This window comes from Nuphar pumila, chromosome 8 (assembly GCF_984573655.1).
Source record: "Nuphar pumila chromosome 8, dmNupPumi1.hap1.1, whole genome shotgun sequence".
In the NCBI taxonomy this organism is placed as follows: Eukaryota; Viridiplantae; Streptophyta; class Magnoliopsida; order Nymphaeales; family Nymphaeaceae; genus Nuphar; species Nuphar pumila.
The window spans coordinates 38,386,149-39,539,581 of record NC_143256.1 but is presented as its reverse complement, the minus strand read 5'-3'; the positions used below and the strand labels follow the sequence as shown (position 1 = coordinate 39,539,581).

General features: G+C 38.8%; 1 protein-coding gene and 2 non-coding genes across 3 annotated transcripts; 1 reads left to right on the top strand and 2 right to left on the bottom strand.

The window, feature by feature from the left end:
- The first annotated feature begins 148,218 nt into the window (after nt 1–148,218).
- On the top strand, nt 148,219–148,749 carry LOC149829912 (uncharacterized). The gene has a single exon (XM_090015334.1). It carries the CDS (start codon nt 148,219–148,221, stop codon nt 148,747–148,749), a length of 531 nt encoding a protein of 176 aa, XP_089871460.1.
- A 649,395-nt stretch (nt 148,750–798,144) lies between these two features.
- On the bottom strand, nt 798,145–798,235 carry LOC149829911 (small nucleolar RNA snoR1). Its single transcript, XR_016433942.1, has one exon. It is a non-coding gene; the product is annotated as a small nucleolar RNA snoR1 (small nucleolar RNA).
- A 110-nt stretch (nt 798,236–798,345) lies between these two features.
- On the bottom strand, nt 798,346–798,440 carry LOC149829910 (small nucleolar RNA snoR1). Its single transcript, XR_016433945.1, has one exon. It is a non-coding gene; the product is annotated as a small nucleolar RNA snoR1 (small nucleolar RNA).
- Between the last annotated feature and the right edge of the window lie 354,993 nt (nt 798,441–1,153,433).

The following is a 1,153,433-nucleotide window of genomic DNA, read 5'->3' as shown; positions in this document are numbered from 1 at the left end:
AAAATCTCAAAAATCTTAGAGTCCTAATTGGATCAGGACTCTTTTTCCAGAGTCTTAGTCGGATCAAAACTCTATTTTTCACTACCTTTTTACCTGTTTTTGAAGAAAACCTTTCAAAATCTTCTGTTTTGGCCAAAATTTCAAAGTCCTAGTTGGATCAGGACTCTTCTTCAAGAGTCCAGTCAGATCAGGACTCTTCTTTGGAGTTTCAATTGGATTGGGACTCTAATCTTTTACAACTATTTTATCTATTTTCAATCAAATCTTTCAAAATGAGTCAGAAACTCAGAGTTTTAGTCAAAACAGGACTCTGTTCAGAGAGTCCTAGTTGGATCAGGACTCTGATCCTGATTTCAATTTTGAGAGAATCTTTTAGAAATCTTTCGATCTACCAAAACTATTACACTTTTATCAAAGAATTTCAAAATTCTGAGATTTTATCTCAGAGTCCTGATCAAATCAGGACTCTACCCCAGAGTCCTGATCGAAGTAGGACTCTATCCAAAATTGATTTTCTCACTTTATTTTCACTGGTTTTCAAAAGCTTTGCTTAAATTTCATCATTTGCTTATCAGAAAACTAAAATTCTTAGAGTTCTGATCGAATCAGGACTCTTTCTCAGAGTCCTAATCAGATCAGGACTCTGAACCAAAACTTCAATTTTATCCTGTTTTTAACTGTTTTTCAAAATTCTCTCATTTGTTTTCTCAGAAAATCCAAAAATCTGAGAGTCCTATTTCAATCAGGACTTTGTCCTCAGAGTCTCAGTTGAATCAGAACTCTGTTTTATTCCAGTATTCGTTGTTGTTTTAACAAGTTCTTTCAACTGTTTTTCAGAAAATACCAAAAAAATCTAGAGTTTCAGTCTGATCAGGACTCTATCCCGGAGTCCTAGTCTAGTTAGGAGTCGGTTATGAAGTTTGTTTTTATTCCCTTTTCACTTATTTCCATTTGTTTTCAAAAATTAGGTCATTTTGTAGAGTCCAGTTAATTCAAGACTCTATTTCAGAGTCCTGATTGAGTTAGGAGTCTAACCCTCACAGTATTTTCTAACTTGTTTCACCATTTTTGATGAAATCTTTTCAAAAATTTCTTTATTGGGCTTTTAAAAACCAAAATCACAGAGTCCTAAAAATCCAGGACTCTAGCCTAGAGTCCTGTTCACTTGAGACTCTATTTTCAAAAATCTTTGAATTTCAACTATTGATTTTAACCCCTTTTCAAAGCCATTTTTAGTATTTATTTCAAATTTTCAAAACTCTGATGTGGGGTCCACTCAGTTGGCGCCATATCCAGAGGAGTTCTGACCCAGTTGGAACTCTGTGCCATTTCAAAACTTTTAATTTCATGTCTACCTTTGAATCTCTTTTGAAAACTCCTTCAATTTCAGGTTTTAAAATCAATTTTTTTTTAAAAAAACTCAAGTAGGGCCCACTCGGGGTGGCGCCATATTCGAGTAAGTCAGGACTAGACTAGGGTTAGTCAGTGTCTTGATTAGTGTTAGGGGTTTAGAAGAGTTAAAATTTATTTTGAAAACTCATTTTGAAAGTTAGTTTTTAAAACTAGTGTTTTTAAAGGTTTTTAAAAGGTGTTTTAAAACTCAAATGTTAAAAATGCCAAGTGACATTACATTTGGGGATTTTTTAGGAGAATCTAGGGGTTAATTAGGTATTAAATAGGATAATCTAGGCTAGGGGTAGTTAGGTCATTTTACCCAAAAATCGCCCCCCCCCCCTTTTGAGTCCAAATTTTTTAAAATTGGTCATTTTAAACCTAATTTTTTTTATGTTATAAAAGGGACACATGGAGGACGATTTTAGGGGTCTTCTCTCTTCAAGTCTTGGAGCTTCTCTCTCCTCTCCAGCCCTTCCTCCATTGCTGCAACTCCAAGGTGAGAAATTTCATTAATTTCTTTAGTCTTATTTAATATTTTTCATAATTTAATGCTAGTTTAGCCCTTGGTACCATCTATTTCATGGATTCAACCATGATTTAACCTCAAGAACCATCAAGAATCAGCAAGAACGGTCCAATAAGGTGATCTAACACTGTTTTTGGTGTTTTTCAGGGATTCTAATCCATTAAAATTGATTTTAGCACTATTCTTTTTATTATTAACCAATAAAACATGTGATTTACCCTTTTAATGGGTTAAATCCATGTATTTAAAGGTAAAATCGAATTCCAGCCTTTGATTCCCTGATTTTATTTTAATTTTATATTTATTCATGTTTATGTTACGTCATATAGCATAAAAATAATTTTTATTTACTGTTTTAGTGTTTATTTTATTGTTTTTCATTAATTAATGCATGTTTTCTCAAGTTTCTTAGATTTCTGTGTGTTTTTTTAGTTTAGAACAGAAAAGAGCATGTTGTTTCGGATTGAAATATGTGCTGTTAATTTCTGATTTTTTTATATGTGATGCATGCATATGTGATTGATCTACTGTAAAACAATCAGAGATTTTGGACTTCAGGAACCCTGTCAGAAAAATCAGACACCAAATCGGGTTTTTAAAACTTTAAAATCGTTGTTAAAATCAAGAGGGTAACTTGCTGTGATGAAACTTTTCTCATCTTATATCCGATTTTAGATCTGTAAATTGATATGGATTCACGTTGATTAGATCTATCTACTGTGAAATTGTCAGAATTTTTTACCACTGTTTTTTATTTTTCCTCTGTCAGAAACTCTGATTTTAAATTTAAAACTCGTTAGGGTTTACCAAAACCCTAATCAGACTTGTATTGTTTATAAATCCCAAAATACAGATCTGATTCATGATCTGTAAAAAGTGAGTATTATTATTTTTCTGTCAACTATATACTGTTAAAATCTTAGATATTTTGGAATAGTATTGATATTTATCCCGGAATTTGTAATCTGCAGTATCTGTTTGAACTCATGTTAGGTTTGCAATATTCAGGCCCGGATTGCCGGTAGGGGATCTCCTTGATCCTAAGTGATTTTTCAGATCTGTAAAAAAAAAAGTTCTGTTTTTATGTCTATTTGGTCTCTGTCAAAAATCAGAAATTTTCATGGAGGTTTGACCCCTGGTTCGGGTCTTGGACTGAGACTGGTTGGTGAGCTAGGTCAAAAATAGCATATTTTTAGGGTTTAATGCAATTTTCGGATTAATTTAATGCCAAAAAAATATTTTTATAATTCTAATTTGATATTAGGGTTATAACAAGTGCAGATACCAATTTGGAGGATTTTTAAAATCCGTTTGATGCTTGAATGGCTTGAATTGCAAAACAGGGCACCCGAAGAATTCCAAAACACTGCAAAAATCACAAAATTTGTGATATTCTTGGATTTTCGTGTATAAGCATATATTTTTAGGGTTTAATCATATTCATAATCATATTAGGATGCTTTAGGTTTAATTTGATTCTCATTTGATTTCATTTAGTGCATAAAACCTAAGTTTTACCAAAATATTTTCTAAAAACCCTGATTTCAAGGCCATAGTCTTGCTATCGGGGGCAATTTGGTCATTTGACCTAAATTTCGAAATCCCTGACCCTAATTTTCATATTTTGAAGCATGTCATATCATATTTAGTTTAGTATATTTTCATTTGAACTTCAAAAACTTGCGTTTTATCAAAATATCTTTCTAAAAACCCTAATTTCAAGGCCATAGTCTTGTTATTAGGGGTATTTTGGTCATTTTGACCCCAATTTCGAAATTTAATATCTTATCTTCCTTATTTATTCAATTTTATTTCATACTTTATCATTTTGATTTAAGGGAATCATGGAAAAGGCTTATATCTAGCAAAATCAAGTAATTTCTAGATATTACTGGATAAATTTAGAAAAGCCAACATATCATTACTAACAAAGTTTTCTAGTTTTGCAGGTACATTGAAGACTTTATTTTTCATGTATTTAAATTTCAATAGTGATGTAAATTAAATTAAACTTTGGAATAAGAATTTACATTTCCTGCTTAGCTTAGGCATCATTGCATATAGTTTACTTTTTTTTTTAATAATGTTAATGTGTGATGGATGATGATTCATGCATATTCAAACTCACTATAGTCTACACGAATGGCACATACACTAGCTTTTATGAAGTTTATAAACTTGGTGGAATTCGTATTTATGGCCATAGTCAGAATACGAATGATACCCAGATTTATGATCTTCACATTAGCCACATTCAGCCTACACTCTTAGGCTAACTTCAAAATGCACTGCATTTCTCAAAAATACAAAGAGATTTTCTCAATTCCTCAAAATCATATATATTCATTTCATGAATTTCCCAATTCCAATTCAAATTCCAAATCAGAGAAATCGATTTCTTCAAATTTTTCTAAGTCTTATTAAAAAAAAATCGATTTTCTCAAAATATGGATTTGCCAATGATATTTCAAGTATTTCCCAAGTTCCAAATTCGATTTTCTAAGTTATATTTTCAATTTCAGAGTTCTGATTCAAAGAAATCAAGTTTTCCAAAGTTATTTCATATTTCTCAAAATCGATTTTCACAAAATCCTTACATTTCTTCAGAAATCGATTTTTACTTTTCTCAGAAGTACATTTCAAATCCCAATTCACGATTTTCCATGCGATATCTATTCTAAGTGTTTCAGTTATTCAAAGCAAGCATCATGTTTTCAAATGTGCATTTTTAGAAATTCATAGCACATGCCTGATTCTTTATGTATTTAGAAATTAGAATATGATTTAGACAAGTTGAATAGAGCAGAGTAGTAGATTGATCCTTGGTTCGATTACCCCTATTAAAGGTGGCAAGAACAGTCGAACCTCGTACCGACAGGCGAGTCCCATTTTATGGAATTTTCCCGCATTTTAAAACGGAGGCGAGTTATTTTCAAAAACTTTTCAAAGGTCAGTTTGACTCGCAAAAGTTAAAAATTTTGCGATGATAACAGGTTTGGCGACCGAGATGGGACCTGTCTTCGCCTGATCAATTTAATGCTCTACTTAGTTCAAGTTGTCAAAATCGATTTCCATGGAATGTCAGCTTTTAATTTATGCTATCATGTGAACCTAGGAGCCTAGACTTGAACCCAGCTGACATGGACTGCATGTAGACTAGGTATGGTTTGGTAGGACCATATTGAGGAGAATTATTCATGCTCACATAGACTTAGGTCTAATACAACACTCCTCAATTTAAGAATTGTATGAAAACAATGTTTGCTTCTTCAAATATTTCAAAATCTCTATCTCTTTAGGTTTTAGAGCCTTCTGATTTGATTGCATGTGCTCATATTTTTCAAAAACCACCCCACCTATATTGTCCCGGTCTTCACGTTGCTGGGCTCTCTTCCAGAACCATAGTTCGGGACAGAGCCTCACAACTGGGCCACTTATTTGGGTTAACACCCCCCTGCGACGTACCAAGGGCCATAGTCCAACGTATATCGGCAGGTGCTCAAGGATGATGGAAAACTTGAACCTAGAACCGGAGAAATTGATTTTATGCCACGTACATCGAGCCTTGGCTTCAGTATATAGGCATAACTGGATTGGATACAGTTGATCTGAACCATAGAGTTAGGATTATGGTCCTACAGCTATTTCAAAATTTATGCATCTAGAGTAAGCTTTTAGGGAATGTTGTATGTGCATACTTGTTTATGCAGAATGTGATTGAATGTGTTATTTCCTTTTTATTTTCCATATTTTCCCAATTTTCTAAAATACTGAACGATTTTCTCAAAATTCCCCCAATCTATGTCCATGTACTGTCCATGTTTTAAACCTTGGACGATTTTCCAAATACTTCATTTTCCATTTATTTCTTCATATTTCATCAAACCCTGGACAATTTTCCAAATTTCCCTTAATTTCCTTCAAAACTCCAGGTGATTTCCCATCTTTCCTGTCTTCTGGATCTCGAATTTCCTACTTTATTTTTATCCTGCCTGCATTTTCCTCAAATTTCCTGTATTTTCCCAAGTCTTATTCCAATTTTCCATGTTTTCCAGTCTGATGGCATCCAGTCAGCTTGATTCAGTCTTCCCTGAGGGTCACATCTCCTACGAGGTGCGACAAAGTCTTCCCGAACATCGAGTCCTCAGCACCAGATCCTTCTTTCCCCGGTGGTACTATTTATGGTTCAAGAATTTCTCTCGTATGTTTCCGGACCACTTGGACGATAGTGGGTTAGAACTGGCATCCGCAGTGGGAAAGCAGACAGTCAACGACAACTTGATCCATGAACTAGCAGAAGGGTGGAATCCGAGCACTTCTACCTTCTGGTTCCCGTGGGGCGAGATGACAATACTGATGGATGATTTTTCAGAAATCATGGGATTGCCCGAGCTAGTCGGTCAGCCTGGAGATCCATTGGAGAAACAGTTTTTGATTAATGTCAAGAGTCTGGACCCTAAAGATGCCTTAGCTCGCATGACGGGACGCAAGTCTTGGCCTCTGATTGAAGAAGATGGAAATGAATATGTGGACCTGCTCGAAATCTACAGACAGTATGGGATATTCGTAGAAGTCAGCTCTTTGTCCAAGACAGCTCGAGAAAGAATTCAGCATGCGATGGTTCTGTGCACGGTGGGATTGACTTTCTTTCCCGACGGACGGAATTACATATATATCAGGATAGTTCAGCTTCTAAGGAGATGGGGAAGTCGACAGCCGCCTCTCGATTGCCATGGCCGCACTCGCCTTTCTATACCGAGGGTTGACTCGTTTCGCACTTGGAGAATCAATTTTAGTCGAAGGGTGCACCTACGCATTGCAATCCTGGTTCCTTCGGCATGTGCCAGCTCGAGCCAGTTCCTTCAGATACAATGGTGAAAAGCTTCTGCCAGTTGCGCGATACCGGTTCTTGATCGACAACCTTCAGGAGGAAGAAATCGTATGGGACTACTTTGATCGTCAGGAATCACCTCCCAGATATACTTACGCTTATGGCAAACGGTTCAGGCTACTTGGCCCCTTTTTCTGCGCATACTATCATCCGGAGCGATGTGTCAGACAGTTCTCTCAGAGGCAGAAGCGCGTAGAGATTCGCCCACTAGCAGGGGTTCTGCCAGAATTCGACATCGCATCAGATCAGTGGTTCGGAGCATACCATTATGCCAGACATGGCTGGGATTCCTTTGTTAATCTTACTATTTTTCCTGGCCCTTGTGTGTCTTCTGATTATCCAGAGTGGTGGAAAATTGTCTGTCCCCCTTCCCTCTGTCAAGTGTATTATTGATAAAATCATGTTTTTCCCCTTAATAAAATTCATTTATTCTACATTTCACCTTGGTTTGACGACCTCGCCTAGGTAACAAGGCATATTTCTAGTTGTTTATTTTTGCAAAGGAATAGCAGCGCAATTGTCGTAATCCCAGCGACGACTCAATCCCTAGTAATGGGATACTCTTTCAATTGTCTACCAAAATTCTCAATAAATATTTTCCTCCAAACCAAATTTCCTTCAAGAACCTAACCATCAATTCTACCTTGCAGAGAGCATCAACAACTTTCGAAAGAACACTCGTGATACTCGATGGTTCATACAAGGTCCGGAAAAAAAACCCTATCAGTTGAAGGCGTCGCATACTCAGCCGCTTCGGAAAAGAAAATGGACTCCCCTCGATCAGCTAAAAATCAGGGACAGCAGGTTGAGGATGACATTAATCCTCAAATGTATGTTATGTTCAAGAAAATGATGTCCGGGATGCTGGCAGAGCAAGCTGAAGCCAGCACTGAGCAGAAGGATAAGGGTCATGCCGCCAAGAATGTGAAAAGTATCAAAAGGCAGAATCGCCATGAGGAAGTATCTGATGAGACAGAATCAGCTGACGACACTGACAAGGAATATGAAACTAAGCATGAATTCAAAAGGTCGACTCAAGGGCAGGGGTCAGCTTACAAATCCAAAAATCAGTCTGTTGATGACCCTACTCAGTCGCAACTAAAAGATATGATGAAAATGGTCAAAGATCTGCAGGCCCGCGACAAGGGCAAGAAAGTCTTCACCAGCGAAGACTTCTATGATGGCTTGGATGGGGACGACAACCTGGATAATCTCCCCAGAAAATTTATCAAGTTTGATGGTTTTGGCGACCCTAAAGCTCATCTCGCCATGTTCTTCGCTGAATGCTCTAGATTCAAGCGAGATAATTGGGCACTCTTCCTTTGTTTCCCTCGCAGTCTGGAGGGAACAACAACCAAGTGGTATTCAGAGCATGTCAACCCAATTGAGCTGAAAGAATTCGATAAGGTGGTGAACATGTTCATCGAGCGATTCCTCTTCAATGCCGAGGCGCTCCCGACCCTCAGTCATCTCTGCGGCCTAAAACAGAGAGAAAATGAAAAAGCTAGAGACTTCATCCACCGCTGGAGGTCAGCTTGTAATAAAATGAGAGATCCCATATCAGAAAGGCACGCTTTGTCCCTAATTCTGAGTAACTTCTCGCAACCACTGAAAGGCTTCATCTCCACCGCGCCGTCCAGAACCTTTATTGAATTAACAGAGCGAGCCGAGTGGCTCGAATTGAGTATGGAGAATGGCTTCTATGAAGGTTTCACTTTCACCAAGAACAGCGGCCAGAACGAGTCAAAGAAGAAGACTCATTTCACTAATTCTGTCAGTAATAATAAATGGAATCATCGCAAGAGACAGAATAAAGACTTCTGTTATGGGGCAGGAGGTTCAAACAGGAATGATCAGAAAGGGAAGCCGATCCCGCAATTCAGCAAGCCGCTAGAGTAGGGACCGAAACCCCGAGAGAAAGTGAAGCATGAAGGATGGAGCTATGACAGGAAATTCACTCCATTAGATCAATCACTCGAGACTGTGCTCGAGTACATGTTGACCAAGGAGATGGTCAAGTTGCCAATGCTGGCCGATCCTCCCATTCCTATGGGAAAATTCAAAGACCAATTCTGCAAGTTTCACAGAACAGTGGGGCACAATACCGAGAATTGCTTCATTCTCAAGAACATAGTTCATGATCTTATTGACAAGAATATAGATATTTTGAAAGAGCCATTTCCTCGTCATTCTACAGTAGTCATCACTGAACAGTCATTTCAACCACAAGAGCACATCAGGCCGTGCTCTGAAAAGGATATGCAAGCTCAGCATCGGGTCCTGGTATTGCAACAGGCTCAATCCAAGGCTCAGAAGATGGATCTTATCTCAGCCTTTGGCAAGATGAAAGTGTCTGATAAGCCCACTGAGGTATCTCTTGAGGTAGCCAGAAGAATGCCATGGCTCCCTAAACATTTCGTTAAGTCCGCCCCCAAGAAAAGTGAGACATCTGCGCCAAAGCCAATCACAGCATTATCCAATGTTTCAATTTTGGATTTAACCCAGGCCTCTGCCAAGCATCAGCAGGTGTTGAGCGATCTATTGCAGAAAATCAAGGTGAAACCAAGCATAACTCCAGAAGATATGGCCCACATAGTCAATCAGGCCATGACTAATGCTCCAGTTACTTTCTCCGATGAGGATCTCCCTAAGCCTCATGTGTTCCATAACAACGCCCTGTATGTTGTGGTTCGAACCAGAGGGATGACCGTTCCTCACGTACTGATAGACGGAGGCAGCAGCCTCAACATATGCCCGGAAATGACCGTCAAAGCTTTGGGCATAAAAGAAGAAGAGTACATCCCGGATCCGATCACCATTTATGGGTTCGACAATCATGGCCAAACAGCGAAAGGAAAAATCTTCCTGGAAATCTTTATTGACTACTCGGTCCATTCAATTCTTTTTCATGTGGTCAATGTGCCGCCCACCTATAATCTGCTTCTCGGGAGACCGTGGATTCACAACGCAAACGCAGTACCGTCTACCCTGCACTAGTGCATCAAGTGGTCAAAAGGTGGTATGATCACGACGGTCTTGGACGAGGATCCGGAGCAGAGGCTTGCACAGCCCATGATTCCCAGACCCTCTTTCACTATTGATATCCCTAGCATTAGAGGGATTGAAGAGGTCAGCTTTGAAGAGAATTCGGGAATAATACAGATGACAAAGCAACCTGAGCATACGGTGGCTACGACCCGATGGAGAGGTCCACAGTTCTTCAAGATTGGAGGACGAATTGATTACAGCACATTTAAGGATCATCCTCTATTCTCGCAATTTATGAAGGCTAAAAAGGGATTTGATTTACTAGTAAAGCACGGCTACCAGCCTTTCCAAGGCTTAGGCAAAAATGAAGATGGTCGTCTTGAACCAGTGATTCCTCAGCACTGCCCTAAAAGGGCCGGATTGGGCTTTAATGGCCGAAGATCTCAGAAAGGCACTATTTTCGTTAAGGGAACGCATTAGAAGAATTCATTCATCTTTCCTTTTCTATTCTTTTGTCGGGATGATATCCCATTTCATTCTCATCATTGTCATTTTGATTAACTCTATCTTTCAATAAAGTTGCAAGCTTCCTTTGTTTATCTTGGTGCCATTTTTCTCTTTACTTCTCATTATCAAATCTTTGCAAAATTGTCATTACTTTGATCTCTTATTTTTTTTAATTATCTTCTCAATAAAATCAATTTGTTTTATGATGAGCGATTTCCCTGAATCAATTTACTCTCCAATTTTCAGAATGTCTTCCCGGTCTATCAAGAAGCTCGTCCTTAATCTAAATGTCTGTTCGAAATCAGCAGTAATTCATCAGGTCAAAATAAGAACAGAATGCAGTCAGACTACAAAGCAGTCAGAAGAATCCGTAGAGTTTGATTCAGTTCTTCAAGAATTACCAGAATTTGCATCAGTTCAGAAACAAGATGAGCCATCATCCTTAGTTCAGGATCCGACTGAGGACATCAATATAGGATCAGAAGATGATCCTAGAATTCTTAAGATTGGCAGCGGTTTGAGTCCAAGAGAGAAAGAAACGCTCACTAATTTTCTCAAGCAGCATGAATAAGTATTCGCATGGACTTATGAGGATATGCCAGGTTTAGATCCTAAATTGGTGGAACATCGCCTCGTTCTGAAACCTGATGCGAAACTAGTTAAACAGAAGTTAAGGAAAATGGATCCCCGAATCGAGCAATAGGTCAAGGAATGACTTGAAGATCTGCTTAAAGCAAGGTTCATTCGAGCAATAGACTATCCGGATTGGTTGGCGAACATCGTAGCAGTTCCCAAGAAGAATGGTAAAGTTCAAATCTGTATTGACTTTCGCGATCTCAATAAAGCTACTCCGAAGGATGACTATCCACTCCCAAATATTGACCTCCTAGTTGATAGCACGGCTGGGCATGCCATGTTCTCCTTCATGGACGGATACTCCGGATATAATCAGATCAAGTTAGCCGCTCGTGACCAATCCAAAACATCCTTCACTACGCCATGGGGCACTTTCTGTTATACAGTGATGCCGTTTGGGCTCAAGAATGCTGGGGCAACCTATCAGCGTGCTATGACTGTTATTTTCCATGATCAGATGCACAAAATCATGGATGCATATGTTGATGATATTCTGGTAAAATCCAAAGAAGAGGAAGATCAAATTGAAGCTCTCAATCAAGTTTTCAAGCGGCTCATTCTTTACAAGCTAAGACTCAACCCACAAAAATGTGTTTTTGGAGTCGAATCTGGCAAGTTGCTAGGCTTCTTAGTCAGCAAGAAGGGGATAGAGATGGATCCCGCTAAGGCCAAGGCTATCATTGGCATGCCGCCTCCGACTAATCTCAAAGAATTGCGTAGCCTTCAGGGACGCATGCAATCAATTCGGCGATTTGTATCCAATTTGGCCATGAGATGTGAGCCTTTCAATCATTTGCTTAGAAAAGGAGTGAGGTTCGAATGGGGACCAGAGTGTCAGCAGTCATTCGAACGCATCAAGAAGTATCTTCTTAATCCGCCCGTTCTAAAACCACCAGAATTGGGAAAGCCCCTATTGCTATATATTTAAGTTAATCAAGTTGCTTGCGGCGGATTCTTGGCACAATACGAAGAAGGCAGTTTGATAGAACACGCCATTTATTATGTGAGCAAGACCTTTATTGATTATGAGAAGAAATATTCTCAGATAGAGAAGACATGCCTAGCTCTGGTATGGATGTATCAGAAATTGAGACACTATCTGTTGGCATCTGAAGTCAAAATTCTATCTAAATTAAATCCTCTCAAGTACGTTCTTGAACAGCCATTTCTCAGCGGACGAATTGCCAAATGGCAAGTCCTATTGATGCAATACGATCTGGAGTATGTCTCCCAACAATCTATCAAAGGCCAAGCAATCGCAGATCAATTGGCAGATTTTCCTCTAGCAGAGGAAGTTAAAGCCGAGGATGATTTCCCCGATGAGCGGATCTGCAATATTCAACAATCCTCAATTTGGAATATATTTTTCGACGGTTCCAAGAATATGGCAGGCATAGGAATTAGAATTCTGCTAATTACACCAGAGAAGGAGATGATCCCCTTTTTTCTCAAATTGGATTTTCAGTGCATTCACAATATGGCCGAGTATGAAGCTTTGATACAAGGTCTGAAAATTCTACAGGATTTTAATGTCAGAAGAGTGCATGCTTATGGCGATTCTTTGCTCGTCGTCAATCAAGTCCTAGCCGAATGGCAAGTGAAAGATCAGAAATTACTTCCTTACCAGAAAATTGTCTCAGCTCTTGCCAATAGGTTCGAAGAATTCCAACTTTTCCATATCAAAAGAGACTTCAATCAAGTTGCAGACAGCTTAGCCAATCTGGGATCCATCATGTCTTTCAAGGGTGGAGAATCTTGTCGCTCATTTAAAATTGGCAGACTTAATCAACCCGCTTTCGTCCCAGTAGAGCAGATAAACCAGGCTGAGCAAAAGAAGAAGCCCTGGTATCATGGTATCAAAAATTTCATTAAAACTGGCGAATTTCCTCCAGAACTCTCAAAGAAAGAGCAACGAGCAATTCAGCGCATGTCTGCTCGATATTTCATTCTTGCCGACATCCTCTATCGTCGTGGATTCAGTTCTGAATATTCCAGATGTTTGGACGAAGAAGAGGCCAGAGAAGTTGTGCAAGAAGCACACGAAGGCATTTGCGGTGGTCATGTTGGCTATCAGACTCTCGTCAAACAAATCATCCGAGCAGGATATTACTAGAGAACCATGCAACAAGATTGCTATCGTTTTGTGAAGAAGTGTGTTCAATGCCAGATGCATGCACCTTCCATTCATGCGCCGGCGACATACTTGCAATCTGTCGTCTCGCCATGGCAATTTTCCATGTGGGCTTTCGATGTTGTAGGCCCCATCACTCCTTCAGCTTCTAATGGTCATAAATATTTCCTTGCCGTAACAGAATATTTTACTAAGTGGGTAGAAGCAGTCACTCTACGCACAGTAGAGGGCCGACACGTGGTTTCTTTCATTCACAAGAATATCCTTTGTCGTTTCGGTATACCGCATGATATTGTGTCCGACAATGGCAGTCATTTCAAGAATGAGAGAATGAGAACATTCTGCTCAAAGTTCAGAATTCATCATCATTTTTCCGCTCCTTATTATCCTCAAGGAAATGGTCAAGCAGAGGCCACTAATAAGATTCTGATTAGAATCCTGGAGCGAACCTTGGAAACAGGCCGTGACTGGCATGAAAAGATTCATGACGCGTTGTGGGCTTATAGAACCACCATTCGAACTCCAACTAATGCTACTCCGTCATAGCTTGTCTACGGAACAGAAGTAGTACTGCCTCTACATGTTCAGAAACCTGCTCTGAAATTTGCGTCACTTCTAGAATTACCTCTTGATCAATATCAGCAACAACGGCTAGTACAACTTGATTTGCTAGATGAGAAAAGGCTCAAAGCAGCAAAGCACGCTCAATTGTATCGTCAAAGGATAGCCAGACAATATGCAAAATCTGTCATCGAAAGAAAGTTTCAAGTCAATAATCTAGTGCTCAAATCAACGACTTATCTCAAACACCGCCCAGGTGGCAAGTGGTCACCCAATTAGGAAGGTCCTTATGTTGTCAAAGAGGCATTGCCTCGTAACTCCTATCATCTCATCAATGTCGATGGAGTGGGATTACCTGATCCTATCAATGCCCGACATTTGAAAAAATTCTATACTTAAATCATGCGCTATTCTTTGTAATTCCTTCAAAATTTTCCTCAAATAATGATCAATATTCTCTTTTCCCAGTTACACTGGGGCATTTTTAATTTCTTAGTTTATCTACAAATACCCTGTATGCAGGCAGGATCAAACAAATCTCTCATGTGCACCCATTTACATTCATTTGCGTTTGCATTCATCTGCATTCATCTGCATCGATTTGCATTTGCATCGAACTACCCATTCAGGATAAGGGATAAATCCTGAGGCCCCGACAGTTGTCCAAGTTGTCATAAGGGTGAAGACTGAAAATCTTCCATCAAAATCAATTAGTAATTCTTCAGAATCCAGTGTTCGTGCTGGTAATTTTTCAAAAATCTAGTGTTCGTGCTGATAAACTTTCAAAATCCAGTGTTCGTGCTGGTAAACTTTCAAAACCCAGTGCTCGTACTGGTAACCATTTAAAACCCAGTGCTCGTACTGGTAACCATTTAAAATCCAGTGCTCGTACTGGTAATCTTTCAAAATCTAGTGCTCGTATTGGTAATTTTTCAAAATCCAGCGCTCGTACTGGTAATCTTCCAAAACCCGGTATTCGTACTGGTAATTTTTCAAAACATAATGCTTGTATTGGCATGTTTTCAAAATCCGGTGTTTACACTGGTACACTTTAAAATTCAGTGTCCAGTGATTCAGTTTTCCTTCGGGATTCGAGTTCCGACTCGAATTTCCTTTCCTTAATTTGATCTAGTTTTCCTCAAGAATTCGAGTTCCGACTCTAATTTCTTTTCCTTCTGACCGGTTTAGTTTTCCTTTGGGATTCGAGTTCCGACTCGAATCTTCTTTCCTTCTAGTTGATCTAGTTTTCCTTCGGAATTCGAGTTCCGACTCGAATTTCTTTTCCTTCCAACCGGTCTAGTTTTCCTCTAGAATTCGAGTTCCGACTCGAATCTTCTTTCCTTCTAGTTAATCTAGTTCCCTTCGGGATTCGGGTTCCGACTCGAATTTCTTCTCATTCCAAATTGATATACCTTTCCTTCAGGATTCGAGTTCCGACTCGAATTTCTTTTCCTTCCATAATGGACTTGGTTTTTCTTCAAAGATTCGGGTTCCGACTCGAGTTTTCTTTTCATTCAGAGTTGGTCTAGAAAATCCAAGTTCCGACTTGAATTTTCTTTCAAATCCAATTCGCTTAGCCTTCCTTTACAAGTTTGAACTTCTACTCAAACTATTCTGCGAGTTGGTCTAGAAGATCCGAGTTCCGACTCGAATTGTCTTTCAAAATCCAATTCATCTAGTTTTCCTTGAAGAATTGAATTCTGATTCGAATCTTTCCTCAAAAACCCGGTTTAGTACCTGGTCCATTCAAAGCTCACGAGTTGGAATCATTCCTTCTTAAGCTATGATCCTTAGGTTGAATTCCTATGGAATTGATAGTTCGTACGACGAACTCCTGCGAAACTAATGTCGTTCTTAATTGAACCAATGTCGTTCTTAGGCTGAATCCTTATTGAACTCATGTTGTTCCCAGTGAACCAATGTTGTTCTTAATTGAACCAATGTCGTTCTCAATCGAACCAATGCCGTTCTCCATTGAACCAATGTCGTTCTTAGGCTGAATCCCTATAGAACCCATGTCATTCTCAGTAAATCAATTCACAATTTCGACCTTCGGGTCAATTAATTTCCAATTTTCAATTATCAATTTCCAATTATCAATTTCCAATTTCCAATTTCAAATATCAAATTTCAAAATTCCAATTTCCAAAATTTGACCCTTTTGAGTCACCCAATACCCAATTTCAATTATTTTCTCTTGCGAGAGACCCTTTTTTAGGGAGAGTTCGAGGGAGCTCGCTCTTTTCGCATGCTATCCAATTCGTTCACTTAGCCCCTTTTCAGGGAGAGTTTGAAGGGACTCATGTCTTTGTGAACCGTTTGCAAAACAAAATTCCAAATTTTACACAAGGAAACCTTTTTATAGGGAGAGACTCGACGAAGACTTGCTTTCCTTATGGCCCCATAATTTCAGACTAGGTCATTTTATCATGAAGGATCCTCTTTTCAGGGAGAGTGTGATGAACTTGTTCCTTCATGACCAATTTACCAATCTCACCAATTCCGGCCCCCTTTTCATAAGAGAAGCCTAATGTTAGGAAGTTTTGACGAAAGCTTAATTTCTCTTCGAAAGTTCGTTTTGCAAACACCTCCTCTTCAGGGAAGAGAGGAGTAATTCCCAATTCTAATTTCTGAATCTTCTCCTTTGGGGAAAGGAGAAGAGAATTTCTGTCATGGATGTGTTGCGTTGTGCTTCAAATGCTCGCTTTCACAAAGGATTTCAAGAAAATTTTGCCAATTTGTCATTAAATATTTGTTGATTTCAAAAATCTTTATTGCACAAAATTATTACTTCAGAATACCTCCACTATTACTTCCGAAAGGGCAATGCTTTCACGAAAAAGGATTCAAAGTTCAAAATCTTTTTATTGGCCAACCAAAAGGATGAAGAATAAATCCGCGATATGGCCAACAAAGAGAATTCAATGTTGTTGCAAAGCCATGAGTGATTGATATTGATCGCAGTCAATGGCACATTTTTAAAAACCATTCTTGAAAAATAAAGCAGTCGAAATATCCTGGGTGATGCAGAAAAATCCACTCAATCTCCATATCTCCTCAATCACCTAAGCTGCAATTAAATATCTGCAAAAGGGATCTCTCAATTGTCGTCAAGATGAAGGCGAATTAAGCGAGTCGACCCCCGGGGCCAAAGAAGATTTGGATCATCTCCAAGATGACGGAGTTTGTGACGGATCCTTCTAGAGAAAGTTCAGATCACCGTCGAGATGAAGGCGAGTGTGATGAGCCTACCGACAAACCCTAAAAGATATTTGATTCCAACTATCATCAAGAGATTCCCAACCAATGAGCCAATAACTATCAAGATAATCCCTGAGAGAAAAGAAGGATCGGAACATCTCTGAGATGAAGGAGTTTGTGACGTACCCTTCCCAAAAAAAATGAGAGAAAAGTCAGGACATCTCCAAAATGAAGGATGATGTAATTCCCAAAAAATCCAAGAGAGCTCCAATCTGCTAAAAAGAGAGTGCAGAAAGATCATCATGAGAAAAGAATCCCAGGATATCAGACTGCCAAATCTATCAAGAATCTTCCTTTAATTTTGTGAAATTCTTTTATCAATATTCTTTCACCAATAGCTCTCGCAATATCAAGAATATCTTCTTTTTTGTCCATATCAAGGAAATTGATAGCTTCCTTGAAAGAAAGTCAATCGCAAGCAATTTGAATTCGAATCTTGATTCTACGGATTTAAGCCCAGCCGGAGGTAATACTTCAGGTAGAAAAGAGGGAATACTTTCAAAACAATGTGCATCATTTTCAATTATTTTGAATCAACAACAATTTTCAACATTCTGACAATATTTTCTAGTTATCCTGGCATGAAGCGAGAGCTTAGGGTTCATCTTTGGCGCATCCTGACACCATCCCTTTTTAGGACATGATAACGGGAGTTTTCAAGATTCCTTCCCTTCTTCGGTATAATCTGAGCGCCTGGGTTCTCAGATTCGCACACTTCCCTGTGTCTCCACTGTCCCACCATAGATAGTCCAATTTCGGCTTGAGGTTAAGCCACCAATTTCAGCAAAAGGCAATTTCAAAAGTTAATTAGTCTCAGCAATAAGGCGCCCAAAATCAATCCCTTTTCAAACTTTAGGGACCCCAATTTCCTTCCTTTTGCAAAACCCCTATCGGATTCATTGTGCGGAAATCCGAAGGTTTCATCACGGTCTCTTCTTTCGAGGATTCCGTTCATTTTCTACCCAATCAGGTTAAGGGTATAAACCTGGGCTTCATTCTGATGAAGTATTCCATTTTTCTGCCCAATCAGGTTAAGGGTATAAACCTGGGCCTCCTTTGATGAGGTATTTCACTTTCATGCCCAATCAGGTTAAGGGTATAAACCTGGGCCTCCTTTGATAAGGTATTTCATTTTCTGCCCGATCAGGTTAAGGGTACAAACCTGAGCCTCCGTTGATGAGGTATTCTGTTTTCTGCCCAATCAGGTTAAGGGTATAAACCTAAACCTCCTTTGATGAGGTATTCCATTTTTCAGCCCAATCAGGTTAAGGGTATAAACCTGGGCCTCCTTTGATGAGGTATTCCATTTTCCATCCAATCAGGTGAAGGGTACAAACCTGAGCCTCTTTTGATGAGGTATTCCATTTTTCAGCCCAATCAGGTTAAGGGTATAAACCTAAGCCTCCTTTGATGAGGTATTCCATTTTTCAGCCCAATCAGGTTAAGGGTATAAACCTGGGCCTCCTTTGATGAGGTATTCCATTTTCCACCCAATCAGGACAAGGGTACAAACCTGAGCCTCCTTTGATGAGGTATTCCATTTTCAACCCGGTCAGGTTAAGGGTTAAGCCTGAGCTTCGTTCCATACGAGGTATTTCCCGTCCCATCCAGGATAAGGGCAAAACCTGAATCTCATTTCTTTTTGAAGTAAAATTTTCTCCTTATTCTCCATTTCATATCTACTATCATCATTTGAATTAATTCTTTCATGCCCAGTCAGATTTATCTAACTGGGGCATTTTATGGTTCAAATTTGGTATGTTTTCTTTGCCACTAAGCTCGGCCCTATATCGGCTTAGTAGCAAAGAGGGGCATCTGTAAACACCCCAAATTTTCACCCTCATTCAGTGCTTACATTTCATGTATCATTGCATATCACTGCATACATTTTTGCATATCATTTCATCGCATTGCATAGCATTGCATGTCATTACATGTCATTACATCTCATTTTCAAGATCCAGCACTCCTGTTTTCAAAACATTCAATCCAGATTTGAGTTTTAAAACTTTTCTTTCAAAAACAATTTTAAAACCTGGGTTTTTATTCAACATTCTGTTATTTTCCAACCCTCGGGACCTTATATTTTGAAATACTTTCTTAGAAAACGATCTGGATTCATTTCAAACTCAATTTCAATTGATTTTAATTCTCAGATGAGGCCCATTTAGGTGGTGTCGCTTCTGAATTCCTTCACTTATCAAAAATCTTAGAGTCCTAATTGGATCAGGACTCTTTTTTCAGAGTCTTAGTCGGATCAAAACTCTATTTTTCACTACCTTTTTACCTGTTTTTGAAGAAAACCTTTCAAAATCTTCTGTTTTGGCCAAAAATTCAGAGTCCTAGTTGGATCAGGACTCTTCTTCAAGAGTTCAGTCAGATCAGGACTCTTCTTCGGAGTTTCAATTGGATTGGGACTCTAATCTTTTACAAATATTTTATCTATTTTCAATCAAATCTTTCAAAATGAGTCAGAAACTCAGAGTTTTAGTCAAAACACGACTCTGTTCAGAGAGTCCTAGTTGGATCAGGACTCTGATCCTGATTTCAATTTTGAGAGAATCTTTTAGAAATCTTTCGATCTACCAAAACTATTACACTTTTATCAAAGAATTTCAAAATTCTGAGATTTTATCTCAGAGTCCTGATCAAATCAGGACTCTACCCCAGAGTCCTGATCGAAGTAGGACTCTATCCAAAATTGATTTTCTCACTTCATTTTCACTGGTTTTCAAAAGCTTTGCTTAAATTTCATCATTTGCTTATTAGAAAACTAAAATTCTTAGAGTTCTAATCGAATCAGGACTCTTTCTCAGAGTCCTAATTAGATCAGGACTCTGAACCAAAACTTCAATTTTATCCTGTTTTAACTATTTTTCAAAATTCTCTCATTTGTTTTCTTAGAAAATTCAAAAATCTGAGAGTCCTAGTTCAATCAGGACTTTGTCCTCAGAGTCTCAGTTGAATCACAACTCTATTTTATTCCAGTATTCGTTGTTGTTTTAACAAGTTCTTTCAACTGTTTTTCAGAAAATACCAAAAAAATCTAGAGTTTCAGTCTGATCAGGACTCTATCCCGGAGTCCTAGTCTAGTTAGGAGTCGGTTATGAAGTTTGTTTTTATTCCCTTTTCACTTATTTCCATTTGTTTTAAAAAATTAGGTCATTTTGTAGAGTCCAGTTAATTCAAGACTCTATTTCAGAGTCCTGATTGAGTTAGGAGTCTAACCCTCACAGTATTTTCTAACTTGTTTCACCATTTTTGATGAAATCTTTTCAAAAATTTCTTTATTGGGCTTTTAAAAACCAAAATCACAGAGTCCTAAAAATCCAGGACTCTAGCCTAGAGTCCTGTTCACTTGAAACTCTATTTTCAAAAATCTTTGAATTTCAACTATTGATTTTAACCCCTTTTCAAAGCCATTTTCAGTATTTATTTCAAATTTTCAAAACTCTGATGTGGGGTCCACTCAGTTGTCGCCATATCCAGAGGAGTTATGACCTAGTTGGAACTCTGTGCCATTTCAAAACTTTTAATTTCAAGTCTACTTTTGAATCTCTTTTGAAAATTCCTTCAATTTCAGGTTTTAAAATCATTTTTTTTTAAAAAAACTCAAGTAGGGCCCACTCGGGGTGGCGCCATATTCGAGTAAGTCAGGGCTAGACTAGGGTTAGTCAGTGTCTTGATTAGTGTTAGGGGTTTAGAAGAGTTAAAATTTATTTTGAAAACTCATTTTGAAAGTTAGTTTTTAAAACTAGTGTTTTTAAAGGTTTTTAAAAGGTGTTTTAAAACTCAAATGTTAAAAATGCCAAGTGGCATTACATTTGGGGATTTTTTAGGAGAATCTAGGGGTTAATTAGGTATTAAATAGGATAATCTAGGCTAGGGGTAGTTAGGTCATTCCACCCAAAAATCGCCCCCCCCTTTTGAGTCCAAAATTTTTAAAATTGGTCATTTTAAACCTAATTTTTTTTATGTTATAAAAGGGACACATGGGGGACGATTTTAGGGGTCTTCTCTCTTCAAGTCTTGGAGCTTCTCTCTCCTCTCCAGCCCTTCCTCCATTGCTGCAACTCCAAGGTGAGAAATTTTATTAATTTCTTTAGTCTTATTTAATATTTTTCATAATTTAATGCTAGTTTAGCCCTTGGTACCATCTATTTCATGGATTCAACCATGATTTAACCTCAAGAACCATCAAGAACCAGCAAGAACGGTCCAAGAAGGTGATCTAACACTGTTTTTGGTGTTTTTCAGGGATTTTAATCCATTAGAATTGATTTTAGCACTATTCTTTTTATTATTAACCAATAAAACATGTGATTTACCCTTTTAATGGGTTAAATCCATGTATTTAAAGGTAAAATCGAATTCCAGCCTTTGATTCCCTGATTTTATTTTAATTTTATGTTTATTCATGTTTATGTTACGTCATATAGCATAAAAATAATTTTTATTTACTGTTTTAGTGTTTATTTTATTGTTTTTCATTAATTAATGCATGTTTTCTCAAGTTTCTTAGATTTCTGTGTGTTTTTTTAGTTTAGAACAGAAAAGAGCATGTTGTGTCGGATTGAAATATGTGCTGTTAATTTCTGATTTTGTTATATGTGATGCATGCATATGTGATTGATCTACTGTAAAAAAATCAGAGATTTTGGACTTCGGGAACCTTGTCAGAAAAATCAGACACCAAATCGGGTTTTTAAAACTTTAAAATCGTTGTTAAAATCAAGAGGGTAACTTGCTGTGATGAAACTTTTCTCATCCTATATCCGATTTTAGATCTGTAAATTGCTATGGATTCACGTTGATTAGATCTATCTACTGTGAAATTGTCAGAATTTTTTACCATTGTTTTTTATTTTTCCTCTGTCAGAAACTCTGATTTTAAATTTAAAACTCGTTAGGGTTTACCAAAACCCTAATCAGACTTGTATTGTTTATAAATCCCAAAATACAGATCTGATTCATGATCTGTAAAAAGTGAGTATTATTATTTTTCTGTCAACTATTTATTGTTAAAATCTCAGATATTTTGGAATAGTATTGATATTTATCCCGGAATTTGTAATCTGCAGTATCTGTTTTAACTCATGTTAGGTTTGCAATATTCAGGCCCGGATTGCCGGTAGGGGATCTCCTTGATCCTAAGTGATTTTTCAGATCTGTAAAAAAAAAAAGTTCTGTTTTTATGTCTATTTGGTCTCTGTCAAAAATCAGAAATTTTCATGGAGGTTTGACCCCTGGTTCGGGTCTTGGACTGAGACTGGTTGGTGAGCTAGGTCAAAAATAGCATATTTTTAGGGTTTAATGCAATTTTCGGATTAATTTAATGCCAAAAAAATATTTTTATGATTCTAATTTGATATTAAAGTTATCACAAGTGCAGGTACCAATTTTGAGGATTTTTAGAATCTGTTTGATGCTTGAATGGCTTGAATTGCAAAACAGGGCCCCCGAAGAATTCCAAAACACTGCAAAAATCACAAAATTTGTGATATTCTTGGATTTTCGTGTATAAGCATATATTTTTAGAGTTTAATCATATTAATAATCATATTAGGATGATTTAGGTTTAATTCGATGCTCATTTGATTTCATTTAGTGCATAAAATGTAAGTTTTACCAAAATATTTTCTAAAAACCCTGATTTCAAGGCCATAGTCTTGCTATCGGGGGCAATTTGGTCATTTGACCTAAATTTCGAAATCCCTAATCCTAATTTTCATATTTTGAAGCATGTCATATCATATTTAGTTTAGTATATTTTCATTTGAATTTCAAAAACTTGCATTTTATCAAAATATCTTTCTAAAAACCCTAATTTCAAGGCCATAGTCTTGTTATTAGGGGTATTTTGGTCATTTTGACCCCAATTTCGAAATTTCATATCTTATCATCCTTATTTATTCAATTTTATTTCATACTTTATCATTTTGATTTAAGGGAATCATGGAAAAGGCTTATATCTAGCAAAATCCAGTAATTTCTAGATATTACTGGATAAATCTAGAAAAGCCAACATATCATTACTAACAAAGTTTTCTAGTTTTGCAAGTACATTGAAGACTTTATTTTTCATGTATTTAAATTTCAATAGTGATGTAAATTAAATTAAACTTTGGAATAAGAATTTACATTTCCTGCTTAGCTTAGGCATCATTGCATATAGTTTACTTTTTTTTTTTAATAATGTTAATGTGTGATGGATGATGATTCATGCATATTCAAACTCACTATGGTCTACATGAATGGCACATACACTAGCTTTTATGAAGTTTATAAACTTGGTGGAATTCGTATTTATGGCCATAGTCAGAATACGAATGATACCCAGATTTATGATCTTCACATTAGCCACATTCAGCCTACACTCTTACGCTAACTTCAAAATGCACTGCATTTCTCAAAAATACAAAGAGATTTTCTCAATTCCTCAAAATCATATTCATTCATTTCATGAATTTCCCAATTCCAATTCAAATTCCAAATCAGAGAAATCAATTTCTTCAAATTTTTCTAAGTCTTATTAAAAAAAAATCGATTTTCTCAAAATATGGATTTGCCAATGATATTTCAAGTATTTCCCAAGTTCCAAATTCGATTTTCTAAGTTATATTTTCAATTTCAGAGTTCTGATTCAAAGAAATCAAGTTTTCCAAAGTTATTTCATATTTCTCAAAATTGATTTTCACAAAATCCTTACATTTCTTCAGAAATCGATTTTTACTTTTCTCAGAAGTACATTTCAAATCCCAATTCACGATTTTCCATGTGATATCTATTCTAAGTGTTTCAGTTATTCAAAGCAAGCATCATGTTTTCAAATGTGCATTTTTAGAAATTCATAGCACATGCCTGATTCTTTGTGCATTTAGAAATTAGAATATGATTTAGACAAGTTGAATAGAGCAGAGTAGTAGATTGATCCTTGGTTCGATTACCCCTGTTAAAGGTGGCAGGAACGATCGAACCTCGTACCGACAGGCGAGTCCCATTCTACGGAATTTTCCCGTATTTTAAAACGGAGGCGAGTTATTTTCAAAAACTTTTTAACGGTCAGTTTGACTCGCAAAAGTTAAAAATTTTGCGATGATAACACAGCCTTAGAATATGTCTGAGATTCATAGTTTTCTTGGGTTGGCCGGTTACTATCGATGTTTTATCCAAGACTTTTTGAGGATCGCTTTACCTTTGACGAAGCTGTTTCGTAAGGGTGTTAAGTTCGTGTGGAACAGTGCCTCTGAGGACAGTTTCCAGATCCTGAAGATGAAGTTAACAACCTTGCCAGTGTTAGCGCTACCCTCTGGCAGAGGTGGTTTTGTGGTATACACAGACGCCTCTGGTACCGGTTTAGGCTGTGTGCTTATGCAACATGGCAGAGTGATTGACTATGCCTCCAGACAGTTGAAGACTCAAGAGCAGAATTACCTAACGCACGATTTAGAGCTGGCAGTAGTCGTGTTTGCTTTGAAATCGTGGCGACATTACCTTTATGGGGAATCGTTTGAGGTCTTTTCAGACCACAAGAGCCTCAAGTATTTGTTCTCTCAGAAGGAGCTGAATATGAGGCAGCAACGATGGCTTGAGTTAGTCAAGAACTATGATTTCACGTTGTCTTATCATCCTGGTAAGGCGAACATTGTGGCAGATGCGCTTAGTCGCAAAACGAGAGGTGTTCTGGCTAGTCTTGTGTGGAGCCGGAAGCTTATTGAAAAGTTTGTAGCCTAGAAACCTTTTTCTGTTAGTGATGGTTCGATCAAATTGTCTGGTCTGACCATTCGATCTGAGTTTTTGCCAAAGATCGTAGTGGCTCAAAAGCTTGACGACAAGTATGGCAAGTTTCTAGCCTTGGCTGAGCAAGTAGATTCTTCTTTTAGAGTGTCTGAAGATGGCAGCGTTCGTATGAGAGATCGCCTTTGGGTTCTAAACAACCCAGAGCTGAAGAGAGAAATTCTTGACGAAGCTCATATGTCGAAGTACACGATTCATCCGGGAGGAACGAAGATGTTCAAGGACTTACAGCGGAAGTATTGGTGGCATGGTATGAAGCGAGAGATAGCGGCTTACGTTGCAAGGTGTTTGACTTGTTAGCAAGTCAAAGCGGAACATCAGCGTCCCGATGGTACCTTGCAGACGAATGAGATTCCTCAGTGGAAATGGGAGGATGTTACGATGGATTTTGTGGTTGGTTTACCACTGTCTAGGCGTAAAAACGATGCGATTTGGGTAGTCGTGGGCAGACTCACCAAGTCTGCCCACTTCTTGCCGATCAGAATCAGTCAGTTGCTTGAGAGTTTAGCTGACTTGTACGTTAGAGAGATCGTTTGATTGCATGGTGTGCCGAGATCTATCATCTCAGATCGTGATCCCCGATTCACTTCGCGACTGTGGGGTCAATTGCAATCTGCTTTGGGGACGAAGTTGAAATTTAGTACAGCTTTTCATCCTCAGACGGATGGACAGTCCGAGCGAACAATTCAAACGTTGAAAGATATGTTGCGAGCTTGTATGCTTGATTGAAAGGGTGAATGGGATTCACACCTATGCTTGGTAGAGTTCGCATATAACAATAGTTACCACGCTAGTATCGGGATGGCCCCGTATGAAGCGTTGTATGGGAGACCTTGTTGGTTGCCATCTTATTGGGACGACATAGGCGATAGATCGAGAGAAGTGTCGATTGTTCTTCAGCACTACACGTAGCAGGTGCAGAAGATTTGTAAGCGGTTGAAGATAGCGCAAGATAGGCAGAAGAGTTACGTCGATAAGAGACGTCATGAATTGTCTTTTGATGTTGGAGACATGGTTTTTGTCAGAGTTTCGCCGACGAAGAGTGTGTTTCGTTTTGGAAAGAAAGGGAAGTTGAGTCCAAGATATGTCAGACCGTTCAAGATCGTGGCGAGGATTGATGAAGTGGCTTATAGTGTCGAGTTACCTCCATAATATGCTCACATTTATAATGTGTTTCACGTGTCGATGCTCAGGAAGTACATTCCTGACCCATCGCATATCATTTGTTACGAAGATGTGGACGTACAGGAAGATCTGACTTTGTCAGAAAGGCCTATCAAGATTGTTGACCAACGAGATCAAGTTTTGCGTACCAAGACTATTCCGTTAGTTAAGGTACGGTGGCAACACCATGGCATTGAAGAATGCACATGGGAACCAGAAGCGAGCATGAGAGAGACTTATCCGGAACTTTTTGTAACCTCCTAAGAGTGATTTCGCAGACGAAATCCTTTTTTTTGGAAGGGAGGATGTACGATCCACGATTTTCATTTTCATGTATATTGTGTAATTATATGAAAATCGATGACTTTTTATGTTTTGGCAATTTTTGAAGATTTGCTTTTTTTGAGAACTAGGTTAAATTGCGTGATTTTATGTAAATAGAGCGATTTCGGGAAATCCAGACTGAATCAACCTTTGAATTTTTTAGAGTTAGTTTGGAATAGGGTTGTAGTGATACACCCCGAATTTGAGATTCGAATGACGAAAGGACCTCGTCAGTGCATGTGTATTACGAGTCTTGACTTAATTTTGGAGCTGAATCTTAGAACGCTTAATTTTAATTAACGAGAGAATATTTTCTCAAGAGGCATCAACCATTCTACGTTAATTAAGGTTATAAAGAGAATAAAATAATTTGTTGGAATTAAATTATTATTTTAATGCATTAAATAAGCATTATTTTGAAATATATATAATAGGCGATTTTGGATTTGGATCCGGAGCGACTAGAGGACCCAAACCCATTGGGCAACCCCTTTAGTGGACGTCCATGGCTATGGTTGACCAGATGGTCAAGGGTGGACCAGTTGGGTGGTATTTTTGAAATAAGTTTTCATGGATTTAAAGCTTAGGCCTCTATTGGCCATTGATCATTTACAAAACCTCATGATGGAGCCCAAAGGCCATCATGAGGGGAGTCTTTTCCAAGAGGAGAGCATGGGGCTGGCGCCCCATGGCAATTTTGAAACTATTTTGAATATTTTCAAATACTCAAAACTGATTGGATGAGTAGGGTGGCAGCCAAGGGCGCCCCCTTGTAAATTTTTAAAGTTTTAATGGTTTTTCAAAATGGAATTTTTGAAAATCTTTCTAAAAAGTTTAAAAGCATGACATGCATTGGCTATGGGGGGGCGTGGAGCACCCCAGCTCTCCATCTTGGAGGGGTAAATCATAGTCGTCCATTCCCACTCAAACCCCTATAAGACCCTTTAGAAAAAAATGGGCTCTCTTGTTGGGCGATTTTTCATAGGACCCTCTCTCTCTTCTCTCTCCCAAACCTCCTCTCTCCTCTCTTGTCTCCTACTTCCAGCCATGGGTGTCTCTTGAAGGAGAGAGCTGCAACTAGCACTTCCTTCCCTCTCCAACCAAGCTGAAGTCTCAACCTTTCTTTCATCTTTTTTTTGTGATTCAAGGACTTTGATATATATGAAACCCACTAAGCAATGCACTCCATGCGTGCATGCTTCAAAGAGGTGGATTAGCTCTAGAAAAAAAGTATTTTCTCTATGGGTGTTCATGTTGGTTTTTATTCCCTAATGGCTGCATGTTTTGAAATAGGCTTCCTCTATTTTTTTTCTCTTCTTCTAAATGTGTTTTCAGCCTTTCTTTGCCAAAGCATGTAATTTCTGATTAGTATGCTGTAATGAATGTTTTTACTCTTTCTTCTTTCGGATTTGGCTTGTTCTTGAACCTTGCAGTCAAGGCTGGGTGAGTTGGACTGAGTTGGGCCCGTCCAGCACGCACCCAGCTCGGTTAGAGCTTGTTTGGGGTGCATGTAGACCAGCCGTGCGCTGTAGCCGACGCCCTTACCTTGGACTCTTGTGCTTGGTAGTGATGGGCTAAGCCGAGTCCCAAGTCGATGGGACTGGTGCTTCAGCCATGGGGGTTGGCTTGGGTCATAGAGTGACCCAGCTCGGATTGCTGAGGGAATTCGTGGCCCCAGCAATTTTGCTTTCTTTTTTTGGGGGGGATTTCACGATTGGCGCATGATCAACCGGGTTATGCTTGTGGGTTGGGGCCGGCACATGGCAGGCGCCCAACTCCTTCCATCCGTTTGGATGTGAGCCTTAGGCTCTCGTCCTTGGCCCTAGTGATGGCATAGTCTGGTCCAGCGGACCAGACCCTTTGTCCAACCAACTGCACTTTGGGTTGAGCTGGGTGCCATGCGGGTGGCCCTCGCGCCCAGCAAAAGCTTTCAAAAGAAATTTTTATATAATATATATGTATATTTCAGTGTCATATATATATTTTAATGCCTCATTTCTTGTTGGTTTTTCGGCTTGGGCTAGGGTGCCGGTCAGAACCAAGGGTTCGGACCCGCACTATAGCCGGTTTGACCATTTTTTAGCACAAACCTAGCCCAGCCCGTTTTCTCCTTGGATGGAGCTGGGTGCGCACCACTTGGGTGTTGTGCACCCATGGCAATCGGTTAGCACCTAGTGGGTGCAGGTCTGAACCAAGGTTCATACCTGAACCCTTTGGCAGCCCAGCTAGCACCTAGTGCTAGCCGCGACTCCACCTGGTTGGAGCCGGGTGCCAGCCACTTAGTGCTGGACACCCCCGGGTCTCTCTTTCGGCTGAGCCACCTTAGGCTCGGGTCTAACTTTTTAACTTTTTATCATCGCAAACCTGTTATCATCGCAAAATTTTTAACTTTTGCGAGTCAAACTGACCTTTGAAAAGTTTTTGAAAATAACTCGCCTCCGTTTTTAAAATGCGGGAAAATTCCGAAGAATGGGACTCGCCTGTCGGTACGAGGTTCAACCGTTCCTGCCACCTTTAACAGGGGTAATTGAACCAAGGATCAATCTTATGCTCTACTCTATTCAACTTGTCTAAATCATATTCTAATTTCTAAATGCACATAGAATCAGGCATGTGCTATGAATTTTCAGAAAATGCACATTTTGAAAACATGATGTTTGCTTTGAATAATTGAAATATTTAGAAAATGTAAATCTTGGAAATGATATCACATGAGAAATCGTGAAATGGGATTTGAAATATACTTCTGAGAGAAATAAAAATCGATTTTGAGGAATCCTTGACATTTGGTTAAAATCGATTCAGAGAGACTTGGTTTCTCTGAATTCAAACTTGGAAATTGAAATTCTAACTTAGAAAATTTGAATTTGGAACTTGGGAAATACTTGAAATATCCTTTGAAATTCAATGTCTTTGGGAAAATCGATTTTGCTATAAGACTTAGGAGATTTTGAGGAATTCAATTTCCCTTGACTTAGAATTTGAATTGGATTTGGCAAATGCATGAAATGAATGAATATGGATTTGAGGAATTGAGAAATATTTTTTTGTATTTTTGAGAAATGCAGTGCATTTTTGAAGTTAGCCTAAGAGTTTAGGCTGAATGTGGCTAATGTGAAGATCATAAATCTAGGTATCATTCATATTCTGACTATGGCCATAAATACAAATTCCACCAAGTTTATAAACTTCATAGAAGCTAGTGCATGTGTCATTCGTGTAGACCATGGTGAATTTATAAAAATATGCATGAATCATCATCCATCACACATTAACATGATAAAAATAAACTATATGCAATGCAACCTAATCTATGCAGGAAATGTAAATTCTTATTCCAAAGTTTAATTACAAATTACATCACTATTGAAATTTAAATACATGAAAAATAAAGTCTTCAATGTACCTGCAAAACTAGAAAACTTTGTTAGTAATGATATGTTGGCTTTTCTAGGTTTATCCAGTAATATCTAGAAATTACGGGATTTTGCTAGATATAAGCCTTTTCCATGATTCCCTTAAATCAAAATTGATAAAATATGAAATAAAATTGAATAAATATGGAAATGGAATTTGAAATTTCGAAATTGTGGTCAAAATGACCAAAATACCCCTAATAACAAGACTATGGCCTTGAAATTAGGGTTTTTAAAAAGATATTTTGATAAAATGCAAGTTTTGAAATTTGAATGGAATAAACTAAAACCAAATATGCTATGACATGATTAAAAATATGAAATTAGGGTTAGGGATTTCGAAATTTAGGTCAAATGACCAAATTGCCCCTGATAGCAAGACTATGGCCTTGAAATCAGGGTTTTTAGAAATAGATTTTGGTAAAAACTTAGGTTTTATGCACTAAATGAAATCAAATGAGCATCAAATTAAACCTAAGGCATCCTAACATGATTATAAACATGATTAAACCCTAAAAATATATGCTTATGCACGAAAATCCAATAATATCACAAAAACTGTGATTTTAGCAGTGTTTTTGGATCTTTCAGGAACCCGGTTTTGCAATTTGCTTAATTCAGCCATCAAATGGATTCCAAAATCCATAAAAATTGGTACCTGAACTTTTTATAACCTTAATGTCGAATTAGAATTATAAAAATAATTTTTTGACATTAAATTAATCCGAAAATTGCATAAAACCTTAAAAATATGCTATTTTTGACCTAATTCACCAACCAGTCTCAATCCAAGACATGAACCAGGGGTCAAATCTCCATGGCAATTTATGAAATTTTACAGAGACAGACTAAGAAAAAAAACAAAGATTTCCCAATTTACAGATCGGAAAAATCATCTCCGGTTAGGGAGAAACCCTTCCGGCAATCTGAGCTAAAATATATCACTCTTAACAGGGATTAAAACAGCTATTCCAGATTGAAAATACAGACATAAATAGAAAATCTAAACAAAAATCTCTGAAATTTTAGTGATGAACAGTAGACAGAAAAATAACAATACTCACTTTTTACAGATCTAAAATCGGATCTGTGGTTTGGGATTTATGACTAATACAAGTCTGATTAGGGTTTTGGTAAACCCTAACGAGTTTTAAAATTAAAAACAGGTTCTCTGAAAGGGGAAAAATACTAAACAGTAATAAAAAATTCTAAAAATTTCACAGTAGACAGATCTATTCAATGTAAATCCATAGCTCTTTACAGATCTAAAATCGGATATAAGATAAGAGAAATATCATCACAGCAAGTTACCTTCTTGATTTTAACCACGATTTTAAAGCTTTAAAAACTCGATTTGATGTCTGATTTTTTTTACAGGGTTTCTGAGATCCAAAACCTCTGACTTTTATACAGTAACTCAATAACTCATGCATGCATCACATATAAAAAATTCAGAAATAAACAATGAGTTCTTCAATCCGAAATAACATTATCTTTACTGTTCTAAACCCAAAACACACAGAAATTTAAGAAACTTGAAAAACCATGCATTAACTAATGTAAATAAATAAAATAAACCATAAAACAGTAAATAAAAATTATTTTTATGCTATAGAACGTAAAACAAACATGAATAAACCATGAAAATAAATTAAAAACAGGGAATCAATGGCTGGAATTTGATATCACCTTTAAAACATAGATTTAACCCATTAAAAAGGGTAAATCATATATTTTATTGGTTAATAATGCAAAGAATCACATTAAAATCAATTCTAATGGATTAAAATCTCTGTAAATCATCCAAAACAGGGTTAGATCACCTTCTCGGATTGTTCTTGCTGATTCTTGATGGTTCTTGAGGTTGAATCCATGGTTTAATCCATGAAGGGGATGACACCAATGGCTAAAATTGATTTAAAACATGAAAAAGTATTAAATAAAACTAAAAAATATTACCTTGGTGCTTGCACTACAATGGAGGAAGGTGGAGGTGCTGGAGAGAAGAGAGAGGCCACGAAAATTTGAGAGAAAAAGAGCTCCCTTTTGACCCCCTTTAGGTCCCCTATTTATAGATTTTCAAAAAGTCACTTAATTAGGGTTAATTAAGAGGTTTTTCATTTTTTTAGGACTCTTTCTAATAAATCCACTAAAGGCAACGATTTTTTGTGGTTTTCTAACCCTAAATGAACTCTAATTAAACCTTAATTAACACCTAATTAAACCCTAAAAAGTTCAAATGTGGTACCACCTAGTATGGACCCACATTTGGTTTTTAAAACCTGAATTTAAAACCTTTAAAAACCAATGGTTTAAAACTTAAATAAAATGGATTTTTAAAATTGATTTTGACTCCTCTAAACCTCTAACCTAACTAGTACAATGACTAACCCTAGTCTAGCCCTGACTTACTCGAATATGGCACCACCCCGAGTGGGCCCTACTTGAGTTTTTCAAAAAGCGATTTTAAAACTTGAAATTAAAGGAGTTTTCAAAAGGAATTTCAAAAACAATCTTAAAATTAAATTTTTTTGAAATGGCATAGGGTTCTAACTGAGTTAGAATTCCTCTAGATATGGTGCCAGCTGAGTGGGCCCACATCGAATTTTAGAAATTTTGAAATAAACACTGAAAATGGCTTTGAAAAGGGGTTAAAATCGATATTTGAAATTCAAGATCTTTGAAAATAGGGTCTCAAGCAAACTGGAACTCCAGGTTAGAGTCCTGAACTCTTAGGACTCTGAGATTTTAGATTTTAAAATCCAAATGAAAGAATTTTCAAAAGATTTTATCAAGAAATGATGAAATAAGTCAGAAAACACAGTCAGGGTTAGACTCCTAACTCGATCGAACTCTAAAATAGAATCCTGAACTAACTGGACTTTGTAAAATGACCTAAATTTCGAAAACAAACGGAAAAGATTGAAAATGGAAGTAAAACAGACTTCAAAACAGACTCCTGACCGGATCAGGACTCTGAGACAGAGTCCTGATTGGACTGAAACTTTCAAAATTTTGAGAAATTTGATGAATAGAGGAATTCAGAAGCGACACCACCTCAATGGGTCTCATCTGTGAATTGAAATCGATTAAAATTTGAATTTGAAATGAATCCAGATTGTTTCCTTGAGAAAATATTTCGAAATATAAAGTCTTGGGGTTGGAAAATGACAGAGTGTTGAATAAAAACCCAGGTTTTGAAATTGATTTTGAAATAAAAGCTTTTAAAATTCAAATCTGGATTGAATGTTTTGAAAACAGGAGTGCTGGATCTCGAGAATGAGATGTAATGGCATGCAATGCTATGCAATGCGATGAAATGATATGCTGAATGCATGCAATGATATGCAATGACACATGAAATGGACAAACACTGGATGAGGGTGAAAATTTGGGGTGTTTACAGCTGGACACCCCCGGGTCTCTCTTTCGGCTGAGCCACCTTAGGCTCGGGTCTGAGCAGGAAAAGTTCAGACCCTAATCCGTTTTAGCAGTTGTCGGGTCCTAGGGACCAGACACCTTGATCAGCTCTTGGCACCCTATTGCACTATGTTAGCCGATTGACCCTTGTCTTGGACTTGAACCAGCCCCATCCGAACCCTTTTGGTGATTGGGTCAGAACCATAGTCAAACCAGACCCTGTTTAGTGTGCACGACAGTCTGGTCCAAAGGAACAGACCAATGTTGAGTTGGAGCTCTTGTGACAGCAAATGTGCGGATCTTTGTGTTGGCACGCTTGCAGCCCCGTAATGCCACTATTGTGGCTGTCAACACGTTTCTATCAAAAACCAGCTTGCACCTACTTTGAGCTGAACCCTATTAGGTTCAAGCTAGCTTTTGTATTGCCCCGCACCCTCCTCGCACTTCGGATAAGTTTGGCATGAGTGCATGCCTTGGGATGCACCAGGTTCGAGTAAGCTTTTCATATATATATATATATATATATATATATATATATATATATATATATATATATATGTAAATGTGATGTGTATATATATATATATGTATATACGTATACATATATGTATGTCCCTTGTCGAGTATGTTTGAAAGTATTGATATATATATATATATATGTACATATGAATATATGTAGTTGTATTAAAACACATGACTCTCTTGTCCTGTCCAAATATTTCCTCAGATGATTCCATACTTCGAGCTAAGTATGAATTCCTTAGTGCTGTCCTACGTTCATTTTGGACAAATGGTTTGTTTAGGGTCTGCGGGCGCGACACCCCGAACCATGGTAATGCCAATGTTATACCCATTAGATGGGTTAAGTTCAGAAATCATCTTCGACTCGTAAGTGTGTCGTACTGCGTAAGGAAAATCCTTATGCCTTGATTCACGTGCAATGACCTAGTTAAATATACAGACGAACACTATTGCACATCCACATGCTTGGAAACTACGTTGAATTTACAAGTGTGAGGCTAAGCACGTGGATGGGCAGGCCAAGTCCTCGTTTTGCGTACCCTACGGGGACCACGAGGCAGATTCCTCGTTGTGAGGTATGATTGAACATGAGCCTTAAGAATGATAAACCTTCTTCGCCCAATTCACAAAATGGTTCACCTTGGGAGAGGGTAGATGGTACAACCCTGAGTGACTTGTCGTTACTATGACACGTGTTTTGACAGGAGCTGTAGCGTCCTTTGGCCTCCAGTCACTCAGAGTCAGGGAGGTCGAGGTTGGCTTTTTTGAACCTCACTACTGCAGTAGGATGGATTGCAATCCTTGCCTATGCGAGTGTTTCTCCTAGCCGTGTGCTGCTCGCATGTGGTTGACTCGCTCTGTAGCTTCCCCGGTTACCACACTTGACTTGTAATAACATACGCCAGATGCATGTCTCACAGAATGCGAGGTTTCCTTCGCGTACCCGAAGGAGTAAGCAGAAGAACTTAAAGACTAACCAATCAGCTGGCTTACTGTAGTTACTACTTCCCTTGTGCTGTGGACTTTACTCCAGTTGCTTTTTCTTGTTCAGCTGTTACTTGGTTACTTTACTGCTCAGCACCTATTACAGTTGTTACTTCCTTGAGCACTTGATTTACAGTTACTGTTGCTTCCTTAGTTACTTGCTGCTCAGTTAGTTGCTTTAGCTACTTGCTTTCCCTGTGGCTATCGCTTGTTGACTAGTACTTGTCACTTTACTCTTACCCGACACAGGTACTTACACTTGTTAGCTTTTCTGTTTTTCTTATGCACATGATACATGTATATCTGTTTGTGGTTGTTTCTTCACCACCTCGCAAGAGGACTGACCCCGTTTTATAGGGATGTAGGTTGATGATGCATAAATATCACATTTTATTAATACAATTTCACAGCATAAATGCATCGTCAATAGGTTTAAAGCATACACTTAGGTGCATAATGATATTAGGGAGCTCTGATTCGAATTTCATCAAAATCGGAGTTAATTTGAAGGAATTATGGCATTTACAGTGTAACGGGTCAAATATCGGATCCGATTTGAGAGATTTGGATCCAGACACCCATTTGAATCTTGGATTTGGGTCAAAACACATGGAATCAACCTAGCTCCAGCCCACTTAAGTTTTGTAAAAACATTTTCTAAAAACCCCCTCCTACATGAGGCGCCTAGGAATTATTTTTATTTTAACACTATTTTTGTAAAATTGCCAAAAGAAGCCAAAACGTCAAAAGAGAGAGGGAGCGCCCATTCCAGCCCTCTCTTTGCCTTGGTTTTCATGCCCTAGGGGCATGAATCTAACTCCAGCCCCCTTCTCATCCTCCATCTTCACGCCATCTCCATTAGAGCATGAAAACAAGCTTGAGATCCAAGTTTTTTCGTGCCTTCTTTCACAATCTCTCCATTTCTTTATCTTCCATGTTGTTTAATCTCCATTGTTGCTGTGTTTTGCAGGTGTAGCAGAGGTGGAAAACACTTTTCTCAGGTGGAAGTGCGAAACACTCCAACGAGAAGGGCCGGCTCTACCTCCATCCGGTCTTCTACGCCCCTCGGTCGAGAATCGGTTCACATTTCATCTTCGGTGGATTTTCAACGTGTTGCAGCTGCAGGACATGGTACCATGGTGTATTTCCAGCATCAACGAGGTCCCGAATGGTGCGAAGCCAAGCAAAATTCGCTCTGCCTTTTCCCCTCAGTCTTCGGATAGCCCAAGAGGTAGGTCTTCTTCTCCCTTCTCTTCTAGCTAAAACCTATCATGTGCGTGTGTAATGTGTTGGGTGTTTTTCTGTATTTTGTCAGCCTTAGAATAGCGTTTTTGTCATGCAAAAGCCAGCACGTTGTGTGTTTAGGTGGGTTGCTTTGTTTAAAATAGATTTTCATTCCATCGATGGCTTTTTGGGTGTGTGCGTGTAATCCAATATTCGCTATTGTGTGTCTGCGGTTTCCATCATGTTTCCCAGCAGTAATAGATCTGAAAGTGTTTTTAGTAGCAGTAGATTATGTAGGTCTTATCATAGTTGATGTCGGTTGTGAGTTCTTAGTTAATTGTTTGATTTTCCTAAATAGCGATTTATGTAGTTAGCTTATTAGATTTCAATCTGCTGTAGTATGCCTTCTATATAATTTTCTGTAGGTAGATTAGGTGTTTAGTTAATTCCTTGTGTAGATCTAAGTTGATTTATTATGATAGTTAGTTTAGATTATAGTTTTCATTGTTGTTTTAGTTTTAATTAATGGATTAGAATAAATTTTTGTGTTATCGTTTTTCTGGTTCAGCGTTTTCTGTTTTTCTTCGAGTATGTTAGTTGTTTAGTTTGTGTGTTTTTTGTTTAATTTAGATTGTCATAATCGTGTATTGGCTTAGTTTAATTTAGATTTGCCATTATCGTGTCTTAGTGATAGAATTGATGTAGTTTTATTAGTTTTTGTTTCGTAGATTCATGTAATGCTTTGTTTAATTCATAGTTTATGTAATTTCGGTATATCCTAGCTTGTAAGGTTCGATTCATATAGGTTAAGAGTATTTAGAGGTTGTGTAGTATATTTAGATTTAGATAATTCCATTTTATTCATGTGATATTTGCTTTAGCTAGGTCGACTTTTATGTAGTCATCTTCTCCAATTTTAGGGTGTCGGCCATTAGAGGTCCAGCAAGGTAATAAAGTCCATTTGGTAAGTTATTAATTTTTAGGAAATTTAATTAATAGGTCAAGGTTCATTGTATTAGTTTTAAGTAATTTAGAATGTAGGATATCAATTTTGGAATAGTGTTAATTAGGTGGTTTTGCCATTCGTGATTTAGGTAGTTCATAGTCTTTGCTTTAATAGTAAATTTATTAATTTAGTTAAGGGTAGTCTAGTTTATCCAAGTGATTCAATTTGAGTTATAGATAGGAGGGCAATATGGTCTTTCAAGTGGAAATCCGTTTTTGGCTGAAGGCTATTCCATTCAATTCGTGAAGTGTAATTAAGGAAAGCTTCATTTCCCAATCCAGTGATAAATGCCTTCTCATTTTCAAAGTTGGAAACCCTTTGGAATTCCAAAGGGTCTTTTAAAGAGGGTTACACGATTTTTAGAAACCCTTTGGAATTCCAAAGGTCATGCTAAATATGGCTACACATTTTTGGAAAAGATTGGAAATTTGAAATGAGCATTTAAAGCTAATCCAAAAACGTGTTTGGTGTTTTGGGAAAGGTTTTCAAAAGAAGTTAATGTCTTTAATGAAAAAGAGGCTGGACGGTTTTTGAAGTTGAGAACTTTCCTAAAGTGTAATTAAAGCAAGAATAGAGGAGTTGGCCCCTACCAAAATCATGTTTCTAATATTTACTAGCCCCATTTATTCTTTCCTAGTTTTTGACTTAGCATTAATTAGGTTAGGATTTATTGAATTAAATTAGGTTTTTAAAAATCGTGTAGGTCTATTTAGGTAGGTGCTAATTCTAGTGTATATTTAATTTAGGAATTAATTTAGGTTTACTTTAGTGTATTAGGAAATACCAATTAGTTATTAGCCTAATTTAGAGTGGCGTGTAGTCAATGCCTTATTCAAAATCGCCACCCTAATTCCCTTTAATTAGTCTAATTCTAGTTAATACTAACTAACCCTAGGTACCTACCCATAGTTAGTTAACCCTACCTTAGTTAGTTAGGAAGTAACCCTAAGGTGGCGTGGATCCTATTCAAGCATTATTCTAAAACCGCCCCTAGCTAATCCTAATTAACCATAGTTAGTTAATGCTACTAACCCTAACCGAATCCTAGTTGAACTTAGTTAGAACCCAAATACCCTAGCTAAGCACCAACCTTAGTCTAGTTAATTTGTCAGCCCTAACCGTACCTTAACTACTCATGGTTAGTTAACCTTACCTTAGTTAGTTAGGAAGTAACCCAACTAGGGTGGCATGAACCCATTTGAATCCCATATCATTAAACCGCCGCTAGTAACCCTAGTCACTTACCCTAACCGATCCCTTAACTACCTTAGTATCCTAAACCGCCCCTAGCTAACCCTAGTTAGTTGAAACCTTAGTTAGAAATTAATATTAGTTAGATTGAACCGTAATTAGTTAAGTATTTACCTTAGTCGACTAACCATAGTCAAATCCCTAGTTAACTAACCCTAACCTTAGTTAATTAGTAGGTAACCCTAGTTAGACTAACCTTAGCTTTAGTTAACCTTAGTTAGTACTGACCCGTAGTTAATACTTAACCCTAGGTGTCTAGCCATCTAACCGTACCCCTAGTTCAACCCTAGTTAACCTTAGTTAAACCCTCTAAACCCTTACCGACCTTAGTTATCCCAACCGACCCTAGTAACCTGAGTTAATAGTTAGCCCTAATTAGATTAACCTTAGATAGTAGTCACTAACCCTAACCAACCCATATCAATCATAGTTAGACCCTAACCCACTTAGTTAGAACCATAGTTCAACCTTAGTCGACCCTAGTTAATGATTACCCATAGGCAACCTAACCCTTGTTAGTGTTTAACATTAGTCGACTAACCATAGTTAGTAATTCATTCTAAGATTAGCTTCTAACCCTAGTTCGTTTAACAATAGGATATTTTCTGTTTGATTTATGTTTTAGAATTAATTTTGATTAGTTAATTAATTAGTTAGTGGTAGTAGATAACTTAGATTAGGTTAGATTAGAATTAATATCTTAGTTAGATTTGATTTAACATCCTTCTTGTACTTTATTTAGATTTTTAGGTAAATAATTTAATTGTTATTATTTTCTGTAGTTTAGCAGTAGATTAGGTGTAATTTAGGACTGCTAGTTCATGTGTATTAATGTATAAATGCATTAGTGAATTCAAAGGGATGAATAGTGCACTGAACCAAAACCCTAATTTTTACCCGATTGTGCACTCATCATCGCAAGTGGATTTTTCGTGCGTTTTCTGAAAATTATTGTTTTATTCTCCACTTTGGCTTGTTAGCTGTCTGCAGACCAAATTTCAGCTCGATCCGAGTTGATTTGGTCTGGTTTTTAAGCGTATTATGAAAACAGCTTTTTCGGATTTTGAAATTTCGGGTCCTGCGATTTCCCAAATTATTCTGATTTTGAAACGCTTCGTTATGGAGATCCAGAACGTATTTTTCACTTCTTTAAAATGTGTCAGCTTTTTGGATCTGTCTTTTACATAATAGAAGTGATTTGACCAAATTTGGAATTCATTTGACCCCTCAAACAGTCGTTTTGTGAAAAGCTATCAGAATTCATTTTTGCCTTCTTTAGGGACAAAACAGTCTTTTAACTATTTGTCTGATTTCGTGTAGTTTTACTGTTTTCTGACAATGTAGTTTGTGTATTAGCAGTATTTAGAGTAATTAGAGTTGCTTAGCTTAGTTAGTTCACTTAGTTAGTATAACTTTAATTTTATATAGTTAAATTAACTGTAGTTTAATGTAGAAATAGTTTAGAATTAGTTATAGATGTAATTTAGATTAAGTTTTGATTTAGTTACTGACTTTGTGTTTTTATTATGTAGGTTTTTAAGTTAGAACAGGTTCACAGATGCAATTCAATTGTGATGTGCGATTGCACTTGATGTGAAAAGACAATTTTGCCCCTAGAGACCTGCTGAAGACTTAGCTGCCTATTCTAGTTTATTTTCATAGTTAGAATGTTATTTAATGTAACTTGTAAACATTGACATAGATTGTAAACTTTTTATGTTAATAAAGTGTTATTTTAGAATTAATTCAAAAATATCCCGTTCCTTGTGGATTCGACCCGTACTCGCCACTTCGGTGGAAAGTCGGTTTTATATCTTTGGTTGACGATTTTCCCTTGTATTTCATTGAAAAATATTGTTTAAAAATATCATCTACAAAAGTGCAACCAAATTTTGGCGCCGTTGCCGGGGAACGGCGATATATTCTGATTATTTCTGAGATATCATTTTATTAATATATGTGTTTAGTTTAGCTTAGTTTATTTAATTGTTTTAGTTTGTAGAATTAACATTGTTAGAAAAATTTAGGGTTCATTTGCTGTTTTTCTTAAAGATTCACTGAATTCCATGCTTCAATGATTTATTAAACATGTGAGTCTTAGATAAAATAGTGTGAATTCTTGTATTTACTGATATTGTGTTTTAGATTAGATTGTCTTTTATTTCATAAATTAATAAGCTTAGTTTAACATTGTTAACAAAGTTTGCATAGTTTAATAAGATAGCTTTAACATAGTTTAAAATAGTTTAGTTGTTGAACTCTCTGATTTAGAGTAGATGTTTTTATTTCATAGATTAATTAGATTATTTTAGCATAGTCTAACATAGAGAAATTGCTAACTTGCTGATTTAGATTTGATTGATTATCATACTTTAATTCTAACATAGGTTAGTTGCTACTTTGTTCATTGTTTTACTGATTTAGATGTAGATTATTCTAATATAGTTAGTGGTTTTATATCTTAATGTTTTATATTATTTAGATGTATCATATGTACATTATAGTAAAGTAGTATTTGTATATGTGTTTTGTTTTGTTCTGAATTTTGTTTTAATTTCACTTGAATTTCATGGTTCACATGTATGAACAATCGATCCTTCAATGTATGAGTCCAAGTAAATGGATATGAAGAAGCCTTCAAGAGTAGAACATTGACCAAATGAGAAGATGAGCAGAAAACTATGCATTTGTACATGCATAGTGGTACTGCAGAGTCCAGTCAATCAACAACTCCAGAGGGCCGAGTATGCCAGGTTGTATCAATCTTTTCTCCTTATTCATTTTATAGTTCTATAGTGTGCATCTGCATTACATGTTTACATTATTCTGTATGCCACTAGGGACAGTGTCATTCAAGCATGGGGGGATGGTTTGGATGCACAAATTTTAAAATTTTTTCTTTATGTCTGTTTGCTTGAAACTCATAAAAGTAGGTCTTTTGAGAATAATTTGTAGCATTTATGATTGTTTATATGCATGATCTGACAAGTTAGAAATGTACAAGCCCCATGTGAATTTTTTTTTTCTTATCTGATTTAAATAGAGTAGTTGTTTATGGAATAGTTAAAGAAAAGATAGTATTTGATATGTTAGAAAGTTTTGATTCACTTAAGTATAAGTATGCACAGTGTGTTTTATGAGAAAAGTGAGAAATTGAATTATGTTTTTGAAAAATGAGCTTAATAGTATAGAGCTACGTTTAGTTGTTGATTTCTTCGTGAATCCAAGTAGTAGAACTCAGACACGAGATAAAATGTTTGAGGCTCTTACGAAATGGATAACGAAGGAGATCATTCTCTTATCTAGTCGACATCTGTGGCCTTTGTAGTTCAAGTAAGTAGAGTCTGAAGGGTGTTCTACACCTGGTGACCTAAAGCCAGCTGGTTTGGGAGTCATCGATTCAAAAACTTGTTACATGGACTGCATAGAAAGCCTAAGAGATAGAGACATTGCACGTGATGAGAGGAAAACTATACGTAACTATTAGAATTGAAGGTGACTCGAGCAATTAAGTCTGAGGGATACTTCGTATCTAGTGCCCTAAGGCCGACCGGCTTGGGAGTCACTGACCTAAAGCTCGCTACACGGGTCATGAAAACTGGATATTCGAAATAGAGCTCAATTTAGAAGAATGAAAAAGAGTGAAAAATAGAATATCAAAGGAAAAAGAATGAGCTTAAAGAGATAAATTCAATGCTTAAGAATAATTTCTGAATTACTGTGCAGAAAATATACAGGTGAGGATAAATGAGTAAAACATGATAATACTTGACTTTCTAAGAAAATTCATAAATAATTACAAGTTTAGAGAAGTGAAAGAAAAATAATTTTTACTGTGGTGGCATAGAAATTTCTGAATTTGTTTTGAAAATGTAGATTACATGAAATATTTGTTTACAATGAATTCTTAATTGCCTAGCATTTCTGAAAAATTATTCATGCATGATATTGATGTTTGTGGGTAGCATCTCTCCAAACCCTCACGAGACCTTACTCGTCCACTGGGGTAACCCAGGGGTTTAAAGGGCTTGTTGCATAAGCTAAATGCAACTGTGATTCCTACGAAAGTGAGTTAGTTTTATTTTATTTTATTTATTTATTTAATAAGAGCTTTCATGATTATTGGGTAGTCCATATTTTCATTACATGGTAGAGTGTATTGCTAGGGACTAGCAATTATTCTAGCATGGGGGTATTTGATGATGCATAAATATCACGTTTTATTAATACAATTTCACTGCATAAATGCATCATCTATAGGTTTAAAGCACACACTTAAGTGCATAATGATGTTAGGGAGCTCTGGTTCGAATTTCATCAAAATCGGAGTTAATTTGAAGGAATTATGGCATTTACAGTGTAACGGGTCAAATATCGGATCCGATTTGAAAGATTTTAATCCAGACGCCCATTTGGATCTTGGATTTGGGTCAAAACACATGGAATCAACCCAGCTCCAGCCCACTTAAGTTTTGTAAAAACATTTTATAAAAACCCCCTCCTACATGAGGCGCCCAGGAATTATTTTTATTTTAACACTGTTTTTGTAAAATAGCCAAAAGAAGCCCAAAACGTCAAAAGGGAGAGGGGGCTCCAGCCCTGTCTTTGCCTTGGTTTTTGTTCCCTAGGGGCACGAATCTAACTCCAGCCCCCTTCTCATCCTCCATCTTCACGCCATCTCCATTAGAGCATGAAAACAAACTTGAGATCCAAGCTTTTTCGTGCCTTCTTTCACAATCTCTCCATTTCTTTATCTTCCATGTTGTTTAATCTCCATTGTTGCTGTGTTTTGCAGGTGCAGCAGAAATGGGAAACACTTTTCTCGGGTGGAAGTGCGAAACACTCCAACGAGAAGGGCCGACTCTACCTCCATCCGGTCTTCTACGCCCCCCGGTCGAGAATCGGTTTACATTTCATCTTCGGTGGATTTCCAACGTGTTGCAGCTGCAGGACATGGTACCATGGTGTATTTCCAGCATCAACGAGGTCCTGAACGGTGCGAAGCCAAGCAAAGTCCGCTCTGCATTTTCCCCTCAGTCTTTGGATCGCCCAAGAGGTAGGTCTTCTTCTCCCTTCTCTTCTAGCTAAAACCTATCATGTGCGTGTGTAATGTGTTGGGTGTTTTTCTGTATTTTTTCAGCCTTAAAATAGCGTTTTTGTCGTGCAAAAGCCAGCACGTAGTGTGTTTAGGTGGGTTGCTTTGATTAAAATAGATTTTCATTCCATCAATGGCTTTTTGGGTGTGTGCGTGTAATCCAATATTTGTTGTTGTGTGTCTGCGGTTTCCATCATGTTTCCCTGCAGTAATAGGTCTGAAAGTATTTTTAGTAGCAGTAGATTATGTAAGTCTTATCATAGTTGATGTCGGTTGTGAGTTCTTAGTTAATTGTTTGATTTTCCTAAATAGCGATTTATGTAGTGAGCTTATTAGATTTCAATCTGATGCCTTCTATATAATTTTCTGTAGGTAGATTAGGTGTTTAGTTAATTCCTTGTGTAGATCTAAGTTGATTTATTATGATAGTTAGTTTAGATTATAGTTTTCATTACTGTTTTAGTTTTAATTAATGGATTAGAATAAATTTTTGTGTTACCGTTTTTCTGGTTCAGCGTTTTCTATTTTTCTTCCAGCATGTTAGTTGTTTAGTTTGTGTGTTTTTAGTTTAATTTAGATTGTCATAATCGTGTATTGGCTTAGTTTATTTTAGATTTGCCATTATCGTGTCTTAGTGATAGAATTGATGTAGTATTATTAGTTTTTGTTTCGTAGATTCATGTAATGCTTTGTTTAATTCATAGTTTATGTAATTTTGGTATATCCTAGCTTGTAAGGTTTGATTCATATAGGTTAAGAGTATTTAGAGGTTGTGTAGTATATTTAGATTTAGATAATTCCATTTTATTCATGTGATATTTGCTTTAGCTAGGTCGAGTTTTATGTAGTCATCTTCTCCAATTGTAGGGTGTCGGCCATTAGAGGTCCAGCAAGGTAATAAAGTCCATTTGGTAAGTTATTAATTTTTAGGAAATTTAATTAATAGGTCTAGGTTCATTGTATTAGTTTTAAGTAATTTAAAATGTAGGATATCGATTTTGGTATAGTGTTAATTAGGTGGTTTTGCAATTCGTGATTTAGGTAGTTCATAGTCTTTGCTGTAATTGTAACTTTATTAATTTAGCTAAGGGTAGTCTAGTTCAGCCAAGTGATTCAATTTGAGTTATAGATAGGAGGGCAATATGGTCTTTCAAGTGGAAATCCGTTTTTGGTAGAAGGCTATTCCATTCAATTCGTGAAGTGTAACTAAGGAAAGCTTCATTTTCCAATCCAGTCATAAATGCCTTCTCATTTTCAAAGTTGGGAACCCTTTGGAATTCCAAAGGGCCTTTTAACGAGGGTAACATGATTTTTAGAAACCCTTTGGAATTCTAAAGGTCATGCTAAATATGGCTACACGTTTTTGGAAAAGATTGGAAATTTGAAATGAGCATTTAAAGCTAATCCAAAAACGTGTTTGGTGTTTTGGAAAAGGTTTTCAAAAGAAGTTAATGTTTTTAATGAAAAAGAGGCTGGACGGTTTTGAAGTTGAGAACTTTCCTAAAGTGTAATTAAGGCAAGAATAGAGGAGTTGGCCCCTACCAAAATCATGTTTCTCATATTTACTAGCCCCATTTATTCTTTCCTAGTTTTTGACTTAGCATTAATTATGTTAGGATTTATTGAATTAAATTAGGTTTTTAAAAATCGTGTAGGTCTATTTAGGTAGGTGCTAATTCTAGTGCATATTTAATTTAGGAATTAATTTAGGTTTACTTTAGTGTATTAGGAAATACCAATTAGTTATTAGCCTAATTTAGAGTGGCGTGTAGTCAATGCCTTATTCAAAATCGCCACCCTAATTCCCTTTAATTAGTCTAACTCTAGTTAATACTAACTAACCCTAGGTACCTACCCATAGTTAGTTAACCCTACCTTAGTTAGTTAGGAAGTAACCCTAAGGTGGCGTGGATCCTATTCAAGCATTATTCTAAAACCGCCCCTCGCTAATCCTAATTAACCATAGTTAGTTAATGCTACTAACCCTAACCGAATCCTAGTTGAACTTAGTCAGAACCCAAATACCCTAGCTAAGCACCAACCTTAGTCAAGTTAATTAGTCAGCCCTAACCGTACCTTAACTACTCATGGTTAGTTAACCTTACCTTAGTTAGTTAGGAAGTAACCCAACTAGGGTGGCGTGAACCCATTTGAATCCCATATCATTAAACTGCCCCTAGTAACCCTAGTCACTTACCCTAACCGACCCCTTAACTACCTTAGTATCCTAAACCGCCCCTAGCTAACCCTAGTTAGTTGAAACCTTAGTTAGAAATTAATATTAGTTAGATTGAACCGTAATTAGTTAAGTATTTACCTTAGTCGACTAACCATAGTCAAATCCCTAGTTAACTAACCCTAACCTTAGTTAATTAGTAGGTAACCCTAGTTAGACTAACCTTAGCTTTAGTTAACCTTAGTTAGTACTTACCCGTAGTTAATACTTAACCCTAGGTGTCTAGCCATCTAACCGTACCCCTAGTTCAACCCTAGTTAACCTTAGTTAAACCCTCTAAACCCTAACCGACCTTAGTTATCCCAACCGACCCTAGTAACCTGAGTTAATAATTAGCCCTAATTAGATTAACCTTAGATAGTAGTCACTAACCCTAACTGACCCATATCAATCATAGTTAGACCCTAACCCACTTAGTTAGAACCCTAGTTCAACCTTAGTCGACCCTAGTTAATGATTACCCATAGGCAACCTAACCCTAGTTAGTGTTTAACATTAGTCGACTAACCATAGTTAGTAATTCATTCTAAGATTAGCTTCTAACGCTAGTTCGTTTAACAATAGGATATTATGTGTTTGATTTATGTTTTAGAATTAATTTTGATTAGTTAATTAATTAGTTAGTGGTAGTAGATAACTTAGATTAGGTTAGATTAGAATTAATATCTTAGTTAGATTTGATTTAACATCCTTCTTGTAGTTTATTTAGATTTTTAGGTAATTAATTTAATTGTTATTATTTTATGTAGTTTAGCAGTAGATTAGGTGTAATTTAGCACTTCTAGTTCATGTGATTTAATGTATAAATGCATTAGTGAATTCAAAGGGATGAATAGTAAACTGAACCAAAACCCTAATTTTTACCCGATCGTGCACTCATCATCGCATGTGGATTTTTCGTGAGTTTTCTGAAAATTATTGTTCTATTCTCCACTTTGGCGTGTTAACTATCTGCAGACCAAATTTCAGCTGGATCCGAGTTGATTTGGTCTGATTTTTAAGCGTATTATGAAAACAGCTTTTTCGGATTTTGAAATTTCGGGTCCTGCGATTTCCCAAATTATCCTGATTTTGAAACGCTTTGTTCTGGAGATCCAGAACGTATTTTTCACTTCTGTAAATTGTGCCAGCTTCTTGGATCTGTCTTTTACAGAATAGAAGTGATTTGAGAAAATTTGGAATTCGTTTGACTCCTCAAACAGTCATTTTGCGAAAAGCTGTCAGAATTCATTTTTGCCTTCTTTAGGGACAAAACAGTCTTTTAACTATTTGTCTGATTTCGTGTAGTTTTACTGTTTTCTGACATTGTAGTTAGTGTATTAGCAGTATTTAGAGTAATTAGAGTTGCTTATCTTAGTTAGTTCACTTAGTTAGTATAACTTTAATTTTATATAGTTAAATTAACTGTAGTTTAATGTAGAAATAGTTTAGAATTAGTTATAGATGTAATTTAGATTAAGTTTTGATTTAGTTACTGACTTTGTGTGTTTATTATGTAGGTTGTTAAGTTAGAACAGGTTCACAGATGCAATTCAATTGTGATGTGCGACTGCACTTGATGTGAAAAGACAATTTTGCCCCTGGAGACCTGCTGAAGACTTAGCTGCCTATTGTAGTTTATTTTCATAGTTAGAATGTTATTTAATGTAACTTGTAAACATTGACATAGATTGTAAACTTTTTATGTTAATAAAGTGTTATTTTAGAATTAATTCAAAAATATCCCGTTCCTTGTGGATTCGACCCGTACTCGCCACTTCGGTGGAAAGTCGGTTTTATATCTTTGGTTGACGATTTTCCCATGTATTTCATTGAAAAATATTGTTTAAAAATTACATCTACAAAAGTGCAACCAAATTTTGGCGCCGTTGTCGGGGAACGACGATATATTCTGATTATTTCTGAGATATCATTTCATTAATATATGTGTTTAGTTTAGCTTAGTTTATTTAATTATTTTAGTTTGTAGAATTAACATTGTTAGAAAAATATAGGGTTCATTTGCTGTTTTTCTTAAAGATTCACTGAATTCCTTCCTTCAATGATTTATTAAACATGTGAGTCTTAGATAAAATAGTGTGAATTCCTGTATTTACTGATATTGTGTTTTTGATTAGATTGTCTTTTATTTCATAAATTAATAAGCTTAGTTTAACATTGTTAACATAGTTTGCATAGTTTAATAAGATAGCTTTAACATAGTTTAAATTAGTTTAGTTGTTTAACTCTCTCATTTAGAGTAGATGTTTTTATTTCATAGATTAATTAGATTATTTTAGCATAGTCTAACATAGAGAAATTGCTAACTTGCTGATTTAGATTTGATTGATTATCATAGTTTAATTCTAACATAGGTTAGTTGCTACTTTGTTTATTGTTTTACTGATTTAGATGTAGATTATTCTAACATAGTTAGTGGTTTTATATCTTAATGTTTTATATTATTTAGATGTATCATATGTACATTATAGTAAAGTAGTATTTGTTTATGTGTTTTGTTTTGTTCTGAATTTTGTTTTAATTTCACTTGAAGTTCATGGTTCACATGTATGAACAATCGATCCTTCAATGTATGAGTCCAAGTAAATGGATATGAAGAAGCCTTCAAGAGTAGAACATTGACCAAATGAGAAGATGAGCAGAAAACTATGCATTTGTACATGCATAGTGGTAGTGCAGAGTCCAGTCAATCAACAACTCCAGAGGGTCGAGTATGCCAGGTTGTATCAATCTTTTCTCCTTATTCATTTTATTGTTCTATAGTGTGCATCTGCATTACATGTTTACATTATTCTGTATGCCACTAGGGACAGTGTCATTCAAGCATGGGGGGATGGTTTAGATGCACAAATTTTAAAAAATTTTCTTTATGTCTGTTTGCTTGAAACTCATAAAAGTAGGTCTTTTGAGAATAATTTGTAGCATTTATGATTGTTTATATGCATGATCTGACAAGTTAGAAATGTACAAGCCCCATGTGAATTTTTTTTTTCTTATCTGATTTAAATAGAGTAGTTGTTTATGAAATAGTTAAAGAAAAGATAGTATTTGATATGTTAGAAAGTTTTGATTCACTTAAGTATAAGTATGCACAGTGTGTTTTATGAGAAAAGTGAGAAATTGAATTATGTTTTTGAAAAATGAGCTTAATAGTATAGAGCTACGTTTAGTTGTTGATTTCTTCGTGAATCCAAGTAGTAGAACTCAGACACAAGATGAAATGTTTGAGGCTATTACGAAATGGATAACGAAGGAGATCATTCTCTTATCTAGTCGACATCTGTGGCCTTTGTAGTTCGAGTAAGTAGAGTCTGAAGGGTGTTCTACACCTGGTGCCCTAAAGCCAGCTGGTTTGGGAGTCATCGATTCAAAAACTTGTTACATGGACTGCATAGAAAGCCTAAGAAATAGAGACATTGCACGTGATGAGAGGAAAACTATACGTAACTATTAGAATTGAAGGTGACTCAAGCAATTAAGTCTGAGGGATACTTCGTATCTAGTGCCCTAAGGCCGACCGGCTTGGGAGTCACTGACCTAAAGCTCGCTACACGGGTCATGAAAACTGGATATTCGAAATAGAGCTCAATTTAGAAGAATGAAAAAGAGTGAAAAATAGAATATCAAAGGAAAAAGAATGAGCTTAAAGAGATAAATTCAATGCTTAAGAATAATTTCTGAATTACTGTGCAGAAAATATACAGGTGAGGATAAATGAGTAAAACATGATAATACTTGACTTTCTAAGAAAATTCATAAATAATTACAAGTTTAGAGAAGTGAAAGAAAAATAATTTTTACTGTGGTGGCATAGAAATTTCTGAATTTGTTTTGAAAATGTAGATTACATGAAATATTTGTTTACAATGAATTCTTAATTGCCTAGCATTTCTGAAAAATTATTCATGCATGATATTGATGTTTGTGGGTAGCATCTCTCCAAACCCTCACGAGACCTTACTCGTCCACTGGGGTAACCCAGGGGTTTAAAGGGCTTGTTGCATAAGCTAAATGCAACTGTGATTCCTACGAAAGTGAGTTAGTTTTATTTTATTTTATTTATTTATTTAATAAGAGCTTTCATGATTATTGGGTAGTCCATATTTTCATTACATGGTAGAGTGTATTGCTAGGGACTAGCAATTATTCTAGCATGGGGGTATTTGATGATGCATAAATATCACGTTTTATTAATACAATTTCACTGCATAAATGCATCATCTATAGGTTTAAAGCACACACTTAAGTGCATAATGATGTTAGGGAGCTCTGGTTCGAATTTCATCAAAATCGGAGTTAATTTGAAGGAATTATGGCATTTACAGTGTAACGGGTCAAATATCGGATCCGATTTGAAAGATTTTAATCCAGACGCCCATTTGGATCTTGGATTTGGGTCAAAACACATGGAATCAACCCAGCTCCAGCCCACTTAAGTTTTGTAAAAACATTTTATAAAAACCCCCTCCTACATGAGGCGCCCAGGAATTATTTTTATTTTAACACTGTTTTTGTAAAATAGCCAAAAGAAGCCCAAAACGTCAAAAGGGAGAGGGGGCTCCAGCCCTGTCTTTGCCTTGGTTTTTGTTCCCTAGGGGCACGAATCTAACTCCAGCCCCCTTCTCATCCTCCATCTTCACGCCATCTCCATTAGAGCATGAAAACAAACTTGAGATCCAAGCTTTTTCGTGCCTTCTTTCACAATCTCTCCATTTCTTTATCTTCCATGTTGTTTAATCTCCATTGTTGCTGTGTTTTGCAGGTGCAGCAGAAATGGGAAACACTTTTCTCGGGTGGAAGTGCGAAACACTCCAACGAGAAGGGCCGACTCTACCTCCATCCGGTCTTCTACGCCCCCCGGTCGAGAATCGGTTTACATTTCATCTTCGGTGGATTTCCAACGTGTTGCAGCTGCAGGACATGGTACCATGGTGTATTTCCAGCATCAACGAGGTCCTGAACGGTGCGAAGCCAAGCAAAGTCCGCTCTGCATTTTCCCCTCAGTCTTTGGATCGCCCAAGAGGTAGGTCTTCTTCTCCCTTCTCTTCTAGCTAAAACCTATCATGTGCGTGTGTAATGTGTTGGGTGTTTTTCTGTATTTTTTCAGCCTTAAAATAGCGTTTTTGTCGTGCAAAAGCCAGCACGTAGTGTGTTTAGGTGGGTTGCTTTGATTAAAATAGATTTTCATTCCATCAATGGCTTTTTGGGTGTGTGCGTGTAATCCAATATTTGTTGTTGTGTGTCTGCGGTTTCCATCATGTTTCCCTGCAGTAATAGGTCTGAAAGTATTTTTAGTAGCAGTAGATTATGTAAGTCTTATCATAGTTGATGTCGGTTGTGAGTTCTTAGTTAATTGTTTGATTTTCCTAAATAGCGATTTATGTAGTGAGCTTATTAGATTTCAATCTGATGCCTTCTATATAATTTTCTGTAGGTAGATTAGGTGTTTAGTTAATTCCTTGTGTAGATCTAAGTTGATTTATTATGATAGTTAGTTTAGATTATAGTTTTCATTACTGTTTTAGTTTTAATTAATGGATTAGAATAAATTTTTGTGTTACCGTTTTTCTGGTTCAGCGTTTTCTATTTTTCTTCCAGCATGTTAGTTGTTTAGTTTGTGTGTTTTTAGTTTAATTTAGATTGTCATAATCGTGTATTGGCTTAGTTTATTTTAGATTTGCCATTATCGTGTCTTAGTGATAGAATTGATGTAGTATTATTAGTTTTTGTTTCGTAGATTCATGTAATGCTTTGTTTAATTCATAGTTTATGTAATTTTGGTATATCCTAGCTTGTAAGGTTTGATTCATATAGTTTAAGAGTATTTAGAGGTTGTGTAGTATATTTAGATTTAGATAATTCCATTTTATTCATGTGATATTTGCTTTAGCTAGGTCGAGTTTTATGTAGTCATCTTCTCCAATTGTAGGGTGTCGGCCATTAGAGGTCCAGCAAGGTAATAAAGTCCATTTGGTAAGTTATTAATTTTTAGGAAATTTAATTAATAGGTCTAGGTTCATTGTATTAGTTTTAAGTAATTTAAAATGTAGGATATCGATTTTGGTATAGTGTTAATTAGGTGGTTTTGCAATTCGTGATTTAGGTAGTTCATAGTCTTTGCTGTAATTGTAACTTTATTAATTTAGCTAAGGGTAGTCTAGTTCAGCCAAGTGATTCAATTTGAGTTATAGATAGGAGGGCAATATGGTCTTTCAAGTGGAAATCCGTTTTTGGTAGAAGGCTATTCCATTCAATTCGTGAAGTGTAACTAAGGAAAGCTTCATTTTCCAATCCAGTCATAAATGCCTTCTCATTTTCAAAGTTGGGAACCCTTTGGAATTCCAAAGGGCCTTTTAAAGAGGGTTACATGATTTTTAGAAACCCTTTGGAATTCTAAAGGTCATGCTAAATATGGCTACACGTTTTTGGAAAAGATTGGAAATTTGAAATGAGCATTTAAAGCTAATCCAAAAACGTGTTTGGTGTTTTGGAAAAGGTTTTCAAAAGAAGTTAATGTTTTTAATGAAAAAGAGGCTGGACGGTTTTGAAGTTGAGAACTTTCCTAAAGTGTAATTAAGGCAAGAATAGAGGAGTTGGCCCCTACCAAAATCATGTTTCTCATATTTACTAGCCCCATTTATTCTTTCCTAGTTTTTGACTTAGCATTAATTATGTTAGGATTTATTGAATTAAATTAGGTTTTTAAAAATCGTGTAGGTCTATTTAGGTAGGTGCTAATTCTAGTGCATATTTAATTTAGGAATTAATTTAGGTTTACTTTAGTGTATTAGGAAATACCAATTAGTTATTAGCCTAATTTATAGTGGCGTGTAGTCAATGCCTTATTCAAAATCGCCACCCTAATTCCCTTTAATTAGTCTAACTCTAGTTAATACTAACTAACCCTAGGTACCTACCCATAGTTAGTTAACCCTACCTTAGTTAGTTAGGAAGTAACCCTAAGGTGGCGTGGATCCTATTCAAGCATTATTCTAAAACCGCCCCTCGCTAATCCTAATTAACCATAGTTAGTTAATGCTACTAACCCTAACCGAATCCTAGTTGAACTTAGTCAGAACCCAAATACCCTAGCTAAGCACCAACCTTAGTCAAGTTAATTAGTCAGCCCTAACCGTACCTTAACTACTCATGGTTAGTTAACCTTACCTTAGTTAGTTAGGAAGTAACCCAACTAGGGTGGCGTGAACCCATTTGAATCCCATATCATTAAACTGCCCCTAGTAACCCTAGTCACTTACCCTAACCGACCCCTTAACTACCTTAGTATCCTAAACCGCCCCTAGCTAACCCTAGTTAGTTGAAACCTTAGTTAGAAATTAATATTAGTTAGATTGAACCGTAATTAGTTAAGTATTTACCTTAGTCGACTAACCATAGTCAAATCCCTAGTTAACTAACCCTAACCTTAGTTAATTAGTAGGTAACCCTAGTTAGACTAACCTTAGCTTTAGTTAACCTTAGTTAGTACTTACCCGTAGTTAATACTTAACCCTAGGTGTCTAGCCATCTAACCGTACCCCTAGTTCAACCCTAGTTAACCTTAGTTAAACCCTCTAACCCCTAACCGACCTTAGTTATCCCAACCGACCCTAGTAACCTGAGTTAATAATTAGCCCTAATTAGATTAACCTTAGATAGTAGTCACTAACCCTAACTGACCCATATCAATCATAGTTAGACCCTAACCCACTTAGTTAGAACCCTAGTTCAACCTTAGTCGACCCTAGTTAATGATTACCCATAGGCAACCTAACCCTAGTTAGTGTTTAACATTAGTCGACTAACCATAGTTAGTAATTCATTCTAAGATTAGCTTCTAACGCTAGTTCGTTTAACAATAGGATATTATGTGTTTGATTTATGTTTTAGAATTAATTTTGATTAGTTAATTAATTAGTTAGTGGTAGTAGATAACTTAGATTAGGTTAGATTAGAATTAATATCTTAGTTAGATTTGATTTAACATCCTTCTTGTAGTTTATTTAGATTTTTAGGTAATTAATTTAATTGTTATTATTTTATGTAGTTTAGCAGTAGATTAGGTGTAATTTAGCACTTCTAGTTCATGTGATTTAATGTATAAATGCATTAGTGAATTCAAAGGGATGAATAGTAAACTGAACCAAAACCCTAATTTTTACCCGATCGTGCACTCATCATCGCATGTGGATTTTTCGTGAGTTTTCTGAAAATTATTGTTCTATTCTCCACTTTGGCGTGTTAACTATCTGCAGACCAATATTCAGCTGGATCCGAGTTGATTTGGTCTGATTTTTAAGCGTATTATGAAAACAGCTTTTTCGGATTTTGAAATTTCGGGTCCTGCGATTTCCCAAATTATCCTGATTTTGAAACGCTTTGTTCTGGAGATCCAGAACGTATTTTTCACTTCTGTAAATTGTGCCAGCTTCTTGGATCTGTCTTTTACAGAATAGAAGTGATTTGAGAAAATTTGGAATTCGTTTGACTCCTCAAACAGTCATTTTGCGAAAAGCTGTCAGAATTCATTTTTGCCTTCTTTAGGGACAAAACAGTCTTTTAACTATTTGTCTGATTTCGTGTAGTTTTACTGTTTTCTGACATTGTAGTTAGTGTATTAGCAGTATTTAGAGTAATTAGAGTTGCTTATCTTAGTTAGTTCACTTAGTTAGTATAACTTTAATTTTATATAGTTAAATTAACTGTAGTTTAATGTAGAAATAGTTTAGAATTAGTTATAGATGTAATTTAGATTAAGTTTTGATTTAGTTACTGACTTTGTGTGTTTATTATGTAGGTTGTTAAGTTAGAACAGGTTCACAGATGCAATTCAATTGTGATGTGCGACTGCACTTGATGTGAAAAGACAATTTTGCCCCTGGAGACCTGCTGAAGACTTAGCTGCCTATTGTAGTTTATTTTCATAGTTAGAATGTTATTTAATGTAACTTGTAAACATTGACATAGATTGTAAACTTTTTATGTTAATAAAGTGTTATTTTAGAATTAATTCAAAAATATCCCGTTCCTTGTGGATTCGACCCGTACTCGCCACTTCGGTGGAAAGTCGGTTTTATATCTTTGGTTGACGATTTTCCCATGTATTTCATTGAAAAATATTGTTTAAAAATTACATCTACAAAAGTGCAACCAAATTTTGGCGCCGTTGTCGGGGAACGACGATATATTCTGATTATTTCTGAGATATCATTTCATTAATATATGTGTTTAGTTTAGCTTAGTTTATTTAATTATTTTAGTTTGTAGAATTAACATTGTTAGAAAAATATAGGGTTCATTTGCTGTTTTTCTTAAAGATTCACTGAATTCCTTCCTTCAATGATTTATTAAACATGTGAGTCTTAGATAAAATAGTGTGAATTCCTGTATTTACTGATATTGTGTTTTTGATTAGATTGTCTTTTATTTCATAAATTAATAAGCTTAGTTTAACATTGTTAACATAGTTTGCATAGTTTAATAAGATAGCTTTAACATAGTTTAAATTAGTTTAGTTGTTTAACTCTCTCATTTAGAGTAGATGTTTTTATTTCATAGATTAATTAGATTATTTTAGCATAGTCTAACATAGAGAAATTGCTAACTTGCTGATTTAGATTTGATTGATTATCATAGTTTAATTCTAACATAGGTTAGTTGCTACTTTGTTTATTGTTTTACTGATTTAGATGTAGATTATTCTAACATAGTTAGTGGTTTTATATCTTAATGTTTTATATTATTTAGATGTATCATATGTACATTATAGTAAAGTAGTATTTGTTTATGTGTTTTGTTTTGTTCTGAATTTTGTTTTAATTTCACTTGAAGTTCATGGTTCACATGTATGAACAATCGATCCTTCAATGTATGAGTCCAAGTAAACGGATATGAAGAAGCCTTCAAGAGTAGAACATTGACCAAATGAGCAGATGAGCAAAAAACTATGCATTTGTACATGCATAGTGGTAGTGCAGAGTCCAGTCAATCAACAACTCCAGAGGGTCGAGTATGCCAGGTTGTATCAATCCTTTCTCCTTATTCATTTTATTGTTCTATAGTGTGCATCTGCATTACATGTTTACATTATTCTGTATGCCACTAGGGACAGTGTCATTCAAGCATGGGGGGATGGTTTAGATGCATAAATTTTAAAAAATTTTCTTTATGTCTGTTTGCTTGAAACTCATAAAAGTAGGTCTTTTGAGAATAATTTGTAGCATTTATGATTGTTTATATGCATGATCTGACAAGTTAGAAATGTACAAGCCCCATGTGAATTTTTTTTTTCTTATCTGATTTAAATAGAGTAGTTGTTTATGAAATAGTTAAAGAAAAGATAGTATTTGATATGTTAGAAAGTTTTGATTCACTTAAGTATAAGTATGCACAGTGTGTTTTATGAGAAAAGTGAGAAATTGAATTATGTTTTTGAAAAATGAGCTTAATAGTATAGAGCTACGTTTAGTTGTTGATTTCTTCGTGAATCCAAGTAGTAGAACTCAGACACAAGATGAAATGTTTGAGGCTATTACGAAATGGATAACGAAGGAGATCATTCTCTTATCTAGTCGACATCTGTGGCCTTTGTAGTTCGAGTAAGTAGAGTCTGAAGGGTGTTCTACACCTGGTGCCCTAAAGCCAGCTGGTTTGGGAGTCATCGATTCGAAAACTTGTCACATGGACTACATAGAAAGCCTAAGAAATAGAGACATTGCACGTGATGAGAGGAAAACTATACGTAACTATTAGAATTGAAGGTGACTCAAGCAATTAAGTCTGAGGGATACTTCGTATCTAGTGCCCTAAGGTCGGCTGGCTTGGGAGTCACTGACCTAAAGCTCGCTACACGGGTCATGAAAACATGATATTCGAAATAGTGCTCAATTTAGAAGAATGAAAAAGAGTGAAAAATAGAATATCAAAAGAAAAAGAATGAGCTTAAAGAGAGAATTTCAATGCTTAAGAAGAATTTCTGAATTACTGTGCAGAAAATATACAGGTGAGGATAAATGAGTAAAACATGATAATACTTGACTTTCTGAGAAAATTCATAAATAATTACAAGTTTAGAGAAGTGAAAGAAAAATAATTTTTACTGTGGTGGCATAGAAATTTCTGAATTTGTTTTGAAAATGTAGATTACATGAAATATTTGTTTACAATGAATTCTTAATTGCCTAGCATTTCTGAAAAATTATTCATGCATGATATTGATGTTTGTGGGTAGCATCTCTGCAAACCATCACGAGACCTTACTCATCCACTGGGGTAACCCAGGGGTTTAAAGGGCTTGTTGCATAAGATAAATGCAACCGTGATTCCTACGAAAGTGAGTTAGTTTTATTTTATTTTATTTATTTATTTAATAGGAGCTTTCATGATTATTGGGTAGTCCATATTTTTATTACATGGTAGAGTGTATTGCTAGGGACTAGCAATTATTCTAGCATGGGGGTATTTGATGATGCATAAATATCACATTTTATTAATACAATTTCACTGCATAAATGCATCATCTATAGGTTTAAAGCATACACTTAGGTGCATAATGATGTTAGGGAGCTATGGTTCGAATTTCATCAAAATCGGAGTTAATTTGAAGGAATTATGGCATTTACAGTGTAACGGGTCAAATATCGAATCCGATTTGAGAGATTTGGATCCAGACGCTCATTTGGATCTTGGATTTGGGTCAAAACACATGGAATCAACCCAGCTCCAGCCCACTTAACTTTTGTAAAAACATTTTCTAAAAACCCCCTCCTACATGAGGCGCCCAGGAATTATTTTTATTTTAACACTGTTTTTGTAAAATAGCCAAAAGAAGCCAAAACGTCAAAAGGGAGAATGGGCGCCCATTCCAGCCCTATCTTTGCCTTGGTTTTTGTGCCCTAGGGGCACAAATCTAACTCCAGCCCCCTTCTCATCCTTCATCTTCACGCCATTTCCATTAGAGCATGAAAACAAGCTTTAGATCCAAGCTCTTTCGTGCCTTCTTTCACAATCTCTCCATTTCTTTATCTTCCATGTTGTTTAATCTCCATTGTTGCTGTGTTTTGCAGGTGCAGCAGAGGTGGGAAACGCTTTTCTCGGATGGAAGTGCGAAACACTCCAACGAGAAGGGCCGACTCTACCTCCATCCGGTCTTATACGCCCCCCAGTCGAGAATCGGTTCACATTTCATCTTCGGTGGATTTCCAACGTGTTGCAGCTGCAGGACATGGTACCATGGTGTATTTCCAGCATCAACGAGGTCCCGAACGGTGCGAAGCCATGCAAAGTCCGCTCTGCCTTTCCCCCTTAGTCTTCGGATCGCCCAAGAGGTAGGTCTTCTTCTCCCTTTTCTTCTAGCTAAAACCTATCATGTGCGTGTGTAATGTGTTGGGTGTTTTTCTGTATTTTGTCAGCCTTAGAATAGCGTTTTTGTGGTGCAAAAGCCAGCACGTAGTGTGTTTAGGTGGGTTGCTTTGTTTAAAATAGATTTTCATTCCATCGATGGCTTTTTGGGTGTGTGCGTGTAATCCAATATTTGTGTTGTGTGTCTGTGGTTTCCATCATGTTTCCCAGCAGTAATAGGTTTGAAAGTGTTTTTAGTAGTAGTAGATTATGTAGGTCTTATCATAGTTGATGTCGGTTGTGAGTTCTTAGTTAATTGTTTGATTTTCCTAAATGGCGATTTATGTAGTTAGCTTATTAGATTTCAATCTGCTGTAGTATGCCTTCTATATAATTTTCTGTAGGTAGATTAGGTGTTTAGTTAATTCCTTGTGTAGATCTAAGTTGATTTATTATGATAGTTAGTTTAGATTATAGTTTTCATTGCTGTTTTAGTTTTAATTAATGGATTAGAATAAATTTTTGTGTTATCGTTTTTCTGGTTCAGCGTTTTCTGTTTTTCTTCGAGTATGTTAGTTGTTTAGTTTGTGTGTTTTTTGTTTAATTTAGATTGTCATAATCGTGTATTGGCTTAGTTTAATTTAGATTTGCCATTATCGTGTCTTAGTGATAGAATTGACGTAGTTTTATTAGTTTTTGTTTCGTAGATTCATGTAATGCTTTGTTTAATTCATAGTTTATGTAATTTCGGTATATCCTAGCTTGTAAGGTTTGATTCATATAGGTTAAGAGTATTTAGAGGTTGTGTAGTATATTTAGATTTAGATAATTCCATTTTATTCATGTGATATTTGCTTTAGCTAGGTCGAGTTTTATGTAGTCATCTTCACCAATTTTAGGGTGTCGGCCATTAGAGGTCCAGCAAGGTAATAAAGTCCATTTGGTAAGTTATTAATTTTTAGGAAATTTAATTAATAGGTGTAGGTTCATTGTATTAGTTTTAAGTAATTTAGAATGTAAGATATCGATTTTGGTATAGTGTTAATTAGGTGGTTTTGCAATTCGTGATTTAGGTAGTTCATAGTCTTTGCTTTAATTGTAAATTTATTAATTTAGCTAAGGGTAGTCTAGTTTAGCCAAGTGATTCAATTTGAGTTATAGATAGGAGGGCAATATGGTCTTTCAAGTGGAAATCCGTTTTTGGTAGACGGCTATTCCATTCAATTCGTGAAGTGTAATTAAGGAAAGCTTCATTTCCCAATCCAGTCATAAATGCCTTCTCATTTGTAAAGTTGGAAACCCTTTGGAATTCCAAAGGGTCTTTTAAAGAGGGTTACACGATTTTTAGAAACCCTTTGGAATTCCAAAGGTCATGCTAAATATGGCTACATGTTTTTGGAAAAGATTGGAAATTTGAAATGAGCATTTAAAGTTAATCCAAAAACATGTTTGGTGTTTTGGGAAAGGTTTTCAAAAGAAGTTAATGTTTTTAATGAAAAAGAGGCTGGACGGTTTTTGAAGTTGAGAACTTTCCTAAAGTGTAATTAAGGCAAGAATAGAGGAGTTGGCCCCTACCAAAATCATGTTTCTCACATTTACTAGCCCCATTTATTCTTTCCTAGTTTTTGACTTAGCATTAATTATGTTAGGATTTATTGAATTAAATTAGGTTTTTAAAAATCGTGTAGGTCTATTTAGGTAGGTGCTAATTCTAGTGTATATTTAATTTAGGAATTAATTTAGGTTTACTTTAGTGTATTAGGAAATACCAATTAGTTATTAGCCTAATTTAGAGTGGCGTGTAGTCAATGCCTTATTAAAAATCGCCACCCTAATTCCCTTTAATTAGTCTAACTCTAGTTAATACTAACTAACCCTAGGTACCTACCCATAGTTAGTTAACCCTACCTTAGTTAGTTAGGAAGTAACCCTAAGGTGGCGTGGATCCTATTCAAGCATTATTCTAAAACCGCCCCTAGCTAATCCTAATTAACCATAGTTAGTTAATGCTACTAACCCTAACCGAATCCTAGTTGAACTTAGTTAGAACCCAAATACCCTAGCTAAGCACCAACCTTAGTCTAGTTAATTTGTCAGCCCTAACCATACCTTAACTACTCATGGTTAGTTAACCTTACCTTAGTTAGTTAGGAAGTAACCCAACTAGGGTGGCGTGAACCCATTTGAATCCCATATCATTAAACCGCCCCTAGTAACCCTAGTCACTTACCCTAACCGACCCCTTAACTACCTTAGTATCCTTAACCGCCCCTAGCTAACCCTAGTTAGTTGAAACCTTAGTTAGAAATTAATATTAGTTAGATTGAACCGTAATTAGTTAAGTATTTACCTTAGTCGACTAACCATAGTCAAATCCCTAGTTAACTAACCCTAACCTTAGTTAATTAGTAGGTAACCCTAGTTAGACTAACCTTAGCTCTAGTTAACCTTAGTTAGTACTTACCCGTAGTTAATACTTAACCCTAGGTGTCTAGCCATCTAACCGTACCCCTAGTTCAACCCTAGTTAACCTTAGTTAAACCCTCTAAACCCTAACCGACCTTAGTTATCCCAACCGACCCTAGTAACCTGAGTTAATAATTAGCCCTAATTAGATTAACCTTAGATAGTAGTCACTAACCCTAACTGACCCATATCAATCATAGTTAGACCCTAACCCACTTAGTTAGAACCCTAGTTCAACCTTAGTCAACCCTAGTTAATGATTACCCATAGGCAACCTAACCCTAGTTAGTGTTTAACATTAGTCGACTAACCATAGTTAGTAATTCATTCTAAGATTAGATTCTAACGCTAGTTCGTTTAACAATAGGATATTATGTGTTTGATTTATGTTTTAGAATTAATTTTGATTAGTTAATTAATTAGTTAGTGGTAGTAGATAACTTAGATTAGGTTAGATTAGAATTAATATCTTAGTTAGATTTGATTTAACATCCTTCTTGTAGTTTATTTAGATTTTTAGGTAATTAATTTAATTGTTATTATTTTATGTAGTTTAGCAGTAGATTAGGTGTAATTTAGGACTTCTAGTTCATGTGATTTAATGTATAAATGCATTAGTGAATTCAAAGGGATGAATAGTGCACTGAACCAAAACCCTAATTTTTACCCGATCGTGCACTCATCATCGCATGTGGATTTTTCGTGAGTTTTCTGAAAATTATTGTTCTATTCTCCACTTTGGCGTGTTAACTATCTGCAGACCAAATTTCAGCTGGATCCGAGTTGATTTGGTCTGATTTTTAAGCGTATTATGAAAACAGCTTTTTCGGATTTTGAAATTTCGGGTCCTGCGATTTCCCAAATTATCCTGATTTTGAAACGCTTTGTTCTGGAGATCCAGAACGTATTTTTCACTTCTGTAAATTGTGCCAGCTTCTTGGATCTGTCTTTTACAGAATAGAAGTGATTTGAGAAAATTTGGAATTCGTTTGACCCCTCAAACAGTCATTTTGCGAAAAGCTGTCAGAATTCATTTTTGCCTTCTTTAGGGACAAAACAGTCTTTTAACTATTTGTCTGATTTCGTGTAGTTTTACTGTTTTCTGACATTGTAGTTAGTGTATTAGCAGTATTTAGAGTAATTAGAGTTGCTTATCTTAGTTAGTTCACTTAGTTAGTATAACTTTAATTTTATATAGTTAAATTAACTGTAGTTTAATGTAGAAATAGTTTAGAATTAGTTATAGATGTAATTTAGATTAAGTTTTGATTTAGTTACTGACTTTGTGTGTTTATTATGTAGGTTGTTAAGTTAGAACAGGTTCACAGATGCAATTCAATTGTGATGTGCGACTGCACTTGATGTGAAAAGACAATTTTGCCCCTGGAGACCTGCTGAAGACTTAGCTGCCTATTGTAGTTTATTTTCATAGTTAGAATGTTATTTAATGTAACTTGTAAACATTGACATAGATTGTAAACTTTTTATGTTAATAAAGTGTTATTTTAGAATTAATTCAAAAATATCCCGTTCCTTGTGGATTCGACCCGTACTCGCCACTTCGGTGGAAAGTCGGTTTTATATCTTTGGTTGACGATTTTCCCATGTATTTCATTGAAAAATATTGTTTAAAAATATCATCTACAAAAGTGCAACCATAGGTGACAAACAAGTGTAGTGCGGATGCGGTGATACACGGTGGAGGCTCTGAGGACCCACACACACTTGACCTGCAGATCCTGTACCTGGTGGTTTTTGGGGTTCTGGTTGTTGGGATATATTCTCAGTTTTGTACGTTTTGTACTTACTTTTGTAAACTCTTTAAATTGTTGGGGTGTTTCCTCTTGTTACTTCACAGTTACACTTTTGTACATATCGTTGGTTACACTGTTTCCACTTGTTGTACTTATCTGTGGCGGCCGCCCAGACTTGCGGCTTTGTTGTTTTCCCATGCTTGCTTTCGGCTGGTTTTCTACTTAAACCTTTCAAAAAAAAAATTTCTCCTAAAAAATTCCAAGTTTTCCAAGGTCGGTGTTTGGGTTTCTACATAAGCACTACTCTATGAGCATTGGTCTTGGTTGCCACAGCCTCGACCCACTTGGACACATAATCTACCGTCTCTAAAATGTATAAATTTTTGAATGATGGCGGAAATGGTCCCATAAAATCTATGCCTCAAACATCAAAAATCTCGACTATCAAAATCGGGAGCAAGGGCATCATGTTCCTTTTGGACATGTTCCTAATTTGCTGACATCTAATGCAACTCCTACAGAACTCATGCGCATCCCTGTGGAGTGTGGGCCAATAAAATCCAGACTGCAAAACCTTTGCAATTGTTTTTCTACTGCTAAAATGTCCTCCACAGGCTAAAGAATGGGAAAAACTCAAAATGGACTTGTACTCCTCCTCCGGAACACATCTCCTGATGATCTGGTCTACGCAATATTTGAACAATTCTGGTTCATCCCAATAATAGTGCCTCACTTGAGATAGGAATCTCTCGCGCTCATTCTTTTTCCAATGCTCAGGGATCTGTCTCGAAACCAGATAGTTCACAATATCAGCAAACCAGGGTAACTGCGATGTCCTGACTGACATGATCTGCTCATCGGGGAAAGAATCACTAATTGGCCTCTGATCCTGCATGGTCTCCACGATCAGTCTAGACAGATGGTTTGCTACTACGTTCTCGCTTCCCTTCTTATCTTGAATCTCGAGATCAAACTCCTGTAGTAGCAGAACCCAACAAATGAGTCTCGGTTTGGTGTCTTTCTTGTTCAATAGATACTTCAATGCAGCATGATCAGAAAAGACAACCACCTTCGAACCGAGCAAGTAGGACCTAAACTTGTCCAATGCGAATACTACAACAAGTAGCTCCTTCTTTGTCGTAGTATAATTCATCTAAGCATCAGACAGAGTTCTACTTGCGTAGTAAATCACATAGGGCTTCTTGTCGATCCGCTGTCCTAAAATGGCCCCCATAGCATAGTCAGATGCATCACATATAATCTCAAATGGGAGAATCCAATCCGGAGGTCTCAGAATGGGCGCAGTAATCAAGGCCTCTTTGAGAATCTCAAAGGCCTTCATGCAATCCTCACTAAAATCAAAGGGCTGATCCTTCTCTAATAAAGTACAAAGCGGTCGAGAGATTTTACTAAAATCCTTTATGAACATAAAATCCAGCATGCCCTAGAAATGACCTAATCTGCCTCACAGTGGTAGGTGAAGTCAAACGAGAAATGGATTCCACCTTCGCTCTGTCAACCTCAATCCCTCTCTTGAACACAATGTGTCCAAGCACAATCCCCTCTTGGACCATAAAGTGGCTCTTTTCCCAACTCAGAACAAGATTTGTCTCCGTACACTTACTCAGTACTGGAGTAAGTTTTTGGAGGCAATCTTCAAATGAAGAGCCATACACAGAAAAGTCGTCCATGAACACCTCCATGACATCATCTATCATATCAGAGAAAATAGCTAACATGCACATCTGAAAAGTTGTTGAGGCATTGCAGAGCCCGAACGGCATACGTCTGAATGCGAAGGTGCCATAAGGACATGTAAATGTCATCTTCTTCTGGTCGTCAGGATGGGCAACTACTTGATTATATCCAGAGTACCCATCTAAAAAGCAATAGTAGCTTTGTCCTGCGAGTCTCCCTAAGATCTGATCAATGAACGACAACAGAAAATGATCTTTCCGAGTTGCCTCATTGAGCTTCCTATAGTCAATGCAGACTCGCCACCCTGTGGTGGTCCTTATCAGAATTCTTTAACCCTTCTCGTTCTCCACAACAGTGAATCCTGACTTCTTCGGTACAACCTGAATCAGACTGACCCACTGGCTATCAGAAATAGGGTAAATAATCCCGGCATCCAACCACTTCACCACCTCATTCTTCACCACTTCCTTCATGTTGGGATTTAACATTCTCTGCATATCCCGCACTGGCTTGACTTCTTCATCGCAATGAATTTTGTGCATGCAGAATGAAGGATCAATCCCATTCAAATCAGCCACTCCCCAGCCAATCGCTGCCTTGTGCTCTCGTAGAATAGTCAGCAATCTTTACTCCTGCTCCTCAGTGAGCAGTGACGAGATGATCACAGGCAGAGTCTCATTACCTCCGAGATATGCATACTTGAGTGAATCCGGTAAGGGTTTCAACTCCAGATTCGTAGGAGACTTGATCGAAGATGTGGCGGGGGACTCCGCAAGTGGTGGGAGAGGCTCAATCCCAGCTCTTCAAGGAGGTAACTCTGACGACACTCTAGACACATCTACACTAACTATATAACTATTCTTCTCTATATGGTACACATCTAATGAATCCTTAGTAATGTACAAATCGGGCTGCTCCTCCACTAAATCTTGTGTAATGTGTACATGGAAACAGTCCATATCTCCCGCTGGACCCATCACAGCATTGAAAATGTTCAGCTTGACCTTCCTGTTGTCGAATGATAGATCAATGGCTCCGGTCCTACAGTTAATACATGCATTGGCAGTCGCCAAGAATGGTCTGCCCAAAATAATCGGAGTCTGGTGTTGGCTATCCACTCCTTCCATATCGAGGATAATGAAATCGACTGGGAAATAAAAATCATCCACCTTAACTAGCACATCTTCCAAGACACCTCTCGGTACCTTGACAGAATGATCTGCCAGTTGAAGTGTAATAGGAGTCGATCTCATTTCTCATAGCCTGAAAGAATCATAGAAATATTCGGGTAGAATGTTCACGCTTGCTCCAAGATCAAGCAAAGTGCGTTCTATTCGGATGTTCCCTATGGTACAAGCAATGATAGAGGCTCCAGGATCCTTGAGCTTAGGTGGTTTCTGATGTTGTAGCACTGAACTCACCTGCTCAGTTAGATGGACCCTGTTAGGAACTTTCTCTCTGGATTTCCTCTTCTGAGTACATAGTTCCTTCAGGAATTTGGCATAAGCCGGCACCTGCTGAATAGCATCGAGCAAAGTCAGGTTGATATGCACATGCTTGAAGATGTCAAGCATGTCCTAGATCTTTGTGCCCTGCTTCCCTCTAAATCCGGGAGACTCTAATGCTTTGGGATAGGGTGGTGGGGGAATATACATCGAGGGCTCCTCCTCTTTGTGAGAAGGCTCACTCCTATCCTTCTTCTGAACTGAGGTGGATGATGATGATGATGGTAATGGCTGAGTCGAAGAAGATGGAATACTGACTTGTGCCTCATCGATCATCTCTCTGGTCTCGACATGGTACTCACGTCCACTCCTCAGGGCCATAACAAATTTGGCCTGCTACTGTGACTCAATATGATACAGGCCTCTGGTCATCTGGTCCTTTCCCTACGGGTTCATGACAGCCTGGCTGGGCAAAGTATCCTCTGGTCTCCTACTGATAGCCTCTGCTAATTGTCCCATTTGTGCCTCTAGCTTCACAATGAACTCCGTGTGCAAACTCAAGATCTGGCTACACTTCGCGAAAGCATTCTGATTAGAGGTTTTCACCTCTTGGAATGCCTGGAGAAGTCTCTCCTCAAAAGATGTATGTGGGACAAACTCTTGCGGAATCAGAGGAGGAAATGAGAATGAAGTCTGAGGATAACTCGGCCTCTGAAATGTTTGAGTGAATGATGGCGGCCGAGCTGGCTTAAAGGATGTAGGCATCTGAATGGAAGATTGTGGATTCTTCCATGAGAAATTGGGATGGTTACGCCAACCTAGATTATAAGTAGATGAAAATGGGTTATTCTGCGGTCTGGCATAACCCTGAGCTGCCTGAACTTGTTCTTGAACAAATTCAGGGTACTGAGCTGCCGAAGGGCACTCAGTAATCTCATGTGCCGGGCTGGCACAAAGAGTGCACACCTGCTGAGTAGTGGATGGTCCTGAGAGAAGCTGGTCCAACTTCTGAGCAATCATGTCTACCTTGCACTGTAGTACAGTAGATGGACCAATCTCGAGGACACCCCCTTTCTTCTGAATACTTGGTGTGGCTCTATCTGAATGAGAGCTAGAAGCATGGTGGAGGGAATTCTTTGCCAATGTATCGAATAACCTCCATGCTTCATCCTCGCTCTTCAACATGAAGGTCCCACCACATGAAGAGTCGATCATCTGACGATTCCTGTCAGACAATCCATCATAAAAGCTCTGCACCAGCTGCCATCTCGGCACCTGATGATGGGGACACTTCCTAAAAAGATCCTTCATTCTCTCCCAAGTCTCATGAAATTGCTCACCATGTAGCTCTAAGAAGCTAGTGATGGCTCGCCGGTACTGATTTGTCCTACCTATGGGAAAATACTTCCTAAGGAACTCCTGCTGTAGCTGATCCCATGACCCTATCTCTACTGAATCTAAGGACTTTAGCCAATACTTGACCTTGTCCTTCAATGAAAACGGGAATAAGGTCAATCTCAAAGCATCATCATCGAAATTCTGTATCTTGACAGTAGAACAGATTTAGAGGAATTCGTCTAAGTGTCTGTAGGGATCCTCGTGACTAAGGTCATAAAATGATGGAAGCATCTGAATAATGCTGGCCTTAATCTCATAGTGAGGCGCTCATACATCGGGTCTCTGAATGCAGGATGCCTGAACATAATTTGTGGGAATAAAGTATTTCCTCAGAGTACGTGGAGGAACTGGAGCTGGAGGATCCATATCACCCATTGTTGTCGAACTTCGAGAAGAATATAAAATTCTCTATGGGTTGTCAACAAATGGATTTAATGGGGTTCCTAGAGCTCTTCGCCCTTGCATATGGTACTAAGACCAGATGCAAGCACATGACCTAAATCTAAGTCTAAACCTAAACTAACACAGATACTAAAATGCAAATAACAAAAAGCAACTAATGAAACTATTCTAAATTATCTATGTCAGAACTAACTAACTAAATAATTGAAATAACAGAATAAACTATTCTAATTTACTGGAAATGACAAATACAGGAAATCACAAACTAAGTTCTTTAAAACCCACCTGTCTAATCGCTCCTTGCAGAATGAAAATTCAGTGAATCTTAGAAAAAACAGTATGTGAAACCTATATGTACTAACTATGTTAAACCTATATTCACTTACTAATCCTACTAACTAGAAAAGAAAACAACTAACTAACTAACTAATACAGATTAATAAATTAAACTCTAAGAAATAAAAGAAAAGATTTGTCGTTCCCCGGCAACGGCGCCAAAATTTGGTTGAATTTTTGTGAATGCTCTTTTTAAAAGATAATTTTTCAGTAAAATCCTTGGAAAATCGTCAACCAAAAGTAAATAACTGACTTTCCACAAAAGTGGTAAGCACGGGTCGAATCCACAGGGAACGAGATCTACTCAATTATTTCTAAGAAATTCAATTTATTAATCAATAAATACCAGTCAACGAATACAATGCTAATTACAAATACAAATTAACACTAAATTTAACTAGAAAAGCACTTCAATCTTATGTTGCACGCCAAGGGTATTTTTGTCTTTTTGCCACTTCTCAAGTTTTTCGCACTTGAACAAGAATCTCCTGGAATATTTAATATGCTTTTCAACCTAATAACATAGGAAAATGCAAAGTCAGTAAATCATTCAATGAAAATAACTAAAACTTAAACTAAACCTAATTCTGAAGAACTTAACACAAGCAAAACCTAATTAACAATAAAATAATAAATAAAATATCAAACTAATTATAAAATTAACTAATCTAAGTCTAACTATGCTGGATGATGCAGATGCAGCAATTAAAATACAGAAAATAATGAAAATAGACCGAAAATGACTAAACTAGTGAAATTATGATCTTACCCCTAAATAGTGTAAAAATGACTTCCGACAGCTTTTCGTAAACTGACTGTTTGTCAAGAAAAATAAAGTCCAAACTTCCCAAAATTTGTTCTATTCTGTAATTAACAAATTCAAGAATCTGACAGATTTTACAGAATTGAAAAATGATATCTGGAACTCCAGATATAAGCGTTTCAAAACAAGGGAAAATCTGGATATCGCAGGTCCCGAAATTTGAAAACCCGAAAAAACTATTTTCACAAAACGCTTAAAAACCAGACCAAACCAACTCGGATTTAGCTAAAATGTGGTCTGCAGACAGTTAACACACCAATAAAGTGAATAGAAAAATAATTTTTAGAAAACTCAAAAATTTTGCACATAAAATAACGAGTGTAAGACAGGGCAAAAATCGCATTTCGAGTTCAATTCACTATTCACTTTAGAAATCTTTTTTTGGCACTAAGAATGCAACCTAAATGCAATTACAGTCCTAAATGTTGCTGAATGACAGTAACTATGCAACCAATGAATACAATTATGCGAAATGCAGAAAAAAATAACTAATATATGCAATGCACAACTAAAGCTAATCTAATTAATATATCAAATGAAACTATCTTAACTAAAGAGGCAATCCTAACTATATCAACCAAAGGATGAAATTAATTAATACTGAATACAACTAACTAAATGAAATGCACAAAGCAAACACACAATGAACAATTACACGTTAAGTAAACAATTACTTCTAAAGTATAACTAGATCAAGCAAATGACTAACTAAACTAACTTACACTATATCTAATATTAATTAAAATTAAATATAAGTAGACAACTAAAGACCAATGAGGTGCGGTTTAAAATATGACTTGGACTAGGTTCATGCCACACCTAACTAGGTCAACTAAGTTGACTCGGTTAGACACTTACTAATGAAGGAATCTAAATAATTAAGATCTAATTAATAAAAACCGAAAATGAAAATGACATCTTACTATGATGACTCTATCTAATTTATATGCCCTTATGAAATGTAATTAATATGATTATAACCTACCTAACTAAGATGTACTATTACTAAAATCGATAGCTAAGCTAAGTAACTAATACCTAAAATAATGAACCTAATCTAAATCAATAAAGAAGGTTAGAAGGAGGTAATAAATGGTGAATAATAAATTTTAGAAATACTTGCCTTAGCAAAAATGTCCAACCCCAAGGTGGATCTCTTCTTTAATTAATTTGTAAATCAATTTGGGAAGTCAGAAAACCGCCCAACCCAACAAGAATCAACATGTTTGGCTTTCTAAAAATGCTTGTAAACCAGTAAATGTCTTTATCAAAACCGCTGACAACCCTTTTTGGCAACTCAATTGGATTTCAAAATAAATTTCCAAAACTAAATAAGTAACTCCCTTCTACCTTAGCTCAATCACAATTTGAATATTTCTCTAAAAGCTTCACACGATTTTCAGAAGACCTCAATATTTCCAAAATGAATTACACACCACAATTACTCAATTATCCTTTTTCTAAAAAAAAAAATCCATTTACTCTAGATAATGAAATTAACCTATATCTAAACTAATTAAACCAAAATTTAACTAATGTAAAGAGAGGTTAGAATTGATAAACATGACTATCTAACATTAAGGAAATAGACTCTAATTCAAAACTTACCAAAGAATTCAAAAAAATGTCTAAAACACCCAATTCCTAATGCAATGAATCTAGACACCCTAATGGACCTTCTAAATGCAAATGACTCCTACCAAAAGAAGCCTAGAGCTCTAATGGAGCTCTAATGGCTGACACCTCTACTTGGGGAAGATGACTAAAAAAATTGACTTTAGCTAAACTAAAAGAACTCAATTCTAACGAAATTGAAAGAACTAAATTAACTACTAAATAAATCAAATAACATGTTGGACACGACCTATTAGAATTGCAGCACAAGAACACGAACAGAAAATATACTAAACACAAAATCCACGCATATATGTCAATTGATACGGCTAGATCCACCTAAAACACCAAAGGACTCCATATAACTTAGAAAATATGAAGTCTTAAACTACTAAAAATGAGATTTTTGATCTAGCTTGCTGATAAAACTACAGACAACAGAAAACCCAAAAACTAAATTTGGCTAATATGGATCTAAGCACAGTTCACGTTTTTGGACTAACACGAAAATCAAAAACCAGACTCAACAACTTATAACTGGACTCAACTGTAGATTTAAGATAAACTAAACTAAAAATAAAATCTAATTAATTCCTAACGCTACCACAAAACTCCATAAATCAGAAAAGCAAAAATGCCAAAATCGGCTAGAAAGGATCTAGCCGATTTTGGATCAAGCAATATTCTAATTTACATCCAACGATAGTCCTAGACAAAAAATGGATTTTGAAATCCGTTTTTCTGCAGAAATAACAAACAGCACAACCAAAATTACTGCTGAACGACAAAATAATAAAATAAAATAGCAAAACACAAGATCTATTTTTGATTTTTCCTCAAAACTAAAAAATGCACAAAGCAAAGGAAGAAGACCTAAATCCTACGATGCCGGTTTAAAGCATCACATGTCTATACTAAGGTTGAAAATACAAAACACACACAGCACATCCAGAAAACTATAAAATCACACACATGCACACACGTTGGGTCTTAACTAGAAGAAAGGAAAGAGTAAGACCTACCTCCAGGGCGATCCGACGATTGTGGGGAAGAAGAGAGCGGAAGATGACCTTGGATTGGAGTCCCGGATTGTTCAATGGTGCTGGAATGTCATCTTGAGCAGAGGTTTTGCAGCTGTACCATTATCATGCATATATTTTAGGGATATTTCATATAAAAATATGCATGATTTCATGAGAAAATGTTTCAAAAACTCAATTTTATGTTAGTTCTCGAGTAAATGTGCTAAAATGATTTAAAAATAGAAAATGCATGAAAAATAGTTTTATTTTACATTTTTATGCATATTTTAGTTTTTGTTATAGTCATAGTAGTTTAGTTTTAGTTTTCAAGTAAAAATAAAATAAAAAAATAAAGAATAGAGAAAATAGTTTTATATTGTTAATAAAATCATTTTAAATGTTTTTTTTTTTTTTAGAAAAGAAAAAAATTAAATAGAAATAAATAGTTAGAATAGTTTTTTTTTAGTTTCTTTATAAGTTTTGATTTTAATTTTCGAAAACTTTAGAATAAACTAGGATTACATAGTTTTTGAATTTTAAAAAAACTGAAAAAAAATATAAAATAACAAACCGTTTTACACGGTTTGATTTCTTGAAAAAAATAAAAAAAAAAATATCACAAACCGGTTTAACCGGTTTGCATTTCAAAATAAAGAAAATAATCCGGTGAAACCGGTTTGGATTTTGTTAAAAAAAACAGCAAATCGGTTCAAAACCAGTTTGCTTGTTTTTAAAACCCCCAAAACAGAAAAAATAAGGCGTCTTCACTCATTCACGCCAAAGCTTCCCTCGTTTCCCCTCTTTTCCCTCCACCACTAAACCTCCTTCTTCTCCTTCTCCCTACTTCTCTCTTCTCTTTCCGGTGGAGGTGGCTACTCAATCCGGCGACGGTGTGGATGGTGGAGGCCATTCTTTTCTAACCCTTCCAGGTGTGATTCACGGTAAGTTCAGTTCTTCTTCTTCTTCTTCTCTTCTTCTTTTTCTTTTTCTTCAGCCGATATTTTTTTTCTTTTTGATTTCATCTTCTTCCGATTTCTGTCGCCATTTTTTTCTTCCGATTTCTTCAGTTCCTCTTCTTCTTCATCCTCTGCATCTTCTTCTTCATCCTCTGCATCTTCTTCTTCTTCTGCAGCTTCTTCTTCTTCTTTCATCTTTAGATCTTCTTCTTCTTCCAATTTCTTCAGTTTCTTTTTCTTCTTCTTCCAATTTTTCTTCACCCGATCTGTTCCTCTTCCAATTTCTTCTTCTTTTTCTTCTTCTTCTTCCTCCGATTTTCAGTTCTTCTTCTTCTTCAGCTTTTTTATTTTTTTTTTCTTTCAGCTGTATTGATTTTTAAAAACAGAATAAAAAAAAATTAAAACAAAAGAAGAAAAACTGATAGTTATGTTTCAGATTTTTTTCCTTTTTCTGTTCATTTTCTGATTTGTATTTTGTTAAGTAGTTACTTAGATCTGTATTTTAGTTTCATAAGTAGTTCATTATTTGTTATTGAATTCTGTTTTTCATTCATCACATAGAGTAGATTTCTGTTTGAATTTTCCTGTTTTTAAATTTCTGTTTGAACCATAGCATGTTCTTATTTTCTTGAATGTTGTAATTTTTTGTTTTTCTTGCTTTTACATTCATTATATGCTTTCGTTAAATTCATTTTCCAAGTTTTCCATTTTATATTTTTCCTGAATTGTTAGTAATGTTACAATATTTTTCAGTGCATTAAGTTCCTGTTTGTTTGTTTTTTTTATATGTCTTGCATTGCATTAACATTCGGTTTTATTGTTCACTTGTTAAATTTCTGTTTCATTTACTTTCTTTTCTGAAATTCATGTCCTGATTTTCCTGTTTTTTCTCTCATATTTTGTTTTCTGAAATTTTTAAGTTTCTTTACCTTCATTCAGCAAATTCCTGTTTTACAAATCCTTGAATTCATGTTTTAGTCATTTAGTAATTTTCTATTTTTTTTGTTTTTTTTTCTAATTTCCTGTTTTGTTTTTTTACATTCATCTTTTGTTAAGTAAGCATTAGTTAGTAGTTAAGTAATTGTTAGTTAAATGTTTTCTAATTAGTTGGTTAGTAGATTTAATTAGAATTAGTTTTTCAATTGTATTTAGTCATTTAGATGTCTTTTATCATTTCTTTTATGTTCTAGATCTGGTATTGCTCGTGTTCTTTTTACTTGTGCAGGATAGCACAGGATTGGAGCGGAATTGATTACATGACACGAAGTACGAAGAATAAAGCTTCGTTTTACTTTTTAGTTTAGAATTAGAAATTTGAAATTGGGTTTGTAAATATTGCACTTTACGCCCTCTACGAAGGGTATTCATTTGTTATAATAGTTAGTTGTTTTTACCTCTTTTAAAACATTTTTCATTTCAATAATTTGGCAATAAAGATTAGTTTAGATTTGTGTGCTTGAATACGATATATTCCCGTTCCCTGAGTTCGACCCGGTCTCATCCACTAGTGAGAACCGGTTTTTATTATTTGATGTCTGGTTTTCACATGTTTTACATATAAAAATCTTTTCAAAATTACAACGATTTAAAAGAAGACATCAAATTTTTGGCGTCGTTGCCGGGGAACGGCGTAATATTAGTATTCACTTTATTGTCTAGTGTTTGTGTGTGCATTTAGGTTTAGAACCACGTATGTGCATATCTTAGAGACGAGCTTACTTTTCTACACAGCCCACCTATTAGGACCCCTTAGAGGTGACTGTGTACGATTGGTACCGTACACATAGATTTTATATTTCTTTTTGCATAATCTCTGTTATATGTAACTGCGTGGTGTTTGTTTAGTTTTGTGGTTTTTAGTTTACTCGCTTTGTGGTTTTTATTTTACTCGCTTTGTGGTTTGTGTGGTTTGGCTGCTTAGTGCGTTAGTTAGGTAGAAAACCCAAAGTTAGGACGTGTGCTACACCGGTCTACTCAAAGGTGTACGCAATGGCTGACGATCATCAATTGATCCGTCCTTTGAGGGAGTACTTCATGCCAAATACGTATAGTCCCACCTCCTGCATCACGAGACCTGATGTAGGAGCGAGCCATTTTGAGATTAAGGCCAGTGTGATTCAAATGTTACCCTCATTTTATGGCCTTAGTAATGAGGACCCATATCGTCATCTCGACGAATTCCTTGAGATTTGCTCGACTGCGCGAATCAATAATTTTGGAGAAGATGCTATGCGGTTAACCTTGTTTCCGTTCTCTCTCAAAGATAAAGCCAAGCACTGGTTAAAATCTCTTGAGACGGTTCGTATTACTACTTGGGAAGGAATGCAAAGAGAATTTTTCAAAAAATACTTCCCAATTGGTAAAACGAATCAGTTTCGTAAAGCTATAACCAGTTTTTCTCAAATTGAGGGAGAACAATTTCACGAGTCTTGGGAGAGATTGAAAGATCTTCTCCGCAAGTGTCCCCATCACCAGGTGCCTCGTTGGCAGTTGGTGCAGTATTTTTTTGACGGGCTTACTGAAAAGCATCGTCAAATGGTTGATTCATCTTGTGGGGGCACTTTTATGCTCAAAAGTGAGGACGAGGCGTGGTCTCTATTCGAGACCTTGAGTGAAAACACGATGCATCATAACTTGTCTTCACGGCTCGATAGGACTACATCTCTGTCTAGTGGTCCTAGGAAGGTTGGGATTTCCGAAGTTGGGTCCGAATTAGAATTGCGTACCAAGGTTGACCAATTGACTAGGAAGTTAGATCAATTCCTAGCCAATTCTTCGAGAAATCCAGTAGAAAGAGTGTGCGAGCTATGTGCTAGCCCTGCACACTGTGTTGCGGATTGTCCGACAGCACCATTATATCCTGAATTCGTTTAGGAGCAGGTGAATGCTGCCCAAGGTTTCGCTAAACCCATGCCCGATTCATTTACATCCTCATATAACTCAGGTTGGCGAAACCAGTTTATTTCCCCATCCCATCAGCCCTCCCAGACACAGTATAGACCCAGTAACCCTTCACAAGGTTACTCGCATCCTATATTTCCAAAGGTTCATCCCCAGTATTGTCTACCTTCTCCTCAGGAGCCCATTCCAAGTTCATCATTTCAAGAGAAGATGTTAGAAGCTTTTTCTGATATCAAGGCCACTTTGTGTTCCCATACGCAGTCAATAGCGAAGCTAGAGACTCAAATGGGACAGTTAGCTCTGACATTGAGTAGACAAAATCAAGGGAACCTTCATAGTCAGTCTGTTGTCACATCCAAGGGAGAGGATTCCATGTTATTTGACTTGCAACCTACTTCACATCATGAGCCAGTCAAATCTGTTACACCCCTCCAGTATGGGAAGGCGTGTCACTCCACTCAGGAATCGACTCATGAACCTCATAGAATTTCTACTGACGAGTCGATCTCCATGATACCTCAACAGAAGGGGCCTTACTTACAGCATACATTTTCATCATATAAAGCCCCATTTTCTCAGCCTTTAGGATCACCAATTTTTAGTAAGCAAGAGGTACAGATGCAGAAGGTGCTTGACCAAGTCAAGCCAGATCATATTCACCACTTGTTTGAAGTTGCATTCATTGATACTCGATCGGTCCTAGACTCTCGATTCTTGACCAGTCTCTCAGATGAGACTAATCTCCGTTCTTCATGTCAAGAGAGTCATGATACTACATTTGGAGGTAGAAGGGATGGAAACACAGTGCATAGTGTCACAGATGACACTCTTTTCTACATAGAGCCCGGTTGAGCCTGACTTCATGTCCATTGATCTCATGGACGATGAAGGATTTTTCCAGAGATCCGTCTGGCTGGGGACGTGAAACTTAGCGCTTTATGGAGGCAACCCATATTCTGTATAGTATTACATTTGTTGTTAGGATTTATAGATTTTATTTGGTTTTATTTTTTTGTTTGCTATCTTTTTCATGAGTTTCATGTTTTGTCATGTATACATTGCAATTATTACATTCATAGAACGTGTATTTTTAATTCATGTCAGGTCATTCTACTCTTTTCCCTCATTTATTTCCTCTCATGTGCATTCACTTAGTTTCATTCAAGCATGGGGGAGTGCCACTGGGACAGTGTCATTCAAGCATGGGGGAGGGTGTAGAATGCACACCTTGATATTTCTGTTTACGTTCTTGCACATGTTTACACATCTCTCATGAAAAGTAGATTTTTAAAGAAAGAGTTTGAACTTATATGAATGTTATTTCAAATCTGATGTTTTTAGAGGATTTTTAAGCCCCACGAAATTTTTTTCTGACATAGATCTAAAAATTATGGTTGTTTATGTGGATTTCGAGGAAATGATGATAGATACATGTTAGAGTTTATTTTGAATCATAAATATGAATATGCACAGTTTTATTTTTGAAAAACTAAGCAAATGAACAAAAGCATAAAAATGAGCTCAAAAAGTGAGAAAAGCATGCGTTAGGTTGTTTGGATAATTCCACAATTCTTAGTAGATGGAACTTAGATGTAAGTTGAAACTTTTAAGTCCATTTTCATAAAGGAGAGTGGAAAACTTCGTGATCCTAAGTAACTGAGAACAGATACAAGTTGAAATATTTGACTCTCATGTTATAAAGGTGAATGAAGGAAGTCACTTTTATGTCTTAGTTGATATCTTTTGATATGTATTGAAAAAGTATAGAAGATATTGACATTGCACAAGGCATAAAAGCAGACCACACGCAAGCTATAAGAGAAAAATAAGTGCGCAAAAAGAAAAAGCGTGAAAAAATGAAAAAATCGAGAAAAGAGCTGAAAAAGAGAGAAAAGTGCAGTGCTTAGAAGTGTGATTGAGAAAACCTGTGCAGAAAACATATGAGTGAGGATAAGTAAATAATAATATGTTTTTATTGGATTTTCTAAGAATAAAACATAAATAATTGTGATATTTAGAAAAGTGAAAGAAATTCTTTTTCTGTGGTAGTGCATAAAAGACTAATTATATTTCAATTTTGAAATAATAGGAAATATTTGTGAAAACAAAGTCTTTAATTACTTACTGATTGTGAGGATGTGTAATATTATGCATACATGACAGAGATGTTTGTGGGTAGCATCACTGCAAACCCTCACGAGACCTTACTCGTCCACTGGGGTAACCCAGGGGTTGAAAGGGCTTGTTGCATGAGCTAAATGCAACCGTGATTCCTACGAAAGTGAGTTAGGTGATAGTTTGATTTCTTGCATTTTTCTGGTTTGCTCGAGGACTAGCAAAACAAAAGCATGGGGGTATTTGATCATGCATATATTTTAGGGATATTTCATATAAAAATATGCATGATTTCATGAGAAAATGTTTTAAAAACTCAATTTTATGTTAGTTCTCGAGTAAATGTGCTAAAATGATTTAAAAATAGAAAATGCATGAAAAATAGTTTTATTTTACATTTTTATGCATATTTTAGTTTTTGTTATAGTCATAGTAGTTTAGTTTTAGTTTTCAAGTAAAAATAAAATAAAAAAATAAAGAATAGAGAAAATAGTTTTATATTGTTAATAAAATCATTTTAAATGTTTTTTTTTTTTAGAAAAGAAAAAAATTAAATAGAAATAAATAGTTAGAATAGTTTTTTTTTAGTTTCTTTATAAGTTTTGATTTTAATTTTCGAAAACTTTAGAATAAACTAGGATTACATAGTTTTGAATTTTAAAAAAACTGAAAAAAAAATATAAAATAACAAACCGTTTTACACGGTTTGATTTCTTGAAAAAAATAAAAAAAAAAATATCACAAACCGGTTTAACCGGTTTGCATTTCAAAATAAAGAAAATAATCCGGTGAAACCGGTTTGGATTTTGTTAAAAAAAACAGCAAACCGGTTCAAAACCGGTTTGCTTGTTTTTAAAACCCCCAAAACAGAAAAAATAAGGCGTCTTCACTCATTCATGCCAAAGCTTCCCCCGTTTCCCCTCTTTTCCCTCCACCACTTCTTACCTCCTTCTCCCTACTTCTCTCTTCTCTTTCCGGTGGAGGTGGCTACTCAATCCGGCGACGGTGTGGATGGTGGAGGCCATTCTTTTCTAACCCTTCCAGGTGTGATTCACGGTAAGTTCAGTTCTTCTTCTTCTTCTTCTTCTTCTCTTCTTCTTCTTCTTTTTCTTCAGCCGATATTTTTTTTCTTTTTGATTTCATCTTCTTCCAATTTCTGTCGCCATTTTTTTCTTCCGATTTCTTCAGTTCCTCTTCTTCTTCATCCTCTGCATCTTCTTCTTCTTCTGCAGCTTCTTCTTCTTCTTTCATCTTTAGATCTTCTTCTTCTTCCAATTTCTTTAGTTTCTTTTTCTTCTTCTTCCAATTTTTCTTCACCTGATCTGTTCCTCTTCCAATTTCTTCTTCTTCTTCCTCCGATTTTCAGTTCTTCTTCTTCTTCTTCATCTTCTTCAGCTTCTTCCGATTTCTTCTTAATCTTCTTCTCTTCTTCTTCTTTTTTTTTTTTTCCAGATCTTTCTTTTCTTCTTCTACTTCTTCTTCTTCTTCTTCAGCTTTGTTATTTTTTTTTTCTTTCAGCTGTATTGATTTTTAAAAACAGAATAAAAAAAAATTAAAACAAAAGAAGAAAAACCGATAGTTATGTTTCAGATTTTTTTCCTTTTTCTGTTCATTTTCTGATTTGTATTTTGTTAAGTAGTTACTTAGATCTGTATTTTAGTTTCATAAGTAGTTCATTATTTGTTATTGAATTCTGTTTTTCATTCATCACATAGAGTAGATTTCTGTTTGAATTTTCCTGTTTTTAAATTTCTGTTTGAACCATAGCATGTTCTTATTTTCTTGAATGTTGTAATTTTCTGTTTTTCTTGCTTTTACATTCATTATATGCTTTCGTTAAATTCATTTTCCAAGTTTTCCATTTTATATTTTTCCTGAATTGTTAGTAATGTTACAGTATTTTTCAGTGCATTAAGTTCCTGTTTGTTTGTTTTTTTTATATGTCTTGCATTGCATTAACATTCGGTTTTATTGTTCACTTGTTAAATTTCTGTTTCATTTACTTTCTTTTCTGAAATTCATGTCCTGATTTTCCTGTTTTTTCTCTCATATTTTGTTTTCTGAAATTTTTAAGTTTCTTTACCTTCATTCAACAAATTCCTGTTTTACAAATCCTTGAATTCATGTTTTAGTCATTTAGTAATTTTCTATTTTTTTTCTAATTTCCTGTTTTGTTTTTTTACATTCATCTTTTGTTAAGTAAGCATTAGTTAGTAGTTAAGTAATTGTTAGTTAAATGTTTTCTAATTAGTTGGTTAGTAGATTTAATTAGAATTAGTTTTTCAATTGTAATTAGTCATTTAGATGTCTTTTATCATTTCTTTTATGTTCTAGATCTGGTACTGCTCGTGTTCTTTTTACTTGTGCAGGATAGCACAGGATTGGAGCGGAATTAATTACATGACACGAAGTACGAAGAATAAAGCTTTGTTTTACTTTTTAGTTTAGAATTAGAAATTTGAAATTGGGTTTGTAAATATTGCACTTTACGCCCTCTGCGAAGGGTATTCATTTGTTGTAATAGTTAGTTGTTTTTACCTCTTTTAAAACATTTTTCATTTCAATAATTTGGCAATAAAGATTAGTTTAGATTTGTGTGCTTGAATACGATATATTCCCGTTCCCTGGGTTCGACCCGGTCTCATCCACTAGTGAGAACCAGTTTTTATTATTTGATGTCTGGTTTTCACATATTTTACATATAAAAATCTTTTCAAAATTACAACGATTTAAAAGAAGACATCACACCACATTGGAAATCCATCGAGGATGGGAAAGGAGCCGATTCGCGATCAGATGGCTTAGAAAACCGGATGGAGATAGGGTCGGGTTCATCTTGTTGGAGTGTCTCGCACTTCCACACAAGATAGATGTTTTCCACCTCTGCTACACCTGCAAAAACACAACAAAACAAGATTAGATCTAGCAAGGAAGAAGAAGAAACAAAAGAAATGCAAAGGGAGATAAAGCAATGCTTGAGTTTCAAGCAAAACTCGATCTTCAAGGCAAATGGTGTGGAATGGAAGATTGGGAAGAGGGCTGGAAAAGATTCACAAAGGGAGGCGCAAACTCCAAGGACAAAAACATGTAGGGTTGGCTCAAAAATATTATTTATACTTTTTCTCATTTTCAGAAAAAGGTTTAAATGAAAATATTTTACCCTGCGCCCCTTTTTGAGGGGGGTTTCTGAAAATATTTTCTAAATGGGTATGGATATGAATGTGGGTTGGATTTGGGCTTTCTAAAGGTTGATCCAAGGTCCAAATCAGCCTAATTGGGTCAGATATGGATCTGATCCACCTCGAAATCCATGCCCGAACACTAAAATAGCCATAACTCTCTCATTTTAACTCCGATTTTTCTGAAATTCAAACATGGGTTTTAGACCTTAAACTCACCACAAACTGCATGAATAAATCGCTAACATGATGTGCATTTCATGCATCATCAGGGGCATTGCCATCCTTTGTCTGCACCCAAAGGCAGGCCAAATGGGGCTGACAGCCACACTGGCCTCAACCCACACTGGCTAACCCGGGTGTGCCAACACCTGGCTAAGCCCAAAGCACCCAAAAAGGGTTCTAGGCTAGCCAGGGCCCAAATAGGCCACTAGGGACCTAAGCGAGGTCTGGTCCGTACGTGACCAGACCCAGCGGGGCCACGAAAACCCTTGGTTTGAACGCAGTCGTGGGTCCGGACCAGCACTACAACAAAGCAGTAGATTAGCGACGAGCACATTCCGTCGCTAATCCGTCGCTAACATGGTTAGTGACGGATTAGCGACAATGAGGCGACAGTATGCTTACGTCGCGAATATTTCGACGCTAACTGGCGACGGAATTATTCCGTCGCCAGGTCCGTCGCTAATTGCGACAGAATAACGAGCGCTATATTCCGTCGCCAATCCGCTGGTACTAAACGGCGACCACGGCTTGGCGACGGATTTACTTCCGTCGCTATGCCGTCGCTAGATTAATATGAATAGCGACGGATGGTTCCGTCGCAAACACGAAAAAAAATTATTTGAAAATTAAATACCGAGCAATTTCTATTTCGTGTACAATTTATATTTCCTGTAAATAAAAAACAAACCACACAAAAAATTTCATATAACAAGAATCTACAACAATTAATCGTTCCACCTTAAAATTAAGAAGTTTAATTATTTACAATTAAACAATTACAATTAGAAAACATAAAAAAAATAGAACTTCTTCAACACAGTCCTCTAATCATCGCCAAGATTTTTGCGTCTTCTTGTTCATTGTCTTTATCTGTCCCTTCAGCTCCACTACGCTGATTATCGCTAGCAGCCTACACAAGAAAAGAACAGTCAGTATTGATAAACAAAATATAATGAAATAAATTACACACTATATGTGATTCTATCATGTGCTCATGTGTGATCTAAGGCAATAAAAAAACTCTATATGTGATTCTATCATGTTCATATGTGCTCTAAGGCAGACAAAAAGTTATATATATATATATATATATATATATATATATATATATATATATATATATATATATATATATATATATATATATGTCATTCTATCATGCTCATATGTGTGCTAAGGCAGTCAAAAAATTTAATATATGATTATAGCATGTTCATATGTGTTCTAAGGCATCTAGAAAAACTCTATATGTGATTCTACCATGCTCAAATGTGCTTTAAGGCAGGCAAAAAACTATATATGTGATTCGATCATGCTCGTATGTGTGCTAAGGCAGTCAAAAAATTGAATATGTGAATATAGCATGCTCATATGTGCTCTAAGGCAGGCAAAGCAAAAAAATTTATATGTGATTCTATCATAAATGATATATAGCATGTTCATATGTGTTCTAAGGCAGTAAAAAAACTCTATATGTTATTATAGCATGCTCATATGTGTGCTAAGGCAGTCAAAAAACTGAATATGTGATTACAATATGCTCATATGTGTTCTTGCGCAGTCAAAAAACTGAATTAGTGATTATAGCATGCTCATATGTGTTCTAATGCAGTCAAAAAAACTTTATATGTGATTCTATCATGCTCATATGTGTTCTTAGGCAGGCAAAAAAACTTTATATGTGATTATAGCATGCTCATATGTGCACTAATGCAATAAAAAAACTCTATATGTTATTATAGCATGCTCATATGTGCTCTAAGGCAGTCAAAAAACTGAATATGTGATTTTAACATGCTCATATGTGTTCTTAGGCAGTCAAAAAACTGAATATGTTATTATAGCATGCTCATATGTGTTCTAATGCAATAAAAAAACTGAATATGTGATTATAGCATGCTCATATGTGTTCTAATGCAGTCAAAAAAACTTTATATGTGATTTTATCATGCTCATATTTGCTCTAAGGCAGACAAAAAATTATATATATATATATATATATATATATATATATATATATATGTGATTCTATCATGCTCATATGTGTGCTAAGGCAGTCAAAAAATTGAATATGTGATTATAACATGTTTATATGTGTTCTAAGGCATCTAGAAAAACTCTATATGTGATTCTACCATGCTCAGATGTGCTTTAAGGCAGACAAAAAACTATATATGTGATTCGATCATGCTCGTATGTGTGCTAAGGTAGTCAAAAAATTGAATATGTGATTATAGCATGCTCATAAGTGCTCTAAGGCAGGCAAAGCAAAAAAATTTATATGTGATTCTATCATAAATGATATATAGCATGTTCATATGTGTTCTAAGGCAGTAAAAAAACTCTATATGTTATTATAGCATGCTCATATGTGTGCTAAGGCAGTCAAAAAACTGAATATGTGATTATAATATGCTCATATGTGTTCTTACGCAGTCAAAAAACTGAATTAGTGATTATAGCATGCTCATATGTGTTCTAATGCTGTCAAAAAAACTTTATATGTGATTCTATCATGCTCATATGTGTTCTTAGGCAGGCAAAAAAACTTTATATATGATTATAGCATGCTCATATGTGCTCTAATGCAATAAAAAAACTCTATATGTTATTATAGCATGCTCATATGTGCTCTAAGACAGTCAAAAAACGGAATATGTGATTATAACATGCTCATATGTGTTCTTAGGCAGTCAAAAAATTGAATATGTGATTATAGCATGCTCATATGTGTTCTAATGCAGTCAAAAAAACTTTATATGTGATTCTATCATGCTCATATGTGCTCTAAGGCAGACAAAAAAACTTTATATGTGATTATAGCATGCTCATATGTGCTCTAATGCAATAAAAAAACTCTATATGTTGTTATAGCATGCTCATATGTGCTCTAAGGCAGTCAAAAAATTGAATATGTGATTATAACATGCTCATATGTGTTCTTAGGCAGTCAAAAAACTGAATATGTGATTATAGCATGCTCATATGTGTTCTAATGCAGTCAAAAAAACTTTATATGTGATTCTATCATGCTCATATGTGTTCTTAGGCAGGCAAAAAGACTTTATATGTGATTATAGCATGCTCATATGTGCTCTAATGCAATAAAAAAAACTTTATATGTGATTCTATCATGCTCATATGTGTTCTTAGGCAGGCAAAAAAACTTTATATGTGATTATAGCATGCTCATATGTGCTCTAATGCAATAAAAAAACTCTATATGTTATTATAGCATGCTCATATGTGCTCTAAGGCAGTCAAAAAACTGAATATGTGATTTTAAAATGCTCATATGTGTTCTTAGGCAGTCAAAAAACTAAATATGTGATTATAGCATGCTCATATGTGTTCTAATGCAGTAAAAAAAACTTTATATGTGATTCTATCATGCTCATATGTGCTCTAAGGCAGACAAAAAATTATATATATATATGATTCTATCATGCTCATTTGTGTGCTAAGGCAGTCAAAAAATTGAATATGTGATTATAACATGTTTATATGTGTTCTAAGGCATCTAGAAAAACTCTATATGTGATTCTACCATGCTCAGATGTGCTTTAAGGCAGGCAAAAAACTATATATGTGATTCGATCATGCTCGTATGTGTGCTAAGGCAGTCAAAAAATTGAATATGTGATTATAGCATGCTCATATGTGCTCTAAGGTAGGCAAAGCAAAAAAAATTATATGTGATTCTATCATAAATGATATATAGCATGTTCATATGTGTTCTAAGGCAGTAAAGAAACTCTATATGTTATTATAGCATGCTCATATGTGTGCTAAGGCAGTCAAAAAACTGAATATGTGATTATAATATGCTCATATGTGTTCTTAGGCAGTCAAAAAACTGAATATGTGATTATAGCATGCTCATATGTGTTCTAATGCAGTCAAAAAAACTTTATATGTGATTCTATCATGCTCATATGTGTTCTTAGGCAGGCAAAAAAACTTTATATGTGATTATAGCATGCTCATATGTGCTCTAATGCAATAAAAAAACTCTATATGTTATTATAGCATGCTCATATGTGCTCTAAGGCAATCAAAAAACTGAATATGTGATTATAACATGCTCATATGTGTTCTTAGGCAGTCAAAAAATTGAATATGTGATTATAGCATGCTCATATGTGTTCTAATGCAGTCAAAAAAACTTTATATGTGATTCTATCATGCTCATATGTGCTCTAAGGCAGACAAAAAAACTTTATATGTGATTATAGCATGCTCATATGTGCTCTAATGCAATAAAAAACTTTATTTGTTGTTATAGCATACTCATATGTGCTCTAAGGCAGTCAAAAAATTGAATATGTGATTATAAGATGCTCATATGTGTTCTTAGGCAGTCAAAAAACTGAATATGTGATTATAGCATGCTCATATGTGTTCTAATGCAGTCAAAAAAACTTTATATGTGATTCTATCATGCTCATATGTGTTCTTAGGCAGGCAAAAAGACTTTATATGTGATTATAGCATGCTCATATGTGCTCTAATGCAATAAAAAAACTCTATATGTTTTTATAGCATGCTCATATGTGCTCTAAGGCAGTCAAAAAACTGAATATGTGATTATAACATGCTCATATGTGTTCTTAGGCAGGCAAAAAGTTATATATGTGATTCGATTATGCTCATATGTGTTCTAAGGCAGACAAAAAACTGAATATGTGATTATACCTGAGAGGGACCTGGAATCGAAGATCCCCTATCCTGAACAGCGGCCTTGATATCATTTTGGAGAAAGGGGGCGACGGTGTATTGGAAGTAGTTATTCAGTGATTCTATAATGATCTGGCGTACATCATCACCGGAAAGAATAGTCGGTTGCTTGGAGCTTATGTCGGCGCAAGAAGTCGGTGAGCCGTAACTGGAAGAACCAATAACTGGTGAAGTGTTCATATTACTCCCAAACCCGAACACGCGACCTTTTTTGGGTTCACCTGCTGCAATCACCCATGCTGTAGGATCAAATGATGGATGCTGAGTAGCGTTATCGCCATATTGCTCTACCATCTGTTGCTCATATGCCTCCTACAAAATAATGTTTAAAGTATTCATTAATAATTAATGATAACATTATGATAACATTATGATAACTTGCATATATATTGCAATGATTATTAATAGAATTAATACATACCGTTGTCGTTCTCGCCTTCTCTGATACGAAGACTCCCGTGGTCTTCCGTTTATGTGTTTCTACAAACACATCCTTATATGGTACACTGCCTCCTTTTTCTGCTTCCTGCGAAGTTAAATGACAAAAGATTCAGTACACAAGTTTGCAACAATACTTATAAAATTAATTTTATATATTGATGAGTTACCATTTTCTTTAAGTGGCTCCCAAATGTCTTAGATCCACCTGTGTGTAGATGGGCTTCGGGCATCTTCGATCGATTTTGTGCAGCCTTCGCAGAGCGATTTCTAAATGCATCTCCCGCCCACTTATTGCACATTTCATCCCAGTAATCTCTCCTGATTGTAATAGGACCATGGCCCTTCCACAATAATGGATCATCTACTACGCCAGATGCTTTTTTTGCTGCAGTCTTCATAGTGTGCAGCATGTCTGCAAATCGATTGGCAGCCACCTTCTGCCACACCTTCCTTGCATCATTTTCTTCCACCGTAGTTGCGAAGCGATTCGAAGCCTACAAATATTTTCAGAAAGTTAGTAGACATTGCTTAAATAAATTAAATATGAAACACATTAACTATGAGGAACAACTGTATACCATGAATGAGGACCACAATCTGTCTAACACCTCCTTTGGATACTCTTTTCATTGAGCAACTGGTCTTGGTAGATGTTGAAAAAGTGAATTCCTTATCTCTCGTACTACTTCTTGTGGCTCAAACCTCGTGCTGCACATGAATTGTTACACAGTAAATATCAATATAAAATATTTAAAAGATATGCAATAATTGAAAACAAAATACTTACCGTCGATTATCGATATACACTATTCGAATGAGTCTTCTTGTGCCAGCCTGAGAAGACCCTGTTTCCTGTGTTGGTTGTTGACTTGTGTGATCAACTGGTGTAGGTGGGTCGTGTACAGGTGCAACATCATCTGTAAAAAAATACATTAGAAATTCTCAGAATGCGCATTTGAACTAATCAAGCATCCAATTAGTTATATGATATACCTATCACAGGAGCCCGTGAAGATGAAGGCTGAGCCTGGCTACTACTGGATGAGCGACCACTATAACCTCCACGAACCATATTCTAACAAATAACATATGTCATACAATACATTCAAATAATTCACATCAAGTATTACAATGCATTCAAGTCATTCACATCAAGCATTGCAATGCATTCAAATAATTTAAATCATTCACATCAAGTATTGCACTAATTCAAATCATTCGTTGCATAAATTATAATACATTTAGATAATTGAAATCATTCACATCAAGTATTACAATGCATTCGAATCATTCATATCAAGTATTACAATACATTCAAATAAATTTTTTAATCATTCACACCAAGTATTGCAATACAACTCACGTCAAGTATTACAATGCATTTAAATAGAGGTTTGTAGTATAAGATTTTGCTCATTAGCTTGAGAATTCTTCCTCGTCACTAGTTTGACTTTCTTCTTCTTCTTCTTCTTCTTCATTGTTTGCCCATCCACTTGGTACATCATTTGGATCACATTCCTCTATGAATGTTTCATCGGCCAATGGAGATATGACATGTATATCATGCGCAACATCGTGACCATAAGCGAAGTCATAGACATCATCTGATTGATAGTAATCACTGTCTTCAGCTAACTCATCTTCCTGTAACTGATCATACTCGGGGTATAGTTTGGATTTCACCTTGCAAACTGCCCACCATTCATTTCTATCTGACTTTTTTATACTCGGATATGAAGTATAATAAACTTGTTGAGCTTGCGAGGCTAATATGAATGGTTCATATGTTCCAAACCTGGATTTATGATTCACCTCCACAATGCCTGAAGCTTTGTCGAGTCTTGTTGCAGTTGGATCAAACCAATGACACTTGAATATCGTAACCCTGTTATTCATGCCTAAGTAAGTCAACTCCATTATTTCCTCTATAACACCGTAGTAATCATGTTCATTTTCACCGTAGCTGCTACCCTTGACACACACGCCACTATTTATCGTTGATTTGTTTATACCGTAGTCTTTTGTATGGAATCGATAACCATTTACGATATATCCGTTGTAGCATTGCACAACTTTGGTCAGACCATTTTCTAAATCACATATTCCTTGATCTTTAACATCACCATGGCGAACCTACGCACAGACATAAACAATGATTGTGATCACGATCAATTAAGTAACTTAGTGTTGTTTATAAGTACAAAATTTATGTTAGCTTCTTTACCAACTGTTTCAACCACTCCATAAACTTAGTTTCACGTTCTTTTTGTACTTCTGCATCAGTGAGATGTGAAACTTCGCTTTGCAACTCCAGATCAAATCGTCTGCAAACCACAAATACTTATATTATCGAGCCATGTATCCATATATAGAACATGAAAGGATTTATAATTGAGTTGCATATACATATACTTACTCGATGTATGGGTCGATCGATGAGCAATTAAAAAGAATATAGATGTGTGCTGCATCTTGCTCTCGATCTGTCAATAGCCTTGATCGGCAACTACCAAATGCATGCCCAAGTGGTTGAAATAGCGACAGCTTGTCCGCTACAGTTACTTGTTCTCCATCATCGTTACGGGGTGGGCATGTATAACGTGTTGGAATATGAGGTTCAAAGTACATAGATGAGAAATTTGAAATCTCTTCTAAAGTGTACGCCTCACAAATAGAGCCTTCTACTCTTGCTTTATTACGAACCTTTTTTTTTAGGTCGAACATGCATCTGACAAGAATATACATTTCAAATTTTAAATATCTGTCATTAAAGAGACAAATATAAAAAAACATATACCTTTCAAATGGGTACATCCATCGATATTGCACAGGGCCACCAACCCTTAGTTCATATGGCAGATGTATGATCAAATGTTCCATAACATCGAAAAATGCTGGCGGAAATATCTTTTCTAACAGACAAACAGTGGTGATGACAGAGTCCTCGAGATTCTTTACATCTGATACAACGACCTCCGATGCGCACAATGTTCTGAAAAATCTGCTCAACTCAGACAATACCCCCCATATAGGTTTGTCTAACATATCATGGAATGCTAGGGGTATCAATCGTTGCATAAAGATATGACAATCATGGCTCTTCAACCCATATAACTGTCCATCGTCAATCTTCACAGCCCGAGCAATGTTAGAGACATATCCATCTGGAAATCTCAGTTGTCTCAACCATTGACATACATGTTTTATTTGATCAGGTCCGAGCACGTACTTCGCCTTTGGTTTAAGTACTTTGCCATTATACTCTTTGAGTTCCAATTCTGGTCTTTTACATATTAATTTTAAATCCATACGGACCTTCGGATTATCCTTCGTTTTTCCTTTAATATTCATTACTGTATTGAACACATTATCAAACACATTTTTCTTTACATGCATCACATCCAAATTATGTCGTATCAATAGGGTCGGCCAATACGGTAGTTCCCAAAAAATAGATTTTTTCGTCCAATTGTGATCCTTCCCAAATCCACAGAAGGGTGTAGGACTGCGGGCATCTGTTAATACATTTGGAAAGTATCGCAATCTTCTTAGAATCTCTATGCCGGACAATCTTGAGGATGGACCTTCCGTTTCAGTTGTGCCTGCTTTAAATGCATTCTTTTGACGTCGGAACGGATGATCGCTGGGTAGAAATCGACGATGGCACTCAAACCAACAAGGCTTTCTTCCATGCCTCAATCTAAAAGCTTTGGAATCCTCCATGCAGTACGGACAAGCCAACCTCCCATGTGTGCTCCAACCAGATAACATACCATATGCAGGGCAGTCACTGATTGTCCATAGAACATCGGCCTTCATGTTGAAATTTTGTTTTTTGTGGGCATCATACGTGGTAACACCGTCATCCCACAGTACTTTTAGTTCATCAATCAATGGCCTTAGATATACATCAAGATTTTGGCCAGGTGAGGTCGGACCAAGGATCAACAGAGACAAGAAAAGATTTGGACGTTTCATACACAAGCTTTGTGGAAGGTTGTATGGAGTTACAAATACTGGCCAGCATGAGTATGGAGTTGATCTACCCCCAAATGGATTAAATCCATCTGTACATAGACCGAGTCTAACATTTTGCACTTCCATTGCGAAGTTCTGATGAGTACGATCAAAGTGCTTCCAAGCTTTAGCGTCAACAGGATGCGTGATCTTGTTTTCATTGTGTCGAACTTTATTTGCATGCCATCTCATGTGTTTAGCTGTCCTTGAAGACATATACAATCGCTGCAATCTAGGAGTGATAGGAAAGTAGCGGAGCGACTTGTATGAAACTTCCTTTGATCTCATGCTACCATTGCCTCTTATCTTTGGCTTGAACCGAGGATGCCCACATGACGGGCATGATATGTCGTTTTCCTGCTCCTTGAAATACAACATGCAGTGATTTGGACAAACATCAATCTTTTTGTAACCCATACCTAAAGCGTTGACCATAACTTTCGCACGATAGAAATTTTGTGGCAATTTCTCATCTTTAGGCAACATACTCTTCACAATCATACACAAACGGTCAAAACATGATTGACTCAAATTATACTCGGACTTCAAATTCATTAGTTGAAGAACTGCAGACAAGATAGTGTGACTGTCACAACTGTTCCAAAGTGGCTCATCAGCATCTCTAAGTAAATCATAAAATCTACTAGCTGCATCGTTTGGTGATTCTTCATCTACGGCAGTTCTTACATCACTAGAACTCATAGCAGAACCCAGTTCTGTTCCTGCGGCATCAAATATCAAATTCGTATATGGATTATCGTGCACCACATTCACCCGTGCATCAAAATCGTTTCTAAATTCTTCTCCATGAAACGTCCAGTTCTGATAATCACTCACAAAACCCTTCCTGTATAGGTGATGTCTAACTCCATGAGGTTCTACAAATCGATTATTCTTACAAATCTTGCAGGGACACCTAATCCGACCTGTGGGATCTACTGTACTGACACTTGTCGTTGCAAATTCAATAAAACTGTCAACACCATCCATATATTCATGCGATAACTCATTGTCCACTATCCTATGGTACATCCATTCACGGTTTGCAGTCATTTTGTCGTATGATGTTACGAATAGTATCCTAACCAGTTAAAAGAGAACCATCAGATTGCTATGATGAAGAAAATATTAAATTTATCATGCAATATATGATGTCATACAATCACAAGAATTATGATACATGCATTGATAACTTAATATTTTCATGTGCAAACTATTCATGACACGATACATTCATTTGAAGCATGCTTTCAGTATACAATTTCACATGGAAGACATAATCAAATTGAAAGTAACTACATGTAAGCATGAATACAATCACATCAAACATTGCAATACATCGAAATAATTCATATCAAACAAATGTCAAACATGTACCTGCAGCAAACACACTTCAATATCCCACTAACTACTACCATGCCTAGCATGGACTCCGTACTCCAAAAATAAGAACACTTCCATATTCATACATTAAAATCATGCTCAGCATGATCTCCGAACTCCAACAAAGCAGTCCTAGATATCAACAACTAAGTGAGTGTGTGAACAATAAAGTGTTACATTCATTAAATTAAATAACATGTGATGCGCTTGCATCACTTACTCACCACGGGTATTTACCTGATTTGCATTGTTTTTGTCACTTACTTACCACGGATGGCGGGGCACAAGCGAGTTCCGTTGAAAAATCTGCACAAAAAAACACTGTTTTAAAATGAAGTCACCACGGAAAAAAAATTGTTCTGACAAGGGGTCGACTCCCCTATTGTTCCGGCAGGGGGTCGACCCCCTTACGAAATATAAAGGGTTAACCCCCTTACGGAACGTAGGGAGTTAACTGACCCCCTGTTCGGGCAGCGGGTCGACCCCCAGCCTGTTACGGCAGGTGGTTAACCCCCTGCCGGGGTCGACCCCCTACCGAAAAGGCAGGGGGCAAGGGTCCCCTGCCGAAAAACGCAGGGGGTTAGCCCTCTGCAAGAAACGTAGGGGGTTAACCCCCTTCCGGAAAACGCGGGGGTTAACCCTCTGCCGGAAAACGTGGGGGTTAACCCCCCGTCGGAAAACGTGGGGGATAACCCCCTCCGTTTTCCGGAAGGGGGTTTACCCTTTGCCGGAAACGGGAGGGGGTTAACCCCCTGCCGGAAACGGCAGGGGACGCAGGGGGTTAATCCCTTGCATTTTCCGGCAGAGGGTTAACCCCCTGCGTGAACTGGGAGGGGGTTAACCCCCTGCGTGAACCGGGAGGGGGTTAACCCCCAGCCGAAAACGGCAGGGGTTTAACCCCCTACGTGAAAACGGGGGTTAACCCCCTGCCGGAAACGGGAGGGAGTTACCTTTCTCCGGGCGGCGAACGGTGGGACCGACGGACGGTGGGATCGGCGAATGGCGGGAGCGGGACCGGCGAACGGCGAACGACGGGAGCGGCGAACTGCAGGAGCAGCGAAAGAAGAAAATGAAAAGCTGCCTGGGATTAGGGTTATTCGAAAGTTAGCGACGGCTTAATTCCGTCGCTAAGCCAATGTAAAATCAAATTCGCAAAAATAGCGACGGATTATATTCTATCGCCACATCCGTCGCTATTTAGCGACGGACTAGGGTCCGTCGCTAACGTCGTCAGTAAATGGTGCGATCGTAACGACAAAACAGTCCATCGCAACATCCGTCGCTAATTAGTGACGGACTAGGCGACGGACTATCTTCCGTCGCTATTTTCATAAGATTCATTAATTATAGCGACGAATATTTGTCGCTCGCTAATCCGTCGCTAACTAGCGACGGAAAGATGTCGTCGCTAACGTCCGTCGCTAACAACGTATTTTCTTGTAGTGCAGGGTGTTGGGCCTTAGCCCACACCTATAAGGGTGCGACTAACCCAACCACCCGACTAAGTGGTTCAAACCCACGGATCTGGCCTGGACCCTATTGGTCCAGGCCCAGCCGACTGCAAGGGGGCAGGGGCACAAGGGATGTGCCCACAAGCACTTCTGGTCTATCCCAAAGGTGGGTCCAGACCCAGGGCACCCGCTGGGTGCCTCCAGCCCACAAAGGGGCGCCAAAGGGAAATGGTGGGGCGCCCACCCGAGTTAGGTGGCGCCACACCAAAGAGGAGGTCTGGACCCCTGGGGGTCCAGACTCAACCTGGTTACCCCAGCAACTGAGGTTGCTGGGGGAAGACCACGCCTGGTCTGACCCAGCCGTGGGTACAGACCAGGCCCACAAAGGGGCTAGCGCGCCACCAAGGGGGCACGCCCAGCACAAGCCTGGGTGCCCTAAGCACCCGACCTCAAGCTGCTCCGCAACAACAAAGGTGAAAGGGGGGGGGGGGGTTCAGCCATCTGCTACAGACCTTAGGTTTGTAGCACCTGGCTTAACCTAGCTTAAGGCTGAACCATGTCGCACCATCCTGGCGCGTCCACAAAGGGGTGCGCCAAGAAGGGGTGGCCCGGGTGCCACGCGCACCCGGTCCTCAGCTGCTTCTAGGCAGCGAGCAAGGGGGGAAATGGGGGGGTCCATATAACCCCCTGGTTCGAGCCAAATGGGGGCTCGGACAAGGGCTATACCCTAGACCACGCCGGCCAAACCCAACCCAAAACCCCTGGGTGCTAAGGCACCCGGGTGGTGCGTTTGGGCCAACAAGGGGGGGGGGGGGGGGTGCTCACCAACAGTGGGCCCACGACACCAGTGGGTCCACTCCAGGTGGGTTTGGGTCCAGGGTGGCCCAGACCACCCTGCCAAAGTGATGGGTTGCAGCAGTCCAACTAGGACTGCCGCACACCCAAGCTGCAGTTGGCCCGGCCTAAAGGAAGAAGCCAGACTGACAACCTTTGGGTCAGTCTCATAACTCGTTGCAGGGCCTGCAATAGTCCAGCCCACATGTTGTGGGCCCAGCAAGGCCACCAAAAAGTCCTGGGCTGTCCATGGAAAGGCTCAGCCTAGTGTCCCACCAAGCACCAGCCCCAAAAGGGGCGTTCCACACATATAGAGAAAAACGAACATGGCCCAAAAAAAATTCAGAAAGAAAATAAGAAACAAAATGCATGGGGAAGGAGGGAGGCTCACCTTGTGTAAACACCCCAAATTTTTCAAAATCTTTTAAATATTCCCTTTTTGCCCCTCATATCATTTTTTTGAGCAATTGAGTCACTTTTAAATCTAAATTGCAGTTCATTTCACAAGTTTTACTGAAATTAAATTCGTTTTATATGTCAGACTTGATCCGGATCCATTGTCTAGATCCAAATCTGAGTCTCATTGTCCAACTTAATTACAGAAAATACCAAAAATAGTTTTAAAATAGCTCAGACAGTCCATCCGACATCCGTTTGGATCCAACACATTGTATTTCTCGATTCAAGTTTCAAACACTCAAACATTTTCTCAAAACTCGGGTCCAAACCCATTCTTCTGAAGAAATTTCCCCAAAATGATCTGAAATTCTCGAAAAAACACTTTTGTAAATATTTCTCAGAAAAATACAAAAAAATAGTGTTTAATCTTTGTTTTCTCGTAAAAACTTAGATTTTTATTCCAAAAATGCAAATAAATGAAAAAAAACAAACAAAAGAAATAAAAAAGACTATGCGATGAACAAGTGGTTTTTAAACCTCTTTAAATTGGTTTTTCTAAAAAAATGCTTTTAAAACCACTTTTTGAAAAATTATTTTTTAAGGGGCCTTCTTTTGGAAAATTGAGAAAGAGGCAACGGCCTCTTTCCCGCGCACTCGCCTTCTCCTACCTCTGCCATTGATCTTCAAATGAACTCCCCTGGAGTCTCCCTCCACCATCCATCTTCAACAACCTCCCTCTCTGGAATCCTCCTTTTACTCTTTAAAAGGGGAGCACGCAGAAGTGAGAGGGATCCGTCTTCACCCCTCCTGGCTCAGGTTTCATCCATTAGCTTCATCCGCCATCCAGTCTTCCAATCCTCCCCTCGATCAAATTGCTTCCCCTATTCTTCTTCTCCTTCATCGGAAGGGAAATCTAAAGAGAAGACAGAAGAAAAGCCGATTGGATCCATCCCACTCGATCCACTTCATCGATTCAGCATCCCCTTCCTTCCTCCTTGCTCCTTCAGAGTGTCTGCAAAACTCAGGTAAATAACCAGTGTCTTCTCTTTTGGGCGAACATTTCTTCTCCTTTGCATTCTACATTCTCTGATTTCTTCCTTCCAGCATCGTCCCTCTTTATTTTACTAAAGCAATATGATGTAACATCAGTCTGCCTATTGCAGCCCTGATTTACATCTTGCGACAAAAGTTTTTTTACCCTTCACTGGGTTACATTTCCCTTGTTGTTTGTATATTTTTTTTTTAATTGTTGATTTCTGTTTTCATTTTATATTGTGTGAACACCCCAAATTTTTCAAAAGTTTGTAAATATTCCCCTTTTGCCCTTGATCTTCATTTTCTGGGTAATTGAGTCACTTTTAAATTTAAATCCCATTTTATTTCTCAAGTTTTCTGGAATTAAATTCATTTTGTATATATGACTCAATTTCGGATCCGGATCCAGATAAAAGATCCATATCTGAGCTTCGTTATCCAATTTTTAAATCAAATCCTCAAAATTTCCAAAACAACTTTTTGAAAGGCTCGGACAGTCCATCCGACATCCGTTTGGATCCATCGCGTTATATTCCTCGATTCGAGGTTTAAGACTCAAATATTTTCTCAAAACTTGGGTCCAAACCCATTTTTCTGAAAAAGTTTTCCCAAAATACCCTTGAATTCTCAGAAAACCCTCTTTTGAAAAATCTTTCTTAAAAATACCAAAAAAAATTAGTTTTAAACCTTTGATTCTCGTAAAATTTAGAACTTTACTCCAAAAATATCAACAATATATATATATATATATATAGAAAATTTCCAAAAAAGAGCAAAAAAAAAAATGCCTTTCAAAAGGCACCTTTTTGAAAAACAAGTTTTGTAAAAACGCCTTTTTACAAAATTTCGTTAAAGATCACCTCTTTATAAAAAAATCAAAAAGTAAAGGGCACCCAGTGAAAATCCCCTTTAGGGTTTTCTCATTGGAAACCCTTCGCAAGAAGGGAGATGGCGAAAACAGCGCCGCCCTCCCTCTCTCACTCTCTCTCTCTCAATCTTCTCGATTCTTCGACCCTCCTCTTTAAAATCAGCAAAGGAGGAAACCCCAGGGGACCGCTTCTTCACCCCCGCACCTTCCTTCATCCTAAGCATCCATCGTTCACCCCCCCTTTTCTTCACTTTCCCCTCTTTCATGAACCATCCATTCGCACCCTCTCCTTCTGCAAACCCTCTCCTTCATCCACCCATCTTCCATCCCTATCTTACCTTCCAGCCTCTTCTTTTACCTCTGATCTCTTCCTTCCTCCACTTCTCTTTCTTATTTCCTGTATTTTGGTTCATCTGATCGAAGGAAGTCGACTACAAAGCACCTGCGCTTACAGGTGAGTAACTCTCGCCTCTTTGATTTTTAGAAATCCCCTTTCCTTTTCATAGCATTGTTTTGTTTTTCTTTTGATTTTCATTTTTTTACTTTCTTCTTTTTCGTAAGGCAACATGGTGGGATCGATCTGCCTGTAGCAGGATCGATCCACCTAATGCTATAGCAAAGGGGAATGAATCGTTCCAACACATTTTCTTTTTTCTTTTTTTTTTTTCTTTTCTTTTTGTCTTTCTTCTGTTGATTTTATTGCCCTCTTTTGCTTTACTTTTTTTTTAGTTTCTGTTGTTGGTAACATTGAGCATCATTCGTGAAGATCGACCCGTATGTAACAGGGCCAATCCACGCATGACCACAATAACGAAATACCTGTATTTCCCACATCATTTTCCCTCCCCATTTACGATTTAGGGTTAAATTTCATTGGTTTATGTGTGATTTTGGTTGACATTCCTTTCACAGATCAGCGTATCTAAATCCATATCAGATTTCCTTTAGATTCTTTTCTTTATATTCTCCCCTTTCATCTTTAATTTTCTGTTTGCAAATTCTCTCTGATTTTTCATTTTAATGCTTTCATCACCCCATTTTAATCCATTAGCTTTAATTCTTTATTTTACTTTGTATTTAGCACTAACATCGATTTTCTCATTCTTCTCTATGTATCTACTCTTGTAATGTAACTTCATTTTGCACCCCTTGTGATTTTCGTATATTCCTAGCATTTACATTCGTATGGATTACATCATAAACTCATTTACAATTTCAGTTCATGTTCCGTGGCATCATAATATGCAATATTTGATGATTTTACCACTTTAATGGATAGAAGGATCATTCTGTATTATACTCGTTGGATCTGTATATTACGTTCATTTGATTTTGCACATTAACCCAAATGGACAACGTTGTTTGTTTATCAGTTGCATCTGTGTTCACTGAATAATTGATAATGAATGGAGGTCATTACCGGCATAAATTAGGAAAATATCTAAGGTGTTCCTACAAATTTCTGAAAACTTTTACAGGTCTAAAATCCTCGTCTCCGAACCTTGTTCATCCTTTAACAGGTAGGTCTTCTGATGTTTCCTTGCTGGAATGTAACGATAGATGTCAAATCGATCGGTTGAGATCGATTTGTTGGGTAAACATAGACTTAAAAACCCCAAATTGACATGTGATTGGCTCACAGCAGGGGTCACTAATATGATCTAATTCAATAAAATCCAATTATATGCATCTTTTGCGATTTTGTGTATTTAGCAGATGCCTTAACCTCTTTGACAACAGAGCCCAGTTCTGTTTAAAGATCTACGTGTGTCTAACATTCAAAAGAAGCACGAATTTGAGCTTCTCATTGATATAAGAAGATCTCTTTATGATTCTGCAAATCATGTTACAAGATGCCACAGGGTCCACAGATCTTCAAAAGTGTGTCAACATAGGTATCTCTGAGACTGAAGATATATGATAAAGATGATGTTTCCAAGGGCCTGAATGCTATGGTAAAGCTGCAGAGGTGATAATCAGAAGAGATGTTTGGTTTCATGCCCTCATCCATCAAACTCATGCCTGACGCCATCTCCATCTAAGATCTTGGAGTCATTTGAGCAAATTGTTATATGCGCTTTATGTAATCAACTGTTCATTAATCTGCATCAGTCTTCATGTTCATTGACTAAATGCCACTTCATTCATCTGTATTTGAGGCTATTGAGTTCTCCTAAGTGAAGCTTTTCTGAAAAAAAAAACATATAGGTTGCCACTGCCAAGGATGGATTTCCCAAATTGTGTTGTACAGAGATGGAGTTGAATTGCTAATTCTTCATATATATATTTTTTTTAATATGGATCTACGCTTTTTGTTCGTTAGTTTGGACTATATTGATTTGAGCATTTTTTTTTGGCAGAATGGTACTCCATTCAGTCATTGCCATGTTTAAGGAAGTGCTTATCTTTATGGGCTTTATTGATCACTTTGAGGCGGGTCCCTGAAGAAGAGACATGTGCCAGACACTTGTGATTGCTTCATTATGCTCAATAATGGATGATTATTTTTTTTTAATTGTTATTTATTTATCTATTTTAGGATTTTGATGCTCACAATCCACACTATGGTTACCTCAAGACCATCCTTGAGACTATGAATGCAAAGCTCAGATGGTGAATAGAATGGTACTAGACAGGAACAAAGTCAAGGGCCATGTGATCTTTGCAACTTGGCTTCATCACTTCATTCAGGTTAGTGCCAAGTTACTTTTGCAGGAAATGTACATATTGAAAAGCCTAGCATGATGTATTTCATAACATAGGATTCTTTGTATGTAAGCTTAAAGCTAAAAGGTTTTTCTATGTTGAAAAAAACAAAAACAAAGAGTTAACTGGTTTGTGATGGATGCCAAAAAAAATCTGATTTACTGTAAAGAAAAACCCACACTGCTGCAAACATGTCACCTACGCACACTTCCTTGCCATATATTTTACATTGCGCTATGATGACCCATTTGCCCACATCTTCAACCATAACCACTACAGTCGCCTCCTGCAACATTTTCATCCAAAATCCATCTGCCACTTTCTCGTTAGCTGCCCTTATGCACCTTAATTTGTTACTTAGCTACTGTTATGGATATCAGTTTGCAGAAAACTGATCCACTGCCTGTGGTCTGTGGGGATTGTTACCTCATCAATGAAATTGATTGGCATCTTGCTGTAATGTTAACAGAGTTTGTTGAAAACTCTGATCCATCGGTTCATAAGTTGGTTTATAGATATAGCATAAAACAGTTGACATGCTAATCCAACAATTAGTATTTGATTTGCTGAAAATATATGTATCTTGACTTAACATTTGATATATACCATTATATGCACTTCTTCATATAGGATTTCTATTAGTTTAAACATGCATTTGCCTACTCCAACCAAATTCTTGCTGCACCAAAGCAGTCACTGTTTGCTCTGACTGTTAGTGCTTGCCCAATTTCTTTATAATTTTTGCAGTAGATGGTCTACAGTGTGTGTTTTCTTTGGTGCCCATGCGAACAACTTGTTTCTAAAATTTGAACATCTAGGAGTCAGGTTGACTCATCTTAAGACCATAGTTGAAGATGCATATCGTAAAAGCAAGAAAAGATTTAATTAAGCTTCATCTCATGCCCCTCTTCAATAGCATGAATATGGCATAGGCATTTTCATACGTGCTTCCTTCAATTGCATAGATATAACATATTAGGCAAATACATATAGATTTTCATTTAGTCCAAGGCACTTAATATGCCTTATCATATGTAGATTTTCATTAGCCTAAGATATTATATTTATATATTCATATCTATAAGTTTTCTCATTAGCATAAGGGTATATGCATGTGCACTTCATCATTGACATGAGATTAGCATTTTACACAAGTATTCTTCATTAGAATAGGCTTAATCATGTCCATTTTTGTTTTCAGGATAGCATTTCCATCTTCTTCTATATGTTGCATTTTACTTTCTGCTAACTCAGTTTTTTTTTTGGAAAATGTTAATTTCCTTCTTAGAATAGAATTTTATAATTTCAAGATTGTAACAATCTGGATATTAATGAAAAACTCTATATTTCCTGCCCTAGATAGAATGAATGAGCATATAAATATCGTTTACTTCATCATTTTCCTTTATTTTCCAAAAATTCATAAATGGGAACACGAATGGCATGTGCACCATTCTAATGGGAGGTGATTAAATCCTAAGTTGATGATTCACATCAATGGCCATAGTCAGGATGTGAACAAAACTTAGGATTTTCATCTTTTATGGAATAACACTGGATCCATACTGGATCCTCTTCAAAAATAATCATATTTTCAAATATTTCCTTCTTTTATTAGAGTTTAATTTAAAATTGGCTCAAAATATATACCAATGGCCATAGTCAGGATATATTGAGAGTAAATTTCAATTTAAACTTTATAAAAGCACAAAAATATGTTCTATTCTTCACCTGAATTTAAATATAGATTATTATATAATACATTCAATGACCATAGTCAAGGATGTATTATATCTTCAATCTTGTTTTAATTCATTTAAAGAATGAAATATGATTTTCAAAATCCAATTTCAAAATTCCTTAAATTCATTCATCATTTAAAATAGAATTACATCATATTTTCAAAATTCTTTTTCATAAATCCAAGTGATTTCCTTCAGATATCTTCTTCACTTCTCAAATCAATTTTCCAACTCTTGTAAATTCAAATATCATTTTCGGATTCTAAATTTGAAATCCAATTTGACTTTGAAATTCATTTGTATATCTGAAATTCAAATTCTAATTCAAATCAAAGTTCAAAGTTCAATTTAACTTTGAAATTCCGATTCATCTTCTGATTCCCAAATCAAACTTTAAATCCAAAGTCCAATTTGACTTTGAAACTCATTTGTATATTCAAAATTCAATTTTCAAATCAAAATTCCAAAATTCATTGTCAAGATTCAAATTCAAATTCAATATCTCAAAATTTCCATTTTTCAAAGTTCAATCTAACTTTGAAACTTCTGATCCATCTTCTCATTTCAAGTTCAAAATCAAGTTTATTTTCTTATCCTCAAAATAATCTTGAGATTGGTTCTGAATCTCAAGATTCAAGTATTTTTCAAAGTTTTTCAATCTGGGTTTTCAAGAACCCAGATCCATCTTCAAAGCCCCATTTGGACTTTCAAAGTCCAAAATCCAAAGTTAGAGTTCAATCTCAATCCATTTTTTTTAGGATCCAGAATCCAATTCCACTTTGGATCTCAGACTTCAGATCCAAAATCCATCTTAGGATCCAGAACCTAATTCTACTTTGGATCTCTGACTTCAAATCCAAATCCATTCTAGGATCCACAAATCCAACTTCACTTTGGATCTCAGACTTCAGATCCAATCCTATTTTAGGATCCAGAACCCAATTCTACTTTGGATCTCAGACTTCATATCCAAATCCATTCTACGATCCAGAATCCAACTTCACTTTGGATCTCAGACTTCAGATCCAATCCTATTTTAGGATCCACAAATCCAACTTCACTTTGGATCTCAGACTTCAGATCCAAATCCATTCTAGGATCCAGAACCCAACTCTACTTTGGATCTCAGACTTCAGATCCAAATCCATTCTAGGATCCAGAACCCAATTCTACTTTGGATCTCAGACTTCAGATCCAATTCCATTTAGGATATAGTATCCAACTCCATCTCGGATCTCAAATTTCAGATTCAACTCCCATTTCGGATTCTAAACCTAGAATTCAATTTTAAATCTCAACTCTATTTAGAATCCAGACTTTGGATTCAAATCCCATCTTGAATTCCAACTTTCAAATCAATTCTATTTCTCAATTCCATTTAGATTTTCCACATTTCATTTTGATTTCAAACTTCAAAGTTAGAATTTAATTCCATTTCATCTCTATTCTGATTCAAAGTCCATTTATGACTTTGGAATTTCCTTTTTCTCCTTTTATCTCAATTTCAAGATCCTTTCCCTCAAGATCCAGATTTATTTTTCCAAACTCCAATTATTCCAAAAACTTAGAACTTTAAATCTTAAGTTCTAAGTTAGAAAACCATTTCTTCACTTTATCAGATTCATCTCAGAATACTTGGAAAATTTTCAAAACATCTTTCAAAAAGAGCATACATTCTTGCATTGCACAAGCATAATTCTTTGTGTATTTAGATCTTTAGGATAAATTCTTAGATGATATTTAGGCAAAGCAAAAGCCATAAATTCGATCCTTGGTTCAATTACCCCTGGTAAAGGCGCCAGGAACGGTCGAACCTCGTACCGACAAGCGAATCCCGTCTCTCCATTTGCCCGCAATATATTTCAAAACGGAGGCGAGTAATTTTCTAAATATTTTCAAATTAAGGTCAAGTAAAACCCCGCAAAAGAGTTCATCTTCTTTCATTCTTTTCTTTTCTCTCTTTCTTTTCTGTCTTTTATTTTTCTCCCTTCAAAAAGGAGGAAAATAGAGGTTAGAAAAGGAAAAAAAGAAGGAAGAGAGAGAAAGATACAAGAGAGGAAAATTTTTGTGATGATCACATATTGCTTGTGATCGGATTGTTGCATTCTGAAGCATTTGTTCTTTTGAAACCATGATGCTACCACATTTCATCTAGCGTAATCGATTCTTGTCTAGGGATCATTAGCCGATGAATTATCCCAGACTGAATCAATAAATCTCTCACGTTGGAGAGATCTTGATGAGTGGGTCAGCATCATATATCACGGCACGGACATACCGATTCTGAAAATGTTACTCGCATTTGGCGATTTCATCTTCTGAGATTCTATCTCTGCAACTTGCGATATGGGTCTCTCTTAAGCTTCAGCTTTATCCGATGTTTTGCCTTTCTGATTGTTTTGTTCAGATCATTGCATTGCATGATCGATATCATCAACAGTTTTGAACTGTGTTATATCCATTGAATTTCCATAAAGTCTCCTGCATTTTATTTGCCTGGTTCAATGTTAATCAATAGATTTAGTTATTTTTGTTTTGTTCATTCACTCTTACCTAATGTAGACAATCTTATGCTACGATCGATTGATCTCATTCATTATTTTCTGTGTTTAAATAGTATTGTGATCATCTGTAATATTTTGCTTCTTCTGATTGCTTCATGTTTTCCATTTTTCTCTGGATTAGACCATCGTGCTTCTTCCTACTGGTGGGGATTTAGTTTGTTACCAAACTTATTATTGCTCTGGTTTCTTCTGTATATTCATAGCCTAACTTAGTGTTTTCGGTTTCCTGTGATTGACCATGTACATCGGAGTGGGGGAGGTTTTTGTGTGCATCTAGAGAGAGTACCTGTTCTGTATGGGTCTTGACTACGGAATAACTAGCAAGCCCAAGAGGAAGGCTCTGATTGACGCTTCCTTATTTGAAGATTGGAGAAGAGGATATGATCTTATCAGCAGGGTCGAATAATAAAAAAAATTTGAATCCCTTGAAAGCTCATTATAGCTTGGTTTGGGGTAAAAGTCTGGAAAATCTCCATTTGAGTCCATTGGGTGTCATTCACACCCTTTTGAAATTTCGTCCTGATTGGGATCAGTTCCAAACATATTTTGATAAACCAACATATTATGCTCATCAAGAAAGGTCAGTACAGCAGATTGATTTCATGTTGCAATATTGATATTAGAGTTTTTTTTTAGATATCCATTTGAAGTTTTACGAGCATGTCACGCCGTTGGTAAAATTGTTAGATAGTTATGTTTGAAGCTCTCAATTGAAATATATACACAGTTCTCTTCTTTGTCATAATTCAAAAACTCTCAATTGCATAGTCTTTGAACCTTCCTCTGTTCCCTCTTCCCCAAACTGTTACATTGGATTGCAATCTGGGTCTCACCATGACTTTGTGATGAATCGACCATCTTGGCAAGCCAGGACCACTTCTCTCAACCTTAGTTTCCGTTAGCAAATGCCTTGTTATATTTGCCAGTCCAACGAAGATTTTTAGTGTACAAAGCTTTGGATTACAGAGGTCCGGAATCAGAGGTTGCCTCACCAATTGTCATGTCGACCGCTAGGATAGCTGGAATTTAGTTGTCAAACTGAATTCTTCTACCTATCATGATGTATCACGGCCAGGTATTTCGACCTCCAAAGCTCCTGCAAAGAGCACTATTCACAACACTCTTCACATACTAGCTGTTGTCACTATATAGTAAAACCCTACCGCAATCCCTTACTTGTCCATACCTCCAGCATGTCCATTGTACAGTCACCAGTCCCATCATTTCCATTCAAAATTTTCTTCAACATAGGTACTTTACATTTCTTGCCCAACTTCATCATCCACCTGCCATATGCATCTCGTTTGGTGCATATTTTCTGTAGTATATACCATTCACCCCTGCTATCTTCAGTCGTAGGCCATTATATCTTAAAAGCACAGCTTCAGCTCTCATATCTCATAGCAGCCACGCTTGCCTCCAAACAGATAAAAGGTTGTGCCCCATTTCTAGTTAATGACTGTTCAAAGATGGTCAGCAAAAATTATGCTCCTGCAAGTCCTGTGGCTGAAGCACCTCTCCTAGTTGGGTTCATAAAGACCCAAAGAGCCATGTCATGCAAGTTTTCCTTAGTTTCTAATATTACCAACACATTAGTAACAACCATCTCATGCACCTTCACAAGACCAATGAGAAGGGCACTGAAAGGGCTCAAATTTAGAGCCCAGGAGCAGAAATTAGTGCAGCTGCAGAGGAAACTTGCAGATACATCTATTAAGGAGTTACAGTTATTGAACGAAAAGCATGTTTTAGAGAGAAGGTTTGCTGGTATGCACATGGTCAGTATCCTTCTCCCTTAAATTAAAGAAAGCACAAACATTGTAAAGGCCTTGTGGGGTCTTTTTCTATGATGGTACCCATGTTACGAAGACTCTTGAGCAACATGCATTGGGCCAACAACAGAATGAACTAATAACTGCTGCTTCAAGAGCACTTTCTTATAGGAAAACCGAATGTATAGAAAACTTGAGACTGATTCAAAAATTGTTGGTGGCAGAACAAGAGAGGTCCATCTTTTTCTTTCATCACTACTGGGTTGTTGGCTGATAATGATTTGCAACCAGTTGTGGTAAATGTTTCAACTGTTGTGAGAAATATACAGGTGCAACCCTGGATCCCTGTCATCTGAAGAGTACAGTGAAATTTTTAGGGTGGATCTACTAAAAGAGAAGACAGGTTCAACTGCCCTTGCCACTCATAGCAGCTGCACCTGGGCATACTTGCTTACCTCATGTTGTCAATACAGTCCCAGCTTCACATACTTACACGCCTCTACTCCAGCGGGCTCCATCTCACAACCTTCCACCTACTGACATAAAACCTGGCTTTCATTTTCTGCATCATACTACCTGTCACTATTTCACAACAAGGCAATTCCTTCACCCATATGCACAAAGCTACACTCATGTTTTCACTTCATGTTCATCACCTGCAGGATCATGACACCCCACATTTGCTGAGCCTCCATGACACTCCCTATCAATAGCTTTCCACTATTAGCATGTTACCACCTCTGAATTCCTACTTATAACATCCAATGCCTCATAGCACTTGGTGTGTTATTAATAAATTATACTTACCCGTATATCCTTTCCATTGATAGCAGCACCTTGCTGCCTCTCATGGCATCTTCACTAGTCAGCTCCACCTATGCACACTTCTTGCATTTCATATATATATTTTCACTGTTGCACAATATCACACCCACCCTTTAGGTGTTAGTTTCATAAATGTCATCTATATCTATACATATATATATATATATATATATATATATTCATGTATATATATCTATATGTATATACATATATATATGTATGCATGTATATATGTACATAGACATATATCATTTTCATCTTTTCACACTTTAGTTCTTAAATACCTTGGCATGCGAGCATCTTTTACCATTGATATCCATATGATATGTGCAATTTTTCTCCATCTTCATACTAATTAGGTGCTTTGTAGGGAATATGTGGAAAATGTCATTATTTGGGATTTGCATTTTAAATGTTGTAATAAGTTAAATCTTAAATGAGAATTTACGTTTCCAGCTTTTAGATAGAATGAATGAGCATTGTAAACATCATAAATCACTTGTTTTTCATGCTTTTACCTTTATTTTTCAAAAATCTCACAATGGTGGAACACGAATGGCACGTGCACCATTTCGTAAGAGGTAATTAATCCTAAGTTGATAATTTACATCAATGGCCATAGTCAGAATGTAAACAAAACTTAGGATTTTTATCTTTTATAAAATAACATTGAATCCACACTGGATTCTCTTCAAAAATCATCATATTTTCAAATATTTCCTTCTTTTATTAGAGTTTAACTTAAAATTGGCTCAAAATATATACCAATGGCCATAGTCAGGGTATATTGAGAGTTAATTTCATTTTAAACTCTATAAAAGCACAAAAATATGTTTTATTCTTCACCTTAATTTAAATATAGAACATTATATAATACATTCAATGACCATAGTCAAGGATGTATTATATTTTCGATCTTGTTTTGATTCATGTAAAGAATGAAGTATAATTTTCAAAAATCCAATCTCAAAATTCTTTAAATTCATTCATCATTTAAGATAGAATTGTATCAGATTTCCAAAATTCCCTATTCAAAAACCCAAGTGATGTTAATATCCTCTTTAATCAATCTTCAAAAATCCTATTCATCTTTTCATTTTCAATTCTATCGAATTTTAAATCTCAAAGTCCAATTTAACTTTGAGATTTTAAATTCGTTTTTGTATTCAAAATTTCTAATTCAAATTAGATTTCGAAGTTCAATTTAAACTTTGAAATTTCAAATTCATTTTTCCAATTCAAATCAGACTTCAAAGTTGAAATTTGACTTTGAAATTCATCTTATATTCAAAACTCCAATCAAATTCGAAGTTCAATTTAACTTTGAAATTCTTGATTCATCTTCTAAATTCCAGATTCAAGCTTCAAATTCAAAATCCAATTTGACTTTGAAATTCATTTGCATATTCAAAATTGAGTTCTCAAGTCAAATTTGAAATTCCAAATCCAAAGTTAGATCCAAATTACATTTTGGATTCCAGGTTTCAAATACAATTCCCATTTAGGATTCTAGAGTCAAACTTCTACATTGGATCTCAGACTTCAGATCCAAATTCTATTTTTACGATTCAGAATCAAATTCTACTTTGGATCTCAGACTTCAGATCCAAAATCCATCTTAGGATCCAGAACCCAATTCTACTTTGGATCTCAGACTTCAGATCCAAAATCCATCTTAGGATCCAGACTCCAATGCCACTATGGATCTCAGACTTCAGATCCAAATCCATTTTAGGATCCAGAACCCAATTTCACCTTGGATCTCAGACTTCAGATCCAAATCCATTTTAGGATCCAGAACCGAGTTCCACTTTGGATCTCAAACTTTAGATCCAAATTCCCTTTAGGATCCAGAGTCCAACTCTATCTTGGATCTCAAATTTCAGATCCTAAATCCATTTTAAGATCCAAAATCCATTTTAGGATTCAGAATCCAATTCCATCTTGGATTCCAGATCTTGGACCCAATTCTATTTAGGATCTAGAATACAAATTCCATTCCCAACTCTAAATTTCAAATCCAATTTCATTTTCAGATCTAATCTGAACTTCCTAAATCCACTTCTATTTTTAAATACCATTTGGATTTCTCAAAACCATCATGATTTTAAATTTTAGATTCAAAATTCATTACAAGTTTTATCTCTTCTCCTAAATCTAAGTTCAAAGTCTATTTTCTGACTTTGGAATTTCTCTCCTTTTTCCTTTTTATCTCATCTTCAAACCATTCTTTCCCAATTCAAGAGATCTATTTTTCCAAACTCTGATCATTTCAAAGACTTAGAACTTCTCTGATCTATCTCAAGTTCTAAGTTAGATTCTACCATTCAAAAACCATTTCTTCACTCCATTATCAAGCACTTGGAGATTTTTCAAATCATTTTTTTAAAAAGAGCATACATCCCTGCATTGCACAAACATGATTCTTTGTGCATTTAGATTTAGAATAAATTCTTAGATAATATTTAGGCAAAACAAAAGGCATAAATTCGATCCTTGGTTCGATTACCCCTGGTAAAGGTGTCAGGAATGGTTGAACCTCGTACCGACGAGCGAATCCCGTCTCTCTATTTTCCCGCAATATATTTCAAAACCGAGGCGAGTTAAATTTCTAAATATTTTCAAATCAAGGTCAAGTGAGACCCCGCAAAAGAGCTCCTCTTCTCTCTTCTTTCTTTTCTTTTCTCTTCTCTCTTCTTTTTCTGTCTTTTATTTTTATCCCTTCAAAAAGGAGGAAAATAACGACTAAAAAAGGAAAAGAGAAGGAAGAGAGAGAAACCACAAGAGGGAAAAAATTTTGCGATGATCACAGTTTTAGCGACCGTGATGGGACCCGTCTTCGTCTGGTTAAATCTATGCCTTTGCTTTGCTTTAATCTTATCTAAGTCTTTATTCTTCTATGTCAGCTTCATCTTTCATGCAAACCTTAGGAGCCTAGACTCTGTCCTAAGTTGACATCATTTGCATATATGATCTAAGTATGGTTTGGTAGGACCATATTGAGGAGATTATTCCATGTTCACATTAGATTTAGGTTTGAATGTAAACAATGTATGCAAGTGTATGCTGCTTTTCATTTAAATCTATCTCTTTAGGACTTTCATTAGAGCTCTCTGATTTTATTGCATGTTAAACATGTTTTTGAAAACATCCCTACCTATATTGTCCCGATCTTCACATTGTTGGGTTGTCTCACTGAACCATAGTTTGGGAGAGAGCCTCACAACTGGACCACTTATTTGGGTTTGCGCCCCCCTACTACGTACCTAAGGGTCATAGTTCGAGGTATATCGGTAGGTGCTCAAGGATGTTGGGAAGTCATTACCTTAGACCGGGGGAATGTATTTATGCCACGTACTTCGAGCTTTGTCTTGAGTATATCGGCATACCTTGATTGGAATTAGATGATCTAAATCTTAGAGTTAGGATTAAGGTCCTATCAGCCATTTTAAAATATTGCATATAGAGTCAGCTTTAGGGAGTGTTGTTTGTGCATCCTTGCTTGTATATCTGTGATTATGTGATATTTTATATCTTCCTTATATTTTCCAAAATCCTGGGTATATATTTCAAAATTTCCTCCTTGTTTTTAAAACTGAGGTGTATTTTTCTTTCTCTTCTTCTTCTAAATTTCTTCAAAAATTCTTCTAATCCTGCCTGCAAGTTCTTCAAAATTTTAAATCTTTACCATTTATTCTCAAATTTTATCTTTTTTTTTTCTTTCTAATTTTATATTCTTGTTTATATTTTCATAAATAAAATCTCTTTTCATCATGAGATATCCTTTTCAAAATAAGCATTTTTTTTATGTTTTACTTGGTTACTCCCCCTCGTAGAGTAAACAACGCAATTGTCACAAATTTTGTGGCGACTCAATCCCTAGTAATGGGATACAATTTTTTAGACTTCAACCTAAATCCTTCCTTTTGTCAAAACTTCTCAAAAAAGTTTCTTTGGTCTAAAAACCTCCACTTTCCTCTATAGAGAGAGCGCTGATATTCAAAAATGGTTCAGACCAGAGATGGAAAAGAAACAGTTCCTCAACATAGCGACAGTGAGGCAGAAGGGATGAGCTCTCCTAAATCAGTCAGGGGACAGGGTCAGAACAGGAAAGATGACATCGACTCCGCTATGTACGATATGTTCCAAAAGATGATGGCAAGAATGATGTCGCAGCAAGCCCAGGCCAAGCTGAAAGAGGCAGTTCCTAAAAGCAAGCTGAGGAAGAAGCTTGTAAAAAAGCAAATCAGAATCATCAGGAAGAAGGTACAGTCATACACTACTTCTGAGGAATCAGAGTCAGTCGAGGAAGAATCAGAAGAAGAAGAGTAGATTGTCTACAAACAGAATCCTCTAAGGCAGTCTGTAAAAATAGTTGCAGAAGAGCTCGAAACTGTCAACAAGCCTAAGTCTGGGGCTCTAGCAGAGGACCTGATGAGCAAGGAGATGAATCAACCAATTAAAGACATTCAAGCCAAGGGTAAGGGCAAGCAGACCTACATCGGCAAAGATTTTTACGATGGTCTAGATGGGGATGATAACCTGGAGAACCTTCCTTATAAATTTCTCAAGTTTGATGGAACTGGCAACCCTATAGCCCACTTAGCCACATTTTATGCAGAGTGCAGCCATTTCAGAAAAGACAACAGAGCGTTGTTTATTTGATTTCCCCGCAGTCTGGAGGGTGTAGCAGCCAGATGGTATGCTGACCACGTAAATCCTATCGAACTACGAGAGTTCGATAAGGTAGTAAATTTGTTCATCGAGCGTTTCTTATTCAACACTGAAGCCTCACCTATATTAAATCATCTTTACAACCTGAAGCAGGGAGAGACTGAAAGAGCAAGTGATTTCATTCACAGGTGGAGAAGCACCTGTAATAAGATAAAGGTACCCATTCCAGAGGAGCACGCATTGCAGGTAATCCTCAACAATTTCTCTCAGCCCATAAGGAGCCTTATCGTCACTTCCCTAGCAAAAACCTTCATCAAATTGATTGAGCGAGCCGAATGGCTCGAAGCAGGAATAGAAAGCGGACTTTACGAGGGCACGCCTCTGGTCAAGAATATCCAAGACTAGAAAAAGAAGGCGCAGTTCGCTCATTCAGTTGAGGCCTCTTGCAATAATCTTGGCAGTAGCAGCAAAGGAAACAAAAACAACAGTGGTAGTGACCCGAAAATAGATCAGAGAAAGGGGCAGAAGGAGAGATCTTATAAGAACAATGACAAACCACTTCCAATTGGCCTTCAGCAAAAGGGTGATCTTCAAGAGAATCCCAAATATATCAAGTGGGAGAAAGATCGAGTCTTCACTCTGTTATGTCAGAGTTTAGAAGTGATTATGGATTACCTTTTAAAGCATGGGATGATCAAACTCTCTAAAATAGTGGATCCTCCCGTAATCTTGGGAAAGTTCAAGGACCAATTCTGCAAGTACCATAGGGCAACAAGGCATGATACAGAGCATTGTTTCGTCCTCAAGCACATGATACAAGACTGCATTGACAGAAGTAAGCTGATAGAGGCCGAGGAAGAAAAGCAGCCAACAGTCCTGACAGAACCATTTTCGGACCACTCGAAGAATTGATAAAGCCAAAGTTTTTCCTTTTGTCTCTTTTTGTCAGTTGTCTTGTAGGGGCTAGTCAGCCTAGTCTTCTATGAATCTTTTCCTTTCAAAGTTCTTGTAAATATTCAGTCTTGTTATCAAACATTTGCTTATCAATGAAATGTCGACTTTCTTTTTATTTTTTTACTTCTTTCTTTTGCCATACTGGGGCATTTAAATTCCTATTCTTTTTCAGAATGCGGGACAAATCCTGACATCAGTCACGAGAGAAATGATATTACCTATGAGGACTTTTTAAAAAAATCATGAAATTTTGAAAGTCTTCGTTATGACCAAAGAATTCAAATATTCTTTGGTCCAACCTTTGTAAAAAAAATCAACCCTCTTGTTTGATCATGTTTTCAAAAAAATAAGTGTTCGAACCATTGCATTAAAATTTCAAAACTCATGTTGATCCTATCTTCCAAAAGATCGGTTTCAAAACATTATATTCAAAGATCAACCCATGTGTTGGTCTTATCTTCCAAAATGGATTTCAAATCTTTATAGATCAACCCTTGTGTTGGTCTTATCTTCCAAAATAGACTTCAAATCTTTATATTCAAAGATCAACCCTTGTGTTGGTCTTATCTTTCAAAATGGATTTCAAATCTTTATATTCAAAGATCAACCCTTGTGTTGGTTTAATCTTTCAAAATGGGTTTCAAATAATTCAAAAATCAATCCTTGTATTGATTTTAATTCAAAGATCAACTCCTGTGTTGGTCTTATCTTCCACGATTGGTTTTAAAAAATCATTATATTCAAAGATCAACCCTTGTATTGATCTTATTATCAGTTTCGAACTGTTATTTTTAGAAATCAGATCTATTATTGATCTTCTTATTCAAAAACAGGTTTTCAAACCATTGCCTTCAAAAATTGACCCTTATGATGATCTCTCATGTCTGATTTAAAGGATCAAATCTCGCGCTGATCATTCTTCTTGTGATGGATTTTCTTCCCCAAAAAAGATTTCTCACTTATCTTTTAAATAAACATTTTCCTTTCAAGATCCCATATGCAGGCAGGATCAGAAAACTCCTTTTTCTCAAATCTTACAAATCTTCAGTTAATTTTGATATCTTTATTAGTTTTATTCATTTTATTCATATTTTTTATAGTTTACATCAATTTTATCAAGTTTTATCAAGTCTTAAATTTTCCTCAATTCTATTAAATTTTATCAAATCTATTACCCTTTCAGGTTAAGGGATAAACCTGATGCCTCTTTTCAATGAGGTATTCTTTTATTCTTTTACCCTTTCAGGTTAAGGGATAAACCTGACCCTCATTGTCCGAGGTGTTCCCCCTCAGGTTAAGGGATAAACCTGACCCTCGTTGTCCGAGGTGTTCCCATTCAGGATAAGGGATAATCCTGAGACCCCTTGTAGGAGCAATAACGCTACCTCTGAGGATTCTTTTGTAAATACAAGTTTTGTCAATCTTTGTTGATTTTCTAGATTTATATCAATTTCCCTTCATTAAATTTCCTTAAATTCTATTCTTTTTCCCATTCAGGATAAGGGATAATCCTGAGACCCCTCGTAGGAGCAATAACGCTACCTATGAGGATTCTTTTGTAAATACAAGTTTTGTCAATCTTTGTTGATTTTATAGATTTATATCAATTTCCCTTCATAAATTTCCTTAAATTCTATTCTTTTTCCCATTCAAGACAAGGGATAATCCTGAGACCCCTCGTAGGAGCAATAACGCTACCTATGAGGATTCTTTTGTAAATACAAGTTTTGTCAATCTTTGTTGATTTTCTAGATTTATATCAATTTCTCTCCATTAAATTTCCTTAAGTTCTATTCTTTTTCACATTCAGGATAAGGGATAATCCTGAGACCCCTTATAGGAGCAATAACGCTACCTATGAGGATTCTTTTGTAAATACAAGTTTTGTCAATCTTTGTTGATTTTCTAGATTTATATCAATTTCCTTTCATTAAATTTCCTTAAATTCTATTCTTTTTCCCATTCAGGATAAGGGATAATCCTGAGACCCCTCGTAGGAGCAATAACGCTACCTATAAGGATTCTTTTGTAAATACAAGTTTTGTCAATCTTTGTTGATTTTCTAGATTTATATCAATTTCCCTTCATTAAATTTCCTTAAATTCTATTCTTTTTCCCATTTAGGATAAGGGATAATCCTGAGACCTCTCCTAAGGGCAACAATGCTACTTATGAGAATTCTTTTTGCAGATAAAAGTTTTATCGATCTTTATTGATTTCTAAATTTATATCAATTTTTCTTTAAATTCTATTCTTTATCCCATTCAGGATAAGGGATAATCCTGAGATCACTCATAGGGCCAACCATGCTACCTGTGAGAATTCTTTTTACAAAAATAAATCAATTTCCTTAAATGTTCTACATTTTTTTAAAGTTCTATATCCTTTTGTTTTCTCAAAGTTTATTCTTTCTATATTCCCCGTCAGGATAAAGGTTTAATCCTGAAAATTGGATCTCATACAGCTAGTTGTGCTGGTCCATCTAAATCATAGATCATAAATCATAAAATTTTGTCATATGCCTTCTAAATTCAAGTCTCATGTCATCTCTTCGCAATATATTCTTTTCCCTTTCAGTAAGGGATAAACCTGAATCATTTTATTCTAAATTCTCCATAAATGTCTATTCTATTTCCCCTTCAGGTTAAGGGATAAACCTGAATCATTTTTCCTAAATTCTCTTCAAATGTCTATTCTATTTTCCCTTCAGGATAAGGGATAATCCTAAAAACCCGACAATCATTCCTGCTTCAATCTCTAAATATCATAAGAATGTCGGTCTCCTTCCCGACTCTCAGTTGGAAAAACCCGGTGCTCGCACTGGTTATTTTGCTAAAGTTTTCAAATCTAAATATCAAGTTCAGTCCTCGTACTGGTTGTCTTTCAAAAGTCTCAATCTTAAATCAAAGGTCGTTAAATGAAATGTCCCAGCTACTTCGCTGGTCGTTAAATGATTAAATGAAAAGTCCCAGCTACTTCGCTGGTCGTTAAATGATTAAATGAAAAGTCCCAGCTACTTCGCTGGTCGTTAAATGATTAAATGAAAAGTCCCAGCTACTTCGTTGGTCGTTAAATGATTAAATGAAAAGTCCCAGCTACTTCGCTGGTCGTTAAATGATTAAATGGAATGTCCCAGCTACTTCGTTGGTCGTTAAATGAAATGTCCCAGCTACTTCGCTGGTCGTTAAATGAAAGGTACCAGTTTTCGATGGTCGTTAAATGAAATGCCCCAACTACTTCGTTGGTCGTTGAATGAAAGGTTCCAGCTCCTTCGCTGGTCATTAAATAAAAGGTCCCAGTTTTTACTGGTCATTAAATGAAATGTCCCAGCTATTTCGTTGGTCGTTAAATGAAATGTCCCAGCTACTTTGTTGGTCGTTAAATGAAAGGTTCCAACTCCTTCGCTGGTCGTTAAATGAAAGGTCCCAATTTTTACTGGTCATTAAATGAAAGGTTCAAACTACTTTGCTGGTCATTAAATGAAAGGTCCTAGTTTTTACTGGTCATTAAATGAAAGGTTCCAGCTACTTCGCTGGTCATTAAATGAAAGGTCCCAGTTTTTACTAGTCATTAAATAAAAGGTTTCAGCTACTGCGCTGATCATTAAATGAAAGGTCCCAGTTCTTACTAGTCGTTAAATGAAAGGTTTCAGCTCCTTCGCTGGTCGTTAAATGAAAAGTCCTAGTTTTACTGGTCAGAATGTCCAAAATCATAAATTGCAACTAAAGGTCGCATCGAAATCTATATTGAGTAAATATTTCACATAGAAGTCATGAAAACTCTGCCAATTTGCTAAAAATATTTCTTGATTCCACTAAATCTTACTGCACAAAAGAATTACCTCAGATCACCTCTAGTATTTTCTTCAAAAAGGTGAAACTTTCTGCGAAAAAGAGGTAAAATTCAAATCTTTTTCCTGTTGATCAATTAAAAGGATGTAAGAAATATCGTCGGTATGATTGACGAAAGAAATATTCGATGATGTTGAAAAGCCGGAAGCAAATTGATATTGATCATAGATATGGCGCGTGTTTAAAGACAATTTTCTGGCAATTAGGCAGTGGAAATATCCTGAGCAATAAAAAGAATTCACTTAATCCATATCCTCTCATTTTAAAGTTGCAAATCAAATATTTGCAAAAGGGATCTCTCAATTGTCATCAAGATGAAAGTGAATAGGCGAGCAGACCCCCGGGGCCAAAGAAGATTTGGATCATCTACCGAGATGAAGGAGTTTGTGAAGGATCCTTCCACGGAAAGTTCAGATCATCGGCGAGATGAAGGCGAGTGTGATGAACCTACCGACAAACCCTAAATGATATTTGATTTCTGCTATCATCAATAGAGCCTTTGAGCTAATACTATCATATATAATCCCTGAGAAAATGAAGGATCAGAACATCTCCAAGATGGAGTTTGTGACGTACCCTTCCCCTGAAAAAGAGAGAAAAGTCAGAACATCTCCAAAATAAAGGATGATAAAAAAAAAAGCCCGAAAAAGCCCAATGACTCAAAAAGAGTGCAAAAAGATCATCGGGGGAAAAACACCCAGATATCAAACCGCCAAAATTGCCAGAAGTCATCTTTTCTCATGTAAAATTCTTTTATCAAATGTCTTTTCACTACTTGCTTTTATGAGATTAAGAATATTTCTTCTCTTCTCGTATCAGGGAAATGGATAGCTTCCTTGAAGAAAGTCATCAGCGCTAAAATTTTGAATTTGACTCTTAAGACCGAGGAGTTAACCTCGTTGGAGGAAATACTCTAGGTGAAAGAGGGAATGTCTTTTGCACACATGTGCATATTTTCAAGCGTTGAAGTCAACTATAAATTTATCTTATTGGCAAAATTTTCTAGATATTCTAAGAATGAAATAAATATTCAATATCCACTTTGGTGCAACCTAGCGTTGTTTATATCTTCCAGAAGAGTTACCCCATTCAGTTGAAGTATCTTTTCTGTCCCATCACGGTTTTGAGAATTCTGTATGGTTGTTCCCACTCAGGTTAAGGGTCAAAACCTGTACTTTCTGCGAGAGGTCATTAAATTCAAAAGCTCATTCAGTCTCAGCAATGAGACGCCCAAAATCATCCCTTTTTCCAAGCTTTAGGGAACCCCATTGTCTTCCTTTCGCAAAACTCTTTTCGGATTTGTTCGTCCAAACTCCGAAGGATTCTGTATGGTCATCCCCTTCAGGTTAAGGGTTAAGCCTGAACCTCGTGCCCACGAGGTATCTTCCTTTTTCAGGTTTGGTTTAAAACCTGAGTCTCGTTCTGACGAGGTTCCTTGTTCTTGACAAGGTGTTTTCTTCCAGCCCCATCATGGTTCTTCCCATCGAGGAATCCATGCTTTGTATATCCATCCAGGACAGGATCCTACTTGAGCTTCATCTCACGAGGCATTTTCTCAAAAAATGTCCCATCAAGGTCCTCATATGTTCCTTTCCCCATCCAAATTATCTTGATATATCTTCGTCCCATCCAGGTTAAAGGGCTAAACCTGAGTCATTCCAAAAGCTGATCTCGCCTCACTCATGAGACTTGATCGAAATTCTTATCTTTTATCATTTCGGGATCTTCGCCCAAAGTCCCATCACAATTTCCTCATTTCTACTATTCAGTCATATCATTTTCGAGGATTTCGTCTCCCCAAAGTCATTCAGGATAAGGTATTAGGCCTGAAATCATGTCTTTCCAAATAAATTCTTCCACACCCAGTTCAGATCTGCTGATTGGGGCATTTTCAAAATTTGGAGTGTTATCTTTGCCACTAAGCTCGGCTTTCAACCGGCTTAGAAGCAAAGAGGGGCATCTGTAAACACCCCAAATTTTTCAAAATCTTTTAAATATTCCCTTTTTGCCCCTGATATCATTTTTTTGAGCGATTGAGTCACTTTTAAATCTAAATTCCAGTTCATTTTGCAAGTTTTACTGAAATTAAATTCGTTTTATATGTCTGGCTTGATCCGGATCCATTGTCCAGATCCAAATCTGAGTCTCGTTGTCCAACTTAATTACAAAAAATACCAAAAGTAGTTTTTAAATAGCTCGGACAGTTCATCCCATATCCGTTTGGATCCATCACATTGTATTTCTCGATTCAAGTTTCAAAAACTCGAACATTTTCTCAAAACTCGGGTCCAAACCCATTCTTTTGAAGAAATTTCCCCAAAATGGTCTGAAATTCTCGAAAAAACACTTTTGTAAATATTTCTCAGAAAAATACAAAAAAAATAGTGTTTAATCTTTGTTTTCTCGTAAAAACTTAGATTTTTATTCTAAAAATGCAAATAAATGAAAAAAAAAACAAACAAAAAAAACCCAAAAAAATCAGAAAGACTATGCGAGGAACAAGTGTTTTTTAAACCTCTTTAAATTTGTTTTTCGAAAAAAATGCTTTTAAAACCACTTTTTAAAAAATTATTTTTTAAGGGGCCTTCTTTTGGAAAATTGAGAAAATGGCAACGACCTCTTTCCCGCGCACCCGCCTTCTCCTACCTCTGCCATTGATCTTCAAACGAACTCCCCTGGAGTCTCCCTCCACCATCCATCTCCAACAGCCTCCCTCTCTGGAATCCTCCTTTTACTCTTTAAAAGGGGAGCATGCAGAAGGGAGAGGGATCTGTCTTCACCCCTCCTGGCTCAAGTTTCAACCATTAGCCTCATCCGCCATCCAGTCTTCCAATCCTCCCCTTGATCAAATTGCTTCCCCTCTTCTTCTTCTCCTTCATCGGAAGGGAAATTTAAAGAGAAGACAGAAAAAAAGCTGATTAGATCCATCCCACTCGATCCACTTCATCGATTCAGCATCCCCTTCCTTCCTCCTTCAGAGTGTCTGCAAAACTCAGGTAAATAACCACCGTTTTCTCTTTTGGGCGAACATTTCTTCTCCTTTACATTCTACATTCTCTGATTTCTTCCTTCCAGCATCGTCCCTCTTTATTTTACTACAGCAATATGATGTAACATCAGTCTGCCTATTGCAGCCCTGATTTACATCTTGCGACAAAAGCTTTTTTACCCTTCACTGGGTTACATTTCCCTTGTTGTTTGTATATTTTTTTTTTAATTGTTGATTTCTGTTTTCATTTTATATTGCTTGTGATCGGATTTTTGCATTCTGAAGCATTTGTTCTTTTGAAACCATGATGCTACCACATTTCATCCAGCGTAATCGATTCCTGTCTAGAGATCATTAGCCGATGAATTATCCCAGACTGAATCAATAAATCTCTCACGTTGGAGAGATCTTGATGAGTGGGTCAGCATCATATATCACGGCAGGGACATACCGATTCTGAAAATGTTAGTCGCATTTGGCGATTTCATCTTCTGAGATTCTATCTCTGCAACTTGCGATATGTGTCTCTCTTAAGCCTCAGCTTTATCCGGTGTTTTGCCTTCCTGATTGTTTTGTTCAGATCATTGCATTGCATGATCGATATCATCAACAATTTTGAACTGTGTTATATCCATTGAATTTCCACAACCTCTCCTGCATTTTATTTGCCTGGTTCAATGTTAATCAATAGATTTAGTTATTTCTGTTTTGTTCATTCACTCTTACCTAATGTAGCCAATCTTATGCTACGATCGATTGATCTCATTCATTATTTTCTGTGTTTAAATAGTATTGTAATCATCTGTAATATTTTGCTTGTTCTGATTGCTTCATGTTTTCCATTTTTCTCCCGATTAGACCATCGTGCTTCTTCCTACTGGTGGGGATTTAGTTTTTTACCAAACTTATTATTGCTCTGGTTTCTTCTGTATATTCATAGCCTAACTTAGTGTTTTCGGTTTCCCTATGATTGACCATGTACATCGGAGTGGGGGAGGTTTTTGTGTGCATCTAGAGAGAGTACCTGTTCTGTATGGGTTTTGACTACGGAATAACTAGCAGGCTCAAGAGGAAGGCTCTGATTAACGCTGCCTTATTTGAATATTGGAGAAGAGGATATGACCTTATCAGCAGGGTCGAATAATAAAAAAAATTTGAATCCCTTGAAAGCTCATTATAGCTTGGTTTGGGGTATAAGTCTGGAAAATCTCCATTTGAGTCCATTTGGTGTCATTCACACCCTTTTGAAATTTCGTCCTGATTGGGATCAGTTCCAAACATATTTTGATAAACCAATATATTATGCTCATCAAGAAAGGTCAGTACAATAGATTGATTTCACGTTGCAATATTGATATTAAAGTTTTTTTTTTTAGATATCCATTTGAAGTTCTACGAGCATGTCACGCCGTTGGTAAAATAGTTAGATAGTTATGTTTGAAGCTCTCAATTGAAATATATACACAGTTCTCTTCTTTGTCAGAATTCAAAAACTCTCAATTGCATAGTCTTTGAACCTTCCTCTGTTCCCTCTTCCCCAAACTGTTACATTGGATTGCAACCTGGGTCTCACCATGACTTTGTGCTGAATCGACCATCCTGGCAAGCCAAGACCACTTCTCTCAACCTCAATTTTCGTTAGCAAAATGCCTTGTTATATTTGCCAGTCCAACGAAGATTTTTAGTGTACAAAGCTTCAGATTACAGAGGTCCGAAATCAGAGGTTGCCTCACCAATTGTCATGTCGACCGCTAGGATAGGTGGAATTTAGTTGTCAAACTGAATTCTTCTACCTGTCATGATGTATCACGGCCAGGGATTTAGACCTCCAAAGCTCCTGCAAAGAGCACTATTCACAACACTCTTCACATACCAGCTGTTGTCACTATATAGTAAAACCCTACCGCAATCCCTTACTTGTCCATACCTCCAGCATGTCCATTGTACAGTCACCAGTCCCATCATTTCCATTCAAAATTTTCTTCAACATAGGTACTTTACATTTCTTGCCCAACTTCATCATCCACCTGCCATATGAATCTCGTTTGGTGCATATTTTCTGTAGTATATACCATTCACCCGTGCTATCTTCAGCAATAGGCCATTATATCTTAAAAGCACAACTTCAGCTCCCATATCTCACAGCAGCCACGCTTGCCTCCAAATAGGCAAAAGGTTGTGCCCCATTTCTAGTTAATGACTGTTCAAAGATGGTCAGCAAAAATTATGCTCCTGCAAGTCCTGTGGCTGAAGCACCTCTCCTAGTTGTGTTCATAAAGACCCAAAGAGCCATGTCATGCAAGTTTTCCTTAGTTTCTAATATTACCAACACATTAGTAACAACCATCTCATGCACCTTCACAAGACCAATGAGAAGGGCACTGAAAGGGCTCAAATTTAGAGCCCAGGAGCAGAAATTAGTGCAGCTGCAGAGGAAACTTGCAGATACATCTATTAAGGAGTTACAGTTATTGAACGAAAAGCATGTTTTAGAGAGAAGGTTTGCTGGTATGCACATGGTCAGTATCCTTCTCCCTTAAATTAAAGAAAGCAAAAACATTGTAAAGGCCTTGTGGGGTCTTTTTCTATGATGGTACCCATGTTACGAAGACTCTTGAGCAACATGCATTGGGCCAACAACAGAATGAACTAATAACTGCTGCTTCAAGAGCACTTTCTTATAGGAAAACCGAATGTATAGAAAACTTGAGACTGATTCAAAAATTGTTGGTGGCAGAACAAGAGAGGTCCATCTTTTTCTTTCATCACTACTGGGTTGTTGGCTGATAATGATTTGCAACCAGTTGTGGTAAATGTTTCAACTATTGTGAGAAATATACAAGTGCAACCCTGGATCCCTGTCATCTGAAGAGTACAGTGAAATTTTTAGGGTGGATCTACTAAAAGAGAAGACAGGTTCAATTGCCCTAGCCACTCATAGCAGCTGCACCTGGGCATACTTGCTTACCTCCTGTTGTCAATACAGTTCCAGCTGCACATACTTACACGCCTCTACTCCAGCGGGCTCCAGCTCACAACCTTCCACCTGCTGACATAAAACCAGGCTTTCATTTTCTGCATCATACTACTTGTCACTATTGCACAATAAGGCAATTCCTTCCTCCACATGCACACAGCTACACTCACGTTTTCACTTCATGTTCATCACCTGCAGGATCATGACACCCCACATTTGCTGAACTAGCCTCCATGACACTCCCTATCAATAGCTTTCCACTGTTAGCATGTTACCACCTGTGAATTCCTACTTATAACATTCAATGCCTCATAGCACTTGGTGTGTTATTAATAAATTATACTTACCTGTATATCCTTTCCATTGATAGCAGCACCTTGCTGCCTCTCATGGCATCTTCACTAGTCAACTCCACCTATGCACACTTCTTGCATTTCCTGTATATATTTTCACTGTTGCACAATATCACACCCACCCTTTAGGTGTTGGTTTCATAAATGTCATCTATATCTATATCTATATATATATATATATATATATATATATATATATATATATATATATATTCATGTATATATATCTATATGTATATACATATATATATGTATGCATGTATATATGTACATAGACATATATCATTTTCATCTTTCCACACTTTAGCTCTTAAATACCTTGGCATGCGAGCATCTTTTACCATTGATATCCATATGATATGTGCAATTTTTCTCCATCTTCATACTAATCAGGTGTTTTGCAGGGAATATGTGGAAAATGTCATTATTTGGGATTTGCATTTTAAATATTGTAATAAGTTAAATCTTAAATGAGAATTTACGTTTCAAGCTCTTAGATAGAATGAATGAGCATTGTAAACATCATAATTCACTTGTTTTTCATGCTTTTACCTTTATTTTTCAAAAATCTCACAATGGTGGAACACGAATGGCACGTGCACCATTTCGTAAGAGGTAATTAATCCTAAGTTGATAATTTACATCAATGGCCATAGTCAGGATGTAAACAAAACTTAGGATTTTTATCTTTTATAAAATAACATTGGATCCACACTGGATCCTCTTAAAAAATCATCATATTTTCAAATATTTCCTTCTTTTATTAGAGTTTAACTTAAAATTGACTCAAAATATATACCAATGACCATAGTCAGGGTATATTGAGAGTTAATTTCATTTTAAACTCTATAAAAGCACAAAAATATGTTTTATTCGTCACCTGAATTTAAATATAAATCATTATATAATACACAATGACCATAGTCAAGGAAGTATTATATTTTCGATCTTGTTTTGATTCATGTAAAGAATGAAATATAATTTTCAAAAATTCAATCTCAAAATTCTTTAAATTCATTCATCATTTAAGATAGAATTGCATCATATTTCCAAAATTCCCTTTCCAAAAACCCAAGTGATGTTAATATCTTCTTTAATCAATCTTCAAAAATCATATTCATCTTTTCATTTTCAATTCTATCGAATTTTAAATCTCAAAGTCCAATTTAACTTTGAGATTTCAAATTCATTTTTGTATTAAAAAATTCTAATTCAAATCAGATTTCAAAGTTCAATTTAAACTTTGAAATTTCAAATTCATTTTTCCAATTCAAATCAGACTTCAAAGTTCAAATTTGACTTTAAAATTCATCTTATATTCAAAACTCCAATCAAATTCAAAGTTCAATTTAACTTTGAAATTCTTGATTCATCTTCTAAATTCCAGATTCAAGCTTCAAATTCAAAATCCAATTTGACTTTGAAATTCATTTGCATATTCAAAATTCAGTTCTCAAGTCAAATTTGAAATTCCAAATCCAAAGTTAGATCCAAATTACATTTTGGATTCCAGGTTTCGGATACATATCCCATTTAGGATTCTAGAGTCTAACTTCTACTTTGGATCTCAGACTTCAGATCCAAATTCCATTTTTTCAATCCAGAATCCAATTCTACTTTGGATCTCAGACTTCAGATCCAAAATCCATCTTAGGATCCAGAACCCAATTCTACTTTGGATCTCAGACTTCAAATCCAAAATCCATCTTAGGATCCAGAGTTCAATGCTACTATGGATCTCAAACTTCAGATCCAAATCCATTTTAGGATCCAGAACCCAATTTCACCTTGGATCTCAGACTTCAGATCCTAATCCATTTTAGGATCGGGAACCCAGTTCCACTTTGGATCTCAGACTTCAGATCCAAATTTCCATTAGGATCCAGAGTCCAACTCTATCTTGGATCTCAGATTTCAGATCCTAAATCCATTTTAAGATCCAAAATCTATTTTAGGATTTAGAATCCAATTCCATCTTGGATTCCAGATCTTGGACCCAATTCTATTCAGGATCTAGAATCCAAATTTCATTCCCAACTCTAAATTTCAAATCCAATTTCATTTTCAGATCTCATCTGAACTTTCTAAATCCACTTCTATTTTTAAATACCATTTGGATTTCTCAAAACCATCATGATTTCAAATTTTAGATTCAAAATTCATTACAAGTTTTATCTCTTCTCCTAAATCTAAGTTCGAAGTCTATTTTATGACTTTGGAATTTCTCTTCTTTTTCCTTTTTATCTCATCTTCAAACCATTCTTTCCCAATTCAAGAGATCTATTTTCCCAAACTCTGATCATTTCAAAGACTTAGAACTTCTCTGATCTATCTCAAGTTCTAAGTTAGATTCTACCATTCAAAAACAATTTCTTCACTCTATTATCAAGCACTTGGAGATTTTTCAAATCATTTTTTCAAAAAGAGCATACATCCCTGCATTGCACAAGCATGATTCTTTGTGCATTAAGATTTAGAATAAATTCTTAGATAATATTTAGGCAAAACAAAAAACATAAATTCGATCCTTGGTTCGATTACCCCTGGTAAAGGCACCAGAAACGGTCGAACCTCGTACCGACGAGCGAATCCCGTCTCTCCATTTTCCCGCAATATATTTCAAAACGGAGGCAAGTTAAATTTATAAATATTTTCAAATCAAGGTCAAGTGAGACCCCGCAAAAGAGCTCCTCTTCTCTCTTCTTTCTTTTCTTTTCTCTTCTCTCTTCTTTTTCTGTCTTTTATTTTTTTTCCTTTAAAAAGGAGGAAAATAGCGGCTAAAAAAGGAAAAGAGAAGGAAGAGAGAGAAACCACAAGAGGGGAAAATTTTTGCGATGATCACACCTTGGTGCTGCGTTGGCCCAGCTGGAGCTGCAATGTGAAGGAGGGAGGAAAGGGAAGGAGGGGAGCTGGAGAAGAAAGGAAGAAGAGAGAGGGTGTCGACCCTCTCTCTCTTCCCTTCCCTTGCTTAAAAAGGGGAAAAGGGAGATGAGTGGTGGGGAGTGAAGGAGGGGAGATGGATGGTCTCCCTCTCCCACGCCCCACCCTCATTCTAAGAACCTAGGGGGGGGGGGGGGTCAAGGGTGGCCCCAACCACTCCCCTTAATTTAAGGGGAGTGGTTGGCCTCGACCTCTCAAGGTCAAGGTCAAACCCTTCCTTTTAAAAAAATTTGACATCACCTTTTTAAAACCCTTTTTTTTTCTTGAGAATGCTAGGGGCTACCCCCTCACCTAAGGGGTGCCCAGCCTAACCCTTAAAACGTGGGCTGAGCCCACCCACTTTTCAAAATTCCTTTTTAAGTCCCCAATATAGCCTTTTTTGAAACTTTTCAAAAATGCCTTTGAAAGGTGAGTTTCCTTGAAAAGTTAACTTATAATATTTTTTTTTTATTTAAGAATATAGGCTGAGGTGGGGACCATGCCAACCACCTCTTAAAATTGCCAAAACCAACCTCCTTTAAAATATTTTCAAAAACCTACTTCAAGGTTTTATGGATTTTGCAATTTACTTTTTAAAAAAACTCAATTCATTTGATATTTAAATGGACATGCCTAAATTAATTTAAAAACTAAAATTTTAAATTACATTTTATGAATTAAGGTTTAAATTATCATAAAGTATATTTAATTTCCCAATTCCTACGAAATTGGGCCTTGGTATGACTCATAATTACCGATATACCCTTTTTCGCCAAAATACATGAAATAACAAGATATTTTTCTCGTTTAGGCTCCCAATTCAGAGTGAACCCAAATGAATATAATATAAATATAATCTATAAGTATTGAGGTTCGACTCTTCACGATTTGCCCCGAATCACCTCATAGAGCGAATCTACGGAACTCAGCACCTCAGAAAGCGATAAATGCCAAATTTATGAGCAAAGCTCGCGCCGAAACAAGAAATTCCCAATCATGGAATATATATCAATTAAAATTATTCAAAAAAATAGTGGGGCTTACACTAGTCGGAATATAGACGAGACCTAGATCCAGCATCTTTCTATTAGTAACATCGAGCCTACAGTCTTAGGCTATCTTCTAAAACTCATTGCATATTTTCAATTTTACAAAATATTTTAGAATTAACTAAGTAAATTATAAGCATATTTATGGCCATAGTCAGAATATGTGATAATTCTACTTAGTTTAATCCTAAAATTTCATATCTTCCTGAAAAGATGTTTTCTCAAAAAGACATCCATTCAAATCATCTGCATCAGGGCATCATCTGCTTTTCTCAAGAAAATTTCATTCCATGGAAATTGCTTTCTCAAGAAACTCTGGAAATTTTTGAAATTTGATTCTCCAAATCAAGTTCCCTGATATTCCCAAAAAATACTTTTTTATCGTAGAATTCACTTCCAAATTTTCAAAGGAAACTTTTCATCCTTTTCCAGAGTCAAAATCAATTCCCAATTTCTCCAAAGCTAAGATTTTCTGAGCTCCAAGTTCCAGAAATTTGACTTCTTTTCTCAAAAGGGTTTTCTAATGAACTTCGACCATTTTCCTAAGAAACTTTCCAAGCTAGAGTTTTCCTGACAAACATTTTCTTGTTCATCTTTTCTCAAGATTTACTTCTACTTTCCTAGGATCTTAAACCATTCATGATTTTCCCAAATCTTTACAAATTTTCATGGGATTTCAAAACTTTTCATCAGAATTTCCTGAGAAATTGATTTCCATCTTTTTCCTGAGAAGTATTTTCCAACTTCAAAAGCATTTTCCAAGCATGCATTATGTTTTCCAACTTGCATTTTTACAAAATTCCATAGCACATGCCTGAATTCTTTGTGCATTTAGGGTAGAACACGATTTTGATGATTTAGCTAAGTAAAGCACCATTTGGTCCTTGGTTCGATTACCCCTGTTAAAGGCGGTAGGAACTGACGAACCTCGTACCGACAGGTCGAGCCCCCATCCCATGGATTTTCCCGCTATTTTCAAAACGGAGGCGAGTATTTCAAAACAAATTTTCAAAACTCTGGTCAAGTCTGACTCGTGGAAGCATTTTCTCTCTCTCTTCGGCAGAGAAGAGAAGACAAAAAGTTTTGCGACGACAACAGGTTTGGCGACCGTGATGGGACGTGCCCTTGTCTGATCAAAAGTGTGTTTGGCTTAGTTCAATTATCAAAACAGTGGTATCAGAGCAGTGTTTTAAAAGAGATAAAGAAGTGTGATTCAAGTCTCTGCAAGCATCGACCATCATACTGTAAGTATTTCTAATTCAGTTCTGTTGTTTAATGACTTATTCTGCTTGATTGATGATTTTGTGTGTTTTTCGTGTGTCGTCCGATGTGAGACCCCATTTTTACGATTAAGCCGTGTATATTGGTCTTAAGTTTTTGATTGTTGGAATCCAAGGGTTTGTTTGCGCTTGTGGACCTGGTTTCCCAAGCTGTTTCGAGCAGACTCCTGCGAGAGTTGAAGCTTTTGATTGAGATCTAGGTGACTACTTGCGTAGTTCGCCCTTCTCGTTCCATATTATGTGGTAGAGACGATTGATCTATCATAGTGACGATCGAGTTATTGTCCTAGTTATGTTAAGGATGAGATGTCTTTGATTACACATGCTTTGAGGTCTTATTTCGATGATGTTATGTTCCTTGTGGCAATGTTAGCTCTGTATGAAATGGTTGTGTTGCTATCTGAATAGAATCATTGAGGGCATGCGGTGGATGTTTAGATCCGATGTGTGATTGTGGTTCGTGGAACCTTGTTGAAAGAATGTGTGATTTTGTTTTCTGATGTGCCATGTGAAGTGCTGTGATACATGTTGCTGTTTTATGTGTGATTTTGCTTCCTGTTTTCCCTTGAGTAGTGATACGATGTTTGTTGTTAGTAATTGTGCCTAAACCCTTGTTAATGGATTCTGACCCTGAGTGCGGTCAATGATCTCGATCAATCAATTGTATTGATGTGTCTCTGTGTATGGAGTCTATGTGAGGGTAGGTGTTATCGTCGCAAAATTTTTTTGTCTTCCCTTCTCTTGCGGAAGAGAGAGGAAAAATGTTGTCGCGAGTCAAACTTGACCGGATTTTGGAAAATGTTTTGAAATACTCGCCTCCATTTTTGAAAATAGCGGGAAAATCCTTGGGATGGGGCTCGACCTGTCGGTACGAGGTTCGACCGTTCCTGTCGCCTTTAACAGGGGTAATCGAACCAAGGACCAAAAATGTGCTTGACTTAGTGAAATCATCGAAATTGTGTTCTATCCTAAATGCACAGAGAATTCAGGCATGTGCTATGAGATTTTGTAAAATATAAGTTGGAAAAACATGATGTATGCTTAGAAACATTTGGAGTTGAAAAGCATTTCTCAGGAAAAAGATGGAAATCAATCTCTCAGGAAACTCATATGAAAGTATTTGGAAATCATCAAAAAGTTTATGAAGATGTGAGAAAATTCTCAGAAAATGGAGAGAATTCTCGAGAAAAGATGAATATTTGAAAAGGAAAATATTTGTCAAGAAAACTCTGACTTTGAAAATTTTCTTTGGAAGACGATTGGAATTCATTGGAAAACTCTTTGGAGATGGAAAATCAAAACTCAGAAAAATTGAAATCCTGAGAATATTGTCCTTGAAATATCTGAAAATCGATTTTGATTCCTGAGAAAGATGAGAAATTCCTTTTGACAATGAATCTTAAGAAAATAACATTTTCAGGGAAAATCACGGGAAAACTTTAACTTGGGAAATCCAACTTTGGAAATCTTCATAGTTTCTTGAGGAATCAATTTCCAGAGAATGAAATTTTCTTGAGAAAATCATGAAAAAAGCAGATGATGCCATTATGCAGATGATTTAAATGAATGAATGCACTTTGAAATGATTTTCTGAGAAATTTGTTGGGAAAATGTGTATTAAGTCAAAATAAATCATTCACGTATTATGACTGTGGCCATGAACATGTTCAGAGTTTACTTGATTTAATTCACAACATTTTGGAAAATTGGAAATATGATGTGCAAATTTTAAGATAGCCTAAGAGTGTAGGCTCAATGTGACTGGTAGAAAAATGATGGATCTGGGTCTCGTCCATATTCCGACTAGGGCCGTAAATATAGACTCCACCGAGTTCATCAACTCTCTAAGAGTTGGTGCACGTGCCATTCGTGTACATCCATGGTGATTTTGCAAAATAAAATGCATTATTCATAGAAGCAGGATATTGCAGGAATCAAACTACATGAGATGCATCCTAATCTAAGCAGTAAAAGTAAATATTATTCCAAGTTTGATTATTACATCTCTGACATAAATCAAAATAAATGAAATAAAAAAAAATACATAGTGTAAAAGAATCAGCATCCTCCAGATTTCCTGCAAAATGAGAATTAGTACAAGGAATAGATATACAAGATACCTAAGGAATTGGGCATATATAGAATATGTGCAACGGAGATATATATATATATTTTTAAATGTTAAAATTTGTGCTAATTGACATGTAACAATGGAGGTGTATTTATATGAGAAAATAGCTACATGAATGCTCATATATGGAAACAAGTGCACATGAAGGGATCCATATGTATATATATAAGTATGTATACATATATATATATATATATGGATATATCTACATGTATATATATATATATATATGTATAGGTATATAGGTATATATACATATATAAAAGTATATATACGTATAATGAGAAAATACACCTAGTAATTAAAATTCCACATGTAATGGGTAAAATCAGAAAATACAGGATATACACAGTTTCTGTACATGACTTTGCAAAGTCATAATTCCTAAATTATAACATATTTTTCAGTGAAATTTGGTATGAAGCTTTCCTATATACCAATAAAAGAGCCTGCCAAAGATGGTCCGAAAATTATGAATGGATATTGACATATCCATCCATGAATATGACTAATTATCAAGACTGGGTACCTGCAGAAGAAGGAATGGGTAAATACATAACATACACAATGTGCAGGAAATGTACTGTGGAAGCACCATGGGCTGTTTCAAGGATATTGTGAAAGGGCTGTAAAAAGATTAGTGGAGAGGTGAAGATGCTGTGGAAAGTGATAAAAGAAAATGTGTAATTGATGCTGCAAATGGAAATGTAGGTGTCGCAGGAGGTTGCCCATGTGCACATGTGTGAACTTGAGCATTAGATTGAGGTGGTGCATGAAACTTGTTGTTGGTGAGCCAGTGTTTAAGGCTGAATGTGGGGAAAGTGATGGTGAAGGTGTAGTAAAAGTTGTTGAGTTTGAGAGTGCAGCTGGTAGATAATAGGGGATTTGGAAGATGTACAATACTATTAAGCAATAATGAACTATCTTAGAACAAATGCTAAAAAAGAAGAAAAGTTGCAGCAAGACATCTAGCAGAAAAACATCTAGCAGAAATCGATGAAAGGGTCGATGGATGATAAGCCGACCATTACTCATAACAACATATTGGCATGATATCAATCATGGTGGACAAATCAAAAAGCTGGTTTGGAAGGTGGAAACAGGGCATATACTACCTATGCTATACAGACCCTTTTATATACAAGTGATTGTATTATGATACAATGAATCCTATATGTGCAGTGGATGAAATAACAAGTGAATGGCAGAAACTCCAGCTTTTCCAATTACCTAAAGTATAGGGAAATACAATGTTAAAACACAGACAGCATAAGAGAAATTTTTAAGAAGTTAAGTTGGACTTTGGAAATTCCCATTTCAAGATTTTCCAGCAGAGACCAAGGCACAGGAAACTGTACGGTGCTGTGTAACACAAGCTGATAATAAATTCAATGTCAAGCTTCTTTTCACTAGGAGAACCTGAATTAAGATAAGCTAAAAATTTCTACAGACATACCCATCACCTAAATGACAGAAATGATATAATGAAATAAAATAAAATACAGGAAAGACAAAAAATTGAAAGTTAAAAGAAGAAAATTTAGATTGTTGGGCCTAAGTTAAGGGCACCATTCCTTGTACGATGAGTCCACCCAAACATCGATTGGATATAGCCATCTAATCACTATTTTAAAAAAAACATGCAGAAACCGTGAGAGGAAAAGGGGTTGCCCACGCCTAACAAGAGAGTTATGTAAAAAAAAAATTTATTTCCAACAGAATGTTGTACGCAAACAGGGAACTGAATGAGGTTTTTATACCCACGACATCTTCTATTTGCTGAAGAAATACTAAACTATATGGATGAAACCAAAGGCACACTGTATGAGATGACATAAAAAAAAAATGATGAATCTTAAAAAAAATATTTGGCCAGGGTATTAAGAAGGATAGTTTGGTTTAAACAGAGTAGTCAAAAGAGATCGATGAAGTCATTGCTCAGGCTTCTCGATCATCAATACAAGAAGTAACTAAAGAGGCAAAACCCATTGATTAATTCAGTGGTTTTGCCAAAAATCACAAATGACAAAATGCTCATATAACCTGGTTATGTAATGACAAAGGAATATCAAAGAAAAAAAAAAAAACGAGAGGGCAGTAATGAGAACTTCACCTGGTCGTTGGGCTATGCCCCTCTTGGATGGGCTTGTGGATCCTCTGCACCAGCAAGGGAGGGGCGGTTTCCTGTGGCTGGGCTGAAGGTAGATGGGCAGCAGCTGCTTGGATCCTCTGCACCAACTTGACACGGTAGACAGCAAGAAGGGTGGTTGATTCTCCTATTGGGCTGAAGAAAATGGAAGTCTGATGGATGGTCTTCACGCTGGATGGAGGAGATGAAACCCTTAATGTGGAAAGAGCTCCACGACAGAGAAGAGGGCACTCAGATTGGCCTCCTTTCTCTTCGGCTGAAGGAAAATGGCTCCCTTCTTGGTGAATCTCCTGCGATAAGAACAAAAAACCTCTCAATCGGCCATCTTCCTCTCCCCCTCTATGAATCAATAGCCTTCCTTCTTTTAAAGACCTTCCGCCTCTTTCTAAAAGAGAAATCACAGCTTCTTTCTTTTGATTTTCCATTACATTTTTTTGAAATTTTTGAAACCGATATTTGAAAATCAAAAGAGGCGCATCTTGTGTTTTTCAAAATTTTCGTTTCATTTACCTAAGATTTAGGTAAAAAATGAATATTTTTGGAAAGTATGGTTGTGGCGCCGTTTTGAGGCTGTTTCTTAAAAAAATAAATAGTGAAAATAAAATAAAAATAATAATAAAATTAAATGGGAGATGCCACCTCAGCCAACTTTTTGAAAATAAAGTTTTATTTTGTTTTGGCAAATCTTTTATTTTCAAGTCGGGCGCCACATGTGTGTGGTTCCACGAACTATTTATAAGATAAAGAAAATAATAAAAAGAAGAGGAATTTACAAAATTGGTTCCATCTTTGGGTGGGTCCCGCTTGAAAATAAGAAACTTACCTGAGAGTCTGAGGGTGATGCTAGTTCAAAGGCGGGTCCCGCTCCATTTATTTGAAAATAAAAACAAAAGAAATAACTTCTTTTTTTTTTTTGAAATTTTTATAATACGAGATAAAACTTTGTTTGTTTTCAAGAATTTGGAAAAAATTGGTTTTTCAGGGCCAAAATATGGATAAAGAAAATACATAAATTTTCTAAAGAGATTTAAAATCTTTTTGCAAAAAGTTTTGAGATAAAATCTTTAAAATTAATATCCAATTATCCAGACTATTTTCTTGAGAAAACTTTTATAATTCAAAGTTCTGGGGGTAAAATGGGAAAGATTGGCAATTTTGAAGACCCAGGGTTTTGAAATTAATTTTGAAAAGAGTTAAAACTCGAATTTGGATTCAGAATTTTGAAATTGAGAGTTTTTGGACCTCGAAATGACATGCTGTGCAGTGAAATGATATGAAATGTTCATGCAATGCTATGCAAAGACATGTTTCAAGAAATGCTACTCTGAGCCACGACTTGGAAATTCTAGCTTTTTGTCCAGAAAAGGATTTTGAAAATTTGCAGTTTGAAGATGTTTCTGAACTTAAATATAGAAATTTTGAGACTCAAGAATAGAATTTAGGACTTTCTGCAAGGTTTAATCTCAGAAAATGACCATTTTTCCCTTTATTGCTTTCGGAGAACTGAAATGTGATAATTGGTGGAGATGTCAAGAAGGTGAGTGAAAATTTGGGGTGTTTACAGATGCCCCTCTTTGCTACTAAGCCGGCTAGTGGCCGAGCATAGTGGCAAAGAAAAACACACCAAATTTGGGCTATATAAAAAAAATGCCCCAGTTAGAAGGATCCGACAGGGTATAGAAATATTAGCCCGGTGAAGATGGTCGATATGAAATGAAGAATGAGAGAAAAGATTCGTTCTGCAAGAGTGAAGTTCAGTTTTTTACCCTTAACTTGGATGGGACAGAAATTGCTTCGTATGGAACGAAGCTCAGGTTTTAAACCTTGACCTGATTGGGGAATGGAATATCTCCTCGAAATGAGACTCAGGTTTGTACCCTTAACCTGATCGGACGGAAAATGGAATACCTCTTTGAATGAGGCTCAAGTTTATACCCTTAACCTGATCGGGCAGAAAATAGAATATCTCTTTGAATGAGGCTCAAGTTTATACCCTTAACCTGATTGGGTAGAAAATAGAATACCTCTTTGAGTGAGACTCAGGTTTGTACCCTTATCCTGATCGGGCAGAAAATGGATGGTATGATGGAACATTCGGATTTTGCACAATAAATCCGACAGGGGTTTTGCAAAAAGAAGGAAAATGTGGTCCCTAAAGCTTGAAAAGGGGTTGATCTTGAGAGACTAAAATCAGCTTTTGAATTGCCTTTTGCGAGAAAATGATTGGTGATTTGACCTCGAACCGGAATGGGACTGTCTATGGTTGGACAGTGGGGACACAGGGAAGTGTGCAAATCTGAGAGCTCACACTCTCAAAGAAGGGAAGGAATCAAGTCCTTAAGAGGGATTTAAAATTGGTGTCATGGTGTATCAAAAACGAACATCAAGCTCTCACTTCACGCCAAGATAGCTAGAAAATGTTGTCAAAATATTGAGAATTCTGTTGTTGATTCAAAGTATTTGAAAATGGTACATATTGTTTTAAAGATATTCCTTCTTTTCTACCTGAAGCATTACCTCCAAACGAGATTGACTTCACAGAATCGAGATTTGGAATCTAAATTGCTCGCGATTGACCTTCTTCAAGGAAGATATCAATTTTCTTGATATGAACAGGAAAGAAAATTTTATATTATGAAAGCAATTGATGAAAGAATATTGATAATAGAATTTCACAAATTTAAAGAAGATTCTTGATAAATGGGGCAGTTTGATATCCTGGGAGCTTCTCTCATGATAATCTTTCTGCACTCTTTTGGCTCTCTTGGGTTTTGGCTACATTCTCCTTCATTTTGGAGATGTTCTGACTTTTTCTCTCTTTCTTCTTCCTTTCTTTCTTTTTTTGGAAGGGTACGTCACAAACTCCTTCAACTTGGAGATGTTTCGATCCTTCTTTGATGATATTGGCTCATGGGTTAGAGATCTTTGGATGATAGCTGAAATTAAATATCTTTTGGGGATTGTCAGGAGGTTCATCGCATCTGCCTTCATCTTGACAGTGTTTTGGACTTTCCTGGAAGGATTCGTCACAAACTCTTTCATCTCAGAGATGATCCAAATCTTCTTTGGCCCCGGGGGTCTACTCGCTTAATTCGCCTTCATCTTGACGATAATTGAGAGATCCCTTTTGCGGATATTTAATTGCAGCTTAGGTGATTTTTGAGGAGACAAGGTTTGGATGAATTCTCTCTATTTTTAGCGCTCAGGATATTTTCACTGCCTCATTTTTACAAGAATAATCTTTAGAGATGTGTCATAACTGCGATCAATATCAATCATTTGTGGCTTTGCAATAACATTGAATCTTCTTTTCTGGCCATGTCGAGGATTTTTTCTTCATCCTTTTGGTTGGCCAATAGAAAGAATTTGAATTTTGAATCTCTTTTCGTAAAAGCTTCACTCTTTTGGAAGTAATGCTGAAGGTAAACTGAGGTAAAGATTTATGTAATAAAGATTCTGAAATCAATAAATAATTTGATTGATTAATTTGTCAAAATTTTCTTGAAATCCTGGGTGAAAAAAAGCATTTGAGGTCCGCCTCAACACATCCGTGACAAAAATTCTCCTCTCTTTTTCCCCAAAAAGAAAGACTCAGGCTTAGCCCTTACCTGAATGAGAAATGGAAAATACTCGTCTCTTCTCTGAAGAGGAGGTGTTTGCAAAACGAACTTTCGAAGAGAAATTAAGCTTTCGTCAAAGCTCCCTAATATTAGGCTTCTCTTATGGAAAGTGGGCCGATAATAGTGAGATCGAAAAATTGGGTCATGAAAGGAACGAGTCCATCACACTCTCCCTAAAAAGAGGTTCCTCCAAGACGAGAATGGCCTAGTATGAAAATTGGGGTGGCCACAAGAAAAGCGAGTCTCCGTCGAGCCTCTCCCTATGAAAAGGGTTCCTTGTGTGAAATTGGAAATTGTTTTGCAAACGGTTCACGAAGACGCGAGTTCCTTCAAACTCTCCCTGAAAAGGGGCTAAGTGAACGAATTGGATAGCATGCGAAAAGAATGAGCTCCCTCGAACTCTCCCTAAAAAAAGGGTCTTTCGCAAGAGAAAATGATTGAAATTGGATATTGAGATTGATTGACCCAAAGGTCGAAATTGGAAATTGGAAAATTGATTGTTGGAAATTGGATGACCCGGAGGTCTAAATTGGATAATTGAATGAGCTGACAGTCGAAATTGAAATTGGTTGACCCGAAGGTCGAAATTGTGTGGCCTGAAGGTCAAAATAGGAAATTGGGTGACCTGAAGGTTGAAATTGGGCGACTCGGAAGTCAAAATTGATTATTGAGTGACCCGAAGGTTGAAATTAGGAATTGAATTTGAAAAATTGGAGAATTGAATGACCCGAGGGTCGAAAATTAGAGAATTGGATGATCCGAAGATTTAAATTGGAAATTGGTGGGCAAAATATCAAATTTGAGAAATTGACTGACCCTGAGGGTTGACATAACTTGGATGAATGCAGGAGAGTAAATGGCTCGAGTCAGAGCTCGAATAAAGTAAAGAGATCACGAGTCGGAACCCGGATCAACAAAAGAAAATGAAGAACTCGAGTCAGAGCTCGAATAAATAAAGAGATCTCGAGTCGGAACCCAGATTAACAAAAGAAAATGAAGAGCTTCAATCAGAGCTCGAATAAGGTAAAAAGATCACAAGTCGGAAGCTGAATCAACAAAGAAAAATAAAGAGCACGAATCAGAGTTCGAATAAGGTAAAGATATCACGAGTCGAAACCCGGATCAACAAAGGAAAATGAAGAGCTCGAATCAGAGCTCGAATAAGGTAAAAAGATCACGAGTCGAAACCCGGATCAACAAAGAAAAATGAAGATCTCGAATAAGAGCTTGAATAAGGTAAAGAGATCACGAGTCGGAACTCGGATCATCAAAGGAAAAAATAACTTGAAGGAAAACCCGAGTCAGAACTCGGATCTTCAAAGGAAAAATAATTTTGATGAAAACCTGAGTCGGAACTCGGTTTTTCAAAGGAAAATAATGTGAAAGAAAACCCGAGTCGGAACTCAGTTTTTTAAAGAAAATAATTTGAAAGAAAACCCGAGTCGGAACTCGTTTTTTCAAAGAAAATAATTTGAAAGAAAATCCGAGTCGGAACTCGTTTTTTCAAAGAAAATAATGTGAAAGAAAACCCGAGTCGGGACTCGGTTTTTTAAAGAAAATAATTTGAAAGAAAATCCGAGTCAAAACTTGATTTTTTAAAGAAAATAATTTTAAAGAAAACCCGAGTCGGAACTCGGTTTTTCATAGACCGACTTAAAAGTTGGATTTTGAAAATAGTACCAGTTCGAGCACTGGATTTTGAAATAATACCAGTTCGAGCACTGGATTTTGAAATAATACTAGCTCGAGCACTGAAGTTATGGTTGTTTTTCACTTTTGAATAACAATTAGGAATTGTGATGAGACTGTTTGTTGAAATCCCAATACTGACCAGATTGTTATTAATGCAGATGAATGCAAATTGATGCTCATGAATGCATGAGTATGTAAAATGAGGAATTGGTTTATCCTGCCTGCATACAGAACAAATTTTTAAAAATGCCCCAGTGTAACTGGGAAAGAAAGTTTGATCATTATTTGAAGAAAATAGGAAGATTACAATGGAAGAATAGATGCTTCAAGTATAGAACTTTTTCAAGTGTCGAGCATTAATGGGATCTGGTAATTCCACCCCATCGGCGTTGATGAGCCAATATGAGTTGCGGGGTAATGCTTCTTTGATGACATAGGGACCTTCCCAATTTGGCGACCATTTGCCGCCGAGATGATGTTTGAGATAAGTTGTGGATTGCAGTACTAGATCATTGACTTTAAATCTTCTTTCGATGACAGACTTCACGTACTGCCTGGCTACTCTCTGGCGATAGGATTGAGCATGCTCTGCTGCTTTTAGCATTCTTTCGTTGAGCAAGTCTAACTGTACCAATCGCTGCTGTTGGTATTGATCAAGAGGTAATTGTAGCAGTGAAGCAAATTTCAAAGCGGGCTTCTGAACATGTAGAGGCAACACTACTTTGTTCCGTAGACCAATTCTGATGGGGTAGCATTTGTTGGAGTGCGAATAGTGGTCCGGTAGGCCCATAGTGCATCGTGGATCTTCTCATGCCAGTCACGGCCTGTTTCTACAGTTCGCTCCAAGATACGAATTAAAATCTTGTTGGTAGCTTCTGCCTGACCATTCCCTTGAGGATAGTAGGGAGCAGAAAAATGATGATAGATCTTGAACTTTGAGCAAAATGTCTTCATTTTTTCATTCTTGAAATGACTACCATTATCTGACACGATGTCATGTGGTATGCCGAAACGACAAAGGATGCTCTTGTGAATGAATGAGACCACGTGTCGGCCTTCTACTGTACGAAGAGTGATAGCTTCTACCCACTTGGTGAAATATTATGTCGCGGCAAGGAAGTATTTGTAGCCATTTGAAGCAGAAGGAGTGATGGGACCTACGACATCGAAGGCCCACATAGAGAATGGCCATGGAGAAACAACAGATTGCAAATAAGTCGTCGGAGCATGAATAGAAGGTGCGTGTATTTGGCATTGAACACACTTCTTCACAAAATGGTAACAATCTTGCTGCATAGTCTTCCAATAGTAACCTGCTCTGATGATCTGCTTGACAAGGGTTTGGTAGCCGATGTGACCACCACAAATGCCTTCTTGTGCTTCTCGCACGACTTCTTTAGCTCCATCTTCATCTAAATATCTGGAATATTCTGAACTGAATCCACGACGATAGAGGACATTGGCCAGAATGAAGTATCGAGTAGACATATGCTGGATTGCTCACTGCTCTTTCTTTGAGAGTTCTGGGGGAAATTCTCTGGTTTCTATAAAATTCTTGATGTTGTAATACCAAGGCTTCTTCTTTTGCTCAACTTGGTTTGCTTGTTCTGTTGGAAGGAAAGCAGGTTGGTCAAGTCTGCCGATTTCAAAAGAGCGACAAGATTCTCCATTCTTGAATGCCATAATGGAGCCGAGGCTGGATAGGCTATCGGCCACTTGATTAAAATCTCTCTTGATATGGAAGAGCTGAAATTCTTCGAACTTGCTGACAAGAACTGAAACAATTTTCTGATAGGAAAATAGCTTCTGATCTTTGTGTAAGATCCATGATTTTCATTCTTGATGTATATTGTGTAATCTTGTGGAAATCGATGAATTTTTATGTTCTGGCAATTTCTGAAGATTTGCTTATTTTGAGAATCGGGTAAAATCGAGTAATTTTATGTAAAAAGTGCAATTACAAAACATCTATAACGAATTGGCTTCTGGAACTTTTAGGGTAAGTATAGAATAGGGTTGTAGAGATACACCTCAAATTTGAGATCCGAACGACGAAAAAACCTTGTCAGTGCATGTGAATTACGGGAGATCGCTTACAAAATTAGCGAGGGCCTAAACGAGACCGATTTCGCTCAAATCGAAGATTTATTCACTCAAGTAGCTATGTGATGACATTTACTATGATAATGAAAAATAAAATTAGTAAAGCATCATGGAAAAACATCTGGAATTAATTAAAATTAGAAATCAAGATAACAGACTACTTATTTTTCCATTGGTCAAGGTCAACCAAGGCCTTAATCGTCCTCTTTGGAGGGCCTTGGACGACTAAGGCCATGGAACCAGCTGGTCCCATTGACCAGCTGGGTGAGTGGCAAGATGGTAAAGAGACTTTTAAGGCTCACAAAGGGAGGGCCACGATTGGCCCAACCCAAATTATTAAAAAGAAAAAAAATTTAAAATCTTAAAATTTATAAAAGTCTTGTCATTAAGAGTATGGAAGACGTTGTTGGGGCTGAAGGAGGCGCCATATCCTCTTGGGTTTGGTGTGAAACCTGGGTTGTTGAGCTGTCTTGGGATTCGAGGGATCCCAAGGAACCCTTTTCAATGTAAGGCCATCATGAACCTTGACCCTTCTCTATTGGATGCATGGGCGGCAGCCCCATGGCATCATTGTAACAAAATGAAGACCCTTTTGAATTCTTAAAACCCATTGGAGGGGCTGGGCGGCGGTGGAGAACCGTGCTCCGCCCCAGCCCTCCATCTTGGATGGATGGTTTGTAGCCACCCATCTCAATCCCACACTCTATAAGACCCTTTAGAAAAAATCGGGCCCCCCTTGTTGGGCGATTTTTCTTTCTCACTCTCTCTCTCTCTCCAAACTCTCTTCTCCTTCCCTCTCATTTGCTTCCTCCCTTCAGCCGTGGGAGCTCCACCCTTGGCATGAAGGACTGCAGCCCTACATTTCCTCCAATTCTCCAAGTCGCTAAGGTGAAGACTCAACATATTTTTTTCAAGGTTTCATTGCACATGAAGCCGAGGGAGCGACGCATCCATGCATGTGAACTCCAAGGGTGGATTAGCTTGAAAAAAAATGCATCTCCTTCCATTAGACCATTTTGAGTTACATTGCTAGACTTGCTGCATCTTTTTTTAACAATCGTTTTCCCTTCTTCTTTTTTTCCATTCTATCTTTAGTTTTTCATGCCTATGTATATTTCTTTTTTTTATTATGTTGTTAGTTCCAGCATGTATTTCATTATTTCGGTTGCAGGGTCTTTGAGGCACCCGTGGCTATGGGTAACTTGCTGGGGTGTGTTGGACCAAGCTGGGCTCTTCCAGCCTACACCCAGCACCCTTCCCCCCCCCCCCCTTTTTAGTATCTTCTTGCGTGCTTGAGCAGTTGCGGAAATCCAGCTCGAAACTCTTCTTTCTTTTTCGTATTTGTGTGTGTGTGTGTTGGGGCTCAACCCAATCCCAGCGAGTTGGGACTGGCGCTACAACCTTGTTGGACCTGGGTCACTGTGTGACCAAACCCTTTAGCCAGCCAGTTTCGCCATAATGGGAGTTGGGCGCTGTGGGTGGCGCGCCCAACACATGCTTTCAAGACTTTCTTTTTCTTTAGTAAGTTTTCGTGTTTCTTCTCTTTATTATTTTTTTCCTATCTTGGACTGAAATGCCGGTCTGAACCATGGGTTCAGACCAACACTACAGTCTGGTTTGATCGAATTTTAGTGAGCCTTGACCCAGCCCGGTTCTTGTTGTTCACCTTGTTCGGACCGGGTGTGCTCTGCTTAATGCTAAGCACCTAGACCCTAATCAGTTAGCCTCCTTCCCATTCAGGTCTGAACCAACGTCAGACCTGATTCGGTTGACAGATGGATTGACACATGGTGCCAACCTTGTTTCGCACATTTCTGGTGCCGGGTGCCAGCCGCATGGTGCTGGGCACCCGGGGTTGTGGAAGCCGACCTTTGTGGGTCCAGGCCTGAACCGAATGGTTCAGACCCATATATGGCTGATAGCAGTTTGGTCCTGAGGACCAGACCCACAGTGTCCAGTCCCCTTGGTACCCAGTTCATGGGGTACTTGCGGTTGCCCTTTTGGCGGCTTGTTTCAGCCCCATCCGATCCTATTTAGAAGTCGGGTCCAAGCAGAGAATCAGATCCGATTCTCATGGTTGTGCTTAGTGGTCAGGTCCGGAGGACCAGACCAATGTTTTGTGCATAGGTCTTTTGGCAGCATGTGTGCGGCCTCTATGGCGAAACCTATAAGGACTAAGACACTCTAGAGAACGACTGTTAGGAATAATGTATGTTTTATATATGACCAGATTTACAACTACACCATTAGCTGGTCCTTGATGAGCGCAAATCCAGGTTTGTTGCCTCGCACCTCGGTTAGGGTGTTGGCATGCGAGCACATGCCTTGATCTGCCCATGTACCGGATTATTACATGTATTATTGCGCCTATACCTAAATATAGTTGTGTACATACATGAAAGTATATATATATATACATATATATATATATATATATTTTAAACCCATAAACGTTTGCTTCGGTATGACCGAATGGACTTGCGACACTCTTGTGTCCCGTCCAGAAATTTATTTTTCCCAGATGATGTTACGCTCCTAAGTAAGTGTAGAACTCCATAGAGTTGTCCTGTTCGGTTTGGCAATGTCCTTGTTTTCAGTTCTGCGGGCGCGGCACCCCGAAACCGTGGCAATGCTAATGTAATTCCCATTAGATGGATTATTTCAGTATCACCTTCGACACGTAAGTGTGTCATGTCGTGTAAGGAAGACTTTTATGCCCTGAGTTACGTACAATGCCTAGTTAAAGAACCCTGATGAATATAATTGCATATCCACATATTTGAAAACTTCGTTGAACTACAAGTGTAGTTGAAATATCTTTGCTTCGGGTCCGCAGGCTTGGCACCCATACCGTGGAAATAGCTAATGTTGTTCCCATAAGATGAAATATCAAAGATTTGCTTCAAACGCCTGAGTGTGTTGAACTACATGTAATGGTCTTTTGTGTTGCAGTTGCATCTTCCCTGCAAGAAGCAACAATCCACCTTGGGAAAACCAATGTTATTCTCATTAGACAGGATGATTGGTTATATTCTATTTCATACCCTTGAGTATGAAAATTGTAGATGAATGCAATCATAACACTGAAGTATGCAATATAGTGCAGTTTAATATCATGTGATGCCTCTGTTGTTTATACTTGTGCAAAAGATAGAAACCTGTGATATGCTTTCACTTTACACTTAGCACATCCTAACACTGTTATTGAGTAGTGTGTACCCTGAGGAGGTACATCACTGAGGCATTGGTAAGCGCATTAGGTGCACTTACCTTATGAAGTGAAAAGAAAGAAAATTGAACACCATAGGGTATGAATATTGAAATGTTTTGTTGTGGGCTCAGTTGGAGTTCGGGCAGTGGCCTTTGTGTTGTGTGGACTCTTGTGTGATATACCCTAAACAGAAACAAAATAACATGGTGTTTTGACTGCTTTCACAAGCGGTGTGCTCCGTTGGCCGTGTGAGGCTGAGCACGTGGATGGGTAGGCTAAGTCCTCATTTTGCGTACCCTGCAGGGACCACGAGGCAAATTCCTCGTTGTGAGGTATAATTGAACATGAGCCTTAAGAAAGATAAACCTGCTTCTTCCCATTCACAAGATGGTTCACCTTGGAAGAGGGTGGATGGTACAACCCTGAGTGACTTGTCGTTACTACGACACGTGTTTGACAGGAGCTGTAGCGTCCTTTGGCCTCCAGTCACTCAGAGTCAGGGAGGTCGAGGTTGCCTTCTTAGGACCTCACTACTGCAGTAGTATGGATTGCAATCCTTGCCTATGCGAGTGTTTTCTCCTAGCTGTGTGCTGCTCGCATGAGGTTGACTCGGTCTGTAGCTTCCTCGGTTACCACACTAGATTTGTAATAACAAACGCCGGGTGCATGTCTCACAGAATGCGAGGTTTCCTTCGCGTACCCGAAGGAGTAATCAGAAGAACTAAAAGACTAACCAATCAACTGACTTACTGTAGTTGCTACTTCACTTGTGTTGTGGACTATGCTCCAGTTGCTTTACTTGCTTCAGCTGTTACTTTGCTGCTCAATACTTGTTATGGTTGTTACTTGGTTACTTTGTTGCTCAGTACTTGTTATGGTTGTTACTTGGTTACTTTGCTGCTCAGTACTTGTTATGGTTGTTACTTAGTTACTTTGTTGCTCAGTACTTGTTATGGTTGTTACTTGGTTACTTTGTTGCTCAGTACTTGTTATGGTTGTTACTACCTTGAACACTTACTTTACAGTTACTGTTTCTTCTTTAGATACTTGTTGCTCAGTTCGTTGTTTCAGCTACTTGTTCACCCTGCTACTGTAGCCTGTTGACTAGTACTTGTCACTTTGCACTCACTTGACACAGGCACTTACACTTGTTAGCTTTTCCTGTGCAGAGGGTATATCTATACATGCTTTTTCAAAAAAAACATGTATAGATATACCAAGCTTTTTCCATAGAAATCACTTAAACCCCTTTCAAAAAAAAAATTTCACAGAAATCCCAAGCTTTTTCCAAGGTCGGGGTTTGGGTCGCCACAGTGTTTGGTATCAGAGCAGAGTTTAGGTGTGTGGTCAGAGCTTCATCGTACATGATCCATCGCAATGTAAGTATGAGTTAAGCTTCTTTATTTCCTGCTTTTTAGATAGTTTGTGTTTGTGGTTCTATGTATGTGATAGATGTCGGCAAACCCGACTTATGGCAATATTTTGGAGGCTCTCTAAAACCTAACTCGAGGCGAAGAGGCCTTGAGCGGAGCTGTGCGACATTTGGCACGTAATGTGCATATGTTGGCACCTCCATGTGCCAGGTGTTTGGAAGATCACGCGGGGCAGATCTGTCCCCGTGAGTTGGCTGAGTGCCCCTACTGTAGTCTTCGTGGGCATGTCGTAGAGGAATGCCAGACGAAACAGAGGGATGAGCTCTGGAAGACCAACGCGGAAGACATCAAGGATATATCTTCGGTCTCTGGACCATTGGTTATGGAAGTGGATAATCAGGACGGAGAAAGGCGTGGAGCGATCGATTCTCCCCAATACTCTCCTGAATCCTACCCCTATGTTGTTTCTTCGAAGTATGTGCCACCAATTCTGAGGGAAGTCCAAGAGATCTCTGACGCTGAGGAATGTTGTTTCTCCTCCACGTGTTAGGCCGAGGTGTTGTGGTAGTCGGAAGGACTACAGGAACTTCTATACCAGCAAGTCATGAATTTGTGATGTGTTGTTTTGATGTTAGAAACACTGAGTCAGTGTTTCGTTTTTTTTTTATTATTATTATTTTGTCGTGCTTAAGTTGTTGGCAGCGCTTGTTTAACCCTATCTTAATGAAGGGTGGTTCTGTAATGATTTAGTTTCTTATTAATAAACTGGAATTTTCTTATCCCTGTGTCTTGGTTGGTTGCTTACGTATAGACTTGTGCGTATTTAGATGGCGTGCGCACCAGGTGTGATGACCTTATGGAGACTCTGAAAAACCTTACAGAGGTTGTAGGACGACAAGCAGAGACTATGAGGAACATGGGCGAGCACCTCCAACAGGCCGCCTAGGGACAGGGAATGATGATGCATAAATATCACATTTTATTAATACATTTTCACTGCATAAATGCACCATCTATAAGTTTAAGGCATACACTTAGGTGCATAATGATGTTAGGGAGCTCTGGTTTGAATTTCATCAAAATCGGAGTTAAATTGAAGGAATTATGGCCTTTACAGTGTAACTGGTCAAATATCGGATCCGATTTGAGAGATTTGGATCCAGACGCCCATTTGGACCTTGGATCTAGACCAAATTACATGGATTTAACCCAACTTCAGCCTACTTAAGTTTTGTAAAAACATTTTCTAAAAACCCCCTGTAGAAAGAGGCGCCCAACAAATCTTTTCTTTTTAACAGCTTTTATGAAAATAACTCAAAAGAGCCAAAATCGTCAAAAGAGGGGGGGCGCCCATTCCAGCCCTGTCTTTGCTTTGATTTTCGTGCCCTAGGGGCACGATTCTAGCTCAACTCCCCTTCCACCCAGCCGCCCCTCTCATCCACCTTCTTCCTTATCCATGGTTGGCCATGGAAGCCATGCCAACACCATTGGAGATGTCGTTTTCTTCCTCCATTCTCTTCTTTCATATCTTGTCTTTCTTCTCACTCTGCTGGAACTAACTTTTGTTTTGTTTATTTTCAGCTGCAGCTGGAGTGTATCCATCATGGTGGAGGTCCCGCTCCTCCATGGTCGGCCGACCCTGAACCCCGGAGCATTGCCACTTGCGAATCCCTGCGAAGAAGACAACAAAAAGATTAGACAGCATCACCGAGGTTCCTCGTGGCATGGAGTCAAGCAAAGCTCGCTCTTCTCTTCTTTCCCCTCAGTCTTTGGATCGCCCTTTGAGGTAGGTCTTCTTCTCCCTTCTCTTCTACCTAAAACCTATCATGTGCGTGTGTAATGTGTTGTGTGTTTTTCTCTATTTTCGTCAGCCATAGTATAGCTTTTGTTCGTGCAAAGGCCAGCACGTAGAATGTTTAGGTGTTTGGGTCATTTACTTGTATGTTTTTCAATCCAACGTTTGGAGTTTTGAGGTCTTTTTGGGTGTGTTCGTATGCTTTGAATTTCCCCATTTGTAGGTCTGTGTTTTCCCTCATTTTCCAGTAGTAATTAAGTCTAATAGTGTCAAATAGATGTTTAATGTTGATTTCGTTTAATCTTTTGTGGATTTAATGTGTCAATAGGTCTATCGATTCTTTTAGATTTATTTAAATTAGATTAGTTAAAACATATTTTAATGTTGTTCAGTTGTAGCATTTCTTGTTGGAATAGGAATATGATTAGTTAGTTTATGTTGTTGATTTTGATTTTTAGACTTAGGTAGCTTGAATATTATTTCGGATTTAATGGTTGTGTTCTTTGTTGTTTTAGTTTTAGCTTTTGATAATGTTTGTCAATGTGTGTTTTCTGTTTTTGATTTATGTCCTGCATGTTATTAGGATTAGCAGTTGTGTTAATAGATTAGTAGTCAATTAGAATCATGTGTAGTTTAATTTAAATTAGATATGTAATTGCCGATGTAGTGTTAGTCTAAATTAGATGTTTCGTTTGGGTGTAAGTGTAGTCGTCTTCTCCATAGGTAGGGCAGCCATTAGAGGGCCAGCAAGGTTGCATATTACAGTTATTAGGTTTTAGGAAATTAGAATGAACATGTCTAGGTTCAGTGTATTTCGGTTTAGGTAAGTTAGCATTAATTTCGTAATTTGGAATGGCGTGTAGTAGTTAATAAGATTTGCATTTTCGGTTTTTGTAGTTGGTAGAATTAAATTGCTAATATCATTTTTAGTGTAGCATTTACAATAGTTAATATTTCCAATTCATTTTTATTCTTGTGTCCTTGAGTTAGTTGTGCATATTTTAATCTAGTTAGAGTAATGTTAGCTTAATGTAGTTAATGAATTTAATTTTGTATTTTATTTAAGGGCATTTAAGTCTTTGTGTGTTGAGAGCCGTTTTTGGTAGAAGATCACCACCTCCAAATTCGTGGATTGCATTTAATGAAATTTCTATTTCCTAACCCAGCTATAAATGATTTACATTTTCAAGGTTGGAATCCCTTGGGAATTCCAAAGATCTCTTTAAATAGGGTTACACGATTTTTGGAAAACCTTTGGAATTCCAAAGGTCCTTCTAATTATGTCTACACGTTTTTGGGGAAAGATTTGAAATTCTAAATGTGCATTTAAAGCTAACCCAAAAACGTGTAGAGGGCTTTGAAGAAGGTTTTCAAAAAGGATCTTTAGCTTTTAATGCTTTGGGGAATGTTTTCAAAAAGATGATTTAATGCTTGGAGGTTTCCAAAATGGTTTACTCGATTTTGGCAAGAATTTAAATGCTACTTCTTCTTTTAAGACTAGTCAAAATCGTGTAGTGTGATTTTGGAAGCTTTTAAAAAAGGATTCAATAGCTTTTAATGCCTATTTGGAAAAACGTGTGAATCCAATGGGTTGGACGGTTTTTGAAGATTACACTTTCCCAATGTGCAATTAAACCAAGAAAATGGGGAGGGTAACTCATACCAAATTCGTGGTCTATCATTGAAAGCCCTATTTACTACTTTCGTTATTTGAATTAGCATTAATTAGGCGTAATTAATTTAGTAAGGTGTGCTTTAGGGTAGGGTTTATAAAATCGTGTATAGTTATTTAGGTAGTTGCTAATCTTAGTTTATATTTAATGTAGGAGTTAATTTGGATTGACTTTAGTGTTTTAGGAAATACCAATTAACCTTAGTGTAATTATTAACTTTAATCAAGCTACTAACCCTAGTCGACCCCTTAACTACCTTAGTAACCATAGTTAACGACCCTAGTTAGTTGCCCAAACCGCCCCTACTAACTATAGTTAATCCTTACTTAACCCTAGTTTAACACTAACCGACCTTTTAGTGTTTGACCATATTTAGTTACCCATATTTAATTCTAATATAACCATAGTCCTAGCCTAATCAATCCTACTAACCCTAATCAACCCTTGTAAACCATAGTCAACCTTAGTTAATGTATCCTAACCATAATTAAAACCTAACTCCCTTAGTTAGAACCCAAATACCCTAGTCGACCATACCTTAAGTAGTTAATTCTAACTCTATTAGTTATTAGTATAGTAACTAACCCAATTAGGGTGGCGTGGACCCATTTCAATTCCATATCCATAACCGACCCCCTAATCTAACCATAGTTAGTTAGACTAACCATACCCTTAGTTAATCCTAGTAACCTTAACCGAACCATAGTTAACCATAGTTAACCCTTACCCAAACCTAGTCGACCCTAGTTAAAACCTTAATCAACCTTAGTTAGGATGCTAACCACAACCGAACCCTACTTACACCCTCTTAACCCTAACCGACCTTAGTTATCCCAACCGACCCTAGCAACCTTAGTCAACCCTAGTCTAACCATAGTTATTAAACTAACCCTAGTTAGTATTTAGTTCTAGTTAGAATAATCTTAGTTAATTAGTTTCTAATCTTAGGTAGTTAATGACTCTACTAACACTAACTGACCCTATCTAACTCTAGTTAGGTTTAACCTTAGTTAGTAGTGCTAGTTAGTTAACCCCTAACTCTAGTTAAACCCAACCCTAACCGTACTTGGATGTTTAACCTTAGGTATTTAGTTAACTCTAACCGCCCCTACCTCACCTATAGTTAGTTAACCCTTATCATTAGTTAGCCCTAGTTTAGCCCAAGTAACAGACCTTACCTAACCTTAGTTAACCCTAACTAACTATAGTTAGTCGACTAACCCTAGATAGTTAGTTAACATAGTTAGTGTTTAATTTAGTTAGTGAGTAATCTTAGCTAGTTAGCCTAACCGTAGGTTAGTAGTTGTTTTAGTAGGTTAGAATTAATATTAGAATAGATAGTTAATCTAGTTAGTGATATTAGACATTATATAGTATGTTTAATTAGAGTGTATATTCATTTAGATATCTTATTTAGGGTATTAGTGAGTTTAGGTTAGGTTATCTCTTAGATTTTATAATGTAATTTAATTGTTATTGTTTTCTGTAGTTTAGCAGTAGTTTAGGTTTATTTAGGACTGTATTTTTCTATGATTTCAAAATATAAATGCATTAGTGGATTCAAAGAAATGAATAGTGCACTGAACCAAAACCCTAATTTTTACCCGATCATGCACTAGTTATTTCATGTGAATTTTTCGAGAATTTTCTAGAAATTATTTTTCTATTCTCTACATTGGTGTGTTAACTGTCTGCAGACCAAATTTCAGCTCGATCCGAGTTGATTTGGTCTGGTTTTTAAGCGTATTATGAAAACAACTTTTTTGGATTTTGAAATTTTGGGTTCTGCGATTTTCCAAATTATCCTTATTTTGAAACGCTTCATTCTGGAGATCCAGAACGTATTTTTCACTTCTGTAAAATGTGTTAGTTTCTTGGATCTGTCTTTTATAGAATAGAAGTTATTTGATGAATTTTAAAATTCGTTTGACCCCTCAAACAGTCATTTTGCGAAAAGCTGTCAGAATCCATTTTTGCCTTCTTTAGGGACAAAATAGTCTTTTAACCATTGGTCTGATTTCGTGTATTTTTACTGTTTTCTAACATTGTAGTTAGTGTATTAACAGTATTTATAGTAATTAGAGTTTCTTAGCTTAGTTAGTTCACTTAGTTAGTATAACTTTAATTTTATATAGTTAAATTAACTGTAGTTTAATGTAGAAATAGTTTAGAATTAGTTATAGATGTAATTTAGATTAAGTTTTGATTTAGTTACTGACTTTGTGTTTTTATTATGTAGGTTGTTAAGTTAGAACAGGTTCACAGATGCAATTCAATTGTGATGTGCGACTGCACTTGATGTGAAAAGACAATTTTGCCCCTGGAGACCTGCTGAAGACTTAGCTGCCTATTGTAGTTTATTTTCATAGTTAGAATGTTATTTAATGTAACTTGTAAACATTGACATAGATTGTAAAATTTTTATGTTAATAAAGTGTTATTTTAGAATTATTTCAGAAATATCCCGTTCCCTGTGGATTCGACCCGTACTCGCCATTTCGGTGGAAAGTCGGTTTTATATCTTTGGTTGACGATTTTCCCATGTATTTCATTGAAAAATATTGTTAAAAATATCATTTACAAAAGTGCAACCAGGGAACACCTGCCTAGATTCCTGTTGCAGCAGTCCCTTACAAGCAATTTATGAGCTTGAACCCTCCCACGTTTGATGGGAAGTCATCGCCGGAAGCAGCTGAAGACTGGATCAGAGAAATAGAGCATATTTTTTGTGTGTTACAAGTCGGTGATGATCAGAAAGTTGATTTTGGGATATACCGTCTCAAAAAGGACGCAGAAAGATGGTGGGCAACCACCTGGGAGATAAAATTCGACAACCAGCCTGTAGAGTGGGACCAGTTCGTAAAGGCGTTCTACACAGCCTATTTTCCAGCTCACGAGAGGAGCCGGAAGATGCAGGTGTTTCTTGACCTCCAACAGGGTAGTTCTTCTCTTTCTGAATATGTCACGCGATTTCACAGCTTGGAGAGGTTTTGTCTGCACTTATACACGACAGAAAAAGAGCAAGCTCTTAAATTTGCTCGAGGTATGAAGTCGGTATTACGGACTAAGGTGTACACACGTGCACATACATCGGTCGATGAGGCTTTAGAGACGGCCTCCTTGCTTGAGTATGACTGGACCAAATCGCAGAAGACTTCCGCACCACGTCAGTAGCAGCAGAATCCTGGCCAAAAGAGTTGGCCAAGGAAGAGACAATTCCAGAGGAACCAGGGTGGAAGGAAGTTCCATCCTCAGTCAAAGAAGCAGCATAACAACAACAACAACAACACCACCCGCCAGATCCAGCATCAGAACCGTAGACCCCAGTACCAACAACGCCAGCAGCCACAGCAGAAGCAGCTTACCGCAGCTAGTTGTCTGAAATATACCACAGATCATCCAGGGCGACCTTGCCCACGGGACACAGGCGGATGCTTATATTGCGGGAAGATAGGTCATTATATCCGGGATTGCAGAAAGAAACAGGCAGATGACCAGCGCAGGAATACGCCAAGTACTTCCCAGCCAGCACAGCAGCGACAGCCTTCGACACAGCAGCAGCAGTGATCATGCATATATTTTAGGGTTATTTTATATAAAAAATATACATGATTTCATAAAAAAATGATTTAAAACCCAATTTTATGTTGGTTTTGAGTAAGTGAGCTAAAATGAATTAAAATTAGAAAATGCTTGAAAAAGTAGCTTTATTTTGCAATTTAGTTAATAAAATAATTTTGGTTTTCTTTATAGAAAATAAGAAAAAAGAAATATTAAATATATAGATTAGAATAGTTATATTTTTTAGAAAAAAATAATAATCAAATGAGGTTTTGAGGTTTTTAGCAAATAAAAACTTTTAAATAGTTTATTTTAGAAAAGAAAAAAAAAAACAAACCATTACACGGTTTGTGATTTTTGAAAACTGAAAAAACTGAAAAAAAAAATTATAATAACAAATTGGTTTAACCGGTTTGGGTTTTTTTTAAAACTAAAAAAAAAAGTAATAATCACAAACCGGTTTAACCGGTTTGCATTTCTTTCAAAACTAAAAAAAAGCAAACAGAAAACCGGTTCAAACCGGTTTGCTTTCTGTTAAAAACCCAAAAAATCGAAATTTTTCAGGCGTCTCCCTTGTACGCCAGAACTTCCCTCTTTCCCCTCTTTCCCTCTCTTCTCACCCGTCTCCATTGCCGAATTTCCCTTTACCCCTTCTTTTCCCTCTCTTTCTTCTTCCTTCTTTTCATCTTCCTCAATCCGGTGGTGGAGGTGCTTCAGTCCGGCGGCGGCGTGTAGGTGGATGGCCATTCTTCCCTAATCCTTCCGGCTACGGTAAGTCAATCTTCTTCTTCTTCTTCTTCTTCTTCTTCTTCTTATCTTCTTCTTCTTCTTCTTCTTCTTCTTCTTCTTCTTTGTCTTTTTCTTTCTTTTCAATCGAGTATCTAACTGTTTTTGTTTTGTTTCAGAAAAATAAATAAATAAATAAATAAATCGAGTGTGATTTTCATTTTTATCTTCTTCTTCTTCTTCTTCTTCTTCTTCAGCTTCGTTATTCTTCTTTTCCTTTTAATTGATTATCAGGTTGTGTTGATTGTGAAAAACAAAAAGAAAAAAAGTCGATAGTTGTGTTTCAAATTTTTTTTTTTCCTTTTTCTGTTCATTGTCTGATCTGTATTTTGTTGATTCGTTACTTAGATGTCGTTAATTCATTTGTAATGTTGTTAATTTGTTTGTTAGCATTTTAGTTTCATAAGTAGTTCATTATTTGTTGTTGAATCCTGTTTTTCATTCATCACATAGAGTAGATTTCTGTTTGATAGTTCGTTATTTTCCTGTTTTGAATTTCCTGTTTGCAGCATGTTCTTATTTTCCTGAAATTTGTAATTTCATGTTTTTCTTGCTTTTACATTCATTCTATGCTTTCATTAAATTCATTTTCCAGTTTTCCATTTCATGTTTTGTTTTTCCTGAATTCTTAGTAATTTTACAATATTTTTCATTGCATTAAGTTCCTGTTTTTTTTCATAAATGTCTTGCATTGCATTAACATTCGGTTTTTGTTGTTCATTTGTTAAATTTCTGTTTCTTTTATTTTCTTTTCTGAAATTCATTTCCTGATTTTCCTGTTTTTTTTTTTATCATTTTCCTGCTTTGTTTTTACAGTTAATTTTTGTTTCTTTACAGTTCAAATTTACTGTTTTTAACTTTTTCATGTTTCTGTTTTTTTTATTTTGTATTCAATTTCTGTTTGTTCAGTTTTATATCTCTTGCTTTTGCCTGTTTAATTGATTTTTTGTTTAGTTTTTAGTCATTTCCTATTTGTTTTTCTTTACATATTGAAATTCTTGATTTTCATTACATCCTTGATATTTTCATTTCTTTCAATTCTTGAAATTTTAATCTCATGTTTTGTTTTCATAATTAGCTTACTCTATTGTTAGATCCTAGTTCATTGAGTTTTAAGTAGTTGTTAGTTAAGTAAATGATAGGTAATTAGCGTTGTTAATTGCTTAATAATCAGTTAGTTAATCGTAGAATTACTTAGTTATTTGTCATTAGATTGCTTTCATGTTTTAGCATTGAATTAGCATAAACTGTGTTTAGTATAGTTTTTACTTTTCTCTCTTGTACTGCTCGTGTTCTTTTGATTTGTGCAGGATAGCACAGGAGTGAAGCAGAAGCGATTGCACGACTCGAGAAGAACAAGAGTAGAAGTTGTTATTTTCAGTTTAGAATTAGGAATTTGATTTTGGGTTTGTAAATATTGCATTTTATGCCCTCTGAGAAGGGTATTCATTTGTTGTAATAGTTAGTTGTTTTTACTTTTCTCGAACATTTTACATTTTATAATTCGGCAATAAAGAAATAGTTTAGAATTGTGTGTTTGAATACGAAATATTTTCGTTCCCTGAGTTTGACCCGGTCTCATCCACTAGTGAGAACCGGTTTTTATTATTTGATGTCTGGTTTTCACATGTTTTTCATTTAAAAATCTTTTCAAAATTACAACGATTTAAAAAAAGACATTAAATTTTTGGCGTCGTTGCCGGGGAACGGCGTAATATTAGTATTCACTTTATTGCCTAGTGTTTGTGTTGCATTTAGGTTTAGAACCACGTATGTGCATATCTTAGAGACGAGTTTACTTTTCTGCACAACCCACCTATTAGGATCCCCTTAGAGGTGACTGTGTACGATTGGTACCGTACACATAGATTTCATATTTCTTTGCATAATCTCTGTTATGTGTAACTGTGTGGTGTTTGTTTAGTTTTTGTTGTTTTTAGTTTACTCGCTTTGTGGTTTGCGTGGTTTGGCCGCTTAGTGCGTTAGTTAGGTAGAAAACCCAAAATTAGGATGTGTGCTACACCGGTCTACTCCAAGGTGTACGCAATGGCTGACGATCATCATTTGATCCATCCTTTGAGGGAGTACTTCATGCCAAATACGTATACTCCCGCCTCCTGCATCACGAGACCTGATGTAGGAGCGAGCCATTTTGAGATTAAGGCCAGTGTGATTTAAATGTTACCTTCGTTTTATGGCCTTAGCAATGAAGACCCATATCGTCATCTCGACAAATTCCTTGAGATTTGCTCGACTGCGTGAATCAATAATTTTGGAGAAGATGCTATGCGGTTAACCTTGTTTCCGTTCTCTCTCAAAGATAAAGCCAAGCACTGGTTAAAATCTCTTGAGACGGTTCGTATTACTACTTGGGAAGGAATGCAAAGAGAATTTTTCAAAAAATACTTCCCAATTGGTAAAACGAATCAGTTTCGTAAAGCTATAACCAGTTTTTCTCAAATTGAGGGAGAACAGTTTCACGAGTCTTGGGAGAGATTGAAAGATCTTCTTTGCAAGTGTCCCCATCACTAGGTGCCTCGTTGGCAGTTGGTGCAGTATTTCTATGACGGGCTTACTGAGAAGCATCGTCAAATGGTTGATTCGTCTTGTGGGGGCACTTTTATGCTCAAGAGTGAGGACGAGGCGTGGTCTTTATTCGAGACCTTGAGTGAAAACATGAGGCATCATACCCTGTCTTCACGGCTCGATAGGACTACATCTCTGTCTAGTGGTCCTAGGAAAGCTGGGATTTCCGAAGTAGGGTCTGAGTTAGATTTGCGTACCAAGGTTGACCAGTTGACTAGGAAGTTAGATCAATTCCTAGCCAATTCTTCGAGAAGTACAATAGAAAGAGTGTGCGAGCTATGTGCTAGCCTTGCACACTGTGTTGTAGATTGTCCGGCAGCGCCATTATATCCTGAATTCGTTCAGGAGCAGGTGAATGCTGCCCAAGGTTTCGCTAAACCCATGCCCGATTCATTTACATCCTCATATAACCCAAGTTGGCGAAACCAGTCCATTTCCCTATCCCATCAGCCCTTCCAGACACAGTATAGACCCAGTAACCCTTCACAATGTTACTCGCATCCCATTTTTTCATAGGTTCATCCCTAGTCTAGTCTACCTTCTCTTCAAGAGCCCATTCCAAGTTTATCATTTCAGGAGAAGATGTTAGAAGCCTTTTCTGATATCAAGGCCACTCTTTGCTCCCATACGCAGTCAATAGCCAAGCTAGAGACTCAAATGGGACATTTAGCTCAGACATTAAGTAAACAAAGTCAGGGGAACCTTCATAGTCAGTCTGTGGTCACATCCAAGGGAGAGGATTCCATGTCAATTGACTTGCAACCCACTGCTTCACATCATGAGCAAGTCAAATTTGTTACATCCATTCAGTATGGGAAGGCGTGTCACTCCACTCGGGAATCGACTCATGAGCCTGTGATCATCGCAAAATTTTTCCTCTCTTGTGGTTCTCTCTCTCTTCCTTCTCTTTTCCTTTTCCAGCCTCTATTTTCCTCCTTTTTGAAGGGAGAAAAATTAAAGAAAGAAAAGAGAAAGAGAAGACGAAAAGAAAGAAAGAAAGAGAGAAAGAGAGAAGAGGAACTATTTTGCGCGGTCTTACTTGACCTTGATTTGAAAATATTTAGAAATTACTCGCCTCCATTTTGAAAATGTTGCGGGAAGATGGAGAGACGGGATTCGCTCGTCGGTACGAGGTTCGACCGTTCCTGGCGCCTTTACCAGGGGTAATCGAACCAAGGATTTCCACCTATGCCTTTTGCTTTGCCTAAATATCATCTAAGAATTTATCCTAAAGATCTAAATGCACAGAGAATCATGCTTGTGCAATGCAAGAATGTATGCTCCTTTTAAAAGAGGTTTTGAAAATTTCCAAGTATTCTGAGATGAATTTGATAAAGGAGTGAAGAAATGACTTAAATCTAACTTTAGAACTTGAGATAGATCAGAGAAGTTCTAAGTTTTTGGAGTAAATCAGAGTTTGGAAGGATAAATGAGAAGGAATGGCTTGAAATTTTAAAATGAGCGGAAATGAAGTTTCAAAGTCAAAATGTGACTTTGAATTTGAATTTGAATTTAGGAAAGGAAATGAATACTTGAGATGGAATTGAATTTGGATTTCTGAAGTTTGAAATTTGGAATGGACTGAGAAAATCAAAATGGCATTTAAGAATAGAAATGGATTAAAAGGGGGGGGTTCATATGAGATGTGGAAATTGACTTGGATTTGAAATCTAGAATTGGGAATGGAATAGGATCTCAAAAATGGATTTAAGATCCGATGTAGAATTGGGTTTTGGATCCTAAGATGGATTTCGATCTGAAGTCTGACATCCAATATGGGGTTGGATTCTGGATCCTAAGATGGATTTGGATCTGAAGTCTGAGATCCAATGTAGAATTAGATTCTGGATCCTAAGATGGATTTGGATCTGAAGTCTGAGATCCAATGTGAAATTGGATTCTGGATCCTAAAGGGAAATTGGATCTGAAATCTGAGATCCAAATGTGAAATTGGATCTTGGATCCTAAAATAGAATTGGATCTGAAGTCTGCGATCCAATATGAGTGTTGAATCTTGGATCTTAAAATGGATTTGGAGTTTGAATTTGAAATTTAGAAAAATGGATCAAGAATCTCAAAGTTAAATTGAACTTTGAGTTTGTTTGGAGATTTTAAAAAATGAATTTGAAATTTCAAAGTCAAATTGAACTTTGAAATCTGATTTGAATATATAAAAATGAATTTGAAATCTCAAAGTTGAATTGAACTTTGAGATTAAAAATAGAATTTCGAAAAATGAAAGGATGAATTGGATTTGAAAAGGATTGAAGATAGATTGAGGAAGATATTTACATTACTTGGAGTTTTGAAAAAGGAATTTTGGAAAATATGCTGTAGTTCTATCCTAAATGATGAATGAATTTAAAGAATTTGAAATTGGATTTTAAAAAGCTATTTCATTCTTTGGATGAATTAAAACAAGATTGAAAATATAATACACCCTTGACTATGGTCATTGAATGTATTACATAATAATCTATATTTAAATTCAAGAGAAGAATAAAATACATTTGGTGCTTTTATAGAATTTAAAATGAAATTAACTCTAAATATACCCTGACTATGGCCATTGGTATATATTTTGAGTCAATTTTAAGTTAAATTCTAATAAAAGAAGAAAATATTTAAGGAAATATGATGAATTTTGAAAATAGATCCACTATGGATCCAGTGTTATTTCGTAAAAGATAAAAATCCTAAGTTTTGTCCACACCCTGACTATGACCATTGATGTGGATCATCAACTTAGGATTGATTTACCTCTTACGAAGTGGTGCACGTGCCATTCGCGTTTCACCATTGTGAGATTTTGAGAAATAAAGACAAAAGCATGAAAACAAGTAATTCATGGTATTTTACAATGCTCATTCATTCTAATCTAAGACTGGAAATGAAAATTTCTCATTAATATCTAAGTTGTTACAATCCCTGAAATCTGGAAGGATGACATCTCTAATCTTAAGAGGGCAATACAAATTTCTCATGACTTCCCTGTAAAAGAATGAATTAGCACAATAGAAGAAAAGTGCTTCATTGAAAACAAGATCATATATGATTTGTATTGATCCTAATGCAAAGTGCTATGCTCATGCTGAATGAGAAGGGTATATGGCCTACATTGTCTTTTTTAGAAAGTGTACATATATACATAGGTATATATATGTATATATATATATATATATATATATATATATATATATATATATATATAGGCAATGCCATAGTCAAATGAACCTCTATATGTAATGAATGAAGGCAAGGGCCAGGATAGTCCAAGGTGAATCGTCATGAAATGTGGTAATCCGTGGTGAACCGCCATAGAAAGGAAGAGACACGGTGGTTCATTGTGAACCACTGTGGAATATGGCAGCTATGGTAGTTCTTGATTTGCTACCATAGAGAAAAGGAGAACACAGTGGTTCATTGTGAACCACATGGTGTCTATGGTAGTTCTTAATGAACTACCATAGAGAAAAGAGGAACACAGTGGTTCATTGTGAACCACTGTGAATACACAACAGCCGTTGGGTTGCTGTGTGGGGCAATCATAAGGAGCCACTGCATGTGGTGCAAAGGATGGAGGCAAGTGGAGATAATGCTGTGATAGAATTGCTCCATATGGCTGATGTGGAAGTGAAACTGAGAGTGCAAAATACCATCTAGAATGAATGCAAAGGAGACTCTCCTTTCTTTTCTTTTTCTATGAATTCATAGCAACTAAGGGATGTATTAAGGTGACATGTTGTAAACGTGGGAGATCACAGCAGTGCAGAAGCTGCCTGGAACTCTTACTATAATGTGAGATTACAGTAATATGTTGGGCTGTTGCAAAACTACAACCGTTTGACAGTGTACTATAGGTGATGTGGGAAGTAATACGCAGATGATACTGTAAATGCGGTGTGAGGCTGAAAGTGATATGAATGTAGGGTCATGACCCTACCCAATAATATACTAAAGAGCACCCAATGATCCTAACACAGAAAGAAAGAAAAAAAAAAAAAGATTCTTGAATGATATATATTTTGGACTGAACTAATGACCTAATACCACTTAATGTGCTGGGAGATAGACATGTGAATGAACATGCAGTAGAGATTGCAAACAAATGTACAAGTTGAAGTATAACATGGTGTGTAAGTGTTGAAGGTGAGAAAAGGCTGTGCAAAAAGTGAACGAATGTGCAGGAAACCACAACTGGTGTGAGTGTGGACAATGAAAAGGGGTGTAACATGAAATGCATAAGTGTGACAGAGGATCAGGTTGCCCGATAATGAATCCATGGTCTCCCATGTACCAAAGTTTGGCACATTTGAATTTTAAAAATTCTGACAAAGATATTTGAATCCCCTTTCTGATTCACATCCTAACGACTTAACACTGAAAAGAAAATAAAAGTTTACAGGGAACGATAGCAGTTTATCCAATTCTCAGAAGATACATAATGCTGTGCTACAGTCTAATGGCCTATGTGAGAGAGGGCAAGCACTAAAGGGATTGCCATAGAGTGACTTCCTCAACCAGATTCAGCTTCAGGCCATGCCAATGTGGCAACCTGTCGATAGATCATTCGACGTTCTAGATTTGACAATGCCTTTAAAACTGTCAACAAATGAAAATCTACAAATGCTTGTTGCCCGCAGTGGCAGCAATACACACCCTGGTATCGCTAATGAATGACATATGATGATCCGATGATTATGTCAACACAAGCTGGACCTGCTGAGGTTGGATAAACAAACAATCGTCAGGTTAGGTGTTGGACTTACTAATGTTCAATAAGCAGAAAATTACAATAAACTAATACAGAATAGCTATTAGGATGCTCTATGAATACTTATACAGATCCAAGCTACAATGCTTTAACATTTGAAATTTCATATTAACACTGCAACTCATCATATTTGTACAGAAAGTAGATGATGCTTAGATAAATGATCAGATCAAATCACTTACCATAGGTAAGAGCACGTCAAACATTCTATGCCACAGTAGAACATGAGTGTCATGCTGCAGAATACAAAGCACAGAGGTTGTATTGCAAAACTGAAATGATGGGCGGTGATATAGTGGAAGCAAATAGCCATAAAAAGAATATAACTGCATGTAAAACAGGAAAAAAAGGACATGGAACATCAACAAAAGGTGGCGGGAACTAGTGAAGGGAGCCCTCAATGCTTGGGACTCGCCTAAAGTGATGAATGCCTTGGAAAAACCATAGCTCCTTTTTTACTTCTTTAACATGAGCCGACGCTTGTTGATCATAAATAAATGTTCCCAGCATTGCCGTTTCCAGGAATACTACTGAAGAAGGATGCCACATTACATCACAACAGCACCAAATATCTCCTGTAAGTAATGAGATTCTGCACATACAGTGACTTCACGCTTCTTGAAAGGCCAAATTCACCCTTCTATTTACATAAACTACATCTTTTCATTATTTGTGGTGAGAAAGTCCTTGGAATATAATTCTAAAAATCCCTTGTTACATAAACCTATGTGACTGAGAACTGGACCACAGGTAGATCATGTGGATGCCATATTGGTGATATGGAGACTGCCTCTGGGCAACCAAAAAACTAGATAAGGAAATCGACTTGCAACAGAGAGCAAAGCACGCCTTCCTACTTTCAGGTAATGCTTGACAGAGCAGAATGTGAGAAATACAGGTGTGTAAAAAAAAATGTCCAGGCCAGCAATCAAAACATGGAAAATCATAGCAGATACCGAAATGATTTAGCAGAAGGCAAGCTAATGAAAACATGATTCAACATTTGCAATAATGATAGAAAATATGAATCTGAGTTAAGTGCTACCGTGCAAATGAAATTGAAAGACGAGTTAAATAGATGGTTAGGATTAACCAGGAAAGCATATAGGGACGAATGGGAATGATAGAAAATGTCGGAACATGCAATTCCATTACTGTAGCACAAGGAGGTACCGAGGTTGCTATAGGCAACTGAATACCTTCCATGGTGCATTTAACGGGGCTAAAAAAAAACGACGGAAAAGAGAAAGAAAGAAGAAAAAAAAAAACTAAAAGAAGATCAGAAGGTGAAGGATAAGAAAAGTGCCTACCGTGGTTCTGCAAGGCTGAAGTAAGAGAAGGCAATAATCTTGCTGTGAGTGTTAGCTTCCTTCGATTGATTCTGCAGGGGATCCTCTCAGTCGCAGGAAATGGCCGACCTCCTTTTGATTGCTCAAGGCTTCCGGTTTGCAGAAGTTCTCAAAGGAGGAGAGCTTGGGTACTGAACTCCTTTCAAACGGACTGAAGAAGGAGAAAAAATGGGGAGGCAGAGAACGAACTCAAGAAAAAAAATCTGATCCCCGACCCCTTTCCCTGTGCATGCTCTTATAGGAAAGCAAACGAAGGCTCGAGAAGGGTGAGGCCGTTGAGGATGAGGCGTGCGAGGGTTGATGATGGAAGATTGCACATGGGGGTGTTCGGTGGAAGCTTCGTGAAGGAGGGTTTGTTAGCGATCGACGGGTGAAGAAGAAGGGGAAGTGATCCGAGGGTTGAAGAAAGGGGGTTCCAGCCATCGGAGGGTGGAGGAGTTCGGGAGGTGGACGCACGCGAGGTTTGTTGGTGATGAACGAAGGAGGAGGGCGAAGGCGATCGGAGGGTTGATGATGGAAGAGGAACGCACATGGGGTGGTCGGCCATGGAGGGAGAAAGAGGCGAGAGTGAGGGGGAGAAGGCAACCAGAGAGAGAAAAACTCGAGAGAGTCCCCCCCTCAAACCTTAACTCGATTCTAGAATTTTTACATTTTCCAAAAAGAGGTCTTCTATAAAAAGTTTTTTTCCAAAACGGGTTTTCTTTTTTTTTGTTTTTTTATAAAGTGGTTTAAAAAAGATTTTTTTTTTTTAGCAAAACCAACTTTAAAAAAAAAGCTTGAAACCACTCGTTCTTCACATAGTTTTTCCAATTTTTTGGTTTTTTTTTAATGTATTTTTTGTATTTTTGGAATAAAACCCTAGATTTTACAAGAAAACAAAGTTTTAAACACTAATTTTTTGATATTTTTTTGAGAAATATTTACAAAAGCGTTTTTCTGAGAATTTCAGGCCATTTCGGGGAAATTTCTTCAGAAGGATGGGTTTGGACCCAAGTTTTGAGAACATGTTTGAGTTTTGAAACTCGAATCGAGAAATACAACTTAATGGATCCAAATGGATACCGGACGAACTGTCTGAGCCTTTCAAAAGTTATTTTTGATAATTTTGAGAATTCGATTTAAAATTGGATAATGAAGCTCAGATTTGGATCTTGACAATAGATCCGGATCCGAAATTGAGTCAGATATGTAAAATGAATTTAATTTTAATAAAACTTGAGAAATAAAGTAGAATTTTAGATTTAAAACTGACTCAATTACCCAAAAATGAAGATAAAGAGCAAAAGGGGAGTAGTTACAAAAATTTTTGAAAAATTTGGGGTGTTCACAGATGCCCCTTTTTGCTACTAAGCCGGTAAGAAGCCGAGCTTAGTGGCAAGGATAACACTCCAAATTTTGAAAATGCCTCAGTCAGCAGATCTGAACTGGGTGTGAAAGAATTATGGCTTTTCAGGCTTAAAGTCTTGTCCTGAATGGCTTGGGGAAGACGAAATCCTCGAAAGTGATATGACTGAATAGATAGAAATGAGGAAATCGTGATGGGACTTTGGGTGAGGATCCCAAAATGGTGAAAGATAAGAATTTTGATCAGGTTTCATGGGCGAGACAAGATCAACTTTTGGAACGACTCAGGTTTAGCCCTTAACCTGGATGGGACGAAGATATATCAAGATGATTCGGATGGGAGAAGGAAATATAAGCAGACCTTTGATGGGACATTTTTGAGAGAAATGCCGCATGAGATGAAACTTAAGCATGATCCTTTCCTGGATGAATAGATAAAGAGCATGGATTCCTTTGTGGGGAAGGCCATGATGGGACAGGAGGATTGCCTCGTCGAAACGAGGCTCAGGTTTAACCCAAACCTGAAAGGAAGGTATCTCACGGAGTGAGGTTCAGGCTTCACCCTTATCCTGAAAGGGATGACCATACGGAATCCTCAAACGAAGAAACCGTGATGAGACAGGAAGGAATATATCATCAGAAGAAGATTTAAGATTTAATCCTTGACCTGAGTGGGGGATGATATGGAATCTTCGGATGAAGAAACCGTGATGGGACTAGAAAGGATATCTAGTCAAAACAAGACTCAGGTTTAACCCAAACCTGAATGGAAAGATACCTCGCGGAGCGTGGTTCAGGCTTAACCCTTAACCTGAAAGGGACGACCATACGGAATCCTCGAATGAAGAAACCATAATGGGACCTTCAGAATTTGGATGAACAAATCCAGAAGGGGTTTGCGAGAAGAGAAGAACAAGGAAGTTCCCTAAAGCTTGGAAAGGGGATGATCTTGGGCGCCTCATTGCTGAGACTAAAATCAACTTTCTAAAAACAGACGACCTCTCGCAGAAGGTTTTTGGGTTGCACCTCGAGGAGCGAGGTGACAGGTTTAATCCTTATCCTGAATGGATACAGAATCCTCGAAGAGCGGGGAAACTGTGATCGGACCTCTAGACTTTGTACAACAAGTCCGAGGGGGTTTTTGCAAAAGGATGAAAATGGGGGTCCCTAAAGCTTGAAAAATGGGTTGTTCTTGGGCGCCTCATTGCTGAGACTGAAAATAGCTTTTGACAATAATAGACCTTTTGCAAAAAGTTCAGGTTTAACCCTTATCCTGAACGGGACTGTCTATGGTGGGACAGTGGGGAAACATAGGGAAGTGTGCAGATTCGAGAGCACTCAGATCAGATGGAAGGAAAGGACCTTTCAGTCCTAAGGAGGGATGATGTCAGGGTACGTCCAAACGATCATCAAGTTCACACTTCATGTTGGGATAATGAAAAAATATTGCCAAATAAGATGCCAAAATTGTAGTTGATACAAAATGATTGAATTGTGCTCATGTGTGAAAATATCACCTTTTTCTACCTAGAGTATTAGGTCCAATTGGGCTAACTCTGTAGAATCAAGAATCAAATTCAAATTTGTTGTTGTTGAGTTTCTTCGAGGAAGATATCAATTTCCTTGATATGAACACAGATGAAATATTCTTAGTTTCACAAAAGCAATTAAGTGAAAAGATATTGATAAAATAATTTCACATAGATAAAGATGATTCCTGACAATTTCGGGCAATTGGATATCCTGGGCATTTCCCATGATGATCTTTTTGCACTCTTTTGAACCATGGAGCTTTCTTGGGTTCTTTTACATCATCCTTTATTTTGGAGATGTCCTGACTTTTCTCTCTTTTTCAGGGAAGGGTACGTCACAAACTCCTTCATCTTGGAGATGCTCCGATCCTTCTTTTTCTTTCTCAGGAATTATGCTTGATGATATAGGTTTACTGGGTTGAAATCTCTGGATGATAGCAGAAATCAGATATCTTTTGGTGTTTGTCGGTAGGTTCATCGCATCCGCCTTCATCTCGACGGTGATCCGAACTTTCCCTGGAAGGATCCGTCACAAACTCCGTCATCTTGGAGATGTTTCAAATCTTCTTCGGCCCCGGGGGTCTGCTCGCTTGGTTCGCCTTCATCTTGACGACAATTGAGAGATCCCTTTTGCGGATATTTGATTGCAACTTAGCTTGGACGACTGAGGAGATATGGATTGGGTAGGTTCTTTTTTACTGCCCAAGATATTTACACTGTCTTACTGCCAGAAGAATGATCTTTAAGAATGTGCCATAACTATGATCAATATTAGTTCATTTATGGCTTTTCAACATCATTGAATTTTCCTTTGCCGGTTATATCGAAGATTTTTTCTTTATCCTCTTGGTTGACCAACAGAAACAGCTTGAATTTAGTTCTTATTTCGCAAAAGTCTTGCTCTTTTGGAAATAATACTAAAGGTAGCCTAAGATAATTCTTTTATGTGATGAAAATTTTGAGATCAACAATGACTTTTGATCGCAAATTGGCAAAAGTATTCTATAAATCCCTGATGAAAGAAATCGCTTGATATCAAGTCGACACGTCCGTGACAAAATTCTCCTCTCTTTTTCCCCAAAAAGAGAGACTCAGGCTTAAGCCCATACCTGAATGGGAAGTTGGAAATACTCATCTCTTCCCTGAAAGAGGAGGTGTTTGCAAAATAGAACTTTCGAAGAGAAATTAAGTTTTTGTCAAAACTCCCTATCTCTAGGCTTCTCTTATGGAAAGGCGGTCGAAAGACAAAGTTGAGAAAGTATTACAGAGGAACGAGTCCATCACACTCTCCCTAGAAGAGGGTCCTCTGTGAAGGGGTTGGCCAAAAATGATAAAAACAGGGGGCACAAAAGAAACGAGCTTCCGTCGAAGCTCTCCCTGAAAAAAAAAAGAGGGTTCTCTTGTGTAAAGTTGGTTGTTGTTTTGCAAACTGTTCACGAAGAAAACGAGTCCCTTCAAACTCCCCCTCGAAAAGAGGGTTTTTGCGAATGAAAAGATGGTTGCATGCGAAAGGAACGAGCTCCCTCGAACTCTCCCTAAAGAGGGTCATTCGCAAGAGAAAATGATTGATTTTTGATAGAATGATGACCTGAAGGTCGAGATTGAGAATTTATAGCTTGAAATGATGATGTTTGGTTAGCACAAAGGCTGAACCTGGATGCCTAACTGATTAGTCAGCCAAACACTAGCACGAGCGCTAGATGTACCAGTACGAGCACTGGATTTCAAAAAATGCCCCAGTACGAGCGCTGGGTTTTGAAAAATGCACACTAGTACGAGCACTGGATTTTCGAAATGCACACCAGTACGAGCACTGGGTTTTCGAAATGCACACCAGTACGAGCACTGGGTTTTTCAAAAGGAGGATTTGAAAAATGAGACCGACATTCGATGATACTTGAGGATTAAGCGAGAATGATTGTCGGTGTTTCAGGATTATCCCTTATCCTGAAGGGGAAGTTCAAGGAGAACTCCGCTCCACAAGTGAGCATTAAATTGGCAAGAAGATTCAAGTCAGAACTTTGAAAAAAATGAGGATGCATAAAAGCGAAAATCCAAGTCGGGACTCAGTTTTTCAAATATAAGAAATGGGTGAGAACTGAGCTTGAAAAACTTGAATTCTCCACACGACAATTCATCCAATACGAACATTCGATTCAAAAGGAAGTTCAAGTCGGAACTTGAGACTTCAAAAATAAGAATATACAAAAAAGGAGAATCTGAGTCGGAACCCGGTTTTTAAATGAGTAAGAATTGAGTTTGAAAAAACTCGAATTCTCAAAACAATGATTTGTCCAATACGAGCATTGGATTCAAAAGAAAGTTCAAGTCGGAACTTGAGACTTCAAAAATAAGAATATACAAAAAAGGGAAATCCGGGTCGGAACCCGATTTTTAAATGAGTGAGAATTGAGTTTGGAAAAACTCGAATTCTCAAAACAATGATTTGTCCAATACGAGCATTGGATTCAAAAGGAAGTTCAAGTCGGAACTTGAGACTTCCAAAATAAGAATATACAAAAAAGGGAAATCCGGGTCGGAACCCGGTTTTTAAATGATTGAGAATTGAGTTTAGAAAAACTCGAACTCTCAAAACAATGATTTGTCCAATACGAGCATTGGATTCAAAAGAAAGTTCAAGTCGGAACTTGAGACTTCAAAAATAAGAATATACAAAAAAGGAAAATCCGGGTCGGAACCCGGTTTTGAAATGAGTGAGAATTGAGTTTGGAAAAACTTGAATTCTCAAAACAATGATTTGTCCAATACGACCATTGGATTCAAAAGGAAGTTCAAGTCGAAACTTGAGACTTCAAAAATAAGAATATACAAAAAGGAAAATCCGAGTCGGAACTCAGATGGGAAGAAAACAATCCCAACCCGGGAGCCGAAACTCGAAAGATCGACAAAAGCATGAATAAATTTTGATGGTGAAGATGAGAGATTTATTCGAGATCCTTGACCCAAGGTGGCCTAAGATTCGAATGGCTTCAGGATCTTCCTCCTTCCTAAAGGAGTATAGAGTAGAATTTGATGAGAATTGAAGAATTTATGGAGGAATAATTCAGATTCATCCCTTAATTTGAAGAAGAATAAAATTTATAAACATGGAGAAGAATTTAAATAGCTTTATTGAAAATTGGTTTTAAAAAAGAATTCTCACGGGTAGCAGTGATGCTTCTATGAGGGGTATCAGGATTATCCCTTATCCTGAATGGGAACACCTCGAACAACGAGGGTCAGGTTTTTCCCTTAACTTGAGGGAAAAAAATAAAAAGAATACCTCATTGAAAAGAGGCATCAGGTTTATCCCTTAACCTGAAGGGGATTTTTAAGATAAAGGAATAAAATTTAGTAAAATTTGATAAAACTTAATGAAATTTTGACAAATTGATAAAATTGACAACAAATTGATAAAATTGGATTAGATAAAAAGAAAAATGAAATGAACGCAATTTAATAATTACCAAAGAGTTGGTAAGATTTTTAGAAAAGGATTCGTCTGATCCTGCCCGCATTATGATGGAGGAAGATAAGTATAGATCAAAAATAAAAATGCCCCAGTATCAGGGAGAAGAATGTGAGAAGAATATTGCTTTATTTGAAAAGACTTTTAAAGAGTACAAAAGGCTAGGATGAACAATTCAAGTATAAAATCTTTTCAAATGTAAAGCATTAATAGGATCGGGCAATTCTACTCCATCTGCGTTGATCAGATGATAGGAATTGCGAGGCAGTGCTTCTTTAACCACATAAGGGCCTTCCCAATCGGGTGACCACTTGCCCTTCGGCCGTTGCTTGAAATGAGCCGTTGATCTGAGCACAAGATCATTAACTCGAAACCTTCTCTCAAGAACTGACTTGGCGTAATGCCGAGCTATCCTCTGACGATAAGCTTGAGCGTGCTCTGCTGCCCTAAGTCTTTTCTCGTCTAATAGATCAAGTTGTACCAATCTCTGCTGCTGATACTGATCAAGCGGAAGTTCAATGAGTGACGCAAACTTGAGTGTGAGCTTCTGAACATGTAGAGGTAACACTACCTCCATCCCATAAACAAGCTCTGAAGGCGTGGCATTGGTTGGGGTTCGAATGGTGGTTCGGTACGCCCAAAGTGCATCGTGCATCTTCTCGTGCCAATCGCGGCCTGTTTCCACTGTTCTTTCCAGAATGCAGATTAAACTCTTGTTGGTGGCCTCAGCCTGGCCATTCCCTTGAGGATAGTAGGGAGCTGAGAAATGGTGATGAATCCGGAATTTCGAGCAAAAGGTCTTCATCTTCTCATTCTTGAAATGACTGCCATTATCTGACACAATATCATGTGGGACGCCGAAGTGGCAAAGAAGATTCTTATGAATAAACGAAACCACGTGTCGGCCTTCTATTGTTCGCAGAATGACAACTTTGACCCATTTGGTGAAGTATTCTGTAGCCGCGAGGAAGTATCGGTGGTCATTAGAAGCCGAAGGAGTGATCAAACCGACTACATTAAAGGCCCACATCGAAAAGGGCTATGGAGAGACCACGGATTGCAAGTATGTGGCCGGCGCATGAATGGAAGGTGCGTGTATTTGACATTTGACGCACTTCCTTACAAATTGATGGCAATCCTGCTACATGGTTTTCCAGTAATACCCCGCCCGGATGATTTGCTTGACGAGCGTTTGGTAGCCGACGTGGCCACCACAAATTCCCTCGTGTGCCTCTTGGACAACCTCTATGGCTTCGTCCTTATCTAAGCATCTGGCATACTCAGAACTGAACCCACGACAGTAGAGAGTATTGGCAAGGATGAAATAACGGGCTGACATGCGTTGGATTGCACGTTGCTCCCTTCTTGGCATTTCCGTTGGGAATTTACCAGTTTCGATGAAGTTTTTGATGTCTTGGTACCAAGGCTTCTCTTTCTGGGTGGCTTGGTTTACTTGCTCCACTGAAATGTAGGCAGGTTGATCAAGTCTGCTGATCTCGAAGGAACGACAAGACTCGCTATCTTTAAATGACAAAATAGAACCCAGATAGGCCAGGCAATCGGCTATATGGTTGTATTCCCTCTTGACATGATTGAGCTGAAATTCTTCAAAGTCGCCTATGAGAGCCAAGGCGATCTTCTGATAGGGAATTAACTTTGAGTCCTTCACTTGCCATTCTACATTAACTTGACTGACAACAAGTAATGAGTCGCCGAAGGCGTGTACTCTCTTGACATCAAAGACTTGCAAAATCTTGAGGCCTTGTATTAGAGCTTCATACTCGGCCATGTTATGAGTACATTGGAAATTGAGCTTGAGGGAATAAGGGAGCATCTCCTTTTCAGGAGTGATCAACAAGATCCCAATCCCTATACCAGACATATTTCTGGCTCCATCAAAGAATAGAGTCCAGACTGGAGATTCTTGGATGCTACAGATGCGATCGTCCGGAAAGTCGTCTTTCGCCTTGATATCTTCTGTCAACGAGAAATCTGTCAACTGATCTGCGATGGACTGACCCTTGACTGACTTCTGAGAAACATATTCCAAATCGTACTGCATCAGGAGGACTTGCCATTTTGCAATCCATCCAGTAAGGAAGGGCTGCTCAAGGATATATCTGAGAGGGTTAAGTCTCGACAGAATTTTGATCTCTGAGGCCATCAAATAATGTCTCAGCTTCTGACACATCCATACTAAGGCTAGACATGTCTTTTCTATCTGAGAATATCTCTTCTCATAATCGATGAAAGTTTTACTGATGTAGTAGATGGCATGCTCTATCCGGCTGCCTTCCTCGTACTGTGCAAGAAATCCGCCACAAGCATTATGGTTGACGGAAATATATAAAAGGAGCGGCTTTCCAAGTTCTGGTGGCTTCAGAACTGGCGGATTGAGAAGATACTGCTTGATGCGCTCAAACGAGAGCTGACATTTTAGTCCCCACTCAAACTTCACTTCTTTTCTCAGCAAGTGATTGAAGGGCTCGCATCTCATGGCTAAATTGGAGATAAAGCGACGGATAGACTGGATGCGACCCTGAAGGCTTCGCAGTTCTTTAAGATTAGTGGGAGGCGGCATATCAATGATCGCCTTTGCCTTGGCGGGATCTACTTCTATGCCTTTCTTGCTGATCATGTAGCCAAGCAACTTGCCTAACTCCACTCCGAAGACGCATTTCTGTGGATTGAGTCTCAGCTTGTAGAAAATAAGTCTTTCAAAGACTTGGCCGAGGGCATCAAGATGATCCTCTCCTTCTTTGGACTTGACCAGGATGTCATCCACATAGGCATCCATGTTCTTGTGCATCTGGTCATGAAAGATAAATGTCATTGCTCTCTGATAGGTTGCCCCGGCATTCTTGAGTCCAAACGGCATGACTGTATAGCAAAAGGTACCCCAAGGCATGGTAAAGGAAGTTTTGGATTGGTCACGAGCGGCCAATTTGATCTGATTATAGCCTGAATATCCGTCCATAAAGGAGAACATGGCATGGCCTGCCGTGCTATCGATCAGAAGATCGATGTTGGGGAGTGGATAATCATCCTTTGGGGTGGCTTTGTTCAGATCTCTGAAATCAATACAAATCCAAACTTTGCCATTCTTTTTGGGAACTGCCACGATGTTTGCCAACCAGTCTTGATATTCAATGGCCCGAATGAATCCTGCTTTTAACAACTCCTCAAGTCCTTCTTTAACTTGCGGTGCTACTCAAGGATCCATTTTTCTTAATTTCTGCTTAATTGGTTTGCAATCTGGCTTCAACACAAGGCGATGCTCGACTAACTTAGAGTCTAAGCCTGGCATATCCTCATAAGTCCAAGCGAAGACTTCCTGATGCTGTTTGAGGAAGTAGATGAGCCTTTCCTTCTCATCTGAACTTAAACTGGAACCAATTTTGAGGATCTTTGGATCATCCTCTGAACCAATATTGACATCCTTCGTTGGATCTTGAACCAACGGTGATGGTTCATCCTGCTTCTGAATGCTGGCAAATTCTGGCAAATCTTGAATTGTCGAGTCGAATTCTGCCAACTCTTTGATCTACTCTGTCACTTTGCTGGCCTCTTCCCCTGCCTTTGTCTTGCAGGTTCTGACCAGTTTATTTTGAAAAAAGTTGGTATTGATAACGAGCTTTTTGAACGATTTAGGAGCCATGATCCCGGCAATCCTGAAACCGAAAAGAAGGCCTTTGAGAAAAGGTAAAATGTTCGAAAAATAAGCTTTTGTACAGAAACAGAGAATGACAACATAGACAAGGATATAAGCAGAAAATTTGTGTACACCAAGGTGAACAGAGAAAACAAACTTTTCATTTAAGTAAACTTTGATATTTACAAGTGATTGTTTGAAGGAAAGAAAGAAACCAGGGCGGATCTTGCCCTTACAAGATGATAGAAAGAAAGGAAAACAGAAAACACTGGCATTTGTATTCTTTACTAGGTTCCCTTGACGAAAGTGGTCTTTCTGCCGGATGACTGACCTGTGAAACCCAAGCCTGTACCGGTGACATGCTGATCGGGGACGATCGGCTCCAGGATGCCGTCTTCATTTCTGCCCAAACCCCTGAAGGGCCGATAACCGTGCTTCATTAGAAGATCAAATCCTTTCGTTGTTTTTGAGAACTGAGGAAAAAGCGGATGATTCCGTAAGGAGGTGCAGTCGAGGCGCCCACCTAACTTGAAGAAGTGGGGTCCCTGCCACTGGGCTATCATTGTTATGCTTTCTGTTGGCTGAACTTCTCTCAATTTTAGCATATCCAGACTTTCGCTCAGATTGATCTCGTCGACTTCCCTGATGCTTGGGATGTCGGCAGTGAAAGTAGGACGGGGGATCATGGGCTGTGGGAGACGCTCTTCCGGGTCCTCTCTTAGGACCGTAGTGATCATGCCTCCCTTCGACCATTTGATGCATTGGTGTAGAGTTGACGGGACAGCATTGGCATTGTGAGTCCAAGTGCATCCAAGCAACAGATTGTACGTGGGCGGTACATTGACTACGTGGAAGAGCATAGTGTGCACTGAATAATTGATGAAGATTTCAAGAAATACTTTCCCCTTGGCTGTCTGCCCATGGTTATCAAAACCGTAGATCGTGATCGGATCCGGGGTATATTCATCTTCCTTCAATCCCAAAGCCTTGGCCGTCATCTCAGGACAGATATTGAGGCTGCTGCCTCCATCGACTAGCACATGAGGAACTGTCATCCCCCTGGTTCGCACCACTATGTAAAGTGCGTTATTATGAAAAGAATGAGGCTTTGGCAAATTCTCATCAGAAAAGGTGATTGGTGCATTTGTCATGGCCTGATTGACGATTTGAGCCATGTCTTGCGGAGTCGTGCTAGGCTTGACTTTGATCTTTCTGAGCAGATCTTCTAGCACTTGCTGGTGCTCTGGGGAAGTATGGGTCAGGTCCAGGATAGAAATGTTGGACAAAGCAGTAATTTGTTTCTGAACTGACCCTGAATCTTCTTCTTTCTTCGAAGCTGCCTTGATAAAGCGCTTCGGAATCCTGGGGACTGGCTTGGCGACTTTTGCAGTCACTTTTGTTGGTTTGCTGGAAAATGCAGTGACATCCGCCCTCTTGGCGGAAGACTGCGCTTGGCGAAGGACTAGGACCTGATGCTGATCCTGAATGTCCCGACTGGAACATGGCTGGATACTGCCTTGCAGAGAGAATGCCTGCTCTATAATGACTGAAGCTGAATGTTTAGGAAATGGCTTGGACAAGATTTCTAGTTGTTGCTCATCCTCGTCCTCAATTAGCATGTTCTTGTCAATACAATCCTGAATGATGTTTTTGAGGACAAAACAGTGTTCGGTGTCGTGTCCGACAGTCCGATGGAACTTGCAGAATTTATCAGTCCATTTACCCATAGCGACGGGAGGATCCGCTACCTTGGAGAGTTTGATCATTCCTTTCGACATCATATATTCCAAGATGTCTTCGCGGGACTGCTCTAAAGCTGAAAATTCCCGATCATAACTCCACCCTTCGTGCTTCGGCTTCTCTGACTGCTTTGCTTTTGGCTGAGGCGCTGACTGAACAGGCTGTGGCTTAACAAATTTTCCTTTCTGGGCTGCAGAGTTTGTTCTTTCGGCCTTGGAGTGCCCTGAGTTTTTGTTGCGGTTTTTCTTGTTCTTCTTTCTGCCAGAACTACTGCTGTTATCGGAAAAATCCGTGGAATAAGCAACATGAGCTTTTTTCTTTTGCTCAGGATTCCCTCGGACGAAAGGATAACCTTCGTACAAGCCATTGTCTAAGCCGGTCTCAAGCCACTCGGCTTTCTCAATCAATTTGATGAATGACTTAGCAGGCAATGTAGAAATGAGGTTTCTCAGAGGCTGAGCAAAGTTGTTCAGGATAATCTGCAAGGCATGTTCCTCCGGGATAGGAACCTTCATCTTGTTACAGGTGCTCCTCCACCTATGGATGAATTCGCTAGCTCTCTCATTCTCGTTCTGTTTAAGATTGTACAGATGGTTGAGAGTTGGTGCAGCCTCCATGTTGAACATGAAGCGTTCAATGAATAGGTCCACGACTTTATCGAACTCTCGTAGTTTGATAGGATTAATGTGGTCTGCATACCACCTGGCTGCTACCCCTTCTAAGCTGCGAGGAAAGCAGATGAATAACGCCCGATTGTCTTTCCTGAAACGGCCGCATTCGGCATAAAAGGTGGCCAAATGAGCCTTAGGGTTGCTAGTTCCGTCAAATTTAAGGAACTTGCGAGGGAGATTCTCCAGATTGTCATCCCCATCCAGACCATGATAAAAATCTTCGCCAGAGTAGGTCTGCTTGCCCTTGCTTTTAACCTGGATATCTTTGATAGCTCGATTCATTTCTTTCATCTGCTCTTGCATTGGGTCATTAGCCGGAACGGGCTTGTTGATTGATTCAGGCTCCGCAGCGGTCTTTACAAACTGCGGTGGAGGATTCTGATAAACAAACTGCTCTTCCTTTTTTGACTCCTCTTCTACTGTCTCTGTTTCTTCAGAAGTGGTGTCGAGCTGTACTTTCTTTCTAACAATCCTGACTGGTTTCTTTACAGCCTTCTTCTTTGGCTTGCTTTTTGGAGCAACTTCTTTCTGACTGGCCTCCTCCTGTTCTGACATCATTTTGGTCATCATTCTTTTGAACAGATTATACATGGCAGGATCTATATCATCTGTTGGGTTCTGTCCCCTGACTGATTTGGGAGAATCCATCCCTTCGGCCTCACTGTCGCTGTGTCGAGGAACTGTTTCTTTTCCTGCCCTTGTTACAACCATTTTGCCAATGCTAGTGATTTCTGTAGAAGTAAAAGGTATGGTTAGGGTTTGGAGGAAATTTTTGAAAATGCGATTTTTTGAGGAAAAGACATGCAAGAAGAATTTGATAGTCAATTTAGATAAGTTATCCCATCACCAGGGATTGGGTCATCACAATTTTTTGCAATGATTGTGTCACCTTTTTGTGGCAACAAAATGCGCCTTATGACCTAGGCGAGGTCGCCCATCATGACGAGAGATAATCGAAGAAAGAATATATATAAAAATGGGTCTCATCACTGGGGATGAATTCGTAACCATATGAAACAAAAATAAGATTTGGCCATAGAAAGCTTTTTATCAGAACAAAAGTTTTGCATTTTTATTAATGACAAAATTTAAATACAAAGAGAAGGTGGGCAGACAGTTTGCCACCATTCTCGATACTCCGATGATACATTAGGACCAGGAAATATAGACAAAGAAATAAAAGAGTCCCAAGTGTATTTGGCGACGTGGTATGCTCCAGACCACTGATCCGACCGTAGATCGAACTCTGGCATGCAGCCTGTCGGAAAGCGAGTGTTGACACGAATCTGCCGTTGTGAGAACTGTCGAAGACACCTCTCTGGTTGATAGTCTACGCAGAAGAAAGGGTCGAGCAGTTTGTAGTGTTTATCACAAGCATAGGTGTATCGAGGACTAGTCTCTCTTCTGTCGAAAAAATCCCAAACGATCTCCTCCTGGTGCAAACTCTCGATCAAGGCTTGATACTGAACGACTGACTTTGGCTGCTTACTGCTAAATCTGAAAGAACTGGCTTTCGACGACACATATCGCAGGAACCACGACTGTAGGGCGTACGTGCATCCTTCTACCAAAATGGTTTCTCCGAGGGTGAAACGAGCTAAACCTCTGTAGAGAAAAGCTAGAGCTGCCATGGAGACAGAAAGCTGACGGGTCTGCTTGCTTCCCCATCTTCGAAAAAGTTGGGCGACTCTAACATCGATGAAATTCTGACCATCCTGAAAGAACGCTAGTCCCACTGTGCATAGGACCATGGCATGCTGAATTCTTTCTTTCGCTTCTCGAGACAAGGTATCGACTTCTTCGTAGGCTCCATACTTGTGATAGAGTTCAAATATATCGATGAACTGACTTCCGTTGATTTCTGTGAGAGGCCAAGATTTGCTCCCTGTAGCTCTGGCCAATGCTTCTCGAACATCTATCCCTTTGATATTGATCAAGAATTGTTGCTCGACCGGGTTGTCTTGCTGACCGCCTGGCTCTGGTAATCCCATGATGTCAATGAACTCATCCATTAGTAAAGTCATCTCTCCCCAGGGAAACCAAAACGTACAGGTACGTGGATTCCATCGTTCTGCCATAGCTTGAATTAGACTGTCGTTGATGGTTCGCTTGCCAACTGCCGATGCCATCTCCAATCCACAATCATCCAAGTGGTCTGGGAACATACGCGAGAAGGCGGTGAACCAAGAATAGTACCACCGAGGGAAGAAGGTACGAGACTAGATGACTTGATGATCTGGGGTTCCATCCTTTATTTGATAAAAGATATGATCCCAAGGAAAGATAGCATCGGGAGATTTGGATGCCATCGGAGTGATACTGAGGCAAAAGAGGGAAAGAGTCAGATGGAATGCAGGACTTACGGATAGACTTTTGATAGACATAATTTCCTAGAAATTTTGTAAAAAGATCAAGGGATTTTGAAGAAAGAATCTCCAGGGTTTTTAAAGAAAGATTGACACAAAAAAGAAAAAAAGAACATAGGTAAAGGAGACATATACACCCGGCCGGGGTTTTTGAAAATAGAGGAAGTTTTGAACAATACACCCAAGGTTTTGAAAGAGGTTCGATATATATAGGAGAACAAAAGGAAAACATCGCCTAATCATAGCTGCACAAACAAGGGTGCGCACACAGCACTCCCTAAAGGCGGACTCTAAATGCAATATTTGAAATGGCTTGTAGGACCTTAATCCTAACTCTAAGATTTAGATCACCTGATTTCAATCAAGGTACACCGATATACTCAAGCCGAAGCTCGAAGTACGTGGCATATAAGACATTTCTTCGGTTCTAAGGTAATGGCTTCCCAACATCCTTGAGCACCTATCGATATACCTCGGACTATGGCCCTTAGGTACGTGGTAGGGGGGCGCGAACCCAAATAAGTGGTCCAGTTGTGAGGCTCTCTCCCGAACTATGGTTCAGTGAGATAGCCCAGCAACGTGAAGACCAGGACAATATAGGTAGGGATGTTTTCAAAATATTGTCAGCATGCAATAAAAATCAGAAGGCTCTAATGCAAGTCCTAAAGAGATAGATTAAAATGAAGAGAAGCATACATTTGCATACATTATTTTTACATTCAATCCCTAGAATTGAGGAGAGTTGTATTTAAGACCTAAGTCTAATGTGAGCATGGAATAATCTCCTCAATATGGTCCTACCAAACCATACTTAAATCCTATATGAAAATAATGTCAGCTTAGGACAGAGTCTAGGCTCCTAAGGTTTGCATGGAAATGTAGCTGACATATGTTAGAATAAAGACTTAGATTATATAAAAGCAAAGCAAAGGCATAGATTCAACCGGACGAAGACGATGTCCCATCACGGTCGCCAAAACTGTGATCATCGCAAAATTTTTCCCCTCTTGTGGTTCTCGCTCTCTTCCTTCTCTTTTCCTTTTCCAGCCTCTATTTTCCTCCTTTTTGAAGGGAGAAAAATAAAAGAAAGAAAAGAGAAAGAGAAGAGAAAAAGAAAGAGAGAAGAGGAACTATTTTGCGCGGTCTCACTTGACCTTGATTTGAAAATATTTAGAAATTACTCGCCTCTGTTTTGAAAATGTTGCGGAAAGATGGAGAGACGGGATTCGCTCATCGGTACGAGGTTCGACCGTTCCTGGCACCTTTACCAGGGTTAATCGAACCAAGGATCGAATCTATGCCTTTTGCTTTGCCTAAATATCATCTAAGAATTTATCCTAAAGATCTAAATGCACAGAGAATCATGCTTGTGCAATGCAAGAATGTATGCTCCTTTTAAAAAAGGTTTTGAAAATTTCCAAGTATTCTGAGATGAATTTGATAAAGGAGTGAAGAAATGACTTAAATCTAACTTTAGAACTTGAGATAGATCAGAGAAGTTCTAAGTTTTTGGAGTAAATCAGAGTTTGGAAGGATAAATGAGAAGGAATGGCTTGAAATTTTAAAATGAGCGGAAATGAAGTTTCAAAGTCAAAATGTGACTTTGAATTTGAATTTGAATTTAGGAAAGGAAATGAATACTTGAGATGGAATTGAATTTGGATTTCTGAAGTTTGAAATTTGGAATGGACTGAGAAAATCAAAATGGCATTTAAGAATAGAAATGGATTAAAAGGGGGGGGTTCAGATGAGATGTGGAAATTGACTTGGATTTGAAATCTAGAATTGGGAATGGAATAGGATCTCAAAAATGGATTTAAGATCCGATGTAGAATTGGGTTTTGGATCCTAAGATGGATTTGGATTTGAAGTCTGACATCCAATATGGGGTTGGATTCTGGATCCTAAGATGGATTTGGATTTGAAGTCTGAGATCCAATGTAGAATTGGATTCTGGATCCTAAGATGGATTTGGATCTGAAGTCTGAGATCCAATGTAAAATTGGATTCTGGATCCTAAAGGGAAATTAGATCTGAAATCTGAGATCCAAATGTGAAATTGGGTCTTGGATCCTAAAATAGAATTGGATTTTAAGTTTGAGATCCAATATGAGTGTTGAATCTTGGATCTTAAAATGGATTTGGAGTTTGAATTTGAAATTTAGAAAAATGGATCAAGAATCTCAAAGTTGAATTGAACTTTGAGATTAAAAATAGAATTTCGAAAAATGAAAGGATGAATTGGATTTGAAAAGGATTGAAGATAGATTGAGGAAGATATTTACATTACTTGGAGTTTTGAAAAAGGAATTTTGGAAAATATGTTGTAGTTCTATCCTAAATGATGAATGAATTTAAAGAATTTGAAATTGGATTTTAAAAAGCTATTTCATTCTTTGGATGAATTAAAACAAGATTGAAAATATAATACACCCTTGACTATGGTCATTGAATGTATTACATAATAATCTATATTTAAATTCAAGAGAAGAATAAAATACATTTGGTGCTTTTATAGAATTTAAAATGAAATTAACTCTCAATATACCCTGACTATGGCCATTGGTATATATTTTGAGTCAATTTTAAGTTAAATTCTAATAAAAGAAGAAAATATTTAAGGAAATATGATGAATTTTGAAAATAGATCCAGTATGGATCCAGTGTTATTTCGTAAAAGATAAAAATCCTAAGTTTTGTCCACACCCTGACTATGGCCATTGATGTGGATCATCAACTTAGGATTGATTTACCTCTTACGAAGTGGTGCACGTGCCATTCGTGTTTCACCATTGTGAGATTTTGAGAAATAAAGACAAAAGCATGAAAACAAGTAATTCATGGTATTTTACAATGCTCATTCATTCTAATCTAAGACTGAAAATGAAAATTTCTCATTAATATCTAAGTTGTTACAATCCATGAAATCTGGAAGGATGACATCTCTAATCTTAAGAGGGCAATACAAATTTCTCATGACTTCCCTGTAAAAGAATGAATTAGCACAATAGAAGAAAAGTGCTTCATTGAAAACAATATCATATATGATTTGTATTGATCCTAATGCAAAGTGCTATGCTCATGCTGAATGAGAAGGGTATATGGCCTACCCTGCCTTTTTTAGAAAGTGTACATATATACATAGGTATATATATATGTATATATATATATATAGGCAATGCCATAGTCAAATGAACCTCTATATGTAATGAATGAAGGCAAGGGCCAGGATAGTCCAAGGTGAATCGTCATGAAATGTGGTAATCCCTGGTGAACCGCCATAGAAAGGAAGAGACACGGTGGTTCATTGTGAACCACTGTGGAATATGGCAGCTGTGGTAGTTCTTGATGAGCTACCATAGAGAAAAGGGGCACACAGTGGTTCATTGTGAACCACTGTGAAACATGGTGTCTATGGTAGTTCTTAATGAACTACCATAGAGAAAAGAGGAACACAGTGGTTCATTGTGAACCACTGTGAATACACAGCAGCCGTTGGGTTGCTGTGTGGGGCAATCATAAGGAGCCACTGCATGTGGTGCAAAGGATGGAGGCAAGTGGAGATAATGCTGTCATAGAATTGCTCCATATGGCTGATGTGGAAGTGAAACTGAGAGTGCAAAATACCATCCAGAATGAATGCAAAGGAGACTCTCCTTTCTTTTCTTTTTCTGTGAATTCATAGCTACTAAGGGATGTATTAAGGTGACATGTTGTAAACGTGGGAGATCACAACAGTGCAGAAGCTGCCTGGAACTCTTACTATAATGTGACATTACAGTAATATGTTGGGCTGTTGCAAAACTACAACCGTTTGACAGTGTACTATAGGTGATGTGGGAAGTAATACGCAGATGATACTGTAAATGCGGTGTGAGGCTGAAAGTGATATGAATGTAGGGTCATGACCCTACCCAATAATATACTAAAGAGCACCCAATGATCCAATTCTCAGAAGATACATAATGCTGTGCTACAGTCTAATGGCCTATGTGAGAGAGGGCAAGCACTAAAGGGATTGCCATAGAGTGACTTCCTCAAACAGATTCAGCTTCAGGCCATGCCAATGTGGCAACCTGTCGATAGATCATTCGACGTTCTAGATTCGACAATGCCTTTAAAACTGTCAACAAATGAAAATCTACAAATGCTTGTTGCCCGCAGTGGCAGCAATACACACCCTGGTATCGCTAATGAATGACATATGATGATCCGATGATTATGTGAACACAAGCTAGACCTGCTGAGGTTGGATAAACAAACAATCGTCAGGTTAGGTGTTGGACTTACTAATGTTCAATAAGCAGAAAATTACAATAAACTAATACAGAATAGCTATTAGGATGCTCTATGAATACTTAAACAGATCCAAGCTACAATGCTTTAACATTTGAAATTTCATATTAACACTGCAACTCATTGTGATCATCGCAAAATTTTTCCTATTCTCTTATGGTTTCTCTCTCTTCCTTCTCTTTTCCTTTTTCTAACCTCTATTCTCCTCCTTTTTGGAAGGGAGTGGAATAAAAGAAAGAAAAGAGAAAGAGAAAAGAAAAGAAAGAAAGAGAGAAGAGGAACTCTTTTGCGGGTTTTCACTTGACCTTAATTTGAAAATATTTAGAAATCTAACTCGCCTCCGTTTTGAAAATATTGCGGGAAAAATGGAGAGACGGGATTCGCTCGTCGGTACGAGGTTCGACCGTTCCTGGCGCCTTTACCAGGGGTAATCGAACCAAGGATCGAATCTATGCCTTTTGCTTTGCCTAAATATAATCTAAGAATTTATTCTAACCCTAAATGCACAATGAACCATGCTTGTATAATGCAAGAATGTATGCTCCTTTTAAAAGATGTTTTGAAAATTTCCAAGTACTCTGAGATGAACTTGGTAAAGGAGTGAAGAAATGATTGAATCTAACTTAGAACTTGAGATAGATCAGAGGAGTTCTAAGTCTTTGAAATAAATCAGGATTCGGAAGAATAAATGAGAAGGAATGACTTGAAGTTTTAAAACGAAAGGAAATGAAGTTTCAAAATCAGAAATGGACTTTGAACTTTGAATTTGATTTTAGGAAAGGAAATGAATACTTTGAATTTAGATTTTAAAGTTTTAAATTGGAATAGATTAAGAATAGAAATTGATTTAGGGAGTTCAGATGAGATCTAAAAATGGAATTGGATTTGAAATCTAGAATTAGGAATGGAGTTGGACCTAAAGATGGATTTAAGATCTGAGATCTGAGATCCGAGATAAAATTAGGTTATGGATCCTAAGATGGATTTGGATCAGAAGTCTAAGATCCAAAGTGAAATTGATTCTGGATCCTAAGATGGAATTGGATCTGAAATCTGAGATCCACAATAGAATTGGGTTCTGGATCCTAGAATAGATTTGGATCTGAAGTCTAAGATCCACAATAGAATTGGGTTCTGGATCCTAGAATGGATTTGGATCTGAAGTCTGAGATCCAAGGTGAGATTGGTGTCTAGATCCTGAAGGAGAATTAGATCTGAAATCTGAGATCCAAAGTGTGATTGAATTCTGGATTCTAAAGAGAAATTGGATCTGAAGTCTGAGATCCAATATGAGTGCTGAATTTTAGAAAGAAATAGACTTGGAGTTAATTCAAGAATTTCTAAGTCTGATTTGAGTTTGGGAAAAGGGAAATTTTTAGAAGTTGAATGTTGAATATACAGATGAATCCTAAGTCAATTTAGTCCTGGGATTTGAAGTTTGAAATGAATCAGGAATCTCAAAGTTAAGATTGAACCTTTTGATTGGAGCTTTTGAAAATGAATTTGAATTTTCAAAGTAAAATTGAACTTTGAAAATGATTTGGGATTTTTGAATATGGAATGAAATTGAAATCTCAAAGTTAAATTGGACTCTGAGATGGAAAATAGAATTTGAAAAAGATGAACAGGATTTGAAGATTTGATTGAAGAAGATATTTACATCACTTGGAGTTTTGAAAAAGTAATTTTGAAATATGATGTAGTTCTATCCTAAATGATGAATGATTCAAAAAGAATTTTGAAATTGGATTTTGAAAAGCTATTTCATTCTTTGGATGAATTAAAATGAGATTGAGGATATAATACATCCTAGACTATGGTCATTGAATGTATTATATAATAATCTATATTTAAATTCAGGTGAAGAATAAAATACATTTTGGTGCTTTTATAGAGTTTAAAATGAAATTAACTCTCAATATACCCTGACTATGGCCATTGGTATATATATTGAATTAATTCTAAGTTAAACTCTAATAAAAGAAGAAAATATTTGAGTAAATATGATGAATTTTGAAAATGGATCCAGTATGGGTCCAGTGTTATTTCGTAAAAGATAGAAATCCTAAGTTTTGTCCATACCCTGACTATGGCCATTGATATGGATCATCAACTTAGGATTAATTTACCTCTTACAAAATGGTGCACGTGCCATTCGTGTTTCATCATTGTGAGATTTTGAGAAATAGAGGAAAAATGCATGAAGAACAAGTAATTCATGATATCTACAATGCTCATTCATTCTATCTAAAGCAGGAATGTAAATTTTCATTACATCTAGCTAATACAATATCTGGAATCAAATATGCAACTCTAAATAATGATATTTTCTACATGTTCCCTGCAAAAGCACTTAGTATGAAAAATAGAAGAGAATTTGCACCTTTCACATGGATTCCAGAAATGTAAGTAATGAGATATTCACATACCTATCTTATGCTTAATACTGGATGAAAACAATATTGACAATCTGAGCTAGGGAAATATAGTCATTAATGTATTTACATATATATATATATATATATATATATATATATATATATATATATACGTGATATGAATGAAGAATAGATGAATTGGGGCAAGTGAATGAAACATGCAGCAACTATAGGAAGGCTAGGCTAAAGGGGTATGGTGAAAAACACAGCAGAATGATGGAGAAGGGTGATTGATGCTGGTGACATAGATGGGATGAGGATATAAGATCCACTGCTGAGCAAGCAGGGGACCCTGTGGCAATATTAGAACTCTGAATTAGGGAGGGGCATTGTATCCTAGTACTTTAAGATGGAACAAGTTCAAGCTATTACTACCATGGACACTTGTAATTAGGAATATGCTTTTAATTTCAGACAAATTTGTGAAGGATGACTGAATGGGGTCCAATGTAACCCCTCCTTCACTGCTTTAAGAATGAAGCAAGCTAACAGTGTCTATTCCGGAGCAGCAGAAGATAATTGGAATTGTATGACAAAGGGGAAAACAGATCACTAAGTGGAGTGGATAATGAACTGCTGAGATATGATATTAGGTGGTGCGAGTGAACATGGGCACAAGACAACTATGGATGCAGAAATTGTTGTAGCAGTCATGACAGGGAACATTACCATCAGGGGATGGTTGCAATAGACATGGCTGGACAGAAAAGATGCTGTACATAAGAAGATGCAGATACCTCTGGGGGCCATCGGCATGATAATGAATCCCAAAGTGCAGAAATACCGAAGCTCAGTGATAAAGGAACTGAGAGGAGCTTCCTCAAGCTCTTCAGCGAATGTATTTGCCCGAGTTATTCTCGTATCTCAAGTAGGCATGTGCTTTAGGTACCAAAAGGCACATCACCAATGAACTTATAACGTCATGTACACAATGAAACCTCCAGATTCAGTCTTTAAATAATTCCCCAAAATGAAAACATAATGTCAATTAGCTACCAACAGTGTAATGAATGGTACCAAGCAGAAAATGGAGTTTGAACCAGGGACTTGGAATAAAACTACAGACTTTAATGGAACAGATGGGAATTTCGTATGCCATGTATAACTAAGATGATGTTGTCATGACATGCGGGGATGCAGATCAATATTAATGAATGCCATGGAATGTAGCTAATAACATAAAAAAAAAAAATTCATGTGAATAAATTAAAAGAGGATGTATACGAAGAATATATGAGGTCAATGATGGAACTACAGATGAGGTAAAGTCTGCTCAAAGTTAGGAAATGCATCATAACTTTGGTAGAAAACAGTTGGAGCTATATCTGTTTCATTACATCAGTAAAAGAGAAGAAAAGAGAAAAAAAAAAAAGAGTCAAGTGCTTCCTATACATTGCGGGTCACTTACAGGAAATGAGGATGAGAGGAAGCTCACCATTGCTGTTTGAAAAGTATCAAGGCAGTGGGTCATTATCGGATGTTTGTACATAGGAAAGTGAAACTGCAGGGGAAGGATGCTTATGTGCTAAAAAAAACGAAAGTGCAACATGTTGTTGTATTTAAAAAGATGCAGCAGTAATCATGAAAAGGGGCCACAAAATTGGCGTGTTACTGTACTTGAGCTACATGCATATGCCCATCTCTAATAATCAGATTGAATCTTAGCTATAGGTCTCTTCAAATTAATTTCGCATGATTGATCAGTTTCAGCATGTTATACCTTTTCAAATTGAGCCTATAAGCTTCAGCAAATGGAATTTACACAGCATGATTAACTACAGTTCACACTCATGTCGCAGAGGTCCAAATTCCCATTTTAACAGATCGGTGATGGGTGAACCGGGATTAAGTGTTGAATTGTGCCCAGTGAACAATAGTATGAGTGAGGGTATATGAATGAAAGTGCAGTCTATAGATAAAAAAAAAATGGTGGGGACAACACTCTCCATGTTACTGAATTAAATAACATACCTGGCAGAAAAGGAGTTTGAAGATCTTCGGGGATATTCTTCTGTTGGAGATCAAACCGTATCACTCTGTCTTTCGCCCGGATTGCAAGAGTTCCGATGGAGCTTCCCTTCTACCCTCCTCTTAAGTTTTTGTCTGATGATGAAGAGGAGAGGGGAAGGAAATCCGAAGGAGGGTGAAGAGCGGATGCTTCGTGGATGCCGATCGATGTTAGCTAAAAAAAAGAATCCTCCTCCTCCTTTTCTTTCTCATTGGCTTTCCTTTATAGAAAAAGGAGAAGCCTCGAGAAGGAGGGCTTCTGTTGCAGATCGATGATCCTATTGAGGGGGGACTCGGTGATGAAGGGTGGAGCCTAATGTCGCACATGGGGCTGGCAGGAGACGTGCGAGGTCGTTGAAGATGAAGGGCAGGTGAGGGGGTGCGGCAAGCTGTTTGCGATGGAGGGCTGATGGAGGCCATGGGGGTTTCGAGAGGGGGTCTTGCACATGGGGGAGGCTTGGTGATGGCGGGATGGAGAGAGTGGCCGAGGGAGGAAAGTGAGTTAGGGTTTTCAAAAACCCTAACTCGACCCTCAAACCTCGAAATTTGGTTTTTCCAAAAACAGGCCTCCTTTTCAGGTTTTTCTAAAAAGATGGTTAAAGGTGAGTTTTTCGGCAAAAATCTTCAAAAAAAACCGCATAGTCTTCCCTAATTTCTTTGGTTTTTTTTTTTTTTTTGCATGATTTTTTCATTTTTTGTATTTTTAGAATAAAATCCTAAAGTTTGTAAGAAAACAAGGATTAAAACTAATTTTTTTGTATTTTTCTGAGAGATATTTACAAAAGTATTTTTCTGAGAATTTCAGACCATTTCGGGGAGATTTCTTCAGAAGAATGGGTTTGGACCCAAGTTTTGAGAAAATATTCGAGCTTTAAACCTCGAATTGAAGAATATAATACGATGGATCCAAACGGATACCGGACGAAGAGTCTGAGCTTTTCAAAAGATTATTTTGGTAATTTTGAGAATTTAATTTAAAATTGGATAATGAAACTCAGATTTGGATTTTGATAATGGATCCGGATCCGAAATTGAGTCAGATGTGGAAAATGAATTTAATTTCAACCAAATTTTGAGAAACAAAATGGAATTTAGATTTAAAACTGACTCAATTACCCAGAAAATGGGGGCAAACGGCAGAGAAGGGGATATTTACAACATTTTGAAAAATTTGGGGTGTTCACAGATGCTCCTCTTTGCTACTAAGCCGGTTGAAAGCCGAGCTTAGTGGCAAAGACACACTCCAAATTTTGAAAAATGCCCCAGTCAGCTGATCCGAGCGGGATGTGGAAGACTTATTTTGAAAACACGGCTCTTTGGGCTTGAAACCTTATCTTGAATGGTCCTGGGGGGATGAAACCCTTGACAATGACACGACTGAATGATAGAAATGAGGAAATCGCGATGGGACTTTGGGCGAAGATCTCGAAATGGTGAAAGATAAGGATTTTGATCAAGTCTCATGGGTGAGACAAGATCACCCCTTTGAAATGACTCTGGTTTAGCCCTTAACCTGGATGGGACGAAGATATATCAAAATAACCTGAATGGGGAAAGGAATATACGAGGACTTTGATGGGACATTTATGAGAGAAATGCCTCATGTGACGGAACTCAAGGACGATCCTTTCCTGGATGGATGTACAAAGAGCACAGATTCCTTTGTGGGGAAAACCATGATGGGATGGGAAGGATTACCTCGTCTAAACGAGGCTCAGGTTTAACCCAAACCTGAAAGGAAGGTACCTCGCGGAGCGAGGTTCAGGCTTCACCCTTATCCTGAGAGGGACGACCATACAGAATCTTCGAGTGAAGAAACCGTGATGGGACAACAAATGCATCGCCGAAGCAAGATTCAGGTTTAACCCTTGACCTGAGTGGGAGATGATGCGGAATCTTTGAATGGAGAAACCGTGATGGGACCTTCAGGATTTGGATGAACAAATCTGAAAGGGGTCTGCGAGAAGAGAAAATCAAGGGGTTCCCTAAAGCTTTGGAAAAGGGATGATCTTGGGCGCCTCATTGCTGAGACTAATATCAGCTTTCAAAAACAGACGACCTCTCGCAGAAGGTTTGGGTTTGTACCTCGAGGGGCGAGGTAACAGGTTTAATCCTTAGCCTGAATGGATATAGAATCCTCGAGGAGCGAGGAAAACTGTGATGGGCCTCTAGACTTTTGCACAACAAGTCCACGAGGGGTTTTTGCAAAAGAATGAAAATGGGGGTCCCTAAAGCTTGAAAAGGGGTTGTTCTTGGGCGCCTCATTGCTGAGACTGAAAATAGCTTTTGACAATAACAGATCTTTTGCAAAAAGTTCAGGTTTAACCCTTATCCTGAGCGGGTACTGTCTATGGCGGGACAGTGGGGAGCACAGGGAAGTGTGCGAATCTGAGAGCGCTCAGATCAGACGGAAGGAAAGGACTTTTCAGTCCTAAGGAGGGATGACGTCAGGATATGTCAAAACGACCTCAAGTTCAAACTTCATGTTGGGATAATTAGAAAATATTGCCAATAAGATGCCAAAAATTGTAGTTGATTCAGAATGATTGAATTGTGCTCATGTGTGAAGATATCACCTCTCTCTACCTAGAGTATTAGCTTCAATTGGGCTAACTCTGTAGATTTTGAGATCTAAAATTCAAATTTGTTGCTGTTGAGTTTCCTCAAGGAAGATATCAATTTCCCTAATATGAAAAGAAGAGGAAACATTCTTAGCTTCATAAAAGCAATTTAGGTGAAAAGACATTGATAAAGAATTTCACATAGGTAAAGATGATTCTTGACAGTTTCGGGCAGTTTGATATCCTGGGCATTTCCCATGATGATCTGTTTGCACTCTTTTTGAACCATGGATCTTTTCTGGGTTCTTTTACATCCTCCTTCATTTTGGAGATGTCCTGACTTTTCTCTCTTTTTCGAGGAAGGGTACGTCACAAACTCCTTCATCTTGGAGATGTTTCGATCCTTCTTTTTCTTTCTCAGGAATTATGACATTGGTCCTTGGGTTGAAATCTCTAAATGATAGCAGAAATCAAATATCTTTTAGGGTTTGTCGGTAGGTTCATCGCATCCGCCTTCATCTCGACGGTGATCCGAACTTTCCCTGGAAGGATCCGTCATCTTGGAGATGTTTCAAATCTTCTTTGGCCCCGGGGGTACACTCGCTTAATTCGCCTTCATCTTGACGACAATTGGGAGATCCCTTTTGTGGATATTTGATTGTAGCTTAGCCTGGATGACTGAGGATATATGGATTGGGTAGGTTCTTTTTACTGCCCAGGATATTTCCACTGTCTTACCGCCAAAAGAATAATCTTTAAGAATGCGCCACAGCTATGATCAATATCAGTTCACTTATGGCTTTTCAATATCATTGAATTTTCCTTTGCCGGTCATATCGAGGATTTTTCCTTCATCCTCTTGGTCGACCAACAGAACAACTTGAATTTAGTTCTTATTTCGCAAGAGCCTTGCTCTTTTGAAAATGATACTGAAGGTAGTTTGAGATAATTCTTTGTATGATGAAAACTTTCGAGATCAACACTGACTTTTGATAGCAAATTGGCAACATATTCTAGAAAATCCTTGACGAGAGTCGCTTGATATCGAGTCGACACGTCCGTGACAAAATTCTCCTCTCTTTTTCCCCAAAAGAGAGACTCACGCTTAAACCCTTACCTGAATGGGAAGTTGGAAATACTCCTCTCTTCCCTGAAAGAGGAGGTGTTTGCAAAACGGAACTTTTGAAGAGAAATTAAGTTTTCGTCAAAACTCCCTATCTCTAGGCTTCTCTTATGGAAAGGTGACCGAAAAACAAAGTTGAGAAAGTATCACAGAGGAACGAGTCCATCACACTCTCCCTAGAAGAGGGTCCTCTGTGAAGGGGTTGGCCAAAGATGATAAAACAGGGGCCACAAAAGAAACGAGCTTCCGTCGAGGCCCTCCCTAGAAAAAGGGTTCTTTTGTGTAAAGCTGGTTGTTGTTTTGCAAACTGTTCGCGAAGAAAACGAGTCCCTTCAAACTCTCCCTGGAAGAGGGTTCCTGCGAACGGAGTATGGTTGCATGCGAAAGGAACGAGCTCCCTCGAACTCTCCCTGAAGAGGGTCCTTCGCAAGAGAAAAAGATTGATTTTTTTGATAAAATGATGACCTGGAGGTCGAAATTGAGAATTTAGAGCTTGCAATGATGATGCTTGGTTAGCACAAAGACTGAACCTGGAGGGCCAACTGATTAGTCAGCCAAGCACTAGCACGAGCGCTAGATGTGCCAGCACGAGCACTGAATTTTTCAAAAAAAAAAATGCCCCAGTACGAGCGCTGGGTTTTTTGAAAAATGCACGCCAGTACGAGCACTGGATTTTTCAAAAAGAGGATTTGAAAATGAGACCGACATTCGAAGATATTTGAGAATTGAGCGAGAATGATTGCCGGTGTTTCAAGATTATCCCTTATCCTGAAGGGGAAATAATGGAGGAACTTTGGGAGAATAAGGATATACAAAAGCGAAAATCCAAGTCAGAACTCGGTTTTTCAAATATAAAAAAATGGGTGAGAATCGAGTTTGAAAACTCGAATTCTCAACCCAACAATTTTGTCCAACACGAGCATTGGATCCAAAAAGAAGTTCAAGTCGGAACTTGAGACTTCAGAAATAAGAATATATATAAAAGAAGGAAAATCCGAGTCGGAACCCGGTTTTTAATACAAAAAAGAAAGTGAGAATCGAGTTTGAAAACTCGAATTCTCAAAACAAAGAATTGTCCAACAGGAGCACTGGATTCAAAAGGAAGTTCAAGTCGGAACTTGAAACTTCAAAAATGAGAATATATATAAAAGAAGGAAAATCCGAGTCGGAACCCGGTTTTTAATACAAAAAAGAAGGTGAGAATCGAGTTCGAAAACTCGAATTCTCAAAACAAAGAATTGTCCAACAGGAGCGCTGGATTCAAAAGGAAGTTCAAGTTGGAACTTGAAACTTCAAAAATGAGAATATATATAAAAGAAGGAAAATCCGAGTCGGAACCCGGTTTTTAATACAAAAAGGAAGTGAGAATCGGGTTTGAAAACTCGAATTCTCAAAACAAAGAATTGTCCAACAGGAGCGCTGGATTCAAAAGGAAGTTCAAGTCGGAACTTGAAACTTCAAAAATGAGAATATATATAAAAGAAGGAAAATCCGAGTCGGAACCCGGTTTTTAATACAAAAAGGAAGTGAGAATCGGGTTTGAAAACTCGAATTCTCAAAACAAAGAATTGTCCAACACGAGCGTTGGATTCAAAAGGAAGTTCAAGTCGGAACTTAAAACTTCAAAAATGAGAATATATAATAAGAAAAATCCGAATCGGAACCCAGATGAAAAAGGAGACAATTCCTATCCAGGAGTTGGATTTAAAGGATTGACAAAAAGCGTGAATAGGTTCCGCCGATTACAAAGATTTATTCAAGATTCTTGACCTAAGATGGTCTGAATTTTGATGACTTCAAGATTTTTCCTTTATCCTGGAGGAGAATGAATAAAAGATTAATATGAATTGAAGAGTTTATGGGAAATAGTTCAGGTTTTAACCCTTAACCTGAGAGGGATGCAAAATAAAAGATCGATAAAATTTAAAAATTTGATAAATACTTGACAAAATGATAAAATGGATAACAAATCGATGAAGATTCAATTAAGTCAGAAAATGAAATAGATGTAATTTAAAAATAGATTAACTGAAAGATTGACAAGTTTTTCAGAAAGAGAGTTCGTCTAATCCTGCCTGCATATGACGAAGGAAGACATGTATAGATCAAAATAAAAAAAAATGCCCCAGTATCAGGGAGAAGATATGAGAATTTAATAGAAAAATTGTCGCTTTATTGAGAGAGATTCTTCTGAAGAGTACAAAAGGCTAGGATTTTAAGTGTAAAATCTCTTCAAATGTAGAGCATTAATAGGATCTGGCAGTTTCGCTCCATCTGCATTGATCAGACGATAGGAATTACGGGGCAATGCTTCCTTGACCACATAAGGGCCTTCCCAATTGGGTGACCACTTGCCCTTCGGCCGATGCTTGAGATGAGCTGTCGATCTGAGCACAAGATCATTGACTCGAAATCTTCTCTCAATAACGGATTTTGCATAGTGCCTAGCTATCCTTCGACGATAGGCTTGTGCGTGCTCTGCTGCCTTGAGTCTTTTCTCGTCTAAAAGATCAAGTTGTACCAATCTCTGTTGTTGATACTGATCAAGTGGAAGTTGAATGAGCGACGCAAACTTGAGTGCGGGCTTCTGAACATGTAGAGGTAACACCACCTCTGTTCCATAAACAAGCTCTGAAGGCGTAGCATTTGTTGGGGTACGAATGGTGGTTCGGTACGCCCAAAGTGCATCGTGCATCTTCTCGTGCCAATCACGGCCTGTTTCCACTGCTCTTTCCAGAATGCGAATCAAAATCTTGTTGGTGGCCTCAGCCTGGCCATTCCCTTGGGGATAGTAAGGAGCTGAGAAGTGATGATGAATCCCGAACTTCGAGCAGAAGGTTTTCATCTTCTCATTCTTGAAATGGCTGCCATTATCTGACACAATGTCATGTGGGACGCCGAAGCGACAGAGAAGATTTTTATGAATAAATGAAACTACATGTCGGCCTTCTACTGTTCGCAGAGTTACAACCTCGACCCATTTGGTGAAGTATTCCGTAGCTGCGAGGAAGTATCTGTGGCCATTAGATGCAGAAGGAGTGATCGGACCAACTACGTCGAAGGCCCACATCGGAAACGGCCAAGGAGAGACCACGGATTGCAAGTATGCAGCTGGCGCATGAATGGAAGGCGCGTGCATCTGACACTTGACGCATTTCCTTACAAATTGGTGGCAATCTTGCTGCATGGTTTTCCAATAATATCCCGCGCGGATAATCTGCTTGACGAGTGTTTGGTAGCCGACGTGGCCGCCACAAATTCCTTCGTGTGCCTCTTGGATAACTTCCATGGCTTCGTCTTTGTCTAAGCATCTGGCATACTCAGAACTGAACCCACGACGGTAGAGAGTATTGGCAAGGATAAAATAGCGGACTGACATGCGTTGAATCGCATGTTGCTCCTTTCTTGGCATTTCTGCTGGAAACTCGCCGGTTTCAATAAAGCTTTTGATGTCTTGATACCAAGGCTTTTCCTTCTGAGCGGCCTGGTTCACTTGCTCAACTGGAATGTAGGCAGGTTGATCAAGTCTGTCGATTTCGAAGGAACGACAGGATTCACTGTCTTTGAAACACAAAATAGAGCCCAAGCAGGCTAAACCATCGGCTATGTGATTGTATTCCCTCTTGACATGATTGAGCTGAAATTCTTCAAAGTTGCCTATGAGAGCTAAGGCAATCTTCTGATAAGGGATTAACTTTGAATCCTTGACTTGCCATTCAGCATTAACTTGGCTGATAACAAGTAATGAGTCGCCGAAGGCGTGTACTCTTTTGACATCAAAGCTTTGCAAAAATTTTGAGGCCTTGTATTAGAGCTTCATACTCAGCCATGTTGTGGGTACATTGGAAATTGAGCTTGAGGGAATAGGGGAGCATCTCCTTTTCAGGAGTGATTAACAAGATCCCAATTCCTATACCAGACATATTTCTGGCTCCATCAAAAAAAAGAGTCCAGAGTGGAGATTCCTGAACACTGCAGATGCGATCGTCAGGAAAATCATCTTCTGCTTTGATCTCTTCTGTCAACGGGAAATCTGCTAACTGATCTGCGATGGACTGACCCTTGATCGATTTCTGAGAAACGTACTCCAAATCATACTGCATCAGGAGGACTTGCCATTTCGCAATCCGCCCAGTAAGGAAAGGCTGCTCAAGGATGTATTTGAGAGGGTTGAGCCTCTACAGGATCTTGATTTCTGATGCCATTAGATAATGTCTGAGCTTCTGACACATCCACACTAAGGCTAGACATGTCTTTTCCATCTGAGAATATCTCTTCTCGTAATCGATGAAGGTCTTGCTGATGTAGTAGATGGCATGCTCTATCCGGCTGCCTTCCTCATACTGCGCAAGAAATCCGCCACAAGCATTGTGGTTGACAGAAATATATAAGAGCAACGGCTTTCCAAGTTCGGGTGGCTTCAGAACTGGTGGATTGAGAAGATATTGCTTGATGCGCTCAAATGAGAGCTGACATTCTGGTCCCCATTCAAATTTCACTTCTTTTCTTAGCAAGTGATTGAAAGGCTCGCATCTCATGGCCAAATTTGAGATGAAACGTCGAATAGACTGAATGCGCCCCTGAAGGCTCCTTAATTCTTTAAGATTGGTGGGAGGCGGCATGTCGATGATTGCCTTTGCTTTGGCCGGATCCACCTCTATGCCTTTCTTGCTGATCATGTAGCCAAGCAGCTTGCCTGACTCTACTCCGAAGACACATTTTTGCGGATTGAGTCTTAACTTGTAGAGAATAAGTCTTTCAAAGACTTGGCTGAGAGCATAAGATGATCCTCGCCTTCTTTAGATTTGACCAGGATGTCATCCACGTAGGCATCCATGTTCTTGTGCATCTGGTCATGAAAGATAACTGCCATTGCTCTCTGATAGGTTGCCCCGGCATTCTTGAGTCCAAACGGCATGACTGTATAGCAAAAGGTGCCCCAAGGCGTGGTAAAAGAAGTTTTGGATTGGTCACGAGCGGCCAATTTGATTTGATTGTAGCCCGAGTATCCATCCATGAAGGAGAACATGGCATGGCCTGCCGTGCTATCGATCAGAAGATCGATGTTGGGGAGTGGATAATCATCTTTTGGGGTTGCTTTGTTCAGATCTCGGAAATCGATGCAGATTCGAACTTTGCCATTCTTTTTGGGGACTGCCACAATGTTCGCCAACCAATCTGGGTATTCGATGGTCCGAATGAACCCTGCTTTTAATAACTCTTCAAGCCCTTCTTTAACTTGTGGTGCCACTCGAGGATCCATTTTTCTTAGTTTTTGCTTGATTGGTTTGCAATCTGGCTTTAATACAAGACGATGCTCGACTAACTTGGAGTCTAAACCTGGCATATCTTCATAAGTCTAAGCGAAGACTTCCTGATGTTGTTTGAGGAAGTAGATGAGCCTTTCCTTCTCATCAAAACTTAGATTGGAACCAATTTTGAGGATTCTTGGATCACCTTCTGAACCAATATTGACATCCTCTGTTGGATCCTGAACCAACGGCGATGGTCCATCCCGCTTCTGAATGCTGGCAAATTCTGGCAAATCTTGAATCGTTGAGTCGAATTCTGCCAACTCCTCAATCCGCTCTGTCATTCTGCTGACTTCTGCCCCTGTCTTCGCTTTGCACGCTTTGGCTGGTTTATTTTGAAAAAGGTTGGTATTGATAACGAGCTTTTTGAATGACTTAGGAGCCATGATTACAGCAATCCTGTAAGTAAAAAGGAGGTTTTTGAGAAAAAGGGGAAATATCTGAAAAATAGCCTTTTGTACAGAGATAGAGAATGTCAACATAGATAAGGATATAAGTAGAGAATTTGTGTATACCAAGATGAACAGAGCGAACAAACTTTTCATAGATTAAGTAAACTTTGATATTTACAAGCGACTGTTTGAGACAAGGAAAGAAATTGGGGCGGATCTTGCCCTTACAAGATGACAAAAAGGAAAGAGAACAGAAAACACTGGCATTGTCTTCATTATTGAGCTCCCTTGACGAAGATGGTCTTTCTGCCGGATGACTGACCGGTGAAACCCAAGCCTGTGCCAGTGACATGCTGAACAGGGATGATCGGCTCTAGAATGCCGTCTTCATTTTTGCCTAGGCCCTGAAGGGCTGATACCCATGCTTCATCAGAAGATCGAATCCTTTCCTCGATTTTGAGAATCGAGGAAACAGAGGGTGATCTTTAAATGAGGTGTAGTCGAGGCGTCCTCCCAGCTTGAAGAAGCGAGGTCCCTGCCACTGAACAACTGCGGTGACATTTTCTGTTGGCTGGATTTCTTTCAAGTTTAACATATCCAGACTTTCGCTCAGATCAATCTCTTCGGCTTCCCGGATGCTTGGGATGTCGGCAGTGAAAGTAGGACGGGGAATCATCGGCTGCGCGAGTCGTTCTTCCGGATCCTCTCCTAGGACCGTAGTGATCATGCCCCCCTTCGACCATTTGATACACTGGTGCAGGGTTGATGGGACTGCATTGGCATTGTGAATCCAAGTGCGTCCGAGGAGCAGATTGTATGTTGGTGGTACATTGACCACATGGAAGAGTACAGTATGCATCGAATAGTTGATGAAGATCTCGAGAAATATCTTCCCCTTGGCTGTCTGTCCATGGTTATGAAAACCGTAGATAGTGATCGGATCTGGGGTGTATTCCTCTTCTTTTAGGCCTAATGCCTTGGCTGTCATCTCTGGACAGATATTGAGGCTGCTACCTCCATCAACGAGTACATGAGGGACTGTCATGCCCCTGGTACGCACTACTATGTATAGGGCATTGTTGTGAAACGAATGAGGCTTTGGCAAATCCTCATCAGAAAAAGTGATTGGTGCATTCGTCATGGCCTGATTGACGATCTGAGCCATATCTTGCGGGGTCGTGCTAGGCTTGACTTTGATCTTTCTAAGAAGATCCTCTAGCACTTGTTGGTGCTCAGATGAAGCGTGAGCCAGGTCCAGGATAGAGATGTTGGATAATGCAGTAATCGGCTTCTGAACTGACCCTGAAGCCTCTTCTTTCTTCAAAAATGCCTTGATAAAGCGCTTCGGGATCCTGGGGACTATCTTGGTAGTTCCTGTTGCTGCCTTTGTTGGTTTGCTAGAAGATGGGATGACATCCGCCCTCTTGACGGATGACTGTGCCTGGCGAAGGACTAGGACCTGATGTTGATCCTGAATGTCCTGTCTAGAACATTGTTGGATACTGTCTTGCAAAGAGAATGCTTGCTCTAAGATGACTGAAGCTGAATGCTTAGGGAATGGTTTGGACAAGACTTCTGGCTGTTGCTCATCCTCGTCCTCAATTAACATTTTCTTGTCAATACAATCTTGAATGATGTTTTTGAGGACAAAACAGTGCTCGGTGTCGTGTCCGACAGCTCGATGGAATTTGCAGAATTTATCAGTCCATTTACCCATAGCGACAGGAGGATCTGCCACCTTGGGGAGCTTAATCATTTCTTTCGACATCATATATTCTAAGATGTCTTCGCGGGACTGCTCTAATGCTGAAAATTCCCGATCATAACTCCAACCTTCGTGCCTCGGCTTTTCTGGCTGCTTCGCTTCTGGCTGGGGCGCTGGTTGGATGGGTTTAACAAATTTTCCTTTCTGGGCTGCCGAGTTTGCCCTTTCGGCACTGAGATGTCCTGAATTCTTGTTGCGGCCCTTCTTGTTCTTCTTTTTGCCGGAACCACTGCTACCCTGATCTGTCAATCCTGCGGCATAGGCGACGTGCGCCTTTTTCTTTTGATCAAGATTTCCTCTAACAAAAGGATATCCTTCGTATAGACCATTGTCCAGGCCGGTCTCGAGCCATTCGGCTCTCTCAATTAATTTGATGAATGACTTGGCAGGTGAAGTGGAAATGAGGTTCCTCAAAGGCTGGGCAAAGTTATTCAGAATAATCTGCAGGGCGTGCTCCTCCGGGATGGGGACCTTCATTCTGTTACAGGTGCTCCTCCACCTGTGGATGAACTCACTGGCTTTCTCATTCTCCATCTTTTTTAAACTGTACAGATGATTGAGGGTTGGTGAGGCTTCAACATTGAACATGAAGCGCTCAATGAATAAGTTGACAACTTTATCGAACTCTCGTAGTTTGATAGGATTAATGTGGTCTGCATACCACCTGGCCGCTACCCCTTCAAGGCTACGAGGAAAGCATATGAATAACGCCCGATTATCTTTTCTGAAGCGGTCGCACTCGGCATAAAAGGTGGCCAAATGAGCCTTGGGGTTACTGGTTCCATCGAATTTAAGGAACTTTCGAGGGAGATTCTCTAGATTGTCATCCCTGTCTAGACCATGGTAAAAATCTTCACCGGAGTAGGTCTGCTTGCCTTTACTTTTAGCCTGAATATCCTTGATGGCCCTATTCATTTCTTTCATCTGCTCTTGCATTGGACCATTAACCGGAACGGGCTTGTTGATTGATTCGGGCTCTGCAGCGGTCTTTGCAAACTGCGGTGGAGGATTCTGATAGACAAGCTGCTCTTCCTCTTCTGATTCCTCAACTGATTCTGCTTCTTCAGAAGCGGTGTCGGGCTGTACTTGCTTTCTAACAATCCTGACTGGTTTCTTTACAGCCTTCTTCTTTGGCTTGCTCTTTGGAACAACTTCTTTCTGACTGGCCTCGGCCTGTTCAGCCATCATTTTGGTCATCATTCTTTTAAACAGATTATACATGGCTGGATCGATATCATCTGTTTGATTCTGTCCTCTGACCGATTTGGGAGAATCCATCCTTTCGGCCTCGCTGTCGCTGTGTTGAGGGACTGTTTCTTTTCCTGCCCTTGTTACAACCATAATGCAAATGCCAGTGATTTCCTGTGAAGGTGAAAAGAATAATTAGGGTTCGGAGGAAATTTTTGAAAATGTGATTTCTTTTTAAAAAAAGGCATGAGGGAAGGAATTGGCAAATTAATGATTGCACTATCCTTTTATGGTGACAAAATGCACCTTATGACCCAGGCGAGAATAGACAAAAAGGAATCTCATTGTTGGGGATGAATCCATAACCATATAACATAAAATAAGATTCGGCAAAAAGGCTTTTTATCAGAATAAAAGCTTGCATTTTCATTGATGACGAAATTTTAAATACAAAGAGAAGGTGGGCAGACAGTTTGGCACCATTCTTGATACTCTGATGATACATTAGGACCAGGAAATATAGACAAAGGAATAAAGGAGTCCCAAGTGTATTTGGGGACGTGGTATGCTCCAGACCACTGATCTGACCGTAGATCGAACTCTGGCATGCGGCCTGTCGGGAAGCGAGTGTTGGCACGAACCTGCCGTTGCGAAAACTGTCTGAGGCATCTCTTTGGCTGATAGTCTACGCAAAAGAACGGGCCGAGCAGTTTGTAGCGCTTGTCACGAGCATAGGTGTAGCGAGGAATGGTATCTCTTCTGTCGAAGAAGTCCCAAACGATTTCCTCCTGATGCAGTTTTTCGATCAAAACTCAGCACTGAATGGCTGACTTCGGCTGCTTGCTGCTGAATCTGAAAGAACTGGCTTTTGTTGGCACATGTCGCAGGAACCATGACTGCAAGGCATACGTGCATCCTTCCACCAGAATGGTCTCTCCGAGGGCGAAACGCGCTAATCCTCTGTAGAGAAAAGCTAGAGCTGCCATGGATATTGAAAGCTGACGGGTCTGCTTGCTTCCCCATCTTCGAAAAAGTTGGGCAACTCTGATATCGATGAAATTCTGACCATCCTGAAAGAATGCCAGCCCCACTGTGCATAGGACCATGGCATGCTGGATCCTTTCTTTCGCTGTCCGAGATAAGGTATCGACTTCTTCGTAGGCCCCATATTTGTTGTAGAGGTCGAATAGGTCGATGAACTGATTTCCGCTGATCTCTGTGAGAGGTCAGGATCTGCTCCCTGTAGCTCTGGCCAATGCTTCTCGAACATCTACCCCTTTGACATTGATCAAAAATTGCTGCTCGACGGGATCATCTAGCTGACCAGCTGGTTCTGGCAATCCCATGATATCATTGAACTCGTCCATTAGCATAGTCATCTCTCCCCACGGAAACCAAAACGTGCAGGTACGCGGATTCCATCGCTCTGCCATAGCTTGAATCATACTGCCGTTGATGGTTCGCTTGCCAACTGCCGATGCCATCTCCAATCCACAATCATCCAAGTGGTCTGGGAACATACGCGAGAAGGCGGTGAACCAAGAATAGTACCACCGAGGGAAGAAGGTACGAGACTGGATGACCCGATGATCTGGGGTTCCATCCCTTATTTGATAGAAGACATGATCCCAAGGAAAGATAGCATCGGGAGATTCGGATGCCATCGGAGTGATACTGAGGCAAAAAAGGAAGAGAGTCAGGTAGAATGCAGGACTTACATATAGACTTTTTGATGAAAGAAGGGGACAAACATTAATCCTGGAAATTTTGAAAAGAACAGGGGGTTTGAAAAAGACATTCCAGGGTTTTTAAGAAAAAGTTTTGACATAAAAACAAAAAGGAAAAGAATATAGGCAAAGGGAAAAATATGCACCTGGGGTTTTTGAAAAATAGAGGAAGTTTTAAATAGTACACCCAGGGTTTTAAAAGAGGTCGATATAGGAGAACACAAGGAAAACATCGCATAATCATAGCTGCACAAACAAGGATGCGCACACAGCACTCCCTAAAGTCTGACTCTATATGCAATATTTGAAAATAGCTTGTAGGACCTTAATCCTAACTCTATGGTTCAGATCATCTGATTTCAATCAAGGTGTGCCGATATACTCAAGCCGAAGCTCGAAATACGTGGCATATAAGATATTTCTCCGGTTCTAAGGTAAGGGCTTCCCAACATCCTTGAGCACCTACCGATATACCTCGGACTATGGCCCTTAGGTACGTGGTAGGGGGGTGCGAACCCAAATAAGTGGTCCAGTTGTGAGGCTCTCTCCCAAACTATGGTTCAGTGAGACAGCCCAGCAACGTGAAGACCGGGACAATATAGGTAGTGATGTTTTCAAAATATGATCAACATGCAATAAAATCAGAAGGCTCTAATGCAAGTCCTAAAGATATAGATTTAAATGAAAAGAAGCATACACTTGCATACATTGTTTACATTCAATCCCTAAAATTGAGGAGAGTTGTATTTAAGACCTAAGTCTAATGTGAACATGGAATAATCTCCTCAATATGGTCCTACCAAACCATACTTAGATCCTATATGCAATGATGTCAGCTTAGGACAGAGTCTAGGCTCCTAAGGTTTGCATGGAAATGTAGTTGACATATGTTAGAATAAAGACTTAGAAAATATTAAAGCAAAGCAAAGGCATAGATCCAACCGGACGAAGACGGGTCCCATCTCGGTCGCCAAACCTGTGATCATCGCAAAATTTTTCCTATTCTCTTATGGTTTCTCTCTCTTCCTTCTCTTTTCCTTTTCTAACCTCTATTCTCCTCCTTTTTGGAAGGGAGTGGAATAAAAGAAAGAAAAGAGAAAGAGAAAAGAAAAGAAAGAAAGAGAGAAGAGGAACTCTTTTGCGGGTTTTCACTTGACCTTAATTTGAAAATATTTAGAAATCTAACTCGCCTCCGTTTTGAAAATATTGCGGGAAAAATGGAGAGACGGGATTCGCTCGTCGGTACGAGGTTCGACCGTTCCTGGCGCCTTTACCAGGGGTAATCGAACCAAGGATCGAATCTATGCCTTTTGCTTTGCCTAAATATAATCTAAGAATTTATTCTAACCCTAAATGCACAATGAACCATGCTTGTGCAATGCAAGAATGTATGCTCCTTTTAAAAGATGTTTTGAAAATTTCCAAGTACTCTGAGATGAACTTGGTAAAGGAGTGAAGAAATGATTGAATCTAACTTAGAACTTGAGATAGATCAGAGGAGTTCTAAGTCTTTGAAATAAATCAGGATTCGGAAGAATAAATGAGAAGGAATGACTTGAAGTTTTAAAACGAAAGGAAATGAAGTTTCAAAATCAGAAATGGACTTTGAACTTTGAATTTGATTTTAGGAAAGGAAATGAATACTTTGAATTTAGATTTTGAAGTTTTAAATTGGAATAGATTAAGAATAGAAATTGATTTAGGGAGTTCAGATGAGATCTAAAAATGGAATTGGATTTGAAATCTAGAATTAGGAATGGAGTTGGACCTAAAGATGGATTTAAGATCTGAGATCTGAGATCCGAGATAAAATTAGGTTATGGATCCTAAGATGGATTTGGATCAGAAGTCTAAGATCCAAAGTGAAATTGATTCTGGATCCTAAGATGGAATTGGATCTGAAATATGAGATCCACAATAGAATTGGGTTCTGGATCCTAGAATGGATTTGGATCTGAAGTCTGAGATCCACAATAGAATTGGGTTCTGGATCCTAGAATGGATTTGGATCTGAAGTCTGAGATCCAAGGTGAGATTGGAGTCTAGATCCTGAAGGAGAATTGGATCTGAAATCTGAGATCCAAAGTGTGATTGAATTCTGGATTCTAAAGAGAAATTGGATCTGAAGTCTGAGATCCAATATGAGTGCTGAATTTTAGAAAGAAATAGACTTGGAGTTAATTCAAGAATTTCTAAGTCTGATTTGAGTTTGGGAAAAGGGAAATTTTTAGAAGTTGAATGTTGAATATACAGATGAATCCTAAGTCAATTTAGTCCTAGGATTTGAAGTTTGAAATGAATCAGGAATCTCAAAGTTAAGATTGAACCTTTTGATTGGAGCTTTTGAAAATGAATTTGAATTTTCAAAGTAAAATTGAACTTTGAAAATGATTTGGGATTTTTGAATATGGAATGAAATTGAAATCTCAAAGTTAAATTCGACTCTGAGATGGAAAATAGAATTTGAAAAAGATGAACAGGATTTGAAGATTTGATTGAAGAAGATATTTACATCACTTGGAGTTTTGAAAAAGTAATTTTGAAATATGATGCAGTTCTATCCTAAATGATGAATGATTCAAAAAGAATTTTGAAATTGGATTTTGAAACGCTATTTCATTCTTTGGATGAATTAAAATGAGATTGAGGATATAATACATCCTTGACTATGGTCATTGAATGTATTATATAATAATCTATATTTAAATTCAGGTGAAGAATAAAATACATTTTGGTGCTTTTATAGAGTTTAAAATGAAATTAACTCTCAATATACCCTGACTATGGCTATTGGTATATATATTGAATTAATTCTAAGTAAAACTCTAATAAAAGAAGAAAATATTTGAGTAAATATGATGAATTTTGAAAATGGGTCCAGTGTTATTTCGTAAAAGATAGAAATCCTAAGTTTTGTCCATACCCTGACTATGGCCATTGATATGGATCATCAACTTAGGATTAATTTACCTCTTACGAAATGGTGCACATGCCATTCGTGTTTCATCATTGTGAGATTTTGAGAAATAGAGGAAAAATGCATGAAGAACAAGTAATTCATGAAATCTACAATGGTCATTCATTCTATCTAAAGCAGGAATGTAAATTTTCATTACATCTAGCTATTACAATATCTGGAATCAAATATGCAACTCTAAATAATGATATTTTCTACATGTTCCCTGCAAAAGCACTTAGTTAGTATGAAAAATAGAAGAGAATTTGCACCTTTCACATGGATTCCAGAAATGTAAGTAATGAGATATTCACATGCCTATCTTATGCTTAATACTGGATGAAAACAATATTGACAATCTGAGCTAGGGAAATATAGTCATTAATGTATTTACATATATATATATATATATATATATGTATATATATATATATATACGTGATATGAATGAAGAATAGATGAATTGGGGCAAGTGAATGAAACATGCAGCAACTATAGGAAGGCTAGGCAAAAGGGGTATGGTGAAAAACACAGCAGAATGATGGAGAAGGGTGATTGATGCTGGTGACATAGATGGGATGAGGATATAAGATCCACTGCTGAGCAAGCAGGGGACCCTGTGGCAATATTAGAACTCTGAATTAGGGAGGGGCATTGTATCCTAGTACTTTAAGATGGAACAAGTTCAAGCTATTACTACCATGGACACTTGTAATTAGGAATATGCTTTTAATTTCAGACAAATCTGTGAAGGATGACTGAATGGGGTCCAATGTAACCCCTCCTTCACTGCTTTAAGAATGAAGCAAGCTAACAGTGTCTATTCCGGAGCAGCAGAAGATAATTGGAATTGTATGACAAAGGGGAAAACAGATCACTAAGTGGAGTGGATAATGAACTGCTGAGATATGATATTAGGTGGTGCGAGTGAACATGGGCACAAGACAACTATGGATGCAGAAATTGTTGTAGCAGTCATGACAGGGAACATTACCATCAGGGGATGGTTGCAATAGACATGGCTGGACAGCAAAGATGCTGTACATAAGAAGATGCAGATACCTCTGGGGGCCATCGGCATGATAATGAATCCCAAAGTGCAGAAATACCGAAGCTCAGTGATAAAGGAACTGAGAGGAGCTTCCTCAAGCTCTTCAGCGAATGTATTTGCCCGAGTTATTCTCGTATCTCAAGTAGGCATGTGCTTTAGGTACCAAAAGGCACATCACCAATGAACTTATAACGTCATGTACACAATGAAACCTCCAGATTCAGTCTTTAAATAATTCCCCAAAATGAAAACATAATGTCAATTAGCTACCAACAGTGTAATGAATGGTACCAAGCAGAAAATGGAGTTTGAACCAGGGACTTGGAATAAAACTACAGACTTTAATGGAACAGATGGGAATTTCGTATGCCATGTATAACTAAGATGATGTTGTCATGACATGCGGGGATGCAGATCAATATTAATGAATGCCATGGAATGTAGCTAATAACATAAAAAAAAAAAAAAAAAAATTCATGTGAATAAATTAAAAGAGGATGTATACGAAGAATATATGAGGTCAATGATGGAACTACAGATGAGGTAAAGTCTGCTCAAAGTTAGGAAATGCATCATAACTTTGGTAGAAAACAGTTGGAGCTATATCTGTTTCATTACATCAGTAAAAGAGAAGAAAAGAGAAAAAAAAAAAAGAGTCAAGTGCTTCCTATACATTGCGGGTCACTTACAGGAAATGAGGATGAGAGGAAGCTCACCATTGCTGTTTGAAAAGTATCAAGGCAGTGGGTCATTATCGGATGTTTGTACATAGGAAAGTGAAACTGCAGGGGAAGGATGCTTATGTGCTAAAAAAAATGAAAGTGCAACATGTTGTTGTATTTAAAAAGATGCAGCAGTAATCATGAAAAGGGGCCACAAAATTGGCGTGTTACTCAACTTGAGCTACATGCATATGCCCATCTCTAATAATCAGATTGAATCTTAGCTATAGGTCTCTTCAAATTAATTTCGCATGATTGATCAGTTTCAGCATGTTATACCTTTTCAAATTGAGCCTATAAGCTTCAGCAAATGGAATTTACACAGCATGATTAACTACAGTTCACACTCATGTCGCAGAGGTCCAAATTCCCATTTTAACAGATCGATGATGGGTGAACCGGGATTAAGTGTTGAATTGTGCCCAGTGAACAATAGTATGAGTGAGGGTATATGAATGAAAGTGCAGTCTATAGATAAAAAAAAAATGGTGGGGACAACACTCTCCATGTTACTGAATTAAATAACATACCTGGCTGAAAAGGAGTTTGAAGATCTTCGGGGATATTCTTCTGTTGGAGATCAAACTGTATCACTCTGTCTTTCGCCCAGATTGCAAGAGTTCTGATGGAGCTTCCCTTCTACCCTCCTCTTAAGTTTCTGTCTGATGATGAAGAGGAGAGGGGAAGGAAATCCGAAGGAGGGTGAAGAGCGGATGCTTCGTGGATGCCGATCGATGTTAGCTAAAAAAAAGAATCCTCCTCCTCCTTTTCTTTCTCATTGGCTTTCCTTTATAGAAAAAGGAGAAGCCTCGAGAAGGAGGGCTTCTGTTGCAGATCGATGATCCTATTGAGGGGGGACTCGGTGATGAAGGGTGGAGCCTAATGTCGCACATGGGGCTGGCAGGAGACGTGCGAGGTCGTTGAAGATGAAGGGCAGGTGAGGGGGTGCGACAAGCTGTTTGCGATGGAGGGCTGATGGAGGCCATGGGGGTTTCGAGAGGGGGTCTTGCACATGGGGGAGGCTTGGTGATGGCGGGATGGAGAGAGTGGCCGAGGGAGGAAAGTGAGTTAGGGTTTTCAAAAACCCTAACTCGACCCTCAAACCTCGAAATTTGGTTTTTCCAAAAACAGGCCTCCTTTTCAGGTTTTTCTAAAAAGATGGTTAAAGGTGAGTTTTTCGGCAAAAATCTTCAAAAAAAACCGCGTAGTCTTCCCTAATTTCTTTGGGTTTTTTTTTTTTTTTTTTTTTTCATTTTTTGTATTTTTAGAATAAAATCCTAAAGTTTGTAAGAAAACAAGGATTACAACTAATTTTTTTGTATTTTTCTGAGAGATATTTACAAAAGTATTTTTCTGAGAATTTCAGACCATTTCGGGGAGATTTTTTCAGAAGAATGGGTTTGGACCCAAGTTTTGAGAAAATATTCGAGCTTTAAACCTCGAATTGAAGAATATAATACGATGGATCCAAACGGATACCGGACGAAGAGTCTGAGCTTTTCAAAAGATTATTTTGGTAATTTTGAGAATTTAATTTAAAATTGGATAATGAAACTCAGATTTGGATTTTGATAATGGATTCAGATCCGAAATTGAGTCAGATGTGGAAAATGAATTTAATTTCAACCAAATTTTGAGAAACAAAATGGAATTTAGATTTAAAACTGACTCAATTACCCAGAAAATGGGGGCAAAGGGCAGAGAAGGGGATATTTACAACATTTTGAAAAATTTGGGGTGTTCACACTCATCAGATTTGTACAGAAAGTAGATGATGCTTAGATAAACGATCAGATCAAATCACTTACCATAGGTAAGAGCACGTCAAACATTCTATGACACAGTAGAACATGAGTGTCATGCTGCAGAATACAAAGCACAGAGGTTGTATTGCAAAACTGAAATGATGGGCGGTGATATAGTGGAAGCAAATAGCCATAAAAAGAATATAACTGCATGTAAAACAGGAAAAAAAGGACATGGAACATTAACAAAAGGTGGCGGGAACTAGTGAAGGGATCCCTCAATGCTTGGGACTCGCCTAAAGTGACGAATGCCTTGGAAAAACCATAGCTCCTTTTTTACTTCCTTAACATGAGCCGACACTTGTTGATCATAAATAAATGTTCCCAGTATTGTCGTTTCCAGGAATACTACTGAAGAAGGATGCCACGTTACATCACAACAGCACCAAATATCTCCTGTAAGTAATGAGATTCTGCACATACAGTGACTTCACGCTTCCCGAAAGGCCAAATTCACCCTTCTATTTACATAAACTACATCTTTTCATTATTTGTGGTGAGAAAGTCCTTGGAATATAATTCTAAAAATCCCTTGTTACATAAACCTATGTGACTGAGAACTGGACCACAGGTAGATCATGTGGATGCCATATTGGTGATATGGAGACTGCCTCTGGGCAACCAAAAAACTAGATAAGGCAATCGACTTGCAACAGAGAGCAAAGCACGCCTTCCTACTTTCAGGTAATGCTTGACAGAGCAGAATGTGAGAAATACAGGTGTGTAAAAAAAAATGTCCAGGCCAGCAATCAAAACATGGAAAATCATAGCAGATACCGAAATGATTTAGCAGAAGGCAAGCTAATGAAAACATGATTCAACATTTGCAATAATGATAGAAAATATGAATCCGAGTTAAGTGCTACCTTGCAAATGAAATTGAAAGACGAGTTAAATAGATGGATAGGATTAACCAGGAAAGCATATAGGGACGAATGGGAATGATAGAAAATGTCGGAACATGCAATTCCATTACTGTAGAACAAGGAGGTACCGAGGTTGCTATAGGCAACTGAATACCTTCCATGGTGCATTTAACGGGGCTAAAAAAAAAAGACGGAAAAGAGAAAGAAAGAAGAAAAAGAAAAAAAAAAAAACTAAAAGAAGATCAGAAGGTGAAGGATAAGAAAAGTGCCTACCGTGGTTCTGCAAGGCTGAAGTCAGAGAAGGCAATAATCTTGCTGTGAGTGTTAGCTTCCTTCGATTGATTCTGCAGGGGATCCTCTCGGTCGCAAGAAATGGCCGACCTCCTTTTGATCGCTCAAGGCTTCCGGTTTGCAGAAGTTCTCAAAGGAGGAGAGCTCGGCTACTGAACTCCTTTCAAACGGACTGAAGAAGGAGAAAAAATGGGGAGGCAGAGAACAAACTCAAGAAAAAAAATCTGATCCCCGACCCCTTCTCCTGTGCGTGCTCTTATAGGAAAGCAAACGAAGGCTCGAGAAGGGTGAGGCCGTTGAAGATGAGGCGTGCGAGGGTTGATGATGGAAGATTGCACATGGGGGTGTTCGGTGGAAGCTTCGTGAAGGAGGGTTTGTTAGCGATCGACGGGTGAAGAAGAAGGGGAAGTGATCCGAGGGTTGAAGAAAGGGGGTTCCAGCCATCGGAGGGTGGAGGAGTTCGGGAGGTGGACGCACGCGAGGTTTGTTGGTGATGAACGAAGGAGGAGGGCGAAGGCGATCAGAGGGTTGATGATGGAAGAGGAACGCACATGGGGTGGTCGGCCATGGAGGGAGAAAGAGGCGAGAGTGAGGGGGAGAAGGCGACCAGAGAGAGAAAAACTCGAGAGAGTCCCCCCCTCAAACCCTAACTCGACTCTTGAATTTTTACATTTTCCAAAAAGAGGTCTTCTATAAAAAGATTTTTTCCAAAACGGGTTTTCTTTTTTTTTCTTTTTTTTAAAAAAACCATTTTTTTTTTATAAAGTGGTTTAAAAAAGATTTTTTTTTTTAGCAAAACCAACTTTAAAAAAAAAACTCGAAACCACTCGTTCTTCACATAGTTTTTCTGAATTTTTGTTTTTTTTTTTTTATGTATTTTTGGAATAAAACCCTAGATTTTACGAGAAAACAAAGATTTATACACTAATTTTTTTGTACTTTTCTGAGAAATATTTACAAAAGCGTTTTTCTGAGAATTTCAGGCCATTTCGGGGAAATTTCTTCAGAAGGATGGGTTTGGACCCAAGTTTTGAGAACATGTTCGAGTTTTGAAACTTGAATCGAGAAATACAACTCGATGGATCCAAACGGATACCGGACGAACTGTCTGAGCCTTTCAAAAGTTATTTTTGATAATTTTGAGAATTCGATTTAAAATTGGATAATGAAGCTCAGATTTGGATCTTGACAATAGATCCGGATCCGAAATTGAGTCAGATATGTAAAATGAATTTAATTTTAATAAAACTTGAGAAATAAAGTAGAATTTTAGATTTAAAACTGACTCAATTACCCAAAATGAAGATAAAGAGCAAAAGGGGAGTAGTTACAAAAATTTTTGAAAAATTTGGGGTGTTCACAGAGCCCCATATCATTTCTACTGATGAGTCGATCTCCATGATACCTCAACAGAAGGGTCTTGACCCACAGCATGCATTATCATTATATAAAGCCCCATTCTCTCAGCCTTTAGGATCATTGATTTTTAGTAAGCAAGAGGTACAGATGCAGAAGGTGCTTGACCAAGTCAAGCCTGATCCTATTCACCACTTGTCTGAAGTTGCATTCATTGATACTCGGTCGGTCCTAGACTCTCATTTCTCGACCAGTCTCTCAGATGAGACTAATTTCCGTTCTTCATGTCAAGAGAGTCATGATCCCACATTTAGAGGTAGACGGGATGCAAACACAGTGCGTAGTGTCACAGATGACACTCTTTTCTTTATAGAGCCTCATTGAGCGATACTTCATGTCCATTGATCTCATGGACGATGAAGGTTTTTTCAGAGATCCGTCTGGCTGGGGACGTGAAACTTAGCGCTTTATGGGAGGCAACCCATATCTTGTATATTATTAGATTTGCTTAGAATTTATAGATTTTATTTTGTTTTTCCTTTTTCGTTTTATTCATGAGTTTTTCATGTGTTTTTTGTTTCATTCTATGAGTTTCATGTTTTGTCATGTATACATTGCATTCATTACATTCATAGAACGTGCATTTTTAATTCATGTCAGGTTATTCTACTCTTTTCCCTCATTTATTTTCTCTCATGTGCATTCACTTAGTTTCATATAAGCATGGGGGAGTGCCACTGGGACAGTGTCATTCAAGCATGGGGGAGGGTGTAGTTTGCACACCTTGATATTTTTGTTTACGTTCTTGCACATGTTTACACATATCTCATGAAAAGTAGGTTTTTAAAGAAAAAGTTTGAACTTATATGAATGTTATTTCAAATCTGATGTTTTTAGAGGATTTTTAAGCCCCACGAAATTTTTTTTTGACATAGATCTAAAAATTATGGTTGTTTATGCGAATTTCAAAGAAATGATGATAAATACATGTTAGAATTTATTTTGAATCATAAATATGAATATGCACAGTTCTATTTTTCAAAAACTAAGCAAATGAACAAAAGCGTAAAAAAAAAGTTCAAAAAGTGAAAAAAGAAGCATGCGTTAGGTTGTTTGGATAATTCCATAATCCTTAGTAGATGGAATTTAGATGTAAGTTGAAACTTTTAATTCCATTTCGAAAAGGAGAGTGGAAAACTTCGTGATCCAAAATAGCTGAGAACAGATACAAGTTGAAATGTTTGACTCTCACGTTATAAGGGTGAATGAAGGATCACTTTTATGTCTTAGTTGATATCTTTTGGTATGCATTGAAAAAAGTATAGAAGATATTGACATTGCACAAGGCATAAAAGCAGACCACATGCAAGCTATAAGAGAAGAATAAGTGCGCAAAAAGAAAAAGCGTGAAAAAAAAAAGAGAGAGAAAAGAGCTTAAAAAGAAAGAAAAGTTCAGTTCTTAGAAGTGTGATTGAGAAAACCTGTGTAGAAAACATATGAGTGAGGATAAGTAAATAATAATATGTTTTTATTGGATTTTCTAAGAATAAAACATAAATAATTGTGATATTTAGAAAAGTGAAAAGAAATTCTTTTTCTGTGGTGGTATATAAAAGAATCTAATTATATTGTGACTTTGAAATAACAGGAAATATTTGTGAAAATAAAGTCTTTAATTACCTACTACTTGTGAGGATGTGTCATATTATGCATACATGACAGAGATGTTTGTGGGTAGCATCACTGCAAACCCTCACGAGACCTTACTCATCCACTGGGGTAACTCAGGGGTTGAAACGGCTTGTTGCATGAGCTAAATGCAACCGTGATTCCTACGAAAGTGAGTTAGGTGATAGTGTGATTTCATGCATTTGTCTAGTTTGCTCGAGGACTAGCAAAACATAAGCATGGGGGTATTTGATCATGCATATATTGTAGGGTTATTTTATATCAAAAATATGCATGATTTCATAAAAAAATGATTTAAAACCCAATTTTATGCTGGTTTTGAGTAAATGAGCTAAAGTGAATTAAAATTAGAAAATGCTTGAAAAAGTAGCTTTATTTTGCAATTTAGTTAATAAAATAATTTTGGTTTTCTTTATAAAAAAGAAGACGAAAAAAATAATATTAAATATATAGATTAGAATAATTATATTTTTTAGAAAAAAATAATAACCAAATGAGGTTTTGAGGTTTTTAGCAAATAAAAACTTTTAAATAGTTTATTTTAGAAAAGGAAAAAAACAAACAAACCATTACACGGTTTGTGATTTTTGAAAACTGAAAAAACTGAAAAAAATTTTATAATAACAAACCGGTTTAACCGGTTTGGGTTTTTTTTAAAACTGAAAAAAAAAATAATAATCACAAACCGGTTTGCATTTCTTTCAAAACTAAAAAAAAGCAAACAGCAAACCGGTTTGCTTGTTGTTAAAAACCCAAAAAATCGAAATTTTCAGGCGTCTCCCTTGTACGCCAGAACTTCCCTCTTTCCCTCTCTTCCCTCTCTTCTCACCCGTCTCCATTGCCGGATTTCCCTTTACCCCTTCTTTTCCCTCTCTTTCTTCTTCCTCCTTTTCAACTTCCTCAATCCGGTGGTGGAGGTGCTTCAGTCCGGCGGCGGCGTGTAGGTGGATGGCCATTCTTCCCTAATCCTTCCGGCTACGGTAAGTCAATCTTCTTCTTATTATTATTATTATGATCTTCTTCTTCTTCTTCTTCTTCTTCTTTGTCTTTTTCTTTCTTTTCAATCGAGTATCTAACTGTTTTTGTTTTGTTTCAGAAAAATAAATAAATAAATAAATAAATAAATCGAGTGTGATTTTCATTTTCATCTTCTTCTTCTTCTTCTTCTTCAGCTTCGCTATTCGTCTTTTCCTTTTAATTGATTCTCAGGTTGTGTTGATTGTGAAAAACAAAAAGAAAAAAAGTCGATAGTTGTGTTTTAGATTTTTTTTTTCCTTTTTCTGTTCATTGTCTGATCTGTATTTTGTTGATTCGTTACTTAGATGTCGTTAATTCATTTGTAATATTGTTAATTTGTTTGTTAGCATTTTAGTTTCATAAGTAGTTCATTATTTGTTGTTGAATCCTGTTTTTCATTCATCGCATAGAGTAGATTTCTGTTTGATAGTTCGTTATTTTCCTGTTTTGAATTTCCTGTTTGCAGCATGTTCTTATTTTCCTGAAATTTGTAATTTCCTGTTTTTCTTGCTTTTACATTCATTCTATGCTTTCATTAAATTCATTTTCCAGTTTTCCATTTCATGTTTTGTTTTTCCTGAATTCTTAGTAATTTTACAGTATTTTTCATTGCATTAAGTTCCTGTTTTTTTTCATAAATGTCTTGCATTGCATTAGCATTCGGTTTTTGTTGTTCATTTGTTAAATTTCTGTTTCTTTTATTTTCTTTTCTGAAATTCATTTCCTGATTTTCCTTTTTTTTTTATCATTTTCCTGCTTTGTTTTTACAGTTAATTTCTATTTCTTTACAGTTCAAATTTACTGTTTTTAACTTTTTCATGTTTCTGTTTTTTTTATTTTGTATTCAATTTCTGTTTGTTCAGTTTTATATCTCTTGGTTTTGCCTGTTTAATTGATTTTCTGTTTAGTTTTTAGTCATTTCCTATTTGTTTTTCTTTACATATTGAAATTCTTGATTTTCATTACATCCTTGATATTTTCATTTCTTTCAATTCTTGAAATTTTAATCTCATGTTTTGTTTTCATAATTAGCTTACTCTATTGTTAGATCCTAGTTCATTGAGTTTTAAGTAGTTGTTAGTTAAGTAAATGATAGGTAATTAGCGTTGTTAATTGCTTAATAATCAGTTAGTTAATCGTAGAATTACTTAGTTATTTGTCATTAGATTGCTTTCATGTTTTAGCATTGAATTAGCATAAACTGTGTTTAGTATAGTTTTTACTTTTCTCTCTTGTACTGCTCGTGTTTTTTTGATTTGTGCAGGATAGCACAGGAGTGAAGTAGAAGCGATTGCACGACTCGAGAAGAACAAGAGTAGAAGTTGTTATTTTCAGTTTAGAATTAGGAATTTGATTTTGGGTTTGTAAATATTGCATTTTACGCCCTCTGCGAAGGGTATTCATTTGTTGTAATAGTTAGTTGTTTTTACTTTTCTCGAACATTTTACATTTTATAATTCGGTAATAAAGAAATAGTTTAGAATTGTGTGTTTGAATACAAAATATTTTCGTTCCCTGAGTTCGACCTGGTCTCATCCACTAGTGAGAACCGGTTTTTATTATTTGATGTCTGGTTTTCACATGTTTTTCATTTAAAAATCTTTTCAAAATTACAACGATTTAAAAAAAGACATCAAGCAGCAACCGCAGTCATATCCACCGAGGCCAGCGAACCAGAAGGTCATTGCCGGTCGAGCATACGCAGCAACAGTTGAGCAAAAGACCAAGGCAGAGTTGGTCCAAGGTACGATCTCAGTAGCCGAACATGAAGCATTTACTTTGTTTGATTGTGGTGCTACTCATTCGTTCATAGCAGCTAGATTTGCTTGTACCTTACCTTTGGCAATCGAGTTCTTGATTTTTTTGTTGGAGGTTCGCACTCCAACTGGAGAGCAGTCTTTTTGTGACTTGTATATCTCAAACATTGAGGTGTCAGTGGCAGGACAGAACCTGTCAGCTGACGTTATCCTGTTAGATATGACCGAGTACGATGTGATTTTGGGCATGGATTGGCTTTGCGAGTACCATGCTTAAGTCTTTTGTCGGGAAGGCAAGATCGTTGTTTTTCGACCTGATCGTCCTGTTTTGGAGATCAAGCTTCCTCGACCTCTGCGCTATAGCCGCATGATATCTTCCTTCAAGGCTCAGAAGTATTTGCGAAACGGGGGTACTGCTTTCTTAGTCAGTATTGCCCCAGTTGAACCCGAGATGGTTTTGATCGATGACTTGGACGTGGTCCAAGATTTTGTCGATGTGTTTCCTGAGGAGCTACCTGGGTTACCTTCGAGGCGAGAGATCGAATTTGGTATCGAGTTGCTGCCTGGAACGACACCGATTTCCAAGGCACCATACCGTATGGCTCCAACGGAACTTGAGGAGTTAAAGCGTCAATTGGAAGAACTTCTTGATCAGTGCTGTTTGTACGGAAGAAGGATGGATCCCTGAGGTTGTGCATCGATTATCGGAGGCTCAACCAGGCGACAATTAAGAACAAGTATCCTTTACCTAGGATCGAAGATCTTTTCGATCACTTACAGAAGGCGAAGGTTTTCTCGAAGATTGATCTCAGATCGGGCTACCATCAGCTTCGTATCCGAGAGGATGATATTGCGAAGACAACTTTCAGAACGAGATACGAGTTGTATGAGTTCGTGGTGATGCCTTTTGGTCTCACGAATGCTCCAGCAACGTTCATGGATTTGATGTAAGATCTACGATTCTAATTTTGATGTATATTGTGTAATTATATGGAATCGATGAATTTTTATGTTTTGACAATTTTCTAATGATTTGCTTAGTTGAGAATCGGGTAAATCGCGTAATTTTATTGCAAAGAGCGATTTCGGAGAATCTAGAATGAATCTACCTCCGAAACTTTTAGGGTGAGTTTGGAATAGGGTTGTGGTGATACACCCCGAAAATGAGACCCGAGTGACGAAAAAACCTCGTCAGTGCATGCGAATCACGAGTCTTGACCTAATTTTAGACCCAAAACTTAGAACGCTAAATTTTAGCAAACAAGAGGTGATTTCCTTAGGGGGCATTGACCATTCTACATTAATTAAGGTTTTGGAGAGAACAGAATGAGTTGTTGGAATTAAATTAGCATTTTAATGTGTTGAATAAGCATTCTTTAAAGAAGTACACTATATGCGATTTTGGATTTGGATCCGGGCCTACTAGGAGATTCTAAACCCTGGGACGACCCTACAGTGGACGTCCATGTCCTTGGTTGACCAGCTAGTCAAGGGCTAACCAGCTGGATGGTATTTTTGAAATAATCTTGCATGGCTTTAAAGAATAGGCCTTCATTGGCCATGTGTCTTTCCAACACCCTCATGATGAAGCCTAGGCTCCATCATGAGGGGCGCCATTTTCAAGAGAGAGCCATGGGGTGGCGCCCCATGGCAGATTCGTGATTATTTTCAAAGACATTTGAATCCTTTCAATCCATTGGGCACAATGGGTGGCAGCCAAGGGCGCCCTTTTGTAAAATTTCAAACTTTTAAGGGCATTTAATGATGGCATTTTCGAGATTTTTGCAAAGCCTTTTGGAAGGCTTGACATGCATTGGTTGTTGGGGGGCATGGAGCTCCCCAACCCTCCATCTTGGAGGGATTTAATCCCAGCCGTTCACCTCTAAGCCTACCTCTATAAAACCTTTACAAAAAAAACGGGTCCCTCTTATTTTGGGGCGATTTTCCTTTTTCTCTCTCTCTCTCCTCTCAAGCTTCCTCACTCCAGCCGTGTGCTTCCTCTTGGCGTGAAGAGCTGCAGCACCTTCCTCATTAGCTAAGGTGAAGACTCACCTCACTTGTTATGGTTTCATTATGAAGAGGAAACCGTTGGAAACTTTGCACCTTGGCATGCAAAAATCCAAACGGTGGATTAGGTGATATAGCTATTGTTCCGATCTTAAATCACCATGGATTAGCAGGATTTCTTGCCGCACGTATTTGAAAGCTTTTCCCTTTTTGTTTTCGTTCAATCACCGTTTTATTTGAAATCATTTCTTTGCTTGTTGTTGTTTACAATATTAGTTTAACACTGTCGTAGTTGTTATGTGATTCTTCTATGCTGAAGTTCATGGCTTTCTCCACCTTCTTCTTTCTATTTTTTTTTCTTTTTGGTATGGTGGGCCGAGCTGGGCTCGTCCAGCACACACCCAGGCCGGTTAGCTGTCCCTTGTATTCAGGAACACTAGGCGGCGTGTTCCAGACATCAGCATTTATATATTATTTTTTGTGCTTATTGTTATTCTTGTTTTGTGTTTTTCTCTTGCGGTGCTGGGCTTAGACCAGTCCCAAAATGCTGGGACTGGGGGCTGCAGCCATGTTGTCGAGCGTTGGTCAAGGTGTGACCAGCTCATTTTGGGAGTAGGAAGGTCAGGCTGTTGTGTTAGCCTTTTGCATGTCTTTTCCTTTTTCTTTGTTCGGTCTTCTTTGGAACTAGGACTGGAGCAGCTGGGCCAGTTTTGGTGTGCCCAGCACACCCTCCTTGTTGCTGTGAACCGAGCCCTTGAGCTCTGGTTCACGCTGACAAGGGTGGCTCGGTCTGGTCCAGCGGACCAGACCCCCATTGTCTATCCTTTTGCTCCAGGAATGGATCTCGCGCCACTTGGGTGGCCCGCGCATGCAAGTAGGGATTTGGCCTCTAGCTTCTTCTTCCCTCCACGTTATCGTTCTGCCTAAACCCTTCGGTTCAGGTCTGAACCAAGGTTTAGACCTGATGGATTGTCAGCCTGGGCGTGGCACAAGGTGCCAGCCATCCAACCCCTTTCGTGGGAGTTGGATGGAGCCCAGTGGTGCCGAGCACCCAGGCCCTTTTCATTCAGCCATTTTGGGTTGCATGTAGGTCCGAACCGAATGGTTCAGACCTGTGCATGTATGGGGAACCAGGCCGGCACCAGGTGCCAGCCATGGTTCTGTTTTAGGACAGGTCGAGTGCCAGCCGCATGGTGCTGGGCACCCGGGTCCCTCGAGCTGATCCCCTTCGGGTCAGGGTCTGAACCAGAGAGAGAAGGGTTCAGACCCACTGCTGGCCAACCACAGCCCGATCTCTTAGACCAGACCGACTGGGCCCAGTTTTTGGGCTCAACCCGCAGGCTTAGCCACGGTTGTCTTTGCCGGGGCTGGAAACAGCCCAACCAAAACCCTTGACAGGTAGGGTCCGGTTCCTGAGTCGGTCCAGACCTCGATGGTAGGTCCGACAGTCTGGTCCGTAGGACCAGACCACCCTTAGCTAGAGCTTGTTGGCACAAGTTGAAATTCCACTAGAGGGGGGGTGAATAGTGAAATTTGATTATGATCGATAAAATAAAATAATTAAGCAATAAGGCACAACACATAAAATACAGAAGTTATACTGGTTCGGTCAATATCCAGACCTACATCCAGTCCCCAAGCAAACCACTTGAGATTCCACTATAACATCCGAGTTACCGGATAAATAGTACAACACCCTCTTCCCAAGAGGTCTTCTTCTCTCAACAGAGAAGGGGCACACCCTCTTCCCAAGAGGTCTTCTTCTCTCAACAGAGAAGGGCAACACCCTCTTTCACAGAGGTCTACTTCTTTAAACAAAGAAGGAATACAGTGAATAAACAGAGTTACAATACTTCCTATAGAACCTTCAGAATGATATGAATGCACGAATGAAGAATTCTAAGAATGTTCTGTTTGTCACTCAGAGGATACTCTTTGTCAAAGAGCTGGACTTGACTTTTTCTCTTTTCTTTCTTTTTCTTTTTCTCTTTCTTTTTCAAGGCTCTCTTTTCAAATCACGAATAGAATATTTTTCTCTTTGTAAGCTCACACGTCTATTTCATTCCTCTTGTCTGAATAGTTTATGTGTGTGTGTTTATATAGCTTAGAAAAAGTAGTCGTTACATTTTGGAATTGTAACTTTTTGAAATGTGAAATGTTATGTCATTTCAAAAATATCTTTTAGAGAAGATCGAGAATGCCTTTTTCCAGAAGAGTAAAATAGAGGGTACACTAGTCGTTGTAGTGTTTTAGGTAATACATATTTTATGTAAAAAGTCTATTTCTTACAATAGTACATTTGAACGTTGGGTTGTAGTTTTGTCTTTATTCTAATTAATGATTTGAGGTACACTAGTACTTCTTTACTTTAAATGAGTGTAAGTACTATGAGTGCTTTGAGATATTTATTTGTACATAGTCATGTCAAGTGTATTCTTTATGTAGTGTATTTCAAAGTCTCCAGAGAGAATGAGGACCAAAAAGAAGGTCGACATTCTTTGGGAAGGATATTTAGAAGGGATTTGTTACAGAAGGCATTTAATGCTTTGTAGAGAGAATGATGACTTCAAGTAAGTCGACATTCTATGGTTATGAGAAAAAGGTAACTAGAGTCCTTAAAAATTTTAATTTATTTTTCTTATGTAGTCGATTTTATGTTTTTGTCTTCTTCCTACATTCCTTTTTCATGTTGTCTTGTAAGGTACAATGACAAAATGTCTTTTTCATAAAAGGTTGTAAGAAGGTACAATTATTATATGACAAAATATCTTTTTCATAAAAGGTTGTAAGAAGGTACACTTATTGGTTTTCAAAAAAGAAGCTTTTTGAAACTATCGTATACTTTTATGATATAGTGTTTATGAATGAGTATGTAATATGCAATATGCAAGTTCCTGAAGGTTCTGTTACATATGACTCTAAAGAAGAAAAAAAAAATCTTCATCTTGAGGTAGCCGATCTCTTTATTTGAACTTTTAGGAAAGCATGGCTCATCAAGCTTTTTCTTCAAGGAGTATGATTGCACCATAGTTGTACTTGAACAGGAAGTCTCCATCCTTATTGGGTGAGATATCCTTGCATCAAATACTCGTTAGATTTATGGCAAAACATATTCAGTCATAATATAACATTATTTCAAGAGAACATATTATCATATCATATAAAATCAAATGAGACAGTGTATCATATTATGTGACATCAAAACCGAATTTCTCAACATTCTCCCCCTTTTTGATGATGACAAAATATGCTCCCCCTGTCAAAAAGACATTATGCATAGAAATAATAATATGATAAAAATGTGAAATAATGTTTAAAGAGAGAATGTTTCTCCAATAATGGAGACAGGTTTTCTCCCCCTTTGTCATGGACAAAAAGGAGGGATCAGAGTAAAAAAGTTATTACAGACCAAAAAGTAATTTAAAAGTTATTACAGACTAAAAATGCGTCTATCTCGAAGGTGGAGAAGGTGAAGGCGTCCGGTTGGCACGATTCCGCTTGCGAGTCTGCTGCAACAGGGCTTGATTACGAAGGATTCGATCTTGAGTTTGCTCGATAGCCATCATAGCAGAAAAGTAATTGAAGGAGGATATTGGGTCTGCTTCATCAGAGCCGGGCATGTGCAGGGACCTTAGATTGAAGGTGGTAGCATCGAGGACGTGAGAGGGTCGGAGGATGACTTCGTTGTGAAGTGGTACTTGGAAGTAGTTGAAAATGGGAGTTATAAAACACCCAAAAAGAAGAGGCTCAAATTTCTGATAACGAATAAAGAGGTCGAAAATAATGGATGACCAAATTATCGGAAGAGAAGAAAGGATTGCGTAGATAAGAAGAGAGATTTTTCGAGGAACTAATCCCTGGCGGGGATGCTTGGGATAGAGGTTGTGGAAAAGAATCTGAGCAAGTAGCTGAGCTTGAGGTTGGAGATTCCTCATGTGCCACGGAAGTTGGTAGCAGTTGGTGCAGAGAAGTATTTTTCGAAGTACCGATCGGTCGATTGGTACTATGGCGTTAAGGTCAGTACCGGTGGAAGGTAGATTTAGAATTCTACCTAGGTCGGAAGCATTGAAAATCATCAGCTGTCCTCGAACTTTGCTGGTGATTGAGGTTTGTTCAAGATCAGAAGAGAAGTTGGTATAAAACAGTCGAACTAGTTCAGGATAATAGGCGGCTGGGGATGAAGATCCTATGAGAGGTTTGAGTTCGGGGAGATAGGTGTCTAAGTCGAAGAACATGAAGTCGTCAAAGTTGATCAATTTTCCTTCATGAATGGGGCGAGAGCAGAGTGAGTTGTAGGTGTGAAACAAATCAGGATACCTTAGATCGGCGGAGGTGATCACATTGGTAGAAGAAGAAGCCATTTTCGAGTGTCTTGAAAATAAAGCACTAGGAAAGAAAGGAGCTAGAACCGAGAGAAAATTTGTATAAGGATAGAAAAGATCGAATGGAATGGTAAGAGATGAACCAATTGATTAAATAGAAGGAAGAAAATAATTGTTGATATGAAATGAATGACATTGGAAGTGAGTAATTTTTAGATTTTAGTCAAATAAGGAAATCCGTGAGGAGTAAGTTAATAGACTTGTGAATGATAAATCAAATCAATGTTTGAGGATAGTGTATTATATTAGATTGAGGAGGACATAGTTATTGAAATATATAGATTTTACTATGGGTGAGTTTATCGACTAGTGAGAGAACCCATTAATAGAGTATGGGGTGTCATGTTGAATAACAAAATGATTGATCTTTGAGAATAATGGCCTAACAAGACAAACAACTTGTTATTCTATGTGAAGGGATTCTAAATTCGTGAATGGAGAGTTAAAGACATACAAAAGATGATGTGGATATCTAGAGAGGAGAGAAAGAAAATAAAGGAAAGCATTTACTTGATTGAGATATGACATAAAGTAAAGATAAAATAAATAAAGGTTCTCGATTTTAGAGAGATATATAATAAGAGAGAGACAAGGTCACGGATGGAAAGAAAGGTCATAAGGTGATCATGTGATGTGTACTTTGAAAGATATGACATTTTAAAGAAAAGAGTGCCTAAAAAAATGTTTCATGATTAATATTTGTAATTTTTTTTTTTTTTAAGAGTATACGTGGATATGAGAAGGACATATTTTGACTTAGACTAGTGGTGAGAGAGATGATGAGACAAAAAGGAGAAAGAGTTAAAAAAAATATATAAGAATTGAAATAAGAATCGACATGGAGGAGTCGGATTCAAAAATGTATATAAAAAATGTATTCGAGAGATGAAATGAGGGGACAAAAATATTTATGAATGAAGAGTGAGAGAAGTGAGATGACATATATGAATTTTTGTGAAGGATAAAGAAGAAAAAAAAATTGATGAAAGACATAAAGTTATGATTGATATGATTTATTTAAAGAAACTCGACAAGGTTAAGTTTTAAACAAGAGTAGACAAAAATGGAGGCTTAATTTGTATACAAAAGAGATGATAATAGATAGTTTGTTGGGCTATGATATAATAGATGATATAGTAAAAAAAATTTACGTGTGAATATAGCAACTAGATCTTTTAAAGAGATCAACTAGTCATTCGATTTTAACTCATGAAGAGTATGAGTTCTCATAAACTAAGTAGAGAGGTGAAACAATTTTATCGTAAGACAAGTTTTCATAAAGGACAAAAAAAATATTAAAGGAGTTGAGTGATGTGAACATTGTTATGATGGCTTTTAATACAATTATTTTTATGGATATGAGAGAAAGGAGATAGGACAAGGAGTTATAATGGATGTGTACTTGAAAGATGACAAGTTGAATGACATAAAGAATGTGTCTTATAAGAATACGTGAATATGGAAACTTAGTTTGACTAACTAAAATCGATAAGAAGGAAAGCAATTTAAAATAAGATTTACACAAGACTTATAAGAAGTATTATATTAAGTGTGATTAATTTATAAGTCACTTAGTTTACATATTCCTAGTTCTCTTCTAATTCGTGTGAAGTCTTCATGTTTTAATGGTTTAGTGAATATGTCTGCTAACTGTTGATTAGTGGGTATGAATTCTAGTTTAATTATGTTGTTTAAGACTTGTTCTCTTAAGAAGTGGTGTCTTATTTGAATGTGCTTAGTTCGTGAGTGTAAAATAGGATTCTTAGATAGGTGTATAGCACTCGTATTATCATAGAAAATAGTTGTATTTTCAAAATTTAAACCAAAATCTTTTAAAGTCTGTGTCATCCAGATGACTTGAGTACAAGCTAGGCTAGCAGCAATGTATTCGGCTTCAGTAGTTGATAATGATACACAATTTTGTTTCTTACTGAACCATGATACTAGTGAGTGCCCTAGCATGTGACATGTTCCACTTGTGCTTTTTCTGTCAGATTTACTTCCAGCAAAGTCAGCATCACTGTATGAGATTAGATCAAATGTAGAGGATTTTGAATAGAATAATCCAAAATCAACTGTGTCTTTTAAATATCTCATTATTCTTTTTACAGCTTTAAGATGTGATTCTTTTGGATTTGACTAAAATCTAGCACACAAGCAAACACTAAACATTATATCTGGACGGCTAGCAGTTAAATAAAGAAGTGATCCTATCATACCTCGGTATACCTTTGTATCAACAGTCTTACCATCTTCATCTTTGTCCAACACAGTAGTAGTGCTCATAGGAGTAGTTTTTGAAGCAGTTGAGTTCATGTTGAACCTCTTCAGAAGTTCACGAGCATACTTAGATTGATTGATGAAAACTCCATCCTTGGTTTGCTTAATATGCAGTCCAAGAAAGTAGGTGAGTTCTCCCATCATACTCATTTCGAATTCTTTCTGCATGGACTTAGAAAAATCTTCACAGAGAGTGCTGTTAGAAGATCCAAAGATGATGTCGTCGACATAGATTTGAACAATTAGGGTATGATTATTCACTACTTTGACAAATAGTGTAGAATCTGCTTTGCCAACAGAAAAACCAGTTTTTAATAAAAAGGTTTTAAGTCTATCGTACCAAGCACGAGGTGCTTGTTTTAAACCATACAAAGCACGTTTGAGTTTAAAAACATGATCTGGGTATTGTTCATTTTCAAATCCTGGAGGTTGTTTTACATAGACTTCTTCATTTATAAAACCATTTAAGAAAGCACTTTTAACATCCATTTGAAATAATTTGAAATCCATATAGCTTGCATATGCTAAGAGCATTCTAATAGATTCAAGTCTAGCAACAGGAGCAAATGTTTCATCAAAGTCAATACCTTCCTCCTGGTTGTATCCTTGAGCTACTAGTCTGGCCTTGTTTCTTATAACATTACCTGTTTCTGAAGATCCATCTTGTCCCAATGATTGGATAATCCTTTGGTCTTGGTACAAGATCCCAAATGTCACTTCTTTGGAATTGATTCAGTTCTTCAGTCATGTCTAGCATCCAGAACTCATCAATGATGGCTTCATCAATCTTCTTTGGTTCAAGTTGAGAAATGAATGCAATGTTTGCAATCCGTTCTAGCTGAGCTCTAGTTTGAACCCCCTTTGTTAGTTCTCCTAAAATCTGCTTTTGAGGATGATCTTTGATATCGACAAAGGTTCTTTGGTGATCATCTTCATTAGACTTAGCTGTGTTATCTAAAAATAAATCTGTACTTTCAATATCATCATCATTAGTTTGTATATGAACAGATTGATCAATAGATTCACAAAAACTAACATGCATAGATTCTTCAATAGTATTATGACACTTATTGAAAACTCTGTATGCTTTACTATGACTTGAATATCCTAAGAATATGCCTTCAACAGATTTAGCATCAAACTTATCCAGGCTATCTTTTGTGTTTAGGATAAAGCATTTACATCCAAAGACTTTGAAGTAGTCTATTCTTGGAGTTCTGTCATAGAATAGTTCATAGGGAGTTTTATTTAATAAGGGTCTAATGAGAACTCTATTTGTTATGTAGCATGCAGTATTAACAGCTTCTGCCCATAAAGATTTTGCAAGATTATTGTGTTGGAGCATAGTCCTGGCAGATTCCTGAAGGGTTCTATTCTTTCTTTCTACTACACCATTTTGAGGTGCAGCTCTAGGAAAGGCAAAGTTATGAGAAATACCATGCAAGTTACAAAAATTTTCAAAGAGTTCATTTTCAAATTCTCCTCCATGGTCACTACGAATTTTAACAATAGAACATGATTTTTCGTTTTGTAATTTTTTACACAAGATTTCAAACTGACAAAACGTGTCACTTTTGTTTTTCAAAAATATTACCCAAGTAAATCTTGAGTAATCATCTATAATGATAAAAGCATATCTATTATGATTAAGGCTAGCTACCCTAGAAGGACCAAAAAGGTCCAGGTGGAGAAGCTCTAAAGGTCTTTTACTTGAAATGACATTTTTTGATTTGAAAGAAGATTTTGACAATTTTCCTAATTGACATGCATCACAAAAATAATCCTTTTTAAAAGATATGTTGGGTAACCCACGTACTAATTTATTTTTAGCTAGTTTGGACATGTATTTTGAATTGACATGGCCCATTCTCATGTGCCATAGATGTTGAGTGTCATTACTAGCTATAAGACAATGTTCTGTGATGTTTTCTAGGTATAGTTCGTATATATTATTCTTTCTTATACCTTTTAAGATGATGTTTTCATTTGTGTCAGCTATGAGGCATGCATCATGATTAAAACTAACATTATAACCTGTGTCACACATTTGACTGATACTTAGTAGGTTATGTTTTAAGCCTTTAACAAGGAGAACGTCTTTGATAAGAGGTTTGTCTATGTTACCAATATTTCCAATACCAATTATCAAACCTTTGTTGTTATCTCCAAAGGTGACGGTTCCTCCTTCTTTATGATGAAGAACAGCAAAAAGGTCTGGATGTCCTGTCATGTGCTTTGAACATCCACTATCTAGTATCCATCTGTTCTTCTTCTTTGGAGCCTGCAAAACATTAAGTAAATCTTCTTTTTGGTACCCAATCGGGTCCTTTTTTGTTAGACTTTGGAACCCATATCCATTTGGATTTGGGTTTGTCTATCTCTTTAGAGGAGTTAAAAAGATTATCAATATAATACTCCTTATTTGGTTCGGATGAACTTTTCACAAACGTGGTCCTTTGATTTATACAAGAAGGTTTTTTGAAATGAGAATAGCCAATCCCATTCTTGTAAAAGGAGACCTTCTGAGAGGATAAGAGTTTATCCAAGTTCTCTTTACCTTTAGTAAACTTGAAAACCGTTTTCATGAGATTCTCAGTTTTACTTTTTAGCTCTGAAATTTCTACTTGCATATCTTTAGTTTTGGAGCTAGTAGAAGAAATTTCAAATATAAGCAAAAGATTTTTCTTTTTCAACTCAGAATTTTCACTGCTGAGTTTTTCATTTTCTTGAGAAAGCTCTAAATTTTCAGATTTTAAAGCTTTATTTTTGAAACTCAATTTTCTAGATTCTTCAAATAGTTCTTCAAAAGCATCTAGAAGTTCTTCAAAGGAAAAATCAGAGATTTCACTTACCGAACTTTTGTTTGCCATGAAGCACATATTTGCAGTTTCGGCTTCATCATCACTTGACTCTTCACTAGTGGATGGTTCTGAATCATCCCATTGAGCATGCAGAGCCTTTTTCTTGAAGAACCGCTTCTTTGGTTCCTCAGTCTTGGACTTTCTTTTGAGAAGGGGACAGTCACGTTTTAAGTGCCCTAGCTTATTACACTGAAAGCACATGGGATCTTCTTTAAGATCTTTTCTTTCCTTGTGCCTGTTTGGAAGCCGGTTCCTTCTCATGAAGCGCTGGAATTTTCTGGTAAGTAGCGCAATTTCTGATTCTTTATCTGAGTCTTCATTCTCAGATAGGGCTGGGAAAGCTAGAGTTTTCTTTACTGGTTGCTCTTCTTCCCTTCTTTCTTTCATGTGGACTTCATAGGCCATAAGATTGCCTATTAAGTCGTCCAATGTAAGCTTAGATAAATCTTGAGCTTCTTCAATAGCAGTGGTCTTTTTCTCCCAATCAGTTGTGAGAGATCTCAAGATTTTCTTCACCTTTTCAGTCTGGGAATATGTTACACCCAGAGATTTCAGATCGTTGGTGATGTTGGTGAATCTGGTAAACATCTCTGTGATGGGTTCATCTTTGTTCATTTTGAACAACTCATATTTTCTAACAAGAGATGATATTTTGGCTTCTTTAACTTTGTTGGTTCCTTCATGAATAACCTCCAAAGAATGCCAAATGTCATATGCAGATTCACATATAGATATTCTGTTGAATTCATTTTGATCAATGGCACAATATAAGGCATTCATAGCCTTTGCATTTAAGTTTGCCATTTTCTTTTCTTCATCAGACCATAAGTTATAGTCTGCGGATGGAGATGTGTATGGATGCTCAACAATTTTCCATACAGCAAAGTCTATGGATTTGAGAAAGATAGCCATTCTGCACTTCCAATATCCATAGTTGGAGCCATTGAAGAAGGGAGGACGAGATGCGTGTTGACCTTCAATATCACGAGCATAAGAGGTAGATGCCATTTGTGCTGGAAGACTTGTTACGTCGAAACCAGCAAACCTGCTCTGATACCAAATGAAATTCCACTAGAGGGGGGGTGAATAGTGAAATTTGATTATGATCGATAAAATAAAATAATTAAGCAATAAGGCACAACACATAAAACACAGAAGTTATACTGGTTCGGTCAATATCCAGACCTACATCCAGTCCCCAAGCAAACCACTTGAGATTCCACTATAACATCCGAGTTACCGGATAAATAGTACAACACCCTCTTCCCAAGAGGTCTTCTTCTCTCAACAGAGAAGGGGCACACCCTCTTCCCAAGAGGTCTTCTTCTCTCAACAGAGAAGGGCAACACCCTCTTTCACAGAGGTCTACTTCTTTAAACAAAGAAGGAATACAGTGAATAAACAGAGTTACAATACTTCCTATAGAACCTTCAGAATGATATGAATGCACGAATGAAGGATTCTAAGAATGTTATGTTTGTCACTCAGAGGATACTCTTTGTCAAAGAGCTGGACTTGACTTTTTCTCTTTTCTTTCTTTTTCTTTTTCTCTTTCTTTTTCAAGGCTCTCTTTTCAAATCACGAATAGAATATTTTTCTCTTTGTAAGCTCACACGTCTATTTCATTCCTCTTGTCTGAATAGTTTATGTGTGTGTGTTTATATAGCTTAGAAAAAGTAGTCGTTACATTTTGGAATTGTAACTTTTTGAAATGTGAAATGTTATGTCATTTCAAAAATATCTTTTAGAGAAGATCGAGAATGCCTTTTTCCAGAAGAGTAAAATAGAGGGTACACTAGTCGTTGTAGTGTTTTAGGTAATACATATTTTATGTAAAAAGTCTATTTCTTACAATAGACATTTGAACGTTGGGTTATAGTTTTGTCTTTATTCTAATTAATGATTTGAGGTACACTAGTACTTCTTTACTTTAAATGAGTGTAAGTACTATGAGTGCTTTGAGATATTTATTTGTACATAGTCATGTCAAGTGTATTCTTTATGTAGTGTATTTCAAAGTCTCCAGAGAGAATGAGGACCAAAAAGAAGGTCGACATTCTTTGGGAAGGATATTTAGAAGGGATTTGTTACAGAAGGCATTTAATGCTTTGTAGAGAGAATGATGACTTCAAGTAAGTCGACATTCTATGGTTATGAGAAAAAGGTAACTAGAGTCCTTAAAAATTTTAATTTATTTTTCTTATGTAGTCGATTTTATGTTTTTGTCTTCTTCCTACATTCCTTTTTCATGTTGTCTTGTAAGGTACAATGACAAAATGTCTTTTTCATAAAAGGTTGTAAGAAGGTACAATTATTATATGACAAAATATCTTTTTCATAAAAGGTTGTAAGAAGGTACACTTATTGGTTTTCAAAAAAGAAGCTTTTTGAAACTATTGTATACTTTTATGATATAGTGTTTATGAATGAGTATGTAATATGCAATATGCAAGTTCCTGAAGGTTCTGTTACATATGACTCTAAAGAAGAAAAAAAAAAATCTTCATCTTGAGGTAGCCGATCTCTTTATTTGAACTTTTAGGAAAGCATGGCTCATCAAGCTTTTTCTTCAAGGAGTATGATTGCACCATAGTTGTACTTGAACAGGAAGTCTCCATCCTTATTGGGTGAGATATCCTTGCATCAAATACTCGTTAGATTTATGGCAAAACATATTCAGTCATAATATAACATTATTTCAAGAGAACATATTATCATATCATATAAAATCAAATGAGACAGTGTATCATATTATGTGACATCAAAACCGAATTTCTCAACACAAGTGCGGGTGGACTTTCGTTCCGCCACACTCGCGGCCCCGCTACACCATCATTTATGGCTGATAGCAGGTTACCCTATCAACACTAGCTCGCACCTACTTCGAGTCGAACCCGATTAGGTTCAAACCAGCCTTTGTATTGCCCTGCACCCTCCTCGCACTTCGGTTAGGTTCGGCATGAGTGCATGCCTTGGGATGCACCGAGTTCGAGTAAGCTTTTCATATATATATATATATATATATATATATATATATGTGTAAATGGGATTGTATATATATATATGTATATACGTATACATATAGGTATGTGCCTCGCCGAGTATGTTTGAAAGGGTTGATATATATATGTACACATGAATATATGTAAGAGTATTAAAACTTATGACTCTCGTGTCCCGTTAAAGCATTTTTTTTTCAGATGATTCCATACTTCGAGCTCAGTATGAATTCTATAGCATTGTCCTACATTCGTTTTGGACAAATGGTTTGTTTAGGGTCCGCGGGCGCGGCACCCCGAACTACAGGGATAGCCTCGGGTACGCCAGTTACAATTTTGACTGCCCAATAACCAATTTGGTCCCAAGGTAAAAGAATACCCAGTTACACCAAAGGATGCAGTCAATACAGCCAGAACTACACCCGTAACCCACGTTAATTCGCGTGGTTTCTTAAAACCGCCTGTGAGATAAACACGAAATACGTGCAGTAATGCCAATGTTATTCTCATTAGATGGGTTAAGTTCAGAAATCATCTTCGACACGTAAGTGTGTCGTACTGCGTAAGGAAAATCCTTATACCTTGATTTATGTGCAACTACTTAGTTAAGTATACAGACGAACACTATTGCAAATCCACATACTTGGAAACTACGTTGAATTACAAGCATTGTTTCATTGTCTTTGTTTCGGGTCCGCAGGCGCGGCACCCCACACCGTGGGAATAGCTAATGTTGTTTCCATAAGTCGGGTAAATCCTAGATTTCACCATAAACATGTAAGTGTGTCAACCACGTATGAAAGCATAGTTGTATGCAATATTCACACTGAAGTATGCAAGTTAATCATTTCATATTATGCAACTGTCTCTGTTGTTTATGCTTGTGCAAAAGATAGAAATATACACTTCGCACTTGGCACATCCTAACACTGTTACTGAGTAGTGCGTACCTTGAAAAGGTACATTGCTTGAGGCATTAGTAAGTGCACCACGTGCACTTACTACAAGAAAGAAAAGAATAAAGATAGGGTATGAATAATGAAATGACTTGTTATGGGCTCAGTTGGAGTCCTTGGACAATGACCCTTGCTTAAAGAGATGGACTCTTGTGTGATATACCCTAAACAAAAATAAATCAATAAGGTATTTCGACTGCTTTCACGAGCAGTGTGCTCCGTTGGCCGTGTGAGGCTGAGCACGTGAATGGGCAGGCCAAGTCCTTGTTTTGCGTACCCTGCGGGGACCACGAGGCAAATTCCTCGTTAGAGGTGTGTTGAACATGAGCCTTAATAAAGATAAACCTGCTTCGCCCCATTCACAAAATGGTTCACCTCGGGAGAGGGTGGATGGTACAACCCTGAGTGACTTGTCGTTACTACGACACGTGTTTGACAGGAGCTGTAGCGTCCTTTGGCCTCCAGTCACTCAGAGTCAGGGAGGTCGAGGTTGCCTTTTTAGGACCTCACTACTGCAGTAGTATGGATTGCAATCCTTGCCTATGCGAGTGTTTCTCCTAGCTGTGTGTTGCTCGCATAAGGTCGACTCGGTCTGTAGCTTCCCCGGTTACCACACTAGAATTTAAATAACAGACGCCGGGTGCATGTCTCACAGAATGCGAGGTTCCTTCGCGTACCCGAAGGAGTAATCAGAAGAACTTAAGAACTAACCAAACAGCTGACTTAAAGTAGTTGTTGCTTTACTTGTGTTGTAGACTTACTTTAGTTGTTACAGTCATTTCAGTTTGTTACCTTAGTTACTTGCTGCTCAGTTCGCTTATACTTCAGTTCGTTGCTTCAGCTACTTGTTTTCCTGTTGACTAGTACTTGTCACTTCACACTTACCAGACACAGGCACTTACACTTGTCAGCTTGTTTCCTGCTTTCCTGTGTACTTGATATATATACACATTGCTTGTGGTTGTTTCTTCACCACCTTGAAAAAGGATTAACCCCGTTTTATGGGGATGTAGGTGACGAACAGGCTTAGTGCGGATGCAATGATACACGATGGAGGCTCTGAGGACCCACACACTTGACCTACAGATCTTGTACCTGGTGGTTTTGGGGTTTTTGGTGTTGTTGGGATGTATTCCCTATTTTGTACCTTTTGTACTTATAAGTTGTAAACTCTTGAAAACTGTTGGGGTGTTTCCCCTTTTTACTTCATAGTTACACTTTTGGTTGCACTTATCTGTGGCGGCCGCCCAGACTTGCGGCTTTGTTGTTTTCCCACGTTTGCTTCCGCTAGTTTCCTACTTAAACCTTTGGAAAAAAAAAAATTTCCATAGAAATCCCAAGTTTTCCAAGGTCGGGGTTTGGGGCGCCACAGCGATTGGTATCAGAGCAATGTTTAAGTGTGTGGTCAGAGCTTCATCGTGCATTATCCATCGCACTGTAAGTATAAGATTAGCTTCTTCTTCTTCTTGTTTTCCTTCTTTCCTTCCTTTACTTCCTGCTTTTAGATGGTTTGTGTTGTGGTTCTGTGTATATCATAGATGTCGACGAACCCGACCTACGGCAAGATTTTGGAGGCTCTCCAAAACCTGACTCGAGGCGAAGAGGCCCTAAGTGGAGCTGTGCGACATTTGGCACGTAATGTGCATATGTTGGCACCCCCGTGTGCAAGGTGTTTGGGAGATCATGTGGGACAAATCTGTCCCCCTGAGTTGGCTGAGTGCCCCTACTGTAGCCTTCGTGGGCATGTCGAAGAGGAATGTCAGACGAAGCAGAGGGATGAGCTCTGGAAGAGCAATGCGGAAGACATCCAGGATGTTTCTTCTGTCTCTGGACCTTTGGTTGTGGAAGTGGATAGCCAGGACGGAGAAAAGCGAGGAGCGATCGATTCTCCTCAATATTCTCCCGAGTCCTACCCCTATGGTGTTTCTTCGGAGTACGTGCCGCCGATTTTGGGAGAAGTTCAGGAGATCTCTGACACGCCACTGAGGGAAGTTGTTTCTCCTCCACATGTTAGGCCGAGGCGCTGTGGTAGTCGGAAGGACTACAGGGACTTCTACATCAGCAAGTCATGATATTGCGATGTAATGATTAGATGTTAGAAACACTGAGACAGTGTTTCGTTTTTGCTTTTGTCGTACTTAAATTGTTGGCAGCACTTGTTTAACCCTATCTTGATGAAGGGTGCTTCTGTAATGTTTCGGTTTTCCTTGTTAAGGAAATGGAAAATTTTCCTATCTCTGTGTATTTGCTGGTTGCTTATGTATAGAATGTTGCGTATTTAGATGGCGTGGCGCACCAGGTGTGACGATCTGATGGAGACTCTGAACAACCTTACAGAGGTTGTAGGACACCAAGCGGAGACCATGAGGAACATGGGCGAACACATCCAACAGACCGCCCAGGGACAGGGAGCACCTGCCCAGGTTCCTGTTGCGACAGTCCCATATAAGCAATTTATGAGCTTGAACCCTCCCTCGTTTGATGGAAAGTCGTCGCCGGAAGTGGCCGAGGATTGGATCAGAGAAATTGAATGTATCTTCCGAGTGTTACAAGTTGGTGATGATCGGAAAGTAGATTTTGGGACATATCGTCTCAGGAAGGACGCGGAAAGGTGGTGGGCAGCTACCTGGGAGATAAAATTCGACAACCAGCCAGTTGATTGGGAGCAATTTGTGGAAGCGTTCTACGCAGCCTATTTTCCAGCTCACGAGAGGAGCCGGAAAATGCAGGAGTTTCTCGACCTCCAACAAGGTAGTTCTTCTCTCCCGGATTATGTCACGCGTTTTCGAAGCCTGGAGAGGTTTTGTCCGCACTTATACACGACAGAAAAGGAGCGAGCTCTTAAATTTGCTCGAGGTCTGAAGCCAGTCTTAAGGACGAAGGTGTACACGCGTGCGCCTATGACGGTCGATGAGGCTCTTGAGACGGCCTCCTTGCTTGAACATGATTGGACAGAATCGCAGAAGACCCCCGCACCACGTCAGCAACAACAGAATCCTGGCCAAAGGAGTTGGCCAAGGAAGAGACAATTCCAGAGGAATCAAGATGGAAGGAAGCTCCATCCTCAGACAAAGAAGCAGCGTAACAACAACAGCAGCAACACCCGCCAGAATCAGTATCAGAACCGTAGGCCCCAGTACCAACAACGCCAGCAGCCACAGCAGAAGCAGCTTACCGCAGCTAGTTGTCCAAAATGTATTACAGATCATCCAGGGCGACCCTGCCCGCGAGACACCAGCGGATGCTTATATTGTGGAAAGATGGGTCATTATATCAGGGATTGTAGAAAAAAGCAAGCAGACGACCAGCGCAGGAATACGCCGGGTACTTCTCAGCCGACACCGCAACGACAGGCAGTGACACAGCAGCAGCAGCAGCAGTCATATCCACCAAAGACAGCAACCCAGAAGGTCATTGCAGGTCGAGCATACGCGACATCCGTCGAGCAAGTGACCAAGGCAGAGTTAGTCCAAGGTACGATTTCGATATCCGGACATGAAGCACTTACGTTGTTTGATTATGGTGCTACTCATTCGTTCATAGCAACTAGATTCATCCGTACCTTACCTTTGGCAGTCGAGTCTTTGAACTTTCCGTTGGAGGTTCGCACTCCAACTAGAGAGCAATCTTTTTGTGACTCGTATGTTCCGAACATCGAGGTGTCAGTGGCAGGACAGAACTTGTCAGCTGACGTTATCCTGTTAGACATGACAGAGTACGATGTCATTTTGGGCATGGATTGGCTTTTTGAGTATCATGCTCAAGTCTTCTGTCGGGAAGGCAAGATCGTTCTTTCTCAGCCTGATCGTCCTGTTCTGGAGATCAAGCTTCCTCGACCTTTGCGCGATAGTCGCATGATTTCTTCTTTCAAGGCTCAGAAATATCTACAAAACGAGGGGTACTGCATTCTTAGTCAGCATTGCCCCAGTTGAACCCGAGATGGTTTTGATCGAAGACTTGGACGTAGTCCGAGATTTTTACGATGTGTTTCTGGAGGAACTACCTGGGTTACCTTCGAGGTGTGAGATCGAATTCGGTATTGAGTTGTTGCCTGGAACGACACCAATCTCCAAGGCACCATATTGTATGGCTCCGGCAGAGCTTGAAGAGTTAAAGCGTCAGTTGGAAGAACTCCTTGATCAAGGTTTTGTTTGACCTAGTGCTTCACCGTGGGGAGCACCAGTGCTGTTCGTACGGAAGAAGGATGGATCCCTGAGGTTGTGCATCGATTATCGGATGCTCAACCAGGCGACAATTAAGAACAAGTATCCGTTACCGAGGATCGAAGATCTTTTCGATCAGTTACAGAAGGCAAAGGTCTTCTCGAAGATAGATCTTAGATCGGGTTACCATCAGCTTCGTATCCGAGAGGATGATATTGCGAAGACAGCTTTTCAGACGAGATATGGGTTGTATGAGTTTGTGGTGATGCCTTTTGGCCTCACGAATGCTCCAGCAGCATTCATGGATTTGATGAACCGGATTTTTCATCCATATGTGGACTCGTTCGTGATAGTATTTTTCGACGACATTTTGATCTATTCAGAGAGTCCGGAGCAACATCGAGAGCATTTGCGGATTGTGTTGAGTACTCTTTGCGAGCATCAGTTGTTCGCCAAATTCTCTAAGTGTGAGTTTTGGCTCGAGCGCGTCATGTTTCTTGGCCATGTGATATCAAGGGACGGAGTATCCGTCGATCCAGCGAAAGTAGAAGCAGTTTTAGGCTGGAAACAACCTAAGAATGTGTCTAAGATTCGTAGTTTTCTTGAATTGGCCGGTTATTATCGACGTTTTATCCAAGACTTTTCAAGGATCACTTTACCTTTGACGAAGTTGTTGCGTAAAGGTATTAAGTCTGTGTGGAACAGTGCCTGTGAGGACAGTTTCCAAATCCTGAAGTTGAAGTTGACTACCTCGCTGGTATTGGCTTTACCCTCAGGCAGAGGTGGCTGTGTGGTGTACACAGACGCCTCTAGTACCGGTTTAGGTTGCGTGCTTATGCAGCATGGCCGAGTTATTGCCTATGCCTCCAGACAGTTGAAGACTCACGAGCGAAATTATCCGACGCACGATTTAGAACTGGCAGCAGTCGTGTTCGCTTTGAAATCATGGCGACACTACCTATATGGGGAATCGTTTGAGATCTTTTACGACCACAAGAGCCTTAAATATCTGTTCTCTCAGAAGGAGTTGAATATGAGGCAGCGACGATGGCTTGAGTTCATCAAGGACTATGATTTCATGTTGTTGTATCATCCTGGTAAGGCGAACGTTGTGGCATATGCGCTTAGCCGCAAAGCGGGTGGCGTTCTGGCTAGTCTTGTGTGGAGCCAGAAGCTTATCGAAGATTTTGTTGCATGAAAACCTTTTTCTGTTGGTGGTGGTTCGATCAGGTTGTCTGGTCTGATCATTCGATCTGAGTTTTTGCCAAAGATCGTAAAGGCTCAGAAGCTTGACGACCAGTATGGTAAGTTTCTAGCCTTGGCTGAGCAAGCAGATTCTCCTTTCAGAGTGTCTAGTGATGGCAGCGTGCATATGAGAGATCGCCTTTGGGTTCCGAGCAACCCTGAGGTGAAGAGAGAAATTCTTGACGAAGCTCATATGTCAAGATATACGATTCATCCCGGAGGAACAAAGATGTTCAAGGACTTACAGCGGAAATATTGGTGGAGTGGTATAAAGCGCGAGACAACGGCTTACGTTGCGAGATGCTTGACGTGTCAGCAAGTTAAAGCGGAACATCAACGTCCCGGTGGTACCTTGCAGAGGATTGAGATTCCTCAGTGGAAATGGGAGAATGTTACAATGGATTTTGTGGTAGGATTGCCACTGTCTAGGCGTAAACACGATGCGATATGGGTAGTCGTGGACAGACTCACCGAGTCTGCCCATTTCCTGCCAATCAGGATCAGTCAGTCTCTTGAGAGCCTAACTGACTTGTACATTAGAGAGATCGTTCGGCTTCATGGTGTGCCAAGGTCTATTATTTCCGATCGTGATCCCTGATTCACGTCGCGACTGTGGGGTCAGTTGCAATCTGCTTTGGGGACGAAATTGAAGTTTAGCACAGCCTTTCATCCTTAGACGGATGGACAGTCCGAGCGAACGATTCAAACGTTGGAAGATATGTTGCGAGCTTGTATGCTTGATTGGAAGGGTGAATGGGATTCACACCTATGTTTAGTAGAGTTTGCGTATAACAACAGTTACCACGCTAGTATCGGGATGGCCCCGTATGAAGCGTTGTATGGTAGACCTTGTCGGTCGCCATCTTATTGGGATGACATCAGCGATAGAGCGAGCGAATCACTGATTGTTCTTCAGCACTACACGCAGCAAGTGCAGAAGATTCGTGAACGTTTGAAGGCAGCGCAAGATAGACAGAAGAGTTACGCCGATAAGAGACGTCGCGAATTGTCTTTTAATGTTGGAGACATGGTTTTTGTCAGAGTTTCGCCGACTAAGAGCGTATTTTGTTTCGAAAAGAAAGGGAAGTTGAGTCTGAGGTATGTCGGACCATTCGAGATCGTGACACGGATTGGTGAGGTGGCATATCGTGTCGAGTTGCCTCCACAGTATGCCCACATTCATAATGTTTTTCACGTGTCGATGCTCAGGAAATACATTCCTGACCCATCACATGTCATTTGTTACGAAGATGTAGACGTGCAAGAAGATCTGACTTTACCAGAAAGGCCTATCGAGATTGTTGATCGACGAGATCAAGTTTTGCGTACCAAGACTATTCTGTTAGTTAAGGTACGGTGGCAGCACCATGGCATTGAAGAATGCACATGGGAACCAGAAGCGAACATGAGAGAGTCTTATCCAGAACTTTTTATAACCTCCTAATGGTGATTTCGCGGACGAAATCCTTTTTAGGAGGGAAGGATGTAAGATCTACGATTCTAATTTTGATGTATATTGTGTAATTATATGGAATCGATGAATTTTTATGTTTTGACAATTTTCTAATGATTTGCTTAGTTGAGAATCGGGTAAATCGCGTAAGTTTATTGCAAAGAGCGATTTCGGAGAATCTAGAATGAATCTACCTTCGAAACTTTTAGGGTGAGTTTGGAATAGGGTTGTGGTGATACGCCCCAAAAATGAGACCTGAGTGACGAAAAAACCTTGTCAGTGCATGCGAATCACGAGTCTTGACCTAATTTTAGACCCAAAACCTAGAACGCTCAATTTTAGCAAACAAGAGGTGATTTTCTTAAGGGGCATTGACCATTCTACGTTAATTAAGGTTTTGGAAAGAACAGAATGAGTTGTTGGAATTAAATTAGCATTTTAATGTGTTGAATAAGCATTCTTTAAAGAAGTACACTATATGCGATTTTGGATTTGGATCCGGGGCTACTAGGAGATCCTAAACCTCTTGGCGTGAAGAGCTGCAGCACCTTCCTCATTAGCTAAGGTGAAGACTCACCTCACTTGTTATAATTTCATTATGAAGAGGAAACCGTTGGAAACTTTGCACCTTGGCATGCAAAAATCCAAACGGTGGATTAGGTGATATAGCTATTGTTCCGATCTTAAATCACCATGGATTAGCAGGATTTCTTGCCGCACGTATTTGAAAGATTTTCCCTTTTTGTTTTCTTTCAATCACCGTTTTATTTGAAATCATTTCTTTGCTTGTTGTTGTTTACAATATTAGTTTAACACTGTCGTAGTTGTTATGTGATTCTTCTATGCTGAAGTTCATGGCTTTCTCCACCTTCTTCTTTCTATTTTTTTTCTTTTTGGTATGGTGGGCCGAGCTGGGCCCGTCCAGCACACACCCAGGCCGGTTAGCTGTCCCTTGTATTCGGGAACACTAGGCGGCGTGTTCCAGACATCAGCATTTATATTTTTTTTTTGTGGTTATTGTTATTCTTGTTCTGTGTTTTTCTCTTGCGGTGCTGGGCTTAGACCAGTCCCAAAATGCTGGGACTGGGGGGTGCAGCCATGTTGTCGAGAGTTGGTCACGGTGTGACCAGCTCATTTTGGGCGTAGGAAGGTCAGGCTGTTGTGTTAGCCTCTTGCATGTCTTTTCCTTTTTCTTTGTTCAGTCTTCTTTGGAACTAGGACTGGAGCAGCTGGGCCGGTTTTGGTGTGCCCATCACACCCTCCTTGTTGCTGTGAACCGAGCCCTTGAGCTCTGGTTCACGCTGACAAGGGTGGCTCGGTCTGGTCCAGTGGACTAGACCCCCATTGTCTATCCTTTTTCTCCAGGAATGGATCTGGCGCCACTTGGGTGGCCCGCGCATGCAAGTAGGGATTTGGCCTCTAGCTTCTTCTTCCCTCTGCATTATCGTTCCGCCTAAACCCTTCGGTTCAGGTCTGAGCCAAGGTTTAGACCTGATGGTTTGTCAGCCTGGGCGTGGCACAATGTGCCAGCCGTCCTACCCCTTTCGTGGGAGCTGGATGGAGCCCAGTGGTGCCGAGCACCCAGGCCCTTTTCATTTGGCCATTTTGGGTTGCATGTAGGTCCGAACCGAATGGTTCAGACCTGTGCATGTATGGGGACACGGGCCGGCACCGGGTGCCAGCCATGGTTCTGTTTTAGGACAGGTCGTGTGCCAGCTGCATGGTGCTGGGCACCCGGGTCCCTCGAGCTGATCCCCTTCGGGTCTAGGTCTGAACCAGAGAGAGAAGGGTTCAGACCCACTGCTGGCCAACCACAGCCCGGTCTCTTAGACCAGACCGACTGGGCCCAATTTTTGGGCTCAATCCGCAGGCTTAGCCACGGTTGTCTTTGCCGGGGATGGAAACAGCCCAACCAAAACCATTGACAGGTAGGGTCTGGTTCCTGAGTCGGTCCAGACCTCGATGGTAGGTCCGACAGTCTGGTCCGTAGGACCAAACCACCCTTAGCTAGAGCTTGTTGGCACAAGTGCGGGTGGACTTTCGTTCCGCCACACTCGCGGCCCCGCTACACCATCATTTATGGCTGATAGCAGGTTACCCTATCAACACTAGCTCACACCTACTTCGAGTCGAACCCGATTAGGTTCAAACCAGCCTTTGTATTGCCCTGCACCCTCCTCGCACTTCGGTTAGGTTCGGCATGAGTGCATGCCTTGGGATGCACCGGGTTCGAGTAAGCTTTTCATATATATATATATATATGTGTAAATGGGATTGTATATATATATGTATATACGTATACATATAGGTATGTGCCTCGCCGAGTATGTTTGAAAGGGTTGATATATATATGTACACATGAATATATGTAAGAGTATTAAAACTTATGACTCTCGTGTCCCGTTCAAGCATTTTTTTTTCCAGATGATTTCATACTCCGAGCTCAGTATGAATTCCATAGCATTGTCCTACATTCGTTTTGGACAAACGGTTTGTTTAGGGTCCGCGGGCGCGGCACCCCGAACCGTGGTAATGCCAATGTTATTCCCATTAGATGGGTTAAGTTCAGAAATCATCTTCGACACGTAAGTGTGTCGTACTGCGTAAGGAAAATCCTTATACCTTGATTTATGTGCAACTACTGAGTTAAGTATACAGACAAACACTATTGCAAATCCACATACTTGGAAACTACGTTGAATTACAAGCATTGTTTCGGGTCCGCAGGCGCGGCACCCCACACCGTGGGAATAGCTAATGTTGTTTCCATAAGTCAGGTATATCCCAGATTTCACCATAAACATGTAAGTGTGTCAACCACGTATGAAAGCATAGTTAAATGCAATATTCACACTGAAGTATGCAAGTTAATCATTTCATATTATGCAACTGTCTCTGTTGTTTATGCTTGTGCAAAAGATAGAAACATACACTTCGCACTTGGCACATCCTGACACTGTTACTGAGTAGTGTGTACCTTGAAAAGGTACATTGCTTGAGGCATTAGTAAGTGCACCACGTGCACTTACTATAAGAAAGAAAAGAATAAAGATAGGGTATGAATAATGAAATGACTTGTTATGGGCTCAGTTGGAGTCCTTGGACAATGACCCTTGCTTAAAGAAATGGACTCTTGTGTGATATACCCTAAACAGAAATAAATCAATAAGGTATTTCGACTGCTTTCACGAGCAATGTGCTCCGTTGGCCGCGTGAGGCTGAGCACGTGAATGGGCAGGCCAAGTCCTCGTTTTGCGTACCCTGCGGGGACCACGAGGCAAATTCCTCGTGAGAGGTGTGTTGAACATGAGCCTTAAGAAAGATAAACCTGCTTCGCCCCATTCACAAAATGGTTCACCTCGGGAGAGGGTGGATGGTATAACCCTGAGTGACTTGTCGTTACTACGACACATGTTTGACAGGAGCTGTAGCGTCCTTTGGCCTCCAGTCACTCAGAGTCAGGGAGGTCGAGGTTGCCTTTTTAGGACCTCACTACTGCAGTAGTATGGATTGCAATCCTAGCCTATGTGAGTGTTTCTCCTAGCTGTGTGCTGCTCGTATAAGGTCGACTCGGTCTGTAGCTTCCCCGGTTACCACACTAGAATTTAAATAACAGACGCCGGGTGCATGTCTCACAGAATGCGAGGTTCCTTCGCGTACCCGAAGGAGTAATCAGAAGAACTTAAGAACTAACCAAACAGCTGACTTAAAGTAGTTGTTGCTTTACTTGTGTTGCAGACTTACTTTAGTTGTTACAGTCATTTCAGTTTGTTACCTTAGTTACTTGCTGCTCAGTTCGCTTATACTTCAGTTCGTTGCTTCAGCTACTTGTTTTCCTGTTGACTAGTACTTGTCACTTCACACTTACCAGACACAGGCACTTACACTTGTCAGCTTGTTTCCTGCTTTCCTGTGTACTTGATATATATACACATTGCTTGTGGTTGTTTCTTCACCACCTTGAAAAAGGATTAACCCCGTTTTATGGGGATGTAGGTGACAAACAGGCTTAGTGCGGATGCAATGATACACGATGGAGGCTCTGAGGACCCACACACTTGACCTACAGATCTTGTACCTGGTGGTTTTGGGGTTTTTGGTGTTGTTGGGATGTATTCCCTATTTTGTACCTTTTGTACTTATAAGTTGTAAACTCTTGAAAACTGTTGGGGTGTTTCCCCTTTTTACTTCATAGTTACACTTTTGGTTGCACTTATCTGTGGCGGCCGCCCAGACTTGCGGCTTTGTTGTTTTCCCACGTTTGCTTCCGCTAGTTTCCTACTTAAACCTTTGGAAAAAAAAAAAATTCCATAGAAATCCCAAGTTTTCCAAGGTCGGGGTTTGGGGCGCCACATTTGATGAACCAAATCTTTCGTCTATTTGTGGACTCGTTCGTGATAGTATTCATCGACGATATTTTGGTCTATTCGGAGAGTCCGGAGCAGCATCGAGAGTATCTGCGAATTATTTTGAGTACTCTTCGTGAACATCAGTTGTTCGCCAAATTCTCTAAGTGAGAGTTTTGGCTCGAGCGGGTCATGTTCCTTGGCCATGTGATATCGAAGGACGGAGTATTTGTCGATCCAGCGAAAGTCGAAGCAGTTCTGGGCTGGAAGCAGCCTCAGAATGTGTCTGAGATTCGTAGTTTTCTTGGATTGGCCGGTTACTATCGACGTTTTATCCAAGACTTTTTGAGGATTGCTTTACCTTTGACGAAACTGTTACGTAATGGTGTTAAGTTCCTATGGAACAGTGCCTATGAGGACAACTTCCAGATCCTGAAGACGAAGTTGACAACCTCGCCGGTGTTAGCTTTACCCTCTGGCAGAGGTGGCTTTGTGGTGTACACAGACGCCTTTGGTACCGGTTTAGGCTGTGTGCTTATGCAGCATGGCAGAGTGATTGCCTATACCTCCAGACAGTTGAAGACTCATGAGCAAAATTATTCGACGTAAGATTTAGAATTGGCAGCAGTCGTGTTTGCTTTGAAATCGTGGCGACATTACCTTTATGGGGAATCGTTTGAGGTCTTTTCAGACCACAAGAGCCTCAAGTATTTGTTCTCTCAGAAGGAGCTGAATATGAGGCAGCGACGATGGCTTGAGTTTATCAAGGACTACGATTTCACGTTGTCTTATCATCCTGGTAAGGCGAATGTTGTGGCGGATGTGCTTAGCCGCAAAGCGAGTGGTGTTTTGGCTAGTCTGGTGTCAAACTTGAAGCTTATTGAAGAGTTCGTAACCTGGAAACCTTTTTCTGTTGGTAATGGTTTGATCAGATTGTCTGGTCTGACCATTCGATTCGAGTTTTTGCCGAAGATTGTAGTGGCTCAGAAGCTTGACGACCAGTATGACAAGTTTCTATCCTTGGCTGGGTAAGCAGATTCTTCTTTCAGAATGTCTAAAGATGGCAGCGTTCGTATGAGAGATCGCCTTTGGGTTTCGAGCAACCCAGAGCTGAAGAGAGAAATTCTTGACGAAGCTCAAATGTCGAAGTACATAATCCATCCGGGAGGAACAAAGATGTTCAAGGACTTACAACGGAAGTATTGGTGGCATGGCATGAAGTGAGAGATAGCGGCTTACATTACAAGGTGTTTGACTTGTCAGCAAGTTAAAGCGGAACATCAACGTCCCGGTGGTACCTTGCAGAGGATTGAGATTCCTCAGTGGAAATGGGAGGATGTTACGATGGATTTTGTGGTAGGTTTACCATTGACTAGGCGTAAAAATGATGTGATTTGGCTAGTCGTGGATAGACTCACCAAGTCTGCCCACTTTCTGCCAATCAGGATCAGTCAGTCGCTTGAGAGTTTAGCTGACTTATACATTAGAGAGATCGTTCGACTTCATGGTGTGCCGAGATCTATCATTTTTTATCGTGATCCCCAATTCACTTCGCGACTGTGGGGTCAATTGCAATCTGCTTTGGGGACGAGTTGAAATTTAGTACAGCCTTTCATCCTCAGACGGATGGACAGTCCGAGCGAACGATTCAAACGTTGGAAGATATGTTGCGAGCTTATATGCTAGAATGGAAGGGTGAATGGGATTCACACCTATGCTTGGTAGAGTTCGCATAAAACAATAGTTACCACGCTAGTATCAGGATGGCCCTGTATGAAGCGTTGTACGGTAGACCGTGTTGGTCGCCATCTTATTGGGACAACATAGGTGATAGATCGATAGAAGTGCCGATTGTTCTTCAACACTACACGCAGCAGGTGCAGAAGATTCGTGAGCGGTTGAAGGCAGCGCAAGATAGGCAGAAGAGTTACGCCGATAAGAGACGTCGCAAATTGTCTTTTGATGTTGGAGACATGGTTTTTGTCAGAGTTTCGCCGACGAAGAGCGTGTTTTGTTTTGGAAAGAAAGGGAAGTTGAGTCCAAGGTATGTTGGACCGTTCGAGATCGTAGCAAGGATTGGTGAAGTGGCATATCGTGTCGACTTACCTCCACAATATGCTACCATTCACAATGTATTTCACGTGTCGATGCTCAGGAAGTACATTCCTGACCCATTGCATATCATTCAGTACGAAGATGTGGACGTGCAAGAAGATCTGACTTTGTCAGAAAGGCCTATCGAGATTGTTGACCAACAAGATCAAGTTTTGCGTACCAAGACTATTCCGTTAGTTAAGGTACGGTGGCAGCACTATGGCATTGAAGAATGCACATGGGAACCTGAAGCAAGCATGAGAGAGACCTATCCAGAACTTTTTGTAACCTCTTAAGGGTGATTTCGCAGACGAAATCCTTTTTAAGGAGGGGAGGATGTAAGATCCACGATTTTCATTCTTGATGTATATTGTGTAATCTTGTGGAAATCGATGAATTTTTATGTTCTGGCAATTTCTGAAGATTTGCTTATTTTGAGAATCGGGTAAAATCGCGTAAATTTATGTAAAAAGAGCAATTACAAAAAATCTATAACGAATTGGCTTCCGAAACTTTTAGGGTAAGTTTGGATTAAGGTTGTAGAGATACACCTCAAATTTGAGATCCGAACGACGAAAAAACCCCGTCAGTGCATGTAAATTATGGGAGATCGCTTAGAAAATTAGCAAGGGCCTAAACGTGACCAATTTCGCTCAAATCGAATATTTCTTCGCTCAAGTAGCTATGTGATGACATTTACTATGATAATGAAAAATGAAATTAGTAAAGCATCATGGAAAAACATCTTGAATTAATTAAAATTAGAAATCAAGATAACAGACTACTTGTTTTTTCATTGGGCAAGGTCAACCAAGGCCTTAATCGTCCTCTTTGGAGGGCCTTGGACGACTAAGGCCATGGAACCAGCTGGTCCCATTGACCAGCTGGGTGAGTGGAAAGATGGTAAAGAGACTTTTAAGGCTCATAAAGGGAGGGCCACGATTGGCCCAACCCAAATTATTAAAAAGAATTTTTTTTTTAAATCTTAAAATTTATAAAAGTCTTGTCATTAAGAGTATGGGAGACGTTGTTGGGGCTGGAGGAGGCACCATATCCTCTTGGGTTTGGCGTAAAACCTGGGTTGTTGAGCTGCCTTGGGATTCAAGGGATCCTAAGGAACCCTTTTCAATGTAAGGCCATCATGAACCTTGACCCTTCTCTATTGGATGCATGGGGCGGCAACCCCATGGCATCATTGTAACAATATAAAGACCCTTTTGAATTCTTAAAACCCATTGGACGGGCTGGGTGGCGGTGGAGAACCGTGCCCCACCCCAGCACTCCATCTTGGATGGATGGTTTGTAGCCACCTGATCATGCATATAATTCAGGGTTTATTAACATTAAAATATGCATGATTTTATAAAATAATGTTTCAAAAACCCAGTTTTATGATAGTTTTCGAGTAAATGTGATAAAATGATTTAAAAATAGAAAATGCATGAAAAAATAGTTTTATTTTACATTTTTTAGTTTTTGTTATATTCATAGTAGTTTAGTTTTAGTTTTCAGTTAAAATTAAAATAATAAAAAAAATATAGTTTTTAAAATCATTTTAAATGTTTTTTTTTTTAGAAAAGAAAAAAATTATATATAAATATAAATAGTTAGAATAGTTTTTTTTTAGTTTTTTTTTACTTTCTTTTTAAATAAGTTTTGATTTTTAATTTTTGAACACTTTCTAATATACTAGTTTTCATAGTTTTTCGTTTTTTTTAAAATTGAAAAAATAATAATAAGCAAAACCGGCTTCAACCGGTTTGCAGTTTTAAAAATGAAAAAAATATGTTTCAAACCGGTTCCAGCCGGTCTGAACTCTTTTAAAACCCCCAAAAAAACGTAAAAATCGGGGTCTTCTTCTGTACGCATTTCCCTCTTTCCTAACCCCTCCCCTCCACCTCATTCTTCTCTTCTTCTTCTCCTTCTTCCTATTTCTCTTTCTCGTTTCAAGTGGAGGTGCCTTCAATCCGGAGATGGTGTACAGGAGGGGGCCAACTCTTTCCTAACCCTTCTAAGGTTCACGGTGAGTTTTCAGAACTTCTTCTTCTTCTTCTTCTTCTTCTTCTTCTTCTTCTTCTTCTTCTTCTTCCAATTAGTCTTCTTCTTCTTCTTCGTTTTATTTCTTTCTTTCTGAATGATAAATCTGCATAAGGTTTGAATCTCAATTTGGAAAATAAAAAAAAAAAGAGAAGAAAAAATTTAAAGAAAAAAAAAACTCTGTTCTAAGCAGTATCGATCATCTGGATCGATTTGCAGTTTTTTTTTCCGGCGATCATTCTTTTTCAAAACTTATTTCTGGTACTGATCGAAGCTCTTGACTACTGTAAACATAATGTCGGAATATGGATACACTGTTTAATTGCCTGAAATCTATGGATCTGCCAGAGATGATGATCGGAATCACATGCTTTAGCCGGAATAACTTCACGATTATCGTGAAGATGTGAGTGGTCTCATTATTGATCCAACGTGAAATTCATTTCACGATTGCTATTTCAGGTTGATACTATTGTTTTTCTCGGTGATAGATTGTTTGAAATTTGATTGAAGTTATGTTTTACTGATTTTTGATGGATGTTACCGATCTCTGATCGCCATTCGTTGAAGTAACTGAATTCTGTTGCTGTTTGAAATACTGGCAAGTGATTGTTTTCCCGGTGAGTTTGATCATTGATCAAGGGAATTCTGGCAAATGTCCAGTTGATTCCCAAGTGATTCCAGCCTGTGTGATTATTGTTTGATCGAATGGAATCAGCCGATTGAGATGTCTTCAATCGATTGAGATGCAAATCGATGGATGTTATTCCCAATTTCTGATCAATTTTTTTTAATGTTTTCCTTGATCGAATGATTAATCCGACAACTTAACATTGTGTCTGAGAACTGCATCTCTAGTGACTCCCTGTATAAGCTGTAAAAAATTGAGAGTTTCATGCCATGATTAACACAGAGGAATTGTGATTGCTCTATGTTAATTGTGATTTACAACCGAAATTTCTGAATTGTACTGATGATCAATGGTTTCTGGCAAAAGTCTTCCGGCAGATGAAGTTGAGTGAAATCTGGTATTTGTGAAAATAATTTGTGGCAAGAGTGTATTGATTGAAAAGTATTGTGATTGAAGTAAAAACTTCGGTAGATGTTTGAAATATCCGTGAATGATATGTTGAGTAAATCCAGTACATATCAATGGCATTAAATGCTAAGCTTCACAGTGTATTTTCTATGAACTTCACTGTTGATTTTCAATGACTGTCATTGCATGTTTTTATTAAGTGTTAGCTGGAGCAAATTTGAGTTTTGTTGAGAATTGTTGAGTTTTAATTGCTGATGTTTTCGTTTTAAAGAGTATTAGTTCATTAGCTTGTAGTTGTTTAGTTTAATCTACCAATAGTTAGTTGTTAGTTCATAAATAGTTAATAATTAGATTAATCAATTAGTTAGTAGTTAGATTTAATTAGCATCTTTGTAATGATTAGCATTTTATTTTAGGTTAATTAGTAGTTAGTAATCAATTTTTAATTTGAAGTGTCATTTAGATTTTATAATTCTTTAGTATAGTTTTCTTTCTCTCTTGTGCTGCTCGTGTTCTTTTGAATTGTGAAGGATAGCACAGAAGTGGAGTTGAAGCGATTACGTGACACGAGAAAGAGAAGAATAAAGCTTCTTTTTACTTTTCAGTTTAGAATTAGGAATTTAATTGGTTTTGTAAATATTGCACTTTACGCCCTCTGCGAAGGGTATTCATTTGTTGTAATAGTTAGTTGTTTTACTTTTCTTAAACATTTTACATTTCAATAATTCAGCAATAAAGATTAGTTTAGATTTGTGTACTTGAATACGATATATTCCCGTTCCCTGAGTTCGACCCGGTCTCATCCACTAGTGAGAACCGGTTTTTATTATTTGATGTCTAGTTTTCACATGTTTTACATTTAAAAATCTTTTCAAAATTACAACGATTTAAAAGAAGACATTAAATTTTTGGCGCCGTTGCCGGGGAACGGCGTAATATTAGTATTCACTTTATTGCCTAGTGTTTGTGTTGCATTTAGGTTTAGAACCACGTATGTGCATATCTTAGAGAAGAGCTTACTTTTCTGCACAGCCCACCTACTAGGAACCCCTTAGAGGTGACTGTGTACGATTGGTACCGTACACATAGTTTTTATATTTCTTTGCATAATCTCTATTATGTAACTGTGTGGTGTTTGTTTAGTTTTTGTTGTTTTTAGTTTACTCGCTTTGTGGTTTGCGTGGTTTGGCCGCTTAGTGCGTTAGTTAGGTAGAAAACCCAAAATTACGACGAGTGTTACACCGGTCTACTTCAAGGTGTATGCACAGGCAACGATCACTCGACCTGAGCTAATTGAGTTCTGAGTTTCTTGTTAGGAGAACTCCTCATCACCATGGCCGAAACTCGGTCGTTGTTCCGTACCCTTAAGGAGTACTTCATGCCCACCATATACACTCCCACCTCCTGCATCACGAGACCTGATGTAGGAGCCAATCAATTTGAAATAAAGGCCAGTATCATTCAAATGTTACCATCATTTCATGGCCTAAGCAACGAAGACCCATATAGTCATATTGATGATTTTCTGGAGATCTGCTCGACAGTGCGGATCAACAATTTTGGAGATGACGCATTAAGGTTGACGGTGTTTCCGTTCTCTCTCAAAGATAAAGCTAAACATTGGCTAAAGGCTCTCGATACGGTTCAGATTACCACTTGGGAAGGAATGCAACGCAAATTTCTTAAAAAGTACTTCCCAATTGGTAAGACGAATCAGTTTCATAAAGCCATAATCAGTTTCTCGCAGATTGAGGGAGAACAATTCTACGAGACTTGGGAGAGAATGAAAGATCTTCTCCGCAAGTGTCCCCACCACCAGGTGCCTCGTTGGCAACTGGTGCAGTATTTTTACGATGGCCTGACCGAGAAGGACAGGCAAATAGTGGATTCATCATGTGGGGGCACTTTTATGCTAAAAAGTGAGGATGAAGCGTGGTCGCTTTTTGAGACATTGAGCGAAAATTCGATGCACCATGCGACAACTTCACGGTTCGATAGGGTTGTAACCCTTAGGAGTGGGAAGCAGTACCAAGCGAGGGAGGCTGCAGAAGAAAGAGAGAAGATAAGTGAGAAGCAGTCTGTCCCTAAGGTTTTACCTCAGGAAAGCGAGAAGGTTCTTCCATAGGAGCCTTCACCATCCTACATTCCTAAGGCCCCCTTTCCTGAGGCGTTAGAAAGGCTGAGAGCATTAGGTAAGGCTGGAGTGAACATGCAAGAGATGCTTGAGATATTCAAGCACGTTCAGATAAACCTCCCCTTACTAGATGCCATCAAACAAGTCCCTGCATATGCAAAGTTCCTCAAAGAACTTTGTACGCAGAAAAGGAAGTCGATGTCCCATGTGCAGAAAAAGATTTATTTAACCGGGCAAGTGAGCGCAGTATTGCAACATCAATCACCACCTAAGCTCAAGGACCCAGGGACTCCTATCATCTCATGTGTCATAGGAAACACCACTGTTGGGCCTGCATTGCTCGACCTTGGGGCAAGTGTTAACATCTTGCCGGGTTTCTTTTATGACCAATTTGGATTTAAAGAGATAAAACCTATACCTATGACTCTTCAGCTCGCAGATAGATCTATCAAGGTCCAAAGAGGGATACTTGAAGATGTTTTAGTCAAGGTAGAGGATTGTTATTTCCCTGTCGACTTCGTGATATTAGATATGGAGGGAGTTGATAGCCCACAGTAGACTCCTATGATTCTCGGTCGCTCCTTCCTAGCTACCGCCAATGCGTGCATCAATTGCCGCACTGGTGTGATGGATGTGTCATTCGGAAATAGGAAGATGCGGGTGAACATTTTTCGTGCTGCTATGGGGCCTGCGGTTGAGGAGGCTTCTTTCGAGGTCGATGTCATTTAAGACCTCATAGAAGCAGAATATGCTTGGTTATTGAGTAATCCACCTCTTGAGGAGGATAAGGAATCACTAGAAGAGCATCACCTAGAATTACTTGCGAATCAGATAGGTGATTTGAATTGGATCAGGCACTTCGAGCCATTGAGAGGTATACAGGATGGGAACACACTGCGCAGTGTCACAGATGACATTATTTTTCATAGAGAGCCCGATTGAGCCTGACTTCATGTCCATTGATCTCATGGACGATGAAGGATTTTTCCGGGGATTCGTCTGGCTGGGGACGTGAAACTTAGCGCTTTATGGGAGGCAACCCATATTCTGTACAGTATTACATTTGTTGTTAGGATTTGTAGATTTCATTTGGTTTTATTTTTTGTTTTCTATCTTTTCTATGAGTTTCATGTTTTGTCATGTATACATTGCATTCATTACATTCATAGAACGTGCATGTTTAATTCATGTCAGGTCATTCTACTCTTTTCCCTCATTTATTTCTCTCATGTGCATTCACTTAGTTTCATATAAGCATGGGGGAGTGCCACTGGGACAGTGTCATTCAAGCATGGGGGAGGGTGTAGTTTGCACACCTTGATATTTCTGTTTACGTTCTTGCACATGTTTACACATCTTTCATGAAAAGTAGATTTTTAAAGAAAGAGTTTGAACTTATATGAATGTTATTTCAAATCTGATGTTTTTAGAGGATTTTTAAGCCCCACAAAAATTTTTTCTGACATAGATCTAAAAATTATGGTTGTTTATGCGGATTTCAAAGAAATGATGATAAATACATGTTAGAATTTATTTTGAATCATAAATATGAATATGCACAGTTTTATTTTTGAAAAACTAAGCAAATAAACAAGTGTAAAAAATGAGCTCAAAAGAAAAAATAGCATGCGTTAGGTTGTTTGGATAATTTCACAATCCTTAGTAGATGGAACTTAGATGTAAGTTGAAACTTTTAATTCCATTTTCGAAAAGGAGAGTGGAAAACTTTGTGATCCTAAGTAACTGAGAACAGATACAAGTTGAAATATTTGACTCTCATGTTATAAAGGTGAATGAAGGAAGTCACTTTTATGTCTTAGTTGATATCTTTTTGTATGTATTGAAAAAGTATAGAAGAGATTGACATTGCACAAAGCATAGAAGCAGACCACACGCAAGCTATAAGAGAAGAATGAATGCGCAAAAAGAAAAAGCGTGAAAAGAAAAAAAAGAAAGAAAAGAGCTTAAAAAGAAAGAAAAGTTCAGTGCTTAGAAGTGCGATTGAGAAAACCTATGCAGAAAACATATGATTGAGGATAAGTAAATAATAATATGTTATTATTGGATTTTCTAAGATTAAAACATAAATAATGGTGATATTTAGAAAAGTGAAAGAAATTATTTTTCTGTGGTGGTGCATAAAAGACTCTAATTATATTCCGATTTTGAAATAACAGGAAATATTTGTGAAAACAAAGTCTTTAATTACCTACTGCTTATGAGGATGTGTAATATTATGCATACATGACAGAGATGTATGTGGGTAGCATCACTGCAAACCCTCACGAGACCTTACTCGTCCACTGGGGTAACCCAGGGGTTGAAAGGGCTTGTTGCATGAGCTAAATGCAACCGTGATTCCTACGAAAGTGAGTTAGGTGATAGTTTGATTTTATGCATTTTTCTAGTTTGCTCGAGGACTAGCAAAACATAAGGATGGGGGTATTTGATCATGCATATAATTCAGGGTTTATTAACATTAAAATATGCATGATTTTATAAAATAATGTTTCAAAAACCCAGTTTTATGATAGTTTTCGAGTAAATGTGATAAAATGATTTAAAAATAGAAAATGCATGAAAAAATAGTTTAATTTTACATTTTTTTTATATATTTTAGTTTTTGTTATATTCATAGTAGTTTAGTTTTAGTTTTCAGTTAAAATTAAAATAAAAAAAAATATATAGTTTTTAAAATCATTTTAAATGTTTGTTTTTTTTAGAAAAGAAAAAAATTATATATAAATATAAATAGTTAGAATAGTTCTTTTTTAGTTTCTTTTTAAATAAGTTTTGATTTTTAATTTTTGAACACTTTCTAATAAACTAGTTTTCATAGTTTTTCGTTTTTTTTAAAATTGAAAAAATAATAATAAGCAAAACCGGCTTCAACCGGTTTGCAGTTTTAAAAATGAAAAAAATATGTTTCAAACCGGTTCCAGCCGGTTTGAACTCTTTTAAAACCCCCCAAAAAACGTAAAAATCGGGGTCTTCTTCTGTACGCATTTCCCTCTTTCCTAACCCCTCCCCTCCACCTCATTCTTCTCTTCTTCTTCTCCTTCTTCCTATTTCTCTTTCTCGTTTCAGGTGGAGGTGCCTTCAATCCGGAGATGGTGTACAGGAGGGGGCCAACTCTTTCCTAACCCTTCTAAGGTTCACGGTGAGTTTTCAGAACTTCTTCTTCTTCTTCTTCTTCCAATTAGTCTTCTTCTTCTTCTTCGTTTTATTTCTTTCTTTCTGAATGATAAATCTGCATAAGGTTTGAATCCCAATTTGGAAAATAAAAAAAAAAGAGAAGAAAAAATTTAAAGAAAAAAAAAAACTCTGTTCTAAGCAGTATCGATCATCTGGATCGATTTCCAGTTTTTTTTTTCGGCGATCATTCTTTTTCAAAACTTATTTCTGGTACTGATCGGAGCTCTTGACTGCTGTAAAGAACATGTCGGAATATGGATACACTGTTTAATTGCCTGAAATCTATGGATCTGCCAGAGATGATGATCGGAATCACATGCTTTAGCCGGAATAACTTCACGATTATCGTGAAGATGTGAGTGGTCTCATTATTGATCCAACGTGAAATTCATTTCACGATTGCTATTTCAGGTTGATACTATTGTTTTTCTCGGTGATAGATTGTTTGAAATTTGATTGAAGTTATGTTTTACTGATTTTTGATGGATGTTACCGATCTCTGATCGCCATTCGTTGAAGTAACTGAATTCTGTTGCTGTTTGAAATACTGGCAAGTGATTGTTTTCCCGGTGAGTTTGATCATTGATCAAGGGAATTCTGGCAAATGTCCAGTTGATTCCCAAGTGATTCCAGCCTGTGTGATTATTGTTTGATCGAATGGAATCAGCCGATTGAGATGTCTTCAATCGATTGAGATGCAAATCGATGGATGTTATTCCCAATTTCTGATCAATTTTTTTTAATGTTTTCCTTGATCGAATGATTAATCCGACAACTTAACATTGTGTCTGAGAACTGCATCTCTAGTGACTCCCTGTATAAGCTGTAAAAAATTGAGAGTTTCATGCCATGATTAACACAGAGGAATTGTGATTGCTCTATGTTAATTGTGATTTACAACCGAAATTTCTGAATTGTACTGATGATCAATGGTTTCTGGCAAAAGTCTTCCGGCAGATGAAGTTGAGTGAAATCTGGTATTTGTGAAAATAATTTGTGGCAAGAGTGTATTGATTGAAAAGTATTGTGATTGAAGTAAAAACTTCGGTAGATGTTTGAAATATCCGTGAATGATATGTTGAGTAAATCCAGTACATATCAATGGCATTAAATGCTAAGCTTCACAGTGTATTTTCTATGAACTTCACTGTTGATTTTCAATGACTGTCATTGCATGTTTTTATTAAGTGTTAGCTGGAGCAAATTTGAGTTTTGTTGAGTTTTAATTGCTGATGTTTTCGTTTTAAAGAGTATTAGTTCATTAGCTTGTAGTTGTTTAGTTTAATCTACCAATAGTTAGTTGTTAGTTCATAAATAGTTAATAATTAGATTAATCAATTAGTTAGTAGTTAGATTTAATTAGCATCTTCGTAATGATTAGCATTTTATTTTAGGTTAATTAGTAGTTAGTAATCATTTTTTAATTTGAAGTGTCATTTAGATCTTATAATTCTTTAGTATAGTTTTCTTTCTCTCTTGTGCTACTCGTGTTCTTTTGAATTGTGCAGGATAGCACAGGAGTGGAGTTGAAGCGATTACGTGACACAAGAAAGAGAAGAATAAAGCTTCTTTTTACTTTTCAGTTTAGAATTAGGAATTTAATTGGTTTTGTAAATATTGCACTTTACGCCCTCTGCGAAGGGTATTCATTTGTTGTAATAGTTAGTTGTTTTACTTTTCTTAAACATTTTACATTTCAATAATTCGGCAATAAAGATTAGTTTAGATTTGTGTACTTGAATACGATATATTCCCGTTCCCTGAGTTCGACCCGGTCTCATCCACTAGTGAGAACCGGTTTTTATTATTTGATGTCTGGTTTTCACATGTTTTACATTTAAAAATCTTTTCAAAATTACAACGATTTAAAAGAAGACATCACCACCCTTCTCAATCCCACACTCTATAAGACCCTTTAGAAAAAATCGGGCCCCCCTTGTTGGGCGATTTTTCTTTCTCACTCTCTCTCTCTCTCTCCAAACTCTCTTCTCCTTCCCTCTCATTTGCTTCCTCCCTCCAGCCGTGGGAGCTCCACCCTTGGCGTGAAGGACTGCAGCCCTACATTTCCTCCAATTCTCCAAGTCGCTAAGGTGAAGACTCAACATATTTTTTTTCAAGGTTTCATTGCACATGAAGCTGAGGTTGCAACGCATCCATGCATGCGAACTCCAAGGGCGGATTAGCTTGAAAAATAAAATCCATCTCCTTCCATTAGACCATTTCGAGTTACATTGCTAGACTTGCTGCATCTTTTTTTAACAATCGTTTTCCCTTGTTCTTTTTTTTTTCATTCTATCTTTAGTTTTTCATGCCTATGTATATTTCTTTTTTTTATTATGTTGTTAGTTCCAGCATGCTGTATTTCATTATTTCGGTTGCAGGGTCCTTGAGGCACCAGTGGCTATGGGTAACTTGCTGGGGTGTGCTGGACCGAGCTGGGCTCGTCCAGCCTACACCCAGCACCCTTTTCCCCCCCTTTTTAGTATTTTTTGCATGCTTGAGCAGTTGCGGCAATCCAGCTCGAAACTCTTCTTTCTTTTTCATCTTTGTGTGTGTGTTTGGGATCAACCCAGTCCCAGCGAGTTGGGACTCGCGCTACAGCCTTGTTGGACCAGGGTCACTATGTGACCAGACCTTTTGGCCAACCAGTTTCGTCATAATGGGAGCTGGGCACAGTGCGGGTGGCCCGCGCGCCTAGCACAGGCTTTCAAGATTTTCTTTTTCTCTAGTAAGTTTTCGTGTTTCTTCTCTTTATTCTTTTTTTCCCGTCTTGGACTGAAATGCCGGTCTGAACCATTGGTTCAGACCAACACTATAATCTGGTTTGACCGAATTTTAGTGAGCCTTGACCCAGCCCGATTCTTGTTGTTCACCTTATTCGGACCGGGTGTGCTCTGCTTAATGTTGAGCACCTAGACCCTAATCGGTTAGCCTCCTTCCCATTCAGGTCTGAACCAACGTCAGACCTGATTCAGTTGACAGTTGGATTGACACATGGTGCCAACCTTGTTTCGCACATTTCTGGTGTCGGGTGCCAGCCGCATGGTGTTGGGCACCCGCGGCTGTGGAAGCCGACCTTTGTGGGTCCAGGCCTGAACCGAATGGTTCAGACCCGTATATGGCTGACAACAGTTTGGTTCTGAGGACCAGACCCACAGTGTCCAGTCCCCTTGGTACCCAGTTCGTGGGGTACTTGCGGTTGCCCTATTGGCGGCTTGTTTCAGCCCCATCCGATCCTATTAAGAAGTCGGGTGCAAGCAGAGAATCAGATCCGATTCTCATGGCTGGGCTTAGTGGTCAGGTCCGGAGGACCAAACCAACGTTTTGTGCATAGGCCTCTTGGCAGCATGTGCGGCCTCTATGCCGAAACCTATGAAGACTAAGACACTCCAGGAATCGACTGTTAGGAATAATGTCTGTTTTATATATGACCAGATTTACAACTACACCATTAGTTGGTCCTTGATGAGCGCAAATCCAGGTTTGTTTCCCCGCACCCTTTCACACCTTGATTAGGGTGTTGGCATGCGAGCACATGCCTTGAGCTGCCTTTGTACCGGGTTATTAGGTGTATTATTGCGCCTATACCTAGATATAGTTGTGTACATACATGAAAGTATATATATATATATATTTCAAACCCATAAACGTTTGCTTCGGTATGACCGAATGGACTTGCGACACTCTTGTGTCCCATCCAGAAATTTATTTTTCCCAGATGAAGTTACGCTCCTAAGTAAGTGTAGAACTCCATAGAGTTGTCCTGTTCGGTTTGGCAATGTCCTTATTTTCGGGTCCGCAGGCGCGGCACCCCGAAACCGTGGCAATGCTAATGTAATTCCCATTACATGGATTATTTCAGTATCACCTTCGACACGTACGCGTGTCATGTCGCGTAAGGAAGACCCTTATGCCCTGAGTTACGTACAATGCCTAGTTAAAGAACCCCGACGAATATAATTGCAGATCCACATATTTGGAAACTTCGTTGAACTACAAGTGTAGTTGAAATATCTTTGCTTCGGGTCCACAGGCGCGGCACCCATACCGTGGAAATAGCTAATGTTGTTCCCATAAGACGGAATATCCAAGATTCACTTCAAACGCCTGAGTGTGTTGAACTACATGTAATGGTCTTTTGTGTTGCAGTTGCATCTTCCCTGCTGTAAACACCCCAAATTTTCACTCACCTCCCCAACATTTCCACCAAGCATCAACATCCAGCCTCTGAAATCGCTGGAGGGCAAAATGGTCATTTTCTCAGCCCGGACCTTATAAAAGTCCAAATTTCATCTGGAACTCTCAAAGTCTCCCTATTTTAGCTCAGATGTTCAAAATTTTATTCCTGACAGGAGACAGGCATCTCCAAGTCTTGGTTCAAGATTATATTGCATAAGACATGTCATTGTATAGCATTGCATTAGCATTTCATATCACTGCACTGCACAGCATGTCATTTCGAGGTCCAGAACTCTCGATTTCAAAATTTTCAATCCAGATTAGAATTTCAACTCTTTTCAAAATTGATTTCAAAACCCTGGGTCTTCAAAATTATCAGTTCTTCCCATTTTACCCCCAGGGCTCTGAATTTTAAAATATTTCCTCAGGAAAATGATCTGGATAGTTTTAATATGGATTTCAGCCACCTTATCTCAGATTTTGCCCTTTTGACAATTTCAAATATCTTCCTTTTACAAAATTGCCCTACAGGGGCCAACTCTTTTCAAAATTTCTGTTTTTGCCCATTAGTCCAGATTTTATGAAAATTCCAAAAAGAAGTTGTGGTTTTATCCTTATTTCAATAAAGAAGCAATGTGAGACCCACACTGAGGTGGTGTCACACAAGCTTTTCTTTTGAAAATTTGAATTTTTAAAAAACCCAAAAATATAGGAGCCTTGTCCCCTGGATTAGTGCCACTTGTCCTTTCTCTCTCCTCTCATTTACCTGCCATGTGTCAGCATAGGGTTCACCTAGAGTTGGCGCCACATGTCACCTTCTCTCTTCTGCCATCCTTTGACACGTGTCAGTGTGGAGCCACCTTAAGATGCCGCCACATGTCATTAGTCATCCTCTTTATTTTATGCCACGTGTCAATGTCTACCATCTTCACCCTGTGCCAAGTGTCACCATGAGATGCCACGTGTCATGTGTTGTCCTGTTCAGAAAAAGTAGAACTTGTCTCCCCTGAGGTGGCACCATTTGAATTATGTCTCCTGCAGGTGACACATGTCACTCTCTCCTTTCCTCAGGAAAAGCAAGCGACACGTGTCAATCTCTGCTCCTTTCAGAAAAAGCAGAGGACACATGTCTCCCTCCTATTTTTCTCAGAAAAGTAGATGACACATGTAGAAAAAGTTGAAGACACATGTCACTCCCTGCTTTTCTCAGAAAAAGCAAGTGACACATGTCACCCTCTGCTCTTCTCAAAAAAAGCAAGGGACATGTGTCTCTCTCTGCTTTCTTCAGAAAAAGCAAGTGACACATGTCACTTTCTGCCTCCTTCAGAGAAAGCTAGAATTCAAATGTTCAAACTCCAGTCTAAGGTGGCGCAAATCCTGAACTTCACCTTTTCTATTTTGTGTGAGATAGTGCCACGTGTCCCTTTTCCTCCCTCTTGCCACATGTCATTGTAGGAGCCACCCTGAGGTGGTGCCACATGGCAGTCTCTCCTTTCCTCTAGAAAAAGCAGAAATTTAAATTTCAAACTCTCTCTGAGGTGGCACCATCTGAATCCTCTGCCTTTCCTTCTGACACATGTCAATGAAGATGCTCTGAGATGGCGCCACATGTCAGTCTCTCCTTTCATTAGAAAAAGTAGAATTCAAACCCCTCTGAGGTGGCGTCTTCTGCTTCCTCTGCTCCTACCTTCTGACACATGGCAATGTGGATGCTCTGAGATGGCGCCACATGGAAGTCTCTCCTCCTTCCAGAATAAAGCAGAATTTGAATTTCAAACTCCAAGACAACACCCTCTGAGATGGCGCCACATGGAGGGCTCAGATTAAGCTTCTTTGAATTTCAAAATTTTCCAAAAATCTCTATAAATACAAGGCCCCATGCCCAGCCTAGGGGAGCTTCTTTTGGATTTAGCATTTTCACTCTGAGAGCCCTGTTTGAGAATTGAACTTCAGAATTTCATTTTCATTCTTTCTTGGTTTCCTCTCGATTCACGCCCCTCTGGAGCCCATTATCAAGGTAGCCACTCATTTTGGGAGTTCCAAAACCGCTGGAGAACACAAGTTAAGCCTCCATTCCTATTGATTTCACTATGATAATTCTTTTGGTTTGATTCGTGTTGTCGTTTGAAGAAAGAGCTCATCCGAGGGATGGATTGAGCTATTCTCATAAAACGACATATATAAAAATACATAATTATACTTCGTTGATAATTTTTAACATGCATGTAGTTAGCTAGATTTAATTTGCATTTTATTTCATTCATTTAGTACATTTCATGAATTAATTAGGATTAATTTAGCATTTATTTCAATTCTGCTTATTTTCAGTTGGTCTCTGTTTTTGTTAGTCAGTCCACACATCATTTCATGTATTTATGTTTTATTAAAAATCCCAAAAAAATCACGGAATGCGCCGCTAGGTGTCCTTGAAATTTTGCCAAAAATTATGAGGCATTTGAATTTGTTTACTGCGGTAAACATTCAAAATGGCAAGTCGGGTTTTGTCACCCGGGATGCGTTTTGAAAATCATTTGCCGACTTTTAAAATCGTGATATCACTCCTGGGAGATCATCTTTTCTATCCGAAAACTGTTCTAAACTCGAGAAAATATCTAGTTTTTAATATGATTTTTTCAGATTTTTATGATGTTTTTTTATATCTGACAAAAATCCAAGAGTTCAGAACACGTGTCAGAGCCTAATTTGAGCCTCTGAAATCTTGGATCGACTTAGGGCTATGGTTTCTCTTTGTGTGTTGCTCCAAATCCAAAACTATAAAAAATGAAAATTGTGTCCGTGATGTCCTCTGTTTGCATCTAAAAGCCTGTGATTTTTAGAACAGTGTTGATACCTGCTTCGGATTTTTTTTGTCAGTCTCCTGTTTTGCTATATTTGTCTGTTCTGTTAGTTTAGGCAGGAATAGTTATATTTTTCTCTGTGTTTCTATTGATCAAATGCCGAAGTCATAAACATGAAAGCTGTTCATGTAGGTGTCGTGCATCTCTCTGATTAATTTCATAAATTTCTATAGCTGTTTTATATTTGTTTGGCATTTTACATCAGATTAGGGTGATTTTTACCTCTGTCAGAACTAAATCCCTGTTATTGAACTCACCATGGCTCAAATCCCGAGGCTGTAAAAAACAAAAATGTTCCATTTCGGGTCTTTTATCAGTATGCAAAATATCAGAAGTTTTCATGGTGTAAATCTTGCATTATCATGTTAAGAATTGCATTTGGTTCGGATCCATAGGCAAAATCCACCATTTTAGGACTTTCTTTGAATTGTAGCATTTAAATCATAGCATTTCGTGATTTTTAGCATTCTAGGCTGTTTATCAGAGTAAGTAGATGCTTCATACCGAATTTGGTGTAATTTGGAATCCATTTGAGGTTCGGATTAGCCACAAGAATCCATTTGAGGTTCAGATTAGCCACAATACCAAAACAGGGTCCCGTAGGACCCGGATCCAAGTGAAAAACAAGCGAAATTCGTTATTTTCTGATAAATTGCAAAATACCAAATTCTGATTTTACAGTCTTAATGTGTCTAGCAGCATGTCATCATATCTCTTACTACATTTTATCATCATTTGATTCAATTTGAACTTCAAAATCTCAATTTTACCAAGTTTTCCTTCAAAAAACCCTGATTTTAAAGGTATAACTTTATAATTAGGGGTATTTTGGTCATTTTGACCACCATTCCGGATTTCAAACTATTTTCCACCGAATTTCTTGCCTTTTTATCATTTCAAATATCAAGGAAGCATGAGAATAGGGTTTATATCCAATTAAATCCAATAATTTCATAATATTATTGGAAAATCTTGGAAAAACCCACATATTTAAGCTAACTCTATTTCAAGTTTGGCAGGGACATTCAAATGAAGGAGCTGAAGTCTGCAAATTTCTTTTATTTCATTTATTTAGTGATGTAATAATGTAAATTTTGGAATAAGAGAGTTAATTTCCTGCTTAGACTAGGATGCATATCATATAGTTTGAATTTATGCAATATCCTGCTTATATGATTCATGCATTGTTATTTCAAAAGCACTATGGATATTCACGAATGGCACGTGCACCCACTCTTAGGGAGTTGATGAACTCGGTGGAATCCATATTTACGGCCCTAGTCGAGATATGAATGAGACCCAGATCCATCATCTTTCTACTAGTCACATTGAGCCTACACTCTTAGGCTATCTTGAAAATGCACATCATATTTCCAATGTTTTCAAAATCTTGTGCATTAAATCAATTAAACTCGGAACATATTCATGGCCACAGTCAGAATATGTGAAGGATTTACTTTGACTTAATACACATTTTTCCAACAAATTTCCCTAGAAAACTTTTCAAAGTGCATTCTTTCATTCATATCATTTGCATCATGAAATCATTGGTCTTCTTATGATTTTCTTAAGAAAATTTCATTCTCAAGAAATCGATTTCTCAAGAAACTCTAAGAATCTTTCAAAATCGGTTTTCCCAAGTCAATTTCCCCATAGTTTTTCCTGGAAAATGTTATTTTCTTAAGAGCTTCAAAAGAGTTTTCCAATCTTTTTCCAAGATCAAAATCGATTTCCAAGTATTTCAAGGGTAAAATTCCCAGGATTTCAATTTCCCAAGTTTTGAATTTCCTTCTCCAATGAGCTTTCCTATGAATTTCCATCATTTTCCTAATAAAACTCTCAAAGTCCAAGTTTTCCTAAGAAGTATTTCCCTTTTCAAAGGTTCACCTTTTCCTCAAGAATCACTTCCATTTTCCCAGGATTTTCAACTATTCCTGATTTCCTCACATCTTTATAAGCTTTCTCATGTTTTCAAAAACCCTTTTTATCTGAGTTTCCTGAGAAATTGACCCTTTTCCTGAGAGATTCTTTCCAACTCCAAATATCTTCCAAGCATACATCATGTTTTCCCAAGCTGCATCTTCCAAAATCTCATAGCACATGCCTGAATTCTCTGTGCATTTAGGATAGAACATAACTTTGATGATTTAACTAAGTCAAGCACGATTTTGGTCCTTGGTTCGATTACCCCTGTTAAAGGAGGCAGGAACGGTCGAACCTCGTACCGACAGGTCGAGCTCCATCCCATGGATTTTCCCGCAATTTTCAAAAACGGAGGCGAGTATTTCAAAAACAATTTCCAAAATCCGGTCAAGTTTGAAGCGCGAAAGCGTTTCCCCTCTTTCTCTTCTGCAAGGAAGGGAAGACGGGGGAAAAATTTCGCGACGATAACAGGTTTGGCGACCGAGATGGGACCTGTCCTTGTCTGACCTAAATTATGCTTGACTTAGTTTAATTATCAAAATTATGTTCACAAAATGTCAGCTCTTTTACTTTCAATATCATGTGAGCCTAGGAGCCTAGATTCTGACCTAGCTAACATTGATTACATATAGCTTAGGCATGGTTTGGTAGGACCATATTGAGGAGATATTTTCATGCTCACATAGACTTAGGTCTAAACACAACTCTCCTCAATTTAGGATCTGAATGCAAACAATGTATGCTTCTTCAAAAGATTTTCAAAAGTCTATCTCTCTAGGACTTAGAGCCCTCTATTTCTTGCATGTGATCATTTTTTCAAAATCTCCATTACCTACCATTACCCGGTCTTCACGTTGCTGGGCTCTCTTCCAGAACCATAGTTCGGGACAGAGCCTCACAACTGGGCCAACTATTTGGGTTAACACCCCCCTACCACGTACCGCGGGCCACAGTCTGAAGTATATCGGTAGGCGCTCAAGGATGCTGGAAAACCTTACCTTAGAACCGGAGTTGAAACTCTATGCCACGTACCTCAGATTTCAATTCGGGTATATCGGCATAACTGGATTGGACGAAGATGATCTGAACTTAGAGTTAGGATTAAGGTTCTACAGCTGTTTTCAAAATGATGCATCTAGAGTCAGCTTTTTAGGGAGTGCTGAATGTGCATAAATGTTTATGCAGGATGTGAGTTTGTATGCTACTTTTATTTCTCTCATATTTTTTTCAAAAATATCTTTCCAAATATCCATATTCTCATATTTTCCTTTATTTTCTAAAACCCTGGATGGTTTTTCCCAAATATTCAATTTCTTTCAAAACTTCAGGTGATTTTTCCATTCTACCTTTCTATTGGATCTCGAATTTCCAGCTGCATTTTTATCCTGCCTGCAAATTTTTCAAAATCATATGTTTTCTCTCATTGGATTTTCGATCCTGTTGTTTACTTGCAAAATTCTTCACCGCATTTTCCTCGTGCATACCTTGATTATTGTGGCGGAAACTGTTTACCCACTTGCCTTCTCCTTATTCTAAATCTGTTTGCGGATTGTTTTTCCAAAAGATATCTCTTTCCTTTAAAAATGGTGTTTTACTCGTGTTGACGACCTCGCCTAGGTAACAAGGCACATTTTCTGTTGTTTAATTCTCTTACAAAGAATAACAACACAATTGTCGTGATTTCAGCGGCGACTCCATCCCTAGTAATGGGATAATCTTTCAATGGTCTACCATATTTTCTTCAACATTTCCTTCCAAAAATCCAAAAAAAAAAATCCTTAAAATTTGATCCTATCTTTGCCCTGCAGAGAAAGAGAAAGAGAGAGAATACAAGAAAGCCTTCACAACATTTGATGGTTCAGACAAGGTCAGGAAAGAAGACCGCACCAATTCAGCGTATCAGTTACTCATCAACATCAGAAGGAGAGATGAATTCGCCAAGGTCAGACAAAGACCAAGAGCAGCCAGAAGATGATGGTATCGACCCTCAGATGTACGCAATGTTTCAGAGGATGATGAGTGAGCAGGCTGGCACCAGCTCAGACAAAAATCAATTCAGTCAGAGAATTAGAGATCGTGTGGCCAAGAGGTCAACCAAGTCCTCTGAGGAGAATGTTCAAGATATTTCAGACGAAGATGATACCGATGAAGAATATGAGGTGCCTCCAGCATTTCAGAAACGTGGCCAAAAAAGGAGTCACAAATCAAAAAGTCAGGTTGCAGAAGAGCCCCTGCAAGCACAATTCAGGGAAATGGCCAGAGTGGTCAAGGATCTGCAAGCCCGCGACAAGGGCAAGAAAGTCTTCACCAGCGACGACTTCTACGACGGTTTAGAAGGGGATGATGATCTGGAGAATCTTCCCCGAAAATTCATCAAGTTAGATGGTTCTGGCGACCCAAAAGCCCATCTCGCCATGTTCTTCGCTGAATGCTCTAGGTTCAAAAGAGACAATAGAGCATTGTTCTTATGCTTTCCTCGCAGCCTGGAAGGAGTCGTGGCCAAATGGTACGCGGAACATGTCAATCCTATAGAACTGAAAGAGTTTGACAAAGTCGTGAATTTGTTCGTTGAACGATTCTTGTTCAATACTGAAGCGCTCCCAACATTGAGCCATCTCTGCAATCTAAGGCAGAATGAAAATGAAAAGGCAAGGGACTTCATTCGCAGATGGAGAGAGACCTGCAACAAAATGAGGGATCCTATATCAAAAAGACATGCTTTACCATTGATCCTCAATAATTTTTTGCAACCTCTGAGAGGATTAATTTCTACCTCACCATCCAAATCTTTCGTTGAACTCATTGAACGAGCAGAATGGCTCGAGTTGAGTGTGGAGAATGGAGTCTATGAAGGCTTCACATTTTCCAAGAATAACTCTCAAGGTGAACAAAAGAAGAAGGCTCACTTCACTTTTGCGGCTAAATCTTTCAATAATAGCAAAGGCAACAAGAATGATCATGGCAACAGTTTTTAGGGAATCAAAAAACAAAAGGGGAAGGACATCAACAGTGATAAACCTCTCCAATCCAGCCCTCAGCATCAAAAGAAAGATCAGGAAAAATCAAAGCGCAAGGACTGGAGAACTGATCGAGAATTCACCCCTCTGGATCAGACACTCGAGAGTATCCTCGAGTATATGCTTGAGAAAGACCTTGTCCGATTGCCTAAAGCTGCTGATCCTCCAACAATTATGGGCAGATTCAAAGAACAATTTTGCAAGTTTCATCGAGCAGTAGGGCATGATACAGAAAACTGCTTCGTCCTTAAGAACATTGTTCAAGACTGTATTGACAAGAAGCTCCTCGTTGAAGATGAAAAGGAAGACTAGTCATCCTGACAAAGATTTTTTCTACAATCATTCAAGAAGATGACAATGCCAACAATTTCCCATTTCCCATCTTGCTTTTTCAAAAGAATAATGTAATCCCATTCTCTTTCCTTGATTTTAAAGCATCAATAAAGTCATCAAATTTTTTTCAATAGCTTGGTGTTGTCTTATTTACTTCCTCTTCCTTTTCATAATGTCTCTCTTGTGAGGAATGATCTTGAGGACATCTATCAGTCAAGAAACTTGTCGCCATATTCATCAATTGTCCTTCTTCTATTCAAAACTTTCTCCCTAGTTACACTGGGGCATTTTTTTGAAAAATTTATCTTTACCTCAAAACATCCTGTATGCAGGCAGGATAAACCATTCTCTTATTTTGCATATATATGCACTTATTTGCATTCGTTTGCACTTCATTTGCATTTCATGTGCATGTGCATTGCATTTGCATTGACTATGCACCCAATTCCATTCCCCTTCAGGTTAAGGGATAAACCTGAATCATTTTCCATAATTCTTCAATTTCGACCCTCGGGTCATCCAATTCTTCAATTTCGACCTCCGGGTCACCCAATTTCCAATTTTAAAATCACCAAAATTCTCAATTTCGATCGCCAGGTAATCCAATTTTCATTCCCCGTTCAGGATAAGGGGATAATCCTGAAACCATTCATAAAAGCGATTCAACTCTCTATAATGGTCCTTGTTCTTCATTGAACTGATAGTGTTCCAAACGAACTGATAGTCGTTCTTCATTGAACTGATAGTCGTTCTTCATCGAACTGATAGTGTTCCAAACGAACTGATAGTCGTTCTTCATTGAATTGATAGTGTTCCAAGTGAACTGATAATCGTTCTTCATCGAACTGATAGTGTTCCAAGTGAACTGATAGTCGTTCTTCATTGAACTGATAGTGTTCAAGTGAACTGATAGTCGTTCTTCATTGAACTGATAGTGTTCCAAGTGAACTGATATTGTTCTCAGTGAACTGATAGTCATTCTTCATCGAACTGATAGTGTTCCAAGTGAACTAATAGTCGTTCTTCATCGAACTGATAGTGTTCCAAGTGAACTGATAGTCGTTCTTCATTGAACTGATAGTATTCCAAGCAAACTGATAGTCGTTCTTCATTGAACTGATATTGTTCCCAGTGAACTGATAGTCGTTCTTCATTGAACTGATAGTGTTCCAGTGAACTGATAGTCGTTCTTCATTCAACTGATAGTGTTCCAATGAATTCATAATCGTTCTTCATTGAACTGATAGTGTTCCAAGTGAACTGATAGTTGTTCTTCATCGAACTGATAGTGTTCCAAGTGAACTGATAATCGTTCTTCATCGAACTGATATTGTTCCCAGTGAACTGATAGTCGTTCTTCAGCGAACTGATAGTCGTTCTTCAGCGAACTGATAGTGTTCCAAAGAACTGATAGTCGTTCTTAATTGAACTGATATTATTCTCACCGATGGTTGTTCTTAATTGAACTGATATTGTTCCCAGTGAACTGATAGTTGCCTTCTTTGGGGAAAGGAGAGGATGATTTTCATCACGGATGTGTTAAGCCGGACTTCAAATACTCACTTTCACCAAGGATTTCAAGAAAATTTTGTCAATGTGTCAATCAATTACCTGTTGATTTCAAAATTTTATTGCATAAATCTTTACCTCAGTTTACCTTCAGCATTACTTCCAAAAGAGTGAAGCTTTTGCGAAAAGAGATTCAAAATTCAAATTCTTTCTATTTGGCCAACCAAAAGGATGAAGGATAAATCATCGATATGGCCAGCAAAGAAAATTCAATATTTTGCAAAGCCATAGATGATTGATAGTGATCGCAGTCAATGGCACATTTTTAAAGGCTATTCTTGTAAAGACGAGGCAGTGGAAATATCCTTAGTGCTAGAAAAGAGAGCATTTACCCAAGCCCCGTTTCCTCAAAATCACCTAAGCTGCAATTAAATATCCGCAAAAGGGATCTCTCACCTGTCGTCAAGATGAAGGCGAATTAGGCGAATAGACCCCCGGGGCCAAAGAAGATTCAAAACATCTCCAAGATGACGGAGTTTGTGATGGATCCTTCCAGGGAAAGTCCAAAGCACTGTCAAGATGAAGGCAGATGCGATGGACCTCTCGACAATCCCTAAAAGATATTTAATTTCAGCTATCGCCCAAAGATCTCCAAACCCATCATCCAAGAAGGATCGAAACATCTCCAAGATGAAGGAGTTTGTGACGTACCCTTCCCAAAAGAGAGAAAGAGATGAAAAAGAAAGAGAGAAAAAGTCAGAACATCTCCAAAATAAAGGAGAATGTAGCAAAAACCCAGAGAACCAAAAGAGTGCAGAAAGACTATCATGAGAGAAGCTCTCAGGATATCAAACTGCCAAATTTATCAAGAATCCTCTTTAACTTTGTGAAATTCTATTATCAATATTCTTTCATCAATTGCTTTCATAATATTAAATTCTCTTTCTTGTTCATATCAAGAAAATTGATAGCTTCCTTGAAGAAGGTCAATTGCAAACAATTTGGGTTTCCAATTTCGATTCTACGAAGTGAACCTTGTTTGGAGGTAATGCTTTGGGTAGAAAAGAAAGAATATCTCTGCAACAATGTGCAACATTTTCAAAAATTTTGAATCAACCGCAGAATTTCCAACATTTTGACAATATTTTCCAGCTATCCTGACATGAAGTGAGAACTTGATGCCCGTCTTTGATACATCCTGACACCAATTTTAAATCCCTCTTAAGGACTTGATTCCTTCCCTTCTTTGAGAGCATGAACTCTCAGAATTGCACACTTCCCTGTGTCCCTATTGTCCCACCATAGACAGTCCCATTTCGGTTCGAGGTCGAACCACCAATCATTTTCTCGCAAAAGGCAATTTCAAAAGCTGATTTTAGTCTCGGCAATGAGACGCCCAAAACCAATCCCTTTTCAAGCTTTAAGGACCCCATTCTCCTTCCTTTTGCAAAAAACCCTATCGGATTTATTGTGCAAGATCCGAAGGTTCCATCATGGTCTCTTCCTTTGAGGATTCCATCCATTTTCCGCCCGATCAGGATAAGGGTAGAAACCTGAGCCTCATCCAAAGAGGTATTTCATTTTCCGCCCGATCAGGATAAGGGTATAAACCTGAGCCTCAATCAAAGAGGTATTTCATTTTCAGCCCGATCAGGATAAGGGTATAAACCTGAGCCTCATCCAAAGAGGTATTTCATTTTTCGCCCGATCAGGATAAGGGTACAAACCTGAGCCTCATCCAAAGAGGTATTTCATTTTCCGCCCGATCAGGATAAGAGTACAAACCTGAGCCTCGATCAAAGAGGTATTTCATTTTCCACTCGATCAGGATAAGGGTACAAACCTGAGCCTCGATCAAAGAGGTATTTCATTTTTCACCCGATCAGGATAAGGGTACAAACCTGAGCCTCATCCAAAGAGGTATTCCATTTTCCGCCCGATCAGGAAAAGGGTATAAACCTGAGCCTCAATTAAAGAGGTATTTCATCTTCCGCCCAATCAGGTTAAGGGTACAAACCTGAGTCTCATTTCGATGAGATATTCCATTCCCCAATCAGGTTAAGGGTTAAAAGCCTGAGCTTCGTTCCATACGAGATATTTCTGTCCCATCCAGGTTAAGGACATAAAACCTGAATTTCGCTCTCACAGAGTGAGTCTTTTCTCTCCATTCTTCGCTTCATATCTACCATCTTCCTCGGGCTAATTTCTTCACGCCCAGTCAGATCCTTCTAACTGGGGCATTTTTTTATAGCCCAAATTTGGTGTGTTTTCTTTGCCACTAAGCTCGGCCACAAGCCGGCTTAGTAGCAAAGAGGGGCATCTGTAAACACCCCAAATTTTCACTCACCTCCCCAACATTTCCACCAAGCATCAACATCCAGCCTCTGAAATCGTTGGAGGGCAAAATGGTCATTTTCTGAGTCCGGACCTTGTAAAAGTCCAAATTTCATCTGGAACTCTCAAAGTCTCCCTATTTTAGCTCAGATGTTCAAAATTTTATTCCTGACAGGAGACAGGCATCTCCAAGTCTTGGTTCAAGATTATATTGCATAAGACATGTCATTGTATAGCATTGCATGAGCATTTCATATCACTGCACTGCACAGCATGTCATTTCGAGGTCCAGAACTCTCGATTTCAAAATTTTCAATCCAGATTAGAATTTCAACTCTTTTCAAAATTGATTTCAAAACCCTGGGTCTTCAAAATTATCAGTTCTTCCCATTTTACCCCCAGGGCTCTGAATTTTAAAATATTTCCTCAGGAAAATGATCTGGATAGTTTTAATATGGATTTCAGCCACCTTATCTCAGATTTTGCCCTTTTGACAATTTCAAATATCTTCCTTTTACAAAATTGCCCTACAGGGGCAAACTCTTTTCAAATTTTTTGTTTTTGCCCATTAGTCCAGATTTTATGAAAATTCCAAAAAGAAGTTGTGGTTTTATCCTTATTTCAATAAAGAAGCAATGTGAGACCCACACAGAGGTGGTGTCACACAAGCTTTTCTTTTGAAAATTTGAATTTTTAAAAAACCCAAAAATATAGGAGCCTTGTCCCCTGGATTAGTGCCACTTGTCCTTTCTCTCTCCTCTCATTTACCTGCCATGTGTCAGCATAGGGTTCACCTAGAGTTGGCGCCACATGTCACCTTCTCTCTTCTGCCATCCTTTGACACGTGTCAGTGTGGAGCCACCTTAAGATGCCGCCACATGTCATTAGTCATCCTCTTTATTTTATGCCACGTGTCAATGTCTACCATCTTCACCCTGTGCCAAGTGTCACCATGAGATGCCACGTGTCATGTGTTGTCCTGTTCAGAAAAAGTAGAACTTGTCTCCCCTGAGGTGGCACCATTTGAATTATGTCTCCTGCAGGTGACACATGTCACTCTCTCCTTTCCTCAGGAAAAGCAAGCGACACGTGTCAATCTCTGCTCCTTTCAGAAAAAGCAGAGGACACATGTCTCCCTCCTATTTTTCTCAGAAAAGTAGATGACACATGTAGAAAAAGTAGAAGACACATGTCACTCCCTGCTTTTCTCAGAAAAAGCAAGTGACACATGTCACCCTCTGCTCTTCTCAGAAAAAGCAAGGGACATGTGTCTCTCTCTGCTTTCTTCAGAAAAAGCAAGTGACACATGTCACTTTCTGCCTCCTTCAGAGAAAGCTAGAATTCAAATGTTCAAACTCCAGTCTGAGGTGGCGCAAATCCTGAACTTCACCTTTTCTATTTTGTGTGAGATGGTGCCACGTGTCCCTTTTCCTCCCTCTTGCCACATGTCATTGTAGGAGCCACCCTGAGGTGGTGCCACATGGCAGTCTCTCCTTTCCTCTAGAAAAAGCAGAAATTTAAATTTCAAACTCTCTCTGAGGTGGCACCATCTGAATTCTCTGCCTTTCCTTCTGACACATGTCAATGAAGATGCTCTGAGATGGCGCCACATGTCAGTCTCTCCTTTCATCAGAAAAAGTAGAATTCAAACCCCTCTGAGGTGGCGTCTTCTGCTTCCTCTGCTCCTACCTTCTGACACATGGCAATGTGGATGCTCTGAGATGGCGTCACATGGAAGTCTCTCCTCCTTCCAGAATAAAGCAGAATTTGAATTTCAAACTCCAACACAACACCCTCTAAGATGGCGCCACATGGAGGGCTCAGATTAAGCTTCTTTGAATTTCAAAATTTTCCAAAAATCTCTATAAATACAAGGCCCCATGCCCAGCCTAGGGGAGCTTCTTTTGGATTTAGCATTTTCACTCTGAGAGCCCTGTTTGAGAATTGAACTTCAGAACTTCATTTTCATTCTTTCTTGGTTTCCTCTCGATTCACGCCCCTCTGGAGCCCATTATCAAGGTAGCCACTCATTTTGGGAGTACCAAAACCGCTGGAGAACACAAGGTAAGCCTCCATTCCTATTGATTTCACTATGATAATTCTTTTGGTTTGATTCGTGTTGTCGTTTGAAGAAAGAGCTCATCCGAGGGATGGATTGAGCTATTCTCATAAAACGACATATATAAAAATACATAATTATACTTCCTTGATGATTTTTAACATGCATGTAGTTAGCTAGATTTAATTTGCATTTTATTTCATTCATTTAGTACATTTCATGAATTAATTAGGATTAATTTAGCATTTATTTCAATTCTGCTTATTTTCAGTAGGTCTCTGTTTTTGTCAGTCAGTCCACATGTCATTTCATGCATTTATGTTTTATTAAAAATCCCAAAAAAATCACGGAATGCGCCCTTAGGTGTCCCTGAAATTTTGCCAAAAATTAGGAGGCATTTGAATTTTTTTACTGTGGTAAACATTCAAAATGGCAAGTCGGGTTTTGTCACCCGGGATGCGTTTTGAAAATCATTTGCCGACTTTTAAAATCGTGATATCACTCTTGGGAGATCATATTTTCTATCCGAAAACTGTTCTGAACTCGAAAGAATATCTAGTTTTTAATATGATTTTTTCAGATTTTTATGATGTTTTTTTATATCTGACAAAAATCCAAGAGTTCGGGACACGTGTCAGAGCCTAATTTGAGCCTCTGAAATCTTGGATCGACTTACGGCTATGTTTTCTCTTTGTGTTTTGCTCCAAATCCAAAACTATAAAAAGTGAAAATTGTGTCCGTGATGTTCTCTGTTTGCATCTAAAAGCCTATGATTTTTAGAACAGTGTTGATACCTGCTTCAGATTTTTTTTGTCAGTCCCCTGTTTTGCTATATTTGTCTGTTCTGTTAGTTTAGGCAGGAATAGTTATATTTTTCTCTGTGTTTCTATTGATCCAATGCCGAAGTCATAAACATGAAAGCTGTTCATGTAGGTGTCGTGCATCGCTCTGATTAATTTCATAAATTTCTATAGCTGTTTTATATTTGTTTGGCATTTTACATCAGATTAGGGTGATTTTTACCTCTGTCAGAACTAAATCCCTGTTATTGAACTCACCATGGCTCAAATCCCGAGGCTGTAAAAAACAAAAATGTTTCATTTCAAGTCTTTTAGCAGTATGCAAAATATCAGAAGTTTTCATGGTGTAAATCTTGCATTATCATGTTAAGAATTGCATTTGGTTCGGATCCATAGGCAAAATCCACCATTTTAGGACTTTCTTTGAATTGTAGCATTTAAATCATATCATTTCGTGATTTTTAGCATTCTAGGTTGTTTATCAGAGTAAGTAGATGCTTCATACCGAATTTGGTGTAATTTGGAATCCATTTGAGGTTCGGATTAGCCACAAGAATCCATTTGAGGTTCGGATTAGCCACAATACCAAAACAGGGTCCCGTAGGACCCGGATCCAAGTGAAAAACAAGCGAAATTCGTTATTTTCTGATAAATTGCAAAATACCAAATTCTGATTTTACAGTCTTAATGTGTCTAGCAGCATGTCATCATATCTCTTACTACATTTTATCATCATTTGATTCAATTTGAACTTTAAAAGCTCAATTTTACCAAGTTTTCCTTCAAAAAACCCTGATTTTAAAGGTATAACTTTATAATTAGGGGTATTTTGGTCATTTTGACCACCATTCCCGATTTCAAACTATTTTCCACCGAATTTCTTGCATTTTTATCATTTCAAATATCAAGGAAGCATGAGAATAGGGTTTATATCCAATTAAATCCAATAATTTCATAATATTATTGGAAAATCTTGGAAAAACCCACATATTTAAGCTAACTCTATTTCAAGTTTGGCAGGGACATTCAAATGAAGGAGCTGAAGTCTGCAAATTTCTTTTATTTCATTTATTTAGTGATGTAATAATGTAAATTTTGGAATAAGAGAGTTAATTTCCTGCTTAGACTAGGATGCATATCATATAGTTTGAATTTATGCAATATCCTGCTTATATGATTCATGCATTGTTATTTCAAAAGCACTATGGATGTTCACGAATGGCACGTGCACCCACTCTTAGGGAGTTGATGAACTCGGTGGAATCCATATTTACGGCGCTAGTCGAGATATGGACGAGACCCAGATCCATCATCTTTCTACTAGTCACATTGAGCCTACACTCTTAGGCTATCTTGAAAATGCACATCATATTTCCAATGTTTTCAAAATCTTGTGCATTAAATCAATTAAACTCGGAACATATTCATGGCCACAGTCAGAATATGTGAAGGATTTACTTTGACTTAATACACATTTTTCCAACAAATTTCCCTAGAAAACTTTTCAAAGTGCATTCTTTCATTCATATCATTTGCATCATGAAATCATTGGTTTTCTTATGATTTTCTTAAGAAAATTTCATTCTCAAGAAATCGATTTCTCAAGAAACTCTAAGAATCTTTCAAAATCGGTTTTCCCAAGTCAATTTCCCCATAGTTTTCCCTGGAAAATGTTATTTTCTTAAGAGCTTCAAAAGAGTTTTCCAATCTTTTTCCAAGATCAAAATCGATTTCCAAGTATTTCAAGGGTAAAATTCCCAGGATTTCAATTTCCCAAGTTTTGAATTTCCTTCTCCAATGAGCTTTCCTATGAATTTCCATCATTTTCCTAAGAAAACTCTCAAAGTCCAAGTTTTCCTAAGAAGTATTTCCCTTTTCAAAGGTTCACCTTTTCCTCAAGAATCACTTCCATTTTCCCAGGATTTTCAACTATTCCTGATTTCCTCACATCTTTATAAGCTTTCTCATGTTTTCAAAAACCCTTTTTATCTGAGTTTCCTGAGAAATTGACCCTTTTCCTGAGAGATTCTTTCCAACTCCAAATATCTTCCAAGCATACATCATGTTTTCCCAAGCTGCATCTTCCAAAATCTCATAGCACATGCCTGAATTCTCTGTGCATTTAGGATAGAACATAACTTTGATGATTTAACTAAGTCAAGCACGATTTTGGTCCTTGGTTCGATTACCCCTGTTAAAGGCGGCAGGAACGGTCGAACCTCGTACCGACAGGTCGAGCCCCATCCCATGGATTTTCCCGCAATTTTCAAAAACGGAGGCGAGTATTTCAAAAACAATTTCCAAAATCCTGTCAAGTTTGAAGCGCGAAAGCGTTTCCCCTCTTTCTCTTCTGCAAGGAAGGGAAGACGGGGGAAAAATTTCGTGACGATAACACCTGCAAGAAGAAACGATCCACCTTGGGAAAACCAATGTTATTCTCATTAGACAGGATGATTGGTTATATTCCATTTCAAACCCTTGAGTATGAAAATTGTAAATGAATGCAATCATAACACTGAAGTATGCAATATAGTGCAGTTTAATATCATGTGATGCCTCTGTTGTTTATACTTGTGCAAAAGATAAAAACCTGTGATATTCCTTCACTTTACACTTAGCACATCCTGACACTATTATTAAGTAGTGTGTACCCTGAGGAGGTACATCACTGAGGCATTGGTAAGCGCATTAGGTGCACTTACCTTATGAAGTGAAAAGAAAGAAAATTGAACACCATAGGGTACGAATATTGAAATGTTTTGTTGTGGGCTCAGTTGGAGTCTTCGAGCAGTGGCCTTTGTGTTGTGTGGACTCTTGTGTGATATACCCTAAACAAAAACAAAATAACATGGTGTTTTGACTACTTTTACGAGCGGTGTGCTCAGTTAACTGTGTGAGGCTGAGCACGTGGATGGGCAGGCCAAGTCCTCGTTTTGCATACCCTGCAGGGACCACGAGGCAGATTCCTCGTTGTGAGGTATGATTGAACATGAGCCTTAAGAAAGATAAACCTGCTTCGCCCTATTCACAAGATAGCTCACCTTGGGAGAGGGTGGATGGTATAACCCTGAGGGACTTGTCGTTACTACGACACGTGTTTGACAGGAGCTGTAGCGTCCTTTGGCCTCCAGTCACTCAGAGTCAGGGAGGTCGAGGTTGCCTTCTTAGGACCTCACTACTGTAGTAGTATGGATTGCAATCCTTGCCTATGCGAGTGTTTTCTCGTAGCCGTGTGTTGCTCGCATGAGGTTGACTCGGTTTGTAGCTTCCCCGGTTACCACACTAGATTTGTAATAACAGACGCCGGTGCATGTCTCAAAGAATGCGAGGTTTCCTTCGCGTACCTGAAGGAGTAATCAGAAGAACTTAAAGACTAACCAATCAGCTGACTTACTGTAGTTGCTACTTCACTTGTGCTGTGGACTATACTCCAGTTGCTTTACTTGCTTCAGCTGTTACTTGGTTACTTTCCTGCTGAGTACTTGTTATGGTTGTTACTTGGTTACTTTGCTGCTCAGTACTTGTTATGGTTGTTACTTGGTTACTTTGCTGCTCAGTACTTGTTATGGTTGTTACTACCTTGAACACTTACTTTAGAGTTATTGTTCCTTCTTTAGTTACTTGCTACTCAGTTCATTGTTTTAGCTACTTGTTCACCCTGTTACTGTAGCATGTTGACTAGTACTTGTCAGTTTGCGCTCACCTGACACAAGCACTTACACTTATTAGCTTTTCCTGTTTTTCCTGTGCAGAGGGTATATCTATACATGCTTATGGTTGTTTCTTCACCACCTCGCAAGAGGACTGGCCCTATTTTATGGGGATGTAGGTGACGAACAGGTGTAGTGCGGATGCGGTGATACACGGTGGAGGCTCTGAGGACCCACACACACACTTGACCTGCAGATCCTTGTCTCGGTGGTTTTTTTTTTTGGGTTCCAGTTATTGTCGGGATATATATTCCCTATTTTGTACTTTTGTACCTATGCTTTGTAAACTCTTTAAACTGTAGGGGTGTTTCCCCTTCTTGCTTCACAGTTATACCTTTGTACACATCGTTGTTTACATTGTTTCCACTTGTCGCACTTATTTGTGGCGGCCGCCCAGACTTGCGGCTTTGTTGTTTTCCCACGCTTGCTTTCTGCTGGTTTCCTACTTAAACCTTTCAAAAAAAAAAAAATCACAGAAATCCCAAGCTTTTTCCAAGGTCGGGGTTTGGGGTGGCACACTTTGACTTGCTATTCGGCTCGGACTTGATTGACAACGAGTAATGAGTCACCGTAAGCATGAACTCTCTTGACATTGAAGTCTAGTAGAATCTTTAGACCTTGAATTAGAGCTTCGTACTCGGCCATATTGTGGGTACATTGAAAATCGAGCTTAAGAGAGAAGGGAATCATCTCCTTCTCAGGAGTGATTAATAAGATTCCAATGCCTATTCCAGCCATATTCTTGGAACCATCGAAAAATAAATTCCAGATTGGAGATTGCTGAATATTGCAGATTTGTTCGTCCGGGAAATCATCTTCGGCTTTCACTTCTTCTGCCAAAGAAAAATCTGCCAATTGATCTGCAATTGCTTGACCTTTGATTGATTGTTGCGAGACATATTCTAAGTCATATTGCATCAGTAAGACTTGCCATTTGGCGACTCTTCTGCTGAGCAAAGGTTGCTCTAAAATGTACTTGAGGGGATTGAGTTTAGACAAAATTTTAACTTCAGATGCCAGCAGGTAGTGTCTTAGCTTCTGACACATCCACACCAGGGCTAGGCAGGTCTTCTCTATGTGAGAGTGTTTCTTTTCATAGTCTATGAAAGTCTTACTCACATAATAAATGGCGTGCTCTATCAAGTTGCCTTCTTTGTACTGTGCCAAGATTCCGCCGCATACGACTTGATTGACTGATATGTATAACAAAAGAGGTTTTCCCAATTCTGGCGGCTTCAGGATTGGAGGAATGAGAAGATATTTCTTGATTCGATTGAACGATTGCTGACACTCTGGTCCCCATTCAAATTTCACTCCTTTTCTGAGCAAGTGATTGAAAGGTTCGCATCTCATCGCCAAGTTGGAAATAAATCGCCGTATTGATTGCATGCGTCCCTGAAGGCTACGTAATTCTTTTTGATTTTTTGGGGGCGGCATATCAATGATAGCCTTTGCTTTGGCTGGGTCAACTTCAATTCCCTTTTTGCTGACCAGAAAACCCAATAGTTTGCTTGATTCGACTCCAAAAACACACTTTTGGGGGTTAAGATTTGACTTATAAAGGATGAGTCGCTTAAACACTTGGTCAAGAACTTTGAGGTGATCTTCTTCCTCTTTTGATTTCACTAGGATATCATCAATATACGCATCCATGATTTTGCGCATCTGATCATGAAAGATATTAGCCATTGCTCGTTGATATGTTGCTCCAGCATTCTTGAGCCCAAAAGGCATAACTGTATAGCAGAAAGTGCCCCAAGGCGTAGTGAAGGAAGTTTTTGATTGGTCGCGGGCGGCCAACTTAATCTAATTGTAGCTGGAATATCTATCCATAAACAAGAACATGGCATGTCCTGCCATGCTGTCGATTAAGAGATCAATGCTTGGGAGTGGATAATCATCTTTCAGAGTCGCCTTGTTGAGGTCTCTGAAGTCTACGCAAATCCTCACTTTGCCGCTTTTTTTTGGAACAACGACAATATTGGCTAACCAATCTGGCTAGTCAATAGTTCGGATAAATCCTGCTTTGAGCAGATCTTCGAGCCCTTCTTTAACTTGCTGTTCTATTCTGGGATCCATTTTTCTCACTTTTTGCTTGACTGGCTTAGCATCTGGCCTTAAAACGAGACGGTGTTTGACCAATTTGGGGTCTAAACCCGGGATATCTTCATATGTCCATGCGAACACTTCTTCATGTTGCTTAAGAAAATTTGTAAGCCTTTCTTTCTCTTCCGGACTTAGACTGGTACCAATCTTGAGAACCTTGGGATTGTCCTCTGAACCAATATTGACATCTTCAGTAGGATCTTGTACTAGAGCTGATGGTTCATCTTGCTTCTGAACTGAGGAAAATTCTGGTAATTTCTGAAGAGACTGATCAAATTCTGCATAATCATTTGACTGCTTTGCAACCTTGCCATCTTCTATACTCGCTTTGACTCGATGAATCACTGCCGACTTCTGGAAAGCCTTTGGATTGAGAACAAGCTTCTTGATTGCTCGGAAAGTCATTCTGAAATTTTGGATAAGAAATTTGATTCAGGTAAAATTGCCCATCATAAGACAAACAATCATTTGAAAAGAATCATGCATAAAATGACATTGAATTATAAAATGAGGATATAGAGAAGGAAGATAGATGGCATCTAGATAGACAAAGAAACTTGACATTTTATTGATTTGACTTAATAAAAAACACTGAGACATTTATTTTGAAAGGAATAGAAAGGAAATGCAACAATGATTCTCAATGTGCCCCTTTAACAAAAACAGTCTTCTTTTGCTGGCTTTCACCGGAGAATCCTAGCCCTGCTCTGTGGGGACGATGCTTTTGAATCATTGGCTCGATGCGGCCATCATCATTTTTACCCAGTCCTTTGAAGGGTTGATAACCATGCTTTAGAAGTAAATCAAATCCCTTTCTTGCTTTTATGAATTGTGGGAACAATGGATTATCTTTGATAGTGTTGTAGTTGACACAACCTCCAATCTTGAAGAACTTGGGACCTCTCCATCGGGTCATGGCTACAATGTGCAAAGCTAATTCTGAGGATGTCTAGAGTATTTCTCGACTTTCTCCGAGATTGATTTCTTCACTCTCTCTGATGCTAGGAATATCTGCAGTGAATGATGGTCGAGGGATCATGGGCTGAGGGAGTCTTTCTTCTAGGTCCTCTCCTAGTACTGTTGTAATCATTCCACCTTTGGACCATTTTACACATTTGTGAAGGGTGGAAAGTACCGCATTCGCATTGTGAATCCATGTCCTTCCGAGCAGCAGATTGTAGGTGGGTGGTACATTGACCACATGAAAGAGGACAGAGTGCACTGAGTAATTGATGAACACCTCCAGGAATATCTTGCCTTTAGCTGTTTGACCATGATTTTCAAACCCATAGATAGTCATAGGATCTGGAATATATTCTTCTTCCTTGATGCCTAGTGCCTTTGCTGTCATTTCAGGACATATATTGAGGTTGCTGCCTCCATCAACTAGCACATGGGGTACTGTCATTCCTCTTACTCAAACGATGATGTACAAACCATTATTATCAAAGGAATGAGGCTTTGGAAGGTCCTCATCCGAGAAGGTGATCGACGCATTAGTCATGGCTGAATTCACAATTTGTGCCATGTCTTCAGGTGTGGTACTGGGTTTAACTTTAATCTTCCTAAGAAAATCATCCAGTACTTGTTGATGCTTGCAGGAACTCTTGGCTAAGTCCAAAATTGAGACATTGGACAAAGCAGTCAAAGGCTTTTGATTTTCCTTTTTCGGCATAGGTTTGATGAACTGATTAAGGAAATCAGGAATTCCTTTTAACTTGGGGGATGACTTTGTGGGTTCTTCAGCTACCTTCATACTGCCAAATGCCGAGATTATGTCCATCTTCTTGGAAGTTAGAGCTGCTTGTCATAGCACTGACACCTGATGTTGCATCTGGAGGTCTTGAACAGAACATGGTTGGATGTGCTCGTGAGGTAAAAATGGTTGTTCTGATATCATTGTTGTGGTGTGTGCAGGAAAGGGCTGATTGAGAATATCCATTTTCTCTTCTTCTTCTCCTTCTACCAATAGATTCTTGTCAATGAGATTCTGCACAATGTTCTTGAGAACGAAACAGTTCTCAATGCTGTGTCCCACTGTTTTGTGGAACTTGCAAAATTGGTCTTTCCATTTCCCCATAGGCACAGGGGGATCAGCCAGTCTAGGAAACTTGACCATCTCTTTCGACAACATGTACTCAAGCACATCTTCGAGTGATTGGTCGAGAAGAGTAATTTTTCGGTCGTAACTCCAACCTTCATGTTTAACTTTTTCACGCAGTTTTGGCCCTTGATCCTACTGAGAAGGTTTGCTGTATTGAGGAGCAGGCTTCATTTTCTGATCTTCTTTATTTTTAGAATTGCATGCGTCGTAGCAATAATCTTTGTTCTGCCCTATATACTGATTTCAGCTATTGTTGTTGTTGTTGTTGGCAGAGAAGGTGAAGTGAGCTTTCTTCTTTTGTTCACCTTGAGGGTTGTTCTTGGAAAATGTGAAGCCTTCATAGACTCCATTCTCCACACTCAGCTTGAGCCATTCTGCTCGTTCAGTTAATTCAATGAAGGTCTTGGATGGTGCGGTGGAGATCAATCCTCTCAAAGGTTGTGAAAAAATTTTGAGGATTAGTGATAAAGCATGTCTTTCTGATATGGGATCCCTTATTTTATTGCAGGCTGACCTCCATCTATGAATAAAATCCCATGCTTTTTTATTCTCATTTTGCCTTAGATTGCAGAGATGGCTTAATGTCGGGAGCGCCTCTATGTTGAACAAGAAGCGTTCAATAAACAAGTTCACCACTTTATCAAACTCCTTGAGCTCGATGGGGTTGGTATGCTCAGCATACCATTTAGTGGCAACTCCTTCCAAGCTGTGGGGGAAACACAGAAATAGTGCTCTGTTGTCTCTCTTGAACCTTGAGCACTCAGCAAAGAACGTGGCGAGATGGGCTTTCGGGTCGCAAAAACCATCAAACTTGATGAATTTTCGGGGAAGGTTTTCGAGATCATCATCCCCTTCGAGGCCATCATAGAAGTCCTCGCTGGTGAAGATATTCTTGCCCTTGTCGTGGCTTGGAGATTTTTAACCACTCTGGCCATTTCTATGAATTGTGACTGCAAGGGTTCTTTTGTGGCTTGACTCTTTGATTTATGATTTCTCCTTTGTTCTTGACCACGTTTCTGAACTGTCAGAGGCACCTCATATTCTTCCTCAATGTCTTTCGCTGATTCTGATTCATCTGAAATTTCTTCTGGCTGAACCTGCTTCTTGGAAGTCTTCTTATTCTTGTGCCCGTGGAACTTCTCTCTGAATGGATTCTTCTCTGCACTGGTCCCAGCCTAGTCATTCATCATCTTGTTCATTATCTTTCGAAACATGGCATACATTTGCGGGTCTATGCCATCATTCTCTTGTTGCTGATCTTAATTCCCGGGAGGATCCATTTCTCCTTTTGAGGCTGAGGAGTGTTGTGGTGATGTGGTTCTTCTTCCTGACCTTGTTCGAACCATCAAATACTGCGGATGCTCTCTGCAGGGCAAAGACCTGATTAGATTCTGAAGGAATTGACTTTTGAAAGAAATATTTATTGGAAATATGGTAGACAATTTAAAAAAGATATCCCATTACTGGGGACTGAGTCGTCGCAGAAATTCCGACAATTGTATTGTCATCTTTTGCAAGCGAAATGAACAACGGAAAATGTGCCTTGTTACTTAGGCGAGGTCGTCAAACCATAATAGAAAAAGAGAAGATTTTATTGAAGTAAGAAAATTTAAACTTTTTATTGATCTCAACAGAGAGGTGGAGGACAGACAATTTGTCACCATTCACGATAGTCAGCAGACACTCTAGGACCAAGAAAGATTTTAAGAGAGACAAAGGAATCCCAGCTGTAGTGGGCATAATGATATGCCCCGAACCATTATGCGGAAGTGAGATCGAATTCTGCCATAGCCCCTGATAATAGTCTGGCTTCGACGTACTGCTGCCTCTGGGAGAACTGCCGAACACATCGCTTCGGTTGGTAGTAAGTGCAGATAAATGGTCCCAACAATTTGAACCGCTTGCCATAAGCGTATGTATATATGGGAGGAGATAATTGTCGATCAAAATAGTCCCAGACTATGTCATCTTCTTGAATGCTGTCAATCATGGACCAATATTGTACCACTGGAAGAAGTTCTTGACCATTGCACCTGAAAGAATTTTCTCGGGCTGGAACGTGTTGGAAGAACCAGGATTGAAGCGCGTTGATGCAACCTTCAACTAAGATGGATTCTCCAAGTGAGAAACGAGTCAGACCTCGATACATGAAGGCAAGCGTTGCCATGGCTATGGAGAGTCGGTTGGTCTGTCGACTTCCCCATCTTTGCATAAGCTGGATTATCCTGATATCCATGTAGTTTTGTCCATCTGGGAAGAGGGCTAATCCTACAGTGCATAGGACCATTGCATTTTGGATTCTTTCTCTAGCTGTCCTTGATAGTGAGCTGACTTCGATGAAGGTCTCGTACTGGCGGTATAACTCGAGCAAGTTGACTTATTCATTTCCGTCCAACTGGATCAGGGGCCAGGAACGACGGCTTGTCATACAAGCTAAGGAGTCTCAGAGGTCCAAACCCTTGACATTGATCAGGAATTGATGCTCTAACGGATCTCCAGGTTGACCGGCTTGTTCTGGTAATCCCATGATTTCTGAAAATTCATCCATTAAAATGGTCATTTCTCCCCATGGGAACCATAAAGTACATGTCTCTGGATTCCATCGCTCCGCCATTGCGTGGATCAGGTTGCCATTGATGGTCGGCTTTCCGATTGCTGACGCCACTTCTAATCCACACTCGCTCAAATGGTCCAGGAACATTCGAGAAAAGCTTTTGAGCCAGGAATAGTACCATCGGGAATGAAAGTTCCGGTGCTAAGGGCTCGATGTTCAGGATGACCTTGTCACACCTCGTAGGAGATGTGACCTTCAAGAAAGATAGGATCGACTTGACTGGATGCCATTAGACTGAAAACATAGGAAGACTCAAAATCAAACTTAGGAAAATTATGAAAATTTTGAAAATTTTGCAGGCAGGATATACAATGCAGCTGGAAATTCGAGATCCAGTGGAACGGGAGAATGAAAAATCACCTAGAGTTTTGAAAGAAATTGGATACTTGAGAAAATTATCCAGGGTTTTGAGAAAATATCTCGTGGAAAATAATGATATTTTGAAAAAGGCCTAATAAGTTGGAAAAAAATTAAGAACTATGAAGAACTGAGGAAATAAGATACATACAATCACATCCTGCACAAACATTCATGCGCATACAACACTCCCTAGAAGGCTGACTCTAGATGCATCATTTTAAAAACAACTGTAGGACCCTAATCCTAACTCTAGGTTCACATTATCTTTGTCCAATCCAGTTATGCCGATATACACGAACCGAAATCCGAGGTACGTGGCATATAATTTCAACTTTGGTTCTAAGGTAAGGTTTTCCAACATCCTTGAGCGCCTACCGATATACTTCGAACTGTGGCCCGCGGTACATGGTAGGGGGTGTTAACCCAAATAAGTGGCCCAGTTGTGAGGCTCTGTCCCGAACTAAGGTTCTGGAAGAGAGCCCAGCAACGTGAAGACCAGGTAATGATAGGTAAGGGAGGTTTGAAAAAAATGATCACATGCAAGAAATAGAGGGCTCTAAATCCTAGAGAGATAGATTTTGAAAACTTTAAAGAAGCATATATTGTTTGCATTCAGATCCTAAATTGAGGAGAGTTGTGTTTAGACCTAAGTCTATGTGAGCATGAAAATATCTCCTCAATCTGGTCCTACCAAACCATGCCTAAGCTATATGCAGTCAATGTCAGCTAGGTTAGAATCTAGGCTCCTAGGTTCGCATGATATCAGAAAGTAAAGAGAGTTGACATTTTGTGAACACAATTTTGATAATTAAACTGAGTCAAGCATAATTTAGGTCAGACAAGGACAGGTCCCATCTTGGTCGCCAAACCTGTTATCGTCCCCAATTTTTTTTTTTCCCTCTTCCCTTCCCTTGCGGAAGAGAGAGGAGAATGCTTTCGCGATTCAAACTTGACCAGATTTTGGAACATTGTTTTGAAATACTTGCCTCCGTTTTTTAAAATAGCAGGAAAATCCATGGGATGGGGCTCAACCTGTCGATACGAGGTTCGACCGTTCCTGCCGCCTTTAACAGGGGTAATCGAACCAAGGACCAAAAATGTGCTTGACTTAGTGAAATCATCAAAATTGTGTTCTATCCTAAATGCACAAAGAATTCAGGCATGTGCTATGAGATTTTGTAAAATATAAGTTGGAAAAACATGATGTATGCTTAGAAACATTTGGAGTTGAAAAGCATTTCTCAGGAAAAAGATGGAAATCAATCTCTCAGGAAACTCAGATGAAAGTATTTGGAAATCATCAGAAAGTTTATGAAGATGTGAGAAAATCGTGAGAAAATGGAGAGAATTCTCGAGAAAAGATGAATATTTGAAAAGGAAAATATTCGTCAAGAAACTCTGACTTTGAAAATTTTCTTTGGAAGACGATTGGAATTCATTAAAAAACTCTTTGGAAATAGAAAATCAAAACTCAGGAAATTAAAATCCTGAGAATATTGTCCTTGAAATATCTGAAAATCGATTTTGATTCCTGAGAAAGATGAGAAATTCCTTTTGACAATGAATCTTAAGAAAATAACATTTTTAGGGAAAATCACGGGAAAACTTTAACTTGGGAAATCCAACTTTGAAAATCTTCATAGTTTCTTGAGGAATCGATTTCCAGAGAATGAAATTTTCTTGAGAAAATTATGAGAAAAGCAGATGATGCCATTATGCAGATGATTTGAATGAATGAATGCACTTTGAAATGATTTTCTGAGAAATTTGTTGGGAAAATGTGTATTAAGTCAAAATAAATCCTTCACGTATTTTGACTGTGGCCATGAACATGTTCAGAGTTTACTTGATTTAATTCACAATATTTTGGAAAATTGGAAATATGATGTGCAAATTTTAAGATAGCCTAAGAGTGTAGGCTCAATGTGATTGGTAGAAAGATGATGGTTCTGGGTCTCGTCCATATTCCGACTAGGGCCGTAAATATGGACTCCACCGAGTTCATCAACTCTCTAAGAGTTGGTGCACGTGTCATTCGTGTACATCCATGGTGATTTTGCAAACTAAAATGCATGATTCATAGAAGCAGGATATTGCAGGAATCAAACTACATGAGATGCATCCTAATCTAAGCAGTAAAAGTAAATATTATTCCAAGTTTGATTATTACATCTCTGACATAAATCAAAATAAATGAAAAAAAAAAAAATACATAGTGTAAAAGAATCAGCATCCTCCAGATTTCCTGCAAAATGAGAATTAGTACAAGGAATAGATATACAAGATACCGAAGAAAATGGGCATATATAGAATATGTGCAACGAAGAGATATATATATATATCTAAATCTTAAAATTTGTGCCAAGTGACATGTAACAATGGAGGTGTATTTATATGAGAAAATAGCTACATGAATGCTGATATATGGAAACAAGTGCACATGAAGGGATCCACATGTATATATATAAGTATATATAAGTATGTATACATATATATATATGTATAGGTATATATATATACATATATATATATATAAGTATATATACGTATAATGACAAAATACACCTAGTAATTAAAATTCCACATGTAATGGGTAAAATCAGAAAATAGAGGATATACACAGTTTCTGTACATGACTTTGCAAAGTCATAATTCCTAAATTATAACATATTTTTCAGTAAAATTTGGTATGAAGATTCCCTGTATACCAATAGAAGAGCCTGTCAAAGATGGTCCGAAAATCATGAATGGATATTGACATATCCATCCATGAATATGACTAATTATCAAGACTGGGTACCTGCAGAAGAGGGAATGGGTAAATACATAACATACACAATGTGCAGAAAATGTACTGTGGAAGCACCATGAGCTGTTTCAAGGATATTGTGAAAGTGTGATCATCGCAAAATTTTTCTTCATTTGTGGTTTCTCTCTCTTCCTTCTCTTTTCCTTTTCTAGCCTCTATTTTTCTTCTTTTTGAAGGGAGAAAAATAAAAGAGAGAAAAAGAAGAGAGAAGAGGAACTCTTTTGCGGGGTCTCACTTGACCTTGATTTGAAAATATTTAGAAAATTACTCGCCTCCGTTTTGAAAATATTGCGGGAAAAATGGAGAGACGGGATTCGCTCGTCGGTACGAGGTTCGACCGTTCCTGGTGCCTTTACCAGGGGTAATCGAACCAAGGATCAAATCTATGCCTTTTGCTTTGCTAAAATATTATCTAAGAATTTATCCTAAATCTTAATGCACAAAGAATCATGCTTGTGCAATGCAAGGATATATGCTCTTTTGAGAAATTTTTTTGGAAATCTCCAAGTTTTCTGAGATAGACTTGATAATGGAGTAAAGAAATGGTTTCTGGATGATAAAATCCAACTTAGAACTTGAGATAGATTAGAGAAGTTCTAAGTCTTTGAAGTAATTTAGAGTTTGGAAAATAAATCTTGATTTGAAAATAATGATTTTTGAAGCTGAGATAAAAGGGAAAAGGAAGGAAATTTCAAAAGTCAGAAAAATGGACTTTGAACTTAGATTTAGGAGAAGAGATTCAAATGATATTTAAAAATAGAATGGATTTAAGAAATCCAGATGTGATCTGCAAAATGAAATTTAGATTTGAAATCTGGAGATGGAATGGAATTGGATTTGAAAGTTGGATTTGAAAATAGAATTTGATTTGAAATCTGGATTTCAAGATGGAATTCCGAATCCAAAGTCTGGATCCTAGGATGGGATTTGAATATGAAATCTGTATTGGATCTGAAATTCGAAATGGATTTTGGATCTTGAAGTCTGAGATCCAAGATGGAATTGAATTCTGGATCTCAAATGGATTTTGGATCTCAAATCTGAGATCCAAAGTGGAATTGGGTTCTGGATCCTAAAATGGATTTAGATCTGAAGTCTGAGATCCAAAGTAGAATTGGGTTCTGGATCCTAAAATGGATTTGGATCTGAAGTCTGAGATCCAAAGTAGAATTGGGTTCTGGATCTAGAATGGATTTGAATTTGAAGTCTGAGACCCAAAGTAGATCTTTGTTATGGATCTAGAATGGATTTGGATATGAAGTCTGAGACCCAAAGTAGAACTGGATCCTAAAATGGACTTGGATCTGAAGTCTGAGACCCAAAGTAGATCTGGATCCTAAAATGGATTTGGATTTGAAGTCTGTGATCCAAGGTGGAACTGGGTTCTAGATCTAGAATTGGATTTTTGGAGTTTAAATTCAGAAGATGAATCAAGAACTTCCAAGTTTGAATTGAACTTGGAAAATGAAATTTAGAATTTGAATCTTGAATATACAAATGAATTTCAAAGTCAAATTAGACCTTGAGTTTGAATTTGGAATCAGAAGATGAATCAGAAATTTCTTTGAATTTGATTGGAGTTTTGAATATAAGATGAATTTGGTATTTCAAAGTCAAATTGAACTTTGAAATCCTTTTTTGAATATAAAATGAATTTGAAATTTGAACTTTGAAATTTGATTTGAATTGGAATTTTTGAATACAAAATGAATTTGAAATCTCAAAATTAAATTAGACTTTGAGATTGAAAATGAAATAGAATTTAAAATGAAAAGATGAATAGGATTTTACAAGAATTGAAGATTGATTGAAGAAGATCATAATATCACTTGGGTTTTTGAAAGGGAATTTTGGAAATATGATGTGATTCTATCCTAAATGATGAATGAATTTAAAGAATTTTGAGATTGGATTTTGAAAATCATATTTCATTCTTTACATGAATTTGAAATAAGATTGAAAATATAATACATCCTTGACTATGGTCATTGAATGTATTATATAATAATCTTTATTTAAATTCAGGTGAAAAATAAAACATATTTTGGTGCTTTTATAGAGTTTAAAATGAAATTAACTCTCAATATATCCTGACTATGGCCATTGATATATATTTTGAGCCAATTTTAAGTTAAACTTTAATAAAAGTAGGAAATATTTGAAAATATGATGATTTTTTAAAAGGATCCGGTGTGGATCCAATGTTATTTTGTAAAAGACAAAATTTCTAAGTTTTGTTTAGATCCTGACTATGGCCATTGATGTAAATCATCAATTTAGGATTAATTACCTTTTACGAAATGGTGCACGTACCATTCGTGGTCCCATTGTGAATTTTTTTGAGAAATAAAGGCAAAAAGGTATGAAAACAAACAATTTATGACATTTACAATGCTCATTCATTCTATCTATGAGCTGAAAATGTAAATTTTCATTTATAGCCAGCTTATTACAATTTGAATTGAATTTGAAATCCTAATTTAAGAGGAACATCAACATTTCTAGAGATTCCTGCAAGAGAGAAGAGTTAGTACCAAGCCAAGGTGAATGGAAAGAATTAGGCTATGAATAGGGAATTATGCTGATTTTAACTTACGATGCTACATTATGCTAAAAGATGCATATAGTATCCCTTGCATTTATGAGAGAACATACACGTGTCCATGTGCCCATACATATGTATACATATATACACATATATATACATGTACATATATGCAGATACATGTATATATATAGATATATACATATAAGTATGTGAATAATACCCTAAACGAATGAAAAACCTAATCACAATGGCTGAAGGTAGTAAAGGCTTCATTATCTTGACATCCAATCTTGAGGCCACTTTAATTTTCTTTTTTTTTTTAAAAAAAACCTGAGCATTAGGCTGCTCATTATCTACACTAAGCCTTGTTGTCATTCGGAGGTCTGAATGAACATTGGATATGATTTTCCTCTTCAAATCATAGCCTAAAGATTCCCTAAAGAATCCTCTAAAGGCTGTATTATTTCCAGGACCAAAGGGACTTTTCTTCAGAAAAAAAAATTGTCTTCAAGACATTAACTACTGCCAGCCGGCCCATCAGGTTATATAAAATCTTCAGACGATTCATCTGCAAGGATGGAGGAATTGTCTCTGGGGAGAGGTTCACTCAACTGGTTCTTACTTAGATCAAGATGGCCCCAGGTTTTTATAGTAACATATAATATCTCGATATGTCAATCACTTGGTAACTCAAGCATAATCAATGAAAAATTTATTGGAAGTGATGGCTGGTGGCTTACAACCTGGCCATTTTGAGATAGCCCTGTGCAACTGGTGGCTGTGAAAGGCTGTGAGGACTTCAGCATATGGAGGTTGCTGCAAGGTTTGCTATTGTCATGAATGCTAAAGTGAAATTACAACAAGCACAATCATAGCCGATGAAGGCGGCAACAACTTGCTAAACATGGATACAATGAATAATTTCTCTTTGATAGCATACAAATGAATAGACGATTTTACAGAGCTCAGCAGATCCTGATTTTAAAGTGAAAGCCATTTCAGTTTTCCCAACGTACTTGATAATGCTCATATCAGCTATCTAATACTTTCTATGCTAACTTCAATACTAACCAACCATATTGCCTATACATGCAGATTATCATAAAATTCCTCTTTTAAACTCAAAGAGTAACACGATAAAGCCTATGTGTAAAACTTGAAAGAAAAGGGACACCTAAACATCAACACACAGGTACCATACCTTGGGATTTTACTGCAGAATTCAGATATTTTCAGTGGTAGTTGCCGATGATGGCCACATGCGCCCCAAATCTGCCGAGTCAGAAGATAAGGCCAGCCACTGACCTGGTCTGGAACGACAACTTTTAAGGACTGCAGATGTTAACAAGATGATAATGGTTAGTTCTCATGCTGGAGTAATTACAATTATGCTGAAATAGATAGAAAACTGTGTAGAGGACAGTCTCGATTTGCTAGATAGTAGTAGTGATGAGATCACCAGCATGATGAAATATGGAGGCAAGGATGAACTGCAAAATATACTCAAGAAACCAAGGTACAACAAGAACAACTGCCGAGCATAAACAAGAGGTTCAATGGCAATCAACCAAAGCCATCTGTCAGGGCGATCAGGAGCTTCGGTAGTTAAATGTTTTGAAACTTCCTGGAAGTGTATTTGTCCCCTTTTGCTTCACTTTCTGCGACCTCCATAACAATTCAACATTTGTTGTCCATTTCCTGAATGGATCCATGGAATATGGTACCGAAAATCCCCATACAGGAACAAATCAAAAAGAGGATCAAAGGGGAAGAACTAAAATAAAATGATCCCAGCATATATATATATAAAAAAAAATGACCCAGGGTTCTAAGCAGCCCTTCTTTCAAATCAAGGAAGTAGAATTAACAGGACTCCTATCTTGCTTGGTAGCTGAAATTTTCATCCGATGTTCAGCCATAAAATTACAGAAAATAAATCCCCATGTTTACACCTGTTAACACTACAGAAAATAAATCAACAGGGAAATCATTAGATCGCAGAATTAGGCATATCCATAAGTTTAAATCATGACAGATGGAAGCATTTAAAAAAAAAATGAAGAGTGATAACACCATGAATGCAAACCTGTAATAAGATATTTTGCAGGGAATAACATCTGATGCTATATGAGGAAAAGAAAAAAAAAAGAATTTATGCTGGAGGTGCAAGGCATTTAATTCACAAAATGGTTAGTCCAAGCAAATAAAAAAAATGTATGTAAAGGAGCAGTAGATGGAGATTGTAATCTAAAATAACCAGAATTTTGCACAAAATGAAATGTGAATCTGGCGAGTCTTCTAATTTCACGAGCACCAGAATCATGATCATGAAGCAAGGATGAGCTGTGAATAATCTAATGGGTCATGATGACCAGGTACAAGGTAATTGTTTCCTAACAAACAAGGCTAAACACAGGGGAACAATTGATATCCGACAACACCTAATAGAATGAATAATTTCGCAGAAAAGCAAATTTTCTAACAATGCCACTTTCGTTCCACGAATTCTGAGTGACGGCGGTGACCACACTCTGTTCCTTCAGCATAGGATGACTGGACCAGATGGTTTATACATTACCTTTGTAGGGGTCACATATGATCTAGCAGTAAAACCGACAAAGCTTTGGGGTCTTTATTCACTATTTTAATGACAACGTCTAGATGATCCTGATATTTGTATTAGCATTGCTGATTTAACAAAGACATAAAGGGTAAAACTAGATCAAAACATCAACTCTGTTGGCCTCCAAATTGCAAATTTATGCATAGTATATGATCAGTGAGGAGATATCTGCGAATGAATGGGCAATCCAAACTACGACCTGCGACAATAATGAAACCTTTGGTGTGGAGATATTGCTCAATCAGCATATCGCTCCCTTCTGGACTCACATGAGGAAGTAACTTATGTTGACAAACTTAAAAAAAGTGAGGTATCATCATGTTGCTGCAAAGAATAGATGAAACGAACAACTTCTAATGACCTACCCCTTTTCCCAACTGCGCTCATTTGTCGATCAAGATTGTATTAAGTTTTCTATTATTACTAATCAGATCCGTGACCAACGAGTACCCAAATTTTTATCCAAGGATCTAAAGGAATCGATGAAAATGTTTTAGCAGAGCTTATCATTGTCTCTTCAACCAATGTATTTCCAGGCACCTGGTGAACAACTGATGTCAAGCTATCAAGGAGAGTATTGAGTCGAGGCAACCATTCAAAGCCTTCTCAAGAAAAAAAACAACTCAGAGGAACAGGGGATGAAATAAAGAAAGGAAGGAAATATGGATCACTACATGCCTAAAGATCATCGAGAATGCATAGAACTCAGAAGGTATTAACATCACTGGATATGATTTTAAAGCAGATCTGAAGCTAGAGAGCTTGCGGATCTGCTGCTTAATCAAACATTAAAAAAAAATGAAAGAAATTGCAAATCAACGGAATAAACCGAATGCAAAGATTGTCGAAACATGATTATTCCCTTTTCTATAGCACGAGGGGGGGGGGGGGGTGATGCTTGCACAGGCAAAATCAACCCCTCTGGACTGCCTGGATGGAGCTAGACGGAAAAGAAAATAGCTATTAGAAAGTTTTTAAAGAGATCATAGAGGAAGCAGGGTACTTGTCGTGACCTGGCTTCGACCGAATGGAAGGAAGTGTCTCCCCTGAAATTCCACTAGAGGGGGGGTGAATAGTGAAATACGATGCAGATCGATAAAATAAAAAATAACGCAATAAGGCACAACACAATAAACACAGGATTTATGCTGGTTTGGCCGAGTTACTGACCTACATCCAGTCCCCAAGTAAAACACTTGAGCCTTCCACTATAACATCCGAGTTACCGGATAAATAGTACAACACCCTCTTCCTCAGAGGTCTTCTTCTCTCAACAGAGAAGGGGCACACCCTCTTCCACAGAGGTCTTCTTCTCTCAACAGAGAAGGGGAACACCCTCTTTCACAGAGGTCTTCTTCTCTCAACAGAGAAGGGGAACACCCTCTTTCATAGAGGTCTTATTCTCTCAACAGAGAAGGACAACACCCTCTTTCTCATAGGTCTACTTCTTTCAACAAAGAAGGAAAACAGTGAATAACAGAAAGATACAATACTTCCAATAAAACCTTCAGAATGATATGAATGCACGAATGATGGATTCTCAGAATGTTATGTTCTTTTCACTCAGATAATACTCTTTGTCAAAGAGCTTCTGAAGGTTCTGTTACATATGACTCTAAAGAAGAAAAAAATCTTCATCTTGAGGTAGCCGATCTTCTTGGATAATCTTTATGAATGTATGGCCCATCAAGCTTTTTCTTCAAAGTAGTATTATTGCATCAAATAGTTGCACTTGATCAAGTTGTCTTCACTCTTCTTAAGTGAAATAACCTTGCATCAAATACTCGTTAAATACATAACACATCATATCCAGTCATAATATAGCATATTCAGTTTCACATATGAAAGCATATCATATTTATCATATCTCATGAAAGCATATCATGTATTTATCATGTATCATATATATGCATTATGAAAGCATATTATATTTATCATGTATCATCAAAACATAATTTCTCAACATTCTCCCCCTTTTTTATGATGACAATATATGCTCCCCCTGTCACTAAGCCATATATATTATGATGGTTTAAATATGATATCAGAAATAAAAAATGCATAGAAATAGTAATCATAAAAAAACACCAGAATTAACATAAAAAAGTTTGAGTATACTTTATGTGTATGAGATAAAGAGTTAAACGTTTTTCTCTTACATAGGAGAGGTAGGTTTTCTCTCCCCCTTTGTCATTGACAAAAAGGAGGGATCAGAGTCGAAGAGTTAATATTAAAGACCAGGTTGAAGCAAGTTGAGAGTTGAAGACAACAAGTCAAGAAATGGATTTCAAAAAATACATGGGGCGATCCATTGTTTTGAGACAGAGTAAAGAAGGAAGTGAGCTCAATTCATGTGAGAGATGAATAGAGATAAAGTCAAGCTGAAAAGACATAATGAGAAATTTTAAGTTGGGCGTATGAAGAGAGTGATGACAGACATGGATTTTCAAATAAGACATGGATAGAGAAGAGGACAAAAATAATTAACGAGTGATATGAGATGAAAGAGATAAAGAAATGTCATGATTGCTTATTTAATATATAAATAGTTTTTATAGATAGACGTGAAAGGAAATAGGTCATAGGGTGATCATGTGATGTGTACTTTGAAAGATATGACATTTTTGAAAGAAAAGAATGACTTAAAAAATGTGTCATGATTAATGTGTTTTCATATTTGTAATTTTTATGAGTATAGATAAATATGAGAAGGACACACTTTGACTTTGAATAGTGGTAAGAGAGATGATGAGACAAAAAGAGAAAGAGTCAAAAATATATTAAAAAAAATAAGAATTGGTAAATAGTAGATTAAAAAAATAAGAATAGATATGGAGGAGTCGGATTCAAAAATCTAAAATATATAATAAAAAATGTATTCGAGAGATGAAATGAGGAGACAAAAGATATTCATGAGTGAAGAGTAATAATTGCTTATATAAGAAGTATTTTTATGGATATGCGTGGAAGGAGTAAGAGTAGACATAAAGAAAAGTGAGATGACATATATGGATTTTCGAGTAGGATAGGAATAAAAAAACAAGAAAAAATTCATGATTGATATGAGATGAAAGACATAAAATAAAGTTACGATTGACATAAATTAATGTTTATTTGATAAACATGTTTTTAAAGAAACTCAATTGGAGGAAGTTCATAGTTTTTATAGAATAAAGTTAAGTTTTAAACTAGTAAAGGAGTCAAAATCACGGATTAAAAAGAATGGAGGCTCAATTCGTATGAGAGAGAGAGAGAGAAGGATGGTACTAAAGGTACTAATGAAAAGAACATTTAATAATTAAAAGATAAGATGAAAGACAAGTTTGTCGAGAAGGAGTCTTTTTATGAATTTCTTTTTTCTTTTTTTAACTTTGAAAAAGGTGGTGAATGGGATGAAGACAAAATAAAAATAATAAGAAATACAAACACTCGATTATGATAAAAAATAATTTGTAAATGAAACCAAGATTTGACATAAAGTGAATTTACCATTCAGCTTTGGTTAAGATGAATTTTGTCAAGTAAAGATTATATTTTAATATTTTATAAAGGTGAACTCGAGTAGACTCATTTTTCTATATTTTAATTAGTCATATGAATTAATTTTATAAATCACTTAATTTACATATTCCTAAATCTCTTATAATTCTTACAAAGTCTTCATTTTTTTTAAAGGTTTAGTGAAAATGTCTGCTAATTATTTATTAGTAGGTATAAATTCCAGTTTAATTATATTGTTTAGAACTTGTTCTCTTAAAAAATGATGTCTAATTTGAATGTGTTTAGTTCGAGAGTGTAAAATAGAAAAGTTTTAAGTCTCGTACCATGCATGACGTGCTTGTTTTAATCCATATAAAGCACGTTTTAGTTTAAAAACATGATCAGGAAATTGTTCATTTTCAAAACTTGGAGGTTGTTTTACATAAACTTGTTCATTTATAAAATCATTTAGAAAAGCACTTTTAACATTCATTTGATATAGTTTAAAATCCATATAGTTTGCATATGCTAAAAACATTCTTATAGATTCAAGTCTAGCAACAGGAGCAAATGTTTTATCAAAGTCAATACCTTCCTCCTGATTGTATCCTTGAGCCACTAGCCTGGCCTTGTTTCTTACAACATTACCTGATTCATCCAGCTTATTTCTGAAGATTCATCTTGTCCCAATGATTTGATGATCTTTTGGTTTTGTTACAAGATCCCACACATCATTTCTTTGGAACTGGTTAAGTTCTTCAGTCATTGCTAGCATTCAGAACTCATCTATGATGGCTTCATCAATCTTTTTAGGTTCAAGTTGAGAAATGAATGCCATATTTGCAATATGTTCCAACTGAGCTCTTGTTTGAACCCCCTTGGTCAGGTCTTCTAAAATCTGCTTTTGAGGATGATCTCTGATTTCAGCAAATGTTCTTTGATGATCATCTTCATTAGATTCGGCTCTGTTATCTAAAAGAAAATCTGTACTTTCAAGATCATCATCATTAGTCTTATTATGAACAGATTGACCAATAGATTCATTAAAACTGACATGCATAGATTCTTCAATAGTATTAGTACTCTTATTGAAAACTCTGTATGTTTTACTATGACTTGAATATCCTAGAAATATGCCTTCAACAGATTTATCATCAAATTTATCAAGGCTATCTTTTGTGTTCAGGATAAAGCATTTGCACCCAAAGACTTTAAAGTAGTCTATTCTTGGAGTTCTGTCATAGAATAATTCATAGGGAGCTTTATTCAACAAAGGTCTAATAAGTACTCTATTTGAAATATAACATGCAGTATTAACAACTTCATCCCAAAAATATTTAGCAAGATTGTTATGTTGAAGCATAGTTCTAGCAGATTCTTGAAGGGTTCTATTCTTTCTTTCTACTACACCATTTTAAGGTGCAGCTCTAGGAAAGGCAAAGTTATGAGAAATACCATGCAAGTTACAAAATTTTACAAAAAGATCATTATCAAATTCTCCTCCATGGTTACTACGAATTTAAACAATTGTAGAAGATTTTTTATTTTGTAATTTTTTTACATAAAATTTCAAATTCACAAAACATATCACTTTTGTTTTTCAAAAATATTACCCAAGTGAATCTTGAGTAATCATCAACGATGACAAAAGCATATTTATTATGATTAAGACTAGCTACCCTAGAAGGACCAAAAAGATCCAGGTGGAGAAGCTCTAAAGGTCTTTTACTTGACACAACATTCTTTGATTTGAAGGATGATTTTGACAAATTTCCTAATTGACAAGCATCACAAAAAAATAGTCTTTTTTAAATGATATTTTAGGTAACCCACAAACCAAGTTATTTTTAGCCATTTTAGAGATATATTTAAAGTTAACATGTCCCATTCTCATATGCCATAAATTTTGAGAGTCATTATTTACTTATGAGACAATGTTCAGTAATATTATCTAAGTATAATTCATATACATTATTTTTTTTTATACCTTTTAAAACAATATTTTCGTTTGTGTCCACTATGAGGCATGCATCACGTTTAAAACTGACATTATATCCTATGTCCCACATTTGAATGATGCTTAAGAGATTGTGTTTTAATCCTTTAACAAGGAGAACGTCTTTGATAAGAGGTTTATCGATATTACCAATATTTCCATTACCAATTATCAAACCTTTGTTGTTATCTCCAAAGGTGATGGTTCCTCCTTCTTTATGATGAAGAACAGCAAAAAGATCTAGATGTCCTGTCATATGTTTTGAACATCCACTGTCTGATATCCATCTGTTTTTCAATGCCTGCAATAGATCAAGTAGAAACTCTTTTTGGTACCCGATCGGGTCCTTTTTTGTTAGATTTTGGAACCCATATCCATTTTGATTTGGGTTTATCTATAATCTTAGAGGTACACAGAATTACAATTATAATACTTCTGTTTAGAACCTTTGACAAAAGTGGTCTTTTGATTCGTACAAGAAGGTTTATTATAATGAGAGTAATCAATACCATTCTTGTAAAAAGACAATTTTTGAGAGGATAGGAGTTTGTCCAAGTTCTCTTTTCCCTTGATAAACTTGAAAACCGTTTTCATAAGGTTTTTAGTTTTACCTTTTAATTCTGAAATTTCTACTTGAAGATTTTTAGTCTTGGAGCTAGTAGACGAGATTTCAGAAGTAAGCATGAAATTTTTCTTTTTCAACTCAGAATTTTCAACAATGAGTTTTTCATTTTTCAGAGAAAGATCCAAATTCTCAGATTTTAAAATTTTATTTTTGAGACTCATTTTTCTAGATTCTTCAAATAGTTCTTGAAAAGCATCTAGAAGTTCTTAAAAGGAAAAGTCATAAATTTTACTTACAGAGCTTTTGTTTGCCATGAAGCACATGTTTGCAATTTCGGCTTCATCATCACTTGACTCTTTACTGGTGGATGATTCTGAATCATCCCATTGAGCATGGAGAACCTTCTTCTTGAAGAACCTTTTCTTTGGTTCCTCGACTTTAGATTTTCTTTTCAGAAGCGGACAGTCACGTCTTACGTGACCTGGCTTATTGCATTGATAGCACATGGTATCTTCTTTAGAATCTTTATGCTTTTTGGACAGCCTGTTCTTTCTCATAACGTGCTGGAATCTTCGAGTAAGTAGCGCAATTTTAGTTTCTTTTTTTGAGTCCTCATTCTCAGAAATGGCTGGGAAGGCTAGATTTTTCTTTGGAGGTTGTTCTTATTCTCTTCTTTCCTTCATATGAACTTCATAGGCCATAAGATTGCCTATTAAGTCATCTAGAGTAAGCTTAGAAAAATCTTGGGCTTCTTCAATAGATGTAGTCTTTTTCTCTGAGTCAGTTGTGAGAGATCTCAAGATCCTTTTTACCTTATCAGTCTGGGAATGAGTTTCTCTTAGAGATTTAAGATCATTGGTGATATTGGTGAATCTAGTGAACATTTCAGTAATGGTTTCATCTTTGATCATCTTGAAAAGTTCATATTTTTGAACCAATGATGAGATCTTAGCTTCTTTTACTCTGTTTGTTCCGTCATGAATAACTTCCAGAGAATGCCAAATATCATGAGCAGAATCACAAATGGATATTCTGTTAAATTCATTTTGGTCTATGGCACAGTATAGAGCATTCATGGCTTTTGCATTTAAGTTTGTCATTTTTCTTTCTTCATCAGTCCATGAAGAGTAGTCTGATGTAGGAGAAGAATATGCATATACTACGATATTCCATACAACAAAATCTATAGACTTGAGAAATATGATCATTCTACATTTCTAGTACCCATAGTTAGTGCCATTAAAAAAAGGAAGGTGAGATGAGTGTTGACCTTCGATGTCACGAGCATAAGAGGTTGATGCCATTTTTGTGCCGTAAGACTTGTTATGTCAAAACCAGCAGAACCTACTCTGATACCAAATGAAATTCCACTAGAGGGGGGGGGGGTGAATAGTGAAATACGATGCAGATCGATAAAATAAAAAATAAGGCAATAAGGCACAACACAATAAACACAAGATTTATACTGGTTCGGCCGAGTTACTAACCTACATCCAGTCCTCAAGTAAAACACTTGAGCCTTCCACTATAACATCCGAGTTACCGGATAAATAGTACAACACCCTCTTCCTCAGAGGTCTTCTTCTCTCAACAGAGAAGAGGCACACCCTCTTCCACAGAGGTCTTCTTCTCTCAACAGAGAAGGGGAACATCCTCTTTCAGAGAGGTCTTCTTCTCTCAACAGAGAAGGGGAACTCCCTCTTTCACAGAGGTCTTATTCTCTCAACAGAGAAGGACAACACCCTCTTTCTCAGAGGTCTACTTCTTTCAACAAAGAAGGAAAACATTGAATAACAGAAAGATACAATACTTCCTATAGAACCTTCAGAATGATATGAATGCACGAATGATGGATTCTCAGAATGTTCTGTTCTTTTCACTCAGACAATACTCTTTGTCAAAGAGCTATTCTTGACTTTTTCTCTTTCTTTTCTTTTTCTTTTTCAAGGCTCTCTTTCAAATATCAAATATGAATTTTTCTCGTTGTAAGCTCACATGTCCATATCGTATAAATTATTTGATTGTGTTTATATAGCCTAAAAAAAATAGTCGTTGGCTTTTTGAAATGATGGTCTTTTTGGGATGTGAGATGTCAAGTCATTTCAAACAACACTTTATGGTTTTACAAAAAAAGTCTTCTTTCTAAAAAAGTAGTGTGTGGGGTACACTAGTCGTTGTAGTATTTTAAGTATGATATATTTTATGTAAAAAGTCTATTTCTCATAATAAATGACTTATAGTACATTGAACGTTGGATTATAAGCTATCATGTAGTTTTGTCTTTGTTCACGTTAATGATTTGTAGTACTTTAGTATTTTATTTAGAAATTGTCACTTCTTTACTTAAATGGGTGTAAGTACAATAAATGCTTTGAGTCCTTTAATTTGTGAATGGTCAAATCTCAAAATACTTTATGATGTGCTACTTAATGTCTATACAGAGAATGAAGACTTTAAGCAAGTCGACATTCTTGAGTGAGATTAAGATAGTCATTTCTAAACAAGTTTTTTGAGGAGGCATTTAATGCTTACAGAAAGAATGATGACTTTAAGTAAGTCGACATTCTTGAATGTGGATTTTAAAATAAATAAAGTTTTTTTCAAACACAATTGTCTTGTATATAAAATAATATTTGTTTTCTCAAATTGTCAATTCAAGATGAATGGTTGTGAAGTACACTAAATGCTTGAGTAATACTTATATTACAAATAGTCATTTCTCAAATAAATGTTTGTGTATTATCTTTTCATAATTTGTCTTTTCTTATATAAATGTTTGTGTATTATGAACCAAAATTTCTTACGTAAATATTTGTGTATTATGAACTAATGCATTTTGTCTTTTCTTACATAAATGCTTATGTATTATGAACCAATACATATTTTCACATTTTGTCTTTTCTTACATAAATGCTTATGTATTATGAACCAATACATCTTTTCACATTTTGTCTTTTCTTCATAAATGCTTATGTATTATGAACCAATACGTCTTTTCACATTTTGTCTTTTCTTCATAAATGCTTATGTATTATGAACCAATACATTTTTTCACATTTTGTCTTTTCTTCATAAATGCTTATGTATTATGAACCAATACATCTTTTCACATTTTGTCTTTTCTTCATAAATACTTATGTATTATGAACCAATACATCTTTTCACAATTTGTCTTTTCTTACATAAATGCTTATGTATTATGAACCAAAATTTCTTACGTAAATGTTTGTGTATTATGAATTAATTCATTTTGTCATTTTCTTTCATATTTGAAATCATTAGCTTTTATATCTTTTCAAGTTGTCTTTTTCATAAATGCATTTTAGAAGGTACAATTAATGCTTTTGAAATCATGAGCTATATCTTGTCAAAATGTCTTTTTCATAAATGCTTGTAAGAAAGTACAATTAATGCTTTTGAAATCATGAGCTATTATATCTTGTCAAAATGTCTTTTTCATAAATGCTTGTAGGAAGTACAATGATTTTTTTCAAAAAAGGTGTTTTTTAAATGCTACAATATACATAACGTATCCTTTTATGAAAGCTTAACTTTTTGTAAATAAATGACTTGTATGATTTCAAAGCATATAGTCTAATATGAAATATGCATGCTTCTGAAGGTTCTGTTACATATGACTCTAAAGAAGAAAAAAATCTTCATCTTGAGGTAGCCGATCTTCTTGGATAATCTTTATGAATGTATGGCCCATCAAGCTTTTTCTTCAAAGTAGTATGATTGCATCAAATAGTTGCACTTGATCAAGTTGTCTTCACTCTTCTTAAGTGAAATAACCTTGCATCAAATACTCGTTAAATACATAGCACATCATATCCAGTCATAATATAGCATATTCAGTTTCACATATGAAAGCATATCATATTTATCATATCTCATGAAAGTATATCATGTATTTATCATGTATCATATATATGCATCATGAAAGCATATCATATTTATCATGTATCATCAAAACATAGTTTCTCAACACCCCTACTGCTGCAAAGTGATGCTCCTTTCGCACAGCTTCTTGCAAAGGAGAAAACTTAGGAAGGAAGGAGGAAGTCGATACAAAAAAAAAAAAAAAAGTTGATCCGCAATGCTGCAGAGATTCTAGCCGAATGGAGTCCTTTCCTTCTGCGATGGGAATCCATGGCTCTCGAACCAGAAGAGTGGCTTGCTCGCAGGGTTCTTAGAAGATGGAAGCAGGCTCGGGAAGAAATGGAAGATGATCGATCGGTGAAGATACGATTCGTGGTGAATGGTGGATGGTGTTGTGGTCCAAGAGACCTCCCCCTTTCCCCCTTCTCAATGCCTCTTCATATAGGAAGCGGTGAACCTGTTGAGAAATTCGGTTTTGATGTCACATAATATGATACACTGTCTCATTTGATTTTATATGATATGATAATATGTCATCTTGAAAAATGTTATATTATGACTGAATATGTTTTGCCTTAAATCTAACGAGTATTTGATGCAAGGATATCTCACCCAATAAGGATGGAGACTTCCTGTTCAAGTACAACTATGGTGCAATCATACTCCTTGAAGAAAAAGCTTGATGAGCCATGCATTCCTAAAGTTCAAATGAAGAGATCGGCTATCTCAAGTTGAAGACTTTTTTCTTCTTTAGAGTCATATGTAACAGAACCTTCAGGAACTTGCATATTGCATATTACATACTCATTCATAAACACTATATCATAAAAGTATACGATAGTTTCAAAAAGCTCATTTTTGAAAACCAATAATTGTACCTTCTTACAACCTTTTATGAAAAAGATATTTTGTCATATAATAATTGTACCTTCTTACAACCTTTTATAAAAAAGACATTTTGTCATGTAATAATTGTACCTTACACTATATACAAGACAACATGAAAAGGAATGTAGGAAAAAGACAAAAACATAAAATCGGCTACATGGAGAAAACAAATATAATATGTTTTTGAAAAGACTCTAGAAATATTTTTAATATAAGAAGAAGATAAAAACATAAAATCGACTACAAAAGAAAAACAAATAAAATATGTTTTAACAAGACTTTAGTTATCTTCTTTAAAGAAATGTTTTTTAATATAAGAAGAAGACAAAAACATAAATCGGCTACACAAAAGAAAAACAAATAAAATATGTTTTTGAAAGGACTCTAGTTACTTTTTTTCATAACCATAGAATGTCGACTTACTTGAAGTCATCATTCTCTTTACAAAGCATTAAATGCCTCCTGTAACAAATCCTTGTTAATATCCTTCTCAAAGAATGTCGACCTTCTTTTGGTCCTCATTCTCTCTGGAGACTTTGAAATACACAACATAAAGAAAACACTTGACATGACTATGTACAAATAAATATCTCAAAGCACTCATTGTACTTACACTCATTTAAAGCAAAGAAGTACTAATGTACCTCAAATCATAAATTAGAATAAAGACAAAACTACAACCCAACGTTCAATGTACTATTGTAAGAAATAGACTTTTTACATAAAATATGTATTACCTAAAATACTACAACGACTAGTGTACCCTCTATTCTACTTTTATGGAAAAAGGTATTCTCGAATTTATCTAAAAGATATTTTTTGAAATGACATAACATTTCACATTTCAAAAAGTTACAATTCCAAAAATGTAACGACTACTTTTTAAAAGCTATATAAACACACTCAAATAAACTATTCAAACAATGGAATGGAATAGACGTGTGAGCTTACAACGAGAAAAATTTCTATTCGATATTTGAAAAGAGAGCCTTGAAAAAGAAAGAGAAAAAGGGAAGAAAGAAAAGAGAAAAAGTCAAGTCCAGCTCTTTGACAAAGAGTATCCTCTGAGTGACAAATAGAACATTCTGAGAATCCTTCATTCGTGCATTCATATCATTTTGAAGGTTCTATAGGAAGTATTGTAACTCTGTTATTCACTGTTTTCCTTCTTTGTTTAAAGAAGAAAACCTCTTGGGAAGAGGGTGTGCCCCTTCTCTGTTGAGAGAAGAAGACCTCTTGGGAAGAGGGTGTTGTACTATTTATCCGGTGACTCGGATGTTATAGTGGAAAGCTCAAGTGGTTTGCTTGGGGACTGGATGTAGGTCTGGATACTGACCGAACCAGTATAAATTCTGTGTTTTATGTGTTGTGCCTTATTGCTTAATTATTTTATTTTATCGATCATTATCATATTTCACTATTCACCCCCTCTAGTGGAATTTCATTTGGTATCAGAGCAGGTTTGCTGGCTTCGACGTAACAAGTCTTCCAGCACAAATGGCATCTACCTCTTATGCTCGTGATATTGAAGGTCAACACGCATCTCGTCCTCCTTTCTTCAATGGCTCCAACTATGGATATTGGAAGTGCAGAATGACTATCTTTCTCAAATCCATAGACTTTGCTGTATGGAAAATTGTTGAGCATCCATACACATCTTCATCCGCAGACTATAACTTATGGTCTGATGAAGAAAAGAAAATGGCAAACCTAAATGCAAAGGCTATGAATGCCTTATATTGTGCCATTGATCAGAATGAATTCAACAGAATATCTATATGTGAATCTGCACATGACATTTGGCATTCTTTGGAGGTTATTCATGAAGGAACCAACAAAGTAAAAGAAGCCAAAATCTCATCTCTTGTTAGAAAATATGAGTTGTTCAAAATGAACAAAGATGAACCCATCACAGAGATGTTTACCAGATTCACCAACATCACCAATGATCTGAAATCTCTGGGTGTAACATATTCCCAGACTGAAAAGGTGAAGAAAATCTTGAGATCTCTCACAACTGATTGGGAGAAAAAGACTACTGCTATTGAAGAAGCTTAAGATTTATCTAAGCTTACATTGGACGACTTAATAGGCAATCTTATGGCCTATGAAGTCCACATGAAATAAAGAAGGGAAGAAGAGCAACCAGTAAAGAAAACTCTAGCTTTCCCAGCCCTATCTGAGAATGAAGACTCAGATAAAGAATCAGAAATTGCGCTACTTACCAGAAAATTCCAGCGCTTCATGAGAAGGAACCGGCTTCCAAACAGGCACAAGGAAAGAAAAGATCTTAAAGAAGATCCCATGTGCTTTCAGTGTAATAAGCCAGGCCACTTAAAACGTGACTGTCCCCTTCTCAAAAGAAAGCCCAAAGTTGAGGAACCAAAAAAGAGGTTCTTCAAGAAAAAGGCTCTGCATGCTCAATGGGATGATTCAGAACCATCCACTAGTGAAGGGTCAAGTGATGATGAAGCTGAAACTGCAAATATGTGCTTCATGGCAAACGAAAGTTCGGTAAGTGAAATCTCTGATTTTTTCTTTGAAGAACTTCTAGATGCGTTTCAAGAACTATTTGAAGAATCTAGAAAATTGAGTTTCAAAAATAAAGTTTTAAAATCTGAAAATTTAAAGCTTTCCCAAGAGAATGAAAAACTCAGCAGTGAAAATTCTGAGTTGAAAAAGAAAAATCTTATGCTTATGTCTTAAATTTCTTCTACTAGCTCCAAAACTAAAAATATGCAAGTAGAAATTTCAGAGCTAAAAAGTAAAACTGAGAACATCATGAAAACGGTTTTCAAGTTTACTAAAGGTATAGAGAACTTGGATAAACTCTTATCCTCTCAAAAGGTCTCTTTTAACAAGAATGGTATTGGCTATTCTCATTTCAAAAAACCTTCTTGTATGAATCAAAAGACCACGTTTGTGAAAAAATCATCTGAACCAAATAAGGAGTATTATAATGATAATCTTTTTAACTCCTCTAAAGAGATAGACAAACCCAAATCCAAATGGATATGGGTTCCAAAGTCAAACAAAAAAGGACCCGATTGGGTACCAAAAAGGAGATTTACGTAATATTTTGCAGGCTCCAAAGAAGAAGAACAGATGGATACTAGATAGTGGATGTTCAAAGCACATGACAGGACATCCAGACCTTTTTGTTGTTCTTCATCATAAAGAAGGAGGAACCGTCACCTTTGGAGACAACAACAAAGGTTTGATAATTGGTAACATAGATAAACCTCTTATCAAAGACGTTCTCCTTGTTAAAGGCTTAAAACATAACCTACTAAGTATCAGTCAAATGTGTGACACAGGTTATAATGTTAGCTTTAATCATGATGCATGCCTCATAGCTAACACCAATGAAAACATCATCTTAAAAGGTATAAGAAAGAATAATATATATGAACTATACCTAGAAAACATCTCAGAACATTGCCTCATAGCTAATAATGACACTCAACATCTATGGCACATGAGAATGGGCCATGTCAATTCTAAATACATGTCTAAACTAGCTAAAGATAAGTTAATACGTGGGTTACCCAACATATCTTTTAAAAAGGATTATTTTTGTGATGCATGTCAATTAGGAAAATTGTCAAAATCTTCTTTCAAATCAAAAAATGTCATTTCAAGTAAAAGACCTTTAGAGCTTCTCCACCTGGACCTTTTTGGTCCTTCTAGGGTAGCTAGCCTTAATCATAATAGATATGCTTTTGTCATTGTAGATGATTACTCAAGATTTACTTGGGTAATATTTTTGAAAAACAAAAGTGAGACGTTTTGTTAGTTTGAAATCTTATGTAAAAAATTACAAAACGAAAAATCTTGTTCTATTGTTAAAATCCGTAGTGACCATGGAGGAGAATTTGAAAATGAACTCTTTGAAAATTTTTGTAACTTGCATGGTATTTCTCATAACTTTGCCTTTCCTAGAGCTGCACCTCAAAATGGTGTAGTAGAAAGAAAGAATATAACCCTTCAGGAATCTGCCAGGACTATGCTCCAACACATTAATCTTGCAAAATCTTTTTGGGCAGAAGCTGTTAATACTGCATGCTACATAACAAATAGAGTTCTCATTAGACCCTTATTAAATAAAACTCCCTATGAACTGTTCTATGACAGAACTCCAAGAATAGACTATTTCAAAGTCTTTGGATGTAAATGCTTTATCCTAAACACAAAAGATAGCCTGGATAAGTTTGATGCTAAATCTGTTGAAGGCATATTCTTAGGATATTCAAGTCATAGTAAAGCATACTGAGTTTTCAATAAGAGTCATAATACTATTGAAGAATCTATGCATGTTAGTTTTTTTGAATCTATTGATCAATCTGTTCATATACAAACTAATGATGATGATGTTGAAAGTACAGATTTACTTTTAGATAACACAGCTAAGTCTAATGAAGATGATCAGCAAAGAACCTTTGTCGATATCAAAGATCATCCTCAAAAGCAGATTTTGGGAGATCTAACCAAGGAGGTTCAAACTAGAGCTCAGCTAGAACGAATTGCAAACATGGCATTCATTTCTCAACTTGAACCAAAGAAGATTGATGAAGCCATCATTGATGAGTTATGGATGCTAGCCATGACTGAAGAACTGAATCAATTCCAAAAAAATGACGTTTGGGATGTTGTACCTAGACCAAACGATCATCCAATCATTGGGACAAGATGGATCTTCAGAAACAAGCTAGACGAAACAGGTAATGTTATAAGAAACAAGGCCAGACTAGTAGCTCAAGGATACAACCATGAGGAAGGTATTGATTTTGATGAAACATTTGCTCCTGTTGCTAGACTTGAATCTATTAGAATGCTCTTAGCATATGCAAGCTATATGGATTTCAAATTATATCAAATGGATGTTAAAAGTGCTTTCTTAAATGGTTTTATAAATGAAGAAGTTTATGTAAAACAACCTCCAAGATTTGAAAATGAAAAATACTCAGATCATGTTTTTAAACTCAAACGTGCTTTATATGGTTTAAAACAAGCACCTCGTGCTTGGTATGATAGGCTTAAAACTTTTTTATTAAAAACTGGTTTTTCTGTTGGCAAAGCAGATTCTACATTATTTGTTAAAATAGTGAATAATCATACCCTAATTGTTCAAATATATGTCGACGACATCATCTTTGGATCTTCTAACAGCACTCTTTGTGAAGATTTTTCTAAGTCCATGCAGAAGGAATTCGAAATGAGTATGATGGGAGAACTCACCTACTTTCTTGAACTGCATATCAAGCAAACCAAGGATGGAGTTTTCATCAATCAATCTAAGTATGCTCGTGAACTTCTAAAGAGGTTCAACATGAACTCAACTGCTTCAAAATCTACTCCTATGAGCACTACTACTGTGTTGGACAAAGATGAAGATGGTAAGTCTGTTGATACAAAGGTATACCGAGGTATGATAGGATCACTTCTTTATTTAACTGCTAGCCGTCCAGATATAATGTTTAGTGTTTGCTTGTGTGCTAGATTTCAGTCAAATCCAAAAGAATCACATCTTAAAGCTGTAAAAAGAATAATGAGATATTTAAAAGACACAGTTGATTTTGGATTATTCTATTCAAAATCCTCTACATTTGATCTAATCTCATACAGCGATGCTGACTTTGCTGGAAGTAAATCTGACAGAAAAAGCACAAGTGGAACATGTCACATGCTAGGGCACTCACTAGTATCATGGTTCAGTAAGAAACAAAATTGTGTATCCTTATCAACTACTGAAGCCGAATACATTTCTGCTAGCCTAGCCTGTACACAAGTCATCTGAATGAAACAAACTTTGAAAGATTTTGGTTTAAAATTCGAAAATACAACTATTTTATGTGATAACACAAGTGCTATAAACCTTTCCAAAAATCCTGTTTTATATTCTCGAACTAAACACATTCAAATTAGACATCACTTCCTAAGAGAACAAGTCTTAAATAGTATAATTAAACTAGAATTTATACCCACCAATAAACAGCTAGCAGACATCTTTACTAAACCTTTAAAAAATGAAGATTTTATAAGAATAAGAAGAGAACTAGGAATATGTAAATTGAATGATATATAAAACTTAAGTTCACTCGAGTTCATAATATTTACAAAATTCATCTGAATAAGGATACTAAAAGAACCTTAAAAATTTAATAATCGTGTCTTCCTTTTACATTTTTTGAAATAGAATCACTTCTAAGGGTCTCGAATACCACATACTGCCTTAAAAGTTAAAACTTTATGTCAAAGTACATTTTTGTCATATCATCTTTTACATGACTTTCACAATTATTGTCTCTCATAACTTGACTTTCTCTTTACTATATAGTTACTTTAGTTACCTTTCTCTCACACATACGATTTGAATCTCCATTCATTACTTTGACTTCTTTACTATTCTCCTAAAGAAACTATGAACTCCTTCAATCGAATTCCTCCAAAAACCTTGTTCCTCAAACTAAAACTTTTATGAATAACAACACATTCTTTATGTCACCTTTCAAGTACACATTAATAATCACACTTTGTCCTATCCTCCTCCACGCATACCCATGAGTACTACCTTCTTTAATTACAAGTAATTATGACACCCTTTCATATCACTCATCTCATAACATGCTTTCATCACCTTTTGTCCTCTTGTGAAAACCCCTCATACGAATAATACTCTTCTACACTTCAACTCATGCACTATATTTTAATAACTCCCACTTGTTTCTTGTTTTAGTAGGCCATCATTTCTCACTTTCTCTCTCTCTCTCTCTCTTCACGAGTTTCTCTTTGTTTCTCTCAAAACAACTTTATGTCTAATCAAAATATCTTCTTCTTTCCTTCTCTCTCTCACAATAGGCTTGCCGATCTTCAATAGAATAGTTGCTACATTTCACGTAAATTTTTTTTCTATATCATCTATTATCGTCTTTAGCAATCATGACCTTTTTCATATTGTACATCTTTATCTCCAATCAAGATTTATCAAAAACTTCATCTTATGTCACTCACACATCTCTATATTGTCCTATTCCAAACACACTCTTCACGAATACTCTCCATAGAGTAAAAATATCTTATAAAAGGATATTTGTTTTTATTAGGCCATTATTTCACCTCTCTTTAAAAACCATAGAACAATTCACTCTTTTGGCTTTATCACACATCAAGCCACTCCATACATGACACAAACTCACAACTCGATAAAACTCTCACATAACAATTCTTTCTTACATAAAAGAATAATTCAAAACCATGTTCTCCTTGACTTCTTCTCAAATATAATACACTTTCCTCCAAACTTGATTTGATTTGTCATTCACAAGCCTCTTAACTTACTTCTCACGGATTTCCTTATTTGACTAAAATCTAAAAATCACCCACTTCCAATGTCATTCATTTCATATCAACAATTATTTTCTTCTTTCTATTTAATCAATTGGTTCATCTCTCACCATTCCATTCGAAATTCTCTATTCTCATACAAACTCTCTCTCGTTTCAAGCTCCATTCTCTCCCAGTGCTTTATTTTCAAGACATTCGATAATGGCTTCCTCCTCCACCAATGTGATCACCTCCGCAGATCTACGTTACCCAGACCTTATTCACCACTTTCTGTACATTAGCACCTTGCCAATTCAAACTGGCAAACTAGTAAATTTCGACGCTTTCACATCCCTTGACCTCCATACCTCTCTTCAAGATTTTGTTCCCATCTTAGGAACAACTAACTCCATGACCTACTATCCTCATCTCATCAAAATTTTCTATACCAACCTCTCTGTAGACAGTGACCACACCACCATTACATCCATGGTACATGGAAAACTCATCTCCTTCAATATCTCTCAACTAGGCTGCATTCAAAACCTTTCTTCCTATGGCATTGAGCTTCCTAACATAGTTCCGATAGATCGAACTGTGTTTAAGAAAGTCCTTCTCTCCACTTGTTGCACCCATTTCCCATGGCATACGAGCAATCTAAAACCTCATGCTCTAATACTCTCACACATCCTCTCATCCAACGTCTTTCCAAAGTTTCCTTCCAAAGGTTTCGTGGCAAACAAAATCTCCCTTCTCCTATATGCAATCTTCTGCAACTTCCCCATCAACTGGTCCAGTATCATTTTCAATAACATAATCAATTTTCGGACCTTCCACTCTCTTCCTTTCGGGTACTTCATCACCCATATCCTTCAGCACTTCCAGGTGCCTCTTCACCAAGACATCATTCACCGGTCTAATCATGCATTCGATGACTCATACCTCTCTGAGGAAGGGTCCCCTCGAGATCACTCTGACGAGGAAAGCACCAGTGAAACTGATCCCCCAGCAAGCTCTGACCACGACATCTTCTCTACCCTCGTCGACATCCAAAATACACAGGCTCTACTTCTCAGGAATCAAGCCTCTCTTCAACAGGCCTTTGACTCCTTGACAATGGGCCAAGATTCAAGTCGCCGCCGCCGCAAGCTCAATCCCACTGACTCTGACTAAAACTCTTTGTCTATGATAAACTCATTTTTTTTATCTGTAATAATTTTTTTTACTTTTGGACTGTAATATTTGGTCTGTAATAACTCTTTTTCTCTGATCCCTTTCTTTTTGTCCATGACAAAGGGGGAGAAAACCTGTCTCCATTATTGGAGAAATACTCTTCTTTAAAACATTTTTTAAATTTTTTATCATATTATTATTTCTATGCATAATGTCTTTTTGACAGGGGGAGCATATTTTGTCATCATCAAAAAGGGGGAGAATGTTGAGAAATTCAGTTTTGATGTCACATAATATGATACACTGTCTCATTTGATTTTATATGATATGATAATATGTCATCTTGAAAAATGTTATATTATGACTGAATATGTTTTGCCTTAAATATAACGAGTATTTGATGCAAGGATATCTCACCCAATAAGGATGGAGACTTCCTGTTCAAGTACAACTATGGTGCAATCATACTCCTTGAAGAAAAAGCTTGATGAGCCATGCATTCCTAAAGTTCAAATGAAGAGATCGGCTATCTCAAGTTGAAGACTTTTTTCTTCTTTAGAGTCATATGTAACAGAACCTTCAGGAACTTGCATATTGCAGATTACATACTCATTCATAAACACTATATCATAAAACTATACGATAGTTTCAAAAAGCTCATTTTTGAAAACCAATAATTGTACCTTCTTACAACCTTTTATGAAAAAGATATTTTGTCATATAATAATTGTACCTTCTTACAACCTTTTATGAAAAAGACATTTTGTCATGTAATAATTGTACCTTACACTATATACAAGACAACATGAAAAGGAATGTAGGAAAAAGACAAAAACATAAAATCGGCTACATGGAGAAAACAAATATAATATGTTTTTGAAAAGACTCTAGAAATATTTTTAATATAAGAAGAAGATAAAAACATAAAATCGACAAGAAAGAAAAACAAATAAAATATGTTTTAACAAGACTTTAGTTATCTTCTTTAAAGAAATGTTTTTTAATATAAGAAGAAGACAAAAACATAAATCGGCTACACAAAAGAAAAACAAATAAAATATGTTTTTGAAAGGACTCTAGTTACTTTTTTTCATAACCATAGAATGTCGACTTACTTGAAGTCATCATTCTCTTTACAAAGCATTAAATGCCTCCTGTAACAAATCCTTGTTAATATCCTTCTCAAAGAATGTCGACCTTCTTTTGGTCCTCATTCTCTCTGGAGACTTTGAAATACACAACATAAAGAAAACACTTGACATGACTATGTACAAATAAATATCTCAAAGCACTCATTGTACTTACACTCATTTAAAGCAAAGAAGTACTAATGTACCTCAAATCATTAATTAGAATAAAGACAAAACTACAACCCAACGTTCAATGTACTATTGTAAGAAATAGACTTTTTACATAAAATATGTATTACCTAAAATATTACAACGACTAGTGTACCCTCTATTCTACTTTTATGGAAAAAGGTATTCTCGAATTTATATAAAAGATATTTTTTGAAATGACATAACATTTCACATTTCAAAAAGTTACAATTCCAAAAATGTAACGACTACTTTTTAAAAGCTATATAAACACACTCAAATAAACTATTCAAACAATGGAATGGAATAGATGTGTGAGCTTACAACGAGAAAAATTTCTATTCGATATTTGAAAAGAGTGCCTTGAAAAAGAAAGAGAAAAAGGGAAGAAAAAAAAGAGAAAAAGTCAAGTCCAGCTCTTTGACAAAGAGTATCCTCTGAGTGACAAACAGAACATTCTGAGAATCCTTCATTCGTGCATTCATATCATTTTGAAGGTTCTATAGGAAGTATTGTAACTCTGTTATTCACTGTTTTCCTTCTTTGTTTAAAGAAGAAGACCTCTTGGGAAGAGGGTGTGCCCCTTCTCTGTTGAGAGAAGAAGACCTCTTGGGAAGAGGGTGTTGTACTATTTATCCGGTGACTCGGATGTTATAGTGGAAAGCTCAAGTGGTTTGCTTGGGGACTGGATGTAGGTCTGGATACTGACCGAACCAGTATAAATTCTGTGTTTTATGTGTTATGCCTTATTGCTTAATTATTTTATTTTTTCGATCATTATCATATTTCACTATTCACCCCCCCTCTAGTAGAATTTCATTTGGTATCAGAGCAGGTTTATTGGCTTAGACGTAACAAGTCTTCCAGCACAAATGGCATCTACCTCTTATGCTCGTGATATTGAAGGTCAACACGCATCTTGTCCTCCTTTCTTCAATGGCTCCAACTATGGATATTGGAAGTGCAGAATGACTATCTTTCTCAAATCCATAGACTTTGCTGTATGGAAAATTGTTGAGCATCCATACACATCTCCATCCGCAGACTATAACTTATGGTCTGATGAAGAAAAGAAAATGGCAAACCTAAATGCAAAGGCTATGAATGCCTTATATTGTGCCATTGATCAGAATGAATTCAACAGAATATCTATATGTGAATCTGCATATGACATTTGGCATTCTTTGGAGGTTATTCATGAAGGAACCAACAAAGTAAAAGAAGCCAAAATCTCATCTCTTGTTAGAAAATATGAGTTGTTCAAAATGAACAAAGATGAACCCATCACAGAGATGTTTACCAGATTCACCAACATCACCAATGATCTGAAATCTCTGGGTGTAACATATTCCCAGACTGAAAAGGTGAAGAAAATCTTGAGATCTCTCACAACTGATTGGGAGAAAAAGACTACTGCTATTGAAGAAGCTTAAGATTTATCTAAGCTTACATTGGACGACTTAATAGGCAATCTTATGGCCTATGAAGTCCACATGAAATAAAGAAGGGAAGAAGAGCAACCAGTAAAGAAAACTCTAGCTTTCCCAGCCCTATCTGAGAATGAAGACTCAGATAAAGAATCAGAAATTGCGCTACTTACCAGAAAATTCCAGCGCTTCATGAGAAGGAACCGGCTTCCAAACAGGCACAAGGAAAGAAAAGATCTTAAAGAAGATCCCATGTGCTTTCAGTGTAATAAGCCAGGCCACTTAAAACGTGACTGTCCCCTTCTCAAAAGAAAGCCCAAAGTTGAGGAACCAAAAAAGAGGTTCTTCAAGAAAAAGGCTCTGCATGCTCAATGGGATGATTCAGAACCATCCACTAGTGAAGGGTCAAGTGATGATGAAGCTGAAACTGCAAATATGTGCTTCATGGCAAACGAAAGTTCGGTAAGTGAAATCTCTGATTTTTCCTTTGAAGAACTTCTAGATGCGTTTCAAGAACTATTTGAAGAATCTAGAAAATTGAGTTTCAAAAATAAAGTTTTAAAATCTGAAAATTTAAAGCTTTCCCAAGAGAATGAAAAACTCAGCAGTGAAAATTCTGAGTTGAAAAAGAAAAATCTTATGCTTATGTCTTAAATTTCTTCTACTAGCTCCAAAACTAAAAATATGCAAGTAGAAATTTCAGAGCTAAAAAGTAAAACTGAGAACCTCATGAAAACGGTTTTCAAGTTTACTAAAGGTAAAGAGAACTTGGATAAACTCTTATCCTCTCAGAAGGTCTCTTTTTACAAGAATGGTATTGGCTATTCTCATTTCAAAAAACCTTCTTGTATGAATCAAAAGACCACGTTTGTGAAAAATTCATCTGAACCAAATAAGGAGTATTATAATGATAATCTTTTTAACTCTTCTAAAGAGATAGACAAATCCAAATGGATATGGGTTCCAAAGTCTAACAAAAAAGGACCCGATTGGGTACCAAATAGGAGATTTACGTAATATTTTGCAGGCTCCAAAGAAGAAGAACAGATGGATACTAGATAGTGGATGTTCAAAGCACATGACAGGACATCCAGACCTTTTTGTTGTTCTTCATCATAAAGAAGGAGGAACCGTCACCTTTGGAGACAACAACAAAGGTTTGATAATTGGTATTGGAAATATTGGTAACATAGATAAACCTCTTATCAAAGACGTTCTCCTTGTTAAAGGCTTAAAACATAACCTACTAAGTATCAGTCAAATGTGTGACACAGGTTATAATGTTAGCTTTAATCATGATGCATGCCTCATAGCTGACACCAATGAAAACATCATCTTAAAAGGTATAAGAAAGAATAATATATATGAACTATACCTAGAAAACATCTCAGAACATTGCCTCATAGCTAATAATGACACTCAACATCTATGGCACATGAGAATGGGCCATGTCAATTCTAAATACATGTCTAAACTAGCTAAAGATAAGTTAATACGTGGGTTACCCAACATATCTTTTAAAAAAGATTATTTTTGTGATGCATGTCAATTAGGAAAATTGTCAAAATCTTCTTTCAAATCAAAAAATGTCATTTCAAGTAAAAGACCTTTAGAGCTTCTCCACCTGGACCTTTTTGGTCCTTCTAGGGTAGCTAGCCTTAATCATAATAGATATGCTTTTGTCATTGTAGATGATTACTCAAGATTTACTTGGGTAATATTTTTGAAAAACAAAAGTGAGACGTTTTGTTAGTTTGAAATCTTATGTAAAAAATTACAAAACGAAAAATCTTGTTCTATTGTTAAAATCCGTAGTGACCATGGAGGAGAATTTGAAAATGAACTCTTTGAAAATTTTTGTAACTTGCATGGTATTTCTCATAACTTTGCCTTTCCTAGAGCTGCACCTCAAAATGGTGTAGTAGAAAGAAAGAATATAACCCTTCAGGAATCTGCCAGGACTATGCTCCAACACAATAATCTTGCAAAATCTTTTTGGGCAGAAGCTGTTAATACTGCATGCTACATAACAAATAGAGTTCTCATTAGACCCTTATTAAATAAAACTCCCTATGAACTGTTCTATGACAGAACTCCAAGAATAGACTATTTCAAAGTCTTTGGATGTAAATGCTTTATCCTAAACACAAAAGATAGCCTGGATAAGTTTGATGCTAAATCTGTTGAAGGCATACTCTTAGGATATTCAAGTCATAGTAAAGCATACAGAGTTTTCAATAAGAGTCATAATACTATTGAAGAATCTATGCATGTTAGTTTTTTTGAATCTATTGATCAATCTGTTCATATACAAACTAATGATGATGTTGAAAGTACAGATTTACTTTTAGATAACACAGCTAAGTCTAATGAAGATGATCAGCAAAGAACCTTTGTCGATATCAAAGATCATCCTCAAAACCAGATTTTGGTAGATCTAACCAAGGGGGTTCAAACTAGAGCTCAGCTAGAACGAATTGCAAACATGGCATTCATTTCTCAACTTGAACCAAAGAAGATTGATGAAGCCATCATTGATGAGTTCTGGATGCTAGCCATGACTGAAGAACTGAATCAATTCCAAAGAAATGACGTTTGGGATCTTGTACCTAGACCAAAGGATCATCCAATCATTGGGACAAGATGGATCTTCAGAAACAAGCTAGACGAAACAGGTAATGTTATAAGAAACAAGGCCAGACTAGTAGCTCAAGGATACAACCAGGAGGAAGGTATTGATTTTGATGAAACATTTGCTCCTGTTGCTAGACTTGAATCTATTAGAATGCTCTTAGCATATGCAAGCTATATGGATTTCAAATTATATCAAATGGATGTTAAAAGTGCTTTTCTTAAATGGTTTTATAAATGAAGAAGTTTATGTAAAACAACCTCCAGGATTTGAAAATGAAAAATACCCAGATCATGTTTTTAAACTCAAACGTGCTTTATATGGTTTAAAACAAGCACCTCGTGCTTGGTATGATAGGTTTAAAACTTTTTTATTAAAAACTGATTTTTCTGTTGGCAAAGCAGATTCTACATTATTTGTTAAAATAGTGAATAATCATACCCTAATTGTTCAAATATATGTCGACGACATCATCTTTGGATCTTCTAACAGCACTCTTTGTGAAGATTTTTCTAAGTCCATGCAGAAGGAATTCGAAATGAGTATGATGGGAGAACTCACCTACTTTCTTGGACTGCATATCAAGCAAACCAAGGATGGAGTTTTCATCAATCAATCTAAGTATGCTCGTGAACTTCTAAAGAGGTTCAACATGAACTCAACTGCTTCAAAATCTACTCCTATGAGCACTACTACTGTGTTGGACAAAGATGAAGATGGTAAGTCTGTTGATACAAAGGTATACCGAGGTATGATAGGATCACTTCTTTATTTAACTGCTAGCCGTCCAGATATAATGTTTAGTGTTTGCTTGTGTGCTAGATTTCAGTCAAATCCAAAAGAATCACATCTTAAAGCTGTAAAAAGAATAATGAGATATTTAAAAGACATAGTTGATTTTGGATTATTCTATTCAAAATCATCTACATTTGATCTAATCTCATACAGCGATGCTGACTTTGCTGGAAGTAAATCTGACAGAAAAAGCACAAGTGGAACATGTCACATGCTAGGGCACTCACTAGTATCATGGTTCAGTAAGAAACAAAACTGTGTATCCTTATCAACTACTGAAGCCGAATACATTGCTGCTAGCCTAGCCTGTACACAAGTCATCTGGATGAAACAAACTTTGAAAGATTTTGGTTTAAAATTCGAAAATACAACTATTTTATGTGATAACACAAGTGCTATAAACCTTTCCAAAAATCCTGTTTTACATTCTCGAACTAAACACATTCAAATTAGACATCACTTCCTAAGAGAACAAGTCTTAAATAGTATAATTAAACTAGAATTTATACCCACCAATAAACAACTAGCAGACATCTTTACTAAACCTTTAAAAAATGAAGATTTTATAAGAATAAGAAGAGAACTAGGAATATGTAAATTGAATGATATATAAAACTTAAGTTCACTCGAGTTCATAATATTTACAAAATTCATCTTAATAAGGATACTAAAAGAACCTTAAAAATTTAATAATCGTGTCTTCCTTTTACATTTTTTGAAATAGAATCACTTCTAAGGGTCTCGAATACCACATACTGCCTTAAAAGTTAAAACTTTTTGTCAAAGTACATTTTTGTCATATCATCTTTTACATGACTTTCACAATTATTGTCTCTCATAACTTGACTTTCTCTTTACTATATAGTTACTTTAGTTACCTTTCTCTCACACATACGATTTGAATCTCCATTCATTACTTTGACTTCTTTACTATTCTCCTAAAGAAACTATGAACTCCTTCTATCGAATTCCTCCAAAAACCTTGTTCCTCAAACAAAAACTTCTATGAATAACAACACATTCTTTATGTCACCTTTCAAGTACACATTAATAATCACACTTTGTCCTATCCTCCTCCACGCATACCCATGAGTACTACCTTCTTTAATTACAAGTAATTATGACACCCTTTCATATCACTCATCTCATAACATGCTTTCATCACCTTTTGTCCTCTTGTGAAAACCCCTCATACGAATAATACTCTTCTACACTTCAACTCATGCACTATATTTTAATAACTCCCACTTGTTTCTTGTTTTAGTAGGCCATCATTTCTCACTTTCTCTCTCTCTCTCTCTTCACGAGTTTCTCTTTGTTTCTCTCAAAACAACTTTATGTCTAATCAAAATATCTTCTTCTTTCCTTCTCTCTCTCACAATAGGCTAGCCGATCTTCAATAGAATAGTTGCTACATTTCACGTAAATTTTTTTTCTATATCATCTATTATCGTCTTTAGCAATCATGACCTTTTTCATATTGTACATCTTTATCTCCAATCAAGATTTATCAAAAACTTCATCTTATGTCACTCACACATCTCTATATTGTCCTATTCCAAACACACTCTTCACGAATACTCTCCATAAAGTAAAAATATCTTATAAAAGGATATTTGTTTTTATTAGGCCATTATTTCACCTCTCTTTAAAAACCATAGAACAATTCACTCTTTTGGCTTTATCACACATCAAGCCACTCCATACATGACACAAACTCACAACTCGATAAAACTCTCACATAACAATTCTTTCTTACATAAAAGAATAATTCAAAACCATGTTCTCCTTGACTTCTTCTCAAATATAATACACTTTCCTCCAAACTTGATTTGATTTGTCATTCACAAGCCTCTTAACTTCTCACGGATTTCCTTATTTGACTAAAATCTAAAAATCACCCACTTCCAATGTCATTCATTTCATATCAACAATTATTTTTTTCTTTCTATTTAATCAATTGGTTCATCTCTCACCATTCCATTCGAAATTCTCTATTCTCATACAAACTCTCTCTCGTTTCAAGCTCCATTCTCTCCCAGTGCTTTATTTTCAAGACATTCGATAATGGCTTCCTCCTCCACCAATGTGATCACCTCCGCAGATCTACGTTACCAAGACCTTATTCACCACTTTCAGTACATTAGCACCTTGCCAATTCAAACTGGCAAACTAGTAAACTTCGACGCTTTCACATCCCTTGACCTCCATACCTCTCTTCAAGATTTTGTTCCCATCTTAGGAACAACTAACTCCATGACCTACTATCCTCATCTCATCAAAATTTTCTATACCAACCTCTCTGTAGACCGTGACCACACCACCATTACATCCATGGTACATGGAAAACTCATCTCCTTCAATATCTCTCAACTAGGCTGCATTCAAAACCTTTCTTCCTATGGCATTGAGCTTCCTAACATAGTTCCGATAGATCGAACTGTGTTTAAGAAAGTCCTTCTCTCCACTCGTTGCACCCATTTCCCATGGCATACGAGCAATCTAAAACCTCATGCTCTAATACTCTCACACATCCTCTCATCCAACGTCTTTCCAAAGTTTCCTTCCAAGGGTTTCGTGGCAAACAAAATCTCCCTTCTCCTATATGCAATCTTCTGCAACTTCCCCATCAACTGGTCCAGTATCATTTTCAATAACATAATCAATTTTCGGACCTTCCACTCTCTTCCTTTCGGGTACTTCATCACCCATATCCTTCAGCACTTCCAGGTGCCTCTTCACCAAGACATCATTCACCGGTCTAATCATGCATTCGATGACTCATACCTCCCTGAGGAAGGGTCCCCTCGAGATCACTCTGACGAGGAAAGCACCAGTGAAGCTGATCCCTGATGTCTTCTTTTAAATCGTTGTAATTTTGAAAAGATTTTTATATGAAAAACATGTGAAAACCAGACATCAAATAATAAAAACCGGTTCTCACTAGTGGATGAGACCGGGTCGAACTCAGGGAACGGGAATATTTCGTATTCAAGTACACAAATCTAAACTATTCTTTATTGCCAAATTATTTGAAATGTAAATTGTTAAGAAAAGGTAAAAACAACTAACTATTACAACAAATGAATACCCTTCGCAGAGGGCGTAAAGTGCAATATTTACAAACCCAATTAAATTCCTAAATCTAAACTAAAAAGTAAAAAGAAGCTTTATTCTTCGTACTTCGTGTCACGTAATCGCTTCTGCTCCAGTCCTGTGCTATCCTGCACAAATCAAACGAACACGAGCAGTACAAGAGCTAGAACATGAAAGAAATGATAAAAGACATCTAAATGACTAATTACAATTGAAAAACTGATTCTAATTAAATCTACTAATCAATTAACTAATTAGAAAACAATTAACTAACAATTACTTAACTAATACTAATGTTTACTGAACAAAAACAAGAAAATGAACTAAATTTACACTCAACATGAAATCAAAAGAAACTTAAGCAAAACATGAATTTACACTGAAATGAAAGCAAACTGAAATATGAAAGACAAAAAAATTAAAATTTCAGAAACAATAGTTAAAAGAATAAAAAGAAAACAGGAAAAATGTAAAAACAAAACTAAAACTAAACTTGGAAATGAATGTAAAAACAAGCAATACCAAGGAATAAAAACAGAAAATTAACAATTGCAACAATTTGAAATGACTTGAAATAGTAAAAAAAACAGAAAATCAAAGCTGGAAATAAAGAAAGAAATAAGGAAACAACTAAAAAACAGAAAATCACCTAATGTATACAGTAAAACAAACAGGATATTACCAAGGAAAAATGCAGGAAATTCAGAATTTAAAAACAACAGTAAATTACAGAATTATTCAAACAGGAAATTAATAAACGGAATTGCATAAGTAACGAATGAAAAAGAAAACAATAACAGTAAACAAGAGATTCAAGCTTAGATCTATGCTAAAGATGAAAACAGGATCAAATTAAAAAAAAACAACTAATGAATCAAAGTGAAACAGAAAATCAGAAAATCAAAGATCAGAATTACGAACATCAAAGAAATCTAACTAAATCAGAAAATCAAGAAATCAGAAAATCAAACAGATTAAGAACAAAATTATGAATGCATCAAAGAAATCTAACTAAATCATACTGTAAAATAGAAGATCGGACTCGTTTTTTTTTCAGTTTTTTCTTTTATATATTTTTTTTTAATTTCTCTTTACAGAATTAATGGAAGAAGATTGGAATAAAAAAAAAAGAAGATGCTGAAGATCGGAGGAAGAGGAAGAAGATTTCAGATTGGGAGAAGAAGAAGAAGAATTGAAATGAGAAGAGGAAAAAGAAGAAGTAGAGATCGGATTGGAAAAAGAAGAAGAAGAAGAAGATCTGAACTTACCGTAACTGGAGAGAATCGGGGGAAGAAATGGCGGTCATCCACCGTGCGCCGTCGCCGGACTGAAGAGCCACCACCACCACCGGCTGGAATATCATTAGAGGAAAAGGGAGAAGGGGAAGGTAGGGTAAGGAAGGGTCGGTGATGGTGGAGAAGGGTGAGAAGATAGGGAAGAGAAGGAAAAGAGGGGAAAAAGGGAAATGGTTCAGGCGTACAGGGGAGACGGGAGAAAATTTCCCCTCCTTTGGGTTTTTAACAGCAAGCAAACCGGTTTGAACCGGTTTGTTGCTGTTTGTTTTTTTCAATTTAAAAAAACTCCAAACCGGTTCAACCGGTTTGCAACAGAATTTTATTTTTAATTTTCAAAATCACAAACCGGTTTGTAACTATGTCTTAAAAACACTCAAACCGTGTAAACCAGTTTGTTTTTATTATTTTTTTTCAATTTTTAAAAAAAAACAAAAACTATGTAAACTAGTTTATTATAAAGTTTTCAAAAATTAAAATCAAAACTAAAAAAAACTATTCTAGCTATTTATATTTATATATTTTTTTTTTCTTTTCTAAAAAACAAACATTTAAAATGATTTTAAAAACTATTTTCTCTATTTTTATTTTATTTTATTTTTAATTGCAAACTAAAACTAAACTACTATGAATATAATAAAAACTAAAATATGTATAAAAATGTAAAAATAAAACTATTTTTCATGCATTTTCTATTTTTAAATCATTTTAGCACATTTACTCAAAAACTAACATAAAATTGGGTTTTTGAAACATTATTTCATAAAATCATGCATATTTAAATGTTAATAAACCCTGAATTATATGCATGATCAAATACCCCCATGCTTATGTTTTGCTAGTCCTCGAGCAAACTAGAAAAATGCAAGAAATCAAACTATCACCTAACTCACTTTCGTAGGAATCACGGTTGCATTTATCTCATGCAACAAGCCCTTTCAACCCCTGGGTTACCCCAGTGGACGAGTAAGGTCTCGTGAGGGTTTGCAGTGATGCTACCCACAAACATCTCTGTCATGTATGCATAATATTACACATCCTCATAAGTAGTAGGTAATGAAAGACTTTATTTTCACAAATATTTCTTGTTATTTCAAAATCGAAATATAATTAGAGTCTTTTATGCACCACCACAGAAAAGAATTTCTTTCACTTTTCTAAAATATCACAATTATTTATGTTTTATTCTTAGAAAATCCAATAAAAACATATTATTATTTACTTATCCTCACTCATATGTTTTCTGCTCAGGTTTTCTCAATTACACTTCTAAGCATTGAACTTTTCTTTCTTTTTAAGCTCTTTTATCTTTTTTTTTTTCTTTTCACGCTTTTTCTTTATGCGCACTTATTTTTCTCATATAGCTTGTGTGTGGTCTGCTTTTATGCCTTGTGCAATGTCAATATCTTCTATACTTTTTCAATACATACCAAAAGATATCAACTAAGACATAAAAGTGACTTCCTTCATTCACCCTTATAACATGAGAGTCAAACATTTCAACTTGTATCTGTTCTCAGTTACTTAGGATCACAAAGTTTTCCACTCTCCTTTTCGAAAATGGAATTAAAAGTTTCAACTTACATCTAAGTTCCATCTACTAAGGATTGTGGAATTATCCAAACAACCTAACACATTCTATATTTTTTTCTTTTGAGCTCATTTGTTTATACTTTTGTTCATTTGCTTAGTTTTTCAAAAATAGCACTGTGCATATTCATATTTATGATTCAAAATAAACTCTAACATGTATCTATCATCATTTCCTCGAAATCCACATAAACAACCATAATTTTTAGATCTATGTCAGAAAAAAATTTCGTGGGGCTTAAAAATTCTCTAAAAACATCAGATTTGAAATAACATTCATATAAGTTCAAACTCTTTCTTTAAAAATCTACTTTTTATGAGATAAGTGTAAACATGTGCAAGAACGTAAACAGAAATATGAAGGTGTGCATTCTACACCCTCCCCCATGCTTGAATGACACTGTCCCAGTGGCACTCCCCCATGCTTGAATGAAACTCAGTGAATGCACATGAGAGAAATAAATGAGGGAAAGAGTAGAATAACCTGACATGAATTAAAAATACATGTTCTATGAATGTAATGAATGCAATGTATACAGGACAAAACATGAAACTCATAGAAAAGATAGAAAAACGAAAAATAAAACCAAATAAAATCTACAAATCCTAACAACAAATGTAATACTATACAGAATATGGGTTGCCTCCCATAAAGCGCTAAGTTTCACGTCCCCAGCCAGACGGATCCCTGGAAAAACCTTCATCGTCCATGAGATCAATGGACATGAAGTTAGGCTCAACCGGGCTCTATAAAGAAAAGAGTGTCATCTGTGACACTACGCACTGTGTTTCCATCCCTTCTACCTCCAAATTTAGCACCATGAATCTCTTGACATGAAGAACTGAGATTAGTCTCATCTGACAGACTGGTCAAGAATCGAGAGTCTAGGACCGACCGAGTACCAATGAATGCAACTTCAGACAAGTGGTGAATATGATCAGGCTTGACTTGATCAAGCACCTTCTGCATCTGTACCTCTTGCTTACTGAGAATTGGTGATCCTAAAGGCTGAGAAAATGGGGCTTTATATGATGAAAATGTATGCTGTGAGTCTGGCCCCTTCTGCTGAGGTATCATGGAGATCGACCCGTCAGTAGAAATGATATGGGGTTCATGAGTCGATTCCTGAGTGGGGTGACACGCCTTCCCATACGGAAGGGATGTAACAGATTTGACTGGCTCATGATGTGAAGTAGGTTGCAAGTCAAATGACATGGAATCCTCTCCCTTGGATGTGACAACAGACTGACTAGATGGGTTCCCCTCGCTTTGCCTACTGAAGGTCTCAACCAATTGTCCCATTTGAGTCTCTAGCTTGGCTATTGACTGCGTATGGGAGCTCAAAACTTGTAATATCCTATCTTGGAAGGATTGACTAAATGAAGGCTCATAGGGTTGAGTATAAAGAGGTTGGGCTGGGGGATGAACCTGTGGAAAAATGGGATGCGAGTAACCTTGTGAAGAGTTACTGGGTCTATACTGTGTCTGGGAGGGCTGATGGGATGGGAAAATAAACTGGTTTCGCCAACCTGGGTTATATGAGGATGTAAATGAATCGGGCATGGGTTTAGCGAAACCTTGGGCAGCATTCACCTGCTCCTGAACGAATTCAGGATATAATGACGCTGTCGGACAATCCGCAACACAGTGTGCAGGGCTAGCGCATAGCTCGCACACTCTTTCTACTGGATTTCTCGAAGAATTGGCTAAGAAGTGATCTAACTTCCTAGTCAACTGGTCAACCTTGGTACGCAATTCTAACTCGGACCCAACTTCGGAAATCCCAACTTTCGTAGGACCACTAGACAGAGAAGTAGTCGTATCGAGCTGTGAAGACAAAGCATGATGCATCGTGTTTTCACTCAAGGTCTCGAATAGAGACCACGCCTCGTCCTCACTCTTGAACATAAAAGTGCCCCCACAAGACGAATCAACCATTTGACGATGCTTTTCAGTAAGCCCGTCATAAAAATACTGCACCAACTGCCAACGAGGCACCTGGTGATGGGGACACTTGCGGAGAAGATCTTTCAATCTCTCCCAAGACTCGTGAAATTGTTCTCCCTCAATTTGAGAAAAACTGGTTATAGCTTTACGAAACTGATTCGTTTTACTAATTGGGAAATATTTTTTTAAAAATTCTTTTTGCATTCCTTCCCAAGTAGTAATACGAACCGTCTCAAGAGATTTACCAGTGCTTGGCTTTATCTTTGAGAGAGAACGGAAACAAAGTTAACCTCATAGCGTCGTTTCCAAAATTATTGATTCGCACAGTCGAGCAAATCTCAAGGAATTCGTTGAGATGAAGATATGGGTCTTCATTGCTAAGGCCATAAAACGAAGGTAACATTTGAATCACACTGGCCTTAATCTCAAAATGGCTCGCTCCTACATCAGGTCTCGTGATGCAAGAGGTGGGAGTATACGTATTTGGCATGAAGTACTCCCTCAAAGGACGGATCAATTGATGATCGTCAGCCATTGCATACACCTTGGAGTAGACCGGTGTAGCACACATCCTAACTTTGGGTTTTCTACCTAACTAACGCACTAAGCGGCCAAACCACGCAAACCACAAAGCGAGTGAACTAAAAACAACACAAAACTAAACAAACACCACGCAGTTACACATAAAAGAGATTATGCATAAGAAATATAAAATCTATGTGTACGGTACCAATCGTACATAGTCACCTCTAAGAGGGTCCTAGTAGGTGGGCTGTGCAGAAAAATAAGCTCTTCTCTAAGATATGCACATATGTGGTTCTAAACCTAAATGCAACACAAACACTAGGCAATAAAGCGAATACTAATATTACGCTGTTCCCCGGCAACGGCGCCAAAAATTTGATGTCTTCTTTTAAATCGTTGTAATTTTGAAAAGATTTTTATATGAAAAACATGTGAAAACCAGACATCAAATAATAAAAACCGGTTCTCACTAGTGGATGAGACCGGGTCGAACTCAGGGAACGGGAATATTTTGTATTCAAGTACACAAATCTAAACTATTCTTTATTGCCGAATTATTTGAAATGTAAATTGTTAAGAAAAGGTAAAAACAACTAACTATTACAACAAATGAATACCCTTCGCAGAGGGCGTAAAGTGCAATATTTACAAACCCAATTAAATTCCTAAATCTAAACTAAAAAGTAAAAAGAAGCTTTATTCTTCGTACTTCGTGTCACGTAATCGCTTCCGCTCCAGTCCTGTGCTATCCTGCACAAATCAAACGAACACGAGCAGTACAAGAGCTAGAACATGAAAGAAATGATAAAAGACATCTAAATGACTAATTACAATTGAAAAACTGATTCTAATTAAATCTACTAATCAATTAACTAATTAGAAAACAATTAACTAACAATTACTTAACTAATACTAATGTTTACTGAACAAAAACAAGAAAATGAACTAAATTTACACTCAACATGAAATCAAAAGAAACTTAAGCAAAACATGAATTTACACTGAAATGAAAGCAAACTGAAATATGAAAGACAAAAAAATTAAAACTTCAGAAACAGTAGTTAAAAGAATAAAAAGAAAACAGGAAAAATGTAAAAACAAAACTAAAACTAAACTTGGAAATGAATGTAAAAACAAGCAATACCAAGGAATAAAAACAGAAAATTAACAATTGCAACAATTTGAAATGACTTGAAATAGTAAAAAAAACAGAAAATCAAAGCTGGAAATAAAGAAAAAAATAAGGAAACAACTAAAAAACAGAAAACCAGACATCAAATAATAAAAACCGGTTCTCACTAGTGGATGAGACCGGGTCGAACTCAGGGAACGAGAATATTTTGTATTCAAGTACACAAATCTAAACTATTCTTTATTGCCGAATTATTTGAAATGTAAATTGTTAAGAAAAGGTAAAAACAACTAACTATTACAACAAATGAATACCCTTCGCAGAGGGCGTAAAGTGCAATATTTACAAACCCAATTAAATTCCTAAATCTAAACTAAAAAGTAAAAAGAAGCTTTATTCTTCGTACTTCGTGTCACGTAATCGCTTCCGCTCCAGTCCTGTGCTATCCTGCACAAATCAAACGAACACGAGCAGTACAAGAGCTAGAACATGAAAGAAATGATAAAAGACATCTAAATGACTAATTACAATTGAAAAACTGATTCTAATTAAATCTACTAATCAATTAACTAATTAGAAAACAATTAACTAACAATTACTTAACTAATACTAATGTTTACTGAACAAAAACAAGAAAATGAACTAAATTTACACTCAACATGAAATCAAAAGAAACTTAAGCAAAACATGAATTTACACTGAAATGAAAGCAAACTGAAATATGAAAGACAAAAAAATTAAAACTTCAGAAACAGTAGTTAAAAGAATAAAAAGAAAACAGGAAAAATGTAAAAACAAAACTAAAACTAAACTTGGAAATGAATGTAAAAACAAGCAATACCAAGGAATAAAAACAGAAAATTAACAATTGCAACAATTTGAAATGACTTGAAATAGTAAAAAAAACAGAAAATCAAAGCTGGAAATAAAGAAAAAAATAAGGAAACAACTAAAAAACAGAAAACCAGACATCAAATAATAAAAACCGGTTCTCACTAGTGGATGAGACCGGGTCGAACTCAGGGAACGGGAATATTTTGTATTCAAGTACACAAATCTAAACTATTCTTTATTGCCGAATTATTTGAAATGTAAATTGTTAAGAAAAGGTAAAAACAACTAACTATTACAACAAATGAATACCCTTCGCAGAGGGCGTAAAGTGCAATATTTACAAACCCAATTAAATTCCTAAATCTAAACTAAAAAGTAAAAAGAAGCTTTATTCTTCGTACTTCGTGTCACGTAATCGCTTCCGCTCCAGTCCTGTGCTATCCTGCACAAATCAAACGAACACGAGCAGTACAAGAGCTAGAACATGAAAGAAATGATAAAAGACATCTAAATGACTAATTACAATTGAAAAACTGATTCTAATTAAATCTACTAATCAATTAACTAATTAGAAAACAATTAACTAACAATTACTTAACTAATACTAATGTTTACTGAACAAAAACAAGAAAATGAACTAAATTTACACTCAACATGAAATCAAAAGAAACTTAAGCAAAACATGAATTTACACTGAAATGAAAGCAAACTGAAATATGAAAGACAAAAAAATTAAAACTTCAGAAACAGTAGTTAAAAGAATAAAAAGAAAACAGGAAAAATGTAAAAACAAAACTAAAACTAAACTTGGAAATGAATGTAAAAACAAGCAATACCAAGGAATAAAAACAGAAAATTAACAATTGCAACAATTTGAAATGACTTGAAATAGTAAAAAAAACAGAAAATCAAAGCTGGAAATAAAGAAAAAAATAAGGAAACAACTAAAAAACAGAAAATCACCTAATGTATACAGTAAAACAAACAGGATATTACCAAGGAAAAATGCAGGAAATTCAGAATTTAAAAACAATAGTAAATTACAGAATTATTCAAACAGGAAATTAATAAACGGAATTGCATAAGTAACGAATGAAAAAGAAAACAATAACAGTAAACAAGAGATTCAAGCTTAGATCTATGCTAAAGATGAAAACAGGATCAAATTAAAAAACAACAACTAATGAATCAAAGTGAAACAGAAAATCAGAAAATCAAAGATCAGAATTACGAATCACACAAAAAAAATCAAAATTATGCAGTTACAGAAAACAAAAGGAAAATCAAGAAATCAGAAAATCAAACAGATTAAGAACAAAATTATGAATGCATCAAAGAAATCTAACTAAATCATACTGTAAAATAGAAGATCGGACTCGTTTTTTTTTCAGTTTTTTCTTTTATATATTTTTTTTTAAACTTTCTTTACAGAATTAATGGAAGAAGATTGGAATAAAAAAAAAAGAAGATGCTAAAGATCGAAGGAAGAGGAAGAAGATTTCAGATTGGGAGAAGAAGAAGAAGAATTGAAATGAGAAGAGGAAAAAGAAGAAGAAGAGATCGGATTGGAAAAAGAAGAAGAAGAAGAAGATCTGAACTTACCGTAACTGGAGAGAATCGGGGGAAGAAATGGCGGTCATCCACCGTGCGCCGTCGCCGGACTGAAGAGCCACCACCACCACCGGCTGGAATATCATTAGAGGAAAAGGGAGAAGGGGAAGGTAGGGTAAGGAAGGGTCGGTGATGGTGGAGAAGGGTGAGAAGATAGGGAAGAGAAGGAAAAGAGGGGAAAAAGGGAAATGGTTCAGGCATACAGGGGAGACGGGAGAAAATTTCCCCTCCTTTGGGTTTTTAACAGCAAGCAAACCGGTTTGAACCGGTTTGTTGCTGTTTGTTTTTTTCAATTTAAAAAAACTCCAAACCGGTTCAACCGGTTTGCAACAGAGTTTTATTTTTAATTTTCAAAATCACAAACCGGTTTGTAACTATGTCTTAAAAACACTCAAACCGTGTAAACCAGTTTGTTTTTATTATTTTTTTTCAATTTTTAAAAAAAAACAAAAACTATGTAAACTAGTTTATTATAAAGTTTTCAAAAATTAAAATCAAAACTAAAAAAAACTATTCTAGCTATTTATATTTATATATTTTTTTTTTCTTTTCTAAAAAACAAACATTTAAAATGATTTTAAAAACTATTTTCTCTATTTTTATTTTATTTTATTTTTAATTGCAAACTAAAACTAAACTACTATGAATATAATAAAAACTAAAATATGTATAAAAATGTAAAAATAAAACTAGTTTTCATGCATTTTCTATTTTTAAATCATTTTAGCACATTTACTCAAAAACTAACATAAAATTGGGTTTTTGAAACATTATTTCATAAAATCATGCATATTTAAATGTTAATAAACCCTGAATTATATGCATGATCAAATACCCCCATGCTTATGTTTTGCTAGTCCTCGAGCAAACTAGAAAAATGCAAGAAATCAAACTATCACCTAACTCACTTTCGTAGGAATCACGGTTGCATTTAGCTCATGCAACAAGCCCTTTCAACCCCTGGGTTACCCCAGTGGACGAGTAAGGTCTCGTGAGGGTTTGCAGTGATGCTACCCACAAACATCTCTGTCATGTATGCATAATATTACACATCCTCATAAGTAGTAGGTAATGAAAGACTTTATTTTCACAAATATTTCTTGTTATTTCAAAATCAAAATATAATTAGAGTCTTTTATGCACCACCACAGAAAAGAATTTCTTTCACTTTTCTAAAATATCACAATTATTTATGTTTTATTCTTAGAAATTCCAATAAAAACATATTATTATTTACTTATCCTCACTCATATGTTTTCTGCTCAGGTTTTCTCAATTACACTTCTAAGCATTGAACTTTTCTTTCTTTTTAAGCTCTTTTATCTTCTTTTTTTTCTTTTCACGCTTTTTCTTTATGCGCACTTATTTTTCTCATATAGCTTGTGTGTGGTCTGCTTTTATGCCTTGTGCAATGTCAATATCTTCTATACTTTTTCAATACATACCAAAAGATATCAACTAAGACATAAAAGTGACTTCCTTCATTCACCCTTATAACATGAGAGTCAAACATTTCAACTTGTATCTGTTCTCAGTTACTTAGGATCACAAAGTTTTCCACTCTCCTTTTCAAAAATGGAATTAAAAGTTTCAACTTACATCTAAGTTCCATCTACTAAGGATTGTGGAATTATCCAAACAACCTAACACATTCTATATTTTTTTCTTTTGAGCTCATTTGTTTATACTTTTGTTCATTTGCTTAGTTTTTCAAAAATAGCACTGTGCATATTCATATTTATGATTCAAAATAAACTCTAACATGTATCTATCATCATTTCCTCGAAATCCACATAAACAACCATAATTTTTAGATCTATGTCAGAAAAAAATTTCGTGGGGCTTAAAAATTCTCTAAAAACATCAGATTTGAAATAACATTCATATAAGTTCAAACTCTTTCTTTAAAAATCTATTTTTTATGAGATAAGTGTAAACATGTGCAAGAACGTAAACAGAAATATCAAGGTGTGCATTCTACACCCTCCCCCATGCTTGAATGACACTGTCCCAGTGGCACTCCCCCATGCTTGAATGAAACTCAGTGAATGCACATGAGAGAAATAAATGAGGGAAAGAGTAGAATAACCTGACATGAATTAAAAATACATGTTCTATGAATGTAATGAATGCAATGTATACAGGACAAAACATGAAACTCATAGAAAAGATAGAAAAACGAAAAATAAAACCAAATAAAATCTACAAATCCTAACAACAAATGTAATACTATACAGAATATGGGTTGCCACCCATAAAGCGCTAAGTTTCACGTCCCCAGCCAGACGGATCCCTGGAAAAACCTTCATCGTCCATGAGATCAATGGACATGAAGTTAGGCTCAACCGGGCTCTATAAAGAAAAGAGTGTCATCTGTGACACTACGCACTGTGTTTCCATCCCTTCTACCTCCAAATTTAGCACCATGAATCTCTTGACATGAAGAACTGAGATTAGTCTCATCTGAGAGACTGGTCAAGAATCGAGAGTCTAGGACCGACCAAGTACCAATGAATGCAACTTCAGACAAGTGGTGAATATGATCAGGCTTGACTTGATCAAGCACCTTCTGCATCTGTACCTCTTGCTTACTAAGAATTGGTGATCCTAAAGGCTGAGAAAATGGGGCTTTATATGATGAAAATGTATGCTGTGAGTAAGGCCCCTTCTGCTGAGGTATCATGGAGATCGACCCGTCAGTAGAAATGATATGGGGTTCATGAGTCGATTCCTGAGTGGGGTGACACGCCTTCCCATACGGAAGGGAAGTAACAGATTTGACTGGCTCATGATGTGAAGTAGGTTGCAAGTCAAATGACATGGAATCCTCTCCCTTGGATGTGACAACAGACTGACTAGATGGGTTCCCCTCGCTTTGCCTACTGAAGGTCTCAACCAATTGTCCCATTTGAGTCTCTAGCTTGGCTATTGACTGCGTATGGGAGCTCAAAACTTGTAATATCCTATCTTGGAAGGATTGACTAAATGAAGGCTCATAGGGTTGAGTATAAAGAGGTTGGGCTGGGGGATGAACCTGTGGAAAAATGGGATGCGAGTAACCTTGTGAAGAGTTACTGGGTCTATACTGTGTCTGGGAGGGCTGATGGGATGGGAAAATAAACTGGTTTCGCCAACCTGGGTTATATGAGGATGTAAATGAATCGGGCATGGGTTTAGCGAAACCTTGGGCAGCATTCACCTGCTCCTGAACGAATTCAGGATATAATGACGCTGTCGGACAATCCGCAACACAGTGTGCAGGGCTAGCGCATAGCTCGCACACTCTTTCTACTGGATTTCTCGAAGAATTGGCTAAGAAGTGATCTAACTTCCTAGTCAACTGGTCAACCTTGGTACGCAATTCTAACTCGGACCCAACTTCGGAAATCCCAACTTTCGTAGGACCACTAGACAGAGAAGTAGTCGTATCGAGCTGTGAAGACAAAGCATGATGCATCGTGTTTTCACTCAAGGTCTCGAATAGAGACCACGCCTCGTCCTCACTCTTGAACATAAAAGTGCCCCCACAAGACGAATCAACCATTTGACGATGCTTTTCAGTAAGCCCGTCATAAAAATACTGCACCAACTGCCAACGAGGCACCTGGTGATGGGGACACTTGCGGAGAAGATCTTTCAATCTCTCCCAAGACTCGTGAAATTGTTCTCCCTCAATTTGAGAAAAACTGGTTATAGCTTTACGAAACTGATTCGTTTTACTAATTGGGAAATATTTTTTTAAAAATTCTTTTTGCATTCCTTCCCAAGTAGTAATACGAACCGTCTCAAGAGATTTACCAGTGCTTGGCTTTATCTTTGAGAGAGAACGGAAACAAAGTTAACCTCATAGCGTCGTTTCCAAAATTATTGATTCGCACAGTCGAGCAAATCTCAAGGAATTCGTTGAGATGAAGATATGGGTCTTCATTGCTAAGGCCATAAAACGAAGGTAACATTTGAATCACACTGGCCTTAATCTCAAAATGGCTCGCTCCTACATCAGGTCTCGTGATGCAAGAGGTGGGAGTATACGTATTTGGCATGAAGTACTCCCTCAAAGGACGGATCAATTGATGATCGTCAGCCATTGCATACACCTTGGAGTAGACCGGTGTAGCACACATCCTAACTTTGGGTTTTCTACCTAACTAACGCACTAAGCGGCCAAACCACGCAAACCACAAAGCGAGTGAACTAAAAACAACACAAAACTAAACAAACACCACGCAGTTACACATAAAAGAGATTATGCATAAGAAATATAAAATCTATGTGTACGGTACCAATCGTACATAGTCACCTCTAAGAGGGTCCTAGTAGGTGGGCTGTGCAGAAAAATAAGCTCTTCTCTAAGATATGCACATATGTGGTTCTAAACCTAAATGCAACACAAACACTAGGCAATAAAGCGAATACTAATATTACGCTGTTCCCCGGCAACGGCGCCAAAAATTTGATGTCTTCTTTTAAATCGTTGTAATTTTGAAAAGATTTTTATATGAAAAACATGTGAAAACCAGACATCAAATAATAAAAACCGGTTCTCACTAGTGGATGAGACCGGGTCGAACTCAGGGAACGGGAATATTTTGTATTCAAGTACACAAATCTAAACTATTCTTTATTGCCGAATTATTTGAAATGTAAATTGTTAAGAAAAGGTAAAAACAACTAACTATTACAACAAATGAATACCCTTCGCAGAGGGCGTAAAGTGCAATATTTACAAACACAATTAAATTCCTAAATCTAAACTAAAAAGTAAAAAGAAGCTTTATTCTTCGTACTTCGTGTCACGTAATCGCTTCCGCTCCAGTCCTGTGCTATCCTGCACAAATCAAACGAACACGAGCAGTACAAGAGCTAGAACATGAAAGAAATGATAAAAGACATCTAAATGACTATTTACAATTGAAAAACTGATTCTAATTAAATCTACTAATCAATTAACTAATTAGAAAACAATTAACTAACAATTACTTAACTAATACTAATGTTTACTGAACAAAAACAAGAAAATGAACTAAATTTACACTCAACATGAAATCAAAAGAAACTTAAGCAAAACATGAATTTACACTGAAATGAAAGCAAACTGAAATATGAAAGACAAAAAAATTAAAATTTCAGAAACAGTAGTTAAAAGAATAAAAAGAAAACAGGAAAAATGTAAAAACAAAACTAAAACTAAACTTGGAAATGAATGTAAAAACAAACAATACCAAGGAATAAAAACAGAAAATTAACAATTGCAACAATTTGAAATGACTTGAAATAGTTAAAAAGACAGAAAATCAAAGCTGGAAATAAAGAAAGAAATAAGGAAACAACTAAAAAACAGAAAATCACCTAATGTATACAGTAAAACAAACAGGATATTACCAAGGAAAAATGCAGGAAATTCAGACTTTAAAAACAACAGTAAATTACAAAATTATTCAAACAGGAAATTAATAAACGGAATTGCATAAGTAACGAATGAAAAAGAAAACAATAACAGTAAACAAGAGATTCAAGCTTAGATCTATGCTAAAGATGAAAACAGGATCAAATAAAAAAAAAACAACTAATGAATCAAAGTGAAACAGAAAATCAGAAAATCAGAAAATCAAAGATCAGAATTACGAATCACACAAAAAAAATCAAAATTATGCAGTTACAGAAAACTAAAGGAAAATCAAGAAATCAGAAAATCAAACAGATTAAGAACAAAATTATGAATGCATCAAAGAAATCTAACTAAATCATACTGTAAAATAGAAGATCGGACTCGTTTTTTTTTCAGTTTTTTCTTTTATATATATTTTCTTAATTTCTCATTACAGAATTAATGGAAGAAGATTGGAATAAAAAAAAAAGAAGATGCTGAAGATCGGAGGAAGAGGAAGAAGATTTCAGATTGGGAGAAGAAGAAGAAGAATTGAAATGAGAAGAGGAAAAAGAAGAAGAAGAGATCGGATTGGAAAAAGAAGAAGAAGAAGAAGATCTGAACTTACCGTAACTGGAGAGAATTGGGGGAAGAAATGGCGGTCATCCACCATGCGCCGTCGTCGGACTGAAGAGCCACCACCACCACCGGCTGGAATATCATTAGAGGAAAAGGGAGAAGGGGAAGGTAGGGTAAGGAAGGGTCGGTGATGGTGGAGAAGGGTGAGAAGATAGGGAAGAGAAGGAAAAGAGGGGAAAAAGGGAAATGGTTCAGGCGTACAGGGGAGACGGGGGAAAATTTCCCCTCCTTTAGGTTTTTAACAGCAAGCAAACCGGTTCGAACCGGTTTGTTGCTGTTTGTTTTTTTCAATTTAAAAAAACTCCAAACCGGTTCAACCGGTTTGCAACAGAATTTTATTTTTAATTTTCAAAATCACAAACCGGTTTGTAACTGTGTCTTTAAAACACTCAAACCGTGTAAACCAGTTTGTTTTTATTATTTTTTTTCAATTTTTTAAAAAAAACAAAAACTATGTAAACTAGTTTATTATAAATTTTTCAAAAATTAAAATCAAAACTAAAAAAAACTATTCTAGCTATTTATATTTATATATATTTTTTTTCTTTTCTAAAAAACAAACATTTAAAATGATTTTAAAAACTATTTTCTCTATTTTTTATTTTATTTTATTTTTAATTGCAAACTAAAACTAAACTACTATGAATATAATAAAAACTAAAATATGTATAAAAATGTAAAAATAAAACTATTTTTCATGCATTTTCTATTTTTAAATCATTTTAGCACATTTACTCAAAAACTAACATAAAATTTGGTTTTTGAAACATTATTTCATAAAATCATGCATATTTAAATGTTAATAAACCCTGAATTATATGCATGATCAAATACCCCCATGCTTATGTTTTGCTAGTCCTCGAGCAAACTAGAAAAATGCAAGAAATCAAACTATCACCTAACTCACTTTCGTAGGAATCACGGTTGCATTTAGCTCATGCAACAAGCCCTTTCAACCCCTGGGTTACCCCAGTGGACGAGTAAGGTCTCGTGAGGGTTTGCAGTGATGCTACCCACAAACATCTCTGTCATGTATGCATAATATTACACATCCTCATAAGTAGTAGGTAATGAAAGACTTTATTTTCACAAATATTTCTTGTTATTTCAAAATCGAAATATAATTAGAGTCTTTTATGCACCACCACAGAAAAGAATTTCTTTCACTTTTCTAAAATATCACAATTATTTATGTTTTATTCTTAGAAAATCCAATAAAAACATATTATTATTTACTTATCCTCACTCATATGTTTTCTGCTCAGGTTTTCTCAATTACACTTCTAAGCATTGAACTTTTCTTTCTTTTTAAGCTCTTTTATCTTCTTTTTTTTCTTTTCACGCTTTTTCTTTATGCGCACTTATTTTTCTCATATAGCTTGTGTGTGGTCTGCTTTTATGCCTTGTGCAATGTCAATATCTTCTATACTTTTTCAATACATACCAAAAGATATCAACTAAGACATAAAAGTGACTTCCTTCATTCACCCTTATAACATGAGAGTCAAACATTTCAACTTGTATCTGTTCTCAGTTACTTAGGTTCACAAAGTTTTCCACTCTCCTTTTCGAAAATGGAATTAAAAGTTTCAACTTACATCTAAGTTCCATCTACTAAGGATTGTGGAATTATCCAAACAACCTAACACATGCTATATTTTTTTCTTTTGAGCTCATTTGTTTACACTTTTGTTCATTTGCTTAGTTTTTCAAAAATAGCACTGTGCATATTCATATTTATGATTCAAAATAAACTCTAACATGTATCTATCATTATTTCCTCGAAATCCACATAAACAACCATAATTTTTAGATCTATGTCAGAAAAAATTTTCGTGGGGCTTAAAAATCCTCTAAAAACATCAGATTTGAAATAACATTCATATAAGTTCAAACTCTTTCTTTAAAAATCTACTTTTTATGAGATAAGTGTAAACATGTGCAAGAACGTAAATAGAAATATCAAGGTGTGCATTCTACACCCTCCCCCATGCTTGAATGACACTATCCCAGTGGCACTCCCCCATGCTTGAATGAAACTCAGTGAATGCACATGAGAGAAATAAATGAGGGAAAGAGTAGAATAACCTGACATGAATTAAAAATACATGTTCTATGAATGTAATGAATGCAATGTATACAGGACAAAACATGAAACTCATAGAAAAGATAGAAAAACGAAAAATAAAACCAAATAAAATCTACAAATCCTAACAACAAATGTAATACTATACAGAATATGGGTTGCCTCCCATAAAGCGCTAAGTTTCACGTCCCCAGCCAGACGGATCCCTGAAAAAACCTTCATCGTCCATGAGATCAATGGACATGAAGTTAGGCTCAACCGGGCTCTATAAAGAAAAGAGTGTCATCTGTGACACTACGCACTGTGTTTCCATCCTTTCTACCTCCAAATTTAGCACCATGAATCTCTTGACATGAAGAACTGAGATTAGTCTCATCTGAGAGACTGGTCAAGAATCGAGAGTCTAGGACCGACCGAGTACCAATGAATGCAACTTCAGACAAGTGGTGAATATGATCAGGCTTGACTTGATCAAGCACCTTCTGCATCTGTACCTCTTGCTTACTAAGAATTGGTGATCCTAAAGGCTGAGAAAATGGGGCTTTATATGATGAAAATGTATGCTGTGAGTAAGGCCCCTTCTGCTGAGGTATCATGGAGATCGACCCGTGAGTAGAAATGATATGGGGTTCATGAGTCGATTCTTGAGTGGGGTGACACGCCTTCCCATACGGAAGGGATGTAACAGATTTGACTGGCTCATGATGTGAAGTAGGTTGCAAGTCAAATGACATGGAATCCTCTCCCTTGGATGTGACAACAGACTTACTAGATGGGTTTCCCTCGCTTTGCCTACTGAAGGTCTCAACCAATTGTCCCATTTGAGTCTCTAGCTTGGCTATTGACTGCGTATGGGAGCTCAAAACTTGTAATATCCTATCTTGGAAGGATTGACTAAATGAAGGCTCATAGGGTTGAGTATAAAGAGGTTGGGCTGGGGGATGAACCTGTGGAAAAATGGGATGCGAGTAACCTTGTGAAGAGTTACTGGGTCTATACTGTGTCTGGGAGGGCTGATGGGATGGGGAAATAAACTGGTTTCGCCAACCTGGATTATATGAGGATGTAAATGAATCGGGCATGGTTTCGCCAACCTGGATTCACCTGCTCCTGAACGAATTCAGGATATAATGACGCTGTCGGACAATCCGCAACACAGTGAGCAGGGCTAGCGTATAGCTCGCACACTCTTTCTACTGGATTTCTCGAAGAATTGGCTAAGAAGTGATCTAACTTCCTAGTCAACTGGTCAACCTTGGTACGCAATTCTAACTCGGACCCAACTTCGGAAATCCCAACTTTCGTAGGACCACTAGACAGAGAAGTAGTCCTATCGAGCTGTGAAGACAAAGCATGATGCATCGTGTTTTCACTCAAGGTCTCGAATAGAGACCACGCCTCGTCCTCACTCTTGAGCATAAAAGTGCCCCCACAAGACGAATCAACCATTTGACGATGCTTTTCAGTAAGCCCGTCATAAAAATACTGCACCAACTGCAAACGAGGCACCTGGTGATTGGACACTTGCGGAGAAGATCTTTCAATCTCTCCCAAGACTTGTGAAATTGTTCTCCCTCAATTTGAGAAAAACTGGTTATAGCTTTACGAAACTGATTCGTTTTACTAATTGGGAAATATTTTTTTAAAAATTGTTTTTACATTCCTTCCCAAGTAGTAATACGAACCGTCTCAAGAGATTTTAACCAGTGCTTGGCTTTATCTTTGAGAGAGAACGGAAACAAAGTTAACCTCATAGCGTCGTCTCCAAAATTATTGATTCGCACAGTCGAGCAAATCTCAAGGAATTCGTCGAGATGACGATATGGGTCTTCATTGCTAAGGCCATAAAACGAAGGTAACATTTGAATCACACTGGCCTTAATCTCAAAATGGCTCGCTCCTACATCAGGTCTCGTGATGCAGGAGGTGGGAGTATACGTATTTGGCATGAAGTACTCGCTCAAAGGACGGATCAATTGATGATCGTCAGCCATTGCATACACCTTGGAGTAGACCGGTGTAGCACACGTCCTAACTTTGGGTTTTCTACCTAACTAACGCACTAAGCGGCCAAACCACGCAAACCACAAAGCGAGTGAACTAAAAACAACACAAAACTAAACAAACACCACGCAGTTACACATAAAAGAGATTATGCATAAGAAATATAAAATCTATGTGTACGGTACCAATCGTACACAGTCACCTCTAAGGGGGTCCTAGTAGGTGGGCTGTGCAGAAAAATAAGCTCTTCTCTAAGATATGCACATACGTGGTTCTAAACCTAAATGCAACACAAACACTAGGCAATAAAGCGAATACTAATATTACGCCGTTCACCGGCAACGACGCCAAAAATTTGATGTCTTCTTTTAAATCGTTGTAATTTTGAAAAGATTTTTATATGAAAAACATGTGAAAACCAGACATCAAATAATAAAAACCGGTTCTCACTAGTGGATGAGACTGGGTCGAACTTAGGGAACGGGAATATTTCGTATTCAAGTACACAAATCTAAACTATTCTTTATTGCCGAATTATTTGAAATGTAAATTGTTAAGAAAAGGTAAAAACAACTAACTATTACAACAAATGAATACCCTTCGCAGAGGGCGTAAAGTGCAATATTTATAAACCCAATTAAATTCCTAAATCTAAACTAAAAAGTAAAAAGAAGCTTTATTCTTCGTACTTCGTGTCACGTAATCGCTTCCGCTCCAGTCCTGTGCTATCCTGCACAAATCAAACGAACACGAGCAGTACAAGAGCTAGAACATGAAAGAAATGATAAAAGACATCTAAATGACTAATTACAATTGAAAAACTGATTCTAATTAAATCTACTAATCAATTAACTAATTAGAAAACAATTAACTAACAATTACTTAACTAATACTAATGTTTACTGAACAAAAACAAGAAAATGAACTAAATTTACACTCAACATGAAATCAAAAGAAACTTAAGCAAAACATGAATTTACACTGAAATGAAAGCAAACTGAAATATGAAAGACAAAAAAATTAAAATTTCAGAAACAGTAGTTAAAAGAATAAAGAGAAAACAGAAAAAATGTAAAAACAAAACTAAAACTAAACTTGGAAATGAATGTAAAAACAAGCAATACCAAGGAATAAAAACAGAAAATTAACAATTGCAACAATTTGAAATGACTTGAAATAGTAAAAAAAACAGAAAATCAAAGCTGGAAATAAAGAAAGAAATAAGGAAACAACTAAAAAACAGAAAATCACCTAATGTATACAGTAAAACAAACAGGATATTACCAAGGAAAAATGCAGGAAATTCAGAATTTAAAAACAACAGTAAATTACAGAATTATTCAAACAGGAAATTAATAAACGGAATTGCATAAGTAACGAATGAAAAAGAAAACAATAACAGTAAACAAGAGATTCAAGCTTAGATCTATGCTAAAGATGAAAACAGGATCAAATTAAAAAAAAACAACTAATGAATCAAAGTGAAACAGAAAATCAGAAAATCAAAGATCAGAATTACGAATCACACAAAAAAAATCAAAATTATGCAGTTACAGAAAACTAAAGGAAAATCAAGAAATCAGAAAATCAAACAGATTAAGAACAAAATTATGAATGCATCAAAGAAATCTAACTAAATCATACTGTAAAATAGAAGATCGGACTCGTTTTTTTTTCAGTTTTTTCATTTATATATTTTTTTTTAATTTCTCTTTACAGAATTAATGGAAGAAGATTGGAATAACAAAAAAAGAAGATGCTAAAGATCGGAGGAAGAGGAAGAAGATTTCAGATTGGGAGAAGAAGAAGAAGAATTGAAATGAGAAGAGGAGAAAGAAGAAGAAGAGATTGGATTGGAAAAAAAAGAAGAAGAAGAAGATCTGAACTTACCGTAACTGGAGAGAATCGGGGGAAGAAATGGCGGTCATCCACCGTGCGCCGTCGCCGGACTGAAGAGCCACCACCACCACCGGCTGGAATATCATTAGAGGAAAAGGGAGAAGGGGAAGGTAGGGTAAGGAAGGGTCGGTGATGGTGGAGAAGGGTGAGAAGATAGGGAAGAGAAGGAAAAGAGGGGAAAAAGGGAAATGGTTCAGGCGTACAGGGGAGACGGGGGAAAATTTCCCCTCCTTTGGGTTTTTAACAGCAAGCAAACCGCTTTGAACCGGTTTGTTGTTGTTTGTTTTTTTCAATTTAAAAAAACTCCAAACCGGTTCAACCGGTTTGCAACAGAATTTTATTTTTAATTTTCAAAATCACAAACCGGTTTGTAACTATGTCTTCAAAACACTCAAACCGTGTAAACCAGTTTGTTTTTATTATTTTTTTTCAATTTTTAAAAAAAAACAAAAACTATGTAAACTAGTTTATTATAAAGTTTTCAAAAATTAAAATCAAAACTAGAAAAAACTATTCTAGCTATTTATATTTATATATATTTTTTTTCTTTTCTAAAAAACAAACATTTAAAATGATTTTAAAAACTATTTTCTCTATTTTTTATTTTATTTTATTTTTAATTGCAAACTAAAACTAAACTACTATGAATATAATAAAAACTAAAATATGTATAAAAATATAAAAATAAAACTATTTTTCATGCATTTTCTATTTTTAAATTATTTTAGCACATTTACTCAAAAACTAACATAAAATTGGGTTTTTGAAACATTATTTCATAAAATCATGCATATTTAAATGTTAATAAACCCTGAATTATATGCATGATCAAATACCCCCATGCTTATGTTTTGCTAGTCCTCGAGCAAACTAGAAAAATGCAAGAAATCAAACTATCACCTAACTCACTTTCGTAGGAATCACGGTTGCATTTAGCTCATGCAACAAGCCCTTTCAACCCTTGGGTTACCCCAGTGGACGAGTAAGGTCTCGTGAGGGTTTGCAGTGATGCTACCCACAAACATCTCTGTCATGTATGCATAATATTACACATCCTTATAAGTAGTAGGTAATGAAAGACTTTATTTTCACAAATATTTCTTGTTATTTCAAAATCGAAATATAATTAGAGTCTTTTATGCACCACCACAGAAAAGAATTTCTTTCACTTTTCTAAAATATCACAATTATTTATGTTTTATTCTTAGAAAATCCAATAAAAACATATTATTATTTACTTATCCTCACTCATATGTTTTCGGCTCAGGTTTTCTCAATTACACTTCTAAGCATTGAACTTTTCTTTCTTTTTAAGCTCTTTTATCTTCTTTTTTTTCTTTTCACGCTTTTTCTTTATGCGCACTTATTTTGCTCATATAGCTTGTGTGTGTTCTGCTTTTATGCCTTGTGCAATGTCAATATCTTCTATACTTTTTCAATACATACCAAAAGATATCAATTAAGACATAAAAGTAACTTCCTTCATTCACCCTTATAACATGAGAGTCAAACATTTCAACTTGTATCTGTTCTCAGTTACTTAGGATCACAAAGTTTTCCACTCTCCTTTTCGAAAATGGAATTAAAAGTTTCAACTTACATCTAAGTTCCATCTACTAAGAATTGTGGAATTATCCAAACAACCTAACACATGCTATATTTTTTTCTTTTGAGCTCATTTGTTTACACTTTTGTTCATTTGCTTAGTTTTTCAAAAATAGCATTGTGCATATTCATATTTATGATTCAAAATAAACTCTAACATGTATCTATCATCATTTCCTCGAAATCCACATAAACAACCATAATTTTTAGATCTATGTCAGAAAAAATTTTCGTGGGGCTTAAAAATCCTCTAAAAACATCAGATTTGAAATAACATTCATATAAGTTCAAACTCTTTCTTTAAAAATCTACTTTTTATGAGATAAGTGTAAACATGTGCAAGAACGTAAATAGAAATATCAAGGTGTGCATTCTACACCCTCTCCCATGCTTGAATGACACTATCCCAGTGGCACTCCCCCATGCTTGAATGAAACTCAGTGAATGCACATGAGAGAAATAAATGAGGGAAAGAGTAGAATAACCTGACATGAATTAAAAATACATGTTCTATGAATGTAATGAATGCAATGTATACAGGACAAAACATGAAACTCATAGAAAAGATAGAAAAACGAAAAATAAAACCAAATAAAATCTACAAATCCTAACAACAAATGTAATACTATACAAAATATGGGTTGCCTCCCATAAAGCGCTAAGTTTCACGTCCCCAGCTAGACTGATCCCTGGAAAAACCTTCATCGTCCATGAGATTAATGGACATGAAGTTAGGCTCAACCGGGCTCTATAAAGAAAAGAGTGTCATCTGTGACACTACGCACTGTGTTTCCATCCCTTCTACCTCCAAATTTAGCACCATGAATCTCTTGACATGAAGAACTGAGATTAGTATCATCTGAGAGACTGGTCAAGAATCGAGAGTCTAGGACCGACCGAGTACCAATGAATGCAACTTCAGACAAGTGGTGAATATGATCAGGCTTGACTTGATCAAGCACCTTCTGCATCTGTACCTCTTGCTTACTAAGAATTGGTGATCCTAAAGGCTGAGAAAATGGGGCTTTATATGATGAAAATGTATGCTGTGAGTAAGGCCCCTTCTGCTGAGGTATCATGGAGATCGACCCGTGAGTAGAAATGATATGGGGTTCATGAGTCGATTCCTGAGTGGGGTGACACGCCTTCCCATACGGAAGGGATGTAACAGATTTGACTGGCTCATGATGTGAAGTAGGTTGCAAGTCAAATGACATGGAATCCTCTCCCTTGGATGTGACAACAGACTGACTAGATGGGTTCCCCTCGCTTTGCCTACTGAAGGTCTCAACCAATTGTCCCATTTGAGTCTCTAGCTTGGCTATTGACTGCGTATGGGAGCTCAAAACTTGTAATATCCTATCTTGGAAGGATTGACTAAATGAAGGCTCATAGGGTTGAGTATAAAGAGGTTGGGCTGGGGGATGAACCTGTGGAAAAATGGGATGCGAGTAACCTTGTGAAGAGTTACTGGGTCTATACTGTGTCTGGGAGGGCTGATGGGATGGGAAAATAAACTGGTTTCGCCAACCTGGGTTATATGAGGATGTAAATGAATCGGGCATGGGTTTAGCGAAACCTTGGGCAGCATTCACCTGCTCCTGAACGAATTCAGGATATAATGACGCTGTCGGACAATCCGCAACACAGTGTGCAGGGCTAGCGCATAGCTCGCACACTCTTTCTACTGGATTTCTCGAAGAATTGGCTAAGAAGTAATCTAACTTCCTAGTCAACTGGTCAACCTTGGTACGCAATTCTAACTCGGACCCAAATTCGGAAATCCCAACTTTCCTAGGACCACTAGACAGAGAAGTAGTCCTATCGAGCTGTGAAGACAAAGCATGATGCATCGTGTTTTCACTCAAGGTCTCGAATAGAGACCACGCCTCGTCCTCACTCTTGAGCATAAAAGTGCCCCCACAAGACGAATCAACCATTTGACGATGCTTTTCAGTAAGCCCGTCATAAAACTACTGCACCAACTGCAAACGAGGCACCTGGTGATGGGGACACTTGCGGAGAAGATCTTTCAATCTCTCCCAAGACTTGTGAAATTGTTCTCCCTCAATTTGAGAAAAACTGGTTATAGCTTTACGAAACTGATTCGTTTTACTAATTGGGAAATATTTTTTTAAAAATTCTTTTTGAATTCCTTCCCAAGTAGTAATACGAACCGTCTCAAGAGATTTTAACCAGTGCTTGGCTTTATCTTTGAGAGAGAACGGAAACAAAGTTAACCTCATAGCGTCGTCTCCAAAATTATTGATTCGCACAGTCGAGCAAATCTCAAGGAATTCGTCGAGATGACGATATGGGTCTTCATTGCTAAGGCCATAAAACGAAGGTAACATTTGAATCACACTGGCCTTAATCTCAAAATGGCTCGCTCCTACATCAGGTCTCATGATGCAGGAGGTGGGAGTATACGTATTTGGCATGAAGTACTCGCTCAAAGGACGGATCAATTGATGATCGTCAGCCATTGCATACACCTTGGAGTAGACCGGTGTAGCACACGTCCTAACTTTGGGTTTTCTACCTAACTAACGCACTAAGCGGCCAAACCACGCAAACCACAAAGCGAGTGAACTAAAAACAACACAAAACTAAACAAACACCACGCAGTTACACATAAAAGAGATTATGCATAAGAAATATAAAATCTATGTGTACGGTACCAATCGTACACAGTCACCTCTAAGGGGGTCCTAGTAGGTGGGCTGTGCAGAAAAATAAGCTCTTCTCTAAGATATGCACATACGTGGTTCTAAACCTAAATGCAACACAAACACTAGGCAATAAAGCGAATACTAATATTACGCCGTTCACCGGCAACGGCGCCAAAAATTTGATGTCTTCTTTTAAATCGTTGTAATTTTGAAAAGATTTTTATATGAAAAACATGTGAAAACCAGACATCAAATAATAAAAACCGGTTCTCACTAGTGGATGAGACCGGGTCGAACTCAGGGAACGGGAATATTTCGTATTCAAGTACACAAATCTAAACTATTCTTTATTGCCAAATTATTTGAAATGTAAATTGTTAAGAAAAGGTAAAAACAACTAACTATTACAACAAATGAATACCCTTCGCAGAGGGCATAAAGTGCAATATTTATAAACCCAATTAAATTCCTAAATCTAAACTAAAAAGTAAAAAGAAGCTTTATTCTTCGTACTTCGTGTCACGTAATCGCTTCCGCTCCAGTCCTGTGCTATCCTGCACAAATCAAACGAACACGAGCAGTACAAGAGCTAGAACATGAAAGAAATGATAAAAGACATCTAAATGACTAATTACAATTGAAAAACTGATTCTAATTAAATCTACTAATCAATTAACTAATTAGAAAACAATTAACTAACAATTACTTAACTAATACTAATGTTTACTGAACAAAAACAAGAAAATGAACTAAATTTACACTCAACATGAAATCAAAAGAAACTTAAGCAAAACATGAATTTACACTGAAATGAAAGCAAACTGAAATATGAAAGACAAAAAAATTAAAATTTCAGAAACAGTAGTTAAAAGAATAAAAAGAAAACAGAAAAAATGTAAAAACAAAACTAAAACTAAACTTGGAAATGAATGTAAAAACAAGCAATACCAAGGAATAAAAACAGAAAATTAACAATTGCAACAATTTGAAATGACTTGAAATAGTAAAAAAAACAGAAAATCAAAGCTGGAAATAAAGAAAGAAATAAGGAAACAACTAAAAAACAGAAAATCACCTAATGTATACAGTAAAACAAACAGGATATTACCAAGGAAAAATGCAGGAAATTCAGAATTTAAAAACAACAGTAAATTTCAGAATTATTCAAACAGGAAATTAATAAACGGAATTGCATAAGTAACGAATGAAAAAGAAAACAATAACAGTAAACAAGAGATTCAAGCTTAGATCTATGCTAAAGATGAAAACAGGATCAAATTAAAAAAAAACAACTAATGAATCAAAGTGAAACAGAAAATCAGAAAATCAAAGATCAGAATTACGAATCACACAAAAAAAATCAAAATTATGCAGTTACAGAAAACTAAAGGAAAATCAAGAAATCAGAAAATCAAACAGATTAAGAACAAAATTATGAATGCATCAAAGAAATCTAACTAAATCATACTGTAAAATAGAAGATCGGACTCGTTTTTTTTTCAGTTTTTTCATTTATATATATTTTTTTCATTTCTCTTTACAGAATTAATGGAAGAAGATTGGAATAAAAAAAAAAGAAGATGCTGAAGATCGGAGGAAGAGGAAGAAGATTTCAGATTGGGAGAAGAAGAAGAAGAATTGAAATGAGAAGAGGAGAAAGAAGAAGAAGAGATTGGATTGGAAAAAAAAGAAGAAGAAGAAGATCTGAACTTACCGTAACTGGAGAGAATCGGGGGAAGAAATGGCGGTCATCCACCGTGCGCCGTCGCCGGACTGAAGAGCCACCACCACAACCGGCTGGAATATCATTAGAGGAAAAGGGAGAAGGGGAAGGTAGGGTAAGGAAGGGTCAGTGATGGTGGAGAAGGGTGAGAAGGTAGGGAAGAGAAGGAAAAGAGGGGAAAAAGGGAAATGGTTCAGGCGTACAGGGGAGACGGGGGAAAATTTCCCCTCCTTTGGGTTTTTAACAGCAAGCAAACCGGTTTGAACCGGTTTGTTGCTGTTTGTTTTTTTCAATTTAAAAAAACTCCAAACCGGTTCAACCGGTTTGCAACAGAATTTTATTTTTAATTTTCAAAATCCCAAACCGGTTTGTAACTATGTCTTCAAAACACTCAAACCGTGTAAACCAGTTTGTTTTTATTATTTTTTTTCAATTTTAAAAAAAAAACAAAAACTATGTAAACTAGTTTATTATAAAGTTTTCAAAAATTAAAATCAAAACTAAAAAAAACTATTCTAGCTATTTATATTTATATATTTTTTTTTTCTTTTCTAAAAAACAAACATTTAAAATGATTTTAAAAACTATTTTCTCTATTTTTTATTTTATTTTATTTTTAATTGCAAACTAAAACTAAACTACTATGAATATAATAAAAACTAAAATATGTATAAAAATGTAAAAATAAAACTATTTTTCATGCATTTTCTATTTTTAAATCATTTTAGCACATTTACTCAAAAACTAACATAAAATTGGGTTTTTGAAACATTATTTCATAAAATCATGCATATTTAAATGTTAATAAACCCTGAATTATATGCATGATCAATCCCCCAGCAAGCTCTGACCACGACATCTTCTCTACCCTCATCGACATCCAAAATACACAGGCTCTACTTCTCAGGAATCAAGCCTCTCTTTAACAGGCCTTTGACTCCTTGACAATGGGCCAAGATTCAAGTCGCCGCCGCCGCAAGCTCAATCCCACTGACTATGACTAAAACTCTTTGTCTATGATAAACTCATTTTTTTTATCTGTAATAATTTTTTTTACTTTTGGACTGTAATATTTGGTCTGTAATAACTCTTTTTCTCTGATCCCTTTCTTTTTGTCCATGACAAAGGGGGAGAAAACCTGTCTCCATTATTGGAGAAATACTCTTCTTTAAAACATTTTTCAAATTTTTTATCATATTATTATTTCTATGCATAATGTCTTTTTGACAGGGGGAGCATATTTTGTCATCATCAAAAAGGGGGAGAATGTTGAGAAATTCGGTTTTGATGTCACATAATATGATACACTGTCTCATTTGATTTTATATGATATGATAATATGTCATCTTGAAAAATGTTATATTATGACTGAATATGTTTTGCCTTAAATCTAACGAGTATTTGATGCAAGGATATCTCACCCAATAAGGATGGAGACTTCCTGTTCAAGTACAACTATGGTGCAATCATACTCCTTGAAGAAAAAGCTTGATGAGCCATGCATTCCTAAAGTTCAAATGAAGAGATCGGCTATCTCAAGTTGAAGACTTTTTTCTTCTTTAGAGTCATATGTCACAGAACCTTCAGGAACTTGCATATTGCATATTACATACTCATTCATAAACACTATATCATAAAAGTATACGATAGTTTCAAAAAGCTCCTTTTTGAAAACCAATAATTGTACCTTCTTACAACCTTTTATGAAAAAGGTATTTTATCATATAATAATTGTACCTTCTTACAACCTTTTATGAAAAAGACATTTTGTCATGTAATAATTGTACCTTACACTATATACAAGACAACATGAAAAAGAATGTAGGAAAAAGACAAAAACATAAAATCGGCTACATGGAGAAAACAAATATAATATGTTTTTGAAAAGACTCTAGAAATATTTTTAATATAAGAAGAAGACAAAAACATAAAATCGACTACAAAAGAAAAACAAATAAAATATGTTTTAACAAGACTTTATTTATCTTCTTTAAAGAAATGTTTTTTAATATAAGAAGAAGACAAAAACATAAATCGGCTACACAAAAGAAAAACAAATAAAATATGTTTTTGAAAGGACTCTAGTTACTTTTTTTCATAACCATAAAATGTCGACTTACTTGAAGTCATCATTCTCTTTACAAAGCATTAAATGCCTCTTGTAACAAATCCTTGTTAATATCCTTCTCAAAGAATGTCGACCTTCTTTTGGTCCTCATTCTCTCTGAAGACTTTGAAATACACAACATAAAGAAAACACTTGACATGACTATGTACAAATAAATATCTCAAAGCACTCATTGTACTTACACTCATTTAAAGCAAAGAAGTACTAATGTACCTCAAATCATTAATTAGAATAAAGACAAAACTACAACCCAACGTTCAATGTACTATTGTAAGAAATAGACTTTTTACATAAAATATGTATTACCTAAAATATTACAACGACTAGTGTACCCTCTATTCTACTTTTATGGAAAAAGGTATTCTCGAATTTATCTAAAAGATATTTTTTGAAATGACATAACATTTTACATTTCAAAAAGTTACAATTCCAAAATGTAACGACTACTTTTTAAAGGCTATATAAATACACTCAAATAAACTATTCCAACCATGGAATGAAATAGACGTGTGAGCTTACAAAGAGAAAAATTTCTATTCGTGATTTGAAAAGAGAACCTTGAAAAAGAAAGAGAGAAAGAAAAAGGAAGAAAAGAGAAAAAGTCAAGTCCAGCTCTTTGACAAAGAGTATCCTCTGAGTGACAAACAGAACATTCTGAGAATCCTTCATTCGTGCATTCATATCATTTTGAAGGTTCTATAGGAAGTATTGTAACTCTGTTATTCACTGTTTTCCTTCTTTGTTTAAAGAAGAAGACCTCTTGGGAAGAGGGTGTGCCCCTTCTCTGTTGAGAGAAGAAGACCTCTTGGGAAGAGGGTGTTGTACTATTTATCCGGTGACTCGAATGTTATAGTGGAAAGCTCAAGTGGTTTGCTTGGGGACTGGATGTAGGTCTGGATACTGACCGAACCAGTATAAATTATGTGTTTTATGTGTTGTGTCTTATTGCTTAATTATTTTATTTTATCGATCATTATCATATTTCACTATTCACCCCCCCTCTAGTGGAATTTCAGAACCATCAAGAAGGAGAGGGTTTGTTGGTGATGGAGGGCGGATAGTCTGGAGCCATGGATCGGAGGGTGGAGGAAAAGAAAGGAATTTTGTTGATAATGGAAGGTTGAGGCGAAGATGAGGCGATCAGAGGGTTCGGGTGAGAGAGGATAGTGAAGCTTCTGGAGATGGCAGTTTTGCCAAAGGGAGCGAGAGGGAGCCTGTGAGAAAGAGGGTCTCCGAACCCTAAAAAAAAAAATTGTTAAAAGGGCTTTTACCAAAAGGCGGTTCCCTATGAAAAAGTTTTCAAAACGGTGGTATTTTCAAAAGTTTTTGCAAAAGAATGGTTTTAGTTAAAAGGTTTGCTTTCTTCAAAAGGAGGACTTTAAAAAATTATATTTCTCTTTTCTATATATAATTTTTTTGTTCTTTTCTTCATTTTCTGCATTTTTTTATATATATTTTTTTCTATTTTTGGAATAAAAATCCTAAAATTTACGGAAAAACAAGGATTAAACTAATTTTGTTTTGTATTTTTGAGAAATATTTACAAAAAGAAAGTTTTCAAGGCTATTTTGAGGAAATTTCTTCAGAAAATGGATTTGGACCCAAATTTTGAGAAATTTATTCTAGTTTTAAATCTCGAATCGAGGACTATAACACGATGGATCAAAACGGACTCCAGACAAACTTGTCTGAGCTTTTCAAAAGTTATTTTGGTAATTTCGAGAATTTAATTTAAAAATTAGACGACGAGGCTCAGATTTGGATTTTGACAATGGATCCGGATCCGAAATTGAGTCAGATATATAAAATAGATTTAATTTCAATAAAAATTTGAGAAACAAACTAGTATTTAGATTTAAAACTGACTCAATCACTCAAAAAATGGGTCAAGGGAAAAAAAGGAAATATTTACAATATTTTGAAAATTTTGGGGTGTTCATAGATATCCCTCTTTGCTACTAAGCCGGTTGAAAGCCGAGTATATTGGCAAAGAAACACTCTAAATTTTGAAAAATGCCCCAGTCAGCAGACTCAGGGTGTGGAAGAATTATTTTGAACGTGGCTTTTCAGGCTTAAGACCTTATCCTGAATGGTTCTGGGGGTCGAAATCCTCAACAATGGTGTGACTGAATAATAGAAATGAGGAAATCGTGATGGGACTTTTGGGCGAAGATCCCGAAATGATAAAAGGTAAGAGTTTTGATCAAGTCTCGTGGGTGAGACAAGATCAGCTTTGAAATGACTCAGGTTTAGCCCTTATCCTGGATGGGACAAAGATATATCAAGAAAATTTGGAATGGGGAAAGGAATATGAGCGGACCTTGATGGGACATTTTTGAGAGAAATGTCTTGTGAGATGAAACTCAAGTATGATCCTTTCCTGGATGGATGTACAGAGCATGGATTCCTTTGTGGAAAAAAAAACCATGATGGGACTGGAAGGATTACCTCGTCGAAACAAGGTTCAGGTTTAACCCAAACCTGAACGGAAGGTACTTTGTAGAACAAGGTTCAGGATTAACCCTTAATCTGAAAGAGACAATACCTCGAGGAGCGAGGTTCAGGCTTAACCCCTTATCCTGAAAGAGATGACCATACGAAATCCTTGAACGAAGAAACCGTGATGGGACAACAAAATGCATCGCCAAGGCGAGATTCAGGTTTGACCCTTGACCTGAGTGAGGGAAATCGCACGAAGTTCTCGAATGAAGAAACCGTGGTGGGACTAGAAAGGACATCTAGTCGAAATGAGACTCAGGTTTAACCATAACCTGAATGGAAGGATACCTCGCGAAGCGAGGTTCAGGCTTAACCCTTAACCTGAGAGGGGCGACCATACGGAATCCTCGGGTGAAGAAACCATGATGGGACCTTCGGAATTTGGACGAACAAATCCAAAAGGGGTTTGCGAGAAGAGAAAAACAAGAGATTCCCTAAAGCTTGGAAAGGGGATGATCTGGGTAGTCTCATTGATGAGACTGAATCAGCTTTTTAAAAACAGACGACCTCTCGCAGAAGGTTTGAGTGATAGCTCAAGAAGCGAGGTAACAGGTTTAATCCTTAGCTTGAATGGATATAGAATCCTCGAAGAGCGAGGAAGCTGTGATGGGACCTTTAGACTTCGCACAACAAGTCCGAGAAGGGTTTGCAAAAGGATGAAAATGGGGGTCCCTAAAGCTTGAGAAAAGGGGTTGTTTTTGGGCGCCTTATTGCTGAAAATGAAAATAACTTTTGACGATAACAGACCTTTTGCAAAAATTTCAGGTTTAACCCTTATTCTGAGCAGGAACTGTCTATGGCGGGACAATGAGGAACGCAGGGAAGTGTTGAAATCTAAGAGCGCTCAGATCAGACGGAAGGAAAGGACTTTTCAATCCTAAGGAGGGATGACGTCAAGATACGTAAAAACGAATATCAAGTTCACACTTCATTTTGGGATAATGAGAAAGTATTGCCAATAAGATGCCAACAAATGTAGTTGATCTAAAAATGATTGAATTTTGCATATATGTGAAAATATCACCTCTTTCTACCTAGGGTATTATCTCCAATTGGGCTAACTCTGTAGAATCAAGAGTCAAATTCAAATTTGTTGCTGTTGAGTTTCTTTAAGGAAGATATCAATTTCCTTGATATGAAAAGAGAGGAAATATTCTTAGTTTCATAAAAGCGATTGAGTGAAAAGATATTGATAGAAGAATTTCACATAACTAAAGATGATTCCTGACAGTTTTGGGCAGTTTGATATCCTGGGCAATTCCCACGATGATCTTTTTGCACTTTTTTTTTAGTCATGGAGCTTTCTTGGGCTTTTACATCATCCTTCATTTTGGAGATGTCCTGACTTTTCTCTCTTTTTGGGGAAGGGTACGTCACAAACTCCTTCATCTTGGAGATGTTCCAATCCTTTTTTTTCTTTCTCGGGAATTTAGGCTTGATGACATCGGTTCTAAAAGGTCTTTAGATGATAGCAGAAATCAAATATCTTTTAGGGTTTGTCGGTAGGTCCATCATACTCGCCTTCATCTCGACGATGATCTGAACTTTCCCTGGAAGGATCCTTCACAAACTCCTTCATCTCGAAGATGATCCAAATCTTCTTTGGCCCCAGAGATCTAGCTCGCATAATTCATCTTCATCTTGACGACAATTGAGACATCCCTTTTGCGGATATTTGATTGCAGCCTTGAAGGACTGAGGATATATGGATTGGGTAGGTTCTCTTTTTACTGCTCATGATATTTCCACTGTCTTACTGCCAAAAGAACAATCTTTTAAGAATGTGCCATAGATATGATCAATATCAGTTCACTTGTGGCTTTTTAACATCATTGAATTTTTCCTTTTCCGGTCATACCGAAGATTTTTCTTCATCCTCTTGGTTGACCAACAGAAAAAGCTTGAATTCAGTTCTTATTTCGCAAAAAGTCTTGCTCCTTTGGAAATAATACTAAAGGTAGTTTTTGAGGTAATTCTTTATGCGATGAAAATTTTGAGATCAACAATGATTTTTGATAGCAAATTGGAAAAGTAATCTAGAAATCCTTGATGAAAGAAATCGCTTGATATCGAATCGACACGTCCGTGACAAAATTCTTCTCTCTTTTTCTCCGAAAAGAGAGACTCAGGCTTAACCCTTATCTGAATGGGAGGTTGAAAATACTCCTCTCTTCCCCAAAGAGGAGGTGTTTGCAAAACAGAACTTTTGAAGAGAAATTAAGTTTTCGTCAAAACTCTCTATCTCTAGGCTTCTCTTATGGAAAGGTGGCTAGAAAACAAAGTTAAGAAAGTATCACAGAGGAATGAGTCCATCACACTCTCCCTAAAAGAGGGTCCTCTGCAAAGGGGTTGGCCAAAGATGAGAAAAACAGGGGCCACAAAAGAAACGAGCTTCTGTCGAAGCTCTCCCTGGAAAGGGGTTCTTTTGTGTAAAGCTGGTTGTTGTTTTGCAAACTGTTCGCGAATAAAACGAGTCCCTTCAAACTCTCCCTAGAAGAGGGTTCTTGCGAACGAAAAATGATTGCATGCGAAAGGAACGAGCTCCCTCGAACTCTCCCTGAAGAGGGTCCTTCGCAAGAGAACAAGATTTAAATTTTGACAAAATGATAACCCGAAGGTTGCAATTGAGAATTTAGAGCTTGAATTGTTGATGATCGGTTAGTACAAAGACTGAACTTGGAGAGCTAACTTGATCAGTCAGCCAAACACTAGCACGAGCGCTAGATGTACCAGCACGAGCACTGGATTTCGAAAAATGCCCCAGTACGAGCGTTGGGTTTCGAAAATGCATATCAGTACAAGCACTAGGTTTTCGAAGTGCACACCAGTACAAGCATTGGGTTGCAAAAATGCACACCAGTACGAGCACTGGGTTTTGAAAAGTGCATACTAGCACGAGCACTGGGTTTTCAAAAATGCACCAGCACGAGCACTGGTTTTTCAATGGAGAATTGAAAACGAGACCGACATTCGAAGAAACTTGAGAATTTAAGCGAGAATGATTGTCGGTGTTTTAGGATCATCCCTTATCCTGAAGGGGAAGTTCAAGTTTGTCCCTTAACCTGAAAGGGAACAAATGAGAATTTTGGTCAAATACAAGCATTGGATCAACAGACAAAATTTGAGTCAGAACTCGAGAAAATAAGAATATACAAAGAGCGAAAATCCGAGTCGGAACCCGGTTTTTTCAAAAATAAAAGAAAGAGCGAGAATCAAGCTTGAGAACTCGAATTCTCAACGCAACGATTGGTTCCAACATGAGCATTGGATCCAAGAGGAAGTCCGAGTCGGAACTCAAAGCTTCAGAAAATAAAAATATACAAAAGGGAAAAATCTGAGTCGGAACCCGAGTTTTTTCAAAATAAAAGAATAAATGAGAATCGAGTTTGAGAACTCGAATTCTCGACGTAGCAATTGATTCCAATACGAGCATTGGATCCAAAAGGAAGTCTGAATTGGATCACGAAACTTCAAATAAGAATATACAAAAAGGGAAATCTGAGTCGGAACTCAGTTTTCAAAAATAAAGATAAAAAAGATGAATGAGAATCGAGTTTGAGAACTCAAATTCTCAACATGACAATTGGTTCCAATACGAGCATTGGATCCAACCAGAAAATAAGAATAAATGCGAAAATTCTAGTCGGAACCCGGTTTTTCAAAATAAAAGAATGAGTGAGAATCAAGTTTGAGAACTCGAATTCTCAACGCAATGATTGGTTCCAATATGAGCATCGGATCCAAAAGGAAGTCCGAGTCGGAACTCAAAGCTTCCGAAATAAGAATATACAAAATGGAAAATTCGAGTCGGAACCCGGTTTTTCAAAAATATAGATAAAAGAATGAATGAGAATCGAGTTTAAGAACTCGAATTTTCGACGTCACAATTAGTTCCAACACGAGCATTGGATCCAAAAAGGAGGTCTGAGTTGGAACTCGAAGCTCCCGAAATAAGAACATACAAAAGGGAAAAATCCGAGTCAGAACTCGGTTTTTCAAAAAAATAGAAGAATGAATGAGAATCGAGTTTGAGAACTCGAATTCTCGATGCAACGATTGGATCCAATACGAGCATTGGATCCAAAAGGAAGTTCGAGTCGGAACTTGAAGCTTTAGAAATAAGAATATACAAAAGGGAAAATCTGAGTCAGAACTCGGTTTTTCAGAAATAAAGATAAAAAGAATAAATGAGAATCGAGTTTAAGAACTCGAATTCTCGATGTAGCAATTGGTCCAACACGGGCATTGGAGCCAAAAAGAAGTCCAAGTCGAAACTCGAAGCTTCAGAAACAAGAATGTACAAAAGGGAAAATCTGAGTCGGAACCCGGTTTTTCCAAAAATAAAATAAAATGAAAACACAACCTGAGTCGGAACTCAAACGGGAGGAAAATACCTCCTTCCCAAAAGTCAGGTTTCAGAAGGATTGACAAAAAGCATGAATAGATTCCGACAATGAGGATGATAAGTTTATTCAAGGTCCTTGGCCCAAGGTGGCCTAAGATCTGAATTCTGTTTGTGATGATTTCCAGGACTATTCCTGATCCTGAAGAGAATTTGACAAAGTCTAAAAAGATTGATAGAAATAGATGAAGGATAAAAGGGTTGATAAATTAATGGTATTGACAATAAAGATTTAGAATTTTAAGGAGAAATTGATGATAGGAGGCTTTAAGATTATCCCCTATCCCAAAAGAAAATAAAGGGCCTCCGGGGACGAGGTTCAGGTCTTTGTCCCTTAACCTGAAAGGAAAATACCTCATTGAAATGAGACATCAAGTTTATCCCTTAACCTGAAGGGGTTAAAATAAAGGAATAAAATTTAATAAAATTGATAAAACTTGACAAAATTGATAAAATTGACAATAAATTGATGAAGACTTGATTAAATTGAAGAATGAAATGAATGCAATTTAATAAAGATAACAAGATTAACCGAAAAGTTGATGAGATTTTTAGAAAAAGATTCGTCTGATCCTGCCTGCATATGATGAAGGAAGACAAGTATAGATCAAAATAAAATGCCTTAGTATCAGGGAGAAGAATGTGGGAATTCAATAGAAGATTATTGTGTTATTGAAAAAGACTTTTGAAGAGTACAAAAGGTTTACAATGAACAATTTAAGTATAAAATCTCTTCAAATGTAAAGCATTAGTAGGATCTGGCAGTTCCACCCCATCTGCGTTGATCAGACGATAGGAATTGCGAGGCAACGCTTCTTTAACAACATAAGGGCCTTCCCAACTGGGTGACCACTTGCCCTTCGATCGATGTTTGAGATGAGCTATCGATCTGAGCACAAGATCATTGACTCGGAATCTTCTCTCAATAACTGACTTGGCGTAATGCCGAGCTATCCTCTGACGATAGGCCAGAGCGTGCTTTGCTGCCTTGAGCCTTTTCTCATCTAACAGATCAAGTTGTACCAACCTCTGTTGCTGATACTGATCAAGCGGAAGTTCGATGAGTGATGCGAACTTGAGTGCGGGCTTCTGAACGTGGAGAGGTAATACTACCTCGGTCCCATAGACAAGCTCTGAAGGAGTAGCATTGGTTGGGGTCTGAATGGTGGTTCGGTATGCCCAGAGCGCATCATGCATCTTCTCGTGCCAATCACGGCCTGTCTCCACAGTTCTTTCCAGAATGCGGATCAAGATCTTGTTGGTGGCCTCTGCCTGGCCATTTCCTTAAGGATAGTAAGGAGCCGAGAAGTGGTGATGAAGCCTAAACTTCAAGCAGAAAGTCTTCATCCTCTCATTCTTGAAATGGCTGCCCTTGTCTGACACAATATCATGTGGGATGCCAAAGCGGCAAAGGAGATTCTTATGAATAAAAGAAACCACATGCTGACCTTCTACTGTTCGCAGAGTTACAACTTCGACCCATTTGGTGAAGTATTCTATAGCTGCGAGGAAATATCTGTGGCCATTAGAATCCGAATGGGTAATCAGACCTACTACGTCGAAGGCCCACATCGAAAAAGGCCAGAAAGAAACCACGAACTGCAAGTATGCGGCTGGCGCATGAATGGAAGGAGCGTGCATTTGGCATTTCAATCACTTTCTCCCGAAATGATGGCAATCTTGCTGCATGGTTTTCCAATAATACCCTGCTCGGACAATCTGCTTGACGAGCGTTTGGTAGCCGACGTGACCACCACAAATTCCCTCGTGTGCTTCTTGGACAACTTCCATGGCTTCATCCTTATCTAAGCATCTGGCGTAATCAGAACTGAACCCACAACGGTAGAGAGTATTGGCGAGGATGAAATAATGTGCTGACATGCGCTGGATTGCATGCTGCTCCTTTCTTTGCATTTCTGATGGAAATTCACCGGTTTCGATGAAATTTTTGATGTCTTGATACCAAGGCTTCTCTTTCTGAGTAGCTTAGTTCACTTGCTCAGCTGGAATGTAGGCAGTGAAATTCCACTAGAGGGGGGGTGAATAGTGAAATACGATGCAGATCGATAAAATAAAAAATAAAGCAATAAGGCACAACACAATAAACACAGGATGTATACTGGTTCGGCCGAGTTACTGACCTACATCCAGTTCCCAAGTAAAACACTTAAGCCTTCCACTATAACATCCGAGTTACCGGATAAATAGTACATCACCCTCTTCCTCAGAGGTCTACTTCTCTCAACAGAGAAGGGAAACACCCTCTTCCTCAGAGGTCTACTTCTCTCAACAGAGAAGGGAAACACTCTCTTCCTCAGAGGTCTACTTCTCTCAACAGAGAAGGAAAACACCCTCTTTCACAGAGGTCTACTTCTCTCAACAGAGAAGGGATACAATCAAAAATCAGAAAGTTACAACACTTTCCTATAGAACCTTCAGAATGATATGCACAGTATGAATGCACGTATGAAGATTCTCAGAATGATCTTTTTCTTTTCTTACACACTCTTGTATTTTTCTGAGAGCTTTTCTTGACTTTTTCTCTTTCTTTTTCTCTTTCTTTTTCTAAGCTCTTTTCTCAGAGTGTCAAGCAGGAATTTTTCTCGTTGAAAGCTTGCTTGTCTATTCACACTGTTGTGTTTGTATATATATAGTCTTTAGAAAACTAGTCGTTGTCTTTTTTAAATGATTGTCCTTTTGAGATATGAGAAGTCAGGTCATTTCAAAAACAACTTAGTGTGAAAAAGATAAGTGTACTATATTGCTTTTTCAAAAAGTCTTCTTTCCATATGAAGCATTTTTGGAGTACACTATTCGTTGGTGTATTTTAAATGAGTTATTCTTTGTATTAAGTCTTTTCTCATAATAAATGTTTTGTAGTATTTTTGAACGTTGAAGTGTAGTTTATCATGTAGTTTTGTCTTTACTCAATTTAATGGTTTGTAGTACATTGAACGTATGAATATTAGTATATTAATATTTTTATTACAAGTCGTCACTTATAATAAATGTATGTAAGTGTGATAAATGTTTGTTGAGTACTTTATTTATAAATGGTCATTTCTTAAAAGCTTTTTGGAATAGCATTTAATGTTTACAGAAGGAATGATGACTTTAAATAAGTCGACATTCTTGAGTATGGGTTTTATTTATAAATAAATAGTCATTTCTCAAATGCTTTTTGAGGTGGCATTTAATGCTTACAAAAAGAAATGGTCATTTCTTATTTTAATAAAATAATATTTATTTTCTCAAATCGTCAATTCTAAAATGAATGGTTGTGGAGTACACTAAATGCTTGAGTAATACTTATATTACAAATAGTCATTTCTCAAATAAATGCTTGTGTATTGTGATCATCGCAAAAATTTTCCTCTCTTGTGGTTTCTCTCTCTTCCTTCTCTTTTCCTTTTCTAACCTCTATTTTCCTCCTTTTTGAAGAGAGAAGAATAAAAGAGAGAAAAGAGAAAGAGAAGAGAAAAGAAAGAAAGAAAGAGAAGAGGAACTCTTTTGCGCGGTCTCACTTGACCTTTATTTGAAAAAAAATATTTAACAAATAACTTGCCTCCGTTTTGAAAATTTGCTGGAAAAATGGAGAGACGGGATTCGCTCGTCGGTACGAGGTTCAACCGTTCTTGGCGCCTTTACCAGGGGTAATCGAACCAAGGATCGAATTTATGCCTTTTTGCTTTGCTAAAATATTATCTAAGTATTTATTCTAAGTCCTAAATGCCCGAAGAATCATGCTTGTGCTATGATTTTGAACTTGAAAACATACATACTTTTAGAAATGCTTCAGAAAAATTGAGATTTTCCAAGTGATTTTGGGAATGAATTTTGAAAAACATCCTTTAAGAAATGGCCCGAAAGTTCAGGAATTGGTTTAAAATTCATTGAAGAATGTTATAAATCGCAACAGCGATTTTCTGAAAGAAGCGATAAATCGAGGATGATTTGCTAAAAATCTTTGTAAATCGCACAATGGTTTATGGAAAGACGGTAAATCGCAATAGCGATTTACTGAAGGATGTCGCAAATCAGACGACGATTTTGAAATTCAAGAATTTGAAATTAATTTAAGAGCATTGAAATCGAAGATTGGGAAGTCGAATTCCGAAATTGAATTCAAAATTTAAAGTTGAATTTGAAAATCAGAAGTTAGAATTGAATTTAGAAGTCAAAAGATTGAACTTTAGACTTAAAATTGTAGATTTGAAGAAGTGAAGTTTGAAATTGAAAATGTAATTGAATGGAGAGAATTAATTTTGAGAATAAGGAATTGGAATTGCATGGGAATGAAATTCAGAAAAAGGGATAATCTTTAAAATAAAGACTGTTTTTGAAAAATAATTATTTCAAAACTCACTTAGAGATTCGAAAATAACTTGAATAATTTGAAAGATAATGATGCAATTCTATCTTAAATGATGAATGCATTAAAAGAAATTTGAAATTAGGTTTTGAAAAGCATATTTCATTCTTTAAGTGAATTGAAATAAGATTGAAGATATAATACATTTCTGACTATGGCCATAAAATGTATTATATAATAATCGTATTTAAATTCATTTGTAGAATAAAATACATTTTGGTGCCCTTATAGGGTTTAAAATAAAATTAGCTCTCAATATATCCTGACTATGGCCATTGATATATGTTTTAAGTTAATTTTAAATTAAACACTGATAAAGGAGAAAAATATTTAGAAAAACATGATGATTTTTGGATAGAGATCCAGTGTGGACCCAATGTTATTCCATAAAAGATGAAAACCCTAAGTTTTGTTCACATTTTGACTATGGCCATAAATGCAAATCGTCAACTTAGGATTTAATCACCTTTTATTAGAATGGTGCTTGTGCCATTCGTGTTTCACCATAGTGTTATTGAAAATGAAAATAAAAATGCAACATATTGATTATGAGAAAGGAAAAGTTAAACTACATGCTCATTCATTCTAATCTAGGCATAAAATAAACTTCTCATTAATTGATTTATTACAACCTTTCAACTGATACAACAATTGAAAAGGAAATGACAAAACAGAAAATCCTTGGCTAAAGGAGTCTGAAAGAAAGGGTTGGGAGCTTCTCTAAACTTACGTAAACTCCAAAGTGAGAAGATAGAGGGATGAGAGAGAGAGAGAGAGAGATGACCACCAATTGCTGAATGCCTGAAATCGCTCTCCCCTCACTTTCCTTCCTTTCTCTTCTTATCATTTTTTTCTCCTTCTTTTTCTGCATCTTTTCTGCTCATTTTCTTCCTTCTTTTATGCTTCTTTTCCTCCTGTTTTTCTTCCTCTGTTTCCTCCTCCTTTTCTTCCCATTTTTCTGGAGGGTCTTCAGGCTGAGGCAGCATCGGGCGACCTTTTTTAAAAAAAGAAAACATTTTTATGATTTTAAAGGTTTAAAAATCTAAGTTAAACAAAATAAAGGAAAATTTTAAAAATAACAAATTTAAAAGGAAATTTTTGCAAAATGATGGTTGTTTTCAAAAGATTTTTCTGAAAATGGGCTTTTTAAGCTAAAAGAGGCTTTTAAAAATGAGGTTTCTAAAATCGATTTGTATTATATATATATATATATTTTTTTGTATTTTTTTTTTGTGTTTTTGAAATAAAATTCTAAAAATAAAGAGAAATAAAGTGGTTTACAACTATTTTTTTGTATTTTTGAGAAATATTTATGAAAAAGAGGTTTTTTTAAAAATTCAGGTTCGATTTCTTCAGAAAATGGATTTGGATCCTGGTTTTGAGGAAATACTCGAGTTTTGAACCTCGAATTGAGAAATACAGAGTAAATGGATCCAAATGAATACTAAATGGACTGTCTGAGCCTTTTAGAAATTATTTTTGTATTTTTGTAAAATTGATTTTAAAAATTAAATAACGAAGCTCAGATTGGAATTCTAGCACTGTATCCGGATCTGAAATTGAGTCAGATATATAACATGAATTTGGATTTCAGTGAATCTGAGAAGTAACTGGAATTTTGATTAAAAATGACTCAATTTATTCAGAAAGATGAGGTCAGAGACCAAGAGGGAAATTTTATAAAATTTTGAAAAATTTGGGGTGTTCACAGATGCCCCTCTTTGATACTAAGCCGGTTGAAAGCCGAGCTTAGTGGCAAAGAAAACACTCCAAATTTTGAAAAATGCCCCAGTCAGCAGATCTGAACTGGGTGTGGAAGAATTTTATTTTGAAAAACATGATTTCTCGGGCTCAAAACCTTATCCTGAATGGTTTTGTAGAGACAAAATCCTTGCAAATGATATGATTGAATAACAGAAATGAGGAAATCGTGATGAGACTTTAGGTGAAGATCTTCAAATGGTAAAAACATGGATTTTGATCATATCTCATGAGTGAGACGATCAACTTTTGGAATGACTCAGGTTTAGCTCTTAACCTGGATGGGACGAAGATATCTCAAGATAACTTGGATGAGGAAAGGAATATGAGCAAACCTTAATGGGACACTTTTGGGAAAAATGCCTTGTGAGATAAAACTCAAGTATGATCATTTCCTGGATGGATATGAAAGATATGAATTTCTTTGGTGAGGGAGACCTTGATGGTGTTGAGAAACTCGGTTTTGATGTCACATAATATGATACACTGTCTTATTTGATTTTGTATGATATGATAATATGTTCTCTTGAAATAATGTTATATTATGACTGAATATGTTTTGCCTTAAATCTAACGAGTATTTGATGCAAGGATATCTCACCCAATAAGGATGGAGACTTCCTGTTCAAGTACAACTATGGTGCAATCATACTCCTTGAAGAAAAAGCTTGATGAGCCATGCTTTCCTAAAGTTCAAATGAAGATATCGGCTACCTCAAGATGAAGATTTTTTCTTCTTTAGAGTCATATGTAACAGAACCTTCAGGATCTTGCATTTTGCATATTACATACTCATTCATACATACTATATCATAAAAGTATACGATAGTTTCAAAAAGCCCTTTTTTTAAAACCAATAAGTGTACCTTCTTACAACCTTTTATGAAAAAGATATTTTGTCATATAATAATTGTACCTTCTTACAACCTTTTATGAAAAAGATATTTTGTCATATAATAATTGTACCTTCTTACAACCTTTTATGAAAAAGACATTTTGTCATTGTACCTTACACTATATACAAGACAACATAAAAAAAAAAGGAATGTAGGAAAAAGACAAAAACATAAAATCGGCTACATAAGAAAAACAAATAAAATATGTTTTTGAAAAGACTTTAGTTATCTTCTCTAATGAAATGTTTTCTTAATACAAGAAGAAGACAAAAACATAAATCGGCTACACATAAGAAAAACAAATAAAATATGGTTTTAAAAGGACTCTAGTTACCTTTTTCTTTAGAATGTCGACTTACTTGAAGTCATCATTCTCTCTAGTTACCTTTTTTCATAACCATAGAATGTCGACTTACTTGAAGTCATCATTCTCTCTACAAAGCATTAAATGCTTTCTATAACAAATCCTTTCTAAATATCCTTCCCAAAGAATGTCGACCTTCTTTTTTGTCCTTATTCTCTCTGGAGACTTTGAAAAACACAACATAAAAAAAACACTTGACATGACTATGTACAAATAGATATCTCAAAACACTCATAGTACCTACACTCATTTAAAGCAAAGAAGTACTAATGTACCTCAAATCATTAATTAGAATAAAGACAAAACTACAACCCAACGTTCAATGTACTATTGTAAGAAATAGACTTTTTACATAAAATATATATTACCTAAAACAATACAACGACTAGTGTACCCTCTATTATACTCTTATGGAAAAAGGCATTCTCGATCTTCTCTAAAAGATATTTTTGAAATGACATAACATTTCACATTTCAAAAAGTTACAATTCCAAAATGTAACGACTACTTTTTAAAGGCTATATAAACACACTCAAATAAACTATTCCAACCATGGAATGAAATAGACGTGTGAGCTTACAAAGAGAACAATTTCTATTCGTGATTTGAAAAGAGAGCCTTGAAAAAGAAAGAGAGAAAGAAAAAGGAAGAAAAGAGAAAAAGTCAAGTCCAGCTCTTTGACAAAGAGTATCCTCTGAGTGACAAACAGAACATTCTTAGAATCCTTCATTAGTGCATTCATATCATTCTGAAGGTTCTATAGGAAGTATTGTAAATCTGTTTATTCACTGTTTTCCTTCTTTGTTTAAAGAAGTAGACCTCTGTGAAAGAGGGTGTTGCCCTTCTCTGTTGAGAGAAGAAGACCTCTTGGGAAGAGGGTGTGCCCCTTCTCTGTTGAGAGAAGAAGACCTCTTGGGAAGAGGGTGTTGTACTATTTATTCGGTAATTCGGATGTTATAGTGGAATCTCAAGTGGTTTGCTTGGGGACTGGATGTAGGTCTGGATATTGACCGAACCAGTATAACTTCTGTGTTTTATGTGTTGTGCCTTATTGCTTAATTATTTTATTTTATCGATCATAATCAAATTTCACTATTCACCCCCCTTTAGTGGAATTTCATTTGGTATCAGAGCAGGTTTGCTGGTTTCGACGTAACAAGTCTTCCAACACAAATGGCATCTACCTCTTATGCTCGTGATATTGAAGGTCAACACGCATCTCGTCCTCCCTTCTTCAATGGCTCCAACTATGGATATTGGAAGTGCAGAATGGCTATCTTTCTCAAATCCATAGACTTTGCTGTATGGAAAATTGTTGAGCATCCATACACATCTCCATCCGCAGACTATAACTTATGGTCTGATGAAGAAAAGAAAATGGCAAACCTAAATGCAAAGGCTATGAATGCCTTATATTGTGCCATTGATCAGAATGAATTCAACAGAATATCTATATGTGAATCTGCATATGACATTTGGCATTCTTTGGAGGTTATTCATGAAGGAACCAACAAAGTAAAAGAAACCAAAATATCATCTCTTGTTAGAAAATATGAGTTGTTCAAAATGAACAAAGATGAACCCATCACAGAGATGTTTACCAGATTCACCAACATCACCAATGATCTGAAATCTCTGGGTGTAACACTCCCAGACTGAAAAGGTGAAGAAAATCTTGAGATCTCTCACAACTGATTGGGAGAAAAAGACTACTGCTATTGAAGAAGCTCAAGATTTATCTAAACTTACATTGGATGACTTAATAGGCAATCTTATGGCCTATGAAGTCCACATGAAAGAAAGAAGGGAAGAAGAGCAACCAGTAAAGAAAACTCTAGCTTTCCCAGCTCTATCTGAGAATGAAGACTCAGATAAAGAATCAGAAATTGCGCTACTTACCAGAAAATTCCAGCGCTTCATGAGAAGGAACCGGCTTCCAAACAGACACAAGGAAAGAAAAGATCTTAAAGAAGATCCCATGTGCTTTCAGTGTAATAAGCCAGGCCACTTAAAACGTGACTGTCCACTTCTCAAAAGAAAGTCCAAGACTGAGGAACCAAAGAAGAGGTTCTTCAAGAAAAAGGCTCTGCATGCTCAATGGGATGATTCAGAACCATCCACTAGTAAAGAGTCAAGTGATGATGAAGCCGAAACTGCAAATATGTGCTTCATGGCAAACGAAAGTTCGGTAAGTGAAATCTTTGATTTTTCCTTTGAAGAACTTGTAGATGCTTTTCAAGATCTATTTGAAGAATCTAGAAAATTGAGTTGCAAAAATAAAGTTTTAAAATATGAAAATTTAAAGCTTTCTCAAGAGAATGAAAAACTCAGCAGTGAAAATTCTGAGTTGAAAAAGAAAAATCTTTTACTTATATCTGAAATTTCTTCTACTAGCTCCAAAACTAAAAATATGCAAGTAGAAATTTCAGAGTAAAAAGTAAAACTGAGAACCTCATGAAAACGGTTTTCAAGTTTACTAAAGGTAAAGAGAACTTGGATAAACTCTTATCCTCTCAGAAGGTCTCCTTTTACAAGAATGGGATTGGCTATTCTCATTTCAAAAAACCTTCTTGTATAAATCAAAAGACCACGTTTGTGAAAAGTTCATCTGAACCTAATAAGGAGTATTATATTGATAATTTTTTTAACTCTTCTAAAGAGATAGACAAACCCAAATCAAAATGGATATGGGTTCCAAAGTCTAACAAAAAAGGACCCGATTGGGTACCAAAAAGAAGATTTACTTAATGTTTTGCAGGCTCCAAAGAAGAAGAACAGATGGATACTAGATAGTGGATGTTCAAAGCACATGACAGGACATCCAGACCTTTTTGTTGTTCTTCATCATAAAGAAGGAGGAACCGTCACCTTTGGAGATAATAACAAAGGTTTGATAATTGGTATTGGAAATATTGGTAACATAGACAAACCTCTTATCAAAGACGTTCTCCTTGTTAAAGGCTTAAAACATAACCTACTAAGTATCAGTCAAATGTGTGACACAGATTATAATGTTAGCTTTAATCATGATGCATGCCTCATAGCTGACACAAATGAAAACATCATCTTAAAAGGTATAAGAAAGAATAATATATATGAACTATACCTAGAAAACATCACAGAACATTGCCTCATAGCTAATAATGACACTCAACATCTATGGCACATGAGAATGGGCTATGTCAACTCTAAATACATGTCTAAACTAGCTAAAGATAAGTTAGTACGTGGGCTACCCAACATATCTTTTAAAAAGGATTATTTTTGTGATGCATGTCAATTAGGAAAATTGTCAAAATCTTCTTTTAAATCAAAAAATGTCATTTCAAGTAAAAGACCTTTAGAGCTTCTCCACCTGGACCTCTTTGGTCCTTCTAGGATAGCTAGCCTTAATCAAAATAGATATGCTTTTGTCATTGTAGATGATTACTCAAGATTTACTTGGGTAATATTTTTGAAAAACAAAAGTGACACGTTTTGTCAGTTTGAAATCTTATGTAAAAAATTACAAAACGAAAAATTGTGTTCTATTGTTAAAATCCGTAGTAACCATGGAGAAGAATTTGAAAATGAACTCTTTGAAAATTTTTGTAACTTGCATGGTATTTCTCATAACTTTGCCTTTCCTAGAGTTGCACCTCAAAATGGTGTAGTAGAAAGAAAGAATAGAACCCTTCAGGAATCTGCCAGGACTATGCTCCAACACAATAATCTTGCAAAATCTTTTTGGGCAGAAGCTGTTAATACTGCATGCTACATAACAAATAGAGTTCTCATTAGACCCTTATTAAATAAAACTCCCTATGAACTATTCTATGACAGAACTCCAAGAATAGACTACTTCAAAGTCTTTGGATGTAAATGCTTTATCCTAAACACAAAAGATAGCTTGGATAAGTTTGATGCTAAATCTGTTGAAGGCATATTCTTAGGATATTCAAGTCATAGTAAAGCATATAGAGTTTTCAATAAGTGTCATAATACTATTGAAGAATCTATGCATGTTAGTTTTTGTGAATCTATTGATCAATCTGTTCATATACAAACTAATGATGATGATGTTGAAAGTACAGATTTATTTTTAGATAACACAGCTAAGTCTAATGAAGATGATCACCAAAGAACCTTTGTTGATATTAAAGATCATCCTCAAAAGCAGATTTTGGGAGAACTAACAAAGGGGGTTCAAACTAGAGCTCAGCTAGAACGGATTGCAAACATGACATTCATTTCTCAACTTGAACCAAAGAAGATTGATAAAGCCATCATTGATGAGTTCTGGATGCTAGCCATGACTGAAGAACTGAATCAATTCCAAAGAAATGACATTTGGGATCTTGTACCGAGACCAAAGGATCATCCAATCATTGGGACAAGATGGATCTTCAGAAACAAGCTAGACAAAACAGGTAATATTATAAGAAACAAGGCCAGACTAGTAGCTCAAGGATACAACCAGGAGGAAGGTATTGACTTTGATGAAACATTTGCTCCTGTTGCTAGACTTGAATCTATTAGAATGCTCTTAGCATATGCAAGCTATATGGATTTCAAATTATTTCAAATGGATGTTAAAAGTGCTTTCTTAAATGGTTTTATAAATGAAGAAGTCTATGTAAAACAACCTCCAGGATTTGAAAATGAACAATACCCAGATCATGTTTTTAAACTCAAACGTGCTTTATATGGTTTAAAACAAGCACCTCGTGCTTGGTACGAAAGACTTAAAACTTTTTTATTAAAAACTGGTTTTTCTGTTGGCAAAGCAGATTCTACACTATTTGTCAAAGTAGTGAATAATCATACCCTAAGTGTTCAAATTTATGTCGACGACATCATCTTTGGATCTTCTAACAGCACTCTCTGTGAAGATTTTTCTAAGTCCATGCAGAATGAATTCGAAATGAGTGTGATGGGAGAACTCACCTACTTTCTTGGACTGCATATTAAGCAAACCAAGGATGGAGTTTTCATCAATCAATCTAAGTATGCTTGTGAACTTCTGAAGAGATTCAACATGAACTCAACTGCTTCAAAATCTACTCCTATGAGCACTACTACTGTGTTGGACAAAGATGAAGATGGTAAGATTGTTGATACAAAGGTATACCGAGGTATGATAGGATCACTTCTTTATTTAAATGCTAGCCGTCCAGATATAATGTTTAGTGTTTGCTTGTGTGCTAGATTTCAGTCAAATCCAAAAGAATCACATCTTAAAGCTGTAAAAAGAATAATGAGATATTTAAAAGATAGTTGATTTTGGATTATTCTATTCAAAATCCTCTACATTTGATCTAATCTCATACAGCGATGCTGACTTTGCTGGAAGTAAATCTGACAGAAAAAGCACAAGTGGAACATGTCACATGCTAGGGCACTCACTAGTATCATGGTTCAGTAAGAAACAAAACTGTGTATCATTATCAACTACTGAAGCCGAATACATTGCTGCTAGCCTAGCTTGTACTCAAGTCATCTGGATGAAACAAACTTTAAAAGATTTGGGTTTAATTTTTGAAAATACAACTATTTTTTGTGATAATACGAGTGCTATAAACCTATCCAAGAATCCTATTTTACACTCACGAACTAAGCACATTCAAATAAGACACCACTTCTTAAGAGAACAAGTCTTAAACAACATAATTAAACTAGAATTCATACCCACTAATCAACAGTTAGCAGACATATTCACTAAACCATTAAAACATGAAGACTTCACACGAATTAGAAGAGAACTAGGAATATGCAAACTAAGTGACTTATAAATTAATCACACTTATTATACTTCGTATAAGTCTTGTTTAAATTTTTTTTAAATTGCTTTCCATCTTATCGATTTTAGTTAGTCAAACTAAGTTTTCATATTCACGTATTCTTATAAGACTCATTCTTTATGTCATTTAACTTGTCATCTTTCAAGTACACATCCATTATAACTCCTTGTCCCATCTCCTTTCTCTCATATCCATAAAAACTAATTATATTAAAAGCTATCATAACAATGTTCACATCACTCAATTCCTTTATTATTTTTTGTCCTTTATGAAAACTTGTCTTACGATAAATTGTTTCACCTCTCTACTTAGTTTATGAGAACTCATCCTCTTCATTAGTTAAAACCGAATGACTAGTTGATTTCTTTAAAAAGATCTAGTTGCTATATTCACACGTAAATTTTTTTACTATATCATCTATTATATCATAGCCCTACAAACTATCTATTATCATCTCTTTTGTATACAAATTAAGCCTCCGTTTTTGTCTATTCTTATTTCTATTCCTATATTTTTTTAACTCTTTCTCCTTTTTGTCTCATCATCTCTCTCACCACTAGTCTAAGTCAAAATGTGTCCTCATATCCACGTATACTCATAAAAATTACAAATATTAATCATGAATTTTTTTTTTTTGGCACTCTTTTCTTTAAAAAGTCATATCTTTCAAAGTACACATCACATGGTCACCCTATGACCTTTCTTTCCATCCGTGACCTTATCTCTCTCTCTTATTAAATATCTCTCTAAAATCGAGAACTTTTAAAGTCTTGCCTCCAAGCAAACCTTTATTTATTCTATCTCTACTTTATGTCATATCTAAATCAAGTAAATGTTGTCCTTTATTTTCTTTCTCTCCTCTCTAGATATCCACACCATTTTTTTTATGTCTTTAACTCTCCATTCACGAATTTAGAATCCCTTCACATAGAGTAACAAGTTGTTTGTCTTGTTAGGCCATTATTTTTAAAAGATCAATCATTTTTGTAAAAACATGACACCCCATACTCTATTAATGGCTTCCCCCACTAGTCGATAAACTCATCCATAGTAAAATCTATATATCTCAATAACTATGTCCTCCTCAATCTAATATAATACACTATCCTCAAACATTGATTTGATTCGTCATTCACAAGTCTCTTAACTTACTCCTCACGGATTTCCTTATGTGACTAAAATCTAAAAGTTACTCACTTCCAATGTCATTCATTTCATATCAACAATTATTTTCTTCCTTCTAGTTAATCAATTGGTTCATCTCTTACCATTCCATTCGATCTTTTCTATCCTTATACAAACTTTCTCTCGGTTCTAGCTCCTTTCTCTCCTAGTGATTCATTTTCAAGACACTCGAAAATGGCTTCCTCCTCCACAAATGTGATCACCTCCGCCGATCTAAGGTATCCTGATTTATTTCACACCTACAACTCACTCTGCTCTCGCCCCATTCATGAGGGAAAATTGATCAACTTTGACGACTTCATGTTCTTCGACTTAGACACCTATCTCCCCGAACTCAAACCTCTCATAGGATCTTCATCCCCAGCCGCCTATTATCCTGAACTAGTCTGACTGTTTTATACCAACTTCTCTTCTGATCATGAACAAACCTCAATCACCAGCAAAGTCCGAGGACAGCTGATGATTTTCGATGCTTCCGACCTAGGTAGAATTCTAAATCTACCTTCCACCGGTACCGACCTTAACGCCATAGTACCAATCGACCGATCGGTACTTCAAAAAATACTTCTCTGCACCAACTGCTACCAACTTCCGTGGCACATGAGGAATCTCCAACCTCAAGCTCAGCTACTTGCCCAGATTCTTCTCCACAACATCTATCCCAAGCATCCCCGCCAGGGATTAGTTCCTCGAAAAATCTCTCTTCTTATCTACGCAATCCTTTCTTCTCTTCCGATAAATTGGTCATCCATTATTTTCGACCTCTTTATTCGTTATCAGAAATTTGAGCCTCTTCTTTTTGGGTGTTTTATAACTCCCATTCTCAACTACTTCCAAGTACCACTTCACAACGAAGTCATCCTCCGTCCCTCTCACGTCCTCGATGGTACCACCTTCAATCTAAGGTCCCTGCACATGCCCGACTCTGATGAAGCAGATCCAATATCCTCCTTCAATTACTTTTCTGCTATGATGGATATCGAGCAAACTCAAGATCGAATCCTTCGTAATCAAGCCCTGTTGCAGCAGACTCGCAAGCGGAATCGTGCCAACCGGACACCTTCACCTTCTCCACCTTCGAGATAGACTCATTTTTTATATTTAGTCTGTAATAACCTTTAAATCACTTTTATATTTGGTCTGTAATAACTTTCTTACTCTGATCCCTCCTTTTTGTCCATGACAAAGGGGGAGAAAACCTGTCTCATTACTGGAGAAATATTCTCTCTTTAAACATTATTTCACTTTTTTATCTTATTATTATTTCTATGCATAATGTCTTTTTGACAGGGGGAGCATATTTTGTCATCATCAAAAAGGGGGAGAATGTTGAGAAACTCGGTTTTGATGTCACATAATATGATACACTGTCTTATTTGATTTTGTATGATATGATAATATGTTCTCTTGAAATAATGTTATATTATGACTGAATATGTTTTGCCTTAAATCTAACGAGTATTTGATAAAAGGATATCTCACCCAATAAGGATGGAGACTTCCTATTCAAGTACAACTATGGTGCAATCATACTCCTTGAAGAAAAAGCTTGATGAGTCATGCTTTCCTAAAATTCAAATGAAGATATCGGCTACCTCAAGATGAAGATTTTTTCTTCTTTAGAGTCATATGTAACAGAACCTTCAGGATCTTGCATTTAGCATATTACATACTCATTCATACATACTATATCATAAAAGTATATGATAGTTTCAAAAAGCCCTTTTTTTAAAACCAATAAGTGTACCTTCTTATAACCTTTTATGAAAAAGATATTTTGTCATATAATAATTGTACCTTCTTACAACCTTTTATGAAAAAGATATTTTGTCATATAATAATTGTACCTTCTTACAACCTTTTATGAAAAAGACATTTTGTCATAGTACCTTACACTATATACAAGACAACATAAAAAAAAAGGAATGTAGGAAAAAGACAAAAACATAAAATCGGCTACATAAGAAAAACAAATAAAATATGTTTTTGAAAAGACTTTAGTTATCTTCTCTAATGAAATGTTTTCTTAATACAAGAAGAAGACAAAAACATAAATCGGCTACACATAAGAAAAACAAATAAAATATGGTTTTAAAAGGACTCTAGTTACCTTTTTCTTTAAAATGTCGACTTACTTGAAGTCATCATTCTCTCTAGTTACCTTTTTTCATAACCATAGAATGTCGACTTGAAGTCATCATTCTCTCTACAAAGCATTAAATGCTTTCTGTAACAAATCCTTTCTAAATATCCTTCCCAAAGAATGTCGACCTTCTTTTTGGTCCTTATTCTCTCTGGAGACTTTGAAAAACACAACATAAAGAAAACACTTGACATGACTATGTACAAATAAATATCTCAAAACACTCATAGTACCTACACTCATTTAAAGCAAAGAAGTACTAATGTACCTCAAATCATTAATTAGAATAAAGACAAAACTACAACCCAACGTTCAATGTACTATTGTAAGAAATAGACTTTTTACATAAAATATGTATTACCTAAAACAATACAACGACTAGTGTACCCTCTATTATACTCTTATGGAAAAAGGCATTCTCGATCTTCTCTAAAAGATATTTTTGAAATGACATAACATTTCACATTTCAAAAAGTTACAATTCCAAAATGTAACGACTACTTTTTAAAGGCTATATAAATACACTCAAATAAACTATTCCAACCATGGAATGAAATAGACGTGTGAGCTTACAAAGAGAAAAATTTCTATTCGTGATTTGAAAAGAGAGCCTTGAAAAAGAAAGAGAGAAAGAAAAAGGAAGAAAAGAGAAAAAGTCAAGTCCAGCTCTTTGACAAAGAGTATCCTCTGAGTGACAAACAGAACATTCTTAGAATCCTTCATTAGTGCATTCATATCATTCTGAAGGTTCTATAGGAAGTATTGTAAATCTGTTTATTCACTGTTTTCCTTCTTTGTTTAAAGAAGTAGACATCTGTGAAAGAGGGTGTTGCCCTTCTTTGTTGAGAGAAGAAGACCTCTTGGGAAGAGGGTGTGCCCCTTCTCTGTTGAGAGAAGAAGACCTCTTGGGAAGAGGGTGTTGTACTATTTATCCGGTAATTCGGATGTTATAGTGGAATCTCAAGTGGTTTGCTTGGGGACTGGATGTAAGTCTGGATATTGACCGAACCAGTATAACTTCTGTGTTTTATGTGTTATGCCTTATTGCTTAATTATTTTATTTTATCGATCATAATCAAATTTCACTATTCACCCCCCTTTAGTGGAATTTCAGATGGGACTGGGAGAACTCACCTCATTGAAACGAGGAACCTCGTCGAAAAGAGACTCAGGTTTTACCCAAAACCTCAAAAGGAAGATACCTCATGGAAACATAAGGCAAACAGGTTTATCCCTTAACCCGAGTGGGACGATACGGAATCCTCGGATGAAGAAACCATGATGGGACCTTCAGAATTTGGACAAACAAATCCAGAAGGGGTTTGCGAGAAGAGAAAAATGGGGTTCCCTAAAGCTTGGAAAAGGGATGATCTTGGGTACCTCATTGCTGAGACTAAATCAGCTTTTAAAAACAGACGACCTCTCGCAGAAAGCTTGGGTGATACCTCGAGGAGTGAGGTAACTGTGATGAGGCCTCTAGACTTTGCACAACAAGTCCAAGAGGCGTTTGCAAAAGGATGAAAATGGAGGTCCCTAAAGCTTGAAAAGGGGTTGATCTTAAGCGCCTCATTGCTGAGACTAAAATAGCTTTTGACAATAACAGACCTTTTGCAGAAGGTTCAGGTTTAACCCTTATCCTGAGCGGGAACTGTCTATGGTGGGATAGTGGGGAACACAGGGAAGTGTGCAAATCTGAGAGCGCTCAGATTAGACGGAAAGAAAGGACTTTTCAGTCCTAAGGAGGGATGTCGTCAGGATACGTCAAAATGAATATCGAGTTCACACTTCATCTTGGGATAATGAGGAAGTATTGCCAATAAGGTACCAAAAATTGTAGTTGATTCAACATGATTGAATTGTGTATGAAAAATATCACCTCTTTCTACCTAGAGTATTAGCTCCAATTGGGCTAACTTTGTAGAATCAAGAGTCAAATTCAAATTTGTTGTTGTTGAGTTTCTTCGAGGAAGATATCAATTTCTTTGATATGAAAAGAGAAGAAATATTCTTAGTTTCATAAAAGCAATTCAGTGAAAAGGCATTGATAAAAGAATATCACATAGATAAAGATGATTCCTGACAGTTTTGGGCAGTTTGATATCCTGGGTATTTCCCATGATGATCTTTTTGCACTTTTTTTTTTTTTGAATCATGGAGCTTTCTTGGGCTTTTTACATCATCCTTCATTTTGGAGATGTCCTGACTTTTTCTCTTTTCGGGGAAGGGTACGTCACAAACTCCTTCATCTTGGAGATGTTCTGATCCTTCTTTTCTTCTTCAGGAATTATGGCATTGATGGTATAGGTTTATTGGTAAAATCTCTAGATGATAGCAGAAATCAAATATCTTTTAGGGTTTGTTGGTAGGTCCATCACATCCACCTTCATCTCGACGGTGATCCGAACTTTCCCTGGAAGGATCTGTCACAAGCTCCGTCATCTTGGAGATGTTTCAAATCTTTTTTGGCCCCGGGGGTCTACTCGCTTAATTCACCTTCATCTTGACGACAATTGAGAGATCCACTTTGCGGATATTTGATTTGCAGCTTGAAAGGACTAAGGACATTTGGATTGGGTAGGTTCTTTTCTGACTTCCCAGGATATTTCCACTCTCTTACTGCCAAAGAAATGGTCTTTAAGAATGTGCCATAGCTATGATCAATATCAATTCGCTCATGGCTTTTCAACATCATTGAATTTTCCTTTGCTGGTCATATTGAAGATTTTTCTTCATCCTCTTGGTTGATCAACAAAAAGGTTTGAATTCAGTTCTTATTTCGCAAAAGTCTTGATCTTTTGGAAATAATACTAAAGGTAGTTTGAGGTAATTCTTTATATGATAAAAATTTTGAGATCAATAATGACTTTTGATAGCAAATTGGCAAGATATTCTAGAAATCCTTGATGAAAGAAATCGCTCGATATCGAATCGACACGTCCGTGACAAAATTCTCCTCTCTTTTTTCCCCAAAAAGAGAGACTCAGGCTTAAGCCCTTACCTAAATGGGAAGTTGGAAATACTCCTCTCTTTCCTGAAAGAGGAGGTGTTTGCAAAATGGAACTTTCGAAGAGAAATTGAGTTTTCGTCAAAACTCCCTATCTCTAGGCTTCTCTTATGGAAAGGCGGCCGAAAAACAAAGTTGAGAAAGTATCACAGAGGAACGAGTCCATCACACTCTCCCTAGAAAAGGGTCTTCTGTGAAGGGGTTGGCCAAAGATGAAAAAAAAATGGGGGCCACAAAAAGAAACGAGCTTCCATCGAAGCTCTCCCTAGAAAAAAGGGTTCTTTTGTGTGAAGTTGGTTGTTGTTTTGTAAACTATTCGCGAAGAAAATGAGTCCCTTCAAACTCTCCCTGAAAAAGGGTTCTTGCGAACAAAAGATGGTTGCATGCGAAAGGAACGAGCTCCCTTGAACTCTCCCAAAAGAGAGTCCTTCGCAAGAGAAAAATGATTGATTTTTTTTTTTTGATAGATTGATGACCCGAAGGTCAAAATTGAGAATTTAGAACTTGAGTAATGATGATTGGTTAGTGCAAAGACTGAACCTGGAGGGCCAACTGATCAGTCAGTCAGACACTAGCACGAGCGCTAGATGTACCAGCACGAGCACTGAATTTCAAAAAAAAAAAAAAAATGCCCCAGTACGAGCGCTGGGTTTTCAAAAAATGCACACCAGTACGAGCGTTGGGTTTTCAACGAAGATTTGAACAAGAGACCAACATTTTAAGATACTCGAGAATTAAATAAGAATGACTGCTGGTGTTTTCAGGATTATCCCTTATCCTGAAAGGGAAAAAATAAAAGAATACCTCATGGGAAAGAGGCATCAGGTTTATCCCTTAACCTAAAGGGTTTTTTTTTTAAAAGATAAAGGAATAAAATTTGATAAAACTTAATGAAACTTGACAAATTGATAAAGTTGACAATAAACTGATAAAATTTGATTTAGATAAAAATAAAATGAAATGAGTGCAATTCAATGAAGATGATCAAGTTAAAAAAAAAGTTGGTGAGAATTTTGAAAAGGATTCGTCTGATCCTGCCTGCATTATGATGAAGGAAGATAAGTATAGGTTAAAATAAAAATGCCCCAGTATTAAGGGGAAGAATGTGAGAATTTAACCAAAGATTATTGCTTTATTGAAGGAGACTTTTGAAGAGTACAAAAGGCTATGATGAACAATTCAAGTATAAAATCTTTTCAAATGTAAAGCATTAATAGGATCAGACAGTTTCACTCCATCTGCGTTGATCAGACAATAGGAATTGCGAGGCAGTGCTTCTTTGACCACATAAGGGCCTTCCCAATTGGGTGACCACTTGCCCTTCGGCTGATGCTTGAGATGAGCTGTCGATCTGAGCACAAGATCATTGACTCGGAATCTTCTCTCAATAACTGATTTGGCATAGTGCCAAGCTATCCTCTGACGATAGACCTGAGCGTGTTCCGCTGCCTTGAGCCTTTTCTCTTCTAATAGATCCAGTTGTATCAACCTCTGCTGCTGATACTGATCAAGCGGGAGCTCGATGAGCGATGCAAACTTGTGTGCCGGCTTCTGAACGTGGAGAGGTAACACTACCTCGGTCCCATAGACCAGTTCTGAAGGAGTAGCATTGGTAGGAGTTCGAATGGTGGTTCGGTACGCCCAAAGTGCATCGTGCATCTTCTCGTGCCAATCGCGGCCTGTTTCCACTGCTCTTTCCAGAATGCGGATTAAACTCTTGTTGGTGGCCTCTGCCTAGCCATTTCCTTGAGGATAGTAGAGAGCTGAGAAGTGATGATGAATCTTAAAATTTGAGCAGAAGGTTTTCATCTTCTCATTCTTAAAGTGGCTGCCATTGTCTGACACAATATCACGTGGGACGCCGAAGCGGCAAAGAAGATTCTTATGGATAAATGAAACCACGTGCCGGCCTTCTATTGTTCGCAGAGTTATGACTTCGACCCATTTGGTGAAGTATTATGTAGCTGCAAGAAAATATTGGTGGCCATTAGAAGTCGAAGGAGTAATCGGACCAACTACGTCGAAGGCCCACATCGAAAAGGGCCAAGGAGAGACCACGGATTGCAAGTATGCGGTTGGCGCATGAATGGAAGGTGCGTGCATTTGACACTTGACGCACTTCCTTACAAATTGATGGCAATCCTGCTGCATGGTTTTCCAATAATATCCCGCCCGAATAATCTGCTTGACGAGTGTTTGGTAGCCGATGTGACCACCACAAATTCCCTCGTGTGCCTCTCGGACAACTTCCATTGCTTCATCTTTATCTAAGCATCTGGCGTACTCAGAACTGAATCCACGGCGATAAAGAGTATCGGCTAGAAGGAAATAACGGGCTGACATGCGCTGAACCGCGTGTTGCTCTTTTCTTGGCATTTTCGCTGGGAATTTACCAGTTTTGATGAAGTTTTTGATGTCTTGGTGCCAAGGCTTCTCTTTCTGAGTGGCTTGGTTCACTTGTTCAGCTGGAATGTTGTTATCATCGCAAAAGTTTTCCTCTCTTGTGTATTTCTCTCTCTTCCTTCTCTTTTCCTTTTCTAACCTCTATTTTCCTCCTTTTTGAAGGGAGAAGAATAAAAGAAAGAAAAGAGAGAGAGAAGAGAAAACAAAGAAAGAAAAAGAGAAGAGGAACTATTTTGTGCGGTCTCACTTGACCTTGAGTTGAAAAATATTTAGAAATTTAACTCGCCTCCGTTTTGAAATATATTGCGGAAAAAATGGAAAGACGGGATTCGCTCGTCGGTACGAGGTTCGATCGTTCCTGGCGCCTTTACCAGGGGTAATCGAACCAATGATCGAATCTATGCCTTTTGCTTTGCATAAATATAATCTAAGAACTTATTCTAACTCTAAATGCACAAAGAATCATACTTGTGCAATGCAAGGATGTATATGCTCTTTTCGAAAATTGATTTGGAAATTTCCAAGTATTCTGAGATGAACTTGGTAAAGGAGTGAAGAAAATGGTTGAATCTAACTTAGAACTTGAGATAGATCAGAGAAGTTCTAAGTCTTTGAAGTAAATCAGAATTGGAAGAATAAATCTTGACTTGGAGAAAGAATGATTTAAAGCATCGAAATGAAAGGAAATGAAGTTTCAAAGTCGGAAATGGACTTTGAATTTAGGAAGGAAATGAATACTTGGGATGGAATTGAATTTAGATTTTGAAGTTTGAAATTGGAATGGACTGAGAAAATCAAATGGTATTTAAGAATAGAATTAGATTTAAGAGATTCAGATTAGATCCGAAAATGGAATTGAAATCTCGAATCGGAATTGGATTCCGGATCCTAAACAGAATGGGATTCGAGATTTGGAATCCAAGATGGACTTTGGGTTCTGGATCCTGAAATGGAGTGGATCTGAAGTCTGAGATCCAAATGTAGAGTTGGACTCTGGATCCTAAGATGGATTTGGATCTGAACTCTGAGATCCAATGCAGAGTTGGACTCTGGATTTTAAGATGGATTTGGATCTGAAGTCTAAAATCCAAGGTGAAGTTGGATTCTGGATCCTATAAGGAAATTGGATCTGAAGTCTAAGATCCAAAGTAAAATTGGAGTCTGGATCCTAAAGAGAAATTGGATCTGAAGTCTGAGATCCAATATGAGTGTTGAATCCTGGATCCTAAATGGATTTGGAGTTAAATTCAGAAGATGAATCAAGAACTTCCAAGTTTAAATTGAACTTGAAAAATGAAATTTAGAATTTGAATATACAAACGAATTTCAAAGTCAAATTAGACCTTGAATTTTTGAAGTTTGAATTTGGAATTTAGAAGATGAATCAAGAGTCTTAAAGTTAAAATTGAATTTTAAGTTTGATTAGAGCTTTGAATATATAATGAATTTGGAATTTCAAAGTCAAATTGAACTTTAAAATCTGATTTGAATTTGAATATAAAAATGACTTTGAAATCTCAAAGTGAAATTGAACTTTTGAGGTTTAAAATGAAATTGAATTTGAAAATGAAAGGATGAATTGGATTTTATTAGAATTGAAGATAGATTGAGGAAGATATTTACATCACTTGGAGTTTTGAAAAAAGGAATTTTTGAAAACATGATGCAGTTCTATCCTAAATGATGAATGCATCTAAAGAATTTTGAAATTGGATTTGAAAAGCTATCCCATTCTTTGGATGAATTAAAATAAGATTGAAGATATAATACACCCTTGACTATCGTCATTGAATGTATTATATAATAATCTATATTTAGATTCAAGTAAAGAATAAAATACATTTGGTGCTTTTATAGAATTTAAAATGAAATGAACTCTCAATATACCCGGACTATGGCCATTGGTATATATTTTGAGTTAATTTTAAGTTAAATTCTGATAAAAGAAAAAAATATTTATGGAAAATATGACGAATTTTGAAAACGGATCCAGTGTGGATCCAGTGTTCGTTTGTAAAAGATAAAAATACTAAGTTTTGTCCACACCCTGACTATGGCCATTGATGTGGATCATCAACTTAGTATCAATTACCTCTTACGAAATGGTGCATGTGCCATTCGTGTTTTACCATTTGTGAGTTTTTAGGAAAACGAAGGAAAATAATGGAACAAATGTTACTCACATGCTCATCCATTTTAATCTAAGACTATAAATGTAAAATCTTCATTAATATCTAGCTTATTACAATGTTAGAGTTGAAAAACATTGAAAATTTTTTAATTTCAAGCTTTCCTCATATTCCGGTAAGATAGAATTTGCAAAAAGGGATATTAAAAGTATGAGTATAAATGACTATCAAAAAGAAATTTTACACATGACGCTTTACTCATATTTGAATGAGAAAGGCATTTGTCCTACCCTGCACTTGTTAGCAAATGTGCATACACATGTATACAATGCCGTAATTTAAATGATCATCTACATATAATGAATGAAGGCTAGGGCCAGGATGGTCCAAGGAGGACCATCATGAAATGTAGTAGTCATAGCAACTCATGATGGAGGATCCAAGTGGCTTATTGGGAAACCAAAAAATGCTGATTATAACTATAGTAGTTCTTGCTGAACTACCAAAGTGAAGAAAGGCCATGATGATTCTGTGTGAACCATTGGGAAGAAGAAAAGGAATTACAGCTATAGTAGTTTTCAATGAACTACTATAGCAAAGAAGGGCCACAATGGTTCTGTGTGAACCATTGGGAAGAAGAAAAGGAATTACAGCTATAGTAGTTCTCAATGAACTACTATAGCAAAAAAGGGCCACAATGGTTCCGTGTGAACCATTGTGAAGAAGAAAAAGAATTACAGCTATAGTAGTTCTTAATGAACTACTATAGCAAAGAAGGGCCACAATGGTTCTGTGTGAACCATTGGGAAGAAGAGAAGGAATTGCAGCTATAGTAGTTCTTAATGAACTACTATAGCAAAAAGAGGCCACAATGGTTCTGTGTGAACCATTGTGAAGAGGAAAAAGAATTATGCAGCAGGTTCTGAGCATAAAAAAAAATTGGAAACACATATATACTGAAAAGGATATGTACTGAAAAACTGAGCATTCACATAAGCCCCCACCGATTTCCCAGGTTTAGTTTCTTGATTTTCTTTTTTAGCTAGTAGAGAGTATGCACTGGGTATGATCAGATCACAAGACTAAAATGGTTATTTGACAACTATTCTTCCTGTAATACTGGCACTAGACACTTATCTCTGAGCATTTAACTGTTAAACTAGTCCACCATCAGTATTTTCAGACCACGATAGCACATGCTGTTTATAACGAACATCATTCATGCGACTCACCATAAAGCTAACTTTGCCATATTTGAATTACTAATATCACAAATAGTTGTAGTATCACATTCAATTAATGATTGCACTCCCAGAATTTATTCTACACCTTCGTTAAACAAACTGATTAGATGATAGCTCAAACTGATAAAATTTAAAAAAGAAAAGAAAAAGGTCACCAGAATTTGGATTTTGCATGCGTATCCATCTCATTTAACTGACACCTTTATACTCAGGACTTCAATGAACTAGAAAATACATGACCTCTACAGATTATAAGCCATCCAGTGAATCACCACTATTCATTAATGGCAAAGATAGTATTTCATACCTTTCGATTGTGTAGATTCTATTGGCAATGAACCTGTTCTTAGGTGCCAATGTACTAAATGATCCACGCCTGCAGCTTTTTGAAATAATCTAAAATGTTGTGGAAGACCTGCAGAAAAGGTAAGGATATAAATAACCTAGCCAACTTAGCAACACCAAGGCATCAGATACCCGCAATATGCAGTCCATATTGTATATTGGATGTTGATAATAAGATGCTATCTTCCAATGGTAATGGCCGACTGTAGGGTATATACAATGGGAAGCAATATGCAGGAATTATAATGCACTCAAAAAGTTAGATGCAGATGATATAGTTAAATGATTTCTGTGTCAACAGTGATGGTTCTGAAAATATAACTATCAAACATGAGATAAAAAAAACATGATGATTTATATAAAAAAAAAATGATTATGGCCATCTTGAATGGAACACTAGATGATCAAAGATTTCAGAATGTGCACAGTACAGATGACTCGTAACAACATAATATATGGATGCTATTTTAGGCAAAAAAAAAAAATCAAACAATGAGCACCTATTGTTGGTAATTTTATGCTACAAGAAGAACAACATATCTTTGATCAGAGTACCGGAATTAGAGTAAATTGCAGGAAATATAGGCAGTAGGGAAGCCGAGTACTTGCATCAGGGCCTCATTGCCTTGACCTTCTATGGAGTAAAATGGGTCGACCAGACTGGATCGAACTTGATTTTACTCAATCTATTTTATACCTTGCTTAAAAAAAAATTCTCTCGACCACACGAGCTTTTAGATAGGCCTAGTTCACTTCAAAACTGAAATGGCTAACCGACTTAGGTGGCCATTTGATTCCCCACCAGCGTGGACTTCCCACATTTCCTCACCACTGAACTGCTTAGGAACACTTTATTATGGCAATGTGGTTGGTGCCACAGCGGGATAGAATCCGACTTACCTTAACAACATGTGACCGCAATTATGTATAGACAAGGCCCAGAGCACTAGAAATAGAATCAAGTCCAGAGTATTAACAACCACAGAGCATATAAAAGCAACGTAATAACACAAATAAATTCTGCTGCACAACTTCCTGTAAGCAATCTGGTTTATCAGAAAATACAGATAAATTGCAGAAGGTATAGATTTATGTTCCAGCCATAGCAATAAACGAAATGAACAGCCTAGGGAAAGCCCATAGAGACTCTATGCCATAACGAGAGATCAAAGAATATGGAGGCGCGGTACAGCAATTTCCTCTTGATGACTGGCTTGGAACATCCCTTATTTTACTGTTGAAAAATGCCTCATAGTACATCATATTGAGTAGGGACAAATGTCAAATCAATTGGTGGTGCTATATGGGAAATGGTATGAACATAGTGAACCATAGTGAAAAAAATATACATAGCATGACATTAATGGAACCACCAACCATCGGATCCATGAAGTAATTTGCAGAAATTATAACTGCAGAATTAACCATGGAGACAATGAGTGATGAAAGAAAAGACAGGAGACGACAGTTAGAGCCAAGACAACCAAAGAAAAAAAAAAGGAAGTCGACAATAGAAACAGGGATGCTTAAAATGAACTAACAGCCAAAGTAATGTAAAATGCAACACGAAGGAAATTATCGATTGGAGATATCTACATGGTGAAAGACATAATAAAGCTATGATATATGATTAAAAATGACCTCAAAAAAAAAAGGAAAAAAATGTAGGAATGTATTCATTCCATTGATATAGCAAGATGCGGGTCGATCTTGCTATATGCTGATCGACCCTGCATATCATGCATTCATCGAGTAAAACTTGAGAACAAAGGAAAACAATGGGTATTAAAGAAAAAAATGAGTGCCGGAAAGGGCGATTTCACAGAGGAAACAAAGGAAGAAGAAATAAGATAGAAAAAAAGGGGAAGCAAAAGGGAGCTCCTACCTTAGGTTAACAGAGATCGAAAACCGGAAAGGTGAGTCCTCACGACGTGTTACTGGGAGATCACTTGCTATTTGCTTGATCCAATTGCAATACTCTTCCCGGGAGTTGAAAGTTAGATCCTCCTTTTGATTCTTTATGGCAGGCTTGATTCGATGGGGGCGGGGGGGGGGGGTCCGGATGATCGGAATAGCTGGGATTGAGTGAACCCCCTTGGTTCTGCGGGTATTCAGACTGCTTGATGTTGCAAGGGTAACCGATCGACTTTCTTCACTCGGTAGAAAGGGTAGCCGGTGCCATGCGATCGACTGTAAGGGTTTGCTTCAGAAAAGGAGAAGATGCAATCCTCCCAAGGAAAAAAAAACCTCTCTCTTTCATCGATGAGAGCCCCCTTCTTAACGAGGCAGTGGAAGCTTCGAGAATCGGAGGGTGGCTGCAGATAGAAGGTGGAAAATGGTTGTTGCAGATGAAGGGCGGATAAGAGGTGCGGCAAACCGTTGATGATGGGCGGTGGCTATGGAGAAGTTCGTGGAGGATCGGTGATGGAGGGTGAATGGAAGCCATGGAAGGTTCGAGCACATGGGGGTTTTGGGCGAGAGAGGGAGAGAGGGTTTTCGATGGGTAATGGAGGCTGAGAGAGGCGGCTTCCTTTTTGCCCCTTCTTCGCTTACAAAGGGTTTTAAAACCCTAAAAGAGGATTTTGCATATGACTCCCTCTGATTTTTGATTTTTTACAAAAAAGGGGCTCCCTAGGCTTTTTAGCAAAAAATTGATTTTTAAAGTTTAAACTAATTCATTTTTCTCGAAATTTTTCCATTTTTTTTTTGGTTTTTGGTGTTATTTTTCCATTTTTTTGTATTTTTAAGTATAAATCCTACGATCTGCGAGAAAGTAAATATTAAAACTAATTTTTTTTGTGTTTTGCAAAAAAATATTTACAAAAAGGAAAGAAAAAAAAAATTGAGAATTTAAAAGCTATTTTGAGAAAATTTCTTCAGAAATGGGTTTGGACCCAAGTTTTGAGAAAATATTCGAGTTTTAAATCTCGAATCGAGAAGTACAACTCGATGGATCCAAACGGATACCGGACGAACTGTCTGAGCTTTTCAAAAAGTTGCTTCGGAAATTTTGAGAATGTGATTTAAAAACTGGATAACGAAGCTCAGATTTAAATTTTTATCTGGATCCGGATCCGAAATTGAGTCAGATATGTAAAATGAATTTAATTTCAACAAAATTTGAGAAATAAAATGGAATTTAGATTTAAAAGTGACGCAATTACCTAGAAAATGGGTGCAAAGGGCAAAAAGGGGATATTTACAATATTTTGAAAATTTTGGGGTGTTCACAGATGCGCCTCTTTGCTACTAAGCTGGTTGAAAGCCGAGCTTAGTGGCAAAGACAACACTCCAAATTTTGAAAAATGCCATAGTCAGCCGATCTGAGCTGGGTGTGGAAGAATTATGACTTTTCAGGCTTAAAGCCTTGTCTTGAATGGCTTGGGGGGACGAAATCCTCGACAATGATATGAACAAATGATAAAAATGAGGAAATCGTGATGGGAGAAGATCCCGAAATGATTTAAGATTAAGAATTTTGATCAAGTCTCATGGGTGAGACAAGATCAGCCTTTGGAATGACTCAAGTTTAGCCCTTAACCTGTATGGGACAAAAATATATCAAGATAATTTGGATGGGGAAAGGAATATAAGCAGACCTCGATGGGACATTTTGAGAGAAATGCCTCGTGAGATGAATTTCAAGCATTGATCCTTTCCTGAATGGATATATAAAGAGTATGGATTCCTTTGTGGGGAAAACCAGGATGGGACGGGAGGATTACCTCATCGAAACGAGGTTCAGGTTTAACCAAAACCTGAAGAAGGAAGATATCTCGAGGAACGAGATTCAGGCTTAACCCTTATCCTGAAAGGGATGACCATACAGAACCCTTGGACGAGAACACCGTGATGGGACAGGAAGGGATATATCATCAGAAGAAGATTTAGGATTTAATCCTTGACCTGAGTGGGGGGAATCGCACGCAGTTCTCAAGTGAAGAAACCGTGGAAGGACTAGAAAGGATATCTAGTCGAAAATGAGACTCAGGTTTAACCCTAACCTGAACGGAAAGATACCTCGTGGAACGAGGCTCAGGCTTAACCCTTAACCTAAAAGGGGCAACCATACGGAATCCTTGGATGAAGAAACCATGATGGGACCTTCGAAATTTGGATGAACAAATCCAGAAAGGGTTTGCGAGAAGAGAAAAATAAGAGATTCCCTAAAGCTTAAAAAGGGGATGATCTGGGGCGTCTCATCGCTGAGACTAAATCAGCTTTCTAGAAACAGACGACCTCTCGCAGAAGGTTTTTGGGCTATACCTCGAGGAGCGAGGTAATAGGTTTAATCCTTAGCTTGAATGGATACAACATCCTCGAAGAGCGGGGAAACTATGATGGGCCTCTAGACTTTGTACAATAAGTTCAAGAGGGGTTTTTGCAAAAAGGATAAGAATGGGGGTCCCTAAAGCTACAAAAGGGGTTGTTCTTGGGCGTCTCATTGTTGAGACTGAAAATAGCTTTTGACAATAACAGACCTTTTGCGAAAAGTTCAGGTTTAACCCTTATCCTGAGCAGGTACTGTCTATGGCGGGACAGTGGGGAACACAGGGAAATGTGCAGATCTGAGAGTGCTCAGATCAGATGGAAGGAAAGGACTTTTCAGTCTTAAGGAGGGATGACGTCAGGATACGTCAGAACGAACATCAAGTTCTTTCTTCATGTTGAGATAATGAGAAAATATTGCCAAAAAGATGCCAAAAATTGTAGTTGATTCAGAGTGATTGAATTGTGCTCATATGTGAAAATATCACCTTTTTCTCCCTAGAGTATTAGCTCCAATCGGGCCAACTCTGTAGAATTGAGAATCAAATTCAAATTTGTTGTTGTTGAGCTTCTTTAAGGAAGACATCAATTTCCTTGATATGAAAAGAGAGGAAAACATTCTTAATTTCATAAAAGCAATTGAGTGAGAAGATATTGATAAAGAATTTCTCATAGATAAAGATGATTCCTGGCAGTTTGATATCCTGGGCATTTCCCATGATGATCTGCTTGCACTCTTTTGAACCATGGGGCTTTCTTGGGTTCTTTTACATCATCCTTCATTTTGGAGATGTCCTGACTTTTCTCTCTTTTCTGAGGAAGGGTACGTCACAAACTACTTCATCTTGGAGATGCTCCGATCCTTCTTTTCTTTCTCAGGAATTATGCTTGATGATATAGGTTCATTGGGTTGAAATCTCTGGATGATAGCATAAATCAAATATCTTTTAGGGTTAGTCGGTAGGTTCGCCGCATCCGCCTTCATCTCGACGGTGATCTGAACTTTCCCTGGAAGGATCTGTCACAAACCCCATCATCTTGGAGATGTTTCAAATCTTCTTTGGCCCCGGGGGTCTACTCCCATAATTCGCCTTCATCTTGACGACAATTGAGAGATCCCTTTTGCGGATATTTGATTGCAGCTTAGCTTGGATGACTGAGGAGATATGGATTGGGTAGGTTCTTTTTACTGTCCAGGATATTTTCACTGTCTTACTGCCAGAAGAATGATCTTTAAGAATGTGCCATAGCTATGATTAAATATCAACTCATTTATGGCTTTTCAACATCATTGAATTTCTCCTTTGCTGGTCATATCGAAGATTTTTCTTCATCCTCTTGGTTGATCAACAGAAAAAGCTTGAATTTTGTTCTCATTTTGCCAAAGTCTTGCTCTTTTTTGAAGATGATACTAAAGGTAGTTTGAGGTAATTCTTTATACGATGAAAGCTTTGAGACCAACAAATGACTTTTGATAGCAAATTGGCAATGTATTCTAGAAATCCTTGATGAAAGAAATTGCTCGATATCGAATCGACATGTCCGTGACAAAATTCTCCTCTCTTTTTCCCCAAAAAGAGAGACTCAGGCTTAGCCCTTACCTGAACGGGAAGTTGAAAATACTCCTATCTTCCCCAAAGAGGAGGTGTTTGCAAAATGGAACTTTCGAAGAGAAATTAAGTTTTCGTCAAAACTCCCTATCTCTAGGCTTCTCTAATGGAAAGGCGGCCAAAAAAACAAAGTTGAGAAAGTATCACAGAGGAACGAGTTCATCACACTCTCCCTAGAAGAGGGTCCTCTGCGAAAGAATTTGGCCAAAGATGAGAAAAACAAAGGGCCACAAAAAGAAATGAGCTTCCGTCGAAGCTCTCCCTGGAAAAAGGGTTCTTTTGTGTAAAGTTGGTTGTTGTTTTGCAAATTGTTCACGAAGAAAATGAGTCCCTTCAAACTCTCTCTGGAAGAGGGTTCTTGCGAACGAAAGATGGCTGCATGCGAAAGGAACGAACTCCCTTGAACTCTCCCTAAAGAGGGTCCTTCGCAAGAAAAGATGATTTGATTTTTGACAAAAATGGTAACCCGAAGGTTGAAATTCAAAATTTAGAGCTTGAGTTGTTGATGATTGGTTAGCACAAAGACTAAACCTGGATGGCTAACTGATCAGTCAGCCAAACAACGAGCACGAGCGCTAGATGCACCAGCATGAGCACTAGATTTCAAAAAGAATGCCCCAGTACGAGCGCTGGGTTTTCGAAAAGTGCACACCAGTACGAGCACTGGGTTTCGAAAATGCCCCGGTACGAGCGCCGGGCTTCGAAAGATGCATACCAGTACGAGCACTGGTTTTCGAAAATGCATACCAGTACGAGCACTGGTTTTTGAATGGGGAGTTGAAAACGAGACCGACATTCGAAGAAACTTAAAAATTTAAGCGAGAATGATTGTCGGTGCTTCAAGATTATCCCTTATCCTGAAGGGGAATTTCAAGGAGAACTCCGCTCCACAAGTGAGCATTAAATTGGCAAGGAGATTCAAGTCAGAATTTTGAGAAAATGAGGATGTACGAAAGCGAAAATCCAAGTCGGGACTCAGTTTTTCAAATATAAGAAATGGGTGAGAATTGAGCTTGAAAAACTCAAATTCTCAACACAACAATTTATCCAACACGAGCATTGGATTCAAAAGGAAGTTCAAGTCGGAACTTGAGACTTCAAAAATAAGAATATACAAAAAGGAAAATCTGAGTTGGAACCCGGTTTCTAAATGAGTGAGAATTGAGTTTGGAAAAACCCGAATTCTCAAAACAATGATTTGTCCAACACGAGCATTGGATTCAAAAGGAAGTTCAAGTCGGAACTTGAGACTTCAAAAATAAGAATATATAAAAAGGAAAATCCGAGTCGGAACCCGGTTCTTAAACATAAGAAAATGAAATGAGAATTGAGTTTGAAAACTCGAATTCTCAAAACAACGATTTGTCCAACACGAGCATTGGATTCAAAAGGAAGTTCAAGTCAAAACTTGAGACTTCAAAAATAATAATATACAAAAAGGAAAATCCGAGTCGGAACCTAGTTTTTAAATATAAGAAAATGAATGAGAATTGAGTTTGAAAACTCGAATTCTCAAAACAACGCTTTGTCCAACACGAGCATTGGACTCAAAAGGAAGTTCAAGTCGGAACTTGAGACTTCAAAAATAATAATATACAAAAAGGAAAATCCGAGTCGGAACCCAGTTTTTAATTATAAGAAAATGAATGAGAATTGAGTTTGAAAACTCGAATTCTCAAAACAACGATTTGTCCAACACGAGCATTGGACTCAAAAGGAAGTTCAAGTCGGAACTTGAGACTTCAAAAATAATAATATACAAAAAGGAAAATCCGAGTCGGACCCGGTTTTTAAATATAAGAAAATGAATAAGAATTGAGTTTGAAAACTCGAATTCTCAAAACAACGATTTGTCCAACACGAGCATTGGACTCAAAAGGAAGTTCAAGTCGGAACTTGAGACTTCAAAAATAATAATATACAAAAAGGAAAATCCGAGTCGGAACCCGGTTTTTAAATATAAGAAAATGAATGAGAATTGAGTTTGAAACTCGAATTCTCAAAACAACGATTTGTCCAACACGAGCATTGGATTCAAAAGGAAGTTCAAGTCGGAACTTGAGAATTCAAAAATAATAATATACAAAAAGGAAAATCCGAGTCGGAACCCGGTTTTTAAATATAAGAAAATGAATGAGAATTGAGTTTGGAAACTCGAATTCTCAAAACAACGATTTGTCCAACACGAGCATTGGATTCAAAAGGAAGTTCAAGTCGGAACTTGAGACTTCAAAAATAATAATATACAAAAAGGAAAATCCGAGTCGGAACCCGGTTTTTAAATATAAGAAAATGAATGAGAATTGAGTTTGAAAACTCGAATTCTCAAAACAACGATTTGTCCAACACGAGCATTGGACTCAAAAGGAAGTTCAAGTCGGTACTTGAGACTTCAAAAATAATAATATAAAAAAAGGAAAATCCGAGTCGGAACCCGGTTTTTAATTATAAGAAAATGAATGAGAATTGAGTTTGAAAACTTGAATTCTCAAAACAACGATTTGTCCAACACGAGCATTAGACTCAAAAGGAAGTTCAAGTCGGAACTTGAGACTTCAAAAATAATAATATACAAAAAGGAAAATCCGAGTCGGAACCCGGTTTTTAAATATAAGAAAATGAATGAGAATTGAGTTTGAAAACTCGAATTCTCAAAACAACGATTTGTCCAACACGAGCATTGGACTCAAAAGGAAGTTCAAGTCGGAACTTGAGACTTCAAAAATAATAATATACAAAAAGGAAAATCCGAGTCGGAACCCGATTTTTAATTATAAGAAAATGAATGAGAATTGAGTTTGAAAACTCGAATTCTCAAAACAACGATTTGTCCAACACGAGCATTGGACTCAAAAGGAAGTTCAAGTCGGAACTTGAGACTTCAAAAATAATAATATACAAAAAGGAAAATCCGAGTCAGAACCCGGTTTTTAATTATAAGAAAATGAATGAGAATTGAGTTTGAAAACTTGAATTCTCAAAACAACGATTTGTCCAACACGAGCATTGGACTCAAAAGGAAGTTCAAGTCGGAACTTGAGACTTCAAAAATAATAATATACAAAAAGGAAAATCCGAGTCGGAACCGGTTTTTTTAAGAAAGATAATGATAAAATGGAAAAATGAAGTCCTGAGTCGGAACTCGGATGGGAAGGAAACAATTCCAAACCGGAAGCTGGCACTCGAAGGATTGACAAAAGCATTAATAGATTCCGACAACGAAGAGGACGGGAAATTTATTCGAGACTCTTGACCCAAGATGGCCTAGGATCCGAATCTATTTATGACATCTTCAGGATTTTTTTGTTATCCTGGAGGAGTATAGAATAAAAATTTGAGATGAATTGAAGAATTTATGGGAAATAATTCAGGTTTATCCCTTTACCTGAAGAAGAATAAAATTTATAAAGATGGAGAAGAATTTATTGAAAATTTATTTTTGAAAAGGAATTTTCATGGGTAGCAGCGATGCTCCCATGAGGGGTATCAGGATTATCCCTTATCCTGAAGGGGAACACCTTGGACAACGAGGGTTAGGTTTTTCCCTTAACCTGATGGGAAAAATAAAAAGAATACCTCATTGAAAAGAGGCATCAGGTTTCTCCCTTAAACTGAAGGGTTTTTTTTTTTTTAAAGATAACAGAATAAAACTTAATAAAATTTGACAAATTGATAAAATTGACGATAAATTGACAAAATTAGATAAAAATAAAAACTGAAATGAACGCAATTTAATAACGATAACCAAGTTATCAAAGAGTTAGTAAGAAAAAGGATTCGTCTGATCCTGCCTGCATTATGATGAAGGAAGATAAGTATAGATCAAAATAAAATACCCCAGTATCAGGGAGAAGAATGTGAGAAGAATATTGCTTTATTTGAAAAGACTTTTGAGGAATACAAAAGGCTATGATGAACAACTCAAGTGTAAAATCTTTTCAAATGTAAAGCATTAATAGGATTGGGCAGTTCCACTCCATCCGCATTAATCAGACGATAGGAATTGCGAGGCAGCGCTTCCTTAACTACATAAGGGCCTTCCCAATTGGGTGACCACTTGCCCTTCGACCGATGCTTGAGATGAGCTGTCGATCTGAGCACAAGATCATTGACTCGAAATCTTCTCTCAATGACTGATTTGGCGTAATGCCGAGCTATCATCTGACGATAGGCCTGAGCGTGTTCTGCTGTCTTGAGCCTTTTCTTATCTAGCAGATCAAGTTGTACCAACCTCTGCTGCTGATATTGATCAAGCGGAAGCTCGATGAGCGTTGCGAACTTGAGTGCAGGCTTCTGAACGTGGAGAGGTAACACTACCACAGTCCCATAAACGAGTTCTGAAGGAGTAGCATTGGTTGGAGTCCGAATGGTGGTTCGGTACGCCCAAAGTGCATCATGCATCTTCTCGTGCCAATCACGGCCTGTCTCTACTGTTCTTTCCAGAATGCGGATCAAAATCTTGTTGGTGGCCTCAGCCTGGCCATTCCCTTGAGGATAGTAGGGAGCTGAGAAGTGGTGATGAATCCTGAATTTCGAGCAGAAAGTCTTCATCCTCTCATTCTTGAAATGGCTGCCATTGTCTGACACAATATCATGTGGGATGCCGAAGCGGCAAAGAAGATTCTTATGAATAAACGAAACCACGTGTCGGCCTTCTACTGTTCGCAGAGTGACGACTTCGACCCATTTGGTGAAGTATTCTGTACCTGCGAGAAAGTATCGGTGGCCATTAGAAGTTGAAGGAGTGATCGGACCAACTACGTCGAAGGCCCACATCGAAAAGGGCCAGGGAGAGACCGCGGATTGCAAGTATGCGGCTGGCGCATGAATGAAAGGTGCGTGCATTTGACACTTGACGCATTTCCTTACAAAATGATGGCAATCCTGCTGCATGGTTTTCCAGTAGTATCCTGCCCGAATAATCTATTTGACGAGTGTTTGATAGCCGATGTGACCACCACAAATTCCCTCGTGTGCCTCTTGGATAACTTCCATGGCTTCATCCTTATCTAAGCATCTGGCATACTCAGAACTGAAACCACGACGGTAGAGAATATCGGCGAGGATGAAGTAACGTGCTGACATGCGCTGAATCGCGTGTTGCTCCTTTCTTGGCATTTCCGCTGGAAATTCACCGGTTTCAATAAAGCTTTTGACATCTTGGTACCAAGGCTTTTCTTTCTGAGTGACTTGACTCACTTGCTCAACTGGAATGTAGGCAGGTTGATCAAGTCTGTCGATCTCGAAGGAACGACAGGATTTACTGTCTTTAAAAGACAAAATAGAGCCTAAACAGGCTAGGCCATCGGCTATGTGATTGTATTCTCTCTTGACATGGTTGAGCTGAAACTCTTCAAAGTTGCCTATGAGAGTTAAGGCAATCCTTTGATAAGGGATCAACTTCGAATCCTTGACTTGCCATTCGGCATTAACTTGACTGACAACAAGTAATGAGTCGCCGAAAGCATGTACTCTTGACACCAAAGTCTTGCAAAATCTTGAGGCCTTGTATTAGAGCATCATACTCGGCCATATTATGAGTACATTGGAAGTCGAGTTTGAGGGAATAAGGGAGCATCTCTTTTTCAGGAGTGATTAGCAAGATCCCAATTCCTATACCAGATATGTTTCTGGCTCCATCAAAGAATAGAGTCCAGACTGGAGATTCCTGAATACTGCAAATTTGATCGTCAGGAAAATCATCTTCTGCTTTGATCTCTTCAGTCAACGGGAAATCTGCCAATTGATCTGCGATGGACTGACCCTTGATGTAAGACCCGCAATTTTTCAGAAAATATCTGAATAAAATTCATGAGGCATTTACCGGTAAAAATAGCATTTCTTCTCAGAATGCGAAACGAATCAATTCCTGCGAGCCAGTTATACTTAGGATATTCGTCGAATTGCGAATATATGCTCAAACACTCTGGAAGCCATAACTTCCTAACTAAACGAAATCAATAGATTCGTACGAGCCAACTTTCTTAGTTATGTCAATACGAAGAAAATGGCGTACTCAGAATTTTTCGGAAAAAATCGCCGGAAACCTGAAATTCTTGCGGGACCCACGGAAATATTGCTGGGACCCACAGAAATATTCCTCAGAAAATATCTTGTGGGACCCACAAAATATCCTATGGAAATATCTTGTGGGCCCCACCTCAAAAGGAACCTCAAGGAATTTAAAAGAAGCCAAGGGGTAAAAGGGGCATGGAAAAACCCAAGAGGAGGTGGGCTTGGGCTATAAATAGCCCTCCCCACTCTCTCTCTTCTCATAATTTCGACCCCCCCTCTCTCTCTTGCCTTCTCTCTCTCTCCTAAACCTCCCCTACCTAGCCTAGCCCACCTGAGCCCACCTGACCTGGTCTGAGCCTGCCTGACTTAGCCTGAGCCTGCCTGACCTGGTCCTAACCCACCTGACCTGGGTCTGAACCCACTTGACCTGGTCCAAACCCAGTTGACTTGACTTTAACCTAGTTGGGTTTAAAGTCAAAGTCAAAGTCCTTTTTGGTCCAGATTCCGGTTTGGGTTTCTGAACCCAGACTTAGCCTACTTGAGCTGAGTTCGAACCTGCTGAACCCAGTTGACTTGGATCGAACCCTGTTTGGTTCAAACCACTTAGGTTGAGTAGCTTGACCTGCTCTACCTCTTTCTCAACTAAGTCAGCTTCATCTGACTTAGTCTGACCTCTCGAAGGAAGGCTCGAAGCCAAAGAAGCAACTCGGAGCCGTTTCTTCCACGATTTAAAGTAAGTTCGCTTTGTTGATCCATCTCTCTCAAGTATTTGACAGTTTGTATATAGAATATACTTTCTGAAGTAGTATCTTGCTTTAGTTCTTGATTGAGCCCTTTTTGGACACTTCGGTGTTCACCCGCTCGTCTCGTAACTATCGTCGGATATATCTATGTTCAAACACGTAGTATATGCGTTCTTCAAAATGGTATCTTGCTTTAGTTCTTGGTTGAGCCCTTTAGGACACTTCGGTGTTCACCCGCTCGCCTCGTAACTATCGTTGGATACGGATCTAGGTGTATATCTGCTGATTCTGCCGACGCGTCTTATATCGCACAGGCTATGTAATTTACCTTTGCCATCGCGTCGTATGATGCCAAGGCTCCCTGTTTTCTGCACTTCCGATTACTGCACTTCCGATTATGCATTTACTTACGCCGTCGCGTCGAACGATGCCAAGGCTCCTGCTTTCTGCAATGTATTTACTTACGCCGTCGCGTCGAACGATGCCAAGGCTTCTGCTTTGTTATATATGTAGAATATTTCGTTCAGTTACACACCCTGAACAATAGTATATGCATTTCTTTACGCCGCCGCTGTATAAAGCACAGGCTTCTGCTTATACTACATATATAGCGCATAAATGAGCGTTCAAATGGAGATCAACTCCAAATCGCCCATGCGATTCCTTGACCGCTCCTCGTTCAAGATTTTGCTTGACGAATGAAGCCCCTATTGGAAAGGCTTCGCTTTTTGGCAAAATGCTCTTTACGTAAAGACTAAGTTAATTACGTATGGCCTGGCTATGGCCAAGGGTTCCTGCAACCTTGATGGATGCAAAGTACGCACAACGGTGCGCATCCATTTCCCCGAATTAAGCGTGGCGATTTCCTACCAAAGAGGGGAGATGCCGCTGAAATGGATAAAAGAAACGCACGCTTTCTCCGTAAAAGAGAGGAAGTGCTGCTGAAATTTCTGAAGAAGCTAAGAATAGCTCAGAAAGAACGTAGCAGGATACTCTGACATATAGCAGAGTGCTACCCAGTTCATGGTTTGCCCTCTACAACGTAGAAGGGTTCGTCGCACCACTGCCGGTAGAGCAAGGGAGGTGCTGACGAAATGGTCGGCAGAAGAGCTGCCGGAACCAATGGAACGGCATAATGATGTCCGTTGATGGAACGATGCCAGATCGGCTCGTATCCTTGTGCCTGCAAGGGCACCTTGCTCGTAAGGGCCGCTGAGCCGGAGTAGAGGTTGCGCCTTGGCTAGGTTTGGACTCGTTGCGTAAAAATACGCCGAGTAGCCGATCTATTTAGATCGAGTCATATGTATGCTCATTGAGAACGGTTACACAACCAGACTCGTAAGGGCCGAAGAGCCAGAGTGTGTTGTTTCCACCCAAAGAGGTGTGATGCTCGTGGTGGCCGAAGTGCCAAAGAGCGGTGTTCTGCATGCATATGAATAAGACTTAAGGTCGCACATACCCCGCGGTTGAAGATCGTGTTAGGGGTACCCCCTCAGTAATGACTGTGTTGGGGAAGACTGAATGGGGTCGGGTACATACTCCCGTAGTGCTGAAAGCATGGGCTGCCTAAATGGCATGCAGATTCTGTCCAAGTAATTGTAAGACTGGCAGACCCCTTCAGGAATTATGCTCACTGTGGAATGACAGTAATGGTACAGCCTTGAGTGACATGTATTTTACTTTGGACCTGATAGAGTCCACGATGGCCTCAGTCACTCATGGGTTTTGGGGTCGTGGTTATCCTTAAGATCTAAGGATTGAACCCAACTACTGCAAGTAAAGGATGCATCCGAATATGGGCCTAGTAGGATTCTCCCAGTTGAAACACACTGCCCTACTATGGATAGGGTCAACAGGCCTCTGGGGTATCTAAAATACATAGAATAATCAACCCCCAGAACGTCGCGTTGATGCCCGGACAATAGCTCTACCTGCGTACCAAAGGCGGGAGCGGTTAATTATCAAACAATGCATTAGTTCTAGGTACAGCGATGCTTTGAATGTATGAGTGGATGACGTGTTGAGTCAGTCCTGCATAACCTTTGTGAAGGTGTCATGTTCGGTATACTACTGGACCGACTGGGCAAAGACCCGTGTTGTATCCGCACGACTAAGCGAAGCTCGAGGAGTTGTCCTTAGATGCGTGGTATACGGATGTGCCAAGTATGAAGACTTGAGCTAGACATCACTTTGAGACCCGGAAGAGGTCATGGCTAAGTCGTGGAGACTTAAGCGGCTATTCAAATCACAGCCCTGAAAAGGCTTGCTCTAAGTCATGAAGACTCGAGCAGATGTTCAACTCATAGCCCTGAGGAGACTCTTGCGATATACGCTAAGTCTTGGAGGCTTGAGCGTCGTTATTGCGCATTGCGACCCTGAGTGGTCATTATTGTATTTGAGTTGAATGGATGTATGACTGCATGCTTACCAGACCATCAGTGGTTCTGACCCCGTTTTATGGGGATTTCAGGTGTTGAACCTGCGTGGCGATATGCGGAGCAAGGCGGCATCGAGTTCCAGGGTTTCTCTAGACAGAGTTGTACTGCTTCCTTTTATTGAACCTATACTGCTTTTCTAAGCAGTGATGTTGTAATAAACAAGTGGTTTTTGATAAAATGGAACACTTTGGTGGTCAATGAGTTGCTTGGCCACATACCTGCAACGTGCTCGGGGCTTTCTAAAACTGACGACTCATTATCGTCTTATTCCGCTGCTAAAAGCTTTTCTAAGTTCCGCTGTAAAGAAAAAAAAAGAAATTCATGAAAATTTTAACTTAGCTTTGTTTTGGAAATCCGGGGCGTTACAGAATTGGTATCAGAGCATGAGTCTGAGAAACCTGGTTCAAGATCCGTCATGGTCCCGATATCGCACTGTAAGTATATGTTTTTATACTTTTGTTCTGATTTGGGTGCATCTTTGTATAGATGGCAACTCATGACTCGCGTGGATACTGCTATCGCTGCAAGGTCATGCACGATGAGTGGATATGCCCGTATGAAGTCCAAGACTGCCAATACTATGGCGAAGATGGGCATTCCGCCAACGAATGCCAAAGGAAATGTACCGCCGATATGGGTCGGCGGGCTTCAAAGGGTCTCAGGGATGAGACTTCGCGTGTCAGTGGACCGCATCACTCTAGTGTTGGGAGCAACCATACCCCAACATCTTTTGATGAATTACCAAGGCTGAGGGATTTTGATTTGAACTTCCCTGCGGAGGTCTATCACTCGCCAAGCTACCATCCGGCATCATATATGCCGAGCTTAAATGGCAGGAACAAAAGAGGGGATTCTTTCTGTTCGCCAATCATTATTCCAGACTCCCAGAGTCTTGATCTTGCTGACTGGGAAAGTGGACTGGAGTCCCTCATATATCCCCAATATTCGCTTGCTAGTGCGGAAGTGCCGCCCAAGCCAAAGCTAGTAGTGCCTGCACCAAGGCCATGTGGCAATAGATGGACCTTTTGGAGTTCGTCTTCATCAAAGAAATCCAAGTCTTAAAGAGACTGGTGATGTTTTGGAGTCAGTAGACTCATGTATATAGTTTCTCAACGCCTAAAGTCTGCCAGTGCGGCATGACGTTTTGTTTAAGGCGATGCTTGTATAAATGTGATGTATATTAAGTAAATAAAGCTTTTACTTCCATATATACATTGAGAAACTAAAAACAAGTGCTTGTGTGTGCATAGATAAATGGCTCCTACGACGAGGAGAACCATACCAAGCGAGGAGTCCCATACGCAGGGATTCCTGTTGGAGACACTCAACAACCTGGTTACAGCCATCCGTGAAACGAGGCCAGAACCAGTCGCACCACGAAACGAGCACCTGGGAGGAGTGACTTATGAGAAGTTCCTCAAGCTTGACCCGCCAGTTTTCATTGGCAGAGCCGATCCTGAGCTCGCGGAGAGTTGGATCGAAGAGACAGAACGTGCCTTCTCAGTACTGGGAGTACCAGAAGAGAAGAAGACCAACTTTGGCACGTATCGATTAAAAGATAATGCACGGAAGTGGTGGGATACCACTAAACTTATCCAGTTCTCACAAGTCGAAGTCATTCCTTGGACTGACTTTCGGAGGACTTTTATGGATAACTACTTCCCGTTGCATTCCAGAAACAAGAAAAAGATGGAGTTTCTGGAGTTGGAACAGGGCGGTATGAGTCTAATGGACTATACCACCAAATTTCAGAATCTAGAGCGCTACTGCTCTCGATTGTTCGAAATAGACCAAGAAAGGGCCGACAAATATGTGAATGGTCTGCGCGAAGGGCTGCGATCTCGAGTGATAACAAGCATGCCTTCGACTTTTCAGGCTGCGGTAGCAGCAGCTTCAAAAATCCAAGAGGACTGGGCACGATCTAAAGTGATCGTAGCAAAGAAGCCCATAGTGAATGGTGGGAATCGTAAAAGGACGTTCCCAAGTGGCCAGGGTTCACGACAACCCTTTCAAAAGAAGAAGTTCCAAGGAGGGAACAACACTCAGCAAGTCGTGAGGCCAAGATAGAACCCAACTCCGAATGGTCAGCAGTCCAACTTCAGCTGCCCAAGGTGTCGTATGAACCACCCCGGAAAACCATGTCCTCGTGACATTGGTGGGTGCTTGTATTGTGGCAAGATGGGCCACTTTATAAGGGATTGCGCCAAGAAGGCTGCAGATGAACAGAGGGGTAATGCCGGATCTGCCGGACCCTCTCGACCAACGCCACAACGTTCTCAGTTTCAACGACCTCCACCTAGAGTAGAACAAAGGCCTGCTGCAGGTCGTGTATACGCTGTAACGACTGAACAAGTCGAAAATGGTGACCTGATTGAAGGCACTGTACCTGTTAATGGACATGCAGCTTACGTCTTGTTTGATTGTGGTGCTACTCATACGTTTATCTCTGACGATTTCACCGAACAACTCCACGCTTCGGTGCAACCGATTGATAAAATGATCGAAGTGTATAACCCGTTGGGTTCACGCACCAAATGTATTCGGTGTGTGAAAAATTTGGATATTGAGATAGCAGGGCAACACTTGCCTACTGACGCCATCCTGATCGATATGATACAGTACGATGTCATTCTGGGAATGAATTGGTTGGCTCAGAATAATGCCAAGATTCTGTGCTGCGAGGGCAGAGTGATTCTATCTCGACCCGGATTGCCTAAGATGGAATACCGGTTATCCAAACCTGTTCCACAGAAAAGGCTCATATCAACACTTAAGGTACAAAAATACCTTAGGAAGGGTTGTGTGGCGTTCCTGTTGAGTCTCTCGATGGAAAAATCCAACGACCAACCCCTTGAGAGTTTGGAAGTGGTACGGGAGTTTCCCAATGTATTTCCTGAGGAATTGCCAGGACTTCCGCCACTTCGTGAGGTTGAATTTGAAATTCAATCCTTACCTGGAACAACGCCGATATCCAAAGCCCCGTATCGAATGGCGCCAGCTGAACTCAGTGAGTTGAAGTGTCAGTTGGAAGAACTGATGGAACAAGGGTTCATCCGTCCTAGTGTGTCACCGTGGGGAGCCCCAGTGCTGTTTGTAAAGAAGAAGGATGGATCCCTTCGGTTATGCATCGATTATCGGATGCTTAACCAGGCAACTGTTAAAAATAAGTACCCGTTGCCTCGGATTGAGGACTTATTCGATCAGCTCAGAACAGCGAGGGTGTTCTCCAAGATCGACCTCAGGTCAGGATACCATCAACTCAGAGTAAAGGAAGAGGATATACCTAAGACCGCCTTCAGAACGAGATATGGCCATTATGAGTTCGTAGTAATGCCCTTCGGACTCACTAATGCGCCTGCTGCCTTTATGGATCTAATGAACCGGATATTCAGACCATATTTGGATAGCTTTGTCATCGTCTTTATTGATGACATTCTCGTATATTCTGAGAACAAGGAACAACACGTGGAGCACTTGAAAATCGTCTTGAAAACCCTTCAAGATAACCAACTCTATGCTAAGTTTTCAAAATGTGAATTCTGGCTAGATAAAGTGATGTTCCTTGGTCATGTGATCTCGAAAGATGGAATCGCAGTAGATCCTGCGAAGGTGGAAGCTGTGATGGACTGGAAGCAGCCAGAAAATATCACTGAGGTCCGTAGCTTCCTTGGACTTGCCGGATATTATCGGAAGTTCATACAAGACTTCTCCCGAATCGCCGTACCGATGACGAAATTACTTAAAAAGGGAGTCAAGTTTGAATGGACTGACCAGTGTAAGGAGTGCTTTGAGGTTCTCAAACAGAGGCTTACCACTGCCCCTGTCCTTACCTTACCTTCTGGTCAGGGAGGCTTCGTTGCTTATACCGATGCCTCGGGAATGGGTCTGGGTTGTGTGTTGATGCAGCATGGCAAAGTAATCGCCTATGCGTCACGACAGTTGAGGGTCCATGAGAAAAACTATCCAACCCACGACTTGGAGCTTGCCGCGGTAGTGTTCGCGCTTAAAATCTGGCGACACTACCTGTATGGAGAGAAATTTGAGGTCATGTCGGACCATAAAAGCCTAAAATACCTCTTTTCTCAAAAAGAACTCAATATGCGGCAACGACGATGGCTGGAATTCCTCAAAGACTATGAAATCACGCTTTCCTATCACCCTGGAAAGGCGAATGTTGTAGCAGATGTCCTTAGTCGCAAGACTGTTGGCACTCTGGCCAGCCTAACCGGACAATGGAAGTTGATGGAGGATTTCGTCAAGTGGAAGCCATTTTTGGCTGATTCGGGTAGAATCCAAATGTCATATTTGACGATCCACATTGAGTTTCTCGATCGCATCGTAGCCGAACAGTTCAAGGATCCCCAGTACTTGGAATTGAAAGCTCATGCTGAAAAAGATAACACTTTCTTCCATTTGAAAGAAGATGGAGGAATATGGATGGAAGAAAGAATTTGGGTTCCAAATAACCCTGAGCTAAGACAGGAAGTACTCCAGGAGGCCCATAGTAGCAAATATACTATCCACCCTGGGGGTACGAAGATGTTCCGAGATTTGCAGAGAAAGTACTGGTGGAAGGGTATGAAGCGTGATGTGGCTACGTTTGTCTCGAAGTGTTTGATCTGCCAGCAAGTTAAGATCGAACATCAGCGACCTGGTGGAAAGATGCAACGAATCGAGATTCCAGAATGGAAATGGGAAGGCATTACGATGGATTTCATCGTTGGATTGCCTCGATCCAAGAGACAACATGACTCAATATGGGTGATCGTGGACAGACTCACCAAGTCTGCTCACTTCCTGCCAATCAACACTCGATACTCAACTAAACGATTGGCGGGGATCTACATTCGGGAAATCGTTAGACTCCATGGAGTGCCGATTTCGATCATATCTGATCATGACCCGAAGTTCACATCTCACTTTTGGGAGCAGCTTCAGAGAGCCCTGGGGACGAAACTCAAGTTCAGTACAGCATTCCATCCCCAAACAGATGGGCAATCAGAACGAACCATACAGACTCTTGAAGATATGCTAAGAGCCTGTATGCTGGAATGGAAAGGTGATTGGGATTCCCACCTAGCGTTGGCTGAATTTGCTTATAATAATAGCCACCACGCTAGCATTGGGATGGCACCGTATGAAGCCTTATATGGACGACCCTGTAGATCACCAATCCATTGGGGTGAAGTGGGTGAGCGAACCTTGGACTCGCCCATTGTGTTGCAGCATTATACTGAGCAGGTCCACATGATCAGAAAGAAGCTACTGACTGCTCAGAGTCGACAGAAGAGCTACGCCGATCAGCGGCGTAGGGAACTCACTTTTGCGGTTGGAGATAAGGTTTTTATCAAGGTCTCTCCAACCAAGAGTGTGTTTCATTTTGGAAAGAAGGGGAAGCTCAGCCCCAGATTCGTTGGTCCCTTCGAAGTTTTGAGCTGGATCGGAGAGACTGCCTACCGAGTAGCATTGCCACCACAATACGCGCAAATACATGATGTATTTCACGTATCAATGCTTAGAAAGTACGTTCATGATCCTTCTCACGTCATTCAACATGAAGACATTGACATCCGAGAAGATATGACGGTAGAAGAAAGGCCAGTGGAGATCATGGACCGACGGGAGCAAGTACTAAGAACAAAGGTCATTCCACTTGTTAAAGTGAGGTGGCAGCATCATGGAATCGATGATTGCACTTGGGAGCCCGAATCGGATATGCGGGAAAAATATCCTGAACTCTTCACCTTGTACTCTTAGCTGAATTTCGCGGACGAAATTCCTTTAAGGGGGTAATGATGTAAGACCCGCAATTTTTCAGAAAATATCTGAATAAAATTCATGAGGCATTTACCGGTAAAAATAGCATTTCTTCTCAGAATGCGAAACGAATCAATTCCTGCGAGCTAGTTATACTTAGGATATTCGTCGAATTGCGAATATATGCTCAAACACTCTGGAAGCCATAACTTCCTAACTAAACGAAATCAATAGATTCGTACGAGCCAACTTTCTTAGTTACGTCAATACGAAGAAAATGGCGTACTCAGAATTTTTCGGAAAAAAATCGCCGGAAACCCGAAATTCTTGCGGGACCCACGAAAATATTGGTGGGACCCACAAAAATATTCCTCAGAAAATATCTTGTGGGACCCACAAAATATCCTATGAAAATATCTTGTGGGCCCCACCTCAAAAGGAACCTCCAGGAATTTAAAAGAAGCCAAGGGGTAAAAGGGGCATGGAAAAACCCAAGAGGAGGTGGGCTTGGGCTATAAATAGCCCTCCCCACTCTCTCTCTTCTCATAATTTCGACCCCCCCTCTCTCTCTTGCCTTCTCTCTCTCTCCTAAACCTCCCCTACCTAGCCTAGCCCACCTGAGCCCACCTGACCTGGTCTGAGCCTGCCTGACTTAGCCTGAGCCTGCCTGACCTGGTCCTAACCCACCTGACCTGGGTCTGAACCCACTTGACCTGGTCCAAACCCAGTTGACTTGACTTGAACCTAGTTGGGTTTAAAGTCAAAGTCAAAGTCCTTTTTGGTCCAGATTCCGGTTTGGGTTTCTGAACCCAGACTTAGCCTACTTGAGCTGAGTTCGAACCTGCTGAACCCAGTTGACTTGGATCGAACCCTGTTTGGTTCAAACCACTTAGGTTGAGTAGCTTGACCTGCTCTACCTCTTTCTCAACTAAGTCAGCTTCATCTGACTTAGTCTGACCTCTCGAAGGAAGGCTCGAAGCCAAAGAAGCAACTCGGAACCGTTTCTTTCACGATTTGAAGTAAGTTCGCTTCGTTGATCCATCTCTCTCAAGTATTTGACTGTTTGTATATAGAATATACTTTCTGAAGTAGTATCTTGCTTTAGTTCTTGATTGAGCCCTTTTTGGACACTTCGGTGTTCACCCGCTCGTCTCGTAACTATCGTCGGATATATCTATGTTCAAACACGCAGTATATGCGTTCTTCAAAATGGTATCTCGCTTTAGTTCTTGGTTGAGCCCTTTAGGACACTTCGGTGTTCACCCGCTCGCCTCGTAACTATCGTTGGATATGGATCTAGGTGTATATCTGCTGATTCTGGCGACGCGTCTTATATCGCACAGGCTATGTAATTTACCTTTGCCGTCGCGTCGTATGATGCCAAGGCTCCCTGTTTTCTGCACTTCCGATTACTGCACTTCCGATTATGCATTTACTTACGCCGTTGCGTCGAACGATGCCAAGGCTCCTGCTTTCTGCAATGTATTTACTTACGCCGTCGCGTCGAACGATGCCAAGGCTTCTGCTTTGTTATATATGTAGAATATTTCGTTCAGTTACACACCCTGAACAATAGTATATGCATTTCTTTACGCCGCCGCTGTATAAAGCACATGCTTCTGCTTATACTACATATATAGCGCATAAATGAGCGTTCAAATGGAGATCAACTCCAAATCGTCCATGCGATTCCTTGACCGCTCCTCGTTCAAGATTCTGCTTGACGAATGAAGCCCCTATTGGAAAGGCTTCGCTTTTTGGCAAAATGCTCTTTACGTAAAGACTAAGTTAATTACTTATGGCCTGGCTATGGCCAAGGGTTCCTGCAACCTTGATAGATGCAAAGTACGCACAACGGTGCGCATCCATTTCCCCGAATTAAGCGTGGCGATTTTCTACCAAAGAGGGGAGATGCCGCTGAAATGGATAAAAGAAACGCACGCTTTCTCCGTAAAAGAGAGGAAGTGCTGCTGAAATTTCTGAAGAAGCTAAGAATAGCTCAGAAAGAACGTAGCAGGATACCCTGACATATAGCAGAGTGCTACCCAGTTCATGGTTTGCCCTCTACAACGTAGAAGGGTTCGTCGCACCACTGCCGGTAGAGCAGGGGAGGTGCTGACGAAATGGTCGGCAGAAGAGCTGCCGGAACCAATGGAACGGCATAATGATGTCCGTTGATGGAACGATGCCAGATCGGCTCGTATCCTTGTGCCTGCAAGGGCACCTTGCTCGTAAGGGCCGCTGAGCCGGAGTAGAGGTTGCGCCTTGGCTAGGTTTGGACTCGTAGCGTAAAAATACGCCGAGTAGCCGATCTATTTAGATCGAGTCATATGCATGTCATTGAAAACGGTTACACAACCAGACTCGTAAGGGCCGAAGAGCCAGAGTGTGTTGTTTCCACCCAAAGAGGTGAGATGCTCGTGGTGGCCGAAGTGCCAAAGAGCGGTGTTCTGCATGCATATGAATAAGACTTAAGGTCGCACATACCCCGCGGTTGAAGATCGTGTTAGGGGTACCCCCTCAGTAATGACTGTGTTGGGGAAGACTGAATGGGGTCGGGTACATACTCCCGTAGTGCTGAAAGCACGGGCTGCCTAAATGGCATGCAGATTCTGTCCAAGTAATTGTAAGACTGGCAGACCCCTTCAGGAATTATGCTCACTGTGGAATGACAGTGATGGTACAACCTTGAGTGACATGTATTTTACTTTGGACCTGATAGAGTCCACGATGGCCTCAGTCACTCATGGGTTTTGGGGTCGTGGTTATCCTTAAGATCTAAGGATTGAACCCAACTACTGCAAGTAGAGGATGCATCCGAATATGGGCCTAGTAGGATTCTCCCAGTTGAAACACACTGCCCTACTATGGATAGGGTCAACAGGCCTCTGGGGTATCTAAAATACATAGAATAATCAACCCCCAGAACATCGCGTTGATGCCCGGACAATAGCTCTACCTGCGTACCAAAGGCGGGAGCGGTTAATTATCAAACAATGCATTAGTTCTAGGTACAGTGATGCTTTGAATGTATGAGTGGATGACGTGTTGAGTCAGTCCTGCATAACCTTTGTGAAGGTGTCATGTTCGGTATACTACTGGACCGACTGGGCAAAGACCCGTGTTGTATCCGCACGACTAAGCGAAGCTCGAGGAGTTGTCCTTAGATGCGTGGGATACGGATGTGCCAAGTATGAAGACTTGAGCTAGACATCACTTTGAGACCCGGAAGAGGTCATGGCTAAGTCGTGGAGACTTAAGCGGCTATTCAAATCACAGCCCTGAAAAGGCTTGCTCTAAGTCATGAAGACTCGAGCGGATGTTCAACTCATAGCCCTGAGGAGACTCTTGCGATATACGCTAAGTCTTGGAGGCTTGAGCGTCGTTATTGCGCATTGCGACCCTGAGTGGTCATTATTGTATTTGAGTTGAATGGATGTATGACTGCATGCTTACCAGACCATCAGTGGTTCTGACCCCGTTTTATGGGGATTTCAGGTGTTGAACCTGCGTGGCGATATTTGGAGCAAGGCGGCATCGAGTTCCAGGGTTTCTCTAGACAGAGTTGTATTGCTTCCTTTTATTGAACCTATACTGCTTTTCTAAGCAGTGATGTTGTAATAAACAAGTGGTTTTCGATAAAATGGAACACTTTGGTGGTCAATGAGTTGCTTGGCCACATACCTGCAACGTGCTCGGGGTTTTCTAAAACTGACGACTCATTATTGTCTTATTCCGCTGCTAAAAGCTTTTCTAAGTTCCGCTGCAAAGAAAAAAAAAGAAATTCATGAAAATTTTAACTTAGCTTTGTTTTGGAAATCCGGGGCGTTACACTTGACTGACTTCTGAGAGACATATTCCAAATCGTACTGCATCAGAAGACTTGCCATTTTGCAATCCGTCTAGTGAGGAAAGGCTGCTCAAGGATGTACTTAAGAGGGTTAAGTTTCGCCAGAATTTTGATCTCTGAGGCCATCAGATAATGTCTCAGCTTCTGACACATCCATACTAAGGCTAGACACGTCTTTTCCATCTGAGAATATCTCTTCTCATAATTGATGAAAGTCTTGCTGATGTAGTACATGGCATGCTCTATCCGGCTGCCTTCCTCGTACTGCACAAGAAATCCTCCGCAAGCATTATGGTTGACGGAAATATATAAAAGGAGCGGCTTTCCAAGTTCTGGTGGCTTCAGAACTGGCGGATTGAGAAGATACTGCTTGATGCGCTCAAATGAGAGCTGACATTCTGGTCCCCACTCAAACTTTACTTCTTTTTTCAGCAAGTGGTTGAAGGGCTCGCATCTCATGGCTAAATTGGAGATAAAGCGACGGATAGACTGAATGCGACCCTGAAGGCTTCGCAGCTCTTTAAGATTAGTGGGAGGCGGCATATCAATGATTGCCTTTGCCTTAGTGAGATATACTTCTATGCCTTTCTTGCTGATCATGTAGTCGAGCAACTTGCCTGACTCTACTCCGAAGACGCATTTCTGTGGATTGAGTCTGAGCTTGTAGATAATAAGTCTTTCAAAGACTTGGCCGAGAGCATCAAAATGATCCTCTCCTTCTTTGGATTTGACCAGAATGTCATCAACATAGGCATCCATGTTCTTGTGCATCTGGTCATGAAAGATAACTGCCATTGCTCTCTGATAGGTTGCCCCTGCATTCTTGATCCCGAACGGCATGACTGTATAGCAAAAGGTACCCCAAGGCGTGGTAAAGGAAGTTTTGGATTGGTCACGAGTGGCCAACTTGATCTGATTATAGCCTGAGTATCTGTCCATGAAGGAGAACATGGCATGGCCCGCCGTGCTATCGATCAGAAGATCGATGTTGGGGAGTGGATAATCATCCCTTGGGGTGGCTTTGTTCAAATCTCTGAAATCAATACAAATCCGAACTTTGCCATTCTTTTTGAAAACTGCCACGATGTTTGCCAACCAGTCTGGATATTCACTGGTCCAAATGAATCCTGTTTTTAACAACTCCTCAAGTCCTTCTTTGACTTGCGGTGCTACTCGAGGATCAATTTTTCTTAATTTCTGCTTGATTGGTTTGCAATCTGGCTTCAACATAAGGCGATGCTCGACCAATTTGGGGTCTAAGCCTGGCATATCCTCATAGGTCCAAGCAAAGACTTCCTGATGCTGTTTGAGAAAATAGATGAGCCTTTCCTTTTCATCCGAATTCAGACTGGAACCAATTTTGAGGATTTTTGGATCATCTTCCGAACCGATGTTGACATCCTCTGTCGGATCTTGAACCAATGGTGATGGTTCGTCCTGCTTCTGAATATTGGTAAATTCTGGAAAATCTTGAATCGTTGAATCGAATTCTGCCAACTCCTCGATCTGCTCTGTCACTTCGCTGACTTCTGCCCCTGCCTTTGCCTTGCAGATTCTGGCCGGTTGGGATTTATTTTGAAAAAGATTGGTATTGATAACGAGCTTTTTGAGCGATTTAGGAGCCATGATCCCAGCAATCCTGAAAGCGCAAAGAAAGTTTTTGAGAAAGGATAAAAGTTTTTGAAAGTAGCCTTTTGTACAGAAACAAAGAATGACGACATAGACAAGGATATGAGCAAAGGATTCGTGTGCACCAAGATGAATAGAGAAAACAAACTTTTATTGATTAAGCAAACTTTGATATTTACAAGTGATTGTTGAAGAAAAGAAAGAAACTGGGGCGGATCTTGCCCTCATAAGACGACATAATGAAGAAGAACAGAAAACACTGGCATTGTCTTCATCACTGGGCTCCCTTGACGAAGATAGTGTGCTTGCCGGATAACTGACCCGTGAAACCCAAGCCGGTACTCGTGACATGCTGAGCGGGGATGATTGGCTCCAGAACCCTATCTTCATTTCTGCCCAGTCCCCTGAAGGGCTGATAACCGTGCTTCATTAGAAGATCAAATCCTTTCTTTGTTTTTGAGAACTAAGGAAAAAGAGGATGATCCCGAAAGGAGGTGTAGTCGAGGCGCCCACCTAACTTGAAGAAACGGGGTCCCTGCCACTGGGTTACTGCCGTTACGCTTTCTATCGGCTGAACTTCTTTCAATTTCAGCATATCCAGACTTTCACTTAGATTGATCTCGTCGACTTCCCTGATGCTTGGGATGTCGGCAGTGAAAGTAGGACGGGGGATCATGGGCTGTGGGAGTCATTCTTTCGGGTCCTCTCCTAGGACCGTAGTGATCATGCTTCCCTTCGACCACTTGATGCATTGGTGCAAGGTTGATGGAACAGCATTGGCATTGTGAATCCAAGTGCGTCCAAGCAACAGATTGTATGTGGGTGGCACATTGACCACGTGGAAAAGGACAATATGCACCGAATAGTTGATGAAGATTTCAAGAAATATCTTCCCCTTGGCTGTCTGCCCGTGGTTATCAAAACCATAGATCGTGATCGGATCCGGGGTATATTCCTCTTCTTTTAAGCCCAATGCCTTGGCTGTCATCTCCGGACAGATATTGAGGCTGCTGCCTCCATCGACGAGCACATAAGGGACTGTCATGCCCCTGGTTCGCACCATTATGTAGAGAGCGTTATTGTGAAATGAATGAGGTTTCGGCAGATCCTCATCCGAAAAGGTGATTGGTGCATTTGTCATCGCTTGATTAACGATCTGAGCCATGTCTTGCGGAGTGGTGTTAGGCTTGACTTTGATCTTTCTGAGAAGATCTTCTAGCACTTGCTGGTGCTCAGATGAAGCGTGGGTCAGGTCCAGGATGGAAATGTTTGATAAAGCAGTAATCGGCTTCTGAACTGACCCTGAAGCCTCTTCTTTCTTCGAAGCTGCCTTGATAAAGCGCTTCGGGATTCTGGGGATTATCTTGGCAATTTCCGTCGTCGCCTTTGTTGGTTTGCTGGAAAATGCAGTGACATCCGCCCTCTTGGCGGAAGACTGTGCTTGGCGAAGGACTAGGACCTGATGTTGATCCTGAATGTCCTGTTTAGAACATGGTTGGATGCTACCTTGAAGAGAGAATGCCTGCTCCATGATGACCGAAGCTGAGTGCTTGGGAAATGGCTTGGACAAGATTTTCGGCTTTTCTTCTTCATCCTCAATCAATAGGTTTTTGTCGATGCAATCCTGGATGATGTTTTTTAGGACAAAACAGTGCTCTGTGTCATGTCCCACAGTCCGGTGGAACTTGCAGAACTTGTCAGTCCACTTTTCCATAGTGACTGGAGGATCCGCTACCTTGGGAAGCTTGATCATTCCCTTAGACATCATATATTCCAGGATGTCTTCGCGGGACTGTTCCAGAGCTGTGAACTCTCGGTCGTAACTCCAACCCTCATGCTTCGGCTTCTCAGACTGCTTTGCTTCTGGCTGAGGTGCTGACTGAGCAGGCTGTGGTTTGACGAACTTCCCTTTTTGGGCCGCAGAGTTTGTCTTTTCGACCTTGGTGTGTCCTGAGTTCTTGTTGCGATTTTTCTTGCTCTTCTTTCTGCCAGAACTACTGCTGTTGTCTAAGAAATCCGTGGAATAAGCAACATGAGCCTTTTTCTTCTGCTCAGGGTTTCCTCGGACGAAAGGGTAACCCTCATATAGGCCATTATCCAAGCCGGTCTCGAGCCACTCGGCTCTCTCAATCAGTTTGATGAATGATTTGGCGGGCGAAGTGGAAATGAGGTTCCTTAGAGGCTGGGCGAAATTATTCAGAATAATTTGCAGAGCGTGCTGCTCTGGGATGGGAACCTTCATTCTGTTACAGGTGCTTCTCCACCTGTGGATAAATTTGCTGGCTTTCTCATTTTCCATCTGTTTTAAATTGTACAGATGATTGAGGGTTGGTGAGGCTTCGACATTAAACATGAAGCGCTCAATGAACAAGTTCACGACTTTATCGAACTCTCGTAGTTCGATAGGATTAATGTGGTCTGCATACCACCTGGCCGCTACCCCTTCTAAGCTGTGAGGAAAGCAAATGAATAACGCCTGATTGTCCTTCCTGAAACGGCCGCATTCAGCATAGAAAGTGGCCAAATGAGCCTTGGGGTTGCTTGTTTCGTCAAATTTAAGGAATTTGCGTGGGAGATTTTCCAGATTGTCATCCCCGTCCAGACCATGATAAAAATCTTCTCCAGAGTAGGTCTGCTTGCCTTTGCTTTTGGCCTGGATATCTTTGATGGCCCGATTCATTTCTTTCATCTGCTCTTGCATCGGGTCATTGACCGGAATGGGCTTGTTGATTGATTCAGGCTCTGCAGCGGTCTTTACAGACTGCGGCGGAGGATTCTGATGATAAACAAACTGCTCTTCCTCTTCCTATTCCTATTCTACTGACTCTGTTTCTTCAGAAGTGGTGTCGGGCTGTACTTTCTTTCTAACAATCCTGACTGGTTTCTTTACAGCCTTCTTCTTTGGCTTGCTTTTCGGAGCAACTTCCTTCTGACTGGCCTCCGCCTGTTCTGACATCATTTTGGTCAACATTCTTTTGAACAGATTATACATGGCAGGATCTATATCATCTGCTTGGTTCTGTCCCCTGACCGATTTGGGAGAATCCATCCCTTCGGCCTCACTGTCGCTGTGTTGAGGAACTATTTCTTTTCCCGCCCTTGTTACAACCATTCTGCCAATGCCAGTGATTTCCTGTGAAGGTAAAAGGAATGGTTAGGGCTTGGAGGAAATTTTTGAAAATGTGATTTTGAGAAAAAAGGCATGAAAGAAGGATTTGATAGTCAATTTAGATAAGTTATCCCATCACCAGGGATTGGGTCATCACAAATTTTTGCAATGATTGTATCACCTTTTTATGGCAACAAAATGCGCCTTATGACCTAGGCGAGGTTGTCTATCATGACGAGAGATAAACAAAGAGAGAATATATATAAAATGGGCCTCATCACTAGGGATGAATTCGTAACCATGTAAAACAAAAATAAGATTTGGCCATAAAAAGCTTTTTATCAGAACAAAAGTTTGCATTTTCATTGATGACAAAATTTAAATACAAAGAGAAGGTGGGCAGACAGTTTGCCACCATTCTCGATACTCTGATGATACATTAGGACCAAGAAATATAGACAAAGGAATAAAAGAGTCCCAAGTGTATTTGGCGACGTGGTATACTCCAGACCACAGATTAGACTGTAGATCGAACTCTGGCATGCGGCCCATCGGGAAATGGGTATTGACACGAATTTGCCGCTGTGAGAACTGTCGAAGACACCTCTCTAGCTGATAGTCTATGCAGAAGAAAGGGCCGAGCAGTTTGTAGCGCTTGTCACGAGCATAGGTGTATCGAGGAACGGTCTCTCTTCTGTCGAAGAAGTCCCAAACAATTTCCTCCTGGTGTAGACTCTCGATCAAGGCTCGATACTGAATGGCTGACTTTGGCTGCTTACTGCTGAATCTGAAAAAACTGGCTTTCAACGGCACATGTCGCAGGAACCATGACTGCAAAGCATACGTGCATCCTTCCACCAAAATGGTTTCCCCAAGAGCAAACTGAGCCAAGCCTCTGTAGAGAAAGGCTAATGCAGCCATGGAGACTGAAAGCTGACGAGTCTGCTTACTTTCCCATCTTCGAAAAAGTTGAGCTACTCTGACATCGATGAAATTCTGACCATCCTGAAAGAACGCCAGTCCTATTGTGCATAGGACCATGGCATGCTGAATTCTTTCTTTCGCTGCTCGAGATAAGGTATCGACTTCTTCATAGGCTCCATACTTGTGATAGAGTTCGAACAGATCGATGAACTGACTTCCGTTGATTTCCGTGAGAGGCCAGGATCTGCTCCCTGTAGCTCTAGCCAATGCTTCTCGAACATCTATCCCTTTGATATTGATCAAGAACTGTTGTTCGACTGGATCATCTGGCTGACCAGTTTGTTCTGGCAATCCCATGATGTCACTGAACTCATCCATTAGCAAAGTCATCTCTCCCCACGGAAACCAAAACGTGCAGGTACGCGGATTCCACCGCTCTGCCATAGCTTGAATCAGACTGTCGTTGATTGTTCACTTGCCAACTGCCGATGCCATCTCCAATCCACAATCATCCAAGTGGTCTGGGAACATACGTGAGAAGGCGGTGAACCAAGAATAGTACCACCGAATAAAGAAGGTATGAGACTGGATGACTCGATGATCTGGGGTTCCATCCCTTATTTGATAGAAGACATGATCCTTGGGAAAGATAGCATCAGGAGATTCGGATGCCATCGGAATGATACTGAGGCAAGAGAGGAAAAGAGTCAGATAAAATGCAGGACTTACGGATAGACTTTTGATGAGAAGAGGGATAGACATAATTTCCTGGAAATTTTGTAAAAAAAGAAAAAGGGATTTTGAAGAAAGAATTTCCAGGGTTTTTAAAGAAAGATTGACACAAAAGAGAAAATAATGTAGGTAAAGGAGAAATATACACCCGGGGTTTTTGAAAGAGGTTCGACATATATAGGAGAACACAAGGAAAACATCGCATAATCATAGCTGCACAAACAATGATGCGCACACAGCACTCCCTAAAGGCGGACTCTAAATGCAATATTTGAAATAGCTTGTAGGACCTTAATCCTAACTCTATGGTTTAGATCATTTGATTCCAATCAAGGTATGCCGATATACCCAAGCCGAAGCTCGAAGTACGTGGCATATAAGATATTTCTCTGGTTCTAAGGTAAGGGCTTCCCAACATCCTTGAGCACCTACCGATATACCTCGGACTATGGCCCTTAGGTACGTGGTAGGGGGGCGCGAACCCAAATAAGTGGTCCAGTTGTGAGGCTCTCTCCCGAAATATGGTTCAGAGAGACAGCCCAGCAACGTGAAGACCGGGATAATATAGGTAGGGATGTTTTCAAAACATGATCAACATGCAATAAAATCAGAAGGTTCTAATGCAAATCCTAAAGAGATAGATTTAAATAAAGAGAAGCATACATTATTTTTGCATTCAATCCCTAAAATTGAGGAGAGTTGTATTTAAGGCCTAAATCTAATGTGAACATGGATATAATCTCCTCAATATGGTCCTACCAAACCATACTTAGATCCTATATGTAATGATGTCAGCTTTAGGACAGAGTCTAGGCTCCTAAGGTTTGCATGGAAATGAAGCTGACATATGAAGGATAAAGACTTAGATTATATAAAAGCAAAGCAAAGGCACAGATCCGAACGAACGAAGACAAGTCCCATCAAGGTCGCCAAAACTGTGATCATCGCAAAATTTTTCCTCTCTTGTGTATTTCTCTCTTTTCCTTTTCTAACCTCTATTTTCCTCCTTTTTGAAGGGAGAAGAATAAAAGAAAGAAAAGAGAGAGAGAAGAGAAAAGAAAGAAAGAAAAAGAGAAGATGAACTATTTTGCGCAGTCTCACTTGACCTTGAGTTGAAAAATATTTAGAAATTTAACTCGCCTCCGTTTTGAAATATATTGCGGGAAAAATGGAGAGACGGGATTCGCTCGTCGGTACGAGGTTCAACCATTCCTGGCGCCTTTACCAGGGGTAATCGAACCAAGGATCGAATCTATGCCTTTTGCTTTGCCTAAATATAATCTAAGAACTTATTCTAACTCTAAATGCACAAAGAATCATACTTGTGCAATGCAAGGATGCATGCTCTTTTCGAAAATTGATTTAGAAATTTCCAAGTATTCTGAGATGAACTTGGTAAAGGAGTGAAGAAAATGGTTGAATCTAACTTAGAACTTGAGATAGATCAGAGAAGTTCTAAGTCTTCGAAGTAAATCAGAATTGGAAGAATAAATCTTGACTTGGAGAAAGAATGATTTAAAGCTTAGAAATGAAAGGAAATGAAGTTTCAAAGTCGGAAATGGACTTTGAATTTTGAACTTGAATTTAGGAAGGAAATGAATACTTGGGATGGAATTGAATTTAGATTTTGAAGTTTGAAATTGGAATGGACTGAGAAAATCAAATGTTATTTAAGATTAGAAATGGATTTAAGAGATTCAGATTAGATCCGAAAATGGAATTGAAATCTAGAATTGGAATTGGATTCCGGATCCTAAACAGAATGGGATTCAAGATTTGGAATCCAAGATGGACTTTGGGTTCTGAATCCTGAAATGGAGTGGATCTGAAGTCTGAGATCCAAATGTAGAGTTGGACTCTGGATCCTAAGATGGATTTGGATCTGAAATCTGAGATCCAATGCAGAGTTGGACTCTGGATCCTAAGATGGATTTGAATCTGAAGTCTGAGATCTAAGGTGATGTTGGATTCTGGATCCTATAAGGAAATTGGATCTGAAGTCTAAGATCCAAAGTAAAATTGGAGTCTGGATCCTAAAGAGGAATTGAATCTGAAGTCTGAGATCCAATATGAGTGTTGAATCCTGGATCCTAAATGGATTTGGAGTTAAATTCAGAAGATGAATCAAGAACTTCCAAGTTTAAATTGAACTTGAAAAATGAAATTTAGAATTTGAATATACAAACGAATTTCAAAGTCAAATTAGACCTTGAATTTTTGAAGTTTGAATTTGGAATTTAGAAGATGAATCAAGAGTCTCAAAGTTAAAATTGAATTTTAAGTTTGATTAGAGCTTTGAATATAAAATGAATTTGGAATTTCAAAGTTAAATTGAACTTTGAAATCTGATTTGAATTTGAATATAAAAATGACTTTGAAATCTCAAAGTTAAATTGAACTTTTGAGGTTGAAAATGAAATTGAATTTGAAAATGAAAGGATGAATTGGATTTTATAAGAATTGAAGATAGATTGAGGAAGATATTTACATCACTTGGAGTTTTGAAAAAAGGAATTTTTGAAAACATGATGCAGTTCTATCCTAAATGATGAATGAATCTAAAGAATTTTGAAATTGGATTTGAAAAGCTATCTCATTCTTTGGATGAATTAAAATAAAATTGAAGATATAATACACCCTTGACTATGGTCATTGAATGTATTATATAATAATCTATATTTAGATTCAAGTAAAGAATAAAATACATTTGGTGCTTTTATAAAATTTAAAATGAAATGAACTCTCAATATACCCGGACTATGGCCATTGGTATATATTTTGAGTTAATTTTAAGTTAAATTCTGATAAAAGAAAAAAATATTTAAGAAAAATATGACGAATTTTGAAAACGGATCCAGTGTGGATCCAGTGTTATTTTGTAAAAGATAAAAATACTAAGTTTTGTCCACACCCTACTATGGCCATTGATGTGGATCATCAACTTAGTATCAATTACCTCTTACGAAATGGTGCACGTGCCATTCGTGTTTTACCATTTGTGAGTTTTTAGGAAAACGAAGGAAAATAATGGAACAAATGTTACTCACATGCTCATCCATTCTAATCTAAGACTGGAAATGTAAAATCTTCATTAATATCTAGCTTATTACAATGTTAGAGTTGAAAAACATTGAAAATTTTCTAATTTCAAGCTTCCCTCATATTCCGGTAAGATAGAATTTGCAAAAAGGGATATTAAAAGTATGAGTATAAATGACTATCAAAAAGAAATTTTACACATGACGCTTTACTCATATTTGAATGAGAAAGGCATTTGTCCTACCCTGCACTTGTTAGCAAATGTGCATACACATGTATACAATGCTGTAATTTAAATGATCATCTACATATAATGAATGAAGGCAAGGGCCAGGATGGTCCAAGGAGGACCATTGTGAAATGTGTAGTCATAGCAACTCATGATGGAGGATCCGAGTGGCTTATTGGGAAACCAAAAAATGCTGATTATAACTATAGTAGTTCTTGTTGAACTACCATAGTGAAGAAAGGCCATGATGATTTTGTGTGAACCATTGGGAAGAAGAAAAGGAATTACAGCTATAGTAGTTCTCAATGAACTACTATAGCAAAGAAGGGCCACAATGGTTCTGTGTGAACCATTGGGAAGAAGAAAAGGAATTACAGCTATAGTAGTTCTCAATGAACTACTATAGCAAAAAAGGGCCACAATGGTTCTGTGTGAACCATTGTGAAGAAGAAAAAGAATTACAGCTATAGTAGTTCTTAATGAACTACTATAGCAAAGAAGGGCCACAATGGTTCTGTGTGAACCATTGGGAAGAAGAGAAGGAATTGCAGCTATAGTAGTTCTTAATGAACTACTATAGCAAAGAGAGGCCACAATGGTTTTGTGTGAACCATTGTGAAGAGGAAAAAGAATTATGCAGCAGGTTCTGAGCATAAAAAAAAATTGGAAACGCATATATACTGAAAAGGATATGTACTGAAAAACTGGGCATTCATATAAGCCTTCACCGATTTCCCAGGTTTAGTTTCTTGATTTTCTTTTTTAGCTAGTAGAGAGTATGCACTGGGTATGATCGGATCACAAGACTAAAATGGTTATTTGACAACTATTCTTCCTGTAATACTGGCACTAGACACTTATCTCTGAGCATTTAACTGTTAAACTAGTCCACCATCAGTATTTTCAGACCATGATAGCACATGTTGTTTATAACGAACATCATTCATGCGACTCACCATAAAGCTAACTTTGCCATATTTGAATTACTAATATCACAAATAGTTGTAGTATCACATTCAATTAATGATTGCACTCCCAAAATTTATTCTACACCTTCGTTCAACAAATTGATTAGATGATAGCTCAAACTGATAAAAAGAAAAAAAAAAGAAAAAGGTCACCAGAATTTGGATTTTGCATGCGTATCCATCTCATTTAACTGACACCTTTATACTCAGGACTTCAATGAACTAGAAAATACATGACCTCTACAGATTATAAGCCATCCAGTGAATCACCACTATTCATTAATGGCAAAGATAGTATTTCATACCTTTCAATTGTGTAGATTCTATTGGCAATGAACCTGTTCTTAGGTGCCAATGTACTAAATGATCCACGCCTGCAGCTTTTTGAAATAATCTAAAATGCTGTGGAAGACCTGCAGAAAAGGTAAGGATATAAATAACCTAGTGTAAACACCCCAAATTTTCACCCTCATCCAGTACTTACATTTCATGTGTCATTGCATATCATTGCATGCATTCGGCATACCATTTCATTGCATTGCATAGCATTGCATGTCATCCCATGTTGGAACTCTATGCCATTTCAAAAAACTTTTAATTCCAAGTCTACTTTTGAATCTCTTTTGAAAAACCTCTCATTTTCAAGTTTTAAAATCGTTTTTGAAAATTCAAGTGGGGCCCACTCGGGGTGGCGCCACATTTGAAGAAGTCAAGGTTAGACTAGGGTTAGTCAATGTTCTAGTTAGGTTAGGGGTTTAGAGGAGTCAAAAGCAATTTTAAAAATCAATTTTATTTAAGTTTTAAACCATTGGTTTTTAAAGGTTTTAAATTCAGGTTTTAAACACCAAATGTGGGTCCATACTAGGTGGTGCCACATTTGGACTTTTTAGGGTTTAATTAGGTATTAATTAGGTATTAATTAGAGTTAATTTAGGGTTAGAAAACCACAAAAAATTGTTGCTTTTAGTGGATTTATTAGAAAGAGTTCTAAAAAAATAAAACTCCTTAATTAACCCTAATTAAGGAGGTTTTGAAAACCTATAAATAGGGGACTTCAAGAGGTCAAAAAAAGCTCTTTTTCTCTCAAATTTTAGTGGCTTCTCTCTCCTCTCCAGCACCTCCACCTTCCTTCATTGCAGCTGCAGCCCCAAGGTGAGTTTATTTAATATTATTTTATTATTATTTTATTAGTTTTTATGATTTTTTAATAGATTTCACCATGGAAACTCTTGTGTTCATGGATTTAACCATGGATTTCATCCAAGAACCCCAAAATCGACCCAAGAAGATGATCTAACTCAGTTTGAGGGTGATTTCAAGGATTCTAATCCATTAGAATCGATGAGAGGTACGTTTTTCATGTTCTTAACCGACGAAACGTGAGATTTACCCGTTAAATGGGTTAAATCCATGATTTCAAAGGTGAAAGCAAATTCCAGCCATGGATTCCCTGTATTCTATTTTTTTCTTTGCTTATTAATGTTTATTACACATTTTACAGCATAGAAATAATTTTTATTTTACTGTTTTATGGTTTATTTTATTGTTTTTCATTAGTTAATGCATATTTTCTCAAGTTTCTTAGATTTCTATGTGTTTTTAGTTTAGAACAGAAAAGAGTATGCTGTTTTGGATTGAAATATGTGTTGTTTATTTCTGATTTGTTTATATGTGATGCATGCATATGTGATTGATCTACTGTAAAAAAATCAGAGATTTTGGACTTCGGGAACCTTGTCAGAAAAATCAGACATCAAATCGGGTTTTTAAATCTTTAAAATCGAAGTTAATATCAAGAAGGTAACTTGCTGTGATGATATTTTTCTCATCTTATATTCAATTTTTGATCTGTAAAATGCCATGGATTCATATTGATTAGATCTAGCTACTGTGAAATTTTAAGAATTTTTTATTACTGTTTATTATTTTTCCTCTGTCAGAGACTCTGATTTTCAATTTAAAACTCGTTAGGGTTTACCAAAACCCTAATCAGACTTGTGTTGTTTATAAATCCCAAACTACAGATTCGATTCATGATTTGTAAAAAGTGAGTATTGTTATTTTTCTGTAAACTATTCACTGTTAAAACATCAGATATTTTTAATGAGTACTTCTATTTATCCCAAAATTTTCAATTGAAAGTATCAGTCAAGACCAAAGTTAAAATCAATATATTCAAGTCCGGATTGTCGGATGGGTATCTCCCTGGTTTTAAAAGCTTTTTAATATCTGTAAAAATGAAAAGTTTTGTTTTCTTGTCTATTTGGTTTCTGTAAAATTTCATAGGTTTTCATGGAGGTTTGACCCCTGGTTCGGGTCTTGGACTGAGACTGGTTGGTGAACTAGGTTAAAAATAGCATATTTTTAGGGTTTGATGCTATTTTCGGATTAATTTAATGCCAAAAAAAAAATTTATAATTCTAATTTGATATTAGGGTTATAACAAGTGCAGGTACCAATTTTTAGGATTTTTAGAATCCGTTTGATGTTTGAATGGTTTGAATTATAAAACAGGGCACCCGAAGAATTCCAAAACACTGCAAAAATCACAAAATTTGTGATATTCTTGGATTTTCGTGTATAAGCATATACTTTTAGGGTTTAATCATATTCATAATCATATTAGGATGTTTTAGGTTTAATTTGATGCTCATTTGATTTCATTTAGTGCATAAAACCTAAGTTTTTACCAAAATTTATTTCAGAAAACCCTGATTTCAAGGCCATAGTCTTGCTATCGGGGGCAATTTGGTCATTTGACCTAAATTTCGAAATCCCTAACCCTAATTTTCATATTTTTAATCATGCCATAGAATATTTAGTTTGATTTATTCTTATTTGAATTTCAAAACTTGCATTTTACCAAATATCTTTCTGAAAACCCTAATTTCAAGGCCATAGTCTTGTTATTAGGGGTATTTTTGTCATTTTGAACCCAATTTAGAAATTTCATATCTTATATTCATGTTTATTTAAGTTTAATTCATATTTTTATAATTTTGATTTAAGGGAATCATGGAAAAGGCTTATATCTAGCAAAATCCAGTAATTTCTAGATATTACTGGATAAACCTAGAAAAGCCAACATATTTTCATTAATCAAGTTTTCTAGTTTTGTAGGTACCTTGAAGAATTTATTTTTCTTGTATTTAAATTCAATAGTGATGTAAATTAAATTAAACTTTGGAATAAGAATTTAAATTTCAGCTTAGACTAGGATTGCATTGCATATAGCTTAATTCTGCAAATATTAAATGTCTGATGAATGTATCATTCATGCATATTTTTATAAATTCACTATGGTCTACACGAATGGCACATACACTAGCTTTTATGAAGTTTATAAACTTGGTGGAATTCGTATTTATGGCCATAGTCAGAATATGAATGATACCCAGATTTATGATCTTCACATTAGCCACATTCAACCTACACTCTTAGGCTAACTTCAAAAATGCACTGCATTTCTCAAAAATACAAAAAGATTTTCTCAATTTCTCAAATCCATATTCATTCATTTCATTCATTTGCCAATTCCAATTCAAATCTCAATTCAAAGAAGTTCATTTTCTCAAAATCCTCTAAGTCTTATTCAAAAATCCATTTTCTCAAAATATTGATTTGCCAATGATATTTCAAGTATTTCCTAAGTTCCAAATTCAATTTTTTCTAAGTTATATTTTCAATTTTCAAGTTGAATTCAAAGAAATCGAGTTTTTCAAAGTTATTTCATTTTTCTCAAAATCGATTTTCACAAAATCTTTATATTTCTTCAGAAATCGATTTTCACTTTCTCAAATACAGCATCTCAAAAATAATTAACAATTTTCAAAGAGTTTATTTTCCAAGAATCTTCCAAATATTTTCCAATCTTTGAAGCAAACATCATGTTTTCAAATGTGCATTTTTAGAAATTCATAGCACATGCCTGATTCTTTGTGCATTTAGGAATTAGAATATGGTTTAGACAAGTTGTACAAAGCAAAGCATTTGATTGATCCTTTGTTCGATTACCCCTGTTAAAGGTGGCAGGAACGGTCGAACCTCGTACCGATAGGCGAGTCCCATTCTACGGAATTTTCCCGCATTTTAAAACGGAGGCGAGTTATTTTCAAAAACTTTTTCAAAGGTCAGTTTGACTCGCAAAAAGTTTAAAAATTTTGCGATGATAACAGGTTTGGCGACCGTGATGGGACCTGTCTTTGTCTGATCAATCTAATGCTCTACTTAGTTCAAATTGTCAAAATTGATTTCCATGGAATGTCAGCTTTGCTTTATGATATCATGTGAACCTAGGAGCCTAGACTTGAACCCAGCTGACATGGAATGCATATAGACTAGGTATGGTTTGGTAGGACCATATTGAGGAGAATTATTCATGCTCACATAGACTTAGGTCTAATACAACACTCCTTAATTTAGGAATTGTATGAAAACAATGTTTGCTTCTTCAAATATTTCAAAATTCTATCTCTTTAGGACTTAGAGCCCTCTGTTTTCTTGCATGTGCTCATATTTCAAAAATCACCCTACCTATATTGTCCCGGTCTTCACGTTGCTGGGCTCTCTTCCAAAACCATAGTTCGGTACAGAGCCTCACAACTGGGCCACCTATTTGGGTGAAAACCCCCCTGCCACGTACCAAGGGCCATAGTTCAACGTATATCGGCAGGTGCTCAAGGATGTTGGGAAACTTGAACCTAGAACCGAAGAAATTGATTTTATGCCACGTACATCGAGCTTTGGCTTGAGTATATAGGCATAGCATGATTGGACACAGTTGATCTGAACCTTAGAGTTAGGATTAAGGTCCTACAGCTATTTCAAAATTTGTGCATCTAGAGTCAGCTTTTAGGGAATGTTGTATGTGCATACTTGTTTGTGCAGGATGTGATTAAATGTGTTGTAGTCATGTCCTTTTTATTTTCCATATTTTCCCAATTTTCTAAAAAAAAAATATTGGACGATTTTTCCAAAAATCCCCAATCCATGTCTATGTACTGTCCATGTTTTAAACCCTGGATGATTTTCAAAATACTTCATTTTATGAAGTACTTCCTTATATTTCATTAAACCCTGGACAATTTTCATAAAATTCCTCCATTTTTCTCAAAACTCCAGGTGATTTCCCATCTTTTCTGTCTTCTGGATCTCGAATTTCCTGCTTTATTTTTATCCTGTCTGCATTTTTCTCAAATTTCTTGTATTCTCCTGAGTCTTACTCCAATTTTCTATGTTTTCCAGTCTACCTTGATGGCATCAAGTCAACTTGATTCAGTCTTTCCTGAGTGTCACATATCCTACGAGGTGCGACAAATTCTTCCTGAGCATCGAGTCCTCAGCACCAGATCCTTCTTTCCCCGGTGGTACTATTCATGGTTCAAGAACTTCTCTCGTATGTTTCCGGACCATTTGGGCGATTGTGGATTGGAACTGGCATCCACAGTGGGAAAGCAGACAGTCAACGGCAATTTGATCCATGCGCTAGCAGAACGATGGAATCCGAGCACTTCTACTTTCTGGTTCCCATGGGGCGAGATGACAATACTGATGGATGAATTTTCAGAAATTATGGGATTGCCCGAGCCAGCCGGTCAGCCTGGAGATCCATTGAAGAAACAATTTTTGATTAATGTCAAGGGTCTGGACCCTAAAGATGCCTTAGCTCGCATGACGGGACGCAAGTCTTGGCCTTTGATAGAGGAGGATGGAAACAAATATGTGGACCTGCTCGAAATCTACAGACAGTATGGGATATTCGTAGAAGTCATCTCGTTGTCTAGGACAGCTCGAGAAAGAATTCAGCATGCGATGGTTCTGTACACGGTGGGATTGGCTTTCTTTCCCGATGGACGGAATTATATGGATATCAGAATAGTTCAGCTTCTAAGGAGGTAGGGAAGCCGATAGACCAGCCGCCTCTCGATAGCCATGGCCGCACTCGCCTTTCTATACCTAGGGTTGACTCGTTTCGCACTCGGAGAATCAATTCTAGTCGAAGGGTGCACCTACGCGTTGCAATCTTGGTTCCTCCGGCATGTACCAGCCCGAGCCAGTTCATTCAGATACAATGGTGAAAAGCTTCTTCCAGTTGCGCGATACCGGTTCTTGATCGACAACCTTCAGGAGGAAGAAGTCGTATGGGACTACTTTGATCGTCAGGAATCACCTCCCAGATATACTTATGCATATGGAAAGCGATTCAGGCTACTTGGCCCATTCTTCTGCGCATACTATCATCCAGAGCGGTGTGTCAGGCAGTTCTCTCAAAGGCAGAAGCGCGTAGAGATTCGTCCACTAGCAGGGGTTCTGCCAGAATTCAAACTCGCATCAGATTAGTGGTCCGGAGCATACCATTCTGCCAGACATGGCTGGGATTCCTTTGTCAATCTTACTATTTTTCCTGGTCCTCGAGTGTCTTCTGATTATCCGGAGTGGTGAAAAATTGTCTGTCCCCCTCCCATCTGTCAAGCGTATTATTGATAAAATCATGTTTTTCCCCTCAATAAAATTCCTTTAATCTTCATTTCATCTTGGTTTGACGACCTCGCCTAGGTAACAAGGCATATTTCCAGTTGTTTATTTTGCAAAGAATAACAGCGCAATTGTCGTAATTCCAGCGATGACTCAATCCCTAGTAATGGGATATTATTTTAATTGTCTACCAAAATTCTCAACAAATATTTTTCTTCAACCAAATTTCCTTCAAAAGCCTAATCATCAGTTCTACCTTGCAGAGAGCATCAGTAACATTCAGGAGAGCATTTGTGATACTCGATGGGTCAGACAAGGTCCGAAAAGAAAACCTCATCAGTTGAAGGCGTTGCATACTCAGTCACTTCAGAAGAGGAAATGGACTCACCCTGATCAGTCAGAAGTCAAGGTCAGCAAGCAGAGGATGATGTTGATCCTCAGATATATGCTATGTTCAAAGAGATGATGACCAAAATGTTGACAGAACAAGCTGAAGCTAGTACAGAAAAGATCCAGGTCAAGCAGAGGGCAAAAGGCCGGTCAGCCAAGAAAGTTTTAAAACTATCCAAGAAATATATCCAACACGAGGATGCATCTGATGAATCAGAATCGGTAGGTGGCACTGATGAAGAGTATGAAGTCTGGCAAGCACTTCAAAGATCTTCTCATAGGCAAGGGACAACCTATAAATTGAAAAATCAAGCAATGGATGATCCGGTCCAAACACAGCTGAAGGAAATGACAAAAATGATTAAAGATTTGCAGGCCCGCGACAAGGGAAAGAAGGTCTTCACGAGCAAAGATTTCTACAAGAGCATCACTCCCGTCAGGAATGATCAAGATTCAAAAAAGACAAATTCTGTCAAGGCCCACCGCGAGGGGTGCAAGGATAACAAAGGCAATCGTACAAGTCAGAAAGAGAAATCTTTAAAGCAGAGTGAAAAATTGAGTCAACAGAAAGAGAAGAAAAAGCATGACGGTTGGGGTTACGATCGCGAATTCACTCCTCTAGATCAGCCCCTCGAAGAGGTCCTTGAATACATGCTGAGCAAAGGAATGGTTAAGCTTCCAAGAATTGCTAATCCTCTGATCGCCCTAGGGAAATGGAAAGACCGCTTCTGCAAATTCCACCAAACAACGGGGCACGATATTGAACATTGTTTCGTCTTTAAGAATATCGTCCAAGATTATATCGACAAGAATTTCTTTGTTAAGGGTGAGAAAGAATACCAGTCGACTGTCTTTGCCAAGTCTCAGCAGAAATCAAGCACTCGGCAAGAGGTACAACATGATGATTGAAATCAGGACCGCAAGATGGCCCCTTTGGATCAAATATTTGAAAGTTTTTTGGAATACATGCTCGTGAAAGATACAGTAAAATCTCCGAAGGCTCACTTCACTCTTTCTGCCAATGATAGCAAAAGCAATAAGAAGAATCATGATCACTATTCAGAGGGATCCAAGGGCCAAAAAGGAAAGTTCTCTAACAATGATAGCCCTCTTCAATCTAGTCCTCAGCATAAAGAGAAAGATCAAGAAAAGCCAAAGCGCAAGGATTGGAGTACGGATCGAAAGTTCACCCCTTTGGACCAGACACTAGAGAGTGTTTTGGAATACATGCTCGCGAAAGATATGATCCGTTTACCTAAAGCAGCTGATCCCGCAACAATCATGGGCAGATTCAAAGGAAAATTTTGCAAATTTCATTGGGCAGTGGGACATGACACTGAGAATTGTTTCGTCCTGAAGAATATCATTCAAGAGTGCATCGACAAGAATATTCTTATTGAAGATGAGGAAGATACCAGTCGACCATCCTGAGCAAGTTTTCTAAAAATTGACAATGTCGAGACTATGTCACTTTGTAAACACCCCAAATTTTCCACATCCATTCTCAAACAATCCTCCTCAGGCAGTGCCAACCCTGTTAGGTCAATGTAGGAGTCAAACCCCGAGTCAGCTTCAGAAAATCACCATTTTACCCATTTTTCATTAGGAAAATTACCATTTTACCCCTAGGTCATCCCAGACCCCAGTCAGTCGGAGTCAACCAAGCTCATTGGTCAGTTCAGGACAGTTAAAATATCAGTCATCTCAAGCTCATCTGAGCTCACAATGAACAGACCATTTTCATTTCTGACCATTCCTGCCAAAATGAGATCATTTCTTCAGAAATGAGCTCATTTCTCACTCAAATCCAAGCCAATTGTCTCCGAGTTAGTCATTTACAGTCAGTCATATTCCTCAAAGTCTAACTTGAGCTCACCAGGAGTTCAAGTGCTCCAGTTTCAGTTCAAAACCATTTCCAACTGTCCAGTAGCCCATTTTAGTTCATTTCAACTCTTTTAGCTGAAATTGAGCCTAGTTTAGTCAGTTGAGCTAGTGTTTGAGCCTTGATTTTAGTTCACCTCAGTATTACTAACCTTTGTTTCAGCTCAAACTCAGCTCAGATTCGTAATTCACTTCGCTTCAGTGACCATACCATACTATTTCTCTAAAAATGGCAGCTTTTCTTGAAAATTTAGCCGGAAAGGTCAGTGAGTCAATGTCTCGTTAGTTCACTTGAGTTCTGAAACTCTAAAACCCAGCTGAATCCAGCTCATTTCAGTTTAATTCAGCTCGAACCTCAATTTTCAGTGTCACTCTAACCCAATAGAGTCTCAAAAACCATTTCTTAAGCTATTTTGCAAATTTTATCAATTTTAATGCTTTTTGAACTGGTACAAGTGTCAATCAGGGTCTAACATCCAAAATTCTTCATTCAGGGTCTGCATTTTGCATGTCATTTCTCATCATTTCATATCATTTCTCAGCATTTCATAACATTTCATCACATTTCATCCCATTTTCGAAGTCCAGAACTCCAGTTTTATAAATTTCAATCCAGATCAAGTTTCAAAAGCTTTCAGAAATCAATTTCAAACTCCGGGTTTCCAAAATTGACATTTTTACCCCCGGGAGTCTAAATTTGGAAATATTTTCTCAAGAAAAATAATCTGGATTTATTTCAAACTCAAATTTTTGAATTTTTGACTGGATTTGCTTCGCAACGGGGTATTGAACTTCAAAATCCGAGTTCATTTCAAAAATTGCCAAAAATAGCTCGTTTCGGCTAAAAAAAAATTTGGAAGTATTTTCTCGAGAAAAACAATATGGATTTCTTCCAAAATTAAAATTTTAAATTCTACATTGGATTTGCTTCGCAACAAGGTATTGAACTTCAAAATATGAGCTCGTTTCAAAAACTGCCAAAAATAGCTCATTTCGTTTGGAAATATTTTCTCGAGAAAAACAATCTGGATTTCTTTCAAAATCAAATTTTCAAAATCTACACTAAATCTGCTTCGCAACGAGGTATTGAACTTCAAAATCCGAGCTCATTTCAAAAACTGCCAAAAATAGCTCATTTCACCTGGAAATTTTCTGAAAAGACTATTTTACCCCTCTAATCGTCGAAATGAGTTTCAAAACTTTAATTTGGACCCGCTCTGAGATGGCCCACTCATTTACATTTCTGTTTTATTAAAAAAAAAATCTTTTATTCCTTTCAATTTTCTTTTTATTTGTTCATTTTTATTATTATTATTTATTTTGCATTTTAGAGAGGTGGGACCCACAAGGTGGTCACCCAAGCCTCCAGCCCCACTTTCCATTTTTTTTTCTCATTTTCTTTCCCTTTTTCTTTTTCCCTCCTTTTCTTTCTTTCCTTTCTTTTTCCCTTTTCTTTCTTTTTCTTCTTTTTCTTCTTCCTCTTCTTTCCTTCTTTCCTTCCTTTCCCTCTTGCCCAGCCATTCACGTAAAGGCTGTTTCCCTTTCCTTCCCTAATTAAAACTAAGAACTTAGGGAAAGATATAATCTTCCCTAAGTTAAGAAAACCAAAAAAAAAAAGAAAACAAAAAAAAAAGGCTACGGCTGCCCAAGAACCCATTCAACGCACTCTCCTCTCTCTCTCTCCCTTTAGCTCTCTCCTCCTCTCCCCTTGGCTGCTGCAGCCTCTCTCAGCCCAGCTCTTGCAACCTCCCCTTGCCATCTCCAACAACACCCTTCCTCCATTACAACCTTGCAGCATCTTCACCACCGCTGTCCACCACCTCCCCATCGTTGCAGCCACTCATTGGTCCAGCCAGCAGCTTTGGTGAAGCTTCCCCTTTGGTGACAGTAGCAGCCACTCACCTTCAAGCACAAACTGCAGCCATCAACTACAGCTACAGCCCCTCTCTTGGTGGAACTCGTCTCCAACGAAGGCACCATATGCCCAGCCCTCTTGGGCCAACAGGTTCAGCCATCTCAAGCTCCAACCACCTTCCACCGGGTCCAACCTTCACCTCCAACCTTGGATCACCACCTTCACCAGCCGGACCTCCTTCCTCTAGCCACTCCTCCCAGCTGGTTCAGCCATCTCCAGTCCTTCCAAGTGTAGCAGCATCACCATCATCTTCAGCTTCCTAGCACCCACCTTCATCACCATCATCTTCAACCTTGTTGCAGCCACACCTACCATCCTTTCCTTTAGTCGATCCAAGCAAAGACCCTTCCCAAGGTAAAATCCCTTACCTTCATAATTTTTTTATGATTTTTTTGCAAAGCCAGTTTTGAAATTGGATTTATATGATCAAAAGGAATATCTCATGGTTGTGGAATCTTGATTTACCATATTCAAGGTTGTAAGAGAGGTGATCCATCCGATGAATGGATCGGGTCCTTCTCGTCAATAACCAACATCAACCAACTTCGTATCTCCTTGATCTTCTTTAGTTTAAGCATGGTTTTCATATAAATCACACGTTTTAGGTATTTTGTTTAATTAGTTTTACCATTTTATAGGTATTTTACTTAGTTTTATTAGTACTTGCATATTAGTTATAGCATTTTTATTCAGGTGTTCAGTCCGGTCTTTATTTCATATACTGATTCGCATTGTAAAATTCTGATAATTTCATGTTAAGAACGTGAATTTGTTTATTGTTTCTCATAAAAAACCCAGATTGATTCAGGTTCTGAAACTTCATTTTAAAAATCAAACCCTAAATTGGGTTTTCTGTCTCTCTAATTTTTTTAATTTCTGCTTTAGCAGAAAAGAACCTAAGGTACCACCCTTGTGGGAGATCCGAATCGTCCTCCAAAAATCACAGTGGATTCATAATTGAATATACTTGTGATCTGGAAATTTTTATGTTTTTACAAGCAGTTTTTCTCTCTTAAAAAAATCGGATTTCCCAGACCCCTGGGAAAATATCAATTTTCCTTTGTCAGGGTATAGACAGACCCTAATGCATCAAGTCCGCCAAATCTGTAACTCTTCTGCAAAAACTTTCAACATGAAAGTTGTTTATAACATAATTGACTGTCATTTCCCAAACTTTGGGAATTTTTGGATTTGTTTCATTATTTTTCCAGGATTTTCTCTTTCTGTCTAACAGATTCCAATGTCCAAAAATTCCAGAGATTTAGGTCTCTAATAACAGTGTGTCCTTTTCCAAACCGTAACCCGAATCCCAATGGTGTAAAAAAATCAAATCTTTATCTGTTTGTCAGAGACATTTTCCCACAATTTCAGCCATTTTTCCATCTGTATTCTATTTTTCCCACATTTTCTACCGAAACCTAACTGTTTCCCCTAAATCCTAGAGTCGCCGGATTCCGATCCGACTTGCCGGAGTGGTACAGCTCCGACCGTAGGTCAAAACCAGAAAGTGTTAAAGTAAAAAATCCTTCCCTTACTGTCCTCTGTCACCCCATAAAATTTAGGAAATTTGTATGAAATTTTGATATCCTAAATCTCCTTTAGAATCAATATTTTAGGCAAAAATCACAAAAGTTAGGGTTTTTATTTGAATTTCCATATTTAAAAATACAAAAAAAATAGATTTTTGAGATCCATTATGTTTCTAGGGTTATTTTAGGTGTCCATGCCAAATTTGGTTTAATTCCAAGTTAATTTTCTCCATGTGTTAGTTTATCTTTAAATTTACAAGCGAAAATCAGGCGAAAATCAGGTTAAATATGATATTTTATGATATTTTCGTTATTTTAGGGTTTTATCATGTACATAAGCATGTAGAATCATATTAGGGTTAATTTAAATCTCCTTTGCAATTCATATTTTTCAATTTTGCAAAATTTATTTCAGAAGACCCTGGTTTCAAGGCCATAGTCTTGTTATCAGGGGTATTTTGGTCATTTTGACCTAAATTTCGAAATTTCAATTTATAATTCTCCAAAATTTCATGCATATCATCATATTTTATCATATTATGTTTGATTTATTTCATTTGATTTTCAAAATTCCAAAATTTACAAAAATTCTTTCATAAAACCCTGATTTCAAGGTCATCATGGGTATTTTGGTCATTTTGACCCCAATTTCGAATTTTCAAGTTTATTTTCAAAATTTATTCATTATTTCTCATGTTTATATCAAAGGGGGTATGAATTTGGGTTTATATCTGAATAATATACGATAATTTCTTATATTTTCGGATAAATTCAGAAAAACCTACATTTTTATGCTAACCTTGTTTTCTAGTTTTGCAGGAACATTCAAGAAGAAGACTTAGCTTTTATTTTTTTTATTTCAATTCAATGTAACCTCAAATGTAATAATTTGGAATAAGAGTTACTTTTCTGCTTAGAATAGGGTTGCATTGCATATAGTTTAATTTATGCAAATTTTAATATGTGATATATGATTCATGCATATTTATTTCAAATTCACTATGGTTTACACGAATGGCACGTGCACAAGCTCTTATTGAGTTTATAAACTCGGTGGGATTCGTATTTATGGCCATAGTCAGAATACGAAGAAAACCAAGATTTATGATCTTCATATTAGCCACATTCAGCCTACACACTTAGGCTAACTTCAAAATGCACTGCATTTTTCAAAGTTTTAAAAGGATTTCCCAATTCCTTAATTGAAATTCCCTTTTCAAATTCATTCATTCATTCATATCATTCAAATTGCATTATTTTCAAACTCATTTTCCAATTTCAATTTCAGAAAATTCAGTTTTCTCAAGAATTTCCAAGTCTTTCTCATGATCTGATTTTCTCAAAATCCTGAGTTTTCAAAAGAGATTTCAAAGCATTTCCCAAGTTTAAACCAAGATTTTCCTATGTTTTCAAATTCTCAAATTTCAAAATCCCAAGTTTTCAGAAATTCATTTTCTCATATTTTCCAGTTTTCTTGAGAATTCATTTTCCATTTCAAAAGTCATTTTCCAATAAATTTCTTAGATTTTCTCAAGATTCTCAAATCCATTTTCTCAGAAAAGCAATTCCAAATTTCAAAATCGATTTTCCAAAGTTCAAGTTTTCCTGAGAAATCACTTTCCAATGCAAATTTCTGATTTCCAATGAAATTCAATGATTTTCCCAAGGATTCAATTTCAAGTACTTTTTTAATCATTTTTCCAGCATATTTCAATTTTCCAAAGCAAACATCATTTTTTTTTTAAACTTGCATTATTTTCAAAATTCCATAGCACAAGCCTGATTCTTTGTGCATTCTAGGAAAAATAGAGCATAATTTAGCTATTTGAGTCGAGTTAAAGCACATAATTGATCTTTGGTTCAATTACCCCTGGTAAAGGCGCCAGGAACGGTTGAACCTCGTATCGACAGGCGGATCCCATTCCACGGAATTTTCCCGCAAATTTTCAAAACGGAGGCGAGTAATTTTCAAAACCATTTTCAAAACTTTGGTCGAGTTTGACTCGCGAAATTCATTTCTCTCTCGCAAGGGAGGGGAAAAATTTTGCGATGATAACAGGTTTGGCGACCGAGATGGGACCTGTCTTCGCCTGATCAAGTATGTGCTTTAACTTAGCTCAATTATCAAAATTAGGCTCTATGGAATGTCAGCTTTTAATTTCTGATATCATGTGAACCTAGGAGCCTAGACTTGAACCTAGCTGACATAGATTGCATGTAGACTAGGCATGGTTTGGTAGGACCATATTGAGGAGAATTATGCATGCTCACATAGACTTAGGTCTGAAATACAACACTCCTCAATCTAGGACTGGTATGAAAACAATGTTTGCTTCTTCAAAAGTTTTCAAAATTCTATCTCTTTAGGACTTAGAGCCCTCTGTTTGCCTGCATGTGATCATATTTCAAAAATCACCCCACCTATGTCTACCCGGTCTTCACGTTGCTGGGCTCTCTTCCAGAACCATAGTTCGGGACAGAGCCTCACAACTGGGCCACTTATTTGGGCTAACGCCCCCCTGCCACGTACCAAGGGCCATAGTCCAACGTATATCGGCAGGCGCTCAAGGATGTTGGAAAAACACAAGCCTAGACCCGGAGATGAGTTTTATGCCACGTACATCGAGCCTCGGCTCGAGTATATCAGCATAGCATGATTGGACACAGTTGATCTAAGCCTAGAGTCAAGATTAGGGTCCTAAAACTCTTTTTAAATCAATGCATTTAGAGTCAGCTTCTTAGGGATTGTTGTATGTGCATAATTGTTTGTGATTGAATGTATTCATTTTCGTCTTATTTTCTCATATTTCTCCAATTTTTTCAAAATATCAGATAATTTTCCAAAATACCTCATTTTCCATCTTTTGTGAAATATCTCCCTTTTCTCAAAAAAAAAAAAACCCCTGGGCGATTTTTCCAAATTATCCACCTTTTCTTCAAAACTCCAGGAGATTTCCCATTCTTTCGTTCCTCTGGACTTCGAATTTCCAGCTTTCATTTTATCCTGCCTGCAATTTTCAAAATTCTTGTATTTTTCCAAAGTCTAATTCCAGTTTTCTTGTCTTTAAGTCCAATGGCATCTAGTCAGCTCGATTCTGTTTTTCCTGAGGGTCACATCTCCTACGAGGTGCGACAAAGTCTTCCTGAGCATCGATCTCTTAGCACCAGACCCTTCTTCCTCCGGTGGTACTATGTCTGGTTCAAAAACTTCTCTTGTATGTTTCTGGACCACTTGAGCAATTGCGGGTTGGAATTGGCATCTGCAGTGGGAAAGTTGACAGTCAACGGCAATCTGATTCATGCACTGGCAAAGCGGTGGAATCCGCGCACTTGCACGTTCTGGTTCCCGTGGGGCGAGATAACACTATTGATGGATGATTTTTCAGAGATTATGGGACTACCCGAGCCAGTCGGTCAGCCTGGAGATCCATTAGAGCAGCAATTTCTGATCAATGTCAAGGGTCTGGACCCCAAAGATGTCGTAGCTCGCATGACAGGGGGCAAGTCTTGGCCACTGATTGAAGAAAACAAGAATGAGTACGTGAGCCTGATCGAGATCTACCGACAGCATGGAAAATTTGCAGAAGTCAACTCGCTGTCCAGAACAACTCGAGAGAGAATTCAGCATGCGATGATTCTATGTACTGCGGGACTTGCTTTCTTTCCAGATGGACAGAATTAAGTGGATGTCAGAATAGTTCAGCTTTTGAGAAGATGGGAAGTCGACAGACCAGCCGTCTCTCGATAGCCATGGCCGCGCTTGCTTTTCTATACAAACGATTGACTTGTTTCACGCCTGGAGAGTCCATCTTAGTCAAGAGATGTACCTATGCTCTTCAGTCTTGGTTCCTTCAGCATGTACTGATCAAAGCTAGTTCGTTCAGATATAACGGCAAGGAACTTCTTCCAGTTGCGCGCTACCGATTCATGATCGATTATCTGCAGGAAGAAGAAGAGGTGTGGGACTATTTTGATCGAGAATTATTGTCTCCCAGATACACCTATGCATATGACAAGAGATTCAAGTTGCTTGGTCCATTCTTCTGCGCCTACTATCATCCAGAGCAGTATGTTCAACCGTTTTCACAGAGGCAGAAGTGCATAGAAATGCAACTACTATCAGAAGTCGTGCCAGAGTTCGACCTTACATCAGCACAGTGGTCTGGAGCATACCATTCTGCCAGATATGGCTGGGACTCTTTTGTTACTCTTCCACTTTTTCTCGGTCCTCGTGTCTCTGCTAATCATTAAGAGTGGTGGCAGACTGTCTATATGCTCCCTCTTTCCCAAGTCCACTATTAATGCAATCATATTTTTTTTTCTTCAATAAAAAAAAAAATCCTTCAACTTTCATTCTATCATGGTTTGACGACCTCGCCTAGGTGACAAGGCATATTTGCAGTTGTTCATTCTCCTTGCAAAAAATGGCAACACAATTGTCGTGACTACAGCGGCGACTCAATCCCTAGTAATAAGATGTTCTTCCAATTATCTACCAAATTCTCATCAAATATTTTTTTTTATATTCATTTCTATCCTGAATCTTCATCATCAAAATTTAATCATCCATTCTGTAGAGAGCATCAGTATTCCCAAGTGGTTCAGATCAGATCAAGCAAGAAGACACCACTGTATCAGGGCATCAGTGATTTTAGAAGCAGGCAAGAAGAAATGGATTCTCCAAGATCTGCCAGAAGACAGAGTCTGAATAATAGGGATGACATTGATTCTGCTACATATCAGATGTTCAAGAAAATGATGATTAGGATGATGTCTGAGCAGGCTGAAGACAGTCTCAGAAAGGCTCCCATCAAGGAGAAGACATTTGTCTCCTCTCAGAATATCACTGGCAAGAGCAACAAGTGATTCGGCGCGTGTCTGCTCGATATTTTATTCTCGTCGATGTCCTCTATCATCATGGATTCATTTCGAAATATGCCAGATGCCTAGATGAAGATGAAGCCAAAGAAGTCGCGTGGGAAGTACACTAAGGCATTTGTGGTGGTTATGTCGGCTACTAAACTCTTATCAAGCAAATCATCCAGGCAGAATATTATTGGAAGACTATGTAGCAAGATTGCTACCATTTTGTGAAGAAGTGTGCTCTATGCCAGATACATGCACCTTCTATTCATTCGCCAACAACATATTTGCAAACCGCCATCTCTCAATGGCTATTTTCTATGTGGGACTTTGATGTTGTGGGCCCCATCACTCCTTCTGCTTCAAACGGCTACCAATATTTTCTTGCTGCAACAGAATATTTCATTAAATGGGTCGAAGTTATCACCTTACACACAGTAGAAGGTCAACATGTGGTCTCATTCATCCACAAGAATATCCTTTGTTATTTCGGCATACCACACGATATTGTGTCGGACAATGGCAGTCATTTCAAGAATGAGAGAATGAGGACATTTTGCTTGAAGTTCAGAATTCATCATCATTTCTCTGCTCATTATTATCCTCAAGGAAATAGCCAAGCATAGGCCACCAATAAGATTTTGATTCGAATCCTGGAGCGAACTTTGGAAACAGGTCATGACTGGCATGAGAAGATTCATGATGCATTGTGGGTGTATCGAACCACCATTCGAACTCCAATTAATGCTACTTCGTCAGAACTTGTCTACGGAACTGAAGTAGTGCTGCCTCTACATGTTCAGAAACCTGCCTTGAAGTTCGCATCACTGCTGGAGTTACCGCTTGATCAGTATTAGCAGCAGCGACTGGTACAACTTGATTTGCTCAATGAAAGAAGACTCAGAGCAGCAGAGCACGCTCAATCATATCGTCAGAGGATAGCCAGACAATATGCAAAAATTGTCATTGAAAGGAAATTCTGAGTCAATGATCTAGTACTCAGATCCGTGGCTTATCTCCAGCATCGCCCAGGTGGCAAATGGCCGTCGAATTAGGAAGGGCCCTATGTTGTTGAGGAAGCATTACTCTGCAATTCATATCTGCTCATCAATGCCGATGGTGTGGAATTATTAGACCCCATCAATGATCAACATTTGAAAATTTTCTATACTTAAATCCTCTATTCCATCCTTTGTAATTCCTTAATATATTTTCCTCAATAATGGTCAAATCCTTCTTTCCCAGTTACACTGGGAAATTATTTTGAAAATTGTCTTCAAAATGTTCTGTATGCAGGCAGGATCAAACAAATCTTTCATTTTGCACACATGTGCATCCATTTACATCATTTTGCATTCATTTGCATTTGCATGCATACATTTGCATTTGCATGTATACATTTGCATTCATTTGCATTTGCATGCATTCATTCGCATTCATTTGCATCCATATGTACCATTTTCATTTTCCCCTTCAGGTTAAGGGATAAACCTGAGTTACCCCTTCAGGATAAGGGATAAACCTGAGTTTCCCCTTCAGGTTAAGGGATAAACCTGAACTACCCATTCAGGATAATGGATAAATCCTGAGACCCCGACAGTTGTCTAAGTCGTCGTGAGGGTGAAGACTGAAAATCTTCTATCAAAATCAATTAGTAAATTCTCAAAAATCCAGTGTTCGTGCTGGTAAATTTTCAAAAAAATCCAGTGTTCGTGCTGGTAAGATTTTCAAAATCCAGTGTTCGTGCTGGTAAAATTTTCTAAATCCAGTGTTCGTGCTGGTAAAATTTTCTAAATCCAGTGTTCGTGCTGGTAAGATTTTCAAAATCCAGTGTTCGTGCTGGTAAGATTTTCTAAATCCAGTGTTCGTGCTGGTAAATCTTCAAAATCCAGTGTTCGTGCTGATAATTCTTCCAAAAACAATATTCGTACTGATCCATTTTCAAAATCCAGTACTTGTACTAGTTCATTTCCAAAATCCGGTATTCACACTGGTACATCTTTCAAAATCCAATTTTTATTGGTCAAACTTTCTAAATCTAGTTTTACTGGTTAATGTTTTCAAACCTAATCCATGCTGATCTAGTCTTCTTGCGGGATTCGAGTTCCGACTCGAATTTTCTTTCCTCTGGGATTCGAGTTTCAACTCGAATTTCTTTCCTTTCTGAATTGGTCTAGAAGATTAGAGTTCTGACTCGAATCTTCTTCCAAATCCAATTCAAATGTCATAGAATTGGTCTAGAAGATTAGAGTTTCGACTCGAATCTTCTTCCAAATCCATATCAAATGTCCTAGAATTGGTCTAGAAGATTAGAGTTCTGACTCGACTCTTCTTCCAAATCCAATTTCAAATATCAAATTTCAAATTTCAAAGTTCCAAATTCTAATTTCGGCCCTCGGGCCACCCAATTTCCAAATTTCCGATTTTGACCTTCGGGTCAATCAATTTCCAAATTTCCAATTTTGACCTTCAGGTCAATCAATTTCCAAATTTCTAATTTTGACCTTCGGGTCAATCAATTTCCCAATTTCCAATTTCCAATTTCAAATACCAAATTTTAAATTTCTAATTTCCAATTTCCAATTTCCAATTTCCAATTTCCAATTTCCAATTTCCAATTTCCAATTTCCAATTTCCAATTTCCAATTTCCAATTTCCAATTTCCAACTTTGACATCCGGGTCACCCAATTCTCTATTTCAACCTTCGGGTCACTCAATTTCTAATTTTGACCTTCGGGTCATTCAAATCCTCAATTTCGACCTTCGGGTTATTCAATCTCAACCTTTGATTTCCCATTTCGACCCCTTGTGTCATTCGACTCCCAATTTCAACCTTCGGGTCATGTAATTCTCAAATCTTGACCTTCGGGTCAACCAATTTGATCAATCAGGCCTCTGGGCCGTCCACTCTATCAGATTCTCAATTCAAGCCTTTGGGTTACAATCTTACCAGCATCAGTCATTCTCCTGCCTTCGATTTACAACTTTGTCAATATTTATCACTTACCAAGCCTTCGGGTTACAATTTCATTAATGTCCATCATTTTCAAGCCTTCAGGCCACAACTCTATCAATGTCAACTATTTTACCAAAAATAGCAAAATCCTGCTTTCGAGCTGGTCGGTCAACAAATCCTGCTTTCGAGCTGGTAAATCAAAACCAAACCTAACCTTTGAGTTGATCTCTTACTAAGTCTTTTCAGGATTCAATTTAGTCATGGATGTGTTGCGTTGCATCTCAAATGCTCACTTTCACAAGGGATTTCAAGAAAATTTTGCCAACTTGTCGTCGAATATTTGTCGATTTCAAAAATCTTTATTACACAAAAACATTACCTCAGAATACCTTCAGTACTACTTCCGAAAGGACAAAGCTTTCGCGAAAAAAGATTTAAAATTCAAAATCTTTCCATTGGTCAACCAAAAGGATGAAGAATAAATCCACGATATGGCCAGTAAAGAAAATTCAATGTTGTTGCAAAGCCATGAGTGATTGATATTGATCGCAGTCAATGGCACATTTTTAAAGGTCATTCTTGGAAAATAAAGCAATCGAAATATCCTGGGTGATACAGAAAAATCCACTCAATCTTTATATCTCCTCAATCACCTAAGCTGCAATTAAATATCTGCAAAAGGGATCTCTCAACTGTCGTCAAGATGAAGGCGAATTAGGCGAGTAGACCCCCGGGGCCAAAGAAGATTTGGATCATCTCCAAGATGACGGAGTTTGTGACGGATCCTTCCAGGGAAAGTTCAGAGCACCGTCAAGATGAAGGCGACTGCGATGAGCCTCCCGACAAACCCTAAAGGATATTTAATTTCTGCTATCATCAAAAGATTTTCAACCAATAAGCCAATAACTGTCGATATACTCCCTGAGAGAAAAGAAGGATCGGAACATCTCCAAGATGAAGGAGTTTGTGACGTACCCTTCCAAAAAAAGAGAGAGAGAAAAGTCAGGACATCTCCAAAATGAAGGATGATGTAATAAAATCTCCAAAAGCCTAAGAGAGCTCTAATTCTGCCAAAAAAAGAAAAAAAGTGGGCAGAAAGATCATCATGAGAAAAGAATCCCAGGATATCAGACTGCCAAATTTGCCAAAGAATCTTCTTTAATTTTGTGAAATTCTATTATCAATATTCTTTCACCAATTGCTCTCACAATATCAAGAATACTCTCTTTTCTGCTCATATCAAGGAAATTGATAGCTTCCTTGAAAGAAAGCCAATTGCAAGCAATTTGAATTCGAATATTGATTCTACGGAGTTAAGCCCAGTCGGAGGTAATACTTCAGGTAGAAAAGAGGAAAGATTTTCATACAAATATACATCAATTTCAAGCCTTTTGAATCAACAAATAATTTTTAATATTTTGGCAATATTTTCTTACTATCTTGACATGAAGTAAAGAACTCGATGTCCATCTTGACACATCCTGATATCACCTTTTACCTCCTTGAGAGAGTAACCTTTTTCCATCTTTCGCGTTGTTGAAAGAATTCATCTTTTGCGTTGTCAAAAGAATCGCCTTACTCCTTTGGATCGCCTTGTCATCTTTCGCGTTGTTGAAAGAATCGCCTTGTTCCTTTGGATCGCCTTTCCCATCTTTCGCGTTGTCGAAAGAATTCATCTTTTGCGTTGACAAAAGAATCGCCTTACTCCTTTGGATCGCCTTGTCATCTTTCGCGTTGTTGAAAGAATCGCCTTGTTCCTTTGGATCGCCTTTCCCATCTTTCGCGTTGTCGAAAGAATTCATCTTTTGCGTTGACAAAAGAATCGCCTTACTCCTTTGGATCGCCTTTTCATCTTTCGCGTTGTTGAAAGAGTCGCCTTGCTCCTCTGGATCGCCTTGTCATCTTTCGCGTTGTCGAAAGAATTCATCTTTTGCGTTGTTGAAAGAATTCATCTTTTGCGTTGTCAAAAGAATCGCCTTACTCCTTTGGATCGCCTTGTCATCTTTCGCGTTGTTGAAAGAATCGCCTTGTTCCTTTGGATCGCCTTGTTATCTTTCGCGTTGTCGAAAGAATTCATCTTTCGTGTTGTTGAAAGAGTCACCTTATTTCTCTTCAAGAAAATTGTCTTATTCACCATCCAACTTACCATTTTCATTTTCTTCCCAATCAGGATAAGGGTACAAACCTGAGCCTCCTTTGATGAGGTATTTCATTTTCTGCCCAATCAGGATAAGGGTATAAACCTGAGCCTCCTTTGATGAGGTATTTCATTTTCTGCCCAATCAGGATAAGGGTACAAACCTGAGCCTCCTTTGATGAGGTATTTCATTTTCCGCCCAATCAGGATAAGGGTACAAACCTGAGCCTCCTTTGATGAGGTATTTCATTTTCCTTCCCAATCAGGATAAGGTTACAAACTTGAGCCTCCTTTGATGAGGTATTTCATTTTCCACCCAATCAGGATAAGGGTACAAACCTGAGCCTCCTTTGATGAGGTATTTCATTTTCCTTTCCAATCAGGATAAGGGTACAAACCTGAGCCTCCTTTGATGAGGTATTTCATTTTCTGCCCAATCAGGATAAGGGTACAAACCTGAGCCTCCTTTGCTGAGGTATTTCATTTTCTGCCCAATCAGGATAAGGGTACAAACCTGAGCCTCCTTTGATGAGGTATTTCATTTTCCGCCCAATCAGGATAAGGGTACAAACCTAAGCCTCCTTTGATGAGGTATTTCATTTTCTGCCCAATCAGGATAAGGGTATAAACCTGAGCCTCCTTTGATGAGGTATTTCATTTCCCCGCCCAATCAGGATAAGGGTATAAACCTGAGCCTCCTTTGATGAGGTATTTCATTTTCTGCCCAATTAGGATAAGGGTACAAACCTGAGCCTCCTCGGATGAGGTATTTCATTTTCTGCCCAATCAGGATAAGGGTACAAACCTGAGCCTCATTTTGATGAGGTATTTCATTTCCCGGTCAGGTTAAGGGTTAAACCTGAGCTTCGTTTCTACACGAGGTATTTCATGTCCCATCCAGGTTAAGGGAAATAAACCTGAATCTCACTTCTTTGAAGTAAATTTCTCTTCTTCATTCTTTATTTCATATCTACCATTTTCATCAAGGCTAATCTCTTCATACCCAGTCAGATCCATCAAACTGGGACATTTTTATGGCCAAATTTGGTGTGTTTTTCTTTGCCACTAAGCTCGTCTTCAAGCCAGCTTAGTAGCAAAGAGGGGCATCTGTAAACACCCCAAATTTTCCACATCCATTCTCAAACAATCCTCCTCAGGCAGTGCCAACCCTGTTAGGTCAATGTAGGAGTCAAACCCCGAGTCAGCTTCAGAAAATCACCATTTTACCCATTTTTCATTAGGAAAATTACCATTTTACCCCTAGGTCATCCCAGACCCCAGTCAGTCGGAGTCAACCAAGCTCATTGGTCAGTTCAGGACAGTTAAAATATCAGTCATCTCAAGCTCATCTGAGCTCACAATGAACAGACCATTTTCATTTCTGACCATTCCTGCCAAAATGAGATCATTTCTTCAGAAATGAGCTCATTTCTCACTCAAATCCAAGCCAATTGTCTCCGAGTTAGTCATTTACAGTCAGTCATATTCCTCAAAGTCTAACTTGAGCTCACCAGGAGTTCAAGTGCTCCAGTTTCAGTTCAAAACCATTTCCAACTGTCCAGTAGCCCATTTTAGTTCATTTCAACTCTTTTAGCTGAAATTGAGCCTAGTTTAGTCAGTTGAGCTAGTGTTTGAGCCTTGATTTTAGTTCACCTCAGTATTACTAACCTTTGTTTCAGCTCAAACTCAGCTCAGATTCGTAATTCACTTCGCTTCAGTGACCATACCATACTATTTCTCTAAAAATGGCAGCTTTTCTTGAAAATTTAGCCGGAAAGGTCAGTGAGTCAATGTCTGGTTAGTTCACTTGAGTTCTGAAACTCTAAAACCCAGCTGAATCCAGCTCATTTCAGTTTAATTCAGCTCGAACCTCAATTTTCAGTGTCACTCTAACCCAATAGAGTCTCAAAAACCATTTCTTAAGCTATTTTGCAAATTTTATCAATTTTAATGCTTTTTGAACTGGTACAAGTGTCAATCAGGGTCTAACATCCAAAATTCTTCATTCAGGGTCTGCATTTTGCATGTCATTTCTCATCATTTCATATCATTTCTCAGCATTTCATAACATTTCATCACATTTCATCCCATTTTCGAAGTCCAGAACTCCAGTTTTATAAATTTCAATCCAGATCAAGTTTCAAAAGCTTTCAGAAATCAATTTCAAACTCCGGGTTTCCAAAATTGACATTTTTACCCCCGGGAGTCTAAATTTGGAAATATTTTCTCAAGAAAAATAATCTGGATTTATTTCAAACTCAAATTTTTGAATTTTTGACTGGATTTGCTTCGCAACGGGGTATTGAACTTCAAAATCCGAGTTCATTTCAAAAATTGCCAAAAATAGCTCGTTTCGGCTAAAAATAAATTTGGAAGTATTTTCTCGAGAAAAACAATATGGATTTCTTCCAAAATTAAAATTTTAAATTCTACATTGGATTTGCTTCGCAACAAGGTATTGAACTTCAAAATATGAGCCCGTTTCAAAAACTGCCAAAAATAGCTCATTTCGTTTGGAAATATTTTCTCGAGAAAAACAATCTGGATTTCTTTCAAAATCAAATTTTCAAAATCTACACTAAATCTGCTTCGCAACGAGGTATTGAACTTCAAAATCCGAGCTCATTTCAAAAACTGCCAAAAATAGCTCATTTCACCTGGAAATTTTCTGAAAAGACTATTTTACCCCTCTAATCGTCGAAATGAGTTTCAAAACTTTAATTTGGACCCGCTCTGAGATGGCCCACTCATTTACATTTCTGTTTTATTAAAAAAAAAATCTTTTATTCCTTTCAATTTTCTTTTTATTTGTTCATTTTTATTATTATTATTTATTTTCATTTTAGAGAGGTGGGACCCACAAGGTGGTCACCCAAGCCTCCAACCCCACTTTCCATTTTTTTTTCTCATTTTCTTTCCCTTTTTCTTTTTCTCTCCTTTTCTTTCTTTCCTTTCTTTTTCCCTTTTCTTTCTTTTTCTTCTTTTTCTTCTTCCTCTTCTTTCCTTCTTTCCTTCCTTTCCCTCTTGCCCAGCCATTCACGTAAAGGCTGTTTCCCTTTCCTTCCCTAATTAAAACTAAGAACTTAGGGAAAGATATAATCTTCCCTAAGTTAAGAAAACCAAAAAAAAAAAGAAAACAAAAAAAAAAGGCTACGGCTGCCCAAGAACCCATTCAACGCACTCTCCTCTCTCTCTCTCCCTTTAGCTCTCTCCTCCTCTCCCCTTGGCTGCTGCAGCCTCTCTCAGCCCAGCTCTTGCAACCTCCCCTTGCCATCTCCAACAACACCCTTCCTCCATTACAACCTTGCAGCATCTTCACCACCGCTGTCCACCACCTCCCCATCGTTGCAGCCACTCGTTGGTCCAGCCAGCAGCTTTGGTGAAGCTTCCCCTTTGGTGACAGTAGCAGCCACTCACCTTCAAGCACAAACTGCAGCCATCAACTACAGCTACAGCCCCTCTCTTGGTGGAACTCGTCTCCAACGAAGGCACCATATGCCCAGCCCTCTTGGGCCAACAGGTTCAGCCATCTCAAGCTCCAACCACCTTCCACCGGGTCCAACCTTCACCTCCAACCTTGGATCACCACCTTCACCAGCCGGACCTCCTTCCTCTAGCCACTCCTCCCAGCTGGTTCAGCCATCTCCAGTCCTTCCAAGTGTAGCAGCATCACCATCATCTTCAGCTTCCTAGCACCCACCTTCATCACCATCATCTTCAACCTTGTTGCAGCCACACCTACCATCCTTTCCTTTAGTCGATCCAAGCAAAGACCCTTCCCAAGGTAAAATCCCTTACCTTCATAATTTTTTTATGATTTTTTTGCAAAGCCAGTTTTGAAATTGGATTTATATGATCAAAAGGAATATCTCATGGTTGTGGAATCTTGATTTACCATATTCAAGGTTGTAAGAGAGGTGATCCATCCGATGAATGGATCGGGTCCTTCTCGTCAATAACCAACATCAACCAACTTCGTATCTCCTTGATCTTCTTTAGTTTAAGCATGGTTTTCATATAAATCACACGTTTTAGGTATTTTGTTTAATTAGTTTTACCATTTTATAGGTATTTTACTTAGTTTTATTAGTACTTGCATATTAGTTATAGCATTTTTATTCAGGTGTTCAGTCCGGTCTTTATTTCATATACTGATTCGCATTGTAAAATTCTGATAATTTCATGTTAAGAACGTGAATTTGTTTATTGTTTCTCATAAAAAACCCAGATTGATTCAGGTTCTGAAACTTCATTTTAAAAATCAAACCCTAAATTGGGTTTTCTGTCTCTCTAATTTTTTTAATTTCTGCTTTAGCAGAAAAGAACCTAAGGTACCACCCTTGTGGGAGATCCGAATCGTCCTCCAAAAATCACAGTGGATTCATAATTGAATATACTTGTGATCTGGAAATTTTTATGTTTTTACAAGCAGTTTTCTCTCTTAAAAAAATCGGATTTCCCAGACCCCTGGGAAAATATCAATTTTCCTTTGTCAGGGTATAGACAGACCCTAATGCATCAAGTCCGCCAAATCTGTAACTCTTCTGCAAAAACTTTCAACATGAAAGTTGTTTCTAACATAATTGCCTGTCATTTCCCAAACTTTGGGAATTTTTGGATTTGTTTCATTATTTTTCCAGGATTTTCTCTTTCTGTCTAACAGATTCCAATGTCCAGAAATTCCAGAGATTTAGGTCTCTAATAACAGTGTGTCCTTTTCCAAACCGTAACCCGAATCCCAATGGTGTAAAAAAATCAAATCTTTATCTGTTTGTCAGAGACATTTTCCCACAATTTCAGCCATTTTTCCATCTGTATTCTATTTTTCCCACATTTTCTACCGAAACCTAACTGTTTCCCCTAAATCCTAGAGTCGCCGGATTCCGATCCGACTTGCCGGAGTGGTACAGCTCCGACCGTAGGTCAAAACCAGAAAGTGTTAAAGTAAAAAATCCTTCCCTTACTGTCCTCTGTCACCCCATAAAATTTAGGAAATTTGTATGAAATTTTGATATCCTAAATCTCCTTTAGAATCAATATTTTAGGCAAAAATCACAAAAGTTAGGGTTTTTATTTGAATTTCCATATTTAAAAATACAAAAAAAAAAGATTTTTGAGATCCATTATGTTTCTAGGGTTATTTTAGGTGTCCATGCCAAATTTGGTTTAATTCCAAGTTAATTTTCTCCATGTGTTAGTTTATCTTTAAATTTACAAGCGAAAATCAGGCGAAAATCAGGTTAAATTTGATATTTTATGATATTTTCGTTATTTTAGGGTTTTATCATGTACATAAGCATGTAGAATCATATTAGGGTTAATTTAAATCTCCTTTGCAATTCATATTTTTCAATTTTGCAAAATTTATTTCAGAAGACCCTGGTTTCAAGGCCATAGTCTTGTTATCAGGGGTATTTTGGTCATTTTGACCTAAATTTCGAAATTTCAATTTATAATTCTCCAAAATTTCATGCATATCATCATATTTTATCATATTATGTTTGATTTATTTCATTTGATTTTCAAAATTCCAAAATTTACAAAAATTCTTTCATAAAACCCTGATTTCAAGGTCATCAGGGGTATTTTGGTCATTTTGACCCCAATTTCGAATTTTCAAGTTTATTTTCAAAATTTATTCATTATTTCTCATGTTTATATCAAAGGGGGTATGAATTTGGGTTTATATCTGAATAATATACGATAATTTCTTATATTTTCGGATAAATTCAGAAAAACCTACATTTTTGTGCTAACCTTGTTTTCTAGTTTTGCAGGAACATTCAAGAAGAAGACTTAGCTTTTATTTTTTTTATTTCAATTCAATGTAACCTCAAATGTAATAATTTGGAATAAGAGTTACTTTTCTGCTTAGAATAGGGTTGCATTGCATATAGTTTAATTTATGCAAATTTTAATATGTGATGTATGATTCATGCATATTTATTTCAAATTCACTATGGTTTACACGAATGGCACGTGCACAAGCTCTTATTGAGTTTATAAACTCGGTGGGATTCGTATTTATGGCCATAGTCAGAATACGAAGAAAACCAAGATTTATGATCTTCATATTAGCCACATTCAGCCTACACACTTAGGCTAACTTCAAAATGCACTGCATTTTTCAAAGTTTTAAAAGGATTTCCCAATTCCTTAATTGAAATTCCCTTTTCAAATTCATTCATTCATTCATATCATTCAAATTGCATTATTTTCAAACTCATTTTCCAATTTCAATTTCAGAAAATTCAGTTTTCTCAAGAATTTCCAAGTCTTTCTCATGATCTGATTTTCTCAAAATCCTGAGTTTTCAAAAGAGATTTCAAAGCATTTCCCAAGTTTAAACCAAGATTTTCCTATGTTTTCAAATTCTCAAATTTCAAAATCCCAAGTTTTCAGAAATTCATTTTCTCATATTTTCCAGTTTTCTTGAGAATTCATTTTCCATTTCAAAAGTCATTTTCCAATAAATTTCTTAGATTTTCTCAAGATTCTCAAATCCATTTTCTCAGAAAAGCAATTCCAAATTTCAAAATCGATTTTCCAAAGTTCAAGTTTTCCTGAGAAATCACTTTCCAATGCAAATTTCTGATTTCCAATGAAATTCAATGATTTTCCCAAGGATTCAATTTCAAGTACTTTTTTAATCATTTTTCCAGCATATTTCAATTTTCCAAAGCAAACATCATTTTTTTTTTTAAACTTGCATTATTTTCAAAATTTCATAGCACAAGCCTGATTCTTTGTGCATTCTAGGAAAAATAGAGCATAATTTAGCTATTTGAGTCAAGTTAAAGCACATAATTGATCCTTGGTTCAATTACCCCTGGTAAAGGCGCCAGGAACGGTTGAACCTCGTATCGACAGGCGGATCCCATTCCACGGAATTTTCCTGCAAATTTTCAAAACGGAGGCGAGTAATTTTCAAAACCATTTTCAAAACTTTGGTCGAGTTTGACTCGCGAAATTCATTTCTCTCTCGCAAGGGAGGGGAAAAATTTTGCGATGATAACACACTTTCATCATTTTGTCATTTTGAAGGGACAATGTAGTCTCAGTTCTTCTATCAATTTGTTATTTCCTTCTTCAATGCATTAATAAATTTGTCAATCTTTCTTATGGCCTGGCGTCATCTTTTATATTCCTCATTTGCAAATGTTTAAATGTCTTCTTATAAGGGGTAACCTTTTTCAAAGTGCCTCTCTGATCAACCAAGAAGCTCATTGTCAGTTTTTACCTCGTTATCCTCAGAGAATTCTCATCAAATATCAACTACTTATCCTTTCATCCAAACTCTCACTCCCCAGTTATACTGGGGCATTATTTTGAAAATTGGCTTCAAAACTTTCTGTATGTAGGCAGGATCAAACAAATCTCTCATTTTGCACACATGTGCACCCATCTACATTCATTTGCATTTGCATGCATTCATTCGCATTCATCTGCATTCATCTACATCAATTTGCATTGAACTCCCCATTCAGGATAAGGGATAAATCCTGAGGCCCCGACAGTCGCCCAAGTTGTCGTAAGGGTGAAGACTGAAAATTTTTCATCAAAATCCATTAGTAATTCTTCAGAATCCAGTGTTCGTGCTGGTAATTTTTCAAAAAATCCAATGTTTGTGCTGGTAAACTTTCAAAATCCAGTGTTCGTGCTGGTAAACTTTCAAAACCCAGTACTCGTACTGGTAATCATTTAAAACCCAGTGCTCGTACTGGTAACCATTTAAAATCCAGTGCTCGTACTGGTAATCTTTCAAAATCCAGTGCTCGTACTGGTACTCTTCCAAAATCTGATGCTCGTGCCAGTTGAACTACTCCCAAATGTCATCATTATACTTATCAACTTTTCTTTCCTTTAAATGTCTTGAATTGGTCTAGAAGAGTCGAGTTCCGATTCGAATCTTCTTCCAAATCCAATTCAGAATTGGTTTAGAAAATCCAAGTTCCGACTTGAATTTTCTTACAAATCCAATTCGTATAATTTTCTTTCCTCTAGATTCTAGAATTGGTCTAGAAGAGTCGAGTTCCGATTCGAATCTTCTTCCAAATCCAATTCAGAATTGGTCTAGAAAAATCAAAGTTCCGACTTGAATTTTCTTACAAATCTAATTCGTATAATTTTCTTTCCTCTAGATTCTAGAATTGGTCTAGAAGAGTCGAGTTTCGATTCGAATCTTCTTCCAAATCCAATTCAGAATTGGTCTAGAAAATCCAAGTCCCGACTTGAATTTTCTTACAAATCCAATTCGTATAATTTTCTTTCCTCCAGATTCTAGAATTGGTCTAGAAGAGTCGAGTTCCGATTCGAATCTTCTTCCAAATCCAATTCAGAATTGGTCTAGAAAAATCAAAGTTCCGACTTGAATTTTCTTACAAATCCAATTCGTATAATTTTCTTTCCTCTAGATTCTAGAATTGGTCTAGAAGAGTCGAGTTCCGATTCGAATCTTCTTCCAAATCCAATTCAGAATTGGTCTAGAAAATCAGAGTTCTGACTCGAATTTTCTTTCAAATCCATTTCGCTTAGCTTTCCTTTACAAGTTTGAACTTCTACTCAAACTATCCTGCGAGTTGGTCTAGAAGATCCGAGTTCCGACTCGAATTGTCTTTCAAAATCCAATTCATCTTGTTTTCCTTGAAGAATTGAATTCTGATTCGAATCTTCCCTCAAAAACCCAGTTTAGCACCTGGTTCAGTCAAAGCTCACATGATCCTTATGTTGAATTCCTATGGAATTGATAGTTCGTAGGTCGAACCCCTACGAGACCAATGCCGTTCTCAATAGAACCAATGTCGTTCTTAGGCTAAATCCCTAAAGAACCCATGTCATTCTCAGTAAACCAATCCACAATTTCGACCATCGAGTCAATCAATTTCCAATTTTCAATTATTAATTTCCAAATTTCCAATTTCCAATTTCCAATTATCAATTTCCAATTTCAAATATCAAATTTCAAAATTCCAATTTCCAAAATTTGACCCTTTTGAGTCACCCAATACCCAATTTCAATTATTTTCTCTTGCGAGAGACCCTTTTTATAGGGAGAGTTCGGGGGAGCTCACTCTTTTCGCATGCTATCCAATTCGTTCACTTAGCCCATTTTCAGGGAGAGTTTAAAGGGACTCGTGTCTTTGTGAACCGTTTGCAAAACAAAATTCCAAATTTCACACAAGGAACCCTTTTTATAGGGAGAGACTCGACGGAGAATTGCTTTCCTTGTGGCCCCATAATTTCAAACTAGGCCATTTCATCATGAAGGACCCTCTTTTCAGGGAGAGTGTGATGAACTCGTTCCTTCATGACCAATTTACCAACCTCACCAATTCCGGCCCCCTTTCCATAAGAGAAGCCTAATGTTAGGAAGTTTTGACGAAAGCTTAATTTCTCTTCGAAAGTTCCTTTTGCAAACACCTCCTCTTCAGGGAAGAGAGGAGTAATTCCCAATTCTAATTTCTGAATCTTCTCCTTTGGGGAAAGGAGAAGAGAATTTTCATCATGGATGTGTTGTGTTGTGCTTCAAATGCTCGCTTTCACAAAAGGATTTCAAGAAAATTTTGCCAATTTGTCATTAAATATTTGTTGATTTCAAAAATCTTTATTGCACAAAATTATTACTTCAGAATACCTCCACTATTACTTCCGAAAGGGCAATGCTTTCACGAAAAAGGATTCAAAGTTCAAAATCTTTTTATTGGCCAACCAAACGGATGAAGAATAAATCCGTGATATGGCCAGCAAAGAGAATTCAATGTTGTTGCAAAGCCATGAGTGATTGATATTGATCGCAGTCAATGGCACATTTTTAAAGACCATTCTTGAAAAATAAAGCAGTCAAAATATCCTGGGTGATACAGAAAAATTCACTCAATCTCCATATCTCCTCAATCACCTAAGCTGCAATTAAATATCTGCAAAAGGGATCTCTCAATTGTCGTCAAGATGAAGGCGAATTAAGCGAGTCGACCCCCGGGGCCAAAGAAGATTTGGATCATCTCCAAGATGACGGAGTTTGTGACGGATCCTTCCAGGGAAAGTTCAAATCACCGTCGAGATGAAGGCGAGTGTGATGAGCCTACCGACAAACCCTAAAAGATATTTGATTCCAGCTATCATCAAGAGATTCCCAACCAATGAGCCAATAACTATCAAGATAATCCCTGAGAGAAAAGAAGGATCGGAACATCTCTGAGATGAAGGAGTTTGTGACGTACCCTTCCAAAGGAAAAAAAGAGAGAAAAGTCACGACATCTCCAAAATGAAGGATGATGTAATTCCCGAAAAATTCAAGAGAGCTCCAATCTGCTAAAAAGAGAGTGCAAAAAGATCATCATGAGAAAAGAATCGCAGGATATCAGACTTCCAAATCTATCAAGAATCTTCTTTAATTTTGTGAAATTCTTTTATCAATATTCTTTCACCAATAGCTCTCGCAATATCAAGAATACTTTCTTTTCTGTCCATATCAAGGGAATTGATAGCTTCCTTGAAAGAAAGTCAATCGCAAGCAATTTGAATTCGAATCTTGATTCTACGGAGTTAAGCTCAGTCGGAGGTAATACTTCAGGTAGAAAAGAGGGAATACTTTCAAAACAATGTGCATCACTTTCAATTATTTTGAATCAACAATAATTTTCAACATTTTGACAATATTTTCTAGCTATCCTGGTGTGAGGCGAGAGCTTGAGGTTCATCTTTGGCGCATCCTAACATCAGTTGTTATCCCTTTTAGGACTTGATTACGGGAGTTTTCAAGGTTCCTTCCCTTCTTTGGTATAATCTGAGCACACGGGCTCTCAGATTCGCACACTTCCCTGTGTCCCCACTGTCCCACCATTGACAGTCCAATTTCGGCTTGAGGTTAAGCCACCAATTTCAGCAAAAGGCAATTTCAAAAGTTAATTAGTCTCAGCAATGAGGCGCCCAAAATCAATCCCTTTTCAAACTTTAGGGACCCCAATTTCCTTCCTTTTGCAAAACCCCTATCGGACTCATTGTGCGGAAATCCGAAGGTTCCATCACGGTCTCTTCTTTCGAGGATTCCGTTCATTTTCCGCCCGATCAGGTTAAGGGTATAAACCTGGGCCTCCTTTGATGAGGTATTCCATTTTCTGCCCGATCAGGATAAGGGTATAAACCTGAGCCTCATTTGATGAGGTATTCCATTTTCTGCCCAATCAGGTTAAGGGTATAAACCTGAGCCTCATTTGATGAGGTATTCCATTTTCTGCCCAATCAGGTTAAGGGTATAAACCTGAGCCTCCTTTGATGAGGTATTCCATTTTCTGCCCAATCAGGTTAAGGGTATAAACCTGAGCCTCATTTGATGAGGTATTCCATTTTCTGCCCAATCAGGTTAAGGGTATAAACCTGGGCCTCCTTTGATGAGGTATTCCATTTTCCACCCAATCAGGACAAGGGTATAAACCTGAGCCTCCTTTGATGAGGTATTCCATTTTCAACCCGGTCAGGTTAAGGGTTAAGCCTGAGCTTCGTTCCATACGAGGTATTTCCGGCCCATCCAGGTTAAGGGCAAAACCTGAATCTCACTTCTTTTGAAATAAAATTCTCCATTTTATAACTACCATCATCATTTGAATTAATTCTTTCATACACAGTCAGATTTATCTAACTGGGGCATTTTTATGGTTCAAATTTGGTATGTTTTCTTTGCCACTAAGCTCGACTTTCAACCGGCTTAGCAGCAAAGAGGGGCATCTGTAAACACCCCAAATTTTCACCCTCATCCAGTACTTACATTTCATGTGTCATTGCATATCATTGCATGCATTCGGCATACCATTTCATTGCATTGCATGTCATCCCATCTCATTTTCGAGATCCAGCACTCTTGTTTTTAAAATATTCAATCCAGATTCGGGTTTTTAAAACTTTTCTTTCAAAAACAATTTTAAAACCTGGGTTTTTATTCAACATTCTGTCATTTTCCAACCCCCGGGGACCTTATATTTTGAAATATTTTCTTAGAAAACGATCTGGATTCATTTCAAACTCAATTTCAATTGATTTCAATTCTCAGATGAGGCCCATTTAGGTGGTGTCGCTTCTGGATTCCTTCACTTATCAAAAATCTCAAAAATTTTAGAGTCCTAGTTGGATCAGGACTCTTTTTCCAGAGTCTTAGTCGGATCAAAACTCTACTTTTCACTACCTTTTTACCTGTCTTTGAAGAAAACCTTTCAAAATCTGCTGTTTTGGCCAAAATTTCATAGTCCTAGTTGGATCAGGACTCTTCTTCAAGAGTCCAGTCGGATCAGGACTCTTCTTCAGAGTTTTATTTGGATTAGGACTCTAATCTTTTGCAACTATTTTATCTATTTTCAATCAAATCTTTCAAAATGAGTCAGAAACTCAGATTTTCAGTCAAAACAGGACTCTATTCAGAGAGTCCTAATTGGATCAGAACTCTGATCCTGATTTCAATTTTGAGATAAATCTTTCAGAAATCTTTCAATATACCAAAACTATTACACTTTTATCAAAGAATTTCAAAAGTCTGAGATTTTATCTCAGAGTCCTGATCAAATCAGGACTCTACCCCAGAGCCCTGATCAAAGTAGGACTCTATCCAAAATTGATGTTCTCGCTTCATTTTCACTGGTTTTCAAAAGCTTTGCCCAAGTTTCATCATTTGCTCATCAGAAAATCAAAATTCTTAGAGTTCTGATCGAATCAGGACTCTTTCTTAGAGTCCTAATCAGATCAGGACTCTGAACCAAAATTCAATTTCATCCTTTTTTCACTTATTTTTCAAAATTCTCTCATTTGTTTTCTCAGAAAATCCAAAAATCTGAGAGTCCTAGTTCAATCAGGACTCTGTACTTAGAGTCTCAGTTGAATCAGAACTCTCTTTTATTTCAATATTCGTTATTGTTTTCACTGTTTTGACAAGTTCTTTTATTTGTTTTTCAGAAAATACCAAAAAAATCTAGAGTTTCAGTCTGATCAGGACTCTGTCCCAGAGTCCTAATTCAGTCAGGAGTTTGTTCTAGAGTCTATTTTTACTTCTATTTTCATTTATTTTCATTTGTTTTTCAAAAATTAGGTCATTTTGTAGAGTCCAGTTAATTCAGGACTCTATTTCAGAGTTCTGATTGAGTTAGGAGTCTAACCCTGACTGTATTTTCTGACTTGTTTTACCATTTTCGATTAAATCTTTTCAAAAACTCCTTCATTTGGCTTTTAAAAACCAAAATCACAAAGTCCTAAAAATCCAGGACTCTAACCTGGAGTTCCAGTTCGCTTGAGACTCTACTTTCAAAACTTTGAATTTCCACTATTGATTTTAACCCCTTTTCAAAGCCATTTTCAGTATTTATTTCAATTTTTCAAAACTCTGATGTGAGGTCCACTCAGTTGATGCCATATCCAGAAGAGTTCTGACCCAGTTGGAACTCTATGCCATTTCAAAAACTTTTAATTCCAAGTCTACTTTTGAATCTCTTTTGAAAAACCTCTCATTTTCAAGTTTTAAAATCGTTTTTGAAAATTCAAGTGGGGCCCACTCGGGGTGGCGCCACATTTGAAGAAGTCAAGGTTAGACTAGGGTTAGTCAATGTTCTAGTTAGGTTAGGGGTTTAGAGGAGTCAAAAGCAATTTTAAAAATCAATTTTATTTAAGTTTTAAACCATTGGTTTTTAAAGGTTTTAAATTCAGGTTTTAAACACCAAATGTGGGTCCATACTAGGTGGTGCCACATTTGGACTTTTTAGGGTTTAATTAGGTATTAATTAGAGTTAATTTAGGGTTAGGAAACCACAAAAAATCGTTGCTTTTAGTGGATTTATTAGAAAGAGTTCTAAAAAAATAAAACTCCTTAATTAACCCTAATTAAGGAGGTTTTGAAAACCTATAAATAGGGGACTTCAAGAGGTCAAAAGAAGCTCTTTTTCTCTCAAATTTTCGTGGCTTCTCTCTCCTCTTCAGCACCTCCACCTTTCTTCATTGCAGCTGCAGCCCCAAGGTGAGTTTATTTAATATTATTTTATTATTATTTTATTAGTTTTTATAATTTTTTAATAGATTTCACCATGGAAACTCTTGTGTTTATGGATTTAACCATGGATTTCATCCAAGAACCCCAAAATCGACCCAAGAAGATGATATAACTCAGTTTGAGGGTGATTTCAAGGATTCTAATCCATTAGAATCGATGAGAGGTACATTTTTCATGTTCTTAACCGACGAAACGTGAGATTTACCCGTTAAATGGGTTAAATCCATGATTTCAAAGGTGAAAGCAAATTCCAGCCATGGATTCCCTGTATTCTATTTTTTTCTTTGCTTATTAATGTTTATTACACATTTTACAGCATAGAAATAATTTTTATTTTACTGTTTTATGGTTTATTTTATTGTTTTTCATTAGTTAATGCATATTTTCTCAAGTTTCTTAGATTTCTGTGTGTTTTTAGTTTAGAACAGAAAAGAGTATGCTGTTTTGGATTAAAATATGTGTTGTTGATTTCTGATTTTTTTATATGTGATGCATGCATATGTGATTGATCTACTGTAAAAAAATCACAGATTTTGGACTTCGAGAACCCTGTCAGAAAAATCAGACATCAAATCGGGTTTTTAAATCTTTAAAATCGAAGTTAAAATTAAGAAGGTAACTTGCTGTGATGATATTTTTCTCATCTTATATCCGATTTTTGATCTGTAAAATGCCATGGATTCATATTGATTAGATCTAGATACTGTGAAATTTTAAGAATTTTTTATTACTGGTTAGTATTTTTCCTCTGTCAGAGACTCTGATTTTCAATTTTAAACTCGTTAGGGTTTACCAAAACCCTAATCAGACTTGTGTTGTTTATAAATCCCAAACTACAGATCCGATTCATGATTTGTAAAAAGTGAGTATTGTTATTTTTCTGTAAACTATTCACTGTTAAAATATCAGATATTTGTAATGAGTAATTCTATTTATCCCGAAATTTTCAATTGAAAGTATCAGTCAAGACCAAAGTTAAAATCAATATATTCAAGTCCGGATTGTCGGATGGGTATCTCCCTGGTTTTAAAAGCTTTTTCATATCTGTAAAATAAAAAAGTTTTGTTTTCCTGTCTATTTAGTTTCTGTAAAATTTCATAGATTTTCATGAAGGTTTGACCCCTAGTTCGGGTCTTGGACTGAGACTGGTTGGTGAACTAGGTTAAAAATAGCATATTTTTAGGGTTTGATGCTATTTTCGGATTAATTTAATGCCAAAAAAATATTTTTATAATTCTAATTTGATATTAGGGTTATAACAAGTGCAGGTACCAATTTTGAGGATTTTTAGAATCCGTTTGATGTTTGAATGGTTTGAATTATAAAACAGGGCACCCGAAGAATTCCAAAACACTGCAAAAATCATAAAATTTGTGATATTCTTGGATTTTCGTGTATAAGCATATACTTTTAGGGTTTAATCATATTCATAATCATATTAGGATGCTTTAGGTTTAATTTTATGCTCATTTGATTTCATTTAGTGCATAAAACCTAAGTTTTTACCAAAATTTATTTCAGAAAACCCTGATTTCAAGGCCATAGTCTTGCTATCGGGGGCAATTTGATCATTTGACCTAAATTTCGAAATCCCTAACCCTAATTTTCATATTTTTAATCATGCCATAGCATATTTAGTTTGATTTATTCTCATTTGAATTTCAAAATTTGCATTTTACCAAATATCTTTCTGAAAACCCTAATTTCAAGGCCATAGTCATGTTATTAGGGGTATTTTTGTCATTTTGAACCCAATTTCGAAATTTCATATCTTATATTCATGTTTATTTAAGTTTAATTCATATTTTTATATTTTTGATTTAAGGGAATCATGGAAAAGGCTTATATCTAGCAAAATCCAGTAATTTCTAGATATTACTAGATAAACCTAGAAAAGCCAACATATTTTCATTAATCAAGTTTTCTAGTTTTGCAGGTACCTTGAAGATTTTGTTTTTCTTGTATTTAAATTCAATAGTGATGTAAATTAAATTAAACTTTGGAATAAGAATTTAAATTTCAGCTTAGACTAGGATTGCATTGCATATAGCTTAATTCTGCAAATATTAAATGTCTGATGAATGTATCATTCATGCATATTTTTATAAATTCACTATGGTCTACACGAATGGCACATACACTAGCTTTTATAAAGTTTATAAACTTGGTGGAATTCGTATTTATGGCCATAGTCAGAATATGAATGATACCCAGATTTATGATCTTCACATTCAGCCTACACTCTTAGGCTAACTTCAAAAATGCACTGCATTTCTCAAAAATACAAAAAGATTTTCTCAATTCCTCAAATCCATATTCATTCATTTCATTCATTTGCCAATTCCAATTCAAATCTCAATTCAAAGAAGTTCATTTTCTCAAAATCCTCTAAGTCTTATTCAAAAATCGATTTTCTCAAAATATTGATTTGCCAATGATATTTCAAGTATTTCCTAAGTTCCAAATTCGATTTTTTCTAAGTTATATTTTCAATTTCCAAGTTTGAATTCAAAGAAATCGAGTTTTTCAAAGTTATTTCATATTTCTCAAAATCGATTTTCACAAAATCTTTATATTTCTTCAGAAATCAATTTTCACTTTCTTAAGTACAGCATCTCAAAAATAATTAACAATTTTCAAAGAGTTTATTTTCCAAGAATCTTCCAAATATTTTCCAATCTTTGAAGCAAACATCATGTTTTCAAATGTGCATTTTTAGAAATTCATAGCACATGCCTGATTCTTTGTGCATTTAGGAATTAGAATATGGTTTAGACAAGTTGAACAAAGCAAAGCATTTGATTGATCCTTTGTTCGATTACCCCTGTTAAAGGTGGCAGGAACGGTCGAACCTCATACCGAGAGGCGAGTCTCATTCTATGGAATTTTCCCGCATTTTAAAACGGAGGCGAGTTATTTTCAAAAACTTTTTCAAAGGTCAGTTTGACTCGCAAAAAGTTTAAAAATTTTGCGATGATAACACCTAGCCAACTTAGCAACACCAAGGCATCAGATACCCGCAATATGCAGTCCATATTGTATATTGGATGTTGATAATAAGATGCTATCTTCCAATGGTAATGGCCGACTGTAGGGTATATACAATGGGAAGCAATATGCAGGAATTATAATGCACTCAAAAAGTTAGATGCAGACGATATAGTTAAATGATTTCTGTGTCAACAGTGATGGTTCTGAAAATATAACTATCAAACATGAGATAAAAAAAAACATGATGATTTATATAAAAAAAAAATGATTATGGCCATCTTGAATGGAACACTAGATGATCAAAGATTTCAGAATGTGCACAGTACAAATGACTCATAACAACATAATATATGGATGCTATTTTAGGCAAAAAAAAAAAAATCAAACAATGAGCACCTATTGCTGGTAATTTTATGCTACAAGAAGAACAACATATCTTTGATCAGAGTACCAGAATTAGAGTAAATTGCAGGAAATATAGGCAGTAAGGAAGCCGAGTACTTGCATCAGGGCCTCATTGCCTTGACCTTCTATGGAGTAAAATGGGTCGACCAGACTGGATCGAACTTGATTTTACTCAATCTATTTTATACCTTGCTTAAAAAAAAATTTCTCCCGACCACACGAGCTTTTAGATAGGCCTAGTTCACTTCAAAACTGAAATGGCTAACCGACTCAGGTGACCATTTGATTCCCCACCAGCGTGGACTTCCCACATTTCCTCACCACTGAACTGCTTAGGAACACTTTATTATGGCAATGTGGTTGGTGCCACAGCGGGATAGAATCCGACTTACCTTAACAACATGTGACCACAATTATGTATAGACAAGGCCCAGAGCACTAGAAATAGAATCAAGTCCAGAGTATTAACAACCACAAAGCATATAAAAGCAACGTAATAACACAAAGAAATTCTGCTGCACAACTTCCTATAAGGAATCTGGTTTATCAGAAAATACAGATAAATTGCAGAAGGTATAGATTTATGTTCCAGCCATAGCAATAAACGAAATGAACAGCCTAGGGAAAGCCCATAGAGACTCTATGCCATAACGAGAGATCAAAGAATATGGAGGCGTGGTACAGCAAGTTCCTCTTGATGACTGGCTTGGAACATCCCTTATTTTACTGTTGAAAAATGCCTCATAGTACATCATATCGAGTAGGGACAAATGTCAAATCAATTGGTGGTGCTATATGGGAAATGGTATGAACATAGTGAACCATAGTGAAAAAAATATACATAGCATGACATTAATGGAACCACCAACCATCGGATCCATGAAGTAATTTGCAGAAATTATAACTGCAGAATTAACCATGGAGACAATGAGTGATGAAAGAAAAGACAGGAGACGACAGTTTGAGCCAAGACAACCAAAGAAAAAAAAAAAAAGGAAGTCGACAATAGAAACAGGGATGCTTAAAATGAACTAACAGCCAAAGTAATGTAAAATGCAACACGAAGGAAATTATCGATTGGAGATATCTACATGGTGAAAGACATAATAAAGCTATGATATATGATTAAAAATGACCTCAAAAAAAAAAAAAAAAGGAAAAAAATGTAGGAATGTATTCATTCCATTGATATAGCAAGATGCGGGTCGATCTTGCTATATGCTGATCGTCCCTGCATATCATGCATTCATCGAGTAAAACTTGAGAACAAAGGAAAATGATGGGTATTAAAGAAAAAAATGAGTGCCGGAAAGGGCGATTTCACAGAGGAAACAAAGGAAGAAGAAATAAGATAGAAAAAAAGGGGAAGCAAAAGGGAGCTCCTACCTTAGGTTAACAGAGATCGAAAACCGGAAAGGTGAGTGCTCACGACGTGTTACTGGGAGATCACTTGCTATTTGTTTGATCCAATTGCAATACTCTTCCCGGGAGTTGAAAGTTAGATCCTCCTTTTGATTCTTTATGGCAGGCTTGATTCGATGGGGGGGGGGGGGTTCCGGATGATCGGAATAGCTGGGATTGAGTGACCCCCCTGGTTCTGCCGGTATTCAGACTGCTTGATGTTGCAAGGGTAACCGATCGACTTTCTTCACTCGGTAGAAAGGGTAGCCGGTGCCATGCGATCGACTGTAAGGGTTTGCTTCAGAAAAGGAGAAGATGCAATCCTCCCAAGGAAAAAAAAACCTCTCTCTTTCATCGATGAGAGCCCCCTTCTTAACGAGGCAGTGGAAGCTTCGAGAATCGGAGGGTGGCTGCAGATGGAAGGTGGAAAATGGTTGTTGCAGATGAAGGGCGGATAAGAGGTGCGGCAAACCGTTGATGATGGGCGGTGGCTATGGAGAAGTTCGTTGAGGATCGGTGATGGAGGGTGAATGGAAGCCATGGAAGGTTCGAGCACATGGGGGTTTTGGGCGAGAGAGGGAGAGAGGGTTTTCGATGGGTAATGGAGGCTGAGAGAGGCGGCTTCCTTTTTGCCCCTTCTTCGCTTACGAAGGGTTTTAAAACCCTAAAAGAGGATTTTGCATATGACTCCCTCTGATTTTTGTTTTTTTACAAAAAAGGGGCTCCCTAGGTTTTTTAGCAAAAATTTGATTTTTAAAGTTTAAACTAATTCATTTTTCTCGAAATTTTTCCATTTTTTTTTTGGTTTTTGGTGTTATTTTTCCATTTTTTTGTATTTTTAAGTATAAATCCTACGATCTGCAAGAAAGTAAAGATTAAAACTAAATTTTTTTGTGTTTTGCAAAAAAATATTTACAAAAAGGAAAGAAAAAAAAAATTTGAGAATTTAAAAGCTATTTTGAGAAAATTTCTTCAGAAATGGGTTTGAACCCAAGTTTTGAGAAAATATTCGAGTTTTAAATCTCTAATCGAGAAGTACAACTCGTTGGATCCAAACGGATACCGGACGAACTGTCTGAGCTTTTTAAAAAGTTGCTTCGGAAATTTAGAGAATGTGATTTAAAAACTGGATAACGAAGCTCAGATTTAAATTTTTATCTGGATCCGGATCCGAAATTGAGTCAGATTTGTAAAATGAATTTAATTTCAACAAAATTTGAGAAATAAAATAGAATTTAGATTTAAAAGTGACTCAATTACCTAGAAAATGGGTGCAAAGGGCAAAAAGGGGATATTTACAACATTTTGAAAAATTTGGGGTGTTCACAAATGTATGCAGGTTGATCAAGTCTGCCTATTTCGAATGAATGACAGGATTCACTGTCTTTAAAAGACAGAACAGAGCCTAAACAGGCTAGGCCATCTGCTATGTGATTGTATTCTCTCTTGACATGGTTGAGCTGAAATTCTTCAAAGTTGCCTATGAGGGCTAAGGCAATCTTTTGATAAGGGATTAACTTTGAATCCTTGACTTGCCATTCAACATTAACTTGACTGACAACAAGTAATGAGTCGCCGAAGGCGTGTACTCTCTTGACACAAAAGTCTTGCAAAATCTTGAGGCCTTGTATTAAAGCTTCATACTGGCCATATTATGAGTACATTCGAAGTCGAGTTTGAGGGAATAAGGGAGCATCTCCTTTTCAGGAGTGATTAGCAAGATCCCAATTCCTATACCAGATATGTTTTGGGCTCCATCAAAGAATAAATTCCAAATTGGGGATTCCTGAACACTGTATATGCGATCGTCAGGGAAATCATCTTCCGCTTTGATCTCTTCTGTCAACGGAAAATCTGCCAACTGATCTGCGATGGACTGACCCTTGACTGACTTCTGAGAAACATATTCCAAATCGTACTGCATCAGGAGGACTTGCCATTTTGCAATCCGTCCAGTGAGGAAAGGCTGCTCAAGGATGTACTTGAGAGGGTTAAGTCTTGACAAAATTTTGATCTCTGAGGCCATCAGATAATGTCTCAGCTTCTGACACATCCACACTAAGGCTAGACATGTCTTCTCCATCTGAGAGTATCTTTTCTTATAATCGATGAAGGTCTTGCTGATGTAGTAGATGGCATGCTCTATCCGGCTGCCTTCCTTATACTGCGCAAGAAATCCGCCACAAGCATTGTGGTTGACGGAAATATATAAAAGGAGTGGTTTTCCGAGTTCTGGTGGCTTCAGAACTGATGGATTGAGAAGATACTGCTTGATGCGCTCAAATGAGAGCTGGCATTCTGGTCTCCACTAAAACTTCACTTCTTTTCTCAGCAAGTGATTAAAGGGCTCGCATCTCATGGCCAAATTGGAGATGAAGCGTCGAATTGACTGAATGCAACCTTGAAGGCTTCACAACTCTTTAAGATTAGTGGGAGGCGGCATATCAATTATCGCCTTTGCCTTGGCAGGATCTACCTCTATGCCTTTCTTGCTGATCATGTAGCCAAGCAGCTTGCCTGACTCCACTCCGAAGATGCATTTCTGTGGATTGAGTCTCAGCTTGTAGAGGATAAGTCTTTCGAAGACTTGGCCGAGAGCATCGAGATAATCCTCTCCTTCTTTGGATTTGACCAAAATGTCATCAACATAGGCATCCATGTTCTTGTGCATCTGGTCATGAAAGATAACTGTCATTGCTCTCTGATAGGTTGCCCCAGCATTCTTGAGCCCGAACGGCATGACTGTGTAGCAAAAAGTTCCCCAAGGTATTATAAAAGATGCTTTGGATTGGTCACGAGCGACCAATTTGATTTGATTGTAGCCCGAGTATCCATCCATAAAGGAAAACATGGCATGGCATGCCGTGCTATCGATCAAAAGATCGATGTTGGGAAGTGGATAGTCATCTTTGGGGGTGGCTTTGTTCAGATCTCTGAAATCAATACAAATCCGAACATTGCCATTCTTCTTGGGAACCGCCACGATGTTCGCCAACCAGTCTGGATATTCAATGGTCCGGATGAATCCTGCTTTTAATAATTCTTCAAGTCCTTCTTTAACTTGCGGTGCCACTCGAGGATCCATCTTTCTCAATTTCTATTTGATTGGTTTGCAATCTGGCTTCAATACAAGGTGATGCTCAACTAACTTGGAGTCTAAGCCTGGCATATCCTCATAAGTCCAAGCAAAGACTTCCTGATGCTGTTTGAGGAAGTAGATGAGCCTTTCCTTCTCATCTAAACTTAGACTGGAACCAATTTTGAGGATTTTCGGATCGTCTTCCGAACCGATGTTGACATCCTCTGTCGGGTCTTGAACTAATGGTGATGGTTTATCTTGCTTCTGAATACTGGCGAATTCTGGCAAATCTTGAATTGTCGGGTCGAATTTTGCCAACTCTTCAATCTGCTCTGTCGCTTTGCTGACTTCTGCCCCTGCTTTTGCCTTGCAGATTCTGGCTGGTTTGGATTTATTTTGATAAAAATTGGTATTGATGACTAGCTTCTTGAGCGATTTAGGAGCCATGATTCCAGCAATCCTGTAAGCGCAAAGAAGGTTTTTGAGAAAAGGGTAAAAATGTTCGAAAACAATCTTTTGTATAGAAACAAAGATTGACAACATAGACAAGGATATAAGCAAAGAATTCGTGTGCACCAAGATGAATAGAGAAAACAAACTTTTCATTGATTAGGTAAACTTTGACATTTACAAGTGATTGTTGAAGAAAAGAAAGAAATTGGGGCTGATCTTTGCCCTTACAAGATGACATAACGAAAGAAAACAGAAAACACTGGCATTGTCTTCATCATTGGGCTCCCTTGACGAAGATAGTGCGCTTGCCGGATAACTGACCCGTGAAACCCAAGCCGATACTGGTGACATGCTGAGCGGGGATGTTTGGCTCCAGAACGCCGTCTTCATTTTTTCTCAGGCCCCTGAAGCGCTGATAACCATGCTTCATTAGAAGATCAAATCCTTTCTTCGTTTTTGAGAACTGAGGAAAAAGAGGATGATCCCGAAAGGAGGTGCAGTCGAGGCGCCCACCTAACTTGAAGAAGTGGGGTCTCTGCCACTGTGTTACCGCCGTTACGCTTTCTGTCGGCTGAACTTATTTCAATTTCAGCATATCCAGGCTTTCACTCAGATTGATCTCGTCGACTTCCCTGATGCTTGGGATGTCGGCAGTGAAAGTAGGACGGGGGATCATGGGCTGTGGGAGTCGCTCTTCCGGGTCCTCTCCTAGGACCGTAGTGATCATGCCTCCCTTCGACCACTTGATGTATTGGTGCAAGGTTGATGGAACAATGTTGGCGTTGTGAATCCAAGTGCGTCCAAGCAACAGATTGTATGTGGGCGGCACATTGACCACGTGGAAGAGTACAGTATGCACTGAATAGTTGATGAAGATTTCGAGAAATATCTTCCCCTTGGTTGTCTACCCATGGTTATCAAAACCGTAGATCGTGATTGGATCCGGGGTATATTCCTCTTCTTTTAGGCCCAATGCCTTGGCCGTCATCTCAGGACAGATATTGAGGTTGCTGCCTCCATCGATGAGCACATGGGGGACTGTCATGCCCCTGGTCCGCACTACTATGTAAAGTGCGTTGTTGTGAAAGGAATGAGGTTTTGGCAAATCCTCATCCGAGAATGTAATCGGTGCATTTGTCATTGCTTGATTGACGATCTGGGCCATGTGCTAAGCTTGACTTTGATTTTTCTGAGAAGCTCTTATAGTACTTGCTGGTGCTCGGGTGAAGCGTGGGTCAGATCCAGGATAGAAATGTTGGATAAAGCAGTAATCGGCTTCTGAACTGACCCTGAAGCCTCTTCTTTCTTTGAAGCTGCCTTGATAAAGGGCTTCGGGATTCTGGGGACTATTTTGGCAATTTCTGCTGTTACTTATGCTGATTTCTGTTTGCTGGAAAACGCAGTGATATCCACCCTCTTGGTGGAAGACTGCGCTTGACGAAGGACCAGGACCTGATGTTGATCCTGAATGTCCTGGCTGGAACAGGGCTGAATACTGCCTTGCAGAGAGAAAGTGTGCTCCGTGATGACTGAAGCCGAATGTTTGGGAAATGGTTTGGACAAGATTTCTGGTTGTTCTTCTTCCTCCTCGATTAACAGGTTCTTGTCGATGCAATCCTGGATGATGTTCTTAAGGACAAAACAATAATCTGTGTCATGTCCAACAGTCCGGTGAAACTTGCAGAATTTATCCTTCCATTTGCCCATAGTGACTGGAGGATCTGCCACTTTGGGGAGTTTGATCATTCCCTTTGACATCATATATTCCAGGATATCTTCGCGGGACTATTCCAGAGCAGTGAACTCTCGGTCGTAACTCCAACCCTCATGCTTCGGCTTCTCTTACTGCTTCACTTCTGGCTGAGGTGCTGACTGAACAGGCTGTGATTTGACGAAGTTCCCCTTTTGGGTTGCAGAGTTTGTCCTTTCGGCCCTGGAGTGTCCGGCATTTTTATTACAATTTTTCTTGCTCTTCTTGCTGCCAGAACTGCCGCTGCCTTGATCTGAGAATTTTGTAGCATAGGCGACGTGTGCCTTTTTCTTCTGATCAGGATTCCCTCTGACAAAAGGATATCCTTCGTAAAGGCCATTGTCCAAACCGGTCTCGAGCCATTCAGCTCTCTCATTTAGCTTGATGAATGATTTGGCGGGCGAAGTAGAAATGAGGTTCCTCAGAGGCTGGGCAAAATTATTCAGAATAATCTGTAGGGCGTGCTCCTCTGGGATGGGAATCTTCATTCTGTTACAAGTGCTTCTCCACCTGTGGATGAATTCGCTGGCTTTCTCGTTCTCCATCTGTTTTAAATTGTATAGATGATTGAGGGTTTGTGAGGCTTCAACATTGAACATGAAGCGTTCAATGAACAAATTCACGACTTTATCGAACTCTCGTAGTTCGATAGGATTAATGTGGTCTGCATACCACCTGGCCGCTACCCCCTCTAGGCTGCGCGGAAAGCAAATGAAGAACGCCCGGTTGTCTTTCCTGAAACGGCCGCATTCAGCATAGAAAGTGGCCAAATGAGCCTTGGGGTTGCTTGTTCCGTCAAATTTAAGGAACTTGCGAGAGAGATTTTCTAGATTGTCATCCCCGTCCAGGCCATGGTAAAAATCTTCACCGGAGTAGGTCTGCTTGCCCTTGCTTTTGGTCTGAATTTCCTTGATAGCCTGATTCATTTCTTTCATCTGCTCTCGCATCGGGTCATTAATTGGAATGGGCTTGTTGATTGATTCGGGCTCTGCAGTGGTCTTTACAAACTGCGGTGGAGGATTCTGATGATAAACGAACTGTTCTTCTTCTTCTGATTCCTCTTCTACTGACTCTGTTTCTTCGGAAGTGGTGTTGGGCTGGACTTTTTTCTTGATGATCCTGATTGGCCTTTTCACAGCCTTCTTCTTGGGCTTGCTTTTCAGAGCAGCCTCCTTCTGACTGGCTTCTGCCTGTTCTGACATCATTCTGGTCATCATTCTTTTGAACAGGTTGTACATGGCGGGGTCTATATCATTGTCGCTGTGCTGAGGAGCAGTCTCTTTTCCAGCTCTGGTTTGCACCATTTTTGACAATGCCAGATGATTTCTATTAAAATAGACGAATGGTTAGAGCCTGGAGGAACTTTTGAAAATGCGACTTTTTGAGAGTAGAAGACATGAAAGAAGGAATTGATAGACAATTTAGACAAGTTATCCCATCACCAGGGATTGGTTCATCACAATTTTTTCAATAATTGTGTCACCATTTTGCGGCAACAAAAATGCGCCTTATGACCTAGGCGAGGTCGTCCATCATGACGAGAGATAATCGAAGAAAGAATATAGGAAATGGGTCTCATCACCGGGAATGAATTTGTAACCATATAAAACAAAAATAAGATTTGGCCATAAAAAGCTTTTTATCAGAACAAAAGTTGGCATTTTCATTGATGACAAAATTTAAATACAAAGAGAAGGTGGGCAGACAGTTTGCCACCATTCTCGATACTCTGATGATACATTAGTTCCAGGAAATATAGACAAAGGAATAAAAGAGTCCCAAGTGTATTTGGCGGCGTGGTATGCTCCAAACAACTGATCCGACCGTAGATCGAACTCTGGCATGCGACCTGTCGGGAAGCGGGTGTTGACACGAATCTGCCGCTGCGAGAACTGTCGGAGACACCTCTCTGGCTGATAGTCGACGCAGAAGAAAGGGCCGAGCAATTTGTAGCGCTTGTCACGAGCATAGGTGTATCGAGGAACGGTCTCTCTTCTGTCGAAGAAATCCCAAACGATCTCCTCCAGATGCAGTTTCTCGATCAAAGCTCGGCACTGAATGGCTGACTTTGGCTGCTTACTACTAAATCTGAAAGAATTGGCTTTTGACGGCACATGTCGCAGAAACCACGACTGCAAGGCATACGTGCATCCTTCCACCAAAATGGTTTCTCCGAGGGCGAAATGAGCCAAGCCTCTGTAGAGAAAAGCTAGAGCTGCCATGGACACCGAAAGCCGACGGGTCGGCTTGCTTCCCCATCTTCGAAAGAGTTGGGCGACTCTAATATCGATGAAATTCTGACCATCCTGAAAGAATGCTAGTCCTACTGTGCATAGGACCATGGCATGCTGGATTCTTTCTTTCGCTGCCCGGGACAAGGTATTGACTTCTTCATAGGCCCCATACTTGTGATAGAGTTCGAACAGATCGATGAACTGACTTCCGTTGATCTCCGTGAGAGGCCAGGATCTGCTCCCTGTGGCTCTGGCCAATGCTTCTCGAACATCTATCCCTTTGACATTGATCAAGAACTGCTGCTCGACCGGGTCGTCTGGCTGACCAGCTGGCTCTGGCAATCCCATGATGTCACTGAACTCATCCATTAGTAAAGTCATCTCTCCCCAGGGAAACCAAAACGTGCAGGTACGTGGATTCCATCGTTCTGCCATAGCTTGAATTAGACTGCCGTTGATGGTTCGCTTGCCAACTGCCGATGCCATCTCCAATCCACAATCATCCAAGTGGTCTGGGAACATACGCGAGAAGGCGGTGAACCAAGAATAGTACCACCGAGGGAAGAAGGTACGAGACTGGATGACCCGATGATCTGGGGTTCCATCCCTTATTTGATAAAAGACATGATCCCAGGGAAAGATAGCATCGGGAGATTCAGATGCCATTGGAATGATACTGAGACAAGAAGGGGAAAAGAGTCAGATAGAATGCAGGACTTACGGATAGACTTTTGATGAAAGAAGAGGACAGACATAATATCCTGGAATATTTTGGAAAGAACAAGGGACTTGAAAAAGACTTTCCAGGGTTTTTAAGAAAAAAAAAATTTGACATACAAAAGAGAAAAGAATATAGGTAATGGGAAGATATGCACCTGGGGTTTTCGAAAATAGAGGGAAATTTTGAATAATACACCCAGGGTTTCGAGGAAGGTCTGATATATATAGGAGAATACAAGGAAACATTACACAATCATAGCTGCACAAACAAGGATGCGCAAACAACACTCCCTAAAGGCTGACTCTAAATGAAATATTTGAAATAGCTTGTAGGACCTTAATCCTAACTCTATGGTTCAGATCATCTGTTTCCAATCAAGGTATGCTGATATACTTAAGCCGAAGCTCGAAGTACGTGGCATAGAAGATATCTCTCCGGTTCTAAGGTAAAGGCTTCCCAACATCCTTGAGCACCTATCGATATACCTCGGACTATGGCCCTTAGGTACGTGGTAAGGGGGCGTGAACCCAAATAAGTGGTCCAGTTGTGAGGCTCTCTCCCGAACTATGGTTCAGTGAGACAGCCCAGCAACGTGAAGACCGGGTCAATATAGGTAGGGATGTTTTCAAAATATGATCAACATGCAAGAAATCAGATGGCTCTAATGCAAGTCCTAAAGAGATAGATTTTAAATGAAAAGAAACATACACTTGCATACATTGTTTTGCATTCAATTCCTAGAATTGAGGAGAGTTGTATTTATGACCTAAGTCTAATGTGAGCATGGATAATCTCCTCAATATGGTCCTACCAAACCATACTTAGATCCTATATGCAAATAATGTCAGCTTAGGACAGAGTCTAGGCTCCTAAGGTTTGCATGAAAAATGTAGCTGACATATGTTAGAATAAAGACTTAGATTATATAAAAGCAAAGCAAAGGCTTAATTCGACCAGACGGAGACGGGTCCCATCACGGTCGCCAAAAATGTGATCATCGCAAAATTTTTCCTCTCTTGTGGTTTCTCTCTCTTCCTTCTCTTTTCCTTTTCTAACCTCTATTTTCCTCCTTTTTGAAGGGAGAAGAATAAAAGAGAGAAAAGAGAAAGAGAAGAGAAAAGAAAGAAAGAAAGAGAAGAGGAACTCTTTTGCGCGGTCTCACTTGACCTTTATTTGAAAAAAAATATTTAACAAATAACTCGCCTCCGTCTTAAAAATTTGTAGGAAAAATGGAGAGACGGGATTTGCTCGTCGGTACGAGGTTCAACCGTTCCTGGTGCCTTTACCAGGGGTAATCGAACCAAGGATCGAATTTATACCTTTTTGCTTTGCTAAAATATTATCTAAGTATTTATTCTAAGTCCTAAATGCACGAAGAATCATGCTTGTGCTATGATTTTGAACTTGAAAACATGCATACTTTTAGAAATGCTTCAGAAAAATTGAGATTTTCCAAGTGATTTTGGGAATGAATTTTGAAAAACAACCTTTAAGAAATGGCCCGAAAGTTCAGGAATTGGTTTAAAATTCATTGAAGAATGTTATAAATCGCAACAGCGATTTTCTGAAAGAAGCGATAAATCGAGGATGATTTGCTAAAAATCTTTGTAAATCGCATAATGGTTTATGGAAAGACAGTAAATCGCAATAGCGATTTACTGAAGGATGTCGCAAATCGGACAACGATTTTGAAATTCAAGAATTTGAAATGAATTTAAGAGCATTGAAATCGAAGATTGGGAAGTCGAATTCCGAAATTGAATTCAAAATTTAAAGTTGAATTTGAAAATTAGAAGTTAGAATTGAATTTAGAAGTCAAAAGATTGAACTTTAGACTTAAAATTGAAGATTTGAAGAAGTGAAGTTTGAAATTGAAAATGTAATTGAATGGAGAGAATTAATTTTGAGAATAAGGAATTGGAATTTGTAAACACCCCAAATTTTCACTCACTTCTTGACATTGCCCTCAATCGGCACATTTCAGTTCTCCGGAAGCAATAAAGGGCAAAATGGTCATTTCCAAGATTAAACCTTGCAGAAAGTCCTAAATTTCACTCTTGAGCCTCAAAATTTCTATATTTAGGTTCAGAGACATCTTCAAATTGCAAAATTTCAAAATCCTCTTTCTGGACAAAAAGCTAGAATTTCCAAGTCCGAGCTCAGAGTGATATTTCATAGAACATGTCTTTGCATAGCATTGCATCATTTCACTGCACAGCATGTCATTTTGAGATCCAGAACTCATGATTTTCAAAATTGTCCATCCAGATTTGATTTTTAAACTTTTCAAAATTGATTTTTAAAACCCCGGGTTTTCAAAATTGTCAATCTTTCCCATTTTACCCCCAGGACTTTGAATTACAAAAATTTTTCTCAAGAAAAACAATCTGGATATTTGGATATTGATTTTAAGGATTTTATCTCAAAACTTTTTGCAAAAAGGATTTTAAATCTCTTTACAAATTTTTTTTTTTTATCCATATTTTTTGCCCTGAAAACCCAATTTTTCCCAAATTCTTGAAAATAAATAATGTTTTATCTCGTATTTTCAAATAAATGGAGCGGGACCCGCCTTTGAACTAGCATCATACTCAGACTCTCAGGCAAGTTGTTTATTCTCAAGCGGGACCCACCCGAAGTTCATACCAATTTGCGATTTTTTCTCAATATTTATTTATTTATTTTGTTTAGTTAGCAGGCCCAAACACATGTGGCACCCCATTTGAAAATAAAAGATTTTACAAAACAAAATAAAACTTTATTTTCCCGAAAAGATTTTAAAAGTGGGTTGAGGTGGCATTTCCAGAAAAGCCTCTCATTTATTTCAATTCTCACTTTTTATTTTATTTTCTTTTTATTTGTTTAAATAAAAATTTTTTTTTTTAGAAAGAGGCAGCCTTAATGGCACAGCCGAATTTCCTTAAGTAAAAAAAAATTCATTTTTACCTAAAACTTAGGTAAATGAAACAAAAATTTGGAAAAAAAAGATGCGCCCCTTTTGATTTTCAAATATCGGTTTCAAAAAATTTTCAAAAACTATAACGGTGCTCTTAAAAGAAAATGCGTTTTTGTAAGAAAGGGGCTGAAGGTCTTTAAAAGACCCAGCCATTGATCGATTAAAGAGGGGGGGGGGAGGATTTTTGAATTGGAGATTTCGGTTTTTGCAGGAGGCTCTCAAGGTGGAAAGGAGGTGGTTTTCACCTTCTTCAGCCATCCATTTGCTATCGGAGATCCATCTTCAGCCACTACAGCCCCAGCCACGCAGACCACCAGCATCATCCTTCATCCACTCCAGCCCAGCCGCAGGAGAGCCACCATTGTTTTTCCCTCTTTCCTTCCACCTACCAGTAGAGACTCACCCAGCCGATTGCTACCCCTTTTTCTTCAGTCCATCCTCAGTCGTAGCCTAGCCAAGGCTTCATCTGCCTTCAGCCCACCTGCAGAAGGAGACGTCATCCAGCCATTCAGCCGCAGGACCTCCATCAGCGCCTACCTTCTTCATTCCAGCCATAGCAGGAAGCCCAGCTACATCACCAACGTCTTCATCTTCTTCAACTCCAGCAAGCAGAGCTCCAGTTGCTGCTGCCCAACTCTTCTCTAGCCTAGCCGTAGCAGAGGACATCCAGTAGAAGACACAGGCTGCCCTCTTCTTCAGGCCAACAACAAGTCACACAGTGCAGGGAATTTATTCAAAATCCTGTTGGCCGTTGTAAACATTTCGATCCAACATTGACAGAGATCCCCTTTAGCAATTGGCTAATGTTGATGTTTCTTTGCAATCATTGTCCCTTTTGTTAAGCATCTCAAAATGATATTGTGAAGTTAGCAAACACTTATATGCCAAAGAACCTTGCGATTGTAGCAATCTCTTCAAACTCAGTAGAGACTCACCCACAGGTATGTCTGAATATGTTAGTTTTCATTTCATTTATATAGTTTGGTTCTTTAAAGACAAGATCTTCAAAATGGTTATCGGATATAAATTTGTAATAGTTGTAAGGCTTGTTACTGAATTAATATCCCTGTTTGTCATGAGTTACTGATGCATTGTCAAATTAGTTTACCCATTGTGAATGTATCTTAACATGTGCCAGTTGAAATTCTGATTGACTACGAATTTTCTGTGATTTTTTTCATATATTCATTGAGAAATTATACGATAGACAAGAAATTTCACAGTATATAACGCACAGAAAGGGGATTGAAAGCATGACTGGTAGATTGGGAAGTGTTAGGTACCATCATCATATCCTCATGGTTTTAAATGATCCTTTTGTTAGTTGAATATTTCTATCATGTATTTTCATATTTATATCATCACAATTAAAATTTTTTTTTTTTTAGTCTACATGTTCTAATCCATTGCTTGTGACCTTTCCTGCATGTTGGAATTTTTTTTTTTTTTGGAACCCTTAAACTAATGCATACTCAATGTTGTATTCAGTATGATATGTTTGCTATGGAAAATTTTCCTTATTGTGGCTGCCCATCCAAGATACAACCTCTGTTGCATCCTTCAGTAGTCATCATGGCTTAAGACACTCATAATCGAGTCCATGGCTTTTGTTCTTTGCAAAGGTGGCTGTTGAAAATGCATCACTTCTTGATAAAAATATCTTCTGGTTATGTTGCTACTATGAATGGCACAATTCATTTTGCAAAATCTGTTGTCATAGTCGAGAGGCTATACCCATTCCACATTTCTGCAGGTGTGCAGTCTTGAAAATCGGCCATATTCATGAATGGATATATCAATATCCATTCATGATTTATGGATCATCTTTTGCACGCCTCATTATTGATATAGGGAGAAGCTCCATACCCGAATTTGCTGAAAAATGTGTTGTAATTTGGGAAATATGACTGTGTAAAATTGCCTACAGATAATGTATATACCTGTATTTTCTGGTTTTACCCATTATGTGGAATTTCCATCAAATATATATGTCTTCTCATTATATGTATATATATATCTATATATATGTATATATATTGTATATCTATCTATATGTATACGTGTATATGTATATATGTATATATATACCTATATATATATGTATCCCTTCATGAGTATTTGCTATTACATGTATTTTTCTTTTCTCTTACTCTCGTAAATATATCATCATTTGATTTATGAGATTTTGTCTAGCTTGCTGTTAAAATCCCTGTTTTATGAAGCTATGGCTGGAATATCACCCTTGGTTTTATGAGATTTTGCTTAGCTTAGTGCTAAATTCTTGTCTGCTATATTGTTATAATATCACCCCATTTACAGCACCCATTATATATATTGTTTCATCATTTTCCACGACATTCTCACCTTTTCACCAAGCTTTTCATATCCTTTTCATGATGTCCTTGAAATAGCCCATGATACTTCCACAATCCATTTCCGGCACATATTCATTTTCTGCTGCAAGTGTGCAGTCTTGATATTTGGCCATATTCATGAACGGATATCTCTATATCCAATTGTGATCTCCCAACCATCTTTGGCGTGCTTCATTATGGATATATAGGGAAGCTCCATTCCCATTTTCATTGAAAATTACCTTGTAATTTGGGAAATATGACGGTGTAAAATCCCCTACAGAAACTGTATATACCTGTAATTTCTGGTTTTACCTATTATATGTAATTTCCATTAGTATGTACATATTTTCTCATTATATGTATATATATATATATATCTATATATATATGTATATCTATATATATTTACCTATATGTATACGTATATATGTATATATATATGTATATATATATGTATATATACATAGATATATACTTATATATATATATATATATCTCTTCATGTGCTCTTATTTCCATGTATGAACATCCATATATTTCGTCATATAGTTACACCTCCATTGTTACATGACATTTAGCACCTATTTTAGCATTTTGATATCTGTATATGTCTCTTCGTTGTATATATTATATATATATGTCCGTTTCCTTGTTTATTTTGTACTAACTCTCATTTTGCAGGAAAATCTAGAAGAGGTTGATTCCTTGGCTCCATTTCAATTTTCTTTTACTTTATGTTATGCAATGTAACAATCCAATGTAAACCTTGGAATAAGATTTACTTTTACTGCTTAGATTAGGCCGCATCTCATATAGTTTGATTTCAGTAATATCCTGATTCTATGATGCATATATCTCAAATTTTCAAAATTCCTCGTGGATGAACACAAATGGCACGCGCACCAACTCTTAGAGAGTTGATGAACTCGGTGGAGTCTATATTTACGGCCCTAGTCGGAATATGGACGAGACCCAGATCCATCATCTCTCTACCAGTCACATTGAGCCTACACTCTTAGGCTATGTTGAAAATGCACCTCATATTTCCAATGTTTTCAAAATATTGTGAATTAACTCAAATAAACCCTGAATATATTCATGGCCACAGTCAGAATATATGAAGGATTTACTTTGGCTTAATCCACATTTTTCCAATAAAATTTTCAGAAATATTTTCAAAAGTGCATTCATTCATTCAAACCATCTGCATCATTCATTTTTCTCATGATTTTCTCAAAAGATTTTCACTTCATGGAATCTATTTTCTCAAGAAACTATGATGATTTCGGAGTTGGATTTCCCAAATCAAATGTTTTCCTGTGATTTTCCTTAAAAAGTTATTTCCTTAAGATTCTTTTCAAAGGAATTTCTCATTTTCTCAAGAATTCAAGTTGATTTTCAGATATTTCAAAAAAACCAGATTCTCAGGATTTCAATTTCCTAAGTTCTGAATTTACTTCTCCAATGAATCTTTATTATAAATTTTCTATCCTTTTCTTAAGAAAATTCTCAAAATCCAAGTTTTCCTGATAAGTGTTTTTCTTTTCAAATGATCATCTTTTCTCAAGAATTCCTTCATTTTCCTGAGATTCTCATTTTTCAAAGTCTTTCTAAATTTTCTTAAAATTTTCCTGAGATTCTTATTTCCTCATGGTTTTCCAAGTCTTTTCTAAGCTTTCTCAAAATTTTCCTGAGATTCTCATTTCTTCATGGTTTTCCAAGTCTTTCTAAACTTTCTTAAAATTTTCCTGAGATTCTTATTTCCTCATGGTTTTCCAAGTCTTTCTAAGCTTTTCTCAAAATTATCCTGAGATTCTCATTTTTCTAAGTCTTTATAAACTTTCTCAAAATTTTCCTGAGATTCTCATTTTTCTAAGTCTTTATAAACTTTCTCAAAATTTTCCTGAGATTCTCATTTCTTCATGATTTTCAAATCTGATAAACTTTCTCAAGATTTTCTCGAGAGTCTCACCTCTTCATAATTTTCCAAGTCTTTATAAACTTTCTCAATATTTTCTCGAGATTCTCACTTCTTCAAGATTTTCCAACTCTTTATAAATTTTCTCGAGATTTCAAACCTTCTTCGTCTGAGTTTTTCCTGAGAGATTGATTTCCATCCTTTTCCTGAGAAATACTTTTCAACTTCAAATATTTTCTAAGCATACATCATATTTTCCAATTTACATTTTCCAAAATTCTCATAGCACATGTTTGAATTCTCTTTGCATTTAGGATAAAACACGATTTCGGTAATTTCACTAAGTCAAGCACAATTTTGGTCCTTGGTTCGATTACCCCTGTTAAAGGCGGCAGGAATGGTCGAACCTCGTACCGACAGGTCGAGCCCCATCCCATTGATTTTCCCGCAATTTTTAAAACGGAGGCGAGTATTTAAAAACAATTTCCAAAATCCGGTCAAGTTTGAATCGCGAAACCATTTCCCTCTCTCTTCCGCAAGGAAGGGAAGACGGAAAAATTTTTGCGACGATAACAGGTTTGGCGACCGTGATGGGACCTGTCCTCGTCTGACCTAAATTATGGTTGACTTAGTTCAATTATCGGAATTATGTTCACAAAATGTCAGCTTTTTACTTTTGCTATCATGCTAATCTAGGAGCCTAGATTCTGACCTAGCTGACATTGACTGCATATAGACTAGGCATGGTTTAGTAGGACCAGATTGAGGAGAAATTTTCATGCTCACAAAGACTTAGGTCTAAACACAACTCTCCTCAATTTAGGATATGAATGCAAACAATGTATGCTCCTTCAAAGTTTTCAAAATCTATCTCTCTAGGTCTTAGAGCCCTCTATTTCTTGCATGTGATCATTTTTTCAAACCTCCATTACCTATCATTACCCGGTCTTCACGTTGCTGGGCTCTCTTTCAGAACCCTAGTTCAGGACAGAGCCTCACAACTGGGCCAACTTTTTGGGTTAACACCCCCCTACCACGTACCGCGGGCCACAGTCCGAAGTATATCGGTAGACGCTCAAGGATGTTGGAAAACCTTACCTTAGAACCGGAGTGAAATTATATGCCACGTACCTCGGATTTCGATTCGGGTATATCGGCATAACTGGATTGGTCAAAGATGATCTGAACTTAGAGTTAGGATTAGGGTCCTACAGCTGTTTTCAAAATAATGCATCTAGAGTCAGCCTTTTAGGGAGTGCTGTATGTGCATAAATGTTTGTGCAGGATGTGATTGTTTGTATGTTACCTCTATTTCCTTACATTTTCCTAAAATATTTTCAAATGCCCATATGTTCATCTTTTCCTTTTATTTCCTCAAAACCTGGAAGATTTTCCCAAATATCCAATTTCTTTCAAAACTCCAGGTGATTTTTCCTTCTTCCGTTCCACTGGATCTCGAATTTCCAGCTGCATTTTCATCCTGCCTGCAATTTTCCAAAATCATATATTTTCTCTCATTGGATTTTCAATTCTTTTGTCTATTTGCAAAAATTCTTCATCTTATTTTCCTCGTGCATACCTTGACTATTGCGGTGAAAATTGTTTACCCACTTGCCTTCTCCTTATTCTAAATCCGTTCACGGATTGTTTTTCCAAGAGATATTTTTTTCCTTCAAAAAGGTGTTTTCCTCATGGTTGACGATCTCGCCTAGGTAACAAGGCACATCTTTCATTGTTATTTCTCTTACAAAGAATGACAACACAATTGTCATGATTTCAGCAGCAACTCCATCCCTAGTAATGGGATATTCTTCCGATTGTCTACCACATCATCAATAATCATTTTTTTTCCCAATCCAAAATTTCTTCAGAGTTTAATCAAGACTTCATCCTGCAGAGAGCATCCACAACATTTGATGGTTTGAACAAGGTCAGGAAGAAGAACCACATCGTCACAGCACTCCTCAGCCTCAGAAGGTGAAATGGATCATCCCGTGAATCAAGATCAACAACAAGAGGAGGATGGCATAGACCCACAGATGTATGCCATGTTCCAGAAAATGATGACCAAAATGATGAGTGAACAGGCTGGGACCAGTGCAGAGAAGAACCCATTCAGAGAGAAGTTCTATGGGCACAAGGATAAGAAGAACTCCAAGAAGCAAATTCAGCCAGAAGAAAATTTCAGATGAATCAGAATCAGAGGAAGACACCAATGAAGAATATGAGGTGACTCCGGCATTTCAGAAACAGGGCCGAAAACAAAGGAGGAGTCGCAAATCAAAGAATCAAGTTGCAGAAGAGCCCCTGCAGTCACAGTTCAAAGAAATGGCCAAAGTTGTTAAAGATCTGCAAGCTCGCGACAAGGGCAAGAAAGTCTTCACTAGCGAGGATTTTTATGATGGATTAGAAGGAGACGAAGATCTGGAAAATTTGCCCCGCAAATTCATCCAGTTCGATGGTTCTCGTGATCCCAAAGCCCACCTCGCCATGTTCTTCGCCGAATGCTCCAAGTTCAAGAGAGACAATAGGGCCCTATTTCTCTGTTTTCCTCGTAGCCTAGAAGGCACTGCCGCCAAGTGGTACTCCGAGAATATCAATCCAATTGAGCTGCGAGAATTCGATAAGGTGGTCAACCTATTCATTGAGCGATTTCTGTTCAATACTGAAGCACTCTCAACATTGAGCCATCTCTGCAATCTAAGGCAGAATGAAAATGAAAAGGCAAGGGACTTCATTCGCAGATGAAGAGAGACCTGCAACAAAATGAGGGATCCTATATCAGAAAGGCATGCTTTATCCTTAATCCTCAACAATTTTTCGCAACCTCTGAGAGGATTAATCTCTACCTCACCCTCCAAGTCTTTCGTTGAACTCATTGAACGAGCTGAATGGCTCGAAATGGGAGTAGAGAATGGAGTCTATGAAGGCCTTACCATTGCAAGAAACAGTCAAGATGCCAAAAAGAAGGCTCACTTCACTTTTGCGGCCAAATCTTTCAATAATAGCAAAGGCAACAAGAATGATCATGGCAACAGTTTGGAGAGAATCAAAAGGTAAAAAGGGAAGGACATCAACAGTGATAAACCTCTCCAATCCAGCCCTCAGCATCAAAAGAAAGATCAGGAAAAGTCAAAGCGCAAGGAATGGAAAACTGATCGAGAATTCACCCCTCTGGATCAGACACTCGAGAGTATACTCGAGTATATGCTTGAGAAAGACCTTGTTCGGTTGCCTAAAGCTAGTGATCCTCCAGCAATTATGGGCAGATTCAAAGAACAATTTTGCAAATTTCATCGAGCAGTAGGGCATGATACAGAAAACTGCTTCGTCCTTAAGAACATTGTTCAAGACTGCATTGACAAGAAGCTCCTCGTTGAAGATGAAAAAGAGGACTAGTCATCCTGACTAAGCCTTTTCCACAATCATTCCAGAAGATGACAATGCCAACAATTTCCCATTTCTCATCTTGCTTTTTCAAAAAGAATAATGTAATCCCATTCTCCTTCCTTGATTTTAAAAGCATCAATAAAGTCATCGAATTTTTCAATAGCTTGGTGACATCTTATTTGCTTCTTCTTCCTTTTCAAAATGTCTCTCTTGTGAGGAATGATCTTGAGAACGTCTATTAGTCAAGAAGCTTGTCAATTATCTTTTTTTTATTCAAAATTTTCCTCCCCAGTCACACTGGGGCATTTTTTTTTGAAAATTTATCTTTACCTCAAAACATCCTGTATGCAGGCAGGATAAACCAATCTCTCATTTTGCATATATATACACTCATTTGCATAAATTCTGCATTCATTTGCATCAATTTGCATTTAATCATATTCATTTGCATTAAATTTACATCAACATTTCCCCTTCAGGTTAAGGGATAAACCTGAATCATTTTCCATAATTCTTCAATTTCGACCTCCGGGTCATCCAATTTTCAATTTTCAAATTACCAAAATTCTCAATTTCGACCGCCAAGTCATCCAATTTCCATCCCCGTTCAGGATAAGGGGATAATCCTGAAACCGTTCATAGAAGTAATCCAACTCTCTATATTGGTCCTCGTTCTTCATCGAACTGATAGTGTTCCAAGCGAACTGATAGTCGTTCTTAATCAAACTGATATCATTCCTAGTGAACTGATAGTCGTTCTTCATTGAACTGATAGTGTTCCAAGCGAACTGATAGTCGTTCTTCATCGAACTGATAGTGTTCCAAGCGAACTGATAGTCGTTCTTAATCGAACTGATATTGTTCCCAGTGAACTGATATTCGTTCTTCATCGAACTGATAGTGTTCCAAGTGAACTGATAGTTATTCTTCATTGAACTGATAGTGTTTCCAAGTGAACTGATAGTCGTTCTTAATCAAACTGATATTGTTCCCAAGTGAATTGATAGTCGTTCTTCATTGAACTGATATTGTTCCCAAGCGAACTGATAGTCGTTCTTCATTGAACTGATAGTGTTCCCAAGTGAACTGATAGTCGTTCTTCATTGAACTGATAGTGCTCCCAAGCGAACTGATAGTCGTTCTTCATTGAACTGATAGTGTTTCCAGTGAACTGATAGTCGTTCTTAATCGAACTGATATTGTTCCCAAGCGAACTGATAGTCGTTCTTCATTGAACTGATAGTGTTCCCAAGTGAACTGATAGTCGTTCTTCATTGAACTGATAGTGTTCCCAAGCGAACTGATAGTGTTCCCAGCAAACCGATGGTCGTTCTTAATTGAACTGATATTGTTCCCAGTGAACTGATAGTCACCTCCTTTGGGGAAAGGAGAGGGTAATTTTTGTTACGGATGCATTAAACCGGACTTCAAATGCTCTTTTTCACCTAGGATTTCAAGAAAACTTTGTCAATTTGTCAATCAAATTATTTGTTGATTTCAGAACTTTATTTTACAAATTTTTACCTCAGTTTATCTTCAGTATCCTTTCCAAAAGGGCGAAGCTTTTGTGAAGTAGGATTCAAAATCCAAATTTTTTCTATTGGCCAACCAAAAGGATGAAGGATAAATCCTCGATATGGCTAGAAAAGAAGATTCAATGTTTTTGCAAAGACATAGAGGATTGATATTGATCGCAGTCAATGGCACATTTTTATAGACCATTCTTGTGAAAATGAGGCAGTGGAAATATCCTGAGCGCTAGAAAAAGAGAGAATTCATCCAAGCTCTGTATCCTCAAAATCACCTAAGCTGCAATTAAATATCCGCAAAAGGGATCTCTCACTTGTCGTCAAGATGAAGGCGAATTAAGCGAGTAGACCCTCGGGGCCAAAAAAGATTTGAAACATCTCCAAGATGACGGAGTTTGCGATAGATTCTTCCAGGGAAAGTCCAAAGCACTGTCGAGATCAAGGCAGATGCGATGAACCTCCTGACAATCTCTAAAAGATATTTAATTTCAGCTATCATCCAAAGATCTCTAAACCCAAGAGCCAATATCGTCAAAAAAAAAAAGGATCGAAACATCTCCAAGTTGAAGGAGCTTCTGACGTACCCTTTCAAAAGAGAGAAAGAGAGGAAAAAGAAAGAGAAAAAAAAAAATCAGAACATCTCCAAAATGAAGGAGACTGTAGCAAAAAACCCAAAAGAGTGCAGCAAGATTATCATGAGAGAAGCTCCCAGGATATCAAACTGCCAAATTTATCAAGACTCCTCTTTAAATTTGTGAAATTCTATTATCAATATTCTTTCATCAACTGCTTTCATAATATCAAATTCTCTTTTCTGTTCATATCAAGGAAATTGATAGCTTCCTTGAAGAAGGTCAATTGCAAGCAATTTGGATTTCAAGTCTCGATTCTCCGAAGTGAACCTTGTTTGGAGGTAATGCTTTGGGTAGAAAGTAAGGAATATCTTTGCAATAATGTGCAACATCTTCAAAAACTTTGAATCAACAAACAGAATTCCCAATATTTTGACAATATTTTCTAGTTATCCTGACGTGAAGTGAGAGCTCGATGTCTGTTTTTGATACATCCAGACGCCAATTTTAAATCCCTCTTAAGGACTTGATTCCTTCCCTTCTTTTAGAGCATGAACTCTCAGATTGCACACTTCCCTGTGTCCCCACTGTCTCACCATAGATAGTTCCATTTCGGTTTGAGGTTGAACCAACAATCATTTTCTCGCAAAAGGCAATTTCAAAAGTTGATTTTAGTCTCAGCAATGAGACGTCCAAGATTAACCCCTTTTCAAGCTTTAGCGACCCCATTTTCCTTCCTTTTGCAAAACCCCTGTCGGATTTATTGTGCAAAATCCGAAGGTTCCATCGTGGTCTCTTCTTTCGAGGATTCCATCCATTTTTCACCCGATCAGGATAAGGGTACAAAACCTGAGCCTCATTCAAAGAGGTATTCCATTTTCCGCCCAATCAGGATAAGGGTATAAACCTGAGCCTCATTCAAAGAGGTATTCCATTTTCCACCCGATCAGGATAAGGGTACAAACCTGAGCCTCATTCAAAGAGATATTCCATTTTTCACCAGATCAGGTTAAGGGTACAAACCTAAATCTCATTTTGATGAGATATTTTCATTCCCCAATCAGGTCAAAGGTTAAAACCTGGGCTTTGTTCCATACGAAGCATTTTCTGTCCCATCCAGGTTAAGGGCATAAACCTGAATTTCACTCTCACAGAGTGAGTCTTTCCTCTTCATTTCTCTATTTCATATCTATCATCTTCCTCGGGCTAACTTCTTCATACCCAGTCAGATCCTTCTAACTGGGGCATTTTTATATAGCCCAAATTTGGTGTGTTTTCTTTGCCACTAAGCTCGACCATAAGCCGGCTTAGTAGCAAAGAGGGGCATCTGTAAACACCCCAAATTTTCACTCACTTCTTGACATTGCCCTCAATCGGCACATTTCAGTTCTCTGGAAGCAATAAAGGGCAAAATGGTCATTTTCCAAGATTGAACCTTGCAGAAAGTCCTAAATTTCACTCTTGAGCCTCAAAATTTCTATATTTAGGTTCAGAGACATCTTCAAATTGCAAAATTTCAAAATCCTCTTTCTGGACAAAAAGCTAGAATTTCCAAGTCTGAGCTTAGAGTGATATTTCATAGAACATGTCTTTGCATAGCATTGCATTATTTCACTGCACAGCATGTCATTTTGAGATCCAGAACTCATGATTTTTAAAATTGTCCATCCAGATTTGATTTTTAAACTTTTCAAAATTGATTTTTAAAACCCTGGGTTTTCAAAATTGCCAATCTTTCCCATTTTACCCCCAGGACTTTGAATTACAAAAATTTTTCTCAAGAAAAACAATCTGGATATTTGGATATTGATTTTAAGGATTTTATCTCAAAACTTTTTGCAAAAAGGATTTTAAATCTCTTTACAAATTTTTTTTTTTTATCCATATTTTTTGCCCTGAAAACCCAAATTTTCCCAAATTCTTGAAAATAAATAATGTTTTATCTCGTATTTTCAAATAAATGGAGCAGGACCCGCCTTTGAACTAGCATCATACTCAGACTCTCAGGTAAGTTGTTTATTCTCAAGCGGGACCCACCCGAAGTTCATACCAATTTGCGAATTTTTCTCAATATTTATTTATTTATTTTGTTTAGTTCGGGCCCAAACACATGTGGCCCCCCATTTGAAAATAAAAGATTTTACAAAACAAAATAAAACTTTATTTTCCCAAAAAGATTTTAAAAGTGGGTTGAGGTGGCATTTTCATAAAAGCCTCTCATTTATTTCAATTCTCACTTTTTATTTTATTTTCTTTTTATTTGTTTAAATAATTTTTTTTTTTTTTAGAAAGAGGCAGCCTTAATGGCACAGCCGAATTTCCTAAAGTAAAAAAAAATTCATTTTTACCTAAAACTTAGGTAAATGAAACAAAAATTTGGAAAAAAAAGATGCGCCCCTTTTGATTTTCAAATATCGGTTTCAAAAAAATTTCAAAAACTATAACGGTGCTCTTAAAAGAAAATGCGTTTTTGTAAGAAAGGGGCTGAAGGTCTTTAAAAGACCCAGCCATTGATCGATTAAAGAGGGGGGGGGGGGGATTTTTGAATTGGAGATTTTGGTTTTTGCAGGAGGCTCTCAAGGTGGAAAGGAGGTGGTTTTCACCTTCTTCAGCCATCCATTTGCTATCGGAGATCCATCTTCAGCCACTACAGCCCCAGCCACGCAGGAGAGTCACCACCAGCGTCATCCTTCATCCCCTCAAGCCCAGCCGCAGGAGAGCCACCATTGTTTTTCCCTCTTTCCTTCCACCTACCACTACAAGAAAAATGTTAATTAGCGACGGAAATTTGCGACGGGTTTTTTCCGTCGCAAATTAGCGACAGATTAGCTAGAGAAAACTTTCTTAATGAATCCGTCGCTAATTAGCGACGGATTAGCGATGAAAGTTGTTTCATCGCTAATCCGTCGCTAATTAGCGACGAATTAACGACAACAAGTATTTCGTCGCTAAATCTCAATACAAGAAAAACATTTTAGCGAGGGATTTAGCGAGGGAAATTTTCCGTCGCTAATCCGTCGCTAATTAGCGACGGATTAGCGAGGGAAAATTTCCGTCGCTAATTTTCGATTTAAACCAAGCGCGAAATTTTCCCTCTCTCCCTGTTTGAAATTTAAATCGACCGCGCTCGATTTAAACCGAGCGACGTCGGAGAGCTTATTGGAGAGCATGTACATGAGAGTGGAGGACGGTGACGCCGGAGGACAGTCGGCGATCGCTGGAGGACGTCGGCGCCGGTTGACGGAGGACGACAATGCCGATTCACGGAGGACGGCGACGCCGGAGGACGGTCGGCAATCGCTGGATGATGTCGGCGCCGGTTCACGGAGGACAACAACGTCGATTCACGGAGGACGGTCGACGATCGCTGGAGGACGTTGGCGCCGGTTCATGGAGGACGATGACGTCGGTCCACAGAGGATGACGGCGACGCCGGTTCACGGAAGATGACGGTGCCAGTTCATGGAGGACGGCGACGCCGGAGAGCACCGGTTCATGGAGGACGGCGACGCCGGTTCGCGATGAGGCAGAGCGATCGTTATGTGCATGCAATGCCTGTCGGGTGCGGTATAAGTCCGGCTTAGTGCTGCCGGAATACCGCCCGACAAGGATCAATTTTTTTTTATTTTTTTTTTAAAATTTAGCGACAGATTAGCGACGGATAATGTCCGTCGCTAATCTGTCGCAAATTAGCGACGGAATTAACGACAGATAATTTTTTTCGCTAATTAGCGAGCAAAAAATCGCGATGGCCTCTATCCATCGCTAATCCGTCGCTAAACAGTTTAGCGACGGCTTAGTGACGGATTAGCGATGGATAGAGGCCGTCGCTAATCCACGGTTTTCTTGTAGTGTACCAGTAGAGACTCACCCAGCCGATTGCTACCCCTTTTTCTTCAGTCCATCCTCAGCCGTAGCCTAGCCAAGGCTTCATCTGCCTTCAGCCTACCTGCAGAAGGAGACGTCATCCAGCCATTTAGCCGCAGGACCTCCATCAGCGCCTACCTTCTTCATTCCAGCCATAGCAGGAAGCCCAGCTACATCACCAACGTCTTCATCTTCTTCAACTCCAGCCAGCAGAGCTCCAGTTGCTGCTGCCCAACTCTTCTCCAGCCTAGCCGTAGCAGAGGACATCCAGTAGAAGACACAGGCTGCCCTCTTCTTCAGCCCAACAACAAGTCACACAGTGCAGGGAATTTATTCAAAATCCTGTTGGCCGTTGTAAACATTTCGATCCAACATTGACAGAGATCCCCTTTAGCAATTGGCTAATGGTGATGTTTCTTTGCAATCATTGTCCCTTTTGTTAAGCATCTCAAAATGATATTTTGAAGTTAGCAAACACTTATATGCCAAAGAACCTTGCGATTGTAGCAATCTCTTCAAACTCAGTAGAGACTCACCCACAGGTATGTCTGAATCTGTTAGTTTTCATTTCATTTATATAGTTTGGTTCTTTAAAGACAAGATCTTCAAAATGGTTATCGGATATAAATTTGTAATAGTAGTAAGGCTTGTTACTGAATTAATACCCTTGTTTGTCATGAGTTACTGATGCATTGTCAAATTAGTTTACCTGTGCTATGTCCTTTCTTAGTTCATGTTGATTAGCTAGCATGAAGCCATTGTGAATGTATCTTAACATGTGCCAGTTGAAATTCTGATTGACTACGAATTTTCTGTGATTTTTTTCATATATTCATTGAGAAATTATATGATATACAAGAAATTTCACAGTATATAACGCACAGAAAGGGGATTGAAAGCATGACTGGTAGATTGGGAAGTGTTAGGTACCATCATCATATCCTCATGGTTTTAAATGATCCTTTTGTTAGTTGAATATTTCTATCATGTATTTTCATATTTATATCATCACAATTAAAAATTATTTTTTTTTAGTCTACATGTTCTAATCCATTGCTTGTGACCTTTCCTGCATGTTGGAATTTTTTTTTTTTTTTGGAACCCTTAAACTAATGCATACTCAATGTTGTATTCAGTATGATATGTTTGCTATGGAAAATTTTCCTTATTGTGGCTGCCCATCCAAGATACAGCCTCTGTTGCATCCTTTAGTAGTCATCATGGCTTAAGACACTCATAATCGAGTCCATGGCTTTTGTTCTTTGCAAAGGTGGCTGTTGAAAATGCATCACTTCTTGATAAAAATATCTCCTGGTTATGTTGCTACTATGAATGGCACAATTCATTTTGCAAAATCTGTTGTCATAGTCGAGAGGCTATACCCATTCCACATTTCTGCAGGTGTGCAGTCTTGAAAATTGGCCATATTCATGAATGGATATATCAATATCCATTCATGATTTATGGATCATCTTTTGCATGCCTCATTATTGATATAAGGAGAAGCTCCATACCCGAATTTGCTGAAAAATGTGTTGTAATGTGGGAAATATGACTGTGTAAAATTGCCTACAGAAAATGTATATACCTGTATTTTCTGGTTTTACCCATTATGTGGAATTTCCATCAAATATATATATGTCTTCTCATTATATGTATATATATATCTATATATATGTATATATATTGTATATCTATCTATATGTATACGTGTATATGTATATATGGATATATATATGTATATATATATGTATATATATACCTATATATATATATGTATCCCTTCATGAGTATTTGCTATTACATGTATTTTTCTTTTCTCTTACTCTCGTAAATATATCATCATTTGATTTATGAGATTTTGTCTAGCTTGCTGTTAAAATCCCTGTTTTATGAAGCTATGGCTGGAATATCACCCTTGGTTTTATGAGATTTTGCTTAGCTTAGTGCTAAATTCTTGTCTGCTATATTGTTATAATATCACCCCATTTACAACACCCATTATATATATTGTTTCATCATTTTCCACGACATTCTCACCTTTTCACCAAGCTTTTCATATCCTTTTCATGATGTCCTTGAAGTAGCCCATGATACTTCCACAATCCATTTCCGGCAGATATTCATTTTCTGTTGCAAGTGTGCAGTCTTGATATTTGGCCATATTCATGAACGAATATCTCTATATCCAATTGTGATATCCCAACCATCTTTGGCGTGCTTCATTATGGATATATAGGGAAGCTCCATTCCCATTTTCATTGAAAATTACCTTGTAATTTGGGAAATATGACTGTGTAAAATCCCCTACAGAAACTGTATATACCTGTAATTTCTGGTTTTACCTATTATATGTAATTTCCATTAGTATGTACATATTTTCTCATTATATGTATATATATATATCTATATATATATATATGTATATCTATATATATTTACCTATATGTATACGTATATATGTATATATATATACATAGATATATACTTATATATATATATATCTCTTCATGTGCTCTTATTTCCATGTATGAACATCCATATATTTCGTCATATAGTTACACCTCCATTGTTACATGACATTTAGCACCTATTTTAGCATTTTGATATCTGTATATGTCTCTTCGTTGTATATATTATATATATATGTCCGTTTCCTTGTTTATTTTGTACTAACTCTCATTTTGCAGGAAAATCTAGAAGAGGTTGATTCCTTGGCTCCATTTCAATTTTCTTTTACTTTATGTTATGCAATGTAACAATCCAATGTAAACCTTGGAATAAGATTTACTTTTACTGCTTAGATTAGGCCGCATCTCATATAGTTTGATTTCAGTAATATCCTGATTCTATGATGCATATATCTCAAATTTTCAAAATTCCTCGTGGATGAACACAAATGGCACGCGCACCAACTCTTAGAGAGTTGATGAACTCGGTGGAGTCTATATTTACGGCCCTAGTCGGAATATGGACGAGACCCAGATCCATCATCTCTCTACCAGTCACATTGAGCCTACACTCTTAGGCTATGTTGAAAATGCACCTCATATTTCCAATGTTTTCAAAATATTGTGAATTAACTCAAATAAACCCTGAATATATTCATGGCCACAGTCAGAATATATGAAGGATTTACTTTGGCTTAATCCACATTTTTCCAATAAAATTTTCAGAAATATTTTCAAAAGTGCATTCATTCATTCAAACCATCTGCATCATTCATTTTTCTCATGATTTTCTCAAAAGATTTTCACTTCATGGAATCTATTTTCTCAAGAAACTATGATGATTTCGGAGTTGGATTTCCCAAATCAAATGTTTTCCTGTGATTTTCCTTAAAAAGTTATTTCCTTAAGATTCTTTTCAAAGGAATTTCTCATTTTCTCAAGAATTCAAGTTGATTTTCAGATATTTCAAAAAAACCAGATTCTCAGGATTTCAATTTCCTAAGTTCTGAATTTACTTCTCCAATGAATCTTTATTATAAATTTTCTATCCTTTTCTTAAGAAAATTCTCAAAATCCAAGTTTTCCTGATAAGTGTTTTTCTTTTCAAATGATCATCTTTTCTCAAGAATTCCTTCATTTTCCTGAGATTCTCATTTTTCAAAGTCTTTCTAAATTTTCTTAAAATTTTCCTGAGATTCTTATTTCCTCATGGTTTTCCAAGTCTTTTCTAAGCTTTCTCAAAATTTTCCTGAGATTCTCATTTCTTCATGGTTTTCCAAGTCTTTCTAAACTTTCTTAAAATTTTCCTGAGATTCTTATTTCCTCATGGTTTTCCAAGTCTTTCTAAGCTTTTTTCAAAATTATCATGAGATTCTCATTTTTCTAAGTCTTTATAAACTTTCTCAAAATTTTCCTGAGATTCTCATTTTTCTAAGTCTTTATAAACTTTCTCAAAATTTTCCTGAGATTCTCATTTCTTCATGATTTTCAAATCTGATAAACTTTCTCAAGATTTTCTCGAGAGTCTCACCTCTTCATAATTTTCCAAGTCTTTATAAACTTTCTCAATATTTTCCCGAGATTCTCACTTCTTCAAGATTTTCCAACTCTTTATAAATTTTCTCGAGATTTCAAACCTTCTTCGTCTGAGTTTTTCCTGAGAGATTGATTTCCATCCTTTTCCTGAGAAATACTTTTCAACTTCAAATATTTTCTAAGCATACATCATATTTTCCAATTTACATTTTCCAAAATTCTCATAGCACATGTCTGAATTCTCTGTGCATTTAGGATAGAACACGATTTCAGTAATTTCACTAAGTCAAGCACAATTTTGGTCCTTGGTTCGATTACCCCTGTTAAAGGCGGCAGGAATGGTCGAACCTCGTACCGATAGGTCGAGCCCCATCCCATGGATTTTCCCGCAATTTTCAAAACAAAGGCGAGTATTTCAAAACAATTTCCAAAATCCGGTCAAGTTTGAATCGCGAAACCATTTCCCTCTCTCTTCCGCAAGGAAAGGAAGACGGGAAAAATTTCGCGATGATAACAGAATTGCATGGGAATGAAATTCAGAAAAAGGGATAATCTTTAAAATAAAGACTGTTTTTGAAAAATAATTATTTCAAAACTCACTTAGAGATTCGAAAATAACTTGAATAATTTGAAAGATAATGATGCAATTCTATCTTAAATGATGAATGCATTAAAAGAAATTTGAAATTAGGTTTTGAAAAGCATATTTCATTCTTTAAGTGAATTGAAATAAGATTGAAGATATAATACATTTCTGACTATGGCCATAAAATGTATTATATAATAATCGTATTTAAATTCATTTGAAGAATAAAATACATTTTGGTGCCTTTATAGGGTTTAAAATAAAATTAACTCTCAATATATCCTGACTATGGCCATTGATATATGTTTTGAGTTAATTTTAAATTAAACACTGATAAAGGAGAAAAATATTTAGAAAAACATGATGATTTTTGGATAGAGATCCAGTGTGGACCCAATGTTATTCCATAAAAGATGAAAACCCTAAGTTTTGTTCACATTTTGATTATGGCAATAAATGCAAATCGTCAACTTAGGATTTAATCACCTTTTATTAGAATGGTGCTTGTGCCATTCGTGTTTCACTATAGTGTTATTGAAAATGAAAATAAAAATGCAACATACTGATTATGAGAAAGGAAAAGTTAAACTACATGCTCATTCATTCTAATCTAGGCATAAAGTAAACTTCTCATTAATTGATTTATTACAACCTTTGAACTGATACAACAATTGAAAAGGAAATGACAAAACAGAAAATCCTTGGCTAAAGGAGTCTGAAAGAAAGGGTTGGGAGCTTCTCCAAACTTACGTAAACTCCTAAGTGAGAAGATAGAGGGATGAGAGAGAGAGAGAGATGACCACCAATTGTTGAATGCCTGAAATCGCTCTCCCCTCACTTTCCTTCCTTTCTCTTCTTATCATTTTTTTCTCCTTCTTTTCCTGCATCTTTTCTGCTCATTTTCTTCCTTCTTTTATGCTTCTTTTCCTCCTGTTTTTCTTCCTCTGTTTCCTCCTCCTTTTCTTCCCATTTTTCTGGAGGGTCTTCGGGCTGAGGCAGCATCGGGCGACCTTTTTTAAAAAAAGAAAACATTTTTATGATTTTAAAGGTTTAAAAATCTAAGTTAAACAAAATAAAGGAAAATTTTAAAAATAACAAATTTAAATAGAAATTTTTGCAAAATGATGGTTGTTTTCAAAAGATTTTTTTGAAAATGGGCTTTTTAAGCTAAAAGAGGCTTTTAAAAAATGAGGTTTCTAAAATCGATTTGTATTATATATTTTTTTTTGTATATTTTTTTTTGTGTTTTTGAAATAAAATTCTAAAAATGAATGGAAATAAAGTGGTTTACAACTATTTTTTTGTATTTTTGAGAAATATTTATGAAAAAGAGGTTTTTTTGAGAATTCAGGTTCGATTTCTTCAGAAAATGGATTTGGATCCTGGTTTTGAGGAAATACTCGAGTTTTGAACCTCGAATTGAGAAATACAGAGTAAATGGATCCAAATGAATACTGAATGGACTGTCTAAGCCTTTTAGAAATTATTTTGGTATTTTTGTAAAATTGATTTTAAAAATTAAATAACGAAGCTCATATTGGAATTCTAGCACTGTATCCGGATCTGAAATTGAGTCAGATATATAACATGAATTTGGATTCCAGTGAATCTGAGAAGTAACTGGAATTTTGATTAAAAATGACTCAATTTATTCAAAAAGATGAGGTCAGAGACCAAGAGAAAATTTTTATAAAATTTTGAAAAATTTGGGGTGTTCACATGTATTATCTTTTCATAATTTGTCTTTTCTTACATAAATGTTTATGTATTATGAACCAAATTTTCTTACGTAAAAATTTGTGTATTATGAACTAATGCATTTTGTCTTTTCTTACATAAATGCTTATGTATTATGAACCAATACATCTTTTCACATTTTGTATTTTCTTACATAAATGCTTATGTATTATGAACCAATACATCTTTTCACATTTTGTATTTTCTTACATAAATGCTTATGTATTATGAACCAATACATCTTTTCACATTTTGTCTTTTCTTCATAAATGCTTATGTATTATGAACCAATACATCTTTTCATAATTTGTCTTTTCTTATATAAATGCTTATGTATTATGAACCAATACATCTTTTCACAATTTGTCTTTTCTTACATAAATGCTTATGTATTATGAACCAAAATTTCTTACGTAAATGTTTGTGTGTTATGAATTAATTCATTTTGTCTTTTTCTTTCATATTTGAAATCATTAGCTTTTATATCTTTTCAAGTTGTCTTTTTCATAAATGCATGTTAGAAGGTACAATTAATGCTTTTGAAATCATGAGCTATTATATCTTGTCAAAATGTCTTTTTCATAAATGCTTGTAAGAAAGTACAATTAATGCTTTTGAAATCATGAGCTATTATATCTTGTCAAAATGTCTTTTTCATAAATGCTTGTAGGAAGTACAATGATTTGTTTCAAAAAGGTGTTTTTGAAATGCTACAATATACATAACGTATCCTTTTATGAAAGCTTAACTTTTTGTAAATAAATGGCTTGTATGATTTCAAAGCATATAGTCTAATATGAAATATGCATGCTTCTGAAGGTTCTGTTATATATGACTCTAAAAAAGAAAAAAATCTTCATCTTGAGGTAGCCGATCTTCTTGGATAATCTTTATGAATGTATGGCCCATCAAGCTTTTTCTTCAAAGTAGTATGATTGCATCAAATAGTTGCACTTGATCAAGTTGTCTTCACTCTTCTTAAGTGAAATAACCTTGCATCAAATACTTGTTAAATACATAGCACATCATATCCAGTCATAATATAACATATTCAGTTTCACATATGAAAGCATATCATATTTATCATATCTCATGAAAGCATATCATGTATTTATCATGTATCATATATATGCATCAAGAAAGCATATCATATTTATCATGTATCATCAAAACATAGTTTCTCAACAGGCAGGTTGATCAAGTTTGTCGATCTAGAAGGAACGACAGAATTCACTGTTTTTAAAAGACAAAATGGAACCCAGACAAGCTAGGCCATCTTCTATGTGATTGTATTCCCTCTTATATGATTGAGCTGAAATTCTTCAAAATTGCATATGAGAGCTAAGGCAATCTTCTGATAAGGGATCAACTTCGAATCCTTCACTTGCCATTCAGCATTAACTTGACTGACAACAAACAATGAGTCACCGAAGGCGTGTACTCTCTCGACATCGAAGTCTTGCCAAATTTTGAGGCCTTGCATCAAAGCTTCATACTCGGCCATATTGTGAATACATTGGAAGTTGAGCTTGAGGGAATAAGGGAGCATCTCCTTTTCGGGAGTGATCAACAAGATTCCAATCCCTATACCAGACATGTTCCTGGCTCCATCAAAGAAAAGGGTCCAAACTGGGGACTCCTGAACACTGCAGATGCGATCATCGGGAAAATCATCTTCCGCTTTGATCTCTTCTGTCAATGGGAAATCTATCAGCTGGTCTGCAATGGACTGACCTTTGATCGATTTCTGAGAAACATATTCCAAGTCATAATGCATCAGAAGAACCTGCCATTTTGCAATCCATTCAGTAAGGAAAGGCTGCTCAAGGATGTACTTAAGAGGATTAAGTCTTGACAAAATTTTGATTTCTGATGCTAAGAGATAATGCCTCAGCTTTTGACACATCCATACTAAGGCTAGACATGTCTTCTCCATCTGAGAGTATCTTTTTTCATAATCAATGAAAGTCTTGCTGATGTAGTAGATGGCGTGCTCTATCCGGCTACCTTCATCATATTGCGCAAGAAATCCACCACAAGCATTATGGTTGACGGAAATATATAAGAGAAGTGGCTTTCCCAGTTCTGGTGGCTTCAGAACTGGTGGATTGAGGAGATACTGTTTGATGCGCTCAAATGAGAGCTGACATTCTGGTCCCCACTCAAATTTCACTTCTTTTCTCAATAAGTGATTGAAGGGTTCACATCTCATGGCCAAATTTGAGATGAAGCGACGAATTGACTGAATGCGACCTTGAAGGCTTTGCAGTTCTTTGAGATTGGTGGGAGACGACATATCAATGATCGCCTTTGCCTTGGCAGGATCCACACCTCTATGCCTTTCTTGCTGATCATGTAGCCAAGCAGTTTGCCTGACTCTACTCCAAAGACACACTTCTGCGGGTTGAGTCTCAACTTGTACAAAATAAGTCTTTCAAAGATTTGGCCGAGAGCATTAAGATGATCCTCTCTTTCTTTGGATTTGACCAAGATGTCATCAACATAGGCATCCATGTTCTTGTGCATTTGGTCATGGAAAATAACTTTCATTGCTCTTTGATAGGTTGCCTCAGCATTCTTGAGCCCGAACGGCATGACTGTATAGCAAAATGTACCCCAAGGTGTAGTAAAAGAAGTTTTTAATTGGTCACGAGCGGCCAATTTGATGTGATTATAGCCTGAGTACCCATCCATAAAGGAAAACATGGCATGGCTCACCGTGCTATCGATCAAAAGATCGATGTTGGAGAGTGGATAATCATCTTTTGGGGTTGCTTTGTTCAGATCTCTGAAATCAATACAGTTTCGGACTTTGCCATTCTTTTTAGGAACTGCCACGACGTTCGCCAAGCAATCTGGATACTCAATAGTCTGGATGAATTCTGCTTTTAGCTACTCTTCAAGTCCTTTAACTTGCGGTGCTACTCGAGGATCCATCTTCCTCAGTTTATGCTTGATTGGTTTGCAATCTGGCTTCAGCGCGAGACGATGCTCGACCAGTTTGGGATCTAAGCCTGGCATATCCTCATAAGTCCAAGCAAAGACTTCCTAATGCTGCTTGAGGAAAAGGATGAGTTTCTCCTTCTCATCTGAACTTAGGCTAGAGCTGATTTTGAGGATTTTCGGATCATCGTCTGAACCGATGTTGACATCCTCTGTCGGATCCTAAACCAACGGCGATGGTTCGTCTTGCTTCTGAATGTTGGCAAATCCTGAATTGCTGAGTCAAAATCTGCTAACTCTTCGATCTGCTCCGTTACCTTGCCGACCTCTGCCCCTGCCTTTGCCTTGCAGATTCTGGCCGGTTTGGGTTTATATTGAGAAAAGTTGGTATTGATAACAAGCTTTTTAGGTGATTTAGGAGCCATGACTTCGTCAATCGTGTAAGTGCAGAGAAGGTTTTTTGAGAAAAGGATAAAAGGTTTTGAAAATAGCCTTTTGTACAAAAATAAAGAATGACAATCATAGCAAAGGATATAAACAAAGAATTTGTGTACACCAAGATGAGTAGAGTAAACAAAATTTTCATTGATTAAGTAATTTTGATATTTATAGATGATTGTTTGGAGGAAAGAAAGAAACTGGGGCGGATCTTTGCCCTTTACAAGATGACATTGAAAAAGAAAAGAGAAAGCAGAAAACACTGGCATTGTCTTCTTCATTGGGCTCCCTTGACGAAGGTGGTCTTTCTGCCGGAAGACTGACATGTAAAACCAAAGCTTGTATTATCAACATGCCGAGTGTGGACGATCGGCTCCAGGATGCCGTCTTTATTTCTGCCCAGGCCCCTGAAGGGCTGATAACCGTGTTTCATCAGAAGATCAAACCCTCTCTTAGTTTTTGAGAAGTGAGGGAAAAGAGGGTGATCTTTCAGTGAAGTGCAATCAAGGTGCCCGCCTAACTTGAAGAAGCGAGGTCCCTGCCACTGGGTTACTGCTGCCACATTTTCTGTTGGCTGGACTTCTTTTAACTTCAGCATGTCCAGGCTTTCAGTTAGATTGATTTCATCGACTTCCCTGATGCTCGAGATGTCCGCAGTGAAAGTAGGACGGGGAATCATTGGCTGCGGGAGTCGCTCCTCCGGATCCTCTCCTAGGACCGTGGTAATCATACCTCCCTTCGACCACTTGATACATTGGTGTAGGGTTGAAGGAACAACATTGGCATTGTGGATCCAAGTGCGCCCTAGAAGAAGGTTGTACATGGGCGGTACTACGTGGAAGAGCACGATATGCACCGAGTAATTGATGAAAATTTCGAGAAATACCTTCCCCTTGGCTGTCTGCCCATGGTTGTCGAAACCGTAGATCGTGATAGGATCTGGGGTATATTCCTCTTCCTTCAGACCCAAAGCCTTAGCCATCATTTATGGAGAGATATTTAAGTTGCTGCCTCCGTCAACTAGAACATGAGGGACTGTCATGCCCCTGGTCCGCACCACTATGTATAAGGCGTTGTTATGGAAAGAATGAGGCTTTGGCAGATCCTCATCAGAAAACGTAATGGGTGCGTTCGTCATGGCCTGGTTGACGATCTGTGCCATATCTTGCGGTGTTTTGCTAGGTTTGACTTTGATCTTCATGAGCAGATCTTCTAGCACTTGCTGGTGCTCAGGCGAAGCATGGGTCAGATCCAAGATAGAAATGTTGGATAAAGCAGTAATTGGCTTCTGAACTGACCCTGAAGCCTCTTCTTTTTTGAAGTTGCCTTAACAAAGCGCTTCGGAATCCTGGGGACTAGCTTGGCAATGTCTGTCGTTACTTTGGCTGGTTCTTTGGTTATTTTCTTGTTGCTGGAAAATGCAGTAATATCCACCCTCTTGGCGGAAGACTGCGCTTGACGAAGGACCAGGACCTGATGTTGATCCTGAACGTCCTGGCTGGAACATGGCTGGATACTGCTCTGAAGAGAAAACACCTGCTCTGTGATGACTGAATCTGAATGTTTAGGAAAAGGTTTGGACTAGATTTTCGGTTGTTGCTCATCCTCATCCTCGATCAGTAAATTCTTGTCAATACAATCCTAAATGATGTTTTTAAGGACAAAACAATGCTCGGTGTCATGTCCAACAGTCTGGTGGAACTTGCAGAATTTGTCAGTCCATTTGCCCATAGCGACCGGAGGCTCTGCGACCTTGGAGAGTTTTATCATTCCCTTCGACATCATATATTCCAAGATTTCTTCGCGGGACTGCTCTAGGGCTGTGAACTCTCGATCATAACTACATCCCTCGTGTTTTGTCTTTTCTGTCTGTTTCGCTTCTGGCTGCGACACCGATTGGAAAGGTTGTGGCTTAACAAATTTTCCCTTCTGGGCTGCTGAGTTTATCCTTTCGGCCCTGGAGTGCCCTGAATTCTTGTTGCGGTTCCGCTTATTTTTCTTGCCGCTAGAGCTACTGCCATCTCCTGAAAATTCTATAGAATAAGCAACGTGTGCCTTCTTCTTCTTATTAGGATTCCCTCTAACAAAAGGATATCCTTCATACAAGCCATTGTCCAAGCCAGTCTCGAGCCATTCGGCTCTCTTAATCAATTTGATGAATGATTTGGCAGGCGATGTAGAAATGAGGTTCCTCAGAGGCTGAACAAAGTTGTTCAAAATAAGCTGCAGGGCGTACTCTTCTGGGACGGGGACCTTCATTCTGTTACAGGTGCTCCTCCACCTGTGGATGAATTCACTAGCCTTCTCATTCTCATTCTGTTTCAGATTGTACAGATGATTAAGAGTTGGTGAGGCTTCAACATTGAACATGAAGCGCTCAATGAACAAGTTTACGACCTTATCGAACTCTCGTAGTTCGATAGGATTAATGTGGTCTGCATACCACCTGGCCGCTACACCCTCTAGGCTGCGAGGAAAGAAAATAAATAACACCCGATTGTCTTTCCTGAAACGACCGCATTCAGCATAGAAGGTGGCCAAATGAGCCTTGGGATTGCCTGTTCCTTCAAACTTGAGGAACTTCCGAGGGAGATTCTCCAGATTGTCATCCCCATCTAGGCCGTTGTAAAAATCCTCACCAGAGTAAGTCTGTTTGCCTTTGCTTTTGGCCTGAATATCCTTGATGGCCCGATTCATTTCTTTCATATGCTCGTGCATCGGATCATTAGCCGGAATAGGTTTATTTTATTGATTCGGGCTCTGCAGCGGTCTTTATAAACTGCGGCGGAGGATTCTGATGATAAACAAACTGTTCTTCTTCTTCTGATTCCTCTTCAGCTGATTCTGATTCCTCAGAAGTTGTGTCAGGCTGCACTTTCTTTCTAACGATCCTGACTGGCTTTTTCATAACTTTCTTCTTTGGTTTGCTCTTTGAAACAACCTTCTTCTGACTGGCCTCAGCCTGTTCTGACATCATTCTGGTCATCATTCTCTTAAACACGTTGTACATGGCGGGATCGATATCATCGGTTTTGTAACGCCCCGGATTTCCAAAACAAAGCTAAGTTAAAATTTTCATGGATTTCTTTTTTTTTTTTTTCTTTGCAGCGGAACTTAGAAAAGCTTTTAGCAGCGGAATAAGACGATAATGAGTCGTCGGTTTTAGAAAACTCCGAGCACGTTGCAGGTATGTGGCCAAGCAACTCATTGACCACCAAAGTGTTCCATTTTATCGAAAGCACATGTTTATTACAACATTACTGCTTAGAAAAGCAGTGAAGGTTCAATAAAAAGGAAGCAGTACAACTCTGTCTAGAGAAACCCTGGAACTTGATGCCGCCTTGCTCCGCATATCGCCACGCAGGTTCAACACCTGAAATCCCCATTAAACGGGGTCAGAACCACTGATGGTCTGGTAAGTAGGCAAACACCTATCTATTCAACTCAAGTAAATGCATAGACCACTCAGGGTCGCAGTTCGTAATACGACGCTCAAGCCTCCATGACTTAGCGTATATCGCACAAGCCTCATCAGGGCTATGAGTTGAACATCCACGCAAGTCGTCATGACTTCGCATAAGCCTCTTCAAAGCTGTGAGTTAGAATAACCTCTCAAGTCTCTACGACTTAGCCTTGACTTCCTCAGAGTCACGAATGGATGTCTAGCTCAAGCCTTTATGCTTGGCACATCCGTATCCTACGAATCTAAGGACAGCTCTCCGAGCTTCACTTAGTCGTACGGATATCAATGGGGTTCTTTCCCAATCGGTCCAGTAGTATACCGACCATGACACCTTCACAAAGGTTATGCAGGACTGACTCAACAACGTCATCCACTCATACATTCAAAGTAGCGCTGTACCTAAGCTAATGCTTTGTTTCGATAATTGCACCTCCCCCTGGGCTTAGGGGACTCATATCTGGGCGACAACGCGACGATCTGGGGGTTGATTATTCTATGTATTTTAGATACCCCAGAGGCCTGTTGACCCCATCCCCCTAGTAGGACGGTACAGCATACCGGAAGAGATCCTTACTAGGTATCCGAATGCATTCTGCTACTGCAGTAGTTGGGTTCAATCCTTAGATATTTAAGGATAACCACGACCTCCATACCTCTGAGTGACGAAGGCCATCAATGAACTCTATCAGGTTCGGGTGAAATATATGTCACTCAAGGCTGCGCCATCACCGTCTTCCTCGGTGAGAAATTCTGAAAGGGGCCTGCCGGTCTTACAATTACTTGACGAACATTGCATGCCTATAGGGCAGCCTTTGAGAAGTATGTACCCGACCCCAATCAACCACACAGTTTTTACCGTGGAACAAAGGTTTTATTCATATGCATGCTTAACTCTGCTCTCGGCACTTCAGCCTTGACGAGCACTTCACCTCTTTCGGTGGAAACAACACACTCCGGCTCAGCGGCCCTTACGAGTCTGGTTGTCTGATAATTCTCAATGAGCATGCACATGACTCGATCTCTACGGATCGGTTACTCGGCGTATTTTTACGCAACGAGCTCAGGACCTCGTCAAGGCGCTACCACTACTTTGGCGCAACGGCTCTTACAAGTATGATGCCCTTGCAGGTGTCAGGGAGACGAGTCATTCTGACATCGTTCCAACAAAGGACATCATTGTGCCACTTAACTGGTTTTGGCAGCTCTTCTGCCAACCATTCTGTCAACACCTTCTCTGCTCTACCGGCAGTGGTGCGACGAACCTTTCTACATTGTAGAAGGCGTTTCATAACTGGGTAGCACTTCTGCTACGTTCTTTCTGAGCCATTCTTAGCTCCTTCAGGAATTTTAGCAGCACTTCCTCTCTTTTACGGAGAAAGCGTGCGTTTCTTTTATCCGTTTCAGCGGCATCTCCCCTCTTTGGTGGGAAATCGCTACGCTTAACTCGGGAAATGGATGCGCACCGTTGTGCGTACTTTGCATCCATCAAGGTTGCAGGAACCTTGGGCCATAGCCAGGCCATACGTAATTGATTTAGTCTTTACGTAAAGAGCATTTTGCCAAAAGGCGAAGCCTTTCCAATAGGGGCTTCATTCGTCAAGCAGAATCTTGTACGAGGAGCGGTAAGGGAATCGCATGGGCGATTTTGGAGTTGATCTCCGTTTGAACGCTCACTTACGCGCCATATATGTAATATAAGCAGAAGCCTGTGCTTTATACAGCGGCGGCGTAAAGGAAATGCATATACTATTGTTCAGGGTGTGTAACTGAATGAAATATTCTACATATATAACAAAACAGAAGCCTTGGCATCGTTCGACGCGACGGCGTAAGTAAATACATTGCAGAAAGCAGGAGCCTTGGCATCGTTCGACGCGACGGCGTAAGTAAATGCATAATCGGAAGTGCAGTAATCGGAAGTACAGAAAGCAGGGAGCCTTGGCATCATACGACGCGACGGCAAAAGTAAATTACATGGCCTGTGCGATATAAGACGCGTCGGCAGTATCAGCAGATATACACCTAGATCTGTATCCAACGATAGTTACGAGGCGAGCGAGTGAACACCGAAGTGTCCTAGAGGGCTCAACCAAGAACTAGGGTGAGATACTATTTTGAAGAACGCATATACTGCGTATTCGAACATATATATCCGACGATAGTTACGAGGCGAGCGCGTGAACACCGAAGTGTCCTAGAGGGCTCAACCAAGAACTAAAGCAAGATACTACTTCAGAAAGTATATGCTATATACAAACAATCAAATACTTGAGAGAGATGGTTTAATGAAGCGAACTTACTTCAATTTGAGGAAGAAACGACTCCGATTGCTTCAAACGCTTCGAACGAGGCTCGACTTTGAAAAAGGATCAACTTCGAACTTCGGACGAAAAAGGACTTGGACTTTGACTTTGAACCAAACCAGGTTCAAGTCAAGTCAACTGGGTTCAGACTTAGGTCAAGTAGGTTCAGACCTAGGTCAGGTGGGTTAGGACCAGGTCAGGCAGGCTCAGACCAGGTCAAGCAGGCTCAGGCTAAGTCAGGCAGGCTCAGACCAGGTTAAGCAGGCTCAGGCTAAGTCAGGCAGGCTCAGACCAGGTCAGGTGGGCTCAGGTGGGCTAGGCTAGGTAGGGGAGGTTTGGAAAAGGAGGAGAGAGAGAGGGGTTGGCGATTTTCTAAAGGAGGGGGGGTCCTCTATTTATAGGTTCTGAAACTTGGGCCCCAAGTTTCAGAATCCCCTCTTTACCCTTGGGCTTTTCTGAGAATCCCTTCCATGGAAGGTGCTGGAAGGAGCTGGAAGGCTCTGGAAGGTGCTGGAAGGTGCTGGAATATTCTAGAATCTTCTAGAATATTTTCTGAGAAATATTTCTGTGGGTCCCACCCATATTTCTGTGGGTCCCGCAAGAATTTCGGGTTTTCGGCGATTTTTTTCCGAAAAATTCTGAGTACGCCATTATCTTCGTATTGATGCCACTAAGAAAGTTGGCTCGCAGGAATCCTTTGATTTTGTTCAGATAGGAAGTTATGGCTTCCAGAGTGTTTGAGCATATATTCGCGATTCGACGAATATCCTAAGTGTAACTGGCTCGCAGGAATTGATTCGTTTCGCATTCTGAGAAAAATGTCATTTTTACCGGTAAATGCCTCATGAATTTTATTCAGATATTTTCTGAAAAATTGCGGGTCTTACAGGTTTGGTTCTGATTCTGCTCTTTGACTGAGTTTGTTGCCTCGGCTTCGCTGTCGTTGTGCTGAGGGGCAGTCTCCTTTCCGGCTCTGGTTTGAACCATCTAGCCAATGCCAATGATTTCTGTGGAGATAAAGGAATGGTTAGAGCTCAGAGGAATTTTTGAAAATGCGACCTTTTTTGAGAAAAAGACAAATGCAAGTCCTGAAAGAGATAGATTTAAATGGAATAGAAGCATACACTTGCATACATTGTTTTGCATTCAATCCCTAGAATTGAGGAGAGTTGTATTTCAGACCTAAGTCTAATGTGAACATGGAATAATCTCCGCAATATGGTCCTACCAAACCATACTTAGATCCTATATGCATTATGTCAGCTTAAGACAGAGTCTAGGCTCCTAAGGTTTTGCATGAAAATGAAGTTGACATAGAAGAATAAAGACTTAGAAAATCTTAAAGCAAAGCAAAGGCATAGATCCGACCGAACAAAGACGCGGTCCCATCACGATCGCCAAAACCTGTGATCATCGCAAAATTTGTCTTCACTTGTGGTTTCTCTCTCTTCCTTCTCTTTTCCTTTTCTTGTAAGCCCCACTGTTTTTCCAAAGGATTTTAATTGAAATATATTTCCATTGTGGCAAAAATTCTTATTGCGGCACGAGCATTGCTCGTGAAGTTGACATTTATCGCTTTCTAAGGTTCTGAATCGCGTAGATTCGTTCTATGAGGTGATTCAGGGCAAACCGAGAGGAATCAAACCTCAATACTTGGGGATTCTATTTATATTGTATTCATATGAGTTCGCTCTGAATTTGGAGCCTAAACGGGGAAAATATCTCATTATTTCAAGTATTTGGCGAAACAGGGGTATATCGGTAATTATGAGTCTTATCGAGGCCCAATTTCACCGTAGTTGGGGAATTAAATATACTTTATGAAAGTTTAAATCTTAATTCACAAAATGTAATTTAAAATTTTGATTTTTAAATTAATTTAGATGAGTCCATTTAAATACTCATTATATTGAGTTTTCAAAAAAAAAAAAGAAGTAAACCGCAAATTAGTAAAAACCTTGATGAGGGTTTTCGAAAACATTTTTACATGGGTTGAGTTTTGGTATTTAGAAAGGTTTGGCATGGGCTCCACCTCAGCCTATGTCCCTTTTAAAGGCTTATGAAAAACATATTTACAAAAAACCTCTTTTCAAAAAGAAGATTTTGAAAAGCTAGAAAAATTTTCAACTTGGGGCCTTAAAAAGGCATTTTGTAACGTGGGTGGGCTCAGACCACATTTTGGGGATGAGGCTGGGTGCCCTTTAGGGGGGTATCCCCTACACCTTTTTAAAAAAAAAAAAAAGGTGGGGGCGATTTTTCTTGGGTGGCTTGACCTTGACCTTGAAAGGTCAAGGCCAACCACTCCCCTTAGATTAAGGCGAGTGGTTGGGAGGTACTTTGTACCTTAGACCCCCCCCCCCAAAGGGGTCTTTAGAGTAGGGTAGGGCATGGGAGAGGAAGACCACACATCTCCCCTCCTTCACTCCCCACCATCCATCGCCCCACTCCCTCTTTTTAAGCAAAGCAAGGGAAGAGGGAGAGGGTCGATGCTCTCTCTCTCTCTCCCCCCCCCCCCCCCCCCCTTGTGTTGTTGTTTCAGCTGGGCCAACCCAGCACCAAGGTGAGCCTTCCTCCATACTTCTCTATTTTTTTTTCAAGTTGTTAGTTGGTTGTTTTTTTTTTTTGGTGTGTGACTCTAGGTTTGGGCATGGGCCCAACCCAACCCCTTGCACACATGCTGCAGTGGGTTCACGGGTGGGTTAAACCCACAAAGTGATGGGGAAACCTCTAGTTTCCCCATTCCATAGTTAATCCAAGCAACAAAAAAAAAAATAGGTTAGAACCGTTTTTCTTTTTTTTCTTTGGTGGGACGCTGGGCTGAGCCTTTCCAGGGCCAGCCCAGGTCCTTTGGTGGCCTTGCTGGGCCCACAACACATGGGGATGGGTCGGTTGCAGTCCCTGTAGCGAACCTCCGGACTGACCCAAGGCTGGTCAGTCTGGGCTCTCTCCCTCTCTTAGCTGGGCCGGCTGAAGCTCGGGCGTGCAGCTGTCCCAGTTGGGCTGCTGCAGGCCACCAGTTTGACTGGGTGGTCTGGGCCAACTGGGACCCAGATCCACCCAGTGTGGACCCTCGGGTTGGTGGGCCTACGGTTGGTAGACCTCACCCCCTTCCCTTTTTTTTGGTGGCCTAAGGAACCATCCAGGTGCCTTAGCGCCCAGGGGTTTGCTTCCCCTTTGGGTTTGACCTGCGTGGTCAAAAGGGCTACAGCCCAGGTTCGAGCCACCATTTGGCTCTAACCAAGTGAGCTATATGGGCCCCTTTCCCCTCCTTCTGCGTTTTGCCTAGAGGCAGCTGCGGGCTCGGAGCACTTGGCACCTGGGCCACCCACTTGGCACCCGCTTGTAGGGGCGCCAGGATGGTGCGGCTTGGTCTAGCCCTGGGCTGGGTTAGACCAGGTGCTACAGACTTAAGGTCTGTAGCAGGTGGCACCCAGGGGTCCTGCAAGGTCTGGACACAAGGTCCAGACCCTGCGTTGGGTGGCACTACCCCTTCGGGGCAGTGAGCTCCCTTGGCGCACCCACTAGTGGGGCGCCAGTCTTTGGGCAGCCTGGTCTGGGCCCTAGGCCGGGTCAGACCAGGAGCTACAGACTTGTGGTCTGTAGCTGGTGGCCCTCCTGTGGGCCCTGCATGGTCTGGACATAAGGTCCAGTCCTTGCCTCGGGTTGGCACCACTTCGCAAGGGTGGCAAACACCCTTGGTGCACCATTGGGTGCAGGTGCAGCTTTGGTTGGGGCTTCCTTAGGGAACTGACCAGGGGTTTGGGCCCAGCACACAGCTAGTGTGCTGTCCAGCCCCACCCATTTTAGTAAGGTCCAGACCCTGCTAACCTTCTGGGCGGTCGCGGCCCAGTTTGGTTGGGCCAGGCCTATCTGTGCCGTAAGTGAGCCTTAGGGCTCACTGGGTCGGGTGCTGGAGCACTCAGATGGGTGGAGCCTCTGGATAATAGGCCAGTGCTGCAGCACCGTAGTACGGGGTCTGCACTAGAGTGCATACCATGCTTGATTGGGGCCCAGAGGCTCGGTCAAGCGATCGGGCCCTATGGGCCCCGATCCTCCTTTGGGTTTCGGATGCGGCAATTTTGTGGCCACTATGGCAGTCACGCGTTAAATCTTGGCACTGGGTCCGGGCTTCATTTTGGGCTTCGACTGGTCGTTACGACCCCACGGAAGTTCCCACGGGAACTCAACCGTGGCAGTGTGTGATCATCGCAAAAAAATTTTTTCCTCTTTCGTTGGTTTCTCTCTCTTCCTTCCCTTTCCCTTTTCTAACCTCTATTCTCCTCCTTTTTGAAGGGAGAAGGATAAAAGAAAGAAAAGAAAGAGAGAAGAGAAAAAAAAGAAGGAAGAAAAGAGAGAAGAGGAACTATTTTGCGTGTTTTTCACTTGACCTTTATTTGAAAATATTTAGAAAATTACTCGCCTCCGTTTTGAAAATTCGCGGGAAAAATGGAGAGATGGGATTCGCTCGTCGGTAGCGAGATTCAGGTTTAAACCTTTAACCTGAAAAGGGGCGACCATACGGAATCCTCGGATGAAGAAAGCCGTGATGGGACAACAAATACATCGCCGAAGCGAGATTCAGGTTTAACCCTTGACCTGAGTGGGAGAATGATACTGAATCTTCAAGCGACGAAACCGTGGTGGGACTAGAAAAGATATCTAGTCGGAAATGGGACTCAGGTTTAACCCTAACCTGAACGGAAGGTACCTCATGGAGCGAGGTTTAGGCTTAACCCTTAACCTGAAAATGATGACCATACGGAATCCTCGGATGAAGAAACCATGATGGGGCCTTCGGAATTTGGACGAACAAATCCAGAAGGGGTTTGCGAGAAGAGAAAAACAAGGGATTCCCTAAAGCTTGAAAAAGGGATGATCTTGGGCGCCTCATTGCTGAGACTAAAATCAGCTTTCTGAAAACAGACGACCTCTCGCAGAAGGTTTTGGGTTTGTACCTCGAGGGGCGAGGTAACAGGTTTAATCCTTAGCCTGAATGGATACAGAATCCTCGAGGAGCGAGGAGAACTGTGATGGGCCTCTAGACTTTGCATAACAAATCCAAGAGGGGTTTTTGCAAAAGGATAAAAATGGGGGTCCCTAAAGCTTGAAAAGGGATTGTTCTTGGGCGCCTCATTACTGAGACTGAAAATAGCTTTTGACAATAACAGATCTTTTGCAAAAAGTTCAGGTTTAACCCTTATCCTGAGTGGGTACTGTCTATGACGGGACAGTGGGGAGCACAGGGAAATGTGCGGATCCGAGAGCGCTCAGATCAGACGGAAGGAAAGGACTTTTCAGTCCTAAGGAGGGATGACGTCAGGATATGTCAAAACGACCTCGAGTTCACACTTCATGTTGGGATTATTAGAAAATATTGCCAATAAGATGTCAAAAATTGTAGTTGATTAAGAATGATTGAATTGTGCTCATGTGTGAAGATATCACCTCTTTCTACCTAGAGTATTAGCTTCAATTGGGCTAACTCTATAGAATTTGAGATTGTTATCATCGCAAAAATTTTTTCCCTCCCTTACGAGAGAGAAATGAATTTCGCGAGTCAAACTCGACCAAAGTTTTGAAAATGGTTTTGAAAATTACTCGCCTCCGTTTTGAAAATTTGCGGGAAAATTCCGTGGAATGGGATCCGCCTGTCGGTACGAGGTTCAACCGTTCCTGGCGCCTTTACCAGGGGTAATTGAACCAAGGATCAATTACGTGCTTTAACTTGACTCAAATAGCTAAATTATGCTCTATTTTTACTAGAATGCACAAAGAATCAGGCTTGTGCTATGAAATTTTTTAAAAAATGCAAGTTTGAGAAACTATGATGTTTGCTTTGGAAAATTGAAATGCATTTGGAAAATGATTGGAAAAGTGCTTGAAATTGGAGTTTTTGGGAAAATCATTGAATTTCATTGGAAATCAGAAATTTGCATTGAAAAGTGATTTCTCAGGAAAACTTGAAAATCTGAGAAAATTGGTTTTGAGATTAGAAACTTGGAATTGCTTTTATAAGAAAATGGATTTGAGAATCTTGAGAAAATCTAAGAAATTTATTGGAAAATGACTTTTGAAATGGAAAATGAATTCTCAGGAAAACTGGAAAATATGAGAAAATCGATTTCTGAAAACTTGGGATTTTGAAATTTAAGAATTTGAAAACATAGGAAAATCTTGATTTGAACTTGGGAAATGCTTTGAAATGTCATTTGAAAACTTAGGATTTTGAGAAAATCAGATCCTGAGAAAGACTTGGAAATTCTTGAGAAAATTGAATTTTCTGAAATTGAAATTGGAAAATGAGTTTGAAAATAATGCAATTTGAATGATATGAATGAATGAATATGAATTTGAAAAGGGAATTTCATTGAGGAATTGGGAAATCCTTTTGAAACTTTGAGAAATGCAGTGCATTTTTGAAGTTAGCCTCAGAGTGTAGGCTGAATGTGGCTGATATAAAGATCATAAATCTTGGTTTTCTTCGTATTCTGACTATGGCCATAAATACGAATCCCACTGAGTTTATAAACTCCATAAGAGCTTGTGCACGTGCCATTCGTGTAAACCATAGTGAATTTGAAATAATGTGCATGAATCATACATCACATATTGAAATTTGCATAAATTAAACTATATGCAATGCAACCCTATTCTAAGCAGAAAAGTAACTCTTATTCCAAATTATTACATTTGAGGTTACATTGAATTGAAATAAAAAATAAAAGCTAAGTCTTCTTCTTGAATGTTCCTGCAAAACTAGAAAACAAAGTTAGCACAAAAATGTAGGTTTTTCTGAATTTATCCAAAAATATGGAAAATTATCGGATATTATTCAGATATAAACCCAGAATCATACCCCCTTTGATATAAACATGAAAAATAATGAATAAATTTTGAAAATAAACTTGAAAATTCGAAATTGGGGTCAAAATAACCAAAATACCCCTGATGACCTTGAAATCAGGGTTTTATGAAAGAATTTTTTTGTAAATTTTGGAATTTTGAAAATCAAATGAAATAAATCAAACATAATATGATAAAATGTGATGATATGCATGAAATTTTGGAGAATTAGAAATTGAAATTTCGAAATTTAGGTCAAAATGACCAAAATACCCCTGATAACAAGACTATGGCCTTGAAACTAGGGTTTTCTGAAATAAATTTTGCAAAATTGAAAAATATGAAATGCAAATGAGATTAAAATTAACCCTAATATGATTCTACATGCTCATGTACATAATAAAAACCCTAAAATGGCGAAAATATCATAAAATATCGAATTTAACCTGATTTTCTCTTGATTTTCGCTTCTGAATTTAAAGATAAACTAACACATGGAGCAAATGAACTTGGAATTAAACCAAATTTGGCATGGACACCTAAAATAACCCTAAAAACAGAATGAAGCTCGAAAATCTAATTTTTTTGTATTTTTAAATATGGAAATTCAAATAAAAACCCTAAATTTCATGATTTTTGCCAAAAATGTTGATTCTAAAGGAGATTTAGGATATCAAACTTCCATAAAAATTTTCCAAATTTTATGGGATGATAAGAGACAGTAAGGCAAGGATTTTTTCCTTTTACACTTTCTGTTTTTGACCTATGGTCGGAGCTGTACTACTCCGGCAAGTCGGATCGGAATCCGGCGACTCTAGTAAATGAAGGAAACAGAGAGGTTTCGGTAGAAAATGTGGTAAAAATAGAAGACAGATGGGAAAATGGCTGAAATTGTGGGAAAATGTCCCTTACAAACAGAGGAAGATTTAATCTTTTGACACTATTGGGATTCAGGTGACGGTTTAGAAAAGGCCACACTGTTATCAGAGACCTAAATCTCTGGAATTTCTGGACATTGGAATCTGTTAGACAGAAAGAGAAAATCCGGTAAAAATAATGAAACAGATTTAAAAATTCCTAAATTTTGGGAAATGACAGGAAATTATGTTATGAACAACTTTTATGTTGAACGTTTTTGCAGAAAAACTACATATTTGGAGAAATTGGTGCATTATAATCTGTCTATATCCTGACAAAAGAAAATCGAGATTTTCCCAGGGGTCTGAGAAATCCGATTTTTTACAGAGGTCAAAACTAATTGGAAAAATCTCAAAATTTCCAGATCATTAGTAGATTCGATTATGAATCTACTGTGATTTTTAGGAGAAGATCCGGATCTCTCATTGGGGTGATTCCGAAGGTTAAATTCTGCTAAAGTAGAAACTCGAAGTTCAGAGAAATAGAAAACTTGATTTAGGGTTTGATTTTTTTGATGAAGTTTTGAATTTCAAATTAATCCAATTTTTTTGCAGGAATTTAAAGGCATACAGACCTAATCACCATAAAATTTACAGAATTTATTGATGAAATAATCCACATGAAATAATGTATAGACCTTGCACCGAAACTATAATCTACAAGTTATAAAGTGAATAATAATGAAACTTATATAAAATGAATGAAATGAACCACAAACTAATCTAGATGCATATTTTAACAGGGAATGAGATAAAAAACAAAAATCAATAGGGGTATGACCTATGTTTAATTTTGATACTTAAAAATGAAAGATCAAATCCATCAAATGGATGGATCTTTCACTTTCTTAGTCCATACATGTAGTTTGCATATTTTAAGCTTAAAAAGGAGCTTAAAATAAATACAAAATACATATAGTAGACTTAAAGCATTTAGTATCATCTAAAAGAAGAGAAGATCATGACATAAACGTAATCCATTCATGATGGGCTATCATTTTTTTTTTTTTTTTTAAAAAAAAAAAACAAAACAAAACAAAAGGATGCTTATATGGAACAAAAAAAAGTCAAATAACAGAATTTAAAAAGAAAGAATCCTACCTTGTGTCAATGAGTGAACGTGAGGTTGAGGAGGGTAGAGGTGATCACAGCTGTGTAGGGGGCTGCTTCAAGGTGGCTACAAGGGAGCAAATGGCATAGGGTGGGGGCACCTTGATGTCACTATGACACTGGTTGGGGAAGGACTGCAATGGTACCACCTTGGTATAGCTGAGACAAAGAAGTTGCAAGGAATGGGTTATGGAGTTGCTCGGATGAGATGGCTGAAACTCGGTGTGGATGGAGCGGCTGCTGCAAAACTTGAAGGTTGAGGATGACTTGGTTGCAAGGATGGACCCGATGCTTCCACCGTTGAGAGGGTTGTACCTTGGAGTTATGCTTGAAGAGGGTTAGAACAGTTGTCACTGTTGGAGGTGGAAGCAAGGCTGTACTTGGAGTGGTTGAAGGAGCTTTGGAGAAGATGACAGCAATGGTGACTGCTGTGCTTTTGCTGGAGGAGAGAGATGAAGGCTGGCTTATGTGGTTGAAGGAGGAAGAGGATGGAGATTATTGCTATGATGGAGGTCCAGCTGAAATTGTGTTGAAGGTGGCTACCGACTGATGCTTCCCTTTGTTGGCTGGCAGTGGTGGCGTTGAAGGAGCCGACTGGTGCTTCAAGGTAGTGGCTGCAAGCATGTAATGGTGGCTGTGTGTGATAGGAACCAAGAGAGAGAGAGAGAGAGAGAGAGAGAGAGAGAGAGAGAGAGACGTCAATGGGCTGCAGCCGTTCTTTTTTTCTCCTTTTGATAAGTTAGGTTTTTAATTAGCTAAAACCTAAGTTTCTAATGATATCCAATGACCTTGATGAATGGCTATACGTGAATAGCTGCAGCCATATGGCTTTTGGGGGAATAGAAAGGGAGTAAGGAAGAAAGGGGAAGGAAGGAAGGGAAGGAAAAAGGAAAGAAGAGGGGAAGAAGGGAAAGGAAAGAAAGAAAGAAAGGAGAGGGAAAGAGGAAGAGAAGGAAGCTGGAAAATCCCATACGTGAGTGGCTAGGAGAGGAAAGAAAGGAGGAAATAAAGAAAGAAAGAAAGAAAAGAAAAAGGAAGAAGAAAGAAAGAAAAGAAAGAAAGAAGGAAAGAAAGGAAGGAGGAAAGGGAAAGGAGAGGAGGAGAGAAAGGAAATGGAGAAATAGAGGGGCTGGAGGTTTGGGCGACCACCTTGTGGGTCCCACCTCTCTAAAATAAAAAAATAAATAAAATAAAAAATAATAAAAATCAATAAAAACAAAAATAAACAAATAAAAAGAAGCATCTTTTTTTTTTTAATAAAATGGAAAAGTAAATGAATGGACCATCTCAGAGCGGGTCCAAATTCCACTTTTGAAATTCATTTTGACGATTAGAGGGGTAAAATAGTCTTTTTAGAAAGTTTCCAGACGAAACGAGCTATTTTTGGCAGTTTTTGAAACGAGCTCGGATTTTGAAGTTCAATACCTCGTTGCAAAGCAAATCCAATGTAGAGTTTAAAATTTTAATTTTGGAAGAAATCCAAATTGTTTTTCTCGAGAAAATGCTTCAAACAAAACAAGCTATTTTTGGCAGTTTTTGAAATGAGCTCGGATTTTGAAGTTCAATAGCTCATTGCGAAGCAAATCCAGTGTAGAATTTGAAAATTTGATTTTAAAAGAAATCCAGATTGTTTTTCTCGAGAAAATATTTCCAAATTTAGAATCTCGGGGTGAAAATGCCAATTTTGGAAACCCGAGGTATGAAATTGATTTCTGAAAACTTTTAAAACTCAATCTGAATTGAATTTTATAGAACTGGAGTTCTGGACTTCGAAAATGAAATGAAATGTGATGAAATGTTATGAAATGTTATGAAATGCTGAGAAATGATATGAAATGCTATGCGAAATGCTAACCCTGAATAAAGAATTTTGGATGTGAGACCCCGATTGACACTTTTACTAGTTTAAAAAGCATTAAAATTGATAAAATTTGCAAAAATAACTCAAGAAATGGTTTTCGGGACTCTACTGGGTCCGAGTGACACTGAAAATTGGGGTTCGAGCTGGATTGAACTGAGATGAGCTAGATTGAGCTGGGTTTTAGAGTTTCAGAACTCAAATCAACTGACCAGGCACTGACTCAACTGACCTTTCTAACTGAATTTTCAAGAAAAGCTGTCATTTTTAGAGAAATGGTATGGAATGGTCGCTGGAGTGAAGTGAATTACGAACTTGAGCTGACTTTGAGCTAAAAAAAAAAAGTCAATAATACTGACATGAACTAAAATCGAAGCTCAAACACTAGCTCAATTGACTAAACTCGGCTCAATTTCAGCTAAAAGAGCTGAAATGGACTGAAATGGGCTCCTGGACACTTAGAAATGGTTTTGAACTGAAATTGGAGCGCTTGAACTCCTGGTGAGCTCAAGTTAGACTCTGGGGAACATGACTGACTGGGAATGACTGACTCAAAGACAATTTGTTTGGATTTGAGTGAGAAATGAGCTCGTTTCTGAAGAAATGATCCCATTTTGGCAGGAATGGTCAGAAATGAAAATGGCTTTCTCACTATGATTTCAAATGAGCTTGAAATGACTGATATTCTAACTGTCTTGAACTGACCAATGAGCTTGGTTGACTCTGACTGACTGGGGTTCGGGATGACCTAGGGGTAAAATGGTAATTTTCCTAATAAAAATGGGTAAAATGGTGATTTTCTGAAACTGACTCGGTGTTTGACTCCTACACTGACCTGACAAGGTTGGCACTGCCTGAGGAGGATTGTTTGAGAATGGATGTGGAAAATTTGGGGTGTTTACAGAGATCTAAAATTCAAATTTGTTGCTGTTGAGTTTCTTTAAGGAAGATATCAATTTCCTTGACATGAAAAGAGAGGGAAACATTCTTAGCTTCATAAAAGCAATTAAGTGAAAAGACATTGATAAAGAATTTCACATAGATAAAGATGATTCTTGACAGTTCTTGGGCAGTTTGATATCTTGGGCATTTACCACGATGATCGGTTTGCACTCTTTTGAACCATGGATCTTTTCTGGTTTTTTTTTACATCCTCCTTCATTTTGGAGATGCTCCTGACTTTTCTCTCTTTTTGAGGAAGGGTTCGTCACAAACTCCTTCATCTTGGAGATGCTTCGATCCTTCTTTTTCTTTCTCAGGGATCATGACATTGGTTCTTGGGTTGAAATCTCTAAATGATAGCAGAAATCAAATATCTTTTAGGGTTTGTCGGTAGGTTCATTGCATCCGCCTTCATCTCGACGGTGATCTGAACTTTCCCTGGAAGGATCCGTCACAAACTCCGTCATCTTGGAGATGTTTCAAACCTTCTTTGGCCCCGGGGATCCACTCGCTTAATTCGCCTTCATCTTGACGACAATTGAGAGATCCCTTTTGCGGATATTTGATTGCAGCTTAGCTTGGATGACTGAGGATATATGGATTGGGTAGGTTCTTTTTACTGCCCAGGATATTTCCACTGTCTTACTGCCAAAGAATAATCTTTAAGAATGCGCCACAGCTATAATCAATATCAGCTCACTTATGGCTTTTCAACATCATTGAATTTTCCTTTGCCGATCATATCAGAGATTTTTCTTCATCCGCTCGGTTGACCAACAGAATAAGCTTGAATTTAGCTCTTATTTCGCAAGAGTCTTTCTCTTTTGAAAATGATACTGAAGGTAGTTTGAGATAATTCTTTGTGCGATGAAAGCTTTGAGATCAACAATGACCTTTTGCAGCAAATTGGCAACGTATTCTAGAAAATCCTTGACGAAGGTCGCTTGACATCGAGCCGACACATCCATGACAAAATTCTCCTCTCTTTTTCCCCAAAAAGAGAGACTCAGGCTTAAGCCCTTACCTGAATGGGAAGTTGGAAATACTCCTATCTTCCCTGAAAGAGGAGGTGTTTGCAAAACAAAACTTTCGAAGAGAAATTAAGTTTTCGTCAAAACTCTCTATCTCTAGGCTTCTCTTATGGAAAGATGGCCGAAAAACAAAGTTGAGAAAGTATCACAGAGGAACGTGTCCATCACACTCTCCCTAGAAGAGGGTCCTTTGTGAAGGGGTTGGCCAAAGATGATAAAACAGGGGCCACAAAAGAAACGAGCTTTCGTCGAGGCCCTCCCTAGAAAAAGGGTTCTTTTGTGTAAAGCTGGTTGTTGTTTTGCAAACTGTTCGCGAAGAAAACGAGTCCCTTCAAACTCTCCCTGGAAGAGGGTTCCTGCGAACAGAGTATAGTTGCATGCGAAAGGAACGAGCTCCCTCGAACTCTCCCTGAAGAGGGTCCTTCTCAAGAGAAAAAGATTGATTTTTTTGATAAAATGATGACCTGGAGGTCGAAATTGAGAATTTAGAGCTTGCAATGATAATGCTTGGTTAGCACAAAGACTGAACCTGGAGGGCCAACTGATTAGTCAGCCAAGCACTAGCACGAGCGCTAGATGTGCCAGCACGAGCACTGGATTTTTCAAAAAAATGCCCCAGTACGAGCGCTGGGTTTTTGAAAAATGCACGCCAGTACGAGCACTGGATTTTTCAAAAAGAGGATTTGAAAATGAGACCGACATTCGAAGATATTTGAGAATTGAGTGAGAATGATTGCCGGTGTTTCAGGATTATCCCTTATCCTGAAGGGGAAATAATGGAGGAACTTTGGGAGAATAAGGATATACAAAAGCGAAAATCCAAGTCGGAACTCGGTTTTTCAAATATAAGAAAATGGGTGAGAATCGAGTTTGAAAACTCGAATTCTCAACCCAACAATTTTGTCCAACACGAGCATTGGATCCAAAAGGAAGTTCAAGTCGGAACTTGAGACTTCAGAAATGAGAATATATACAAAAAGGAAAATCCGAGTCGGAACCCGGTTTTTTAAATATAAGAAAATGGATGAGAATTGAGTTCGGAAACTCGCATTCTCAACACAACAATTTGTCCAACACGAGCATTGGATCCAAAAGGAAGTTCGAGTCGGAACTTGAGACTCCAGAAATAAGAATATATATAAAAGAAGGAAAATCCGAGTCAGAACCCGGTTTTTAATACAAAAAAGAAAGTGAGAATCGAGTTCGAAAACTCGAATTCTCAAAACAAAGAATTGTCCAACAGGAGCGCTGGATTCAAAAGGAAGTTCAAGTCGGAACTTGAAACTTCAAAAATGAGAATATATATAAAAGAAGGAAAATCCGAGTCGGAACCCGGTTTTTAATACAAAAAAGAAAGTGAGAATCGAGTTCGAAAACTCGAATTCTCAAAACAAAGAATTGTCCAACAGGAGCGCTGAATTCAAAAGGAAGTTCAAGTCGGAACTTGAAACTTCAAAAATGAGAATATATACAAAAAGGAAAACCCGAGTCGGAACCCGGTTGAGAAGGAGATAATTCTTACCCAAGAGTCGGATTTTAGAAGAATTGACAGAATGCATGAATAGGTTCCGATGATTACAAAGATTTATTCAAGATTCTTGACCCAAGATGGTCTGAATTTTGATGACTTCAGGATTTTCCCTTATCCTGGAGGAGAATGAATAAAAGATTAATATGAATTGAAGAGTTTATGGGAAGTAATTCAGGTTTTAACCCTTAACCTGAAAGGGATGCAAAATAAAAGATCGATAAAATTTTAAAAATTTGATAAAAACTTGATAAAAACTTGACAAAATGATAAAATGGATAACAAATCGATGAAGATTCAATTAGATCAGAAAATGAAATAGATGTAATGTAAAAATAGATCAACTGAAAGATTGACGAATTTTTCAGAAAGAGAGTTCGTCTAATTCTGCCTGCATATGATGAAGGAAGATATATATAGATCAAAAATAAAAATGCCCCAGTATCAGGGAGAAAATGTGAGAATTTAATAGAAGATCATCGCTTTATTGAGAGAGACTTTTTGAAGAGTACAAAAGGCTAGGAATTTAAGTGTAAAATCTCTTCAAATGTAAGGCATTAATAGGATCTGGCAATTCCGCTCCATCTGCGTTGATCAGACGATAGGAATTACGGGGCAATGCTTCCTTAACCACATAAGGGCCTTCCCAATTGGCTGACCACTTGCCCTTTGGCCGATGCTTGAGATGAGCTGTCGATCTGAGCACAAGATCATTGACTCGAAATCTTCTCTTAATAACGGATTTTGCATAGTGCCTAGCTATCCTCTGACGATAGGCCTGAGCGTGCTCTGCTGTCTTGAGTCTTTTCTCGTCTAGTAGATCAAGTTGTACCAATCTCTGCTGCTGATACTGATCAAGTGGAAGTTCAATGAGCGACGCAAACTTGAGTGCGGGCTTCTGAACATGTAGAGGTAACACCACCTCCGTCCCATAAACAAGCTCTGAAGGCGTAGCATTGGTTGGAGTTCGAATGGTGGTTCGGTACGCCCAAAGTGCGTCGTGCATCTTCTCATGCCAATCATGACCTATTTCCACTGTTCTTTCTAGAATGCGGATCAAAATCTTGTTGGTGGCCTCAGCCTGGCCATTCCCTTGGGGATAGTAAGGAGCTGAGAAGTGGTGGTGAATCTCGAACTTTGAGCAGAAGGTCTTCATCTTTTCATTCTTGAAATGGCTGCCATTATCTGACACAATATCATGTGGGACGCCGAAGCGACAGAGAAGATTTTTATGAATAAATGAAACCACATGCCGGCCTTCTACTGTTCGCAGAGTCACAACCTCGACCCATTTGGTGAAGTATTCTGTAGCTGCGAGAAAGTATTTGTGGCCATTAGAAGCTGAAGGAGTGATTGGACCTACTACGTCGAAGGCCCACATTGATTGGACCTACTACGTCGAAGGCCCACATTGAAAAGGGCCAAGGAGAGACCACAGATTGTAAGTATGCGGCTGGCGCATGAATGGAAGGTGCGTGCATCTGACACTTGACGCATTTCCTTACAAGTTGATGGCAATCTTGTTGCATAGTTTTCCAATAATATCCTGCGCAGATAATCTGCTTGACGAGTGTTTGGTAGCTGATGTGGCCACCACAAATTCCTTCGTGCGCCTCTCGGACTACTTCCATGGCTTCATCCTTGTCTAAGCATCTAGCATACTCAGAACTGAACCCACGACGGTAGAGAGTATTGGCAAGGATAAAATAGCGGACTGACATGCGCTGAATCGCATGTTGCTCCTTTCTTGGCATTTCTGCTGGAAACTCACCGGTTTTAATAAAGCTTTTGATGTCTTGATACCAAGGCTTTTCCTTCTGAGCGGCCTGGTTCACTTGCTCAATTGGAATATAGGCAGGTTGATCAAGTCTGCCGATCTCGAAGGAACGACAGGATTCTCTGTCTTTGAAAGACAAAATAGAGCCTAAGCAGGCTAAGCCATCGGCTATGTGATTGTATTCCCTCTTGACATGATTGAGCTGAAATTCTTCAAGGTTGCCTATGAGAGTCAAAGCGATCTTCTGATAGGGAATCAGCTTCGAGTCTTTTACTTGCCATTCTACATTAACTTGGTTAACAACAAGCAAGGAATTGCCAAAGGCATGTACTCTATTGACATCAAAGTCTTGCAGAATCTTGAGGCCTTGTATTAGAGCTTCATACTCAGCCATGTTGTGAGTACATTGAAAGTTGAGCTTGAGGGAATAAGGGAGCATCTCTTTTTCAGGAGTGATCAACAAGATCCCAATTCCTATACCAGACATATTTCTGGCTCCATCAAAGAATAGAGTCCAAACTGGAGATTCCTGAATACTGCAAATTCGATCGTCAAGAAAATCATCTTCCGCTTTGATTTCTTCTGTTAACGGGAAATCTTCCAACTGATCTGCGATAGACTGACCCTTGACTGACTTCTGAGAAACGTACTCCAAATCATACTGCATTAGGAGGACTTGCCATTTCGCAATCCGTCCAGTAAGAAAAGGCTGCTCAAGGATGTATTTGAGAGGGTTGAGCCTCGACAGGATCTTGATTTCTGATGCCATCAGATAATGTCTTAGCTTCTGACACATCCACACTAAGGCTAGACATGTCTTTTCGATCTGAGAATATCTCTTCTCGTAATCGATGAAGGTCTTGCTGATGTAGTAGATGGCATGCTCTATCCGGCTGCCTTCCTCATACTGCGCAAGAAATCCGCCACAAGCATTGTGGTTGACAGAAATATATAAGAGCAGCGGCTTTCCAAGTTCGAGTGGCTTCAGAACTGGTGGATTGAGAAGATATTGCTTGATGCGCTCAAATGAGAGCTGACATTCTGGTTCCCATTCAAATTTCACTTCTTTCCTTAGCAAATGATTGAAGGGCTCGCATCTCATGGCCAAATTTGAGATGAAACGTCGAATAGACTGAATGCGCCCCTGAAGGCTCCTTAATTCTTTGAGATTGGTGGGAGGCGGCATGTCGATGATCGCCTTTGCTTTGGCAGGATCCACCTCTATGCCTTTCTTGCTGATCATGTAGCCAAGCAGCTTGCCTGACTCTACCCCGAAGACACATTTCAGCGGATTGAGTCTCAACTTGTAGAGGATAAGTCTTTCAAAGACTTGGCCGAGAGCATCGAGATGATCCTCTCCTTCTTTAGATTTGACCAGGATGTCATCCACGTAGGCATCCATGTTCTTGTGCATCTGATCATGAAAGATTATTGCCATAGCCCTTTGATAGGTTGCCCCTGCGTTCTTGAGTCCAAACGGCATGATTGTATAGCAAAAAGTACCCCAAGGCGTGGTGAAAGAAGTTTTTGATTGGTCACGAGCGGCCAACTTGATTTGATTGTAACCCGAGTATCCATCCATGAAGGAGAACATGGCATGGCTTGCCGTGCTATCGATCAGAAGATCGATGTTAGGGAGTGGATAATCATCTTTCGGGGTTGCTTTGTTCAGATCTCTAAAATCAATGCAGATTCGAACTTTGCCATTCTTTTTGGGGACTGCCACAATGTTCGCCAACCAGTCTGGATACTCAATGGTCCGAATGAATCCTGCCTTTAACAACTCCTCAAGTCCTTCTTTAACTTGTGGTGCTACTCGAGGATCCATTTTTCTGAGTTTCTGCTTGATTGGTTTGCAATCTGGCTTCAACACAAGGCGATGCTCGACTAACTTGGAGTCTAAACCTGGCATATCCTCATAAGTCCAAGCGAAGACTTCCTGATGCTGTTTGAGGAAGTAGATGAGCCTTTCCTTCTCATCAAAACTTAGACTGGAACCAATTTTGAGGATTCTTGGATCATCTTCTGAACCAATATTGATATCCTCTGTTGGATCCTGAACCAACGGTGATGGTTCATCCTGCTTCTGAATGCTGGCAAATTCTGGCAAATCTTGAATTGTCGAGTCGAATTCTGCCAACTCCTCAATCCGCTCTGTCATTTTGCTGACTTCTGCCCCTGCCTTCGCTTTGCACGCTTTGGCTGGATTATTTTGAAAAAGGTTGGCATTGATAACGAGCTTTTTGAATGATTTAGGGGCCATGATCACGGCAATCCTGTAAGTGAAAAGGAGGCTTTTGAGAAAAAGGTAAAATATTCGAAAAATAGCCTTTTGTACAGGGACAGAGAATGACAACATAGATAAGAATATAAGCAGAGAATTTGTGCACACCAAAATGAACAGAGCAAACAAACTATTAAGTAAACTTTGATATTTACAAGCGACTGTTTGAGACAAGGAAAGAAATTGGGGCGGATCTTGCCCTTACAAGATGACAAAAAGGAAAGAGAACAGAAAACACTGGCATTGTATTCATTACTGAGCTCCGTTGACAAAGATGGTCTTTCTGCCGGATGACTGACCTGTAAAACCTAAGCCTGTGTCGGTGACATGCTGAACAGGGATGATCGGCTCCAGGATGCCGTCTTCATCTTTGCCTAGGCCCCTGAAGGGCTGATACCCATGCTTCATCAGAAGATCAAATCCTTTCCTTGATTTTGAGAATCGAGGAAACAGAGGGTGATCTTTAATTGAGGTGCAATCGAGGCATCCTCCTAGTTTGAAGAAGCGAGGTCCCTGCCACTGAACAACTGTAGTGACATTTTCTGTTGGCTGGATTTCCTTCAGATTCATCATATCCAGGCTTTCACTCAGATTGATCTCGTCGACTTCCCTAATGCTCGGGATGTCGGCAGTGAAAGTGGGATGGGGAATCATCGGCTGCGGGAGTCGTTCTTCCGGTTCCTCTCCTAGGACCGTAGTGATCATGCCCCCCTTCGACCATTTGATGCACTGGTGCAGGGTTGATGGGACCGCATTGGCATTGTGGATCCAAGTGCGTCCGAGGAGCAGATTGTATGTAGGTGGCACATTCACTACATGGAAGATTACAGTATGCACCGAATAGTTGATGAAGATTTCAAGAAATATCTTCCCCTTGGCTGTCTGCCCATGGTTATCAAAACCGTAGATCGTGATCGGATCTAGGGTGTACTCCTCTTCTCTTAAACCCAACGCCTTGGCTGTCATTTCTGGACAGATATTGAGGCTGCTGCCTCCATCAACGAGCACATGAGGGACTGTCATCCCCCTGGTCCGCACTACTATGTATAGGGCGTTGTTATGAAACGAATGAGGCTTTGGCAAATCCTCATCAGAAAAAGTGATTGGTGCATTTGTCATGGCCTAATTGACGATCTGAGCCATATCTTGCGGGGTCGTGCTAGGCTTGACTTTGATCTTTCTAAGAAGATCTTCTAGCACTTGTTGGTGCTCAGATGAAGCGTGGGTCAGGTCCAAGATAGAGATGTTGGATAATGCAGTAATTGGCTTCTGAATTGACCCTGAAGCCTCTTCTTTCTTCGAAGCTGCCTTGATAAAGCGCTTCGGGATCCTGGGGACTACTTTGGCAGTTCCTGTTGCTGCCTTTGTTGATTCATTGGAAAATGGGGTGACATCCGCCCTCTTGACGGATGACTGTGCCTGGCGAAGGACTAGGACCTGATGTTGATCCTGAATGTCCTGCCTAGAACACGGCTGGATACTGCCTTGCAGAGAGAATGCTTGCTCTGTAACGACTGAAGCTGAATGTTTAGGGAAAGGTTTGGACAAGACTTCCGGCTGCTGCTCATCCTCGTCCTCAATCAGCATGTTTTTGTCAATACAATCTTGAATGATGTTTTTGAGGACAAAGCAATGTTCGGTGTCGTGTCCGACAGTCCGATGGAATTTGCAAAATTTGTCAGTCCATTTACCCATAGCGACGGGAGGATCGGCCACCTTGGGAAGTTTGATCATTCCTTTCGACATCATATATTCTAAGATGTCTTCGCGGGACTGCTCTAATGCTGAAAATTCCCGATCATAACTCCAACCTTCATGCTTCGGCTTTTCTGGCTGCTTCGCTTCTGGCTGGGGCGCTGGTTGGATGGGCTTAACAAATTTTCCCTTCTGTGCTGCCGAGTTTGTCCTTTCGGCCCTGGGATGCCCTGAGTTCTTGCTGCGGTCTTTCTTGCTTTTCTTTTTGCCGGAACCACTGCTGCCCTGATCTGTCAATCCTGCGGCATAGGCGACGTGCGCCTTTTTCTTTTGATCAGGATTTCCTCTGACAAAAGGATATCCTTTGTATAGACCATTGTCCAGGTCGGTCTCGAGCCACTCGGCTCTCTCAATTAATTTGATGAATGACTTGGCAGGCGAAGTGGAAATGAGGTTCCTCAAAGGCTGAGCGAAATTATTCAAAATAATCTGCAGGGCGTGCTCCTCCGGGATGGGAACCTTCATTCTGTTACAGGTGCTCCTCCACCTGTGGATGAACTCACTGGCTCTCTCATTCTCCATCTGTTTTAAATTGTACAAATGATTGAGGGTTGGTGAGGCTTCAACATTGAACATGAAGCGCTCTATGAACAAATTCACAACTTTATCGAACTCTCTTAGTTCGATAGGATTAATGTGGTCTGCATACCACCTGGCCGCTACCCCTTCTAGGCTGCGAGGAAAGCAGATGAATAACGCCCGATTATCTTTCCTGAAACGGCTGCATTCGGCATAAAAGGTGGCCAAATGAGCCTTGGGGTTGCTAGTTCCGTCGAATTTAATGAACTTGCGAGGGAGATTCTCCAAATTGTCATCCCCGTCCAGACCATGATAGAAGTCTTCACTGGAGTAGGTCTGCTTGCCCTTGCTTTTAGCCTAGATATCTTTGATAGCCCTATTCATTTCTTTCATCTGCTCTTGCATCGGATCATTAACCAGAATGGGCTTGTTAATTGATTCGGGCTCTGCAGCGGTCTTTGCAAACTGCGGTGGGGGATTCTGACAAACAAGCTGCTCTTCTTCTTCTGATTCCTCAACTGATTTTGTTTCTTCAGAAGTGGTGTCGGGCTGTACTTGCTTTCTAACAATCCTGACTGGCTTCTTCACGGCCTTCTTCTTTGGCTTGCTCTTTGGAACAACTTCTTTCTGACTGGCCTCAGCTTGTTCAGCCATCATTTTGGTCATCATTCTTTTAAACAGATTATACATGGCTGGATCGATATCATCTGTTTGATTCTGATTTTGTCCTCTGACCGATTTGGGAGAATCCATCCCTTCGGCCTCGTTGTCGCTGTGTTGAAAAATTGTTTCTTTTCCTGCCCTTGTTACGACCATTTTGCCAATGCCAGTGATTTCCTGTAGTGGTGAAAAGAATGATTAGGGTTCGGAGGAAATTTTTGAAAATGTGATTTCTTTTAAAAAAGGCATGAGGGAAGGAATTGACAAATTTTTGCAATGATCGCATCACCCTTTTATGGTGACAAAATGCTCCTTATGACCTAGGCGAGGTCGTCTATTATGACGAGGGATAGAAGAATAGACAGAATGGATCTCATCACTAGGGATGAATCCGTAACTATATAAAATAAGATTTGGACACAAAATAAAAGTTTGCATTTTTATTGATGACGAAATTTAAATACAAAGAGAAGGTGGGCAGACAGTTTGCCACTATTCTCGATACTCTGATGATACATTAGGACCAGGAAATATAGACAAAGGAATAAATGAGTCCCAAGTGTATTTGGCGACGTGGTAAGCTCCAGACCACTGATCTGACCGTAGATCGAACTCTAGCATGCGGCCTGTCGGGAAGCGAGTGTTGGAACGAACCTGCCGCTGCGAAAACTGTCTGAGACATCTCTCTGGCTGATAGTCTACGCAGAAGAAAGGGCTGAGCAGTTTGTAGTGCTTGTCACGAGCATAGGTGTAGCGAGGAATGGTCTCTCTTCTATCGAAGAAGTCCCAAACGATTTCCTCCTGATGCAGTTTCTCGATCAAAGCTCGGCACTGAATGGCTGACTTCAGCTGCTTGCTGCTGAATCTGAAAGAACTGGCTTTTGACGGTACATGTCGCAGGAACCACGACTGTAAGGCGTATGTGCATCCTTCCACCAAAATGGTCTCTCCGAGGGCAAATCGAGCCAAACCTCTGTAGAGAAAAGCTAGAGCTGCCATGGATACTGAAAGCTGACGGGTCTGCTTGCTTCCCCATCTCCGAAAGAGCTGAGCAACTCTGATATCTATGAAATTCTGACCATCCTGAAAGAATGCCAACCCCACTGTGCATAGGACCATGGCATGCTGGATTCTTTCTTTTGCCGCTCGAGATAAGGTATCGACTTCTTCGTAGGCTCCATATTTGTTGTAGAGTTTGAACAGATCGATGAATTGACTTCCACTGATCTCTGTGAGAGGCCAGGATCTGCTCCCTGTAGCTCTGGCCAATGCTTCTCGAACATCTACCCCTTTGACATTGATTAAAAATTGTTGCTCGACCGGATCATCTGGCTGACCAGCTGGTTCTGGCAATCCCATGATATCATTGAACTCGTCCATTAGCATAGTCATCTCTCCCCATGGAAACCAAAACGTGCAGGTACGCGGATTCCATCGCTCTGCCATAGCTTGAATCAGACTGCCGTTGATGGTTCGCTTGCCAACTGCCGATGCCATCTCCAATCCACAATCGTCCAAGTGGTCTGGGAACATACGCGAGAAGGCGGTGAACCAAGAATAGTACCACCGAGGGAAGAAGGTACGGGACTGAATGACCCGATGATCTGGGGTTCCATCCCTTATTTGATAGAAGACATGATCCCAAGGAAAGATAGTATCGGGAGATTCGGATGCCATCGGAGTGATACTGAGGCAAAAAGAGGAAGAGAGTCAGGGAGAATGCAGGACTTACGGATAGACTTTTCGATGAAAGGAGGGGACAAACATTAATCCTGGAAATTTTGAAAAGAACAGAGGGTTTTGAAAAAGACTTTCCAGGGTTTTTAAGAAAAATTTTGACATAAAAAGGGGAAAAAAAGAAATATAGGCAAAGGGAAAAATATGCACCTGGGGTTTTTTTTTTTTTTGAAAATAGAGGAAGTTTTTAAGGAGTACACCCAGGGGTTTTAAAAAGAGGTTGATATAGGAGAACACAAGAAAAACATCGCATAATCATAGCTGCACAAACAAGGATGCGCACACAGCACTCCCTAAAGTCTGACTCTATATGCAATATTTGAAATAGCTTGTAGGACCTTAATCCTAACTCTATGGTTCAGATCATCTGATTCCAATCAAGGTATGCCGATATACTCAAGCCGAAGCTCGAAGTACGTGGCATATAAGATATTTCTCCGGTTCTAAGGTAAGGGCTTCCCAACATCCTTGAGCACCTACCGATATACCTCGGACTATGGCCCTTAGGTACGTGGTAGGGGGGCGCGAACCCAAATAAGTGGTCCAGTTGTGAGGCTCTCTCCCGAACTATGGTTCAGTGAGAGAGCCCAGCAACGTGAAGACCAGGACAATATAGGTAGGGATGTTTTCAAAATATGATCAACATGCAATGAAATCAGAAGGCTCTAATGCAAGTCCTAAAGAGATAGATTTAAATGAAGAGAAGCATACACTTGCATACATTGTTTTTGCATTCAATCCCTAGATTTGAGGAGAGTTGTATTTCAACCTAAATCTAATGTGAACATGGATAATCTCCTCAATATGGTCCTACCAAACCATACTTAGATCCTATATGCAATGATGTCAGCTTAGGACAAAATCTAGGCTTCCTAAGGTTTGCATGAAAATGTAGCTGACATATGTTAGAATAAAGACTTAGATTATATAAGAGCAAAGCAAAGGCATAGATCCAACCGGACGAAGACGAGTCCCATCACGGTCGCCAAAACTGTGATCATCGCAAAAAAATTTTTTCCTCTTTCGTTGGTTTCTCTCTCTTCCTTCCCTTTCCCTTTTCTAACCTCTATTCTCCTCCTTTTTGAAGGGAGAAGGATAAAAGAAAGAAAAGAAAGAGAGAAGAGAAAAGAAAGAAGGAAGAAAAGAGAGAAGAGGAACTATTTTGCATGGTTTTCACTTGACCTTTATTTGAAAATATTTAGAAAATTACTCGCCTCCGTTTTGAAAATTCGCGGGAAAAATGGAGAGATGGGATTCGCTCGTCGGTACGAGGTTCGACCATTCCTGGCGCCTTTACCAGGGGTAATCGAACCAAGGATCGAATCTATGCCTTTTGCTTTGCCTAGATATAATCTAAGGTTTTATTCTAACTCTAAATGCACAAAGAATCATGCTTGTGCAATGTAAGAATGTATGCTCCTTTTTGAAAGATGTTTTGAAAATTTCCAAGTATTCTGAGATGAATTTGATAAGAGAGTGAAGAAAGGATTGAATCTAACTTAGAATTTGAGATAGATCAAAGAAGTTCTAAGTCTTTGAAGTAATTTAGAATTTGGAAAAATAGATCTTGGCTTTGAGAATGAATGATTTGAAGCTCTGAAATGAAAAGAAATGAAGTTTCAAAGTCAAAAATGGATTTTGAATTTAATCAGGGATTTAGGAGAAGAAGATGAAATTTTGAAGTGATGTTGAATTTGAGTCTTAGAAGGGATCTGAGAAAATCAAATGTTATATAAAAAAATAGAAATGGATTTAGGGAATTCAAATGAGATTGGTTTTGAAATCTAGAATTGGAATTGGATTCCGGATCCTAAAATGGAATGGATCTGAAGTCTGAGATCCAAATGTAGAATTGGATTCTTGATTCTAAGATGGGTTTGGATCAGAAGTCTGAGATCCAACATGTGAAATTGGACTCTGGATCCTAAAGAGGAATTGGATCTGAAGTCTAAGATCCAAAGTGAAATTGGACTCTGGATCCTAAAGAGTAATTGGATCCGAAGTCTAAGATCCAATATGAGTGTTGAATTTTGGATCTCAAAATGGATTTGGAATTAAATTCAGAAGAGGAATCAAGAATTTCTAAGTCTGATTTGAATTTGGGAAAAGGAATTTTAGAATTTGAATGTTGAATATATAGATGAATTCTAAAGTCAATTTAGACTGGGATTTGAAGCTTGAAATGAATCAAGAATCTCAAAGTTAAATTGAACTTTGAGTTTGATTGGAGTCTTTTGAAAATGAATTTGAAATTTCAAAGTAAAATTGAGCTTTGAAAATGAATTTGAATTGGAAATTTTGAATAGGAAATGAAATTGAAATCTCAAAGTTAAATTGGACTCTGAGATGAAAAATGAAATAGGATTGAAAAAGATGAATAGGATTGAAGATTGATTGAAGAAGATATTTACATCACTTGGAGTTTTGAAAAAAAAACTAATTTTGAAAATATGATGCAGTTCTATCCTAAATGATGAATGAATTTAAAGGATTTTGAAATTGGATTTTGAAAAGCTATTTCATTCTTTGGATGAATTAAAATAAGATTGAAGATATAATACATCCTTGACTATGGTCATTTAATGTATTATATAATAATCTATATTTAAATTCAGGTGAAGAATAAAACACATTTGGTGCTTTTATAGAATTTAAAATGAAATTAACTCTCAATATACCCTGACTATGGCCATTGGTATATATTTTGAATTAATTTTAAGTTAAATTCTAATAAAAGAAGAAGATATTTAAGGGAAATATGATGAATTTTGAAAACGGATCCAGTATGGGTCCAGTGTTATTTCGTAAAAGATAAAAATCCTAAGTTTTGTCCATACCCTGACTATGGCCATTGATATGGATCATCAACTTAGGATTAATTTACCTCTTACGAAATGGTGCACGTGCCATTCGTGTTTCACCATTGTGAGATTTTGAGAAATAAAGGAAAAATGCATGAAGAACAAGTAATTCATGATATCTACAATGCTCATTCATTCTATCTAAAGCAGGAAATGTAAGTTCTCATTAAAATCTAACTATTACAACTCATAAAATCAAATTTACAACTCTCAGTAGTGACAGTTCCCATATATCCCCTGCAAAAACCCTTGATTAGTATGAAAATAAAAGGAAAATGGCACATATAATATTGACTTCAAAGATGCAGGTTATGAGACATTCGTATACCTACCTTGTACTTAACATCTTAAGGAAATAACCTTGATGATCAAAGATGTGGAAGGATAGCCATTTAATATATTTACATATATATATATATATACATATACATATATATATATATATATATACATATATACATATATATATACTTACACATATACATATATATATATATATATATCACATGGATGTAGAACAGGTGAGTGAAATAATGGAAACTGGCAAAGTGTAATAAGACCGCCACTATGTAGTAGATATATGATGGCTGTGAATTGAAGTACACTATAATGTTAGTAAAGAAAATTGTGTTGTGAAGGAGTGGGGAGTGTGACTATGCGTAAATACATGATGGGCTGTAAGTAAATGAAGAATGCAACTATACCTAAATATATGATATGCTGTGGGTAAATGAAGAATGTAACTAGGCTTAAATGCATGGTATGCTGTGAGCATATCAATCGATATGTCATGAACATATCTAATAATATGCGGCTGCAGATAGTGGAAGATGATGATGGGCCTGCTGTATAGGTTTTTGCAGGGTGGTGTGGCCATGTTGTGAGGGCACAATTGTGATATGAAGGAGGTATGTAGTAATGCATAGATACCGCAGGGGATGTAGCAGTAGATGTTGCAGTATGGGGACACAAGGGATGATAATAGGCAGGTGAAAAACTATAATGAGAAGGATATGGGGAGATGAAAAATGAAGCGCTGTACTGGTACTGCTGCGTATAGGACTATGGTAGAAGGATGCTATGAACGGAGGGTTTCAATAGAGGGGAAAATGAGGTGATAGTACCACAGTGTGCACATGTTTCTAATATGACAGTTGTGAAGAGGCCTTGTAGTAAAGTGTTATCTTATTCCCCTAAAAAAAAAAAAAACTTTGAATAACCACGCAAATCTCAGATTTCCAGAGATTTCACCATAATAACATTTAGCTAATGATATACCAGACCTTACGTAGTAGATCAATTCTCCAAGAATCTCAGGATATACATCTGATAAATCTTACAAACTTAAGAAGATTTTATGTGAATTACCGCACATATCATGGTAAGCATAGGCAGCATCGTAAAACAAATAGGGTGTGTATGAACCAACAGGCCTATAGAATACAAGCAATTTTGATTCAAGAAAAGCAATCAATCTGAGTCCTACCCACATACTTACTAGTGCTGACAAGGAATGATGCAAGATTTATGCCCTGATCATCATATTACATGACTGCAGAAGGGTCGCCTTATGGAAACCTTATATCAGTAAATAGCACTAAGAATGTAACATTACTGGGACTGTCAACAGGGATAAGAAATATATCTTATTATAAGCTATTTTCACATGTTAGATGTTCTTTATGAAACAAAAGGATGCATATACAACCACCCAGAATTCTCACATAAATGAAACTGTAACCAATAAGAAAGACATCATCCAAATACTGTAACTGGCTTAATTTTCTCTAAATAACAACAAAAAAAAAAAAGACAAAATTTAGAAATCCAGGTTTCATGAGATTGGCACCCAGACCATAGGTAACTCATAATTTCCTGAGTTTCTGGCCGACTCCTATTAAGACCATTGCCCAATGATGCATTGCTGGCCTAAACGTGGATGTGTCAATGACATAGTATGCAATGGGGCAAAATGCAATATGCAGACATTCTGAAATATGTAGTTTATGCAGAGTTTGCAGAATTCCACAGCAAACCCGAGAGAGCTTCGCAGTGGATTAGATCTGCCGTTGTAAATAGAAAATCAATGCCAGTTTCAGGTTGGCTAGCCAATGAGTATGATGGTGCTGGTTGTGTAAGCCGCAAACAGGGGCAATTTGCAGCAAAAATTGAAAGAAGTAACGCCGATGAGGGTGGTGACTTATGGATGGATGGAAGGTTTTGAGGTAGAGACGAAGGACTAGGTGGATCTCACCCTTATTGCTATGCTGTCAAATTGATTCCTGTGGGTCAACCAGGAGGCAAGAGTGGTCCAAATTGAGATATAGAATGGGAAAGCAAAGGGGGGGGACTTCCACATAGCGCCAGATGCCACAAGGGGTGCGGCTCATGCATCAGCCAGGGGTATGGGCGTAGATGGTGGAAGAAGATTCTGACATGAATCCGAAGTCACAGAACTTACCAACTTAATGTCAAATGAGACACAATGGGAAAAGGATGTGGCATTGATCCAGTCACACATGGTTGCAGTGAATTACGATAGTAATGTAATGAAATGGACGAGGCTAGAACTGAAGAGATTATAAAGGCAACAAAAGGAGGATAAAATGCTGAATGAAATCCAATTGTATCATGCAGATGGAGATGCAAAAAAAAAAAAAAAATGACGTAGTATAAACTATGAACATCCTGTACATAAAGAAAACAAAGATATAACTAAAAAAAAAAATTAACAAGGGGATGATAGAACTATCCAATTAAGCAAGATAAGAAAAGGAAATCAAATATTAGGAGACGATTATTTGTCAAAAAAAAAAAAAATGTAGGAATGAGGAAGCATTCCCTTGACTGTAGCAAACAGAGGGTCCGCTCCTGCTATATGCAGGATGATCTCCTCTTTAATGCTCTCATAATTAAATAAAAGAAAAACGAAGTAGAAATAGAAAAAAAAAATTAAGACAGAGTAGCACTGAAGATAAAGGGGAAAACAATGTTTTGGCAAGGAAAAGAAAGGAGGAATATGATTTCATACCTGTAGTGGGTGTCGATTTCTTAGTTGCTTGAAGGGGGATCGTTGTATGATAGTTAATGATGTGATTTCTTGCAGAGGATTGGATTATATCCTTTGCTGCTGAGCTTTAATTCAGGAGAGCTGGAATCGGCTGAGCTCCTTCAGTTGAGACAGATAGGAACCAGGCAACGAAGGAGGGGAGAGTTGCTGAAGAAGATCCTTGTATGAAATGTTGAAGAAAAGAGGACCCGATGGATGCTGGAGGTTTTGATCTCCTTCTACAGCTTGCGGGAAGGCGCCAGAGGGAAAGAAAGATGAGGAAGGGTTTTCGCTCAGGAGAAAGGATGTGTCTCGTGGACTATGTCGATCCTCCCTTTTCATCCCTAATTGCGCTCCTTTTATAGAGAGGGGTGGAAGCCGAGAAGATGGGGGGAAGTTGAAGATGATGGCGACGATCAAGGGTTGCCCTGAAGCAGAAGGGGGATGAGCGGGTGATGGAAAAGGGGCGTGCAAAGCCGTTGCAGATGAAGGGCGAATGGAGGCCATGGGGGTTTCGAGAGGGGGTCTCGCACATGGGGGTGGCTTGGTGATGGCGGGATGGAATGGAGGAGATGAAGGGCGAAGGTGATGAACGAAGGAGGAGGATGTCGTTGGGGATCGGATGGCTGAAGGATGAAGGATGCACATGGGGGGTTCGGACGAGAGCGGCTGAAGGAGAGAAACAAACTTGGGAAACTTTGAGAAAAACCCTAACTCGACTATTTAGCTTTGTATTTTCCAAAAGAGGTCTTCTTATAAAAAGATTTTCAAAAACGGGTTTCTAAAAACCATTTCGCAATTTTCTTCATTCATTTTTGATTTTTTTGTTCTTTTTTGAGTATTTTTATTTTTTTGTATTTTGGGAAATACAAAATTCTAAAATGTAAGGTAAAACAAGGATTTAAACTAATTCTTTTGTATTTTTGAGAAATATTTGAAAAAAAGAAGATTTTCAAGGCTATTTTGAGGAAGTTTCTATAGAAAATGGGTTTGGACCCGAGTTTTGAGAAAATATTCGAGTTTTAAACATCGAATCGAGAAATACAACTCTATGGATCCAAACGGATACCGGACGAAGTGTCTGAGCTTTCCAAAAGATTATTTTGGTAATTTTGAGATTTTAATTTAAAATTTGGATAATGAAGCTCAGATTTGGATTTTGATAATGGATCCGGATCCAAAATTGAGTCAGATGTGGAAAATGAATTTAATTTCAACCAAATTTTGAGAAACAAAATGGAATTTAGATTAAAAACTGACTCAATTACCCAGAAAATGGGGGCAAAGGGCAGAAAGGGGATATTTACAACATTTTGAAAAAATTGGGGTGTTCACACAGTGACCGCCCCTTCGTGCCGCTAACCCACAGACAAGTGTTTTGCCTTCAAGCGGGGTTTAGTTGCTTGCAGACAACATACGTTGCTGCCTCAGGTTTTGGTTGCTCGTACCCTGCAGCCCCGTAGGGGTGGCAGTGCGGTTGGGTTGCAAGCGGTGTTGTGACACACGCTCGCGTGGGTTTGTCCGGTTCTATGGACCTTTCAGGTTTCGGTCTTGTTCGTGCCCCAGTCGTGCGGATAGTGTGCGGCCGCGCATCTGGATATGCCAATGTTATTCCCATTAGCATGGGATTGGGTTGGATTCTACCCCTTGACACTCGTGAGTGTCGGGCTCGCGAGGATCCCTGGCGGATGGCTCCGCTATGCGAGTTTTTGTCACGTTATGATTGTACGTGTATTTGGAAGGAATACGTAATTCAGTCTCGGGACGCTCCTCACATACCCCGTAACGGCAATATTTGTATTTTGAGCCTTGGGCCGCTCAGAACTTGTGAGTTAGCGGTACCTTACTCGCTTATCGTTGTATCGTTGCTCACAGCACGATACTTGGGCGAAATTACACCTGTGTGGGTTGTCCGAATTCGCACGTGCAAGCCGACGTCTTGACAAGTATGTCACTGGCCCAGGTGTCGAGTGCCTTCCTGTTTGGCTTCCATTTGTATATCGACAGATATACAGTGCACCAAAGGCGTGCTTTACACTCGACATGACATGCACTCGCAGAGGAACTGGAATTATTGTAGGGTTTGACACCTTTGACCTATTGAGGTCCTGAGACTCTATTGGAGTCTACGGGCAATGGCCCGGGTTCGTGAGAATGTGCTCACATGTTCGTGTCACCCTAGGCATAAAATAAAATGGTATATTATCGTCTTCACAAGCGATGTACTCGTGGTGGCCGTGTGAGGCTGAGCACGTGAATGGGCAAGCCAAGGCCTTGTTTGCGTACCCCGCGGGGACCACGAGGCACGACTACCTCGAGAAGAGGTACGACTGGAAGTTTGAGCCTAAATAAGATAAACCTGTCGTGCCCCATTCACAAATTGGTCACCCAAGGAGAGGGTGAATGGTACAACCACGAGTGATGTGTCGTTACTACGACTTGATCTTTAGAGGAGCCGATGTGCCCTCTGACCACCAGTCACTCGGAGTTAGGGAGGTCAAGGTTGCCCTCTACAGGGACCTTTGCTACTACAGTAGCACGGATTGTAATCCTTCACCCCTGCGAAAGGTTTCTCCTGGCTGCGTGTCGCCCGCAGGTGGTTTTCTCGTTGTATAGCATCCCCAGTTACCACATTAGAAAATGAATAACTCACAAAACTCGAGGGTTTTCCTTCACGTACCCGAAGGAGATAAAAAGATAAACATAAGGACTAACCCAACAGACTGACTTACTGTAGTAGTTACTCTAGAGTAGTATACACTTTTGTTCCGTTGCTACACTCTGTTGGTGGGATTTCTACTCTGTTACTTTAGCTGCTACTTTCTGTTGTAGAGTTTCTGCTTTGTTACTTTAGTGGCTTGTAAACACCCCAAATTTTCACTCACCTTCTTGACATTTCCACCAATCATCACATTTCGGTTCTCCGGAACCAATGAAGGGCAAAATGGTCATTTTCAAGATTGAACCTTGCAGAAAGTCCCAAAATTCCATTCTCGAGTCTCAAAACTTCTCTATTTAAACTCAGAGACATCTTCAAGCTGCAAATTTTCAAAATCTTGCTTAACCAAAAGTCAGAATTTTTAAATTCAAGTTCAGAATGGCAACTTTGTAGGACATGTCTTTTGCATAGCATTGCACGAGCATTTCATATCATTTCACTGCACAGCATGTCATTTTGAGATCCAGAACTCCTGATTTTCAAAAATGTCAATCCAGATTCGAGTTTTAAATAATTCAAAGATAATTTTAAAACCCTGGGTTTTCAAAATTATCAATTCTTCCCATATTACCCCCAAGACACCGAATTATGAAAAAGTTTTCTCAAGAAAACAATCTGGATGGTTTTAATATTTCAAAATTTCGCCAGTCGAAGAGAGGGAGACACAATTCAAAATTCATAAGACCTTATTTCAAACTTTTACAAAAAGGCTCTGAATTTCCCTACTTCTTTCAAAATTTCACCCCAAAGAACCATTTTCTTCCAAGTTTTGGAATCAAGCCAAATTTTTGCTTCGTGTTTTCCAAAAACTAGCCAACTATTGTGAAAATTCCAAAATATTCCATTTGGCTTTTATTTCAAATAAGTGATGTGGGACCCGCCTTGAGGTGGGGTCACACTCAAATTCTCAAAAATATCCCCTATTTTCAAAACAGTGCCTACCCAGAAGTGGCCCCGAATTATAAAATTCTATTATTTTGATTTTTGATAAAATTAGTGGGCCCACATAGGTGGCGCCCCACTAAGGCTTCTTGTCAAGAAAAGCAAAATCTTTGTTTTCTCAAAAAGTTTTCAAATTCAGTTGAGGTGGCATCACCAAAACAAAATCCATTTTTTTTTACTCAATTTTTTATTACTTATTTACTTTATCTTTATTACGTTTCAGCCCCAAAGTAGAGCCATCGTGAAACCCTACCCCAAGACCCCACTTTCACCTAAGCTTCAAATATCGGCTGAAGAATAGGAGTCGCCCCCTTTTCAAAACGGCGAACCCCTTTCTCAAAAGGATTTCAAATTTTTAAAAGTCAGTCTCAAAAGTTATCAATATCGGCAAAAGGGGAGAAAAATGAGGAGTTTTGAAGCATCGGCTATTAAAAGAAAGGTGGAAGGCCCAGCAAGGGCATCGAGAATCTCCCTTCACCTCGGCTCTCTCTCCTGTTCACGACGGTTGCTGCTCTCACCTCCTTCAGCCCAGCATCCAGCAAAAGAGGACCTTCTGCGCCCCTCTTCACGGCTTCCCCTCCCTACCAGTTACAGCCCTCCTTTCAGCCGAGGGTCAAAGAACTCCAGCAAAAGAACCTGCAAGGCTTCAATAGGAAAGCTCGGTGCTTCCAAGGATCGACATCCGGGTGCATCCAGTTCGAATAAACAGGTGAAAAGTCATGCTATACTGATAGTCTCTGTAAGTTAGGCCTCATTATTGCTCCATCCCCATTGAAAATCCATTGTGCTCAATGATGGGATTTTCATTCCAGGGTGTTCATGTATAGAGGGTCGAGGTTGCCTCTCAATGGCCCCCATCGACCCCTCAAAAGGGTGTGCTGGCTGTAATCGAACCTGGTTTGTTTTCAAAATGGTAAACCCCTTTTAAACTATGTTTACAGCTTTTTTTTTTTTGGAGTTTTCAGAACCCCATCCATGTCTTCCCCATTTGAGGTCATCGATCCCATCCAAGCTTTGAAGTTTAATTCTACAGAAAGTGATGATTTCACTCAAAGTTCAGTTGCAGCTTCATGTCTTGGGCAAAAATCTGGTGGGAATTCCTGTTCATACGTGATACCCCATTTATCCCAAGTTTTTTTTTTTTTGAAATTTCTCTGTCTTAACCGTTTCTTTACACTTTATGTATTTCTTCTTCGTAACATCAGTCAGTTTTCCTGCAGTTCGTTGTTTTCTGCACACCCAAAGGACTTTGAGAACGACAGTTGTTTGTTATCAGCCACATCGATTGTCCGTGAGGACACATCGTATATCAAACAAGTGTCATTAACAAAAACACTACATTTGAATTTTCACTCTTTTAATATTCCATCTCACGTTGCATCGTTTCATGCTTCATCCCCTCATTAGTTGTGAATCTATTAGGTATGCTTTTATATCATTGGTATAAGAAGAACAATCTGTTTATTGATGATGAGACCCCTAAAACCATAAGCTGGGCCAAATGTGATGATGGCCAGGTTAAACTCCAGTTATTTTTGCATACTACTTGAATCTGTATATTCCAGCATCTCAAGGTCTCACATGTTTCCCCTTTTTTTTTTTTTTTGTTCTTCTTCTTTTCTTTTTTTTCTTTTTTTCTCTCATTCTCTTGATTATCGATATTGAGATTCCTGCTATGATTCGTCTACTCCCTAATGTATCTTGTTCATTTCATGTTATCATTTTTTTTTAGTTTCAACAGCATATATACTGCAGTGTGCGTGGACCCCTAGATTAATTTTAATGTTGATGGCTGCTGTTGACATTTTGTCCATGGCTGTTGTTTACATTTTACCCAAGGTTGCTATTTATATTTTGCCTATTTTTGTTGTCTATATTTTGCCCTGTGATAGTTCCATTACAATAAAATTCTGATCCATGAACATCCCCTGCGTAAGATCAGGTTACTTGAAAGGTTTGCTGTGGGAGTTCAAATTATTAAAGACAACTGTTGAGATATATATCGGTTGTGTTTGTTTAGAGTGCTGGAATACACAACTAGGATATGATATCAAGACCTTTTTTACACGAAGGCTTAGGCAACTTGAAATTTTGAGCATCTAGATGCTAGCCATTTATGGTTGCGTAGTTAGGACAGTGTATATTATTTCACTATCTTTCATTTGTTAATTCTCATCTAGGACCCACCACCTGTATATACACTACCACTTCAATTATATTCATCCCCATAACACTTCCACCACACTGTGCATGTATATATTTCACCTGCAGCACATCCACTTGCACAGCCATCACTACCAGACCTTATCAATAAAAAAATGAAATTTCCGTTTCTTTGTGCTTCTGAGATTTGTCTTCAATATGGAGACGTTTCAGGTTGTCTTGGCAATGCTGAAGATACATCAGAACTTTCTGCTCCTAATGGTGTTCCTCCCTTTGCATATTTGCAACAATGTCGTGCCTATGCACCTAATGGTGTGTTAATTTCCGGTGTATGCCTGCTTTTGGCTGTCTCTAAGTGCATTGTGATTCCATGTAACACAACATTTTATCTCTTCAGCAACCATTCCATTTTCTGCTGTAGGTGTGCAGCCATGATAAACAGCCATCTTCATAAACGGATATATCCATATCCGTTCATGATCCCTATGCCATTTTTTGTATGCTTCGTCATTGATATATAGGGAAGCTCCATACCCATTTTTATTGAAAATTATCTTGTAATTTGAGAAATATGGCTGTGTGAAATCACCTACAGAAACTGTATATACCTGTATTTTCTGATTTTACCCATTATATAGAATTTCCCTTAAATGTGTATATTTTCTTATTATAGGTATATATATATCAATACATATGTATATCTACCTATATGTATACGTATATATGTATATATATATGTATATATATACATATATATACTTATATGTATATATGTATCCCTTCATGTGCATTGGATATCATATATATTTTTCTTTTTCTTTTACTTTTTGTAAATATATCTTCATTATCATATATCATTCATCATAAATTCAAGTATTTCTATATTTACCTGTATATCTTTGCTGTATATAGTATATATACCCATTTCCTTGGTTATCTTGTACTAACTCTCATTTTGCAAGGAAATCTAGAAGATGTTGATTCCTTGGCTTCATTTCAATTTTTTTTACTTTATGTTAGCAATGTAACAATCCAATGAAAACCTTGGAATAAGATTTACTTTTACTGCTTAGATTAGGCCGCATTTCATATAGTTTGATTTCAGTAATATCCTGATTCTATGATGCATATATCTCAATTTTCAAAATTCACCGTGGATGAACACGAATGGCACGCGCACCAACTCTTAGAGAGTCGATGAACTCGGTGGAGTCCATATTTACGGCCCTAGTCGGAATATGGACGAGACCCAGATCCATCATCTTTCTACCAGTCACATTGGGCCTACACTCTTAGGCTATCTTGAAAATGCACATCATATTTCCAATGTTTTCAAAGTATTGTGCCTTAAATCAATTAAACTCTGAACATATTCATGGCCACAGTGAGGATATGTGAAGGATTTATTTTGATTTAATACACATTTTCCAACAAATTTCTTAGAAAATCTTCCAAAATGCATTCATTCACTCATATCATTTGCATCATGAAATCATTGGTTTTCTCATGATTTTCTTAAGAAAACTTCATTCTCAAGAAATCGATTTCTCAAGAAACTCTAAGGATTTTCCAAAATCGGTTTTCCCAAGTTAAGTTTTCACAGTTTTCCATGGAAACCAGTCTCTCAAGAAACTTCTAAGTTGGATTTCCAAAATCAAAGTTTTCCCTCGATTTTCCCTGGAAAATGTTATTTTCTTAAGATTTTCAAAAGGAATTTTCCAATCTGTCTCAAGAATCAAAGATCAATTTTCAAGTATTTCAAGGGTTTTAAGGCTAAGATTCTCAGGATTTCAATTTCCCAAGTTCAGTTTTCTTCCCCAATGAGTTTTCCTATAAATTTTCCATCATTTTCCTAAGAAAATCCTCAAAGTCCGAGTTTTGCTGAGAAGTGTTTCCCTTTTCAAATGTTCACCTTTCTTTTTCTCAAGAATCACTTCTATTTTCCCAAGATTTTCAACTATTTCTGATTTTCCCACATCTTTATGAACTTTCCCGTGATTTCAAAACCCCTTTTCATCTGAGTTTCATGAGAAATTGACCTTTTCCTTGAGAAATATCTTTCAATTCCAAAGATTTTCCAAGCATACATCATGTTTTTCCTACTTCCATTTTCCAAAATCTCATAGCACATGCCTGAATTCTCTGTGCATTTAGGATAGAACACGATTTTGATGATTTAACTATGTCAATTACAATTTTGGTCCTTGGTTCGATTACCCCTGTTAAAGGCGGCAGGAACGGTCGAACCTCGTACCGACAGGTCGAGCCCCATCCCATGGATTTTCCCGCAATTTTCAAAACGGAGGCGAGTATTTCAAAACATTTTTCAAAATCCGGTCAAGTTTGAATCGCGAAAGCGTTCCCCTCTCTCTTCCGCAAGGAAGGGAAGACGGGAAAATTTTCGCGACGATAACAGGTTTGGCGACTGAGATGGGACCTGTCCTCGTCTGATTAAAATTATGCTTGACTTAGTTCAATTATCGAAATTATGTTCACAAAATGTCAGCTCTTTTACTTTCAATATCATGTGAGCCTAGGAGCCTAGATTCTGACCTAGCTGACATTGACTGCATATAGCTTAGGCATGGTTTGGTAGGACCAGATTGAGGAGATATTTTCATGCTCACATAGACTTAGGTCTGAATACAACTCTCCTCAATTTAGGATCTGGATGCAAACAATGTATGCTTCTCTAAAGATTTTCAAAAATCTATCTCTCTAGGATTTAGAGCCCTCTATGCATGTGATCATTTTTTTTTAAACCTCCATTACCTATCATTACCCGGTCTTCACGTTGCTGGGCTCTCTTCCAGAACCCTAGTTCGGGACAGAGCCTCACAACTGGGCCAATTATTTGGGTTAACAACCCCTACCACGTATCGCGGGCCACAGTCCGAAGTATATCGGTAGGTGCTCAAGGATGTTGGAAAACCTTACCTTAGAACTAGAGTTGAAATTATATGCCACGTACCTCGGATTTCGATTCGGGTATATCGGCATAACTGGATTGGACAAAGATGATCTAAACCTAGAGTTAGGATTAGGGTCCTACAGCTCTTTTCAAAATAATGCATCTAGAGTCAGCCTTTTAGGGAGTGGTGTATGTGCATGAATGTTTGTGCAGGATGTGATTGTTTGTATGTTACCTTTATTTCCTTACATTTTCCCAAAAATATTTTCAAATACCCATATTTCTCATCTTTTCCCTTTATTTTCTCAAACCCTAGATGATTTCTCAAGTATCCCTTTTCTTTCAAAACTCCAGGTGGCTTTCCATTCTATCACTCTACTGGATCTCGAATTTCCAGCTATATTTTATATCCTGCCTGCAAATTTTTTAAAATTTCCTACATTTTCCTAAGTCTCATTCTTAGTCTTTTTCTGTTTCAGTCCGATGGCATCCAGTCAAGTTGATCCTATCTTTCCTGAAGGTCACATCTCCTACGAGGTGCGACAAGGTCGTCCTGAACATCGAGCCCTTAGCACCGGAACTTTCATTCCCCGGTGGTACTATTCCTGGCTAAAAAGCTTTTCCTGAATGTTCCCGGACCATTTGAGCGAGTGCAGATTAGAGCTGGCGTTAGCAGTCGGAAAGCAGACCATCAATGGCAACCTGATCCATGCAATGGCGGAGCGATGGAATCCTCAGACGTGTACCTTCTGGTTCCCTGGGGAGAAATGACTGTTTTAATGGATGAATTTTCGGAGATCATGGGGTTACCAGAACCAGCCGGTCAACCAGAAGACCCATTAGAGCATCAATTCCTTATCGATGTCAAGGGTTTGGACCCCCGAGACTCCTTAGCTCGTATGACAGGCCGCCGATCCTGGCCCCTGATCCAGTTAGAGGGAAATGAATATGTTGACCTGCTCGAGTTGTACCGCCAGTACGGGACCTTCGTTGAAGTCAGTTCGCTATCTAGGACAGCTAAAGAAAGGATTCAGAATGCAATGGTCCTGTGCACTGTAGGATTATCCCTTTTCCCAGACAGACAAAACTACATGGACATCAGAATAATCCAGCTTATGAGAAGATGGGGAAGTCGACAAACCAACCGTCTTTCCATAGCCATGGCAGCGCTCGCCTTCCTATATCGTGGTCTGACTCGATTCTCACTTGGAGAATCCATCTTAGTTGAAGGATGCATTTACGCGCTTCAATCCTGGTTCTTCCAGCATGTTCCAGCCCGAGCAAACTCTTTTAGATACAATGGACTAGAACTCCTTCCAGTGGCGCAGTACCGATCTGTAAGACCCGCAATTTTTCAGAAAATATCTGAATAAAATTCATGAGGCATTTACCGGTAAAAATAGCATTTCTTCTCAGAATGCAAAACGAATCAATTCCTGCGAGCCAGTTATACTTAGGATATTCGTCGAATCGCGAATATATGCTCAAACACTCTGGAAGCCATAACTTCCTAACTAAATGAAATCAAAGGATTCCTGCGAGCCAACTTTCTTAGTTACGTCAATACGAAGGGAATGGCGTACTCAGAATTTTTCGGAAAAAAAATCGTCGGAAACCCGAAATTCTTGCGGGACCCACGGAAATATTGGTGGGACCCACAGAAATATTCCTCAGAAAATATCTGGTGGGACCCACAAAAATATCCCATGGAATATCCAAGTGGGCCCCACACCAAGGAACCTCTTGGAATTAAAAAGAAGCCAAGGGGGTAGAAGGGGGATAAAAATTCCCAAGAGGAGGTGGGCTTGGGCTATAAATAGCCCTCCCCACTCTCTCTCTTCTCATAAAAATCGACCCCCCCTCTCTCTCTTGCCTTCTCTCTCTCTCCTAAACCTCCCCTACCTAGCCTAGCCCACCTGAGCCCACCTGACCTGGTCTGAGCCTGCCTGACTTAGCCTGAGCCTGCCTGACCTGGTCCTAACCCACCTGACCTGGGTCTGAACCCACTTGACCTGGTCCAAACCCAGTTGACTTGACTTGAACCTAGTTGGGTTTAAAGTCAAAGTCAAAGTCCTTTTTAGTCCAGATTCCGGTTTGGGTTTCTGAACCCAGACTTAGCCTACTTGAGCTGAGTTCGAACCTGCTGAACCCAGTTGACTTGGATCGAACCTTGTTTGGTTCAAACCACTTAGGTTGAGTAGCTTGACCTACTCTACCTCTTTCTCAACTAAGTCAGCTTCATCTGACTTAGTCTGACCTCTCGAAGGAAGGCTCAAAGCCAAAGAAGCAACCCGGAGCCGTTTCTTCCACGATTTGAAGTAAGTTCGCTTCGTTGATCCATCTCTCTCAAGTATTTGACTGTTTGTATATAGAATATACTTTCTGAAGTAGTATCTTGCTTTAGTTCTTGATGAAGCCCTTTTTGGACACTTCGGTGTTCACCCGCTCGTCTCGTAACTATCGTCAGATATATCTATGTTCAAACACGCAGTATATGCGTTCTTCAAAATGGTATCTCACTTTAGTTCTTGGTTGAGCCCTTTAGGACACTTCGGTGTTCACCCGCTCGCCTCGTAACTATCATTGGATGCGGATCTAGGTGTATATCTGCTGATTCTGCCGACGCGTCTTATATCGCACAGGCTATGTAATTTACCTTTGCTGTCGCGTCGTATGATGCCAAGGCTCCCTGTTTTCTGTACTTTCGATTACTGCACTTCCGATTATGCATTTACTTACGCCGTCGCGTCGAACGATGCCAAGGCTCCTGCTTTCTGCAATGTATTTACTTACGCCGTCGCGTCGAACAATGCCAAGGCTTCTGCTTTGTTATATATGTAGAATATTTCGTTCAGTTACACACCCTGAACAATAGTATATGCATTTCTTTACGCCGCCGCTGTATAAAGCACAGGCTTCTGCTTATACTACATATATAGCGCATAAATGAGCGTTCAAATGGAGATCAACTCCAAATCGCCCATGCGATTCCTTGACCGCTCCTCGTTCAAGATTCTGCTTGACGAATGAAGCCCCTATTGGAAAGGCTTCGCTTTTTGGCAAAATACTCTTTACGTAAAGACTAAGTTAATTACGTATGGCCTGGCTATGGCCCAGGGTTCCTGCAACCTTGATGGATGCAAAGTACGCACAACGGTGCGCATCCATTTCCCGAATTAAGCGTGGCGATTTCCTACCAAAGAGGGGAGATGCCGCTGAAATGGATAAAAGAAACACACGCTTTCTTCGTAAAAGAGAGGAAGTGCTGCTGAAATTTCTAAAGAAGCTAAGAATAGCTCAGAAAGAACGTAGCAGGATACTCTGACATATAGCAGAGTGCTACCCAGTTCATGGTTTGCCCTCTACAACGTAGAAGGGTTCGTCGCACCACTGCCGGTAGAGCAGGGGAGGTGCTGACGAAATGGTTGGCAGAAGAGCTGCCGGAACCAATGGAACGGCATAATGATGTCCGTTGATGGAACGATGCCAGATCGGCTCGTATCCTTGTGCCTGCAAGGGCACCTTGCTCGTAAGGGCCGCTGAGCCGGAGTAGAGGTTGCGCCTTGGCTAGGTTTGGACTCGTTGCGTAAAAATATGCCGAGTAGCCGATCTATTTAGATCGAGTCATATGCATGCTCATTGAGAACGGTTACACAACCAGACTCATAAGGGCTGATGAGCCAGAGTGTGTTGTTTCCACCCAAAGAGGTGTGATGCTCGTGGTGGCCGAAGTGCCAAAGAGCGGTGTTCTGCATGCATATGAATAAGACTTAAGGTCACACATACCCCGCGGTTGAAGATCGTGTTAGGGGTACCCCCTCAGTAATGACTGTGTTGGGGAAGACTGAATGGGGTCGGGTACATACTCCCGTAGTGCTGAAAGCACGGGCTGCCTAAATGGCATGCAGATTCTGTCCAAGTAATTGTAAGACTGTCAGACCCCTTCAGGAATTATGCTCACTGTGGAATGACAGTGATGGTACAGCCTTGAGTGACATGTATTTTACTTTGGACCTGATAGAGTCCACGATGGCCTCAGTCACTCATGGGTTTTGGGGTCGTGGTTATCCTTAAGATCTAAGGATTTAACCCAACTACTGCAAGTAGAGGATGCATCCGAATATGGGCCTAGTAGGGTTCTCCCAGTTGAAACACACTGCCCTACTATGGATAGGGTCAACAGGCCTCTGGGGTATCTAAAATACATAGAATAATCAACCCCCAGAACGTCGCGTTGATGCCCGGACAATAGCTCTACCTGCGTACCAAAGGCGGGAGCGGTTAATTATCAAACAATGCATTAGTTCTAGGTACAGCGATGCTTTGAATGTATGAGTGGATGACGTGTTGAGTCAGTCCTGTATAACCTTTGTGAAGGTGTCATGTTCGGTATACTACTGGACCGACTGGGCAAAGACCCGTGTTGTATCCGCACGACTAAGCGAAGCTCGAGGAGTTGTCCTTAGATGCGTGGGATACAGATGTGCTAAGTATGAAGACTTGAGCTAGACATCACTTTGAGACCCGGAAGAGGTCATGGCTAAGTCATGGAGACTTAAGCGGCTATTCAAATCACAGCCCTGAAAAGGCTTGCTCTAAGTCATGAGGACTCGAGCGGATGTTCAACTCATAGCCCTGAGGAGGCTCTTGCGATATACGCTAAGTCTTGGAGGCTTGAGCATCGTTATTGCGCATTGCGACCCTGAGTGGTCATTATTGTAGTTGAGTTGAATGGATGTATGACTGCATGCTTACCAGACCATCAGTGGTTCTGACCCCGTTTTATGGGGATTTCAGGTGTTGAACCTGCGTGGCGATATGCGGAGCAAGGCGGCATCGAGTTCCAGGGTTTCTCTAGACAGAGTTGTACTGCTTCCTTTTTATTGAACCTACACTGCTTTTATAAGCAGTGATGTTGTAATAAACAAGTGGTTTTCGATAAAATGGAACACTTTGGTGGTCAATGAGTTGCTTGGCCACATACCTGCAACGTGCTCGGGGTTTTCTAAAACTGACGACTCATTATCGTCTTATTCCGCTGCTAAAAGCTTTTCTAAGTTCCGCTGCAAAGAAAAAAAAAAAAAAATTCATGAAAATTTTAACTTAGCTTTGTTTTGGAAATCCGGGGCGTTACACGATCCATGATCAACAACATTCAAGAAGATGACATTGTCTGGGACTATTTTGATCGACAGCTGTCTCCTCCCAGATATACGTACGCATACGCCAAGCGGTTCAAGTTGTTGGGACCTTTCTTCTGCACTTACTACCAACCGGAGCGATGTGTTCGGCAATTCTCCCAGAGGCAGCAGTACGTCGAAGCCCGACTATTATCAGGAGCTATGGCAGAGTTCGATCTCACCTCCGCACAATGGTCTGGGGCATATCATTCTGCCCGCTACAGCTGGGATTCCTTTGTCTCTCTTAAAATCTTTCCTGGTCCTAGAGTGTCTGCTAATTATCGTGAATGGTGGCAAATTGTCTGTCCTCCACCTCTTTGTCAAGATCAATAAAAGTTTAATTTTCTCATTTCAACAAAGTTTTCTTTCTCTCTATTGTGGTTGACGACCTCGCATAGGTAACAAGGCGCATTTTCGTTTTTATTTCTCTTTCTAAGAATGACAACACAATTGTCGTGATTCCCGCGACGACTCAGTCCCTAGTAATGGGATAATTTTTTCAAATTGTCTGCCATATTTTCAGCAAATATTTCTTCCAAAAGCCATTTCCTTTAGAATCTAATCAGGTCTTTGCCCTGCAGCCAGCATCCATAACATTTGATGGTTCGGACAAGATCAAGCAAAAGAACCACGGCATCCCAGTACTCGTCAGCCTTAGGAGAAGAGATGGGCTCCCCCCGGTCCGAGAGGAGTCAAGAGCAGCAACAAGAAGATGATGGCATAGACCCTCAAATGTATGCCATGTTCAGAAAAATGATGAATAAGATGATGAATGAACAGTCCGGGACCAGCTCAGAAAGGAATCCCTTCAGAGAGAAATTCCATAGTCACAGAGATAAGAAGGCTTCTAAAAAGCAAGTTCAGCCTGAAGAGATCTCAGACGAAACAGACTCAATTGAAGATACAGATGAAGAATATGAAGTGCCGCCGGTATTTCAGAAGCGAGGCCGAGAACAGAGAAAAAACCACAAATCAAAGAGCCGAGATAAAGAAGAACCTTTGCAAGCGCAGTTCAGGAAAATGGTTCGAGTTGTCAAGGATCTCCAAGCCCGCGACAAGGGCAGGAAAGTCTTCACCAGCGAAGACTTCTACGACGGCTTAGAAGGGGATGATGATCTGGAAAATCTTCCCCGTAAATTTATCAAGTTCGACGGTTCTGGCGACCCAAAAGCGCATCTCGCCACTTTCTTTGCAGAATGCCCTAGGTTCAAAAGGGACAACCAAGCACTATTCTTATGCTTTCCCCGCAGCTTGGAAGGAGTTGCAGCTAAGTGGTATGTTGAGCATATCAACCCCATCGAGCTCAAGGAGTTCGATAAAGTGGTAAACCTATTCATTGAACGCTTCTTGTTCAACACAGAGGCGCTTCCTACATTAAGTCATCTCTGCAATCTAAGGCAGAATGAGAATGAAAAGGCACGGGACTTCATTCACAGATGGAGATCAGCCTGTAATAAGATGAGAGATCCTATCTCGGAAAGACACGCCTTGTCCCTAATCCTCAATAACTTTTCACAACCTTTAAGAGGATTGATCTCTACAGCACCATCACGGACCTTCATTGAGCTGACTGAACGAGCCGAATGGCTCGAACTGAGTGTGAAAAATGGAGTCTATGAAGGCTTCACTTTTTCTAAAAACAACCCCCAAGGTGAGCAGAAGAAAAAAGCTCACTACACCTATTCTGCCAACAACAACAACAGTCGGAATCAGTACAAAGGGCAGAAGAAAGATTACTGCTACGGCTCAGGCAGTTCAAACAACAAAGACCAGAAAGGAAAGCCTGCTCCTCAGTACAGCAAACTTCCTCAGCAGGATCAAGGGCCAAAAGTGCGCGAGAAGACCAAACATGAAGGATGGAGTTACGACAGAAAGTTTACTCCTCTTGACCAAACACTCGAGGATGTGCTCGAGTATATGCTGTCAAAAGAGATGGTCAAGTTGCCCAGATTGGCCGATCCCCCTATACCCATGGGGAAGTGGAAAGATCAGTTTTGCAAGTTCCACAGGACGGTGGGACACAACACTGAGAACTGCTTTATTCTCAAAAACATCATGCAAGATCTCATTGAAAAAAATCTTTTAGTGGAAGGAGAAGAAGAAGAGAAGATGGATATTCTCAATCAGCCATTTCCTCCACACACCACAGCTGTAGTGTCGGCACAGCCATTTCTACAGCACGAACACATCAAACCGTGTTCAGCATAAGACCTACAAGTTCAGCACCAGGTATCGGTACTACGACAAGCAACTCCAGATTCTAAGAAGATGGACTTAATTTCAGCATTCGTCAAAATGAAAGTTTCAGAAGCACCTGTAAAGTCAGCCTCCAAGTCAAAGGGAACTCCTGACTTCTTCAAGCAAATCATCAAACCCAGGCCGGAAAATTCAAGTCAGAAGCCTGTAACCGCTCTATCCAATGTCTCCATCTTTGATTTGGCCAAAAATTCTAGCAAGCACCAGCGAGTACTGGAAGATTTACTCAGGAAAATCAAAGTTAAACCTAGTACCACTCCGGAAGACATGGCACAGATAGTGAATTTGACCATGACCAATGCACCAGTTACCTTCTCGGATGAGGACCTCCCAAAGCCTCATTCCTTTCATAATAATGCTATGTACATTGTCATTCGAGTCAGGGGAATGACGGTACCACATGTACTGGTCGATGGAGGCAGCAGCCTCAACATATGTCCCGAGATGACCGCAAAGGCATTAGGGATCAAGGATGAAGAATATATTCCAGATCCCATCACCATCTATGGATTTGACAACCATGATCAAACAGCCAAAGGGAAGATATTTCTGGAAGTATTCATCAACTATTCGGTGCACTCCATCCTTTTCCATGTGGTTAATGTGCCGCCCACCTACAACCTGCTGCTTGGAAGGATGTGGATTCATAATGCTAATGCAGTGCCTTCCACCCTACATCAATGTGTGAAGTGGTCAAAAGGTGGAATGATTACCACAATACTGGAAGAATGTTATCGTCGCAAAATTTCTCCCGTCTTCCCTTCCTTACGGAAGAGAGAGAGAGAAAAATGCTTTTGCGCTTCAAACTTGACCGGGTTTTGGAAATTGTTTTGAAATACTCGCCTCCGTTTTGAAAATTAAGGGAAAATCCATGGGATGAGGCTCGACCTGTCGGTACGAGGTTCGACCGTTCCTGCCGCCTTTAACAGGGGTAATCGAACTAAGGACCAAAATTGTGCTTGACTTAGTGAAATTGCCGAAATTGCGTTCTATCCTAAATGCACACAGAATTCAGGCATGTGCTATGAGAATTTTGGGAAATGTAAATTGGAAAATATGATGTATGCTTAGAAAACATTTGGAATTGAAAAGCATTTCTCAGGAAAAAGATGGAAATCAATCTCTCAGGAAACTCAGACGAAGAAGGTTTGAAATCTCGAGAAAGTTTATAAAGAGTTGGAAAATCTTGAAGAAGTGAGAATCTTGAGAAAGTTTAAACGAGAATCTCGGGAAAATCTTGAGAAAGTTTTATAAAGACTTGAAAAAATGAGAATCTTAGGAAAATTTTAAGAATTCTTGAGAAAATATGAACTTTTGAAAAGGAAAGCGCTTGTTGAGAAAATGCAGACTTTGAGAATTTTCTTAAGAAAATGATAAGAAATTTATAGGAAAGATTCATTGGAGAGAGAAATTTAGAACTTAGAAAATTGAAATCCTGAGAATCTTGTCTTTGAAATGTCTGAAAATCGACTTTGATTTTTGAGAAAGATGAAAATTCCTTTTGAAAATGGATCTTAAGAAAATAACTTTTGAGGAAAAATCATAGGAAAACTTTGATTTGGAAAATCCAACTCCGAATATCATCATAGTTTCTTGAGAAAATCGATTCCATAAAGTGAAAACCTTTTGAGAGAATCATGAGGAAAACAAATGATGCAGATGATTTGAATGGAAGAATGCACTTTGAAAGGTTTTCTAAGAAATTTGTTGGAGAATGTGCATCAAGTCAAAATAAATCCTTCACATATCCTGACTGTGGCCATGAATATGTTCAGAGTTTAATTGATTTAATACACAAGATTTTGAAAAATTTAGAAATATGATGTGCATTTTCAAGATAACCTAAGAGTGTAGGCTCAATGTGACTAGTAGAAAGATGATGGATCTGGGTCTCGTCCATATTCCGACTAGGGCCGTAAATATGGATTCCACCGAGTTCATCAACTCCCTAAGAGTTGGTGCACGTGCCATTCGTGAACATCCACAGTGCTTTTGAAATAAAATGCATGAATCATATAAGCAGGATATTGTATAAATTTAAACTATATGATATGCATCCTAGTTTAAACAGAAAATTAAATCTCTTATTCCAAAATTTACATTATTACATCACTAAATGAATGAAATAAATAAAAATTGCAGATTTCAGCTCCTTCATTAGAATGTCCCTGCCAAACTGGAAATGGGGTTAGTGTAGACCTGTAGGTTTTTCCAGAGTATTCCAATAATATCCGGGAATTATTGGATTTATCCAGATATACCTAACCTCATATCTCCTTGCCATAAATATAATTAAAATAACATGGATGCAAGAAAATACGAAAATAAGAGTTTTGTCCTTTTGAAATCATGGTGAAATCGACTAAAATACTCCCATAAATTGATGACCTTGAAACAAATATACATATATATATAGATATTATTTCAAATAGGGGTAAGGATAAATTGATCATGAAGTCTTATGGAATAGTGTCATGTAGGATAAGGTCCGAAAATCATTAGGGTTTCTAAAATCGAAACTAATAAAATGCTAGTCCATCACCAGAAATCATGAGATTTAAGGGAGCTTCGTTAATGAACAAAGCCACCGATTTTGCTTTGATAGCTTTAAGATTCAAACAAACACTGGAAAAGCATAAATTTGAAAGAAAAAAAATTTTAACATGAGTGAGCAATAGAAATATCGGTTTTCCTAGATTGATTGGAAAAGTATTAACTCTTTCAAAATTAGGAAATATTAGCATCATACAACAACATCTGCAATAGGGTTTATACAAACTGTAGCAAAGGAAAGACACTAACTCATGTGCAGCCGTATGCACCTGAGCTATTGGCACAGCCATATATAGTGACACAGCAACCTACTATCCTAATACATATAAATGGTGTTGGACCTCAACCATCTATGCATAAAAAAATAAAAATAAAAAATATATAAAAAAAAAATAGTTAATGAAGAATCATAAGCACAGCCCAAGGGTCATTTCAACTGTAGACACAACGTTTGTCCATCCCAATCCGCGTCCATGTCATACCCTCTTCAGGTTTATGCACCCAATGAGCAAATCCATTAGGATTCAATCTTCATCTTTTTGTAATAATAACAAAAACATTCAGCAGCATTCCAACTAAACAGAAATTTACCAAAAAGATCTGATTAATTTGACAAAAAACCATGAGATTTATCAATGGGCTAATATACTGTAGAGAGATACAAAGCAGTCACGCTACCTCACAACAGTGTATGGCTGTGTGAGTGAGAGACAGGGTTGACAATGGATCCGTAACCATATTACTTGTATACAACAATTTGCTAGCATCTTTATAAGCTGAAACCTGAGACATCGTAAGTTTTGGTAACATGGATCCACCATTTCGAAGACTACCTTTAGTGCTATTGGCAGCAGTTGGGCTGGATAGTGCGGAACTCTGTGCTGACATGCCATTAGATGCAGGAACAACCAATGGAAATGGAGGATCATGAGCTGATGGAGGATCCACTCCTGGACCTGACTGACACAGACACACCTATGCAGGCCTTATACATGTACACAATGCTATTGCATGTGAAATCGTCTATGGAAAGGCAGCCTTTTACAGGTTTTAACTTAGATTTTTTTTTTTTTTAGAGAAATCAAGAACCTTCAATCTGATGACACTAAGCTAAAAGACTAAGCACACGAATGAAAAGAGAGCTTGTGGAATTTAAACAACAAACAGAGATACAACGTATTTAAATAAAATATAAAAAAATAAAATTCTGATAACAAATAACACAGGAGATCTGCTATTCTTATTGATATAGGGCATTGGAATGAGAGGTTCGGTCCATGAAAAGGACGAACCATCTCATCCAATTCATCTGATTGTAAAAGCCCTCCCATTGTCTCTTTTGAAATCGTTTGTAATGCTGAAGTTTAGACTGCTAATGGCCCTTCTCGACACTACCTTTTCTTCGAGCCGACGACAACAAGATCTGCATTAATAGATCTGAACAAAGGGAGGAAATGATATAGACTTACCTTGTGGTGTCCTGGCCGATTGAATCCATAAATGAGGATCCCAGGGATTGGTCCCTTTCCCTCTGGCTCCTGGTAGATTGTCACTGCAGGCTGGGCGTTCTTATACTGTTCCTTGTAACTTTATTGGAGGAAAATGGCAGAAAGAACAGATGAGGGGTCAAAGCAGTTTTGTCTGATGGGCAGGGAGGAAAGGAGGCGATGAGGGAAGCTCCAGAGATGAAAGAGGGTTCAACGATCTGCAATGGGCTCGCTGGAAAGGGGGGTTGAATCTTCAGAGGGGAGCAGAGGGTTTCTGCAAAGAGGACCTCCACAAGTCTTCTCCTGCTAGCCGAGAGGGGACTCCCTGAAGAAGAGGGCGCTGAGGGGTTAGGGAAATAAATCAAAGGGGCGATGCTGGAGAGTTAGGGGAAAAAGAAAAAGTCCCCTTTTCGGGTGGCTTCAGCCCTCTTTTTAAAAAAGTGGTTCCGCCCTTTTAGCCCAAAGCTCGGGCTCCTTCGTGATAAGTTTTAAAAACTGATTTTTGAAACATTTCAAAAATTGTTGCCATTTGGGAGGGGCGGCTCCTTTCTTCCAGCAGATTTTTGAAACTTAGGAAAAATGGTGTCTTGGGTAGGGTTTCACGGTGGCTCCATCTTGGGGCTGAAAAGTAATAAAGTAAAAAAAAAATGAATTTTGTTGTGGTGGTGCCACCTCTTTTGAGAAAACAAAATTTTGCCTTTCTTGGCAAGAAGCCTTAGTGGGGTGCCACCTACGTGGGCCCACTAAGTATTTTATAAAAATTTAAATCAAAATAAAAGGATTTTATAAATCGGTGCCACTTTCGAGTGGGCACTATTTTGAAAATAAGGGAAATTTTGAGAATTTGAGTGTGACACCACCTCGAGGCGGGTCCCCCGTCCTTTATTTGAAATAAAAGCCAAATGAGATATTTATGAATTTTCACAATAATAGGCTAGTTTTGGAAAACACGAAGCCAAATTTGGCTTGATTTCAAAAGTTTGAAAGAAAATGGCTCTTCGGGGCAAAATTTTGAAAGAAGTAGGGAAATTCTGAGTCTTTTTGTAAAAATTTGAAATAGGATCTTATGAATTTTGAAATTGTGTCCCCCTCTTTCCAACTGGAGAAATTCTGAAATGTCAAAACCATTCAGATTGTTTTCTTGAGAAAAACTTTTCGTAATTCAGGGTCCTGGGGGTAAAATGGGAAGAATTGATAATTTTAAAAACCCAGGGTTTTGAAATCAATTTTGAAAAGTTTTAAAATCAAATCTGGATTGACAATTTCGGAAAATCAGGAGTTCTGGATCTCAAAATGACATGCTGTGCAGTGAAATGATATGAAATGCTCGTGCAATGCTATGCAAAAGACATGTTCTACAAAGTTGCCATTCTGAACTTGAATGTGAAAATTCTGACTTTTGGTTAAGCATGAGATTTTGAGAATTTGCAATTTGAGGGTGTCTCTGAGTCTAAATGGAGAAGTCTTGAGACTCGAGAATGGAATTTAGGACTCTCTGCAAGGTTCCATCTTGGAAAATGACCATTTTGCCCTTCCTTGGTTCTGGAGAACCGAAATGTGATGCTTGGTGGAAATGTCAAGAAGGTGAGTGAAAATTTGGGGTGTTTACAGATGCCCCTCTTTGCTACTAAGCCGGCTTGTGGCCGAGTTAGTGGCAAAGAAAAACACTCCAAATTTGGGCTATACATATAAAAAAAATACCCCAGTTAGAAGGATCTGACTGGGTGTGAAGAAATTAGCCCGAGGAAGATAGTAGATATGAAGCGAAGAATGGAGAGGAAAGACTCACTCTGTGAGAGCAAAATTCCGGTTTTTATGCCCTTAACCTGGATGTGGCAGAAATACCTCGTATGGAACGAAGCTCAGGTTTGGCCCTTAACCTGATTGGGGATGGAATATCTCATAACATGAGATTCAGGTTTGTACCCTTATCCTGATTGGGCGGAAAATGAAATACCTCTTTGATTGAGGCTCAGGTTTGTACCCTTATCCTGATCGGGCGGAAAATGAAATACCTCTTTGGATGAGGCTCAGGTTTGTACCCTTATCCTGATCAGGCGGAAAATGGAATACCTCTTTGATCGAGGCTCTGGTTTGTACCCTTATCCTGATTGGGCGGAAAATGGAAATACCTCATTGTTTGAGGCTCAGGTTTGTACCCTTATCCTGATCGGGTGGAAAATGAAATACCTCTTTGGATGAGGCTCAGGTTTGTACCCTTATCCTGATCAAGCGGAAAATGGAATACCTCTTTGATCGAGGCTCAGGTTTGTACCCTTATCCTGATTGGGCGGAAAATGGAAATACCTCATTGTTTGAGGCTCAGGTTTGTACCCTTATCCTGATCGGGTGGAAAATGAAATGGAATCCTTGAAGGAAGAGACCATGATGGAACCCTTGGATTTTGCACAGTGAATCCGACAGGGGTTTTGCAAAAGGAAGGAAAATGGGATCCCTAAAGCTTGAAAAGGGATTGATCTTAGGCGTCTCATTGCTGAGACTAAAATCAGCTTTTGAAATTGCCTTTTGCGAGAAAATGATTGGTGGTTCGACCTCGAACCGAAATGGGACTGTTTATGGTTGGACAGTGGGGACACCGGGAAGTGTGCAAGTCTGAGAGTCCATGCTCTTAAAGAAGGGAAGGAATCAAGTCCTTAAGAGGGATTTAAACTTGGTGTCTGGATGTATCAAAGACGGACATCAAGCTCTCACTTCACGTCAAGATAGCTAGAAAATATTGTCAAAATGTTAGAAATTTTGCTGTTGATTCAAAATTTTTGAAAATGTTGCATATTGTTGCAAAGATGTTCACTTCGTAGCTACCCAAAGTATTACCTCCAAACAAGGTTCACTTCGTAGAATCGAGATTGGAAATCCAAATTACTTGCGATTGACCTTCTTCAAGGAAGCTATCAATTTCCTTGATATGAGCAGGAAAGAGAATTTGATATTATGAAAGCAATTGATGAAAGAGTATTGATAATAGAATTTCACAAGATTAAAGAGGATTCTTGATAGAACTGGCAGTTTGATGTCCTGAGAGCTTCTCTCTTGATAATCTTTTGGCTCTCTGATGTTTTGGCTATATTCTCCTTCATTTTGGAGATGTTCTGATTTTTTTATACTCTTTCTTTTTCCTCTCTTGCTCTCTTTTAGGAAGGGTACGTCACAAACTCCTTCAACTTGGAGATGTTTCGATCCTTCTTAGACGATGGGTTTGGAGATCATTGGATGACAGCTGAAATTAAATATCTTTTAGGGATTGTCGAGAGGTTCATCGCATCTGCCTTCATCTCGACAGTGCTTTGGACTTTCCCTGGAAGGATCCGTCACAAACTCTGTCATCTTGGAGATGTTTCGAATCTTCTTTGGCCCCGGGGGTCTACTCGCCTAATTCGCCTTCATCTTGACGACAGGTGAGAGATCCTCTTTTCGGATATTTAATTGCAACTTAGGTGGTTTTGAGGAGACAGGACTTGGATGAATTCTCGCTTTTCTAGCGCTCAGGATATTTCCACTGCCTCATCTTTACAAGAATAATCTTTTAAAACTGTGCCATTGACTGCGATCAATATCGATCATCTACGGCTTTTCAATAACTTTGAATCTTCTTTTCTGGCCATATCGAGGATTTATCCTTCATCCTTTTGGTTGGCCACTAGAAAGAATTTGAATTCTGAATCTCTTTTCGCGAAAGCTTCACTCTCTTAGGAGTGATGCTGAAGGTAGACTGAGGTAAAGATTTGTATAATAAAGTTTTTGAAATCAACAGATAATTGATTGACAAATTGACAAAATTTTCTTGAAATCCTTGGTGAAAGTGAGTATTCGAAGTCCGACTCAACACATCCGTGACGAAAATTCTCCTCTCTTTTTCCCCAAAAAGCGAGACTCAGGCTTAGCCCTTACCTGAATGGAAAATGGGAAATACTCCTCTCTTCCCTGAAGAGGAGGTGTTTGCAAAACGGACTTTCGAAGAGAAATTAAGCTTTCGACAAAGCTCCCTAATATTAGGCTTCTCTTATGGAAAGGGGGCCGATAATAGTGAGGTCTGAAAATTGGGTCATGAAAGGAACGAGTGCATCACACTCTCCCTGCAAAGAGGGTCCTTCATGATGAAAGTGGCCTAGTATGAAATTGGGGGGTCACAAGAAAAGCGAGTCTCCGTCGAGCCTCTCCCTATCAAAGGGTTTCTTGTGTGAAATTGGAAATTGTTTTGCAAACGGTTCACAAAGACGCGAGTCCCTTCAAACTCTCCCTAAACAGGGGCTAAGTGAACAAATTGGATAGCATACGAAAAGAACGAGCTCCCTCGAACTCTCCCTAAACGGGTTTCTCGCAAGAGAAATGATTGAAATTGGATATTGAGATTGATTGACCCAAAGGTCGAAATTGGAAATTGGAAAATTGGTTGCTGGAAATTGAATGACCTGAAGGTTAAAGATTAGAAATTGATTGACCCGAAGGTCGAAAATTGGAAATTGATTGATCCGAAGGTCGAAAAATTGGTAATTGAAATTGAGAATTGGAAATTGGGTGACCCAAAGGTCGAAATTGGAGAATTTCCTGATTTGAAGATTTAAATCGGAATCTGGAGGGCAAAATGTCAAATCCGAGCAATTGACAGACCCTGATGATTGAAATGACTTGGATCAATCAAAGGAGAATGATGAGTTCGAGTCAAAGCTCGAATAAAATATAGAGATCACGAGTTGGAACCCGGATCAACAAAAGAGAATAAAGAGCTCGCATCTGAGCTCAAGTAAATAGAGAGATCTCGAGTCGGAACTCGGATCAACAAAAGAAAATGACAAGCTCGGGTTTCAGCTTGAGTAAAGTATAAAGATCTCAAGTCGGAACCCGGATCAACAAAGGAAAATGAAGAGCTCGAGTCAGAGCTCAAACAAGATAATGGGATCACGAGTCAGAACTCGGATCAACAAAAGAAAATGATTTGAATACAAACCCAAGTCGGAACTCAGTTTTTCGAAAAGTTGGGATTTTGAAAATGTACCAGTTTAAACACTGGATTTTGAAATAATACCAGTTCGAGCACTGGGTTTTGATTCAGTATTGGTGATTACCTTTCAGTTTTGAATCATTTAGGAATTGTGATGGGACTGTTTGTTGGGGTCCCAATACTGACCGGTTTGCTGTTAATGCAGTTGAATGCAAATGAATACAAATTGATGCACATGAATGCACAAGTGCATGAAATGAGGAATTTGTTTATTCTGCCTGCATACAGGATGACATTTTTTAAAAAAATGCCCCAGTGTAACTGGGAAAGAAAGTTTGATTATTATTTAAAGAAAATAGGAAGATTACAAAGAAAGAATAAGGGCTTCAAGTATAGAACTTTTTCAAGTGTCGAGCATTAATAGGATCTGGTAATTTCACTCCATCGGCGTTGATGAGCCGATATGAGTTGCGGGGTAATGCTTCTTTGACGACATATGGGCCTTCCCAATTTGGCGACCATTTACCGCCAGGATGATGCTTGAGATAGGCTGTTGATCGAAGCACCAACTCATTGACTTTGAATCTTCTTTCAATGACAGACTTCGCATACTGCCTGGCCACTCTCTAGCGATAGGATTGAGCATGTTCTGCTGCCTTCAGCCTTCTCTCATCGAGCAAGTCTAACTGTACTAGTCGCTGTTGCTGATATTGATCAAGAGGTAATTGCAGAAGCGATGCAAATTTCAAAGCGGGCTTCTGAACATGTAGCGGCAACACTACTTCTGTTTCATAGACCAGTTCTGATGGAGTAGCATTCGTTGGGGTGCGAATAGTGGTCCGGTAGGCCCATAGTGCATCGTGGATCTTCTCATGTAAGTCACGGCCTGTTTCCACAGTTTGCTCCAAGATACAAATTAAAATTTTGTTGGTGGCCTCTGCCTGACCATTCCCTTGGGGATAATATGGGGCAGAGAAATGATGATAAATCTTGAACTTTGAGCAGAATGTCTTCATTCTTTCATTCTTGAAATGACTGCCATTATTTGATACAATGTCATGCGGGATGCCGAAGCGGCAAAGGATGCTCTTGTGAATAAAAGAGACCACATGTCGGCCTTCTACTGTGCGAAGAGTGATAGCTTCTACCCACTTGGTGAAATATTCTGTTGCGGCAAGGAAGTATTTATGGCCATTTGAAGCTGAGGGAGTGATGGGACCTACGACATCGAAGGCCCACATAGAAAATGGCCATGGAGAGACAACAGACTATAAATAAGTTGCCGAAGCATGAATAGAAGGTGCGTGTATCTGGCATTGCACACACTTCTTCACATAATGATAACAGTCTTGCTGCATAGTCTTCCAATAATAACCTGCTCTGATGATCTGCTTGACAAGGGTTTGGTAGCCGACGTGGCCACCACAAATGCCTTCGTGTGCTTCTCGCACGACTTCTTTGGCTTCGTCTTCATCTAAACATCTGGAATACTCTGAATTGAATCCCCGACGATAGAGGACATTCGCCAGAATGAAATATCGGGTAGACATACGTTGGATTGCTCGTTGTTCTTTCCTTGAGAGTTCTGGAGGAAATTCGCCAGTTTCTATGAAAGTTTTGATGTTGTGATACCAAGGCTTCTTCCTTTGCTCAGCCTGGTTTACTTGTTCCGCTGGAAGGAAAGCAGGTTGGTCAAGTCTGCCAATTTCAAAAGAGCGACAAGATTCTCCATTTCTGAATGTCATAATGGAGCCTAAACTGGCTAGGCTATCGGCCACTTGATTGAAATCTCTCTTGATATGGAAGAGCTGAAATTCTTCAAACTTGTTGACAAGAGCTGAAACAATTTTTTTGATAGGGAAGTAGCTTCTGATCTTTGACTTGCCATTTGGCTCGAACTTGATTGACAACAAGTAATGAGTCACCGTAGGCATGTACTCTCTTGACATTGAAGTCTAATAGAATCTTTAAACCTTGAATCAGGGCTTCATACTCAGCCATATTATGGGTACATTGAAAATCTAACTTGAGAGAAAACAGAATCATTTCTTTCTCTGGAGTGATTAATAAGATTCCAATGCCTATTCCAGCCATATTCTTGGAACCGTCGAAAAACAAATTCCAGATCGGGTATCGCTGAATGTTGCATATTTGCTCATCAGGGAAGTCATCTTCGGCTTTCACTTCTTCTGCCAGAGGAAAATCCGCCAATTGATCTGCAATTGCTTGGCCTTTGATCGATTGTTGCGAGACATATTCTAAGTCATACTGCATCAATAAGACTTGCCATTTGGCGACTCATCCGCTGAGGAAAGATTGCTCTAAGATATACTTGAGGGGATTGAGTTTAGACAAAATTTTGACTTCTGACGCCAGCAGGTAGTGTCTTAGCTTCTGACACATCCATACCAGAGCTAGGCAGGTCTTCTCTATTTGAGAGTATCTCTTCTCATAATCTATGAAAGTCATACTCACGTAATAAATGGCATGCTCTATCAAGCTACCTTTTTTGTACTGCGCCAAGAATCCGCCGCATGCGACTTGATTGACTAAGATGTATAGCAAAAGAGGCTTTCCCAATTCTGGAGGCTTCAGAATTGGAGGGTTGAGAAGATACTTCTTGATTCGATCGAACGATTGCTGACATTCTGGTCCCCATTCGAACTTCACTCCTTTTCTGAGCAAGTGGTTGAAAGGTTCGCATCTCATCGCCAAGTTGAAAATAAATCGCCGGATTGACTGCATACGTCCTTGAAGGCTACGCAGTTCTTTGAGATTCTTCGGGGGTGGCATATCAATGATAGCTTTGGCCGGGTCAACTTCAATTCCCTTTTTGCTGACCAGGAAACCCAACAGTTTGCCTGATTCGACTCCAAAGACACATTTTTGCGGGTTAAGCCTTAGCTTGTAAAGAATAAGTCTCTTAAAGACTTGATCAAGCACTTCGAGGTGATCTTCTCCCTCCTTAGATTTCACGAGGATATCATTAACATATGCATCCATGATTTTGCGCATCTGATCGTGAAAGATAACGGCCATTGCCCGTTGATATGTTGCTCTAGCATTCTTGAGCCCAAAAGGCATAACTGTATAGCAGAAAGTGCCCCAAGGCGTGGTGAAAAAAGTTTTGGATTGGTCGCGAGCGGCCAACTTAATCTGATTATAGCCGGAATATCCATCCATGAAAGAGAACATAGCATGTCCTGTCGTGCTATCGACTAGAAGATCGATGCTTGGAAGTGGATAGTCATCCTTCAGAGTTGCCTTATTGAGGTCTCTGATGTCTATGCATATCCTTACTTTGCCACTTTTCTTTGAGACAATGACGATATTGGCTAACCAATCCGGGTAGTCAATAGCTCGGATAAATCCTGCTTTGAGCAAATCTTCGAGTCCTTCCTTGACCTGCTGTTCTATTCTGGGATCCATTTTTCTCAGCTTCTGCTTAACTGGTTTAGCGTCCGGTTTCAAGACGAGTCGGTGCTCGACCAATTTGGGGTCTAAGCCCGGCATGTCTTCATATGTCCATGCGAACACTTCTTCATGCCGCTTGAGAAATTTAGTAAGTCTTTCCTTTTCTTCTGAACTCAAACTGGTTCCGATCTGGAGAATTTTGGGATCTTCCTCTGAACCGATATTAACATCTTCGATTGGATCTTGTACTAGAGGAGATGGTTCATCTTTCTTCTGAACAGCGGCGAACTCCGGTAATTCCTGAAGAGACTGATCATATTCTGCACAATCATCTGATCGCTTTGCAATCTGGCCATCTTCGGTGATTGCTTTGATTCTGTGAATTGTTGCCGACTTCTTAAAAGCCTTGGGATTGAGAACGAGCTTCTTAATTGTCCGAGAAGTCATTCTGAAATTTTGGAGAAGAAATCTTGTAAGACCCGCAATTTTTCAGAAAATATCTGAATAAAATTCATGAGGCATTTACCGGTAAAAATAGCATTTTTTTCTTAGAATGCAAAACGAATCAATTCCTGCGAGCCAGTTATACTTAGAATATTCGTCGAATCGCGAATATATGCTCAAACACTGTGGAAGCCATAACTTCCTACCTGAACGAAATCAAAGGATTCCTGCGAGCCAGCTTTCTTAGTTACGTCAATACGAAGGGAATGGCGTACTCAGAATTTTTCGGAAAAAATCGCCGAAAACCTGAAATTCTTGCGGGACCCACGAAAATATTGGTGGGACCCACAAAAATATTCCTCAAAAAATATCTGGTGGGACCCACAAAATATCCCATGGAAATATCTAGGTGGGCCCCACAACAAGGAACCTCTTGAAATTAAAACGAAGCCAAGGGGGTAGAAGGGGCATGAAAAAACCCAAGAGGAGGTGGGCTTGTGCTATAAATAGCCCTCCCCACTCTCTCTCTTCTCATAAAAATCGACCCCCTCTCTCTCTTGCCTTCTCTCTCTCTCCTAAACCTCCCCTACCTAGCCTAGCCCACCTGAGCCCACCTGACCTGGTCTGAGCCTGCCTGACTTAGCCTGAGCTTGCCTGACCTGGTCCTAACCCACCTGACCTGGGTCTGAACCCATTTGACCTGGTCCAAACCCAGTTGACTTGACTTGAACCTAGTTGGGTTTAAAGTCAAAGTCAAAGTCCTTTTTGGTCCTGATTCCGGTTTGGGTTTCTGAACCCAGACTTAGCATACTTGAGCTGAGTTCGAACCTGCTGAACCCAGTTGACTTGGATCGAACCCTGTTTGGTTCAAACCACTTAGGTTGAGTAGTTTGACCTGCTCTACCTCTTTCTCAACTAAGTCAGCTCCATCTGACTTAGTCTGACCTCTCGAAGGAAGGCTCAAAGCCAAAGAAGCAACCCGAAGCCGTTTCTTCCACGATTTGAAGTAAGTTCGCTTCGTTGATCCATCTCTCTCAAGTATTTGATTGTTTGTATATAGAATATACTTTCTAAAGTAGTATCTTGCTTTAGTTCTTGATTGAGCCCTTTTTGGACACTTCGGTGTTCATCAGCTCGTCTCGGAACTATCGTCGGATATATCTATGTTCAAATACTCAGTATATGCATTTTTAAAAAGGTATCTCACCCTAGTTCTTGGTTGAGCCCTTCAGAACACTTCGGTGTTCACCCGCTCACCTCGTAACTATCGTTGGATACGGATCTAGGTGTATATCTGCTGATTCTACCGACGCGTCTTATATCGCACAGGCTATGTAATTTACCTTTGTCGTCGCGTCGTATGATGCCAAGGCTCCCTGTTTTCTGAACTTCCGATTATGCATTTACTTACGCCGTCGTGTCGAACGATGCCAAGGCTCCTGCTTTCTGCAATGTATTTACTTACGCCGTCGCGTCGAACGATGCCAAGGCTTTTGTTTTGTTATATATGTAAAATATTTCATTCAGTTACACACCCTGAACAATAGTATATGCATTTCTTTACGCCGCCGCTGTATAAAGCACAGGCTTCTGCTTATACTACATATATGGCGCATAAATGAGCGTTCAAAATGGAGACCAAACTCCAAATCGCAAATGCGATTCCCTGACCGCTCCTCATTCAAGATTCTGCTTGACGAATGAAGCCCCTATTGGAAAGGCTTCACTTTTTGGCAAAATGCCCTTTACGTAAAGACTAAGTCAATTACGTACGGCCTGGCTATGGCCCCGGGTTCCTGCTACCTTGATGGATGCAAAGTACGCACAACAGTGCGCATCCATTTCCCCAAATTAAGCATGGCGATTTCCTACCAAAGAGAGGAGATGCCGCTGAAATGGATAAAAGAAACGCACGCTTTCTCCGTAAAAGAGAGGAAGTGCTGCTGAAATTTCTAAAGAAGCTAAGAATAGCTCAGAAAGAACGTAGCAGGATACTCTGACATATAGCAGAGTGCTACCCAGTTCATGGTTTGCCCTCTACAACGTAGAAGGGTTCGTCGCACCACTGCCGGTAGAGCAGGGGAGGTGCTGACGAAATGGTTGGCAGAAGAGCTGCCGGAACCAATGGAACGGCATAATGATGTCCGTTGATGGAACGATGCCAGATCGGCTCGTATCCTTGTGCCTGCAAGGGCACCTTGCTCGTAAGGGCCGCTGAGCCGGAGTAGAGGTTGCGCCTTGGCTAGGTTTGGACTCGTTGCGTAAAAATATGCCGAGTAGCCGATCTATTTAGATCGAGTCATATGCATGCTCATTGAGAACGGTTACACAACCAGACTCATAAGGGCTGATGAGCCAGAGTGTGTTGTTTCCACCCAAAGAGGTGTGATGCTCGTGGTGGCCGAAGTGCCAAAGAGCGGTGTTCTGCATGCATATGAATAAGACTTAAGGTCACACATACCCCGCAGTTGAAGATCGTGTTAGGGGTACCCCCTCAGTAATGACTGTGTTGGGGAAGACTGAATGGGGTCGGGTACATACTCCCGTAGTGCTGAAAGCACGGGCTGCCTAAATGGCATGCAGATTCTGTCCAAGTAATTGTAAGACTGACAGACCCCTTCAGGAATTATGCTCACTGTGGAATGACAGTGATGGTACAACCTTGAGTGACATGTATTTTACTTTGGACCTGATAGAGTCCACGATGGCCTCAGTCACTCATGGGTTTTAGGGTCGTGGTTATCCTTAAGATCTAAAGATTAAACCCAACTACTGCAAGTAGAGGATGCATCCGAATATGGGCCTAGTAGGGTTCTCCCAGTTGAAACACACTGCCTTACTATGGATAGGGTCAACAGGCCTCTGGGGTATCTAAAATACATAGAATAATCAACCCCCAGAACGTCGCGTTGATGCCCGGACAATAGCTCTACCTGCGTACCAAAGGCGGGAGCGGTTAATTATCAAACAATGCATTAGTTCTAGGTACAGCGATGCTTTGAATGTATGAGTGGATGACGTGTTGAGTCAGTCCTGCATAACCTTTGTGAAGGTGTCATGTTCGGTATACTACTGGACCGACTGGGTAAAGACCCGTGTTGTATCCGCACGACTAAGCGAAGCTCGAGGAGTTGTCCTTAGATGCGTGGGATACGGATGTGCCAAGTATGAAGACATGAGCTAGACATCACTTTGAGACCCGGAAAAGGTCATGGCTAAGTCATGGAGACTTAAGCGGCTATTCAAATCACAACCCTGAAAAGGCTTGCTCTAAGTCATGAGGACTCGAGCGGATGTTCAACTCATAGCCCTGAGGAGGCTCTTGCGATATATGCTAAGTCTTGGAGGCTTGAGCGTCGTTATTGCGCATTGCGACCCTGAGTGGTCATTATTGTACTTGAGTTGAATGGATGAATGACTGCATGCTTACTAGACCATCAGTGGTTCTCACCCCGTTTAATGGGGATTTCAGGTGTTGGACCTGCGTGGCGATATGTGGAGTAAGGCATCGAGTTCCAGGGTTTCTCTAGACAGAGTTGTACTGCTTCCTTTTATTCAACCTACACTGCTTTCCTAAGCAGTAGTGTTGTAATAAACATATGTTTTCGATAAAATGGAACACTTTGGTGGTCAATGAGATGCTTGGCCACATACCTGCAACGTGCTCGGAGTTTTCTAAAACTGACGACTCATTATCGTCTAATTCCGCTGCTAAAAGCTTTTCTAAGTTCCGCTGCAAAGAAAAAAAAAAAAAGGAAAAGAAATTCATGAAAATTTTAACTTAGCTTTGTTTTAAAAATCCGGGGCGTTACAGAATTGGTATCAGAGCATGAGTCTGAGAAACCTGGTTCAAGATCCGTCATGGTCCCGATATCGCACTGTAAGTATATGTTTTTATACTTTTATTCTGATCTGGGTGCATCTTTGTATAGATGGCAACTCATGACTCCCGAGGATATTGCTATCGTTGCAAGGTCATGCACAACGAGTGGATATGCCCGTATGAAGTCCAAGACTGCCAATACTGTGGCGAAGATGGGCATTTCGCCAACGAGTGCCAAAGGAAATATACCGCCGATATGGGTCGTCGGGCTTCAAAGGGTCTCAGGGATGAGACTTCGCGTGTCAGTGGACCACATCACTCTAGTGTTGGGAGCAACCATACCCCAACATCTCTTGATGAATTACCAAGGCTGAGGGATTTTGACTTGAACTTCTTTGCGGAGGTCTATCACTCGCCAAGCTACCATCCGGCATCACATACGCCGAGCTTAAATGGCAGGAACGGAAGAGGGGATTCCTTCTGTTCGCCGATCGTTATTTCAGACTCCCAGAGTCTTAATCTTGCCGACTGGGAGAGTGGACTTGATTCCCTCATGTATCCCCAATATTCGCTTGCAAGTGCGGAAGTGCCGCCTAAGCCAAAGCTAGTAGTGCCTGCACCAAGGCCATGTGGCAATAGTTGGACCTTTTGGAGTTCGTTTTCATCAAAGAAATCCAAGTCTTAAAGAGACTGGTGATGTTTTGGAGTCAGTAGACTCATGTATATAGTTTCTCAACGCCTAAAGTCTGCCAGTGCGGCATGACGTTTTGTTTAAGGCGATGCTTGTGTAAATGTGATGTATATTAAGTAAATAAAGCTTTTACTTCCTCATATACATCAAGAAACTAAAAACAAGTGCTTGTGTGTGCATAGATAAATGGCTCCTACGACGAGAAGAACCATGCCGAGCGGGGAGTCCCATACGTAAGGATTCTTGTTGGAAACACTCAACAACCTGGTTACAGCCATCCGTGAAACGAGGCCAGAACCAGTCGCACCACGAAACGAGCACCTAGGAGGAGTGACTTATGAGAAGTTGCTCAAGCTTGACCCGCCAGTTTTTATTGGCAGAGCCGATCCTGAGCTCGCGGAGAGTTGGATCGAAGAGACAGAACGTGCCTTCTCAGTACTGGGAGTACCAGAGGAAAAGAAGACAAACTTTGGCACGTATCGGTTGAAAGACAATGCACGGAAGTGGTGGGATACCACTAAACTTATCCAGTTCTCACAAGTCGAAGTCATTCCTTGGACTGACTTTCGGAGGACTTTTATGGATAACTACTTCCCGTTGCATTCCAGAAACAAGAAAAAGATGGAGTTTCTGGAGTTGGAACAGGGCGGTATGAGTCTAATGAACTATACCACCAAATTTCAGAATCTAGAGCGCTACTACTCTCGATTGTTCGAAACAGACCAAGAAAGGGCCGACAAATATGTGAATGGTCTGCGCGAAGGGCTGCAATCTCGAGTGATAACAAGCATGCCTTCGACTTTTCAGGCTGCGGTAGCAGTAGCTTCAAAAATCCAAGAGGATTGGGCGCGATCTAAAGTGATCATAGCAAAGAAGCCCATAGTGAATGGTGGGAATCGTAAAAGGACGTTCCCAAGTGGCCAGGGTTCACGACAACCATTTCAAAAGAAGAAGTTCCAAGGAGGGAACAACACTCAGCAAGTCGTGAGGCCAAGACAGAACCCAACTCTGAATGGTCAGCAGTCCAACTTCAGCTGCCCAAGGTGTCGTATGAACCACCCCGGAAAGCCATGTCCTCGTGACATTGGTGGGTGCTTGTATTGTGGCAAGATGGGCCACTTTATATGGGATTGCGCCAAGAAGGCTGCAGATGAACAGAGGAGTAATGCCGGATCTGCCGGACCCTCTCGACCAGCGCCACAATGTTCTTAGTTTCAACGACCTCCACCTAGAGTAGAACAAAGGCCTGCTGCAGGTCGTGTATACGTTGTAACGACTGAGCAAGTAAAAAATGGTGACCTGATTGAAGGCACCGTACCTGTTAATGGACATGCAGCTTACGTCTTGTTTGATTGTGGTGCTACTCATACGTTTATCTCTGACGATTTCACCGAACAACTCCACGCCTCGGTGCAACCGATTGATAAAATGATCGAAGTATATAACCCGTTGGGTTCACGCACCAAATGTATCCGGTGTGTGAAAAAATTGGATATTGAGATAGCAGGGCAACACTTGCCTACTGACGCCATCCTGATCGATATGATACAGTACGATGTCATTCTGGGAATGAATTGGTTGGCTCAGAATAATGCCAAGATTCTGTGCCGCGAGGGCAGAGTGATTCTATCTCGACCCGGATTGCCTAAGATGGAGTACCAGTTATCCAAACCAGTTCCACAGAAAAGGCTCATATCAGCACTTAAGGTACAAAAATACCTTAGGAAGGGTTGTGTGGCCTTCCTGTTGAGTCTCTCAGTGGAAAAATCCAACGACCAACCCCTTGAGAGTTTGGAAGTGGTACGGGAGTTTCCCAATGTATTTCCTGAGGAATTGCCAGGACTTCCGCCACTTCGTGAGGTTGAATTTGGAATTCAATCCTTACCTGGAACAACGCTGATATCCAAAGCCCCGTATCGAATGGCGCCAGCTGAACTCAGTGAGTTGAAGTGTCAGTTGGAAGAACTGATGGAACAAGGGTTCATCCGTCCTAGTGTGTCACCGTGGGGAGCCCCAGTGCTGTTTGTAAAGAAGAAGGATGGATCCCTTCGGTTATGTATCGATTATCGGATGCTTAACCAGGCAACTATTAAAAATAAGTACCCGTTGCCTCGGATTGAGGACTTATTCGATCAACTCAGAACAACGAGGGTGTTCTCCAAGATCGACCTCAGGTCTGGGTACCATCAGCTCAGAGTAAATGAAGAGGATATACCCAAGACGGCCTTCAGAACGAGATACGGCCATTATGAGTTCGTAGTAATGCCCTTCGGACTCACTAATGCGCCTGTTGCCTTTATGGATCTAATGAACCGGATATTCAGACCATATTTGGATAGCTTTGTCATCGTCTTTATTGATGACATTCTCGTATATTCCGAGAACAAGGAACAACACATGGAGCACTTGAAAATCGTCTTGAAAACCCTTCAAGATAACCAACTCTATGCTAAGTTTTCAAAATATGAATTCTGGCTAGAAAAGTGATGTTCCTTGGTCATGTGATCTCGAAAGATGGAATCGCAGTAGATCCTGCGATGGATTGGAAGCAGCCAGAAAATATTACTGAGGTCCGTAGCTTCCTTGGACTTGCCGGATATTATCGGAAGTTCATACAAGACTTCTCCCGAATCGTCGTACCCATGACGAAATTACTGAAAAAGGGAGTCAAGTTTGAATGGACTGACCAGTGTAAGGAGTGCTTTGAGGTTCTCAAACAGAGGCTTACCACTGCCCCTGTCCTTACCTTACCTTCTGGTCAAGGAGGCTTTGTAGCTTATACCGATGCCTCGGGAACAGGTCTGGGTTGTGTGTTGATGCATCATGGCAAAGTAATCGCTTATGCGTCACGACAGTTGAGAGTCCATGAGAAAAACTATCCAACCCACGACTTGGAACCTGCCGCGGTAGTGTTCGCGCTTAAAATCTGGCGACACTACCTGTATGGAGAGAAATTTGAGGTCATGTCGGACCATAAAAGCCTAAAATACCTCTTTTCTCAAAAAGAACTCAATATGCGGCAATGGCGATGGCTGGAATTCCTTAAAGACTATGAATTCACGCTTTCTTATCACCCTGGAAAGGCGAATGTTGTAGCAGATGCCCTTTGTCGCAAGACTGTTGGCACTCTGGCCAGCCTAACCGGACAATGGAAGTTGATGGAGGATTTTGTCAAGTGGAAGCCATTTTTGGCTGATTCAGGTAGAATCCAAATGTCATGTTTGACGATCCACATTGAGTTCCTTGATCGCATCGTAGCCGAACAGTTCAAGGATCCCCAGTACTTGGAATTGAAAACTCGTGCTGAAAGAGATGACACTTTCTTCTATTTGAAAGAAGATGGAGGAATATGGATGGAAGAAAGGATTTGGGTTCCAAATAACCCTAAGCTAAGGCAGGAAGTACTCCAGGAGGCTCATAATAGCAAGTACACCATTCACCCTGGAGGTATGAAGATGTTCCGAGATTTACAAAGGAAGTACTGGTGGAAGGGTATGAAGCGTGATGTGGCTACGTTTGTCTCGAAGTGTTTAATCTGCCAGCAAGTTAAGATCGAATATCAGCGACCTGGTGGAAAGATGCAACGGATCGAGATTCCAGAATGGAAATGGGAAGGCATTACGATGGATTTCATCGTTGGATTGCCTTGATCCAAGAGACAACACGATTCGATATGGGTGATCGTGGACAGACTCACCAAGTCTGCTCACTTCCTGCCAATCAACACTCGATACTCAACTGAACGATTGGCGGAAATCTACATTAGGGAAATCGTTAGACTCCATGGAGTGCCGATTTCGATTATATCTGATCGTGACCCGAAGTTCACCTCTCACTTTTGGGAGCAGCTTCAGAGAGCCCTGGGACGAAACTCAAGTTCAGTACAGCATTCCATCCCCAAACAGATGGGCAATCAGAACGAACCATACAGACTCTTGAAGATATGCTAAGAGCCTGTATGCTGGAATGGAAAGGTGATTGGGATTCTCACCTAGCGTTGGCTGAATTTGCTTATAACAATAGCCACCACGCTAGCATTGGGATGGCACCGTATGAAGCCTTGTACGGGCGACCCTGTCGATCACCAATCCATTGGGGTGAAGTGGTTGAGCGAACCTTGGACTCGCCCATTGTGTTGCAGCATTATACTGAGCAAGTCCACATGATCAGAAAGAAGCAACTGACTACTCAGAGTCGACAGAAGAGCTACGGCGATCAGCGGCGTAGGGAACTAACTTTTGCAGTTGGAGATAAGGTTTTTATCAAGGTCTCTCCAACCAAGAGTGTGTTTCGTTTTGGAAAGAAGGGGAAGCTCAGCCCCAGATTCGTTGGTCCCTTCGAAGTTTTGAGCCGAATCGGAGAGACTGCCTACCGAGTAGCATTGCCACCACAATACGCGCAAATACATGATGTATTTCACGTATCAATGCTTCGAAAATACGTTCATGATCCTTCTCACGTTATTCAACATGAAGATATTGACATTCGAGAAGATATGACGGTAGAAGAAAGGCCAGTAGAGATCATGGACCGACGAGAGAAAGTGCTAAGGACAAAGGTCATTCCACTTGTTAAAGTGAGGTGGCAGCATCATGGAATCGATGATTGCACTTGGGAGCCTGAATCGGATATGCGGGATAAATATCCTGAACTATTCACCTTGTACTCTTAGCTGAATTTCGCGAACGAAATTCCTTTAAGGGGGTAATGATGTAAGACCCGCAATTTTTCAGAAAATATCTGAATAAAATTCAAGAGGCATTTACCGGTAAAAATAGCATTTTTTTCTCAGAATGCGAAACGAATCAATTCCTGCGAGCCAGTTATACTTAGGATATTCGTCGAATCGTGAATATATGCTCAAACACTCTGGAAGGCATAACTTCCTACCTGAACGAAATCAAAGGATTCCTGCGAGCCAACTTTCTTAGTTACGTCAATACAAAGGGAATGGCGTACTCAGAATTTTTCGGAAAAAATCGCCGAAAACCCGAAATTCTTGCGGGACCCACGAAAATATTGGTGGGACCCACAGAAATATTCCTCAGAAAATATCTGGTGGGACCCACAAAATATCCCATGGAAATATCTAGGTGGGCCCCACACCAAGGAACCTCTTGGAATTAAAAAGAAGCCAAGGGGGTAGAAGGGGCATGGAAAAACCCAAGAGGAGGTGGGCTTGGGCTATAAATAGCCCTCCCCACTCTCTCTCTTCTCATAAAAATCGACCCCCTCTCTCTCTTGCCTTCTCTCTCTCTCCTAAACCTCCCCTACCTAGCCTAGCCCACCTGAGCCCACCTGACCTGGTCTGAGCCTGCCTGACTTAGCCTGAGCCTGCCTGACCTGGTCCTAACCCACCTGACCTGGGTCTGAACCCACTTGACCTGGTCCAAACCCAGTTGACTTGACTTGAACCTAGTTGGGTTTAAAGTCAAAGTCAAAGTCCTTTTTGGTCCTGATTCCGGTTTGGGTTTCTGAACCCAGACTTAGCCTACTTGAGCTGAGTTCGAACCTGCTGAACCCAGTTGACTTGGATCGAACCCTGTTTGGTTCAAACCACTTAGGTTGAGTAGCTTGACCTGCTCTACCTCTTTCTCAACTAAGTCAGCTTCATCTGACTTAGTCTGACCTCTCGAAGGAAGGCTCGAAGCCAAAGAAGCAACCTAGAGCCGTTTCTTCCACGATTTGAAGTAAGTTCGCTTCGTTGATCCATCTCTCTCAAGTATTTGATTGTTTGTATATAGAATATACTTTCTGAAGTAGTATTTTGCTTTAGTTCTTGATTGAGCCCTTTTTGGACACTTCGGTGTTCACCCGCTCGTCTCGGAACTATCGTCGGATATATCTATGTTCAAATATGCAGTATATGCGTTTTTAAAATGGTATCTCGCCCTAGTTCTTGGTTGAGCCCTTCAGAACACTTCGGTGTTCACCCGCTTGCCTCGTAACTATCGTTGGATACGGATCTAGGTGTATATCTGCTGATTCTGCCGACGCGTCTTATATCGCACAGGCTATGTAATTTACCTTTGCCATCGCATCGTATGATGCCAAGGCTCCTTGTTTTCTGCACTTTCGATTACTGCACTTCCGATTATGCATTTACTTACGCCGTCGCGTCGAACGATGCCAAGGCTCCCGCTTTCTGCAATGTATTTACTTACGCCGTCGCGTCGAACGATGCCAAGGCTTCTGTTTTGTTATATATGTAGAATATTTCGTTCAGTTACACACCCTGAACAATAGTATATGCATTTCTTTACGCCGCTGCTGTATAAAGCACAGGCTTCTGCTTATACTACATATATGGCGCATAAATGAGCGTTCAAAATAGAGACCAAACTCCAAATTGCCAATGCGATTCCCTGACCGCTCCTCATTCAAGATTCTGCTTGACGAATGAAGCCCCTATTGGAAAGGCTTCACTTTTTGGCAAAATGCTCTTTACGTAAAGACTAAGTCAATTACGTACGGCTTGGCTATGGCCCAGGGTTCCTGCAACCTTGATGGATGCAACGTACGCACAACGGTGCGCATCATTTCTCTGAATTAAGCGTGGCGATTTCCTACCAAAGAGAGGAGATGCCGCTGAAATGGATAAAAGAAACGCACGCTCTCTCCGTAAAAGAGAGGAAGTGCTGCTGAAATTTCTGAAGAAGCTAAGAATAGCTCAGAAAGAACGTAGCAGGATACTCTGACATATAGCAGAGTGCTACCCAGTTCATGGATTGCCTTCTACATACGTAGAAGAGTTCGTCGCACCGCTGCCAATAGAGCAGGGGAGGTGCTGACGAAATGGTTGGCAGAAGAGCTGCCGGACCCAGTTAAACGGCATAATGATGTCCGTTGATGGAACGATGCCAGATCGGCTCGTATCCTTGTGCCTACAAGGGCACCTTGCTCGTAAGGGCCGCTGAGCCGGAGTAGAGGTTGCGCCTTGGCTAGGTTTGAACTCGTTGCATAAAAATACGCCGAGTAGCCGATCTATTTAGATCGAGTCATATGCATGCTCATTGAGAACAATTACGCAACCAGACTCGTAAGGGCCGAAGAGCCAGAGTGTGTTGTTTCCACCCAAAGAGGTGTGATGCTCGTGGTGGCCGAAGTGCCAAAGAGCGGTGTTCTGCATGCATATGAATAAGACTTAAGGTTGCACATACCCCTCGTGTTAGGGGTACCCCCTCAGTAATGATTGTGTTGGGGCGGACTGAATGGGGTCGGGTACATACTCCCGTAGTGCTAAAAACAGGGGCTGCCTAAATGGCATGCAGATTCTGTCCAAGTAATTGTAAGACTGGCAGACCCCTTCAGGAATTATGCTCACTATGGAATGACAGTGATGGTACAACCTTGAGTGACATGTATTTTACTTTGGACCTGATAGAGTCCACGATGGCCTCAGTCACTCATGGGTTTTAGAGTCGTGGTTATCCTTAAGATCTAAGGATTGAACCCAACTACTGCAAGTAGAGGATACATCCGAATAATGGCCTAGTAGGGTTCTCCCAGTTGAAACACACTGCCCTACTATGGATAGGGTCAACAGGCCTCTGGGGTATCTAAAATACATAGAATAATCAACCCCCAGAACATCGCGTTGATGCCCGGACAATAGCTCTACCTGCGTACCAAAGGCGGGAGCGGTTAATTATCAAACAATGCATTAGTTCTAGGTACAGTGATGCTTTGAATGTATGAGTGGATGACGTGTTGAGTCAGTCCTGCATAACCTTTATGAAGGTGTCATGTTCGGTATACTACTGGACCGACTGTGCAAAGACCCGTGTTGTATCTGCACGACTAAGCGAAGCTCGAGGAGTTGTCCTTAGATGCGTGGGATACGGATGTGCCAAGTATGAAGACTTGAGCTAGACATCACTTTGAGACCCGGAAGAGGTCATGGCTAAGTCATGGAGACTTAAGCGGCTATTCAAATCACAGCCCTGAAAAGGCTTGCTCTAAGTCATGAGGACTCGAGCGGATGTTCAACTCATAGCCCTGAGGAGGCTCTTGCGATATACGCTAAGTCTTAGAGGCTTGAGCGTCGTTATTGCGCATTGCGACCCTGAGTGGTCATTATTGTACTTGAGTTGAATGGATGAATGACTGCATGCTTACCAGACCATCAGTGGTTCTGACCCCGTTTAATGGGGATTTCAGGTGTTAGACCTGCGTGGCGATATGTGGAGCAAGGCGGCATCGAGTTCCAGGGTTTCTCTAGACAGAGTTGTATTGCTTCCTTTTATTGAACCTACACTGCTTTCCTAAGCAGTAGTGTTGTAATAAACATATGTTTTCGATAAAATGGAACACTTTGGTGGTCAATGAGTTGCTTGGCCACATACCTGCAACGTGCTCGAAGTTTTCTAAAACTGACGACTCATTATCGTCTGATTCCGCTGCTAAAAGCTTTTCTAAGTTCCGCTGCAAAGAAAAAAAAAAGGAAAAGAAATTCATGAAAATTTTAACTTAGCTTTGTTTTGAAAATCCGGGGCGTTACAAATCTAGTTCAGATAAATCGGCCTATAGTAAGACAAGCAATCATTTTAAGAGAACCATGCATACAATCGAATTATAAAATAAAGAGATAGACGGGAAGGGAGTAGATGGCATCCGGATAGACAAAGAAACTTGTAATTTTATTGATTGAATTGATCAATGATATTGGTAAAATGAGACATTTATTTAGAAAAGAATAGAAAGAAAATAACAAATGGTCTTCATTGTGCCCCTTTGACAAAAACAGTCTCTTTTGATGAGCTTCCGCCGGCAAACCCTAGTCCTGCTCTGTGGGAACGATGTTTATGGATCATTGGCTCGATGCGGCCATCTTCATTCTTGCCGAGTCCCTTGAAGGGTTGATAACCATGTTTCATGAGCAAATCGAATCCCTTTCTTGACTTCATGAATTGAGGATACAATGGGTGATCCTTAATGGTGCTGTAGTTGATCCGGCCTCCAACCTTGAAAAATTGAGGACCTTTCCATCGGGCCATGGCTACCGTGTGCAGAGATGGTTTTGATGATGCCTGGAGGATTTCTCGATTCTCTTCGAGATTGATCTCTTCACTTTCCCTGATGTTGGGAATATCTGCATTGAATGAGGGCCGAGGAATCATTGGCTGCGGGAGCCTTTCTTCGGGGTCTTCTCCTAGTATTGTGGTAATCATCCCACCTTTTGACCATTTCACGCATTGATGCAAGGTGGAAGGCACTGCATTAGCATTGTGAATCCACGTCCTTCCGAGGAGCAAGTTGTAGGTTGGTGGTACATTAACCACGTGAAAAAGCACTGAATGCACTGAATAGTTGATGAACACCTCCAGGAATATCTTGCCCTTGGCCGTTTGACCATGATTGTCAAACCCATAGATAGTGATGGGATCCGGAATATATTCTTCATCCTTGATCCCTAATGCCTTTGCGGTCATTTCGGGACATATATTGAGGCTGCTGCCTCCATGTACTAGCACATGGGGTACTGTCATTCCTCTGACTCGAACGACAATGTACAGAGCATTATTATGAAAGGAATGAGGCTTTGGAAGGTCCTCATCTGAGAAGGTGATTGGTGCATTGGTCATGGCAGAGTTCACAATTTATGCCATGTCTTCAGGAGTGGTACTGGGCTTAACTTTGATTTTCCTGAGCAGATCATCCAGTACTTGTTGATGCTTGCTAGAATTCTTGGTCAAGTCAAGGATGGAGACATTGGATAGAGCGGTCAGAGGCTTCTGACTTGACCTTTCTCGCCTAGGTTTGATGATTTGCTTGAGGAAGTCAGGAGTTCCCTTTGACTTGGGGGCTGACTTTATAGGTGCTTCCGAAACTTTCATTTTGCTGAATGCTGAAATTAGGTCCATCTTTTTAGAAGCTGGAGCGGCCTGTCGTAGTACTGACACCTGATGCTGAACCTGGAGATCTTGTGCAGAACATGGCTTGATGTGCTCATGTGGTAAGAGTGGCTGTGCCGACACTACTGCTGTGGTGTGTGGAGGAAATGGCTGATTGAGAATATCCATCTTCTCTTCTTCTTCTCCTTCCACTAAAAGATTTTTTTCAATGAGATCTTGCACGATGTTTTTGAGAACAAAGCAGTTCTCGGTGTTGTGCCCCACTGTCCTGTGGAACTTGCAGAACTGATCTTTCCATTTCCCCATGGGCACAGGGGGATCAGCCAATCTGGGCAACTTAACCATTTCTTTTGATAGCATATACTCGAGTACATCCTCGAGTGATTGGTCAAGAGGAGTAAACTTTCTGTCGTAGCTCCATCCTTCATGTTTGGTCTTCTCACGCAGTTTTGGCCCTTGATCCTGCTGAGGAGGCTTGCTGTATTGAGGAGCAGGCTTTGCTTTCTGATCCTTGTTGTTCGAACTGCCTGTGCCGTAGCAGTAATCTTTCTTCTGCCCTTTGTATCGATTTTGGCCTTTGTTGCTATTGCTGGCAGAATAAGTGAAGTGAGCTTTCTTTTTCTGCTCACCTTGGGAGTTGTTCTTGGAAAAGGTAAAGCCTTCATAGACTCCATTTTCCACACTCAGCTCGAGCCATTCGGCTCGTTCAGTCAGCTCAATGAAGGTCCTGGATGGCGCTGTGGAGATCAATCCTCTTAATGGCTGCGAAAAATTGTTGAGGATTAGGGACAATGCATGCCTTTTCGAGATAGGATCTCTCATCTTATTATAGGCTGATCTCCATCTGTGAATGAAGTCCCATGCTTTTTCATTCTCATTCTGCCTTAAATTGCAGAGATGACTTAATGTAGGAAGCGCCTCTGTGTTGAACAAGAAGCGTTCAATAAAGAGATTCACAACTTTGTCGAACTCCTTGAGCTCGATGGGGTTGATATGCTCAGCATACCACTTGGCTGCAACTCCTTCCAAGCTGCGGGGGAAGCATAGAAACAATGCTCGGTTATCCCTTTTGAACCTCGAGCATTCAGCAAAGAAAGTGGCGAGATGCGCTTTTGGGTCGCCAGAACCATCGAACTTGATGAATTTACGGGGGAGATTCTCCAGATCGTCATCCCCTTCTAAGCCGTCATAGAAGTCCTCACTGGTGAAGACTTTCTTGCCCTTGTCGCGGGCTTGGAGATCCTTGACAACTCGGGCCATTTCTTTAAACTGCGCTTGCAAAGGCTCTTCTTTATCTCGGCCCTTTGATTTGCGACTTTTACTTTGGCCATGTTTCTGAAATGCCGGAGGCACTTCATATTCTTCATCTGTATCTTCAATGGAGTCTGATTCATCTGAGATTTCCTCTAGCTGGATCCGCTTCTTGGGAGTCTTCTTACTCCTGCGACCATGAAACTTTTCTCTAACTGGATCCCTTTCTGAGCTGGTCCCTGGCTGTTCATTCATCATCTTATTCATCATTTTTCTGAACATGGCATACATTTGAGGGTCTATGCCGTCATCTTCTTGCTGCTGCTCTTGACTTTTCTCGGATCGAGGGGAACCCATCTCTTCTTCTGAGGCCGACGAGTACTGGGATGCCGTGGTTCTTTTGCCTGATCTTGTCTCAACCATCAAATGTTGTGGATGCTCTCTGCAGAGCAAAGACCTGATTAGATTTTGTAGGAATTGATTTTTTTTTTTTGAAAGAAATATTTGCTGGAAATATAGTGGACAATTTGATAAAAGATATCCCATTACTGAGTCGTCGCGGGAATCACGACAATTGTGTTGTTATTTTTTTTTTGCAAGAGAAATAAACAATAGAAATATGCCTTGTTACCTAGGCGAGGTCGTCAAACCACAATAGAAAAAAAGAGAATTTTATTAAAATGAGAAGAATAAGATTTTATTGATCTTGACAAAGAGGTGGAGGACAGACGATTTGCCACCATTCACGATAGTCGGCAGACACTCTAGGACCTGGAAAGAATTTAAGAGAGACAAAGGAATCCCAGCTGTAGCGGGCAGAATGATATGCCCTGGACCATTGTGCGGAAGTGAGATCAAACTCTGCCATAACTCCTGATAACAAGCGGGCTTCAACGTACTGCTGCCTTTGAGAGAACTGCCGAACACATCTCTCTGGTTGGTAATAAGTGCAGAAGAAAGGTCCCAGCAACTTGAATCGCTTGCCATAAGCGTAGGTATATCTGGGAGGAGATATTTGCCGATCAAAATAGTCCCAAACAACGTCATCTTCTTGAATGTTGTTGATCATGGTTCGGTACTGCGCCACTGGAAGGAGTTCTTGTCCATTGTATCTAAAAGAGTTTGCTCGGGCTGGAACATGCCGGAAGAACTAGGATTGAAGTGCGTAGATGCAACCTTCAACTAAAATGGATTCTCCAAGCGAGAATCGAGTCAGACCTCGATATAGAAAGGCGAGCGCTGCCATGGCTATGGAGAGGCGATTGGTTTGCCGACTTCCCCATCTTCTCATAAGTTGGATTGTCCTGATGTCCATGTAGTTTTGTCCATCTGGGAAGAGGGATAATCCTACAGTGCACAAGACCATAGCATTCTGGATCCTTTCTTTAGCTGTTCTGGATAGCGAGCTGACTTCAACGAAGGTCCCGTACTGGCGGTACAACTCAAGTAGGTCAACATATTCATTTCCTTCCAACTGGATCAGGGGCCAGGATCGGCGGCCTGTCATACAAGCTAAGGAGTCTCGGGGGTCCAAACCCTTGATATTGATAAGGAATTGATGCTCTAATGGATCACTTGGCTGACCGGCTGGTTCTGGCAATCCCATGATTTCTGAAAATTCATCCATTAAAACGGTCATCTCTCCCCATGGGAACCAGAAGGTGCACGTTCGAGGATTCCATCGCTATGCCATTGCATGGATCATGTTGCCATTGATGGTCTGTTTTCCGACTGCTGATGCTAGTTCTAATCCGCACTCGCTCAAATGGTCCGGGAACATTTGGGAAAAGCTTTTTAGCCAGGAATAGTACCACCGGGGAATGAAAGTTCCGGTGCTAAGGGCTCGATGTTCAGGACGACCTTGTCACACCTCGTAGGAGATGTGACCTTCAAGAAAGATAGGATCGACTTGACTGGATGCCATCGAACTGAAAACAGAGAAAGACTCAGAATGAGACTTAGGAAAATGTGAGAAATTTTGAAAAATTTTTGCAGGCAGGATAAAAAATACGGCTGGAAGTTTGAGATCCAGTGGAAAGGTAGAATGTAAAATTACCAGGAGTTTTGAAAGAAATGAGATATTTGAGAAAATCATCCAGAGTTTGAGAAAAATATCTCGTGCAAAATAAGGCTATTTGAAAAATGCCTAATAAGTTGGAAAACATTGGGAAATATAAAGAATTGAGGAAATCACACATATAATCACATCCTGCACAAACATTTATGCACATTCAGCACTCCCTAAAAGGCTGACTCTAGATGCATCATTTGAAAACAGTTGTAGGACCCTAATCCTAACTCTAGGTTCAGATCATCTTTGTCCAATCCAGTTATGCCGATATACCCGAATCGAAATCCGAGATATGTGGCATATAATTTCAACTCCGGTTCTAAGGTAAGGTTTTCCAACATCCTTGAGCACCTACCGATATACTTCGAACTGTGGCCCGTGGTACGTGGTAGGGGGGTGTTAACCCAAATAGTTGGCCCAGTTGTGAGGCTCTGTCTCGAACTAGGGTTCTGGAAGAGAGCCCAGCAACGTGAAGACCGGGTAATAATAGGTAATTGAGGTTTTGAAAAATGATCACATGCAAGAAATAGAGGGCTCTAAATCCTAGAGAGATAGACTTTTGAAAATCTTTGAAGAAGCATACATTGTTTGCATTCAGATCCTAAATTGAGGAGAGTCGTATTTAGACCTAAGTCTATGTGAGCATGAAAATTTCTCCTCAATCTGGTCCTACCAAACCATGCCTAAGCTATATGCAGTCAATGTCAGCTAGGTCAGAATCTAGGCTCCTAGGCTCACATGATATTGAAAGTAAAAGAGTTGACATTTTGTGAACATAATTTCGATAATTGAACTAAGTCAAGCACACTTTTGATCAGACGAGGACAGGTCCCATCACGGTCGCCAAACCTGTTATCATTGCAAAATTTCTCCCGTCTTCCCTTCCTTACGGAAGAGAGAGAGAGGGAAAATGCTTTTGCGCTTCAAACTTGATCGGGTTTTGGAAATTGTTTTGAAATACTCGCCTCCGTTTTGAAAATTGCGGGAAAATCCATGGGATGGGGCTCGATCTGTCGGTACAAGGTTCGACCGTTCCTGCCGCCTTTAACAGGGGTAATCGAACCAAGGACCAAAATTGTGCTTGACTTAGTGAAATTGCCGAAATTGCGTTCTATCCTAAATGCACAGAGAATTCAGGCATGTGCTATGAGAATTTTGGGAAATGTAAATTGGAAAATATGATGTATGCTTAGAAAACATTTGGAATTGAAAAGCATTTCTCAGGAAAAAGATGGAAATCAATCTCTCAGGAAACTCAGACGAAAAAGGTTTGAAATCTCGAGAAAGTTTATAAAGAGTTGGAAAATCTTGAAGAAGTGAGAATCTTGAGAAAGTTTAAACGAGAATCTCGGGAAAATCTTGAGAAAGTTTTATAAAGACTTGAAAAAATGAGAATCTTAGGAAAATTTTAAGAATTCTTGAGAAAATATGAACTTTTGAAAAGGAAAGCGCTTGTTGAGAAAATGCAGACTTTGAGAATTTTCTTAAGAAAATGATAAGAAATGTATAGGAAAGATTCATTGGAGAAGGAAATTTAGAACTTAGGAAATTGAAATCCTGAGAATCTTGTCTTTGAAATGTCTGAAAATCGACTTTGATTTTTGAGAAAGATGAAAATTCCTTTTGAAAATGGATCTTAAGAAAATAACTTTTGAGGGAAAATCATAGGAAAACTTTGATTTGGAAAATCCAACTCCGAATATCATCATAGTTTCTTGAGAAAATCGATTCCATAAAGTGAAAACCTTTTGAGAGAATCATGAGGAAAACAAATGATGCAGATGATTTGAATGGAAGAATGCACTTTGAAAGGTTTTCTAAGAAATTTGTTGGAGAATGTGCATCAAGTCAAAATAAATCCTTCACATATCCTGACTGTGGCCATGAATATGTTCAGAGTTTAATTGATTTAATACACAAGATTTTGAAAAATTTAGAAATATGATGTGCATTTTCAAGATAACCTAAGAGTGTAGGCTCAATGTGACTAGTAGAAAGATGATGGATCTGGGTCTCGTCCATATTCCGACTAGGGCCGTAAATATGGATTCCACCGAGTTCATCAACTCCCTAAGAGTTGGTGCACGTGCCATTCGTGAACATCCACAGTGCTTTTGAAATAAAATGCATGAATCATATAAGCAGGATATTGCATAAATTTAAACTATATGATATGCATCCTAGTTTAAACAGAAAATTAAATCTCTTATTCCAAAATTTACATTATTACATCACTAAATGAATGAAATAAATAGAAATTGCAGATTTCAGCTCCTTCATTAGAATGTCCCTGCCAAATTGGAAATGGGGTTAGTGTAGACCTGTAGGTTTTTCCAGAGTATTCCAATAATATCCGGGAATTATTGGATTTATCCAGATATACCTAACCTCATATCTCCTTGCCATAAATATAATTAAAATAACATGGATGCAAGAAAATACGAAAATAAGAGTTTTGTCCTTTTGAAATCATGGTGAAATCGACTAAAATACTCCCATAAACTGATGACCTTGAAACAAATATACATATATATATATATATATATATTATTTCAAATAGGTGTAAGGATAAATTGATCATGAAGTCTTGTGGAATAGTGTCATGTAGGATAAGGTCCGAAAATCATAAGGGTTTCTAAAATCGAAACTGATAAAATGCTAGTCCATCACTAGAAATCATGAGATTTAAGGGAGCTTCGTTAATGAACAAAGCCACCGATTTTGCTTTGATAGCTTTAAGATTCAAACAAACACTGGAAAAGCATAAATTTGAAAGAAAAAAAAAATTAACATGAGTGAGCAATAGAAATATCGGTTTTCCTAGATTGATTGGAAAAGTATTAACTCTTTCAAAATTAGGAAATATTAGCATCATACAACAACATCTGCAATAGGGTTTATACAAACTGTAGCAAAGGAAAGACACTAACTCATGTGCAGCCGTATGCACCTGAACTATTGGCACAACCATATATAGTGACACAGCAACCTACTATCCTAATACATATAAATGGTGTTGGACCTCAACCATCTATGCATAAAAAAATAAAAATAAAAAATATATAAAAAAAAAACAGTTAATGAAGAATCATAAGCACAGCCCAAGGGTCATTTCAACTGTAGACACAGCATTTGTCCATCCCAATCCGCATCCATGTCATACCCTCTTCAGGTTTATGCACCCAATGAGCAAATCCATTAGGATTCAATCTTCATCTTTTTGTAATAATAACAAAAACATTCAGCAGCATTCCAACTAAACAGAAATTTATCAAAAAGATCTAATTAATTTGACAAAAAACCATGAGATTTATCAATGGGCTAATATACTGCAGAGAGATACAAAGCAGTCATGCTACCTCACAACAGTGTATGGCTGTGTGAGTGAGAGACAGGGTTGACAATGGATCTGTAACCATATTACTTGTATACAACAATTTGCTAGCATCTTTATAAGCTGAAACCTGGGACATCGTAAGTTTTGGTAACATGGATCCACCATTTCGAAGACTACCTTTAGTGCTATTGGCAGCAGTTGGGCTGGATAGTGCGGAACTCTGTGCTGACATGCGATTAGATGCCGGAACAGCCAATGGAAATGGAGGATCACGAGCTGTTGGAGGATCCACTCCTGGACCTGACTGACACAGACACACCTATGCAGGCCTTATACATGTACACAATGCTATTGCATGTGAAATCGTCTATGGAAAGGCAGCCTTTTACAGGTTTTAACTTAGATTTTTTTTTTTTAGAGAAATTAAGAACCTTCAATCTGATGACACTAAGCTAAAAGACTAAGCACATGAATGAAAAGAGAGCTTGTGGAATTTAAACAACAAACAGAGATACAACGTATTTAAATAAAATATAAAAAAATAAAATTCTGATAACAAATAACACAGGAGATCTGCTATTCTTATTGATATAGGGCATTGGAATGAGAGGTTCGGAACATGAAAAGGACGAACCATCTCATCCAATTCATCTGATTGTAAAAGCCCTCCCATTGTCTCTTTTGAAATCGTTTGTAATGCTGAAGTTTAGACTGCTAATGGCCCTTCTCGACACTACCTTTTCTTCCAGCCGACGACAACAAGATCTGCATTAATAGATCTGAACAAAGGGAGGAAATGATATAGACTTACCTTGGGGTCTCCTGGCCGATTGAATCCGTAAATGAGGATCCCAGGGATTGGTCCCTTTCCCTCTGGCTCCTGGTAGATTGTCACTGCAGGCTGGGCGTTCTTATACTGTTCCTTGTAACTTTATTGGAGGAAAATGGCAGAAAGAACAGATGAGGGGTCAAAGCAGTTTTGTCTGATGGGCAAGGAGGAAAGGAGGCGATGAGGGAAGCTCCAGAGATGAAAGAGGGTTCAACGATCTGCAATGGGCTCGCTGGAAAGGGGGGTTAAATCTTCAGAGGGGAGCAGAGGGATTCTGCAAAGAGGACCTCCACAAGTCTTCTCCTGCTAGCCGAGAGGGGACTCCCTGAAGAAGAGGGCGCTGAGGGGTTAGGGAAAGAAATCAAAGGGGCAATGCTGGAGAGTTAGGGGAAAAAGAAAAAGTCCCCTTTTCGGGTGGCTTCAGCCCTCTTTTTAAAAAAGAGGTTCCGCCCTTTCAGCCCAAAGCTCGGGCTCCTTCGTGATAAGTTTTAAAAACTTATTTTTGAAACATTTCAAAAATTGTCGCCATTTGGGAGGGGCGGCTCCTTTCTTCCAGCAGATTTTTGAAACTTAGGAAAAATGGTGTCTTGGGTAGGGTTTCACGGTGGCTCCATCTTGGGGCTAAAAAGTAATAAAGTAAAAAAAAATGAATTTTGTTGTGGTGGTGCCACCTCTTTTGAGAAAACAAAATTTTGCCTTTCTTGGCAAGAAGCCTTAGTGGGGTGCCACCTACGTGGGCTCACTAAGTATTTTATAAAAATTTAAATCAAAATAAAAGGATTTTATAAATCGGTGCCACTTTCGAGTGGGCACTATTTTGGAAATAAGGGAAATTTCAAGAATTTGAGTGTGACACCACCTCGAGGCGGGTCCCCCATCCTTTATTTGAAATAAGAGCCAAATGAGATATTTTGGAATTTTCACAATAATAGGCTAGTTTTGGAAAACACGAAGCCAAATTTGGCTTGATTTCAAAAGTTTGAAAGAAAATGGCTCTTCGGGGCGAAATTTTGAAAGAAGTAGGGAAATTCTGAGTCTTTTTGTAAAAATTTGAAATAGGATCTTATGAATTTTGAAATTGTGTCCCCCTCTTTCCAACTGGCGAAATTCTGAAATGTCAAAACCATCCAGATTGTTTTCTTGAGAAAAACTTTTCGTAATTCATGGTCCTGGGGGTAAAATGGGAAGAATTGATAATTTTAAAAACCCAGGGTTTTGAAATCAATTTTGAAAAGTTTTAAAATCAAATCTGGATTGACAATTTCGGAAAATCAGGAGTTCTGGATCTCAAAATGACATGCTGTGCAGTGAAATGATATGAAATGCTCGTGCAATGCTATGCAAAAGACATGTTCTACAAAGTTGCCATTCTGAACTTGAATTTGAAAATTCTGACTTTTGGTTAAGCAGGAGATTTTGAGAATTTGCAATTTGAGGGTGTCTCTGAGTCTAAATGGAGAAGTCTTGAGACTCGAGAATGAAATTTAGGACTCTCTGCAAGGTTCCATCTTGGAAAATGACCATTTTGCCCTTCCTTGGTTCTGGAGAACCGAAATGTAATGCTTGGTGGAAATGTCAAGAAGGTGAGTGAAAATTTGGGGTTTTTATAGAGAAGACCCTGAAGAAAGGCTCCCGCAGCCCATGATTCCTCGGCCCTCATTCAATGCGGATATTCCCAGCATCAGGGAAAGTGAAGAGATCAATCTCGGAGAGAATCGAGAAATACTTCAGGCATCATCAGAACCATCTCCGCACACGGTAGCCATGACCCGATGGAGAGGTCCTCAATTCTTCAAGGTTGGAGGCCGAATCAACTACAACGCTATTAAGGATCATCCCTTGTTTCCTCAATTCATGAAGTCAAGAAAGGGATTCGATTTGCTTCTGAAACATGGTTATCAACCCTTCAAGGGACTCGGCAAAAACGAGGATGGCCGCATCGAGCCAGTAATCCAGAAGCATCGTCCCCACAGATCAGGACTGGGGTTCTCCAGCGGAAGCTCGCCAAAGAAGACGGTTTTTGTCAAAGGGGCACATTGAAGACCATTTGTTATTTCTTTCCATTATTTCCAAAATAAATGTCCCATTTTATCAAATGTCATTGATCAATTCAATCAATAAAATTCCAAGTTTCTTTGTCTATCTGGATGCCATTTATTCCCTTTCTGTCTATCTCTTCATTTTATAATTCGATTTTATGCATGGTTTTCTTCAAATGATTGCTTGTCTTACTATAGGCCGATTTATCTGAACCAAATTTTTCATCCAAAAATTTCAGAATGTCTTCTCGGACAATTAAGAAGCTCGTTCTCAATCCCAAGGCTTTTCAGAAGTCGGCAACAATTCACAGAGTCAAGGCAAGCACCGAAGATGGCAAGAGTGCAAAGCAGTCAGATGATTGTGCATAATATGATCAGTCTCTTCAGGAATTACCAGAATTCGCCTCAGTTCAGAAGCAAGATGAACCATCTCCTCTAGTACAAGATCCGACTGAAGATGTCAATATCGGTTCAGAGGAATATCCAAAAATTCTCCAAATCGGAACCAGTCTGAGTCCGGAAGAAAAGAAAAGGCTTACAGATTTTCTCAAGCGGCATGAAGAAGTGTTCGCATGGACATATGAAGACATGCCGGGCTTAGACCCCAAATTGGTCGAACACCGACTCGTCTTGAAGCCGGATGCTAAACCAGTTAAGCAGAAGCTGAGAAAAATGGATCCTCGAATAGAACAACAAGTCAAGGAAGGACTCGAAGATTTGCTCAAAGCAGAATTTATCCGAGCTATTGACTACCCGGATTGGTTAGCCAATATCGTCGTTGTCCCAAAGAAAAGTGGCAAAGTGAGAATTTGCATAGACTTTAGAGACCTCAACAAGGCAACTCTGAAGGATGACTATCCACTTCCAAGCATCGATCTTCTAGTCGATAGCACGACAGGACATGCTATGTTCTCTTTCATGGATGGATATTCCGGCTACAATCAGATTAAGTTGGCCGCCCGCGACCAATCCAAAACTTCTTTCACTACGCCTTGGGGCACTTTCTGCTATACAGTTATGCCTTTTGGGCTCAAGAATGCTGGAGCAACATATCAACGGGCAATGGCCGTTATATTTCATGATCAGATGCGCAAAATCATGGATGCGTATGTTGATGATATCCTCGTGAAATCTAAAGAGGGAGAAGATCACCTCGAAGCACTTGATCAAGTCTTTAAGAGACTCATTCTTTACAAGTTAAGGCTTAACCCGCAAAAGTGTGTCTTTGGAGTCGAATCAGGCAAACGTTGGGTTTTCTGGTCAGCAAAAAGGGAATTGAAATTGACCCAGCTAAAGCAAAAGCTATCATTGATATTCCACCCTCGAAAAATCTCAAAGAATTGCATAGCCTTCAAGGACGTATGCAATCAATCCAGCGTTTTATTTCCAATTTGGCAATGAGATGCGAACCTTTCAATCACTTGCTCAGAAAAGGAGTGAAGTTCGAATGGGGACAAGAGTGTCAGCAATCGTTCGATAGAATCAAGAAGTATCTTCTCAATCCTCCAATCCTGAAGCCGCCAGAATTGGGAAAACCTCTTTTGTTATACATCTCAGTCAATCAAGTTGCATGCAGCGGATTCCTGGCGCAATACAAAGAAGGCAACTTGATAGAGCACGCCATCTATTACGTGAGTAAGACTTTCATAGATTATGAAAAGAAATACTCTCACATAGAGAAGACCTGCCTAGCTCTGGTATGGATATGTCAGAAGCTAAGGCACTACCTACTGGCGTCCGAAGTCAAAATCTTGTCAAAACTCAATCCTCTCAAATACATCTTGAAGCAACCTTTTCTTAGCGGACGAGTCGCAAAATGACAAGTCTTACTGATGCAGTATGACTTAGAATACGTTTCGCAGCAATCAATTAAAGGACAAGCAATTGCAGATCAATTGGCAGACTTTCCTTTGGTAGAAGAGGTGAAAGTCGAAGATGATTTCCCAGATGAGCAAATATGCAATATCCAGCAACATCCAATCTGGAATTTATTTTTCGACGGTTCTAAGAATATGGCCGGAATAGGCATTGGAATCTTATTAATCACTCCTAAGAAAGAGATGATTCCATTTTCTCTCAAGTTAGATTTTCAATGTACCCACAATATGGCTGAATATGAAGCCCTGATTCAAGGTCTAAAGATTCTACTAGACTTCAATGTTAAGAGAGTGCATGCCTACGGCGACTCATTACTTGTTGTCAATCAAGTTCGAGCCGAATGGCAGGTCAAAGATCAGAAGCTATTTCCCTATCAAAAATTGTTTCAGCTCTTGTCAGCAAGTTTGAAGAATTTCAGCTCTTTCATATCAAGAGAGATTTTAACCAAGTGGCCGATAGCCTAGCCAGTTTAGGCTCCATTATGGCATTCAAGAATGGAGAACCCTGTCGCTATTTCGAAATTGGCAGACTTGACCAACCTGCTTTCCTTCCAGCGGAACAAGTAAACCAGACTGAGCAAAGGAAGAAGCCTTGGTATTGCAATATCAAAACTTTCATAGAAACTGGCAAATTTCCTCCAGAACTCTCAAAGAAAGAGCAGCGAGCAATCCAGCGTATGTCCACTCGATATTTTATTTTGGCCAATGTCCTCTATCGCCGTGGATTCAGTTCAGAGTATTCCAGATGTTTAGATGAAGACGAAGCCAAAGAGGTTGTGCGAGAAGCACACGAAGGCATCTGTGGTGGTCACGTTGGCTACCAAACCCTTGTCAAGCAGATCATCAGAGCAGGTTATTACTGGAAGACTATGCGGCAAGACTGTTAACATTATGTGAAGAAGTGTGTGCAATGCCAAATACACGAACCTTCTATTCATGCTCCGACAACTTATTTACAGTCTGTTGTCTCTCCATGGCCGTTCTCTATGTGGGCCTTCGATGTTGTAGGTCCCATCACTCCTTCAGCTTCAAATGGCCACAAATATTTCCTTGCCGCAACAGAATATTTCACCAAGTGGGTAGAAGCTATCACTCTTCGCATAGTTGAAGGCCGACACGTGGTCTCTTTTATTCACAAGATCATCCTTTGTCGTTTCGGCATCCCGCATGACATCGTGTCAGATAACGGCAGTCATTTTAAAAATGAAAAGATGAAGACATTTTGCTCAAAGTTCAAGATTTATCATCATTTCTTTGCCCCATATTATCCTCAAGGGAATGGTCAGGCCGAGGCCACCAACAAGATCTTAATTCGTATCTTAGAGCGAATTGTGGAAACAGGTCGTGATTGGCATGAGAAGATCCACGATGCACTATGGGCCTATCGGACCACTATTCGTACACCAACCAATGCTACTCCATCAGAATTGGTCTATGAAACAGAAGTAGTATTGCCGCTACATGTTCAAAAGCCCGCTTTGAAATTTGCTTCACTTCTGTAATTACCTCTTGATCAATACCAGCAGCAGCGACTAGTGCAGCTAGACTTACTCGATGAGAGAAGGCTAAAAGCAGCAGAGCATGCTCAATCCTATCGCCAGAGAGTAGCCAGGCAATACGCAAAGTCGGTCATCGAAAGAAGATTCAAAGTCAATGAGTTAGTGCTTCGATCCACAACTTATCTCAAGCATCGTCCCGGCGGCAAATGGTCGCCAAATTGGGAAGGTCCCTATGCTGTCAAAGAAGCATTACCCCGCAACTCATATCGGCTCATCAACGCCGATGGGGTGGAATTACCAGATCCCATTAATGCTCGACACTTGAAAAAGTTCTATACTTGAAGCTTCTATTCTTTCTTTGTAATCTTCCTATTTTCTTTAAATAATGATCAAAGTTTCTTTCCCAGTTACACTGGGGCATTTTTTTAAATTTCGTCCTGTATTCAGGCAGGATAAACAAATTTCTCATTTCACGCACTTGTGCATTCATGTGCATCAGTTTGCATTCATTTACATCCAATTGCATTAACATTAATCTGGTCAGTATTGGGATTTCAACAAACCGTCCCATCACAATTCCTAATGATTCAAAAGCGAAAGATAATCACCAGTACTGAACCAAAACCCAGCGCTCGAACTAGTATCATTTCAAAATCCAGTGTTCAAACTGATACATTTTCAAAATCCAACCTTTTCAGTCAATCTTGGAAAACCGAGTTCTGACTCGGGTTTTATTCAAATCATTTTCTTTTGTTGATCCGGGTTCCGACTCAAGATCTCTTTATTTACTTGAGTCCTGACTCGAGCTCTTCATTTTCTTTTGTTGATCCGGGTTTCGACTCGTGATCTCTATGGTTTATTCGAGCTCTGACTCGAATTCATCATTCTCCTTTCTTGATCCAAGTCATTTCATCCTCAGGGTCTGTCAATTGCTCAAATTTGATATTTTGCCCACCAATTTCCAATTTAAATCTTTGGATCATGCAAACTCCAATTCTGACCTCTGAGTCACCCAATTTCCAATCTCAATTCTCAATTCCAAATTCTCAATTTTGACCTCCAGGTCATTTAATTTCCAATTTCGACCTTCGAGTCACTAAATTCTCAATTTCGACCTTCGGGTCACTCAATTCTCAACTTCGACTATCAGGTCATCCAATTTCGACCTTAGGGTCATTCAATTTCCCAACAACCAATTTTCCAATTTCCAATTTCCAATTTCCAATTTCGACTTTTGGGTCAATCAATCTCAATATCAAATTTCAATCATTTCTCTTGCGAGAGAGCCTTTTTAGGGAGAGTTCGAGGGAGCTCGTTCTTTTCGCATGCTATCCAATTTGTTCACTTAGCCCATTTTCAGGGAGAGTTTGAAGGGACTCGCCTCTTAGTGAACTGTTTGCAAAACAATTTTCAATTTCACACAAGGAACCCTTTTAAAGGGAGAGGCTCGACGGAGACTCGCTTTTCTTGTAACCCCCCAATTTCATACTAGGCCATTTTCGTCATGGAGGACCCTCTTTAGGGAGAGTGTGATGGACTCGTTCCTTTCATGACCCGATTTTCAGACCTCACTATTATCGGCCCCTTTCCATAAGAGAAGCCTAATATTAGGGAGCTTTGACGAAAGCTTAATTTCTCTTCGAAAGTTTGTTTTGCAAACACCTCCTCTTCAGGGAAGAGAGGAGTATTTTCCATTTCCCATTCAGGTAAGGGCTAAGCCTGAGTCTCTCTTTTTGGGGAAAAAGCGAGGAGAATTTTCGTTATGGATGTATTGAGCCGGATTTCAAATACTCACTTTCACCAAGGATTCAAGAAAATTTTATCAATTTGTCAAATCAATTATTTGTTGATTTCAGAATCTTTACGACACAAATCTTTATCTCAGTCTACCTTCAGCATTACACCCAAGAGAGTGAAGCTTTTGTAAGAAGAGATTCAAATTTCAAATTCTTTCTATTGGCCAACCAAACGGATGAAGGATAAATCCTCGATATGGCCGGAAAAGAAGATTCAATGTTATTGAAAAGCCATAGATGATTGATATTGATCGCAGTCAAATGGCACATCTTTAAAGATTATTCTTGTAAAACGAGGCAGTGGAAATATCCTGAGCACTAGAAAAGAGAGCATTCACCCAAGCCCTGTCTCCTCAAGCTGCAATTGAATATCCGCAAAAGGGATTTCTCACCTGTCGTCAAGATGAAGGCGAATTAGGCGAGTACGCCCCGGGCCAAAGAAGATTCGAAACATCTCCAAGATGACGGAGTTTGTGACGGATCCTTTCAGGGAAAGTCCAAAGCACTGTCGAGATGAAGGCAGATGCGATGAACCTCTCGACAATCCCTAAAAGATATTTAATTTCAGCTATCATCCAAGGATCTCCCAGCCCATGAGCCAATATCGTCAAAGAAGGATCGAAACATCTCCAAGTTGAAGGAGTTGTGACGTACCCTTCCCAAAAGGGAGCAAGAGAGGAAAAAAAAAGAGGGAAAAAGTCAAAACATCTCCAAAATGAAGGAGATTGTAGCAAAAAACCCAAAAGAGCCAAAATAGTGCAGAAAGATTATCATGAGAGAAGCTCCCAGGATATCAAACTGCCAAATTTATCAAGAATCCTCTTTAACTTTGTGAAATTCTATTATCAATACTCTTTCATCAATTGCTTTCATAATATCAAATTCTCTTTCCTGTTCATATCAAGGAAATTGATAGCTTCCTTGAAGAAGGTCAAATGCAAACAATTTGGGTTTCCAATCTCGATTCTACGAAGTGAACCTTGTTTGGAGGTAATGCTTTGGGTAGAAAAGAAAGAATATCTTTGCAGCAATATGCAACATTTTCAAAAACTTGGAATCAACAACATAATTCCCAACATTTTGATAATATTTTCTAGCTATCCTGACGTGAAGTGAGAGCTTGATGTCCGTTTTCGATGCATCCTGACACCAAATTTAAATCCCTTTGAAGGACTTGATTCCTTCCCTTCTTTGAGAACATGAACTCTCAGATTTGCACACTTCCCTGTGTCCCCACTGTCCCACCATAGACAGTCCCATTTCGGTTTGAGGTCGAACCACCAATCATTTCTCGCAAAAGGCAATTTGAAAAGCTGATTTTAGTCTCAGCAATGAGACGCCCAAAACCAATCCCTTTTCAAGCTTTAGGTACCCCATTTTCCTTTCTTTTGCAAAACCCCTGTCGGATTTACTGTGCAAAATCCGAAGGTTCCATCATGGTCTCTTCCTTTGAGGATTACATTTCATTTTCCGCCCGATCAGGATAAGGGTACAAACTTGAGCCTCACTCAAAGAGGTATTCCATTTTCCGCCCGATTAGGTTAAGGGTATAAACCTGAGTCTCATTTCTATGAGATATTCCATCCCCCAATCAGGTTAAGGGTCAAACCTGAGATTCGTTCCATGCGAGGTATTTTTGTCCCATCCGGGTTAAGGGCAAAAACATGAATTTCACTCTCACAGAGTGAATCTTTCCTCTTCATTCTCCATTTCATATCTACCATGATCACAGGGCTAATCTCCTCACAACCAGTCAGATCCTTCTAACTGGGGCATTTTTTTTATATATAGCCCAAATTTGGTGTGTTTTTCTTTGCCACTAAGCTCGGCCACGAGCTGGCTTAGTAGCAAAGAGGGGCATCTGTAAACACCCCAAATTTTCACTCACCTTCTTGACATTTCCACCAATCATCACATTTCGGTTCTCCTGAACCAATGAAGGGCAAAATGGTTATTTTCAAGATTGAACCTTGCAGAAAGTCCCAAAATTCCATTCTCGAGTCTCAAAACTTCTCTATTTAAACTCAGAGACATCTTCAAGCTGCAAATTTTCAAAATCTTGTTTAACCAAAAGTTAGAATTTTCAAATTCAAGTTCAGAATGGCAACTTTGTAGGACATGTCTTTTGCATAGCATTGCACGAGCATTTCATATCATTTCACTGCACAACATGTCATTTTGAGATCCAGAACTCCTGATTTTCAAAAATGTCAATCTAGATTCGAGTTTTCAATATTTCAAAGATAATTTTAAAACCCTGGGTTTTCAAAATTATCAATTCTTCCCATTTTACCCCCAGGACCCCGAATTATGAAAAAGTTTTCTCAAGAAAACAATCTGGATGGTTTTAATATTTCAAAATTTCGCCAGTCGAAGAGAGGGAGACACAATTCAAAATTCATAAGACCTTATTTCAAACTTTTACAAAAAGGCTCTGAATTTCCCTACTTCTTTCAAAATTTCGCCCCAAAGAACCATTTTCTTCCAAGTTTTGGAATCAAGCCAAATTTTTGCTTCGTGTTTTCCAAAAACTAGCCAACTATTGTGAAAATTCCAAAATATCCCATTTGGCTTTTATTTCAAATAAGTGACGTGGGACCCATCTTGAGGTGGGGTCACACTCAAATTCTCAAAAATCTCCCCTATTTTCAAAACAGTGCCTACCTAGAAGTGGCCCCGACTTGCAAAATTCTATTATTTTGATTTTTAATAAAATTAGTGGGCCCACATAGGTGGCGCCCCACTAAGGCTTCTTGCCAAGAAAAGCAAAATCTTTATTTTCTCAAAAAGTTTTCAAATTCAGTTGAGGTGGCATCACCAAAACAAAATCCATTTTTTTTTTACTCAGTTTTTTATTACTTATTTACTTTATCTTTATTACGTTTCAGCCCCAAAGTAGAGCCACCATGAAACCCTACCCCAAGACCCCACTTTCACCTAAGCTTCAAATATCGGCTGAAGAATAGGAGTCTCCCCCTTTTCAAAACTGCGAACCCCTTTCTCAAAAGGATTTCAAATTTTTAATAGTCAGTTTCAAAAGTTATCAATATCGGCAAAAGGGGAGAAAAATGAGGAGTTTTGAAGCATCGGCTATTAAAAGAAAGGTGGAAGGCCCAGCAAGGGCATCGAGAATCTCCCTTCACCTCGGCTCTCTCTCCTGTTCACGACGGTTGCTGCTCTCACCTCCTTCAGCCCAGCATCCAGCAAAAGAGGACCTTTTGCGCCCCTCTTCACGGCTTCCCCCCCCCACCAGTTACAGCCCTCCTTTCAGCTAGGGTCAAAGAACTCCAACAAAAGAACCTGCAAGGCTTCAATAGTTAAGCTCGGTGCTTCCAAGGATCAACATCCGGGTGCATCTAGTTCGAATAAACAGGTGAAAAGTCATCCTATACTGATAGTCTCTGTAAGTTAGGCCTCATTATTGCTCCATCCCCATTGAAAATCCATTGTGCTCATTGATGGGATTTTCATTCCAGGGTGTTCATGTATAGAGGGTCGAGGTTGCCTCTCAATGGCCCCCATCGACCCCTCAAAAGGGTATGCTGACTGTAATCGAACCTGGTTTGTTTTCAAAATGGTAAACCCCTTTTAAACTATGTTTACGTTTTTTTTTTGGAGTTTTCAGAACCCCATCCATGTCTTCCCCATTTGAGGTCATCGATCCCATCCAAGCTTTGAAGTTTAATTCTACAGAAAGTGATGATTTCACTCAAAGTTTAGTTGCAGCTTCATGTCCTGGGCAAAAATCTGGTGGGAATTCCTGTTCATACGTGATACCCCATTTATCCCAAGTTTTTTTTTTTTTTTGAAATTTCTCTGTCTTAACCGTTTCTTTACACTTTATGTATTTCTTCTTCATAACATCAGTCAGTTTTCCTGCAGTTCGTTGTTTTCTGCACACCCAAAGGACTTTGAGAACGGCGGTTGTTTGTTATCAGCCACATCGATTGTCCGTGAGGACACATCGTATATCAAACGAGTGTCATTAACAAAAACACTACATTTGAATTTTCACTCTGTTAATATTCCATCTCACGTTGCATTGTTTCATGCTTCATCCCCTCATTAGTTGTGAATCTATTAGGTAGGCTTTTATATCATTGGTATAAGAAGAACGATTTGTTTATTGATGATGAGACCCCTAAAACCATAAGCTGGGCCAAATGTGATGATGGCCAGGTTAAACTCCAGTTATTTCTGCATATTACTTGAATCTGTATATTCCAGCATCTCAAGGTCTCACATGTTTCCCTTTTTTTTGTTTGTTTGTTTGTTCTTCATCTTTTTTTTTTTCTTTTTTTCTCTCATTCTCTTGATTATCGGTATTGAGATTCCTGCTATGATTCGTCTACTCCCTAATGTATCTTGTTCATTTCATGTTATCATTTTTTTTTTAGTTTCAACAGCATATATACTGCAGTGTGCATGGACCCCTAGATTAATTTTAATGTCGATGGCTGTTGTTGACATTTTGTCCATGGCTGTTGTTTACATTTTACCCAAGGTTGCTGTTTATATTTTGCCTATTGTTGTTGTCTATATTTTGCCCTGTGATAGTTCCATTACAATAAAATTCTGATCCATGAACATCCCCTGCGTAAGATCAGGTTACTTGAAAGGTTTGCTGTGGGAGTTCAAATTATTAAAGACAACTGTTGAGATATATATCGGTTGTGTTTGTTTAGAGTGGTGGAATACACAGCTAGGATATGATATCAAGACCTTTTTTACACGAAGACTTAGGCAACTTGAAATTTTGAGCATCTAGATGCTAGCCATTTATGGTCGCGTAGTTAGGACAGTGTATATTATTTCACTATCTTTCATTTGTTAATTCTCATCTAGGACCCACCACCTGTATATACACTACCACTTCAATTATATTCATCCCCATAACACTTCCACCACACTGTGCACGTATATATTTCACCTGCAGCACATCCACTTGCACAACCATCACTGCCAGACCTTATCAATAAAAAAACAAAATTTCTGTTTCTTTGTGCTTCTGAGATTTGTCTTCAATATGGAGACGTTTCGGGTTGTCTTGGCAATGCTGAAGATACATCAGAACTTTCTGCTCCTAATGGTGTTCCTCCCTTTGCATATTTGCAACAATGTCGTGCCTATGCACCTAATGGTGTGTTAATTTCCGGTGTATGCCTGCTTTTGGCTGTCTCTAAGTGCATTGTGATTCCATGTAACACAACATTTTATCTCTTCAGCAACCATTCCATTTTCTGCTGTAGGTGCATCATGATAAACAGCCATCTTCATGAACGGATATATCCATATCCGTTCATGATCCCTATGCCATTTTTTGTATGCTTCGTCATTGATATATAGGGAAGCTCCATACCCATTTTTATTGAAAATTATCTTGTAATTTGAGAAATATGGCTGTGTGAAATCACTTACAGAAACTGTATATACCTGTATTTTCTGATTTTACCCATTATATAGAATTTCCCTTAAATGTGTATATTTTCTTATTATAGGTATATATATATCATCACATATGTATATCTACCTATATGTATACGTATATATGTATATATATATATGTATATATATACATATATATACTTATATGTATATATGTATCCCTTCATGTGCATTGGATATCATATATATTTTTCTTTTTCTTTTACTTTTTGTAAATATATCTTCATTATCATATATCATTCATCATAAATTCAAGTATTTCTATATTTACCTGTATATCTTTGCTGTATATAGTATATATACCCATTTCCTTGGTTATCTTGTACTAACTCTCATTTTGCAGGGAAATCTAGAAGATGCTGATTCCTTGGCTTCATTTCAATTTTTTTTACTTTATGTTAGCAATGTAACAATCCAATGAAAACCTTGGAATAAGATTTACTTTTACTGCTTAGATTAGGCCGCATTTCATATAGTTTGATTTCAGTAATATCCTGATTCTATGATGCATATATCTCAATTTTCAAAATTCACCATGGATGAACACAAATGGCACGTGCACCAACTCTTAGAGAGTCGATGAACTCGGTGGAGTCCATATTTACGGCCCTAGTCTGAATATGGACGAGACCCAGATCCATCATCTTTCTACTAGTCACATTGGGCCTACACTCTTAGGCTATCTTGAAAATGCACATCATATTTCTAATGTTTTCAAAGTATTGTGCATTAAATCAATTAAACTCTAAACATATTCATGGCCACAGTCAGGATATGTGAAGGATTTATTTTGATTTAATACACATTTTCCAACAAATTTCTTAGAAAATCTTCCAAAATGCATTCATTCATTCATATCATTTGCATCATGAAATCATTGATTTTCTCATGATTTTCTTAAGAAAACTTTATTCTCAAGAAATCGATTTCTCAAGAAACTCTGAGGATTTTCCAAAATCGGTTTTCCCAAGTTAAGTTTTCACAGTTTTCCATGGAAACCAGTCTCTCAAGAAACTTCTAAGTAGGATTTCCAAAATCAAAGTTTTCCCTCGATTTTCCCTGGAAAATGTTATTTTCTTAAGATTTTCAAAAGGAATTTTCCAATCTGTCTCAAGAATCAAAGATCAATTTTCAAGTATTTCAAGGGTTTTAAGGCTAAGATTCCCAGGATTTCAATTTCCCAAGTTCAGTTTTATTCCCCAATGAGTTTTCCAATAAATTTTCTATCATTTTCCTAAGAAAATCCTCAAAGTCTGAGTTTTCCTGAGAAGTGTTTACCTTTTCAAATGTTCAACTTTCTTTTTCTCAAGAATCACTTCTATTTTCCCAAGATTTTCAACTATTTCTGATTTTTCCACATCTTTATGAACTTTCCCGTGATTTTAAAACCCCTTTTCATCTGAGTTTCATGAGAAATTGACCTTTTCCTTGAGAAATATCTTTCAATTCCAAAGATTTTCCAAGCATACATCATGTTTTTCCTACTTTCATTTTCCAAAATCTCATAGCACATGCCTGAATTCTCTGTGCATTTAGGATAGAACACGATTTTGATGATTTAACTATGTCAAGCACAATTTTGGTCCTTGGTTCGATTACCCTTGTTAAAGGCGGCAGGAACGGTCGAACCTCGTACCGACAGGTCGAGCCCCATCCCATGGATTTTCCCGCAATTTTCAAAACGGAGGCGAGTATTTCAAAACATTTTCTAAAATCCGGTCAAGTTTGAATAGCGAAAGCGTTCCCCTCTCTCTTCCGCAAGGAAGGGAAGACGGGAAAATTTTCCCGACGATAACATGGCTGCACTATTACTTACTTGTAGTTTTACAGTTTTATGGCACGTGCACCTACCTGACACGCACTTGTACCTTTATTTAAATGTTTCTAACTGTTCCATCATGCTAGCTTCAGTCTGGTAGTTAGCACACTTGTAGCATGTTGCTTACTTTCTGTTTTTTCTTAAAATGATAATGCATGGATGGTATGACTCACCAGCTCGCAAGAGTACTGACCCCGTTTTATGAGGATACAGGTGACGAGTAGATGCAGCGCGATGCAACGACGCACAACAGGAGCCTTGAGACCCACACTTTGCAGCAGATTCTGGCTTCTTCTGGTTTTGGGGTCGAGGGGTTGTACCTCTCCTTTTTGTGAGACTGTTCCTTGTTGTACCCAGTCTCGTTTTTGTATCATTGCAACTATTGTGGAAATGAAAAATACTTTACTTAGCTTGTGGTTTGGTTTTTCACTGTGGCTCGCTCAGACTTGCGGCCTTTGTTTTACCCCTGTTTCCCTCCTTTACTTCCGCTAGTTGTTTTTCACTCTGAATATCCTTTCAAAAAATTTTTTTTCTCAAAAACCAACGATTTTTACAAGGTCGGGGTTTGGGGCGTCATAGAGATTGGTATCAGAGCTGCAGTTTATAAGTGTGGTCCAAGACTTCTGCGTGCATCGTCCATCGCACTGTAAGTATGTTCTGAATTATTACTTTCATTTGCTTTTTAATGATTTTTGTGGTATATAGTTGTACATGCTTGATTAGTTACATAATTTGTTAGATGCCTGCTGATTCGAGGAATGAGTGAATGCTCGGAGGTCTTATCGACTTGATTCGAGGCACGGAGGCCCTCGATCAAGCGGTTCAGCGGATAGTGCGGAGTGCCCGGATACTTGCACATCCGGCACCTCCTTGTGGGAGATGTGATCAGTATCATGCGGGACAGATTTGTCCTCGTGTTTTGAGCGTATGCCCCGACTGTGGCCTTAAGGGGCATATTGAGGTTGAGTGTCAGCGTAAGTTGGGCGATGAACTCACAATGGGTAATGCTGAGGCCGAGGAGAATGAGGCTCCTGAGGGCGGTCAGGCACAATCAGCAGTTGACCCAGCGGGAGAAGCACCGGTTGCACCAGGTTCTCCCGAGTACACGCCAGCTTCCTACTCTGTGGTCTCAGGCAGCGAGTCCTCCTGAGTACACACCTGCTTCTCCTCCTCGTCCGATGCAGAGACGATACGGGAATCGGAACACCTACCGCAACTACTACACTCGTAGGCAACGGTGATTGTGTTTGTTTATATGTGAACATGTGTGGTTGGAACACTGAGTCAGTGTTCATTTTGTAGACTTGCTTTGTTTTTGCATTATTGCGGAAGTTTATGCTTTGTAACGCTGTTATAGAAGGGTAATTTTGGCCTGTACTGGACACATGTATGCTCTCCTTATTTCAAGTAACGAATTTATGCTTGACTTGTCTCTTTGCTTACACGTGTCTTCTTTTGTTAAGATGGCTTGGCGCGAGCGTTGCGATCGTATCATGGACACCGTGAGTAACCTGGCTGAGGTTCTGGGCAGGCAGGCTGAGGCCATGCATGCTATGGGAGAGAACATGCGGACCTCTCAGGAATGAGAGACTCTGGTTCCTACTCCCTCTCCAGTTCCAGCGACAGCCGTGCCTTATAAGCAGTTTATGGCTATGAACCCTTCGTCGTTCGATGGGAAGTCTACAACCGAGGCGGCCGAGGACTGGATACGAGAGATCGAACGGATCTTTCGGGTATTGCAGGTTAGTGATGACCGGAAGGTGGATTTCGGCACGTATCAGCTCCGGAAGGTGTAAACACCCCAAATTTTCACTCACTTCTTGACATTGCTCTCAATCGACATATTTCAGTTCTCCGGAAGCAATAAAGGGCAAAATGGTCATTTTCCAAGATTGAACTTTGCAGAAAGTCCTAAATTTCACTCTTGAGCCTCAAAATTTCTATATTTAGGTTCAGAGACATCTTCAAATTGCAAAATTTCAAAATCCTTTTTCTGGACAAAAAGCTAAAATTTCCAAGTCCGAGCTCAGAGTGACATTTCATAGAACATGTCTTTGCATAGCATTGCATCATTTCACTGCACAACATGTCATTTTGAGATCCAGAACTCTTGATTTTCAAAATTGTCAATCCAGATTTGATGTTTAAACTTTTCAAAATTGATTTTTAAAACCTTGGGTTTTTTAAAATTGTCAATTTTCCCATTTTACCCCCAGGACTTTGAATTACAAAAATTTTTCTCAAGAAAAACAATCTGGATATTTGGATATTGATTTTAAAGATTTTATCTCAAAACTTTTTACAAAAGATTTTAAATCTCTTTACAATTTTTTTTTACATTTATCCATATTTTTGCCCTGAAAACCCAATTTTTCCAAATTCTTGAAAAACAAATAATGTTTTATTTCGTATCTTCAAATAAATGGAGCAGGACCCGCCTTTGAACTAGCATCATACTCAGACTCTCAGGTAAGTTGTTTATTCTCAAGCGGGACCCACCCGGAGATCGAACCCATTTGCAAATTCTTCTTAATGTTATTTTTTTTATTATTTATTCTTTTAGTTAGTGGGCCCACACACATGTGGCACCCCAATTGAAAATAAAAGATTTTCCAAAGCAAAATAAAACTTTATTTTCCAAAAGGATTTTAAAAGTGGGTTGAGGTGGCATTTCCATAAAAGCCTCTCATTTATTTCAATATTCATTTTTTTTTTATTTCATTCCTTTTTATTGCTTTGTTTAAATAAAAAAAAAAAATTTAGAAGGATGCAGCCCTTAAATGGTACAACCGAACTTCCCAAAAAAAAAAAAACAAATAAATTTCATTTTTACCTAGAACTTAGGTAAATGAAATGAAACATTTTAAAAAAAAAAAAAAAAAAACCAAGATGCGCCCTTTTGAAAACGGCAGCATTAAAGTTCCAATTTGAATTTTTTTTCAAAAACCATAACTGAAAACAAGAAGCTGCGTTTTTCTTTTTCTTTTGGAAAGAGGCTGAAGGTCTTTAAAAGACCCAGCCATTTGATCGAGAGAGGGGAGAATTGAATTTTTTTTTTTCGATGGTGCAGGGGTCTTATTCTCAAAGGAGAGGCTACCCAGCCGCTTCATCTTACCTTCAGCGCAACCTCAGGGAGTCTCTCATCTACAGGCGCAGGGAGGTCTTTTGGAGCTTATCGTAGGGGATTCACCAAAAAGAGGAAGGATTTTTCCTACAGCCAAAGAGGGGAGGAAGTAGAGGGAGCCGATTGATCTTTTTTCTGTTTTGCAGGATTCTTCCACCTCCAACGGTTGCTGCCAACGTCTTCCACCACCAGCACTCTCCTTCATTCCAGCCAATTGCCATCCTTCTTCAGCCCAGCAGAAGCCCCAGCAGCAAGCTGCCCATCATGCACCATCCTCAGCCCACCATCAGAAAACTACATCCAGCATCGCCCCTTTCATTTATCCCAGCCGCAGGAAACTCCATTGAGTCTGGTTCTCATTTTCTTCAGCCCAGCCAGCACTTCTCGCAGCCAACGATTGCTGCCATCCTTCCTCAAACCATCCAGCAGGATGCTGAACGTGTCTTTCCCCACTTCAGCCCATTGAAGATCCAGCCACCAGTTTTTTTTCCCATCTTCTTCAGCCCCAGCAGCAAAAAGGCTCCAGCCAACTGCCATCCTTCTTCAGCCCAGCCACCAAGCTTTCAACGGTTCCTGCATCCTCACTTCAGCCCAGCCACAGCTCCAGCCAGCGTTTGCTACATTTTCCTTCAGCCGCAGCAGAAAACAAACCTTCATTTGCTCTCTGCAGGTCATTTGGAATAGGGGAATTACAAGGTAACACATGGCTATGTGTTATTTTCATTTCATTTTTTTTGTTTTCTGTTTTGTTATTTTGATTTTGTTGCCCATGCTTTTTTTATTTCCTGTATTAGCATTTTCAATACACTGTTTTAGTTGTTGTTACATTTCAATTTACCAATAAAAATTTGTTTCAAAGCATCGTATAGATTGAATTTTCTCTTTTGCATTAGTTAATGTCTGAATCTTTGAGTTTATTTTATTTATTTTTTTTAGCTTTATACATTTCATTTGGCATTTTCTAGCATGTTTGTCTGTTTGCTTATGATTCATCCTATTGACTTATCATTCCCTGTTTCCAGTTTTTGTTAATCACATTCGTTGTTTTCATTTTCTATCAATTTTCCAGTTTTGATTATCACATTTTCTGTTTTCATTTTCCATTGATTTTCCTGTAATAAATTTATCATCTTATCTTATTGCCTGCAAAATTATGTTTACTGGAATGTCCTACTTCCGGTAATATATTCATCATCCTATCTACATTGCTTGTTGTAGGATTATTGTGCCGTTAGTTGGCACTACTTCCCTTGTGCATCCAGATCTATAATAACCCATTGTCATTTTGCTTTGGAGAGTTTCCAGCTGATATAATTCTTTATACATCTTATAAAATATCATTGTAATATTTCCAGTATTGCCAAGAGCTAGCTAGTGTAAAAACAAAAAAACAAAATTTTTTGTAGCATGGGGACCATTGAGATTTCGGCAATTGAGAATTCATTTCAAGATCTCATTCAATATATATTACAGATATTAACTTGTCTTTGGTTAGTGGTGAAATTGGTACGGATGCAAGTGTTGGAAACATTCATTTTTCTGCAGGTGTGCAGTCTTGATAAACAGCCACCTTCATGAACGGATATATCCATTTCCGTTCATGATCTCTATACCATCTTTGGCATGTTTCATTATTGATATATAGGGAAGCTCCATACCCATTTTTATCGAAAATTATCTTGTAATTTGGGAAATATGGCTGTGTGAAATCACCTACAGAAACTGTATATACCTGTATTTTCTGGTTTTACCCATTATATGGAATTTCCATTAAACATATATATTTTCTCATTATATGTATATATATATCTATGTATATGTATATCTATTGTATATCTACCTATATGTATGTGTATATATGTATATATATATGTCTATATATATATATACATGTATACATACTTATATACATATATATATATCCCTTCATATGTACTTGTTATTACATATATTTTCCTTTTCTCTTACTTTTGTAAATATATCTTCATTATCATATATCATTCATCATAAATTCAAGTATTTCTATATTTACCTGTATATCTTTGTTGTATATAGTATATATACCCATTTTCTTGGTTATCTTGTACTAATTCTCAATTTTGCAGGAAAGTCTGGAGGAGGCTGATTCTTTTTCATTATGTATTTCTGTTTCATTTATTTTGACTCACGTCAGAAATGTAATAATCAACCTTGGAATAAGATTTACTTTTACTGCTTAGATTAGGCCGCCTCTCATATAGTTTGATTTCAGTAATATCCTGATTCTATGATGCATATATCTCAATTTTCAAAACTCACCGTTGATGAACACGAATGGCACGTGCACCGACTCTTAGAGAGTTGATGAACTCGGTGGAGTCCATATTTACGACCCTAGTCGGAATATGGACGAGACCCAGATCCATCATCTCTCTACCAGTCACATTGAGCCTACACTCTTAGGCTATCTTGAAAATGCACCTCATATTTCCAATGTTTTCAAAATATTGTGAATTAACTCAAATAAATTCTGAATATATTCATGGCCACAGTCAAAATATGCGAAGGATTTATTTTGGCTTAATCCACATTTTTCCAACAAATTTTTTTAGAAAGTTTTTCAAAGTGCATTCATTCATTCAAATCATCTGCATCAATCATTTTTCTCATGATTTTCTCAAAAGATTTTCACTTCATGGAATCGATTTTCTCAAGACACTATGATGATATTCGGAGTTGGATTTCTCAAATCAAAGTTTTCCCATGATTTTCCTTAAAAAGTCATTTTCTTAATATCCATTTTCAAAAGGGAAATTTTCATCTTTCTCAAGAATAAAAAGCTGATTTTCAGAAATTTCAAAGATAAAATTCTCAGGATTTCAATTTCCTATGTTCTAAATTTCCTTCTCCAATGAATTTTTCCTATAAATTTTCTATCCTTTTCTTAAGAAAATTCTCAAAGTCTGCATTTTCTCAACAAGTGCTTTCATTTTCAAATGTTCATCTTTTCTCAAGAATTCCTTCAATTTTCCTGAGATTCTTATTTTTTCATGGTTTTCCAAGTCTTTTTAAGCTTTCTCAAAATTATCCTGAGATTCTCATTTTTCTAAGTCTTTATAAGTTTTCTCAAAATTATCCTGAGATTCTCATTTTTCTAAGTCTTTATAAACTTTCTCAAGATTTTCCCGAGATTCTCATTTAAACTTTCTCAAGATTCTCACTTCTTCAAGATTTTCCAACTCTTTATAAACTTTCTCGAGATTTCAAACCTTCTTCGTCTGAGTTTTCTTGAGAGACTGATTTCCATCTTTTCCCGAGAAACGCTTTTCAACTCTAAATGTTTTCTAAGCATACATCATATTTTCCAATTTACATTTTCCAAAATTCTCATAGCACATGCTTGAATTCTCTGTGCATTTAGGATAGAATACAATTTCGATAATTTCGCTAAGTCAAGCATAATTTTGGTCCTTGGTTCGATTACCCCTGTTAAAGGCGGCAGGAACGGTCGAACCTCGTACCAACAGGTCGAGCCCCATCCCATGGATTTTCCCGCAATTTTCAAAACGGAGGCGAGTATTTCAAAACAATTTCCAAAATCCGGTCAAGTTTGAATCGCGAAAGCATTTCCCTCTCTATTCCGCAAGTAAGGGAGGACGGGAAAAATTTTGCGACGATAACAGGTTTGGCGACCGTGATGGGACCTGTCCTTGTCTGACCTAAATTATGCTTGACTTAGTTCAATTATCGAAATTATGTTCACAAAATGTCAGCTCTTTTACTTTTTATATCATGTGAGCCTAAGAGCCTAGATTCTGACCTAGCTGACATTTACTGCATATAGCTTAGGCATGGTTTGGTAGGACTATATTGAGGAGATATTTTCATGCTCACGTAGACTTAGGTCTAAATACAATTCTCCTTAATTTAGGATCTGAATGCAAACAATGTATGCTTCTTCAAAGATTTTCAAAAGTCTATCTCTCTAGGATTTAGAGCCATCTATTTCTTGCATGTGATCATTTTTTCAAACCCCAATTACCTATCATTACCCGGTCTTCACGTTGCTGGGCTCTCTTCCAGAACCCTAGTTCGGGACAGAGCCTCCCAACTGGGCCAATTATTTGGGTTAACACCCCCCTACCACGTACCGCGGGCCACAGTCCGAAGTATATCGGTAGGAGCTCAAGGATGTTAGAAAACCTTACCTTAGAACTGGAGTTGAAATTATATGCTACGTACCTCGGATTTCGGTTCGGGTATATCGGCATAACTGGATTGGACAAAGATGATCTGAACCTAGAGTTAGGATTAGGGTCCTACAGCTGTTTTCAAAATAATGCATCTAGAGTCAGCTTTTTATGGAGTGGTGTATGTGCATAAATGTTTGTGCAGGATGTGATTGTTCTTATATTACCTCTATTTTCCTATATTTTTTCTAAAATATTTTTAAATAACTATATTTTCATCTTTTCCTTTTATTTCCTTAAACCCTGGAAGATTTTCCCAAATATCCAATTTCTTTCAAAACTCCAGGTGATTTTTCCTTCTTCCGTTCTACTGGATCTCGAATTTCCAGCTGCATTTTTTATCCTGCCTGCAATTTTTCAAAATCATATGTTTTCTCTCATTGGATTTTCAATTCTTTTGTCTATTTGTAAAATTCTTCACCTTATTTTCCTCGTGCATACCTTGATTATTGCAATGGAAATTGTTTACCCACTTGCCTTCTTCTTATTCTAAATCCATTTGCGGATTATTTTCCCAAGAGATATCTCTTTCCTTCAAAAATGGTATTTTTCTCGTGGTTGACGACCTCGCCTAAGTAACAAGGCACATTTTCCGTTGTTATTTCTCTTACAAAGAATGACAACACAATTGTCGTGATTTCAGCGGCGACTCCATCCCTAGTAATGGGATATTCTTCCAATTGTCTACCATATCATTTTTTTTCAATCCAAAATTTCCCCAGAGTCTAATCAAGACTTCATCCTGCAGAGGGCATCCACAACATTTGATGGTTCAAACAAGATCAGGAAAAAGAACAACGGCATCTCAGTACTCGTCGGCCTCAGAAGAAGAGATGGACTCCCCGCGATCCGAGAAGAGTCAAGAGCAGCAGCAAGGGGAGGATGGCATAGACCCACAGATGTATGCCATGTTCCAGAAAATGATGACCAAAATGATGAATGAACAGGCTGGGACCAGTGTAGAGAAGAATCCATTCAGAGAGAAGTTCCACGAGCACAAGGATAAGAAGACTTCCAAGAAGCAAATTCAGCCAGAGGAAATTTCAGATGAATCAGAATCAGAGGAAGACACCGATGAAGCATATGAGGTGCCTTCGGCATTTCAGAAACAGGGTCAAAAACAAAGGAGTCGCAAATCAAAAGATCAAGTTGCAGAAGAGCCTCTGCAGTCACAGTTCAAAGAAATGGCCAAAGTTGTTAAAGACCTGCAAGCTCGCGACAAAGGCAAGAAAGTCTTCACCAGCGAGGACTTCTATGATGGCTTAAAAGGAGACGAAGATCTGGAAAATCTGCCTCGCAAGTTCATCAAGTTCGATGGTTCTGGTGATCCCAAAGCCCACCTCGCCATGTTCTTCGCCGAATGCTCCAAATTCAAGAGAGACAATAGAGCCCTATTTCTCTGTTTTCCTCGTTAGCTTAGAAGGCACTGCCGCCAAGTGGTACTCCGAGCATATCAATCCAATCAAGCTGCGAGAATTCGATAAGGTGGTCAATTTATTCATCGAGCGATTTCTGTTCAATACTGAAGTGCTCCCAACATTGAGCCATCTCTGCAATCTAAGGCAGAATGAAAATGAAAAGGCAAGGGACTTCATTCGCAGATGGGGAGAGACCTGCAACAAAATGAGGGATCCTATATCAGAAAGGCATGCTTTATCCTTAATCCTCAACAATTTTTCGCAACCTCTGAGAGGATTAATCTCTACCTCACCCTCCAAGTCTTTCGTTGAACTCATTGAACGAGCTGAATGGCTCGAAATGGGAGTAGAGAATGGAGTCTATGAAGGCCTTACCATTGCAAGAAACAGTCAAGATGCCAAAAAGAAGGCTCACTTCACTTTTGCGGCCAAATCTTTCAATAACAGCAAGGGCAACAAGAATGATCATGGCAACAGTTTGGAGAAAATCAAAAGGCAAAAAGGGAAAGACATCAACAGTAATAAACCTCTCCAATCCAGCCCTCAACATCAAAAGAAAGATCAGGAAAAATCAATACGCAAGGACTGGAGAACTGATCGAGAATTCACCCCTCTGGATCAGACACTCGAGAGTATACTCGAGTATATGCTTGAGAAAGACATTGTCTGGTTGCCTAAAGCCACCGATCCTCCAGCAATTATGGGCAGATTCAAAGAACAGTTTTGCAAGTTTCATCGAGCAGTAGGGCACGATACAGAAAACTGCTTCGTCCTTAAGAACATTGTTCAAGACTGCATTGACAAAAAGCTCCTCGTTGAAGATGGAAAAGAGGACTAGTCATCCTGACTAAGCTTTTTCCACAATCATTACAGAAGATGACAATGCCGACAATTTCCCATTTTTCATCTTGCTTTTTCAAAAAGAATAATGTAATCCCATTCTCCTTCCTTGATTTTAAAGCATCAATAAAGTCATCGAATTTTTTTCAATAGCTTGGCGCCATCTTATTTGCTTCTTCTTCCTTTTCAAAATGTCTCTCTTGTGAGGAATGATCTTGAGGACGTCTATTAGTCAAGAAGCTTGTCAATTGTCCTTTTTTTATTCAAAATTTTCCTCCCCAGTCACACTGGGGCAATTTTTTTTGAAAATTTATCTTTACCTCAAAACATCCTGTATGCAGGCAGGATAAAACCAATCTCTCATTTTGCATATATATGCACTCATTTGCATAAATTTTGCATTCATTTGCATCAATTTGCATTTAATCATATTCATTTGCATTAAATTTACATCAACATTTCCCATTCAGGTTAAGGGATAAACCTGAATCATTTTCTATAATTCTTCAACGCTCGGGTCATCCAATTCTTCGATTTCGACCTCCGGGTCATCCAATTTCCAATTTTCAAATTACCAAAATTCTCAATTTTGACCGCCAGGTCATCCAATTTCCATCCCCATTCAGGATAAGGGAATAATCCTGAAACCATTCATAGAAGCGATCCAACTCTCTATAATGGTTCATGTTCTTCATTGAACTGATAGTTGTTTTTCATTGAACTGATAGTGTTCCCAAGTGAACTGATAGTCGTTCTTCATCGAACTGATAGTGTTCCAAGCGAACTGATAGTCGTTCTTCATCGAACTGATAGTGTTCCAAGCGAACTGATAGTTGTTCTTCATTGAACTGATAGTGTTCCAAATGAACTGATAGTCGTTCTTCATTAAACTGATAGTGTTCCAAGTGAACTGATAGTCGTTCTTCATTGAACTGATAGTGTTCCAAATAAACCGATGGTCGTTCTTCATTGAACTGATATTATTCTCAGCGATGGTTGTTCTTAATTGAACTGATATAGTTCCCAGCGAACCGATGGTCATTCTTAATTGAACTGATATTGTTCCCAGTGAACTGATAGTCACCTCCTTTGGGGAAAGGAGAGGGTAATTTTTGTCACGGATGCATTAAACCGGACTTCAAATGCTCTTTTTCACCTAGGATTTCAAGAAAACTTTGTCAATTTGTCAATCAAATTATTTGTTGATTTCAGAACTTTATTGCACAAATTTTTACCTCAGTTTATCTTCAGTATCACTTCCAAAAGGGCGAAGCTTTTGTGAAGAAGGATTCAAAATCCAAATTCTTTCTATTAGAGAACCAAAAGGATGAAGGATAAATCCTCGATATGGCTAGAAAAGAAGATTCAATGTTTTTGCAAAGCCATAGAGGATTGATATTGATCACACTCAATGGCACATTTTTATAGACCATTCTTGTGAAAATGAGGCAGTGGAAATATCCTGAGCGCTAGAAAAAGAGAGAATTCATCTAAGCCCTGTATCCTCAAAATCACCTAAGCTGCAATTAAATATCCGCAAAAGGGATCTCTCACTTGTCGTCATGATGAAGGCGAATTAAGCGAGTAGACCTTCGGGGTCAAAGAAGATTTGAAACATCTCCAAGATGACGGAGTTTGCGACAGATTCTTCCAAGGAAAGTCCAAAGCACTGTCGAGATGAAGGCAGATGCGATGAACCTCCCGACAATCCCTAAAAGATATTTAATTTCAGCTATCATCCAAAGATCTCTAAACCCAAGAGCCAATATTGTCAAAAAAAAAAAAGGATCGAAACATCTCCAAGTTGAAGGAGCTTGTGACGTACCCTTTCAAAAGAGAGAAAGAGAGAAAAAAAAAATCAGAACATCTCCAAAATGAAGGAGACTGTAGCAAAAAACCCAAAAGAGCCAAAAGAGTGCAGCAAGATTATCATGAGAGAAGCTCCCAGGATATCAAACTGCCAAATTTATCAAGACTCCTCTTTAAATTTGTGAAATTCTATTATCAATATTCTTTCATCAACTGCTTTCATAATATCAAATTCTCTTTTCTGTTCATATCAAGGAAATTGATAGCTTCCTTGAAGAAGGTCAATTGCAAGCAATTTGGATTTCAAGTCTCGATTCTCCGAAGTAAACCTTGTTTGGAGGTAATGCTTTGGGTAGAAAGTAAGGAATATCTTTGTAATAATGTGCAACATCTTCAAAAACTTTGAATCAACAAACAGAATTCTCAATATTTTGACAATATTTTCTAGCTATCCTGACGTGAAGTGAGAGCTTGATGTCTGTTTTTGATACATCCAGACACCAATTTTAAATCCCTCTTAAGGACTTGATTCCTTCCCTTTGTTTTAGAGCATGAACTCTCAGATTGCACACTTCTTTGTGTCCCCACTGTCCCACCATAGACAGTTCCATTTCGGTTTGAGGTTGAACCAACAATCATTTTCTCGCAAAAGGCAATTTCAAAAGCTGATTTTAGTCTCAGCAATGAGACGTCCAAGATCAACCCCTTTTCAAGCTTTAGGGACCCCATTTTCCTTCCTTTTACAAAACCTCTGTCGGATTTATTGTGCAAAATCTGAAGGTTCCATCGTTGTCTCTTCTTTCGAGAATTCCATCCATTTTTCACCCGATCAGGATAAGGGTACAAAACCTGAGCCTCATTCAAAGAGGTATTCCATTTTCCGCCCAATCAGGATAAGGGTACAAACCTGAGCCTCATTCAAAGAGGTATTCCCTCTTCCGCCCGATCAGGATAAGGGTACAAACCTGAGCCTCATTCAAAGAGGTATTCCATTTTCCACCCGATCAGGATAAGGGTACAAACCTGAGCCTCATTCAAAGAGGTATTCCATTTTTCACCCGATCAGGTTAAGGGTACAAACCTGAATCTCATTTTGATGAGATATTTTCATTCCCCAATCAGGTCAAAGGTTAAAACCTGGGCTTTGTTCCATACGAAGCATTTTCTGTCCCATCCAGGTTAAGGGCATAAACCTGAATTTCACTCTCACAGAGTGAGTCTTTCCTCTTCATTTCTCCATTTCATATCTATCATCTTCCTCGGGCTAACTTCTTCATACCCAGTCAGATCCTTCTAACTGGGGCATTTTTATATAGCCCAAATTTGGTGTGTTTTCTTTGCCACTAAGCTCGACCATAAGCCGGCTTAGTAGCAAAGAGGGGCATCTGTAAACACCCCAAATTTTCACTCACTTCTTGACATTGCCCTCAATCGGCACATTTCAGTTCTCCGGAAGCAATAAAGGGCAAAATGGTCATTTTTTTAAGATTGAACCTTGTAGAAAGTCCTAAATTTCACTCTTGAGCCTCAAAATTTCTATATTTAGGTTCAGAGACATCTTCAAATTGCAAAATTTCAAAATCCTTTTTCTGGACAAAAAGATAAAATTTCCAAGTCCGAGCTTAGAGTGACATTTCATAGAACATGTCTTTGCATAGCATTGCATCATTTCACTGCACAACATGTCATTTTGAGATCCAGAACTCTTGATTTTCAAAATTGTCAATCCAGATTTGATGTTTAAACTTTTCAAAATTGATTTTTAAAACCCTGGGTTTTTTAAAATTGTCAATTTTCCCATTTTACCCCCAGGACTTTGAATTACAAAAATTTTTCTCAAGAAAAACAATCTGGATATTTGGATATTGATTTTAAAGATTTTATCTTAAAACTTTTTGCAAAAGATTTTAAATCTCTTTACAATTTTTTTTTACATTTATCCATATTTTTGCCCCGAAAACCCAATTTTTCCAAATTCTTGAAAAACAAATAATGTTTTATTTCGTACCTTCAAATAAATGGAGCGGGACCCGCCTTTGAACTAGCATCATACTCAGACTCTCAGGTAAGTTGTTTATTCTCAAGCGGGACCCACCCGGAGATCGAACCCATTTGCAAATTCTTCTTAATGTTATTTTTTTTATTATTTATTCTTTTAGTTAGTGGGCCCACACACATGTGGCACCCCAATTGAAAATAAAAGATTTTCCAAAGCAAAATAAAACTTTATTTTCCAAAAGGATTTTAAAAGTGGGTTGAGGTGGCATTTCCATAAAAGCCTCTCATTTATTTGAATATTCATTTTTTTTTATTTCATTCCTTTTTATTGCTTTGTTTAAATAAAAAAAAAAAATTTAGAAGGATGCAGCCCTTAAATGGTACAACCGAACTTCCCAAAAAAAAAAAAAACAAATAAATTTCATTTTTACCTAGAACTTAGGTAAATGAAATGAAACATTTAAAAAAAAAAAAAAAAAACCAAGATGCGCCCTTTTGAAAACGGCAGCATTAAAGTTCCAATTTGAATTTTTTTTCAAAAACCATAACTGAAAACAAGAAGCTGCGTTTTTCTTTTTCTTTTGGAAAGAGGCTGAAGGTCTTTAAAAGACCCAGCCATTTGATCGAGAGAGGGGAGAATTGAATTTTTTTTTTTCGATGGTGCAGGGGTCTTATTCTCAAAGGAGAGGCTACCCAGCCGCTTCATCTTACCTTCAGCCCAACCTCAGGGAGTCTCTCATCTACAGGCGCAGGGAGGTCTTTTGGAGCTTATCGTAGGGGATTCACCAAAAAGAGGAAGGATTTTTCCTACAGCCAAAGAGGGGAGGAAGTAGAGGGAGCCGATTGATCTTTTTTCTGTTTTGCAGGATTCTTCCACCTCCAACGGTTGCTGCCAACGTCTTCCACCACCAGCACTCTCCTTCATTCCAGCCAATTGCCATCCTTCTTCAGCCCAGCAGAAGCCCCAGCAGCAAGCTGCCCATCATGCACCATCCTCAGCCCACCATCAGAAAACTACATCCAGCATCGCCCCTTTCATTTATCCCAGCCGCAGGAAACTCCATTGAGCCTGCTTCTCATTTTCTTCAGCCCAGCCAGCACTTCTCGCAGCCAACGATTGCAGCCATCCTTCCTCAAACCATCGAGCAGGATGCTGAACGTGTCTATCCCCACTTCAGCCCATTGAAGATCCAGCCACCAGTTTTTTTTTCCATCTTCTTCAGCCCCAGCAGCAAAAAGGCTCCAGCCAACTGCCATCCTTCTTCAGCCCAGCCACCAAGCTTTCAACGGTTCCTGCATCCTCACTTCAGCCCAGCCACAGCTCCAGCCAGCGTTTGCTACATTTTCCTTCAGCCGCAGCAGAAAACAGACCTTCATTTGCTCTCTGCAGGTCATTTGGAATAGGGGAATTACAAGGTAACACAAGGCTATGTGTTATTTTCATTTCATTTTTTTTGTTTTCTTTTTTGTTATTTTGATTTTGTTGCCCATGCTTTTTTGATTTCCTGTATTAGCATTTTCAATACACTGTTTTAGTTGTTGTTACATTTCAATTTACCAATAAAATTCTGTTTCAAAGCATCGTATAGATTGAATTTCCTCTTTTGCATTAGTTAATGTCTGAATCTTTGAGTTTATTTTATTTATTTTTTTTAGCTTTATACATTTCATTTGGCATTTTCTAGCATGTTTGTCTGTTTGCTTATGATTCATCCTATTGACTTATCATTCCCTGTTTCCAGTTTTTGTTAATCACATTCGTTGTTTTCATTTTCTATCAATTTTCCAGTTTTGATTATCACATTTTCTGTTTTCATTTTCCATTGATTTTCCTGTAATAAATTTATCATCTTATCTTATTGCCTGCAAAATTATGTTTACTGGAATGTCCTACTTCCGGTAATATATTCATCATCCTATCTACATTGCTTGTTGTAGGATTATTGTGCCGTTAGTTGGCACTACTTCCCTTGTGCATCCAGATCTATAATAACCCATTGTCATTTTGCTTTGGAGAGTTTCCAGCTGATATAATTCTTTATACATCTTATAAAATATCATTGTAATATTTCCAGCATTGCCAAGAGCTAGCTAGTGTAAAAACAAAAAAACAAAATTTTTTGTAGCATGGGGACCATTGAGATTTCGGCAATTGAGAATTCATTTCAAGATCTCATTCAATATATATTACAGATATTAACTTGTCTTTGGTTAGTGGTGAAATTGGTACGGATGCAAGTGTTGGAAACATTCATTTTTCTGCAGGTGTGCAGTCTTGATAAACAGCCACCTTCATGAACGGATATATCCATATCCGTTCATGATCTCTATACCATCTTTGGCATGTTTCATTATTGATATATAGGGAAGCTCCATACCCATTTTTATCGAAAATTATCTTGTAATTTGGGAAATATGGCTGTGTGAAATCACCTACAGAAACTGTATATACCTGTATTTTCTGGTTTTACCCATTATATGGAATTTCCATTAAACATATATATTTTCTCATTATATGTATATATATATCTATGTATATGTATATCTATTGTATATCTACCTATATGTATGTGTATATATGTATATATATATGTCTATATATATATATACATGTATACATACTTATATACATATATATATATCCCTTCATGTGTACTTGTTATTACATATATTTTCCTTTTCTCTTACTTTTGTAAATATATCTTCATTATCATATATCATTCATCATAAATTCAAGTATTTCTATATTTACCTGTATATCTTTGTTGTATATACTATATATACCCATTTTCTTGGTTATCTTGTACTAATTCTCAATTTTGCAGGAAAGTCTGGAGGAGGCTGATTCTTTTTCATTATGTATTTCTATTTCATTTATTTTGACTCACGTCAGAAATGTAATAATCAACCTTGGAATAAGATTTACTTTTACTGCTTAGATTAGGCCGCCTCTCATATAGTTTGATTTCAGTAATATCCTGATTCTATGATGCATATATCTCAATTTTCAAAATTCACCGTTGATGAACACGAATGGCACGTGCACCGACTCTTAGAGAGTTGATGAACTCGGTGGAGTCCATATTTACGACCCTAGTCGGAATATGGACGAGACCCAGATCCATCATCTCTCTACCAGTCACATTGAGCCTACACTCTTAGGCTATCTTGAAAATGTACCTCATATTTCCAATGTTTTCAAAATATTGTGAATTAACTCAAATAAATTCTGAATATATTCATGGCCACAGTCAAAATATGCGAAGGATTTATTTTGGCTTAATCCACATTTTTCCAAAGTGCATTCATTCATTCAAATCATCTGCATCAATCATTTTTCTCATGATTTTCTCAAAAGATTTTCACTTCATGGAATCGATTTTCTCAAGACACTATGATGATATTCGGAGTTGGATTTCTCAAATCAAAGTTTTCCCGTGATTTTCCTTAAAAAGTTATTTTCTTAATATCCATTTTCAAAAGGGAAATTTTCATCTTTCTCAAGAATAAAAAGCTGATTTTCAGAAATTTCAAAGATAAAATTCTCAGGATTTCAATTTCCTAAGTTCTAAATTTCCTTCTCCAATGAATTTTTCCTATAAATTTCCTATCCTTTTCTTAAGAAAATTCTCAAAGTCTGCATTTTCTCAACAAGTGCTTTCATTTTCAAATGTTCATCTTTTCTCAAGAATTCCTTCAATTTTCCTGAGATTCTTATTTTTTCATGGTTTTCCAAGTCTTTTTAAGCTTTCTCAAAATTATCCTGAGATTCTCATTTTTCTAAGTCTTTATAAGTTTTCTCAAAATTATCCTGAGATTCTCATTTTTCTAAGTCTTTATAAACTTTCTCAAGATTTTCGTAAGATTCTCATTTAAACTTTCTCAAGATTCTCACTTCTTCAAGATTTTCCAACTCTTTATAAACTTTCTCGAGATTTCAAACCTTCTTCGTCTGAGTTTTCTTGAGAGACTGATTTCCATCTTTTCCCGAGAAATGCTTTTCAACTCTAAATGTTTTCTAAGCATACATCATATTTTTCAATTTACATTTTCCAAAATTCTCATAGCATATGCCTGAATTCTCTGTGCATTTAGGATAGAATACAATTTCGATAATTTCGCTAAGTCAAGCATAATTTTGGTCCTTGGTTCGATTATCCCTGTTAAAGGCTGCAGGAACGGTCGAACCTCGTACCAACAGGTCGAGCCCCATCCCATGGATTTTCCAGCAATTTTCAAAACGGAGGCGAGTATTTCAAAACAATTTCCAAAATCCGGTCAAGTTTGAATCGCGAAAGCATTTCCCTCTCTCTTCCGCAAGTAAGGGAGGACGGGAAAAATTTTGCGACGATAACAGAAGGATGCCGAGAGGTGGTGGGTGACCACCTTGGATGTTAAGTTTGCAGGCGGTGCAGTCACATGGGAGCAGTTCATAGAAGTTTTCTATGCGGCCTATTTTCCTACCCACGAGCGCAGCCAAAAGATGCAAGAGTTCCTCGATCTTCAACAGGGGAACTCTATTTTGGCGGACTACATCACAAAGTTCAGAAGCCTGGAGCGCTTCTGCCCTCATGTCTACGTGACCGAGAAGGAACGAGCGATGAAGTTCGCTCATGGATTGAAGTTAGCCCTACGCTTGAGAGTGTTCACGCGTGCTCCCTCGACTCTAGAGAAAGCCTTAGAGACGGCTACACTTCTGGAGCAGGAATGAACTGAATCCCAGAAGACCCCGCAGTCCAAAGGAAACCAGCAACAAGGCCAAAAGAGTTGGCCTAAGAAGCGTTCATTTCAGCAGAATTTGGGTGGAAAGAAGTCTGCCCTGCCAGCAAAGAGGAACTGCAACAACAACAACCGGCAACGACAGAATCGCCAGCCCCAGCAGCAGCAGAGACAGATGGTGGCAGCATCAGGTTGCCCAAAATGTCAGATGGATCATTCTGGCCGATCGTGTCAAAGGGACCTCAGAGGATGTATCTATTGTAGCAAGATGGGCCACTACATCAAGGATTGTCGGAAGAAGAAGTCCGATGATCTAAGGAGGAATACGCCAGGAACATCGCAGCCAGCACCTCAGCAGCAGCAGCAGTCGTACCCGCCGCAACAATCTTCCCAGCAGAAGACGAGTAACCAGAGGACAGTGGCAGGGCGTGCCTACGCAGCCACTATCGAGCAGGTGACCAAGGGAGAGTTGGTCCAAGGTACTATTCCAGTCGCTGGTCATGCAGCTTTTACCTTGTTTGACTGTGGCGCTTCGCATTCTTTCATAGCTTCGAGATTTGCTAGCTTTTTGCCTATGTCTGCTGTATTGTTGAATTATCCTTTGGAAGTTCGTACGCCGACTGGTGATCAGTCCTTGTGTACTTTGTACATCCCGAGCGTAGAAGTGTCTGTGGCAAGTCAGAACTTGTCAGCCGACTTGATCCTGCTAGATATGACAGAGTTTGATGTCATTCTAGGCATGGATTGGCTGTTCGAATATCATGCTCAAGTTCTCTGCAGAGAAGGCAAGGTAGTTTTGTACCCTTCTGATCGTCCAGTTTTGGAGATCAGCCTTACTTGACCTATTCGAGATAGTCGTATGATTTTGTCCTTTAAAGTTCAGAAGTATCTGCGGCATGGGGGTACTGCCTTCTTGGTCAGTATCGCCCCAGTTGACTTAGAGTTGACCCCTATCGAGGATCTTGAAGTAGTTCGGGAGTTCCCCGATGTGTTTCATGAAGCACTGCCGGGATTACCTTCGAAGTGAGAGATTGAGTTTTCTATTGAGTTGTTACCTGGAACGACTCTGATCTCAAAGGCACCGTATCGTATGGCTCTGGCCGAACTCGAAGAACTGAAGCGTCAGTTGGAAGAGTTGATGGAGCAAGGGTTTATCAGAAACAGTGCATCGCCGTGGGGGTGCACCTATTTTGTTCATGAAGAAGAAAGACGGATCCCTGAGGTTGTGCATTGACTATAGAATGCTCAACCACGCGACGATTAAGAACAAGTATCCTTTGCCGAGAATAGAAGATCTCTTTGATCAATTGCAGAGAGCAAAGATATTCTCGAAGATCGACCTCAGATCGGGTTATCATCAACTCTGGATCAGAGAAGAAGATGTCTCGAAGACAGCTTTTCGAACTAGGTACGGGTTGTATGAGTTTGTTGTGATGCCTTTTGGGCTCACAAATGCACCAACAGCATTCATGGATTTGATGAATCGCATTTTCCGTCCGTTCGTGGATACGTTTGTGTAAACACACCAAATTTTTACCTTCATCCAGTGTTTGTCCATTTTATAAGTCATCACAGATCATTGCATGTCATTGCACGCATTCTGCATAGCATTGTATGACATTGCATCTCATTTTCGAGATCCAGCACTCCTATTTCAAAACATTCAATCCAGATTTGAATTTTAAAGCTTTATTTCAAAATCAATTTCAAAACCTGGGTTTTTATTCAATACTCTGTCATTTTCCAACCCCAGGACTTTGTATTTCGAAATATTTTCTCGGAAAACAATCTGGATTCCTTTCAAAGTCAAACTTTAATCGATTTCAATTCACAGATGAGACCCATTTAGATGGTGTCGCTTCTGAATGCCTCTATTCATCAAATTTCTCAAATTTTTGAAAGTTTCAGTCCGATCAGGACTCTGTCTCAGAGTCCTAATCCGGTCAGAAGTTTGGTTTTTAAGTCTTTTTTACTTCCATTCTCAATCTTTTTCGTTTGTTTTCGAAATTTAGGTCATTTCACAGAGTCCAGTTAGTTCAGGACTCTATTTTAGAGTTCGGTCGAGTTGGGAGTCTAACCCTGACTGTGTTTTCTGACTTATTTCATCATTTCTTGATAAAATCTTTTGAAAATTCTTTCATTTGGCTTTTAAAATCTAAAATCTCAGAGTCCTAAGAGTTCAGGACTCTAACCCGGAGTTCCAGTTCGCTTGAGACCCTATTTTCAAAGATCTTGAATTTCAAATGTCGATTTTAACCCTTTTTCAAAGCCATTTTCAGTGTTTATTTCAAAAATGTTCAAAATTCGATGTGGGCCCACTCAGTTGGCACCATATCCAGAGGAATTCTAACTCAGTTAGGACCTTATGCCATTTCAAAAATCCTAATTTTAAGTTTACTTTTGAAAATCTTTTGAAAACTCCTTCAATTTCAAGTTTTAAAATCGCTTTTTGAAAAACTAAAGTAGGGCCCACTCGGGGTGGCGCCATATTCGAGTAAGTCAGGGCTAGACTAGGGTTAGTTGATGTCTTGGTTAGTGTTAGAGGTTTAGAAGAGTCAAAACCATTTTGAAAAACTCATTTTTGAAAGTTAGTTTTTAAAACTAGTGTGTTTAAAGGTTTTTAAAAGTGTTTTAAAAACCCAATGTGAGAGAATGCCAAGTGGCACCACATTTGGGGGATTCTTAGGTTTAGCTAGGGGTTAATTAGGAACTATTTAGGATAATTTAGACTAGGGGTAGTTAGGTAACTCCACCCCAAAATCGCCCCCCACCTTTAGAGTCCAAAATTTTCAAAATTGTCAATTTTTAAACCTAATTTTTTTTATTATAAATAGAGGCATAAGGGGGGTCGATTTTCCCATCTCTCACTTATTGGATTCTTGGAGCTTCTCTCTCCTCTCCAGCCCTTCCTCCATTGCTGCAACTCCAAGGTATGAACTTCTTCACTTTTCTTATTTTATTTAATGCTTTTTAATGCTTTAAACCTAGATTTAGGCTTGGACACCCCTCCTTATGGAAGATCAACCATGGTTTCACCTCAAGAACCATCAAGAACCAGAAAGAACAATCCAAGAAGGTGATCTAACCCTGTTTTGGATAATTTACAGAGATTTTAATCCATTAGAATTGATTTTAACATGATTCTTTGCATTATTAACCAATAAAATATATGATTTACCCTTTTTAATGGGTTAAATCTATGTTTTAAAGGTGATATCAAATTCCAGCCATGGATTCCCTGTTTTTAATTTATTTTCATGGTTTATTCATGTTTGTTTTACGTTCTATAGCATAGAAATAAGTTTTTTTTACTGTTTATGGTTTATTTTATTTATTTACATTAGTTAATGCATGGTTTTTCAAGTTTCTTAAATTTCTGTGTGTTCTAGGTTTAGAACAGTAAAGATGATGTTATTTCGGATTGAAGCACTCATTGTTTATTTCTGATTTTTTTATATGTGATGCATGCATGAGTTATTGAGTTACTGTAGAAAAATCAGAGGTTTTGGATCTCGAGAACCCTGTCAAAAAAATCAGACATCAAATCAAGTTTTTAAAGCTTTAAAATCGTGGTTAAAATCAAGAAGGTAACTTTCTATTATGATATTTCTCTCATCTTATATCCGATTTTAGATATGTAAAGTGATATGGATTTACATTGAGTAGATCTGTCTGCTGTGAAATTTTCGGATTGTTTTATCACTGTTTAGTATTTTTCCCGTTTTAGAGAATCTGTTTTTAAATTTAAAACTCGTTAGGGTTTACCAAAACCCTAATCAGACTTGTGTTAGTCATAAATCCCAAACCAAAGATCCGATTTTAGATCTGTAAAAAGTGAGTATTGTTATTTATATGTCTACTGTTCACCACTAAAATTTCAGAGATTTTTGTTTAGAATTTTTATTTATGTCTGTATTTTCTATCTGGAATAGCTGTTTTAATCCCTGTTAAGAGTGATATATTTTAGCTCAGATTGCCGGAAAGGTTTCTCCCTAACCAGAGATGATTTTTCCGATCTGTAAATTGGGAAATCTCTGTTTTTCTTTCTAGTTAGTCTCTGTAAAATTTCATAAATTTCCATGGAGATTTGACCCCTGGTTCAGGTCTTGGACTGAGACTGGTTGGTGAATTAGGTCAAAAATAGCATATTTTTAGGGTTTAATGTAATTTTTGGATTAATTTAATGTCAAAAAATTATTTTTATAATTCCAATTCGATATTAGGGTTATAACAAGTGCAGGTACCAATTTTTATGGATTTTGGAATCCATTTGATGGCTGAATTGAGCAAATTGCAAAACTGGGTTCCTGAAAGATCCAAAAACACTGCTAAAAGCACAGTTTTTGTGATATTGTTGGATTTTCGTGCATAAGCATATATTTTTAGGGTTTAATCATGTTCATAATCATATTAGGATGCTTTAGGTTTAATTTTGTGCTCATTTGATTTCATTTAGTGCATAAAACCTAAATTTTTACCAAAATCTCTTTCTAAAAACCCTGATTTCAAGGCCATAGTCTTGCTATCGGGGGCAATTTGGTCATTTGACCTCAATTTCGAAAATCCCTAACCCTAATTTTTATATTTTTAAGCATGTCACATCATATTTAGCTTAGTTTATTACATTCAAATTTCAAAACTTGCATTTTATCAAAATATCTTTCTAAAAACCCTAATTTCAAGGTCATAGTCTTGTTATTAGGGGTATTTTGGTCATTTGGACCCCAATTTCAAAATTTCATATTTTATATTCCTTATTTATTCAATTTTATTTCATACTTTATCATTTTGATTTAAGGGAATCATGGCAAAAAGGCTTATATCTAGCAAAATCCCACAATTTCCTGATATTGTTGGATAAATCTAGAAAAGCCAACATATATTCATTAACCAAGTTTTCTAGTTTTGCAGGTACATTGAAGACTTTATTTTTCATGTATTTAAATTTCAATAGTGATGTAATTTATAATTAAACTTTGGAATAAGAATTTACATTTCCTGCTTAGCTTAGGTTGCATTGCATATAGCTTATTTTTATAATTTTAATGTGTGATGGATGATGATTCATGCATATTTTTACAAATTCACCATGGTCTACACGAATGGCACATGCACTAGCTTCTATGAAGTTTATAAACTTGGTGGAATTTGTATTTATGGCCATAGTCAGAATATGAATGATACTTAGATTTATGATCTTCACATTAGCCACATTCAGCCTACACTCTTAGGCTAACTTCAAAATGCACTGCATTTTTCAAAAATACAAAAAGTATTTCTCAATTCCTCAAAGCCATATTCATTCATTTCATGCATTTGCCAATTCCAATCTCAATTCAAAGAAGTTCATTTTCTCAAAATCTCCTAAGTCTTATAGCAAAATTGATTTTCCCAAAAGCATTGAATTTCAAAGAATATTTCAAGTGTTTTTCTCAAGTTCATAAACTCAATCTTCCAAAGTTATGCAGTCAATTTCAAAGTTTGAAGTTAGAATTTTTCTAAGTCTTATTCAAAAGAATATGGATTTGCCAATGATATTTCAAGTATTTCCCAAGTTCCAAATTCAAATTTTCTAAGTTAGAATTTCAATTTCCAAGTTTGAATTCAGAGAAACCAAGTCTCTCAGAATCGATTTTCACCAAATGTCAAGGATTTCTCAAAATCGATTTTTATTTCTCTCAGAAGTACATTTCAAATCCCATTTCACGATTTTTCATGTGATATCATTTCCAAGATTTACATTTTCTAAATATTTCAAAGCAAACATCATGTTTTCAAATGTGCATTTTCTGAAAATTCATAGCACATGCCTGATTCTATGTGCATTTAGAAATTAGAATATGATTTAGACAAGTTGAATAGAGCAGAGCATAAGATTGATCCTTGGTTCAATTACCCCTGTTAAAGGTGGCAGGAACGGTTGAACCTCGTACCGACAGGCGAGTCCCATTCTACGGAATTTTCCCGCATTTTAAAACGGAGGCGAGTTATTTTCAAAAACTTTTTCAAAGGTCAGTTTGATTCGCAAAAGTTAAAAATTTTGCGATGATAACAGTTTGTGATCGTATTTATCGATGATATCTTGATCTACTCAGAGACCTCTGAGCAGCACCGAGAGCATCTGCGTATTGTGTTGGGAGTACTTCGGGAGCACAGATTGTTCGCCAAGTTCTCCAAGTGCGAGTTTTGGCTTCGACGAGTCATGTTTTTGGGTCATGTGATATCCAGTGATGGTGTGTCAGTTGATCCAGCAAAGGTCGAAGCAGTGTTGGACTGGAAGCAACCTTAGTTTGTTACAGATATCCGTAGCTTTCTCGGGTTAGCTGGTTACTACCGACATTTCATTCAGGACTTCTCCAGGATTGCGCTTCCTTTGACGAAGCTTCTGCGTAAGGTAGTCAAGTTCGAGTGGACTGACTCTTGCGAAGAGAGTTTTCAGATCCTAAAGACGAAGTTGACTACCTCTCCGGTGTTAGCTTTACCTTCTGGTAGAGGCGGTTTTGTGGTGTACACAGACGCTTCGGGTACAGGATTGGGGGGCGTGCTCATGCAGCACGATCGTGTTATTGCGTATGTTTCGCGACATCTGAAGATTCATGAAAGGAATTCCCCGACTCATGACTTGGAGTTAGCGGCTGTGGTGTTCGCCTTGAAGTCCTGGTGACATTATCTCTACGGAGATACATTCGAGGTCTTCTCTGACCATAAAAGTCTCAAGTATTTATTTTCTCAGAAGGAATTGAATATGAGACAGCGTCGTTGGCTCAAGTTTATCAAAGATTATGAGTTTACGTTGTCTTACCACCCAGGTAAGGCGGACGTCGTTGCAGATGCGCTTAGTCACAAATCGAGCAGTGTTCTGGCTAGTCTTGTGTGGAGCCAGAGGTTGATCGAAGATTTCGTGGCTTGGAAGCCATTCGCGATCGGAGGTGGAATGATCAGATTGTCTAGGTTGGCCATTCGATCAGAGTTCTGGCCTAAGGTTATCGAGGTACAGAAGCGAAATGCTCAATATCATAAGTTTGTCGGCCGAGCTCGTGAAGAGGGCTCAGTCTTTCGTGTTGATGGCGGCGGTTGTATCCGCATGAAGGATCGACTTTGGGTGCCAAATGACCCTGAGTTGAGAAAGGAGATTCTTGATGAGGCACATCTGTCGAAGTACACCGTCCATCCTGGTGGTACTAAGATGTTTAAGGATCTTCAGCGAAGGTATTGGTGGAACGGGATGAAGCGTGAAGTCGCAGCGTATGTTTCAAGGTGTTTGACTTGTCAGCAAATCAAGATCGAGCACCAACGTCCCGGTGGTTCCATGCAGAGGATTGAGATTCCTCAGTGGAAATGGGAGGATATCACGATGGATTTCGTGGTAGGTTTACCGCGAACCAGGCGAAAGCACGATGCGATATGGGTGATTGTGGACAGACTCACCAAGTCTGCTCACTTCTTACCTATCCGGATTAGTCAGCCGCTTGAGAGCTTAGCAGACTTGTATATCCGAGAGATCGTACGATTACAAGGCGTACCTACATCTATTATTTCGGATCGTGATCCTAGATTCACGTCGCGATTGTGGGGACAGTTGCAGTCAACTTTGGGAACGAAGTTGAAGTTTAGTACATCCTTTCACCCTCAGCCTGATTGCTAGTCGGAGAGGACGATTCAGACGTTAGAAGATATGTTGCGGGTGCTCGACTGGAAGGGTGATTGAGATTCACACTTATGTTTGGTCGAGTTTGCCTACAACAACAGTTATCACGCTAGTATCGGTATGGCTCCATACGAGGCTTTGTACGGGAGGCCTTGCCGATCACCGTCATATTGGGACGATATCAGCGATCGATCCAGTGAATCGCCGATTGTTCCTCAGCACAACACTCAGCAAGTGCAGAAGATTCGAGAGTGTCTGAAGGCGCCTCAGGGCAGACAAAAGAGTTACGCCGATAAGAGGCGGCGAGAGCTTCAGTTTGATGTTGACGATATGGTTTTTGTAAAAGTATCACCGACTAAAAGCGTCTTTCGTTTCGGAAAGAAAGGAAAGTTGAGTTCTAGATACGTTGGGCCATTCAGGATCCTTGAGAGGATCGGTGGAGCAGCCTATCGGATTGAGCTACCGCAGTAGTATGCTTAAATTCATAATGTATTTCACGTGTCGATGCTAAGGAAGTACATTCCGGACCCATCGCACGTTATCCGATATGAAGATGTCGAAGTACAAGAGGACTTAACTGTGGCTGAGAGACCGGTTGAGATTGTCGATCATCGTGATCAAGTTCTGCGTACCAAGACCATTCCATTGGTTAAGGTACGGTGGCAACACCATGGCATTAAAGAATACACATGGGAGCCAGAGGCCAGCATGAGGGAGAAATACCCTGATCTCTTTGTAGCTTAGCGTTCGTGAATTTGCGGACGAAATCCCTTTTTAGGAGGGAAAGATGTAAGCCCCACTGTTTTTCCAAAGGATTTTAATTAAAATATATTTCCATTGTGGCAAAAATTCTTATTGCAGCACGAACATTGCTCGTGAAGTTGACATTTATCGCTTTCTAAGGTTCTGAATCGCGTAGATTCGTTCTACGAGGTGATTCAGGGCAAACCGTGAGGAATTAAACCTCAATACTTGGGGATTCTATTTATATTGTATTCATATGAGTTCGCTCTGAATTTGGAGCCTAAACAGAGAAAATATCTCATTATTTCAAGTATTTGGCGAAATAGGGGTATATCGGTAATTATGAATCTTACTGAGGCCCAATTTCGCCGTAGTTGGGGAATTAAATATACTTTATGAAAGTTTAAATCTTAATTCACAAAATATAATTTAAAATTTTGATTTTTAAATTAGTTTAGATGAGTCCATTTAAATACTTATTATATTGAGTTTTCAAAAAAGAAGAAGAAGTAAACCGCAAATTAGTAAAAACCTTGATGAGGGTTTTCGAAAACATTTTTACATGGGGTGGGTTTTGGTATTTAGAAAGGTTTGGCATGGGCTCCACCTCAGCCCATGTCCCTTTTAAAGGCTTATGAAAAACATATTTACAAAAAACCTCTTTTCAAAAAGAAGATTTTGAAAAGCTAGAAAAAATTTCAACTTGGGGCCTTAAAAAGGCATTTTGTAAAGTGGGTGGGCTCAGCCCACGTTTTGGGGATGAGGTTGGGCGCCCCTTAGGGGGTAGCCCCTACACCTTTTTTTTTAAAAAAAAGGGTGGGGGCGATTTTTCTTGGGTGGCTTGACCTTGACCTTGAAAGGTCAAGGCCAACCACTCCCCTTAGATTAAGGGGAGTGGTTGGGAGGTACTTTATACCTTAGACCCCCCCCCAAGGGGGTCTTTAGAGTAGGGTGGGGCGTGGGAGAGGGAGACCACACATCTCCCCTCCACTCCCCACCATCCATCGCCCCACTCCCTCTTTTTAAGCAAAGCAAGGGAAGAGGGAGAGGGTCGATGCTCTCTCTCTCTCTCTCTCTTTCTCCCCCCCCCCTTGTGTTGTTGTTTCAGCTGGGCCAACCCAGCACCAAGGTGAGCCTTCCTCCATACTTCTCCGTTTTTTTTTCAAGTTGTTAGTTGGTTGTTTTTTTTTTTTTGGTGTGTGACTCTCGGTTTGGGCTTGGGCCCAACCCACCCCCTTGCACACATGGTGCAGTGGGTTCACGGCTGGGTTAAACCCACAAAGTGATGGGGAAACCTCTGGTTTCCCCATTCCATAGTTAATCCAAGCAGCAAAAAAATATGTATATAGGTTAGAACCGTTTTTCTTTTTTTTCTTTGGTGGGACGCTGGGTTGAGCCTTTCCAGGGCCAGCCCAGGTCCTTTGGTGGCCTTGCTGGGCCCACAGCACGTGGGGATGGGTCGGTTGCAGACCCTGTAGCGAACCTCCGGACTGACCCAAGGCTGGTCAGTCTGGGCTCTCTCCCTCTCTTAGCTGGGCTGGCTGAGGCTCGGCCGTGCAGCAGTCCCAGTTGGGCTGCTGCAGGCCACCAGTTTGACTGGGTGGTCTGGGCCAACTGGGACCCAGATCCACCCAGTGTGGACCCTCGGGTTGGTGGGCCTACGGTTGGTAGACCCCCCCCTCCCCTTCCCTTTTTTTTGGTGGCCTAAGGAACCGTCGAGGTGCCTTAGCGCCCAGGGGTTTGCTTCCCCTTTGGGTTTGACCTGCATGGTCAAAAGGGCTACAGCCCAGGTTCGAGCCACCATTTGGCTCGAACCAGGTGGGCTGTATGGGCCCCTTTCCCCCTCCTCCTGCGTTCTGCCTAGAGGCAGCTGGGGGCCCGGAGCACTTGGCACCCGGGCCACCCACTTGGCACCGGCTTGTAGGGGCGCCAGGATGGTGCGGCTTGGTCTAGCACTGGGCTGGGTTAGACCAGGTGCTACAAACTTAAGGTCTGTAGTAGGTGGCACCCAGGGGTCCTGCAAGGTCTGGACACAAGGTCCAAACCCTGCGTTGGGTGGCACTACCCCTTCGGGGCAGTGAGATCCCTTGGCGCACCCACTAGTGGGGCGCCAGTCTTTGGGCAGCCTGGTCTGGGCCCTAGGCCGGGTCAGACCAGGAGCTACAGACTTGTGGTTTGTAGCTGGTGGCCCTCCTGTGGGCCCTGCACGGTCTGGACATTAGGTCCAGACCTTGCCTCGGGTTGGCACCACTTCGCAAGGGTGGCAAACACCCTTGGCGGACCATTGGGTGCGGGTGCAGTTTTGGTCAGGGGCTCCCTTAGGGAACCGACCAGGGGTTTGGGCCCAGCACACAGCTAGTGTGCTGTCCTGCCCCACCTATTTTAGTAAGGTCCAGACCCTGCTGGGCGGTCGCGGCCCAGTTTGGTTGGGCCAGGCCTATCTGTGCCTGTAACACCCCAAAATTTCGACTTGTGATTTCGAAAACCTTATCGAAAAAAACCTTTCAAAGATTTAAAGTTTTAACTTTTAAAAACAACAGCGGAAGACATTTAGAAAGGAACACAAGTCGACAATCCTGGGTACGTTAGCTGAAAAACCATCATTCACATGTACAACAACTTAAAAGAATTTAAGAAATAAGGCAATAGATTAAAAATCTGCAGTTTATTACAAAATGAGCATTTTGTCCCAAAGTTCAATAAATCTAAAGAAAACTTCAAAAAGACTCAGAGCCAAGCCGCCAGCAGAAAAAAGATAAATCTTGATCCATGTTGCACCACGCCATCGGCCGCCAGTGAAGTCCTACTCCTCACCTGCCCATGAAATGGGTCAGTTTCATAACAAACCAGTAGGTGCACGAACAGATAAGTAGAATGAAAATAAAATAGGACATTCATGAGATAAGCAGTTATGATATTTAAGCAATTAATACAATTGTAGTCTATTCTAACAAATGTAATAAGTGCAAAGAGCTGTTAGTTTAACCAATGTAAGTCTCAGTCATCTACAACTATTCATGAAGATATTCTTTAAGTTCTGATATTAACTGGCCTATGGGTAATCACAGACGCGAAACGTAGAAACAACCGAGACCGATCCGGGGATTTATTATGTCAGGTGTTTTCATTAACCCAGATGGCTGACTGAGTCCGCTCCTAAGGGGACGGTCAGTGACCAAGAGAGTAAATCCCCAAAGGCATTCGTGGCCCATGGATGTATCCAACTTCTGCAGAAGTGCCTGGGAGTTACCACCTAGGATAATTTATGGTAATCCCAATTCCCCTAACTCTGATGACTGGGGAAACCGAGTCTTTTGCCCGTAGGGTGGTTGTTAACAACCTGTCCATCGGAGTCTTTGTACCATCCATCCTCTCCCTTGATGAACCGTGAAGATCAGATGGGTACGACGGGGCTTTCTTAACCGTTGCCCCATCCTACATGCTCTGGTCCATTAGACCTGCTCGAGCATCTTGCCTGTGAAGGCGAATGGTCATCATTTATGTGATCTCAGTATTGTGCTAATTGCACTCATCGAGGTTGTTACAACCACATCCTCCAACCATCGTAACCCACATGGGACGTACCTGTCCAAAAGTACGATCGTACCTTCCTAGAGGTACAACTACGATGAGAGGGAAACATAATGTTTTATGATTCTTTTGGTTCATGCATGACATGTATTGCTCTCTGAGCAAATGGGCCTGTGGAGGCCGGTATTATCTTATAGATATCAATAAGGAGTTTCTTAATTACTTCGAGGTACTCAATGACCTCCCGTACTATTTGTATCATACTTGTCTTCAGGTCTAATTACGAAAGTAAATTTGTGGGTTCTCGATAGATAACCCATCACAAGGTTTTATAAATGTCTGTATTATACTTGGCATGCTCGAATACTAAGAATCAAGAAGTCGCATCCAATATTCATCAGGCAATAATCAATAAGGCATCTATAGTAACTTATAACAGTGAGCATGGCGAAAATACAGTAATAAGGTCTTTCTAGCAATAAGTCTACTCGTAGAGCTCAAAAATAAGCATGTAATTTCAAAAGAATACGGATGCAGAAACACAACACAGACAATCACCAGTTAGGAAATTCTACGAGTGAGAATGCATGCCAAATAAACTATTCTATCACAGAATCCTTATAATTTTATTTCATTCATACAAACCCTTTGTGCGACTTTCTCCTACCTCGGGATGTCGTACAGCTGTGTGCGTCTACGCGTGTAGATGATACGAGGCTCGGGCCGCGAAGCTAGAGCGGGGGTCCGATGCAAGGTCTGCAACAGTGCTATGTTAATTATTATGCGGAGAAATAGAAAAAACAAGTCTGCCGATAGGAGAAGAGAGAGGCAGCAGGGGTGTGCCCCTGCTGGCCGAAATCAGAAAAACGACAAGGGGCGAGCCCTTGCCTGCAGACAGCCGCGGGGTGACAGGGGCTGAGCCCTCTGTCGAAAAAATACTGAGGCGGCAGGGGGGGGGGTTAGCCCCTCCTAGCAGCATTAAAGTGGCAGGGCCTCGGCCCCCTGCACGGCGAATAAGAAATGGCAGGGGTCTCACTCCCTGCCTGGCACAAAAGGAATGGTAAGGGCCTTGGCCCTTACCTGACAAAAATGGGGAAATGGCAGGGGCCCCAGCCCCTGCCTGTCGAAAATGGGGAATGGCAGGGGGCCCAGCCCCTACCTGACGAATTAAGGGACGGCAGGGGCCTCGGCCCATGCCAGAAACACCTACAAATGGCAGGGGCCTCGACCCCTGCCTGGCAAAAATCATGGAGCTGCAGGGGGTGTCCGGACCCCTGCGTGCCGAGGGTCAAGAGCGGCAGGAGGTATTCCCTGCCCTCCCAGAAGTCAAGAGGCAGCAGGGGGCGAGCCCCTGCCAGTCCAGCAAGACAAAAAGGGTGACAGGGGCATTGCCCCTGCCAGCCGAGACAGGCAGGCGGCAGGAGCACCACCCCTACGTGCCAAAACCCCAGAGGCAGCGGGGCAAGCCCCCGCTGTCGGGAAACATGCAGCGGCAGGGGCATTGCCTCTGCCTACCGGTTATCGAGAGATGGCAAGGGGGACCAACCCCTACCAGAGAGAGAGAGGGCTCGGGACGGGGGTTACAGGGGGCAGCCGACCTCCTGTCGGATTCCCTATCACCCCCAGGGGTGAGGGAGTGTCGTAGGGGCCATTGGTCCCCTGCCGGCACTCCGGCGCACCCCCAAAGGGAAGAGGGGACGACAGGGGCCTTGCAGGCCACCTGTCGGCCCTCCGATGAGTACCGGAGAGGCAGGAGGGCACGGCAGGGGCCGTGCGCCGCCTGTCGGCCTCTCAGCGAGGTGACAGAGAAGGGGGTGAGGAAGAGAAGAGGGCAGCGTACCTGGGAGGCGGTGGCCGGCGTCGGTGGCGGTGGCCGGCGGCGGCGGCGGGGCGCAGTGACGGTAGGTCGGCACGAGGAGGAGGAAGCTCGAGAGGGGAGGCGTGCCTCCCCTCGCCCTCATGCAATGCTCTTAAAGAGCTCGGGGGGGCGATGAAAGGGGAAACCGTGGTGGGTTTCCCTAATCTACCCGAAAACGAAGGGGGAGTTGCGGCGCCCGAAAGCTCGGGTGAGCTCGGGTTACTTAAAACCCTAATAAAAAAAAGGGGCCCGGGTCGGGTCCGGACCCGACCCGACCCGACCCGGCCCGGGTCCAAACAATTTTTTTTTTTTAAATGGGGTTTTACAGTGCCGGAAGTGAGCCTTAGGGCTCACTGAGTCGAGTGCTGGAGCACTCGGATGGGTGGAGCCTCTAGATAACAGGCCAGTGCTGTAGCACCGCAGTACGGGGTCTGCACTAGAGTGCATACCATGCTTGATTGGGGCCTGTGAACACCCCAAATTTTTCAAAGTCTTGTAAAAATGACCCTTTTGCCCCTAACCCTGTTTTTCTGAGAAAATCAAGTTATTTCTTCAGATTTCTGGATTAGATTCCACATTGACATATTCAAAATCAACTTCGGGTCTGAACTCAGTATTTTAAATCCAAATCTGAGCCCCGTTGTCCGATTTCCAAAATAAAAGCACAAAAATACCAAAAAATGATTTTGAAAGGCTCGGGCGGCTCATCCGGCACTCTGTTGGATCCTCGACCCTATATTTCTCAATTCGAGGTTGTAAACCTCGAATATTTCTCAATAATCCAGACATAAATCCACTTTCTGAAGAAATCTTTCTCAAAAAGTCGCCTTGAGTTCTCAGAAAAACCCTCTTTTGTAAATATTTTACAAAAACACAAAAAATTAGTTTTAATCTTCGTTTTCTCGTAAAACTTTAGGATTTCATTCTAAAAATACAAAAAATAGAAAAATAACATAAAAACCAAAAAATCGAGAAAAGCCACAAAAAAAACGGGTGATTTTCAAGCTTTTGAAGCCATTTTTTGCCAAAAGGCTCATTCCTTAAAACCATCTTTTTAAATTTTTTAAAAGGGGAACCTCCTTTTTGAAAAAAGGAAACTTTTAAACGGTCGTCTCCTCTCTCCATCGCAGATCTGCAAACGGCCTCCCCTTTTCTCCGCCCTCGATCTTCAACGAAACCACCTTCCGGATCCTTCCTCTTCCCTCAATAAGAAGAGGTGGAGGAGGAGGGGTCGGGGATCAAAAATTTTGGCCTCCATACCCCCTGCGCATTACTCTCGAGCCTCTCTCTCTTTCCTGAAGGAAACCCATCTTCTTTACATCATCCATTTTTCTCCAAAGTCCATCATATGCAAGCATTCATGGAGTTTTCTCTGCTTTAAACAAACCAAAGGAATAGATAGGATACCGGCGGTCTTTTCCTCCGAATTCCAGTAATTTGAAAAGCCCTGTAGTAGAGCTAAGCAAAAGCAAAGTTCCTCTTCTGATCGCCCGGAGGAGCCTGACCCACGGTTCATCCCTCCTTCTTTCTTTCAAAACCCCTGCAAGCCAGGTAAGAACCCCTTTCATCTTCGGGTTTGTTTTTTTTTTTTTATTATTATCATTATTTATGCTGGTTTGGAGTTCGATTTCTCATGTTCTTATAATTCTGCAGCATTGATTTCTAATGTCTATCTTCATTTTAAATTCACTATGGAATTTTGATAACCTAATGACCGACGATGCCCCTCAATGGCATCGCCGATCCACCCAGGCTTCAAATTTCCATCTACTTCTAATCTTATTTCAATCCCCGTCTGTTCAACTTTGATTTTCTCCGTGATTTCTTTTCTTTCTCTATAACTTTGATTTTCCTTTTTTTTTTTTTTTTGACCTTTAGGTCCCATTAAAAGCACCACGGATGATGTTAGGTTGCCTGTAGCAACTCTAACACATCTCTGTGCTACAGCATAGGAATTATATATTCCAACACTGCCTCTTCTTCTTTCATCTATCATCTTTTGAGTCTGAACATTCTCGACATTTTTTTTTATATTTGTTTATTTATTTATTTTTCTCCTTCTCTCTTTCTGTTTTGAAGATCTGTTTGTGTTGCTGAAGTCCATCACGCCTTTTTTTTTAGTCATCGAAGGTCATCCATTCATATTTTACAAATCTGTTGAATCTAAAGATACTGATTCATACTGGGGTCATTCCGTCAGATGAAGCCATCCAACTATGGCTCATTTTGAAGTAATAATGCCCAGTAAGGTGTCTTACAACAATTACCCTTGTTACTGGAATCCCTTAAGATACGTGATGGTAAGGAATTAGGTGATCTATTGGAGGTATGAAATACTTTCAGATCAAGTGCATACTAAGCGTGATGCCCCTTTTCATTTGGCTCCATCAACCATATCTGGGAGATGTTCTGTTTTGCTCTGGCATTCTTCATCCTGTATTATGTTTATAGTAGCCATGCTTCATGTGTGGGCATTTGCCGCTCCCCTTTGCCGTGAAAATACATAAAGATAGCTAAGGTTGATCCGGGGATATGTCGAGCAGTGAAGACTCATTTGGTAATGTTAACATCCATTTGTATTATTGGAAATTTGAGCTCAGATTGTATCAATAGCTGATCAGGGTACATTTTACCCATTTCTATATCTTATAGCTCAGCATCTCTACTATAGTTTCATGCATAATATTGGTGTTCTTGCTGCTTATGAGTCGATATATTGATGTTTGTTTTGTTATGTGTTACAAATTTTATCTCTATTATTCGTCCCCTCAGGACAGTCATGGTCAGTACTATATATATTTTTTTTCTTTTCTTTTTCATATATATATTAGTCACCTTGGAGATATATTGATTTTCCATCTGAAGGCCTGTTACAGGTTGTGATTATCTGAGATAATGTCTGCAACTCGTGCCATCAAAATCAATGCCGAGTTATCATGCAACAAGGCAGTTCGTAAACTCTCAAGATGCAAGAGTCAAATTTCTTGTTAAATCTACTGCCTATACAGAATTTGAATCGAAATTTTGTTTCAATCTACCATACTTTTAATAGCATTCTAGCATTCCAGTTTGATCTCCTCATATCAGTATTTCATCGGCTGTAGCATTTCAGTATCCACTACATGTTCAATCATTATGATTGGTCGTTGCATAAGGTCTGCTTAAGTCCCATCTGCAGCACAAACGGTGTCCACCCTCTGGTTACGAGAGATTGCTGAAAAGGCTGCTGGATTGCTGATGCTGTTCCTTTTCTTTTACTTTGGAGGAAATCTGTCCCTTGCAGGAAAGGTTAGCTGCTATTAGGAAATACCCATGTAAATGTAGTCAAACACTGGTATGCTGGGCTGAATCATATTCAATCTGGAGTTAATCCATTGGGGTCGCTTATGAGACTTCGTGGCAAGCAGCACTCAACTCAAGTGAAATAGGATGTTGATACAGAGGTTGTTTCAAAATAATATCTAGTCAAGATATTATATTGCTTAGAAATCAATAGGGTCATGAACGATCTCATTCTCATATAGGAATTGAAAATACTGGTTTGGTGTACAAGTATTTTTGTCCATCTTCCCTGATTTATGAATTCGCAATTCTGAATTCTGGGGGTCTGAAACCTACTCATTATCATTAGCTGTGCTTAACATTGTCTCCTGGTTAAAAAAAAAAAAAAAAAAGATGACTGACCCTTTGCAAATTTCTGGAAGACTTTACATCTAGTGAACATAGGCACTCATTGCTGTCTACACCTGTACATCGTTAGCAACATTCCTCATTTGAATATATATCATGCTAGAGACACATTTTTTTTTACTGCTTTGATCTACTCTGCATCTTTGCTCTACATTATTCTTATCCATTGTTCATACACTGTCTGTCACTAGGTTTACCACCCTCATCCTCTAACTGTGCTTACTTCTGGCCCTGATAGAAGAGCCATCGTAATACAGATTTAGTAGAAGCCAGCAAAGGTATTTTGCTGGGTAGCATTACCGAACCCTCCAGATCTTGCTGCCGCCTATGTAGCAGCAGGGCATTCACTTACCTCACCCCCCCCCCCCTCCCTGTTAGTTCCATACAACCACTGTATCTCAATGCCCCATCCAATCTGGCTCTTGTATAAGCATGCAGCCGCCACCATTTGTGGCGAATGTTGGTATTGCTACTCCTACATCCTGTCATCATATTCCCCCTTAGAATAATATTATGTCCACCCGTATTGTTACTTTCCCACAGCAGCTGCCTCATTGGTTGTAGCTTACTACCACTGTCCTCCAGTTCCACTACTTGCTACCCATTAACTCATGCCATGTATATCCATAAATATATAGATACGCCTATATACTTATACATATGTATATAACACGTACATGCATATATATATGTATAAGCATATACATCGTTCCCTCTGTCCTTTTCATCATTCATATGAACATTTTGTAAGATATCCACATAGTATGTGTCATTTTCCTTCCATTTTTCATGCTAATCCAGTTGTTTTGCAGGAAATACGTGAAAAGGGCTATCATTTGGTGTTGTAAATTTGATTCTACATATTGTAATAGTTAGATTTTAATGAAAATTCACATTTCTTGCTTTAGGTAGAATGAATGAGCATTATAGAATATCATGAATTGTTTATTCTCATGCATTTTTTTTTCTTTATTTCTAAAATTCCCACAATGGTGAAACACGAATGGCACGTACACCATTTCATAAAAGGTAAGTTAATTCTAAGTTGATGATTTATACCAACGGCCATAGTCGGGGTGTAAACAAGACTTAGTATTCTTATCTTTTATGAAATAACACTAGATCCACACTGGATCCTCTTTCAAAAATCATCATATTCTTCAAATATTTTACCTTTTATCAGAGTTTAACTTAGAATTAATTCAATATATATACCAATGGCCATAGTCAGGGTATATTGAGAGTTAATTCCATTCTAAACTCTATAAAAGCACAAAAATGTGTTTCATTCTTCACTAGAATTTTAATATACATTACTATATAATACATTCAATGACCATAGTCAAGGATGTATTATATTTTCAATCTTATTTTAATTCATTTAAAGAATGAAATAGCTTTTCAAAGTCCAATCTCAAATTTATTCAAATTCATTCATCATATAGGGTAAAATTGCATCATATTTTTCAAAATTCTTTAAAAAACCCAAGTGATTTTGAACATCTTTTCTATTTTCCAAACCTATCTCAAATTTCAAAGTCCAATTTGACTTTGAAATTTCAAAATTATTTCATATTCAAACTTTAAATTTCCAAACTCAAAATTCAAAACTCAATATCAAAGTTCAATTTAACTTTGAAGTTTCTAAAGTCATCTTCTGATTCTAAACCCAGTTTTTCTTCAAAGTTTTAAATCAAAGTTGAGATTGACTTTGAATCTCAAACCTTCTCAAGTTCAAATCTGGATCTTCAAAACCCCAGATCATCTTTAAAAGTCCTATTTTGGACTTCTCAAAACTCAAATCCAAAATCAAATCCTAGTCTCAAACTTGGATCCAGATTTCCAAGTATAAACTCCATTCTACTTTGGATCTCCAATTACAGATCCAAATTCCATTTAGGATCCAAATCCTTATTCCACTTTGGATCTCCAATCATAGGTCCAAATTTCTTTTAGGATCCAGATCCTCATTCCATTGGATCTCAGATTCAGATCCTACATCCAATTTTTAGGATCCAGAATCCAACTCTGCTTTAGATCTCAGATTCAGATTCAGATCCAACATCCAATTTTTAGGATCCAGAATCCAACTCTGCTTTGGATCTCAGATTCAGATCCAATATCCAATTCTTAGGATCCAGATTCCAACCCTACTTTGGGTCTCAGATTCAGATCCAAAATCCAACTCTTAGGATCCAGAATCCAATTCTACCATCGGATCTCAGATTCAGATTCAAATTCCAATTCTTAGGATCCAGAATCCAACCCTACTTTGGGTCTCAGATTCAGATCCAAAATCCAATTCTTAGGATCTAGAATCCAATCCTACATTGGATCTCAGACTTCAGATCCAAATCCATTCTAGGATCCAGAACCCAATTCTATTTTGGATCTCAGATTTCAGATCCAATTCCATCTTAGAATCCAGAGTCCAACCTTATTTTGGATCTCAGATTTCAGATCCAAATACCATCTCGTATTCCAAATCTTAAATCCAATTCCCTTCAAAATTCCAAATCCAAAATTCCATTTAAATTATAATTCTTAAAGCCAATTCCATTTCATTCAAACCAAGTCCCTATTTCGAATCCTAAAAATCAATTCAAAACTCTATCCAGAACTTGGATTCGGATTTCATCTTGAAAATCCAAACTTTTACAAATCCCATTTTTTCAATTCCTTTAGATTTCCCACATTCCCTTCTAAACTTCAAAAGTGGAATTCAATTCTGTTCCAGATATTCATCCAAGTTCAAACTTCTAAATTCAAAGTCCATTTATGACTTTGAAAATTTCCTTCATTCCCTTTTTATTACAAGACTTCAAGATCAATTCCCAAATGCCAGATTTATTTTCCCAAGCTCCTGATTATTCTAAAAAAACTTAGAACTTTAATCTTAAGTTTTAAGTTAGAAAACATTTCTTTATTTTATCAGATTCACTTGGGATTTCTTCAAAACATTTTTTCAAAAGAGCATACATCTTTGCATTTGCACAAGCATGATTCATTGTGCATTTTAGACTTAGGATAAATACTTAGATAAATTCTTTGCAAAGCAAAAAGGCATAAAATTCGACCCTTGGTTTGATTACCCCTGGTAAAGGCGCCAGGAACGGTCGAACCTCGTACCGACGAGCGGATCCCGTCTCCCAGTTTTCCCGCAAATGTTTTAAAACGGAGGCGAGTTATTTCAAATATTTTCAAAATTAAGGTCAAGTGAGACCCGCAAAAGAGTTCCTCTTCTCTTCTCTTCTTTCTTTTCTCTTCTCTCTTTCTTTCCGTTCTTTTATCTTTTCTCCCTTCAAAAAGGGAGGAAAATAAGAGGTTGGAAAGGAAAAGAGAAGGAAGAGAGAGAATATTACGAGAGGGAAAAATTTGCGATGATCACAGGTTTGGCGACCGTGATGGGACTCATCTCCGTCCGGTCGAATTATGCCTTTTCTTTTGCTTTGACATTATCTAAATCTTTATTCTTCAAAATGTCAGCTATATTTCCATGCAAACCTTAGGGGCCTAGATTTTGTCCTAAGCTGACATCATTGCATATAGGATTTAAGTATGGTTTGGTAGGACCATATTGAGGAGATTATTTCATGTTCACATTAAACTTAGGTTTTGAAATACAACTCTCCTCAATTCTAGGGATTGAATGCAAAACAATGTATGCAAGTGTATGCTTCTCTTCATTTTAATCTACCTCTTTAGGACTTGCATTAGAGCCATCTGATTTATTGAATGTTGGACATATTTTTGAAAACCTCCTTACCTATATTGACCCGGTCTTCACGTTGCTGGGCTATCTCACTGAACCATAGTTCGGGAGAGAGCCTCACAACTGGACCACTTATTTGGGTTCGCGCCCCCCTACCACGTACCTAAGGGCCATAGTCCGAGGTATATCGGTAGGTGCTCAAGGATGTTGGGAAGCCATTACCTTAGAACCAGAGAAATATTTCTATGCCACGTACTTCAAGCTTCGGCTTGGGTATATCGGCGTATCTTGATTGGAATCAGATGATCTGAACCCTAGAGTTAGGATTAAGGTCCTACAAGCCATTTCAAATATTGCATTTAGAGTCAGCCTTTAGGGAGTGCTGTATGCGCATCCTTGTTTGTGCAGCTTTGGTTGTGTGATATTTTCTCTTATTCTCTCATATGTGTATCAAACCTTTTTCAAAAACCCTGGGTGTATTATTCAAAACTTACCTTTATTTTAAAAAAAAACACAGGTATATATTTCTATCTACCTACATTTCTTTTTCTCTTTTAGATCAAATTTTCTTCAAAACCCCGGAAAATTCCTTTAAAATTTTATCAACCTTTTCAAAATTTCCAGGTTGATTCTTTTAAGAGTCTATCCATAAGTCCTGCATTCTATCTAATTCTCCTCATTTCTTCTTTTTACCCCAGTATCATCTCAATGGCGTCAAATTCCCTCGATGCTGTCTTCCCCCAAGATCATGTCTTTTATCAGATCCAGGATAGAACCCCAGATCTGCGGGTCATCCAGTCTCGTACTTTCTTCCCACGGTGGTATTATTCTTTGTTCGCCACCTTCTCACGTATGTTCCTAGACCACTTGGATGACTGTGGGTTGGAAATGGCATCAGCGGTAGGCAAGCGAACCATCAATGGAACTTTGATTCAAGCCATGGCAGAACGGTGGAATCCACGTACCTCCACATTCTGGTTTCCTTGGGGGGAAATGACTCTACTGATGGATGAGTTCAATGATATTATGGGATTGCCCGAACCAGCTAGTCAGCCACATGATCCTGTCGAACAACAGTTTTTGATCAACATCAAAGGGGTAGATGTTCGAGAAGCCTTGGCCAGAGCAACGGGGAGCAGATCCTGACCTCTCACCGAGATTAGTGGGAATCAATTCATCGACCTGTTCGAGCTATATCAAAAGTACGGAGCCTACAAAGAGGTTGACACTTTGTCCCGAGCAGTGAAGGACAGAATTCAGCACGCCATGATCCTGTGCACAGTGGGGTTAGCTTTCTTCCAAGATGGTCAGAATTTCATAGACATTAGAGTTGCTCAGCTCTTTCGGAGATGGGGAAGCAAGCAGACCCGTCAGCTCTCAGTCTCCATGGCCGCATTAGCCTTCCTTTATAGAGGCTTGGCTCGATTTGCTCTTGGGGAGACCATTCTAGTAGAAGGATGCACTTACGCCTTGCAGTCATGGTTCCTGCGACACGTTCCTTCGAAGGCCAGTTCTTTCAGGTTCAACAGTAAGCAACCGAAGACAGTCATTCAATGCCGAGCTCTGATCGAGAAGCTGCATCAGGAGGAGATCACCTGGGATTTCTTTGATAGAAGAGAGACTATTCCTCGATACACTTATGCTCGTGACAAGCGCTACAAGTTGATGGGCCCTTTCTTTTGTGTTGATTATCAGCCGGAACGATGTCTGAGGCAGTTTTCGCAGCGGCAAGTTCGTGCCAACACCCATTTCCCGACAGGCAACGTGTCAGAATTCAACCTGCAGTCGGATCAGTGGTCTGGGGCATATCATGTCACTAAATATACCTGGAACTCCTTTATTTCTCTGTCTATATTTCCTGGGCCAAATGTATCATCTGAATATCGAGAGTGGTGGCAAACTGTCTGCCCACCCTCTCTTTGTCCTTGAAAGTTAAAAATATCAATAAAATTTTACTTTTTGGCCAAAAAAGTTGTTTTCTGTATTTTGTTTATAGCGCAAATAAAGGTCACAAATTTTGGATGACGACCTAATCCCGGGTAAAAGGGATATTCCTTCCACATTTCTTCAATATATCTTATCATGGTTGACGACCTCGCCTAGGTAACAAGGCACATTTCTCTGTTATCATCAAATGGTAACACAATTATCACAAATCGTGTGATGACCCAATCTCGGGTAATGGGATAATCTCTTGAAATTGTCTACCAAATCCCTTCATTTCTTGCTTTCTCTCAAAGAAATTATGATTTTCAAAAAAGCTTCTCCATACTCTAACCATTCCCATATTCTGCAGGAAAGCTTTGGCATCTGAAAAATGGTTCAGACAAGGGCTGACAAGAGGGCTGCTCAACAACACAGTGACAACGAGTCAGAGGAGATGAATTCTCCTAGATTGTCCAAGAAGCATGACTCCGGAGATGAAAGCGATGTTGATCCGACCATGTACCGGGTTTTTCAGAAAATGATGACTAAAATGATGGCCGAGCAGGCTAAGGCGGCTCCAAAGAAGGCGGCTTCTAAGGCCAAGGCTAAAAAGAAGCCCATAAAAAAGCCAGTCAAGATCAGCAAGCAGAAAGTACAGCGTGACAGTACTTCTGAAGATTCTGAGTCAGCGGAAGAGAATTCTCAAGAAGAACAGCTAATCTACATCCCAAAGCATCTGCGATTATCAAAGAAACCAGTAGAAGAACCTGTGTTAGTAAATAAGCCCAAATATGGGGCCCCCGCAAAGGACTCAATCCAGGCACTGACCAAAATTGTCAAAGACCTGCAAGTCCGGGATAAAGGGAAAAGGTCATACACCAGGCAGGATTTCTACCTTGGTTTGGAATGAGACATCAATTTGGAGAATCTCCCCCGAAAATTCATTAAATTCGATGGATCCGGAGATCCCAAGGCCCATCTCGCCATGTTCTTTGCGGAATGCGCCCGGTTCAGCGAAGACAACCGTGCCCTATTTCTCTGTTTTCCCCGCAGTCTGGAGGGGATAGCTACCAAATGGTACGCTGAACATGTCAATCCCATCGAATTGAGGGATTTCGACAAAGTCGTCAACATGTTCGTTGAGCGCTTCCTGTTCAACACGGAAGCTCTGCCCACCTTGAACCACCTATGCAACCTGAAATAGGAGCCCAATGAAAAGGCCAGGGACTTCATTCATAAGTGGAGAAGCCTTTGCAACAAAATGAGGAACCCTATTTTTGAAGAGCATGCCCTCCAAGTCATCCTCAATAATTTCTCTCAGCACCTAAAAAGCCTCCTCTTCCCATACCCCTCCAAATCCTTTATCGAACTTACGGAGCGAGCATAATGGCTCGAGATGGGGGTAGAGAACGGGATGTATGAAGGTGTCGCCTTAGCCAAGAATATCCCAGACCCAAAGAAGAAGGCACACTTCACCTACTCCGCCGAGGTTCCAGGGGATGATCAGGGCAGTAGCAGCAAGCAGGGCAGTGGCAGTGGCGCAAAGCCTGAACAGAACAGGGGAAGAAAGGGCAAATTCTTCAAGAACAATGACAAGCCTCTCCCGACCGGTCCTCAACAAAAGGGGGACCTTCAAGAAAAACTCAAACATATAAACTGGAGCAGGGATCGGAAGTTCACTCCCCTCGACCAACCTTTGGAGAAAATTCTAGAATACTTGCTGTCTCACGGGATGGTAAAACTTCCCAAGGTGGCAGATCCACCAGTGCTCATGGGAAGATTTAATGAACAATACTGCAAATTCCATAGAGCGATGGGCCACGACACTGAGTATTGCTTCGTCCTGAAGCATCTGATTCAGGATTGTATTGATAAAAGCATCCTCATCGAGGATGAAGAAAAGGGCAAAATGGACATTCTGTCCGCCCCATTCCCAAAACATTCAGTGTCAACCGTTTCAGAAGGTTCTTTTCTTCCGTAGAGTCACATACATCCTTGTTCCGAAGAAGAGATGAGTCTGCAGCATCAGGTAATGGTTCTACGCCAGGACCAGCCTGCATCTCGGAGAGGGGATATCCTCTCATTTTTGAACATCAGAAACACGTCAGTGGAGAGTGGAAAAGTCCAAGTCTTTCCAAAAAGATTTGTGAAAAAGGAAGCATGCGCAGAGGAAGCAGAAACCTCAGAAGCAGCCGAAGAGCGGGCCAAAAGTCTTCAGAAGCCCATCACAGCACTCTCCAACATCTCCATCTTTGAGTTGACTCACGACTCTCCCCAGCATAAAGAAAAACTAGATGATCTATTGAGGAAAATCAAGGTGAAACCGGGCACCACGCCAGAAGACATGGCACAGATAGTGAACCAAGCAATGACTAATGCGCCTATCACCTTCTGTGATGAGGATTTACCTAAGCCTCATTCGTTTCGTAACAACGCGTTGTATATCGTAGTCAAGACCAGGGGCATGACGGTCCCAAATGTACTTGTTGATGGGGGCAGCAGTCTGAATATTTGCCCAGAAATGACAGCGAAAGCATTGGGGTTAAAAGAGGAAGAATATGTGCCTGATCCCATCACCATCTATGGCTTCGATAATCATGGGCAAACTGCCAAAGGCAAAGTCTTTTTGGAGATCTTCATCAACTACTCAGTACACACAGTGCTATTCCATGTTGTCAACGTGCCGCCAACTTACAATTTGTTGTTGGGACGAACATGGATCCACAATGCAAATGCAGTTCCGTCAACCCTCCACCAGTGCATAAAGTGGTCCAAGGGCGGAATGATTACTACCATTTTGGGCGAAGACCCCGAAGAAAGGCTGCCACAGCCTATGATTCCTCGTCCCACATTTACAGCAGACATTCCTAGTATTCGGGAGGCAGAGGAAATTAATCTCAGTGACAGTCTAGAGATGCTGAAATTAAAAGATGCCATGGAGGAGGAAAACGTTGCAGCCACGGTCCAATGGCAGGGACCTTGTTTCTTCAAGCTAGGAGGACGCATTAATTACACCTCCTTCAAAGATCACCCTTTGTTCCCTCAGTTCTCCAAAGCAAGAAAGGGATTCGATCTGTTGATAAAACATGGATACCAGCCATTCCGAGGCATGGGGAAAGATGAAGATGGCATGATAGAGCCCATTATTCCAGTTCGGCATACAGACAGTTCAGGGTTGGGGTTCACCGGTCAGAATTCCAGCAAAAAGACAGTTTTCGTCAGGGGAAATAAGTGAAGATGATGCCTTAGTTTTCCTGCTTTCTTTTCTTATCTTTTGTTAAATCTTGTAGGGACAACACGATCCCATCTTTTGTCAATGTCTTGTAAATACTTCATTTCCAATCAATGAAAGATCAACTTTCTCTTCACATTTTGAGCATCTATCAGTTCTTCTTATATTTTGTCTATATCATTGTTCTTTACTTATACAAAAGTTTGATTTGGCTCTTACTTTCTCTTAAATAAAAACCTTTCTTACATTTTCAGGACCATTAACTCCTGAATCAATGACAAGATTTGTTATCAATCCCAAGTATCTAAAATTGACAAGGTTTCCTGAGATGAAAAACAGAGCAGAGGTCAGTCAGACAGCGGAACAGACTGAAGAGCCAGCTGAATTTGATTCCACTATTCAGGATTTGCCAGAATTTGCTCACATTCAGAAGCAGGATGAACCATCATCTTTGGTTCAAGACCCAACTGAGGATGTCAACATTGGATCGAAAGATGATCCGAAAATTCTCAAAATCGGGTCAAGTCTAAGTGAAAATAAGAAAGCTAGACTCATCCAATTCCTCAAAAAGCATCAAGAAGTATTCGCCTGGACTTACGAAGATATGCCAGGATTGGATATCAAGCTGGTTGAGCATCGACTCAAGTTGAAACCAGAGGCCAGACCAATCAAGCAGAAATTGAGGAAATTAGTCCCTCGAATTGAGCAACAAGTCAAAGAAGGACTTGAAGATCTATTAAAAGCAGGCTTCATCCGGGCCATTGATTATCCAGATTGGTTGGCAAATATCGTAGCAGTCCCTAAAAAGAACGAAAAAGTTCAGATTTGCATTGATTTCAGGGATCTAAATAAGGCTACCCCGAAAGATGATTATCCACTTCCTAATATTGACCTGTTGATCGATAGCACAGCGGGTCATGCCATGTTTTCTTTCATGGACGGATATTCAGGTTATAATCAGATTAAGTTGGCCGTTTGTGATCAGTCAAAGACTTCATTTACTACCCCAAGGGGAACCTTCTGCTATACAGTGATGCCATTTGGGCTCAAGAATGCTGGGGCCACCTATCAAAGGGCGATGGCCGTCATTTTCCACGATCAAATGCATAAGAATATGGATGCGTATGTAGATGACATTTTGTTTAAGTCTAAAGAAGAAGAGGATCACCTCGATGCTCTTAGTCAAGTTTTTGAAAGACTCATTCTTTACAAGTTAAGACTTAACCCTCAGAAATGTGTTTTTGGAGTAGAGTCCGGCAAACTGCTCGGCTTCATCATCAACAAGAAAGGGATCGAAGTGGATCCGGCCAAAGCAAAAGCCATTATTGACATGCCGCCTCCAACTAATCTCAGAGAACTGCGGAGCCTTCAGGGGCGTATTCAGTCTATTCGCAGGTTCATCTCTAATCTGGCCATGAGATGCGAGCCTTTCAACCATTTGCTTAGAAAAGGAGTTAAATTTGAATGGGGGTCGTAATGTCAGCTCTCGTTTGAGCGCATCAAGCAGTATCTCCTTAATCCACCAGTTTTGAAGCCGCCTAAGCTGGGAAAGCCTCTCTTGCTATATATTTCAGTCAATCAGAATGCCTATGGTGGATTCCTCGCTCAGTACGAAGAAGGCAGCCTGATAGAGCACGCCATCTACTACGTGAGCAAAACATTCATTGATTATGAAAAGAAGTATTCTCAGATGGAGAAGACTTGTCTAGCTCTGGTTTGGATGTGCCAGAAGTTAAGACATTACTTGTAGGCTTCTGAAATTAAGTTCTTATCAAAGCTTAATCCTCTCAGATACATTTTGGAACAACCCTTTCTCACTGGGCGGATTGCAAAGTGGCAAGTCCTTCTAATGCAATATGACTTAGAGTATGTTTCTCAAAAGTCGATTAAGGGCCAAGCGATCGCGGATCAGTTGGCAGATTTCCCTCTGACAGAAGAAATCAAAACAGAGGATGATTTTCCTGATGAGCACATCTGTAATATCCAACAGCCCCCAGTTTGGAACATGTTCTTCGATGGCTCTAAAAATATGTCTGGCATAGGGATTGGAGTCTTGTTGATCACTCCAGAAAAAGAAATGATCCCTTATTCTCTCAAGCTTAGTTTCCAATGCACTCATAATATGGCCGAGTATGAAGCTTTAATACAAGGCCTCAGAATCTTGCAAAGTTTCAATGTCAAGAGAGTGCACGCCTTTGGTGATTCCCTACTTGTTGTCAGTCAAGTTAACACTGAATGGCAAGTGAAAGATTCCAAATTGATTCCCTACCAGAAGATCGTCTTAGCCCTTGTGGACAGCTTCGAAGAATTTCAGCTCAGTCACATCAGAAGAGAGCATAATCAGATAGCTGATGGTTTAGCCAGTCTGGGCTCCATTCTATCCTTCAAAAGTGGTGAGTCATGTCGTTCTTTCGAAGTTGGCAGACTCGAGCAACCTGCCTTCGATTCAATTATGCAAGTAAACCAGGTCAATCAGAAAGAGAAGCCTTGGTATCAAAATATCAAGAATTTCATTGAGTCTGGTGAATTTCCGCCAGAAATGCCAAAAAGGGAGCAACGTGCGATTCAACGCATGTCTACCAGATATTTCATTCTTGCCAATGTCCTTTACCGCCATGGGTTAAGTTCTGAGTATTCAAGGTGCTTAGACAAAGAAGAGGCTATAGAAGTTATCCAAGAGGCGCATGAAGGGATTTGTGGTGGCCATGTCGGCTATCAGATTCTCGTCAAGCAGATCGTTCGAGCAGGGTACTATTGGAATACCATGCAGCAGGACTGTCATAGATTTGTGAAGAAATGCGTCAAGTGCCAATTGCACGCACCTTATATTCATGCTCCGGCCGCATATCTACAATTAGTTGTTTCTCCTTGGCCATTTTCTATGTGGGCTTTTGACGTCGTCGGCCCGATTACCCCTTCTGCTTCCAACGGCCACAAATACTTTCTGGCTGCGACAGAGTACTTCACGAAATGGGTTGAAGCTGTTACTCTACGCATAGTAGAAGGCCGCCATGTGGTTTCTTTCATTCACAAGAACATTCTTTGCCGCTTCGGCATACCACATGATATTGTCTCAGATAATGGAACCCATTTCAAAAATGAGAGGATGAAAACCTTCTGTTCTAAATTCAGAATTTCCCATCATTTCTCAGCTCCCTATTATCCTCAAGGGAACGGCCAAGCAGAGGCTACCAATAAAATTTTGATCCGTATTTTGGAAAGGACTGTGAAGACAGGTCGAGATTGGCATGAGAAAATTCATGACGCGCTTTGGGCATATCGGACCACCATTCGGACTCCGACCAATGCCACTCCTTCAGAACTTGTTTACGGGACTGAAGTGGTGTTACCTCTCTATATCCAAAAGCCCGCTCTCAAATTTGCTTCACTTATAGAATTGCCACTTGATCAGTATCAGCAGCAGAGATTGGTGCAACTAGATTTACTGGATGAAAAGAGGCTCAAGGCAGCAGAGCATGCTCAAGCTTATCGACAGAGGATAGCTCGACACTATGCCAAGTCCGTCATTGAGAGAAAATTTCGAGTTAACGATTTGGTGCTCAGATCGACAGCTCATCTGAAGCATCGACCACGGGGCAAGTGGTCACCCAATTGGGAAGGCCCCTATGTGGTTAAGGAAGCTTTGCCTCGCAATTCGTATCGCCTAATCAACGCAGATGGAGTGGAGATGCCAGATCCCATCAATGCTCTGCATTTGAAGAAATTTTATACTTAAAATTTTCATTCAAAAACCTTTTGTACTATTCAAAGAGCCATTTCAATAAAAACAATGATCTTCTATCAATTCTTACATTCTTCTCCATGATACTGGGGCATTTTATTTTAATTCATAAAAATCTTTCTTATCATATGCAGGCAGGATTAGACGAAAGTTCTTTTCCTCAAAATTTTGTTAATTCTTAATTGATCTTGTGATCTTTATTTTTCATTTCATTTGATTCATTTTGCTTTGATCAGATTTACATCAAGCTAATGCTCGTTTATGTTAAGTTTTAACAAATTTTCCAATCTTATCAAAATTTCCTCTACTTTTATCTTCAAAATACCCTTTCAGGTTAAGGGATAAACCTGATGCCTCCTTTCAATGAGGTATTCTTTTTATTATTTCCCCGTTCAGGATAAGGAAAAAAATCCTGAATTATCTTTTAAAAAACTTATTTTGAAAATCTAGCTCATCTTCAAAACCCAGTTCTCGCACTGGTTATTTCTCAAACTTTTTCAATCATAATTTGAGCTTATTTTTAAAGACCTGGTTCTTACACCGGTAAACCTCTAAAATCAGCCTTCTGACCAAAGACCTTTCTCCTGCTAAATTCAATCTCTGACTTCATGTATTTCCAAAAGATCCAGCATCTCGCTGGTCATGTATTTCCAAAAGATCCAGCATCTCGCTGGTAATGTACTTCCAAAGGATCATCTCATTTGGTCCTGTATTCCAAAGGATTCAGCTCCCGCTGGTCGTGCATTCCAAAAGATCAAAACCTTTAGGGTGCGACTCCTCAATTCTATCATTCCCAAACCTTCAAAATCTTCAATCTCTCAAATTCTACCAGTTTCCCAATCTCTGGTTGTAATATCCTCAAAATCTTATAATTTTCTCAACCCTCGGGTTATAATCTCCCAAATTCAATTACTTTCAAACCATCAGATTAAATCCTTCATTTTTAAAATCCAGTTGTCATAACTGGTCGGGATTTGAAATCCAGTTTTCATAATTGGTCGGGATTTGAAATCCAGTTTTCATAACTGGTCGGGATTTGAAATCCAGTTTTCATAACTGGTCGGGATTTGAAATCCAGTTTTCATAACTGGTCGGGATTCGAAATCCAGTTTTCATAACTGGTCGGGATTTGAAATCCAGTTTTCATAACTGGTCGGGATTTGAAATCCAGTTTTTATAACTGGTCGGGATTTGAAATCCAGTTTTCATAACTGGATGAGATTTGAAATCCAGTATTTTTCACTGGTCGGGATTTAAAATCCAGTTTTCATAACTGGTCGGGATTTGAAATCCAGTATTTTTTTCACTGGTCAGGATTTGAAATCCAGTGTTTTCACTGGTCGGGATTATCAAAAATCCAGTTTCTCATAAACTGGTCGGGATTTCTAAAACCTAATGTATTTCATCAATCTGATTCTTACACCATCTCTTTAAATTACAGCTAAGTGCCTCATCAAAATCTATATTGAGTGATTATTTCACAAGAAATTCGTGAAAACTTTGCCAATTTGCTAAAAGCATTTGTCGATTCTAAATATTCTTACTGCACAAAGAGAATTCTCTCATATTACCTCTACTATTTCTTTCAAAAGGTGAAACTTTTTGTAAAAAAGAGGTAAAATTCAAATCTTTTCCTGTTGGTCAACCAAAAGGATGTAAGAAATGTCCTCGATATGATCAATAAAAGAAATCTTCAATGATGTTGAAAAGCCAGAAGCGAATTGATATTGATCTTAGCTATGACGCATGTTTTAAATGACTTTCCGGCAATCAGGCAGTGGAAATATCTCGAGCTATAGAAAGAATCCACTCGACCCATATCTTCTCATTCGTTTAAAGTTGCAAATCAAATATCCGCAAAAGGGATCTCTCAACTGTCGTCAAGATGAAGACGAATATGCGAGCAGACCCCCGGGGCCAAAGAAGATTTGGATCATCTCCGAGATGAAGGAGTTTGTGACGGATCCTTCCAGGGAAAGTTCAGATCACCGTCGAGATGAAGGCGAGTGTGATGAACCTACCAACAAACCCTAAAAGATATTTGATTTCTGCTATCATCTAAAGACCTTTTGAGCCAGTGAGATCAATAGAACCCCTGAGATAAAAGAAGGATCGGAGCATCTCCAAGATGAAGGAGTTTGTGACGTGCCCTTCCCTGAAAAAGAGAAAAAGTGAGGACATCCAAATGAAGGATGATGAGAAAAACCCGAGAAAGCCCAATGACTCAAAAAGAGTGCAAAAAGATCATCGTGGGAAAACACCCAGATATCAAACTGCCGAAGTCGCCAGAAGTCATCTTTTCTCATGCAAAATTCTTTTATCAATATCTCTTCATTTTCTGCTTTTATGAAATTAAGAATATTTCTTTTATTCTCATATCAGGGAAATGGATAGCTTCCTTGAAGAAAATCATCAGTGCCAAAATTTTGAATTTGACTCTTATAACTGAGGAGTTAACCTCATTTGGGGGAAATACTCTAGGTAAAAGAGAGAATATGTTTCGCACGTACGTGCATATTTCCAAGCGTTTGAATCTACTATGATTTTATCTTATTGGCAAAATTTTCTAGCTATTCCAAGAATAAAATAAACATTCAATATCCATTTTGATGCAACCTAGTGTTGTTTATATTTCCAAGAAGAGTTACCTCTGAAGAAAGTATCACTTCCTGTCCCATCACAGTTTTTCTCATTAACGAATTCCGTATGGATGCCCCCACTCAAGATAAGGGACAAACCTGAACCATTTGCGAAAGATCATTAATTTCAAAAGCTATTTCAGTCTCAGCAATGAGACGCCCAATTTCTTCCCCTTTTTCAAAGCTTTAGGGACTCTATATTTCCCCCTTTCGCAAAAACCCCTCTCGGATTTGTTCGTCCAAATTCCGAAGGTCCCATTATGGTTTTCTCCATTTTGAGAAACCTGTATGGTAGATTTCCCCCACTCAGGATAAGGGTTAAACCTGAACCATTTGTAAAAGATTCTTTGATTTCAAAAGCTATTTCAGTCTCAGCAATGAGGCGCACAATTTCTTCTCCCTTTTCAAAGCTTTAGGGAACCCTATATTTCCTCCTTTCGCAAAAACCCCTATCGGATTTGTTCGTCCAAATTCCAAAGGTCCCATCGTGCTTTCTCCATTTTTGAGAAATCCGTATGGTAGATTTCCCATCCAGATTGAGAGTTAACCCGGAACCTCGCTTCGGGAGGTATCTTCCTTGCAGGTTTGAGTTAAACCTGAGTCACATTCCAATGAGATTCCTCATTTTTGACGAGATGTTTTCTTCCAGTCCCCTCATGGTTCTTCCCATCAAGGAACCCATGCTTCGTATATCCATCCAAGAAGCGATTTGACTCGAGCTTCATTTCACAAGGCATTTTCCAAAATGTCCCATTAAGGCCTTCGAGTATTCCTTTCCTCATTTCAAATTCATCTTGATATATTTTCGTCCCATCCAGGTTAAGGGCTAAACCTGAATCATTCCCAAGAGAGTATCTTGTCTCACCCATGAGACCTGATCAAAATTTTCATTTCCCACCATTTCAGAATTTCCATCTAAAGTCCCATCACGATTTCCTCATTTTCTACTCAATCATATCATCTTCGAGGACTTCATCTCCCCAAAACTATTCAGGATAAGGTTTCAAAGCCTAAAAAACCATATTTTCAAAATAATTCTTCCACACCCAGTTCAGACCTGCTGACTGGGGCATTTTCAAAATTTGGAGTGTTGTCTTTGCCACTAAGCTCGACTCTCAACCGGCTTGGTAGCAAAGAGGGGCATCTGTGAACACCCCAAATTTTTCAAAGTCTTGTAAAAATGACCCTTTTGCCCCTAACCCCGTTTTTCTGAGAAAATCAAGTTATTTCTTCAGATTTCTGGATTAGATTCCACATTGACATATTCAAAATCAACTCCGGGTCTGAACTCAGTATTTTAAATCCAAATCTGAGCCCCGTTGTCCGATTTCCAAAATAAAAGCACAAAAATACCAAAAAATGATTTTGAAAGGCTCGGGCGGCTCATCCGGCACTCTGTTGGATCCTCGACCCTATATTTCTCAATTCGAGGTTGTAAACCTCGAATATTTCTCAAAAATCCGGACATAAATCCACTTTCTGAAGAAATCTTTCTCAAAAAGTCGCCTTGAGTTCTCAGAAAAACCCTCTTTTGTAAATATTTTACAAAAACACAAAAAATTAGTTTTAATCTTCGTTTTCTCGTAAAACTTTAGGATTTCATTCCAAAAATACAAAAAATAGAAAAATAACATAAAAACCAAAAAATCGAGAAAAGCCACAAAAAAAACGGGTGATTTTCAAGCTTTTGAAGCCATTTTTTGCCAAAAGGCTCATTCCTTAAAACCATCTTTTTAAATTTTTTAAAAGGGGAACCTCCTTTTTGAAAAAAGGAAACTTTCAAACGGCCGTCTCCTCTCTCCATCGCAGATCTGCAAACGGCCTCCGCTTTTCTCCGCCCTCGATCTTCAACGAAACCACCTTCCGGATCCTTCCTCTTCCCTCAATAAGAAGAGGTGGAGGAGGAGGGGTCGGGGATCGAAAATTTTGGCCTCCATACCCCCTGCGCATTACTCTCGAGCCTCTCTCTCTTTCCTGAAGGAAACCCATCTTCTTTACATCATCCATTTTTCTCCGAAGTCCATCATCTGCAAGCATTCATGGAGTTTTCTCTGCTTTAAACAAACCAAAGGAATAGATAGGATACCGGCGGTCTTTTCCTCCGAATTCCAGTAATTTGAAAAGCCCTGTAGCAGAGCTAAGCAAAAGCAAAGTTCCTCTTCTGATCGCCCGGAGGAGCCTGACCCACGGTTCATCCCTCCTTCTTTCTTTCAAAACCCCTGCAAGCCAGGTAAGAACCCCTTTCATCTTCGGGTTTGTTTGTTTTGTTTTTTTTATTACCATTATTTATGCTGGTTTGGAGTTCGATTTCTCATGTTCTTATAATTCTGCAGCATTGATTTCTAATGTCTATCTTCATTTTAAATTCACTATGGAATTCTGATAACCTAATGACCGACGATGCCCCTCAATGGCATCGCCGATCCACCCAGGCTTCAAATTTCCATCTACTTCTAATCTTATTTCAATCCCCGCCTGTTCAACTTTGATTTTCTCCGTGATTTCTTTTCTTTCTCTATAACTTTGATTTCCCTTTTTTTTTTTTTTTGACCTTTAGGTCCCATTAAAAGCACCACAGATGATGTTAGGTTGCCTGTAGCAACTCTAACACATCTCTGTGCTACAGCATAGGAATTATATATTCCAACACTGCCTCTTCTTCTTTCATCTATCATCTTTTGAGTCTGAACATTCTCGACATTTTTTTTTTATATTTGTTTATTTATTTATTTTTCTCCTTCTCTCTTTCTGTTTTGAAGATCTGTTTGTGTTGCTGAAGTCCATCACGCCTTTTTTTTAGTCATCGAAGGTCATCCATTCATATTTTACAAATCTGTTGAATCTAAAGATACTGATTCATACTGGGGTCATTCCGTCAGATGAAGCCATCCAACTATGGCTCATTTTGAAGTAATAATGCCCAGTAAGGTGTCTTACAGCAATTACCCTTGTTACTGGAATCCCTTAAGATACGTGATGGTAAGGAATTAGGTGATCTATTGGAGGTATGAAATACTTTCAGATCAAGTGCATACTAAGCGTGATGCCCCTTTTCATTTGGCTCCATCAACCATATCTGGGAGATGTTCTGTTTTGCTCTGGCATTCTTCATCCTGTATTATGTTTATAGTAGCCATGCTTCATGTGTGGGCATTTGCCGCTCCCCTTTGCCGTGAAAATACATAAAGATAGCTAAGGTTGATCCGGGGATATGTCGAGCAGTGAAGACTCATTTGGTAATGTTAACATCCATTTGTATTATTGGAAATTTGAGCTCAGATTGTATCAGTAGCTGATCAGGGTACATTTTACCCATTTCTATATCTTATAGCTCAGCATCTCTACTATAGTTTCATGCGTAATATTGGTGTTCTTGCTGCTTATGAGTCGATATATTGATGTTTGTTTTGTTATGTGTTACAAATTTTATCTCTATCATTCGTCCCCTCAGGACAGTCATGGTCAGTACTATGTATATATATTTTTTTTCTTTTCTTTTCTTTTTCATATATATATATATTAGTCACCTTGGAGATATATTGATTTTCCATCTGAAGGCCTGTTACAGGTTGTGATTATCTGAGATAATGTCTGCAACTCGTGCCATCAAAATCAATGCCGAGTTATCATGCAACAAGGCAGTTCGTAAACTCTCAAGATGCAAGAGTCAAATTTCTTGTTAAATCTACTGCCTATACAAAATTTGAATCGAAATTTTGTTTCAATCTACCATACTTTTAATAGCATTCTAGCATTCCAGTTTGATCTCCTCATATCAGTATTTCATCGGCTGTAGTATTTCAGTATCCACTACGTGTTCAATCATTATGATTGGTCGTTACATAAGGTCTGCTTAAGTCCCATCAGCAGCACAAACGGTGTCCACCCTCTGGTTACGAGAGATTGCTGAAAAGGCTGCTGGATTGCTGATGCTGTTCCTTTTCTTTTACTTTGGAGGAAATCTGTCCCTTGCAGGAAAGCTTAGCTGCTATTAGGAAATACCCATGTAAATGCAGTCAAACACTGGTATGCTGGGCTGAATCATATTCAATCTGGAGTTAATCCATTGGGGTCGCTTATGAGACTTCGTGGCAAGCAGCACTCAACTCAAGTGAAATAGGATGTTGATACAGAGGTTGTTTCAAAATAATATCTAGTCAAGATATTATATTGCTTAGAAATCAATAGGGTCATGAACGATCTCATTCTCATATAGGAATTGAAAATACTGGTTTGGTGTACGAGTATTTCTGTCCATCTTCCCTGATTTATGAATTCGCAATTCTGAATTCTGGGGGGTCTGAAACCTACTCATTATCATTAGCTATGCTTAACATTGTCTCCTGGTTAAAAAAAAAAAATTTACTGACCCTTTGCAAATTTCTGGAAGACTTTACATCTAGTGAACATAGGCACTCATTGCTGTCTACACCTGTACATCGTTAGCAGCATTCCTCATTTGAATATATATCATGCTAGAGACACATTTTTTTTTACTGCTTTGATCTACTCTGCATCTTTGCTCTACATTATTCTTATCCATTGTTCATACACTGTCTGTCACTAGGTTTACCACCCTCATCCTCTAACTGTGCTTACTTCTGGCCCTGATAGAAGAGCCATCGTAATACAGATTTAGTAGAAGCCAGCAAAGGTATTTTGCTGGGTAGCATTACCGAACCCTCCAGATCTTGCTGCCGCCTATGTAGCAGCAGGGCATTCACTTACCTCAGCCCCCCCCCCCCCTGTTAGTTCCATACAACCACTGTATCTCAATGCCCCATCCAATCTGGCTCTTGTATAAGCATGCAGCCGCCACCATTTGTGGCGAATGTTGGTATTGCTACTCCTACATCCTGTCATCATATTCCCCCTTAGAATAATATTATGTCCACCCGTATTGTTACTTTCCCACAGCAGCTGCCTCATTGGTTGTAGCTTACTACCACTGTCCTCCAGTTCCACTACTTGCTACCCATTAACTCATGCCATGTATATCCATAAATATATAGATACACCTATATACTTATACATATGTATATAACACGTACATGCATATATATATGTATAAGCATATACATCGTTCCCTCTGTCCTTTTCATCATTCATATGAACATTTTGTAAGATATCCACATAGTATGTGTCATTTTCCTTCCATTTTTCATGCTAATCCAGTTGTTTTGCAGGAAATACGTGAAAAGGGCTATCCTTTGGTGTTGTAAATTTGATTCTACATATTGTAATAGTTAGATTTTAATGAAAATTCACATTTCTTGCTTTAGGTAGAATGAATGAGCATTATAGAATATCATGAATTGTTTATTCTCATGCATTTTTTTTTCTATATTTCTAAAATTCCCACAATGGTGAAACACGAATGGCACGTACACCATTTCATAAAAGGTAAGTTAATTCTAAGTTGATGATTTATACCAACGGCCATAGTCGGGGTGTAAACAAGACTTAGTATTCTTATCTTTTATGAAATAACACTGGATCCTCTTTCAAAAATCATCATATTCTTCAAATATTTTACCTTTTATCAGAGTTTAACTTAGAATTAATTCAATATATATACCAATGGCCATAGTCAGGGTATATTGAGAGTTAATTCCATTCTAAACTCTATAAAAGCACAAAAATGTGTTTCATTCTTCACTAGAATTTTAATATAGATTACTATATAATACATTCAATGACCATAGTCAAGGATGTATTATATTTTCAATCTTATTTTAATTCATTTAAAGAATGAAATAGCTTTTCAAAGTCCAATCTCAAATTTATTCAAATTCATTCATCATATAGGGTAAAATTGCATCATATTTTTCAAAATTCTTTCAAAAACCCAAGTGATTTTGAACATCTTTTCTATTTTCCAAACCTATCTCAAATTTCAAAGTCCAATTTGACTTTGAAATTTCAAAATTATTTCATATGCAAACTTCAAATTTCCAAACTCAAAATTCAAAACTCAATTTCAAAGTTCAATTTAACTTTGAAGTTTCTAAAGTCATCTTCTGATTCTAAACCCAGTTTTTCTTCAAAGTTTTAAATCAAAGTTGAGATTGACTTTGAATCTCAAACCTTCTCAAGTTCAAATCTGGATCTTCAAAACCCCAGATCATCTTTAAAAGTCCTATTTTGGACTTCTCAAAACTCAAATCCAAAATCAAATCCTAGTCTCAAACTTGGATCCAGATTTCCAAGTATAAACTCCATTCTACTTTGGATCTCCAATTACAGATCCAAATTCCATTTAGGATCCAAATCCTTATTCCACTTTGGATCTCCAATCATAGGTCCAAATTTCTTTTAGGATCCAGATCCTCATTCCATTGGATCTCAGATTCAGATCCTACATCCAATTTTTAGGATCCAGAATCCAACTCTGCTTTAGATCTTAGATTCAGATCCAACATCCAATTTTTAGGATCCAGAATCCAACTCTGCTTTGGATCTCAGATTCAGATCCAACATCCAATTCTTAGGATCCAGAATCCAACCCTACTTTGGGTCTCAGATTCAGATCCAAAATCCAACTCTTAGGATCTAGAATCCAATTCTACCATCGGATCTCAGATTCAGATTCAAATTCCAATTCTTAGGATCCAGAATCCAACCCTACTTTGGGTCTCAGATTCAGATCCAAAATCCAATTCTGAGGATCTAGAATCCAATCCTACATTGGATCTCAGACTTCAAATCCAAATCCATTCTAGGATCCAGAACCCAATTCTATTTTGGATCTCAGATTTCAGATCCAATTCCATCTTAGAATCCAGAGTCCAACCTTATTTTGGATCTCAGATTTCAGATCCAAATACCATCTCGTATTCCAAATCTTAAATCCAATTCCCTTCAAAATTCCAAATCCAAAATTCCATTTAAATTCCAATTCTTAAAGCCAATTCCATTTCATTCAAACCAAGTCCCTATTTCGAATCCTAAAAATCAATTCAAAACTCTATCCAGAACTTGGATTCGGATTTCATCTTGAAAATCCAAACTTTTACAAATCCCATTTTTTCAATTCCTTTAGATTTCCCACATTCCCTTCTAAACTTCAAAAGTGGAATTCAATTCTGTTCCAGATATTCATCCAAGTTCAAACTTCTAAATTCAAAGTCCATTTATGACTTTGAAAATTTCCTTCATTCCCTTTTTATTACAAGACTTCAAGATCAATTCCCAAATGCCAGATTTATTTTCCCAAGCTCCTGATTATTCTAAAAAAACTTAGAACTTTAATCTTAAGTTCTAAGTTAGAAAACATTTCTTTATTTTATCAGATTCACTTGGGATTTCTTCAAAACATTTTTTCAAAAGAGCATACATCTTTGCATTTGCACAAGCATGATTCATTGTGCATTTTAGACTTAGGATAAATACTTAGATAAATTCTTTGCAAAGCAAAAAGGCATAAAATTCGACCCTTGGTTTGATTACCCCTGGTAAAGGCGCCAGGAACGGTCGAACCTCGTACCGACGAGCGGATCCCGTCTCCCAGTTTTCCCGCAAATGTTTTAAAACGGAGGCGAGTTATTTCAAATATTTTCAAAATTAAGGTCAAGTGAGACCCGCAAAAGAGTTCCTCTTCTCTTCTCTTCTTTCTTTTCTCTTCTCTCTTTCTTTCCGTTCTTTTATCTTTTCTCCCTTCAAAAAGGGAGGAAAATAAGAGGTTGGAAAGGAAAAGAGAAGGAAGAGAGAGAATATTACGAGAGGGAAAATTTTGCGATGATCACAGGGCCCAGGGGCTCGGTCAAGCAATGGGGCCCTATGGGCCCCGATCCTCCTTTGGGTTTCGGATGCGGCAGTTTTGTGGCCACTATGGCAGTCACACGTTAAATCTCGGCACTGGGTCCGGGCTTCATTTTGGGCTTCGACTGGTCGTTATGACCCCGCGAAAGTTCCCACGAGAACTCACCCATGGCAGTGACCGCCCCTTCGTGCCGCTAACCCACAGACAAGTGTTTTGCCTTCAAGTGGGGTTTAGTCGCTTGCAGGCAACATGCGTTGCTGCCTCAGGCTTTGGTTGCTCGTACCCTGCAGCCCCGTAGGGGTGGCAGTGTTGTTGGGTTGAAAGCGGTGTTGTAACACACGCTCCCGTGGGTTTGTCCGGTTCTACGGACCTTTCAGGTTTCGGTCTTGTTCGTGCCCCAGTCGTGCGGACAGTGTGCGGCCGCGCATCTGGATATGCCAATGTTATTCCCATTAGCATGGGATTAGGTTGGATTCTATTCCTTGACACTCTTGAGTGTGGGGCTCACGAGGATCCCTGGCGGATGGCTCCGCTACGCGAGTTTTTGCCATGTTATGATTGTACGCGTATTTGGAAGGAATACGTAATTCAGCCTCGGGACGCTCCTCACATACCCCGTAACGGCAGTATTTGTATTTTGAGCCTTGTGCCGCTCAGAACTTGTGAGTTAGCGGTACCTTACCCGCTTATCGTTGTATCGTTGCTCACAGCACGATACTTGGGAGAAATTACACCTGTGTGGGTTTTCCGGTTTTGCACGTGCAAGCCGGCACGTCTTGACAAGTATGTCACTGGCCCAGGTGTCGAGTGCCTTCCTGTTTGGCTTCCATTCGTATATCGACGGATATACACTGCACCAAAGGCGTGCTTTACACTCGACATGACATGCACTTGCAGAGGAACTGGAATTATTGTAGGGTTTGACACCTTTGACCTATTGAGGTCCTGAGACTCTGTTGTAGTCTACGGGCAATGGCCCGGGTTCGTGAGAATGTGCTCACATGTTCGTGTCACCCTAGGCATAAAATAAAATGGTATATTATTGTCTTCACAAGCGATGTGCTCGTGGTGGCTGTGTGAGGCTGAGCACGTGAATGGGCAGGCCAAGTCCTCGTTTGCGTACCCCGCGTGGATCACGAGGCACGACTACCTCGAGAAGAGGTACGACTGGAATTTTGAGCCTAAATAAGATAAGCCTGTCGCGCCCCATTCACAAATTGGTCACCCATGGAGAGGATGAATGGTACAACCCCGAGTGATGTGTCGCTACTACGACTTGATCTTTAGAGGAGCCGATGTGCCCTCTGACCTCTAGTCACTCAGAGTTAGGGAGGTCAAGGTTGCCCTCTACAGGGACCTTTGCTACTGCAGTAGCACGGATTGCAATCCTCCACCCCTGCGAAAGGTTTCTCTTGGCTGCGTGTCGCCCGCAGGTGGTTTTCTCATTCTGTAGCATCCCCGGTTACCACATTAGAAAATGAATAACAGACGTCGGTGCATGACTCACAGAACTCGAGGGTTTTCCTTCGCGTACCCGAAGGAGGTAAAAAGATAAACATAAGGACTAACCCAACAGACTGACTTACTGTAGTAGTTACTCTAGAGTAGTATACACTTTTGTTCTGTTGCTACACTCTGTTGGTGGGATTTATACTCTGTTACTTTAGCTGCTAATTTCTGTTGTACAGTTTCTGCTTTGTTACTTTAGTGGCTGCACTGTTACTTATTTGTAGTTTTACAGTTTTGTGGCACGTGCACCTACCTGACACACACTTGTACCTTTATTTAAATGTTTCTAACTGTTCCCTCATGCTAGCTTCAGTCTGGTAGTTAGCACACTTGTAGCATGTTGCTTACTTTCTATTTTTCCTTAAAAGGATAATGCATGGATCGTTTGACTCACCAGCTCGCAAGAGTACTGACCCCATTTTATGGGGATACAGGTGACGAGTAGATGCAGCGCGATGCGACGGCACACAGCAGGATCCTTGAGACCCACACTTTGCAGTAGATTCTGGCTTCTTCTGGTTTTGGGGTCGAGGGGTTGTACCTCTCCTTTTTGTACCCAGTCTCGTTTTTGTATCATTGCAACTATTGTGGAAACGAAAAATACTTTACTTAGCTTGTGGTTTGGTTTTTCACTATGGCTCGCTCAGACTTGCGGCCTTTGCTTTACCCCTATTTCCCTCCTTTACTTTCGCTAGTTGTTTTTCAATCTGTATATCCCTTCAAAAAAAAAAATCTCAAAAACCAATGGTTTTTACAAGGTCGGGGTTTGGGGCGTCACATTTCTAGCCTCTATTTTCCTCATTTTTGAAGGGAGAAAAATAAAAGAGAGAAAAAGAAGAGAGAAGAGAAAATAAAAAGAAAGAGAGAAGATGAACTCTTTTGTGGGGTCTCACTTGACCTTGATTTGAAAATATTTAGAAAATTACTCGCCTCCGTTTTGAAAATATTGCGGGAAAAATGGAGAGACGAGATTCGCTCATCGGTACGAGGTTCGACCGTTCCTGGCGCCTTTACTAGGGGTAATCGAACCAAGGATCGAATCTATGCCTTTTGCTTTGCTAAATAATTATCTAAGAATTTATCCTAAATCTAAATGCATAAAGAATCATGCTTGTGCAATGCAAGGATGTATGCTCTTTTGAGAAAATGTTTTGGAAATCTCCAAGTTTTCAAAGATAGACTTGATAATGGAGTGAAGAAATGGTTTCTGAATGATAAAATCCAACTTAGAACTTGAGATAGATCAGAGAAGTTCTAAGTCTTTGAAGTAATTTAGAGTTTGGAAAATAAATCTTTATTTGAAAAGAATGGTTTTTGAAGTTGAGATAAAAGGGAAAAGGAAGGAAATTTAAAAAGTAAGAAAAATGGACTTTGAACTTAGATTTAGGAGAAGAGAAAAAATTTGAAATGGAATTGAATTTAAAATTTGAAATTAGAATGGATTTGAGAGATTCAAATGATATTTAAAAAAAGAAACGGATTTAAGAATCCAGATGTGATCTGCAAAATGGAATTTAGATTTGAAATCTAGAGATGAAATGGAATTGGATTTGAAAATAGAATTTGATTTGAAATCTGGATTTCAAGATGGAATTCCGAATCCAAAGTCTGGATCCTAGGATGGGATTTGAATCTGAAATCTGTATTGGATCTGAAATTTGAAATGGATTTTGGATCTTGAAGTCTGAGATCCAAGATACAATTGAATTCTGGATCTCAAATGGATTTTGGATCTCAAATCAGAGATCCAAAGTGGAATTGGGTTCTGGATCCTAAAATGGATTTGGATCTGAAGTGTGAGATCCAATGTAGAATTGGGTTCTGGATCCTAAAATGGATTTGGATCTGAAGTCTGAGATCCAAAGTAGAATTGGGTTCTAGATCTAGAATGGATTTGGATATGAAGTCTGAGACCCAAAGTAGATCTTGGGTTCTGGATCTATAATGAATTTGGATCTGAAGTCTGAGACCCAAAGTAGATCTGGATCCTAAAATAGATTTGGATCTGAAGTCTGAGACCCAAAGTAGATCTGGATCCTAAAATGGATTTGGATCTGAAGTCTGAGATCCAAGGTGGAACTGGGTTCTAGATCTAGAATTGGATTTTTGGAGTTTAAAATAAGAAGATAAATCAAGAACTTCCAAGTTTGAATTGAACTTAGAAAATGAAATTTAGAATTTGAATCTTGAATATACAAATGAATTTCAAAGTCAAATTAGACCTTGAGTTTGAATTTGGAATCAGAAGATGAATCAGAAATTTCTTTGAATTTGATTGGAGTTTTGAATATAAGATGAATTTGGAATTTCAAAGTCAAATTGAACTTTCAAATCCTTTTTTGAATATAAAATGAATTTGAAATTTGAACTTTGAAATCTGATTTAAATTGGAATTTTTGAATACAAAATGAATTTGAAATCTCAAAGTTAAATTAGACTTTGAGATTGAAAATGAAATAGAATTGAAAATGAAAAGATGAATAGGATTTTACAAGAATTGAAGATTGATTGAAGAAGATCTTAACATCACTTTGGTTTTTGAAAGGGAATTTTGGAAATATGATGTGATTCTATCCTAAATGATGAATGAATTTAAAGAATTTTGAGATTGGATTTTGAAAATCATATTTCATTCTTTACATTCTGAAATAAGATTAAAAATATATTACATCCTTGACTATGGTCATTGAATGTATTATATAATAATCTTTATTTAAATTTAGGTGAAGAATAAAACATATTTTGGTACTTTTATAGAGTTTAAAATGAAATTAACTCTCAATATATCCTGACTATGACCATTGATATATATTTTGAGCCAATTTTAAGTTAAACTTTAATAAAAGAAGGAAATATTTGAAAATATGATGATTTTTGAAGAGGATCTGGTGTGGATCCAATGTTATTTTGTAAAAGACAAAATTCCTAAGTTTTGTTTACATCCTGACTATGGCCATTGATGTAAATCATCAACTTAGGATTAATTACCTTTTACAAAATGGTGCACGTGCCATTCGTGGTCCCATTGTGATTTTTTTTGAGAAATAAAGGCAAAAAGGTATGAAAACAAGCAATTTATGACGTTTACAATGCTCATTCATTCTATCTATGAGCTGAAAATGTAAATTCTCATTTATAGCTAGCTTATTACAATTTGAATTGAATTTGAAATCCTAATTTAAGAGGAACATCAACATTTCTAGAGATTCCTGCAAGAGAGAAGAGTTAGTACCAAGCCAAGGTGAATGGAAAGAATTACGCTATGAATAGGGAATTATGCTGATTTTAACTTAAGATGCTACATTATGCTAAAAGATGCATATAGTATCCCTTGCATTTATGAGAGAACATACACGTGTCAATGTGCCCATACATATGTATACATATATACACATATATATATACATGTACATATATGCAGATATATGTATATATATAGATATATACATATAAGTATGTGAATAATACCCTAAATGAATGAAAAACCTAATCACAATGGCTAAAGGTAGTAAAGGCTTCATTATCTTGACATCCAATCTTGAGGCCACTTTAATTTTCTTTTTTTTTTTAAAAAAAATCAGAGCAGCAGGCTGCTCATTATCTACACTAAGCCTTGCTGTCATTCCCTAATCATAGCCTAAAGATTCCCTAAAGAATCCTCTAAAGGCCGTATTATTTCCAGGACCAAAGGGACTTTTCCTTAGAATTTTTTTTTCTTCAAGACATTGACTACTTCCAGCCGGCCCATCAGGTTATATAAAATCTTCAGACGATTCATCTGCAAGGATGGAGGAACTGTCTCTGGGGAGAGGTTCACTCAACTGGTTCTTACTTAGATCAAGATGGCCCCAGGTTTTTACAGTAACTGATAATATCTCGATATGTCAATCACTTGGTAACTCAAGCATAATCAATGAAAAATTTATTAGAAGTGATGGCTGGTGGCTTACAACCTGGCCATTTTGAGATAGCCCTATGCAACTGGTGGCTGTGAAAGGCTGTGAGGACTTCAGCATATAAAGGCTGCTGCAAGGTTTGCTATTGTCATGAATGCTAAAGTGAAACTACAACAAGCACAATCATAGCCGATGAAGGCGGCAAGAACTTGATAAATATGGATACAATGAATAATTTCTCTTTGATAACAGACAAATGAATAGACAATTTTACAGAGCTCTGCAGATCCTGATTTTAAAGTGAAAGCCATTTCAGTTTTCCCAATGTACCTGATAATGCTCATATCAGCTATTTCTATGCTAACTTCAATACTAACCAACCATATTGCCTATACATGCAGATTATCATAAAATTCCTCTTTTAAACTCAAAAAGTAACACGATAAAGCCTATGTGTAAAACTTGAAAGAAAAGAGACACCTAAACATCAACACACAGGTACCATACCTTGGGTTTTTACTGCAGAATTCAGATATTTTGAGTGGTAGTTGCCGATGATGGCCACGTGCGCCCCAAATCTGCCGAGTCAGAAGATAAGGCCAGCCACTAACCAAGTCTGGAACGACAACTTTTAAGGACTGCAGATGTTAACAAGATGATAATGGTTATTTCTCATGCTGGAGTAATTACAATTATGCTTAAATAGATAGAAAACTGTGTAGAGGACAATCTCGATTTGCTAGATAGTAGTAGTGATGAGATCACCAGCATGATGAAATATGGAGGCAAGGATGAACTGCAAAATATACTCTAGAAACCAAGGTACAACAAGAACAAATGCCGAGCATGAACAATGGCAATCAACCAAAGCCATCTGTCAGGGCGATCAGGAGCTTCGGTAGTTAAATGTGTTGAAACTTCCTGGAAGTGTACTTGTCCCCTTTTGCTTCACTTTTTGCGACCTCCATAACAATTCAACATTAGCTGTCCATTTCCTGAATGGATCCATGGAATATGGTACAGAAAATCCCCAAACAGGAACAAATCAAGAAGAGAATCAAAGGGGAAGAACTAAAAAAAAATGATCCCAGCATATATATATATATATATATATATAAAAAATGACCCAGGGGTCTAAGCAGCCCTTCTTTGAAATCAAGGAAGTAGAATTAACATGACTTCTATCTTGCTTGGTAGCTGAAATTTTCATCCGATGTTACCAGCCACAGAATTACAGAAAATAAATCCCCATGTTTACACCTGTTAACACTACAAAAAATAAATCAACAGGGAAATCATTAGATCGCAGAATTAGGCATATCCATAAGTTTAAATCATGACAGATGGAAGCATTTTTTAAAAAAAAAAAATGAAGAGTGATAACACCATGAGTGCAAACCTGTAATAAGATATTTTGCAGGGAATAGCATCTGATGCTATATGAGGAAAAGAAAAAAAAAAAAGAATTTATGCTGGAGGTGCAAGGCATTTAATTCACAAAATGGTTAGTCCAAGCAAATAAAAAAAAACATATGTAAAGGAGCAGTAGATGGGGATTGTAATCTAAATTAACCAGAATTTTGCAGGAAACGAAATGTGAATCTGGCGAGTCTTCTAATTTCACGAGCACCAGAATCATGATCATGAAGCAAGGATGAGCCGTGAATAATCTAATGGGTCATGATGACCAGGTACAAGGTAATTGTTTCCTAACAAACAAGGCTAAACACAGGGGAACAATTGATATCCGACAGCACCTAATAGAATGAATAATTTCGCAGAAAAGCAAATATTCTGACAATGCCACTTTCGTTCCACGAATTCTGAGTCACGGCGGTGACCACACTCTGTTCCTTCAGCACAGGATGACTGGACCGGATGGTTTATACATTACCTTTGTAGGGGTCACATATGATCTAGCAATAAAACCGACAAAGTTTTGGGGTCTTTATTCACTATTTTAATGACAATGTCTAGATGATCCTGATATTTGAATTAACATTGTTGATTTAACAAAGACATAAAGGGTAAAACTAGATCAAAACATCAACTCTGTTGGCCTCCAAATTGCAAATTTTTGCATAGTATATGATCAGTGAGGGGATATCTGCGAATGAATTGGCAATCCAAACTACGATCTGCGACAATAATGAAACCTTTGGTGTGGAGATATTGCTCAATCAACATATCGCTCCCTTCTGGACTCACATGAGGAAGTAACTTATGTTGACAAACTTAAAGAAAGTGAGGTATCATCATGTTGCTGCAAAGAACAGATGAAACAAACAACTTCTAATGACCTACCCCTTTTCCCAACTGCGCTCATTTGTCGATCAAGTTTGTATTAAGTTTTCTATTATTACTAATCAGATCCGTGACCAACGAGTACCCAGATTTTTATCCAAGGATCTAAAGGAATCGATGAAAACATTTTAGCAGAGCTTATCATTGTCTCTTCAACCAATGTATTTCCAGGCACCGGGTGAACAACTGATGTCAAGCTATCAAGGAGAGTATTGAGTCGATGCAACCATTTAAAGCCTTTTCAAGAAAAAAAAAACTCAGAGGAACAGGGGATGAAATAAAGAAAGGAAAGAAATATGGATCACTGCATGCCTAAAGATCATCGAGAATGCATAGAACTCAGAAGGTATTAACATCACTGTAATTTTAGAGCAGATCTGAAGCTAGAGAGCTTGCGGATCTGCTGCTTAATCAAACACTAAAAAAAAATGAAAGAAATTGCAAATCAACTGAATAAACCGAACGCAAAGATTGTCGAAACACGATTATTCCCTTTTCTATAGCACGAAGGGGGGGGGGGGGGTGATGCTTGCACAGGCAAAATCAACCCCTCCAGAGTGCCTGGATGGGGCTAGACGGAAAAGAAAATAGCTATTAGAAAGTTTTTAAAGAGATCATAGAGGAAGCAGGGTACTTGCCGTGACCCGGCTTCGACCGAAGGGAAGGAAGTGTCGCCCCTGCTGCTGCAAAGTGATGCTCCTTTTGCACAACTTCTTGCAGAGGAGAAAACTCAGGAAGGAAGGAGGAAGTAGATGCAACAAACAAAAAAAAAAGTCGATCCACAATGCTGCAGAGATTCTAGCCGAATGGAGTCCTTTCCTTCTGCGATGGGAATCCTTGGCTCTCGAACCAGAAGAGCGGCTTGCTCGTAGGGTTCTTAGAAGATGGAAGCAGGCTCGGAAAGAAATGGGAGATGATCGATCGGTGAAGATACGATTCGTGGTGAATGGTGGATGGTGTTGTGGTCCAAGAGACCTCCTCCTTTCCCCCTTCTCGATGCCTCTTCATATAGGAAGCGGTGAACCATCGAGAAGGAGAGGGTTTGTTGGTGATGGAGGGCAGATAGTCTGGAGCCATGGATCAGAGGGTGGGGGAAAAGAAAGGAATTCTGTTGATGATGGAAGGTTGAGGCGAAGATAAGTCAATCGGAGGGTTCGGGTGAGAGAGGATAGTGAAGCTTCTGGAGATGGCAGTTTTGCCAAAGGGAGCGAGAGGGAGCCCGCGAGAAAGAGGGTCTCCGAACCCTAAAAACAAATTTCGTTAAAAGGGCTTTTACCAGAAGGCGGTTCCTTGTGAAAAAGTTTTCAAAATGGTGGTCTTTTCAAAAGTTTTTGCAAAAGAATGGTTTTAGTTAAAAGGTTTGTTTTATTCAAAAGGAGGTCTTTAAAAAAATTTATTTCTCTTTTCAATATATAATGTTTTTGTTCTTTTCTTCATTTTCTGCATTTTTTTATATATATATTTTTTCTATTTTTGGAACAAAAATCCTAAAATTTATGGAAAAACAAGGATTAAACTAATTTTGTTTTGTATTTTTGAGAAATATTTAGAAAAAGAAGGTTTCCAAGGGTATTTTGAGGAAATTTCTTCAGAAAATGGATTTGGACCCAAGTTTTGAGAAATTTATTCGAGTTTTAAACCTCGAATCGAGAAATATAACATGATGAATCCAAACGGACTCCGGACGAACTTGTCTGAGCTTTTTAAATGTTATTTTGGTAATTTCGAGAATTTAATTTAAAAATTGGACGACGAGGCGCAAATTTGGATTTTGACAATGGATCCATATCCGAAATTGAGTCAAATATATAAAATAGATTTAATTTCAATAAAACTTTGAGAAACAAACTGGTATTTAGATTTAAAACTGACTTAATCACTCAGAAAATGGGGTCAATGGCAAAAAGGGAAATATTTACAACATTTTGAAAAATTTGGGGTGTTCACAGAAAAAGATGTGAAAAGCTTAGTGGAGAGGTGAAGATGTTGTGGAAAGTGATAAAAGAAAATGTGTAATTGATGCTGCAAATGGAAATGTAGGTGTCACAGGAGGTTGCCCATGTGCACATGTGTGAACTTGAGCATTAGATTGAGGTGGTGCATGAAACTTGTTGTTGGTGAGTATAAACACCCCAAATTTTCACTCACCGTCTTGACATCGCCCTCAATCGGCACATTTCAGTTCTCTGGAATCAATGAAGGGCAAAATGGTCATTTTTTGAGATTGAACCTGGCAGAAAGTCCAAAATTTTATTCTTGAGCCTCAAAATTTCTATATTTAGGTTCAAAGACATCTTCAAATTACAAAATTTAAAAATCCTTTTTCTGGACAAAAAGCTAGAATTTCCAACTCCAAGCTCAGAGTGACATTTCATAGAACATGTCTTTGCATAGCATTGCATCATTTCACTGCATAGCATGTCAGCTTGAGATCCAGAACTCCAGATTTTCAAAATTGTCAATCCAGATTTGATTTTTAAACTTTTTCAAATTGATTTTTAAAACCTTGGGTATTCAAAATTACCAATTTTTCTCATTTTACCCCCAGGACTTTGAATTACAAAAGTTTTTCTCAAGGAAAACAATATGGATATTTGGATATTGATTTTAAAGATTTTATCTCAAAACTTTTTGCAAAAAGATTTTAAATCTCTTTATAAATTTTTTTACATTTATTTTATCCATATTTTTGCCCTGAAAAACCAATTTTTCCAAATTCTTGAAAAACAAATAATGTTTTATCTCGTATTTTTAAATAAATGGAGCGGGACCCGCCTTTGAATTAGCACCATACTCAAACTCCCAGGTAAGTTTCTTATTTTCAAGCAGGACCCACCTGGAGATCGCACCAATTTGCAAATTCTTCTTTTTAATGTTATTTGTTTATTCATTTTTTTTTTTAGTTAGTGTGCCCACAGACATGTGGCACCCCAATTGAGGTGGCATTTCCATAAAAGCCTCTCATTTATTTCAATACTCATTTTTTTTATTTTATTCCTTTTTATTGATTTGTTTACATAAATTTTTTTTTTTTAAGAAGGATGCAGCCTTAAATGGCACAGCAGAACTTCCAAAAAAATAAAAAAATAAAATAAATTTCATTTTACCTAAAACTTAGGTAAATGAAATGAAATAAAAAAAAAAAACCCAAGATGCGCCTCTTTTAAAAACAGCAAGTTTTCAAAATAATGAGGCATCGGTTTCACTTCTTTGCCAAAAATTTCAACAAAATTTTCAAAAAAACATAACGGAAACCCAAAAAGAGAAAGAAAAATGCGTTTTTTTTAAAAGGGGCTGAAGGTCTTTAAAAGAAGAAGGCTATTGATTCGCGAAGAGGCAAAGAGAGAGAAAAACGGATTGATTTGGTGGGATTTGCCTTCTTATTGCAGGGGCTGCTCTGCCGTGGAAGAGGATCCTGATTGGGGGATTTGGTATTGAAGGTCCAAGAGCCAGCGTCTTCACCTGTCCTTCAGCCCAGCAGAAGATCCAGCCACCAGCTCTTTCCCATCTCCTTCAGCCCATTGAAGATCTAGCCACCAGCTCTTTCCCATCTACAAGCCCAGCAGAAGATCCAGCCAGCAGCTGCCTCTCATCTTCTTCAGTCCACCAGCAAGAAACCCAGCTGTTTCAGCCCCTTTTTCAGCCCATCAGCAGAGATCCCCTGGTGCAAAAAACACAGCAGGGTCATTCCCCATATTCCTTTAGCCCAGCCGAGATCATTTGGAACAAGGAATCACAAGCAGCCATCATCCCATCTGTGAGTTTAGTGGCAGCAATAACATTCCAGGATACCTCATTTCATTTGATTCACGGTAAGCAATATCAATTCCATAATCGATGTCATTTTTTTTCTTTTCCCATGTTTTTTTTTTCTTTCTCTGTTTTCACGTTTTTCTCATTTTCCATTTCTCTGTTCACCCAAAACTCAGTCTTGTGTAGTATTGAATTGTCAATAGTAGCAGCAATGTTTGAAATCACCTCCTGAACTTGTTATATTCCATCCATCGAACTCATGATTCATCATGTCATTCACAAATTTGTTCTTGTGCATCAATGCATTTCTGCATTTTTTTTTATTATCATGATAGTATTCAATTTTTTATTTATCCTGAAGCATCACACGATTCATTGCTGTCTGATTTTTTTTATTATGCAATAGTTTTGAGCACCGATATACTTCCCTCTAAGTTTTTTTTTTTTTTGTTTCTGTTGAAACAGAAGGTGTTTTGTATGTGATATATCCTTGCTGCATTTGCTACATGTACCAATAAATGAACAATTGTCGTTGGTTTCTGGAATTACCAATATGGCTGTAATAAAATCATCAAGCTGCATATGCTTGCAAAAGCAAACATACTCCATTTTTTGGACTGTATGGCAATTGTACATATAGATGCAGACACAAATGGAACGCATACTCTGTATCTGGAGTGATTATACCCATTCCGTGTGTTGCTGGACCTATTTGATTCCTCAATGTTTACAAAGTGGTGGGCTGATATAATACATTGACCTGTAAAGAGGGGAACCAGTTCCCCTTTACTAGGCGTGAGCCGGTTAGACATGTTTCACATTCTCACCTGCAAATTTACACAGGCAAGATGAAAACCTTGTTGAGATTAGAACTATTGCAATGCTGAAATTCAAGGTGCTGACCATAATGGCTGAAGTTAATTAGATTCCATAAAATATTATACTACCTGTATACGCAGGCTATAAAAGGTGAAGGGTAGACAGTTTGCAGAAATTGGTCTGTGGCTGGAATATCATTTGAGTAAAATTTTATTAGTCATCTGTATATCTCATAGTGGTTGTACCCAGCATTTCATTACAGTTTTCATCTCCCATTTTTATTTAACCCCTGTTTTAGCAATATTTATCATCATTGGGACCATAGTCATCAACCCTCCATGCATTCCTTAGTAATTCTTTGTTTTATGGCATCATATCAGTTACTACCTCTCCCTTACACTTTCCACAACGCTTTCTCAATATCCTTGATACTTCTGCATCACATATCATGCACATTTTGTATATCATGCATTTATCCATTTTCTGCTGTAGGTACCCAGTCTTGATAATTGGCCATGTTCATGTATGGATATTTTAATACCCATTCATGATTTATGGATCATCTTTGGCAGGCTTTGTTATTGATATATAGGAAAGCTCCATACCCATTTTTATTGAAAATTATATTTTAATTTGAGAAATATGGCTGTGTAAAATCGCCTACAGAAACTGTATATACCTGTGTTTTCTGATTTTACCCATTATATATAAAATTCTAATTCTTATATATATTTTCTCATTATACGTATATATATATATATATATGTATATCTACATATACATATATATATATATATACATGTATATACATATATTTATATATATATGTATATATATACTTATATCTATATAGAGATATCTTCATGTGCACTTTATCACATTTCTTTTTCTTTTTCTTTTTTTTTTCTTTTTGTAAATACATCTTCATCCTCACATGTCATTTAACATAAATTTAAGCATTTAGATATGACCATGTATATCTTCGTTGTATATAGTATATATATCCATTTCCTTGGTTATTTGGTACTAATTCTCATTTTGCAGGAAAATTTGGAGGATGTTGATTCTTTCTACACTATGTATTTCATTTATTTTGATTTATGTCAGAGATGTAATAATCAAACTTGGAATAATATTTACTTTTTACTGCTTAGATTAGGCTGCATCTCATATAGTTTGATTTCAGTAATATCCTGATTCTATGATGCATATATCTCAATTTTCAAAATTCACTGTGGATGAACACAAATGGCACATGCACCAACTCTTAGAGAGTTGATGGACTTGGTGGAGTCCATATTTACGGCCCTAGTCGAAATATGGACGAGACCCAGATCCATCATCTTTCTACTAGTCACACTGAGCCTACACTCTTAGGCTATTTTAAAATGCACATCATATTTCCCTTTTTTTCAAAATATTGTGAATTAACTCAAGTAAACTCTGAACATATTCATGGCCACAGTCAGAATATGTGAAGGATTTACTTTGGCTTAATCCACATTTTTCCAACCAATTTTCAGAAATCTTTTCAAAGTGCATTCATTCATTCAAATCATCTGCATCATCTGTTTTTCTCATGATTTTCTCAAGAGATTTTCACTTCATGGAATCGATTTCTCAAGAAACTATGAAGATATTCGGAGTTGGATTTCCCAAATCAAAGTTTTCCCGTGATTTTCCCTAAAATGTTATTTTCTTAAGATCCATTTTCAAAAGGAATTTTCATCTTTCTCAAGAATCAAAAATCGATTTTCAGATATTTTAAAGACAATATTCTAAGGATTTCAATTTCCTAAGTTTGAATTTCCTTCTCCAATGAGCTTTCTTATAAAATTTTCAGCATTTTCCTAAGAAAATTCTCAAAATCCGAGTTTCTCCTGACAAATGTTTTCCTCTTCAAGTGTTCATCTTTTCTAAAAAATTCTTACCATTTTCTTGAGATTCTCATTTCTTCAAGATTTTCAAATCTTTATAAACTTTCCCGAGATTTCAAAACTTCTTCACTTGAGTTCCCTGAGAAATTGATTTCCATCTTTTTCCTTGAGAAATGCTTTTCAACTTCAAATGTTTTCTAAGCATACATCATATTTTCCAACTTGCATTTTACAAAACCTCATAGCACATGCCTGAATTCTCTGTGCATTTAGGATAGAACACAATTTTGATAATTTTACTAAGTCAAGCACAATTTTGGTCCTTGGTTCGATTACCTCTGTTAAAGGCGGTAGGAACGATCAAACCTCGTACCGACAGGTCGATCCCCATCCCATGGATTTTCCTGCGATTTTCAAAACGGAGGCGAGTATTTCAAAACAAATTTTCAAAATCCGGTCAAGTTTGAATCGCGAAAGCATTTTCCTCTCTCTTCCGCAAGGAAGGGAAGACGGGAAAATTTTTGCGATGATAACAATGAGGCAGTGTTTAAGGCTGAACGTGGGGAAAGTGATGGTGAAGGTGTAGTAAAAGTCATTGAGTTTGAGAGTGTAGCTGGTAGATAACAGGGGATTTGGAAGATATACAATACTATTCAGCAATAATGAACTATCTTAGAACAAATGCTAAAAAAGAAGAAAAGTTGCAGCAAGACATCTAGCAGAAAAACATCTAGCAGAAATCGATGAGAGGGTCGATGGATGATAAGCCAACCATTACTCATAACAGCATATTGGCATGATATCAATCATGGTTTACAAATCAAAAAGCTGGTTTGGAATGTAGAAGCAGGGCATATACTACCTATGCTATACAGACCCTTTTATATACAAGTGTTTGTATTATGATACAATGAATCCTATATGTGCAGTGGATGAAATAACAAGTAAATGGCAGCAACTCTAGCTTTTCCAATTACCTATAGTATAGGGAAATACAATGTTAAAACACAGACAACATAAGAGAATTTTTTAAGAAGTTAAGTTGGACTTTGGAAATTCCCATTTCAAGATTTTCCAGTAGAGACCAAGGCACAAGAAACTGTAGGGTGTTGTGTAACACAAGCTGATAATAAATTCAATGTCAAGCTTCTTTTCACTAGGAGAACCTGAATTAAGATAAGCTAAAAATTTCTGCAGACATACCCATCACCTAAATGACAGAAATGATATAATGAAATAAAATAAAATACAGGAAAGACAGAAAATTGAAAGTTAAAAGAAGAAAATTTAGATTGTTGGGCCTAAGTTAAGGGCACCATTCCTTGTACGATGAGTCCACCCGGACATCGATTGGATATAGCCGTCTAATCAGTGTTTTTAAAAAAATATGCAGAAACCGTGAGAGGAAAAGGGGATGCCCACGCCTAACAAGAGAGTTATGTAAAAAAAAAAAAATTTATTTCCAGCAGAATGTTGTATGCAAACAGGGAACTAAATGAGGTTTTTATACCCACAACATCTTCTATTTGCTGAAGAAATATTAGACTATATGGATGAAATCAAAGGCACACTGTATGAGATGACATAAAAAAAATGATGAATCTTAAAAAAAATATTTGGCCAGGGTACTAAGAAGGATAGTTTGGTTTAAACAGAGTAGTCAAAAGAGATCGATGAAGTCATTGCTCAGGCTTCTCGATCATCAATACAAGAAGTAACTAAAGAGGCAAAACCCATTGATTAATTCAGTGGTTTTGCCAAAAATCACAGATGACAAAATGCTCATATAACCTGGTTATGTAATGACAAAGGAATATCAAAGAAAAAAAAAACGAGAGGGCAGTAATGAGAACTTCACCTCGTCGTTGGGCTATGCCCCTCTTGGATGGGCTTGTGGATCCTCTGCACCAGCAAGGGAGGGGCGGTTTCCTGTGGTTGGGCTGAAGGTAGATGGGCAGTAGTTGCTTGGATCCTCTTCACCAACTTGACACAGTAGACAACAAGAAGGGTGGTTGATTCTCTTGTTGGGCTGAAGAAAATGGCAGCCTGCTGGATGGTCTTCACGCTGGATGGAGGAGATGAAACCCCCAATGTGGAAAGAGCTCCACGACAGAGAAGAGGGCATGCAGATTGGCCTCCTTTCTCTTCGGCTAAAGGAAAATGGCTCCCTTCTTGGTGAATCCTTTGCGATAAGAACAAAAAACCTCTCAATCGGCCAAGTTCCTCTCCCCCTCTGTGAATCAATAGCCTTCCTTCTTTTAAAGACCTTCAGCCCCTTTCTAAAAGAGAAATCGTAGTTTCTTTCTTTTGATTTTTTGTTACATTTTTTTGAAATTTTTGAAACCGATATTTGAAAATCAAAAGAGGCGCATCTTGTGTTTTTCAAAATTTTCGTTTCATTTACCTAAGTTTTAGGTAAAAAATGAATATTTTTGGAAAGTATGGCTGTGGCGCCATTTTGAGGTTGTTTCTTAAAAAAATGAATAGTGAAAAAAAAATTAAATAAAAATTAAATGGGAGATGCCACCTGATCATGCATATATTTTAGGGATATTTCATATAAAAATATGCATGATTTCATGAGAAAATGATTTAAAACCCAATTTTATGTCAGTTTTGAGTAAATGTGCTAAAATGATTTAAAAATAGAAAATGCATGAAAAATAGTTTTATTTTACATTTTAATGCCTATTTTAGTGTTTGACATAATTGTAGTAGTTTAGTTTTTGAAAATCATAAAAAAAAAATTAGAGTTAAAATAGACTTAGTTTTGTATTTTCTAAAACATAGTCATTTTGAGTTGTTTTGTAAATAACTTTTTGAAGAGAAGTTTTTGAAATGTAATTTTACAAAGAAGAGGGACTTATGGAGAAAAGTTCAAATCTTTAAATATGATACGTAGGGGGAAGAGAAGCTTGTCTTCTCTCTTTTGCCCAAGCCCTCTCTTCTTCCCCTTCCTCTCCACCTCTTCTTACCTCTTCTTTTCCTTCTCCCTATTTTCCCTCTTTTTCTCATGTTCTTTCCGGTGGAGAATTCCAACAAAGGCTGAAGTAAGAGAGAGGATTCCACCTCTCTTCTAACCCTTCCAGGTTATGTATTAAATTCTTCTTCTTCTTCTTCTTTTCTCCTCTCTGAATTTTCATTTGAACTCATGTTTTGGAATGCATATTTCATGTTTTGATTTACTGTATGTAGATTCAGAAATTTCCAGATTGCATTGTTTAATATTGTTTTTTTCTGCAGGTTTTATTGCATTTGATCTATTGCATTTGATTCCAATTTTTCTTGATTGTGATTTACTGTTTTTCTTGATTTCGATTTACTGTTTTTCTTCTTTTTCTTATGATCGATAGCAATTTGAAAAAAAAAACAAACAAAAAAAACAAAAATCGATCATCTGATCGATTACATCCAATTGATTCTGGTTTTGATAAGCTTGAACTTCATTTGAGCATTTGATTGATGATCAACGAAACTCCAGCTACCGGAATCGTAATCTGATATTGAGCAAAAATCGGGATCCATTCCAGCTAACCGGAATCCATTTTTTTTTTCACAATAATTTTTCCAGTCACCGTGAAAATCTGTCTCACGGTGGAATAAAATCATCTGACTTCCGATGATTGAAACATAGCATGTGTGAGCATTGATCGATCAAACTGATTTCCTGTATTAATCAGAGAACTGGAATAACTCCAGCCAATTGAAATATTGTTGAGCTCTGTTGCTGGCCGGAATCCCGATTTTTGGCATCTATGTTTTGCCAGAAATAGATCGCCTAATCTATCCGACGATTTGGCATTGGTTTGAGCATTGAATCTCCAGTAATCTCCTGCATAAGCTGTGAAATCATGAGTTCAGCCATGAGTTACAGAGGAATCGTGATTCCTCTAGATTAATCGTGATTTACAAAAGAAATTGTTGAACTTCACGGATGTTCAATGTTTTCCGGCGATATCATTCCGGCGGCTGAGGCTGAATGAAATCCAGCACTCGTGAACACAAGTCTCGTCATCTTTGCTACAGGTAAGCCTGATCTATCTGGCAGCTTAGAGTTGTTTCTGAACTCTTTCATTTGCTGGTAAAATTTTTCATTTTCCGGTCCGGTGATCCCTTGCACTGCAAATGATCGATTAGGAATTTCATTAATGCTTTGGATATTGCCTCTTCGGTGGACACTGCATCTTCAATCAATCATCTGAATTTGATCAGCCGAATGAAATCAAAAGTTCTGATAGCAGAGTTCCAAAATTGCTGTACCTGATTTTCGGTGAATAGGATTGACTTAATCAAGGTTTTTATGTTTTGAATTAATCAAAGTTACTCAAAATTAATCAGAAAATATTTTTCAGAGTTAATCAAAGTTGAATTTGATTAATACATGATTGATAAAATTGTTTTTTTTGTGACTGTGTGAAATTCCAGAAGACAAATTTCAAAAGATCAATGTTTCTGTCTAATAACTGTATTTGGAATTTCAATTGAAATTCATTTTGTGAATGTTTCTGATGGCATTGATTTTTACTGTTTCCAGTAGAAATTCAAATAGTATTCATGTCTTACAGTTACTAATTGTTTGAGTTGCTGAATTTTAAACAGTGAAAGCTTTACATGTGGTTGAATTGAGCAAAAGCTATTCCTGATTAACTCCTGTGTTTAAATCTTTGGTTGAGTCATGATTGTTCTTGATTAATAAACAAATATTTGATAAACAGCAATTTGATGCATCTACTGTGTGAAGTAGTAGTATTCGTATATAGCATTAACATTAGATAACATACTTTGCATTTGATAATAGTTAGCATTGTTAATTGTTTTGTTCTTAGATTAAGTAGTTAGGAAGTGGTAATATTACATGTTTAGCATATGATTTAGTATGTAGTAATCAATGCCATATGAAATTGTCATTGCATGTTCTTTTACATATCTTTCATTGTTTTAGTATTTAGTTAGTATATTCTGTTTAGTTTCTATATTTCTCTCTTGTGCTGCTCGTGTTCCTTTGAATTGTGCAGGATAGCACAGGAGTGGAGCTGAAGAGATTACGTGACACAAGGAAGCACACAAGTAGAGATTTTTGCTTTTATTTTTAGAATTAGGAATTTAATTGGGTTTGTAAATATTGCACTTTACGCCCTCTGCGAAGGGTATTCATTTGTTGTAATAGTTAGTTGTTTTTACTTTTCTGAACATTTTACATTTCAATAATTCGGCAATAAAGAATAGTTTAGATTTGTGTACTTGAATACGAAATATTCCCGTTCCCTGAGTTCGACCCGGTCTCATCCACTAGTGAGAACCGGTTTTTATTATTTGATGTCTGGTTTTCACATGTTTTACATATAAAAATCTTTTCAAAATTTACAACGATTACAAAAAGACATCACCACCTCAGCCAACTTTTTTAAAATTATTTTTGAAAATAAAGTTTTATTTTGTTTTGGCAAATCTTTTATTTTCAAGTGGGGCGCCACATGTGTGTAGGCCCACGAACTATTTATAAGATATAGAAAATTATAAAAAAAAGAGAAATTTACAAAATTGGTGCCATCTCCAGGTGGGTCCTGATCATGTATATATTTCAAGGTGAATTAACATTAAAATATGCATGATTTTATGAAAAAATGCTTTTAAAACCCAAGTTTATGCTAGTTTTCATTAAATTTGTTAAAATAATTTCAAAATAGAAAATGTATGAAAAATAGCTTTATTTTTATATTTTTAGGCATATTTTAGATTTTGGCTTAAATGTAGTATGTTAGTTTTTAAATAAAATTAGAATAGAGTAGTTTAGTGTAGCTTTGAGTTTTTTAGCAAATAAGAAATTTCATTAAAACAGTTTTTCGTAATTTTTGAAAAATTATAACAAATCGGCTGCTGTTAAAAACCGAAAAGGGGCAAAAATCAAACTGTCTCCCCCTTGTGCGCCAGAGCCTTCTCTCCTAATCCTTCCCCTCCACCTCATTCTTCCCTTCTTCTTCCCTTTCTCCCTATTTCTCTCTTCTCTTCTCCGATGGAGGCTTCTTCAGTCCGGCAATGGTGTACGGGAGGGGATCACTTCTCTTCTAACCCCTCTGGTTCACAGTAAGTTTTCTTTTCCTTTTCTTCTTCCTCTGCATCTTCTTCTCTCTTCCTAATCTTCTTTTCCTAAATCCCTTTTCCACTCCAATCTTAATTACAGTAGTCGATCGGTTACTTAAAATCAAAATAGAAAAAAAAAAGGATTTTGTTAGAGTAATTGTCGTTTGATTCTAAATTTCAGTTTGTCCTTGATTCTGCATTTGCATTTTAGTTTTATGCTCAGCATCAACATTATCAGAAGATGAAATGGTGAAATCGGATCGAATGATCGAGCACTGAATTTTTTTGTCCGACAATCTGTGTGGAGATTAATCGATCATCTGATCGATTATCATAGTTTTCTCGTATTAATCCATTGTATATTGTTCCAGCTACAGAGGCTAATTTTGTTGAAAACATTCGTGTCTGGAAGCTAGATTTGTATTTGAAATCAATTGATTATCGATTGCATAGGATTGATAAACATTTGTTACGGCGATGATAAATTTTTTTCCGGCGATGATCTCGAGAATCTGATGAGATTCTGGTAATAATTTGATGAGTGGATTATTGTTTGCTTCGGTGAAGAAACATCGTGATCACTTGTTCTACAGAGCCTCGATATTAATCGAAGTTCTGATCCATGACTGAGATTTCGACGATTATGGTGTCCAAAGCAAAGTAAATTTGATTTTCGTCACCGATCAGGAATCGTGAAGATCTCTGTAGCTGACTGGAATCCCCTGCTTCAGCCGAATCCCCTTTACATTTACTGTGAAAACTAAGAATTTTGTATTCTCCTGACTGCGCCATCTTGATCTGTCGGCACTTCATATTTGTCGGGAAATTGCAATCTGGCAACAGAAGTTCGTTTATGTGTTAATGTGTTGTGGATCGGTATAACTGGATATCTGGATCCAGTTAAGTGCTTAAGCTACTATTTCTATTGTTGTTAATATTTTCTGAAATCAATTGGATTCCTGGTGTAATTTCCAGCTGATTGGATTAATGTCAGCACTGATTGTTGATTTTTATATTTTCACTGATTGTTACTTACTGATTTTTACTGAATTCCACTGTTGATTTTTAATGAGCTTCATTGCATGTGTTCATTAAGTCTGGAGCAAATTTGAGTTTCACTAAGAATTGTTGAGAATTGATTGTTGATGCTTCATTTTAAAGAGTATTAATTCATTAGCTTGTAGTTGTTTAGTTTAATATACTGTTATCATCGCAAAATTTTTAACTTTTTGCGAATCAAACTGACCTTTGAAAAAGTTTTTGAAAATAACTCGCCTCCGTTTTTAAAATGCGGGAAAATTCCGTAGAATGGGACTCGCCTGTCGGTACGAGGTTCAACCGTTCCTGCCACCTTTAACAGGGGTAATTGAACCAAGGATCAATCTTATGCTCTACTCTATTCAACTTGTCTAAATCATATTCTAATTTCTAAATGCACATAGAATCAGGCCTGTGCTATGAATTTTCAGAAAATGCACATTTTGAAAACATGATGTTTGCTTTGAATGATTGAAATATTTAGAATAGGTATCACATGGAAAATCGTGAATTGGGATTTGAAATATACTTTTGAGAGAAATAAAAATCGATTTTGAGAAATTCTTGACATTTGGTGAAAATCGACTCTGAGAGACTTGGTTTCTCTGAATTCAAACTTTGAAATTGAAATTCTAACTTAGAAAATTTGAATTTGAAACCTGGGAAATACTTGAAATATCATTGGCAAATCCATATTCTTTTGAATAAGACTTAGAAAAATTCTGATTTCTCTAACTTCAAACTTTGAAATTGACTGCATAACTTTGGAAAATTGAGTTTATGAACTTGAGAAAAACACTTGAAATATTCTTTGAAATTCAATGCTTTTGGGAAAATCGATTTTGCTATAAGACTTAGGAGATTTTGAGAAAATGAACTTCTTTGAATTGAGATTGGAATTGGCAAATGCATGAAATGAATGAATATGGATTTGAGAAATACTTTTTGTATTTTTGAGAAATGCAGTGCATTTTTGAAGTTAGCCTAAGAGTGTAGGCTAAATGTGGCTAATGTGAAGATCATAAATCTAAGTATCATTCGTATTCTGACTATGGCCATAAATACAAATTTCACCAAGTTTATAAACTTCATAGAAGCTAGTGCATGTGCCATTTGTGTAGACCATGGTGAATTTGTAAAAATATGCATGAATCATCATCCATCACACATTAAAATTATAAAAATAAACTATATGCAATGCAACCTAAGCTAAGCAGGAAATATAAATTCTTAATCCAAAGTTTAATTACAAATTACATCACTATTGAAATTTAAATACATGAAAAATAAAGTCTTCAATGTACCTGCAAAACTAGAAAACTTGGTTAATGAAAATATGTTGGCTTTTCTAGATTTATCCAGTAATATCTAGAAATTACTGGATTTTGCTAGATATAAGCCTTTTCCTTGATTCCCTTAAATAAAAATGATAAAGTATGAAATAAAATGGAATAAATAAAGAAGATAAGATATGAAATTTCGAAATTGGGGTCCAAATGTCCAAAATACCCCTAATAACAAGACTATGGCCTTGAAATTAGGGTTTTTAGAAAGATATTTTGATAAAATGCAAGTTTTGAAATTTGAATGTAATAAACTAAGCTAAATATGATGTGACATGCTTAAAAATATGAAAATTAGGGTTAGGGATTTCGAAATTTAGGTCAAATGACCAAATTGCCCCCGATAGCAAGACTATGGCCTTGAAATCAGGGTTTTTAGAAAGAGATTTTGGTAAAAATTTAGGTTTTATGCACTAAATGAAATCAAATGAGCACAAAATTAAACCTAAAGCATCCTAATATGATTATGAACATGATAAAACCCTAAAACCATATGCTTATGCACGAAAATCCAATAATATCACAAATTTTGTGATTTTTGCAGTGTTTTTGGATCTTTCAATAACCCGGTTTTGCAATTTGCTTAATTCAGCCATCAAATGGATTCCAAAATCCATAAAAATTGGTACCTGTACTTGTTATAACCCTAATGTCGAATTGGAATTATAAAAATAATTTTTTGACATTAAATTAATCCGAAAATTGCATTAAACCCTAAAATATGCTATTTTTGACCTAATTCACCAACCAGTCTCAGTCCAAGACCTGAACCAGGGGTCAAATCTCCATGGAAATTTATGAAATTTTACAAAGACTAACTAGGAAAAAAAAACAGAGATTTACCAATTTACAGATCAGAGAAATCATCTCCGGTTTGGGAGAAACCCTTCCGGCAATCTGAGCTAAAATATATCACTCTTAACAGGGATTAAAACAGCTATTCCAGATTGAAAATACAGATATAAATAGCAATCCTAAACAAAAATCCATGAAATTTTAGTGGTGAACATTAGACAAAAAAATAACAATACTCACTTTTTACAGATCTAGAATCGGCTCTGTGGTTTTGGATTTATGACTAACACAAGTCTGATTAGGGTTTTGGTAAACCCTAACGAGTTTTAAATTTAAAACAGATTCTCTAAAAGGGGAAAAATACTAAACAGTAATAACAAATTCTGAAAATTTCACCGTAGCTAGATCTAATCAATATGAATCCATGGCACTTTACGTATCTCAAATCGGATATCGGATGAGAAAAATATCATCACATCAAGTCACCCTCCTGATTTTAACACCGATTTTAAAGTTTTAAAAACCCGACCTGATGTCTGATTTTTTTGATAGAGTTTCCGAATCCAAAAACCTCTGATTTTTTTACAGTAGTTCAATCACATATGCATGCATCACATATAAAAAAATCAGAAATAAACAATGAGTACTTCAATCCTAAATAACATTATCTTTACTTTTCTAAATCTAAAACACACAGAAATTTAAGAAACTTGAAAAACCATGCATTAACTAATGTAAATAAATAAAATAAACCATAAAACAGTAAATAAAAATTATTTCTATGCTATAGAACGTAAAACAAACATGAATAAACCATGAAAATAAAATAAAAACAGGGAATCAATGGCTGGAATTTGATATCACCTTTAAAACATAGATTTAACCCATTAAAAAGGGTAAATCATATATTTTATTGGTTAATAATGTAAAGAATCATATTTAAATCAATTCTAATGGATTAAAATCCCTGTAAATCATCCAAAACAGGGTTAGATCACCTTCTTGGATCGTTCTTGCTGATTCTTGATGGTTCTTGAGGTTGAATCCATGGTTTAATCCATGAAGGGGATGACACCAATGGCTAAAATTGATTTAAAACATGAAAAAGTATTAAATAAAACTAAAAAATATTAAAAATATTACCTTGGTGCTTGCAGCTGCAATGGAGGAAGGTGGAGGTGCTGGAGAGGAGAGAGAGGCCACGAAAATTTGAGAGAAAAGAGCCCCCCTTTTGCCCCCCCTTAGGTCCCTTTTTATAGTTTTTCAAAAAGTCACTTAATTAGGGTTAATTAAGAGGTTTTTCATTTTTTTAGGACTCTTTCTAATAAATTCACTAAAGGCAACGATTTTTTGTGGTTTTCTAACCCTAAATGAACTCTAATTAAACCTTAATTAACACCTAATTAAACCCTAAAAAGTCCAAATATGGTACCACCTAGTATGGACCCACATTTGGTTTTTAAAACCTGAATTTAAAACCTTTAAAAACCAATGGTTTAAAACTTAAATAAAATGGATTTTTAAAATTGATTTTGACTCCTCTAAACCTCTAACCTAACTAGGACAATGACTAACCCTAGTCTAGCCCTGACTTACTAGAATATGGCGCCACCCCGAGTGGGCCCTACTTGAGTTTTTTTTTTACAAAATGATTTTAAAACTTGAAATTGAGAAAGTTTTCAAAATATTTTCAAAAGTAAACTTTGAAATTAATTTTTTTGAAATGGCATAGGGTCCTAACTGGGTCAGGACTCCTCTGGATATGGTACCAACTGAGTGGGCCCACATCGAGTTTTGCAAATTTTGAAATAAACACTAAAAATACCTTTGAAAAGGAGTTAAAATTAATAATTAAAATTCAAGATTTTTGAAAATAGGATCTCAAGCGAACTGAAACTCCGGGTTAGAGTCCTGAACTCTTAGGACTCTGAGATTTTAGATTTTAAAAGCCAAATGAAAGAATTTTCAAAAGATTTTATCAAGAAATGATGAAATAAGTCAGAAAACACAGTCAGGGTTAGACTCCTAACTCGACCGAACTCTAAAATAGAGTCCTGAACTAACTGGACTCTGTAAAATGACCTAAATTTTGAAAATAATCGAAAAAGACTGAAAATGGAAGTAAAACAGACTTAAAAACCAGACTCCTGACCGGATTAGGACTCTGAGACAGAGTCCTGATCGGACTGAAACTTTCAAAAATTTGAGAAATTTGATGAATAGAGGAATTCAGAAGCGACACCACCTCAATGGGTCTCATCTGTGAATTGAAATCGATTAAAATGTGAATTTGAAATGAATCCAGATTGTTTCCTTGAGAAAATATTTCGAAATATAAAGTCCTGGGGTTGGAAAATGACAGAGTATTGAATAAAAACCCCGGTTTTGAAATTGATTTTGAAATAAAGCTTTAAAATTCAAATCTGGATTGAATGTTTTGAAATAGGAGTGCTGGATCTCGAAAATGAGATGTAATGACATGCAATGTTATGCGATGCAATGAAATGGTATGCCGAATGCATGCAATGACACATGAAATGTAAGTACTGGATGAGGGTGAAAATTTGGGGTGTTTACATATACCAATAGTTAATTGTTAGTTCATTAATAGTTAGTAATTAGATTAATCAATTAGTTAGTAGTAGATTTGATTAGCATCTTTCTAATAGTTAGCATTTTATTTCATGTCAATTAGTAGTTAGTAATCATTTTTAATTAGAGGTGTCATTTAGATTTTATAATTCTTTTAGTATAGTTTTATTCTTTTATTTTGTACTGCTCGTATTTCTTTTGACTTGTGCAGGATCACATAGGAGTGGAGCTAAAGCGCATTTGTGACACAGAAGTGCAAGAATAGAAGATGTTTTTCTTTTATTTTAGAATTTAGGCATTTAATTGGGTTTGTAAATATCGCTTTTTACGCCCTCTGCGAAGGGTATTCATTTGTTGTAATAGTTAGTTGTTTTTACCTTTTTGAACATTTTACATTTTAATAATTCAGCAATAAAGGATAGTTTAGAATTGTGTGTTTGAATACGAAATATTTCCGTTCCCTAAGTTCGACCTGGTCTCATCCACTAGTGAGAACCGGTTTTTATTATTTGATGTCTGGTTTTCGCATGTTTTGCATAAAAAAATCTTTTCAAAATTACAACAATTTAAAAGAAGACATCAAATTTTTGGTGCCGTTGCCGGGGAACGGCGTAATATTAGTATTCACTTTATTGCCTATTGTTTGTTTGCATTTAGGTTTAGAACCACGTATGTGCATATCATAGAGACGAGCTTACTTTTCTGCACAACCTACCTACTAGGATCTCCTTAGAGGTGACTGTGTACGATTGGTACCGTACACTTAGATTTCATATTTCTTTTGCATAATCTTTGCTGTGTGCAACTGCGTGGTGTTTGTTTAGTTTTGTTGTTTTTAGTTTACTCGCTTTGTGGTTTGGCCGCTTAGTGCGATAGTTAGGTAGCAAACCCAAAATTAGGACGTGAGCTACACCGGTCTACTTTGAGGTGTATGCAAGGGCGACGCTCGCTTGACCTCGAGCTGGTAGAGCTGATTGAGGACCTCGAGTCCCTTATTAGGAGAGCCCAGAGATCTGCAACCATGGCTAAGAATCAGCAGATTACTCATCCTTTGAGGGAGTATTTCATGCCTAACACTTACACTCCCGCCTCCTGCATCACAAGACCTAATGTAGGAGCAAACCATTTTGAGATAAAGGCCAGTGTGATTCACATGCTACCTTCATTTTATGGCCAGTTGTGAGGTATACCTAGTATCTCGGGAAACCAGTAACATATACCATTTTAGGTATACCGAGAATCCCTTAATTATTTTATATGTACAAAATTTTTATTCTTGTTTTGTTTGGATTCAGTAACATACATTGTGTAAGACCCGCAATTTTTCAGAAAATATCTGAATAAAATTCATGAGGCATTTACCGGTAAAAATAGCATTTTTTCTCAGAATGCGAAACGAATCAATTCCTGCGAGCCAGTTATACTTAGGATATTCGTCGAATCGCGAATATATGCTCAAACACTCTGGAAGCCATAACTTCCTATCTGAACAAAATCAAAAGATTCCTGCGAGCCAACTTTCTTAGTGGCATCAATACGAAGATAATGGCGTACTTAGAATTTTTTCAGAAAAAAATCGCCGAAAACCCGAAATTCTAGCGGGACCCACAGAAATATGGGTGGGACCCACAGAAATATTTCTCAGAAAATATTCTAGAATATTCTAGAATATTCCAGCACATTCCAGCACCTTCCAGAGCCTTCCAGCTCCTTCCAGCACCTTCCATGTAAGGGATTTCTGAAAAGCCAAGGGGTAAAGAGGGGATTCTGAAACTTGGGGCCCAAGTTTCAGAACCTATAAATAGAGGACCCCCCCTCCTTTAGAAAATCGCCAACCCCTCTCTCTCTCCTCCTTTTTCCAAACCTCCCCTACCTAGCCTAGCCCACCTGAGCCCACCTGACCTGGTCTGAGCTTGCCTAACTTAGCTTGAGCCTGCTTGACCTGGTCTGAGCCTGCCTGACCTGGTCCTAACCCACCTGACCTAGGTTTGAACCTACTTGACCTAAGTCTGAACCTAGTTGACTTGACTTGAACCTGGTTTGGTTCAAAGTCAAAGTCCAAGTCCTTTTTCGTCCAAAGTTTGAAGTTGATCCTTTTTCGAAGTCGAGCCTCGTTCGAAGCGTTTGAAGCAATCGGAGTCGTTTCTTCCTCAAATTGAAGTAAGTTCGCTTCATTAAACCATCTCTCTCAAGTATTTGATTGTTTGTATATAGCATATACTTTCTGAAGTAGTATCTTGCTTTAGTTCTTGGTTGAGCCCTCTAGGACACTTCGGTGTTCACTTGCTCGCCTCGTAACTATCGTCGGATATATATGTTCGAATACGCAGTATATGCGTTCTTCAAAATAGTATCTCACCCTAGTTCTTGGTTGAGCCCTCTAGGACACTTCGGTGCTCACTCGCTCACCTCGTAACTATCGTTGGATACAGATCTAGGTGTATATCTGCTGATTCTGCCGACGCGTCTTATATCGCACAGGCTATGTAATTTACCCTTGCCGTCGCGTCGTATGATGCCAAGGCTCCCTGCTTTCTGTACTTCCGATTAAAGCAGTTCCGATTATGCATTTACTTACGCCGTCGCGTCGAACGATGCCAAGGCTCCTGCTTTCTGCAATGTATTTACTTACGCCATCGCGTCGAACGATGCCAAGGCTTCTGCTTTGTTATATATGTAGAATATTTCGTTCAGTTACACACCCTGAACAATAGTATATGCATTTCCTTTACGCCGCCGCTGTATAAAGCACAGGCTTCTACTTATATTACATATATGGCGCGTAAGTGAGCGTTCAAATGGAGATCAACTCCAAAATCGCCCATGCGATTCCCTTACCGCTCCTCGTACAAGATTCTGCTTGACGAATGAAGCCCCTATTGGAAAGGCTTCGCCTTTTGGCAAAATGCTCTTTACGTAAAGACTAAATCAATTACGTATGGCCTGGCTATGGCCCAAGGTTCCTGCAACCTTGATGGATGCAAAGTACGCACAACGGTGCGCATCCATTTCCTGAGTTAAGCGTAGCGATTTCCCACCAAAGAGGGGAGATGTCACTGAAATGGATAAAAGAAACGCACGCTTTCTCCGTAAAAGAGAGGAAGTGATGCTGAAATTCCTGAAGGAGCTAAGAATGGCTCAGAAAGAACGTAGCAGAAGTGCTACCCAGTTTATAGAATGCTTTCTACGATGTAGAGAGGTTCGTCGCACCACTGCCGGTAGAGCAGAGAAGGTGTCGACAGAATGGTTGGCAGAAGAGCTGCCAGAACCAGTTAAGTGGCACAATGATGTCCCTTGATGGAACGATGTCAGAATGACTCGTCTCCCTGACACCTGCAAGGGCATCATACTTGTAAGAGCTGTTGCGCCAAAGTAGTGGTAGCGCCTTGACGAGGTCCTGAGCTCGTTGCGTAAAAATACGCCGAGTAGCCGATCCGTAGAGATCGAGTCATGTGCATGCTCATTAAGAATTATCAGACAACCAGACTCGTAAGGGCCGCTGAGCCGGAGTGTGTTGTTTCCACCGAAAGAGGTGAAGTGCTCGTCAAGGCCGAAGTGCCGAGAGCAGAGTTAAGCATGCATATGAATAAAACCTTTGTTCTACGGTAAAAACCGTGTGGTTGATTGGGGTCGAGTACATACTTCTCAAAGGCTGCCCTATAGGCATGCAATGTTCGTCAAGTTATTGTAAGACCGGCAGGCTCCTTTCAGAATTTCTCACCGAGGAAGACGGTGATGGCGCAGCCTTGAGTGACATATATTTCACCCGAACCTGATAGAGTTCATTGATGGCCTTCGTCACTCAGAGGTATGGAGGTCGTGGTTATCCTTAAATATCTAAGGATTGAACCCAACTACTGCAGTAGCAGAATGTATTCGGATACCTAGTAAGGATCTCTTCCGGTATGCTGTACCGTCCTACTAGGGGGATGGGGTCAACAGGCCTCTGGGGTATCTAAAATACATAGAATAATCAACCCCCAGATCGTCGCGTTGTCGCCCAGATATGAGTCCCCTAAGCCCAGGGGGAGGTGCAATTATCGAAACAAAGCATTAGCTTAGGTACAGCGCTACTTTGAATGTATGAGTGGATGACGTTGTTGAGTCAGTCCTGCATAACCTTTGTGAAGGTGTCATGGTCGGTATACTACTGTACCGATTGGGAAAGAACCCCATTGATATCCGTACGACTAAGTGAAGCTCGGAGAGCTGTCCTTAGATTCGTAGGATACGGATGTGCCAAGCATAAAGGCTTGAGCTAGACATCCATTCGTGACTCTGTGGAAGTCAAGGCTAAGTCGTAGAGACTTAAGCAGTTATTCTAACTCACAGCCCTGAAGAGGCTTATGCGAAGTCATGAAGACTTGCGTGGATGTTCAACTCATAGCCCTGATGAGGCTTTTGCAATATACGCTAAGTCATGGAGGCTTGAGCGTCGTATTACGAACTGCGACCCTGAGTGGTCTATGCATTTACTTGAGTTGAATAGATAGGTGTTTGCCTACTTACCAGACCATCAGTGGTTCTGACCCCGTTTAATGGGGATTTCAGGTGTTGAACCTGCGTGGCGATATGCGGAGCAAGGCGGCATCGAGTTCCAGGGTTTCTCTAGACAGAGTTGTACTGCTTCCTTTTTATTGAACCTTCACTGCTTTTCTAAGCAGTAGTGTTGTAATAAACATAGGTTTTCGATAAAATGGAATACTTTGGTGGTCAATGAGTTGCTTGGCCACATACCTGCAACGTGCTCGGAGTTTTCTAAAACCGACGACTCATTATCGACTTATTCCGCCGCTGAAAGCTTTTCTAAGTTCCGCTGCAAAGAAAAAAAAAAAAAAAGAAATTCATGAAAATTTTAACTTAGCTTTGTTTTGGAAATCTGGGGCGTTACAGAATTGGTATCAGAGCAAGAGTCTGAGAAACCTGGTTTGAGATCCGTCTTGTCCACCATATCGCACTGTAAGTATATTTTGTACTTCTTGTTCTGATCTGGGTGCATCTTTGTATAGATGGCAACTCACGACTCCCAAGGATACTGCTATCGTTGCGGAATCATGCACGATGAGTGGGTATGCCCATATGAAGTCCAAGACTGCCAATATTGTGGCGAAGGAGGGCATTCCGCCAACGAATGTCAAATGAAACATACCGCCGATATGGGTCGGCGGGGATCGCTTGGCCTTAGGGATGAGACCTCGCATGTTAGTGGGCCACATTATTCCAGTAGAAGGAGTAGCCGTACTCCAGCAACTTCTAATGAACTACCGTATCTGGTAGGATTTGACTTGAACTTTCTTGAGGGATTTGGTCAATCGCAAGGCTATCAACAGGCATCATGTACGCCTAGCTTGCACAGTTGGGAGGAGGGATGCAACAACTCCTTCTATAATCCCATTATAATTTCAGATTCCTCGAATCAAAGTACTATTATATGGGGGAACAGAGCGGCTACACCAACGCCGAGTCTGAATGGCCAGGAAGAGGGATACAACCTATATCATCTTGTTATGGTCTCGGATTCCCCGAGCCATGATGCCACTGAATGGACAAGTGGACCGGCATCACTGATCTATCCACAAGAGTCGCTTGAGAGTGCGGAAGTGCCGCCCAAGCCAAAGCTAGTTGTGCCTGCACCAAGGCAATGTGGAAGTAAACGATACTTCGGGTTCTTTGGGTCAAGAAAGAAATCCAGTTCCTAGAAGAGACTGGTAGTGTTTTGGAGTCAATAGACTCATGTACCTAGTTTCTCAACGCCTAAAAGTCTGCCAGTGCAGCATGACGTTTTGTTTAAGGCGATGCTTGTGTAAATGTGATGTATATTAAGTAAATAAAACTTTGCTCGATATATACATTGTGAAACTAAAACACGTTGCTTGTATGTGGTAGATAAATGGCTCCTACGAAGAGGAGAACCATACCAAGCGAGGAGTCTCATACTCAAGGATTTCTGCTGGAAACACTCAACAATTTGGTTACTGCCATTCGAGAAACAAGGCCAGAACCAGTCGCACCTCGAAGCGAAAACCTTGGTGGAATAACCTATGAAAAATTCCTCAAGCTCGATCTACCAGTCTTCGCCGGTAGAGCCGATCCTGAACTGGCAGAAAGTTGGGTCGAAGAGACCGAACGTGCCTTCCTGGTGCTGGGAGTACCAGAAGAAAAGAAGACCAACTTTGGCACGTACAGGCTGAAAGACAACGCACGAAAGTGGTGGGATACCACTAAGATTATCCAGTTCTCGGAAGTTGAAGTCATTCCTTGGACTGACTTCCGGAGAGCTTTCATGGATAATTACTTTCCATTACACTCCAGAAACAAGAAGAAGATGGAGTTTCTGGAATTGGAGCAGGGTGGCATGAATCTGATTGACTATACCACCAAATTTCAAAATCTTGAACGGTACTGCTCCCGGTTATTTGAGACCGACCAAGAAAGGGCCGACAAGTACATCAATGGACTGCGAGAAGGGCTAAGGTCACGGGTTATCACCAGCATGCCCCAAACGTTTCAAACGGCTGTGGCAGCAGCTTCAAAAATACAAGTGGATTGGGAGCGATCAAAAGTGATCATAGCAAAAAGGCCCATAGTTGATGGTGGGAACAAGAAAAGAATGTTTCCAAGTGGCCAGGGTTCACGACAACCCTTTCAGAAGAAAAGGTTCCAAGGTGGGAACAACACTCAACAAGTTGTAAGGCCAAGACAGAACATGGATCCAAACAACCTGCAGTCCAACCCAAACTGCCCAAAATGCCATGTTAATCACGCAAGAGGACCATGTCCACGTGACACAGGTGGATGCTTCTACTGTGGCAAAGTGGGCCACATTGCAAGACAATGCAGGAAGAAGCTTATTGATGAGCAGAGGAGGAATGCCGGATCTGCCGGACCCTCTCAACAAGTACCACAACGAACACTAGTCCAACGACCCCCACCTAGAGTAGAACAAAGGCCTGCTGCAGGTCGTGTATACGCTGTAACGACTAAACAAGTCGAAACCGGTGACCTCATTGAAGGCACCGTACCTGTTAATGGACATGCAGCTTACGTCTTGTTTGATTATGGTGCTACTCATACGTTTATCTCTGACGATTTCACCGAACAACTCCACGCCTCGGTGCAACCGATTGATAAAATGATCGAAGTATATAACCCGTTGGGTTCACGCACCAAATGTATCCGGTGTGTGAAAAATTTGGATATTGAGATAGCAGGGCAACACTTGCCTACTGACGCCATCCTGATCGATATGATACAGTACGATGTCATTCTGGGAATGAATTGGTTGGCTCAGAATAATGCCAAGATTATGTGCCGCGAGGGCAGAGTGATTCTATCTCGACCCGGATTACCTAAGATGGAATACCGGTTATCCAAACCAGTTCCACAAAAAAGGCTCATATCAGCACTTAAGGTACAAAAATACCTTAAGAAGGGTTGTGTGGCCTTCCTGTTGAGTCTCTCGGTGGAAAAATCCAACGACCAACCCCTTGAGAGTTTGGAAGTAGTGCGGGAGTTTCCCGATCTGTTTCCTGAGGAATTGCCAGGACTTCCGCCACTTCGTGAGGTTGAATTTGGAATTCAATCCTTACCTGGAACAGCGCCAATATCCAAAGCCCCTTATCGTATGGCACCAGCTAAACTCAGTGAGTTGAAGTGTCAGTTGGAAGAACTGATGGAACAAGGGTTCATCCGACCAAGTATGTCACCATGGGGAGCCCCAGTGCTGTTTGTAAAGAAGAAGGATGGATCCCTTCGGTTATGCATCGATTATCGGATGCTTAACCAGGCAACCATTAAAAATAAGTACCCGTTGCCTCGGATTGAGGACTTATTCGATCAGCTCAGAACAGCGAGATTGTTCTCCAAGATCGACCTCAGGTCTGAATACCATCAGCTCAGAGTTAAGGAGGAGGATATACCTAAGACTGCCTTCAGAACGAGATATGGCCATTATGAGTTCGTAGTAATGCCCTTCGGACTTACTAATGCGCCTGCTGTCTTTATGGACCTGATGAACCGAGTGTTCAAGCCATACTTAGACACTTTTGTCATCGTCTTCATTGATGACATTCTCATGTATTCAGAGAATGAGGAACAACACAAGGAGCACTTGAGAATCGTCTTGAAAACCCTTCAAGATAATCAGTTATATGCCAAGTTTTCAAAATGTGAATTCTGGCTAGACAAAGTAATGTTCCTTGGCCATGTGATCTCCAAAGACGGAATTGCAGTAGATCCTGCGAAGGTCGAAGCTGTGATAGACTGGAAGCAGCCAGAAAATATCACTGAGGTCCGCAACTTCCTTGGACTTGCTGGATATTATCGGAAGTTCATACAGGACTTCTCCCGAATCGCCGTACCAATGACAAAATTACTGAAAAAGGGAATCGAGTTTGAATGGTCTGACCAGTGTAAGGAGTGCTTTGAGGTTCTCAAACAGAGGCTTACCACTGCCCCTGTCCTTACCTTACCTTCTGGTCAGGGAGGCTTCGTTGCTTATACCGATGCCTCGGGAACAGGTCTGGGTTGTGTATTGATGCAGCATGGCAAAGTAATCGCCTATGCATCCTGTCAGTTAAGAATTCATGAGAAAAACTATCCAACCCACGATCTTGAGCTTGCCACGGTAGTGTTCGCACTTAAAATATGGCGACACTACCTTTATAGAGAGAAATTTGAGGTCATGTCGGACCATAAAAGCCTAAAATACCCCTTTTCTCAAAAGGAACTCAATATGCGGCAACGGCGATGGCTGGAATTCCTCAAAGATTATGAATTCACGCTTTCCTATCACCCTGGAAAAGCGAATGTTGTAGCAGATGCCCTTAGTCGCAAGACTGTTGGCACTCTGGCCAGCCTCACCGGACAATGGAAGCTGATGGAGGATTTTGTCGGTTGGAAGCCATTCCTGGCTGACCCAGGAAAGATTCGATTGTCATGCCTGACAATCCATATCAAGATCCTCGATCGCATTGTAGCCGAACAGTTTAAGGACCCCCAGTACTTGGAATTAAAAGCTCGTGCTGAAAGAGATGACACTTTCTTCCATTTAAAAGAAGATGGAGGAATATGGATGGAAGAAAGGATTTGGGTTCCAAATAACCCTGAGCTAAGACAGGAAGTACTCCAGAAGGCTCATAACAGCAAGTACACCATTCACCCTGGAGGTACGAAAATGTTTCGGGACTTACAGAGAAAGTACTGGTGGAGGGGTATGAAACGGGATGTGGCTACATTTGTCTCAAAGTGTTTGATCTGCCAGCAAGTAAAAATCGAGCATCAACGACCTGGTGGAAAGATGCAGCGGATCGAGATTCCAGAATGGAAATGGGAAGGCATTACGATGGATTTCATCGTTGGATTGCCTCGATCCAAGAGACAACACGATTCAATATGGGTCATCGTAGACAGACTCACCAAGTCTGCTCACTTCCTGCCAATCAACACTCGATACTCAACTGAACGATTGGCGGAGATCTACATTCGGGAAATCGTTAGACTCCATGGAGTGCCGATTTCGATCATATCTGATCGTGACCCGAAGTTTACCTCTCACTTTTGGGAGCAGCTTCAAAGAGCCCTGGAGACGAAACTCAAGTTCAGTACAGCATTCCATCCCCAAACAGATGGGCAATCAGAACGAACCATACAGACTCTTGAAGATATGCTAAGAGCCTGTATGCTAGAATGGAAAGGTGATTGGGATTCCCACCTAGCGTTGGCTGAATTTGCTTATAATAATAGCCACCACGTTAGCATTGGGATGGCACCGTATGAAGCCTTGTACGGGCGACCCTGTCGATCACCAATCCATTGGGGTGAAGTGGGTGAACGAACCTTGGACTCGCCCATAGTGTTGCAGCATTATACTGAGCAGGTCCACATGATCAGGAAGAAGCTACTGACTGCTCAAAGTCGACAGAAGAGCTACGCTGATCAGCGGCGTAGGGAACTCACTTTTGCGGTTGGAGATAAGGTTTTTATCAAGGTCTCCCCAACCAAGAGTGTGTTTCGTTTCGGAAAGAAGGGGAAGCTCAGCCCCAGATTCGTTGGTCCCTTCGAGGTTTTGAGCCGGATAGGAGAGACCGCCTACAGAGTAGCAATGCCACCGCAGTATACACAGATACACAATGTATTTCACGTGTCAATGCTTAGAAAATACGTTCACGACCCTTCCCACTTCATTCAACATGAAGATATTGACATCCAGGAGGATATGACGGTGGAAGAAAGGCCAGTAGAGATCATGGACCGACGGGAGCAAGTGCTAAGGACGAAGGTCATTCCACTTGTCAAAGTGAGATGGCAACATCACAAAGTCGATGATTGCACTTGGGAGCCCGAATCGGATATGCGGGATAAATATCTTGAACTCTTCACCTTGTACTCTTAGCTGAATTTCGCGGACGAAATTCCTTTAAGGGGGTAATGATGTAAGACCCGCAATTTTTCAGAAAATATCTGAATAAAATTCATGAGGCATTTACCGGTAAAAATAGCATTTTTTCTCAGAATGCGAAACGAATCAATTCCTGCGAGCCAGTTATACTTAGGATATTCGTCGAATCGCGAATATATGCTCTAACACTCTGGAAGCCATAACTTCCTATCTGAACAAAATCAAAGGATTCCTGCGAGCCAACTTTCTTAGTGGCATCAATACGAAGATAATGGCGTACTCAGAATTTTTTCGGAAAAAAATCGCCGAAAACCCGAAATTCTTGCGGGACCCACAGAAATATGGGTGGGACCCACAGAAATATTTCTCAGAAAATATTCTAGAATATTCTAGAATATTCCAGCACCTTCCAGCACCTTCCAGAGCCTTCCAGCTCCTTCCAGCACCTTCCATGGAAGGGATTTCTGAAAAGCCAAGGGGTAAAGAGGGGATTCTGAAACTTGGGGCCCAAGTTTCAGAACCTATAAATAGAGGACCCCCCCTCCTTTAGAAAATCGCCAACCCCTCTCTCTCTCCTCCTTTTTCCAAACCTCCCCTACCTAGCCTAGCCCACCTGAGCCCACCTGACCTGGTCTGAGCCTGCCTGACTTAGCCTGAGCCTGCTTGACCTGGTCTGAGCCTGCCTGACCTGGTCCTAACCCACCTGACCTAGGTCTGAACCTACTTGACCTAAGTCTGAACCCAGTTGACTTGACTTGAACCTGGTTTGGTTCAAAGTCAAAGTCCAAGTCCTTTTTCATCCAAAGTTCGAAGTTGATCCTTTTTCGAAGTCGAGCCTCGTTCGAAGCGTTTGAAGCAATCAGAGTCGTTTCTTCCTCAAATTGAAGTAAGTTCGCTTCATTAAACCATCTCTTTCAAGTATTTGATTGTTTGTATATAGCATATACTTTCTGAAGTAGTATCTTGCTTTAGTTCTTGGTTGAGCCCTCTAGGACACTTCGGTGTTCACTCGCTCGCCTCGTAACTATCGTCGGATATATATGTTCGAATACGCAGTATATGCGTTCTTCAAAATAGTATCTCACCCTAGTTCTTGGTTGAGCCCTCTAGGACACTTCGGTGCTCACTCGCTCGCCTCGTAACTATCGTTGGATACAGATCTAGGTGTATATCTGCTGATTCTGCCGACGCGTCTTATATCGCATATGCTATGTAATTTACCCTTGCCGTCGCGTCGTATGATGCCAAGGCTCCCTGCTTTCTGTACTTCCGATTAAAGCACTTCCGATTATGCATTTACTTACGCCGTCGCGTCGAACGATGCCAAGGCTTCTGCTTTGTTATATATGTAGAATATTTCGTTCAGTTACACACCCTGAACAATAGTATATGCATTTCCTTTACGCCGCCGCTGTATAAAGCACAGGCTTCTGCTTATATTACATATATGGTGCGTAAGTGAGCGTTCAAATGGAGATCAACTCCAAAATCGCCCATGCGATTCCCTTACCGCTCCTCGTACAAGATTCTGCTTGACGAATGAAGCCCCTATTGGAAAGGCTTCGCCTTTTGGCAAAATGCTCTTTACGTAAAGACTAAATCAATTACGTATGGCCTGGCTATGGCCCAAGGTTCCTGCAACCTTGATGGATGCAAAGTACGCACAACGGTGCGCATCTATTTCCCGAGTTAAGCATAGCGATTTCCCACCAAAGAGGGTTGATGCCGCTGAAATGGATAAAAGAAACGCACGCTTTCTCCGTAAAAGAGAGGAAATGCTGCTGAAATTCCTGAAAGAGCTAAGAATGGCTCAGAAAGAACGTAGCAGAAGTGCTACCCAGTTTATGGAACGCTTTCTACGATGTAGAGAGGTTCGTCGCACCACTGCCGGTAGAGCAGAGAAGGTGTCGACAGAATGGTTGGTAGAAGAGCTGCCAGAACCAGTTAAGTGGCACAATGATGTCCCTTGATGGAACGATGTCAGAATGACTCGTCTCCCTGACACCTGCAAGGGCATCATACTTGTAAGAGCCGTTGCGCCAAAGTAGTGGTAGCGCCTTGACGAGGTCCTGAGTTCGTTGCGTAAAAATACGCCGAGTAGCCAATCCGTAGAGATCGAGTCATGTGCATGCTCATTGAGAATTATCAGACAACCAGACTCGTAAGGGCCGCTGAGCCGGAGTGTGTTGTTTCCACCGAAAGAGGTGAAGTGCTCGTCAAGGCCGAAGTGTCGAGAGCAAAGTTAAGCATGCATATGAATAAAACCTTTGTTCCACGGTGAAAACCGTGTGGTTGATTGGGGTCGGGTACATACTTCTCAAAGGCTGCCCTATAGGCATGCAATGTTCGTCAAGTAATTATAAGACCGGCAGGCTCCTTTCAGAATTTCTCACCGAGGAAGACGGTGATGGCGCAGCCTTGAGTGACATATATTTCACCCGAACCTGATAGAGTTCATTGATGGCCTTCGTCACTCAGAGGTATGGAGGTCGTGGTTATCCTTAAATATCTAAGGATTGAACCCAACTACTGCAGTAGCAGAATGCATTCGGATACCTAGTAAGGATCTCTTCCGGTATGCTGTACCGTCCTACTAGGGGGATGGGGTCAACAGGCCTCTGGGGTATCTAAAATACATAGAATAATCAACCCCCAGATCGTCGCGTTGTCGCCCAGATATGAGTCCCCTAAGCTCAGGGGGAGGTGCAATTATCGAAACAAAGCATTAGCTTAGGTACAGCGCTACTTTGAATGTATGAGTGGATGACGTTGTTGAGTCAGTCCTGCATAACCTTTGTGAAGGTGTCATGGTCGGTATACTACTGTACCGATTGGGAAAGAACCCCATTGATATCCGTACGACTAAGTGAAGCTCGGAGAGCTGTCCTTAGATTCGTAGGATACGGATGTGCCAAGCATAAAGGCTTGAGCTAGACATCCATTCGTGACTCTGTGGAAGTCAAGGCTAAGTCGTAGAGACTTAAGCGGTTATTCTAACTCACAGCCCTGAAGAGGCTTATGCGAAGTCATGAAGACTTGCGTGGATGTTCAACTCATAGCCCTGATGAGGCTTTTGCGATATACGCTAAGTCATGAAGGCTTGAGCGTCGTATTACGAACTGCGACCCTGAGTGGTCTATGCATTTACTTGAGTTGAATAGATAGGTGTTTGCCTACTTACCAGACCATCAGTGGTTTTGACCCCGTTTAATGGGGATTTCAGGTGTTGAACCTGCGTGGCGATATGCGGAGCAAGGCGGCATCGAGTTCCAGGGTTTCTCTAGACAGAGTTGTACTGCTTCCTTTTTATTGAACCTTCACTGCTTTTCTAAACAGTAGTGTTGTAATAAACATAGGTTTTCGATAAAATGGAATACTTTGGTGGTCAATGAGTTGCTTGGCCACATACCTGCAACGTGCTCGGAGTTTTCTAAAACCGACGACTCATTATCGTCTTATTCCGCTGCTAAAAGCTTTTCTAAGTTCCGCTGCAAAGAAAAAAAAAAAAAAAGAAATTCATGAAAAATTTAACTTAGCTTTGTTTTGGAAATCTGGGGCGTTATACATTGTCTTTCAAATGTACCCAGAACCCTGAGAAACCAGTAACATATACCATCTTTCAGGTATACCCAGAATCTCAAATAGAAACTGGTAACATATATTGTCTTTCCGGTATACCCAGGATATAGATTTTTCATTTATGTCATCATGTATTAATTTAGCTTTTGTTTTTGTACTAGGGTATACGTATCGTACCCCACTAGTTATGCTACCACATGACATATCCCAACTTTGACTTTTCATAAGTGCTCGTATGGCACTATCAGCATTCTGCGAAGCTGTAAGCTCAATTTTAAGCTTTCCCAAGAGCATGACATGAAAATGTTCTTTATTATGCAAACCTAAATCAACTGCCACGTAACCATGTCATAACATAAAATCATAATTCGGCTATATGCAATTCACATAGCATCATAAATGCCCATAAGGCATCACAAGGATTTGACATGCTCAGTTTCAATTTGTATATCATGCCCCTGTAGTTTTTTTTTTTTACTGTACTATTATAACAACAATAAATGTTTAACAATATGCAGTTTATACAATGAACATGAGCTACAACATTCATACATCAACCATATACAAAATCATGTACCACATGAATACATCATTGATATCTCATTCATTTGCCATATTCATCAACATGTAACATTCTCTTTATAAGCAGATAATAAAAATCATTATGCTATTTAAATATGTGTACTGCAGTGAGTTTTTGCCAAAACCAATGTATGTACATAATAGAAAATCTCATGCCCACTCTGAGTAGGTGCATAATAGTGAGTCTTAGATGTAACACATATTTCATAAGAAAATCTTATGGCAGCTTCAGGTTCATAGTAGATTTGCATATTATATGTGGATCGCGCTGTGACAGAGAAAAACCCACAAATCATTAGCTTGTAGTTTCACTAAGAATTGTTGAGAATTGATTGTTGATGCTTCATTTTAAAGAGTATTAATTCATTAGCTTGTAGTTGTTTAGTTTAATATACCAATAGTTAATTGTTAGTTCATTAATAGTTAGTAATTAGATTAATCAATTAGTTAGTAGTAGATTTGATTAGCATCTTTGTAATAGTTAGCATTTTATTTCATGTCAATTAGTAGTTAGTAATCATTTTTAATTAGAGGTGTCATTTAGATTTTATAATTCTTTTAGTATAGTTTTATTCTTTTATTTTGTACTGCTCGTGTTTCTTTTGACTTGTGCAGGATCGCATAGGAGTGGAGCTAAAGCACATTTGTGACACGGAAGTGCAAGAATAGAATATGTTTTTCTTTTATTTTAGAATTTAGGAATTTAATTGGGTTAGTAAATATCGCTTTTTACGCCCTCTGTGAAGGGTATTCATTTGTTGTAATAGTTAGTTGTTTTTACCTTTTTGAACATTTTACATTTTAATAATTCGGCAATAAAGAATAGTTTAGAATTGTGTGTTTGAATACGAAATATTTCCGTTCCCTGAGTTCAACCCGGTCTCATCCACTAGTGAGAATCGTTTTTTATTATTTGATGTCTGGTTTTCACATGTTTTGCATAAAAAAATTTTTTCAAAATTACAACGATTTAAAAGAAGACCAAATTTTTGGCACCGTTGTCGGGGAACGGCGTAATATTAGTATTCACTTTATTGCCTATTGTTTGTTTGCATTTAGGTTTAGAACCACGTATGTGCATATCGTAGAGACGAGCTTACTTTTCTGCACAACTTACTTACTAGGATCTCCTTAGAGGTGACTGTGTATGATTGGTACCGTACACTTAGATTTCATATTTCTTTTGCATAATCTTTGCTGTATGCAACTGTGTGGTGTTTGTTTAGTTTTGTTATTTTTAGTTTACTCGCTTTGTGGTTTGCGTGGTTTCGCCGCTTAGTGCGTTAGTTAGGTAGAAAACCCAAAATTAGGACGTGAGCTACACCGGTCTACTTTGAGGTGTATGCAAGGGCGACGCTCGCTTGACCCCGAGCTGGTAGAGCCGATTGAGGACCCGAGTCCCTTATTAGGAGAGCCCAGAGATCTGCAACCATGGCTGAGAATCAACAGATTACTCGTCCTTTGAGGGAGTACTTCATGCCTAACACCTATACTCCCGCCTCCTGCATCACAAGACCTGATGTAGGAGCAAATCAGTTTGAGATTAAGGCCAGTGTAATCCAAATGTTACCCTCATTTTATGGCCTTAGCAATGAAGACCCATATCGTCATCTCGACGAATTTCTAGAGATTTGCTCGACAGTGCGAATCAACAACTTTGGAGATGACGCGATGCGGTTGACCCTGTTCCCCTTCTCGCTGAAGGACAAAGCGAAGAGTTGGTTAAAATCATTAGATATTGTTCGAATTACCACTTGGGAACATATGCAAAGAGAATTTTTAAAGAAATATTTCCCAATTGGTAAGATGAACCAGTTTCGTAAAGCGATAACCAATTTTTCTCAAATTGAGGGAGAACAGTTTCATGAGTCTTGGGAGAGATTGAAAGAACTTCTCCGTAAGTGTTCCCACCACCAAGTGCCTCGCTGGCAACTGGTGCAATATTTCTATGACGGTCTTACTGAAAAGAACCGTCAAATGGTGGATGCTGCGTGTGGGGGCACATTTATGCTCAAAAGTGAGGATGAAGCATGGTCGCTTTTTGAGACATTGAGCGAGAATTCGATGCACCATGCGACAGCCTCACGGTTCGATAGGGCTGCACCTGCACAGAATAGCATTAAGAAGGCAGGTATTTTCGAGTTAGGTGGTTTGACTTTTGTAATGGTTATTTTAACACATTATTTTCAATAAAAGCATTTGGAAAATTGTCAACCAAAGATAATAAAAACCGACTTTCCACAAATGTGGCGAGTACGGGTCGAATCCACAGGGAACGAGATACATTCTGAATTAAATCTAAAACATCAATTTATTAATATCGCAATTGTTTATAACTATGTTAATATTACAATTCTAATCGAATGACAATCTAGAAATAAAAATAAACTAAAACAGTTGCTAAGTCTTCTCCAGATCGCCAGGGGTAATTCTGTCTTTTCGTCACACGTGCATCTGCACTTCGCATTGTAAATATATTTGTAGATCTGTTTCTAACTTATCAACCTAAAACACAAAAATAAAGACTCAGTATGGAATCAAGAATTAATTCTAAGTTATATCTACGACTATTTCTGAACTAATTACTGAATTAAACTATAGTTAAAAATAAAGAAAACTAAAAGTATAGTTTCTAACTAAACTAACGAAGTAAACACACTCTAACTAGCCTAACCACTGTTAGTTCACTAACTATATGTTAGAAACTACTAAAAATTACGTAAAATCAAACAACTAGGTAAATGACTGTTTTGTCCCTGAATAGTGCAAAATTGAATTCAAAAAGGTTTTCGCAAACAGGAAGTGCGAAGGGTCAAACTAAGTCTGATTCTAAATATTTCTCTTCTGTTCTCTTTCTGACAGACTCAAGAGTCTGACGAACTTTACGGAATTGAAAAACCCATCTGGGAACTCCGGATATAAGCATTTCAAGTTCGATAAAAATCATAGAACCGTTTGACCCGAAATCTAAAATCGCGTAAAACCTAATCTTGCAGAACGCTTAAAAGACAAACCAAATCAACTCTGAATGAGTTTATTTTTGGTTTGCACGCAGTTAACACACTAATGAATAGCATAGAACAGTAATTTCAAGAAAACTTATACTATTGCACGTAAGGTAGCGAGTGGAAATCAATGCAAAAACTGAGTTTTCCCTTCAGTACACTATTCATTTAAATGAATACAAAGCTTACACTCTTTCATAAAGCACTTGTATGTACAACCATTTACAGTTCTAAAACTAACTAAATGTCAGCAAATATAACTAATAACACTTGAGAAAATGAACTCTAAATAAACTACCTACATTACCCATAAGAAACATACATTAATACTAAAGTCAACTGCTAGGTTAAACTAAGTTAAACTACACATGCAAATTTCCTAAGTTAAATTACTGACATTGACTAACTTACTGTTATTGCTACATGTAACTAGGTCATTACCCTTGAGCAAGGAAAGTTAAGTGTTATACTAACTATTGTAACACTCAACTAATTCGTATATAACATGCATTGAATCAGTCTACAGTTTAACAAGAAAAAGTCAGTTTCACTAGTGCTAATTAACAAAATGTTAGAACAATGCTTAAATAGAAATTATAATTAGCTTTACTAACAAAATGAAATCTAACTCGGGTGAAGGAAATCCACCCGAGTTTGGCTGTCTTCACTCTTTGCTAAAACACACGATATATGACACTTAATTCTAACAAAAACTAATTAACCTCTGCGTACAACATGCCTAATTTCTACGATTTTATTGGATTAAACTATGCACTCTAAAATATCAACCTGTTGGAAGTAATCCAACCGATTTTGGGGATCTTTGCAACCTCTCTAACACACACAACACACTCTAATTAAACAACACAAAAATTAATTAAACACCTAATAAACACGCCTAATTTATGCTAATTTAATCACTAGATTATAAAGCTAATGGCTCCAGCCGGTTGGAACCAGTCTAACCGGTTTGGGCTTAAATGAAAATTCAAGTGAATCCCAATATCATATGACGAAAAATTAAACACTAAAGTCCCTATCTAAGTGCTGGTCTATGCACTAACATGCTGACACTAAGGATTGAAAAACATAGAAAACGCAGACAAATAAAAATCAAAACAGAAAACCACACGCCAATGGGTTTCTACCTAGAAGAAGGGGATGAGAAGCTTACTGGTGGCCTATTCCGGCAATCCGAGGAGTGGGATGGTAGGGAAGAGGTGGAATTTCGCCCAGGTTGTGCACCAATGCCCACAATGATGCTGTCCCCTTTGTTGTTGCTGCAATCTGTTGGAAACCGCGGCTGGTGGCGTTCCGATGGTGGCATGAAGCTCCGATTGCGCGGATGGGGTAGAGAGCCGGATGATGGTAGAGCCGGCTGGCTGTGAAGGGGTAGACAGCACCCCTTGCACAGCTGGACCACCACCATTACTGCTGCAACCTGCAAAATACAGCAAAGAAGGTGAGTTTCAGCAAGGAGGAGAAGAGAAGGAACATATGGGAAAGAAAACGAATGAAGGAGGAAGAAGATGGCGGCCATGGGTGCTTGGCAAAGCTTGGCAACCCAACGTGAAGAAGGTGTGGCGGCTTGGGGCTGAGGAAGACGTATGGAGGAAGAAGAATCGGGCTAAGGGCGCAGCTTCCAGAAGCAAAAGACGCCTATTAGGGTTTTAAAACGAGTTTTTATAGCCAAAGCTCAATTTTTGGCATTTTCCAAAAGAAGGATTAAAATAAAACCTATTGCTGGGCACACTTTTTAGAGGGGTTTTTTAGCAATTCTTATAAAATTCGTAAATGGGGTTGGAGCTGGGTTGAAATGGGGCTGTTTTCGCCCAAATCCAAGGCCCAGATGGGCAATTTGGATCCAAAATGACCCGGTTTGCCCCGAGGTTTGACCCACTTCACTGTAAATGCTATAACTTTCTCGTTTTAAGTCCGATTCGAACGAAATTCGAATCGTAGCTCAATGACATCAATATGCATCTAAGTGTGGGTTTTAAACCTCTAAATGATGCATTTATGCAATAATATTATATTATATTTACGTGTAATTTATGCATCATTATTAGGGATGAACCTTGAATTGAGCAACAAGGTAGACCAACTGTCATAGAAATTAGATCAGTTGTTGTTGGGTCCCTCTTCTGCCATGCAGGTGTGCGTGTTGTGTGCGAGTCCTGCACACCATGTTTTCGAGTGCCCAGTTGCGCCACAGTATCCTGAGTTTGTCCAAGAGCAAGCTCAGATGACTCAAAACTTTGCTAGTTCCGCACCCAATCCATTTTCCAACACTTATAACACGGGCTGGCGAAACCATCCCAATTTCTCATGGCGCAACTCACAGATCCAACCCTCTAACCCTTCCTAGAGTCAAACCAGTCAAGGCAGTTATGCGCTTGGATTTCAGAAATCCAATTATCCCCCAGCCAAACCTGTTTATACTCACCCCCAGTCTCATGAGCCTTTGCATAGTCAGTCCTTTGAGGATAAGATTTTGCAAGCTTTGAGCTCACATACTCAGTCTATTGCAAAATTAGAGACTCAAATGGGGCAGCTCGCTGAGGCGCTTAGCAGGTGAAGTGAGGGTACACTGCCTAGCCAGCCTATTGTCAACCCTAAGGGAAAGGAACCCATGCGTAGTTTGCATATGACCGATGCATATAAAGAGCAAGCTCAAGTAGTAACCCTTAAAAGTGGGAAGCAGTACCAAGCGAGGGAGGCTGCAGAAGAAAGAGAGAAGATAAGTGAGAAGCAGTCTGTCCCTAATGTTTTACCTTAGGAAAGCGAGAAGGTTCTTCCATCTGAGCCTTCACCATCCTACATTCTCAAAGCCCCCTTTCCTGAGGCGTTAGAGAGGCCGAGAGCACTAGGTAAGTCCGGAGTGAACATGCAAGAGATGCTTGAGATATTCAAGCATGTTCAGATAAACTTCCCCTTACTAGATGTTATTTAGCAAGTCCTTGCATATGCAAAGTTCCTCAAAGAGCTTTGTACGCAGAAAAGGAAGTCGAGGTACCATGTGCAGAAAAAGATTTATCTAACTGGGCAGGTGAGCACAGTATTGCAACATCAAACCCCACCTAAGCTCAAGGACACAGGGACTCCTATAATCTCATGTGTCGTAGGAAACATCACTGTTGGGCGTGCATTGCTCGACCTTGGGGCAACTGTTAACATCTTGCCGGATTTCTTTTATGACCAATTTGGATTGAAAGAGTTGAAACCTACACCTATGACTCTTCAGCTTGCATATAGATCTATCAAGGTCCCAAGAGGGATACTTGAAGATGTTTTAGTCAAGGTGGAGAATTGTTATTTCCCTGTCGACTTCGTGATATTAGATATGGAGGGAGTTGATAGCCCACAACAGACCCCTATTATTCTCGGTCGTCCCTTCCTAGCTACCGCCAATGCGTGCATTAATTGCCGCACTGGTGCGATGGATGTGTCATTCGAAGATAGGAAGATGCGGTTGAACATATTTCGTGCTGCTATGGGGCCTGTTGTTGAGGAGGCTTCTTTCGAGGTTGATGTCATTCAAGACCTCGTAGAAGTAGAATATGCTTGGTTATTGAGTGATCCACCGCATGAGGAGGATAAGGAATCACTAGAAGAGGATCACCGAGGATTACTTGAAAATCAGATAGGTGAGTTGAGTTGGATCGGGCACTTTGAGCCATTTAGAGGTAGACGGGATGAGAACACAGTGCGTAGTGTCACAGATGACTCTAATTTTCATAGAGAGCCCGATTGAGTCTGACTTCATGTCCATTGATCTGATGGACGATGAAGGTTTTTCCAGGGATCCGTCTGGCTGGGGGCGTGAAACTTAGCGCTTTTTGGGAGGCAACCCATATCTTGTATATTATTAGATTTGATTAGAATTTATAGATTTTATTTTGTTTTTTCTTTTTCATGAGTTTTTCATGTTCTTTTTGTTTCATTCATGGTTTTAATGTCATGTCATGTATACATTACATTCATTACATTCATAGAACGTGCATTTTTTTAATTCATGTCAAGTTGATTCTACTCTTTTCCCTCATTTATTTCCTCTCATGTGCATTCACGTAGTTTCATATAAGCATGGGGGAGTGTCACTGGGACAGTGTCATTCAAGCATAGGTGAGGGTGTAGTTTGCACACCTTAATATTTCTGTTTACGTTATTGCACATGTTTACACATATCTCATGAAAAGTAGGTTTTTAAAGAAAGCGTTTGAACTTATATGAATGTTATTTCAAATCTGATGTTTTTAGAGGATTTTTTTAAGCCCCACGAAAACTTTTTCTGACATGGATCTAAAAATTATGATGATAAATACATGTTAGAGTTTATTTTGAATCATAAATATGAATATGCATAGTTCTATATTTGAAAAACTAAGCAAATGAACAAAAGCGTAAAAAAAAGAGCTCAAAAAGTGAAAAAGAGCATGAGTTAGGTTGTTTGGATAATTCCACAAACCTTAGTAGATGGAACTTAGATGTAAGTTGAAACTTTTAATTCTATTTCGAAAAGGAGAGTGGAAAACTTCGTGATCCTAAGTAGCTGAGAACAGATACAAGTTGAAATGTTTGACTCTCACGTTATAAGGGTGAATGAAGGAAGTCACTTTTATGTCTTAGTTTATATCTTTTGGTATACATTGAAAAAGTATAGAAGATATTGACATTGCACAAGGCATAAAATCAGACCACACGCAAGCTATAAGAGAAGAATGAATACGCAAAAAGAAAAAGTGTGAAAAAAGAAAAATCAAGAAAAGAGCTTAAAAAGAAAGAAAAGTTCAGTGCTTAGAAGTGTGATTGAGAAAACTTGTGTAGAAAACATATGAGTGAGGATAAGTAAATAATAATATGTTTTTATTGGATTTTCTAAGAATAAAACATAAATAATTATGATATTTAGAAAAGTGAAAGAAATTCTTTTCTATGGTGGTATATAAAAGACTCTAATTATGTTTTGATTTTTAAATAACAGGAAATATTGGTGAAAATAAAGTCTTTGATTACCTACTGCTTATGAGGATGTGTAATATTATGCATACATGACAGAGATGTTTGTGGGTAGCATCACTGCGAACCCTCACGAGACCTTACTCGTCCACTGGGGTAACCCAGGGGTTGAAAGGGCTTGTTGCATGAGCTAAATGCAACTGTGATTCCTACGAAAGTGAGTTAGTTGATAGTTTGTATTTCGTGCATTTTTTTTAGTTTGCTCGAGGACTAGCAAAACATAAGCATGAGGGTATTTGATCATGCATATATTTCAAGGTGAATTAACATTAAAATATGCATGATTTTATGAAAAAATGCTTTTAAAACCCAAGTGTAACGCCCCGGATTTCCAAAACAAAGCTAAGTTAAAATTTTCATGAATTTCTTTTTTTTTTCTTTGCAGCGGAATTTAGAAAAGCTTTTAGCAGCGGAATAAGACGATAATGAGTCGTCGGTTTTAGAAAACTCCGAGCACGTTGCAGGTATGTGGCCAAGCAATTCATTGACCACCAAGGTGTTCCATTTTATCGAAAACTCATGTTTATTACAACACTACTGCTTAGAAAAGCAGTGTAGGTTCAATAAAAGGAAGCAGTACAACTCTGTCTAGAGAAACCCTGGAACTCGATGCCGCCTTGCTCCGCATATCGCCACGCAGGTCCAACACCTGAAATCCCCATAAAACGGGGTCAGAACCACTGATGGTCTGGTAAGCATGCAATCATGTAACCATTCAACTCAAGTACGATAATGACCACTCAGGGTCGCAATGCGCAATAACGACGCTCAAGCCTCCAAGACTTAGCGTATATCGCAAGAGCCTCCTCAGGGCTATGAGTTGAACATCCGCTCGAGTCCTCATGACTTAGAGCAAGCCTTTTCAGGGCTGTGATTTGAATAGCCGCTTAAGTCTCCACGACTTAGCCATGACCTCTTCCGGGTCTCAAAGTGATGTCTAGCTCAAGTCTTCATACTTGGCACATCCGTATCCCACGCATCTAAGGACAACTCCTCGAGCTTCGCTTAGTCGTGCGGATACAACACGGGTCTTTGCCCAGTCGGTCCAGTAGTATACCGAACATGACACCTTCACAAAGGTTATGCAGGACTGACTCAACACGTCATCCACTCATACATTCAAAGCATCGCTGAACCTAGAACTAATGCATTGTTTCGATAATTAACCGCTCCCGCCTTTGGTACGCAGGTAGAGCTATTGTCCGGGCATCAACGCGACGTTCTGGGGGTTGATTATTCTATGTATTTTAGATACCCCAGAGGCCTGTTGACCCTATCCATAGTAGGGCAGTGTGTTTCAACTGGGAGAATCCTACTAGGCCCATATTCGGATGCATCCTCTACTTGCAGTAGTTGGGTTCAATCCTTAGATCTTAAGGATAACCACGACCCCAAAACCCATGAGTGACTGAGGCCATCGTGGACTCTATCAGGTCCAAAGTAAAATACATGTCACTCAAGGCTGTACCATCACTGTCATTCCACAGTGAGCATAATTCCTGAAGGGGTCTGCCAGTCTTACAATTACTTGGACAGAATCTGCATGCCATTTAGGCAGCCCGTGCTTTCAGCACTACGGGAGTATGTACCCGACCCCATTCAGTCTTCCCCAACACAGTCATTACTGAGGGGGTACCCCTAACACGATCTTCAACCGCGGGGTATGTGCGACCTTAAGTCTTATTCATATGCATGCAGAACACCGCTCTTTGGCACTTCGGCCACCACGAGCATCACACCTCTTTGGGTGGAAACAACACACTCTGGCTCTTCGGCCCTTACGAGTCTGGTTGTGTAACCGTTCTCAATGAGCATGCATATGACTCGATCTAAATAGATCGGCTACTCGGCGTATTTTTACGCAACGAGTCCAAACCTAGCCAAGGCGCAACCTCTACTCCGGCTCAGCGGCCCTTACGAGCAAGGTGCCCTTGCAGGCAACAGGGATACGAGCCGATCTGGCATCGTTCCATCGACGGACATCATTATGCCGTTCCATTGGTTCCGGCAGCTCTTCTGCCAACCATTTCGTCAGCACCTCTCCTGCTCTACCGGCAGTGGTGCGACGAACCCTTCTACGTTGTAGAGGGCAAACCATGAACTGGGTAGCACTCTGCTATATGTCAGAGTATCCTGCTACGTTCTTTCTGAGCTATTCATAGCTTCTTCAGAAATTTCAGCAGCACTTCCTCTCTTTTACGGAGAAAGCGTGCGTTTCTTTTATCCATTTCAGCGGCATCTCCCCTCTTTGGTAGGAAATCGCCACGCTTAATTCGGGAAATGGATGTGCACCGTTGTGCGTACTTTGCATCCATCAAGGTTGCAGGAACCCTTGGCCATAGCCAGGCCATACGAAATTGACTTAGTCATTACGTAAAGAGCATTTTGCCAAAAACCGAAGCCTTTCCAATAGGGGCTTCATTCGTCAAGCAGAATCTTGAACGAGGAGCGGTCAAGGAATCGCATGGGCGATTTGGAGTTTGATCTCCATTTGAACGCTCATTTATGCGCTATATATGTAGTATAAGCAGAAGCCTGTGCTTTATACAGCGGCGGCGTAAAGAAATGCATATACTATTGTTCAGGGTGTGTAACTGAACGAAATATTCTACATATATAACAAAGCAGAAGCCTTGGCATCGTTCGACGCGACGGCGTAAGTAAAGACATTGCAGAAAGCAGGAGCCTTGGCATCGTTCGACGCGACGGCGTAAGTAAATGCATAATCGGAAGTACAGAAAGCAGGGAGCCTTGGCATCATACGACGCGACGGCAAAGGTAAATTACATAGCCTGTGCGATATAAGACGCGTCGGCAGAATCAGCAGATATACACCTAGATCTGTATCCAACGATAGTTACGAGGCGAGCGAGTGAACACCGAAGTGTCCTAGAGGGCTCAACCAAGAACTAGGGTGAGATACTATTTTTGAAGAACGCATATACTGCGCATTCGAACATATATATCCGACGATAGTTACGAGGCGAGCGCGTGAACACCGAAGCGTCCTAGAGGGCTCAACCAAGAACTAAAGCAAGATACTACTTCAGAAAGTATATTCTATATACAAACAATCAAATACTTGAGAGAGATGGATCAACGAAGCGAACTTACTTCAAATCGTGGAAGAAACGGCTTCGGGTTGCTTCTTGGGCTTCGAGCCTTCCTTCGAGAGGTCAGACTAAGTCAGATGAAGCTGACTTAGTTGAGAAAGAGGTAGAGCAGGTCAAGCTACTCAACCTAAGTGGTTTGAACCTAACAGGGTTCAATCCAAGTCAACTGGGTTCAGCAGGTTCGAACTCAGCTCAAGTAGGCTAAGTTTGGGTTCAGAAACCCAAACCGGAAATAGGACTAAAAAGGACTTTGACTTTGACTTTAAACCCAACTAGGTTCAAGTCAAGTCAACTGGGTTTGGACCAGGTCAAGTGGGTTCAGACCCAGGTCAGGTGGGTTAGGACCAGGTCAGGCAGGCTCAGGCTAAGTCAGGCAGGCTCAGACCAGGTCAGGTGGGCTCAGGTGGGCTAGGCTAGGTAGGGGAGGTTTAGGAGAGAGAGAGAAGGCAAGAGAGAGAGGGGGGGTCGATTTTTATGAGAAGAGAGAGAGTGGGGAGGGCTATTTATAGCCCAAACCCACCTCCTCTTGGGTTTTTCCATGCCCAAACTACCCCCTTGGCTTCTTTTTAATTCCAAGAGGTTCCTTGGTGTGGGGCCCACTTGGATATTCCATGGGATATTTTTGTGGGTCCCACCAGATATTTTCTGAGGAATATTTCTGTGGGTCCCACCAATATTTCCGTGGGTCCCGCAAGAATTTCGGGTTTCCGGCGATTTTTTCCGAAAAATTCTGAGTACGCCATTTTCTTCGTATTGACGTAACTAAGAAAGTTGGCTCGTACGAATCTATTGATTTCGTTTAGTTAGGAAGTTATGGCTTCCCGAGTGTTTGAGCATATATTCGCGATTCGACGAATATCCTAAGTATAACTGGCTCGCAGGAATTGATTCGTTTCGCATTCTGAGAAGAAATGCTATTTTTACCGGTAAATGCCTCATGAATTTTATTCAGATATTTTCTGAAAAATTGCGGGTCTTACATCATTACCCCCTTAAAGGAATTTCGTCCGCGAAATTCAGCTAAGAGTACAAGGTGAAGAGTTCAGGATATTTATCCCGCATATCCGGTTCGGGCTCCCAAGTGCAATCATCGATTCCATGATGCTGCCACCTCACTTTAACAAGTGGAATGACCTTCGTTCTTAGCACTTGCTCCCGTCGGTCCATGATCTCCACTGGCCTTTCTTCTACCGTCATATCTTCTCGGATGTCAATGTCTTCATGTTGAATAACGTGAGAAGGATCATGAACGTACTTTCTAAGCATTGATACGTGAAATACATCATGTATTTGCGCGTATTGTGGTGGCAATGCTACTCGGTAGGCAGTCTCTCCGATCCGGCTCAAAACTTCGAAGGGACCAACGAATCTGGGGCTGAGCTTCCCCTTCTTTCCAAAACGAAACACACTCTTGGTTGGAGAGACCTTGATAAAAACCTTATCTCCAACCGCAAAAGTGAGTTCCCTACGCCGTTGATCGGCGTAGCTCTTCTGTCGACTCTGAGCAGTCAGTAGCTTCTTTCTGATCATGTGGACTTGCTCAGTATAATGCTGCAACACAATGGGCGAGTCCAAGGTTCGCTCACCCACTTCACCCCAATGGATCGGTGATCTACAGGGTCGTCCATACAAGGCTTCATACGGCGCCATCCCAATGCTAGCGTGGTGGCTATTATTATAAGCAAATTCAGCCAACGCTAGGTGGGAATCCCAATCACCTTTCCATTCCAGCATACAGGCTCTGAGCATATCTTCAAGAGTCTGTATGGTTCTTTCTGATTGCCCATCTGTTTGGGGATGGAATGCTGTACTGAACTTGAGTTTCGTCCCCAGGGCTCTCTGAAGCTGCTCCCAAAAGTGAGAGGTGAACTTCGGGTCACGATCGGATATGATCGAAATCGGCACTCCATGGAGTCTAACGATTTCCCGAATGTAGATCTCCGCCAATCGTTCAGTTGAGTATCGAGTGTTGATTGGCAGGAAGTGAGCAGACTTGGTGAGTCTGTCCACGATCACCCATATTGAGTCATGTTGTCTCCTGGATCGAGGCAATCCAACGATGAAATCCATCGTAATGCCTTCCCATTTCCATTCTGGAATCTCGATCCGTTGCATCTTTCCACCAGGGCGCTGATGTTCGATCTTAACTTGCTGGCAGATCAAACACTTCGAGACAAACGTAGCCACATCCCGCTTCATACCCTTCCACCAGTACTTTCTCTGCAAATCTCGGAACATCTTCGTACCCCCAGGGTGGATAGTATATTTGCTACTATGGGCCTCCTGGAGTACTTCCTGTCTTAGCTCAGGGTTATTTGGAACCCAAATCCTTTCTTCCATCCATATTCCTCCATCTTCTTTCAAATGGAAGAAAGTATCATCTTTTTCAGCACGAGCTTTTAATTCCAAGTACTGGGGATCCTTGAACTGTTCGGCTACGATGCGATCGAGGAACTCAATGTGGATCGTCAAACATGACATTTGGATTCTACCTGAATCAGCCAAAAATGGCTTCCACTTGACGAAATCCTCCATCAACTTCCATTGTCCGGTTAGGCTGGCCAGAGTGCCAACAGTCTTGCGACTAAGGGCATCTGCTACAACATTCGCCTTTCCAGGGTGATAGGAAAGCGTGAATTCATAGTCTTTGAGGAATTCCAGCCATCGCCGTTGCCGCATATTGAGTTCTTTTTGAGAAAAGAGGTATTTTAGGCTTTTATGGTCCGACATGACCTCAAATTTCTCTCCATACAGGTAGTGTCGCCAGATTTTAAGCGCGAACACTACCGCGGCAAGCTCCAAGTCGTGGATTGGATAGTTTTTCTCATGGACCCTCAACTGTCGTGATGCATAGGCGATTACTTTGCCATGCTGCATCAACACACAACCCAGACCTGTTCCTGAGGCATCGGTATATGCCACGAAGCCTCCCTGACCAGAAGGTAAGGTAAGGACAGGGGCAGTGGTAAGCCTCTGTTTGAGAACCTCCAAGCACTCCTTACACTGGTCAGTCCATTCAAACTTGACTCCCTTTTTAAGTAATTTCGTCATCGGTACGGCGATTCGGGAGAAGTCTTGTATGAACTTCCGATAATATCCGGCAAGTCCAAGGAAGCTACGAACCTCAGTGATATTTTCTGGCTGCTTCCAGTCCATCACAGCTTCCACCTTCGCAGGATCCACTGCGATTCCATCTTTTGAGATCACATGACCAAGGAACATCACTTTATCTAGCCAGAATTCACATTTTGAAAACTTAGCATAGAGTTGGTTATCTTGAAGGGTTTTCAAGACGATTTTCAAGTGCTCCACGTGTTGTTCCTTGTTCTCAGAATATACGAGAATGTCATCAATAAAGACGATGACAAAGCTATCCAAATATGGTCTGAATATCCGGTTCATTAGATCCATAAAGGCAGCAGGCGCATTAGTGAGTCCGAAGGGCATTACTACGAACTCATAATGGCCGTATCTCGTTCTGAAGGCAGTCTTGGGTATATCCTCTTCCTTTACTCTGAGTTGATGGTACCCAGACCTGAGGTCGATCTTGGAGAACACCCTCGCTGTTCTGAGTTGATCGAATAAGTCCTCAATCCGAGGCAACGGGTACTTATTTTTAACAGTTGCCTGGTTAAGCATCCGATAATCGATGCATAACCGAAGGGATCCATCCTTCTTCTTTACAAACAGTACCGGGGCTCCCCACGGTGACACACTAGGACGGATGAACCCTTGTTCCATCAGTTCTTCCAACTGACACTTCAACTCACTGAGTTCAGCTGGCGCCATTCGATACGGGGCTTTGGATATCGGCGCTGTTCCAGGTAAGGATTGAATTCCAAATTCAACCTCACGAAGTGGCGGAAGTCCTGGCAATTCCTCAGGAAACACATCGGGAAACTCCCGCACCACTTCCAAACTCTCAAGGGTTTGGTCATTGGATTTTTCCACCGAGAGACTCAACAGGAAGGCCACACAACCCTTCCTAAGGTATTTTTGTACCTTAAGTGCTGATATGAGCCTTTTCTGTGGAACTGGTTTGGATAATCGGTACTCCATCTTAGGCAATCCGGGTCGAGATAGAATCACTCTGCCCTCGCGGCACAGAATTTTGGCATTATTCTGAGCCAACCAATTCATTCCCAGAATGACATCGTACTGTATCATATCGATCAGGATGGCGTCGGTAGGCAAGTGTTGCCCTGCTATCTCAATATCCAATTTTTTCACACACCGGATACATTTGGTGCGTGAACCCAACGGGTTATATACTTCGATCATTTTATCAATCGGTTGCACCGAAGCGTGGAGTTGTTCGGTGAAATCGTCAGAGATAAACGTATGAGTAGCACCACAATCAAACAAGACGTAAGCTGCATGTCCATTAACAGGTACGGTGCCTTCAATCAGGTCACCATTTTCGACTTGTTCAGTCGTTACAGCATATACACGACCTGCAGCAGGCCTTTGTTCTACTCTAGGTGGAGGTCGTTGAAACTGAGAACGTTGTGGTGCTGGTCGAGAGGGTCCGGCAGATCCGGCATTACCCCTCTGTTCATCTGCAGCCTTCTTGGCGCAATCCTTTATAAAGTGGCCCATCTTGCCACAATATAAGCACCCACCAATGTCACGAGGACATGGCTTTCCGGGGTGGTTCATACTACACCTTGGGCAGCTGAAGTTGGACTGCTGACCATTCGGAGTTGGGTTCTGTCTTGGCCTCACGACTTGCTGAGTGTTGTTCCCTCCTTGGAACTTCTTCTTTTGAAAGGGTTGTCGTGAACCCTGGCCACTTGGGAACGTCCTTTTACGATTCCCACCATTTACTATGGGCTTCTTTGCTACGATCACTTTAGATCGTGCCCAGTCCTCTTGGATTTTTGAAGCTGCTGCTACCGCAGCCTGAAAAGTCGAAGGCATGCTTGTTATCACTCGAGATCGCAGCCCTTCGCGCAGACCATTCACATATTTGTCGGCCCTTTCTTGGTCTGTTTCGAACAATCGAGAGCAGTAGCGCTCTAGATTCTGAAATTTGGTGGTATAGTCCATTAGACTCATACCGCCCTGTTCCAACTCCAGAAACTCCATCTTTTTCTTGTTTCTGGAATGCAACGGGAAGTAGTTATCCATAAAAGTCCTCCGAAAGTCAGTCCAAGGAATGACTTCGACTTGTGAGAACTGGATAAGCTTAGTGGTATCCCACCACTTCCGTGCATTATCTTTTAATCGATACGTGCCAAAGTTGGTCTTCTTCTCTTCTGGTACTCCCAGTACTGAGAAGGCACGTTCTGTCTCTTCGATCCAACTCTCCGCGAGCTCAGGATCGGCTCTGCCAATGAAAACTGGCGGGTCAAGCTTGAGGAACTTCTCATAAGTCACTCCTCCCAGGTGCTCGTTTCGTGGTGCGACTGGTTCAGGCCTCGTTTCACGGATGGCGGTAACCAGGTTGTTGAGTGTCTCCAACAGGAATCCTTGCGTATGAGACTCCTCGCTTGGTATGGTTCTCCTCGTCGTAGGAGCCATTTATCTATGCACACACAAGCACTTGTTTTTAGTTTCTCGATGTATATGAGGAAGTAAAAGCTTTATTTACTTAATATACATCACATTTACACAGGCATCGCCTTAAACAAAACGTCATGCCGCACTGGCAGACTTTAGGCGTTGAGAAACTATATACATGAGTCTATTGACTCCAAAACATCACCAGTCTCTTTAAGACTTGGATTTCTTTGATGAAGACGAACTCCAAAAGGTCCATCTATTGCCACATGGCCTTGGTGCAGGCACTACTAGCTTTGGCTTGGGCGGCACTTCCGCACTAGCAAGCGAATACTGTGGATATATGAGAGACTCCAGTCCACTTTCCCAGTCAGCAAGATCAAGACTCTGGGAGTCTGGAATAATGATTGGCGAACAGAAAGAATCCCCTCTTTTGTTCCTGCCATTTAAGCTCGGCGTATGTGATGCCGGATGGTAGCTTGGCGAGTGATAGACCTCCGCAGGGAAGTTCAAATCAAAATCCCTCAGCCTTGGTAAGTCATCAAAAGATGTTGGGGTATGGTTGCTCCCAACACTAGAGTGATGCGGTCCACTGACACGCGAAGTCTCATCCCTGAGACCCTTTGAAGCCCGCCGACCCATATCGGCGGTATATTTCCTTTGGCATTCGTTGGCGGAATGCCCATCTTCGCCACAATATTGGCAGTCTTGGACTTCATACGGGCATATCCACTCATCGTGCATGACCTTGCAGCGATAGCAATATCCACGCGAGTCATGAGTTGCCATCTATACAAAGATGCACCCAGATCAGAACAAAAGTATAAAAACATATACTTACAGTGCGATATCGGTACCATGACGGATCTTGAACCAGGTTTCTCAGACTCATGCTTTGATACCAATTCTGTAACGCCCCGGATTTCCAAAACAAAGCTAAGTTAAAATTTTCATGAATTTCTTTTTTTTTTCTTTGCAGCGGAATTTAGAAAAGCTTTTAGCAGCGGAATAAGACGATAATGAGTCGTCGGTTTTAGAAAACTCCGAGCACGTTGCAGGTATGTGGCCAAGCAATTCATTGACCACCAAGGTGTTCCATTTTATCGAAAACTCATGTTTATTACAACACTACTGCTTAGAAAAGCAGTGTAGGTTCAATAAAAGGAAGCAGTACAACTCTGTCTAGAGAAACCCTGGAACTCGATGCCGCCTTGCTCCGCATATCACCACGCAGGTCCAACACCTGAAATCCCCATAAAACGGGGTCAGAACCACTGATGGTCTGGTAAGCATGCAATCATGTAACCATTCAACTCAAGTACGATAATGACCACTCAGGGTCGCAATGCGCAATAACGACGCTCAAGCCTCCAAGACTTAGCGTATATCGCAAGAGCCTCCTCAGGGCTATGAGTTGAACATCCGCTCGAGTCCTCATGACTTAGAGCAAGCCTTTTCAGGGCTGTGATTTGAATAGCCGCTTAAGTCTCCACGACTTAGCCATGACCTCTTCCGGGTCTCAAAGTGATGTCTAGCTCAAGTCTTCATACTTGGCACATCCGTATCCCACGCATCTAAGGACAACTCCTCGAGCTTCGCTTAGTCGTGCGGATACAACACGGGTCTTTGCCCAGTCGGTCCAGTAGTATACCGAACATGACACCTTCACAAAGGTTATGCAGGACTGACTCAACACGTCATCCACTCATACATTCAAAGCATCGCTGAACCTAGAACTAATGCATTGTTTCGATAATTAACCGCTCCCGCCTTTGGTACGCAGGTAGAGCTATTGTCCGGGCATCAACGCGACGTTCTGGGGGTTGATTATTCTATGTATTTTAGATACCCCAGAGGCCTGTTGACCCTATCCATAGTAGGGCAGTGTGTTTCAACTGGGAGAATCCTACTAGGCCCATATTCGGATGCATCCTCTACTTGCAGTAGTTGGGTTCAATCCTTAGATCTTAAGGATAACCACGACCCCAAAACCCATGAGTGACTGAGGCCATCGTGGACTCTATCAGGTCCAAAGTAAAATACATGTCACTCAAGGCTGTACCATCACTGTCATTCCACAGTGAGCATAATTCCTGAAGGGGTCTGCCAGTCTTACAATTACTTGGACAGAATCTGCATGCCATTTAGGCAGCCCGTGCTTTCAGCACTACGGGAGTATGTACCCGACCCCATTCAGTCTTCCCCAACACAGTCATTACTGAGGGGGTACCCCTAACACGATCTTCAACCGCGGGGTATGTGCGACCTTAAGTCTTATTCATATGCATGCAGAACACCGCTCTTTGGCACTTCGGCCACCACGAGCATCACACCTCTTTGGGTGGAAACAACACACTCTGGCTCTTCGGCCCTTACGAGTCTGGTTGTGTAACCGTTCTCAATGAGCATGCATATGACTCGATCTAAATAGATCGGCTACTCGGCGTATTTTTACGCAACGAGTCCAAACCTAGCCAAGGCGCAACCTCTACTCCGGCTCAGCGGCCCTTACGAGCAAGGTGCCCTTGCAGGCAACAGGGATACGAGCCGATCTGGCATCGTTCCATCGACGGACATCATTATGCCGTTCCATTGGTTCCGGCAGCTCTTCTGCCAACCATTTCGTCAGCACATCTCTTGCTCTACCGGCAGTGGTGCGACGAACCCTTCTACGTTGTAGAGGGCAAACCATGAACTGGGTAGCACTCTGCTATATGTCAGAGTATCCTGCTACGTTCTTTCTGAGCTATTCATAGCTTCTTCAGAAATTTCAGCAGCACTTCCTCTCTTTTACGGAGAAAGCGTGCGTTTCTTTTATCCATTTCAGCGGCATCTCCCCTCTTTGGTAGGAAATCGCCACGCTTAATTCGGGAAATGGATGCGCACCGTTGTGCGTACTTTGCATCCATCAAGGTTGCAGGAACCCTTGGCCATAGCCAGGCCATACGAAATTGACTTAGTCATTACGTAAAGAGCATTTTGCCAAAAACCGAAGCCTTTCCAATAGGGGCTTCATTCGTCAAGCAGAATCTTGAACGAGGAGCGGTCAAGGAATCGCATGGGCGATTTGGAGTTTGATCTCCGATTGAACGCTCATTTATGCGCTATATATGTAGTATAAGCAGAAGCCTGTGCTTTATACAGCGGCGGCGTAAAGAAATGCATATACTATTGTTCAGGGTGTGTAACTGAACGAAATATTCTACATATATAACAAAGCAGAAGCCTTGGCATCGTTCGACGCGACGGCGTAAGTAAAGACATTGCAGAAAGCAGGAGCCTTGGCATCGTTTGACGTGACGGCGTAAGTAAATGCATAATCGGAAGTACAGAAAGCAGGGAGCCTTGGCATCATACGACGCGACGGCAAAGGTAAATTACATAGCCTGTGCGATATAAGACGCGTCGGCAGAATCAGCAGATATACACCTAGATCTGTATCCAACGATAGTTACGAGGCGAGCGAGTGAACACCGAAGTGTCCTAGAGGGCTCAACCAAGAACTAGGGTGAGATACTATTTTTGAAGAACGCATATACTGCGCATTCGAACATATATATCCGACGATAGTTACGAGGCGAGCGCGTGAACACCGAAGCGTCCTAGAGGGCTCAACCAAGAACTAAAGCAAGATACTACTTCAGAAAGTATATTCTATATACAAACAATCAAATACTTGAGAGAGATGGATCAACGAAGCGAACTTACTTCAAATCGTGGAAGAAACGGCTTCGGGTTGCTTCTTGGGCTTCGAGCCTTCCTTCGAGAGGTCAGACTAAGTCAGATGAAGCTGACTTAGTTGAGAAAGAGGTAGAGCAGGTCAAGCTACTCAACCTAAGTGGTTTGAACCTAACAGGGTTCAATCCAAGTCAACTGGGTTCAGCAGGTTCGAACTCAGCTCAAGTAGGCTAAGTTTGGGTTCAGAAACCCAAACCGGAAATAGGACTAAAAAGGACTTTGACTTTGACTTTAAACCCAACTAGGTTCAAGTCAAGTCAACTGGGTTTGGACCAGGTCAAGTGGGTTCAGACCCAGGTCAGGTGGGTTAGGACCAGGTCAGGCAGGCTCAGGCTAAGTCAGGCAGGCTCAGACCAGGTCAGGTGGGCTCAGGTGGGCTAGGCTAGGTAGGGGAGGTTTAGGAGAGAGAGAGAAGGCAAGAGAGAGAGGGGGGGTCGATTTTTATGAGAAGAGAGAGAGTGGGGAGGGCTATTTATAGCCCAAACCCACCTCCTCTTGGGTTTTTCCATGCCCAAACTACCCCCTTGGCTTCTTTTTAATTCCAAGAGGTTCCTTGGTGTGGGGCCCACTTGGATATTCCATGGGATATTTTTGTGGGTCCCACCAGATATTTTCTGAGGAATATTTCTGTGGGTCCCACCAATATTTCCGTGGGTCCCGCAAGAATTTCGGGTTTCCGGCGATTTTTTCCGAAAAATTCTGAGTACGCCATTTTCTTCGTATTGACGTAACTAAGAAAGTTGGCTCGTACGAATCTATTGATTTCGTTTAGTTAGGAAGTTATGGCTTCCCGAGTGTTTGAGCATATATTCGCGATTCGACGAATATCCTAAGTATAACTGGCTCGCAGGAATTGATTCGTTTCGCATTCTGAGAAGAAATGCTATTTTTACCGGTAAATGCCTCATGAATTTTATTCAGATATTTTCTGAAAAATTGCGGGTCTTACACCAAGTTTATGCTAGTTTTCATTAAATGAGTTAAAATAATTTCAAAATAGAAAAAGTATGAAAAATAGCTTTATTTTAGTTTTTGGCTTAAATGTAGTAGGTTAGTTTTTAAATAAAATTAGAATAGAGTAGTTTAGTGTAGCTTTGAGTTTTTTAGCAAATAAGAAATTTCATTAAAACAGTTTTTTATAATTTTGGAAAAATTATAACAAATCGGCTGCTGTTAAAAACTGAAAAGGGGCAAAAATCAAACTGTCTCCCCCTTGTGCGCCAGGGCCTTCTCTCCTAATCCTTCTCCTCCACCTTATTCTTCCCTTCTTCTTCCCTTTCTCCCTATTTCCCTCTTCTCTTCTCCGGTGGAGGCTTCTTCAGTCCGACAATGGTATACGGGAGGGGATCACTTCTCTTCTAACCCCTCCGGTTCACGGTAAGTTTTCTTCTCCTTTTCTTCTTCCTCTGCATCTTCTTCTCTCGTCCTAATTTTCTTTTCCTAAATCCCTTTTCCACTCCATTGTTAATTACAGTAGTCGATCAGTTACTTAAAATCAATATAGAAAAAAAAAGGATTATGTTAGAGTAATTGTCGTTTGATTCTAAATTTCAGTTTGTCCTTGATTCTGCATTTGCATTTTAGTTTTATGCTCAGCATCAACATTATCAGAAGATGAAATGGTGAAATCGGATCGAATGATCGAGCACTGAATTTTTTTGTCCGGCAATCTGTGTAGAGATTAATTGATCATCTGATCAATTATCATAGTTTTCTCGTATTAATCCATTGTATATTGTTCCCGCTACAGAGGCTAATTTTTGTTGAAAACATTTGTGTCTGAAAGCTAGATTTGTATTTGAAATCAATTGATTATCGATTGCATAGGATTGATAAACATTTGTTGTAAAACCCGTGAAATTTATGAAATTCTAAATGAATAAAAGGGAGCAGTTATATGAAATAGTAAGATTTTAAGTTAGGCAGTACAATTTTTATGACTTGTGGTTTCTAAAACGAAACCGATAACAAACTCTCACAAGTGGTTTTGGATCTGGATCTTGGTAAGATTCGATGATCTGACCCGACTCACAGGGCCCAATGGGAAAATCCAATGGTTTCGGGATAACAGCGTGAGATCCAAATCACATTTAAGGCAAGAGAATGCAAGTTTAGAACAAACGGGTGAAAATCAATGTGAAAACAGAATAATCCATCAACAAGGAAAAACGTCCCATCGTGACATAAACAGAATTTTCTGCAAAAGTAAACACCAAGTGATGGTGTGGTGTAGTGGTAGGACGCGTGGTCGTGTGGATCCACAACCTGAGCTCAAAAACTCGGAGCACCCACGTAGAAGTGAAAAACCTTGCTTTTTCATGAAATCCGGAATGAAACTGAAAGGGTTAAATATAATTTAATCCACACACTTTGCAACTAAAAACAATGTAGCACAACTGGTGGGGCTCGTTACCCCTTAGGTTGAAGACCCAGGTTCAAAACCCCCTGTGCACAAATTATTATTTTTGTTTTCACAAGAAAGTGATGATTTCTACCAAACGGGTAAAAATGTGGGATTAAGTTAAGCCTAAATTTTTGGCTTTTTCATCTCACTCTACCAAGGATTGAGGAGAATCTCACGGGACATGGAAGAGGGGTACCCATAAAACAAATAGTGAGGGAAGTTAGAGAAAATCATGCCAAAGAGAGGAGGGGGCATTGTTGGAAATAGACATCGCCCACCAAAAATGTGAGATTAGGGTGAAGATTTAATGCTTTGAAAATTTAGTAACTTCCGCTAAATAGAGGAGTTAAATGAGAGATTTTTGGTAAGGAGTTACACTAGACGTCTCTTTCTCTCTCTCTCTCTCAACGTTTCACCTTCTTCCTCCTCTCCCATCGTGAGGGTCGACCCCATTGCTAGTCGTGTGGACCATCTTTGTTGGACGTGTGGACTCCATTGTCGAAGTGTGTGCTACTCCGACGAAGGTACTAAGTTGCAGCCTTGCCGTCGTGAGACTCCAAAGAGGTAAGTTGCATTGCTATTTGTATGTAAGTGGTTGATGCCTTGTTGCACATCTATGTTGCAATATCATGGAGTTTACGTGACAAGCACCACCTATATATAGGTGTGTTTAGGGCCTCGAGACCGAGGTGGCACGAGCTGAAACACCTACTCGCCAATAGGTCAATATGTAGTGGTTCAGCCAATGGTTCTCACCCTTGGCCAATGTTGGGGCACTGTGGTGTTCTTTGTAAGGGCATTATGTTCCTATGTGGTATGTCTAGTGATGTGTAGTACTCATATCAAAATCTATTGTTTAATTATATGTAGGAAAATACATATATTTTGGTGTGGGCGTTAGCCATAACGGATCCAAGGTCGAAACAATCTTAGGTAGGCGAATGGCATGGAACCTATGAGGGGTTGCTGAAAAACGCCTTGGTCTGTGCATCGATTCACTCTATACAGTGGAATCAGTAGTATTAGCCTTGTATTGAATGCTCACAAAGAAAAAAAATAATAAGAAGACGCGCCCTTTTAAAAAGTTACAGAAAAATAGCAAAATTAGTCGACTGAAACAGTATTTAGTCGACTGATAATATCATCAGTCGACTGATAAACCCTTCAGTCGACTGCTGCTAAATTTTTCTAGAAAACAGACATTCTGTCCGGTCGACTGATAAAACTTTCGGTCAACTAATTTTATCATCAGTCGACTGATAAACCCTTCAGTCGACTGCTGCTAAATTTTTTCCAGAAAACAGACATTCTGTCCGGTCGACTAATTTTATGATCAGTCGACTGCTGCTAAATTTTTCCAGAAAACAGTCATTATGTCTGGTCGACTGATAAAACTTTCGGTCGACTAATTTTATAATCAGTCGACTGATAAACCCATCAGTCGACTGCTGCTAATTTTTTCCAAAAAACAGACATTCTGTCCGGTCGACTGATAAAACTTTCGGTCGACTAATTTTATAAAAAAAAATATAATAACGTTTTGCTTAGAAGATTTGAAGCAAAAAGGTTGGTCGACCGTTGAGCCTATTGGTCGACTAATAAACATGAAAAATTGAGTAAAGAGTTTTCTAAAATAATTTTCATAAAGGGTTCTTTTAGAAAACTTTTTCTAAAGACTTTTTAGGTGAAATGCAATTGAAATATCTATGAAGGAAATAGTTTTGATGGTAAACTAAATATGTGATTCACATATGAACTTTAGGATTATGTTCAATACATGAAACACACATGATAAAGTTGGATAATGCCATGTTGCGGCATAACCAGTGGGGGTACGAAACGTACACTCGAGCTCATAAACAAAACTGGAAATGCCGAATGTTTAAGTACTCGACATAAAGTTGAACCAGAATTATGAGAAATTGTGCTTGGTGCCTTTGAGGCATTCGATGAGTAATGTGCATATACTAAGATCACTTGAGTGTGGGTTGGGGTTTTGAAAATCCCCTGTGGTGCAATGACTTGCACATAAGAATAAATAAAATTAAAAATATGCACACATAACCTAAATTATGGGATTCTGGGTATACTTGAAAGATTGTATATGTTACTGGTTTCCCAAGGTTCTGGGTATATTTGAAAGACGATGTATGTTACTGGATCCAAACAAAACAAGAATGAAAATCATGCACATATATTATAATTATGGGATTCTAGGTATACCTGAAAGACGGTATATGTTACTGGTTTCTCGGGATACTGGGTATACCTAATAACGGTATATGTTACTGGTTTCCTAGGGCTCTGGGTACACCTGAAAGATGGTGTATGTTACTGGACCCATGGTCAACCTTGGAGAGGGTAGGTGGTACAAGCTTCATGGACATTCTAGTTTTTTTGTGAGAGCTAGGCGTCTCACCCGGTCCCCAGTCCACGAAGTTAGGGGACCAAGACTACCAGTATGTCCTAGGTGGTAGATCCAAGTCTTCTGCAGAAGTACGGGGTGCATCCTAATTTTTGTTCTAGCCATTGGGGAGTTCTCTCTCGGTTACTGACTGTCCCCTTTGGATATCCGTACGGCTAGTCATATGGGCTATTAAATAATAGACCCCCGTATGGTCTCGGTCCGCTAGGAGGTCTATGCCTATGCGTACCCACATGGTAAGAGTAAGATAAGCATTAAATAATTTAAGTTGATTGGAAACTTATCTCTGAAGAATTATATACTGTTGATTTGACTTTAGTAAAACTTGTGGAATCTACAACTTATACTAATGTGGATAAATATACCTCTAGTTCAGTCTTGTTTTGCATTGTATCATGAATTAGAAAGCATAATCATCTTCTTAGAATGTTATAAACTTTCATGCTAGTTATATCTGCAGTTATTGCACATATTTGTACACAGGTCACTGAGCACCACATATAAATATAATGCTTCTTACGCAGACAGGGGAGTCTGACCCTTCTGCTTTAAATGTTTTTCAGGTAGCAACTAATTGGAGCATCGGGGTGTCGTTTTGGATAAAGCCAAGAGATCTCATTTATTCAGTATTTTATGTTTGAACTCTTATTAGTAGATTTACATTTCTGTTATGGGATGTAATTAATGACATTAATGTTTCAATTAACGAATGGTATGTTTAGTACTTCTCTGTTTTACCCTGTAATGCATCCGACTTCTGTTTTCTGCACTTCCGCTATTTCAAAAAAAAAAATTACTCCAATTTTTTTTACTATAAAAAGTTGGGGCGTTACAGCTTTGGAATCAGAGCAGGACTGAACAATCTTAGATCTTGGCTTTTCCGGCGACCGCAATGACTCTGTAAGTATGTAGAAAAGTTGTTTTGTAATGTAGAAACAAGAAACATATGAGTGCGTACAATTAATTCACAAAATCATAGCTCAGGTTGTAATGAATTTTATTTGCTCAAATAGATGGCGTGGGCAAATCATTGCAACGATATTATGGAAACACTACATAACCTGGCCGAAGTAGTAGGCCAGCAAGCTACAACAATGCAGCAGATGGGTGACAATCTACACCATGTGGCACAAGAGAAGAGTACAAACAGTGGGACTATGTCCTACAAGAAATTCATGGACATGGATCCTCCTGCTTTCTCTGGAAAGACGGATCCAGAAGCTGCTGAGAGTTGGATCCGGGAGATTGAACGTATCTTATGTGTACTGGAGGTGCCCAAGGAGCGTCAGGTGGACTTTGGGACTTATCGTCTCAAGGATCATGCTGAAAAGTGGTGGGAAACCACCAGGGCAGTCAAGTTCCAGGACGGCCCAGTATCCTGGACTGAATTCGTAGAAGTCTTCAATGACACCTATTTTCCCAAGCACGAGAGGGCAAAGAAGATGCAGGAGTTCCTGGACTTGCAGCAGGGTGAGATCTCCATAGCGGACTACATCACTAAGTTCCATAGTTTGGAACGCTATTGTCCGAACGTGTACACATCGAACGAGGATCGGGCAATGAAGTTTGCTCGAGGCTTGAAGATGGGCCTGAGGAACTGTTATCGTCGTGAAATTTTTCCCGTCTTCCCTTCCTTGCGAAAGAGAGAGGAAAATGCTTTCGCGATTCAAACTTGACCGGATTTTGGAAATTGTTTTGAAATACTCGCCTTCGTTTTTGAAAATTGCGGGAAAATCCATGGGATGGGGCTCGACCTGTCGGTACGAGGTTCGACCGTTCCTGCCGCCTTTAACAGGGGTAATCGAACCAAGGACCAAAATTGTGCTTGACTTAGTAAAATCATCGAAGTTGTGTTCTATCCTAAATGCACAAAAAATTCAGGCATGTGCTATGCAATTTTGTAAAATGCAGGTTGGAAAATATGATGTATGCTTAGAAAACATTTAGAGTTGAAAAGCATTTCTCAGGAAAAAGATGGAAATCAATCTCTCAAGAAACTCAGATGAAGAAGGTTTGAAATCTCGAGAAAGTTTATAAAGATTTGGAAAATCTTGAAGAAGTGAGAATCTCGAGAAAATCCTGAGAAAGTTTATAAGGACTTGAAAAACCATGAAGAAATGAGAATTTCAGGAAAATTTTGAGAAAGTTTATAAAGACTTGGAAAACCATGAAGAAATGAGAATCTCAGGAAAACTGAAGCGATTCTTGAGAAAAGATGAATATTTGAAAAGGAAAACACTTGTCAGGAAAACTCGGACTTTGAGAATTTTCTTAGGAAAATGAGGAAAAATCTATAGGAAAACTCATTGGAGAAGGAAATTCAGAACTTAGGAAATTGAAATCCTGAAAATATTGTCCTTGAAATGTCTGAAAATCAACTTTGATTCTTGAGAAAGATGAGAAATTCCTTTTGAAAGTATCTTAAGAAAATAATATTTTCAAGGAAAACCACAGGAAAACTTTGATTTGGAAAATCCAACTCCGAATATCATCATAGGTTCTTGAGAAATCGATTCCATGAAGTGAAAATCTCTTGAGAAAATCATGAGAAAAACAAATGATGCAAATGATTTGAATGAATGAATGCACTTTGGAAAGATTTCTGAAAAATTTGCTGAAAAAATGTGGATTAAGTCAAAGTAAATCCTTCACATATTCTGACTATGGCCATGAATATGTTCAGGGTTTACTTGAGTTAATTCACAATATTTTGAAAATTTAGAAATATGATGTGCATTTTAAGATAGCCTAAGAGTGTAGGCTCAATGTGACTGGTAGAGAGATGATGGATCTGGGTCTCGTCCATATTCCGACTAGGGCCGTAAATATGGTCTCCACCGAGTTCATCAACTCTCTAAGAGTTGGTGCACGTGCCATTCGTGTTCATCCACAATGAATTTTGAAAATTGAGATATATGAATCATAGAATCAGGATATTGCAGGAATCAAACTACATGAGATGCATCCTAATCTAAGCAGTAAAAGTAAATATTATTCCAAGTTTGATTATTACATCTCTGACATAAATCAAAATAAATGAAAGACATAGTGTAGAAAGAATCATCATCCTCCAGCTTTTCCTGCAAAATGAGAATTAATACAAGATAACCAAGAAAATGGGTATATATTTATAATATATACAACGAAGAGATATATATACATATCAAAATGCTAAAATTGGTGCTAAATGACATGTAATAATGGAAGCGTATTTATATGAGAAAAATAAATACATGGATGCTCATATATGAAAATAAGTGCACATGAAGGGATATATATATATATAAGTATATATATGTATATGGATACATATATATATATATATATATATATATATATATATATATATATATATATATATATATATATATATATATATATATATATATATATACACATATATACATATACATATAGGTAGATATACATGAATATACATATATATATATATATATATATATAGAGAGATATATATATATATACCTATAAGGAGAATTAATGGAAATTCCATATAATGGGTAAAATCAGAAAATACAGGTATATACAGTTTCTGTAGGTGTTTTTACACAGCCGTATGTCCCAAGTTATAACGTAATTTTCGGTAAAATTGGGTATGGAGCTTCCCTATATATCAGTGACAAAGCATACCAAAGATGGCATAGGGATCATGAACGGATATGGATATATTCCTTCATGAATGTGGCTAATTATCAAGACTGCACACCTGCAGCAGAAAATGGATATGTGCAAGAAATGCACTGTGGGAGCAATGAGTTGTTTTCAAGAATATTATGAAAAGACTATGAAAAACTTAGTGGAGAGGTGAAGATGGTGTGGACTTAACATCCCTGTGAATGACTATTGGTTTGCAACCAGGTAGATATTCCAAACCTATTGCTGCACATAGTGCTATTTGAAATCATCGATTCCAGGTCAAGACTCTGCTCATGTTTGATTTGTTTGACAGTAACATAGAGAAATCTCCATTGGCCATATACAAGGATAAGGTTGTTACCTTCTTCACAATACCCGATTAAAGAAATCAAGTTCTTGTGATGGATCCTTAATAGAATCTCAATCTCTGCAATGAACATTTTTACTTTTGACAATGCATCCTTCATTACCTTGACAGCAAATGCAGAACCATCTATGTAGCCATAATAAACAGTTGAAGGCCCTTCATGGCGAATGACTTTTTCAAAGTATTTAGTGATCCTTACAACCTTGTCATAGCTAAAATAGTTGATTATCACACAGCCCATTCACGCAGCCAATTGCAGGAAATGATTTTCATAAGCCATTCACACAGCCAATTGCAGGAAATGATTTTCATAAGACATTCACACAGCCAATTGCTAAGACATTCAGAAATAGTTGGCAAACAGGAATAGGTTGAAAATCAAATGTTCATTTTCATTGAAAACGAACACCAAGATCACACAGTCAAAAGGATTGATTATCAATGGTTTCTAACCTATTTCTCACGGTTTTTGAAGGAAAACCACTGATTTCAAATGATGCTCAGATACAATCTCATTAAACAAAAATTTTAGCAACAAAGTATGATCTTATAACTCAGACAACTTTATCAAACAGAAATTTGGCATTAAGCTAAACAAAGCATGATATTGTAACTCAGATGGTGATATCCAGCCATAACCTTAGCAAACAAATTTTTTTTTTTTAGCATTTAAAATGCAAAGCACAAAATAAATACTAAGCTAGATATGAAAGGCCCAATTTAAGGTGTTGTCAAACCACCACTATGGATAAACTAAGAATTAAATTGAAATGAAAACAATCAGATGGCAGAAGGAAGGCACGTTTGTGGATCTCAAGCACCACAATCGGTCCTTTGTAACTGGGCTGAAGGACGATAGGCAGCTGTTGTTGGATCTTCTACACCAGCAAGGAAGAGGTGATTTCCTACAGTTGACGTGTTGAAGAAGATGCAGAGACTGATGGACCTCCGCTGGGCTTCCTGTTGTGGCTGGAATGAAGAAGGGGAAAACGTTGATGGAGGTCCTGCGACTGAGCTGAAGTGGAGGTGAAAACGTTGGGCTGGTTGGTTCTTCTGCTGGGCTGGAGAAGGATGGGCTTCACGCTGGACCTCCTGTTGGGCTGGGCCGCAGAAACCGTTGAAATGCTTGGTGGCTGGGCTGAAGTAAGGTGGAAGGCAGCTGCTGTTGGAGGTGGAGGAGAGCTCCACGTTTGAATATCCTCTCCTGCAAAATAAAAAAGAAAACCGCAAAAATCAAAATTCCTCCTCCCATCGATCCATGGCCTCCCCCACTTTAAAGAAATTGAATACCTTTTCAAAAAAAAAAAAAAGCAGCCCCCATTCATGAGGTTCTGTTACCTATCTTTTGAAATTTTTTTGAAATAACCGTTTTAAGAGGGGCTCACCTTATGATTTTCAATTTTTTTTGTTTCATTTACCTAGGTTTTAGGTAAAATTACATTTATTTCTTTAAGGCAATTCGGTTGTGCCATTTAAGGCTACTTCCTTCTTAATTTTTTTTATTTAAACAAATCAATAAAAAGGAAAAAAAAACTGAATGTTGAAATAAATGAGAGGCCTTTATGGAAATGCCACCTCAATCCACTTTTAAAATCCTTTTGAAAATAAAGTTTTTTTTTTGTTTTTGCAAATCTTTTTTTTATTTTTCAGTGGGGTGCCACATGTGTGTGGGCCCACTAAAAAAAACAAATAAATAAATAACATTGATAAATTAAAAAGAAAAATTTGCAAATTGGTGCGATTTCCGGGTGAATCCCGCTCCATTTATTTGAAAATAAAGACAGAAGAAATAAACTTCTTTTTTTTTGGAATTTTTATATCACGAGATAAAACTTTGTTTATTTTCAAGAATTTGGAAAAATTGGTTTTTCAGGGCAAAAATATGGATAAAGTAAATTTAAAAAATTTTGTAAAGAGATTTAAAATCTTTTTGCAAAAAGTTTTGAGATAAAATCTTTAAAATCAATATCCAAATATCCAGATTGTTTTTCTTGAGAAAATTTTTGTAATTCAAAGTCCTAGGGGTAAAATGGGAAAAATTGGTAATTTTGAATACCCAGGGTTTTAAAAATCAATTTGAAAAAGTTTAAAAATCAAATCTGGATAGACAATTTTGAAATCAGGAGTTCTGGATCTAAAACTGACATGCTATGCAGTGAAATGATGTCATGCTATGCAAAGACATGTTCTATGAAATGTCACTCTGAGCTTGGACTTGGAAATTCTAGCTTTTTGTCCAGAAAAAGGATTTTGAAATTTTGCAATTTGAAAGATGTCTCCGAACCTAAATATAGAAATTTGGAGGCTCAAGAATGAAATTTTAGACTTTCTGCAAGGTCTAAACTCAGAAAATGACCATTTTGCCCTTCATTGATTCCAGAGAACTGAAACGTACCGATTGAGGGCGATGTCAAGAAGGTGAGTGAAAATTTGGGGTGTTTACAGATGCCCCTCTTTGCTACTAAGCCGGCTTGTGGTCGAGCTTAGTGGCAAAGAAAAACACACCAAATTTGGGCTATATAAAATGCCCCAGTTAGAAGGATCTGACTGGGTATGAAGAAATTAAGCCCGAGGAATATGATAGATATGAAAAAAAGAAAAAATAGATTTGCTCTGAGAGAGTGAAGTTTAGGTTTTTCCCCTTAACTTGGATGGGATAGAAATACCTCGTATGGAACGAAGCTCAGGTTTTAACCCTTGACCTGATTGGGGAATGAAATGTCTCATTTAAATGAGATTCAGGTTTGTACCCTTAACCTGATCGGGCGGAAAATGGAATACCTCTTTGAATGAGGCTCAGGTTTATACCCTTATCCTGATTGGGCGGAAAATAGAATACCTCTTTGAATGAGGCTCAGGTTTATACCCTTATCCTGATTGGGCGGAAAATGGAATACCTCTTTGAATGAGGCTCAGGTTTATACCCTTATCCTGATCGGGCGGAGAATGAAATGGAATCCTCGAAGGAAGAGACCATGATGGAACCTTCGGATTTTGCACAGTAAATCCGACAGGGGTTTTGCAAAAGGAAGGAAAATGGCGTCCCTAAAGCTTGAAAAGGGGTTGATCTTGGGCGTCTCATTGCTGAGACTAAAATCAACTTTTGAAATTGCCTCTTGCGGGAAATGATTGGTGGTTCGACCTCAAACCGAAATGGGATTGTCTATGGTGGGACAGTGGGGACACAGGGAAGTGTGCAAATCTGAGAGTTCACGCTCTCAAAGAAGGGAAGGAATCAAGTCCTTAGGAGGGATTTAAAATTGGTGTCAGGATGTATAAAAAACGGACATCAAGCTATCTCTTCACGTCAGGATAGCTAGAAAATATTGTCAAAATGTTGAGAATTTTGTTGTTGATTCAAAGTATTTGAAAATGTTGCACATTGTTGTAAAGATATTCTTTCTTTTCTACCCAAAGTATTACCTCCAAACAAGGTTCACTTCGTAGAATCGAGATTGGGAATCCAAATTACTTGTGATTGACCTTCTTCAAGAAAGTTATCAATTTCCTTAATATGAACAGTGTAAACACCCCAAATTTTCCTCACTCATTCTCAAACAATCCTCCTTGTTCAGTGCCAACCCTGTTAGGTCAGTGTAGGAGTCAAACCCCGAGTCAGTTTCAGAAAAGCACCATTTTACCCATTTTCATTAGGAAAATTACCATTTTACCCCTAGGTCATCCCGGATCCCAGTCAGTCGGAGTCAACCAAGCTCATTGGTCAGTTCAAGATAGTTAGAATATCAGTCATCTCAAGCTCATCTGAGCTCACAATGAACAGACCATTTTCATTTCTGACCATTCCTGCCAAAATGGGATCATTTCTTCAGAAATGAGCTCATTTCTCACTCAAATCCAAACAAATTGTCTTTGAGTCAGTCATTCCCAGTCAGTCATGTTCCCCAGAGTCTAACTTGAGCTCACCAGGAGTTCAAGTGCTCCAATTTCAGTTCAAAACCATTTCTAAGTGTTCAGGAGCCCATTTTAGTCCATTTCAGCTCTTTCAGCTGAAATTGAGCTGAGTCCAGTCAGTTGAGTTAGTGTTTGAGACTTGATTTTAGTTCATCTCAGTATTACCGACCTTTGTTTTAGCTCAAACCCAGTTCAGGTTCGTAATTCACTTCATTCCAATGACCATTCCATACCATTTCTCTAAAAATGGCAGCTTTTCTTGAAAATTCAGTTGGAAAGGTCAGTTGAGTCAGTGTCCGTTGAGTTCATTTGAGCTCTGAAACTCTAAAACCCAGCTCAATCCAGTTTATTTCAGTTTAATCCAGCTCAAACCCTAATTTTCAGTGTTACTCTAGCTTGGCAGAGCTCGAAAATCATTTCTTCAACCATTTTTGCAAATTTTGTCAATTTTAACACTTTTTGAACTGGTACAAGTGTCAATCGGGGTTTAAAATCTAAAATTCTTCATTCAGGGTTAGCATTTCGCATGTCATTTCTCATCATTTCATATCATTTCTCAGCATTTCATCACATTTCATTTCATTTTCGAAGTCCAGAACTCCAGCTTTATAAATTTCAATCCAGATTGAGTTTTAAAAGTTTTCAGAAATCAATTTCAAACCCCGGGTTTCCAAAATTAACATTTTTACCCCCGGGAGTTTAAATTTGGAAATATTTTCTCGAGAAAAACAATCTGGATTTCTTCCAAAATCAATATTTCAAATTCTATACTGGATTTGCTTCGCAACGAGCTATTAAACTTCAAAATCCGAGCTCGTTTCAAAAAACTGCCAAAAGTAGCTCATTTTGTCTAAAAATAGATTTGAAAGCATTTTCTCGAGAAAAACAATCTGGATTTCTTTCAAAATTACATTTTTAAATTCTACACTGGATTTGCTTCGCAACGGGGTATTGAACTTCAAAATCCGAGCTCGTTTAAAAAAACTGCCAAAAATAGCTCGTTTCGTCTGGAAACTTTTTGAAAAGACTATTTTACCCCTCTAATCTTCAAAATGAATTTCAAAATTGAAATTTGGACTCGCTCTGAGATGGCCCATTCATTTGCATTTTTATTTTATTAAAAAAAAAAAGCTGCTTCTTTTTATTTGTTTATTTTTGTTTTTATTGATTTTTATTTATTTTTTATTTTTATTTTTATTTTTTTTAGAGAGGAGGTGGGACCCACAAGGTGGTCACCCAAGCCTCCAGCCCCACTTTCCATTTTTTCTCATTTTTTCTTTCCCTTTTCCTTTTTCCCTCCTTTTCTTTCTTTCCTTTCTTTTTCCCCTTTTCTTTCTTTTTCTTCTTCCTCTTCTTTCCTTCTTTCCCCTTTCTTCCTTACTCCCTTGCCATTTCCCTCCACAGCCGTATGGCTGCCAACCATTCACGTAAAAGATGATTTCACTCTCTCATTCCTAGAAAAATTAAACCTAGAAAACTTAGGGCAAATGGCTATTAAGCCCTAAGTCCAAAAAACAAAAAAAGAGGAAACCTATGGCTGCCCAAGAGAGCCATTCACGCACTTCCCTTTCCCATTCACGTAGGCTGTTGGGAGATTCTTTTTTTCATTAAGCTATTAAGACCTAAGTGGAGGGACATGAGAGGGTAAGTTTTGATTTTATGGAAAAGAAGGAGGAAGGCCATACGGCTGCCTCCTAACCCATCTCTCTCTCTCTCTCTCTCTCTCTCTCTCTCTCATTGCAGCAACACAGCCTCCTTCACTTGGACAACAGCCAACCATCACTGCCACATCTCCTTGCTGCAGCTACTACCTCCATATCAAAGCAGTCTTCAAGCTCTAGCCGGTGCAGCAAGTGAAGCTCCTCTCCTACAGCCACAACAACCTTCAACCCCTTGTAGCAGCTGCAGCCGCCACACAAGAGATCAACTACAACCCTCCTTGAAGGCGCTGCCATCTCCTCCATCGGTTCCAAGGTCCTTGCTCCAGCCAACAGCCACCATCTTGAAGCTGCTGCCACCTCTTCAACCTTCTTCTCCATTAGCAATCAACACCATCCAAGGTAAAACCCTTGTCTTCAATCTTGGTTTTGTTAAACTCAAAAGATGATCATGATATGATAAGGTCTTTCGTATGATATTTTCATGAATATAATCTGAAAACATTTCAAAAAATTGGACTTAGGTGATTGAATATTTCATTTGTGGATCTATAAAGACGTAAGACAGATTATTCATGTTCATGATATGTGAGTCAAGGGACCCATTCAATGAATGGATCGGGATCCCACTCACCAATATCCAACATCAAAACTGATCATACCCCTGTCATTTATCATTTTATTTCCGTTATCATAGAGTTTTTATGTTGTATTTAAAAAAAAAAAAAATCACTTTCATAAGCATTTAATGTAGTTTTATTGATATTTAATTTAGGTTTGATTTATGCATTGAGTCCAATTATGATCTTATGTGTAATTTCCTATTAAAAAAAAATCAAAAAAATGCATATTAGTCTTAGTCATATGTCTTTGGTCTACTTCCAAAAATTTGATTCAATTCGGGTTTCGGAACCCATCCAAATCGGTAAAACCCTAAATCAGGTTTTCTGTCTCTCTGATTCTCCAGTTTATGCTTTAGCAGATTTTAAACTCCGGTACCACCATCGTGGGAGATCCGGATCGTTCTACAAAAATCATAGTAGATTCATCATTGAATCTACTAATGATCTGGAAATTTTGAGATTTTTCCAATTAGTTTTGATCTCTGTAAAAAATCGGATTTCTCAGACCCCTGGGAAAATATCGATTTTCTTTCGTCAGGGTATAGACAGACCTTAATGCACCAAGTCCATCCAATCTATAACCCTTCTGCAAAAACTTTCAACACGAAAGTTGTTCATAACATAATTTCCTGTCATTTCCCAAAATTTGGGAATTTTTAAATCTGTTCCATTATTTTTCCCGGACTTTATCTTTCTGTCTAACAGATTCCAATGTCCAGAAATTCCAGAGATTTAGGTCTCTGATAACAGCATGCCCTTTTCCAAACCGTAACCCGAATTCCAATTCTGTAAAAAGATCAAATATTCCTCTATTTGTCAGGGACATTTTCCCACAATTTCAGCCATTTTACCATCTGTCTGCCATTTTTACCACATTTTCTACCGAAACCTGTCTGTTTCCTTCATTTACTAGAGTCGCCGGATTCCAATCCGACTTGCCGGAGTGGTACAGCTCCGACCATAGGTCAAAACCAGAAAGTGTAAAATAAAAAAATCTTTGCCTTACTGTCATCTGTCATCCCATAAAATTTGGGAAATTTTTATGGAAGTTTAATATCCTAAATCCCCTTTAGAATCAATATTTTAAGCAAAAATCATGAAATTTAGGGTTTTTATTTGAATTTCCATATTTAAAAATACAAAAAAATTAGATTTTCGAGCTTCATTCTGTTTTTAGGGTTATTTTAAGTGTCCATGCCAAATTTCGTTTAATTCCAAGTTCATTTGCTCTATGTGTTAGTTTATCTTTAAATTCAGAAGCGAAAATCAGGCGAAAATCAGGCTAAATTTGATATTTTGGGATATTTTCGTCATTTTAAGGTTTTTACCATGTACACAAGCATGTAGAATCATATTAGGGTGAATTTTAATCTCATTTGCATTTCATATTTTTCCATTTTGCAAAATTTATTTCAGAAAACCCTGGTTTCAAGGCCATAGTCTTGTTATCGGGGGTATTTTGGTCATTTTGACCATAATTTCGAAATTTCAATTTCTAATTTCATAAATTTTCATGCATATCATCATGTTTTATCATATTATGTTTGATTTATTTCATTTGATTTTCAAAATTCCAAAATTTATAAAAATTCTTTCAGAAAACCCTGATTTCAAGGTCATCAGGGGTATTTTGGTCATTTTGACCCCAACTTCGAATTTTCAAGTTTATTTTCGAAATTTATTCATTATTCATCATGTTTATATCAAAGGGGGTATGATTTTGGGTTTATATCTGAATAATATCCGATAATTTCCCATATTTTCGGATAAATTCAGAAAAACCTACATTTTTGTGCTAACCTTGTTTTCTAGTTTTGCAGGAACATTCAAGAAGAAGACTTAGATTTTATTTTCTTTATTTCAATTCAATGTAATCTCAAATGTAATAATTTGGAATAAGAGTTACTTTTCTGCTTAGAATAGGGCTGCATTGCATATAGTTTAATTTATGCAAATTTCGATATTTGATGTATGATTCATGTGCATTTATTTCAAATCCACTATGGTTTACACGAATGGCACGTGCACAAGCTTTTATGGAGTTTATAAACTCGGTGGGATTCGTATTTATGGCCATAGTCAGAATACGAAGAAAACCAAGATTTATGATCTTCGTATTAGCCACATTCAGCCTACACACTTAGGCTAACTTCAAAATGCACTGCATTTTTCAAAGTTTTAAAAGGATTTTCCAATTCCTTAATTGAAATTCCCTTTTCAAATTCATATTCATTCATTCATATCATTCAAATTGCATTATTTTCAAACTCATTTTCCAATTTCAATTTCAGAAAATTCAATTTTCTCAAGAATTTCCAAGTCTTTCTCAGGATCTGATTTTCTCAAAATCCTAAGTTTTCAAATGACATTTCAAAGCATTTTCCAAGTTCAAATCAAGATTTTCCTATGTTTTCAAATTCTCAAATTTCAAAATCCCAAGTTTTCAGAAATCGATTTTCTCATATTTTCCAGTTTTCCTGAGAATTCATTTTCCATTTCAAAAGTCATTTTCCAATAAATTTCTTAGATTTTCTCAAGATTCTCAAATCCATTTTCTCATAAAAGCAATTCCAAGTTTCCAATCTCAAAACCAATTTTCTCAGTTTTTCAAGTTTTCCTGAGAAATCACTTTTCAATGCAAATTTCTGATTTCCAATGAAATTCAATGATTTTCCCAAAAACTCCAATTTCAAGCACTTTTCCAATCATTTTCCAAATGCATTTCAATTTTTCAAAGCAAACATCATAGTTTCTCAAACTTGCATTTTTTTAAAAAATTTCATAGCACAAGCCTGATTCTTTGTGCATTCTAGGAAAAATAGAGCATAATTTAGATATTTGAGTCAAGTTAAAGCACCTAATTGGTCCTTGGTTCAATTACCCCTGGTAAAGGCGTCAGGAACGGTTGAACCTCGTACCGACAGGCGGATCCCATTCTACGGAATTTTCCCGCAAATTTTCAAAACGGAGGCGAGTAATTTTTAAAACCATTTTCAAAACTTTGGTCGAGTTTGACTCGCGAAATTCATTTCTCTCTCGCAAGGGAGGGGAAAAATTTTGCGATGATAACAGGTTTGGCGACCGTGATGGGACCTGTCCTCGCCTGATCAATTATGTGCTTTAACTTAGCCCAATTGTCAAAATTATGTTCTATGAAATGTCAGCTTTAATTTCTGATATCATGTGAACCTAGGAGCCTAGACTTGAACCCAGCTGACATGGATTGCATGTAGACTAGGCATGGTTTGGTAGGACCATGTTGAGGAGAATTATGCATGCTCACATAGACTTAGGTCTGAAATACAACACTCCTCAATCTAGGACTTGTATGAAAACAATGTTTGCTTCTTCAAAAGTTTTCAAAATTCTATCTCTTTAGGACTTAGAGCCCTCTGTTTGCCTGCATGTGATCATATTTCAAAAACCACCCCACCTATGTCTACCCGGTCTTCACGTTGCTGGGCTCTCTTCCAGAACCATAGTTCGGGACAGAGCCTCACAACTGGGCCACTTATTTGGGCTAACGCCCCCCTGCCACGTACCAAGGGCCATAGTCCAACGTATATCGGCAGGCGCTCAAGGATGTTGGGAAAACACAAGCCTAGACCCGGAGATGAGTTTTATGCCACGTACATCGAGCCTCGGCTCGAGTATATCGGCATAGCATGATTGGACACAGTTGATCTAAGCCTAGAGTCAGGATTAGGGTCCTAAAGCTCTTTCAAAATCAATGCATTTAGAGTTGGCTTCTTAGGGATTGCTGTATGTGCATAATTGTTTGTAATTGAATATATGATATTCATTTTCGCCTTATTTTCTCATATTTTTCCCAATTTTTCCAAAATACCGAACAATTTTCCAAAATGCCTCATTTTTCATCTTTTATGAAATATCTCCTTTTTCTCAAAAACCCTGGACAATTTTTCCAAATTATCCACCTTTTCTTCAAAACTCCAGGAGATTTGCCATTCTTTCGTTCCTCTGGACTTCGAATTTCCAGCTTTCATTTTATCCTGCCTGCAATTTTTAAATTTCTTATATTTTTCCAAAGTCTAATTCCAGTCTTCTTGTCTTCCAAGTCCAATGGCATCCAGTCAGCTCGATTCTGTTTTTCCTGAGGGTCACATCTCCTATGAGGTGCGACAAAGTCTTCCTGAGCATCGATCTCTTAGCACCGGACCCTTCTTCCCCCGGTGGTATTATGTCTGGTTCAAAAATTTCTCTCGTATGTTTCCGGACCACTTGAGCGATTGTGGGTTGGAATTGGCATCTGCAGTGGGAAAGTTGACAGTCAACGGCAATCTGATTCATGCACTGGCAGAGCGGTGGAATCCGCGCACTTGCACGTTCTGGTTCCCGTGGGGCGAGATGACAATACTGATGGATGAATTTTCAGAGATTATGGGACTGCCCGAGCCAGTCGATCAGCCTGGAGATCCATTAGAGCAGCAATTTCTGATCAATGTCAAGGGTCTGGACCCCAAAGATGTCGTAGCTCGCATGACAGGGGGCAAGTCTTTGCCACTGATTGAAGAAAACGAGAATGAGTACGTGAGCCTGATCGAGATCTACCGACAGCATGGAAAATTTGCAGAAGTCAACTCGCTGTCCAGAACAGTTCAAGAGAGAATTCAACATGCGATGGTTCTATGTACTGTGGGACTTGCTTTCTTTCCAGATGGATAGAATTAAGTGGATGTCAGAATAGTTCAGCTTTTGAGAAGATGAGGAAGTCGACAGACCAGCCGTCTCTCGATAGCCATGGCCGCGCTTACTTTTCTATACAGAGGACTGACCCGCTTCACACTTTGAGAGTCCATCTTAGTCGAGGGATGTACTTATGCTCTTCAATCTTGGTTCCTTCAGCATGTACCAACCAGAGCTAGTTCATTCAGATACAACGGTAAGGAGCTCCTTCCAGTTGCGCGGTACCGATTCCTGATCGACTATCTGCAGGAAGAAGAAGTGGTGTGGGACTATTTTGATCGAGAATTATCGCCTCCCAGATACACCTATGCATATGGCAAGAGATTCAAGTTGCTTGGTCCATTCTTATGTGCTTACTATCATCCGGAGCGGTGTGTTCGACAGTTTTCTCAGAGACAGAAGCACATAGAGATGCGGCTGCTATCTGGAGTCGTGCCAGAGTTCGACCTTACATCAGCACAGTGGTCCGGAGCATACCATTCTGCCATATATGGCTGGGATTCTTTCATCATTCTCACTCTTTTCCTTGGTCCTCGTGTCTCTGTTGATCGTTAAGAGTGGTGACAGACTGTTTATATGTTCCCTCTTTCTCAAGTCCACTATTGATGCAATCATATTTTCCCTTCAATAAAAAAAAAATCCTTCAATTTTCATTCTATCATGGTTTGACGACCTCGCCTAGGTGACAAGGCATATTTGCAGTTGTTCGTTCTCCTTGCAGAGAACGACAACATAATTGTCGTGACCCCAGCGGCGACCCAATCCCTAATAATGGGATACTCTTTCAATTATCTACCAAATTCTCATCAAATATTTTTTTCTATATTCATTTCTATCCTGAATCTTCATCATCGAAATTTAATCATCCATTCTACAGAGAGCATCAGTATTCCTAAGTGGTTCAGATCAGATCAAGCAAGAAGACACCACTGTATCAAGGCATCAGTGATTTTAGAAGCAGGCAAGAAGAAATGGATTCTGCAAGATCTGCCAAAAGATAGAGTCTGAATGATAGAGATGACATTGATCCTGCTACATATCAGATGTTCAAGAAAATGATGATTAGGAGGATGTCTGAGCAGGCTGAAGACAGTCTCAGAAAGGCTCCCATCAAGGAGAAGACATTTGTCTCCTTCTCTCAGAATATCACAAGCAAGAGCAACAAGTGATTCGGCGTGTGTCTGCTCGATATTTTATTCTCGTCGATGTCCTCCATCATCGTGGTTTCAGTTCTAAATATGCCAGATGCCTAGATGAAGATGAAGCCAAAGAAGTCATGCGGGAGGTACACGAAGGCATTTGCGGTGATCGCGTCGACTACCAAACTCTTATCAAGCAAATCATCCGGGCATGATATTATTGGAAGACTATGTAGCAAGATTGCTACCATTTTGTGAAGAAGTGTGCTCTATGCCAGATACATGCACCTTTTATTCATGCGCCAGCAACATATTTGCGAATCGCCATCTCTCCATGGCCAGTTTCTATGTGGGCTTTTGATGTTGTAGGCCCCATTACTCCTCTTACTTCAAACAACTACAAATATTTTCTTGCCGCAACAGAATATTTCACTAAATGGGTCGAAGCTATCACTTTGCGTATAATAGAAGGTCGACACATGGTCTTATTCATCCACAAGAATATTGTTGTTTCGGCATACCGCACGATATCGTGTCAGACAATGAGAGTCATTTCAAGAATAAAAGAATGAGGACATTTGATTTAAAGTTCAGAATTCAGCATCGTTTCTCCACTTCTTATTATCCTCAAAGGAATGGTCAGGCAGAGGCCACCAATAAGATTCTGATTCGAATCCTGGAGCGAACCTTGGAAACAGGCCATAATTGGCATGAGAAGATCCATGATGCATTATGGGCATACAGAACCACCATTTGTACTCCAACTAATGCTACTCCGTCAGAACTTGTCTACGGAACTGAAGTAGTACTGCCTCTACATGTTCAGAAACTTGCCTTGAAGTTCGCATCACTACTGGAGTTATCGCTTGATCAATATCAACAACAACGGCTGGTACAACTTGATTTGCTCAATGAAAGAAGACTCAGAGCAGTAAAGCATGCTCAATCATATCGTCAGAGGATAGCCAGGCAATATGCAAAATTTGTCATTCAAAGAAAATTCTGAGTCAATGATCTAGTGATCAGATCAACGACCTATCTCAAGCACCGCCCGTGTGGCAAATGGTCATCGAATTGGGAAGGGACCGATATTGTCGAGGAAGCATTACCTCACAATTCATATCTGCTCATCAATGCCGATGATGTGGAATTATCAGACTCCATCAATGCTCAACATTTGAAAAATTTCTATACTTAAATCCTCTATTCCATCCTTTGTAATTCCTCAATATACTTTCTTCAACAATGGTCAAATTCTTCTTTCCCAGTTACACTGGGGCATTATTTTGAAAATTGTTTTCAAAACATCTTGTATGCAGGCAGGATCAAACAAATCTCTCATTTTGCATACATGTGCATTCATTTACATCATTTTGCATACATTTGCATTCATTTACATTTACATGCATTCATTTGCATCCATTTACATTCATTTGCATCAAATTCATTTCCCCTTCAGGTTAAGGGATAAACCTGAATTTCCCCTTCAGGTTAAGGGATAAACCTGAACTTCCCCTTCAGGTTAAGGGATAAACCTGAGTTTCCCTTTCAGGTTAAGGGATAAACCTGAACTTCCCCTTCAGGTTAAGGGATAAACCTGAATCATTTTCCATAATTCTTTAATTTCGACCTCCGGGTCATCCAATTTCCAATTTTCAAATTACCAAAATTCTCAATTTCGACCGCCAAGTCATCCAATTTCTATCCCCGTTCAGGATAAGGGGATAATCCTGAAACCGTTCATAGAAGCAATCCAAGTCTATATAATAGTCCTCGTTCTTCATTGAACTGATAGTGTTTCGAGTGAACTGATAGTCGTTCTTCATCGAACTGATAGTGTTCCAAGCGAACTGATAGTCGTTCTTCATTGAACTGATAGTGTTCCAACGAACTGATGGTCGTTCTTAATTGAACTGATATTATTCCCACCAATGTCGTTCTTAATTGAACCAATGTCGTTCGAAGGTTGAATACCTATCGAACCCATGTCGTTCCTAGTGAACCAATGTCGTTCTCAATTGAACCAATGTTGTTCGTAGGCTGAATACCTATCGAACCCATGTCGTTCCTAGTGAACCAATGTCGTTCTCAATTGAACCAATGTTGTTCGTAGGCTGAATACCTATCGAACCCATGTCGTTCCTAGTGAACCAATGTCGTTCGTAGGCTGAATACCTATCGAACGCATGTTGTTCCTAGTGAACCAATGTCGTTCTCAATTGAACCAATGTTGTTCGTAGGCTGAATACCTATCGAACCCATGTTGTTCCTAGTGAACCAATGTCGTTCTCAATTGAACCAATGTCGTTCTTAGGCTGAATCCCTATCGAACCCATGTCGTTCCTAGTGAACCAATGTCGTTCTCAATTGAACCAATGTCGTTCTTAGGCTGAATCCCTATTGAACCCAGGTCGAACCCCTGCGAAACCGATGCCGTTCTCAATAGAACCAATGCCATTCTTAGGAGGAATCCCTATAGAACCCATGTCATTCTCAGTAAACCAATTCACAATTTTGACCTTTTTAGCCAATCAATTTCCAATTTCCAATTTCCAATTTCCAATTTCCAATTTCCAATTATCAATTTCCAATTTCCAATTTCAAATATCAAATTTCAAAATTCCAATTTCCAAAATTTGACCCTTTTGGTCATCCAATACCAATTCCAATAAATTTCTCTTGCGAGAGACCCTTTTTATAGGGAGAGTTCGAGGGAGCTCGTTCTTTTCGCATGCTATCCAATTTGTTCACCTAGCCCCTTTTCAGGGAGAGTTTGAAGGGACTCGTGTTTATGTGAACCGTTTGCAAAACAAATTTCCAATTTCATACAAGGAACCCTTAATTCAGGGAGAGCTTCGACGGAAGCTCGCTTTCCTTGTGACCACAATTTCAAACTAGGCCATTTCATCATGAAGGACCCCCTTTTCAGGGAGAGTGTGATGGACTCGTTCCTTCATGACTAATTCACCGACCTCATCATTACCGGCCCCCTTTCCATAAGAGAAGCCTAATGTTAGGAAGTTTTGACGAAAGCTTAATTTCTCTTTGAAAGTTCGTTTTGCAAACACCTCCTCTTCAGGGAAGAGAGGAGTAATTCCTATTTCCAATTTCTGAATCTTCTCCTTTGGGGAAAGGAGAAGAAATTTTTTGTCATGGGTGCGTTGCGTTGTGCTTCAGATGCTCGCTCTCACCAAGGATTTCAAGAACATTTTGCCAATTTGTCATTAAATATTTGTTGATTTCAAAATTTTTATTGTATAAAAACATTACTTCAGAATACCTTCAGTATTACTTTCGAAAGGACAAAGCTTTCGCGAAGAAGGATTCAAAATTCAAATTCTTTCTATTGGCCAACCAAAAGGATGAAGAATAAATCCCCGATATGGCCAGCAAAGGAAATTCAATATTGTTGCAAAGCCATAAGTGATCGGTATTGATCGCAGTCAATGGCACATTTTTAAAGATCATTCTTGGAAAATAAAGCAGTCGAAATATCCTGGGTGATACAGAAAAATCCATTCAATCCCTATATCTCCTCAATCACCTAAAGCTGCAATTAAATATCTGCAAAAGGGATCTCTCAACTGTCGTCAAGATGAAGGCGAATTAGGCGAGTAGACCCCCGGGACCAAAGAAGATTTGAATCATCTCCAAGATGACGGAGTTTGTGACGGATCCTTCCAGGGAAAGTTCAGAGCACCGTCAAGATGAAGGCGACTGCGATGGGCCTCCCGACAAACCCTAAAGGATATTTAATTTCTGCTATCATCAAGCGATTTCCAACCAAAGAGCCAATAACCGTCAATATAATCCCTGAGAGAAAAGAAGGATCGGAACATCTCTGAGATGAAGGAGTTTGTGACGTACCCTTCTAAAAAAAAAAAAGAGAGAGAAAAGTCAAGACATCTCCAAAATGAAGGATGATGTAATCTCCAAAAACCCAAGAGAGCTCTAATTCTGCCAAAAAAAAAAAAAGTAGGCAGAAAGATCGTCATGAGAAAGAATTCCAGGATATCAGACTGCCAAATCTGCCAAAGAATCCTCTTTAAATTTTGTGAAATTCTATTATCAATATTCTTTCACAAATTGCTTTCACAATATCAAGAATACTCTCTTTTCTGCTCATATCAGGGAAATTGATAGCTTCCTTGAAAGAAAGCCAATTGCAAGCAATTTGAATTCGAATCTTGATTTTACGAAGTTAAGTCCAATCGGAGATAATACTTCAGGTAGAAAAGAGGGAATACTTTCAAAACAATGTGCATCATTTTCAATTATTTTGAATCAACAACAATTTTCAACATTTTGACAATATTTTCTAGCTATCCTGGCGTGAAGCGAGAGCTTGAGGTTCATCTTTGACACATCCTGACATCAGTTGTTATCCCTTTTAGGACTTGATAACGGGAGTTGTCAAGATTCCTTCCCTTCTTTGGTATAATCTGAGCGCACGGGCTCTCAGATTCGCACACTTCCCTGTGTCCCCACTGTCCCACCATAGACAGTCCAATTTCGGCTTGAGGTTAAGCCACCAATTCCAGCAAAAGGTCACCAATTTCAAAAGTTATTTAGTCTCAGCAATGAGGCACCCAAAATCAAACCCCTTTTCAAGCTTTAGGGACCCCAATTTCATCCTTTTGCAAAACCCCTATCGGATTCATTGTGCGGAAATCCGAAAGTTCCATCATGGTTTCTTCCTTCGAGGATTCCATTCATTTTCTACCCAATCAGGATAAGGGTACAAACCTGAGCCTCCTTTGATGAGGTATTTCATTTTCTACCCAATCAGGATAAGGGTACAAACCTGAGCCTCCTTTGATGAGGTATTTCATTTTCTGCCCAATCAGGATAAGGGAATAAACCTGAGCCTCCTTTGATGAGGTATTTCATTTTCTGCCCAATCAGGATAAGGGTACAAACCTGAGCCTCCTTTGATGAGGTATTTCATTTTTCTGCCCAATCAGGATAAGGGTACAAACCTGAGCCTCCTTTGATGAGGTATTTCATTTTTCTGCCCAATCAGGATAAGGGTACAAACCTGAGCCTCCTTTGATGAGGTATTTCATTTTCTGCCCAATCAGGATAAGGGTACAAACCTGAGCCTCCTTTGATGAGGTATTTCATTTTTCCTCCCAATCAGGATAAGGGTACAAACCTGAGCCTCCTTTGATGATGTATTTCATTCCCTGATCAGGTTGAGGGTTAAACCTGAGCTTCGTTTCTACACGAGGTATTTTCTGTCCCATCCAGGTTAAGGGCAAAACCTGAATATCACTTCTTTTGAAGTAAATTCTTTCCTCTTCATTCTCCATTTCATATCTACCATTTTCATCAGGGCTAAATCTCTTCATATCCAGTCAGATCCTTCTAACTGGGGCATTTTTATAGCCCAAATTTGGTGTGTTTTTCTTTGCCACTAAGCTCGTCTTCAAGCCGGCTTAGTAGCAAAGAGGGGCATCTGTAAACACCCCAAATTTTCCTCACTCATTCTCAAACAATCCTCCTTGTTCAGTGCCAACCCTGTTAGGTCAGTGTAGGAGTCAAACCCCGAGTCAGTTTCAGAAAAGCACCATTTTACCCATTTTCATTAGGAAAATTACCATTTTACCCCTAGGTCATCCCGGATCCCAGTCAGTCGGAGTCAACCAAGCTCATTGGTCAGTTCAAGATAGTTAGAATATCAGTCATCTCAAGCTCATCTGAGCTCACAATGAACAGACCATTTTCATTTCTGACCATTCCTGCCAAAATGGGATCATTTCTTCAGAAATGAGCTCATTTCTCACTCAAATCCAAACAAATTGTCTTTGAGTCAGTCATTCCCAGTCAGTCATGTTCCCTAGAGTCTAACTTGAGCTCACCAGGAGTTCAAGTGCTCCAATTTCAGTTCAAAACCATTTCTAAGTGTTCAGGAGCCCATTTTAGTCCATTTCAGCTCTTTCAGCTGAAATTGAGCTGAGTCCAGTCAGTTGAGTTAGTGTTTGAGACTTGATTTTAGTTCATCTCAGTATTACCGACCTTTGTTTTAGCTCAAACCCAGTTCAGGTTCGTAATTCACTTCATTCCAATGACCATTCCATACCATTTCTCTAAAAATGGCAGCTTTTCTTGAAAATTCAGTTGGAAAGGTCAGTTGAGTCAGTGTTCGTTGAGTTCATTTGAGCTCTGAAACTCTAAAACCCAGCTCAATCCAGTTTATTTCAGTTTAATCCAGCTCAAACCCTAATTTTCAGTGTTACTCTAGCTTGGCAGAGCTCGAAAATCATTTCTTCAACCATTTTTGCAAATTTTGTCAATTTTAACACTTTTTGAACTGGTACAAGTGTCAATCGGGGTTTAAAATCTAAAATTCTTCATTCAGGGTTAGCATTTCGCATGTCATTTCTCATCATTTCATATCATTTCTCAGCATTTCATAACATTTCATTTCATTTTCGAAGTCCAGAACTCCAGCTTTATAAATTTCAATCCAGATTGAGTTTTAAAAGTTTTCAGAAATCAATTTCAAACCCCGGGTTTCCAAAATTAACATTTTTACCCCCGGGAGTTTAAATTTGGAAATATTTTCTCGAGAAAAACAATCTGGATTTCTTCCAAAATCAATATTTCAAATTCTATACTGGATTTGCTTCGCAACGAGCCATTAAACTTCAAAATCCGAGCTCGTTTCAAAAAACTGCCAAAAGTAGCTCATTTTGTCTAAAAATAGATTTGAAAGCATTTTCTTGAGAAAAACAATCTGGATTTCTTTCAAAATTACATTTTTAAATTCTACACTGGATTTGCTTCGCAACGGGGTATTGAACTTCAAAATCCGAGCTCGTTTAAAAAAACTGCCAAAAATAGCTCGTTTCGTCTGGAAACTTTTTGAAAAGACTATTTTACCCCTCTAATCTTCAAAATGAATTTCAAAATTGAAATTTGGACTCGCTCTGAGATGGCCCATTCATTTGCATTTTTATTTTATTAAAAAAAAAAAAAGATGCTTCTTTTTATTTGTTTATTTTTGTTTTTATTGATTTTTATTTATTTTTTATTTTTATTTTTATTTTTTTTAGAGAGGAGGTGGGACCCACAAGGTGGTCACCCAAGCCTCCAGCCCCACTTTCCATTTTTTTCTCATTTTTTCTTTCCCTTTTCCTTTTTCCCTCCTTTTCTTTCTTTCCTTTCTTTTTCCCCTTTTCTTTCTTTTTCTTCTTCCTCTTCTTTCCTTCTTTCCCCTTTCTTCCTTACTCCCTTGCCATTTCCCTCCACAGCCGTATGGCTGCCAACCATTCACGTAAAAGATGATTTCACTCTCTCATTCCTAGAAAAATTAAACCTAGAAAACTTAGGGCAAATGGCTATTAAGCCCTAAGTCCAAAAAACAAAAAAAGAGGAAACCTATGGCTGCCCAAGAGAGCCATTCACGCACTTCCCTTTCCCATTCACGTAGGCTGTTGGGAGATTCTTTTTTTCATTAAGCTATTAAGACCTAAGTGGAGGGACATGAGAGGGTAAGTTTTGATTTTATGGAAAAGAAGGAGGAAGGCCATACGGCTGCCTCCTAACCCATCTCTCTCTCCCTCTCTCTCTCTCTCTCTCTCTCTCTCATTGCAGCAACACAGCCTCCTTCACTTGGACAATAGCCAACCATCACTGCCACATCTCCTTGCTGCAGCTACTACCTCCATATCAAAGCAGTCTTCAAGCTCCAGCCGGTGCAGCAAGTGAAGCTCCTCTCCTACAGCCACAACAACCTTCAACCCCTTGTAGCAGCTGCAGCCGCCACACAAGAGATCAACTACAGCCCTCCTTGAAGGCGCTGTCATCTCCTCCATCGGTTCCAAGGTCCTTGCTCCAGCCAACAGCCACCATCTTGAAGCTGCTGCCACCTCTTCAACCTTCTTCTCCATTAGCAATCAACACCATCCAAGGTAAAACCCTTGTCTTCAATCTTGGTTTTGTTAAACTCAAAAGATGATCATGATATGATAAGGTCTTTCGTATGATATTTTCATGAATATAATCTGAAAACATTTCAAAAAATTGGACTTAGGTGATTGAATATTTCATTTGTGGATCTATGAAGACGTAAGACAGATTATTCATGTTCATGATATGTGAGTCAAGGGACCCATTCAATGAATGGATCGGGATCCCACTCACCAATATCCAACATCAAAACTGATCATACCCCTGTCATTTATCATTTTATTTCCGTTATCATAGAGTTTTTATGTTGTATTTAAAAAAAAAAAAAATCACTTTCATAAGCATTTAATGTAGTTTTATTGATATTTAATTTAGGTTTGATTTATGCATTGAGTCCAATTATGATCTTATGTGTAATTTCCTATTAAAAAAAAATCAAAAAAATGCATATTAGTCTTAGTCATATGTCTTTGGTCTACTTCCAAAAATTTGATTCAATTCGGGTTTCGGAACCCATCCAAATCGGTAAAACCCTAAATCAGGTTTTCTGTCTCTCTGATTCTCCAGTTTATGCTTTAGCAGATTTTAAACTCCGGTACCACCATCGTGGGAGATTCGGATCGTCCTACAAAAATCATAGTAGATTCATCATTGAATCTACTAATGATCTGGAAATTTTGAGATTTTTCCAATTAGTTTTGACCTCTGTAAAAAATTGGATTTCTCAGACCCCTGGGAAAATATCGATTTTCTTTCGTCAGGGTATAGACAGACCTTAATGCACCATGTCCATCCAATCTATAACCCTTCTGCAAAACCTTTCAACACGAAAGTTGTTCATAACATAATTTCCTGTCATTTCCCAAAATTTGGGAATTTTTAAATTTGTTCCATTATTTTTCCCGGACTTTATCTTTCTGTCTAACAGATTCCAATGTCCAGAAATTCCAGAGATTTAGGTCTCTGATAACAGCATGCCCTTTTCCAAACCGTAACCCGAATCCCAATTCTGTAAAAAGATCAAATATTCCTATATTTGTCAGGGACATTTTCCCACAATTTCAGCCATTTTCCCATCTGTCTGCCATTTTTACCACATTTTCTACCGAAACCTGTCTGTTTCCTTCATTTACTAGAGTCGCCGGATTCCGATCCGACTTGCCGGAGTGGTACAGCTCCGACCATAGGTCAAAACCAGAAAGTGTAAAATAAAAAAATCTTTGCCTTACTGTCATCTGTCATCCCATAAAATTTGGGAAATTTTTATGGAAGTTTGATATCCTAAATCCCCTTTAGAATCAATATTTTAAGCAAAAATCATGAAATTTAGGGTTTTTATTTGAATTTCCATATTTAAAAATACAAAAAAATTAGATTTTCGAGCTTCATTCTATTTTTATTGTTATTTTAGGTGTCCATGCCAAATTTGGTTTAATTCCAAGTTCATTTGCTCTATGTGTTAGTTTATCTTTAAATTCAGAAGCGAAAATCAGGCGAAAATCAGGCTAAATTTGATATTTTGGGATATTTTCGTCATTTTAAGGTTTTTACCATGTACATAAGCATGTAGAATCATATTAGGGTTAATTTTAATCTCATTTGCATTTCATATTTTTCCATTTTGCAAAATTTATTTCAGAAAACCCTGGTTTCAAGGCCATAGTCTTGTTATCGGGGGTATTTTGGTCATTTTGACCATAATTTCGAAATTTCAATTTCTAATTTCATAAATTTTCATGCATATCATCATGTTTTATCATATTATGTTTGATTTATTTTATTTGATTTTCAAAATTCCAAAATTTATAAAAATTCTTTCAGAAAACCCTGATTTCAAGGTCATCAGGGGTATTTTGGTCATTTTGACCCCAACTTCGAATTTTCAAGTTTATTTTCAAAATTTTTTCATTATTCATCATGTTTATATCAAAGGGGGTATGATTTTGGGTTTATATCTGAATAATATCCGATAATTTCCCATATTTTCAGATAAATTCAGAAAAACCTACATTTTTGTGCTAACCTTGTTTTCTAGTTTTGCAGGAACATTCAAGAAGAAGACTTAGATTTTATTTTCTTTATTTCAATTCAATGTAATCTCAAATGTAATAATTTGGAATAAGAGTTACTTTTCTGCTTAGAATAGGGCTGCATTGCATATAGTTTAATTTATGCAAATTTCGATATTTGATGTATGATTCATGTGCATTTATTTCAAATCCACTATGGTTTACACGAATGGCACGTGCACAAGCTTTTATGGAGTTTATAAACTCGGTGGGATTCGTATTTATGGCCATAGTCAGAATACGAAGAAAACCAAGATTTATGATCTTCGTATTAGCCACATTCAGCCTACACACTTAGGCTAACTTCAAAATGCACTGCATTTTTCAAAGTTTTAAAAGGATTTTCCAATTCCTTAATTGAACTTCCCTTTTCAAATTCATATTCATTCATTCATATCATTCAAATTGCATTATTTTCAAACTCATTTTCCAATTTCAATTTCAGAAAATTCAATTTTCTCAAGAATTTCCAAGTCTTTCTCAGGATCTGATTTTCTCAAAATCCTAAGTTTTCAAATGACATTTCAAAGCATTTCCCAAGTTCAAATCAAGATTTTCCTATGTTTTCAAATTCTCAAATTTCAAAATCCCAAGTTTTCAGAAATCGATTTTCTCATATTTTCCAGTTTTCCTGAGAATTCATTTTCCATTTCAAAAGTCATTTTCCAATAAATTTCTTAGATTTTCTCAAGATTCTCAAATCCATTTTCTCATAAAAGCAATTCCAAGTTTCCAATCTCAAAACCAATTTTCTCAGTTTTTCAAGTTTTCCTGAGAAATCACTTTTCAATGCAAATTTCTGATTTCCAATGAAATTCAATGATTTTCCCAAAAACTCCAATTTCAAGCACTTTTCCAATCATTTTCCAAATGCATTTCAATTTTTCAAAGCAAACATCATAGTTTCTCAAACTTGCATTTTTTTAAAAAATTTCATAGCACAAGCCTGATTCTTTGTGCATTCTAGGAAAAATAGAGCATAATTTAGATATTTGAGTCAAGTTAAAGCACATAATTGGTCCTTGGTTCAATTACCCCTGGTAAAGGCGTCAGGAACGGTTGAACCTCGTACCGACAGGCGGATCCCATTCTACGGAATTTTCCCGCAAATTTTCAAAACGGAGGCGAGTAATTTTTAAAACCATTTTCAAAACTTTGGTCGAGTTTGACTCGCGAAATTCATTTATCTCTCGCAAGGGAGGGGAAAAATTTTGCGATGATAACAAACAGGAAAGAGAATTTGATATTATGAAAACCATTGATGAAAGAATACTGATAATAGTATTTCACAAATTTAAAGAAGATTCTTGATAGATTTGGCAGTTTGATATCCTAGGAGCTTATCTCATGATAATCTTTCTGCACTCTTTTGGCTTTCTTGGGCTTTTGACTACATTCTCCTTCATTTTGGAGATGTTCTGACTTTTTCTCTCTTTCTTTTTCCTCTCTTGCTCTCTTTTGGGAAAAGTACGTCACAAACTCCTTCAACTTGGAGATGTTTCGATCCTTCTTTGACGATATTGGCTCTTGGGTTAGAGATCTTTGGATGATAGCGGAAATTAAATATCTTTTGGGGATTGTCGGGAGGTTCATTGCATCTGCCTTCATCTCGACAGTGCTTTGAACTTTCCCTGGAAGGATCCGTCACAAACTCCGTCATCTTGGAGATGTTTCAAATCTTCTTTGGCCCCGGGGGTCTACTCGCTTAATTCGTCTTCATCTTGACGACAAGTGAGAGATCCCTTTTGCGGATATTTAATTGCAGCTTAGGTGATTTTGAGGAGATAGGGCTTGGATGAATTCTCTCTTTTCTAACGCTCAAGGTATTTCCACTGCCTTATTTTCACAAGAATGGTCTTTAAAGATGTGCCCTTGACTACGATCAATATCAATCATTTATGGCTTTGCAATAACATTGAATCTTCTTTTCTGGCCATATCGAGGATTTATCCTTCATCCTTTTGGTTGGCCAATATAAAGAATTTGAAGTTTGAATCTCTTTTCGCAAAAGCTTCACTCTCTTGGAAGTAATGCTGAAGGTGAACTGAGGTAAACATTTATGCAATAAAAATTCTGAAATCAACAAATAATTTGATTGACAAATTGACAAAATTTTCTTGAAATTCTGGGTGAAAGTGAGCATTTGAGGTCCGGCTTAATACATCCGTGACGAAAATCATCATCTCCTTTCCAAAGGAGACGACTATCAGTTCACTGGGAACAAAATCAGTTCGATTAAGAATGGCCATCTTTAGGAATAATATCAGTTCGATTAAGAACGATCATCGGTTCACTAGGAACAATATTAATTCAATTAAGAACGATCATCAGTTCACTGGGAACAATATCAATTCAATTAAGAATGACCATCGCTGGGAATAATATCAGTTCAATGAAGAACGACCATCAGTTCATTTGGAATACTATCAGTTCAATGAAGAACAACTATGAGTTTGCTGGGAACACTATCAGTTCAATAAAGAACGACTATCAGTTCACTTGGAACACTATCAGTTCGATGAAGAACGACTATCAGTTTGCTTGGAACAGTATCAGTTCAATGAAGAACGACTATCAGTTCGCCTGAAACCCTATCAGTTCAATAAAGAACGACTATCAGTTCACTTGGAACACTATCAGTTCAATGAAGAACGATTATCAGTTTGATTGGGAACACTATCAGTTTGATTGGAACACTATCAGTTCAATGAAGAACGACTATCAATTCACTTGGAACACTATCAGTTCGATGAAGAACGGCTATCAGTTCGCTTGGGAACACTATCAGTTCGATGAAGAACGACTATCAGTTCAATAAAGAACGACTATCAGTTCGCTTGGAACACTATCAGTTTGATGAAGAACGACTTTCAGTTCACTTGGAACACTATCAGTTCAATGAAGAACGACTATCAGTTCGCTTGGAACACTATCAGTTCGATGAAGAACGACTATCAGTTCACTTGGAACACTAACAGTTTGATTAGGAACGACTATCAGTTCACTTGGAACCCTATCAGTTTAATAAAAAACGACTATCAGTTTCGCTTAGAACCCTATCAGTTCAATAAAGAATGACTATCAGTTCACTTGGAACACTATCAGTTCGATGAAGAACAACTATAAGTTCATTTGAAACATTATCAGTTCGATGAAGAACGACTATCAGTTCACTTGGAACACTATCAGTTCAATAAAGAACGACTATCAGTTCACTTGGAACACTATCAGTTCAATGAAGAACGATGACCATTATAGAGAATTAGATTGCTTCTATGAACGGTTTCAGGATTATCCCCTTATCCTGAACGGGGAATGGACATTGGATGACCTGGTGGTCAAAATTGAGAATTTTGGTAATTTGAAAATTGGAAATTGGATGACCCGGAGGTCGAAATTGAAGAATTATGGAAAATGATTTAGGTTTTATCCCTTAACCTGAAGGGGAATGTTGATGTAAATTTAATGCAAATGAATATGATTAAATGCAAATGAATGCAGAATTAATGCAAATGAGTGCATATTGGTTGATATTTTGAAATGATCTTTTTAAAACAATTATTTTCAATAAAGTTTTGGAAAATCGTCAACCAAAAATATAAAAACCGACTTTCCACAAAGTGGTAAGTACGGGTCGAATCCTCAGGGAACAGGAATTAATCACTAAAATTCTAAAAAATTTAATTTATTAATATCAAATGTCAATCTACAATTATACAGTGAATACAACTACAATTAAGCACTAAAAGAAAAGTAAACAAGCATTCAGTCTTCTGCTCCACACCAAGGGTATTTCCGTCTTTTCGCCACTTAGAGAATCTTCTCACTTGGACAATAACCCTGAACAATAAATATGCTTTTTAAGCTAAAAATAAATAAAATAAAAATATTACAAAGTTAGTTTTTATTCTAACAATAAAAACAATAACTAAAACTATTTCTAATTTTACGAAAATAACAAAACAAATGCTATTTATCAAGCAAAAATTAAATAAAATACTAAATTAATTCTAAAATTAACCAATTTAACTCTACTAATGCTGTATGATGATGATGCAACTCCTAAAATGCAGAAACTACTGAAAACAAGTCTAAATTGCCGAAAATAAGAAAATTATGAAACTGCCCCTAACTAGTGTAAAATAGCATTCTGATAGGTTATCGGAAAACCGCTGTTTGACAGAGCAAATGAAGTCCGATTTTCCCGAAATTTGTTCTGTTCTGCAACTGACAGATTAAACAATCTGACAGTTTTTACAGAATTGAAAAACATTATCTGGAACTCCATATATAAGCGTTTCAAATCTGGGAAAAGTCAGGATATCGAAGGTCCTGTAATTTAAAAACCAGAAAAAGCGGTTTTCACAAAACGCTTAAAAATCAGACCAAACCAACTCCGAATGAGCTGAAATTTGGTCTGCAGTTAAATAACACGTCAATAAAGTGAATAGAAGAAAAAAATTTGGACAACACAGAGTTTTTACACAGAAAATGATGCTAATGCGACAGGGTAAAAATCTGGTTTTTATTTGAGTGCACTATTCACTATTTGAACTATTTTACTCTCTAAGAATGTAATCTACATGCAATGAAAACTTAATTAATCCTATATAACTGATTATATGCAGATGCTAACTATAATGAAGCTACATGAACTCTACACGAAGTATGACATGCATGTTATGACTATGCACTAAAGGAAATACTAATGCAATTACAATCAATACACTAAATAATGTAGTTAAATATAGGACTAAATGATATATTCTCTATAAACTAACTACACTATACTAACTAACTAATCAACAAACGGTAAACTAACAAACACCAATCAAATCAACAATTAGAAATTTTGGCTAAACAATTAAAGAGATAACTACATTAGCTAATCTAAAATCATTATAAGTAAATCAAAAATTAGGGGACTAAAATGGAACAATAGGACACGGGTTCGACTAGGACTAGGGTCGGTTGACTCCAATGGACTCGGTTTAGGCTTAGCTAAGGGGGGTTAACTTGGGTAGGCTCGAGTTAGGTTTGACTCAACTCGGACTAGTATGGGCTCGGCTAGGTTTGGTTTTGGGTTTGACTTAGTCAACTAGGTGTGGTTTGATTTAGGTGGCTCGGTTGACTTGACTTGGACTTGGTTAGGGTTAGGTCTAGGTCTTGGACTCGGTTTAGGTTTGACCTAACTAGTTGGGTTCGGGTTTGGGTTAACTTAGTCAACTAGGTTCGGTTGACTTAAGTAGACTCAGTTTGCCTTGGATAGGGTTGGTTTAACTTGGCTAAGGTTGACTCAACTTGGTTTAACCTAGGTTAGGTTTGACTTAGACTAGAGTTGACTCGACCTAGGCTCGGCTAAGGTTGGGCTTTGGTCTTAGACTCGACCTAGGTGTGGTTTGACTAGACACGATTTTGGGAAAACCAATAACCCTCTTAATTACAATTAATAACCAATTTAGAAAGTTGAAGAGGTAAAACCGTCCAACCTAGAGAGGAGTTGAAATATTTAATGACCTTTAAAAATCAACTTGGAAAGTGGAGAAAGTAAAACTATCCAACTCAAAGGATTTGATACGTTTCCTTCTTGGGTTTTACAAATCAATTTGGGAATTGAAACAATCCAACCTAGAGACACACACGGTTTTATCCTTCCAACAAAACTTTAATTAGCTTTTATTCCTTTCTTAAAATCGTGTGCATGATCATGCATATAATTCAGGGTTTATTAACATTTAAATATGCATGATTTTATGAAATAATGTTTCAAAAACCCAATTTTATGTTAGTTTTTGAGTAAATGTGCTAAAATAATTTAAAATTAGAAAATGAATAAAAAAATAGTTTTATTTTACATTCTTATGCCTATTTTAGTTTTAGTTGGTTTTAGTTTTTATTAAAAAGAAAAAAATAATAGAAAAATAGTTTTATTCATTTTAAGTGTTGTGTTTTTTTTTTAGAAAAGAAAAGAAAAAATATAGTAGATTAGTTTTGAAGTTCTTTTATAAAGAGTTTTGTTTTTGAAAATTTTCACAGTTTTCTTTACTTTTGAAAAGAATAAAAATAAAAATAATAAATAAAAAATAATAATACAAACCGGGTGGAACCGGTTTGTATTTATAAAAAGAAGAAAGTGAAAACCAAACCGGCTGGAACCGGTTTGGAAGTTTTGAAAATAAACAATGGTTGTTTCAAACCGGTTCCAACCGGTTTGAACCCTTTTAAAAAGGGGCGTAAAGCAGAATCGTGGGGGCCTTCAATTTGTGCGCCAAACTTCCCCTTCCCTCTCTGGTGTTCTGCAATTCCAATTTCTTCCATTTCACGTTGCCGGATATTTTTTTCATCTCCTGCTGGTTCTTCTTCTTCTTCAGCCTATCTTCTTCATCCGGTGGTGGAGCTTCTTCAATCGGCGGCAGCGCATGAGGTGGAGGCCATATCTTCTCCGATTTCTTCCAGCTCCATTCCACGGTAAGTCTTCATCTTCTTCTTCTTCTTCTTCTTCTTTTTCTTTCTGAATGATAATCTTCATGATGTTTGAATTTTAATTTGAAAAAAAAAAAAGAGAAAACATAAAAAGAAAAAAAATCTGTGAAGGAATCCGGCGATTGACAGGGATTCTGCCGGAATACTTGATCTGATGAATAAGTTTTGGTAATCTGATCTAGATTCAGTGGATTAATTTCTGTTTAAAGAAAAAAAAGAAAAAAAAAAGATTTGTTTCTAAAGAAGTATCGATCATCTGGATCGATCAAAATGTTATCCGATGAAATTTTTTTCTGAAATCTTTGGCAATTATTAAAGACTTCCGGTTCATTATCATTTTATCGATGAAATGAAATTCTGATCCAATCATTCACTGATAAATTCTGAGGAAACTTTAATTCAGCAAATAGCTGCCGGAATGATTTGTAAAAGTTGTAGAACTGTGATCTTCTGTCAAGATTCAATGTGAATTCGTCTGAGTTACTATTCATTGCTGGAAGTTCTTGCTTGTTTTGAAAAACTCTGCAACGGTCCAGTAGAGATCAATCTGATATCCATCTGCATAACAGAAGAATAAGATGCTTCATTACATCTGATTCACGATCAACTAAAATCCAGCAAGGGAATATTGGATTTCTGAAGTAAATGACTGAATTCTATAAGAATCTGATTAAATATATCATGAATTTTCAGTCTGAAAGATATTGAATATCTACTTGAATTTCTTTGTTTACTAAATTTTTGTTTTTTTTCTCTGTTTTCAATTAGATCATTTCTGGTTTTTACATTCATTTTCAGTTTTTCTTTTGATTTCCTTTTCTTTTCATTTTGATGAAATCCTGTTTTTTTTAGTAAATTCACATTCATATTTTCTATATCTTCTAATTTTCTGTTTTGCAACATCCTATTTCTGTTTTACATTTCATTTTCTATTTTTTTTAGTTGACATAGGTCGATTTGCTGTTTTTCCAATCAAGGATTTTTCTTGTTTTGCTTCATTCAATATCTTTTACAAATTTGTTTCTTTTGCTATTTCTGTGTAATTTTCCAGTTTGTTTTTTATTAGTCATTCTTTGATGTTTACAATTCTTGATTTTACTGTTTTCAAATGTTTTAATATTGTATTTTTCAATAGTGTAAGTGCATAGCTTGTTAATAAAGTGTTAGTGATTAATTGTTTTCACTGTTCGTTAATTGAAATAATTAGATTTCATAAAGTTGAGTGTTAGTGAATTGAAATTTAGTTAATTGTGTTAGTTAATGTAGTGTTAATTGTCATTGAATTCTTTTGATGATATTCGTTAGTGTTTTTAGCATTTAGCTAGTTAATATAGGTTTCTATCTCTGGTACTGCTTGTGTTTATTTGAATTGTGCAGGATAGCACAGACTGGAGCGGAAGCGATTACGTGACACGAAGTACAAAGAATAAAGTCTTTTTACTCTTTAGTTTAGATTTAGGAATTTAAAGTGGGTTTGTAAATATTGCACTTTACGCCCTCTGCGAAGGGTATTCATTTGTTGTAATAGCTAGTTGTGTTTACTTTTCTGAACATTTTACATTTTCATAATTCGGCAATAAAGATTAGTTTAGACTTGTGTACTTGAATACGATATATTCCGGTTCCCTGAGTTCGACCCGGTCTCATTCACTAGTGAGAACCGGTTTTTATTATTTGATGTCTGGTTTTCACATGTTTTACATTTAAAAATCTTTTCAAAATTACAACGATTGCAAAAAGGCATCAAATTTTTGGCGCCGTTGCCGGGGAACGGCGTAATATTAGTATTCACTTTATTGCCTAGTGTTTGCTTTGCATTTAGGTTTAGAACCACGTATGTGCATATCTTAGAGAAGAGCTTACTTTTCTGCACAGCCCACCTATTAGGATTCTCTTAGAGGTGACTGTGTACGATTGCTACCGTACACATAGATTTTATATTTCTTTGCATAATCTCTGTTATGTGTAACTGCGTGGTGTTTGTTTAGTTTTTGTTGTTTTTAGTTTACTCGCTTTGTGGTTTGCGTGGTTTGGCCGCTTAGTGCGTTAGTTAGGTAGAAAACCCAAAGTTAGGACGTGAGCTACACCGGTCTACTCTAAGGTGTATGCAAGGGCGACGCTCACTTGACCCTGAGCTGGTAGAGCCGATTGAGGACCCCGAGTCCCTTATTAGGAGAGCCCAGAGATCTGCAACCATGGCTGAGAATCAGCAGATTACTCGTCCTTTTAGGGAGTACTTCATGCCTAACACCTATACTCCCGCCTCCTGCATCACAAGACCTGATGTAGGAGCAAATAAGTTTGAGATTAAGGACAGTGTAATCCAAATGTTACCCTCATTTTATGGCCTTAGCAATGAAGATCCATATCGTCATCTCGACGAATTCTTAGAGATTTGCTCTACAGTGAGAATAAACAACTTTGGAGATGATGCTATGAGGTTGACCCTGTTTCCCTTCTCTCTGAAGGATAAAGCCAAACACTGGCTGAAGGCATTAGATACAGTTAGAATTACCACATGGGAACATATGCAAAGAGAATTTTTAAAGAAATATTTCCCAATTGGTAAGACGAATCAGTATCGAAAAGACATCACCAGTTTTACGCAAATAGAGGGGGAACTGTTTCATGAGACTTGGGAGAGGATGAAGGATCTTCTCCGCAAGTGTCCCCACCACCAGGTGCCTCGATGGCAACTGGTGCAATATTTCTATGACGGTCTTACTGAGAAGAATCGTCAAATGGTTGATGCCGCATGTGGGGGCACTTTCATGCTCAAGAGTGAGGATGAAGCGTGGTTGCTCTTTGAGACATTAAGCGAGAATTCGATGCACCACGCGACAGCTTCACGGTCTGATAGAGTTACACCTGTACATGATAGTGCTAAGAAGGCATGTATTTTCGAAATAGGGATGAACCTTGAGTTAAGCAACAAGGTAGACCAACTATCCCAGAAATTAGATCAATTATTGTTGGGTCCCTCTCCTGCCATGCAGATGTGTGCGTTGTGTGCGAGTCCTGCACACCATGTTCTCCAATGTCCAGCTGCGCCACAGTATCCTGAGTTTGTCCAAGAGCAAGCTCAGATAGCTCAAAACTTCGCTAGGCCCGCACCCAATCCATTTGCCAATACTTACAACCCGGGCTGGCGAAACCATCCAAATTTCTCATGGCGTAACTCACAGGCTCAAGCCCCTAACCCTTCCCATAGTCAATCCAGATAAGGTGGTTATACACCTGGATTTCAAAGATCCAATGACCCTCCAGCCCAACCTGCTTATACTCAACCCCATTTTTAGGAGCCTTCATCTAGTCAATCTTTTGAGGATAAGATTTTGCAAGCTTTGAGCTCACATACCCAGTCGATTGCAAAGTTAGAAACTCAAATGGTGCAGCTCGCTGAAGCACTTAGCAGGAGAACTGAGGGAGCATTGCCTAGTAAGCCTATAGTTAACCCTAGGGGTAAAGAACCTCTGCAGAGTTTGCATATGACAGATACACATCAAGAGCAAGCTCAGGCAGTAGTAACCCTTAGAAGTGGGAAGCAGTACCATTCGAGGGAGGCTGCAGAAGAAAGAGAGAAGATAAGTAAGAAGCAGCCTGTCCCTAATGTTGTACCTCAGGAAAGCGAGAAGGTTCTTCCATTTGAGCCTTCCACAACCCATATTCCTAAAGCCCCCTTTCCTGAGGCGTTAGAGAAACCGAGAGCATTAGGTAAGTCGGGAGTAAACATGCAAGAGATGCTTGAGATATTCAAGCACGTCCATATAAACCTTCCCTTACTAGATGCCATCCAACAAGTCCCTGCATATGCAAAGTTCCTCAAAGAGCTTTGTACGCAGAAAAGGAAGTTGAGGTCCCATGCGCAGAAGAAAATATATTTGACGGAGCAGATCAGTGCAGTATTGCAACACCAGACTCCACCCAAACTTAAGGACCCAGGGACCCCTATCATATCATGTGTCATAGGAAACATTACTGTTGAGCGTGCTTTGCTTGACCTTGGGGCAAGTGTTAACATTTTGCCGGGTTTCTTCTATGACAAATTTGGATTGAAAGAGATGAAATCCACACCTATGACGCTTCAATTAGCGGATAGATCGATTAAGGTCCCAAGAGGGATACTTGAAGATGTGTTAGTCAAGGTGGAGGATTGTTATTTCCCTGTCGACTTCGTGATATTAGATATGGAAGGAGTTGATAGCATCAGACAGACTCCTATTATTCTTGGTCGCCCTTTCCTAGCTACCGCCAATGCGTGCATCAATTGCCGCACTGGTGAAATGGATGTTTCATTTGGAAATAGGAAAATGAGGATGAACATTTTTTGTGCATCGATGGAGTCTGATACTGAAGAAGCTTCTTTTGAGGTTGATATCATTCAAGATATTATCGAAGCTGAACATGATTGGTTTTTGAGTGATCTACCTCAAGAAGAGATTGATGAATCATTCAAAGAGGATTGCCTTGATATGATAGATAGTGAGGCAGATAATGTCAGTGGGATTTGGCATCCTGAACCACTTCCAGAATTAGCTGAGAAGCCCGCAAAGCCATCAATAGAGAGTCCCCCAGAGTTGGAGTTGAAGCCTTTACCAGCTTCACTCAAGTATGTCTTTTTAGGAAAAGAGCAGACTCTCCCAGTTATTATTTCTGCAAACCTGACAGATTCACAGGAGCATCAGTTGTTACAGGTTTTGCATGAGCACAAGGAAGCTATTGGATGGTCTGTGGCGGATTTAAAGGGGATTGACCCCTCCTTTTGTATGCATCGGATCATTATGGATGAGGGAGCTAAACCTTCAAGAGAATCACAAAGGAGATTAAATCCTCACATGAAAGAAGTGGTGAAGAAGGAAGTAGTTAAATTGTTAGATGCTGGGATTATTTATCCTATCTCCGATAGTCAGTGGGTGAGTCCTACCCAGGTTGTTCCCAAAAAGTTTGGGCTCACTGTGGAAAAGAATGAGAAAGGAGAGAGCATTCCCATGAGGATTACTACGGGATGGCGAGTATGTATTGACTATAGGAAGTTGAACAGTGCAACTAGGAAAGATCATTTTCCGTTACCGTTCATCGACCAAATTTTAGAAAGACTTGCAGGCCAGCAATATTATTGCTTTTTAGATGGATATTCCGGATATAACTAGGTGGTCGTTCATCCCGAGGATCAGGATAAGACGACATTTACCTGTCCCTATGGTACATTTGCGTATAGGAGGATGCCGTTTGGGCTTTGTAATGCCCCGGCTACATTTCAGAGATGTATGATGGCAATTTTCTCTGACATGATGGATGATGTCCTTGAGATTTTCATGGACGATTTCTCGGTTTATGGCTCTTCTTTTGATAATTGTCTCCAAAAATTATCTCGTGTACTTCAGCGCTGTAGGGAGACAAATCTAGTGTTGAGTTGGGAAAAGAGTCATTTCATGGTACAACGGGGGATTGTTCTTGGACATATTGTGTCTGAGAAAGGTATTGAGGTCGATAAGGCCAAAGTGGAGACCATTGTCAAATTAGCTCCACCGACCTCTGTGAGGCAAGTGCGTTCATTTTTAGGGCATGCAGGTTTCTATAGACGGTTCATTAAGGATTTTAGTCAGATTTCTAGATCGTTGTGTAACCTGTTGTCGAAAGATCAGTCGTTTGTGTTTGATGATGCCTGTCTGAAGGCATTTTTAGCCCTAAAGGAAGCATTGACCACTGCTCCTATTCTCAGATCTCCTGAGTGGTCAGTGCCTTTTGAGATTATGTGTGACGCTTCAGATTATGCGGTTGGAGCTATTTTAGGACAGAAAATTGAGAAACGATCTCATGTTATTCATTATGCTAGTAGGACTCTTTCTGACACACAAATGCATTATACTACCACTGAGAAGGAGTTACTAGCTGTTGTATTTGCACTTGAGAAGTTTCGATCATATTTGTTAGGCTCCAAAGTTATCATTTACTCAGATCATGCTGCATTAAGATATTTGATGAGTAAAAAGGATGCTAAACCGCGTCTCATTCGTTGGATTCTTCTGTTACAAGAATTTGATATTGAGATTCGAGATAAGAGTGGATGTAAGAATCTTGTAGCAGATCATCTGTCTAGACTGACTATAGATTCATCTATTGATCAAGGACAGATTGTTGATTCTTTTCCGGATGAGCAGTTATTTCATGTCAAGCGTTTACCTTGGTTCGCAGATATTGTAAATTTTCTGATTACTAGAGAGTATCCTGCGCACTGGAACCGGAATGAAAAAGATAGATTTTTTGCGCAGGTGAAACATTATTTTTGGGAGGAACCAGAATTATTTAGATCTTGCCCGGACCAGATGATTCGGAGATGTGTGCCCGAAGAAGAGTATCATTCCATTTTATCCTTTTGTCATTCTTTAGCTTGTGGAGGTCATTTTTCTAGTCGGAAGACCGCTGCAAAGGTCCTTCAGTCTGGATTTTGGTGGCCCACACTTCATAGAGATGCTCACGAATTCTGTAGGAAGTGTTTGCGATGTCAGCAAACAGGTCGCATTACCAAGCGCGACATGATGCCTCTTTTACCTATTCTGATTGTGGAAATTTTTGATGTTTGGGGCATTGATTTCATGGGTCCTTTTCCGCCATCATTTGGATTTACATATATTTTAGTGGCGGTTGATTATGTTTCAAAATGGGTCGAGGCTGTGGCCACCCGGACCAACGATCATAAAGAGGTGCTTCGGTTTATTAAGCACAACATTTTTAGTCGGTTCGGAGTTCCTAGAGCGATCATCAGTGATGGTGGGATGCATTTTCGTAATGTGCAGGTAGCTTCCTTACTTAGGAAATATTCTGTGCATCATCGGATTGCTACACCTTACCACCCACAAACAAGTGGCCAAGTTGAGGTATCTAACAGGGAGATAAAAAGGATTCTTGAAAAGACAGTCAGACCAGACCGCAAGGATTGGTCTCAGCGTCTTGATGATGCCTTGTGGGCTTATAGGACTGCTTTCAAGACCCCGATTGGTATGTCACCATTTCGATTAGTTTTCGGTAAACCTTGCCATCTTCCTGTTGAGTTAGAACATCGAGCATATTGGGCTATAAAAAAAATTCAATTTTAACATGACCCAAGCTGGAGTCGAGAGAAAATTACAGTTGAGTGAGCTAGAGGAATTGCGTAATGAAGCCTATGAGAGTGCAAAGATTTACAAAGCTCGAACTAAGCATTTTCATGATCAATATATTGTTAGGAAACAGTTCGAGCCTGGGCAAAAGATATGGCTTTATCATTCACGTCTTCATTTTTTTCCAGGTAAGTTGAAGTCAAGATGGAATGGTCCATTTGTTGTGCATAGGGTGTTTCCATATGGAGCGATAGATCTTTTTGACCCTCGTACGGGTGCTATTTTTAAAGTAAATGGGCAACGGCTGAAGCCTTATATATCAGATATTGTGACAGGACAAGACATTGAGGATGTTGATCTTTTAGAAGTTTAGGACTCACACATGCTTGTATATATTTTAAAAATTTTTGTAAATATTCATAGAAAAACAAATTTTTTTAAGAGTACTTTCATATAGTTCATGTGCATAATTCATAAACCATAATCATGGTAGGCATATGTTCACATTTTAGATCTCATTGAGTTTACTTTCTTTCCCTCATTGATTTTATCTCATGGGCATTCACTTAGTTTCACATAAGCATGGGGGAATGCCACTGGGACAGTGTAATTCAAGCATGGGGGAGGGTGTAGTAGCTCACCAGAATATTTTTGTCTACGTTCTTGCACATGTTTACACATCTCTCATAAAAAGTAGATTTTTAAAGAAAGAGTTTGAACTTATATGAATGTTATTTCAAATCTGATGTTTTTAGAGGATTTTTAAGCCCCACGAAAATTTTTTCTGACATAGATCTAAAAATTATGGTTATTTATGTGGATTTCGAGGAAATGATGATAGATACATGTTAGAATTTATTTTGAGTCATAAATATGAATATGCACAGTTCTATTTTTGAAAAACTAAGCAAATGAACAAAAGCATAAAAATGAGCTCAAAAAGTGAGAAAAAGCATGCGTTAGGTTGTTTGGATAATTCCACAATCCTTAATAGATGGAACTTATATGTAAGTTGAAACTTTTAAGTCCATTTGCATAAGGGAGAGTGGAAAACTTCGTGATCCTAAGTAACTAAGAACAGATACAAGTTGAAATGTTTGACTCTCATGTTATAAGGGTGAATGAAGGAAGTCACTTTTATGTCTTAGTTGATATCTTTTGGTATGAAGAAAAAAAATATAGAAGATATTGACATTGCACAAGGTATAAAAGCAGACCACACGCAAGCTATAAGAGAAAAATAAGTGCGCAAAAAGAAAAAGCGTGAAAAGAAAAAAAGAAAGGAAAGAGCTTAAAAAGAAAAGTTCAATGCTTAGAAGTATGATTGAGAAAACCTGTGCAGAAAACATATGAGTGAGGATAAGTAAATAATAATATGTTTTTATTGGATTTTCTAAGAATAAAACATAAATAATTGTGATTTTTAGAAAAGTGAAAGAAATTCTTTTTCTATGGTGGTACATAAAAGACTCTAATTATATTTTGATTTTGAAATAACAGGAAATATTTGTAAAAATAAAGTCTTTGATTACCTACTGATTATGAGGATGTGTAATATTATGCATACATGACAGAGATGTTTGTGGGTAGCATCACTGCAAACCCTCACGAGACCTTACTCGTCCACTGGGGTAACCCAGGGGGTGAAAGGGTTTGTTGCATGAGCTAAATGCAACCGTGATTCCTACGAAAATGAGTTAGGTGATAGTTTGATTTCTTGCATTTTTCTAGTTTGCTCGAGGACTAGCAAAACATAAGCATGGGGGTATTTGATCATGCATATAATTCAGGGTTTATTAACATTTAAATATGCATGATTTTATGAAATAATGTTTCAAAAACCCAATTTTATGTTAGTTTTTGAGTAAATGTGCTAAAATAATTTAAAATTAGAAAATGAATAAAAAAATAGTTTTATTTTACATTCATATGCCTATTTTAGTTTTAGTTGGTTTTAGTTTTTATTAAAAAGAAAAAAAAATTAGAAAAATAGTTTTATTCATTTTAAGTGTTGTGTTTTTTTTTTAGAAAAGAAAAGAAAAAATATAGTAGATTAGTTTTGAAGTTCTTTTATAAAGAGTTTTGTTTTTGAAAATTTTCACAGTTTTCTTTACTTTTGAAAAGAATAAAAATAAAAATAATAAATAAAAAATAATAATACAAACCGGGTGGAACCGGTTTGTATTTATAAAAAAAAAAAAGTGAAAACCAAACCGGCTGGAACCGGTTTGGAAGTTTTGAAAATAAATAATGGTTGTTTCAAACCGGTTCCAACCGGTTTGAACCCTTTTAAAAAGGGGCGTAAAGCAGAATCGTGGGGGCCTTCAATTTGTGCGCCAAACTTCCCCTTCCCTCTCTGGTGTTCTGCAATTCCAATTTCTTCCATTTCACGTTGCCGGATATTTTTTTCATCTCCTGCTGGTTCTTCTTCTTCTTCAGCCTATCTTCTTCATCCGGTGGTGGAGCTTCTTCAATCGGCGGCAGCGCATGAGGTGGAGGCCATATCTTCTCCGATTTCTTCCAGCTCCATTCCACGGTAAGTCTTCATCTTCTTCTTCTTCTTCTTCTTCTTCTTCTTCTTCTTCTTCTTTTTCTTTCTGAATGATAATCTTCATGATGTTTGAATTTTAATTTGAAAAAAAAAAAAGAGAAAACATAAAAAGAAAAAAAATCTGTGAAGGAATCCGGCGATTGACAGGGATTCTGCCGGAATACTTGATCTGATGAATAAGTTTTGGTAATCTGATCTAGATTCAGTGGATTAATTTCTGTTTAAAGAAAAAAAAGAAAAAAAAAAAGATTTGTTTCTAAAGAAGTATCGATCATCTGGATCGATCAAAATGTTATCCGATGAAATTTTTTTCTGAAATCTTTGGCAATTATTAAAGACTTCTGGTTCATTATCATTTTATCGATGAAATGAAATTCTGATCCAATCATTCACTGATAAATTCTGAGGAAACTTTAATTCAGCAAATAGCTGCCGGAATGATTTGTAAAAGTTGTAGAACTGTGATCTTCTGTCAAGATTCAATGTGAATTCGTCTGAGTTACTATTCATTGCTGGAAGTTCTTGCTTGTTTTGAAAAACTCTGCAACGGTCCAGTAGAGATCAATCTGATATCCATCTGCATAACAGAAGAATAAGATGCTTCATTACATCTGATTCACGATCAACTAAAATCCAGCAAGGGAATATTGGATTTCTGAAGTAAATGACTGAATTCTATAAGAATCTGATTAAATATATCATGAATTTTCAGTCTGAAAGATATTGAATATCTACTTGAATTTCTTTGTTTACTAAATTTTTGTTTTTTTTCTCTGTTTTCAATTAGATCATTTCTGGTTTTTACATTCATTTTCAGTTTTTCTTTTGATTTCCTTTTCTTTTCATTTTGATGAAATCCTGTTTTTTTTAGTAAATTCACATTCATATTTTCTATATCTTCTAATTTTCTGTTTTGCAACATCCTATTTCGGTTTTACATTTCATTTTCTATTTTTTTTAGTTGACATAGGTCGATTTGCTGTTTTTCCAATCAAGGATTTTTCTTGTTTTGCTTCATTCAATATCTTTTACAAATTTGTTTCTTTTGCTATTTCTGTGTAATTTTCCAGTTTGTTTTTTATTAGTCATTCTTTGATGTTTACAATTCTTGATTTTACTGTTTTCAAATGTTTTAATATTGTATTTTTCAATAGTGTAAGTGCATAGCTTGTTAATAAAGTGTTAGTGATTAATTGTTTTCACTGTTCGTTAATTGAAATAATTAGATTTCATAAAGTTGAGTGTTAGTGAATTGAAATTTAGTTAATTGTGTTAGTTAATGTAGTGTTAATTGTCATTGAATTCTTTTGATGATATTCGTTAGTGTTTTTAGCATTTAGCTAGTTAATATAGGTTTCTATCTCTGGTACTGCTTGTGTTTATTTGAATTGTGCAGGATAGCACAGACTGGAGCGGAAGCGATTACGTGACACGAAGTACAAAGAATAAAGTCTTTTTACTCTTTAGTTTAGATTTAGGAATTTAAAGTGGGTTTGTAAATATTGCACTTTATGCCCTCTGCGAAGGGTATTCATTTGTTGTAATAGCTAGTTGTGTTTACTTTTCTGAACATTTTACATTTTCATAATTCGGCAATAAAGATTAGTTTAGACTTGTGTACTTGAATACGATATATTCCCGTTCCCTGAGTTCGACCCGGTCTCATTCACTAGTGAGAACCGGTTTTTATTATTTGATGTCTGGTTTTCACATGTTTTACATTTAAAAATCTTTTCAAAATTACAACGATTGCAAAAAGACATCAGTGCACCTCTTTTAGAAGGAAATTGGAAATTTCAAATTTTGTTTCCCGAATTAATTGTAAACATTAATTCCTCTCTATTTTGGAGGGATATCCAAATTCAAACCTTCTTAAATTGCTTTTCACGAAATTAGAGGAGTCAATTTTTTCCAAAAACGTTTTCAACCTTAATTACTTGTGTACCCTCCTTCTCAAAAATCGTCCACTCTAATTAAAGTTATTATACTCTAACTACATTAATATCTACCTAGGGTAATGAAAGGGCCTAAAGGGAAAACACAATTTTCTAAAAGAAACTTAAATGGTCTACAACGAATTCCAAAACTCACTTAAATGGCTCCTAAAAACGTCTAAAGCAATAAACCCTAATACATTGAATTTAGACAACCTAATTACTCTTACCTAACTCAATTAAAACTTACTAAAAAAAATCGACCAAGAGCTCAAGGGGAGCTCTAATGGCTGCCTCCCCACGTTGGGGAAGAAGGAGAACCATACGAAAAAAATAAAATAATAAAAAAATAAAATTTGTAAATTAATAAAAAGCAATAAAACTGGATAACACTATTTTGATAAAACTAACTTAGAAAATAATACAAATGACTCCTAATTACACAAAAAAAACTAACAAGAACATCACTATGCTGGAATTAAAAACATAAAAATAAAGAAAACTTGGATTTTTATAATTTTCAATAATACACTAAAACACCAAAAACGAAAAATGATTAAAACAATTTAAGTAAATCAATCCTAACACAATGAATGACTAACACCAATTTATGCTACTGTTAACAGACTAAACACACCGTAAACAACACGCCTTACCACTCTACACACCCTTTTAACAATAATGCAAAGATCGGCTAGAATATCTCTAGCCGATTTTTTTCTTTTTCAAAAATAAACTCAAAACGAAACACAAACACAACCCACGACTTAGAATAAACTAAAATGAAATTTCCTAATGAGATTTTCAGCAACACAATACAAGACACATGCTGGACAAAACAAAAATATCAAAACAGAAAAATATTTTTGTAAAAATCAAGAATCGACTAGAATAAGTCTAGCCGAGTTTTGGATTTTTATTTTCAATTAAAATCAAATGCAACTCACACACAAAACCGACTAAGATGAATCAAAATGAACACTTTCTTTATTGGATTTTCTGTAAAACACACCAAGAACACTTATGACAAACTTGAAAAATCGACTAGATGAAGATCTAGCCGATTTTTATAAAAAGGATGAAAAATCAATAAAAACTCGATTCCAACGAATCAACCAAACACATAAACCTAATCTAACGTGCTGGTCTATGCACGAATGCTACTCTAAGGTTGAAACAAAAAAAGAAAACTAAGAAACACACAGAAAATAACACAACAAAATCCACACACAAATCGGTTTTATCTAGAAGAGAAGGAAGAAGAAGACCTACCTTTTTGGAAGATCCGACGACCGGGGGGATGAAGAAGAGTGGACCGTGGCTGGAGATGAACGTCCTATACCGTTCGAGAATGTTGTACTTCACCAAAATCGGTACCTTTTGCAGCTGCTACACGTTGGAGATCCACCGACGATGGAAAGTGAGCCGATTCGCGATCGGAGGGTGTAGAAAGCCGGATGGAGGTAGGGCCGGCTCACCTTGGTGGTGTGTTGCGCACTCCCACCCAAGGTTAATGGTCTCCACCTCTGCTACACCTGCAAAAGTACAGAAAAGGGGTGAAAAGACAGCAAGGAACAAGAAAAAAATGAAAAGAAACAAAAGAAAGCTCGAAAATATGCTTGAAAATCAAGCATAGGTCGATCTTCAATGGCCAACACGTGGGGGAGATGGAGAGGAAGGAGCTGCTGCTGTAGAGTCACTGTAGGGGGCATCCAAACACAGCCAAAGACGCCTAGGGCTTCTCTAAAAAGTATATTTATACTTTTTGGAATTTGCAAAAACAATGTTATAAAAAATATATTTTCTAGGCGCCTCTTTCTGGGGGGTTTTCAGAAAAACTTTTTGAAATGGATCTGGATAGGCGTGTGGGTTGGGTTTTGGACTTTTAAAGAGTTGATCCAAGGTCCAATTAACCTAATTGGGTCGGATATGGATCCGATCTACCTCGAAATCCGTGCCCAAACACTGAAATAGCCATAACTCTCTCATTTTAACTCCGATTTTTCTGAAATTCGAACCATAGCCCCTTACTATCAAAACACATCTAAACATGGGTTTAAAACCTTAAACTTGATACAAAATGCATGAAAAACTTGTTTACATGATGTGCATTTCATGCATCATCACATATATATGCAAAATGAGAGATTGGTTTATCCTGCCTGCATACAGGATGTTTTGAGGTAAAGATAAATTTTCAAAAAAAAAATGCCCCAGTGTGATTGGGGAGGAAAATTTTGAATAAAAGAAGGATAATTGACAAGCTTCTTGACTGATAGACGTCTTCAAGATCATTCCTCACAAGAGAGACATTTTGAAAAGAAAGAAGAAGCAAATAAGATGGCGCCAAGCTATTGAAAAATTTGATGACTTTGTTGATGCTTTAAAATCAAGGAAAGAAGAATGGGATTACATTATTCTTTTTGAAAAAGCAAGATGAGAAATAGGAAATTGTTGGCATTGTCATCTTCTGGAATGATTGTGGAAAAAGCTTAGTCAGGATGACTAGTCTTCCATTTCATCTTCAACGAGGAGCTTCTTGTCAATGCAATCTTGAACAATGTTCTTAAGGATGAAGCAGTTTTCTGTATCGTGCCTTACTGCTCGATGAAATTTGCAAAACTGTTCTTTGAATCTGCCCATAATTGTTGGAGGATCATTAGCTTTAGGCAACCGAACAAGGTCTTTCTCAAGCATATACTCGAGTATACTCTCGAGTGTCTGATCCAGAGGGGTGAATTCTCGATCAGTTCTCCAGTCCTTGCGCTTTGATTTTTCCTGATCTTTCTTTTGATGCTGAGGGCTGGATTGGAGAGGTTTATCACTATTGATTTCCTTCCCTTTTTGTCTTTTGATTCTCTCCAAACTGTTGCCATGATCATTCTTGTTGCCTTTGCTATTACTGAAAGACTTAGCCACAAAAGTGAAGTGAGCCTTCTTTTTGGCATCTTGATTGTTTCTTGCAATGGTAATGCCTTCATAGACTTCATTCTCTATTCCCATCTCGAGCCATTCGGCTCGTTCAATGAGTTCGATGAAAGACTTAGAGGGTGAGTTAGATATTAATCCTCTCAGAGGTTGCGAAAAATTATTGAGGATCAATGATAAAGCATGCCTTTCTGATATAGGATCCTTCATTTTGTTGCAAGTCTCTCTCCATCTGCGAATGAAGTCCCTGACTTTTTCACTATCTCCCAACTTTAGATTACAGAGGTGATTTAGCGTTGGTAGTGCTTCAGTATTGAACAAGAATCGTTCAATAAACAAATTCACAACTTTGTCGAACTCTTTCAGCTCTATAGGATTGATATGTTCCGCGTACCATTTGGCCGCGACTCCTTCCAGGCTGCAGGGAAAACAAAGAAATAGTGCTCTGTTATCTCTCTTGAACCTTGAGCACTCAGCAAAAAATGTGGCGAGATGGGCTTTTGGGTCGCCAGAACCATCGAATTTGATGAATTTACGAGGCAGATTTTCCAGATCTTCGTCTCCTTCTAGGCCATCATAGAAGTCCTCACTAGTGAAGACTTTCTTGCCTTTATCCCGAACCTGTAGATCTTTGACTATCTTGGCCATTTCTTTTAACTATGCTTGAAGCGGTTTTTCTATTGCTTGGCCCTTTGGTTTGCGAGTTGCTCCATAATGATCTTGCATTTTTTCTCGGTATCATCTGCTGATTCTTCTTCGTCCGAAGTATCTTGAACATGCTCCTTGGTTGATTTCTTGGCCACACGATTTCTAATTTTCTGACTGAATGGATTTTTGTCTGAGCTGGTGCCAGCCTGCTCACTCATCATCCTCTTCATCATTTTCTGAAACATCGCGTACATCTGAGGATCTATGCCATCGTCCTCTTGCTGCTCTTCTTGACTTTTGACGGGTCGCGGGGAGCCCATCTCTTCTTCTGAGGCTGAAGAGTACTGTGGTGATGTAGTTCTTCTTCCTGACCTTGTTCGAACCATCAAATGCTGTGGATGCTCTCTGCAGGATAAAGTCTTGATTAGACTCTGAGGGAATTTTGGATTGGGAGGAAAATGATTATTGACGATATGGTAAACAATTGGAAGAATATCCCATTACTAGGGATGGAGTCGCCGCTGTAATCACGACAATTATGTTGTCATTCTTTGTAAGAGAAATAACAATGGAAAATGTGTCTTGTTACTTAGGCGAGGTCGTCAACCACGAGGAAAAACATCATTTTGAAGGAAAGAGATATCTCTTGGAAAAACAATCCGCAAACGGATTTAGAATAAGGAGAAGGCAAGTGGGTAAATAATTTCCACCACAGTAATCAAGGTATGCACGAGGAAAATAAGATGAAGAATTTTGCAAATAGACAAAATGATTAAAAATTCAATGAGAGAAAACATATGATTTTGAAAAATTGCAGGCAGGATGAAAATGCAGCTGGAAATTTGAGATCCAGTAGAACGGAAGAAGGAAAAATCACCTGGAGTTTTGAAAGAAATTGGATATTTGGGAAAATCTTCCAGGGTTTGAGAAAATAAAGGGAAAAGATGAAAAATATGGATATTTGAAAATATTTTGGGAAAATGTAAGGAAATAGAGGTAATATATGAACAATCACATCCTGCACAAACATTTATGCACATACAACACTCCCTAAAAGGCTTACTCTAGATGCATTATTTTGAAAACAGCTGTAGGACCCTAATCCTAACTCTAGGTTCAGATCATCTTTGTCCAATCCAGTTATGCCAATATACCCGAACCAAAATCCGAGGTACGTGGCATATAATTTCAACTCCGGTTAGGTTTTCCAACATCCTTGAGCGCCTACCGATATACTTCGGACTGTGGCCCGCAGTACGTGGTAGGGGGGTGTTAACCCAAATAATTGGCCCAGTTGTGAGGCTCTGTCCCGAACTAGGGTTCTAGAAGAGAGCTCAGCAACGTGAAGACCGGGTAATGATAGGTAAGGGAGGTTTTGAAAAATGATCACATGCAAGAAATAGAGGGCTCTAAATCCTAGAAAGATAGATTTTGAAAATCTTTGAAGAAGCATACATTGTTTGCATTCAGATCCTAAATTGAGGAGAGTTGTATTTAGACCTAAGTCTATGTGAGTATGAAAATTTCTTCCCAATCTGGTCCTACCAAACCATGCCTAAACTATATGCAATCAATGTCAGCTAGGTCAGAATCTAGGCTCCTACGTTCGCATGATATAAAAAGTAAAAGAGCTGACATTTTGTGAAAACATAATTTCGATAATGGAACTAAGTCAAGCACTTTTTAAGTCAGACAAGGACAGGTTCCGTCACGGTTGCCAAACCTGTTATCGTCGCGAAATTTTTCCCGTCTTCCCTTCCTTGCGGAAGAGAGAGGAAAATGCTTTAGCGATTCAAACTTGACCGGATTTTGGAAATTGTTTTGAAATACTCGCCTCCGTTTTTTAAAATTGCGGAAAAATCCATGGGATGGGGCTCGACCTGTCGGTACGAGGTTCGACCGTTTCTGCCGCCTTTAACAGGGGTAATCGAACCAAGGACCAAAATTGTGCTTGATGGTTGATATTTTGAAATGATCTTTTTTAAACAATTATTTTCAATAAAACTTTGGAAAATCGTCAACCAAAAATATAAAAACCGACTTTCCACATAAGTGGCGAGTACGGGTCGAATCCACAGGGAACGGGATAATTCTGAAATACTTCTAAAATAACACTTTATTAATCAAACAAGGTTTACAATCTATGTCAATGTTTACAAGTTACATTAAATAACATTCTAACTATGAAAATAAACTACAATAGGTGGCTAAGTCTTCAGTAGGTCTCCAGGGGCATTTCTGTCTTTTCACATCAAGTGCAGTCGCACATCACAATTGAATTGCATTTGTTAACCTTTTCTAACTTAACAACCTACATAATAAAAACAAAAAGTCAGTAACTAAATCAAGAAATCATCTAAATTACATCTAATACTAATTCTAAACTATTTCTAAATTAAACTATAGTTAAATTAAACATCTAAAACTAAAATTATACTAACTAAGTGAACTAACTAAGCTAAGTAACTCTAATTACTCTAAATACTATTAAGGTACTAACTACAATGTTACAAAACAGTAAAACCACACAAAATCAAACAAATAAGTAAAAGACTGTTTTGTCCCTAAAGAAGGCAAAAATAGATTCTGACAGTTTTTCGCAAAATGACTGTTTGAGGAGTCAAACGAATTCCAAATTTGGTAAAATCACTTCTATTCTGTAAAAGACAGATCCAATAAACTGACACATTTTACAGAAGTGAAAAATACGTTCTGGATCTCCAAAACAAAGCGTTAAAAAATCAGGATAATTTGGGAAATCGCATGACCCGAAATTTCAAAATCCGAAAAAGCTGTTTTCATAATACGCTTAAAAACCAGACCAAATCAACTCGGATCGAGCTGAAATTTGGTCTGAAGACAGTTAACACACCAATGTGGAGAATAGAAAAATAATATCCAGAAAACTCACGAAAAATCCACATGAACTAGCTAGTGCACGATCGGGTAAAAATTAGGGTTTTAGTTCAGTGCACTATTCATCCCTTTGAATCCACAATTGACTTTTGGACATTAAAACACGTACAAAAACAGTCCTAACTGAACCTAACCTACTGTTAAACTATAGCAAACAATAACAATTAAACTAAGTTATAAATTCTAAGAAATAACCTAACCTAAACTCACTAATATTCTAAATAAGATACCTAAATAAATATAAACTCTAACTAGACATAATATATAACATCTAATATCACTAACTAAATTAACTATCTATTCTAATAATAATTCTAACTACGGTTAGGCTTACTAAGCTAATAACTAACTAGGTTAGTTATCTAAGGTTAACTAATTAACTACGGTTAGACACTAACTATTGTTAACCTAATAACTAGGGTTAGTAGATTAACTATAGTTAGTTAGGGCTAACTAAGGGTATGGTTAGTTTAACTAAAGTTAGGGGGTAACTAACTATTAACTAAGGTTAATTAGGATTAAGAGGGTTTAACTAGGGGTCGATTAGGATTAGGTAGGGTTAACTGAGGTCAAATGAGGTTAACTAGGGTTGACTAAGGCTCGGTTCAACTAACTAACTAGGTTAGTTACATGGGTTAAACTAGGGCTAACTAGTTAACTAAACTAAGGTTAGGGTTAAATATCTAACTATGGTTAGGATATATTAATTAAGGTTGACTAGGGTTTACAAGGGTTGATTAGGGTTTAGCTAACTACGGTTATTAACTAACTAGGGTTAGATAAGGTCGGTTAGACTAGGGTCGGTTAGGTTTACTTAACTAGAGTTAGTCTAGGTGGCGGTTGGGATTAGGTAGGGTTTAACTATGGTTAATAGGGGTCGACTAGGGTTAAATAAGGTAGATAGTTTAACTAAGGTTAGAGTTAATCTAAATTAATTACTACATTAAATATACACTACAATTAGTACCTACCTAATTAAGTATACACGATTTTTAAAACCTAATTTAATCCAATAAATACTAACCTAATTAGAATACACGAATTTCTAAAATCTATACTATTACTAACTTACTAAATTAATTAGCATTAATCCTATGCTACGTTAAACTAGGAAAGAATAAATGGGGCTAATAAATCTAAGAAACACGATTTTGGTAGGGGCCAACTCCTCCTCTTCCTGCCTTAATTGCACTTGGGGAAGGCTCATCTTCAAAAACCGTCCAGCCTCTTTTTCATTAAAAACATTAACTTCTTTTGAAAACCTTTCCCAAAACACCAAACACGTTTTTCAATTAGCTTTAAATGCTCATTTCAAATTTCCAATCTTTTCCAAAAACGTGTAGCCATATTTAGCATGACCTTTGGAATTCCAAAAGGGTTTCTAAAAATCGTGTAACCCTCTTTAAAAGGCCCTTTGGAATTCCAAAGGGTTTCCAACTTTGAAAATGAGGAGCCATTTATGACTTGGCTGGGGAATAGAGATTTCATTAAAAGTAGTTCACGAATTTGGAAAATCTTTTGAAGTTACAAATAAATTTCCATCTTTTCCAAAGGTAACTCTTATTCAAATGGGCTGAACACAATTTAATAACTTTCCTAAATTGAAATTCATGATTTTGGAGAGGGTGAGGTCTTTACTAAACCATCTTTCAACACAAAGACTTAAATGCCCTTTTTCCCAAAATCTACACTAGTTAACTAACTAAGTCAATATAAAATTTATCCTAACTATTTTGATATCTATGCAAATGAGTCAAAGGACAAGAACAAAAAGTAACAAATTGAACAAAATCTAATTTAAACATGGTATCTATCTAATTTAAACCTCTACACAAAAATGAAAAATACTGAAACGAAATTCCAGAAAATCAATATGCTAATTAACCTATGACTAAATCCAATACTAACTACATCAAAGATTAGACTAACACCCTATTACATCAATCGTATTGAACGAAATTAGAAATCAACAAGATACTACACGAATTTACAAAATTAAATAAACTGAAAATGCATTGCACTATACTATGACGATAATTAAACTCCTAATACACACGGCACTATCACACGTCAAAACGGGAATTGAAAACTAAGAACATGAAAACTAAACTGCTAATATTCTGTACATGAACTGAAATCAGAAAAACGCTACAGCAACTAGATGAAAACTACTCAATTAATCTCACTACAAAATCGCTATGAACTAAAATCAATCAAATGACTAGAATAATAAAAAACGACACTAACTACAACTAGATCTACATAACCTACTACTATTAAAACGAATCCAGCCTAACTATAAATGGAATAACATGATAAAAACGCAGACATATGACAACATCAACTATTGGATCACACACCCAAAAAGCCATCGATGGAATGAAAAATTATTTTAAACAAAGCAACCCACCTACACGCACTACGTGCTGGTTTTTGCACGACAAAAACGCTATTCTAAGGCTGACAAAATACAGAAAAACACCCAACATATTACACACGCACATGATAGGTTTTAGCTAGAAGAGAAGGGAGAAGAAGACCTACCTCTTGGGTGATCTGACGACCGGGGGGATGAAGAAGAGCGGATTTTGCTTGACTCCATGCCACGAGGAACCTCAGTGATGCTGTCTAATCCTTTTGTTGTCTTCTTTGCAGGGATTTGCAAGTGGCAACGCTGTGGGGTTCAGGGCCGGCCGACCATGGAGGAGCGGGACCTCCACCATGATGGATACACTCCAGCTGCAGCTGCAAATAAACAAAACAAAAGTTAGTTCCAGCAGGGTGAGAAGAAAGACAAGATATGAAAGAAGAGAATGGAGGAAGAAAACGTCATCTCCAATGGTGTTGGCATGGCTTCCATGGCCAACCATAGATGAGGAAGAAGGTGGATGAGAGGGGTGGCTTGGGAGAAGGTGGAGTTGATCTAGAATCGTGCCCCTAGGGCACAAAAATCAAGACAAAGACAGGGCTGGAATGGGCGCCCCTCCTTTTGACGTTTTGGCTACTTTTGGTCATTTTACAAAAACAGGATTAAAAACAAAATATTTGCTGGGCGCCTCTTTCTGAAAGGGGTTTTTAGAAAATGTTTTTACAAAACTTAAGTGGGCTGGAGCTGGGTTAAATCCATGTAATTTGGTCTAGATCCAAAGTCCAAATGGGCGTCTGGGTCCAAATCTCTCAAATCGGATCCGATATTTGACCCGTTACACTGTAAATGCCATAATTCCTTCAAATTAACTCCGATTTTGATGAAATTCAAACCAGAGCTCCCTAACATCATTATGCACCTAAGTGTATGCTTTAAACCTATATATGATGCATTTATGCAGTGAAAATGTATTAATAAAATGTGATATTTATGCATCATCACTTGACTTAGTAAAATCATCGAAGTTGTGTTCTATCCTAAATGCACAAAGAATTCATGCATGTGCTATGCAATTTTGTAAAATGCAGGTTGGAAAATATGATGTATGCTTAGAAAACATTTGGAGTTGAAAAGCATTTCTCAGGAAACAGATGGAAATCAATCTCTCAAGAAACTCAGACGAAGAAGGTTTGAAATCTCGAGAAAGTTTATAAAGATTTGGAAAATCTTGAAGAAGTGAGAATCTCGAGAAAATCCTGAGAAAGTTTATAAGGACTTGGAAAACCATGAAGAAATGAGAATTTCAGGAAAATTTTGAGAAAGTTTATAAAGACTTGGAAAACCATGAAGAAATGAGAATCTCAGGAAAACTGAAGGGATTCTTGAGAAAAGATGAATATTTGAAAAGGAAAACACTTGTCAGGAAAACTCAGACTTTGAGAATTTTCTTAGGAAAATGAGGGAAAATCTATAGGAAAACTCATTGGAGAAGGAAATTCAGAACTTAGGAAATTGAAATCCTGAAAATATTGTCCTTGAAATGTCTGAAAATCAACTTTGATTCTTGAGAAAGATGAGAAATTCTTTTTGAAAGTATCTTAAGAAAATAATATTTTCAAGGAAAACCACAGGAAAACTTTGATTTGGAAAATCCAACTCCGAATATCATCATAGTTTCTTGAGAAATCGATTCCATGAAGTGAAAATCTCTTGAGAAAATCATGAGAAAAACAAATGATGCAGATGATTTGAATGAATGAATGCACTTTGGAAAGATTTCTGAAAAATTTGCTGAAAAAATATGGATTAAGTCAAAGTAAATCCTTCACATATTCTGACTGTGGCCATGAATATGTTCAGGGTTTACTTGAGTTAAATCACAATATTTTGAAAATTTAGAAATATGATGTGCATTTTAAGATAGCCTAAGAGTGTAGGCTCAATGTGACTGGTAGAGAGATGATGGATCTAGGTCTCGTTCATATTCTGACTAGGACCGTAAATATGGACTCCACCGAGTTCATCAACTCTCTAAGAGTTGGTGCACGTGCCATTCGTGTTCATCCACAGTGAATTTTGAAAATTGAGATATATGAATCATAGAATCAGGATATTGCAGGAATCAAACTACATGAGATGCATCCTAATCTAAGCAGTAAAAGTAAATATTATTCCAAGTTTGATTATTACATCTCTGACATAAATCAAAATAAATGAAAGACATAGTGTAGAAAGAATCAGCATCCTCCAGCTTTTCCTGCAAAATGAGAATTAATACAAGATAACCAAGAAAATGGGTATATATATATATAATAAATACAATGAAGATATATATATATCAAAATGCTAAAATTGGTGCTAAATGACATGTAATAATGGAAGTGTATTTATATGAGAAAAATAAATACATGCATGCTCATATATGAAAATAAGTGCACATGAAGGGATATATATATATATATAAGTATATATATATGTATATGGATACATATATATATATACATATATATATATATACATATATACATATACATATAGGTAGATATACATGAAGATACATATATATATAGATATATATATATATACCTATAAGGAGAATTAATGGAAATTCCATATAATGGGTAAAATCAGAAAATACAGGTATATACAGTTTCTGTAGGTGTTTTTACACAGCCATATGTCCCAAGTTATAATGTAATTTTCGGTAAAATTGGGCATGGAGCTTCCCTATATATCAGTGACAAAGCATACAAAAGATGGCATAGGGATCATGAACAGATATGGATATATCCATTCATGAATGTTGCTAATTATCAAGACTGCACACCTGCAGTAGAACATGAATATGTGCAGGAAATGCACTGTGGGAGCAATGAGTTGTTTTCAAGAATATTATGAAAAGACTATGAAAAACTTAGTGGAGAGGTGAAGATGGTGTGGACTTAACATCCCTGTGAATGACTATTGGTTTGCAACCAGGTAGATATTCCAAACCTATTGCTGCACATAGTGCTATTTGAAATCATCGATTCCAGGTCAAGACTCTGCTCATGTTTGATTTGTTTGACAATAACATAGAGAAATCTCCATTGGCCATATACAAGGATCAGGTTGTTACCTTCTTCACAATACCCGATTAAAGAAATCAAGTTCTTGTGATGGATCCTAAATAGAATCTCAATCTCTGCAATGAACATTTTAACTTTTGACAATGCATCCTTCATTACCTTGACAGCAAATGCAGAACCATCTATGTAGCCATAATAAACAGTTGAAGGCCCTTCATGGCAAATGACTTTTTCAAAGTATTTAGTGATCCTTACAACCTTGTCATAGCTAAAATAGTTGATTTTCACACAGCCAATTGCAGGAAATGATTTTCATAAGCCATTCACACAGCCAATTGCAGGAAATGATTTTCATAAGTCATTCACACAGCCAATTGTCGGAAATGATTTTCATAACCCATTCACACAGCCAATTGCTAAGACATTTAGAAATAGTTGGCAAACAGGAATAGGTTGAAAATCAAATGTTCATTTTCATTGAAAACGAACACCAAGATCACACAGTCAAAAGGATTGATTATCAATGGTTTCTAACGTAATTCTCACGGTTTATGAAGGAAAACCACTGATTTCAAATGATGCTCAGATACAATCTCATCAAACAGAAATTTTAGCAACAAAGTATGATCTTATAACTCAGACAGCTTCATCAAACAAAAATTTGGCATTAAGCTAAACAAAGCATGATATTGTAACTCAGATGGTGATATCCAGCCATAACCTTAGCAAACAAATTTTTTTTTTTTAGCATTCAAAATGCAAAGCACAAAATAAATACTAAGCTAGATATGAAAGGCCCAATTTAAGGTGTTGTCAAACCACCACTATGGATAAACTAAGGATTAAATTGAAATGAAAACATTCAGATGGCAGAAGGAAGGCACGTTTGTGGATCTCATGCACCACAATCGGTCCTTTGTAACTGGGCTGAAGGACGATAGGCAGCTGCTGTTGGATCTTCTACACCAGCAAGGAAGAGGTGATTTCCTACAGCTGACGTGTTGAAGAAGATGCAAAGACTGCTGGACCTCCGCTCGGCTTCCTGCTGTGGCTGGAATGAAGAAGGGGAAAATGTTGATGGAGGTCCTACGGCTGAGCTGAAGTGGAGGTGAAAACATTGGGCTGGCTGGTTCTTCTGCTGAGCTGGAGAAGGATGGGCTTCACACTGGACCTCCTGTTGGGCTGGGCTGCAAGAACCGTTGAAATGCTTGGTGGCTAGGTTGAAGTAAGGTGGAAGGCAGCTGCTGTTGGAGGTGGAGGAGAGCTCCACATTTGAATATCCTCTCCTGCAAAATAAAAAAGAAAACCGCAAAAATCAAAATTCCTCCTCCCATCGATCCATGGCCTCCCCCTCTTTAAAGAAATTGAATACCTTTTCAACAAAAAAGAAAACACAGCCCCCATTCATGAGGTTCTGTTACCTCTCTTTTGAAATTTTTTTGAAATAACCGTTTTAAGAGGGGCGCACCTTATGATTTTCAAATTTTTTTGTTTCATTTACCTAGGTTTTAGGTAAAATTACATTTATTTCTTTAAGGCAATTCGGCTGTGCCATTTAAGGCTACTTCTTTCTTAATTTTTTTTTATTTAAACAAATCAATAAAAAGGAAAAAAAATAAATGTTGAAATAAATGAGAGGCTTTTATGGAAATGCCACCTCAATCCACTTTTAAAATCCTTTTGAAAATAAAGTTTTTTTTTTGTTTTTGCAAATCTTTTTTTTATTTTTCAGTGGGGTGCCACATGTGTGTGGGCCCACTAAAAAAAAACAAATATATAAATAACATTGAGAAATAAAAAAAAAAATTGCAAATTGGTGCGATCTCCGGGTGAATCCCGCTCCATTTATTTGAAAATAAAGACAAAAGAAATAAACTTCTTTTTTTTTGGAATTTTTATAACACGAGATAAAACTTTATTTATTTTCAAGAATTTGGAAAAATTGGTTTTTCAGGGCAAAAATATGGATAAAGTAAATGTAAAAAATTTTGTAAAGAGATTTAAAATCTTTTTGCAAAAAGTTTTGAGATAAAATCTTTAAAATCAATATCCAAATATCCAGATTGTTTTTCTTGAGAAAATTTTTGTAATTCAAAGTCCTGGGGGTAAAATGGGAAAAATTGGTAATTTTGAATACCCTTAAAAATCAATTTGAAAAAGTTTAAAAATCAAATCCGGATGGACAATTTTGAAAATCAGGAGTTCTGGATCTCAAACTGACATGCTATGCAGTGAAATGATGTCATGCTATGCAAAGACATGTTCTATGAAATGTCACTCTAAGCTTGGACTTGGAAATTCTAGCTTTTTGTCCAGAAAAAAGATTTTGAAATTTTGCAATTTGAAAGATGTCTCTGAACCTAAATATAGAAATTTGGAGGCTCAAGAATGAAATTTTAGACTTTCTGCAAGGTCTAAACTCAGAAAATGACCATTTTGCCCTTCATTGATTCCAGAGAACTGAAATGTACCGATTGAGGGCGATGTCAAGAAGGTGAGTGAAAATTTGGGGTGTTTACAGGAACCGTCTGTATACTCGAGGGCCAAAGAGCCTTAACGAATCCATTCAGGTAAAATCACTATATTCCTTGTGATACAAGTGTAAGACCCGCAATTTTTCAGAAAATATCTGAATAAAATTCATGAGGCATTTACCGGTAAAAATAGCATTTCTTCTCAGAATGCGAAACGAATCAATTCCTGCGAGCCAGTTATACTTAGGATATTCGTCGAATCGCGAATATATGCTCAAACACTCTGGAAGCCATAACTTCCTACCTGAATGAAATCAAAGGATTCCTGCGAGCCAACTTTCTTAGTTACGTCAATACGAAGGGAATGGCGTACTCAGAATTTTTCAGAAAAAAATCACCGAAAACCCGAAATTCTTGTGGGACCCACGAAAATATTTGTGGGACCCACAAGAATATTCCTCAGAAAATATCTGGTGGGACCCACAAAAATATCCCTTGGAATATCCAAGTGGGTCCCACACCAAGGAACCTCTTGAAATTAAAAAGAAGCCAAGGGGGTAGAATGGGCATGGAAAAACCCAAGAGGAGGTGGGCTTGGGCTATAAATAGCCCTCCCCACTCTCTCTCTTCTCATAAAAATTGACCCCCCCTCTCTCTCTTGCCTTCTTTCTCTCTCCTACTTCCTAAAACCTCCCCTACCTAGCCTAGCCCACCTGAGCCCACCTGACCTGGTCTGAGCCTGCCTGACTTAGCCTGAGCCTGCCTGACCTGGTCCTAACCCACCTAACCTGGGTCTGAACCCACTTGACCTGGTCCAAACCCAGTTGACTTGACTTGAACCTAGTTGGGTTTAAAGTCAAAGTCAAAGTCCTTTTTGGTCCTGATTCCGGTTTGGGTTTCTGAACCCAGACTTAGCCTACTTGAGCTGAGTTCGAACCTGCTGAACCCAGTTGACTTGGATCGAACCCTGTTTGGTTCAAACCACTTAGGTTGAGTAGCTTGACCTGCTCTACCTCTTTCTCAACTAAGTCAGCTTCATCTGACTTAGTCTGACCTCTCGAAGGAAGGCTCGAAGGCAAAGAAGCAACTCGGAGCCGTTTCTTCCACGATTTGAAGTAAGTTCGCTTCGTTGATCCATCTCTCTCAAGTATTTGATTGTTTGTATATAGAATATACTTTCTGCAGTAGTATCTTGCTTTAGTTCTCGATTGAGCCCTTTTTGGACACTTCGGTGTTCACCCGCTCGTCTCGTAACTATCGTCGGATATATCTATGTTCAAACACGCAGTATATGCGTTTTTAAAATGGTATCTCGCCCTAGTTCTTGGTTGAGCCCTTCAGAACACTTCGGTGTTCACCCGCTCGCCTCGTAACTATCGTTGGATACGGATCTAGGTGTATATCTGATGATTCTGCCGACGCGTCTTATATCGCACAGGCTATGTAATTTACCTTTGCCATCGCGTCGTATGATGCCAAGGCTCCCTGTTTTCTGCACTTCCGATTACTGCACTTCCGATTATGCATTTACTTATGCCGTCGCGTCGAACGATGCCAAGGCTCCTGCTTTCTGCAATGTATTTACTTATGCTGTCGCGTCGAACGATGCCAAGGCTTCTGCTTTGTTATATATGTAGAATATTTCGTTCAGTTACACACCCTGAACAATAGTATATGCATTTCTTTACGCCGCCGCTGTATAAAGCACAGGCTTCTGCTTATACTACATATATAGCGCATAAATGAGCGTTCAAATGGAGATCAACTCCAAATCGCCCATGCGATTCCTTGACCGTTCCTCGTTCAAGATTCTGCTTGACGAATGAAGCCCCTATTGGAAAGGCTTCAGCTTTTTGGCAAAATGCTCTTTACGTAAAAACTAAGTCAATTACGTATGGTCTGGCTATGGCCAAGGGTTCCTGCAACCTTGATGGATGCAAAGTACGCACAACGGTGGACATCCATTTCCCGAATTAAGCGTGGCGATTTCCTACCAAAGAGGGGAGATGCCGCTGAAATGGATAAAAGAAACGCACGCTTTCTCCGTAAAAGAGAGGAAGTGCTGCTGAAATTTCTGAAGAAGCTAAGAATAGCTCAGAAAGAACGTAGCAGGATACTCTGACATATAGCAGAGTGCTACCCAGTTCATGGTTTGCCCCCTACAACGTAGAAGGGTTCGTCGCACCACTGCCAGTAGAGCAGGGGAGGTGCTGACGAAATGGTTGGCAGAAGAGCTGCCGGAACCAATGAAATGACATAATGATGTTCGTTGATGTAACGATGCTAGATCGGCTCGTATCCTTGTGCCTGCAAGGGCACCTTGCTCGTAAGGGCCGCTGAGCCGGAGTAGAGGTTGCGCCTTGGCTAGGTTTGGACTCGTTGCGTAAAAATACGCCGAGTAGCCGATCTATTTAGATCGAGTCATATGCATGCTCATTGAGAACGGTTACACAACCAGACTCGTAAGGGCCGAAGAGCCAGAGTGTGTTGTTTCCACCCAAAGAGGTGTGATGCTCGTGGTGGCCGAAGTGCCAAAGAGCGGTGTTCTGCACGCATATGAATAAGACTTAAGGTCGCACATACCCCGCGGTTGAAGATCGTGTTAGGGGTACCCCCTCAGTAATGACTGTGTTGGGGAAGACTGAATGGGGTCGGGTACATACTCCCGTAGTGCTGAAAGCACGGGCTGCCTAAATGGCATGCAGATTCCGTCCAAGTAATTGTAAGACTGGCAGACCCCTTCAGGAATTATGCTCACTGTGGAATGACAGTGATGGTACAGCCTTGAGTGACATGTATTTTACTTTGGACCAGATAGAGTCCACGATGGCCTCAGTCACTCATGGGTTTTGGGGTCGTGGTTATCCTTAAGATCTAAGGATTGAACCCAACTACTGCAAGTAGAGGATGCATCCGAATATGGGCCTAGTAGGATTCTCCCAGTTGAAACACACTGCCCTACTATGGATAGGGTCAACAGGCCTCTGGGGTATCTAAAATACATAGAATAATCAACCCCCAAAACGTCGCGTTGATGCCCGGACTATAGCTCTACCTGCGTACCAAAGGCGGGAGCGGTTAATTATCAAACAATGCATTAGTTCTAGGTACAACGATGCTTTGAATGTATGAGTGGATGACGTGTTGAGTCAGTCCTGCATAACCTTTGTGAAGGTGTCATTTTCGGTATACTACTGGACCGACTGGGCAAAGACCCGTGTTGTATCCGCACGACTAAGCGAAGCTCGAGGAGTTGTCCTTAGATGCGTGAGATACAGATGTGCCAAGTATGAAGACTTGAGCTAGACATCACTTTGAGACCCGAAAGAGGTCATGGCTAAGTCGTGGAGACTGAAGCGGTTATTCAATCACAGCCCTGAAAAGGCTTGCTCTAAGTCATGAAGACTTGAGCGGATGTTCAACTCATAGCCCTGAGGAGGCTCCTGCGATATACGCTAAGACTTGGAGGCTTGAGCGTCGTTATTGTGCATTGCGACCCTGAGTGGTCATTATCGTACTTGAGTTGAATGGATGTATGACTGCATGCTTACCAGACCATCAGTGGTTCTGACCCCGTTTAATGGGGATTTCAGGTGTTGGACCTGCGTGGCGATATGCGGAGCAAGGCGGCATCGAGTTCCAGGGTTTCTCTAGACAGAGTTGTACTGCTTCCTTTTTATTGAACCTTCACTGCTTTTCTAAGCAGTAGTGTTGTAATAAACATATGTTTTCGATAAAATGGAACACTTTGGTGGTCAATGAGTTGCTTGGCCACATACCTGCAACGTGCTCGGAGTTTTCTAAAACCGACGACTCATTATCGTCTTATTCCGCTGCTAAAAGCTTTTCTAAGTTCCGCTGCAAAGAAAAAAAAAAGAAATTCATGAAAATTTTAACTTAGCTTTGTTTTGGAAATCCGGGGCGTTACAGAAATGGTATCAAAGCATGAGTCTGAGAAACCTGGTTCAAGATCCATCATGGTCCCGATATCGCACTGTAAGTATATGTTTTTATACTTTTGTTCTGATCTGGGTGCATCTTTGTATAGATGGCAACTCATGACTCGCGTAGATACTGTTATCGCTGCAAGGTCATGCACGATGAGTGGATATGCCCGTATGAAGTCCAAGACTGCCAATACTGTGGCGAAGATGGGCATTCCGCCAACGAATGCCAAAGGAAATATACCGCCGATATGGGTCGGCGGGCTTCAAAGGGTCTCAGGGATGAGACTTCGCGTGTCAGTGGACCATCACTCTAGTGTTGGGAGCAACCATACCCCAACATCTTTTGATGAATTACCAAGGCTGAGGGATTTTGATTTGAACTTCCCTGCGGAGGTCTATCACTCGCCAAGCTACCATCTGGCATCACATATGCCGAGCTTAAATGGCAGGAACAAAAGAGGGGATTCTTTCTATTCGCCAATCATTATTCCAGACTCCCAGAGTCTTGATCTTGCTGACTGGGAAAGTGGACTAGAGTCCCTCATATATCCCCATTATTCGCTTGCTAGTGCGGAAGTGCCGCCCAAGCCAAAGCTAGTAGTGCCTGCACCAAGGCCATGTGGCAATAGATGGATCTTTTGGAGTTCGTCTTCATCAAAGAAATCCAAGTCTTAAAGAGACTGGTGATGTTTTGGAGTCAGTAGACTCATGTATATAGTTTCTCAACGCCTAAAGTCTGCCAGTGCGGCATGACATTTTTGTTTAAGGCGATGTTTGTGTAAATATGTTGTATATTAAGTAAATAAAGCTTTTACTTCCATATATACATTGAGAAACTAAAAACAAGTGCTTGTGTGTGCATAGATAAATGGCTCCTACGACGAGGAGAACCATACCAAGCGAGGAGTCCCATACGCAAGGATTCCTGTTGGAGACACTCAACAACCTGGTTACAGCCATCCGTGAAACGAGGCCAGAACCAGTCGCACCACGAAACGAGAACCTGGGAGGAGTGACTTATGAGAAGTTCCTCAAGCTTGACCCGCCAGTTTTCATTGGCAGAGCCGATCCTGAGCTCGCGGAGAGTTGGATCGAAGAGACAGAACGTGCCTTCTTAGTACTGGGAGTACCAGAGGAAAAGAAGACTAACTTTGGCACGTATCGGTTGAAAGACAATGCACGGAAGTGGTGGGATACCACTAAACTTATCCAGTTCTCACAAGTCGAAGTCATTCCTTGGACTGACTTTCGGAGGACTTTTATGGATAACTACTTCCCGTTGCATTCCAGAAACAAGAAAAAGATGGAGTTTCTGGAGTTGGAACAGGGCGGTATGAGTCTAATGGACTATACCACCAAATTTCAGAATCTAGAGCGCTACTGCTCTCGATTGTTCGAAACAGACCAAGAAAGGGCCGACAAATATGTGAATGGTCTGCGCGAAGGGCTGCGATCTCGAGTGATAACAAGCATGCCTTCGACTTTTCAGGCTGCGGTAGCAGCAGCTTCAAAAATCCAAGAGGACTGGGCACGATCTAAAGTGATCGTAGCAAAGAAGCCCATAGTGAATGGTGGGAATCGTAAAAGGACGTTCCCAAGTGGCCAGTGTTCACGACAACCCTTTCAAAAGAAGAAGTTCCAAGGAGGGAACAACACTCAGCAAGTCGTGAGGCCAAGACAGAACCCAACTCCGAATGGTCAGCAGTCCAACTTCAGCTGCCCAAGATGTCGTATGAACCACCCTGGAAAGCCATGTCCTCGTGACATTGGTGGGTGCTTGTATTGTGGCAAGATGGGCCACTTTATAAGGGATTGCGCCAAGAAGGCTGCAGATGAACAGAGGAATAATGCCGGATCTGCCAGACCCTCTCGACCAGCACCACAACGTTCTCAGTTTCAACGACCTCCACCTAGAATAGAACAAAGGCCTGCTGCAGGTCGTGTATACGCTGTAACGACTGAACAAGTCGAAAATGGTGACCTGATTGAAGGCACCGTACCTGTTAATGGACATACAGCTTACGTCTTGTTTGATTGTGGTGCTACTCATACGTTTATCTCTGACGATTTCACCGAATAACTCCACGCTTCGGTGCAACCGATTGATAAAATGATCGAAGTGTATAACCCGTTGGGTTCACGCACCAAATGTATTCGGTGTGTGAAAAATTTGGATATTGAGATAGCAGGGCAACACTTGCCTACTGACGCCATCCTGATCGATATGATACAGTACGATGTCATTCTGGGAATGAATTGGTTGGCTCAGAATAATGCCAAGATTCTGTGCCGCGAGGGCAGAGTAATTCTATCTCGACCCGGATTGCCTAAGATGGAATACCGGTTATCCAAACCTGTTCCACAGAAAAGGCTCATATCAGCACTTAAGGTACAAAAATACCTTAAGAAGGGTTGTGTGGCCTTCCTGTTGAGTCTCTCGGTGGAAAAATCCAACGACCAACCCCTTGAGAGTTTGGAAGTGGTACGGGAGTTTCCCAATGTATTTCCTGAGGAATTGCTAGGACTTCCGCCACTTCGTGAGGTTGAATTTGGAATTCAATCCTTACCTGGAACAACGCCGATATCCAAAGCCCCGTATCAAATGGCGCCAGCTGAACTCAGTGAGTTGAAGTGTCAGTTGGAAGAACTGATGGAACAAGGGTTCATCCGTCCTAGTGTGTCACCGTGGGGAGCCCCAGTGCTGTTTGTAAAGAAGAAGGATGGATCCCTTCGGTTATGCATCGATTATCGGATGCTTAACCAGGCAACTGTTAAAAATAAGTACCCGTTGCCTCGGATTGAGGACTTATTCGATCAACTCAGAATAGCGAGGGTGTTCTCCAAGATCGACCTCAGGTCAGGATACCATCAACTCAGAGTAAAGGAAGAGGATATACCTAAGACCGCCTTCAGAACGAGATATGGCCATTATGAGTTCGTAGTAATGCCCTTCGGACTCACTAATGCGTCTGCTGCCTTTATGGATCTAATGAACCGGATATTCAGACCATATTTGGATAGCTTTGTCATCGTCTTTATTGATGACATTCTCGTATATTCTGAGAACAAGGAACAACACGTAGAGCACTTGAAAATCGTCTTGAAAACCCTTCAAGATAACCAACTCTATGCTAAGTTTTCAAAATGTGAATTCTGGCTAGACAAAGTGATGTTCCTTGGTCATGTGATCTCAAAAGATGGAATCGCAGTGGATCCTGCAAAGGTGGAAGCTGTGATGGACTGGAAGCAGCCAGAAAATATTACTGAGGTCCGTAGCTTCCTTGGACTTGCCGGATATTATCGGAAGTTCATACAAGACTTCTCCCGAATCGCCATACCGATGACGAAATTACTTAAAAAGGGAGTCAAGTTTGAATGGACTGACCAGTGTAAGGAGTGCTTTGAGGTTCTCAAACAGAGGCTTACCACTGCCCCTGTCCTTACCTTACCTTCTGGTCAGGGAGGCTTCGTGGCATATACCGATGCCTCAGGAATAGATCTGGGTTGTGTGTTGATGCAGCATGGCAAAGTAATTGCCTATGCATCACGACAGTTGAGAGTCCATGAGAAAAATTATCCAACCCACGATCTTGAGCTTGCCGCAGTAGTGTTCACACTTAAAATTTGGCGACACTACCTTTATGGAGAGAAATTTGAGGTCATGTCGGACCATAAAAGCCTAAAATACCTCTTTTCTCAAAAAGAACTCAATATGCGGCAAGGGCGATGGCTGGAATTCCTCAAAGACTATGATTTCACGCTTTCCTATCACCCTGGAAAGGCGAATGTTGTAGCAGATGCCCTTAGTCGCAAGACTGTTGGCACTCTGGCTAGCCTAACCGGACAATGGAACTTGATGGAGGATTTCGTCAACTGGAAGTCATTTTTGGCTGAATCTGGCAGAATCCAAATGTCATGTTTGACGATCCACATTGAGTTCCTCGATCGCATCGTAGCCGAACAGTTCAAGGATCCCCAGTACTTGGAATTGAAAGCTCGTGCTGAAAAAGATGACATTTTCTTCCATTTGAAAGAAGATGGAGGAATATGGATGGAAGAAAGGATTTGGGTTCCAAATAACCCTGAGCTAAGACAGGAAGTACTCCAGGAGGCTCATAATAGCAAGTACACCATTCACCCTGGAGGTACGAAGATGTTCCGAGATTTGCAGAGAAAGTACTGGTGGAAGGGTATGAAGCATGATGTGGCTACGTTTGTCTCGAAGTGTTTGATCTGCCAGCAAGTTAAGATCGAACATCAGCGTCCTGGTGGAAAGATGCAACGGATCGAGATTCCAGAATGGAAATGGGAAGGCATTACGATGGATTTCATCGTTGGATTGCCTCGATCCAAGAGACAACATGACTCAATATGGGTGATCGTGGACAGACTCACCAAGTCTGCTCACTTCCTGCCAATCAACACTCGATACTCAACTGAACGATTGGCGGAGATCTACATTCGGGAAATCGTTAGACTCCATGGAGTGCCGATTTCGATCATATCCGATCGTGACCCGAAGTTCACCTCTCACTTTTGGGAGCAGCTTCAGAAAGCCCTGGGGACAAAACTCAAGTTCAGTACAGCATTCCATCCCCAAACAGATGGGCAATCAGAACGAACCATACAGACTCTTGAAGATATGCTAAGAGCCTGTATGCTGGAATGGAAAGGTGATTGGGATTCCCACCTAGCGTTGGCTGAATTTGCTTATAATAATAGCCACCACGCTAGCATTGGGATGGCGCCGTATGAAACCTTGTATGGACGACCCTGTAGATCACCAATCCATTGGGGTGAAGTGGGTGAGCGAACCTTGGACTCGCCCATTGTGTTGCAGCATTATACTGAGCAGGTCCACATGATCAGAAAGAAGCTACTGACTGCTCAGAGTCGACAGAAGAGCTACGCCGATCAGCGGCGTAGGGAACTCACTTTTGCGGTTGGAGATAAGGTTTTTATCAAGGTCTCTCCAACCAAAAGTGTGTTTCGTTTTGGAAAGAAGGGGAAGCTCAGCCCCAGATTCGTTGGTCCCTTCGAAGTTTTGAGCCGAATCGGAGAGACTGCCTACCGAGTAGCATTGCCACCACAATACGCGCAAATACATGATGTATTTCATGTATCAATGCTTAGAAAGTACGTTCATGATCCTTCTCACGTCATTCAACATGAAGACATTGACAACCGAGAAGATATGACAGTAGAAGAAAGGCCAGTGGAGATCATGGACCGACGGGAGCAAGTGCTAAGAACGAAGGTCATTCCACTTGTTAAAGTGAGGTGGCAGCATCATGGAATCGATGATTGCACTTGGGAGCCTGAATCGGATATGCGGGATAAATATCCTGAACTCTTCACCTTATACTCTTAGCTGAATTTCGCGGACGAAATTCCTTTAAGGGGGTAATGATGTAAGACCCGCAATTTTTCATAAAATATCTGAATAAAATTCATGAGGCATTTACCGGTAAAAATAGCATTTCTTCTCAGAATGCGAAACGAATCAATTCCTGCGAGCCAGTTATACTTAGGATATTCGTCGAATCGCGAATATATGCTCAAACACTCTGGAAGCCATAACTTCCTACCTGAATGAAATCAAAGGATTCCTGCGAGCCAACTTTCTTAGTTACGTCAATACGAAGGGAATGGCGTACTCAGAATTTTTCGGAAAAAAATCACCGAAAACCCGAAATTCTTGCGGGACCCACGGAAATATTGGTGGGACCCACAGGAATATTCCTCAGAAAATATCTGGTGGGACCCACAAAAATATCCCATGGAATATCCAAGTGGGCCCCACACCAAGGAACCTCTTGGAATTAAAAAGAAGCCAAGGGGTAGAATGGGCATGGAAAAACCCAAGAGGAGGTGGGCTTGGGCTATAAATAGCCCTCCCCACTCTCTCTCTTCTCATAAAAATCGACCCCCCTCTCTCTCTTGCCTTCTTTCTCTCTCCTACTTCCTAAAACCTACCCAACCTAGCCTAGCCCACCTGACCTGGTCTGAGCCTGCCTGACTTAGCCTGAGCCTGCCTGACTTAGCCTGAGCCTGCCTGACCTGGTCCTAACCCACCTGACCTGGGTCTGAACCCACTTGACCTGGTCCAAACCCAGTTGACTTGACTTGAACCTAGTTGAGTTTAAAGTCAAAGTCAAAGTCCTTTTTGGTCCTGATTTCGGTTTGGGTTTCTGAACCCAGACTTAGCCTACTTGAGCTGAGTTCGAACCTGCTGAACCCAATTGACTTTGATCGAACTCTGTTTGGTTCAAACCACTTAGGTTGAGTAGCTTGACCTGCTCTACCTCTTTCTCAACTAAGTCAGCTTCATCTGACTTAGTCTGACCTCTCGAAGGAAGGCTCGAAGCCAAAGAAGCAACTCGGAGCCGTTTCTTCCACGATTTGAAGTAAGTTCGCTTCGTTGATCCATCTCTCTCAAGTATTTGATTGTTTGTATATAGAATATACTTTCTGAAGTAGTATCTTGCTTTAGTTCTCGATTGAGCCCTTTTTGGATACTTCGGTGTTCACCCGCTCGTCTCGTAACTATCGTCGGATATATCTATGTTCAAACACGCAGTATATGCGTTTTTAAAATGGTATCTCGCCCTAGTTCTTGGTTGAGCCCTTCAGAACACTTCGGTGTTCACCCGCTCACCTCGTAACTATCGTTGGATACGGATTTAGGTGTATATCTGCTGATTCTGCCGACGCGTCTTATATCGCACAGGCTATGTAATTTACCTTTGCCGTCGCGTCGTATGATGCCAAGTCTCCCTATTTTCTGCACTTCCGATTATGCATTTACTTATGCCGTCGCGTCGAACGATGCCAAGGCTCCTGCTTTCTGCAATGTATTTACTTACGCCGTCGCGTCGAACGATGCCAAGGCTTCTACTTTGTTATATATGTAGAATATTTCGTTCAGTTACACACCCTGAACAATAGTATATGCATTTCTTTATGCCGCCGCTGTATAAAGCACATGCTTCTGCTTATACTACATATATAGCGCATAAATGAGCGTTCAAATGAAGATCAACTCCAAATCGCCCATGCGATTCCTTGACCGCTCCTCATTCAAGATTCTGCTTGACGAATGAAGCCCCTATTGGAAAGGCTTCAGCTTTTTGGCAAAATGCTCTTTACGTAAAAACTAAGTCAATTACGTATGGCCTGGCTATGGCCAAGGGTTCCTGCAACCTTGATGGATGCAAAGTACGCACAACGGTGCGCATCCATTTCCCGAATTAAGCGTGGCGATTTCCTACCAAAGAGGGGAGATGCCGCTGAAATGGATAAAAGAAACGCACGCTTTCTTCGTAAAAGAGAGGAAGTGCTGCTGAAATTTCTAAAAAAGCTAAGAATAGCTCAGAAAGGACGTAGCAGGATACTCTGACATATAGCAGAGTGCTACCCAGTTCATGGTTTGCCCCCTACAACGTAAAAGGATTCGTCGCACCACTGCCAGTAGAGCAGGGGAGGTGCTGACGAAATGGTTGGCAGAAGAGCTGCCGGAACCAATGAAACGGCATAATGATGTTCGTTGATGGAACGATGCCAGATCGGCTCGTATCCTTGTGCCTGGAAGGGCACCTTGCTCGTAAGGGTCGCTGAGCCGGAGTAGAGGTTGCGCCTTGGCTAGGTTTGGACTCGTTGCGTAAAAATACGCCGAGTAGCCGATCTATTTAGATCGAGTCATATGCATGCTCATTGAGAACGGTTACACAACCAGACTCGTAAGGGCCGAAGAGCCAGAGTGTGTTGTTTCCACCCAAAGAGGTGTGATGCTCGTGGTGGCTGAAGTGCCAAAGAGCGGTGTTCTGCATGCATATGAATAAGACTTAAGGTCGCACATACCCCGCGGTTGAAGATCGTGTAAGGGGTACCCCCTCAGTAATGACTGTGTTGGGGAAGACTGAATGGGGTCGGGTACATACTCCCGTAGTGCTGAAAGCACGGGCTGCCTAAATGGCATGCAGATTCTGTCCAAGTAATTGTAAGACTGGCAGACCCCTTCAGGAATTATGCTCACTGTGGAATGACAGTGATGGTAAAGCCTTGAGTGACATGTATTTTACTTTGGACCTGATAGAGTCCACGATGGCCTCAGTCACTCATGGGTTTTGGGGTCGTGGTTATCCTTAAGATCTAAGGATTGAACCCAACTACTGCAAGTAAAGGATGCATCCGAATATGGGCCTAGTAGGATTCTCCCAGTTGAAACACACTGCCCTACTATGGATAGGGTCTACAGGCCTCTGGGGTATCTAAAATACATAGAATAATCAACCCCCAGAACGTCGCGTTGATGCCTGGACAATAGCTCTACCTGCGTACCAAAGGCGGGAGCGGTTAATTATCAAACAATGCATTAGTTCTAGGTACAGCGATGCTTTGAATGTATGAGTGGATGACGTGTTGAGTCAGTCCTGCATAACCTTTGTGAAGGTGTCATGTTCGGTATACTACTGGACCGACTGGGCAAAGACCCGTGTTGTATCCGCACGACTAAGCGAAGCTCGAGGAGTTGTCCTTAGATGCGTGGGATACATATGTGCCAAGTATGAAGACTTGAGCTAGACATCACTTTGAGACCCGAAAGAGGTCATGGCTAAGTCGTGGAGACTTAAGCGGTTATTCAATCACAGCCCTGAAAAGGCTTGCTCTAAGTCATGAAGACTTGAGCGGATGTTCAACTCATAGCCCTGAGGAGGCTTTTGCGATATACGCTAAGACTTGGAGGCTTGAGCGTCGTTATTGCGCATTGCGACCCTGAGTGGTCATTATCGTACTTGAGTTGAATGGATGTATGACTGCATGCTTACCAGACCATCAGTGGTTCTGACCCCGTTTAATGGGGATTTCAGGTGTTGGACCTGCGTGGCGATATGCGGAGCAAGGCGGCATCGAGTTCCAGGGTTTCTCTAGACAGAGTTGTACTGCTTCCTTTTTATTGAACATTCACTGCTTTTCTAAGCAGTAGTGTTGTAATAAACATATGTTTTCAATAAAATGGAACACTTTGGTGGTCAATGAGTTGCTTGGCCACATACCTGCAACGTGCTCGGAGTTTTCTAAAACCGACGACTCATTATCGTCTTATTCCGTTGCTAAAAGCTTTTCTAAGTTCCGCTGCAAAGAAAAAAAAAAAGAAATTCATGAAAATTTTAACTTAGCTTTGTTTTGGAAATCCGGGGCGTTACAACAAGTCTTATTTTAAGTTATCAAAATTAACACTTAGACTAGCAAGAAACGTTGACTAGTTATTAACTATCCTTGTTATTCAGGTTGCGACTCTCCTCGACGATGATTGGAAGGAGGGGAAAAAGTCGCAAAAGAACATAATGAGGGTTCAGAAACCCGAGTTCAAGAAGTGGTTTGGTGAAAAACGTTTCAACCATCAAACCAAGAAACCAAGGCATGACGGAGGTACCAGACCCAATCCAGGACAAAATCAAAGTTGTCAGAAGTGCAACTGTTTTCACCCCGGACAACAGTGTCGCCGTGAGACAGGAGGATGTCTCTACTGTGGAAAGATGGGGCACTATATCAAGGAGTATCGGAAGAAGCAGGCCGATGATGCACGGCGCGACACTGGAGGACAACAGTCTCAGCAGCACCATGCACCGTCACCACAGCCTCAGGCGGCTCCACAACGCGTAGCGGGACGTGTGTATGCTACTACAGCTGACCAACTGGAGAAGGGGGACCTTGTGCAAGGTACCGTGCTTGTTTCGGGCCAAGTTGTCCTTGTCTTATTTGACTGTGGAGCTTCTCATTCCTTCATTTCTTTATATTTTGCAAAACAACTTAGAATCCCCACAGAATCATTGAATCAAGAACTAGTAGTATATAACCCTATAGGATTCAATGAAATTTGTGTGAACTACATGCCATAAGTAGAAGTTATTTTAGGAGAACACAATTTACCTGCCAACCTAATCATACTTGATATGACCGAATACGATGTCATATTGGGTATGGATTGGCTCTTTGAATACTATGCTAGAGTCTTTTGTAGAGAAGGAAAAGTAATTTTGTCTCGACCGGATATGCCAGAAGTGGAATTTCGATTAGCAAGGCCTGGAATCAAGAAAAGGGTTATTTCGACCCTCAAGGCCCAAAAGTATCTCCGTCGGGGAGATATGGCTTTCCTGGTTAGTATGATCGGAGGTGAAACAAAACTAACTCCGCTTGAGGATTTGGAAATTGTCCGCGATTTTGCCGATGTATTCCCAGAAGAACTTCCTGGACTTCCTCCTTAGCGGGAAGTCGAGTTTGGGATTGAATTGATGCCAGGTACAAAGCCAATATCAAGAGCACCTTATCGGATGGCACCAGCAGAGTTGGAAGAACTGAAGAAGCAGTTGCAAGAGCTGATGGAGCGTGGTTTTGTACGACCGAGTACGTCTCCATGGGGAGCACCGGTCCTGTTCGTGAAAAAGAAGGACTGGTCTATGAGACTATGCATAGACTATAGAATGTTGAACCAAGCAACAGTGAAGAACAAATATCCTCTACCCCGTATTGAGGACCTATTTGATCAATTGAAAAGAGCAAAAGTCTTTTCTAAGATTGATTTGAGGTCAAGTTACCATCAGTTGAAAATAAAAGATGAAGATATCCCAAAATCAGCATTTCGAACCAGATATGGGCATTTTGAGTTTGTGGTGATGCCATTTGGACTCACTAATGCCCCTGCGGCATTCATGGACCTGATGAATCGGGTATTCAGGCCATACTTGGACTCGTTCGTCATTATCTTCATTAATGACATACTGATATACTCAGAAAATGTGGAGGAACACAAAGAACATCTAAAAATTGTTTTAGAAACCCTCCGGACACATCAGTTATATGCCAAGTTCTCGAAATACGAATTTTGGCTTGAAGAAGTCATGTTTCTTGGACATGTAGTCTCGAAGGATGGAGTTTCAGTAGATCCCGCCAAGGTTGAAGCTGTGATGAATTGGTCACAACCAAAGAATGTTAGCGAAATTCGAAGCTTCCTAGGATTAGCCGGCTACTATCGGCGATTCATTCAAGACTTCTCTCGAATCGCTATGCCAATGACAAAGCTTTTACGAAAAGGGGTAAAGTTCGAATGGAATGAGAAGAGTGAAGAAAGTTTTCAACTCCTTAAAGCTAAGCTTACCACAGCTCCGGTGTTAGCCTTACCATCTGGAAGCGGAGGATTCGTGGTGTACACGGATGCTTCTGGTACTGGATTGGGATGTGTACTGATGCAGCACAACAAGGTTATTGCATATGCATTGATGTCTCCTTTAAAATCATTGTAATTTTGAAAAGATTTTTAAATGTAAAACATGTGAAAACCAGACATCAAATAATAAAAACCGGTTCTCACTAGTGGATGAGACCGGGTCGAACTCAGGGAACGGGAATATATCGTATTCAAGTACACAAATCTAAACTATTCTTTATTGCCGAATTATTGAAATATAAAATGTTCAGAAAAGTAAAAACAACTAGCTATTACAACAAATGAATACCCTTCGCAGAGGGCGTAAAGTGCAATATTTACAAACCCAGAATTAAATGCCTAAATTCTAAAATAAAAGAAAAACATCTTCTATTCTTGTACTTCCCGTGTCACGTATTGCTTTAGCTCCACTCCTGTGCGATCCTGCACAAATTAAATGAACACAAGCAGTACAAGAGAAAGAAGTAGAAAATATACTCAACAAAACATACTACTAAGTGCTAAACATTATGAAAGAACTCTAAATGACAAGTAAAATTCTATTAATTTTGAATTATTTCAAGTCAATTACGTAATCTAATTGCAACTTGTTAAATCAAACACATGCTAATGCATAAAATGCTACTAAACTAAATTGCCAAATACTAATGTAAAGATCTAATACTAAACACCTAAGTAACCATATGCTAACTATTTACAACTCACTAAGTTAATGGTAATTACTTCAATTAACTAACACTTAACTAGTTACCTAGCTAACATCTAAAACTACTACTCAAAATAATAGAAACCAGTGAAAATCAGTAAAAACAGTAGTTAACGATTAATCAAACAGTGAATCACATTTATACAATCAACTGAAAACCACACCAGGAATCAATTTTATTTAAGAAGATAGCAACATCAATAGAAATATTAGCTCAGCACTCAAACTGGATCCAAATATCCAGTTTAACCAGCTTAATCGATCCACATCACAACCGATAACCGAATGATCAAATTATTGCCCAAAAACGGATGAGAATCGATCAAATGCAATGATAATCCTTCACACAATCAATTATCAACGATTCACGATTGAATCACAATACACGACCTCACACAGATGAGTTCGGTTCCCACCATTTCAGGGAGCTGAACCACCAGAATTTCCGGCGAATCCTCCTGTTTCACAACATCCGATCGATCTGTGGTTCAGGGAGCTGAGCCACCAGAACTTCCGGCGAATCCTCCATCGGAAATCACAACATCCGATCGATCTGTGGTTCAGAGAGCTGAGCCACCAGAACTTCCGGCGAATCCTCCACCGGAAATCACAACATCTTCCACCGGAAATCACAACATCTTCCACCGGAACTCTCAACATCTTCCACCGGAACTCTCAACAGCTTCAACCGAAAATCTTCAACAGCCGTGAAATGAATTTCACGGCAACTCAAATGAAAGTGCCTCTTTCACATTTTCACGACAAATGTGATGTGAATCCGGCTACATCAGAGGTTTTCAACTATCAATTTAGTAAGCTTTGAAAATAATGATCGCCGGATAAAAAATTTAATGGAAATCGATCCAGATGATCGATCAAGCTTCTGTAGAAATTTGTTGAAATCTGGCCACAGATTTCAGATCAAAGGATCGATGAACTTTAAATCCAATTTCTGGAGTCAATTATCAATATGCTCAAAACACAGCAGAACAAAACATTTTGAAGAAAAAATAAAAAAAAACTAAATTCTGAAACACATGATTAAACAAAATTTAATCTACATTTTTTTTCATTTTGATTTTAAGCAACCGATCGACTACTGTAATGAACAATAGAAAAAAAATTAGGAAAAGAAGATTAGGAGAAGAAGAAGATGATGAAAAAGAAGCTGAAGAAGAGGAAGAAGAAATTGGAAGAAGAAGATCAGAAAAATAAGATTCGGCTGAAGAAGAAGAAATGAAAAAGAATAGGAAGAAGAAAACTCACCGTGAACCAGAAAGGAATTGGAAGGGTTAGAAGAGAGGTTGGAATCCTCTCTCTTGCTTCAGCCGTTGTCGGAAATCTCCACCGAAAAGAGGATGAGAAAAAGAGGAGAAAATAGGGAGAAGGAGAAGAAGAGGTAAGAAGAGGTGGAGAAGAAGGGGAAGAAGAGAGGGCTTAGGCAAAAGAGGGAAGACAAGCCTCTCTTCCCCCTACGTATGATATTTATAATTTTGAACTTTTCTCCATAAGTCCCTCTTTTTTGTAAAATTGCATTTCAAAAACTTCTCTTCAAAAAGTTATTTACAAAACAACTCAAAATGACTATGTTTTAGAAAATACAAAACTAAGTCTATTTTAACTCTAATTTTTTTATGATTTTCAAAAACTAAACTACTACAATTATGTCAAACACTAAAATAGGCATTAAAATGTAAAATAAAACTATTTTTCATGCATTTTCTATTTTTAAATCATTTTAGCACATTTACTCGAAACTAACATAAAATTGGGTTTTTAAATCATTTTCTCATGAAATCATGCATATTTTTATATGAAAAATCCCTAAAATATATGCATGATCATGCATCATGACAACTGAAGATTCATGAGAGGAACTACCCCACTCACGACCTAGAGTTGGCGGCCGTGGTTTTTGCTTTAAAGGTTTGGAGACATTATCTATACGGAGAGCAATTTAAAGTTTTCACTGATCATAAAAGTTTGAAGTACCTGTTTTCTCAGAAGGAACTCAATATGCTACAAAGAAGGTGGCTCGAGTTTATCAAGGACTACGAGTTTACAATCTTGTACCATCCTAGAAAGGCAAATGTTGTTGCGGATGCCCTTAGTCGCAAGGCTGGGGGAAATCTATCTAGCCTGATAAGTCTTGGATGGAAGATGATTTCTGAGTTCACAGAATGGAGGCCTTTCTCCGAAAATCAAGGCATACTTAGGCTGTCTGGCCTGACAGTACGATCAGAACTGTGAGAGCAGATCATGGTTAAGCAAAAAGAAGATTCGCAGTATGGGAAGATGGAGGTCTTGGCACTGCAAGAAGACACTGCTTTCCAGCGCAAAAAGGATGGAAGTATACGGTTTAAGGATCGACTATAGGTGTCGAGCGACCCAGAGACCAGAGAAGAGTTATTGGCAGAGGCACATAAGAGCAAGTATACCATTCACTCGGGCAGTACCAAGATGTTCAAAGATCTTCAATACAGGTACTGGTGGAAGGGTATGAAGCGCGATGTTGCAAGGTAACCAATTCACGAGAAAAATTTATGTGTTCTAATTAGGTTGTTCTTTCTATGATATAAGATCAGAATTATGTTAATTTTTGCTATCATTCTAGATACGTCGCAAAGTGTTTGACATGTCAACAAATCAAAATCGAGCATCAAAGGCCAGGAGGAACGATGCAGCTGATGGAAATTCCTCAATGAAAATGGGAACATATCACAATGGATTTTGTGATGGGGCTACCACGAACCCGAAAGAACCATGACTCTATTTGGGTAGTGGTTGATCGACTCACTAAGTCAGCACATTTCCTACTGATGAGGAAGAGTCAGTCACTTGAGAGTTTCACCGACCTGTATATCCAGGAGATAGTACGACTACATGGGGTGCCAGTCTCGATCATATCCGACAAAGACCCTCAGTTTACCTCACGACTGTGGGGGCAGTTACAAAAGGCATTGGGAACTAAGTTGAAGTTCAGCCTGTATGCTGGATTGAAAAGGAGAATGGGATGCTCACGTGGTACTAGCAGAATTCGCCTACAATAATAGCTACCATGCGAGTATTGGCATGGCTCCCTTCGAAGCACTGTATGGGCGGCCTTGTAGGTCACCAGTATATTGGGATGAAGTGGGCGAAAGAACAGTTGAGTCGCCAATGATACTTCAGCATTACACAGAGCAAATACAGAAGATACGAGATCGACTTAGAGCAGCACAGAGTCGACAGAAAAGCTATGTGGATCAGAGACGCAGAGAGCTTAGTTTCAAAGTGGGAGATGCAGTGTTTGTCAAGGTATCGCCGACCAAGAGCGTTTTCAGATTCGGAAAGAAGGGAAAGTTGAGTCCTAGATATGTCGGACCTTTTCCGATATTGGAACGAATTGGCGAAACTGCTTATCGAGTTGAGTTACCATCTCAACTTGCCAAGATTCATAATGTATTTCACGTATCAAGGTTGAGAAAATACATTCAAGATCCATCACACGTGATTGAGTTCAAGGACATCAGTGTGCAAGAAGATCTGACCGTAGAAGAGAGACCGATTGAAATCATGGATCGCAGTGAGCGGGTGATACGAAATAAGATCATCCCATTAGTCAAAGTGAGATGGAGACATCATGGCTTAGAAGAATGCACGTGGGAACTGGAAGCAACAATGAAGGACAAATACCCACAATTGTTTGATTGATATGTATTACAAATTTCGCGGACGAAATTTCTTTTTAGAGGGGAAGGATGTAAAACCCGTGAAATTTATGAAATTCTAAATGAATTAAAGAGAGCAGTTATGTGAAATAGTAAGATTTTAAGTTAGGCAGTACAATTTTTATGACTTGTGGTTTCTAGAACGAAACCGATAACAAACTCTCACAAGTGGTTTTGGATCTGAATCTTGGCAAGATCCGATGATCCGACCCGACTCACAGGGCCCAATGGGAAAATCCAATGGTTTTGGGATAACAAAGTGAGATCCAAATCACATTTAAGACAAGAGAATGCAAGTTTAGAACAAACGGGTGAAAAATCAATGTGAAAACGGAAGAATCCATCAACAAGGAAAAACGTCCCATCGTGACATAAAGAGAATTTTCTGCAAAAGTAAACACCAAGTGATGGTGTGGTGTAGTGGTAGGACGCACGACCGTGTGGATCCACAACCCGAGCTCAAAAACTTGGAGCGCCCACGTAGAAGTGAAAAACCTTGCTTTTCATGAAATTCAGAACGAAACTGAAAGGGTTAAATACAATTTAATCCACACACTTTGCAACGAAAAACAATGTAGCACAACTGGTGGGGCTCGTTACCCCTTAGGTTGAAGACCCAGGTTCAAAACCCCCTGTGCACAAATTATTATTTTTGTTTTCACAAGAAAGTGATGATTTCTACCTTGGTGAAAAGGGTAAAAACGTGGGATTAAGTTAAGCCTAAATTTTTGGCTTTTTCATCTCACTCTACCAAGGATTGAGGAGAATCTCATGGGACATGGAAGAGGGGTACCCATAAAACAAATAGTGAGAGAAGTTAAAGAAAATCATGCCAAAGAGACACTACAACAAAGCAGTAGATTAGCGACGACCACATTCCGTCGCTAATCCGTCGCTAACATGGTTAGCGACGGATTAGCGACAACGAGGCGACACTATGCTTACGTCGCGAATATTTCGACGCTAACTGGCGACGGAATTATTCCGTCGCCAGGTCCGTCGCTAATTGCGACGGAATAACGAGCGCTATATTTCGTCGCCAATCCGCCGGTACTAAACGGCGACCACGGCTTGGCGACAGATTTACTTCCGTCGCTAGATTAATATGAATAGCGACGGATGGTTCCGTCACTAATCCGTCGCAAACACGAAAAAAAATAAAAAAAATTTATTTGAAAATTAAATACCGAGAACTGTACAATTTCTATTTTCTGTACAATTTATATTTCCTGTAAATAAAAAACAAACCACACAAAAAAATTCATATAACAAGAATCTACAACAATTAATCGTTCCACCTTAAAATTAAGAAGTTTAATTATTTACAATTCAACAATTACAATTAGGAAAAATAAAAAAAATAGAACTTCTTCAACACAGTCCTCTAATTATCGCCAAGATTTTGTGCGTCTTCTTGTTCATTGTCTTTATCTGTCCCTTCAGCTCCACTACCCTGATTATCGCTAGCAGCCTACACAAGAAAAGAACAGTCAGTATTGATAAACAAAATATAATGAAATAAATTACACACTATATGTGATTCTATCATGTGCTCATGTGTGATCTAAGGCAATAAAAAAACTCTATATGTGATTCTATCATGCTCATATGTGCTCTAAGGCAGACAAAAAGTTATATATATATATATATATATATATATATATATATATATATATATATATATATATATATATATATATATATATATATATATATATATATATATGTGATTCTATCATGCTCATATGTGTGCTAAGGCAGTCAAAAAAATGAATATGTGATTATAGCATGTTCATATGTGTTCTAAGGCATCTAAAAAAACTCTATATGTGATTCTACCATGCTCAGATGTGCTTTAAGGCAGGCAAAAAACTATATATGTGATTCGATCATGCTCGTATGTGTGCTAAGGCAGTAAAAAAATTGAATATGTGAATATAGCATGCTCATATGTGCTCTAAGGCAGGCAAAGCCAAAAATTTTATATGTGATTCTATCATAAATGATATATAACATGTTCATATGTGTTCTAAGGCAGTAAAAAAACTCTATATGTTATTATAGCATGCTCATATGTGTGCTAAGGCAGTCAAAAAACTGAATATGTGATTATAATATGCTCATATGTGTTCTTAGGCAGTCAAAAAACTGAATATGTGATTATAGCATGCTCATATGTGTTCTAATGCAGTCAAAAAAACTTTATATGTGATTCTATCATGCTCATATGTGCTCTAAGGCAGACAAAAAGTTATATATATATATATATATATATATGATTCTATCATGCTCATATGTGTGCTAAGGCAGTCAAAAAATTGAATATGTGATTATAGCATGTTCATATGTGTTCTAAGGCATCTAGAAAAACTCTATATGTGATTCTACCAAGCTCAGATGTGCTTTAAGGCAGGCAAAAAACTATATATGTGATTCGATCATGCTGGTATGTGTGCTAAGGCAGTCAAAAAATTGAATATGTGAATATAGCATGCTCATATGTGCTCTAAGGCAGGCAAAGCAAAAAAATTTATATGTGATTCTATCATAAATGATATATAGCATGTTCATATGTGTTCTAAGGCAGTAAAAAAACTCTATATGTTATTATAGCATGCTCATATGTGTGCTAAGGCAGTCAAAAAACTGAATATGTGATTATAATATGCTCATATGTGTTCTTAGGCAGTCAAAAAACTGAATATGTGATTATAGCATGCTCATATGTGTTCTAATGCAGTCAAAAAAACTTTATATGTGATTCCATCATGCTCATATGTGCTCTAATGCAGTCAAAAAAACTTTATATGTGATTCTATCATGCTCATATGTGCTCTAAGGCAGACAAAAAAACTTTATATGTGATTATAGCATGCTCATATGTGCTCTAATGCAATAAAAAAACTCTATATGTTATTCTAGCATGCTCATATGTGCTCTAAGGCAGTCAAAAAACTGAATATGTGATTATACCTGAGAGGGACCTGGAATCGAAGATCCCCTATCCTGAACAGCGGCCTTGATCTCATTTCGGAGAAAGGGGGCGACGGTGTATTGAAAGTAGTTATTCAGTGATTCATTAATGATCTGGCGTACATCATCACCGGAAAGAATAGTCGGCTGCTTGGAGCTTATGTCGGCGCAAGAAGTCGGTGAGCCGTAACTGGAAGAACCAATAACTGGTGAAGTGTTCATATTACTCCCAAACCCGAACACGCGACCTTTTTTGGGTTCACCTGCTGCAGTCACCCATGCTGTAGGATCAAATGATGGATGCTGAGTAGCATCATCGCCATATCGCTCTACCATCTGTTGCTTATATGCCTCCTACAAAATAATGTTTAAAGTATTCATTAATAATTAATGATAACATTATGATAACTTGCATATATATTGCAATGATTATTAATAGAATTAATACATACCGTTGTCGTTCTCGCCTTCTCTGATACGAAGACTCCCGTGGTCTTCCATTTATGTGTTTCTACAAACACATCCTTATATGGTACACTGCCTCCTTTTTCTGCTTCCTGCGAAGTTAAATGACAAAAGATTTAGTACACAAGTTTGCAACAATACTTATAAAATTAATATTATATATTGATGAGTTACCATTTTCTTTAGGTGGCTCTCAAATGTCTTAGATCCACCTGTGTGTAGATGGGCTTCGGGCATCTTCGATCGATTTTGTGCAGCCTTCGCAGAGCGATTTCTAAATGCATCTCCCGCCCACTTATCGCACATTTCATCCCAGTAATCTCTCCTGATAGTAATAGGACCATGGCCCTTCCACAGTAATGGATCATCTACTACGCCAGATGCTTTTTTTGTTGCAGTCTTCATAGTGTGCAGCATGTCTGCAAATCGATTGGCAGCCACCTTCTGCCATACCTTCCTTGCATCATTTTCTTTCACCGTAATTGCGAAGCGATTCGAAGCCTACAAATATTTTCAGAAAGTTAGTAGACATTGCTTAAATAAATTAAATATGAAACACATTAACTATGAGGAACAACTGTATACCATGAATGAGGACCACAATCTGTCTAACACCTCCTTTGGGTACTCTTTCCATTGAGCAACTGGTCCTGGTAGATGTTGAAGAAGTGAATTCCTAATCTCCCGTACTACTTCTTGTGGCTCAAACCTCGTGCTGCACATGAATTGTTACACAGTAAATATCAATATAAAATATTTAAAAGATATGCAATAATTGAAAACAAAATACTTACGATCGATTATCGATATACACTATTCGAATGAGTCTTCTTGTGCCAGCCTGAGAAGACCCTGTTTCCTATGTTGGCTGTTGACTTGTGTGATCAACTGGTGTAGGTGGGTCGTGTACAGGCGCAACATCATCTGTAAAAAAATACATTAAAAATTCTCAGAATGTGCATTTGAACTAATCAAGCATCTAATTAGTTATATGATATACCTATCACAGGAGCCCGTGAAGATGAAGGTTGAGCCTGGCTACTACTGGATGAGCGACCACTATAACCTCCACGAACCATATTCTAACAAATAACATATGTCATACAATACATTCAAATAATTCACATCAAGTATTACAATGCATTCATGTCATTCACATCAAGCATTGCAATGCATTTAAATAATTCAAATCATTGACATCAAGTATTGCACTAATTCAAATCATTCGTTAATTGCATAAATTATAATACATTCAGATAATTGAAATCATTCACATCAAGTATTACAATGCATTCGAATCATTCGTATCAAGTATTAATATACATTCAAATAAAATTTTTAATCATTCACACCAAGTATTGCAATACAACTCACATCAAGTATTACAATGCATTTAAATAGAGGTTTGTAGTATAAGATTTTGCTCACTAGCTTGAGAATTCTTCCTCGTCACTAGTTTGACTTTCTTCTTCTTCTTCTTCTTCATTGTTTGCCCATCCACTTGGTACATCATTTGGATCACATTCCTCTATGAATGTTTCATCGGCCAATGGAGATATGACATGCATATCATGCGCAACATCGTGACCATAAGCGAAGTCATAGACATCATCTGATTGATAGTAATCACTGTCTTCAGCTAACTCATCTTCCTGTAACTGATCATACTCGGGGTATAGTTTGGATTTCACCTTGCAAACTGCCCACCATTCATTTCTATCTGACTTTTTTATACTCGGATATGAAGTATAATAAACTTGTTGAGCTTGCGAGGCTAATATGAATGGTTCATATGTTCCAAACCTGGATTTATGATTCACCTCCACAATGCCTGAAGCTTTGTCGAGTCTTGTTGCAGTTGGATCAAACCAATGACACTTGAATATCGTAACCCTGTTATTCATGCCTAAGTAAGTCACCTCTATTATTTCCTCTATAACACCGTAGTAATCATGTTCATTTTCACCGTAGCTGCTACCCTTGACACACACGCCACTATTTATCATTGATTTGTTTATACCGTAGTCTTTTGTATGGAATCGATAACCATTTACGATATACCCGTTGTAGCATTGCACAACTTTGGTCGGACCATTTTGTAAATCACATATTCCTTGATCTTTAACATCACCATGGCGAACCTACGCACAGACATAAACAATTATTGTGATCACGATAAATTAAGTAACTTAGTGTTGTTTATAAGTACAAAATTTATGTTAGCTTCTTTACCAACTGTTTCAACCACTCCACAAACTTAGTTTCACATTCTTTTTGTACTTCTGCATCAGTGAGATGTGAAACTTCGCTTTGCAATTCCAGATCAAATCGTCTGCAAACCACAAATACTTATATTACCGAGCCATGTATCCACATATAGAACATAAAAGGATTTATAATTGAGTTGCATATACATATACTTACTCGATGTATGGGTCGATCGCTGAGCAATTAAAAAGAATATAGATGTGTGCTGCATCTTACTCTCGATCTGTCAATAGCCTTGATCGGCAACTACCAAATGCATGCCCAAGTGGTTGAAATATCGACAGCTTGTCAGCTACAATTACTTGTTCTCCATCATCGTTACGGGGCGAGCATGTGTAACGTGTTGGAATATGAGGTTCGAAGTACATAGATGAGAAATTTGAAATCTCTTCTAAAGTGTACGCCTCACAAATAGAGCCTTCTACTCTTGCTTTATTACGAACATTTTTTTTTAGGTCGAACATGCATCTGACAAGAATATACATTTCAAATTTTAAATATCTGTCATTAAAGAGACAAATATAAAAAAACATATACCTTTCAAATGGGTACATCCATCGATATTGTACAGGGCCACCAACCCTTAGTTCATATGGCAGATGTATGATCAAATGTTCCATAACATCGAAAAATGCTGGCGGAAATATCTTTTCTAACAGACAAACAGTGGTGATGACAGAGTCCTCGAGATTCTTTACATCTGATACAACGACCTCCGATGCGCACAATGTTCTGAAAAATCCGCTCAACTCAGACAATACCCCCCATATAGGTTTGTCTAACATATCATGGAATGCTAGGGGTATCAATCGTTGCATAAAGATATGACAATCATGGCTCTTCAACCCATATAACTGTCCATCGTCAATCTTCGCAGCCCGAGCAATGTTAGAGACATATCCATCTAGAAATCTCAGTTGTCTCAACCATTGACATACATGTTTTATTTGATCAGGTCCGAGCACGTACTTCTCCTTTGGTTTCAGTACTTTGCCATTATACTCTTTGAGTTCCAATTCTGGTCTTTTACATATTAATTTTAAATCCATACGGGCCTTCGGATTATCCTTCGTTTTTCCTTTAATATTCATTACTGTATTGAACACATTATCAAACACATTTTTCTCTACATGCATCACATCCAAATTATGTCGTATCAATAGGGTCGGCCAATATGGTAGTTCCCAAAAAATAGATTTTTTCGTCCAATTGTGATCCTTCCCAAATCCACAGAAGGGTGTAGGACTGCGGGCATCTGTTAATACATCTGGAAAGTATCGCAATCTTCTTAGAATCTCTATGCCGGACAATCTTGAGGATGGACCTTCCGTTTCAGTTGTGTCTGCTTTAAATGCATTCTTTTGACGTCGAAACGGATGATCGCTGGGTAGAAATCGACGATGGCAATCAAACCAGCAAGGCTTCCTTCCATGCCTCAATCTAAAAGCTTTGGAATCCTCCATGCAGTACGGACAAGCCAACCTCCCATGTGTGCTCCAACCAGATAACATACCATATGCAGGGAAGTCACTGATTGTCCATAGAACAACGGCCTTCATGTTGAAATTTTGTTTTTTGTGGGCATCATACGTGGTAACACCGTCATCCCACAGTACTTTTAATTCATCAATCAATGGCCTTAAATATACATCAAGATTTTGGCCAGGTGAGGTCGGACCAGGGATCAACAGAGACAAGAAAAGATTTGGACATTTCATACACAAGCTTGGTGGAAGGTTGTATGGAGTTACAAATACTGGCCAGCATGAGTATGGAGTTGATCTACCCCTAAATGGATTAAATCCATCTGTACATAGACCGAGTCTAATATTTCGCACTTCCATTGCGAAGTTCTAATGAGTACGATCAAAGTGCTTCCAAGCTTCAGCGTCAATAGGATGCGTGATCTTGTTTTCATCGTGTCGAACTTTATTTGCATGCCATCTCATGTGTTTAGCTGTCCTTGAAGACATATACAATCGCTGCAATCTAGGAGTGATAGGAAAGTAGCGGAGCGACTTGTATGAAACTTCCTTTGATCTCGTGCTACCATTGTCTCTTGTCTTTGGCTTGAACCGAGGATGCCCACATGACGGGCATGATATGTCATTTTCCTGCTCCTTGAAATACAACATGCAGTGATTTGGACAAACATCAATCTTTTTGTAACCCATACCTAGAGCGTTGACCATAACTTTCGCACGATAGAAATTTTGTGGCAATTTCTCATCTTTAGGCAACATACTCTTCACAATCATGCACAAACGGTCAAAACATGATTGACTCAAATTATACTCGGACTTCAAATTCATTAGTTGAAGAACTGCAGACAAGATAGTGTGACTCTCACAACCGTTCCAAAGTGGCTCATCAGCATCTCTAAGTAAATCATAAAATCTACTAGCTGCATCGTTTGGTGATTCTTCATCTACGGCAGTTCTTACATCACTAGAACTCATAGCAGAACCCAGTTCTGTTCCTGCGGCATCAAATATCAAATTCGTATATGGATTATCGTGCACCACATTCACCCGTGCATCAAAATCATTTCTAAATTCTTCTCCATGAAACGTCCAGTTCTGATAATCACTCACAAAACCCTTCCTGTATAGGTGATGTCTAACGCCATGAGGTTCTACAAATCGATTATTCTTACAAATCTTGCAGGGACACCTAATCCGACTTGTGGGATCTACCGTACTGACACTTGCCGTTGCAAATTCAATAAAACTGTCAACACCATCCATATATTCATGCGATAACTCATTGTCCACTATCCTACGGTACATCCATTCACGGTTTGCAGTCATTTTGTCGTATGATGTTACAAATAGTATCCTAACCAGTTAAAAGAGAACCATCAGAATGCTATGATGAAGAAAATATCAAATTTATCATGCAATATATGATGTCATACAATCACAAGAATTATGATGCATGCATTGATAACTTAATATTTTCATGTGCAAACTATTCATGACACGATACATTCATTTGAAGCATGCTTTCAGTATACAATTTCACATGGAAGACATAATCAAATTGAAAGTAACTACATGTAAGCATGGATACAATCACATCAAACATTGCAATACATCGAAATAATTCATATCAAACAAATGTTAAACATGTACCTGCAGCAAACACACTTCAATATCCCACTAACTACTACCATGCATAGCATGGACTCCGTACTCCAAAAATAAGAACACTTCCATATTCATACATTAAAATCAAGCTCAGCATGATCTCCGAACTCCAACAAAGCAGTCCTAGATATCAACAACTAAGTGAGTGTGTGAACAATAAAGTGTTACATTCAATAAATTAAATAACATGTGATGCGCTTGCATCACTTACTCACCACGGGTATTTACCCGATTTGCATTGTTTTTGTCACTTACTTACCATGGGTGGCGAGGCACAAGCGAGTTCCGTTGAGAAATCTGCAAAAAACACTGTGTTAAAATGAATATTGAAGCTAATTAGGGAAACACAAACACTTATGCAATGCAAAAAATAACTAAACTGTTGATGATATATCTAATGATGAAATGCGATGAAATAAAGTGTGCAAGTAATGTACTGCAATGAATACTGAAGCTAATTAGGGAAACACAAACACTTATGCAAAGGAAGCAAAAAGACTAAACAAAGAAAAATAGAACAAAGAAAAAATAGGAAATGGATCATAAATTGTTTATCTCTGCTCAACGGACGATCTATAGAAGATCATTCTTATACAAGAGGTGACAAAACAAAAATTTCATAAACCAGTATAGAGAAATACTAAACAACCACTTGCCTAACAGATTATAAAAAAGAGAGACACACTAAGAAACCATTTGCAAAATATACAATAAACTAAACCACAACCAATTAAAATGGGATAATGATATACTCTCTTTAGGATTTCTCTGTTCCCATTTTCTCAATCAAAATCTTTTAAAACTCATATTTTTCTATCATGCCCTTTGTTTCCCCAATCATTAAAAGAAATAAAGGGAAAGGAAAATTAAACTGAATAGAAGGAAAATAATGACAAAAATCCTTTTCTTCACACAAACATGGCACAAGATGTTACATCTTCCCATCCAACAAACATTAGCCCAAACAAATATTCCAAATAATAACACTTGGAAAAAAAACTGGTAATTCGGTTAAAACCTCAAAAAGATTATAGAAAATAAGTCAGATAGTCGCTTGCATGTGCTCAAGGAACAACTTCAAGAGATAGTTTTCATACAAGAGGTGTCAGAAGAAGAAATAATCATCATGGACATAACATAAATAAATAAAAAAATATAGAAAAATAGCGGGAGATAATGTAAGAAAGATGTCACATGAAAACCATAAAACAAAATGCAAAAAATAACAGAAATGGAGGAAATCGCTCAGAACACTTTGCTTATCTCTGCTCAAAGAACAAGCTTTGAAAGTTGTTCTCGTACAAGAGGTGTCAGAAGAAGCATTGAACATCATGGAAAAAATGAAAAAGAAGACATAATCATAAAAAGATAGTTTCGGAGGAAGCAAAAATGCAGATGAGGAATAGGAGGAAGAAGAAGAAGAAGAAGAAGAAGAAGAAGAAAATGCAGATGCAAATGATTACCTGCGCGTCGCCGGGCGGTGGCGGGAGGCTGACGGGGAGCGGTGGACGGCTGGCGAGCGGCGGCTGGCGAGCGGTGGACGGCTGGCGAGCGGTGGACGGGGAGCGGCGGCGGCCGGGCAGTGGCGAGAGCCGACGGGCGGCGGGCGGGAGCAAGACAGCGAAACAGGAAAAAGAGAAAGAGGGATGGGATTAGGGATTTACGCAACATTTAGCGACGGCTTAGCGACAGAATAATTCCGTCGTTAAGCCGTCGTAAATCAAAATACCAAAAAAGCGACGAAATATATTCTGTCGCTACGTCGTCGCTAATTAGCGACGGATTAGCGACGACAGAGTTCCCTCTCTAAATCCATCGCTAAAATGGTGTTCTTGTAATAAGAATTAGCGACAAAAAATTGCAGTCGCTAATTTGTCGCTAAGTAGCGACAGATTAGCGATAAAAGTTGTTTCCTCGCTAATCCGTCACGAATTAGCGACAGATTGTATCTCTAGCTAATCTGTCGCTAATTAGCGACGGAAAAAATCCGTCACAAATTTCCGTCGCTAATTAACAATTTTCTTGTAGTGAGAGGAGGGGGCATTGTTGGAAATAGACATCACCCACCAAAAACATGAGATTAGGGTGAAGATTTAATGCTTTGAAAATTAAGTAACTTCCCCTAAATAGAGGAGTTAAATGAGAATTTTTTGGTAAGGAGTTACACTAGACGTATCTTTCTCTCTCTCTCTCTCTCTCTCTCTCTCTCTCAATGTTTCACCTTCTTCCTCCTCTCCCATCGTGAGGGTCGACCCCATTGCTAGTCATGTGGACCATCTTTGCTGGAAGTGTGGACTCCATTGTCGAAGTGTGTGCTGCTCCGACGAAGGTACGAAGTTGCAGCCTTGCCGTCGTGAGACTCCAAAGAGGTAAGGAGCATTGCTTTTTGTATGTAAGTGGTTGATTGTTATCATCACAAAATTTTTAACTTTTTGCGAGTCAAACTGACCTTTGAAAAGTTTTTGAAAATAACTCGCCTCCGTTTTAAAATGCGGGAAAATTCCGTAGAATGGGACTCGCCTATCGGTACGAGGTTCGACCGTTCCTGCCACCTTTAACAGGGGTAATCGAACCAAGGATCAATCTACTGCTTTGCTCTATTCAACTTATCTAAATCATATTCTAATTTCTAAATGCACATAGAATCAGGCATGTGTTATGAATTTTCTGAAAATGCATATTTGAAAACATGATGTTTGCTTTGAATAACTGAAACACTTAGAATAGATATCACATGGAAAATCATGAATTGGGATTTGAAATGTACTTCTGAGAAAAGTAAAAATCGATTTCTGAAGAAATGTAAGGATTTTGTGAAAATCGATTTTGAGAAATATGAAATAACTTTGAAAAACTTGATTTCTTTGAATTCAAACTTTGAAATTGAAAATATAACTTAGAAAATCGAATTTGGAACTTGGGAAATACTTGAAATATCATTGGCAAATCAATATTTTGAGAAAATCGATTTTTGAATAAGACTTAGAGGATTTTGAGAAAATGAACTTCTTTGAATTGAGGTTTGAATTGGAATTGGCAAATGCATGAAATGAATGAATATGGATTTGAGTAATTGAGAAATACTTTTTGTATTTTTGAGAAATGCGGTACATTTTGGAAGTTAGCCTAAGAGTGTAGGCTGAATGTGGCTAATGTGAAGATCATAAATCTGGGTATCATTCATATTCTGACTATGGCCATAAATACGAATTCCACCAAGTTTATAAACTTCATAAAAGCTAGTGTATGTGCCATTTGAGTAGACCATAGTGAATTCGTAAAATGTGCATGAATGATACATTCATCAGACATTTAATATTTGCAGAATTAAACTATATGCAATGCATCCTATTCTATGCAGGAAATGTAAATTCTTATTATAAAGTTAATTTAATTTACATCACTATTAAAATTTAAATACATGAAATTAAAATCTTCAATGTACCTGCAAAACTAGAAAACTTTGTTAGTAATGATATGTTGGCTTTTCTAGATTTATCCAGTAATATCTAGAAATTACTAGATTTTGCTAGATATAAGCCTTTTTGCCATAATTCCCTTAAATCAAAATTGATAAAATATCAAATAAAATTGAATAAATATGAAAATATAATTTGAAATTTCGAAATTGGGGTCAAAATGACCAAAATACCCTTAACAACAAGACTATGGCCTTGAAATTAGGGTTTTCAGAAAGATATTTTGATAAAATACAAGTTTTGAAGTTCAAATAAAAATAAATAAAACTAAATATGATGTGACATGATTAAAAATATGGAAATTAGGGTTTATAATTTCGAAATTTAGGTCAAATAACCAAATTGCCCCTGATAGCAAGACTATGGCCTTGAAATCAGGGTTTTTAGAAAATATTTTGGTAAAACTTAGGTTTTATGCACTAAATGAAATCAAATGAGCATCAAATTAAACCTAAAGCATCCTAATATGATTAAACCCTAAAAATATATGCTTATATACGAAAATCCAAGAATATCACAAATTTTGTGATTTTTGCAGTGTTTTGGAATTCTTCGGGTGCCCTATTTTGCAATTCAAACTATTCAAGCGTCAAACGGATTCTAAAAATCCTCAAAATTGGTACCTGCACTTGTGATAACCCTAATATCAAATTAGAATTATAAAAATATTTTTTTGGAATTAAATTAATCCGAAAATAGCATCAAACCCTAAAAATATGCTATTTTTGACCTAGTTCACCAACCAGTCGCAGTCCAAGACCCAAACCAGGGGTCAAACCTCCATGGAAATCTATGAAATTTTACAAAGAATAAATAGACAGAAAAACAAAACTTTTCCTTTTTACAGATCTGAAAAAGCCTTTAAAACCAGGGAGATCCCCATCCGACAATCCGGACTTGAATATATTGATTTTAACTTTGGTCCTAACTGATACTTTAAATTGAAAATTCTTGGATAAATATCAGTAAAAATCTAACATATCTAAGATTTTAACAGTGAACATTTGACAGAAAAATAATAATACTCACTTTTTACAGATCATGAATCGGATCTGTAGTTTGGGATTTATAAACAACACAATTCTGATTAGGGTTTTGGTAAACCCTAACGAGTTTTAAATTAAAAATCAGAGTCTCTGACAGAGTAAAAATACTAAACAGTAATCAAAAATTTGGAAAATTTCACAGTAGACAGATCTAAATAATGTGAATTCATGGAACTTTACAGATCTAAAATCGGATATAGGATGAGAAAAATATCATCACAGCAAGTTACCTTCTTGATTTTAACAACGATTTTAAAGATTTAAAAATCCGACTTGATATCTGATTTTTCTGACAAGGTTCCCGAAGTCCACAATCTTTGATTTTTTTACAGTAGATCAATCACATATGCATGCATCACATATAAAAAAATCAGAAATTAACAGCACATATTTCAATCCGAAACAGCATGCTCTTTTCTGTTCTAAACTAAAAACACACAGAAATCTAAGAAACTTGAGAAAATATACATTAACTAATAAAAACACTAAAACAGTAAAATAAATTTGATTTCTATGATGGAAAATGTGTAATAAACATGAATAAGCAAAGAAATAAATAAAATACATGGAATCCATGGCTGGAATTTGCTTTCACCTTTGAAATCATGGATTTAACGCATTTAACGGGTAAATCTCACGTTTCGTCGGTTAAGAACATGAAAAACGTACCTCTCATCGATTCTAATGGATTAGAATCCTTGAAATCACCCTCAAACTGAGTTAGATCATCTTCTTGGGTCGATTTTGGGGTTCTTGGATGAAATCCATGGTTAAATCCATAAACACAAGAGTTTCCATGGTGAAATCTATTGAAAAATCATAAAAACTAATAAAATAATAATAAAATAATATTAAATAAACTCACCTTGGGGCTGCAGCTGCAATGGAGGAAGGTGGAGGTGCTAGAGAGGAGAGAGAAGCCACGAAAATTTGAGAGAAAAAGAGTTCTTTTTGACCTCTTGAAGTCCCCTATTTATAGGTTTTCAAAACCTCCTTAATTAGGGTTAATTAAGGAGTTTTATTTTTTTTTGAACTCTTTCTAATAAATCCAATAAAGGGGGCAACGATTTTTTGGAGAATAATAGCCTAGGTGGGACTCTAATTAATCCCTAATTAAACCCTAATTAAACCCTAGAAAGTCCAAATGTGGCACCACCTAGTATGGACCCACATTTGGTTTTTAAAACTTGAATTTAAAACCTTTAAAAACCAATGGTTTAAAACTTAAATAAAATAGATTTTTAAAATTGATTTTGACTCCTCTAAACCCCTAACCTAACTAGGACAATGACTAACCCTAGTCTAACCTTGACTTATTCAAATGTGGCACCACCCCGAGTGGGCTCCACTTGAATTTTCAAAAATGATTTTAAAACTTGAAAATGAGAGGTTTTTCAATAGAGATTCAAAAGTAGACTTGAAATCAAAAGTTTTGAAATGGAATAGGGTCCTAACTAGGTTAGAACTCCTCTGGATATGGTGCCAACTGAGTGGGCCCACATCGATTTTTGAAAACTTTGAAATAAACATTGAAAACAACTTTGAAAAGGGGTTAAAATCAATATTTGGAATTCAAGAGTTTTTGAAAATAGGGTCTCAAGCGAACTGGAACTCCGAGTTAGAGTCCTGAACTCTTAGGACTCTGAGATTTTAGATTTTAAAAAGCCAAATGAAAGGTTTTTGAAAGATTTTATCAGAAAATGGTGAAATGAGTTGAAAGAACACAGTCAGGGTTAGACTCCTAACTCGACCGAACTCTGAAATAGAGTCCTGAACTAACTGAACTCTGTAAAATGACCTAATTTTTGAAAATAAATGGATATAAATGAAAATGGAATAAAAACAGACTCCTGACTGGACTAGGACTCTGGGACAGAGTCCTGATCGGACTGAAACTCTAGACTTTTTTTGGTATTTTCTAAAAAAACAGACGAAAGAACTTGTAAAAACAATGTAAACAATAACAAGTATTGAAATAGAACAGAATTTTGATTCAACTGAGACTCTGAGGACAGAGTCCTGATTGAACTAAGACTCTCAGATTTTTGGATTTTCTGATAAAACAAATGAGAGAATTTTGAAAAACAAGTGAAAACAAGATGAAATTGAAGTTTTGGTTCAGAGTCCTGATCTGATTAGGACTCCGAGAAAGAGTCCTGATTCAATCAGAACTCTAAGAATTTTGGTTTTTGTGGTAGGCAAATGATGAATTTTAAGCAAAGCTTTTGAAAACCAGTGAAAATGAAGTGAGAAAATCAAATTTGGAAAGAGTCCTGCTTCGATCAGGACTCTGGGGTAGAGTCCTGATTTGATCAGGACTCTGAGATAAAATCTCAGAATTTTGAAATTCTTTGATAAAAGTGTAATAGTTTTGGTAAATTGAAAGATTTCTGAAAGATTTATCTCAAAATTGAAATCAGAATCAGAGTCCTGGTCCAACTAGGACTCTCTGAACAGAGTCATGTTTTGACTGAAAATCTGAGTTTCTGACTCATTTTGAAAGATTTTGAAAGATTTGATTGAAAATTGATAAAAATAGCTGTAAAAGATTAGAGTCCCAATCCAATTGAAACTCTGAAGAAGAGTCCTGATCCGACTAAGACTCTGGAAAAAGAATCCTGATCCAACTAGGACTCTAAAATTTTTGAGATTTTTGATAAGTGAAGGAATCCAAAAGCGACACCACCTAAATGAGCCTCATCTGAGAATTAAAATCAATTGAAATTGAGTTTGAAATGAATCCAGATCGTTTTCTAAGAAAACATTACGAAATGTAAGGTCCTGGGGGTTGGAAAATGACAGAATGTTGAATAAAACCCAGGTTTTGAAATTGATTTCGAAAGAAAAAGTTTTAAAACTCAAATCTGGATTAAATATTTTGAAAACAGGAGTGCTTGATCTAGAAAATGAGATGTAATGACATGCAATGACATGTAATGACATGCAATGCGATGAAATGATATGCAAAAATGTATGCAGTGATATGCAATTACATATGAAATGGACAAACACTGGACGAGGGTGAAAATTTTGGGTGTTTACAGATGCCCCTCTTTGCCACTAAACCGGTATAAGGCCAAGCTTAGTGGCAAAGAAAATATACCAAATTTGAACCATAAAAATGCCCCAGTTAGATAAATCTGACTGGGTATGAAAGAATTACTTCAAATGATGATGGTAGATATGAAATGGAGAATAAGGAGAAAATTTTACTCCAAAAAGAAATGAGATTCAGGTTTTGCCCTTAACCTGGATGGGACGGGAAATACCTCATATGGAACGAAGCTCAGGCTTAACCCTTAACCTGACCGGGTTGAAAATGGAATACCTCATCAAAGGAGGCTCAGGTTTGTACCCTTGACCTGATTGGGTGGAAAATGGAATACCTCATCAGAATGAAGCCCAGGTTTATACCCTTAACCTAATTGGGCAGAAAATGAAATACCTCATCAAAGGAGGCGCAGGTTTATACCCTTAACCTGATTGGGCAAAAAAATGAAATACCTCATCAAAGGAGGCTCAGGTTTATACCCTTAACCTGATTGGGCAGAAAATGAAATACCTCATCAAAGGAGGCTCAGGTTTATACCCTTAACCTGATTGGGCAGAAAATGGAATACCTCTTCGACGGAGGCTCAGGTTTGTACCCTTAACCTGATTGGGCAGAAAATGGAATACCTCATCAAAGGAGGCCCAGGTTTATACCCTTAACCTGATTGGGCAGAAAATGGAATACCTCATCAAAGGAGGCTCAGGTTTGTACCCTTAACCTGATCAGACAATGAAAATGGAATACCTCATCAAAGGAGGCCCAGGTTTATACCCTTAACCTGATCGGGCAGAAAATGAACGGAATCCTCGAAAGAAGAGACCATGATGGAACCTTCGAATTTTCGCACAATGAATCCGATAGGGGTTTTGCAAAAGGAAAGAAATTGGGGTCCCTAAAGCTTGAAAAGGGTTTGATTTTGGGCGTCTCATTGCTGAGACTAAATAGCTTTTGAAATCGCCTTTTGCTGAAATTGGTCTCTTAACCTCAAGCCGAAATTGGACTGTCTATGGTGGGACAGTGGGGACACAGGGAAGTGTGCAAATCTGAGAGCCCGTGCGCTCAGATTATACCAAAGAAGGGAAGGAATCTTGAAAACTCCCGTAATCAAGTCCTAAAAGGGATGGTGTCAGGATGCGCCAAATATGAACCTCAAGCTCTCGCTTTATGCCAGGATAGCTAGAAAATATTGTCAAAATGTTGAAAATTGTTGTTGATTCAAAATAATTGAAAATGATGCACATTGTTTTGAAAGTATTCCCTCTTTTCTACCTGAAGTACTAGCTCCGACTCGGCTTAACTCCGTAGAATCAAGATTCGAATTCAAATTGCTTGCGATTGACTTTCTTTCAAGGAAGCTATCAATTTCCTTGATATTGACGGAAAAGAAAGTATTCTTGATATTGCGAGAGCTATTGGTGAAAGAATATTGATAAAAGAATTTCACAAAGTTAAAGAAGATTCTTGATAGATTCGGCAGTCTGATATCCTAGGATTCTTTTCTCATGATGATCTTTCTGCACTCTTTTTTTTAGCAGATTGGAGCTCTCTCGGATTTCTCGGGAATTACATCATCCTTCATTTTGGAGATGTCCTAACTTGTCTCTCTCTTTTTTTTTTTGAAAGGGTACATCACAAACTCCTTCATCTCAGAGATGTTCCGATCCTTCTTTTCTCTCAGGGATTATCATGATGATTATTGGCTCTTTGGTTGGGAATCTCTTGATGATAGCAAAAATTAAATATCTTTTAGGGTTTGTCGGTAGGCTCATCACACTCGCCTTCATCTCGACGATGATCTGAACTTTCCCTGGAAGGATCCGTCACAAACTCCATCATCTTGGAGATGATCCAAATCTTCTTTGGCCCCTGGGGTCGACTGGCTTAATTCGCCTTCATCTTGACGACAATTGAGAGATCCCTTTTGCAGATATTTAATTGCAGCTTAGGTGATTGAGGAGATATGGAAATTGAGTGGATTTTTCTGTATCACCCAGGATATTTCGACTGCTTTATTTTTCAAGAATGATCTTTAAAACCGTGCCATTGACTGCGATCAATATCAATCACTTATGGCTTTGCAACAACATTGAGTATTCTTTGCTGGCCATATCGAGGATTTATTATGCATCCTTTTGGTTGGCCAATAGAAAGATTTTTAATTTTGAATTATTTTTCGCGAAAGCATTGTCCTTTCGGAAGTAATACTGGAGGTATTCTGAAGTAATAATTTTGTGCAATAAAGATTTTTGAAATCAACAAATATTTAATGACAAATTGGCAAAATTTTCTTGAAATCCTTTGTGAAAGCGAGCATTTGAAGCACAACGCAACACATCCATGACAGAAATTCTCTTCTCCTTTCCCCAAAGGAGACGATTTAGAATTTGGAATTAGGAATTACTCCTCTCCTTTCCCCAAAGGAGAGACTCAGAAATTGGAAATAGGATATTGGATGACCTGGAGATCGAAATTGAGAATTGGTTTACTGGGAGCGACATGGGTTCTGTAGGGATTCATCCTAAGAACGACATTGGTTCGATTGAGAACGACATTGGTTCGATTGAGAACGACATTAGTTCAATAGGGATTCAGCCTATGAACGACATTGGTTCAATTGAGAATGACATTGGTTCACTGGGAACGACATGGGTTCAATAGGGATTCAGCCTAAGAATGACATTGGTTCTATTGAGAACGGCATTGGTTCACTGGGAACATGGGTTCAATAGGGATTCAGCCTAAGAACGACATTGGTTCAATTAAGAACGACATTAGTTCAATAGGGATTCAGCCTAAGAACGACATTGGTTCAATTGAGAACGACATTGGTTCACTGGGAACGACATGGGTTCAATAGGGATTCAGCCTAAGAACGACATTGGTTCAATTGAGAACAGCATTGGTTCACTGGGAACGACATGGGTTCAATAGGGATTCAGCCTAAGAACGACATTGGTTCAATTGAGAATGACATTGGTTCACTGGGAACGTCATGGGTTCAATAGGGATTCAGCCTAAGAACGACATTGGTTCATCTGAGAACGACATTGGTTCACTGGGAACGACATGGGTTTAATAGGGATTCAGCCTATGAACAACATTGGTTCAATTGAGAAAGACATTGGTTCACTGGGAACGACATGGGTTCAATAGGAATTCAGCCTAAGAACGACATTTGTTCAATTGAAAACAACATTGGTTCCGCAAGGGTTCGACCTACGAACTATCAATTCCATAGGAATTCAACCTAAGGATCATAGCTTAAGAAGGAATGATTCCAACTTGTGAGCTTTGAATGGACCAGGTGCTAAACTGGGTTTTTGAGGGAAGATTTGAATCAGAATTCAACTCTTCAAGGAAAACTAGATGAATTGGATTTTGAAAGAAAATTCGAGTCGGAACTCGGATCTTCTAGACCAATTTGCAAGGTAGTTTGAGTAGAAGTTCAAACTTGTAAAGGAAAGATAAGCGAATTGGATTTGAAAGAAAATTCAAGTCGGAACTTGGATTTTCTAGACCAACTCTGAAGGAAAAGAAAACTCGAGTCAGAACCCGAATCTTTGAAGGAAAACCAAGTCCATTATGGAAGGAAAAGAAATCCAAGTCGGAACTCGAATCCTGAAGGAAAGGTAGATCAATTTGTAAGGAGAAGAAATTCGAGTCGGAACCCAAATCCCGAAGGAAACTAGATTAACTAGAAGGAAAGAAGATTCGAGTCGGAACTCGAATCCCAAAGGAAAACTAGACCGGTTGGAAGAAAAAAAAATTTGAGTCGGAACTCGAATCCCGGAGGAAAACTAGATCAACTAGAAGGAAAGAGGATTCGAGTCGGAACTCGAATCCCAAAGGAAAACTAGACCGGTCAGAAGGAAAGGAAATTCGAGTCGGAACTCGAACCTCAAACGGAAACTAAACCGGTTAGAAGGAAAAGAAATTTGAGTCGGAACTCAAATTCCTGAGGAAAACTAGATTAATTATAAGGAAAGGAAATTTGAGTCGGAACTCGAACCTCAAAGGAAAACTAAACCGGTTAGAAGGAAAAGAAATTTGAGTCGGAACTCGAATTCCTGAGGAAAACTAGATTAATTAGAAGGAAAGGAAATTCGAGTCGGAACTCGAACCTCAAAGGGAAACTAAACCGGTTAGAAGGAAAAAAAATTCGATTCGGAACTCGAATCCCAAAGGAAAACTAGATCAATTAGAAGGAAAGGAAATTCGAGTTGAAACTCGAACCTCAAAGGAAAACTAAACCGGTTAGAAGGAAAAGAAATTCGAGTCGGAACTCGAATTCCTGAGGAAAACTAGATTAATTAGAAGGAAAGGAAATTCGAGTCAGAACTCGAACCTCAAAGGAAAACTAAACCGTTAGAAGGAAAAGAAATTTGAGTCGGAACTCAAATTCCTGAGGAAAACTAAATCAATGGGGCTACTGAATTTTAAAATTAACCAGTGTAAACACCGGATTTTTAAAATGTACCAATATAGGCATTGGATTTTGAAAAATTACCAGTACGAATACTGGGGTTTGGAAGATTACCAGTACGAGCGCTGGATTTTGGAAGATTACCAGTACGAGCACTGGATTTTAAATGGTTACCAGTACGAGCACTGGGTTTTAAATGGTTACCAGTACGAACACTGGGTTTTGAAAGTTTACCAGCACGAACACTGGATTTTTTTTTTAAAAAAAAAATTACCAGCACGAACACTGGATTTTGAAGAATTACTAATTGATTTTGATGGAAGATTTTCAGTCTTCACCCTTACGACAACTTGGACAACTGTCGGGGCCTCAGGATTTATCCCTTATCCGGAATGGGTAGTTCGATGCAAATGCAAATCGATGCAGATGAATGCAAATGAATGCAAACGCAAATGAATGTAAATGGGTGCACATGCGTGCAAAATGAGAGATTTGTTTGATCCTGCCTGCATACAGGGTATTTGTAGATAAACTAAGAAATTAAAAATGCCCCAGTGTAACTGGGAAAAGAGAATATTGATCATTATTTGAAGAAAATTTTGAAGGAATTACAAAGAATAGGGCATGATTTAAGTATAGAATTTTTTCAAATGTCGGGCATTGATAGGATCAGGTAATTCCACTCCATCGGCATTGATGAGACGATAGGAGTTACGAGGCAATGCCTCTTTGACAACATAAGGACCTTCCCAATTGAGTGACCACTTGCCACCTGGGCGGTGTTTGAGATAAGTCATTGATCTGAGCACTAGATCATTGACTTGAAACTTTCTTTCGATGACAGATTTTGCATATTGTCTGGCTATCCTTTGACGATACGATTGAGCGTGCTCTGCTGCTTTGAGCCTTTTCTCATCTAGCAAATCAAGTTGTACTAGCCGTTGCTGATATTGATCAAGAGGTAATTCTAGAAGTGACGCAAATTTCAGAGCAGGTTTCTGAACATGTAGAGGTAGTACTACTTCTGTTCCGTAGACAAGTTCTGACGGAGTAGCATTAGTTGGAGTTCGAATGGTGGTTCAATATGCCCACAACGCATCATGAATCTTTTCATGCTAGTCACGGCCTATTTTCAAGGTTCGCTCCAGGATTCTAATCAGAATTTTATTGGTGGCCTCTGCTTGACCATTTCCTTGAGGATAATAAGGAGCGGAAAAATAATGATGAATTCTGAACTTTGAGCAGAATGTTCTCATTCTCCCATTCTTGAAATGACTGCCATTGTCGGACACAATATCATGCGGTATACCGAAACGGCAAAGGATATTCTTGTGAATGAAAGAAAGCACGTGTCGGCCCTCTACTGTGCGTAGAGTGACTGCTTCTACCCACTTAGTAAAATATTCTGTTGAGGCAAGGAAATATTTATGACCATTAGAAGCTAAAGGGGTGATGGGGCCTACAACATCGAAAGCCCACATGGAAAATGGCCATGGCGAGACGACAGATTGCAAGTATGTCGTCGGTGCATGAATGGAAGGTGAATGCATCTGGCATTGAACACACTTCTTCACAAAACGATAGCAATCTTGTTGCATGGTTCTCCAGTAATATCCTGCTCGGATGATTTGTTTGACGAGAGTCTGATAGCCAACATGACCACCGCAAATGCCTTCGTGTGCTTCTTGCATAACTTCTATGGCCTCTTCTTTGTCCAAACACTTGGAATATTCATAACTGAATCCACGACGATAGAGGATGTCAGCAAGAATGAAATATCGAGCAGACATGCGCTGAATTGCTCGCTGCTCTTTCTCTGAGAGTTCTGGAGGAAATTCGCTAGTTTTAATGGAATTTTTGATATCATGATACCAGGGCTTCTTCTTTTGCTCAGCCTGGTTTATCTGCTCTACTGAGACGAAAGCGGGTTGATTAAGTCTGCCAATTTCAAATGAGCGACAAGATTCTCCACCCTTGAAAGACATGATGGATCCCAGATTGGCTAAGCTGTCTGCAACTTGATTGAAGTCTCTTTTGATATGGAAAAGTTGGAATTCTTCGAACCTGTTGGCAAGAGCTGAGACAATTTTCTGGTAAGGAAGTAATTTCTGATCTTTCACTTGCCATTCGGCTAGGACTTGATTGACGACGAGCAAAGAATCGCCATAAGCATGCACTCTTTTGACATTAAAATCCTGTAGAATTTTCAGACCTTGTATCAAAGCTTCATACTCGGCCATATTGTGAGTGCACTGAAAATCCAGTTTGAGAGAAAAGGGGATCATCTCCTTCTCTGGTGTAATTAGCAGAATTCCAATTCCTATGCCTGCCATATTCTTGGAACCGTCAAAGAATAAATTCCAAATTGAGGATTGTTGAATATTGCAGATCCGCTCATCGGGGAAATCATCCTCGGCTTTAACTTCCTCTGCTAGAGAAAAATCTGCCAATTGATCTGCGATTGCTTGGCCTTTGATAGATTGTTGGGAGATATACTCCAGATCATATTGCATCAATAGGACTTGCCATTTGGCAATTTGTCCGCTGAGAAATGGCTGTTCAAGAACGTACTTGAGAGGATTTAATTTAGATAGAATTTTGACTTCAGATGCCAACAGACAGTGTCTCAATTTCTGACACATCCATACCAGAGCTAGGCATGTCTTCTCTATCTGAGAGTATTTCTTCTCATAATCAATAAAGGTCTTGCTCACATAATAAATGGTGTGTTCTATCAAACTGCCTTCTTCGTATTGTGCCAAGAATCTGCCGCAAGCAACTTGATTAACTGAAATATATAGCAATAGGGGCTTTCCCAATTCTGGTGGTTTTAGAATGGGCGGATTAAGAAGATACTTCTTGATGCGTTCGAACGACTGCTGACACTCTAGTCCCCATTCGAACCTCACTCCTTTTCTGAGCAAATGATTGAAAGGCTCACATCTCATGGCCAAATTGGATATAAATCGCCGAATTGATTGCATGTGTCCCTGAAAGCTACGCAATTCTTTGAGATTAGTCAGAGGCGGCATGCCAATGATAGCCTTGGCCTTAGCGGGATCCATCTCTATCCCCTTCTTGCTGACTAAGAAGCCTAGCAACTTGCCAGATTCGACTCCAAAAACACATTTTTGTGGGTCGAGTCTTAGCTTGTAAAGAATGAGCCGCTTGAAAACTTGATTGAGAGCTTCGATGTGATCTTCCTCTTCTTTGGATTTTACCAGAATATCATCAACATATGCATCCATGATTTTGTGCATCTGATCATGGAAAATAACAGCCATAGCACGCTGATAGGTTGCCCCAGCATTCTTGAGCCCAAACGGCATGACTGTATAACAGAAAGTGCCCCATGGCGTAGTGAAGGATGTTTTGGATTGGTCACGAGTGGCTAACTTGATCTGATTATATCCGGAGTATCCGTCCATGAAGGAGAACATGGCATGCCCAGCCGTGCTATCAACTAGGAGGTCAATATTTGGGAGTGGATAGTCATCCTTCGGAGTAGCTTTATTGAGATCGCGAAAGTCAATACAGATTCGAACTTTACCATTCTTCTTGGGAACTGCTACGATGTTCGCCAACCAATCCGGATAGTCTATTGCTCGAATGAATCCTGCTTTAAGCAGATCTTTAAGTCCTTCCTTGACCTGTTGCTCGATTCGAGGATCCATTTTCCTTAACTTCTGTTTAACTGGTTTCGCATCAGGTTTCAGAACGAGGCGATGTTCCACCAATTTAGGATCTAAACCTGGCATATCCTCATAAGTCCATGCGAATACTTCTTCATGCTGCTTGAGAAAATTAGTGAGCCTTTCTTTCTCTCCTAGACTCAAACCTCTACCAATCTTGAGAATTCTAGGATCATCTTCTGATCCGATATTGATGTCCTCAGTCGGATCCTGAACTAAGGATGATGGCTCATCTTGTTTCTGAACTGATGCAAATTCTGGTAATTCTTGAAGAGCTGAATCAAACTCTACGGATTCTTCTGACTGCTTTGTAGTCTGACTGCATTCTGCTTTTATTTTGACTTGATGAATTACTGCTGACTTTGAACAGGCTTTTGGATTAAGGACGAGCTTCTTGATAGACCGGGAAGACATTCTAAAAATTAGAGAGTAAATTGATTCAGGGAAATCGCTCATCATAAAACAAATTGATTTTATTGAGAAGATAATTAAAAAAATAAGAGATCAAAGTAATGACAATTTTGCAAAGATTTGATAATGAGAAGTAAAGAGACAAATGGCACCAAGATAAACAAAGCAAACTTGCAACTTTATTGAAAGATAGAGTTAATCAAAATGACAATGATGGAAATGAAATGGGATATCATCCCGACAAAAGAATAGAAAAGGAAAGATGAATGAATTCTTCTAATGCGTTCCCTTAACGAAAATAGTGCCTTTCTGAGATCTTCGGCCATTAAAGCCCAATCCGGCCCTTTTAGGGCAGTGCTGAGGAATCACTGGTTCAAGACGACCATCTTCATTTTTGCCTAAGCCTTAGAAAGGCTGGTAGCCGTGCTTTACTAGTAAATCAAATCCCTTTTTAGCCTTCATAAATTGCGAGAATAGAGGATGATCCTTAAGTGTGTTGTAATCAATTCGTCCTCCAATCTTGAAGAACTGTGGACCTCCCCATCGGGTCGTAGCCACCGTATGCTCGGGTTGCTCTGTCATCTGTATTATTCCCGAATTCTCTTCAAAGTTGACCTCTTCAATCCCTCTAATGCTAGGGATATCAGTAGTGAAAAAGGGTCTGGGAATCATGGGATGTGCAAGCCTCTACTCCGGATCCTCGCCCAAGACTGTCGTGATCATACCACCTTTTGACCACTTGATGCACTGGTGCAGGGTAGACGGTACTGCGTTTGCGTTGTGAATCCACAGTCTCCCGAGAAGCAGATTATAGGTGGGTGGCACATTGACCACGTGAAAAAGAATTGAATGGATCGAGTAGTCAATAAAGATTTCCAGGAAGATTTTTCCTTTCGCTGTTTGGCCATGATTGTCGAACCCATAAATGGTGATCGGATCCGGGATGTACTCTTCTTCTTTTATGCCCAAAGCTTTGGCGGTCATTTTCGGGCATATGTTGAGGCTGCTGCCTCCGTCTATCAGCACGTGAGGAACGATCATCCCTCTGGTTCGAACCACAACATACAGGGCGTTGTTATGGAACACATGAGGCTTAGGGAGATCCTCATCGGAGAAAGTAACTGGAGCATTAGTCATGGCCTGATTGACTATGTGGGCCATATCTTCTAGAGTTATGCTCGGTTTCACCTTGATTTTCTGCAATAGATCGCTCAACACCTGCTGATGCTTGGCAGAGGCCTGGGTTAAATCCAAAATTGAAACATTGGATAATGCTGTGATTGGCTTTGGCGCAGATGTCTCACTTTTCTTGGGGGCGGACTTAACGAAATGTTTAGGGAGCCATGGCATTCTTCTGGCTACCTCAGGAGATACCCCAGCGGGCTTGTCAGACACTTTCATCTTGCCAAAGGCTGAGATGAGATCCATCTTCTGAGCCTTGGATTGAGCCTGTTGCAATACCAGGACCCGATGCTGAGCTTGCATATCCTTTTCAGAGCACGGCCTGATATGCTCTTGTGGTTGAAATGACTGTTCGGTGATGACTACTGTAGAATGATGAGGAAATGGCTCTTTCAAAATATCTATATTCTCGTCTTCGACACCTTCTATTAGAAGATTCTTGTCAATAAGATCTTGAACTATGTTCTTGAGAACGAAGCAATTCTCGGTATTGTGCCCCATTGTTCTGTGGAACTTGTAGAATTGGTCTTTGAATTTTCCCATAGGGACGGGAGGATCGGCCAGCCTTGGCAACTTGACCATCTCCTTGATCAACATGTACTCGAGCACAGTCTCGAGTGATTGATCTAATGGAGTGAATTTCCTGTCATAGCTCCATCCTTCATGCTTTACTTTCTCTCGGGGTTTTGGTCCCTGCTCTAGCGGCTTGCTGAATTGCGGGATCGGCTTCCCTTTCTAATCATTCCTGTTTGAACCTCCTGCGCCATAACAAAAGTCTCTATTCTGTCCCTTGCGATGATTCCATTTATTATTACTGACAGAATTAGTGAAATGAGTCTTCTTCTTTGACTCGTTCTGGCCGCTGTCCTTGGTGAAAGTGAAACCTTCATAGAAGCCATTCTCCATACTCAATTCGAGCCACTCGGCTCGCTCTGTTAATTCAATAAAGGTTCTGGACGGTGCGGTGGAGATGAGGCCTTTCAGTGGTTGCGAGAAGTTACTCAGAATTAGGGACAAAGCGTGCCCCTCTGATATGGGATCTCTCATTTTATTACAAGCTGACCTCCAGCGGTGGATGAAGTCTCTAGCTTTTTCATTTTCTCTCTGTTTTAGGCCGCAGAGATGACTGAGGGTCGGGAGCGCCTCAGCATTAAAGAGGAATCGCTCGATGAACATGTTCACCACCTTATCGAATTCTTTCAGCTCAATTGGGTTGACATGCCTTGAATACCACTTGGTTGTTGTTCCCTCCAAACTGCGAGGAAAACAAAGGAAGAGTGCCCGATTATCTCGCTTGAATCTAGAGCATTCAGCGAAGAACATGGCGAGATGAGCCTTAGGGTCACCAAAACCATCAAACTTGATAAATTTTCTGGGGAGATTATCCAGATTGTCGTCCCCATCCAAGCCATCATAGAAGTCTTCGCTGGTGAAGACTTTCTTGCCCTTGTCGCGGGCCTGCAGATCTTTGACCATTTTCATCATATCTTTTAGTTGCGACTAAGTAGGGTCATCAACAGACTGATTTTTGGATTTGTAAGCCGACCCCTGCCCCTGAGTCGACCTTTTGAATTCATGCTTAGTTTCATATTCCTTGTCAGTGTCGTCAGTTGATTCTGTCTCATCAGATACTTCCTCATGGCGATTCTGCCTTTTGATACTTTTCACATTCTTGGCGGCATGACCCTATCCTTCTGTTTGATCTGAGTCTGTTCAACACTGGCTTCAGCTTGCTCTGCCAGCATCTTGGTCATCATTTTCTTGAACATGACATACATCTGAGGATCCACGTCATCCTCTGCTTGCTGACCCTGACTACGGGGTGAGTCCATTTCCTCTTCTGACGCGACTGAGCACGCGATGCCTTCAACTGATGTGGTTTTCTTTCCGGACCTTGTATGAACCATCGAATATCACAAATATTCTTCTGAATGTCACTGGTGCTCTCTGCAAGGTAGAACTGATGATTAGGCTTTTGAAAGAAATTGGGTTGGAGGAAGATATTTGTTGAGAATTTTGGTAGACAATTGAAAGAGTATCCCATTACTAGGGATTGAGTCATCGCTAGAGTTACGACAATTGCGTTGCTATTCTTTGCAAAATAAACAACTAGAAATATGCCTTGTTACCTAGGCGAGGTCGTCAAACCAAGGTGAAATGTAGAATAAAAGAATTTTATTAAGGAGAAAAACATGATTTTATTAATAATACACTTGACAGAGGGGAGGGGGACAAACAGTTTTCCACCACTCCGGATAATCAGAAGACACACGAGGACCAGGAAAAATAGTGAGAGTAACAAAGGAATCTCATCCATGTCTGGCAGAATGGTATGCTCCGGACCACTGATCTGATGTGAGATCGAACTCTGGCAAGATCCCTGATAGTGGGCGAATTTCTATGCGCTTCTGTCTCTGAGAGAACTGTCTGACACACCGCTCCGGATGGTAGTATGCGCAGAAGAATGGGCCAAGTAGCCTGAATCGCTTGCCATATGCATAAGAATATCTGGGAGGTGACTCCTGACGATCAAAGTAGTCCCATACGACTTTTTTCTCCTGAAGGTTATCGATCAAGACTCGGTATTGCGCAACTGACAGAAGTTTTTCGCCATTGTATCTGAATGAACTGGCTCGAACTGGCACATGCCGGAGGAACCAAGACTGCAACGCGTAGGTGCACCCTTCGACTAGAATTGATTCTCCGAGTGCGAAACGAGTCAACCCTCGGTATAGAAAGGCGAGTGCGGCCATGGCAATGGAGAGGCGGCTGGTCTGTCGACTTCCCCATCTTCTTAGAAGCTGAACTATTCTGATATCCATATAATTCCGTCCGTCGAGAAAGAAAACTAATCCCACAGTGCACAGAACCATCGCATGTTGAATTCTTTCTCGAGCTGTTCGAGACAACGAACTGACTTCTGCAAATGTCCCATACTGTCTGTAGATTTCGAGCAGGTCCACATATTCGTTTCCATCCTCCAATATCAAAGGCCAAGACTTGCATCCTGTCATGCGAGCTAAAGCGTCTCGGGGATCTAGACCCTTGACATTAATCAAAAATTGTTTCTCCAATGGATCTCCAGGCTGACCGGCTGGCTCGGGCAATCCCATAATCTCTGAAAATTCATCTATCAGCACCGTCATCTCGCCCCACAGGAACCAGAAGGTAGAAGTGCTTGGATTCCACCGTTCTGCTAGTGCATGGATCAAATTGCCGTTGACTGTCTGCTTTTCCACTGCGGACGCCAGTTCTAACCCACAATCGTCCAAGTGGTCCGGAAACATACGAGAGAAATTCTTGAACCATAAATAGTACCACCGGGGAAAGAAGGATCCGGTGCTGAGGACTCGATGCTCAGAAAGACTTTGTTGTACCTCGTAGGAGATGTGACCCTCAGGGAAGACTGAATCAAGCTGACTGGATGCCATCAGACTGGAAAACATGGAAAATTCGAATAAGACTTGGGAAAATACATGAAATTTGAGAAAAATGCAGGCACGATAAAAATAAAGCAGGAAATTCGAGATCCAGAAGACAGGAAAGATGGGAAATCACCTGGAGTTTTGAGGAAAATGGAAGAATTTTATGAAAATTGTCCAGGGTTTAATGAAATATAAGGAAGTACTTCATAAAATGAAGTATTTTGAAAATTGTCCAGGGTTTAAAACATGGACATGGATTGGGGATTTTTGGAAAAATCGTCCAGTATTTTTTTAGAAAATTGGGAAAATATGGAAAATAAAAAGGACATGATTATAACACATTCAATTACATACTGTATAAACAAGTATGCACATACAACATTCCCTAAAAGCTGACTCTAGATGCACAAATTTTGAAATAGTTGTAGGACCTTAATCCTAACTCTAAGGTTCAGATCAACTGTATCCAATCCAGTTATGCCTATATACTCAAGCCAAGGCTCGATGTACGTGGCATAAAATCAATTTCTTCGGTTCTAGGTTCAAGTTTTCCAACATCTTTGAGCACCTGCCGATATACGTTGGACTATGGCCCTTGGTACGTGGCAGGGTTTTTTTTACCCAAATAGGTGGCCCAGTTGTGAGGCTCTGTCCCGAACTATGGTTCTGGAAGAGAGCCCAGCAACGTGAAGACCGGGATAATATAGGTGGGGGTGGTTTTTGAAAACATGAGCACATGCAAGCAAATCAGAAGGCTCTAATGTCCTAAAGTGATAGAATTTTGAAATATTTGAAGAAGCAAACATTGTTTTCATACAATTCCTAAATTGAGGAGTGTTGTATTAGACCTAAGTCTATGTGAGCATGAATAATTCTCCTCAATATGGTCCTACTAAACCATACCTAGTCTATATGCATTCCATGTCAGCTGGGTTCAAGTCTAGGCTCCTAGGTTCACATGATATTATAAAGTAAAAGCTGACATTCCATGAAAATCGATTTTGTCAATTTGAACTAAGTAGAGCATTAGATTGATCAGGCGAAGACAGGTCCCATCACGGTCGCCAAACCTGTTATCATCGCAAAATTTTTAACTTTTTGCGAGTCAAACTGACCTTTGAAAAGTTTTTGAAAATAACTCGCCTCCGTTTTAAAATGCGGGAAAATTCCGTAGAATGGGACTCGCCTGTCGGTACGAGGTTCGACCGTTCCTGCCACCTTTAACAGAGGTAATCGAACCAAGGATCAATCTACTGCTCTGCTCTATTCAACTTATTTAAATCATATTCTAATTTCTAAATGCACATAGAATCAGGCATGTGCTATGAATTTTCTGAAAATGCATATTTGAAAACATGATGTTTGCTTTGAATAACTGAAACACTTAGAATAGATATCACATGGAAAATCGTGAATTGGGATTTGAAATGTACTTCTGAGAAAAGTAAAAATCGATTTCTGAAGAAATGTAAGGATTTTGTGAAAATCGATTTTGTGAAAATCGATTTTGAGAAATATGAAATAACTTTGAAAAACTTGATTTCTTTGAATTCAAACTTTGAAATTGAAAATATAACTTAGAAAATCGAATTTGGAACTTGGGAAATACTTGAAATATCATTGGCAAATCAATATTTTGAGAAAATCGATTTTTGAATAAGGTTTGAATTGGAATTGGCAAATGCATGAAATGAATGAATATGGATTTGAGGAATTGAGAAATACTTTTTGTATTTTTGAGAAATGCGGTACATTTTGGAAGTTAGCCTAAGAGTGTAGGCTGAATGTGGCTAATGTGAAGATCATAAATCTGGGTATCATTCATATTCTGACTATGGCCATAAATACGAATTCCACCAAGTTTATAAACTTCATAAAAGCTAGTGTATGTGCCATTCGTGTAGACCATAGTTAATTAGTAAAATGTGCATGAATGATACATTCATAAGACATTTAATATTTACATAATTAAACTATATGCAATGCATCCTATTCTATGCAGGAAATGTAAATTCTTATTCTAAAGTTAATTTAATTTACATCACTATTGAAATTTAAATACATGAAATTAAAATCTTCAATGTACCTACAAAACTAGAAAACTTTGTTATTAATGATATGTTGGCTTTTTTAGATTTATCCAGTAATATCTAGAGATTACTGGATTTTGCTAGATATAAGCCTTTTTGCCATAATTCCCTTAAATCAAAATTGATAAAATATGAAATAAAATTGAATAAATAATAAATTGGAATTTGAAATTTCGAAATTGGGGTCAAAATGACCAAAATACCCTTAACAACAAGACTATAGCCTTGAAATTAGGGTTTTCAGAAAGATATTTTGATAAAATGCAAGTTTTGAAGTTCAAATAAAAATAAATCAAACTAAATATGATGTGACATGATTAAAAATATGAAAATTAGGGTTTATAATTTCGAAATTTAGGTCAAATAACCAAATTGCCCCCGATAGCAAGACAATGGCTTTGAAATCAGGGTTTTTAGAAAATATTTTGGTAAAACTTAGGTTTTATGCACTAAATGAAATCAAATGAGCATCAAATTAAACCTAAAGCATAATAATATGATTATGAATATGATTAAACCCTAAAAATATATACTTATATACGAAAATCCAAGAATATCACAAATTTTGTGATTTTTGCAGTGTTTTGGAATTCTTCGGGTGCCCTGTTTTGCAATTCAAACCATTCAAGCATCAAACGGATTCTAAAAATCCTCAAAATTGGTACCTGAACTTGTGATAACCCTAATATCAAATTAGAATTATAAAAATATTTTTTTGGAATTAAATTAATCCGAAAATAGCATCAAACCCTAAAAATATGCTATTTTTGACCTAGTTCACCAACCAGTCGCAGTCCAAGACCCAAACCAGGAGTCAAACCTCCATGGAAATCTATAAAATTTTACAGAGAACAAATAGACAGGAAAACAAAAACTTTTCTATTATACAGATCTGAAAAAGCCTTTAAAACCAGGGAGATCCCCATCCGACAATCCAGACTTGAATATATTGATTTTAACTTTGGTCCTAACTGATACTTTCAATTGAAAATTCCTGGATAAATAGCAGTAATCATTTAAAATATCTGAGATTTTAACAGTGAACATTTGACAGAAAAATAACAATACTCACTTTTTATAGATCATGAATCGAATCTGTAGTTTGGGATTTATAAACAACACAATTCTGATTAGGGTTTTGGTAAACCCTAACGAGTTTTAAATTGAAAATCAGAGTCTCTGACAGAGTAAAAATACTAAACAGTAATAAAAAATTCTGAAAAATTCACAGTAGACAGATCTAATTAATGTGAATTCATGGAACTTTACAGATCTAAAATCGAATATAGGATGAGAAAAATATCATCACAGAAAGTTACCTTCTTGATTTTAACAACGATTTTAAAGATTTAAAAACTCGACTTGATGTCTGATTTTTCTGACAGGGTTCCCGAAATCCACAATCTCTGATTTTTTTACAGTAGATCAATCACATATGCATGCATAACATATAAAAAAATCAGAAATTAACAGCACATATGTCAATCCAAAACAGAATGCTCTTTTCTGTTCTAAACTAAAAGCACACAGAAATCTAAGAAACTTGAGAAAATATGCATTAACTAATAAAAACAATAAAATAAACACTAAAACAATAAAATAAATTTGATTTCTATGATGAAAAACGTGTAATAAACATGAATAAGCAAAGAAATAAATAAAATACAGGGAATCCATAGCTGGAATTTGCTTTCACCTTTGAAATCATGGATTTAACCCATTTAACGGGTAAATCTCATGTTTCGTTGGTTAAGAACATGAAAAACGTACCTCTCATCGATTCTAATGGATTAGAATCCTTGAAATCACCCTCAAACTGAGTTAAATCATCTTCTTGGGTCGATTTTGGGGTTCTTGGATGAAATCCATGGTTAAATCCATGAACACAAGAGTTTCCATGGTGAAATCTATTGAAAAATCATAAAAACTAATAAAATAATATTAAATAAACTCACCTTGGGGCTGCAGCTGCAATGGAGGAAGGTGGAGGTGCTGGAGAGGAGAGAGAAGCCACGAAAATTTGAGAGAAAAAGAGTTTTTTTGACCTCTTGAAGTCCCCTATTTATAGGTTTTCAAAACCTCCTTAATTAGGGTTAATTAAGGAGTTTTATTTTATTTTGAACTCTTTCTAATAAATCCAATAAAGGGGGCAACTATTTTTTGGAGAATAATAGCCTAGGTGGGACTCTAATTAATCCCTAATTAACCCCTAATTAAACCCTAGAAAGTCCAAATGTGGCACCACCTAGTATGGACCCACATTTGGTTTTTAAAACTTGAATTTAAAACCTTTAAAAACCAATGGTTTAAAACTTAAATAAAATAGATTTTTAAAATTGATTTTGACTCCTCTAAACCCCTAACCTAACTAGGACAATGACTAACCCTAGTCTAACCTTGACTTATTCAAATGTGGCGTCACCCCGAGTGGGCTCCACTTGAATTTGCAAAAATGATTTTAAAACTTGAAAATGAGAGGTTTTTCAATAGAGATTCAAAAGTAGACTTGAAATCAAAAGTTTTGAAATGGCATAGGGTCCTAACTAGGTCAGAACTCCTCTGGATATGGTGCCAACTGAGTGGGCCCACATCGATTTTTGAAAACTTTGAAATAAACACTGAAAACAACTTTGAAAAGGGGTTAAAATCAATATTTGGAATTCAAGATTTTTGAAAATAGGGTCTCAAGCGAACTGGAACTCCGAGTTAGAGTCCTTAACTCTTAGGACTCTGAGATTTTAGATTTTAAAAAGCCAAATGAAAGGTTTTTGAAAGATTTTATCAGAAAATGGTGAAATGAGTTGAAAGAACACAGTCAGGGTTAGACTCCTAACTCGACCGAACTCTGAAATAGAGTCCTGAACTAACTGAACTCTGTAAAATGACCTAATTTTTGTAAATAAATGGAAATAAATGAAAATGGAATAAAAACAGACTTCAAAACAGACTCCTGACTGGACTAGGACTCTGGGACAGAGTCCTGATCGGACTGAAACTCTAGACTTTTTTTGGTATTTTCTAAAAAAACAGACGAAAGAACTTGTAAAAACAATGTAAACAATAACAAGTATTGAAATAGAACAGAATTTTGATTCAACTGAGACTCTGAGGACAGAGTCCTGATTGAACTAAGACTCTCAGATTTTTGGATTTTCTGATAAAACAAATGAGAGAATTTTGAAAAACATGTGAAAACAAGATGAAATTGAAGTTTTGGTTCAGAGTCCTGATCTGATTAGGACTCTGAGAAAGAGTCCTGATTCAATCAGAACTCTAAGAATTTTGGTTTTTCTGGTAGGCAAATGATGAATTTTAAGCAAAGCTTTTGAAAACCAGTGAAAATGAAGTGAGAAAATCAATTTTGGAAAGAGTCCTGCTTCGATCAGGACTCTGGGGTAGAGTCCTGATTTGATCAGGACTCTGAGATAAAATCTCAGAATTTTGAAATTCTTTGATAAACGTGTAATAGTTTTGGTAGATTGAAAGATTTCTGAAAGATTTATCTCAAAATTGAAATCAGGATCAGAGTCCTGGTCCAACTAGGACTCTCTGAACAGAGTCCTATTTTGACTGAAAATCTGAGTTTCTCACTCATTTTGAAAGATTTTGAAAGATTTGATTGAAAATTGATAAAAATAGCTGTAAAAGATTAGAGTCCCAATCCAATTGAAACTCTGAAGAAGAGTCTTGATCCGACTAAGACTCTGGAAAAAGAATCCTGATCCAACTAGGACTCTAAAATTTTTGAGATTTTTGATAAGTGAAGGAATCCAGAAGCGACACCACCTAAATGGGCCTCATCTGAGAATTAAAATCAATTGAAATTGAGTTTGAAATGAATCCAGATCATTTTCTAAGAAAACATTACGAAATGTAAGGTCCTGGGGGTTGGAAAATGACAGAATGTTGAATAAAACCCAGGTTTTGAAATTGATTTCGAAAGAAAAAGTTTTAAAACTCAAATCTGGATTAAATATTTTGAAAACAGGAGTGCTGGATCTTGAAAATGAGATGTAATGACATGCAATGACATGTAATGACATGCAATGCTATGCAATGCGATGAAATTATATGCAAAAATGTATGCAGTGATATGCAATTACATATGAAATGGACAAACACTGGACGAGGGTGAAAATTTGGGGTGTTTACAGATGCCCCTCTTTGCTACTAAGCCGGTATAGGGCCGAGCTTAGTGGCAAAGAAAACATACCAAATTTGAACCATAAAAATGCCCCAGTTAGATAAATCTGACTGGGTATGAAAGAATTACTTCAAATGATAATGGTAGATATGAAATGGAGAATAAGGAGAAAATTTTACTCCAAAAAGAAATGAGATTCAGGTTTTGCCCTTAACCTGGATAGGACGGGAAATACCTCATATGGAACGAAGCTCAGGCTTAACCCTTAACCTGACCAGGTTGAAAATGGAATACCTCATCAAAGGAGGCTCAGGTTTGTACCCTTGACCTGATTGGGTGGAAAATGGAATACCTCATCAGAATGAAGCCCAGGTTTATACCCTTAACCTGATTGGGCAGAAAATGAAATACCTCATCAAAGGAGGCTCAGGTTTATACCCTTAACCTGATTGGGCAAAAAAATGAAATACCTCATCAAAGGAGGCTCAGGTTTATACCCTTAACCTGATTGGGCAGAAAATGAAATACCTCATCAAAGGAGGCTCAGGTTTATACCCTTAACCTGATTGGGCAGAAAATGGAATACCTCTTCGACGGAGGCTCAGGTTGGTACCCTTAACCTGATTGGGCAGAAAATAGAATACCTCATCAAAGGAGGCCCAGGTTTATACCCTTAACCTGATTGGGCAGAAAATGGAATACCTCATCAAAGGAGGCTCAGGTTTGTACCCTTAACCTGATCGGGCAATGAAAATGGAATACCTCATCAAAGGAGGCCCAGGTTTATACCCTTAACCTGATCGGGCAGAAAATGAACGGAATCCTCGAAAGAAGAGACCGTGATGGAACCTTCGAATTTTCGCACAATGAATCCGATAGGGGTTTTGCAAAAGGAAGGAAATTGGGGTCCCTAAAGCTTGAAAAGGGTTTGATTTTGGGCGTCTCATTGCTGAGACTAAATAGCTTTTGAAATTGCCTTTTGCTGAAATTGGTGGCTTAACCTCAAGCCGAAATTGGACTGTCTATGGTGGGACAGTGGGGACACAGGGAAGTGTGCAAATCTGAGAGCCCGTGCGCTCAGATTATACCAAAGAAGGGAAGGAATCTTGAAAACTCCCGTAATCAAGTCCTCAAAGGGATGGTGTCAGGATGCGCCAAATATGAACCTCAAGCTCTCGCTTTATGCCATGATAGCTAGAAAATATTGTCAAAATGTTGAAAATTGTTGTTGATTCAAAATAATTGAAAATGATGCACATTGTTTTGAAAGTATTCCCTCTTTTCTACCTGAAGTATTACCTCCGACTGGGCTTAACTCCGTAGAATCAAGATTCGAATTCAAATTGCTTGCGATTGACTTTCTTTCAAGGAAGCTATCAATTTCCTTGATATTGACGGAAAAGAAAGTATTCTTGATATTGCGAGAGCTATTGGTGAAAGAATATTGATAAAAGAATTTCACAAAGTTAAAGAAGATTCTTGATAGATTCGGCAGTCTGATATCCTGGGATTCTTTTCTCATGATGATCTTTCTGCACTCTTTTTTTTAGCAGATTGGAGCTCTCTCGGATTTCTCGGGAATTACATCATCCTTCATTTTGGAGATGTCCTAACTTGTCTCTCTCTTTTTTTTTTTTGAAAGGGTACGTCACAAACTCCTTCATCTCAGAGATGTTCCGATCCTTCTTTTCTCTCAGGGATTATCATGATGATTATTGGCTCTTTGGTTGGGAATCTCTTGATGATAGCAGAAATTAAATATTTTTTAGGGTTTGTCGGTAGGCTCATCACACTCGCCTTCATCTCGACGGTGATCTGAACTTTCCTTGGAAGGATCCGTCACAAACTCCGTCATCTTGGAGATGATCCAAATCTTCTTTGGCCCCGGGGGTCGACTCGCTTAATTCGCCTTCATCTTGACGACAATTGAGAGATCCCTTTTGAAGATATTTAATTGCAGCTTAGGTGATTGAGGAGATATGGAAATTGAGTGGATTTTTCTGTATCACCCAGGATATTTCGACTGCTTTATTTTTCAAGAATGATCTTTAAAACCGTGCCAACCAGATACAAGTTGAAATGTTTGACTCTCATGTTATAAGGGTGAATGAAGGAAGTCACTTTTATGTCTAAGTTGATATCTTTTGGTATACATTGAAAAAGTATAGAAGATATTGACGTTGCACAAGGCAAAAAAGCAGACCACACGCAAGCTATAAAAGAAGAATGAATACGCAAAAAGAAAAAGCGTGAAAAATGAAAAATAAAAAAAAGAGCTGAAAAAGAAAGAAAAGTTCAGTGCTTAGAAGTGTGATTGAGAAAACCTATGTAGAAAACATATAAGTGAGGATAAGTAAATAATAATATGTTTTTATTGGATTTTATAATAATAAAACATAAATAATTATGATATTTAGAAAAGTGAAAGAAATTCTTTTCTGTGGTGGTATATAAAAGACTCTAATTATGTTTTGATTTTTAAATAACAGGAAATATTGGTGAAAATAAAGTCTTTGATTACCTACTGCTTATGAGGATGTGTAATATTATGCATACATGACAGAGATGTTTGTGGGTAGCATCACTGCAAACCCTCACGAGACCTTACTCGTCCACTGGGGTAACCCAGGGGTTGAAAGGGCTTGTTGCATGAGCTAAATGCAACTATGATTCCAATGAAATTGAGTTAGTTGATAGTTTTGATTTCGTGCATTTTTTTTAGTTTGCTCGAGGACTAGCAAAACATAAGCATGGGGGTATTTGATCATGCATATATTTCAAGGTGAATTAACATAAAATATGCATGATTTTATGAAAAAGTGCTTTTAAAACCCAAGTTTATGCTACTTTTCATTAAATGAGTTAAAATAATTTCAAAATAGAAAATGTATGAAAAATAGCTTTATTTTTATATTTTTAGGCATAGTTTAGTTTTTGGCTTAAATGTAGTAGGTTAGTTTTTAAATAAAATTAGAATAGAGTAGTTTAGTGTAGCTTTGAGTTTTTTAACAAATAAGAAATTTCATTAAAATAGTTTTTCATAATTTTTGAAAAATTATAACAAATCGGCTGCTGTTAAAAACCGAAAAGGGGCAAAAATCAAACTGTCTCCCCCTTGTGCGCCAGGGCCTTCTCTCCTAATCCTTCCTCTCCACCTCATTCTTCCCTTCTTCTTCCCTTTTTCCCTATTTCCTTGTTCTCTTCTCCGGTGGAGGCTTCTTCAGTCCGTTAATGGTGTACGGGAGGGGATCACTTCTCTTCTAACCCCTCCGGTTCACGGTAAGTTTTCTTCTCCTTTTCTTCTTCCTCTGCATCTTCTTCTCTCTTCCTAATTTTCTTTTCCTAAATCCCTTTTCCACTCCATTGTTAATTACAGTAGTCGATCAGTTACTCAAAATCAATATAGAAAAAAAAAAGGATTTTGTTAGAGTAATTGTCGTTTGATTCTAAATTTCAGTTTGTCCTTGATTCTGCATTTGCATTTTAGTTTTATGCTCAGCATCAACATTATCAGAAGATGAAATGGTGAAATCGGATCGAATGATCAAGCACTGAATTTTTTTGTCCGTCAATCTGTGTGAAGATTAATCGATCATCTGATCGATTTTCATAGTTTTCTCATATTAATCCATTGTATATTGTTCCAGCTACAAAGGCTAATTTTTGTTGAAAACATTTGTGTCTGAAAGCTAGATTTGTATTTGAAATCAATTGATTATCGATTGCATAGGATTGATAAACATTTGTTCAGGCGATAATAAATTTTTTTCCGGCGATGATCTGGAGAATCTGATGAGATTCTGGTAATAATTTGATAAGTGGATTATTGTTTGCTTGGGTGAAGAAACATCGTGATCACTTGTTCTACTGAGCCTCGGTATTGATCGGAGTTTTGATCCATGACTGAGATTCCGGCGATTATGGTGTCTAAAGCAAAGTAAATTTGATTTCCGGCACCGATCAGGAATCGTGAAGATCTCTGTAGCTGACCGGAATCCCCTGCTTCAGCCGAATCCCCTTTACATTTACTGTGAAAACTAGGAATTTTGTATTCTCCTGACTGCGCCATCTTGATCTGTCGACACTTCATATTTACTGGGAATATGCAATCTGGCAAGAGAAGTTCGTTTATGTGTTAATGTGTTATGGATCAGTATAACTGGATATTTGGATCCAGTTTAAGTGCTTAAGCTACTATCTCTATTGCTGTTAATATTTTCTGAAATCAATTGGATTCCTGGTGAAATTTCCAGCTGATTGGATTAATGTCAGCACTGATTGTTGATTTTTATATTTTCACTAATTGTTACTTACTGATTTTTACTGAATTCCACTGTTGATTTTTAATGAGCTTCATTGCATGTGCTCATTAAGTGTTAGATGGAGCAAATTGAGTTTCACTAAGAATTGTTGAGAATTGATTATTGATGCTTCATTTTAAAAAGTATTAATTCATTAGCTTGTAGTTGTTTAGTTAATTATACCAATAGTTAATTGTTAGTTCATTAATAATTAGTAATTAGATTAATCAATTAGTTAGTAGTAGATTTGATTAGCATCTTTGTAATAGTTAGCATTTTATTTCATGTCAATTAGTAGTTAGTAATCATTTTTTATTAGAGGTGTCATTTAGATTTTATAATTCTTTTAGTATAGTTTTATTCTTTTATTTTGTACTGCTCGTGTTTCTTTTGACTTGTGCAGGATCGCATAGGAGTGGAGCTAAAGCGCATTTGTGACACAGAAGTGCAAGAATATATGTTTTTCTTTTATTTTAGAATTTAAGCATTTAATTGGGTTTGTAAATATCGCTTTTTAGGCCCTCTGCGAAGGGTATTCATTTGTTGTAATAGTTAGTTGTTTTTACCTTTTTGAACATTTTACATTTTAATAATTCGACAATAAAGGATAGTTTAGAATTGTGTGTTTGAATATGAAATATTTTCGTTCCCTGAGTTTGACCCGATCTCATCCACTAGTGAGAACCGGTTTTTATTATTTGATGTCTGGTTTTCACATGTTTTGCATAAAAAAATCTTTTCAAAATTACAACGATTTAAAAGAAGACATCAAATTTTTGGCGCCGTTGTCGGGGAACGGCGTAATATTAGTATTCACTTTATTGCCTATTGTTTGTTTGTATTTAGGTTTAGAACCACGTATGTGCATATAGTAGAGACGAGCTTACTTTTCTGCACAACCTACCTACTAGGATCTCTTTAGAGGTGACTGTGTATGATTGGTACCGTACACTTAGATTTCATATTTCTTTTGCATAATCTTTGTTGTGTGCAACTGCGTGGTGTTTGTTTAGTTTTGTTGTTTTTAGTTTACTCGCTTTGTGGTTTGCGTGGTTTGGCCGCTTAGTGCGTTAGTTAGGTAGAAAACCCAAAATTAGGACGTGAGCTACACCGGTCTACTTTGAGGAGTATGCAAGGGCGACGCTCGCTTGATCCCGAGCTGGTAGAGTCGATTGAGGACCCCGAGTCCCTTATTAGGAGATCCCAGAGATCTGCAACCATGGTTGAGAATCAGCAGATTACTCATCCTCTGAGGGAGTATTTAATGCCTAACACTTACACTCCCGCCTTCTGCATCACAAGACCTGTTGTTGGAGAAAACCATTTTGAGATAAAGGCCAGTGTGATCCAGATGCTACCTTCATTTTATGACCTTAGCAATGAAGACCCATATCGTCATCTCGACGAATTTCTAGAGATTTGCTCGACAGTGCGAATCAACAACTTTGGAGATGACGCGATGAGGTTGACCCTGTTCCCCTTCTCGCTGAAGGACAAAGCGAAGAGTTGGTTAAAATCATTAGATAGTGTTCGAATTACCACTTGGGAACATATGCAAAGAGAATTTTTAAAGAAATATTTCCCAATTGGTAAGACGAACCAGTTTCGTAAAGCGATAACCAGTTTTTCCCAAATTATGGGAGTACAGTTTCATGAGTCTTGGGAGAGATTGAAAGATCTTCTCCGTAAGTGTCCCCACCACCAGGTGCCTCGCTGGCAACTGGTGCAATATTTTTATGACGGTCTTACTGAAAAGAACTGTCAAATGGTGGATGCTGCATGTGGGAGCACATTTATGCTCAAAAGTGAGGATGAAGCATGGTCGCTTTTTGAGACATTGAGCGAGAATTTGATGCACCATGCGACAGCCTCACGGTTCTATAGGGCTGCACCTGCACAGCATAGAAGGTAGGTATTTTCGAGTTAGGGATGAACATTGAGTTGCGCAACAAGGTAGACCAACTGTCCCAGAAATTAGATCAGTTGTTGTTGGGTCCCTCTCCTGCCATGCAGATGTGCGCGTTGTGTGCGAGTCCTGCACACCATGTTTTCAAGTGCCCAGTTGTGCCACAGTATCCTGAGTTTGTCCAAGAGCAAGCTTAGATGACTCAAAACTTTGATAGGCCCGCACCCAATCCATTTTCCAACACTTATAACCCGGGTTGGCGAAACCATCCCAATTTCTCATGGCGCAACTCACAGATCCAACCCTCTAACCTTTCCCAGAGTCAAACCAGTCAAGGCGGTTATGCGCTTGGATTTCAGAAATCCAATTATCCCCCAGCCCAACCTGTTTATACTCACCCCCAGTCTCATGAGCCTTTGCATAATCAGTCCTTTGAGGATAAGATTTTGCAAGCTTTGAGCTCACATACCCAGTCTATTGCAAAATTAGAGACTCAAATGGGGCAGCTCCCTCGAGGCGCTTAGCAGGCGAAGTGAGGGGACACTGCCTAGCCAGCCTATTGTCAACCCTAAGGGAAAGGAATTCATGCGTAGTTTGTATATGACCGATGCACACAAAGAGCAAGCTCAAGTAGTAACCCTTAGGAGTGGGAAACAGTACCAAGCGAGGGAGGCAGCAGAAGAAAGAGAGAAGATAAGTGAGAAGCAGTCTGTCCCTAATGTTTTACCTCTGCAAAGCGAGAAGGTTCTTCCATCTGAGCCTTCACCATCCTACATTCCCAAAGCCCCCTTTCTTGAGGCGTTAGAGAGGCCGAGAGCACTAGGTAAGTCCGGAGTGAACATGCAAGAGATGCTTGAGATATTCAAGCACGTTCAGATAAACGTCCCCTTACTAGATGCTATTCAGCAAAGTTCCTCAAAGTGATTTGTATGCAGAAAAGGACGTCGAGGTCTCATGTGCAGAAAAAGATTTATTTAACTGGGTAGGTGAGCGCAGTATTGCAACATCAAACCCCACCTAAGCTCAAGGATCCATGGACTCCTATCATCTCATGTGTCATAGGAAACATCATTGTTGGGCGTGCATTGCTCGACCTTGGGGCAAGTGTTAACATCTTGCCGGGTTTCTTTTATGACCAATTTGGATTGAAAGAGATGAAACCTACACGTATGACTCTTCAGCTTGCAGATAGATCTATCAAGGTCCCAAGAGGGATACTTGAAGATGTTTTAGTAAAGGTGGAGGATTGTTATTTCCCTGTCGACTTCGTGATATTAGATATGGAGGGAGTTGATAGCCCACAACAGACCCCTATTATTCTCGGTCGCCCCTTCTTAGCTACCGCCAACGCGTGCATTAATTGCCGCACTGGTGTGATGGATGTGTCATTCGAAAATAGGAAGATGCGGCTGAACATATTTCATGCTGCTATGGGGCATGTTGTTGAGGAGGCTTCTTTCGAGGTTGATGTCATTCAAGACCTCGTAGAAGCAAAATATGCTTGGTTATTGAGTGATCCACCTCATGAGGAGGATAAGGAATCACTAGAAGAGGATCACCGAGGATTACTTGAAAATCAGATAGGTGAGTTGAGTTGGATCAGGCACTTCGAGCCATTTAGAGGTAGACGGGATGGGAACACAGTGCGCAGTGTCACAGATGACACTATTTTTCATAGAGAGCCTGATTGAGTCTGACTTCATGTCCATTGATCTCATGGACGATGAAGGTTTTTCCAGGGATCCGTCTGGCTGGGGGCATGAAACTTAGTGCGTTATGGGAGGCAACCCATATATTGTATATTATTAGATTTGATTAGAATTTATAAATTTTATTTTGTTTTTTCTTTTTCATGAGTTTTTCATGTTCTTTTTTGTTTCATTCATGGTTTTTATGTCATGTCATGTATTCATTACATTCATAGAACGTGCATTTTTTTAATTCATGTCAAGTTGATTCTACTCTTTTCCCTCATTTATTTCCTCTCATGTGCATTCACGTAGTTTCATATAAGCATGGGGGAGTGTCACTGGGACAGTGTCATTCAAGCATGGGGGAGGGTGTAGTTTGCACACCTTGATATTTTAGTTTACGTTATTGCACATGTTTACACATATCTCATGAAAAGTAGGTTTTTAAAGAAAGAGTTTGGACTTATATGAATGTTATTTTAAATATGATGTTTTTAGAGGATTTTTTTAAGCCCCACGAAATTTTTTTCTGACATGGATCTAAAAATTATGGTTGTTTATGCGAATTTCGAAGAAATGATGATAAATACATGTTAGAGTTTATTTTGAATCATAAATATGAATATGCACAGTTCTATTTTTGAAAAACTAAGCAAATGAACAAAAGCGTAATAAAAAAAGCTCAAAAAGTGAAAAAGAGCATGCGTTAGGTTGTTTGGATAATTCTACAATCCTTAGTAGATGGAACTTAGATGTAAGTTGAAACTTTTAATTCTATTTTGAAAAGGAGTGTGGAAAACTTCGTGATCCTAAGTAGCTGAGAACAGATACAAGTTGAAATGTTTGACTCTCATGTTATAAGGGTGAATGAAGGAAGTCACTTTTATGTCTGAGTTGATATCTTTTGGTATACATTGAAAAAGTATAGAAGATATTGACATTGCACAAGGCAAAAAAGCAGACCACACGCAAGCTATAAAAGAAGAATGAATACGCAAAAAGAAAAAGCGTGAAAAATGAAAAATCAAAAAAAGAGCTGAAAAAGAAAGAAAAGTTCAGTGCTTAGAAGTGTGATTGAGAAAACCTATGTAGAAAACATATGAGTGAGGATAAGTAAATAATAATATGTTTTTATTGGATTTTATAAGAATAAAACATAAATAATTGTGATATTTAGAAAAGTGAAAGAAATTCTTTTCTGTGGTGGTATATAAAAGACTCTAATTATGTTTTGATTTTTAAATAACAGGAAATATTGGTGAAAATAAAGTCTTTGATTACCTACTACTTATGAGGATGTGTAATATTATGCATACATGATAGAGATGTTTGTGGGTAGCATCACTGCAAACCCTCACGAGACCTTACTCGTCCACTGGGGTAACCCAGTTGTTGAAAGGGCTTGATGCATGAGTTAAATGCAACTGTGATTCCTACGAAAGTGAGTTAGTTGATAGTTTTGATTTTATGCATTTTTTTTAGTTTGCTCGAGGACTAGCAAAACATAAGCATGGGGGTATTTGATCATGCATATATTTCAAGGTGAATTAACATTAAAATATGCATGATTTTATGAAAAAATGCTTTTAAAACCCAAGTTTATGCTACTTTTCATTAAATGAGTTAAAATAACTTTGAAATAGAAAATGTATGAAAAATAGCTTTATTTTTATATTTTTATGCATATTTTAGTTTTTGGCTTAAATGTAGTAGGTTAGTTTTTAAATAAAATTAGAATAGAGGAGTTTAGTGTAGCTTTGAATTTTTTAGCAAATAAGAAATTTCATTAAAACAGTTTTTCATAATTTTTGAAAAATTATAACAAATCGGCTGCTGTTAAAAACCGAAAAGGGGCAAAAATCAAACTGTCTCCCCCTTGTGCGCCAAATCCTTCTCTCCTAATCCTTCCCCTCCACCTCATTCTTCCCTTCTTCTTCCCTTTCTCCCTATTTCCCTCTTCTCCGGTGGAGGCTTCTTCAGTCCGGCAATGGTGTACGGGAGGGGATCACTTCTCTTCTAACCCCTCCGGTTCACGGTAAGTTTTCTTCTCCTTTTCTTCTTCCTCTGCATCTTCTTCTCTCTTCCTAATCTTCTTTTCCTAAATCCCTTTTCCACTCCATTGTTAATTACAGTAGTCGATCGGTTACTTAAAATCAAAATAGAAAAAAAAAGGATTATGTTAGAGTAATTGTCGATTGATTCTAAATTTCAGTTTTTCCTTGATTCTGCAAATGCATTTTAGTTTTATGCTCAGCATCAACATTATCAGAAGATGAAATGGTGAAATCGGATCGAATGATCGAGCACTGAATTTTTTTGTCCAGCAATCTGTGTGGAGATTAATCGATCATCTGATCGATTATCATAGTTTTCTCGTATTAATCCATTGTATATTGTTCCAGCTACAAAGGCTAATTTTTGTTGAAAACATTTGTGTCTGAAAGCTAGATTTGTATTTGAAATCAATTGATTATCGATTGCATAGGATTGATAAACATTTGTTCAGGCGATAATAATTTTTTTTCCGGCGATGCTCTGGAGAATCTGATGAGATTCTGGTAATAATTTGATCAGTGGATTATTGTTTGCTTGGGTGAAGAAACATCGTGATCACTTGTTCTACTGAGCCTCGGTATTGATCGGAGTTTTGATCCATGACTGAGATTCCGGCGATTATGGTGTCCAAAGCAAAGTAAATTTGATTTCCGGCACTGATCAGGAATCATGAAGATCTCTGTAGCTGACCAGAATCCCCTGCTTCAGCCGAATCCTCTTTACATTTACTGTGAAAACTAGGAATTTTGTATTCTCCTGACTGCGCCATCTTGATCTGTCAGCACTTCATATTTGTCGGGAAATTGCAATCTGGCAACAAAAGTTCGTTTATGTGTTAATGTGTTGTGGATCGGTATAGCTGGATATCTGGATCCAGTTTAAGTGCTTAAGCTACTATCTCTATTGTTGTTAATATTTTTTGAAATCAATTGGATTCCTGGTGTAATTTCCAGCTGATTGGATTAATGTCAGCACTGATTGTTGATTTTTATATTTTCACTGATTGTTACTTACTGATTTTTACTGAATTCTACTGTTGATTTTTAATGAGCTTCATTGCATGTGTTCATTAAGTGTTAGCTGGAGCAAATTTGAGTTTCACTAAGAATTGTTGAGAATTGATTGTTGATGCTTCATTTTAAAGAGTATTAATTCATTAGCTTGTAGTTGTTTAGTTTAATATACCAATAGTTAATTGTTAGTTCATTAATAGTAAGTAATTAGATTAATCAATTAGTTAGTAGTAGATTTGATTAGCATCTTTGTAATAGTTAGCATTTTATTTCATGTCAATTAGTAGTTAGTAATCATTTTTAATTAGAGGTGTCATTTAGATTTTATAATTCTTTTAGTATAGTTTTATTCTTTTATTTTGTACTGCTCGTGTTTCTTTTGACTTGTGCAGGATCGCATAGGAGTGGAGCTAAAGCGCATTTGTGACACGGAAGTGCAAGAATAGAAGATTTTTTTCTTTTATTTTAGAATTTAGGCATTTAATTGGGTTTGTAAATATCGCTTTTTACGCCCTCTGCGAAGGGTATTCATTTGTTGTAATAGTTAGTTGTTTTTACCTTTTTGAACATTTTACATTTAATAATTTGGCAATAAAGGATAGTTTAGAATTGTGTGTTTGAATACGAAATATTTCCGTTCCCAGAGTTCGACCCGGTCTCATCCACTAGTGAGAACCGATTTTTATTATTAGATGTCAGGTTTTCACATGTTTTGCATAAAAAAATCTTTTCAAAATTACAACGATTTAAAAGAAGACATCAGGTCCCGCTTGAAAATAAGAAACTTACCTCAGAGTCTGAGGGTGATGCTAGTTCAAAGGCGGGTCCCGCTCCATTTATTTGAAAATAAAAACAGAAGAAATAACTTCTTCTTCTTTTTTTGGAATTTTTATAATACGAGATAAAACTTTGTTTGTTTTCAAGAATTTGGAAAAAATTAGTTTTTCAGGGCAAAAATATGAATAAAGAAAATACAGAAATTTTGTAAAGAGATTTAAAATCTTTTTGCAAAAAGTTTTGAGATAAAATCTTTAAAATCAATATCCAAATATCCAGATTGTTTTCTTGAGAAAACTTTTATAATTCAAAGTCCTAGGGGTAAAATGCGAAAGATTGGCAATTTTGAATACCCAGGATTTTGAAATCAATTTTGAAGAGTTAAAACTCGAATCTGAATTGAGAATTTTGAAATTGAGAGTTTCTGGACCTCGAAATGACATGTTGTGCAGTGAAATGATATGAAATGTTCATGCAATGCTATGCAAATACATGTTTCAAGAAATGCTACTCTAAGCCAGGACTTGGAAATTCTAGCTTTTTGTCCAGAAAAGGATTTTGAAAATTTTCAGTTTGAAGATGTTTTTGAATCTAAATATAGAAATTTTGAGGCTCAAGAATGGAATTTAGGACTTTCTGCAAGGTTCAATCTCTGAAAATGACCATTTTTCCCTTTATTGCTTCCGGAGAACTGAAATGTGATAATTGGTGGAGATGTCAAGAAGGTGAGTGAAAAATTGGGGTGTTTACAAATGCCCCTCTTTGCTACTAAGCCGACTTGTGGCCGAGCTTAGTGGCAAAGAAAAACACACCAAATTTTGGCTATATAAAAAAAATGCCCCAATTAAAATGATCCGACTGGGTATAGAAATATTAGCCTGGTGAAGATGGTACATATAAAATGAAGAATGAGAGAAAAGATTCGTTCTGCAAGAGTGAAGTTCAGGTTTTTACCCTTAACCTGGATGGGACAGAAAATGCTTCACATGGAACGAAGCTCAGGTTTTAAACCTTGACCTGATTGGGGAATGGAATATCTCCTCGAGATGAGTGTAAGCCCCACTGTTTTTCTGAAGAATTGTAAATGAGAGATACTTCATTATTAGAAATTCCTTGTTCCAGCACGAGCAATACTCGTAAATTTAGCAATTATCGCTTTCTGAGATTCTGACTCGCGTAGATTTGCTCTACGAGGCGATTCGGGGCAAACCACGATGGATTCAACCTCAATATTTGTAGATTATATGTATATTGTGTTCGCATGAGTTCTCTTCGGATTTGGGGTTTAAACGAGAGCAATATCTCGTTATTCCATGGATTTTGGCGAGACAGGGGTATATCGGTAATTATGAGTCATACCGAGGCCCAATTTCGCCGTAATTGAGAAGTTAAATATACTTTATGAAAGCTTAAACCTTAATTTACAAAGTGTAATTTAAAATCTTGATTTTTTAAATTAGTTTAGATTAGTTCTTTTAATACTTACTATATTGAGATTTTACAAAAGGAAAGAATGAGGTAAATTGCAAAATCCTCAAAACCTAGTAGAGGGTTTTTGAAAACTTTTTTCAAGGGGTAGGTTTGTGAATTTAGAAGAGTTTGGCATGGGCTCCACCTTAGCCCATGTCTCCTTTTTAAGACTTATGAAAAGGAGTATTACAAAAGAACCACTTTTCAAAATGGAGATTTTGAAAAGTTGGAAATTTTCAAATGGAGGCCTTAAAAAGGTATTTTCAAAAGTGGGTGGGCTCAGCCCACATTTTGGGGAATAGGCTGGGCGCCCCTTAGGGGGGTAGCCCTTACCCCTTTTCAAAAAAAAAAAAAAAGGAATGGGAGGGGCGATTTCTTTTGGGTTGACCTTGACAATGAGGGGTCAAGGCCAACCACTCCCCTTTGATTAAGGGGAGTGGTTGGAAGGTACCAAGTACCTTACACCCCCCCCCCCCCATGGGGCATAGGTGACTAGGGTGGGGCGTGGGAGGGGGAGACCACCCATCTCCCCTCCTTCACTCCCCACCACTCATCTTCCCCCCCCCCCCTTTTTAAGCAAGGGAAGGGAAGAGAGAGAGGGTCGACACCCTCTCTCTCCTTCCACACTTCTCCTTCTTCCTCTTCTATACTCCCTCCTTCCCCCTTGGTGCTGCTGCACAGCTGGGCCAACCTAGAAAGGTGAGTCCCTCCCTCTTTGTCATTTTTAAGTTTTTTGTGTTTTAAAAATATATATATATATATTCTGTAATTGTGTGTGCTTGGTTTCGTGGTGATGTTAGAACGCCCCCCCCCCCCCCCTTGGGGGCTGGTGCTGGGCAGGGTCCATGGCTGAGCCTTTGCACGCCCAGCCCAGGCCGTTTGGTGGCCTGGATGAGCCCACGAGTGGTGGGCTGGGCCGTTGCAGGCCTTGGGACGGGTCCCGGACTGACCCGAGTGGGTCAGTCCGGCTCTCCCTTTTGTTGGATGGGCTGGCTGCAGCTGGTGCTGCAGCCCACTGTGAGTTTGAGTGGTCTGGGCCACACTGGACCCAGACCTACCCGGGGTGAGCCCACCATGGGTGAGCCACCAGGGGTGAACCCCCCCCCCTTTTTTTTTTCTTTCTCTTTCCATTTTTAGCCCAAGTGCACCACCCGGGTGCCTTAGCACCCGGGGGGTCTGGGTTTGGGGTTTGACCGACAGGGTCAAGGGCTACAGCCCTGGCTCGAGCCACCACTTGGCTCGAACCAGGGGCCTGTATGGGCCCCTTTCTTTGTGGTTTGCCCGGGCCAAGGCCCTTTGGCAAGCTGGTGGCCTGGTGCGCATGGCACCCGGGTCACCTCCTTGGCGCAGCCACTGAGTGGGTGCACCAGGTGGGTGCGGCCTGGCTCAACCCATGGTTGGGCTGAGCCAGATGCTACAGACTTGGAGTCTGTAGCAGGCAACCTCCCCCTCCCCCTTGGCCTGTTGGCTGCTAAGCAGCCGGGAGCCGGGTGCTTAGAGCACCCGGGGCTTGGTGCTGGGCGCACCACTTAGTGGTGCGCTGGCCCCTTTGTGGGCCTGGTCTGGACCCACGGCAGGGTCAGACCAGGCATAGCCTACCCCCAGCAACCTCTGTTGCTGGGGTAATGGAGCTGGGTCTGGACCCCCCTGTGGTCCAGACCATCGCCTTGGTGTGGCGCCACCTAATTCGGGTGGGCGCCCCACCATCTCCCCTTTTTTCGCCCTTGTGGGCTGGCATGCACCCACTGGGTGTTCTGGTCTGGACCCACCCGTGGGTCAGACCAGGGGTGCTCGTGGGACACCTCAACTGGTTCCCCTACCCCTGGTGGTCGGCTGGGCTTGGACCAACAGGGTCCAGGCCTCAGCCTTGGGCTTGAACCACCCAGCCGGGTGGTTGGGTTAGCCGCTCCCCTTCGGGTGTGGGCTAAGGCCCAACACCATGGTCCGAACCCATGGCTGGGTTCAGGCCAGAGGGTTTAGGGACCCAGTTGGGTCTAGTCAGGTGCTGACAAGACCCCGTTTGGGGCCTTGTTTTGTTTTGGTGGGCCCCAGGCTAGGCCTAGCACCCTTAAGGGCGCTCTAGGCATAGCCGGGTGCGGGCACACCCGGGTTGGCGCGTGCGGGCTGAGGCCAGTAAGGCTGTCAGCCCCACTTGGCCAGTGGTTAGGCGGGGACCAAGGGTGGTAGGGCCCCCGTAGCCTGGCCTCTTGTCCAGCCCCCTTCGGGTTTTTGGTTCCTCGATGGCGCCAGAGCGGCACCGGGTGCTAAGGCACCCGGTAACCTTGTCCCCTTGTTGGGCAGCCCCTTGGAGTGCTCTGACCCGGGGTCTGAACCCCCCTTATGGGTAGCACCAAGGTCGGCGCGACCGCATGGAGTTCCACGTGAACTTTTCAGTGACAACGGTCGCCTTTTTATTCCGTTAAGGATTGTCAAGCCTTATAGGCGGTATGTGTCTCTGGCAAACAACCTATGTTGCGGTTGGAGGCTTCTGTTGCTCGTACCCCGCAACCCCGTAAGGGAGGCAGTGCAGACGGGGTTCAAGCGGTGTTGCGACGCATACATGCATAGGGATGTCCGGTTCTATGGACCTTTAGGGTTTCGGTCACATTCGTGCCCCAGAAGTGCAGACCCCACTTTTGGATATGCCAATGTTATTCCCATTAGTACGGGATTATATTGATTTCCTTTCCCCCGACACTTGTGAGTGTGGGACTCGCGAGGATCCCTGGCGGATGGCTTCGCTACATGAGAGTTTGTCGCGTTATAATGCTTGTACGCGTTTGTGGACGAATTTGCACCTATGCGGGTTGTCCTGTTTTGTGAGTGCAAGTTGACACGTCCGGCCACGTACGTCACTAGCTCACTTGTCGAGCATCTTCCTGTTTGGATCCCTCTCGTATATCGATAGATATACGCTGCACCAGAGGCGTGCTTTACACTCGACCTGACAAACACTCGGAAACAACTGGAATTATTGTAGGGTATGACACTTTTGATCCATCGAGGTCTTGAGACTCGGTTGGAGTCTACGGGCAATGGCCCGGGTTAGTGAGGATGTGCCCACATGTTCGTGTCGCCCTAGGCATAAATAAAATATTATATTATCATCTTCACAGGCGATGTGCTCGTGGTGGCCGTGTGAGGCTGAGCACGTGAATGGGCAGGCCAAGTCCTCGTTTGCGTACCCCGCGGGGACCACGAGGCGTGACTACCTCGAGAGGAGGTACGACTGGAAGTTTGAGCCTAAATAAGATAAAGTTGCCGCGCCCCATTCACAATTTGGTCACCCAGGGAGAGGGTGAATGGTACAGCCCCGAGTGACGTGTCGTTGCTACGACTTGTTCTTTAGAGGAGCCGATGTGCCCTCTGACCTCCAGTCACTCGGAGTAGGGAGGTCAAGGTACCCTCTGCAGGGACCTTTACTACTGCAGTAGTACGGATTGCAATCCTTTACCCCTGCGAAAGGTTTCTCCTGGCTGCGTGTCGCCCGTAGGTGGTTTTCTCGTTCTGTAGCATCCCCGGTTACCACATTAGAAATTGAATAACAAACGCCGGGTGCATGACTCACAGAACTCGAGGGTTTTCCTTCGCGTGCCCGAAGGAGGTAAAAAGATGAACATAAGGACTAACCAATCAGACTGACTTACTGTAGTTGTTACTTTAGAGCAGTACACACTTTGTTTCAGTTGCTACCCTCTGTTGGTTGGTTCCTATTCTGTTGCTTTAGCTACTACATCTGTCGTTCAGTTTCTGTTTGGTTACTTTAGTGGTTGCACTATTACTCACTTGTAGTTTTACAGTCTTGTGGCACGTGCACCTACCTGACACGCACTTGTACTTTTATTTCAAATGTTTCTAACTATTCCATCATGCTAGTTATAGTCTGGTACTTATATACACTTGTACCTTGTTGCTTACCTTCTGTTTTTCCTTAAAAATGATAATGTATGGATGGTTTGTCTCACCAACTCGCAAGAGTACTGACCCCGTTTTATGGAGATGCAGGTGACGAGTAGACGCAGCGCGATGCGACGGCGCACAGCAGGAGCCTTGAGACCCACACTTTGCAGCAGATTCTGGCTTCTTCTGGTTTTGGGGTTGAGGGGTTGTACCCCTCCTTTTTATGAGACTGTCCCTTTTTGTACCCAGTCTCGTTTTGTATCATTATAACTATTGTGGAAATGAAGAATACTTTACTTGTCTACTGTGGTTTGGCTTTCTCACTGTGGCTCGCTCAGACTTGCGACCCTTGCTTTACCCTTGTTTCCCTCCTTTACTTCCGCTAGTTGTTTTTCACTCTGTATATCTTTCAAAAAAAAAAATTCCTCAAAAACCAAAGGTTTTTACAAGGTCGGGGTTTGGGGCATCACAGAGTTTGGTATCAGAGCTGCAGTTTATAAGTGTGGTCCAAGACTTCTGCGTGCAACGTTCATCGCACTGTAAGTATGTTTTGAATTATTACTTTCATTTGTTTCTTAATGATTTCTGCTGTATTTAGATTTGCATGCTTGACTTGTTGCATAACCTGTTAGATGCCTGCTGATTCGAGAAATGAGCGAATGCTCGGAGCTCTTATCGACTTGATTCGAGGCACGGAGGCCCTCGATCGAGCGGTTCAGCAAATTGTGCGGAGTGCCCGGATACTTGCACATCCGGCACCTCCTTGTGGGAGATATGACGAGTATCACGCATGACAGATTTGTCCTCGTGCCTTGAGCATATGCCCCTACTGTGGCTTTAGGGGACATATTGAGATCGAGTGTCAGCGCAAGTTGGGCGACGAACTCATAATGGGTAACGCTGAGACCGAAGAGAACGAGGCTTCTGAGGGTGGTCAGGCACAGTCAGCTGTTGACCCAGTGGGAGATGCACCGGTTGCACCAGGTTCTCCCGAGTACACGCCAACTTCCTACTCACGCTCTGTTTCTCCCGAGTACACGCCAGCTTCACCTCCATGGTCTCAGGCAGTGAGTCCTCCTGAGTACACACCTACTTCTCCTCCTCGTTCGATGCAGAGGCGATACGGAAATCGGAACACCTACCGCAACTACTACACTCGTAGGCAGCGGTGATTGTGTTTGTTCATATGTGAACATGTGTGGTTGGAACACTGTGTCAGTGTTCATTTTGTAGACTTGCTTTGTTTTTGTTTTTGTTTTTGTTTTTGTTTTTGCTTTTGCTGTGGAGGTTTATGTATGGTAACCCTGTTATAAAGGGTAATTTTGGCTTGTACTGAATATATGTATGCATCTGCTTTTTAAGTAATGAAGTTATGCTTTGACTTGTCTCATCGCTTACACGTATCCTCTTTTTGCATAAGATGGCTTGGCGCGAGGGTTGCGATCGTATCATGGTGTTATCATCGCAAAATTTTTAACTTTTTGCGAGTCAAACTGACCTTTGAAAAGTTTTTGAAAATAACTCGCCTCCGTTTAAAATGCGGGAAAATTCCGTAGAATGGGACTCGCCTGTCGGTACGAGGTTCAACCGTTCCTGCCACCTTTAACAGGGGTAATTGAACCAAGGATCAATCTTATGCTCTACTCTATTCAACTTGTCTAAATTATATTATAATTTCTAAATGCACATAGAATCAGGCATGTGCTATGAATTTTCAAAAAATGCACATTTTGAAAACATGATGTTTGCTTTGAATGATTGAAATATTTAGAAAATGTAAATCTTGGAAATGATATCACATGAGAAATCGTGAAATAGGATTTGAAATATACTTCTGAGAGAAATAAAAATCGATTTTAAGGAATCCTTGACATTTTGTGAAAATTGATTCTGAGAGACTTGGTTTCTCTGAATTCAAACTTTGAAATTGAAATTCTAACTTAGAAAATTTGAATTTGGAACTTGGGAAATACTTGAAATATCCTTTGAAATTCAATGTCTTTGGGAAAATCGATTTTGCTATAAGACTGAGGAGATTTTGAGAAAATGAACTTCTTTGAATTGAAATTTGAATTGGAATTGGCAAATGCATGAATATGATTTTGAGGAATTGAGAAATACTTTTTGTATTTTGAGAAATGCAGTGCATTTTGAAGTTAACCTAAGAGTGTAGGCTGAATGTGGCTAATGTGAAGATCATAAATCTGGGTATCATTCATATTCTAACTATGGCCATAAATACGAATTCCACCAAGTTTATAAACTTCATAAAAGCTAGTGTATGTGCCATTCGTGTAGACCATAGTGAGTTTGAATATGCATGAATCATCATCCATCACACATTAACATTATTTAAAAAAATAAACTATATGCAATGTTGCCTAAGCTAAGCAGGAAATGTAAATTCTTATTCCAAAGTTAATTACAATTTACATCACTATTAAAATTTAAATACATGAAAAATAAAGTCTTCAATGTACCTGCAAAACTAGAAAACTTTGTTAGTGATGATATGTCGACTTTTCTAGGTTTATCCAGTAATATCAGGAAATTGCTGGATTTTGCTAGATATAAGCCTTTTTCATGATTCCCTTAAATCAAAATTGATAAAATATGAAATAAAATAAAAAAAATATGAAAATAAAATTTGAAATTTCGAAATTGGGGTCAAAATGACCAAAATACCCCTAATAACAAGACTATGGCCTTGAAATTAGGGTTTTTAGAAAGATATTTGGTAAAATGCAAGTTTTGAAATTCAAATGCAAATAAACTAGGCTAAAATATTATATGACATACTTAAACACATGAAAATTAAGGTTAGGGATTTCGAAATTTAGGTCAAATGACCAAATTGCCCCTGATAGCAAGACTATGGCCTTGAAATCAGGGTTTTTAGAAATAGATTTTGGTAAAAACTTAGGTTTTATGCACTAAATGAAATCAAATGAGCACAAAATTAAACCTAAAGCATCCTAATATGATTATGAACATGATTAAACCCTAAAAATATATGCTTATGCACGAAAATCCAACAATATCACAAAAACCGTGATTTTAGCAGTGTTTTTGAATCTTTCAGGAACCCGGATTTGCAATTTGCTTAATTCAGCCATCAAATGGATTCCAAAATCCATAAAAATTGGTACCTGCACTTGTTATAACCCTAATGTCGAATTGGAATTATACAAATAATTTTTTGACATTAAATTAATCCGAAAATTGCATTAAACCCTAAAATATGCTATTTTTGACCTAATTCACCAACTAGTTTCAATCCAAGACCTGAACTAGGTGTCAAATCTTCATGGAAATTTATGAAATTTTACAGAGACTGACTAAGAAGAAAAATAGAGATTTTACAATTTACAGATTATAAAAATCATCTCCGGTTAGGGAGAAACCCTTCCGGCAATCTGAGCTAAAATATATCACTCTTAACAGGGATTAAAACAGTTATAACAGATTGAAAATACAAGAATAAATAGCAATCCTAAACAAAAATCTATGAAATTTTAGTGGTGAACAGTAGACAAAAAAAATAACAATACTCACTTTTTACAGATCTAGAATCGGATCTGTGGTTTGGGATTTATGACTAACACAAGTCTGATTAGGGTTTTGGTAAACCCTAACGAGTTTTAAATTTAAAAACAGATTCTCTAAATTGCGAAAAATACTAAACAGTGATCAAAATATCCGAACATTTCACAGCAGACAGATCTACTCAATGTGAATCCATAGCATTTTACAGATCTAAAATCGGATATAAGATGAGAGAAATATCATCACAGCAAGTTACCTTCTTGATTTTAACCACGATTTTAAAGCTTTAAAAACCCGATTTGATGTCTGATTTTTTTGACAAGGTTCCCAAGGTCCAAAACCTCTGATTTTTCTACAGTAACTCAATAACTCATTCATGAATAACATATAAAAAAATCAGAAATAAACAATGAGAACTTCAATCCGAAATAACATTATCTTTACTGTTCTAAACCTAAAACACACAGAAATTTAAGAAACTTGAAAAACCATGCATTAACTAATGTAAATAAATAAAATAAACCATAAAACAGTAAATAAAACTTATTTCTATGCTATAGAACGTAAAACAAACATGAATAAACCATGAAAATAAAATAAAATAGAGAATCAATGGCTGGAATTTGATATCACCTTTAAAACATAGATTTAACCCATTAAAAAGGGTAAATCATATATTTTATTGGTTAATAATGTAAAGAATCATATTAAAATCAGTTCTAATGGATTAAAATCCCTGTAAATCACCCAAAACAAGGTTAGATCACCTTATTGGATTGTTCTTGCTGACTCTTGATTGTTCTTGAGGTGAAACCATGGTTGATCTTCCATAAGGAGGGGTATCTAAGCCTAGATCTAGGTTTAAAACATTAAAATCATTAAATAAAATATGAAAAAGGCAAAGGAATTCATACCTTGGAGTTGCAGCAATGGAGGAAGGACTGGAGAGGAGAGAGAAGCTCCAAGAATCCAAAGGAAAGCAAGTTGGAAAAATCGACCCCCCTATGGCTTTCTATTTATAAAAAAAAATTAGGTTAAAAATCAAATGTTTTAAAAAAATTGGACTCTTCTAAGGGGGGCGATTTTGGGGTGTAAAGACTATCCTACCCCTAGCCTAAATTATCCTATTTAATACCTAATTAACCCCTAGACTCTCCTAAAAAATCCCCAAATGTAATGCCACTTGGCATTTTCTACATTTGGCTTTTTTAAAACACCTTTAAAAACCTTTAAAAACACTAGTTTTAAAAACTAACTTTCAAAATGAGTTTTTCAAAATGGTTTTGACTCTTCTAAACCTCTAACACTAACCAAGACATCAACTAACCCTAGTCTAGCCCTGACTGACTCGAATATGGCACCACCCCGAGTGGGCTCTACTTGAGTTTTTACAAAAAGATGATTTTAAAACATGAAATTGAAGGAGTTTTCAAAAGGATTTTCAAAAGTAATCTGAAAATTAGGATTTTTGAAATGGCATAGGGTTCTAACTGAATTAGAATTCCTCTGGATATGGTGCCAACTGAGTGGGCCCACATCGAGTTTTAGAAATTTTGAAATAAACACTGAAAATGGCTTTGAAAAGGTGTTAAAATTAGTATTTGAAATTCAAGATCTTTGAAAATAGGGTCTCAAGCGAACTGAAACTCTGGGTTAGAGTCCTGAACTCTTAGGACTCTGAGATTTTAGATTTTAAAAGCCAAATGAAAGAATTTTCAAAAGATTTTATCAAGAAATGATGAAATAAGTCAGAAAACACAGTCAGGGTTAGACTCCAAACTCAACCGAACTCTAAAATAGAATCCTGAACTAACTGGACTATGTAAAATGACCTAAATTTTGAAAATAATCGAAAAAGACTGAAAATGGAAGTAAAACAGACTTAAAAACCAGACTCCTGACCGGATTAGGACTCTGAGACAGAGTCCTGATCGGACTGAAACTTTCAAAGAATTGAGAAATTTGATGAATAGAGGAATTCAGAAGCGACACCACCTCAATGGGTCTCATCTGTGAATTGAAATCGATTAAAATTTGAATTTGAAATGAATCCAGATTGTTTTCTGAGAAAATATTTCAAAATATAAAGTCCTGGGGTTGGAAAATGACAAAGTATTGAATAAAAACCCAAGTTTTGAAATTGATTTTGAAATAAAAGCTTTTAACATTCAAATCTGGATTGAATGTTTTGAAATAGGAGTGCTGGATCTCGAAAATGAGATGCAATGACATGCAATGCTATGCAATGACGTGCAATGCTATGCAGAATACATGCAATGACATGCAATGATCTGTAATGACACTGGATGAGGGTGAAAATTTGGGGTGTTTACAGCTCCATTGCTGCAACTCCAAGGTATGAATTCCTTTGCCTTTTTCATATTTTATTTAATGATTTTAATGTTTTAAACCTAGATCTAGGCTTAGATACCCCTCCTTATGGAAGATCAACCATGGTTTCACCTCAAGAACCATCAAGAGTCAGCAAGAACAATCCAATAAGGTGATCTAACCCTGTTTTGGGTGATTTACAGGGATTTTAATCCATTAGAACTGATTTTAATATGATTCTTTACATTATTAACCAATAAAATATATGATTTACCCTTTTTAATGGGTTAAATCTATGTTTTAAAGGTGATATCAAATTCCAGCCATTGATTCTCTATTTTATTTTATTTTCATGGTTTATTCATGTTTGTTTTACGTTCTATAGCATAGAAATAAGTTTTATTTACTGTTTTATGGTTTATTTTATTTATTTACATTAGTTAATGCATGGTTTTTCAAGTTTCTTAAATTTCTGTGTGTTTTAGGTTTAGAACAGTAAAGATAATGTTATTTTGGATTGAAGTTCTCATTGTTTATTTATGATTTTTTTATATGTTATGCATAAATGAGTTATTGAGTTACTGTAGAAAAATCAGAGGTTTTGGACCTTGGGAACCTTGTCAAAAAAATCAAACATCAAATCGGGTTTTTAAAGCTTTAAAATCATGGTTAAAATCAAGAAGGTAACTTGCTGTGATGATATTTCTCTCATCTTATATCCGATTTTAGATCTGTAAAATGCTATGGATTCACATTGAGTAGATCTATCTGCTGTGAAATGTTTGGATTTTTTTATCACTGTTTAGTATTTTTCCCCTTTTAGAGAATCTGTTTTTAAATTTAAAACTCGTTAGGGTTTACCAAAACCCTAATCAGACTTGTGTTAGTCATAAATCCCAAACCACAGATCCGATTCTAGATCTGTAAAACGTGAGTGTTGTTATTTTTCTGTCTACTGTTCACCACTAAAATTTCAAAGATTTTTGTTTAGGATTTCTATTTATTCTTGTATTTTCAATCTGTTATAACTGTTTTAATCCCTGTTAAGAGTGATATATTTTAGCTCAGATTGCCGGAAGGGTTTCTCCCTAACCGGAGATGATTTTTACAATCTGTAAATTGTAAAATCTCTATTTTTCTTCTTAGTTAGTCTCTGTAAAATTTCATAAATTTCCATGAAGATTTGACACCTAGTTCAGGTCTTGGATTGAAACTAGTTGGTGAATTAGGTCAAAAATAGCATATTTTAGGGTTTAATGCAATTTTCGGATTAATTTAATGTCAAAAAATTATTTGTATAATTCCAATTCGACATTAGGGTTATAACAAGTGCAGGTACCAATTTTTATGGATTTTGGAATCCATTTGATGGCTGAATTAAGCAAATTGCAAAACTAGGTTCCTGAAAGATCCAAAAACACTGCTAAAATCACGGTTTTTGTGATATTGTTGGATTTTCGTGCATAAGCATATATTTTTAGGGTTTAATCATGTTCATAATCATATTAGGATGCTTTAGGTTTAATTTTGTGCTCATTTGATTTCATTTAGTGCATAAAACCTAAGTTTTTACCAAAATCTATTTCTAAAAACCCTGATTTCAAGGCCATAGTCTTGCTATCAGGGGCAATTTGGTCATTTGACCTAAATTTCGAAATCCCTAACCTTAATTTTCATGTGTTTAAGTATGTCATATCATATTTTAGCCTAGTTTATTTGCATTTGAATTTCAAAACTTGCATTTTACCAAATATCTTTCTAAAACCCCTAATTTCAAGGCCATAGTCTTGTTATTAGGGGTATTTTGGTCATTTTGACCCCAATTTCGAAATTTCAAATTCCATTTTCATATTTTTTTCATTATTTTTCATATTTTATCAATTTTGATTTAAGGGAATCATGGAAAAATCTTATATCTAACAAAATCCAGCAATTTCCTGATATTACTAGATAAACCTAGAAAAGCCGACATATCATCACTAACAAAGTTTTCTAGTTTTGCAGGTACATTGAAGACTTTATTTTTCATGTATTTAAATTTCAATAGTGATATAAATTGTAATTAACTTTGGAATAAGAATTTACATTTCCTGCTTAGCTTAGGCAGCATTGCATATAGTTTATTTTTTTAAATAATGTTAATGTGTGATGGATGATGATTCATGCATATTCAAACTCACTATGGTCTACACGAATGACACATACACTAGCTTTTATGAAGTTTATAAACTTGGTGGAATTCGTATTTATGGCCATAGTCAGAATATGAATGATACCCAGATTTATGATCTTCACATTAGCCACATTCAGCCTACACTCTTAGGCTAACTTCAAAATGCACTGCATTTCTCAAAATACAAAAAGTATTTCTCAATTCCTCAAAATCATATTCATGCATTTGCCAATTCCAATTCAAATATCAATTCAAAGAAGTTCATTTTCTCAAAATCTCCTAAGTCTTATAGCAAAATCGATTTTCCCAAAGACATTGAATTTCAAAGGATATTTCAAGTATTTCCCAAGTTCCAAATTCAAATTTTCTAAGTTAGAATTTCAATTTCAAAGTTTGAATTCAGAGAAATCAAGTCTCTCAGAATCGATTTTCACCAAATGTCAAGGATTCCTCAAAATCGATTTTTATTTCTCTCAGAAGTATATTTCAAATCCTATTTCACGATTTCTCATGTGATATCATTTCCAAGATTTACATTTTCTAAATATTTCAATCATTCAAAGCAAACATCATGTTTTCAAAATGTGCATTTTCTGAAAATTCATAGCACATGCCTGATTCTATGTGCATTTAGAAATTATAATATAATTTAGACAAGTTGAATAGAGTAGAGCATAAGATTGATCCTTGGTTCAATTACCCCTGTTAAAGGTGGCAGGAACGGTTGAACCTCGTACCGACAGGCGAGTCCCATTCTACGGAATTTTCCCGCATTTTAAACGGAGGCGAGTTATTTTCAAAAACTTTTCAAAGGTCAGTTTGGCTCGCAAAAAGTTAAAAATTTTGCGATGATAACAGGTTTGGCGACCGTGATGGGACCTGTCTTTGCCTGATCAATCTAATGCTCTACTTAGTTCAAATTGTCAAAATTGATTTCCATAGAATGTCAGCTTTTAATGCTATCATGTGAACCTAGGAGCCTAGACTTGAACCCAGCTGACATGGAATGCATATAGACTAGGTATGGTTTGGTAGGACCATATTGAGAAGAATTATTCATGCTCACATAGACTTAGGTCTAATACAACACTCCTCAATTTAGGAATTGTATGAAAACAATGTTTGCTTCTTCAAATATTTCAAAATTCTATCTCTTTAGGACATTAGAGCCTTCTGATTTGCTTGCATGTGCTCATGTTTTCAAAAACCACCCCCACCTATATTATCCCGGTCTTCACGTTGCTGGGCTCTCTTGCAGAACCATAGTTCGGGACAGAGCCTCACAACTGGGCCACCTATTTGGGTAAAAAAAACCCTGCCACGTACCAAGGGTCATAGTCCAACGTATATCGGCAGGTGCTCAAAGATGTTGGAAAACTTGAACCTAGAACCGGAGAAATTGATTTTATGCCACGTACATCGAGCCTTGGCTTGAGTATATAGGCATAACTGGATTGGATACAGTTGATCTGAACCTTAGAGTTAGGATTAAGGTCCTACAGCTATTTCAAAATTTGTGCATCTAGAGTCAGCTTTTAGGGAATGCTGTATGTGCATACTTGTTTATACAGAATGTAATTGAATATGTTATTTCCTTTTCATTTTCCATATTTTCCCCAATTTTCTAAAATACTGGACGATTTTCTCAAAATTCCCCAATCTATGTCCATGTACTGTCCATGTTTTAAAACCTTGGACGATTTTTCAAATACTTCATTTTCCATCAAACCCTGGACGATTTTCCAAATTTCCCTTAATTTCCTTCAAAACTCCAGGTGATTTCCCATCTTTCCTGTCTTCTGGATCTCGAATTTCCTACTTTATTTTTATTCTGCCTGCATTTTCCTCAAATTTCCTGTATTTTCCCAAGTCTTATTCCAATCTTCCATGTTTTCCAGTCTGATGGCATCCAATCAGCTTGATTCAGTCTTCCCTGAGGGTCACATCTCCTACGAGGTGCGACAAAGTCTTCCCGAACATCGAGTCCTCAGCACCGGATCCTTCTTTCCCCGGTGGTATTATTCATGGTTCAAGAACTTCTCTCGTATGTTTTCGGACCATCTGGGCGAGTGTGTATTGGAACTGGCGTCCGCAGTAGGAAAGCAGACAGTCAACGGCAACTTGATTCATGCACTAGCAGAGCGGTGGAATCCGAGCACTTCTACCTTCTGGTTCCCGTGGGGCGAGATGACAGTACTGATGGATGAATTTTCAGAGATTATGGGATTGCCCGAGCCAGCCCGGTCAGCCTGGAGATCCATTGGAGAAATAGTTTCTGATTAATGTTAAGGGTCTGGACCCTAAGGATGCCTTAGCTCGCATGACAGGACGCAAGTCTTGGCCATTGATAGAGGAGGATGGAAACGAATATGTGGATCTGCTCGAAATCTACAGACAGTATGGGACATTTGTGGAAGTCAGCTCGCTGTCCAGAACAGCTCGAGAGAGAATTCAGCATGCGATGGTTCTGTGCACAGTGGGATTAGCTTTCTTTCCCGATGGACGGAATTACATGGATATCAGAATAGTTCAGCTTATGAGGAGATGGGGAAGTCGACAGACCAGCCACCTCTCAATAGTCATGGCCGCACTCACTTTTCTATACCGAGGGTTGACTCGTTTCGCACTCGGAGAGTCGATCCTAGTCGAAGGGTGCACCTATCCCTTGCAGTCTTGGTTCCTCCGACATGTGCCAGTCCGAGCCAGTTCCTTCAGATACAATGGTGAAAAGCTTCTTCCAGTTGCGCGATACCGGTTCTTGATCGACAACCTTCAGGAGGAAGAAGTCGTATGGGACTACTTCGATCGTCAGGAATCACCTCCCAGATACACTTATGCTTACGACAAGCGATTCAGACTACTTGGCCCATTTTTCTGCGCATACTATCATCTAGAGCGGTGTGTCAGGCAGTTCTCTCAGAGGCAGAAGCGCGTAGAGATTCGTCCACTAGCCGGGGTTCTGCCAGAATTCGATCTCGCATCAGATCAGTGGTCCGAAGCATACCATTCTACCAGACATGGCTGGGATTCCTTTGTCAGTCTTACTATTTTTCCTGGTCCTCGTGTATCTTCTGATTATCCGGAGTGGTGGAAAATTGTTTGTCCCCCTCCCCTCTGTCAAGTGTATTATTGATAAAATCGTGTTTTTCCCCTCAATAAAATTCCTTTATTTTACATTTCACTTTGGTTTGACGACCTCGCCTAGGTAACAAGGCATATTTTCAGTTGTTTATCTTGCAAAGAATAGCAACACAATTGTCGTAATCCCAGCGACGACTCAATCCCTAGTAATGGGATATTATTTCAATTGTCTACCAAAATTCTCAACAAATATTTTCCTCCAAACCAAATTTCCTTCAGAAGCCTAACCATCAGTTCTGCCCTGCAGAGAGCATCAGCAATATCCAAGAGAAAATTTGTGATACCCGATGGTTCATACAAGATCCAGAAAGAAAACCACATCAGTTGAAGGCGTCGCGTACTCAGTAGCTTCAGAAGAAGAGATGGACTCACCTCGATCAATCCAGAGTCAGGGTCAGCAGGCGGATGATGGCATCGATCCCCAAATGTACGTCATGTTCAAAAAAATGATGACCAAGATGCTGGCAGAGCAAGCTGAGGCCAGTACTGAGCAAATTCAGACCAAACAGAAAGATAAGGGTCATGCCGTCAAGAATGTGAAGATCAGCAAAAAGCAGAGTCGTCACGAGGAAATATCTGATGAGTCAGAATCAGCTGACGATGCTAACAAGGAATGTGAAAATAAATATGAATTCAAAAGGTCGACTCAGGGTCAGGGGTCGGCTTACAAATCCAAAAACCAGTCTGTTGACGACCCTACCCAGTCACAGCTAAAAGACATGATGAAAATGGTCAAAGATCTGCAGGCCCGCGACAAGGGCAAGAAAGTCTTCACCAGCGAAGACTTCTATGATGGTTTAGATGGGGACGACGATCTGGATAATCTCCCCAGAAAATTTATCAAGTTTGATGGTTCTGGCGACCCTAAGGCTCATCTCGCCATGTTTTTCGCTGAATGTTCACGATTCAAGCGTGACAATTGGGCACTCTTCCTTTGCTTCCCTCGTAGTCTGGAGGGAACGACAGCTAAATGGTACTCGGAGCACATCAACCCCATAGAGCTGAAAGAATTTGATAAGGTGGTAAATATGTTCATTGAGCGCTTTCTGTTTAATGCTGAGGCGCTCCTGACCCTCAGCCACCTCTGTGGCTTGAAACAGAGAGAAAATGAAAAGGCCCGAGATTTTATCCATCCCTGGAGGTCAGCTTGTAACAAGATGAGAGACCCCATATCAGAAGGGCATGCTTTGTCCTTAATTCTAAGCAATTTCTCGCAGCCTCTAAAAGGCCTCATCTCCACCGCACCATCCAGAACCTTTATAGAGTTAACAGAGCGAGCCGAATGGCTCGAATTGAGTATGGAGAATGGTTTTTATGAAGGTTTCACTTTCACCAAGAACAGCGGCCAGAACGAGTCAAAGAAGAAGACTCACTTCACTAATTCTGTCAGTAATAATAAATGGAATCATCGCAAGGGGCAGAATAGAGACTTCTGTTATGGGGCAGGAGGTTCAAACAGGAATGATCAGAAATGGAAGCCGATCCCGCAATTCAGCAAGCCGCTAGAGCAGGGATCAAAACCCCGAGAGAAAGTGAAGCATGAAGGATGGAGCTATGACAGGAAATTCACTCCATTAGATCAATCACTCGAGACTGTGCTCGAGTACATGTTGACCAAGGAGATGGTCAAGTTGCCAAGGCTGGCCGATCCTCCCGTTCCTATGGGAAAATTCAAAGACCAATTCTGCAAGTTCCACAGAACAGTGGGGCACAATACTGAGAACTGCTTCGTTCTGAAGAATATTGTTCAGGACCTTATTGATAAAAATCTTCTGGTAGAAGGTGCGGAAGATGAAAATACAGATATTCTAAAAGAGCCATTTCCTCGTCATTCTACAGTAGTCATCACCGAACATTCGTTTCAACCACAGGAGCATATCAGGCCGTGCTCTGAAAATGACATGCAAGATCAGCATCAAGTCCTGGTATTGCAGCAGGCTCGGTCCAAGGCCCAGAAGACGGACCTTATTTCAGCTTTCGGCAAATTGAAAGTATCTGACAAGCCCGCTGGGATATCTCCCGAGGTAGCCAGAAGTATGCCATGGCTCCCTAAGCATCTCATTAAATTCGTCCCAAAGAAAAGCGGGACATCCACTCTAAAGCCTATTACAGCATTATCCAATGTCTCAATTTTGGACTTAACCCAAGCTTCCGCTAAACATCAGTAAGTATTAAATAATCTGTTGCAGAAAATCAAGGTGAAACCAAGCATAACTCCGGAAGACATGGCCCACATAGTCAATCAGGCCATGACTAATGCTCCAGTTACTTTCTCCGATGAGGATCTCCCTAAGCCTCATGTGTTCCATAACAACGCCTTGTATGTTGTGGTTCGAACCAGAGGGATGACAGTTCCTCATGTGCTGATTGATGGAGGCAGCAACCTCAATATATGTCCGAAAATGACCGCCAAAGCTTTGGGCATAAAAGAAGAAGAATACATTCCAGATCCAATCACCATTTATGGGTTCGACAATCATGGCCAAACAGCAAAAGGAAAAATATTCCTAGAGATCTTCATTGACTACTCGGTCCATTCAATTCTCTTTCACGTGGTCAATGTGCCGCCCACTTATAATCTACTTCTCGGGAGACCATGGATCCACAACACAAACGCAGTACCGTCTACTCTTCATCAGTGCATCAAGTGGTCAAAAGGTGGTATGATCACGACAGTCTTAGGCGAAGATTCGGAGCAGAGGCTAGCACAGCCCATGGTTCCCAGGTCCTCTTTCACTACTGATATCCCTAGCATTAGGGGTATTGAAGAGGTCAGCTTCGAAGAGGATTCAGGAATCATGCAGACGGCAAAGCGACCCGAGCATACAGTGGCTGTGACCCGATGGGGAGGTCCACAGTTCTTCAAGATTGGAGGACGAATTGATTACAGCACACTTAAGGATCATCCGCTATTCTCCCAATTTATGAAAGCTAAGAAGGGATTTGATTTATTAGTGAAGCACGGCTACCAGCCTTTTCAAGGCCTAGGCAAAAATGAAGATGGTCGTCTTGAATCAGTGATTCCTCAGCATTGCCCTAAAAGAACCGGATTGGGCTTTAATGGCCAAAAATCTCAGAAAGGCACTATTTTCGTTAAGAGAACGCATTAGAAGAATTCATTTGTCTTTCCTTTTCTATTCTTTTGTCGGGATGATATCCCATTTCATTCTCATCATTGTCATTTTGATTAATTTTATCTTTCAATAAAGTTGCAAGTTTCCTTTGTCTATCTTGGTGCCATTTGTCTCTTTACTTCTCAATATTAAATCTTCACAAAATTGAAATCATTTTGCTCTTTCATCTTTCCAATTATTTTCAATAAAAACAATTTATTTCATGATGAGCAATTTCCCTAAATCAATTTATCCTCCAATTTTCAGAATGTCTTCCCGATCTATTAAGAAGCTCGTCTTTAATCCAAAAGCTTGTTCAAAATCAGCAATAATTCATCAGGTCAGAATAAGAACAGAATGCAGTCAGACTGCAAAACAGTCAGAAGAATCCGTAGAGTTCGATTCAGCTCTTCAAGAACTGCTAGAATTTGCATCGATTCAGAGGCAAGATGAGCCATCATCCTTAGTTCAAGATCCGACTGAGGATATCAATATCGGATCAGAAGACGATCCTAAAATTCTCAAGATTGGCAGTGGTTTGAGTCCAGGAGAGAAAGAAAGGCTCACTAATTTCTTCAAGCAGCATGAAGAAGTATTCGCATGGACTTATGAAGATATGCCAGGTTTAGATCCGAAATTGGTGGAACATCGCCTCGTTCTGAAGCCTGAGGCGAAACCAGTCAAGCAGAAGTTGAGAAAAATGGATCCTCGAATCGAGCAACAGGTCAAGGAAGGACTTGAGGATCTGCTTAAAGCAGGATTCATTCGAGCAATTGATTACCCGGATTGGTTGGCGAATATCGTAGCAGTTCCTAAGAAGAATAGGAAAGTGTGAATCTGTATCGACTTCCGTGATCTCAATAAAGCCACTCCGAAGGATGACTATCCGCTCCCAAACATTGATCTCCTAGTCGATAGCACAGCCGGGCATGCTATGTTCTCCTTTATGGACGGATATTCCGGATATAATCAAATCAAGTTGGCCGCTCGTGACCAATCCAAAACATCCGCTATACAGTCATGCCTTTTGGGCTCAAGAATGCTGGAGCCACTTATCAGCGCGCTATGGCCATTATATTCCATGATCAGATGCACAAAATCATGGATGCATATGTCGATGATATTCTGGTGAAATCCAAAGAAGAGGAAGATCACATCGAAGCTCTCAATCAAGTTTTCAAGCGACTCATTCTTTACAAGCTAAGACTCAATCCACAAAAATGTGTTTTTGGAGTCGAATCAGGCAAGTTGCTAGGCTTCTTGGTCAGCAAGAAGGGGATAGAAATGGATCCCGCTAAGGCCAAAGCTGTCATTGGCATGCCGCCCCCGACTAATCTCAAAGAATTGCGTAGCCTTCAAGGACGCATGCAATCAATTCGGCGATTCATTTCTAATTTGGCCATGAGATGTGAGCCTTTCAATCATTTGCTCAGAAAAGGAGTGAGGTTCGAATGGGGACCAGAGTGTCAGCAGTCGTTCGAACGCATCAAGAAATATCTTCTCAATCCTCCTGTTTTAAAGCCGCCAGAATTAGGAAAACCCCTATTGCTATACATTTCAGTTAATCAAGTTTCTTGCGGCGGATTCCTGGCGCAATACGAAGAAGGCAGCTTGATAGAACATGCCATTTACTATGTGAGCAAGACCTTTATTGATTATGAGAAGAAATACTCTCAGATAGAGAAGACATGCCTAGCTCTGGTATGGATGTGTCAGAAATTGAGACATTATCTATTGGCGTCTGAAGTCAAGATTCTATCTAAATTAAATCCTCTCAAGTACGTTCTTGAACAACCATTTCTCAGCGGACGAATCGCCAAATGGCAAGTCCTATTAATGCAATACGACTTGGAATATGTCTCTCAGCAATCTATCAAAGGCCAAGCAATTGCAGACCAATTAGCAGATTTTCCTCTAGCAGAGGATGTTAAAGCTGAGGATGATTTCCCCGATGAGCAGATCTGCAATATTCAACAATCCCCAATTTGGAATTTATTCTTCGACGGTTCCAAGAATATGGCAGGCATAGGAATCGGAATTCTGCTAATCACACCAGAAAAAGAGATGATTCCCTTTTCTCTTAAACTGGATTTTCAGTGCACTCATAATATGGCCGAGTATGAAGCTTTGATACAAGGTCTGAAAATTCTACAGGATTTCAATGTCAAAAGAGTGCATGCTTATGGCGATTCTTTGTTAATCGTCAATCAAGTTCTGGCCGAATGGCAAGTGAAAGATCAGAAATTACTTCCTTACCAGAAGATTGTCTCAACTCTTGCCAACAAATTCGAAGAATTCCAACTTTTCCATATCAAGAGAGATTTCAATCAAGTTGCAGACAGTTTAGCTAATCTGGGATCCATCATGTCTTTCAGGAGTGGAGAATCTTGTCGCTCATTTGAAATTGGCAGACTTGATCAACCCGCTTTCGTCCCAATAGAGCAGATAAACCAGGCTGAGCAGAAGAAGAAGCCTTGGTATCATGAGAGAGCAGCGAGCAATTCAACGCATGTCTGCTCGATATTTTATTCTTGCCGACGTCCTTTATCATCGTGGATTCAGTTCTGAGTATTCCAGATGTTTGGACGAAGAAGAAGCCAAAGAAGTTGTGCAAGAAGCACATGAAGGCATTTGCGGTGGTCATGTTGGCTATCAGACTCTCGTCAAACAAATCATCCGAGCAGGGTATTATTGGAGAACTATGCAACAAGATTGCTATCGTTTTGTGAAGAAGTGCGTTCAATGTCAGATGCATGCGCCTTTCATTCATGCGCCAGCGACATACTTGCAATCTGTCGTCTCGCCATGGCCATTTTCCATGTGGGCTTTCGATGTCGTAGGCCCCATCACTCCTTCAGCCTCCAATGGTCATAAATATTTTCTGGCCGCAACAGAATATTTTACTAAATGGGTAGAAGCAGTCACTCTACGCACAGTAGAAGGTCGGCACGTGGTTTCTTTCATCCATAAGAATATCCTTTGCCGTTTCGGTATACCGCATGATATTGTGTCGGATAATGGCAGTCATTTCAAGAATGAGAGAATGAGGACATTCTGCTCAAAATTCAGAATTCATCATCATTTTTCCGCTCCTTATTATCCTCAAGGGAATGGTCAGGCAGAGGCCACCAACAAGATTCTGATTCGAATCCTGGAGCGAACTTTAGAAACGGGCCGTGACTGGCATGAAAAGATTCATGATGCATTATGGGCATACAGAACCACCATTCGAACTCCAACGAATGCTACTCCGTCAGAACTTGTCTACGGAACTGAAGTAGTACTGCCTCTACATGTTCAGAAACCTGCTCTGAAATTTGCATCACTTCTAGAATTACCTCTTGATCAGTATCAGCAACAGCGACTGATACAGCTTGATTTGCTCGATAAAAGAAGGCTCAGAGCAGCAGAGCATGCTCAATCCTATCGCCAGAGGATAGCCCGACAATATGCAAAATCTGTCATTGAGAGAAAATTTCGGGTCAATGATCTAGTGCTCAGATCAACAGCTTACCTCAGGCACCGCCCGGGCGGCAAATGGTCGCCAAATTGGGAAGGTCCTTATGTTGTCAAAGAGGCACTACCTCGCAATTCATATCGGCTCATCAATGTTGATGGAGTAGAATTACCAGATCCCATCAATGCTCGACATTTGAAAAAATTCTATACTTGAACAATTCCCTATTCTTTGTAATTCTTCCAAATTTTCTTCAATAATAATCAAAATTCTTTTCCCAGTTACACTGGGGCATTTTTAAAATTTTGTTTTTATCTACAAATATCTTGTATGCAGGCAGGATCAAACAAATCTCTCATTTTGCACGCATGTGCACCCATTTACATTCATTTGCATTTGCATGCATTCATTCGCATTCATCTGCATCAATTTGCATTTGCATCGATTACCCATTCAGGATAAGGGATAAATCCTGAGACCCCGACAGTTGTCCAAGTCGTCGTGAGGGTGAAGACTGAAAATTTTCCATCAAAATCAATTAGTAATGCTTCAGAATCCAGTGTTGTGCTGGTAATTTTTCAAAAATCCAGTGTTCGTGCTGGTAAATTTCCAAAACTCAGTGCTCGTACTGGTAACCATTTAAAATCCAGCGCTCGTACTGGTAACCTTTTAAAATCCAGTGCTCGTACTGGTAATCTTCCAAAATCCAGCACTCGTACTGGTAATCTTCCAAAACCCAGTATCCGTACTGGTAATTTTTCAAAATCCAATGCCTATATTGGTACATTTTCAAAATTCGGTGTTTACACTGGTTAATTTTAAAATTCAGTAGCCCCATTGATTTAGTTTTCCTCCGAGATTCGAGTTCCGACTCGAATTTCCTTTCCCTCTAACCGGTTTATTTTCCTTTGGGATTCGAGTTCTGACTCGAATTTCCTTTCCTTCTAATCGATCTAGTTTTCCTTTAGGAATTCGAGTTCCGACTCGAATTTCTTTAACTTCTAACAGGTTTAGTTTTCCTTTGGGATACGAGTTCCGACTCGAATTTCCTTTTTTTCTAATTAATCTAGTTTTCCTTCAGGAATTCGAGTTCCGACTCGAATTTCTTTTTCTTCTAACCGATTTACTTTCCTTTGGGATTCGAGTTCCGACTCGAATTTCCTTTCCTTCTAATTAACCTAGTTTTCCTTCAGGAATTCGAGTTCCGACTCGAATTTCTTTTCCTTCCAACCGGTTTAGTTTTCCTTTGGATTTCGAGTTCCGACTTGGATTTTTTTTCCTTCCATAATGGACTTAGTTTTCCTTCGAAGATTCGGGTTCTGACTCGAGTTTTCTTTTCCTTCAGAGATGGTCTAAAAAATCCAAGTTCCGACTTGAATTTTCTTTCAAAATCCAATTCATCTAGCTTTCCTTGAAGAGTTGAATTCTGATTCGAATCTTCCCTCAAAAACCCAGTTTAGCACCTGGTCCATTCAAAGCTCACAAGTTGGAATCATTCCTTCTTAAACTATGATCCTTAGGTTAAATCCCTATGGAATAGATAGTTCGTAGGTCGAATCCCTACAGAACCCATGTCATTCTCAGTAAACCAATTCACAATTTCGACCTTCGGGTCAATCAATTTCCAATTTTCAATTATCAATTTCCAATTTTCCAATTTCCAATTTCCAATTTCCAATTATCAATTTCCAATTTCCAATTTCTAATTTCAAATATCAAATTTCAAAATTCTAATTTCCAAAATTTGACCCTTTTGAGTCACCCAATACCCAATTTCAATTATTTTCTCTTGCGAGAGACCCTTTTTATAGGGAGAGTTTGAGGGAGCTCGCTCTTTTCGCATGCTATCCAATTCATTCACTTAGCCCCTTTTCAGGGAGAGTTTGAAGGGACTCGTGCCTTTGTGAACCGTTTGCAAAACAAAATTCCAATTTCATATAAGGAACCCTTAGGACAGGGAGAGCTTCGACGGAAGTTCGTTTTCCTTGTGGCCCCATAATCTCAGACTAGGCCATTTCATCATGAAGGACCCTCTTCTCAGGGAGAGTGTGATGAACTCGTTCCTTCATGACCAATTTACCAACCTCACCAATTCCGGCCCTCTTTCCATAAGAGAAGCCTAATGCTAGGAAGTTTTGACGAAAGCTTAATTTCTCTTAGAAAGTTCGTTTTGTAAACACCTCCTCTTCAGGGAAGAGAGGAGTAATTCCCAATTCTAATTTCTGAATCTTCTCTTTTGGGGAAAGGAGAAGAGAATTTCTGTCATGGATGTGTTGCGTTGTGCTTCAAATGCTCGCTTTAACAAAAGGACTTCAAGAAAGTTTTGCCAATTTGTCATTAAATATTTGTTGATTTCAAAAATTTTATTGCACAAAATTATTACTTCAGAATACCTCCACTATTACTTCTGAAAGGGCAATGCTTTCACGAAAAAGGATTCAAAATTCAAAATCTTTCTATTGGCCAACCAAAAGGATGAAGAATAAATCCGCGATATGGCCAGCAAAGAGAATTCAATGTTGTTGCAAAGCCATGAGTGATTGATATTGATCGCAATCAATGACACATTTTTAAAGACCATTCTTGAATAATAAAGCAGTCGTAATATCCTGGGTGATACAGAAAAATCCACTCAATTTCCATATCTCCTCAATCACCTAAGCTGCAATTAAATATCTGCAAAAGGGATCTCTCAATTGTCGTCAAGATGAAGGCGAATTAAGCGAGTCGACCCCCGGGGCCAAAGAAGATTTGGATCATCTCCAAGATGACGGAGTTTGTGACGGATCCTTCCAGGGAAAGTTCAGATCACCGTCGAGATGAAGGCGAGTGTGATGAGCCTACCGACAAACCCTAAAAGATATTTAATTTCTGCTATCATCAAGAGATTCTCAACCAATGAGCCAATAACTATCAAGATAATCCCTGAGAGAAAAGAAGGATCGGAACATCTCTGAGATGAAGGAGCTTGTGACGTACCCTTCCCAAGAAAAAAAAGAGAGAAAAGTCAGGACATCTCCAAAATGAAGGAGGATGTAATTCCCAAAAAAATCCAAGAGAGCTCCAATCTGCTAAAAAGAGAGTGCAGAAAGATCATCATGAGAAAAGAATCCCAGGATATCAGACTTCCAAATCTATCAAGAATCTTCTTTAATTTTGTGAAATTTTTTTATCAATATTCTTTCACCAATAGCCCTCGCAATATCAAGAATACTTTCTTTTCTGTCCATATCAAGGAAATTGATAGCTTCCTTGAAAGAAAGTCAATCGCAAGCAATTTGAATTCGAATCTTGATTCTACGGAGTTAAACCCAGTCGGAGGTAATACTTCAGGTAGAAAAGAGGGAATACTTTCAAAACAAAGTGCATCATTTTCAATTATTTTGAATCAACAACAATTTTTAACATTTTGACAATATTTTCTAGCTATCCTGGCGTGAAGCGAGAGCTTGAGGTTCATCTTTGGTGCATCGTGACATCAGTTGTTATCCCTTTTAGGACTTGATAACGGGAGTTTTCAAGATTCCTTCCCTTCTTTGGTATAATCTGAGCGCACGGACTCTCAGATTCGCGCACTTCCCTGTGTCCCCACTGTCCCACCATAGACAGTCCAATTTCGGCTTGAGGTTAAGCCACCAATTTCAGCAAAAGGCAATTTCAAAAGTTAATTAGTCTCAGCAATGAGGCGCCCAAAATCAATCCCTTTTCAAACTTTAGGGACCCCAATTTCCTTCCTTTTGCAAAACACCTATCAGACTCATTGTTCGAAAATCCGAAGGTTCCATCACGGTCTCTTCTTTCGAGGATTCCGTCCATTTTCTGCCCGATCAGGATAAGGGTATAAACCTGAGCCTCCTTTGATGAGGTATTCCATTTTCTGCCCGATCAGGATAAGGGTATAAACCTGAGCCTCCTTTGATGAGGTATTCCATTTTCTGCCCGATCAGGTTAAGGGTATAAACCTGGGCCTCCTTTGATGAGGTATTCCATTTTCTGCCCAATCAGGTTAAGGGTATAAACCTGAGCCTCATTTGATGAGGTATTCCATTTTCTGCCCAATCAGGTTAAAGGTATAAACCTGGGCCTCCTTTGATGAGGTATTTCATTTTCCGCCCGATCAGGTTAAGGGTATAAACCTGGGCCTCCTTTGATGAGGTATTTCATTTTCCGCCCGATCAGGTTAAGGGTATAAACCTGGGCCTCCTTTGATGAGGTATTTCATTTTCCGCCCGACCAGGTTAAGGGTATAAGCCTGGGCCTCCTTTGATGAGGTATTTCATTTTCCGCCCGATCAGGTTAAGGGTATAAACCTGGGCCTCCTTTGATGAGGTATTTCATTTTCCGCCCGGTCAGGTTAAGGGTCAAACCTAAGCTTCGTTTCTACACGAGGTATTTTCTGTCCCATCCAGGTTAAGGGCAAAACCTGAATCTCACTTCTTTTCGTAGTAAAATTTTCTCCTTATTCTTCATTTCATATCTATCATCATCACTTGAACTAATTCTTTCATACCCAGTCAGATTCATCTAACTTGGGCATTTTTATAATCCAAATTTGGTGTGTTTTCTTTGCCACTAAGCTCGGCTTTCAACCGGCTTAGCAGCAAAGAGGGGCATCTGTAAACACCCCAAATTTTCACCCTCATCCAGTGTCATTACAGATCATTGCATGTCATTGCATGTATTCTGCATAGCATTGCACGTCATTGCATAGCATTGCATGTCATTGCATCTCATTTTCGAGATCCAGCACTCCTATTTCAAAACATTCAATCCAGATTTGAATGTTAAAAGCTTTTATTTCAAAATCAATTTCAAAACCTGGGTTTTTATTCAATACTCTGTCATTTTCCAACCCCAGGACTTTATATTTTGAAATATTTTCTCAGAAAACAATCTGGATTCATTTCAAATTCAAATTTTAATCGATTTCAATTCACAGATGAGACCCATTGAGGTGGTGTCGCTTCTGAATTCCTCTATTCATCAAATTTCTCAAATCTTTGAAAGTTTCAGTCCGATCAGGACTCTGTCTCAGAGTCCTAATCCGGTTAGGAGTCTGGTTTTTAAGTCTGTTTTACTTCCATTTTCAGTCTTTTTAGATTATTTTCAAAATTTAGGTCATTTTACATAGTCCAGTTAGTTCAGGATTCTATTTTAGAGTTCGGTTGAGTTAGGAGTCTAACCCTGACTGTGTTTTCTGACTTATTTCATCATTTCTTGATAAAATCTTTTGAAAATTCTTTCATTTGGCTTTTAAAATCTAAAATCTCAGAGTCCTAAGAGTTCAGGACTCTAACCCGGAGTTCCAGTTCGCTTGAGACCCTATTTTCAAAGATCTTGAATTTTAAATATCGATTTTAACCCCTTTTCAAAGCCATTTTCAGTGTTTATTACAAAATTTCTAAAACTCGATGTGGGCCCACTCAGTTGGCACCATATCCAGAGGAATTCTAATTCAGTTAGAACCCTATGCCGTTTCAAAAATCTTAATTTTCAGATTACTTTTGAAAATCCTTTTGAAAACTCCTTCAATTTCAAGTTTTAAAATCATCTTTTTGTAAAAACTCAAGTAGGGCCCACTCGGGGTGGTGCCATATTCGAGTCAGTCAGGGCTAGACTAGGGTTAGTTGATGTCTTGGTTAGTGTTAGAGGTTTAGAAGAGTCAAAACCATTTTGAAAAACTCATTTTGAAAGTTAGTTTTTAAAACTAGTGTTTTTAAAGGTTTTTAAAGGTGTTTTAAAAAAGCCAAATGTAGAAAATGCCAAGTGGCATTACATTTGGGGATTTTTTAGGAGAGTCTAGGGGTTAATTAAGTATTAAATAGGATAATTTAGGCTAGGGGTAGGATAGTCTTTACACCCCAAAATCGGCCCCCTTAGAAGACTCCAATTTTTTTAAAACATTTGATTTTTAACCTAAATTTTTTTTATAAATAGAAAGCCATAGGGGGGTCGATTTTTCCAACTTGCTTTCTTTTGGATTCTTGGAGCTTCTCTCTCCTCTCCAGCCCTTCCTTCATTGCTGCAACTCCAAGGTATGAATTCCTTTGCCTTTTTCATATTTTATTTAATGATTTTAATGTTTTAAACCTAGATCTAGGCTTAGATACCCCTCCTTATGGAAGATCAACCATGGTTTCACCTCAAGAACCATCAAGAATCAGCAAGAACAATCCAAGAAGGTGATCTAACCCTATTTTGGGTGATTTACAGGGATTTTAATCCATTAGAATTGATTTTAATATGATTCTTTACATTATTAACCAATAAAATATATGATTTACCCTTTTTAATGGGTTAAATCTATGTTTTAAAGGTGATATCAAATTCCAGCCATTGATTCCCTATTTTATTTTATTTTCATGGTTTATTCATGTTTGTTTTACGTTCTATAGCATAGAAATAAGTTTTATTTACTGTTTTATGGTTTATTTTATTTATTTACATTAGTTAATGCATGGTTTTTCAAGTTTCTTAAATTTCTGTGTGTTTTAGGTTTAGAACAGTAAAGATAATGTTATTTCGGATTGAAGTTCTCATGGTTTTTCAAGTTTTTTATATGTGATGCATGAATGAGTTATTGAGTTACTGTAGAAAAATCAGAGGTTTTGGACCTCGGTAACTCTGTCAAAAAAATCAGACATCAAATCGGGTTTTGAAAGCTTTAAAATCGTGGTTAAAATCAAGATGGTAAATTGCTGTGATGATATTTCTCTCATCTTATATCCGATTTTAGATCTGTAAAATGATATGGATTCACATTGAGTAGATCTCTCTGCTGTGAAATTTTTGGATTTTTTGATCACTGTTTAGTATGTTTCCCCTTTTAGAGAATCTGTTTTTAAATTTAAAACTCGTTAGGGTTTACCAAAACCCTAATCAGACTTATGTTAGTCATAAATCCCAAACCACAGATCCGATTCTAGATCTGTAAAAAGTGAGTGTTATTTTTTTGTCTAATATTCACCACTAAAATTTCAGAGATTTTTGTTTAGGATTGCTATTTATTCCTGTATTTTCAATCTGTTATAACTGTTTTAATCCCTGTTAAGAGTGATATATTTTAGCTCAGATTGCCGGAAGGGTTTCTCCCTAACCGGAGATGATTTTTCTGATCTGTAAATTGGGAAATCTCTGTATTTGTTCTTAGTTAGTCTTTGTAAAATTTCATAAATTTCCATGAAGATTTGACCCCTGGTTCAGGTCTTGGATTGAAACTGGTTGGTGAATTAGGTCAAAAATAGCATATTTTAGGGTTTAATGCAATTTTCGGATTAATTTAATGTCAAAAAATTATTTGTATAATTCCAATTCGACATTAGGGTTATAACAAGTGCAGGTACCAATTTTTATAGATTTTGGAATCCATTTGATGGCTGAATTAAGCAAATTGCAAAACCGGGTTCCTGAAAGATCCAAAAACACTGCTAAAATCACGGTTTTTGTGATATTGTTGGATTTTCGTGCATAAGCATATATTTTTAGGGTTTAATCATGTTCATAATCATATTAGGATGCTTTAGGTTTAATTTTGTGCTCATTTGATTTCATTTAGTGCATAAAACCTAAGTTTTTACCAAAATCTATTTCTAAAAACCCTGATTTCAAGGCCATAGTCTTGCTATCAGGGGCAATTTGGTTATTTGACCTAAATTTCGAAATCCCTAACCTTAATTTTCCTGTGTTTAAGTATGTCATATCATATTTTAGCCTAGTTTATTTGCATTTGAATTTCAAAACTTGCATTTTACCAAATATCTTTCTAAAAACCCTAATTTCAAGGCCATAGTCTTGTTATTAGGGGTATTTTTGTCATTTTGACCCCAATTTTGAAATTTCAAATTCCATTTTCATATTTTTTTTATTTTATTTCATATTTTATCAATTTTGATTTAAGGGAATCATGGAAAAGGCTTATATCTAGCAAAATCCAGCAATTTCCTGATATTACTGGATAAACCTAGAAAAGCCGACATATCATCACTAACAAAGTTTTCTAGTTTTGCAGGTACATTGAAGACTTTATTTTTCATGTATTTAAATTTCAATAGTGATGTAAATTGTAATTAACTTTGGAATAAGAATTTACATTTCCTGCTTAGCTTAGGCAGCATTGCATATAATTTGTTTTTTTAAATAATGTTAATGTGTGATGGATGATGATTCATGCATATTCAAACTCACTATGGTCTACACGAATGACACATACACTAGCTTTTATGAAGTTTATAAACTTGGTGGAATTCGTATTTATGGCCATAGTCAGAATATGAATGATACCCAGATTTATGATCTTCACATTAGCCACATTCAGCCTACACTCTTAGGCTAACTTCAAAATGCACTGCATTTCTCAAAATACAAAAAGTATTTCTCAATTCCTCAAATTCATATTCATGCATTTGCCAATTCCAATTCAAATTTCAATTCAAAGAAGTTCATTTTCTCAAAATCTCCTAAGTCTTATAGCAAAATCGATTTTCCCAAAGACATTGAATTTCAAAGGATATTTCAAGTATTTCCCAAGTTCCAAATTCAAATTTTCTAAGTTAGAATTTCAATTTCAAAGTTTGAATTCAGAGAAACCAAGTCTCTCAGAATCGATTTTCACCAAATGTCAAGGATTCCTCAAAATCGATTTTTATTTCTCTCAGAAGTATATTTCAAATCCTATTTCACAATTTCTCATGTGATATCATTTCCAAGATTTACATTTTCTAAATATTTCAATCATTCAAAGCAAACATCATGTTTTCAAAATGTGTATTTTCTGAAAATTCATAGCACATGCCTGATTCTATGTGCATTTAGAAATTATAATATAATTTAGACAAGTTGAATAGAGTAGAGCATAAGATTGATCCTTGGTTCAATTACCCCTGTTAAAGGTGGCAGGAACGATTGAACCTCGTACCGATAGGCGAGTCCCATTCTACGGAATTTTCCCGCATTTTAAACGGATGAGAGTTATTTTCAAAAACTTATCAAAGGTCAGTTTGACTCGCAAAAAGCTAAAAATTTTGCGATGATAACACATAGACACTGTGAGCAACCTAGCTGAGGTTGTGGGCAGGCAGGCTGAGGCCATGCGTGCTATGGGAGAGAACATGCGGACCTCTCAGGAGCTAGAGACCCCGGTTCCTACTCCCTCTCCAGTTCCAGCGACAGTCGTGCCCTATAAGCAGTTCATGGCTATGAACCCTCCCTCCTTCGACGAAAATTCTACGCCTGAGGCGGCCGAGGACTGGATACGAGAGATCGAGCAGATCTTTCGGGTGTTGCAAGTCCGTGACGACCGGAAGGTGGATTTTGGCACGTATCGGCTCCGGAAGGATGCCGAGAGGTGGTGGGCGACCACCTTCGATATCAAGTTCGAAGGCGGAGTAGTTACATGGGAGCAGTTCGTAGAAGTCTTCTACGCGGCTTATTTTCCGACCCACGAGCGCAGCCGTAAGATGCAGGAGTTCCTCGACCTTCAGCAGGGGAACTCTACCTTGGCAGACTACATCACGAAGTTCAGAAGCCTGGAGTGCTTCTGTCCACATGTGTACGTGACCGAGAAGGAATGAGCAATGAAGTTTGCTCGTGGACTGAAGTTAGCCTTACGCCTGAGAGTGTTCACGCGTTCTCCCTCGACTCTTGAGGAAGCCCTGGAGACGGCTACATTTCTGGAGCAAGAGTGGACAGAATCCCAGAAGACTTCGCAGACCAAGGGTAACCAACAGCAGCAAGGCCAAAAGAGTTGGCCTAAGAAGCGTTCATTCTAGCAGAATTCGGGTGGAAAAAAGTCCGCCCCGCCAGCAAAGAGGAATCACAACAACAATCGGCAGCGACAGAATCGCCAGCCCCAGCAGCAGCAACAGCAGAGACAGGTGGTGGCAACATCAGGTTGCCTAAAATGTCGGATGGATCATCCTGGCCGACCGTGTCCACGGGACCTTGGAGGATGCATCTACTGTGGCAACATGGGCCACTACATCAAGGATTGTTGAAAGAAGCAGTCCGACGATCTGAGGAGGAACACGCCAGGAACATCACAACCAGCACCTCAGCGACTTCCTCAGCAGCCGCAGCAGCAGCAGATGTACCCGCCGCAACAATCTTCCCAGCAGAAGACGGGTAACCAAAAGACGGTGGCAGGGCGTGCCTACGCAGCCACTATCGAGCAAGTGACCAAGGGAGCGTTGGTCCAAGGTACTATTCCAGTCGCTGGTCATGCAGCTTTTACCTTGTTTGACTGTGGTGCTTCGCATTCTTTCATAGCTTCGAGATTTGCTAGTTCTTTGCCTATGTCTGCTGTATTGTTGAATTATCAGTTGGAAGTTCATACGCCGACTGGTGATCAGTCTTTATGTACTTCATACATTCCGAGCGTAGATGTGTTAGTGGCAAGTCAGGACATGCCAGCTGACTTGATTCTGCTAGATATGATGGAGTTTGATGTCATTCTAGGCATGAATTGGTTATTTGAGTATCATGCTCAAGTTCTATGCAGAGAAGGCAAGGTGGTTTTGTACGCTCCTGACCGTCCAGTTTTGGAGATCAGCCTGGCTCGACCTGTTCGAGACAGTCGTATGATTTCGTCATTTAAGGTTCAGAAATATCTGCGGAATGGGGGTACTGCTTTCTTGGTCAGTATCGCCCCGGTTGAGTCGGTGTTAACCCCTATCGAGGATCTTGAGGTAGTTCGGGAGTTCCCCGATGTGTTTCCTGAGGAACTGCCTGGATTACCTCCGAAGTGTGAGATCGAGTTTTGTATTGAGTTGTTACCTGGAACGACTCTGATCTCAAAGGCACCATATCGTATGGCTCCGGCAGAACTCGAGGAACTGAAGCGTCAGTTGGAAGAGTTGATGGAGCAAGGGTTTATCAGGAATAGTGCATCGCCATGGGGTGCACCTGTTTTGTTCGTAAAGAAGAAAGACGGATCCCTGAGGTTGTGCATTGACTATAGAATGCTTAACCAAGTGACGATTAAGAATAAGTATCCGTTGCCGAGAATAGAAGATCTCTTTGATCAGTTGCAGAGAGCGAAGATATTCTCGAAGATCGACCTCAGATCGGGTTATCATCAACTTCGGATCAGAGAAGAAGATGTCTCGAAGACGGCTTTTCGAACTAGGTACGGGTTGTACGAGTTCGTTGTGATGCCGTTTGGGCTCACAAATGCACCAGCAGCATTCATGGATTTGATGAATCGTATCTTCCGTCCGTTCGTGGATACATTTGTGATCGTATTTATCGATGATATCTTGATCTACTCAGAGACCCCTGAGCAACACCGAGAACATCTGCATATTGTTTTGGGAGTACTTCGGGAGCACAGATTGTTCGCCAAGTTCTCTAAGTGCGAGTTTTGGCTTCGACGCGTCATGTTTTTGGGTTATGTGATATCCAGTGATGGTGTGTTGTGATCATCGCAAAATTTTTCCTCTCTTCATGGTTTTTCTCTCTTCCTTCTCTTTCCCTTTTTTTAACCTCTATTCTCCTCCTTTTTGAAGGAAGAAGGATAAAAGAAAGAAAAGAAAGAGAGAAGAGAAAAGAAAGAAAGAGAGAGAGAGAAGAGAAATTCTTTTGCGGGTTTTCACTTGACCTTGATTTGAAAATATTTAGAAAATTACTCACCTCCGTTTTGAAAATATTGCGGGAAAAATGGAGAGACGGGATTCGCTCGTCGGTACGAGGTTCGACAGTTCCTGGCGCCTTTACCAGGGGTAATCGAACCAAGGATCGAATCTATGCCTTTTGTTTTGCCTAAATATAATCTAAGAATTTATCCTAACTCTAAATGCACAAAGAATCATACTTGTGCAATGCAAGGATGTATGCTCTTTTGAAAAGAATGTTTTGGAAATTTCCAAGTATTCTGAGATGAACTTGATAAGGGAGTGAAGAAATGATTGAATCTAACTTTAGAACTTGAGATAGATCAGAAAAGTTCTAAGTCTTTGAAATAAATCAGGATTGGAAGGATAGATCTTGATTTTGAGAAAGAATGATTTCAAGTTTTGAAATGAAAGGAAATGAAATTTCAAAGTCGGAAATGGACTTTTGAAGTTGAACTTGAATTTTGGAAAGGAAATGGATACTTGAGATGGAATTTGAATTTAGATTTTGAAGTTTAGAATGGATCTGGAAAAAATCAAATAAAAAATGGATTTTAGAGGTTCAGATGAAATCTGAAAATGGAATTGAATTTTAAATCTAGAATTGAGAATGGAATTGGATCTCAAAATGGATTTAAGATCCGATGTAGAATTGGGTTTTGGATCCTAAAAATGGATTTGGATCTAAGGTCTGAGATCTAATGTAGATTTAGACTCTGGACCCTAAGATAGATTTGGATCTGAAGTCTGAGATCCAATGTAGAGTTGGACTCTGGATCCTAAAGGAGATTTGGATCTGAAGTCTGAGATCCAATGTAGACTTGGACTCTGGATCCTAAAATGGATTTGGAGTTAAATTCAGAAGATGAGTCAGGAATTTCCAAGTTTGAATTGAACTTGGAAAATAAAATTTAGAATTTGAATATACAAACGAATTTCAAAGTCTAATTAGACCTTGAATTTTTGAAGTTTGAATTTGGAATTTCGAAGATGAATCAAGAATCTCAAAGTTAAATTTAAACTTTGAGTTTGGTTGGAATTTTGAATATAAAATGAATTGGAATTTCAAAGTCAAATTGAACTTTGAAATCTGATTCGAATTCGAATATAAAAAATGACTTTAAAACCTCAAAATTAAATTGAACTTTGAGATTGAAAGATAAAATAGAATTTTGAATCAGATTTGATAAGGATTGAAGATAGATTGAGGAGGATATTTACCTTACTTGGATTTTGGAAAAGAAATTTTTGGAGACATGATGCAGTTCTTTCCTAAATGATGAATGAATTTGAAGAATTTAATTTTTGGATTTTTTTGAAAAGCTATTCCATTTTTTAAATGAATTAAAACAAGATTGAAGATATAATACATCCTTGACTATGGTCATTGAATGTATTATATAATAATCTGTATTTAAATTCAGGTGAAGAATGAAACACATTTGGTGCTCTTATAGAATTTTAAAATGAAATTAACTCTCAATATACCCTGACTATGGCCATTGGTATATATTTTGAATTAATTTTAAGTTAAATTCTTATAAAAGAAGGAAATATTTAAAGAAAATATGATGAATTTTGAAACCAGATCCAGTGTGGATCCAATGTAATTTCGTAAAAGATAAAAATACTAAGTTTTGTCCACACCCTGACTATGGCCATTGATGTGGATCATCAACTTAGGATTAATTTACCTTTTACGAAATGGTGCACGTGTCATTCGTGATTCACCATTGTGAGATTTTGAGAAATAAAGGGAAAATGAGATGAAATAAGTAATCTCTAAGGTATATACATGCTCATACATTCTAATCTAATGTTTGAAATTTAAAATTCTCATTAATATCTAGCTATTACATTGTAGACTGGAAATTAAAATCCTAATCTAAGAAGAAAAATAACACTTTTCATGTATTTCAAAAAAAAAATGTAATTTAGTACAAGGCAATAGGAAGGCAAGCATGCAAAAGGAAGCATCATATTAGAATTAGCATGCATATGGCTATGCTAAATAAGAATATGGATACCTAGAGTGAATGCATATAATACATCTTACAATGCCTATATGAAATAGGAAGGGTTTTATATCTAAAGAAGACATATATATTTAGCTGGGAATGATACTTATGCTAGCTAAAGAACATAGATATATGTACATATGACCTAAACATTATGTCTAAGCTAAGCATGGAAAGGTAGGTGATATACATAGTTAAAATGAGGGTGGCTATGCGGAGGGGGAGGGAGGCAGTGTGCAGACTTAGTGCTGGGATTGGGTGCTAATATAGTGAAATATGCTGGAGGTAATCGGCACTCTGGTGGGTGCCTAAACAGAATCACAAAAGTACCTATGGACCGCTATGAACCTTAAAAGGGGGAGACACAGCAGCGTGTTAACACTGCTGTGAATATGTGAGAAGCTATGGGAGTAGGGTTGGCGACAGTTCGATTGGAGGAACTGGAGGTGTATGCTGTGAAAAGGGCAAGTCATGGATAGTGAAGGATGATAGACGATGCTAGGGAAGCTGCAGTGGAGGTTACAGTAAGAAAGAGAAGAAGAAAAAAAAGAAGAAAAAAAGAAGAAAAAAAAATGATGTGATGGTGAAGTAAAAGACATCAGGGTGTCTATAGGGAAATAATCCTGATGAATGACATACAGTGGATGGACTGTATAAGTCATGCCTAACCTAGGTATTAGGTCTAATATATAAAGCCATCATGCCTAAAACTAAAAAAATAATAATAATAATAACTACATAGTTAGGGTGTCAGACAACACCCAAGTGATGCATGAACCATTATCAACGCAAGTGAAGCATACTGATGACTGACAGAACACGCTTATGACCAGCTATATGATGTGAGACACTGCTAGGTGATGATATATTGTAAATAAAAAAAAATATATATGTATTTAGAAATGGTATACGAATCATGCAACTAAGCTGACGCTACAATAGCAGACACATGGCTTATGACCATCCTATATGCAAGAGGTAATATTAATATACTGATGGAAGGGAAATTTCACAAGTTACACAAATGATAGTGACTGGTATATGACTAAAATGAGTGCAAAAGAGGCTGTGTTAGGAAAAGGTGATGACAACATATATGGCAGGATGATATGCTGATGGAGGGTACCTTGTTAATGAAATGAGAATAGTATAAGCCACATAGATACATAAACAGGTGGTAAGGATAATGAAAGGATGTGATAGAGTAGGTGCAGAGTGTGTGGCTAATAGCAGTAACACTAACGTTGAATGCTGAATATACCACTACAAAAGTACAGATGATACAGCAAATAAAGATGAAAAACCTATACTAATGTAGGTGACGATAATATTGATTGAATGCAGCTATTACACGACTGATAAATAAAAAAAAAATATACAATAATCGATCTTTACCATTGAAACATTCAGCCCCTGAAAAAAAAAAAAGGAAAAGGAATGTTTACCTCAACCCCAAATGCTGAAGTCAGTTCACATGCTTCTACGTCTTCCTTATGATGCACAGAAGATAATTTCTGAGATGGATATAAACAATGGGCAACAGATGGTATGGAGACAGTAAAGCGTAGGGCATGCTTATACATGATGAGGGGCCACAGAGTTCTCTCTTTGTCTTTGTACATACCAAGGGAAACGCTAGCAGTAGACAGAGCTACATCACCAGAAAAGACACCAGATGCATACATTCTCTATCCTATATTGATCCTTCAAAGCAGTTTTTTTTTTTTAACCGTCCATCAGAGGACTGTTGTGATGAATTCCACCCCCTCCACGTTTACAGTGATACAATTGCTAGCACCATGACCTACACTGGCCTGCTAACAGAGGTTTTCACTGATAGGTCTGGAAGCAGTGGTATGGGAATGTCTATATGAAGAGTCATCATATACCTGTAGCTCTTGAAAATGTTTATAAGATGATAAAGCAGATTAATACCATCAAGCAATTGGCAAATTGCTTCAAACAAAAGGGGAAAATGGTGAGGATATGCAGGACATCATGAAATTATGCAGTAATAGATACTTACTGAACCATTAACGATTCAGACATACATATGGTAAGTGATTCATACGAAGTATCATTGATTTCCTTAATATGATCGGAATAGGAACATGATGAGATCTGTGTGCCAAATAACATCATATATGAAGCCGCTGAATCAACTTTCCCCAAACGACGATCAGATCGTGAATGCCCAATAAGCGAACATGATTTATGGATCAACTCTCCTACGATTATCCTCCACAGCCATAGAAATGGTGAGATACACACAATTCTTTATATAATCTGCAGAGTATACCCTTACTTACCTGTCAAGAGAGTTCACCTGAGCCAATGTCGGACTCCTTGAAGCTTATTCATGGGAGGCCCTATCCTAGACCGAGATTTCTCCCAAGACAGGTTTACTAGCAAAGGAAAACCGAGAGAATAATTCACAGGATGGCAAATGGATATCAACGACATTTCTTTATCTAGGCGTGAATGGATTTTAAGGGATTTCCCCTTTTCTTTCTCTTTTTTTTTTTAGATGAGATATGACCAAACAGGAATAAGACATATGAGCAATATACAGGAACATCATTGCATAAGATAAACTATAGGAATGGAAGAACAGAAAGAAAAAATAAACAAAAAAAAGGGTGTCGGAATGATAGAATCATCCCCATTGCTATCGCATGTCTGTAGATCAATTTTGCTATGAGCAAAACGATGCTACATGGATGCCTTAAAAGAAAACAAATAAGATGAAATAAAATCAACAGAGCACAGATGAGACGAGGTGAAGTAGAGTCAGAGAAATGAGTTTTTGCAAAATTTTAAAAGGAAAAGAGACACCATTACTCGCCTGTAACTCTTCCTGATGGAGGGCCGACCTTCGATTACGCGAATATGAGGAACCGAGTAAGAAGGATTCCTTCCTCGTGCTTCCCCGGGCGAGACTTCTTTCCACTGATTAAGAGGAGTGACTGATTGGCTTGCGTTGGTGAGATTGAAAGTCCTTCAATCGACCAGAAGAGGAACTGGGAGGGAAAACGAAGGGAAAGGAAGAAAAGGGGTTCGATCAAATGAAGATCAATAGAGGAGTGAAGAAGGAGGTAGTGGTGATAATGGATAGACGGATCGATCCCCTCCAGGGTCGATGGAAGCCCCTTTTTAAAGGGCAAACAGAGGTTTCCAGCGAAAGTCCGTTGCTGATCGACGGTCCGAGTGGGAGGCCAGTCATCGGAGGGTGGAGGAGCTTGGGAGATGGACGCATGCGAGGTTGTTGGTGATGAACGAAGGAGGAGGGTGGAGGAAATCGGAGGGTTGATGGAGGCCATGGAAGCTGGAAGCTTCCTGAAGAGCTGAGAGATATTGAGAAAAGGAAAAAGAGGCGCTGCCATGGGCCTTCGACCCCTCCTTGCGAAGGGTTGTCAAAACCCTAAAAAAAAAAAAACTTTCAACGGGCCCTCTAAAAAAAAAGGAATTATCAAATAGGGGGGCTCGTTTGAAGATCTGCGATGAAGAGAGGAGAGGCGAAGCGCGCTGTTGAAAGTTTTTCCTTTTTCAAAAAGGAGGTCTCCCTTAAAAAAGATTTTTTTTTTTTTTGAAAAATGAGGTTTTTGGTAAAACGGCTTCAAAACTTGAATAACCATCCGTTTTCCTTGTAGCTTTTCTCAATTTTTGGTTTTTTATGTTATTTTTCTATTTTTTGTATTTTTAGAATGAAATCCTAAAGTTTTACGAGAAATCAAAGGTTAAAACTATTTTTTTTGGTGTTTTTTGTAAAATATTTACAAAAGGGAATTTTTCTTGAGAATTAAAAACTATTTTGAGAAAATTTCTTCAGAAAATGCATTAGGATCCGGGTTTTGGATTTAAAACACTGGATTCGAATCCGGAATTGAATTTGAATACATCAATATGAAATTTAATTCAGAAAATCTGAAGAATGACTGAAATTTAGTTTTGACATCGCTTTGGTTTTCTAAAAAAAAAAACGGGGTTAGAGGCAAAAAAAAGGGGATATTTACAACATTTGAAAAATTTGGGGTGTTCACAGATGCCCCTCTTTGCTACTAAGCCGGTTGAAAACCGAGCTTAGTGGCAAAGAAACACTCCAAATTTTGAAAAATGTCCCAGTCAGCAGATCTGAGCTGGGTGTAGAAGGATTATTTCGAAAAAATAGGGCTTTTCAGGCTTAAAACCTTATCCTGAGTGGTTTTGGGAGAACGAAATCCTTGGCAATGATATGACTGAATGATAGAAATGGGGAAATCGTGATGGGACCTTGGATGAAGATTCCAAAGTGATGAAAGATGAGAATTTAGATCAAGTCTCGTGGGCGAGACAAGAGCAGCCTTTGGAATGACTCAGGTTCAGCCCTTAACCTGGATGGGACGAAGGTAGATCAAGATAATCTGAATGGGGAAATGAATATATAAGGACCTCGATGGGACATTTTTAAGAGAAATGCTCGCGAGATGAAACTCTAGCATGATCTCTTCCTGGATGGATATACAAAGAGCACGGATTCCTTTGTGGGGAAAACCATGATGGGATGGGAAGGATTACCTCGTCTAAACGAGGCTCAGGATTAACCCAAACCTGAAAGGAAGGTAACTCGCGGAGCGAGGTTCAGGCTTCACCCTTATCCTGAGAGGGACGACCATAAAAAATCTTTGAGTGAAGAAACCGTGATGGGACAACAAATGCATCGCCGAAGCGAGATTCAGGTTTAACCCTTGACCTGAGTGGGAGATGATGCGGAATCTTCGAATGGAGAAAACGTGATGGGACTAGAAAAGATATCTAGCCGGAAATGGGACTCAGGTTTAACCCTAACCTGAACGGAAGGTACCTCGTGAAGTGAGGTTCAGGCTTAACCCTTAACCTGAAAGGGACGACCATACGAAATCCTCGGATGAAGAAACCATGATGGGGCCTTCAGAATTTGGACGAACAAATCCAGAAGGGGTTTGCAAGAAGAGAAAATCAAGGGTTTCCCTAAAGCTTGGAAAAGGGATGATCTTGGGTGCCTCATTGCTGAGACTAAAATCAGCTTTCTAAAAACAGACGACCTCTCGCAGAAGGTTCGGGTGGTTACACCTCGAGGAGCGAGGCGACAGGTTTACTCCTTAGCTTGAATGGATACAGAATCCTCGAGGAGCGAGAAAAACTGTGATGGACCTCTAGACTTTGCACAACAAGTCCACGAGGGGTTTTTGCAAAAGAATGAAAATGGGTGTCCCTAAAGCTTTGAAAAGGGGTTGTTCTTGGGCGCCTCATTGCTGAGACTGAAAATAGCTTTTGACAATAACAGATCTTTTACAAAAGTTCAGGTTTAGCCCTTATCCTGAGCGGGAAATGTCCATGGCGGGACAGTGGTGAGCACAGGGAAGTGTGCGGATCCGAGAATGCTCAGATCAGACAGAAGGAAAGGACTTTTCAGTCCTAAGGAGGGATGACGTCAGGATACGTCAAAACGATCCTCAAGTTCACACTTCATGTTGGGATAACTAGAAGATATTGCCAATAAGATGCCAAAAATTGTAGTTGATTCAGAATGATTGAATTGTGCTCATGTGTGAAAATATCACCTATTTCTACCTAGAGTATTAGCTTTAATTGGGCTAACTCTGTAGAATTTGAGAACTAAAATTCAAATTTGTTGTTGTTGAGTTTCTTCAAGGGAGATATCAATTTCCCTGATATGAAAAGAGAGGAAACATTCTTAGCTTCATTAAAGCAATTAAGTGAAAAGATATTGATAAAGAATTCCACATAGATAAAGATGATTCTTTGACAGTTTCGGGCAGTTTGATATCCTGGGCATTTCCCATGATGATCTGTTTGCACTCTTTTGAACTATGGATCTTTTCTGGGTTCTTTTACATCCTCCTTCATTTTGGAGATGTCCTGACTTTTCTCTCTTTTCCGAGGAAGGGTACGTCACAAACTCCTTCATCTTGGAGATGCTCCGATCCTTCTTTTTCTTTCTCGGGAATTATGACATTGGTTCTTGGGTTAAAATCTCTAAATGATAGCAGAAATCAAATATCTTTTAGGGTTTGTCAGTAGGTTCATCGCATCCGCCTTCATCTCGACGGTGATCCGAACTTTCCCTGGAAGGATCCGTCACAAACTCCGTCATCTTGGAGATGTTTCAAATCTTCTTTGGCCCCGGGGATCTACTCGCTTAATTCGCCTTCATCTTGACAATAATTGAGAGATCCCTTTTGCGGATATTTGATTGCAGCTTAGATGACTGAGGATATATGGATCGGGTAGGTTCTTTTTACTGCCCAGGATATTTCCACTGTCTTACCGCCAAAAGAATAATCTTTAAGAATGCGCCACAGCTATGATCAATATCAGTTCACTCATGGCTTTTCAACATCGTTGAATTTTCCTTTGCCGGTCATATCGAAGATTTTTCTTCAACCTCTTGGTTGACCAACAGAAAAAGCTTGAATTTAGCTCTTATTTCGCAAGAGTCTTGCTTTTTTGAAAATGATATTGAAGGTAGTTTGAGATAATTCTTTGTGCGATGAAAGCTTTTGAGATCAACACTGACTTTTGATAGCAAATTGGCAACATATTCTAGAAAATCCTTGACGAAAGTCGCTTGATATAGAGTCGACACGTCCGTGACAAAATTCTCCTCTCTTTTTCCCCAAAAAGAGAGACTCGGGCTTAAGCCCTTACCTGAATGGGAAGTTGGAAATACTCCTCTCTTCCCTAAAAGAGGAGGTGTTTGCAAAACGGAACTTTCGAAGAGAAATTAAGTTTTCGTCAAAACTCCCTATCTCTAGGCTTCTCTTATGGAAAGGTGGCCGAAAAACAAAGCTGAGAAAGTATCACAGAGGAACGAGTCCATCACACTCTCCCTAGAAGAGGGTCCTCTGTGAAGGGGTTTGGCCAAAGATGATAAAAACAGGGGCCACAAAAGAAACGAGCTTCCGTCGAAGCCCTCCCTAGAAAAAGGGTTCTTTTGTGTAAAGTTGGTTGTTGTTTTGCAAACTGTTCGCGAAGAAAATGAGTCCCTTCAAACTCTCCCTGGAAGAGGGTTCTTGCGAACGGAATATGGTTGCATGCGAAAGGAACGATCTCCCTCGAACTCTCCCTGAAGAGGGTCCTTCGCAAGAGAAAAAGATTGATTTTTGATAAAATGATGACCTGGAGGTCAAAATTGAGAATTTAGAACTTGAAATGACGATGCTTGGTTAGCACAAAGACTGAACCTGGAGGGCTAACTGATTAGTGAGCCAAACACTAGCACAAGCGCTAGATGTGCCAGCACGAGCACTGGATTTCAAAAAGAAAGCCCCAGTACGAGCGCTGGGTTTTTGAAAAATGCACACCAGTACGAGCATTGGGTTTTTCAAAAGGAGGATTTGAAAAATGAGACCGACATTCGAAGATATTTGAGGATTGAGCGAGAATGATTGTCGGTGTTTCAGGATTATCCCTTATCCTGAAGGGAAAATAGAATGGACATTTAATGAAAATTTAGGGAAAATGAAAAATCCTAGTCGGAACTTGGTTTTTTCAAATATAAGGAATGAGTGAGAATTGAGTTTGAAAACTCAAATTCTCAACACGAGCATCGGATTCAAGAGGAAGTTCAAGTCGGGACTTGAGACTTCAAAGATAAGAATATACAAAAGGCAAATCCGAGTCGGAACCCGATTTTTAAATATAAGAAAATGAATGAGAGTTGAGTTTGGAAACTCGCATTCTCAACACACCAATTCATCCAACACGAGCATTGGATTCAAAAGGAAGTTCAAGTCGGAACTTGAAACTTCAAAAAATGAGAATATACAAAAAAGGAAAATCCGAGTCGGAACCCGGTTTTTAAATATGAGAAAATGAATGAGAATTGAGTTTGGAAACTCGCATTCTCAACACCATAATTTGTCCAGCACGAGCATTGGATTCAAAAGGAAGTTCAAGCCGGAACTTGAAACTTCAAAAATGAGAATATACAAAAAAGGAAAATCCGAGTCGGAACCCGGTTTTTAAATATGAGAAAATGAATGAGAATTGAGTTTGGAAACTCGTATTCTCAACACCACAATTTGTCCAACACGAGCATTGGATTCAAAAGGAAGTTCAAGTCGGAACTTGAAACTTCAAAAATGAGAATATACAAAAAAAGGAAAATCCGAGTCGGAACCCGGTTTTTAAATATGAGAAAATGAATGAGAATTGAGTTTGGAAACTCGCATTCTCAACACCACAATTTGTCCAACAAGAGCATTGGATTCAAAAGGAAGTTCAAGTCGGAACTTGAAACTTCAAAAATGAGACTATACAAAAAAGGAAAGTCCAAGTCGGAACCCGGTTTTTAAATATGAGAAAATGAATGAGAATTGAGTTTGGAAACTCGCATTCTCAACACCACAATTTGTCCAACACGAGCATTGGATTCAAAAGGAAGTTCAAGTCGGAACTTGAAACTTCAAAAAATGAGAATATACAAAAAAAGAAAATCTGAGTCGGAACCCGGTTTTTAAATATGAGAAAATGAATGAGAATTGAGTTTGGAAACTCGCATTCTCAACACCACAATTTTTCCAACACGAGCATTGGATTCAAAAGGAAGTTCAAGTCGGAACTTGAAACTTCAAAAATGAGAATATACAAAAAGAAAATCCGAGTCGGAATCCAGATGAGAAGGAGCTAATTCCTACCCAAGAGTCAGTTTTTAGAAGAATTGACAAAATGCATGAATAGATTCCGACGATTACAGAGATTTATTCAAGATTCTTGACCCAAGATGGTTTGAACTTTGATTACTTCAGGATTTTCCCTTATCCTGAGGAAGAATGAATAAAGGTTGATATGAATTGAAGAGTTTATGGGAAGTAGTTCAGGTTTTTATCCCTTAACCTGAAAGGGATGTAAAATAAAAGATCGATAAAATTTAAAAGTTTGATAAAATGATAAAAATGGATAACAAATCGATGAAAATTCAATTAAATCGGAAAATGAAATAGATGCAATTTAAATAAAAATAGATCAACTGAAAAATTGATAAGTTTTTTAGAAAAAGAGTTCGTCTAATCCTGTCTGCATATGATGAAGGAAGACAAGTATAGATCAAAATAAAATGCCCCAGTATCAGGGAGAAGATGTGAGAATTTAATAGAAAATCGTTGCTTTATTGAGAGAGATTTTTGAAGAGTACAAAAGGCTAGGAATTTAATTGTAAAATCTCTTCAAATGTAAAGCATTAATAGGATCTGGCAATTCCGCTCCATCTGCATTGATCAGGCGATAGGAATTACGGGGTAATGCTTCCTTAACCACATAAGGGCCTTCCCAATTGGGTGACCACTTGCCCTTCGGCCGATGCTTGAGATGAGCTGTCGATCTGAGCACAAGATCATTGACTCGAAATCTTCTCTCAATGACCGATTTGGCGTAGTGTCGAGCTATCCTTTGACGATAGGCTTGAGCGTGCTCTGCCGCCTTAAGCCTTTTTTTATCTAATATATCAAGCTGTACCAATCTCTGCTGCTGATACTGATCAAGCGGAAGTTCAATGAGCGACGCAAACTTGAGTGCGGGCTTCTGAACGTGGAGAGATAACACTACCTCTGTCCCATAAACAAGCTCGAAAGGTGTAGCATTGGTTGGGGTCCGAATGGTGGTTCGATACGCCCAAAGTGCGTCGTGCATCTTCTCGTGCCAATCACGGCCTGTTTCCACTGTTCTTTCCAGAATGCGGATCAAAATCTTGTTGGTGGCCTCAGCCTGGCCATTCCCTTGGGGATAGTAAGGAGCTGAGAAGTGGTGATGAATCCTGAATTTCGAGCAGAAGGACTTCATCTTCTCATTCTTGAAATGGCTGCCATTATCTGACACAATATCATGTGGGACGCTGAAGCGACAAAGAAGATTTTTATGAATAAATGAAACCACATGCCGGCCTTCTACCGTTCGCAGAGTGATAACTTCGACCCATTTGGTGAAGTATTCTGTGGCCGCGAGGAAGTATCGGTGGCCATTAGAAGCTGAAGGAGTGATCAGACCAACTACATCGAAGGCCCACATTGAAAAGGGCCAAGGAGAGACCACGGATTGCAAGTATGCGGCTGGCGCATGAATGGAAGGTGCGTGTATTTGACACTTGACACATTTCCTTACAAATTGATGGCAATCCTGCTGCATGGTTTTCCAGTAATATCCTGCCCGGATAATCTGCTTGACGAGCGTTTGATAGCCGACGTGGCCACTACAAATTCCCTCGTGTGCCTCTTGGACAACTTCCATGGCTTCGCCCTCATCTAAGCATCTGGCATACTCAGAACTGAACCCACGACGGTAGAGAGTATTGGCAAGGATGAAATAACGCGCTGACATGCGTTGAATTGCGTGTTGCTCCTTTCTTGGCATTTCTGCTGGAAATTCACCGGTTTCAATAAAGCTTTTGATATCTTGGTACCAAGGCTTTTCTTTCTGAGCGGCCTGGTTCACTTGCTCAATTGGAATGTAGGCAGGTTGATCAAGTCTGCCGATCTCGAAGGAACAACAGGACTCACTATTCCTGAAAGACAGAATAGATCCTAAACAGGCTAGGCCGTCTGCTATGTGATTGTATTCCCTCTTGACATGATTGAGCTGAAATTCTTCAAAGTCGCCTATGAGAGCCAAGGCGATCTTCTGATAGGGAACTAACTTCGAGTCTTTTACTTGTCATTCTACATTAACTTGGTTAATAACAAGCAAGGAATCGCCAAAGGCATGTACTCTCTTGACATAAAAGTCTTGCAGAATCTTGTGGCCTTGTATTAGAGCTTCATACTCAGCCATGTTGTGAGTACATTGGAAATTGAGCTTGAGGGAATAAGGGAGCATCTCCTTTTCAGGAATGATCAACAAGATCCCAATCCCTATACCAGACATATTTCTGGCTCCATCAAAGAATAGAGTCCAAACTGGAGATTCCTGAATACTGCAAATTCGATCGTCAGGAAAATCATCTTCCGCCTTGATTTCTTCTGTCAACGGGAAGTCTGCCAACTGATCTGCGATGGACTGACCCTTGACTGACTTCTGAGAAACGTATTCCAAGTCATACTGCATCAGGAGGACTTGCCATTTCGCAATCCGCCTAGTAAGAAAAGGCTGCTCAAGGATGTACTTGAGAGGATTGAGCCTTGACAAAATTTTGATTTCTGAGGCCATAAGATAATGTCTTAACTTCTGACACATCCATACTAAGGCTAGACATGTTTTCTCCATCTGAGAGTATCTCTTCTCATAATCGATGAAAGTCTTGCTGGCGTAATAGATGGCATGCTCTATCCGGCTGCCTTCCTCATACTGTGCAAGAAATCCGCCACAAGCATTGTGGTTGACAGAAATATACAGAAGCAGCGGCTTTCCGAGTTCTGGTGGCTTCAGAACAGGTGGATTGAGGAGGTACTGCTTGATGCGCTCAAATGAGAGCTGACATTCTGGTCCCCACTCGAATTTCACTTCTTTTCTTAATAAGTGATTGAAGGGCTCGCATCTCATGGCCAAATTGGAGATGAAGTGCCGTATAGACTGAATGCGACCTTGAAGGCTTCGCAGTTCTTTGAAATTGGTAGGAGGCGGCATATTAATGATCGCCTTTGCCTTGGCAGGATCCACCTCTATGCCTTTCTTGCTGATCATGTAGCCAAGCAGCTTGCCTGACTCTACCCCGAAGACACATTTCTGTGGATTGAGTCTCAACTTGTAGAGGATAAGTCTTTCAAAGACTTGGCTGAGAGCATCAAGATGATCCTCGCCTTCTTTAGATTTGACCAGGATGTCATCCACGTAGGCATCCATGTTCTTGTGCATTTGGTCATGAAAGATCACTGCCATAGCCCTCTGATAGGTTGCCCCGGCATTCTTGAGTCCAAACGGCATGACTGTATAGCAAAAGGTACCCCAAGGCATGGTGAAGGAAGTTTTGGATTGGTCACGAGCGGCCAATTTGATTTGATTGTAGCCTGAGTATCCATCCATGAAGGAGAACATGGCATGGCCTGCCGTGCTATCGAATAGAAGATCGATGTTTGGGAGTGGATAATCATCCTTTGGGGTGGCTTTGTTTAGATCTCTGAAATCAATACAAATCTGAACTTTGCCATTCTTTTTGGGGACTGCCACAATGTTCGCCAACCAATCTGGGTATTCGATGGTCCGAATGAACCCTGCTTTTAATAACTCTTCAAGTCCTTCCTTAACTTGCGGTGCCACTCGAGGATCCATTTTTTTGAGTTTCTGTTTGATTGGCTTGCAGTCTGGTTTCAACACAAGGCGATGCTCGACTAACTTGGAGTCTAAACCTGGCATATCTTCATAAGTCCAAGCGAAGACTTCCTGATGCTGTTTGAGGAAGTAGATGAGCCTTTCCTTCTCATCTAAACTTAGACTGGAACCAATTTTGAGGATTCTTGGATCGTCTTCCGAACCAATATTGACATCCTCTGTTGGATCTTGAACCAACGGCGATGGTTCATCCTGCTTCTGAATGCTGGCAAACCTTGAATTGTCGAGTCGAATTCTGCCAACTCTTCAATCTGCTCTGTCATTTTGCTGACTTCTGCCCCTGCCTTCGCTTTGCATGCTCTGGCTGGTTTATTTTGAAAATGGTTGGTATTGATAACGAGCTTTTTGAACGATTTAGGTGCCATGATCCCGGCAATCCTGTAAGTGAAAAGGAGGCCTTTGAGAAAAAGGTGAAATGTTCGAAAAATAGCCTTTTGTACAGAAACGGAGAATGCCAATATAGACAAAAAATATAAGCAAAGAATTCGTTGTACACCGAGATGAATAGAGCAAACAAACTTTTCATTGATTTAAGTAAACTTTTACAAGTGATTGTTTGAAGAAAAGAAAGGAGTTGGGGCAGATCTTGCCCTTACAAGATGACAGAAAGGAAAGAAAAACAGAAAACACTGGCATTGTCTTCATTGTCGGGCTCCCTTGACGAAGATGGTAGATCTTCCTGATGACTGACCTGTGAAACCCAAGCCTGTGTCGGTGACATGCTGAGCGGGGACGATCGGCTCCAAGATGCCGTCTTCATTTCTGCCCAAACCCCTGAAGGGTTGGTAACCGTGCTTCATTAGGAGATCAAATCCTTTCCTTGTTTTTGAGAACAGAGGAAAAAGCGGGTGATCTTTGAATGAAGTACAATCGAGGCGTCCTCCTAACTTGAAGAAGCGAGGTCCCTGCCACTGAACAATTGTGGTGACATTTTCTGTTGGTTGGACTTCTTTCAAATTTAGCATATCCAGACTTTCACTTAGATCAATTTCTTCGGCTTCCCGGATGCTCGGGATGTCGGCAGTGAAAGTGGGATGGGGAATCATCGGCTGCGGGAGTCGTTCTTCCGGATCCTCTCCTAGGACCGTAGTGATCATGCCCCTCTTCGACCATTTGATACACTGGTGCAGGGTTGATGGGACCGCATTGGCATTGTGGATCCAGGTGCGCCCCAGCAACAGATTGTATGTTGGCGGTACATTGACCACATGAAACAGGACCGTATATACCGAATAGTTGATGAAGATCTCGAGAAATATCTTCCCCTTGGCTGTCTGCCCATGGTTATCAAAACCGTAGATCGTGATTGGATCTGGGGTGTATTCTTCTTCTTTTAACCCCAATGCCTTAGCTGTCATTTCTGGACAGATATTTAGGCTGCTGCCTCCATCGACGAGCACATGAGGGACTGTCAAGCCCCTGGTCCGCACTACTATGTATAGGGCATTGTTATGAAACGAATGAGGCTTTGGCAAATCCTCATCAGAAAAGGTGATCGGTGCATTTGTCATGGCCTGATTGACGATCTGAGCCATATCTTGCGGAGTCGTGCTAGGCTTGACTTTGATCTTTCTAAGAAGATCTTCTAGCACTTGCTGGTGCTCAGATGAAGCGTGAGTCAGGTCCAAGATAGAGCTGTTGGATAATGCAGTAATCGGCTTCTGAACTGACCCTAAGGCCTCTTCTTTCTTTGAAGCTGCCTTGATAAAGCGCTTCGGGATCATCGGGACCACTTTGGTAATTTCTGTTGTTGCCTTTGTTGTTTTACTGGAAAATGCGGTGACATTGTAAACACCCCAAATTTTCACTCACCTCCCCCAACATTTCCACCAAGTATCATCATCCAGCCTCTGAAATCGCTAGAGGGCAAAATGGTCATTTTTTGAGCCTGGACCTTGCAAAAGTCTAAATTTAATCTGCAACTCTCAAAATTTCTCTATTTTTACCTCAGATGTTCAAAATTTTACTCCTGACAGGAGACAGACATCTCCACAGTCTTGGTTCAAGATTCTATTGCGTAAGACATGCCATTGCATATCATTGCATGAGCATTTCAAATCACCGCACTGCACAGCATGTCATTTCGAGGTCCAGAACTCTTGATTTCAAAATTTTCAATCCAGATTAGAATTCCAACTCTTTTCAAAATTGATTTCAAAACCCTGGGTCTTCAAAATTATCAATTCTTCCCATTTTACCCCCAGGACTCTGAATTTCAAAATATTTTCTCAGGAAAACGATCTGGATAGTTTTCAATATGGATTTCAGCTACTTCGCCTCAGATTTTGCCCTTTTGACAATTTCAAATATCTTCCTTTTACAAAATTGCCCTATAGGGGCCAACTCTTTCCAAAAATTCCTGTTTTACCAATTAGTCCAGATTTTATGAAAATTCCAAAAAGAAGTTGTTGTTTTATCCTTATTTCAGTAAAGAAGCAATGTGGGACCCACATTAAGGTGGTGTCACAAAAGCTTTTCTTTTGAAAATTTGAATTTTGTAAAACCCAAAAATATAGGAGCCTTGTCCCCTGGATTGGTGCCACTTGTCTTTTCTCTCTCCTCCCATTTTCATGCCAAGTGTCAGTGTGGGGCTACCCTAAGAAGCCGCCACATGTCATCCCATTTATCTGCCATGTGTCACCCTATCCATCCTGCGCCATGTGTCATTCCAAGATTACCAGGAGATGCCAAGTGTCACAGGTTGTCCTGTCTAGAAAAAGTGGATCTTGTCTCCTCTGAGGTGGCGCCATTTGGAGTGTATCTCCTGCAGAGGACACATGTCAGTCTCTGCTCTTCTCAGAAAAAGCAAATGCTATGTGTCATTTCCTGCTTTCTCCAGAAAAACTAGAATTTAAACATTCAAATCTCCTCATAGGTGGCGCAGATCCTGAACTTCAACTTTTCCATGTTGTCTGAGATGGCGCCACATGGCTTGGCCCTCCTTCTCTCCCCTCTGCCACGTGTCATTCTCTGCTTCTTTCAGAAAAAGCAGGTGACACATGTCTCCTTCTACCTCCTTTAGAAAAAGTAGAGGACACATGTCTTCTCCCTACTCTTTTCAGAAAAGTAGGAGACACATGTCACTCCTGGCTTTCTTCAGAAAAAGCAAACCATTCAAATATTTAAATCTCCTCCTAGGTGGCGCAAATCCAGAGCTCTGATTTTTCCAGATGGCCTATGAGGGCGCCACATGTCTCTTCCCTCCTTTTCCTCCCTCTTGCCACATGGCATTGTAGGAGCCACCCTGAGGTGGCACCACATGTCCGTCCTCCATTCCTCTAGGGCCAACCTCCATTTGAAATTCAAATTCTCCTCTGAGGTGGCGCCATTTAAGAAAGCCTCTCCAGACAGTTGACACTTGTCTGCCACATGTCCAGATCTCCTTTCCTGCAGAAAAAGCAAAATTTCAAACATTTGAACTCCCTAAGAGGTGGCGCCACATGGCATGCCCCTACTGTTCCAACCTTACACCTCAGAACACCTTTTGAGGTGGCGCCATTCCAGGACTCCACTTGGCTCCATTTTTATTTTTTATTTTATTTTTAATAAAAGTAGCCCACCATGAGGTGGCGCCACCTAAGGACTCCCTACAAAAGGTGAGTTTGAATTTCAAATTCCAAGAGAGCACCCTCTGAGGTGGCGCCATCTGGGAGCTTCCTGCAGAGAAAATCAAGCTTTGAAAAATTTCAAATCCTGCTGAGGTGTCTCACCCACAAAAATCTTATTTTTTATTTTTCAAAAATCAAAATAGCACCCCTGAGATGGCGCCACATGGAAGGCTCAGATTGAGCCTGTTTGAAATTCAAAATTTTTCAGAAAATCTATAAAAACAAGGCTCCACGCCCAGCATAGAGGAGACCATTTTGGTGAACTTGAAATTCTACCTAGCCTTCCTAAAAGTCGGATTTTGAACTTTGGAAATCACGCCCCTTTAGCTCATTGGAGAAGGTGGAGTAAAGTTCGTGCAGTGGCCAATTCGATTCAAGCATAGGTCGATTTTGGTGAACCATCCGAAGCCCGAAGCGAAGGACGAAGGAAGCTCGTGATAGCCGCCCCTTTCAAGAGCTTCTACGCTGCGTAACGAAGCAAGGTGCACTTCTTTTCCCCTTGATTTGATGCCATAATTCGATTCGGGAGTCGTTTGAAGAAAGAGCTCATTCGAGAGATGGATTGAGCTATTCTCATAAAACGACATATATAAAAAAATGTTTAATTATGCTTCCTTGATGATTTTTAACATTCATATAGTTAGCTAGGTTTAATTTGCATTTTATTTCATTCATTTAGCACATTTCATGAATTAATTAGGATTAATTTAGCATCCATTTCAATTCTGCTTATTTTCAGTAGGTCTCTGTTTTTGTCAGTCAGTCCACACGTCATTTCATGCATTTATTTTTATTTAAAAATCCCAAAAAAATCATGGAATGCGCCCTTAGGTGTTGCTAGAATTGTGCCAAAATTTCAGTGGCATTTGAATTTTTTTACTTCGGTAAACATTCAAAATGGCAAGTTGGGTTTTGTTACTCGGGATGCGTTTTGAAAATCATTTGCCGACTTGTAAAATCGAGATCTCCCTCATGGGATATCCGATTTTCGATCCGAAAGATGTTTTGAACTCGGGAGAATATCTAGTTTTTAACCTGAGTGTCTCAGATTTTTCTGATGTTTTTTGATGTCTGACAAAAATTCGAGAGTTTGGGACACGTGTCAGAGCTTGATTTGGGCCTCTGAGATTTCGGATCGACTTAGGTCGATGGGTTATCTTTGTGTGTTGCTCCAAATCCAAAACTGTAAAAAATGAAAGTTATGTCCGAGGTGTCCTATGTTTGCATCGGAAAGCCTGTGATTTTTAGAACAGTGTTAATACCTGCTTCGGATTTTTCTTTTCAGTCCTCTGTTTTTCTACATTTGTCTGTTCTGTCAATTTAGGAACAAAAAGTTATATTTTTATCCATGTTTCCGTTGATCAAATGCCGAAGTTGTGAACATAAAAGTTGTTCATGTAGGTGTCGTGAGTAGCTCTGGTTAATTTTATAAATTTCCTGTTTTTAATGTTTTAACTCTGATGTTTTATCAAGACTTCAGATCTAAGAAAACCGGAAAGGCTACAGGAGTTCTGAGATTCATCGGCAAATTTTTTCTTCTTCTTTTTTTTTTTATTTATGCAGAACCGATTCATGTAACTATGAATTAAAAATTTTATGAAACAAAAACTGTAAATCAAAACATATTTCTTTTAATATGAGCTATGAATGCTTAACAGAAATCAAAATGAAAATTCATAAAGAAGAAGAAGAAGAAGAAAAGAAAAAAAAAAAAAGAAGAAGAGGAAAAGAAGAAGAAGAAGAAGAAGAAGAAGAGAAGGATACACTTACAGACTTGGTTGGGAAGAGAGGTTGGAATCCTCTATCTTGCTTCAGCCATTGCCGGAATTCTCCACCGGAAAGCGGATGAGAAAAAGAGGGGAAATTAGGGAGAAGAAGAAGAAGAAGAGGTAAGAAGAGGTGGAGAGGAAGGGGAAGAAGAGAGGGCTTAGGCAAAAGAGAGAAGACAAGCCTCTCTTCCCCCTACGTATGGTATTTATAATTTTGAAAGTTTTTCCATAAGTCCATCTTATTTCAAAGAATTCTATTTCAAAACCTCTCTTCAAAAAGTTATTTACAAAGCAACTCAAAATGACTATGTTTTAGAAAATACAAAAACTAAGTCTATTCTAATTTTTTTTTTATGATTTTCAAAAACTAAACAACTACAATTATGACAAACACTAAAATAGGCATTAAAATGTAAAATAACACTATTTTTCATGCATTTTCTATTTTTATATTATTTTAGCATATTTACTCGAAACTAACATAAAATTGGGTTTTTAAATCATTTTCTCATGAAATCATGCATATTTTTATATGAAAAATCCCTAAAATATATGCCAATTTTTATATGAAAAATCCCTAGAATATTTCCACTGCCTCGTCTTTACAAGAATAATCTTTAGAGATGTGCCATAACTGCGATCAATATCAATCATTTGTGGCTTTGCAATAACATTGAATCTTCTTTTCTGGCCATGTCGAGGATTTTTCCTTCATCCTTTTGGTTGGCCAACAGAAAGAATTTGAATTTTGAATCTCTTTTCGTAAAAGCTTCACTCTTTTGGAAGTAATGCTGAAGGTAAACTTAGGTAAAGATTTATGTAATAAAGATTCAAAAATCAACAAATAATTTGATTGATAAATTTGTCAAAAATTTCTCGAAATCTTGGGTGAAAAAGAGCATTTGAGGTCCGGCTCAACACATCCGTGACGAAAATTCTCCTCTCTTTTTCCCCAAAAAGAGAGACTCAGGCTTAGCCCTTACCTGAATGGAAAATGGGAAATACTCCTCTCAATCGGCCGAGGAGGTGTTTGCAAAACGAACTTTCGAAGAGAAATTAAGCTTTCATCAAAGCTCCCTAATATTAGGCTTCTCTTATGGAAAGGGGGCCGATAATAGTGAGATCGAAAAATTGGGTCATGAAAGGAATGAGTCCATCACACTCTCTCTAAAAAGAGGGTCCTCCATGACGAGAATGGCCTAGTATGAAAATTGGGGTGGCCACAAGAAAAGCGAGTCTCCGTCGAGCCTCTCCCTATGAAAATGGTTTCTTGTGTGAATATGGAAATTGTTTTGCAAACGGTTGTTATCATCGCAAAATTTTTACTTTTGCAAGTCCAACTGACCTTTGAAAAAGTTTTTGAAAATAACTCGCCTCCATTTTAAAATGCGGGATAATTCCGAAGAATGGGACTCGCCTGTCGGTGCAAGGTTCAACCGTTCCTGGCGCCTTTACCAGGGATAATTGAACCAAGGATCAAAAGTGTGCTTAGCTTTGCTCAACTTGTCTAAATCGTGTTCTATTTCCTAAATGCACAAAGAATCAAGCATGTGCTATGAATTTCTGAAAATGCATATTTGAAAACATGATGTTTGCTTCTGAGATTTGAAATACTTGGAAAATTCTCGGAAAACAAGTTTTTTAAAAATCGTGAATCATGGTGAAAGAATGTTTCTGAGGAAAATGAAAATTGATTTCTGAGGAATTTAGAGGTTTTGTGAAAATCGATTTCTGAGAAATTTCTAAATTTGGAAAAAAATTGATTTATTTGAATTCAAACTTTGAAATTGAAGCTATAACTTGGAAAATCGAATTTTGAACTTTGAAAAATACTTGAAATATCATTTGAAAACTTAGAGTTTTGAGAAAATTGATTTCTAAATAAGACTTAGAAAATTTTGAGAAAATTGATTTCTCTGATTTGGAATTTGAATTTCCAAATGAATGAATATGGACTTGAAAGATTTGATTTTGAAGAATTGAGAAAATCCTTTTTGTATTTTTGGGAAATGCAGTGCATTTTGAAGTTAGCCTAAGAGTGTAGGCTGAATATGGCTAATACGAAGATTACAAATATGGGTATCATTCGTATTCTGACTATGGCCATAAATACAAATTCCACCGAGTTTGTCAACTCCATAAGAGCTAGTGCACGTGCCATTCGTGTAGACCATAGTGAATTTGTAATATATGCATGAATAATGCATTCATGAGATATTAAAATTTGTAGAATTAAACTATATACAATGCATCCTATTCTATGCAGAAATTGAAATTCTTATTCCAAATTTAATTACAATTTACATCACTAATCAAATTTAAATATAGAAAATTAAAGTCTTCAATGTTCCTGCAAAACTAGAAAAATGGATTAGTGAAGATATGTTGGCTTTTCTAGGTTTATCCAGTAATATCTAGAAATTACTAGATTTTGCTAGATTTAAGCCATTTTCATATGATTTCCTTATATAAACTTAATAAAATATGAAATAAGATGGAATAAATATAAAAATGGAATTTGAAATTTCAAAATTTGGGGTCAAAATGACCAAAATACCCCTGATAGCATGACTATGGCCTTGAAATCAGGGTTTTCAGAAAAATATTTTGTAAAATACAACTTTTGAAATACAAATAATGATAAATTAACTCAAATATAATATGACATGATTAAAAATGTGAAAATTAGGGTTTTGAATTCGAAATTGAGGTCAAATGACCAAATTACCCCTGATAGCAAGACTATGGCCTTGAAATTAGGGTTTTCTGAAATAAATTTTGGTAGAAACTTGGGATTTATGTAATACCCAAAATTTTTAATGATTTATAAATTTTGAAGAAAATTCAAGTTTTAATTTTTATTTATTCTGAATGTGAATTATAGTGTTAAAACCCTTATTTTTATGGTTAGTATTGTTCAAAGTAAAGATCTGAATATATATTTAAAATCCTGATAAAATTTTGTTGAGGCTTGTTCAAAAATCAGAATTTAGGGACATTCTAGTCATTAATCAAATTGTCAAAGGGTAGCTTAGTAATTTGCCAATTCAGTGGCATTTTTCGGTAAAATACCCAACTATATAAGGTCAAAATAGTAATCTTTCTTTTAGGATATTTTTAGGGAATTAATAAAATTGTCAGGGACGAAAATGGTAATTTACCATTCTCAATTGCAGGCTATGTAATTTATTGAACTGCAGAAGGACACTCAAGTAATTCTAAATTCCCTTATGGCAGTTCTGAAAGATGGGATTTGAATTAGGGTATAAAAGGTATAAAAAAATTAGCAATCAAATAAAATATAATATTTTATATTAAAATATTCATGAGACCATGGTTTTGGAAAACCACTGGCCCAAAACCAAGGGCAGCCATGGTTTTTCCAAAACCATGAGCTGACAAGTGTCACCTCACAATGAGGAGGTGACACCCATCCCTTTTCTCTCTCTGACACATGTCAAAAAAATGAATAAAATATTAAAGAAATGACAAGTGTCAAAATAAATTAATATTTTAATTAAATTAGGTGACAAATGTCACCAAAATGGGCCCCACAGGGGGGGGCGACCTCCCTTCTCTCTCCTATAAATACCCCTCACCCCCTCTCTCTCTACCCAAGTTCAAAACCCTCCCTTCTCTCTCTAAGCTCTCTCTCTCCTACTTTCTCTCTCTACCTTTGAATTTCTCTCTCTAGATTTTAGTTTAAAAACTCCGTAGAATCTCAGATTTTTTCTGAGAAACCTATTCTATCCCTTTTCCTCTTCCCTTAAGCGAAGTTTGTTCTTCTGCAAGAAGCTCCGTCAGATCAGAAACAACCTCGGAAGCACTACCTGCAGGAGTTCTGCTAAACTTAGCAGAAAAGTCAGATTTGGATAGCGGAAGCGCTGCTCAAATAAACTAAACAAGGTTAGTATTCAAGAACCATCTTCTGAATTCAAATTCTCCTTCTAAACCCCAATTCTACTTTGTGTGGATTTAAATTTTGACAATTTTGTCAAAATTTAATCCAACCCAGCCTCTACGCAAGGGAAGTTTTGTTCAATTTTTTCTAAATATTTTTAAGTATTCCGAACTACTTTAGCAGTAGTTCTAGCAAAATTTTATAAAAGACTTTTGAAAAATTGAGTTTTTATAGCCGAAGTTCTGTCAAAATGATTTTTGAAAAAAGTAGAATTAGTATAGCAGTAATTCTGACCAAATTTTTAAATAATTTTTAAAGATTAATTATTTTAATCAGAATTTTGGCAAAAGCTTTTCAGATAGTTTAGAAATTTTTAGTAGAAGATATATCAAAATTTTTATAATTATTTCAGAAAAAAATCGATTTTTATAAAAGAAATTTTGTTAAAATTTTCAAAAATCCTTTTAAATATTTAAATCAAATTTTTTGAAAAACCTTTATAAAAATATTTGTGACGCAAAGTCATGTTCGAATTCTTACAACTCGAATTCAAGTTCAAACCCTTTTTCGAACATTTGAGTTATTACAGAGGAAACTCTGTGAAAATTCTTATAAAAGTTTTAAAGTCAGTTACAAATAAATTTTTAGATTTTTAATAATTTCTTCAAAAGATACTTCTTTAAAATATAGGGCAAATACTACTCGAAATTCGATATAAAAATATTAACTAATATAATGAATTCTATCAGATTAAATCAAAGCACGAGCGCTTTATCCTGTTCTCCTTAAGTTCTATCAAAATCCAAGTAAGTTATTCTATCAAAATCTTATAATTTTATATTAGACATGCTTTTGATTCATGTTTTTAATTCATGCATGATTATCTAAATTTGATTCTTGATCAAATGCATATTTTAATATCCGCATGAATAAATATTTGTTTTGAATGACAAGATTTTCAATTTTATGATTTGAATAAGATTTTGATGGATACTATGATCAAAACTTTGATTTTGATAAAAGAATTTGTATAGCATGTTGATTTTCGAAAGATTTTATTGTTACAGGAGTCATGTCTATACAAACTTAATTCTCGCCTTCATAGGCGAATGCTCGTTGTGATAGAGCAAAATTCTGGATGGGCTGGATACATATGAACTGTGTTTATTTGAAAGGAATGATTTGGCTATTGAGCCTAGTTTTTGAAAAGATGAAAAGTCCTATAAAAGAATCCTTCAAGCCCATCTAGGTTTAGCCTACCCTGGAAGGGGTAGTGGTACAACCAGGAGTGACATTGTGAAGATGATGATTGTTGGGAGCGATAGATTCCCTGGACCTCCTGTCACTCGGGTTGAGGAGGTCGAGACATCGGGTCTCAAGGCTGCCGCATGCCAGTGGATGCATCCAACTCTCCTTGTTTGCTCGCCATTGCTGAGAATCTTCCCGGTCGTTGACCGCTCACTTGGGAGCCCGTTTCACTCAGGTATCCGGGTAATCCACAATAGAATAATATACCCCCGGAATACTTAATTTGAGATCGGAGTACTCTCCACCGTACCAGGAGGGCGTTAATATCGAAACAATGACCTCTTTCTTTCACAGAATTTGATCTGAGATTATGCATTATTTTAAATTGTTTTTAATTGCCTTATTTTGCATAATTGTTCTTGAATAAATGCATTTTGATTTGTAAATTATTGAAATCATGCTTAGTATTTGAATTGTATGGTTTTGATTAATGACTTACTTGGCTATCATAAGTCTAACCCTGTTTTATGGGAATTTCAGGTTCAGATATGGAATAGGAAATCTTACAATGGATGTTGGACAAGTGTGGCATCGAAGAATCCAGATTCCCAAGATCCTGAGATTAATTTAGGATTTATTTTGAAATTAATCCTAAATGTTTTTATTTTTGAACCTTGTAAAAAGACTATGTTATAATGTTAATATAAATTATTGTTGTTTTTGTTGTTAATTGGAATGTGACGTGCCTGAGGTTTAGGAAACCGAAAATCAAAAGTTATTTCCGCTGTTTAAAAAAAAAAAAAAAACTGCATTTTTAAAGGTTTTAAAACCCTGGGGCGTTACAATTTATGATTGAAATAAACATAAAATCAAACATGAAACCTCCTAACATGATTCTAAACATGAACAAACCCTAAAAGTATGAACTTTCACACAAAAATCAAGAAATATCACCAATATCATGATTTTGGCAGTGTTTTTGGATCTTTCAGGGACCCTGTTTTGCAATTTGATCTATTCAAGCATCAAATGAATTTCAAATTTACTAAAAATCGACCCCTGCACTTATTATCACCTTAAAACCAGATTGGAATCATAAAAATATATTTTTGACATTATTTTAATTCAAACATTGCATTAAAACCTTAAAATAAGCTATTTTTACCTATGTTCACAGATCAGTTCCAATGTTAGACCCGAATCAGAGGTCAAATCATCATATAAATTTTTGAAATTTTACAGAGGCAAACTAGACAAAAAAAAATATTTCCCTATTTACAGATCGGATAAATCATCTCCAGTTAGGGAGAAACCCTTCCGGCAATCTGGACTAAAATTTAATGAATCTAGCATTGGTTAAAACAGATACTTTGGGTTGAAAATACAGAAATAAATAGCAAACTTAATCAAACATTTCTGAAATTTTAGCAGTGAACATTAGACAGAAAAGTAATGAACTTACTTTTTTACAAACTATGAATCGTATCTACGGTCTGAGATCTATGATCAACACAAATCAAATTAGGGTTTTGGTAAACCCTAACGAGTTTTAAATTTTAAATATGATTCTCTGACAAAGTAAAAATATTTAACAGAAGCTAAAAATTATCAAAATTTCACAGTAAATAGTTCACATCAATAAAAATCTATTGCACTTTACAGATCTCAAATCAAATATCAAATGAGAGAAATATTGCAACTGCAAGTTACCTATGAATTTCAATATTGATTCTAAATGACTGAAAATCACGGTTTAATCTTATATTTTTTTGACATGGTTCCCGAATCCCAAAACATTCCAAATTTTTACAGTAGTTCACTGACATATCCATGCATCACATATTAAAAAATCAAAAATTTACAGTGAGTACTTCAATACGAAATAACATGTTATTTTCTGATTCAAGCTTAAAACACACAGAAATTTGATAAAACCTAATAAAGCATGCATTAATCAATAAAAACAATAAAGAAAATACCAAAACTGTAAAATAAAATTAATTTTTATGCTGGAACACGTGTAATAAACATGAATAAGTAAAAAAATAAATAAAACACAGGGAATCCATGGTTGGAATTTGATTTTACATTTGAAATCATGGATTTGACCCATTTAACGGGTAAATCACATGTTTTCATGGTTAAGAACGTAGAAAACATACCTTTCATCGATTCTAATGGATTAGAATCCTGGAAAACAACATGGAATAGGTTTAGATCATCTTCTTGGATTGAACTTGAGGTTCTTGATGGTGATTCCATGGTTTAAACCATGAAAGGGGAGTTTCCATGGTGAAATCTATTGAAAAATCATAAAAAAATAATAAAATAATAATAAAATAATATTAAATAACTCACGTTGGGGCTGCAGCTGCAATGGAGGAAGGTGGAGGTGCTGGAGAGGAGAGAGAAGCTATGAAAATTTGAGAGAAAAAGAGCTCCCTTTGACCCCCTTTAGGTCCCCTATTTATAGATTTTGTTTTTTGGATTTGTTTAGGAAGAGTTTTGATTTTTTGGACTCTTTTTAATTGTTTTTGATAAACCACATGGGAAGGACGATTTTTTTGGAGAATTCTAAACTAAATGGACTCTAACTAATTCCTAATTAAACCCTAGAAAGTCCAAATGTGGCACCACCTAGTATGGACCCACATTTGGTTTTTAAAACTTGAATTTAAAACCTTTAAAAACCAATGGTTTAAAACTTAAATAAAATGGATTTTTAAAATTGATTTTGACTCCTCCAAACCCCTAGCCTAACTAGGACAATGACTAACCCTAGTCTAATCTTGACTTTTTCAAATGTGGCGCCACCCCGAGTAGTCCCTACTTGAATTTTCAAAAACGATTTTAGAAGTTGAAAATGAGAGGTTTTTCAAAAGAGATTCAAAAGTAGACTTTGAGATTGAAAGGTTTGAAATGGTATAGAGTTCCAACTGGGTCAGAACTCCTCTGGATATGGCGCCAACTAAGTGGGCCCACCTCAGGTTTTGAGAAATTTGAAATAAACACTGAAAATAACTTTGAAAAGAAGTTAAAATCAATAATTGAAATTCAGAATTTTGAAACTAGAGTCTCAGGCGAACTGGAACTCCGGGTTAGAGTCCTGGATTTTTAGGACTTTGAGATTTTGGGTTTTAAAAGCCAAATGAAGGAGTTTTTGAAAAGATTTTATCAGAAATGGTTAAACGAGTCAGAAAATACAATCAGGGTTAGACTCCTAACTCAATCAGAACTCTGAAATAGAGTCTTGGATTAACTGGACTCTACAAAATGACCTAATTTTTGAAAAACAAATTAAAATAAATGAAAATAGAAGTAAAAACATATTCTAGAATAGACTCTTGACTGGATTAGGACTCTGGGACAGAGTCCTGATCGGACTGAAACTCTATATTTTTTTGGTATTTTTTGAAAAACAGATGAAAGAACTTGTGAAAACAGTGAAAACAATAACAAATATTGAAATAAAACAAAGTTCTAATTCAACTGAGACTCTGAGGACAGAGTCCTAATTGAACTAGGACTCTCAGATTTTTGGATTTTCTGAGAAAACAAATAAGAGAATTTTGAAAAACAGTTAAAAACAGGATGAAATTGAAGTTTTGGTTCAGAGTCCTGATCTGATTAGGACTCTTAGAAAGAGTCCTGATTCGATCAAAACTCTAAGAAATTTTTGTTTTCTGATAAGTAAATGATGAAATTTAAGCAAAGCTTTTGAAAACCAGTGAAAATGAAGTGAGAAAATGAACTTCGGATAGAGTCCTGATTCGATCAGGACTCTAGGGTAGAGTCCTGATTTAATCAGGACTCTGGGATAAAACCTCAGAATTTTGAAATTCTTTGATAAAAGTGTAACAATTTTGATAGATGGAAAGAATTTTGAAAGATTCTCTCAAAATTGAAATCAGGATCAGAGTCCTGATCCAACTCGGACTCTCTGAACAGAGTCCTGTTTTGACTAAAACTCTGAGTTTCTGACTCATTTTGAAAGATTTTAAAAGATTTGATTGAAAATAGATAAAATAGCTGTAAAAGATTAGAGTCCTAATCCGATTAAAACTCTAAAGAAGAGTCCTAATCCGACTGGGACTCTGAAAAAACAATCCTGATCCAACTAGGACTCTAAGATTTTGGCCAAAACAGAAGATTTTGAAAGGTTTTCTCCGAAAACAGGTAAAAAGGTAGTGAAAAGTAGAGTTTTGATTCGACTAGGACTCTGGAAAAAGAGTCTGGATCCAACTAGGACTCTAAGATTTTGGCCAAAATGGAGGAAATGGACAAGGGATATGACCATAACTGGTTTAAAATCAGAATAGAATTTTAAAAAGATTCAAAAGATGAAAATACAGAGTCCTGATCCAACTAGGACTCTAAATTTTTTTAGATTTTTGATAAATAAAGGAATCCAGAAGCGACACCACCTAAATGGGCCTCATCTGAGGATTCAAATCAATTGAAATTGAGTTTGAAATGAATCCAGATTGTTTTCTGAGAAAATATTTCAAATTATAAAGTCCTGGGGGTGGCAAATGACAGAATGCTGATTAAAAACCCAGGTTTTAACATTGATTTTGAAAGAAAAGTTTTAAAACCCGAATCTGGATTAAATATTTTGAAAACAGGAGTGCTGGATCTCGAAAATGAGATATAGTGACATGCAATGCTATGCAATGAAATGGCATGTCAGATGCATGTAATGACCTGTAGTGACACATAAAATGCAAGCACTGGATGAGGGTGAAAATTTGGGGTGTTTACAGTGGTTCACGAAGACGCGAGTCCCTTCAAACTCTCCCTAAAAAGGGGCTAAGTGAACGAATTGGATAGCATGCGAAAAGAATGAGCTCCCTCGAACTCTCCCTAAAAAAAGGGTCTCTCGCAAGAGAAAATGATTGAAATTGGATATTGAGATTGATTGACCCAAAGGTCGAAATTGGAAATTAGAAAATTGATTGTTGGAAATTGGATTACCCGGAGGTCGAAATTGGATAATTGAATGACCTGACGGTCGAAATTGAAATTGGTTGACCCGAAGGTCGAAATTGTGTGGCCCGGAGGTCAAAATTGGAGAATTGAGTTGCCCGAAGGTCGAAATAGGAAATTGGGTGACTCGAAGGTCGAAATTGGGCGACTTGAAAGTCAAAATTGATTATTGAGTGACCTGAAGGTTGAAATTAGGAATTGAATTTGAAAATTTGGAGAATTGAATGACCCGAGGGTCAAAAATTGGAGAATTGGATGATCCGAAGATTTAAATTGGAAATTGGTGAGCAAAATATCAAATTGGAGAAATTGACTGACCCTGAGGGTTGACATAACTTGGATCAATACAGAAGAGTAAATGGCTCGAGTCAGAGCTCAAATAAAGTAAAGAGTTCACGAGTCGGAACCCGGATCAACAAAGGAAAATGAAGAGCTCGAGTCAGAGCTCGAATAAATAAAGAGATCTCGAGTCGGAACCCGGATTAACAAAAGAAAATGAAGAGCTCGAATCAGAGCTCGAATAAGGTAAAGAGATCACGAGTCAGAACCCGGATCAACAAAGAAAAATGAAGAGCACGAATAAGAGTTCGAATAAGGTAAAGAGATCACGAGTCAGAACCCGAATCAACAAAGGAAAATGAAGAGCTAGAATCGAATAAGGTAATGAGATCACGAGTCGGAACCCGGGTCAACAAAGGAAAATGAAGAGCTCAAATCAGAGCTTGAATCAGAGCTCGAATAAGGTAAAGAGATCACGAGTCAAAACTCGGATCAACAAAGGAAAAAATAACTTGGAGGAAAACCCGAGTCGAAACTCGGATCTTCAAAGGAAAAATAATTTTGATGAAAACCTGAGTCGGAAGTCGAATTTTCAAAGGAAAATAATGTGAAAGAAAACCCGAGTCAGAACTCGGTTTTTTAAAAAAAATAATTTGAAAGAAAACCCGAGTCGGAACTCGGTTTTTCAAAGAAAATAATTTGAAAGAAAACCTAAGTCGGAACTCGGTTTTTCAAAGGAAAATAATGTGAAAGAAAACCCGAGTCGGGACTCGTTTTTTTATAGAAAATAATTTAAAAGAAAACTTGAGTCGGAACTTGGTTTTTCAAAGAAAATAATTTGAAAGAAAACCCGAGTCGGAACTCGGTTTTTCATAGACCGACTTAAAAGTTGGATTTTGAAAATAGTACCAGTTCGAGCACTGGATTTTGAAATAATACAAGTTCGAGCACTGGATTTTGAAATAATACCAGCTTGAGCACTGAATTAATGGTTGTTTTCACTTTTGAATAACAATTAGGAATTATGATGGGACTGTTTGTTGAAATCCCAATACTGACTAGATTGTTATTAATGCAGTTGAATGCAGATGAATGAAAATTGATGCTCATGAATGCATGAGTATGTAAAATGAGGAATTGGTTTATCATGCCTGCATACAGAAAAAAATTTTAAAAATGCCCCAGTGTAACTGAGAAAGAAAGTTTGATCATTATTTGAAGAAAATAGGAAGATTACAAAGGAAGAATAGATGCTTCAAGTATAGAACTTTTTCAAGTGTCGAGCATTAATGTGATCTAATAATTCCACCCCATCGGCGTTGATGAGCCGATATGAGTTGCGGGGTAATGCTTCTTTGATGACATAGGGACCCTCCCAATTTGGCGACCATTTGCCGTCGGGATGATGTTTGAGATAAGCTGCGGATCGCAGTACTAGATCATTGACTTTAAATCTTCTTTCGATGACAGACTTCGCATACTGCCTGGCTACTCTCTGGCGATAGGATTGAGCATGCTCTGCTGCTTTTAGCCTTCTCTCGTCGAGCAAGTCTAACTGTACCAATCGCTGTTGTTGGTATTGATCAAGAGGTAATTGTAGCAGTGAAGCAAATTTCAAAGCGGGCTTCTGAACATGTAGAGGCAACACTACTTCTGTTCCGTAGACCAATTCTGATGGAGTAGCATTTGTTGGAGTGCGAATACTGGTCCGGTAGGCCCATAGTGCATCGTGGATCTTCTCATGCGAGTCACGATCTGTTTCTACAGTTCGCTCCAAGATACGAATTAAAATCTTGTTGGTAGCTTCTGCTTGACCATTCTCTTGAGGATAGTAAGGAGCGGAAAAATGATGATAGATCTTGAACTTTGAGCAGAATGTCTTCATTTTTTTATTCTTGAAATGACTACCATTATCTGACACGATGTCATGTGGTATGCCGAAATGACAAAGGATGCTCTTGTGAATGAATGAGACCACGTGTCGGCCTTCTACTGTGCGAAGTGTGATAGCTTCTACCCACTTGGTGAAATATTCTGTCGCGACAAGGAAGTATTTGTGGCCATTTGAAGCAGAAGGAGTGATGGGACCTACGACATCGAAGGCCCACATAGATAATGACCATGGAGAAACAACAGATTGCAAATAAGTTGCCGGAGCATGAATAGAAGGTGCGTGTATTTGGCATTGAACACACTTCTTCACAAAATGGTAACAGTCTTGCTGCATAGTCTTCCAATAGTAACCTGCTCTGATGATCTGCTTGACAAGAGTTTGGTAGCCGACGTGACCACCACAAATGCCTTCGTGTGCTTCTCGCACGACTTCTTTGGCTTCGTATTCATCTAAACATCTGGAATATTCTGAACTGAATCCACGACGATAGAGGACATTGGCCAGAATGAAGTATTGAGTAGACATACGCTGGATTGCTCGTTGCTCTTTCTTCGAGAGTTCTGGGGGAAATTCCCTGGTTTCTATGAAATTCTTTGATGTTGTAATATCAAGGCTTCTTCTTTTGCTCAACCTGGTTTACTTGTTCTGTTGGAAGGAAAGCAGGTTGGTCGAGTCTACCGATTTCAAAAGAGCAACAAGATTCTTTATTCTTGAATGCCATAATGGAGCCCAGGCTGGCTAGGCTATCGCCCACTTGATTAAAATCTCTCTTGATATGGAAGACCTGAAATTCTTCAAACTTGCTGACAAGAACTGAAACAATTTTCTGATAGGGAAATAGCTTCTGATCTTTGACTTGCCATTCAGCTCAGACTTGATTGACAACGAGTAATGAGTCACTGTAAGCATGAACTCTCTTGACATTGAAGTCTAGTAGAATCTTTAGACCTTGAATTAGAGCTTTGTACTCGGCCATATTGTGGGTACATTGAAAATCGAGCTTAAGAGAGAAGGGAATCATCTTCTTCTCAGGAGTGATTAATAAGATCCCAATGCCTATTCTAGCCATATTCTTGGAACCATCGAAAAATAAATTCCAGATTGGAGATTGCTGGATATTGCAAATTTGTTCGTCCGGGAAATCATCTTCGACTTTCACTTCTTCTGCCAGAGGAAAATCTGCCAATTGATCTGCAATTGCTTGACCTTTGATTGATTGCTGCGAGACATATTCTAAGTCATACTGCATCAGTAAGACTTGCCATTTGGCGACTCGTCAGCTGAGGAAAGGTTGCTCCAAAATGTACTTGAGGGGATTGAGTTTAGACAAAATTTTGACTTCAGATGCCAGCAGGTAGTGTCTTAGCTTCTGACACATCCACACCAAGGCTAGGCAGGTCTTCTCTATGTGAGAGTATTTCTTTTCATAGTCTATGAAAGTCTTACTCACATAATAAATGGCGTGCTCTATCAAGCTGCCCTCTTTGTACTGTGCCAAGAATCCGCTGCATGCGACTTGATTGACTGATATGTATAACAAAAGTGGTTTTCCCAATTCTGGCAGCTTCAGGATTGGAGGATTGAGAAGATATTTCTTGATCCGATCAAACGATTGCTGACACTTTGGTCCCCATTCGAATTTCACTTCTTTTCTGAGCAAGTGATTGAAAGGTTCGCATCTCATTGCCAAGTTGGAAATAAATCGCCGGATTGATTGCATGCGTCCCTGAAGGCTACGCAATTCTTTGAGATTTTTCAGCGGCGGCATATCAATTATAGCCTTTGCTTTGGCTGGGGCAACTTCAATTCCCTTTTTGCTGACCAGAAAACCCAACAGTTTGCCTGATTCGACTCCAACAACACGCTTTTGGGGGTTAAGCCTTAACTTATAAAGGATGAGTCACTTAAACACTTGGTCAAGAGCTTCGAGGTGATCTTCTTCCTATTTGGATTTCACTAGGATATCATCAACATACGCATCCATGATTTTGCACATCTGATCGTGAAAGATAACAGCCATTGCTCGTTGATATGTTGCTCCAGCATTCTTGAGTCCAAAAGGCATAACTGTATAGCAGAAAGTGCCCCAAGGCGTAGTGAAGGAAGTTTTTGATTGGTCGCGGGCGGCCAACTTAATCTGATTGTAGCCGGAATATCCATCCATAAACAAGAACATGGCATGTCCTGCCATGTTGTCGATTAAGAGATCAATGCTTGGGAGTGGATAATCATCTTTCGGAGTCACCTTGTTGGTGTCTCTGAAGTCTATGCAAATCCTCACTTTGCCGCTTTTCTTTGGAACAATGACAATATTGGCTAACCAATCTGGGTAGTCAATAGTTTGGATAAATCCTGCTTTGAGCAGATCTTCAAGTCCTTCTTTGACTTGTTCTATTCTGGGATCCATTTTTCTCAATTTCTGCTTGACTGGCTTAGCATCTGGCCTTAAAACGAGACGGTGTTCGACCAATTTGGGGTCTAAACCCGACATATCTTCATATGTCCATACGAACACTTCTTCATGTTGCTTGAGAAAATTTGTACGCCTTTCTTTCTCTTCCGAACATAGACTGGTACCGATCTTGAGAACCTTGGGATTGTCCTCTGAACCGATATTGACATCTTTAGTAGGATCTTGTACTAGAGCTGATGGTTCATCCTGCTTCTGAACTGAGGAAAATTCTGGTAATTCCTGAAAAGACTGATCAAATTTTGCATAATCATTTGACAGCTTTGCAACCTTACCATCTTCTCTGCTCGCTTTGACTCGGTGAATCACTGCCGACTTCTGGAAAGCCTTTGGATTGAGAACGAGCTTCTTGATTTCTCGGGAAATCATTCTAAAATTTTGGATAAGAAATTTGATTCAGATAAAATTGCCCATCATAAGACAAACAATCATTTGAAAAGAATCATGCATAAAATGACATTGAATTATAAAATGAGAATATAGAGAAGGAAGATAGATGTCATCCAGATAGACAAAGAAACTTGACATTTTATTGATTTGACTTGATAAAAAACACTGAGACATTTATTTTGAAAGGAATAGAAAGGAAATGCAACAATGATTCTCATTGTGCCCCTTTAACAAAAATAGTCTTCTTTTGCTGGCTTTCACAGGAGAATCCTAGCCCTGCTTTGTGGGGATGATGCTTTTGAATCATTGGCTCGATGCGGCCATCTTCATTTTTACCCAGTCCTTTGAAGGGTTGATAACCATGCTTTAGAAGTAAATCAAATCCCTTTCTTGCTTTTATGAATTATGGGAACAATGGATGATCTTTGATAGTGTTGTAGTTGACACGACCTCCAATCTTGAAGAACTTGGGATCTCTCCATCGGGTCATGGCTACAATGTGCAAAGCTAATTCTGAGGATGTCTGGAGTTTTTCCCGACATTCTCCGAGATTGATTTCTTCACTCTCTCTGATGCTAGGAATATCTGCAGTGAATGATGCTCGAGGGATCATGGGCTGAGGGAGCCTTTTTTCTGGGTCCTCTCCTAGTACTGTTGTAATCATTCCACCTTTGGACCATTTTACACATTGGTGAAGGGTGGAAGGTACTGCATTCGCATTGTGAATCCATGTCTTTCCGAGCAGCAGATTGTAGGTGGGTGGTTGCATCAGTATGAATTGTTTTTGACAACATTAAAACACTAATATGCATGATTAAATCTCTATAAAAATTTTTGACAACCTTAGAACACATAACTGCAAGATAGAATCACTATGAATTTTTTTGGACAGCCTTAAAACACATACCTGCAAGATTGAATCACTATAATTTTTTTTTGACCACCTTAGAACACATTTATGCGTGATTGAATAACTATGAATTTTTTTTAACGGCCTTAGAACACATATATGCATGATTGTATCACTAGGAAAATTTTTTAACAGCCTTAGAACACATTTATGCATGATTGAATCACTATAAAACTTTGTTGACAACCTCAGAACACATGTATGCATGATAGAATCAGTATGATGTTTTGTTTTACAATGTTACAACACATATCTGCATTATTGAGTCACCATGAATTTTTTTTGACAGCCATAGAACACATATATGCATGATTGAATCACTAATTTTTTTTTTTACAGCCTCAGAACACATATATGCATGATGGAATCACTATGAAATGTTTTTGACTGCCCGAGAACACATATATGCATGATTGAATCACAATATAATTTTGTTGACAACCTTAGAACACCTATCTGCATGATTGAATCACTATGAATTTTTTTTGACAGCCTTAGAAGACATATCTGCAAGATTGAATCACTATATAATTTTTTAACAGCCTTAGAACATATATATGCATGACTGAATCCCTACAAATTTTTTTGACCACCTTAGAACACATTTCTGCAAGATTGAATCACTATGATTTTTTTTTGACAACCTTAGAAGACATATATGCATGATTGAATCACTACAAATTTTTTGACAGCATTAGAACACTTATATGCATGATTGAATCATTATTAAAAATTTTTGGCAACCTTATAACACATGTATGCATGGTTGAATCACTATAAATTTTTGTTGATAGCTTTGAAACACATATCTGCATGATAGAATCGCTAGAAATTTTTTTTGACAGCCTTAGAACATATATATACAAGATTGAATCTCTATGATTTTTTTTTGACGGCCTTAAAACACATATCTGCATGATTGAATCACTATAATTTTTTTTGACAAACTAAGAAAACAAATCTGCATGATTGAACCATTATATATATATATTTTTTTTACAGCCTTGGAACATATATATGCAAGATTGAATCACTATGAAATTTTTTTGACAGCCTTAGAACACATATTTTCATTATGGAATCACTACGAATTTTTTTTGACAGTCTTAGAACACATATTTGCATAATGGAATTAGTGTGATATTTTTTTGACAGCCTTAAAACACATATATACATGATTGAATCACTATAAATTTTTTTTGACAGCCTTAGAACGCATATATGCATGATTGAATCAGTATAAAATCTTTTCGACAATGTTAGAACACAAATATGCATGATTGAGTCACTATGAATTTTTTTTGACAGCCTTACAACACATAAATGCATGATTGAATCACTACAAAATTTTTTTGACCACCTTAGAACACATATATGCATGATGGAATCACAATGATTTTTTTTTTGACAGTCTTAGAACACATATCTGCAAGATAGAATCACTATGAATTTTTTGGGACAGCCTTAGAACACAAACCTGCAAGTTTGAATTAGTATAATTTTTTTTGACCACCATAGAACACATATACGCATGATTGAATAACTATGATTTTTTTAAACAGCCTTAGAACACATATATGCATGATTGAATCACTAGGAAATTTTTTTGACGAACTTTGAACACATTTATGCATGATTGAATTACTATAAAACTTTGTTGACAACCTTAGAACACATGTTTGCATGATAGAATCACTATGATTTTTTTTTGACGGCGTTATAACATAGATGCATGATAGAATCACTATGAATTTTTTTGGACAATGTTACAACACATATATGCATGATTGAGTCACCATGCTTTTTTTTTTACAGCCTTAGAACACATATATGCAAGATTGAATCACTATAATGTTTTTTTTAGAGCCATAGAACACATATATGCAGGATGGAATCACTATGAATTGTTTTTGACAGCCTAAGAACACATATATGTATGATTGAATCACTAAATTTTTTTTTTGACAGCCTTAGAACATATTATTGCATGATTGAATCACAATAAAATTTTGTTGACAACCTTAGAACACCTATTTGCATGATTGAATAACTACGAAATTTTTTTGACAGCCTTAGAAGACATATCTACAAGATTGAATCGCTATATAATTTTTTTGACAACCTTAGAACATATATATGCATGATTGAATCCCTACAATTTTTGTTTGACAAGCTTAGAACACATATATGCATGATTGAATCACTATAATTTTTTTTTACTGCATTAGAACAATTATATGCATGATTGAATCACTATTATTTTTTTTGACAACCTTAAAACACAAGTATGAAAGATTGAATCACTATAAAATTTTGTTGATAGCTTTAAAACACATATCTGCATGATAGAATCGCTAGAAATTTTTTTTGACAGCATTAGAACATATATATGCAAGATTGAATCTCTTTGTATTTTTTTTGACAACCTTAAAACACATATCTGCAAGATAGAATCACTATAATTTTTTTTTGACAAACTAAGAACACATATCTGCATGATTGAATCATTATGTAATTTTTTTGACAGCCTCAGAATATATATATGCAATATTGAATCACTATGAAATTTTTTTGACAGCCTTCGAACACATATTTTCATAATGGAATCACTACAAAATTTTTTTGATAGTCTTAGAACACATATATGCAAGATGGAATTAGTATGATATTTTTTTGACAGCCTAAAAACACATATATACATGATTGAATCACTATGAATTTTTTTTGACAGCCTTAGAACACATATATGCATGATTGAATCACTATAAATTCTTTTTGACAATGTTACAACACAAATATATATGATTGAGTCACTATGAAAGTTTTTTGACAACCTTACAACACATATATGCATGATTGAATTACTAAAAAAAAATTTTGACCGCCGCAGAACACATATATGGATGATGGAATCACGATGATTTTTTTTTTATAGTCTTATAACACATATCTGCATGATTGAATCATTATAAAATTTTTTTGAAAGCCTTAGAACACATATATGCATGATTGAATCACTAGGGAATTTTTTTGACAGCCTTTGAACATATATCTATATCATTAAAACCTTATGAATTTTTTTTGACCGGCTTAGAACATATATATGCAAGATTGAATCACTACAATTTTTTTTTATAGCCTTAGAACACATATATGTAGGATGGAATCACTACAAATTTTTTTTCACAGCCTTAGAACATATATATGCATGATTGAATGACCACAATTTTTTTTTGACAACCAAAGAACACATATATGCATGATGGAATCACTATAAAATTTTTGTGACAACTTGGGATCACATATATGCAAGACAAAATCACTATGTAATTTTTTTGACAGCCTTTGAACAAATATATGCATGATTGAATCACTATAAAATTTTTTGACAGCCTTAGAACATATATATGGATGATTGAACCCTATGAAACTTGTTTAACAGCCTTAGAACACATATATGCATGATTGAATCACTATAATTTTTTTTTATTGCATTAGAACATGAATATGCGTGATTGAAATACTATAATTTTTTTCTGACAACCACAGAACACATATCTGCATGATTGAATCACTAAGAATTTTTTTGACAGCCTTATAACACATATATGCATGCTTGAATCACTATAATATTTTTTGACAGCCTTAGAACCCATATATGCATGATTGAATCACTATGAATTTTTTCTGAAAGCCTTAGAACACATATATGCATGATTGAATCACTATGAATTTTTTTTGACAACCTTAGATCACATATAGGGATGATCGAATCACTATGTGTTTTTGATTTTTTTTTTACAACATTAGCACACATATATGCATGATTGAATTACTATGATTTTTTTTTGACATCCATAGAATCACTATAATTTTTTTTTGACAGCCTTAGAACACATTTGTATACGATTGAATCACTATAAAATTTTGTTGAGATCGTTAGAACACATATTTGCATGATTGAAGCACTAGGAAATGTTTTTTGAAAGACTTAGATTGCATTTATGCTTATTTGTATCACTATAAAATTTTGTTGATAGCTTTAAAACACATATCTGCATGAGAGAATCACTAGGATTTTTTTTTGACAGCCTTTGAACATATATATGTAAGATTGAATCACTATAAAATTTTTTTGAAGCCTTAAAACACATATCTGCATGATTGAATCACTATAATTTTTTTTTGACAAAATTAGAACACAAATCTGCATGATTGAAACCTTATGAGTTTTTTTTGACAGCCTTAGAACAAGTATATGCAAGATTGAATCACTATGAATTTTTTTTGACAGCCTTAGAACACATATTTTCATTATGCAATCTATAGAAATTTTTTTTGACAGTCTTAGAACACATATATGCTTGATGGAATCAGTATGATATTTTTTTGACAGCCTTAAAACACAAATATACATGATTGAATCACTATGATTTTTTTTTAACAGCCTTAGAACACCTATATGCATGATTGAATCACTATAAATTCTTTTTGACAATGTTAGAACACGTATATGCTTGATTCAGTCACTATAAATTTTTTTTGATAGCCTTACAACACATATATGCATGATTGAATCAGTACAAAATTTTTTTGACCGCCTTAGAACACACATATGCATGATGGAATCACTATGAATTTTTTTTGACAGCCTCAAAACACATATCACCATGATTGAATCACTATAATTTTTTTTTTGAAAGCCTTAGAACACATATATGTTTTATTGAATCACTATGAATTTTTTTTGACAGTCTTGAGACACATATATGCATGAATGAATCACTATAATTTTTTTTGATAGCCTTATGACACATATATGCATGATTGAATCACTATGAAAATTTTTGACAGCATTAGAGCACATATATGAGTGGTTGAATCACAATAAATTTTTTTTGATAACCTTATAACACAAATATGCATGATTGAATCACAATGAATTTTTTTTAACAGCCTTATAACACAAATATGCATGATTGAATCACTATATATTTTTTTTGACAACGTTAGAACATATATATGCATGATTGAGTCACTATAAAATTTTTTTATAGCTTTAGAACACATATTTGCATGATTGAATCACTACGAATTTTTTTGGACACCCTTAGAACACATATTTGCAAGATGGAATGAATCACTATAAAAAAAATTTGACAGCCAGAGATCACATATATTCATGATTGAATCATTATAAATTTTTTTTCACAGCCTTAGAACACATATATGCATGATTGAATCACTATGAGTTTTTTTTGACAGCCTTAGAACACATATCTGTATGATTGAATCACTATGAAATTTTCATAACAGCTCTTTCAACACATATCTGCATGATTGAATCACTATGAATTTTTTTTGACAGACTTAGAACATAAATATGCATGACTGAATCACTATGTAATTTTTTTGACAGCCTTTGAACACATATATGCATGATTGAATCACTATAAAAATTTTTTGACAGCCTAGGACATATATATGGATGATTGAACACTATGAAACTTGTTTAACAACCTTAGAACACATATATGCTTGATTGAATCACTATAAATTTTTTTTTATTGCATTAGAACAGGAATATGCGTGATTGAAATACTATAATTTTTTTCTGACAACCACAGAACACATATCTGCATGATTGAATCCCTAAGAATTTTTTTGACAGCGTTATAACACATATATGCATGCTTGAATCATTTTAACATTTTTTTGATTGCCTTAGAACCCATATATGCATGATTGAATCACTATGAATTTTTTCTAACAGCCTTGGAACACATATATGCATGATTGAATCACTATGTGTTTTTGATTTTTTTTTTTTTACAACATTAGCACACATATATGCATGATTGAATTACTATGATTTTTTTTTGACAGCCATAGAATCACTATAAATTTTTTTTGACACCCTTAGAACACATTTATATACAATTGAATCACTATAAAATTTTGTTGAGATCGTTAGAACACATATCTGCATGATTGAAGCACTAGGAAATTTTTTTGATAGCCTTAGAACGCATTTATGCTTATTTGTATCACTATAAAATTTTGTTGATAGCTTTAAAACACATATCTACATGAGAGAATCGCTAGGAATTTTTTTTGACAGCCTTTGAACATATATATGTAAGATTGAATCACTATGAATTTTTTTTGAAGCCTTAAAACACATATTTGCATGATTGAATCACTATAATTTTTTTTTGACAAACTTAGTACACAAATCTGCATGATTGAAACATTATGATTTTTTTTTGACAGCCTTAGAACAAATATATGCAATATTGAATCACTATGAATTTTTTTTGACAGCCTTAGAACACATATTTTCATTATGCAATCAATAGAATTTTTTTTGACAGTCTTAGAACACATATATGCTTGATGGAATCCGTATGATATTTTTTTGACAGCCTTAAAACACATATATACATGATTGAATCACTACGAATTTTTTTTAGCAGCCTTAGAACACCTATATGCATGATTGAATCACTATAAATTCCTTTTGACAATGTTAGAACACGTATATGCTTGATTCAGTCACTATAAATTTTTTTTGATAGCCTTACAACACATATATGCATGATTGAATCACTACAAAAAAAATTTGACCGCCTTAGAACACACATATGCATGATGGAATCACTATGATTTTTTTTTGACAGCCTCAAAACACATATCTCCATGATTGAATCACTATAATTTTTTTTTAAAGCCTTAGAACACATATATGCTTGACTGAATCACTATGAATGTTTTTTGACATTCTTAAGACACATATATGCATGAATGAATCACTATAATTTTTTTTTGATAGCCTTAGGACACATATATGCATGATTAAATCACTATAATTTTTTTTTTATAGCATTAGAACACATATATGCGTGGTTGAATCACTATAATTTTTTTTTGATAACCTTATAACACAAATATGCATGATTGAATCACTATGAATTTTTTTTAACAGCCTTAGAACATATATATGCATGATTGAATCACTATAAAATTTTTTTATAGCTTTAGAAAACATATATGCATGATTGAATCACTACAATTTTTTTTGGACACCCTTAGAACACATATTTGCAAGATGGAATGAATCACTACAAAAGCTTTTTGACACCCTGAGATCACATATATGCATGATTGAATTATTATAAATTTTTTTCACAGCCTTAGAACACATATATGCATGATTGAATCACTATGAATTTTTTTTGACAGCCTTAGAACACATATCTGCATGATTGAATCACTATGAAATTTTCATAACAGCTATTTCAACACATATCTGCATGATTGAATCACTATGAATTTTTTTTGACAGACTTAGAACATATATATGCATGATTGAATCACTATGATTTTTTTTTTGACTGCCTTAGAACACATATATTATTGAGTCAATCACTTTAAAGTTTTTTTGAGAGCCTTAGAACACATATATGCTTTATTGAATCACTATAAATTTTTTTTGATAGCCTTAGTACACATATTTGTATGATTGAATCACTATAAAATTTGTTTGACAACATTAGAACACATATAAGCATGAGTGAATCACTATGATTTTTTCTTGACAACCTTATAACACAAGTTTGCAAGATTGAATCACTATGAATTTTTTTTGACAATGTTAGAAGATATATATGCATGATTGAATCACTGTAATTTTTTTTTGACAGCCTTAGAGAACATAATTGCATCATGGAATCACTACAAATTTTTTTTGAAAGCCTGGGATCACATATATGCATGATTGAATCACTTCAAAAAAAATTTGACTGCCATAGAACACATATCTGCATGATTGAATCCCTATGATTTTTTTTTTACAGCCTTAGAACACATATCTACATGATTGAATCACTTTGAATTTTTTTTACAGCCTTAGAACACTAATATGCATGATTTAATCAGTATGAATTTTTTTTGACAGCCTTAGAACACATATATGTATAATGGAATCACTATGATTTTTTTTGACAGCCATAAAACGCATATATGCATGATTGAGTCACTATGAAATATTTTTGACAGTCGTAGAACACTTATATGCATGATTGAATCACAATGAAATTTTTTTGAGGGCCTTATAACACATATATGATTGATAGAATCTCTATGAATTTTTTTTACGGCCTTATAACACATATTGCATGATAGAATCACAATGAATTTTTTTTAGAGCGTTTGAACACATATATGCAGGATTGAACTATAAATTTTTTTGACAGCCTTAGAACACATATATGCATGATTGAATCACTTTGAAATTTTTTTCACAGCCTTAGCACACATATATGAATGATTGAATCACTATAAATTTTTTTTTATAGCATTAGAACATATATATGCAACATTGAATCGCTTTGAATTTTTTTTTACTATCTGGGAACACATATATGCATTATTGAATCACTATGAATCTTTTTTGACAGCCTTAGAACACATATCTGCATGATTGAATCACTATGAAATTTTTTTGACCGCCTTAGAACACACATATATGCATGATTGAATCACTATGACATTTTTATGACAGCCTTAAAACACATATATGCATGATTGAATCATTATAAATTTTTTTTGATAGCATTAAAACACATATGCATGATTGAATCGCTATGAATTTTTTTGATAGCATTAGAACATATATATGCATGATTGAATCACTATAAATTTTTTTTGATAGCCTTAGAACATATATATGCATGATTGAAAAACTATGTTTTTTTTTTACAGACTATAACAAATACACGCATGATTGAATCACTAGGAATTTTTTTTTACAATGTAAGAACTTATATATGCATGATTGAGTCACTATGAATTTTTTTTGACAGCCTTAGAACACATATATGCATGATTGAATCACTATAAAATTTTTTTGACAGCCTTAGAAAACATATATGGAAGATGGAATCACTATGAAATTTTTTTGAGAACCTAAGATCACATATAAGCATGATTGAATCACTATGAAATTTTTTTGACAGCCTTAGGACACATATTTTGATGATTGAATTTGTGAATTTCTTTTGACAACCTTAAGACACATATATGCATGTTTGAATCACTATAAATTATTTTTATAGTCTTACAACACATGTATGCATGATTGAATCACTATAAATTTTTTTTGACAGCATTAGAACACATATATGCAAGATTGAATCACTATTAGTTTTTTTTGATAGCCTTAGAACACGTATATGCATGATTGAATCACTATGAATTTTTTTTCGGCTTTTTAACACAAATATGCTTGATTAAATCACTATGAAATTTTATTGACAACCTTAGAACATATATATGCTTGATTGAATCACTATGAAATTTTTTTGACAGCCTTAGCACACATATATGCATTAGTGAATCACTTCAATTTTTTTTTTGACAGCCTTAGAACACATATATACATGGTGGAATCACTATAAAAGTTTTTTGACAGCCAGGAATCACATATATGCATGATTGAATCACTACGAAATTTTTTTGACAGCTTAGAACACATATACACATGATTGAATCACTATAAAATTTTTTTGACAGCCTTAGAACACATATATGGATGATTGAATCACTCACCTTTTTATGACAGCCTTAGAACACATATATGCATGATTGAATCACTATAATTTTTTTTTGATAGCATTAGAACATATATATGCAAGATTGAATCACTATGAAATTTTTTTGACAGTTTGAGAACACATATATGCATGATTGAATCACTATGAAATTTTTTTGACAGCCTTAGAACACATATCTGCATGATTTCATCTCTATGAAATTTTTTTGATGGACTTATAACACATACATGCATGATTGAGTCACTAAGACATTTTTTTGACAGCCTTAGAAGACATATATGCATGATTGAATCACTATAATTTTTTTTTGAATGCCTTAGAACACATATATGCATGATTGAATCACTATGAATTTTTTTTTATAGCATTAGAACACATATATGCATGATTGAATAACTATAAAATATTTTTTATTTCCTTAGAACACATATATGCATGATTGAATCATAATAAAAAAAATTTGACAGCCATATAACACATATATGCATGATTGAATCACTCTAAATTTTTTTTGTCAACGTTAGAACAAATATATGCATGATTGAGTCACTAGGAATTTTTTTGGACGACCTTAGAACACATATATGCATGATTGAATCACTATAATTTTTTCTTGACAGCATTAGAAAAAATATATGCATGATAAATTCACTATGAATTTTTTTTTATATCCTTAGAACACATATTTGCATGATTGAATCACTATATTTTTTTATACAGCCTTAAGACACATATATGCAAGATTGAATCACTATAATTTTTTTTGATAGCCTTAGAACACATATATGCATGATTGAATCACTATAATTTTTTGTTGACAGCATTAAAACACATATATGCATGATTGAATCAGTATAATTTTTTTTTGACAGCATTTGAACACATATATGCATGATTGAATCAATATGAATTTTTTTGGACAGCTTTATAACATAAATATGCATGATTGAGTCACAATGAATTTTTTTGGACAGCTTTTTAACATAAATATGCATGATTGAATCACAATGATTTTTTTTTGATGAGGTTAGGACATATATATGCATGGTTGAATGACTATGAATTTTTTTTACAGCCTTAAAACACATATAAGCATGAGTGAATCATGACAAATTTTTTTGTCAGCCTTAGAAGACATAATTGCGTGATGGAATCAGTACGAATTTTTTTTGATAGCCTGAGATCACAAATCTGCAAGATTAAACCACTATGAGCTTTTTCTGACAGCCATAGAACACATATCTGCATGATTGAATCACTATGATTTTTTTTGACAGCCTTAGAACACATATATGTATAATGGAATCACTATGAAATTCTTTAGACAGCCGTAAAACACATATATGCATGATTAAATCATTATAAATTTTTTTTGACAGCCTTAGAACACATATATGCGTGATTGAATAACTATGAAATTTTTTTGACGGCCTTATAACACATATATGCTTGATAGAATCTCTATGAATTTTTTTTGATGGCCTTATAGCACATATATGCATGATATAATCATTATGATTTTTTTTTACAGCGTTAGAACAAATGTATGCATTATTGAGTCACTATCAAATTTTTTTGACAACCTTAGAACACATATTTGCATGTTTGAATCACTATAAAATTTATTTGAATGCCTTAGAACACATATATGCATTAGGGAATCACTATGAAATTTTTTTGACAGCCTTAGAACACATATATGCATGATTAAATCACTATAAAATTTGTTTGATTGCCTTAGAACACATACCTGCAAGATTGAATCACTATAATTTTTTTTTGACAGCCTTAGAACTCATATATGCAAGATTGAATCAGTTTAAAATTTTTTTGGCAGCCTTAGAACACATATATGAATGATTGAATCACTATAATTTTTTTTTTATAGCATTAAAACATATATATGCAAGATTAAATCACTATAATTTTTTTTGACTATCTGAGAACAGATACATGCAGGATTGAATCACTATGAAATTTTTTTGACAGCCTTAGAACACATATTTGCATGATTGAATCAGTTTGAATTTTTTTGACCGCCTTAGAACACATATATGCATGATTGAATGACTATGGCATTTTTTTGACAACCTTAGAGCACTCATAAGCATGATTGAATCACTATAAAATTTTTTTGACAGCCTTGCAACAAATATATGCATGATTGAATCACTATGAATTTTTTTTGATAGCATTTGAACACATATATGCATGATTTAATCACAATTTTTTTTTATAGGTTTAGAACACATATATACATGATTGAATCACTATGAATTTTTTTTGACAACCTTATAACACATATACGCATGATTGAATCACTGTGAATTTTTTTTAACAATGTTAGGACATATGTACGCATGATTGAATCACTATAAAAAAATTTTGACAGCCTTAGAACACATATATGCATGATTGAATCACTATGAATTTTTTTTGACAGCCATAGAACACATATTTGCAAGACCGAATCACTATGAAATTTTTTTGAGAACCTGAGATCACATATAAGTAAGATTGACTCACTATGAATTTTTTTTGACAGCCTTAGAACACATATTTGCATGATTGAATCACTGAATTTTTTTTGACAGCCCTAAGAGACATATATGCATGTTTTGAATCACTATAAAATTTTTTTTATTGCCTTAGAACACATATATGCATGATTGAATAACTATAATTTTTTTTTTACAGCATTAGAACACATATATGCATGATTGAATCACTACACTTTTTTTTTATAGCCTTAGAACACATATATGCATGATTGAATGACTATGAATTTTTTTATGGCTTTTTAACACAAATATGCTTGATTGAATCACTATAATTTTTTTTTAACAGCCTTAGCACACATATATGCATGATTGAATCACTATGAATTTTTTTTTGACAGCCTTAGAACACATATACGCAGGATTGAATCACTATGAATTTTTTTTACAGCCTTAGAACACATATATGCATGATTGAATCACAATGACTTTTTTTGACAGCCTTGGAACACATATATGCATGAGTGAATGACTACAAATTTTTTTTGACTGCCTTAGAACACACATATATATATATATATATATATATATATATAAAACACATATATGCGTGATTGAATCACTATGAATTTTTTTTAATGCCTTAGAACACATATATGCATGATTGAATCACTATGAATTTTTTTTGACAGACTTATAACGCATATATACATGATAGAATCTCTATGAAAAATTTTTGATGGCCTTATAACACATACATAGATGATTGAGTCACTATGAAATTTTTTTGACAGCGTTAGAACACATATATGGATGATTGAGTCACTATGATTTTTTTTTGACAGCCTTAGAACACATATATGCATGATTTAATCACTATGATTTTTTTTTGACAGCCTTAGAACACATATATGTGTGATGGAATCACTATGAAATATTTTTGAGAGCCTTAGTACATATTTATGCATGATTGAATCACTATAAAATTTTGTTGACAACCTTAGAACACATTTCTGCATGATTCAATCACTTTAAAATTTATTTTGATAGCCTTAGAACACATGTCTACAAGATTGAATCACTATGAGATTTTTTTGACAGCCTTAAGAACATATATATTTATGATTGAATAACTATGAATTTTTTTTCACAGCCTCAGAACACGTATAAGCATGATTGAATCACTGTAAATATTTTTTGACAGCCTTAGAACACATTTATGCATGATTGAATCACTATAAAATTTTGTTGAGAACCTTAGAACACATATCTGCATGATTGATCACTATGAAGATTTTTTGACAGCCTTAGAATACATATCTGCATGATTGAATCACTATGATTTTTTTTTGACAGCCTGAGAACATATATAATTATGATTGATTCATTATGAATTTTTTTTAACCGCCTTAGAACACATATATGCATGATTGAGTCAAAAAAAAATTGTTGACAACCTTAGAACACATATCTGCATGATTGAATCCCTTTGAAATTTATTTGACAGCCATAGAACACATGTTTGCAAGATTGAATCACTATAAGATTTTTTTGACAGCCTTAAGAACATATATACTTATGATTGAATCACTGTGATTTTTTTTTGACAGCCTTAGAACACATATGTGCATGATTGAATCACTACAAATTTTTTTTGACTGCCTTACAACACATTTATGCATGATTGAATCACAATAAAATTTTGTTGACAACCTTAAAACACAAATCTGCATGATTGATCACTTTGAAGCTTTTTTGACAGTCTTAGAACACATATCTGAAAGATTGAGTCACTATGAAATTTTTTCGACAGTCTACAAGATTGAGTCACTTTGATATTTTTTCGACTACCTTAGAACACATATCTGCATGGTTGAATCACTACAAAATTTTTTGGACTGTTATATGCATAATTGAATCACTTTGAAATTTTTTTGACAACATTAGAACACATATACTCATGATTGAGTCACTATGAAATTTTGTTGTCATCCTTAGAACACATATATGCATGATTAAATCACTACAAAAAAATTTTGACAGCCTTAGTACACGTATATACTTGATTGAATCACTATAATTTTTTTTTGACATCCTTAGAACACTAATATGCATAATGGAATCTCTATAAAAAAAATTTGACGACCGTTATGCAAGATTGAATCACTATGAATTTTATTTGACGGCCTTATAACACATATATGCATGATTGAATCACTATGAACTTTTTTTGAAAGCCTTAGAACACATATGTGCACAATAAAATCACAATAAAATGTTTTTGATAGCCTGAGAACATATATATGCTTGATTGAATCACGATAATTTTTTTCTGACAGCCTTAAAACACATTTTTGCATGATTGAATCACTATAAAATTTTGTTGACAACCTTAGAACACATATCTGCATGATTGAATCACTTTGAAATCTTTTTGACAGCCTTAGAACACATATTAGCATGATTAAATCTTTAAATTTTTTTTTGATAGGCTTAGAACACATTTATGCATCATTGAATCACTATAAATTTTGTTGACAACCTTAGAACACATATCTGCATGGTTGAATAACTATGAATTTTTTTTTACTGCCTTAGAACACATATCTGCCAGATTGAATCACTATGAAATTTTTTTGACAGCCTTAGAACACATATATGCATGATTGAATCACTATAATTTTTTTTTATAGCTTTTGAACACTTATATGCATGATTGAAACACTATGATTTTTTCAGACAACATTAGAGCACATATATGCATGATTGAGTCACTATAATTTTTTTTTGACAACTTTAGACCACATATACGCATCATTTAATCACTACGAATTTCGTTTGACAGCCTTAGAACACATATATACTTGATTGAATCACTACAATTTTTTTTGACATCCTTAGAACATATATGCATAATGGAATCACTATGAAATTTTTTTGACGGCCTTAAAACAAATATATGCCAGATTGAATCACTTTGAATTTTTTTTGACGGCCTTATAACACATATATGCATGATTGAATCACTATAAAGTTTTCTTGACAGCCTTAGAACACATATATGTATCACAGAATCACTATGAAATGTTATTGACAGCCAAGGAACATATATATGCATGATTGAATCACTATAATTTTTTTGACAACCCTAGAACACATTTTTGCATGATTGAATCACAATAAAATTTTGTTGACAACCTTAGAACACATATCTGCATGATTGAATCACTTTGAAATTTTGTTGACAGCCTTAGAATACATATTTGCAAGATTGAATCACTATGATTTTGTTTTGACAGCCATAAAACATATATATTTATGATTGAATCACTATGAAAATTTTTTCATAGCCTTAGAACACATATATGCATGATTGAATCACTACAAATTTTTTTTGACAGCATTAGAACACATATATGCATGATAGAATCTCTATAAAATTTTGTTGACAACCTAAGAACACATATATGCAAGATTGAGTCACTATAAAAAATTTTTGACAGCCTTACAATACATATCTACATGATTGAATCACTATGAAATTTTTTTGACAGCCTTAAAACACATATATGCATGATTGAATCACTATAAATTTTTTTGACAACCTTAGAACACATTTTTGCAAGTTTGAAACACTATAAATTTTTTACAGCCTTAGAACACATAAATGCATGACTGGATCACTACGAAATTTTTTTGACAGCCTTAGAACACATATATGCAAGATGGAAACACTATAAATTTTTTTGACAGCCTTAGAACATATATATGCAAGATTGAATCACTATGAATTTTTTTTGACCACCTTATATCACATATAAGAATTATAGAATCACTAAGAAATTTTTTGACTGCCTTATAGCACAAATATGCAAGACATAATCACTATGATTTGTTTTTTACAGCCTTAGAACATGATCATGCATATAATTCAGGGTTTATTAACATTAAAATATGCATGATTTTATAAAATAATATTTTAAAAAACCCAATTTTATGTTAGTTTTTGAGTAAATGTGCTAAAATGATTTAAAAATAGAAAATGCATGAAAAATAGTTTTATTTTTACATTTTTATACATATTTTAGTTTTTGTTATATTCATAGTAGTTTAGTTTTAGTTTGTAATTAAAAATGAAAAAAAATAATATAGAAAAATATTTTTTCATTTTAAGTGTTTGTTTTTTTTTTTAAAAGAGAAAAAAATTTAGAATAGTTTTTTTAGTTCTTCATAAATAAGTTTTGTTTTGAAATCTTTGAAAATTTTATAATAAACTGGTATATAGTTTTTGATTTTTGAAAATTGCAAAAATAAACACAAACCGGTTCAACCGGTTTGCTTTTCAAAAAAATAAAAAAATAAAACTGTTTTGAACCGGTTCCAGCCGGTTTCAAAGGGTTGTTGTTTTTAAAAACCCCAAAAACAGGGAAAGAGGCGCGCCTCCTCCCATTCACGTCTGAGCCTTTCTTTCCCTCTATTCCCTCTCTTTTCTCTTTCCCTCCACCATTGTCGGTGCCCTTTCCCTAAATTTCTTCTTCTTCCTCTTTCTCTGTCTATCCTCCTTCCGACGATGGCAATGGTGGAAGCTCCTCCTTCCGGCGATGGCAGTGGTGGTGGAGGTTGCCACATTCTCCTCTAACCCTCAGATTCACGGTGAGTGCTGAGTACTTTTCTTTATCCTCTTCTTCTTCTTTTTCAGAACTTCTTCTTATTCTACTTCTTCCTCCTCTTCATCTTATTCCTCTGATTTTTCTTCTTCCACTTCTTCAGCCGATCTGTTCTCCTCTTCTTCTAATTTCATCTTCTTCCACTTCTTATTCTTCTTCTTCTTCTAATCTACATCTTCAGCATTTATTCATCCACATTCTTCTTCTTCTTTTTCCACATTCTTTTCAATCGATTCTATCGTGAGGTGTTTTTTTTAGAAAAACTAAAAAAAAAAATTATATAGATCGTTGTTGTTTCAGATTTTTGTTTTTCATTGTCCGATCTTCTATTCTTTAGTTGATTCTTTAGTTAGTTTTTGTTGATTCATTCATTGTTCTATTTGTTTGTTACAGCATAGCATTTTCATTTCATAATCACATTAAATTTTCGATTCTTTCACTTCTTTGTTTTTCTGTTGTTGTTTTTTTTAATTCTTTGTTTTCCCTGTTTGTTCATTTACTAAAAATCATTTTCTGCTTTTCTTCAGTTATGCAATTTTCCTGTTTATGCATATAGCATTCGATCGGTTGAATTTCTGTTTTACATTCATTTTTTTAGTTTTCACCTGTTGTTTTCTTGTTTTTTTTTTAATACCGAATTCATGTGTGTTCAATGTTTTTCCAGGTTGAAATTCTTGTCTTTGTTATTCATTAATTGCATGATTTTTCCTTCATTAATTTTCTGTTTTGCTTTCCTATGCTAATTAGAGTATTATACTATTAGTTAAATGATTAGTTTACTCTATTGTTAGATACTAGTTAATTGAGTTGTAATTAGATGTTAGTTGGATAATTAGCATTGTTAATTAGTTTGTAATCAGTAATTAGTTAGTTAGATTTAATTAGAATTCATTTTCATTTGAAATTGTCATTTAGAAATCTTGCCTAAGTTTCTTTGTATTTTTAGCATTTAGTCAATTTAGTATAGTTTTAGTTTCTATCTCTGGTACTGCTTGTGTTCGTTTAATCTGTGCAAGATAGCACAAGACGAGAGCGGAAGCGATTACGTGACACGAAGTACGAAGAATAAAGCTTCGTTTTGCTTTTATTTTTAGAATTAGGAATTTAATTGGGTTTGTAAATATTGCACTTTACGCCCTCTGCGAAGGGTATTCATTTGTTGTAATAGTTAGTTGTTTTACTCTTTTGAAACATTTTACATTTCAATAACTCGGCAATAAAGATTAGTTTAGATTTTTGTGCTTGAATACGATATATTCCCGTTCCCTGAGTTCGACCCGGTCTCATCCACTAGTGAGAACCGGTTTTTATTATTTGATGTCTGGTTTTCACATGTTTTTCATATAAAAATCTTTTCAAAATTACAACGATTTAAAAGAAGACATCAGAACACATATATGCATGAGTGAATCACTATGAATTTTTTTTGACAGCCTTAGAACACAAATATGCATGATGGAATCACTATGAAATGTTTTTGACAGCCTGAGAACACATATGAATGATTGAATCACTATAAATTTTTTTTTATAGACTTAGAGCAAATATCTGCTTGATTGAATGAATATAAAATTTTATAGACAACCTTAGAACACATATCTGCATGATTGAATCACTTTGAATTTTTTTTGCCATTCTGAAAACACATATCTGCAAGATTAAATCACTATGAATTTTTTTTGACAGCCTTAGAATATATATATGCAAGATTGAATCACTATGAATTTTTTTTGACTATATGAGAACACATATATGCATGATTGAATCACTTTGAATCCTTTTTTACAACCTTAGAACACATATCTGCATGATTGAATCACTATGAAATTTTTTTGACCACCTTAGAACAAAAATATATGCATGATTAAATCACTATGACATTTTTTTGACAACCTTAGAACACATATATGCATGATTGAATCACTATAATTTTTTTGAACAGCCTTAGAACATATATATGCATGATTGAATCACTATAAAAAAAATTTGACTGTCTTAGAACACATATATGCTGGTTGGAACCACTATGAAATTTTTTTGACAGCCTGAGAACAGATATATGCATGATTGAATCACTACAATTTTTTTTGACTGCCTTAGAACATATATATGCATGATTGAATCACTATGAAGTTTTTTGGACAGCCTTAGAACACATATTCAAGATTGAATCACTATAACATTTTTTTGACAGCCTTAGAACACATATATGCATGATTGTATCTATATGATTTTTTTTGACAATCTTAGAATACATATCTACATGATTGAATCACTATGATTTTTTTTGACAGCCTAAGAACACATTTATGCATGATTTTATCACTATAAAATTTTGTTGACAACCTTACAACACATATCTGCTTGATTGAATCACAATGGAATTTTTTTGACAGTCTTAGAAGACATATCTGCAAGATTTGAATCACTATGAAATATTTTGACAGTCTAACAACACATAAATGCATGATTGAATCTCTATGAATTTTTTTGACAACGTTAGAACGAATATATGCATGATTGAGTCACTATGATTCTTTTTGACAACCTTATATCACTTATATGCATGATTGAATCACTATAAATTTTTTTTACCATCTTTAGAACATATATATGCATAATGGAATGACTATGAAATTTTTTTGACAGCCTTAAAACACATATACGCATGATTGAAACACTATGAATTTTTTTTGACTGCCTTGGAACACATATTTTCATGATTGCAATCACTATGATTTTTTATGACAGCGTTAAAACACTTATACGCATGATTGAATCACTCAGAATTTTTTTTGAGAACGTTAGAACACATATATGCAAGATTGAGTCGCAATGAAATTTTTTTGACAGCCTTAAAACACATATATACATGATTGAATCAATATAATTTTTTTTTGACATCTGTAGAACACATATATACAAGATTGAATCACTATGAAATTTTTGACTGCCTAAGAACACATATATACTTGATGGAATCACTATGAATTTTTTTTTATGCCCTTAAAACACACATATGCAAGATTGAATCACCATGAAATTTTTTTGACAGCCTTAGAACAGATATATGCAAGATTGAATCACTTTGAATTTTTTTGGACAGTCTTATAACATATATATGCATGATAGAATAACTATGATTTTTTTTTTTAAAACGTTAGAACACATATCTGCATGATTGAGTCAGTATGAAAATTTCTTGTCAGCCTTAGAACACTTACCTGCATGATTGAATCACTATAAAAAAATTTTGACAGCCTTAGAACACATATTTGCAAGATTGAATCACTACGCAATTTTTTGGACTGCCTTAGAACATATACATTTTATTGAATCACTGTGAATTTTTTTTTACAACCCTAGAACGCTTGTCTGCCAGATTGAATCACTATGAAAAATTTTTGATAGCCTTAGAACATATATATTTACGATTGAATCACTATGAATTTTTTTTGACAGCCTTAGAACACATCTATGCATGATTGAATCAATATAAAATTTTTTTGACAGCCTTTGAACACATATAGGCATGATTGAATCTTTAGGAAATTTTTTTGACAACGTTAGAACACTTATATTATGTTTGAGTCACTATGAATTTTTTTGACAGCCTTAGTACACATATATGCACGTTTGAATCACTACAAATTTTTTTTGACTCCCTTAGAACACATATGTGCATAATAGAATGACTATGAAATTTTTTTGACAGCCTTAAAACACATATATGCATGATTGAATCACTATGAATTTTTTTTACAGCCTTAGAACACATATTTTCATGATTAGAATCACAATAATTTTTTTTTGACACCCTTAAAACACTTATATGTATGATTTAATCACTATGAAATTGTTTTGACAATGTTAGAACACATATATGCAAGATTGAGTCACTATAAAAATTTTTTAACAGCCTCAGAACACATATATACATGATTGAATCACTACAAAATTTTTTTTTGACATCCTTAGAACACATATATGCATAATGGAATCAGTATGATATTTTTTTGATTGCCTTAAAACACATATATGCAAGATTGAATCACTATGAAATTTGTTTGGCAGCCTTAGAACACATATATGCAAGATTGAATCCCTATAAAATTTTTTAGACGGCCTTATGACATATATATGCATGATAGAATCATTATGATTTTTTTTTACAATGATAGAACACATATGCATGATTGAGTCACTATGAAATTTTTTTGACATCCTTAGAAGACATATCTGCATGATTGAATCACTATGAAATTTTTGTGACAGCCATAGAACACATATTTGCAAGATTGAATCACTCTGAAATTTTTTTGACTGCCTTAAAACATATACATATTTTATTGAATCACTATGAAACTTTTTTGACAGCCTTTGAACTCTTGTCTGCCAGATTGAATCACTATGAATTTTTTTTGACAGCTTTAGAACACTTGTCTGCCAGATTGAATCACTATGAATTTTTTTTATAGCCTTAGAACATATATATTTACGATTGAATCACTATGAATCTTATTTGACAGCCTTAGAACACATCTATGCATGATTGAATCAATATAAAATTGTTTTGACAGCCTTTGTACACATATATGCATGATTGAATCTTTAAGAAAAAATTTTGACAACGTTAGAACACATATATGCATGATTGAGTCAGTATGATTTTTTTTGACAGTCTTAGTACACATATATGCATGATTGAATCACTATGAAATTTTTTGACATCCTTAGAACACATATATGCATAATGGAATGACTATCAATTTTTTTGGACAGCCTTAAAACACATATATGCATGTTTGAATAACCATAAATTTTTTTTGAGAGCCTTAAAACACATATTTTCATTATTAAAATCACTATAAAATTGTTTTGACAGCCTTAAAACACTTATATGCATGATTGAATCACTATGCAATTTTTTTGACAATGTTAGAACATATATATGCAAGATTTACCCACTATGAAATTTTTTTGACAGCCTTCGATCACATATACACATGATTGAAACACTACAATTTTTTTTGACATCCTTAGAACACAAATATGCATAAAAAAATCACTATGAATTTTTTTGATGGCCTTAAAACACATATATGCAAGACTGAATCACTATAAAATTTTTTTGACAACCTTAGAACACATATATGCAAGATTCAATCACTACAAATTTTTTTTGACGGCTTTATAACATATACATGCATGATAGAGTCACTGTGATTTTTTTTTACAACGTTAGAACACATATTTGCATGATTGAGTCACTAAGAAATGTTTTTGACAGCCTTTGAACACTAATCTGCATGATTAAATCACTATGAAATTTTTTCGATAGCCTTAGAACACATATTTGCATGATTGTATCATTATGATTTTTTTTTTACTGCCTTAGAACATATATATATATTTTATTGAGTCACAATGAAATTTTTCTCTCAGCCTTAGAACACATGTCTGCTAGATTGAATCACTATGATTTTTTTTTATAGCCTTAGAACATGTATATTTTTTATTGAATCACTATGATTTTTGTTTTACAGTCTTACAACACATATGCATGATTGAATTGCTACAAATTTTTTTTGACAGGCTTAGAACATATTTATGCATGATTGAATCACTATAAAATTTTGTTGACAACCTTAAAACACATATATGCATGATTGAATCACTATAAATTTTTTTTGATAGCCTTAGAACATATATCTGCAATATTGTATCATTATGAATTTTTTTTTACTGCCTCAGAACATATATATATATATATATTTTATTGAGTTACAATGAATTTTTTTTTACAGCCTTAGAACACTTGTCTGCTAGATTGAATCACTATGATTTTTTTTTATAGCCTTAGAACATGTATATTTTACATTGAATCACAATGAATTTTTTTTGACAGTCTTACAACGCATATATGCATGATTGAATTGCTACAAAATTTTTTTGACTGGCTTAGAACATATTTATGCATGATTGAATCACTATAAAATTTTGTTGACAACCTTAGAACACATATCTGCATGATTGAACCACTATAAAAAAATTTTGACAGCCTTAGAACATATATCTGCAAGATTGAATCACTATGAAATTTTTTTGACAGCTTTATAACAGATATTTGCGAGATTGAATCACTATAAAATTATTTTGACACCCTTTGAACATATATACGCATGATTGAATCACTATGATTTTTTTTAACATCATTAGAACACATATATGCATGATTGAGTCACCATCAAATTTTTTGACAACCTTAGAATATATATATATATGCATGATTGAAACACTACAATTTTTTTTGATACCCTTTAAACACATATATGCATAATGGAATCGCTATGAAATGTTTTTGAGAGCCTTAAAACACATATATGCATAATTGAACCACTATGGATTTTGTTTGACAGCCTTAGAACACATATATGCATGATTGAATCTCAATCAACTTTTTTTGATGTCCTTATAACGCATATATGCATTATTGAATTCCTATGAAATTTTTTTGTCAGCCTTAAAACACATATATGCATATTGGAATCTCTATGAAATTTTTTTGACAGCCTGAGAACACATATATGCATGATTGAATCACTACAATTTTTTTTGATAGCCTTAGAACACATATATGCATGATTAAATCACTACAAAACTTTTTTGACAGCCTTAGAACACATATATGCATGATGGAATCATTATTAATTTTTTTTGACAGCCTTAGAACATATATATGGAAGACTGAATCACTATGAAATATTTTTGATAGCTTTATAACACATATATGCATGATTAAATCACTATGATTTTTTTTTTTATAAACTTAGAACACATATCTGCATGATTGAATCACTATGATTTTTTTTTGAGAGCCTTAGAACACATTTATGCATGATTGAATCACTATAACATTTTGTTGACAACCTTAGAAAATATATCTGCATGATTGAATCACTATGAATTTTTTTTAACTGTTTTAGAACACATATCTGCAGGATTAGATCACTATGAAATTTTTTGACAGCCTTATAACACATATATGCTTGATTAAATCACTATAAAAAATTTTTGACTGCCTTTGAACATATATATGCATGATTGAATCTCTATGAATTTTTTTTTGACAATGTTAGATATATGCAAGATTGAGTCACTATAATTTTTTGTGACAGCCTTAGAACACATATATGTATGATTGACTCACAATGATTTTTTTTTGACATCCTTGGAACACATATATGCATAATGGAATGACTGAAATTTTTGATAGCCTTAAAACACATATATGCATGATTGAATCACTATGAATTTTTTTTGACGGCCCCCAAACACATATATTCTTGATTGGAGTCACTATGAAATTGTTTTTGACAGCCTTAAAACACATATATGCATGATTGAATCACTATGAATTTTTTTTTACAACGGCAGAACATATATATGCTTGATTGGAGTCACTATGATTTTTTTTTACAGCCTTAAAACACATATATGCATGATTGAATCACTATATTTTTTTTTTGACAACGTTAGAACAAATATATGCAAGATTGAGTCACTATAAAAAAATTTTGACAGCCCTAGAACACATATATGCTTGATTAAATCACTATGCAAGATATAATCACTATGATTTTTTTTTTGACGGCCTTATAACATATATATGCATGATAGAATCTCTATGAAACATTTTTGACAATGTTAGAAGACATATATGCATGATTGAGTCTCTATAAAATTTTTTGGACAGCCTTAGAACGCAAGTCTGCATGCTTGAATCACTATGAAATTTATTTGACAGCCTTTGAACACATATATGCATGATGGAATCACTATAAAAAAATTTTAATAGCCTTAGAACACATATATGAATGAATGAATCACTATAATTTTTTTTTGACAGCATTAGAACACATATATGCATGATTTAATCACAATAAAATTTTGTTGACAACCTTAGAACACATATCTGCATGATTGAATCACTATGAATTTTTTTTGATAGCCTTAGAACGCATATATGCAAGATTGAATCACTATAAAAGTTTTTTGACAACATTAGAACACCTTTATGCATGATTGAATCACTATGAAATTGTTTTGACAGCCTTAGAATACATATCCGTGTGATTGAATCACTATGAATTTTTTTTGACAGCCTTAGGACACATTGAATCACTATAAAAATTTTTTGACAGCCTTAGATGACATATATGCATGATACAATCACTATAATTTTTTTTTGACAGCATTAGAACACATATATGCATGATTGAATCACTATAAAATTTGTTGACAACCTTAGATCACATATATGCATGATTGAATCACTATGAAATTTTTTTGACAACGTTAAAACACATATATGCATGATTGAATGGCTATGAAATTTTTTTGACAACCTTAAAACACATATACGCATGATTGAATCACTATGAATTTTTTTTTTACTGCCTTAGAATACATATATAAATGATTGGAATCACTATGAATTTTTTTTGACAGCCTTAGAACACTTATATGTAATTGAATCACTATGAATTTTTTTGACAATGTTAGAACACATATATGCAAGATTGAGTCACTATAAAAAAAATTTGACAGTTTTAGAACACATATCTTCATGATTGAATCACTATATAAACTTTTATACAGCCTTAGCACACATATATGCATGATTGAATCATAATGATTTTTTTTTGACAGCCTTATAACACATATATAAATGATTGAATTGTTATAAATTTTTTTGACAACATTAGAACACATTTATGCATGATTGAATCAACATTAAATTTTGTTGACAGCCTTAGAAAACCTATCCACAAGATTGAATCACTATGAAATTTTTTTGACAGCCTTAGAACACATATCTGTATGATCGAATCACAATGAAATTTTTTTGACAACCTTAGAACACATATATGCATGATTAAATCAATATGAAATTTTGTTGACAGCCTTAGAACACATTTATGCATGATTGAATCAACATAATTTTTTTTTGATAGCTTTAGAACAATATAAATGATTGAATCACTATAAAATTTATTGACAACCATAGATCAAATACACACATGATTGAATCACTATGTATTTTTTTTAACAGATTTAATACATGTATCTGCATGAGTGAATCACTATGAATTTTTTTTTACAGCCTTTGAAAACATATATGCGTGATTGGAATCACTATGAAAATTTTTTGACCTCCTTAAAACACTTATATGCATGATTGAGTCAATATAAAATTCTTTTGATAATGTTAGAACACATATATCCAAGATTGAGTCACCATAAAATTTTTTTGACAACATTAGAACACATATATACATGATTAAATCACAACAATTTTTTTTTGACATCCTTAGAATACATAAATGCATAATGGAATCACTATGATTTTTTTTTACGGCCTAAAAACACATATATGGAAGATTGAATCACTTTGAATATTTTTTTACAGCCTTAGAACACATATTTGCAAGATTGAATCACTATGAATTTTTTTTGACATACTTAGAACATATATATATTCTATTGAATCACTATGATTTTTTTTTTACAGCATTAGAACACATATATGCCTGGTTGAGTCACTATAAATTTTTTCTGATACCTTAGAACACATATCTGCATGATTGAATCACTATGAAATTTTGTAACAACCCTAGAACACATCACTACAATTTTTTTTTGACATCCTTAGAACACATTTATGCATAATGTAATCATTATGAAATTTTTTTCACAGCCTTAAAACACATATATGCATGGTTGAATCACTATGAATTTTTGTGGATAGCCTTTAAACACATATATGCTTGATTGAATCACTATGATTTTTTTTGACAGCCTTAGAACACATATATTCATGATTCAGTCACTATGAATTTTTTTTGACAACCTTAGAAAATATATATTCGTGATTCAATCACTACAAATTTTTTTGGATAGCCTTAGAACACAAATATGCATAATGGAATCACTATGATTTTTTTTTGACAGCCTTAAAACACATATATGCATGATTGAATGACTATAAATTTTTTTTGACATCCTTAGAACACATTTGTGCATAATGGAATGACTATGAAATTTTTTTGACAGCATTAAGACACTTATATGCGTGATTGAATCACTATGAAATTTTTTTGACAATGTTAGAACACATATATGTAAGATTGAGTCACTATGACTTTTTTTGAGAGCCTTAGAATACATATATACATGATTGAATCACTACAAATTTTTTTTGACATCCTAAGAACACATATATACATAATGGAATCACTATGATTTTTTTTTTATGGCCATAAAACACATATATGCATAATGGAATCACTATGATTTTTTTTTTACGGCCATAAAACACATATATGCAAGATTGAATCACTATCAAATTTTTTGGACTGCTTTATAACACATATATGCATGATTGAATCACTATGAATTTTTTTTGACAGCCTTATAACACATATATGCATGATAGAATCACTATGAATTTTTTTTGACAGCCTTAGAACACATATCTGAATGATTGAATCACTATGAAATTTCTTTGACATCCTTAGAACACATATTTGCAAGATTGAATCACTATGAAATTTTTTTGACAGCTTTAGAACATATATATATATTATTGAATCACTATGAAAATTTTTTGACAACCTTAGAAAACATGTCTGTCAGATTGAATCACTATTAAAAATTTTTGATGGCCTTAGAACATATTTATTTATAATTGAATCTCTATAAATATTTTTTGACTGCCTTACAACACATATCTGCGTGATTGAATCACTACAAAATTTTTTTGACAGCCTTAGAACCCATTTATGTATAATTGAATCACTATAAACTTTTGTTGACAAGCTTAGAACTCATATCTGCATGATTGAATCACTATGAAATTTTTTGGACATCCTTTGAACACATATCTATAAGAATGAATCACTATGAATTTTTTTTGACAGCCTTAGAACACATATATGCATTATTGAATGACATAAAAATTTTTGACAGCCATAGAACACATATATGCATGATTGATTCACAATGAATTTTTTTTTATAGCCTTAGAACACATATTTTTTTGATTGAATCACTCTGATTTTTTTTTGACAACCTTAGAACACATATAAGCATATGATTGAATCGCTATAAAAAAACTTTTGGCAGCCTAAGAACACATATATGCATGATTGAATCATTACAATTTTTTTTTACGGCCTTAGAATTACATTTATGCATGATTGAATCACTATAAAATTTTGTTGACAACCTTAAAACACATATCTGCATGATTGAATCACTATAAATTTTTTTTGACAGCCCTAGAACACATATATGCATGATTCAGTCACTATGAAGTTTTTTTGACAGCCTGAGAACATATATATTTATGGTTGAATAACTATCAAAAAATTTTGACAGCCATATAACACATATATGCATGATTGAATCACTATAATTTTTTTTATAGCATTAGAACACATATAAGCATGATTGAATCACTATAAAATTTTGTTCATAACCTTAGAACACATATCTGCTTGATTGCTTTAGAACACATATATGCATTGATTAAATCACTATAAAAAATTTTTGAGAGCATTAGAACACATTTATACATGATTGAATCACTATGAAATTTTGTTGACAGCCTTAGAACACACATTTGCATTATTGGATCACTTTGAAATTGTTTTGACAACCTTAGAATACATATCTACATGATTGAATAGCTATGGATTTTTTTTGACAGACATATAACTCATTTATGCATGTTTGAATCACTATGATTTTTTTTGACAGCCTTTGAACACATATATGCATGATCGAATCACTATGATATTTTTTTTACAGCATTAGAACACATATATATGCATGATTGAATCACTATAAAATTTTGTTGACAATCTTACATCACATATATGCATGATTGAATCACTATGAATTTTTTTTGACATTCATAGAACACACATGTGCAAAATGGAATGACTATAAATTTTTTTAACAGCCTTAAAACACATATTTGCATGATTGAGTCGCTAAGATATTTTTTTGACAACTTTAGAACACATATACGCATGATTGGAATAACTTTGAAATTTTTTTGACACCATTAAAACAATTATATGCGTGATTGAATCACTATAATTTTTTTTGACAACGTTAGAACACATATATGCAACATTGAGTGACATGATTTTTTTTTTAGAGCCTTAGAACACATATATACATGATTGAATCACTATGAATTATATTTGACATCCTTAGAACACATATATGCATAATGGAATCCCTAAGAATTTTTTTTGATGGCCATAAAACATATATATGCGTAATGGAATCACTATGAATTTTTTTTTACGGCCATAAAACACATATATGCATGATTGAATCACTATGAATTTTTTTGGACAACTTTATAACACATATATGCATGATTGAATCACTATGAAATTTTTTTGACGGCTTTATAACACATATATGCATGATAGAATCACTATGAATTTTTTTTACAGCCTTAGAACACATATCAGCATGATTGAATCATTATGAATTTTTTTGACATCCTTAGAACACATATTTGCAAGATTGAATCACTATGAAATTTTTTCACAGCCTTAGATCATATATATATATATATATATATATTTTTTGAATCACTATGAAATTTTTTCACAGCCTTAGATCATATATATATATATATATTTTGAATCACTATGAAGTTTTTTTGACAACCTTAGAACACATGTCTACCAGATTGAATCACTATAAACTTTTTTTGAAAGCCTTAGAACATATTTATTTATGATTGAATCTCTATGATTTTTTTTGACTGCCTTAGAACACATATATGGATGATTGAATCTTTACAAAAAAAAATTGACAGCCTTAGGACACATTTATGCAGGATTGAATCACTATAAAATTTTGTTGACAACCTTAAAACACATATCTGCATGATTGAATAACTATGATTTTTTTTGACAGCCTTAGAACACATATATGCAAGATTGAGTCACTATGAAGTTTTTTTGACAGCCTCAGAACATATATATTTATGATTCAATCACTATGAAATTTTGTTTGACAGCCATAGAACACATATATGCATGATTGAATCACTAAATTTTTTTTTGATAGTTGTAGAACACATATAAGCATGATTGAATCACTATAAAATTTTGTTGATAACCTTAGAACACATATCTACATGATTGAATCACTATGAAATTCTTTTGATTGCTTTAGGACACATATATGCGTGATTGAATCACCATAAATTTTTTTTTAGAGCATTAGAACACATTTATACATGATTGAATCACTATGAAATTTTGTTGACAGCCTTAGAATACATATTTGCATGATTGAATAACTATGAATTTGTTTTGACAACCTTAGAATACATATCTGAATGTTTAAATAACTATGATTTTTTTTGACATACTTAGAACACATTTATGCATGTTTGAATCACTATGAATTTTTTTTGACAGCCATAGAACACATATTTGCATGATTGAATCACTATGAAATTTTTTTGACAGCATTAAAACACACATATATGCATTATTGAGTCACTATAAAATTTTATTGACAATCTTAGATCACATATATGCATGATTGAATCATTATGAAATTTTTTTGACAGCCTTAGAACACATATCTGCATGATTGAATCACTAAGAAAAAATTTTAACAGCCTTAGCACACATATATGCATGACTGAATCACTACAAATTTTTTTTGACCGCCTTAGAACACATATCTACTTGATTGAATCACTATGAAATTTTTTTATAGCCTCAAAACACATATCTGCATGATTGAATCACTATGAGTTTTTTTTGACAGCCTTAGAACAGATATATCTACATGATTGAATCAGTATGAAATTTTTTTGACAGCCTTAGAACACAAATATCTGTGATTGAATCTGTTCAATTTTTTTTTACAGCGTTAGAACACATATATGCATAATTGAATCAGTACAAAATTTTGTTGACAACCTTAGAACACATATATGCATGATTGAAACACTATAAAACTTTTTGGACAACCTTAGAACACATATCTGCATGATTGAATCACTATGAAATTTGTTTGAAAGCCTTGAAACGCATATACGCATGATTGAATCACTATGAAATTTTTTTGACAACCTTGGATCACATATATGCATGATTGAATCACTATGAAATTTTTTGGACAACCTTAGTTCACATGTATGGATGATTGAATCACTATGTATTTTTTTTATAGCCTTAGAACACATATTTGCTTGATTGAATCACTATAATTTTTTTTTGACAACCTTAGAACACATATATGCATGATTGAATCACTATGAAATTTTTTTGGCAGCCTTAGAACACATATATCCGTGATTGAATCACTATGAATTTTTTTTGACAACCTTAGATCATATATATGGATGATTGAATGACTATGTACTTTTTTTTACATCATTAGATACTATATCTGCATGATTGAATCACTATAAAATTTTTTTGACAGCCTTAGAACACATATATGCGTGATTGAGTCACTATGAATTTTTTTTTATTGTGTTAGAACACTTATATGCATGATTGAATCACTATGGATTTTTTTTTTGACAACCTTAGATCACATATATGGATGATTTACTCACTATGTGTTTTTTTTTTACAGCCTTAGAACACATATTTGCATGATTGAATCACTATGAAATTTTTTGACAGCCTTTGAACACATATATGCATGATTGAATCACTATGAAAGTTTTTTGACAGCCTTAGAAGACATATATGCAAGATTGAATCACTATGAATTGTTTTTGACAACCTTAGATCTCATATATGGATGATTGAATAAATATGTATTTTTTTTGACAGCCTTAGAATGCATATTTGCTTTATTGAATCACTATATATTTTTTTTACAGCTTTAGAACACTGATATGCATGATTGAATCACTATGAATTTTTTTTTACTGCCTTAGAACACATATATGCGTGATTGAATCACTATAATTTTTTTTTGAAAGCCTTAGAACACATATATGCATGATTGAATCACTATAATTTTTTTTTGACAATTTTAGAACACATATATGCATGATTGAAGCACTATAATAGTTTTTTGACATTTTTAGCACACGTATATGCTTGATTGAATCACTATAAAAGTTTTTTGATAGCCTTAGAACACAGATGTACATGATTGAATCACTGTAAATTTTTTTTCACAATGTTATAACAAATATATGCATGATTGTGTCACTATGAAAATTTTTTAACAGGCTTAGAACACATATGTGCATGATTGAATCACTATGATTTTATTTATAGCCTTAGAACATATATATGCATGATGGAATCACTACGATTTGTTTTTCATAGCATGAGATCCCATATATGCATGATTGAATCACTATGATTTTTTTTTTACACCTAAGAACACATATATGCGTGATTGAATCACTCTGAAATTTTTTTGACAGCCTTAGAAAACATATATGCGTGATTGAATCACTATAAATTTTTTTTGACAACCTTAGAACATATATATGCCTGATTGAATCTCAATGAAATTCTTTTGATAGCCTTAGAACACATATTTGCATGATTGAATCACTATGATTTTTTTTTCACAACCTTAGAACACATATACGCATGATTGAATCACTATAAAAAAAAATTGACAGCCTCAAAACACATATATGCATGATTGAATCACTGCAAATTTTTTTTTACTGCCTTATAACACATTTATGCATGATTGAATCACTATATAATTTTATTGACAACCTTAGAACACATATCTGCATGATTGAATCTCTATGAAATTTTTTTGACAGCCTTAGAACACATTTCTGCAAGATTAAGTCACGATGAAGGTTTTTTGACAGCCTTTGAACATATATATTTATGATTGAATCACTATGAATTTTTTTTGACAGCCTTAGAACACATATATGCATGATTGAATCATTAAGAAATATTTTTGACAGCATTAGAACACATATATGCATGATTGAATCACTATAAAATTTTGTTGACAACCTTAAAACACATATCTGCATGTTTGAATCACTATGAATTTTTTTTATTGCCTTAGAACACATATATGCATGATTGAATCACTATAATTTTTTTTGACAGCATTAGAACACATTTATGCATGATTGAATCACTATAAAATTTTGTTGACAACCTTAGAACACACATCTGCATGATTGAATCACTATGAAATTGTTTTAACATCCTTAGAAGACATATCTGCATGATTGAATAACTCTAATTTTTTTTGACACCCTTAGAACACATATATGCATGATTGAATCACTATGAAATTTTTTTAACGGCGTTAGAACACATATATGCATGATTGAATCACTATAAAATTTTGTTGACAACCTTAGATCACATATATGCATGATTGTATCACTATAATTTTTTTTGATGGCCTTAGAACACATATCTATATGATTGAATCACTTTGAAAATTTTTAGCAGCCTTAGAACACATATGCATGATTGAATCACTATGATTTTTTTTTGACAGCCTTAGAACACATATCTGCTTGACTGAATCATTATGAAATTTTTTTGACAGCCTTAGAACACATATATCCATGATTGAATCACTACAAATTTTTTTTTACAGCATTAGAACACATATATGCATGATTGAATCACTATAAAATTTTGTTGATAGCCTTAGAACACATATCTGCATGATTGAATCACGATGAATTTTTTTTGATAGCCTTAGTACACATATCTGCATTGTAAAACCCGTGAAATTCTAAGAAATCTTTAATGAATAAAAACAAACATTTATGTGTAATAATAGGATTTTTGTAATATTCCTTGCGATATTCACGGTTAAGGGTTAGTAGAACCAACTCGGTAACGTATACTAGAAAGGGGTACTTTGACCTGGACCTTTGCGAGATCCGATGATCCGACCCAGTTCATGAGGCCAAAAGGGAAAATTTGATGGTTCTGGGATGATAGCGTGAGATTGAAAGCACATTTAACGTGAGAGAGTGCAAGGTTGGAGCAAACGGGAGAAAAATCCACGTGGAAACGGGAGAGATTCTCCAAGAAGGAAAACATTCCAAGAAAACATAAAGGGAATTTCTTTGCAAAAGTAAACAATAAATGGTGAAGTGGTGTAGTTGTAGGACGCATGGTTGAGTGGAGCTACAATCCAAGTTCAAAACCCACAGTGTGCTCACGTAGAAATGAAAAATGTTGCCTTTTTGCATAAAACTCGAAACTAAACAAAAGGGTTAAATACAATTTAATCCACACACTTTGCAATGAAATACAATATAGCACAAGTGGTGGGGTTCATTGCCCCTTTAGTGGAGGTCCACGGTTCAAAACCCCCTGTGCACAGATTATCTTATTTGCACAAGAAAGTGACGATTTCTACCTTGGTGAAAAAGGTAAAAACATGGGATTAAGCTAAGTCTATACTTTTTTGGCTTTTTCATCTAACTCTAACAATGATTGAGGAGAATCCCATGTGACATGGGAGAGGGGTACCAATAGAGCAACAAGGTTTGGAAGTTAGAGGGATTGTAGCCAAGAGAAGGGAAGGACGATTTTTGAAATGCTAAGCTCCCACTAAAAAGGTTGTGGGATATGGGTGAAGTGGGTTTTAAAGTTTTGAAAACTCCCCTAAGGAGGGGGAGTTAAATGAGGGATTTTATGGTGGGGAGTTACACTGAACATCCCACTCTCTCTCTCACTCTCAACGTTTTCCCCCTCTTATTTTTCTCTCCCACCGTGGTGGTCGATCTCCTTTGCTGGACCGAGTGGACATTCATTCCCATGGTGGTGTGTCACTCCAATGAAGGAACGAAGGTGCAACCGTTGCCGTCTTGAAACGCCAAAGAGGTAAGGGGTGTAGTTATTTGTATGTGAGTGGTTGATGTTTCGTTGCACACCTACACTCCAACATCATAGAATTTATGCTTCAAGCACCACCTATATGTGCATGCATTTAGGGCTTAGAGGTAGTGGTGGCATGGACTAGAATACCTACTCGCCAATAGGGCAGTAGTATGCAGTGGTGCAGCCAATGGCTCTCACTCTTGGCTGACGTTGGGGTGTGGGTTGTACGATCTCAATTGAAAAGGTCACTATCCACCACCACAACCGTGTGACTATTTTTTTTTTAAAACTTTCCTTCAGTTGAAAGGCTAATGAAGAGCTTGATGTGGTGTAGGTTCAGATCTATTTTTGTTTAAAAAAAAAACAAGGTGTTTTATTAATACATGTTGATTTTGGTACTTGTGGTGATTAATAGTTTCATATATACAAAGTTGAATACACAAACGAAAAGCCATCTACACATACTTGTTCAACACTTTGATCACCGACAATTAAGGCTGAATAACGTGATGTGTTTCTGATTCGGTGATTTAGGACATCAAAAATAAAATAATATATATATATATATATATATATATATATATATATATATATATATATATATATTATGATTCTGGTGTAAAGTGACATGAATGGCATTCATGCAGACCCTCCCAGGTCCTATTGGGCTGCTTGAGGGTGGTTTGGTCTGGACGGTTCAGTGCTAGCCATGAACAACACGCCTCTCATCAACCTAAGATGCTAGGATTGTTGGTGGGGTTTGTGTGTTGACGGACGGCTAGAACTTGACCACGCTGCTCCTAACAGCAGGACACTGACTTAAGTGTGTTGCAGAGCTATAAGATGTACCATAACCAGTTAAAAAAAAGAAGAAACCATGAGATAGGTAGATATAAGTTCATATTTTGCCCATCTTTTGAAATAAATCTCAGCATGATATTATTGTTTATAATCATTGATCAGTTGGAATTGTTGTTCAAGAATTTGGACTTCAAGTGATATCAGTGCTTTTGTTGTTTTCGTAGTTTACATAACTCACATGTCATTCCAAGTATATCAGTATTGTGCCCCTAACTAGAAAGCCTAATGTTAGCCATATAAAACAGACCACATGCTGCAACATAATCCAATTTGATGCTTATTTAGATGATAAATACATAACAGCAAGTATAGCCCAAGGTATCACTTTTCTACCTGTTGGATTTACAAAAAAATCTAGAGCTTCAACATAAAAAAGGTATTTACCAAGTATACGCAGATGGCTAGTGATCCGGGCTGCCATAAGCCTTGTGCTTTTGAAACCTTTGGGAGCCCAATATTCCCTAAGGCGCACTGAAACCTTCCAAGGGAACCGTGATTTGTTCTGTAAAAAATCATAAAAAAAAAATGTAGGCAAGGGTCAATCGACCCCCACCCTTATCTCGGTTGCCCTGGGACAATGGGCCTATCGGCCCATTCGGTCAACCCTCCCTTCTGTCCTGCATCAGTATGGCTCGATGCAGGCCAGCGAGATCGTTCGATGTTGGCGTTACAGAGTAACCCAATGCTCAATTGGAGGCCTGAGTCAGTTTCAGCTAGGGGCTAGACTGTTGTTGACTGTCACAACCAGACCGGATGAACCCGGTGAGCCACCATGTTTGGACAAGGTTGCGACCCTTTCTGATAGGGCAGCAGGGACTATTCTACTACTGCGTTCGTACTGCTAGTACTCGAGCACATGTCTGTCTTGTGGGACTGCAGCGCTGGAATGAGCTGTGGTGCGGTTCACTATGGTGTTGATTTTTCAATGGCGAGGGTTTACCACAACCTACCGAGTCAGATGTGGTATTGTACTACTTTCATTGATGCTGGGTCGGACCCCATTATGGCACTAACTAGGCTTATGACAACCGATGTGTTGGGTGAAGTCCATGTGACTTCACTATGGGTGTACCTAAGAATATATATATATATATATATATATATATATATATATATATATATATATATATATATATATATATATATATATATATATATATATATATATATATATATATATATATATGTTTTGTGCCACGTAGATGGCATGGTACATGGGATGCAGGTGCATACACCCTCGCTCTAGAATTAGATGAAACTGTGGGCTTCGAGTCAAGCCATGTTCTAAGAAATGCTATTTTGATGGTGCTTATGGCACTCTGGCTCTATAATGCATACAAGGCTTGGAACCCCGATCCGGGTTCGGGATTTTGAAAATCTCCGTGGTGCGAGGGCTCGACTAAAAATATAATTAGAAAATAAAAATGTATGCCAAATCATGAAGCGTGTTGGGTTCTGAGTATACCTGAGAGACGGTATATGTTACAAGATCCCTAGTGGTGCGATAGTTCACACATGATTATAAAGAAGAGGTTAAATGATAACATAAACATAAAACCTTCGAGATTCTAGGTATACCTGAAAGGCGGTATATGTTACCGGATTCTCTGAGCTCTGGGTATACCTAAAAGATGGCATATGTTATTGAACCCATGGTCTACCTTGAAGAGGATAGGCAGTACAAGCTTCATGGACGTTCTTGTTTTCTGTGAGAGTTAGGTGTCTCTGTAAGCCCCACTGTTTTTCTGAAGAGTTTTAATTGATATATATTCCATTATTGGGAAATTTCTTGTTTTGTCACGAGCATTGCTCGTAAATCTGGCATTTATCGCTTTCTGAGGTTCTGTATCGCGTAGACTTGCTCTACATGGTTATTTGGGGCAAATCGTGAGAAATCGAACCTCAATACTTGTAAACTAGATTTATACAATATTCGTTTGGGTTCGCTCCGAATTTGGAGCCTAAACGAGAAAATTTTCTCGTTATTTCCTAGAAATTGCCAAAAAAGTGTATATCAATAATTATGAGTCGTAGCGAGGCTTAAATTTGTCGAAATTATGAAATTAAGGATATAATATTTTAATTTAGACCTTAATTCATGAAGTATAATTTAAAATGTTAGCTTTTGAATTAATTTAAATCTATTTATTAAATAACGAAGTAAATTGGATTTTTCATAAAGCAATTTGCAATTTTCGTAAAAACCAAAAAGGAGATTGTAAAACAAAAAGGGAGTTTCTCAAAATATTTTTATATGGAGGGTTTTCTAGGGGATATAGAAAAGTGGTTGGCATGGGCTCCACCTCAGCCTATGCCATTTTAAGGGTTGATGAAAATAAAATAAAAAAAAATGCATTTTTGTAAAGCATTTGAAAAGTTGGTAAAAAGTAAGACTTGAGGTCTTAATTTGGGTTTTCAAAAAGTAAGTGGGCATAGGCCCACGTCTTTTTGGGCTGGACGGTAGCCCCTAATCCCCCCCTCCATTTAATGCTTTTTAAAAAAAATATATAAAACAAATTTGAAAAAAATTGGATTTTCTTGGTGTGGGTTGGCTTTGAAAAGTCAAAGCCAACCACTCCCCTTGAATCAAAGGGAGTGGTTGGGAGTAGGTGGGGGTCAGCCTATTGACCCCCTTGACCTACTTGCTGGGATTAGGGAGAAGATTGAGGAGGGCCCTCCATCTCCCCTCCTTCACTCCCCACCCCATATCCCCCTTCCTCTCCTTTTTAAGCAAAGGAAGAGAAGAGAGAGAGGGTCGACACCCTCTCTCCTCTTCCTCTATTCCCCAGCTCTCCTCCTCCTCTCTTCCCCTCCAGCAGCTCCTCTCTCTCTCTTGGTGTGGAACAGCTCCATCTGAGGAACCACAACCCCTCCTCCTTCAACTCCAAACCAACACAGCAAGGTGAGCCCCCCCCCCATGTGTTTCATTTTTTTTATTGTTTATGTTGTTTGGTTTGGGGCTTGGGCCCAGCCCACTCTTTTGCACACTTGGTGCAGTGGGTTTATTGGTGGGTTAAACCCACAAGGTGCTGGGGAAACCTCTGGTTTCCCCATTCTTTGTTTGATCCTAGCATTCAAAAAAAAAACTAAAATTTCTTGAATGCGTTACTTTCTCGTTTTCCCGAGGCACCAAGAAATCCTCCGGTAAAATGGACGTATCTCCCTGAATAACAGTCGTAAGGGAGAGTTTCTGGGCATTTCAGAAAGAGAAAACAGGAACCTACAACTTCATAGTTTTTTATTTTATCTGGTTCGGCCTGAAAAGCTGTTGAAAATCTACATCTCTGTCCGGCCTTTTATCCCGTCAGCAACCCAGAAAGGTCTTGAGTGACGCTGGGTTTTCTGGCGGTATTTTCCGAACCATATGTTGATTTTCAGAGTTCTTAGACTCTGTAAAGAGATAACGAAACTCTCTACGAGTTTCATGTTTAAAGTTTTTGCCGAAACTGCAAGATGACTGCCGGAAAATGGCAGCCTTTCAACTATAATTTCTGATATATATAGGTATATATATGTGTTTTTTTTTTACGCCCCTTGAGGGGGCTGTTCTTTGTTGGGTGGCTGGGCTGTTCCGCAGCCAGTCTAGGCCCTTGTGGGGTTTCGTTGGGCCCCATGGACTTATGGTTGCTACAGCCAAGCCCCAGACTGACCGTTGGCTGCAGCCAGTCTAGGTTTGTTTGGGACGCACCCCCCCCCCTCCCATGGTGGTGCGTCGGGCCCTAGCATGGCCTGGTCTGGACCCACACATGGGTCAGACCAGGGGGTTCAGACCCCCATCTGCGGCCTCTTTTTGACCCAGTTGGTCTGGACCCATTGGGTCCAGACCATCACCCTTGTGCGGCTCCACCCGCTTTGGGCGCTGGGCGCACCCTTGGTGCGGGTGTGAGCCATCCCGCGCCCTGGTTTGAGCCCACCCTTGAGACAGACCAGAAGCTATGGCTGGGGACACTCTTGCGTGCCCCAGCCCGCCTTAGCTCAGCTGGGCCTAGACCCGTAGGGTCTGGGCCAAGCCGATTTGGCCCAGCCCTTCGGCTGGGGGCTTTTGGGCTAGCCGCACCTCATGTGGGTGCCGGCTAAGCCTGGCCCGTTGGACTGAACCCACTAGGGTGCAGTCCAGGGGCTCCCTAGTGACCTTAGTGGGTCTAATACTCGTTGGATCAGACCTGCTAGGAGGTCTAGGTCTAGCCCTTTTGGGCCTAGTGACGCCGAGCTCGCTAAGGAGCTCCCTTGGCGCCTAGCCGGGTGCGGGTGCACCCGAGTGTACTCGACAGTGTGTTGGCCCATGCTGCAGCATAACAACACATGGTCCGCATGCAGTGTGCAGATCATGGTGGCTGTGGGGCCAGGTGGCTGTCGGCTGCAGGCTCCACAAGGGTCGTGCCTTGGTTTCCTTCGGCGCCAAGTTAGGCACCGTGCGCTAAGGCACCCGGTGGCCTTGTCATCTTTGGGCAGTCATGAGCAGGAACCCCGGCTCATGGTCTGCACCTTTAGTGGACTCAGATGGGTCGTCATGACACCCATTGGGGTTCCCTGAATTTCCTTTGGTGGCGGCAGTCGTCTCTCTCGTCGCCGCCAAGCGGATTTTGGCCCGGTTAGCAACAATGTTAGTTTTCGAGCAACGATGTCGTGGCGGTCACATACTTCACATACTCACACCCTGCTGACCACCCTGGCAGCGAGGTGTTTGCGTTGTGACTTATGTCACGGTACACATTTGCGTGTACTTCGCTTGTTTTTGTCGGATGCTTGCGAAGATTTGTGCTTTGTGCCCCGGTTGCGCGGGCAGAGTGCGACTATACTCTGGTAGCAGTGGGGTAATTCCCATTCGGATGGGATTGTGTTGATCTTGCTCTCGACACACTTGGGTGTCGATTCTACGATGGTCCTGCGTCGAAGGCTCCACCATGCGAGTTCTTGCCGCAGTGTGAGGGTTGAAATATGCGTATTGAGAAAATACGTATTTCAAGCCCTGGTCGCTCTTCGCTTATAACTGTGAGCATCATATATGCACTTTTGAGCCCGGTGACACTCAAAAATAGTGTTGAACCATTTTAGATATGTATTGATGTATCACTGTGCCTTTTACGATACGTGTGCGAGTTTGAAACCTTGCAGTTTTCTTTGTTTTCGCACATCCTGACACGTATGTCACTGATGTTTGGTTGACGAGTGTCTTCTGGTTTGGCTCTTATTCGTATATCAATGGATATACGATGCACCAGTGGCGTGCTTTGCACTCAACGTGACATACACTTGAAAAGAACTGAAAACACTATAGGGTTCGACACTTTTGACCTGTTGAGGTTTTGAGACTCGGTTGGAGTCTATGGGCAATGGCCCGGGTTCGTGAGAAGTTGCTCACATAATTTTGTTTCGTCCTAGGCATAAAATAAAATGGTATATTATCATCTTTGCAGGCGATGTGCTCGTGGTGGCCGTGTGAGGCTAAGCACGCAAATGGGCAGACCAAGTCCTCGTTTGCGTACCCCACGGGGACAACGAGGCACGACTACCTCGAGAGGAGGTATGACTTGAAGTTTGAGCCTAAATAAGATAAACCTGTCGCGCCCCATTCACAATTTGGTCACCCAGGGAGAGGGTGAATGGTACGGCCCCGAGTGACATGTCGTTACTACGACCTGTTCTTTTGAGGAGTCGATGTGCCCTCTGACCTACAGTCACTCAGAGTTAGGGAGGTCAAGGTTGCTCTCTACAGGGACCTTTGCTACTGCAGTAGTACGGATTGCAATCCTTTGCCCCTGCGAAAGGTTTCTCCTGGCTGCGTGTCGCCTGCAGGTGGTTTTCTCGGTCTGTAGCATCCCTGGTTACCACATTAGAAATTGAATAACAGACACCGGGTGCATGTCTCACAGAACTCGAGGGTTTTCCTTCGCGTACCCGAAGGAGGTAAGAAGAAGAACATAAAAACTAACCAAACAGACTGACGTACTATAGTTGTTACTCTAGCACGGTTTATACTTTTGTTCAGTTGCTACACTCTGTTGTTTAGTTCCTGTTCTGTTACTCTAGTTGTTGCACTATTACTTACCTTGTAGTTTTATAGTCTTGTGGCACGTGCACTGGTTGATCTTTTGTAAATGATATTTTTAAGACAATAATTTTCAATAAAAGCTTTGGAAAATCGTCAACCAAATATTTAAAAACCGACTTTCCACGAAGTGGTAAGTGCGGGTCGAATCCACAGGGAACAGGAATTACTCAGAATATTTCTCAAAAATTTAATTTATTAATTACAAATTACAAATCTCAATCTACAATTACAAAGCTAATACAACTACAATTTTCACACTAAAATGAAATGAAAAAGCAATTCAATCTTCAGTGCACGCCAAGGGTATTTCGGTCCTTTCACCAGTTATCCAATCTTCGCACTTGGACAATAACCCTGGAAAATGATTATGCTTTTCAACCTAAAAACAAAGGAAAATGAGGAGTTAGTAATTTATTCTAATAATGCAAGTTAAAAATGCAACTAAACCTAATTTTCAAGCAATTGGCAAAAAAATTCCTAATTATACTAAAACAATTAATTAAAATATTAAACTAATGCAAAAATCAACTAACCTAAGTCCAACAATGCTATATGATGTAGATGCAGTACCTAATATGCAGAAAATATAGAAAACAGTACGAAGATACCGAAACTAGTGAAATTACCAATATGCCCCTAACTAGTGTAAAATAGATTTCTGATAGCCTATCGAAAAACCACTGTTTGATAAGGCAAACAAGATCTGATTTTCCCGAAATTGGTTCTGTTCTGTAACTAACGGATTAAATAATCTGTTAGTTTTTACAGAATGAAAAAATGATATCTGGATCTCCGGATATAAGCGTTTCAAAACTGGGAAAAACAGAATATCGCAGGTCCCGAAATTTAAAAACCAGAAAAAGCGGTTTTCACAAAATGCTTAAAAATCAGACTAAACCAACTCGGATCGAGCTGAAATTTGGTCTGAAAACCGTTAACACACCGATAAAGTGAATAGAAAAATAATATTTTGAAAACTCAAAATTTTTGCACATGAAATGACGATAGTGCGATAGGGCAAAAATCAGGTTTTTCTTTGAGTGCACTATTCACTAAATAAATCTATTTTGAACACTAGAAATGCAAAATAACCCTAATGCAATCTAAATGAGACTAATTAAAAGTGTATATAGAGATGATGAATGCACTATTACTAAATGAATAAAAGAATAACCGCAAGTTGCAATTTATGACTAACACTAAGCTAACTAACGATGCAAATGCAACTAAGCTAATCAAAGAGATGCAAACCTAGTTAACTAAATTAAAAACTGCAGTTATTACTAACTAAGTACTATTGGAATAATCGAACTACACAAATCACACACAAGAAACAATTACAAATTGAACACACACTTCTACAGTATAACTAGATCAATTGAATAAATAACTAAACTAGTTAGTCTAAAATCAATATGAAGTACAACTAAATGGAATGAAGCCACTAAGGACCAAAGGGACTGCGGTTTAAGGGTTGACTTAGGCTAGGTTCGGCTAGGTTTCTGATTTGGACTGGGCCTCGCGTTGGGTTAGGTACATGACACGCCTAACTAAGTCAACTAGGTTAACTCGGTTAGGTTCGAATAGGTAGGCTCGGTTGACTTAAGGTTGGACTAGGTTTACCCGACTTACCCAACTAAGTCACTTAGATTGGCTAGGTTAGGTTAGGTTTGGTTGACTCAACTTGACTTAGTCTAGGACTCGACTTAGGCTAGCTCTTGACTGAGCTAACTGGGTCAAATAAGTGGACTAGGTTTGACTAACTATAATAAAAACCTAAAAATTAAAACCTAATTAATCAATAACACTAATGACTCTATACCCTTTACACGCCTAATATATAAAACCTAATTAGAACTTACCTAACTAATAACCTACGTACTAACCTAAGGTTAACACCATTAACTAATTTATTAAATTCTAAGTTATGCTAGCTCACTAGGTACGGTTATAGAGAGAGGGGGCCCTTTAATGACTAGACACGGATTTGGGAAAACCAACACCCTCCTTAATTGCAATTAAAAATCAATTTAAAAAGTTGAAGAGGCAAAAAACGTCCAGCCTAGAGAGGAATTACTCTTTTTAATGACATTTAAAAATCAACTTGGAAAGTGGAGAAAGTAAATCCGTCCAACTCAAAGGATTTAATATGTTTCCCTCTTTGGCTTTACAAATCAATTTGGGAATTGAAACAATCCAACCTAAAGACTCACACGGTTTTAGCCTTCCAAAAAAACTTTAAATAGCTCTTACTCCTTTCTCAAAATCGTGTGCACCTCTTTTAGAAGGAAATTGGAAACTTCAAATTTTGTTTCCCGAATTAATTATAAACATTAAATCCTCTCTACTTTGGATGGATATCCAAATTCAAACCTTCTTAAATTGCTTTTCACGAAATTAGAGGAGTTCAATTTTTCCCAAAAATGTTTCACAACTGTAATTGCCTAATTACCCTCCTTCTAAAAAAACGCCAATACCTAATTAAGGATGTTCTAGGCTAACTAAATTAATTTCAACCTAGGGTAGTGAAATGTTAGTAATTGAATGACAACACAACTTTCTAAAATACTTAAATGCTACACCTAATTCAAGAATTACCTAAATGAAATCCTAAAAACGTCTAAGACATTTAACCTAATACATTGAACCTAGACACCCTAATACACCTACCTAATGGTAATTAATTCCTACCAAAAACAGCCATGAAACTCTAATGGAGCTCCAATGGCCGACGCCCCACCTTGGGGAAGAAGAAGATCTAAAAAAAAAATCGACTTATTAAATATAAAAACAAAATCTAAAACTATGCAAATATAAAAATCTAATGACAATTCTAATTGAACAAATAACTTTACTTAAATGATTATACTACTGCAAACCACATTAACTAAATAAAATACTAGAACTAAACATTACATGAAAAAGAATACTAACCTAACTACACGCATAACCTAGAACACTAGGAATTTAAGCTAATCAACACCACGGTTACGACAAAATAAAACTTTATCTTAACTAAATATTAATTAACAAATTATGCTAATGTAATAAACTGGAACTAAATGAACAACTACAGCCGGCTGAACACTACACTCAAGAACACAAGAAAAACTCGATTTTTATATTTTTGCAATATAAAGAAAACACCTAAAACTTGAAAACACCAAAAACAAGAATTAAAACGATCCTACAACAATGAGATTGACTCACACAACTTTACGAAACTGTGAATTGCGATACAAACAGTAAACCACATGAATTACACGAGGAAATCACATGCACTTACACGACTTCAAACATTCACTCAACGATTTTGACAAAAAATCTCATACGACACATAAGAAATCCAACTTCCCCTAAAACGAGAAGAAAAGACACTGGAAACAATTGAACAAACGCAGATGACACAGTAAAATCACAGAAAAAAAACTACAGATTCTAAACTGATTAAAACCCAAAAATCGGCTAGACTTAATCTAGCCGATTTTTGTTTTCTTTTTAATGAAAATAAGAATCAATCAAATCCAACAATTCAAGTGAATCAAAACGAAATTTTTTATTGGTTTTTCTGATGAAATAACACAAACAAAAATGCTGGATACAAAAACCCAAATCGGTTAGAAGAACCTGTAGCCGATTTACACATTTTTAGATGAAAACGATGGAAAAACACAAATTGAATACATAATCAATGAAAGAAAACCTAATCTAGCGTGCTGGTCTATGCACGAGCTCTATACTAAGGTTGAAACATAAAAAATGCAGCAACACACAGAAAATAAAACACAAAAAACAAACACACATGTTTTAGGCTTTAGCTAGAAGAAAAGATAGAAAAAGACCTACCTCAAGGACGATCCGACGATCATGGGGAAGAAGAGAGCGGACAATGGCCTTGGCTTGACGTCCCGAACGGTTCGAGGATGCTGGAATGTCACCACGAACTGTATCTACACAGCTGCAACACGTTGGAGATCCACTGAGGATGGAACAGGTGCCGATTTGTGATCGGAGGGCTCAGAAAACCGGATGGAGGTAGGGCCGACTCATCTTGATGGAGTGTTTCGCACTTCCAATCAAAATTAATGGTATCCACTTCTGCTACACCTGCAAAAATACAGAAAATGATGATTAATCACAGCAAGGAATCATAAGAAACGACAAGAATCGAAAATAGAGATAAGAAAATGCTTGGATTGCAAGCATGAACTTAATCTTCAATAGCCAATGGAGTGGAATGGAAGATGGGAAGGGGCTGGAGCTAGATTCACTGTAGGGGGCGTCAAATCCAAAGCCAAAGACGCCTAGGGTTCTTCTAAAAAGTATATTTATACTTTTTGGAATTTCAGAAACAAGGTTATAAAAAAATATTTTACTAGGCGCCACTTTCTGAGGGGTTTTCTGCAAAAGTTTTTGAAATAGATATGGATATGCGTGTGGGTTGGATTTTGGGCTTTCTAAATTTTGATCCAAAGTCCAAATAGCCTAATTGGGTCGGATATGGATCCGATCCACCTCGAAATCCATGCCCGAACACTGAAATAGCCATAACTCTCTCATTTTAACTCTGATTTCTCTGAAATTCGAACCACAACCCCTTACTATCAATATGCATCTAAACATGGGTTTAAAACCTTAAACTCATTACAAAATGCATGAAAAATTTGTTAACATGACGTGCATTTCATGCATCATCAAATACCCTCATGCTTGAATGTTTGTTAGTCCCTTAACAAACCCTACTATGCTATGCAACAGAGACAAGAAATGCTAAACATGAATGCATCAAAACTAACTCACTTTCGTAGGAATCACGGTTGCATTTAGCATATGCAACAAGCCCTTTAAACCCCTGGTTTACACCAGTGGACGAGTAAGGTCTCGTGAGGGTTTGCAGAGATGCTACCCACAAACATCAATGAAATGCAATGATGACTTTTCAAAAATATTAGGCAATTAAGAAAACAGTTGGAACAAATATTTCATGTAATGGACATTCTCAAAACAAATTTAGAAATCTCATGCCACCACAGTAAAAATTCTTTTTCCTTCACTTTTCTAAAATTGTAGGTATCTATGATTTTTCTCAGAAAGTCAAGTACTATCATGTTTTACTCATTTTTCCTCACTTGTATATTTTCTGCACAGTAATGCACACATATTCATAAGCAATGAAAATTTTCTCATTCAGCACATTCTTTTTCTTTCTTTGGATTTTCAATTTTTCACTTTTTTTTTCAATTTTCACTCTTGATCATTCTTCTCACATGAGCACTAGTTCGAATAGTCAGTTTTCATGACCCGTGTAGCGAGCTTTGAGCCAGTGACTCCCAGGCCGGCCGACCTTAGGCCACTAGATACAAAGTATCCCTCGGACTTAATTGCTCAAGTCACTAGACCTTCTATTCTAATAGTTCACGTATAGTCTTCCTCTCGTCATGTGCAATGTCTCTATCTCTTAGGATTTCTATGCAGTCCATGTAACAAGCTTTCGAACCGGTGGCTCCCAAAGCAGCTGGCTTTGGGGCACCAGGTGTAAAACACCCTTCAGATTCTACTTACTCGAACTACAAAGGCCACAGATGTCAACTAGACAAAAGGATGATCTCCTTCGTTATCCTTTTCGTCAAGAGACTCAAACACTTCATCTCATGTCTGAGTTCCACTACTAGGATTCACGAAGACATCAACAACTAAACGTAGCTCTATTCTTATAAGCTCATTTTTAAAAACATCTTTTCATTGCTTATTTCTTTCACAAAACGTACTGTGCATACTTATACTAAAGTGATTCGAAATTTTCTAACAATCAAATACTATCTTTTCTTTGAATTTTCTCATAAATAACTACTCTATTTGAATCAGTTCATAATTTTTTTTTACATGGGGCTTAAAAAATTTCTAAATTGTTAGATTATGCCAAAAACAATCATATATGCTACAACTTGTTCTCAAATGCCTACCTTAGCTACCAGACATAGAAAAAAAAATGTCCCTAGTGTGTATTTAAACCCCCCCCCCCCATGCTTGAATGACACTGTCCCTAGTGGCATACAAAATATAAAAATGCAATGCAAATGCACACTAAAAGACTGGAAAATAAATAAGGCAGAAAGGATAGATACAACCTGATCTGCTATGGGCTTCTGAAATTTAATTTCATCTGATCTCTGAATTCTTTGAAAGCTCTGCCCTGTACCTGGTAACTGATACACTAAGTGTTAGATTCATCCTGCATAGATCAAAAACAAATGTCAGCACATATGAAATAAAATACTAAAATAAAGAAAAATACTAAAATGAAAAACAAAACTAATGTACATATGATACATCCCTCTGGTCGAATCCTCATGCCTTCGCGAGATACACTATCTCACACTCACCATTTTTCAAGGAATCTGAAATGAAGGGCTTCAGTCTTTGCCCGTTAACCTTGAATGTACCTTGGGTCATAGGATCGAATAATGTAACTGCTCCATGTGGAAACACTTCTTTCACGATGTACGGTCCTGTCCATCTCGATCTCAACTTCCCTGGGAATAAATGCAAACGAGAATTGTATAGCCACATTTTCTGCTCCGGCTCAAACACTTTTCTGACAATGTGCTTATCAGGAATTGCTTTAGTGCGAGCTTTGTATAACTTGGCATTCTCATAAGCATCATTCCTGAGTTCCTCTAATTCTGAGAGCTGCAGTGCTCTCGCTTTGCCAGCCTGGGTGAGGTCAAAATTCAACTTCTTGATAGCCCAATACGCTCTATGCTCTAGCTCGACAGGAAGATGGCATGCTTTCTCGAATACAAGGCGATACGGGGACATGCCAATGGGAGTCTTAAATGCAGTTCTATATGCCCAAAGTGCATCATCTAAGCGCTGGGACCAATCCTTGCGGTCCAGGCGAACTGTCTTCTATAAAATCCGCTTAATCTCCCTATTCGACACCTCTACCTATTTGGTTGATCTTTTGTAAATGATATTTTTAAGACAATAATTTTCAATAAAAGCTTTGGAAAATCATCAACCAAATATTTAAAAACCGACTTTCCACGAAGTGGTAAGTGCGGGTCGAATCCACAGGGAACAGGAATTACTCAGAATATTTCTCAAAAATTTAATTTATTAATTACAAATCTCAATCTACAATTACAAAGCTAATACAACTACAATTTTAACACTAAAATGAAATGAAAAAGCAATTCAATCTTCAGTGCACGCCAAGGGTATTTCGGTCCTTTCGCCAGTTATCCAATCTTCGCACTTGGACAATAACCCTGGAAAATGATTATGCTTTTCAACCTAAAAACAAAGGAAAATGAAGAGTTAGTAATTTATTCTAATAATGCAAGTTAAAAATGCAACTAAACCTAATTTTCAAGCAATTGGCAAAATAATTCCTAATTATACTAAAACAATTAATTAAAATATTAAACTAATGCAAAAATCAACTAACCTAAGTCCAACAATGCTATATGATGTAGATGCAGTACCTAATATGCAGAAAATATTGAAAACAGTACGAAGATACCGAAACTAGTGAAATTACCAATATGCCCCTAACTAGTGTAAAATAGATTTCTGACAGCCTATCGGAAAACCACTGTTTGACAAAGCAAACGAGATCTGATTTTCCCGAAATTTGTTCTGTTCTGTAACTAACAGATTAAATAATCTGTCAGTTTTTACATAATGAAAAAATGATATCTGGATCTCCGGATATAAGCGTTTCAAAACTGGGAAAAACAGAATATCGCAGGTCCCGAAATTTAAAAACCAGAAAAAGCGGTTTTCACAAAATGCTTAAAAATCAGACTAAACCAACTCGGATCGAGCTGAAATTTGGTCTGAAAACCGTTAACACACCGATAAAGTGAATAGAAAAATAATATTTTGAAAACTCAAAATTTTTGCACATGAAATGACGACAGTGCGATAGGGCAAAAATCAGGTTTTTCTTTGAGTGCACTATTCACTAAATAAATCTATTTTGAACACTAGAAATGCAAAATAACCCTAATGAAATCTAAATGAGACTAATTAATAGTGTATATAGAGATGATAAATGCACTATTACTAAATAAATAAAAGAATAACCGCAAGTTGCAATTTATGACTAACACTAAGCTAACTAACGATGCAAATGCAACTAAGCTAATCAAAGAGATACAAACCTAGTTAACTAAATTAAAAACTGCAGTTATTACTAACTAAATACTATTGGAATAATCAAACTACACAAATCACACACAAGAAACAATTACAAATTGAACACACACTTCTACAATATAACTAGATCAATTGAATGAATAACTAAACTAGTTAGTCTAAAATCAATATGAAGTACAACTAAATGGAATGAAGCCACTAAGGACCAAAGGGACTGCGGTTTAAGGGTTGACTTAGGCTAGGTTTGGCTAGGTTGACTCGACTTGACTTACTCTAGGACTCGACTTAGGCTAGGTCTTGACTGAGCTAACTGGGTCAAATAAGTGGACTAGATTTGACTAACTATAATAAAAACCTAAAAATCAAAACCTAATTAATCAATAACACTAATGACTCTATACCCTTTACACGCCTAATATATAAAACCTCATTAGAACTTACCTAACTAATAATCTACGTACTAACCTAAGGTTAACACCATTAACTAATTTATTAAATTCTAAGTTATGCTAGCTCACTAGGTACGGTTATAGAGAGGGGCCCTTTAATGACTAGACACGGATTTGGGAAAACCAACACCCTCCTTAATTGCAATTAAAAATCAATTTAAAAAGTTGAAGAGGCAAAAAACGTCCAGCCTAGAGAGAAATTACTCTTTTTAATGACATTTAAAAATCAACTTGGAAAGTGGAGAAAGTAAATCCATCCAACTCAAAGGATTTAATATGTTTACCTCTTTGGCTTTACAAATCAATTTGGGAATTCAAACAATCCAACCTAGAGACTCACACGATTTTAGCCTTCCAAAAAAACTTTAAATAGCTCTTACTCCTTTCTCAAAATCGTGTGCACCTCTTTTATAAGGAAATTGGAAACTTCAAATTTTGTTTCCCGAATTAATTGTAAACATTAAATCCTCTCTACTTTGGATGGATATCCAAATTCAAACCTTCTTAAATTGCTTTTCATGAAATTAGAGGAGTTCAATTTTTCCCAAAAATGTTTCACAACTGTAATTGCCTAATTACCCTCCTTCTAAAAAAACGCCAATTCCTAATTAAGGATGTTCTAGGCTAACTAAATTAATTTCGACCTTGGGTAGTGAAAGGTTAGTAATTGAATGACAACACAACTTTCTAAAATACTTAAATGCTACACCTAATTCAAGAATTACCTAAATGAAATCCTAAAAACGTCTAAGACATTAAACCTAATACATTGAACCTAGACACCCTAATACACCTACCTAATGGTAATTAATTCCTACCAAAAACAGCCGTGGAGCTCCAATGGAGCTCCAATGGCCGACGCCCCACCTTGGGGAAGAAGAGGATCTAAAAAAAAAATCGACTTATTAAATATAAAAACAAAATCTAAAACTATGCAAATATAAAAATCTAATGACAATTCTAATTGAACAAATAACTTTACTTAAAGGATTATACTACTGCAAACCACATTAACTAAATAAAATACTAGAACTAAACATTACATGAAAAAGAATACTAACCTAACTACACACATAACCTAGAACACTAGGAATTTAAGCTAATCAACACCACGGTTACCACAAAATAAATTTTTATCTTAACTAAATATTAATTAACAAATTATGCTAATGTAATAAACTGGAACTAAATGAACAACTACAGCCGACTGAACACTTGTGATCATCGCAAAATTTTTCCTCTCTTGTGGTTTCTCTCTCTTCCTTCTCTTTTCCTTTCTAGCCTCTATTTCCTCCTTTTTGAAAGGAGAAAATAAAAGATGGAAAAGAAGAGAGAAGAGAAAAGAAAAGAAAGAAAGAGAGAAGAGGAACTTTTTTGCGGGGTCTCACTTGACCTTGATTTGAAAATATTTAGCAAATAACTCGCCTCCGTTTTGAAATATATTGCGGGAAAATGGAGAGACGAGATTCGCTCGTCGGTACGAGGTTCGACCGTTCCTGGCGCCTTTACCAGGGGTAATCGAACCAAGGGTCGAATCTATGCCTTTTGCTTTGCCTAAATATTATCTAAGAATTTATCCTAACTCTAAGTGCACAAAGAATCATACTTGTGCAATGCAAGGATGTATGCTCTTTTGAAAGATGTTTTGAAAATTTTCAAGTGTTCTGAGATGAACTTAGTAAAAGAGTGAAGAAATAATTAAATTTCAACTTAGAACTTGAGATAGATCAGAGAAGTTCTAAGTCTTTAAAGTAAATCAGAATTTTGGAAGAATAAATCTTGATTTTGAGAAAGAATGATTTAAAGTTGTGAAATGAAGTTTCAGAGTAAGAAATGGACTTTGAATTTTAGATTTTAAACTTGGTTTTAGGAAAGGAAATGAAATGAAATTTGAATTTTGATTTTGAAATCAGGATAGAATTGAGAAATCCAAATGATGTTAAAAATAGAAATAAAGTTCGGATGAGATCTGAAAATGGATTTAGATTTGAAATCTGGACATGAAGTGGATTTGGATTTGAAAGTTTGGAATTTGAAAAATAGAATCAGATTTGAAAGTTTGGAATTGAAAATAGAATTTGATTTGAAATTTGGCATTTAAATCTGAAGTCTGGATCTTAAGATGGATTTGGATCTGAAATCCAAGATCCAAGATAGAGTTGGACTCTGGATCCTAAGATGGATTTTGGATATGAAGTCTGAGATCCAAAAAGTGGAACTGGGTTCTGGATCCTAGAATGGAGTGGATCTGAAGTCTGAGATCCAAAAAAAAAATGGAACTGGGTTCTGGATCCTAGAATGGAGTGGATCTAAAGTCTGAGATCCAATGTAGAATTGGGTTCTGGATCCTAAAATGGAGTCGGATCTGAAGTCTAAGATCCAAAGGTAGAATCGTATTTAGAGAACTGGATCCAAGTTGATCTAATTTTGGATTTTGAATTTTGAAAGTCCAAATGGGACTTTTGAATATGGATTTGGGTTTGAAAGCCCAAATTGAATTTAAAACTTAGAAAAAGACTTGAATTTGGAATCAATCTCAAAGCTTGGAATTTGAAGAAACTAAACTTGATTTTGTTTTTGAAATCGGAAGATGAATCAGATGTTTCAAAGTTTGAATTGAACCTTTGAAATTTGATTTGAATTTAGGATTTGAAGTATGGATATATAAATGAATTTCAAAGTCAAATTGGACTTTGAGTTTAAAGTTAGAATCTGAAAATGATATTTGAATTTACAAGAGTTGAAAATTGATTTGAGAAGTGAAGAAGATATCTGAAGGAAATCACTTGGATTTATGAAAACATTTTTTGAAAATATGATGCAATTCTATCCTAAATGATGAATGAATTTAAAGAATTTTGAAATTGGATTTTGAAAACCATATTTCATTCTTTACATGAATTGAAATAAGATTGAAAATATAATACATCCTTGACTATGGTCATTGAATGTATTATATAATGATCTATGTTTAAATTCAGGTAAAGAATAAAACATATTTTTGTGCTTTTATAGAGTTTAAAATGAAATTAACTCTCAATATACCCTGACTATGGCCATTGGTATATATTTTGAGATAATTTTAAGTTAAACTCTAATAAAAGAAGGAAATATTTTGAAAATATGATGATTTTTGAACAGGATTCAGTGTTGATCCAATGTTATTTTATAAAAGATAAAAATCCTAAGTTTTGTTTACATATTGACTATGGCCATTGATGTAAATCATCAACTTAGGATTAATTTACCTCTTACGAAATGGTGCGCGTGCCATTCGTGTTTCACCATTGTGAGATTTTGAGAAATAAAGGCAAAAAGCATGAAAACAAGTAATTCATGGTATTTACAATGCTCATTCATTCTATCTAAAACAGGAAATGTAAATTCTCATTTAAGATCTAACTATTACAATACATGAAATTTACAACTCCAAATAGTGACCTTTTCCACATATTCCCTGCAAAAACAACTGGGTTAATATGAAAAATGGAAGAAAAGTGCACGTATTATATAGATGTCAATGGCAAAAATGTACACATGTCAAGGTATTTAAGGTTCAAACTTGTGGAAAAGATGAAATTGATATGTATTTATATACGTATGAACATGCATATATATGTATATCTACATATAGGTATATATATATATATATATATATATTTATATATATATATATATATATATATATATATATAGGTGGAATGGTGTGTGTTATATAGATGTAGAATGTATACTGAGGTGTATTTAGATAGAACGAGTACATTGATTGATGCAGGGGAATAAGTTTGCAGCAAATAGCTGCTGTAGATGACTTATAATAGGAAAGGGGTCGTGTATGGAGCTGGGATGGAACTTAACCAAAGAACTAACCGAATCTAGATCTAAATTCCAATGGAAATGAGGATATGCTGTGCTTAAATAATGCATGAAACTACAACAATTTTCGTGTATAGTGCAAAAGATGACACAGTGAAGGGGGCTGTGCTTAATGAATACTTTATGAATCCGAAACGAGTTCAGTGACACAATAGAACTTGTTTATTGCAGCTGAGATGAACCAGCATTCTGAACCTAAAAAAAAATCAGGACCTGCATGATACATTTCATTTAGTAAATGACTCATTTGCTGAATTTCAAAACAGGTAATTGTAATGTCTGAATCAAAGTTAGCCTGGCTTGCTGAAGTTGAGACAATTTAAGGTTTTGCTGGCTGGGCATGGGATGAAGAAATCCTGGTTTGAAGGCCCACCTTGGAGAGTACATATCATCATTTAAAATTCCAAACATGCCTCTCACATCATGTTGGAACCAGCAACATTTCAGACCTGAGTTTAGACTTAACACAGTAGACCAATTTCACCCCCTATTTACAGCTAGCTGACCCAGCAAATCAATATTAGAGATCAGATATTCGAAGCAAGTCGATTTTGCTTGTTGTGCAACAAGGGTGATACACTGAATTGTGAATCAGACTAATGCAAGATTTGCTTTCACAAGGACTTTAAACCATTCAATAGCAAAACAAAATATTCATGACAGATTCTAAATGAAGATTCATGGTAGTCAATATCACATGTGAAGGGGAGTTAATCAAAAGATAACTCTGGGTCGTGGTGGAGGAATACAAATGCTGGCATATGAGGCCTCTGTGTTGCGATGTGCAGAGGTGGGAAGTAATATGGTACCTTTTTATATGTATACATATAGTGGACAATAGAAAATGGAATGAGACCATGAGTACAACGAATTTAAAACTTTGACCTACTGATAAAATAAGAATTTGAAATGGAATGCACTTGTTTAGAAATATGAATATATTTGAAATGTTGCTGCAGGGACAATCAATGGGATATTGGCTGGGAACAATGAGAGTGTGACGCTGTCAAGATGATGTGAAATGGTGGCAGATATGAATATTATCTGTAGATAACATACAGGTGGATGTGCAAGTGCAGTAAACAGCTAGAGTGAAGCCATAACAGCATGTGATGTGACAGTCATGTTTGTAGCAATAATACCCATAAACGCAATCTCAAATACAACAGAGGCAGTGATGACCTAAGAAATTTCAGGTCAGATTGAGAGGAAAACGCATGATCAACTTCCAAAACCATCTTGTGCCTCTGCAGTTGAATGTCCATCTTATTAAAACATGTTCTACAATAGCTCCTCACCAGCTATGTGGATAGTTTTAGCCCAGCACACAGATATAGCTAACATTCAACTTCAAGAGTTAGCAAAGGATCAACATGAGGAAATCATTTTTTTCTTCCTTTTTTTTTTTAGTATGTAGCTGTGGCTGAATGAATTGGGATGTTGCTGAACACCGAAACACATATGGTGCTGAGTGGTTCTTGCATTTCCCCCCTCCCCTATTTCCATGGCTTAACATAAAGATAGATGTTACAAAAATTCTATAGTAGTCATTAGCTTCTCAATAATAACAGTACTCCGTTGAATCTTCAACGAATGTTGTCGTCCTTATCGGATCCAAGATGGTCATGGCAAGCATAAAACATAGTGGAACTCCATAAACCAGAGATAATAACATGACACAAAACAAACAAAAGAGAAAAGGAAAATGAACACAGCCCCAATATCTGTACAAGTATTGAATATTGTTTGCTGCCGTGTGCTGAGACATTGTTCAAAGAGTGCTTGGGGTATACATTGAGATTGGGTTAAGAGAGAGAGAGAACAAAATGAAATATGCACACGTCAAATTTATCCTGGTCACTTGACCCTCTGTTAAAGGTCCGGTCAATTAGTCCCACACAAAGGGGGTCTTAACGTCATCAGTCAGCTGATTTTTGCAGATATAACCATGGACAAAGGATTATACATTGTAGAATATTCCATCGTATGTTAACACGGGATATGACATAATGGAGAAAATAAAATGTAAATGGGGATGAAATCACAATATGCCATAAACTTTAATACCAACCATCGGACATATCAGTTGTAGCTTAAAATGCAACAAACATAACATAAATGGAAAAATACACAGTGATAAATACTGAACCATCTGTAGCAATGAGCAAAAGAGCATATATATGAAAATGGGAATGAAAGAACTATTATGAACCAGAGAAATGCGATCAAAGAGGTAAATGCAATGACATGCATGGGATTGAGTGGAATTATGTCACAATGTTATGATGTGAACACCCCAAATTTTTCAAAAGTTTGTAAATATTCCCCTTTTGCCCTTTATCTTCATTTTTTGGGTAATTGAGTCACTTTTAAAATAAATTCCATTTTATTTCTCAAGTTTTCTAAAATTAAATTCATTTCGTATATCTGACTCAATTTCGAATCTGGATCCAAATAAAAGATTCAAATCTGAGCTTCGTTGTCTAATTTTAAATTAAATTCTCAATATTATCAAAAATAACTTTTTTTGAGAAGCTCAGACACTTCGTCCGGTATCCGTTTGGATCCATCGCATTATATTCCTCGTTTCGAGATTTAAAACTCGAATATCTTCTCAAAACATGGATCCAAACCCATTTTCTAGAAAACTTTCCTCAAAATAGCCTTGAAAAACCCTTCTTTTTGTAAATCTTTCCCATAAATACAATTTTTTTTTTTAATCCTCGTTTTCTCATAAATTTTAAATTTTTAATCCGAAAATACCTATCTAACAAAAATCGGTTTTTGAAAAAACCTCTTTTTGAAAATATCCCTTTTAAGAAAACCTTTTTTAGAAAAATCTGGTAAAGGAGTCTTCCTTTTGAAAATTGTGTAAAAAATTTGAAGGGCCCCGTAAAAATCTTTTTTAGGTTTTCTCGCAAGGGGTAGGATGTCGAACGTTCTTTCCTCTCTCGGCCCTTCAGGAAGCTTCCAGTTTCCATGGCCTCCATGAACCCTCCGATCGCCCGAGGTCTTCCTCCTTCGTTCATCACCAACGAACTCGCATGCAGCCATCTCCCGAGCTCCTCCTCCTTCACGAAGCTTCCATTGAACACCCCCATGTGCGATCTCCTCTCCATCGCCCTCCGATCAATGGCTCCACCATCCCAGCCTTTGATCCCAAACCGCCTGCCTCTCGATCTTTCCTTCTCCTCTTATTTAACAAACCCTCATTCCCTCAAGAAAGGGGACCGAATTTTTGGTGACCATCTTCATCGCCCTCCTCCGATCCATCGGATTTCCCTTCTGAGACATCGAGTTTTCCATCATTGCCTCATTCTCCTTCCTTCTTGAGGTTTCTCCTTAGCCAGGCGCTGCAGAGTAATTCTTCTTCGAAGGCATTTCCTCTGCAAGCAACCAAATATCGACTTTCTTTTGAAGGATCAGCCATTGAAGATCGAGTTTCCTGCTGATTGATTATCAACATCACCCATCTTCTTCACATTGTCCATCATCGTGAGGCATCCATTTTTTCATTCTGTGGGTCTCATCCCGACCTTCATACAGCATCTCCTCTGCAAGGGTCCGAAGGAAATCAACCTCTGGAAGTAAGTGCCTCATCCTCTTCTTTCTTCTTTTTTTTTCTCATCGTTCATCTTCTTTTTGTTACTGCATTTCTCTTTTGTTTTGTTTCATTCCCTTTTTCTTCCTCTTTTCAACGCGTTTTTTTTTTGTGCTTTAACTCGTGTCCATTGATGCACACTTTGTAGCATCAGTTTGTAGATAACAAACTGAGTTACATACAAGCAAAATCAAAGGGGAACAATCCTGTTCCAACATCCTTTTTCGCATTTTCTGTCTCTTTTACGATTTCATTTTGACTAAGTTCAGAACATCGAATACAGTAATTTGATATGCTTATGCTAATCCCAGTTCTATCTGTCGCTTCTCCTTTCTCTCCAAGATTGAGTTTAGTTCTGGTGATTTCATCCTTTTTTTTTATGCTGCGTTCTTGTAATTTACCGTCTATGAATTAATGGCTCTATGACAATACCCGACCTACAGAGCATGCCATCCCTTCCTTGATTTTCGGTTCAACATTTTGACGCTTAAAATCAAAGCGTGTAAATGATTTTTTTTTTATCTCTAGTCCGATTTGCATTTATCAATTCTCATTTTATTCCATCCACTTTTTTTTTTATTATTTACATCTTGAATCCATATCTCCTGAATTGCCATAAAAGTAGACTGGATCTATTGCAAACTCACGATGTGTTTAAAGATAGCTAGGAATCAACATGTAACCACCACAAGAAGCGATGCCCCTGTGTCTGCCTTTGAATTACGGTAAAATGTTTAGGCTAACCTCTAAGACCAGATCTCTGAGTTGCTGTGGAAAGCAAAGACAGGTCTGCAAGTTCGCCCATCTCATGGGTAAAATTCTTGTTGATCCGGCAATCAACGATTCCTTGTTACTAGATCCGGCTCGAAAATGGTTTTGCTCTGCACTTACTGGGAGATCTACTCTCATCCGATTCTCAGAGCACTTTGTTTTTTTTTTTACCATTCATTTTGTTGGGTTTCTTCAATCAGGTAAGTATAAACATCAGTTCACGTTAACCTTAAGTTCAATGCTCTATTTGATCATTTATTGTCTCATTCTATGCATTCTTTTTTTTAATATGCTATCTCTTGTTGCCATTATGTCATGTCTCCTTTTAATTCCTTAAGGTTGATCCTCTGTTTCATGGATATACGTTATGTTGGGTACAACTAACATCAGTTCCTCTCTATGTATGCACTTCTATGCCTTTGATTTCCCTGTAATTCACATACGTCATTAGCAATTCTGCTAAAGCAACCCACTAGGCAACAGTACTTTCACTATAGATTACCCATAAGACTTGCCATAGCAGTGCCCACTGTTGCAACCCATTTCCAAATCTTGCAGTACATTCATTAATCATTAACGGACTATTCAAGCCCCAGTTAGGAGAAAAAAAAAAGAAAGAGGGATGATAATGGAAGAGAACATCTGGGCCTAAAAAAAAAAGAAAAAGAAAAATCTGGACTAAGTCTTCAAGCTAAACCCAGGTTCATGAAGTGTGTCTGACCCTTATTAGCTTACCTGCTAAACTATTGGAGGGGTTATTGAGTTCCAAGGACAAAAGTTTGAATTTCAGGATGCCTACACACTCATTTTCTTTCATTTGTTGGGTGTTTTTGAAAACTCCATCAATTAAAGATCCGATGAACAAAAGTGTTCAAGGGTGGCTGAATAATTTTATTCATACTTTATGGATCAGTGAAATCCTTGAATGTTACTGCCAGTACTCAGCAATTCCTGAGTATTACTAATATTGAGCATCTAATTTGTTTGATGATCAGTATGATACCTAACTCATGTTAGTGAATCTCTTATGGTTGTCACCTAAGGAGAGTGGGGGAAAATCATGCTTGATATGCCTTGGGATGCACTGTGAATATTGCAGTCGTGCGAGACTTACGTAATTAGCCTATGGATATTGCAGTGGTGCATGACTCACGCGACCTTGGACTCCTTGGTGAGTTGTTAGCGAGATGAGTTCGCTTATAGTTGCCAGGTGCGGGTTGTGAACCTTGGCACTGCTTGTGAGTTAAGCCTTATGTGCCAAATGCTTCTAACTGTCCCATCATAGCATCATAGCATACCATGTTGGAATCATCACAGGGAAGTTCGTTCGCCTATGACACGATGCACATAATTGATACACTTGTACTTTATGTTCTGTGATGCATAATAGTCACTCATGCTTTGACTACTTACGATGATGTATGCTAGTTACAGTCTTTAATATTGATACACTTGTACTTTATGTTCTGTGATGCATAATAGTCACTCATGCTTGACCCCTTACATTGATTTATGCTAACTTTACCAAGTACAACTTGCTTTCGCTTTCCACACTTTGGTATTGTGGTTTGGTCTGTCTCACCAACTCGAAAAAGTACTGACCCCGTTTTATGGGGATACAGGTTTATTTAGGTGTGCGATGGAGCTCGATGTGGCGCAGCGGACTTCGAACCCACACTTTTGAACCTCGTCTGTTGAATTCTGGGCAGTGTTTTGTATAAGGGATTGGATGTACAGTTTTGTAAAAATGTATTTAAAAAAGTTGTTCCATTTAATGTTGCTTCACTCCTGTAGTGGCCGCCCAGGGTTTTTCCCGCTTGTTGGTTTTTCCCTCTTCGGTTCTTCCGCACTTGCGTACTCATATAAAAAAAATAAAATAAAATAAAATAAAATATTTTACTCAAAAGGATGGGAAATCTGGGTCTGGGTCGCTACAGAAATGGTATCAGAGTAGTGTTTTTGAGTAGTTAAGAAGTGTGGTTCAAGTCTCTGCACGCATCAGCCATCACACTGTAAGTATTTCAAATTCAGTTTTATTGATCCCTGACTTGTCCTGCTTGATTTGATGATCTTGTGTACTTTTCGGGTGTCTTCTGAGGTGAGACCCCACTTTGCACTTAGGCCTCGTATATTAGGGCTTGAGACATCGATTGTCGGAACCTAAGGGTTCGTTTGTGCTTGTGGATCTAGTTCCCAAGCTGTTTCGAGTTGACTCCGGTGAGACTTGAAGTTTTCGACTTAGACTTAGGGGACTACTTAAGTAGTTCGCCCTTCTCGTTCCACGTGATGATAGTGGGAACGGTTGATATATCGTCGCGATTATCGAGCTTTTAGCCTTATCGTATTGAAGATGAGATGGCCTCGATAAGAATTGTCAGGTGAAGCTCAGAGTGGATGTTTTCTCTCTTTTCCAACCTCGTTGGAATTGTTCGTAACCCTATCTTTGACGAAGGGTATTTCATGCAAACCTTTTTAGACAGAAACATGGAAGCCTTGTTTGTGCCAGTGAGCCTTCGTTTATCCCGTAGGCGGATACTTGACACTGTCATTTTCCTCAGTCATTCTTGGTGATGAGAACGTATATGTGGTTTCGTGCCTTACATGTTGTGTGTGTTGCCGGTGATGGCATTTGACTCCTGAGAGGGTCGTGTTCGGGGGATGGTTCGACACCGATTATCTGGGTGATTGCCGTTCGTGAGAGAGCGTTGCGGGAATTTTTGTTTTCCCCACCACTGTTTGAAGGATGGTGGCGAGTTGGCTTAGGTAGTGATTCCTAGTAGCGCCGACTGTACCGCTGGATGGTGTAATGCTTCAGCGATGCCGTTAACGTGGTGATTCGCTAACGATGCCGTTAGCGTGGTGATTCGCTAATGATGCCATTAGGATGGTGATTTCCTAATGACGCTACTGAAGTGGTGATTCTTCAGTAATGCCGTTAGTGTGGTGATTCGCTAATGTTGCCATTAGGATGGTGATTTCCTAATGACGCTACTAAAGTGGTGATTCTTCAATAATGCCATTAGAGTGGTAATTCTCTAATGAAGGTCATTGGAGTGGTGACTCTTTAGTGATACCGTTGGAGTGGTGACACTTCAATGATGCCGTTAGCGTGGTGATTCGCTAATGATGCCATTAGGATGGTGATTTCCTAATGACGCTACTGAAGTGGTGATTCTTCAGTAATGCCGTTAGCGTGATGATTCGCTAATGTTGCCATTAGGATGGTGATTTCCTAATGACGCTACTGAAGTGGTGATTCTTCAGTAATGCCATTAGAGTGGTGATTCTCTAATGAAGGTCATTGGAGTGGAGACTCTTCAGTGATACCGTTAGAGTGGTGACACTTCAATGATGCCGTTAGCGTGGTGATTCGCTAATGATGCCATTAGAATGGTGATTTCCTAATGACGCTACTGAAGTGGTGATTCTTCAGTAATGCCGTTAGCGTGGTGATTCGCTAATGATGCCATTAGGATGGTGATTTCCTAATGACGCTACTGAAGTGGTGATTCTTCAGTAATGCCGTTAGCGTGGTGATTCACTGTTGATGCCATTAGGATGGAGATTTCCTAACGAGGTTGCGGGGATGGTGATTTCCTTAGCATGGCCATCAGCATGGCAGTTCCCTGACAATGCAGTTAGCATGGAGATTTGCTGACAATGCCGTTAGGATAGTAGTTTCCTAATGTTGCCGCTAGGGTGGTGGTTCCCTAACAATGGTGGGATTAACAAGATACGAGTAACGATGTTACGATGAATGATATCTTGTGACGATGTTAGATGAGTATAGATGACTCTCGTATTTTGATGATGGCTTTCCTTGTTTCGTTAGGATGGTGTTTCTCTAACATTCGTCATCGAGAATAGTGGTTTCCTGTAATAGCGACCTTGTTTGGTGTCGTTTGAAATCGTTCGTAGAACGTGCTTTCATCGTGTGGTGATGCACGATTGAAATATGATGTGAATTTTGTCTGAAATTGTGCTTTATGCTTATGATAGTTGTTGACTGCTGCGATTGTTGCTTCGTAAGCTAGGGTTTTTCAGACCTACCTTTTGACCCACCTTGCCTTCTGATAATGATAGATGACTTGGAGGACTAGATGTAACGTGGTTATGGGCACTGTGAACAACCTTGCAGAAGTTGTGCATCAGCAAGCGGCTACAATGCATCAGATGGGCAAGAATTATCAGCATGTAGCCCAGAGTGTGCAAACCAGTAGTGCAGTTACGTATAAGCGATTCATGGAGTTAGATCCTCCTGCTTTTGTAGGTAAGACAGACCCTGAAGCTGCTGAGTCATGGTTGGGTGAGATGGAACGCATTTTTCGTGTTCTGGATGTCCCAAAAGAGAAGAAAGTGGATTTTGGCACTTATCGTTTGAAGGACCATGCTGAGAAGTGGTGGGACACTGTCTCTTCGGTCAGATTTAAGGACACGACTGTTACGTGGGATGAATTCGTAGAAGTTTTTAACTCTGCTTATTTTCCGAAGCATGAGCGCAGTAGGAAGATGCAAGAATTTCTGGACTTGCAGCAAGGAGCGATGACCTTGTCCGATTATACTACAAGGTTTCGTTGTTTGGAACGATATTGTCCGAACGTGTACGTTGCAGAGAATGATCAAGCAATGAAGTTCGCTCGTGGTTTGAGGCCTACTTTGAGAACTAAGGTGTTCACTAATGGGCCTAGATTGCTCGAAGAAGCTATTGAGGTAGCTACTATGTTAGATGAAGACCAACCCTAGCCCCAGGCTCAAGTTTTCACGATTGTAGCGGAGAAGAAACCTAGTGGGGTGGAGTCCTCGCCACCCACTAGAGGGCAGAAGCGTCAGAAAGTACAGCAGAATGTCCAGCGGAGACGACCTCAACAATCGAATCGCCAGCAAAAGCAACCTCGACGATCGGAAGTTCAGCAAAAGTGTGAGCAATGCAATGTAGATCACGCTTTTGGAGCTTGTCCTCGTTTCAATGGTGTTTCAAGTGTGGACAACCTGAGCATATTGGCAAGTTTTGCTTAGAGAAGCCTCTAACAGACTTGGTTGTTTCCGAGTAGGCGCTGTCAGACGAGATCTGACCCTTTTATTGTTGCTTGTTGTTTCGTGATTTCGCGGACGAAATCCCTTTTAAGGAGGGTAGAATGTAAGACCCGCAAATTTCTGAGTGCCTTATTGATTTAGTTGAGTTGGAATGTATGTTTGTGTGTACTTGTGAGGTGTAATACGTGATTTGATGAGATTTGATTATGCTTTGTATTTCTGCCTTGTATTCGCGACCTGAAAATCGCGTAAATATGTTGTGCAAGTAAGAAGTGTCTAATTCCGGACAAACTAGCTTCTAAGAATTTAAAGGTTAAATTATATCATATTTTTATGCCTTGTCCCCGAATTTGGGACTTATCCGATGTAAAAACCTCATCAGTGCATGTGAATTACAGGTTTTGGCCCAAGTTTGGACCCGAATCATGATACGCTTAATTCTCGCAATCGGATGAGAATTTCCTTATAAGGCTTCATGAATTTCGGAGTAATTGCGGTTATTTACAGCACAAAAAGATTCAATGGGATTTATTAAATGTTTTAATGCATTGACTAAGTATTGATTTGAGATGTATTGAATTGGCGATTTTGGACCTTGGATCCGGGTCACCTAGAGGACCCAAACTCCTTGGGCGCCCCTCTAGGGGGGGATGATTTTGTCTATGTTTGACCCACTGGTCAAGGTTTGACTAGCTGGGTGGTACTTTTGTAAAGAATTTCATGGGTTTTGAAAGATAGGCCACGATTGGGCCTTTTCTTCTTTTGAAATTCATGATGAGCCTTGAAGCTCATCATGAAAGGCATTTTTCAATAAAGGGGACCATGGGGTTGGCGCCCCATGGTATTTTTGTAAATAATTCAAAAAATTCAAATGCTAAAATCTGATTGGGTGAGCTCGGGTGGCTCTTTCGTAAAATTTTCAAACATTAAAGGCACTTTGCAATGGCATTTTTGAAAGATTTCTAAAATGTTTTTAAAAGCTCAACATGCATTGGGTGTGGATACCTATGGGTGGGGCGTGGAACACTCCAGCCCTCCATCTTGTGAGCTTTAATCCCAGCCATTCCTTTTTGTAAACCCTATGTACTTAAGGAAGTAAGAGAGAGAAAGGGGCGATTTTTCTGGTAGCCTCCTCTCTTTCCCCTCTTGCTCTCTCTCTCTCTCTCTCTCTCTCTCTCTCTCTCTCTACTCCTAGAACGTGAGTGCATGTGTGAGTGATACCTAGCTGCAACACCCAAACCGTGAGCTCCTCCATTTGCTAAAGCCTCGAAGGTGAGACATCTCCTTTCCCTATGCTTAGTGTGGATTTTGGATAACTGGATGCATCTTGTTTCATGCACTTTCGTGAGTTGCCGGTACATGTTTTCCTTTGGAATTGTGGATTTTGGTGGGCAAGATTGCACGCATTATGAGTGTTCGGTTAAGCACATTTTTTTAAGCCTTTCCCTTATGCAATGTAAGCATTATAGCTTAAGCCTTTACGGTTCTTCGTGTTTGCAAACCCATTGGTGCCCATTTCAAATCTCGTTTTAGCATTTGTAAAAGTGTGATTTGCAAGACAACGTTTAAGCTTCTTTGGTCCCTCAAAAGTTCAAGTATTCTTTTCCATGATCTGCCTTGTAACCGCAGGACCTTCCTAAAGTCCGGTCAATTTGGCAAGGAGGCCACGCATGGCACATGCCCAACCAACACATCCATTCGGGTTAGCCCCATTTTGGGTGTTGTTGGCTTGAGCTAAACGGGCCGAGCGATGGTGGAATCGCATCATTTCGCTTAACACTTCATTTTCTGTCCTTTGACCTTAACGCCTGCACCATTGATTATTTTCCTGTTGCTGGACGTTCCAACAAGGTTAGCTCAGACTGTCCTCAGTGTGGGCGTCCCCTTCCTTCTTCCTCCCCTTTTGGTTCGGCTCGAGCATTATCCGAACCCACCAACACGGGTTGGTGGGGGATGATTCGGTTCCCAGTCTCTGGTCTGACATGGTCTGGACCGGGATGGTCCAGACCTGTCAGAGGCCGTCCCATGTTGTCGGTTTGGGCGTCGGCCCTTTCGTTGTCTGCCATCCGAGTTTTCGGGCATGCCGAGGTCGTTGCAGCAGCTGGGTTGCATCCAGGCGCAGGCTGTGGGGCCTGCACACCTCCTGGACCTTTGGCTGAAGCCAACCTGGGTCTAGACCAGTCGGTCCAGACCTGGACGGTGTTGGGCGAGCCTGCTGCAACTCAAGTTGCAGTAGGAGGGTCGCCTGCGGGTGCAAATCTCGCGCTTCTTGCGTTTTGGTATTGGCCGAGCCCCAGGTGAGGTCTGGACCGGTCGGTCCAGACCTGGGTTTTCACTCTTGGCTGCTGTGATCATCGCAAAATTTTTCCTCTTGTGGTTTTCTCTCTCTTCCTTCTCTTTTCCTTTTCCAGCCTCTATTTTCCTCCTTTTTGAAGGCAGAGAAATAAAAGACAGAAAAGAAAGAGAGAAGAGAAAAGAAAGAAAGAAAGAGAGAAGATGAGCTATTTTGCGCGGTCTCACTTGACCTTGATTTGAAAATATTTAGCAAATAACTCACCTCCGTTTTGAAAATATTGTGGGAAAAAATGGAGAGACGGGATTCGCTCATCGGTACGAGGTTCGACCGTTCCTGGCGCCTTTACCAGGGGTAATCGAACCAAGGATCGAATCTATGCCTTTTGCTTTGCCTAAATATAATCTAAGAATTTATTCTAACTCTAAATGCACAAAGAATCATACTTGTGCAATGCAAGGATGTATGCTCTTTTTTGAAAAGAATGTTTTGAAAATTTCCAAGTATTCTGAGATGAGCTTGATAAGGGAGTGAAGAAATGATTGAATCTAACTTTAGAACTTGAGATAGATCAGAGAAGTTCTAAGTCTTTGGAAGAATAAATCTTGACTTTGGAAAGAGAATAATTTAAAGCCGAGATAAAGGGGAAAGAAAGGAAATTTTTCAAGGTTTTTGAACTTGGATTTAGGAAAAGAGATAAGATAAAAAGTGGAATTGAATTTAAGATTTGAAATTTGGAATGGATCGGAGAAATCCAAATGGTATAGAAATGAATTTAAGAAATCTAGACATGATTTGTAAAGGGATCTGGAAATGAACTGAAATTGGATTTGAAAGTTGGATTTGAGAATAAAATTTGATTTGAAATCTGGAATTCAAATCCGAAGTTTGGATCTTAAGATGGATATTGATCTGAAATCTAAGATCCAAAGTAGAATTGGATTGTGGATCCTGAAAAATGGATTTGGATCTGAAGTCTAAGATCCGAAGTAGAATTGGGTTCTGGATCCTAAGATGGATTTGGATATGAAGTCTGAAATCCAATGTAGAGTTGGATTCTGGATCCTAAGATGGATTTGGATCTGAAGTCTGAGATCCAATATAGAGTTGGACTCTGGATCCTAAGATGGATTCTGGATCTGAAGTCTGAGATCCAAGGTGAAATTGGTTCTGGATCCTAAAATGGAAAATTGGATCTGAAGTATAAGATCCAAAGTGAAATTGGTTCTGGATCCTATAAGGAAATTGGATCTGAAGTCTGAGATCCAAAAGTGGAATTGGAGTTTGGATCCTAAAGAGGAATTGGATCTGAAGTCTGAGATCCGATATGAGTGTTGAATCCTGTATCCTAAAATGGTTTTGGAGTTAAATTCAGAAGATAAATCAAGAATTTCTAAGTCTGATTTGAATTTGGGAAAAGGAATTTTTAGAAATTGAATCTTGAATATACAGATGAATTTCAAAGTTAAATTGTGCTTTGAATTTGAGATAGAATTTGGAATTTGAAATACAAGATGATTCTGAAGTTTCAAAGTCAAACGGGACCTTGAAATTGAATTCTTGAATCTTTTTTAGAATTTTGAATTTATGAATAGGTTTTAATCTGAGAAATGAAGGAAAGAAATACTTGGATTTATGAAAAAGAATTTTTTAAAAAATATGATGCAATTCTATCCTAAATGATGAATGAATTTAAATTTTTGAAATTGGATTTTGAAAAGCTATCTTATTCTTGAAATGAATTAAAATAAGATTGAAGATATAATACATCCTTGACTATGGTCATTGAATGTATTATATAATAATCTATATTTAAATTCAGGTGAAGAATAAAATACATTTGGTGCTTTTATAGAATTTAAAATGAAATTAACTCTCAATATACCCTGACTATGGCCATTGGTATATATTTTGAATTAATTTTAAGTTAAATTCTGATAAAAGAAGAAGATATTTAAGGAAAATATGATGAATTTTGAAAATGGATCCAGTGTGGATCCAGTGTTATTTCATAAAAGATAAAAATACTAAGTTTTGTCCACACCCTGACTATGGCCATTGATATGAATCATCAACTTAGGATTAATTTACCTCTTACGAAATTGTGCACGTGCCATTCGTGTTTCACCAATGTGAGATTTTGAGAAATAAAGAAAAAATGCATGAAGAACAAGTAATTCATGATATTTACAATGCTCATTCATTCTATCTAAAAGCTAGAAATGTAAATTCTCATTAAGATCTAGCTATTACAACATATAAAATTGAATTGACAATCCCAAGTAATGACCCTTTTCACATATTTCCCTGCAAAATTCAAATTAGCACAGAATGGTATAAGTGGAGATTACAATTATTGAATCCAGGAATGCATAGGGGTGTGCTTATCTTAATGAAGAAACAAACATGCAAGGGGCCATACCTATATAAATGATAGAACACATATATACATACTTTATATGAGGGCATATGTATACATATATGAACATAGGCATATAACACTCTTAGGCTGGTAAAAAATTTATGTATGAAAGAGGTGTGCAGGGAATGTGGCTAAAATAAAAAAAATGCTGAATGTAAAGTATACAAATGAATAAATGTTGTGGAAGATGCCATAATGCTAAGATATAGAGAAAAGGAGAATGCCAATGAGATGTTAGATTGCATATGTATACTGTATGAGAAATGTAAATGATCATGCCGGCGACCTTAGATTAAGTTTACAACAGCAACTTAACCTTTGCATAACTTGTGGCTAGAATTATACTGAGCAATCATGAATATAGAAGGTGATGCTTTAGAAGAGAATTAACAGATGAATAGCTTCATTTGCACTAGATGAAGTGTGTGGAAGTGGGAACTATGAAGTACCGGTGAGGCTCGCTACAAAAGGGGATTAAGTTATACTAAATGGTCACCAGAAATTGGTGGAGATTGATGAGGTTCAGGGGAATCTGTAGCACCTAAAAAAAACCAAACTGTGAAGAATAAACTGAATCACTAACCAACTCCTGCTATTTACATGAACTCACATATAGATTTATTTGCATGTTTCAAAAAAAACTGTAAAGGAAATTCAAAAAATGACTAAAAACTGATAGGAAATAAGCTATCCCAAAGTGCTAAGCGTAGTATATAATAACCAGATCATAGATAAATCTAGAAAATTCAGAGATAATTTATAAAGAAATGTTGTAACATTGATGTTTCTTTGCTGTGACAACCGGGGAGGTAAGTGCGTGCAGCAGATTTTTAACTTGTTGACATCAGGCACTGCCGAGGGATCGAAGAGCTCCTCTTTTTGTTCTAGAGACTGAACCATGCCAGCCATCGTTATTGTACTATGCATGCCTTCAGCTTGAAAGTAATCAACAGACATATGCTCAAAAGTAGAAGACAAAGACTTAAAAGCACTGACTATTTGTCAAGTACTCCCCACACATGGTGGGTCATTTTGATTCTTTCAACTTACTATCATCATATTTATGTACACTAATCTGCATTTTTGACAGATTGCCTGATGATCCATGATGATTTGTCACATTTACATATACTGCAATTTTACTGTTAACCAATGACAAAAGCTCCCTGAAACTCTCTCTCATGTCATATCCAATTTAAACACACGAACCCTTGCCCATAACCACATTCAATTCCAGCCCATTGATTATGTTCTGCGCATTGGGTCCAGTCATCAGATGGATTCGGCTGGGTGGCGAGACCTCCACCCCAAGGGAGATGGACCACTCACTGGCTACTCATAATCCCTCATAACCTTTGTAAAGCTCTTTTCAGCAGGTGTCCTTGTGACAAAACTGCACAAATCCATATCCTTCTTCAACAAATAAAATTATATTATGGGCATCAATATCAACCAAATGTATTTGAAAAGGTGGGGTGCTATAAGTTGAAATCTGATAAGTGGCTTCAGAGTGACGTAGCTTCAATCAGCCTATCAAAAACTCCTCCAGTCGTTACAACAATCTGATCCCAACCAACTTTGAGAACACGATTTTCACTTCTTACTCATAGCAGTCATCTTAGTCACTGTAAGACCATGCCCTTCATCAATTCTATCTTTGATCTGGGCAAGAAGGGCCTCATTGATTGGAAGCCTGATGTTCATCTATAGTATACTTTGCCCCTCCCCTCTTTTTTTTTTTTTAAACCCGAAAATATTGGAAACATCCACATGGAGGTGTGGTTGAATGATCAGGCCGAGTACTTTACGAAGTACTCAGGCCACACAAAGTGACAAAACAAAGGAACTCGCTACCGCATATAGCCATTTTTTTTTTTACAACTCAAATAGAAAGTTGTTATGCAGGCAACGATTTTCTGTAAAATGCAAAATACAGAAAATCACTACATATGAATACTTGGTAAAGTACTTGGGCAAACAACAACAAGAAAAACTTGTGTCCAAACACTAGATCTACTCCCAACCCACATGATCCGCAAGTTATTAAGCACCAGCCTTCCAGCTCAATTTAAGAACGTGAGAGAAGAATATTAAAATTTGACACCAGAACAGATTTACCTGAGTGTGAATGGAACACCTAAGAAAATCAATTTTCAAAGCAGATGAATACCACCAAAACGTAACAGTGAAGCAAAAGCAAGTTTGCCAGTTACTGTCTTGTCTATTGAACCAGGCATTTCATGCCAACAAGCAAATTTCATACAGATAAATTTTATAACATACTTAAGACCAAACGATTTTATCAATAGGGTCCATCGACTTCAGTGATCAACTTCAGCAGATCCAAGCTTTGTCATGAGCCATGAACAATGCCTTTTGCAGGCTTTTACATCTGTGACGATGGACAAAAGATCCATGTCTAAAAGAGTGTTTATCCCACCTCTAACTCACCTTTTGCTCGAGTAGCATGGATGTTCTCACAAGCAGCTATTATTTCAACATAAATAGAAAAATTTGGCAAAGCATTTTCATCTTTAGATCAGCACTTTGTCACCTGATAAACCGATCGATTGTCAGCCCAGGCTCCCGGAGTTGAACTTATTAAGAGTTTCTCTGAGGATTTCCTGTGACGTCTCCTCAGATCTGATGATTACCAGAGGATCCAAGGATGAAACCCTTGGATGAATAGACGGATGTGATGAAGCTAGTGAACAAAGTGATCTGAATGAATGGATCAAAGAACCTAAAAGTCAGTTAATGAACCAGGTACATGAACCCAACAAGTATAACAGAGGATTTAAATGACAGTTAATAAAATGCGCCCATGCGAGTGGATTCATGGGTTTAAGCATCAGCTAATGAACACCCATATGAACCAGCAAAGTATATCGGTGGGTTTTACTGCAGTAATTAATCAAAGGGATCAATGAATTTAAACATCTATTAATTAGTAAATGAAATCAAGGAACTAAACAAACGATCATTTTATGGAGTTTCCTGCCCTGGGCTCAGATATCTCATGCCCAACAGCTGAAGGCAGAGATATTCACAGCATATATAGATAATTAAATAATAAAGAAAAAAAAAAACGAAGAGGAGATGCTGGATCGAAAGGAAAAACATGGATCTATAGTTAAATTTGAAAATATTACAGATGAATCAAAACAATTCCTTGGAACCAAGAGGTAATCCACGACCTAGGTATGCATCTTAAAAGGATGGAATGCACCATCGAATACAACAAATTCCAACGCAAAGATTGACAACACATGATGAATCCGAATGGACCAAATTTGTAATCCGATGGCACTAAGAGGGGAAATTGCTTGCAAGAAACAGTAATACAAAAAAATGCCGAATCACCTAAAACATAAAGAAATCTTTAAAAGAAAGGAGCAAAGCCGATGTCGGAGTTGGATTACTCCATTGATGTAGCAACAATAGGTGGGTTGATTCGGTTATCTACAGGTCGACCCTTCCCTTCGTGCCTCAAGATAAAAAAAAAGATTACAATGAAGGAGGGTAAAAATGAAATAACACCATAAATAGAGGAAGAATGGAAACAAGGGAGGAGCTTCAATAGAGAATTAAGAGAAAAACAACAAAATAGTTACTTACCTGTGGATTCGCAAGGGGTCTGAAGGAGCTTCGTGTGGGTTGCAGTGGAATCGATGGAATGAAGGGATTGTTGGCTTTTCCCCTTTTTGCTGAAGAGGAAGAGGATATGCTACTTACTTGATTCCTGCGAAGATTGGTCGGCTTTGATCAAAATGGAGAAACCCAAGGGAATAAGAAGAAAGTATGAAGAAGAAGAACGGATGACGGTGGAGAGGTAGGAGACGGATCAAGAAGAAGAGGATGGAGGGGTCGAAGATGGATTGTAACGCCCCGGATTTCCAAAACAAAGCTAAGTTAAAATTTTCATGAATTTCTTTTTTTTTTTCTTTGCAGCGGAACTTAGAAAAGCTTTTAGCAGCAAAATAAGACGATAATGAGTCGTCGGTTTTAGAAAACTCCGAGCACGTTGCAGGTATGTGACCAAGCAACTCATTGACCACCAAAGTGTTCCATTTTATCGAAAGCACATGTTTATTACAACACTACTGCTTAGAAAAGCAGTGAAGGTTCAATAAAAAGGAAGCAGTACAACTCTGTCTAGAGAAACCCTGGAACTCGATGCCGCCTTGCTCCGTATATCGCCACGCAGGTTCAACACCTGAAATCCCCATTAAACGGGGTCAAAACCACTGATGGTCTGATAAGTAGGCAAACACCTATCTATTCAACTCAAGTAAATGCATAGACCACTCAGGGTCGCAGTTCGTAATACGACGCTCAAGCCTCCATGACTTAGCGTATATCGCAAAAGCCTCCTCAGGGCTATGAGTTGAACATCCACGCAAGTCTTCATGACTTCGCATAAGCCTCTTCAGGGTTGTGAGTTAGAATAACCGCTTAAGTCTCTACGACTTAGCCTTGACTTTCTAAGAGTCACGAATGGATGTCTAGCTCAAGCCTTTATGCTTGGCACATCCGTATCCTACGAATCTAAGGACAGCTTTTTGAGCTTCACTTAGTCGTACGGATATCAATGGGGTTCTTTCCCAATCGGTACAGTAGTATACCGACCATGACACCTTCACAAAGGTTATGCAGGACTGACTCAACAACGTCATCCACTCATACATTCAAAGTAGCGCTGTACCTAAGCTAATGCTTTGTTTCGATAATTGCACTCCCCCTGGGCTTAGGGGACTCATATCTGGGCAACAACGCGACGATCTAGGGGTTGATTATTCTATGTATTTTAGATACCCAGAGGCCTGTTGACCCCATCCCCCTAGTAGGACGGTATAGCATACCAGAAGAGATCCTTACTAGGTATCCGAATGCATTCTGCTACTGCAGTAGTTGGGTTCAATCCTTAGATATTTAAGGATAACCACGACCTCCATACCTCTGAGTGACGAAGGCCATCAATGAACTCTATCAGGTTCGGGTGAAATATATGTCACTCAAGGCTGCGCCATCACCGTCTTCCTCGGTGAGAAATTCTAAAAGGGGCCTGTCGGTCTTACAATTACTTGACGAACATTGCATGCCTATAGGGCAGCCTTTGAGAAGTATGTACCCGACCCCAATCAACCACACGGTTTTCACCGTGGAACAAAGGTTTTATTCATATGCATGCTTAACTCTGCTCTCGGCACTTCGGCCTTGACGAGCACTTCACCTCTTTCGGTGGAAACAACACACTCCGGCTCAGCGGCCCTTACGAGTCTGGTTGTCTGATAATTCTCAATGAGCATGCACATGACTCGATCTCTACGGATCGGCTACTCGGCGTATTTTTACGCAACGAGCTCAGGATCTCGTCAAGGTGCTACCACTACTTTGGCGCAACGACCCTTACAAGTATGGTGCCCTTGCAGGTGCCAGGGAGACGAGTCATTCTGACATCGTTCCAACAAAGGACATCATTGTGCCACTTAACTGGTTCTGGCAGCTCTTCTACCAACCATTCTGTCAACACCTTCTCTGCTCTACCGGCAGTGGTGCGACGAACCCTTCTACATCGTAGAAGGCGTTCCATGAACTGGGTAGCACTTCAGCTATGTTCTTTCTGAGCCATTCCTAGTTCCTTCAGGAATTTCAGCAGTACTTCCTCTCTTTAACGGAGAAAGCGTGCGTTTTTTTTTATTCATTTCAGCGGCATCTCCCCTCTTTGGTGGGAAATCGCTATGCTTAACTCGGGAAATGGATGCGCACCGTTGTGCGTACTTTGCATCCATCAAGGTTGCAGGAACCTTGGGCCATAGCCAGGCCATACGTAATTGATTTAGTCTTTACGTAAAGAGCATTTTGCCAAAAGCGAAGCCTTTCCAATAGGGGCTTCATTCGTCAAGCAGAATCTTGCATGAGGAGCGGTAAGGGAATCGCATTGGCAATTTGATCTCCATTTGAACGCTCACTTACGCGCCATATATGTAATATAAGCAGAAGCCTGTGCTTTATACAGCGGCGGCGTAAAGGAAATGCATATACTATTGTTCAGGGTGTGTAACTGAACGAAATATTCTACATATATAACAAAACAGGAGCCTTGACATCGTTTGACGCGATGGCGTAAGTAAATACATTGCAGAAAGCAGGAGCCTTGGCATCGTTCGACGTGACGGCGTAAGTAAATGCATGATCGGAAGTGCTTTAATCGGAAGTACAGAAAGCAGGGAGCCTTGGCATCATACGACGCGACGGCAAAGGTAAATTACATAGCCTGTGCGATATAAGACGCGTCGGCCGAATCAGCAGATATACACCTAGATCTGTATCCAACAATAGTTACGAGGCGAGCGCGTGAACACCGAAATGTCCTAGAGGGCTCAACCAAGAACTAGGGTGAGATACTATTTTGAAGAACGCATATACTGCGTATTCGAACATATATATACGACGATAGTTACGAGGCGAGCGCGTGAACACCGAAGCGTCCTAGAGGGATCAACCAAGAACTAAAGCAAGATACTACTTCAGAAAGTATATGCTATATACAAACAATCAAATACTTGAGAGAGATGGTTTAATGAAGCGAACTTACTTCAAATCGTGGAAGAAACGGCTCCGGGTTGCTTCGTTGGCTTTGAGCCTTCCTTCGAGAGGTCAGACTAAGTCAGATGAAGCTGACTTAGTTGAGAAAGAGGTAGAGTAGGTCAAGCTACTCAACCTAAGTGGTTTGAACCAAACAGGGTTCAGTCCAAGTCAACTGGGTTCAGCAGGTTCGAACTCAACCCAAGTAGGCTAAGTCTGGGTTCAGAAATCCAAACCAAAAGCTGGACCAAAAAGGACTTTGACTTTGACTTCAAACCCAACTAGGTTCAAGTCAAGTCAACTGGGTTTGAGCTAGGTCAGGTGGGTTCAGACCTAGGTCAGGTGGGTTAGGACCAGGTCAGGCAGGCTCAGGCTAAGTCAGGCAGGCTCAGACCAGGTCAGGTGGGCTAGGCTAGGTAGGGGAGGTTTGGAAAAGGAGGAGAGAGAGAGGGCTAGACGATTTTTCAAAGGAGGGGGGCTCCTCTATTTATAGATTCTGAAACTTGAGCCCCAAGTTTCAGAATTTTCATTTTAGTCCATAGCTTTTTCAGAAATTCCCTTTGATCTTATCCATCTGACTGTTTGATCTTATCCATCTGACTGTTTGATCTTATCCATCTGAGATATTTCCATGAGATATTTTCGTGGGTCCCACCGGATATTTTATGAAGAATATTTCTGTGGGTCCCACCAACATTTTCGTGGGTCCCACAAAAAAGTTGAGTTTTTGGCATTTTTTTCTGAAAAATTCTGAGTAGGCCATTATCTTCGTATTGATGCAACTAAGAAAGTTGGCTCGCAGGAATCTCTTGATTTCGAGCAGGGAGGAAGTTATGATCTCCAGAGCGTTTGAGCATATATTCGTGAAGATACGAATATCCTAAGTATATTTGGATCGCAGGAATCAGTTCGAGTCGCTTTACGGTAAAAACGCTATTTTCACTGGAAAAATGCCTCAAGAATTTATTCAGAGTTATCTGAAAAATTGCGGGTCTTACATGGATCCTCCTCCCCTTTGCGTGTTCCTCTTTTAAAGAGTGAAAAGGGAGATCGAGAGAGGGAGGTGGTTGAAGATGAGGGGCTGAGGGAGAAGAAGTTTGTTTGAAGATGAAGGGTCGGACTGGCGAGAGGGAGGATGCGCGGGAGATGGCTGTTGGAGATTTTCTAAAATTCCCAGGGCGGGGGGGGGGGCTCCTTTTCAGAACTATTCTAAAAAAATGGTTAAAAAGGAGGTTTTTGGCAAAAATTCCATTTTTCAAGTTTTAAAACCATTTGCTTTCCTCAATTTTTGATTTTTGTATTGCTTTTCCATTTTTTTGTATTTTTGTAGTAGAAAACTAAGATTTTAAAAGAAAACCAAGTTTTAAACACTAATTTTTTGTATTTTTCTGAGAAATATTTACAAAAGTATTTTTCTGAGAATTTCCGACCATTTCGGGGAAATTTCTTCAGAAGAATGGGTTTGGACCCAGGTTTTGAGAAAATGTTTGAGTTTTGACACTTGAATCGAGAAATACAATGTGATGGATCCAAACGGATGTTGAATGGACTGTCCGAGCTATTTAAAGGCTATTTTTGGTATTTTCTATAATTTTAATTTAAAATTTGAACAAGGAGACTCAGATTTGGATCTGGACAATGGATCTAGATCCGAAATCAATTTAAACATATGAAATGAATTTAATTTCAATAAAACTAGAGAGATGAACTAGAATTTAGATTTGAAATGGCCCATTTGCTCAAAAAAAATGAATTTAGGGGCAAAAAGGGAATATTTAGAAGATTTTGAAAAATTTGGGGTGTTCACAGCTGCACCCCGTGTGCGTGCGCAAGTGCCACCTAACAATGAATGTACGGCAGTCCTTATGGATGGTTTTTCCTCCCGTTGTTGCGCTTTGAGTGTTGGTTTATGGCCCTCCGGGCTGCAGCCATATAGGGCTGCAATTGTGTATGGAGCTGGATCCAATATCCCAACGAGTGCACTAAGTCTTTGGACTTACGCGATGTTTGTGTGTGAACCAATATAATGTATCCTGATATGACTTAGCATAATTGGTGCACATTTTAGTATGTGGATGACACGCGTAGGGAGTATGATAGCTAACTCATGTTAGTGAATCTCTTATGGTTGTCACCTAAGGAGAGTGGGGGAAAATCGTGCTTGCTATGCCTTGGGATGCACTGTGAATATTGCAGTCGTGCGAGACTTACGTAATTAGCCTATGGATATTGCAGTGGTGCATGACTCACGCGACCTTGGACTCCTTGGTGAGTTATTAGCGAGATGAGTTCGCTTATAGTTGCCAGGTGAGGGTTGTGAACCATGGCACTGCTTGTGAGTTAAGCCTTATGTGCCAAATGCTTCTAACTGTCCCATCATAGCATCATAGCATACCATGTTGGAATCATCACATGGAAGTTCGTTCGCCTATTACACGATGCACAGAATTGATACACTTGTACTTTATGTTCTGTGATGCATAATAGTCACTCATGCTTTGACTACTTACGATGATGTATGCTAGTTACAGTCTTTCATATTGATACACTTGTACTTTATGTTCTGTGATGGATAATAGTCACTCATGCTTGACCCCTTACACTGATTTATGCTAAGTTTACCAAGTACAGCTTGCTTTCACTTTCCGCACTTTGGTATTGTGGTTTGGTCTGTCTCACCAACTTGAAAGAGTACTGACCCTGTTTTATGGGGATACAGGTTTATTTAGGTGTGCGATGGAGCTCGATATGGCGCAGCGGACTTCGAACCCACACTTTTGAACCTCGTCTGTTGGATTCCGGGCAGTGTTTTGTATAAGGGATTAGATGTACAATTTTGTAAAAATGTATTTAACAAAGTTGTTCCATTTAATGTTGCTTCACTCCTGTAGTGGCCGCCCAGGGTTTTTCCTGCTTGTTGGTTTTTCCCTCTTCGGTTCTTCCACACTTGCGTACTCATATAAAAATAAATAAAATATTTTACTCAAAAGGACGGAAAATCTGGGTGTGGGTCGCTACAATCAGCTCTCATTTGAGCACATCAAGCAGTATCTTCTCAATCCACCAGTTCTGAAGCCACCAGAACTTGGAAAGTCGCTTCTCTTGTACGTCTCCGTGAATCACAATGCTTGCGGCGAATTTCTTGCACAGTACGAGGAAGGCAGCCGGATAGAGCATGCCATCTACTACATCAGCAAGACCTTCATCGATTATGAGAAAAGATACTCTCAGATGGAGAAGACATGTCTAGCCTTAGTATGGATGTGTCAAAAGCCTAGACATTATCTGTTAGCATCAAAAATCAAAATTCTGTCAAGACTTAACCCTCTCAAGTACATACTTGAGCAACCTTTTCTTACAGGGCGGATTGCTAAATGGCAAGTTCTCCTAATGCAGTACGATTTGGAATATGTTTCTCAGAAGTCAGTCAAGGGTCAGTCCATCGCAGATCAGTTGGCAGATTTTCCGTTGACAGAAGAGATCAAAGCCGAAGACGATTTCCCTGACGACCGCATCTGCAGTGTTCAGGAATCCCCAGTTTGGACTCTATTCTTTGATGGAGCTACAAATATGTCCGGTATAGGGATTGGGATCTTGCTAATCACTCCTGAAAAGGAGATGCTCCCTTATTCTCTCAAACTCGACTTCCAATGTACTCACAATATGGCCGAGTATGAAGCTCTAATACAAGGTCTCAAGATTTTGCAAGACTTTAATGTCAAGAGAATACATGCCTTTGGCGACTCTTTGCTCGTTATAAGCCAAGTTAATGCCGAATGGCAAGTCAAGGATTCAAAGTTGATCCCTTATCAAAAGATTGCTTTAGCTCTCATAGGAAACTTCGAAGAATTTCAGCTCAACCATGTTAAGAGGGAGTACAATCATATAGCCGATGGCCTAGCCTGTCTGGGTTCCATTTTATCTTTTAAAGACAGTAAATCATGTCGTTCCTTCGAGATCGATAGACTTGATCAACCTGCCTACATCCCAGCTGAGCAAGTAAACCAAGTCGCTTAGAAAGAAAAGCCTTGGTATCAAGACATCAAAAGCTTCATTGAAACTGGTGAATTCCCAATGAAAATGCCAAGAAAGGAGCAACACGCGGTTCAGCACATGTCAGCCCGTTATTTCATCCTTGCCGATACTCTTTATCGCCGTGGATTCAGTTCTGAGTATGTCAGATGCTTAGATAAAGATGAAGCCATGGAAGTTGTCCGAGAGACACACGAAGGGATTTGAGGTGGTCACGTCGGCTACCAAACACTCGTCAAACAGATTATTCGGGCGGGATATTATTGGAGAACCATGCAGCAGGATTGCCATCAATTTGTAAGGAAGTGCATCAAATGTCAGATGCACGCACCTTCCATTCATGCGCCAACCGCATACTTGCAATCTGTGGTCTCTCCTTGGCCCTTTTCGATGTGGGCTTTCGACGTGGTTGGCTCAATCACTCCTTCGGCTTCTAATGGCCACCGATACTTCCTCGCGGTTACAAAATACTTCACCAAATGGTCGAAGTTGTAGCGCCCCCAGATTTCCCGACTTGTAAAGCCCCTTTTAAATTTTTGAGTGAACCCCCTTTTGATTTTTTTTTTTTTTTTTTTGAAAATGAGTACGCAAGCGCGGAAGAAACCAAAAGGGGAAACTAACAAGAGAAAAAACCCTGGGTGGCCACTACGAGAGTGAAACAACATTGAAAGAAGCAACTTTATTAATTACATCTTTACAAAAATTGTACAACTAGTCCCTTATAAAAAAAAACACTGCCAGGATCCAACAAGCGAGGTTCAGAAGTGTGGGTTCAAAAGTCCGCTGCAGCACACCCAGCTCCATCGCACGCCCAAGTAAACCTGTATCCCCATAAAACGGGGTCAGTACTCTTTCGAGCTGGTGAGACAAACCATCATGATATGCCAAAGGTGTGGAAATCAGAAACAAGCTATAAAAGGTAAACATAGCATGCCAACATACAATATTTGAGCAATTGCAGCATGAACAAGTATAGAACATTGATATCTACACATGGAACATTATTGACAATTTCTATTAATAATATAGCATGCATCAAACGAACATGATTTAGCACTGAATCAACATTTGTAACAAGGTATGCATCACAGAACATAAAGTACAAGTGTATAAATATGAAAGACTGTAACTAGCATACATCAATGTAAGTAGTCAAAGCATGAGTGACTATTATGCATCACAGAACATAAAGTACAAGTGTATCAATATGGAAGACTGTAACTAGCATACATCAGTGTAAGTAGTCAAAGCATGAGTGACTATTATGCATCACAGAACATAAAGTACAAGTGAACAATTTTATGCATCGTGTCATAGGTGAAAGAACTGTCCTATGATGATTCGAACATTGTATGCTCTGACGCTAGGATGGGATAGTTAGAAGCATTTGTTATGTAAGGCTTAACTCATAGGCAGTGCCAAGGTTTACAACCCGCACTCGGCATCCATAAGCGAACTCATCTCGCTAACAACTCACTATGGAGTCCAAGGTTGTGCAGGTCATGCACCACTGCAATATCCATAGGCTAAATCGCATAAGTCTCGTACGACTGCAATATCCACAGTGCACCCCAAGGCATAGCAAGCACGATGTTGCCCACTCTCTCCGTAGGTGACAAACACACGAGATTCACTAACATGAGTTAGCGATCATACACCCTACGCATGTCATCCACATACTAAAATGCGCACCAACTATGCTAAGTCGCACCATGGTACATGATATCGGTCCACACACATACCTCGCGTAAGTCAAAACACTTAGTGCACTCGTTGGAATATTTGGTCCCTCTCCAAACACATCTGCAACCCTTATTGGCTGCAGCTCGGAGGTCCGCTAACAAGGCTATAAGCACGGCGATAAGAATGTGAATATTACGCATAAAGTTTGCTTTTGGACAGTACGCACTATTCGTTGTGTTACAATGAGTCAAAACTATAACTTTATTGGGGTATTGGACCCCGCGCTATGAACACATACTTGCAGCCCCGTGGGCTGCAGTCCAAAGTATTGCGGCTAGGCTGCAACAACCCCATGTAGCACCAGTTTGCTGGTCACAAGGGCGGAAAACCCCTTAACCGAACCTGGTTCGGTTAGGGACGTTAAACAGGTAAACCAACACCGAAAAAGGGTGGGGTGCAGGCCTGCCGCCTGCACCCAGCTACAGCCGTAAGGCTACAGCCAAGGCGGGAGCAACAACTCAAAGCCGAAAAGGGCTTTAGGCCCAACCTAGCTGGGTCGGGCTCGGCCAGGGCCTATGATAGGTCTGATCCGAGTTTGGTCCAGACCATGTCAGGCCAACAGTAATCCCAGTCCACTTGCTGGGATGCTAGGCAAGAGGGGTCGCTCAAGGCGGGACGAAAACGAGGGGAGAGAGGTGTCCCGGGCTGACCTAGCTGCGGTCGGCCTGAGCCACACTTGCTGGAACGCCCAGCAACAAAGGCGACCTGGCGTTTATGGGCCATCAATCAAAGCGAAAAAAGGGAAATGCTGAGAAAAAAATGATCTTTTCCCATGGCTCAGACTGCTTGAGCTTAAGCCAGCACCTCCAAAGGAGGTCAACCCGAACGGGCATGTAGCTAGGCTTATGCTAAGGCGTGCCTCCTTGCCAATTGAACCAGACTTTAAGAAGGTCTTGCGGTTACAAGGCAAGTCATGCAAAAGAATACTTGAAGCTTTTGAGGGACCGAAAAGGCTTAAACGTTATCTTGCAAATCACACTTTTACAAATGCTAAAACGAGATTTGAAAAGGGTATCAATGGGTTTGCAAACACGAAGAACCGTAAGGGCTTAAGCTATAATGCTTACATTGCGTAAGGGAAAGGCTTAGAAACGTGCTTAACCGAACATTCATAATGCGTGCAATCTTACCCATAAAAAATCCACACATCTGAAGGAAAACATGTATTGGCAACTCACGAAAATGCATGAAACAAGATGCATTTACTTATCCAAAATCCACACTAAGCATAGGGAAAGGAGGTGTCTCACCTTCGAGGCTTTAAAATGAAAGAAATGAAAAAGGTGGAGGCAATGGTGTCCACGGCTGGAGTTGTACCAAACCCACTCTCACACACACATGTTGGAGAAGAAGAAAGGGAGAAGAGCAAGGGAGGAGAGAGAGACTCTCCAAAAAAAAATTGCCCAAGAGAGGGCTCTCTTCTCTCTCTTCAAGGGTTAAGTAGGTAGGGTTAGGAGGGACGGACGGCTGAGATTAAAACTCATAAGATGGAGGGCTGGAGTGCTCCACGCCCCACCCATAGGTATCCACGCCCAATGCATGTTGAGCTTTTAAAACATTTCAGAAATCTTTCAAAAATGCCATTGCAAAGTACCTTTAATGTTTGAAAGTTTTACGAAAGAGCCACCCAAGCTCACCCAACCAGATTTTAGCATTTGAATTGTTTTGAAACAATTTCAAAAACGCCATTGGGCGCCAACCCTATGGTCCTCTTATTGAAAAATGCTTTTCATGATGAGCTTCAAGGCTCATTGTAAACACACCAAATTTTTACCTTCATCCAGTGTTTGTCCATTTCATAAGTCATTACAGATCATTGCATGTCATTGCATGTATTCTGCATAGCATTGCATGTCATTGCATAGCATTGCATGTCATTGCATCTCATTTTCGAGATCCAGCACTCCTATTTCAAAACATTCAATCCAGATTTGAATTCTAAAGCTTTATTTCAAAATCAATTTCAAAACCTGGGTTTTTATTCAATACTCTGTCATTTTCCAACCCCAGGACTTTGTATTTCGAAATATTTTCTCAGAAAACAATCTGGATTCCTTTCAAATTCAAACTTTAATCGATTTCAATTCACAGATGAGACCCATTTAGATGGTGTCGCTTCTGAATGCCTCTATTCATCAAATTTCTCAAATTTTTGAAAGTTTCAGTCTGATCAGGACTCTGTCTCAGAGTCCTAATCCGGTCAGAAGTTTGGTTTTTAAGTCTGTTTTACTTCCATTCTCAATCTTTTTCGTTTGTTTTTGAAATTTAGGTCATTTCACAGAGTCCAGTTAGTTCAGGACTCTATTTTAGAGTTCGGTCGAGTTAGGAGTCTAACCCTGACTGTGTTTTCTGACTTATTTCATCATTTCTTGATAAAATCTTTTGAAAATTCTTTCATTTGGCTTTTAAAATCTAAAATCTCAGAGTCCTAAGAGTTCAGGACTCTAACCCGGAGTTCCAGTTCGCTTGAGACCCTATTTTCAAAGATCTTGAATTTCAAATACTGATTTTAATCCCTTTTCAAAGCCATTTTCAGTGTTTATTTCAAAAATGTTCAAAATTCGATGTGGGCCCACTCAGTTGGCACCATATCCAGAGGAATTCTAACTCAGTTAGGACCTTATGACATTTCAAAAATCCTAATTTTAAGTTTACTTTTGAAAATCTTTTGAAAACTCCTTCAATTTCAAGTTTTAAAATCGCTTTTTGAAAAAAACTCAAGTAGGGCCCACTCGGGGTGGCGCCATATTCGAGTAAGTCAGGGCTAGACTAGGGTTAGTTGATGTCTTGGTTAGTGTTAGAGGTTTAGAAGAGTCAAAACCATTTTGAAAAACTCATTTTTGAAAGTTAGTTTTTAAAACTAGTGTTTTTAAAGGTTTTTAAAAGTGTTTTAAAAACCCAATGTGAGAGAATGCCAAGTGGCACCACATTTGGGGGATTTTTAGGATTAGCTAGGGGTTAATTAGGCATTATTTAGGATAATTTAGACTAGGGGTAGTTAGGTAACTCCACCCCAAAATCGCCCCCCCTTTTAGAGTCCAAAATTTTCAAAATTGTCAATTTTTAAACCTAATTTTTTTATTATAAATAGAGGCATAAGGGGGGTCGATTTTCCCATCTCTCTCCTATTGAGTTCTTGGAGATTCTCTCTCTTCTCCAGCCCTTCCTCCATTGCAGCAGCCTCAAGGTAATGTTTTTCTTTAATTTTTAGTTTTTATTTAATGTTTTTCATTGTTTTAAGCATGATTTAGCCATTGGCACCATCATCTTCATGGATTTGACCTCAAGAACCATCAAGAATCAGCAAGAACGATCCAAGAAGGTGATCTAACCCTGTTTTGGATAACTTACAGAGATTTTAATCCATTAGAATTGATTTTAACATGATTCTTTGCATTATTAACCAATAAAATATATGATTTACCCTTTTTAATGGGTTAAATCTATGTTTTAAAGGTGATATCAAATTCCAGCCATTTATTCCCTGTTTTTAATTTATTTTTATGGTTTATTCATGTTTGTTTTACGTTATACAGCATAAAAATAATTTTTATTTACTATTTTATGGTTTATTTTATTTATTTACATTAGTTAATGCATGGTTTTTCAAGTTTCTTAAATTTCTGTGTGTTCTAGGTTTAGAACAGTAAAGATGATGTTATTTAGGATTGAAGCACTCATTGTTTATTTCTGATTTTTTTATATGTGATGCATGCATGAGCTATTGAGTTACTGTAGAAAAATCAGAGGTTTTGGATCTCGGGAACTCTGTCAAAAAAATCAGACATCAAATCGGGTTTTTAAAGCTTTAAAATCGTGGGTAAAATCAAGAAGGTAACTTGCTGTGATGATATTTCTCTCATCTTATATCCGATTTTAGATCTGTAAAGTGATATGGATTCACATTGAATAGATATATCTTCTGTGAATTGTTCGGATTTGTTGACCACTGTTTAGTATTTTTCCCTTTTCAGAGAATCTGTTGTTAAATTTAAAACTCGTTAGGGTTTACCAAAACCCTAATCAGACTTGTGTTAGTCATAAATCCCAAACCACAGATCCGATTTTAGATCTGTAAAAAGTGAGTATTGTTATTTTTCTGTCTACTGTTCACCACTAAAATTTCAGAGATTTTTGTTTAGAATTTCTATTTATGTTTGTATTTTCAATCTGGAATAGTTGTTTTAATCCCTGTTAAGAGTGATATATTTTAGCTCAAATTGCCGGAAAGGTTTCTCCCTAACCAGAGATGATTTTTCCCATCTGTAAATTGGAAAATCTCTGTATTTATTTCTAGTTAGTTTCTATAAAATCTCATAAATGTCCATGGAGATTTGACCCCTGATTCAGGTCTTGGACTGAGACTGGTTGATGAATTAGGTCAAAAATAGCATATTTTAGGGTTTAATGCAATTTTTGGATTAATTTAATGTCAAAAAATTATTTTTATAATTCCAATTCGACATTAGGGTTATAACAAGTGCAGGTACCAAATTTTATGGATTTTGGAATCCATTTGATGGCGGAATTAGGCAAATTGCAAAACCGGGTTCCTGAAAGATCCAAAAACACTGCTAAAATCACAGTTTTTGTGATATTGTTGGATTTTCGTGCATAAGCATATATTTTTAGGGTTTAATCATGTTCATAATCATATTAGGATGCTTTAGGTTTAATTTTGTGCTCATTTGATTTCATTTAGTGCATAAAACCTAAGTTTTTACCAAAATCTATTTCTAAAAACCCTGATTTCAAGGCCATAGTCTTGCTATCGGGGGCAATTTGGTCATTTGACCTAAATTTCGAAATCCCTAACCCTAATTTCATATTTTTAATCATGTCATAGCATATTTGGTTTGAGTTTATTCCATTCAAATTTCAAAACTTGCATTTTATCAAAATATCTTTCTGAAAACCCTAATTTCAAGGCCATAGTCTTGTTATTAGGGGTATTTTGGTCATTTTGACCCCAATTTCGAAATTTCATATTTTACCTTTATTATTTCTTCATATTTTATCATTTTGAGTTAAGGAAATCATGGCAAAAAGGCTTATATCTAGCAAAATCCAACAATTTCCTGATATTGTTGGATAAATCTAGAAAAGCCAACATATATTCATTAACCAAGTTTTCTAGTTTTGCAGGTACATTGAAGACTTTATTTTTCATGTATTTAAATTTCAATAGTGATGTAACTTGTAATTAAACTTTGGAATAAGAATTTACATTTCCTGCTTAGCTTAGGTTGCATTGCATATAGTTTATTTTTATAATTTTAATGTGTGATGGATGATGATTCATGCATATTTTTACAAATTCACCATGGTCTACACGAATGGCACATACACTAGCTTCTATGAAGTTTATAAACTTGGTGGAATTTGTATTTATGGCCATAGTCAGAATACGAATGATACTTAGATTTATGATCTTCACATTAGCCACATTCAGCCTACACTCTTAGGCTAACTTCAAAAATGCACTGCATTTCTCAAAATACAAAAAGTATTTCTCAATTCCTTAAAATCATATTCATTCATTTCAAGTATTTCCCAAGTTCCAAATTCAAATTTTCTAAGTTAGAATTTCAATTTCCAAGTTTGAATTCAGAAAGACCAAGTCTCTCAGAATCGATTTTCACCAAATGTCAAGGATTCTTCAAAATCGATTTTATTTCTCTCATAAGTATATTTCAAATCCCAATTCACGATTTTCCATGTGATACATTTTCTAAATATTTCAATCATTCAAAGCAAACATCATGTTTTCAAACATGCATTTTCTGAAAATTCATAGCACATGCCTGATTCTATGTGCATTTAGAAATTAGAATATGATTTAGACAAGTTGAATAGAGTAGAGCATAAGATTGATCATTGGTTCAATTATCCCTGTTAAAGGTGGCAGGAACGGTTGAACCTCGTACCGACAGGCGAGTCCCATTCTACGGAATTTTCCCGCATTTTAAAACGGAGGCGAGTTATTTTCAAAAACTCTTTCAAAGCTCAGTTTGATTCACAAAAAGTTAAAAATTTTTGCGATGATAACAGGTTTGGCAACCATGATGGGACCTGTCTTCGCCTGATCAATCTAATGCTCTACTTAGTTCAGATTGTCAAAATCGATTTCCATGGAATGTCAGCTTTATGATATCATGTGAACCTAGGAGCCTAGACTTGAACCCAGCTGACATGGAATGCATATAGACTAGGTATGGTTTGGTAGGACCATATTTAGGAGAATTATTCATGCTCACATAGACTTTGGTCTAATACAACACTCCTCAATTTAGGAATTGTATGAAAACAATGTTTGCTTTTTCAAATATTTCAAAAATCTATCTCTTTAGGACTTAGAGCCTTCTGTTTGATTGCATGTGCTCATGTTTTTCAAAAACCACCCCACCTATATTGTCCCGGTCTTCACGTTGCTGGGCTCTCTTCCAGAACCATAGTTCGGGACAGAGCCTCACAACTGGGCCACCTATTTGGGTGAAAACCCCCCTGCCACGTACCAAGGGCCATAGTCCAACGTATATCGGCAGGTGCTCAAGGATGTTGGAAAACTTGAACCTAGAACCGGAGAAATTGATTTTATGCCACGTACATGAGCCTTGGCTTGAGTATATAGGCATAACTGGATTGAATACAGTTGATCTGAACCTTAGAGTTAGGATTAAGGTCCTACAGCCATTTCAAAATTTGTGCATCTAGAGTAAGCTTTTAGGGAATGCTGTATGTGCATACTTGTTTGTGCAGAATGTGATTGAATATGTTATAGTCATTTCCTTTTATTTTCCATATTTTCCTCAATTTTCTAAAATACTGGACGATTTTCTCAAAATTCCCCAATCTATGTCCATGTACTGTCTATGTTTTAAACCTTGGACGATTTCCAAATACTCCATATTAAAACCCTGGACGATTTTCATGAAATTCCTCTATTTTCTTCAAAACTCCAGGTGATTTTCCATCTTTCCTTTCTTCTGGATCTCGAATTTTCTGCTTTATTTTATCCTGCCTGCAAATCTCTTTCAAAATTCCTGTATTTTCCCAAGTCTTATTCCAATTTCCATGTCTTCCAGTCTGATGGCATCCAGTCAGCTTGATTCAGTCTTCCCTGAGGGTCACATCTCTTACGAGGTGCGACAAAGTCTTCCTGAACATCGAGTCCTCAGCACCGGATCTTTCTTTCCCCGGTGGTATTATTCATGGTTCAAGAACTTCTCTCGTATGTTTCCGGACCATCTGGACGAGTGTGGATTGGAACTGGCGTCCGCAGTGGGAAAGCAGACAGTCAACGACAACTTGATCCATGCACTAGCAGAGCGGTGGAATCCGAGCACTTCTACCTTCTGGTTCCCGTGGGGCGAGATGACAGTGCTGATGGATGAATTTTCAGAGATCATGGGATTGCCCGAGCCAGCCGGTCAGCCTAGAGATCCATTGGAGAAACAATTTTTGATTAATGTTAAGGGTCTGGACCCTAAGGATGCCTTAGCCCGCATGACAGGACGCAAGTCTTGGCCTCTGATTGAAGAAGATGGAAATGAATATGTGGATCTGCTCGAAATCTACAGACAGTATGGGACATTCGTAGAAGTCAGCTCGTTGTCCAGGATAGCTCGAGAAAGAATTCAGCATGCGATGGTTCTATGCACGGTGGGATTAGCTTTCTTTCCCGATGGACGGAATTACATGGATATTAGAATAGTTCAGCTTCTAAGGAGATGGGGAAGTCGACAGACCAGCCGCCTCTCAATAGCCATGGCCGCACTCGCCTTTCTATACCGAGGGTTGACTCGTTTCGCACTTGGAGAATCGATTCTAGTCGAAGGGTGCACCTATGCTTTGCAGTCTTGGTTCCTCCGGCATGTGCCAGTCCGAGCCAGTTCATTCAGATACAATGGAGAGAAGATTCTTCCAGTTGCACGATACCGGTTCTTGATCGACAACCTTCAGGAGGAAGAGGTCGTATGGGACTACTTTGATCGCCAGGAATCACCTTCCAGATATACTTATGCATACGGCAAGCGATTCAGGCTACTTGGCCCATTTTTCTGCGCATACTATCACCCAGAGCGGTGTGTCAGGCAGTTCTCTCAGAGGCAGAAGCGCGTAAAGATTCGTCCACTAGCCGGGGTTCTGCCAGAATTCGATCTCACATCAGATCAGTGGTCCGGAGCATACCATTCTGCCAGACATGGCTGGGATTCCTTTGTCAGTCTTACTATTTTTCCTGGTCCTCGTGTATCTTCTGATTATCTGGAGTGGTGGAAAATTGTCTGTCCCCCTCCCCTCTGTCAAGTGTATTATTGATAAAATCATGTTTTTCCTCTCAATAAAAATTCCTTTATTTTACATTGGTTTGACAACCTCGCCTAGGTAACAAGGCATATTTTCAGTTGTTTATCTTGCAAAGAATAGCAACGCAATTGTCGTAATCCCAGCAACGACCCAATCCCTAGTAATGGGATATTATTTCAATTGTCTACCAAAATTCTCAACAAATATTTTCCTCCAAACCAAATTTCTTTCAGAAGCCTAACCATCAGTTCTGCCCTCAAGAGAGCATCAGTAATATCCAAGAGAACATTTGCGATACCCGATGGTTGATACAAGATCCAGAAAGAAAGCCGCATCAGTTGAAGGCGTCGCGTACTCGGTAGCTTCAGAAGAAGAGATGGACTCACCTCGATCAATCCAGAGTCAGGGTCAGCAGGCGGATGATGGCATCGATCCCCAAATGTACGTCATGTTCAAAAAGATGATGACCAAGATGCTGGCAGAACAAGCTGAGGCCAGTACTAAGCAAATTCAGACTAAGCAGAAAGATAAGGGTCATGCCGTCAAGAATGTGAAGATCAGTAAAAAGCAGAATCGTCATGAGGAAATGTCTGATAAGTCAGAATCAACAGATGATACTGACCAAGAGTATGAAAACAAGCAAGAATTCAAAAGGTCGACTCAGGGGCAGGGGTCGGCCTACAAATCCAAGAATCAGTCTGTTGACGACCCTACGCAGTCACAACTGAAAGATGTGATGAAGATGGTTAAGGATCTTCAAGCTCGTGACAAGGGTAAAAGAGTCTTTACAAGTGAAGACTTCTATGATGGACTGGATGGGGATGATGATCTTGATAATCTCCCCAAGAAATTTATCAAGTTTGATGGTTCGGGTGACCCAAAAGCACATCTCGCCCTATTCTTCGCAGAATGTTCCAGGTTCAAGAGGAACAATCGTGCCTTATTTCTCTGCTTCCCTCGCAGTTTGGAAAGTGTCGCAGCAAAGTGGTACTCAGAGCACATTAATCCAATAGAACTGAAAGAATTCGACAAAGTGGTCAATTTATTTATCGAGCGCTTTCTATTCAACGCTGAAGCACTCCCGACTCTCAGTCATCTCTGCAGTCTGAGGCAGAAGGAAAACGAGAAGGCCAGGGATTTCATTCATAGATGGAGATCCGCTTGCAATAAGATGTGCGAGCCAATAGCAGAAAGACATGCACTATCTTTGATCCTGAGCAACTTCTCGCAACCCCTGAGGGGACTAATTTCTACATCTCCATCGAAGAGCTTCATAGAACTAATAGAACGAGCCGAATGGCTCGAGTTGAGTATGGAGAACGGGTCTTATAAAGGTTTTATGTTTACAAAGAATAACAGTCAACAAGAATCAAAGAAGAAAGCCCATTTTACCTACTCTGCCAATAACAGTAAGAATCAGAACAAAGGAAATGGAAAAAATCATAGTTATGCTTCAGGAGGGTCAAATCCCAACAAAAGTGATCAGAAAGGCAAGTCGATTATTCAATATGATAAGCAGCCACAGCAAACCCTCGAACAAAGATCAAGACCACAAGAAAAGCCGAAGCGGGAAGGATGGAGTTATAACCGCAAGTTTACTCCTCTAGACCAGTCCCTCGAGACAGTATTAGAATATATGCTCGGCAGTGATATGATTAAGCTTCCAAGGGTAGCTGACCCGCCAGTGGTTATGGGAAAAATGAAGGACAGATTCTGCAAGTTCCACCGAACTGTGGGACATGATACCGAGAACTGTTTTGTTCTAAAAAACATCATACAAGATTATATTGACAAAAATCTGTTAGTAGAAGGGGCTGAAGATGAAAAAATGGAGATTCTAAAACAGCCTTTCTTGCAGCACTCAACAGCAATGATATCTGATCATCCCTTTCGGCCACAGGATCATATCCGACCATGCCCTAGCAGTGATATCAAGGTGCAGCATCAGGTATTAGTGTTGTATAAGGCCCAGTCCAGTTCTTAAAAGATGGACCTCATTTCAGCATTCAGTAAGCTGAAAGTTTCACGAGAACCCGCTAGAATATCTCCAGAGGTAGCCAAAAGAATGCCATGGTTACCCAAGAACCTTGTCAAATCTACTTCGAAAAAAGGGAGAAAACCAGAAGAAAAGGTCGACACGGTGCAAAGACCAATCACTGCCCTCTCTAATATCCCTATCCTTGAGTTGGCACGTGCCTCTCCTAAGCATCAGCAAGTTCTGGACGATTTACTGCGAAAGATCAAAGTCAAGCCAGACACCACACCTGAAGACATGGCTCAGATCGTTAATCAGGCCATGACCAATGCTCCCATAACCTTCTCAGATGAGGATCTGCCAAAACTTCACGCATTTCATAACAATGCCTTGTACATTGTGGTGCGAACCCGGGGAATGACTGTACCCCACGTGCTTGTAGATGGAGGCAGTAGCCTCAACATTTGTCCTGAAATGACTGCCAAGGCTCTGGGTATAAAAGAAGAAGAGTATACACCGGATCCGATCACCATTTATGGGTTTGATAATCATGGAAAGACAACAAAGGGAAAGATCTTCTTGGAAATATTTATCAACTACTCTGTTCATACAGTGCTTTTCCATGTCGTTAACGTGCCACCAACGTATAGTCTTCTACTAGGAAGAACATGGATTCATAATGCCAACGCCGTGCCATCCACTCTGCATCAGTGCATCAAGTGGTCTAAAGGTGGCATGATAACTACTGTTTTGGGGGAAGATCCTGAAGAGAGGCTACCTCAGCCTATGATCCCTAGGCCAACTTATACTGCTGATATCCCTAGCATTAGGGAAAGTGAAGAAATTGTTCTCAGTGAAAGCCTTGAAATGCTAAAGTTAGGAGCAACATCAGAGACAAATCACACAGCAGCGATGGTCCAATGGCAAGGACCACATTTCTTTAAGATTGGAGGTCGTCTCGATTACAGTACTTTCAAAGACCATCCTCTTTTCCCGCAGTTTGTTAGAACCAAGAAAGGATTTGACCTGTTACTGAAGCATGGTTATCAGCCTTTCAAAGGATTGGGCAAGAACGGAGATGGCTGGCTAGAGCCAGTGATCCCTGATCATCATCCACGCAGGGCAGGACTAGGATTCACGGGCAAAAGATCCCACAAAAATACTGTCTTCATTAAAGGGATCCATTAAAAAAAATTTTACCCTCTGTCTTTTCTATTTCATTCATTTGATTTTTTCAGTTTGTAGGGACAATGTCCCATTTCAGTTCATTTTAAATGTCCTTATTTCATTTCAAGTCTTCAATAAAGTTATCAAGTTTCTCGTCTATCTGGATGTCATCTTTCTCTTATTCCTCTGCAATTTGTCTTCAAAATTCATTTGTTCTTATCTTTTTTATTCCCATGCAATTTATGTCATAGTAAAGGAGCTTTCTCTAAAAGCTATTCCTTTTCAAAATTTCAGAATGTCTTCTCAACCGATAAAAAGGTTAGTCATTAATCCTTCAATCCTATCGAAACCGGCAAAGATATATCGGGTCCGAGCAAGAGCAGGGGACCTAAGGTCACAAAGCTGTCAGAAGAAATGGCAGAATTTGATTCGTCGCTTCCAGAGCTGCCAGAATTTACAGCGATTCAGAAACAAGATGAACCATCGACCCTAGTCCAGGATCCGACTAAAGACATCAATATTGGTTCAGAAGATAGTCCGAAAATTCTCAAGATCGGCACCAGCCTAAGTACAGATGAGAAGGAAAGGCTCATTGACTTTCTCAAGCAACACCAAGAAGTATTCGCATGGATTTATGAAGATATGCCAGGTTTAGATCCTAAATTGGTGGAACATCGACTTGTTCTGAAGCCTGATGCGAAACCTATTAAACAAAAGTTAAGGAAAATGGATCCTCGAATCGAGCAACAGGTCAAGGAAGGACTTGAGGACTTGCTTAAAGCAGGATTCATTCGAGCAATAGATTATTCGGACTGGTTGGCGAATATCGTTGTAGTTCCCAAGAAAAATGGCAAAGTGCGAATTTGTATCGACTTTCGCGATCTCAATAAAGCTACTCCGAAGGATGACTATCCCCTCCCAAATATTGACCTCCTAGTTGATAGCACGGCTGGGCATGCCATGTTTTCCTTCATGGACGGATACTCCGGATATAATCAGATCAAGTTAGCCGCTCGTGACCAATCCAAAACATCCTTCACTACGCCATGGGGCACTTTCTGTTATACAGTCATGCCGTTTGGGCTAAAAAATGCTGGGGCAACTTATCAGCGTGCAATGGCTGCCATTTTCCATGATCAGATGCACAAGACTATGGATGCATATGTTGATGACATCCTGGTCAAATCCAAAGAAGAAGAAGATCATATCGATGCCTTAAGTCAAGTCTTCAAGCGGCTTATTCTTTATAAGCTAAGACTCAACCCTCAGAAGTGTGTCTTCGGAGTTGAATCAGGCAAATTGCTAGGCTTCTTGGTCAGCAAAAAGGGGATAGAAATGGATCCCGCTAAAGCAAAGGCCATCATTGACATGCCACCTCCAACTACTCTTAAGGAATTGCGTAGTCTTCAGGGACGTATGCAATCAATTCGGAGATTCATATCCAACCTTGCCATGAGATGTGAACCTTTCAATCATCTACTCAGAAAAGGAGTGAAATTTGAATGGGGACCAGAGTGTCAGCAATCGTTTGAGCGTATCAAGAAATATCTTCTTAATCCGCCCGTTCTAAAGCCACCAGAATTGGGAAAGCCTCTCTTGCTATACGTTTCAGTTAACCAAGCCGCTTGTGGCGGATTCTTGGCACAATATGAAGAAGGCAGTTTGGTTGAACATGCCATTTACTATGTAAGCAAGACTTTCATTGACTACGAGAAGAAATATTCTCAAATAGAGAAGACATGCCTAGCACTGGTATGGATGTGTCAGAAGCTGAGACATTACTTGCTAGCATCAGAAGTCAAGATTCTCTCAAAACTTAATCCTCTCAAGTATATTCTTAAATAACCATTTCTTAGTGGACGGATTGCTAAGTGGCAAGTCCTGTTAATGCAGTATGATCTGGGGTATGTTTCTCAGCAATCTATCAAAGGTCAAGCAATTGCAGACCAATTGGCAGATTTTCCTTTAGCAGAAGATGTTAGAGTCGAGGATAGCTTTCCCGATGAGCGGATCTGTAATGTTCAACAATCCCCAGTTTGGAATCTGTTTTTCGACGGATCCAAGAACATGGCCGGCATAGGAGTCAGAATCTTGCTGATCACACCAGAGAAAGAGATGATCCCCTTTTCTCTGAAACTAGATTTTCAATGTACCCATAATATGGCCGAGTATGAAGCTTTAATACAAGGTATGAGAATTTTGCAAGACTTCAATGTTCAGAGGGTACACGCTTTCGGCGATTCATTGCTCGTCGTCAGCCAAGTCAAAGCTGAATGGCAGGTAAAAGATCAGAAGTTGCTCCCTTACCAAAAGATCGTTTTATCCCTTATCAACAATTTCGATGAATTTCAGCTTTTCCATATTAAAAGAGAGTTTAATCAAATAGCTGATGGTTTGGCCATCCTGGGCTCCATTATGTCTTTCAGAAATGGAGAATCCTGTCGCTTCTTTGAAATCGGTAGACTTGACCAACCTGCCTTCGTTCCGGTAATGCAAGTCAACCAGGCGGAACAGAAAAAGAAGCCTTGGTATCAAGATATCAAAAACTTTATTGAAACTGGTGAGCTTCCACCAGAACTATCAAAGAAGGAGCAAAAAGCAATTCGGCATATGTCCGCCCGCTATTTTATCCTTGCCAATGTTCTTTATCGTCGTGGGTTCAGTTCTGAGTATTCCAGGTGCTTAGACGAAGAAGAAGCTAAAGAAATCATACGAGAAGCGCATGAAGGTATTTGCGGTGGTCATGTCGGCTACCAAACCCTTGTTAAACAAATCATTCGGGCAGGATACTATTGGAGAACCATGCAGCAAGACTGCTATCGTTTTGTGAAGAAGTGCGTTCAGTGTCAGATACACGCACCTTCCATTCATGCGCCAGCCACGTACTTGCAATCAGTCGTGTCTCCATGGCCATTTTCTATGTGGGCCTTCGACGTCGTAGGACCCATCTCTCCATGAGCTTCTAATGGTCATAAATATTTCCTTGCCGCAACAGAGTATTTCACCAAATGGGTTGAAGCTGTCACTCTGCGTACAGTGGAAGGTCGACATGTAGTCTCGTTCATTCATAAGAACATTCTTTGTCGTTTCGGTATACCACACGACATCGTGTCAGATAATGGTACTCATTTCAAGAATGAGAGAATGAAGATCTTTTGTTCAAAATTCAGAATTCATCATCATTTTTCAGCTCCTTATTATCCACAAGGAAATGGTCAGGCAGAAGCAACCAACAAAAGTTTGATTCGCATCTTGAAAAGAACCGTTGAGACGGGTCGTGATTGGCACGAGAAAATTCATGATGCACTTTGGGCATATCGAACTACCATTCGAACCCCAACCAATGCGACTCCTTCAGAACTTGTTTATGGGACTGAGGTGGTGTTACCTCTTCATGTTCAGAAACCCGCCCTTAAGTTCGCGTCTCTTTTAGAGCAATCACTCGATCAGTATCAGCAACAGAGATTGGTACAGTTAGATTTACTCGATGAAAAAAGACTCAAAGCAGCAGAACACGCTCAGTCTTATCGTCAGAGGATAGCAAGGCAATATGCCAAGTCAGTCATCGAAAGGAGATTCCAAGTTAATGACTTGGTCCTTAGATCAACGGCTCATCTCAAGCATCATCCACGTGGCAAATGGTCACCAAACTGGGAAGGTCCCTACGTGGTGAAAGAAGCATTGCCCCGTAATTCATATCGTCTGATTAATGCAGACGAGGTAGAACTATCCGACCCCATTAATGCTCGACATCTGAAGAAATTCTATACCTAGAAAATCTCTATCCTATCTTTTGTATTCTTCAAAAATTCTCCTCAATAAATGATCAATTATTCTTTGGTCAAAATACCCCTCTTCCCCAGAATATACTGGGGCATTCTTGTTAAAGTTGCCTTTTATCCAAAACAATTTGTGTGCAGGCAGGATCTAATAAATCTCTCATTTTGCACGCATGTGCACTCAGTTGCATCCATTTGCATTTGCACGCATTCATCTGCGTCAATTTACATTGAATTTCCCATTCAGGATAAGGGATAAATCCTGAGACCCCGGCAAGTCATCCAAGTCATCGCCAATTGATGACCCTTCAAAACCCAGTGCTCGTACTGGTAATCTTTTAAAAACCAGTGCTCGTACTGGTAATCTTTTGAAAACCCAATGCTCGTACTGGTAATCTTTTAAAAACCAGTGCTCGTACTGGTAATCTTTTGAAAACCCAGTGCTCGTACTGGTAATCTTTAAAACCCAGTGCTCGTACTGGTAATCTTTTAAAAAACCAGTGCTCGTATTGGTAATCTTTTAAAATTCAGTGCTCGTACTGATAACCTTTTAAAATCCAGTGCTCGTACTGGTAACCTTTTAAAGTCCAGTGCTCGTACTGGTATCCTTTAAAAATCCAGTGCTCGTACTGGTAGTCTTTTAAAATTCAGTGCTCGTACTGATAACTTTTTAAAACCCAGTGCTCGTACTGGTAGTCTTTTAAAGTCCAGTGCTCGTACTGGTATCCTTTAAAAATCCAGTGCTCGTACTGGTAATCTTTTAAAATTTAGTGCTCGTACTGATAACTTTTTAAAATCCAGTGCTCGTACTGGTAGCCTTTTAAAGTCCAATGCTCGTACTGGTATCCTTTAAAAAATCCAGTGCTCGTACTGGTAATCTTTTAAAAATACAGTGCTTGTATTGGTACTTTGCAAAAGTTCGGTCTTCATACTGGTCGCAACATAACTCTCACATTGAGGTTCAGGCTCAATCTTTAGACCTGCGAACCAAACAGTTTGTATCAGACTCTTGGGTCGTTCCATTCTGTTAATCTGACATTCGGGTTGCCGATTTTGTCAAGACCTCTAGTCATTCGTGTTATCAAGCAGTTCTTTGAGTTATCAAAAGCTATCAAAATCAATCGCCAAGTATCTCTCTTGCGAGGGACCCTTTTTCTAGGGAGAGTTCGAGGGAGCTCGTTTCTTTTCGCATGTCTTTATTGTTCGGTCGTTGAACCCCTTTTTCTAGGGAGAGTTTGAAGGGACTCGTGATTCACGAACTGTTTGCAAAATAATCTTTATTGTCACACAAGGAACCCTTTTTCAAGGGAGAGTTTCGACAGAAGCTCGTCCTCCTTGTAGCCTTAAATGTCTTTTGTTAGGCCACCCCCGTCATCGAGGACCCTTTTTCCAGGGAGAGTGTGATGGACTCATTCCTCTATGATATCCTTTCAATCTCTGTTAGCGGGCCCCTTTCCATAAGAGAAGCCTAGAAATAGGGAGTTTTGACGAAAACTCTATTTCTCTTCGAAAGTTCGTTTTGCAAACACCTCCTCTTCAGGGAAGAGAGGAGTATCTTTTGTTACCCGTTCAGGTAAGGGTCAATCCTGAGTCTCTCCTTTGGGGAAAGGAGAGGAGAATCTAGCCACGGATGTGTCATATAGATCTCAAATGATTTCCTTCACCAAGGATTCCAAGAATATTTTGCCAATTTGCCATAAAAAAAAATAGTTGTTGATTCCAAAATCTTTATCGCATAAAATTATACCTCAGAATATCTTCAGTATTACTTCCGAAGTGACAGAGATTTTGCGAAAAAGGATTCAAAATTCAAAATCTTTCTATTGGCCAACCAAAAGGATGAAGAATAAATCCGCGATATGGCCAGCAAAGAAAATTCAATGTTGTTGCAAAGCCAGAAGTGATTGATATTGATCGCAGTCAATGGCACATTTTTAAAGACCATTCTTGAAAAATAAAATAGTCGAAATATCCTGGGTGATACAGAAAAATCCACTCAATCTCCATGTCCCCTCAATCACCTAAGCTGCAATTAAATATCTGCAAAAGGGATCTCTCAACTGTCGTCAAGATGAAGGCGAATTAGACGAGTCGACCCCCGGGGCCAAAGAAGATTTGGATCATCTCCAAGATGACGGAGTTTGTGACGGATCCTTCCAGGGAAAGTCCAGATCACCGTCGAGATGAAGGCGAGTGTGATGGACCTCCCGACAATCCCTAAAAGGTATTTAATTTCTGTTATCATCAAGAGATTCCTAACCAATGAGCCAATGACCGTCAATATAATCCCTGAGAGAAAAGAAGGATCGGAACATCTCTGAGATGAAGGAGTTTGTGACGTACCCTTCCAAAAAAAATAAAGAGAGAAAAGCCAGGACATCTCCAAAATGAAGGATGATGTAATTCCCGAAAAATCCAAGAGAGCTCCAATTCTGTCAAAAAAGAGTGCAGAAAGTTCATCATGAGAAAAGAATCCCAGGATATCAGACTGCCGAATCTATCAAGAATCTTCTTTAATTTTGTGAAATTCTTTTATCAATATCCTTTCGCTAATAGCTCTCGCAATATCAATAATACATTCTTTTCCGTCCATATCAATGAAATTGATAGCCTCCTTGAAGGAAAGTCAATTGCAAGTAATTTGAATTCGAATCTTGATTCTACGGAGTTAAGCCCAGTCGGAGGTAATACTTCAGGTAGAAAAGAGGGAATATTTTTCATATATATATGTGCTTATCATTCTTGAATTAATTACAATTTTTATCTTATTAGCAATCTATTCAAGTTATCCTGACATGAAGTGAGAACTTGATGTTTATTTTGATGTATCCAGGCGTTGTTGTTATTCCTTTTAGGATCGGATGATGGGAGTTGTCCAAGATCCTTCCCTTCTTGTTTTGATCTGAGTGCCTGGGCTCTCAGATTCACACACTTCCCTGTGCTCCCCACTGTCCCACCATAGACAGTTCCCGTTCAGGTTAAGGGTTAAACCTGAATTTTTCGCAAAAGGTCATCTGTCTTAAAAGCCATTCAGTCTTAGCAATGAGATGTCCAAGATCAATTCCTTTTCAAGCTTTAGGGAACCCCCTTTCTTCCTTTTGCAAACCCCTCTCGGATTTATTGTGCAGAATTCGAAGGTCCCATCATGGTTTCTTCATTTGAGGATTCCGTATATCGTCCCCTTTCAGGTTAAGGGTTAAGCCTGAGCCTCGTTTTTCCACGAGGTATCGTCCCCTTTCAGGTTAAGGGTTAAGCCTGAGCCTCGTTTTTCCACAAGGTATCGTCCCCTTTCAGTTTAAGGGTTAAGCCTGAGCCTCGTTTTTTCACGAGGTATCGTCCCCTTTCAGGTTAAGGGTTAAGCCTGAGCCTCATTTTTCCACGAGGTATCGTCCCCCTTTCAGGTTAAGGGTTAAGCCTGAGCCTCGTTTTTCCATGAGGTATCGTCCCCTTTCAGGTTAAGGGTTAAGCCTGAGCCTCATTTTTCCACGAGGTATCGTCCCCCTTTCAGGTTAAGGGTTAAGCCTGAGCCTTGTTTTTCCACAAGGTATCGTCCCCTTTCAGGTTAAGGGTTAAGCCTGACCCTCGTTTTTCCATGAGGTATCGTCCCCTTTTAGGGTAAGGGTTAAGCCTGAGCCTCGTTTTTCCACGAGGTATCGTCCCCTTTCAGGTTAAGGGTTAAGCCTGAGCTTCGTTCCATACGAGGTATTTCCTGTCCCATCCAGGTTAAGGGCAAAACCTGAATCTCATTTTTTCGAAGTAAAATTTTCTCCTTATTCTTCATTTCATATCTATCATCATCCTTTGAACTAATTCTTTCATACCGAGTCAGATTCATCTAACTGGGGCATTTTTATAGTCCAAATTTGGTATATTTTCTTTGCCACTAAGCTCGGCTTTCAACCGGCTTAGCAGCAAAGAGGGGCATCTATAAACACACCAAATTTTTACCTTCATCCAGTGTTTGTCCATTTCATAAGTCATTACAGATCATTGCATGTATTCTGCATAGCATTGCATGTCATTGCATAGCATTGCATCTCATTTTCGAGATCCAGCACTCCTATTTCAAAACATTCAATCCAGATTTGAATTTTAAAGCTTTATTTCAAAATCAATTTCAAAACCTGGGTTTTTATTCAATACTCTGTCATTTTCCAACCCAGAACTTTGTATTTCGAAATATTTTCTCAGAAAACAATCTGGATTCCTTTCAAATTCAAACTTTAATCGATTTTAATTCACAGATGAGACCCATTTAGATGGTGTCGCTTCTGAATGCCTCTATTCATCAAATTTCTCAAATTTTTGAAAGTTTTAGTCTGATCAGGACTCTGTCTCAGAGTCCTAATCCGGTCAGAAGTTTGGTTTTTAAGTTTGTTTTACTTCCATTCTCAATCTTTTTCGTTTGTTTTCGAAATTTAGGTCATTTCACAGAGTCCAGTTAGTTCAGGACTCTATTTTAGAGTTCGGTCGAGTTAGGAGTCTAACCCTGACTGTGTTTTCTGACTTATTTCATCATTTCTTGATAAAATCTTTTGAAAATTCTTTCATTTGGCTTTTAAAATCTAAAATCTCAGAGTCCTAAGAGTTCAGGACTCTAACCCGGAGTTCCAGTTCGCTTGAGACCCTATTTTCAAAGATCTTGAATTTCAAATACTGATTTTAACCCCTTTTCAAAGCCATTTTCAGTGTTTATTTCAAAAATGTTCAAAATTCGATGTGGGCCCACTCAGTTGGCACCATATCCAGAGGAATTCTAACTCAGTTAGGACCTTATGACATTTCAAAAATCCTAATTTTAAGTTTACTTTTGAAAATCTTTTGAAAACTCCTTCAATTTCAAGTTTTAAAATCGCTTTTTGAAAAAAACTCAAGTAGGGCCCACTCGGGGTGGCGCCATATTCGAGTAAGTCAGGGCTAGACTAGGGTTAGTTGATGTCTTGGTTAGTGCTAGAGGTTTAGAAGAGTCAAAACCATTTTGAAAAACTCATTTTTGAAAGTTAGTTTTTAAAACTAGTGTTTTTAAAGGTTTTTAAAAGTGTTTTAAAAACCCAATGTGAGAGAATGCCAAGTGGCACCACATTTGGGGGATTTTTAGGATTAGCTAGGGGTTAATTAGGCATTATTTAGGATAATTTAGACTAGGGGTAGTTAGGTAACTCCACCCCAAAATCGCCCCCCCTTTTAGAGTCCAAAATTTTCAAAATTGTCAATTTTTAAACCTAATTTTTTTATTATAAATAGAGGCATAAGGGGGGTCGATTTTCCCATCTCTCTCCTATTGAGTTCTTGGAGCTTCTCTCTCTTCTCCAGCCCTTCCTCCATTGCAGTAGCCTCAAGGTAATGTTTTTCTTTAATTTTTAGTTTTTATTTAATGTTTTTCATTGTTTTAAGCATGATTTAGCCATTGGCAACATCATCTTCATAGATTAAACCATGGATTTGACCTCAAGAACCATCAAGAATCAGCAAGAACGATCCAAGAAGGTGATCTAACCCTGTTTTGGATAACTTACAGAGATTTTAATCCATTAGAATTGATTTTAACATGATTCTTTGCATTATTAACCAATAAAATATATGATTTACCCTTTTTAATGGGTTAAATCTATGTTTTAAAGGTGATATCAAATTCCAGCCATTGATTCCCTGTTTTTAATTTATTTTCATGGTTTATTCATGTTTTTTTTACGTTCTACAGCATAAAATTAATTTTTATTTACTATTTTATGGTTTATTTTATTTATTTACATTAGTTAATGCATGGTTTTTCAAGTTTCTTAAATTTCTGTGTGTTCTAGGTTTAGAACAGTAAAGATGATGTTATTTCGGATTGAAGCACTCATTGTTTATTTTTGATTTTTTTATATGTGATGAATGCATGAGTTATTGAGTTACTGTAGAAAAATCAGAGGTTTTGGATCTTGGGAACCCTGTCAAAAAAATCAGACATCAAATCGGGTTTTTAAAGCTTTAAAATCGTGGTTAAAATCAAGAAGGTAACTTGCTGTGATGATATTTCTCTCATCTTATATCCGATTTTAGATCTGTAAAGTGCTATGGATTCACATTGAATAGATCTATCTTCTGTGAATTGTTCGAATTTGTTGACCACTGTTTAGTATTTTTCCCTTTTCAGAGAATCTGTTGTTAAATTTAAAACTCGTTAGGGTTTACCAAAACCCTAATCAGACTTGTGTTAGTCATAAATCCCAAACCACAGATCTGATTTTAGATCTGTAAAAAGTGAGTATTGTTATTTTTCTGTCTAATGTTCACCACTAAAATTTCAGAGATTTGTGTTTAGAATTTCTATTTATGTCTGTATTTTCAATCTGGAATAGCTGTTTTAATCCCTGTTAAGAGTGATATATTTTAGCTCAGATTGCCGGAAAGGTTTCTCCCTAACCAGAGATGATTTTTCGGATCTGTAAATTAGGAAATCTCTGTCTTTTTTTCTAGTTAGTCTCTATAAAATCTCATAAATTTCCATGGAGATTTGACCCCTGATGCAGGTCTTGGACTGAGACTGGTTGATGAATTAGGTCAAAAATAGCATATTTTAGGGTTTAATGCAATTTTCGGATTAATTTAATGTCAAAAAATTATTTTTATAATTCCAATTCGACATTAGGGTTATAACAAGTTCAGGTACCAATTTTTATGGATTTAGGAATCCATTTGATGGCTGAATTAGGCAAATTTCAAAACCGGGTTCCTGAAAGATCCAAAAACACTGCTAAAATCACAGTTTTTGTGATATTGTTGGATTTTCGTGCATAAGCATATATTTTTAGGGTTTAATCATGTTCATAATCATATTAGGATGCTTTAGGTTTATTTTTGTGCTCATTTGATTTCATTTAGTGCATAAAACCTAAGTTTTTACCAAAATCTATTTCTAAAAACCCTGATTTCAAGGCCATAGTCTTGCTATCGAGGGCAATTTGGTCATTTGACCTAAATTTCGAAATCCCTAACCCTAATTTCATATTTTTAATCATGTCATAGCATATTTGGTTTGAGTTTATTCCATTCAAATTTCAAAACTTGCATTTTATCAAAATATCTTTCTGAAAACCCTAATTCCAAGGCCATAGTCTTGTTATTAGGGGTATTTTGGTCATTTTGACCCCAATTTCGAAATTTCATATTTTACCTTTATTATTTCTTCATATTTTATCATTTTGATTTAAGGGAATCATGGCAAAAAGGCTTATATCTAGCAAAATCCAACAATTTCCTGATATTGTTGGATAAATCTAGAAAATCCAACATATATTCATTAACCAAGTTTTCTAGTTTTGCAGGTACATTGAAGACTTTATTTTTCATGTATTTAAATTTCAATAGTGATGTAACTTGTAATTAAACTTTGGAATAAGAATTTACATTTCCTGCTTAGCTTAGGTTGCATTGCATATAGTTTATTTTTATAATTTTAATGTGTGATGGATGATGATTCATGCATATTTTTACAAATTCACCATGGTCTACACGAATGGCACATACACTAGCTTCTATGAAGTTTATAAACTTGGTGGAATTTGTATTTATGGCCATAGTCAGAATACGAATGATACTTAGATTTATGATCTTCACATTAGCCACATTCAGCCTACACTCTTAGGCTAACTTCAAAAATGCACTGCATTTCTCAAAATACAAAAAGTATTTTTCAATTCCTCAAAATCATATTCATTCATTTCAAGTATTTCCCAAGTTCCAAATTCAAATTTTCTAAGTTAGAATTTCAATTTCCAAGTTTGAATTCAGAAAAACCAAGTCTCTCAGAATCGATTTTCACCAAATGTCAAGGATTCCTCAAAATCGATTTTATTTCTCTCATAAGTATATTTCAAATCCCAATTCACGATTTTCCATGTGATACATTTTCTAAATATTTCAATCATTCAAAGCAAACATCATGTTTTCAAACGTGCATTTTCTGGAAATTCATAGCACATGCCTGATTCTATGTGCATTTAGAAATTAGAATATGATTTAGACAAGTTGAATAGAGTAGAGCATAAGATTGATCCTTGGTTCAATTATCCCTGTTAAAGGTGGCAGGAACGGTTGAACCTCGTACCGACAGGCGAGTCCCATTCTACGGAATTTTCCCGCATTTTAAAACGGAGGCGAGTTATTTTCAAAAACTCTTTCAAAGGTCAGTTTGATTCGCAAAAAGTTAAAATTTTTTGCGATGATAACACTCATCATGAGTTTCAAAAGAAGAAAAGGGCCAATCGTGGCCTATTTTCCAAAGCCATGCAAAATCTTACAAGTTTGCCATCCAGCTGGTCAAACCTAGACCAACTGCTTAACCAAGTCTAAACTCATCCTCTTAAAGGGGCGCACTAAGGATTTGGGTCCTCTAGGTGACCCGGATCCAAGATCCAAAATCACAAATTAATAAGTTTCAACACAATACTTATTTAATGCCTTAAAAATATCCAATAAATTCCTATAATTCATTTAATGTTGTACCAAACCTTAATTAATACGAAATACATGAAGCCTTATAAGGAAATTCTATTCCAATTGCGAGAATTAAGCGTATCACGATTCGGGTCCCAACTTGGGCCAAAACTCGTAATTCACATGCACTGATGAGGTTTTTACGTTGGGTAAGTCCCAAATTCGGGGACAAACCATGAAAGTATAACATAATTTAACCCTTACATTCTTGGAAGCTAATTCGTCGCGAATACAAGGCAGAAATACAAAGCATAATCAAATCTCATCAAATCACGTGCTACACCTCACAAGTACACACAAACATACATTCCAACTCAAATAAATCAATAAAGCACTCAGAAATTCGCGGGTCTTACATTCTACCCTCCTTAAAAGGGATTTCGTCCGCGAAATCACGAAACAACAAGCAACAATAAAAGGGTCAGATCACGTCTGACTGCGCCTCCTCGGCAACAACTATGTCTGTCGGAGGCTTCACCGAACAAAACTTGGCAATATGCCCAGGTTGTCCACACTTGAAACACTTGCCATTGAAACGAGGACAAGCTCCAACAGCGTGATCTACATTGCATTGCCGACACTTCCGCTGAACTTCCGGCCGCTGAGGTTGCTTTCGCTGGCGATTCGATTGCTGAGGTCGTCTCCGCTAGACATTCTGCTGCACTTTCTGACGCTTCCGCCCTCTAGTGGGTGGCGAGGACTCCACCACACTAGGTTTCTTCCCTGCTACAATCGTGAAAACTTGAGCCTGATGCTCGGATTGATCTTCATCCAACAAAGTAGCTACCTCGATAGCGTCTTCGAGCGATTTAGGCCCGTTAGTGAACACCTTAGTTCTCAAAGCAGGCCTCAAACCACGAGCGAACTTCATTGCTCGATCGTTCTCCGCAACGTACACGTTCGGACAATATCGTTCCAAACAACAAAACCTTGTAGTATAATTGGACAAGGTCATCGCTCCTTGCTGCAAGTCCAGAAATTCTTGCATCTTCCTACTGCGCTCGTGCTTCAGAAAATAAGCAGAGTTAAAAACTTCCACAAATTCAACCCACGTAACAGTCGCATCCTTGAATCTGACCGAAGAGACACTGTCCCACCACTTCTCAGCATGGTCCTTCAAGCGATAAGGGCCAAAATCCACTTTCTTCTCTTCTGGGACATCTAGAACACGGAAAATATGTTCCATCTCACGCAACCATGACTCAGCAGCTTCAGGGTCTGTCTTACCCACAAAAGCAGGAGGGTCTAACTCCATGAATCGCTTATACGTAACCACACTACTGTTTTGCACACTCCGGGCTACATGCTGAAGGTTCTCGCCCATCTGATGCATTGTAGCCGCTTGCTGATGCACAACTTCCGCAAGGTTGTTCACAGTGCCCATAACCACATTGCATCTAGTTCTCCAAGTCATCTATCATTATCAGAAGGCAAGGTGAGTCAAAAGGTAGGTCTGAAAAACCTAGCTCACGAAACAACAATCGCAGCAGTCAACAACTATCATAAGCATAAAGCACACAAAAATTTAGACAAAATACAAGAGTCATCTATACTCGTCTAGCATCGTCACAGATATCATTAGTAGTAACATCGTTACTCGTATCTTGTTAAGTCCACCATCGTTAGGGAATCACCACCCTAGCGGCATCATTAGGAAACTACCATCCTAACGGCCTCGTCAGCAAATCTCCATGCGAACGGCATTGTCAGAGAACTACCATGCTGACGACCATGCTAAGGAAATCACCATCCCCGCAACCTCATTAGGAAATCACCATCCGAATGGCATCATCAACGAATCACCACGCTAACGGCATTACTGAAGAATCACCACTTCAGTAGCATCATTAGGAAATCACCATCCTAATGGCATCATTAGCGAATCACCACGCTAATGGCATCATTGAAGTGTCACCACTCCAACGGTATCACTGAAGAATCACCACTTCAATGACCTTCATTAGAGAATCACCACTCTAATGGCATTACTGAAGAATCATCACTTCAGTAGCGTCATTAGCAAATTACCATCCTAATGGCATCATTAGCGAATCACCACGCTAACGGCATTACTGAAGAATCACCACTTCAGTAGTATCATTAGGAAATCACCATCCTAATGGCATCATTAGCGAATCACCACGCTAATGGCATCATTGAAGTGACACCATTCCAACGGTATCACTGAAGAATCACCACTCTAATGGCATTACTGAAGAATCACCACTTCAGTAGCGTCATTAGGAAATCACCATCCTAATGGCATCATTAGCGAATCTGTGATCATCGCAAAATTTTTCCTATTCTCTTGTGGTTTCTATCTCTTCCTTTTCTTTTCCTTTTCTGACCTCTATTTTCCTCCTTTTTGAAGGGAGAAAAATAAAAGAAAGAAAAGAAAGAGAGAAGATAAAAGAAAGAAAGAGAGAGAGAGAAGAGAAATTATTTTGCGCGGTCTCACTTGACCTTTATTTGAAAATATTTAGCAAATAACTCACCTCCGTTTTGAAAATTTGCAGGAAAAATGGAGAGACGGGATTCGCTCGTCGGTACGAGGTTCGACCGTTCCTGGCGCCTTTACCAGGGGTAATCGAACCAAGGATCGAATCTATGTCTTTTGCTTTGCCTAAATATAATCTAAGGATTTAATCTAACTCTAAATGCACAAAGAATCATGCTTGTGCAATGCAAGGATGTATACTCTTTTTGAAAGTTGATTTAGAAATTTCCAAGTATTCTGAGATGAACTTGGTGAGGAAATGAAGAAATATTTGAATTTGACTTAGAACTTGAGATAGATCAGAGAAGTTCTAAGTTTTCAAAGTTGGGAAATAAATATTGATTTTGAAGAGAAAGATTTAAAGCTTTGAAATGAAAGAAAATAGAATTTTAAGGTCAGAAATGGACTTTGAGTTTAATCATGGATTCAGGAAAAGAAGATAAAATTTGAAAGTGTAATCTTAAGATTTGAAATCAGGACAAGCTTGAGAGATCCAAATGATATAGAAAGTAGAAATGGATTCAGACGAGATCTGAAAATGGAATTGGATTTGAAATCTAGAATTTAGGAATGGAATTGGATATTAAAATGGATTTAAAATTTGAAATCTGAGATCCGATGCAAAATTGGGTTCTAGATCCTAAGATGGATTTGGATCTGAAGTCTGAAATCCAAATGTAGAATTGGGTTCTGGATCCTAAAGAGGGTTTTTGGATCTAGAGGCTTGAGATCCCATATAGAATCAGACTCTGGATCCTAAGATGGAATTGAAGTCTAAGATCCGAAGTAGAATTGGGTTTTGGACCCTAGGATGGATTTGGATCTGAAGTCTGAGATCCAAAGGTGGAATTGGAGTCTGGATCCTAAAGGGGAATTGGATCTGAAGTCTAAGATCCAAAGTAGAATTGGATTCTAGATCCTAAAATGGAATTGGGTCTGAGGTCTAAGATCCAAGATGAAATTGGGTTCTGGATCCTAGAAAGGATTTTGGATCTGAAGTCTGAGATCCAAAGTAGAATTGGGTTATGGATCCTAAGATGTATTTGGATCTGAAGTCTGAGATCCAAAAGTGGAATTGGATTCTACATCCTAAGATGGATTTGGATCCAAGGTCTGGAATCCAAGATAGAATTTGGATCTGGAGTCTAAGATCCAAAGGTAGAGTTTATATTTAGAAAATTGGAGCCAAGTTGATCTGATTTTGGATTTGGGAATTTTCAAAATTGATTTGAGAATTGAATATACAAAATGAATTTCAAAGTCAAATTGGACTTTGAATTTGAAGCTTGAATTTGAAACTTAGAAGATGAATCAAGAATTTCTAAGTTTGAATTGAATTTGGAAAATGAATTTTAGAAATCGAATCTTGAATATACAAATGAATTTCAAAGTCAAATTAGACCTTGAATTTTGAATTTTGGAATTTAGAAGATGAATCAAGAATCTCAAAGTTAAATTGAACTTTGAATATGATCGGAGTTTATAAAATGAATTTGAAATCTCAAAGTTAATTTTGAACTTTGAAATCTGATTTGAATTTGAATATAAAATGAATTTGAAATCTCAAAGTTAAATTGAACTTTGAGATTGAAAAAAATGAAATAGAATTTTGAAAGATGAAAGGATGAATGGGATTTTATAAGAATTGAAGATAGATTCAGGAAGATATTTGCATCACTTGGAGCTTTTGGAAAAGGAATTTTGAAAATATGATGCAGTTCTATCCTAAATGATAAATGAATTTAAAGAATTTTGAAATTGGATTTTGAAAAGCTATCTTATTCTTAAACTGAATTAAAATAAGATTGAAGATATAATACATCCTTGACTATGGTCATTGGATGTATTATATAATAATCTATATTTAGATTCAAGTGAAGAATAAAATACATTTTGGTGCTTTTATAGAGTTTAAAATGAAATTAACTCTCAATATACCCTGACTATGGCCATTGGTATATATATTGAATTAATTCTAAGTTAAACTCTAATAAAAGAAGGAAATATTTGAAAATATGATGATTTTTAAAGAGGATCCAGTGTGGATCCAATGTTATTTTATAAAAGATAAAAATCCTAAGTCTTGTTTACATCCCGACTATGGCCGTTGACATAAATCATCAACTTAGGACTAGTTTACCTCTTATGAAATGGTGCATGTGCCATTCGTGTTCCCATTCGTGAGATTTTGGAAAATAAAGGTAAGAAGCATGAAAACAAGTAATTCATGGTATTTTACAATGCTCATTCATTCTACCTAAAGCAGGAAACGTAAATTCTCATTAAGATCTAAATTATTACAAAGTTTATATTTGAAAATATAAATCTCAAATGATGATGCTCTCCTCACATTCCCTGCAAAATACTTGATTAATAATAAAAAAAATGGAAAGAAATTTGCATATATAACATGGATATCTAAAAATGTTCATATACCAAGACATGAATGATGGAAAGATGATATATATGATTTATACATATGTATATATACATGCATATGTTATATATATAGGTATATATATATATACATATATACATAGATATATGCGACATGAGAGAGAAAATGAGCTAATCGACTGTGGGAGCTGGATGAAGGTGGTGGTAAGCTGGAATATGATAGTGAAGATGATTTGATAAATACACATGGTAAATGTAATATGAGAAATGCAAATATAGGTATCTACACAAATAGTGATCATAATTGAAATATATTGACATTTCATTTCCTGTGAACCGATTCTCATCATGACAGCCAATTGGCCTTGTTCTTGCATACCCACTTTTGAAAGCGGTCGTAGCAAGCACAGCCACAGGAGGTGATCAATTCTGAGTATCATCTCAGCAGCCTCCATAACAGAATCAATCTGGCATTCCCAGCTTTTCCATGTCCTCAACAAAGCCAGAGATGACATCAATTCTAGCATTTATTTCATCCTTGGGGTGCTTCAACCTGAAGTTGTGCAATCAAATCCGTGTTGTCTGGACCTTCACCAATCACGATTTCTTCAATAGGCTTGTAGTGCAGTGAAGTGAAAGCAATGATGAGTTACAGTGCAGTGCCAAACACTGCTGTGGATAGCCAAATGACGGGCGGTAAGGTATGGGGAGATGAAATACAGTTTATGAACAGGAAGATGATGACATTCCTACATATGTAAGTATAGTGATGCTACTGCAACGAATGCAAATGAGATGTTGGGAAGTAGGGCAAGTATACATGGAAGTGTTGAGGCTGGAGGTAAGTGTGTGCAGAATGTAGCAAAGGTGGGTGCTATGTCAGAAAATATACATGAAACATTACATGATATATGCCTTCAGCAGGTAGGTGCTGTGTGGGGAGCTGCAGGAAATAGTATGTACAACAATGAATGACGCATGCAATGAGTGGGTAAGAGTGCTGGGTGGACAAGTGTGGTGCAGGTAAACATGCTCGAGAGATGCTATGTAACGGGTAAATGTGTATATGATGGTGGGGTTAAATGGTGTGGCTGTGTAGGTGTATGAGTGACAGCAGAGGTCCTAGTGAGTATATACTCAGTATATGATCCACAACTTACAAAAGGTAACCTGTTCTGTTAATACTTTGTTCGTAGGGGAGAAAAACTTTAGACCATTCCCCGGGAACCTCTTGAGTCATTCCTCATTTGGTTAACATCTCTCACCTTGGACTCACAATTGAGTGCAAGATGAGCTCTACTGAATATGCAGGGCCAATCTTACCATGGCACAGACCAACACACTTAACATTGAACCCTTTTGTCCAACTAATATAGAGAAATGATGGACTTATACCTGAAAAGAAATTTTGAACACACTTATGATAAAAAAAATGATTCACAGCAAAGTAATGTGATATCTATTTATGCCATATTAGATGAATATATTAAATGGGCGTGAGAGGTACTGAGAGAGCTATGGGATATATTTTCTGAATGTGCAGGAAACCATGGATGTTTTTCTGCTCTCTAAATTTGGGAATGTCAGCTGATAGGTTGGATCTCAACAAATTGAGCTAGCACTCATTGTTGTGACTCAAAAGGGCAGTCACTTGGATAACCAAATCATAATGGCTTGCTGAAAGGCAATGAAGACAAAAGGGGATGATGCATGTAAATTAATGCTGGAGTTAATTTGCAGTGATGCAGATGGCTACTGTAAGGTATTGATGAGTAGAGGTTATGGATTCAGCTAAACATCCAATCGCAAGGAGAGGAGATGGTGACTGTAGTGTAGACTGGGAAATTTGGTGATGCTATAACAGGGCAGCAGGAGCATGAGGATTCAATTGACTCCAGAACAAACCAACACTACTTGTCTCCAGATGAATAAAAAAAAAAAATCTCACAATAACTACTGAAATGAAAAGGTGTAGAAAACAGACCTGAGAGACCAAATATGCTATTCCTCAAGAATGATTTATGAAGAGCTAGTTGTTTAGCTCAAATTGGCATGGTAGACCCATGAAGGAAGTAGTTGTTCTGTGTAGTGCCGACACCATCAAAATTTTGCTACAATAGTCGAATGTTGAGAATATTATCAAGATATGTCCTTTGGCAAGGATTTTATAACGACCCTCCTCTGTCTCATCATTCCTTCTTTATTCCTGGGTACCTTTTCGCTTGGATCGGATTCCATAACCAACTAGCGTTGGATGTATTTTTATTATTGAGCTCTCAGTTGCAAAGTGGAGTTCAAAAAAAAAAAAAAAAAGCACGAACAAATGTTAAAAAAAAAAAAAAAAAAGCACGAACAAATGTTAAAAAAAAAAAAAAATTCAAACAACGCAGAGAACCGAATCATCATGAAGGGAGATCGTCAGAAATCAAAATTCAGAACGGAAATGCTAAATCATGGTGAGCAATCTATTGACACAACAAAATAGCATAAAAATGGCAAGATCGGCCTCTTTAAAATAAAAATGAAATGCAAGCAGAAACCCAAAAAAAAAAAAAAAGTCAAATGATGATCAAAACACAGACCAATGATCAGAGTGGGGCCGAAAATTAGATAAAGAAACCCAAGAAGAGGAAAGGAAAAAAAAAATGATGAATGAAATGCCATCCGATGTTATCAAAATGGGAAATCGGATAAAAAGAAAAAGAAAAAGGGAGGCGATCAAAAGAAAATATAAACACGAGAAATCAGAGATAGATAATGAAAAGAAAAACAAAAAAAAAGTATAGGAATACAATCATTCCACTCAATTTTGCAATACGTAGGTTGATGCTACTAGATGCAGATCGGTTCTACCGTTTGCTTAATTTGTAAAGAATGTAAAACAAAGGCAATAGGATTTCGTAAATGATAATAGAGAGGAAAAGAGCAGGGGGATAGACTCTTACCGTGGGCTTGCAGATAGCAGACGATCCTTTCTTCAGCTGATTTCAAACAATCGTAAGGAGTGCTAGAACTTTACTATGAGATTTCTCTCAGCACAACGAAGAAGGAAGATTGGGGGAAGAAAAAGGAAGACTATGCGAGAACGATAGTTAATGGATGATGTTGGATGCAGTCGATAGTGAATCCTTCAGAAGAGCTCTTTCCCCCCCCCCCCCTTTAGAAAACCTTCAGCCTCCTTAAAGAGAGGAGGGAAGCTTCGTAAAGGGGAATCGGTTAAAGATCTATGGAGGAGAATGAAGGTGTCTGTTTGAAGATGGACGATGGAACGAGAGGAGGGAAGAACGCGCGGGAGATGGTTGTTGGAGATTTTCCAAATTTCCAAAAGAAGGTTTCCCTCTCTTTAAGATTTTTGTAAAATGGCTCAAAATGAGGTTTTTGGCAAAAATTCCATTTTTCAAGTTTTAAAACCATTTTGCTTTTTCTTTAATTTTTGATTTTTATATTGCTTTTCTATTTTTTGTATTTTGTAGTAGAAAAACTAAAATTTTATACAAAACAAAGTTTAAACACTAAAATTTTGTATTTTTCTAAGAATTTTAGACCATTTCGGGGAAATTTCTTCAGAAGAATGGGTTTGGACCCAGGTTTTGAGAAAATGTTCGAGTTTTGACACTCGAATCGATAAATTCAATGTGATGGATCCAAACGGATGTCGAATGGACTATCCGAGCTATTTAAAGGCTATTTTTGGTATTTTCTATAATTTTAATTTAAAATTTGGACAACGAGATTCAGATTTGGATCTGGACAATGGATCCAAGTCCGAAATCAATTTAAACATATACAATGAATTTAATTTCAGTAAGACTTGAGAAATGAATTGGAATTTAGATTTAAAATGACTTATTTACTCAAAAAATGAATTTAGGGGCAAAAGGGGAATATTTAAAAGATTTTGAAAAATTTGGGGTGTTCACAGATGCCTCTCTTTGCTACTAAGCCGGTTGAAAACCGAGCTTAGTGGCAAAGAAAACACTCCAAATTTTGAAAAATGCCCCAGTCAGCAGATCTGAACTGGGTGTGGAAGAATTATTTTGAAAAGATGGTTTTTTAGGCTTAAAACCTTATCCTGAATGGCTTGGGGGACGAAATCCTCGGCAATGATATGACTGAATGATAGAGATGCGGAAATCGTGATGGGACTTTGGGTGAAGATCCCGAAATGATGAAAGGATTTTGATCAAGTCTCATGAATGAGGCGAGATCAGTTTTTTTTTGGAATGACTCAGGCTTAGCCCTTAACCTGGATGGGACGAAGATATCTCAAGATAACCTGAATGGGGGAGGGAACATATGATGACCTTGATGGGACATTTTTTTAGAAAATGCCTCATGAGATGAAGCTCAAGTAGGATTTTATTATGGATGGATATACAAAGCATGGATTCCTTGATGAGAGGAACCATGATGGGATTGGAGGAAGAAACACCTCGTCGAAACGAGACTCAGGTTTAACCCAAACCTGAAGAAGGAAGATACCTCGAGGTACGAGGTTCAGGCTTAACCCTTAACCTGAAAGGGACGACCATACGAAATCCTCGAATGAAGAGACCATGATGGGACCTTCGGAGTTTGGACGAACAAATCCGAAAGGGGTTTGCGAAAGGAGGAAGGAAATGGGGTTCCTTAAAGCTTGAAAAAAGGATGAACTTGGGTGTCTCATTGCTGAGACCGAAACCAACTTTTGAATTTAATGACCTCTCGCAGGAAGTACAGGTTTGACCCTTAACCTGAGTGGGAACAACCATACGGATTTCTTGAAACCGTGATGGGACATAAGAGACACTTCAACTGAATGGGGTAACCATTCTGAAAGATATAAACAACGCTAGGTTGCATAAAAAAATGGATATTGAATATTTATTTCAATCTTAGAATATCTAGAAAATTTTGTCAATAAGATGAATTTATAGTTGACTTCAACGCTTAAAAAAATGTGCATATGTGTGCAAAGATATTCCCTCTTTCACCTAGAGTATTCCCTCCAACGAGGTTAACTTCTCGGTCTTAAGAGTCAAATTCAAAATTTTAGCGCTGATGATTTTCTTCAAAGAAGTTATCTATTTCCCTGATATGAGAAGAGAAGAAATATTATCAATTTCATAAAAGCAAGCAAAGAAAAGATATTGATAACAAATATTTTGCATAAGAAAGGATGACTTCTGGCAATTTAGGCAGTTTGATATCTGAGTGTTTTCTCGTGATAATCTTTTTGCACTCCTTTTGAGTCATTAGGCTTTTTCGGGCTTTTACACCATCCTTCATTTGGATGTGTCCTGACTTTTCTCTCTTTTTTCGGGGAAGGGTACGTCACAAACTCCTTCATCTCGGGGATGCTCCGATCCTTCTTTTTCTCAAGGATTATATATGATATTGGCTCAAAGGTTTTTAGATGATAGCTGAAATCAAATATCATTTAGGGTTTGTCGGTAGGTCCATCACACTCGCCTACATCTCGACGGTGATCTGAACTTTCCCTGGAAGGATCCTTCACAAACTCCTTCATCTCGGTAGATGATCCAAATCTTCTTTGGCCCCGGGGGTCTACTCGCTTAATTCGCCTTCATCTTGACGACAATTGAGAGATCCCTTTTGCCGATATTTGATTGCAGCTTTAAACTGGATAAGGTGATATGGATTAAGTGGAGTCTTTTATGGCTCAGGATATTTCCACTGTTTAATTGCCAGAAAATCATCTTTAAACGTGCATCATAGCTATGATCAATATCAATTCGCTTCCGGCTTTTCAATGTCATCGAATATTTATTTCACTAATCATACCGAGGATATTTCTTTCATCCTTTTGGTTGATCAACAGGAAAAAGATTTGAATTTTACCTCTTTTTCGCAAAGAGTTTCACCTTTTATGAAGAAAAATACTAGAGGTAATCCGAGGTAATTCTTTTGTGCAGTAAGATTTATTTGGAATCAACAAATATTTTTAGCAAATTGGCAAATTTTTCATGACTTCTATGTGAAATATTTACTCAATATAGATTTTGATGCGACCTTTAGTTGTAATCTATGATTTTGGACATTCTGACCAGTAAAACTGGAACCTTTCATTTAACGACCAGCGAAGGGGCTGGAACCTTTCATTTAATGACCAGTAAAAAACTGGGATCTTTCATTTAACGACCAGCGAAGTAGCTGGAACCTTTCATTTAATGACCAGCGAAGTAGCTGGGACATTTCATTTAGCGACCAGCGAAGTAGCTGGAACATTTCATTTAACGACCAGCGAAGTAGCTGGGACATTTCATTTAATCATTTAACGACCAACGAAGTAGCTGGGACATTTCATTTAATCATTTAACGACCAGCGAAGTAGCTGGGACATTTCATTTAATCATTTAACGACCAGCAAAGTAGCTGGGACATTTCATTTAATCATTTAACGACCAGCGAAGTAGCTGGGACATTTCATTTAATCATTTAACGACCAACGAAGTAGCTGGGACATTTCATTTAATCATTTAACGACCAGCGAAGTAGCTGGGACATTTCATTTAATCATTTAACGACCAACGAAGTAGCCAGGACATTTCATTTAATCATTTAACGACCAGCGAAGTAGCTGGGACATTTCATTTAATCATTTAACGACCAGCGAAGTAGCTGGAACATTTTATTTAATGGCTTGATTTAAGATTGAGACTTTCTGAGAGACAAACAGCACGAGGACTGATGAACTTGATTTTTAGATTTGGAAACTTAGCAAAATACCCAATGCGAACACTAGGTTTTTCAACTGAGAGCCGGGAAGGAGATTGGCCTGTTTTAAGATATTTAGAGATTGAAGCAAGAAGAATGGCTGGGGTTTCAGGATTATCCCTTATTCTGAAGGGGAAAACAGAATATATATTTTGAAGGGAATTTAGAAAAAGAATGATTCAGGTTTATCCCTTAACCTGAAGGGGAAATAGAATAGACATTTTTGAAGAGAATTTAGAAAGAGAATGATTCAGGTTTATCCCTTAACCTGAAGGGGAAATGAGATAGACATTTGATGAGAATTTAGGAAAAGAATGATTCAGGTTTATCCCTTAACCTGAAGGGGAAATGGAAGTTTTTATTAACAGGTAATCTGAGATTTGAATTTAGAAGGGATATGACAAGATTTAGAATTTATGATCTATGATTTAGATGGACCAGGTATGTGACGGGGGATATAAAAAGAATAAACTTTGGGAAGACAAAAGGATATAGAACTTTGAAAAAAAATGTAGAATATTTGAGAAAATTGATTTATTTTTGTAAAAAGAATTCTCGCAGGTAGCATGGTTGCCCCTATGAGTGATCTCAGGATTATCCCTTATCTTGAATGAGGAAAAGAATAGAATTTAAAGAGATTTAATGTAGGGAAATTGATATAAATCTAGAAAATCAACAAAAATTGACAAAACTTTTATTTACAAAAGGAATCCTCATAGGTAGCGTTATCGCTCCTATGAGGGGTTTCAGGATTATCCCTTATCCTGAATGGGAAAAAGAATAGAATTTAAGAAGGTGAAGAGAAATTGATATAAATTTAGAAAATCAATAAAGGTTGACAAAACTTGTATTTACAAAAGAATTCTCGTAGGTAGCATTATTGCTCCTACGAGGGGTTTCAGGATTTTCCCTTATCCTGAATGGGAAAAGAATAGAATTTAAAGAGTTTTAATGAAGGGGGATTGATATAAATCTAGAAAATCAATAAAGATTGGCAAAACTTGTATTTACAAAAGAATCCTCATAGGTAGTGTTATTGCTCTTACGAGGGGTCTCAGGATTTTCCCTTATCCTGAATGGGAACACCTCGGACAACGAGGGTCAGGTTTATCCCTTAACCTGAGCGGGAACACCTCGGACAACGAGGGTCAGGTTTATCCCTTAACCTGAAAGGGGCTACAAAGAATATTTAGAAAATACCTCATGGGAAAGAGACATCAAGTTTATCCCTTAACCTGAAAGGGTGCGAGAATTGATAAAATTTAATGGAATTTGAGGAAATATTTGATAAATTTGATAAAACTTGATGAAATTGATGTAAACTTGATAAAATATGAATAAAATGAATGAAACAGATAAAAAATACCAAAAATTAACTGAAAATTTATAAGATTTAAAAAAAAAAGAGTTTTTCTGATCCTGCCTGCATATGGGATCTTGGAAGAAAAATATTTATTTAAAAGATAAATGAGAAATCATTTTGGGGGAAGAAAATCCACCACAAGAAGAATGATCAACGCGAGATCTGATCCTTTAAATCAAACATGAGAGTTAATTTTCGAAGGCAATGGTTTTGAATACCTAATTTTGAAGAAAAAGATCAACAATAGACCTGATTTCTAAAAATAACAGTTCGAAATTGATAATAAGATCAACACAAGGGTTGATCTTTGAAGGCAATGCTTAAAAACCAATCTTGGAAGATAAGACCAACACAGGGTCGATCTTTGAATATAATGATTAAAAACCCATTTTTGGAAGATGAGACCAATGCAATGATTGATCTTTGAATATGATGATTTATAACCCATTTTAAAAGATAAGAACAACGCCAGGGTTGATTTTTGAAAAGTTTTGAGATCAATTTTGGAGGATAAGACCAACGCAAGGGTTGATCTTTTGAATAAAAAGATTTGAAATCCATTTTGGAAGATAAGATCAATACAAGGATTGATCTTTGAATATAAAGGTTTTTGAAATCCACTTTAAAAGATAAGGGTTGATCTAAAAAGATTTGAAATCTATTTTGAAAGATAAGACCAACACAAAGGTTGATTTTTGAATATAAAGATTTAAAATCCATTTTGAAAGATAAGATCAACACAAGGATTGATCTTTGAATATAAAAGTTTAAAATTCATTTCGGAAGATAAGACCAACACAATGATTGATCTTTGAATATAAAAGTTAAAAATTTATTTTGGAAGATAAGACCAACACAAGGGTTGATCTTTCAATATAATGGCTTGAAAAACTTATTTTTGAAGACATGATCAACACGAGGGTTGATTTTTTGTCAAAGGTTAGACCAAGGAATATTTGAACTCCTTGGTCATAACGAAGATTTTTAAAATTCCATGATTTTTGAAAAAGCCCTCATAGGTAATATCATTTCTCTCATGAATGATGTCAGGATTGTCTCGCATTCTGAAAAAAACAGGAATTTAAATGCCCCAGTATGGCAAAAAGAAAAGATATAAAAGAAATTAACATTTCATTTGATAAGCAAAGGTTTGATAACAACTGAATATTTACAAGAACTTGAAAAGGAAAAAGACTCATAGAAGACTGGGCTGACTAGCCCCTACAAGACAACTGACAAAAAGAGACGAAAGCAAACAAAAACTTTGGCTTTATCAATTCTTTGAGTGGTCCGGGAATGGTTCTGTCAGGACTGCTGGCTGCTTTTCTTCCTCGTCCTCTATCAGAATACTTTTATCAATGCAGTCTTGTATCATGTGCTTGAGGACGAAGCAGTGCTCTGTGTCATGCCTCGTTGCTCTATGGAACTTGCAGAATTGATCTTTGAATTTTCCCAAGATTACGGGAGGATCCGCTATCTTAGGGAGTTTGATCATCCCGTGCTTTAACAGGTAATCCAGAATTACTTTCATAGTTTGATCTAAAGGAGTGAAGACTCGATCTTTCTCCCACTTGATGTACTTGGGCTTCTCTTGAAGATCCCCTTTCTGTTGGATGCCAATTGGAAGCGGCTTGTCATTGTTCTTATACGCTCTCTCCTTCTGCCCCTTGTTCTGATCTACTCTCGGACCACTGTCACTGTTGTTCTTGTTTCCTTTGCTGCTACTGCCAAGATTATTGCAGGAGGCCTCAACTGAATGAGCGAACTGCGCCTTCTTTTTCTGGTCTTGGATATTCTTGACTAGAGGCGTGCCCTCGTAAAGTCCGCTTTCTATTCCTGCTTCGAGCCATTCGGCTCGCTCAATCAACTTGATGAAGGATTTCGCCGGGGAAGTGGCGATGAGGCTCCTTATGGGCTGAGAGAAATTGTTGAGGATCACCTGCAATGCGTGCTCCTCAGGAATGGTTACCTTCATTTTATTGCAGGTGCTTCTCCACCTGTGAATGAAATCACCTGCTCTTTCATTCTCTCCTTGCTTCAGGTTGTAAAGATGATTTAATGTAGGTGAGGCTTCAGTGTTGAATAAGAAGCGCTCGATGAACAGATTTACTACCTTATCGAACTCTCGTAGTTCGATAGGATTCACATGATCAGCATACCATCTGGCTGCTACACCCTCCAGACTGCGGGGAAAACAGATGAACAAAGCCCTGTTATCTTTCCTGAAACGGCTGCACTCTGCATAAAATGTGGCCAAGTGGGCTTTAGGGTTGCCAGTCCCGTCAAATTTGAGAAACTTGCGAGGAAGGTTCTCCAGGTTATCATCCCCATCTAGACCATCATAAAAATCTTCGCCAATGTAGGTCTGCTTGCCCTTACCCTTGGCTTGAATGTCCTTAATAGGTCGATTCATCTCCTTCATCTGCTTGCTCATCAGGTCCTCTGCTGGAGCCCCAGACTTGGGCTTGTTGACAGATTCAGGCTCTTCTGCAGCTATTTTTACGGACTGCCTTGGAGGATTCTGCATGTAGACGATCTGCTCTTCTTCTTCTGATTCTTCCTCGACTGACTCAGATTCCTCAGAAGTAGTGTCTGGCTGTAACTTCTTTCTACTGATTCTGACTTGCTTCTTTACAGGCTTCTTCCTCAGCTTGCTTTTAGGAACTGCCTCTTTCAGCTTAGCCTCGGCTTGCTCTGACATCATCCTTGCCATCATCCTTTGGAACATGTCATACATAGCGGGGTCGATGTCATCCTTCTTGCTCTGACTCTGTCCCCTGACTGATTTAGGAGAGCTTATCTCTTTAGCCTCACTGTCGCTGAGTTGAGGAACTGTTTCTTTTCCCCCTCTTGTAGTGACCATTTTTGAAATATCAGAACTCTCTGTGGAGGAAAAGTGGAGGTTTTTAGATCAAAGAAACCTTTTTTTTGGAAAAGTTTTGACAAGAGAGAGGATTTCAGGTTGAAATCAAAAAATTGTATCCCATTACTAGGGATGGGGTCGCCACAAAATCATGTTGTTTACTCCACGAGGAGAATAACCAACTAAAATATGAAAGAAAATACCATTTTGAAAAGGATATCTCTTGACGGAAAGAGATTTTTATGAAAACATAAACAAGAATATAAAATCAGAAGAAAATAAAAGAATAAATGAAATTTGAGAACAAATGGTAAAGATTTAAAATTTTAAGAACTTGGAGGCAGGATCAGAAGAATTTGGAAGAATTTTTAGAAGAAGAAGAAGAAGAAGAAGAAAAGGATAAAGAAAAATACACCTGGGTTTTAGAAATAAAGAGGACATTTTGAAACATATACCCAGGGTTTTGGAAAATATAAGGAAGATATAAAATATCACACAATCACAGATATACAAGCAAGGATATACAAATAACACTCCCTAAAGCTGACTCTATATGCAATATTTGAAATGGCTGATAGGACCTTAATCTTAACTCTAAGATTTATATCATCTGATTCCAATCAAGGTATGCCGATATACTCAAACCGAAGATCGAAGTACGTGGCATATAAGATATCTCTTCGGTTCTAAGGTAATGGCTTCTCAACATCCTTGAGCACCTACCGATATACCTCGGACTATGGCCCTTAGGTACGTGGTAGGGGGGCGCGAACCCAAATAAGTGGTCCAGTTGTGAGGCTCTCTCCCGAACTATGGTTCAGTGAGACAGCCCAGCAACGTGAAGACCAGGACAATATAGGTAGGGATGTTTTCAAAATATGATTAACATGCAATAAAATCAGAAGGCTCTAATGCAAGTCCTAAAGAGATAGATTTAAATGAAAAGAAGCATACACTTGCATAAATTGTTTACATTCAATCCCTAAAATTGAGGAGAGTTGTATTTAAGACCTAAATCTAATGTGAACATGGAATATTCTCCTCAATATGGTCCTACCAAACCATACTTAGATCCTATATGCAATGATGTCAGCTTTAGGACAGAATCTAGGCTCCTAAGGTTTGCATGGAAATGAAGCTGACAGATGTTAGAATAAAGACTTAGATTATATAAAAGCAAGGCAAAGGCATCAATTCGACTAGACGAAGACGGGTCCCATCTCGGTCGCCAAAACTGTGATCATCGCAAAATTTTTCCTATTCTCTTGTGGTTTCTCTCTCTTCCTTCTCTTTTCCTTTTCTGACCTCTATTTTCCTCCTTTTTGAAGGGAGAAAAATAAAAGAAAGAAAAGAAAGAGAGAAGATAAAAGAAAGAAAGAGAGAGAGAGAGAAGAGAAATTATTTTGCGCGGTCTCACTTGACTTTTATTTGAAAATATTTAGCAAATAACTCGCCTCCGTTTTGAAAATTTGCGGGAAAAATGGAGAGACGGGATTCGCTCGTCGGTACGAGGTTCGACCGTTCCTGGCGCCTTTACCAGGGGTAATCGAACCAAGGATCGAATCTATGTCTTTTGCTTTGCCTAAATATAATCTAAGGATTTAATCTAACTCTAAATGTACAAAGAATCATGCTTGTGCAATGCAAGGATGTATGCTCTTTTTGAAAATTGATTTAGAAATTTCCAAGTATTCTGAGATGAACTTGGTGAGGGAATGAAGAAATATTTGAATTTAACTTAGAACTTGAGATAGATCAGAGAAGTTCTAAGTTTTCAGAGTTGGGAAATAAATATTGATTTTGAAGAGAAAGATTTAAAGCTTTGAAATGAAAGAAAATGGAATTTTAAGGTCAGAAATGGACTTTGAGTTTAATCATGGATTCAGGAAAAGAAGATAAAATTTGAAAGTGTAATCTTAAGATTTGAAATCAGGACAAGCTTGAGAGATCCAAATGATATAGAAAGTAGAAATGGATTCAGACGAGATCTGAAAATGGAATTGGATTTGAAATCTAGAATTTAGGAATGGAATTGGATATTAAAATGGATTTAAAATTTGAAATATGAGATCCGATGCAAAATTGGGTTCTAGATCCTAAGATGGATTTGGATCTGAAGTCTGAAATCCAAATGTAGAATTGGGTTCTGGATCCTAAAGAGGGTTTTTGGATCTAGAGTCTGAGATCCCATATAGAATCAGACTCTGGATCCTAAGATGGAATTGAAGTCTAAGATCCGAAGTAGAATTGGGTTCTGGACCCTAGGATGGATTTGGATCTGAAGTCTGAGATCCAAAGGTGGAATTGGAGTCTGGATCCTAAAGGGGAATTGGATCTGAAGTCTAAGATCCAAAGTAGAATTGGATTCTAGATCCTAAAATGGAATTGGGTCTGAGGTCTAAGATCCAAGATGAAATTGGGTTCTGGATCCTAGAAAGGATTTTGGATCTGAAGTCTGAGATCCAAAGTAGAATTGGGTTATGGATCCTAAGATGGATTTGGATCTGAAGTCTGAGATCCAAAAGTGGAATTGGATTCTACATCCTAAGATGGATTTGGATCCAAGGTCTGGAATCCAAGATAGAATTTGGATCTGGAGTCTAAGATCCAAAGGTAGAGTTTATATTTAGAAAATTGGAGCCAAGTTGATCTGATTTTGGATTTGGGAATTTTCAAAATTGATTTGAGAATTGAATATACAAAATGAATTTCAAAGTCAAATTGGACTTTGAATTTGAAGCTTGAATTTGAAACTTAGAAGATGAATCAAGAATTTCTAAGTTTGAATTGAATTTGGAAAATGAATTTTAGAAATCGAATCTTGAATATACAAATGAATTTCAAAGTCAAATTAGACCTTGAATTTTGAATTTTGGAATTTAGAAGATGAATCAAGAATCTCAAAGTTAAATTGAACTTTGAATTTGATCGGAGTTTATAAAATGAATTTGAAATCTCAAAGTTAATTTTGAACTTTGAAATCTGATTTGAATTTGAATATAAAATGAATTTGAAATCTCAAAGTTAAATTGAACTTTGAGATTGAAAAAAATGAAATAGAATTTTGAAAGATGAAAGGATGAATGGGATTTTATAAGAATTGAAGATAGATTCAGGAAGATATTTACATCACTTGGAGCTTTTGGAAAAGGAATTTTGAAAATATGATGCAGTTCTATCCTAAATGATGAATGAATTTAAAGAATTTTGAAATTGGATTTTGAAAAGCTATCTTATTCTTAAACTGAATTAAAATAAGATTGAAGATATAATACATCCTTGACTATGGTCATTGGATGTATTATATAATAATCTATATTTAGATTCAAGTGAAGAATAAAATACATTTTGGTGCTTTTATAGAGTTTAAAATGAAATTAACTCTCAATATACCCTGACTATGGCCATTGGTATATATATTGAATTAATTCTAAGTTAAACTCTAATAAAAGAAGGAAATATTTGAAAATATGATGATTTTTAAAGAGGATCCAGTGTGGATCCAATGTTATTTTATAAAAGATAAAAATCCTAAGTCTTGTTTACATCCCGACTATGGCCGTTGACATAAATCATCAACTTAGGACTAGTTTACCTCTTATGAAATGGTGCATGTGCCATTCGTGTTCCCATTCGTGAGATTTTGGAAAATAAAGGTAAGAAGCATGAAAACAAGTAATTCATGGTATTTTACAATGCTCATTCATTCTACCTAAAGCAGGAAACGTAAATTCTCATTAAGATCTAAATTATTACAAAGTTTATATTTGAAAATATAAATCTCAAATGATGATGCTCTCCTCACATTCCCTGCAAAATACTTGATTAATAATAAAAAAAATGGAAAGAAATTTGCATATATCACATGGATATCTAAAAATGTTCATATACCAAGACATGAATGATGGAAAGATGATATATATGATTTATACATATGTATATATACATGCATATGTTATATATATAGGTATATATATATATACATATATACATAGATATATGCGACATGAGAGAGAAAATGAGCTAATAGACTGTGGGAGCTGGATGAAGGTGGTGGTAAGCTGGAATATGATGGTGAAGATGATTTGATAAATACACATGGTAAATGTAATATGAGAAATGCAAATATAGGTATCTACACAAATAGTGATCATAATTGAAATATATTGACATTTCATTTCCTGTGAACCGATTCTCATCATGACAGCCAATTGGCCTTGTTCTTGCATACCCACTTCTGAAAGCGGTCGTAGCAAGCACAGCCACAGGAGGTGATCAATTCTGAGTATCATCTCAGCAGCCTCCATAACAGAATCAATCTGGCATTCCCAGCTTTTCCATGTCCTCAACAAAGCCAGAGATGACATCAATTCTAGCATTTATTTCATCCTTGGGGTGCTTCAACCTGAAGTTGTGCAATCAAATCCGTGTTGTCTGGACCTTCACCAATCACGATTTCTTCAATAGGCTTGTAGTGCTGTGAAGTTAAAGCAATGATGAGTTACAGTGCAGTGCCAAACACTGCTGTGGATAGCCAAATGATGGGCGGTAAGGTATGGGGAGATGAAATACAGTTTATGAACAGGAAGATGATGACATTCCTACATCTGTAAGTATAGTGATGCTACTGCAACAAATGCAAATGAGATGTTGGGAAGTAGGGCAAGTATACATGGAAGTGTTGAGGCTGGAGGTAAGTGTGTGCAGAATGTAGCAAAGGTGGGTGCTATGTCAGAAAATATACATGAAACATTACATGATATATGCCTTCAGCAGGTAGGTGCTGTGTGGGGAGCTGCAGGAAATAGTATGTACAACAATGAATGACGCATGCAATGAGTGGGTAAGAGTGCTGGGTGGACAAGTGTGGTGCAGGTAAACATGCTCGAGAGATGCTATGTAACGGGTAAATGTGTATATGATGGTGGGGTTAAATGGTGTGGCTGTGTAGGTGTATGAGTGACAGCAGAGGTCCTAGTGAGTATATACTCAGTATATGATCCACAACTTACAAAAGGTAACCTGTTCTGTTAATACTTTGTTCGTAGGGGAGAAAAACTTTAGACCATTCCCCGGGAACCTCTTGAGTCATTCCTCATTTGGTTAACATCTCTCACCTTGGACTCACAATTGAGTGCAAGATGAGCTCTACTGAATATGCAGGGCCAATCTTACCATGGCACAGACCAACACACTTAACATTGAACCCTTTTGTCCAACTAATATAGAGAAATGATGGACTTATACCTGAAAAGAAATTTTGAACACACTTATGATAAAAAAAATGATTCACAGCAAAGTAATGTGATATCTATTTATGCCATATTAGATGAATATATTAAATGGGCGTGAGAGGTACTGAGAGAGCTATGGGATATATTTTCTGAATGTGCAGGAAACCGTGGATGTTTTTCTGCTCTCTAAATTTGGGAATGTCAGCTGATAGGTTGGATCTCAACAAATTGAGCTAGCACTCATTGTTGTGACTCAAAAGGGCAGTCACTTGGATAACCAAATCATAATGGCTTGCTGAAAGGCAATGAAGACAAAAGGGGATGATGCATGTAAATTAATGCTGGAGTTAATTTGCAGTGATGGAGATGGCTACTGTAAGGGATTGATGAGTAGAGGTTATGGATTCAGCTAAACATCCAATCGTAAGGAGAGGAGATGGTGACTGTAGTGTAGACTGGGAAATTTGGTGATGCTATAACAGGGCAGCAGGAGCATGAGGATTCAATTGACTCCAAAACAAACCAACACTACTTGTCTCCAGATGAATAAAAAAAAAAAATCTCACAATAACTACTGAAATGAAAAGGTGTAGAAAACAGACCTGAGAGACCAAATATGCTATTCCTCAAGAATGATTTATGAAGAGCTAGTTGTTTAGCTCAAATTGGCATGGTAGACCCATGAAGGAAGTAGTTGTTCTGTGTAGTGCCGACACCATCAAAATTTTGCTACAATAGTCGAATGTTGAGAATATTATCAAGATATGTCCTTTGGCAAGGATTTTATAACGACCCTCCTCTGTCTCATCATTCCTTCTTTATTCCTGGGTACCTTTTCGCTTGGATCGGATTCCATAACCAACTAGCGTTGGATGTATTTTTATTATTGAGCTCTCAGTTGCAAAGTGGAGTTCAAAAAAAAAAAAAAAAAGCACGAACAAATGTTAAAAAAAAAAAAAAATTCAAGCAACGCAGAGAACCAAATCATCATGAAGGGAGATCGTCAGAAATCAAAATTCAGAACGGAAATGCTAAATCATGGTGAGCAATCTATTGACACAACAAAATAGCATAAAAATGGCAAGATCGGCCTCTTTAAAATAAAAATGAAATGCAAGCAGAAACCCAAAAAAAAAAAAAAAGTCAGATGATGATCAAAACACAGACCAATGATCAGAGTGGGGCCGAAAATTAGATAAAGAAACCCAAGAAGAGGAAAGGAAAAAAAAATGATGAATGAAATGCCATCCGATGTTATCAAAATGGGAAATCGGATAAAAAAGAAAAGAAAAAGGGAGGCGATCAAAAGAAAATATAAACACGAGAAATCAGAGATAGATAATGAAAAGAAAAACAAAAAAAAAGTATAGGAATACAATCATTCCACTCAATATTGCAATACGTAGGTTGATGCTGCTAGATGCAGATCGGTTCTACCGTTTGCTTAATTTGTAAAGAATGTAAAACGAAGGCAATAGGATTTCGTAAATGATAATAGAGAGGAAAAGAGCAGGGGGATAGACTCTTACCGTGGGCTTGCAGATAGCAGACGATCCTTTCTTCAGCTGATTTCAAACAATCCTGAGGAGTGCTAGAACTTTACTATGAGATTTCTCTCGGCACAACGAAGAAGGAAGATTGGGGGAAGAAAAAGGAAGACTATGCGAGAACGATAGTTAATGGATGATGTTGGATGCAATCGATAGTGAATCCTTCAGAAGAGCTCTTCCCCCCCCCCTTTAGAAAACCTTCAGCCTCCTTCTTAAAGAGAGGAGGGAAGCTTCGTAAAGGGGAATCGGTTAAAGATCTATGGAAGAGAATGAAGGTGTCAGTTTGAAGATGAACGATGGAACGAGAGGAGGGAAGAACGCACGGGAGATGGTTGTTGGAGATTTTCCAAATTTCCAAAAGAAGGTTTCCCTCTCTTTAAGATTTTTGTAAAATGGCTCAAAATGAGGTTTTTGGCAAAAATTCCATTTTTCAAGTTTTAAAACCATTTTGCTTTTTCTTCAATTTTTGATTTTTATATTGCTTTTCTATTTTTTGTATTTTGTAGTAGAAAAACTAAAATTTTATACAAAACAAAGTTTAAACACTAAAATTTTGTATTTTTCTGAGGAATATTTACAAAAGTATTTTTCTGAGAATTTTAGACCATTTCGGGGAAATTTCTTCAGAAGAATGGGTTTGGACCCAGGTTTTGAGAAAACGTTCGAGTTTTGACACTCGAATCGATAAATTCAATGTGATGGATCCAAACGGATGTCGAATGGACTATCCGAGCTATTTAAAGGCTATTTTTGGTATTTTCTATAATTTTAATTTAAAATTTGGACAACGAGATTCAGATTTGGATCTGGACAATGGATCCAGGTCTGAAATCAATTTAAACATATACAATGAATTTAATTTCAGTAAGACTTGAGAAATGAACTGGAATTTAGATTTAAAATGACTTATTTACTCAAAAAATGAATTTAGGGGCAAAAGGGAAATATTTAAAAGATTTTGAAAAATTTGGGGTGTTCACAGAATCACCACGCTAACGGCATTACTGAAGAATCACCACTTCAGTAGCGTCATTAGGAAATCACCATCCTAATGGCATCATTAGCGAATCACCACGCTAATGGCATCATTGAAGTGTCACCACTCCAACGGTATCACTAAAGAATCACCACTCCAATGACCTTCATTAGAGAATCACCACTCTAATGGCATCACTGGAGAGCTACTCCATCCAGCGGTACAATCGGCACTACCAGGAACCACTTCCTAAGCCACTCGCCACCGTCCTCCAAACAGTGGTGGGGGAAACAAAAATCCCCACAACGCTCTCTCACAAATGGCAACACCCAGATAATCGGTGTCAAACCATCCCTAGAACACGACCCTCTCAGGAGTCAAATGCCATCACCGGCAACACACGCAACAAGCAAGGCACGAAACAACAGGTACGTTCTCATCACCAAAAATGACTGAGGGATAATGACAGTGTCAAGTATCCGCCTACGGGATAAACGAAGGCTCACTGGCACAAACAAGGCTTCCATCTTTCCGTCTAAAAAGGTTTGCAAGAAATACCCTTCGTCAAAGACAGGTTTACGAACAATTCCAACGAGGTTGGAAAAGAGAGATAACATCCACTCTGAGCCTCATCTGACAATTCTTATCGAAGCCATCTCGTCTTCAACACGATAAGGCTAAAAGCTCGATAATTGCGACGATATATCAACCGTTCCCACCATCATCACGTGGAACGAGAAGGGTGAACTACGCCAGTAGTCCCCTAAATCTCAGTCAAAAAATCTCCAATTCTCACTGGAGTCGACTTGAAACGGCTTGGAAACTAGATCCACAAGCACGAACGAACCCTTAGGTTCCGACAATTGATGTCTCAATGTGACGCCCCAAACTCCGACCTTGTAAAAACCTTTGGTTTTTTAAGAATTTTTTTTTTGAAGGGATATACAGAGTGAAAAACACTAGTGGAAGTAAAGGAGGGAAACAGGGGCAAAGCAAAGGCCGCAAGTCTGAGCGAGCCACAGTGAGAAAACCAACCACACGCTAAGTAGAATATTTTTCATTTCCATAATAGTTGCAATGATACAAAAATGAGACTGAGTACAAAAAGGAACAATCTCACAAAAAGGAGAGGTACAACCCCTCAAACCCCAAAACCAGAAGAAGCCAGAATCTGCTGCAAAGTGTGGGTCTCAAGGCTCCTGCTGTGCGCCGTCGCATCGCGCTGCATCTACTCGTCACCTGTATCCCCATAAAACGGGGTCAGTACTCTTGCGAGCTGGTGAGACAAACCATCCATACATTTTCATTTTAAAGGAAAAACAGAAAGTAGGCAGCACGATACAAGTATGCTAAGTACCAGACTATAACTATCATAATGGAACAGTTAGAAGCATTTGAAACAAAAGTACAAGTGCGTGTCATGTAGGTGCATGTGCCACAAGACTGTAAAACTACAAGTAACAGTGCAGCCACTAAAGTAACAAAACAGAAACTGAACAACAGAAAGTAGCAGCTAAAGTAACAGAGTAGGAACCAACCAACAGAGGGTAGCAACTGAACAAAAGTGTGTACTGTTCTAGAGTAACAACTACAGTAAGTCAGTCTGTTTGGTTAGTCTTTATGTTCATCTTTTTGCCTCCTTCGGGTACGCGAAGGAAAACCCTCGAGTTCTGTGAGACATGCACCCGGGTGTCTGTTATTCAATTTCTAATGTGGTAACCAGGGATGCTACAGAACGAGAAAACCAACTGCGGGTGACACGCAACCAGGAGAAACCTTCCACAGGGGTAAAGGATTGCAATCCGTGCTACTGCAGTAGCAAAGATCCCTGTAGAGGGCAACCTTGACCTCCCTAACTCCGAGTGACTGGAGGTCAGAGGGCACATCGGCTCCTCAAAAGAACAAGTCGTAGTAACGACACGTCACTCGGGGCTATACCATTCACCCTCTCCCTGGGTGACCAAATTGTGAATGGGGCGCGACAGGTTTATCTTTTTTAGGCTCACACTTCAAGTCATACCTCCTCTCGAGGTAGTCGTGCCTTGTGGTCCCCGCGGGGTACGCAAACGAGGACTTGGCCTGCCCATTCACGTGCTCGGCCTCACACGGCCACCACGAGCACACCGCCTGTGAAGGCGATAATATACCATTTTATTTTATGCCTAGGGTGACACGAACATGTGAGCACATTCTCACGAACCTGGGCCATTGCCCGTAGACTCCAACCGAGTCTCAAAACCTCAACAGGTCAAAAGTGTTGAACCCTATAGTGTGTTTAGTTCTTTCCAAGTGTATGTCATGTCAAGTGTAAAGCACGCCGCTGGTGCTGCGTATATCAATCGATATACGAAAGAGAGCCAAATAGGAAGACACTCGACAACCCAAACCCCGTGACATATATGGAAGGATGTGCCAACGTGCATGTGCGGAACATGAAAAACCACAAACTTCAATCTCACACAAGTATCGTGCTGTGAGCAACGATACGCCAATGAACTGGTAAAGTGCCACAACTACCAAAACTGAGCAACACAAGGCTCAAAATACATATGCGATGCTTATTGCATGAGCGAGGAGCGACCAGGGCTTGAAATACGTATTTTCCCAATACGCGTATTTCAACCCTCACACTGCGGCAAAAACCTACGTAGCGAGGCCATCGGCGTAGAATCATCGCAAAAATTGACACCCAAGCGTGTCGAGATCGTGGTCAAAACAATTCCATCCGAATGAAAAACACAACGCCGCTATCAGAGTATAGTCGCACTCTGCCCGTGCATCCGGGGCACAAAGCCCAATCGTCGCAAGCGTCTGAAGAGAACTAGCGAAGTACACGCAAACGTGTACTGTGACATAAGTCACGACGCTAATACCTTGCTGCCAAGGTAGTCAGTGGGGTGTGAGCATGCGAAGCATGCGACCACCACGACAATAAACATTGTCCCCTTAACAACTAGTTTCGCTTGCCGGCGACGAGAGAAACGGGTGCCGCCACCGGACCTTCGCGGGAACTTCATGGGTGACACGGGCACCCATACCGAATCTGCTAGCAACTCCGAACAGGAGCCTGGGTCCAGCTCAAGGCTGCCCAAAGGTAGCGAAGCTACCGATTGCCTCAGCGCTCGGCGCCGGTCTTGGCGCCAAGGGCCAAAAGAGGCAAGGCCTATGGGGGGGGGGGGGGGGGGGGGGCTGCCACTGACGGGCTACGGGGCCCACGACCATCTTGGTCTGCACCCTACGTGCAGACCAAGTGCTGCTGGGCTGCGGCACTGGTCACATAGGTACCGAGCTCACCCGGGTGCTCCCGCACCCGGCGAAACAACAAGGGAGCCCCGCAGTGGCTCCGACGATGCTAGGCCCAAAAGGGCTGGGCCTAGTCCACCCTGTAGGTCTGGTCCAACAAAGACCAGACCCAGCTAGGTTAACAGGAGGGCCCCTGGTCTGAACCCAAGGAGTTTGGACCAGGGCGCTGGGCTAAGCCCACACCCGCGTGGGGTGTGGCTAGCCCAGAACACCCGGCTAGGCGGGCCAACAAGGGGGCGGGGTCTGGGCCCTATGGGACCAGTCCCTACCGAACCCAAAAAGGGCCAGGGCAGCACACTGGGCGTGTGCTGAGCCCAGGCCCTCGGTTGGTCTCCTAGAGGAGTCCAGGCCAGGCTGCACCCGCACCCAAGGGTGCGCCAATGGTGCTGTCACCCTGTAGGTCGGTGCCGGCCAGCCTGCATGGTTGGGACCATGCAGATCCAGACCGTGCAAGGCCATGGTCTGATGGCTAGCCACAGACCTAAGGTCTGTGGCTCCTGGTCTGACCCTACAGTGGGTCCAGACCAGGCCAAACGTTAGCCGACACCCCCACCATGTAAGCCTCACTATTTTTCTGAAGAATTCTAAATGAAATATTCCTACTTGTTGAGAAATTCCTGTTTAGGCACGGGCAATACTCACATTTTTAGCAATTATCGTTTTTTGAGGTCTTGAATCGTGTGGATTTTCTCTACGAGGCAATTCGGGGCAAACCGCGACGGATCCAACCTCAATATTTATAGATTATGTGTATATTGTGTTCACATGAGCTCACCCCGGATTTGGGGTTTAAACGAGAGAAATATCTTGTTATTTCACGGATTTTGGCAAAAAAGGGTATATCGGTAATTGTGAGTCATACCGAGGCCCAATTTCGCCGTAACTGAGAAGTTAAATATACTTTATGAAAGCTTAAACCTTAATTTACAAAATGTAATTAAAAATCTTGATTTTTAAATAAGTTTAGATTAGTTCTTTTTAACGTTTATTATATTGAAATTTTTCAAAAAGAAAAGAGGAGGTAAATTGCAAAATCCTCAAAACCTAGTAGAGGGTTTTAGAAAAGTGTTTTACAAGGGGTAGGTTTGTGAATTTAGAGAAGTTGACATGGGCTCCACCCCAGCCCATGTCTCCTTTTAAAGGCTTATGAAAAGAAGTATTTACAAAAAACCACTTTTCAAAATGAGATTTTTGAAAAGTTGGAATTTTTTCTTTTTGAGGCCTTAAAGAGGCATTTTCAAAAGTGGGTGGGCACAGCCCACGTTTTGGGGGACTAGGCTGGGCGCCCCTTAGGGGGTAGCCCTTGCCCCCTTTTTCAAAAAAAAAAAATATAAAAAAAAAGGGGAAGGAGGGGGGGTTGTCGATTTTCCTTAGGGAGGTTGACCTTGAATGGACAAGGCCAACCACTCCCCTTAAATTAAGGGGAGTGGTTGGGGGCCTCCTTAGACCCTCCCCTAGGTACTTAGAGGAGGGTGGGGCGTGGGAGAGGGAGACCCCCCATCTCCTTTCCTTCCCTCCCCACCGTCCATCTCTCTTCCCCCTTTTTAAACAAGAAAAGGGAAGAGAGAGAGGGTCGACACCCTCTCTCTTCTTCCTCTCTACTTCCTCCTCCACTCTCGTGCTGTGGGTTCAGCTGGGCCAACCCAGCACTAAGGTGAGGCCCTCCTTCTTTGGCTTTGTTCAAGTTTTTTTTTTTTTTGTTTCAAAAAAAAATTGTGTGTGTGTGTGTGGGTTCGTGGTGATGCTAGAGCGCCCCCCCCCCCACCTTTGGGCTGGAGCTGGGCAAGGTGCTGGGCTGAGCCCTTGCAAGGCCAGCCCAGGCCGGTTGGTGGCCTTGCCGAGCCCACTGCTGGTGGGTTGGGCAGTTGCAGGCACGGGACGAGCCCCGGACTGACCCAAGTCGGTCAGTCCGGCTTTTCCCATTGCTGGGCTGGCTGCAGTTGATGCTGCAGCATTTAGGTTGGCTTGGGTGGTTTGGGCCACACTGGACCCAGACCTACCCGAGGTGGGTCCACCCATGGGTGAGCCCACCACGGGTGAGCCCACCGTGGGTGCGCGCACACACCCACACTACCACATCCCCCCCCCCCCCCTTCTTTCCTTGGTGGGTGCACACGCACCACCCGGGTGCCTTGGCACCCGGGAGTTTTTTTTGGGGTTAAGGTCTGATCTGCCATATCGGGGCTGCAGGCCCTGGCTCGAGCCACCACTTGGCTCGAACCAGGGGCCTGCATGGGCCCCTTTCTCTGTGCTTTGACCGGGCCAAAGCCCTTTTGGCAGGCGGGTGGCCTGGTGCGCATGGCACCCGGGTCACCTCTTTGGCGCAGCCACTGAGTGGGTGCGACCTGGCTCGGCCCATGGTTGGGCCGGGCCAGATGCTACAGACTAGGAGTCTGTAGCAGGCAGCCTCCCCCTCCTCCTTGGCCTGTTGGCTGCAGTGCATCCTAGAGCCGGGTGCTTAGTGCACCCGGGGCATGGTGCTGGGCGCACCACTTAGTGGTGCGCTGGCCCATTTTGGGCCTGGTCTGGACCCTTGGCTGGGTCAGACCAGGCGTGGCCTGTCCCCAGCAACTTCGGTTGCTGGGGTAGTCAGGCTGGGTCTGGACCTTCAGTGGTCAAGACCGCCACCCTGCTTTGGCGCCCCACCTTGGCCACCTCCTTGGTGCCCACTGCGGGCTGGCGAGCACCCGCTGGGTGCTTTGGTAAGGACCTACCCCCGGGCCAGACCAGGGGTGCCTGTGGGGCACCCCCAGTTAGTGCCCTGCCCCCTTTTAGTTGGTCGGGCCTGGACCAATCGGGTACAGGCCAGAGCCTTTGGCCTGGCTCACCCAACCGGGTGGTTGGGTTAGCCGCACCCCTATGGGTGTGGGCTAAGGCCCGACACCCTGGTCTGAACCCACAGCTGGGTTCAGACCAGGGGTCTTTCATGACCCAGCTAAGCTTGGTCATGAGCGAGCCGAACTCGCTTAAGGTCTCAGTTGGCCCGTAGGGCCCTGGGCTAAGCCTAGCCCTCTTGTGGGCACTTTAGGCTTAGCCGGGTGCTGGCACACCCGGGTTGGCGCATGCGGGCTGAGGCCAGTATGGCTGTCAGCCCCATGGGGCCAGTTCCTAGGCGGGGATCAAGGGTGACAGAGCCCCCGTGGCCTAGCCTCTTGGTCAGCCCCCCCCCCCCGTTTTCGGGTTTTAGGTTCCCTTGTTGGCGCCACAGCGGCACCGGGTGCTAAGGCACCCGGTAACCTTGTCACATCGTTGGGCAGCCCTTTGGAGTGCTCGGACCCGGGGTTTGAACCCCTTATGGGTAGCCACAAGGTTGGTGCAATCCCCTTGGAGTTCCGTGGAATTCATCTGTGGCGGCGATTGCCTTTCCATGCCGTTAGGAAATATCGAGCCTTAGGCGGAGCGGGTCCCCTGTTAGCGACATATGTCTCGGTTGGAGGCTTCTATTGCTCATACCCCGCGGCCTCGTAAGGGAGTTAGTGCAGATGGGTTGCAAGCGATGTTGCGGCTCACGCTCACATAAGGTTGTCCGATTCTACGGACCTTTAAGGTTGTGGTCGCTTTCGTACCCCAGGCGTGCGGACCCCACTTTTGGTTATGCCAATGTTATTCCCATTAGTATGGGATAATATTGTTTCCTCTTCCTCTGACACTTGTGAGTGTGGGATTTGCGAGGACCCCTGCCGAATGGCCTACCCCACTTTTGGTTACGCCAATGTTATTCCCATTAGTATGGGATAATCTTGTTTCCTCTTCCCCTGACACTTGTGAGTGTGGGATTTGCGAGGACCCCTGGCGGATGGCCTCGCTACACGAGAGTTGTCGTGTTAAGATGGTACGCGTGTGGTTTGACGAACTTGCTCCAATGCGGGTTGTTCCGTCTCGTGAGAGCAAGTTGGCACGTTTGGACACTCGCATCACCAGCTCACTTGTCGAGCTTCTTCGGGTTTGGACCTCTCTCGTATATCGATAGATATACACTGCACCAGAGGTGCGCTTTACGTGGCATACACTTGAAGAGGTATTCAAATTATCATAGGGGTTGACACTTTTGCGCTGTTGAGGTTTTGAGACTCGGTTGGAGTCTACAGGCAATGGCCCGGGTCAGTGAGAATGTGCTCACATGTTCGTATCACCCTAGGCATAAAATAAAATGGTATAACTATCGCCCTCACAGGCGGTGTGCTCGTGGTAGCCGTGTGAGGTTGAGCACGTGAATGGGCAGGCCAAGTCCTCGTTTGCGTACTTCGCGAGGACCACGAGGCACGACTACCTCGAGAGGACGTATGACTTGAAGTTTGAGCCTAAATAAGATAAACCTGTCGCGCCCCATTCACAATTTGGTCACCCAGGGAGAGGGTGAATGGTACAGCCCCGAGTGACGTGTCGTTACTACGACTTGTTCCTTTGAGGAGCCGGTGTGCCCTCTGACCTCCAGTCACTCGGAGTTAGGGAGCTCAAGGTCACCCTCTACAGGGACCTTTGCTACTACAGTAGTACGGATTGCAATCCTTTACCCCTGCGAAAGGTTTCTCCTGGCTGCGTGTCGCCCGCAGGTGGTTTTCTCGTTCTGTAGCATCCCCGGTTAGCACATTAGAAATTGAATAACAGACGTCGGGTGCATGTCTCACAGAACTCGAGGGTTTTCCTTCGCGTACCCGAAGGAGGTAAAAAGATGAATATAAGGACTAACCAAACAGACTGACTTACTATAGTTGCTACTTTAGAGCAGTACACACTTTTGTTCAGTTGCTACCCTCTGTTGGTTGGTTCCTACCCTGTTACTTTAGCTGCTACTTCTGTTGTTCAGTTTCTGTTTTGATACTTTAGTAGTTGCACTGTTACTTACTTGTAGTTTTACAGTCTTGTGGCACGTGCACCTACCTGACACGCACTGGTACTTTTATTCAAGTGTTTCTAACTGTTCCATCATGCTAGTTATAGTCTTGTACTTAGCACACTTGTAGCATGTTGCTTACCTTCTACTTTTCCTTAAAAATGATAATGTATGGATGGTTTGTCTCACCAACTCGCAAGAGTACTGACCCCGTTTTATGGGGATACAGGTGACGAGTAGATGTAGCGCGATGCGACGGCGCACAGCAGGAGCCTTGAGACCCACACTTTGCAGCAGATTCTGGCTTCTTCTGGTTTTGGGGTTTGAGGGGTTGTACCTCTCCTTTTTATGAGGTTGTTTCTTTTTGTACCCAGTCTCCCTTTTGTATCATTGTAAATACTGTGGAAATGAAAAGCACTTTACTTGTTTTGTGGTTTGGTTTCTCACTGTGGCTCGCTCAGACTTGCGGCCTCTTTGCTTTACCCCTGTTTTCCTCTTTTACTTCCGCTAGTTGTTTTTCACTCTGTATATCCTTCAAAAAAAAATTTTTCCTCAAAAACCAAAGGTGTTTACAAGGTCGGGGTTTGGGGCGTCACAGAGATTGGTATCAGAGCTGCAGTTTATAAGTGTGGTCCAAGACTTCTGCGTGCAACGTTCATCGCACTGTAAGTATGTTCTGAATTATTATTTTCATTTGTTTCTTAATGATTTCTGTTGTACTTAGCCTTGCATGCTTAACTTGTTACATAACCTGTTAGATGCCTGCTGACTCGAGAAATGAGCGAATGCTCGGAGCTCTTATCGACTTGATTCGAGGCACGGAGGCCCTTGATCAAGCAGTTCGGCAAATCATGCGGAGTGCCCGGATACTTGCACATCTGGCACCTCCTTGTGGGAGATGTGACGAGTATCACGCAGAACAGATTTGTCCTCGTGCCTTGAGCATATGCCCCTACTGTGGCTTTAGGGGGCATATAGAGATCGAGTGTCAGCGCAAGTTGGGCGACGAACTCATAATGGGTAACGCTGAGACCGAGGAGAATGAGGCTCCTGAGGACGGTCAGGCTCAGTCAGCAGTTGACCCAGTGGGAGATGCACCGGTTGCACCAGTTTCTCCCGAGTACACGCCAGCTTCACCTCCGGGGTCTCAGGCAGTGAGTCCTCCTGATTACACACCTGCTTCTCCTCCTCGTCCGATGCAGCGACGATACGGGAATCGGAACACCTACCGCAACTACTACACTCGTAGGCAGCGGTGATTGTGTTTGTTCATATGTTAACATGTATGGTTGGAACACTGAGTCAGTGTTCATTTTGTAGACTTGCTTTGTTTGTGTTTTTGTTGCGGAGCTTTATGTATCATAACCCTGTTATAGAGGGTAATTTTGGCTTGTACTGATGATATGTATGCGTCTGCTTTTTTTAAGTAATGAAGTTATGCTTTGACTTGTCTCATCGCTTACACGTACCTTCTTTTTGGCACAAGATGGCTTGGCGCGAGCGTTGCGATCGTATCATGGACACTGTGAGCAACCTAGCTGAGGTTGTGGGCAGGCAGGCTGAGGCCATGCGTGCTATGGGAGAGAACATGCGAACCTCTTAGGAGCGAGAGACTCCGGTTCCTACTCCCTCTCCAGTTCCAGCGACAGCCGTGCCATATAAGCAGTTCATGGCTATGAACCCTCCCTCCTTTGATGGAAAGTCTACACCCGAGGCAGCCGAGGATTGGATACGAGAAATCGAGCGGATCTTTCGTGTGCTGTAGGTCAGTGACAACAGAAAGGTAGACTTTGGCACGTATCGGCTCCTGAAGGATGCCGAAAGGTGGTGGGCGACCACCTGGGATGTCAAGTTTGGAGGTGGACCAGTTACGTGGGAGCAGTTCATGGAGGTCTTCTACGCGGCCTATTTTCCGACCCACGAGCGCAGTCGTAAGATGCAGGAGTTCCTCGACCTTCAGCAGGGGAGCTCTACCTTGGCAGACTACATCACGAAGTTCAGAAGCCTGGAGCGCTTCTGTCCACACGTATACGTGACCGAGAAAGAACGAGCGATGAAGTTTGCTCGTGGACTGAAGTTAGCCTTGCGCCTGAGAGTGTTCACGCGTGCTCCCTCGACTCTTGAGGAAGCCCTGGAGACGGCTACACTTCTGGAGCAGGAGTGGACCGACTCCCAGAAGACTCCACAGTCCAAGGGTAACCAGTAGCAGCAAGGCCAAAAGAGTTGGCCTAAGAAGCGTCCATTCCATCAGAATTCGGGTGGAAAGAAGTCTGCTCCGCCAGCAAAGAGGAATCACAACAACCGGCAGCCAGCCCCAGCAGCAGCAACAACAGAGACAGATAGTGGCAACATCAGGTTGCCCAAAGTGTCGGATGGATCATCCTGGCCGACCGTGTCCGCGGGACCTTGGAGGATGCATCTACTGTGGCAAGATGGGCCACTATATCAAGGATTGTCGGAAGAAGCAGTCCGACGATCTGAGGAGGAACACGCCAGGAACATCACAGCCAGTGCCTCAGCGACTTCCTCAGCAGCAGCCGCAGCAGACGTACCCGCCGCAACAATCTTCCCAGCAGAAGACGGGTAACCAGAAGACAGTGGCAGGGCGTGCCTACGCAGCCACTATCGAGCAAGTGACCAAGGGAGAGTTGGTCCAAGGTACTATTCCAGTCGCTGGTCATGCAGCTTTTACCTTGTTTGACTGTGGTGCTTCGCATTCTTTCATAGCTTCGAGATTTGCTAGTTCCTTGCCTATGTCTGCTGTATTGTTGAATTATCCCTTGAAAGTTCATACGCCGACTGGTGATCAGTCTTTATGTACTTTGTACATTTCGAGCGTGGATGTGTCAGTAGCAAATCAGGACTTGCCAGCTGATTTGATCCTGCTAGACATGATGGAGTTTGATGTCATTCTAGGCATGGATTGGTTGTTTGAGTATCATGCTCAAGTTCTATGCAGAGAAGGCAACGTGGTTTTATATCCTCCTGATCGTCCAGTTTTGGAGATCAGCCTTGCTCGACCTATTCGAGACAGTCGTATGATTTCGTCATTTAAGGTTCAGAAATATCTACGGAATGGGGGTACTGCTTTCTTCGTCAGTATCGCCCCGGTTGAATCGGTGCTAACCCCTATCAAGGATCTTGAGGTAGTTCGGGAGTTCCCCGATGTGTTTCCTGAGGAACTACCTGGATTACCTTCGAAGCGTGAGATCGAGTTTTGTATTGAGTTGTTACCTGGAATGACTCCGATCTCAAAGGCACCATATCGTATGGCTCCGGCAGAACTCGAGGAACTGAAGCGTCAGTTGGAAGAGTTGATGGAGCAAGGGTTTATCAGGAACAGTGCATCGCCGTGGAGTGCACCTGTTTTGTTCGTAAAGAAGAAAGACGGATCCCTGAGGTTGTGCATTGACTACAGAATGCTCAACCAAGCGACGATTAAGAACAAATATCCGTTGCCGAGAATAGAAGATCTCTTTGATCAGTTGCAGAGAGCGAAGATATTCTCGAAGATCGACCTCAGATCGGGTTATCATCAACTCCGGATCCGAGAAGAAGATGTCTCGAAGACGGCTTTTTGAACTAGGTACGGGTTGTACGAGTTCGTTGTGATGCCTTTTGGGTTCACGAATGCACCAGCAACATTCATGGATTTGATTAATCATATCTTCCGTCCGTTCATGGATACTTTTGTGATCGTATTTATCGATGATATCTTGATCTACTCAGAAACCCCTGAGCAGCACCGAGAGCATCTGCGTATTGTGTTGGGAGTACTTTGAGAGCATAGATTGTTTGCCAAGTTCTCCAAGTGCGAGTTTTGGCTTCGACGAGTCATGTTTTTGGGTCATGTGATATCCAGTGATGGTGTGTCAGTTGATCCAGCGAAGGTCGAAGCAGTGTTGGACTGGAAGCAGCCTCAGTCTGTCACCGATATTCGCAGTTTTCTCGGGTTAGCTGGTTACTACCGGCGTTTCATTCAGGACTTTTCCAGGATTGCGCTTCCTTTGACGAAACTTCTGCGTAAGGGAGTCAAATTCGAGTGGACTGACTCTTGCGAAGAGAGTTTTCAGATCCTGAAGACGAAGCTGACTACCTCTCCGGTGCTAGCTTTACCCTCTGGCAGAGGCGGTTTTGTGGTGTACACAGACGCCTCGGATACCGGACTGGGATGCGTGCTCATGCAGCACGATCGAGTTATTGCGTATGCTTCGCGGCAGCTGAAGATTCATGAGAGGAATTATCCGACTCATGACTTGGAGTTAGCAGCTGTGGTGTTCGCCTTGAAGTCCTGGCGACATTATCTGTACGGAGATACATTCGAGGTCTTCTCTGACCACAAGAGTCTCAAGTATTTATTTTCCCAGAAGAAATTGAATATGAGACAGCGTCGTTGGCTCGAGTTTATCAAGGATTATGAGTTTACGTTGTCTTATCACCCTGGTAAGGCGAACGTCGTTGCAGATGCGCTTAGTCGCAAATCGAGCAGTGTTCTGGCTAGTCTAGTGTGGAGCCAGAGGTTGATCGAAGATTTCGTGGCTTGGAAGCCATTCGCGATCGGAGGCGGAACGATCAGATTGTCGGGGTTGGCCATTCGATCAGAATTCTTGCCTAAGGTTATCGAGGTGCAGAAGCAGAACGCTCAATATCAGAAGTTTGTTGACCGAGCTCGTGAAGAGGGCTCAGTCTTTCGCATAGACGATAGCGGTGGCATCCGCATGAAGGATCGACTTTGGGTGCCAAATGACCCTGAGTTAAGGAAGGAGGTTCTTGATGAGGCACATCTGTCAAAGTACACCGTCCATCCTGGTGGAACTAAGATGTTTAAGGACCTTCAGCGAAAGTATTGGTGGAACGGGATGAAGCGTGAAGTCGCAGCGTATGTCTCAAGGTGTTTGACTTGTCAGCAAATCAAGATCGAGCACCAACGTCCCGGTGGTACCATGCAGAGGATTGAGATTCCTCAGTGGAAATGTGAGGATATCATGATGGATTTCGTGATAGGTTTACCGAGAACTAGGCGAAAGCACGATACGATATGGGTGATTGTGGACAGACTCACCAAGTCTGCTCACTTCCTACCTATCCGGATCAGTCAGCCGCTTGAGAGCTTAGTAGACTTGTATATCCGAGAGATTGTACGGTTACATGGTGTACCTACGTCTATCATTTCGGATCGTGATCCCAGATTCACGTCGCGATTGTGGGGACAGTTACAGTCAGCTTTGGGAACAAAGTTGAAGTTTAGTACTGCCTTCCACCCTCAGACTGATGGCCAGTCAGAGAGGACGATACAGACATTGGAAGATATGTTGTGAGCTTGTATGCTCGACTGGAAAGGTGATTGGGATTCACACTTATGTTTGGTCGAGTTTGCCTACAACAATAGTTATCATGCTAGTATCGGTATGGCTCCGTACGAGGCTTTGTACGGGAGACCTTGCCGATCACCGTCATATTGGGACGATATCAGCGATCGATCCAGTGAATCGCCGATTGTTCTCCAGCACTACACTCAGCAAGTGCAGAAGATTCGAGAGCGTCTGAAGGCAACCCAGGACAGACAGAAGAGTTACGCCGATAAGAGGCGGCAAGAGCTACAGTTTGATGTTGATGACATGGTTTTTGTGAAAGTATCACCGACGAAGAGCGTCTTTCATTTCGGGAAGAAAGGAAAGTTGAGTCCTAGATACGTTGGGCCGTTCAGGATCCTCGAAAGGATCGGTGGAGCAGCCTATCGGATTGAACTACCGCAGCAGTATGCTCAAATTCATAACGTTTTTCACTTGTCGATGTTAAGGAAGTACATTCCGGACCCGTCACACGTCATCCGATACAAAGATGTCGAAGTTCAAGAGGATTTAACGGTGGACGAAAAACCTGTTGAGATCGTCGATCGTCGCGACCAAGTTCTGCGTACCAAGACCATTCCATTGGTTAAAGTACGGTGGCAACACCATGGCATTGAAGAATGCACATGGGAGCCAGAGGCCAGCATGAGGGAGAAATACCCTGACCTTTTTGTGGCCTAGTATTCGTGATTTCGCGGACAAAATCCCTTTTTAGGAGGGAAGGATGTAAGCCCCACTATTTTTCTGAAGAATTCTAAATGAAATATTCCTACTTGTTGAGAAATTCCTGTTTAGGCACGGGCAATACTCACAATTTTTAGCAATTATCGCTTTTTGAGGTCTTGAATCGTGTGGATTTGCTCTACGAGGCAATTCGGGGCAAACCGCGACGGATCCAACCTCAATATTTATAGATTATGTGTATATTGTGTTCACATGAGCTCACCCCGGATTTGGGGTTTAAACGAGAGAAATATCTCGTTATTTCACGGATTTTGGCAAAAAAGGGTATATCGGTAATTGTGAGTCATACCGAGGCCCAATTTCGCCGTAACTGAGAAGTTAAATATACTTTATGAAAGCTTAAACCTTAATTTACAAAATGTAATTAAAAATCTTGATTTTTAAATAAGTTTAGATTAGTTCTTTTTAACGTTTATTATATTGAAATTTTTCAAAAAGAAAAGAGGAGGTAAATTGCAAAATCCTCAAAACCTAGTAGAGGGTTTTAGAAAAGTGTTTTACAAGGGGTAGGTTTGTGAATTTAGAGAAGTTGACATGGGCTCCACCCCAGCCCATGTCTCCTTTTAAAGGCTTATGAAAAGAAGTATTTACAAAAAACCACTTTTCAAAATGAGATTTTTGAAAAGTTGAATTTTTTTCTTTTTGAGGCCTTAAAGAGGCATTTTCAAAAGTGGGTGGGCACAGCCCACGTTTTGGGGGACTAGGCTGGGCGCCCCTTAGGGGGTAGCCCTTGCCCCCTTTTTCAAAAAAAAAAAATATAAAAAAAAAAGGAGAAGGAGGGGTTGTCGATTTTCCTTAGGGAGGTTGACCTTGAATGGACAAGGCCAACCACTCCCCTTAAATTAAGAGGAGTGGTTGGGGGCCTCCTTAGACCCTCCCCTAGGTCCTTAGAGGAGGGTGGGGCGTGGGAGAGGGAGACCCCCCATCTCCCTTCCTTCCCTCCCCACCGTCCATCTCTCTTCCCCCTTTTTAAACAAGAAAAGGGAAGAGAGACAGGGTCGACACCCTCTCTCTTCTTCCTCCTCCACTCTCGTGTTGTGGGTTCAGCTGGGCCAACCCAGCACTAAGGTGAGGCCCTCCTTCTTTGGCTTTGTTCAAGTTTTTTTTTTTGTTTCAAAAAAAAATTCTATGTGTGTGTGTGGGTTCGTGGTGATGCTAGAGCGCCCCCCCCCTTTGGGCTGGAGCTGGGCAAGGTGCTGGGCTGAGCCCTTGCAAGGCCAGCCCAGGCCGGTTGGTGGCCTTGCCGAGCCCACTGCTGGTGGGTTGGGCAGTTGCAGGCCCGGGACGAGCCCCGGACTGACCCAAGTCGGTCAGTCCGGCTTTTCCCATTGCTGGGCTGGCTGCAGCTCATGCTGCAGCCTTTAGGTTGGCTTGGGTGGTCTGGGCCACAATGGACCCAGACCTACCCGAGGTGGGTCCACCCATGGGTGAGCCCACCACGGGTGAGCCCACCATGGGTGCGCGCACACACCCACACTACCACATCCCCCCCCCCCCCTTCTTTCCTTGGTGGGTGCACACGCACCACCCGGGTGCCTTGGCACCCGGGAGTTTTTTTTGGGGTTAAGGTCTGACCTGCCATATCGGGGCTGCAGGCCCTGGCTCGAGCCACCACTTGGCTCAAACCAGGGGCCTGCATGGGCCCCTTTCTCTGTGTTTTGACCGGCCCAAAGCCCTTTTGGCAGGCGGGTGGCCAGGTGCGCATGGCACCCGGGTCACCTCTTTGGCGCAGCCACTGAGTGGGTGCGCCAGGTGGGTGCGACCTGGCTCGGCCCATGGTTGGGCCGGGCCAGATGCTACAGACTAGGAGTCTGTAGCAGGCAGCCTCCCCCTCCTCCTTGGCCTGTTGGCTGCAGAGCAGCCTAGAGCCGGGTGCTTAGTGCACCCGGGGCATGGTGCTGGGAGCAACACTTAGTGGTGCGCTGGCCCATTTTGGGCATGGTCTGGACCCTTGGCTGGGTCAGACCAGGCGTGGCCTGTCCCCAGCAACTTCGGTTGCTGGGGTAGTCAGGCTGGGTCTGGACCTTCAGTGGTCCAGACCGCCACCCTGCTTTGGCGCCCCACCTTGGCCACCTCCTTGGTGCCCACTGCGGGCTGGCGAGCACCCGTTGGGTGCTTTGGTAAGGACCTACCCCCGGGCCAGACCAGGGGTGCCTGTGGGGCACCCCCAGTTAGTGCCCTGCCCCCTTTTAGTTGGCTGGGCCTGGACCAATCGGGTCCAGGCCAGAGCCTTTGGCCTGGCTCACCCAACTGGGTGGTTGGGTTAGCCGCACCCCTATGGGTGTGGGCTAAGGCCCGACACTCTGGTCCGAACCCACAACTGGGTTCAGACCAGGGGTCTTTCATGACCCAGCTAAGCCTGGTCATGAGCGAGCCGGACCTCGCTTAAGGTCTCGGTTGGCCCGTAGGGCCCTGGGCTAAGCCTAGCCCTCTTGTGGGCACTTTAGGCTTAGCCGGGTGCTGGCACACCCGGGTTGGCGCATGCGGGCTGAGGCCAGTATGGCTGTCAGCCCCATGGGGCCAGTTCCTAGGCGGGGATCAAGGGTGACAGAGCCCCCGTGGCCTAGCCTCTTGGTCAGCCCCCCCCCCCCCCGTTTTCGGGTTTTAGGTTCCCTTGTTGGCGCCACAGCGGCACCGGGTGCTAAGGCACCCGGTAACCTTGTCACATCGTTGGGCAGCCCTTTGGAGTGCTCGGACCCGGGGTTTGAACCCCTTATGGGTAGCCACAAGGTTGGTGCAATCCCCTTGGAGTTCCGTGGAATTCATCTGTGGCGGCGATTGCCTTTCCATGCCGTTAGGAAATATCGAGCCTTAGGCGGAGCGGGTCCCCTGTTAGCGACATATGTCTCGGTTGGAGGCTTCTATTGCTCATACCCCGCGGCCTCGTAAGGGAGTTAGTGCAGATGGGTTGCAAGCGATGTTGCGGCTCACGCTCACATAAGGTTGTCCGATTCTACGGACCTTTAAGGTTGTGGTCGCTTTCGTACCCCAGGCGTGCGGACCCCACTTTTGGTTATGCCAATGTTATTCCCATTAGTATGGGATAATATTGTTTCCTCTTCCTCTGACACTTGTGAGTGTGGGATTTGCGAGGACCCCTGCCGAATGGCCTACCCCACTTTTGGTTACGCCAATGTTATTCCCATTAGTATGGGATAATCTTGTTTCCTCTTCCCCTGACACTTGTGAGTGTGGGATTTGCGAGGACCCCTGGCGGATGGCCTCGCTACACGAGAGTTGTCGTGTTAAGATGGTACGCGTGTGGTTTGACGAACTTGCTCCAATGCGGGTTGTTCCGTCTCGTGAGAGCAAGTTGGCACGTTTGGACACTCGCATCACCAGCTCACTTGTCGAGCTTCTTCGGGTTTGGACCTCTCTCATATATCGATAGATATACACTGCACCATAGGTGCGCTTTACGTGGCATACACTTGAAGAGGTATTCAAATTATCATAGGGGTTGACACTTTTGCCCTGTTGAGGTTTTGAGACTCGGTTGGAGTCTACGGGCAATGGTCCGGGTCAGTGAGAATGTGCTCACATGTTCGTATCACCCTAGGCATAAAATAAAATGGTATAACTATCGCCCTCACAGGCGGTGTGCTCGTGGTAGCCGTGTGAGGCTGAGCACGTGAATGGGCAGGCCAAGTCCTCGTTTGCGTACCCCGCGAGGACCACGAGGCACGACTACCTCGAGAGGACGTATGACTTGAAGTTTGAGCCTAAATAAGATAAACCTGTCGCGCCCCATTCACAATTTGGTCACCCAGGGAGAGGGTGAATGGTACAGCCCCGAGTGACGTGTCGTTACTACGACTTGTTCCTTTGAGGAGCCGGTGTGCCCTCTGACCTCCAGTCACTCGGAGTTAGGGAGCTCAAGGTCGCCCTCTACAGGGACCTTTGCTACTGCAGTAGTACGGATTGCAATCCTTTACCCCTGCGAAAGGTTTCTCCTGGCTGCGTGTCGCCCGCAGGTGGTTTTCTCGTTCTGTAGCATCCCCGGTTAGCACATTAGAAATTGAATAACAGACGTCGGGTGCATGTCTCACAGAACTCGAGGGTTTTCCTTCGCGTACCCGAAGGAGGTAAAAAGATGAATATAAGGACTAACCAAACAGACTAACTTACTATAGTTGCTACTTTAGAGTAGTACACACTTTTGTTCAGTTGCTACCCTCTGTTGGTTGGTTCCTACCCTGTTACTTTAGCTGCTACTTCTGTTGTTCAGTTTCTGTTTTGATACTTTAGTAGTTGCACTGTTACTTACTTGTAGTTTTACAGTCTTGTGGCACGTGCACCTACCTGACACGCACTTGTACTTTTATTCAAGTGTTTCTAACTGTTCCATCATGCTAGTTATAGTCTTGTACTTAGCACACTTGTAGCATGTTGCTTACCTTCTACTTTTCCTTAAAAATGATAATGTATGGATGGTTTGTCTCACCAACTCGCAAGAGTACTGACCCCGTTTTATGGGGATACAGGTGACGAGTAGATGTAGCGCGATGCGACGACGCACAGCAGGAGCCTTGAGACCCACACTTTGCAGCAGATTCTGGCTTCTTCTGGTTTTGGGTTTTGAGGGGTTGTACCTCTCCTTTTTATGAGGCTGTTTCTTTTTGTACTCAGTCTCCCTTTTGTATCATTGTAAATACTGTGGAAATGAAAAGCACTTTACTTGTTTTGTGGTTTGGTTTCTCACTGTGGCTCGCTCAGACTTGCGGCCTCTTTGCTTTACCCCTGTTTTCCTCTTTTACTTCCGCTAGTTGTTTTTCACTCTGTATATCCTTCAAAAAAATTTTTTTCCTCAAAAACCAAAGGTGTTTACAAGGTCGGGGTTTGGGGCGTCACACACCAAGTGGGTGCGCCAAGGCAAAAACCCGGGTGCCAAGGGCACCCAGTCCCGTGCTGCCTCTAGGCAACCCAAGGAAAGAGAAAGAAGGAGCTTTGCAGCCCCTTGGTCCGAGTCTCGTAGGGGTTCGGACCATGGCTGCGGCCCTTCCCACGCAACGCGAACCCCCAAGATATATATACTTATACACACATATATATATATATATATATATATATATATATATATATATATATATATCAAAAAAATACAGCCGAAAGACTGCCATTTTCCGGCAGTCTACATGCTGCTCCTGCCAAAATGCCAAACACAAAACTCGTAGAGGATTTTGTAAGCTTTCTACAGCAACCAAGAGATCCGAAAATAGACATACGGTTTGGAAAATATCGCTGGAAGACCTGGCGTCACTCAAGACGTTTCTGGGTTGCTGACGGGAAAAACGTATCACACCAAGATGCTGATTTTCGTCAGCTTTGCGGGCCGATTCAGCAGAAACAAAAAACTACAAATTTATGGAACATTGTCTGAGCTTTCCAAAATGTCCAATAACTCATCGTTTCGACGTGTATCCAGGGAGATACGCTTGTTTTATTGGAGGGTTCTCTGAGAACTCGGAAAAACGAGGAATGAAATAACGACCCCTTTTTTTTTTTGAATGGTGGAATCAAACAAAGAATGGGGAAACCAGAGGTTTCCCCATCACCTTGTGGGTTTAACCCACCCACAACTTCACTGCACCAAGTGTGAAAAAGAGTGGGCTAGGCCCAAGCCCCAAACCGAAATCATAAGCAAATAAAAAAAATGAAATGCATGGGGGGGGGGTGAGGCTCACCTTGGTGCTGAGTTGGCTCAGCTGGAGCTACTGCAATGTGAGGGAGGGAGAAGAGGGGAGCTGCTGGAGAGAGAAGAAGGGAGAGAGGGTCGATCCTCTCTCTTCCCCTCCTTTCCACTTAAAAGGGAGTTGAGGGTGATGAAAGGTGTGGAGTAAAGGAGGGGAGATGGAGAGTCCTCCTCAATCCCCTCCCTAATCCCAGCAAAGAGGGTCAAAGGGGGTCAAGGGCTGGCCCCCAACCACCCCCAACCACTCCCCTTGATTCAAGGGGAGTGGTTGGCTTTGACTTTTCAAAGCCAACCCCTCTCAAAAGCAAAGCCATCCACGTTTTGTCCAAAAAAAAATTTTAAACTTTTTTTTTTTGAAATAGCATTAAATGGGGTTAGGGGCTACCCCCAGCCCTTTCAAAAAAATCGTGGGCCTATGCCCACTTACTTTTCAAATTGCCTCTTTAAGGCCCCAAAACTTGAGTTTTGCTTACTTTTCAAAATCCTCTTTTGAAAAGAGTTTTTTTGTAAAAGTAAAATTTTTATAAAGCCTCAAGATGACATGGGCTGTGGTGGAGCCCATGCCAAGGTTTTATAAATGCCAAAACCAACCCTTATGAAAAAAAAGATTTTCAAAACCCACTTCAAGGTTTTATTGATTTTTTTCAATTTACTTTTATAAAAATCCGATTCAATGGTTATTTAAATAGACATGTTTAAACTAATTTAAAAACTAGATTTTTAAATTACATTTCATGAATTAAGGTTTAAATTATAATAAGGTATATTTAATTCCCCAATTTCAATGAAATTGGGCCTCGGTATGACTCATAATTACCGTTGTACCCTTTTTCGCCAAAATCCGTGAAATAATGAGATATTTCTCTCGTTTAGGCTCCAAATTCGGAGCGAACCCAAATGAATATTGTATAAGTATAATCTACAAGTATTGAGGTTTGATTCGCCGCGGTTTGCCCCGAATCGCCTCGTAGAGCAAATCTACGCGATTCAGAACCTCAGAAGGCGATAATTTGCCAGATTTATGAGCAATGCTCGTGCCGAACAAGGAATTTTCCAACAATAAAGTATATATCATTTAAAATTCTTCAGAAAAACAGTGGGGCTTACATCCTTCCCTTCAAAAAAGGGATTTCGTCCGCGAAATCACGAATGCTAGGCCACAAAAAGATCAGGGTATCTCTCCCTCATTCTGGCCTCTGGCTCCCATGTGCATTCTTCGATGCCATGGTGTTGCCATCGTACCTTGACCAACGAAATGGTCTTGGTACGCAGAACTTGATCACGACGATCAACGATCTCAATAGGTCTCTTAGTCACCGTTAAGTCCTCTTGCACCTCGACATCTTCGTATCGGATGACGTGCGATGGGTCTGGGATGTACTTCCTTAGCATCGACACGTGAAAAACATTATGAATTTGAGCATACTACTGTGGTAGCTCAATCCGATAGGCTGCTCCACCGATCCTCTCAAGGATCCTGAACAGCCCAACGTATCTAGGACTCAACTTTCCTTTCTTTCCGAAACGAAAGACGCTCTTCGTCAAAGATTTGTCATGCGCATAAAGTCACAAATCTGGTCTGATTTTGCCGAAGTACATGTTCTTTCTGTTATGATTTAAAATTTATCTTGTTACATGATTTTACAGCTGATTTTATTTGACATTGATTCAGGCTTGAATGTTTATGCTCATGCATCTAAATGCATTATTTTTGCTATGTTCAAATTGAACTACATGTCCATGCAATTGTGAATATTTTCATGTTTTGGCTTTATCGGTTATGCAACCAGCTTGTTGTATAGGATACATGCATGCATTCTGGGGTCTAGCTGACCCATGTACATGATTATGTTCTTGTACATAGATCAGCCAACATGCTGAAAATGCAGATTTTTTCACAACGAAAGACCCACGAATTTTCTGAGAAAAAGCTTAATACATGATAAAATTTCAAAAGATATTTATGTGGAACTATGTATATGTAGGTACATGTATATACGTATGTGTGTGCATATTCGCATGTATAAATATATATACATCGCAATGAATATTTAATACCTAAGTTTTATTCAAAGTATAAAATTATTTGAATTTCACCAACGAGACCTCTAAATGATCTAAAACTCTTTCATTTTATGTAAACTGGAAATGAATGTATTTCTAAGAAAGAATTATGGGTTTTACCGAAATGAAAATTGATCAATTCAAAAGAATATATCTATACAATAATTTTTAAGGTATAAAATTTTAATAAGGCAAGATCGGATTGTGGTTTGGTTGGGCTCGAATCGGAGAGCTTGAACCTAGACTCTAGCCGGGTGTGCTTGACCAGCTAGGGAATTTGACCAAGCTGGGCGGTTGTTATCGTCGCAAAATTTTTCCCGTCTTCCCTTCCTTGCGAAAGAGAGTGGAAAATGCTTTCGCGATTCAAACTTGACCGGATTTTGGAAATTGTTTTGAAATATACTCACCTCCGTTTTTGAAAATTGCGGGAAAATTCATGGGATGGGGCTCGACCTGTCGGTACGAGGTTCGACCGTTCCTGCCGCCTTTAACAGGGGTAATCGAACCAAGGACCAAAATTATGCTTGACATAGTTAAATCATCGAAATTGTGTTCTATCCTAAATGCGCAGAGAATTCAAGCATGTGCTATGAGAATTTTGGGAAATGTAAATTGGAAAATATGATGTATGCTTAGAAAATATTTGAAGTTGGAAAGCATTTCTCAGGAAAAGATGAAAATCAATCTCTCAAGAAAACTCAGACGAAGAAGGTTTGAAATCTCGAGAAAGTTTATAAAGAGTTGGAAAATCTTGAAGAAGTGAGAATCTTGAGAAAGTTTAAATGAGAATCTCGGGAAAATCTTGAGAAAGTTTATAAAGACTTAGAAAAATGAGAATCTCAGGACAATTTTGAGAAGGCTTAGAAAGACTTGGAAAATCATGAGGAAATGAGACTCTCAGGAAAACTGTAGGAATTCTTGAGAAAACATGAACATTTGAAAAAAGGAAAGCACTTGTTGGGAAAATTCAGACTTTAAGAAAAGGATAGAAAATTTATAGGAAAGGTTCATTGGAGAATGAAACTTAGAACTTGGGAAATTGAAATCCTGAAAACATTGTCCTTGAAATCTCTAAAAATCGATTTATGATTCTTGAGAAATATGAAAATTCCTTTTGAAAAATGGATCTTAAGAAAATAACTTTTTAAGGAAAATCACGGGAAAACTTTGATTTGGGAAATCCAACTCCGAATATCATCATAGTTTCTTGAGAAAATCGATTCCATGAAGTGAAAATCTTTTGAGAAAATCATGAGAAAAACAAATGATGCAGATGATGTGAATGAATGAATGCACTTTTGAAAAGATTTCTGAAAATTTTATTGGAAAAATGTGGATTAGACCAAAATAAATCCTTCACATATTCTGATTGTGGCCATGAATATATTCAGGGTTTATTTGAATTAATTCACAATATTTTGAAATCATTGGAAATATGAGGTGCATTTTCAAGATAGCCTAAGAGTGTAGGCTCAATGTGACTGGTAGAGAGATGATGGATCTGGGTCTCTTCCATATTCCAACTAGGGCCGTAAATATGGACTCCACCGAGTTCATCAACTCTCTAAGAGTTGGTGCACGTGCCATTCGTGTTCATCCACGGTGGGTTTTGAAAATTGAGATATATGCATCATAGAATCTGGATATTACTGAAATCAAACTATATGAGATGCGGCCTAATCTAAGCAGTAAAAGTAAATCTTATTCCAAGGTTTACATCGGATTGTTACATTGCATAACATAAAGTAAAAGAAAATTGAAATGGAGCCAAGGAATCAACCTCTTCTAGATTTTCCTGCAAAATGAGAGTTAGTACAAAATAAACAATGAAATGAACATATATATATAATATATACAACGAAGAGACATATACATATATCAAAATGCTAAAATAGGTGCTAAATGTCATGTAACGATGGAGGTGTAACTATATGAGAAAATATATGGATGTTCATACATGGAAATAAGAGCACATGAAGAGATATATATATATATATAAGTATATATCTATGTATATATATATATATATACATATATACGTATACATATAGATAAATATATATAGATATACATATATATAGATATATATACATATAATGAGAAAATATGTACATACTAATGGAAATTACGTATAATAGGTAAAACCAGAAATTACAGGTATATACAGTTTCTGTAGGTGATTTCACACAACCATACTTCTCAAATTATAATGCAATTTCCAGTAAAAATGGGTATGGAGCCTCCCTATATATCCATAATGAAGCACGCCAAAGATGGTTGGGAGATCACGATTGGATATAGAGATATCCGTTCATGAATATGGCCAAATATCAAGACTGCACACTTGCAACAGAAAATGAATATGTGCAGGAAATGGGTTGTGGAAGCATCATGGGCTATTTCAAGGATATCATGAAAAGGATATGAAAAGCTTGGTGAATAGGTGAAAATGTCGTGGAAAATGATGAAATAATATGTATAATTGGTGCTGCAAATGGGGTAATATAGCAAACAAGAATTTAGCACTAAGCTAAGCAAAATTTCATAAAACCAAGGGTGATGTTCCAGCCATAGCTTCATAAAACAGGGATTTTAACAACAAGCTAGACAAAATCTCATAAATCAAATGATGGTGTTCCAACATAACTTCATAAAACAGGAATTTTGAACATCAAGCTCATAAATCAAATGATGATATTCCAGCCCATAGTTTCATAAAACAGAAATTGTAGCATCAAATGATGAAGTTCCAGCCATAACTTCATAAAACAAGAATTTTACCATCAAGCTAAACAAAATTTCATAAATCAAATGATGATGTTCCAACAGATCTTCATAAAACAAGAATTTGAACATCAAGCTCATAAATCAAATGATGATGTATTTACAAGAGTAAGAGAAAAGAAAAATACAAATACTCATGAAGGGATATATATATATATATAAGTATATATATACATATATATATCCATATATACATATACACGTATACATATAGGTAGATATACATATATATAGATACATATATACATATAATGAGAAGACATATATGTTTAATGGAAATTCCACATAATGTGTAAAACCATAAAATATATGTATATACAGTTTCTGTAGGTGATTTTGCACAGCCGTATTTCCCAAACTACAAGGTAATTTTCAATAAAAATGGGTATAGAGCTTCTCTATATATCAGTAATGACGCTTGCAAAAGATGGCATATGGATCATGAACGGATGTGGATATATCCGTTCATGAACATAGCCGATTATCAAGACTGCATACCTGCAGAAGATGGTAAATATAACACATACGTGATGTGTAAGAAGTGCATTGTGGGAACAAAGGGCTGTCTTCAAGAAAATTGTGACAAGGCTATGAAAAGTACATCCCATGTAATGCAGCAGTGACATTAGCATACTAACGTGGCTGGGTTATGCCAGACGTCTACATATTGTCCATCAGATAATCATTCAGCAATTTGAGGAGATGCTTGACATTTTGCAGTAGAAGATCAAATGGCTAAATCAAAGATATCAACCCTTTTTACATAACATATTTCACTATATTAATAAATGAAGGATTTTCAATTAACTACAGTGAAAACCAGAAACCATGACTCTTTGTTTCCTGTAATCAATTTGATTTTCAGGTGGACCAGTCCTCATTAATTAAGTTTTAGCATCGAACCGAATTCTGGATGCCACAAAACATGCTTGGCATTATTTATGATACTAAGCTATATATACATATCTATACAGCTGATAATAAAACATGCTGATATTACATTTTCAGAACTAATCTATATAATAAATCAAACAAATCAATCTTACAAATGAGATCAATTGGTCATAACAAATGGCTTCAGCAGATGCTCCCTCACAATAAATAGTATGATGCAAAGACCCTAAATAATACTATTTACAGCAGTGAAGCAGGGTGGCAATGTGATTTTGCAGAAGAAAAAAAAAACAATAATACACAAAATATCAGTAAACTATATGTCAGATGCATAGGTTGAGAAAGGCCTTGCGCTGGATCAATCTTGGGCGAGTTTGGGTTGCGCAGGAGCAGCTTTAAGTTGTTCTTCAGTTACCTTCAAATAATCTTCACTGAAATAAGGTTTTTCAGCAGCTGGAGGGATTAGAAAAGAGGGCAGTCTCCTGCGTTTTTGCTGGATCTTCTGTTGGCTGAAGGACGATGGGCTGAAGGCTGAAGGTGGAAGACCTGCAACTGGATCTCCTGCTGATGGGGCTGAAGGCTGATGAAGGATGGCGCTGGCTGCTGTGGCTGAAGCAAGATAGGAAAACGGTGGTGGCTCTCTTGCGGTTGGGCTGGAGTGGAGGTGTGCGGCAACTGCTGGAGGTGGAAGATCTGCGACTGGTGGTGATGGTGATGCAGCCGTTGAAGTGTCTGGTGGTTGGGCTGAAGAAGGATGAAGCTCTTGTTGGTAGGTTGGAGATGGTGAGAAACCTGCAGCTGGGCTGTAGTGGCTGAAGAGGGATCTCGATAGCCAAATGGCTGGGGCTGAAGAAGGTGAAAACGCCTCCTTTCCACCTTGAGAGCCTCTTGCAAAAACCGAAAATCTCCAATTCAAAATCTCCTCTCGTGAATGCCCTGCCCCCCTTTTTAAAAACTTTTCCCCTCTTTTCAAAAAAAAACGCAGCCCTCCCTTCCGTTACAAATTTTTTTTTTGAAAACTTTTCAAAGTTTTTGTAACTGAATTTTAAAAACTCGCCGTTTTAGAGGCTGGACAAAATCTTAGGTTTTTAAAATCATTTTGGGTTTGTTGACCTAAGTCTTAGATAACTAAGCATTTTTTTTAAAAACTGTTTCTAAAAAAATGAATAGTGATATCATAAAAAAAAAATTTAATGATAATAATAAATGGGAGATGCCACCTCAGCCATCTTTAAAATTCTTTTGAAAATAAAGCTTTATTTTGTGTTGGCAACTTCTTTTATTTTCAATTGTGGTGCCACATGTGTGTGGGCCCACTAACTAAAAATGAATAATATTGAGAAAAATAAAAAGGAAAATTTGCAAATTGGTATGGACTTCGGGTGGGTCCCGCTTGAGAATAAACACCTTACCTGAGAGTCTTAGTATGATGCTAGTTCAAAGGCGGGTCCCGCTCCATTTATTTGAAGATACGAGTTAAAACCTTATTTGTTTTTCAAGAATTTGGAAAAATTGGGTTTTCAGGGCAAAAATATGAATAAATGTAAAAACAAAATTTATAAAGAGATTTAAAATCTTTTGCAAAAACAGTTTTGAGATAAAATCTTTAAAATCAACATCTAAATATCCAGATTGTTTTCTTGAGAAAATTTTTGTAATTCAAAGTCCTGGGGGTAAAATGGGAAAATTTGATAATTTTGAATACCCAGGGTTTTTAAAAATCAATTTGAAAAAGTTTAAAAATCAAATCTGGATGGACAATTTTGAAAATCAGGAGTTCTGGATCTCAAACTGACATGCTATGCAGTGAAATGATGCAATGCTATGCAAAGACATGTTCTATGAAATGTCACTCTGAGCTTGGACTTGGAAATTCTAACTTCTTCTCCAGAAAAAGGATTTGAAAATTTTCAATTTGAAGATGTCTCTGAACCTAAATATAGAAAATTTGAAGCTCAAGAATGAAATTTAGGACTTTCTGCAAGGTTCAATTTTGGAAAATGACCATTTTGCCCTTCATTGCTTCTGAAGAACTGAAATATGATGATTGAGGGCGATGTCAAGAAGGTGAGTGAAAATTTGGGGTGTTTACAGATGCCCCTCTTTGCTACTAAGCCGGCTTATGGTCGAGCTTAGTGGCAAAGAAAACACACCAAATTTGGGCTATATATAAAAAAATGCCCCAATTAGAAGGATCTGACTGGGTATGAAGAAGTTAGCCCGAAGAAGATGGTAGATATGAAATGGAGAAATGAAGAGGAGAAACTCACTCTGTGAGAGCGAAGTTCAGGTTTATGCCTTTAACCTGGATGGGACAGGAAATGCTCCGTATGGAACGAAGCTCAGGTTTGACCCTTAACCTGATTGGGGATTGAAAAATCTCATAGAAATGAGATTCAGGTTTGTGCCCTTATTCTGATTGGGCGGAAAATGGAATACCTCTTCAAGGGAGGCTCAGGTTTATACCCTTATCCTGATTGGGCGGAAAATGGAATACCTCTTCAAGAGAGGCTCAGGTTTATACCCTTATCCTGATTGGGCGGAAAATGAATTGGTATGATGGAACCTTCGGATTTTGCACAATAAATCCAACAGGGGTTTTGCAAAAGGAAGGAAAATGGGGTCCCTAAAGCTTGAAAAGGGGTTGATCTTGGACGTCTCATTGCTGAGACTAAAATCAGCTTTTGAAATTGCCTCTTGCGGGAAATGATTGTTGGTTCGACCTCGAACCAAAATGGGACTGTCTATGGTGGGACAGTGGGGACACAGGGAAGTGTGCAAATCTGAGAGTTTATGCTCTCAAAGAAGGGAAGGAATCAAGTCCTTAAGAGGGATGTAAAATTGGTGTCAGGATGTATCAAGGACGGATATCAAGCTCTCACTTCATGTCAGGATAACTAGAAAATATTGTCAAAATATTGAGAATTCTGTTGTTGATTCAAAGTTTTTGAAGATGTTGCGCATTATTGCAAAGATATTTCTTACTTTCTACCCAAAGCATTACCTCCAAACAAGGTTCACTTCGTAGAATCGAGACTTGAAATCCAAATTGCTTGCAATTGACCTTCTTTAAGGAAGCTATCAATTTCCTTGATATGAACAGGAAAGATAATTTGATATTATGAAAGCAGTTGATGAAAGGATATTGATAATAGAATTTCATAAATTTAAAGAAATTCTTGGTAGATTTGGCAGTTTGATATCCTGAGAGCTTCTCTCATGATAATCTTTCTGCACTCTTTTGGCTCTCTTGGGTTTTGGCTACATTCTTCTTCATTTTGGAGATGTTCCAACTTTTTCTCTCTTTCTTTCTCCTCTCTTTCTCTCTTTTGGGAAGGTACGTCACAAGCTCCTTCATCTTGGAGATGTTTCGATCCTTCTTTGACGATATTGGCTCATAGGTCAGAGATTTTTTGGATGATAGCTAAAATTAAATATCTTTTAGGGATTGTCGAGAGGTTCATCGCATCTGCCTTCATCTCGACAGTGCTTTGGACTTTCCCTGGAAGGACCCGTCACAAACTCCGTCATCTTGGAGATGTTTCGAATCTTCTTTGGCCCCAGGGGTCTACTCGCTTAATTCGCCTTCATCTTGACGACAAGTGAGAGATCCCTTTTGCGGATACTTAATTGCAGCTTAGGTGATTCTGAGGAGACAGGGTTTTGATGAATACTCTCTTTTTCTAGCGCTCAGGATATTTTCACTGCCTCGTCTTTTCAAGAATAGTCTTTAAAGATGTGCCATTGACTGCGATCAATATCAATCATTTATGGCTTTGCAATAACACTGAATCTTCTTTGCTGGCCATATCGAGGACTTATCCTTCATCCTTTTGGTTGGCCAATAGAAAGAATTTGAAGTTTGAATCTCTTTTCGCAAAAGCTTCACTCTTTTGGAAGTAATGCTGAAGGTAAACTGAAATAAAATTTGTGCAATAAAGATTCTGAAATCAATAATAAATTGATTGACAAATTGACAAAATTTTCTTCAAATCCCTAGTGAAAGTGAGTATTTGCAATCTGGCTCAACACATCCGTGACGAAAATTCTCCTCTCTTTTTCCTCAAAAAAAGAGACTCAGGCTTAGCCCTTACCTGAATGGGAAATGGAGAATACTCCTCTCTTCCCTGAAGAGGAGGTGTTTGCAAAACGAACTTTCAAAGAGAAATTAAGCTTCCGTCAAAGCTCCCTAATATTAGGCTTCTCTTATGGAAAGGGGGCCGATAATAGTGAGGTCTGAAAATTGGGTCATGAAAGGAGTGAGTCCATCACACTCTCCCTGCAAAGAGGGTCCTTCATGACGAAAAATGGCCTAGTATGAAATTGGGAGGTTACAAGAAAAATGAGTCTCCGTCGAGCCTCTCCTTTAAAAGGGTTCCTTGTGTGAAATTGAAAATTGTTTTGCAAACGGTTCACAAAGACACGAGTCCCTTCAAACTCTCCCTAAACAGGGGCTAAGTGAACAAATTGAATAGCATGCGAAAAGAACGAGCTCCCTCGAACTCTCCCTAAACGGGTCTCTCGCAAGAGAAAATGATTGAAATTGGATATTGAAATTTGATTGACGCAAAGGTCGAAATTGGAAATTGGAAAATTGCTTGTTTGGAAATTGGATGACCCGGAAGTCGAAATTGGATAATTGAATGACCTAACGGTCGAAATTGGGAATTGATAGACCAAAAGGTCAAAATTGTGTGACCCGAAGGTAGGAATTGAGTGACCCGAAGGTCGAAAATTAGAAATTAAATGACCTGGAGGTCAAAATTGAGAATTGAAATTGGAAATTGGGTGACCCCAGGGGTCGGCATTGGAGAATGGCATGATCCAAAGATTGAAATTGGAAATTAGTGGGCAAAATATCAAATTTGAGCAATTGACAGACCGTGATGGTTGAAATGACTTGGATTGATCAAAGGAGAATGATGAGTTCGAGTCAGAGCTCGAATAAAATATAGAGATCACGAGTCGGAACCTAGATCAACAAAAGAAAATGATGTGAAATAAAACCCGAGTTGGAACTCGGTTTTTCGAAAAGTTTGGGATTTTGAAAATGTACCATTTTAAACATTGGATTTTGAAACAATACCAGTTCGAGCACTGGGTTTTAGTTCAGTATTGATGATTACCTTCCAATTTTGAATCATTAGAAATTGTGATGGGACTGTTTGTTGAAATCCCAATACTGACTGGATTGTTGTTAATGTAGTTGAATGCAAATGAATATGAATTGATGCACATGAATGCACAAGTGCGTGAAATGAGGAATTTGTTTATCCTGCCTGCATACAGAACAAAATTTTAAAAATGCCCCAGTGTAACTGGGAAAGAAAGTTGAATCATTATTTGAAGGAAACGGGAAGATTACAAGAGGAGACTAAATGTTTCAGGTGTAGAACTTTTTCAAGTGTCGAGCATTAATGGGATCTGGCAATTCTACCCCATCGGCGTTGATGAGCCGATATGAGTTGCGGGGTAATGCTTCTTTGACGACATATGGGCCTTCCCAATTTGGCGACCATTTATCGCCAGGATGATGCTTGAGATAGGCTGTGGATCAAAGCACTAACTCATTGACTTTGAATCTTCTTTCGATGACAGACTTCGCATACTGCCTGGCTACTCTCTGGCGATAGGATTGAGCATGCTCTGCTACTTTTAACCTTCTCTCGTCGAGTAAGTCTAACTGTACCAGTCGCTGCTGCTGGTATTGATCAAGAGGTAATTGCAGAAGCGATGCGAATTTCAAAGCGGGCTTCTGAACGTGTAGCGGCAACACTACTTCTGTTCCATAGACCAGTTTTGATGGAGTAGCATTCGTTGGAGTGCGAATAGTGGTCCGGTAAGCCCATAGTGCATCGTGGATCTTCTCATGCCAATCACGACCTGTTTCCACAGTTCGCTCCAAGATGCGAATTAAGTTCTTGTTGGTGGCCTCTGCCTGACCATTCCCTTGAGGATAATATGGGGCAGAGAAATGATGATAAATCTTGAACTTTGAGCAGAATGTCTTCATTCTTTCATTCTTGAAATGACTGCCATTATCTGATATAATGTCATGCGGGATGCCGAAACGACAAAGGATGCTCTTGTGAATAAAAGAGACCACATGTCGGCCTTCTACTGTGCGAAGAGTGATAGCTTCTACCCACTTGGTGAAATATTTTGTTGCTGCAAGGAAATATTTATGGCCATTTGAAGCTGAAGGAGTGATGGGACCTACAACATCGAAGGCCCACATAGAGAACGGCCATGGAGAGACAACAGACTGTAAATAAGTTGTCGGAGCATGAATAGAAGGTGCGTGTATCTGGCATTACACACACTTCTTCACATAATGATAACAATCTTGTTGCATAGTTTTCCAATAATAACCTGCTCTGATGATCTGCTTGACAAGGGTTTGGTAGCCGACGTGACCACCACAGATACCTTCGTGTGCTTCTCGCACAACCTCTTTGGCTTCACCTTCATCTAAACATCTGGAATACTCTGAGCTAAATCCACGACGATAGAGGACATTGGCCAAAATGAAATATCGAGTGGACATACGCTGGATTGCTCGCTGCTCTTTCTTTGAGAGTTCTGGAGGAAATTCGCCAGTTTCTATGAAAGTTTTGATGTTGTAATACCAAGGCTTCTTTCTTTTGCTCAGCCTGGTTTACTTGTTCAACTAGAAGGAAAGCAGGTTGGTCAAGTCTGCCAATTTCAAAAGAGCGACAAGATTCTCCATTTCTGAATGCCATAATAGAGCCTAAACTGGCTAGGCTATCAGCCACTTGATTAAAATCTCTCTTGATATGGAAGAGCTGAAATTCTTCAAACTTGCTGATAAGAGCTGAAACAATTTTCTGATAGGAAAATAGCTTCTGATCTTTAACTTGCCATTTGGCTCGAACTTGATTGACAACAAGTAATGAGTCATCGTAGGTATGCACTCTCTTAACATTGAAGTCTAGTAGAATCTTTAGACCTTGAATCAGGACTTCATATTCAGCCATATTGTGAGTGCATTGAAAATCTAATTTGAGAGAAAATGGAATCATCTCCTTCTCAGGAGTGATTAATAAGATCCCAATGCCTATTCCAGCCATATTCTTGGAACCATCGAAAAATAAATTCCAGACTGGAGATTGCTGGACATTGCAAATTTGCTCATCAGGGAAGTCATCTTCGGCTTTCACCTCTTCTGCTAGAGGAAAATCTGCCAATTGATCTGCAATTGCTTGGCCTTTGATTGATTGCTGCGAGACATATTCTAAGTCATACTGCATCAATAAGACTTGCCATTTGGCGACTCGTCCGCTGAGAAAAGGTTGCTCCAAGATGTATTTGAGAGGATTGAGTTTAGACAAGATTTTGACTTCTGATGCTAGTAGGTAGTGTCTTAGCTTCTGACATATCCACACCAGAGCTAGGCAGGTCTTATCTATTTGGGAATATTTTTTTTCATAGTCTATGAAAGTCTTACTCACATAATAGATGGCGTGCTCTATCAGGCTGCCTTCTTTGTATTGTGCCAAGAATCCGCCGCATGCAACTTGATTGACTGAGATGTATAACAAAAGAGGCTTTTCCAATTCTGGCAGCTTCAGGATTGGAGGATTGAGAAGATACTTCGTGATTCTATCAAACGATTGCTGACACTCTGGTCCCCATTCGAACTTAACTCCTTTTCTGAGCAAGTGGTTGAAAGGTTCACATCTCATCGCCAAGTTGGAAATAAATCGCCGGATTGATTGCATGTGTCCCTGAAGGCTACGCAACTCTTTGAGATTTTTCGGGGGTGGCATATCAATGATAGCCTTGGCTTTGGCCGGGTCAACTTTAATTCCCTTTTTGCTGACCAGAAAACCCAACAGTTTGCCTGATTCGACTCCAAAGACACATTTTTGCGGGTTAAGCCTTAACTTGTAAAGAATGAGTCTCTTAAATACTTGATCAAGCGCTTCGAGGTGATCTTCTCCCTCTTTAGATTTCATGAGGATATCATCAACATACGCATCCATGATTTTGCGCATCTGATCGTGAAAGATAACGGCCATTGCCCGTTGATATGTTGCTCCAGCATTCTTGAGCCCAAAAGGCATAACTGTATAGAAAAAAGTGCCCCAAGGCGTAGTAAAGGAAGTTTTAGATTGGTCGCGGGCGGCCAACTTAATCTGGTTGTAGCCGGAATATCCATCCATGAAGGAGAACATGGCATGTCCTGCTGTGTTGTCAATCAGAAGATCAATGCTTGGCAGTGGATAGTCATCCTTCGGAGTTGCCTTGTTGAGGTCTCTGAAGTCTATGCAAATCCTGACTTTGCCACTTTTCTTTGGGACAACGACGATATTGGCTAACCAATCTGGATAGTCAATAGGTCGGATAAATCCTGCTTTGAGCAGATCTTCAAGTCCTTCTTTGACCTGTTGTTCTATTCTGGGATCCATTTTTCTCAGCTTTTGCTTAACTGGCTTTACATCTGGCTTCAAAACGAGTCGATGTTCGACCAATTTGGGATCTAAGCCCGGCATATCTTCATATGTCCATGCAAAAACTTCTTCATGTTGTTTGAGAAAATTGGTGAGCCTTTCTTTCTCTTCCGGACTTAGACTGGTACCGATCTTGAGAATCTTGGGATATTCCTCTGAGCCGATATTGACATCTTCAGTAGGATCTTGTACTAGAGCAGATGGTTCATCTTGCTTCTGAACTGAGGCGAACTCTGGTAATTCCTGAAGAGACGGATCAAATTCTGCATAATCATCTAACTGTTCTGCAACCTTGCTATCTCCTGTGCTTGCTTTGACTCGGTGAATTGCTGCCGATTTCTGGAAAGCCTTGGGATTGATAACGAGTTTCTTGATTGTTCGGGAAGACATTTTTGAAATTTTGGATAAGAAATTGGATTCAGAAAAAAATCGTCCATCATACGACAAACAATCATTTAAAAAGAATTATGCATAAAATGACATTTGAGTTATATAATGAGATAGAGAAGGAAGATAGATGGCATCCAGATAGACAAAGAAACTTGACATTTTATTGATTTTAATTAATAAAAGACATTGAGACATTTATTTTGAAAGGAATAGAAAGGAAATGCAACAACGATTCTCAATGTGCCCCTCTAACAAAAACCCTAATCCTACCCTGTGGGGACGATGCTTTTGGATCATTGGCTCGACACGACCATCTTCATTTTTGCCTAGTCCTTTAAAGGGTTGATAACCATGCTTCAGAAGTAAATCAAATCCCTTTCTTGCTTTCATGAATTGTGGAAACAATGGATGATCTTTGACAGTGTCGTAGCTGACACGACCTCCAATCTTGAAGAACTTGGGACCTCTCCATCGGGTCATGGCTACAGTATGCAGGGATAATTCTGATGTTGCCTGAAGTATTTCCTGACTTTTTCCGAGACTGATTTCTTCATTCTCTTTGATGCTAGGAATATCTACAGTGAATGATGGTCGAGGAATCATAGGCTGTGGGAGCCTTTCTTCCGGGTCCTCTCCGAGCACTGTTGTAATCATTCCACCTTTGGACCATTTTACGCATTGATGCAAGGTGGAAGGCACTGCATTTGCATTATGAATCCACGTCCTTCCGAGCAACAGATTGTAGGTGGGTGGCACGTTGACCACATGAAAAAGCACTGAATGCACAGAATAGTTAATGAATACTTCCAGGAATATCTTGCCTTTTGCCGTCTGACCATGGTTGTCAAACCCATAGATGGTGATAGGGTCTGGAATGTATTCTTCTTCCTTAATGCCTAGTGCCTTTGCGGTCATTTCAGGACATATATTGAGGCTGCTGCCTCTATCTACTAGCACATGGGGTACTGTCATTCCATTGACCCGAACGACGATGTAAAGAGCATTACTGTGAAAGGAATGAGGCTTTGGAAGGTCCTCATCCGAGAAAGTGATTGGCGCGTTGGTCATGGCCGAATTCACTATTTGTGCCATGTCTTCAGGAGTGGTACTGGGCTTAACTTTGATCTTTCTGAGCAGATCATCCAGTACTTGCTGATGATTGCAGAAACTCTTGGCCAAATCAAGAATGGAAACATTGGATAGAGCGGTCAGAGGCTTCTGACTTGAATTCTCTGGCTTAGGCTTGATGATTTGATTGAGAAAATCAGGAAGTCCCTTTGACTTGGGGATTGACTTTACAGGTGCTTCAGAAATTTTCATCTTGCCCAATGCTGAGATTAGATCCATCTTCTTAGAATCAGGAGCTGCTTGTCGTAGTACTGACACCTGGTGCTGAACCTGGAGATCTTGTGCAGAACACGGCTTGATATGCTCATGCGGCAAGAATGGTTGTGCGGACACCACTGCCGTGGTGTGTGAAGGAAAAGGCTGCTTAAGAATGTCCATTTTTTCTTCTTCTTCCCCTTCTACCAATAATTTTTTATCAATAAGATCCTGACAATGTTCTTGAGAACGAAACAGTTCTCAGTGTTGTGTCCCACTGTTCTGTGGAACTTGCAGAATTGATCTTTCCATTTCCCCATAGGCACAGGGGGATCGGCCAGTCTAGGCAACTTGACCATTTCTTTCGACAGCATATATTCGAGCACATCTTCGAGTGATTGGTCGAGAGAAGTGAATTTTCGGTCATAACTCCATCCTTCGTGTTTAACCTTTTCACGCAATTTAGGCCCTTGGTCTTGCTGAGAAGGCTTGCTGAACTGAGGAGCAGGCTTCATTTTCTGATCTCCTTTATTGTTGGAATTGTTTGTGCCATAGCAGTAATCTTTCTTCTGCCCTTTATACTGATTTCGGCTATTGTTGTTGTTGTTGTTGGCAGAGAAGGTGAAGTGAGCTTTCTTCTTCTGCTCACTTTGGGGGTTACTTTTGGAAAAAGTGAAGCCTTCATAGACTCCATTCTCTACGCTCAACTCGAGCCATTCTGCTCGCTCAGTTAATTCAATGAAAGTCCTGGACGGTGCAGTAGAGATTAATCCTCTTAATGGTTGAGAAAAGTTATTGAGGATCAATGACAAAGCGTGCCTTTCAGATATGGGATCTCTCATTTTGTTGTAGGCTGACCTCCAAATGAAATCTCGTTCTTTTTCATTCTCATTCTGCCTCAGACTGCAGAGATGACTTAATGTCGGGAGTGCTTCTGTGTTGAACAAAAAGCGTTCAATAAATAAATTCACCACTTTATTGAACTCCTTGAGCTCGATGGGATTGATATGCTCGACATACCATTTAGCTGCAACTCCTTCCAAGCTGCGAGGGAAACACAGGAACAGTGCTCTGTTATCTCTCTTGAATCTCGAACACTCTGCGAAGAAAGTGGCGAGATGGGCTTTCGGATCACCAGAACCATCGAACTTGATGAATTTTTGGGGAAGGTTTTCGAGATCATCATCCCCTTCGAGGCCGTCATAGAAGTCCTCACTGGTGAAGACTTTCTTGCCCTTATCGCGGGCTTGGAGATCCTTAACAACTTGGGCCATTTCCCTGAATTGTGGCTGCAGAGGTTCTTCTGTGACTTGATTCTTTGCTTTGCGGCTCCTCCTTTGTTCTCGCCCACGTTTCTGAAATGCCGGAGGCACCTCATATTCTTCCTCAGTGTCTTCTGTTGATTCAGATTCATCTGAGATTTCTTCTGGCTGAATCTGCTTTTTGGGAGCCTTCTTATTCTTGTGCCCGTGGAACTTTTCTCTGAATTTATTTTTTTTGCACTAGTCCCAGCCTGTTCACTCATCATTTTATTCATCTTTCGGAACATGGCATACATTTGCGGGCCTATGCCATCATCCTCTTGTTGTTGATCTTGATTCACGGGATGATCCATTTCTCCTTCTGAGGCTGAGGAGTGTTGAGGTGATGTGGTTCTTTTTCCTGACCTTGTTCGAACCATCAAATGCTGCGGATGCTCTCTGTAGGGCAAAGACCTGATTAGATTATGAAGGAATTGGCTTTTGGAAGAAATATTTATTGAAAATATGGTAGACAATTTAAAGAAGATGTCCCATTACTAGGGACTGAGTCGTCGCTAGAATCACGACAATTGTGTTGTCAATTCTTTTAGCACGAGAAACAAACAACGAAAATATGACTTGTTACCTAGGTGAGGTCGTCAAACCACAATAGAAAAAGAGAGAATTTTATTAAAATGAGAAAACATGATTTTATTGATCTTGACAAAGAGGTGGAGGATAAACAATTTGCCACCATTCACGATAATCAGCAGACACTCTAGGACCAGGAAAGATTTTAAGGGAGACAAAGGAATCCCAGCTGTAGCGGGCAGAATGATATGCCCCGGACCATTGCGCGGAAGTGAGATCAAACTCTGCCATAACTCCTGATAACAATCGGGCTTCGACGTACTGCTGTCTCTGGGAGAACTGCCGGACACATCTCTCTGGTTGGTAGTAAGTGCAGAAGAATGTTCCCAGTAACTTAAACCTCTTGCCATAAGCATACGTATATCTGGGAGGAGATAGTTGCCGATCAAAATAGTCCCAGACTACGTCATCTTCTTGAATGTTGTTGATCATAGACCGGTACTGTACCACTGGAAGAAGTTCTTAACCATTATATCTGAAAGAGCTTGCTCGGGCTGGAACATGCTGGAAAAACCAGGATTGAAGTAGATGCAACCTTCAACTAAGATGGATTCTCCAAGTGAGAATCAGGTCAAACCACGATATAGGAAGGCGAGCGCTGCCATGGCTATGGAGAGACAATTGGTTTGTCGACTTCCCCATCTTCTCATAAGCTGGATTATTCTGATGTCCATGTAGTTTTGTCCATCTGGGAAGAGGGATAATCCTACAATGCATAAAACCATTGCATTCTGAATCCTTTCTTTAGCTGTCCTGGACAGCGAACTGACTTCAACGAAGGTCCCGTACTGACGATACAACTCGAGCAGGTTGACATATTCATTCCCCTCCAACTGGATCAAGGGCCAGGATCAGCGGCCTGTCATACGAGCTAATGAATCTCGGGGGTCCAAACCCTTGACATTGATCAGGAATTGATGTTCTAATGGATCGCTTGGCTGACCGGCTGGCTCTGGCAATCCCATGATCTTTGAAAATTCATCCATTAAAACGGTCATTTCTCCCCACGGGAACCAGAATGTACATGTCCGAGGATTCCATCGCTCCGCCATTGCGTGGATCAGGTTGCCGTTGATGGTCTGCTTTCCAACTATTGACGCCAATTCTAATCCGCACTCGCTCAAATGGTCCGGGAACATTCGGGAAAAGCTTTTTAGCCAGGAATAATACCACCGGGGAATGAAAGTTCCAGTGCTAAGGGCTCGATGTTCAGGACGACCTTGTCGCACCTCGAAGGAGATGTGACCTTCAGGAAAGATAGGATTTGTAAGACCCACAATTTTTCAGAAAATATCTGAATAAAATTCATGAGGCATTTACCGGTAAAAATAACATTTTTTCTCAGAATGCGAAACAAATCAATTCCTGCGAGCCAGTTATACTTAGGATATTCGTCGAATCGCGAATATATGCTCAAACACTCTGGAAGCCATAACTTCCTACTTGAACGAAATCAAAGGATTCCTGCGAGCCAACTTTCTTAGTTACGTCAATACGAAGGGAATGACGTACTCAGAATTTTTCAGAAAAAATCGCCGAAAACCCGAAATTCTTGCGGGACCCACAGAAATATTGGTGGGACCCACAGAAATATTCCTCAGAAAATATCTGGTGGGACCCACAAAAATATCCCATGGAATATCCAAGTGGGCCCCACACCAAGGAACCTCTTGGAATTAAAAAGAAGCCAAGGGGGTAGAAGGGGCATGGAAAAACCCAAGAGGAGGTGGGCTTGGGCTATAAATAGCCCTCCCCACTCTCTCTCTTCTCATAAAAATCGACCCCCTCTCTCTCTTGCCTTCTCTCTCTCTCCTAAATCTCCCCTACCTAGCCTAGCCCACCTGAGCCGACCTGACCTGGTCTGAGCCTGCCTGACTTAACCTAAGCCTGCCTGACCTAGTCCTAACCCACCTGGCCTGGGTCTGAACCCACTTGACCTGGTCCAAACCCAGTTGACTTGACTTGAACCTAGTTGGGTTTAACGTCAAATTCAAAGTCCTTTTTGGTCCTGATTCCGGTTTGGGTTTCTGAACCCAGACTTAGCCTACTTGAGTTGAGTTCGAACCTACTGAACCCAGTTGACTTGGATCGAACCCTGTTTGGTTCAAACCACTTAGGTTGAGTAGCTTGACCTGCTCTACCTCTTTCTCAACTAAGTCAGCTTCATCTGACTTAGTCTAACCTCTCGAAGGAAGGCTCGAAGCCAAAGAAGCAACTCGGAGCCGTTTCTTCCACGACTTGAAGTAAGTTCGCTTCGTTGATCCATCTCTCTCAAGTATTTGATTGTTTGTATATAAAATATACTTTCTGAAGTAGTATCTTGCATTAGTTCTTGATTGAGCCCTTTTTGGACACTTCGGTGTTCACTCGCTCGTCTCGGAACTATCGTCAGATATATCTATGTTCAAATACGCAGTATATGCATTTTTAAAATGGTATCTCGCCCTAGTTCTTGTTTGATCCCTTCAGAACACTTCGGTGTTCACCCGCTTGCCTCGTAACTATCGTTGGATACGGATCTAGGTGTATATCTGTTGATTCTGCCGACGCATCCTATATCGCACAAGCTATGTAATTTACCTTTGCCATCGCGTCGTATGATGCCAAGGCTCCCTGTTTTCTGCACTTCCGATTACTGCACTTCCGATTTTGCATTTACTTACGCCGTCGCGTCGAACGATGCCAAGGCTCCTGCTTTCTGCAATGTATTTACTTACGCCGTCGCGTTGAACGATGCCAAGGCTTCTGTTTTGTTATATATGTAGAATATTTCATTCAGTTACACACCCTGAACAATAGTATATGCATTTATTTAGGCCGCCGCTGTATAAAGCACAGGCTTCTGCTTATACTACATATATGGCGCATAAATGAGCGTTCAAAATGGAGACCAAACTCCAAATCGCCAATGCGATTCCCTGACCGCTCCTCGTTCAAGATTCTGCTTGACGAATGAAGCCCCTATTGAAAAGGCTTCACTTTTCGGCAAAAAGGTCTTTACGTAAAGACTAAGTCAATTACGTATGGCCTGGCTATGGCCCAGGGTTCCTGCAACCTTGATGGATGCAAAGTACGCACAACGGTGCACATCCATTTCCCCGAATTAAGCATGGCGATTTCCTACCAAAGAGGGGAGATGCCGCTGAAATGGATAAAAGAAGCACACGCTTTCTCCGTAAAAGAGAGGAAGTGCTGCTGAAATTTCTGAAGAAGCTAAGAATAGCTTAGAAAGAACATAGCAGGATACTCTGACATATAGTAGAGTGCTACCCAGTTCATGGTTTGCCCTCTACAACGTAGAAGGGTTCGTCGCACCACTGCCGGTAGAGCAGGGGAGGTGCTGACGAAATGGTCGGCAGAAGAGCTGCCGGAACTAATGGAATGGCATAATGATGTCCGTTGAAGGAATAATGCCAGATCGGCTCGTATCCTTGTGCCTGCAAGGGCACCTTGCTCGTAAGGGCCGCTGAGCCAGAGTAGAGGTTGCGCCTTGGCTAGGTTTGGACTCGTTGCGTAAAAATACGCCGAGTAGCCGATCTATTTAGATCGAGTCATATGCATGCTCATTGAGAACGGTTACGCAACCAGACTCGTAAGGGCCGAAGAGCCAGAGTGTGTTGTTTCCACCCAAAGAGGTGTGATGCTCGCGGTGGCCGAAGTGCCAAGAGCGGTGTTCTGCATGCATATGAATAAGACTTAAGGTCGCACATACCCCTCGGTTGAAAATCGTGTTAGGGGTACCCCCTCAGTAATGACTGTGTTGGGGGCAGACTGAATGGGGTCGGGTACATACTCCCGTAGTGCTAAAAGCACGGGCTGCCTAAATGGCATGCAGATTCTGTCCAAGTAATTGTAAGACTGGCAGACCCCTTCAGGAATTATGCTCACTGTGGAATGACAGTGATGGTACAGCCTTGAGTGACATGTATTTTACTTTGGACCTGATAGAGTCCACGATGGCCTCAGTCACTCATGGGTTTTGGGGTCGTGGTTATCCTTAAGATCTAAGGATTGAACCCAACTACTGCAAGTAGAGGATGCATCCGAATATGGGCCTAGTAGGGTTCTCCCAGTTGAAACACACTGCCCTACTATGGATAGAGTCAACAGGCCTCTGGGGTATCTAAAATACATAGAATAATCAACCCTCAGAACGTCGCGTTGATGCCCGAACAATAGCTCTACCTGCGTACCAAAGGCTGAAGCGGTTAATTATCAAACAATGAATTAGTTCTAGGTACAACGATGCTTTGAATGTATGAGTGGATGACGTGTTGAGTCAGTCCTGCATAACCTTTGTGAAGGTGTCATGTTCGGTATACTACTCGACCGACTGGGCAAAGACCCGTGTTGTATCCGCACGACTAAGCGAAGCTCGAGGAGTTGTCCTTAGATGCATGGGATACGGATGTGCCAAGTATGAAGACTTGAGCTAGACATCACTTTGAGACCTGGAAGAGGTCATGGCTAAGTCATAGAGACTTAAGCGGTTATTCAAATTACAGGCCTGAAAAGGCTTGCTCTAAGTCATGAGGACTCGAGCGGATGTTCAACTCATAGCCCTGAGGAGGCTCTTGCGATATACGCTAAGTCTTGGAGGCTTGAGCGTCGTTATTGCGCATTGCGACCCTGAGTGGTCATTATTGTACTTGAGTTGAATGGATGAATGACTGCAAGCTTACCAGACCATCAGTGGTTCTGACCCCGTTTAATGGGGATTTCAGGTGTTGGACCTGCGTGGCGATATGTGGAGCAAGGCGGCATCGAGTTCCAGGGTTTCTCTAAACAGATTTTGTACTGCTTCCTTTTATTGAACCTATACTGCTTTTCTAAGCAGTAGTGTTGTAATAAACTTGTGGTTTTCAATAAAATGAAACACTTTGGTGGTCAATGAGTTGCTTGGCCACATACCTGCAACGTGCTCGGAGCTTTCTAAAACCGACGACTCATTATCGTCTTATTCCGCTGCTAAAAGTTTTTCTAAGTTCCGCTGCAAAGAAAAAAAAAAAAAAGAAATTCATGAAAATTTTAACTTAGCTTTGTTTTGGAAATCCGGAGCGTTACAGAATTGGTATCAGAGCATGAGTCTGAGAAACCCGGTTCAAGATCCGTCATGGTCCCGATATCGCACTGTAAGTATATGTTTTTATACTTTTGTTCTGATTTGGGTGCATCTTTGTATAGATGGCAACTCATGACTCCCGAGGATATTGCTATCATTGCAAGGTCATGCACGATGAGTGAATATGCCCGTATGAAGTCCAAGACTACCAATACTGTGGCGAAGATGGGCATTCCGCCAACGAGTACCAAAGGAAATATACCGCCGATATGGGTCGGCGGGCTTCAAAGGGTCTCAGGGATGAGACTTCGCGTGTCAGTGGACCGCATCACTCTAGTGTTGGGAGCAACCATACCCCAACATCTCTTGATGAATTACCAAGGCTGAGGGATTTTGACTTGAACTTCCCTGCGGAGGTCTATCACTCGCCAAGCTACCATCCCGCATCACATACGCCGAGCTTAAATGGCAGAAACGGAAGAGGGGATTCCTTTTGTTCGCCGATCGTTATTTCAGACTCCCAGAGTCTTAATCTTGCCGACTGGGAGAGTGGACTGGATTCCCTCATGTATCCCCAATATTCGCTTGCAAGTGCGAAAGTGCCGCCCAAGCCAAAGCTAGTAGTGCCTGCACCAAGGCCATGTGGCAATAGATGGACCTTTTGGAGTTCGTCTTCATCAAAGAAATCCAAGCCTTAAAGAGACTGGTGATGTTTTGGAGTCAGTAGACTCATGTATATAGTTTCTCAACGCCTAAAGTCTGCCAGTGCGGCATGACGTTTTGTTTAAGGCGATGCTTGTGTAAATGTGATGTATATTAGGTAAATAAAGCTTTTATTTCCTCATATACATCGAGAAACTAAAAACAAGTGCTTGTGTGTGCATAGATAAATGGCTCCTACGACGAGGAGAACCATGCCGAGCGAGGAGTCCCATACGCAAGGATTCTTGTTGGAAACACTCAACAACCTGGTTACAGCCATCCGTGAAACGAGGCCAGAACCAGTCGCACCACGAAATGAGCACCTGGGAGGAGTGACTTATGAGAAGTTCCTCAAGCTTGACCCACCAGTTTTCATTGGCAGAGCCGATCCTAAGCTCGCGGAGAGTTGGATCGAAGAGACAGAACGTGCCTTCTCAGTACTGGGAGTACCAGAGGATAAGAAGACCAACTTTGGCACGTATCGGTTGAAAGACAATGCACGGAAGTGGTGGGATACCACTAAACTTATCCAGTTCTCACAAGTTGAAGTCATTCCTTGGACTGACTTTCGGAGGACTTTTATGGATAACTACTTCCCGTTGCATTCCAGAAACAAGAAAAAGATGGAGTTTCTGGAGTTGGAACAGGGCGGTATGAGTCTAATGGACTATACCACCAAATTTCAGAATCTAGAGCGCTACTGCTCTCAATTGTTCGAAACAGACCAAGAAAGGGCCGACAAATATGTGAATGGTCTGCGCGAAGGGCTGCGATCTCGAGTGATAACAAGCATGCCTTCGACTTTTCAGGCTGCGGTAGCAGCAGCTTCAAAAATCCAAGAGGATTGGGCGCGATCTAAAGTGATCATAGCGAAGAAGCCCATAGTGAATGGTGGGAATCGTAAAAGGACGTTCCCAAGTGGCCAGGGTTCATGACAACCCTTTCAAAAGAAGAAGTTCCAAGGAGGGAACAACACTCAGCAAGTCGTGAGGCCAAGACAGAACCCAACTCTGAATGGTCAGCAGTCCAACTTCAGCTGCCCAAGGTGTCGTATGAACCACCCCGGAAAGCCATGTCCTCGTGACATTGGTGGGTGCTTGTATTGTGGCAAGATGGGCCACTTTATAAGGGATTGCGCCAAGAAGGCTGCAGATGAACAGAGGAGTAATGCCGGATCTGCCGGACCCTCTCGACCAGCGCCACAACGTTCTCAGTTTCAACGACCTCCACCTAGAGTAGAACAAAGGCCTGCTGCAGGTCGTGTATACGCTGTAACGACTGAACAAGTCGAAAATGGTGACCTGATTGAAGCCACCGTACCTGTTAATGGACATGCAGCTTACGTCTTGTTTGATTGTGGTGCTACTCATACGTTTATCTCTGACGATTTCACCGAACAACTCCACGCCTCGGTGCAACCGATTGATAAAATGATCGAAGTATATAACCCGTTGGGTTCACGCACCAAATGTATCCGGTGTGTGAAAAATTTGGATATTGAGATAGCAGGGCAACACATGCCTACTGACGCCATCCTGATCGATATGATACAGTACGATGTCATTCTGGGAATGAATTGGTTGGCTCAGAATAATGCCAAGATTCTGTGCCGCGAGGGCAGAGTGATTCTATCTCGACCCGGATTGCCTAAGATGGAGTACCGGTTATCCAAACCAGTTCCATAGAAAAGGCTCATATCAGCACTTAAGGTACAAAAATACCTTAGGAAGGGTTGTGTGGCCTTTCTGTTGAGTCTCTCGGTGGAAAAATCCAACGACCAACCCCTTGAGAGTTTGGAAGTGGTACGAGAGTTTCCCAATGTATTTCCTGAGGAATTGCCAGGACTTCCGCCACTTCGTGAGGTTGAATTTGGAATTCAATCCTTACCTGGAACAGCGCCGATATCCAAAGCCCCGTATTGAATGGCGTTAGCTGAACTCAGTGAGTTGAAGTGTCAGTTGAAAGAACTGATGGAACAAGGGTTCATCCGTCCTAGTGTGTCACCGTGGGGAGCCCCAGTGCTGTTTGTAAAGAAGAAGGATGGATCTTGTCGGTTATGCATCGATTATCGGATGCTTAACCAGGCAACTGTTAAAAATAAGTACCCGTTGCCTCGGATTGATGACTTATTCGATCAACTCAGAACAGCGAGGGTGTTCTCCAAGATCGACCTCAGGTCTGGGTACCATCAGCTCAGAGTAAAGGAAGAGGATATACACAAGACGGCCTTCAGAACGAGATACGGCCATTATGAGTTCGTAGTAATGCCCTTCGGACTCACTAATGCGCCTGCTGCCTTTATGGATCTAATGAACCGGATATTCAGACCATATTTGGATAGCTTTGTCATCGTCTTTATTGATGACATTCTCGTATATTCTGAGAACAAGGAACAACACATGGAGCACTTGAAAATCGTCTTGAAAACCCTTCAAGATAACCAACTCTATGCTAAGTTTTCAAAATGTGAATTCTGGCTAGACAAAGTGATGTTCCTCGGTCATGTGATCTCGAAAGATGGAATCGCAGTAGATCCTGCGAAGGTGGAAGCTGTGATGGACTGGAAGCAGCCAGAAAATATTACTGAGGTCCGTAGCTTCCTTGGACTTGCCGGATATTATCGGAAGTTCATACAAGACTTCTCCCGAATCGCCGTACCCATGACGAAATTACTGAAAAAGGGAGTCAAGTTTGAATGGACTGACCAGTGTAAGGAGTGCTTTGAGGTTCTCAAACAGAGGCTTACCACTGCCCCTGTCCTTACCTTAACTTCTGGTCAGGGAGGCTTCGTAGCTTATACCGATGCCTCGGGAACAGGTCTGGGTTGTGTGTTGATGCAGCATGGCAAAGTAATCGCCTATGCGTCACGACAGTTGAGAGTCCATGAGAAAAACTATCCAACCCACGACTTAGAGCTTGCCGCGGTAGTGTTCGCGCTTAAAATCTGGCGACACTACCTGTATGGTGAGAAATTTGAGGTCATGTCGGACCATAAAAGCCTAAAATACCTCTTTTCTCAAAAAGAACTCAATATGCAGCAACGGCGATGGCTGGAATTCCTCAAAGACTATGAATTCACGCTTTCCTATCACCCTGGAAAGGCGAATGTTGTAGCAGATGCCCTTAGTCGCAAGAATGTTGGCACTCTGGCCAGCCTAACCGAACAATGGAAGTTGATGGAGGATTTCGTCAACTGAAAGCCATTTTTGGCTGATTCTGGCAGAATCCAAATGTCATGTTTGACGATCCACATTGAGTTCCTCGATCGCATCGTAGCCGAACAGTTCAAGGATCCCCAGTACTTGGAATTGAAAACTCGTGCTGAAAGAGATGACACTTTCTTCCATTTGAAAGAAGATGGAGGAATATGGATGGAAGAAAGGATTTGGGTTCCAAATAACCCTGAGCTAAGACAGGAAGTACTCCAGGAGGCTCATAATAGCAAGTACACCATTCACCCTAGGGGTACGAAGATGTTCCGAGATTTGCAAAGAAAGTACTGGTGGAAGGGTATGAAGCGTGATGTGGCTACATTTGTCTCGAAGTGTTTAATCTGCCAGCAAGTTAAGATCGAACATCAGCGACCTGGTGAAAAGATGCAACGGATCGAGATTCCAGAATGAAAATGGGAAGGCATTACGATGAATTTCATCGTTGGATTGCCTCGATCCAAGAGACAACACGATTCGATATGGGTGATCGTGGACAGACTCACCAAGTCTGCTCACTTCCTGCCAATCAACACTCGATACTCAACTGAACGATTGGCGGAAATCTACATTCGGGAAATCGTTAGACTCCATGGAGTGCCGATTTCGATTATATCTGATCGTGACCTGAAGTTCACCTCTCACTTTTGGGAGCAGCTTCAGAGAGCCCTGGGGACGAAACTCAAGTTCAGTACAGCATTCCATCCCCAAACAGATGGGCAATCAGAACGAACCATACAGACTCTTGAAGATATGCTAAGAGCCTGTATGCTGGAATGGAAAGGTGATTGGGATTCCCACCTAGCGTTGGCTGAATTTGCTTATAACAATAGCCACCACGCTAGCATTGGGATGGCACCGTATGAAGCCTTGTACGGGCGACCCTGTCGATCACCAATCCATTGGGGTGAAGTGGGTGAGCGAACCTTGGACTCGCCCATTGTGTTGCAGCATTATACTGAGCAAGTCCACATGATCAGAAAGAATCTTCTGACTGCTCAGAGTCGACAGAAGAGCTACGCCGATCAGCGGAGTAGGGAACTCACTTTTGCGGTTGGAGATAAGGTTTTTATCAAGGTCTCTCCAACCAAGAGTGTGTTTCGTTTTGGAAAGAAGGGGAAGTTCAGCCCCAGATTCGTTGGTCCCTTCGAAGTTTTGAGCCGAATCGGAGAGACTGCCTACCGAGTAGCATTGCCACCACAATACGCGCAAATACATGATGTATTTCACGTATCAATGCTTCGAAAATACGTTCATGATCCTTCTCACGTCATTCAACATGAAGATATTGACATTCGAGAAGATATGACGGTAGAAGAAAGGCCAGTAGAGATCATGGACCGACGAGAGCAAGTGCTAAGGACAAAGGTCATTCCACTTGTTAAAGTGAGGTGGCAGCATCATGGAATCGATGATTGCACTTGGGAGCCTGAATTGGATATGCGGGATAAATATCCTGAACTCTTCACCTTGTACTCTTAGCTGAATTTCGCGGACGAAATTCCTTTAAGGGGGTAATGATGTAAGACCCGCAATTTTTAAGAAAATATCTGAATAAAATTCATGAGGCATTTACCGGTAAAAATAGCATTTTTTTCTCAGAATGCGAAACGAATCAATTCCTGTGAGCCAGTTATACTTAGGATATTCGTCGAATCGCGAATATATGCTCAAACACTCTGGAAGCCATAACTTCCTACCTGAACGAAATCAAAGGATTCTTGCGAGCCAACTTTCTTAGTTACGTCAATACGAAGGGAATGGCGTACTAAGAATTTTTCGGAAAAAATCGCCGAAAACCCGAAATTCTTGCGGGACCCACAGAAATATTCGTGGGACCCACAGAAATATTCCTCAGAAAATATCTGGTGGGACCCACAAAAATATCCCATGGAATATCCAAGTGGGCCCCACACCAAGGAACCTCTTGGAATTAAAAAGAAGCCAAGGGGGTAGAAGGGGCATGGAAAAACCCAAGAGGAGGTAGGCTTGGGCTATAAATAGCCCTCCTCACTCTCTCTCTTCTCATAAAAATCGACCCCCTCTCTCTCTTGCCTTCTCTCTCTCTCTCCTAAACCTCCCCTACCTAGCCTAGCCCACCTGAGCCCACTTGACCTGGTCTGAGCCTGCCTGACTTTGCCTGAGCCTGCCTGACCTGGTCCTAACCCACCTGACCTGGGTCTGAACCCACTTGACCTGGTCCAAACCCAGTTGACTTGACTTGAACCTAGTTGGGTTTAAAGTCAAAGTCCTTTTTGGTCCTGATTCCGGTTTGGGTTTCTGAACCCAGACTTAGCCTACTTGAGTTGAGTTCGAACCTGCTGAACCCAGTTGACTTGGATCAAACCCTGTTTGGTTCAAACCACTTAGGTTGAGTAGCTTGACCTGCTCTACCTCTTTCTCAACTAAGTCAGCTTCATCTGACTTAGTCTGACCTCTCAAAGGAAGGCTCGAAGCCAAAGAAGCAACCCGGAGCCGTTTCTTCCACGACTTGAAGTAAGTTCGCTTTGTTGATCCATCTCTCTCAAGTATTTGATTGTTTGTATATAAAATATACTTTTTGAAGTAGTATCTTGCTTTAGTTCTTGATTGAGCCCTTTTTTGACACTTCGGTGTTCACCCGCTCGTCTCGAAACTATCGTCGGATATATCTATGTTCAAATACGCAGTATATGCGTTTTTAAAATGGTATCTCGCCCTAGTTCTTGGTTGAGCCCTTCAGAACACTTCGGTGTTCACCCGCTCGCCTCGTAACTATCGTTGGATACGGATCTAGGTGTATATCTGCTGATTCTGCCGACGCGTCCTATATCGCACAGGCTATGTAATTTACCTTTGCCGTCGCGTCGTATGATGCCAAGGATCCCTGTTTTCTGCACTTCCGATTATGCATTTACTTACGCCGTCGCATCGAACGATGCCAAGGCTCCTGCTTTCTGCAATGTATTTACTTACGCCGTCGCGTCGAACGATGCCAAGGCTTCTGTTTTGTTATATATGTAGAATATTTCATTCAGTTACACACCCTGAATAATAGTATATGCATTTCTTTACGCCGCCGCTGCATAAAGCACAGGCTTCTGCTTATACTACATATATGGCGCATAAATGAGCGTTCAAAATGGAGACCAAACTCCAAATCGCCAATGCGATTCCCTAACCACTCCTCGTTCAAGATTCTGCTTGACGAATGAAGCCCCTATTGGAAAGGCTTCACTTTTTGGCAAAATGCTCTTTACGTAAAGACTAAGTCAATTACGTATGGCCTGGCTATGGCCCAGGGTTCCTGCAACCTTGATGGATGCAAAGTACGCACAACGCTGTGCATCCATTTCCCCGAATTAAGCGTGGTGATTTCCTACCAAAGAGGGGAGATGCCGCTGAAATGGATAAAAGAAACGCACGCTTTCTCCGTAAAAGAGAGGAAGTGCTGCTGAAATTTCTGAAGAAGCTAAGAATAGCTCAGAAAGAACGTAGCAGGATACTCTGACATATAGTAGAGTGCTACCCAGTTCATGGTTTGCCCTCTACAACGTAGAAGGGTTCGTCGCACCACTGCCGGTAGAGCAGGGGAGGTGCTGACGAAATGGTTGGCAGAAGAGCTGCCGAAACCAATGGAACGACATAATGATGTCCGTTGATGGAACGATGCCAGATCGGCTCGTATCCTTGTGCCTGCAAGGGCACCTTGCTCGTAAGGGCCGCTGAGCCGGAGTAGAGGTTGCGCCTTGGCTAGGTTTGGACTCGTTGCGTAAAAATACGCCGAGTAGCCGATCTATTTAGATCGAGTCATATGCATGCTCAATGAGAACGGTTACGCAACCTGACTCGTAAGGGCCGAAGAGCCAGAGTGTGTTGTTTCCACCCAAAGAGGTGTGATGCTCACGGTGGCCGAAGTGCCAAGAGCGGTGTTCTGCATGCATATGAATAAGACTTAAGGTCGCATATACCCCGCGGTTGAAAATCGTGTTAGGGGTACCCCCTCAGTAATGACTGTGTTGGGGCAGACTGAATGGGGTCGGGTACATACTCCCGTAGTGCTAAAAGCACGGGCTGCCTAAATGGCATGCAGATTCTGTCCAAGTAATTGTAAGACTGGCAGACCCCTTCAGGAATTATGCTCACTGTGGAATGACAGTGATGGTACAGCCTTGAGTGACACGTATTTTACTTTGGACCTGATAGAGTCCACGATGGCCTCAGTCACTCATGGGTTTTGGGGTCGTGGTTATCCTTAAGATCTAAGGATTGAACCCAACTACTGCAAGTAGAGGATGCATCCGAATATGGGCCTAGTAGGGTTCTCCCAGTTGAAACACACTGCCCTACTATGGATAAGGTCAACAGGCCTCTGGGGTATCTAAAATACATAGAATAATCAACCCCCAGAACGTCGCGTTGATGCCCGGACAATAGCTCTACCTGCGTACCAAAGGCGGGAGCGGTTAATTATCAAACAATGCATTAGTTCTAGGTACAGCGATGCTTTGAATGTATGAGTGGATGACGTGTTGAGTCAGTCCTGCATAACCTTTGTGAAGGTGTCATGTTCGGTATACTACTGGGCAAAGACTCGTGTTGTATCCGCACGACTAAGCGAAGCTCGAGGAGTTGTCCTTAGATGCGTGGGATATGGATGTGCCAAGTATGAAGACTTGAGCTAGACATCACTTTGAGACCCGGAAGAGGTCATGGCTAAGTCATAGAGACTTAAGCGGCTATTCAAATTACAGCCCTGAAAAGGCTTGCTCTAAGTCATGAGGACTCGAGCGGATGTTCAACTCATAGCCCTGAGGAGGCTCTTGCGATATACGCTAAGTCTTGGAGGCTTGAGCGTCGTTATTGCGCATTGCGACCCTGAGTGGTCATTATTGTACTTGAGTTGAATGGATGAATGACTGCATGCTTACCAGACCATCAGTGGTTCTGACCCCGTTTAATGGGGATTTCAGGTGTTGGACCTGCGTGGCGATATGTGGAGCAAGGCGGCATCGAGTTCCAGGGTTTCTCTAGACAGATTTTGTACTGCTTTCTTTTATTGAACCTATACTATTTTTCTAAGCATTAGTGTTGTAATAAACTTGTGGTTTTCAATAAAATGAAACACTTTGGTGGTCAATGAGTTGCTTGGCCACATACCTGCAACGTGCTCAGAGCTTTCTAAAACCGACGACTCATTATCGTCTTATTCCGCTGCTAAAAGCTTTTCTAAGTTCCGCTGCAAAGAAAAAAAAAAGAAATTCATGAAAATTTTAACTTAGCTTTGTTTTGGAAATCCGGGGCGTTACAGGATCAACTTGACTGGATGCCATCGAACTGAAAACAGAGAAAGACTCAGAATGAGACTTAGGGAAATGTGGGAAATTTTTGAAAAATTTTGCAGGCAGGATATAAAATGCAGCTGGAAATTCGAGATCCAGTAGAATGAAAGAAGGAAAAGTCACCTGGAGTTTTGAAAGAAATGAGATATTTGAGAAAATTATCCAGGGTTTGAGAAAATAAAGGGAAAAAGACGAAAAATATGGGTATTTGAAAATATTTTTGGGAAAATGTAAGGAAATAGAGGTAACATACAAACAATCACATCCTGCACAAACATTCATGCACATACAACACTCCCTAAAAGGCTGACTCTAGATGCATTTTTTTGAAAATAGCTGTAGGACCCTAATCCTAACTCTAGGTTCAGATCATCTTTGTGTAATCCAGTTATGCCGATATACCCGAATCGATATCCGAGGTACGTGGCGTATAATTTCAACTCCGGTTCTAAGGTAAGGTTTTCCAACATCCTTGAGCGCCTACCGATATACTTCGGATTGTGGCCCGCGGTACATGGTAGGGGGGTGTTAACCAAAATAATTGGCCCAGTTGTGAGGCTCTGTCCCGAACTAGGGTTCTGGAAGAGAGCCCAGCAACGTGAAGACCGGGTAATGACAGGTGATTGGGGTTTGAAAAAATGATCACATGCAAGAAATAGATGGCTCTAAATCCTAGAGTGTGGCGCCCCAAACCCCAACCTTGTAAAAACCTTGAGTTTTTGAGCAAAAATTTTTTTTTTTGAAGGATATATAGAGTGAAAAACAACTAGCGGAAGTAAAGGAGGGAAACAGGGGTAAAGCAAAGGCCGCAAGTCTGAGCGAGCCACAGTGAGAAGACCAAACCACAATAGACAAGTAAAGTATTCTTCATTTCCACAATAATTACAATGATACAAAAATGAGACTGGGTACAAAAAGGGACAGTCTCACAAAAATGAGAGGTACAACCCCTCAAACCCCAAAACCAGAAGAAGCCAGAATCTGCTGCAAAGTGTGGGTCTCAAGGCTACTGCTGTGCGCTGTCGCATCGCGCTGCATCTACTCGTCACCTGTATCCCCATAAAACGGGGTCAGTACTCTTGCAAGTTGGTGAGACAAACCATCCATACATTATCATTTTTTTTTTGGAAGAATAGAAGGTAAGCAACAAGCTACAAGTGTGCTAAGTACCAGACTATAACTAGCATGATGAAACAGTTAGAAACATTTGAAATAAAAGTACAAGTGCGTGTCAGGTAGGTGCATGTGCCACAAGACTGTAAAACTACAAGTAAGTAACAGTGCAGCCGCTAAAGTAACAAAGCAGAAACTGAACAACACAAAATAGCAGTTAAAGTAACAGAGTAGGAACCAACCAACATAGGGTAGCAACTGAACAAAAGTGTATACTGCTCTAGAGTAACAACTACAGTAAGTCTGTTTGTTTGGTTAGTCCTTATGTTCATCTTTTTACCTCCTTCGGGTACGCGAAGGAAAACCCTCGAGTTCTGTGAGTCATGCACCCGGCGTCTGTTATTCAATTTCTAATGTGGTAACCGGGGATGCTACAGAACGAGAAAACCACCTGCGGGCGACACGCAGCCAGGAGAAACCTTTCGCAGGGGTAAAGGATTGCAATCCGTACTACTGCAGTAGTAAGGGTCCCTGCAGAGGGTACCTTGACCTCCCTAACTCTGAGTGATTGGAGGTCCGAGGGCATATCGGCTCCTCTAAAGACAAGTCGTAGTAACGACACGTCACTCGGGGTTGTACCATTCACCCTCTCCCTGGGTGACCAAATTGTGAATGGGGCACGGCAGGTTTATCTTATTTAGGCTCAAACTTCAGGTCATACCTCCTCTCGAGGTAGTCGTGCCTCGTGGTCCCCGCGGGGTACGCAAATGAGGACATGGCCTGCCCATTCATGTGCTCGGCCTCACACGGCCATCATGAGCACACCGCCTGTGAGGGCGATAATATAGCATTTTATTTTATGCCTCGGGTGACACGAACATGTGAGCACATTCTCACGGACCCGGGCCATTGCCCGTAGACTCCAACCGAGTCTCAAAACCTCAACAGGGCAAAAGTGTCAACCCCTACGATAATTTGAGTACCTTTTCAAGTGTAATCCATGTAAAGCGCACCTCTGGTGCGGTGTATATCTATCGATATACGAGAGGGGTCCAAACACGAAGATGCTCGACAAGTGAGCTGGTGATGTAAGTGTCCGAACGTGCCAACTTGCTCTCACGAGACGGGACATCCTGCATAGGTGCAAGTTCGTCAAACCAAACGCGTACCATTTTAACACGACAACTCTCGTGTAGCGAGGCCATCCACCAGGGGTCCTCGCGAGTCCCACACTCACAAGTGTCAGGGGAAGAGAATTCAATATTATCCCATGCTAATGGGAATAACATTGGCATAACCAAAAGTGGGGTCCGCACGCCTGGGGCACGAAAGTGACCGCAACCCTAAAGGTCCGTAGAATCGGACAACCTTATGCGAGCGTGAGTCGCAACACCGCTTGCAACCCATCCGCACTACCTCCCTTACGGGGCCGCGGGGTATGAGCAATAGAAGCCTCCAACCGAGACATATGTCGCTAGAAAGGGACACACTCCGCCTAAGGCTTGACATTTCCTAACGGCATGGAAAGGCAACCGCCACCACAGATGAATTCCCACGGAACTCCAAGGGGTTGCACCAACCTTGTCGCTACCCATAAGGGGTTCAAACCCCGTGTCCGAGCACTCCAAGGGGCTGCCCAACGAGGTGACAAGGTTATCGGGTGCCTTAGCACCCGGTGCCGCTGTGGCGCCAACTAGGGAACCTAAAACCCGAAGGGGGGGGGGGGGCTGACCAAGTGGCTAGGCCACGGGGGCCCTACCACCCTTGATTCCCGCCTAGCAACTGGCTCAATGGGGCTGACAGCCATACTGGCCTCAGCCCGCACGCACCAACCCGGGTGTGCCAGCACCCGGCTAAGCCTAAAGAGCCCGCAAGGGGGCTAGGCTTAGCCCAGGGCCCTACGGGCCAACCGAGACCTCAAGCGAGGTCCGACCCGCTCATGACCAGACTTAGCTGGGTCATGAAAGACCCCTGGTCTGAACCCAGCTGTGGGTTCGGACCAGGGTGTCAGGCTTTAGCCCACACCCATAGGGGTGCGGCTAACCCAACCACCCGGTTGGGTGAGCCAAGCCAAAGGCTCTGGCCTGGACCCGATTGGTCCAGGCCCGGCCAACTAAAAAGGGGGCAGGGGCACTAGCTGAGGTGCCCCACAGGCACCCCTGGTCTGACCCGAGGGTGGGTCCTGACCAAAACACCCAACGGGTGCACGCCAGCCCACAAGGGGCGCCAAGGAGGTGGCCAAGGTGGGGCGCCCACCCGGGTTAGGTGGCGCCAAACCAGGGTGGCGGTCTGGACCACTGAAGGTCCAGACCCAGCCTGACTACCCCAGCAACCGAAGTTGTTGGGGGCAGGCCACGCTCGGTCTGACCCAGCCAAGGGTCCAGACCAGGCCCACAATGGGCTAGCGCACCACTAAGTGGTGCGCCCAGCACCAAGCCCCGGGTGCACAAAGCACTCGGCTCTAGGCTGCGCCGCAGCCAACCAAACCCAGAAAGGGGGGGGGGGGTCAGCCACCTGCTTCAGACCTGGGGTCTGTAGCATCTGGCTCAACTCAGCCAGGGGCTGAGCCAGGTCGCACCTACCTGGTGCGCCCACTAAGTGGGTTAGCCAAGGAGGTGGCCCGGGTGCCACGTGCACCGGGCCACCGGCTTGCCAATGGGCATCAGCCAGGGGCAAAACCAAAAAAAAGAAGGGCCCATACAGACCCCTGGTTCGAGCCAAGTGGTGGCTCGACCCAGGGCTGTAGCCCTTGACCCTGCAGGTCCGACCCCAAACCAAGACCCCCGGGTGCTAAGGCACCCGGGTGGTGCGTGTGCACCAACCAAGGAAAGAAGGGGGGGGGGGTGTTCACCCATGGTGGGCTCGCCCCTGGGTGGGTTCACCCCGGGTAGGTCTGGGTCCAGGGTGGCCCAGACCACCCAAGACAACCGCTGGCTGCAGCACCCGCTGCAGTCAGCCCATCCAAAAGGAGGAGCCGGACTGACCAACTTGGGGTCAGTCCGGGGCTCATCCCAGGGCCTGCAACGGCCCAGCCCACCACTTGTGGGCTCAGCCAGGCCACCAAACGGCCTGGGCAGGGCGTGCAAAGGCCCAGCCATGGACCTTGCCCAGCCCCAGCCCCCAAGGAGCGTTCTACAGCCATGAACAAGAAGAAAAAAAAAAGAAACGAGCATGCTACAACAAATTTTTTTTTTGGCAAAAGCTAAAATGAAAACAAGGGAAGGAGGGGCTCACCTTGTGCTAGGTTGGCCCAGCTGAACAGCAGCTCCAAGGGGAAATGGAGGGAGTGTAGAAGAGGAAGAATGTAACGCCTCGGATTTCCAAAACAAAGCTAAGTTAAAATTTTCATGAATTTCTTTTTTTTTTTTTTTTCTTTGCAGCGGAACTTAGAAAAGCTTTTAGCAGCGGAATAAGACGATAATGAGTCGTCGGTTTTAGAAAGCTCTGAGCACGTTGCAGGTATGTGGCCAAGCAACTCATTGACCACCAAAGTGTTCCATTTTATTGAAAACCACAAGTTTATTACAACACTACTGCTTAGAAAAGCAGTATAGGTTCAATAAAAGGAAGCAGTACAAAATCTGTCTAGAGAAACCCTGGAACTCGATACCGCCTTGCTCCACATATTGCCACGCAGGTCCAATACCTGAAATCCCCATTAAACGGGGTCAGAACCACTGATGGTCTGGTAAGCATGCAGTCATTCATCCATTCAACTCAAGTACAATAACAACCACTCAGGGTCGCAATGCGCAATAACGACGCTCAAGCCTCCAAGACTTAGCGTATATCTCAAGAGCCTCCTCAAGGCTATGAGTTGAACATCTGCTCGAGTCCTCATGACTTAGAGCAAGCCTTTTCAGGGCTGTGATTTGAATAGCCGCTTAAGTCTCCATGACTTAGCCATGACCTCTTCCGGGTCTCAAAGTGATGTCTAGCTCAAGTCTTCATACTTGGCACATCCGTATCCCACGCATCTAAGGACAACTCCTCGAGCTTCGCTTAGTTGTGCAGATACAACACGGGTCTTTGCCCAGTCGGTCCAGTAGTATACCGAACATGACACCTTCACAAAGGTTATGGAGGACTAACTCAACACGTCATCCACTCATACATTCAAAGCATCGTTGTACCTAGAACTAATGCATTGTTTGATAATTAACCGCTCCCGCCTTTGGTACGCAGGTAGAGCTATTGTCCGGGCATCAATGCGACGTTCTGGGGGTTGATTATTCTATGTATTTTAGATACCCCAAAGGCCTGTTGACCCTATCCATAATAGGGCAGTGTGTTTCAACTGGGAGAACCCTACTAGGCCCATATTCAGATGCATCCTCTACTTGCAGTAGTTGGGTTCAATCCTTAGATCTTAAGGATAACCACAACCCCAAAACCCATGAGTGACTGAGGCCATCGTGGACTCTATCAGGTCCAAAGTAAAATACGTGTCACTCAAGGCTGTACCATCACTGTCATTCCACAGTGAGCATAATTCCTGAAGGGGTCTACCAGTCTTACAATTACTTGGACAGAATCTGCATGCCATTTAGGCAGCCCGTGCTTTTAGCACTACGGGAGTATGTATCCGACCCCATTCAGTCTGCCCCAACACAGTCATTACTGAGGGGGTACCCCTAACACGATTTTCAACCGCGGGGTATGTGTGACCTTAAGTCTTATTCATATGCATGCAGAACTCCGCTCTTGGCACTTCGGCCACCGCGAGCATCACACCTCTTTGGGTGGAAACAACACACTCTGGCTCTTCGGCCCTTACGAGTCTGGTTGCGTAACCGTTCTCAATGAGCATGCATATGACTCGATCTAAATAGATCGTCTACTCGGCGTATTTTTACGCAACGAGTCCAAACCTAGCCAAGGCGCAACCTCTACTCCGGCTCAGCGGCCCTTACAAGCAAGGTGCCCTTGCAGGCACAAGGATACGAGCCGATCTGGCATCGTTCCATCAACGGACATCATTATGTCGTTCCATTGGTTCCGGCAGCTCTTCTGCCAACCATTTCGTCAGCACCTCCCCTGCTCTACCGGCAGTGGTGCGACGAACCCTTCTACGTTGTAGAGGGCAAACCATGAACTGGGTAGCAATCTACTATATGTCAGAGTATCATGCTACGTTCTTTCTGAGCTATTCTTAGCTTCTTCAGAAATTTCAGCAGCACTTCCTCTCTTTTACGGAGAAAGCGTGCGTTTCTTTTATCCATTTTAGCGGCATCTCCCCTCTTTGGTAGGAAATCGCCACGCTTAATTCAGGGAAATGGATGTGCACCGTTGTGCGTACTTTGCATCCATCAAGGTTGCAGGAACCCTGGGCCATAGCCAGGCCATACATAATTGACTTAGTCTTTACGTAAAGAGCATTTTGCCAAAAAGTGAAGCCTTTCCAATAGGGGCTTCATTCATCAAGCAGAATCTTGAATGAGGAGCGGTCAAGGAATCGCATTGGCGATTTGGAGTTTGGTCTCCATTTTGAACGCTCATTTATGCGCCATATATGTAGTATAAGCAGAAGCCTGTGCTTTATACAGCGGCGGCGTAAAGAAATGCATATAGTATTGTTCAGGGTGTGTAACTGAACGAAATATTCTACATATATAACAAAACAGAAGCCTTGGCATCGTTCGACGCGACAGCGTAAGTAAATACATTGCAGAAAGCAGGAGCCTTGGCATCGTTCGACGCGACGGTGTAAGTAAATGCATAATCGGAAGTGCAGTAATCGGAAGTGCAGAAAACAGGGAGCCTTGGCATCATACGACGCGACGGCAAAGGTAAATTACATAGCCTGTGCGATATAGGACGCGTCGGCAGAATCAACAGATATACACCTAGATCCGTATCCAACGATAGTTACGAGGCGAGCGGGTGAACACCGAAGTATTCTGAAGGGCTCAACCAAGAACTTGGGCGAGATACCATTTTAAAAACGCATATACTGCGTATTTGAACATAAATATATCCGACGATAGTTCCGAGACGAGCGGGTGAACACCGAAGTGTCCAAAAAGGGCTCAATCAAGAACTAAAGCAAGATACTACTTCAGAAAGTATATTTTATATACAAACAATCAAATACTTGAGAGAGATGGATCAACGAAGCAAACTTACTTCAAGTCGTGGAAGAAACGACTCCGGGTTGCTTCTTTGGCTTCGAGCCTTCCTTCGAGAGGTCAGACTAAGTCAGATGAAGCTGACTTAGTTGAGAAAGAGGTAGAGCAGGTCAAGCTACTCAACCTAAGTGGTTTGAACCAAACATGGTTCGATCCAAGTCAACTGGGTTCAGCAGGTTCGAACTCAGCTCAAGTAGGCTAAGTCTGGGTTCAGAAACCCAAACCGGAATCAGGACCAAAAAGGACTTTGACTTTAAACCCAACTAGGTTCAAGTCAAGTCAACTGGGTTTGGACCAGGTCAAGTGGGTTCAGACCCAGGTCAGGTGGGTTAGGACCAGGTCAGGCAGGCTCAGGCTAAGTCAGGCAGGCTCAGACCAGGTTAGGTGGGATCAGGTGGGCTAGGCTAGGTAGGGGAGGTTTAGGAGAGAGAGAGAAGGCAAGAGAGAGAGGGGTCGATTTTTATGAGAAGAGAGAGAGTGGGGAGGGCTATTTATAACCCAACCCCACCTCCTCTTGGGTTTTTCCATGCCCCTTCTACCCCCTTGGCTTCTTTTTAATTCCAAGAGGTTCCTTGGTGTGGGGCCCACTTGGATATTCCATGGGATATTTTTGTGGGTCCCACCAGATATTTTCTGAGGAATATTTTTGTGGGTCCCACCAATATTTCTGTGGGTCCCGCAAGAATTTCGGGTTTTCGGCGATTTTTTCCCAAAAATTCTAAGTACGCCATTCCCTTCGTATTGACATAACTAAGAAAGTTGGCTTGCAGGAATCCTTTGATTTCGTTCAGGTAGGAAGTTATGGCTTCCAGAGTGTTTGAGCATATATTTGCGATTCGACGAATATTCTAAGTATAACTGGCTCGCAGGAATTGATTCGTTTCGCATTCTGAGAAAAAAATGCTATTTTTACAGGTAAATGCCTCATGAATTTTATTCAGATTTTTTTTGAAAAATTGTGGGTCTTACATCATTACCCCCTTAAAGGAATTTCGTCCACGAAATTCAACTAAGAGTACAAGGTGAAGAGTTCAGGATATTTATCTCGCATATCCGATTCAGGCTCCCAAGTGCAATCATCGATTCCATGATGCTGCCACCTCACTTTAACAAGTGGAATGACCTTTGTCTTTAGCACTTGCTCTCGTCAGTCCATGATCTCTACTGGCCTTTCTCCTACCGTCATATCTTCTCGAATGTCAATATCTTCATGTTGAATGACGTGAGAAGGATCATGAACGTATTTTTGAAGCATTGATACGTGAAATACATCATGTATTTGCGCGTATTGTGGTGGCAATGCTACTCGATAGGCAGTCTCTCTGATTCGTCTCAAAACTTCAAAGGGACCAACGAATGTGGGGTTGAGCTTCCCCTTCTTTCCAAAACGAAACACACTCTTGGTTGGAGAGACCTTGATAAAAACCATATCTCCAACCGCAAAAGTGAGTTCCCTACGCCGCTGATCGGCGTAGCTCTTCTGTCGACTCTGAGCAGTCAGTAGCTTCTTTCTGATCATGTGGACCTGCTCAGTATAATGCTGCAACACAATGGGCGAGTCCAAGGTTCGTTCACCCACTTCACCCCAATGGATTGGTGATCGACAGGGTTGCCCGTACAAGGCTTCATACGGTGCCATCCCAATGCTAACGTGGTAGCTATTATTATAAGCAAATTCAGCCAACGCTAGGTGGGAATCTCAATCACCTTTCCATTCCAGCATACAGGCTCTTAGCATATCTTCAAGAGTCTGTATGGTTCATTCTGATTGCCCATCTGTTTGGGGATGGAATGCTGTACTGAACTTGAGTTTCGTCCCAAGGGCTCTCTAAAGCTGCTCCCAAAAGTGAGAGGTGAACTTCGGGTCACGATCAGATATAATCAAAATTGGCACTCCATGGAGTCTAACGATTTCCCGAATGTAGATCTCTGTCAATCGTTCAGTTGAGTATCGAGTGTTGATTGGCAGGAAGTGAGCAGACTTGGTGAGTCTGTCCACGATCACCCATATTGAATCGTGTTGTCTCTTGGATCGAGGCAATCCAACGATGAAATCCATCGTAATGCCTTCCCATTTCCATTCTGGAATCTCGATCCGTTGCATCTTTCCACCAGGTCGCTGATGTTCGATCTTAACTTGCTGGCAGATCATACACTTCGAGACAAACGTAGCCACATCACGCTTCATACCCTTCCACCAGTACTTCCTCTGCAAATCTCGGAACATCTTCGTACCCCCAGGGTGAATGGTGTACTTGCTATTATGAGCCTCCTGGAGTACTTCCTGTCTTAGCTCAGGGTTATTTGGAACCCAAATCCTTTCTTCCATCCATATTCCTCCATCTTCTTTCAAATGGAAGAAAGTGTCATCTCTTTCAGCACGAGTTTTCAATTCCAAGTACTGGGGATCCTTGAACTGTTCGGCTACGATGCGATCGAGGAACTCAATGTGGATCGTCAAACATGACATTTGGATTCTGCCAGAATCAGCCAAAAATGGCTTTCAGTTGACGAAATCCTCCATCAACTTCCATTGTTCGGTTAGGCTGGCCAGAGTGCCAACATTCTTGCGACTAAGGGCATCTGCTACAACATTCGCCTTTCCAGGGTGATAGGAAAGCGTGAATTCATAGTCTTTGAGGAATTCCAGCCATCGCCGTTGCTGCATATTGAGTTCTTTTTGAGAAAAGAGGTATTTTAGGCTTTTATGGTCCGACATGACCTCAAATTTCTCACCATACAGGTAGTGTCGCCAGATTTTAAGCGCGAACACTACCGCGGCAAGCTCTAAGTCGTGGGTTGGATAGTTTTTCTCATGGACTCTCAACTGTCGTGACGCATAGGCGATTACTTTGCCATGCTGCATCAACACACAACCCAGACCTGTTCCCGAGGCATCGGTATAAGCTACGAAGCCTCCCTGACCAGAAGTTAAGGTAAGGACAGGGGCAGTGGTAAGCCTCTGTTTGAGAACCTCAAAGCACTCCTTACACTGGTCAGTCCATTCAAACTTGACTCCCTTTTTCAGTAATTTCGTCATGGGTACGGCGATTCGGGAGAAGTCTTGTATGAACTTCCGATAATATCCGGCAAGTCCAAGGAAGCTACGGACCTCAGTAATATTTTCTGGCTGCTTCCAGTCCATCACAGCTTCCACCTTCGCAGGATCTACTGCGATTCCATCTTTCGAGATCACATGACCGAGGAACATCACTTTGTCTAGCCAGAATTCACATTTTGAAAACTTAGCATAGAGTTGGTTATCTTGAAGGGTTTTCAAGACGATTTTCAAGTGCTCCATGTGTTGTTCCTTGTTCTCAGAATATACGAGAATGTCATCAATAAAGACGATGACAAAGCTATCCAAATATGGTCTGAATATCCGGTTCATTAGATCCATAAAGGCAGCAGGCGCATTAGTGAGTCCGAAGGGCATTACTACGAACTCATAATGGCCGTATCTCGTTCTGAAGGCCGTCTTGTGTATATCCTCTTCCTTTACTCTGAGTTGATGGTACCCAGACCTGAGGTCGATCTTGGAGACCACCCTCGCTGTTCTGAGTTGATCGAATAAGTCATCAATTCGAGGCAACGGGTACTTATTTTTAACAGTTGCCTGGTTAAGCATCCGATAATCGATGCATAACCGAAAGGATCCATCCTTCTTCCTTACAAACAGCACTGGGGCTCCCCACGGTGACACACTAGGACGGATGAACCCTTGTTCCATCAGTTCTTCCAACTGACACTTCAAATCACTGAGTTCAGCTGGCGCCATTCGATACCGGGCTTTGGATATCGGCGCTGTTCCAGGTAAGGATTGAATTCCAAATTCAACCTCACAAAGTGGCGGAAGTCCTGGCAATTCCTTAGGAAATACATTGGGAAACTCCCGTACCACTTCCAAACTCTCAAGGGGTTGGTCGTTGGATTTTTCCACCGAGAGACTCAACAGGAAGGCCACACAACCCTTCCTAAGGTATTTTTGTACCTTAAGTGCTGATATGAGCCTTTTCTGTGGAACTGGTTTGGATAACCGGTACTCCATCTTAGGCAATCCGGGTCGAGATAGAATCACTCTGCCCTCGCGGCATAGAATCTTGGCATTATTCTGAGCCAACCAATTCATTCCCAGAATGACATCGTACTGTATCATATCGATCAGGATGGCGTCAGTAGGCAAATGTTGCCCTGCTATCTCAATATCCAAATTTTTCACACACCGGATACATTTGGTGCGTGAACCCAACGGGTTATATACTTCGATCATTTTATCAATCGGTTGCACCGAGGCGTGGAGTTGTTCGGTGAAATCGTCAGAGATAAACGTATGAGTAGCACCACAATCAAACAAGACGTAAGTTGCATGTCCATTAACAGGTACGGTGCCTTGAATTAGGTCAGCATTTTCGACTTGTTCAGTCGTTACAGCGTATACACGACCTGCAGCAGGCCTTTGTTCTACTCTAGGTGGAGGTCGTTGAAACTGAGAACGTTGTGGCGCTGGTCGAGAGGGTCCGGCAGATCCGACATTACTCTTCTGTTCATCTGCAGCCTTCTTGGCGCAATCCCTTATAAAGTGGCCCATCTTGCCACAATACAAGCACCCACCAATGTCACGAGGACATGGCTTTCTGGGGTGGTTCATACGACACCTTGGGCAGCTGAAGTTGGACTGCTGACCATTCAGAGTTGGGTTCTGTCTTGGCCTCACGACTTGCTGAGTGTTGTTCCCTCCTTGGAACTTCTTTTTTTGAAAGGGTTGTCGTGAACCCTGGCCACTTGGGAACGTCCTTTTACGATTCCCACCAATCACTATGGGCTTCTTTGCTATGATCACTTTAGATCGCGCCCAATCCTCTTGGATTTTTGAAGCTGCTGCTACCGCAGCCTGAAAAGTCAAAGGCATGCTTGTTATCACTCGAGATCGCAGCCCATCGCGCAGACCATTCACATATTTGTCGGCCCTTTCTTGGTCTGCTTCGAACAATCGAGAGCAGTAGCGCTCTAGATTCTGAAATTTGGTGGTATAGTCCATTAGACTCATACCGCCCTGTTCCAACTCCAGAAACTCCATCTAGTTTTTAATATGATTTTCTCTGATTTTTCTGATTTTTTTAATGTCTGACAAAAATCCGAGAGTTCGGGACATGTGTCAGAGCCTAATTTGGTCCTCTGAGATCTTGGATCGACTTAGGGCTATGGTTTCTCTTTGTGTGTTGCTCCAAATCCAAAACCATAAAAAGTGAAAGTTGTGTCTGAGATGTCCTCTGTTTGCATCTGAAAGCCTGTGATTTTTAGAACAGTGTTGATACCTGCTTCGGATTTTTTTTGTCAGTCTCCTGTTTTGCTACATTTGTATGTTCTGTTAGTTTAGGCAGGAATAGTTATATTTTTATCTGTGTTTATGTTAATCAAATGCCAAAGTCATAAACATGAAAGTTGTTTATGTTGGTGTCGTGCATAGCTCTGATTAATTTCATAAATTTCCATGGCCGTTTTGTATTTCTTTAGCATTTTTCATCAGATTAGTGTGATTTTTACCCCTGTCAGAATTAAATCCCTGTTGCCGAACTCACCATGGCTCAAATCCCGAGGCTGTAAAAACAAAAAATGTTCCATTTTGGGTCCTTTAGCAGTCTGCAAAATATCAGAAGTTTTCATGGTGTAAATCTTGCATTATCACGTTAAGCAGTGCATTTGGTTCGGATTCATAGGCAAAATCCACCATTTTAGGACTTTCTTTAAATTTTAGCATTTAAATCATATCATTTCGTAATTTTTAGCAGTCTAGGTTGTTTATCAGAGTAAGTAGATGCTTCATACCGAATTTGGTGCAATTTGGAATCCATTTGAGGTTCGGATTAGCCATAATACCAAAACAGGGTCCCGTAGGACCCGGATCCAAGTGAAAAACAAGCGAAATTCATTATTTTGGATACATTGCAAAATGCCAAATTTTGATTTTACAGTCCTAATGTGTTTAGCAGCATGTCATACTGCATTTAATCATCATTTGATTCAATTTGAACTTCAAAATCTCAATTTTACCAAGTTTTCCTTCAAAAAACCCTGATTTTAAAGGTATAACTTTATAATTAGGGGTATTTTGGTCATTTTGACCACCATTCCGAATTTCAAACTATTTTCTACTGAATTTCCTGCATTTACATTATTTCAAATATCAAGGAAGCATGAGAATAGGGTTTATATCCAATTAAATCCAATAATTTCATAATATTATTGGAAAATCTTGGAAAAACCCACATAGTTGAGCTAACCCTATTTCAAGTTTGGCAGGAACAATCAAAAGAAGGAGCTGAAGTCTGCAAATTTCTTTTACTTCCTTTATTTAGTGATGTAATAATGTAAATTTTGGAATAAGAGAGTTAATTTCCTGCTTAGACTAGGATGCATATCATATAGTTTAAATTTATGCAATATCCTGCTTATGTGATGCATACATCTTATTTCAAAAGCACTATGGATGTTCACGAATGGCACGTGCACCAACTCTTAGGGAGTTGATGGACTCGGTGGGATCCATATTTACGGCCCTAGTCAGAATATGGATGAGACCCAGATCCGTCATCTTTCTACTAGTCACATAGAGCCTACACTCTTAGGCTATCTTAAAATGCACATCATATTTCCAAAGTTTTCAAAATCATGTGCATCAAATCAACTAAGTTCTGAACATATTCATGGCCACAGTCAGAATATGTGAAGGACTTATTTGGACTTAATGCACATTTTCCAACCAATTCCTCAGAAAATCTTTTCAAAGGGCATTCATTTACTCGTGTCATTTGCATCATGAAATCATTGATTTTCTCAAGAAAACTTCATTCTCAAGAAATCGATTTCTCAAGAAACTCTAAGGATTTTTCAAAATCGGTTTTCCAAAGACAAGTTTTTCACAGTTTTCCCTGGAAAATGATATTTTCTTAAGAGATTCAAAAGAGTTTTCAAATCTTTCTCCAAGATCCAAAATCGATTTCCAAGTATTTCAAAAGGTAAAATTCCCAGGATTTCGATTCCCCAAGTTTTGAATTTCCTTCTCCAATGAGCTTTCCTATAAATCTTCCATCATTTTCCTAAGAAAACTCTCAAAGTCCAAGTTTTCCTAAGAAGTGTTTCCCTTTTCAAAAGGTTCATCTTTTCTCAAGAATCACTTCCATTTTCCCAGGATTTTCAACCATTCATAATTTTCCCAAGTCTTTATGAACTTTCCTGAGATTTCAAATCTTTTTCATCTGAGTTTCCTGAGAAATTGACTTTCAGCTTTTTCCTGAGAGAATCTTTTCAACTCCAAATATTTTGCAAGCATACATCATGTTTTCCCAAGCTGCATTTTCCAAAATCTCATAGCACATGCCTGAATTCTCTGTGCATTTAGGATAGAACATAACTTTGATAATTTCGCTAAGTCAAGCACAATTCTGGTCCTTGGTTTGATTACCCCTGTTAAAGGTGGCAAGAACGGTCGAACCTCGTACCGACAGGTCGAGCCCCATCCCATGGATTTTCCCGCAATTTTCAAAACGGAGGCGAGTATTTCAAAAGCAATTTCCAAAATCCGGTCAAGTTTGAAGCGCGAAAGCGTTTCCCTTTTTCTCTTCCGCAAGGAAGGGAAGACGGGGAAAAAATTTCGCGACGATGACACACTTGCAAGCGAATATTGGGGATACATGAGGGAATCCAGTCCACTCTCCCAGTCGGCAAGATTAAGACTCTGTGAGTCTGAAATAACGATCGGCGAACAGAAGGAATCCCCTCTTCCGTTCCTGCCATTTAAGCTCGGCGTATGTGATGCCGGATGGTAGCTTGGCGAGTGATAGACCTCCGCAGGGAAGTTCAAGTCAAAATCCCTCAGCCTTGGTAATTCATCTAGAGATGTTGGGGTATGGTTGCTCCCAACACTAGAGTGATGCGGTCCACTGACACGCGAAGTCTCATCCCTGAGACCCTTTGAAGCCCGCCGACCCATATCGGCGGTATATTTCCTTTGGTACTCGTTGGCGGAATGCCCATCTTCGCCACAGTATTGGCAGTCTTGGACTTCATACGGGCATGTCCACTCATCGTGCATGACCTTGCAACGATAGCAATATCCTCGGGAGTCATGAGTTGCCATCTATACAAAGATGCACCCAGATCAGAACAAAAGTATAAAAACATATACTTACAGTGCGATATCGAGACCATGACGGATCTTAAACCAGGTTTCTCAGACTCATGCTCTGATACCAATTCTGTAACGCCCCGGATTTCCAAAACAAAGCTAAGTTAAAATTTTAATGAATTTTTTTTTTCTTTGCAGCGGAACTTAGAAAAGCTTTTAGCAGCGGAATAAGACGATAATGAGTCGTCGGTTTTAGAAAGCTCCGAGCACGTTGCAGGTATGTGGCCAAGCAACTCATTGACCACCAAAGTGTTCCATTTTATTGAAAACCACAAGTTTATTACAACACTACTGCTTAGAAAAGCAGTATAGGTTCAATAAAAGGAAGCAGTACAAAATCTGTCTAGATAAACCCTGGAACTCGATGCCGCCTTGCTCCACATATCGCCACGCAGGTCCAACACCTGAAATCCCCATTAAACGGGGTCAGAACCACTGATGGTCTGGTAAGCATGCAGTCATTCATCCATTCAACTCAAGTACAATAATGACCACTCAGGGTCGCAATGCGCAATAACGACGCTCAAGCCTCCAAGACTTAGCGTATATCGCAAGAGCCTCCTCAGGGCTATGAGTTGAACATCCGCTTGAGTCCTCATGACTTAGAGCAAGCCTTTTCAGGGTTGTGATTTGAATAGCCGCTTAAGTCTCCATGACTTAGCCATGACCTCTTCCGGGTCTCAAAATGATGTCTAGCTCAAGTCTTCATACTTGGCACATCCATATCCCATGCATCTAAGGACAACTCCTCGAGCTTCGCTTAGTCGTGCGGATACAACACGGGTCTTTGCCCAGTCGATCTAGTAGTATACCGAACATGACACCTTCACAAAGATTATGCAGGACTGACTCAACACGTCATCCACTCATACATTCAAAGCATCGCTGTACCTAGAACTAATGCATTGTTTGATAATTAACCGCTCCCGCCTTTGGTACGCAGGTAGAGCTATTGTCCGGGCATCAATGCGATGTTCTGGGGGTTGATTATTCTATGTATTTTAGATACCCCAGAGGCCTGTTGACCCTATCCATAGTAGCGCAGTGTGTTTCAACTGGGAGAACCCTACTAGGCCCATATTCGGATGCATCCTCTACTTGCAGTAGTTGGGTTCAATCCTTAGATCTTAAGGATAACCACGACCCCAAAACCCATGAGTGACTGAGGCCATCGTGGACTCTATCAGGTCCAAAGTAAAATACGTGTCACTCAAGGCTGTACCATCACTGTCATTCCACAGTGAGCATAATTCCTGAAGGGGTCTGCCAGTCTTACAATTACTTGGACAGAATCTGCATGCCATTTAGGCAGCCCGTGCTTTTAGCACTACGGGAGTATGTACCCGACCCCATTCAGTCTGCCCCAACACAGTCATTACTGAGGGGGTACCCCTAACACAATTTTCAACCGCGGGGTATGTGCGACCTTAAGTCTTATTCATATGCATGCAGAACACCGCTCTTGGCACTTCGGCCACCGCGAGCATCACACCTCTTTGGGTGGAAACAACACACTCTGGCTCTTCGGCCCTTACGAGTCTGGTTGCGTAACCGTTCTCAATGAGCATGCATATGACTCGATCTAAATAGATCGGCTACTCGGCGTATTTTTACGCAACGAGTCCAAACCTAGCCAAGGCGCAACCTCTACTCCGGCTCAGCGGCCCTTACGAGCAAGGTGCTCTTGCAGGCACAAGGATACGAGCCGATCTGGCATCGTTCCATCAACGGACATCATTATGCCATTCCATTGGTTCCGGCAGCTCTTCTGCCGACCATTTCGTCAGCACCTCCCCTGCTCTACCGGCAGTGGTGCGACGAACCCTTCTACGTTGTAGAGGGCACTCTACTATATGTCAGAGTATCCTGCTACGTTCTTTCTGAGCTATTCTTAGCTTCTTCAGAAATTTCAGCAGCACTTCCTCTCTTTTACGGAGAAAGCGTGCGTTTCTTTTATCCATTTCAGCGGCATCTCCCCTCTTTGGTAGGAAATCGCCACGCTTAATTCGGGGAAATGGATGCGCACCGTTGTGCGTACTTTGCATCCATCAAGGTTGCAGGAACCCTGGGCCATAGCCAGGCCATACGTAATTGACTTAGTCTTTACGTAAAGAGCATTTTGCCAAAAAGTGAAGCCTTTCCAATAGGGGCTTCATTCGTCAAGCAGAATCTTGAACGAGGAGCGGTTTGGAGTTTGGTCTCCATTTTGAACACTCATTTATGCGCCATATATGTAGTATAAGCAGAAGCCTGTGCTTTATACAGCGGCGGCATAAAGAAATGCATATACTATTGTTCAGGGTGTGTAACTGAACAAAATATTCTACATATATAACAAAACAGAAGCCTTGGCATCGTTCGACGCGACGGCGTAAGTAAATACATTGCAGAAAGCAGGAGCCTTGGCATCGTTCGACGCGACGACATAAGTAAATGCATAATCGGAAGTGCAGTAATCGGAAGTGCAGAAAACAGGGAGCCTTGGCATCATACGACGCGACGGCAAAGGTAAATTACATAGCCTGTGCGATATAGGACGCGTCGGCAGAATCAGCAGATATACACCTAGATCCATATCCAACTATAGTTACGAGGCGAGCGGGTGAACACCGAAGTGTTCTGAAGGGATCAACCAAGAACTAGGGCGAGATACCATTTTAAAAACGCATATACTGCGTATTTGAACATAGATATATCCGACGATAATTCCGAGACGAGCGGGTGAACACCGAAGTGTCCAAAAAGGGCTCAATCAAGAACTAAAGCAAGATACTACTTCAGAAAGTATATTTTATATACAAACAATCAAATACTTGAGAGAGATGGATCAACGAAGCGAACTTACTTCAAGTCGTGGAAGAAACGGCTCCGGGTTGCTTCTTTGGCTTTGAGCCTTCCTTCGAGAGGTCAGACTAAGTCAGATGATGCTGACTTAGTTGAGAAAGAGGTAGAGCAGTTCAAGCTACTCAACCTAAGTGGTTTGAACCAAACAGGGTTCGATCCAAGTCAACTGGGTTCAGCAGGTTCGAACTCAGCTCAAGTAGGCTAAGTCTGGGTTCAGAAACCCAAACCAGAATCAGGACCAAAAAGGACTTTGACTTTGACTTTAAACCCAACTAGGTTCAAGTCAAGTCAACTGGGTTTGGACCAGGTCAAGTGGGTTCAGACCCAGGTCAGGTGGGTTAGGACCAGGTCAGGCAGGCTCAGGCTAAGTCAGGCAGGCTCAGACCAGGTTAGGTGGGCTCAGGTGGGCTAGGCTAGGTAGGGGAGGTTTAGGAGAGAGAGAGAAGGCAAGAGAGAGAGGGGGGCGATTTTTATGAGAAGAGAGAGAGTGGGGAGGGTTATTTATAGCCCAAGCCCACCTCCTCTTGGGTTTTTCCATGCCCCTTCTACCCCCTTGGCTTCTTTTTAATTCCAAGAGGTTCCTTGGTGTGGGGCCCACTTGGATATTCCATGGGATATTTTTGTGGGTCCCACCAGATATTTTCTGAGGAATATTTCTGTGGGTCCCGCAAGAATTTCGGGTTTTCGGCGATTTTTTCCAAAAAATTCTGAGTACGGCATTCCCTTCGTATTGACGTAACTAAGAAAGTTGGCTCGCAGGAATCCTTTGATTTCGTTCAGGTAGGAAGTTATGGCTTCCAGAGTGTTTGAGCATATATTCGCGATTCGACGAATATCCTAAGTATAACTGGCTCGCAGGAATTGATTTGTTTCGCATTCTGAGAAAAAAATGCTATTTTTACCGGTAAATGCCTCATGAATTTTATTCAGATATTTTCTGAAAAATTGCGGGTCTTACAAAGAAGGAGAAGAGTGGAAGGAGAGAGAGAAGTAGGAGAAGGGAGGAAGAAGGGGGGCATCGACCCTCCCCCTCTTCCCTTGCTTTGCTTAAAAAGAGGGAGGGGGAAGATGGATGGTGGGGAGTGAAGGAGGGGAGATGTGTGGTCTCCCCCTCCCACGCCCCACCCTACTCTAAAACCCAAAGGGGGGGGGGGGGGTCTAAGGTACCATGTACCTTCCAACCACTCCCCTTAATCAAAGGGGAGTGGTTGGCCTTGACCTTTCAAGGTCAAGGTCAAAGCCTCCCACCAAAAATCGCCCACCCCCTTTTTTTTATATATTTTTTTTTGAAAAAGGGGGTAAGGGCTACCCCCTAAGGGGCGCCCAGCCTATTCCCCCAAAACGTGGGCTGTGCCCACCCACTTTTGAAAATGCCTTTTTAAGGCCTCTAATTGAAAATTTTCCAACTTTTCAAAATCTCCATTTGAAAAGTGGTTTTTTGTAAATACTTATTTTCATAAGTCTTAAAAAAGGAGACATGGGCTGAGGTGGAGCCCATGCCAATCTTTCTAAATTCAAAAACCCACCCCTTGCGAAAGTGTTTTCAAAAACCCTCTACTAGGTTTTGAGGATTTTGCAATTTACCTCATCTTTTTTCCTTTTGTAAAATCTCAATATAATAAGTGTTAAAAAGAACTAATCTAAACTTATTTAAAAATCAATATTTTTAATTACATTTTGTAAATTAAGGTTTAAGCTTTCATAAAGTATATTTAACTTCTCAATTACGGCGAAATTGGGCCTCGGTATGACTCATAATTACCGATATACCCCTGTCTTGCCAAAATCCATGGAATAACGAGATATTGCTCTCGTTTAAACCACAAATCCGGGGCGAACTCATGCGAACACAATATACATATAACCTACCAATATTGAGGTTGGATCCATCGCGGTTTGCCCCGAATCGCCTCGTAGAGCAAATCTATGCGAGTCAGAATCTCAGAAAGTGATAATTGCTAAATTTTACGAGTATTGCTCGTGCCAGAATAAGAATTTTGCAACAAATAGAAATATTTCATTTAAAATTTTCCAGAAAAACAGTGGGGCTTACATCCTTCCCTCCTAAAAAGGGATTTCGTCCGCGAAATCACGAATACTAGGCCACAAAAAAGTCAGGGTATTTCTCCCTCATACTGGCCTCTGGCTCCCATGTGCATTCTTCGATGCCATGGTGTTGCCACCGCACCTTAACCAATGGAATGGTCTTGGTACGCAGAACTTGGTCGCGACGATCGACGATCTCAACAGGTCTCTCGGCCATCGTTAAGTCCTCTTGTACTTCGACATCTTCGTATCGGATGACGTGTGATGGGTCCGGAATGTACTTCCTCAGCATCGACACGTGAAAAACGTTATGAATTTGAGCATACTGCTGTGGTAGCTCAATCCGATAGGCTGCTCCACCGATCCTTTCAAGGATCCTGAACGACCCAATGTATCTAGGACTCAATTTTCCTTTCTTTTTGAAACGAAAGACGCTCTTCGTCGGGGATACTTTCACAAAAACCAAGTCATCGACATCAAACTGTAGCTCTCGCCACCGCTTATCGGCGTAACTCTTCTGTCTGTCCTGGGCTGCCTTCAGACGTTCTCGGATCTTCTGCACTTGCTGAGTGTAGTGCTGGAGAACAAACGACGATTCACTGGATCGATCACTGATATCGTCCCAATATGACGATGATCGGCAAGGTCTCCCGTACAAAGCCTCGTACGGAGCCATACCGATACTAGCGTGATAACTATTGTTGTAGGCAAACTCGACCAAACATAATTGTGAATCCCAATCACCTTTCCAGTCGAGCATACAAGCCCGCAACATATCTTCTAATGTCTGTATCGTCCTCTCTGACTGGCCATCAGTCTGAGGGTGAAAAGCAGTACTAAACTTCAACTTCGTTCCCAAAGCTGACTGTAACTGTCCCCACAATCGCGACGTGAATCTGTGATCACGATCCGAAATGATAGATGTAGGTACGCCATGTAACCGTATAATCTCTCGGATATACAAGTCTGCTAAGCTCTCAAGTGACTGACTGATCCAGATAGGTAGGAAGTGAGCAGACTTGGTGAGTCTGTCCACAATCACCCATATCGCATCGTGCTTTCGCCTAGTTTGCGGTAAACCTACCACGAAATCCACCGTGATATCCTCCCATTTCCACTGAGGAATCTCAATCCTCTGCATGGTACCACCGGGACGTTGGTGCTTGATCTTGATTTGCTGACAAGTCAAACACCTCGAAACATACGCCGCTACTTCATGCTTCATCCTGTTCCACCAATACCTTCGTTGAAGGTCCTTAAACATCTTAGTACCACCAGGATGGATGCTGTACTTCGACAGATGTGCCTCATCAAGAATCTCCTTTCTCAACTCGGGGTCATTCGGTACCCAAAGTCGTTCCTTCATGCGGATACAACCGCTATTGTCAACACGAAAGACTGAGCCCTCTTCACGAGCTCGGTCGACAAACTTCTGATATAGAGCGTTCTGCTTCTGCGCCTCAATAACCTTAGGCAAGAATTCTGATCGAATGGCCAACCCAGACAATCTGATCGTTCCGCCTCCGATCGCAAATGGCTTCCAAGCCACAAAATCTTCGATCAATTTCTGGCTCCACATAAGACTAGCCAGAACACTGCTCGATTTGCGACTAAGCGCATCTGCAACGACGTTCGCCTTACCAGGGTGGTAAGACAACGTAAACTCATAATCCTTGATAAACTCGAGCCAACGATGCTGTCTCATATTCAACTCCTTCTGGGAAAATAATTACTTGAGACTCTTGTGGTCAGAGAAGACCTCGAACGTATCTCCGTACAGATAATGTCGCCATGAATTCAAGGCGAACACCACTTCTGCTAACTCCAAGTCATGAGTCGGATAGTTCCTTTCATGAATCTTCAGCTGTCGCGAAGCATACGCAATAACACGACCATGCTGCATGAGCACGCATCCCAGGCCTGTACCTGAAGCGTCTGTGTACACCACAAAACCGCCTCTACCAGAAGGTAAAGCTAACACCGGAGAGGTAGTCAGCTTCGTCTTTAGGATCTAGAAACTCTCTTCACAAGAGTCGGTCTACTCGAACTTGATTCCTTTACGCAAAAGCTTCGTCAAAGGAAGCGCGATCCTGGAGAAGTCCTGAATGAAACATCGGTAGTAACCAGCTAACCCGAGAAAACTACGGATATCAGTAACAGACTGAGGCTGCTTCCAGTCCAACACCGCTTCGACCTTTGCTGGATCAACTGACACACCATCACTGGATATCACATGACCCAAAAACATGACGCGTCGAAGCCAAAATTCGCACTTAGAGAACTTGGCGAACAATCTGTGCTCCCGAAGTACTCCCAATACAATATGCAGATGTTCTCGGTGCTGCTCAGGGGTCTTTGAGTAGATCAAGATATCATCGATAAATACGATCACAAATGTATCCACGAACGGACGGAAGATACGATTCATCAAATCCATGAATGTTGTTGGTGCATTTGTGAGCCCAAAAGGCATCACAACAAACTCGTACAATCCGTACCTAGTTCGAAAAGCCGTCTTCGAGACATCTTCTTCTCTGATCCGGAGTTGATGATAACCCGATCTGAGGTCGATCTTCGAGAATATCTTCGCTCTCTGCAACTGATCAAAGAGATCTTCTATTCTCGGCAACGGGTACTTATTCTTAATCGTTGCTTGGTTGAGCATTCTATAGTCAATGCACAACCTCAGGGATCCATCTTTCTTCTTTACGAACAAAACAGGTGCACCCCACGGCGATGCACTGTTCCTGATAAACCCTTGCTCCATCAACTCTTCCAATTGACGCTTCAGTTCCTCGAGTTTTGCCGGAGCCATACGATATGGTGCCTTTGAGATCGGAGTCGTTCCAGGTAACAACTCAATACAAAACTCGATCTCACGCTTCGGAGGTAATCCAGGCAGTTCCTCAGGAAACACATCGGGGAACTCCCGAACTACCTCAAGATCCTCGATAGGGGTTAACACCGATTCAACCGGGGCGATACTGACCAAGAAGGCAGTACCCCCATTCCGCAGATATTTCTGAACCTTAAATGATGAAATCATACGACTGTCTCGAACAGGTCGGGCAAGGCTGATCTCCAAAACTGGACGGTGAGGAGGGTACAAAACCACCTTGCCTTCTCTGCATAGAACTTGAGCATGATACTCAAATAACCAATCCATGCCTAGAATGACATCAAACTCCGTCATATCTAGCAGGATCAAGTCAGCTGACAAGTCCTGACTTGCCACTGACACAACTACGTCCGGAACGTACAAAGTACACAAAGACTGATCACCAGTTGGTGTACGAACTTCCAAAGAATAATTCAACAATACAGCAGACATAGGCAAAGAACTAGCAAATCTTGAAGCTATGAAAGAATGCGAAGCACCACAGTCAAACAAGGTAAAAGCTGCATGACCAGCGATTGGCATAGTACCTTGGACCAACTCTCCTTTGGTCACTTGATCGATAGTGGCTGCGTAGGCACGCCCTACCACCGTCTTCTGATCACCCGTCTTCTGCTGGGAAGATTGCTGTAGTGGGTACATCTGCTGCTGCTGCTGCTGCTGCTGCGGCTGCTGCTGCTGCTGCTGAGGAAGTCGCTGAGGCGCTGGCTGCGATGTTCCTGGCGTGTTCCTCCTCAGATCGTCAGACTGCTTCTTCCGACAATCCTTAATGTAGTGGCCCATCTTGCCACAATAGATGCATCCTCCAAGGTCTCGTGGACACGGTCGGCCAGGATGATCCATCCGACATTTTGGGCAACCTGATGTTGCCACCACCTGTCTCTGCTGTTGCTGCTGCTGCTGCTGGGGCTGGCGATTCTGTCGCTGCCGATTGGTGTGATTCCTCTTTGTTGGCGGGGCGAACTTCTTTCCACCCGAATTCTGTTGGAATGAACGCTTCTTAGGCCAACTCTTTTGGCCTTGCTGCTGGTTACCCTTGGACTGTGGAGTCTTCTGGGAGTCGGTCCTCTCCTGCTCCAGAAGTATAGCTGTCTCCAGGGATTCCTCAAGAGTCGAGGGAGCACGTGTGAACACTCTCAGGCGCAAGGCTAACTTCAGTCCACGAGCAAACTTCATCGCTCGTTCCTTCTCGGTCACGTACACATGTGGACAGAAGCGCTCCAAGCTTCTGAACTTCGTGATGTAGTCTGCCAAGGTAGAGCTCCCCTGCTGAAGGTCGAGGAACTCCTGCATCTTACGACTGCGCTCGTGGGTCGGAAAATAGGCCGCGTAGAAGACCTCCACGAACTGCTCCCATGTAACTGGTCCACCTCTAAACTTGACATCCCAGGTGGTCGCCCACCACCTTTCGGCATCCTTCCGAAGCCGATATGAGCCAAAGTCCACTTTCCTTTCATCACTGACCTGCAGCACACGGAAGATCCGCTCGATCTCTCGTATCCAATCCTCGGCTGCCTCGGGTGTAGACTTTCCATCAAAGGAGGGAGGGTTCATAGCCAGAACTGCTTATAGGGCACGGCTGTCGCTGGAACTGGAGAGGGAGTAGGAACCGGGGTCTCTCGCTCCTGAGAGGTCCGCATGTTCTCTCCCATAGCACGCATGGCCTCAGCCTGCATGCCCACAACCTCAGCTAGGTTGCTCACAGTGTCCATGATACGATCACAACGCTCGCGCCAAGCCATCTTGTGCAAAAAGCGGATATGTGTAAGCGATAAGACAAGTCAAAGCATAACTTTATTACTTAAAAAGCATATGTATACATATCATCAGTACAAGCCAAAATTACACTTTTAACAGGGTTACAATACATAAACCTCCGCAGCAAAAGCAAAAACAAAGCAAGTCTACAAAATGAACACTGACACAGTGTTCCAACCACACATGTTCTCATGTGAACAAACACAATCACCGCTGCCTACGAGTGTAGTAGTTGCGGTAGGTGTTCCGATTTCCGTATCGCCTCTGCATCGGACGAGGAGGAGAAGCAGGTGTGTACTCAGAAGGACTCACTGTCTGAGACCCCGGAGGTGAAGCTGGCGTGTACTCGGGAGAAACAGAGCGCGAGTAGGAAGCTGGCGTGTACTCGAGAGAAACTGGTGCAACCGGTGCATCTCCCACTGGGTCAACTGCTGACTGTGCCTGACCGTCCTCAGGAGCCTCATTCTCCTCGGTCTCAGCGTTACCCATTATGAGTTCGTCGCCCAACTTGCGCTGACACTCGATCTCTATATGCCCCCTAAAGCCACAGTAGGGGCATATGCTCAAGGCACGAGGACAAATCTGTCATGCGTGATACTCGTCACATCTCCCACAAGGAGGTGCCGGATGTGCAAGTATCCGGGCACTCCGCATGATTTGCTGCACCGCTTGATCGAGGGCCTCCGTGCCTCGAATCAAGTCGATAAGAGCTCCGAGCATTCGCTTATTTCTCGAATCAGCAGGCATCTAACAGGTTATGCAACAAATCAAGCATGCAAAGCTAAATACAACAGAAATCATTAAGAAACAAATAAAAGTAATAATTCAAATCATACTTATAGTGCGATGAACATTGCACGCAGAAGTCTTGGACCACACTTACAAACTGCAGCTCTGATACCAATCCTTGTGGCGCCCCAAACCCCAACCTTGTAAAAACCTTGAGTTTTTGAGCAAAAATTTTTTTTTTGAAGGATATATAGAGTGAAAAACAACTAGCGGAAGTAAAGGAGGGAAACAGGGGTAAAGCAAAGGCCGCAAGTCTGAGCGAGCCACAGTGAGAAGACCAAACCACAATAGACAAGTAAAATATTCTTCATTTCCACAATAATTACAATGATACAAAAACGAGACTGGGTACAAAAAGGGATAGTCTCACAAAAAGGAGAGGTACAACCCCTCAAACCCCAAAACCAGAAGAAGCCAGAATCTGCTGCAAAGTGTGGTCTCAAGGCTCCTGCTGTGCGCCATCGCATCGCGCTGCGTCTACTCGTCACCTGCATCCCCATAAAATGGGGTCAGTACTCTTGCGAGTTGGTGAGACAAACCATCCATACATTATCATTTTTTTTTTGGAAAAATAGAAGGTAAGCAACAAGCTACAAGTGTGCTAAGTACCAGACTATAACTAGCATGATGGAACAGTTAGAAACATTTGAAATAAAAGTACAAGTGCGTGTCAGGTAGGTGCATGTGCCACAAGACTGTAAAACTACAAGTAACAGTGCAGCCACTAAAGTAACAAAGCAGAAACTGAACAACACAAAGTAACAGAGTAGGAACCAACCAACAGAGGGTAGAAACTGAACAAAAGTGTATACTGCTCTAGAGTAACAACTAGAGTAAGTCAGTCTGTTTGGTTAGTCCTTATGTTCATCTTTTTACCTCCTTCGGGTACGCGAAGGAAAACCCTCGAGTTCTGTGAGTCATGCACCCAGCGTCTGTTATTCAATTTCTAATGTGGTAACCGGGGATGCTTCAGAATGAGAAAACCACCTGCGGGCGACACGCAGCCAGGAGAAACCTTTCGCAGGGGTAAAGGATTGCAATCCGTACTACTGCAGTAGTAAAGGTCCCTGCAGAGGGTACCTTGACCTCCCTAACTCCGAGTGACTGGAGGTCCGAGGGCATATCGGCTCCTCTAAAGACAAGTCGTAGTAACGACACGTCACTCGGGGTTGTACCATTCACCCTCTCCCTGGGTGACCAAATTGTGAATGGGGCACGGCAGGTTTATCTTATTTAGGCTCAAACTTCAGGTCATACCTCCTCTCGAGGTAGTCGTGCCTCGTGGTCCCCGCGGGGTACGCAAACGAGGACTTGGCCTGCCCATTCACGTGCTCGACCTCACACGGCCATCATGAGCACACCGCCTGTGAGGGCGATAATATACCATTTTATTTTATGCCTAGGGTGACACGAACATGTGAGCACATTCTCACGGACCCAGGCCATTGCCCGTAGACTCCAACCGAGTCTCAAAACCTCAACAGGGCAAAAGTGTCAACCCCTACGATAATTCGAGTACCTTTTCAAGTGTAAGCCATGTAAAGCGCACCTCTGGTGCGGTGTATATCTATCGATATACGAGAGGGGTCCAAACACGAAGATGCTCGACAAGTGAGCTGGTGATGTAAGTGTCCGAACGTGCCAACTTGCTCTCACGAGACGGGACATCCCGCATAGGTGCAAGTTCGTCAAACCAAACGCATACCATTTTAACACGACAACTCTCGTGTAGCGAGGCCATCCACCAGGGGTCCTCGCGAGTCCCACACTCACAAGTGTCAGGGGAAGAGAATTCAATATTATCCCATGCTAATGGGAATAACATTGGCATAACCAAAAGTGGGGTCCGCACGCCTGGGGCACGAAAGTGATCGCAACCCTAAAGGTCCGTAGAATCGGACAACCTTATGCGAGCGTGAGTCGCAACACCACTTGCAACCCATCCGCACTACCTCCCTTACGGGGCCGCGGGGTATGATCAATAGAAGCCTCCAACTGAGACATATGTCGCTAGCAAGCGACACACTCCGCCTAAGGCTCGACATTTCCTAACGGCATGGAAAGGCAACCGCCACCACAGATGAATTCCCATGGAACTCCAAGGGGTTGCACCAACCTTGTCGCTACCCATAAGGGGTTCAAACCTCGGGTCCGAACACTCCAAGGGGCTGCACAACGAGGTGACAAGGTTACCGGGTGCCTTAGCACCCGGTGCCGCTGTGGCGCCAACTAGGGAACCTAAAACCCGAAGGGGGGGGGGAGGGGGGGCTGACCAAGTGGCTAGGCCACGGGGGCCCTGCCACCCTTGATCCCCGCCTAGCAACTGGCTTAATGGGGCTGACAGCCATACTGGCCTCAGCCCACACGCGCCAACCCGGCTGTGCCAGCACCCGGCTAAGCCTAAAGCGCCCGCAAGGGGGCTAGGCTTAGCCCAGGGCCCTACGGGCCAACCGAGACCTCAAGCGAGGTCCGGCCCGCTCATGACCAGACTTAGCTGGGTCATGAAAGACCTCTGATCTGAACCCAGCTGTGGGTTCAGACCAGGGTGTCAGGCTTTAGCCCACATCCATAGGGGTGCGGCTAACCCAACCACCCGGTTGGGTGAGCCAAGCCAAAGGCTCTGGCCTAGACCCGATTGGTCCAGGCCCGGCCAACTAAAAAGGGGGCAGGGGCACTAGCTGAGGTGCCCCACAGGCACCCCTGGTCTGACCCGAGGGTGGGTCCTGACCAAAACACCCAACGGGTGCACGCCAGCCCACAAGGGGCGCCCACCCGGGTTAGGTGGCGCCAAACCAGGGTGGCGGTCTGGACCACTGAAGGTCTAGACCCAGCCTGACTACCCCAACAACCGAAGTTGTTGGGGGCAGGCCACGCTCGGTCTGACCCAGCCAAGGGTCCAGACCAGGCCCACAATGGGCTAGCGCACCACTAAGTGGTGCGCCCAGCACCAAGCCCCGGGTGCACAAAGCACCCGGCTCTAGGCTGCGCCGCAGCCAACCAAACCCAGAAAGGGGGGGGGGGGGGGGTTCAGCCACCTGCTACAGACCTGGGGTCTGTAGCATCTGGCTCAACCCAGCCAGGGGCTGAGCCAGGTCGCACCTACCTGGTGCGCCCACTAAGTGGGTGCGCCAAGGAGGTGGCCCGGGTGCCACGTGCACCGGGCCACTGGCTTGCCAATGGGCATCAGTCAGGGGCAAAACCAAAAAAAAGAAGGGCCCATACAGACCCCTGGTTCGAGCCAAGTGGTGGCTCGACCCAGGGCTGTAGCCCTTGACCCTGCAGGTCCGACCCCAAACCAAGACCCCCGGGTGCTAAGGCACCCGGGTGGTGCGTGTGCACCAACCAAGGAAAGAAGGGGGGGGGGGGGTGTTCACCCGTGGTGGGCTCGCTCCTGAGTGGGTTCACCCCGGGTAGGTCTGGGTCCAGGGTGGCCCAGACCACCCAAGCCAACCGCTGGCTGCAGCACCCGCTGCAGTCAGCCCATCCAAAAGGAGGAGCCGGACTGACCAACTTGGGGTCAGTCCGGGGCTCATCCTAGGGCCTGCAACGGCCCAACCCACCACTTGTGGGCTCAGCCAGGCCACCAAACGGCCTGGGCTGGGCGTGCAAAGGCCCAGCAATGGACCTTGCCCAGCCCCAGCCCCCAAGGAGCGTTCTACAGCCATGAACAAGAAGAAAAAAAAAAGAAACGAGCATGCTACAACATTTTTTTTTTGGCAAAAGCTAAAATGAAAACAAGGGAAGGAGGGGCTCACCTTGTGCTAGGTTGGCCCAGCTGAACAGCAGCTCCAAGGGGAAATGGAGGGAGTGTAGAAGAGGAAGAAGGAGAAGAGTGGAAGGAGAGAGAGAAGTAGGAGAAGGGAGGAAGAAGGGGGGCATTGACCCTCCCCCTCTTCCCTTGCTTTGCTTAAAAAGAGGGAGGGGGAAGATGGATGGTGGGGAGTGAAGGAGGGGAGATGTGTGGTCTCCCCCTCCCACGCCCCACCCTACTCTAAAACCCTAACGGGGGGTGGGGGGGGCATTTAAGGTACCATGTACCTTCCAACCACTCCCCTTAATCAAAGGGGAGTGGTTGGCCTTGACCTTTCAAGGTCAAGGTCAAAGCCTCCCACCAAAAATCGCCCACCCCCCTTTTTTTTTATATATTTTTTTTTGAAAAAGGGGGTAAGGGCTACCCCCTAAGGGGCGCCTAGCCTATTCCCCCAAAATGTGGGTTGTGCCCACCCACTTTTGAAAATGCCTTTTTAAGGCCTCTAATTGAAAATTTTCCAACTTTTCAAAATCTCCATTTGAAAAGTGGTTTTTTGTAAATACTTATTTTCATAAGTCTTAAAAAAGGAGACATGGGCTGAGGTGGAGCCCATGCCAATCTTTCTAAATTCAAAAACCCACCCCTTGCGAAAGTGTTTTAAAAAACCCTCTACTAGGTTTTGAGGATTTTGCAATTTACCTCATCTTTTTTCCTTTTGTAAAATCTCAATATAATAAGTGTTAAAAAGAACTAATCTAAACTTATTTAAAAATCAAGATTTTTAATTACATTTTGTAAATTAAGGTTTAAGCTTTCATAAAGTATATTTAACTTCTCAATTACGGCGAAATTGGGCCTCGGTATGACTCATAATTACCGATATACCCCTGTCTTGCCAAAATCCATGGAATAACAAGATATTGCTCTCGTTTAAACCCCAAATCTGGGGCGAACTCATGCGAACACAATATACATATAACCTACCAATATTGAGGTTGGATCCATCGCGGTTTGCCCCGAATCGCCTCGTAGAGCAAATCTATGCGAGTCAGAATCTCAGAAAGTGATAATTGCTAAATTTTACGAGTATTGCTCGTGCCAGAACAAGAATTTTGCAACAAATAGAAATATTTCATTTAAAATTTTCCAGAAAAACAGTGGGGCTTACATAGAGAGATAGACTTTTGAAAATCTTTGAAGAAGCATACATTGTTTGCATTCAGATCCTAAATTGAGGAGAGTTGTATTTAGACCTAAGTCTATGTGAGCATGAAAATATCTCCTCAATATAGTCCTACCAAACCATGCCTAAGCTATATGCAGTAAATGTCAGCTAGGTCAGAATCTAGGCTCCTAGGCTCACATGATATTGAAAGTAAAAGCTGACATTCTGTGAACATAATTTCCATAATTGAACTAAGTCAAGCACAATTTAAGTCAGACAAGGACAGGTCCCATCTCGGTCGCCAAACTTGTTATCGTCGCAAAATTTTTCCCGTCTTCCCTTCCTTGCGAAAGAGAGAGGAAAATGCTTTCGCGATTCAAACTTGACCGGATTTTGGAAATTGTTTTGAAATATACTCGCCTCCGTTTTTTAAAATTGCGGGAAAATCCATGGGATGGGGCTCGACCTGTCGGTACGAGGTTCGACCGTTCCTGCCGCCTTTAACAGGGGTAATCGAACCAAGGACCAAAATTATGCTTGACATAGTTAAATCATCGAAATTGTGTTCTATCCTAAATGCGCAGAGAATTCAGGCATGTGCTATGAGAATTTTGGGAAATGTAAATTGGAAAATATGATGTATGCTTAGAAAATATTTGAAGTTGGAAAGCATTTCTCAGGAAAAGATGGAAATTAAATCTCTCAAGAAAACTCAGACGAAGAAGGTTTGAAATCTCGAAAAAGTTTATAAAGAGTTGGAAAATCTTGAAGAAGTGAGAATCTTGAGAAAGTTTAAATGAGAATCTCGGGAAAATCTTGAGAAAGTTTATAAAGACTTAGAAAAATGAGAATCTCAGGACAATTTTGAGAAGGCTTAGAAAGACTTGAAAAATCATGAGGAAATGAGACTCTCAGGAAAACTGTAGGAATTCTTGAGAAAACATGAACATTTGAAAAAAGGAAAGCACTTGTTGGGAAAACTCAGACTTTAAGAAAAGGATAGAAAATTTATAGGAAAGGTTCATTGGAGAATGAAACTTAGAACTTGGGAATCTGAAATCCTGAAAAATTGTCCTTGAAATCTCTGAAAATCGATTTCTAATTCTTGAGAAATATGAAAATTCCTTTTGAAAAATGGATCTTAAGAAAATAACTTTTTAAGGAAAATCACGGGAAAACTTTGATTTGGGAAATCCAACTCCGAATATCATCATAGTTTCTTGAGAAAATCGATTCCATGAAGTGAAAATCTTTTGAGAAAATCATGAGAAAAACAAATGATGCAGATGATGTGAATGAATGAATGCACTTTTGAAAAGATTTCTGAAAATTTTATTGGAAAAATGTGGATTAGACCAAAATAAATCCTTCACATATTCTGACTGTGGCCATGAATATATTCAGGGTTTATTTGAATTAATTCACAATATTTTGAAATCATTGGAAATATGAGGTGCATTTTCAAGATAGCCTAAGAGTGTAGGCTCAATGTGACTGGTAGAGAGATGATGGATCTGGGTCTCGTCCATATTCCGACTAGGGCCGTAAATATGGACTCCACCGAGTTCATCAACTCTCTAATAGTTGGTGCACGTGCCATTCGTGTTCATCCACGGTGGGTTTTGAAAATTGAGATATATGCATCATAGAATGAGGATATTACTGAAATCAAACTATATGAGATGCGGCCTGATCTAAGCAGTAAAAGTGAATCTTATTCCAAGGTTTACATCGGATTGTTACATTGCATAACATAAAGTAAAAGAAAATTGAAATGGAGCCAAGGAATCAACCTCTTCTAGATTTTCCTGCAAAATGAGAGTTAGTACAAAATAAACAAGGAAATGGACATATATATATAATATATACAACGAAGAGACATATACATATATCAAAATGCTAAAATAGGTGCTAAATGTCATGTAACGATGGAGGTGTAACTATATGAGAAAATATATGGATGTTCATACATGGAAATAAGAGCACATGAAGATATATATATATAAGTATATATCTATGTATATATATATATATACATATATATATACATATATACGTATACATATAGATAAATATATATAGATATACATATATATATAGATATATATATACATATAATGAGAAAATATGTACATACTAATGGAAATTACGTATAATAGGTAAAACCAGAAATTACAGGTATATACAGTTTCTGTAGGTGATTTCACACAACCATACTTCTCAAATTATAATGCAATTTCCAGTAAAAATGGGTATGGAGCCTTCCTATATATCCATAATGAAGCACGCCAAATACGGTTGGGAGATCACGATTGGATATAGAGATATCCGTTCATGAATATGGCCAAATATCAAGACTGCACAGCAGAAAATGAATATTTGCAGGAAATGGGTTGTGGAAGCATCATGGGCTATTTCAAGGATATCATGAAAAGGATATGAAAAGCTTGGTGAATAGGTGAAAATGTCGTGGAAAATGATGAAATAATATGTATAATTGGTGCTGCAAATGGGGTGATATAGCAAACAAGAATTTAGCACTAAGCTAAGCAAAATTTCATAAAACCAAGGGTGATGTTCCAGCCATAGCTTCATAAAACAGGGATTTTAATAGCAAGCTAGACAAAATCTCATAAATCAAATGATGGTGTTCCAACATAACTTCATAAAACAGGAATTTGAATATCAAGCTCATAAATCAAATGATGAAGTTTCAGCCATAACTTCATAAAACAAGAATTTTGAACATCAAGCTCATAAATCAAATGATGATATTCCAGCCCATAGTTTCATAAAACAGAAATTGTAGCATCAAATGATGAAGTTTCAACCATAACTTCATAAAACAAGAATTTTAGCATCAAGCTAAACAAAATTTCATAAATCAAATGATGATGTTCCAACAGATCTTCATAAAACAAGAATTTGAACATCAAGCTCATAAATCAAATGATGATGTATTTACAAGAGTAAGAGAAAAGAAAAATACATGTAATAGCAAATACTCATGAAGGGATATATATATAAGTATATATATACATATATATATACATATATATATCCATATATACATATACACGTATACATATAGGTAGATATACAATAGATATACATATATATAGATACATATATACATATAATGAGAAGACATATATGTTTAATGGAAATTCCACATAATGGGTAAAACCAGAAAATATATGTATATACAGTTTCTGTAGGTGATTTCGCACAGCCGTATTTCCCAAACTACAAGGTAATTTTCAATAAAAATGGGTATAGAGCTTCTCTATATATCAGTAATGACGCTTGCAAAAGATGGCATATGGATCATGAACGGATGTGGATATATCCGTTCATGAACATTGCCGATTATCAAGACTGCATACCTGCAGAAGATGGTAAATATAACACATACGTGATGTGTAAGAAGTGCATTGTGGGAACAATGGGCTGTCTTCAAGAAAATTATGACAAGGCTATGAAAAGTACATCCCATGTAATGCAGCAGTGACATTAGCATACTAACATGGCTGGGTTATGCCAGACGTCTACATATTATCCATCAGATAATCATTCAGCAATTTGAGGAGATGCTTGACATTTTGCAGTAGAAGATCAAATGGCTAAATCAAAGATATCAACCCTTTTTACATAACATATTTCACTATATTAATAAATGAAGGATTTTCAATTAACTACAGTGAAAACCAGAAACCATGACTCTTTGTTTCCTGTAATCAATTTGATTTTCAGGTGGGCCAGTCCTCATTAATTAAGTTTTAGCATCGAACCAAATTCTGGATGCCACAAAACATGCTTGGCATTATTTATGATACTAAGCTATATATACATATCTATACAGCTGATAATAAAACATGCTGATAATACATTTTCAGAACTAATCTATATAATAAATCAAACAAATCAATCTTACAAATGAGATCAATTGGTCATAACAAATGGCTTCAGCAGATGCTCCCTCACAATAAATAGTATGATGCAAAGACCCTAAATGATACTATTTACAGCAGTGAAGCAGGGTGGCAGTGTGATTTTGCAGAAGAAAAAAAAAACAATAATACACAAAATATCAGTAAACTATATGTCAGATGCATAGGTTGAGAAAGGCCTTGCGCTGGATCAATCTTGGGCGAGTTTGGGTTGCGCAGGAGCAGCTTTAAGTTGTTCTTCAGTTATCTTCAGATAATCTTCACTGAAATAAGGTTTTTCAGCAGCTGGAGGGATTAGAAAAGAGGGCAGTCTTCTGCGTTTTTGCTGGATCTTCTGTTGGCTGAAGGACGATGGGCTGAAGGCTGAAGGTGGAAGACCTGCAACTGGATCTCCTGCTGATGGGGCTGAAGGCTGATGAAGGATGGTGCTGGCTGCTGTGGCTGAAGCAAGATAGGAAAAACGGTGGTGGCTCTCTTGCGGTTGGGCTGGAGTGGAGGTGTGCGGCAACTGCTGAAGGTGGAAGATCTGCGACTGGTGGTGATGGTGATGCAGCCGTTGAAGTGTCTGGTGGTTGGGCTGAAGAAGGATGAAGCTCTTGTTGGTAGGTTGGAGATGGTGAGAAACCTGCGGCTGGGCTGTAGTGGCTGAAGAGGGATCTCGATAGCCAAATGGTTGGGGCTGAAGAAGGTGAAAACGCCTCCTTTCCACCTTGAGAGCCTCCTGCAAAAACCGAAAATCTCCAATTCAAAATCCCCTCTCGTGAATGCCCTGCCCCCCTTTTTAAAAACTTTTCCCCTCTTTTAAAAAAAAAAAACAACCCTCCCTTCCGTTACAAATTTTTTTTTTGAAAACTTTTCAAAGTTTTTGTAACTGAATTTTAAAAACTTGCCGTTTTAGAGGCTGGACAAAATCTTAGGTTTTTAAAATCATTTTGGGTTTGTTGACCTAAGTCTTAGATAACTAAGCATTTTTTTTAAAAACTGTTTCTAAAAAAAATGAATAGTGATATCATAAAAAAAAAATAATGATAATAATAAATGGGAGATGCCACCTCAGCCATTTTTAAAATTCTTTTGAAAATAAAGCTTTATTTTGTGTTGGCAACTTCTTTTATTTTCAATTGGGGTGCCACATGTGTGTGGGCCCACTAACTAAAAAATGAATAATATTGAGAAAAATAAAAAGGACAATTTGCAAATTGGTATGGACTTCGGGTGGGTCCCGCTTGAGAATAAACACCTTTCCTGAGAGTCTTAGTATGATGCTAGTTCAAAGGCGGGTCCCGCTCCATTTATTTGAAGATACGAGATAAAACCTTATTTTTTTTTCAAGAATTTGGAAAAATTGGGTTTTCAGGGTAAAAATATGGATAAATGTAAAAACAAAATTTGTAAAGAGATTTAAAATCTTTTGCAAAAACAGTTTTGAGATAAAATCTTTAAAATCAATATCCAAATATCCAGATTGTTTTCTTGAGAAAATTTTTGTAATTCAAAGTCCTGGGGGTAAAATGGGAAAATTTGATAATTTTGAATACCCAGGGTTTTTAAAAATCAATTTGAAAAAGTTTAAAAATCAAATCTGGATGGACAATTTTGAAAATCAGGACTTCTGGATCTCAAACTGACATGCTATGCAGTGAAATGATGCAATGCTATGCAAAGACATGTTCTATGAAATGTCACTCTGAGCTTGGACTTGGAAATTCTAACTTCTTCTCCAGAAAAAGGATTTGAAAATTTTCAATTTGAAGATGTCTCTGAACCTAAATATAGAAATTTTGAAGCTCAAGAATGAAATTTAGGACTTTCTGCATGGTTCAATCTTGGAAAATGACCATTTTGCCCTTCATTGCTTCTGAAGAACTGAAATATGATGATTGAGGGCGATGTCAAGAAGGTGAGTGAAAATTTGGGGTGTTTACAGCAATGGCCCATTTGTAATAAAAAGGTAAGTTTTTAATGGGTGAAATCTCATTGGCCATAGGAGCGGCAGCCCCATGGCATTTCTGAAAGATATTTAAGTGCTCAAAAATGATAAAAGCCTATTGGACACAAGGCGCGGCAGCCCTGTCTCATTCTTGAAAAATTACCAAACCAAAAAGGGCGTGAATGGCTTAAATAAATGGCATTTTTAAAAAAAAATTGAAAGAATTCAAATGCTTTAATCCTATAGGTGACGTGGGAGGCATACTTGAGGTATTTCAAGTATATCATTTCATGGATGGGTGTGCATCATATCCCAGCCATCCATTTTTAGAGATTTAATCTCACCCCTTCATTGTAAACCCTAGACTATTAAACCTTTTGAGAAGGGTAGAGAGAGAAGCAAGGGGCGATTTTCTCTCTTCCCCTTCTCTCCATTCTCTCTCTCTCCCTCCCAATCGTGGGCTCCTAAGAGATGGATTTTCGGATAGCAAGGTGAGTTTTTCCATGGCTTCCATTTGTTTTTTAAAGAAATTCCGGACTGTAGCATGAATCCGCACTCCTCTTCTTGCATTTTATGGAATGCATGGGAATGGGTGGATTAAGTTGGTTCAATAAGTGTCTTGCTTGATATTATGCACACAGCCATGTTCACGCACGTATGCACCATGCTTTCCATTTTTCCTTTCTTCTTGTTGTAACGCATGGTGGAATGTATTTTCCTTTCCTTGGAAAAATATGTTTTTGCGAAGCCTTTCATGGTAGGCATGGTTCAAACCCATATAGCTAGGCCAACCCCAATTTTTAGCATGACACGGTCTGAACTGAGTCTGGTCCAGACCTGTCAGGAGGTCCTTGGACTGAGCAGGGGCTTAGACAAGGGCTCTCTGCCCTGCAACCACTAAGTGGCTGGCGACCGGGTGCAGGCTACACCCGGGTAGCTGGTCGTAGGCCTCCCAGCATAGGCTCGTAGGCCTACACTGCTTCTTCTTATTTTTTTCTGGTGTGGCAGCACCATACCAGGTTTGGATGCCCCTGTCCAGACCCTTGCTCAAGGCCCGAGCATCTCAACATAGGTCTGAACCGGTTGGTTAAGACCTAGGTTGTTTAGTCCAGCCGCAACCTGACCCAGTGTTCTCGTCGCGAAATTTTCCCCCCGTCTTCCCTTCCTTGCGGAAGAGAAAGAGGGAGAAACGCTTTGGCGATTTAAACTTGACCGGATTTTGGAAATTGCTTTTGAAATACTCGCCTCCGTTTTTGAAAATTGCGGGAAAATCCATGGGATGGGGCTCGACCTGTCGGTACGAGGTTCGACCGTTCCTGCCGCCTTTAACAGGGGTAATCGAACCAAGGACCAAAACTATGCTTGACTTAGTTAAATCATCAAAATCGTGTTTTATCCTAGATACACAAAGAATTCAGGCATGTACTATGAGATTTTGGAAAATGCAAGTTGGAAAACATGATGTATGCTTGGAAAACTTTGGAGTTGAAAAACATTTCTCAGGAAAAAGATGAAAGTCAATTTCTCAGGAAACTCAGATGAAAAAGGTTTTTTGAAATCCCGAGAAAGTTCATAAAGACTTGGGAAAATCATGAATGGTTGAAAATCCTGGGAAAATAGAAGTGATTCTTGAGAAAAGGGTGAACATTTGAAAAGGGAAACACTTCTTAGGAAAACTTGGACTTTGAGAATTTTCTTAGGAAAATGATAGAAATTCATTGGAAAACCCTTGTGGAAAAGGAAAATTGAAGCTTGGGAAATTGAAATCCTGAGAATCTTAATCTTGGAATATTTGGAAAATCGATTTTGACTTTGAAAAAGGTAAGACACTTCTCTAGAAAATCTTGGGAAAATGACCTTTTCCAGGGAAAACTGTGGAGAAACTTGTCTTTGGAAAACCGATTTTGAAAAATTCTTAGAATTTCTTGAGAAATCGATTTCTTGAGAATGAAATTTTCTTAAGAAAATCATAAGAAAACCAATGATTTCATGATGCAAATGATATGAATGAAAGAATGCACTTTGAAAGGTTTTCTAGGGAAACTTGTTGGAAAAATGTGTATTAAGTCAAAGTAAATCCTTCACATATTCTGACTGTGGCCATGAATATGTTCCGAGTTTAATTGACTTAATGCACATGATTTTGAAAACTTTGGAAATATGATGTGCATTTTAAGATAGCCTAAGAGTGTAGGCTCAATGTGACTAGTAGAAAGATGATGGATCTGGGTTTCGTCCATATTCCGACTAGGGCCGTAAATATGGATCCCACCGAGTCCGTCAACTCCCTAAGAGCTGGTGCGCGTGCCATTCGTAAACATCCATAGTGCTTTTGAAATAAGATGTATGCATCACATAAGCAGGATATTTGCATAAATTCAAACTATATGATATGCATCCTAGTCTAAGCAGGAAATTAACTCTCTTATTCCAAAATTTACATTATTACATCACTAAATAAAGGAAATAAAAGAAATTTGCAGACTTCAGCTCCTTCTTTTGAATGTCCCTGCCAAACTTGAAATAAGGTTAGCTCAAATATGTGGGTTTTTCCAAGATTTTCCAATAATATTATGAAATTATTGGACTTAATTGGATATAAACCCTATTCTCATGCTTCCTTGATATTTGAAATGATGAAAATGCTAGAAATTCAGTAGAAAACAATTTGAAATTCGGAATTGAGGTTAAAATGACCAAAATACCCCTAAAATTAAAGTTACATCTTTAAAATCAGGGTTTTTTGAAGGAAAACTAGGTAAAATTGAGATTTCAAAATTCAAATTGAATCCAATGATGATAAAACGCAGTATGAGGCATGATGACATGCTGCCAAACATATTATGACTGTAAAATCAGAATTTGACATTTTGAAATTTAGCCAAAATAGCGAATTTCGCTTGTTTTTCACTTGGATCCGGGTCCTGCGGGACCCTGTTTTGGTATTGTGGCTAATCCGAACCTCAAATGGATTCCAAATTATACCAAATTCGGTATGAAGCATCTACTTACTCTGATAAACAGCCTAGAATGCTAAAAATCATGAAACGATATGATTTAAATGCCAAAATTCAAAGAAAGTCCTAAAATGGTGGATTTTGCCTATGGATCCGAACCAAATGCAATGCCTAATATGATAATGCAAGATTTACACCATTGAAACTTCTGATATTTTGCAGACTGCTAAAAAATCCGAAATGTAATATTTTTGGTTTTTACAGTCTCGGGATTTGAGCCATGGTGAGTTCAATAACAGGGATTTAGTTCTGACAGAGGTAAAAATCACACTAATCTGATGTAAAATGCCAAAAAAATATAAAACAGCCATGGAAATTTATGCAATTAATGAGAGATATGCACGACACCTACATGAACAACTTTCATGTTTATGACTTAGGCATTTGATCAACGGAAACACAGAAATAAATATAACTATTCCTGCCTAAACTAACAGAACAGACAAATGTATCAAAACAGGGGACTGACAAGAAAAATCCGAATCATGGGTCAACACTGTTCTAAAAATTACAGGCTTTCATATGCAAACAGAGGACATCTCTGACACCACTTTCACGTTTTACAGTTTCGGATTTGGAGCAACACACAAAGAGAAACTAGAGCCCTAAGTCGATCCAAGATCTCATAGGCCCAAATTAGGCTCTGACACGTGTCCCAAACTCTCTGATTTTTTTCGGATATAACAAAAATCAGAAAATTCTTAAAAAATCATATTAAAAACTAGACATTCTCCCGAGTTCATAATATTTTTCGGATCGAAAATAGGATCTCCCATGAGGGATATCTAGATTTTACAAGTAGGCAAATGATTTTCAAAACGCATCCCAGGTAAAAACACCCGACTTGCCATTTTGAATGTTTACTGCAGTAAACAAATTCAAATGCCTCCGAATTTTTGGCAAAATTTCAGGGACACCTAAGGGCGCATTCCATGATTTTTTTGGGATTTTTAATAAAAAATAAATGCATGAAATGATGTGTGGACTGACTGACAAAAACAGAGACCTACTGAAAGTAAGCAGAATTGAAATAAATGCTAAATTAATCCTAATTAATTCATGAAATGTACTAAATGAATGAAATAAAATACAAATTAAACCTAGCTAACTACATGAATGTTAAAAATCATCAAGGAAGCATAATGAAACATTTGATATATGTCGTTTTGTGAGAATAGCTCAATCCATCCCTCGGATGAGCTCTTTCTTCAAACGACTCCCGATTCGAATTATAGAATCAAATCAATGGGGAAAAGAAGTGCACCTTGTTTCGTTACGCAGCGTAGGAGCTTTTGAAAGGGGCAGCTATCACGAGCTTCCTTCGTTCTTCGCTCCGGGCTTCAGATGGTTCACAAAAATCGACCTTTGTTGGAATCGAATTGGTCACAGCACGAGCTCTACTCCACCTTCTTCAATGCGCCAAAGGGGGCACGATTTCCACAGTTCAAAATCTGATTCTAGGAAGGCTAGGTCGGATTTTCCAAGTTCACAAGAGCTAAAAAAAAATGATCTCCTCAGGCTGGGCGTGAACCCTTGTTTTTATAAATTTTCTGAAAAATTTTGAAATTCAAACAGGCTCGATCTGAGCCCTCCATGTGGCACCATCTCAGGGGGTGCCATCTGAGGGGTTTGAAATTCGAATTTGTCTTTTGCAGGGAGCCCTCAGGTGGCGCCACCTCAAAAGGTGTTTTAATTTTTGAGAAAAATAAAAAAAAATGGAAATTTTGTGGGTGAGACACCTCAGCAGGGGGAATTTGGAATTTTTCAAAAGTTTGCCTGATTCTCTCTGCAGGGAACTCCCAGAAAGCGCCTCCTTAGAGGGTGTTCTCTTGGAATTTGAAATTCAAACTCACCTTTTGTAGGGAGTCCTCAGGTGGCGCCACCTCATGGTGGGCTACCTTTATTAAAAATAAATAAAAAATAAAAATGGAGCCAAGTGGAGTCCTGGAATGGTGCCACATCAAAAGGTGTTTGACACATGTCAGAAGGTCAGAGCAGTGGGCTCAGAAGGCGCCACCTCAAAGGAATTTGAATTTTGCTTTTCTGGTGAAAGGAGATCTGGACATGTGGCAGTCCAGGATGGTTCCAAGTGTCAGCCTGCTGGAGGAGGTTCTTCAGATGGCGCCACCTCAGAGGAGAATTCGAATTTCAAATGGAGGTTGGCCCTGGAGGAATGGAGGATGGACATGTGGCGCCACCTCAGGGTGGCTCCTACAATGCCATGTGGCAAGAGGGAGGAAAAGGAGGGAAGTGACATGTGGCGCCCTCATAGGCCATCTGAAAAAAATCAGAGCTCAGGATTTGCGCCACCTAGGCTTTATTTGAATTTTGAATGGTTTGCTTTTTCTGAAGAAGGCCAGGAGTGACATGTGTCTCCTACTTTTCTGAAAGAGGTAGGGAGAAGACATGTGTCCTCTACTTTTTCTGAAAGAAGCAGAGAATGACACGTGGCAGAGGGGAGAGAAGGTGGACCAAGCCATGTGGCGCCATCTCAGACAAGATGAAAAAGGTAGAAGTTCAGGATTTTCGCCACCTATGAGGAGTTTTGAACTTTTGAATTCTAGTTTTTCTGAAGAAAGCAGGAAATGACACATGGCACTTGCTTTTTCTGAGGAAATGAGAGTTTGCCACGTGTCCTCTGCAGGAGACACACTCCAGATGGCGCCACCTCAGAGGAGACAAGCTTATTTTTTCTGGATGAGTCTAGGAGTGACATGTGTCTCCTACTTTTCTGAGAAAAGTGGGGAGAGACATGTGTCAGGCTACTTTTCTAGAAGGAGGGAGAGGTTGACACGTGTCCCCTGCAGGAGACACACTTCAAGTGGCGCCACCTCAGAGGAGACAAGCTCCACTTTTTCTAGACAGGACAACCTATGACACTTGGCATCTCCTGGTAATCTTGGATTGACACATGGCGCAGGATGGATACTGACACATGGCAGACATGTGGCGGCTTCTTAAGGTAGCCCCACACTAACACTTGGCAGAAGAGGGAGGGTGACATGTGGCACCGACTCTAGGTGAACCCTATGCTGACACATGGCATGTAAATGGAAGGAGAGAGAAATGACAAGTGGCACCAATCCAGGGGACAAGGCTCCTATATTTTTGGGTTTTTCAAAATTCAAATTTTCAAAAGGAAAGCTTGTGTGACACCACCTCAGTGTGGGTCCCACATTGCTTATTTACTGAAATAAGGATAAAATAACAAAACCTCTTTTTTGGAATTTTCATAAAATCTGGAATAATTGGTAAAATAAAAATTTTTGGAAAGAGTTGGCCCTTGTGGGGCGATTTTGTAAAAAGGAGATATTTGAAATTGTTGACAAAATGGCAAAATCTGAGATGAAGTGGCTGAAATCCATATTGAAAACTATCCAGATTGTTTTGAGGAAATATTTTGAAATTCAGAGTCCTGGGGGTAAAATGGGAAAAATTGATGATTTTGAAGACCCAGGGTTTTGAAATCAATTTTGAAAAGAGTTGAAATTCTAATCTGGATTGAAAATTTTGAAATCAAGAGTTCTGGACCTCGAAATGACATGTTGTGCAGTGCAGTGATTTGAAATGCTCATGCAATGATATGCAATGTCATGTCTTATGAAATGCAATCTTGAATCAGGACTTGGAGATGTCTGTCTCCTGTCAGGAATAAAATTTTGAACATCTGAGTTAAAATAGGGAAATTTTGAGAGTTGCAGATGCAATTTAGACTTTTGTAAGGTCCGAGCTTAGAAAATGACCATTTTGCCCTCCAGCGATTTCAGAGGCTGGATGATGATGTTTGGTGAAAATGTCGGGGAGGTGAGTGAAAATTTGGGGTGTTTACAGATGCCCCTCTTTGCTACTAAGCCGGCTCATGGCCGAGCTTAGTGGCAAAGAAAACACACCAAATTTGGGCTATATATAAAAAAAATGCCCCAGTTAGAAGGATCTGACTGGGTGTGAAGAAATTAGCCCGAGGAAGATGGTAGATATGAAGCGAAGAATAAAGAGGAAAGATTTGCTCTATGAGAGCGAAGTTCAGGTTTTTGCCCTTAACCTGGATGGGACAGAAATATCTCGCATGGAACGAAGCTCAGGTTTTGACCCTTGACCTGATTGGGGAATGGAATATCTCATCGAAATGAGACTCAAGTTTGTACCCTTAACCTGATTGGGCGGAAGATGAAATACCTCTTTGATTGAGGCTAAGGTTTATACCCTTATCCTGATCGGGCGAAAAATGAAATACCTCTTTGATTGAGGCTCAGGTTTATACCCTTAATCTGATTGGGTGGAAAATGAAATATCTCTTTGAATAAGGCTCAGGTTTATACCCTTAACCTGATTGGGCGGAAGATGAAATACCTCTTTGATTGAAGCTCAGGTTTGTACCCTTATCCTGATCGGGCGGAAAATGAAATACCTCATTGGTTGAGGCTCAAGTTTATACCCTTAACCTGATTGGGCGGAAAATGAAATACCTCTTTGGTTGAGGCTCAGGTTTGTACCCTTATCCTGATCGGGCGGAAAATGAAATACCTCATTGGTTGAGGCTCAGGTTTATACCCTTAGCCTGATCGGGCGGAAAATGAAATACCTCTTTGATTGAGGCTCAGGTTTGTACCCTTATCCTGATCGGGCGAAAAATAAAATACCTCTTTGATTGTGGCTCAGGTTTATACCCTTAATCTGATTGGGCGGAAAATGAAATACCTCTTTGAATGAGGCTCAGGTTTATACCCTTAACCTGATTGGGCGGAAGATGAAATACCTCTTTGATTGAGGCTCAGGTTTGTACACTTATCCTGATCGGGCGGAAAATGAAATACCTCATTGGTTGAGGCTCAGGTTTATACCCTTAACCTGATTGGGCGGAAAATGAAATACCTCTTTGGTTGAGGCTCAGATTTGTACCCTTATCCTGATCAGGCGGAAAATGAAATACCTCATTGGTTGAGGCTCAGGTTTGTACCCTTAACCTGATCGGGCGGAAAATGAAATACCTCTTTGATTGAGGCTCAGGTTTGTACCCTTATCCTGATCGGGCGGAAAATAAAATACCTCTTTGATTGAGGCTCAGGTTTGTACCCTTATCCTGATCGGGCGGAAAATGGAATACCTCTTTGAATGAGGCTCAGGTTTGTACCCTTATCCTGATCGGGCGGAAAATGGAATACCTCTTTGAATGAGGCTCAGGTTTGTACCCTTATCCTGATCGGGCGAAAAATGAAATACCTCTTTGAATGAGGCTTAGGTTTGTACCCTTAACCTGATCGGGCGGAAAATGAAATACCTCTTTGATTGAGGCTCAGGTTTGTACCCTTATCCTGATCGGGTGGAAAATGAAATACCTCATTGGTTGAGGCTCAGGTTTGTACCCTTAACCTGATCGGGCAGAAAATGAAATACCTCTTTGATTGAGGCTCAGGTTTGTACCCTTATCCTGATCGGGTGGAAAATGAAATACCTCTTTGATTGAGGCTCAGGTTTGTACCCTTATCCTGATCGGGTGGAAAATAAAATACCTCTTTGATTGAGGCTCAGGTTTGTACCCTTATCCTGATCGGGTGGAAAATGAAATACCTCATTGGTTGAGGCTCAGGTTTGTACCCTTAACCTGATCGGGCGGAAAATGAAATACCTCTTTGATTGAGGCTCAGGTTTGTACCCTTATCCTGATCGGGCGGAAAATGAAATACCTCTTTGAATGAGGCTCAGGTTTGTACCCTTATCCTGATCGGGCGGAAAATGGAATACCTCTTTGATTGAGGCTCAGGTTTGTACCCTTATCCTGATCGGGTGGAAAATGAAATACCTCATTGGTTGAGGCTCAGGTTTGTACCCTTATCCTGATCGGACGGAAAATGGAATACCTCTTTAAATGAGGCTCAGGTTTGTACCCTTATCCTGATAGGGCGGAAAATGGAATACCTCTTTGATTGAGGCTCAGGTTTGTACCCTTATCCTGATCGGGTGGAAAATGAAATACCTCATTGGTTGAGGCTCAGGTTTGTACCCTTATCCTGATCGGGCGGAAGATGAATAGAATCCTCGAAGGAAGAGACCTTGATGGAACCTTCGGATTTTGCACAGTAAATCCGACAAGGGTTTTGCAAAAGGAAGGAAAATGGGGTCCCTAAAGCTTGAAAAGGGATTGATCTTGGGCGTCTCATTGTTGAGACTAAAATCAGCTTTTGAAATTGCAATTTGCGGGAAATGATTGGTGGTTTGACCTCGAACCAAAATGGAACTGTCTATGGTGGGACAGTGGGGACACAGGGAAGTATGCAAATCTGAGAGTTCATGCTCTCAAAGAAGGGAAGGAATCAAGTCCTTGAGAGGTTTTTAAAATTTGGTGTAAGGATGCATTGAAAACGGACATCAAGCTCTCACTTTACGTCAGGATAGCTAGAAAATATTGTCAAAATGTTGGGAATTATGTTGTTGATTCAAAATTTTTGAAAATGTTGCACATTTTTGCAAAGATATTCTTTCTCTTCTACCCAAAGCATTACCTCCAAGCAAGGTTCACTTCGTAGAATCGAGATTTGAAATCCAAATTGCTCGCAATTGACCTTCTTCAAGGAAGCTATCAATTTCCTTGATATGAGCAGGAAAGAGAATTTGATGTTATGAAAGCAATTGATGAAAGAGTATTGATAATAGAATTTCACAAATTTAAAGAGGATTCTTGATAAATCTGGCAGTTTGATATCCTGAGGGCTTCTCTCATGATAATCTTTCTGCACTCTATTGACTCTCTTGTGTTTTGGCTGCATTCTCCTTTATTTTGGAGATGTTCTGACTTTTTCTCTCTTTCTTTTTCCTCTCTTTCTCTCTTTTGGGAAGGGTACGTCACAAACTCCTTCAACTTGGAGATGTTTCTATCCTTCTTGGATGATGGGTTTGGAGATCTTTGGTTGATAGCTGAAATTAAATATCTTTTAGGGATTGTCGAGAGGTTCATCGCATCTGCCTTCATCTCAACAGTGCTTTGGACTTTCCCTGGAAGGATCCGTCACAAACTCCGTCATCTTGGAGATGTTTCGAATCTTCTTTGGCCCCAGGGGTCTACTCGCCTAATTCGCCTTCATCTTGACGACAGGTAAGAGATCCCTTTTGCGGATACTTAATTGCAGCTTAGGTGATTTTGAGGAAATGGGGCTTGGGTAAATGCTCTCTTTTCTAGCGCTCAGGATATTTCCACCGCCTCGTCCTTACAAGAATAGCCTTTAAAGATGCGCCATAACTGCGATCAATATCAATCATCTACGATTTTCAATAACATTGAATCTTCTTTTCTGGCCATATCGAGGACTTATCCTTCATCCTTTTGGTTGGCCGATAGAAAGAATTTGAAGTTTGAATCTCTTTTCGCAAAAGCTTCACTCTTTTGGAAATGATGCTGAAGGTAAACTGAAATAAAGATTTGTGCAATAAAGATTCTGAAATCAACAATTAATTGATTGACAATTTGATAAAATTTTCTTGAAATCCCTAGTGAAAGTGAGTATTTGAAATCCGGCTCAACGCATCCGTGACGAAAATTCTCCTCTCTTTTTTCCCAAAAAGAGAGACTCAGGCTTAGCCCTTACCTGAATGGGAATTGGGAAATACTCCTCTCTTCCCTGAAGAGGAGGTGTTTGCAAAATGAACTTTCGAAGAGAAATTGAGCTTTCGTCAAAGCTCCCTAATATTAGGTTTCTCTTATGGAAAGGGGGCCGATAATAGTGAGGTCTGAAAATTGGGTCATGAAAGGAACGAGTCCATCACACTCTCCCTGCAAAGAGGGCCTTTCATGACGAAAATGGCCTAGTATGAAATTGGGGGGTCACAAGAAAAGCGAGTCTTCGTCGAGCCTCTCCCTTTGAAAGGGTTCCTCGTGTGAAATTGGAAATTGTTTTGCAAACGGTTCACAAAGACGCAAGTCCCTTCAAACTCTCCCTGAAAAGGGGCTAAGTGAACGAATTGGATAGCATGCGAAAAGAACGAGCTCCCTCGAACTCTCCCTAAAAAGGGTCTCTCACAAGAGAAAATGATTGAAATTGGATATTGAGATTGATTGACCCAAAGGTCGAAATTGAAAATTGGAAAATTGGTTGATGGAAATTGAATGACCCGAAGGTCGAAATTGGATGACCTGATGGTCGAAATTGAGAATTGATTTGACCAAAAAGGTCGAAATTGTGTGACTCGAAGGTCAAAATTGATAATTGAGTGACCTAAAGGTCGAAATTGAGAAATGAGGTCAAAGATTGGAAATTGATCGGCCCAAAGGTCGAAATTTGGAAATTGATTGACCCGAAAGTCGAAAATTGGAAATTGATTGACCCGAAGGTCGAAAATTGGAAATTGGTAATTGAAATTGAGAATCGAAAATTGGGTGACCTAGAGGTCGAAATTGAAGAATTGCCTGATTTGAAGAATTAAATTGGAATTTGGAGGTCAAAATGTCAAATTTGAGCAATTGACAGACTTTGATAATTGAAATGACTTGGATTAATCAAAGGAGAATGATGAGTTCGAGTCAGAGCTCGAATAAAATTCAGAGATCACGAGTCGGAACCTGGATCAAAAGAAAATGAAGCGCTCGAGTCAAGGCTCGAGTAACTAAAGAGATCTCGAGTCGGAACCCGGATCAACAAGGGAAAATGAAGAGCTTGCATCTGAGCTCGAAATGAGATCACGAGTCGGAACTCGGATCTACAGAGAAAAAAAAATGAAGAGCTCAAATCAGAGTTCAAGTGAATAGAGAGATCACGAGTCGGAACCCGGATCAACAAAAGAGAATGAAGAGCTCGCATCTGAGCTCAAATAAATAGAGAGATCTCGAGTCGGAACCCGGATCAACAAATGAAAAATGAAGAGCTCGAGTCAGGGCTCGAGTAAGGTAATGAGATCACGAGTCGGAACCTGGATCAACAAAAGAACATAATTTGAATAAAAAACCCGAGTCTGAACTCGGTTTTTTGAAAAATTGGGATTTTTAAAAATGTGCCAGTTTGAGTACTGGATTTTGAAATAATACCAGTTCGAGCGCTGGGTTTTGGTTCAGTATTGGTGATGACCTTTCGATTTTGAATTATTTAGGAATCGTGATGGGACTGTTTGTTGAAATCCCAATACTGACCAGATTGTTGTTAATGCAGTTGAATGCAAATGAACATGAATTGATGCCTATGAATGCACACGTGCATGAAATGAGGAATTTGTTTATCCTGCCTGCATATAGAACAAAATTTTAGAATGCCCCAGTGTAACTAAGAAAGAAAGTTGGATCATTATTTGAAAGAAATAGGAAGGATTACAAGAGAAGGATAAATGTTTCAAGTATAAAACTTTTTCAAGTGTCGAGCATTGATAGGATCTGGCAATTCTACCCCATCGGCATTGATGAGCCGATATGAGTTGCGGGGTAATGCTTCTTTGACAACATAGGGACCTTCCCAATTTGGCGACCATTTGCCGCCAAGACGATGCTTGAGATAAGCTGTGGATCGAAGTACTAAATCGTTGACTTTGAATCTTCTTTCGATGATAGACTTCGCATATTGCCTGGCTACTCTCTGGCGATAGGATTGAGCATGTTCTGCTGCTTTTAGCCTTTTCTCGTCGAGTAAGTCTAGCTGCACTAGTCGCTGCTGCTGGTATTGATCAAGAGGTAATTGCAGAAGTGAAGCAAATTTTAAAGCGGGCTTCTGAACATGTAGCGGCAATACTACTTCTGTTCCATAGACCAATTCTGATGGAGTAGCATTCGTTGGTGTACGAATGGTGGTCCGATAGGCCCACAATGCATCGTGGATCTTCTCATGCCAGTCACGGCCTGTTTCCACAGTTCGCTCCAAAATACGAATTATAATCTTGTTGGTGGCCTCTGCCTGACCATTCCCTTGAGGATAATATGGAGCTGAAAAATGGTGATAGATCTTGAATTTTGAGCAGAATGTCTTCATCTTTTCATTCTTGAAATGACTGTCGTTGTCTGACACAATGTCATGCGGGATGCCGAAACGGCAAAGGATGTTCTTGTGAATAAAAGAGACCACGTGTCGGCCTTCTACTGTGCGGAGACTGATGGCTTTTACCCACTTGGTGAAGTATTCTGTTGCGGCAAGGAAATATTTGTGGCCATTTGAAGTTGAAGGGGTGATGGGACCTACGACATCGAAGGCCCACATCGAGAACGGTCATGGAGAGACAACAGACTGTAAATAAGTTGCCGGAGCATGAATAGAAGGTGCATGTATTTGACATTGCACACACTTCTTCACATAATGATAACAGTCTTGTTGCATAGTCTTCCAGTAGTACCCTGCTCTGATGATTTGCTTGACAAGGGTTTGGTAGCCGACGTGGCTGCCACAAATGCCTTCGTGTGCTTCTCGCACAACTTCTTTGGCTTCGTCTTCATCTAAACATCTGGAATACTCTGAACTGAATCCACGATGATAGAGGACATTGGCCAAAATGAAATATCGAGTAGACATACGCTGGATTGCTCGTTGCTCTTTCTTTGAGAGTTCTGGAGGAAATTCACCAGTTTCTATGAAAGTTTTGATATTGTAATACCAAGGCTTCTTCCTTTGCTTAGCCTGGTTTACCTGTTCCGCTGGAATGGAAGCAGGTTGGTCAAGTCTGCCAATTTCAAAAGAGCGACAAGATTCTCCATTTCTGAATGCCATAATGGAGCCTAAACTGGCTAGGCTATCGGCCACTTGATTAAAATCTCTTTTGATGTGGAATAACTGAAATTCTTCGAACTTGCTGACGAGAGATGAAACAATTTTCTGATAGGGAAATAGCTTCTGATCTTTGACCTGCCATTCGGCTCGGACTTGATTGACAACGAGTAATGAGTCGCCGTAAGCATGCACTCTCTTAACATTGAAGTCTAGTAGAATCTTTAGACCTTGAATCAAGGCTTCATATTCAGCCATATTGTGGGTATATTGAAAATCTAACTTGAGAGAAAATGGAATCATCTCCTTCTCAGGAGTGATTGATAAAATTCCGATGCCTATTCCCGCCATATTCTTAGAACCATCGAAAAATAAATTCCAGACTGGAAATTGCTGGATATTGCAAATTTGCTCATCAGGGAAGTCATCTTCGGCTTTCTCCTCTTCAGCCAGAGGAAAATCCGCCAATTGGTCTGCAATTGCTTGGCCTTTGATTGATTGTTGCGAGACATATTCTAAGTCATACTGCATCAGTAAGACTTGCCACTTGGCGACTCGTCCGCTGAGAAAAGGTTGCTCTAAGATATACTTGAGAGGATTGAGTTTAGACAGGATTTTGACCTCTGATGCCAACAGGTAGTGTCTTAGCTTCTGACACATCCATACCAGAGCTAGGCAGGTCTTCTCTATTTGAGAGTATCTCTTTTCATAATCTATGAAAGTCTTACTCACGTAATAAATGGCGTGCTCTATCAGGCTGCCTTCTTTGTATTGTGCCAAGAATCCACCGCATGCGACTTGATTAACTGAAATGTATAATAAAAGAGGTTTTCCCAATTCTGGCGGCTTCAGGATGGGAGGATTAAGAAGATACTTCTTGATTCGATCGAACGATTGCTGACATTCTGGTCCCCATTCAAACTTCACTCCTTTTCTGAGCAAGTGATTGAAAGGTTCGCATCTTATCGCCAAGTTGGAAATAAATCGTCGGATTGATTGCATACGTCCCTGAAGGCTACGCAGTTCTTTGAGATTCTTTGGGGGTGGCATATCAATGATAGCCTTTGCTTTGGCTGGGTCAACTTCAATTCCCTTTTTGCTTACCAGAAAACCCAACAGTTTGCCTGATTCGACTCCAAAGACACACTTTTGCGGGTTAAGCCTTAACTTGTAAAGAATAAGTCTTTTAAAGACTTGATCAAGTGCTTCGAGGTGATCTTCTTCCTCTTTAGATTTCACGAGAATATCATCAACATACGCATCCATGATTTTGCTCATCTGATCGTGAAAGATGACAGCCATTGCCCGTTGATACATTGCTCCAGCATTCTTGAGCCCAAAAGGCATAACTGTATAGCAAAAAGTGCCCCAAGGCGTAGTAAAGGAAGTTTTCGATTGGTCGCGGGCGGCCAACTTAATCTGATTGTAGCCGGAATATCCGTCCATGAAGGAGAACATGGCATGTCCTGTCGTGCTATCGACTAGAAGATCGATGCTTGGAAGTGGATAGTCATCCTTCGGAGTTGCCTTGTTGAGGTCTCTGAAGTCTATGCAGATCCTTACTTTGCCACTTTTCTTTGAAACAACGACGATATTGGCTAGCCAATCTGGATAGTCAATAGGTCGGATAAATCCTGCTTTGAGTAGATCTTCAAGTCCTTCCTTGACTTGCTGTTCTATTCTGGGATCCATTTTTCTCAGCTTCTGCTTAACTGGCTTAGCATCCGGCTTCAAGACGAGACGGTGTTCGACTAATTTGGGGTCTAAGCCCGGCATGTCTTCATACGTCCATGCGAACACTTCTTCATGCCGCTTGAGAAAATCTATAAGCCTTTTCTTTTCTTCCGGACTCAGACTGGTTCCGATCTGGAGAATTTTGGGATCTTCCTCTGAACCGATATTGACACCTTCAGTTGGATCTTGTACTAGAGGAGATGGTTCATCTTGCTTCTGAACAACGGCGAACTCTGGTAATTCTTGAAGAGACTGATCATATTCTGCACAATCATCTGACTGCTTTGCAATCTTATCGTTTCCGGTGCTTGCTTTGATTCTGTGAATTGCTGTTGACTTCTGAAGGGCCTTGGGATTGAGAACGAGCTTCTTGATTGTCCGAGAAGTCATACTGAAATTTTGGAGAAGAAATCTGGTTCAGACAAATTGGCCTATAGTAAGGCAAGCAATCATTTGAAGAGAACCACGCATAAAATGACATTGAATTTATAAAATGATGAGACAGACAAAAAGGGAGTAGATGGCATCCGGATAGATAAAGAAACTTGGAATTTTATTGATTGAATTGATCAGCGACATTGGTAAAATGAGACATTTATTTGGAAAAGAATAGAAAGAAAATAACAAATGGTCTTCATTGTGCCCCTTTGACAAAAACAGTCTTCCTTGATGAGCTTCCTCCGGAGAACCCTAGTCCTGCTCTGTGGGGACGATGTTTCTGGATCATTGGCTTGATGCGGCCATCTTCATTCTTGCCGAGTCCCTTGAAGGGTTGATAGCCATGCTTCAGGAGTAAATCAAATCCCTTTTTTGACTTCATGAATTGTGGAAACAATGGATGATCCTTAATGGTGCTGTAGTCGATTCGACCTCCAACCTTAAAGAATTGAGGACCTTTCCATCGTGTCGTGGCTACTGTGTGCAGAGATGGCTCTGATGGTGCCTGAAGTATTTCTCGATTCTCCCCGAGATTGATCTCTTTACTTTCCCTGATGCTGGGAATATCTGCATTGAATGATGGCCGGGGAATCATGGGCTGCGGGAGCCTTTCTTATGGGTCTTCTCCCAGTATTGTGGTAATCATTCCACCTTTTGACCACTTCACACATTGATGTAGGGTGGAAGGCACTGCATTAGCATTGTGAATCCATGTCCTTCTGAGCAGCAAGTTGTAGGTTGGTGGTACATTAACCACGTGGAAAAGGACGGAGTGCACCGAATAGTTGATTAACACCTCCAGGAATATCTTGCCCTTGGCTATTTGACCATGATTGTCAAACCCATAGATAGTGATGGGATCTGGAATGTATTCCTCGTCCTTGATCCCTAATGCCTTTGCGGTCATTTCGGGACATATGTTGAGGCTACTGCCTCCATCGACCAGCACATGCGGTACTGTCATTCCTCTGACCCGAACGACGATGTACAAGGCGTTATTATGAAAGGAATGAGGCTTTGGAAGGTCCTCATCCGAAAAAGTGATTGGTGCATTGGTCATGGCAGAGTTCACAATCTGTGCCATGTCTTCAGGAGTGGTACTGGGCTTAACTTTGATTTTCCTGAGTAAATCATCCAGTACTTGCTGGTGCTTGCTAGAATTCTTGGCCAAGTCAAGGATAGAGACATTGGATAAAGCTGTCAGAGGCTTCTGACTTGAATTCTCCAGCCTGGGTCTAACGATTTGCTTGAAGAAGTCAGGAGTTCTTTTTGATTTGGGAACTGACTTCACAGGTGCTTTCGCAACTTTCATTTTACCGAATGCTGAAATTAAGTCCATCTTCTTAGAATCTGGAGCTGCTTGTCGTAGCACCGTCACCTGATGCTGAACTTGGAGATCTTGCGCAGAACATGGCTTGATACGCTCATGCAGCAGAAATGGTTGTGCAGACACTAACGCTGTGGTGTGCGAGGGGAAGGGGTGGTTGAGAATGTCCATCTTCTCTTCTTCTTCTCCTTCTATCAATAGATTCTTTTCAATGAGATCTTGCACGATGTTTTTGAGAACAAAGCAGTTCTCGGTGTTGTGTCCCACTGTCCTGTGGAACTTGCAGAACTGATCTTTCCATTTTCCCATGGGCACAGGGGGATCGGCCAATCTGGGCAATTTGACCATCTCTTTCGATAGCATGTACTCGAGCACATCCTCGAGTGATTGGTCAAGAGGAGTAAACTTTGTATCGTAACTCCATCCTTCATGTTTGGTCTTCTCACGCAGTTTTGGCCCTTGATCCTGCTGAGGAGGCTTGCTGAACTGAGGAGCAGGCTTTGCTTTCTGATCTTTGTTGTTCGAACTGCCTGAGCTGTAGCAGTAATCTTTCTTCTGCCCTTTGTGCTGATTTCGGCCTTTGTTGTTGTTGTTAGCAGAATAAGTGAAGTGAGCTTTCTTCTTCTGCTCACCATGGGAGTTGCTCTTGGAAAAGGTGAAGCCTTCATAGACTCCATTTTCCACACTTAGCTCGAGCCATTCGGCTCGTTCAGTCAACTCAATGAAGGTCCTGGATGGCGCTGTGGAGATCAATCCTCTTAATGGCTGCGAAAAATTGTTGAGGATCAGGGACAATGCATGCCTTTCCGAGATAGGATCTCTCATCTTGTTACAGGTTGATCTCCATCTGTGAATGAAGTCCCGTGCTTTTTCATTCTCATTCTGCCTTAAATTGCAGAGATGACTTAGTGTGGGAAGCGCCTCTGTGTTGAACAAGAAGCGTTCAATGAAGAGATTCACAACTTTGTCGAACTCCTTGAGCTCGATGGGGTTGATATGCTCAGCATACCATTTGGCTGCAACTCCTTCCAAGCTGCGGGGGAAGCATAGAAACAATGCTCGGTTATCCCTCTTAAACCGAGAGCATTCAGCAAAGAAAGTGGCGAGGTGCGCTTTTGGGTCACCAGAACCATCGAACTTGATGAATTTACGGGGGAGATTCTCCAGATCATCATCCCCTTCTAGGCCGTCATAGAAGTCCTCACTGGTGAAGACTTTCTTGCCTTTGTCGCGGGTTTGCAGATCTTTGACAACTCGGGCCATTTCTTTAAACTGCGCTTGCAAAGGCTCTTCTTTATCTCTGCTCTTTGATCTGCGGCTTTTACTTTGGCCACGCTTCTGAAATGCCGGAGGCACCTCATATTCTTCATCTGTGTTTTCAGTTGAATCCGATTCATCTGAAATCTCTTCTGGTTGGATCTGTGTTTTGGGAGCCTTCTTACCCTTGCGACCATGGAACTTTTCTCTGAATGGATTCCTTTCTGAGCTGGTCCCGGGCTGCTCATTCATCATTTTGTTCATAATTTTTCTGAACATGGCATACATTTGAGGGTCTATGCCATCGTCTTCTTGCTGCTGCTCTCGACTCTTCTCAGATCGAGGGGAACTCATCTCTTCTTCCGAGGCTGACGAGTACTGGGATGCCGTGGTTCTTTTATTGATCTTGACAAAGAGGTGGGGGACAAACAATTTGCCACCATTCACGATAGTCGGCAGACACTCTAGGACCTGGAAAGATTTTAAGAGAGACAAAGGAATCCCAGCCGTAGCGGGCAGAGTGATATGCCCCGGACCATTGTGCGGAAGTGAGATCAAACTCTGCCATAACTCCTGATAACAGTCGGGCTTCAACGTACTGCTGCCTTTGAGAGAACTGCCGAACACATCTCTCTGGTTGGTAATAAGTGCAGAAGAATGGTCCTAGCAACTTGAATCGCTTGCCATAAGCGTAGGTATATCTGGGAGGAGATATTTGCTGATCAAAATAGTCCCAAACAACGTCATCCTCTTGAATGTTGTTGATCATAGACCGGTACTGCGCCACTGGAAGGAGTTCTTGACCATTGTATCCGAAAGAGCTTGCTCGGGCTGGGACATGCTGGAAAAACCAGGATTGAAGTGCGTAGATGCATCCTTCAACTAAAATGGATTCTCCAAGTGAGAATCGAGTCAGACCTCGATATAGGAAGGCAAGCGCTGCCATGGCTATAGAGAGGCGATTGGTTTGCCGACTTCCCCATCTCCTCATAAGCTGGATTATCCTGATGTCCATGTAGTTTTGTCCATCTGGGAAAAGGGATAATCCTACAGTGCACAGAACCATCACATTTTGAATCCTTTCTTTAGCTGTTCTTGATAGCAAACTGACTTCGACGAAGGTTCCGTACTGGCGGTATAACTCAAGTAGGTCAACATACTCATTTCCTTCTAACTGGATCAGGGGCCAGGATCGGCGGCCTGTCATACGAGCTAAGGAGTCTCGGGGGTCCAAACCCTTGACATTGATAAGGAATTGATGCTCTAATGGGTCGCTTGGTCGACCAGCTGGTTCTGGCAATCCCATGATTTCTGAAAACTCATCCATTAACATGGTCATTTCTCCCCATGGGAACCAGAAGGTACACGTTCGAGGATTCCATCGCTCCGCCATTGCATGGATTAGGTTGCCATTGATGGTTTGCTTTCTGACTGCTGATGCCAGTTCTAATCCGCACTCACTCAAATGGTCCGGGAACATTCGAGAAAAGCTCTTTAGCCAGGAATAATACCACCGGGGAATGAAAGTTCTGGTGCTAAGGGCTCGATGTTCAGGACGACCTTGTCGCACCTCGAAGGAGATGTGACCTTCAGGAAAGATAGGATCGACTTGACTGGATGCCATTGAACTGAAAACAGAGAAAGACTCAGAATGAGACTTAGGAAAATGTCAGAAATTTTGAAAATTTTTGCAGGCAGGATAAAATGCAGCTAGAAATTCGAGATCCAGTAGAAAGGTAGAATATAAAATCGCCTGGAGTTTTGGAAGAAATTGGATATTTGAGAAAATCATCCAGGGTTTGAGAAAAACATCTTGTGGAAAATAAGGATGTTTTGAAAAAGGCCTAATGAGTTAAAACATTGGGAAATATAAAGAATGGAGAAAATCATACATACAATCACATCCTGCACAAACATTTATGCACATTCAGCACTCCCTAAAAGGCTGACTCTAGATGCATCATTTTGAAAACAGTTGTAGGACCCTAATCCTAACTCTAGGTTCAGATCATCTTTGTCCACTCCAGTTATGCCGATATACCTGAATCGAAATCCGAGGTACGTGGCATAGAATTTCAACTCTGGTTCTAAGGTAAGGTTTTCTAACATCCTTGAGCGCCTACCGATATACTTCGGACTGTGGCCCGCGGTACGTGGTAGGGGGGTGTTAACCCAAATAGTTGGCCCAGTTGTTAGGCTCTGTCCCGAACTATGGTTCTGGAAGAGAGCCCAGCAACGTGAAGACCGGGTAATGATAGGTAATTGAGGTTTTGAAAAAAAATGATCACATGCAAGAAATAGAGGGCTCTAAATCCTAGAGAGATAGACTTTTGAAAATCTTTGAAGAAGCATACATTGTTTGCATTCAGATCCTAAATTGAGGAGAGTTGTGTTTAGACCTAAGTCTATGTGAGCATGAAAATTTCTCCTCAATATGGTCCTACCAAACCATGCCTAAGCTATATGCATTCAATGTCAGCTGGGTCAGAATCTAGGCTCCTAGGCTTACATGATATTGAAAGTAAAAGAGCTGACATTTTATGAACATAATTTTGATAATTGAACTAAGTCAAGCATAATTTAGGTCAGACAAGGACAGGTCCCATCACGGTCGCCAAACCTGTTCTCGTCGCGAAATTTTTCCCCCGTCTTCCCTTCCTTGCGAAAGAGAAAGAGGGAGAAACGCTTTCGCGATTCAAACTTGACCGGATTTTGGAAATTGCTTTTGAAATACTCGCCTCCGTTTTTGAAAATTGCAGGAAAATCCATGGGATGGGGCTCAACCTGTCGGTACGAGGTTCGACCGTTCCTACCGCCTTTAACAGGGGTAATCGAACCAAGGACCAAAACTATGCTTGACTTAGTTAAATCATCAAAATCGTGTTCTATCCTAGATGCACAAAGAATTCAGGCATGTACTATGAGATTTTGGAAAATGCAAGTTGGAAAACATGATGTATGCTTGGAAAACTTTGGAGTTGAAAAACATTTCTCAAGAAAAAGATGAAAGTCAATTTCTCAGGAAACTCAGATGAAAAAGGTTTTTTGAAATCCCGAGAAAGTTCATAAAGACTTGGGAAAATCATGAATGGTTGAAAATCCTGGGAAAATAGAAGTGATTCTTGAGAAAAGGGTGAACATTTGAAAAGGGAAACACTTCTTAGGAAAACTTGGACTTTGAGAATTTTCTTAGGAAAATGATAGAAATTCATTGGAAAACCCTTGTGGAAAAGGAAAACTGAAGCTTGGGAAATTGAAATCCTGAGAATCTTAATCTTGGAATATTTGGAAAATCCATTTTGACTTTGAAAAAGGTAAGACACTTCTCTTGAAAATCTTGGGAAAATGACCTTTTCCAGGGAAAACTGTGGAGAAACTTGTCTTTGGAAAACCGATTTTGAAAAATCCTTAGAATTTCTTGAGAATGGAATTTTCTTAAGAAAATCATAAGAAAACCAATGATTTCATGATGCAAATGATATGAATGAAAGAATGCACTTTGAAAGGTTTTCTAGGGAAACTTGTTGGAAAAATGTGTATTAAGTCAAAGTAAATCCTTCACATATTCTGACTGTGGCCATGAATATGTTCCTAGTTTAATTGACTTAATGCACATGCTTTTGAAAACTTTGGAAATATGATGTGCATTTTAAGATAGCCTAAGAGTGTAGGCTCAATGTGACTAGTAGAAAGATGATGGATCTGGGTTTCATCCATATTCCGACTAGGGCCGTAAATATGGATCCCACCGAGTCCGTCAACTCCCTAAGAGCTGGTGCGCGTGCCATTCGTGAACATCCATAGTGCTTTTGAAATAAGATGTATGCATCACATAAGCAGGATATTTGCATAAATTCAAACTATATGATATGCATCCTAGTCTAAGCAGGAAATTAACTCTCTTATTCCAAAATTTACATTATTACATCACTAAATAAAGGAAATAAAAGAAATTTGCAGACTTCAGCTCCTTCTTTTGAATGTCCCTGCCAAACTTGAAATAAGGTTAGCTCAAATATGTGGGTTTTTCCAAGATTTTCCAATAATATTATGAAATTATTGGACTTAATTGGATATAAACCCAATTCTCATGCTTCCTTGATATTTGAAATAATGAAAATGCTAGAAATTCAGTAGAAAACAATTTGAAATTCGGAATTGAGGTTAAAATGACCAAAATACCCCTAAAATTAAAGTTACATCTTTAAAATCAGGCTTTTTTGAAGGAAAACTAGGTAAAATTGAGATTTCGAAATTCAAATTGAATCCAATGATGATAAAACGCAGTATGAGGCATGATGACATGCTGCCAAATATATTATGACTGTAAAATCAGAATTTGACATTTTGAAATTTAGCCAAAATAGCGAATTTCGCTTGTTTTTCACTTGGATCCGGGTCCTGCGGGACCCTGTTTTGGTATTGTGGCTAATCCGAACCTCAAATGGATTCCAAATTGTACCAAATTCGGTATGAAGCATCTACTTACTCTGATAAACAGCCTAGAATGCTAAAAATCATGAAACAATATGATTTAAATGCCAAAATTCGAAGAACTTCCTAAAATGGTGGATTTTGCCTATGGATCCGAACCAAATGCAATGCCTAATATGATAATGCAAGATTTACACCATTGAAACTTCTGATATTTTGCAGACTGCTAAAAGACCCGAAATGGAACATTTTTGGTTTTTACAGCCTCGGGATTTGAGCCATGGTGAATTCAATAACAGGGATTTAGTTCTGACAGAGGTAAACGTCACACTAATCTGATGTAAAATGCCAAAAAAATATAAAACAGCCATGGAAATTTATGCAATTAATGATAGCTATGCACGACACTTACATGAACAACTTTCATGTTTATGACTTTGGAATTTGATCAACGGAAATACAGATAAAAATATAACTATTCCTGCCTAAACTAACAGAACAGACAAATGTAGCAAAACAAGAGACTGACAAGAAAAATCCGAATCAGGGGTCAACACTGTTCTAAAAATTACAGGCTTTCATATGTAAACAGAGGACATCTCGGACACCACTTTCACTTTTTACAGTTTCGGATTTGAAGCAACACACAAAGAGAAACCATAGCCCTAAGTCGATCCAAGATCTCAGAGGCCCAAATTAGGCTCTGACACATGTCCCGAACTCTATGATTTTTGTCGGATATAAAAAAAACTAGAAAAATCTGATCAAATCATATTAAAAACTAGACATTCTCCCACGTTCATAACATTTTTCTGATCGAAAATCGGATCTCTCGTGAGGGATATCTCGATTTTACAAGTCGGCAAATGATTTTCAAAACGCATCCCGGGTAAAAAAACCCGACTTGCCATCTTGAATGTTTACCACAGTAAACAAATTCAAATGCCTCCGAATTTTTGGCAAAATTTCAGACACCTAATGGCGCATTCCGTGATTTTTTTGGGATTTTTAATAAAAAATAAATGCATGAAATAACGTGTGGACTGACTGACAAAAGCAGAGACCTACTGAAAGTAAGCAGAATTGAAATAAATGCTAAATTAATCCTAATTAATTCATGAAATGTACTAAATGAATGAAATAAAATGCAAATTAAACCTAGCTAACTACATGAATGTTAAAAATCATCAAGGAAGCATAATGAAACATTTGATATATGTCGTTTTGTGAGAATAGCTCAATCCATCCCTCGGATGAGCTCTTTCTTCAAACGACTCCCGATTCGAATTATAGAATCAAATCAATGGGGAAAAGAAGTGCACCTTGTTTCGTTACGCAGCGTAGGAGCTTTTAAAAGGGGCAGCTATCACGAGCTTCCTTCGTTCTTCGCTCCGGGCTTCAGATGGTTCACAAAAATCGACATCTGTTGGAATCGAAATGGTCACAGCACGAGCTCTACTCCACCTTCTTCAATGCGCCAAAGGGGGCACGATTTCCACAGTTCAAAATCTGATTCTAGGAAGGCTAGGTCGGATTTTCCAAGTTCACAAGAGCTAAAAAAAAATGATCTCCTCAGGCTGGGCGTGAACCCTTGTTTTTATAAATTTTCTGAAAAATTTTGAAATTCAAACAGGCTCGATCTGAGCCCTCCATGTGGCACCATCTCAGGGGGTGCCATCTGAGGGGTTTGAAATTCGAATTTGTCTTTTGCAGGGAGCCCTCAGGTGGCGCCACCTCAAAAGGTGTTTTAATTTTTGAGAAAAATAAAAAAAAATGGAAATTTTGTGGGTGAGACACCTCAGCAGGGGGAATTTGGAATTTTTCAAAAGTTTGCCTGATTCTCTCTGCAGGGAACTCCCAGAAAGCGCCTCCTTAGAGGGTGTTCTCTTGGAATTTGAAATTCAAACTCACCTTTTGTAGGGAGTCCTCAGGTGGCGCCACCTCATGGTGGGCTACCTTTATTAAAAATAAATAAAAAATAAAAATGGAGCCAAGTGGAGTCCTGGAATGGTGCCACCTCAAAAGGTGTTTGACACATGTCAGAAGGTCAGAGCAGTGGGCTCAGAAGGCGCCACCTCAAAGGAATTTGAATTTTGCTTTTCTGGTGAAAGGAGATCTGGACATGTGGCAGTCCAGGATGGTTCCAAGTGTCAGCCTGCTGGAGGAGGTTCTTCAGATGGCGCCACCTCAGAGGAGAATTCGAATTTCAAATGGAGGTTGGCCCTGGAGGAATGGAGGATGGACATGTGGCGCCACCTCAGAGTGGCTCCTACAATGCCATGTGGCAAGAGGGAGGAAAAGGAGGGAAGTGACATGTGGCGCCCTCATAGGCCATCTGAAAAAAATCAGAGCTCAGGATTTGCGCCACCTAGGCTTTATTTGAATTTTGAATGGTTTGCTTTTTCTGAAGAAGGCCAGGAGTGACATGTGTCTCCTACTTTTCTGAAAGAGGTAGGGAGAAGACATGTGTCATCTACTTTTTTTGAAAGAAGTAGAGAATGACACGTGGCAGAGGGGAGAGAAGGTGGGCCAAGCCATGTGGCGCCATCTCAAACAAGATGAAAAAGGTAGAAGTTCAGGATTTTTGCCACCTATGAGGAGTTTTGAACTTTTGAATTCTAGTTTTTCTGAAGAAAGCAGGAAATGACACATGGCACTTGCTTTTTCTAAGGAAATGAGAGCTTGCCATGTGTCCTCTGCAGGAGACACACTCCAGATGGCGCCACTTCAGAGGAGACAATCTTACTTTTTCTGGATGAGTCTAGGAGTGACATGTGTCTCCTACTTTTCTGAGAAAAGTAGGGAGAGACATGTGTCAGGCTACTTTTCTAGAAGGAGGGAGAGGTTGACACGTGTCCCCTGCAGGAGACACACTTCAAGTGGCGCCACCTCAGAGGAGACAAGCTCCACTTTTTCTAGACAGGACAACCTATGACACTTGGCATCTCCTGGTAATCTTGGATTGACACATGGCGCAGGATGGATACTGACACATGGCAGACATGTGGCGGCTTCTTAAGGTAGCCCCACACTGACACTTGGCAGAAGAGGGAGGGTGACATGTGGCACCGACTCTAGGTGAACCCTATGCTGACACATGGCATGTAAATGGAAGGAGAGAGAAATGACAAGTGGCACCAATCCAGGGGACAAGGCTCCTATATTTTTGGGTTTTTCAAAATTCAAATTTTCAAAAGGAAAGCTTGTGTGACACCACCTCAGTGTGGGTCCCACATTGCTTATTTACTGAAATAAGGATAAAATAACAAAACCTCTTTTTTGGAATTTTCATAAAATCTGGAATAATTGGTAAAATAAAAAATTTTGGAAAGAGTTGGCCCTTGTGGGGCGATTTTGTAAAAAGGAGATATTTGAAATTGTTGACAAAATGGCAAAATCTGAGATGAAGTGGCTGAAATCCATATTGAAAACTATCCAGATTGTTTTGAGGAAATATTTTGAAATTCAGAGTCCTGGGGGTAAAATGGGAAAAATTGATGATTTTGAAGACCCAGGGTTTTGAAATCAATTTTGAAAAGAGTTGAAATTCTAATCTGGATTGAAAATTTTGAAATCAAGAGTTCTGGACCTCGAAATGACATGCTGTGCAGTGCAGTGATTTGAAATGCTCATGCAATGATATGCAATGTCATGTCTTATGAAATGCAATCTTGAATCAAGACTTGGAGATATTTGTCTCCTGTCAGGAATAAAATTTTGAACATCTGAGTTAAAATAGGGAAATTTTGAGAGTTGCAGATGCAATTTAGACTTCTGTAAGGTCTGAGCTCAGAAAATGACCATTTTGCCCTCCAGCGATTTCAGAGGCTGGATGATGATGTTTGGTGAAAATGTCGGGGAGGTGAGTGAAAATTTGGGGTGTTTACACCCAGGTTGGGCTAGGTTGTGGCTGTCGCATGTGGCAGCGCCACACCTGGTCTGGACAACCCTGTCCAAACCGTGTGTGTTGTCTGCACACCCCAGCATAGGTCTGGACCAGACTGTCCAGACCTGGGCTATTTGCCTTGGCTACGACCTGCACCCTGTCAGGTTAGGTTGTGGCTGCCGCACGCTGGCCCCAAACAGGGTGCAGTGTGCTGGCTTTTTCTGAGCCCTTTTGCCAGCACCTTGTTGCTGCATCATAGCAGTAGGAAGATGGTCGGTGACCTGCAGGTTGCTGATCATTTTGGGTGCCCCCTCCACAGCTGGTCACGACCCTCATTTTGTTATAGCCGTGGATGGTGCGGCGCTCTCGCTGCAACCTCACAGCTACCCATGTCATGGCTGCAACTTGTGGTCCCTTGCATCAACCTTGCTTGGTTGACGTTGAAGCGCAATCTCCAAATGTTCAAATCTTCGCAAAAGAAAAGACGTGCAATATGAGTCACAAATGCAATGCTTGCTACGAAGCAATCACAAAAAGAAATGTAATAGGTGATAAATCGACATTGTCATGTGCATTGAGTTATATCGCCAAGTTGCTTATGATCACTTGCACATATTAACACAATTGCGAGAGAGAATGTATGCAATATACTTAGTTGTTGCAAATGACATCTTATCATGTGCATAAAAGAATAATAGAAGATTATTGTGTAAATTAGAAGCCTAGCATGTTTGTTGTATCGCAAGCGCCTTGTTCAAATTGTTGTAAAATGTAGTGTGCCAATATATTTCCGCAATGCTATTATTATCGCACATCACTTACACATCATGACATGTGCATGGAAATCCTTCATTAAATTGAGTATGAATAATGGTGCGATGCATTGTGATTATGCGAATTGCCTTTGCGCTTAATGGCAACTAATGTGATGCATTATGGCATGTGATGTGGCACGAGAAATGTAATGCTTATATTGTCATAACTTGTAAAAAAGTGTATTTGCTTACGTATCGTTAGTTGTTGACCAGTGACACTTTGCACTCACACATATTTTCACGAATGCAATTACAAATTGTATGTGACATGCGTAGATGCTACAAATTTACTTATTTGTATGTGTGCAAAAAAAATTGGAAACACGTTGTATATTATTGCACTCGCACCATGGCGTACCATATCACTGAACTCAAACATCTTAATAAAGCATGTTTATCATTAAGTATGGTAGAATTTTGGGTTAGCCAACATGCAATACCAATGCTCGTATTGTTTTGAATTATGTATGTTTTTACACTACATGAATGCATGTTGTACCTTGAACACTTGGCTCATCCCGAAATGAGAATGGGACATGAGCATCACATTAGGGTCATGACACTGGTTCGATAACTGTTGCATGTTAGAAACTTCGTGGTGAGTTAAGTGTGGGCGATGGACCCACCTCGTGAGTCGAGCTCACTTGTTTAAAAATATCATACACCCCTAATTGATGAATGTTATGTCGCCTTCACCGGCGAAATGTTCCTCTTGACCTTGTTGTGTTAGAGCACGTGAATGGGCGGGCTAGATCTTTGTGCATTGTTCGTGTTGCATTGCAGGGAACATAAGGCCAGATAGGCCTAAGTACCTTAGAATGAGAGAATGTTGCTATAAGTCTCACTGCCTGGTCGCCCATTTCACAAAACGGTTAGCTTTGAAGAGTGTAGTTTGGAATCCGTTACCTATGCGAGTTTCTTTCGAGTACCCCGAAGAAGTAATCAAGACAGAACAATTAGGCTAACATGCTTATGAATGTTGTTTATATTGTAGCTCATTGTTATACTTGTCTACTTGCTCACTTGCTTGAATGTTTGATGTTACTATCTAAGCATGTTAGTTTCCTTGACATTGTCGCTTATTGCTCAGCATTATCCTGTCCATTGCTTCTTTACTTGTTACAGCTACACTTGTTTAATTATTGCAAAATATTCCAACGGTTCCATCATGTTAGATTCACTTGTGTTATTGTCTTGATTATCTATGTTAATTGTTGCACATCATGATATGAATACTTTTGTTTTTCATAAATGGATAATTGTGGATATTATCTCACCAACTCGCAAGAGTACTGACCCTGTTTCATGAGGATACAGGTAGTGACTACTAGTGGTGTGATGGCGATCGATGTGTGGTGGAGAATTGAACCCACACTCTAGAACTTAGTGATCTTGACAGATTGGTTTTGGGAAATCCCTCATCTAGGAGACATTTTATAAAGTGAAACAATGTATACCTGTTGGTCTCATTTTTGGTAAATCAATTGTAATAAAATGTTTATATTTGTTGATTCATCCTATAACCCGCTCAAAATTTCCAATTGTTTTTCCCTTTTGATTTTCTGCTTGCGCAATATTTTCAAAAAAAAATATTTTACTCTAAAAATCTAAGGATTTTTTAAGTTGGGATTTTGGAGTGTTACAGTCGATCCATGTACATGAATGTGGTTACGTATATGGGTCAACCTCAATGGTTGAACTTGTAAAAAGAATTTTTTCTGCATGGTTGTCTAAGTGCATGAGTTTAGTTATATATATATCTATTTGAGGTGATACGTAAAATTGATTCTGATTTGATCATGTTTGCATAAATGTGTATATCATACACATGAAAATTCTAAAGTTATTTTGATATTTGCATAAATATGATCATGTACATGTTTGGATATTTATGCATGAAATGGATCATGATAATGTATGTTGCAAGTATTTGTTCGCATGTGTATGCAAATTGGCATCATGTGCTTTCATATTGTGTGATTGAATATGCAATGTGGACGTGTGTTAGAACAAAGTGTTGTTTGTTCACTAAAATTTTGCAAATATGCATGTCATTTAAAATGCTTTTGTGGTCAGATGTGAATCATTGCAGGCCGTGGGCCCAAAGCATGTCTTGCCCCAAAATTTATTTTTATGCATTGTAAAATTTGTTCTGGATTTATTGGCTTTCAAAAATTAGTTGCATTGTTAAAATGTGATAGGTCAGGGCCCGAGTTGGGTTTCGCATGTTGATTTGCAAAACGGTTCTTGTGTAAAGAACTTGAATTTGTTAAAAAGTTAAAATAGACAAACATTGTAATTAATTTTATTCCTAGATGTCCCTTCCACAGTGTGAAAATCATAGATGGCGATTTTGGAAAAACTGTGAGGATACTAAAACTCTGTGTGTGATTGTGCCCCTAAACCTAATGTGGTGGTTCACCTCCTAGCCACAGTTTTAGGGAGATTTCAACCACTTTGCTTGGTGTTGTTGACACAGTTGTTGTTACTGGTATACTAAGAAAGTGACATCAGTGGATGTTTTCTGATATCCTGGCATTAGATGTTGATTTCTAATATTCTGATGGATGGTGTTGATTCTTAATATCGATCGAGGAAAAAGTGTGAAACCGAGTAATCAAATATAAATTGTATGTTAAGCTATAACTAGGAATCCTAACTTGGACTTCAGAAATTTTTGTGCCCATTTTTAGTATCTGTGGGTTTAATAAAAAGTAAAACTAAAATTTTATGCATTTAATAGGGACATGCATGCAAAAGAAAACTCTAATAATATCTTAATAAGTTATTCATACATGTGCATTAAATCATGCATCCTTACTATTCTGCATTAGTTCATGCATTCATACTTATTCTTTCTCATATAAAAAATTGTTGTTGCATGGTACTTGTTTTAAATGCTTGAATGATAAATTGATTATAAAATTGTTGTTGTTATATTCCTCTAAATTTATGCATGAATTTGGTTTATGCTCTTTCCTTTTTTTTTTTAGAGGAATTCGTACAAAGAACTTTAGTTCTTACCCTGTATTTCAAAATGTTTTTCAGGACCGGGAGTTGAGTGATCGGGTGACTGCTACATGGA

Bases quoted from the DNA above. Each gene is read 5' to 3' on its own strand.
- LOC149829912 (XM_090015334.1), top strand. From the start codon at position 148,219: ATGAGCTTGAACCCTCCCACGTTTGATGGGAAGTCATCGCCGGAAGCA.